Here is a 1,153,433-nt window from a genome sequence, read left to right as displayed (position 1 = left end):
GCCAGGGTGGAGAACCACTTTATGAAATAAGTTCATATATATATTTTGAAAGGCATTTTTTCCGCAATAAAAACCTTCAAGGAAGCTGAACATTGTAATCATTGTCAAGTTATACCTCTTTCTGTAATTTTCTTTATTGAAAAAAATATTTGTGCTTGTATAGAATCTTGACAATGTGAAGAGATAGTAGGTCCTGGGAAGATGGCTTTGACACATGGAAAAGACATACAAGCATAATGTGAGTGGGCAAATCAGTCCCGGAGTTGGGATGCTGGGAGAGGGACCTCTTCATGTGAGGAGGATGAAGAAGGGGTTGTAAGAGTATTTCCGGCTTTCAGCAGGATGTGGGGACTTTTGACTGAGTGTTAGATGAAAAAACTCACATCCCCACCCCGTGTTGCTCCATGGTGTCTTCCTGTTCCATTCTCCCATTACCAATGCTCGCCACCACCAGCTCCTCCCTCTGAAAAAAGGGACTCAATTGCTTATTTGCTGGAGCCTTTTTCATTTTCCTTTTTTTTTTTTTAACTGTTTCATCTTTTATCTTTTGGATTACCTTTAATCCCATGACGAAGGAGATATTATTAACCTTATTTTACAAATAAGAGAACTGAGAATCAGAGAGATTAAGTTATTTGCCCAAGGTCACACAGCTTAGTGGTGTCAGGTTTATCTCACCAAAGTTTGTGTTCTTGCTGCACTAGACTTTTTTTTTTTAAAACTTCTCAAAAGTTTAATCATTATAACTGTTAATTTCTGAGTTTTTCCAACTGTACCTGCTACTTAAGAGAATTATGAGCTCTAGGCAGATCTCAGAAACCCTGAATGCGTGGTGGTTAAGAGCTACGGCTGTTAACCAAAAGGTCAGCAGTTTGAATCCACTGGGTGCTCCTTGGTAAACCCTATGGGGTAGTTCTACTCTGTCCTATAGGGTCGCTATGAATTGGAATTGACTTGACAACAACGGGTTTGGTTTGTTTTTTTATGGAGATCACAAAGTGATTGAGAAAAAGGATTCTAAAAATTATACGTTCTAATAAAAAAGGGAGCTCTGGGGGCACAGTGGATAAGAGATTGCTGCTAACCAAAAAGTTGGCAGTTCAAATCAACCAGCTGCTCCTTGGAAACCCTATGGGGCAGTTCTACTTTGTCCTATAGGGTCCTATGAGTTGGAATCAACTTGACAACAATGAGTATGGGGTAATGAAAAAGATTTGGAATAGCACTGCAAAAAAAAAAAACAAACTATTATCACAGCCATGTCAGAAGTGCAAGAACGGGCTTTCTTTACGTTCTTCAACACCGCAGTGTTGACCGAGGGCTATTGATGCTATTTGTGTGGGTAACTCACCCCAACATAGTTGCGAAATTTCTTCCTTAGGTTTACATGTGCCAAAATACATTCTGAAACCTTGATTCTAATAGATATCAGTTATCAGGACCCTGAAGTGGGCTAAAAGCTGATGAAGTTTAATATTCAAGTCAAATAATAGAAATGTCCATTTAAGCACAATTTTGTAATTCCCAATATAATAAAAAGAGAATTGTATTTTTTTCTCCTTCTGTACGTAAGTGGCTTCTCTTCCACTTCTTCTGGGCCAGGCATTTCCGTGGTAGGCAGCACGGGGTGGTCCAGGGGAAGGAGGAAAGGGCGAAGCCGAAGATTCTGTTTACTGTGCAATGCAGCTACTCGGAGGGCAGGGAGCAAGAGGAGGAGCGGGACTCTACTGCTGGGCCTCTTCTGCCACCAAACCCCTGGGGCCTTGCACTCTGGGAGGCGTCACTCTGCTACTGTCCGGCACACTAAGGAAGACAGTCGTAGTATGAGCTTTCTGCCTCTTTTTATGGGAAAATATGAGTATTGTGTTCAGAAATTAAATTTGACCACTTGTTGATAGATTTAATTATTTAAGTGATATTTATTACATTGTTTATCATTCATTTGATTTTGAGAATTAGAGGTCAAATCTTTAACAAAATCATTTATGGTAATAATGTTTAATATTAATGAAGAGAGTACGAAATGAGTGGAAGTGAACACAGTGAATGTAGTCCTAAATTTCAGTAAGAGCTCTAGTGCTTTCTGTGTTCTGGGCTTTTGTGGTAATTCTGGATGGAATGAGAAAATATTCCCACTCAGGGAGTTTATAATCTGATTAAGAAACTAGGGAAAGTACCCAAATAGTACAGTATAAGATAGGCTATAGAACGTAGCATAAGAGAATAGTCTCTCTCTCTCTGTGTGTGTGTATGTGTGTGTGTGTACCTCCCATCCTTCCCCTGCTCATAGGGTCCTTATGAGTTGGAATCAACTCGATGGCAGTGGGTTTTCTGGACTCTCCCTTGCACTACACTCTTAACATCTCATTTTCCAACTCTACCAGCTAATAGAAACTGTGAACTGAGGGTCAGGGACCTGACTTCTGGTCACGGCTCTTTGATGTTTGTGACTCACTCTCCTCTCTGCCCTATTCTGCCATGTACAATGGGTGGGCTTTCCTGGATGCTTTCTATGTTTCTTCCATTTCTAAGACTGTTAGAATAGTCTAGAGATTTTTTAACTTAGTCCTCTGTATATTTAGGGAATCCATGAGCTCACACTGTTTAATCTCAGATATCACTGAATGAAGTAGAGATTATTGAATGAAACAGATATTATTGAATACGCAACCAGAACTTGGGATACCTGGGGTACCTGCGAGTTACGTCAAGATGGTGCCATGCCAGGGTGATGAAATAAGTTCATACATATTTTTAAGAGGTGTGTTTTTCCACAATAAAAAAAAAATTAAAAACACTGATGTCATGGATTGAGTTGTGTCCCCCCTGCCCAAATTGTATGTCAATTTGGCTCATCCATGATTCCCAGTATTGTGTGATTGTCCACTTTTTGTCATCTGATGTGATTTTCCTATGTGTTGTAAATCCTGCCTCTATGATGTTCATGAAGCAGGATCACGGGCAGTTATGTTAATGAGGCAGGACTCAATCGACAAGATTAGGTTGTGTATTAAACCAAACTCTTTTAAGATATAAAAGAGAAAAGCAAGCGGAGAGACAAGGGGACCTTATACCACCAAGAAACAAGAGCTGGGAGAGTAGCATGTCCTTTGGACCTGGGGTCCCTGTGCTGAGATGCTCCTCAACTGGGGAAGATTGATGACAAGGACCTTCCTCCAGAGCTGGCAGAGACACAAAACCTTGCACCAGAGCTGGCACCCTGTATTCAGACTTCTGGCCTCCCACACTGTGAGAGAATAAATTTCTCTTTGTTAAAGCCATTCACCTGTGATATTTCTGTTATAGCAGCACTAGATGACTAATACAACTGAAGACTGTAATCTTTGTCATTACAATTCTTTTGTAATTTTTCTTCATTAAAATTTGATTGCGCTTATGTATGTATGAATATGGCACATTATAAGCCGTGCCAAGTTGAGAAGGCGAGAGTACCTAGCTCTCTCCACAAACTTTACAAGTAGACAGCCCTGACCCAAGACATACTGTCTGTGGTTTCCCAACCCTATGATTCTGGTTTAGGCTCTACAAATACTGGGGTGATGCTCTTTCCTCATCCACAAAAGAGAACTTATTAATCACTGTCTTTTAAAGAGTAAATTAATATGAAATCATTTTAGAAGTAGAAAATCTTATGAGTTTCTTCATAAGATATGAAAACCACTGATTCTGATCTCCTTTCTGTTTTTTTATTCTCCGTACCTCTTATTCTTAATGCTTGCAACACTGTTTACAGGAAAGCATTTTCTTAAGACATGCCCAAGGAACAGACAGAAATACTTCCTACATATTTAGAAGAGTTTTGTTACGTGTTCGCCAACTTTAAAGTGTAACAAGGTTCAGGAATGTTGTTGTAAATGAACATTTTTTTCGCTTCTGTTCTACTTTAACGTGCGCATGCTCACCTCTGAGTCTTAGTTTTCTATGTCTTATCTCTCCAATTCCTGCTTCCCAATGCCTATGGTACCCAGCCCCCACCTACAACGAGGGCCAAGGACTGTTCGACTTGTTTTAAGCTCTACAATTATATTATTTCATGAAATGACAGGTTTTCTTCTGTTAATAAGGATGTCTACTAAAATTGAGGGGTAAATTGATTGCACACCTTTACCTCCTGTTTAGAGAGCCATGAGCTCTGTTATCCTGCTTCCTGCTGCCTGGGAAGCGCTAGTCTGGTATAAATACCCTGAAATAATAGGTCCTGGAGGCTGAGGTGGGTGGGAGGATGATAATCATGGGTGGTCAGAGGCAGCTTTATTAAAGGACTGCATCCAAGGCATACTGGGGCGGCGGTGGGGGGGGGCGGGGGAGAACCAAGGTCCTAAACTGGGAGGAGGAGCTTACCGCCAGGCTGAAGTGGTGAGACAAAGATAAGTGGCAAGGACAGGAGACAATTTAGTGGCTGAAAGCCAAAATGGTCGGGGAAAATTTGGCATGTAGAGTGCAAACTCTCTAGACCCAGAGATTTAGGACTAAGGCTGTGCACATTACGAGAACATTTGCTTGTCCGGTGGCTTCAGTTTCCCAATGGGAAGCCTAGAACTCCTCCATATATTTGGTCAGTGGGCAGGTTCATGGTGCTAGGATGGATAAGGCGAGTGTTCGGACAGAAACTACTTATTGCTAGAAGGGGTGTACTGTGATTCAAGTGTCAATCGTCAGCCTTGGTAAGAGCATGGTAGGTGGCCCAGTAGGATAGTAGTATTTGACCTGATAAGGATAAGTGAGATTTCAGTAGAGAAAGATGGGGAGAAATATTTCCGAGATACAGAATAGCATAAGTGAAGACACCTCCAAAAATACTAGCTGTATTTGGCGAATGATTAGTAGTTTGATCTGGTGGGACCAAAAACCAACAAGTACAGAGATAACAGGAAAGGAGAAAATGGTAATAAAATTTTGGAATCTGAAAAGTAGGTGGATAAGCAAGCCAGGACAGCCGAATTATCGCTGTCAGTGGAGAAACCAGCCAATTTACACCCGAGAATCTTCAAAAGTCTCAGGAACTGGCAGGACCAGGAATGTCTGAAACTGAGGATAAAAGTGGGAAGGATGAGGGCCAAAATAAGGAGAATTGGATGAAGGTTATTTCAGGGGTAGTTAGAACTGGGCTTTCCATTCCCATTTCACATCACTGGAAAACTTCCTTCTCCCACTCTGGCAGAAGCCTGGAATCTTATTCTCAGGACAGGGTTAAACAGAAAGCATTTAACTTGGGAGACATTACTAAGAGTTGAGGATAGGGTTACCATGCTGAAAACATATGGAGTAGGTAAGTTTGTGCATGCTGAATAAAGACCATAGAGATTCCTCCTGGCCTTTCCTCATACATGGCCTTCTTCTCCCACTTAGCCCCCAAAATGACAGCAGCCAGACTTCCACCTTCCAGATGTTGGAAAACTACAAGCCCAAGAGTAAAGACCTAAAGGTAGTTTCTTAACAAAGGCCTGCCAAGATCCCTTTACAGTAAATAAAGTTGAAAAGCCCCACCCATAGATTCAGATCCTCCAAAAAAAAGTCCCTTATTCTTAGTCATATATAGAAAGTCAAGGATCATTAGTAACCTGAAGAAATCTTCCAACATGGAGAATAGGGAGCAAAGCAAACAAATAAGAAAAAGCAATTTGGAGGATACAGAGACACTGCAAGAAAAATAAAACTTAAAAACAAATGACCTACCATTAATATCCTCAGAGAGTTAAGAAATTACATTGCAACCATTAGTAACAAACTCCTTACAAACAGAAACACTCAGAGAACAAAAAAAAAAGCTCTTGAAAATTAAAAAACATGATACCAGAAATAAAAAAATACAGTAGAAAGTTTGGAAGATAAAGTTGAAGACATCTTTCAGAACTAGAACAACAACAACAACAACAAAAGGATGGAAAACAGGAGAGAGATTAAGAAGATCAGTCTAGAAGATTTAATATTCTAGAACCCAACACCCTAAACAGTGAGATTAGAGAAATAGAGGAGAGGAAATAATTGAATAATTCAAGAAAATTTCCCTGGAGTGAAGGGTATTAGTTTCTTGATAGGAAGGACACCTGGATGTCCGCAATGGATGAATAGGCATTTCATTACAATACGGATTTTTGGAGATAAAGAGAAGATACTAAACGCTTCAAGAGAGAAAAAACAGTTCACATAAGAAGTCAGTATCTGTAGATTTCTTGATAGCAATATTGAAAGTTAGGGATAACGGAAATGATTTCCAATCCAAATTCTATGTTCAGCCAAACTATCAATTCAGTGAGGGAGTAGGATAAAGACATTTTCAGATATGCAAAATCTCATTAAAGTTACCTCCTACTTACTATTTCTCAAAAAGCAACTGGAAGATATGTACCACCAAAGTGAGGGAGTAAATCAAGAAAGACAAATATATGGAACACACAGAACGTGAGATCTGTTGTACACTACACAAAGGGTGTAATATGTTTGGTCTGGAGCAAGTCTGAAAATCTGTGTCTAAGTATAGTGCAGGACTTCATATCTATAAGTATTTTTCTTCTGGAGTGAACAGGCAGAGTAAAGCCAATGGATTCACAGTGATGCTGGCAATATAGGCGAGAAAACAAATGAGACAATAAAGAACTATATTTCTAATATGAAGGGCTATGGTGATGACTGGTGTCTTTCTTAATCATTTTAGCCAAAGTCTTCTGATTCACTCAGACTATGTGCAGAATATAACAAAATCTCTCTCTCTCTCTCTATGTTGTTGTTAGGTGCAGCTGAGTTGGTTCCGACTCAAAGCAAACGTATGTACAACAGAAAAAACGCTGCCCAGTCCTGTGCCATCCTCACACTTGTTGTTATGCTTCAGTCGCTTGTTGCAGCCACTGTGTCAGTCCGTCTTGTTGAGGGTCTTCCTCTTTTTCGATGACCCTCCACTTTACTGAGCATGATGTCCTTCTCCAAGAACTGGTCCTTCCTGATAACGTGTCCAAAATATGTGAGACAAAGTCTCACCAACCTTGCTTCTAAGGAGCATTCTGGCTGTACTTCTTTTAAGACATATTTGTTCTTCTAGTAGTCCATGGCATATTCAATATTCTTCACCAACACTGTAATTCAAAGGCATCAATTATTCTTCAGTCTTCCTTATTCATTGTCCAGCTTTCACATGCATATAAGGCAATCGAAAATACCATGGCGTGGGTCAGGCGCATCTTATTCCTCAAAGTGACATCCTTGCTTTTGAATACTTTAAAGAGGTCTTTTTGCAGTAGATTTGCCCAGTGCAATACGTCGTTTGATTTCTTGACTGCTGCTTCCATGGGTGTTGATTGTGAATCCAAGTAATATTAAATCTTTGACTACATCAATATTTTCTGTTTATCACGATGTTGCTTATTGGTCCAGTTGTGAGGATTTTTGTTTCCTTTACGTTGAGGAACAATTCGTGCTGAAGGCTGTAGTATTTGATCTTCATTAGTAAGTGTTTCAAGTCTTCTTCACTTTCATCAAGAAAAGCCGTGTCATCGGCATATCACAGTTGTTGGCGAGTCTTCCTCCAATCCTGATGCTCCATTCTTTTTTATACGGTCCATGTTCTCTTATTATTTGCTCAGCTTTCAGATTGAATAAGTATGGTGAAAGGATACAACCCTGACGCACACCTTTCTTGACTTTAAACCAGGCGGTATCCCCTTGTTCTGTTTGAAGGACTGCCTCTGCGACTATGTACAGGTTCCTCATGAGCACACTTAATTGTTCTGCAGTTCCCAGTCTTAGAAATGTTATCCATAATTTGTTATAATCCACACAGTGGAATGCCTTTGCAGAGTCAATAAAACACAGGTAAACACCTTGCTGGTATTCTCTGCTTTCAGTCAGGATCCATGTGACCTCAACGATGATATCCCTCATCCCACATCCTCTTCCAAATCCAGCTTGTTTTTCTGGCAGTTCCCTGTGGATGTACAGCTATAACCACTTTTGAACGATCTTCAGCAAAATTTTAATTGCAAGTGATATTATATCATTTAATAATGTCCACATTCTGTTGGATCATCTTTCTTTGGAAAGGGCACAAATACAGATCTCTTCCAGTCAGTTGGCCAAGAAGCTGTCTTCCAAATTTCTTGGCATTGACAAGTGAGAACCTCCAGCGCTGCTTACATTTGTTGAAACATCTCAATTGGTATTCTGCCAATTCTTGGAGCCTTGTTTTTTACCATTCATTTCAATGCATCTTGGACTTCTTCTTTCAATACCATCGGTTCTTGATCATATGGCACCTCCTGAAATGGCTGAACGATTCTTTTTGGTACGCTGACTCCATATTTCTTCCATCTTCTTTTGATGTTTCCTGCGTCGTTTAATACTTTCCTTGTAGAATCTATCAGTATTGCAACTTGAGGCTTGAATTTTCCTTTAGTTCTTTCAGTTTGAGAAATGCTAAGCGTGTTCTTCCCTTTTGGCTTTCTAACTCCAGGTCTTTGCACATTTCATTATAATACTTTGTCTTCTCAAGCTGCCCTTTGAAATCTTCTGTTCAGCTCTTTTACTTCATCATTTCTTCCATTCGCTTTAGCTACTCTACTCTATGTTCAAGAGCAATTTTCAGAGTCTCTTCTGACATTCGTTTTGGTCTTTTCTTTCTTTCCTGTCTTTTCAATGACCTTTTGCTTTCTTCATATATGATACCCCTGAGGTCATTCCACAACTTGTCTGGTCTTCAGTCATTAGTGTTCAATGTGTCAAATCTATTCTTGAGATGGCCTCTAAATTCAGGTGAGATATACTCAAGGTCCTACTTTGGTTCTCCTGGACTTTCATTTTCTTCAGCTTCAGCTCAAACTTGTATATGAGCAATTGATGGTCTGTTCCGCAATTGGCCGCCGGTCTTGTGCTGACTGATGATATCAAGCTTCTCCATTGTCTCTTTCCACAGATATAGTCAATTTGATTCCTGTGTATTCCATCTGGTGAGGTCCACATGTATGGTTGCAGATTATGTTGTTGAACAAAGGTATTTGCAATGAAATAAATCGTTGGTCTTGCAAAATTCCATCATGTGATCTTTGTTGTCTTTTCTATCACTAAGGCCATATTTTATAACTGCTGATCCTTCTTCATTTCCAATTTTTGCATACCAATCACCAATAATTATCAATGCATCTTGATCGTGTGTTTAATCAATTTCAGACTGCAGAAGTTGGTAAAAATCTTTAATTTCTTCCTCTATGGCATTAGTGGTTAGTGCATAAATTTGAATAATAGTCATATTAACTGGTCTTCCCTGTAGGCATATGAATATTATCCTATCACTTACAGCTCTGTACTTCAAGATAGATCTTGAAATGTTCTTTTTGGCAGTGAATAAGACAGGACTCCTCTTCCATTTGTCATTTCTGGCATAGTAGACCATATGATTATCTGATTCAAAATGGCCAAGACTAGTCCATTTCAGCTCAGTAAGGGCTAGGATATCGATCGCTCTTTATAAGGCCCATTTTTGATGACTTTCAATTTTCCTAGATTCATACTTCTTGAATTTCATATTCCAATTATTAATGGATGTTTGCAGCTGTTTCTTCTCATTTTGAGTTGTGCTACATCTGCAAATGAGGTTCTTGAAAGTTTTCTCCATCTACATCATTAAGGTCAATTCTACTTTGAGGTGGCAGCTCTTCCCTAGTTGTACCTTGAGTGTCTTCCAACCTGAGGGGCTCATTTTCCAGCACTATACCAGACAGTGTTCTGCCGCTATTCATAATGTTTTCACTGTCCAATTTTTTCAGAAGTAGATGGCCAGGTCCTTCTTCCTAGTCTGTCTTAGTCTGGAAGTTCCCCTGAAATCTTTCCACCATGGGTGACCCTGCTGGTATTTGAAGTATCAGTGGCATAGCTACCAGCATCACAGCAACATGCAATGCACCATAGTATGACAAAATGTCAGATGCATACATGTATTTATTTATAGGCATAATATGCCATCTATGGAAGGATGCATAAGAAGCAGGTGGCAGTAGTTGCCTCAGGGACAGGTACTGGGTGGCTCGGGAAAAGAAGGAGGGAGACTTTTTTTCACTGCTTGTCTTTTTTTTCCTTTAGGTGCTTTGGATAGATTGTAGGGTAGAAGAGACAGTAGACTGGAATCAGTTGGGTGATGACTGCTATATTCTTGGCATGAGTAGATAAAGTCCTGGAAGAGAAAAGAAGGGTTGGATGCTGGAGCTGGATGAATACTTGCTTGGCCTGGTGATGATCAAATGTGGAAGAAGGGTGGGCGTGGGCACTGAGTGCTGAAGGAAAGGTCAGAGGGAAGTAGTCAGAGATGACTCTTTGCTTTCAAGCCTGAATTAATAAATGTGAGGACACTGAGTGGATGAAACTGACTTCAGAATGGAACCGAGAAGGAGGGTCACTTGCAGAAGAATGATGAGTGGTGGGGTGGGGAGGAAAGAGTTGGAGCAGAGAATATAGTTCACCTTCCCTCTGACCAAAAATACATTTTCACTGGTTTTGTCATGTATCTTATCATCCACAACTTCTGGCCTTATAAGATGATGGAATGGCCTGTGGAAAACTCAGTGATGGGTCCCCTGGAGGTCACTATCTGCGGGGCTGAGGTAGTGTAGTGCAAAATGTGGTGTAGATAGTCAACCTGCAACCACCCATAATGCTGTCTCTTCTCTAGCCAGAAAACGCTAGGCTAGGAAATAAAGGGGTGGAAGGGCTGATGTTTTGTGTAATTTCCGAAGCTCTGCCACTTACTTAATTAGCAACCTTAGGTCAATCACTTTAACCTCTCTATGCCTAGGTTTCCTCATTAGCTAAATGGACATAATATCCCATTACCTATGTCACAGGCTGTCGTGAGGATGAAATGGGGTAATGAGTTTAAAACTTAGAAGGTAAGATTTACTGCATGGTAAACATGCAGTAAATGTTAGCTAGTACCGTTATTATACATAATGTTCTCTTTCACATTTTTTGCTTTCTTTTCCCCAGACTTTGAAGACAGCAGATCTAGAGAATTTAATATACAAGGCAGGGAGGTTTTCACCAGAGGATATGTTCATGTTTCATTCACTCTTTAAACAAAAATGTTTGAGGCACTACCTTAGGGGCCCAGGATCCATTGGAAAAGAAGTTAGAAGCATCGCTGCCCTCACAGAGCCCGAGCTCTTTTCTTTTCAGAATTTTTCTTGCTGTGTTTATTTTACAATCAAAGGAATACATTTACATCGAACTTTTGTTTAATGTACATACATACACACAACTAGAAATTCAACTGCATAAAAGGTTACAAACAAAAAAGCAAGTATCTCTCCCTTAACTTCCAATTTGCCAGTTGTCCTGAGAACCTACAACTTTTACTTGATCTTTTTTTTAATCTCATTATTAAGATAAACATATAGACGCATAGAGGCCCCCTTTCTTATACAATGGTTAAGGAAGAGGGAGGAGGAGAGGATTTGGGATGATTTCGAGGCTCCAAGCCAGGGTGAATGCAGAATGGGGCAACCATAGAGATGTTAAGAGGAGGGAAGTAAGAGTAGGAGGACCAAGGGGGTAGCATCAGGCTACAAGGGCTGAGAAGTACTGTTGAAGTGGAAGCAGAAAGTGTAGACTTTTAAAATAATTTAATAAAAATTTATTGAGAACTGCTCTCTACAATCCATTTTAGGAACCAGCAAGGTGCTTGGAGTCTAATGAATGCAGGGGGTCGGGCACACAAATGGCGATGTTACAAGCATTAGCATGGCTAACACAACAGTTTACAACCCTCCAAGGACCTTTAGAGACACCACAAATGAAAGGCTTGGTGATCTACTTGTGCGAAATCAGCCACTGCAAAATCCTGTGGGACACAGCTCTACTCGGACACACATGGCTTCATCATGAGTTGGAATCGACTCCACAGCGACCGGTTAGGGCCCTTTAGGTGGAATGAAAAGAACTATTTCTTTATAATAGGTTTTCCCTTTTCATATAAATTCAGAAGAGAAAAAAGGAATTATCCCCTCATCAGGGTGAACACAGAAGGCTTCGTGGAGGAGAAATCTTTTTATCCAGGCTTCGAACATTGGGAAGAGTTCCAGGCCCATGCTCATAATGCTTCTTGTTTCCAACTTTAAAATCTTGTTTTTGGTTTGCAAATGTGCAGTTCAAATGGAGGCTCCCAAATCACTGAGGCTGAGTGATGTTTTTTCTTCTAAGCCAATTTCTCACCCCAAAGTGCTTTCACCTGTCAATCAAATAGGATGGTTAATTGCATCCATGCTAAGCTCTGAGGGTATCTGCTGAAGCTTTTAATGGAACCCTAATATGGGGCCTTGGGAGACAAGCAGAACCCAGTTCACTGCTCTTTCCCAGAGAGGAGAGAAGATGTCTCTTTCAGAACTCCTGCTCCATGCCCCCTCCTCTTCTTCCCTCTCTACATTTTTGGGTTCTCCACATCCTAAAATGTTTCATCTCAGCACTAATTCTCCTGGAACACACCAAGCTCCTGTTTCCTGAGGCCTTCTGGAACATGTAGAGTCCTGGGTGCTCCCCTGCTTGATTGGGTCATTTTCCCCAGCTTCACTGGGCTTGTGCCTCTCGAAGTTCTCGGAGGTTTAGACTGAGGCGTTCCATTCCTTAGGGATGCCTCCTTAGAGTCAGGGCTTCCTCACTCGTTTCTACTGGGCTAGTAGTATATCCATCCCCTGTACTCAGTTTTACTGTTGTTGCCTTGAGCAAAAACAGTCCTCAGACATGAATTTGCTAGCCCTACACTGGGCCAACTGGTATCTCCTTAGGATAGGCAGGCTAAGTAAGCCTCTGGGTGATTTTGATCTCGGTCCTTCCGATCTGCACTCCAGCTCTTTCTCTTCCTGTTATTACTTGAAAGAGTCCCAAGCCTCTCTTTGTTTATCCCGTTAGCAGGATGATAGCTCTCTCTCCCCAGCTCTGTTTCCAGCCAGATAAAACAGCACAGTAACTTAGTTATCATCAAATTCTCTCACTGACCACCAAGGAAACTGCTGGCTGTCTTAACTCCATTTGGATAGGCTGTCCATCTGTTGCTTGTTCCACAGCTTCTTGAAGGACTGGCCATTTCATGGGCATCTCTGTTGGCTGAGCTATTTCTTTCCTCTTTCTCTTTTGAGTATTGTGATGTCTCTCTTGACTCTTGCACAGTTGCCTCAGACCATTATCCCAGTCATTTTTTCAAGAAGGGAAATAAGTTTCAGTGTTCAGTGCTTTCCTGCTCGGTTCATTGCTCTCTGCTAAGGCTTATTAGTAGCTTGTTGGGTATATGGATCTCCTCAATATTAGCAATAGCCCAGACGGAAATAGCTCCACGATTCAGAGCTGGTTCTATCTCTGTCTCTTAATTTCCCAAATTTGAGTTGGTCTGTTCATTGCTGCCAGCACACTTTCCTCACTGAGCCTAACCTTAGCAAGTAGACTTTTCTCCAGGGCATAGTGATTATTACAGCGCAGATTTCTTTATATTTCAAAATATTAATATTATAACTAGAAAGCCATAAAATACATAACTCCCATCCAGACTAAAGAGGTAGTTGTTCAGTTTCAGATACACAAGATGAGATGAGGCACCATCTTAGACTTCATGGCAGATGAAAGTCAGGATTCCAGGAATTGGGAGTTTTACATAAAATCACCATTTCTAAAACTAAGACAGGTGCCTAGATCTTCAACAGGAGGCACTGGTCCTAAGCACTATTCCCAGGCCAGGAACCATTCAGGTGGGCTTAGCTCTCAAGTGTGCTCTGAGATGAAAAGAAGCAGTTAGAGAATTAAAGTTGGCTCTCGGCATAGGGAATGGAGTTGGCATCACGGGGAGGCTATTTCACTTACAGGGAGGCCTGGAGCCCCACCGTTATTAATGGTAATATTTTCTTTTCTTCTGGAAAGGTTTAAAAAGATAAACAAAGAGATTGGCTAGGAACTTGCAAAGGAAAGGGTATAAAAACTGGATACTCGTATGGACTTTACACTTTCATTAAATGTGTAGCACTATTGATTGTCTTCTGAAGAGGGTGTCTTCAAGATATTAATAATACATGGGGCTTCTCCATCAGACCTTTCAAGTGTGTGGTCTTCTACTCTGGAAAAATAGAAAAAAGAATTAATCAGGTGAGATTTCATAGCTGAACCACTTTTTTCCCTAGATTTCAATGATATGGCAGAATACTGGCCATGGCAATAGCAGTGGGGAGAAATAAGCTGCTGAAGAAAGAGGTGGAGGAAGCAGGAGAAAGAAATCCTGGTCCATATTGTTTTCTAACTTGCTTCAACAACTACCCTTTATTTTTATCTGGTCCTGCACCTGTACTATGCTGATTTCCTCTCCAGACTGTTCCCAACTGTTCCTGAACTGAGTCCGGCAGGCAGGCAGCAGGCAGGATCTCAGCACCCTAGCTTACCATCCAGGATGCCTGGAATTAGTCTTGATAAGCTAGAATCACAGTGGCTGGTGTATCCAGATGCATGTTGGGCAGTCTGGTGCCCTCTGCACTCTGGATCACAACTTTGTTTCCACGACCAGGCTCTGACTGCAGGTTCCTCTGACCCTGTGATCATCCTCAGAGGGGATGGGGGTACAGACAACCTCATTGCATCATGTTTTGAAAGGACTGGCCACCAGAAACCTCCATTGATTCTTTCATGCATGCATCCGTTCTTTCATCAAATGTTTACTGAGCACCTACTGTGAGCCAGGCACTGTTCTGGGTACTGGCAGCACAATGATGGTCTCAGCCCTCTACAGATGTTAGTTTAGTCCAGTTTATAGAGTTAAGAAAGTAATTACCCAAATATGTAAGTATGACCTGGTGAGTGTTATAAAGAAAAAGCCCAAGGATCCACATGACAGTGTAACAGGGGGATATGATCTCATTTAGGAAGAATTTTTGAGAAAGTGCCGCTTGAGCTGAGATCTGAAGAATGAGTAGGAGTTAACAAGGTGAAGAAGTGGCAGGAGAACACTCCAATCAGAGTATGCAGCAGATGCAAAGACACAGAGCCTGGAGGAAGCATGATATAATGCCTCACTCATTCATTATTCATTCCATATATCTCTATCGATCTATCGAATTATCGATCTATCCATCATCTGTCTGTCTGTCTGTCTATCTATCTATGACGCCCACTCGTCCAGGCTTGGTACTGCAGTTACTGTGTTCAATAAGATGCAGCCATTGCCTTCCAGGAACTCCCAGGAGCCTGTAGTTCAGTTCAGGTGAGTCCGTGCTTATCACATCAGACCCCTTCAGTACTGATTTTTACCGGACAGTAACTCAGCTTGCTGTGCCTCTTGGGCATTATGCATTGAACAGCCTGCCATCCATATATAGACAGGTCATTTTCCTCCAGGTCCTAATTGGCCTCACTTCCCTCTCCCTCCCCATTAGCTCATGGTTGCTAAGGTCTCAGCATGCCTCAAGCTCAAGACTATCCAAAGTAAAGAACCTCTGCAGATCATACCTCTTTTGAAAGTGTTACAGGGTCAGGGCCTCCTCCACTTTGATGGTTTCTGAAAGAGACCAAAAACAACCTCAGAAAATGCATCGTTCATCGATACTAAACAGGAGATTGAAGAGGCTCTATCATGGATTGAATTGTGTCCCCCCCACAAATATCTGTCAACTTGGCTAGTCCATGATTCCCAGTATTGTGTGATTGTCCACCATTTTGTCATCTGATGTGATTTTCCTATGTATTGTAAATTCTACCTCTATGATGTTATTGAGGCAGGATTAGTAGCACTTATAAAAAAAAAAATTTTTTTATGTTAACGAGGCAGGACTTAATCTACAAAACTAGGTTGTGTCTTAAGCCAATCTCTTTCAAGATATAAAAGAGAGAAGTGAGTAGACAGGCATGCAGATCTCATACGACTGAGAAAGTAGTGCCAGGAGTGCACATCCTTTGGACCTGGGATCCCCCCGCTGAGAAGCTCCTTGACTAGGGAAGATTGATGACAAGGACCCTCCCCTAGAGAAGACAGAGAACTAAAACCCTGAATTTGGATTTCTAGCCTCCTAGAGTGTGGCTGCAACAATGAGCTCAAGCATAACAACGATTGTGAGGATGGCTCAGGACCGAGCAGTGTTTCGTTCTGTTGTGCATAGGGTCGCTATGAGTCGGAACCGACTCAACGACACCTAACAACAACAACAACAAGAGTGTGAGAGAATAAATTTCTCTTTGTTAAAGCCATCCCCTTGTGGTACTTCTGTTATAGCAGCACTAACCAAGACAGGGCTGGAGAGAGAAATTGCTATGGCCTTGTATATGTGAAAGCTGGTTACCTAAATGATGCGGTTTCAGGGGGACTGGGACGGAGTTCCTTGCATTCAAAAGGTAAACGCTTTCCTCTGATCCCTGGGCCTTAAGCTGTCATCTTAGAAATACGCTTTTCATTTAAAGTTCTATCATCTGCTAAAATAAAAACACCACTGGGAGGGGTAGCACGTTCATTTTTGGCAATCATTTAGTAATCGAAAAGAGTTTTTAATCCTCTTCAGAAAGCAAGGTTTATAAGGAGGAAGAAAAGGAAATCTTGCAGGTACTGATGCCTAAATGGGCTGGCCAACTGGTGCTACCAAGTACCGTACAATGGTGCATGGGATGGGCCCAGGTGGGAAATCTCTAGCCTGCTAGACTTCCCAAAGCCTGAGATGCTCTTGGTATGGACTTACTACTGGTGCAGCTTGGGGTGTACATTCCTTTAGGTTGACTGCTCTGATAGTCCCACTCAGAGCCTCACAGCAGGGCTTGTTAACCTGGATGTCTATGAAGGAATTTAGGGACTGTAGGAATCCTCTCAGCAACAGCCCTGATGGTTTTGTGAATCAGTCTTTGATATTAGAGTCTTCTTGAACACTTTCTACCATTGGCAGTACGTGTGTGTATATATATGTATATATATATTAGTGAGAGTGACTCATGGCAACCCTATAGGACAGAGTAGAACTGCCCCATAGAATTTCCAAGGAAAGCCTGGTGGATTTGAACTGCCGACCTTTTGGTTAGCAGCCATAGCACTTAACCACTATGTCACCAGGGCTTCCATATATATGTATACATATATATATTATATATATATATATAAAACAAAAATATGTTGTTGTTAAGTGCTGTCAAGTTGGTTCTGACTTACAGCGACAGAATGAAACACAGCGACAGAATGAAACACTGGCCGGTCCAGCACCATCCTCACAATCATTCCTATGTTTGAGCCCATTGTTGCAGCCACTGCACCAATCCATCTTGTTGAGGGTCTTCCTCTTTTTTGCTGACCCTCTTGTTTACCAAGCATGATGTCCTTCTCCAGGGACTGATCCCTCCTGATAATATGTTCGAAGTACTTGAGTCAAAGTCTTGCCATCCTAGCTTCTGAAGAGCATTCTGGCTGTACTCCTTCCAAGACAGGTTTGTTAGTTCTCCTGGCACTCCATGGTATATTCAATATTCTTCACCAACACCATAATTCAAAAGCATCAATTATTCTTTGATTTTCCTTATTCCTTGTCCGGCTTTCACGTGCATATAAGACAAATAAAAATACCATGCTTGAGTTAGGCATAACTTAGTCCTCCAAATGACAACTTTGCTTTTGAACACTTTAAAGAGGCCTTTTCAAGCAGATTTGCCCAATGCAATACATTGTTGGAGTTCTTCACTGCTGCTTCTGTGGGTGCTGATTGTGGATCCAAGTAAAAGGAAATCCTTGATAACTTCATCTTTTCTCTGCTTACCGTGATATTGCCCATTGGTCAAGTTGCGAGGATTTTTGTTTTCTTTATGTTGAAGTGTAATCCATACTGAAGGATGTAGTCTTTGATCTTCATCAGTAAGTGTTTCAAGTCTTCTTTGCTTTTAGCAACCACAGTTGTGCCATGAGCATATCACAGGTTGTTAATCAGTCTTCCTCCAATTCTGATGTCGCATTCTTCATATAGTCCAGCTTCTCCGGTTATTTGCTTAGCATACAGATTGAATAAATATGATGAAAGGATACAACTCTGGCACATGCCTTTCCTGATTTTAAACCATTTGATATCCCATTGTTCTGTTTGAACGACTGCCTCTTGGTCTATGTACAGTTTCCCCATAAGCACAATTAAGTGTTCTGGAATTCCCATTCTTCACAATGTTATCTATAATTTGTTACAATCCACACAGTCGAATGCCTTTGCATAGTTAATAAAACACGGGTAAACATATTTCTGGTATTCTCTGCTTTCAGCCAAGATCCATCTGACATCTGCAATGGTATCCCTCTTTCCACATCCTCTTCTGAATCCAGTTTGAACTTCTTACAGTTCCCAGGTTTGGCAGCTCCCACTTTTGAATGAGCTTCAGCAAAATTTTACTTAAGTGTGATATTAATGATATTGTTCAGTAATTTCTGCATTCTGTTGGATCACCTTTCTTTGAAATGGGTGCAAATATGAATCTCTTCCAGTCGGTTGGCCAGGTAGCTGTCTTCCAAATTTCTTGGCATAAACAAGTGAGCACCTCCAGCACTTCTTAGGTTTGTTGAAACATCTCAGTTGGTATTCTGTCAATTCCTGGAGCCTTGTTTTTTTTGCCATTCCCTTCAGTGCAATTTGTACTTCTTCTTTCAGTACCATCGGTTCTTGATCATATGCTACCTCCTGAAATGGTTGAACATTGAGTAATTCTTCTTAGTACAATGACTCTGTATTTTTTTCATCTTCTTTTTTTTTTTTTTCTTCTGATGCTTCCTGCGTCACTCAATATTTTGCCCATAGAATCCCTCAGCAATGCAACCGGAGGCTTGAATTTTTTCTTCATTTCTGTCAGCTTGAGAAATGCCAAGCATGGTCTTCCCTTTTGGCTTTCTAACTCCAGGTCTTTGCACATTTCATTATAATACTTTGCTGTGTCTTCTTGAGCTAACCTTTGACATCTTCTGTTCAGCTCTTTTACTTCATCATTTCTTTTGTTCACTTTAGCTACTCCACATTTAAGAGCAAGTTTCAGAGCCTCTTCTGACATCTATTTTGCTCTTTTCTTTCTTTCTTGTTTTTTTAACGACTTTTTGCTTTCTTCATGTATGATATCGTTGATGTCATTCCACAACTCGTCTAGTCTTCAGGCATTAGTGTTCAATAGTCTCTAATTTTTATTGAGGGTTCGATTCCACACTACCATAAAAAATTGAATATTACAATAAAGTGAGTCACATGAATATTTTGGTTTCCCAATGCATATAAAAGTTATGTTTACACTATACTATAATTTATTAAGTGTGCAATAGCATTATGTCTAAAAAAAAACAATGTACATACCTTAATTAAAAAATACTTTATTGCTAAAGAATGCTAACCATCATCTGAACCTTCAACGACTCATAGTCTTTTTATTGGTGGAGGGTCATGCCTTGATGTTGATGGTTGCTGACTGATCAGGGTGATGGTTGCTGAAGGCTGAAGTGGCTGTGGCAATTCCTTTAAATAAGACAAAAAATGAAGTTTGCCACATCGACTGACTCTTCTTCTCATGAGAGCTTTTTCTGTAGCATTTGATGCTACAATGTGATGCATTTTACCCACACGTGGTCAATCCTCTCAAACCTTGCCACTATTTCACCAACTAAGTTATGTAATATTCTAAAGTCTTTGTTGTCATTTCAACAATGTTCACAGCATCTTCACCAGGAGTAGATTCCAACTCAAGAAATCATTTTCTTTGCTCATCCCTAAGAACCAACTCCTCATCCATTAAAGTTTTACCATGAGATTGCAGCAATTCAGTCACATCTTCAGGGTCCACTTTTAATTCTAGTTTTCTCGATATTTCCACCACATATGCAGTTACTTCCTCCCCTAAAGTCTTGAATCCCTCAAAGTCATCCACGAGGATTGGAAACAGCTTCTTCCAAATTCCTGCTAATGTTGATACTTTGACCTCCTCCCATGAATCATGAATGTTCTTAATGGCACCTAGAATAGTGAATCCGTTCCAGAAGATTTTCAATTTATTTTGCCCAGACCCATCTGAGGAATCACCATCTATGACAGCTATAGCCTTATGAAATATATTTCTTAAATAATAAGACTTGAAATTCTAAATTACTCCTTGATCCATGGGCTGCAGAATCGATGTTGTGTTAGCAGGCATGAAAACAGCATTAACGTCCTTGTACATCCCCATCAGAGCTCTTGGGTGAACAGGTGAATTGTCAACGAGCAGTATTATTTTGAAAGAAATCTTTTTTTCTGAGCATTAGGTCTCAACAGTGGGATTAAAATATTAGTAAACCACGTTGTAAACAGATGTGCTGTCATCCAGCCTTTGTTATTGCATTTATAGAGCACAGGCAGAGTAGATTTAGCATAATTCTTAACAGACCTAGGATTTTCCAAATGGTAAATGAGCACTGGCTTCAACTTAAAATCACCAGCTGCATTAGCCCCTAAAAGAGAGTCAGCCTGTCCTCTGAAGCTTTGAAACCAGGCATTGACTTCTCCTTTCTAGCTATGAAAGTCCTAGATGGCATCTTCTTCCAACATAAGGCTGTTTCATCTACATTGAAAATCTATTGTTTAGTGTAGCCACATTCATCACTTATCTTAGATCTTCTGGATAACTTGTTGCAGCTTCTACATCAGCCCTGGCTGCTTCACCTTGCACTTTTATGTTATGGAGATGGCTTTTTTTCCGTGAACTTCATGAACCAACCTCTGCTAGCTTCAAACTTTTTTCCTGCAATTTCCTCACCTCTCTCAGCCTTCACAGAATTGAAGAGAGTTAGGGTCTTGATCTGGATTAGGCTTTGGCTTAAAGGAATGTTGTGGCTGGTTCGATCATCTATCCAGACCACTAAAACTTTCTCCATATCAGCAATAAGGCTGTTTGCTTTATCATTCACGTGTTTACTGGAGTAGCAGTTTTAATTTCCTTCAAGAACCTTTCCTTTGCATCCACTACTTGGCACAAGGGCCTAGCTTTCATTCTATCTTGGCTTTCGACATGCCTTCCTCACTAAGCTTAATCATTTCTAACTTTTGATTTAAAGTGAGAGACATATGACTCTTCCTTTCATGTAAACTCATAGAGGCCACAGTAGGGTTATTAATTGGCCTAATTTCAATATTGTCGTGTCTCAGGGAACAGGAAGACTGGAGGAGAGGGAGAGAGATGTCAGCATAGCTGTCAGAACACACACAACAGTGTTCCCACAAGCCTTCAACTCGTAAAAAATGCAATATCTTCGAAGCACAATAAAATGAGGTACTCAAGGTTGTTCTTTGGCTCTTGTGGACTTATTTTAATTTTCTTCAGCTTCAACTTGAACTTACATATGAGCAATTCATGGTCTGTTTTGCAGTTGGCCCCTGGCCTTGTTCTGACTGATGATCTTGAGCTTCTCCAACGTCTCTTTCCACAGATGTAGTCGATTTGATTCGTATGTATTCCATCTGGTGAGATTCACATGTATAGTCACCATTTATAATGTTGAAAAAAGGTATTTGCAATGAAATAAGTCATTGGTCTTGCAAAATTCTATAATGTGATCTTGTGTCATTTCTATTACAAAGGCCATATTTTCCAACTACTGATCCTTCTTCTTTGTTTCCAACTTTTGCATTCCAATCACCAGCAATAATCAATGCATTGTGATTGCAAGTTTGATCAATTTCAGACTGTAGAAGTTGGTAAAAATCTTCATTTTCTTCATCTTTGGCCTTAGTGGTTGGTGCTTAAATTTGCATAATAGTTGTATTAACTGGTCTCCCTGTAGGTGTAGGGATATTATCTTATTACTGGCAGTGCTGTACTTCAGGAATAATCTTGAAATGTTGTTCTTGATGATGAGTGTGACGCCTTTCCTTTCCAATTTGTCATTCCCTACATAGTAGACCATATGATTATCCGATGCAAAATGGCCAATACCAGTTCATTTTAGCTCACAAATGCCTAGGGTGTCAATCTTTATGCATTCCATTTCATCTTTGACAACTTCCAATATTCCTAGATTCATACTTTGCACATTCCATGTTCTGATTATTAATGAATGTTTGCAGCTGTTTCTTCTCATTGTCACAATAGTTTTACTTTTTCCAAAATTTCATACAGATGGGAATACATAGTATGTAGTCTTTCTGTACCTGGCTTCTTTCACTTAGCATAATTTTTTTTGAGAGTCATCCATGTTGTTGCATGTTACCAGAAGTTCATTCTTTTCTGTTGCTGTTGTCATTAGGTGCCATCAAGTTGGTTCCAACTCACATCAATCCTGTGTACAACTGAATGAAACACTGCCTGGTCTCATTCTTTTCTACTGTTCGGTAACATGTCATCACATGGGTACACCAACATTTGTTTTATCCATTCACCAGTTGATGAAAATTTAGGCTGCCAGTTTCTGGGTATTATGAATAAAGCTGCTATGAACATTTGCATATGACTGTGTTTTTATGTTTTTCTTCCTCTTGGGTAAATACCTAGGATTGCTGGGTTGTAGAGCAGTGCATAACAGTTCCACTTGCTTTACATCTTTGCCAATACTTGATATTATCAGTCTTTTTAATTTTAGTCATTCTAGCAGTGGTGTGGTGGTATCTCATTGTAGTTTTAACTTGCATTTCCCTGACAGTGTTGGTGATGAATATTGAATATACCATGGACTGTCAGAAGAACAAACAAATCTGTCCTGGAAGAAGTACAACCAGAATGTTCCTTAGAAGCAAGGATGGCAAGACTTCCTCTCATGTACTTTGGACGAGTCATCAGGAGGGACCAGTCCCTGGAGAAGGACATCATGCTTGGCAAAGTAGAAGGTCGTCAAAAAAGAGGAAGACCCTCAACAAGATGGACTGACACAGTAGTTGCAACAATGGGCTCAAACATAGCAACGATTGTGAGGATGGTGCAGGACCGGGCAGTGTTTCGTTCTGTTGTACATTGGGTTGCTATGAGCTGGAACCGACTCGACAGCACCTAACAACAATGACGACAACTATGTGACTCTGATTATTGGCCACTTATGTATGTTCTTCTGTGAAGTATCAAATCGTTTGCCCCCTGCCTTTTGTTAAATTTGTGTCTTATCACTGAGTTGTAAGAGCTCTTTATATATCTTGGATATGAGTCCTTTATCAGATATATGTTTTGCAAACATTTTGTCCCAGTCTGTTGCTTGACTTCATTTTCTTAAGCAAAGCATTTGAAGAGCCAAAATGTCTAATTTTGATGAAATCCAGTTTAAAAATTTTATTTTTTTTTATGGCTTGTGCTCTTTATGTCCTATCTAAGAAGGCTTTTGTTAACCTAAGGGACACAAAGATTTTCTCCTATGTTTCCTGTCAGGAATCTTTTAAGTTTAGCTCTTTTAGGTTTATGGTCCACGCCAAGCTATTCTGTGTATGAAATAAGGATATAGATTCATTTTATTTTCCTGTGCTGATATCTTCTTGGCTCAAGACCACTTGTTGAAAATACTATCATATCACTATCAATTTCCTTAGTACCTTTCGAAACTCAGCTGACCATACATATGTGAGTTTATTTTTTGATTCTCTGTTTCGTTCTATTGATCTGTATGTCTGTGCTTTCACTAATATCACACTGCCTTGATGACTGTATAGTAAATATCACACTGCCTTGATGACTGTATAGTAAACTTAAATTGAAGTTACTCTAGGTAGTGTCAGTCCTCCATCTTTATTCTTTTTCAAAATTGTTTTGGCAATTAAAGGTCTTTTGTGTTTCCATAGAACTTTTATAATCAGTTTTTAAAATTTCTACTAAAAAGCCTGCCAGAATTTTGATTGAGATCGTATTGCATTCATAGCCAATTTTGAGCTCGACAATATTGGATCTTCTGATCTCTGAATGTGGCATATATCTTCATTTATTTAGGTCTACTTTAATATCCGTCCATAATTTTTATAGTTTTAAGTATATAGGTGTGTACTTGTTTTGTTCCTGTCTTTAATATTATTTGATGCTTTATAAATGTAGTATTATAAATGGTATAGAAAATTTTTAATGTCCAAATTGTTTATTGTTAGTATATAGAAATACAATTGATTTTGATTTTGTGAGTTGACTTGTATCCTGACTTTGTTACACTCACATATTGGTTCTAATAGCTTTTTAACAGATTCCTTAGACTTTTCTACAAACACAATCATGTTACGTGCAAAAACAAGATAGTTTACTTCTTTCTTTCTGTTCTGTATCCCTTTCATTTCTTTTTCTAGACTTGCTGCACTGGCTAGAATCTCCAGTACAATGTTGAACAAAAATAGCGAAAGTGGACATTCTTGCCTTATTCCTGCTATAAAGGGGAAAGTATTCAATCTTTTATTATTAAATACGATGTTAACTATTGGACTTTTGTAGACGTCCTTCATCAGGCTGAAGAAATTCCCTTGTATTCCTAGTTTTCTTTCTTAAATTATGAATGGTTATTAATTTTGTCAAATGCTTTTTTTGTAACCATTGAGATGATCGCATCGTTCTTCTTTTTTATTCTCTTAATAAGATGAATTTTATGGCTCGATTTTTGCACGTCGAACCTATCTTACATTTCTAGATTAAACTCCACTTGATCATGACGTATTATATTTTTAATAAATTGCTAGGTTTAAGTTGCTAACTTTGTTAAGGATTTTGGCATTTATGTTCACACGGAACATTTGTTTTCTTAAAACGTCCTTTTCTTTAGTATCAGGGCTCCCCCTATCTGCAGAACAGCCTGGAAACTGACCACAGACAGTAATTGGGGGGCAATCATAGGGCTCAATTTAATTTTCTTCCATCTCTGGGGGCCACAGCCCTCTGCTGCCTGTGTCCAAGTTCTGAAAACAGTTGTTTCATATATTTTGTCTGTTTTTCCAGTTGTTTATGGCAGGAAGGAAATCCCAGTTGCAGTTAATTTATCACACACAAAAAAAAAAAAAAAAAAATTTTTTTTTTGGAAGCAAAAGCCTATTTCTTCTATGTAATGTTAAAAGAGCCTAAATTGTCAGAAAGTTCTTTCTTATCTTCTCGGTATCTCTTACAACTATCATTTATTGATAAGCCCTTTGCAGTCACATGGGCTAAGTACGACCTTTGAATCCCACAGCAGCTCTTCAGATATTTGAAAATGGCCCTTTGGTCCTCCCCAAGGCTTCCTTCAGGCTAAGCAACCTCAGTTACTTCAGTGGTTTCTCATGGACCTAGCTTCCAGACACTTTATATATCTGGTTCCAAAAACCAAACCAAACCAAACCCACTGCTGTCGAGTCGACTCTGACTCATAGTGACCCTATAGGACAGAGCAGAACTGCCCCATAGAGTTTCCAAGGAGCACCTGGCGGATTTGAACTGCTGACCTTCTGGTTAGCAGCCATAGCACTTAACCACTGTGCCACCAGGGTTTCCATATACCTGGTTAGGCTTTATTTTTGTCAAGGTTCCTTTTAAAAATTATGGTGCTTATAGCTGAATACAAGTCCATAGGTATTATGAACAGTTTGCACTCAACTACTGACCTACAGGTTGGCAGTTCAAGCCCACCCAGCGGTACCGTAGAAGAACGGCCTGGCGATCTGCTTCCAGTAAGTTTACAGCCAAGAAAACTCTATGGAGCAGTTCTACTCTGTAACATACGGGGTTGCCATGAGTCGGGATTGACTTGATGGCAACAGGTTTGGTTTTACAGTTTCGTAGTTTTATTTCAGATGTCTTGGATCAACACAGACTAACTCTTCTTGCATGTTCGTGACAAAATCATCGCCATTAAAAAAAATATCTAAAAATGAAAGCAGGCAATAAAAAAAGCAGGTTCTAAACTTTTGGACTCCAAATTTAGCATTTTGAAGGGCAGTTTGATGATATCATCGACTTTCGGTTTTTAAACCCTGTGTAGATTTCTGTTTAAAAGTTGGTTAAGAATGATTTATTTTGGAAAGGACGCTTGCCCTTTCAGAAACCATTCCTGAGAAGAGCTGAAACTCCTCTGGATTTGTTCAAGGGAGGCAAGTTTTAAAAACTGTTGGTTGCTAGGGCACTTTTATATACAGATTTCAGTCACACAAGACCCAAAGGAGGAAGTAAAATTTCAGAAAAGGGAGCTATTTTAGTCCTTCTCCCCAATGAGTAAACTAATAGAGTAATTTCTGATTGCAAAAGTCTCATGCCTTATCTGTCCTATTTGGGAAAACAAAGAAAGATTAGAGAATAACCATGGCATTTCCCTTTTATTCATGCTAACAACCTAACAGGGTAAATGTGTATGCTTAAGGCAAAGAAAAATCATAATTAGTGAATAGTTACTGGAAAGGACTTTTAATGCCAGGTTAATAAGTTTGAGAGGTGCCTTGTCCAGGTAAGTATTAATATTGGATTAGGAGGAAGCTCCAATTTGGGGGAAATTTCTACTAGTTATCAGTAAAGTTGTGTCTCTGGGGGTGGATCACGACTACTTTCATGTCTGTATGTTGGCAGAATTCAGTTCCTTGCAGTTGTAGGACTGAGATCCCTGTTTTCTTGCTGGCTGTTGCCTGAGGGTCATTCCCATTTCTGGAGGTTGCCCACATTCCCCCATCTTCAAAGCCAGCAACAGTGGGTCAATTCTCTCAAGCTCAGCTCTCCCCTCCTCCTGTCTCATCCCCCTAACACACTCATGTGATTAGATTGGGCTCGCTCAGATAGTCCAGAAAAATCTTATCAGGATCCCCCCAAAAACCAAATCCATTGCCATCAAGTTTATTCTGACTCATAGGAACCCTATAGGAGAGAGTAGAAGTGCCCCGTAGGGTTTTCAAGGAGCGTCTGGTGGATTCAAACTGTTGACTTTTTGGTTAGTAGCCCGTAGTTCTTAACCACTACACCACCAGGGTTTCCACTCAAGTTCCAGCACCCTTAATTATATTTGCAAAGTCCTTTTTGCCATGTAAGGTAAGGTAACATATTCGCAGGTTCTGGGGATTAGGATGTGGACATCTTTGGGGGAGGGTGTGAATTATTCTGTCTGCTACATCGCCAGTGCCAGGAGCACTCACCAAGCAAGTGCAAACAGCACTGAGATGACAGAATCCAAATTTGCAAACATCTCATATCTACGTAGGATGGGCACATGGTACATCTCTCTCCCCCAAATGATATCAAATGTACTCTCTTTGACCAAGCTCACTGGCACAGGTGACTTTTTGACCAAACAACTTTTTCCTCTCAACATTCTTTTTCAAATTCATGGGGGTCATATAATGTGTCATGACTTCTCAATGCCTTCTGCCTTTTACTACTTATATATAGCTCAGTTTGACCACCTCATATGAATACACAGAGCTTCTTTAATCCCCTCCCAGCTTCTCTCATGTGGGCACACGCATCGTCTTTAGCCCTCTTATCTAGTCGCCTAAATTTTTATGATTGCCTCAAGGGGGAAGAAACATTCTTACTCTCTTCTTCTCCTTCTTCTTTGTTTCATTCACAAGCTATTCATTTCAAAGTGAAAGCAAATTTAGGAACAGCTTATTCACAAACTGAAGGTTAATTTCGCACATTTGGCTAATTCTAAATGTCAATGAGATTGAAAGAAAGAGAAACTCAAAAACCTTCCCTGCAAAAGTCAAAGCCGGGACAAGTATGATATGTCTGTATATCTGACCCCGTGCACTGAACTTTTTCCCCTTCATATCACAGAACTCTGTTAGCACACCCTGTGCTTTGGCAGTTTGAAAGACTCTGCTGGATGCTTTATATTAATTTATTGAAATTTGCTAATTATTCCCTAAGCCTCTATTTCTAAAATGCAGCAGGATGAAATTAATGATTGCTAGTATCTATTTTCTGGATGGATCTTAAAATCAGTACTCTGAGGTTTAAATAAGATGCTGACCAGAAGCATTACTCATTTTTTTTTTTTTTTTTTTTACCACAAGTAAGTAGAAAAGTTTGCCTTAATTACTGTTCTTCTTTTTGTTCGGTGTTGTCAATTTTGACTCATGGTAGCCCCATTGGGTTTTCGTGGCTATAATCTTTATGGAAGCAGATCGCCAGTTCTTTTTCTCACAGAGCCGCTGGGTGGGTGGGTTCGAACAGCCAGTCTTTTGGTTAGCAGCTGAGCGCTTATCTATTTGTGCCACCAGGGCTCCTTATTTATTAGCACCAACCAAACCAACTACTACTGGAAAAAATTATTGAGATAAAGTCCACTCTTATCTTAGAACCTGGCCCAAAGTAGCCCAAACCACAAACAGGCACCGGATTATTACAGAGTCAGGGACAAATTTCTCACCACTAAATACAATGCAACTTCTACAACAGAAGTCAATGGGGAGGCTATTCACTGTAGTGCCGTTTACAATAGCTAAACTATGGGAACAACCCAAGTGTCAAACGATTTGGGGTGAGTTAAATAAATTAAGGGGCACCCACATAATGGAATGGTGGAGCCCTGGTGGCACAGTGGTTAAGAGCTCAGCTGCTAACCAAAAGGTCGGTTTGAATCCACCAGTCTAAAAAAATAATTTTTTTTTTTTTTTAAGGGGGAAACCCTATAGGGACAGTTCTACTCTGTCATAGGATTACTATGAGTCAGAATCGACTCGCCGGCAACAGGTTTGTTTTTTGGCTTTTGTAATGGAATATCTTGCATCCCTTTAAAACTATGCTGTAGAATGATATTTAACCACATTGCAAATTTTCTTGCTACATTAAGTACAAAAAAGTTAGAAAACAGTACACATATTATCTAAATTGTGGAAAATGGCCTTTATAATTTTATACCAAGGATCCCTGGTGGTGCAACGGTTAAGTTCTAGGCTTCTAACCAAAGGGTCAGCAGTTTGAATCTACTCAGTGGCTTTGAGGGAGAAAAGGCCTGGTGATCTGCTCCTGTAAAGATTACAGCCTAGAGAACGCTATGGAGCAGTTCTACTCTGTCACATGGGGTTGCTATGAGTTGAAAATCGACTCCATGGCACCTAATGACAACACTACACCAACTCCTCACTTATTGACCATCTTATTCTCTGATATTTCACATTTACAACAATAGCAAAAAATCTACTATCTGACTATTTTGCACGTTAACAACGTACATCTGGCAGTAACAAACGCTGAGGTGCAAGGTGAGAATAACACTGGTCGTGGTGGTTAAGGTTACATGTCAACTTGTCTGGGCCATGATTCTCAGTGGTTTGGCAGTTATGTAATGATGTAATTTGGCAGTTATGTAATGATGCAATTTGGCAGTTATGTAATGACATAGTCATCTTCCATTTTGTGATCTTATGTGGTCATCCTCCATTTTTGCATAATACTGATTTTTGCATAACGACCTGGTCTTTGGAATCTAACCACGTTGATAAGTGAGGAGTGGGTATATGCCAATTATGGAAAATAACATACATATATTCATGGAAAAGTCTGGAACATATACATCAAAATATTGTCTGCATAATAATTTTTCTCAGTAGTAGAACTATAGATGATTTATATTTTCTACATATTCAGTAATGAATATGTATTGCTTTATAATCAGTAAAAGTTAATATTTTTTAAAGGTCACTGGGGAAAAATACATCTAACTTATTTCATAGGAAATGTAGACTCTAAGAGATGGGAGGGTGAGTCTTGTGTTTGTCTAATCCTCACCTGCCTCTTACCACCCATCTTTGCTTGAATACTACCAGGTCCAAAATCTTACACATGTGTGGTTTTAACATTTAGAAGAAACGTTTTCACCATTGACTTCATTTAATTCTCACAGTAACATCATGAAGTAGGTAAAGCTAGTAATAATCAGCTTTGCCTGGAAACAGGAGCACATTTGTAAACCTTGGGTTAGGCATGTTGCCTTTTCTAGAAATCCAGAGCAAAATTATCAGCTGAGTCCAGTCTACATGGGCTCTAAACCCCAAGGGAGAACCTTTTTCCCCATTAACTAGCTGACGGTTTACCTGTCTGGGTTCCCTGTGTGCTAGCCAGTGGGCTCCAGAAGGCAGTTGATGGGGAAGAAGCTGCAAAACGGCAATCTGCAGAGAAGACGAGGACTGACTCACCACTTTCCTGACATTCACGAGAGAGGTCAGGCTGCTTCTTCTTCCTCTTCCACCGCACCAGAAAGAATACCGTCACACCAACAATGACCAACGAAAGGGCGGTAATCCACAGGATGTCATCTTTCGGAGGTGGGTGTGTCTTAGGTGGCACTGGAGGTAGAAAAGACCACGAATTTTCAATCACCCAGTAAGGTTATTTATAAAAGGTTTGTCTTTGCTGCTGCTGTTCTCCATATTTACCTGCCTGCGTCTCCCCAGGGCTCTAAGGCCAGAGGAGCCTGAAATCCACAGTATAAGGCCATAGAAGGACCCAGTCTCAGGACCTCAGCAGCTATCTAGAGCCCAGCCAGTACTTTTTGCCAAATTCCTGGGCTGAGTGGCTTTCCCTTCCCAGAGAATGGGATGATGCTGACTGTGACCTGGAAGAAGGGGGTCAACCCAGGGCCTTGGTTCTGGAACCTGGGTAAGGTATCCACACCAAGGCTCTGATTATACAGTCATCTGTGCAATGCCCTGCTTCCCCAGACCCCTAGGGAGTCAGTCCCCACATCCTAAATTTTCCTTTGTAATGACTCTTCTGCTCACCATCATCTCAGGTCAGGCCCCGGACACCTCTCACTTGGACAAATGTAACAGCATCTTAACAGACCCCTCTAATCCCAGTTTTGTTTTGTTTTCTTCCCACTGATGTCACAATGGGCTTTCAGCATGTCTCTCACTACTAGAGAACTTTGATATCTCCTTATGCCCTGGGAAAACAGGTCAGAGTCGTCAAAGTCCTCCCTATCTCTCAGGACTTACTTCTAATTTTCCTAAGACTCCAAAGTGTCTAAGAAGGTGAAGAACAGGCCTTGGAGAACAACTTAGAACAGCGTGCCCCACTCTACAGATGTTTATGAGAATAGTTCTGGTAGTTAATCCCAAATTACAGGAAAATACATGCAGCTGAACTTCCATTAGCTTGGCTGCAGTTTGTGGATGCATGTCCCTAGGACATTAAAAAAAGGAGTTGTTGGCCTTGCATGTCATATGCAACAACTTTTGAGTCTGTCTTAGCTTATCCCACCTGACCCCACTTGAAATTTTCATTGAAGGGGATATACTTGTTAATACTTGTTATACTGCTACTTTTGAACACCCAAAAGTGTGCCCTGACTCAGAGTATACCCTAACCCTCATCAACCCATAATTTAGGGACACAGAGAGGCAAGACCCATGTTCCTGAGGGAGCCAGAACTGAAACATTTCTGAAGATCATGTAGCTGGAGAGGTTCTGGAAATAGCTGACAAACAAGAATGGTGGTCCATGATGAGGCTACAGTGGTGCAGTGGTGACAAGCCCCTATTCATTTGTAGGCTATGGGAATTGTGGCAAAGGGCTCTAGGATACGATGCCATGTGTGGTAAAGTTGGTGGTTTCAAGAAGGTGCTGAACTTTGGGGACAGCTTGGGAGAGGCTTCTATCAGGTCAAGAGAGGCTACAGTAAAAGCAACTAGGACAGGCTGGGTGGCCTTACCATTGACTGGACTCTCAGAGGCTGAGGTCTCTGCGAGAGGAAGGAAATCAGTACTAGGAGAGGGGATTGGCCCAGTTGAAGAGCTGGCTGGTGGGGACTGGCCCCAGGGACTCCCATTCTCATATGTTCATAGGTTGAGTTGCATGTGAACAACAAGACACTAGGAGAGAGGAGGCAAGCAAAGCCAAGGAACAGAGCAAGGGGTTGGGTGATGCCAGGAGGTGGGTAAACCAAGAGCTAGAGGAGGGACAAAGCAAGCAGGAGGGCAGATGGGCGGGAGGAGGTGTCAGAGTGAGAGCACAGAGTGCCTGTGTTCCAGGAGAAAATCTTGTGTAAGTTAATGCTCCTCAAAAGTGGCTTCTCAACAGTGGACATATACCTTCCAGGGCAAATCTGGGACTTTAAAATGGCAGGCTCCTATTACTCTTTTCCCCTGCTGGAATTATCCCACAGGACATTGTGTCTGAGCCTTTCCTTGCCACATGTGTGCTGATACCTGCCACCAGCTCCTGTGTCCATATCAGGTGTTGTTGTTGTTAGGTGCCATCGAGTCAGTTCCGACTCGTAGAGAACCTATCCACAACAGAACGAAACACTGCCCAGTCCTGCACCGTCCCCACAATTGTCCTTATGCTTGAGCCCATAGTTGCAGCCACTGTGTCAATCCACCTTGTTGAGGGTCTTCCTCTTTTTCGCTGACCCTCTACTTTACCAAGCAAGATGTCCTTTTCCAGAGACTGATCCCCTCTGATAACATGTCCAAAATATGTGAGACGTAGTCTCACCATTCTTGCTTCTAAGGAGCATTCTGGTTGCACTTGCTCCAAGACAGATTTGTTCGCTCTTTTGGCAGTCTATGGTATATAAAATATTCTTCACCAACACCATAATTCAAAGGCATCATTTCTTTGGTCTTCCTTATTCGTTGTCCAGATTTTGCATGCATATGAGGCAACCAAAAACATCATGGCTTGGGTCAGGCCCACCTTAGTCCTCAAGGTAACATCTTTGCTTTTCAACACTTAAGGAGATCTCTTGCAGCGCATTTGTCCAATGTAATGTGTCTTTTCATTTCTTGACAGCTGCTTCCATGGGTGTTGATTGTGGATCCAAATAAAATGAATCTTTGACAACCTCAATCTTTTCTCCATTTATCATGATGTTGCTTACTGGTCCAGTTGTGAGGATTTTTGTTTTCTTTTTTTTTTTTTATGTTGAGGTGTAATCCATACTGAAGGCTGTGGTCTTTCATCTTCATCTCTAAGTGCTTCAAGTCCTTTTCACTTTCAGCAAGCAAGGTTGTGTCATCTGCATAACCTAGGTTGTTAAGGAGTCTTTCTCCAATCCCGATGCCCCATTCTTTGTCATATAGTCCAGCTTCTCGGATTATTTGCTCAGTATACAGATTGAATAGGTATGGTGAAAGGATACAACCCTGACACAGACCTTTCCTCACTTTCAACCATGTGGTATCCCCTTGTTTTGCTTGAACAATTGCCTCTTGATCCATGTACAGATTCCTCATGAACACAATTAAGTGTTCTGGAAATGCCATTCTCTGTAATGTCGTCCATAATTTGTTATGATCCACACAGTCGAATGCCTTAGCACAGTCAGTAAAACACAGGCAAAGTCTTTCTGATATTCTCTGCTTTCAGCCAGGACCCACCTGACATCAGCAATAATACTGCTGGTTCCATGTGCTCTTCTAATCCAGCTTGAATTTCTGGCAGTTCCCTGTTGATACACTGCTGTAGCTGCTTTTGAATGATCTTCAGCAAAATTTTGTTTGCATGGGATATTAATGATATTGCTCGATAATTCCCACATTTGGTTGGATCACCTTTCTTGGAATTAGGCATAAATATGGATCTCTTGCAGTTGGTTGGCCAGGTAGCTGTCTTCCAAATTTCTTGGCATATATGAGTGAGCACTTCCAGAGCTGCATCTGTTTGTTGAAACATCTCAATTGATATTCCATCAATCCCCGGAGCCTTGTTTTTTCGCCAATGCCTTCAGTGCAGCTTAGACTTCTTCCTTCAATACCATCGATTCCTGACCGTATGTTACCTCCTGATATGGCTGAATGTCGATCAAGCCTTTTTGTTATAGTGATGCTCTGTATTCCTTCCATCTTCTTTTGATGGTTCCTCCATTGTTTAAAAATTTCCCCGTAGAATCCTTCACTATTGCAACTAGAGGCTTGAATTTTTTCCTCAGTCTTTCAGCTTGAGAAATGTGGAATACTTTCTTCCCTTTTGGTTTTCTATCTCCAGGTCTTTGTACGTGTCATCATAATACTTTACTTTGTCTTCTCGAGCTGCCCTTTGAAATCTTCTGCTCGGCTCTTTTACTTTATAGTCTTTTCCTTTTTCTTTAGCTACTCGACGCTCAAGAGCAAGTTTCAGAGTCTCTTCTGACATCCGTTTAGGTCTTTTCTTTCTCTCCTGTCTTTTTAATGACTTCTTGCTTTCTTCATGTATGATGTCCTTCCAGAACTCATCTGGTCCTTGGTCATTAGTGTTCAACGCATCAAATCTCTTCCTGAGATGGTCTCTAAATTCAGGTGGGGTATACTCAAGGTCCTACTTTGGCTCTCGTGGACTTGTTCTGATTTTCTTCAGCTTCAACTTGAACTTACATGTGAGTAATTAATGGTCTGATCCGCGGTCAGCCCTGGCCTTGTTCTGACTGATGATATTGAGCTTTTCTATCATCTCTTTCCACAGATGTAGTTGATTTGAGTCCTGTGTATTCCATCTGGCAAGGTGCATGTGCATAGTCGTCATTTATGTTGGTTAAAAAAGGTACTTGCAATGAAGAAGTCATTCGTCTTGCAAGATTCAGTCACGCGATCTCCAGGATCGTTTCTATCACCAAGGCCATATTTTCCAACTACCGATCCTTCTTCTTTGTTTCCACCTTTCGCATTCCAATCACCAGTAATTATGACTGCATCCTGATTGCAGTTCAGTCAATTTCAGACTGCAGAAGTTGGTAAAAATCTTCAATTTCTTCATCTTCGGCCTTAGTGGTTGGTGCATAAACTTGAATAATAGTTGTATTAACTGGTGTTCCTTGTAGGCATACGGATATTATCCTATCGCTGACAGCGCTGTACTTCAGGATAGATCTTGAGATGTTCTTTTTGATGATGAACGTAATGCCATTCCTCTTCAAGTTGTTATTCCTGGCATAGTAGACTATATGATTGTCCGATTCAAAATGACCAATACCAGTCCATTTCAGCCCACTAATGCCTAGGACATTGATCTTTATACATTCCATTTCATTTTTGATGATTTCCAATTCTCCTAGATTCATACTTCATACATTCCACGTTCTGATTATTAATGGATGTTTGCAGCTGTTTCTTCTCATTTTGAGTTGTGCCACATCAGCAAATCAAGGTCATGAAAGCTTGACTCCATCCACGTCATTAAGGTCGACTCTACTTTGAGGAGGCAGCTCTTCCCCAGTCACATTTTGAGTGCCTTTCAAACTGAGGGGCTCATCTTCTGGCACGGTATCAGACAATATTCCACTGCTATTCATAAGGTGTTCACTGGCTAGTTCTTTTCAGAAGTAGACGGCCAGGTCCTTCCTAGTCTTAGTCTGGAAGCTCAGCTGAAACCTGTCTGCCATGGGTGACCCTGCTGGTATTTGAATACCGGTGGCATAGCTTCCAGCATCACAGCAACACAGACACCCCCACAGTATAACAAACTGCCAGGTGCGTGGGGGCCATAACAGATACAGCTAGTCAGTTGTGGTCCTCTCACCCTCTGAGCCTGGACACTGTCTCTGAATTCTTCTGTTCAGAAAGCCACTGCCAGTTTGAGTATCTGTCATCTAAGACGCTCTTCTTTCTCCTCACCAAACTTAGTAAATGCACTTATTTCTTTTATGATCTTATGGGGTATAAGGTCCCACTTCCTTTAAGAAAACCTTCCCTGATTCTCAAGGATCTTGCCTGCCTCTGAATACCTATAAAACTGGTTATCAATCCCTCTTGTTTTAAATTTAGTTATATATATCCATGAGATACAATTTATATTCTAATTTAATCTTTTTAAAATCCAGTTTTCCATGTGTGTGCATCATGGCTTTCTGATTCTACCGGAAGGTCTTCAAGGACAGAGACCATGTCTTAGACATCTTAGTTTTCGCCCCCACAACCAGCAATGTCTAAAATAACTGCAATATGTATATATGCTTGCATGCATGTATGATACGTGTGTGTGTTATTTTAATGAATGTAAGAATTACAGCCTGGAGGAAGTTGAATTTTATGACCTAAACTTCAGAGTCTTCCATCCAAAGGTAGCCCAAAAGATTGGGTCAGTTTCTGGGCTAAGATCATGCTTCCTAGAATGCAGTATAGGCTCATAGCCTCTTGGACCCTGCATCACTCAGTTCATGAAGCAGGAGATCTCCATCCGGGTCCTTCCTAATAGCATCATAAAATGGCCACATCGGAGGTGTCCTGGCAAGCGAGGGGCATTGTGGATGATCTGCCTTACTCATTTGTGTATAACACCTGATGAAATCAATGATCTCGGAAAGCAGCCTTACCTATATCGTAAGGCTTGGAGAAAAGACACATCTCCGAGACACAGAGGACACAGATGATGCTCCTATTGGTGGTATCATGAAAGCCTGAGTAAGACCAGCTGATGGAAACGTTGTATAGTTCTGTGATGTTGTCTTGAGATTTCTGCATGGTAGTAGAATACTTGATAGTTGAATTCTCAGTTGTTAGCAAAAAATACATCTCCTCAGGCTGTGGGTAACCTTGAATAGAAGAGCAGGTCAAATTTCTGTAAGACTTGCTTGAAGAATTAGAACCTTCCATTATTTCGGGTTGGCTGAAGTTAGCTGAAAGCAGAAGAGAGAGGGAGAAAAAAAATCAGTCTAAACTGGGATGTATCCAGAACAACAAATGACTAGATACCTGACGTGGCAATTCGTTGGGGGCATACCTGGCAACCCCAGGCTGTCCTAAAGTGTGGGCCTCAACTTGTGATGAGACCCACATCATGATCCTCACATTCACTTTTCAAGAATTGAGTTTTGGGTCATGCTCACTTCCTGCTTACCCAAACTAAGGAGGTGCCCTCTGAAAGACTGCAGGGCTGAAATTGAGTTACCGAAGATATATAAATGGGCCCACTCTTTCAGGGAGTGGAGCCTTTGGAATGAGAAGTGGTCTGACTCAAGACCTAAGTGTCCCATGGAGTATATTTTAGACTAAGAGCAGAAAGAGACTGAGGCTAAAGTCCCACCAGGAATTAACAGAGCCCATGGGGTTGGTATGCTCTGGGCCATGTCTTCCAGAAACTCAAGCATGATGGTGGTCACTGAGTGGGTGTGATTTTGGATTTAGAAATTCAGAATACTGGTTTTCAAGTATGAGTATCAAGATGTATTCACCATGTGCTATAAGATAAAGGTCAAATTCAGCCAAATAGATGAGCCCCATAAATACAACACTTCTCTTAGTTTTGTACTTTATGTGGTGTATAGGAGATAAATTGCCACGGTGCTACCTACTTTAGCCTTATCCTTATCAATAATATCTGTGAAACCACAGGCTGGATGAGTTATAGTTTTTCCGAGACACATTAAAATAAATCTGTTAAAAAACAAAAGCTTATCTGTGTCTCACCCAAAACATACCACGTTCTATCAATGGCACCTGACCACAATTTTGAAAACATAGACTTGGCGCTTAGTTAAATATTCCAAAAACCCTGTAGCCTAGTTTGAATCACACAGGGCTGAAAGAGAGCAATTCCCCATTCTATTTCTGCTTCACTCTGTGGTTTCAGAATAGATGTTGATCTGCCTTTTCCACTTTTATCAAAAAGAAATCTGGAACCAGTAATCTGACACATAGAGAAATGGAAATTTACATTCACACAAAAACCTGTACACAAATGTTTACAGCAGCTTTATTCATAGAAAACTGGAAACAACCCAAATGTCCTTCAGTTGATGAGTGGATGAACAATAGACTGCTACTCAGCAATAAAAAGGAACAATCTTTTGATACATGGAATAAGTTGGATGAATCTCAATGGCATTATGTTGAATAAAAGGAGCCAGTCTTAAAAGGTTATATACCGTGTGACTCCATTTATGTGGCATTCTCAAAAAGACAAAACTATAGATTGAAAAACAGAGGTTAAAGGTACAGAGAGGGTGGGACTATACAGAGATAGCATGAGGGAGTTTTTTTTTAGTGTTCTGTATCTTGATTATGACGTTGGTTACATAAATATATACATCTGTTAAAATTCATACAGCTATAAATCAAAAGAAAAAAGTCAATATTTACTGTACGATAATTCAAAAAAAATCTGTAGTGGTATTTAAGCTTTTCAAGGCCTAGTGAAGCAGAGGAGAGGGTTTGTCAGTTTGTGGATTATTTGTTGCGTTATTTCCCTCTAACTACTGGGTTCATGGTTGGGGCAGCAAACAACTCATAAGCAACCTACAGGAGGTTGGAGGGAAAACCCAAATCAGTCAACTGCAATCCTTGCTAGGGGCTCCAGGCAAAGGTTTGTGGGTGAAAAATCTTAGACCAAAGGAGAAAATGGATATAAAAGAGATTTAAGGACTATATGGTTACATAAACTTAGTAATGATCAAATTACCTGTGGTTTTTTACTTAGTCACATCATCTCTGTTCAGTTGACTCTATTTTGTCTCCAAAGCAGATTATTATTGATCCTTCAGAAGCAAACTATAAAAAGTACAAAGGACTTTCAGTTCCCTAGTCCTAGACCTTAAACTCTTTTCAAGTGGACTTCCCAGAAATGGTTCTTCTCTGCCTTCTCTCTACAGGTCCCTCCCAATATTTCTCTACTCTTACGCAGTCTCATCTGAGAAGATCAGGGATCTGAACACAACATTAGCCACTTACCAATCACTAACAGTTTAGTGGGCGGGAACATCTTGTGGCTGGGAACAAGGCCTTTAGGACCTTTATGATGGATGAAGCATTGATAATCGCCCTGGTCCTTGATCTCAACGTTGTGGAGACGCAGGGTCCAATTCTCCTCATCGAAGCTTATGTTGCGGTTCTTATACTTGGGATCAACATTGTCAAATTTCTCTTTGCCTTGGTATAGCTCATACACAACCAGCTTCTCCTGGTTCTGCCAAAATACTACCAGCTCATCCAGGCTTATGTTTTGAGAGTTTATGAATTGACACGGCAAATACGCAGTCTCGTTGAAATAAGTCTTTATGGCGGCAGCAGCACCTAAAAAGGGAAAAGTGGAAACTGGGAAAGGAGAAACAAGAGAGAAGAAAAAAGAAAGAAAAAAAACTTTTTTTTTTTTTTTTTTTTTAATACAATACCCTGAAGCTGTCTTATCAGTAATGGTCCTGAAGACATGGCCATTTTGCTCTGGAACTGTGCATACATGTTGGAGGAGGTTTGTCCTGGCTCCACTGCTAGCTAAATGTGTGGCCTTGTGCAAACTGCAATCTCTTCGAGCCTCAGTTTCCTCACCTGTTTAATGAATAGGTGGACCAAATGTTCTAAGGACTTTTCCAGTACATAGTCTGTGAACTTAAGTTCCAGGACAGGAAAAACAGGCAGAGTTAGACAACTCATTGACCCACCTATTACCTCCTATAACATGAATACTGATTCTCATCACTGTAGCTGCTATAGACGCCATTACTTCTGTCACCATCACCGAAAGCCCTCCCCTCCCTTGGTCTTTCATTCCTTGGCCTGGTTATGGTGAAGAGGTTGTTAATGATGGCAATACATTCCATCCCCTTTTCATTACGCCTCATTAGTTGGGGGTCACATTGAGTTACATCTTTGAAATTCTAATAGTTTCCTTTACAGAGCTTTCCCCATGGCTACTAATCCCATGGCCAGATCTCCCAAGGATATAGAAAGATTTGGAAATGGCTCAAATAGCCAACCAAGGCCTTTATTCTCAGTGACCTCTCTAAGCTCAATCTCTTTTAGGAATCAGAAAAAAAAGCTGGGGAAATATGATGGCTGTTTTGGGATTGTGGTGGCCAGAGAACATTTAAGGTGCATGAATGAAATGTTGGAAATGAAACAGAGATGGGGAGTTGCGGATGTACTTGTACTTCCCGCAGTATGCACTACCCCTGGAAATTTTTTACAACTTACAGGGAACATACTGGAAGAGTTTAGAAAAAAGCTTTGGTCCCAAAGGGCATGTTGGGGTTCATGTGAGGGCTTTGGGCTACCAGACTCCTTAGAAGTTAATTACAGGATTTGTGTAGATCTTTTCGGTGTCACGGAATTACCTGAGACTTGGACAAGAAATGGTGGTGGGTGAGAAGGGAAATGCTGTTTCTTAGTTAGTATGGAGTTAGACACCATCTAGGGGAAAGCGTCATCATTTGAGATTTCAATGAAACGATATTGACAACAAGTAAGAAAGGGGGGTGGGTTGGTGAAATAGTCAAGGGGAGTTTCACTTCAGGTGTTCTTTGGGAGGTGGGAGAAAATTAAAATGATCTGATCGATGGGTTTTTCTTCCAAGAGTGAGTGGAAATATAAATAACAGTGACATGCACTTGGCAAAATTGGGTTGCATGCAGACTGGCCCACTGAGAACACCAAACCAAGGGGGTCGGTGGCGGTCTGGAGCTCTAAGGGAAGAGGATTCCAGGCACCCATGAGAGTCGGCATAAGTTTGAGCCTCTGTCTACTGTAGACACTAGAATCCTGTGGGCAGTCCTGGCGGTGTAGTGGTTAAAGCACTCGTCTGCTAACCGAAAGTTTGGTGGTTCGAACCCACTAGCCACTCCATGAGAGAAAGATGTATCAGTCTGCTTCTTCAAAGATTACAGCCTTGGAAACCCTATGGGGGCAATTCTACTCTGTCCTATAGGGTCGCTGTGAGTTGGAATCAACTCAAGGGCAACAGGTTAGAACCCTGTGAAACCCCTGAAAGTATAACACGCAGCATCTGTACAGCGTGAGTTACTATTTGGAGGGAGGATAGAAAATCTACCTGGGTACCAGGAACAGTGAAAGAAGGACATAACAAGGATTTACCTGTACTTAGTAATAATCTTCAAGGCCAACTGAGACTCCTGCTACTGTTTTGCTAAGCCCTTGGTGATAATGTAAGAGTACCCTACTCTAAAAGCTTCTAGCAGCTTTCATTTCAGACGTTTACTCTGGTTGTATCACTATTTGTCATATGCTCTAGGGCAAATGACCTTATGGAGAAACCAAATGCAACAGTGAAAAATTCTGCCAGTTGACAGTTAATTGTGCCTCTTGGAAGTGACTTCACCTTTGGCTTCTTCATTTGTGGTTGTTTTTCTCTGCAGAGCCTGATAGCGCTTTCTTTCCTTCCCACCCACTCTCCATTAACAGACCTCTCCAACCTCTCTGACCCAGGGTCCTTCTCGAAAAGATTACAAGGGCTTTCTCTGCCACTCATGTAACTGGTCCCCTCCTTACCTACCAATTGAAGGTTTGGCCTGTGGCTTAACAGCGTTAAGATCACTTGGGCAGTGGTTAGAAAGGCGGAATCTCCAGTCCCACCCTAGACCTACTGCATCAGAATCTGCATTTTGACAAGAGCTTCAGGTACACATTCGAATTTGAGAAGTGTTGCTGTACAGGATCTCTGCCACTGTCTCCAAAGTGGGGCAGAGAAGGAAACATTTGTTTCTTTCCATGCTCAGCTGCTAACTAAAAGGTTGGAGGTTCAAGTTCATTAGGAGGCACCTTGGAAGAAAGGCCTGGTGATCTACTTCTGAAAATCAGCCATTGAAAACTCTATGGAGCACAATTCTACTCTACAGACATGGGGTCACCATGAGCTGAAGATGATTCGATGGCAACTGGGTTATGCCTCCCAAGCCACTTCTCCTAACACTAGGGCGGAAGTCACTCTGAAGGCCATTCTCAGTGGAACTGAAAGTATTTCACAATTTACACTCTGCAGCTCCCCACCAACCACTGGTTTCCATGACATCCCTCAGAGGTAGGCACAGGGGATCCTGCTAATCCCCTCTCTGATCACATGGGAGAAGACAGAGCTCAAAGTCTGTTCTCCCTGAGTGGTTTCAGGCCTCTCCTGTTGTAACCCTAGACCACTTGTGAGTAAGCACTGAGAATCTTCCCCTTCCCCAGCATTTGGTAAGAGAAATGGCCCGCGCCTCATTACGATGGGATACTGCAATGATGTCAAGAGCTAGACACTGCCCTAATCAGCTGTTTCAAATATACTTGAGAACTTCCCCAGCAATATACTATTTGAATGCAACACAAAGACTATAGTCTGCTAAACCTGGGAGGTTTCTGACTCCATCTGGGACTTCAGCCGTCCTTGGCACTATCCCAGATGTATGTCTTACATATTCAGTGACCGTCTTCTCCTCATGTTACTATTTTTGCCCATGAATTTTCCTTGTTTTACTAAACTTCCTTCAAATCTTTATTGGGCCCTCTCAAAGCCTTATTTCATTACAATAAATTCTTCTTTGTCTTCAACCTCTTCATCAGATGTTTCCTCCAAGGATGTGCATTTATTGAAATCTGTCCTTACGCAAAGGAAGCCACCTGCCCTCCAGCTGCTGCTTGTTTTATCAACTTCATGGGGCTCTTGAGAAACACCCTGTCTCTTTGGAGGTGTCCCCCTCTCTCATTGCTGTTAGGTACTAATCATGTGTCACTACCCCCTTGTTCACTGAGGATATTAATAGTAGACACATGGTCTTTCTTTCCAACCAACTCTTGTCATCAATTTGGGTGACTTCATCGTGCATGAGCCCACTGACAGCCTGGCCTCAAAATTCCTTGACCTTTTCAACTCCAAAAATCTTTACCCACATGCTATTTCAGCAGCCCAGTTCCCATGATGTAACTCTGAACCTCATCACCAAGAACAACTCTTCCCCTAGAATCTTAAACCCCAACATGCCTATCTCTGACCACAACCTCCTACTCCTCTAGGTTTCACTCTTGCTTACTCCCCTACTTCTTCTACTTCATCAAGAATTCACCTATATCCAGTCTAGACCGTTATAATGCAGCAGTTTCCAATAGAGGTCTCTGGCTATTGAGCACTTGAAACGCAGCTAGTATGAGGAACTGAATTTTAGATTTTATATAATCTTAATTAATTTAAATTTAAATAGCCACATGTGGCTACTGGCTATGGCTGTGGACAATGCAGCAATAGTATATCTTTTTAATTATTCTCTTGCCAGCAACTTCAACAAAACCTTTGTCTGTCTGTCCTCATCCTGAGGACGTTCTACTTTTGATTAACTGTTCTTATAACTGAATGCTTGAGCACTCTTGGAGGAAATTATTCAATTGTTCAGACTGATGACATCACAAATTTGTAGCCTCCAATCTCACTTCACTTGACCTCAGTGCTGGTTGTTATTTCCACGTCCTCCTTTCCGCCCTCGTCCTTCCTCACAGCAGTTATTTCAAATGCATCCCCCTTATTACTGCTTTTAGTTTCTCTTTCCCTTAAATTGTGATTACTGTCTCTACTCCCACCCTTCCATCCCCGCCTCTCTACTGAAAATGCCCAGGCAAATGATGTCAGGGATGTCCCATCATGGCCACACCCAGAGCTTTTTTCAAACTTCATCTTCCTTGATCACTCTTGAATATAACACTTTTGACCATCTCTCCTTCTTGAAACTCTGTTTTTTCCCAATCTCTGGCCTCCTGGTGGTTTTCTCTGACCACTCCTTAGATGTTGATTATTTCAAGTGCCTGTTCTTAGTCCTCTCCTCACTTTCCATAGACTCGCTGGTGCTTCTCCTCTATCCCCATAGATCTGACTACCAAGTATAAGCTAATAATTCACAGATGCTTATCTCCAGCCCAAAACTTTCCCTAAAGTTCTGGACACCCACATCCAACTGTCCACCGGATGCTTCCATCTAGATATGCAACAGATACTCTTTTCCTCCCCTTTAAACTTTCTTCTCCTCTCTCTCAAAGAATGGCTCCCCACACACTGCTGTCAGTAGTAATCATTTGAATCATTGTTAGAAACTACCCAAGACAGGGTCTGCACAGGTATGGCAGAGGAGACTTAGAAATACTACAATCACAGATGAATTCTAATATGTTAAGAGAAGAGGAGAGGGAGTTAGTAGGCAGCAAATAAAATGGGCAATGAGAGGGAAAAAAATGCATTTATCTAGAGACTCCAGGTACAATATGTTTTAGGTTAATAAAAGGGGATGCTCTGTTATAGGGTAGAGATAGTTATCCAAGAGTTTTCATGGCCTGGATCTTTCCATTAAGACTATCTGTGCTTTGATTTCATGTTCATCATGCATCCATATACATATGGTATATACAATAATGTATGTTTATATATTATAGATATGTCGTTGTTGTTATTAGGTGGTGTTGTGCTGATTTTAGACTCATAATAACTCCATAATACAGAGTAAAATTGCCCAATAAATTTTCCTAGGCTGTAATCTTTATGGGAGCAGGTCGCCAGAAGCCACTGAGTGGGTTCGAACCACCAACCTTTCAGTTAGCAGCCAAGTGCTTAACCATTACATCAACAGGGCTCCTAATGAGGCTTCAAATTGGTTATAATTACTTTTAAATAAAATGTAAAAGCAGATATTAGCACCAGAGTTTGTGGACACGCATACTACCAGATGAAGAAATATAAATTAGATATAATAACCCTGTGAATAAGTAAATATAAGTGGACTAATTTTATTATATACCAACAAGTCAGGGTACAAATATATATAGATCAAAAGTAAAAGGTTGAGTAAAGAAGATACATTGGTTATATCAAGTACAAGGAAAGCAGGGCTAACGTATGTGTGATGGGTTAAAATTTGAAAACAAAAATGAACTTATGATAAAATTATAAAATGCAAAAAATGCAAAACCATCAGAATAACCAAACATACAAAGAAAAAATGGATAATGGGAATGAAATTTAATTTTATAGAAATAATCCAGCTAGTAAATGAAAGAAATGATTGAAAAATAACATCATTTCACAACCCTAATCAATTAAGCGATCTGGACATTGAACATCAATGGCTGCTCATATTACAAAAGAGGGACAACCAGACACTATGTGCTTCCTGATGGAAGAACACAGTTCCTCCAATGAAAGGATCATTAAGCAATATATTCGGGTTCTAAGCCGTCTCTCTGTATCTGTGTTATAATTACAATAACATAATTTTTTAAAAGACAAAAACTGTTACATTTTCAGGGAGAAATTGACAAAAACTGTCATAGAAGGAGCCCATATCGATCTGAAAAATACAATTAAGGACCCAAAGAGAAGCTTTGGGTCAATAAGGTATTATAAGTTCATGCTTTGAGCCACCTCTTCTACATCAACCACATAGCAACAATGGATAAAACACACAAAAAAGGGAAAAATTAAAGGACACCACTGAGCTTAAAAGCATGATAAACTTGACTGTGAATAAGAAATAAATACAACAACAAGCAGTGAACAGAGGTTGAAGCCTTGCATCCCCTGGCCTCTGGGTCTGAAAGCAGCAGAGATATTCAGAGGCTCAGCTCTAGCACGCGGATGAGAATAAAAAGTGTTCCCTGCAAGGTATGGGAAAAGAATAAAACACAATGCCAAGAATCAGGGGCTGGGATATGCCTCTTCCATTAGTGAAAAAACGGTGGGAAAAACAAAACAAAACAATGAAACAAAAATTGCTAACTTCTGCCTTGCACCACCAAAACAAAACAAAGCAAAACAAAAACCCTATTGCTGTTGAGTCGATTTGGACTCATGGCAAATGACGCCATATGTAACAGTGTAGAACTGCTCCATAGGGTTTTCTCAGCTGTAATCTTTAAAGAAGGAGATAAGCAGATCACCAGACCTTTCTCCTATGTGCCACTGGGTGGTTTCTAACTGTCAACCTTTAGGTTAATAAAAATAGTACAGCGTAAATCAATTGTACCACGCAGGGGCCTTCCCTGAGCTACTGGTTATATGAAATTGCTTCCCTGGAGAGCAGGAGGACACCATCATAGCCCAGTGACCAGAAGCAAGTCAAAGTACCCACTAGGTTGGTGACCACATCTACCACATACAAATATCACTATGGGACTGGAGCCTGAATCACTAGAATAAGATCTACTTCTGATCTGGGCCTAAGTGGAGGCACCCACAAAACTACCAGACAGGGAGAAGAGAAAAAGGGGGTAGAGAGGGCTCCCATTGAAATGAGCCTGCACAACAAAATCCTAGGCACATGAAAACCAGGCAAAAAAATCAATAAATTACAGATAAATTTAGTCCAGAAAAAAGATTTTAAAATAAGTATACTTTAAAAAAAAAAAAAAAAGTATAGTTAGGATCCTCAAAAAGACATTGGAAGAAGCAGCTTATTAAAAACATCAAAAAATTATAAAATAATAGTAGGGAAAATGAAACTATAATGTGTTAAAAATTTTGGAAATTAAAAATAGTGATTACAAACCCAAATAGGTAGAATACAACCTAGGTTGAACACAGTTAAAGAGAGAATTACGAATTGGAAGATGACACTCAGAAATTCACCCAGAAGGCAGCACAGAGAGAGAAAGATAAAAACGTGGAAGAACAGATTTAGACTCACGAAGAATTAGTCCGAGAAGCTCTAGTAATTTCTAGAAAAAGAGAATGGAGGGAATGATGAATCAGTAATATTTAAAGAGATAATGGCTGAAAAAAAACCTCCAAAACTGAAGAAATACATGAGTTCGCAGATCAAAAATTCATTCTAAGTACTAAGCAAAATAAATGAAAATAAATCTATACCTAGAAAAATTGTAAGCATGACGTATTAAAGAAATTTTTTTTTCTACTTAGTGACTGTGTTCCACTAAATTAACTTGTCTGATAGCCCATTCTCTTTCTCCTACATAATCAACTAATCTGGGGGTAGATACTCCCTCCTGGGTACCATACATGAATTTCAAAAGACCCTGGAACAGAGGCTTAACAAAAATGAGCGGCTCCAATGGGAGAGCTATCAGGGTCTGTGACAATTCCTTATGAACAATAGGTCTGAACTATATATTCACCTCCGGGTGATGATTCTGGTGACCACTATCAACAGCTGTAGGAAATGGGAACCAAAAGTTACCATATAAACAACGCTTATGCAAACCACCCCTGGGGGGACCTGCAGAAATCTGAGGGAAAACATCAGACCATTCCACAGGAAGTGGTTGAGCCATTTTTACGTAAATCTTAAGGCGAAAAAAATTCTCCAGGATTATTGAATGTCCATTAATTGAACCAGAAATATTGTTCAAGAGAAATGAGAAGCTCCAAGACTCAGAGGACATTCTGACAAAAAGAGAACAACTATCAAAAGTCAAACTGGATACAGCTGCTAACCAAGAGGTTGGCAGTTTGAACCCATCAGGTGCTCCTTGGAAACTCTATGGGGCAGTTCTACCCTGTCCTATAGGGTCACTATGAGTTGGAATCGACTCAACGGCAGTGGGTTTGGTTTGTTTTTTTCTGATGCGTGAGCTACTGATTTCCCAAGAACCACTCTTTGGCTTTAGTCTTCAAGTGTTAAGGAGAAGCCAGAAGAGCAGCAAACCAAGCTTGACAATTAGAGGTGCCTCTGCAAGTGGCAGGTCCCTGGGTGGTGCAAATTGTTTGTGTTGAACTACTAACCTAAAGGTTGGAGGTTCAAACCCACCCAGCAGCACAGGGAAAAACAGGCCTGGTGAACTGCTTCCACAAATATTACAGACAAGAAAACCCTATGGAGCAATTCTATTCTGTAACACATGAGAGTGCCATGAGTCAGAATTGACTCAACGACAACGGGTTTTTTTTTTTCCCTGCAAGTGGCTTCAGAAAAACTCCTTCAGCTTTGTAAATACAAAGCACGATTGTCACCTAATTCTGCAAGGCCCCTCTTCAGTCTTCAACTCTTATCCAATTTTAGCCTCAAGAGTAGGGGCAGCTAGTACCCTAATTCCATGACTAGGTGAGAACACAAAAGATATGGGGGTGCAGGGAAGGGAAAACAGGCTTGTTTCACTCTACTGTTGGTCTCTGCCATCATATGAATTTTTCAGCGCTGCATTTTTACTGTGGCTTAACCGAGCCAATTGCATCTCCTTTCTCCATTTTGATGCCTGTTCTGTGACCAGTTCGCTATTCACCAGCCTGGTAAGCAGAGGTGTGCTCTAAGAAAGACGGGTAAAACTCAGACTGGTTTCTTTAATTCTCTAATAAGAGAATCAAGCCTCTGTGTGTGTGTGTTTAATAGTGTGTAATATTTTTCTATTCAAATGTCACCATTTTCCTATTGCGCTTTTAATTTTTACTGCCCAAAATATAATCACTTATTCTCTTATCACCATAGAACATAACCCATTACCAGTTGGGGGAGTTATTTTCAAGGTTTCAATCTTGATAACTCTCTTTGTAGGAGCTAAGAGCTTTCCAAGCAGAGTTTCAAAGATAAGACAAGGGCAAAAGTGACACCTGGACTCAGTTTTGGCAGAGTTTCTTGGTTTTGCTTTCTCACTTTCTGTCTGCAAAATCAGGGTGTTAGGAGGAAATGGTGTCTCAGTTCAGTCTTTTCTGAAAATTTGTGTTCAGTGCATTTTTCCCTTCTTTCCCAGGTCCCAGCAGCTGGGCTGGTCATGTGATGGGAAGGGCTGGGGCCCAAGCTTTAGGGACAGCTGAGGTGCTGGCTACAGGAAAGGCAGAGGGCGTGCTGTTGCGGAGCTTGTGAAAATGGATAAGGCGGAAGCAATGTTACCCACGGAAGCCACTCAGGTCCCCAAAGGAGAAATCCTACCACTTATGGGTGGTTCACTAGCAAGAGTTAGGAGATGCAGCATAATGTTAAGTGACCAAAAATAAACAAACCCATTGCCTTCGAGTCGATTCCGACTCACAGAGATCCTATATGGACAGAGTAGCACTCTGTCCCCATAGGGTTCCCAACGAGCTGTTGATGCATTCAAACTACCAAACTTTTGGTTAGCAACTGAACTCTCAACAACTGCACCACCAGAAAACCAAACCTATTGCCATCAAGTCGATTCCAACTCCTAGTGACCCTAAAGGAAACAGTAGAACTGCCCCATAGGGTTTCCAAGGAACAGCTAGTGGTTTCAAACTCTTGGTTAGCAGCCAAGCTCTTAACCGCTGCGCCATCAGGGCTCCAAAATGGTAATGGTTGGCAGAGCTTCAATTCACACCCAACAGAGTGGACTCAGTATCCCTTTATGGTGCTGATCTTGGACAAATTACTTACCTGTTCTTGGCTTTAGTTTCCACATATGTAAATGGGGATAACAACGAGATCTAAATCATTGTTAAAAGTGATTAACAATGAGTTCATCACTTTGAACAGACCTACTGTGATGTTTCAATGAGTTAATATTTATAAAGTGCTTAGAAAAGAACCTGGCACAGGGTAAGTGCTACATATGTATTTGTCAAATAAAATTGGAAGCCACAAGGGAAGGAGGTCCTGCTGGATAATGTTCCCTAGGGTCTTGTCTCTCCTCTCTCTCTGTGTTTCTCTCACACACACCTTCCATGTCCCCAAGAACTAAAGTGGCAGATCATCAGCCCTGGGAGGTGGAAGCTGCTGTTGCCACCTAAATCGATGAAGCGATCAGTTAACACATCTATAGACCTCACGCTCATAGACTCAAAAAGTTCCTAGGTGCTAAGCAGAAAACAGAAAGCGCGAAAGGCCTGTCACAGCCACCACTGGTACGAGGGAGCGTCTCTCCCTGTTACCCTGGCTCCTCATTACCCATGGCTGGGTTGGGAACAAAGGCCAAGGGCCTGGTTGTGGTGACCAGGAGGAGGCCGCTGTGTAGCTGGCCTGGTTAGTTGGGGGTGGCCTGAGCACTGCTGTAGCTGCACCGCAGGCTCAGCTGAGCCTCCCCGTCTGCTCTCACCATGGCTGGATGGCTTCCCTCTCCATGCTGACGCTGAGAAAATGAGCAACAAGAAGGGGCAGGCCGGGAGAAACTGAAAGTCACAGAGTCACAGGATGCACGGCAGGGACCTCGGCCAACCCCATTTTACAGATGATGAAACTGAAACCCAGAGAGGCACAGCTAACAGGGATGGTCCAAGTTTTGTGGGGCCTGAAGCTTATAAAACTTGGGAGGGGGGCCTTTTAGAAAAAGAACACAAAATTACAAATACAAAAGGCCTGTAGCTACTACCCCACCACCCAACAGGAGGAGAAGGTAATAGAGAGAAAGTTGCAGTGGAAAGGGACATGGGTCTTAACTCACTGTGGTTAAAATATTTTACTTATGTAAATTTTGTCAAAACACAGGACGTGTGACTACTCTGTGAGCGCCGACCATGCGGTCTTGGAAGGGGCTCTGAAAAGGGCTTGTGCAATGAGAGGCCCTGAGGCTTCAGCTTCACTAGCTTCACGGTGCAACTAACTGCTGATGAAACCAGCCACTGAAGTAGGAAGTAGCAGAGCTGCAGCTGTGGCCTGAGGGGGTGGACTGGGAGAGGAGAGTGGAGGGGGAGAGGGAAGGCAGAGAACAGGCAGATCAATGCTCCCTAGTAGAAGGAGACCTTTGGAAAGTCTACCAGCTATTCCTAAGGGCCTGAGAATGCCAGAGATGGGGATAGAGAAGACCAGAATGGAGTATGTGTGGAGCAAAAGCATCAAGCTCCAGTGGTGTTGGTCTGGCTCCCTGGGCACTGCCGGATGGTCCAGTCCACCCTGCTCTGTGCATCTAGGACCACGGGTGTGAGATGGCAAAGGAAAAGGATGCACACAAGCAGCAGGGCCTTAACCCCAGGCTGGCCCTGCCTGCCACCAGCTGAGACACCTAGACTCAATCACTACACTTTCTTCTTCTCCAGGAAAGCCTTTTTTGCATGTGGTATTGTGCAACCCTGGGTAGAAAGTAAGTAAAATCTACCAAGTCTCATGCCCAGACTTGCAGTGTTCAGCCTCATCAGGAGTTAGCAGAAGGATGCTACATCTTTACAAAGTCAGAGGGTTCTTACCAGAGAGCAGGAGGGCCATCACAAAGAGAATGCTTTTCAGTCCCATAGTGCTGGAGTTGAGAAAGAAAAGATAAAACTTGATTAGAAAACAAAGCTGAAAACCAGTCTTCACCAAAACATGACAAGTGGAGTTTGGGGTACGGGCTCATGAGCGTTGCAGAAACAATCCTACGCGTTCACCAAAACCATTTCCTTTCCTCCTAGCTCCACAGTGAGGCCATACTTCCCAGCTACCCCTGAAGTTAGGAGGCCATGTGACTGCATTCCAGCCAATGCATGCATGGGTAGAAGGGGAGGATGCTACCTCTAGATCTGGCCCCTAACACCTCCCTTCTCTTTCCTCCCTCTCCTGTTTCTTGGATGCAGAGGACTCAGAGGAGGAGTCCAAGGACCTAGAAGATGGCAAAGCTGCTCTATGGGGGGACCTGTTCACTGACTAAAACAGACCCCGCCTCCACCCCTACTGATCCACACTTGACTGTGGCATGGACAAAAAAGAAACATTTATTGTGTCAAGCTATTGAGATTTTGGGGATTGTTTATTTCAGCAGTTAGCATTACTTACCTTGACCAATACAGTGAGTACGATAGGCCAAACGGAGAGTATTTATGTTTAGACATCACACTTCCTTTCCACAGTTCCCCTGTGGTTCTCAAGCTTTAGTGTGCATAAAAATCACCCAAAGAGCCTGTTAAACTTCCCTGGTCCTCATCCCCAGAGATCCTGATTTAGTAGATTCGGGTGCAGCCCATGAATTTTTATTTTTGACAAAACTCACAGGTGATGGTGATGCTGCTGGTCCAAAGATCACACGTTGAAAACCACTGCACTGGAGTATTTACATCATCTACCTGACGGAGCCAAGTACAATGACACTCATGGCTTCAAGATTTCTTCCTCTCTCCTCCTCTGTTCCTCTCCTTCCTTTTCCACTCACCCACTTACTTCAATTTCTTATATCAGAAAGGATGTAGCGTGGCTTTCAGAGAAGCGTATAGTAAGAAAAGACGACTGACGTTAGAAACGGGTGGAAACCAAAGTCAGGGCTGTAAAATGAAGCCAAGCACTAAACACTAACTGTAGAAATCTGCTGCCTAGTATGCGGGCAGGACACAAATTTGGATCGCGGTTTTTTACCAGCCAGTGTAAAAAGGGAAGCCTGATCAGTGAATTAATTCATAGGACTGTCCATAAGATAAAAATAAACCAGTGCTTAGAAGAAGAAGCACAGCTGTCCAGAAATTAGCAGAAATAACTTTCTTCCTTGGGGGGTAGTTTCTTTTGAAGCCATCTCTGATCCCTTTGGGTTGTGCTGGACACCTTCCCTCTGTGTTCTCATGGTACCAAACACATGGTATTGGGCTAAGTGTTTCTGTTATATTTTTCATCTTCTAGACTATAAACAAACAAACAATCCCCTTGCAGTCAAGTCGATTCTGACTCATAATGACTCTATAGGGCCAAGTAGAACTGCCACATAGAGTTTCCAAGGAGTGGCTAGTAGATTCGAACTGCTGGCTTTTTGGTTAGCAGCTGAGCTTTTAACCACTAAGCCATCTAAACTATAACCTCCACTTTTTAATTAATTTTTTTTGAGTAGATCATACCTGCACATGGTACTAAATTTAATATATAAAGGTAATAAATAGGGAAAGCAAGGCTTTCTACCCTACCCATCTAGTTCTCTCCCACAGATGTAACTGGGCTGACTGCACCAGTTTCTTGCCTCTAAAAAAAAAAAAAAAAAAAAAAAAAACAACTTGCCTCTACTTACAGTTATTCAAGGCAAAAATATATATATGTACATATGTACAGCCATATTCTTCTTCTTTTTAAACACAAATGGTAGCATACTATACACACTGCTCTGCACACCTACCCACCATGTTGGAGACTATATTAGCACATACAGAATATCTTCATTTTAACAGCTGTGTATTATTCTATTGGATGAATGGTAATAATTTATTTTCACAACCACTTTTGATAGACATTTAGGTTGTTTCCATTTTTTTTTTTTTTGCCACAGTGAATAACCCTGAACATATCACACATGTATGGGAGTAGGCTATAGTCACAGAAGTGGAATTGCTTGACCAAACGTCAAAGGGTACTTGCAGTTCTAATTTTCACAGGTATTGACAAATTGCTCTCTCCTAAGATTATGTCAGTTTATACTCCACCACACAAAACCTGAGAGTGCTTGCTGTCATGTCTTTTGCCAACACTGCATGTTAACAAATTTTTTATCTCTGCTAACAGGAAAGGTGAAAATGATATCTCTTTGCAATTTTAAAATGAATTTCCCTTACTTTGAGTGAGTAGGAGCATCTTTTCATATGTATGAGATAGTATTTCCTGTTCTATGGACTGTCTGCATAATTCTTTTGCCCACTTTTAATTTGGGTTGTTGGACTTTTTATTATCTTTCTTACTGATTTGTAGGAGCTCTTTCATATGTAGGAAATTAGCACTTGAAGACAATAAGATGCAAATATATTCAGCTGCTGAAATACCCGGTAGGTGTTCAACATATGAACTGAACTAGCTGGCTCCAGATTGCTCTCTGCCTCCCCTCCAGTAGTTTCCACAGTTTTCAGAGCTTAGGAATCACTGGTTGGTCCAAATATGACACCAGAGTTCTGGTGACACAGAGTTCTTCATTTGATTTCCGTGCCCTTCCTCATAGTAGATCACCAACAGCATCCTATTAACCGCAGTATCTGAGGACTGGGAATGCTTTGAGTTTGAACTACCTGATGTAGGGATCTCCCGTTGTTTATAAACTAGAAATCAGTATGCCTGACCCAACCAAAAGTTTTTTTTTTTTTTTCTGATTTGCATTTTTGGCTTACATGTCAAACAGGGACACAAAATCAAATTGTATTTTTATATAAATTTAACCTTCAATTCAGATAATTACATGGCACTGGAAAATCTTGGCCGAAGATTGGATGTAGAGTGCATGAGTTCAAATCCCAGCTCTACACTTACTAGCTGTGAAACTTTGGGCAAGTTACTGGACCTTCTTGTGCCTCATTTTCCTCATCTATAAAAATGGCCATAATAAAAGTACCTACCCAACAAGTCTTGATGCATAGGAATCAATAAGCCTGGTCCCTGCTACAAGGTAGGTAAGCATTTAACAAATGTTCCCCATATAGCAGTTGTTATGCTGCTAATATCTCTGACAGATGGTCAACCAACATTTAAAAAAATATTTCCAGTGATGGGGCACTCACAATCTCACAAGGAAGTCTGTTATGGATTGAGTCATGTCCCCCAAAAATATGTTTTGTAAATCCTAACCTCTATGCCTGTGGTTATAATCCCATTTGGGAATGGGTTTTCTTTGTTATGTTAATAAGACAGGATTAGTGTAGGCTGTGTTTTAAGTCAGCCTCTTCTGAGATATAGAAGAGATTAAACAAGCAAGCAAAAGAAGCAGAAATGGGGGAAGACAGTTGTCAGGCCACAAGATCACATAGGAGCAGAAGCTCAAAGGAGACAAGGACCTTCCTCCAGAGCTGACAGAGAGAGAGAGAAAGCCTTGTCCTAGAGCCAGCACCCTGAATATTGACTTCTAGCCTGTGATAAAATAAATTTCAGTTTGTTAAAGCCATCCACTTGTGGTATTTCTATTACAGAAGCCCTAGATAACTAAGACAATGTCAATACCATATTTGACTTCTCTTTTTGGAAACTCTCTCTTCCCCTGAGTTAGAAGCTGCCTCTTTAACTTCCTCTCATTGGCATTGGTTTTGTCCTCAGCAAGTAAGCCTACCTCCCTTCTGCCAAAGCCCTTAAAGGATTTGGGGACAGCAGTCACATACCTCCTCAATGACCTGGCTAAGTAGCTCCAGTCCTTCTGGTCAACTTCACAAATATTAAAATTAATTAGAGATTACGCACTATCCTGGACAACACGTGGGACATTCTAGTTCATCAGTGAACCTATTAAAACATGGCGCTCAAATACTCAAGATTGACATGACCCTCTTACAAAATATAAATGCCCCATGTGAAGAATTACTCTCAACTCTAGTCATGATATGTGTGGGAGGGATATGGTAGGAAAGGAAAACCCTTTCTTGCTGGCTCTGAAGAAGAGCCCTTAGGAATGAACCCTCAACCACAACCACAAGTCACTGCTTTCTCCAGAAGGTCTATGAAGTAGAAACTCTTGCTTTTGAAGGAGAGCAAAAAGGGGAATGGGAGAGGAAAGAACCTAAGAATTTGTGGGGGGATTCTCTGAGAGGAGATTTCTGTCGACTCTGAGCACAATAAGCCTTGTGAGGTGGGTGAGCTGGTCGGAAACCTAAGAAGCGTTGCCGCCATGTATGCTGCACCCATCAGACACCATGATTACTGACTTTTTATGCCTGGCCTATGGAAACTCTACGGGGCAGTTCTACTCCGCTCTATAGGGTTGCCATGAGTCGGAATTGACTTGATGGCAGTGGGTTTGTTTTTGGGTTATAGTGTTGTTGTTATTAGGTGTTGTCAAGTAGGTTCCAACTCAGAGTACAACAGAATAAAACACTGCCCTGTCCTTTACAGTCTTCACTGTCGTTGCTATGTTTGAGCCTATTGTTGCAGCCCCTGTGCTAATCCATCTTGTTGAGGGTGTTCTCTCATTCACTGACCCTCTACTTTACCAAACATAATGTCCTTCTCCAGGGACTGATCTCTCCAGGTAACATGTCCAAAGTACATGAGACAAAACAAAGTCTCACCATCTTCGTATCTAAGAAGCACTCTGGCTGTAATCAGACGAATGAGTAACTGTACTATTATTCCTCATAACAAGATGGGATTATTTCCCTCTATGTTACGGATGAAGAAAAGGAGTCTCAGAGAGATTAAGGAATTTACCCTAGGCCACTGAGCTAGTAAATGGGAGAGTTGGGATTTAACCCATGCAGCCTCACTGTGTTCTTTTTAACACTTTAGTGTAGTTCCTTTAAAAATCCCAGCAAATTTCAGTTCTGCCTGAGCAGAAAGGATTCTGATTCTACCTATTTTCAGGGTAAAAGGGGAGCAGTACATGCCAAGACCAGGTGTGGTGGTAGATCCTGGAATCAGAATGGGATGCTCAGGAGATAGTGTGGGACGGGGGTGGGAGAGGGGCGCAAGTGTCCGTTTCCATCAGGAGACTTTCTTTCCATTCGTTCTACAAATATTGCTTGAGCACCCCTTGTGTGTCAGGCACAGAGAGCTCTTCTCTGCTCTAACCATGGACGGTTGATCAGTTTCCCCAAGTGGTTTAGCTTCAGGCACACATTACTCTGTTCCATCTAAACCACACCTAGAAGAGCTCTGTGGAAATAGGAATATTTGGGCAAAAAGACAGAGGCAAATAAGGGGTGTATTTTAAGTCTCAAGTCTGAAGGAGCATATGAGATCTTTTGCAGGCAAAGGGCAGTACGAGGGGGTGTAGGTGGCCAGAAGTGGGGTGGGACTGAGGAGTGCAAATATGACAAGACACGAAGTGAGAGAAGTGTTCCAAGAAGGGCGTTGGAGAACGACAAAGCAAAATGCTTCCTATTTCACATCTTTGTCTAGAATATCTGTGGCATTTAAGGTATCAGGAAACTTGCTGGCATGTTTGCAGGTATTGGAGGAAGATTATTCATTGAGATAGTCTTTCAGACAAACATTTACTGAATGTACTCAGTGTCAGACTCATTCGAGAGGTTATGGGAGATCTAAAGAGGCATAGGCTTTGGTCCCTCAGCCAGTGCTAAAGGGAAAGATAGTGTCCACAAATAACTGCCATTCAAGCTCCAGGCCAGTATGGCCGGCAGCAACGCTTAGCTCCTCCCAGTATGTATAAATGTCCTTGCTCCAAGCAAAGTAGGAAACCCCACGACCACCATGGAAGGACTGGGTCTGCCTCAGCCCAGCATTCAGGGAGGGCTTAGCCTCCTGCCAGCTCACACTCACAGCTGGACAAGCCAGGTTTGCTGGACCAGTGCTCCCAGCTGGGTGAGATGAGAGTTAAAAGTCCAGAAGGTTGGGAGCATAAGCTTCTTGGGGCTTTGTTTCCCCTCTGGGTGTGTCGTGCTGCACAGAATTACTTGTCAAAACACCAGGACTTAGCTAGACCTTTCCAAATCAAAAAGTTGTTGGTGTAGATTCTGGCTCATAGTGACTCCATAAGACAGAGTGGAATTGCACCATAGGGTTACCAAGGAGCCGCTGGTGGATTCCAACTGCAGATCTTTTGATTAGCAGCCGAACACTTAACCACTGCACCACCAGGGCTCTCCAGCTAGATCTTTAGAGAGCTTTTACTATCTTTGAGGTGATGGGAGGGATGGGGTAGGCTTATTTCCTTTTTTTTTTTTTTTCCACAAGGTTTCTGAACTGCAAAATAAGATGGTTGCTTGGACTGGAATGTATCTGAAATTTTAAGAAGGCTTCTCACAAATTCTTTCGTGATATGCTTAAGGGCAATATGGAGAAATGTGGGGTCCACATTAGTACAGTTGGCTGGCTGCAAAGTTGTACCCTAATAGTATTTGTTCATTCACTGAATAGTTTATTGAGCCAAGCATTGTGCTAGGTGCTGGGAATATAAAATGAAAAAAATCAGAAAGTTTTTCTTCTCATGATTACATTTTAGTAGAGGAGCAAGACAATGACCCACTAATCATACAAATAAATACATAATTATAACTATGATAAGTGTTACAAAGGAGGGCTTCATGGTACTTGAAAAAGCTGTAGTAGGCCTAGCCTAAACTGAGATCTGAAGAACAGTATGGTAGGTTAAAGATGGCCACAGAGCCTTCACTACTTCTCCCATGAAGAGGTAGAACTGAATTCTCCTCTCCTTGAATCTGGGCTGGACTTGGTGACTTGTTTGACGAATGGAAGACAGTAGAAGGGATGTTCTGGGATTTCTGAGGCTAGGTCATAAGAAGCCTTAGAACATTCTTTCTGTGGCTCTGAGCCACCATGTAAGAAGTTTCACTACCTGGAGATGACCATACCAGAGAGGCCATGTGTAAGAGTTTAGGAAAACTGTCCCAGCTGAGCCCAGCCTTCCAGCCATCTTGGCCAAACCACTAAACACGTGAATCAATTCTTGGATCCTCAAGATCTCTGGTCAGCAAACTATGGGCTGTGAACCAAATCTGGCCCACAACCTGTTTTTATAAATACAGTTTTATTGGGATACAGCCACACTCGTTTGTTTAATTATTGTCTGTGGCTGCTTTCATGTTACCATGCAGAGCTGGGTAGCCGTGACAAAGACTATATGGCCCGCAAAGCTGAAAACATTTTCTATCTGACCCAGTATAGAAAAAGTTGCTGACTCCTGCTCTAGATCAGCACTGTGCCAGAGAAATATAATGCAAGCCAAAAATGCAAGCTGCGCAGGTAAGCTGAAATTTTCTAGTAGGCATGTGAAAATTTTAAAAAGAAACAGGTAAAAATAATTTTAATAATTTATTTTACTTAATTCAATTTATCTACAGCAGTATCATCTCAAATGTAATCAATACAAAAATTATTAATGTGATATTTTACTTTTATAGGGCACTAAATCTTCAAAACCTGGTGGGTATTTTATACTTCTAGCACATCTCAATTTGGACTAGCTACATTTCAAGGGTTCAAGAGTCACATGTGGGTAGTAGCTATTGAATTGGGCAGTGCAGCTCCTGACAAGCCCATCTACCAGCTAATACCATGAAGTGACCCCGTTTGATGCCATGAAGAACAGAATAATCACCCAGAGCCCTGCCCAAATTCCTGACGACAACTTTGTTAAAGCTGCTAAATCTGGGGGCAGTTCGTTATGCATCAACAGATAACAGAATAGATAGAGTAGGTGCTAACTAGGTGAAGGCTGGGTGGTGGCTAGGAAGGATTCTAGGCAAAGGGAATAGCACGTGCAAAGGCACTGAGGCAGGAGAGGACATGAAAGAAGGTGCAAGAAGGTCAATGTGGCTGAGATGCAGAGAGAGGTGGGCCTTGAGGCTGGAGAGAACAACAGGGGTCAAACCATGCTTGTCTTATGGGCCAGTAAAGGACGGGTCTTTATCCCTAGAGCAAGGGGAAGCCTCTCAAGAAATTAAAGCAGAAGAATGACATAATCAGGTTTGCATTTGAAGAGATAAATCTGTCCACTGTGTAAGTACATGGATAGAGGGGAAGTTAGAACAGATGCAGGAAGACCAATCGATTGGCCAATGCAGTATTTAAGTGAGAGAAGATACTCATTTGGCATAGGGTGGTGGCAGCAGAAATGCAGAAAAGTGGATAGATTAAGAAACATTTAGGATAAAATCAACAGGACATGGCAATGGATTAAATATAGGGGATGAGGACAAGGTATTGATTCACTCATTCGTTTGCTCATTCCTTCATTCATTTAATAACTGAGGGGCAGGAATCATTCTTGTTTAACAGACTGATGCCCTGGTGGGTGCTACCAGGCTCTGTTTTTTACTTTTTCAGTTTCACAGACTTAGTAAAAGCACGAATGAAAGCATCCTTGTGTTTTCAAATACTGCTCACAAAAATGAGCCACACAGCTATTAATTTGATCAGCGGAATTAACACTGATAAAGTCTAAAAAGAGAGGCTAAAGCTAACAAGACAGATTTCCTGAGTATAAGTGTGAAGATTTATACTTGTTTTAAAATAACAACTAGGTAAGTGGAGAATAGAGAAATAGCCTATCCACAATAAGTGCAAAAATCACTTAAATATTAGTGTGGCACGGCTCATCATAAATTAATTTCTTCTCAGTAGCAGTGTGGCATTTGATCACTGTCTTTTATGCAGATCAGACCACACCACTTGCAGTATCACGTTCAGCGAGTTGGTTATACTTGAATGATGGAGCAGCAAAATTCACTAGGGAATAATGAAATCATATCAAATGGGGAACAGTTAAAAGAACCAGGGGTAATGAACCTGGAGAACAGAAGACTCCAAAGCACATAATAAATCCATTGCCATCGAGTTGATTCTGACTCACAGTAACTCTACAGGACGGAACAGAACTGTCCCATAGGGTTTCCAAGGAGGGGCTGGTGGATTTGAATTGCCAACCTTTTGGTTAGCAGCCGAGTTCTTAACCACTGCTCCACCAGAGCTCCAAAATGGCCATCTGTAAATACATAAGGGGCCTTCCATGGAAGGACACATGCACAATTGCTGAAGGGCAAGTAGTTTCAATAGTTGGAAGTTATAGGGAGCCAGATGTCAGCTCCAGATGATGAAGGACTTTCAGTCGAGTGCTATGACCAAGGACTTGACTTCTTATAAGGTAATGAGCTCTCCACTGCCAGAACTGTGCAAGTAAAAGTAGGGTAATAATTTAGAGGAGACATTTTAGCAGTGATTCTGGAATTGGGAGGGAGGTTGAACACTAACTTTTAAGAAGTTCACCTCTAAATTCTCATTGCATTCTCAGAAGAAGGAACCATTAAGAAAAAAACGTCGACACGCTGCCTCCCCCCCTCCTAACACACCCATCCAGTTGATTCCTCTTATTTCTGTGTAGTCTCCTAGGCGGCACAAATGGTTTGTGCTCAACTACTAACTTAAAGGTTGGCGTTTCGAACTCACCCTGTGGAAGAAAAGGCCTGGCGATCTGCTTCCATTATGGTTACAGCCAAGAAAACCTATCGAGCAGTTCTATTCTGTAACACATGGGGTCACCAGGAGTTGGAGTAAACTCAGAAGCAACCACCAACAACAATAACAACCAACACTATGATACATTTAGAGGCTACCCCTGTCTGTGGAGGGCCTGCTAAGCTGGCCACAAGTAATTCAGGGCTCTAGAAGGGATAGAGAGCAGCAAGCATAGTCCAGAAGGGTTATGTACCCAGAAAAAAAAAAAAAAATTGAACTGGACCTCAAAGGGTGGGTCAGACTTAGTTTCAGAACCGTACCCTGGTGACAGGAACAAAATGAGCCAGGCATGTCAATGCTTGCAGGAACGAGCCCATTTCTGGCGGATGAGGCTCCACCCAGTATTGGTTCTAACTAGGTACACTCATTTTGATACTCGTGCACATGAGAGCTGTCAGCCTGGGCCACTGCATTGCTTAACAGAGTCTTCCTCAGAGAACTGCTGGCTTTCTAGAATTCAGTGTGGTGGCCATTTGCCTTTGTATTTGAAAGACTTTGCAAGCTCTCAACGATCCCTCCCATGACTGCCCCTCAAACAGACTCGTGATAAGGTACAACCTATGCACCTGGTTAATGCGTCTCATCACACCAGTTAATGTGATGAGTCACTTTTAAAAGTTTGAGTTTAGCTGGGTAAATATCTCAGCTGCATTCTTGATACATACATGTGTGCACACACACGTATGAGGACACAGGCCTAATACTGGGTTTTCTTCCTTCAACACTTTTTATTAGTATAATATTCTTTAGCAATTTTCTGGGCCACAAGTATAAGGAAACACGAAAATGGGGGAACAACAATTTCCTTTCTATACGGCCACAAGAAAACCTGGCTGGGCTGGAAGACAGGCTTTGGACAAATATTGGGAAATTAGTTTCTGCAAGTAGAGTAGGATAGCTGGCTAAAAGGGGCTGGAAAGTCAGGTAAGGAGTTTATATATTTTCTAAAAATTGGAATTTTGGTTTGATAGTTTAGGAGCAGAAAACGATATGATGAAATTTTGGAAAAAATAAGCCTGTCAGTAGCCTTAATAAGGAGGTGAGGGCTGGTATCTGTCTGGTTAAAGAAAGTCAATTCAATATTGAAAGTTCATAGGCCTGAGGTGAGGAGATTGGGCCAGCATGGAGACAGGGAGGTGGGAATGATACAAATAGAAACACTCCCTGATGACTGAGGGGACACCTGAGATGGTCTCCCATGGATACGGGTCACCTATTCTGAGCTCTGCTTTCCTTAAGCTCTGTCTATCAGCCACATCTCCTATACAACATATGTGACTTGGACGCCAACCCCTCCATGGAGCAAATCCTCCTTGGCCCCAGTTTGTAGAGAATTTTTTCACCCAACATTTAGCTTCCTTTCATTAGCTCTCCTTTCCTTCACCCATTTGGGAGAATAGTGTTTCCACATAGATATAAAGAGAGCAGCATCAAAGATGCTAGGCACAAAGAATAAGTGTCTATGCAGATTCATGAGCGGAAGGATTCATTCATTCACCCCTCGATATTGCAGGTGACTAAAGGATTAAAATTAAGAGTCCATTCCTCTCACAGGCCAGGAAGAAAAGAGTTGGGCATGGGCACAGCATTCAGCTTTTGTGCTCCTCCAAAAGCAAGTTTGTATAAAAATATCCAGTTTTCCTAGTCATGTCTAGAATTGGACCTTTCTGAGTCAAGGAGCACCGCTTTCTCAAATTATCATTGGGTTTGGAAGCCATTTTCCCCTTTTTTGCCAAACAGTGCCTAAGTCAAGCAGGTGTCTAAGTGCCTAAGTCATATTTCTCTGAGCCTGCGCACATCCAGTTGAGGGCTCCGCCCACCAGGAGTGAGGGTCACAGAATGCACTAAAAGGCAGCCATGCCCCTAGTGGGGCCTCTTCCTTATTCTCTCAGAACCAGAGTCATGGTCACAGACAGAAAAACCAATGTTTCAAGGGCATATTTTAAGGGACGTCCCCCTGTACCCATCCTGTACACCGGCCCTGCCTGTGCTCGGAATTCCCATATTACTCATTCCTTGGGTTAAGGCATTTTTGAAAGCCCCTGTAAAAATGCAAATACTAGCTTGAAGGGACAGATTTTTTGCTTTTAGCCATTAAAGAGTTAAATTCAACTTGATTTTTTTGAACAGTAAGTTGAGCTCAGAAAGGAATCGTGCCCATGAAAGAAAGGAGAACAGGGAATGGGACCCTATCCAGTGTCAAGGTCTCAGGGTCTTGACAATAAGACGGAAAGTGCTGAGAATACACTTCTCATCCTCTACACATACTCATCTGTCACCATGTGTCTGTCAGTTTGTTGTATGGTGGTGGCTTCCATTTGCTGTCATGCCGGAAACTATGCCACCATTTTTTCAAATACCAGTAGGGTTACCCATGGTGGACAAGTCTCAGCAGAGTTTCCAGACTAAGACAGACTGGGAGGAAGGACCTGACTGTCTACTTCTGAAAAAATTGGCAAGGGAAAATCTTATGAATAGCAGTGAAACATTTTCTGACATAGTGCTGGAAGATGAGCCTCTCAGGATGGAAGGCACTCAGAATAAAACCGGGAAGAGCAGCCTCCTCAAAGTAGAGTTGACCTTAATGAATGGAAGGAGTAAAGCTTTCAGGACCTTCGTTTGCTGATGTGGCACAACTCAAAATGAGAAGAAATAGCTGCAAACATCCATTAATAATTAGAATATGGAATGTAGGAAGTAGGAATCAAGGAATATTGGAAGTTATCAAAAATGAAATGGAATGCTTGAAGGTAGATATCCTAAGCATTAGTGAGATGAAATGGTATTGGTCATTTTGAATCAGAAAATCATATGGTCTACTATGCCAGAAAAGACTAGTTGAAGAGGAATGATGTCGCATTCATCATCGAAAAGAACATTTCAAAATCTATCCTGAAATACAATGCTGTCAATGGTAGGATAATATCCATTTGCCTACAAGAAAGACCAGTTAATACAACTATTATTCAAATTTACACACCAACCACTAATGCCAAAGATGTAGAAACTGAAGATTTTTACCAACTTCTGCAGTCTGAAATTGATCAAACATGCATCCAGATATCAGTAATTACTGGTGATTGGAATGTAAAAGTTGGAAACAAAGAAGAAAGATCAATAGTAGGAAAATATGGCCTTGGTGACAGAAACAACGGAGGAGATAGCATGATAGAATTTTGCAAGACCAATGATTTCTTCACTGCCCATTTCTTTTTTCAATAGTATAAATGGTGACTGTACATGTGGACCTTGCTGGACGTCAAAGTTGAGGAGACTCCCATATCAAATTGACTACAACTGTGGAAAGAGATCATGGAGAAGTTCAATATCATCAGTCAGAACGAGGCCAGGGGCTGACTGCGGAGCAGACCATCAATTGCTCATATGCAAGTTCAAGTTGAAGCTGAAGAAAATTAAAACAAGCCCTTGAGAGCCAAAGTGCGACCTTGAGTACATACCCCCTGAATTTAGAGACCATCTCAAGAACACATTTGACGCATTGAGCACTAATGACTGGAGACCAGACAAGTTGTGGAATGACATCAAGGACATCATATATGAAGAAAGCAAAACATAATTAAAAAGACAGGAAAGAAAGAAAAGACCAAAATGGACGTCAGAAGAAACTTTGAAACTTGCTCTTGAACATAGAATAGCTAAAGCAAACGGAAGAAATAATGAAGTAAAAAAAACTGAACAGAAGATTTCAAAGAGTGGCTTGAGAAGACAAAGTAAAGGATTATAGTGAAATGTGCAAAGATGTGGAGTTAAAAAACCAAAAAGGAAGAACATGCTTGGCATTTCTCAAGCTGAAAAAACCGAAGAAAAAATTCAAGCCTGGAGTTACAACACTGAAGGATTCTATGGTAAAAAATAGAATGACGCAGGAAGCATCAAAAGAAGATGGAAGGAATACACAGTCACTGTTCCGAAAAGGACTGGTTGACATTCAACCATTTCAGGAGACAGCATGTGATTAAGAACCCCTGGTACCGAAGGAAGAAGTCCAAGCTGCATTGAAAGCATTAGTGAAAAAAAAGGCTCCAGAAATTGACAGAATACCTGTTGAGATGTTTCACAAACGGATACAAAGCTGGACGCACCCTCTTGTCTACACCAAGAAATTTGGAAGACAGCTACCTGGCCAACTGACTAGAAGAGATCCATACACGTGCCTATTCCAAAGAAAGATGATGCAATGGAATGTAGAAATTATTGAACGATATCATATGCGATTAAAATTATGCTAAAGATAAATCAAAAATGGTTGCAGCAGTACATCAACAGGGAACTGCCAAAAATTCAAGCTGGATTCTGACGAGGACGTGAACAGGGGATATCATTGTGATGTCAGATGGATCTTGGCTGAAAGCAAAGAATACAAGAAAGATCTTTACCTGGGTTTTATTGACTATGCAAAGGCATTGAACTGTGTGGATCATAACAAATTATGGATAACATTGCAAAGAATGGTAACTTCAGAACACTTAACTGTGCTCATAAGGAACCTGACCATAAAGCAAGAGGCAGTCATTTGAACAGAACAAGGGGATACTACGTGGTTTAAAATCACGAAAAGTGTGTGCCAGGGTTGCATCCTTTCACCAGGCTTATTCAATCTGTATGCTGAGAAAATAATCCAAGAAGCTGGACTATATGATGAAGAACGTGGCATCAGAATTGGAGGAAGACTCATTAACAACCTGCTGTATTCAAATGACACAACCTTGCTTGCTGAAAGTGAAGAGGACTTGAAGCACTTACTGATGCAGATTGAAGACCACAGCCTTCAGTATGGATTACACCTCGACATAAAGAAAACAAAAATCCTCACAACTGGACCAACAAGCAACATCATGATAAATGGTGAAAAGTTTGAAGTTGTCAAGGATCTCATTTTATTCAGACCTGCAATCAATGCCCATGGAACCAGTAGTCAAGAAATCAAACGACATTTTGCATCGGGCAAATCTGTTCCCAAAAGGCCCGTTTAAAGTGTTAAAAAGCAAAGATGTCACTTTGTGGACTAGGGTGTACCTGACTGGAGCCATGATATTTTTAATTGCCTTATACGTATGCAAAAGCTGGACAATGAACATGGAAGACCAAAGAAGAACTGGTGCATTTGAATTATGGTGTTGGCGAATATACCATGGACTGACTATACCATGGACTGCCAGAAGAACCAACAAATTTGTCTTGGAAGAAGTACAGCCAGAATGCTCCTTAGAAGCAAGTATGGCGAGACTTCATCTCATATAATTTGGACATATTATCAGGAGGAACCAGTTCCTGGAGAAGGACATCTATGCTTGGTAAAGTAGAGGATCAGTGAAAAAGAGGAAGACCCTCAACAAGATGGACCGACACGTGGCTGCAACCATGGACTCAAGCCTAGCAAGGGTTGTGAGGATGACACAGGACCTGGCGGAGTTTTGTTTTGTTGTATGTAGGGTCGCTTTGAGTTGGAACTGACTCAACAGCACCTAACAACAACAACAACACACATATTCAAAATTGCATCTATTTCCCGATTTGCAGTCTGAGTAGACACTGATGGAGAGTTCGGAAGGATCTGAGTCTGACAAAAGGTGTGTGCCCGGTCTCTGGCTCGCCCCTTTCCCAAGCACATAATCTCCACACCTGCCTGGACATGAAAGGGGGTTGTCAACACTGCCTGGACTCCGGGAAATTGTCCAGGACCCTCTACACCACCCTACTTGCTTACTTCAGACATGTGTTTGTTCTAACACTTCACAACTTCAATTCTCTGGCCCAGAGATCCCTAAACAAACTCCCACCTCTATCCTATCTTTGAAACATACATTCGAACTTTGATTTTCACCTAAATGATCTGGCTTGGCTCATCTTTTTGACTTTCACATTGTCTACCCTCCCACTCTAGCCTCATCCCCATAAAATCCAATCCTCAACATTGCCTACCTCAACCCAGCCGTGGGTAATAGAGTAACCAAAACATGAACCTCAAAGACACAGTTATCAAACAGGTCAGCCCAGTCACATTGAACCAGCTTCCTTCCCTTCAGAGCACCGTGTCACCATGTGATCATTTTTAGTGTGATTATTTAGTTAATATTGTTTTCCTAGAGGCTGAAAGCTTCAAGAATGCAGGACCTTATCTTTTACATTCTCTGTTAAAAACGTAGTAACTGGAACATAGTGAACACTCAATAAATATATTCAGAATATATAAATGAATGAGTCTCACGAATTGCATTAATGGTATCTGCAACAGCAAGCAGCAGACATGAGATAGAACCGTGAATTGGACCACATAATTAAATACTCATTTTAGTCCAGAGCCTTAGTCCCAAGGCTAGGTCCCATGTCAGGGGAGCAGTCCATCTCCTTAGTTATTACAATTGTAGAAGACTGGGAAGGCCCCTTGGCCAAAAAAATATTTTCACCTTTCTCTTCACCTTAAATTACTATTCAGGGAGGCACTATTTTAAGTTTATTTGCAAATGCAAATATGTTCACGGTATGTAGAATGTGCCGCTAAACCACTGCCTGGGCTCTTTTTTAATTTAGGGCTATTTCTTTCCAAATTAGCTATTGGACTCTGGTGCCAAGAGGGGCTGATCCTTGGGATAAGGGCACTTGAATGAGAAGAAAGGACGGGGAACGTTTTTTGGATGGGAGAAAGGAAAGCAGAGCAGCTTGAAGAGAGGTTGTGGTGCCCCATGGTCCTGGTGTCCCACTGGCACAAGGGCTCAGGAGGGCTCCCATCCGAAGACAGTTTCCGCTGGAGCAGAGCTGCTCGGACCTCCCAGGACCCCGAGCCAACAGCAGCTGGCAGTTGTTTGGTAAGTGGCATCTTCTATTTATTTCCTGCCTGCCCTGTCTCTTAGCTCGCCAAAGCAAATGAAAGCAACTGGCTGCAAGAGTCACACTTTCGAAATGTCCCACCTCCAACTTAGCCAGCCTGAGAATCAAACCCGATGGTCAAAAGTTTTAAGCACACACTCTGCTCTGAGCCTTACCCAGTCCCTTGCCGGCCAGCAGCCCCACCTCTGAACATCTGCCCCAGCTGCAGCTTTATCCCACACCACCCTCCCCCAGGCTTAGGAGCCTTGCAGAACATACCTGTCACAAACGCCCATCCACCTCAGCTCCCAGAGACCAGACACATGAGCCCCGTGGCATTCCCGAGGGATGCAGAAGCAAGGTGCTAAGAACCAACTAGAAGAAGCCGTTAAGAGCTCCCCACAGCTCCTAAGACTCTTCATAGAGGCAGAAAAAGTCTCTGCACTGAGGCCAGAACTCAAATGCAGAAAGGGGAACTGACGAGAGAAACAGCACCGCAGACTAGGGGCAGAGCTCTTGCTTAGCTCCAGAGAACTTCTGCTGACAGGTGGGCATTTCCACTGAGGAGGATGACTACAAATGCACCCTCAGAGAGTGAGTGAGTGTAAAGCCCTGAGGAAAACCCCCAAAGACAGTCCCGTTGCTCGCATGACAAAGACACCTTCCCTCACAGATTCACAGAGACCCAGGGGTGCAGCTCTGAGTCCCAGAGCTCAGGATTCAGCTCAGTCCAACAAATGTTTCACTGGGCAGCCATATGCCAAGCTTGTGCCTAGCTTGGCAGAGCTGCAGGATTAAGTCCTCAACCCCAGAGAGCAGAGGGACAACGAGGTGCTTCTCTCCCACTCTCCCTGCAAATCATTCACTAAGTACATCTCCCTGGATCCTGCGAGAAGGCAATTAACATACACAACCTCCAGTTTTGGATTATCATAATCTAGAATGCTTCTGTTACCTTGGTTTGTGATTCCTGGAAGTGGGTAGTACTCTTGAGTCTGGAGATAAGTCACAAGCAGAAGTGTAAAAGGTTTGTGTAGATTTCTCCATGGCGCAATGGTTAAGCGCTTGGCTGCTAACCAAAAGGTCAGTGGTTCGAACCCACCAGCCTCTCCGTGGGAGAAAGATGTGGCAGTCTGCTTCGGTTAAAGATTACAGCCTCGGAAATCCTATGGGGGCAGTTCTACTCTGTCCTATAGGGTTGTTATGAGTTGGAATCGGCTTGATGGTAATGGGTTTGGATTTTGGGGGTTTTAGTCCTTCGATGAGGACAGATTTCGCATATATAATCCTACTTACCTCAGATGCACAATTCCTCTCTCTGACCCCATTGCTGTTGCTGTTGTCAACTGCTATCAAGTCAGCCCCCAACTCAAAGCGACTCCAGGCACAATGGAATCGGACAACTGTGATCCAAAGGGTTTTCACTGGCTGTTTTTTCTGAAGTAGATTGCCAGGCCTTTCTTCCTAGTCCATCTTAATCTGAAAGCTCTGCTGAAACCTCTTCAACATCACAGCAACATGCAAACCTCTACTGCCAGGTGGTGGTGGCTGCATCCCCCTGATGGAAGATGAGAATTCTACCACTGAGCCACTACTGCCCCCTCTGGCTCCATTAGTCCCTGCAAAGCCCTTGCTCAATGTAGGGGCATTTTTGTATGTCTGAGGTCTGGAGCATTTGAGCTTAGAAGGAGAGAGGCAGTTCCTCTCTGAGCATGCCTCCTCTGCTCTCTTCAAGGCTAGCTGTGCCCTACAGGGCTGACGAAATTAAAAGTGACAAAGTAATAGCTGTGTGTGATTGACAAAGTTGAGAAGACTCTCAATGTAAAGGCATTTGGCACAAGGGGAGGAGCGTGGGTGTAGACCTGAAGGTTTGGGGTCAGATTCTGACGCGACCACTGGACCTGGGCAAGTTACTGAACAACTTTGCCCCTCAGTCTTCTCTTCTTTGAAATGTGACTAATAAAAGCTTCCTCGCTGCACTGTTGTGAAAAACAAATGAGATCTGCATGTAAATCACCTGTGACAACCATCTAGTCTTCATTATTATTTTCCTGTCTACTTTTAGAGGAGTCTCTGGGTGGTGCAAATAGTTAAGCGCTCGACTACAAGCTGAAAGGTTGACAGTTTGAAGCCACCCAGCGGTGCCTTGGAAGACAGCCCTGGTGATCTGCTTCCAAAAGGTCACAGCCTTGAAAACCCTGTGGAGCAGTTCTACCCTGACGAACACGGGTCACCATGAGTCAGAATCAACTTGACGGCAACTACAACAGTGATAACATCATTCTTAGATTTTCCCACTTCTTCTGTTGACCTTTCCACAAAGACCCTTCTTTCACTGCAGAGAAGATGACCACTCTTCCCCAAACCAACCGTAAACACCTTCACCTTCCATCCGGGCCTCTCAAACCCGCAGGTCCTGGGCCCTGACTCACTTGGAAACATAATACTTTATGGAGATAGGCCCCACCTGGGGTTTTCCTTCGGATTTTACTATCGCAGAGTTTTTTTATTCAAAAGAGTCCATGTGGTTTCTTTATTGTAATACATGAAATTACCCACCTGTCAGAATATGGGAGAATCAATTCATATTCTACATAATTCTTCAAGTTTCTCTCTTTTTTGTACTCAGCAGTCAAAATATGATGTAGCCTAAATTCAAAATTCTTGCTAACAAAATGTTTGGAGCAGTATTTCCCAAACTCCAATCATTCTACCTACTAGTCAAACAAACAAACAAAAAAACACGTGTTACCGTTGAGTTGATTCCAACTTCCATCCACCCTACAGGCTAGAATAGAACTGCCCCGTGGGGTTTCCAAGACTGCAGTTTTTACAGAAGCAGACTGGCACATCTCTCTCCCGAAGAGCGACTGGTAGTTTCAAACTGCTGATTTTTTGGTTGGTAGCCGAGCACTTAACCATTTGGCCACCAGGCCTCCTTAGTTAGTAGTACCACCTCCTGTATATGTAAGATCTGTACAACTACTTATATCGTATTTTCTCTTAACTCACTTTAAGTAAGTTTATTTTAAAAGGAATCTTTATGTCACTATTAAAAAATTAAAAAGCAGTGTCATTTGCCATAGATAAAAGAGGGATAAATATAAATACTGAGGGCAGTGGTGGTTCAACGGTAGAATTCTCGCTTTCCATGCAGGAGACATGGGTTTGATTCCCGGCCAATGCACCTCAAGCACAGCTGCCACCTCTCTGTCAGTAGAGGCTTGCCTGTTGCTATGATGCTGAACAGTTTTCATTGGAGCTTCCAGACTGAGACAGACTAGGAAGAAAGACCTAATGGTCTACTTCCAAAAAATCAGCCAGTGAAAGCTCTACGGATTATAGTGGTCCGATCCCATTGTGCGTGGGGTCACCATAAGTCAGGGGCCAACTCAATGGCAGCTAACAACAACAAATATGGGTACACTTCTGTCATGGATTGAACTATGTCCCTCCAAAATATATGTCAACTCGGTTAAGCCATGATTCCCAGTATTGTGTGTTGTCCTCCATTTTGTGATTGATATGATTTTCCTATATGTTGTAAATCCTCATCCCTGCCTGTGGCTAATGAGGCAAGATTGGATTACGTTGAAGAGGGTTAGGATGGGATGTAATACCCTTGCTCAGGTCACAGCCCTGATCCAATATGGAGTTTCCCTGGGGTGTGGCCTGTACCACTTTTATCTTACAAGTGATAAAAGGAAAGGGAAACGGACAGAAAGTGGGGGACCTCATACCATCAAGAAAGCAGCACCAGAAGCAGAGTGCATCCTTTGGACCTGGGGTCCCTGCTCAGAGAAGCTCCTCAACCAAGGGAAGATTGATGACAAGGACCTTCCTCCAGAGCCAACAGAGAGAGAAAGTCTTCCGCTGGAGCCGGCACCCTGAATTTAGATTTGTAGCCTACTAGACTACGAGAGAATAAATTTGTCTTTGTTAAAGCCACCCACTTGTGGTACTTCTGTTGTAACGCACTAGATAGCTAAGACGTTGCAATTGAATTTGAGCTATATACCATTAATTGCCAAAGTCTCTGGAGATAGAGACCTGTTTCCTCTTGGAAAGAAATATTGATAAGCGCTAGATGATAGAGATATTAGTGCTAAACTAAGATCTACTTAATATAAACAAAAAGATAGAAAAAAACAATTAGAATTGGAATAAGTTTCTCACTATGTGACTCAGTGTTAATCCATGCCTTATCTGTGCCCCTCTGCAAGTAAGTCATCAAGGATTTCCCTGAAAATACCTCCTGTACCACCAGTGGGACTCAACCAGCCTAGAGAGATCCAATTCATCCTCTAAGGCCCACTTCATGTTCCTCTCCTTTTCCCATCCTCCTTCAGGCATCTGGTTGGTTCATGTTTGATATTACTAGAAGATCCTGTATAGGCCTCCATGATAGCACTGGTCACACTGTCTCGTTACTGCCTCTATGTCTGATGCACCCTCTGGACAAGGGCTTCTATGGAACAAGGACTAGATCTTTTTCATTTTTGTATTCCCAGTGCCTGGCCCAAGATAAATGCTTCTCGCATGAATATATGATCATGTATCAATCAATGTATGAATATGTATTAACGATATAATTGTTAAGTCCTTACCGCTTAAAATCCCACAAATTCGACAAGGAGCCTGTTGAATCTCAATAAAAGCAAAAGACAGCTTGAGTTTCATTTTTCATTAACAGGAAGTAAATAAAAGCAAATAGGTACATGTTATGACATGGATAAACCTCAAAAACATGCTAATTGAAGAAGCCAGTCACAAAAAAACCACATGGTTCCATTTATATGAACTTCCCAGAAAAGGTATATCTATAGAGATAGAAAGTAGCTTAGTGATTATTTGGTTCGGCAGGGTGGGACAAGTATTAACCGTGAATGGACATGCCAGATCTTACTGGGATGACAAAAATGTTCTAAAATTGATTTATGGTGATGTTGTACAACTGACTACATTTATTAAAAATCATTGAATTGTCTGCTTGAAATGGATGAATTACAAAACCAAAAAACCAAACCTAGGGCCGTCGAGTCGATTCCGACTCATAGTGACCCTATAGGACAGAGTAGAACTGCCCCATAGAGTTTCCAAGGAGCTCCTGGAGGACTTGAAGTGCCGGCCCTTTGGTTAGCAGCCGTAGCACTTAACCACTACACCACCAGGGTTTCCCAGAAGAATTACATGATATGTAAAATATCCTTCAATAATGTTATAAAAAATACTTTAGCAATAGAAACGTGATTGCGGAAAAAATATTAAGAATTTCGCAGCAAGGAAAATTTATCTTGTTAGTACTTAGAAGGCCTTTAGAATCATTTTATGAAAGGTGTTGAGTTAGCCAAGGACTGAAGGCAGGGGCGTGGCTCACGTGGGCTCAGCTCAGACAGGCAGCCTGACTTTGGAGGAGAGTTTTACTGGGTTCTCACAATCAAAACACCTTTCCTTAGTCACCCAAACCCAACCTGTTAATACATCCGTGAAATGATTTATGAATGGAAATATTTATAATAATGTAATATACAGATCTACATTTTACATACATATAAATACACGTATTTACAAATACATACATTATTTTTTTATCTTCACAATAATACCATAAAGTAAGTATAATTTTCTCTACCTTTTTAGGATGCAGGAAGGCTTGCTGATTTATCCAAGTTCACAATACATTCATTTGCTTACTTAACTAAATAGTCTGAGCTTCTCCTATAAGCCAGGCACTGTGCTGATGGGATCCCGAGACGAATCAGATGAGGTTTTATTTATCTGCCTTTATCACCTTTGTTCTCTTTATTGCTCTGTGCACTCACTCCTTTTCAGTCCTCTGTGCAGCTGTCTACCAGCATCAGTTGCCCATGTGTGTCAGAGGAGAACTGTGTTGCATGGGGTTTTCAATGGCTAATTTTTCGGAAGCAGATTGCCATGCCTTTCTTCCTAGGTGCCTCTAGGTGGACTCCAACCTTCAACCTTTCAGTTAGCAGTCAAGCATGTTACCTGCTTGCCCCACCCAGGAATTTCACAAGATTGCCTAATCCTCCTTTGATCCCCCTCCATTTCAGTCTGGGCTGAATCTTTATGCTTGACCAAGAAGCAGGTGTTAGGTATCCAAAGAGTCCTGGGTGAATTGAAAATATGTTTTCCTTTTTTTCTGTCTCTGCATGGTCCCAGAAGTCTCCTTTCCCTTTGATCTACTGCTACTTACCTTTTAATCAGGAATCCTTAATGACTAAGGTGCTCACAGATTACACAACAAAGATAGCCAGCACAGTAGCAGGAGGCATTTGTGATAATTTACTTTCTACAAACTAATACCCAAGTATACACTTCATAGTACATTTACGTTTGAAAAGAAAAACCACTTCTTTTTTCAAAATATTCTATGAATCAGACTATTTCATGAAGTCAAATGTTTGCCTCTCACTTCCTTCCCTGCTGACCAGGACCAGTAAAGTTTTCCTACATGTACATAAGTAGTAATTACTTAGTCCACCAAGTACTTCCTCTTTCAAATTGGATGTACATTGCGTGTTATAATGTAGGTGCTCCTTACTTCACCGGGTGTATGGACTCCAGGAGAGCTTTCTGTAAAGTTAATTTTGCTTAACTAAATATTATTTTTTTAAACAGTGGTAAATTAAAGGTGTATTTTGCTAAAACAAACAAAAAACACATAAAACAAGCCAACCCCCCCAAAAAAACCTATCTTCAACGTAATGAATATTATGTCAAAAAGGCAACAAAAATTTTAAAGCCCTTTTTTACAAGAATAAAAAAGAAATTGTTTTTAAGCATACAGGTAAAGAAAACATTATATATATATATATATATATATCAATTAATAATCATGAAGGAAACTCAGAATATTAGTGTGGTAGGGCAGGATCCACAAAGTAAAAATACAAAAAGTGAAAAGAGAACAGGGTGTGAGAAACTGTTGCAAAACGACCATTTCCTTTGCTCTGCTTCACATCCTGTTCCCTGGAGCATTAGTCATTCCTAAAACATCAGAAATCCAGCTCTAATTTCATCAGGCTTGAACAAAGTAACAACTACATCTCATTTATGGAGGTGGGGCACATGTTGTTTTGTTTTTTCAGTTTTGTTTTTCTGAGTTTCTTTCCTGTAATCTCTGCATGTAACAATAAAAAAAAGATGACCCTTATTGGCATCTCCTATGTGGCAGACACTTTCTGGCGACTTTATATAGATTTTTTTCTTCAAAACATAAAAGCTAAAGACTAAAATGCCCTGGCTTTGCTTGGCAATGTTGAGTTTACGTGGGGTTGTCTCACTAAGATGACAATTGTCAAACAAGGAGATGTTTTGTTCCCAGCCTCCAGGAGGTGTAGCTTAGTGGGTGAGAGCAGGGACTGTGATTCACTTCATTGCTCTAACTCAGATGAGCTGCAAGGTCTTAGTAAAGTGCTTAGCCTGTCTGTGCCTCAGTCTCCCCTTCTATAAACAATAGAGCCACTGTGATTATGAAATGAGCCAGTACACACAAAGCTGGCACACCTGACGTGTAAAATGCGCTCAGTAAACCCAGTAAAGTTATCGATAAATGTCCCTGCGTTCTCATCATATTGACCCTGTAGGATGGATATAAACAAATCTATAATTAGTGGCATTCTGAAGCCCAGACAGTTCACTGGGAACTCCCTCCAGAATGGTTACCTTAAGAGGCAGAGCTTGAGGGTGTAACACAGGGAGGGTGACAGCATCCACGACTCGGTCCGTTTTCTGCTCAGAGCAGTATCAGAAAATTATTCTTCCTACCAGAGGGAACAGAATCAACCCCCCTTCCCCAGACCCCCATAAATAAACAAGACTCCAGCACTGAACAAACAACAGAGAAGTTTAGTAAGGTATTTTGTGAAATGGACAGCCAGTAAAACCTCAGCAAGTTTGGAATAAAGACATAGTATTTAAAGGAAACTTTAAGCTAGTCCATGATCAAAAATAACAACCACTGAAATCCTCCTGTAAAAAGCCAGAGAAAGCCAAGTTCTCTAAATTAAGATTCCTTTGTTTGTCCTTTATAATCCGGTATATGGGCACGCTAATGCACAGTAAACCGTAGGTAGGGTTTCATTTTTTTGTGTTATCTTCATGAAGTCTGAAGTAAAGACCGTTCTAAGGCTAGGTAACTACATGGACCTTGCCTGATAACTACAGTTCCTATTCTGCTATCTTCCAAAAAGACAGACCTTCTGATAGAGCTACCTGACTCTCAAAGACAAACAGAGCAAATAAGATGTATCCCAGAAGCACTGAGGACATAGGGGCCCACTTTCTTCTAGGGACAAGCATAGGACCCATACTCTGTGCTTGGTTTGATTGACCCTATTTCATCTGATATTCTTAAGACAGAAAACGAAGGTCTGGGTTGACTCATGATGTGAAAATGCCAAGGCCAGTGAAACTCTGAAAGGTGATGTCATCCATGTTAGATGAGAGCAGACTCAGGAAACTGAACCGTTCAGCTTCTCTGGCTATCATGAGGTCAACTGAGGCTTTAAGGCCAGGCTACGTGAACGGCTCTTCCTGTCTGGGAGCTGCAAGAGAGGCTGAGGGCAGAGGTAAAGGGTGCCATGTCTTGCTGTGTTTCACAGAGTCGTCGGTCTCTCCAAGTGGAACCTCAGAAGGCTAAACACCTTCAAGGCCACATCGGTGGGCCAGACAGAATCAAGGCAAAACTCACAAAGCTACATGATAATTTTGTGGCCTGAATTTTCAGAGAATGTATGCTTGAGTGTATCCCTTTCTGAGGAATCTTATGAGGCTAACTTGTCCTGTTTTAACTCAATTTGACAGCATCTAACTTAAAGGTGAAAGGAAAACCAGTATTCATAGGGCTAAGCAGAATTAGGAAGGTGGGCTCTTTTCTCTATGCTGATCTAATGCTGTAGTCTCTTATAAAAATCAATCTTTTGGCACTTGGAATACGTCAGCATCCTGGGGCTTTCGCCATTGCCATATATTAACAATGGTTTGTACAGCACAAGCCAATGTACCACTGGGCCCAGGCAGAAGCAAACTGTAGTCCTTCATCGGACTCCACCTTCCTTTCCATGCCCTCAAGCACCACAAATTGGGTTCCCAGCCAGCCACACTCTGACGTGCATTTAGAATGCTTAGAGCGCATCTGAATTGTCAGCAGGACACAGACTCCAACTTAACACAGATGTTCAACCTCATCCATTCAGTTCTTGGAGAAGGCTTTCCACCCAGGCTTCAGGAACACCCCCACCCTGGTATTACGTTTCATTCAGTCCTGAGCTAAATATCAGAAAATACATGCTTTCTAGACACCTCTTCACTCCCACCATCCTGGTGGTCCTCCTCTGATACTTCAGAAACCGGAAGTATTAACGCTTCACAGACGCCCAGTCCCTGCCGAACCCTGGACCCCACTCACAGAAACCTTCAAGGAATTTTTCTTCTAAAGCCTTCAGAGACAGCATGGCCCTGAAGACACCCTGAGTTCGGACTTCTAGCCTTCAGAACTGTGAAAGAATAAATTTCTATTGTTACAAGCCACTTGGCTTGTGGTATTTGTTACACGGCAACTGGAGGAAACTAATAGAGCAGTTTTAAGAAGAAGGTCTTCTTTATAATAATCACAAATCTCTGCCCTCTTACTGCCCAGCCCCATACATGCCATCTAGTTGTCCCTGTCCTGGTTTTTAGAACTACCAGAATATATATATATATATATATATATATATATATATATATATATATATATAAACCTTTTTATATAAAACTCTCCAAATATTTAAAAGCAGATATCACGAAATTCCTTAATAGTGTCTTCTCCCAGCGAAATATTGTCAGTGTCTTCAACTCTTCTTCATATGACACGCTCTCTAGGACTCTAATCAACTTCATGGCTCTCTCACTCACCCACTACCTGAGTTCATCTATCTCCTTCTTAGTAGACGGTGCTCATAGAATGGCTTGAGGGCTGAGCAGGTAGTGACATCATCACTTTTATAAATGAGCCAAAGGTCAAATTAGCCTTTAAACAATTGCATTTTGAGAGGCTAGTTGACCGTGATTTTTTTCACATGTCAAGTCAGATCCTGCCCCTTGCCCCAGTCCCGTTTGTGTGTCTGTCTTTTGGGACCGCATTAAGCCAATCAAAATTACTGTGAATCCCATATATGCCATTCATTTTATTAGCCATTCCACCAAACTTTGAGCCACTCTCAAATCTGAAATGGAGGCCTTACCCAAGGTCATCAGAGTCAGACAAAAAGGGCTCCACAGTGATGACGGTCAGCAGTGTGAAATGCTGAGAGGAGGTAAAGCAGAATGAGGAAGATCAGTCCCTTGTGTCTGGCAAGGAGGAAGCTGCTGATGACCTCGGAAAGCTGCTTTCTGTTTGGGGTTGCTTCCTCCACTGCTCCACTCCCGGATGTTCTCAGGTTTGAGGAGGCCCAGGCACAGCAAGGGGAAGCAGCAGGAGTGGGGTGGCTTTAGAGGGAAGTCATTTGGGAAGGGGAGAACAGATGCCTTTGCCAAAGAGATAGTTCCCTGGATCTACTCTGTGTGGCAAATCGAGAAACCTGTAGGCATTTGGAAATATTCAAATGCTTGGCTGAATTCTCCAATGTTCCACTATGTGGTTGTTGCTGTACATAAATGGCCTCCTGTGGCCAATGGTCAAGTCTCGAAGGACGCATTTCAGGTGGTAGTGGTGGCTGTTTTAATATAGGATCAAATAGTCTCCACAAATAATTATAGCAGTAGTGTTTATTGAAATGTTGATTAGTATTGGTTTTCTGAGATTTCTTGACGCAGGGATTTGTGCTGGGAGGAAAACAAGAGCGATCTAGAGTCAGATGTTCTTCTGGTCTTCTGTAAAAGCTGATGGGAGGGATGAGGCAAGTGTTCTAGAAGGTGAGAAGAGGGAGTGTGTCCTTCTGAGATGCAAGAGGAAGGGAGGGAAGAGGAGAAGTGTACGGTCTGGGAGCAGTGGGAACTCAAGCTCCCCTCCCTCTGTGCTCCTAAGGGGGCAGCAACCTCAGGGGTAATGATGCTTGCCTAGAAAGGTAGTGTTCTTGACTCGGGAGGCCCAGCCTCAGCAGAAACTCTCATTTCCCACCACGGTATGAGAGCAGAGAGCTGCCAGACTTCAACAGACCACTGTGAGCTTTGACAGTGTATTTGCCAATGGCAACGAGGACAGACTAGGGATTTGAGGCCCTTCCACTATTTTCCAGGCACCAGGTAAACTTCTGGAATTCTCACTGGACTGCAATACAGGAGGGGAAGGGAGCCTCCGTATGACCAAGTGGAAACTCAGAGGCGGGATTAGGTTGAGTTAAAGGAGATACAAAAAATGATTATCTCTTACGTACCTGGATTCATGGACAGAAATCCATACTCTACGCATAACACAATCCATGCAAGTGTGACCAGGTTTTTACTGTAATCATAGTTCCTGATTTGTTATTAATTCAGTGGTTGACTAGCTGCATGATGGAAGACACCTAGGTAAACTTCATGGGCCAGGGGCTCCGTCAGTTACACGTGCAAGAGACAGCATCTCCCCTCTGCAGAAGTGATGCAGCTCACAGCTGGGTCTTGGTCCTATTCCCAGCCCTGCTGCACACCCTCCATTAGCACATAGTAGGGTGCCTTGGAGGCCGGTCACGCACAGCCCCCAGGGTCTAACTCCTACCCTCCTTATTGAAACCCTGCTGGATCCACAACCGGTTCCCTGACATCACCTGAGAGACATCTGCTCTGAATTTTTTCTTTTAACTGCTTCTCTCTCTTCAAAACATAAAAATACACTGACTGTTAAGAGAAAGAAAAGACAAGTCATGGACTAGGAGAAAATATTTTCAAAACACATATGTGATAAAGGACTTGTATCCAAACTATATAAAGAACCCTTAAAAATCAATAATAAGCAAACAAATAATCGTATTAAAAAATAGGCAAAAGATCTGAATAGACACTTCACCAAAGAAGATAAAAAAAAAAAAAAACAGACAAATGGCAAACAAGCACATGAAAAGATGCTCAATATCATATGTTATTAGGGAATTGAAAAGTAGAACAACAATGAGATAACACTAGGCACCTATTAGAATGGCTAAAATTCAAAACACTGAAGACATCAACTGCTGGTGAAGAGGTATAGCAGCAGGAGCTCTCACTGCTCATAGGGATACAAAATGGTACAACCACGTTGGAAGGCAGTCTGGCAATTTCTTAACAAAGTAAAATATAGTCTTGCCACATAACCCAGAAACTGCACTCCTGTTTACCCACTTGATCTGGAAACATCTGTTCACACAAAAACCTGCACATGAAGCAACTAAGATGTCCTTCAATAAGTGAACGGATAAACAAACTGTGGTACATCCACATAATGGAATATTATTCAGTGATAAAAAGAAATGAGGTATCAATCCATGGAAAGACATGGAGGAAACTTAAAAGCATATTGCTAAGTGAAAGAAGCCAGGCTGAAGAAAAAACCCTGCATCCTGTCATACTATATGATTCCAACTATATGACATTCTGCAAAAGGCAAAACCATAGAGACAGTGAAGAAACCAGTGGTTGCCAGGGATTCAGGGGAAGGGGTGAATAAGCGAAGCACAGGGGATTTTTCAGGTAGTGAAACTCTTCTGTATAATACTGTAATGGTGGACGCAAGACATTATGCATTTGCAAAACCCACAGAAATAGACAATGTGAAGAGTGAACTGTAATGTAAACTATGGACTTAATTAATAATAATGGATCAATATTGGCCAGCTAATGGTAACATATATACCACACTAATGCAAGATGTTAATAATAGGAGAAACTGAATGTAGGGGAGGGGAGCCCTGCGCCATCTGCTCAGTTTTTCTGTAAATCTAAAAGTGTTCTAAAAAGTAAAGCCTATTGATTTAAAGCACACACACACACACACACACACACACACACACAAACCCCTAACCACAAACACTGATTCCTGGTAAAGCAACTAAGCTCATTCTGTGACATTTTAGAGGGCTTCTAGATTAGTGGGAAAGGAAATTAGCATCAATTTCACAGTCCGCAGATTCACTTCCCCATGACGCATGCTTGTAATCAAATGCCATACATACAACGTTGCTGTGAAAAATTTCTTTCTGGTGCAGAACGTAGATTTTTATGTCAATTCCTTAGATAAAGAAAAAGTCCCACTGTTCTCTAAGGGCCTGATGATCAATTAAAAAATAGCTTTCAGTTCCATGTTTCTAGAGGAGCATTCTTAGAAATGTGGGAGATTTCTTCTTTTTTTATTTTCTTTTTTTGCAGGGGGGATAGAACTCGACTTACACTTGTAAGCAAATTTTATATAGTTAAGTAAGACGTGAGTCTTTTTCTTTGAGTTAAAATTTTGTAGCCTCAGTTTATGTCTTAGTTAACTGGTGCTGCTATAACAAATGTGTGGCTTTAACAAACAGAAATTTATTTTCTCACAGTTTAGGAAGCTAGAAGTCTGAATTCAGGTTGCCACTGTAGGGGAACTCCTTCTGTCTCTGTTGGCTCTGGAGGAGGGTCCTTGTTTCTTTTAAGCTTCTGCTCCTGGGCGATCTTCATGTGGCTTGGCATCTCTCTTTCCTCATCTCTGCTTGTTAAATCGCTTTTATATCTCAAAACAGATTGACTTAAGACACACTTTACGCTAATACTGTCTCATAAACGTAACAAAGAAAACCCATTTCCAAATGGGATTCTAACCACAGGTATAAACCAAAAAACCAAACCCTTTGCCATCAAATCGATTTCAACTCATAGAGACCCTATAGGACAGAGGAGAACTGCCCCATAGGGTTTTCAAGGAGTGGCTGGTAGGTTTGAACTGCTGACCTTTTTGTTAGCAGCTGAACTCTTAACCACTATGCCACCAGGGTATCGGGGCTAGGACTTAGAACACATATTTTGAGGGGGCACAAGTCAATCCATAGCAGTTTACCTAGCATACAAGTTAGTCCCCAGGGAATAGAAAGACCCTCATCCTCACAACCGATAGGGCATGCTCCAATCTTGGCCTCGCTAACGTCTTTGTCTCCCTCGCCGCCCTGGGGCATCTTCTTTTATTCACTTTCTCATGATGCAAATTGACACCCATCATTCATGCGTGCTAAGAAAGAGGCAAAATATACAAAATATACCTTAACGTATTCGATCAACACAGAAACAAGGACGAAGTGGCGCATCTCTACTTAGATGTCCTCAAAGGGAAAGACAGAAAGGCAAGGGATGCCACCAGATATTTGCAGGATTCTATCAAAGTGGAGGCCAAAGGTTCTGCCTGCATTTTCTCTCAAAATCATTTGGTGGTTTATTAAAACATACCCAAACTTCAGCAGCAAAATACATTTATTTGGATTGAAAATTATGTTTGCCTACAATCAAAGGCAAGCTAAGGGAAAAAAAACTGTCAAAAGGGTAAGCATCAGGGTGCACGCATTTTAGAAAAAGAAGTACCATTCTACCTGCTGGGTGTGGCCTTGAAATGTGCTCTTACCTTCGTGATACAGGCAGCTGGGGAAGATGAGGAAGGTGGGACTGGGTGGAGTTGAAGCTATGGGGGAACCAACAATCCCAGGATCTGGGAGGGGTCTGTGGCCTGGTAGAGACTTGGCAGAGTGCAGCAGAGGTGTGCCGGGGCACTTACCGGGTCAGGAGTTTCTAGGAAGTGTGAGATCGACAGTGTGATGGGTGGACACGTGCATTGCTTATCCATGTGGAACAAGGCCTCAGTCTGTCATTGGGCGAACAGGCCAAGAAAGCAAGGCTAAGCTAGAGCAGGACTGCAGCTTGGGAGCTGAGAGGATCATAACTCACTCCATGGCCACTAGAGACCAGGATTATAGGGGCAAAACCATGTCCAGAGCAGCCTACCTGCCTTGCTGACTGCCATGTCTACAGACACCCACACTTCAGAGACGGGGCTAGGCAGAGTTCCTGCGTTATGTCAGGGCTTCCATGGGAGCTGGCAGTAACTGCAGACTCTAAACCCAAAAAAAGCAACAACAGAATACAACCAAACCCACTGCCGTGGAGTCCATTCTGACTCATACTGACTATAGAACAGTGTAGAACTGCCCCACAGGGTTTCCAAGGCTGTAAATCTTTAGGGAAGCAGTCTGCCACAGCTTTCTTGATGCACAAATACACACACTGTTAGGCTTTTCCTTTGTTCCTACCCATCTTTACACCTTAGCAGTATTTCCCATTTTCCAAAAACACTTTGAAATCCACAGGTGTAATTCCGTCCTTGGGAATTTACACTTTATAGTTTGCCTTCTCTCATTGGACAAATGTTTAACCAGCCCCGAATGGATGCAGGGCCTGGGCTAATCCTGGGGTTCAAGGGGAGCAAAAGAAGTCGTGGTCCCCCTCACGGAGCCTGCGTTGAGTGCAGGAGACCTACACCCAGCTAATAATGTCAAGGTAACGGCCATCAAATGATTTTCCTGCACAACTTCGGTTAGGTCTGATGTCTTCATGATTAAACACTGTCTTAAGAGCACGAGGTAGATTCTAACTAGGTTTTGTAGGACACAACCAAGAAAATTTCCCCAAGCCCTCCGTCTCAGGAATAGGCTGCCTCAGGAGATACTGGTGCTCCTTCATTGTTGTTGTTGTTGTTAAGTGCCGTCGAGTCGGTTCCGACTCATAGCGACCCTATGCACAACAGAACAAAACACTGCCCGGTCCTGCGCCATCCTTACAATTGTTGTTATGCTTGAGCTCATTGTTGCAGCCACTGTGTCAATCCACCTCACTGAGGGTCTTCCTCTTTTCCGCTGAGATGTCCTTCTCCAGGGACTGATCCCTCACATGTCTGTCAGTTTGTCATACCGTGGGGGCTTGCCTGTTGCTGTGATGCTGGAAGCTATGCCACCGGTATTCAGATACCAGCAGGGTCACCCATGGAGGACAGGTTTCAGCTGAGCTTCCAGACTAACACAGACTAGGAAGAAGGACCCGGCAGTGTACTTCTGACGAGCATTAGCCACTGAAAACCTTATGAATAGCTTCTTCATTCCGTATTTTAAACGGTCAAGGTGGCTGACTGACCATTGGTCATAGCTGGTACAGTAGAGACAGCCCATTCTGGGGAAGGACAGGCTAAGTGATCCTTAACTTCCCTTCCAAAGTAGTATTTCTATGATTCCACCAAATCAGTAGGGTTCACAGTACAATCTTACAGAGTCTGGACTTACTTTAATAGATTACACAAAAGGTGGTCTAGCATTTAACAAATAATGAAACTACGTAAAATCTTCATAAACCAAACCCCAGCTGCTGTTGATTCTAACCTATGGCAACCCCACCCGTGACAGAGTAGAACTGGGCTCCACAGAGTTTTCAGTGGCTGAGGTTTTGAAGGCAGATCACCAAGCCCTTCTTCTGAGGCACCTCTGTGTAGACTCCAACCTTTCAGTTAGCAGCCAAGCACGTGAACAATCTGCACCGCCCAACCCATTGCTGTCGAGTTGAATCTGACTCATAGTGACCCTACAGAACAGGGTAGAACTGCTCCCTAGGGTTCCCAAAGAGTGGCTGGTGGATTCGAACTGTCAACCTTTTGATTAGCAGCCAAGCTCTTAACCCTTGTGCCACCAGGGCTCCTTGCACCACCCAGAGACTCCAAAACAACTCCAAAATCTTTATGGGACTAGTGGAATACATACAGCCCCAAGCTTACCAAAATTGATAACAGAACTACCAATATCTGAGAGGTATGACTTTTCAGAATTCAACAACGTAAATATCTAATTTCAAACTTATTATCCTTTCAATCTGAGGTGTTGCCTGGGAACCCAATTTCAGAAGATTGTGAGTTTCGAACTTAAAGTCACCCGTTTGCTTAAGGATATGTGTTTATGCATTCTGAGAAACAGTCATTTCTCTCACAAAACATCTGGCATTTGTCATTTCCTTCATAACCTCAGTTAGGAGAGACAAAATGAAGTCGTCTTCTACACGTAAAAGTTGCTTAGGAGTTAAAGTCCATATTTTTTCCCCTTATATTTGCAGAGGAGGGATAGAATACATAACAAAACTAACACATTTTAACAAACGGCAGCGTATTTAAAATTTAGGGAACCATGAATATCTGTGAAAGTACCTTTTTATGCAAAGTATTTATATAGGAATATAAATAAAATGTACATTACAAAGTAAGATAAAATAAATTGGGGCATACAGAACACAGCCAATATGACTAAGCTTGTCACACACACACACACACACACACACGTGCTTGCACACTTTGGGGTTTTTAAAGCTTCCATTTCACAGTGGAGGGCTGGGGGCATGGCACAGTGAAAGGATCACTTCCCTGTGGCCTCACCATAACCAGAAGCAATGCACCTAAGACTTCTGTGAACCCTTAAAATGCACCTTTATCAACTGGGATTTGGAACCTGCAGTTGACGGTGCAGAACCATAGAGGTGGGATTTTTGCAGCTCCCTACTACTCACTCCCTTTCCCACCGCCCGTCTGTCAGTTGGTTGTACTGTGGTGGCTTGCACGTTGCTGTGATGTTGGAAACTATGCCACAGGTATTTCACATACCAGCAGGGTCACCCATGGGAGACAAGTTTCAGCAGAGCTTCTAGACTAAAAGAGACTTGGAAGAAAGGCCTGGCAATCTACTGCTAAAAATCAGTCATTGGAAACAGAACATTTTCCCATAGAGTACTGGAAGATGAGACAAAGGACTCAAACCTCATGAAGCTGGCACAGGACTGGGCAATGTTCCATTCTGTTATACACACGCTAACCATGAGTCAGAGCTGACTTGACAACAACTGACAGAGACTTCCCTCACAAGTCTTTATTTAGAAGGTTCTAAAGGTCCACTCCACCCAGGGATATTGCTACTTGAAAGGGAAATTTTCCAATAAAGCAGATGTTGCTCTTCCTACTGTCCAGTGATGTGAGTCAGGGGGAGCCTCTTCTGAAAAGTGCTTTTAAATAGTTTTACTCAAATTTGGTTTAAGATTCACAACAGTTCTAAGTGAGGCTTGCACCGGTTGGCTACACTAAGGAGCTAGAGTCTTTAAGAAGGACTGCACTGATAAATTTGATCTTTGAGTCCCATAGATTAGAGACAAAATATTGCAGTTGTCTTCACCGCTGGGTTATATTTTCACTGTTCATGGCCTATTTGCATACAAACAAAAGAGATTATTTTTAAAAGGGTTTTCTGTGTTTTTGTTTTGGTCCCTTGGGATGACTGTGGTAAGGAGGAAGGGACCAAGCTATTTTCATACCTTTAATGTCACACTTGGTATATTTATGTCACCCATTGCTGCCCCATCTTCCTCACCACCCACTTCCATTAATTATCTGGCAGCCAGTATTGGGGTTCATCACCTCTTGTCCGGACAATTGCAACAGCGTTCTAGCTGATTCTCTCTCATTATCCATTGCCCTTCTGTTATTTTTTCATCGAAAACAATCTGATTATGCAACTTCTTGCTCTAAGACCGACTCCTTGTTCCTCACGGGCTGGTGGTCAAGCTTCTTAGCAAGACCCACAAGGCTCTTCACAGCCTGATCTAATTTCTCTCTTCTGTTTTTATCATGTACCCCATACAAGGTCGCCTCTGGTTGCACTTGAACTATTCCCCAAAACCACCAGCCCCTTTCAGGACATTTGCCTTCTTTGCCTTCGCATATGCTGTTCCTTCTGCCTGCAATACCTTTCCTGACTTTTCTCTCTGCAGAACTCTACTCTTTCTTCCAGTTCCAGGTCACCCCACAGTTGAAGCCATCCCTGCCCTCCCCACCCCTTCTCCCTTCACCATATTTGTAGCTTCCTCACTCCCAAATCACATCATTTTTTCTTCTCTTCCATTACAACAGTTTCCTCTTGTGTTAAAATTACACTGCTCAAATGGCTGTCTTGTCCTGAGTCCCACAAGGGCAGCGATGGTGTTTCATTTCCCTTTGTATTCCTGGTGCTTTGCTCAGCACGGTAACCGGCCCAGGGCGAGAGCTCAGTAAACGTCATTTTACTGCGGTTAATACCTGATTAAGTGATGGCTGTAAGCCAGGCGCCCTGCTAAGCACTTTAAACATTACTGCAATTAATCTTCACAATGAACTCACAGGGTCTTACAGATGAGGAAGCTGAGTTTCAGAGAGGTTAGACCACTTGCCCAAGGTCACACAGCCAGTGACCTCAAGCTTTTAGCAGGATGTGACTATCATTTGAATGTCAGATAGATGTCAGCGTACTTTTTTTTTTCAGTCTGAATGCTGTGGGTGTGGTTTGGCACTTTTTGAGTAAGTCTACCCACTCTGCCCCTTAATAAGTGTGGGACCTTGAGGAAGTTACTAAGCTTCTCTGAACCTCAGTTTTCTCACTGGGCAAAATAATACCTAATCCACATCTCCAGTCATCACAGTGATCATTTATTCCTTTGTACTCTGCCTCGCACTTGACGTTCCTCCATTTGCTCACTTAATCCTTACCCTCCTGAAGGTTACAACTATTAAACCTTCTAACAGATGAAGAAACTGAGGCTTGGATAAGCTGGTAACCTGCCCAGTGTTCCTAAGTCTATAGAATTGTTCTCCCTAAGGCCTGCCTGAACTGTGTGGAACCCGCAAATCATTATCTGAGTAGTAGCCCTGGTGGTGCAGCGGTTAAAGCACTCGGCTGCAAACTGAAACATCAGCTGTTCTAACCTACCAGCTGTTTCACAGGAGAAAGGTGTGGCAGTCTGCTTCCGCAAAGATTTACAGCCTTGGAAACCCTGTGGGGCTTTCTACTCTGTCCTGTAGGGTCACTCAGGGTCAAAATCAACTCCATGATTACGAGAATGGGCTACAAGTTGCTGTTCCTGTCCATGTGAAAATACAACCAGAGGAGGCTGGGTTTTGGTTTGTTTTCCTTTTTCTCTAACTTTTTTTTTCTGGCAACCGTGAACATGGTTATAAGCCACAGAATTGTCTTGGAAATAGAATCTTGGGTCAGCCACTGCTCGGGCACATTAACTTTTCTTTCCCTTGTTGCTTAAATTCTCTGTGTCCTTCCAATTTCTGCCTTCTCCACTGCGCCCTCAATCACGCTCCTGTTCCCTCCCAAACCACTGCTCCAACTCCCAGGCAGAGATCTTGGGGCCATTTCCAACCCACTCAGGAGCGGAGAAGGCAAATGGCCTCTCGGATTTGGCTCTTCAGGGATGTGGGCGTTCAAAACAACCTCAGCTTCCAGGCTCCCAGCCCTCACTCGCCTTGCTCCAATGGGTTATTCCTTTCAAGCTGATGCCTCACTTCCTAGACCAGGGGTCTTAGACTCAAATGTCTTCAGGGTTCAGGCAGGTAACGTAAACAAGCAAAACAGGCCACATGGGAAGAGAAGAAATTATACCCTATCAGAAGCTGGGGGGCTCTGCTAGAACTAGCAGGTGTTGTCCTGTGGGAACCTGGGCCCAGTGTTACCAGGTATTTCATCATCCAGAGGAGCTGGAAATTCAAAGCTATGTAAATTCTTCAAATTTAGAAATATTTGCAATTAATTAAAATTAAGGTTTTTTGTTGTTGTTGTTGTTTTCTTCTTTGTAAGACATGTCCGTGGATCATTTTTGGTCCACCATTGGCTCTCTGGCTCTTACCTTTATCACTTGTGCAAGGAGGTCCCATATGCTCTGCCCCTTTTCCCCAATAGTAATGTCTTACACAGCTGTAGTACAAAATCAAAACCAGGAAACCGACATTGGTATAATCCAAAGAGCTTACATCAGGTGTCACCAGTTTTCCATGCACTCATTTGTGTGTGTGTGTATGTGTGTGTAGGTCTATGCAATTTTATCACATGTGTACATTCAAGTAACCAACGTCATCATCGAGATCCAGAACTATTCTGTCAGCACAAGACTCGTTTGTATCATCCCTTTGTAGCCACACCCACCTTCCATCCCTAATGTGACAGCCACCAATCTGCTCTCTGTTTCTGTAGTTTTATTTCAGCAACGTCATATAAATAGAATCATACGCTATGTAAACCTGTTGCCCTTGAGTCAACCCTGGCTCATAGCAATGCTACAGGACGAAGTAGAACTGCCCCATTGGGTTTCCAAGGAGCGGTTGGTGGATTCTAACTACCAACCTTTTGGTTAACAGCCAAGTTCTTAACCACTGTGCCACCGGAGTTCCATAGAGTATGTAACCTTTTGGAATTGGCATTTTTTCACTCAGTATAATTCCCTAGAGATTCATCCAAGTTTTTATGTATTGTTGAGTTATATTCCATGGTGTGTATGAACCCCGGTCTGTTTAACCGTTCACTCACTGAAGAACATTTGTGTTTTTTCCAGTTTGGGCTATTACAGATAAAATTGCTATGAACATTCATGTTTTGTGTGTGTGTATGTGTGTGAACATTTCTCTGAGATAAATGCCCAAGAGTGCAATTGCTGGGTCATACGGTAAATGCATATTTAGTTTTGTGAGAAAATGCCAAACTGTTTTCTAGAACAACTGCACCATTTCACATATCCACCAGCAATGTATGAATGACCCAGTTTCTCAGCATCTTAACAGCATTTGGTGTGGTCACTATTTTTTGGTTTAGCCATTTTGATAGGTGTGTAGTGATATCTCACTGTGATTTTAATTTTCATTTCCATAATGGCTAATCATGTAGAACATCTTTTCATGTGCTTATTTGCAATTTGTATTTTTCATCTCTTTGGTGAAATGCCTTTTGCCCATTTTCTAATTGGATTGTTTGAGTTTTTTAACTTGATAAATGAAAATATCTCATTGGTGTGTGAATTGGGGTTTCCTCAATAGTGAAAATAAACTTTTTTGTCATTTATATTTCTTCTTTTAAAAATTACTTATTCCTTTCTGTCATTTCATTATTATTCGCTTTTATTCCCACTTAGACAATAAAATAATGTGTCAGTTCTTTCTTTTGTATCCTCATCCAAACAAACAAACATACCCATTGTTGTTTCGATTCTGACTCATAGTGACCCTATACGACAGAGTAGAACTGCCCCATAGGGTTTCCAAGGAGCAGTCTGGTAGCTTTGAACTGCTGACTTTTGGTTAGCAGCCAGCTCTTAACCACTGTGCCCCCAGGACCCCATAGGGCCTTAAAATTAACAGGCTATTGACAAAGATTTATTGTTTAGTTGGTTGAAAGTAGTTATAAGGTGCAGGTGATGACTTGGTTTATCCTCTGGGTAGATTTTACCTAGTGGTAAGCTTCTGGCTGGTACTAATTGGTTTTATTTAACTAAATATTTATTCCTTTTTATTTTTACCAGCTCTGATGGTACAGTCAAATCTGGCCAATTTGAACCCCATTAATTCAGAACTGTGACATTTGGGTTGTTTTGGCCTATAATAACCCTGACACTACAGAAAGCAAATTTCTGACTTATTTTGACTTGCAAAGCTTTCTAAGAAAATGCTTTAATACTTCTCTATTCCATTTCTACTGTGGTTTTTTTTTTTTGTTTGTTTGTTTATTGACGTAAATTATAAATGATCTCCAAAATTCCACTTGGGCTTGTTTTCATCTTTACCTCACCAGATGGACCATAGACTTTGTCACCGAGAAGCCTCAAATAACAACAGAATCTAACTGCATGTCAGTAACAAAATCCAACATGTATATCCTTTTCCTCCTGAAATCTTTCCTGAAACAGTTTTATGTGGAATAAGAAGTACTGACTTTCCCCTCCTTTGGTTAGCTACTAAAGTAGGGAAGAGAAGACTCCAGGACTGGCTAACTTGCTTCTAGGTTATTTCCATGAGGCTCTTTACCCACAGAGGAGGTGGGTTCGGTCCAGTGAAGAGATCCCCTTACATCACCAAACTTTCACGAGAGCGTTCCATTTGTGCTGTCTCCAGGGATTCAGCTTTCTAACATCTGCTCCCTCCTCTCAACTGACAGTGCTCCGCAAAGGTCACTGATGGTCTTAGGACTGACATTTGCAGTCATTCTCCTACTTCACGTTTCTGCAGAATTTGACACAGTGACTACCCTCTGCTTGGTGAAATGGTTTTCTTCCCTTGGTTTAGGTGATCTAATCCTTTTTTGGTTTCCTCTAAGTTCTCTGATACACTTATTTGTGGCTTCTTTCTCTGGCTGCATGTACTGTCACTGAGGTCCACGACACTTAGTCACTAGAGCCATCTTTGCCGTCGTTTCCCACGTGATCTCTCTGCTCACTGACTCTAGGAGTTCCGTAAAAGTGCATCGCCTTTCTGTGTACATGTCCTCTCTCTTTTCCCTGAGTTTCGGTGACACCGCTTTTCTCCATGTTTGCTCCAATCTCCCCAGCCCCTCCTCAGTGTCTGTTTCATAGACTCTTCTTTCTCCTCTCCCTCCCTAAACATCTAGGTTTTCCAGGTTCCATCCTTGCCTTCTTCTCAATCCGCTTTCCCTAGTGAGCTCACCCGCAGTAAGAATTTCAACTATTAGCTTTACTTACGTTGAAAACTCTTAAATGTCTACCCCCAGCCAGATCTCTTTCTTGAGCTGTGTATCCAGCAGTCTACGTGGGCATCTCCATCCAGCTGCTCCACAGACATCCCAAATTCAACATTCTAAAAATGAACTCACCTCTGTCCTCTCTGCCCAGGGTCCCCATTTTGTGAAGCATACCACTATGCAGTGAGAGCTTTCTCTCTCCTTCTCCCTCCACCTCAACATCTGTCAAAACCCAAATCCTATCAATTCTAGTGCTTAAACATCTCTTAACACAGCTTCTCCTCTCTGTTCTCGCCATAACTGCCCTGGTTTCATACCCTCATCACCTCTCCTTGGATTATTCCAATAGTTTCCTAAATGATTTCCTTGTCACCGGTATTAGCGCTGAAATCAGTTCTGTATTCTGCTGCCAGAGAAATTTTTTAAAGCAGATTTTATTACATCTCTGCTTGTCTGTGATTCTTCAAACTTAGGCTGCATCTTTAGGGCAATCAAGACTGGTTGCCTGGGCTCCTTCTCCAGGCTCTTTGCCTTGGCTCCATCCAGCTTTCACTTCATCCTCTATTATTACTGTCATGGACCCTCTCCCAGTTATGCTTGCAATTTCCCCCCCGTGAACCCAGGCCTCGTCTATTTAATCACCCAAGCCCTGGGTCTTAAAACCAAGTTGACTCCCCCCTAGGAAACCCACAGCTGGTGGCCTATAAAAGGCCCATTCCCACAGGGTCTCTGAGCTGTCTCTCCTGTGCTAACTCTTCAGCATCACCCCTGCATCTAACCTGGCTCTCAGCTTCCTGAGCTTCACTCTCCTCCCCAGGTTTTGGCTTCCCACTGTGATCAGAGTCACTTTCTGGAAGTGGCTGGCCTTGTCCTTGGGCTCTGCCTGTTTCCAGTCAGCTCTTCTAGAATCCCAGTCTGGAGCCGTTGTGCCAGGCTCAGCAGGTATTGAAAGCTTCCACGGGAAACAACCTTCCTGCATTCTAGACCTAGTAATACCATCAAGCTGTTGTGAAACCGTGGACAAATCACTTCTCATTTCTTAACTCTAATAGCAACAGTAATAAAAACAACTAATAATAATTACTGACTACTTAAAAAAAATTTTTTTTTTTTTTTACTTACTAGAGCATGGTTCAAAGCACTTTATATGAATTATCTCACTGAAATCTCACAACTACCTAATGACATATTACTATTATCCCTATTTTAAAGATAAGAAACGAAGGGTTTACAAAGATAAGCAACTCGTCCAAGGTCTCATAGTTAGAAAGCAGGAAAGCTGGGATTCAAACCCCAGCAGTTGGTTCCTCATCCTGCCCACTTAACTATTACACTTGTCCTCTCTCCTAATATGTGACTTACACCCATAAAATAAGGAAACGAACATTCAGGTCCCTTCTAAATCCAACGCTCTGTGGAAACAGGCCTATTAGGATTGAATGAGCTATGGGCAGAGTGAGCACATTTTGAAGAGAAGTCAAAAGAAGAAAAAGTTGAATAGAAAGGGCTAAAATGAATTCCACAAATTATGGAATTCCACAAGCCATGAGTAATCACATGCCACGAGACAGCTATCTGCTTTTCTGAGAAAGGTCAGCTCTTAATTTCTTTTTCTTAGATATCTAGTTTTGACTCCTCAGACAGGGATTGCACTGGTCTATAAGATAGAAAATGATACCAGTAAGGAGTGAGTCTCTTGGATCAAGTAGACACATGAGACTACGTGGTCAACTCCTGCCTGGAGGGTAGATATGAAGGCAGGTGGGGAGAGAAGCTGGCTGAATGGACACGGAAATACAGCGTGGAGAGAAGGAATGTGTTGTCTCATTAGGGGGACAGCAACTAGGAGTATATAGCAAGGTGTACATAAGTTTTTATATGAGAGACTGACTTGATTTGTAAACTTTCACATTAAGCACAATAAAAATAAAAAAAAATAAGATACTATTCTTATCTTGGAAAGGTTCAACAATTTGCCAAATTCACACAGTTAATAGTAATAACAGAGTTGGGATTTAGATCCAGACTAACTGACCACAAAGTTCTCTAGTTTATCCTTTAGAGTTGTTGTGGGTTAAATTGTATCCCTCAAAAAGATATGTTGAAATTCTAACCCCCAATATCTGTGAATGCTGTCTTTTTTGGAAATAGGGTCTTTGCAGATGTAATCAAGTGAAGACGAGGGTGAAGATTAGGGTGGGCCCTAAATCCAATGACTAGTGTCCTTATACAGAGCCCTGGTGGTTAAGATCTTAGCTGCTAACCAAAACATCACCAGTTCAAATCCACCAGCCGCTTCTTGGAAATTCTATGGGGCGGTTCTACTCTGCCCTACAGGGTCACTGTGTGTGAGAATCAGTACCTAACAACGACAGCGTCCTTATGAAGACAGAGAGATTGGAAGACACAGAGGAGACATGGGGAAAACTACATGTGAAGCTGGAGGCAGAGACTGGAGTTATGTTACCTCAAGCAGAGGAATACCAAGGATTTCTGGCAACTACCGGAATGTAGAAGAAGCAAGGACTCTTCCCTAGAGCCTTCAGAGGGAGCGTGGCCCTCTGTCACCTTGATTTCAGGCTTTCAGCTTACACAACTGTGAGAAAATAAATTTCTGTTGTTTAAAAAAAAAAAATCTAGTTTTGTTTTTCTGCCTGCAGTGTAATACAAGTTCAAAAGCATGAAGTAGAAAATATTTCTGATGAACACTGTGTGTGTACATGTATCGTTTATAAAAAGGGTAGCACTGCAGATTCCGCTTTGCTTTTCTTAAGCTAAACACATTACAAATCACTGTCCAAGAGAGTTTGTAATGATTGTGTGGTATTCCATTATGCATGTATCATAAATAACCAATCGCCTATTTTTAGTCAATTAAATTGTTTCTAAGATTTTCCCTATTCGGAAAAACGGCAAGAAAAATATCCATTTCACTAAAACTTTTTAAACATATATGATTATATCCTTAGAATAAATTCCTAATTGTTGAACTGCTGGATTAAAGGGTGTATAAACTTTAAGGGCTTTTGATATTTACCTCCAGATTAACATTCAGGAAGATCATATTATTATCAGTGGGTTAAAACAAAAAAACATTGCCTTTCAGTTGATTCCTGCTTACAGCAACCTCATATGTTACAGAGTAGAACTGCTCCATAGGATTTTCTTGGTTATCATCTTAATGGAAACTCTGGTGGCATAGTGGTTAAGTGCTATGGCTGCTAACCAAAAGGTCAACAGTTCAAATCCACCAGGCACTCCTTGGAAATTCTATGGGGCAGTTCTACTCTGTCCCATATGGTCACCGTGAGTTGGAATTGACTTTATGGCAACGGATTTTGTTTTTTTTTTTTTATCTTAATGGAAGGAGCTCGCCAGGCTTTCTTCCATGGCTCTGCTGAGCGGGCTCACACTGCCAACCTTTAGGTTAGTTGAGCACAAACCGTTTGCACCACTTAGCAAGTCATGAGGGTATAAATGTCCCTTCCTTCTTATCAACATGGAGAACTCTTTTTTAAAATATTTGCCACTTTGAGGAAAAATGATATTTCACTGTATTAATTGGCTTTTCTTTTATTTATTAGCCATTTATATTTTCAAATTTCCTGTTCGTGACCAGTTTTCAGGCACTGTGAAACAAAGGCAGCGCTAGCATAGTTAGTAGCACTGCCTCTACAGTTCCACAAGCATTTTAAATTCTGAGATTCTTTTTTTGCACATGTGTGACATTTCAAAATTCCACTGGAGGAAAAAGGAAACTTTTCTTGGAAATTAAATCCCAATTTTCTGAAATAAAAGCAGCAAATTTATTTCCCAAACCAGAAGGCGCCAGGTAGTTGAGGGTTACTTAGCTTCTCAAAGAGCACTAACAACAAATAATGACTGACCCCAGCTGCCACCATCCAGGAGAACAGCTGGATGTGGTGTGACTCCTTCTGGTAAGTCTTTGCCATGGGAACCTACAGGGTATCAAGAAACCTTGTGGTGCAGAGCATAGTGGGCAAGAAAAAGACTGGCTTTCAGATTCTGGCTGTGCCCCTTATGAGCAGTGTAAACTTGGGCAGGTTATTTAACCTCTTGAAGTCAGTTACATTATTCATAACAGAATGACGATAATATCTATGTCCGACATCTAAGTCAATTAGCATAATAAAATCTATTAAGAAAACATTCTGCATACCACTTTGGAGAGTGGCATCTGGGATCTTAAATGCTAGCAAGTGGCCATCTAAGATACATCAATTGGTCTCAACCCACCTGGAGCAAGGGAGAATGAAGAACACCAAAGACACAACGTAATTATGAGCCCAAGAGACAGAAAGGACCACGTAAACCAGAGACTACATCAGCCTGAGACCAGAAGAACTAGATGGTGCCCAGCCACAACCAATGACTGCCCTGATAGGGAACACAACAGAGAACCCCTGAGGGAGCAAGAAAGCAGGGGGATACAGACCCCAAATCCTCATAAAAAGACCAGACTTAATAGTCAGACTGAGACTAGAAGGACCCCGGAGGTCATGGTCCCCAGACCTTCTGTTAGCCCAAGACAGGAACCATTCCCAAAGCCAACTCTTCAGACAGGGATTGGACTGGACTATGGGATAGAAAACGATACTGGTGAAGAACAACCTTCTTGGATCAAGTAAACACATGAGACTATGTTGATATCTCCTGTCTGGAGGGGAGATGAGAGGGCAGAGGAGGCCAGAAGCTGGCCGAATGGACCCAAAAAGAGAGAGTGGAGGGTAGGAGTGTGTTGTCTCATTAGGGGGAGAGCAATTAGGAGTATATAGCAAGGTGTATATAAATTTTTGTATGAGAGACTGACGTGCTTTGTAAACTTTCACTTAAAGAAAAATAAAAATTAGTTTAAAAAAAAAACTACATCCGAGAGCCACTGTGAAGATTAAAGTAAAGCAGCACATATAAAGCACACGGCATGTAACCCATGTTCAGTACATGTAGCTAATTGAGTTACTCTACCTCTTCCCACTACCCAGCCCCGCCCAGAATTTCCCACGGCCTCTTTGTGAGTCATTATCTGGGGCTATATTCTCTCCTTCTACCTCCTCTTCCTGTTCCTTTTCCCCGAGCCTCTCACCTTCAGCCGTCTCTCTCTATCATCCCCCTGTCTCTTCTGCCCCTCAACCTCAGGCCATACTGACCCTGGTGCATACAAGCTTTATTTCCTCTTATTTGTCATACTTTCCCAGACGTTTTAAAATATTGAATCCTTAACTTAACATCAGTGACTGCAACATTTAATATTTAAAAAACAAATTTTAAAAACCCAAATGAATCACTTAGAAACAAACTATTTTTGGCACTTGAAATAATTCTTACCTTCATATGGCAGTCAACCACAATTGTAGGAAAAAACAAAAAACCAAAAAAATTATGAGGGAGAGGAGGGATGGGGTGAGGAAACCACTAACTAGCTAGACAAGTGTTAACTTTGGTGAAGGGAAAGACAACACACAATATAGGGGAAGTCAGCACAACTTGACCAAAGCAAAGTCATAGAAGCTTCCTAGACATATCCAAACATCTTGAGGGATCAAGTTACTGGGGCTGAGGGCTGGGGACCATGGCTTCAGGGACATCTAGGCCAATTGGTATAACATAAGATAAAGAAAACGTTCTACCTCCTACTTTGGTGAGTAGCCTCTGAGATCTTAAAAGCCTGCAAGCAGCAATCTAAAATACACTTATTGGTTCCATCCCACCCAGAGCAAAGGAGAATGAAGAAAACCAAAAACACAAGGAAATTATTAGTCTAGGACTAATAGACCACATGAACCCAGGCTCCACCAGGCTGAGCCCAGAAGACCTACATGGTGCCCAGCTACCACCACTACCAGCTCTGACAAGGATCACAATACAGGGTCCCAGATAGAGCAGGAAAAAAATGTAGAATAAAATTCAAATTCACACACATACAAAAAAACACACCAGACTTACTGGTCTGGCAGAGACTGGAGGAATCCATGAGACCATGACCCCGGACACCCTGTGTCATGGATTGAATTGTGTCCCCCAGATATATGTGTATCAATTTGACCAGGCAATGATTCCCAGTATTCTGTGATTGTCCACCATTTTGTCATCTGATGTGATTTTCCTACATGTTGTAAATCGTGTCATTATGATGTCAATGAGATGGATCAGTTTTATTGATGAGACCTATAAGATTAGATTCTGTCTTAAGTCAATATCTTTTGAGATATAAAAGATGGATTCGAGCAGAGAGACATGGGGGCCTCATACCACCAGGAAACGACAGCCTGAAGAATAGTGCATCCTTTGGACCTAGGTCCCTGCACTGAGAAGCTCCTCTACTGGGGAAAGATTGATGACAAGGACCTTCCTCCAGAGTCAACAGAGAGAGAAAGCCTTCCCCTGGAGCTGGCCCCCTGAATTCAGACTTCTAGCCTCCAAGACTGTGAGAGAATAAATTTCTCTTTGTTAAAGCCACCCACTTGCGGTATTTCTGTTACAGCACTAGATGACTGATACCCTGCTAACTCAGAACTGAAGCCACTCCTGAAGTCCACTTTTCACCAAAGATTAGACAGGCCTATAAAACAGACAATAACGCATGTGAGGAATGTGCTTCTTAGTTCATTCAAGTATATGAGACCAAATGGGCAACACTTGCTCAAAAGCAAAGACAAGAAGTCAGGAAGGGATAGTAAAATTGGACGATGGACAGACACGGAGAACCAGAATGGAAAGGGAATGGGGAGAGTGCTGACGTTGTGGGAATAGCAACCAATGTCACAAAACAATTTGTGTATAAATTTTTGAATGAGAAACTAATTTGTGCTGTAAATTTTTACCCAAAACACAACAAAATTAAAAAACAAAACCAAAAATAAATATTTCCCAGCCTTGGAACTATGAACTCAACCTCAGCCAGTGCTCTCAGAAGGGGAGATTGGCTTCAGGCTTCAGCTGACCTTTCACAGCATGGACCCTTCTCCCTCCCAGTGCTCCTGCTTTGGGCTTCTGACAGGAACACAGATTTGTTCCTTCTTGGGCGGGAAGGACGGAAGTCAGAACATCACCCTCAACCTCAGCCTGCTGCTGTGGTCACTTAACTCACAATTGTTTTTCAAAAAAATGATAAGAACGATTACTTACTGTTGGAGATCCATCTTGGCTGCTTCCTGCTGTGGGCTAAGTCCGGACTGTGGACTATCCTCGGGGAAGGAAGCTGCTCTTGGCTGTGCTGTCCGTGTTACAGAGGGAAAAGAAGCAACCCTTCCCCACCAAGCTCTTCCTCTGCACTGGCTGTGTGGCCTGTGACTTTCTTTAATAAAGAGTGTTCCTCTTCCTTCTACAGTTCTGCCCAGACTTGTGGCAGAAGTTTAACCCTTGCCTTGCATTTAGAATTAGTGGACATAGGTCTAAATATATAGATTAAAAAAGAAAAAGTGCCATCGAGTTGATTCCGACTCATAGAATATATAGATATATATTTAATATTTTATTGTGTTTTAGGTGAAAGTTTACAGAGCAAATTAGTTTCTCATTCAACGAATTGTACACAAAGTGTTCCATGATGTCAGTTGTGATCTTAAATTTACTTATTTTTTTAAAATAATTTTTATTGTGCTTTAAGTGAAAGTTTACAAATCAAGTCAGTCTGTCACATATAAGCTTATATACAACTTACTACATACTCCCATTTACTCTCACCCTAATGAGTCAGCCCGCTCCCTCCTTCCAGTCTCTCCTTTCATGACTGTTTTGCCTGTTTCTAACCCTCCCTTTCTAACCCTCTCTACCCTCCCATCTCCCCTCCAGATAGGAGATGCCAGTACAGTCTCAAGTGTCCGCCTGATACAAGTAGCTCATTCTTCATCAGCAACTCTCTCCAGCCCATTGTCCCGTCCATTCCATGTCTGATGAGTAGTCTTCGGGAATGGTTCCTGTCCTGGGCCAACAGAAGGTTTGGGGACCACGACCGCTGGGATTCCTCTAGTCTCAGTCCGACCATTAACTCTGGTCTTTTTATGAGAATTTGGGGTCTGCATCCCACTGCTTTCTTGCTCCCTCAGGGGTTCTCTGTTGTGCTCCCTGTCAGGGCAGTCATCAGTTGTGGCCGGGCACCATCTAGTTCTTCTGGTCTCAGGATGATGTAAGTCTCTAGTTCATGTGGCTCTTCCTGTCTCATGGGCTCATAATTAACTTGTGACCTTGGTGTTCTTCATTCTCCTTTGATCCAGGTGGGTTGAGACCAATTGATGCATCTTAGATGGCTGCTTGTTAGCTTTTAAGACCCCAGATGCCACACTTCAAAGTGGGATGCAGAATGTTTTCTTAATGGAATTTATTTTGCCAATTGACTTAGATGTCCCCTGAAGCCATAGTCCCCAAAACCCCGTCCTTGCTCCACTGACCTTTGAAGCATTCAGTTTATCCCGGAAACTTCTTTGCTTTTGGTCCAGTCCAGTTGAGCTGACCTTCCGTGCATTGAGTATTGTCCTTCCCTTCACCTAAAGTAGTTCTTATCTACTATCTAATCAGTAAATAACCCTCTCCCACCCTCCCTCCCTCCCCCCTCTCCTAACCACAAAAGAATGTGTTCTTCTCAGTTTAAACTATTTCTCAAGATCTTATAATAGTGGTCTTATACAATATTTGTCCTTTTGCCTCTGACTAATTTCACTCAGCATAATGCCTTCCAGGTTCCTCCATGTTATGAAATGTTTCACAGATCCATCACTGTTCTTTATCGATGCGTAGTATTCCATGGTGTGACTATACCATAATTTATCCATTCATCTGTTGATGGACACCTTGGTGGCTTCCGGCTTTTTGCTATTGTAAACAGTGCTGCAATAAACACTGTGTGCATATATCTGTTAGTGTAAAGGCTCTTATTTCTCTAGGATATATTCCGAGGAGTGGGATTTCTGGGTTGTATGGTAGTTCTATTTCTAATTTTTTAAGTAAACGCCAGATAGATTTCCAAAGTGGTTGTACCATTTTACATTCCCACCAGCAGTGTATAAGAGTTCCAATCTCTCCGCAGCCTCTCCAACATTTATTATTTTGTGTTTTTTGGATTAATGCCAGCCTTGTTGGAGTGAGATGGAATCTCATCATAGTTTTAATTTGCATTTGTCTAATGGCTAATGATCGAGAGCATTTTCTCATGTATCTGTTAGCTGCCTGAATATCTACTTTAGTGAAGTGCTTGTTCATATCCTTTGCCCAATTTTTAGTTGGGTTGTTTGTCTTTTTGTGGTTGAGTTTTAACAGAATCATATAGATTTTAGAGATCAGACGCTGGTCAGAGACGAAATAGCTGAAAATTTTTTCCCAACCTGTAGATGGTCTTTTTACTCTTTTGGTGAAGTCTTTAGATGAGCATAGGTGTTTGATTTTTAGGAGCTCCCAGTTATCTGGTTTCTCTTCGTCATTTTTGGTAATGTTTTGTATTCTGTTTATGCCTTGTATTAGGGCTCCTAGGGTTGTCCTTATTTTTTCTTCCATGATCTTTATCGTTTTAGTCTTTATGTTTAGGTTTTTGATCCACTTGGAGTTAGTTTTTGTGCATGGTGTGAGGTATGGGTCCTGTTTCTTTTTTTTGCAAATGGATATCCAGTTATGCCAGCACCAGTTGTTAAAAAGACTATCTTTTCCCCAATTAACTGACACTGGGCCTTTGTCAAATATCATCTGCTCATAGGTGGACGGATTTATATCTGGGTTCTCAATTCTGTTCCATTGGCCTATGTGCCTGTTGTTGTACCAGTACCAGGCTGTTTTGACTACTGTGGCTGTATAATAGGTTCTAAAATCAGGTAGAGTGAGGCCTCCCACTTTCTTCTTCTTTTTCAGTAATGCTTTACTTATCCAGGGCTTCTTTCCCTTCCATATGAAGTTGGTGATTTGTTTCTCCATCACGTTAAAAAATGTCATTGGAATTTGGATTGGAAGTGCATTGTATGTATAGATGGCTTTTGGTAGAATAGACATTTTTACTATGTTAAGTCTTCCTATCCATGAGCAAGGTATGTTTTTCCACTTATGTAGGTCCCTTTTAGTTTCTTGCAGTAGTACTTTGTAGTTTTCTTTGTATAGGTCTTTTACATCCTTGGTAAGATTTATTCCTAAGTATTTTATCTTCTTGGGGCTACTGTGAATGGTATTGATTTGGTGATTTCCTCTTCGATGTTTTTTTTGTTGATGTAGAGGAATCCAAGTGATTTTTGTATGTTTATCTTGTAACCTGAGACTCTGCTGAACTCTTCTATTAGTTTCAGTAGTTTTCTGGAGGATTCCTTAGGGTTTTCTGTGTATAAGATCATGTCATCTGCAAATAGAGATGATTTTACTTCTTCCTTGCCAATCCGAATGCCCTTTATTTCTTTGTCTAGCCTAATTGCTCTGGCTAGGACCTCCAACACAATATTGAATAAGAGCGGTGATAAAGGGCATCCTTGTCTGGTTCCCGTTCTGAAGGGAAATGCTTTCAGGCTCTCTCCATTTAGAGTGATGTTGGCTGTTGGCTTTGTATAAAAAAGATGCCCTTTATTATGTTGAGTAATTTTCCTTCAATTCCTATTTTGCTGAGAGTTTTTATCATGAATGGGTGTTGGACTTTGTCAAATGCCGTTTCCGCATCAATTGATAAGATCATGTGGTTTTTGTCTTTTGTTTTATTTATATGCTGGATTACATTAAAGGTTTTTCTAATATTGAACCAACCTTGCATAAAAAAAAAAATTCCACTTGGTCATGGTGGATTATTTTTTTGATATGTTGTTAAATTCTATTGGTTAGAACTCTGTTGAGGATTTTTGCATCTATGTTCATGAGGGATATAGGTCTGTAATTTTCTTTTTTTGTGGTGTCTTTACCTGGGTTTGGTATCAGGGATATGCTGGCTTCGTAGAATGAGTTAGGTAGTATTCCATCATTTTCTATGCTTTGAAATACATTTAGTAGTAGTGGTGTTAAGTCTTCTCTGAAAGTTTGGTAGAACTCTGCAGTGAAGCCGTCCGGTCCAGGGCTTTTTTTTATTGGGAGTTTTTTGATTACCTTTTCAACCTCTTTTTTTGTTATGGGCCTATTTAATTGTTCTACTTCTAATTGTGTTAGTTAAGGTAGGTAATGTTTTTCTAGGAATTCATCCATTTCTTCTAGGTTTGCAAATTTGTTAGAGTACAATTTTTTGTAATAATCTGATACGATTCTTTTAATTTCAGTTGGGTCCGTTGTGATGTGGCCCTTCTTGTTGCGTATTCGGGTTATTTGTTTCCTTTCCTGTATTTCTTTAGTCAGTCTGGCCGATGGTTTATCAATTTTGTTAATTTTTTCAAAGAACCAGCTTTTGGCTTTGTTAATTCTTTCAATTGTTTTTCTGTTCTCTAATTCATTTAGTTCAGCTCTAATTTTTATTATGTGTTTTCTTCTGGTGCCTGATGGATTCTTTTGTTGCTCTCTTTCTATTTGTTCAAGTTGTAGGGACAGTTCTCTGATTTTGGCTCTTTCTTCTTTTTGTATGTGTGCATTTATCGATATAAATTGACCTCTGAGCACTGCTTTTGCTGTGTCCCAGAGGTTTTGATAGGAAGTATTTTCATTCTTGTTGCATTCTATGAATTTCTTTATTCCCTCCTTAATATCTTCTATAACCCAGTCTTTTTTGAGCAGGGTATTGTTCAGTTTCCAAGTATTTGATTTCTTTTCCCTGATTTTTCTGTTATTGATTTCTACTTTTATGGCCTTGTGGTCTGAGAAGATGCTTTGTAATATTTTGATGTTTTGGATTCTGCAAAAGGTTTGTTTTATGACCTAATACGTGATCTATTCTAGAGAATGTTCCATGTTCACTAGAAAAAAAAAGTATACTTTGCAGCAGTTGGGTGGAGTGTTCTGTATAAGTCTATGAGGTCAAGTTGGTTGACTGTAGCAATTAGGTCTTCCGTGTCTTTATTGAGCTTCTTAATGGAAGTCCTATCCTTCTCCGAAAGTGGTGTGTTGAAGTCTCCTACTATAATTGTGGAGGTGTCTATCTCACTTTTCAGTTCTGTTAACGTTTGTTTTATGTATCTTGCAGCCCTGTCATTGGGTGCATAAATATTTAACATGCTTATATCTTCCTGGTAAATTGTTCCTTTAATCATTATGTAGTGTCCTTCTTTATCCTTTGTGGTGAATTTAACTTTAAAGTCTAGTTTGTCAGAAATTAATATTGCCACTCCTGCTCTTTTTTGATTGTTGTTTGCTTGATATTTTTTTCCATCCTTGGAGTTTTAGTTTGTTTGTGTCTCTAAGTCTAAGGTGTATCTCTTGTAGGCAGCATATAGACGGATCGTGTTTCTTTATCCAGTCTGAGACTCTCTGTCTCTTTACTGGTGCATTTAGTCCATTTATATTCAGCATAATTATAGATAAGTATGATTTTAGTGCTGTCATTTTGATGCCTTTTCATGTGTGTTGTTGACAATTTCATTTTTCCACTTACTTTTTTGTGCTGAGACATTTTTCTTTGTAATTTGTGTGTTCCTCATTTTCATAGTAGTTGAATTTATGTTTGCTGAGTCGTTATGTTTTTCTTGGTTTTTATTTTGAATTATGGAATTGGTAGACCTCTTTGTGGTTACCTTAATATTTACCCCTATTTTTCTAAGTAATAACCTAACTTGTATCTTCCAATATCGCCTTGTTTTCCTCTCCATATCGAAGATCTATGCCTCCTGTATTTAGTCCTTCTTTTTGATTATTGTGATCTTATACTTAATGACTTCAATGATTCCCTGTTTTGAGCATTTTTTTCTTTTTTAAAATTAATCTTAATTTGTTTTTGTGATTTCCCTATTTGAGTTGATATCAGGATGTTCTGTTCTGTGACCTTGTGTTGTGTTGGTATCTGATATTATCGATTTTCTTACCAAACAATTTCCTTTAGTAATTCTTGTAGCTTTGGCTTGGTTTTTGCAGATTCTCTAAGCTTGTGTTTTATCTGTAAATGTTTTAATTTCACCTTCATATTTGAGAGAGAGTTTTGCTGGATATATGATCCTTGGCTGGCAGTTTTTCTCCTTCAGTGCTCTATATATGTCATCCCATTGCCTTCTTGCCTGCATGGTTTCTGCTGAGTAGTCTGAACTTATTCTTATCGATTCTCCTTTGTAGGAAATTTTTCTTTTATCCCTGGTCGCTTTTAAAACTTTCTCTTTATCTTTGGCTTTGGCAAGTTTGATGATAATATGCCTTGGTGATTTTCTTTTTGGATCAATCTTATATGGGGTTCGATGAACATCTTGGATAGATATCCTTTCATCTTTCATGATGCCAGGGAAGTTTTCTGCCAACAGATATTCAATTATTCTGTCTATTTTCTGTTATCCCTCCCTGTTCTGGAACTCCAATCACACGTAAGTTATTCTTCTTGATAGAGTCCTACATGATTCTTAGGGTTTCTTCATTTTTTTAAATTCTTTTATCTGATTTCTCTTCAACTATATTGGTGTCAATTCCCTTATCGTCCAGATCCCCCACTCTGCATTCCAATTGCTCGATTCTGCTTCTCTGACTTCCTATTGAGTTGTCTAATTCTGTAATTTTACTGTTAATCTTTTGGATTTCTGAATGCTTTCTCTCTATGGATTCTTGCAGCTTATTAATTTTTCCACTATGTTCTTGAATAATCTTTTTGATTTCTTCAATTGCTTTATCAGTGTGTTCCTTGGCTTTTTTTGTAGATTGCCTTATTTCATTTCTGAGGTCATTCCTGATGTCTTGAAGCAATCTGTACATTAGTTTTTTATATTCTGCATCTGGCAATTCCAGGATCGTATCTTCATTTGGGAAAGATTTTGATTCTTTAATTTGGGAAGTTGTAGAAGCAATCATGGTCTGCTTCTTTATGTGGTTTGATATCGACTGCTGTCTCTGAGCCATCTATAAGATATTGTAATGATTTATTTTATATTTGCTCTCTGAGACTTACCTTGTTTTGTTTTCTTTCAATATATGCAGATGGGCTACTAGATTGCACTGTCTTGATTGTTGTCGCCTTAGAATCACTTATGTCCTATTACCAGCTGGTTTGGGCTGTTACCAGATATATAAGCCTAAGAGTCCATTCACTATTCTTGAATAGAATCAACTTAGGTGTTCTGATTTTGGGTCACCAAGTGTGTGGTGTATTAACTTAGAGAAGTCACCTATTAACTTAGAGGAGTAGTGGTGATAGTTGTGTGCACCAGATTCTAGTAGCAGCAGGAGGTCACATTCCAGGGGGGCAGGATGCTGACAGCCTTCCTCTACCTGCCAGTGAGGTAGGTGTGTCTCTCGTCCTAAAGCACTTTGGTGGGTGGGCTCTGCAGCTGTACCTTAGGCACTCAATGCGTGTACCTCTAAAGATTGGTAGGTGTCAATATCCTCAGACCCCTTTGGCAGGTGGCTAGGTGGTTTGGGTGGAGCTTCAGCCCTCAGCTCCCCGTTGTGGATCAGTGAGGGCTCTGTTTAATAGGTGGAGATATCAGACCTGGAAAACTTGTCTTTCCAGTGATCCGATAAAACAATTACAGTCAGATCTCTATCAGAATTGCCTTTGCATTATAACAGCCACCTTGTTCCCTGTAGGGATGAAAGCCAAAGACTGTGGATCTCATATGCTTGGCTGGAGCTGGTTCTGTATTTTTATTCCAGTTTAGGGAAGTCAGGGAAGGATTTTTTGTCCCTGGGTTTTTAGTAGCTGCTTCTCTCAGGCCAGGAGAATGGGTTAGGAAAAGAAAAGAAAAGGAAAAAAAAAAACGCAGAGCACTTCACTCCCTGGCCCAGGAAATTCCAGTGTTAATGAAGCTGCCTGGGGCAGGGAGGGGAGGGATCAGGTAGATAGGAGAGAGTAGCACCCAGCAATATAGACAAAGTTACTTATCTTGCTTGGCAATGACTGTTTTATCTGAGATTCCTGAGGGGCGTGTAGCCCTTGTGCTGACTGGATCGAGATTGCCCCTGAGGGTCAGGCCCGCGCCCAGTGCTTGTGCTGTCTCAGAAGCCATGGTCAGCTCCTCCGCCCCCAGTCCAAAGCCCAGCATCAAGGTTCCCCGGCTGGGATGACACACTCCCAGCTCCAAAACCAGTCGCTGCCCCCCGGTGACTTCTCCTTTCAGCCGCATCGCTGCGCTGCCTGCGTGCACTTGCTGGGCTTCCCCCGAGGTCACTTCAGGGGGCTAGGGCTGTGTCCGTGTTTGCGCCCTCTTAGGAAGCCGTGCTCAGCTCCCCTGCGTCCAGTCCAAAGCCCGGTGCCAAGGTTTTCTGACTGGGACGCTGGCTCCAGGCTCCGAAAACAGTCGCTCCTTCCCCGTGGTTGCTCGTTCTCTCATTAGCTGTGTCAGTGTGCAGCCTGCTTGTGCTGGCTGAGTGTCTACCGAGGTTACCCCAGGTGGCTAGGGGTTAGGGCTGTGTCCCGTGCCCGCCCCGCCTCAGCAAGCCGCAATCAGCCCCAGGGAACCGCGAGCGCTCAAGACTGTGAAGCAGGACGCCGGTTCCAGAGGTGGTCGCTGCTTCAGGGCGTGGCTTTTCGCTCCCTTGTCACTGAGGTCAACTCTTTAGATCTGTGTTTGATGATTGGGGTTCATAGATTGTCATGTATGTGATCGATTCACTTGTTTTTCTGAGTCTTTGTTGCAAGAGGGATCCGCAGTAGCTTCTACCTAGTCAGCCATCTTGGCCCCGCCTCTCATTGTGCTCTAAAATTTATTTTTAAAAAATAATCCAGTGGCATGAGTTCCAGACGCAACTTTAAGATGAGGCTGACTAAAAATTCCCCCCTCTTGAAATTCCCTCAAAAACCTAGAAGACAAAATAACTAAAATGGGAAAAATGTATTGCTGCACCTACAAGATAAAATAAGAGGGAAATCCACAGATTTTGGTAAGACAATAAAAAGTGGTGAATTACCATGGGTGTGGATTTCAACACCACCAAGATGGAGGAGGATTTCATTGAGCTGAAAGGTCTTCTGTGACTGCTGCCAACTGAGCACAAACAACTGCTCTTATTTTTTCATTTCTGTGATAACCAAAGATTAAACTGGTAAATGGTTCCTGAAATAAAGCTCCCCCCTCCAAAAGCAGCATCTGAACTTAATAGATGTACCTGAGAGAGAAACAGAATTCATCAAACAGAAGCTATACCACAAGAAAAGAAATTTCCTCGCCTGAACTAGAAAAGGCATAGCTTAGAAATGTAAAGGATTCAGTATTTCTAAGCAAAATTTCTGAAAACAGATTCTTGTCCAGATAAATCATTGTGAACATTTTAAATCCCAAAGATGAAGAAGGCTAAAAACAAAACAAAAAAAGTAAGATACCCGCAGAGAAACAAAAACCGGCTTGACCTCTTAACCCTAAATGGCAGAAAACAACACAACAATATCTATAGAGTTTTGAGTTAGCATTCTCTACTCAGTTAAGTGTGAAGTCAATAGAAATCAAGAAACAAGAACAAAAAACATGCCATAATCAAGATAAGCTTCCTAAATAAATTACTTAAAGATATGTTCTGGAATAGTGGGAAATAACTTAAAATTGAAAGCCTATCATGGATTGAACTGTGTCTCCCCCAAAAATATCTGTCAACTTGATTAGGTCCTGATTCCCAATATTGTATGACTGTCTACCATTTTGTCATCTGATGTGATTTCCCTGTGTGTTGTAAATCTTATCACTATGATGTAATCAGATAGATTAGTAGCAGTTATATTGATGAGATCTACAAGAATAGATAGTGGCTTAAGCCAATCTCTTTTGAGATATAAAAGAGAAAAGCAAGCAGAGAGACTGGGGGACCCCATACCACCAAGAAAGCAAAGGGCGTCCTTTGGATCTGAGGTTCCTGTGCTGAGTTGCTCCCACACCAATTGCAATACCGATGACAAGGACCTTCCTCCAGAGCCAACAGAAAGAGAAAGACTTCCCCTGGAGCCGGTGCCCTAAATTTGGACTTGAAGCCTACTAGACTGTGACAGAATAAATTTCTCTTTGTTAAAGACATCTACTTGTGGTATAGCAGCACTAAATGACAAAGATAAAGCCTAAGAATGGAGAAGCCTTGACTTAAAAGAGCCAGTGCTGAGCCTTGAAACCAGTTACACATATAAAGATAAAACTAAATTTAGAATGCCAAATAAGGAAAAGTTATCAGAAACAAATTATTTAAATTATTTTTAATGAAGTTTGAAAACTAACAGATAATATCATGGCAAACTGAAACAAAGAAGCAAAAACAACAAATTGTTAATCTTTAATAAAGAGGACTGTTATGGATTGAATTGTGTCCCCCCAAAATGTGTGCCAACTTGGCTAGGCCATGATTCCTAGTATTGTGTGGATGTCCACTATTTTGTGTTCTGATGTGATTATCCTATGTGTCATAAATCCTAACCTCTGTGAGGTTAATTGAATATACCATGGACTGCCCAAAGAACAAGCAAATCTGTCTTGGAAGAAGGATGGTGAGACTATGTCTCACATACTTTGGACAAGTTATGAGGAGGGATCAGTCCCTGGAGAAGGACATCAAGCTTGGTAAAGTAGAGGGTCATCAAAAAAGAGAAAGACCCTCAACAAGATGGATTAACACAGTGGTGCAACAACGGACTCAAGCAAAACAATGATTGTGCGGATGGTTCAGGATCGGGCAGTGTTTCACTCTGCCGTACACAGAGTTACAGTGAGTTGGAACTGACTCAGCGGCACAGAACAACAACAACAATGATGTTAATGAGGCAGAATTAGAGGCAGTTGTTACTGAGGCAGGACTCGATCTATGTATTTTGAGTCAATACCTTCTCAGATATAAAAGGGAGAATTGAGAAGAAAGGAGAGGGACCACATTTTCACCAAGCAAGAAGAGCCAGGAGTGGAGTGTGTCCTTTGGACTTGGTTTGATCTTGGGGTCCCTGTGTTGAGAAGCTCCTAGACCAGGGGAAGATTGATGACAAGGACCTTCCCCCAGACGTGACAGAGAGAGAAAGCATTTCCCCGGAGCTGGCAACCCGAATTCAGACTTCAAGTGTCCTAAACTATGAGAGAATAAATGTCTCCTTTTTTTGTTAAAGCCATCCACTTGTGGTGTTTCTGTTATAGCAGCACTAGATAGCTAAGACAAGGACTGAGAAATTATTAATTTATTAACTTTGATAATTTCATCAGGGTATGAGAATTTTGGGTTTTTTTTTTTGAGAAAACACAAAGATAAGCAATAATAAAATGAAAAATAGGTTATTTACCTTCAAAATTATTGTAGAAGAGAAATACAGATAAAATAGTATGATCAACTAAATAACACATTAAACATAAAAACGAAATAACAAAACCGAAAATAAATCATGAAAACATCATTTTTTAAAATTTAAAGGTATAGGTGATCATTATTCAAGTTTCTTAGTATCAAAGTATACTCTAATTTTTACTTAGCATAACATTTTCTCATATTATTAGAAAGTTTTAAATTATAATTTTAATGGCTGTTTAATAGTAAATCAAGTAGATACATTAAAATAAAATTTTCCCTAATGTTGAACAATATATAAAAAACCAAACCAAACCCAGTGCTGTTGAGTTGATTCTGACTCATAGCGACCCTATAGGACAGAGTAGAACCGCCCCATAGAGTTTCCAAGGAGCATCTGGTGGATTTGAACTGCTGACCCTTTAGTTAGCAGCCGTAGCACTTAACCACTACGCCACCAGGGTTTCCAGACAATATATAGTTTTTAATAATTCTATATTAAAAGCAGTTTTGCTTTTTTTGTAAAGTTTTTTGATAAACAAAAGTATTTAATTTCTATGAGGTGTCATTTATTTATTTTTTCTTTTGCTGTTAGTGCTTTTATGACTATATTAGATAATCCATTGGTAAAAGCTAGGCCCAACAGCCTTGCCCCTGCATTTTCTTCTAAGAATTTTATGGTTTTAGTTTTCAAATTTAAGTCCTTAGTCCCTTTGGAATTTGTTTTTGTGTATGGTGTTGAGGCATGGATCCTGTTTCATTTTTCTGCACGTGGAAATCCATTACCAAAAAAGTGAAGAAGACAAGCTACCTATGTGGAAAATGTCTGTTTCAGAAACCATGTATCTCATAAGAATCTAATGACCAAAATACTATAAAACTTCAACAACTTAACAACAAAAAGACAAATAGCCCAATCAAAAAATGAGCAAAGGACTTAAATAGACACTTCACCAAAGGGAATATTCAGATGGACACCAAACACATGAAAAGAATACTCAGCGTCAGTAGCCATCAGAGCCATGCAAATCAAAACCACAAGATACCATTTTGCCACCACTACGCATGCTAAGATTACAAAAAAAAAAGGGGGGGAAACAAATATTGGCAAGAATGTGGGGAAATTGGAACACTTATACAACGTCAGTAGAAATGCAAAATAGTATAGCCTCACGGAAGTGTGGCAGTTCCTAAAAAAACTAAAAATAGAGCCATACGGTCCAGCAATTGCACTGCTAGGAATGTACCCAAAGGACTTGAAAGCAGAAGCTCAAACAGACCAATGCTCATTGCAGCATTATTTGTAATAGCCTAAAGGTGGAAACAATCTAAATGTCCATCAATGGATGAATGGAAAACAAAATGTGGAACACACATTTGATGGAATACTACTCAGCCAGAAAGATAAATGAAGTCCTGATACGTGCTACAACATGGATGGAGCTTGAAGACATTATGCTGAGTGAAATAAGTTAATCATAAAAGGACAAATATTGTATGACCTCACTGATATAAAAAGACAAGAACAGGCAAATTGACAGAGAACAAAGTTTATCAGTGGTTACCAGGGGCTGGAGCAGAGGGAAGAGAAGAGTTATTGCTTATGGAGCACTGAGTTTCAGTTTACAGTCATGATAAATTCTCATCGATTAAGGGTAAGGGTTGCACAGCTGATTAATGTAATTGACATCAATAAGTTGTACACCTGTAAATAGCGGAATTGGCAAATGTTGAGTGATAGATACAGTTCCACACACACACACACACACACACACGAAAGAGCAGATGCTGAGGCTGCTTATGTACAACCAAATACCTCATGGGACTTGATTCTCGGTTTGGAGGTTTAGAGTCATAGTTTCATGGGACGTTGCAGTCATTTGGCCTAATATTCTATTTAGTGCTTTTGTTCTACCTCCTAGATTGTTGCATAGTCTTAAAAGCTTGCGAAAGGCCATCCAAGGTACACTTGGCCGCTATCTGCTTAGGGCAACAGAGGAAGAAGGAGAGTCAGGAATTAGAGAAGGAAACAGAGTGCATGGCTAATCGTTCTTTGCCATGAGACCAGAAGAACTGGATGGTACCCGGGTACCATTACTGAACATTTTGATCGAAGATTCTATAGAATAATCCTATTCAAGAGGGGAAAAATGAGAAAGGGAATTTCAAATTCTCACAGAATCCAGACTTTCTGGAGCCATTGAGGCTGGATGAACCTCTGAAACTATTGCCCTGAGATAATCTTTAAGCCTTAAACCAAAAATATTCCCTGAAGTCTTCTTTAAACCAAACAATAAAACAAAAACAAAAAACAATAGTTTAGCTTAATTTGTAAAAAAAAAAAAAAAAGGCTGCCTTGAGCATTATGCTCTTTTAAAGACCTATCTATATAGGAAGGAGCTCGGGTGGAGCAGTGGTTAAGTGCTCGACTGTTAACCACAAGACTGGCAGTTTGAAGCCACCTGCTGCTCAGTGGGAGAAAGACGTGGCATTCTGCTTCTGTAAAGATTTACAGTCTTGGAAACCCTGTTGGGCTTTTCCACCCTGTCCTGTAGGGTAGCTACGCGTCAGAATCAACCTGATGGCAGCAAGTATCTATATGGGATCAAAGTGACAATAGCAACTGGAAAGATTCGATGGTAAACTTCGGGGCAGTGAGTTTACGCTGATGGGGGAGGAACAATTTAGAAAAAGAGGGTGACAATAAACCTGAATACTGTAATCAATGTCACAGAACTGAACATGTTGAAATTGTTGGATCGGTATATGTTCTGCTGTGTACATTCTTAACAACAAAAGAAAAGAAACTGTTAAATCAGAAAAAAAGTTTTGTGATTAATATATTTATAACATGATTTTTTGGTATTCATTTGGGAGGGTGACTTAGTTACTACCGCTACATAACAAATTATCCCAAAACTTAGTGGCTTAAAACAACAAACTGTTAGTGAAGAATGAGCTTCTTGGATCAAGTAGACACATGAGACTATGTGGGCAGCTCCCGTCTGGAGGGGAGATGAGAGGGCAGAGGGGGTCAGAAGCTGGCCAAATGGACACAAAAATAGAGAGTGGAGGGGAGGAGCGTGCTGTCTCATTAGGGGGAGAGCAACTAGGAGTATATGGCAAGGTGCATATAAATTTTTCTATGAGAGACTGACTTGATTTGTAAACTTTCACTTAAAGCACAATAAAAATTAAAAACAACAACAACAAACATTTATTATCTCTCAGTTTCTGGGGGTCAGGAATTCTAGAGAGGGTTAGCTGGGGGGTTCTGACTCAGGGCCTCTCATAAGATTGCAGTCAGGATGTCAGCACGGGCTGTAGTCATCCGAAGGCTGAACTGGGGCTAGAGCGCTTGCTTCCAAGATGGCTCACTCACCTGGCTGTTTGCTGGAATCCCGAGCTCTTTGCGGGCTGTTGGCAAGGGGCCTCAGCTTCTCACCCTGTGGACCTCTTCCCGTAACATGGCAGCTGGCATCCACCATAAGAAGTGACCCAAAGAAGAAAAAGTTACAGTCTAGTCTCCAAAGTTGCACATGGTCTAGTCTCCAAAGTACACTTGATGGCACCTAAGAAAAACAGTCTCCAAAGTTGCATATTGTCCCTTCTACTTTATCTTACTCTTTTGAAGCAAGTCACTAAGTCTAGGGTATATTCAGGGAGACTGGAATTCGATTAGATTCTACTTTTGGAGGAAGGAATCTTAAAAATATATATACATATATATAGTGGGAGACACATTCCCAAAACTAGAATTACAGAGAAATATAGACATGAGCCTATTTAAGGCTCTTCAGACACAGTGCCAAACTAATACTCAAAAGGATTACACCAAGTCATGCTTTCATGAGCAAAATAAGAAATAATGGCACCACAGTTGGTGGAGTTTTCCCTTTTGTGAATTTTCTGCAACGCTTTCATTTCCTGGAGTATTTCTTATCAATTTGTATATGCTCCTTAGATATAAAAGATGTTAAGTTTTTATATTTGCTTTTCCCAGCATGTTTGCATTGAAGACATTTTTTTAAAAAATGGACGTTTTACACAGTGGCGTCACTAGGGTTGGTGTCACCCAGTACGGTAACTCATGATGCCGCTACACCCCACCTGACTGGGGGGTGAGAAAGCGGGGGAGAGGGTGTGCGGGGTGATGAGTTACCACACTGGGCCGTGGGTGACATCAACCGTAGTGATGCCACTGCCTTGGTGGCCTTCTCCTCTGGTGGCACTGGCCAGTCTGCTGCTACCACCGCCCACCCTGGGGTAATTTTGGTGTCACCCCCTCTGACAATGTCAGGGGGTGCGATCCACAACCCCTGCACCCCCCTAGTGACACCACTGGTTTTACATATTTTTTATAGGAAAAATGAGAGTATTTTTCTCATGTGATTTTTTTCTACCCCTCTTAAGCTGAGAAGTCTATATCCCAACTAGAAATAAAACTTTATGCTGTCTTTTCTGGTTTCTGACATTGTAGTTTTACAAACGAATTCAATTCATGTTAATGGATTTTTCTGAATGGTGAGAGATAAGAATCTAAATCAATCCTTTTCCATATTTTTAACCAGCTGTTACAATATCATTTGTTTAACTCTGCCTTATTTCTCTGCTGATTTGTGAGGTTTCCATAACAGTGTAGTTAATATTACGTATGTGTGAAATCAGGTACGGTTCCATATTTTTAGCTAATGTAGCTTTATGAACTTTTAGTATCTAAAAGGCTATGTCTTCGTGTTACCTTTATCCAACATTTCCTTAAAAAGCTGTAGCTATTATTCTTTCTATTTATACTCTGGATGAATTTTGTTATATTTAAAAAAAAAAGTCTCCAGGATGTCACTGAAAATGGCAGAGGAGGGAGCTCCAAAAATTTGTTCTTGCACTAATGCACACAAAATCAATTGCTTCAGAACTTTGGAATATAATTTTTTTTTTAACCTTATAATAATCAGGGGAGTTCTAAATGAAGAAAGAAGCTGTTAAATTTCAGCAACAGTGCATTATGGGATTTTTACTTTCTACCTACCATTCCACATTCCCCCAGGTTGGAGGTGGGCATGGGGATAGCTTCCTGGTGCCAGCGGTGACACTATGAACCTTGTTCTCAAACAATTGTGGTTGTATGTTTTAACTTGTCTGGTGCTCCCCTTTCAGGACTCTCTTGGGCCTGCAGTGACCTCCTGAGCAGTGTTTGTCGAAAGCATTTAAAAGCATATACTGGCTGCACCTCCCTGAGGCAAGCGTTAAGCTATGGGACAAGCAGCAGACAAACCAAAAAGCCCAGAAAGGAAGAGCCTGGGGAATGAGATTTGGCCTTTGTTCTCGGTTTTCTCAACAAATAGGTTGAAAGTGAAAAGATGGAAACACATATTACATGCAAATAATAACCAAAAAAAATCTTGATCGGCTATACTAACATCAGACGAAGTAGACTTTAAGTAAAAAATTATTACAAGAGACAAAGAAGGACATTACATATTTGATGAAAGAGTTAACCCACTGTCTTAGTTATCTAGTGCTGCTATAACAGAAATACCACGCGTGGATGGCTTTATCAAACAGAAGTTTACTCTCACACTCTAGGAGGCTAAAAGTCGGAATTCAGGGCACCAGTTCCAGGGAAAGGCTTTCTCTCTTTGTTGGCTCTGGAGGAAAGTCCTCGTCATCAATCTTCCTCTGGTCTAGGAGTTTTTCAGCACAGGAATCTTGAGTCCAAAGGATGCACTCTAACCCCGGTGCTGCTTTCTTGGTGGTATGAGGTCCCATGTCTCTCTGCTCACTTCTCTCTTTTATATCTCAAAAGAGATAGATTGAGTTCTGCCTCATTAACATAACTACCTCTAATCCTGTCTCATTAACATCATAGAGGCAGGATTTACAACACATAGGAAAATCACATCAGATGACGAAATGGTGGACAATCGCACAATGCTGGGAATCATGGCTTAGCCAAATTGATACACATTTTTGGGAGACACAATTCAATCCATAACACGTGCCAAGAAGATATAACAATTATAAACATATACACACTCAACAACAGAGCCACAAAACATACGAAGCAAGAATGGACAGAATTGAAGGGAGAGACATACGATACTAAAATATTGAAGATTTCAATATTTCAATTTTAATAATAAATAGAACGCCCAGGCAGGAGATCAATACAAAAATAGAAAAGTTGAACAACACTATAAACCAAACAATCCTAACAGACAAATATAGAACATTTCACCCCAAAACAGCAGAAAATACATTCTTCTTCAATGCACATTGGAAAATTTCCAGGATAGACCATATATTAGGCCAGAAAACAAGTCATAAGACATTTTTAAAGACTAAAATCATACAATGTATCTTCTCTGGCCACAACGGAATGAAAATAGATATCAATAACAGAAGGAAAACTGGAGAATTCACAAGCATGTGGAAACTAAATAACACATTATTAAACAATCAATGGCCAAAGAAGAAACCACAAGGTAAATTATACAATATTTAGAGACAAGTGAAAATGAGAATACAACTTAACAAAACTTATGGGATGTACTGAAAGCAGTGCTCTGAGGAAAATTTATATTTGTAAATGCCTACACTAAAAAAAAAAAAAAAAAGAGGAAAGATCTTGGATCACTTTCCACTTTAAGAAACTAGGAAAAAGAAGAGAAAACTAAACCCAAAGGTAGCAGAAGGAAGGAAATAGTGAATATTAGAGCACAGACAAATAAAATAGAGACTAGAAAAACAATAAAGAGAATCAATGGCATCAAAAGTTGAGACTAGAAAAACAATAAAGAGAATCAATGGCATCAAAAGTTGATTCTTCGAAAAGACCAATAAAATTGACAAAGTTTTAGCTAGAGTGATGAGAAAGAGAGAAGACTCAGGTTAATAAAATCAAAAAAGTGGGGACATTACTACCAACTTACAGAAAAAAAAAGATTGTAGGTCAATATATGAACAGTTGTAGGAGTCCCTGCTTAAGCACTCAACTACTAGCCAAAAGGTTGGCTATTCGAACCCACCCAGAGAAGCCTTGGTAGAGAAGCCTGGTGATCTGCTTCTGAAAACCCTGTGGAGCACAGTTCTACTCTGCATACGTGGGGTCATCACGAGTTGGAGCTGACTCAACCACAACTAACAACAAGAATATGAACAATTGTATATTAGCAAATTAGATAATCTTGGCGAAATGGGCAAATTGGTAGAAACACACAAAATACTAAAACTGAATCAAGAAGAAATAATACGAATAGACCTATAATAAGTAAAGAAATTGAATCAGTAATCAAAAACCTCTCAAAAAGGCAGTGAGTTTCTGTTTACAGTGATGGGAAATTTGGCACCAATTAAGGGTAACGGTTGCACAACTGATTAAGATAATTGATATCAACAATCTGTGCCTGTGAAAAATGCCGAATTAGCAAATATTGTGTTATATATAGCCTGACTCCCCCCAAAAAGGAGGGGGATGGGCACCTGTCGAGGCTGCTTATGCACAACCAAACACCTCATGTTGTTGTTGTTGTTAAGTGCCGTTGAGTCAGTTCTGACTAACAGTGTCCCTATGTACCACAGAGCGAAACACTGCCCAGTCCTGTGCTAGCCTTACAATCACTTTTATGCTTGAGCCCATTCTTGCAGCCACTGTGTCAATCCATCTTACCGAGGGTCTTCCTCATTTCCAAAGACCCTATTTTTTACCAAACATGATGTCCTTCTGCAGGGACTGATCCCCCTGACAACAGGTCCAAAGCATGGAAGACACAGTCTCACCATCCTTGCTTCTAAGGAGCATTCTGGTTGTACTTATTCCAAGACAGATTTGATCGTTTTTTTGGCAGTCCACGGTATATTCAATATTCTTCGCCAACACGACGTCGATTACTCTTCAGTCTTCCTTATCCATTGTCCAGCTTTCACGTGGACAATTGAAAATACCATGCAATTGAAAATACCATGGCTTGGGTCAGGCGCACCTTAGCCTTCAAGGTGACATCTTTGCTTTTCAACACTTTAAGAGGTCCTTTGCAGCAGATTTGCCCAATGCAATTTGTCTTTTTGATCTCTAACTGCTGCTTCCATGGGTGTTGACTGTAGATCCAAGTAAAATGAAATCTTGGACAACTTAGTCTGGAAGCTCAGCTGAAATTTGTCCTCCATGGGTGACCCTACTGGTATCTGAATACCAGTGGCATAGCTCCCAACATCACAGCAACAAGCAAGCCCTCACAGTATGACAAAACTGACAGAAATGTGGGGGAAAAACACCTCATAGGATTTTTTTTCCTTGGGTTGGAGATTTAGAGTCATGGCTTCCAGGGACATCCCAATCAATTAGCCTAATATTGCTTCTCTCTACTTCTGTTCTACCTCCTAGTTCATTGCATAGCAAGTGGAGTCTTAAAAGCTAGCAAGCAGTCATGAAAGGTAAATTGGTCTCCATTCATCTGAAACATTAGAAGAAAACGGGAGAGTCAGGAATTGGAGGAGGAAATCAAATACGTGTCCATGAACAACTACTTCCTCTGCCATGAGACCAGAAGAACTGGAGGGTGCCTGGCTACCATTAGCGAACTTTTTTTTTTTTTTTAATTATTATTCTGCTTTAGATGAAGATTTACAGAGCAAATTAGTTTCTCATTAAAAACGAATACAAATATTGTTTTGTGACATTGGTAGCCAAGCCTATGACATGTCAACACTCTCTTCTTCTCATGTGCCATTTAGTCTTGTTTTGTTTTATGGACCTGTCTAATCTTTGACTGAAGGGTGAACCTCAGGAGTGACTTAAGTACTGAGTTAAAAGCGTGTCATAGGGGCCGTACTCTCGGGGTTTCTCCAGTCTGTCAGACTGGTAAGTCTGGTCTTTTTTTGTAAGTTAGAATTTTGTTCTACATTCATTTCCAGCTTTGTCCAGGACCCTCTATTGTGATTCCTGTCAAAGTAGTCAGTGATGGTAGCCGGGGACCATCTAGTTGTGCTGGACTCACTCTGGTGAAGGCTGTGGTAGATGTGGTCCATTAGTCCTTTGAACTAATCATTCCCTTGTGTCTTTGGTCTTCGTTCTCCCTTGTTCCAGATGGGATGGAACCAGTGGAGTATCTTAGGTGGTCGCTCACAAGCCTCTAAGACCCCAGATGCTACTCACCAAAATAGGACATAGATTATTTTCGTTATAAACTATGTTTTGCCAATTGAGCTATATGTCTTCCGAGACTATAGTACCCAGCCCTCAGCCCAGTAATTCGGTCCCTCAGGGAGTCTGGATGTGTCTATGGAAGCTCCCATGTCCTTGCCTTGGTCAAGTTGTACTAACTTCTCAGTATTGTGTACTGTCTTAGACTTCACCGAACTTACCACTTATCTATTGTCTATTTAGTGTTTTTCCATCCCCACTCCTCTCCTCCCTCATAACCATCAAAGATCGTTTCTTTCTGTGTGTAAACCTTTTCCTAAGCTTTTATAGTAGTGGTCTCATACAATACTTGTCCTGTTGTGACTGACTTATTTCACTCAGCATAATGCCCTCCAGATTGTTGTGAAGTGTTTTGCAGATTCATCATTATTCTTTATCTTTGCATAGTATTCCATTGTGTGTATGTACCACAGTTTGTTTATCCATTCATTTGTTGATGGGAACTTAGGTTGTTTCCATCTTTTTGCTACTGTGAATAACGCTGCAATGAACATGGATATGCATATGTCTATTCATGTGATGGCTCTTATTTCTCAGGATATATTCCTAGGAGTGGGATTGCTAGATCTTCTGGTATTTCGATTTCTAGTTTTTTAAGGAAGCGCCACATGGTTTACCAAAATGGTTGTACCATTTTACATTCCCACCAGCAGTGTATAAGAGTTCCAATTTCCCTGCAGCCTCTCCCACATTTGTCATTTTCTATTTTTTTGATTCGTGCCAGTAATGTCTGGGTGAGATGGTATCTCATTTTAGTTTTGATTTGCATTTCTTTAATGGCTAGTGATCGTGAGCATTTCCTCATGTGTCTGTTAGCTACCTGAATGCCTTCTTCGGTGAAGTGTTTGTTCATATCTTTTGCCATTTTTTTAACTGAATTATTTGTCTTTTTGTTGCAGAGGTGTTCAATTTTCCTATAGATTTTAGAGATGAGACCTTTGTAGATTTATAATAGCCAATTTTTTTTTGTCCCCAGGCTGTAGGCTCTGTTTACTCTTTTGATGAACATAAGTGTTTAATTTTTAGAAGATCCAAGTTATCTAGCTTATCTTCTGGTGTTTGTGTATTGTTAGTTATGGTTTGTATCCTGTTTATGCCATGTATTAGGGCCTCTAGCATTTGAACATTTTGATCAAAGATTCTATAGAGAGATCCTGATTAAAAAGAGAAAAATGCAGAACATAATTTCAAATTTTCAATGGAATCCAGATTTTCTGGAGAAACTGAGGAGGCTAGATGAGCCCCCAAAACTATTGCCCTGAGATAATCTTTAAAGTTTAACTCTTAAACCTAAACTATCCCAACAACAACAATAAAAAGCTTATTTTAATTAATGAAGTACATCTTCTCCTGAAAATTGTGCTCTTTTAAAGAATTATCTATATGAGATCAAATTGACAACAGCAACTCAAAAGGTTGAATAGGACACTTAGGAGACAGTGAATTTAAGATAGTGGTGATGTAATAATGTGGAAAAAGATAGAATGGTAGCACAACTTGAAGAATGTAAACAATGTCACTGAATTGTACATGTAGAAATTGTTGAAACGGTGTGTAATTTCACCAAAATTAAAAAAAAAAAAAAAAAAAAGCCTTCCAACAAAGGAAAGCCCAGGACCACATGACTTCACTGGTGCATTCTACCAAACATTTAAAGACAAATTAACACCAGTGTTTCTCAAACTCTTCCAAAAAATAAAAAGAGAAAGGAATATTTCCTAACTCACTCTATAAGGCTAGCATTAGCCTGTTATCAAAGCTAGGCAAAGACATCACAAGAAAAGAAAACTATAGACCAATAACCATTATAAACATAGATGCAAATATCCTCAACAAAACATTAGAAATCAAATTCTGCAATATATTAACAGGATTATACACCATGACCAAGTGGAATTTATCTCAGGAATGCAAGGGTGGCTTGACATAAGAAAAGAAAAAAAATCAAAGTAATATACTGCAGTAATAGGAAGGAGAAACAACCCCACATGATCATCTCAATTGATGTAGAAAAAGCATTTGACAAAATTCAACCTGTTTTTATGATAAAAACACTAAAAAAAAAAAAAAACCTAGGAATACAAGGGAACTTTCTCAACATAATAAAGGGCATTCATGAAAAACCCACAGCTAACATCATACTTAATTATGAAAAACTGAAAATTTTCCCCTTAAGATAAAGAACAAGAAAAGCGTGCCAACTTTTGCCACTTTTATTCAACATTCTCCTAGAAGTTCTAAGCAGTGCAATTAGGCAAGAAAAAGTAAAACGAGCATCCAAATTGGAAATAAATAAATAAAACTATCTCTGTTCCCAGATAACACAAATACACACACGCACACATACTTATTAGATTTAATAAACAAATTTAGCAGAGTTGTATGATACTAGATCAACATACAAAAATCAATTGTTTTTCTATATATTAGCACAGAACAACCTGAAAAGGAAATTGAGAAAAAAATCCATTTACAATAGCATAATGAAGAATAAAATACTTAGGAATAAATTTAACCAAGGCGGTAAAAGACTTGTACAATGAAAATTACAAAACACTGCTGAAAAAAAAAAATTAAAGAAGACCTAAGTAAATGGAAAGATATCCCTTGATCAAGGCTTGAAAGACTTAATATTGTTTATGGAATGCTTGAAGATCAATATCCTAGGCATTAATGAGCTGAAATGGACTGGTATGAGCCATTTTGAATCAGACAGCCATATGGTCTACTATGCCAGAAATGACAAATTGAAAAGAAATAGCATTGCATTCATTGTCAAAAACAACATTTCAAGACCTATCCTGAAGTATGACACTGCCAGTGATAGGAAAATATACACACGCCTACAAGGAAGGCCAGTTAATATGACTATTATTCAAATTTATGAACCAACCACTAAGGTCAAAAATGGAGAAATTGAAGATTTTTACCAACTTCTGCAGTCTGAAATTGATCAAACATGCAATCAAGAAGCATTGATAATTTATTGGTAATTGGAATGCAAAAGCTGGAAACAAAGAAGAAAGATCAGTAGTTGGGAAATATGGTCTTGATAGGAACAATGCCAGAGATTGCACGATAAAATTCTGCAAGACCAATGGATATTCCATGAATATTCATCAGAAATACCTTTTATCAACAACATGAATGATGACTATACACCTGAACCTTGCCAGATAGAATACACAGGCATCAAATTGACTACATCTGAGGAAAGAGATGACAGAGAAGCTCAATATCATCAGTCAGCACAAGGCCAGGGGCCAATTGTAGAACAGACCATCAATTGCTCTATGTAAGCTTAAATTGAAGTTGAAAAAAATTAAAGCAGGTCATGAGAAATAAATTACAACCTTGAATATACCCTGCCTGGATTTAAGATCATCTCAAGAATTTGGTGCACTGAACGCTAATGACTGAAAACCAGATGAGTTGTGGGATGACATCAAGGACATCATACATGAAGACAGCAAAAGGTCATTAAAAAGACAGGAAAGAAAGAAAAGACCAAAATGGATCTCAGAAAAAACTTGCTCTTGAGCTCAGAGTAGCTAAAGTGAATGGAAAAAAATGATGACATAAAATAGCTGAACAGAAGATTTCAGAGGTAAAATATTATAATGAAATATGCAAAAACTTGGAGTCAGAAAACCAATAGCAAAGAACACACTTGGTATTTCTCAAGATGAAAGAACTGAAGAAAAATATTCAAGCATCGAGTTGTAATATCGAAGGATCCTAAGGGCAAAAAAATTGAATGATGCAGACAAGTATCAAAGGAAGATAGAAGGAATACACAGTCATTATATCAAAAAGAACTGGCCAATGCTCGGCTATTTCAAGAGGTAGCAAATAATCAAGAATTGATAGTACTGAGGGAAGAAGTTCAAACTGTGCTGAAGGCATTGGCAAAAAACAAGGCTCCAGAAATTGATGGAATACCAATTGAGATGCTTCCATGAATAGATGCAATGCTGGAAGCGCTACACTTGGAAGAGAGCCTCCTGCCCAACTAACTGGAAGAAATCCATATTCATGCCCATGCAAAAGAAAGATGATCCAATGGAAAGTGGAAATCGTTGAGCAATAATATCATTAACATCACACACAAGGAAAATTTTGCTGAAGATAATAAAAAAAATGGCTGCAGCTGTACAGCAACAGGGAACTGCCAAAAATTCAAGCCAGATACAAAAGAGGATGTGGAATGAGTACTTTATTGCTGAAGTCCGGTGGATCTTGGCTGAAAGCAGAGAATCTCGGAAAGATGTTTATCTGTGGTTTATTCACTATGCGAAGGCATTCAACTGTGTGGATCATAACAAATTATGAATAATATTAAGAAGAATGGGAATTCCAGAACACTTAATTGTGCTCATGAGGAACCTGTACATAGATCAAGAGGCAGTCGTTCAAACAGAACAAAGGGATACTGTTGTTGTTAGGTGCCGTCGAGTTGGATCCAACTCATAGCGACCCTATGTACAACAGAACAAAACAGTACCTGGTCCTGCGCCAGCCTCACAATCGTTATTATGCTTGAGCCCATTGTTGCAGCCACTGTGTCAATCCATCTCATTGTGAGTCTTCCTCTTTTTCACCAGCCAATTTTTTCAGAAATAGACTGCCAGGTCCTTCTTCCTACTCTGTCTTAGTCCGAAGCTCCCCTGAAACCTGTCCACCTAGGGTGACCCTGCTGGTATTTGCAATACCGGTTGCAAAGCTTCCAGTATCACAGCAACACGCAAGCCACCACAGTACGACAAACTGACACACGGTGGCGGGGATACTGTGTGGTTTAAAATAGTGAAAGGTGTGCGGCAGGATTGTATACTTTTGCCTTACCTTATTCAATCTGTATGCTGAGCAAATATTCTGAGAAACTGGACTATATGAAGAAGAATGTGGCATCAGGATTGGAGGGAGACTCATTAACAACCTGCAATATGCAGATGACACAACCTTGCTTGCTGAAAGTGAAAGATCAAAGACTACAGCCTTCAGTATGGATTATACCTCAATGTAAAGAAAACAAGAATCCTCACAGCTAGACCACTAAGCAACATCAGGATACATGGAAAAAATACTGAAGTTATCAAGGATTTATTTACTTGGATCAACAATCAATGCCTATAGAAGCTGCAGTCAAGAAATCAAATGACGTTTTGCATTGGGCAAATCTGCTGCAAAATACATCTTAAAAGTCCTAAAAAGCAAAGATGTCACTTTGATGACTAAGGTGTGCCTGACCTAAGCCATGGTATTTTCAATCAACTCGTACGCATGTGAAAGCTGGACAATGAAAAAGGAAGACTGAAGAATTGACACCTTGAATTTTGGTGTTGGTAAAGAATATTGAATATACCATAGACTGCCAGAAAAACAAAAAAAAATTGCCTCAGAGGAAGTACAGCCAGAATGCTACTTAGAAGCAAGGATGGCAAGATTTCATTTTAATTCCTTTGGACATGTTATCAGGAGGGACCAGTTCCTAGAGAAAGACATCATGGTAGGTAAAGTAGACAGTCAGCAAAAAAGAAGAAGACCCTCAATGAGATGGACTGATGCAGTGGCTGCAACAATGGGCTCAAACATACTTATGATTGTGAGGATGGCCGAGGACTGGGCAACATTTCATTCTATTATATATAAGGTTGCTACAAGTTGGAGCTGACCCAACCAAACGGCAATACTCCCCAAAGTGATCTACAGATTCAAGGCAATCCTTAGCAAAACCCGAATTTCTGCGTTGTTTTTTTTTTGTCAGAAATGGAAGGTCCAATCTTAAATTTATATGGAATTGCAACAGACTTTAGGTAGCCAAAACAATCTTGAAAAAAGAAGAGCAAAGTTGGAGGACTCACACTTCCTGATTTCAAAACTTACTAGACAATTACAGTAATCAAGACAGTGTGATATAGGCACAAGAATAGACAAATATATGCATGTAATAGAATTGAGAATCCAGAAATAAACTCTTACAACTATGGTCAATTGATTTTTGACAAGGGTACTGTGATGGTTAAGGTTGTGTGTCAACTTGGCTGGGACATGATTCTCACTGGTTTGACAGTTGTATGATGCTGTGATCGTTTCTATAATGAGATTTGATATAATGTGATCACCTCCATGATGGGATCTGCTGTGAGTAGTCAATCGGTTGAAAGGGTGCTTCCTTGGGTGTGTGGCCTGCATTGAATATAACTGGACATTCTGGCACAGCTTGTAGGTTTTTGCTCATTCTGGATCCTGCAGCTGGTTCCTGTTCTTCTGACTTCCGGTTCTTGGGCATTGAGCTAGCAGCTTACCTGCAGTCTTGCCTGCTGATCTTGGGATTCATTGATCTTCACATACTGTGAGCAAGAGCGCCGGTCTCTGACCTGCTGATTTGGTTGGGTTCGCCAGCCCCTGTGGCTATGTGAATCAGGAGAAGACTTTATCCTGACCTGCAGACATGGGAAGTTCCAGCCTCTACAACCACATGAGCCATTTCCTTGATATAAATCAATACACTTTACTGGTTTGCTTCTCTAGGGAACCCAGTCTAAGACAGGTGTTGAGACCATTAAAAGGGCAAAGAACAGTCTCTTCAATAAATGATGCTGGGACAATTGGATATCCACCTGAGACTGCAGTCAAGATGTCAACTCTTCTAAAGACCTGACTACAACTAGGAAAGTTGCTTCCAAAATGGCCTATTCACATGAGTATTGGCAGGATGCCTTAGGTCCTGGCCATGTGGACCTTCTCTGAGGACTGCTTGAGTGTTCTCATGACGTGGCAGCTGGTTTCCCTTAGGGCAAATGGCTCCAATGAGAAGGGAAAAATTTATAATGCCTTTTAGGATCTAATTTCAGCAGTAACATGTCATACTTCTGCCAGTCTATTCATTAGACATGATTCACTAAGCCTAAACCACACTCAAGAGTTATGAATTTAAACACCTGGGTAGGGTTACACAGGTGTGCTTACATTGTGTAACCCACGAGCCATGAGTGCATTGAGCCATATATCTCTGACTTGTGCATATTTCAGAATTGTCTCATACTTTAATTTTTTAAAGTTTTAAAATAAAGATAAAGGACCTGACAGCTAGAATTTAGTACAACCTAACAGTTTTTTGTTTTTTTTTTTTTTTACATTGCAAAGCCTCCGGGAATCTTAGGGCTACTTCTGAAAATCCAAGCACACACATGAGAATCACCTGTGATATAACGATATAAAAAGAAGAAAAAATATTTTGTTCTTGTATTTCCTTTTTTTAATTATATTTATATGGAATTTCTCTCAATAATAATAATTTTATAAATCCATGCTTCTGGGGAAAAAAAAGGTAAAGAAAGGGAGAGGAAAAAAAAAAAAAACCTCTGTTTGCAAAACAATACACATCTGTCCTGGATTTGCTTTGTAAATAGCCAGTTTGTAACACCTGCTTTAGACCAAGGTTTGTAAATATGATCTTCGGCTGGCCTCAAAGCATAGGGATTATGATAGACTTTGGTTGTAACATCAATCTGTTGTTGTTGTTAGCTGCCCTCAAGTTGGCCCCTGACTCATGGCAACTCCATGGGTTACAGAATAGAACTGCTCCCAAGGGTTTTCTTGGCTGTAATCTTTATGGAAGCAGATTGCCATGCCCTTTTCTTCTGTGGAGCCACTGGCTGGTTTTGAATCGCCAAACTTTTGGTTAGCAGCCAATTGCAAACTTTTTGTACCACCCAGGCTCCTTAACATCAATCTATTTTGTAAAATTTAGAATTGTAGGATGTCGGTGCTGGAAAAGACTTTCTGGATCATTTTGTCTAGTGATTTTTCAAACCAACCTCCCTGGAAGAGGCAACCTCTGAGGTGTCGCCACAGACTGTCAGAGCTTCTTAGAACTTGATAGGAAAACCACTAACACCCTTGTTTCATATATAAAGAAACCAAGGCTCAAAGAGGCTGTGTTACTTGTTGAGGATTAAACAGCTACTTGGTGGTAATGTCCTGAAATTCACTCTCATATGAATATAGCATGAGTACGTTACCTCTCCTAGTGGAGAAGCAAGCCAGGGGAAAAGTGGTACATGGCCATAGTCCTTGGAGTAGAAACTCCTCATTCTGTCATTTACGGTGGTGGCAAAGCAGTTACCCAAGAAAGGCCGAGATGGAAAATGTATTGGAAAGTGTTGCATTTAAGGACACCCTGGGGAATGCCCTATTTGGTCACAAAGTTGCAGGACATTATCTCATTCAGCTCACCTTTCATCTGGTGGTTCTCAAATCTGGCTGCACGTTGGAACCACCTGGAAACTTAAAAAAAATACTGCTTTCTGGGCTTCCCCATAGACTAAATTAATCAGACCCTACTCGACGGCACTAGTTACTCTGGGGTGGGCTGGAAAGAATACGCTATTCTGTCCCTTATTGATCCCTGCTGAGATGCGCATGTTCTGAGCTCTTCATCTCCGAGAAGCTTCCAGTCTGCCCAGCAAACCGGGCCTTGCCAGAAGAGGAAGAAACACTGGAAAAAAAAAAAAAAACCCCTGCCGTGTAGTCGATTCGACTCATAGCTCATAGCGACCCTATAGGAGAGCAACACTAGAAAGAAAAAATCCCCCTATCTCCTTGTTCTGGGGCTGAGCTTGAAGTAGTGAAAAAAAAAATTTTTTTTTCTTTAGTGCTTTAATATTAGGGAGAATATATTTTCTCATTTGTTTTAATATAGCTGTATAAGCTGTGATTAATCTCTAGTACTTGGAGAATGGTGCAGGCTCTGTCCAAAATATAGCCGAACAGCCTGTTCCCCTCTTAACCATAACAAACGCCCTAATACCTTACAACATATTTTCCCTTATTCGAGATAGGTGATTGAGAGCTTGACATGGCTAACGCCATAATGATGCTCTAAGTAATCTCTAAACATTTTTTTAATTGCACCAGCTGCACCGGTCTCCTCCGAAGGGGTGCAGAGCTATCTCAGCTCCTGCGGCCTTGATGTCTCCTTTCTTTGTTGTCTTGAGAAATGGCCTTCAGCCTGCAAACCGACAAGAAGGTTTGCTTTCTTGCTCCCTATCTCAGCCACAGTGGACTTGGCAAAACAGCCCCACTAGCTGAGAGATTCTTATGAGAGTTTTTCAGCCTGTCGTAAATATACTGATTAGAGTCCAGGTGCCTGACATCTTTATCTTTAGTTTAATAAAGAGTTTTTGTAGTTGTTTTGTGATGTATAAGACCATCTGTGGACTACGTGCTCAAAACATTAGGTAACTGTGATCTTTTCTGTATAAAACCCTCCCATCAACCCTTTAGGGCAGACAGAATTTGGGAGAAATTTAACCCCCTCTGTCTCTTGAATACCGGTATTCAATAAAGCCTTCTTACTGCTTACCTCCTCCTGTCTCAATATTGGCTTTGCGGCAGGCGGCTTGAACCCGCAATTTGCGGTAACAAGCTCATAGAGATAATGGAAGGAAAAACAATGGAAACCCGCCTAGCCACATATTTAATGAGATAATACATGTAAAGCACTTTGAACATTGCCTGGTGTATACCAAAAGCCAAACCCATTGCTATCGAGTCGATTCTGATAGTGACCCTATAGGACAGAGCAGAACTGCCTCATAGGGTTTCCAAAGAGCGGCTGGTGAATTCGAACTGCCAATCTTTTCATTAGTAGTTATTGCAGTCAACCACTACACCACCAGGGCTCCTAGTACACAGTATAGAATAAATGGTGAAAAAAAAAGATGTAGTAGACAGAGAAAATATATAAATAAAACAAGCCTAAGTGCTCACTTCAAGAGAAGCAATGAAGATAGGTGGTCAATAGAATGAATGATTTCCAAGAGAAAATAAGGAAATTCTAATTCTATTGTACTTGGGATAACTTTTATTAAAGTCATTTTTTTCTGTAGACGTTTCCAACTTAACTCCCTAATTATGTTTAGTTTAGGCCACCAGGATTTCCCAAACTGTGGTCTATGGAACACCTTCCCTGAGATACGTGTGAGCACAAGGGGATTTATGGTTAAATAACTTTGGGAATGCTGCATGCCCATAATCCGTTGGAGATTCCAATGTATAGTAGCACCCTAAGGGTTTGACAAATTCTGGGGGAAAAAAGTTTCATTTAGTTTAACCCAGCATTTCTTGAATTTATTTGATTATAGAGTCCTTTTTTCATATACTATATATTAACATTCCACATAGCTACTGTTCCACGGAACAAATGTTGAGAAAGACTGGCTTGGACTAATATTAAAATGACCTTTATACCAAAGCCAAGGACTGAGGGGTGTGAGAAGGAAAGGTCTTACCATTTTTTAGACTGGGATTGAAAAAACTGCCTAAAATAATCCACAAAGCCCGAAACCACACAAATCATTGGCACTCAGACAGGCACAGTGCTCTTCCCAGCATGCTCAGGGTCTGTGGAAGGGGCTGGGAGAGCACCCTGACTCACATTGTAGGGTGAGGGTTCTGCTGCTGCTTCCGCTGTGCCCCTTACGCTGTGGAAGACCTAAAGACTCCAGAACATATTTTACCATCTGGCTTCGGCCAACCACTTCCTGTATTTACTTCCTATTTTCTGGAAGAAAGAGGCTACAAGAAAAACATTTAAAGTGAAGAGGCCCATCTGGGGAACCAGAGACCAGACCCAGGAAGGGAGGAAGGGGGAGAAGAGGGGACTTGTTTGAGACCTCAGATCAGATCCAGGACCAGGACACTACTGGGTGTGAGGAGCAGAAGTCAGTCACGAGAGGAAGGTGAGGTACACCAGCAGGGAGGACCCTTTACGGTGGAGCAGGGCAGAGACATCCTAGAAGAAACAATGTTGATTTCTGAGGTCAGTGAACAGAACAGGAGCTTCCTGAAGGGCAGAAGCTGTGCTTAATACATCTTTATAATTCTTTTCTTGAAGAAAAAGGTAGGGGCTGTGAAGGAAGGGATTTGGTTTGTTACAGAAGGAGGAGGGGAGTCAATGAAATATTCCTGACAAGGGAGAGGTATACAAAATGACCCAGCCCACCCATTGCTGTCAATACCTACTCATAGTGACCCTATAGGGACACAGTAGAACTATCCCACAGGGTTTCAAAGGCTATAATCTTTACAGAAGCAGACTGCCACATCTTTCTCTCATGGACTGGCTGGTGGGTTCAAACCACTAACCTTTTGGTGAGCAGATGAGAGCTTAACCCCTGTGCCACTTGCTCTCTATTTATGTTGTCTTGGTTATGCAGTGCTGCTATAACAGAAATACCACAAGTGGATGGCTTTAACAAAGAGAAATTTATTTTCTCACAGACTAGTAGGCTAGAAGTTCAAATTCAGGGTGTCAGCTCCAGGGAAAGGCTTTCTCCGTCGGCTCTGGAGGAAGGTCCTTGTCATCAATCTTCCCCTGGACTAGAAGCTTCTCCGATCAGGAACCCTGGGTCCAAGGACGTGCTCTGCTCCTGGCACTGCTTTCTTGGTGGTATGAGGCCCCCACTCTCTGCTTGTTTCCCTTTCCTTTTATCCCTTGTAAGATGAAAGGTGGTGCAGGCCATCAGAGAAACTCCCTTTACACTGGATCAGGGATGTGACCTTAGTAAGGGTAGTACAACCCCACCCTAACCCTCTTTAACACAAAATTACAATCACAAAATGGAGGACAACCATACAATACTAAGAATCATGGCCTAACCAAGTTGACACATATTTCGGGGGGACACGATTCAATCCACAACGACCAGTACATATGTTGACAACCAACTTAATTGTCATTGGTTGGTTGGTTCCTGAAGGCAGGAGTGCCTTCTTCCCCTGTTTTGCTTTACCCGTTCCTGTGAGTTTCCGTCATGGAAGAAGGCCAGCCTAGGTGGTCTGTTGCAGAGACCTAGAGTCTTTGACCATGGAATGGTTGAAGTCCTTGAGGACTGCTGAGCTGCATGCAGGATGGCAAAGAGAGATTCCAGGACTGCTGGTTTGTTCATTCATTCACCAATGTTTTTTTGTTTGCTTGTTTTTACTAGGAGTAAGGTGTATTAGTTCCCTAGGGCTGCCATAAGAAAGTACCACAAACTGGGTGGCATAAAACCACAGAAATGTCTTTTGCACTGTTCTGGAGACTAAAAGTCTGAATTTAGGGTGCCACAGGGCCATGCTGTCTTTGAACGGTCTAGTGGAAAATCCTTGTCTCTTTCAGCTTCTGGTAGCCTCAGGTGTTCTGTGGTTGTGGCAGCATAATTCCAACCTCTGCCTCCATCTTCACGTGGCGTCTTCTGTGTCTGCGTAGAGCCCACCCTACTATAGTATGACCTCGAGTTAACCAATTACATTTGCGAATACTATATCTCCAAATAAGGTCTTATTCACAGCCATTAAAAAAAGGTGGAGGGAAGGGGGGAATGGAGGTTAGGACTTTAACCTGTCCTTTTTAGGGACACAGTTCAAACCATAGCATAAGGCATTGCACTGGAAGTTGTGGAGATTGAAAAGGGAATCTGGGACAATGCCTACAAATCACAACTGACGGATAAAGTAGAATGCAGGAAGCTTCAGAGACTTAGAAATTCTCTGGAGGAAGAAAGTGACCACTTGCCTCTGAGATAATTAGGGAAGCTCTTTGAAGGCTAAATAGCTTTGAACTGGTACAGGAAGGTTGCAATGCATTTCTTTTTCTTTCTTCCCCTTTTCTTACAAAGGTAATTTACCTCCATTGCTTAAAATTGGAAATGAAAATAAATAAACGAAGAATAAAATAAAAATTATCCAGAGATCCTCACTACATGAAAATAATCATCTTTTCATTTTAGTCCCTCCTGTTTCTAATCCAATCTCAATTTCTGTCCTTCTCCAATAGAGCTATAGATACATGAGCTCATCATTCACACCATTTATGTAATGACTTTACTCAGTAATGTATTATAGATATCCTTTTATATCAGATACTCTTTTTAATAGCTGCATATTAATTAATAAGGCCTAGAATTTTGAGAAGTGAAGAATGGGAGGCATGGGGGGAGGACAGCAGAGTGAATGGCATAAACAAAAATAAGATCCAAGAGCAAAAGACCAGGGGGTATGTGTGTGGTTTTTTAAATTTTATTTTGTTTGCTTGTTTTCCTTTTGCCCAGGAGCCCTGAGCTAAAATCCCGTCTCCAACACTTAGTAAACCTTTGTCCTTCAGCTACTCATTAGCCTTGTTGAAACTTTGTTTCCTTATCTGCAAAGTGGGGCTTATAAAATACCCCTTGCAAGACTGTTGAGAGACATAAAAATGAGATGGGATGTGTTAAGCACCTCACATGTGGGGATGGCACTGTGGATTCCTTGGATTTTGGAGTGTCTTCGGTAGATGGTGATCACTTTGTGGAGTACTTGAAACTTCACTGGTTGTTCATTAGGACTTGGGTAGAAATTGCTTTGTGCCACGGAGTCGATTCCATAGGGTTTCCACAGCTGTAATAAGTTATATAAGGAGTACTTGTGGCACAGTGGTTAAAGCACTCGGCTGTTAACCTGAAGGTTGGTGGCTCGACCCCACCAGCCGCTCCTCGGCAATCTGCTTCCATAATAAAGATAACAGACTTAGAAACCCTATGGGGCAGTTCTACTCTATCCTATAGGGTTGCTATGAGTTGGAATGACTAGGTAGCAATGGTTTTGGTTTGGAATATCAAAAACAAAAAAAAACCCTAAACCTGTTGCCGTGGAGTCAATTCTGACTCATAGCTGCTGGAATAAAAACCAAACCAAACTTGCTATAGAGTTAATTCCAACTCATAGCGACCCTATACGACAGAGTAGAACTGCCACATAGGGTTTCCAAGGAGCGCCTGGTGGATTGGAACTGCCGACCTTTTGGTTAGCAGCTGTAGCTCTTAATCACTACACCACCAGGGTTTCCGGTGACTGGGAATTAATTTGTCTAAACATATACATTGCTTATCAGTATATACAATTTCACTTCAAATATGTTTGTTTTCCAGTGTTAGGAAAATGGTTAAACGTATCATACATTCAGAAAATGAAATAATTAAATTAATCTTTATGGTTATTTTGGAATAATAAGGGGATATGTTTATCTTCTAATGTTAAGTAGAAAACTCATGAGAGCAAAAACAAGGGACAGTATGAACACAACTGTATGAAGAACTGACATTTTTAAACGTCTAAAAAGAAATATACCAATATTAACAATGCTTACTCATGAGTGTTGGGAAGAGGATTGTCTTCTTATTTCTATTAGTTTATATTTTTATCATTTTTCTATAATGAGCATCTGTTATTTTTATAATTGTGGAAAATAAAGTCTATTTCTTTAGTTCATACCTACAGCTTCAGTTTCTGAAAAAACCCGAACAGGCACTATGCATAAACTTTATATTAATGTTCTTTTTAGTGGCAAAACTTGTTTTCCACGCAAGCACACGTGAATGGAAATAAACACAGGAAATACCAGCTAGAAAGTCATATACACGTAATTCTGGCGAGCAAAGGGGGAGAAATGTGGAACGGGTGACATTTTCTGAGAAATTCTGTGAGAAAATGGTCACTTCTCCCCAGGTGGAACTGTCGTGGGGCGGGGGGGTGAGTCCCAGGAGACGGCGTTTGAATGAGGAGGAGGATTACCTGGCAGCCTGCAGAGGGGGTGGTGGCGCGTAGGGAAGGTGGCCTCAGTGCCGCCCGAGCCGGGGGCGGAGCAGGAAGCTGCGGATGCTCCGTGCGGGAGGCGGGGCCGTGGGAGCGGCCCAGGTGGAGATGAGCGGGGCGTCACCTGCCCGGGGACCGGAGTCGAGCGTCACCGGCCCGGGGACCGGAGCCCAGCCTCGGGCCGCGCTGCGCGCAGTGAAGGGAAACCGGAGGGATTCCTTCCAGAAGTGGTGCGTCCCGGGTGGCAGCTGATGAAGCCCTTGCGCTGAAAGGGGCCTGAGAGGGGCTGGCATGGGTCCTGAGCTGCCGGCACCTTGGCTGCTCCTCGTCACCTGGCTCCCAGCAGGTGAGCCGTGAGAAAAGGGGACCCACCTGGGGCCCAACGAGACAGGAAGCCATTGTTGCCTGGCCTTGCAGAACTGGTCACAGGGAGGGCAGTGGAGACCTGGGCCGCGCTCCAGTGGCGCTTGGCACGGGTGCCAAGAGGTGCGGGGGACTGGATCGAGTTTCTACCTGTGGGAACCTGTTGTTTTCCTCTTTTATTAGTCCAGGCCCTTTCGAAACAGGTGCAACTAAGAAGGAAACCCAGAGCCCCTGGACTTTTCCTCTCCTGCATTCACTAGGCACCTCTTGGTCCCTAAAACCCGAATCGCTAGAGGCAGGAACACCACTCTTGAAATTTCGAGTTACTTTTTCCTTTCACCTTTTACTTGCTTTGAGATAAAAGTTGGCCCGGAAATGCATTTATTTTACTCCTGGGAGATCATAAAATGTCCTTAGCATATAAAGAAACGCTCAGTATGATTCAGAATCATTTTTTCGGAAACAGTAACGTGTGACTCTTTGCCAGCTCCCCTCAGCGTCACTTTTCTATCTTCTGCGTATCCACCCACTTAACCCCAGCTTTGCTTCTTGCTTAGTGTCTCCCCCTCAGACGTTCAGCCACTCATCGTCTCCTTCATCCTCTTAGCCTCCTCCCAAGTCCCCTGTCTCCTTTGGAGAGCACGTTTTTGTGTCTCCAGGTATCTCTTGGAAACATGTTAGGAGTGTGTCTGTGTGAGTGAAACCGGGTAAGAACGGATAGCTGAGGGACAGAATGGGAAGACTCTTCAGGCTTTTCAAATTAGGGTGAAGGAGTGACCCTAAAAATAAGAACTTCTAACTTTACTTGGAAGCTCAGCCCTGTGTAAAGATTTTATTTCGTTTTATCTTTTTTTTAAAATTTTTTCTCGTCTGGGACTAGCTGGCAGTGTCACCTCTAAGCTGTCAGTGGAAGGTCAGCCCAGTTTGGTCATAGACCAATTTGTCATGTATTTTTATGAGGGAAAAGATAGAATATGACGGCGCAGGCAGAATTCCATGTTTACGAGCTTGATGGGACGAGGGACTCACTCAGGTGTGATCAAATATCATTCAGACAGGATTCAACAACAACTTAAGAAAAGTTTAATGCTGAAGATAAAAGAGAGGGAGGATTACAAAAGGGCAGGTAAACTAGAAAACCGTTATCCCCGAGGCCCTCTGGCTTAAGATGCTTTCTACAGGTAGAAACCCTTCCCGTAAATTGTCTGAAGCTGACAAGACTAGATGTTGGACACCCGTGATGTACAAGGAAATGGGTGGAAATTCCACTTGGGCAGTCACCAGCTTGGTCTGTGAATGCAAATTCATAAAACAGCCCTCGGTATTGCACAGCCTTCTTTCCTATGCCTGGCAAGTTCAGCTCAAACTTCACAGCACTGGGGATTTCTGAAGCTGCTTGAGCTGCCTTTTTAGGAAAATAGATGTCTGCTCCCGCCTCTGCCCCTGGGCATAACATCCCTAGAGTTAGGACTTCGCAGCCGGCAGCCATTCTGCTCAATAGAATAAGAAAAAGAAGCTTCAGAGACAACAATCCCATTAGAGTATGAACCCCAGTCCTTAAATCGCTAGCATGTTTTTAACTGTCCAGTTTTTATGGAGTAAGTGGAATCAGCCACGCAGCATTGGCTGCCAGGAGGTGACCAAAAAAAAAAAAAAAAAACCTACTACCTTCAAGTCAATTCTGACTCATAGCGACCCTATAGGACAGGGTAGAACTGCCCCGTAGAGTTTCCAAGGAGTACCTGGTGGATTCAAACTGCCGGCCTTTTGGTTAGCAGCCGTAGCACTTAACCACTATGCCACCAAGGTTTCCGCGAGGAGCTAAAGTAGTACAATAATACAGTCTGCAGTGTTTGCCTGGCATTCTTTAAACGGAAGCTCCCCTGCAGGACACATTTTTGAACCAGAGAGTGCTGACAGTGAGAAGTCCTAAGTGAGCATCTCATCTCATTCTCCCATTTCATAGATGAGAAATTGAGATGTCAATTCTTTTGACTCCAACACTTTGAGGGGGCGAGAGCTATTGTAGTAGATATTTTTCCTGAATATGTATACGTAATGTAGCTAAAGCTGTTTCATGTGAGTTTGGATTTTGCATCTATGATGTCTGTGTGCCTCTGGGCAAGCTCCTTAAATGCTCAAAGCCTCCAATAAATGAGAATAATAGTAAAGAACTTAACACAGTGCCCGGAACAAGGGCTTAGTAACACTGGCCATTGTGATAATGGCAGTCATGATTTAGACCCAGGTAATTTTTTTTTTTTTTTAGGAGTCCCTCAATGAGCCCTGATGGTACAGGGCTACTAAACAAAAGGTCAGCAATTTGAATCCACCAGCTGCTCCTTGGAAACCCTATGGGGCAGTTCTACTCTGGCCTATAGGGCTGCTATAAGTGAGAATCAACTCGATGGCAACGGGTTTGGTTTTTGGTTTTGGGGTGATGCAAGTGGTTAACACGTTTGACTGCTGACAAAGGTTGGTGTGCCAATTCACACGGAGGTTCCTCAGGAGAAAGGCTTGGTGATCTGCTTTCCAACAGATCAGCCATTGAAAAACCCTGTGGAACACAATTGTACTCTGACACCCATGGGGTCGCCATGAGTCCGGATCAGCTTGACAGAAACTGGTTTTTTGGTTTAGATTTTTTTTTTTTTTTTTAAGCTAACTTTAAAGGAACAATTTAAGCTTTCCCTATGGCTTCCCTTCTGGCCAAGAAAATTCAAGATAACAGATGACTGTCAGGTTGGAATCCTGAGTCAACCTCTTACTAGCTGTGACTGGACAAATTACATAAACTCCCTTCAACTAGAAAACAGGTGAAATTCCTAACAAGCTCCTCCCCATTCAGCACCTACAAGTGGTTTTGGTTGTTGGGTGAATTAAAATTGAGAAATATCTAGTGCGGTGTCTGCAGCATGGTCATCACTCGGGAACTACTGGCTCCCTCCACACCACCCACCTCTTTCTTTATTTTTAAACTAAACTTTCAAAATGTGTGTCGGGTCAAACTGAAGATTAAGCTTCCTCTCTTGCCCCTAGTATCTACTAAAGCAGTGACTTTCAAACTTTTTTTCATAGCTCACAGTTAGAAATAGTTTACATTGTGGCCCAGGACACAAGTATATAATATTTATAAAATAGAAACGAAAGGCTCACAAAAAATCCCGTCACTTTGTCTGAAAAAGTAATAACAAAATTGACATCCAAATTGACATCATTTCAGTAATATTTAAATTCATAGAACATAATCCCCAAATTAAGTCCCCGGTGGTGCAGTTTGCGCTCATCTCTTAAAGATTAGTGGTTCAAACCCACCTAGCAGCTCCGCAGAAAACAAGCCTGGTGATCTGCTTCTATAAAGATTGCAGCTAAGAAAACCCTACGGAGCAGCTCTACTCTGTAACACGTGGGGTCACCATGAGTTGGAATCGACTCAACTGCAACAAATTTGTTTTGTTGGTGTTTTATTCTTTAGTATTTAATCCCCAAATCAACAGTATTAAATAGAAAAACTCACTAAATTGATCTTCTCAAGACCCACTGAGAACTGTGACATGCAGTGTGGAAAACCCTGTACTAGAATGTGTTTATTTTGATCCGTGACCTTGTTCTTTTCTGTTTCTAAAGAAGAGGCAATAGAATCCTCTGATTAGCATCTAAGTTCCCAGAATTGGGAAGTGGGCGCCTGTAGGACCATTGTGTCATGTTTAGGCACTCGCTGGTCGGTGTGGCTTGGTGATGAAGCCTCTGAGGTCAGGTTGTCCTGTGACGTTACCACGGTCTGTACGCTCAGCTGCATAAAGATCAGTTGTCAGAGTCCTTTTGTAAATCTCTGAAGTGTTTTTATTGTAAAAGAAATAAATGTTTATTACACCAGTGGTACAAAACAAAACATTGAGATAAGGCCAAAGTCCCCTTTGACCACCCCTGCCAGATCTCTACACAGTGAAACATGTGAGAACCAGAACTTGACCGGACTGCCTCGTTTTCCCAGGTCTCACAGGTTTTCTGTCTTTGACAGGGTGCAGTCTTACCACTTTTCTACCACTCATTTTAGGGGAAAATATTTCAGTTTTTCTTCCTCCTCTGACAGGTTTCCGCCTTACACAGGTTCCAGCTTTTGCAGGTTTTACTGTATAGGTATCTGCAGTCCTTTTGCATTATTGGCTAACAGCACTGGTTGCCTTCATCTGACCTCAAGTTTCTTCTTGGAGCGAGAGTCTAGTTTTCCCCCCAAATTCCGTAAGGGGGTGTGTCATGTGTGCATTTGTAAAAAAAAAAAAAAATTAAGATCATAGGGTGGTGCTAACTTTCAGGTTCACTGTGTTATCCTTTTTTGGGAAACCAGACAGCAGACCTCTAAGGAACAAGATTCTTAGAGAGCCTCAAGGCCTACAACTTTCACTTGGTGGTAGGGGTGGGGATGGATGTGGTCATACTGAAGACTTCATAAAATTTTATAACAACTGCTGATATAGTGGGAAATAAAGTAGAGCATCTCGAGATGAAGGGGGCATGCGTGATAGGTTGGAGACTGCTCACTTAGCTTCTTCCTTGCCCCCATAATGGTCCCTGAGATACTTCCCCAGAATCCCAGTGCCCAGCTGAACACATGCAAAAATCACTCCTGGCCCTCCGCTCTCCCTTCCTGGCCAACTTTACAGATAAGGAAACCTGGGTCCAGGGAAGTCATACAACTTAGGGTGGCACAATGCAGTTAATTTGAGAGCTGGGCCCAGAACCCTATTGTTCTTACTCTTATTCCACTGCTCTGTTCCCTAGTTCAAACCATGGAGCGGGTTTGTCTTGTTTAGTTGAATCCGGAATGCAGAAATAAAAGCAGAATGGTTGCCTTCTGGGTGTATAAGCGTTAATTAAGAAACATCTTGTCCAACAACAATGCAGTGGAATGTGATGTCGGATAATTAATGTACAGTACTCCTGGCTTTCTTTTGGCAGAATAATTTATTTCATTATTGGAAGTCCTTGAGGGAGAACAAAAGTATCTGTTTTAAGAACTGGGAAGACAGAGCATGTCTTGTCTTTCTCCAGTCTTTATTTCTAGATCTCCCAATCTGCGAATCTTGTGGTAAGGTGGGGTCAGAGGAAAGCAGCTCTAACACCTTCTTCACCCCCGAGTCCCAATTGATCATGAAGGTCTATTGCTTAGTGCCAGGATCTGCCCCTTCTTTTTTTTTAATTCAAGGTGACAAACTTTGCAGTAACCCACATTAAACATCCTAACCATCTCCTTTCCTCTAGACCTGCTACTTCTCTGTCTACTTTCAACATCCTCTACCCAGCTAATGGGTTAACCTACCTAGGTAAATCTTTCTACCTTCTCTCTAATCCTCCAACCATGAACCTCCACTAGCTCCCAATATCTTCTAAGATGGGCTAATGCTCTTTGTTTAGAATTCAAGGCTCTTTAAGTTGGGCAGCCTTGCGCCTGCTGATAAGGGCCATGCTCTTATTGTGGCCCTTTCCCCCAATACATACCCTTCTGCCTTGCTTTTCGTCTAGCCATACTATATTGGTTAACTTTAATGTTTATTTTCTAAATTTTTAGAACACTTCAATTTGTCCCAAGCAGTTTATCCTGTGTTGCGTGAGTTGTTCTTTAATTCAGAAAATATTTATTGCACGCTATGTGCAAGGCAGTGTGCTGGCAAACAAAAACAGACATAGCCTTGGCCCTCATGGGCTTATGGTCCAGAGGGGAGATGGACATTAGCTAAATAAGCACACAAGAAAATGTAGAAATACAAGTGTGATAGGGTCATGGAAGAGAGATACTAGGTACAGCAAGAACATAGAAGCCCTTCCTGAAGAACTGATGCTTGGGTTGAGACCTGAGAAATGATTATTCCAAACCAAAGGCATAGTGTGTGCACGACCACTAGAAAGGAGTTCAGTGAGTGTGAGGGTTGGGAAGAAGGCCATTGTGACATTGTGAGGAAAGGACCAGATATGCATGGCTTTGTGGTTCATAGTAGGAGGTTTTGTGTTTCTCCTAAGAGTAATGGAAAGCTGCTGGAGGTCTTTAAGGGGGAGGAGTGGAAGACCGACATGATCAGATTTATACTTTGGAAAGCTCACCCTGGCAGCAGTGTGGAATCCTCATGGAGGGGAGCGAGCCTGTACGCGGGTGCCAGTTAAGCAGTTGCGGTGTTGGGCTGGAAAGGATGGTAGCTCGTACTAGGGTGGTAGTGAAGATGGAGAGAGATGGATAGAAACATTCCAGAAATAGATAAATAAATCCAATTTGCTGATGAATTGTACTTGGAGAGTAAGGGAGAGAGAGAGATGTTAAGGATAGCTCCCAGTTGTCAGTCCTGCCCATTCAATGAGATGGGAAACATGGGAAGAGATCCAGGTTTGTATCGAAGGATGGTGATTGGGATTTTGGACTTGAATTAGCATTTGAGTCAACCAGGAAGAGATATTAAGAGCATTTGGAGATTTGGTCCTGTCTAGTCTCTTGTCATACAATTAAAAAAAAAAAAAAAAAACCATTGCCGTCGAGTCAATTCCGACTCATAGAGGCAGTAGAACTGCCCCGTAGGGTTTCCAAGGAGCACCTGGTGGACTTGAACTGTTGACCTTTTGGTTAGCAGACATAGCTCTTAACCACTATACCACCAGGGTTTCCACTATATAATAGTAGGATTTAATATTCAAAGTTTTAACAGTTCTGAGCAGTCCTACAAAACTTACTGTGTTTACTCGTTTATTGTCTGACTCTCCCACAGAGAGCATAGGTTCCAAGAGTATAAGAACTTTGTCGCTCTTGATCACTACTGTACCTCTATCATCTAGCACAGTTCTTGGCTGATGGTGAGTACTCAAAAAATGGATGAATGAGAGACCCAAAGGTCCATGGCATATAGAAATTTGTCATTCTGGTGAGGCCCAAATTTCCACATGCTCTGAGATTAGTGCATGGGGACAGGGATGAGTCACTAACCTGGGTGACTACCCACTTTGGAAAACCCCGAGCATCTGTATCACAACCAGGTCTTGTTGCCTTCTCCCCCCAGTAACCAAAGGGATGTTAAGTTAAAACCACCTGAGTAGATTTTTCTTTTTTTTCACCTAGTATATTATCAAAAATTTTTAAAAGATTGACATTTTCCCCTGTTGGAAAGGTTGTGGTGAAACATGGAACTGTCGTACGTTGTTGATGGAAACATAAATTCGTTTCCTCTAGTCTCTGTTAAAATGTAAAAGGCTTATTCCTTTTGACCTAGCAGTCTGACTTTGGGAAATATGCCCTGATGGAATAAAGGTATGCATGTGAAGAGATAATAATATAAGATATTCACTTGAGCATTGCTTGTCATAGTGAAAAATCAGAAACGGCCTAAATATCCATCATTAGGAAAATGGGTAAATGAATGAAATCCATAAGTGGATTTCCATGTGGCCACTGTTATGGGTTGAATTGTATCCCCCCAAAAGATATGCTGACATTTTAACCCCTGGTACCTATGAATGAAGGAGCCCTGGTGGTGCAATGGTTAAGCACTCGGTTGCTAATCAAAAGGTTGGCAGTGGGAACCCACCAGCAGCGTGGTGGAAGAAAAGACCTGGTGATCTGCTCCCATAAAGATTACAACCTACAAAACCCTATGGGGTAGTTCTACTCCATCACATGGAGTCAGAATGAGTCAGAATCAACTCCATGGCACCCAACAACAATACCTATGACTGTGACCTTGTTTAGAAATAGGGTCTTTGAAAATGTTAAATTAATATGAGGTCATACTGGAGGAGGGTGGGTCCTAATTCCTCCTGAGTGATGTCCTTATAAAAGAGAAGAGACTCGGAGAGACAGACAGAGGAAAGACAGTTACGCAATGATGATGGAGCTACGCTATAGCTGCAAGCCAAGAACTGACCACCTGGGACCACCAGATGCTAGAAGAATCAAGGAAGAATCTTCCTCTAGAGCCTTTGCAGAGAGCATGACCCTGCTGACACCTTGAATTCAGACTCCTAGACTCCAGTAATGTGAGGCAATAAATTTCTGTTCTTAGAAGCCACCTAGTTTTTGGTACTTTGTTACAGGAGCCCTAAAAAAACTAATACAGTTACTAAACAACAACAAAGAAAAGATCTATGTATACTGATATAGAATATAATGATAAAGTATTAATTTGAAGAAAAAACGAATTTGCAGGTCAATGTACATGATAATGATTTATTTAAAAAAAAAAAAAAAGGAAAAGCTGTGGAAGGATGCACACCAGATTGTCAACAGTAGTTACCTCTGGAGAGTGGAATTGATAACAAGCAAGGAAGAACTTTTAGCGTTATACCCTTCTCTATTGTTTGAAATGTCTTATTTTTAAAAATTTATTTTATACCAGGAAAGAAAATTTTCCATCAAAAATGGTTAAAATAAATTTGTGGCTATTCTTTAAGTCTATGAATATCCTTTAAAGGGTTAAACCTCAACCATTCAGAAAACTTATTCAGGAAGCAGGGCGGTACAGTGGAAATAGTGTAGGTTTTGGAATTTTAGAGGTCCAAGTTTTAAATCATAGTCCCTGGATGTCATGAATGGTCAAGCGCTGAACTACTAACTGAAGGTTTGGCAGTTCAAACCATCCAGGAGTGCCTTGGAAGTAAGGCCTGGTTCTCTGCTTCCGAAAGGTCACAGCTTTAAAAATCCTATGGAGCAGTTATACTCTGCACACGTGGGGTCACCATGAGTCAGAATCAACTCAAAGCAACTAACAACAACTTTAAATTTAGAGGATGGTGGTGGTTCAAGTGGTAGAATTCTCACCTTCCAGGTGGGAGAGCTGGGTTCGATTCCTGGCCGGTGCGCCTCAAGTGCAGCCACCATCCATCTGCCTGGAAGCTTGCATGTTGCTTCGATGTTGAACAGGCTTCAGTGGAGCTTCCAGACTCAGACAGCCTAGGAAGAAAGCCCTAGCAACGAACTTCTGAAAAACCAGCCAATGAAAGCCCTCTGGATCCCAGCGGTTCGATCCCACTGTGCACGGGAGCACCATGAATCAGGGCTGACTCAATGGCAGCTAACAATAAGAAGTTTCAGTCTAGCCACGGGGTTTTAATCATGTTACTTAATCTCCTATACAATTGAGATAAAATAAGGCTTATCTCATGTGCAAAGGTTAAGTGAGATAATGTTAGCCCTAAAACCACGTCTAACAATACAGCAAGTGCTCCGTGTAAGTCAGTTTCCTTCCCAGGGTAGCCCGTGCTCAGCACCACCCTGAGCCTAGCACTGTTGAGTAGCACACACCAGACCCTTGTTAAACATGCGATACCTGGATGTGATTCCTCCCCCCACCCCACCTCGATGCTCTGTGCCTCCTCTCCTTTCCCAAGCCTCTCCGGTACTTCTCGTCCATTGCTCATTGCCAGTATCTCTTCCCCTCGGTTCCTCTCATATTTGCACTGTTATTTAAGGAAATGTTACAGGTACCGATGGCAAATATACTTGGGGAGATAGCTTACTCAGACATCAACTCTGATAGGATTGAACCTGTGTACTTTTTGTTAACCTGCTTTTGTGGAGCAGAGGTGCCCCTGCACCTGAAAAACCCTCAGAAATAGAGAACGTCCATCACTGTCAGTGCCAGGTCACTGCCTCTGGCCAGATCATGATCACCTCCCTGCCTACCGCCCCCTCCAAGCAGGACCCTGAATGTGGAAAGGAGAGGAAACGTTGTCTAGTCCTCCAAAACCAGTTCTTAGTTTAACAAACAAACAAAAAAAATAGCTTTGCACCTGCCGCCCTGTGCTGTGTGGATAATATGTTCTAGGAACCATAGAACGTCTTGGCCAATCTGCTACCACACAGGGAAGACAGACTGAATAAATAAATGTACAAAGATATCCATGCATTTGAGAACACATGGCATTTAGTTGTAAAAATTCTCTTCTTTCATTGATGTGTTTTCCTTCTGCTTTACTGTAGGGCGGTAGTCCCCGCTCTGCACAGTAGTGCAGCCTTGGAAAGTACCTCATGCGAGAAAATAGAGAATCCGCTTCCCCTTCTTTCCTTCCCATGAACTTTACTATCTCATCTGAAGTTACCTTTCTGCTCCTAAATGAAAGGTCTCTCTCCCTGCATCTCCCACAGAGGAAGTAACCTATGAATGGGTTTGCCAGGGTACAAAGCTAAACACAGCTTTTAAAGCGTTTAATGCACCAATTTGTTTTGCAAAGACAAGACAGTAATAATAGTTTATATTTGTATCATTTTGTAATTCCTTCGAAATGTTTTTATATGCTGGGTCTCAGTTGATTTCAGTCTCTTAAGGGAGTCACAGGAAGAACAAATGGTAATGATAAAAAAAAATGATAGCTGATGTTTATTGTCTACTATGTGCTAGGCAGGCTGCTAAATGTTTCACATTATTATCTCATTTAATTAACATCATAATCCCATGAGGCAAGTATTATCATCACCCCAGTTTGGCGTACGAAGAAACAATTGTAGTTTGGAAATCATTTGCCAGTTCTTTTAGCTGAGGTAAGGGGGCCAGAATCTGAACTCAGGAAGTCAGGCTCCAGAATTAAAGTTTTCAAGAGAAAGGGAAAGAGACACCTAGGAGATTAGATGTCAATGAGTTGGGGAAAAGGAAATGCTATGAGAGGAAAGTATGAGAGGAAAGAAGGCTGAGCAATAGAAAGAAAATTTAAGAATCTGGAAATGTGGCTGTTAGCTTAAAAGAGTAAAGATGCAACCAGGATGTGTATAATCAGGGGATTTATATTTTTGAACCTGCTCATGTTTTCAGCCCAGAACCTGCTGCCATTGGCTTCTTGAAAAGCTTGACCTGCTTAGTACTGCGCATACCCAGTAGAGTTAGTTTAAAAGAGAAGTTGACACTTGTTAGCTGCGTTTGTTCCTAGGACTGCTGTAACAAAAAGGACCACAAACTGGGTCGTTTAAACTGACAGAAAGCTATTGTCTCACAGTTCCGGAGGCTAGAAGTCTGAATGCAGGGTGCTGGCAGGGGCGTTCTTTGCGAAGGCTCTGTCTCTCCCTCTTCTGGTAGCCCCAGGCGGTCCTTGGCTTGTAGCTGCAGCATAGCTTCACGTCTCCCTCAATCACCACAAAATGGTTTTACCTCTATGTCTCTTCTCCTTTATGAGAACACCACTCATATTGGATTAGGACCACTCTGCTCCAGCATGACTTCATGTTAACTGATAACATCTTCAAAGACCCTATTTCCAAACAAGTTGGTGTTCACAGGTACCAAAACTGTTGAAAGGACTTCAACGTATCTTTTTTGGGGGGTGGGGGTGGGGGGACACAATTCAGTCGTAACATTATTGGGCACATAGGGGATTGGCCTATTCTCTCTAAACTTCTATGCCACGTGTATGAGCAGGGCTGATACCCACTCTAGGGAACTTTGTGAGGATTAAAGACAATGTAACCGCATCAGCTGGTACACAGTGGGTGCTGGAGGCCAGCAGCTGTGACTGAGAAGGGAGCAGAATTTGCTGGCTATTCAGTACCTCTTCTCCTGGGACCCTTTCCCACTCTCCCTGTGTGTGTGCGGCAGGGTGGGGAGCAGGAGGTGAAGTTCTGGGAACTCTGTAGGATGCTGTGAGGTTGGCAGACACCTGGGAGGCATGTGAGTGAGCTCAACATGGTCAGAAGGTTTGGAAACCTGGCACATTTCAAGGCTTGAAGTTTGTACAAGGGGTGAAACAGAGGTGAGGAGAAAAGGAATACCCAGGCAACCAAACCAGCGCCGACGTCAGTAAGGGTGAGTTGTGTCACGCCGGATATGGTTTGCCCATAATAAGCGCATTCATGTAAGGAGAGCTGACTGTGTATTTGATAAGGAAGGTGATCATCTTGTCCCTATTCCCTTCCTCAGGGTGTCAGATTCAGCAGTCTTCAAAGCTACCTCAACAGCTTCTGGCTCCAACCAAATTCCCCAGCAAACCCACTCGCCCCAAGTGCTCCACCTCTATACGAGTGATGTTGAACTAGAGCCCTTTTAATAAACTGCTAATTAGGTCAAATTACCATTCATCCAAATAAACAATATGCAGGTAATGAATCGTGGTGTCCAACTGCTGCCAGTGTATTTTAATTATTGCTCACACGGCATGGCCCCCAAGCTTTTGAATAGCAGACATCTTCCTTTATTTAAAGAGTAGCTGGGCAGAGTGACAAGAGCAGTGCTGAGGGGCAGAACCTTGACTCTGACCCCTTAGATAAGAGACAACCACAGACAAGTCACTTAATTCTTCCAGGTCTCAGATTTGCTGTATATGAAGTGGGCACAGCTTGTCTTCTCCCAGTGTGTAAGAGAAAATACTTGCCAGTGCAATGTGAACCGAAGATTTTGTTTAAACCACAAACCAGTGTTCTCCTCTCTATTCTGAACTGTATGTGTTGCTGAACAAAATAAGCCGGTGTGGACTGTGGTACTCCTTTCATTGTCAGAACCTCAACTGTAGCTGTTTCTGCCACTCGGTTAAAGGTATGGTGGGTGAAAGCTCCTTGGTTTCTTTCAGGTCAGTTCTGGGAAAAAAGGGATGGTGTAGGGTGGGGGCAAGAATACAAAAGCAGGTTACAAAATAAAGAGCCTGGGTGGTGCAAGAGGTTTGCGATGGACTGCTGACAGAAATGCAGAAGAAAGGCCTGGTGACCTGCTTTCCAAAAGATTACAGCCAAGAAAACCCTATAGAGCAGTTCTACTCTAACACGTTGGGTTGCCATGCGTCAGGGGCTGACTTGACGGTAGCTAACAACAGTAACAGTCTTGAGATACTGGTCACTGGCCCTTCCATTCTGATTTGCTGGAATCCTGCAGTTGGTAGACACAGCAGCTATTTGCCTCCCCCGCCAAACTACTCAACATTTAGTCTCAAAATGATACTCTTTTTCCAGATCAGTGCTGAATTTTAAAAAGTCACCCATCTTCCTAAAAACAACCACTCTCACCCTGTTACTCTTCTTCAGAAAAGTCTTCTGTGATTATTCGTCAACTAGAAATAGACACTGGAGTAGGATTTTTACTCTACCCCATTCCCTTGCCTCCCCCTCACCACTCTTGCCCTACCTTTCTTATCCCCTGTATCTCCCATGGAAACCCTGGTGGCGCAGTGGTTAAGAGCTACAGCTGCTAACCAAAAGGTTGGCGGTTCAAATCCACCAGGCACTCCTTGGAAACTCTATGGGGCAGTTCTACCCTGTCCTATAGGGTCACTGTGAGTTGGAATTGACTTGATGGCAATGGGATTGGTTTTTTTTTTTTTTCTCTCTCTTTTTTCTGTCTTCCGTAAAGCCAGTTAGGTTGGTTTCCTCCAGGATCCCCAAGGAACTGCTCCTTCTGACAAGGCTCATTGCCCGCTCCTTTCTTCCTCTTTGAAATAATTAGTTCCCCGCTCCCTTCACCCTTCTAATTTTAATCTGACCTGAGCTTTAGGATCTAGGTTAAATCTCTTCCTTCCATGAAGCCTTCCTCCCCACTCATCTCCCTCTACGCTTCTGCAAAGCCTCTCTCCAGCACAGCTGTCGCGGAAACTTCCTCATCACAGCCCTGGAGATGGTTGGGGTCATTTCTGGGGGCCAGAGCCTGACCTGAGCAGCACTTTGCTGTCTCTCCATGTGAGGTGAGAAAGGGGTGCAGGTGCCCATCACAGGCCTCAGAGAACTGTTGTGCTGGCTGTGACCAGAAGGTGAGGCAGGACCCAGAATCAAGCAGCTCTGGCCATCAAGACATCCCATCTGCTCTGTAAGAAGTAACTATAACTGTTTTGTTCATGGGAGGTAAAAACCAGCTACTGTCACGTTGACTTTGACTCTTGGCAACCTCATGTGTTAGAATAGAACTGTGCTCCACAGGGTTTTCAGTGACTAATGTTTTGGAAGTATGTCATCAGGCCATTCTTTTGAGGTCCCTCTCCAAAGAGGTGGACTCAAACTTCCAGCCTTTTGGTTAGCAGCTGAGTGGGTTAACCATGGCACCACCCATCAAAATGTAGCTGGCTCCACCTGAGAATTCTACTGAGGAGACCCCAGCCCGAAGCCCTTTCTCCTGGCCATTGTAATAAGGGAGTGAAGGGAAAGAGACTCACACACACACGGCAGCCACATGTTCCAGGCACCATGCCAAGCACTGTAAGTGAATTACCTCACTGAATTCTTGCAATGGCCTGCTGTGGCTAGTACTATTATCAAACCTATTCATAGCTGAAGAAAAAGAAGCTCAGAGAGATTAAGGAACTTGTCCAATGTCTGAGTAAGCAGTAAAGTTTGATTTGAACCCAGTTGTGTCTGACTCCAAAGCCTGTATTTTTATTTTTGTTTTTTCAATCTGTCCTTCTCAAAGTATGGTCCTCAGACCAGTATGGTCCTCAGACCAGTATATTCGCATCTACTGAAAATTTGCTAGAAATATTAGTTCTTGGGCCCTGCTCAAGCCTTACTGAATCAGAAACTCTGGTGACAGGGCTCAGCGATCTGAGTTTTTTTTTTTAATAAGCCCTCCTGGTGATTCTGATGCATGCTCAAGTTTGAGTACATGACACCTTCCCACTAGAAGACCCCCGAATAACTCAGTCTAGAAGCCGTACTAACACAGGGACATTCCAGGAAGATACTGGTTATGTGTGAACCCCTGACTATGCTGAAGTCCTTCCTGACATTTCTGTACCTTCTGGTTTCTCATCGAGGCAACCCTGGGGCTTTAAGTATGTCTGTAGGTTTGGAGGGTAGGGAGAGAGAATTTTTCAAAAGAAAAAGGGAAAACTCTGAATTCATATCTTTTTTATTTTATTTGCCCTGTGCCTACATTGACCATCTGTAGTCAGTTTCCACTGGTAAATATATTCTTGGTCATTCCTTCAATCGTTTATTCCACAAACATTTGTTGAGTGCCAAGCAGGTGACAGGCATGGTACAAGGTGCTGGTGTTTGAACAGTAGGTTAGAGACAAACCCAGTCAGCCTCAGAGTCTGCAGTAAACAGGCCATCACCAGAAATGTGACAAGTGTTGCTTGGGCATGGGACGAGACACTTTGGAAATACAGAGCTGAGGCCCCTCTCCCAGGCTTGCAGATTCAGGGAAGGCTTGTTGAGGGAGGTGAAATTTAAGCTGAGTATCTAAAGAATGAATACTAATTAACCCACTGAAGAGAGTTCTATCAGTCAGGGTTTTCCAGAGAAACAGAAAAACAGAATCAATAAACCAGATACAGTCAAGTTGATTCCACCTCAGAGATCCCATGTGTACCAGAGTAGAACTGTGCTCTGTAAGGTTTTCAATGGCTGAATTTTCAGAAGTAGATTGCTGAGCCTTTTTCTTCCAAGGCACCTTTGGTTGGACTCAAACCTCCAACTTTTTGGTTAAAAGCCAAGCGTGTTAACTGTTTACACGACCAAGTACAATAGAGACAGAAAGAGAGTTTAAGGAATTGGCTCACAAGATTGTGGAGGCTGACAAGTCTGAAGTTTGTGGGGCAGGCCCAAAGGCTGGAAACTCAGACAACAGTTGGTGGTGTAGTCTTGAGTCTGAAATCTGTAGGGCAGGCTGATCGGCTGGCAACACCGGCAGGAAATCTGTTAACAGTCTTGAAGCACATTTCCCTCTTCTCTTGAAAACCTCGGTTTTTGCTCTTAAGGCCTTCGACTGATTGGATGAGGATAATCTCCTTTACTTAGAGTCAACTTACCATAAATGTTAATCAATCAACAAAATACCTTTTCAACAAAATCTAGACTGGAGTTTGACCAAACAAATGTGACCAAGTTGACACATAAAATGAATCATCATAGGAGTGGAGCTGGTGGCCGGTGATATGGAACAATGTTCCAGGCTGAGAAATACACACGTGTGAAGACCCAGAGAAGAGAGAGAGACTAGCACAGAAAGGACTGAAATGAGATCAGATGGCTGAAACCCTGAGTGTGAGGTGAGGCATGAAGGAAAATGAGTCAGGAGAGAAAGGCGGAAGGCAGAGCTGCTGAGCCTCAGATCTGGTTATGAAGTTTGAATTTATCCTTAGGGAAATGGGAAACATTTTAAACAAAGAAGTGACATGAAAAAAGAAATGTATTAGAAAGATTGCTCCATACAAATATGGCCTATTTTAATATTTTTATAGTTGATGGATATTTTATCACTGTCAGTGGACTGTAAGCTCTTGGGAGTGGTCCTTAGCCATTTTTCTCCTACATATCCTCCAGGGTGACTAGGTGTAGTCCCCTCCCCACCCCTGCCAGGCCATATAGGAACTCAGGTCTGCCTGTTAGCATCCCCCACCCCAGCCAAAGTCAGGCAGGGGGGGCAGTATGTTTTGCTCATTTGCATTGCTTTTATTACCCCATGAACAGAAGCAGGCCACTCCTCGGAGACCTGATCTGATTTCAGCATTGTCTCCTGGCTCTTGGTTTCAGGGTGTCTGTCCTTGCTGGTGACGGTCCAGCACACAGAACGCTATGTCACCCTCTTTGCCTCGGTCGTCCTCAAATGTGACTACACCACCTCTGCCCAGCTCCGGGATGTGGTGGTGACATGGCGCTTCAAGTCCTTCTGCAAGGACCCCATCTTTGACTACTACTCTGCCTGTGAGTGTCCCCTTGCCCCTGCTCTCGCTGGGTCGCAGGCACCTCTGGAAAGTATTATACTTACTGCTTTAGGGATTGGAATTATGTAGGATCACAAATCCTAATAGTGAGAAGAAGCCATAGAGGTCCCTCATTTTATAGATAAACATGCTAAGCCCTGGGTGGTGAAATGATGTGTTTAAGGTCACACATTATTTTATTTATTTTTAAATGTGTGTCCCACCTTGTTCTAAAATGTTTTAAGACAGCTCAGACATTAAGTAAAAGGGAGAGTAATCCTGCCTCCTGGTCCATGCCTGGTTCCATGTCAGCACACTAAGATGGTGCAGCCAATCTACCACCCCCACCACCTTGGGATGCCAACAAGAACAGACTTCTATACTCTCCAGGATACATGGGACCTTAGGTGTCATTGGTGAAACCTCCCACCCAGGGCCAGCTTCCCTGTACAGACAGCCTTCCTGATGGGTGGTCATCCTCTTCTGACTAGACCCTTTCAGGGATGGAGCACTCACAGCCCCACAGGCAGCCCACTTGTTGTTGGACAACTCCCCTTTAGTTTAGCCAAGTCCTGCCTCTCAGTAATGACGGCCTCACTCATCTCAGTTCTGCATCTGGAGCCGAAGCTCTTCCCTGGCTGCCTCCTCTGCCCTCTCTCAAGGAAGAAGGAATCCAGATCCCTGCAGTCAACCTGAAGACAACCTTTGGAAATTTCAAGAGATGAAATAGACGCCCTGTTCTTAGGAAGGAACTGAGCTTCGTGAGATGAGGAAAAGGAGGGGGGAGGCACGTGCTTTACCTTTGTAGATCTGGGGCCAAGGTCTCACAGTATGGTTTGAGTAGAACCACAAAACTGACTGTCTTAGCCACCACTGAATCTGACGTGGCCCCCACAAGACCCCTCTTTAATTGAGGCGTTGTTTCTTGGGGGTTACTCTTCAAATGCCTGGGTTAATCAGCCATTGGCAGATTTAACAGCTTTCAAACCTTATATTTTAAGAGAAGATGGATGAACTCCATGGGAGCTGAGGCTGGGGTGACTCAGAAAATGAGGCAAAGGAAGTTGGGATGGGAGACAGGGGAGGGGGGTGACCCAGTATTTGGAGATGATGGGCTATGGGAGGGGTTTGAAATCTTCTCAAAGAGTGGTCTTTGGACCGATAGCATTGGCATCACCTGGGAGCTTATTAGAAGTGCAGAATCTCAGCTTCCACTCCAGACCAACAGATCAGAATCTGCAGGTTTAACAAGATTCCCCAGGTATTTGTAGGTTCAATAAAATTTGAGAAGCTTCACTGCTCCAGGCAAGAGTAAGGGCACCTTTCTTAGCGAGAACTTCCCGTTGCTGTGTGACGGCTGTGTCCCCTCTTCTCATCTCAGCATACCAGGCGGCTTTATCCTTGGGCCAGGACCCATCCAATGACTGCAACGACAGCCAGCGAGAGGTCCGCATCGTGGCCCAGCGGCGGGGGCAGAATGAGCCTGTGCTGGGGGTGGATTACCGCCAGCGAAAGATCACCATCCAGAACCGTGAGTGTGGGGGAGGCAGCAGGGGAACTGGAGGTGGGAGGGACATGCAGACACCAGGCCCAGCAGGCTGCGTCAGCTTGGGAATTTACCTTTTTTTTTCTGCTTGATGGTCTACTTGGTCACTGTCATTTTTTGAGGAAAGTGCCAGATTCATAGAATGTTCAGTGCCATCTGAAGTTACTCCCCCGGAAGTTGGTCTGTGGACCAGGGGATGTCCTGCATCTTTGGCTAAAGATCTGGGAGTGGGTGGTTTCCCACTGAGACTTGCTTCTCCGAGATTCAGGACTAAGATGTGGATCTGGCTTCTCTGATTCCTTCCCCGATTGCTCTCAGGGCCTGCTCAAACCACAGGCCCCTTGAGTTCCTCTCTGGTCACTGCTGTTGTCCATATCCAAGGAAATAGGAACTTTCAAGATGGCTACCTGGAGTCCACTTCTTTACTCTCCAGGTATACCTTCAAGGATTCAGGTTGATTCTACTTTCTCCAGAGCCAGGAGGATTAATTCTAATCTGTGCTCCAAGGCTTAAAGTCTTTTTAATTAAGCAGGTCTGTCTTCCAGATTCTGAAGGATGAAGCCCTCATTGGTGATAGTCCCTGCTCTTCTGTTTTTTTTTTTAATTTTTTCTCTAATTTTCGGGTGGACCATTCACTACCCTCCAATCCCAACAACCTTTGGACCAAACCTTGTCTCTTTCTTACTCCCACAGGAAAGCAGTATTCCTCCTTGGTTTTTATTTCTGCCTCTAGACTTCCCAAAGCTCTTGTTTTCTGATTCTTTAATTAATGCCTGTGTTTGCATCATTTGAGATGACCCTGTCCAATCAGCTCTTGGGTCATTTAAAATATTAACATATGATCATACCTCCATTACCCTGACATCCCTAAAATACTCTGTATCTCCAATAAAAATTGAGGCAGACTTAAAATACACGTTAATCTTTGAGGGGGAAATTTCCCTCAAAGCACTTTTGCCATTCTTCCAAGCCTGGGGAAGCTTGTGTCTGGGGAAAGAGGTGGGTCTGGAAAACTTTGGGTAGGAAAAGTATTGTAGGAATTGACGTAAAAAGAGAAGGAAACAGAAGTCAAAGTTTGTTCCAATATTGCGTGACCTTACATTTTTGTTTCATTTCCTTTTTGACAAACAAATAGTAAAGAATTGCAGATGTGACTCCTAACTGTGCAGGAGCAAGTCTTTAAGAACTTCAGGCTGTTTCCTAGGACTTACTGTATGATAGCAGGGCAGCCGTCACACTGAGACATGGAAGCTGTGGACAGGGTTTTAAGCCCTTTCAGGGTAGAGAAGGGTCTTGTTCCTCTTCAGGTCTCGCACAGTGCCTGACATAGCGCTGGACCCACAGAAGGTCTTTAATAAACGTTTGTTGAATTTGCTAAATTTGAACATATATGCTGTCATTCATTTATCTTAATGGGGTCGCACAGCACTTGGTGCCCAGGAGAACTGAAATTCTTTCCTTGGTTAACATTTTATTCTTACTTATTCAAGCTCATTTTATCTGTCCCTTCAAGATCCAGAGGTATCTTTTCATTTGCAGCTGGTAAGGGATCCAGGCTGTGGCATTTACCACCCAGTTTGGAGATGACACACCTAAATTTAACCCATAGGTCAAGAGCTGTATTTATTGAACTTTTGGTGGCTAGGAGCACCACCTTGAGGCAGGGAGATGTGGTTTTGAACATACCTCTGCTACGCATTGTCTGTATGTTATTAGAGAATAATATAGCTTTTTTGAATGTTGGTTTTTCATCTGTAAAGAAGGCTAATAATCATTTCCCCTGTATGTGTTAGGATTAAGTTTGGCTGCAAGTAAATAAAAGCCCAAAATATCAGTGGCTTAAACAATAAAGAAGTTTATTTCTTTGTCATGTATAAATTCAGGGATAGACAGGCCAGGACAAATGTGGTGGCTTTGTTCCAGTGGTCCTCAGAGACTCAGGCTCCTTCCAGGTTACCAAGAATGTCATCTTCTTCCTCATGGTCCAAGATGGCAACCATCACACTTGCTTTCCAGATAGCAGAATAGATGAAGAAGAAAGAGCTATGGTGTTCACAGACCAATTTTTAGAAAGTTCCTGGGTGCCATCATGTGGTCCTTACATCCCATTGGTTAGAACTGAGTCCCATGTCCACATCCACCTGTGAGACAGGATGGGAAATATTGACTTTACAGGTAGTCCCCCACTTATGACATATTCGAGTTACAACGAACCACACTTATGATCATCTGTTTTTGTTTTGGTAAATCTTATTGTTAATAATATATACTACATCATGTAGTCTGCTGATGTCACATATCTGTAAATTTATATGTAACATTTACAACCCCCAAGACAAATAAAGATCAGATTTATAAAGATACTGACAACGAAAGGTAATAATAATGAAAGCTAAAAAAAAATAAAATGAGGTATTCGACTTACATCAGAACCGATTTACAATGGAGTCATTGGAATGGAACCCCATCATAAGTTGAGGACTACTTGTATTCTGGTTGGTCATGTACGTGGCCAAAATTCTATGACCTTGGGAGAAGGGAAGAACAGACACTAGGAGACAACTAATAATGTCTACCTTACCCACTTAAAGAGTTGTGGTGAGAGTTAAATGAGGCAATATATCCAAAATTCTTACAGTGTGACTGGTAGGACTCAATGAATGGTCGGGTCTACCATCATTATGCTGTTAGAGAAATAGGAAGATCTCAAAGGAAGGAATCAAAACCATTCTCTGAGCTGTCAAGGGGCCCTTTTAGGATGTGGAAAGACAATGTTAGAGTCTTGAAGCTACCATGATTCAGAACCCATTGCCCTCTATTCTAACTGCTGGCCTGTTCTCCCTTCTTGCTGTGCAGGAGCAGATCTGGTGATTAATGAAGTGATGTGGTGGGACCACGGAGTGTATTATTGCACCATTGAGGCACCAGGGGACACGTCAGGTGACCCGGATAAGGAGGTGAAGCTCATCGTCCTGCGTAAGTGGTGTTGGAGTTTTCTATCCGGCCACCCACTACTATGACACTTTTACATAGAGGAAAAACAAAAGCAAGCAAATTGGGTTGTTGGTATGGAATTGCCAACCTCTGAAACTCTCTTATCAAAACCAAATTATTTCTTTTCCAGCATATTGCTCAACCTTAACCTGTAGGTCGAGAGTTGTATTTATTGAACCTCTGGAATGTTAGAACTGGAAGCACCTCCCTGGATATTTTAGTTCAACCCCTGCTCGGCTTCTCACCCCACAGACTGGCTGACGGTGATCTTCATCATTCTGGGAGCCCTCCTCCTCCTCCTGCTGATTGGAGTGTGCTGGTGCCAGTGCTGTCCTCAGTATTGCTGCTGCCACATCCGCTGCCCCTGCTGTCCTACCCGCTGCTGCTGCCCCGAGGAAGGTGCGAGGGGAGAGCCATGGGAGGAGGTAGTGCAGAGCCCCAAACAAACAAGCTTCACATGCCTAGGTCAAAATTCTGGGTCCTTCCAGGTTCTTCTCCATACTTTCTCCTGTGACTTTAGCCTCAGCCTTGAAAATGATGCTTGGGGAAGCTGTAGGGCCACATGGAAGGTGGCTGTCTGTCCACTTCCTAGGCTATCAGATGAGGCCCCTTTCAGTTCAGATACTTCTGCCTGCTGGTGGCATTTCCGTGGTGGTCCTGGTGTTTCTGTGCTCCAGTACTTGCTCCTGGCACTGACCTTGAGGTGGCTGGAAGGAATGATTTGAATGTAGCAGTGAGAGAGAAGACACCTCCTTAGAGATGTCTCAAAAAGAACAGATCAGAGAATGGTGGAAGAGCAGTGGTTCTCAGACTCAAATTCACAGCAAAACCACCTGGAGGGCTTGTTAAACTCAACTGCTGGCCCCACCAACAAGATTTCTGACTCAGTTGGTCTTGTTGGGGGGCAGGGGGCCTGAGGATTTGCATTTCTCCAAAGTTCCCAGGTGATGCTGATGCTGCTGGTCTGGGGGTCATGTTTTGAGAACTCCTGCTGGCACAGTGGTTAAGATCTCAGCTGCTAATCAAAAGATCAGCAGTTTGAATCCACCAGCCACTCTTTGGAAACTCTGTGGGGCAGTTCTACTCTCCCCTATAGGGTCACTATGAGTCAGAATTGGCACCATGGCAACGGGTTTGTTTTGGTGTTAGAGCAAGGGCAAAGGGAGCAGAAGATCTCACTTTTAATGTGACCTTTCTTTGAGCTGAAATTTGACCCCTTAAAACAGAATTGTGATGTGTCTTAGGAAAGTTGGCTACAGAATACAAAAGAGTAAAAAATTACTCTACAAAAATCTTAGTAAATAGATGAAGAAGTGGAATCAACTGCTCTAAAGGGAAGTAGTTTTGGTTTTCAGTTTTTAATAGCATTTCCTTTTCCTGATAATGCAAGTAAAGTACTACATTGTAGAAAATTCGAGAAATGCAGGAAAATATAAAGACAAATATGAGCTCCCAGAAATAACCACTCATCATTTTGGCCCATTTGAAAGGAAAATTTTTAAAGGAAAAATAAGAAATTATCTCTTAAGATAGAAGCAAAATCTACAATGTCAAGGACATTGGTCTGAGTTTGGTTTCAGACCTATGTTCTGAGGTTGCTGTCTTACAGGAAAAGGGAACTAACTTTTAATGGATGTCTACACACACACACACAAAAAAACAAACTCTATGTGTAGGCCCTTTACATATAGTTCCACAATGAATCCTCGTAACAACCCTAGAAGGCAGGTCATCCTTATTTAACAGAGAATGAGACTGAAGGTCAGAGAAGTTACATAGCTAGTAAGTAGTCACAACAGTGCAGTGTTGTAATCCAAGTTCATTTGACTTGTAAGTGAATGTTTCCAGTAACAGTGCCCTGTCATGACCTCTGTGTGTAGATCACTGAGGGATTGGCTGAGATACCAACGAACTCCTTAAAGAGAAGGAAAATAGCAGAGAACTCAATATCGGGCCATGGGGCTCCTCACCTTTGAGGGGCCTCAGAGAGAGGTGCCATGGAGAAGTCACTATTACTTAAGTAGTAATATGCAGAATGAAATGAGAGAAAACCCTCCCAAGATGCCAACTTAGAATCCCTAGGTCAGTGGGCCACTAAAAATAGGCAGGACTGGGGACAAAGCCAGCATGCATGATGAAGGCATCTACTGTCACAAAGCTGATAAACAGGTTCTGGGGAGAGTGGTTTCTCCTAAGTGGTTAGAATTTATTTAAAAGAACTGGTAAAACAAAGAAATACATGCCACAAATGAAGATCATGGGATCTGAGCAGATGAGATCACTTTCAAATCAAGTCACAAAGGGCAGATTGTCCCGAGAAGTTTGGTGACAAGAGATTGACAGAGGGAACAGGAGTTGTTAAGGAAAGCCCTTTTATGGGGGATTGTTTGATTTTTAAAATCAGAGACCCCTAAGCGTGTTTGCAGGCAAAGAACCAAGTCAACAGACAGTGAGTGAAGTGAGGCATTCAGAAGTGAGGTGATGCCAATGACTGACCTGACTGGGAACACAACAGAGAGTCCCAGACGGAGCAGGAGAAAAGTGGGGCGCAGAACTCAAATTCTGGTAAAAAGACCAGACTTAATGGTCTGACTGAGACTGGAGGAATCCCAGAATATGTGACCCCTGGACTCTCTGTTAACCCAGAACTAAAAACATTCCTGAAGCCAACTCTTCAGACAAAGATTAGACTGGATTATAAGACAAAATGACTATCGTGAAGAGTGTGTTTTCTAGTTCAAGTAGATACATGAGACTAAATGGGCAGCTCCTGTCCAGAGGCAAGATGAGAAGGCAGAAAGGGACAGGAGCTGGTTGAGTGGACATGGGAAATCTGGGGTGGAAAGGAGGAATGCGTTGTCTCATTATAGGGAGAGTAACTAGGGTCATGTAACAATGCGTGTATAAATTTTTGTATGAGAAACTAACTTAGCTGTAAACTTTCACTTAACGCACAATAAAAAAAAAAAAATGGAAAGGAAAAAGAAAAAAAAAAGAAGTGAGGTGATTACAGAAGAGTGGTGGAGCCAGCGGGAGTGATGTCAGGCCCACAGTGAAAGGACTGGCTTTGGAATGGAAAGGAGAATACTGCCTGACCTCTGCACAAAGAGGAAGTCATTAAAACGTGGAGGAAGATTAACACATAAGGGAGGAAGCCCGGGCAGCTCATGCCAGCCTGTCTCAATTTCAGCAAACCAGAATTCTAGACCCAGAAGGGAGCTTCGAGAGGGATGGTCAGTGGTTCTTGAAATTCTCTGGCTACAGCCCACCTCCCTAAAGCTGTTCCCACTTTCCAGTGAGAGTTAATGAAGGGCTAGCCTACCAGTTGCCGTTCCAGTCAAGTCTGGCTCATAGAGACCCCATGTGTGTCAGAATAGAGCTTTGCTCCATAGGGTTTTCAATGCTGATTTTGTGGATTGCCAGGCCTTTCTTCTGAGGTACCCTCTGGATGGCTAAACTTCCAACCTTTCGATTAGCAGCCACGCACGTTAACCATTTGCACCCCCGGGAACTAAAGGACTACAGAGAGGGAAAAATGACACCAAATTTTAGTAACTCTTGAGAATTCGCTTAGTAAACAAGCCACAATGGAACTTAGAAATGAAAGTTTTTAAATTGTACCTTGTTTTTTCCATGAGAACTGAAGAAACAACTTTCATCCCTAGATCATTACTGGTCTTCCTCCCCAGAGAATCCGCTGGACTCACCCTGCGGTGGGCCACAGGCTACACTGAAAAACTCTGATCTACTCCAGCCCCCCCCCCCCTCAGAACTGAGGGAAGCGAGGCCCAGAGAGACTTTTGCACAATTACACAGCTTGTTAGTGGTGGGACCTGACTAGACCCAGGTCTGTCGACTCCATGTCACCGGCTAGTTCTTCTTCAACAAAGGTGTTGTCATCAGCTGAAATTTTATGGGGAGAATAGACCTGAGAAGTGTGAAAAGCTTAAACTGCTGTTGTAGAGGAGGGAAGGTGAGGTCAATAGAAGATCAGTCAAGGATGGCCCTATTGGGAGGATGGTTATTTGAGACGGGTGGCCTGAATGTTCAGTCAGCTCTGGCAGCCTAGGGCCAGGAGTGGAGGAAGCCTGTGCTGGTGGTTCCCTAAGGCTGAGAAATGGCAAGAGTTCAAAGGAGCATGGAATTCTAGAATGCTCCTGAAGATATCACTGAAATGGCTGGTCTGTAAAGTTAGATGGGACTGATAGTATGAGGAAAAGGGGCAGGGCTGAGTGATCAGGGGTCAAAAAGAGTACAAAAGACAAGCTGTGTAAGAGTGGAAGTGAATGGTAAAATCAGTTATGGGCAACCGCAGTTGGAGATCTTCAAAAGGAACTAGCTTTGCGTGGTGACTGGCACAGGTGATGCTGGCTACCGGGGAGAGGTGCAGGTCTCCGAGGAGTGTGAGAAGAGGTGTTGAGGTCATTTTTATCACAAAGGGGAGGTCTTATATAACATGCCCTTAGCCCTGGTTTCCCTCAGAAATGAAGAAGAGTCTGCCTTTGGTGGTTTAGTCTCAAATCTGTGCTTTTGTCTCCTTTCATGGGGACTTAATAGCAAAAGAAGTGATTTATTACAGTGGCAAGAACCGTTATCTCTTGAGTGTCACATATTAGGCATTTCATGTGTTTTATCTCATTTAACCTCAACAGACTAGTGAAATAGGTATTGTTATCCCCAGCTCACAGATGAGAGGATTGGGGTCAGAGACTGAAAACTCACTCAGGGTCACGCAGCTAGTACATGCTGGGATTCAAGTTGAAGTCCATCTGACCCTCAAAGCTTGTATTTAAGAGACCTACGTCCCAGGACCTATTTCTGAAAGTGTTGTTGAGAGCCCTCAACAGTCAACTACCAGATGACTTCCTGCATTAGAAATAGGGAGCTTCTTAAAAACACAGACTTCTCACCCAGCATTAGACCTACTAAAAGACAAACTTTGGGAGTGGGACCCTGGAATCTGTATTTTTAACAAGCTCATTAAAGGTGACTAAGGCAGACTTTGGAGCTTTGGTGGCACAGTGGTCAAGAGCTTGGCTGCTAACCAAAAGTCCAGCAGTTCGAATCTAGCAGCTGCTCCTTGGAAGCCCTATGGGGCAATTCTACTCTGGCCTATAGGGTCACTATGAGTCGGAATCGACTCCATGGCAATGCGTTTGGTTTTGTTTTGTTAAGGCAGACTTTATTCCGTTGAGGTTCAAAGACGACTTATTGGAAGTCTTTTGAAGCTTTGTTACTTTCTGTCTGTGTTTCTTTTTTTATTACTTGTCTGATTCCCCATTAGATAAGCAACGGAAGCCCTTAGATAGTCCAGACTTCTCCTTGGGGCTGTTTCAGGGACAGGAGGGCAAGGGAGAAGCCTGGAGACTCTATTTCCATTTGGCTCCCATCTGTGCTAGTGCATCAAGGAAGGGAGAGACCATGGGGAGAATGTTGTAGCCAAGAAGGGAGCATGGGGGGAAAGGCAGGGAATGACAGGAAAGCTAGTGCAGGACCTGGAAGGGTATTTAGGGAGTTATCGCTGTCTACTTTTACTGGGGAGCATGGGGTAAGCCCACCTTTCCCTTTCCCTTTCCCTTTCTCCTCTACTGAATTGGGGGAGTAGGAGAAGGAAGTGACCAAAAGGGCAAATGGTACCTTTTAGAGGACACCAGGATTTAATTTAAAAGGGGGGAGGTAGAGAATAGGGTTGTCCCAGTGGAAACAGGTGACCCCAGGCATGGAAGGCAGGGACTAGACTGGAAAGATAAGCAGCTGAGTTGAAGAGAAATGAACTGAGGAGGTCCCCTTGGGGAGAGTTATTTGCTTCCTCACAGAAATAAAGGAGTCAGGGACTTGGCATGGTAGGAAAAGCACAGGCTTGGTGTCAGACAGTTGCGTGTTCGCGCCCTGGCTCTGCCAGTCACCATCTGGGAGACCTTGGGCTGGGAAGGTTACCTCTCAGCCCCAACTTCATCTGACTCCCACATTAAGAGATGTCTCTGAGGATTAGTTAAACCCATTGCTGTTGGGTCAGTGTTGGCTCACAGAGACCGTATAGCTCGTAGTGACCCTACAGTTCATAGTGACACTATAGGATAGAACAGAACTGCCCCTTAGGGTTTCCAAGGTTGTAAATCTTTATGGAAGCAGACTGCCACATCTTTCTCCTGCAGAGCAGAGCGGCTGGTGGGTTCAAACCACCAACCTTTAGGTTAGCAGCTGAGCGCTTAACCACTGTGCCACCAGGGCTCCTGAGAATTAGTTAGCATATGTAAAATGACCAGCACATATTAAACAGAGCATTATTGTTGGGGGCCGGTAGAGGGAGCAAGCAGGAAGGCATCTGTTAGCAGGGAGAAGAAGAAAGTGCTGAGCACAGGGACTTGTCTTCAGGGAGTCTGGAGGGCTGTGTGTTGGCATGCAGGTGTGACAGGTGTGTGAAGTTTTGTAAGTTAGCACCTGATTTCCTCGGGGATGAGCTGTGACTTTCTCTGGGGCACAGGGCAGCAGCTCCAGTCGTTTCTGGTGTCTACTGCAACCACTTCCTGTTGTGCTGGAAGCCTGTTTCACGCTTGGAGCCTCTGGGAAGCCCTCCAGTTGCCCCTTTGCTGCTGCCTTAGCAAAACCCCCATCCTGTGTAGCTGGGTCCAGAATGCCTGCCTTCCACCCTCTCCCACTGTGCCAGGAGGGAACCTCAGGCCCAGCTCTGCTGCTTCAGGAAATGGACTGGATAGCACCTAACAACAACAACAAGGGCTTGGGGAAGCCCTGGTGGCACAGTGGTTAAGAGCTTGGCTGCTAACCAGAAGGTTGGCAGTTTGAATCCACCAGCCGCTCCTTGGAAACCCTATGGGGAAGTTCTACTCTGTCGTATAGGGTTGCTATGAGTCAAAATCTACTCCACGGCAATGAGTTTGGGTGTTTTTTTTTTTTTTTTTTTGGTTAAGGTCTTGGGGAAGTAGCCCGGTGGTGGAATGGTTAAGTGCTAGGCTGCTAACCAAAAGGTTGATTCAAACCCAGTAGCTGCTCTGCAGGAGAAAGATGTGGCTTCTGTAAAGATTAAAAAAAAAGCCTTGGAAACCCTATGGGGCAGTTCAGCTCTATCCTGTAAGGTCACCATGAGTGGAATTGCCTAGACTTTTAAGGGACTGGAGGGGGAGGACCAAGGAGGTGAGAGTGCCAGGTTGTGGGCCGCCCGTTTTCTCAGCCTGAGGCAGCAGTTTCCTGCATTTCCATGCACGAGTACATTTCTTACATGCATGGATAGGCAGAGACCTTGGGGAGACACGTGGCACTCAGTCAAAATGACCTTGAAATAGAAATTCATGAACAGAAACAACTAAATGCTTTTGTTTTTAATTTGCACTTACTTTTACTGAGTGGGTTGTATACTTCAGGCCAGCTGTCTTTAAGGGGCTGGAGTGACATTGCTGTTGATACCTCATGAAATGGTATTTCCCCTCCCCCTTCCCACTCACCACTTGAGAGATTCCTGCTGCTTAGGGAAAACCCCAACACCGAATAAAGTGAGGAGAGGAGTTTAAAGAATTCGCTGGAATCCGCTTCAGCTTTTTGCGTTCCCTCTCACCTTCTTCGCATAGGTTTTCTCCCACCCCGGGCTGGGGTACAAGCTAGAAACACACCCTTCAGTCCTCCCTTTACCAGCAGTTCTGCCCACTGACCTTCAACTTCCACATTCTTCCCTTTTTTTCTGCCACTCTGAGCAAGCATCCCCGAGCATCTCTGGCAAGCCCCCCAAAAGCCCCCAACCCCTGACTCACAGCCTTCTCTAAACGCTTTGCATCTGTACTTTCTATTTCTGGCCTGTGACTGAGGGCCTTGTCGGCCTGTGGGGGAGATTTCATTGCTGGTATCCATGTAGCTACCTGTACATTTTAGGTGACCTCGGAGACAGGTAGAATGGTGAAATGTTTTGAGGCTAGGGAACCGACTGGACAGCACCTAACAACAACATCAAATTTGAATAATACACCTTCTTGGGGTGCAGGAGTTGCAGTTTTACCTAGGGAAGTTATTCCAAGCTCCTTTCCAAAAGGGCAGTTGATTTACTACTCCCTTAACTTTTAACCCTATGCTGTGGGTCATACAAATGGTTCACGTGTTTCACTGCTAACCAAAAAGGTGGAAGTTTGAATTCACCCAGAGCCACCTTAGAAGAAAGGCCTGACAATCTATTGTAAAAAAAACTCAGCCTTTGAAAACCCTGTGGAGCACAGTTCTACTCTGACACACATGGGGTTTAAGATAGGTCATAATGGACTCGGAGGAGAGAAGCTGGTCACTTGGCAAGGTTGCTAGGTGGAGAGAAGTGAAGTGGGAGGTGTCGAGCTTGCCCTGGCTGAGGGTCTGCATTTCTCCTTCTTCCCCTGCAGCCCTGGCCCGCCACCACTACATGAAGCAGGCTCAGGCCTTAGTCCCTCAGATGATGGAAAAACCCCTGTACTGGGGGGCGGACAGGAGCTCCCAGGTTTCATCTTACCCAATGAACCCGCTGCTGCAGCGAGGTAAACCTTGCCAGAAAATTGAGGTGGGGAGGGCAGAGGGCAAGGGTAGGAACATGGGCTGATCGGGACCTCCCTGGCCAACATGATGGGTATTTTTGTGACTGATGGGAGGGGTGGGTTCAAGCTAACTAACGTGACCTTTTAGTGCCCTGATTGCCAGGAGCGCTGTTTTGGGCCAGCAGCTCTACATGTTCTTATCTTTGTTTCCATTCAGATTTGTCTCTGCGGTCCAGCATCCCACAGATGCCAATGACCCAGATGGCTGCTCATCCCCCCATTGCCAACGGTGTCCTAGAGTATTTGGAGAAGGAGCTGCGGAACCTCAACCTGGCTCAGCCTCTGCCACCTGACCTCAAAGCCAGATCTGGTCATCCCTGCAGCATGCTGTCCTCGCTGGGCTCTGAGATCGTGGAACGCAGAATCATCCACCTGCCCCCACTGGTCAGGGATCTGCCATCCTCACGGAGGACCAGCGACTCCCTGCGCCAGGAGTGGCTCACCCAGATTCCCTCTGGACCCTGGGATCTGAGGGAGGGGAGAAGGCAGCACTACTACTCTGATTTCCACCAGGAGCCCCAGGACCATTGGCCAAAGCCCTGGGCACTGGAGCAAAGGGAGCTGGACCATTCGAGGAGTGGGAGGCACCGTGGCTCCAGGCTGAACGGCTCACCCAGGCCCTGGTCAGACAGGGACAGCCTCAGTGATGGCCCCTTGTCCAGCGAGGCCTGTTGGCGGTCCAGCCGCCCCCCTCCCAGGAGCCACTGTCCCGAGAGGCCCCACAGGCCCAGCCCCCGAGAGAGTGCCCAGAGGCACAGGAGACGCAGGCACCGCAGCTACTCCCCTCCACTGCCCTTGCGCCTCAGTTCTTGGAGCTCTGAGGAGGAGAAGGAGAGGCAGCCCCGGAGCTCGGGAACCCGCCACCGCTCACACTCCCCAGACTGGCCTGAGGAGAAGCCACCCAGCTATCGCTCACTGGATGTCATTCCAGGCAAGAATGGCAGGAAAAAAGGGAGTGTGGAGAGGCGCTCGGTGAGCCTGGGGCATCCTGCTGAGGGGCGGGCATGGGCAGAAAGGACCTTCCGTGGCTGACACGGGCCTCCTTATGTGCCACCACCGAGGGTGCCTCCTTTCTGTTTTGCACAAACTGCCTGGTGGGCTTGGTGAGACACCACTTGTTAGAACTAGTGAGTACAGGGTGCTAGTGCAGAGTACAGGGACGGGCTTGATGCTTAAAGGGCCTCATCCTCACTTTCACTTCACAGTCCTGTGAGGCAGGCCAAGCAGGTCTCCTTGTCACAGATGAGGATACGAGGCTCAGAAAGACTGAGCAGCTGGTGAGTAGTGGAGCCAGGGGTTGAACACAGGCCTTTATGGCTAAGGCTTGAAATGATGGTGTGTCTTTAACGTTGCCACTTCTCAAAGTTGTGCTGCCATTGCTCAAAAACATTCATGAACTGCCTTTAGAGCCAACTTACAAGCTACCCACGAAAACCTATTGCTCTATTTGACTAAAATCCTATTCTCTTTGCCTCTCTGAGGTAGTCAGAGGGACATGTAGCAGGCTCTGAGGGAAGTTCCCAGAGTAGAAGAGTATTATAGGAACAAGACGTTTCATCTCTCACGGGCTTGCAAGAATACAACTCTCATTTGGAAGTACAAGCTCTGCTGTGGTTTGTTTAAAAACCAATCACATGAATGGTGTACGCAAAGGAGCAGGCACCTCAGGAGTGACACTGCCGTTCTGCAGGGGCAGAGTCTTGGTGAGAAGTGACCTGTGGAGGAAAGTAGTGAAGGCCAGCAAGTATTTCTGAAACAATGGATAACAATTGTGTCTTCTTCTCACAGATGTCCCATGAGAGAGGCAAAGACCAGTAATATGAAAACAGCCAGCCCTTGCTAAGTGGTTCTGAGCTACGGTCTTCTGACCTTATTTAATCCTCACAACAACAACCCTGTGAGGTTTATACTGTTAGCCTCATTTTACAGATAATACTATTTCTTCCATGTTACCAGTAAGAAAATTGCTGCCTGAAAGACAACACAGAACCAGGACAACGACTATTTACTCATATTAGTGACTAAACATGGTTTAGTCAGTTATCTTCATTTTAACAACAACAAAAAAATGTGACTTAAAAGTTAGTTTTTGGCCTAAAACCCAAATCCTATTTCAGTTATTTTCCTCTCTGTCAGTTAAATTATGGGGCTCCTTGTGAGAGAAGGTTAAGAGGGAGGGAGAAAGAGGGTAATTTTTTCATACCAATTATATTCTGATCACTGGGGTAAGCCCTTTCCAACCCTTATTTTATTTAGTCCTCACAACAACCCTGTGAGGCTCAGAGATGTTAAGTAACATGCCTAAAATCACAGCCAATAGGGAGTAAATCTAGAATTTGGACATAGATAGCCCTTTTAACTCTGTGCCCTTTTCAGTAACTCATAGAGAGAGAAGACTTTTATTTATTTCTGATTTTCTGGAAATATTACAGATTTCTTTATCATCAAGGAGTCACACCAATAATTTTACAAAAAAAAAAAAAAACCCCACAAAATTTATTGTAAAGTTGCTCCTGAGAGGCAAAGATTTTGTTCGAGATAATTTTAAAAGCCCTTATTGTGTTAGGTCTCTCAGTGATCTCTCTCAAAGAGTTATCACTTCTTCACATTCCACTTTCCACTCAGTTTCTGACAGTGCCTGAGGCCCTAGGCCAAAGCTTGATTTGGCAGGTTTGTTGATTCGAAAGACAGAGTTTTTAGATTTTTTTTAATTGTACTTTAGATGAAGGTTTACAGAACAAATTAGTTTCTCATTAAACAGTTAGTACATATTGTTTTATGACATTGGTTAACAACCCCATGACCTGTCCACATTCTCCCTTCTCAGCCTTGGGTTCCCTATTACCAGCTTTCCTGTCCCCTCCTTACTTCTAGTCCTTGCCCCAGGGCTGGTGTGCCCCTTTAGTCCCATTTTGTTTTATGGGCCTGTCTAATCTTTGGCTGAAGTGTGAACCTCAGGAGTGACCTCATCACTGAGCCAAAAGGTTAGGGTGGGAAGGGGACACTGTCAGGAATTCTCCAGTCTCTGTCAGGCCAGCAAGTCTGGTCCAAAAGACACTTTTTTTCCTTTTGTTTGTAACTTGGTATCTGACTGCCCTCTTTCCTCCTATCCTGGGTGGGGCTGAATGCTTTGCATATTTGTTACATTCTTGGCCTCTGAAGTTCTTCAGGCTTGCAGGTAACCTTAAAACTTATAATACCATTGGGCCAGTGGATGGTGACCTTTGATTGCATATAACTTGAAGGTTCTGTTTAATCCTTAAGTTGATAAAATGCAGCATGGTTCTTAAATCAAGCTTTCAGCAATTACAGTTTCACCAAAATTTTTATAGAATATTTATTAAAAATACTAAATGTTCAGAGTAACTTCAAACAAAAAAACACTTGATTCGCATGGTACTTTCTCTTCAAGAGTAATGTTTAACAAGGGGTACAAACAAACAAGGACTTTTTCATGCTGATGATCTCATAGAAACCCAGAACAGGTGAGAACCATTCTCTGCACCCAGGAGAAAATGGAAGTTATGTTGAGGGATCACCCACCCGATTCCAGAACAGAGATCTTCTTACTTCACATCTGGTGGCCTTCTCACTCTACCAAAGCTACAATCACAGAAATACAAGAAGCAATAACTTTACATTTTTAACTCCAGTGCTTAGAGACTGAATGACCTCTGCATTCCTGCCCTCCTTTGACAAATTATGTTTCTTTCCAATCTGGCCCTAGCTCCCCAAGGCATTTCTGGTTTGTTCCAAACTTGGCCTAAGCACACCTGTTCTGACTGCATTCTTTTTTCCCCAAGCTAAACTCGAGTTTTCTATAGAGTCCCAGGTGTTTTTGTGGTTGTTTGTTTTTGTTTCCTCTTTCTTTAACTCTTTGATTTAATTAAAAAAAAAATTATATCACAATTTTTGCTCTGCTTTCAATAAAATGTCTAGTCCTTGATCATGTCTAGATGTTCCTTTAGCAAGCCCTGGACAGGTACTTTTTGCCACATTTTGTTGCCTTCTTTCATATCATAAAGCATTCATCCATAATATCTTGATTACTTAGTCCATGAAACTCACTTTGCTGGTAAATTGGAAACACATAGATTTTTTTTATAGGAACATGAATGTACATACATAGCAGATGCACCACAGCTGTAAATAGTCAACAAATAGACAGAATGAGCCTCTACAATACATCTGTTACATTCCTGGCCTCTGAAGTGCTTCAGGCTTGGAGATAAACCTAAAACTTACATAGTTAGAGAAATACCGGAAGTGTAAACCATAGTCCTTGCCCTCGTGAAGCAAATGTTTGAACAAAAATCAACAGGAATAACTTCTGAAGACAGGCCACTGAGTTTGGTCAGGAAGTAGTGATCTCTGAAAAATAACCTCAGAGAAATACTGAAGGGTGAACGTAAAATGTTTTCATAAAGGGTTGGGAAGGAATGGTTCAGGAGAATATACATAGTGAGGAATAGGAAGCCTGGGACATACCTTCATGAATGGAAGGTAGAGAGATGGGCTGATTGGCGAACAGAGTGTCTTCATTTTCGGCCTAAGAGAAGCTTTAAATGTTGAAAACCAAGGAGGCAGAGTGAAGGAGACTGTAAGACATTTTCAAAAATAAAAGGTACTTGAAGGAGGCCTCAGGGAGCTAGAAAGGAGGGGGAGCCTAAACCTCTGGGAGAGATTGGCTTCAAAGAAAGAGTCCAGGAATATTTTTTAGGTTCAGGTTTGTTGTCCCAGCAACCACCACTCACCCAGGATTTGCACCTGAATCAAGCCCACCTTGTGTATTGCATGCATAGACAATGGCACTCTCCCCTCAGCTGACTGTTTTGTGTGTGTGTATGTGTTTTATCCCGCAGGAGAGAGACAGCTCCCATAGTGGAAGGAGTGTGGTCATTTAGCCCCCAGGGGCACAGCATTTGGCTACGTCTCAACTCCCGTGTGTCATCGGCAACAGCATGGCCTAGATTTCCTGCTGACTTGAGAAAGTCATTGCAAGTCTGTGCCAGTTTTGCTTTAGATTCTGAGAATCAAATAGAAGAATTAAAAAGAGAAGAATTTAAGGAATTAATGACTGTAGTTTTAGCTTTGGTTCATGCTCGCTGCATATTTATATAGTCTCTGACTTGTAATGGACCATAACTAGGATGTAATCTTTCAAGAACTTCGTAGTTTGGGTCTTCAACTAGGTTACACTGCTCAGGACGACAGCTGTTCTCAAGGTGAGAACTCGGCAATCTTTCTGAAGGAACCAAACCTGTTTGAGAAGCAGTAAAGCTATGCAGTGCTTTAGGGAAATATTCCATGGGAACTTGTCTCCCTCTAGTGCATATGTTGAGGGTTCGGCCCACATAAGGAGTGCACCCATGCTGTCTCCAGGCTGGGTGCCGAGGGCTCCTGAGTTTCCAGTTGGAGATGGCTCAGGAAAGACCTCAGCCATGTGCTCTCTCATGGGCTATGTATTGCAAGTGTAGAAAATCAGAGGGAAGCATTTTTATACCAGCTTACCCCTGTCCCTTGTTTCCCTCTTACTCTTTTTTGCCTCTATATTATATGTTGTGTATCCTGGAGCCCTGGTGGGACAGTGGTTAAGAACTTAGCTACTAAGCAAAAGGTCGGTAGTTCAAATCCACCAGCTGCTCCTTGGAAACCCTATGGGAGAGTTCTACCCTGTACTGTAGGGTTACTGTGAGCTGGAATTGACTTGATGGCAGTGGGTTTATGGGGTTTATTATGTATCCATTGAAACCATTTTAAATGCTTCTTGGGAACAGCACAGTATATAAGTAAATAAGAAAGAAGATGTACTGGATTGAGGATTCTGTCCCAAATAAACATCTGTTTCTCTACTTTGGTGCACTTGATTGTATTAAGCCTTTTTTGCTAAAGCTCAGAGCAGAGACAGGCCTGAATAGTTCTGGAACCATCTTTCTCCTGGTACCACTCAGCATTTCAGAGTTAAGATTTCCCAAGGAGACGCACCCATACCAGATCTTACACTTGGAGAACCCCAAGAGGAGGGGACAGTGCCCTTCCTGTAATAAGCTCTTCCTATAATACGCTAATAGGTTCTACCAACTCCTCCCATTTTCCCCAACCCCCTTGGTGGTTTCATTAATCCATTTGTGCTGGATGAGGAGATTGGAAGGAGATTGCCTGAAAGGAGGTGTGTGTGTGTGTGTGTGATCCTCAACAGTATCCTTATATTTATGGCCCTAAGCTCAATTTGGATCCTGGTGTACTAGCATATCCATTTTCTCCCCAGCCTTATTAACTTAATTACATTTGGGAACATAGGTTAAATGCCTGCATTGGTCAAAGGTTTCTGTGAGATTTTTGATATCCATATGTACTGGGCTTAAATTAGTAAAACAAGAAATATTTTAACAATAATAAAATTTAGTAGCTGAGGGACAAGATGGTGTAGACCTGTTTTTCCCTACTCCTCCCCCATAAGCACAGCTATAAACCCTGGAAATTGCACAAGAGACAACTGAAGGAGAATCCAGAAATGTGCTAAGAAGAAGATGAACTAATTTGGGAACCCAGGACCAAACAAAGAGCACAGAGGCGGGGTGTATTGCATGCCCACAAACCAACAGAAGGCCACTAAGACCTAGCGTTTTCTGACTCCCAATCTAGCAACAGAAGGTAGCTCATTTTCCTATGTATTGATTGGGAGTCCCCTGGCAACATCAGGCAAGGGGGATCCACTGGGAGCCACACCAAAAATAAGCAACTAGAGGAAGCACTATCCTTCCCTGCTGGGCCAGAGACTCCCCTTTTCCATGGAGGGATACCGAAGTAGGCGTATAGAATGGGTAAGAGACACGCAGGTGGCCCTGTCGAGGAAGCTCTTTGTCCCAACTGGCCTGAGGCTCTCCTCCCCTGCCCAGAGACACCAGGGCTGCTAGAGGATTCCACCAGACTCTGGCTCCATTGAGAGATATTGGATGGCCCAAACCAAACCAAAAAACCCGTCACTCTCGAGTTGATTCTGACTCATACAGACCCTGTAGAACAAAGTAGAATTGCCCTATAGGGTTTCCAAAGCTGTAAATCTTAATGGAAGCAGACTGCCACATATTTCTCCTGTGGGGTGGCTGGTGGGTTTGAACCATCAGCCTTTCGGTTAGCAGCTGAGCACGTTAACCACTGCACCACGAGGGCTCCTTTTGGTGATTCAGATAGAGAAAATTCCTTCTGTTACTTCAGACAGCACTAACAGAGAGACCAGTGGGAGCCCCAGCACTCCAAGGACACCAAAAAAAAATACCACAAAGGCTCTGAAAATTAAATTGCTGTTGGAACCATGACTCACAAAAGTAGGCTAACAGCAGTGTGCTAAACCTAAACAGTAACTCCCTGTAAAATAAAAGATTTAAATAGGAGCCAGAGTCTCCTAATACATAAAACGTACAAGATACAACTAAAAAAAAAACAAACCTGTCATACCAAGAAGCAAGCAAATCAGAACTTGAATGAGAAAAGGCAGTCAGCTGATGCCAACAATGAGATGAATCAGCTGTGTGCAATTTATCTGATAAGAATTTTAAAGCAGCCATCATAAAAATGCTTCAACAATTAAAAATTTTCTTGAAAAAAATAGAAAATCTCAGCAAAGAAATAGAAGTTATTAAAAAAATGTAATTATGGAGCTGAAAACTAGAATATAAGAAATTAGAAACTTGCTGGCTGGGCTCAACAGCAGAGTGGAGATGATGGGGGATGGTATCAGTGAATTTGAGGACAGAACAATAGAATTCACCCTTTCTGAACAACAGAGAGAAAATAGACAGAAAAAAAAAAAATGAACAGAGCCTCAGAGACTTGTGGGACGATAACAAAATAGCATAGGAAGGCTAGTTTTTATTTTAAAAAAAGAAATGAAGAACTTAACAGAAAAAAGGAAATTAAGGAGAAACTGAAGGAACTGCTAAACTTTGAATCTTTTATTATGAGAGATTTTTATTTATTTAAAGTGTCCTCCCAGATTATTAAAAAAGGAAACATTGAGCAGTTGAAGTCACTGTGCTTTAAAATCTCAGGCTTCAAATGGACTTGATGGCATAAAAATGAGACTCCTAGGTCTCTCCTACTTCCTCTAATCTCTCTGCCCTTCACCTCACAACTTGTTTTGCTGTCAAAGTAAAACAGCTCTTCTGTCAAAGCTCCCAGTTATGTTTATTTTAGAAAACCTGAAAAAGAAACTTTTAACCTTTAACCAAGGTTATTTTACAACTTCTTCAGATGTGATACAAAAAATTATCGTGGCCATTTTAAAAATCTAACACTCTTCTGATCTTTTATAACTGTATGGAATAAGGAGCTGTGTTTTTCTTAGACAAAATTTAGAGTTCATTTTAAGTATAGGAACATCAAGACACAATTTAGGCAAGCCTTTAGACTTTTTAAAATTCTCTCAAGCATTTCACAATTCTTGATAAACATAAAGGTTTATATTTCAGATGAGACAGTCTAAGAGCACCAGAATATTAATTTCTTTAACTTGATTAGCAAGAAAATACATCAGAGAAATTTTAGGTAGAGATAAAGCATAGGCAAGTTTTGTATTACTGGTTACCTCATCTGAACCTCATTTAAAGTTGAGGACACTGGTGGGTCAGTGGGAGAATTCTCAACTTCCATGCGGGAAACTTGGGTTGGAATTCCAGCCAACGCACTTCATGTACTGCCACCATCTATCTGTAAGTTGAGGTTTGTGTGTTGTGATGACGCTGGATAGGTTTCAGTAGAGCCTCGAGACTAAGACAGACTACGAAGAAAGGACTGGTGATCTACTTCCAAAAATCAGCCAATGAAAACTCTATTGATCACAATGGTCCGGTCCACTATAGATCACGGAGATGGCGCAGGACTGGGCAACATTTCGTTCCATTGTGTGTGGGGTTGATATGAGTCAGGGGCCAACTCAATGGCAACTAATAACAACAACAACAGTAGCCCAGCCAAGTTGACACAAAAAAAACTAACCATCACGCCTGCTATGGTTCATTATGAGAATCCTGCCCCTTTTGTGTTTCTGTAACAATATTCCATTGATGGGGGTTTGCCCAATTTAGCTGAACTTTCTCTCTACTTTTTAATCTTAACAGAGTAGATGATAGCATTTATGGAGTGTCTGTTACCCCCAGTGCTTTCCCATATTATTTTATTCTCTTAGAAACTATTAGACAGGTTATTATCACACTTTAACCCAAGACTCAGAGAGACAGTTTCCCAGGACTGGAGACACCAGAAAAAAAAAAAAAAAAAAGGATGCGAGGGTACAGAATTTAAGTGAGAAAGGTAAGGCAGAGATTGGTCTATGTTACAATACCTGTTTTTCTCTATAGATCAATATGAATTTGGGGAGAATTGACATCTTTACCACATTGAGTCTTCCAAATCTTGAACACCTTTTTTTAATTCTTTCCTTCTACTTTCTTTGGGTTTAATTTGCTTTTCTCTTACTAATTTCTTAAGATGTATACACAGATCACTCATTTTTCAGCCTTTCTTCTTTTATTAGCTATAATTTTACTCTAATCAAAATTGGAGCTACAATCCTTTAGTTTTTCTGAAGGTAAATGGAAAAGAGACTAAGAAGCCAAGAAATAAGCCTCTGAAAAACAAAACAGAGTTTTGGGCAGTTTTGAAGTGCTGGTGTAACCAGGATGAGAGCTCATGAACAGCTATGGAGATGGCGCTCTGATGGATGTCCCAAGCTCTCAGCTGAAGCCTTTGAAGTGTTATATCCTAGAAAGGAAGTTAAATCAGTGTAGACCAATCCTTGCCGAAATTGTGACCAGTGCATAATCAGCTTAATCTCTGATTAAATTAAGGTGACCAGTCTCCTTGATGGAGCAAAGGAAAAGTGAGCCCTCTCAGGAGGGAAATAACATCTAAAGCATGTACAATTTTAACATGCAAAGTCTAGAATTTAATTAAAAATGACCAGTCATGTCAAGACATAGAACCAAAACCAACAAGAAAGCAGGCAATGAAAACATGCTCAGTTGTTCCGGACATTGACGTTATCAGACAAGGGCTTTAAAATAGTTATTTCAAGAAAACAGAGGAAAAGGTGGAGAAAATGGATGAAAAGACAGGTTCTTTCATCAGGGAATTGGAATCTATAAAAATAATCAAATGGAAATCATTGACTTGAAAATAAAATAACTGAAGTTAAGAAGTCAATAGATGAGTTTAACAGTCAATTAGATACAGCAGAAGAGAGACTGAGTGAACTGGAATACAATTCAATACAAACTTTATTGAGACTGACACGCAGAGAGGGAAAAGCATGAAAAAATAGAAAAGAACATAAGAAACATAAGGATAGACTAAAAATTCTAACTTAATTGTAATGGGAGTCCCATAAGAAGAAGAAAAGAAAGAGAATAGTCCAAAAGCAATATCTGAAGTGATAATGGCTGAAATTTTTCCAGAACTGATGGAAGACATCAAGCAACTTATTCATGAAGTCCTGAAAAAAACCAAGTAGGATTAATGTAAAGAAAACCATATCTTGGCACATCATTGTAACTCTAATGAAAACCAAACTCAGAGAAAAATATTCTTTAAAGCAGTCAGAGGAGGGGGTTATATTATTCAATTTTTAATTGATCTGGTACAGACTCCCTAACAGAAATAATGGAAGCCAGAATATAAGTAATGAAAGAAAATAACTGCCAATCTGGAATTATAGGCCTAAAAAATACACACACCAAAAATATCCTTCAAGAATGAAGGAGAAATAAAGATGTCAGAATAATAAAACCTGAGAGAATACATCCCAAACAGAATTCCACTAAAAGGACTACTAAAGAGAATTCTTCAGGCAGAAGAAAAAAGATCTCAGATGAAAGCATGCAAATGCAGGAAGGAATGAAGGGTAACAGAAATAGTAAATGTATGGGTAAATTTAAATGAATATTGAGGGTATGCAACAATAATAATATTTGCCTTCTGGGGTCTAAAATATACGTAAAATAAAGTTGCATGAAAGTAATAACACAAAAGGTAGAAGAGAGTAAATGGATCTTCAATGTTCTAAAACTCAAGCATTGCAGGGAAGTAGTTAAATTATTCATGTATATTTACTACAAAAAATCTGGGATGTATGTAGTAATCCCAAGGATAGTCACTAAATGTAAAGTAAGACAATATATAACAACAACAACAAAAAGCTCATAGTGGGGGGAAATGGAGCAAAAATATTTGATTAATCAAAACCCACCTATTGCTATCAAATTGATTCCAACTCACAGTGACTCTGTAACTGACAGCGTTAAACTTCTCCCTCTCCTGGAATGTAACTGCCCTAGAATCCCCAACCTTGGGGAGCTTGATTTGAGATATAGTCTCCAAATTCCTTGCTTGACCGGCTTGCAATAAAGTCTACCTTGTCTCTCTCAAAGGCCTGGTGTCTCTCAAGTGACTCAAGGGGTCACACTGGGCAAAACCCACCCTTATCGGGTACAACCCTACAGAACAAAGTAGAACTGCCCATAGCTTTTCCAAGGCTATAAATCTTTACAGGAGAGACTGCAACATCTTTCTTCTGCAGAGTGGCTGGTGGGTTTGAACTGCTGACCTTTTGGTTAGCAGCTAAGTGCTTAACTACTGCACCACCAGGTCTCCTGGATTAATCAACAAGAAGGCAGAAAAAGGGATACAAAACAGATTAGTTAAATAGAAAACAAATAATAATATGTTGGATAAAAGCTAAATATGTCAATAGTTGTAATAAATGTAAATGTAAATATTCCAACTGGAAAGGTAAGAGTGAGACTGAATTAAAAAAAAAAAAACTTACATGGTATCTACAAGAGACGTACCTTAAATATGAAACCACAGAAAGATGGAGTTAAAAGGATGGAAAAAGATATCCCAAGCAAACATTAAGTAAAAGAAAACTAGTTTAGTTATATTAATATTAGAAAAAGTAGACTTTACAACAAGAATTGGTAGAGATACAGAGGGATGTGACCATTCACCATAGATAACAATTCTAAAGCTATTTGTACCCACAACACAGCTTCAACATCTATAAGCAAAATTTGACAGAAGTAGATAAATCTACAATTATAGTGGGAGACATTTGCTCTAACTGACATATATAGAACTTGGTCCCCGACGATGACAGAATACATATTATTTTTCAAGTGCAGTAACTACGAAAATTGACCTGGATCACATGCTGTATCCTAAAACAAACCTCAACAAACTTTAGAGGGTTGAAGCCATTCAGAACATATTCTGTAACCACAGTGGACTTAAGGTAGACATTAATAACAAAAAGATAATTTAAAATGTATTCAAATGGTTGGAAATTAAACAATATACTTCTAAATAACCCATAGGTCAAAGAAGAAATTACAAAGGAAATTGTTGCCATTAGCTGCCGTGGAGTGAGTTCAGACTCATAGCAACCCTACATACAACACAACAAAGTACTGCTTGGTCCTGCGCCATCCTTGCAATCGTTGTTACGCTTGAGCCCGTTGTTGCGGCTGTTGTGTCACTCCATCTCATTGAGGGCCTTCCTCTGTTTCACTGACCCTCTACTTTACTAAGCGTAGTGTCATTCTCCAGGGGCTGGTCTATCCTAATAACACGTCCAAAGTATGTGAGGCAAAGTCTCACCATCCTCTCTTCTAAGGAGCGTTCTGGCTGTACTTCTTTCAATACAGATTTGTTCGTTCTTCTGGCAGTCCAATACTCTTCGCAAACACCACAATTCAAAGGCATCAATTCTTCTTCGGTTTTCCTTATTCATTGTCCAGATTTTGCATGTCTGTTGTTAACCGATTAGGGTCCGAGCAGTCAAGCCAACATACTCTAAGTTAGAAAGAGTGAGAAAGTTTAAGAAGATGTATACATCACCCGGGACCCAGTAGCAACACAGGCTGTCTCTATGGAGTTCCAAAGAACAATTTTATGTTGGAGTTTGTATAGACTTTTACAAGGGTTAGAAGTGTTTTGTAGTTACTTGGCTGGAGGTGTGCTCAAGAGGAGTTATTCATTACAGGATAGTGACAAAAGATACCTGAGAGATGCTCTTTATTAGGCTAAAGATATACATATCAGCTACCTGGGCTCTGATTTTCCTGTGGGGATTGTAAGCCACAGGTGGTCGGACAGAACAAAAGGTTATTTGCATTAGCTCAAAACAAGGACCAAAGTCATTAACATTAGGTCAAAACAAAGTCATTAACAGAGGTATGTGAAGGTGGCAGGCAGAGGAAGAACAACTTATAGGTTCATCATGGTGTTATTAGATATGTCAAGCTCTCAACTGCCCATTTTGAAAAAGGAGAAAACATGCTGTGGCGTATTGGGATCACAATATGAGGCAACTGAAAGTATCATGGCTTGGGTCACGTGCATCTTATCCTCAAGGTGACATCTTTGGTTTTTATTGCTTAAAGGATGTATTTTGTGGTAGATTTGCCCAATTGCAACATGTCATTTGATTTCTTGACTGCTGCTTCCGTGGGCATTGATTGTGGATCCAAATAAAATGAGATCCTTGACAACTTCACCCTTTCTTCCATTTATCATGATGTTGCATGTTGGTCCAGTTGTGAGGATTTTTGTTGTCTTTATGTTGTTTTTTTTTTTTTTATGTTGAGGTATAATCCATACTGAAGGCTGTAGTCTTTGATCTTCATCAGTAAGTGTTCTTCGCTTTCAGCAAGTGTCTTAGTCATCTAGTGCTGCTATTACAGAAATACCACAACTGGACGGCTTTAACAAAGAGAAATTTATTATCTTACAGTCTAGGAGGCTAGAAGTTCAAATTGAGGGTGCCAGCTATAGGAGATGGCTTTCTCTCTCTGACGGTTCTGGTGGAATGTCCTTATCATCAATCTTTCCCTGGTCTAGAATCTTCTCAGTGTAGGAACCTCAGGTCCAAAGGACAAGCTTTGCTCCCGGTGCTGCTTTCTTGGTGGTATGAGGTTCTCCTGTCTCTCTGCTCACTTCTCTCTTTTATATCTCAAAAGAGATTTACTCAAGATACAACCTAATCTTGTAGATTGAGTCCTGCCTCATTAACATAACTGCCTCTAATCCTGCCTTATTGACATCATAGATGTAGAATTTACAACACCTAGGAAAATCACATCAGATCACAAAATGATGGATGATCACACAATACTAGGCATCATGGCTTAGCCAAGTTGACACAGTTCAATCTATGACTGCAAGCAAGGCTGTGTCATCTGCATATCGAAGGTCGTTAATGAATCTTCCTCCAGTCCTGATGCTTCATTCTTCCTCATATAGTCCAGCTTCTCGGATTATTTGCTCAGCATACAGACTGAACAAGTATGGTGAAAGGATACACTCCTGACGTACACCTTTCCTGGCTTTAAACCACGCAGTATCCCCTTGTTCCATTTGAATGACTGTCTCTTGGTCTATGTACAGGTTCTACACAAGCAAAATTAAGTGTTCTGGAATTCCCATTCTTTGCAATGTTATCCATAATTTGTTATGATCCACACATGGTCAATAAAACACAGGTAAACATCTTTCTTGTATTCTCTGCTTTCAGACAAAATCCACCTGACATTAGCAATGATATTCCCATTTCACATCCTCTTCTCTGTCCAGTCAGAATTTCTGAGAGTTCCTGTCAATGTACTGCTACAACCATTTTTTAAATTATCTTCAGCAAAATTTTACTTGCTTGTGATTAATGATATTGTTCAATAATTTCTGCATTCTGTTGGATCACCTTCCTTTGGAATGGGCACATATACAGATCTCTTCCGGTTGGCCAGGTAGCTGTCTTCCAAATTTCTTGGCATAGATGAGTGAGCACTTCCAGCATTGCATCTGTTTGTTGAAACATCTCAATTGGTATACCATCAATTCCTGGAGCCCTGTTTTCTGTCAATGCCTCCAGTGCAGCTTGTACTTCTTCCTTCGATACCATTAGTTCTGGATCATATACTCCCTCCTGAAGTGGTTGAACGTTGACCAATTCTTTTTGGTACAGTGACTCTGTGTATTCCTTTTTGATGCTTCCTGCATAGTTCAATATTTTGCCCATAAAATCCTTCAAAATTGCTCTTTAAAGCTCGAATTTTTCTTCAGTTCTTTCAGCTTGAGAAATGCCAAATCTGTTTTTCCCTTTTTGTTTTCTAACTTCAGGTCTTTGCACATTTCATTATGTTACTTGAATTTGTCTTCCTGAGCTGCCCTTTGAAATCTTCTGTTCAGCTCTTTTATATCATCATTTCTTCCTTTCACTTTAGCTACTCTGCGCTCAAGAGCAAGTTTCAGAGTCTCTTCTTGTAACCGAACGCCACTCGGATTCTTGTCTTGTCTTATTAGCCGATTGAAATAAGACAGACACTGATTGCAAGGGAAACAGAAAGTGGCAAGTTTATTGTCTGCACGTACAAGGAGCGCATGGGGTCTAGTGACCTTAAGGCCACGTGCTCCCTGACTAAGGGGGCTGGGGAGCTTTTAGTTTCCAATGGCGTCAGGGGGTTGGGTTTGGTACCCGGAATTTTCTGCTTTTAGCCCTCCCATGCCTATATTTGGGGGGGTCAGTTGAAGGATGTGATTTCAATCTGTGCATGCTTCAAGGTGTAACTAGGGCTAGTCAGTGGATAGAGCCACTACCTGCTACCACTTCCTGCTCAAAACAAGCTTGTGGTTAGCAAGACAAAGAGAGGGGGGAAGGGGTGTTGATTGGGGTTTTCAATATGGCTGAGCAGCTTGTTTCATTCTGACATCCATTTTGGTCTTGTCTGTCTTTCCCGTCTTTTTAATGACCTTTTGCTTTCTTCACGTATGTTGTCCTTGATGTCATCGCACAACTTGTTTGGTCTTCAATCGTTAGTGTTCAATCCATCAAATCTATTCTTGAGATGGTCTCTAAATTCAGTGGGATATACTCAAGGTCATATTCTGGCACTTGTGGACTTGATTTTCTTTCAGCTTCAACTTGAACTTGCATATGAGCGACTGAGGTCTGTTCTGCAGTCAACCTCGGCCTTGTTCTGACTGATGATGTTGAGCTTCTCCATTATCTATTTCCACAGGGATAGTCGATTTGATTCCTGTGTGTTCCATATGGCAAGGTCTATATGTACAGTTCCTGTTTATGTTGTTGAAAAAAGATATTTGCAGTGAAGAAGTCATTGGTCTTACAAAATTCTATCATGCAATCTTTCCCATTATTTCTATCACCAAGGCCATATTTTCCAACTACCGATCCTTCTTCTTTGTTTCCAACTTTCACATTCCAAATACCAGTAATTATTGATGCATCTTGATAGCATGTTTGATCAATTTTAGACTGCAGCAGTTGGTAAAAATATTCAATTTCTTTATCTTTGGCCTTAAAGGTTGGTGAGAAAATTTGAATAATAGTCATATTAATTGGTCTTCCTGGCACTGGGTTTTTTGTAGGTGTATGGGTTTTATCCTATCACTGACAGTGCTGCACTTCAGGATACATTTTGAAAACATTCTTTTTGATGATAAATGTGATGACATTTCTCCTCAGTTTGCCATTCCCAGTATAGTAGACCATCTGATTGTCCGATTCAAAAGGGCCTATATCAGTCCATTTCAGCTCACTAATGCCTAGGATAGCAATCTTTATACATTCCATTTCATTTTTGACAACTTTCAATTTTCCTAGATTCATACTTCGTATATTCCACATTCTGATTGTTAACGGGTGTTTGCAACTGTTTCCTCACATTTTGAGTTGTGCCACACAGCAAATGGAAGGTTCCAAAAGCTTTATTCAATCCATGTCATTATGGTTGACTCTACTTCCAGGAGGCAGCTCTTTCCCAGTTGTATTTTGACTGCCTTCCAACCTGAGGGGCTCATCTTCTGGCACTACATCAGACAATGTTCCACTGCTATTCATAAGGTTTTCACTGGCCAATTTTATCAGAATTAGATTGCCAGGTCCTTCTTCCTAGTCTGTCTTAGTCTGGAAGCTCCACTGGCATTTGAAATACCAGTGGTATAGCCTCTAGCATCACAGCAACAGGCAAGCCATCAGTGTACGACAGACAGACAAACGTAGACAAAAGACTTTAGGAAGTATGTTGAACTGAATTATAATGAAGAGGTGACATATCAAAACTAATAAGATGTTGCAGTTGGGCAGAGGAAATGAAAGGGCACAGCATACCTGTGCTACAAAACAGGAAATGATGAATATATTCACCAAACACCAAATAAAGTACTATGAGGTTGAGAGGTGGAAGCAATCATATGTATCCCACAGGTGGATCAGGAAAGGCCACTAAAAAGTAATGACATTTGTCTTAGTCATCCAGCACTCCTATAACAGAAATACAACAGTGGATGGCTTTAACAAAGACAAATTTATTCTCTTATAGTCAAGTAGGCTAGAAGTCCAAATTCAGGGTGTCAGCTCCAGGAGAAAGCTTTCTCTCTCTGTTGGCTCTGGAGGAAGATCCTTGTCATCAATCTTGCTCCAGACTAGGAGCTTTTCTGTGCAGGAGCCCCAGGTCCAAAGGTCATGCTCTGCTCCCTGTGCTTCTTTCTTGGAGGTATGAGGTGTCCCCCTCTAGTCACTTCTCTTTCCTTTTATCTCTTGTAAGATAAAAGGTGGTAGAGGCCACACACCAGGGAAATTTCCCTTTGCATTGTATCCGGGATGTGACCTTAGTAAGGGTGTTAGGATCCCACCCTAATCCTTTAACATAAAATTACAATCACAAAATGGAGGGCAACCACACAATACTGGGAATCATGGTCTAGCCAAGTTGACACATATTTTGGGGGGACACAATTCAATCCATGACAACATTTGATTGGGATTTTAAAGAACAAAAATGATGGAAATGTTGTGGGGGGGAACTAAGGGACTGTAGCTCAAGTTGTGATTAGAGTAAAATTATAGCCAATAAAAGAAGGAAGGCTGAAACATTAGTGATCTATGTATACATCTCAAGAAATTAGTATGGGAAAAGCAAATTAAACCCAAAGAAAGTAGAAGGAAAGAAACAAAAAAAGATCTTCAAGGTTTGGAAAACTCAATGTGGTAAAGGTGTCAATTCTCCCCAAATTGATATTGATCTGTAGATTTAATGGAATCCTGATTACAATCCCAACAGCTGTGCATATGTGTGTGCAGCTTGATAAGCTCATGAGACTAGATATGTAGGTAGGAGCCAGGTCAGATTGGGCTATGTTGGCCTGGTTAAGGAGTTGGAAGTTTATCCTTAGAGTAAATAGGGAGCAATGAAGGGTTTTAATCAGAAAACCAATACGATTTGCCTTTTTAAAAGAATCATTTTGCCAGCAGTGTAATGAAAAAAATGGAGATACAGAATAAGCATAAATAATGTAGAGACATGATTGTGGCTTTGACTGGAGTAGTGGCAGTAGAAATGGAGAAAAGTGGACAAATTGAAAACCTATTCAGTAAAAAGAATCTACAAAATTTGTTGATAGATTGAATACCTAAGTTTCTAATTTGGGAAATAGATAGATGGTGTCGAACTTTTAACCCTATAATCACAGTCTTTTGACTTTCTTCTATAGTGCCAGACAGTGCTGAAACAGGAATACAAGTGATGGATAGATTTGCCCAGGAATAGGGATTGGAGGAAATGTCAGAAGGTCAAGAAAGCCAAAAATTCTGAGGGGATAGCAAATGAATAGCTAAAATAATTGACCATGGGGCTCAGGACAGTATTAAGGAAAGTGAAGCCAGACTAGTATGTAGACCGAGAGATCTGAGATGACAGCTGGAGGTTACAAGGAAAATGAACAGTGAGTTCATGGAGAGGGGGAGGAAAGGTTGTAAAGGACAGAAGTTTATGACTGCAGAAGATTTTAAAAATGGCGATGTTGGATGCAGTCTTTTTGAAGTGATGCTAAAGTTTGATATATAGTTTAGTTGGGGGATAGTTGAGTTACTCCAGATAAAACAGAGGTTATTGGAATTAAAAAGGGGTCAAAAGTTGTGAGCCTTGGGTATAAGTGGTTTCTATCTATGGATGTGGAAGACCCCAAAAGTGATTGAAGAAGATAAAGCAAAACAATTGAAAATCAGATACACTGTTTCTGAAGAAAAATTCTGAAAACTGAAAAGTTATGAGTTCATTGATGGCAGAATTCATTTCTGTGTGTTTCACGGTACACAGCACATCTGGGACATAGCAAGTGCTCAATATACATTTGTCAGTTAATCTAAACTCCGCTGCCTTTTGTCCTCAGAAATTCTTCTTAGTGAGCCAGACACCAAGCTTTCCCACCTCTGCTTGGTTTCCCAGAAAAGCCAGTTTCCAGAGCTTGAAAATAACTCTTATAATCTAATTTTTGAGATGGGTTGCATCCTCAGTCCTAGGCTAAACACTGACTTCTCTTCTTTCCTGGGGACATGAGCCTTAAATGATTAGAGTCTTAAATGGTTAGCATGTTAAATGGCTCTAGTTGCCAGGTGAACTCTCAGTGACATTGCAGAATTTCAGGCCTGGAAGTACTCCTTACTCCCAGCCTATTAAAAAAAAATTTTTTTTTATTTCAAACGAAGGTGCGGGTATTTTTTATTTCTCATATAGGAAGAAGCAAGACAAGGCACCCATACAATATCCATCAGAGTAGAACATTCTGCTGAATGCTGCAAGATATGTTCAAAAACCTACTGGATATCAAAAATTTCCCTCCTTATTGTAGAATTGTAACTTGACAATAACTTTGTGCTCTCAGACCTAAGTATATTAAAAAGTAAATACCAGACCTTATAGCTTAACTTTGTAGAACTGTAATTTGACAACAAACTTACATTCTGTTGTAGCTGCCAAAAACATCTAATGTTACGCTGCATCAACAGAAGCGTATTGTTGGGAGAAAGGCAGGTCCTAGCTCTTCCAGTTAGGCCACCTCTGAAATGTTGAATTTGGATTCAGACATCACATAATAAGAGGAATTCTGATCCACTGTCACATTCCAGGCAAAGGATATTTTTCAGAAAAGGGAAAGCAGGACAGTGAAAGGACTGAACTATGTCCTATGAGGAACCATTAAAGAAACTGAGAATCTTAAGCTTGATGAATAGTTGATGACTAGGGAGGAGACAGGAAAGCTCTCCTCAGACAGGTAAAAGTCTGCCATGTGAAAGGGGGGCTATGCTTAGTCTTGTTATAAGGATAGAGAGGAAAGAATCAGTGGCTTTTAGTTTAATATAAGAAAGAATTGTCTCACAGTTTTTCCCAAACCAGTGCTTTGCAGAACACTGTACCATGCTAGGTTAAATAAAGTGTTTGGAGTCTTTACTGCAGCCTTTCTCACGGCCTTTAACAGGCAAATGATAAGGGAAAGCTAAAGTATGCCTTATTCCCCCTGACGGATTTGAACTGCTGACATTTTTGGTTAGCAGCCATAGCTCTTAACCACTACACCACCAGGGTTTCCTATTTGTTCATAGAAACTTTTATTTATAGAGCACTGTTAATACCTCTTGAAACAGTATTTTGTGTAACAGTTTGAGTTAAAGCAGCTGAAAAATGAAAAGGTGATCTTTTGAAGGAGTACAGTCAGGTTCACATCAAGGTATCTGGGGAAACTGGGCAGGTTGCTGCCACTTTTATACTTCTGAAACCTTGGTCGCTAAAACTAACGTACGCAAAGCTTGGGAAACTAGAACAAATTTTCCTACCTGTTATATTTACAATGTGAGATTCAATACTGTTCTAGATGACAATATTGGAGCAAAACCAATGAAAATGAAGCTTTCTAATTTAGTGCTTCTGAAACTTTTTTCCTAGCAACACCCTGCATAGTAATGATATTCCCACGTCTGTCTCCTGATTCATTCATTGTGTGCAAGACAGTGTTTCTCAACCCTTTTCATCAAAAACAAATAAAAACCTCTCATCCTTTACCACCACTATGCCCACAAATTTTGATTGGCTCCTCATGTGGGCCCATGCTTCTCTACTGAGCATTACCATTATAGAGCCTGAACCTAGAACATTAATATAACCTTGTTGAATAAACAGGGACTGAACCAAACCAAATCCACTGCCATGGAGACAATTCCAACTCATAGAAAGCCTATAGGACAGGGTAGACCTGCTGCCTAGGGTTTCCAAGGCAAAAATCTTTACAGATGCAGACTGCAACATCTTTCTCCCACAGAGTGGCTGTTGGGTTCAAACCATCGACCTTTTGGTTAGCAGCTGAGCACCAAACCAATGCATCACCAGGGCTCCTTAAACAGGGAACACCTGGGCCTAAAGGAATAAATGGCATTTAAAATAACAGGAAATGTAAAACAGGAAAAAATATCAAAACAGAGCAACTATTTTGATCAAAGCTGAAGGCAATAATAATAAAAGGAAGTTAGACTGATAAAAATTATTGCAAGGCATGATATAGTAATAAAATCTGACCCAGGAATATTGAAAAGGCAGAGTTACAAAATTACAACTACCATCTGTTATGTATAGAATTGTGTTTTCCAAAAATATGTGTTGTAAACCCTAACCTAGCCTACACTTATGGCTGCAGCCCCGGTGGCGCAGTGGTTAAGTGATATGGCTGCTAACCACTGCTGGTGGTCAGCAGTTCAAATCCACCAGCTGCTCCTTGGAAGCCCTATGGGGCAGTTCTATTCTGTCCTATAGGGTTGCTATGAGTCAGAATAGACTTCATGGCAATGGGTTTAGGTTTTTTTGTTTGTTTGTTTATTCTTGTGGATGGGGCTCTGGTGGCACATTGGTTAAGGGCCTGGCTGCTAACCAAAAGGTCAGCAGTTCGAATCCTCCAGCCACTCCTTGGAAACCCTGTGGGGCAGTTCTACCCTGTTCTACAGGGTTGCTATGAGTCAGAATCAACTTGATGGCGATAGGTTTGGTTTTGGTTGACTTGTGGATGTAATTCCATTTGGGAACAGAGTTTTCTTTGTTGCACTAATGAGGCTATATCAATGTAGGGTGTGTTTTAAGCCAAACATTTTTGAAATATAAAAAGAACAGATTAGGCACAGGAGCAAGGAAGCACAGATGGGGTAAGATAGATGCACAACATGTGAAGATTGCCAAAGAACCTTGGAATGGAAGCTGAAAAGAGACAAGGACCTTCCACTAGAGCTGGCAGAGAGAGAAAGCCTTCTCCTAGAGCCAGGGCCCCAAATTTGGATTTCTAGCCTCCTAAACTGTGAGAAAGTAAATTTCTGTTTGATAAAGCCTCCCACTTGTGGTATTTCTGTTGTGGCAGCACTAAGAAACTAAGGCAGGGTCTATACAGCTGTCCACAGGAGAGCGTAATCCAGGGCTGGAACACTGTGGTTCCTAAGAGGAACGTGCACTGTAGAAGAATGGCTCATCAGCATACCCACGTTTTATACCTGTTCCTGTTTTTCGGAACCATATTTACCAATATTTATTATCTTTAATTTCATGTCCAAGATCTATAAGTACTATGAAAGGGGTGTTTGGGTGAGTAGATAAGATACTGTAATCATCAGAAAGATATATGCTCTTCTGTGTTTTAATAAAATGGCATTCTGTCTCCTATCACCCCTCCATATTGAAAATTTCACTAGGGTTTTATCAATACTGACCAGCTGACAGGTGAACCACTGGACCAGAACATACCAGACAACAGTTCTTGAGGTTCTTGTGAATAGTTCAACTCCATTACTTTTGAAAACACTTGCAATATCTTTTCTCTAGTATTCTGAAATTTTGCTCCCAACTCAGCACCTCAACAAGTGGGGAGACATCAGTACTAAACAGCAGGTACCTCTGAAAGAATTTCCACGTATGTTTGCATACTCACAGAGACTGATCTCAGTTACATATCTGTCTGTTTCATGGCCATTAGGACACATTAAGTCAGCTTCAGCAACACTGCACAAGGTTTACAGAACTCACTGATAGTGGGGGGACATAGAGTCTCAAGGTCCTGTTCAAAGATGTACTAGAAAGCCCAGTCCTAGAGTCACCTTTATTGTGGAAAAAGTTGGAGATCAGCCCAGATATGATGCTATCTCTCTCACCTAACCAGTGGGAAAAAACAATGTTTGAAGATAGGTAATGACTGAGACTAAGGTCAGGAATTGGGATTGGGACAGGGTTAAGGGAAATGTCAGAGCTTTGTTTTCTTGGTCTCCAGGTTGATCACGTTTCCTTGAATATGAGGAATCTGCTTATCTTCAGGTCCCTGAATGTCCTCTGACTTTACAGGAACATAGTAGTATCCCATGATGGAAAAGAGCAGGCAGACCACCAGCAGGAGACAGGAAAACAAAATAAATTCAGCCCACTGCAGGGAGAAAAAAATAAAAAAGAATGTGATTGTTGAGGTTGTGTGTCACCTTGGCTGGGCCATGATTTTCAGTGGTTTGGCAGTTATGATGTAGTTTGACAGCCCTGTAATGATGCGGTCACCTCCACAATGAGATCTGTTATGAGCAGCCAATCAATTGAAAGGGAGTTTCCCTGGGGGTGTGGCTTGTATCCAATATGGGTGGACTTTCTGGCAAAGCTTGATGGCTTTTGCTCACTCTGGACCCTGCAGCTGGCTCCTGTTCATCTAACCTATGTTTCTTGGGACTTGAGCTAGCAGCTTATCTGCCAATCTTGGGATTCGTTGGCTTCCACAGCCTATTAACCAGAAGCCTGCTGTCTGACCTCCTGATCTTGGGTTTGCCAGCCCCTGCAGCTATGTGAGTCAGGAGAAACCTCCAGCCTGACCCATGGACTTGGGACTTTCCAGCCTTTACAACCATGTGAGCCATTTCCTTGATATAAATCTCTCTCAATATATATTTATAAGCTGCACTGGTTTAGCTTCTCTAGAGAACCCAGCCAAAGACAAAGAAGACTATGGAGACACCTGGTTACTAAAGAAATCTTCACAGGATAAGAACTGGGGAACATATTGACCCAGACTCACCAGTTTATGCAGAGGTTTTCTGGGAATAAGACTGGGTTCATTGGTTTGTCCTTACATGGGCCTATGGTGACCATTATTGCCACTTACATATGTCTATTTTCCTAGCAAAGTCTGGGTAAATCTAATCTATCTCATGGCACAGCACTGGGAGATGTGGGAGGCAGAAAGATGAGGAGAGGAAGAAAAGGAATTTGGGGGAAAAACCATGGGTAGACAAGAGCTCCTGCTTCCCTCAGATCCATACCTGCTCCAGGCTACTGAACTGCGCCACAACAAGCACGATGATATTCCCAAAAGCAACCGTCAATAACCACGCTGCCTGGAGTACAGATTTCATGCTAGAGGGAGCCTGGAGAGGACAAAAATCTGTGAATAAACAAACTCCCTCCACCACCCCCATGACCCATCAATCTATTCAGAAAATTTCTCTCACAAAAGCCCCCAGATTTGAATTTCCCTTACTAAGTTCAGCTATCATGTTGATTCAAGGTGTGGTGATAATGTTAGCAATAATAAATTTGGCTTTTCATTGAATATTTTAATTCATACATCATATAATCTTCAAAATAACCCTAAGAGAAGTTCTATTACTATTCTTATTTTACACAAAGAAAAATAGTGTTTGAAGTTAATTCACTTATTCAAGGTTACACAATAGGTTGTGCAGCCAAAATTTGAGCATGGGTAGTCTGACTCCTCAGCCCTTACTTTTAATCTTCAAGTATCCTTTCCTTTAGCTGAAACAACATAGGGTCCTATGCTGCACTGCCAGGATCCTGGGCGTCAAGATGACTCTTTGTTCAGGATCATTCATATAGAAGGAACCCAAGGCCAAAAGAAATGGAGGTCTTAGTCTGGGTCACATTCCTATATAAGCCAGTGCCAGAATTAAAACTCACCAGCCACTGGGCAATGTTTTTACCTTCACCTTCCACTGGCAAAAACCTACCTGAGCATAAGAAAACTCAAGTCCTGTGACAGAGAACATAACTTCCCCTGCTGTAACCAGGGCATATTGTGGTAGCTGCCATGCAATGGACATTTTGCTGACTGTCATGTCTTCCAACTTCCAGGCCTTAGGACCCTGACTGGTGTTCTTAGTGGGGAAAAGAAGAAATGGGCTTGTCAGTAGTCTCAAGACTCTTGACCTGTAAGCATTCTATGATCTTTTATCCATTCTGTGATCTTTCATCCACTCTTTTTTCTCTGTAGTTTCATTCAGCAATCTCTACACAATTAGTTTTTTTTAAATTCCTTTTGGTAACACTCTAGTGGTACAGTGGTTAAGCACTTGGCTGCTAACCAAAAAGTCAGTGGTTAGAAACCACAAGCTGGTCCACAGGAGAAAGATATGGCAGTCTGCTTCCAAAAAAATTTCAGCTTTGGAACCATAAGGGGAAGTTTTACTCTGCCCTACAGGGTCGCTATAAGTCAAAACCGACTCGATGGCAATGGGAGAGTAACACCACACTTACTCAGATGCCAGAACAATATTTTGATCTTGTAGTTTGGATTCCCACCATTTTGAGCTATTGGGCATTTGGAGGCTGGCCAATATTTTAAATAAATGATGGTATCTGAATTTTACAAACAAAAAAGAATTTTTCAAAATATCTTGGAAAGCATTTTCTTGAGAAAACTTTAATCCCTTATTCAATTTTCTACGTAACCAACCAAGAGGAAAAAATTGATAAATTGTATAGCATTAAAATTAAGAACTTTTCTGCTTTGAAGGATATCAACAAGAAAGTGAAAAAAGCAAGGCAGAGCCAACGTGGCACTATAGACAGAGGCACCATGCCATCCCTCTGCAGCAAAGAAAAGCTAAGTAAAACAAATACGAATGTCAATCCTGGAACCCTAAGCATCAAATGAAGGAATAAATAACTAGATCAAGCACCAAATGGATGAAGAAGCTGATGGAGAACAGGTAACAAGGATAATCACAGAGTGGAGGTCCCTCGACAGAGAAAGCAGCACAACCTTGCCATCTTGGAGCACAGCAAGCAATAACCCTGGACAGGGAGTACAGGAAGGCAAATTCATGGAGTTCCAACAGGAGAAAGAGCAACCAGTAACCAGAAAAACATGTTTTCCCACCCCTCACCCTTCTGTCCTGTACACCACCTCCACCATTTCCCAATGGGCCATGCCACGCCACTTGGCTGGAGAGACGCTGGCTCACTGCCGCTCTGGGTCTGACCCGCCCCCACTGGCTAGCTCCCGCCATGCCATTTTTCGTCTTTCACTTTCTTCCTTTTCTTTCTCCCTCTCACATAACCAGCCTCTGTTCCCTCCTGACAGGTCATACCACAACACTCAGCTAGAGAGACGCTGGCTCACCACTACCCTGGGTCAGCGCTGCCCCCACTGGCTGGCTCCCTTTGCATTTTTTTTGTCTTTCCTTTTCTTCCGTTTCTTTCTCCCTCTCACCTAGACCTGTGCACCATCTCCGCCCCTTCCCAACAGGTGGCCTGCGCCACTCGGCTGGAGAGGAACAAGCTTGCTGCTACCGTGGGTCTGCCCCGCACCTACCTGCTGACTCCTGCCATGCCACTCTTTTGTTTTTTTGCTTTTGTTCCTTTCTGTTCATTCTTTTCTTTCTCCCTCCCGCCTAGCTCCATACATCACATCCCCTCCCTTCCAGTTGGCTCTCAGGTCCGCCTCACCCCCAATTGCCAGACCCGACTGAGCTGCCAGTTTTTTGTTTAATTTTTTTCTTTTCCCTTTCTTCCTTTTTTTCTCCTTCCAACCTAGCCACATATGCCACCTCTTTTCCCTCCCGCCAGACCCAGTCATGCCACCACAGCTGGAGAGCCACTGCCCTGGGTCTGCTCCGCCCCCACTATGCTGCAACTTCCTTTATTGTTCTTTTCTTTCTACCTCCCACCTAGCCTCATACACTACCTCCCACCCTTTCCTGCTAGCCCCCAGGTGCACCCTTCCCCACCCACTGGCTACCCTCTTTTTAAATATCTTTCTCTCTCTGCTTTCTCCACCCAACTAGCCCATATGCTACCCCTCCTTCCCACCAGCCCCCAATGTGCCACCATGGGTAGAGCATTCCTGTTGCTCAGGACTACTGCCACACTAGGCCCACACTGCCCCCGCACCACTTGATCAGCTGCTGAACAGTGGGAAGCGAGTTCATACCAGTCTCTGTCCGACACCCCCGCCTAACTGGTGAGGGGCTGTGAATGCTCCCACACAGCTGGACCAACATCAGGAGGCAGACAGGGATCACCCAGTCTGCCCTCAGCCACTTCACCAAACCAATGTACAGTGAGGTGGGTTTGCCCTGCCTTCTGCTGCCCTGACTGCCCAGCAAGGTAGTGAGAAAAGTCGTGCCCACAAATAAGCTAACAGAAAAACACTCCTGGCCTGCCCAACATAACATATCAAAACAAAACAAAAAAGCAGGGCAAAACAAATGAATGTACAATAAATAAATAAATAAATAAAATAATACCTTAATGTCTTGGGGACAGCAGACAATATCAAAATATACAAAAAAGCAGAACAAGATGACTCCAGCAAGTGACCGAAATAAAGAATTGGATTACTTTCCGGAGGAAGAAAAGGCAGTGGAACTATCTGGTATGGAATTCAAAAGGCTAATATTTAGGATTTTCTAAGAGATTAGGAAAGAAATCAAAGAAGACACAAAGACAAGGAAAAAATATACAAAATCTTGGAAAACATAGACAAAACCAAAGAAAACATAGAAAAAATCAAGGAAACACAGACAAAGCAATAGAAGAATTCAGGAAAATAATACAAGAACAAAACATCAAAATAATAAATAATTAGAAATCATACAAAAACAGCAACTAGAAATCCAAAAGATACATAACAAAATTTCAGAAATGGACAACTCGATAGGAGTCTTTAGGAGCAAATTTGAAACAATGGAAGACAAAATCAGCGAGATTGAAGACAAATCCATGGACAACGCTTTGAGGAAAAATCCGAGAAAAAAATGAAGAAAACTTAAGAATGATGTGGTACACAATCAAGTGCAAAAATTTTCATGTGATTGTAGTTCCAGAACAAGGGGAGAAAATGCAAAACACAGAGAAGATAGTTGAAGATGTTATGGCAGAAAACTTCCCAAATATCATGCAAGATGAAAAGCTGACCATCCAAGAAGTCTTATGAACTCCATATAGGATAGACCCCAAAAGAAAGTCACCAAGACATATAATTACACTTGCTAAAACTAAAGACAAAGAAAGAATCACGAGAGCAGCTCAAGAAAAATGAAAAGTCACTTACAAAGGGGAAACAGTAAGACTAAGCTTTGATTACTCAGCAGAAGCTATGCACACAAGCAAGCAATGGGATGGCATATACAAAACCATGAAAGAAAAAAACTGCCAACCAAGAATATTATATCTTACAAAACTCTTTCAAATGCAATGGTGAAATTATGACATTTCCAGATAAACAGAAATTAAGAGAATTAGCAAAAACCAAGCCAAGCTAACAAGAAATATTAAAGGGAGTCCTTCTGTTAGAGAACTAACATCAGACAACAAGAGTCCAGGACACAGGACAACATCAGCCAGATACCAACCTAGGTAAAGAACTCTCTATAATAAAACAAAGCTAAAAAGACTTAAAACAGGGCAACAGAGACATCAATCTGTAAACCAAGACAATATCAAAGCAATAAAAGGGGGAATAAACAGTGCAAGTATAGAATTTTCAAATGGAGAGGAAGTCAAGGTGATATCGAGTAATAAAAGACTGGTTCAAAAGATAAGGGTAAATTTCAAGGTAACAACAAAGAAAGTTTACAAACCTACTCATCAGAATTAAAAAAAAGAAAAGTATAAAAACTCAGTAAACACAAAATCTACAATTATGAAAGGAAAGAAAGTCCACAAACAAAAGAAACTCAGCACAGGGGAGTAAAAGGAACAAAGAGAATGTCAGCACCACAAAAAAAAAAAAAGGGGGGGGGGCATTACAAAATGACAGCAATAAACTCATACCTGTCAATATAAACTCACAAATTCACATCGGCAATATAATCACACTGAATGGAAATGACTTAAATGCACCTGTAAAGAGACAGAGATTGGCAGAATGGATAAACAAACATGACCTATCAATATGCTGTCTACAAGAGACGTATCTTAGACACAAAGACAAAACTGTATTACAAACCAAAGGATGGCAAAAATGTATCAAGCAAATGGTAACCTAAAAAGAGTAGGAGTGGCAATCCTAATCTCAGATACAATAGACTTTAAGGCAAAATCAACAATAAAAGACAAGGAAGGACATTATATAATGATTAAAGGTACAATCCTCCAAGAAGACATAACCTTTATAAATATCTACACACCCAATGACAGGGCTCCAAAATACATAAAATAAATTCTAACAGCACTGAAAATAGAAATAGACAGTTCCAAAATAATAGTAGGAGACTTCAACATACTACTTTTGGTAAAGGACAGAATGTCTAGAAAGAAACTCAACAAAGATACAGAAAATCTAAAGGCCAAAATCAACCAACTTGACCTCATAAACACATATAGAGTGCACCACAGAACAGCCAAAGTATACATTCTTTTCCAACGCACACAGAACATTCTCCGGAACAGACCACATTTTAGGCCATAAAGCAAACCTCAATAAAATCCAAAACATCGAAATAATACAAAGCGTTCTCTCTGATCACAATGTCATAAAAGTAAAAATCAATAACAGGAAGAGCAAGGATAAAAAATCAAATATATGGCAACTGAATAACACCTTGCTTAGAAAAAACTAGATAACAGAAGAATCAAAGAAAGAATAAAAAAATTGCTAGAATCAAATGAGAATGAAAACACATCATACCAAAACTTTTGGGACAAAGCAAAGGCAGTGCTCAGAGGTCAATTGATAGCAATAAACACATACATCAAGAAAAAAGAATGGGCCAAAATCAAAACATTAGCCCTACAACTCAAACAAATAGAAAGAGAATAGCAAAAGTAGTCTAGACCCAACAGAAAAAGGAAATAATAAAGATTAGAGCGGAAATGAAATAGAGAACAGAAAAACAATAGAATCAACAAGACCAAAAATTGGTTCTTTGAAAAGATCAACAACCCATTGGCCAAACTGACAAAAGAAAAACAGGAGAGGAGGCAAATAACCCAAATAAGAAATAAGATGAGGGTCATTATAACAGACCCAACAGGAAAAAAAAAAAAAAAAAGATCATAACAGAATACTATGCAAACTGTACTCCAACAGATTTGAGAACCTAGAGGAAATGGACAAATTTCTAGAACGCTACCTACCTAAACTAACACAAGCTGAGATAGAAAACCAAAACAGACCCATAACAACAGAAGAGACTGAGGAGGTAATAAAAAAAACTCCCAACAACAACAAAAAAAGCCCTGGTCCAGATGGCTTCACTGAAGAATTCTACCAAACATTCAGAGAAGAGCTCACACTAGTACTGCTCTAACTATTTCAGAGCATAGAAAAGGAAGGAATACTCCTGAATTCATTCTACGAAGCCAGCATAACCCTGACACCAAAGCCAGGCAAAGCACCACACAAAAAAAAGAAAATTACAGACCAGTATCTGTCATGAATATAGATGCAAAAACTCTCAACAAAAGTCTAGCCAATAGAATTCAGCATCGTGTCAAAAAAATAATACACCATGACCAAGTGGAATCCATACCAAGTATGCAAGGATGATTCAACATTAGAAAATCAATCAACATAATCCACCAAATAAACAGGCCAAAAGAAAAGAATCACGTGATCATCGCAATCGACATAGAAAAGGCATTTAATAAAGTCCAACACCCATTCCTGATAAAAACTCTCAATAAAGCAGGAATACAAGGAAAATTCCTCAACATAATAAGAGCATCTATACAAAATCGACAGCAACATCATGCTCAATGGAGAGAGGCTGAAAGCATTCTTCTGATGCCCTTTATCACCACTTCTATTTAACATTGTGCTGGACGTACTAGCTAGAGCAACGAGGCAAGAAAAAGAAATAAAAGGCATCCAAATGGGAATAGAAGAAGTAAAACTATCCCTGTTCACAGATGATATGATCCTATACATAGAGAACCCAAAGATTCCACAAGAAAACCAGTAAAACTAATTTAGCAGTGTAGCAGGATATAAGATCAACATGCAAAAATTAGTTGGATTCCTGTACACCTATATTTGAAAAGAAAATCAAGAAAACAATACCATTTATAATAGCAACTAAAAAAAAAAAAACTTAGGAATAAATCTAAGCAGTGACGTAAAAGACATACGCAAAAAAAAAAAAAAACCTAAAAAATACAACTGCAAGAAACCAAAAGAAACTTACATAAATGGAAAAACACACCATGCACATGGATAGGTAGACTCAACATTGTGAAAATATCAATTCTACCCAAAGCAATCTCCTGATATAATGCAATCCTGATCCAAATACTAACAGCACTCTTTAACGAGTTGGGAAAGTTAATCATTAATTTTATGTGGAAAGGGAATTTTATGTGGCCTTGGATAAGTAAAGCATTATTGAAAAAGAACAACGTAGGAGGCTACATACTACCTGATTTTAGAACCTAATATATAGGCCCGGTAGTCAAAACAGCCTTGTACTGGTACAAGGACAGACACATAGACCAATGTAACAGAATTGAGAACCCAGACATAAATTCATCCACCTACAGCTAGCTGATCTTTGACAAAGGCCCTAAGTCCATTAAATGGGGGAAAAGACAGCCTTTGTAACAAATGGTGCTGGCAAAACTGGACATTCATCTGTAAAAAAAAAAAAAAAATGAGACAGAACCCATACCTCACGCCATACACAAAAACTAATTCAAAATGGATCAAAGACCTAAATATAAAACCTAAAACTATCAAGATCATGGAAGAGAAAATAGGGACAATGCCAGGGGACCTAACATATGGCATAAATAGGATACAAATCATAACAGTGCACAAACACCAGAGGATAAACTAGATAACTGTGTGGTGGTTTCTAAAAATTAAACACTTATGATCATCAAAAGGCCTCATTAAAAGAGTAAAAAGAGAAGCTACAAGCTATTATAATAACTCATGAAAAGGTTTACATGCAGAAGGAAACAATCTTTGATGATTGCGAGGGAAAGGAGGAGTGGGGAGGGCAAATCACTAGTTAGATAGTAGTGGGTAAGTGTTAATTTTGGTGAAGGGAAAGATAGTATACAATATAGGGGAAGTCAGCACAACATGACCAAAGCAGTCATGGAAGCTTCATCGATACATCCAAACCCCCTGAGGGACTGAGTTACTGGGGCTGAGGGCTGGGACCGTGGCCTCAGGGGACATCTAGGTCAACTGGTGTAACATAGTTCATAAAGAAAATGTCCTACATCCAATTCTGGTGAGTAGTGTCTGGGGTCTTAAAAGCTTGCAAGCAGCCAGCTAAGTTACATCTATTGGTCCCATCCCATCTGGAGTAAAGGAGAATGTAGAAAACCAAAGACACAAGGGAAATATTAGTTCAAAGGACTAATGGACCACCAGTACCACAGGCTTCACCAGTCTGAGTCCAGGTCAGTTAGATGGTGCCCGGCTACCACTGGCTACTCTGAGAGGGATGACAATACAGCGTCCTAGAGAGAGTGGGAGAAAACTGTAGAACAAAATTCAAAATTCACAGATAAAAAAAAAAACAGACTTATTGGTTTGACAGAGACTGGAGGAACTTCCAAGACTATGGACACCCTTTTAACTCAAAACCGAAGTCACTCCTGAAGTTCATCCTTCAGGCAAAGATTAAACCCATAAACCCATCGCCATTGAGTCAATTCCGACTCATAGCGACCCTATAGGACAGAATAGAACTGCCTCCTGGAGTTTTCAAGGAGTGCCTGCTGAACATGAACTGCAGAACTTTTGGTTAATAGCCATAGCTCTTAACCACTATGCCACCAGGGTTTCTATGCCAAAGATTAGATAGATCTATAAACCTGGTGGTGTAGTGGTTAGGTGCTTTGGCTGCTAACCAAAAAGGTTAGCAGTTGGAATTCACCAGGCGCTCCTTGGAAACTCTATAGGGCAGTTCCACCCAGTCCCATAGGGTCGCTATGAGTTGGAATTGACTCGACAGCAATGGGTTTTTATAAACAAACTATCATGTATACGAGACTAAATGGACAGCACATTCCCAAAAGCAATGATAAGAAGGCAGGAAGGGACAGGAAAAACGGATGGATGAAAACAGGGAAAAACCTGGGGTAGGGAAGCAGAGAGTGTTGACAGATTGTGGGAATTGCAACCAATGTCACAAAACAATTTGTGTATGAATAGTTGAACGAGAAACTAATTTGCTCTGTAAAGTTTCACCTAAAGCACAATAAAAAAATAAAAATAAATAAAGAATCTAGCTCATCACCCAGCCTTCCTTAGGCACTTTGCAACTGGAATCTATAGAAAGTTACTTAGCATCTGCAGTGGGTTGATTCGTGTCCCCCTAAAAGATATGTCAAGTCATAACCCCTGGTACCTGTGAACGTGATTTTATTTGGAAATAGGGTCTTTCTGGATTAGGGTAGGTCCTAAATCCAATGACTGGTGTTCTTATTAGAAGAGAGAGGTTCAGACATACACAGATGGACGAATGCCATGGGACGATGGAAGCAGAAACTGGAGTGAGGCATTTACAAGCCAAAGGAACACCAAGGACTGGCAGCAACCACAAGAAGCTAGGACCCTTCAGAGGGAGCACAGCCCTTCTGACACTTTGGTTCCAGGTTTCTAGCCTCCTGAACTATGAGAGAAGAAATTCCTGTTGTTCTAAGCAAAAAAAAAAAAAAAAGTGAAAAAATAACTTACAGAATGGGAGTAAACATCTACAAATTATATAACTGATAAGAGATTTGTATCTAGAATATACAAAGAATGCTTACAAGTCAATAATAAAATTACAAATAACCCAATTAAAAATCAGGACAAAGGATCTGAATACACATTTCTCCAAAGGAGAGTACAACCGGCCAATAAGTACAAGAAAGAATGTTCAGCATCATTAGCTATCAACTCAAAACCACACTGAGATACCACTTCACACCCACGAGGATGGCAGTAATCAAAAAGACAGATGACAAGTATTAGCAAGGATGTAGAAGAAATGGAACACTCATACCCACTGGGGGGAATGTAGAATCATACAGCTTTGAAATACAGTCTGCAGTTCCTCAAAAAGTTAAACACAGAGTCACCATATGACCCAGCAATTCCACTCCTATGTAAATTCCCAAGAGAAATAAAAAAAAGTCAATACAAAAATTTATACATGAACGTTCATAGCTGTATTTTTCATAATAGCCAAAAAAAAGGTAGAAACAACCCAAACGTCTATCACGTAAATGGGTGAATTGTATGGTATGTAAATTGTATCTCAAAAAATCATTATAAAAATGTCACAACAAAGAGATCAGGTTAATTAAATTAGTTAATTAATTACTGTATTTTTATGCAAATAATATGCATCTTCTACATTTGTTTGGCAATGGTGCTCTCCTCCTAAGAGGTATTTTCCTAAGCACTGCTGTGTTAATTTTACGTGTTTCTGTTAAAAAAAATCAGCAGAGCGCACTTATGAAAATACCTCGTGGATGGGGGAGGGTGCAGTGGGCAAACAAATGTAGAAGGTGTGCGTTATATGCATAAAAATACAGTAATTAGTTAAAATAAATAAAGCTTTCCAGATTAGTTTCTCATCTTCCCTGTAGAAATGTTCTCTTTTTTAGGCACCATCTTCTTTTTCCTACTTTGTCTTTGATACAATGTCACAAGTAATAAAATATAATTAGAATCAAGATTAACATCCAAATTAAAATCCAGAGGTATCCTGCCCTGGTCACTTTGCTTTTGATGAACCATAGTTAACTGATCCCTAGACTTTTGTGCAGAGATTTAGATCTACTAAATTTTTTTTTTTTAATAGTCTTGATATTTCAAACTGTGATATGTTAGCAGATTAAATTTCCAGGAAGCTAGGGACCCATATAGGGTTGCTATGAGTCGGAATCGACTCGACAGCACTGGGTTGTACTGGGAGGGACCCATATGTGGAGCCTGCCAAGAGGACAAATATTGTTTGTTTTCCTGGGGTCATAACGAGACTGGAGCAGACCATGTCACCTCATACTGACGGCTCAAAATCAATAATGTCTCCCATTCCCCAAGACCCTTTGCCTATTCCCAGTGTTACCTATTTTAAAATCCCACACAGAGACGTCAGTGAGGCTTCTCAAGTTAGTGTAGAACCTGCTACCTTACATTGGACATATGTGATTCTCTCTTGCCAGTCTCCTTTGTCCTCTGTCCCTGGCAAGAGGATGTCAGGGTAATACATGTGAGGGTGAGGAAGGAGAGTGTGGGGTGGCCACAGATACTTACATTAGTAATAACAAACAGATATGCTGCACCAAAGTCTAGTCGACCCAAATTCAGATGAAAGTCCTCCTCTTCTGTTCTACAATGCACTGCAGGGTATCTGGAATGGGAGGAGTTTAGGGGAGAATAAACACCATGGCTTAGAAAAGCACTCCCATCTCCAGGGGAAAGGGTAATCTCATCTCTCTGCTGCTGACCAGAGTGTGAAGCCACCATTTCTCTCTGAAGACAGACGTCTCTAGGAGTGAGCTGTTTCGATGTCAGGTTTCTGCCTCTGATCTGAGCTCTTCACTGAGAGCTTTTTCAGTCTTAAACCTGAATAAAGAAGCTGCAAATCACCTTCTTTTGAGGATCTCAGGCCCTGGCAAGAAGAGGCACTAGTGGTTCAGTAGTAGAATTCTTGTCTTCCATGTGGGAGACCTGGGTTCGATTCCCAGCCAATGCACACATGTGCAGCCACCACTCATCCATCAGTGGAGGCTTGTGTGTTGCTCTGATGCTAAACATGTTTCAGTAGATATTCTAGAATAAGACAGGCTGGGAAGAATGGCCTGGTGACCTACTCCCAAAAATCAGCTAATGAAAACCCTATGGATCACAACAGTTCAATCCCCAACCAGTCATGGGAATGGTGCTGGACCCGGCAGCATTTTGTTCTGTTTTGCGTGGGGTCACCATGAGTCAGAGGCTGACCTGACAGCAGCTGACAACAGGCCCTGGTGAAGTTTCTTCATGCAAGTCTTATGAATTCGTGGAACAGCATAAAACAGGGAACCTGAGAGGATAAGTTCTGAGTAATGAGGTAACAATGGGAAGTACTAAAGGGTAGCAGCAAGAGCCAATAATAAACTTTGTGAACCTCCCAGAAACAGGCCAAATTTTAGCTACATAGAATGGCCTTCACAGCAATCATGACCTCAATATATCTGTGCAGAAAAAGGGGAGACTTGAGGGAAGGAGGCAAAGGTTGAAAAAAAGCAGGAGCCTTCTATACTCACGATTAGCCTAAAGGTACCTAAGTCCCCGAGATGCACGTCAAGAAAGCATTGAAAAAAAAAATTGTTGTTAAAAGTAAAATGTCCAGAAAAGTAATGTTCTTACTCTCCTCTTTCCACAGCTTGGTAAGTGGACACACCATAGGCTTTACCAACATTGAGGGCTTCATCTTTACCCATGGAGATGTTGACATCTTTATGCAAAGTGTTAATAAACCTGAGGGTAGAGACATTATTCACAGATCAGGTTAACCTTCCCAAACAGGTACCTAGTCTCTCTGGTTTACAACTATATCCCCAGTGCCTAGGAGAGAGGGTGGCATATAAAAGACAAAAAATACATAATGTATATTGTTAACTGGATGAATGAATAAATTTTATGTGTAAGAAGAAATCAATAGTCAGCTGTCCTTAACTTTCTCCTTCCTGAGATAGTAACTTTCTGTCTGCTGTACCTTCATCAGATACCTTGCTGGGATAGACACTGTCATGGTCACTCTTGGAAGTCTCAGTTCCCTCACTAATCCATTTAAGTGCATCTAAAGTTCTTTCTTATGATGGTAGGATTCATCAATTAAGACTTTACTAAGAAAAACAAAATAAAATAATGATGTATATATAAATATACGTTGGTGTTTACATAAAACTAGTACCTTATCCTGTTATAAATGAAGTCTGGATTGACTTATGCAAAACTCAGACTCTTAGACCACATTTGACTGGGTTATCATTGTTTCTGGGTTTGTAGACAATCTTGGATCCTTACAGAGTCATCTTTCTAGTCTTCTGAACTGGGGTCCCTAGATTGTCCCCTCAGGATGGGTCATTGGTACATTTCTGTTTTGATAGCTTTTCCTTCGTCTCTGGCCCATGGGATGAGAAGGGCAGCTGCCTCTAGAGTCCTGAATGTTGATTCCTGAGATGATCTTTCACTGACCTAACAGTTGCCCTTTCACCCCTTCTAGAAGGTTCCTATGGCTCTCTGGTCCAGAGAAGTCCTGTATTCACCGTTGTCTTATTTTGAGCAGTTTGTTTCTTCTGAAGCATATTCAGAAGCAAATTATTATTACTTCAGTGAAACTCAGGCTTTTCAGTAAAAGTTTTCCTCGAATTGCTGTTCTCAACACCGGCCACCTGATCTTGATGGCCACAAGCATGTGCCTCTGCCTATTTCATGGCTGATTCCTGCCACGGAGAACAGGTGACTTCTGTGGTGCTCCATCTCGGTACACGGAGAACAGGTGACTTCTGTGGTGCTCCATCTCGGTACACGGAGAACAGGTGACTTCTGTGGTGCTCCATCTCGGTACATGTCCATTGCTGTCTAACAAGACTTCCAAGCTTTACCTGGATTTAGAACCAAGTCTTTTGACTCCGAATGTGTTATCTTTACTACACCATAATGTCTCTATGAGTTTATAATAAAAACTATAAAAACACAGTAACAATAATAGATACTCAACCACCAACAATGAAGGCAGGATCATTTGCTCACTTCTAAACTTCTCTCCAGTGATTACAGAAAGTACTCAGTTACTTCCTGAGAGCACAATAAATGGATACAACTAGCAGAAGGGATTTATGCAACAGAGTTTAGGGGGCATTCGCAGAGACAGGGTCATCTTTGAATATCATACGGGAAAGCAAGCCTATCTACCCTTCCCTGTCCTAGGAAACACCTTCTGACACCCACACCCCTGACACTCTACTGTTCAGGACAAGCAGAATGTGAGACATCTTCATCTGAAGCCCCATAGATCAAAGGAGACTCAAGATCCAAGAGAACAGAAGGGCTTGAGGTCTCCCTGACATCCAACCTCACAGCTGTCATCCCGTTGGTTGTTGTGTGTTTTTCATCCTTCACCTACAATAGAGGAAAGTAAAAATCTGTTACAACTGACACCAAAAAAAAAAAAAAAAAAAAGACCAAACCAAACCCATTGCCGTGGAGTCGATTCTGACTCATAGCGACCCTACAGGACAGAGTAGAACTGCCCCAGGGGGCTTCCAAGGAGCGCCTGGTGGATTCGAACTTCTGATCTTTTGGTTAGCAGCCACAGCACTTACCCACTATGCCACCAGGGTTTCCCAACTGACAGCAGGGAACCGATAATTTGCCATTTTGATCATCAGATCCTTGGAAATTTACTCATAAACCTATTAATCCTACTCTGAGATGACAACTTGGAATCTAAGGAATGCCTCGACCTACCATCAGACTGGAGATATTTTTTCCATTCCCATGAAGGATCAGACTGTACCAATTCCTCTCCCCCACAGAATGCTCAGCGTAGACAGAGAAACTGTGGTATTTCAGGTAGAAGTAAAAATTCTGGCTTTTAGTGTTCAGGTGCAGTTTGGAATAGTGTGGTGTTTTCTGTAGAATAAAGTATATCACAGTCACCTTCCACCCCATCTTAGGCATCACAGTCTCATATAGTGTCCCAGGATGGGGACAGCCTACTCAGATGCTTTCAACATTACCCTTTGAACTAGTAATTCCACTTCTAAGACTCTATCCTAGGAAATGGCTAGAGTCATGCATAAAGATTTACGTGCAAGGATGTTCCTTATAGGTGTATGTCTAAAAATAAAAAACCTAAATACCTATAGGGAAATTTTTAAATAAACTATGATACACCCATGGGATACTACGCTGCCATTAAATCATGTTCTCGAAGATTATCTAAAGACCTGGGAAAATGCTTATGATACAGGTAATGTTAAGAAAAAAACAAACCCAAGCTCAGTGCAACATACAGAGTTGGAGAGCTCTTTAGAAATTAGTTTATTTATTCAATTATACTAAAATGCTCTGATTACCTTTGGGTGATGGAATTACGGATGATTTTTATGTCTTTCTATATATCCCTCAATTTCAACAGTAAATGTACATTACTTTTGTTATTAAAAAACAATATTTTAAAATAGGTATTTTGCAATATTTACATGAATGATATGAAAATATGCAAGACAAACCCTGCCAGAGTACCTGTGAATTCAGAGGCAGTTTGAAATAATGAGAACAACAATAAATTATAACCCATTGAGAGCTTACGGTGTGCCAGATGTGATGCTCAGCTCTTCACATATAACACTTATCAGCCTATGGCATAAAAATTATTGCCATTTTACAGATTGGGAAACTGAGGTTTCAGGGTCTTATATAGCTAGAAAGAGGCAGAACCAGGAATTCAACTGAGCCAGTTTGACGCCATAAGTCCATGGTCTTAACCACTACATTGTGCTGTTACTTCAGCAGGTAAATCCAAACAGCTGTGCTGGCCATGAAACACACATACACACACACACACACACTTTGAATATGTTTCTAGTTCATTTAGGGCCATACCTCACCTGAAAGGACTTGATGGACTCTTCCAACAGAGAACTGTTGTTATCTCCCAGCACTGTCACCTTTACCTCATCATCTGCCAGATTCAAGACCTGTAGGAAAACCTCTTGGGGACCCGCCTGGGGTGGGGCTATTTCCTTAGGACAGAGAACACATGTCAGAATCACCAAGAAATAACCCTTCTGATACAATGAGAACACCTATCACAGTCCTGTCTCTAACTGCCTAGTGCAGCTAGCCAAGAGGACAGTTTACTCCCGAGGAAGAGTATTTGGCTTAGAAGACTCTGAAGGCAATGGCAAGGGGGGAAACAATGAAGCAATTACCAATGCCGGGTAGCAAACTGCATGTTTTTGACTGAACTGTGGCCTCATACTTTCTTTCCAAATAATGGCTGTTCAATCTGTCAAAAGGTATTTGTTGAATGTCTAGCAAGGTGTCACATAAGCTTGTGATGCCCAAGAGATGGCTAGATATCTTGGATATTAGTGTCTGGGAATCCTCTGACAATATACTCTGAATCACTCAGGTGGGAGGTGGGCCTCATTTCGCATTGGACCACTAACCCTTTATCTATTCATTACCACAAATACTTATAAGCGCTTCCTATATAATAGGTGAGGGCAGCGGTGGTTCGGTGGTAGAATTCTCGCCTTCTGTGTGGGAGGCCTGGCCCATGGTCCTCGTATGCAGCCACCACCTGTCTGTCAGTAGAGGCTTGTGTGTAGCTATGATGCTGGACAGGTTTCAGTGTAGCTTCCAGACTAAGACAGACTGGGAACAAAGGTCTGGTGATCTGCTTGCAAAAATCAGTCAGCGAAAACCCTGATCACAATGGTCCAATCCTGTTGTTCATGGGGTCACCACGAGTCTGGGGTTGACTGGACGGAAGCTAATAACAACATATAAGAGGTACTGTGCTAAGTGGCAGGAGTCCCTGGGTGTCCCAAACAGTTGAGAGCTGGATTACAAAAGGTTGCTGGTTTGAGCCTAACCAAAGGTCCCTTGGAAGAAAAACTTGGTGATCTGCTTCCGAAAGGTCACAGTCATGAAAACTTCCCGGAACATACTTCTCCGACACACATGGGGTTGCCAAAAGTCAATTCGACTCAACCGTAACTGGTTGGTTTCGGTTTGTGCTAAATGCCAGGGAGTCAATACGGAACAAGACAGAGTGGTGAAGAAGATAGATACGGTTCTGCCCTCGTGGAATGTAAGCTTTATTATAATACTCACATCTGTTTTTATCTCTACAGCTGCAGCAACTGCAAATGCCAGGCATGCCAGGATCATACCAACAGCCATTTTCCTGATTGATCTGCAGAGGAAAGGGAGAGACAATTATATTTAAACTTCATAAAGGATAAAATAACTCCTTAGCCAACTAGTAAAGGCCCTTCCTGATTTGGTCCTAATTCCTTTTCAAAGTATTTCCTAGAGCTCACCTTCACACATCCTTCTTCTTCCCTCTACTTAAGCCACATTGAACTACTCTTCTCTGTGATGTACAATTTCTTCCCACCTCTACCTTTGCTTATTATGTTCCTCCTATCCGTTATGCCATAATGACCAAATAATGGTAATATGGCTCAGATTTATTATTTACAGTATGCCAGGTGCTGTATAAAAAGCTTTACATGCATTACCTCATTTTCCTATCCTTGGGAAATCTCTCCAAGCTTTGCCAGCAGGAAGCACTCTCCTCCTTCTCTAAACCTCCCTGGCACTTTGATCTCTTCCTTTCTCAGGGTACTTAGATATTCTACCTTGTGAAATAATGGTTATGCAGGCATATGCTCTAGCTCCCTTACTAAACAGTAAGCACATTGAGGGCAAGATTTGTGCTTGATTTACATGGCACTTGGTGCTGACTTCAATAATATCTGTTCAGTGACTGAGTAAATGACGAAAGGCCATTTCAATATGGCAACTTGGTCATCAAAAGGAAATTATTATTAAATCAGTGATGAGAGGAGGCTTGAAACACTCCTCTGTCAAATTTTACAAAGAATAACACTTCTATTTAGAACGGGAAAAAAAGCAGTAATTAGGAATAAGTCTATCCCCACATCTGCCAGGTCTCCTATTTGTTTCGTAGGACAATGGAGATTTAAAGGGATTAATTGCCATCAAAGTCTTTAGACCGTTTTAAAAAGGCTGCATTCAAGAACAAAGCAACGAGTTGGTTTAAGAGCCTAATCTCACATACTTTTGACTTTCTGTGACACCTGGACCTACTCCCTCAACATGGCACAGCTAGGTCTGCAGTAATAAAAATCACTTAGATCTAGTCCCCACCCTCCAGTATATTAACAGGCACTTAGTCTAACACAGACAAAATGGAGCAGACAAACGTGAAAGCAAAACCGATCATCACCAAGTAGAAAAGTACTAACATTGAATCTTTGTCAAACTGAGCAAAGATTGAGCCAGTTTGGAATAAGAGAGGTACAGTGAGCACTTACGAGAAGTTAATTCCACACTTGGAGATCAGACGATAAATGCAAATGTCAAACAACGGGATGAAGACAAGAACCAGAAGAGGGTTTAGCACCTGTAACACCGTAGTAAGGAGGGCTAGTTACAAGTGTTCTATCACTTGCTTGTATACTCTCTCACATCACACATACTTTCATCGTATTACGTACAGAATGATCCCACATCTCCCAGGCCCTTTACACCCAAGACCCTATTTCCTTTATATAACACCTTTGCTTCCGAATATTACAAGAGGCCAGTTTCATTCTGAGCTAAAGTTTTTTTGCCAATCATATTGGTAGCTCTTTCCTCCCATTTTCATTTATCTTCCTCAGCACCATAGTCCAAGGGAAAATGTCGTGGCCAGGAGAAAGGAAGGAGAGAAGGAAGAATTGGGGATGGTTGAACAAGAGAATAAGAAAAGAACTGGGAGTCAGCAATCAACAGAGATTCTGACTTCATTGCTCACAAAACAAAGCTTTAAACTTTTGTTGACAATATTTTCACTATACCACCTTGGCATGGAAAAATTCCAATGCTTATAGTTTATTTTTTATTTATTGCACTTTAAGTGAAAGCTTACAAATCAAGTCAGTCTCTCATACAAAAACTTATACACACCTTGCTATGTACTCTTAGCTGCTCTCCCCTGAGACAGCACACTCCTCCTCTTTGTCCATTCAACCCACTCTTGTGCCCCTCCGCCTTCTCATCTCGCCTCCAGACAGGAGCTGCCCACATAGTCTCACGTGTCTACTTGAGCCAAGAAGCTCACTCCTCATCAGTATCTTTTTTTGTCTCATAGTCCAGTCCAATCCCTGTCTGAAAAGTTAGCATCAGGAATGGTTCCAGTCTCGGGCTAACAGAGGGTCCAGGGACCATGACCTCTGGGATCCCTGTAGTCTCAGTCAGACCATTAAGTCTGGTCTTTTCACGAGAATTTGAGGTCTGCATCCCACTGTTCTCCTGCTCCATCAGGGATTCTCTGTTGTGTTCTCTGACAGGGCAGTCATCTGTGGTAGCTGGGCACCATCTAGTTCTTCCGGTCTCAAGCTGATGTAGCCTCTGGTTTATGTGGTCCTTTCTCTCTCTTGGGCTAATATTTACCTGTGTCTTCAGTGTTCTTCATCCTCCTTTGCTCCAGACGGGTTTAGACCAATTAATGCATCTTAGCTGACTACTTGTTAGCATTTAAGACCCCAGACGCCACTCATCAAAGTGGGATGTAGACCATTTTCTTAATACACTTTGCTATGCCAATTGACCTAGATGTCCTCTAAAACCATCGTCCCCAGGCCCCTGTCACTGCTGCTCTGGCCTTTGAAGCATTTGGTTGTATTCAGGTCATTTCTTTGCTTTTGGTTTAGTCCAATTGTGCTGACCTCCTCTGTATTGTGTGCTGTCTTTCCCTTCACCTAAAATAGTTCTTGTCTATTATCTAATTAGTGAATACCCCTCTTCTTCCCTCCCCACCCTCGTAACCATCAAAGAACATTTTCTTCTGTGCTTAAACTTTTGCTTGAGTTCTTATAGTAGTGGTCTCATACAATATTTGTCCTTTTGCAACTGACTAATTTCACTCAGCATAATACCTTCCAGCTTCCTCCATGTTATGAGATGTTTCACGGATCCATCATTGTTCTTAATCGTTGTGTGGTATTCCACTATGTGAATATACCATAATTTATTTATCCATTCATCCGTTGATGGGCCCCTTGATTGTTTCCATCTTTTTGCTATTGTAAACAGTGCTACTATGAATATGGGTGTGCATATATCTGTTTGTGTGAGGGCTCTTATTTCTCTAGGATATATTCCAAGAAGCGGGATTGCTGTATTGTGTGGTAGTTCTCTAATGCTTATACTTTACCCATGTGGTCTCCTTGGAACTGGGCAGGACCTACCATATTTTTATGCAAATAGTACATGCCTTCTACATTTGTTTGCCAACTGCACCCTCCCCCACGAGGTATTTTGTAAGCGCCCTATGCTTAATTTTTTTTACAGCAACAAGTAAAAAAAATTGGCACAGTGGTGCTTATGAAAATATCTTAAGGCGGGAGGGCGTGGCTGGCAAAAAAACAGAAGGCACACATTACTTGCGTAAAAACACAGAGTATTATTTAACAGGGGATGTTAAGGTGAAGGTGTAGGCTCAAGGAGAATGTTCTTATCCTTACGCTTGGCCCTCCTCAGCATACAAGGAGAAAAGCATCAAAATATTATTATTATTAATCTTAATAACTACAAGTAGGTGTTTAGATGAGGACAGAAATAGATCTCCATGGCTATGGAGAGGAAACTTACTTGCATCTGGTCAGGCTGAAGCACAAAAAAACCCTGAAATATTATAATAAATTATATTTAGAGTATGGCAGAAGATGAGAAAAGCCTAGATCAACAGTATTGCTAAGTAGCAGGTGATACACATATAAGAGAAAATCCATCATGTCTTTGGTTTGAGAGCACTATCTTGCCTGTCAAGGTATGTGCTGATGGGGAACAGACTGGAGATAGCTTCTGGCTATGTCTGCTGAAGACAGATGGGCCTAAGGAGAATATTCTTTTCTATGATTATGCTTTCCTTAGCTTGAGAGAGAACTGAAAACCAAACCCATTGCCGTTGAGTTGATTCCAGCTCATAGCCACCCTACAGGACAGAGCAGAACTGCCGCATAGAGTTTCCAAGGAGCGGCCAGTGGATTTGAACTGCTGGCCTTTTGGTTAGCAGCCGATCTCTTAACCACTATGCCATCAGGCCTCCAACAGAGTTGGCGTATTCTGTTAATCTCAGTGACTGCAGTTGGAGATGGTAGTGTTGAGAAGGGAAGACATTACGGTTAGGGTGAACACTTCCAATCCCAGAACAATGTTTCCAAAGTCATTCTCCAGGGGTTTTCAAGAGGACCACCCTAGTAAATCCTGAACACCCAGAGGAAAGGAAAAAGTACAATCATATCTGACAGGCTCCAAATGGATTGGCTAATATGACCCCTGCATTATCCCACTCTGCCCTCTTCACTTCTGAGAAGAAAGAAAAATAATGCAATAATCTAGGAAGCAGAACAATTGAGAGCAGAGATGGTACCTTATTTGAGTGAGCCAAAGCATGGAGATAGGAAAAAGAGAAAATAATGTTCACAATTTTCCCATCCTGCATACAAACTATCTCACTTCCAGGTCCTCTGCTGTTACTCCTGCTTGAGATGGAACCAATGTGTAGTAGAGCTAATAAAACCTGTCTTCGCTGTACCCCAGGTCTGGGCTTAGATGGGAAAAACAATCACTATCCCAGGTCTGTACAACTCTCTTTGCTGTACTTTCAATACTTCCTTGTATACACTTAAACATTTCCCATCCTTATGCTGATTTCTAAAGACAAAATTCTAGCTGTTATTTCTACACTAGCTTTCTTTATCTTTGCCTTCAGGCTAACAGTATCTCCCTAATGATTTTATGTAAGTTTTCAGGCAAAAACAAAAATAAACTTTCTTAATATGGATAATAAAGAAAATAATAGACTTCTAGGGAGACTTTTCTACTTACCAAATTCCCATCCATCCTGGTGGCTTGCAAAGTCCACCGTGAACCCTAGGGCCAACAGATGCTGTTATCAGAAATCCCTTTACTGTGAGGGAAGAGGCTGGGAGAAGGAGTAGCTCTCAAGAGAAACACTCCTCTTACCTGCTGATCCAAGAGAGCCCAGAACATGGGCAATGGAATATAAAGGAATAGTATCCTGGTCAGTGCTTTCACATCCATAATGAGCTGTTTCTGCAAGAAGGAGAAGAAGGAACAGACCAAATTGCCAGAAGTTCCACACATGGCTTTCTTGCTTAGAGGAAGAAGTAAGAGAAGAGGCTAAACGCAGAAGGAGGGCATCAGTTTGAACATTAGGAAAGACTCCACGGAGCCACGAGATGTTTCTACAGTTCCAACTTACCGGGTATTTCTCAGCTGCCCAGTCCAACCAGTGCTGTCTCTTTGGAATGTCCCCAGAACGATTCTTGAAACGGTTGGAAATAGCAAACTAGGGAAGGGTATGGATATCAGAGGAAAGACAAAGAGAAACGATCCCCCGTCTTTTCCAATTCATTATCCTTTCCCTCAAACACACATGCTTTGGGTCACTTACTCTTTGATCTCATGAGCCATTGAATTTCAGACATAGTTTTATCTCTCCTATTTCCTGCCATATATAAATACACTTCAGAAGATTTTTTTGACAATTAAAAAAGTGGTTACATTATTTTTTTATTTAATGGTTGAGTAGAGGAACAAAGGAAGACTGATCTCAGCTTGGCAAAGTTCACTGAAGTAGAACAAAGGTCATTGGGAAAAATGCATACCCATGTTTGAAGGCCATACGCTCATCATAGCATCTCTGACCAAAAAAGTCAGGTAAACAATTCGTGGACTTACCCAGACACATTTGGCAACTTGAGCCACTATGTTTCCTTCAGGTGGTGGTTTTTTGTACATCTTGCTTCCCATTGTAAACACAACTGCAGTAGATACACAAATGAAGTGCTTAATGTTTCATTTAGCATATTAAGTACATCAACGCTTAGGACAAAGAGTTGGCACCTGAGAGCGACTGGTAAATTTCTAAAGAGAAGATTGACTTACACTTCCTGATTTTGGAGTTATAAAAATTATGAGATCCACCAGAAGAATAAAACGGTCAATTGTTAAGGAAGACATCTGTTCATGCTTTCATGTAATCACAGAAATGGAAGCCATCTTTGACTCATCACTCTTCTTTCTCCATCTTCATATCTGATATGTTACTAACTTTTTAAAAATTAATCCTATCTCTTCAATTTATTTCCTACCTGCCCTCTCCTTTGCATCAAAACAGCTACCATTCTCGTCCAGGGCCTCACAACTTCTAGCCTAGACTATTAAAATGGCCACCAACTAGTCTGTCAGTTCCTGGTCTCTCCCTTTTCTAATCTGATGCCAAATTAAAACTTTCTTTCCAGGATTTATCTAATAAATCCAAACTCCTGGCATAAAAGGCCTTCCCAAATTCACTATTATGATGATGGCTATTCTCACCATCACCTGTTGAAGGTTTACTATTATATATGTGTTAAGCATTTACATACATTAGATAATTTAACCTAACAAAATATGTACTAGTCAACCCAGAAGCCCCTCACAAGAAAGGCCTGGTGACCTATTTCCAGGAAAAAAAAAAAAAAAAAAACAGCCATTAAAACCCCTTTGGAGCACACAGTTCTATGCCAACATACATGGGGTTGCCATGAATTAGAACAGACTAAACAGTATCTGGTTTTATCTCCATTTTACACACAAAGAAATAGAAGATAAAGGCATTTGTGCAGCTTGTACAAGCTCGCAGAGCTTAAAAGTGCCAGAAATTAGATTTTTGACCTGAGGCCTGTTTGACTAAAAAAATCTGTGCTCTTAAACACGCATCTCATTCACTTATTCTTGCATCGTACAATATGCTGGACACTACTGGGAACACAAGTGAAAAGACACGGCTCCTGTCCTCAGAGGAACTCATCTCAGCCTACCAATTCCCACTTCATGTTTCATTATTCCCCATTAGGTACTCTATTCTCTAGCCACTATGTACCATTCCTACAAAAAAAAAAAAAAAAAGAAAGAAAAAAAATCTATACCATTTGTGTTTTTTATCTCATTCTGTCTCTCTTAACTCACATCTTTATTCTCTACCCACATCTCCACAGCCAATTAAGGAGCCCTGGTGGTACAACGGTTAAGCACTCAACTGCTAACGGAACGGTTGGTGGTTAGAACCCACTAGCCTCTCCACGGGAGAAAAGACCTGGCAATTTGCTCCCACAAGGATTTCAGAAACCCTATGGGGCAGCTCTACTCTGTGAGCTATGAGACAGGATCAACTTGACGGCACATAACAACAAACCATAGCTAATTATAGGTGAATTTTATGTCCTTATTTTCCCTTTTATTTTCTTTTTCCAAATTACCAACAATGAGCTGGTATTACTTTTATAATTAACAGATAGTGTTATTTTTTTCGTTTATTAAATTCAATTAAAATCAATGGGAAGACTCCATCTTGGTACCCTCCCAGACGTACATACTTTCTTCCTTAATGGATTTCCCAACTCCAGTAAGGTACCCCTTTAGTAGATCCTCTGCCAAAGATGCCTCTCTTAGTAATCAGTAAAACAAAACAAATTGGTTGCCGTTACGTCAATTCTGACTCATAGCGACCCTATAGGACAAAGTAGAACTGCCCCATAGGGTTTCCTAGGCTGTAATCTTCAGGGGAGCAGATCACCCAGCCTTTTCTCCTGTGGAATGGCTGGGTGGGTTAAAACTGCTGGCCTTTTTGGTTAGCTGCCATAGCTCTTAACCACTGTGCCACCAGGGCTCCTCAGTAACCAGAGGCATTTCCCAATATCTATACACAACAGAATGCCCTGAATTTCCTTACCTTTTTTCTCTCCTTTAACTTTCTGGTACCCTGGTGGCACGGTGGTCAAGAGCTCAGCTGCTAACCAAATGGTTAGCAGTTCAAATCCACCAGACGATCCTTGGAAATCCTATGGGACAGTTCTACTCTGTCCTATAGGGTTGCTATGAGTTGGAATCGACTCAGTGGCAACGGGTTTGGGTTTTCTTTTTGATTTTTAACTTTCTAATTTCTTCATTATTCTCAGTAAGTTTCACTCTACCGCTTTTTCTTCATTTGTCCTCTCAGTTTTCCCAAAGCTTCTCCAAATATCATCTTTTCCTATAACACCATTCATTCTTAACTGTTGATAAAAATGATAGAGCAGGGAAAGAATGCTGATCCTTTTGAAGTCAAGTGGGAAGATAGACAGGTACCTAGACAAGAGGAGGATTTTGGATAGGAAACAGATTGCTCCTGAGACTAAAAATAATCCTAGAAAGAAACCATAAAACTTCAGTAATGCTGGTCACAATAGTGACACCAAAAAAAACACTGCCATTGAGTCAATAGCGACCCTGTAGCATAGAGTAGAACAGCCCCATAGGGTTCCCAAGACTGTAAATCTTTACATAAGCAGACTGCCACATCTTTCTCCCTCAGAGTAGCTGGCGGGTTCGAACCACCAACCTTCTGGTTAGCGGCAGAGTGCTTTAACCACTGCCCCACCAGAGCTCCTAATAGTGACACAGGAATGATAAAAGGAAGGCTCTGTAATCAACTCTACAAAGTCACTCTTCAATTTTAAAGCCACTTAACTAAGGAAGATGAGCAGAGACTTTGAGTTTCTCTATTATCTCTTCCCTCTAGTAGATGATGTCTTCCACTTCAAGGAAAATAGAAGCTGTCACATGGAGACTGCCTCAACTTCCTGCCACCAAATTTTCAAATTCCTCTATCCACACCTATCTTCTCCTCTCTTCCATTAGAGTAGAGGTGATGTTCCTCATGCTGTCCAAAGATGGTTCTTCCATGTACGCTTTCATACTGATTATACACTTTTTATCTTGTATCTTCAGTGTCTTTCTCTCCTGTATTCTTCCTAATAATATTCAAACATGCTTAATATCCTCTCTCGACTCCATGTCACCTTCCAGCTATAAATGCTTAATGTTCTCACTTTCTTACCTCTTATTCACTTCTCAGCCTACTTCAATCAGGCTTCAGCCTTCACCAGTCTACCAGGACTGATAGCATTGTATCAATGACTTCCCTATTTAACGGCATTTTTCATCCTAATCTCAACTGCCTACTCAAAAACATTTGTCACTGTGGACCATTTACTCCTTCTTGAGATCTTCTTGGTATCCAAAATACCACTACTACCACTTTGGCCGTTCCTTCTTAGTTTCATTTGTGAGCTTTTCCTCTTTGCCTGTCTTTTAAATGCTGGTGTTCCTTAGACTTTTGCACTAGGCCATCTTTTTACCTTAATCCTTAGTATCTCTTAGTTATCTTACCTATATTCACAGTTTAATTACTATCCATATACTAATAGCCCCTGATCCGTAGCTACAGCCCAAACATTTCCTCTGAGCTTTAAATATTTCCAAATAACTGCTTTATAGCTCCACTTAGATGTTCCAACGACATCTAAGATGCAACATGTCCAAAACTAAATTCATTAACTTTGTCCCAAACCTGCTATCCCTTTTGTGAAAAGTTCACTATCTCAATTAATGACCTCAGTATCTATGTAGTTGCCCAAACCAGAACCCTAGATTCAACATTGACTTTTCTTCTCTCTCCTGTTACATATCCGATCATACTGTTGTTGTTGTTGTTAGGTGCCGTCGAGTCAGTTTCGACTCATAGTGAACATAGGTATAACAGAACGAAAGACTGCCCGGTCCTGCGTCATCCCCACAATTGTTGCTATGCTTGAGCCCACTGTTGCAGCCACTGTGTCAATCCATCTCATTGAGGGTCATCCTCTTTTTCACTGACCCTCTACTTTACCAAGGATGATGTCCTTCTCCAGGGACTGATCCCTCCTGATAACATGTCCAAAGTATGTGAAATGTAGTCTTGCCATCCTTGCTTCTAAGGAGCATTCTGGTTGTATTTCTTCCAAGACAGATTTGTCCATTCTTTTGGCAGTCCATGGTATATGCAATATTCTTCACCAACACCACAATTCAAAGGCATCGATTCTTCTTTGGTCTTTCTCATTCATTGTTTAGCTTTTGCGTGCATATGATGCGACTGAAAACACCATGGCTTAGGTAAGGCCCACCCTTAGTCCTCAAGGTGCCATCTTGGCTTTTCGACACTTTAAAGAGATCCCTTGAAGCTGGTTTGCCCAATGCAATGTGTCTTTTGACTTCTTGACTGCTGTTTCCATGGGTGCTGATTGTGGATCCAGGTAAAATGAAATCCTTGACAACCTCAATCTTTTCTCCATTTATCATGATGTTGCTTATTGGTCCAGTTGTGAGGATTTTTGTTTTCTTTATGTTGAGGTGGAAACCCTGGTAGTATAGTGGTTAAGTGCTACAGCTGCTAACCAACAGGCCGGCAGTTCAAATCATCCAGGCGCTCCTTGGAAAATCTATGGGGCAGTTCTACTCTGTTCTATAGGGTCGCTATGAGTCGGAATTGACTCGACTGCAGTGGGTTTGTTTTTTTTTGTTTGTTTTTATGTTGAGGTGTAATCCATACTGAAGGCTGTGGTCTTTGATCTTCATCAGTAAGTGCTTCAAGTCCTCTTCACTTTCAGCAAGCAAGGTTGTGTCATCTGCATAACGCAGGTTGTTAATGAGTCTTCTTCCAATCCTGATGCCCCATTCTTCTTCATATAGTCCAATTTCTGGGATTATTTGCTCAGTATACAGACTGAATAGGTATGGTGAAAGGATACAACCCTGACATACACCTTTCCTGACTTTAAACCATGCAGTATCCCCTTGTTCTGTTTGAATGCCTCTTGATCCATGTACAGATTCCTCTGGGGCATAATTAAGTATTTTGGAATTCCCATTCTCCACAATGTTATCCATAATATGTTATGATCCACACGGTTGAATGCCTTAGCATAGTCGATAAAACACAGGTAAACATCTTTCTGGTATTCTCTGCTTTCGGTCAGGGTCCATCTGACATCAGTAATGATATCCCTGGTGCCACGTAGTTTTATTAATTCTGTCATGACAGAGTGTGATGGTTTTGTGTGTCAACTTGGCCAAGCTATGGTTCCTGATTGTTTGGCCAGACACTAGTCTGGTTGCTGTTATGGAGTAGTTACTTGTGCTATTACAGAGTAGTTACATGTGATTAAATTGGTTGGACTTGGGTGGAGCAGATTAACTTCCATAATGTAATGTAATGATCTTACTTTTAATATAATATTATGTAATCACTTTCTGTGAGGACCTTGATATATATATTCCCTGGGGTGTGTTCTGCTTCCAGGCTATAAATAGATATTTTGACATAACTTTACTTCATTCTTATTCTTCTCATCACCTGACCTATGGCTCTTAGGGTAAAAGCCTGGAGGAATCTCCAGCCTATCACCTGACCTACAGATTTTGGACTTGCCAGTCACCCCACAATCACTTGAGCCAATTAATTGAAATAAATCTCTTTCTCTCTCTCTCTGTCTCTCTCTCTCTATATATCACTGGTTCTGTTTCTCTACAGAACTCTGACCAGTGAGAGGTGAGCAGGGACTTGCCTCAAGTGCAAAATTTAAGAGGATGTCAAAGTTTTCATAATCAAGCCTGGGGACCATAGTTTCAGGGGACATTCAAGTCAACTAGCATTACAAAATTTACTAAGAAAACGTTCTGCATCCTGCTAAGACGTTTCCTGAATACAACCAAACACTTCAAGGGACAGAGTAGTAGGGGCAGGGGTCTGGGGACCATGGTTTCAGGCGACATCTAGGTCAATTGACATAACAAAGTTTATTAAGAGAATGTTCTGCATCCCACATTGGTGAGTGGTGTCTGGGGTCTTAAAAGCTTGCAAGTGGCCATCTAAGATATATCAATTGGTCCCAATCCACCTGGAGCAAAGGAGAATGAAGAACACCAAAGACACAAGGAAAATATTAGCCCAAAAGACAAAAAAGGCCACATAAACCAGAGACTCCATCAGCCTGAAACCAGAAGAACTAGATGATGTCCAGCTACCACCAATGACCACCCTGACAGGGAACACAACAGAGAGTCCCTGATGGAGCAGGAGGAAATTGAGGTGCAGAATTCAAATTCTAGTAAAAAGACCAGACTTAATGGTCTGACTGAGATTAGAGGAACCCCAGAAGACATGGCCCCCAGACTCTCTGTTAACCCAGAACTAAAACTATTCCCAAAGCCAACTCTTCAGAAAAAGATTAGACTGGACTATAAGACATAAAATGGTACTCATGAAGAGTGTGCTTCTTAGTTCAAATAGACACATGAGACTAAATGGGCAGTTCCTGTCCAGGGGCAAGATGAGAAGGCAGAAAGGGACAAGAGCTGGTTGAATGGACTTGGGAAATCCAGGGTAGAAAGAAGGAGTGTGCTGTCACAGTATAGAGAGAGCAACTATGGTCGCTTAACAATGTGTGTATAAATTTTTGTATGAGAAACTTGAGCTGTAAACTTCCACTTAAAGCACACACACACACACAAAATCCAGTAACAATGAAAAAAAAGGTAGTTAAAATGACAACAAAAAAGAAAGTGCTCTGCATTTCACTTTGGCGAATGGCGTCTGAGATCTTAAAAGCTTGCAAGCGGCCATCCAAAATACATCAAAGGATCCCATCCCACTTGAAGCAAAAGAGAATAAAGAAAACCAAAGACACAAGGAAAATATTAGCCCAAAGGACTAAATGACCACATGAAGCAGAGACTCCACCAGCCTGAGAGCAGAAGAACTAGATGGTGCCCAGCTAACACCAATGACAGCCCTGACAGGGAACACAACAGAGAGACCTGGACAGAGCAGGAGAAAAATGTAAAACAGAACTCAAATTCACATAAAAGGACCAGACTTACTGGTCTGACAGAGGCTGCAATAACCCCTGGATGTGCTATTAACCCAGAACTAAAACCATTCCTGAAGCCCACTCTTCAGGCAAAGATTAGACAGGACTATAAAAGAAAAAATAATACAAGTGAGGAATGTGCTTCTTAGTTCAATCAGATATACAAGACCAAATGGGCAGCTCCTGTACAAAAGCAGGATGAGAAGGCAGGAAGAGGACAGGAACTGGTCCAAAGGACACAGGGAAACCTCTGGTGGTGGGTACTTAGTGTACTGTCACATTGTGGGGAATGAAACTAATTTCACAAAACAATATATGCATAAATTTTTATGAGAAATTAACTTGAGCTGTCAACTTTTACCTAAACCACAATAAAGTAAAAAGAAAAGAAAAAAAATTTACATAATCAAGATAAATAATACCCTTGCTGCACCCTTATCCTACTTCTTTTTCCACATTATAGTCAGACACCATCAAAAACTAAATATCCAACAATCATTCCTCTGTTTAAAACTCTTGTAGCTTTCCGATGTCCTCACGATAAATTCCTTCTTCTTTAATGGCTTAAAAGGGCTTTCATTATCTGGTTTCTGCCAGTCTCTCCTTCTTGCCTTTCTCTTTTTATGTTCTAGTCAATCTGAAATCCCATAAGGTCTTCATACATGTCATACTTTCCCTCACCTCCATTACTTACATGTACTTTGTCCTATTTCTGTATCACGTCCAAGCCCTTCTTTGGCTAATTAATCCCTGTTCATCCCTTAGATCTCACCTTAGATGCTATTTTTTTAGTCAAAACTTTATTGACCTTCAAAGTCTTAGTCTCCCTCCTGTGTGTTCTCATAACTCTCTCTTTGCTTCCTCAGTTATGACACTATACTATACTATACTATACTATACTATACTATACTATACTATACTATACTATACTATACTATACTATACTATACTATACTATACTATACTATAAATTCCTGGTTACCTGTCTGTCTCCCTTTCCCCACTAGACTATAGAAGTCCTTTCAGGCCATGAACTCTGTAGCTAATTCACCATTGTGACCCCATTACCTAGCACAGAAATTGGCATATAATAAGGTCATCAAATAAATGGTTTTCACTAAATGAATGAATAAATTAAGTTACAGGGAAAGGCCAGAGAGTTTCCAGAAAGCTGAAGTAACTAATAATAACACTTAACACTTCATAATTTATAAAACATTTTCACTTACAGCATTTTTTTAATTCTCACAATTACTCTGATATTTAAATATTATTGTGCAATTACCTAGAGAAGGAAACTTGGTACTAATCAGTGAAAATTGACTTGGAAGGGAAAAGGAAGCAGGGAAGGTATTATCCAGTACTCCTGAAACAACACATAAATTTCCCTGGAGTTGGGAACACTGGGTATTTCTATCAGCCCTCCTGGTAGAAAATAATCAGACTGAACATGAAGTCTCTGGGTACTTCTCTTCTATTGAGCTCTTTTTTGTGTTTGGGCTGGATATCTTCCAGGGGGGCGTCACTCTAATGCTCAGAGTGAGAGCAGGTTTCCAGGTCAATGCTTAGAAACAATCATGATCAAGTTTCCCCCCAGATTGAGTAAACTAAGCAACACAGCCATTCGCCTTCTTTCCCAGTGCTGGGCTCTCAATTCCTAAACGGAATGCAACTTGATCTAAGTTGCATCAGTTTCTACCTATTTATTCAACTGCTTTTATTCTCAAGAGCAAACTTCTTGAGCAGCAAAGAACAGGGCCCAACCCAGTTCCATCGCAGGCAGAAATAGCTAAATCTAAAGCTTGCTTTAAAAGACCCAGAGAATAAAAACAAACAAAAAAAAAAACCTGTAGAGACCCTGATTTAATTGGTCCTAGGTGGGGTTCACAGATCAGTCATTTCTAAAGCTCCTTTAGGAAATTTCTAGAGCCCTGGTGGCACAGTGGTTAAGAGCTCGGCTGCTAACCAAAAGCCCAGCAGGTTAAATCCACCAGCCACTCCTTGGAAACCCTATGGGGCTGTTCTACTCTGTCCCATAGAGTCGCTGTGAGTTGGAATCAACTTGGCAGCAACAGGTTTGGTTTGGTTTTAGGAAATTTCTTATTAGTTATGTAACCTTGCTCACTTTTTAAAATTTTAGAGTTTCTAGCTCAGCAGGACAAAGATGAGGCAGTCTGCTTCCGTAAAGCTTTAGACAGCTTTGGAAACCCTGTGGTGCAGTTCTACTCTGTCCTACAGCGTTGCTATGAGTTGGAATCGACTTGACAGCTGTGAGCTAAGGGGTTAAAAAAAGTTAGCTTCACTCAATTTCCTTATCTCTAAAGGATAGGGAAAACTTCTATGATAACACTTACCTAATAGGGTTGTTGTGAGAACTGAACTCAATAGTTTGTGTGACGTGCCTACACAACGTTTTCCACATGGCAGGTGTGAGTGGATTATTAGTTTCCTTTTCCCCATTACACTTACCAAGAGCTATCACCATAAGCAATCCTGGGATCCCAAATGCCAATGCGTAGCAGCCCTCCCCAAAACATTGGATATCTCCTAAAAGAAAATGAAAAAAGAAAGATAAATCCTGAATCTTGAGTCTTTGGTGCCCTCCCATCACCTAATCCCACCTAATTCTTTAGGACCAGACAAATCAAGACTGGAAGAAAATCCAAAGGAACTCTTGCACAGCTTTTTGGCTGGCCACTGTAAAGCCTTACACCAGATTCCTCAGAAACGGTCCTAACCTCTCAGCATGGGTGTGATAAATGTAGAAATCAAGCTCCCTGCGTTGATGGAGAGGTAGAAGACTGAGAAGTATCTAGTCCGCTCCTCTGCCTGGGGGGAGAAAAAAAAGACAAATAATCAGTGTAATGTGTCTCCTATCTCCACTTCCATCCCATGATCAGACTCAGCTGAAGTACATACAGACACATACTCAGATATCGTTTCCATCATATCTGAACTTCATATCAAACATTTAAAAGCATGGCTGGCTGACTCCAGATAAACTTGTATTCATCCTTCAAATCCCAGTAGAAGCATCTTTAGCCTTTTATATATATATATATTTTTACCTGGGCAAAATTGATCATTCTGTCCTGTATGTCGTTACTATGTCCTGTGTATATTTACTATATTATTTTCTTTGCATTAAATGTCTGTTTCTTTCAGTGGGATGTGAGTACCTGACATATATTACAAAATCTACATATGTTCATTGACTTAACTTATTAGATGAATGATTGGCTGAGTTAAACAATAGATTTTGTACAGTGTGTACTAGGTATAAGACCAGAACTTAGGACAGTGGGGGAAATTGTTGATGGAGCAGAAGCATTCACCCAGTGCTTAAGGGAGGTCTGTCAGAGAGTATAAAAGAAAATCAATGGGTTTAGAAGTGGCTGAGGAGGACATGGAGGTGGAGTTTGTTCCTATTTATTGGAAATATCTTTGTAGACAAAAGAGTAGTTACCAAATGAAGCGACTTTGAGATAAAGTTGCTGACATTTCATTCACTATGTCCTGCTGTAGTCTATTCTGGTACATTAGCACAATCAGCCCTTCCCCATTTTCAAGTGTGTTTTCCTTCATCTTCTGGTCCCCATTTAAACCTTATTCCACTCATGTGATTTGTATAGCTCATTATGCAAAGAATTTTATTTGACAAAGGTTAGTTATCTCTCCAAAGACAGCAAGCAATCATGATCAATGGGCCCTTGGACAGATGAATAGTATAAAGTGATAACTCAAATGGTCTGAAGAGCAAGAGAAGCACAGAAAGACAGGACAGGGAGAGAGAACACAGCTAGAGAGAGAGCAGGCACTGTGTCAGAGAGAGAGACAGAGACAGACAGAGAGACATTCAGAGAGAAAGACAGAGAGAATAGAGATTATCTCTTTCTCTGTGTCTATCTATATAGAGAGAGTCAGAAACATGATAAATAGCTATACAGAGGGAACAGATAAACAAAGACAAGGAAAGAAAATGGGAGTAAAAGAGAAGAAGCCAGAAATTTGGGCTTGCCTAGGATAGACTATTCTCCTTGTCATCTGTCCTTGTTTCCTCATACTGGCCCATCTTCACCTTATTCATACTGTTTTTTGTTTTTATTTTTTTTTCTGTTAACAGTGGAAAATATGTAGGAAAAAGTGGAATGATCAGCCAGATATGCTCATCTATAGAATCCCATTCTGTTTCATTTCGATTGATCATTTTCCCCTTCCATAGATCAAAGCTAGAACATTTAAATCACCTGTACACTACCCACCACCTCCCATTCCCAAAGTGCTTACCACCTTTCTTCTTGAATATCTCATGTGAGAGTAAACTCACTACTTCCAACTCTGGCCATTTGAAAGTTTTTGTTCCATCAAGCAAATAGCTGATTTCTTGTAGCTTACACTTGCTGGTCTCAGGTTTGATCATTGACATCCTTCCAATATTTATAGGCAGTTATAATATCCTTCTTGATTCTCATCTTATCCAGCCTAAATATCCCTTCAGCCTTTCCTCATAAGACATCCTGGTCACTCTCCTTTGAATGTCTTTCAGTTTTTCTCTTTATTAATTACCAGTGCCCAGCATAAACACAACTCCTCAGACCTGATCTGACCAGTGGATTACTTCAATCTCAACAAATGGCTACCTGCTCCTTTAAGGCCTGCTATACATCCTTGAAAATACAGAAATCACAGGACTCTTACATGTTTTTCTTCAAATTGGTCTCCACCAAAAGCTGCCACACAGGGTTTGATACCTCCAGTCCCCAAAGCTATTAGACTCAGACCGATCACTGCTAGGACTCTGAAATGGAAAGGTGAAGATGCTCAACACGTGGGAATAAACACAGCTGGAGAGATGGAATACAGAACTGCAGAGGAAAGCAATGTATACAAGAGCAAAGATCCCCTTCACATCCCTACCCTGTGGGTACTTTCCATTTGCCTTCACTCCCAGAAGGCACTCAGGAGCACTTAAAATCTTTATGATCAAGAGCTTCTGTTAGAAAATATGCTTTGCGTTGGAAGATTTGGTCCCTGGTAGTTCCATTTACCCTTTGTGGGAAATGGAAGCAGATACTGAAGGGACTCCTAAACTAAAGCACTCGTTCTCAATCTTGTTTAAATCTAACGTACACTGCAATAGAAAGATCTCATGGATTCTATCCCACATTCCCTTACTAAGCACAAAATGAAATGTTAAAATTCATCATAATTAATAGAAAAGTGTCACTAATTTTTGATGGGACACCAATAAGGTTTTATTAAATTTCAAACACAATTATTAACTCACAGGATAAACCCATGTATAAAACCCACTGCCATCAAGCCAATTCTGACTCATAGTGACCCTATAGACACAGTAGAACTGCCCCATGGGGTTTCCAGGGGTGTAATCCGTACAGAAGTAGACTGCCACATCTTTCTCCCTCAGAGCAGCTAGTGGTTTCGAACTGCTGATCTTTCGGTTAGTGGCCAAGCACTTTATCACTGCACCACCAGAGCGTATGTATCCCATTGCCATCGAGTCAATTCTGACTCACAGCAACCCTATAGGACAGAGTAATCAAATAACTTTATAACACTTAGCTTTAAGGATTCCTGTCCCATTGCTGTCAAGTTCATTCCAACTCATAGAGACCCTATAGGATGAAGTAGAACTGCCCCATAGGGTTTCCAAAGAGCAGCTAATAGATTTGAACTGCCAACCTCTTGATTAGCAGCCAAATGCTTAACCACTGCATCACCAGGACCCTGGGAGTATGTATAGGTACATTATAAACACGAATATACATTTGATCTGCTTCCTGAACAACGTAATCTTCTCTACAGACTGAACCAGCAGATATCAGAATCTATTAAATGCCCCTGGGCCCATAGACATGAACAGCTTAAGAGGGACAAAGCAAGTGCAGTAAACAGAACTACACATAAATGGAAATATTCCAAAATTTAAATATGATTTCTACAATATATTGAAGACAAATATTACTGACTTTTGTTTTTTAAAACCCAAGTGAAATACAGAGTGAACGGGTGATGGAATATGGAGGGTAAAAACAAAACAAAACAAAACAATTTTGACTCACAGTGACCCTATAGGACAGAGTAGAACGGTCCCATAGGGTTTCCAAGGAAAGCCTGGTGAATTTGACCTGCTGACCTTTTGGTTAACAGCCAAACTCTTAATCACTGTGCCATCAGGGTTTCCACAGAAGGTAAGAAGGTCTTAACTATTGTCTTCAAGCACATTAAGAGTTTTTATTAAGAGCATACTAGCCAGACATGCTACAAGTTCCCAAATGTTTAATAAAAACAAATGAGCTCAGATAAAGTCAGAAAGATTTCAACTGGTCATAAATTTTCTGTTGTTGTTTGAGCAATTTGGCAATAGAACAGTACATGGAAAGAATAAAGGAACATGTTTAGCAAGAAAATAGAAAATCATCTGTGGTGAGTGCCTGATACATTTACCTGTGTAATGGGAGAAAAGTGGCTCAGCTGATTCCATGAGCTTACTCACCTGTGTAGCATTTGTCCCCCCAGTATTGGTATGGCACCCAAGGACTTGATCACATGGCCAAGCACATACACCAAGGAAAGATAGATGATTGTCCTGTTAAGAAAGCTAAATCAGTTAGCTTATAGACAGAATTTGGAGGGTTGAGTGATACGAACTCATACTGAGTAACACAGAGTTAATTCTTTTCTCAGTATCAGGCTAAATGGGGTGGAGGAGGAAACGGTGGAGGAGGAAAGATTACCTGGGAAATGCAAATAGAAATAATAAGGGCGAGTGAAGTAAACAGTCTAGAAAACGGAGAGCAACTCTGCATCCTGGAGTGTTTGTTAAAGGTAACGGGCAATCTCTTCAAGCTCTCATCTCATACCTGCCCTCCTCTCCTCCCCACCCACCCACTCACACATACACAGAGCACCCTTACTCTTATACAGATATGACAACACCAGGATGGATCTGTACAAGGACTGACGGTGCTTTAAATTAGAAAAACCAGAACAGACTACTTTGGGCTGAGGTGTTTTTCTCAAGGAATGTCTTTGACTCTAGAAAAAGAAAGGGGTCAGGAAGAAACTCCAAGTAAAGAGGAAACAGGAATGGCTAACACACAAGACTTTCTCTAAACCCAGACACCACCATACATAGAGAGGCAAAGGGGGTCCAGAGTACCTGGGTGGTACAAATTGTCAATGCGCTTGGTCACTAACCAAAAGGTTGGAGGTTCAAGTCTACTCAGAGGCACCCCAAAAGAAAGGCCGGTGACCTATTTCCAAAATTTCAGCCACTGAAAACCCTATGGCGTCCATACATGGGTTTACTGTGATCCAAAATCAACTCAGCAGCAACAGTTACTGGCACTTGTAAAGGGCTTTCAGGTTCAGCCTGGGTCATTTCGACATGTGAGTTAATTGTAATCCCCACTAGTTTCTTCATGGACAAGTTACCAAGATAAAAAAGGAACTTAGGATATATTGTCCAGTGATAAAGATCATGAAGTTGGCAAAGAGGTTCTGTTGTGTTGTTTCTCCAAGGATCCTGAACAGCAAATAGGAAATAAAGAGTGAGGAATTTCAGTAAGAACATATACAGAGATCTACGCATTGCAACATGGCACACTACTACAATGTTATCTTTATATTTAAGTAAAATGTTAGCCCTAGAAGGAACCTTGGAAATTGTATAGTTTACATCTGTGATTTTAAATTGCTATATGTGAATGCATAACGTAAAGAATGAAATGAAGGCAGCAGGGAGAGGCTAGAGATGCCAGAATCTGAAGATGTGAATTTCTAATTCTGAATGCCTAATCTTAGGTTGGTTCTCTAGGGAGGGGGCTGTAGAGGGTATATAATGGCAGGTAGGAGATAAGAAGTTGGGCCACTAGTCCAGGGCTAATTAACATCGGTGGAGGGGGTAGGCTTTCCCAAGAGGCTTTGTAGGGTCTTCTAGAGAAAGCTTCTCTTTGCTGGGATAAAAAAATGAACAGGAAGAAAGAGGGACTGAAAAAGGGCTAGATATCATAAACCCAAAGGAGGTGATCTATCCTTGGATTTAGGATAAGAACTCTGCATAAGGTGTCTGAGCTGGAAAGCTAGCTAAGGTAGAGTCTGGGTAGGAAAATCAGAATATCAGGTTGTTGGACCAAATGAATGAGAGAAATATAAGAGAGGGTGGTTCGGGAGGAAAACAGATAAGCTTCTAGATTAAAAGACTTAAAGGAATTAGTCTAGGAATTGAGTCCCCCCAAAATATGTGCTGTAAATCCTAACCCCTATTAAAAAAAAAAAACAAACTCTATAGCTGTGGTTATAATCCCATTTGGGAATGGGTTTTCTTTGTTATGTTAATGAGACAGTATTAGTACAGTCAAAAAAAAAAAAATTGCTGTCGAGTCAATTCCGATCATAGTGACCCTACAGACCTATAGAACAGAGTAGAACTGCCCCACACGGTTTCCAAGGAGCACCTGGTGGATTCAAACTGCCAGTCTTTTGGTCAGCAGCCATACCTCTTAACCACTACGCCACCAGGGTTTCCGTATTAGTGTGGAGTGTGTCTTGAATCAATCTTTTTTGAGATAAAAAAGAGATTAAACAAGCAAGTAAGCAAGCAGAGATGGGGAAGAGAGATTCCAAGCCACAGGAAGATGGCCCAGGAGTAGAAGCTGAAGAGACAAGGCCCTTCCTCCAGAGCTGAAAAAGCTATCCCTGAGAGCCAGCACCCTGAATTTGGACTCCTAGCTGCCTAAGCTGTGAGAAAATAAATTCCTGTTTGTTAAAGCCACCTATTTGTGGTATTTCTGTTATAGTAGCACTTGATAACCAAGACAGAGATGAAGGATAGAAGAGAGGAAGACAATAGGAAACTTTAGCAGAAGGAGAAAAAAGTCAAGGGAGATTTAGAAATTCTGCATTTGGAATGAGATCATTGGGGATCACTGTAATCCCAACTACAGGACACGGAACTGTTTTAGCAGAAAGTGACCAGTCCCGCATTTTACAAATGAGGAAATTGAATCCTAAATTCACATTCTAATTAATACTAGAGTTCCATCTAGAATGTTCTAACTCATGGGCCAGCATTCCTTCAGTTTTATCATGGACAAGTTAATGTGGACAACAACATGTGGAAATAAAATAAACTGTGTTTCACCATAAGAATATCAAAAGCCAGAGCCATTTTCAAAAAGAGCTTAGGAACTGAGAGTGTAGCAAGTGACTGGGAAGAAGCACGTACAGCGATGGCAGAGGAAGAGATCTAGCTTAAATAAAAGAAGGCTGGCTCTGACTAGACAAAAAAGGACCAGTGGAGGAAAGAACATGTTACAGACCCACCCCCAAAAGGAGAAGATTGGAGAGGACACCCAAAAGCATATTGGCAGTAAACCTGTTTAAGAGAGTGGTTTGAAATGATTGGCAAGGTCAAGAGATAAGACCGATAGGTGTGTGTCAGAAAAAATTCAAATAGTCATGGGGGTAGTTAACTTATAACCTGAAGTGGAGAGGTGAGAAGGACACTTTAGAAGGTACAAGAGGCTAATGTTGGGGTTGTGACAATAAAAAAAAAAAGGTTGCCTTTGGGTTGATTCCAACTCTTGGCAACCCTGTAGGACAGAGTAGAACTGCCCCACAGGGTTTCCAAAGCTGTGATCTCTATGGAAGCAGACAGACATATCTTTCTCCCACAGAGCGGCTGGTGGGTTCAAACTGCCAAACTTTCAGTTACCAGCCAAGCTCTTAACCACTGTGCCACGAGGGCTTCCAGTGAGACAATACTGGATGGTAAAAAAATATATTTTTGGCCAATTGGTAGTTGAGGGTACATACCTTTCTCTAAGAAAACAAAAAAATTAGGTCCACCATATCAAGACTGCACTGTAGAGCAAACTGAGTATCTTGTATCACATAAAATCAACTCTACAGAAATATGATTCCAAAGATGCTGCAATGGGGTGAAGATGCAGGGGTAAGGAAGAAGAGAATTTAAGCTCTCAGAAATGTAGACACTATGGGTTCTAATAAAATTAACTTTTCTTCCTCTATTGCCCTCTAACTTGGTGAGACACTCAAGACTCATAATAAGGAAAGAAATAAACACATAATGAGAAGAAAGAATAATAAGTTGAAGACACTATAGAACAGTTTGAGTTTATGCGATAGTTAATATTTGTGTGCCTAAATACATAATATAAGAACCAACACTAGTAGCTACGATTAAGAATATTTTTCTCTCTCTTAAAAGCAACTTGACACCAAGAATGGCATCCTACCGTGTAGTTAACCCTTCAATAAAAGTCTATGCAAGTCCTGAGAAATCAATACCCTTGCTTAATAATTTTAGTTTTCTACTGTGTACCTACTGGCTACACTCTTCCATGTGTATCCCTGAAGTAAGCCTCACTATCCCCTGGCATAGAGAATTCCTTGTACAAGAGTTAGGGGTCCTGAGTGCCCATATTCTCTTAACGAAATTCTGATTCTGGAACAGTAAACAGAAGAAGGATTTTTTTTTTTCCTAAATTTTATTTATTTTGTTGTTGTTGAGAATATACACAGCAAAGCATACACCAATTCGACAGTTTCTACATGTACAATTTAGTGACATTGAATACATGTCTTCGAGTTGTACAACCATTCTCACCCTTCTTTTCTGAGTTGTTCCTCCCTCACTAACATAAACTCACTGCCCCTTAAGACTCCTGTCTAATCTTTTGAGTTGCTGTTGTCAATTTGATCCCAAATAGACAGTTCTTAAAAGAGCATACTGCTCGAGGCAGACCTTTTTTACTAGTTAAGCTAAACTATTGTTTGGTGTTAAGAAGACTTCAGGGGTGGAAGGTATTCAAGATCCATCTCTAGCCTATGAAGATACTGTTATAAGTGATAAGTACAATATTATACCATAATATTTCTCTTCACTTCTGTATCTTTTAAGTCCCCACCCAGTGGCTAGGTGGGGGGAAGAGGGGGCCTGGCATAAAAGGTTACCTGCTGCCATCTAGTCAATTTCGACTCACAGTGGCCCTATTGGATAGAGCAGAACTTCCCTATAGGGTTATCAAGGCTGTAAATCTTCACGGAAGCAGACTGCCACATCTTACTCCCATGGAGCAGCTGGTAGGTTTGAACCACCAACCTTTAAGTTAGCAGCCAATTGTTTCACCGTTCCACCACTAGAGCTCCAGCCCATAAAAAGTACAGCCTAGAAAACCCTATGGGCAGTTCTCCTCTGTCACACTGGATGGCTATGGCTTGAGAGTTGACTCGATAGCACCTAACAACAACAATAAGCAATCTATTTAAAAAAAAAAAAAACTGCCATCAAATCAATTCCAACTCATAACGATCCTAGAAGACAAAGAACTGCTCCATAGGGTTTCCAAGGCTGTAAATCTTTACAGAAGCACATTGCTACATCTTTCTCCCACAGACAGGCTGATGGGTTTGAACCTGCAAGCAGTTAGCAGCTGAGCACTTAACCACTGCACCACCAGAGCTCCTAATAATCAGACAGGAATGATAAAAGGAAGGCTCTGTAATCAACTCTACAAAGTCACACTTCAATTTTAAAGCCACATAACTAAGGAAGGTGAGCAGAGACTTTGAGTTTCTGTATTATCTCTTCCCTCTAGTAGATGATATCTTCCACTTCAAAGAAAATAGAAGCCTTCACATGGAAACTCCCTCAACTTCCTGCCACCAAATCTACAAATTCCTCTATACACACCCATCCTCTCCTCTCTTCCATTAAAGATGAACTTTCTCATGCTGTCCAGAGATTGTTCTTCCGTGTATGCTTTCAGACTGATTATACTGACTTTGGTGCCCTGGTGGCACATTGGTTAAGTAATATGGCTGCTAACCAAAAGGACAGCAGTTCGAATCCACCAGCCACTCTTTGGAAACCATAGGGGTAGTTCTACTCTGTTCTATAGGGTCGCTATGGGTCGGAATAGACTTGAGAGCAATGGGCTTGGTTTCTTTTTTTTTTGTTTTTTGGCATAATGTCTTTATCTTGTATCTTCAAACTCTTTTTCTCCTGTATTCTTCCTAATAATATTCAAACACGCTCAATATCCTCTCTTGACTTAATGTTCTCACTTTCTTACCTCTTATTCACTTCTCAACCTGCTCCAATCAGGCTTCAGTCTTCACCAGTCTACCAGAACTGATAGCATCATATCAATGACTTCCCTATTTAATGGACACTTTTCATCCTAATCTCAACCGCCCACTCAAAAACATTTGTCACTGTGGACCATTCACTTCTTCTTGAAATCTTGGTATCCAAAATATCACTACTACCACCAGGGCTCCTTAAGCAATCTGTTTAAACAAATGAACAAACCCATTGCCATTTGAGTGGATTTCAACTCATAGTCATCATATAGGACAGAGTACAACTGCCCCGTAGGGTTTCCAAGGAGTGGCTGGTGGATTCAAACTGCCAATCTTTTGGTTAGCAGCAGAGCTCTTAACCACTGTGCCACCAGGGCTCCAAACAGTCTATATCCCCTCTGAAATTGGAATAAGAATTGGTCTTAAACTACAGCATGGAAAATTAAAATTACATATGGAGAAAAAAAAAAACCCTCCTGACTGAATGAAAATATTAGAAATAATGGTAACAATAGGAAATAGCTTTTCTGTGTGGTCATTCTCAAAGTGTGTTATTTATTGTGGATGAGATATGTTCTCACCTGGAGGCAAGAGGCAAGAAACAATAACAATCTGTAAAACTCCCGGGGGGAAGTGACCACCCATCTTCCTTACTTGAATTTTCCCAACCATGAATCCGCAATGGCTGCTCCCAGGATGGGAGTGAAATAACAGAGGCTGCTGAAGGCATGGTAGACAGATGTGGAGGTATCTTCATCCCAGTGGAGGAAATACAAGAAATACAGGGTCAGCACAGCTGAGATGGAAAAAAGGGAGACAAACAAGGTAGATGCATTAAAGCGATTTTTGAAGGAGGAATGTATTTGATCTCTGGTCTTTGAAGGTAATCTTGGCCTTCAGCCCTCCTATCAGTGATATGAGTGGGGCGGAAAATAGCAGCAGGGTCTATGGAGCCATGGCATTGAATGGAGCTATGCTGAGTGTACAAATTCAATACTTCTTCCTCAAGTCTATGTACACTCATAGCAGCATCTAGACCAACCTTGAAGATAACATGGTGTTTCCAACACCCGTTTCTTTTCTTTCTCAACAGCAATATGGTTCAAAAGCCTGAGGAAGATGTATGAAGAATGGGACTCGGATGACAAGAGCTTTCCCACTTACATCCTCACAGACCATGTTCTGGTTTCTATCAGACCCTTCTGTTCTTGGCCTGTAGGAGTTACTAGGTGAATTCCATGAGGCATGTACTGGAAATCTTGGCCAAAGGGACCAGCGTGGACTAAGGTGGGAAGAGTTGGTGAGAGAAATAAGCCCCTTCAAGGAGGCTGGACTGTTGTAAGAGGGGGTGAGTGGAGAAACGCAGGACACTGGGACACCAAGATACCTTTCATGCCATAATAGGAAAAGCGTTCGCAGAATTCATTCACCACAATGAAGGCAATGCTCAGTGGATAGTTGGTGCCACAGAATTTCTATGAAACAAAAAGGCAATGATTCAGGCATGCGTCGTTTTCCCTACTTTAGCCACTAGATTGTTCCTCAATAGCAAAATTCATTTTTTTCTATCTCATTGATAGGTATTGTGGGAATTCTTTATGAAACGGTTTTTATCACACTAACAAGTGTTTGAATTGCTGATTTAGGAGTAAAAGAAGCAAGTCTGAATATTACTTTGTTCCTCATTCATTTAAAATAGAACTGCTCAGACATTCCTTGGCCCTAGATACAGGACCTGCTTACTTTCCCATAGCTAGTAAATGAAAAGTTGGGAGCTCTGGGCAGAAGAATAATCAGCCGTATTTCAATGAACAGGATGAAGAGGTGGTCTGTGGAATGCCTGATGTCCACGCAGTTAGATTCAGATATCAGTATTCTGCCTAGTTTCTCTGTGGAGACTGGCCCCTCTATTCCTCACTTGACACATATAGAGTGCCTTCTTTACCATGATGGGAGAAGTCCTGGCAATATAATGATTTCCAATGCAGGGGCTGTTGGAGCCAGGCACAGAGCCCAACACGGAAGGCAAAAATCCTAAAGGGAAGCTGATAGATCGTGTTGACTTTGGGCAGAGGATTCTTTAAAAAAAAAAAAAAAAGCTGTTGTGTCAAGCCTTAAATCCTATAAAATTAAATGTCCACTCTTCCTGCCAAAGTGATATTATAACATTTTCAGGATAATCCTACTGGACATTAAAAGGACTAGTCTATTTCATGTAGTATACAAGCCAGAATATAAGGAATGCCATGTTTTATTACGAGTCCCTCTATCCACTACGATAGCCCGACTAACCTGAGGGGGGCGGGTGGTGGGGAGGTCTGCCCTTGGGACAGTTAAATCTTATCATGACATTTACACTGTCTCTGGTTCTTTTCTTAGTGCATCATAAATGTGTACATCTTTGTAAGCAGCCTAAAATCCTTCGGGGCCATAAAAGATAAAACTAGACAAAACAAATTAATACATTTATTCATTTGCTCATATATATACATACAAATAATGCCCTTAAGTATTAATATACGTTAATGCATGATAATATTTTGCATGAAAGACACGATGAACTAGGATTTTCAACTTCCCAGCTCACAGCTTGAGAGTTATGTTACCTGCAGTTCAGTTAACACACTGTCACTAGCCAGCTAACACTGGCACTAGCTATGTTAACATACTAATATGGGTCGGTACACTGCAAGTGCCTTGATGTCTCAGTTCTGTTATTCCAAAGAAATGTGAATTACACCACTTCTTGGCCCATAGTAAGAACTCAATAAATCTTGGCTATTATTATTACATCCTCTCCGCTCACAGGATTTTGATAGGAGGACTGAATGAGATAACAAATTTGGAAGTGTTTTAACAAGTATATGATGCAAAACTTTATGATTATTTCTTTGTTTCTTTGCCTTACCTCCCACTGTCAACTAGGAAGGCATTGTAGGAGAGACTGAGTCTATTCTAAAACTTCTCTGGGTGCTCTACATAAGCCCCGCACACAGGGAGAACTACAGGCTAAGTTTTTTTATTTGGTAAAACAAGAACAATCACACACAGTTCTCCAGACAGGCATGCCTGCCAAGTTTCCCTGGACATTCAAATGGCTGTGTTTTTTCCCCTCAGGGAAACAAAACTCAGAATATACAATGAACTACAGCAAAACCCTGGGTCCCAGCTGAAGAACTCTGACTACCTCTTCCTGCTGCTTCCTCCCTCTCCTAAGTAAAGGTAGCTTCAGTTCAGACTTGGTTTTTTACATTAATTCTAACTCTTAAAAAAAAAAAAAAAAAAAAAGATGTTGCCCTTGTGTGGATTCTGACTCATAGCAACCCTGTAGGACAGAGCAGAACGGCCCTATAGAGTTTCCAAGGCTGTAAATCTTTAACGAAGCAGATTGCCACCTCTTTCTCCCGCGGAACTGTGGGTTCAAATCCGATTACCAGTCAATGGCTTAACCAGAGCACCACCAGGTTCCTAATTCTAACCCTAGGCAAGAATCATTTCTATATCCTAATTCAGCTTAGGTTGGGGCTCTAGAGGCCAATCAGGAAAGCTCAAAGAACAAGGCTAATCCTGTTAGAGTGAGAACTGAATCTGGGGACTCACCGGAGGTGACTTCTCTGGAGGGTCTGGAGGTCCAGGTGATACCTCTTCAGCGGACACAGGTGAAAAAAGAGTTTCCTTGGACACATTTATCTGGAAGGGATTCATGGCTGTCTCTTTACTCTCTCTCTCCTGAGCCATTTGGCTCAGGGAGGCAGTTGGGTCAGCTCCCAGCCTTCTGTAAGAAGGGGAACTGGCAGCAGGAGGGGGAGGTGGCTTCAGCAACTAGGTTTAACCCTGTGGGTGTTGGCTTCAGCAGCTGGCTCAGAACAGAGCCCGAAGCTATAGGAAAAGAAAGGTTGAGGGTTAGAGACCTGTTCCAAAGAATGATTATGTAAAAGGTGAGAGCAAGGAGAAGGTGCTAGAGAATTGATAAGGAACAGAATGTTTAAGAAATATTTCCTACAAATGAGTCCTAATTAAGCATGCGATACCTCAAGCAAGATTAAACACTTGATTTAAGGGTAACAGTAACTGTCATTTATTGAATACCTATTATATGCTAGGGAGCCCTGGTGGCATAGTGATTCAGCTGCCAGCCAAAAGGTCGGCGGCAGTTCAAATCCACTAGCTGCTCCTTGGAAACCCTATGGGGGCAGTTCTACTCTGTCCTATAGGGTCGTTATGAGTCATTATGAGTATATATACATGAATTACATATACAATGTATAATATATATTTTTGTATATTCTAATTCTTACTACCAAAAAGAAAAAAAGTTGCCATTGAGTCAATTCTGACTCAAGGGCAACTTCATGTGTATCAGAGTAGTACTGTGCTCAATACGGTATTCAATGGCTGATTTTCTGTAAGTAGCTCACCAGCCCTTGCTTCCTGGGCACCTCTGAGGACTTGAACCTCCTACCTTTCAGTTAGCTGTGAAGTGCCTTAATCATTTCTACCACCTAGGGACCCTCTCTACTTCTTACAGCTATCCCCATTTTGCAGAAACTCAAGTTCTAAAAGGTTAATTTGCCCAAAGTCACATGGCTAGCAAGCCACAGATCTGGAATTTCCACTATGTCATGACAAACAGACATAAAAGGTAGAGATTAGTATCAGTAATGCCTATGGCCATGATTTAGGTATGCAGGCTTAAGGATCTCCATTAGGATGGCGGCTATGCAATGGAAATATAAGGAAGCTGGGATATTGAGATGCCTTGAATTTAGAGATATAGGAAGTATGTTAATTTTTCTTGTAACATATACCACATTTTTACATAAATAGCACATGCCGTTAAACATTTTTTTTTGCCAACCACACCCTCTACCCAGGAGGTATTTTAAGCGCTATAATCATAGTTTAGCTTATGAGGTACACCTAGTGGGGGTGGGAGGAGGACAAACAAAAGTAACATGTGTGCTCCCCGTTTGCTTAAAGGTAGGGTAATAAAGTTCAGCCAGAAATATACTATAAGCAATTAAAGAGGTAGGACTAAAGAAAACAAGAGAAATAGGTTGGTGATGTATGTTTGGGAGTCATTGTTTTTTGCTAAAGTCATTCCCTGTATTTTCATTCTCACTCTGAGATGAAACCATCCTTTCCCTAAAAACCATAAATAAATAAGATAAAATAATTAATTTGAGCAAATGATGTGAAGCAATTTCTTTCTAGGTACTGTTGCAAACATGATTTCCTTAATTTTTAGTGGCTAGATTCCCCAATAACTCCAGAATATAGTACATAGTCCCCATCAGAGGAGAAATAAGAACAGGCATGGTGTGACAAATACATGTCATATTGTATTCTTTTTGCTGAGAGGTAAAAGAAGAACAAAAGATCACAGTGCCCTTCTAGTGGTCAGTCAAAAGAAAAGGGAAACCAATGGTCAGAGAACTATGAAAGAAATAAGGAAAGAAAAATGAGGACCAACCCAAAGAAGTCAGGCAACACAAGAAAGGATTATTTTGTTTGAAAATACTAGGGAGAAACAGAGAATCCAGGATCCTATCCCCTCGCAAAGTTCTCAGACTACCTATCTGAGTAATTTATTGACACAAGGCTGGGATAAACTATGCTTTCCTCCCTGAACTTTATGTCAGACTTTGACCAAGTCTCTCAGCTTCTCTATTACAGTTCTCATTTCCCCTGCTCTCCCACCAAACTTTACCAAAAAGAGACAGGCGTCTTTTCTGACTGTGACATTAATGATTAAACTGTAGTTATTGTCTCAGGAAATATTACTCTTTCTGACATAATTTGGTTAATGATTCCGTATGCAAAACAAAATGCTCAGAATTTACTAGTAAGTTAACTAGTTCATCAGAAGACACCATTAACAGTGAAAACACAACTCACAGAATGAGAGAAATCATTCGTATCGCACACATCTGGCAAAGGATTTGTGTTCAGACTATATAAATAACTCTAAAAATCCATAACAAAAAGGTGGATAATCAAGTAAAAAATTATCAAAAAATTTGAACCGATATTTCACAAAAGAAGATATCAAAATGGCCAATAAATCTGTGAGCTGGTTATCAACTTTATTAGTCATTAGGGAAATGAAAATTGAAAGAATTAATGTGATACCACTATAGAACCACCAGAATGACTTAAAAAAAAAGACACTATCTAGTGTTGGTGAAAATGTTAAAGCAACTGCGATTCTCATACATTGCTGGTGGAAGTGCAAATTGGTATAACCAGTCTGGGAAATTGCTGGGCAACTTCTACCAAAACTGTATATACTCATAGTCCATGACCTAACAACTTGCTTCCAAATATGGACCCCAAAGAAATATATGGATATAAATTCAGTTCATTTAACTAGCTCTAGAGTTTTTTGCTCTTCTACACAATTCTCCAATAACTGGCATAGAAGACAAATGTATCTGTAGAATATATTTTTAGAAGTGAAACTGCTGAGCCAAAAGTATTTTTTTGTAATGTTTAGAACTTCCTGTTCATGCCTTTTGCCCATTTTTCTACTGAGTTGTTTGTCCCCTTCTTGTAAATTTCTAAGAGCTATTTGTGTATTATTGATATTAATGCCTCTTTGTGGCAAAGATTTCCTATTGATTTTATTTATGGATTTTTGAAGTTAAATACAACATAGTAAAGCACATAGATCTTAAGCATACAGCTTTGACATACATATAACTCACACAATATAAATATAACACATACGTATAACTCATACAACCACCACTCGAATAATATATACAACATTTCTGGCACCTCAATGCTGGGAGTCCTATGCAATGGAAATATAAGAAAGTTGGGATATTGAAAGGCACTGAATTCAGAAATACAGGGAATCCGTTAATTTTTGTTTTAACATATACTGTATTTTTACAAAAACAGCACATGCCATTATACATTTTTTTTTTTTTTGCCAACCACACCCTCTCCACAGGCGGTATTTTCTTAAGCACTGTAAGTATAGTTTAGCTTATGAGGTACACCCTGAGGTACCCTTCAGAGAGCAATACCTGTTGCTTCCCTTCTGCCTCCCAGACAAACCCCTCTTCCCCAAGGTAATCACTATTCTGATCGCTATCAGCATAGATGTGTTTTGCCTGTTTGGAAACTTTATATAAATGGAATAATACCTTTTGTATTCTTTGTGCTTGATTTCTATTACTCAACATTATGTGTGTGAGATCTATCCATGTTGCTGCCTGTAGTAGTATATGTTTTTCTCCACTGTTTGGTAGCGTTCACTATATAAATAAGTCACAATTTACTTACCCATTCTTCTGTTGATGACCATTTGGGATATTTCCAGTTTTAAGGTTGTGCTATTGTCAACTTAGTTTAAGCTAGGAGCTACGTTTCCCAGAACCACCTTCCCTGTATGTTTCTAGGTCTCTCTCCCTCCATACATATGCTGCTGTTAGGTGCCATCAAGTCAATTTCAACTCATAGAGACTCCATGTGACAGAGCAGAGCTGCCTCATAGGGTTTTCTAGGCTGTAATCTTTTTTTTTTAATCTTTACATGAGGCAGATTGCCAGGTCTTTCTCCCCAAGAGCCACTGGGTGGATTTGAACCACCAAACTTACAGCTAGCTACCACGTACTTAACTGTTGCACCAGCAGGCCTACACACATATTCGTAATACATATATATATATATATATATATATATACACACATACATACCTAGGTATACACACATGTGGAAACCCTGATGGCGTAGTGCTACAGCTGCTAACCAAAAAGCCGGCAGTTGGAATCCACCAGGCGCTCCTTGGAAACTCTGTGGGGCAGTTCTACTCTGTCCTATAGGGTCGCTATGAGTTGGAATAGACTCGCCGGCAGTGGGGTTGATTTCGTTTTGGGTATACATGCACATATATGAACTTACTTATTTTAAAAGTTTGAGATTATTTAGATTTTCTATGCACACAGTCCTGTCATTTGCAAATAATGTACTGGGTCAAATGTATCCTTGGTTTTTGTTTTGTTTTGTTTCTTACAGTTTTCAAGTGCCCTATCTTGGTTAAAAAGGTCTCTTCTACTCCTATGTTACACCTATAGTGTATAACAGGGATTGGCATACGTTTTCTGTAAAAATGTAAAGGGTCTTCTGTAAAGGGCCAGAGAGTAAATATTTCAGTCTCTAGTCTTTGAGGGCCATAAGCTTTATGTAAAACAGAGTTCTAATATTCTTTTGTTTCAATGGATAGTCAGTTATGCCAGCACCATTTATAAAGAACTCAAGCTTTTCCATTATAATTGAAGTCTTACCTTGTTGTATATTAAATTCTTATATATATTGGGATCTATTAAATTTCTCCCAATATATATGAGAATTTTATATTTTGTTTCATTGATCTATTTTTTCCTGTGTCAATTATTTGATTATAGTGGCTTTGAATATATATATATATATATAGAATATGTTCTGGCATCTGATAAGGCAAGTCCGCTCACTATTCTTTCTCTTATTTGGGAATTTATTTTTCCACATAAATTTCAAGATCATTTAGAGACTGAAATTGCATTACATTTATATGTAGAATTAATTTAACATATTGATTTTACTATATTAATTCTTTCTAGCCAAGTACATGACATGCCTTTCATTTGTTCAGATCCATGTTTTATGTCTTTCAATATGTTTGTCATCGTTTTCTTCATGCAGTTACTGTGACCTTTGTTGCTTAAATTCATTTCTAAGAACTTTATAATTTTTATTAAAAATGCTGTTATAGTGGATGAAAGGAGGCCTGGTGGCACAATGGTTAAGTGCTTGGCTGCTAACCAAATGTTGGCAGTTTCAACCCACCTGGCAGGTCTAAGGGAGGAAAACCTGGCAATCTGCTTCCATAAAGACTGCAGGCTCGAAAACCCTCTAGGGCAGTTATACTCTGTCGCATGGGGTTACTATGAGATGGAATCCACTCGAAGGCACCCAACGACATAGTGAATGAATTTTTTTTTCCTCATTTATTTTTCAGAGGCTTGTTGCTAGAATAGGGAAAACTTGCTGATTTTGTATAATTTTCATGCATTCAGCCATCTTACCAAATTGTCTTATTTTTCAGTAGGATCTCTCATAAGAAGAAAGGTGTAATTTTATTTTTCTCCAAAGCTTGTAACAGATCTGTTGCATTTGCTCTGACCTGCAAGCCAATATTGAATAATTATGGTAAAAGGAGGTATCATTGACCAGTTTGTGGTTTTAGAGTTTTCCTGTTTAGGATAGGAAACCCTGGTGGTGTAGTGGTTAAGTGCTATGGCTGCTAACCAAAGGTTTGGCAGTTCGAATCTGCCAGGTGCTCCTTGGAAACTCTATGGGGCAGCTCTACTCTGTCCTACAGGGTTGCTATGAGTCGGAATCGACTCAACGGCACTGGGTTTGGTTTGGTTTTTTATTTAGGATAATATTTACTGATGGGTTTTGGTAAAGTTTTTAGTAAATTTAAGTAGTTTTTCTTTTTATCTTTCATTTGAGTTTTTATTAAGAATAGCTGCTGAATTTTATCAAATGTATTTTAAAGATCCATTGGTGCGAGATTCCCTCTCCCTCCACAACTCGTTGATGTGTCGGATTACATTGAAAATTTTGACCACTCTTTCTGGAACAAACTGTATTTGGTCTTGGGCCTCATTTCTTTCTCTCTCTCTCTGACCTTTGTCCTTAGTCAAATTAAAGAAGAATCTGGCTTTTTTACTGGCTTTTTTGAGAACACTGATTTGAAATTTATTCATCCTTTCCATTACTTTAATAGAAATTTAACTCATTAATTTCAGCTTTTAAAATTAATTCCCTCTTCCTAGTTTCCTTTTTATAATAACTTTCTAATTTCTTATGATGAACACGGCTTAAGTTTTGGTGTTATTTAATAATGAAGCCCCCTATGCTCTACTTTCTCTGTACGTTACAGGTCTTTGTATGATGTGTTGTCCTTTTCATTGCGTTCTCGATAGTTTGTTATCCTCCCACCTCCTCATTCCCATCTGCCCATCCCAATCCTCTTCTGCTCCTCCTCCACCAGTAACTGCAGGTTTTTTACTGGAGCTATTCAGGGTTTCCGAGTAGGAATCCTATGATCTTCTGAGGAGATGCGAAGTAGAGGGCAAAAATTCTCAGAGCCAAGGGGGGAAGAAGGCTGACGGGTTTCACCTTTTAACATGTAGACTTCTATTATTTCCCCATTTGACAGTATGATAACCCCACTTAGAGCAGTGCCTGGTTTCCCCAAGTGTAGAATATCTCTGATTCTGTCTCAGAGAGTCAGTCCCTAGTTGTCTGCTGGGGCGAGAGCAGAGCCAGATCTTCCTAGCCTCTCAGCCAGAGTTTCAACCCATCTTCCTGTTTTCAGCCATCCCCTCTGTCTGCAAAAAGCATCTCCTATTTCCAATTCCTGCGGTTTTCTGGGGCTCTGCAGTGTGAACAGGCATGGCTTTATGCCCTGAATCTTACCATTTAACCCATCTAAATTTCAACTTCTAAGTTTTTTTTTTTTTTAATTTAGTTAACATCTCTCTCCTGTCATTTCCTCTCCTTTTCTCTTTGTGGGTTTAATTCTTTAGTAATATTCTATCATAAGAATGTTTCATTTTGGTGCATTGTTTGGAGGAGGAGAAGATAAAAAGATGTGATTAATCTATCATATTTAATTAGAGGTTCATACTTGTCATTTCAAGTATACCTTTGTATGTTATAAATAGATGGATTTCAAAAAAAAAGGAATCTGAGAATCTCCGTGCCTTAACTGAGAGTTCAACTAGTTTACATTTATTGCCATAATGGATAAGTTGGATTTGTGCTTGCTTTTTCCTTCTCTGCTATTTCGTTTTCTGTTTTTGGTGATACAGTCAAGACTTTGTTTGCTTTAATCTCCTTAATTCTATTGGTGGTTTCCTTCAAATTTATCAACTATGTATTTAAACTTATTTTCCTAGTTGTTATAGCCATGAACCAAAAATATTTGTTTTTTAATTCCAAAAAAAAATGAGGAAATGAATCATTTCTTATTTTCGTTGAACTATCCTCATTCCTCAGGCTTTGTTATCTAATTTAGGTTTATCGGTGCAGTTTTAAAACAATTTAAATTCCCCACCTAGTTAGACAGAATCAAGAAAATCGTATTTGAGATAAGATTCCAGGAGGCTGGCCTGGCACAGGAGTGAAACTGTCTGCAGGCTGGGAAGCATAGAGACAGGAGAGATTTGGAAATCATTTGCAGAAGTAGAGTACAAATTTCAAACCAGACAGCCCAAATTTAGCATGGGTTGAAAGGTGATAGGTCAAAGGTAAAAATAAGGGAAAAGAAACGTAAACAACCATTGAAGACACTAAGTCTTGAGGCAACGACAGATAGTGGCTTGGGGGAACTTTAGCCACTGTCTTCCACCAAAAAAAAAAATTGAGTAAAAAAAAAAGTGTTGATCATGATGTAAGATTCCCCCTCGCCCCTGCCACTCTGCCAACCAGACTGCCATTTCTAAACCATCCTGGAGCTACTACTGACCAACACAAATTAAAAGACTTTGAATGTAGGATCTGAAAAGATCCCTGAAATACTAACACAAAGACAAGAATGTTTTACAGTTGCTTGAAGCTTTGAGTATAGGTGAGAAATAAGCATTTAGAGACACTGAACGAACAAGTGTGAATATATACAATTATTTAATATATTATTATTTTCCTTTTTTTAACAAACATACATTTTATTTGAAAAGTAATTCACTATATATTTTGAAAGAAGGTGAGTAGTAGTAAATATAAGTAAACCCATTCAACTGAAAATAAGATCAGATACATTCTGCAAAGAAAAAGTTACACTATTTATTAAAAAAAAAAAAAAAAAAAGGAGTATGACACTGATGGAATGAGGCATTGAGTTTTGTGGGTTTTTTTCTCCTCTTTTTCTGAATTGTTCCTACCCCATCAACACGAACTCATTGCCCCCTAAGCTTCCTATCTACATTTTTGAGCTGCTGTTGTCAATTTTACCCCATATATGTAACTTTTTAAAAGAGTGCAATGCTCAAGGCAGATATTCGTTACTAATAAAGCAAAACTATTGTTTGGAAACCCTGGTGCTGTAGTGGTTAAGTGCTATGGCTGCTAACCAAGAGGTCAGCAGTTCGAATCCTCCAGGTGCTCCTTGGAAACTCTATGGGGCAGTTCTACTCTGTTCTATAGGGTTGCTATGAGTCTGAATCAACTCGATGGCAGTGGGTTTGGTTTTTTTGGTTTGGACTGTTTGGTTTAAAGAAGAATTTCAGGGGATATTTTTTGGCTTAAGGTTTAAAGATTATCTCAGGTCAATAATTTCAGGAGTTCATCCAGCCTCAATGACTCCAGAAAGTCTGGATTCCATGAAAGGTTGAAATTCTTTTCCACATTTTTCACTTTTTCAATCAGGACTCTTCTATAAAATCTTGGATCAAAATGTTCAGTAATGGTAGCCAGACACTGTCAAGTTCTGGTCTCATGGCAAAGGAGACAGCTCATGGAGGCAATTAGCCACACATTCCATTTCTTTCTCCTTCTTCCTCTGTTGCTCCAGGTGAATAGAGACCAATTGGTGTGCCTTGGTGGGCTGTTTGCAAGCTTTTAAGACCCCAGGCACTATGCAATGGAACTAAGAGGTAGAACAGAAGCACTAAACACGATATTAGGGCAATTAACTGGGTTGTCCCAGGAAACCATGACCCTAAACCTCCAAACCAAGAAACCAAAGCCCATGAGGTGTTTGGTTGTACATAAGCAGCCTCAGAAGCTGCTCTTTTTTGTTGTTGTTGTTGTTGTTATTGTAAAAATATATCACACATTTGTCATTCTAGAGGTGTGTCAAAACGAAACCTGTTGCTGTCAAGTCGATTCTGACTCATAGCAACCCTGTAGGACAGAGTAGAACTGCCCCATAGGGTTTCCAAGGAGCCGCTGGTAGATTCGAACTGCCAGCCTTTTGGTTAGCAGTCGAGCTCTTAATCACTGCACCACCAGGGCTCCCTAGATGTGTGTAGTGGTATCTCATTGTGGTTTTATTTGCACTTCCCTAGTGACAATTTATGTAGAGCATCTTCTCAAGCACTTATTAGCCATTCATATATCTTCTTTGGTGAAAAGTCTATTCAAATTGTTTACCAATTGTTGTAATTATGTTTCTCATTATTGAGTTTTAAGAGTTTCTTATATATTCTGGACACAAGCCTTTTATCAACTATACACGATTTACAAAAATTTTTTCTCAGGTTGTGGCTTGTTTGTTCATTTTCTTAATGGTGTTTTTCAGACAACAAAGGTTTGGAATTTTTATGAACTCAAATATATCTATTTGTTCTCTTATGGGTCATGCTTTTGCCTAACTCAAAATCATGAAGATTTTCTCCTATATTTTCTTCTAGATGTTTTATAGCTTTAGATTTTACATTTAGGTCTATGATCCATTTTGTTTTGTTCATTTTTCTGTGAGATAAGCACCTAAGTTTTTTGTTTTCGCATGTGGACATCCAATTGTCCCAGTAGCATTTCTTGTATTGTCTTGGCACCCTTATTGAAAGTTAATTGACCATAATGTAAGGATTTATTACTGGCCCCTCATGTCTGTTCTATTTATTTATAAGCCTATCTTTCTGGCAATACAATATTGTCTTAATTACTATGGCTTTATATAAGCTAGTGTAAGTTCTTCAATTTATTCTTTTTCAAAATTATTTGGATATTCTTGGTCCTTTGCGTTTCCATATATTTTTTAGGCTCAGTTTTTCAACTACTGCAAAAATTCCTGCTGAGATTTTGATAGGGACAGTGTTAATTCTATAGAACAATTTGGGGATGAGTGCCATTTTAGCAACATTGAATATTCCAACCCATGAATGTGGAATGTTTTTTCACTTATTTTGATCTTCTTTAATTTCTCTCAGAAATGTCTTATAGTGTTTGCCATTCAAGTCTTGTACTTCCTTTGGTAAATACACTTGTACCTGTTTTATTCTTTTTGATGCTATTCTGAATGGAATTATTTTCTTGATTTTGTTTTCAGACTGTTAAACTAACCTTGCATTCCTGGGATAAAATACACTTGTGGTTGTTGTTAGTTGCTGTCAAGTCAGCTCCAGCTCTTGGTGACCTTATGTATAACAGAAGGAAATGTTGCAATCATTTTGAATTATCGTCAGCAAAATTTTACTTATATGTGATATTAATGATGTTGTTCAGTAATTTCTGTATTCTTTGGAATAGGCACATATATGACTCTCTTCCAGTCAGTTGACCAGGAAGCTGTTTTCCAAATTTCTTGACGTAGACAAATAAGCACTTCAGCATTGCATACATTTGTTCAAACATCTCAATTCCTGGAGCCTTGTTTTTTGCAATGCCTTTAGCGCAGCTTGGATTTTCCTTCAATACCGTCAGTTCTTGCTCATATGCTGCCTCTTGAAATGGTTGAATGCTGACCAATTCTTTTTTTTTTACAGTGACTCTGTCTATTCCCTCCATCATCTTTTGAAGCTTCCCGGGCCAATCAAATTTTGCCCATAGAAGCCTTCAAAATTGCACCTCAAGGCTTGAATTGATTGCAGCAGTACCTCAACTGGGAACTGCCCGAAATTCAGGCCGGAATGAGAAAAGGACGTGGAATGAGGGATATGATTGCTGATGTCAGACAGATCTTGGCTGAAACCAGAGAATACCAGAAAGATGTTTACCTCTGTTTTATTGGCTCTGCAAAGGCATTTGACTGTGTAGATCATAATAAATTATGGATAACATTGCAAAGAATGGGAACTCCAGAACACGGAATTGTGCTCATGAAAAACCCGTATATAGACCAAGAGTCAGTCATTTGAACAGAACAAGGGGATACTGCATTGTTTAAAGTCAGAAAAGGTGTGTGTTAGGATTGTATCCTTTCACCATACTCATTCTGTCTATAATTCAAGAAGCTGGACTATATGAAGAAGAACAGGGCATCAGGATTGGAGGGAGACTCATTAACAACCTGTGATACGCAGATGGCACAATCTTGCTTGCTGAAACTGAGGAGGACTTGAAGCACTTACTGATGAAGATCAAAGACTATAGCCTTCAGTATGGATTACACCACAATATAAAACAAAAATCCTCACAGCTGGACAAATAAGCAACATCATAATAAATGAAGAAAATATTGAAATTGTCAAGGATTTCATTTTACTTGGGTCCACAATCAACACCTGTGGAAACAGCAGTCAGGGAATCAGATGGACTTCTGGCTAACATGGCACCGTAGACAGGTGCACCACTCCGTCCCTCCACAGCAGAGATCCAAAAAACTAAGTAAAACAGAGACAAACGTCATTCCCGGAACCTGAAGTGTCAAATGAAGAGATAAAGAACTCAGCCAAGCACCAAATGGAATAGGAAACTGACAGAGGACAGAGAGCAAGGAGAGATACATGCTGAAGACCCCATCAGCTAATGCAGCACAGATCCGCCATTTTGGACAGACAGGGAGCACAGGAAAGCGCTTCGCAGAACTCCTAGCAGGAGACAGAGCGTCCAGTAGCCAGCAATACCACTTTCCCACCCCCCATTCTCTCTCTGCTGCTCTACCTATGAGCTTACTGGCTGGCTGCAGTGGCTAGGCCAGTTGGGAAGTGCAGCCTCCGTGCTGCTTGGATTCGCCCCACTCACGTTGGAGATGCGTGGACAGGGAGTAGGGGAAAGTAGATTCATGAAGTTCCCAACGAGAGACAGAGCACCCGGTAACCAGCAATATATGCCTTCCTAACCCCCACCTCCCCCCACCACTCCCCTTCCCCCCGGCCCTGGCCTCCTCTGCTTCCCCCTAGCCACGGTCTCTTGGCTGGGAGGCAACTGCTTTGGCCTCAGGCTGCTTGAGTCGTCTTGCTCACACTGGCTGGGCCCCTGAGCTAGTGTTGGTTCTTTCTGTCTCTTTTGTTTTTTTTCTGTGCCTCCTACCACCTCCCCGTCCTTTATCTGAAAACCTGGCTCCATGTGCCATCTTTGCGTCTTCTTGAAAGGCTGTGAAGCCACACTCAACTGGGGAACCACACCCCGGCCCACGGCACCGCACTGGTGGGTCCCTGGGGCTTTTTTTCCCCCTTGTTTTGCTTTTTCTCCCCCTTGTTTTGCTTTTTCTCTTTTGTTTTGCATTGTTTGTTTTCTTTTTCTTTTCACAGCTCGGGAACCCCTTCTAGCTGGCTGCACTGCACAGCTTAGGAGCCATTCCCCTAACCTGTGCAGCCATGTAGGTGGGATCCCTGGGTGCATTTCTTTCTTTCTTTTTTTTCCTTCTCATTTCTGTCTCTCTTTCCCTTTCTGTCCTCCTCCATTTTTCAGTTCTGGTCTCTCTACACTTATCTTTTTTTCCTGTCTCCTGAATATCTGGTGCAGTGTGACATCTATACCCCCTCTAGCCAGGCTATACTGCACAGCCTGGGAACCACTTCCGCAGTCTTAGCTGCCCCACTGGTGGGACTCTGGGACTCCTGGGAGTTTTTCTTTTCCAAATTTTTATCTAGTTACTTTTTCTTTCTTCCTTTTTTTTTTTCTTTTTGCTTTTCTCCATTTCTTGGTTTCTCATCTATCCACTCCAATGGCAAGCTTCCTTAGCACCCCCCCTTTTTTTTTCATTATTTCCTAGTTTATTTTTGGCTCCTGTTTCTCTCTCCTCTCCCTCCTCTTTCTCAAACCCCTATTAACTCCACACATCACAACCTCCCCCTTCTTTCTCGGCTACCTGCACCATGCACTGAGCATCACACCCCCAAGCAGTGCAGGCATGGCCTACTGGAACCTGCCCAGCACTGATTCCTGGCCCACCCTGTTGGCCCTAGTGCGTGCCACAAACAACCCATCCCAGCCCCTCCTCTTCAGCTGGATCTGCCCTTCTGCACCATAGCTGAATGACTGCCTCTGCCCATTGAACAAGCAGGTGAAAAGTACCGTTACTACAGACAGCAAACAACAAAGAACACACACCGGGCCTGCTCAGACATAACCAAATAAAACCAAAAAGCAGGATGAAACAAACAAATGTACAATCAAGAAACGAAGGAAATAACTACTGAATGTCCTGAAGACAGCAGACAATATCAAAACATAAAAAAACAAAAAACAAAAAAACAGGACAGGATGGGCATTCAAAACAAAACACCAGTTGACTTTCCAGTAGAAGAAACAGCACTGGAACTACCTGATAGAGAATTCAAATCTGTAATTATCACAGCAATCGAAGAGTTGAAGCAAAAAGCAGACAAAATGAGGAAAAACAGACAAAGTTATGCAAAAGGCAGACAAATTCATGGAAAATACAGACAAAAAATGGAACAATTCAGGAAAATAATACAGGAACAAAACACCAAAATAAATTCACAACTAGAAATCATTCAAAAACAACAATTAGAAATCCAAAACATAAACCAACAAAATTTCAGAAATGGACAGTGCCATAGAAGGCCTGAGGAGCAGGATTGAAATGATGGAAGACAGAATCATCAAAACTGAAGACAAACACTTGGATACAACTCTGAGGAAAAATCAGAAAAAAGAACAAAGAAAAATGAAGAAACCCTGAGAATTATGTGGGATATAATCAAAAGCAAAAATTTGCAAGTGATTGGAGTTCCAGGATACAGAGACCAAATGGAAAACACAGAGAGGATCGTTGAAAAATTGCTGACAGAAAACTTCCTTAATATCACGAATGATGAAAAGCTGACCATGCAAGCAGCTCAATGAACCCCAAATAGGATAGACCCCAAAAGAAAAACACCAAGGCATATCATAATCACACTCGCTAAAGCCAAAGACAAAGAAAAAATCCTGTGAGCAGCCCCAAAAAACAAAAAGTCACATAAGGAGGAGAAACAATAAGACCAAGCTCTGATTATTTGGCAGAAGCCATGCAGGCAAGAAGGCAATTGGGATGACATAGATAAAACCTTTAAAGAAAAAAAATGCCAACAAAGAATCATATATCCTGCAAAACTTTTGTTCAAATATGATGGTGAAATTAGGACATTTCCAGATAATCAGAAATTAAGGGAATACGTAAAAACCAAACCAAACTTACAAGAATTATTAAAGGGAGCCCTTCAGTCTGAGACCAAACCACATCAGACCACAGCCTGAATCTAATGATGCGAGATTGTACCAGCCAGATACCAACCTAGGAAATGAACTCTCAAGGACTATCCAAAACCAAAACAATTGCAACAGGGAACCAGAGAGCTTAATCTGTAAATGACAACAATGTCAGAACAATAAAAGAGAATAAATGGTATAGGTGTAGAATTTTCTAATGGAGAGGAAGGCAAGGGGATACCAAGTAATAATAGACTGGTTCAAACCTAGAAAGATAAGGGTAAATTTCAAGGTAACCACAAAGTTAACAAACCTACTCATCAAAATACAGAAGAAAAACAAAGTCTCAATAAAAACAAAATCTATAAAAACAAATGAAAAAGAAATCCACAAACAAAAGGAACTCAGCACAGGAGAGTAAGAGGAACAAAGAAAATGTTCCTACAAAATGTTCCTATGAAAAGCACTACAAAATGACAGCAATAAACTCACACCTATCAATAATTACACTGAACATAAATGGCCTAAATGCACCCAGAAAGAGACACAGAGTGACAGAATGGATAATTAAAAACGAAACAGGATCCATCAATATGCTGTCTACAAGAGACACACCTTAGAAGCAAAGACACAAATTTTATTAAAAATCAAAGGATAGAAAAAATATGTCAAGGAAACAGCTACCAAAAAAGAGCAGGAGTAGCAATACTAATCTCAGATAAGATAGACTTTACAACAAAATCCACCATAAAAGACAAAGAAGGGCACTATATAATGATTAAAGGGATGATCCATCATGAAGACTTAACTATAATGAACATCTATGCACCCAATGACAGGGCTCCAAAATACATAAAACAAACTCTAACAGCACTGAAAACAGAAACCAACAGTTCCACAATAATGGAACTTCAACACACACACTCACCACACACCACTCTCAGTAAAGGACAGAACATCTAGAAAGAAACTCAACAAAGATACAGAAGAGCTAAAGAGCACAATCAGCCAACTTGATCTCATAGACATATATAGAGCACTCCACCCAGCAGCTGCAAAGTACACATTCTTTTCCAACACACATGGAACATTCTCCAGAATAGACCACATGTCAGGCAACAGAGTAACCCTCAACAAAACCCAAAACACTGAGATAACACAAAATATCTTCTCTGACCACAATGCCATCAAAGTAGAAATTAACAACAGGAAGAGTAAGGGAAAAAAAAATCAATTACATGGAAACTGAATAACACCCTGCTTAAAAAACACTGGGTAATAGAAGAAATCAAAGATGGAATGAAAAATTCCTAGAATCAAACAAGAATGAAAACACATCATACCAAAACCTCTGGGACACAGCAAAGGCAGTCCTCAGAGGTCAATTTATAGCACTAGATGTGCACATCAAAAAAGAAGGGACAAAATCAAAACATTAGTTACACAACTTGAATAGAAAGAGAACAGCAAAAGAAGCCCACAGCCACCAGAAGTAAGGAAATAATAAAGATCAGAGCAGAAATAGATGAAATAGAGAAAAGAAAAACAATAGAAAGAATCAACAAAACCAAAAGTTGGCTATTTGAAAGGATCAACAAATTTGACAAACCACTGGCCAAACTGACAAAAGAAAAAACAGGTGAGAATGCAAACAACCCAACAAGGAATGAAATGGGGGACTTACAACAAACCCAGCTGAGATAGAAAGGATCATAAGACAGTATTATGAAAACACTATACTCCAACAAATTTGAAAACCTAGAGGAAATGCACAAATTTCTAGAGATATATGACCTATCCAAAGTAACACAAAATGATATTGAAAATCTGAAGAGAAGAGATTGACAATGTAAAAAAAAAAAAAAAAACTCCCAAGAAAAAAAGCTCTGGCCCAGGTGGCTTCACTGGAGAATTCTACCAAACATTCAGAGAAAAACTTACACCAGTACTACTCAAACTCTTTCAGAACATAGAAAAGGAAGTGATACTTCCGAGTTCATTCTATGAAGGCAGCTTAACCCCGATACCAAAACCAGGCAAAGACACCACACACACACAAAAAATTACAGACCAATATCTTTCATGAATATAGATGCAGAAATTCTCAATAAAATTCTAGCCAATAGAATTCAGCATCATATAAAAAAAAAATACCACAACCAAGTAGGATTCATATCAGGCATGCAAGGATGGTTCAACATTAGAAAATCAATCAACATAATCCACCACATAAATAAAAGGAAAGAAAAGAATCCCATGATCATTTCAATTGATGCAGAAAAGGCACTTGACAAAGTCCAACACTCATTCCTGATAACTCAATAAAATAGGTATAGAAGAGAAATTTCTCAACGTAATAAAGGGCATCTATGCAAAACAAACAGCCAACATCATTCTCAATGGAGAGAGGCTGAAAACATTCCCCTTGAGAACAGGAACAAGATAAGGATGCCCTTTATAATCACTCCTATTTAACGTTGTGTTGGAAGTCTTAGCTAGAGCAGTAAGCAAGAAACAGAAATAAAGGGCATCCAAATTGGTAATGAAGAATTATAGTGTCCCTATTTGAAGATGATATGTTACTATACTTAGAAAATCCAAAAGACTCCACGAGAAAACTACTGGAACTAATGGGAAGATTCAGCAGAGGAACAAGATACAAGATAAACATACAAAAATCAGTTGGATTCCTATATACCAATAAAGAGAACAATGAAAAGGGAATCAGGAAAACAATACCATTTATAATAGCCCCTAAAAAAGTAAAATACTTGGGAATAAATCTAACCAAGGATGTAAAAGACCTATACAAAGGAAACTACAAACCACTACTGCAAGAAAACAAAAGAGATCTACATAAATGGAAAAACATACCATGCTCATGGATAGGTAGACTCAACATTGCGAAAATGACAATTCTGCCCAAAGCCATTTACAAATGCAATGCAATACCGATCCAAATACCAACAACATTCTTTAAAGAGATGGAAAAACTTATCGTTAACTTTATATGGAAAGGGAAGAGGCCCCAGCTAAGTAAAGCACTATTGAAAAAGAAGAAGAAAGTAGGAGGACTTGCACTACCTGACCTCAGAACCTCCTATACAGATAAGGTAGTCAAAACAGCCTGGTACAGGTGCAACTACAGACACATTGACCAGTGGAACAGAATTTAGAACCCAGATGTAAATCCATCCACCTACAGTCACCTGATCTTTGACAAGTGCCCAAAGTCCATCAAATGGGGAAAAGACAGTTTTTTTTTTAACAAATGGTGCTGGCAAACTGGATGTCCATCTGCAAAAAAATGAAACAGGGCCCATACCTCACACCATATACAAAAACTAACTCAAAGTGGATCAAAGACTTAAATATAAAGTAAAAAACTATGACGTTCATAGAAGAAAAAATAGGATCAACACTAGAGGCCCTAATACATGGCATTAACAGGATACAAACCACAACCAACAACACACAAGCTCCAGAGGATAAGCTAGACAACTAGGATCTTCTAAAAATTAAACACTTACGCTCATCCAAAGACTTCACCAAAACAGTAAAAACAAAACCCACAGACTGGGAAAAACTTTTTGGCTATTACAAATCAGGCAAAGGTCTAACCTCTAAAATCTACAAGCAAATCCAACACCTCTACAACAAAAGACAAATAATCCAATTAAAAAATGGGCAAAGGAAATGAACAGACACTTTGCGAAAGAAGACGTTCAAGTGGACAACAGACACATGAGGAAATGCTCATGATCTCTAGCCATCAGAGAAATGCAAATCAAAACCACAATGAGATACCATCCCACCCCAGCATTACTGGCACAAATCAATAAAACAGAAAATAACAAATGTTGGAGAGGATGCAGGGAGATCGGAACTCTTATGCACTGCTGGTGGGAATGAAAATGATACAACCTTTTTGGAAAACGATATGGTGCTTCCTTAAAAGCTAGAAATAGAAAAACCATTTGATCCAGCAATCCCACTCGTAGGAATATGTCCTAGGGAAATAAGAGTCATCACACGAATAGATAAATGTACACCATGTTCATGCAGCATTTTTCACAATAGCAAAAAGTTGGAAACAACCTAGATGCCCATCAACAGATGAATGAATAAACAAGCTGTGGTACATACACCCAATGGAGAATCACACAACGCTAAAGAACAACGATGAATCTCTGAAGCGTTTCATAACATGGATGCATCTGGAGGACATTATGGTGAGTGAAAATAAGTTAGTCACAGAAGGGCAAATATTGTATGAGACCGCTACTGCAAAAACTCATGAAAAGGCTTACATACAAAAAGAAAAAAAATATTTGATGGTTACAAGGGAAGGGAGGGTGGGGATGGAAAAACACTAATAGACAATAGATAAGCAGTAACTTTGGTGAAGGGTAAGACAGTACGCAATACTGGGAAAGTCGGCACAACCTGTACAAGGCAAGCCCATGGTAGCTCCATAGACACAGGGACGTGAGGGACCAAATTGCTGGGCTGAGGGCTGTGGGGACCGTGGTCTCAGGGAGCCTCTAGTTCAAATGGCATACAGAGTTAATAAAATGTATGTTCTACATTCTACTTTGGTGAGTAATGTCTGGAGTCTTAAAAGCCTTTAAGGGGCCATCGAGGATAACTCCACTGGTCTCACCCCTTCGGAGCAAGGAAGAATGAAGGAAACTAAAGACATAAGGAAAAGATTAGTCCAAAGGACTAATGGTCCACATCTACCATGGCCTCCACCAGACGGAGTCCAGTACAACTAGATGGTGCCCAGCTACCACCACTGAGTGCTCTGATAGGGACCATGATAGAGGGTCCCAGACAGAGCTGGAGAAAAATATAGAACAAAATTCCAACTCAAAAATAAAGACCAGACTCGCTGGCCTGACAGAGACTGGAGAAACCCTGAGACTTGCTGGCCTGACAGAGACTGGAGGAACCCTGAGAGTATGGCCTTTCAGCTCAGTAATGAGGCCACTCCTGAGGTTCACCCTTCAGCCAGGGATTGAACAGTCCCATATAACAAAACAAGACTAGAGGTGTGCACCAGCCCTGGGGCAGGGACTGGAAGTTAGGAGGGAACAGGACAGCTAGTAATGGGGAACCCAGGGTTGGGAGGGGAGAGTGTTGATGTGTCGTGGGGTTGTTAACCAATGTCATACAACAATGTGTGTACTGTTTGATGAGAAACTAGTTTGTTCTGTAAACCTTCATCTAAAGTTCAATTAAAAAAAAAAAGAAATCAAATGATGCATTGAATTGGGCAAATCTGCTGCAAAAGACCTCTTTAAAGTGTTAAAAAGCAAAATGTCACTTTGAGGACTAGGTGTGCCTGCCCCATTCCATGGTATTTTCAATTGCCTCACATGCATGCTAAAGCTGGACAATGAATAAGGTAGACCAAAGAAGAATTGATGCCTTTGAATTAAGGTGTTGGCAAAGAATATCGAATATACCACGGACTGCCAGAAGAACACACAGAATGCTCATTAGAAGCAAGGATGGCGAGACTTCCTTTCACATACTTTGAACATGTTATCAGAAGGAACCAGTCCCTGGAGCACGTCATCATGCTTGGTAGAGTGTCAGGGAAGACGAGGAACACCCTCAACAAGATGGACTGACAGTTGCTGAACAACGGGCTGAAACAGCAACAATTGTAAGGATGGTGCAGGACCTGGTAGTGTTTTGTTTTGTTGTACCTAGGGTCTGTATGAGTCAGAACTGACTGGATGGCACCTAACAACAACAACTAATTACTAGCGATTATTAGAGTGAGGGTACTGATAATCTCTATAATCGTTTAAAAATCTATTTCTCCTTTCAATCCTGTTAGCTTTTGCTACATGTATTTTCCAGGTCTGTTGTTAGGTACAAATACATTTATAACTATTACATCTTCCTGATATATTGACCTTTTATCATTTTGAAATGTCCCTCTTTCTCTCACCATATTTTTTTTTGTTTGTTTTATTGCCTATTGTCTGATATTAAAATACCTGTCCTGGTTAGTTTGCGTGGTGTATCTTTCTCCAGCCATTTACTTTCAACTTTTTATTTATTTCAATCTGTGTCTCTTGCAGACAAGTAGTTGGATCTTGCTTCTTTAAATACAAATCTGATAATCTTTGCATTTTGATGCAGGTATTTGGACCATTCACATTTTATGCAATTATTAATATAGCTGAACTTACATTTCCCGTTTTGTTCTTAGTTTTCTACATGTCTCCTGTGTTTTTTTGTTCCTGTGTTCCTTTTTTACTTCTTTTGTGTTAAAGTTGTTAGTATGCCATTTTAATTACTCTGGCTATTGTGTTTCATGTTTTGTTTTTGTACTATATTTTGTTATTTTCTTAGTGGCTGCTCTAAATGACTACATTATACATCATAACCTATAAAATCTACTTCAGATTAAAACTAATTTAATTCAGAAAAATACAGAAACTTTGCTCCAACATAGCTCCACTCTCTGCCCCCTTACTTGTGCCATATCTATTATACACATGCATCTGTATATGTAATAAACTGTATATGTAATAAACTAAGTAATACCAAATCCCAAAACCAAAACCGTTGCTGTCGTGTTGATTCCGACTCATAGTGACCCTACAGGACAGAGTAGAACTGCCCCATGGGGTTTCCAAGGAGTGGCTGGTGGATTCGAACTGTTGCCCTTTTGGTAAGCAGCCAAACTTTTAACCACTGCACCACCAGGGCTCCAAAACAAGTAATACAGAGTTATAATTATTGCTTTATTATATGTTTTAAAGAAGAAATGAGAAAAAAGTCAATTTACAGAGTCTTTTATATTAAACAATTTTTTTTTTATATTAAACCACATATTGAACACTTCTGGGACTCTTCATTTTTTCCTGTGAGTCTCCAATCCATGAACACAGTATCTCTCTCCCACTATTTACTTTTTTGTTGTTGTTGCTGTTTGTTTTAAATTTCATGAGCATTTTGTAAATTTCAGCACATAGATATTGTTTTTTTTTTAGTTGTGCTTTTGGTGAAAGTTTACACAGGAAATTAGGTTCTTATTTAACAATTTTTATACATATTGTTGAGTGACATTGGTTACATTCTTCACGATACATCAGCATTCTTGTTAATTCTATTTTGGTTGTTCTGTTTACATTAATCTAGCTTTCCCGTCTTCCCTTACCTTCTCATCTTTGGTCTAGGGTAATGTTTACCATTTGGTTTCATCTAGAAGATCATTTTGAGGAGTACAGTACTCACTGATACCCCCCATTGCTGTTGAGTTGATTCAGACTCATAGCGACCCTATAGGACAGAGTAGGACTGACTGCTCCATAGTTTCAAGAATGGCTGGTGGATTCAAACTGCTGACCTTTTGGTTTGCAGCTGTAGCTTGCCATAGCTAACTGTAGCTCACTGTAGCTCTTAACCACTGCACCACCAGTACTCGCAGGTGATATTATTAATCTTATGGGCCAATCTGTCATTTGGCAAAAGGTAACCTCTGGGAGTGGTTTGAGTTCCAAGTTTGAAGAGTATCTCAGGGTGATAGTCTCACGGGTTCATCCAGTCTCCAGTGGTCCAGTAAGTCTGGCCTTTTTTTTTTTTAGAAATTTGACTTCTCTTCTACATTTTTCTCCCATTCTATCTGGGACCATCTATTGAGTCTATGGTCAGAACGGCAGGTAGTGTTAGCTGGTCACCATCTAGTTCTTCTGGTCTGAAGGCAGGTGATGTCACCATTCATGTAGATGATTGGTTCTGTAAACTAGTTTCTTCTTTGAGTCTTTGGTTTACTTCTTTCTCTTTAGCTCTGGATGAGTAGGGACCAATAGTTGTATGTTAGATGGCTGCTTGTAAGCTTTTAAGGCCCCAGACGCTACTCATCAAAATAGGATGTAGAACATTGTTTTTATGGACTGTATTATGCCAATTGACTGAGTTGCCCCACGAGACTATGGCCCTAAGCCCTAAAACCCAGTACACCACACCTGTGAGGTGTTTGGTTGTATCTAGGAAGTATCGGTAACTATGCTTCCTATGTCGGCACGTAAATATTATACATGTTTTGTTAGATTTATACCTAAGTATGTCCTTTTATTTGGAGCAATTATAAATAGTATTAGATTTTAACATTTCAGTTTTTCCTTGTCAGCATGTTAAAATGCAAATATTTTGTAAGTTGATTTTGTATCCTGTGACCTTACTAAACTCACTTATTAGTTCTAGTTTTTCTTCCTTCCTTCCTTCCCTTTTCCCATTCTCTCTTTCTTCCTCCCTCTCTCCTTACTTCCTTCTTTTTTAAAAATTCCATGGGATTTTCTACATAGAGCATCATGTCATCTGCAAATACAGCTTTTTTTTTTTTCTTTCTTTCTTTCCAACCTGAATGCCTTTTATTTCTCTTTCCTGCCTTCTTGCAGTGGCTTAAAGTTCCAGTACTACGTTAAAGAAAAGTGGCAAGAGCACTTGCTTTGTTCCAGATCTTAGGTGGAAGACTATCAGTCTTTCACCATTAAATGTAACGCTGGTTGTGTTGGCTTTTAAAATGCTCTTAAGTTCCTCTGTATTCCTAGTTGAATATTTTTATCATGAAAGGGTATTGGAATTTTCAAATGCCTTTTCTGCATCAATTAATACAATCATAAGATTTTTTATTCTTTAGTCTGTCAATATGGTGAATTATATTGATTTTTTAATTATTCAACTAACCTTGCATGCCTGAAATACAGCCCATTTGGTCATGGTCTATAATTCTTTTTCTACATTGCTGTGTTTGATTTGCTAATATTTTTATGTTTAACTTCATGAGATATATTGAAGTTTTCTTTCTTTGTACTGTCTTTGTCTGGTTTTGGTATCATGGTAAACCTAGCCTAATAAAATGAATTGGAAGTGTTCCCTCTTTTTCTATTTTCTGGAAGAGACTGTAAAGTTGGTGTTAATTCTTCTTTAAATGTTTGGTAGAATTCACCAGTCACATTATCTGGGTCTGTGGATTTCTTTTTGGAGAGCTATTAATTTAAAAATTCAATTGATTTAATGGTTTTAGGAGTATTCAAGTTCCCTATCGCCTTGTCTGAGTTTTGTTAGTTTGTAGTCTAAAGAATTGGTTGGATTCTTCTAAGTCATCAAATTTACGCATTTAAAGTTGCTTTGCAGTATTACCTTAAAAAAACAAAAACAAAAAACCATTGCCGTCATGTCATTTCTGACTCATAGTGGCCCTATAGGACAGAGTAGAACCGCCCATCGGGTTTCCAAGGAGTGCCTGATGGATCTGAACTGCTGACCTTTTGGTTAGCAGCAGTAGTGCTTAACCACTATGCCACCAGGGTTTCCAGTAGTATTATCTTACTATTCTTTTCATTGCTGCAGGATCTCTAGTTGTAACTCCTATTATGTTCCTCGTAGTGGTGACTTGTGCTTTCTCTCTTTTTATCTTTGTCAGTTTTGCTAAAGTTTATCAATATCATTCATTTTGAAGAATCAGCATTTTTCCATTGATTTTTGTCTATTGTTTTCCTGTTATCAATTTCTGCCCTAATTTTCATTATTTCTTCCTTCTTCTTGTTTTATTTTGCTCTTCTTTTTCTAATTTCTTGCAGTAGGAACTTAGACTAGTGATTTGAGTTCTTCTTTCCTCTTCTCTAATGTAAGCATTTAGTGCTAGAAGTTTCCCTCTCAGTGCTGCTTACCTGCATCCCACATAGTTTTATGTTGTTTTTTCATTTTCATATAGTTCTATGTATTGTTCATTTTCTTTGAGACTTCCTCTTTGATCCGTGGATTTAGAACTGTGTTATTTAATTTCCAAGAATTGAAGATGTTCCTGTTTTCGTTCTGCTATTGATTTCTAGTTTGGTTCCATTATGGTCAAAGAACATACTCTGTATGATTTCCATTATTTTTAAATTTGTTGATGTTTGTTTTATGACCCAGGGTTGGTCTCTCTTGGCAAATGTCCCAGAGGTGCTGGAAAGAATTCCATTCTGCTTTGGCTAGGTGGTGTTCCTTACCTGTCAACTAGATCTTGTTGGTTGATGATTTTCAGTTCTTCTATATATTTGCTGATTTTCTGTTCAGTAGCTCATTAATTGCTTAGAGTGAGGTGATGAATTTTCCAACTGTAAATGTGGATTTGTCTACTTATCCTTTCAGCTCTATCAGTTTTTGTTTCATGCATTTTGAAGCTCTGTTGCTTGCTACATACACATTTAGTATCACTATGTCTTCTTGGTGGACTGATCCTTTTACTATCATGTAATGTTTTTCTTTGTCTCTAGCAATTTTCTTTACTCTGAAGTATACTTTATCTGATATTAATATTGCTAATATAGACTCTCTTGCTTTTTAAAAATTAATGCTTAATGATATATCATTTTCCATCCTTTTAATTTCAACCTGTTTTATTCTGCTTGAAGTGAGTTTCTTGTAGGCAGCATATAATTGGCTCATGTTTCTTAATCCACTCTGCCAATGTCTGCCTTTTAACTGATGTATTTAGACCATTTATATTTAAAGCAATTATTGATGTTAGGATTTAAGTCTGTCTTTTCAATATTTGTTTTCTGTTTGTTTCTCTTCTTTTGCCTTCCTGTGGGTTACCAGACTTTTTTTTTTTTTTTTTTAGAATTCCAATTTGATTTATTTATTGTGTTTTTGAGTATATCTCTTTCTATAGTTTTCTTAGTGGTTGCTCTAGGTATTACAATACATATATGTAACTTATCTCTGCCTAGCAGTATTGACTTTACCACTTTGTGTGATATACTGAAAACTTCTTTCCATTTAGGTCTCTTTACTCTCTCCGTTTTTAAAATACAATTGGCTTAAATATTTCCTCTACATGTATTGAGCACTACATCAGGTAGTGTTATAATTTTTTATTCAATCATAAAATGTGGTTTAAGAAACTCATGAGGTCTGTCTCCCTTTTCTATTATTTGCTTTCTGTTTGAAGACCATCCTTTAGCCTTTCTTTAAGGGTAGGTCTACTGGTGACAAAATATCTTAGTTTTCCTTCTTCTGAGAATGCCTTTATTTCCCTTTTGTTCTTGGAAGACGGCTTTGCCAAATATACGATCCAAGGCTGACAGTCTTTTTCTTTCAGCACGTGAAAAAGATTGTGCCACTTTTTCTGGCCTCCATGGTTTCAGATGAGAAATTGCTGTAATTTGGTGTTCCCCTTTAGGTAATGGCATTGCTTCTCTCTAGTTGCTTTAAAGATTTTTGCTTTTGTCTTTAGCTTTCACAAGCTTAATAATGGTGTATCTTGGCATGTGTTTCTCTGAGTTTATTCCATTTGGAGTTTGCTCAGCTTCTTGGATCTTTTTGTTTCTTTTTCTAATTTCTTGAGGTAGGAACTTAGATTATTGATTTCAAATCTTTCCTCTTTTTTAAGCATTTAGTGCTATGAATTTCGCTCTCAGTGCTGCTTATTGATATGTTAGCCAAAGTTGGGAAGATGTCAGCCATTTGTTCTTTGAATATTTTTCAGCCCCGTGCTCTTTCACCTCTCCGTCTGGGACTCGGATAATATTAGATCTTTTGTTATTGTTCCACGGATCACTGATACTCTCTTCATTTTCTTTTTCAGTCTATTTTCCTTCTGTTGTTCAGATTAAATTCTATTTAACTGTCTTAGAATTCATTGGTTCTATCCTCTGTCAATTCCATCCACATAGCAAGTTTTATCATGTTGGTCGTTATATTTTTGAGTTCTGTAATTTCTATAATTATATACTTTCTATAATTTGGTTCTTTTTTATAACTTCTATTTCATTAGAGATTTTTTATTTTTTCATCTTTGTCAAGACAGTCCATAATTCCTTGTTGAATCTTTCTTATCCTTAACAGAAGCTCTGTGTGGCAACAATTTCCCCTTACCCCCTTTCACCCACCGCTGGTAACCCTAATACATGTTGGTCTCTATGCATTAGCCTATTTTAAGTATTTCATATAAGTGGGATCATACACTATTTGTCCTTTTGTGTCTGACTTATTTCACTCAGCATAATGTTTTCAAGTTTTACTCATGCTGTAAGGACTTCATTTTTCTTTATGGCTGTCTAATACTCTATTCATATGTGTATACCACATTTTTTTATCCTTCTGTCTGTTGATGGACACTTGGGTTGTTTTCACCTTTTGACTATTTTGAATAATGTTGCAATGAACATTGGTGTATAAGTATCTGTTTGAGTGCCTGCTTTCAAGTCTTTTGGGCATACCTAAATTACCATAAAACACCATAAGACTCAGGAATTCCACCCCTGGGTCATATGGCAATTCTACATTTAATTTTTTGAGGAACTACCACACTGTTTTTCATAGTGACTGCTTTATTTTACAATCCAGCCAGCATTGGATGAGGGTTCTAATTTTTATACATCCTTGCCAATGCTTCTTTTCCATTTTTCTGATAACAGCCATCCTAGTGGGGGTGAAGTGATATCTCATTGTAGTTTTGATTTGCATTTCCCTAACGACAGAGAAAAGACTGAAGTTGTGAAGGATTTCATTTTAGCTGGATCAACAATCATCACCCATGGAAGCAGCAGTCAAGAAATCAAATAATGCACTGCACTGGGCAAATTTGCTGCAAAAAGACACTTTAAAGTGTTAAAAAGCAAAGGTCTCAACTTGACCCAAGCCATGGTTTTTCAATGGTCTCACTTGCATGTGAAAACTGGGCAATGAATAAGGGAGACTGAAGAAGAATTGGTGCCTTCGAATTACGGCGTTGGTGAAGAATATTGAATATACCACCGATCGCCAAAAGAATGAACAAATCTGTCTTGCAAGAAGTACAGCCAGAATCCTCATTAGAAGCAAGGATGGTGAGACTTCATCTCATATACATTGGACGTGTTATCAGGAGGGATCAGTTGCTGGAGAAGGACTTCGTGCTTGAAAAAAAAAAAATTTTTTTTTTAAAGTAGAGGGTTCGTGAAAAAGAGGAAGATCCTTAATGAGGTGGATTGACACAGCGGCTTTAACAATGGGTTCATGATCATGAGAACAGTGCAGGACCAGGTAGTGTTTCGTTGTGTTGTACACAGGGTCGCTATGAGTCAGAACCAACTTGATGGCACCTAACAACGACGACGACTAATGGTACTGCACATCTTTTCATGTGCTTATTGGCCATTTGTATATCCTCTTAGGTGAAATGTCTATTCAATTCCTTAGCCCATTTTTCAATTGGGTTGTCTTTTTGTTAAGTTGTAGAAGCTGTTTATATATTCTGGATATTAAACCGTTATCAGATATATGGTTCCCAAATATTTGCTTCCATTCTGTTCTTATTGAATTATTTTTATGATGGCCAATTTAAATCCCTGTCTCATCTCAATACTGGTGTCAGTTGATCGATTTTTATGGGCTGTAGTTTCAACGACAACTTTGTTTTCAGAAACTTTGCAATGGTATTCTGGTCTGTTTCATTCTGGCACTGCTTAGGGTTCTGCTTGATCTCTACTGGTACTGCCTGAGGGGGCCTAAAGTGCTTTCCTGGGCCCCCTGGTTTCACTGGACTGCCTTCTGCCACTGAGAACAGGGAGGGTGGGGACACAAGCCCTGGTTTGCTCTCTGCCACTGCATGGAGGGCCATGTCACTCTGGGCCTGGGTCTCCTAATGCAACTAATGGAGGGCCTAGAGATGCTGGGCTCTGCTAATACTGCTAACATGAATGACTGGCCGTTGCTACTCTGGGTTTGAAGCAGGGAATGGGTTCAGATTTTGCTGTCCCTGCCATTATGGGTGGGTGAATCAGCCCACTTCTGCTTTAAGGATAGAGCCAGGATTGGGTTCCCTTGGGTTCTCCCTGTCAGTTCTGCTGTGGGTGGATTGGCCTATCTCTGCCCTGGGTGTTGGAGTAGGGGTTGGGCTTTCCCTTTCATGGTCCTTCAACCAGAAAGAGAAGGCTTTTCTTGAAGGATAGTTTTTGCTTGATAAAGAATTCTTGGCTAATAAGTTTTTGTTTTGTTTTTTCTTTTCAGTGCTTTAAATATGTTATATCAGTGCCTTTTCAGATGAGAAGTATTGATGCTCACCTGTATCCAATGAGTCATTTTTCTCTGCTGCTTTCAAGATTTTCTCTTTCACAGAAGAACTAGATGGTGCCCGGCCACAACCGATGACTGCCCTGACAAGGAGCACAACAGAGAACCCCTGAGGGAGCAGGAGAATAGTGGGATGCAGACCCCAAATTCTCATAAAAAGACCAAACTTAATGGTCTGACTGAGACTAGAGGAATCCCAGCAGTCATGGTCCCCAAACCTTCTGTTGGCCCAGGACAGGAACCATTCCCGAAGACAACTCATCAGACATGGAAGGGACTGGACAATGGGTTGGAGAGAGATGATGATGAAGAGTGGGCTACTTGTGTCAGGTGGACACTTGAGACTGTGTTGGCATCTCTTGTCTGGAGGGGAGATAGGAGGGTAGAGAGGGTTAGATACTGGCAAAATTGTCACGAAAGGAGAGACTGGAAGGGCTGACTCATTAGGGGGAGAGTAAGTGGGAGTATGGAGTAAGGTGTATATAAGCTTATAGGTGACTGACTTGATTTGTAAACGTTCACTTAAATCTCAATAAAATTATTAAAAAAAAGAAAAAAAAAGATTTTCTTTTTCAACAGTTTCACTAAGACATGTCTGGATGCCAATTTTTTTTTTTGTATTTATTTAGATTCTTCAAGTTTCTTGAATGTATAGATTAACATTTTTCTTAAAAAGTTTTCAGACATTTTTCTTCAAATTTTTTTTCTTGCCCTTTCTCCTGTTATCTTAGTATGCTTATTATTTCCCACAGGTCTCTGATGCTTTGTTAATTTTTCTTCAATCTTTTTTTTTTTTTTCTCAGCTCTACTAATTTGGTAATTTCTATTAATCTATCTTCAAGATCCTTGGAAACTCTATGGGGCAGTTCTACTTTGTGCTATAGCGTTGCTAAGAGTCGGAATCAACTCGACAGCAATGGGATCAGTCTTTAATATCCTTATAAGAGGGAAATTTGGACACAGACATACAGATGGAAGACAGCCATGTGAAGACAGAGGCAGGAGATGGATGCTGCCAAAAGCCAAGGGAGTGTTCAGGATAGTCGGCAGTCATCAGAAGCTAGAAGATGCAAGAAAGGATTCTTCCTTAGAGCCATCAGAGGGATCATGGCCCTGCCGACATGAGAATTTTGTACTCTAGCCTCCACAACTGTGAGAATAAATTTCTGTTGTATTAAGCTACCCAGTGTGTGGTACTTTGTTACAGCAGCCCTAGGAAAGCAATGCAGGCCCCACTACTAAATGTTTCATTTTAATTATTGTACTTTTCAGTTCTAGAATCTCCATTTGGTTCTTTTAAAAATTATTTCTATATCCTTATTGAAGTTCTATTGATTTATTTTTGTCATAAAAACCAAACCAAACCTATTGCTGTCGAGTCAGTTCTGACTCACAGCGACCCTACAGGACAGAGTAGAACTGCCTCATAGAGTTCTCAAGGAGCACCTGGCAGATTTGAAGTGCTGACCTTTTGGTTAGCAGCAGTAGCACTTAACCACTACGCCACCAAGGTTTCCTATTTTTGTCATATTTTATTTCTTCAAACATCGTTTCCTTTAGTTATGTGAACATATTTGTAATGGATACTTTGAAGCCTTTTCTTACTAAATCCAATATCTGGGGACACTAAAGACAGTTTCTACTATTTTTTCCCAAGTATGAACCACACTTTCCTGTTTCTTTGCAGGTCTTTTTTTTTCTTTTGAAAACTGAACATTTTATATAATATTTCATAGCAATGCTAGGTTCTGATGTTTTTCGCCTGAAGGTTGTTATTCATGGTTTTTGCTGAGTAACTTACACGAGCTAAATCTTTGAAAACTGTCTCCTCTGTGATATGCATCACTGCTGGTTCTACTCAGTTTTTTTTTTTTCTTAATTGTTTTTAATTTTTAGCCGAGTTTTCTAGGGGTTGCTCCTGTGTCTGTATAGTTTTTGGTCAGCCAAAGATTGGGCAGAGATTGTCAAACACCTTGAGCCAAAAAGGCTTTCACTCCCATTGATGGATTTGTGTGTGTAGGAAATGCAATGAAAGTTCAGGCTGTTTTCAAGTTACCCCATGTTTTACTTTCTTCCAGGCCTTATTGAGTCTCCTATGCACATGCATAGGGAACCCTAGTGGCACAGGGGTTGTGTTCAGCTGCTAACCAAAAGGTTGGCAGTTCAAACCCATCCGCCACTCCACAGGAGAAAGATGTGGCAGTCTGCTTCCTTAAAGATGTCAACCGTGGAAACCCTGTCTTAGGCTGAGTTCTCAAGAGAAGCAAAACTAGCAAAGCATGTGAATATATATATATATTCAGAAAGACTTATATCAAGGAAATGGCTCACATGGTTGTAGAGGCTGGAATGTCCCAAAGTCTGTCAGTCAGCATAGAGGCTTCTCCTGATTCACATAACTACAGGGGCTGGTGAACCTAGTATTGGCAGGCAAGGTTGCAAGTAAGCTGCTAGCTGAAGTCCCAAGGATGGGAGGTCAAATGAACAAGAGCCAGCTGCAGGATCCAGAGTGAGCAAAAGCCCACAAGCCTTGCCAGAATGTCCACTTATATTCAATGCAGACCACACGCCCAAGGAAACTCCCTTTCAACTGATTGGCTACTCATGCCAGATCCCATCATGGAGGTAATCACATTATATCAAATCTCATTGTGGAAGTGATCACATCATCATACGACTGCCAAATTACATGGCTGCCAAACCACTGACCATCATGGCTCAGCCAAGTTGACCCATAACTTTAACCATCATAAACCCTATGGGGCAGTTTTACTCTGTCCTACAGGGTCACAGGTCAACTACAAGTTAAAATTGACTCGATGGCAATTTTTTTCTTAATGCAAATGCATGTGACCTCAGAGTTGGCCAGGAATGTGGGAATGGCTTGGGCTATCTCTGCTGTCTGCTACTTACGTGCACATAGCCCAAAATGTGGTTGCCCCAACCTGGACTGCAACCTAAGGCTAGCAGGGCTAAGCTCTTGGCCCCCCTCCACTGGCCAGCATCCAATAAGTCACTCAGATTGCTAGGCACGAACATCATCTACTGCTTCAAACTGAGAGAGTCCCCTTCACAGGGACAGAGAAGCTGCCAGTTCTCAATACATTATATTATTAACCTTTTTTATAATAATTTTCCATTCTTGAGTTTTTTATTTTGATTGATCTCTTAGTAAATTGAAAATTATTGAATAATTATTAAAGGAATGGGACACAAATTATATAATTCCTGAATTCTGACCTTTCTAAGAATGCATTTTTACCAAACTATGGATGATACTTGATGAATACAGAATCCATAGGTAATAACTATACCCCTTGGAAAGATGTTGCTTTACTAACTATTGTGTATTGAATTGTGCTCAACAAAAAGCTGTACTAAAGTCCTAACCTCCTGGTATGTGATCTTATTTGGAAAGAGGGTCTTTGCAGATGTGATCAAGGGAAGAGGAGGACACACTAATCCAGTGATTAGTATCCTTAAAAGAAGAGGGAAATCTGGAAACAGACACACAGATGGAAGACAGCCATGTGAAGCCAGAGGCAGACACTGGAATTGTTGTTGGTGTTAGGTGCCGTCAAGTCAGTTCCGACTCATAGTGACCCCATGCACAACAGAATGAAACACTGCCCAGTCCTGCGCCATCCTTACAATCGTTGTTATCCTTAAGCTCATTGTTGCAGCCACTGTGTCAATCCACCTTGTTGAGGGTCTTCCTCTTTTCCGCTGACCCTGTACTCTGCCAAGCATGATGTCCTTCTTCAGGGACTGATCCCTCCTGACAACATGTCCAAAGTATGTAAGACGCAGTCTCGCCATCCTTGCCTCTAAGGAGCATTCTGGCCACACTTCTTCCAAGGCAGATTTGTTCGTCCTTTTGGCAGTCCATGGTATATTCAATATTCTTCACCAACACCACAATTCAAAGGCGTCAACTCTTCTTTGGTCTTCCTTATTCATTGTCCAGCTTTCACATGCATATGATGTGATTGAAAATATCATGGCTCGGGTCAGGCGCACCTTAGTCTTCAAGGTGACATCTTTGCTCTTCAACACTCTGAAGAGGTCCTTTGCAGCAGACTTGCCCAACGCAATGCGTCTTTTGATTTCTTGACTGCTGCTTCCATGGCTTTTGATTGTGGATCCAAGTAAAATGAAATCCTTGCCAACTTCAATCTTTTCTCCATTTATCATGATGTTGCTCATTGGTTCAGTTGTGAGGATTTTTGTTTTATGTTGAGGTGCAATCCATACTGAAGGCTGTGGTCTTTGATCTTCATTAGTAAGTGCTTCAAGTCCTCTTCACTTTCAGCAAGCAAGGTTGTGTCATCTGCATAATGCAGGTTGTTAATGAGTCTTCCTCCAATCCTGATGCTCCGTTCTTCTTCCTATAGTCCAGTTTCTCATAGTATTTGTTCAGCATACAGATTAAACAGGTATGGTGAAAGAATACTATCCTGATGCACACCTTTCCTGATTTGAACCAATCAGTATCCCCTTGTTCTGTCTGAACAACTGCCTCTTGATCTATGTAAAGGTTCCTCATGAGCACAATTAAGTGTTCTGGAATTCCCATTCTTTGCAGCGTTATCCATAGTTTCTTATGATCCACACAGTCAAATGCCTCTGCATAGTCAATAAAACACAGGTAAACATCCTTCTGGCGTTCTCTGCTTTCAGCCAGGATCCATCTGACATCAGCAATGATATCCCTGGTTCCATGTCCTCTTCTGAAACTGGCCTGAATTTCTGCCAGTTCCCTGTCGATATACTGCTGCAGCCGTTTTTGAATGATCTTCAGCAAAATTTTGCTTGCGTGTGATATTAATGATATTGTTCTATGATTTCCACATTCGGTTGCATCACCTTTCTTGGGAATAGGCATAAATATGGATCTCTTCCAGTCAGTTGGCCAGGAAGCTGTCTTCCATATTTCTTGGCACAGACAAGTGAGCACCTCCAGCGCTGCATCTGTTTGTTGAAACATCTCAATTGATATTCCATCAATTCCTGGAGCCTTGCTTTTCACCAGTGCCTTCAGAGCAGCTTGGACTTCTTCCTTCAGTACCATCGGTTCCTGATCATATATATGCCACTTCTTGAAATGGTTGAATATCAACTAATTCTTTTTGGTATGATGACTCTGTGTATTCCTTCCATCTTCTTTTGATGCTCCCTGCGTTGTTTAATATTTTCCCCACAGAATCCTTCACTATTGCATCTTGGGGCTTGAATTTTTTCTTCAGTTCTTTCAGCTTGAAAAATGCCGAGGGTGTTCTTCCCTTTTGGTTTTCCATCTCCAGCTCTTTGCACATGTCATCATAATACTTTGTCTTCTCTAGAGGCCCTTTGAAATCTTCAGTTCTTTTACTTCATCAGTTCTTCCTTTTGCTTTAGCTGCTCGATGCTCAAGAGCACACTTCAGAGTCTCCTCTGATATCTACCTTGGTCTTTTCTTTCTTTCCTGTCTTTTCAGTGACCTCTTGCTTTCTTCATGGATGATGTCCTTGATGCCATTCCACAGTTCGTCTGGTCTTTGGTCACTAGTGTTCAGTGCATCAAATCTATTCTTCAGATGGTCTCTGAATTCAGGTGGGATATACTCAAGGCCATATTTTGGCTCTCGTGGACTTGCTCTGATTTTCTTCAGTTTCAGCTTGAACTTGCATATGAGCAATTGATAGTCTGTTCCACAGTCGGGCCCTGGCCTTTTTCTGACTGATGATATTGAGCTTTTCCATCGTCTCTTTCCACAGATGTAGTCTATTTGATTTCTGTGTGTTCCATCTGGCAAGGTCCATATGTATAGTCGCCGTTTATATTGGTGAAAGAAGGTATTTGCAATGAAGAAGTCGTTGATCTTGCAAAATTCTATCATTCGATCTCCGGCATTGTTTCTATCGCCAAGGCCATATTTTCCAAATACTGATCCTTCTTTGTTTCCAACTTTTGCATACCAATCACCAGTAATTATCAATGCATCTTGATTGAATCTTTGATCAATTTCAGACTGCAGCAGCTGATAAAAATCTTCTATTTCTTCATCTTTGGCCCTAGTGGTTGGTGTGTAAATTTGAATAATAGTCGTATTAACTGGTCTCCCTTGTAGGCGTATGGATATTATCCTATCACTGACAGCGTTGTACTTCAGGATAGATCTTGAAATGTTCTTCTGACGATGAGTGCAAAACCATTCCTCTTCGAGTTGTCATTCCCAGCATAGTAGACTATATGATTGTCTGATTCAAAATGGCCAATACCAGTCCATTTCAGCTCACTAATGCCTAGGATATCGATGTTTATGTGTTCCATTTCATTTTTGACGATTTCCAGTTTTCCTAGATTCATACTTTGTACGTTCCAGGTTCTGATTATTAATGAATGTTTGCAGCTGTTTCTTCTCATTTTGAGTCGTGCCACATCAGCAAATGAAGGTCCCGAAAGCTTTACTCCATCCATGTCATTAAGGTCGACTCTTACTTTGAGGAGGCAGCTCTTCCCCAGTCATCTTTTGAGTGCCTTCCAACCTGGGGGGCTCATGTTCCAGCACTATATCAGACAATGTTCCACTGCTAGGAAGAAGGACCTGTCAGTCTACTTCTGAAAAGCATTAGCCAGTGAAAACCTTATGAATAGCAGTGGAACATCGTCTGATATAGTGCTGGAAGATGAGACTGGAATTATGCTATCAGAAGTCAAGGAAAACTAAGGATTGTCCACTCATCAGAAGCTGTAAGAGGCAAGGAAGGATTCTTCCCTAGAGCAATTAGATGGAGCATGGCCCTGCCAACACCTTAATTTCAGACTTCTAGTCTTCACAACTGTGAAACAATAAATTTCTGTTGTTTTAAGCCACCCGATTTTTATTTCTTCATTACGGCAGCCCCAGGAAACAAACTAACATTAGAGTTTTAGTTTGTAGAATAGTTTAAAGTCAGCTGATTTTTGTTCCTTTGTAGCCAAGTTACTTTTCCTGCTTTCATGTTTATATTATCAGAAGTTTTGTCAAATCACTCAAAACAGTTCATACTAAAAGGATATGTGTTTAGAACCATGTCAGGATCATCAGATGTTTCTGGCAGAGAACTGCATATCTGAGAACTTATCCAATCCACAAACTGCATTTCATATATGTCAAAGTCTGAAAACCCAACCCATCAAATAAGGAGATACAGAGGTGCATGAGACAAGATTCCATTCCTCACTAAGCTACTGATATAGAAGACAAAGTATAAGGAACGGTATACTAGGTATTCTTTCTGTAAAAAAGGTCTTTAAGAATCTTTTTATTTAAGAAATCACAAAGAGAGAAAAGCTTGTTTAGATTGCAAAAAATATAGTTTGAAAACATAATACATGTCATCTAGCCAGCATTATCAGTTCATATCACCACATACTCACTTCTGGTAGAATTAACACTAGTAAATGAAATCTAAGCATAACGACTTTCAGAAAAAAATCTTTATAATTTGTATTCCTATACTAAAATGATAAACATGCTTTATTAGTTACTCTGAATGTACGAGTTGCTTTAGTTAAAAAAAAAATGGCATAGTTGTGGTTCTCAACTAAGTATAGGTAAATAAAACAGAAATAAGCATGAAGACACAGGTAGATTAGCTGAAAGCAGCCAGAAAGAGGGAGGAAGAGAGGAAGGGAGAAAGAGAGAGAGAGCAAGCAGGAGAGAGAATAAAACTAAAACTCATGGATTTTTAAGCAAACAAAAGCACAGAAATTCCATGGTAAGAGGTAAAGTTGAATAATAAAAAAAAAAGAACCTGCAAGTCAGTAGCTTTGTTGTTAAACAAATACAACTATAATCTAACATTTGTCAATTCCCCCAAATTAAAAAATAATATAAATATTAATGACACATCTCTTTACTATTTAACTGTTTTTCCCTCAGAAACAAAATAAGAATTGATGAAAGATATTGCAAGAAATAACAGAATAGCTGTTTCGTTAAAACAATTGTTTAACTTTCCTTAATCTTAAATTTTGGCTAAATTATTTTCAACCAAATTTCAGGAACTTCAGAAAGAAAAGGCTCAGAGCCCAAGAGACAGAAAGGGCCACATGAACCAGAGACTTACATCATCCTGAGACCAGAAGAACTAGTTGGTGCCCGGCCACAACCGATGACTGCCCTGACAGGGAGCACAACAGAGAACCCCTGAGGGAGCAGGAGTTCAGTGGGATGCAGACTCCAAATTCTCACAAAAAGACCATACTTAATTGTCTGACTGAGACTAGAGGAATCCCAGCAGTCATGGTCCCCAAACCTTCTGTTGGCCCAGGACAGGAACCATACCCCAAGACAACTCATCAGACATGGAAGGGACTGGACGGTGGGTAGGAGAGAGATGCTGATGAAGAGTGAGCTATTTGTATCAGGTGGACACTTGAGACTGTGTTGGCAACTCCTGTCTGGAGGGAGGATGGGAGGGTAGAGAGGGTTGGAAGCTGGCAAAATTGTCACGAAAGGAGAGACTGAAGGGCTGACTCATTAGGGGGAGAGAAAGTGGGAGTATGGAGTAAGGTGTATATAAACTTACATGTGACAGACTGACTTGATTTGTAAACGTTCACTTGAAGCTCAATAAAAATTAAAAAAAAAAAATGTCATTCACATATTTAACCCATGAATGTTTGCAGACACTCAGGTTGTCCATTAAAAACATGATCTCAGGAAAAAAAAAAAAAGGCTCATAAATATAATAAAAAATATGGACATTTATTATAAATCAATAATTGGAGACAATAGTATGGTAAAATAAAGCACCAGACTTGGACCCTAGAACACTTGTTAACTAAGACTTTGTAGGCAAGTTACCTATTTTCTCATCTGTCAAATGGGAATAATACCGATATTTCATAAAGGGTTTTTTTAAGATCAAATGAAGAAAACATATGAAAATGCTGGTAGTCAATAAAAGGTTAAAAACGTAACACCAACTTAAAGTTCACAATCAAATTTAATTACTTTTATCATCAAAAATTAAGATACATTTTCCTCAATCTTAGGTATTTTTATTCTTAATACAAAGTAAATTATCACAATCCTTGTAAACATAATATTTATATCTAAATGTTTCTTCAGTCATCACTGTCACTTCCTGAATCACTCAGCTGCAAATCATTTCCTAAAATAAAAAAGAAATAGCAAAACTAGTAGTAATTAAATATTAAATAATATACTTATTTGTGCATAAAATATTATGTAAAATATAACCCCTAAGCTGATTATGTTTGACCAGCATTTTGTCATTAATAATCAGACTATTTATACTGTAAATTAATCAAATTATAACCCAAATAATTAATATTGCCTATAAAGAAAGAGTATATCAAACTCAAGCATGGCTTTAGTATCACCTACTTTAGTCTTTTTTTGAATACCAATATCACCCTTCCTTTTATACCACTGATTTAATTATATCAGGAAATGAGAGAAAATGTGACTTAGAAGATCATAGTTTCGAAGAGTGAAAAAAATATATATAAGATTTTACTTACAACGTAGTCATAGTCATTTAATAGTGTTTGTCAAAAGTTAGTCATCACTGATTTCTTTTGTAATTCATGTGCTTAAAGTCATGAGCTTACTTACACTGCAGTGGAAGAGACAGTAAACAAATACATAATGCCAAGTAGGTATAAGTCCTTTGAAAAAAAAATGAAATGTATATGGGGATGGGGTGGGAGGTTCTATTTTAGACAGCGTAGTTGCGGAAGGCCTCTACAAGGGGTGAAATTTGAACAGAGATTCTCATGTAGTGAGAAAACCATGAAAAAACTGGGGAATATTTTCCAACACGGCAGCATGTGCAGATGCCCCAAAGCAAGAGCCTGCTTGTTGTGTTCTCTAACTGCAAGAAGACCACTGTGGCTGGAGTGAAACGAATGAGGAAAAGAATGGTAGGAAATGAGGCCAGAAAGACAGCCAGAAGACCACAGTTCCTGGCCATGGTAGGAATTTTGGATTTTGTTTGAAATGTAATGTAAATTTACTGGAAAATTTTAAGGAGACAACTGACTTGAACCCTATGTGTATCAGTGAACAGACTTTGATGGAGCGGAAGAAACATGGAAGCATGGGGACCAGTTACAAGGCTATTGAAGTCTCTTAGGTAAAAAATAATGTTGGCTTGAACCCATGTGTAACAGGTGAAGGTGTGTTAAGTGGTCAGATTCATAATATAACTTAGAGATAGAGTTGGATTTGGATTTGGGGTATGAGAAAAAGAGAGAAGTGAGGAATGGCCCCAAAAGTTTCTAGTCTGAACAACTGGATGAATGGCGGTATCATTTCCTGAGATAAAAAACACCAGAGGAATGTTTGTGGGAGAAAAATCACACATTCAATTTTCAACCTGGTAAGTTTGAGATGCCTGGTAAAAACTCAGGCAGAGATACATGGCAGAGGCAACTGGATATATAAGTACGGAACATAAGGTAGAGGCTGGAGTTAAGACAGAGATTTGGGAGTCATTGATTGTAGGGGGTTATTTGAAGCTATGATAATGAATGAAATCACCTGGGTGGTAAATTACAATAATTTACAGAAAAAGATTACTTGGATTTTTTTTTTCACTTGTATATTTTTTACCACTCCTCAATCAACAAAAGGTGAAAAGGTAATACCAGACTTAAGAGGAGTAGTTTTTATGCCATATACAAGTTATTGTAAGAGGTTTCAGTCCGTTTCATGAACTCCAGAAGTAATTGCTGAAAAAACCGAACTTGTTATTGTCGAGTCAATTCCGACTCATAACAATCTTACAGGACAGAGTAGAACTGCCCCATAGGGTTTCCAAGGAGCACCTGGTGAATTCAAACTGCCAAACTTTTGGTTAGCAGCCGAGCTCTTAACCACCACGCCACCAATGATTACATCATTTGATAAAGATGCCTGCTAAAATTTCTTTTGCCCATTTGGCACCCAAGACACTTTTATAATTTTTAAGGCTTAAGTTTTCACTTATTATACAACTATTATGTGACAAAAGAATGTTCAACTTGATATGATGCCTGTAATGAGTTTCTCAAGTGACATCAACCCAAATGTCCTCAGGAGTCTACTTGCCTTTATAGACTTCATGCTATTAAGGTTATATGTGCGGTATCACCATGCTGTTAGCTGAAATGTTCAGTCAGTTTTGAAGATGTGAAACTAGTTTCTGAGTAAGAGTTAGCAAAGGAAATTCCCCTCCAGTCAAAACAGTATTTAATCGTGGTAAAAAGAAAACATACTCATAGCAAGTGTATTCAGACATTAAAATCAATGGCTTATATGAGAGCAGTACTGTCCCCTAGGAGATGAAGTGAGGGGTTGCTTGTCACAGTGATTGCAGACTGCTACTGGGAGGGGTCTAGGAATGCTAAGTGTCTTGCAATGCATGAACCAACTCTTTGTACATGTTCTGCAAAACTTCTGAAAATTCAGCTGGACATTCATGTCCTTAGAAGATCTGTTTATAATTTTAAGGTGAGAACCTACTTGCATATTTATAAACTCAAAGTATTCTTTTGCACAGATTTAAAATTCACTGAAATTTACAAGCGTGCAACTCTCATGAAACTCAAGAAAGATTTTTTTTTCAGAGCTTGATCAAGATTTTCTTTTTTTTAACCATTTTGGAAAGCACATTAGTGATATCAGTGCTGCTCATTGTATTTGGGTTAGCAATACAACATACCAATATTTGTTTGTATACACAGTTACTGCATTCACGGCAATTCTAAGAATGTATATAAATATGAACTGGAAAAGTACATCGACAGGGAACTGCCAGAAATTCAAGCTGTATTCAGAAAAGGACACGAGACCAGGGATATCATTACTGATGTCAGATGGATCTTGGCTGAAAGCAGGGAATATCAGGAAGATGTTTACCTGTGTTTTACTGACTATGCAAAGGCATTCGACTGTGTGGATCATAACAAATCATGGATAACAGTGCAAAGAATGGGAATTCCAGAACACTTAATTGTGCTCATGAGGAGCCTGTACATAGACCAAGAGGCAGTCATTGGAACAGAACGAGGGGATACTGCGTGGTTTAAAATCAGGAAAGGTGTGCATGAGGGTTGTATCCTTTCACCATACTTATTCAATCTGTATGCTGAGCAAATATTCTGAGAAGCTGGAGTATATGAAAAGAACTGAGCATCAGGATTGGAGGAAGACTCACTGACAACCTGAGTTATGCAGATGACACAACCATGCTTGCTGAAAGTGAAGAGGACTTGAAATACTTACTGATGAAGATCAAAGACTATAGCCTTCAGTATGGATTACACCTCAACATAAAGAAGACCTCTTTAAGTATCAAAAGCAAAGATGTCACCTTGAAGACTAATGTGTGCCTGACCCAAGCCATGGTGTTTTCAATCGCCTCACATACATGTGAAAGCTGGACAATAAATAAGGAAGACCAAAGAAGAAATGACACCTTTGAATTATGGTGCTGGTGAAGAATATTTAATATACCATGGACTGCCCAAATTACGAACAAATTTGTCTTGGAAGAAATACAGCCAGAATGCTTCTTAGAAGCAAGGATGGTGGGATTACATCTCGTATACTTTGGACATGTTATCAGGAGGGATCAGTCTCTGGAGAAGGACATCATGCTTGGTAAAGTAAAGGGTAAGCAAAAAAGAAGATGACTCCCAATGAGATGGATTGACAGAGTGGCTACAAAAATGGGCTCAAGTATAACAACAGTTGTGAGGATGGCACAGGACTGGGCAGTGTTTCATTCTGTTGTACATAGGGTTGGTATGAGTTAGAACCAATTCGACAGCAATACTTTTCCAGTTATTTCAACAAGGTAAATATAAATTGTTGACAGTGTAAGTTGCATATTGTCTTGCTACTCTTAAATTCAAATTTATTCATTAAAGGTAAGTACAAGCTTTTTTTTTTTTCTTTTACAAGCAGATGGCTACTTCATTTTGTCTTCTGGTAAAGCCATGCCTGAACATTTACGAAGTGGAATATAAAACACTTTACTATAAATTATTCTTTTTTATTTTTGTCTTTATATTACATTTAATATGTACACAGATTATATTAAGTTATGAACTTCATTTCGAAATAGTAAAGGGAACTTAAAAATATGTTATAAAAGGGAGTATTGGTCATTACGGAAATGCAAATCAAACCCACAATGAACTATCACTTTACACCCACTAAGATGGCCATGATTAAAAAAGTGGAAAATAATCGATGCTGGCGAGGATGTAGAGAAATAGAGCCCTTATCCATTGCTGTGGGATTGAAAATTGGTACAGTCACTGTGGAAACCAATCTGGTGGTTCCTCAAAAAGTGAAACAGAATTACCATATAATCCAGCAATTCTACTCCTAGGTATGTACCGAAAATAACTGAAAGCAGGAACACAAACAGGTACATGTACACCAAAGTCCACTGCAGCACTAATCACAATAGCCAAAAGATGGAAACAACCTAAATGTCCATCAACAGATGCATGGATAAACAAAATGTACACAGGATGGAATATTATTCAACCATAAAAAGGAATGAAGTACTGATGCATGCTACAGCATGGATGAATCCTGAAAGCATCCTGCTGAGTGAAGTAAATTAGCCACAAAAGGATAAATATTATAGGATTCCACTTATGTGAAATATCTGGAATGGGCTAGTGGATACAAACCAAAGGTTGATTAGTGGTTACCAGGGATAAGCAGGAGAGAGGGGAAAGGATGTCTCATTGCTTAGAGGACACTGAGCTTCTGTTAAGGGTGATGGAAAGATCTGGAGGGGAATAATGGTGATGGTTACATAACATGAATACAATTATTGGCACTGAATTGTACATGTAAAGAATGTTGAGATCGTAAATGTTATGTTACAGTTAAAAAAAAAGAGTATTGGGTCTGATAAGGTTGAGAAATAGATGAATTCAGTAACACAGAGAACTTATTTCCTTTTATTAGGAAACTTCCAGTTTGGATAAAATATGTCAGGAAAAGAAATTTCACTTTTTTGTTTTTGTTTTAAGAAACAGTTGGTTTAGAAAATATAAAAATGATTCTTCAACTGAAGAGACTTAACGTTTGCAATAGTTGACTTTTCCCATCTATATGTTTCCACTGCAGACCCTGATAAGGTAAATATATGAACTCCAGATTCGACTTGACGGCAGTGGGTTTTTTGGTAGATATATCCTTTCCAACCTAGATTTGATTAATATATCAGTTTGATGAAGAGTAAATCAGAAGCCAATGGCCAAATCCAAGTAGATTTTAATAAAAAGGAAAACTAAAAATTTTAGAGAAACTACCATGATTTCTACAAATGACAGCCAAGAGCCTGGAGCCAGTTTGTGACAGCATACTTGATTGGGAGAAAAGATTCTCACCTCTTTTAAACGTCAAAGCAAAGGTTAGAATTGTCTACATGTAAGTAAATAACATTTGTGTGGCCCTCGAAAAAAAAATTTTTTCCATATAGCAATAACAAAAGCTACAGTAGTAGAGTTATTAAGCCAATTTTGAAAAAAAAAAAGAAATTTAAATAATCAACTCTTTATTCATTAACAAATTACAATAATAGAAAATAAACTCTCTTTGTGCTATGATTACGAGCTTTTTAAAGATTTTTTTTTTCCCTAAAAAGCCTAAGAACATTTTGAAAACAAAAGAGGTGCAAGCCGCAGGAAAGGCTAAGGAACACTCTGGTTTTCCTTCTAAAATGTAAGTAAGTTTAATTCTGCCAAGGACTTCTCTCCTGGCCAGAGCCATTGCTTCACTTCTCTTTTCTCTCCTGCTTTAAAAAAAAATGCTTTAGCTCCCATCAATTAACCCATTGCCTGACCGCTGGAACTCTGAAATACCGCCCTCCCTTCAATCTCTCCTCTTTGTCCACCTGTGTCTGTGGTTCTCTTAGGACTCTGGAGTGGTGGCGACAATAGCCATCTCTCGTCTCATCTCCACATGCCCCACTGCATGTCAAGCTTCCACTTTCTATCAAACCAATCTTACTTTGAAGTTCTCTCTTTTCCCCTCTCCTGTTATGATAGGTCTGGGACTAGAACATTCCCCCAAATCATCTAATCCAGTGCTTCTCAACTCTAGCTGCACCTTGGAATCATCTTTTGAAAAATACTGATGACTAGAACCCACCCCAAACTGAATGGGTCAGAATCTCTGGAGCAGGGTGACCTAACCCATCAGAGCTCACTCTGAAGTTAAACTCTAATGACCCAAGTGAGTTTTAAGCCATATGGCTATCTCTCAAATAAAATAATAATGGTACTTACCCAATTCATAGAAAAAAATGAATAGAATTATTTTCAGTTTTAAGTTTTTTTCCTCTTCTAAATTTATCTTATTTCTTAATAGCATTTGGCTAGCATGTCTGTACTAGAATCATAGTATCTGATATAGCACAAAATAGTTATTTGAAGTTCACTTTATAAATATTTCATGGTGTTCTACATACAGCACCATCATTTCCAAGATGTACTGTCTTGAAAAAGGTTCTGAAAGCATCTGCAGAGTCCAGAGAGAAACAGAGGGAAAATTAAAGTAAGAATTCAAGAGAGACTGAAGTAAACTTTGTTTTCAGTATTAAGGAAATTTTATTGCCATTCTCTAAGCAGTGCTCATTCATCATAATGCCAAGTAAACAGTTAACTATAAACTTCTGTCTTGATAAACTTATATCCAGACAAAAAGAAAGCCATATATTTTGTATTGAAGTAAGACAAAATAAAATAATTCATGTTTAAACAGCATGGCGACTATATATCGAATAAAAGCCCTTTGCCTAAATGAAAAAGCAAAAAATCCAAGCCTCTTGCACATTTCAAAAAAAAAATCAAATATACAAACCTTATCTAGACATACTGTTTCATTTTGAAAAGGTGCAAAAGACCTCTAAAAAAGTTCTATTATAGGCCCTTAAAAAAAAAAAGTGAATGTTAGAGTCATAACACAGCAATTTAACGAACTGATATAAACCTGTTCAGCCAGCTCATGTACTCATGAACATAATTTTTAACTTCATCAAAACCGCCAATTCATCCACTGACTCCTTGTTCAGTCCTCAACCTTCTCAATCCAGTTTAAATACTTTGATCTATTATTACAGCCACTCCCCTGAAAACAACCTCTATCACATCTACCTAGCAGAGTCCAAATCATGGATGTACCAATCATATACCTGTAATCTAGCTGAGCACTGCTGGAGAAAAAAAGAAATCACACAATTTGGTAACTGTTATTATAAATGCATGGTTACTCACCTCACATGGGTGCTGAACGCTGACAATCTCACTGTTTGACTAATTAGCTCACTCTTCAGTTCTCTAAAATTTCACACCTCCCACATTCTCCCTAAACCTCTCATCCCTTTCTCCCTTCAGCTGATGACCTAGCCTTAGATTCCATGAATAGAGTTCATCAGACAGGAACTCACATCTTCTAACCTACAAGTCTACAAAGCCCTTCTCTCTGCATTCCTTATCTTCCGTGTTATTATAACTGAGGCAAGCTCCCCCTATCAAAGGTTAATCTCTCCACTTGTGCTCTAGATCCTGTCCCTTACAGAATCTTGGGTACTTTGCTTTATCAGTTATTCCCACCTTCCCAGCAGCATTCAAACATGTTCTAGCATCTCCCATCATCAGTCCTGACTCCTTTTCTCAGATCCTACATTCCATCCCAGACACTGCTGTTTCTCAGCTAAGCTTCTCAGAGTTGTCAAATTAGACTATCTCCAATTCCTTACCACCGTCCCTTCATTCATACTTCAATTTACTCCAGTTTGGCTTCCCTCCCCACTAGTCCACCACAACTTCTCTTTCCAAGATAACCGATGACTTACATGAAAATAAATTCAAGAAACACATTCTCTCTTACCAGTCCTACTCGGCAGCATGTTAAAGAGTTCAATATTTTCTTCTTTATAACACCCTCATTTCACTTCAGCTATCACAGTCTATCATTTCCCCCTTCTATCATGCTGGAAACCCTGGTGGTGTAGTGGTTAAGTGCTATGGCTGCTAATCAAAGGGTCAGCAGTTCAAATCCACCAGGGACTCCTTGGAAACTCTATGGGGCAGTTCTACCCTGTTCTATAGGGTCGCTATGAGTCGGATTCGACTTGATGGCACTGGGTTTGGTTTTGGTTATCATGCCACTTCTTACTCGTCTTTGCAGGCTCGTCATTCTCAACCTAAGGTGTAAAAAATTAGGACTCTGTCCCAGACCATCTTTTTTTCTCACTCTCTACTCTCTCCCTACTTGGCATGCCCATTGACATAGATATTTCATCCAATTGTTCTCAGGATGGGATAAGCCTCTCGAATCAAATTTTCCCTTTATCATTTGCTAGCAATAACTTAAAATGGCATTCATTTTGATTCCATCGGTTTGGAATTTGAAATCAATTAAATAAGGTATTCATGATTTTTACTAAGCAGCAGTAGAACTCCAGATTAGGCTATGATACATTGTTACAGCTTCAACTATACGTGTATGTGTATTTGTACATGTCTGTGTATGTGTGCAAGGAGCCCTGAGGGCTCAGTAGTTAAATCGCTTGGCTGCTAACCAGGTCAGCAGTTTGAACCCACCAGCCACACCGAGGGAGAACAATGCAGCAGTCAGCTTCTGTAAAGATCTATAGGCTTGGAAACCCTATGGCGCAGCTTTACTTGACTGCAATCGGTTTTTGGTTTGGGGTGTATGTGTGTAGAGCTCTACCATTTTTTTTTTTTCTATTGCATTAAGCTCTAGACCATATTTTGAACTGCCTGACAGTTTCTACTCTAGCCATACTGCCTTTTTATCAAGTCTTCAATATGTCAAGCAATCTTTCTTTTCTCAGGGCTTTCACTGCACTTCCTCTTTAATCTCCCTCCAGCAGGAAACCCTGGTGGCATAGTGTTTAAGAGCTATGGCTGCTAACCAAAAGGTCAGTGGTTCAAATCCACTAGGTGCTCCTTGGAAACCGTATGGGGCAGTTCTGCTCTTCCTATAGGGTCACTATGAGTTGGAATTAACTCGATGGCAATGGGTTTGGTTTTTTTGGTTTGTTTGATTTTCTCATAATTCCCTGGGCTTTTCCTGGAAAACACTGCCATGAACTGTAATTACATAGGCATTGTGTAATTTGTGGATTTCAGTCTCTCCCACTAGGCTAGAGGATTATGAGGGTAGGGGCCATGTCTGCTTTATTTTCCCTTGAATTCTCAGCACTTAGACCAATGTCTATTTTTTCAAAAGCACAGATATTCTCCATCCTTGAAAATACTTTGTGTTTCTATTGCCTCCTTTTTATTCTACTCCTCTTTTTCCTTTGAATGACATAAAATAAAGGGGATCCAACTGTCTTTACCATTGTTCCTGGTAAACTATATATGAAGCCTCATTTAAAAAATACTACTGTAACCAAGAGTTCCCTTTTTGGCAAATAGTTTTAACACCTAAACCTTTAATTACCAATATAAAGTATTAAACATTTATTTTATGGTTTGTTAGTTGTTAGTTGCCATGGAATGGATTCTGACTCATGGAGACCCCATGTATTGCAGAGTAGAGCTGCATTCCACAGAGTTTTCAAGACTGTGAACTTCTGGAAGCCAGGAACCTCTGGGTGGGTTCAAACCGCCAACCTTTCAGCTAGTAGTTGAGCACTCACCTGTCTGCGTCACTCAGGTACTCCTACTTTGGTAATACATTTTATATAGATAGATAATAAATAACAACAGAATAAACACTTATGACCCCTCTACTCAAGGTTTATAAAATCTTAATATTATGCCTTATTTGCATATTTTAAAAGATTAAAATTTACAGACATAATTGAAGCCCCTGTGTACTATCCCCCAATCTCATTCATCTCCTTCCCCACCCGGAGACAACAATGTTTTGTACATTTACTGTTTATCATTTCCATGGATTTTAACACTTTTTTTATTATGTCCCATAAACATTACAAAATATCACTTTGTAGGTTCTTAAAAAAAAATTTTTTTTAATCTTTATATAAATAGGATAATACTCTACTTATCCTGCAACTTACTTTTTCTCATTCAACAGTTGTTTTCTGAGATTTTTTCCATGTTGAGGGTGATTCTAGTTTACTTATTTTAACTCCTATAATATTCCCTTATAAGAATACCCCACGGTTTATCTATTCTCAATTTTTGCATATGGTATGAGGTAGGAATCCAATGATTTTTTTTCCTAGAAGGATAATAAACTGTATTAGAACCATTACCTGAATCTTTAATCCTTCCTGCTTGACATGTAATGCTAAAACTGTGAAACAGCAAGTTTCCACGTAACTATGAGTTTGTTTCTGGACTCTATTCTATTCCATCAATCTATTTGTCTTTCCCTGTGCCAATATTATGCTTTGAGTTATATTAATTCTTGACATGGTGTTGGGCAAGTCTGTCTGCATCTTTTCAATTGCTTTAGCTATTCTTTTCCCTTTGTTCTTCCACATAAATTTTAGGAACTACTTGTCTAATTGCATAAAAAGCACCTAAGAATTTTAACTGAACTAATTTGGAGAGCGCTAACATCTTTATTAAACTGTATCTTCCAAGCCACGAACATAAAATACACTTCCATGTATTCTGGTCATCTTTCAGGTTCACCAATGTTTTCTATTTTTCTCTGTAGTCTTTCACATATTTTGTTAGATTTATTCCTAAATATCTCAGAGTTGTATTACTACTGTGATCGTGATTTTGAAATTATAAGCCCCAAATGGTTATTACTGGTATATAAGAATACTACTGACTTATGCATAATTTTTTAATCCATCAATCTTTCTAAATTATTTTATTAGTTCTATAGTTCACCTGTTGATTCACTCAGATTTTCAATGTAGGCAACTGTGTTACTTACAAATAAAGAGTATTTTATTTCTTGTTTTCAATTCTTATATCTCATTTATTTTACTTGTTGTATTGCATTTGCTAGGAATTTCAGTACAATGCTGGATAGATATCATATTAGTCCTCCTTGTCTTGTTCCTAACTTTAACGGGAATACTTCTAGAGTCCCTATTAATATGATGTTTGCAGCAGTTTTGTTTTTGTGACTAACTTTTATCAAGTTAAGGAAATATCCTTATATTCAAACTTTGGTAAACATTTTAAAATTAACAAATACTGATTTTTTCAAATGGCTCATTTGTTGAAATTATCATATGACTTTTATATCCTGTTAATGCGGTGAATTATACAGATACACTTTCAGATGTTGAACACGTCTCACGTTTCTGTGATGGACTCATTTGGTCACGATTTAGCTTGTTTATTTTAACTACACTGATAATTCTATATCCATGATTTTAAGTAAAGTTGTCTACAATTTTTTTTGTCTTATTCCTGTTCAGTATTGATATCAAGATTATGCTAATATCGAAGAATTAGGTAGCTTTCCCTTTTTTTCTATTCTCCAAAACAGTCTGTAGAAGATAGTAATTATTTGTTTCTTGAAACTTTGCTAAAATTCATCTGCAACACTGTCTTCAGTTTTACACTGTGTTAGGGATGTGGAGACGGAGTGGAGGAGGAAGAGACTTTCATTTGGTTTAAGTTCTTTAATTACATTGGTTTATTCAGGGTTTCTATTTCTTCTTGAGTCAGAGTTGGTAAATTATACTTTTTCTAGAAAATCATTCATTTCTATGGCAAATTTTTATAAAATTTTCATACTTTAAAGAATAAAAGTATATTTTACCTACAATTTTAACCTTTTTCATTATATATATATTACATACATATATAAAATTTTTCCTTTTCTTTTTCTCTTCATCAGCCCTTGTTCGAGGTCAGTCTATTTTATTAGTTTTTGAAGAAATGACTTTTAGTATTGTTGATCATCTAATATGTCTTTGTTATCTATTACATTAATTTTCACTTTTATGCACATTATTTTCTTCTAATTTCTTTGACTTTAATTTGCTATTGTTTTTCTAGTTCCTCAAGGTGAATACTTAACTCATTTATTTTCAACTTAAAAAAAAAAAAAAATTTGTTTTGAGGCCATAAATGTCCCTGTAAGTACCATCTTGGCTGCACCCCAAGTTGCTGACATAAATATTCAATCATAAATATTTTTAATTTCATTATAGTTTCCTTTTTAACATGTAAGTTATTAGACATATGCTTTGAAGTTTCTAAACTGTATATTTTAAACTAATTTTAGTTATTTATATTTTAATTGTCAGTCAACTAATGTGATCAGTAAAATATGAATTTGTTGAAGTTTATTATTTCCTTTGACCTAGTTAGTAAGGAGTAACTTTTTGTAAATGTTTCATATGTACCTTAAAATAATGCTTGCTCCTCACTTCTGGGTTGTAGGGTTCTATATATTTACTATTAGAACAGGTACATTAATTATGTTGTTCGGATTTTATACTTTTACTAAATTATAATAGAGATTTGACAATTTTTGTTTTACAGGTACACACACAATACATATTTTAATACCAAAACCAAATCAATTGTCACTGAGTTGATTCTAACTCACAACAACCCTACAGGACAGAGTAGAACCGCCCCGTAGGGTTTTCAAGGAGCAGCTGGTGGATTCGAACTGCCGACCTTTTTGTTTAGCAGCCAAGTTCTTAACCACTGTGCCACCAGGGCTCCATTTGGTGAATGTATGCTATTATATGCATACAAATTCAGACTTGTTTATTCCCCGGTGAACTGAAACTTTTATCGTATTTAGCAACCTTCTTTATCTCTAGAAATGCATTTTCTGCCTTAAATCCTATTATTTCTGATATTTATATTGATAATCTAGCTTTTTGTTTTGTTTAGATTAATACTTATCTTGCATCATTTCAATGCCTCTATTTTCAGTGTATGTGGATTTTTCTTTAGGTATTTTGTTAAAATCAGTAAATATTTTTAAAAAACAATCTGATAATCTTTTTAGTTACTGCTGATATATTGGGATGTATTTGTACCTCATTTTTTCTGTTTATCAATCTTATGGTTTCTTTCATTTTTCCTTCTCTGACTTTTATTAGATAAAGGTTTTTATGCCATTTTTCCTGTTTAGTAGAGCTGCCCCATATGGTTTCCAAGGAGCACCTGGTGGATTCAAATTACCAACCTTTTGGTTAGCAGCTGTAGCTCTTAACCACTGTGCCACCAGGGTTTCCATTTATGATATAAAAGCTATAAATTGAATTTTTATTCATTAAGTGGTTACTTTTAAAATTTTCGATATATAATTAACCATGAAGTTATCTAACAAAGACCACGATTATTCAGTGCTTTTATCCTCCTTCTACCAATGATCAAGAAGATGGCACAGGAACAGGCAATATTTTGTTCCGTCATACATAAGGTCACCATGAGTCAGAGCTAACTCAATGGCAACTAACAACATCTTCCTCCTATACATAACAAGGTTCTTAGCACATCTAAATTGACTATTCCTTCTCTCATTTAGCAACTGTCATTTAGAATTCTAGCCTTACCCTTTCATGTCCAAATATCCAAAACATAGTTGTTCTTTATGGTCAACAATTAGTCAAATATATTGACGTTTTATCAATTTCTTTGTTCACTACTGTTTCTCATATCGTTCACTTATCCTCTGTGTTCACTGCAGTGGTCAGAATCCTCACCTCCCCTGTGGGATACCTGAGTTCAGCTCCAGGCCAGTGTACCTCATGTGCAGCCATTACCTGTCTGTGGAGGGTTGCACATTGCTGTGGTATTGAAGAGTTTTCAGAGGAACTTCCAGACTAAGACTGACTAGGGAGAAAGGCCTGGCAATCTATTTCTGAAAATCAGCCAAGGAAAACCCTACAGAGCACAATGGTCTGATGCACAACTGATCATGGGTATGGTATAGGACCAGGCAGCGTTTCATTCCATTGTGCATGGTATCACCATGAGTCGGAGGCTAACTCGACAGCCACTAACATAGACGGTAAACTCTATGATTTTATGTGCCTGAAAATGATATTGCTCTTGAATGACAGTGTAAAATTCTAGTTAAAATTATTTTCCTTTAGCACTTTAGAGGTATTTCCCACTCCTTTATCTTCTGACCTACCCAATTAGCTAATGAGTAGTCTTCTGTGGTCTTTTGTTCCTTTGTAGACAATCTGCCTGCTTCTCTGTAGCTTTTAAGATTGTCTTTTTCACTCTTGATGTTCTGTAGTTTCACTACTCTTCAAAGTCTAGATATATTTTTACTTATCCTGCTTTGTAGCTAGAGTAAAGATTCATGTCTTTCTTCAATTCTAGAGTATCTCAGAGTTGACTTTTTACACTATTCCCTCCACTACCTCCTAAAACTCCTACTGCACAAATTTTCAATCTTCTCTATCCTCCTTTTTTCGGAACTGTTCTCTCATTTTATTTCTCTCACGTATGCTGTGTGCTGGCATAGTTCCTCGGTATTATCTTCCATTTCACTAATTTATTCTTCAACTGTGTCCAGTCTACAGTGTTTCTCATCAATTTTTTTTTTTTAAATTTCAATGACCAGTCTTTCTAACTGATTGTTTTAAAAATATCTATTGCATTTGGCTTTATTCCTGCCTGGCTTGGTTTTGTAATTCTTTTTTAAAGAAAGTTTTATGTCTTCATCCTCTCTGAGTGTATTTCTTTAAATATCTTTGTCTTAAACTGTATTATAAAAGGATTTTCATTTGGAATGAATCCCTGCTCCAACTGTTTATTTTTTTGGCTGATCTCTTAGCATTAGAATTTTTTCAAATGTTTTAGCAAATATTTGCTCATTTTGAGGGGGAAATTTCTATTTTTCTCTGCCCTCACACAACTCATTACTTATGGTTTTGTGGTTCCCTCCGCTGCTCCTCTAAGACCTTTTACCAGAAACAGGTTTCATAAGCCCATTTGGGGGTTGCTATCTCCTGGGATATTGGCAACATGGCAAATCCCATCAAGGAGGAAATGGGTAGCAAATCCTACCAACACTATACTCACAGCTTCTGAAAACCAATAGCTTCAGTCAGTATGTAAATAACCATTTTTCTAGTCTCCTTTTATTAATTGAAGATTACTCCCATTCTACATCCCCCAAAACACACACACATTCTCTGGCTCCAAGTAGAAAGCATGGCTCAAGTCCCCTGAGTCACATGAAGCACTATTAAACTACCTTTCCCTGAAAGTACCAAACTCCTTACAACCACCACCTCCTTTTGAATTCAGAGCCAATGGCTTCAGCTCACTAAGCTCACTGTTTTGTATTTGTTCTAGTTTCTTGTGTATGGAGATGTCTACCTTATATTTGATCCTGGCCATGTCTGATTTTTATCTTTTTAGACTTTATGCATTGTTACTGTATGCTTGGTACAGAAGTAGTTTTTAAAACATTAATTCACAGTGCCACATTGCACCAGAAAACCACTCTAGAGTTCTAAAAAAATTTTAAAATAGAAAATCTCACAAACCCCTCTAAAGTTCTACAAGGCAAGGATGCCAAAAACACAATCTCCATTTTCAATGAGGAAGCTGAAATGATTTGTTAATGATCACGTAATAACTAATACGTAATGAAGTAAGGAATATAATACAGATATTATGATTCCTAGTCACGTGCTCTATCAACTACAGAACTCAGTAATTTCTGAGAATGTTTTCTTAAATTTTACTCAGTTTCTCATTCAGTCCAACCAAGCTGAGTTTTTTCCATGTTCTCCTGACCATACAAGATATCAGTTGTTGCAATTTCACCTCCCAAGTCAGGAATAATAGCACTGAAGACCTAAATCACTCTACTTTTGAAAGATCTTTCCTGGTTCCTAGTTAACTCACAGCTTCTACTCTCTTTGCCACCAATTTTGGCTCTTTTCTTCTTTGGTTCTGTTATTAGGCTGGAGCTAGTCAGTCTTTCCTAGATGCTTACTTTTTTCATTGTTAGCACAGTGAGGTTAGTTTTAAATATACAGATGGAAAGTTCCATTCTTCCTCAGAGAAGAATCGAATTGCGTTCCTTTATTAAAAAGCATTTACTGAATATCTACCATGTATCAAGAACTGTGCTAGGCACTAGTATTCACTGATAAGCAAACAAACAAGATCCCTGGTTTCTACTCTAGAGGAAGAGAGCAAATCACACAAACAGCTGTAAAATTATAATTGTGACAACTGAAATAATGAAGAGATACCTGATGCTCTTGAGAATCTATAAAAAGGGGGATATGACATTGTCAGAGGGTCAAGGAAGGCTTCCCAGACAAAGTAAATCTTAATTTGGAATCTGAAGGGGGAAGAGTTAACTACATGAAGAGAAGGAACGGCATACAAATGGGCTCTGAGGGGTGAAAGTATGATTGAGTATAGTGGTGGAAAGAAGGCAAGTGTTGCTAGAACAGGAGGAGCAAGACCATTAAGTTATGGCATTTTATCTCTGTCCTAAAAGAAACTAGAAGCTACTGAAAGGTTAAAATCAGGAGACGTGAAAATTATATTTGAATAGCGAAAAGATCAATCTGGCAGCACTGCAGATAATGGATCAAAAACGGGTTTGAGTAGATAAAGGGTGAACCAGTTAGGACCTCATTGGAGTAGTTAAAGCAAGAAAATACAGAAATTATAAATTGGGCAAAGGACATGAAGAGAAACTTTACCAAAGAGGACGTTCAAGCAGTGAACAAATACATGAAAAGATGCTTATGGTCATTAACCATTAAGAGATGCAAATCAAAACTACAATGAGATGCCATCTCACCCTGGCTAAAATGGCAGTGATTAAAGAACAGGTAACAACAAATGTTGGTGAGGATGTGGTAAGATTAGAGCCCTTATCCACTGTTGGTGGGAGTGTAAAATGGCACAACCACTATGGAAAATGGTACGGCGCTTCCTCAAAAAACTAGAAATAGAACTACCTTATGATCTAAAATCCCACTCCTAGGTATATACCCTAGAGACCTAATAGAAGTGACACAAACAGACATATGCACATCTATGTTCATTGCAGCATTACTCATAATAACAACAACAACAAAAAAATGGAAACAACCTAAGTGCCGACCAACAATGAATAGATAAGCAAAATGTGCTACATACATACAATGGAATACTACTCAACCATAAAAGCAATGATGAGTCACAAAACATATAATAACATGGGTGGACCTGGAAGTGAAATAAATCAAACTCATAAGGACAAACATGGTATGATCCCTCTTTTATAAGTAGATAAGAATATACAGACAGAGAGAAGGAGAAAATATGGCAAATTGAACCAGAGTGATGGGGTGGAGATGCAGAGAAGTAGATGAATTTGAGAAATATTTAGAAGGTAAAATCAGTAGAACTTGGTGAAGGATTGGCTACACTGTAAAGAGGAAGAGAAAGTTAATTCTTGAATACCATCAAGCTTCTGGTTTGCATAATTACATGGCCACTGCTTTTCAATTAGGGGAAACACTGTGAGCCAAAGATTATGAGTTGGTATCGGACAAAATGAATCTGAAGTGTCTTTTACTAAGAGATATGATGTTAGACATACGGGTCTAGAGCTCTGAAGAGAGATCTGGACTACAGAAATAAAGTTGCAAGTTATCTGCACATAAGTATTGTTTGCAAAAGAAATGTGAAGGAGACTATCTTGGGAAAGAGTATAGAATTAAAAGAAAAAGGGACTTATGACCAAACACTGAGGAACTACAACTCTAATGACTGAACAGAGGATTGTAAACCTGCAAAGGAGAGAAAGAAGAGTACCTAGAAGACAGGAGAAAAACTAAGAACGTGTTATGTCACAGAGTCAGAAGAAACTGAATAATTCAATAAAAAGGCGATAGTTAATACTGTCAAATCCATAAAATAGGAATCTTCCTAATCTTTACTCAAATTTTAGATCATAATCCATATGGCAGTACTGTGAATTCTTACTTTTCCAACTGCCTGTGTTTACATATACTTACTTAAAGTGTTCATCATAAGGCCACTGTTGTCATGAAATCTATTATAACTGGCTTCTGCATCAGGAATCTTGTACTGTGGCATGGCAGACGTGGTATGATGTCCTGAGTTATAATTCCCTGGATCAGAAGGAGAGGATCTGCACTCTTCATTTTCTGAGTCACTAGAACTATCCTCACTACTTGAAGATGACGAGCTTTTGGAATCTGATGAACTATCACAACTACTCATCTGGTCCATTATACTAGCTTCTGCTTTCAGTTCTGAAAATAAAATAAAAACAGATAGGTTAAATAACATATAACAAAATTTAAATGTATTTTTTCCTAAGAAGTTGTTGATAAGGAATAAATAAGACCAAACATACATTTACAGAATTTAAAGCATTTTATTTAAAATCCTCCTCAAACATCAAGCATATTTCAAAAACGGGTTTTTGAAAATTTAAAGAATTCAGTGACAATGGCCACAGGCAATATCTAAATCCATGCTTATTTATACCACTGTACTTAAATACATATGTAAATCGAATTATATATACTATATATTTCATGTTAAGGATCTCTCATACTGCCATATGATCCAACCTCCCAAAGGTCATGTTTACTTCTTATTTAAATTCTTACAAGTTTTTTTAAGCATTTACAAACATACAAATTTTGTTTTCAAAAGTGTTCATATATATGTATGCTATAATCCCTTCTGGGCGCTTGGAATTTTCCCATTTTTTTCTTAGTACCAAAAATGATGCATGAAACATTATTGTGTGACTAAAAATAAAAAAACCAGACCTGTTGCCATCAAGTCAATTCTGACCCATTGTGTGACTAGTATGTAGATATGGCTATGCAGATATCTACTATCTATATATTTATATAAGTTTTGTTGTAGGAGAAATTACTAGAACTTCTATGCAAAAGATATGTACATTTTTAATGCTCTTGTTAGGTGATGATGAGTTGATTTTTGACTCATAGTGATCCCATGTGACAGAATTGAACTGCACTATAGAGTTTTCTAGGCTGTAATCTTTATGGAAAGAGTCTTGGTGGCACAGTGGTTAAGTGCTTGGCTGCTAGCCTAAAGGCTGTGGTTCGAATCCATCAGCCTCTCCGCAGGAAAAAAGATGTGACGGTCTGCTTTCATAAATATTACAGCCTTGGAAACCTTATGAGGCAGTTCTACTCTGTCCTATAAGGTTGCTACAAACTGGAATTGACAGGATGGCAATGGGTTTAATGTTTATGGAAGCAAATTGCCAGGTTTTTCTCTTGTGGAGCCACTAGGTGGGTTTGTACCCCCAACTTTTTGGTTAGTGCTTAACTACTGTTTTACCAGGGCTCCTTTTCATAATTATTACTAAATAAAAAAAAAGGATAATGATAATGATAACAAACCCTAATATAGTATCCATGTGCTGGACACTGTTCTACGTGCTTTACATATAAAAATTGCTCTTCAAAACATAAAGATTTGTCAATTTATACTCCCTCCAACCATGCTTGAGCACGATTATTTCCTTTATATCCTCATCAACACTGGAAGGTGACATATTTTTTAGCTACTGCAATCTCAAAACTGAAAAGTATCTCTTAATCTTAAAATGTGCATTTTAATAGCATCGTGAGTCTGATTGCTTTTTCATATATCTTAGGCTGTGAAAATTTTGCATGTGATAAAAATGACCTTTCCTATCAGTGGAAGAAATGGTGACTTATACAATACATGGATTAAGACTGTATTTATCAATACCTATTTATTGATACCATCGGGGAGACGGGAAATTTGGATTCTTATTTCTTAAAATTCCGGATAGCTCAAAGACATAAATGTAAAAATTAAACCACAAACATACTAGAAGGCTTGTACAACTGCCAGATATACAGTCATAGATTTGAAAAGATGATTCAACCATCCTAGCAGGAGACAGTGGCACAGCAGGGTCAAGAAAACACTATTTTAAAGAACACATTCTAAGGAATATGCTATACGACACGTCAAGGTAAACAGAGTTCCATTCTTAGACAAAGGTAGATGAACAAAGCTTTATGTTTGGATCATGTTAACTTATCCTCTACAGATCTCTTTTCCCTTAGTCATACATCAATGCAATGTTTTTATTAAGGTCTCTGCTAAAAAGCTGCCACATGGAGGAACTTCTGCCTATATTGTAAAATTATTGTTGATGACACTGTATAGTTCAATGGTCACTAGGACAGGTTCCATACGATGATTCCCTTTAGAATTCAGTAGATTCTTTGGAAACTGTCTCTTAAAAAAAAAAAATAATACAAAATATGCTACTTGTGTCTTCATTTTTGTCTTGGTGGCTAGGAAGCTCAGAGCCAAATTTAATGTTTTAATAATTAGCAAATTTTCTTCCTCTTCCCCTTCAACATTTGATCTTCTGTTTCTGAATTTTACTGTATACATACATATAATGATATCATGATTCAAATCCATTTTGGAAGCAGACATGATATAATAATAAAATTAAATTAAAGATCTCTTACAGCAACAAGGGCTCTGAGCTTATGTTTTCCTTGCTGTTTGTGAAGTGGCCACGGAAACATCAGGGAACCAATACTATACTAGGCCTTAAAGGCAGCAAGTGGTATAGGAGACGTATGTGTAAATTATGAAAGAAAAATGCAGAAGCAAATATACTTTGGTGACCAGGGTCTCACTGCCGCTATAATCCACATAACACCAACACCCAAACTTCAGCTAGGAAAGAAATGGAGATTGAAGTTTTCTTACTTTCAGAAGGACTGTATCTCCCTAGAAATACCTTCCCTAGAAATGAGCAGCAATTCAGAACTGGCCTGCTGCTCCTCTGCTTACTACATCTCCTCACTTCCCTGTTGGTCTGGTGACACCTCAGACATCTACAGTTTGGCGATACATAAAGAACTTTGGCAGGAAGATGTTGTGAAGAATTGAATAAGAATCATCACAACTGCCAAAAAGAAGAAAACTCCAGTTAAACACATTTCAACAGTTCCTTCTTCTCCTCTCACATGCAGTCTGGAACTTACATAATACCCTAAATCATGAGATATATCCTCCCCCAGAAAAACACGTAATAACAAAGAATACTGTGCTTGTAAAAAAAAGTTTAGAGTTAGTTCCATTGTTAAAGTGAAGATTTTCATTTACTATTTCTTTATAATCTTTTATAAAGGGACATCATATATACTTGGATTTTACCTCTTTCAATATCATCCATTGGAGATACTGGGGACATCTTGTCTTTGGGTGGAGAATGTTTTACAAAATTGGGAGTCCTAGTTGAATTCCACATGTGTTGCTGCTGTTGTTCTATACGAGACTGAATTTTACTACTTCCCTCAACTCTGCAATTAAGGATATCAAAGGTCAAAAAAAGCAGGACAGCAATGTACCAACAATCTCATCTTAAAAAAATTACCAAAGTTGACCAGTTATTCTTTTCCCTAGAGCTCTTTAAAATGATGTTAAAGAATCAAAATAGTAATTTAATTCATTATTTGACAAATATTTATGAAGCCACTTGCTGTGTGTATGACATACATGTAGGGTCCACTGAGGGATACAAATATGAACAAAAACAAAACCACTGCTCAAACTGGAGACACAGGACATACACAAATGACTAAAATAAAAGAGGTACAAAGTGTTTCCTAAATTCTAAAGTTACCATTTCTGTTCAAATTAAATCACTTCCACATTTGAAATTCATAGCTTTAAGATATGTTACTAAAGGAGATTCACACACTTTTCTTTCAAGACCTTTAAGAAAAGAGTATAGGTGGTTAATTATACATAATTTTTAATTGTGCTTGACCCTGCCTCTCCCATTTCTAGTCACTAATTCCTGTCCCGGTGGCACAGTGGTTAAGCACTGGGCTGCTAACCAAAAGGTCTGCCATTCAAACCCACGAGCCAATTGGTGAGAGAAAGATTTGGCAGTCTGTTTCTGTAAAGCTTATAGCCTCAGAAACCCTATGGGGCAGTCCCACTCTGTACTATAGGACTGCTATGAGTCGGGACTGGCTCGAGAAAGAGGAAACGGGTAATTCCTGTCAATTTTTCCTTTGCAAAGTATTTAGAACCTCATTTTTCTCTTCATTCCCTCTTTCAAAAATTACAGTTACCTACGTTTTTCTGTTTCCAACATTGTTTCATCATTCCCAGTTTCTTTGCTGAACTAATGTTTCAAAATAAAGCTGTATGTATGCTAAACTCTGGTTAAAAAACTTAAATATGTAACCACCATCATCAAGACAATGTCTTAATTTCCTGTTGTTGTCAGTTGCCATCAAGTTGGTTCCATCTCATGGTTGCTCCACAGGGTTTTCAAGGCTGTGACTTTTCAGAAGCAAATTGCCAGGCCTGTCTTCTTCGGTGCCTCTGGGTGGATTTGAATTATGAATTCTTTGGCTAGTAGTAACTTCAATCTACCTTTACTATCTTACCCCTAACCCACCATCAATATCACCTCCCACTTCTCAGCACTATACACAGGTATAGAGATAAATCTCTGCTCTGTTCAAACTGGTTTTATTCATTGGCCCTTAGTAAGTCAGATATATTCCTGTCTTCAAATCTTGCTTATATGCTCATATTCTCTCTGACCAACTAAATCAGTTTTTTCCAAACATTCCTACTAGTAAGAATCACCTGGGTGGAGAAGGTTTATTAAAAAAAAAAAAAAAGTTTCCCAGGTTCCTCACCTGATCTGAGGTTAGATTTAGGAACTCATATTTTTTATAAGCACCCAAGGTAATTCTTATGTGCAGGTATGTTTGACTAAACAAACAAACAGACAAATAAACAAAAGGAGATCTGAATCTTAACCTTCCCTCAAGGTACATCAATAAGGTCTCCCCGAATTCTCCAATAAAATGTGACTCCTCTCCCCCCTTTATACCCACAGCAATTTTTGTCTACACTGTTTGAATAGGTTTTAGAGCAAGTACCCTTACATTACAGGGCTATTAATGTCCCTCCTATTTCCAGAAACCCTACAGAAAGGATTTGAGATGACCATATTTTCTTATTGGCCTTTTCAGTGGTATGGTCTGTTAATACAATTAAAATGCAGACTTTTTGAGGCTAGTATTTGTATAGTAAACTTTCCTTTTTCTAATGCCTTACATATTTTAGGTGGTCAATAAATATTTCCTAATGAAGATAAAATTATTTTGAAGAATATATAATGGTTCCTTTCAATCCAATTCTAGGGTATTATCTACAACAGAATAAAAGGAATGCCTGTTGTTGTTAGGTGCCATAGAGTCAGTTCCGACTCATAGTGACCCTATGTACAACAGAACAAAACACTGCCTGGTCCTGCCCCATCCCCACAATCTTTGCTGTGTTTGAGCCCACTGTTGCAGCCACCGAGTCAATCCATCTCGGTGAAGGTCTTCCTAAAGGTATGCCTAACATGTATAGAAAACATTTAGAAGCGTAACAAACTTTCATATATCATAGAGAGGACTGGTAAAAACTTTTGGCTAAGGAATCTCACCAAACTTAAACTTGCAAAGTATAAACCTTTTTGTACAGAGATAATCCTTAGTAAAATAAGTGACTTAATCCAATAACCTTTTTCCCTGACATTTCCTTAGCAATTTATGAGTTGACAAAATAAATCATTTCATTAAACCACATACCTTGTTTTTTTTACAGTGATGTTGCTGCTGAGTTTTTCTAGTCGACACTCTCCAGTATCATGGTTAATAATCAAAATGCATTCTTTCAAGTAAGGTTTCTTTGAACCTTTGAAAACAGTTACTGGTGGAGTTGAACCCTGTTTAAAAAGTTAATTACCATTACTTGAAATTTTCCACAGAAAGTCAGCCTTTAAGATCTTCTAGTCCTGTGTTTCTTAACCCATGTTATACTTTGTCTCCTAAATTTACTTCCTTAAAACTCCTAAATTCACCACCTTAAAACCAACGGCTGTAGTAAAAAAGACAGAGATAAAGAGAGGTTGAGATGTCAAAGCTGCTACAGTTGAGGAAAGGGAATAGATAAGACACTTGCCTTGAGTTAGTAAAAATTTGTTTCACTGAACTATTATGGATAAGTGGGATATAATTCTAACAACCAATATATTTCACAAATAAAGGAGCAGGAGCCCAGAATCATACTCCCTACCGCCCCTCTTCCTTATTGCTTCATGGGCTTAGGGTGAAAATCTGGTACTTTCTTAAAGTGGTGCCTCCCCTGTGTGTAGATTAAAGAAAATAAATGTTATGCTGAATCCACTGATTAATTTTAGCATCATCTAAAGTGGGACAACAGATCATATGTGTTTCACGATGTGATATAAAAGAAAGCACACTGAACCATTCATTCATAAATTATTCTTTTCTTTAAAAACAAAACATAAAGATTCTGACTCTCACCAAGCCTTTAGATATAACTACCAGTTTATAGAAAATACAGGGAACAGAGGAACAAGCTAATTAATACTAGAACAAATTAATTTGAAATCTAGAATATGAGTATATTCTCTAGGACAAATGACCTGGTTTCTCAAAAAAAAAAAAAAATGGTATAAAAATGGGAAAATATTTTTATAGAATAAAAGAGATTTAAGGAACATAATATACAAATGCAATGTAGAAATCTTATTTGGATCCTGGTCAGGAAAAAAAAAAAAAAAAAAACCTGTAAAAAGACATTTTTGAAGACCATCATGAAAATGTGAATATGGACCAGACATTACCAACTATTCTGTTAGGTGTGATGACAGCATGGTAAACCAAAATCAAACCATTGCCGTCAAGTTGATTTTGACTCATAATGATCCTATAAACAAAAAACAATCCTACAGGACAGAGTAAAACTGCCCCATATGGTTTCCAAGGCTGTAACCCTTTATGGAAAGCAGACTGCCACATCCTTCTCCCGTGGAGTGGCTGATGAGTTCAGACTTCCAACCTTTGAGTTAACAGCTGAGCACTTTAACCACTGTACCACCAGGGCTCCAACAGCACTGTACTGAGGTAAAAATGTCCCTATCATTTAGAGATTCATACTTAAGCATTTATGGGTGAACCAGCATAGTGTCTGGGATTTACTTTAAAACATGGCCAGGAAAAAAGTGGTAGGGGAATAGACTAAAAAAAAGAAAAAAAAAATTAGTGAAATATTGATAATTGCTGAAGCTCAGTGACAGGTACATAGATGGTTAATTATACTAATGCATTTTCTGTAATAAAAGGTTAAAGAAACCTAGATCATTACTAATAATCTGTGCACTCTCCCCATCTTCTACCGCTTTCTCCAACTCTGAAACAAATTGATGTTTATCATTCCCTTGGTTTATCCCACATATATATTCCTAAACAATATATTGTTTGCTTGTTTTTGAACTTCATAAAAGTATATTAAAAATTTTAAATGCCAATCATAATAATTTTGTCAAATACAATAGTACTACTAGGTCAAGATAGAAGTGGGTGACTAAGGAGTGCCTGGTGGAGTCGAACTGTTGACCTTTTGGTTAGCAGCCGTAGCTCTTAATCACTATGCCATTCTAGTCTTAGGGGAGAGGTAAGTTAAGCATTAGAGATTTCATAAATGACCACTAGGAGGAATATAAGGAGCCCTGGTGGTGTAACGGTTAAGAGCTCAGCGGCTAAACTGAAAGGTTGGTGATTCAAACCCACCCAGCGGTTCCATGCGAGAAAGTCTTGCTCCAGTAAAGATTACAGACTAGAAAACTCCACGGGCAGTTCTATTCTGTCACATGGGGTCACTATCTGCATCAACTCAACAGCACCAAACAACAACAACAACGACAGGAGTATGAAATAGATTTAGTGACTGAGAATGCCCTAAGAGCAGTAGGTTGGAGACTTCTGAGAAGTATGAGGGTTGGGGGTGAAATTGAAAGAAAGAACCAGGTTTTTTTTTTTTAACTTCTCCCCTAAGACTAGAATGGCATAGTGGTTAAGAGCTACGGCTGCTAACCAAAAGGTCAACGGTTCAACTCCACCAGGCACTCCTTAGAAACCCTATGGGGCAGTTCTACTCTGTCCTATAGGGTCACTATGAGTCAGAATCAACTCAACAGCAATGGGTTTGGTTTTTTTTAGTTTTTTTAAAACCGAATTAGGAGCCCTGGTGGTGCAGTGGTTAAGTGCTTGGCTGCTAATCAAAAGGTCAGTGGTTCAAACCTACTAGCTGCTCTGCGGGAGAAAGATGTGGGAGTCTGCTTCTATAAAGATTACCATCTCAGAAACCCTAGAGGGCAGTTCTACACTGTCCTGTAGGGTTGCTATGAGACGGAATCAACTTTATGGCAACAGGTTAAGACTAAAGTGATTTATAGGAAATCAAGAATGCATAGCACATGGACAAGGACACACACTTCTGGGGTGGCCTTGGAAGGGTGAGATGTGGAGCACTTAGCTGAAGCCCTGTAAGCTGGAGGTCCGGAAGTGTGATCATGACAAAGCAAACCAGGCACATTTGGCTGGCAAGTATATGTTCTAGCTGTCTTGGCTGAAAACAAATTAGTAAGACACCCCAAAACAGCAATCCAAGGACTCTATAGGTGAACAGAGATTTGTGCAGTATATTCTTCCTAAAGACACCTGCATTCTTACTTAGGATGGAATATATCTTAAAACTACAGTACATTATTATATTCTGAGTTCCTGAAGAATAAGGACGGAGTCATTAATCTTTTTTATTGTCACAACATCTAAACAAGTACCAAGCCCTTGACAGACATTCAATGAATGTTGAATATGAACAATTTCTGAGCACCGGCAACAAGTTAAACATGGCTTTCACAATCTTTATACCTGAGTTCTATACTTTTAAAATTAAAACTTTTTCTCATTAAATTGAACACCATTACTAATTTTTAAACTTTAATTTCTGCCCAGTCCCTTATTCCATACCCCAAGGAAGACTATTAAAGTACTAGGCAACTCTTAAGCTTATGAATTATCCTTGCCTCTAAACAACTATTGAATTTTTTTTACACTAAATAACTATTGAATACATCCTATCATCTCCGTGTTCATTCCACTGTTACCACCCAACTTCAGAACCCAATCATCATCTCACCTAGACCACTGTTATCCTTCTCCCTATTCTCCTTCCAGTTTTGTTCCCCACTCTGTTCTGATTATAGTGTTCCCATGCTTAAAAATCTTTATATATTCAGGATAAAAGCCATATTCCATAAACCTGTAGACGGGCTCCTCCATGATCTTCTCATCTCTTTTTCAATATTCTCAATCTGCTATTCCTCACAATCGAACCACATGGAATTACTTGTAGTTGGTTTGTATGACTGACTGAAGATAGTCAACCAAAAGACACACAACAAAATAAAGGTGAGTGCATACCTCATTTGAGAATAAGGGTCAAGAAAGGACTCTAACCCATACAACAAGTGAATGAGAAGAAAACTTCAACATAGGGGAATGAAGATGGAATAACAATGTGCAAAGGAAGGAACCTGGCTATTTATATATACTTACCTTTAGCTAGGTAAAGAATGTGTAATGAACGTGGTATATATGAGAATGTGTAATGTAAGAGCTCAATAAAGATTCTTGACATGAAGATATTCTGCAGTGTGTCCACTATCATGGCAAAGCCTGGGTGTTTGGTAGAGGAGGAAGAGGAGGGAAGTGGGAAGGAGGAGGGCTAGATCTTACTGTTAAGGGACAATAAAAGTATTCTAAAAGCCTCATTTGATGGAGGTGGGCAGGGGAACAGTGGATAAACAGAATTTTCATATAAGAATACAGAATTATATGCCTGACTATGAACACCAGGAAAAGAAAGTAATCAGGAATAGAATGGAAAAGTGCAACAGTGCTCCCAAAATTAACAAGGGGGAAAGAGAGAGGGACAAGTTTGATGAAACTAGTAAAGAAGAAATAAAGAATTAAAATAACTAATAAACATACTATAAGTTGAAAGAAATAAAAAGTCAGTATACCAACTTTGAACTAAATGTGAATAGAAAAAAATTATCCTGGTAAGAATAGAAAAGCTGGAGGAGAGAAAAGTTTTAACTTTGACTGAAATTTAAATTTTAATCATTGTAGAAATTTAAACATTTTAATCACTGAAATTCATTCATCTATTCATTCATTCAATAAATATGTATTAAGCAGTAGGCATAGTACTAGAAGTAGAGGCTGCAGAAGGGAACAAAGAAAGCAGAATTTATGCCCTAACGCAGTTTACATGAGACAGACAACAAACGAGGTAAGATAAATAAACTACATAGTACCTTAGACAGTAATAAGTACTAAGGAGAAAAACATTAAGCTGGATGTGTGTTGGGGGTACAGGTTGCAATTTTACATATAGCGCCCAGGGAAAGAGGCACTAAAGAAGTGATGTTTGAATAAATATCTAAAGGAAGTAGTGGAGCTGACCCTGTATATGCAGGGAGAAAGAGAACATTATAGGAAGAAGAAACAGCAAATGTAAAGGCCTGAAGTGATACAATAGGAGGCCAGTGTGGCTGCAGCAGAGTGAGTGAGGAAGACAGTAGTAGTGCATGAGGTCAGAGAAGTAATGGGTGACAGTGGGGCATGCAGGGCCTTGAAGATCATAGTAAGTTGGGTGTTACTGAGTGAGATGGCAGAGAGTTGTGAGCAAAAGAGTGACATGATGTGACTTGCATCTTTATGGAATCATCCTGGCTACTGCATTAAGAATAGACTGGAGGAACCAAAGGCATAAGTGGGGAGACCTGTTGGGATATAACTGCAATAATCTCAGAAAGAAATTGCGGTGGTTTGTACCAAGACACTGGTGAGAAGTGAGCCAAGAGAATCTGCCAATAGAAGCAACGTGGAGTTTGACAGAGAGAGAGAGGGCAAGGGTTTGGGCTTGAGGAATACAGACGCTATTTACTAAGAAGAAAAAGACTGCAGGAGTAGGTTTGGGGATAGGGAGCTCAGTTTTAAGAAACTTTTTAGTCATCCAAGTGGAGAATCAGGCAGTTGAGCAGAAGGATCCGGAGTTCAGGAAATCAGGCTGGGCTAGAGATATAAGTTGAGGAATAATCAGCATCTAGATAGTATTGCTATGGACTGAACTCTGTCTCCCAAAAATGTGTGTCAACTTGGCTAGTCCATTATTCCCAGTACTGTGTGACTGTCCACCATCTTGTCATCAGATACAATTTTCCTATGTATTGTAAGCCCTACCTCTACGATGTTAATGAGACAGGATTAGAGGCAGTTATGTTAATGAGACAGGACTCAGTATACAAGATTAGGTTGCATCTTAAAATCAATCTCTTTTGAGGTCTAAAAGAGAGAAAACCCACCTACCATAAAAGAGAGAAGCGAGCAGAAAGACAGGGGCCTCATAACACCAAGAAAGCAGTGCTGGGAGCAGAGCTCATCCTTTGGACCTAGGGTTCCTGTGCGGGGAAGATCCTGGTTCAGGGGAAGAGTGATGACAAGGACCTTTTTCCAAAGCTGACAGAGAGAGAAAGCCATCCCCTGGAGCTGAATTTGGATTTCCAGCGTAGTGGTTAAGAGCTTGGCTGCTAACCAAAAGGCTGACAGTTTGAACCCACCGGCCACTCCTTGGAAACTCTATGGAGCAGTTCTACGTTGTCCTATAGGGTTGCTATGATTCAGAATCGACTCAATAGCAATGGGCTTTTTTTTTTTTTTTTTAACCTCCTAGAGTGTAAGAGAATAAATTGCTCTTTTCTAAAGCCATCCACATGTGGCATTTCTGTTACAGCAGCACTAGATAACTAAGATAGAATTTGGTACCGAAAGAGTGGGGTGCTGCTCTAACAGATACCTAAAATGTGGAAGCACTTTTGAAACTGTGAATGGTTAGAGGCTAGGAGAGTTTCAAAGTGCCTAACAGTAAAAACCTAGATTGCCTTAAGGAGACTGTTGGTAGAATTATGGACATCAAAGACAAATCTGGTGGGGACTCAGAAGGAAGAGAGGAGAGCTGTTACATTGGACATAGCGCAGATGGCGAGAAGCAGCAGCAGAGAACAGGCAGCAGCAGAACCAGGAGACCAGGGCAAGACAGCACTGGATCCAACCCACAGAGTAAGAGAGATGAGTGTCTTTGGCAGGAGGCTTCTTGGTGGAGTAGGGTGCCTCCAGGCACTTATCAGTGGAGCCAGGCTTGCTGACTCAAGGAGCACGAGAGCTGAGTGCCTTCTGGGCGAAGTTTACTGGTGGGATGGGGTGCCTCCAGGCACTTATCGGTGGAGCTAAAGAGCTTTGGAACACTTGCCCCAGCAGGGTAAATGCGGGCAGTAAGGCCCAAGGGGCCTAGAGGCCAAGGAACCAGGAAGCAGAGTGTCTCAGTCTCAAAGGGCAGAGTAGCCACCCAGATGGACTAGGTGAATGGGGCTGCCCAAAGCCTAGGGAGCAGAGTTGCCATTTCAGTGGGCCTGGAAGGTGGAGCTAAACCCCAGAGCCAAAGGACCTCTACCCAGACTCCTGAGAGTGTGTCCAACACCGAGAGTCTGGAGGGCAGGGCCATTGCTTAAATGGTCTCAGAGAACAGAGGATTATTTTCAAACCTTGAGAGCTAATGGAATGTGTTCTGCTGACTTGCTTGGTGCCTGTTATCCCTTCTTTCCCTCCAATTTCTCCCATGTGTAATGAAAATGTCTAGCTTGTGTCTGTTCCACCATTTACTTTGGAAGCAGGTGAAGAGTAATTTTTGGAATTTGGACTTGGATTTAAGACTTTTGCTATGGTATACGATGGGGTGAATGTGTTTTACATATGGCAAGGACATGAATTTTTGGGGGCCAAAGTATGGAATGTATTGGATTGAATCGTGTCCCCACAAAATGTGTGCCAACTTGGGTAGTCCATGATTCCCAGTATTGTGTGATTGCCCACCATTTTGTCATCTGATATGATTTTCCTATGTGTTGTAAATCCTACCTTTATGATGCTAATGAGACAGGGGTAGAGGCAGTTATGCTAAAGAGGCAGGACTCAATCTACAAGATTACCTTGTGTCTTAAATCAATCTCTTTTGAGATATAAAAGGAAGGAATGAGCAGAGAGATGGGGGACCTCATGCCACCAAGAAAGCAGAAGCTGGGAGCAGAGTGCATCCTTTGGACCTGGGGTTCCTGTGTTGATAAGCTCCTAGTTCAGGGGAAGACTGATGACAAGTACCTTCCTCCAGAGCCGACAGAGAGAAAAAGCCTGCCCCTGGGTCTGGCACCCTGAATTCGGACTTCTAGCCTCCTAGACTTAAATAAATTTCTCTTTGTTAAAGCCATCCACTTGCGGTATTTCTGTTATGCAGCACTAGATAACTAAGACAAGTATTTAAACCATATATGAGTTGCCACAGGAGCGAATGTAGACAGAAAGGAAAGGAAGCCTAAGACTGAACCATGAAATCCTCCAAAACTTAAAGGTCAGAAAATCAAGGATATATCAGCAGAAAAGTATGATTTCAGGCAGCATTAACGCCTACATGAGGGTGGTGATGAGGAAATTTGAGTAAGATCAATCAACCTGGCTGTGTGTTTTTCTCTAGCCCCACTCAGCTACACAGGTATAGGGGGCAAACAGGCAAAAAGTGGGATTTAACCAGGGATGTTATTTAGTCAAGAGAGAATGATGAATTGATAGAAGACCAAGGTAGGTGAAATAGTGAATAAATTAATTTCCTATGAAATTATAGCTACAGAGCCCTGGCTGCTAATCAAAAGATCAGCAGTTCGAATCTACCAGTTGCTCTTTAGAAACTCTATGGGGCAGTTCTGCCCTGTCCTACAAGGTCTCTATGAGTCAGAATCGACTCGACAACAATGGGTTTGGTTTTGGTATATACTAAAATATGTATTGTGCATATATAGTTTGAAAAAAGGATACAGGTGAAAAGAAACAAACTTGTTTAGATATGCACATACACACATCGGTATGTCTGTATCAGATAATATAGTTTTACATGCTCACAACACTTTATAAAATTAACATAATTTGACTACAAATAAATTTTAACAAAGTTTTCAAAGTAGAGGTTTTATAAGATACATTCTCTAATCACATGCCAATAAAATTAGAAACAAATGGCATAAACCTAACCAAAAGTTTGAAAAATAAGACTAGCAGTAATTGATGACATTACGTGAAATTAAAAAAAATACAATTAACTTTAGATGTAAAGACCTTCGATTTTCTAAAACGATGTAGCATTCTATAACAAACTGAAAACCAAAACGCCACTTTCATGCCATTTTCCATAGGCCATATTTATAATACCAGATTGTATGTAAGCAATATTACATTTGAAAGAGAACTGTAAAAAGCCATAAGCCATGGAGTCAACAAAATCCTCTGTTTTCACTGACACAACATTAAGCTATCTTGCTTCTCAGAGCTAAATCCTCAAGAAATTCATGTCCTCCTTTGTCAAGAAGGGAATCAGAAAAATCAACTTAAAAAACAACTTCTGAAGTCTATATATTTTTAAAAAAATAATTTCTACTAGTGGGCACAGACCTCCTAGTAAACTTAGTAAGTCACTAATGAAACCTGGCCTGAAGGATCAATAATCAGGTGTTCATTTGGTCATCCTATCAGGACTTTAGGGGTTACCCTTTTGTGTTAACCATCCCAGAACACTAGTTTTTTTGTGTGTGTGTGCTTTGGGTGTAAGTTTACGGAGCAAAAAACCCACTGCCATCAAGTTGATTCTGCTCATAGTAACCCTACAGAAAAGAGTAGAATTGCCCCATAAGGTTTGCAAGGCTGTAAATCTTTATGGGAGCAGACTGCCACATCTTTCTTCTGAAGAGGCTGCTGGGTTTGAACTGGCGACCTTTGGCTAGCAGCCGAGCTTTTAACCAGTGTGCCACCAGTGCTCCTTACATGCCCAGCAGAAAAAAATACTTGCACTTTACAGGTAGTAGTTTGAATAATTCTCTTTCTAGCTGTCTAAAAGAGTTATATAGTTCAAATTTCTTTGCATTTCACATTAGCCCTTCCTTATTTGATTCTTAAATATCTTTCCATATTCCACCATATCTCCACATGCACCCTTCCTGACCTAGCCACAGTGATTTATTATACTTCTTCAAATATAACAGACTTTCTTTTGTTGTTGTATCTTAGACTATGTCTTTTTTTTCTCTACCCAAAATGCTCTTCCCTCTCTCCTTCACCTGGGTAACATCAACTCATCTTCAAGACTCAGTTCAAGCATTACCTCTTTTTGGAAGCATATCCTGAAATCTTCCCCCCTCCCATGTCTATGTTGTCTCTTTTTTTGTGTTCCCATAATATTCTACGTCTATCTTTAATGATAGCTGTTATATTTCTGTATTTTAATCAGCTATTTTCTCTCTTCTACCATTAAATGGTAATTCATTTTAGGACACTGATCACGTATAGTATACTTCTGTAATCTCAGTAACTACCTAGCACAGGGCTTACCACACACAAGGTACTTGTGTACATGGTTGGTCAGTCTCTCTCTTCTTCATGGACACATACACACATTCACAATAATGAGGCATATTCTTTTTGAACATATCTCTGGTGGGTTTGTGGAGAGAGTACTTATTCTCAAAAGAATTCTTTACTATTTCAGAAATTTACAATTTCCATACTTGAAAATTACCTCCTATAGATGTCATTGGCAAATCTACTGCAAAAAGCCTCTTCAAAGTATGAAATCACCACTTGTCTATTAGTCTGCAGTACTATGGTGGCTTGTATGTTCCTGTGATACTGGAAGCTATGCCACCATTATTTCAAATACCAGCAGGGTCACCCATGGTGGGCAGGTTTCAGCAGAGCTTACCAACTAAGAGACTAGGAGGAAGGACCTGGCGGTCTGCTTCTGTAAAAATTGCCAGTGAAAACCTTCTGAATAGCAGTGGAACATTGTTTGCTATAGTACCAGTTGGAAGGCAGTCAAAATATGACTGGGGAAGAGCTGCTTCCTCAAAGAAGAGTCAACCTTAATGATGTAGATGGAGTAAAGCTTTCGAGATCTTCATTTGCTGATGTGGCAGGACTCAAAATGAGAAGAAACAGCTGCAAACATCCATTAATAATTGGAACACAGAATTATGAAGTGTGAATCTAGAAAAAGTGGAAGTTGTCAAAAATGAAATGGAATGTATAAAGATCGATATCCTAGGCATTAGTGAGCTGAAATGGACTGGTACTGGCTAATTTAAATCAGACAATCACACGGTCTACTATGCCAAGAATGACAACTTGAAGAGGGATGGCTTTGGCATTCATTGTCAAAAACAACATTTCAAGATCTATCCTGAAGTACAACGCTGTCAGTCATAGGATAATATCCACATGCCTACAAGTAAGACCAGTTAATACAACTATTATTCAAATTTACGCACCAATCGCTAATACCAAACATGAAGAAACTGAAAGATTTTACCAACTTCTGCAGTCTGAAATAGATCAGACATGCAATTAAGATGCATTGATAATTATTGATGATTGAAATGCAAAGGCTTGAAACAAAGAGGAAGGATGGGTAGTTGGAAAATATAGCCTTTGTGATAGAAACAACCTTGGAGATTGCACCATAGAATTCTGCAAGACCAGTGATTTATTCATTGCAAATGCCTTTTTTCAACAACATAAATGGCGAATATACACGTGGACCTCACAGGATGGTATACACAGGAATCAAATCGACTACACCTGTGAAGAGAGACAATGAGGAAGCTTAATATGGTCAGTCAGAACAAGGCCAGGGGCCGACTGCAGAACAGACCATCCGTTGCTCATATGCAAGTTCAAGTTGAAGCTGAAGAAAATCGAAACAAGTCCATGAGAGCCAAAGTATGACCTTGAGTATATCCGACCTGAATTTAGAGACCATCGCGAGAACAGATTTAACATACCGAATGCTAATGACTGAAGACCAAACGAGTTGCGGGATTACATCAAGGACATTATACATGAAGAAAGCAAAAGGTCATTAAAAAGACAGGAAAGAAAGAAAAGACCAAAATGGACGTCAGAGGAGACTCTGAAGCTTGCTCTTGTTAAAGTGAATGGAAGAAATGACAAAAGAGATGAACAGAAGATTTCAAATGGCAGTTCAAAAAGACAAAGTATTATAGTGAAATGTGCAAAGACCTGGAGTTAGAAAATCAAAAGGGAAGGAAATGCTTGGCATTTCTCAAGCTGAAAGAGCTAAAGAAAGAATTCAAGTCTCAACTTGCAATATTGAGGGATTCTATGGACTGAAAGCAGAGAATATGAGAAAGATGTTTACCTATGTTTTATTGACTATGCAAAGCCATTCAACTGTGTGGATCATAACAAATTATGGATAATATTGGGAAGAAAGGGAATTCTAGAACACTTAATTGTACATAGACCAAGAGGCAGTTGTTCGAACAGAACAAGAGGAGACTGCGTAGTTTAAAATCAGGAAAGGTATTTGTCAGTTGTATCCTTTTACCATACTTACTCATTGTCTTGCCGAGTAAATAATCCAAGAAGCTTGACTATGTGAAGAAGAACACAGCATCAGGATTGAAGGAAGACTCATTAACTACCTATGCTATGCAGATGACACACCCTTGCTTGCTGAAAGTGAAGACTTGAAGCACTTACTGATCAAGATCAAAGACTACAGCCTTCAGTATGGGCTGTACCTCAACATAAAGAAAACAAAAATCCTCACAACTGGCCCAATAAACAACATCATGATAAACACAGAAAATGTTGAAGTTGTCAAGGATTTCATTTTACTTGTGTCCATAATCAACGCCCATGGAAGCAGCAGTCAAGAAATCAAATGACATATTGCATTGGACAAATCTGCTGCAAAGACCTCTTTAAAGTGCTCAAAAGCAAAGATGTCACTTTGGGGACTTAGGTACACCTGACCCAAGCCTTAGAATTTTCAATCACTTCATAGGCATGGGAAAGTTGAACAACGAATAAGGAAGACTGAAGAAGAATCGACACCTTTGAATTATGGTGTTGGCAAATAATATTGAATATACCATGGACTGCCAGAAGAATGAACAAATCTGTCTTGGAAGACGTACAGCCAGAATGTTCCTTACAAACAAGGATGGTGAGACTTCATCTCATATACTTTGGACATGTTATCAGGTGGGACCAGTCCCTGGAGAAGGACATCATGCTTGGAAAAGGGTCAGCAAAAGAAAGGAAGAACCTCAACAAGATGGACTGACACAGCGGCTGCAACAATGGCCTCAAGCATAACGATCGTGAGGATGGTGCAGGACTGGGCAATGTTTGCTTCTCTTGACACAGGGTTGCTTTGAGTTGGAACCTACTAGGCAGCACTTTAACAACAACATAGTTGTCATTCCTTTAAGAGAGGTATCCAGTTGAGAACTTAGTCAAAGACATGGTGGATTGTAATACTTGATTAAAGCAGGCTATGAATGAATGAGTTTATCAATAAATGTAAGAATGTCCATCTGCTTGAAGTAGAACATCAATGCAAAGGATAAGGATGGGGGAGTTGCGATTTGAGAAAACAATATTCTACGTGGCAAAGGAAGAATCTGACTAACATTTTCTGATCACAACACTGATCAATAATACTATAATCTGAAACCGGGGCTAGAGGTGCCTATTCTCAATTAAGGCTTTTCAACTACATAAAGTTAAGTGGCTGGTTTAGATTTTTCTTTAATAAACATCATAAAGCAAAGAAAACCCAAACCAAACCAACCCCGTTGCCATCGAGTTGATTCCGACTCATAGCGACCCTATAGGAGAGTAGAACTGCCCCATAGAGTTTCCAAGGAGCACCTGGTGGATTTGAACTGCCAACCTTTTGGTTAGCAGCTGTAGCACTTAACCACTACGCCACCAGGGTTTCCAAAGCAAAGAAGGCTTAGGTTATTGGATAGTAAATAGCCAAACTATCACAAAGAGACCAGAATCTGAACACTTTTTCATAATCAAATAATACAAAGGGTTACTTATCCACAACACCTCATAGTGAATTGCTTTTTCATTTCTTTCAGTTCCTAAGGGAGTAAATGAAAAATATTCAGTAAAAAGCCCTTACAAATTTAATTGTTGTTGTTAGTAGCTGTCGAGTCAATTCTGACTCATGGTGACCTCACTTGTGCAGTGCGCAAGTGCTCCATAGGATCTTCAAGGCTGGGATCTTTCAGAAGCAGGTCTCCATGCCTGTCTTCCAAGGCACTTCTGTGTGGGTCCGAACTACCAGCTTTTGGGTAGTAATCAAGCACTTAACAGTTGTGCCACCCAGGAACTCTGATAAACTTAATTAGCCTTAGAGAAAACCTTCAAAAGCAACCACTGATACAGTGCTATAGCAGGGTCTCAATAAATGATGCTGATTGATAAAAATAAGAAAAAGATGGTAGACTAGAGGATAGAGCCCTTACCTGGTATAACTCTAATCATGACAAGTCATCTCAACAACACATACAAGAGAATGTGGATGGACCAGCACTATTATTACTACAAAAATTAAACAGTAAATCTCAAAAACTCATACTCCAGTGTCTTCCTCATGTTACAGTCTTTGTTTTCTCTAAGAATATACTAAGTCAATGTAAAAGAAAAAAGAAACAAGTTGGATATCAAGAAATTTCTAACTCAAGGACTGAGAAAAGTAAACAACAAAGAACTTTATTTTTATGCAAGTAGTATTTGGTAGTATTACTTGGGCACATCTGGAAATACAGAATGGACAAACAAAAAAACAGACAAGACTTTTTTCATTAAAGCCTCCTTGACCGAGTCTCTTTCTTTTCCAACCCATTCTCCAAACTACTACCAAAATTCCTCCAAAAAAAAAAGAAAGAAACGTATTTAATCATGTCACTTCTGCTCAAAAACCTCTAATAATTGTCTTAATGTCTATGTAACAAACATAAAAGATTCTTCATAATCTAATAACTACCTACCCAGTCTACTCCTAGAGACGGTTTTTCATTACGCTGCGATATACAACATAAAGTCCCTTATGTCACAAATTCCTTGCAATTTTGCTACATGAATTGGGCAATTATTTTCATTTAACTTTAGTGGGAGCCCTGCAAAAAGATCCTCTTAGTCTAAATATACAGAAATACTCACTTCTATATTTGGTAGGGTTATTGTCACCTGTTCACCTTTGCCAACTTCAAGGTCTCCTTCACAAGAAGTATCAATAGAAGCAGGTTTGAAGTCATCTAAAAACAAATACAAATACTGATTTTTATAAAATGGAATGATACTTAGATGTCAAAAATATAAGCATGTTTCAGAGTGATAAATCACTGTTAATAAAAACCGGTAGTTAAAATAGTTTAGAAGAGTCTTCGCACACTGCAAATGAACAAAAACTACAATCCAGTTTACTTCTGTATGTGTAATTTTGAGAAAAATACTTCTCAGAATACTGTTTAGATCAAGATGCACCAGACAAAGATATTCCACTGCTAAAACCCTAAATAAAGGCCTGTTTTTTTCCCCAACTTCCTGAGATACCGATACAGAACATTTTCAATTTTCAGTCTTTTTTTCCCATTTTTTCTAAAGCCTTTGGTGTTCACTACCACTCATGTGCTGTTCTAGCAAAGTACAAAATAAATGAATACACAGCAAATACATATTAATGGAGAAACTTAAGAAGAAGCAATCTTACCTCATTTAACAGCTTAAGTTTTTTTCATTTTTTTTTTTTTTAAATCATGCTTTAGGTGAAAGTTTACAGCTCAATTTCTCAATGAAAAATTTATACACATGTTGTTTTGTGACATTGGTTACAATCCCCACAATATGAAAGCACTCTCCCCCTTTCTACCCCAGGTTCTCCGTGTCCATTTGTCCAGTTTTCCTGTCCTTTCCTGCCTTCTCGTTTTGCTTTTAGGCAGGAGTTGCCCATTTGGTCTTGTATATTTTATTGAACTAACAAGCACATTCCTCACGTGTTATTGTTTGTTTTATAGGCCTGTCTAATCTTTGTCCGAAAAGCGGGCTTCGGGAGTAGTTTCAGTGTTGAGTTAGCAGTGTCCAGGGGCCATAGTTCCAGGGGTTCCTCCAGTCTCTGTCAGACCAGTAAGTCTGGTCTTTTTTTGTGTGTGTGAATTTGAATTGTTATTCATTTTTCACCCGTTCTGTCCAGAATTCTCTGTTGCGATTCCTGTGGTCAGTGTTGGTGGCTGGACACCATCTAGTTCCTCCAAGGTAAGGCTGATGGAGGCTCTGGTACATGTGGTCCTTTAGTCTTTGTGTTAATACGTATTTTCCTTGTGTCTTTGGTTTTCTTCAACAGATGTATTTTGGATGGCCTCCACAAGCTTTTAAGACCCCAGATGCTACTCACCAAAGTAGGATGTAGAACATTTTCTTTATGAACTATGTTATGCCAAGTGACCTAGATGTCCCCCAAGACTATGGTCCCCAGCCCTTAAGCCCAGCAACCTGATCCCTCAAGGTGTTTGGATGAGTCTAGGAAACTTCTATACCTTTGCCTTAGTCAAGTTGTGATTTAACAGCTTAAGTTTTTATGAACCTATACACTAAAGGATACTTAAATTTAATATAATTTGCCACTAAGAGAGAATTTAAAATAAGTTTTAATTTTGAGCTAAATCAAAGCTCAAATGATGTTATTAAAAGGAATTTAAGATGTTTGAGGTACTTCACATACCTAACAAACTTAAGAACCTCTAAGACATGAAAGTTCCTTAAAGATATTTCAAACTGATATATCAATGACTGATAATAAATCCAATAGAAAATTCCTCACGCTCTATTATTTTTTCTAAGCTAATTACTTATTGAAATATAGTATACATGCAAAATAGAGCACAAATCATAAGCTCGATAAATCTTCACAAAGTGACATGTGTTCAAACAGCGATCAGCTCAAGAAATAGAACATTACCATTATCCAGAGGCCCCTCCCAATTATTACCCCCTGCCCCATAGAAACTATGGTGGCATGGTGGTTAAGAGCTATGGCTGCTAACCAAAAGGCTGGCAGTTTAAATCCACCAGACGCTCCTTGGAAACCCTACAGGGCAGTTCTACTCTCTCCGATAGGGTCATTATGAGTTGGAATTGACTTGATGGCAACATTTCTTCTTTTTTATTGGGAACTAGAAATTGAATGAGAGTAGTTATAGAGGACATCCTTGTCAGGTTCCCAGTCTCAAGGGGAATGCTTTCAGTCTCTCTCCATTTAGAATGTTGGCTGATGGCTTTGTATAAATGCCCTTTATTATGTCGAGGAATTTCCTTTCTATTCCTATTTTGCTGAGAGTTTTTATCAGGAATGGGTGTTGGACTTTGTCAAATGCCTTTTCTGTGTGGATTGATAAGATCATGTGGTTCTTTTGTTTTATTTATATGGTGGATTACGTTGATTAATTTTCTAATGTTAAACCATCCTTGCCTACCTGGTATGAATCCCACTTGGTTGCGATGTATTATTTTACTGATACGCTGTTGAATTCTATTGGTTCGAATTTTGCATCTATGTGCATGAGATATTGGCCTGTAGTTTTCTTTTTGTGTAGTGTCTTTGCTTGGCTTTGGTACCAGGGTTATGCCGGCTTCATAGAATAAGCTCAGGAGCATGCCTTCCTTTTCTGTGCTCTGAAATAGCCTGAGTAGTGTCACGGATTGAATTATGTCCCCCCAAAATATGTGTCAACTTGGCTAGGCCATGATTCTTAGTATCGTGTGATTGTCCCCCATTTTGTCATCTGATGTGATTTTCCCATGTGTTGTAAATCCTATCTCTATGATGTTAATGAGGCAGGATTAAAGGCAGTTCCTTAACAAGGCAGGACTCAATCTACAAGATTAGGTTGGTCTTAAATCAATCTCGTTTGAGATACAAAAGAGAGAAGCAAGCAGAGAGACAGGGGAACTCATACCACGAAGAAACAAGAGCCAGAAGACTAGTGTGTCCTTCGGATCCAGGGTAAGACTGATGACAAGGACCTTTCCCCAGAGCCGACAGAGAGAAAAAGCCTTTCCCTGGAGCTGGCGCCCTGAATTCAGACTTCTAGCCTCCTAGGCTGTGCCAGAATAAATTTCTCTTTGTTAAAACCAACCACTTTTGATATTTCTAACTGCACTAGATAACTAAGACAAGTAGTATTGGTGTTAGCTCTTTTCTGAAAGTTTGGTAGAATTCTCCAATGAAGCTGTTTGGGCCAGGGCTTTTTTGTTGAGAATTTTTTTATTACCTCTTCAATCTTTTCTTCTGTTATGGGTTTTTCTATCTTAAATTGTGTTAGTTTAGGTAGGCAGTGTGTTTCTAGAAATTCGTCCATTTCTTCTAGGTTTTCAAATTTGAGTACAATTTTTCTTGGCATTCTGTTACGATCCTTTTTATTTCAGTTGGGTCTGTTGTGGTATCACATGTCTCATTTCTTATTCAGGTTATTTGCTTCCTCTCCTGTTTTTCTTTAGTCAGTTTGACCAGTGGTTTACTAATTTTGTTGGTCTTTTCAAAGAGCCAACTTTTGGTCTTGTTGATTCTATTGTTTTTCTATTCTCTATTTCATTTATTACTGCTCTAATTTTTATTTCCTTTTTCTGGTACCTGATGGCTTCTTTTGCTGCTCTCTTTGTTCGAGTTGTAGAGTTAATGTGTTATTCTGGTCCTTTCTTCTTTTTTTTGATGTGTGCATTTGTTGCTATAAATTTGCTTCTAAGCACTGCTTTTGCTGGGTCTCAAAGGTTTTGGTGAGATGTGTTTTCATTCTCATTTGATTCTACAAATTTTATTCCATGTTTGATTTCTTCTATTACGCAGTAGTTTTATGCAAAGTATTTGTTCAGTTTCCACGTGTTTTTTTTTTTCCTTGCTGTTTGTTCATGATTTCTACTTTTATGGCATTATGATCAGAAAAGATGCTTTGCATTATTTCAATGTTTTGTATTTTGTTAAGGCTTGCATTGTGGCCTAAAATGTGTTCTATTCTGGAGAATGTTCAATGTGCATTGGAAAAGAATGTATACTTTGCTGCTGTTGGGTGGAGTGTTCTGTATATGTCGAGTTGGTTGATTATGGCAATTAGACATTCCGTATCTTTACTGAGTTTCTTTCTAGATGTTCTGTCCTTCACTGAAAGTAGTGTGTTGAAGTCTCCTATCATTGTGGAACTGTTTTTTTTCAACACTGTCAGAATTTGCTTTATGTATTTTGGAGCCCTGTCATTGGGTGTGTATATATTTATTTTGCTTATGTTCTCCTGGTGTATCGACCCTTTAATCATTATATAGTGTCCTTCCTTATTCTTTAAGGTGGATTTTGCTTTAAAGTCTATTTTATCAGTGATTAATATTAACACTCCTGCTCTTTCTTGGTTACTGTTTGCTTATTCTTTTCCATCTTTTGAGTTTTAGTTTATGTCTTTGTATCTAAGGTGTGTCTCCTGCAGATGGCATATATATAGATCATGTATATATACATGTATTTTATATATATATACATATACACATATACATATGTACGCATAGATACATATATATTCTGCCACTCTTGTCTCTTTGCTGGTGCATTTAGGCTATTTACATTCAGTGTAATTATTGATAGGTTATGAGGTTGCTGCTGTCATTTTGATGTATTTGTGTGTGCATATGTGTGGTGCTGACGGTTTCTTTGCTACATTTACTGTACTGAGTTCTTTTTGTTTATGTATTTTCTTCTCATCTCTTTCATTATTGTTGATTTTGTGTTTGCTGAGTCTTTATGTTTTTCTTCTTTATTTCGATGGGTAGGTTTGTTAGCTTCCTTTGTGGTTACCTTGAAATTTACCTTTATTTTTTTAAGTTTAAACCAGTCTTTTATTTCTTGATATTGCCTTAACTTCCTCGCCCTATGGAAGTTCTATGGCTACACTGTTTATTCCCTCTTTTTTGTTTTCATGTTGTTGTTATTTACATATTGACATCTCTGGTTTCCTATTTTTAATCTTTTAGCTTTGACTTGTTTTTGAGAATTCCCTATCTGGGTTGGTATCTGGTTGCTCTGTCTTGCATCCTAGTTTTGGATTGTTGTCTGATGTTCTTGGTTTTCTAACTGGAGACTTCCCTTTAATATTTCTTAGAATTTTGGTCCTCCCACGTGTCTGTCAGTTTGTCATACTGTGGGGGCTTGTGTGTTGCTGTGATGCTAGAAGCTATGCCACCGGTATTCAGATACCAGCAGGGTCACCCATGGAGGACAGGTTTCAGCTGAGCTTCCAGACCAAGACAGATTAGGAAGAAGGACCCAACAGTCTACTTCTGAAAAGAATTAGCCAGGGAAAACCTTATGAATAGCAGCGGAACACTGTCTGATATAGTGCTGGAAGATGAGCCCCCCAGGTTGGAAGGCACTCAAAAGATGACTGGGGAAGAGCTGCCTCCTCAAAGTAGAGTCGATCTTAATGACGTGGGTGGAGTAAAGCTTTCGGGACCTTCATTTGTTGATGTGGCATGACTCAAAATGAGAAGAAACAGCTGCAAACATCCATTAGTAATCGGAACCTGGAATGTACGAAGTATGAATCTAGGAAAATCGGAAATTGTCAAAAACGAAATGGAACGCATAAACATCGATATTCTAGGCATTAATGAGCAGAAATGGGCTGGTATTGGCCATTGTGAATCAGACGATCATATAGTCTACTATGCTGGGAATGACAACTCAAAGAGGAATGGCATTGCTTTCATCATCAAAAAGAACATTTCAAGACCTATCCTGAAGTACAACGCTGTCACAACGCTGTCAGTAACAGGATAATATCCATACGCCTACAAGGAAGACCAGTTAGTACGACTATTACTCAAATTTACACACCAACCACTAAGACCAAAGATGAAGAAATTGAAGATTTTTATCAGCTTCTGCAGTCTGAAGTTGATTGAACGTGCAAGCAGGATGCATTGATAATTACTGGTGATTGGAATGTGGAAGTTAGAAACAAAGAAGAAGCATTGGTAATTGGAAAATATGGCCTTGGTGACAGAAACAATGCTGGAGATCCAATGATAGAATTCTGCAAGACCAACAACTTCTTCATGGCAAATACCTTCTTTCACCAACAGCAATGGAAGCTATACACATGGACTTTGCCAGATGGAACACACAGGAATCAAATTGACTATATCTGTGGAAAGAGACAATGGAAAAGCTCAATGTCATCAGTCAGAACAAGGCCAGGGGCCGACTGTGGAACAGACCATCAATTGCTCATATGCAAGTTCAAGCTGAAACTGAAGAAAATCAGAGCAAGTCCACGAGACCCAAAATATGACCTTGAGTATATCCCCCCCAAATTTAGAGACCATCTCAAGAATAGATTTGATGCATTGAACACTAGTGACTGAAGACCAGACGAGTTGTGGAATGACATCAAGGACATCATACATGAAGAAAGCAAGAGGTCACTGAAAAGACAGGAATGAAAGAAAAGACCAAAATGGATGGCAGAGGAGACTCTGAAACTTGCTCACAAGTGTCGAGCAGCTAAAGCAAAAGGAAGAAACAGTCAAGGAAAAGAACTCAAGATTTCAAAGGGCAGCTCGAGAAGACAAACTATTGTGATGACATGTGCAAACGGCTGGAGACAGAAAACCCAAAGGGAAGAACACACTTGGCATTTCTCAAACTGAAAGAACTGAGGAAAAAATTCAAGCCTTAAGTTACAATAGTGAAGGATTCTATGGGGAAAATATTAAATGACACAGAAAGCATCAAAAGATGGAAGGAATACACAAGGTCATTATACCAAAAAGAATTATTTGAGGTTCAGCCATTTCAAGAGGTAGCATATGACCAGGAATCGATGGTACTAAAGGAAGAAGTACAAGCTGTCTGAAGGCATTGGCGAAAAACAAAGCTCCAGGAATTGACGGAATATCAACTGAGATGTTTCAACAAACAGATGCAGTGCTGGAGGTACTCACTCGTCTATGCCAAGAAATATGGAAGACAGCTTCCTGGCCAACCGAGTAGAAGAGATCCATATTTATGCCTATTCCCAAGAAAGATGATCCAACTGAATGTGGAAATTGTAGAACAATATCATTAATATCGCACGCAAGCAAAATTTTGCTGAAGATCATTCAAAAATGGCTGCAGCAATATATCAACAGGGAACTGCCAGAAATTCAGGCCAGTTTCAGAAGAGGGTGTGGAACCAGGGATATCGTTGCTGATGTCAGATGGGTCCTGGCTGAAAGCAGAGAATACCAGAAAGATGTTTACCTGTATTTCATTGACCATGCAAAGGCATTCGACTGTGTAGATCATATCAAATTATGGATAATATTGCGGAGAATGGGAATTCCTGAACACTTAATTGTGCTCATTAGGAACCTTTACATAGATCAAGAGGCTGTCGTTCAGTCAGAACAAGGGGATATTGTTTGGTTTAAAGTCAGCAAAGGTGTGTGTCAGGGTTGTATCCTTTCACCAAACCTATTCAATCTGTATGCTGAGCAAATAATCTGAGAAACTGGACTGTATGAAGAACGGGGCATCAGGATTGGAAGAAGACTCATTAACAACCTGTGTTATGCAGATGACACAACCTTGCTTGCTGAAAGTGAAGAGGACTTGAAGCACTTACTAATGAAGATCAGAGACCACAGCCTTCAGTATGGATTGCACCTCAACATAAAGAAAACAAAAATCCTCACAACTGGACCAATAAGCAGTATCATGATAAGCAGAGAAAAGATTGAAGTTGTCAAGGATTTCATTTTACTTGGATCCACAATCAACAGCCATAGAAGCAGCAGTCAAGAAATAAAAGATGCATTGCATTGGGTAAATCCGCTGCAAAGGACCTCTTTAAAGTGTTGAAGAACAAAGATGTCACCTTGAAGACTAAGGTGTGCCTGACCCAAGCCATGGTATTTTCAACCACCTCATACGCATCTGAAAGCTGGACAATGAATAAAGAAGGCCATATAAGAATTGATGCCTTTGAATTGTGGCATTGACGTAAAATATTGAATATATCACTGACTGCCAAAAGAATGAACAAATCTGTCTTGGAAGGACCGGGCAGTGTTTTATTCTGTTGCAAACAGGGTCACTATGAGTTGGAACGGACTCGGCTGCACCTAACAACAACTACAAAAAGATTATGTGCAATTGCTATGCCTACTTCAACAATAAGAAAAAAATGAGGGCTGAAAACCGTTCTAATGGCTTCTACTGGACTAAGCTGATACTCAAATATCTGGGTTTTTTTTTTTTGTGGGTGCTATTGTTGCTGTTTTATTTTCATTCTTGCAGCTGGATCATTGACCTATTTCACTTATTCTCTTACACTGAAGGCAGAATTCCAGCATTTTGTGAACCTTTATAAATGAAAGGCTTTAGAGCGCTTGCAATGGTGCTTTTCAAAGATTATTTTTTATTTACTTATATTTGTGATTCATGTCCTTAAAAAGAGAGTATATACCCAAGTTATGGGAACAAATATTCTTGAGCAAATTTTTATAATCTTAAACTTAGTAATTTGAAAAATTAATACTATGGACAACAGCCTATAGTGTATAAAGACTACAACATACCTGAGAAGAAAGAGAAAACGAGAGGGGAGACACTGCTTGAAAGAAAGACATGGAGAAACCAGGTAAGAACCATATCATACTTTTGGAAAATGAGATTAAAGAGGCAGAGAAACTGCAGTCAGCACTACCCGCTGTTTCATTGCGAGAAGCTTTGGACCAGAGAGTAAGGTAAAGAAGAATAAACGACGGCACCGTTGAAGATCTTCTGTTCATGAACATCTCCCCCGCTTATTCTACCAATTGGATGTTAATTTTTCTTTTAAATTTTATTTATTTTGTTGTTGTTACTGAGACGATACACAGCAAAATAATTTTTCTTAAAAAAACCTTTAATAAGAATATTTTGCTTACATAAAAATAAGTTCCTACAGTCACAATGTAAGTAAATTTTTGGAGAATGTAAATTTTTGTTAGGAGTTTTGGCTGAAACACAGACCAGTTCAAAGCGAAAACCATAAAGGTCTCTAGACGAGCCAGGGCAGAATGACTTAGAAGCTGGGCAAAGGCGAATAAAGGAAGTGAAAAAAATACCTACTTTGCAATTTGCCACAGAAAAATGATCGGTCACGATTTAATGATCTCAAAGTTTCCTTCCAGCTCTAGAATTAATTCTGAGGGTTATTATGCAAAAAAATGAAATTTTACATACAAAATCATAATACGCAACATTCCTTCCTCTAATCTACATCAGTCAAATACTAAAGCAAGAGTTCCCTTTTCAACCTCAACAACATAAAAGCGAACGACTAAAAACTAGTTGCAAAAGACACAGGAAAACCAAAAGGTAGAAGTCACAGGGAGGTAAATACCTTCCGAATAAAGAATGTAATAACACACTGTCCAATATTTTGATAATATTTGATAACTGACTGAAATCAGAAGTCCCAAGGAAATACAGATTATTGGGATGGTTCAGAACCTCTTCCCAGGAACACACTAAATAAGGACCCTGACCAGCCAGAGGCGAGAAAAAGAGATGATTTCTCCACCAGCCTCAAGGAAGTCCCTTCCCCAGGCACAATGGAGAAGAGCTCGGTTCTTTGCCACCCTGTTAACTGTCACGTTATTATCTGCCTTGCCACCTCTGCCTCAGCCACCCGTCACGTCTCACAGTCCCCTCCGCAGCCCTTCTCCACAAAGTTTCACTTTCCTGCCTGTTGGTCTCAAATTCTTCCGTGGGTTTATGCACACCTGCTGGACTCCAGCTCCTTCTTCCGGCCCCCCTGGAGTCCAGGCAGGGCAGCTGGGTCCCCCACTGTCCAGCAGATTCAGGGGACGGTGGGACCAGAACTCGGAGGGGTTCGTGCGCCCACACCCCCATCCCGGAGGCTCCTTTTTCCCGCGGGTCATACCCACTCACAGCGCACAGTGTGGAAGGCGCAGCGCGGTTGCTTCTCGAAAGTCTCGCCCAACTTGAGAACTCGCTCGCGACTGCCGAAGTGCAAGTGTCCCGCCGCTCCATTCATCATTATCCTCTGCCTCCGACTTTGCCGCCGCCGCCGCCGCCGGGCTCGCTACCATCTGCCACCTCAGCCTCAAGTAGCTCCAGCGGCAGCTGCGAGCGCAGCCACGGCAGGCCCCGCCTTCCGCCTGACGCGCGCGGCCCCAGCGGGCGCTCTCGCGCGCTGATTGGCTGCCTGGCGAAGGGCGCCCCGCCCCCTGGCTCGGAGGCGTCTGGTCCCGCCTCCAGAGCCCATCCCGCGTTGCGACGCACGCTGGCCCGGGAAGGCCGCGCCTCTGAGGCGAGCGGTGGGAGAAGGCCGGGCTGGAGGAACCCGAAGCGAAGTTGAGGTAACGGACCTAAGGGGCTGGCCCGGGGGCGGGGAGAGGACCCGTGGATACCGGGAGGCCCGGAAGCCAGGCTCCTGGGGCAAGTAACCAGGTATGTCGGCGCTCTTAACCGGAGGCTCGGCCTGCTTCAGCCCTTTTTGCTCAATGTTAAAAGGGCCTTTTACCGAGTACTTACTTGTGTGGACTCGACGGAAACGGGTTGTGTGGAAACTGAGGTCCGGGATGGGGCTGTATCTGGGCACAAGGCCTGGTGTCTTGCCCAAGGTCTGGGCGCGCCAAAGGCGGGACTGGAACCCTGAGTAAATGAGCCCGCGGACCCCAGAGCCTCGGTCCTTGAACCTGAGGGCAGACGACGCCGTTACATGAGCAGCCCTTCTCGGACCTCTGTGTTCCTGAGGAAGTGCCTGGTGGAGTTAGGCCTGGGAGAGGAGAAGTGGACGGAGGGAAGAAAGAGGATTCAGAGACGGTAACTGCAGACGTTTGGGATCACTTGTCTTGTTTCGTTTACTTCACAGTGATCCGTGGATGCAGTAACAGGCATCCTATAGGGATAAAAATACGTGACTCCTATAGGATCGAGACTGGGGCTGGAGCTGGTAGTCTGGCAACAGGGTAATAAAAAAATAGCATCCGTAAATTAATAAATAATTGCCACAATGTTTTTTTTCTGTCAGAGCTTATTAATTTAACGGTAAAGATGGGAGAAGTGTTGCTTTGGAGCCAAATTGAAAAGCACCCAAAAGAAACTTTACAAATGGTTGCCAAAACCAAACCAAACCCAGCCCGCTGCCATCCAGTGGATTCCAACTCATAGGGAACCGCTGATCATTCTTCATTGTAGTTATGTAAAGTGAACTCCCTTACTTCCACCACAGCCAAATTGGCCAGTTTATTGCAGGGCTTCCAACTGGTTCCTTCTGGTTTGGACCCCTGCTGATAAAATGCATTTCCATCCCTAACCCCTTGCTGTCCAGTTGATTCTGACTCCTAGCGACCCTATAGGAGAGTAGAACTGCTCCATAGGGTTTCCAAGGAAAGGCTGATGGATTCAGACTGCCTATTCTTTGGTTAGGAGCTGTAGCTCCTAACCACTGTGCCACCAGGGCTCCATTTCCACCCCAGATATACCAAACCACCAAACCCATTGCTGTTGAGTGGATTTCCACTCATAGTGACCCTATGGTATGGAGTAGAACTGCCCCACAGGGTTTCCAAGGAACGGCTGGTGGATTCAAACTGCCGATCTTTTGGTTAGCAGCAGAGCACTTAACCACTGTGCCACCAGGGCTTCACCCCAGATATACTGACTCACACTCTACAGTTGAACAAGATCCCCAGGTGTATAATAAATTTTGAGAACCACTGTTCTACTAGTAGTTCTCAAAATTGGTCCTTAACCAGCAGCATTAGCATTGCCTGGGAACTTGTTAGAAATGCAAATCATCAGGGGTTCCAACAATTTGAAGCCCTGATTTATTGTTCTAGATGAATAGATGAATGTCTCCTTCAGCCTATCTGCTAGTCTAAATTTCTACACTTGTAAGGCCTACGAGTGGTTAAGAGGAAACCCTGGTGGCATAGTGGTTAAGAGGTATGGCCTCGAGCCAAAAGCTCGGCAGTTCGAAACCACCAGGTGCTCCTTGGAAACCCTATGGGGCAGTTCCACCCTGTCCTGTAGGGTTGCTACTAGTCAGAATCAACACACGGCTAATGGGTTTTGTTTTTCTTGGTTTTAAGACTGTACCTGAGTGCTCAGGTTCTGGAGCCAGAATTTCTGAGTTTGAACTCTGGCTTCATACCTAGCATTGTGATTTTGTGCAAACTAATTAACTCTCCAAAGTTAAGGCTGCTTATTGTTAAAATCAGGGAAAAAATAATACCTCTTAGAATAGGTGCCTTCATGGCGCAGTGGTTAAGCGCTCATCTGCTAACTGAAAGGTCCGTGGTTCAAACCCACTAGCTGCTCCATGGGAGAAAGATATGGCAGTCTGCTTCCGTAGAGATTACAGTCTCGGAAACTCTGTAAGGCAATTCTACTCTGTCCTATAGGGTCCCTACGAGTCGGAATTCAACTTGATGGCAGTGGCTGTTTGTTTGTTTGTTTATCTCTTAAAAATTGTTGAGAGGATTAAGTTAGTTAATATATGAAAACTTTTAGAAAAATGAATGGCAAATAATAAGAGCTCTCCACGTAGTTTTTAATGTCTAGCTCTACCGTCAGAACATTTGAGGGCTGTCCTTGGTGGCTCTCTTCTCTTCCGTATATTAATTATTCTTAAAAAAAAAAAAAACAAAAAACCTGTTGCTGTTAAGTTGATTCTGACTCATAGCGATCCTAGAGAGCTGCCCCATAGGGTTTCTAAGGCATGGCTGGTAGGTACAAACTGCTGACCTTTTGGTTAGCAGCCTAGCAGCCGAGCTCTTAACCAGTGTGCCACCAGGGCTCCTTAATTATTCTAGGAGATGGGAATTGCTACTTTGTTTATAAGTCTAAAAAACTGGTTCAGGGAAGACCAGTCCTCTGACTTTATTATCTTATCATCTGTGTTATCTATTTGGTGCTTAAGATATTGTATTTTATAGATAGTTAAATGCCTTTTCTTTCCCAACTAGAACATCATTAATCATTGTGACCATTGCATCTAACATAGCACCCTACACACAGATGTTTGGTGATGATCATGTTTCAGTTACGTTTTACTATGTTAGCCAGGAGGGCAGGAGCTATGTTTGAAGCCCATCTTATTCTTTCGAAATGACTTCCTGTCAGAAATTGGAGGTTCCCATACTGTAACAGGGAAAAAAGCAGAGGGTCAGGAAATTGAGTCTTGGAATATACAAGGTTCATGCCTTTATTAATTCTTTCAGCATACATTCATTAAGTACCTACCACATGCCAGGTACTAGTCTAGCAACTGAGAATACAGCATTGACCCAAAGAGTAAGACCTGTACAAGGCTAGTCTCGGTTTGGCCCTCATGAAGCTTACCTTCTAGTGCAAATTTCCCCCAAATATATGTTAAAACAAATTTTTTATATGTTGTATTAGTCCAGTAATAAATAAATTAATGGAACTGACTAGAATTCAAAAAGTATACCCAAATATATTTATGATAACTTAGCATATGACAAAAACGGCATTTCAGATTGCTACTTTTATGTCTTTTCTTGGCTAATTACCTTAGAAATTTAATGTAGATATGTGCATTTGTCTTTCTAGTACTTTTTAGATCTTTGAGTAGGAAGGGCCTTTCTAAAAAAGACACAAAAAATAGAAGCCGTAGAGGAAAATACTGTTATATTTGTCTACATAAAAAATTTTAAGCTTATGATAAAGACACTGTAATCAAATGTAATGGCAGACAAGGAGAAACTGTTTACAGTCAGCATAAAGGTAGAGAGAGTTCATATCCATGTATGAAAAGCTTCTACAAAAGAATAAGGCAAACAAACTAGTAGAAAAATGGTCAAAGGATGTGAGTAGAAATATATAGAAGAAGAAATGGCCAGTGAACATGAAAATATGCCTGACTTCCCTAATAAATACAAATTAAAATAGCATGATACCAATTTTCATCTTACAGATTAGCAAAAATGTGAAAGATAACATGTTAGTAAAGGACTAAGGAAATGAACAGCCTCATGCTTCGTGGCGGGAATACAAATCAGAAAAACATTTTGTAGAAAAACTTGGCATTGTCTAATCAAGATGTGAACTATGTATACCCTGTAATCCAGCCATCCAACTTCAAGGAATTCATTCTACAAAAATACTAGCATGAGTACATAAACACACATACACTGATATTCACTGCATCATTGCTTGTAATATCCTACAACTGGAATGATTATCAATAGAGATGTTTAAATATATTTTGATATACTCTTTGTTGTTGAGAATATACACGTACACCAATTCAGCAGTTTCTTTGTATGCAATTCAGTGACACTTGTTACAGTCTTCGAGTTGTATAACCATTTTCACTCCTTTTCTGAGTTGTTCCTCCTCCATTAACATAAACTCACTGCCCCCTAAGGCTACAGTCTACTCTTTTGAGTTGCTGTTGTCGCTTTGATCCTATGTAGATAGTTCTTAAAAAGAGCACAATGCTCAAGGAGACATTTTTTTTTACTAGTTAAGCTAGACTGTTTGGTTTTAGGAAGACTTCAGGGGATATTTTTGGTTTAAGGTTTAAAGATTATCTCTGGGCAGTATTTTGGTAGTTCATCCAACCTCTGTAGCTCCAGAAAGTCTGCATTCCATGAGAATTTGAAATTCTGTTTTATGTTTTCCCCATTTGGGTTATGATTCTTCTATAAAATTATTTTGATAAACGCTTACAAAGGAAGCCTAGCATAACGCAGCTATTGGAAAGAATGAGGTAACTGTGCACTCTTTTGGCAAGTTGTGTGCCTACTATGTGTCAGACTTTCTATAAAATTATTTTTAGTTTATATTTTATCTAATAAAAGATGAATTCTGGATGCTGTGGCTTTAGGGTTGCTATGAGTCAGAATCGACTTGACAGCAGTGGGTTTGGGTTTTTTTTTTTTTTGATGACATATCCAACTCTTCAGTATGAAAGATGGACTGAGATGTCAATTATCAAGAATAATAGTTACGAGGTCAGCTCAACTGGACTAAACCAAAAGCAAAAAAGTTTCCTGAATAAACTGAATGCTTTGGAGGTCAGCGTAACAGGGGCAGGGGTTTGGGGACCCTGGTTTCAGGGGACATCTAAGTCAACTGGAATAATAAAACCTATTAAGAAAACATTCTGCATCCCACTTTGGAGAGTGGCGTCTGAGGTCTTAAACTCTAGCCAGCAGCCATCTAGGATGCATCAATCCGTCTCAACCCACCTGGAGCAAGGAAGACTGAAGAACACCAAAGACACAAGGTAATTATGAGCCTAAGAGACAGAAAGGACCACACAAACCAGAGACTATATCATCCTGAGACCAGAAGAACTAGATGGTGCCTGGCCACAACCGATGACTGCCCTGACAGGGAACACAACAGAGAACCCCTGAGGGAGCAGGAGAGCAGTGGGATGAAGACCCCAAATTCTTGTAATAAGACCAAACTTAATGGTCAGACTGAGACTAGAAGGACCCTGGAGGCCATGGTCCCCAGACTTTCTGTTAGCCCAAGACAGGAACCATTGCCAAAGACAACTCTTTAGACAGGGATTGGACTGGAATATGGGATGGAAAGTGATACTGGTAAAGAATGAGCTTCTTGGCTCAAGTAGACACTGAGACTGTGTTGGCATCTCCTGTCCGGAGGGGAGATGAGAGGGCAGAGGGGGCCAGAAGCTGCCCGAATGGACACAAAGAGAGAGAGTGGAGGGAAGGACTGTGCTGTCTCATTAGGGGGAGAGCAATTAGGAGCATATAGCAAGGTATGTGTAAATTTTTGTATAAGAGACTGACCTGATTTGCAAACTTTCACTTAAAGCACAATAAAAATTAATTCAAAAAAAGAATAGTTAGAAAATGAGTTAGAAGTAGATTATTTGGTATCATATGAGACCACTACTGTAAAAACTCATGAAAAGGTTTACACACAAAAAGAAAGTCTTTGATGGTTACAACGGAGGGGAGGGTGGGGATAGAAAAACACTAAATAGACAATAGGTAAGTAGTAACTTTGGTCAAGGGTAAGACGGTACACAGTACTGGGGAAGCCAGCACCACTTGTCCAAGGCAAGGTCAGGGAAGCTCCATAGACACATCCAGACTCTCTGAGGGACTGAATTGCTGGGCTAAGGGCTCTGGGGACCATGGTCTTGGGGAATATCTAGCTCCACTGGGATAACATATTTTATGAAGAAAATGTTCTACATTCTACTTTGGTGAGTAGCGTCTAGGGTGTATAAACGGCCATCTAAGATACAACAGTGGTCTCACTCCTTCAGGAGCAAGGGAGAATGAAGAAAACTAAAGATACAAGGGAAAGATTAGTCCAAAGGACTAACAGACCACAGCTTCCACCAGACTGAGTCCAGTACATCTAGATGATGCCCTGCTACCACCACCGACTGCTCTGACAGGGATCACAGTAGAGGGTCCCAGACAGAGCTGGATGAAATGTAGAGCAAAATTCTAACTCACAAATAATCTAGTTTCTGATTCAAAATAATGATACCTTAGCAAATCTAATGAAAACTACTTGATTGAACTTGTAATTCTTAGCTGAAATCTCAAAAATCCTAATTAAGAATTGCTTTTATCCTTGAACAATAATAAGAATGGTGATTAGCATTACTTTTAGAAACTGTTAACCACAAATGTTGCCTATAGCAAATGTAACTTTATTAACACCAAAGAAATAATTTTAAATTCTCAAAAAAAAAAAAAAAAAGATCATTTGGAAATATGTTCTGCATTTTTTCCACTTTTACATGGGAAGAAATATAATAAACATTGTAATTAAAACCACAGGCCTTGGAGTCATACTGATCTGGATTTGAATGATGATTCAACACATGCTGGTGGAGCCAGGACAAGGGTGTTAAATTCCTCAAGCTTCATTTTTTTAATCTATAAAATGGAAATAACAGATTCTACCTCATAGTGCTGTTGTGAGGATTTAATATGCTAACGCATATAAAAGGATTTAGCACAGTGCTTAGCTCACAGTAAAAACTTAATGTATGTTATTGTTATTGCTAGCTGCCGTCAAGTCGGTTCCAGTTCATAGTGACCCTTTGTGCAGTAGTGCCCGATCCTGTACCATCCTCACAGTCATTATGCCTGGGCCCATTGTCTCAGCTACCGTCCTTCCTCTTGTTGAGAGTCTTCCTCTTTTTTGCTGACTGTTGGCTTTAGCAAACGTGATGTCTTTCTTCAGGGACTCGTCCCTCCTGGTAACATGTCCAAAGCACATGAGATAAAGTCTCACCATCCTCCCTTCTAAGGAGCATTCTGGCTGTACTTCTTCCATGATGGGTTTGTTCATTCTTCTGGCAGTCCATGGTATATTCAGTAATCTTTGCCAACAACACCATAATTCAAAGGTGTCAATTCTTCAGTCTTCCTTATTCGTTGTCCAGCTTTCCCATGCATATGAGGCAATTGAAAATGCCATGACTTGAGTCAGGCATACCTTAGTCCTCAAAGTGACATCTTTGCTTTTAAACGCTTTAAAGAGGTCTTTTGCAGTACATTTGCCCAGTGTAATATGTCATCTGATTCCTTAACTACTGTTTCTGTGGGCATTGGTTGTGGATCCAAGTAAAATGAAATCCTTGATAACTTCAACCTTTTTTCCATTTATCATGACGTTGCTTATTGGTCCAGTTGTGAGGATTTTTGTTTTCTTTATGTTGAGGTACAATCCATACTGAAGGCTGTCATCTTAAGCGCTTCAAGTTCTTTCAGCAAGTAAGGTTGTGTCGTCTGCATATTGCAGGCTGTTAATTAGTCTTCCTCCAATTCTGTTGCCACATTCCTCTTCATATAGTCCAGCTTCTCAAATTATTTGTTCAGCATACAGATTAAATAAGTATCGTGGAAGAATACAGCCCTGACACGCACCTTTCCTGACTTTAAACGACGCAGTATCTCCTTGTTTGTTTGAAGGGCTGCCCCTTGGTCTGTGTACAGGTTCCTCATGAGTACAATTAAGTGTTCTGGAATTCCCATTCTTGGCAATGCTATCCATAATTTGTTACTATCCACGCAGTTGAATGCCTTTGCGTAGTCAATAAAACACAGGTAAACATCTTTCTGGTATTCTCTGCTTTCAGCCATGATTCATCTAATAGCAGTGATATCCCTGGTTCCAAGTCCTCTTCTGAACCTGGCATGAACTTCTGGCAGTACCCTGTCGATGTACTGCAGCAACCGCTTTTGATTGATCTTCAAAATTTTACATGTGATATTAATGATATTCAGTAATTTTTGCATTCTGTTGGATCAGCTTTCTTTGGAATAGGCACAAATATGGATCTCTTCCATTCAGCTGTCCAGGTAGCTGTCTTCCAAATTTCTTGGCATAGATGAGTGAGCATCTCCAGTGCTGCATCCGTTTGTTGAACATGTTAGTTGGTATTCCATCAATCCCTGGAGCCCTTCAGTGCAGCTTGGACTTCTTCCTTCAGTACTATCAGTTCTTGATCATGTGCTACCTCCTGAAATGGCTGAATGTTGAGCAGTTTTTTTAGTACAGTGACTCATTGTATTCCTTCCATCTTCTTTTGATGTTATTTGCTTTGTTCAATATTTTGCCCGTAGAATCCTTCAATATTGCAACTCAAAGTTTGAATTTTTTCAGTTCTTGTAGCTTTAGAAATGCCAAGTGTGTTCTTTTCCTTTGGGTTTTTACTCCAGGTGATTGCACATTTCACTGTAATACTTTGTCTTCTCAAGCCACCCTTTGAAATCTTCTGTTCAGCTCTTTTGCTTCATGTCGTCTGTTCACTTTAGTTATTCTACATTCCAGAGCAAGTTCCAGAGTCTCTTCTGACATGCATTTTGGTCTTTTCTTTCTTTCTTCTTAATGACCTTTGCATTCAATATGTATGATATCCTTGATGTCATTCCATAACTTGTCTGGTCTTCGGTCATTAGTGTTCAGTGCGTCAAGTCTATTCTTAAGATGGTCTCTGAATTCAGGTGGGACATACTCAAGGTTGTTTTTTGGCTGTCGTGGACATGCTTTCATTTTATTCATATTCAACTTGAACTTGCATATATGTTAGCTTTCATAATACATGTTAACTTTTATTCTAATTTAGCAAAAATTATATTTTTTATTCAATATCTGATCTTTTAACATATATTAATACTTTTTTATGTAGAGAAAGTTTTGGGAACAATTTGAAGTGGAACATGGCTATTTTTTAACTTTAGGAAATTGGTTTTATTTATTATGCTATTTATAAATAAGCTTTGGTTATCTTAATATTACTTAACATTTCTGAGCCTCAGTGTGTTGAGGTCCCCAAGGCCACCCCTAGGTTTGGTAATTTGCTAGGATTATAGCATATAGTTATACTCACAGATGTGATTTAACACAGCAGAAGGATACAGCGTAAAATCTGCAAAGGAAAAGGCACATGAAGTGAAGTTCAGAGGAAGCCAAGTAGAAGTTTCCAAGAATCCTTTCCCATTGATGTCACACAGGACAATCTTAATGCCTCCAACAATGACTTGTGACAATGTATGTGAAATATTGTCTACCAGGGAAGCTCACTAGAAACTCAATACCCAGGGCTTTTCCTGGAGACTGGTCACAGAGGCAGCCCCTGCCTAGCATGTACCAGAATGCTAGACTCCCAGAAGTAAAGCAGATGTTCAGCATAAACGGCACTGTTTGTCCCAACGTGTGGGTACAGTGAGCACCTCTTATCAAGGAATGGTGGGAACCTTCCCCAAATCCAGGTTCCCAGATGGCATCCAAAGGGTAGCAGTAAGCACAAAGGTAGCAGTCTCAGACTGCCGTGTTGACTCTCTTCTGCACCCTTAGTTTTTCTTGTATAATGAACATTAATTCCTATCCTAGGATTGTTGTGTAGGTTTGAAAGATTGAATGTGAAGCACTTAGCCTAGTTCCTGACTCTTGGTGGGTGCTCAATAAATAGTTCCTACCAAAGCTGTTCAGTAGGAAATAGAGACACACTGGTTAGAAAAGCCAGAGTTTCCTGTAAAGATGAAAAAAACCTACCTGTCACTTCTCAAACAAGGCAAGCAAAGTCAAGTTTTCATTTATATTGAAAGCGTATTTCAAACATAATTTGGAGAGTGAAGTTTTTTACAGCTGTTTGACCTTCATGCTTTGATTTTGTTAAAATATAGGTGATAAGAGAAATGAAGCCAACTGGTACAGACCCAAGGATACTATCTCTAGCTGCTGAGGTTGCAAAAAGTCCTGAGCAGAATGTCCCTGTTATATTGTTGAAGTTAAAAGGTAAGAAAATATTTTCATGATTAACTAACACTGTTTAAGTAACTAAACAATTCTATCATGGGTGCAAATTTAGTATTTGTTTCTAATTTATTCAGAGAAATCTTAACACTGGTATCTCAAGCATTTTTCCTTTTTAATTTATTTTTAGTTATTCAACATATAAAAATACAAATAGCTCTTGTATTTATTGAGCAAAAATAAGTATATCTTGTTTCCTTTTGCCTTAGAAATAATAAACAGCACACCTTTAGGAGGCTCAGAGTTGAAGAAAGTCAAACAAGACATATATTGTTATGACCTCATTCAGTATTGCCTCTTGGTCCTCAGTCAAGATTGTTCTCGAATCCAGGGTGGTTGGTCTACCGTTTCCCAACTTACTCAAATATTAAGGTAAATTGCAATAATAAACCATCTTGTTCTTGAGAGACGTAGTAGTAGATTTTGATTTTCAATATTTGCTTCCTTTTTTATTCATCTACCTAGCAAGCACTGACAACCTCCTGTGTTAGGTTTTGGTTGTGCTTTTGCCTCATAATATTTATTTTTAACTCTGTATCTATTTGTGTGATTATTTGATTAATATCTAAATTTCCCTCCATGTGCTCCATGAAGATGGTGACAATGCATTTTGCTCACCACTGAATCCCAATGCCTAATATGCTATTTATTATTTAATGAATATTTAAATGAATGAAGAAATTAAGGCATTGGCCCTACACTTGAGAAGCTGACAATAGAGATGGCCTAACAGTCATATGTGGTTTAAAATCAGGAAAGGTGTGCATCAGGGTTGTGTCCTTCCACCATACTTACTCAATCTGTATGCTGAACAAATAATCCAAGAAGCTGGAATATATGAAGAACGTGGCATCAGGATTAGAGGAAGACTCATTAACAATCTGCGATATGCACATGACACAACTTTGGCTGCTGAAAGTGAGAAGGACTTGAACCACTTACTGATGAAGATCAAAGATTACAGCCTTCAATATGGATTATATCTCAACATCAAGAAAACAAAAATCCCCGTAACTGGGCCAATAAGGAACATCGTGATAAACAGAAAAAAGATTGAAGTTGTCAAGAATTTCATTTTCTTTGGATCTACAATCAATGCCTATGGAAACAGCAGTCCAGAAATAAATGACATGTTACATTGGGCAAATCTGCAGCAAAAGTATTCAAAAGCAAAGATGTCACTTTGAGGACGAAGGTGTGCCTGACCTAAGCCACAGTATTTTCAGTTGCTTCATATGGATGCGAAAGTAGGACAGTGGATGAGGGAGACTGAAGAAGAATTGATGCATTTGAATTATGATGTTGGTGAAGAATATTAACTATGCCACAGACTGCCAGAAGAAGGAACAAGTTTGTCTTGGAAAAAGTACAGCCAGGATGCTCCTTAGAAGCGAGGATGGCGAGACTTCATCTCACATACTTTGGGCATGTTCTCATGAGAGGCCAGTCCCTGAAGAAGGACATCATGCTTGATAAAGTGGAAGGTGAGCAATAAAGAGGAAGACCCTCAACGAGATGGATTGACATGTGGCTTCAACAACGGGCTCAGATACAGCAATGATTGTGAGGATTGCGGGGACCAGGCAGTGTTCTCTTGTACAAAGGGTTGCTATGAGTCGAAACTGACTTGACGGCACCTAACAACAACAGTCATGTAAATGTTATGATACAGGCGGAATGCTAAAATGAAGGAAAAAAAAAAATGAAAGATACAAGCAAAGTACTATAGGAGAACATATATAAAAACTATTAATTTCGCTTTGTGGTGTTGTAGCTGTCTCAGCCATATATTTCGTTATCCAAATGTTGTCAATATTCAGAGGCAGAATTAACTGATATAATGCCATGCTAGACACAGTTCATAGAAAAAAGATGAAAATAGTTTTTTGAAAGAGGCAATAAAATAAACCAGATCTTCTCAGTGCCTAAGCTGCATAAAAAAAATACTTATTATAAATTAGATAACTGAAAGTGTGTATTTGCTAATTGGATCCTGGCTTTCTAAATTGCTTACTCCTAATTTGTTACTAGGTAAAGGCCAAATCCAAGGTATACAGTTAGAAAGAACAATTAACAAATAAACATAGGTTTTTTTTTTTACACTTCAATTTTCAAGATTAATTCTTTGTTTAAGCTAATAAAGACATGTTTTTGCTTTGCTTCAATGAAAATACTTATCGAGCCAGGTTCTCTGAATTGAAATTGAAGACTTAAAAGAACCCCATGTTCGTCAATGTACAAACATAATTTCATTTATTAATGGTCTCAATCCAAATAAATACTCTTAAATAATTAACATTAGAAACCAAAGTGCAAAAAAAAACTTGATACAGGTGGACATTAGCCAGTTAGTTTTTAGCGTGCCCAATTTGTAGTTGCTGTGAGTCAGAATTAACTTGACAGCACGCAACAACATTGCTTATCTTATGTTTGCACATTTTGTTGAAAAGATTAAAACAGCAGTCCTTCCTCATTAGAATACACCCATAGAGCCTATTTTTGGATTTGGGGCTTTTACACAAATACTTTTTATTATTGAAACTTCCGAATATATTCAGTGCATATTCAGGGAGTGACTTTGGCTGTGAAAAGCAGTCATTACCAATATTTTATGTGCCATTTCAAGAGGAACCATTTCTCTAAATAACTTTCCCTCCTTTAATATTCAATATTTCTACTAAAGTTGGATTTTTACTGTTTTCCCTTCCGATATAAGAAATACACAGGCAGATACCTTGCAGAACTTAGGAAAGTAGATCTACCAAAACCAAACCCAGCCCATGGCCATAGAGTTAGTTCGAACTCATGATTCCACGTGTAACAGCTGCTCCATAGGGTTTGAAATGAATAATTTCTTTTCTAAGGATCAGCACAAAGCTGATTCCTATGAGGTGGTGGTTAAAGATGTTTCAAGTGTCTAGCATTTCCAAGCTGCTGTACCACTCCATCATCTCTAACATCAACTACTCCCTCTCACCTCGGCACTCTTCCACCTGTCTTTGGGTTCCCTTGTTTACTGCAATGTGTCAATAAACTTAGGAAACATTTAAAGGAAATGGCTCACACAGTTGTGCAGGTGGGCAAGTCCCAAATTCGTGGGTCAGGCATGGACTTCTCCCTGGCCCTCAGTCTCTGCCCAAAGGCACTCAGCTTTCTCGCTCTGTGGGCCAGGAAGCCCACTGCATTGTCTGCTGCGGATCTCTTCTTTGGTGGTGGTGGGCTCTCCTCTCTGCTCTGGAGCTGGCTCTCTTTTAAGGCAGAACTTGCCAAGCCCTCAGTGGCCACAGTTATCTTATTTGCACAGCCCCACCCAGTCAGCTGGGTGGGAGTCACAAGACCATGGCTAGAAGTAATTAATCACACCACAGGTTTTCTTGGCTGTAATTTTTTTCAAAAGCAGATCTCCAGGTCTTTCTTTTGTGGCATTGCTGGGTGCATTCAGACTGCTAACCTTCTAGGTTAGTAGTTGAGTGCAAACCATTTGTGCCATCCAGGGACCTTAGTAGATCTACAGAAAAGTAGAAATTGGTATAAAGTTCAGAGTGTTTGATTTCCTAAGCTGTCCCTTGCTAATCTTATTCTGTGTTTTTCAGCTACCAGAATGTCTAAAATGCATCAGTTGACATAAATGGTATCCATGAATTAACCTCTTAAGGTTAATTTTAGGTGATTTTATCCCATTCACTGACTACTTGCCCTGTTTCTCTTTGTTATGAACCAAGTGTCTTTTCTTTCCTGAGGAGTGGAAATACAGGTTTTTAGGATGAATCTTGGATCTAAGTACAGGCAATGTCCACACCAAAGTTCTTAGACCAGTTTTCCAACAAAAATTCTTTATTGGTTTGGCAACAAAAGAAGGATACAAAAAATCCTCATTAAGGCATGTCAATAGAAGCTTTAGCATTTAGCTGAAATTTATAATCAATACAAACTAAGTCACAGACTTGTGCTCTTGTTTCAGCCATTGCTGTGTGGGCTTGGAGCCAGGAGAAGATGCAGAGGAATTTTACAGTGAATTACTTCCATCAGCTGTAGAAAGTTTTCTGGTTTTGGGAAGACGATTACAGACATGTTTCATCAATGCAGCTAAGGTATATATGTTGTTTACTTAGTGTTTTTTGTTTTATAACCAAAACAGTTTAATTCTTGAGATGACATTCCATGTTATTTTTCAAATATGCGATATTTGGGTGAGAGTACAATTAGAGTAATGGCTTTACACATTTTAAGTTACAACCAAGTAAATAATCATCTCTATATTAGAAAATTCTCAAGTGTTAGCTGAAGCAGACAGTAGAACTTTTTGAAGGATCTGCCTTCCTACTCAACTCTGGACAGCATCAAAAAACAATTATTTCCTTAGTATCTTCCTAAAACATACTTTCTACTTAAATTTATGTTAGAGGAAAGCATTGTTCTCTGTGTTCAGAACTTTTATCAGTAACTCTCAGTGGTGAAAAATAAAGGCAGACTTTCTCCTTGGTCTTTCTAATCCTCTCTAGTCAAAATGTTTCAACCAAAACGTAGAGGTTATTTCAGTTCAACAAGTGCTTCTGGAGTGAATTGTGCTAATTCCCATATATACTTTTCTTTTTTGATCCATGGGTTATTTAGAAGTGTGTTGCTTAATTTCCAAATATTTTAGGATTTTTCTAGATCCTTTGTTATTGATTTCGAATTTAATTCTATTGTGGTCACATAACATACTTTGTGTGATTTCAGTCCTTTGAAATTTTTTCAGACTTATTTTATGGTTTGCCATATGTTCTAGCTTGGTGACTGTTCCATTAAAGACAGTCCATGCCTTGCACAGTGCTATCTTAACTGAAACTCGTGATATGCATGAGTTTCAGTTATAGAAACTTGAGATATGCACGAGTTTCAGTTACCGTGGTACCATGCAAAGTACCAAACCAAACGCGTTGCCATCGAGTCAATTCCAACTCATAGCGATCCTACAGGACAGAGTAGAACTGCCCCCAGAGAGTTTCCAAGGAGCACCTGGTGGATTTGAACTGCTGACCTTTTGGTTAACAGCCATAGCACTTAACCACTATGCCACCAGGGTTTCCATGCAAAGTACAGGTGTGTGTAATGTCCTATACATGTCAGTTCAGTTTGGTTGATGGTGTTGAAGTTTTCTAAATTTTTCCTGATTATTTTGCCTACATGTTCTAGTTTTTAATGAGAGAGCATGTTAAAATCCAACGATTGTGAATTTGTGTAATTCTCCCTTTAGTTCTACCAGTTTTTACTTCATGCATTTTAAAGCTCTTTTATTAGATGCACACACATTTAGAATTGCTATACCTTCTTGATATGATAACTCTTTCATGACGTGGTCTTCTTTATCTCTGGCAGTACACCTTATCTTGAAGAATACGTTGTCTGCTCTTACTCATATAGCCACTCCAGCTTAGTGTTTGCATGGCATATCTTTTTCCAGACTTACTTTTTAACCTGTGTCTTATACTTAAAGTGAATTTCTGTTAAAAGCCAAACCAAACCTGTTGCCGTCAAGTCAATTGCAACACATAGTAGCCCTTTGGGACAGAGGAGAACTGCCCCATAGGATTTCCAAGGAGCAGCTACTGGACTTGAACTGCTAACCTTTTGGTTAGCAGCCATAGCTCTTAACCACTGTACCACTAGATAGTATATTATCAAGTCTTGTTTTTTTCATCTAATCTGATCATCTCTACTTGTTAGAGTGTTTATTTTCATTTAATGTAATTTTTGACATGGCTATGTTTAATTCTACCATTTTGCTATTTGTTTTTTAAATTTGTCTCCTGTGTTCTTTATCATTTGTTCCTTCTTTCCTTCTTAAAAAACCACCGAAACCAAACCCAGTGCCGTCGAGTCGATTCCGATTCATAGCGACCCTACAGGACAGGGTAGAACTGCCCCACAGAGTTTCCAAGGAGCGCCTGGCAGATTCAAACTGCCGACCCTTTGCTTAGCAGCCGTAGCACTTAACCACTATGCCACCAGGGTTTCCTCTTTCCTTCTTATGTTTGGATTAATCAAGTATTTTTTAGTATTCACTTCTATCTTCCTGTTGGCTTTTTAGCCAGACCTCTTTGTATGACTTTGCTGTAGGAATATAATACTCATTCTTAACATATTGCGTCTACCTTGGTTAATATCATACCACTTCAGAATAATATGAGAATCTTATCGTTCCATATATACCACCTTCCGTCTTTTGTGCTATTTCATTATGTATTTTACTTTTACATATATTATAAAGCCCACCGTACATTGTTGCAGTTTTTGCTTTAAATAGTCTATCGACTTCTAAAGGATTTAAAGAAGCGAGAAAAAAAAAAACTTTTGTATTTACCATGTACACTTTTGAATTTTCATCTGGTATTATTTTCCTTTAGCCTGAAGAACCTCTTTTAGCATTTCTTATAGTGCAGTTCTGCTAATGATGACTTCTCTCAGCTTTTAGGTTACCTGAAAATATCTGTCATGTTTTTGCTGGATATATGTAATTTTAGGTTGTCAGGGTTTTTTCTTTCTGCACTTAAAAAAATTTTGTTCCATAGCCTTCTGGCATCTATTGTTTCTGAAGTGAATTCAGCCTTCTTTCTTATTCCCCTCTATGTAATGTGTCTTTTTATCTGGCTACTTTTAAGACTTCTCCTTTTTCTTTGGTTTTCACTAATTTGACTTTGATGAGCTCTGATGTGGTTTTCTTTATATTCTACTTGAGGTTTGCTGAGTTTCATGTATCTGTAAGTTAATATATTTATTCACATTTAGGAAAATTTTTAGCCAATACTTTTCCACCTCTTTCTTTTCTCTCTCAGACTCCAAGTTGTTGAGGTTCTGTTCGTGTTTTTTATTGTTTGCTTCAATTTGAATGATTTCATTTGGTCTGTCTTGAAGTTCACTGAGTCCTTCTGTAGTGTTTTGTTGTAGTTGAATGATACATTAAAGACTCTCTTGTCTTCCTCTGAAGTCTCTTGAGAGCAGATCAGTTGATCCTGTGGAGGCTTGCTCTTAGTCTTTATCATTTTTAGGGCATTGCCTTTGTCCCTGATTCATAGTTCTTATTCCTAAAGTGTACTCTTCTGCGGTTTCAGTGGATAGCCTAAGGTGTTAACCTGTCCTTCTAATTGGAGTGTTCTCTTAAAGGCCCGATGGTAAGATTCTTGCCTTCTGTGGGAATTTGGGTTCTAAATACTAAGGAGCTTCCCAACCAGATTTTTTTTTTAATTGGATAGTGTATAGATGGGGCCCTGATGGCACAGTGGTTAAGCATTTGGCTGCTAACCAAAAGGGTGGCAGTTTGAATCTACCAGTCGCTCCTTGGAAATCCTATAGGGCAGTTCTACTCTGTCCAGTGGATCACTGTGAGTCACAGTTGTCTTGATGGCAGCAGGTTTGGTTTTTTGGTTTAGAGTGTAGATAACGTATAGATAGTAGATCACATGGTATGATGCACATAGGATATTCTGGTCTAAACCAAAAACTGGTATAAAAGGAAAATTATTAGAATAGAGAAACACCTATGCTAGACATTTGAAGTGATTTAACAGCAAGTTTATCGAACTGTTAACCAAATGTGAGGAGCCATGAATTTATTAATGATGTTATCTAGTTGTGTTTTTTGAATGAATTGGGAAGTCTAGGAGTCCAGCTCTGCCCTTGGAGATTGACAACAGTGAGGTTACCATGCCTTTCCTGCTGGTTCTTTCTGTGAACGCGGCAGAGGCAGTTTCTGTAATAAAGGGGTGGTTAATCTATGATATTTTTAATGCTTTTTTGAGTTTTTCATGTATTATATTTAAGTCAACACATGTCTATTTATTAAAAACATGCTAGAATAATAGGGGTAAAATGCTTTTATGAAGACTAATCATGGCAATCATAATATTTTTGCTGTTGTCATCATTACTTTTGTGCTGCAATACAAACTTTCAGGACATCATACATGAAGGAAGCATAAAGGCCATTGAAAAGGCAGGAAAAAAAGAAAAGACCAAAATAAATGTCAGAAGAGACTCTGAAGTAAACCCAGGCATAAGATCTTGTACCTCCTAAATAGCTAGGCTAGATCTTCTGACTCCCCAGGGAGAAGTCATTTTTTTATAAAGCAAATTACAGCAAAGTAAATTAGATTTGTCTTTTGTGTTAAGGGTGAAGAAAAAGATAATTTACTACACTTTTTCCAAATTGTGACTGATTCTCTCTTCTGGCTAGTGGGAGGCCATGTTCAGCTCATTCAGAATGGTAAGAAAAAAGATTTTAATATAATTGAGAAAGAGTCATTGTATCATCAACTGCTAACAGTTTGATCTTTTTTTTCTAAAAATAAATGCCTCTTTAACTATACAGATAACCACGTTTAAATGAAATCATCCTACCATATAAATACACAGGCCCATTTGGACATTTCTAGTTTAAACAGCAAACTTTGAGAATATGAATGTATCATGTTAAGGGAAACATTGCTAGCATATAACTCTTTCCTTAGATTTTTCTGTTTATCAGAACCATAAAACTTAATGATAATTTAAACAGTTTAGGCCAGGAAAATCAATTATAAAAGTTTGCAATATTGTAACTGTGTTTTAGACTTGTGAGAGAAATCCATTATGTTCAGAGTGGATGATTTAACTCATAGTCGTGACTATCCAAGTAATAATAAACTTTTACATAATGACATTTTAATGGACTTGAAAGTTATTTATAGGATATTTCTATTTACATTGAGAAATATAAATGCTAATTTTATATTATGATTCTTTAAGACTGTGAAAATAATCCTTAATGATTATCATGGCAACATTCTTACCCCCTTAAAAATTTTAATTTAATATAAATGCAAGCGTGTAGGAACATCGTTTGATTTTCTTCGGAAGTCATGCTTGAGCTGACATTTTATTTTTTCTCTCATAATTATGCATTTCCATAATTTAAAAACTTTAATAGTTCTATAAGGATTGTTAAAAAAAACATACAACAACACAATCCCTGACCTCCACGCCCTACTCCGTTTCTCATTTTCCAAAGGCAACTACCTTTAATTAGTGTACCTAATACTTTTGGTAGTTATATATGTAGCTAAGTAGTATGCGTAGATACCTTTTTTTTTTTTTTCCCTAAGCGTCATCTATCAATTTCCCATTATGGAACGTGAATATCGAGTTCTCTCCATGTCCACAAATGCACATAACTTCTCATTCTTCATCCTTCTACCATAGTTATAACACAATTTTCATTAGGTAGATATTCACATTGCTAGGAATACATGATTGCTATTCATACTGTGCCTTATAGCATACTTTTTCTAACCTTTTTTTTTAATCTTCTGTCTTAAAAATTGCTAAAATTTCTGTGTAATTCAACTAATTCAACCTCACATAATTCCCCAGTTATGTAAATTTTCTCCTGTTTTTTTCAAATGCAATAGATATTCTATTTCATCTTGAAGAAATTTCTTTTGGAGCCTTTTGACCTGCACGACCTTGGATAGATTGTTTCTTTGGCCTGATACACAGCTATGATCCTAGTATATTTCTTTATTAGCATCCTGGGAAGTGCCTTTAACTCTCCATTAGTGTTGTTATCTCCTGCTAGTTTACTTATATTCCTCTGTCTTGGTTTATTCCATTGTTTTTTTTTTTTTTTTGAAGCCCTGGTGGCATAGTGGTTAAGAGCTTAGCTGCTCACCGACAGGACAGCAGTGCCAATCCACCAGCTGCTCCTTGGAAACCCTATGGGGCAGTTCTACTCTGTCCTATAGTGTCGCTATGAGTCAGAATCAATTTGACGGCAACAGGCTTTTTTTTTTCCGTATCCTTTAGTAGTTTCTAGGGGGTACGTGAGAGGTAATTTTTTGAGAATTTGCATATTGGAAAATGTCTCCAGTCTGCCTCATACTTGAGTTTAACTAGGTATAGAAATATCATGTTGGAGACCATTTTCCCTAAGAATTTTGAAGGCATTGTTCCCTTGTCTTCTAGTCTACACTGCAGCTAGTTAAGAAGAATAATCTTTCTGTCTTGGTCATCTAGTGCTGCTATAACAGAAATACCACAAGTGGATGGCTTTAACAAAGAGAAGTTTATTCTCTCACAGTCTTGTAGGCTTTAAGTCCAAATACAGGGCGTCAGCTCCAGGGGAAGGCTTTCTGTCTCTGTAGGCTCTGGAGGAAGGTCCTTGTCATCCATCTTCCCTTAGCCTGGGAGCATCTCAGCGTAGTAACCTCAGGTCCAAAAGACACGATCTGCTCCTGGTGCTACTTTCTTGGTGGTATGAAGTCTCCATGTCTCTCTGCTCACTTCTCTCTTTTATATCTCAAAAGAGATTGGCTTAAGACACTATCTAGTAGATCTCATCAGTATAACTACCAGTAATTCATCTCATTACATCATAGTGATAGAATTTGCAACACATAGGGACATCACATCAGATGGCAAAATGGTAGACAGTCATACAATACTGGGAATCATGACCTAGCCAAGTTGACAGATGTTTTGGGGGGACACAATTCAATCCATGACACTGTCTTATTCCTAATCTTTTATATGTGACAGGTTTTTATCTCTCTGGAAGTTCGTAGGACCTCTTTGTCCTTAGTGAAATCTTGCAGTTATGTGCCTAAGCGTGGGACTAATCTGATCTAGTATTTCATCCAGTATTTTAGTCACTCATCAGAGTTTTTCAATCTGGAATCTTATATCCTTTATTTCTGAAAGGTTTTTTTGAATGTTTCTTTGATAATTTCTTCCCCTTCATTTTCTTTCTAGAACTACTTTTTTGGAGCTACTCATCAATTGGTCCTATAATTTAAAAACTATTCTTGTCTATTTTTGTTCTTTGGTCTTTTGGGTCTGCTTTCTGAAAGACTTCCTCAACTTTATCTTCCAGCCCTCCTATAGAACTTTTCATTTCTGCTATTTCATTTTTAATTTCCAAGAGCTCTCTTTTGTTCTCTGATAGGTCCTTTTTTCATAACATTCAGTTGTTGTTTCATTGATCCTATATCTTACCTCTCTCAGAATAGGATAGATGGTCTTTTGTTTACTTCTGCCTGTCTGGTCTGTTTCATACAAGATGCTTGTTCTTTTTGTTTTGTTTTGCATATTAGATACTTTCCTCAAACATTTCGTGAGCCGTGGCTATCTGCTCATAATTAAGAATTTAAAAAGTATTTGGAAAATCTCTGTGCCTGTGACAGGGGCTTGGCATCTAGTGTTTCACTGAAGAAGTTTGAACCATTTCATTGGAGATCTTTTCTCTTAGGCTGGATGGAATCTACAGAAGAAACTCTTCCAACTTCTTTCTGAAGAATTTAAACCTGGTTGACAGCATCTCGGGCAATAAGGGGAAAAGGCAGGAGTTGTCACCATTTATCATTTAAGCTTTCATTTAATACATCTGTTTTCAGTATAATGCCTCTTACTTTAACTCTGCTTGGTGTTCCAAGGTTCAGATACTATTTGTTTTATCTTCTACAGAGAAATTGAACATTCAGACTTATGCTTGGAAGGGGGAGGAGCAACCTCCACGTTACCTAGAGTGGGAGAAGGAATTTGAGCATCTAACTGTTTTTTGTAGATTTTTCCCCACCAAATTCTTCTTTTTTTTAACTCCTCTTTCACCCTTTTTCTCAGAACCTTTCAATTCTTGAGTTTTTTTTGAGGGGGGGCGGTTCTTGTTTTTCTGCAATGTTTTTGTATTTTACTCATTCCTCACCCTTAGAATTCAATTTTTCAGGTCTACTTAGTCACTTACCACTTGTCCATTTGCTTTTCATGTTCTGAAGTTTTGTTACTGTTGTTTCCTTTCTTTCATTTGCTTTGATGTGTATTTCGATGTTTTTTTTAATCCCTTTAATTGTCATTTTTGTGGGGTTTTAGGGAGGGAGCAGGGCTAAATGGGTGTAATCAGTAGACCACTTGTAACTGAAAGCAGGTCGTCTAATTTTTATTTACATTTATAGAAAGCAAAAAATAAACGGTTTAAATTATATTATAGAATGTCAAGAATTTCCTTAGGAGTCCTCGAAGCTGTGAAAACATAAAGTCTCAAGATCTTTTCATATTTCACAAGTCCTTGATTCTGTAAAAATAAAAAATGCGCCATGGGGCAATGAACTTCTAGAATAAATAAACAAGGCAATCTGTGAATTCTTCCAGAATCGAAGATGCTGCAGTTCTAGATGTGTCGGGCCTACAGACTAGATGTGTCGGGCCTACAGAGAATTTAAAACAGTGACGTAGATCAGAATCTGATGGGGAGGGCTAAGAAGAGGGGAAGAAGGAGAACAGGAATAGTTTCCAAAAGTCTCCTAAGTGACTCTGATGTACCTTTCTTCCACTCCATTCCTCACCCTTCTGTGAGTCCAGAGATTATCCCCAGTCACACTCTCTCATTTTGGCCCTCTGTTTTCTTAAATACCTTGGACCACAAGATTTCTCTCAACCTTTTTGACCATGCCTCACTGCCCCCAAATAAAAATGCCTAATTCACCTCTGCCACTGATAATTGATAAATATTGAGGAAAAAAACTCTCAGTTTAAACTGATTAGTGGTGTCATGAATCAGTGATAATAGTTCTTTAATCTTCTTGATTTGCATTTTAAAGCAAGAAATTATAATTCATAAAATCAAGTGGCAATAGCCATCAATATTAGTATAAAGTTCCCAATTAAAAAATATATGTTTTACCAAAAATTTAAGGCACTTAGGACTGTGAGATATGCAAGATGTAGTGAAGATAGAGACTACTTGAATAATTTAAAAAATATGCTATATCCTTTTCAAAAACAGTAATAATAGAGCCAAAGTGATAATGCTTCTCAGGTTAATTTGTAAATTTAAAATATTAGTAAAATACGTGTTAAAATTAGATTAAATGATATTGAACCATATGCACAAAATAAATGGGTACATCAAAATTGCTTTATCTAAACCTTTTCCCTCTAAAAGGAATCAGGGCTCCTTGGAGAAATAGCTGATTACAGGTCTGGGATAGAAAGTATAAGGTGAGCCTGAAGTATCTTGGATGCCAAGTAGGAAGGAAACAAAGTCTCCTAGGATCCTGTGAAAAAGACTCGGAAGCCATTATAAAAACGCTTCTACTAGCCAGAGATGGGAAATTTGATTAGTAATAAGGATAACTGCACTGGATTGAACCACATCAGATATGTTTAAACCCATGAGTTAGTCATACTAAAAAAAAACCCAGAAAACAAATCATCATTGGAGTCACCTAGGGAACCAGTTCATTATTTTGAAAACTGGTAAATGAAGGGAAAGAATCTAGTGTTTATGCCACCTTTTCTTATGTATTAGCATAGAGTCGATTCTAACTCATAATGACCCTTATAGGACTGAGTAGAACTGCCCCGTAGAGTTTCCAACATTGTAATCTTTACGGAAGCAGACTGTTACACCTTTCTCTTGCAGAGCGACTGGTTGATTCGAACTGTCAACCTTCTGGTTAGCAACCGAGTGCTTAACCAAGGTGCCACCAGTGCTCTTTAGATATAAACCGTTGCTGTTGAGTCAATTATGACTCCTAGCGACCCTATAGACAGACTAGAACTGCCCCATAGAGTTTCCAAGGAGCGCCTGGTGAATTCGAAGTGCTCATCTTTTGGTTAGCAGGCATAGTACTCAACCCCAATGCCACCAGGATGTAGATAAGGGGAAATTTCCCTTCAGAAAGTATCCGAACTACTAAGTGAAAAAGATGTGATAGAATAGTGCTGTTTTATAACTCTTATTCAGTGAATAGATTTAAGAATTGGTTATCAGAGGCTGTCAACATCTCAGAGAGATGACCAGACATTGAATGTCTCCTACTGGGTCATTGTAATATCCAATAGGAAGTGTTGGTACCAAAATTCATATCTGAATCATTTCAGTCCTCTAGATTCAACTACCAGTTTACAGGAGGTCAGAGAAACATTCAGTTATACTCCAACGATGCAGTTATAAAACTGGACTGTGAGACGCTCATTGCACAAGTGACAGTTTCTTCAGCAAATGCAAAAAGGAAAAAAAACGGATGGAGGGAGAATCAAAGAGATTTGAAACACACGAGCTGCACAGTCACAACGTGTGGGTTTTATTTGGATCGCGATTCACACACACTAAAAAATTCACAAAACAATTGGAAACTGGAACACTGACTAGATATTTGATGAAATTAAGGAAGCACTGTTAATCATTTGGATGTGATAATAGTTTATCTTTTAACAATTCATATATTTTAGGAAATATGTACAGAAATGGGTATAAAACGCTTTCATAGCTTGGATTTGTCTCAGAATAAAACAGAAGATGGAAAGATGAAACAAGGTTGGCCACGAGTTGATTATTGTTAAGATTGAGTGACTGGTACAAAGGGGTTTATTATACTGTTTTCTGTATTTTTATGTGTATTTGAAATTTTCATTATTAAAAAGTTCAAATAAATGAACAGGCCAAGCTGTCAGTTTTTGCTTGGCGGAATGGTGGCAGCAAGATAGGTCTTTCCCTACGAAATAGTTATCTGACTATTCTTGATAAACAGAATAGGGGCTCCAGAAATAAGTTATTAGTAAAGTACTGTAAGATAAATAGTATAAAAAATAAAATGGAGTGACTGTTTAATAAAATATTTTAGCATTACTTTTTCCAATATAGAAAAAAGATGAACTTACATACACACCACATGCCATGTGATTTCAATGAATTCAAAATTAGTTATTAATAAAACATTTAAGTAGACAAAAATAGAATAGTATACTTATTCCAGCTACAGAGATTTTTTTTTACTACTGAAGTAATAAAAAATAGAGATCACAGCAATACTTAATAGTAGTAAGATTGTTTTTCTGCATCATTAAACATTAAAAAAAATTCATGTCTAGTGGAATGTTGGACTATGTAAATAGGAATGCAGAATAAGAGTTAGTATGGGAGATAAATCTGTTCCCTAAAAGAGAGAAAGAAAGGGGAAAGAGTAAAATTGTTTCATAGAAGCTAGGGTGGTATCCACAGAGCCAACCTGCTGGCATACTCATTTTGTGGAAAAGAAATGGAAACTTAATGTTTACTGGGAAACTACTTTGTTCCATACGTCCTACAGCAGCCCGTGAGAGTCCTAATTTCTAGTTTTATAGACAAAGAAATGAGAGTTTCAAGAAGTTAGGTAATTTGTCTAAGCATCCAATGCCAAGTCATCATAACTGGCTTCTCTGAACCTAAAAATCATAAACCAATAAAAACAAGTATTGTTTAGTAGCTAATGCTTTCGTTATTATTTAAGACAAGATACTTGCAAACCCTGTACATCGTGTAACAAAAACTGAAGTTTTTAAGAACACAAGCCACTGATTACAGTCATCTGTGCCGTTTCTGTTTCTTTATATTCTCTCTTCATAGGGCATTTGTTTTCTTTCAGTGAAATCCACTGTTAGAACAGGGATTTAGATTTTGGATTATTTTATTTTCAATTTAAAAACAGATTCTTAGCTTGATATTTATGAGTGCTCTCTATAACTTCATAAAAATAGAATGACTTATTTCTGGTTATTGAAACTACTCATATCTTAAAATATTCTTTATTGTAGGGGGTACAAAGGGAAGAAGTTCAGCAGAAATGGTCATGCTTTCATTTGGCTTTAAAAGAAAAAAAAACCCCACTTATAAAATTTTTTTTTATACCATCTTATTATTTTTGCTTTGATCTTTCTTTTTTATTTCTCTTCCTTTAGTACTTCAAAGTGCTCATTTCTTGCACTTACTGCAAACTGACAATGTTCAAGTAGGATCTACAGTCATGACTCTGCTGCAGAACATACTACATATCAACAGGTGACTTGCTTTTACAAAATGTTACTGATTATTTTTGATCAGAGGCTTTACCATTTTTATGCCAATTTTGCTGAAATCATTGATTATACATGACTTGTACCTGGCACTCTAAAAGGTCTGTTACCATTGTCTTTCAAAAAATAATGAATATAAAAAATGTAAAAGTCTGGAAATTTGTTTCAGAATTGGTATCTTATCTCAGAGCTTAAGAAGCTCTTAGACCAAATCTCAGGCTTAGATAAGAAAATTACTGTGATAGCTGAAGAAAAATATTGGGATTACAATAAAAAATGCTTAATCATATATTTATTTAGCAAATGGAGTGGTTAAGAGCTCAGCCAACCAAAAAGTGGGCAGTTCGAATCCATCCAAAAATATTGGGATTGCAATAAAAAATGCTTAATCATGTATTTATTTAGCAAATGGAGTGGCTAAGAGCTCAGCCAACCAAAAGGTGGGCAGTTTGAATCCACCAGCCACTCCTTGGAAACCCTATGGGGCAGTTCTGCCCTGTTCCTGTAGGGTCGCTATGAATCTGAAATGACTTGACAGTAGTGGGTTTGGTTTTTTTTGTTTATTGTGTACTCAGTATTGTTCCAGGTGCTGTAGAGGAGCATAAAAGAAGTAATGGACAATTTTTTCAGGTTAAATTGGAAAGATAGAATATACACGGTTGAGATTATTGATTATTTCAGTTCAGTATAGACTTACTAAGCAGCTACCATGTGCCAAGTAAAGGACCCTCGTGGTGCAGTGGTTAAAGCACTTGGCTGCTAACCAAAAGGTTGGTGGTTCGAACCCACTAGTTGCACCACAGGAGAAAGGTGTGGCAGTCTGCTTCCCTAAAGATTTATAGCATTGAAAACTCTATGGGGCAGCTCTACTCTGTCGTACAGAGTTGCTATGAGTCAGAATAGACTCAACGGCAGTGGGTTTGGTTTGGATTTGGTATGTGCCAAGTACTGGGTTTGTCATTGGATTTAATAAGTTAAGACACAGTCCTTGTCTTGTCTTCAAAGAATTTATAGTGTATTGGAAGAGGCAGACGCATGAACGTAATTATACTTTAAAAAAAAAGTGTTTTATTTTATATTTAGTTACATTTTAGGTACAGTGTTAAAGGTGCGCATAAGTGTTAAAGAGCTTCTAATCCAAACTGAGGGGGGATTCTTCCTGGAGAAGGTAGCATGTGATATAAAACTTTAAGGAAGAGAAATTAGCCAGAGAGGAAGAGGAGAAAACAGTATTCCCAAGCAGTGCTAACAACAGAAACAAAAGCACAGATATAAGAAACAACATGCTGAGCATGAAAGTAGATACCAATCATTGTTGCTGGAATTTAAAGTTTGGTATGGGAAGGTAGGTAGCAAGTTCTGCAGACACTAAGTTATAAAGAATTTATCTACTTTGTTAAGGAAACTAAGTATTACCCTATAGGCAGTGGGACCATTAAAAGATTCTTAAAGTAGATGAAAATGGTCAGATTATATTTGTTATGTCACTCTGGTGTCTGTATTGAGGAAAGATTTTAAGAGAGATAAAACTGTAGATGCAGCAATTAGAAGAAGCACCATAGTAATCCAAGTAAAGTAATGAAATCCTGGCCTTGGGCACTGCTACCAGAGGAATGGATTTAAAAAATAATGACTTAAAATGATCAGGACTACACTTCTGATCAAGATGGAATACAGGAATAGATTTATCCACCTGCAAAAAACAGTATCAGTCAAAATATATGGAACAGCAGTTTTCAAGAAACTGGATATCAGTAAAAGAGATTCCCTGAGAAAAAGGAGTGAACACGTGAACCTTACAGTTGTGCTCACTTAGAGCATTGAGAGTTTCCAGGCTTTGGCACAGGGAGGAGTAACCCAGGCAGGTTGAGCTGAAGAGAGAGAGCTGAGAGTCTAGCCAACAAGATGGCCAGTGTTCGCACAACAGAGCACCAGAGAAGAGAGAGCTACACACAGAGAGAACCCCAGAGATCTGCAGCAGCTTCCCTTCAAGTAAGTGTCAGAGTAACGATCAGTGCATACATGTGAGGGAGCTCCCCAATGTCAGGGAAAAGAATAATCCAGAAGGATTAAAAGGAACAGGATCAGGCACTCACAGAGGGCCAGCAAGAGTGCCTGTTCCCAACTGCCAAACTTGAAAACCTCGTGAATAATGAGGCGTTGGATACTCAATAATGTTTCAGCTCAGTAGTGGAGACTAGTTAGCACTAGATTGAGCACCATTCCAGAATATCCAAACAAATCATAAAAGCCAGGCCTAAGAGGATCAAACTTTTTCCAAGTAACTTATCTGTGTCTCATTATTGAAACCACCTAGATCTTAAAATCTTTATTGTAGGGCACACAAAGACAAGATGTTTACCAGGAATGGCCATGCCTTGAGTTGGCTTTAGAAGGATGAGAAAATCTCACTTATGCCATCATAAAATCTTTGCTTTGCTCTGTCTTTTTTTGTTTTCCCTCCTCCTTTAGCACTACAAAATGCTCGTTTCTTGAGCCTACTGTAAACTGACGATGTCCAAATAGGCTTTACAGCCATGACTGTACTACAGAACATACATCTCAACTGGTGACTTGGTTTTACAAAATGGTACTGATTTTTTAACAGAAGCATTACTAATTTTTTACCAATTTTCCTGAAATTATTGATTACATATGATTTGTACATGGCCCTTAAAAAGCTCTGACCGGAACAAAACTCGAGCGTTTTAGGAAGGTAAAATATCCAACACCCAACCAGGCAAAATTCAGTGTCGTGCATTCAGTCGGAGGTTACCAGGCACGCAGACTAGGAAAACAGGACCCCGTGGGAAGATGAACGGATCAAGACTGACACAGATGTTACACTTAACAGTGATACTAAAACAGTTATTGTGACTATATTCCATATGTTTAAAAAGTTGAGTAGAGACAGGGATGATACAGTAAACTTACTGAATTAGAGATGAAAAATGAACTGGGGAGGATTAGCAGTAGGTTAACACTGCATATTAGTGAATTTGAAGACATAGCAGTAGAAACTATCCAAAATGAAATGAAAAAAGTCAAGTAAAAAAAAGAAGAAAGAAAGAAAAGTGTATATCAGGGAGCTCTGGGACTACTTCAGGCAGCCTTACATATGTGTAATTGAAGTACCTGATGGCAGGAATAATCAGGAAAATGTTTGAAGAAATAATGACTGAAAATATTCCAGACTTTGTGGAAAGTATAAACTCAAAGATTCTAGAAGTACTACAATCCCCATTGAGAATAAATATAAAGAAAACTATAGGAAGGCACATAATAGTCAAAATGCTCACAATCAGGGATAAAGAGAAAGTCTTAAAAGGAGCCACGGAGTGGGGGACATGTTATATACAGAGGAATAAAGATAAGGATGACAGAAATATTGTAAGCAAGAAGACAGTTGACCAATATCTTTTAGGTAGAAAAAAAAAATCTGAGCTTTATAGCCAGTGAGTGTGTTTCAGAATCAAAGATGAAATAAAGACTTTTCCAGAAATCACCAGCAGACACACACTACAAATTTTTTTTTTTTAATTCGTCACCATGAGACTCACACTGCAAAAATGTTCAAGGAAGTCCTTCAGCCAAAAGAAAAATGTCTATATGAAGGCATGGAGAGTATCAAAAATGGTAATTACATAGCTAAGTATATAAAATTATTTAAACCTTTTTAAGAGATTGACTGTTTATATAAAAATAATGTATTTAGGGATTTATAAATGTATAAGTAAAATATAACGATAACAAAGGCTAGGAATTGAGAAATGAAAGTAATACTTTCATAAGTTTCTTATATTGTATGTGAAGTGATATGTGAAGGTAGACTGTGATAAGGTGAAGATGTATACTATAAACTTTTGAGCAACCAGTAAAATAACAGATGAGTTATAAGAAATAAGCCAACAAAGGTGGTAAAACTGAATCATAAAAAATACTAATCCAGAAGAAACCAAAATAAAACTAGTTGTTATTTAGTTGGTTCTGACTCATCTAAAAGAAGGCAGAGAAAAAAGGAAAAAGTGAATGAAGGACAAATAAGATACGTAGAAACCAAATGATAGATTTAAACCTATCTATATTTTATTTATTTATTTATTTTTATATTTTATATTAAATGTAGGAAACCCTGGTGGTTTTTTATATTTTATTTATTTATTTTTATATTTTATATTAAATGTAGGAAACCCTGGTGGTGTAGAGGTTAAGAGCTATGGCTGCTAACCAGAAAACATTGGCAGTTCAAATCCACCAGGCACCCCTTGGAAATCCTACAGGGCAGTTCTACTGTGTCCTATACAATCACTAAGAGTTGGAATCCACTTGACGGCAGTGGGTTTGGTTTATATTAAATGTAAATGTCTGAAAACCCCCAATTAAAGGGCAGAGATTACTGATTAAAAATGTGGGAACCAACTACGTTCTGCTTACAAGAAATGCATCTTAACTGTGAAGGCATAAATTAAAAATAAAAGGATGAAAAAAGCATTACCATGATAACACTATTCAGAAGAAAGCTACAATGCCTATGTTAATATCAGACAAAGTAAGATTCAGAGCAAAGAACATTGCCAGTGATAAAAAAGCCTATTTTGGCTATTTCATAATAATAAAACAGTAAATCAAGAGGATGTGACAGTCCTCAATGTTTAATGACATAATAGCAGAGGTTCAAAATACAAAAGCAAAACCTGATAGAACTGCAATGAGTGGAAAAGTCCACAATCATAGTGAAAACTGCCAATAGCCCTATCTTGATAACTGATAGAACAAGAAGACAGAAAATTCGGATGGCTATAGAAGATTTGAACAATATCAGTCACCTTGACCTGATTTACATTTTTAGAACACTGTCAAACAACCACTTGTTGCCCCACTTCCATGTCAGTTTGTCATACTGCAGTGGCTTGCGTGTTGCTGTGATGCTTTGTTATGCCACTGATATTTCAAATACCATCAAGGTCACCCAGGGGGACATGTTTCAGCAGAGCTTCCAGACTAAGATACTAGGAAAAAGGACCTGGTGGTCTACTTCTGAAAAAATTGCAGCTGAAAACCTTATGAATTACAGGAAAACATTGTCTGACATTGTGCCAGAAGATGAGCTTCTCAGATTGGAAGGCATTCAAAATACAACTGGTGATGAGCTGCCTCCTCAAAGTAGAGTTGACCTTAATGACATGAATGGAGTAAAGCTTTCAGGACCTTCATTTGCTGATGTGGCACAACTCAAAATGAGAAGAAACAGCTGCAAACATCCATCAATAATCAGAATGTGGAATGTGCGAAGTGTGAATCTAGGAACTTTGGAAGTTGTCAAAAATGAGCTAGAACACGTAGAGATAGATATACTAGGCAATTTTTTTTTTTTTTTTTTTTTGTGAGCTGAAATGGACTGGTACTGGCCATTTTGAATTGGACAGTCATGGTCTACTATGCCAGCAATGACGATTGAAGAGGAATGGTGTTGCGTCATCATCAAAAGGAATACTTCAAGATCTATCCTGAAGTACAGTGCTGTCAGTGATGGGATACTATCGATACACCTTCAAGGAATACCAGTTAATTATTATTCACATTTATGCACCAGCCACTAATGCCAAAGATGAATAAATTGAAGATTTTTACCAACTTCATCAGTCTAAAATAGATTAAACATGTAATCAAGATGCATTGATATCTGCTGGTGATTAGAATAAATGTCAAATAAAAGTTAGAAAAGAAGAAGGATCAATAGTTGGAAAATATGGCCTTGGTGATAGAATTGCTGCCAGAGATCGCATGATAGGATTTTGCAAGACATCGAGTTATTCATTGCAAATACCCTTTTTCAACAACAAACGGCAACTATACACGTGGACCTCTCCAGATGGAATATACAGGAATCAAATTGACTATATCTATGGAAAGAGACAATGGAGAATCTCAGTATCACCGGTCATAAAGGCCAGGGCCCTGCTGTGGAATAAACCATCAATTGCTCATATGCAAGTTCGAGTTGAAGGTGAAGAAAATTAGAGCAAGTCCACAAGAGCCAAAATATGACCTTGAGTATATCCCACCTGAATTTAGAGACCGTCTCAAGAATAGATTCAACGCATTAAACACTAATGACCAAAGACCAGACAAACTGTGGGATGACATCAAGGACATCGTACATGAAAAAAGGAAAAGATCAATAAAAAGACAGGAAATAAAGGAAAGACCAAAATGGATGTCAGAAGAGACTCCCAAACTTACTTTTGAACATTAAGCAGCTAAAGCGAATGGAAGAAATGGTGAAGTAAAAGAGCTGAACAGAAGATTTCAAGGGGCAAGTCAAGAAGACAAAGTGAAATGTTATAACGAAACATGCAAAGACCTAGAGTTAGAAAACCAAAAGGGAAGAACACGCTCAGCGTTTCTCAAGCTGAAAAAAAAAAAAAAAAAAACTCAAGTCTTGAGTTGCAATATTGAAGGATTCTGTGGGGAAAATATTGAACAATGCAGGAAGCATCAAAAGAAGGTAGAAGGAATACACAGAGTCACTGTACCAAAAAGAATTAGTCGACATTCAGCCATTTCAGGAAATAACACACGATCAAGAACTGATGGTACTAAAAGAAGAAGTCCAAGCTGCATTAAAGGCATTGGTGAAAAACAAGGGACCAGGAATTGGTGGGATACCAAAAGAGATGTTTCAACAAACAAATGCAGCACTGGAAGTGCTTGCTCATGTATGTCAAGAAATTTGGAGACAGCCACCTGGCCAGCCGGCTGGAAGAGATCCATATTTGTGCCCATTCCCAAGAAAGGTGATCCAACAGAATGTGGAAATTATTAAACAGTATCATTAAAACCAGAAGCAAATAAAATTTTGTGAAGATAATTCAAAAGTGATTGCAGCAGCACATTTTCAGGAAACTGCTAGATATTCAAACCAGATTCAGAAGAGGACATGGAACAAGGGGTATCATTGCTAATGTCAGATGGATCTTGGCTGAAAACAGAGGAAACCAAAAAAATGGTTACTTGTATTTTATTGACTATGCAAAGGCATTTCTGAGTATGTAGATCATATCAAATTATGGGTAACATTGCAAAGAATGGGAATTCCAGAACACTTAATTGTGCTCATGAGGAACCTGTACATAGACCAAGAGGCAGTCTTTCAAACGGAGCAGTACTATGTGGTTGTGTCAGGAAAGGTATATGTCAGGGTTGTAGTCTTTCACCGTACCTATTCAGTCTGGATACTGAGTAAATGATCCAAGGAGCAGAACTGCATGAAGAAGAACACGGCATTAGGATTGGATAAAGACTCATTAACCTGCAATATGCAGGTGACACAGTCTTGCCTGTGAAAATTGAAGAAGACTTGAAGCACTTACTGATGAAGATCAGTATGGGTTACCCCTCAACATAAAGAAAACAAAAATCCTTACAACTGGACCAATAAACAACATCAAGATAAATGGAGAAAAGATTGAAGTTGTCAAGGATTTCATTTCTCTTGGATGCACAGTCAACACCCATGGAAGCAGCAGTCAAGAAAGCAACGTATTACCTTGGGCAAATTTTCTGCAAAATACTTCTTTAAGGTGTTAAAAAACAAAGATGTCAATTTGAAGACTAAAGTGCATCTGACCCAAGGCATGGTATTTTCAATCACCTCATAGGCATGAGAAAGCTAAGGAAGAAGAATTGACGCCTTTGCATTATGGTATTGATGAAGAATATGGAATATACTATAGACTGCCAGAAGAAAGAACAAATCTGTCTTGGAAGAAGTACAACCAGAACGCTCCTTAGAAGCAAGGATGGCGAGACTATGTATCACATACTTTGGACATGTTATCAGGAGGGATCAGTCCCTGGAGAAGGACATCATGCTTGGTAAAGTAGAGGGTCAACGAAAAAGAGGAAGACCCTCAAGATGGATTGACACAGTAGCTGCAACAGTGGGCTCAAGCACAGCAACGTCCGTGAGAATGGTGCAGGACCAGGCAGTGTTTCATTCTGTTGTACAGAACTCTAATGAGAGAAATCAAAGATCTAAATAAATGGAGAGATATTCTATGCTCAGGTCTCAATATTGTTACAATGTCAGTTCTTCCCAACTCAATGTATAGATTCAGTGTAATCCCAGTCAAAATCCCAGCAGGTCCTTTGTGGATGTTAATAAACAGATCCTAAAGTTCATATGGAAAGGTAAAAAGACCCAGAAGTGCCAACACAACATTGAAGAAGAACACAGTTGGAGAAGTGACACTACAATCCTCTGACTGGTATTTGTGGAATAGACAAATAGATCAATGGAATAGATCTAGAGAGCCCAGAAAGAGACCCAAACAAATATAGTCAACTGATACTTGACAAAGAAGAAAGGGAATTTAATGGAGAAAGCATAGCCTTTTTAACACATGATGCTGGAACAACTACATATTAATATGCCAGAAAATGAATCTAGATACTGACCTTATACCTTTCTTCAGAATTTACTCAAAATGGATTATTGATTTAAGTATAAGACATAAAACTAAATCTTCTAGAAGAAAGCATGGGAGAAAATCTAGATAACTTTGGTTTAGTCAATGAGTTTTCAGGTAAAACAAAAGTGTGATCTGTGAAAGAAAAGATTGGACTTCATTAAAGTAAAAAAACTGCTATGTTTTATGCTTCCTCTATGAAGACACTGCTAAGAGAATACAAAGATAACCACAGACTAGGAGAAAATATTTATAAAACATTTAATTGTATTGAATTGTATCCAAAATGTATAAAAACTCAACAATAAAAAAGCAGCCCAAAAAAGTAGGCAAAAGATCTGAACAGACAACTCACTGAAGAAGATATATAAGTGGCAAATAAGTATATTAAAAATGTGCACCATCATTTGTCATTAGGAAAACAGCAAGAAGATAGCAGTATACACACCCATTAGAATGGCTAAAATCCAAAACACAGTACCAAATTTGGTGAGAATTATAGAGCAACAGAAACTCTCATTCATTGTTGGCAGGAATGCAAAATGGTACAGTCACTCTGTAAGACAGTTTGTCAGGTTCTTACAAAGCTAAACAAAATCTTAACCTATGATCCAGCAATCATGCTCCTTGGTATTCACTCAAATGAGTCGAAAACTTACGTTCGTACAAAAACATGCACAAAAATGTTGGTAACAGCTTTACTCCAAATTGCCAAAACTTGGAAGCAGCCAAGATGCTCATCAATGAATGAATGGATAAACAAACGGTGGTGTATCTATACAATGAAATATTAACGAAAAAAAGAAACGATCTAACAAGCCACCAAAAACTATGAAGGAACCTTAAATGCATAAAGCTAAGTGAAAAAAGCCGGTCTCTATGATTCCAACTATATGGCATTCTGGAAAAGGCGTAACTGTAAAGACAGTAAAATGATCAGTGGTTGTCAAGGGTTTGGGGAGTGGGTGAAGGGGGAATGGCAGGTTGAATAGGTCAAGCACCAAGGATCTTCAGGGTAGTGAAACTATTCCATATGATACTATGATGATAGATACGTGACATTTTGTATTTATCCAAACCCGTAGAACTGTACAATAGAATGACCCCTAATGTAAACTGTGGACTTCAATAAACACATATCAATGTTGGGTTATCGGTGGTACAAATGTACTACTCTAACACAAGATGTTAATAATATGGGAAACGAGTGGGGAGGAGGACAGTTGGTATATGAGAACTCTGTACTTTCTGCTCAGTTTTTCTGTAAACCCAAAACTGTTCTAAAAACTGAAATCTACTAACTAAAAGTAAAAATAGTAGAAAACCCTTGTGACTTGGGATTAGTAAGCATTTCTTAGATTCTTAGATATGACACTAGAAATATAATCCATAGAATAAGAAACTGATAAACTGGACTTCATCAAAATTAAATATCTGCCCTTCTAAGACACTGTTAAGAAAATAAAAAGAGAAGCCAAAGACTGGGGAAAAATTAAAAAAAAAAATTTCTAAAGCATAGATCTTACTAAGTGCTTGTATCCAGACTATATAAAACCAAAAACCCGTTGCCATCAAGTTGATTCTGACTCATAGCAATCTTGTAGGACGTAGGGTTTCCAAGGGCTGGCTGGTGGATTTGAACTGCTGACCTTTTGGTTAGCAGCTGAGTTCTTAACCAGTGTGCCACAAGGGCTCCAGAATATATAGAGAACTCTTAAAATTCAATAAAAAGAGAAGCAACCCAATTTGAAAAATGGGCAAAAAAAAAAAAAACCAACCCACTTTGAAAGAAGATAAATGGATGGCAAATTATACTTGAAAAGATAGATGCTCAGTGACATTAGTCAGTAGGGAGATACCATTACACACCTGTTAAAATGGCTAAAATTTAAATATTAACCGAAGCGTTAAAGAGGATGTAGAAGGATTGGGTCTCTCATACACTACTGCAGGAATGTAAAATAGTACAGCCACCTTTGGAAAAAAGTGTGGCAGTTTCGTTAAAAGCTAAACATGTAGCCACTTTATTATCCAGTGGTTCCACTCTTAGGTATTTGTCCAAGAGAAATGAAGGCGCATGTCCACACAAAGACTTGTCCATTGACAGTTGAATAGATAAGCATGGTGTGGTATATCAATACAGTAGGATACTACTCAGCAGTAAACAGGCATGACTATTCATACACAAGACGATATAGATGAACATCATAATAGTTGTACTGAGTGAAAGAAACATAAAAAAGAATATGTACTGTATGACTCCATTTGTATGAAATTCTAGAAAATGCAAACTAATTTCTAGTGACAAAAAGCAGATCAGTGGTTGCTAGGATGGGGTGTCAAGAAGGGCTGGGAGGGAGGGACTACAAAGATATACAGGGAAACTTGGAGGGCTGATGGATATGTTCACTAACTTGATTGTGGTAGTGAAATATATCAAAATTTATCAAATCGTATGCTTTAAAATATGTGCATTTTATTGTATATCAAGTGTAATAAAGCTGTTAAAAATTAAAAAATAATCAGGACTTGAGGAGTGCTTTGATGTGGGATAAGATAAAATGATCAGTCAGGTATGACACCCTAGTTTTCTAAATTAGATGATTAGATGGCCTGTAGTATAACCAAAGCAAAGAATATAGAAGGAGTTGGTTTTGTGAGACGTGATGAATTCAGTCTTGGTCATGTAGATCACAGATTGATGTGTTCAGCAGGCGATGAAATATGAGTTGGAAGTGTCTGGAAAAGGTCTGGATTAGAGTTATAGATTGTTAAGTGGTAGTTAAAACCGTGAGAGGTGAATTCAATGGAAAATGAGCAGAATGAGAAAAGAAGTAGGCAGAAAATTAAGTACTGGGAAACAACCTTTAAAGGACATACTTGGGAAGGAAAACCCGTGAAGGAGACTAAGAAAAAATGTTTAAAAATCTATGGACGAGGGATGGGGAGAGGAGGACCAGAAGATCATAGTATTTCAAAAACTGAGTGGGTAGAGAGTATCAGGTATAAACAGAGAGGTCAAGGATAATTTCATAAAGTCAAAAACGTGACTCCTATGCAAATATACTATTAATTCATATAAAAAATTTTATTCAACTTATTAATTAATGAGGTAACTTGTAAGATGTTAATACAGGTTTAAAAGAGAATCCAAGGGAGGGGAATTTATAGAGTTGGTCTGTCAAAGGAATACAGATTGACTTTGCTGTACAAACAAAACTGGTTCATGCCTCACAAAGTAATACACAGTAACCTCTAAGCTACCTTTTCTCCTGGACAGAGGTCATTTATATTGCTCTCAGATAAGGTAAGAATCATAGCATTATCACTTTTCTACAAGCCAACCTTTACTTTCAAAGAATTGTAAAATATCCCAGTCCATAGTGAATAGATAGTCAAACAAAAGCATGTTGTGTGCCGTCGAGTTGATTCTGACTCATAGGAATATTATAGGACAGGGTAGAAGTGCTCTAGTTTCTTAGGCTGTAATCTTTAAAGGAGCAGATTGTCAGGTCTTTTCTCCTGTGGAGCCGCTGGTGGGTTCTAACCTCCAGTGTTCTGGTTAGCTGCCAAGTGCTTAACCATTGTACCACCAGGGCTCCTTAAACGAAGGTATACACCCCTGGAAAATCATATACTCCTCAAGGAGGTGAGTGAAAGAAAGGGTACCCAGTAATCCCTTTGACTATAAGTTTTGGATAATTTTTCATGATATTAGTACTGCAAGATGAGGTTTTGTTAGTGTAATGAAATACCAAAGGAAAGATAAAGTTCTTTCTAAATTAAGCACATGGTAGTTCAATTGCTATAGCATTTTTGTCTTCATACATCATTAAGCAATTAACCACATGCTGCCTGGTGAATTTCCACTTATTGTTGTCTTCGAGTTTTTGAATCACCTGTTATTTGATATTTTGCACATGTATTCTAATTTGATGCAGGTTCCTCTGAGAAAAGGACCCTTGGCTACTTTGCATTCCCTATTGTACCTAGCACAGTGCTTTGTACACAGTAGGGGCTCAATAAATATTAATTGATTTAATTGGATATATTCTTCAAAGCAAGCTATACATTTAAAGAATTGATTATTTTTATGAATGAAGCTACAGTCAGGCATCAAGCTGCTGGACCTTTTATGTTTAATTTGTTGTGATACCTGTGCATCAATTAATGATGGTACATTCTTTATTTTTTTTCTACTAGTGGTGATTTACTGAGAATAGAAGGAAAACACCTGCATTCAATTTTAGATGAAGTTGTTTTCAAGCTTTTGTCTACTCCTAGTCCTGTCATAAGAAGTACAGCTACAAAGCTCCTACTGTTGATGGCTGAATCGCATCAGGAAATTTTGATTTTATTGAGACTAAGTGACTGCTACAGAGGTACTGCATACATTCTTTTCTTGGGATTCTCAAAAAGAAAGTTTTTATTGATGGTTTATGCAAAGCAAAAATCATAAGTTTTGAAAAATAAATATCTTAAGTGTGCAAGTAAAACCATATTGCAACAGGTACCAGTTCAGGGAAAACTCTTTATGTAATCAGGCTGTCTTCATGTCTCAGCAGATGGCATGTGTTGTTTTGTTGATGAGGTTACAATGAATATTTACTCCTGACACATAGATTGTGTGTTGAATATACCATATTGTTGCTATTGCTAGTTGCCGTTGAGTCAATTCTGTGTCATAGTGACCCCGTGTATATACCATATGGTGTAGTAAACTAATGACCAAAAAGACCTGTGACCTTGTCAGGACTAACTAGTGAAGAAAAGAAGCATGTGCTTAAGAAGCTGACAATCCTTTTGTTCTAAAATCAGGTAATAATTACTGTTAAAACTTCTTCACTACCTTCCCTCGAAAAATAAACACATCTTGCTTACCTCTAAAATAAACACCTATCTGAATAAAAAGTCAGAAAGAGCTCAGTGAGTTACCTTTCCCCATGTAATAGCTTTCAATTAACTAAGCATTTACTAAGGATCAGGAACTGCTCTATATACTTTATTTTTTATTGTTCTTTAGATGAAAGTTTACAGAGCAAACTAGTTTTCTCATTAAACAATTAATGCACATACCGTTCTCTGACATTGGTTGCCAATCCTATAACATGTCAACACCCTCCCCTTCTTGAACTTGGATTCCCCATTACCAGCTTTCCTGCCCCCTCCTGCCTTCTTATTCTTGCACCTGGGCTGGTGTGCTCATTTGGTCTCGCCTTGTTTTGTGGGCTGGTCTAATCTTTGGCTGAAGGGTGGACCTCAGGAGTGACTTCATTACTGAGCTAAAAAGGTGTCCGGGGTTCATACTTTTCGGTTTTCTTCAATCTCTGTCAGACCAGTAAGTCTGGTCTTTTTGTGTGTGTGTCTGAGTTAGGATTTTATTCTGTATTTTTTCCAGCTCTGTCTGGAACCCTTTGTTGTGATCCATGTCAAAGCAGATGGTGGTGGTACCTGGGCAGCCATCTAGTTGTACTGGACTCAGTCTGGTGGAGGCTGTGGTAGTTGTGGTCCATTAGTCCTTTGGACTAATCTTTCCCTTTTTTCTTTGGTTTTCTTCACTCTCTCTTGTTCCACAAACAGGGTGAGACCAGTGGAGTGAGGATCTGAGATGGGCGCTCACAAGCTTTTAAGACCCCAGGCGCGCTACTCACCAAAGTAGAATGTTCTGCATGCTTTACATGCACTAAGATATTTGATCTTCATAACAGATTTGTGAGATAAATACTTTTATCATTTTATAGACATGGAAACAGACTTGAAAAATCAGGTAATTTATTCAAGATCACACAGATAATGTTTTTGCTTTTTTCAATAGCCAAGCAAAGTTCTATGTTAACTTTGTTTTATTCTTTGGTGACCGGAGCCATGTATTAATTGCAATACATTTTCTTAATCAACATGGTCAGTAAATGGGTTTCCAGTTCATTAAATATACTTTATTAGAAATACAGGGTTTTATTATATGAAGAGTTTTTTTTTTTTAATTTTTATTGTGCTTTAAGTGAAAGTTTACAAATCAAGTCAATCTCTCATACAAAAATTTATATACACCTCGCTATATACTCCTAATTGCTCTCCCCCTAATGAGACAGCCTGCTCCTTCCCTCCACTCTTTCTTTTCGTGTCCATTCCGCCAGCTTCTGACCCCCTCTGCCCTCCCATCTCCCCTCCAGACAGGAGATGTCAGCATAGTCTCAAGTGTCTACCTGATCCAAGAAGCTCATTCTTCAGCATCTTTTTCTATCCCATTGTCCTGTCCAATCCCTGTCTGAAGAGCTGGCTTTGGGAATGGTTCATGTCTTGGGCTAACAGAAGGTCTGGGGGCCATGCCCACCGGGGTCCTTCTAGTCTCAGTCAGACCATGAAGTCTGGTCTTTTGATGAGAATTTGGGGTCTGCATCCCACTGCTCTCCTGCTCCCTCAGGGGTTCTCTGTTGTGTTCCCTGTCAGGGTAGTCATCGGTTATAGCTGGGCACCATCTAGTTCTTCTGGTCTCAGGCTGATGTAGTCTCTGGTTTATCTGGCCCTTTCTGTCTCTTGGGCTCATAATTACCTTGTGTCCTTGGAATTCTTCATTCTCCTTTGCTCCAGGTGGGTTGAGAGCAATTGATGCTTAGATGGCTGCTTCCTAGTGTTTAAGACCCCAGACACCACTGTCCAAAGTGGGTTGCAGAATGTTTTCTTAATAGATTTTACTATCCCAGTTGACCTAGATGTCCCCTGAAACCATGGTCCCCAAACCCCCACCACTGCTATACTGGCCTTTGAAACATTCAGTTTATTCAGGAAGCTTCTTTGATTTTGGTTTAATCCAGGTGTGCTGACCTCCCCTGTATTGTGTGTTGTCTTTCCCTTTACCTAAAGTAGTTCTTATCTACTATCTAATTAGTGAACCCCTCTCCTTCCCTCTCTCCCTCCTCTCTCTCGTAACCATCAAAGAATATTCTCTTCTCTGTTTAAACTGTTTCTCCAGTTCTTATAATAGTGGTCTTACACAATATTTGTCCTTTTGCAACTGACTAATTTCACTCAGTTTAATGCGTTCCAGGTTCCTCCGTGTTATGAAATGTTTCACAGACTCACCCACATTCTCATTGATGTGTAGTATTCCATTGTGTGAATACACCATAATTTATCCATTCATCTGTTGATGAGCACCTTGGTTGCTTCCATCTTTTTGCTATTGTAAACAGTGCTGCAGTGTACATGGGTGTCCATATATCTGTTCATGTAAAGGCTCTTGTTTCTCTAGGATATATTCCAAGGTGTGGGATTGCTGGATCGTATGGTAGCTCCATTTCTAGTTTTTTAAGGAAGCACCAAATCGATTTCCAAAGTGGCTGTACCATTTTACATTCCCACCAGCAGTGTATAAGTGTGCCAGTCTCTCTACAATCTCTCCAGCATTTATTGTGTTTTTTGGATTAATGCCAGCCTTGTTGGAGTGAGGTGGAATCTCATTGTAGTTTTGATTTGCATTTTTGTAATGGCTAATATCCTCATGTATCTGTTAGCTACCTGAATGTCTTCTTCAGTGAAGTGTCTGTTCATATCTTTTGCCCATTTTTCAATGTCTTTTCGTAGTTGAGTTTTTTCAGTGTCATGTAGATTTTAGAGATCAGGTACTGATTGGAAATGTCATAGCTAAAAACTTTTTCCTAGTCTGTAGGTAATCTTTTTACTCTTTTGGTGAAGTCTTTGGATGAGCATAGGCGTTTGATTTAAAAAAAAAAAAATTTTTTTTTTTTTTTTACCCAGTTACCTAGTTTTCCTTCTGCATTGTTACAAATGTTTTGTATACTGTTTATGCCATGTGTTAGGGCTCTTAACATTGTCCATATTTTTTCATCCATGATCTTTATCGTTTCAGATTTTATATTTAGGTCTTTGATCCATTTTGAGTTCATTTTTGTGCATGGTTGAGGTATGGGTCTTGTTTCATTTTTTTGCAGATGGATATCCAGTTATGCCAGCATTATTTGTTAAAGAGACTGTTTTTTCCCCACTTATGTGGGGATTTTTAAAGATTAGAGTATTATATGCTGCATTTAACGCCAAAACAATTAAGATGGTCTTTTAATAATTCTTGATGATTATAGAAACACTTTAGTAACTTACCTTGCATCAGTTATTACTGTGGAAGTTATAATTATTTATGAATTGTAGGATTAGAGAGGGAGAGAAAATGCTGTTGATATTGTACAGAAATATAAATGTCCAACAGAGCTTGTTGTAGAGTAATTCACATTAACAATTTCTCCCTTTCTTTGACTTATGTCTTAATGGCAGGAGTTAACTCAGGTTCCTCAGGATATTTTAAAATTATTAACACTGCTGAGAACTTGGGTTCATGGATAAGAATCAGCATAAGTCCAATCGCCAAAAATTTGAAGATTAATCAAATCCCCACTTTCCCACTTCTTAGTCATCTGTGACACCAGCTGCCCACGTGGCACTCCCTCTCTGCCTCTAGCCACCCAGAGCTAGGTCAGAGCTCACAAGTTGACTCTGTCCTTCAGAGTGCCAAATAGGCAGACAGTAGCCACAAATTCGAGAGTTGACACACTACCCTTACTTCCGACCTACTGGCTGTGAGGTTGAGGTTTCCCCACTACCCAGTCACAAGTTTGGGTTCCTCCTCTGGCCCTCAGTACTTGTTTGGGTTTGTTAATTTGCTGGAATGACTCACAGAAGTCATAGAAAGTACTATACTTAAGACTACAGATTTACTATAGCAAAAGGATAAGGAAGAGACACATGATTGAGATCTGAGAGGGTCCTGTCTTAGGCTTTATTCTCTAGAGAAGCAAAACCAGTGAAGCATATAAATATATATATAGAAAGATTTATATCAAGGAAATGGCTCACGTGATTGTGGAGGCTGGAATGTCCCAAGTCCATGGATCAGCGTAGAGGCTTCTCCTGATTCAAATAGCCATAGGGGCTGGAGAACCCATAATCAGCAGGTCAGAGAGCAGGGCTCTTACAGGCTGTGAAGATCAGCGAATCCTAAGATTGGCAAACAAGACCGTTGGTAAGCTGCTAGCTCAAGTCCCAAGAACTGGAGGTCAGACGAACAGGAGACAGCTGCAGGAGCCAGTGCAGGCAAAAGCCAGAACCTCTGTTTATATTTGGATGCAGGACACACGCCCAAGGAAACTGCCTTTCAACTGACTGGCCACTCACAGCAGATCCTATCATGGGGGTGATCGCATATCAAATCTCAGCAGGGAAGTGATCACAGTATACAACTACCAAAACACTGAGAATCATGGTCCAGCCAAGTTGACACATAATCTTAACCATCACAGGTTCCAACATGGAGCTTCCTTGTCCCAAAGGACATGAAAAGGACGTCAAGAGAAAAGAAAAAGGAAATTCGTTTGATTAATCTTTGCGTGACAATGGATCATTTTTATGTGACCTTTCTTGCCATAGTCTTTGAACTCCCACCCAAGTGATTAAGTGGGACTATGTAAATAAGGTAATTGTGGTCCACCAAGGGGACTGGATAGCTTGCTAATAATGCAAATAAAGTGCATGGCACCCGTGTATAGGTGGGATCATGCAAATAAGGTATGTAGAACCCTAACAAGGGAATTGGTCAGTTTTGCCATTCTGTTAGGCTTAAAATGAGCCATCCCAGAGGTGGAAGGAGAGGTTCTCACCACCACCAAGAAAGAGCAGGGAATAGAGCGTACGCTTTGGACCCGGGATCCCTGTGCTGAAAAGCTCCTGGAACCAGGAGACCAAGAGAAAGCTGTAATACTGAATACGGCAAGACACAGCTGCAGAGTGATGGTGGCAGCAGAGACAGGAGACCTGCAGGAGACCAGCACAGTGGGCTTTAGGGCCACAGAGTGAGAAAGCTGATTATCTTTAGGCAGGAGACCTGCTGGCAAAGTAGGGTGCCTCTGGGCATTTGGTAGAGCTAGGTTTGCCTACTCCTAGAGCTAGAGCTGAGCACCTTCAGGCCGAGGCTCACTGGCAGAGTGGGGGTGCCTCTGAGCACTTTTCAGTGAGCTAAAAGAGCTTTGTAACACTTGCCCGAGCAGGACAGAGGCCAGGCCAAGGGCCAGAAAGAGACCTGCCTGTAGGCATGGCTGACAAGAGACTGTCCTGATTGAAGAGCTGTATCCTGAGCATTCCTGAACCAGAATTGTAACCTGTTACCTTCCTAATAAACCACGTAACTGTGAGTATGATCTGTGAGTTCTGCGTGGCCACTGCAACAAATTATCAAACCAAACAGAGAACTAGAGAATGCCCTGGGCAGGACGGTTGATGTCAGAATTGGTAAAGATGGCAGGGTGAGGAGGTATGTTGGACCTCTCCCTCATAGGAATCAGCCTTGGGCTGTTGATCTTGATTCCCTTTCCGCTTTGTGAAGTTAGAGGAGGTCAGACCCCCCAGTCATTTTTACAAACATGTTTGTTTCTAAACCTGACCTTTTAACCTCAAATTAGTACTGATTAGATAATAAAATTATATTTCTATTGTTAATAGTTATATCCCTGTTATTCCATTTCAGGACTCAGAAGTTTACTGACTAAACAGGAAGCTGGGACAGAGCTTAGTCAAGAACTGAGACAGCTTCTTGACCTTTTAAGTCCTAAGGTCTGTCAGGACGTACAAGAGCAGGTATTACATTATAAAAATAATTTGTATGATATTTGCTGACTGAATTAAACCTCAATTTTCCTTAAATGCGCCTCACTTTCTTCTCTCAACACTTTAAGCAAAATTCTTCTCTGAAAATAAAAATACCTTTAAAGTTTCTCTCTCTGTCATTCAGCCTGCCTACAAACATAATTTCAGCCTCCCATTTATAAGTGTTTATACACACCACTGTATCTATTTCTTTTTCAGAACATCTTATGAAATCTCCACCTCTGATGTTCATCTTTCACCTATAAACTATTTAAACTTGTTTCATTGTTGGTTCCCCCCTCCCAAAAAAAAAAAATCTAATTGTAGCAAAAAATATTTAGATCATATATAGCTAGCCTTCTTATGCTTTGAGATATAATGCTTTTCACCTTTGCGTAAGAAATGGTATTAATAGAAATTATTTAGAATATTGAGGCAGCAAGTTAACATTAATGAATATTTGATCATACTTCCTCTAGTATACTCAATGATGGCTGTAGATAGGCTTCCAATAGAAAGAGCCATATAGCTTTCTGGTATCTAGATGGAAACTTAAAAGAAATTTGGGAAATAGACTTAAATCCAAAATAAATAAATGTATCTTTTAATTTAAAAGGAAATGGATACATTTTGTGTCCAAGACCTAAACCAAAGAAGTAATAAATTTCAAAACACAAGCAAGAACCATGAGAAGAAGATGAGGTAGGCAGGAGAGTGAGGAAGTAACTAGGAAAGAAGAGAGTCTAAGAAGGGGATCCCTTAATACCGTGCATGAAAAGCCTCACAAGTCTTAGACTAATCTCTAAACCGTGTATGTGTGGGACAGATACAAAACAGAGTACCAGAGGCTTATAGACTCGAACAGATATTTGAACTACCACCCCACAAAGGTCAGCCAAACTTACAGTCTGAACCTAACCAAGTTGATTGCCTAGTAAATGAAAACAGTAACATGTTAACTCAAAGTAGACTATAAAAGGTTAGGCATTGTCTTAGTTATCTAGTGCTGCTGTAACAGAAATACCACAAGTGGATGGCTTTAACAAACAAATTTATTCTGTCACAGTTTAGGAGGCTAGAAGTCCAAATTCAGGGTACCAGCCCCAGGGGAAAGCCTTGTCTGTCTGTCAGCTCTGGGGAAAGTTCTCGTCTCCTTTCAACATCTATGGGCTCAGTATTCCTTGAATATCTCCATGTGTCTTGGCATCAATCTTCCCCTGGGTCTAGGAGGTTCTCATAATAGGTCGAAAGGATGCGCCCTGCTCCCAGCTCTTCATTCTTGGTGGTAATCAGGTTCTGCTCACTTCTCTCTCCTTTTATCTCTTGTAAGATATAAGGTGATGCAGGTCACACCCTAGGGAAACTCCCCTTACATTGGGTTAGGGCTTTGACCAAGGTAAGGGTGTAGAATCCCACCCTAATCCTCTTTAATATAATCTAATCTTGCCTCGTTAGCCACAGACAGAGATTAGGATTTACGACATATAGAAAAATTACATCAATTACAAAATGGAGGACAACCACACAATACTGGAAATCATGGCATATCCAAGTTGACACATATTTTTGGGGGACACAGTTCAATCCATGACAAGCATGCATATTGCAGTCCCAAAGGAACCTCTAAAAATAATACAAAAAGATCTTGCCTAAAAAGTCAGTTGTTGCTGTGTGCTGCCAGGTCAATTCTGACTCATAAAGACCCTGTGAGAAAGAGTAGACCTGCCCCATAGGATTTCTTAGGCTGCAGTCTTTACAGGAACAAATTCGCCAGGTCTTTTTTTCCTTGGAGCTGATGGTGGGTTTGAACTGCTCACATTCAGTTAGCAGCCAAGTACTTAACCATTGTGCCACCAGTTCTCCTTAAAAAGTCAGTAGATAATTAAAATAGAATGCTAAGAAATAATTAAAATACAATACTAAGAAATTTTGGATTCTTTAATAAAAAAAAAGAATCAAAAATAAGGCAGCAAAGGGGAAACAATAACAAAAAATAAAATGGTAGACCTAACCTGAAACATCAATAGTTGCACTAATGTAATTATTAAAAGTAGAAGTTGTCAGAGTATATCAAAAAGCAAAATCTCACTATATGCTGCCTCTAAGAGATACCTTTTACTATAAAGACAGTTTGTAAGTAAATGGATGAAAAAAGATATCCCACACAAACATTAAGCATAAAAAGGTTTTAGTGGCTATATTAAAGTATCAGATAAAATAGTCTTTGAAATAGAGTATTACCAGAAATAAAGTAGGATGTTTCATAATGATAAAAGGGACCATTCATTAGAAAGGCAACAGTTATTAAATGTGCATGTACCTAATAACAAAAAAATGCAAACCAGTTGCCGTCGAGTGGATTCTGACTCATAACAACCCTGTAGGACAGAGTAAAACTGCCCTCAGGATTTCCAAGGGGCAGCTGGTGGATTCAAACTGCTGACCTTTTTGTTAACAACCTGAGCTCTTAACCACTTTGCCACTAGGGCTCCAGAACATCAAAAAATGACAGAATTAAAGATAGAAATAATTCCACGGTAATAGTTAAGAGTTTTTAACTTTCTCTAATTGATAGAGAAACTAACTAAAACAAACACATAGAAGATCTAACAACACTTATCACGCTATCAACCACCTTGATTTTAAAGACATTTATAGAACGTTACATCCAACTACTGCAGAATTCACATTCTTTTCAATTGTGCTAGGCCATTAAACAGTTGAACAGAATTAAAAGAATTGAAATCACCTAGCACGTGTTGTCTAATAACAACAGAATTAAACTTGAAATCAGTAAGAAGAAGTTATCTAGGAAAACCCCAGATATTTGGAAATTAAATAAGATACTTCTCAGTAATTTATTAAATAATGGATTAAAGAAGTATCACAAGAAAATTAAAAAATATTTTGAACTGACTGTTAATGGAAACACAATATATGAAAATTTGTGGGTTGTAACTACAGCAGTGATTAGGAGGACGTTTATAGTTTTAAAGTAAACTCAAAGTTAAGTATAGTAAGGAGGTAATAAAAGTAGAAATATAAAATGACAGAGAAGGGAAAAAAAAGACAAGCAGTTTTTCTAAAAAAAGTCAAGAGAACTGACTTATTCTCTAATTAGACTGATCAAGAAGAAAAGAGAATATAAATCACCAGTAGAGGAATGAAAAGGATGTTATCACCACAGTTCCTATGTAGGCATTAAAGGAATAATAAGACAGTATTATGAACAATTTTATACCAACACATTTGCAATCTTAGATGAAATGGACACAGTTCTTGAAAAATACCAGAATTGACTCAAAAGGAAACAGAAAACCTGCCCAATATCTGTGTTTTAAAAATTGAATTATCATAAACCCTTCCAAAAAGAAACCTCCTGGTCTAGGTAGTTTCATTGGTGAATTCTATGCATCATTCAAGAAAGAAGTAGTATCAATATTACACGTACTATTTCGGTATACAGAAGAAGTTCAGAACACATTTAGTGAGGTCAGCATAATCCTTATATTGAAATCTGAAAAAGACATACAGCCTTCATCAGAAATCCTAAATAAGATATAAGCTAATTCAGTGCAACAATACATAAAATGTATACTACATCATGATCGAGTAGGATTTATCCCAGGAATTCAATGTTGGTTTAACTACCAAAAATCAGTTTTTCAGTTTATTAACAGTAAAACAGACTATTAACAGAATAATAAGTAGATTTTTTAAATAGATGCATAAAAAGCATTTGATAAAATTCAACGCTCACTCATGATTAAAACTCTGAAAACTAGGCATAGACAGCCACTTCCTCAGTTTGATAATGTACATCTACCAAAACCTACAGATAAGCACATTAAATGATGAAAGACTGAGTATTTTGCCCCTAGGATCAGAAACAAGACAAAGATAACTGTTTACTCAACTTCTATTTATCTTTGTCTTAGAAATCCTACCATTGCAACAAGGCATGATAAAGAAATAAAAGGCATAGAAATCTGAAATGGAGAAGTAAAACTGTCCCTGTCTGCATTTTACATAGAAAATCTCAGCCAGTCTCCCAGAACTAATAAGCAATTTAGCGAGGTCACATGACTGATACTAGATAGATTTACAAAAGTGAATTGTATATTAGAAGCAAATGATTAGATAATGAATTTTTTTTTTAATTTCATTTACTATAATGCCAAAAACAAATACATAAGAATAAATATAACAGATAAAGTCTAAGAGTTTTATACACTGGAGACTACAAAACATTGCTGAGGGAAATTGAAGAAGACATAAATAAATAAAGATATATAGTATGTTCACAGATTGAAACACTCAACACTGATAACTTGGCATTTCTCCCCAAATTGATCTACGCAAAATCAAAATACCAGCAGGCTTTTTTTAGAAACTGACAAACTGACTCTAAAATTTAAATGGAAACACAAAGGACTTAGAATAATAACCAAAACCATTTTTAAAAAGAACAAAGTTGGAGGATTTATACTACATGATTTCAAGACTTACTATAAAGCTGTATGATAATTGAGACACTTTGGTATCAGCAAAAAGATAGACACATAGATAAATGGAACAGAACAGAGAGACCAGAAATAGACCCATGCATAACATAGTCAATTGATTTTCAATAAAGATGCCAAGGTAATTCAATAGGGAAACTAAGTCCTTTCAACAGATAGTGCTGAAACACCGTAAGGAAAAAAATTTATAGTCTTTACCTTACATCATATACAATTGTTAATATATACAATTGTTAACTTAAAATGGATCATACCTAAATGTAAAATCTGAAACTATAAAACTTCTATCTATAAGAAACTGTCAGAGAAAATTCTTGCAACCTTGCGGGTAAGAAAATGTTTCTTAACACACAAAAACCATGAACCATTAAAAAAACAAAAACCAATAAATTGGATTTCATCCAAATTAACAACTTTTGGCATTTGAAAGACGTAAGTCAGCCAACAGACTGGAAGAAAATGTTTGCAACACATTTTTTACATGTAAAGATGTACTAATACCAAAGAACCAAAGCCAGAAATGAGAATTTCCCACCTACAGCTCCTGGGAAGTAATGGATGACTCCACTCAATCTTACTATAGAGAGTTAATTAAATAAAATAATCCAGAGGTACATAATGGGACCTTAATAAACTTTTTCTATATTATATAAAAGCACATACCAAAGTATCTGATAAATTGTATTTCCTTCTTTTTTCGGTTTATAAGTACTCCAGAGAGCAGTATGGAGGGTGTGTAGGAAAAAGCGGACAGTGTCTGTTACTTTCTTAAAAGATCTGCCTCTAAATACTTGATAAACAGTGGACTGTGTCTCTCTCCTTAAATTCATACATGTTGCTCAGAAGATCCTGGGATTGCTTGACCAGGCTTTAGTGAATTTAGATTTGCCAGCATTTCTTTTCTACCATTCTTTCATTTGTCAGCGTTCCCCGCTTAATATCTGTAGTCTAACAGCATCCAGATCCCTATACGGCCTTTCTAGATGATTTGTGTCCACAGGCCTGTCACATGAATCCAGCTCAGTGGCACCCACATGATTTAAATCCAAGTATTGAAATCTTTGAACCAAACTTTACATATAATTCCTGACATTCTGAGCAGATGCACAGACAGGGATTTCATTGTCTTCAAAAGACACTTTAGCCAGACGCGAGATTGGTCCTAATTTCATGTGTACGTTTTTCTCATTTGCTTGCTTTTTCCGATTATTGATTTTTCAGTACAAACTTCATCATCGTTTTTCTGTTGTCTGTGAATTACCAGCTGGTCATGATAATAGTGACCACATACAGGATTCTCCTAACATCTTTTTTTTTCTGTTGTGAAGAGAAACCACAGTAACCTGATTTATAACATTTTGGTCTCTAATATTCATTTTTTTTGTTCCTTGTTTTTTTTTTTTTTCTTTTGTGGGTTAATAATCCAAAGATTACATCGTATAGAGCCAAAAAGGCAGAGCAAGATGAGGAAAGCAATTTTATTAATACATCATTTTAGTTTTATTATTTTAGTAATATTTTCACATAAAAATCTAAACCAATAATATGAGCTGAAATGAATTGCCTCTGTTGAGATAGGATCAGTCATCTCGAAAAAATCTGCGTCTCATCTGAATAATCATAACAGAAATTTAAAGAACATCATCAGGACCCAGGCTCCTGTTTTTCTGTTCTACCATTCTAGCATTGAAGTTTCTGTCCTCAAGATCACCCCATGAACCAAGACAGCTGCTAGAGCTCGAATTACCAAATCTGCATTACAACCTGGTAACAAGGATGTAGGGAAGGTCAAAAGGGCACACATCCTGCACCTTGCCTTTTAAGGTGTCTCCAAAGTTTGACGACACTTCTTAGCTTTCATCATCCATAACTCAGTAATATGGCCATTGCTAGCTACCAGAGAAGCTGGGAGATGTGAACTTTATTCCAGGCAGCGGTTTGAACAGCCAAAAATCAGGGTTTGTTACTAAGGAAGAGGGGAAAAGAAATATTTGGTAGGCACCCAGCAGTCTTTGCATAAGAAAGATAGCCCTTAGCCTCAATAAGCTTCTCCTCATGTGGAAAACGGATGCAAATCACATACATTTGGATAAACAGATACCAAGTTCACGCAGTATAGGCATAACATGAAATGGAAAGTTTTGTATGCTAAACTTAATGAATTAAATAATAATGTGTGTCTTCTTAAGATCTAGACTTTTTTTGGAGAAACAAATTGAACGACCCATACCTCTTCCCTATGCTGAGCAGAAGTACATAGAATTTCAGTGACCTTATTGAGTGTTTCAGTAAACATTTTAGTTTCAGAGTATTGAAGAGTGGTAGCCTCTTTAATTTTTTATTCCTCCCACCCCCCGACCCTTTTTTCCTTTTTTTCACTTCCCCTTACATCCAGAGAAACCTTAGCTTGAGAGTAGGGATGGGGTATTTACAGACTGAATTTTCGTCCCCAGAGCCTTGTTTTTTTGCCTGTACAAGGTGTTCTCCAGGACCCTTGAATCCTGGAATAAATAAGACCAGGCACAAGAAGTCAAGCAAAGAGGTTAAAGTATTGGAAGATCAGAACTATGAAACCTTTGGAAAGGGAATGAAAGTGAGATTAGGAAGAATTTGGAACTAACCAGACTATGTTTTTAATATGTTTTAGATACTGCCTAACTGAGTCTAACATATTTCCTTTGTGGGATCAGGTTTAGTATTCTTAGGCCTACTCTGACCTGGGACTATGAACTTAATGTTGCCTCCTACCCACCTTACTAGACGTAGAGATTAACACTTGACCAGGCCTGATAATTCAAGAGGTAAACTTTTAAAAAAGTACCTTCCTAGAGATGTCTCTAAGTTCATTCTGGTATTTCATTTCAGAAACTGCATAAAGCAGCTTGTGTGATTCAAGCTTATTGGAAGGGTTTCCAGACTAGAAAGAGAATAAAGAAGCTTCCGTCTGCTGTTACTACTTTGCAGAGGAGTTTCAGGTAAAAAATTTTGGTGAGAGGAATGATGATTTGAGAGTGCCTACAGTGGGTTACAGAGCCCTGGTGGTGTAGTGGTTAAGCTTTTGGCTGTTAATCAAATGGCTGGCAGTTCAAATCCACTGGCCGCTCCTTGGAAACGCTTATGGAAACCGTGGTGGTGTAGTGGTTAAGAGCTACAGCTGCTAAACAAAAGGTCGGCAGTTCAGATCCACCAGACACTCCTTGGAAACCATTTGGGGCAGTTCTACTCTGTCCTATAGGGTCGCTATTAGTTGGAATTGACTCGATGGCAATGGGTTTGATTTTTTTAGGCACATTTTATCAGATGCAACTGAATGAAAACTTAGGGTTTTTCAAGTGGACTAAGTGAAATACTGACAACAGGGTCCAGTTTTTTCTATGACTAACCCATCCCTGTCCTTAGAGGCATTGGAAAGAACACACATACACACACACTCACAAATGTGATTAAGCTTCTAAGTCGTTTATGATAAAAGGGCCATCTCAGACTGGGTGATTTTTACATGTAGCCTAACTTAAATGTAAATTTTACTTCATTAAAGTGAAACTTGCATATTACAGAAGTCAGTGGTTTCATTTTGTTTTGTTTTAGAAAAACTGAAACTATTAATAACTGCAGCTGCATTTTTCAGTTATAATTTAAAATAGTCCTGGGGCTCAAAAGAGCATATCGTCGCAAGGTGATAGAGTATTTATTTAAGGCAAGACATTGAAGTCACTCTGGCTTAACTCTGTGCCTTCAGGGGCATCTTATTATAGATTATAAGTATTACTGAACAGGAGTGTTATTGGCAAAGAAGAGCATTAATTTGTTAAATGTCTGTCAAGTGCCTAGTGTATACGAGGTGCCATGCTGTGTGTTGGGTAGAGTTAAACAGACTTGAGTTTTTATCCCAGCTCAGCAACTTAGTGGCTAAGCAGCCTTGGATGAGTTGCCGTACCTCTCTCAGCCTCAAATTTCCCATCTCTAAAATGGGGACAATAGTCCACCTATCTTACAAGATTAAGATAATAAAAAATTTGAGATAAAGAGTGAGGTCATATAAAGTTTTTTAGTGTATAACCTGGCACTTAGAAAATGATGAAAAAAATACATACGGTAAATTTTCTGCCCTTGCATATTCATAAATCTAGTCCGAAAAAACAGATATGTTAAACAAGTAATTATAGTATTCATTAGACACAAGTATTACGTATTCTAGCATTTCTCAAAGTTTATTGCCTGTCCTACAGGATATTTCTTAAAAAAAAAAAAAAATTAAAAGAGCAATTCTGTGGTCAAATGTATTTGGGAAACACTGAATTTTTTGAGGCTCATAGTGCAGTCATCTATTGAAAAGAGCCTGAGATGTTCTTGGTATAGTCTTGCCTTCTGTGGTGAATTCAAGGAGAAAAGTTGTTCCTTATGGATCCTACCTGCTATCATCCTCAGCTATCTTTCCTCTTACATTTAAAGGTACCATGGAGTCAGACTTTCAGTGTTTGGCCCCACAATAGTTGCCAATTTTACCAGTTTACTTTCTCTTTCAACATTAAAATCTTTATTTAAAAGAATTCCAGAATTACAGACCATATTAGTTATAGACCATATCCAAGTATATCTATGGATTCTAGATAATATTTCACTATTTTAAAATAGAAATTCCATTGCTTTCTTTATGTGACAAAACCAGACCAGTTATAAATATTTCCATTCAAAGAGATTAGCTGTGAAGCCAAAATGATTTCTCTCTCACACTGTATGAGTTTGTTCCCTTTCCAGCATTTTAAACAAGATGTTTTAGGACACACTGAAGTATAATTTTAATTTTTGGGTTCTATTTAGTTTTTTTTAATTTCAAGTTTGCTCCAGGCCTCAGTACCTTTCCTCTTCTATTAGTTGCTATGGTTATGCAAATTTCTCTTGCTTCCTTTGTAGCTGGGTTTTCTACAAAGGTTATTTCTGTCTCTTTCTGGTCAGATCATTATCTGTCCACCCCTCCCATGCTTTTTTTTGTGAAGGACTGCCCACCCTTCAGGAGCCCTGGTGGCACAGTGGTTAAAGCAGTCGACTGCTAACTGAAAGGTCGGTTGGAACCACCAGGGAGAAAGGTGTGGCAGGCTGCAAACCACCAGGGAGAAAGGTGTGGCAGGCTGCAGACCACCAGGGAGAAAGGTGTGGCAGTCTGCAGACCACCAGGGAGAAAGGTGTGGCAGTCTGCAGACCACCAGGGAGAAAGGTGTGGCAGTCTGCAGACCACCAGGGAGAAAGGTGTGGCAGTCTGCAGACCACCAGGGAGAAAGGTGTGGCAGTCTGCAGACCACCAGGGAGAAAGGTGTGGCAGTCTGCTTCCGTAGAAGTTTAGACCTTGGAAACTTCGTGGGGTTGCTGTCAGTGGGAGTCAGCTCGACAGCAGTGGGTTTTGGTGGGCCCTCCCTTCACGCTTTTGGATCCCAGTTCACCAGAGCTCTTTAGATTCTGCAAGAGGCACGCTATCGTCACACCCTTGCTGAAGCACTTTCATGGGGGTTCTTTTTTACTGAATCACTTTTATGGTCAAAAGCTTCATTTGCTATCAGCAAGCTTTTCTGAATCAGCTAACAGGCGCTTCATTTACCTTGGGGAAACCTCACAATTTACCCTACCTCCAGCATGGCGCATTCGCGCGGGTGTTTTTAATTATGCTCATTTGAGTTAAGTGAGACTGAGCTCCTTGAGACCAGAACTGTATCTTTTCTCTGTCCGAGGCACAGTACCAAGTGTGCAACCATCACTCAGATAAGTGTGGAGTTAACGAGCAGAGCCATCCTCTGCTCTGCCCATCAGCTCACACAGGACTCCTCGAGTTCATACTTTTTGTTCTAGGACAGAGCAATTCTAGGAGAATCCCTGGTAGGTTGGCAGCAGGTAGTTTGGTCAGCTCCCTCTTTGATAGTAAAATTCAGGTTGATTAAATGTAAATCATGTTATGTATTTATATAAATTATTTTGAGGATATGATATCTCATCAGTAAATTCCTTTTCAGAAGTGCAGTCCAGATGCCAGATGGTCAAATGCCTACAATTTCTTACAAAGGAACCAGCTGGATGAATAATCTTTTAATCTTTGAGTGATCATAGCAACTCTTAACCACAGAACATACTAAAGAGGGGTGATAGCCTTCAAAATCACATCGATTCCTAATAAATGTTTTCAAACATGCAATTAGGACACAGGAGTCCAGAAACACTCATGTAGTTATAACTTACAGTTACTATTTCAGCGGGGTTACTCTGAACCTCACTTTTCAACTGCCTTCCTGGTTTGTATTTTACTTCCACCTGCATGCTCCATGGGCTTTTCAATTTTGCCAAAGCTCACAGCCTGCATATCTAAACTGTTTCCAAATCCAGTTTTCTGACAGGTTAAATATCCTGGAAGTACAGTTTTAATGATTACCATTAAAAATATTGATAATATATTTTAATAAAAATATTGATAATACAGTAAATATTGTAATCTATTACCAATTAGGGAAACGCTGCCGGCATAGTGGTTAAGTGCCACGGCTGCTAACCAAAGGGTCGGCAATTCGAATCCACCAGGCGCTCCTTGGAAACTCTACGGGGCAGTTCTACTCTGTCCTATAGGGTCACTATGAGTCGGAATCGACTCGACAGCACTGGGTTTCGTTTTTGGGTTATTACCAATTAGAAATCAGATTTCTAATTTCTAAACAATTTTATTTATTTATTAATCAATTTGAAATGAAACTGTTTAAGGCCTTTTCTCCTTTACCATCCATGGGTGGGTAAAAGGCTGATCTAGATGAGTTAAAACTTTACTATGTACATGCTGTACAACCCAGAAGTTTTGGGGTGAGTTCTACAGGAGAGTCAAGCTTCTGTCAGCCATCCTTTGGGAAGGGAGAGGCACTTACCTACTTGATCTCCAGCTTTTAGGAACAGAAACAAACACAGAAACCATTCAGCTAGCCTATTCTCTGGAATCTCTTCTCCTTTTGGCACACACACACCTAAGGTCATCTCTACCTTTAATAACAGGGATAAAGAAAGACGTTCTAAAGCAAGTAACTCTGGCCTTGACTCTGGCCTAAGTAAAAAGCCAAAGAAAATTTAAGTTGTAAATTGATGGCAATTAAGAAATTGTAAGAAAACAAACAAGTAAACAACCACACACACACACAATTTTATCAAAATAATTTTGTGAGTTTTCCTCTCTTTTAAAGGCTTCTTTTTAAATTTGTCTTACACTTGTTTTTCTTTTTCTAAAAAAAATAGTAATACACTGAAAATCATAACCCTCTCTCTAACTACACCACTATGAAATCTGACTATTGAGACTAGAAAGCTGTAGGCAAGGCACCACATTTGTTTGCAGTTTAATATAGTTTCAGGAAAAGAATCTAAGAAAAAACAAATGCTCTCGAGTGAGACACATACAAATTAAGCCTATAAAAGTAAAAAAAATAATGTATTTTTTACCTCTCTTTTCATCTTATGCCCTTGGTTTCTTTTTCTGTGGCTATCTGAAGGCATTTGGAGCATATTTACGGTATACTAAACTTGTCATCTCCTTAGATAGTAAGGTAGGAAGCGATAAAAACTGGGTAGCAAAGGACAAGAAGAAATTCTGGTGAATAAAAGCAGATAGTACAGATATTCTAATCAAATAAAATTTTTGTGGCTACACGAAAACTTTTATAACCAGTTATAAAAATAATGTTAATAATTGAGAAATAGGGAAACACATGAGGAAAAATCAGCCGTGATCACACCATGTAGTGGAAATCACTGTTGAAATTTTAATTTTTTTCATTATTTTTCTATGTAAGTAAATATGTATAAACAAATATATATGTATATTATTTATTTAACACAATTTGGATCTTGCTGTTCTGTATCCAGGTTTTATTTTCATCTGACAGTAGATTGTGGGTATATTTGAAAAATATAGACTCCCAACCAGTGACTGTACCAGTATTTATTTATCCAGTTCCCTGTTGTGGAGCATACAGTTTGTTTTTAATTTGTCACTTTTGTGATGCTATACATATATCTGGTGATTTCCTCAAGAAAACTATTAGAAATGAAATTAATTGGTCAACATTTTTAAGGCCTTTGGTATGTGTTTCTAAATATTTCTCCAGGCTTTTGATGCGTATATCTAGATATTTCACCAGAACGGTGGTACAGTGGCAGCATACCCTAACAACACTAGAAACCATCTTTTTGAAAAAATGTTTTTCCTGTCTAAATTCAATCGATTACTAGCAAGGAAGGTTAAGCACATTTTCCTATACTTATTGAGTAGCCATGTGATTTTGGAAAACTGTTTTTAAGGCAGTTAATGTTTCCATTACAGAACTAAACGAACAAAGATGTTGCTGAAGTTAGATAGGCAGAAGGAGGAAGAGGACCACAGATTACAACTGCAACTTCAAAGACAGAGAGCCATGAGACTTTCCCGAGAATTACGATTGAGTATGCTTGAAATAGTTCATCCAGGTGGGTGGCAGTATCAAATTTGTAAGTATAAGAATGTTTAGAGTATCTTTTAATAAATCGAATTTGCTAGCTACGTGATTTTTTTTTTTTTTAATTCAGACCTTTCCCTGTTTATCCATTTTCAGGTAAATCTTACTAAATCTTGAGTCAGATAAAGTTAGCATTTTTTCTGATTAAGGCCTGTCAGTTGATGAGTAATCTCCCTACCAGTTTTTCTTTTCTTTTAGGCACATTAGTGAAATTTAAAAAGGTATGCTTAAAGAAACCTATCAGAGACATCTAGAAAGAAGCATCTTGAATTTAAGTAAGGATTTAGATTATTGCTAACATTCTGTCAACAGGACTTTACTCACACTCTGGTACAAACCTTATGACAACTCCTTCCACATTTGACCATTCCTACCTGTTGCCAGGAAAAACTTTTAGAAAAATTTGAGGGTATCAGCTAGTTTAAGTTAAATTAAATTAAACTTAATTTAAATCCAGCTGTGATCGCCGACTAATCTAAAAACAAGAGAGATCTAGAGGCGAGAACACAAACATTTGGCAACATTGCTCAAATTTCTATATATCTTTTTTCTGGTGACTTTTTTAAACTTATTAAAAATATCATATGTATGTGTGTGTATATATGCACACGCACATATGTATGTATGTATATATACATGCACACACATCCGAGTAAATAGAATATGATGAACCCTGTGTCTGTCACCCAGCCTGAACATTTATCAACTCACACCCAAACTTATTTTGGTTACACTCACACTCATGCTTTTCACTTCCATTATTATTTTGAAGCAGATACCAGGGAGGCAGGCAGGCATCCTTTCATTTCATCCATAAATATTTCAGTATGTTTCTAAAATGAAGGCTCCTATTTTTAGCATAACCGAAATACTTTTATCATATAATCACTAACAGTAATTTTTTAACATCAACAAATACCTAACCAGTATTCAAATTTACTTATCGCATAAATATCTTTTTTTAATACAGTTGATTTGCTTCATTCAGAATCCAGATAAAATCCAAATGTAATGATTGATATGGCTTTTTAAAAAATCTCTTTTAATTTATGGGTTTCCTTCTTTCCTTTTTTTTTCTTTTACTTTCTTTATCGAAGAGACTGAGTCAGTCGTCTTGTAGCTTTAACATTTTTCTCTGTTTTTCTTGTAAATTATTAGTTAGATCGAGAGGCTTCATCAGATTCAAGTTCAGTTTTAGTGGGGGGCATGACTATCTGCAGTGTTGTGTTCTTCCGTCAGAAAGCACGTATTATATGGCTTCCCGTTTTTGTAGTATCAGCAGTCATTTGTGATGAGTGCCTTTAGTTTATTGGGGTTGCAAAAAGGTGGTGTCTTAGTTATCCAGTGCTACTATTAACACAAATACCACAAGTGGATAGCTTCAACAAACAGAAGTTTATTCTCTCAGTCTGGTAGGCTAAAAGTCCAAATTCAGGGCCGCAGCTCCAGGGGAAGGCTCTCTCTCTCCTTCGGCTCTGGAGGTCCTTGTCATCAATCTTCCCTTGGTACAGGTGTTCATGAGGTGCAGGGACTCCACATCCAAAGGACACGCTCTGCTCCAGGCACTGCTTTCTAGGTGGTTTGAGGTCCCCACTCTCTGCTCCCTTCCCTTTGCTCTTATCTCTTGTAAGGTAAGACGTGATGCAGGCCACACACTCCAGGGAAACTCCCTTTACATTGCATCAGGGATGGGACCTGAGTAAGGGTGTTACATCTACCCTAATTCTCTTTAACATAATCTAATCTTGCCTCATTAATCACAGGCAGAGATTAGGATTTACAACACACAGGAAGATTACATCAATCACAAAATGGAGGAGAACCACACAATGCTGTGGCCCAGCGAAGTAGATATTTTGGGGGAACATGACAGGCGGTATTCTAATTTTATCATTCTTTCTTCATGTATTAACTGGAATACACCTATAAAAAGAATCTTCTTTTTATGTACAGTTAGATTACACTCTACAGGCATAAACAGTTAAGCGCTCAACTACTAGCCGAAAGGTTGGTGGTTCTAACCCACCCACAGGTGCCTCAGAAGACAGCCCTGGTAGTCTGCATCCTGAAGGCCACTGCTGTAAAAACCCTGTGGAGCAGCTCTGCTCTGCACCCGTGGGCTCACCACGAGTCGGAACAGGCTCGATGGCAACTCATAGCAGCAACAGTTCATACAGGAAAGGCAAGACACATGCTTGACTATTTCCTTTTTTTTTTTTTACCCTTTTTCAAAGTAATGCATTGGTTTACTGGCATCCTCCACAGTGACTAATTCGTTTTGTTTTGTTTTTTGATGTTGTTTAAAATATCATTATGAACTCATGGATTTGAACATACATGAAGAATTGTAAAGGAGCCCTGATGGTGCAGTGGCTAAGTATTCAGCTGCTAACCGAAAAGTTGGTGGTTTGAACCCACCAGCTGCTCCAAGGGAGAAAGATGTGGCAATCTGCTCCCTTAAAGGTTAAAGAAAAAAAAAAAATTTTTTTTTTTTTCCTGGGAAATCCTGTGGGGCAGTTCTACTCTTTGGAACTATCTCTAGAAGTCAGAATTGACTCAACAGCAGCAGGTTACCAGGAGGGCTTTTGATCTGTTGAAGTTATTATTCTAATTGACGTTTAAACTTTGGGTCTTTGGCCACTGAGAGTCCTTGTTAGCTTTCCTGCCATCTGGTTTGACACGATGGTCTAAGCTTATCTGTGCATTCCCTGCCCCAGTCCTGGAACAGGTAACTTTTCCAAGGACCACAACTAGGAGTGCTCGTTGCTACTAGGTGGATCATTGTTTCTATGACAGAGCAAGAACATATTTTCAGTCTTTTGTTTATTTTGTTTTGATTTATAGTTAAAATATATCATAAGCTCATAGTGACACTTGAAAATCAAATTCAGAATTACTGTTCATCTCTTCTTATATCCACATCTCTTTTTTTCCCATTGCAAGAGTCCCAATTCTCAAGACCCCAGAGATGATACTATGAAAATATCATCTAATTTATCAGAATAATAGTGTTAATAATTCCACCATCAGTATGATCACCAACAATTTTGTTTTTTTAAAAACAGTTGGCTTTATCCTTTGGGCATATCCTATTAGAGTTACACAGTCAAATTTACTGTGTTGTAAAGTCACTTAAAATAGTTTCCCTAAGTGTAGTTATGCCACCAACTGAATACATTTAGATTCAGTTTTTTTACTTGAATTACTCTTCAGAGAATTTCTTTTATTTTTTATAATTTTGTTTCTTTGTTACATAAAATATTTACGAGGATCCAATTGTACATCCACTTTGTACCATTTGTCAAATGTGTGCCTGTTCCTGTCCTCTGCAGCCTACTCCCTCCTTACCCTCATAAGTAATCTTTTTTTTTTTTTTTAATAATTTATCCTTTCATTGTGTTTTGGTTGGTTATTTGGATTTTTCAGTTTTAGGAAGGCCTGTATTTTTATTATAATGATTACCTTTATTCTAAATTATAAAACTGGTTCCCTCATGTATTATGGTTCCTTATATGAGTAATATTGACATTAGTTAATAAATCCTTCTTCACCCTCGCCTCTAGCGTCTGATTTAAGGATTGATATATTTTTTTGTACTTTTTAAATGTTCTCTCCATTCCCCACCCCCGCCTTTTTTGATGGTTGTACTGTATCTCCACTGTCAGAATATATAGCTGTTACATACGCTACAATTTTCATTATGATCATTATTTAGTCTTGGTTCCGTAGTTAAAAATTTATTTAATATTCAGCATATTAATGTCTCTTCAGTTATTTTGGTTGTCTCAGTGCCTTATCAGTAAATTCTTCAGGAAGGGCTCATGGGAACACTGTTCTTTAAGTTGTTGCATGTTGATAGCAATTTGTATACTTTATTCTTGAAAATCAGTCTGGCAAATAAATTATCCTTGGTTCACATTTTCTTTTCCAAGTATCTGAAATAGGTAAGTCCACTGTCTTCTGGAATAAAGTGTCACTGTCAAAAGTTCAATGATTTTCTAATTTTCTTACAAGTCATTTGGTCTTTTGCCTGGCTTCCCTAATCATGCTTCTTTAAAATCAAGTAATTTTAGTAGAATGCATCTCAGTTTTGGTATTTATGAATCACTTTTCTCAGGTACATGACGTACTCTTTCAATATGTAACTGTATATCTTTTTTTTATTATTTTTGTTTCAGGAACATTGTCTTAAATTCTACTTTTTAATATTTGCTTACTTCCATCGCTTTAGCTTTTTTCTTTGAAGATTTCTCTTATACATGCATAAGTGTATCTTTGCCTATTTTCTGTATTTATCATTTTCCCATAAATATTTTATCTTTCTTCATTTTTTCTTTTAATTTTTTTTCTTTTACACCTTTTCTTTCTAGTGTTCATTTCTGAACTAGTGTTTTTCTTTTATTTCTGAGTTTTCTTTTTATTCCTGAATTCTAGCACATCATTTGAGTTTCTTGGTACTTCTTATGTTTCATAATTTTCTTAATTCCTTTTAGCTCGTTTTAAAATATTAGGTTTTAATTTTCATCTGTTTTCTGGGAAGATACTTTGTCTACAGAGGTGTTTTCTGTTTCTCGTGCTTTCTTTACTTACAGTAGACTTGTACTGAACTCAACCGCTATTCTTTACTGTTGCTTATTTTTATAGGAAGTTAGTTTTCTTGAACTTTTGGGAAGGGGGGGTGATCAGGATAGCTTTTGTGCATTCATAGCACTAAAACTCTCCAGGTGTTTTCGTGTAGTATTAAAAAATACGGCAGCTTGCTTTTCAAGATTTCCCGGTTTTGTTCCCTTCCTCCACTTCTCATCTTTTGCTCCTATTGTCCCTGTTCTGCTTAACTTGGCATCTAGTTCTAGCATTTTTTATTCATGGTAGGATTTTGTCTTGGAATAGAGCTTTGGCAGGTTAGTTTTAACAGTTCATAGGGTCTAGTCTGCCTTAGATCCTTCAGACCTCACAGCAGACCCATTTTACTCATCCACAAACTAGAGCGTGCACACTCTTTCCCAGTTTCAGCTGTTGTTCTCAAAATGGCCCGCTGTGTTTTCCATCAGGTGTTTTATTCCTTCCCTCTGTTCTGTTCCAGAACATATGCTGATACCACATGGGTCTTGTAGCTGTTGTGGGAATCTCCCCACCTGCTCATATTTGGAGGTTGTTGAGGATTCCTTTTAAACTACTTCTGATGTAGACATTGCCCCCTCTTTTTTTTTTTTTTCCAATGGTACTGTATCAGTTGCTCTATTATGGGCATATTTAGGGAGATTTAAAAATTACAGCACTGTAGGCACCACCTTCCCTGAGTCACTAATGAATTCTTAAATCTTACTATCTTCGTTATTCTTTTTTGATGACTTTAAAAGGCATAAAGAACAAGAAATAGTGTTATCATTATTGTAGATAGAAAAGGTGATACACAGAGAAGTTAATCAATTTTATAAAGTTATACATTGTATTAGGATCCTGCATTCTGGAACATGGGGTTTCTAATTCCTTAGCCTGTTGCTTTTTATATGCATGGAAGAAAACAAACTTTCTCTTTGCTTCATTTTTAACCTGAGAGTAGATTAGAATTTATATTGATTATAGCAGTTCATTTTGTAACTGATGAAAGTTAATTTATTTACAAAATTCTGGTGAATGTAGATATGGCAAGGGGAGAGCTAGTAAGAGCTGAAAAACAAAATTAGTGAGCAGTTGAATGCAGTGTCCTGGCTGGAGCATGACAGTCATGAGCGATGGTCTCGGGTCTCTCACTAAAGAGGAGCGGACTCCCAGAGGGGAAATTCCTTCTACCCTCTTGCAGGTTTCACCTTCTTTAGTGGCTACGCAGTTTTAGTATATGCAGGAACTATAGTGAAGGGAAGGATATAGCAAAATAAAGTACCATAAATTGCAAAAGGAATGTTTTGGATAAGGTATAGTAACAGATTATGTTATATTAATGTTTTGGACAAGGTGTACCCTGTAGTGTCATATTCCCTGCTTCAGCGTAGCACGTTTTCATCCTTCTTTACCCTGTGCTTGCTGTCTCTGTGTTTTTCCTCATGCTCATCCTTCCTTTTGAATTAACTTTCTAATGGGGCTGGGGTATACTTATTTATGCTAGCCAGGAATGCCCCTCACTCAGTAGAAAATGTAGTATATATACACTCTGGCTGTGGTAGCTTTCTGTTTCTCCACCCTCAAAATTGGTTCCATCTCCTCTTTGTGTCTGGGTGCTTCTATACCACTACAGTTGTATTTATTGTTAGTTGCCATCAAGTTGATTCTGACTTCATGGCAACCCCGTGTGTCAGAGTAGAACTGCTCAATAGGGCTTTCAAGGCTGTGACCTTTCCAAAGCAGATTGCCAGGTCTGTCCTTCAAGGTACTTCTGGGTGGGTTCGAACCGCCAGCCTTTTGGCTGCTTGTTGAATGCTTAATCATTTGTGCCACCTTATAGCTCCACTTTAAGACTTTTTTTTTTTTTTTTTCTTTTTTCTTTCTTTTCAGGAAGCTCCCATAAAGAAATCTTCGGTAGCCCAAATTTAGGGACTCTGTTTATTCTAATTTAATTTGAGCATTTTTACATTGTGTGTATGAGTTGGAATTGACTTGATGGCAATGGTTTGTTTGTTTTTTTTTTTTTAAATACTTTATGTAACCATATTTATGGGTTATGTAACCCTATGAGAGTGTTCTGTTTGTTTCAGGGAACAGTTTTTTGTACAGTGGCCATCATGTTTTATCCCCTATTAGACTGAAACTAGGCTCCTTTTTCCTGTTAGTTCCCAACATGATGAGATATCATGTTCTCCACTGAATCATGGCAGAATATTTTTCCCCAAAACCAGCATCAGGATCCCCATTTCCTTTGAGCACCCAAGTTTTTCAGTCTAGAATATTTCCGTCAGGAAAATTCCCCAGAACCAAAGCATCCTCCTCTTCATTACAACTGCCTTTATCATCAGGTCCCTTGAGTCTGAATTTTGGTTTCCCTACTCTGCAAGAGGGTGGAGCTTTGTCCTTTCATTTAAACAGACACTGAAGTATCTGTGGGACTATTTTTTCCAGGAGGAATGATTAGTTGTTGATCTTGATTGATCTTAGTGTTGAATAACAGTAATAGATTATCCATTCGTCACTCCCTATACACAACTCAGATTGCTTACTTATGTCTTCTAGTGTTCCTTTGTAATACATGATCATTCTTTGTCCTGAAATGATTTTCTGGTAGTTCAAGAAATATACTTTGACTGCAGACTAAGCAGACATTAATAGTAAGTGTAGTCTGGGAGGTCTGAGTGGTTTCAAAAATTCTTTTCTCATTCTTCCCCTTCCCCTCTTACTGCTCATTCCCAGTGTCCTTCACTAGCCCCTCATCTCTCTGTCTTTCCCTTAAATATAGATGCTGTCCAAAGTTCCTCACTGTTCTCATATTGGTCCTCCTGAAGTTTCCCACCCATAACTGTAGCTTCAGCTGTCAAGTGAGTGCTGAGCACTCTCAAATCTGGTCTTCATCCTCATCCTCTCTCTTAATAACCTCTAGACCAGAACACTGTCCAGTGGAACTATCTATGGGGAAGAAAAAAGTTCTGTATCTGCACTGTGCAATGCGGTAGCCACTGGCCACAGGTGGCTGTTGAGTACTTGAAATGTAGCTAGTGCAGTTAAGGACCTGAATTTTTAATTTTAGTTAATTTAAAATTAAGTAACCACTTGTGGCTAGTGTCTACCATATTGGACAGTACAACTCTAATCACCTACCTATTGGATATCTTTGTTTGGATATCCATAGGCATTCCAAGAACAGTACGTTTAAAACCAAAGCCCTCTAAATTTCCTCTTCCTGTATTTCCCATCTCAGGTAATGATACAACAACCAACTCTGTTGCCCATCTGTATGACATCCTGATGTTCTTTTCCTCCCTCGCCCCCACATCAAATCATTCACTAATCTCTCTCAAGTACACACCTTCTTTCTATTACCACTGTTACTGCCTTCCGCGTTATCACTTAGCTGCTGTGAACCCTGGGCTATGTGCTGATCATCTACCAGAAGGTAAAAAGAAAGCCATCTGTAGAACTGTATCAGCAACTGAAGAAATAGTTGGAAGAACACAGAGAACAGATAACGCATACACAAACGTTTTCCCTTTCCCACTGGTACCAGTTGAGATCTTTTGAATGATTTGCTAGCCTTGTAGTCATGATTCTTGCTATTGGATTTTCAGCCCTTTTCTCCTTCTCTGTAATAAAAAGTTATATGAGTACTTTCTCCAAGGAAGCTGCATAATCTGGGGAAGCTTTTAGAGTTTTTTCTGTCTAAAATCTTAGAACCATTATAAAACAGTAGAATTGGGAACTGCAAGGTTGTTATTACTGTTGTCTTGATTTCAGAATGTGCGAAAGCATAGCAGTGAGTATGTTGTAATGGTATCTGTCATTTTTTTAGGTCAGGTGGAAAAACACAATCGAGAATTGGAAGAGAAATCAGCATTGATTATCCAGAAACATTGGAAAGGGTACAGGGAAAGGAAGAATTTTCACCAACAGAGGCCATCTCTTACGGAGTATAAAGCAGCTGTCATACTTCAGAGAGCAGTGAGTCTGATGTAGTTAAAAGATTAGGAAGCAAAGACCTGGGTTCCTACTTTGCAATCTACTTGCTGTAAAGCCTTGGCCAAGTCACTTAGTTTTCCTGAACCTTCGTTTCTTCCTGTTTAAAATAACAACCTCTGGCCAAGCTGATTTAGACAGTACTTAGTACTTCCATGGAAATCCTGGTAGCTTAGTGGTTAAGTGCTACGGCTGCTAACCAACAGGCCCACAGCGCAAATCTGCCGGGCACTCCCTGGAAACTCTATGGGGCAGTTCTACCCTGTCCTATAGGGTCGCTATGAGTCAGAGTTGACTCAACGGCAGTGGGTTTGGCTTTTTTGGTTTAGTACTTCCATAGAACCTTGTACATCATTTACGATACTGCAGTGTTGTTATGGACCCCTGGTGGCGCAATGGTTAAGGGCTTGGCAGCTAACCCAAAGGTCTGCAGTTCAGATCTACCAGCCGCTCCTTAGAAACCCTTTGGGGCAGTTCTACTCTGTCCTATAGGGTTGCTAAGAGTTGGAATCAACTCAAGGGCAACAGGTTTTGGGTTTGAATGTTACACACTTTGCAAATGTAGCATATCGTAGCTGATTTTCGTAATTCAGAGATAATATATTAGGTGCAATTAGATCATTGTAATTGAATTTTAGAATGATGATCTTAAATGATAATTTTTCTGGGATTTACCTGAAGTATAGCACTATTTTATTGCCTTGGAGAAGCATAGCACAAGGCTGTTTATTTCATTTAATGACCAGTTTTCCTAAATATCCAGTTATTTTTTTTTTTACATGGTTAACTTTCATAGTAGAGTTTTACGTCCTGTAATAGTTTAGCAATCCCTTGTTGTTGAACTTTTAGGTCAATTCCAATTTTATACAATGATAGATTTTGAACAGTCTCTGTACATCACCCATCAGTCCATTTTTTGTATTGTGGTGGCTTGCATGATATGGTAATGTTGGAAGCTATTCCACCAGTATTTCAAATACTAGCAGGGTCATCCATGGTGGGCAGGTTTCAGCAGAGCTTCCAGACTAAAACAAACTGGGAAGAAAGGCCTGGTGATGCATTTCCAGAAATTAGCCAGTGAAACCTTATAGATCATAACAGACCATGAGGAGGGATCAGTCGCGGGCGCACTGGACAAAGACATCACGTTTAATGCGGTAGGCCAGCAAGGGTGTGGGAGGCCCACGATGAGAGAGATTGGCACAATAGCTGCAACAGTGGAGTCAAACATGCTAGCAAACATGAGAATGAAGTAGGACCAGGCAACATCGCCATTAGTTGGGGCTGACTTGACAGCAGCTCTCTATCTGTACATAAGCTTCGTCAAATTCTCTGATTAACTTTTTACAAAGTTTTTTTAAACCATTCAAAAAACAGGGTGGAGCAAATACTGGGGGAACAGGAAAAGATGTCAGCCTCCTTCTCCTTCAGGCTCTTCTTCAGGCTTTTCTGGGAGTCTCAAGCTCAATCTGCAGCAGACAGTCCTACACCATCGTTGAATCACACACCACACCTGCTACCTACCCTCTACTAGACCAGGCCAGCCTAGGATTAACCCATGAGTATCATTGAACAAAATGTTTAAAAAATCAAAGATGTGGCAAAATTCACGTAAAATTATTTGCTACAGATTAGTAAGTAAACACAGTTAAGCTCATGCATGCCTTGCTTACTGGGTAATCCACCCCTGGGTATCAAGGGTGGAAGGAGCTGTGGTACAGTGGTTAAGCATAGCTCTTAACCAAAAGATCAGTGGTTTGAACCCACCAGCTGCTGTGCAGAAGACAGATAAAGCAGTCTGCTTCCATAAAGATTATAGCCTTGGAAACCCTATGGGGCAGTTTACTCTGTCCTATAGGGTTGCTATAGGACAACCTATATTGACTCCTTTCTAATCCTTTTACCTCATGGCTGCCTCCTTTTTAAGCTCTTTTCTGCCAGAGCCCTTATTAAGCTTACTACCATGTCTGATTTAGATGAGCTATATACTTCCAAAGGAGTCCTTTGCTATAAACAGAGATACCTCAGCTTATCCATTGCTTAGGGAGAAAGTACACAGAAGCAAGAAAAAAAAATTATCAGAGAAAATTAGAACAGAGCAATGGTCAGGAAAGGCCACATTTTGCCATGTTTTTGAAGCATCTTTTTCTAAGAGATACATAGCCAGTAACCACATGTGGCTGTTGAGTACTTGACATATAGCCACCGCATTTGGAAGACTTAGTATGAAAAAAAATATATATATATATAAATCTCATTAATAATTTTATATTAATTACATGTTGAAATAAGATTTTACATATATTGAGTTATATAAAATAAATTATTAAAATTGATTCCACCTGTTTTTTGTTTTTTTCCTCTCCACTTCTTTAATGTGGCTGTGAGTCCTCGGGTGATGTAAATGGTTGATGCACTCGGCTGCTAATTAAAATGTTGGCGGTTCGAGTCTACCCAGAGGTGCCTGGGAAGAAAGGTCTGGCGAACTATTTCTGAGAAATCAGCCACTGAAAACCCTGTGGGGCAGTTCTCCTCTGACATAACTGGGGCCACCACGAGTCAGAGTCAACTCAGTAACAACTGGTTTTTTAATGTGGCTACTAGAAAACTTGGACATGCATATGTTATTCAAATTATATTTTTATTGGTACTGCTGTTCACATTGGTAAGAAAGAAAAGGCAATAATCAGTTTCACTGAAATAAGTAGATGGGATAAACCCAGGGGGACTATCCTTTCACCGAATTTGTCCCTTAGTAGGAACTGGTCATTACTGTTCTTGGCAGCAAAAGAAAAGCCAGAGCTGCTGTCTAACTTCTCTCCCACCCTTACTTTGTGCAGAAGCAGAAGCTTTAGGGAAACCTTGAGAAAACCATGTAAACTTACAGTTTCAAATTACATACGCTTACTTACATAGAGAAGCTGGAGTTCTCTGCAATTGTACAGTATTGGAATTAAATTTGAAGAGTTCGCTGCCTTTTCATTTTTAGGAAAGCTCTAGGCCTTTCTCTTGCTTTCTTGTTTCTTAAAAAATAAAAAAGCGATGTTACTGGTGTCTGACCTCTAAAGCCAGATTGACAGCTGATTCTTGCTCCTTGGATATGGCAGAAAAGTACAATAGCACGATTACACATGTTCATCACAGACCGACCACAGAAGCACAGAGTGAAACAAATCAGTGGCAGTTGAGAAAGTAAATAAAATCTGGGAAATAAATACAGTTTCAGAGAGTCTTGAAATAACAATGAGGGAATGAGACTAAAGACAGAAAAGTGAAGGTGGGCTTTTCTGATATGGGGCAGAGATTTCTTTTCTGGACCTGTTACTCTGAAATTCCCAGCAGAGCAGTATAAGCCCAGAGTGCTACTAAAAGCAAGGGGTGGAGGAGTGAGAGGAGAGGCGAGGAAGAAAAATCAAGTAAAAGGAAGACTATGAAGAAAGGACAGGATCTCTCAAATGGGAAGTACCAAATATATTTGAAACCAGTCTTCTTTTTCTTCTCAGCTCCCAGAGTGCTAACTGGAAGGTCAGTGGTTCAAACCCACCAGCCACTCCGCAAGAGAAGAGACCTGGCAATTTGCTCCCGTGAAGATTACAGCCTAGGAAACCATATGGGGGCAGTTCCATTCTGTTATAAAGGGTCACTATGAGATGAAATCAACTCAGTAGCACACAACAACATACTGAAACGCACAGTAGATAAGTCCTACCCACCTGGCCAGAATTTCTTAATAGCTTTTTAGTGCCCGTCCTTGAATTTCAGCCGAAACATAAGTTTCACTGGATATCTGAGGGAAGCCAGGCTAAAACAAGAAGAATAAAACTAGTTACTAGAAATAGAGACATTGCAAAGATAAGAAAACTTAAAAAAAAAAAAAAAAACTCTTCTCACAGAGAAAAGAGAACATAATGCATGAAACAAGAATTGGATACTATTTCAAAAAAAAAAAGAGAGCAAACAGTAAAATTTGACAGAAAAGAAAGAGAAACATAATAAAATGGCAGGTGAAAAAAGTTCAGGGAATCTACTAGAAAGCAGAACAAAAAGAAGGGATAGCCAGTCCAGGAGGTCAAGCACCCAAACATTTGAAACAGAAAACAGAGGAGAGGAGATCAAATAACTCGAGATTTCCCAGACTGTTGTGTTTTAGATTAAAAAGACTGCTGAGTGTCCAATAAAATGGTCAGACAAACACCCATATCAAGGCACATTACTGTGAAGTACTGGGAGCAGAAGGACTTCTCAACAGAAACATTGGAAGCTAGAAGATATTGGAGTAAGGCTGTCAAGGGTAAAGACTTAAGACATTAAAAAAAAAAAAAAACCCATCGCTGTTGAGTTGATTCCAACTCATAGTGACTCTGTAGGACGGAGTAGTACTGCCCCACAGGGTTTCCAAAGCTGTAATCTTTACAGAAGCAGACTTCCACATCTTTTCCACAACAACAGGTTGGTGAGTTCAAACCATCAACCTTGCGGTTAGCAGCCACACTGTGTCACTAGGGTTCCCTCAAAGACATTTTTAGACATGGCAAAATCTCTAAAACAAGGGAGTAAATCAAGAAAGAAGACAACATGGAATACAAGAAACACAAGGGAAGGATGAAAAGGAATCTCCCAGATGATGGTGAATGGAGATCCCAGGATGACAGTTGTGTACCAGGTATAGAGAGCAGTCAGTCCAGATTGGAGGAGGGCAGAAAACTTCCGAAAAAGTGTGTCCAAGAAAACAAATTTGGTAGCACGTCTCATGTGTTTTAATATATAGACAATTCAGGCAGTTTGTGACATATAATCAATGATTAGTACATTGAAAACTAAAGCACAGAGGAAAAGCAAGAGAAACATTACTTTGAGAGAATGTAAAAAATGTGCAGGAAAGGAAAAGTAATCAGAGGATACTGTGTGGCTCAAAATGAATGGCCTTTATGTAGTCATAATTATATAAACACTGAATATTGATTTAACTAATTATTATATAGTGATATTGGATGGATGGGGATACAGAAAGTGTGTGGGAGTATAGGCAGGGAAAGAGAGCTAAATCCTTATCTTACATACAAGAAAGTCAGTAGAGATACCTGTATCTGAAAAATCACAGATGGAGATAAACACCAAAAGAAAAAGCTGAAAAAGTTAAAGCTGCTGCCTTTCAGAAGGGGTAAGGTAGGTGGGCAGAGAACACTTCTGTTTCGTTTTTGGTCACAATTCTTGTAGAACTATTTGACACTTAAAACAATACAATTACTTGATGTTTTAAGCCAGGGGTCAGCAAACTTTCTGTAAGTGGCCACACAGTAAATGTTTTAGGCTTTGCAAGTCATATAGTCTCTGTTGCAACTATTCAGTGCTACAATTATAGCACTAACCCAGTGCCGTCGAGTCGATATAGCACTAGAGCAGCCATAAACAATTTGTGAACAAAAGAGCATGCCTGTATTCCAGTAAAACTTTATTTACAGACACTGAATTTTGAATTTCATATAATTTTCACATGTCACAAAATACTCCTTTTTGACTTTTTTATAACCATGTAAAATATAAAATACCATTCTGAGTGCATGGGCCACAGAAACACAGGCAGTGGGCTGGATTTGTCCGTGGGCTGTAATTTGTCAACCCTTGCTTTAACATTTGCATATGTAACTTTGATGAGAATAAAAACTACAAAGAAGAGAGAAGAGAGAAAAAAATTGGGCAGAATAATTTCAGAGTTTGATCTTGCCTTTTACAAGATTTCTTATTTGACTAAGAGTCCTTTCTCAAGGGCATGAGGACGGGCGTTCAGAAAGTACTTTTATCAGCAGCAGCTTAACTTACAATTTTATATTTTCTCATTTACCAAGTTTTTTGTTATATAGTCTCTCTTTGATCTTTAAAATTCTGTAGGCTAGGTGGAATTGGAGTCCCTGTTTTCTACATACATAGAACCTGTCTTATTGAGGCAAATCAGCTTGCCTAGAATTACTTTATGAGACTAGAATTGAGACTAGAACCCAGTGATTTTTTTTCTCTTTATTGGTTACTGCACAAATAATACATGAGTATATCCTTGTAAAAAATTAAAACACTACAGAAAAATGTAGATAAAAAGTCACTGTCCTCCTTCACCCCATCATAATCCCATCTCCCTCCCCATGCACACTCGGAGTTAACCACTGTTGCAGTGTTGTCTCTACAGTATGTTGTAGGGAGAAAAGATTTCTATGATAATTACCAGGCTGCTTGGAATTTTTATTAACTTTTAGGGGAGAAAAACCGCAAACCTTATTTATTTTTTTTTCAGGCTCTTAAATTCCTGGCAAAATGCCGTAAGAAAAAGAAACTGTTTGCTCCTTGGCAAGGACTGCAAGGGCTCACTGATGCACGCAGGGTTGAACTGAAGCAACGAGTGGATGTCTATGTGAGGAGACACCCAGTATGTAGGCCTCAGTGCCATGATATCAGTGTTACAGTGTTCTCGTGAATGATAATCACCAACAGAACAATGTCTCATGTATGTGTACATTTGTTGTTGGCATTAGTAATGCATAGAATTAATGGAATACCGTAGACTTAATGGAATTGGGTCATGTCTTAGGCTGGGTTCTCTAGAGAAGCAAATACAGTGAAGCATAAGTATATATATATACAGAGAGAGATTTCTCTCAAGGAAATGGCTCACATGGTTGCAGAGGCTGGCAAATACCAAATCCATGGGCCAGGCATCAGGCTGGAGGCTTCTCCTGACTGATGGAGCTTCAGGGGCTGACGAATCCAAGATTGGCAGGTCAGATGGCAGGCCGTTGGCTCGCAGGCTGAGGAGGCTGATGAATCCAAGATTGGCAGGTCAGATAGCAGACTGCTGGCTCTAGGCTTTAGAGGCCAACAAATCCCAAGATTGGCAGGTGTCATGGATTGAATTGTGTACCCCAAAAATATCAACTTGGCTAGGTCATGATTCCCAGTATTGTATGATCGTCTACCATTTTGTCATCTGATGGGATTTCCCTATGTTGTAAATCCTATCACTATGATGTAATGAAGTGGATTAATGGCAGTTATATTGATGAGAACTACATGATTAGATAGTGTCTTAAGCTAGTCTCTTTTGAGATATAAAAGAGAAAAGTGAGCAGAGAGACAGAGGGACCTTATACCACTGAGAATGAAGAGCACGAGCGTGTGTCTTTTGGGCCTGGGGTCCCTGTGCTGAGAACTTCCTCGACCAGGAGAAGACTGATGACAAAGACCTTTCTCCAGAGCTGAGAAGAGAAAGCCTTCCCCTGGAGCTGATGCCCTGAGTTTGGATTTGTAGCCAACCAGGTTGTGAGAGAATAAATTTCTCTTTGATTGAAGCCACCCACTTGTGGTATTTCTGTTATAGCAGCACTAGATGACTAAGACAGCAGGCAGTAATACAGCAGGCTGCTGGCTCAAGTCCCAGGGACCTGAGGTCAGATGAGGAGGAAGATCCAGAGCAAGCGAGCAAGCTTTGCCAGAATGAGGCAGAGCTTTGCCAGATCCAGTATATATCTGGGATGCAGGCCACACCCCCAAGGGAATTCCCCTTACAACTGATTGGCTGATCACGTGGAGGATGACCACATCATTACATAACTGCCAAATTACATCGTTATGTAAGTGCCAAATCACTGAGCATCGTGGCCTAGCCAAGCTGGCACACAACCTTAACTATTACAGACAATAAGGATATATATAGTCAGTAGTAAAGGGGAATTTGCTTCAAATAAGTTATTTCTTACACCACATCAGTAAGACATGGTCATTGCTTCTTTGTAATAGTACAGCAAAACTTTGGTTATTGTAAACCTTCTAGAAAGAGTATGTGTAGCTGTCAGTCAGTAGATAACATTCATTTTCACATAGGTACACTCAACTCACGTAAATGCACGTGTGGTACTTACTCTGCTGCACTGGTAATGAACCTCCATGAGCTAATTAGGTATATATAGCATTTGACTATTTGCCTCTTATGATTTAATCACTATGACACTGCCAGCACTTTTCCCAGTAAACCCACTCCACTGCCATTGAGTCCGTTCTGACTCATAGCAACCCCATAGGGTTTCCGAGGCTGTAAATCTCTGTGGAAGCGGACCGCCACATCCTTGCCCACAGAGCCACTGGTGGTTTCCAATCGCCCATCTTTGGTCAGCAGTCAAGCGCTTTAACCACTGCACCACCAGAGCTGTCCTTTTTTTCCCAGTAGAGCTGTCTGTATCTTTCACCTTCTCTGACTGTAGTACTGAAGAGCGGGTGTTATTTGCTTCTCCCTTCTGAGTTCTTAACCTTTACATCTCTGTAGGTCATTTTCCTTTCTGCCTTGAGAGTAACTTACCACTCCTGTCATTAATTCTAACCACTTGTACCTCTGGTGGTCCCATCTACATTCTTCTCTCTTGCTGCTTTTCCCATGCTTCTATACTTCTTTAATTTTATGGGGAAAGGTTGGCAGCTAATCCTTTTAAGCCAACCAGAATTCTCATTAACCTCATTTAAACCAACCACTCACAATGTATATTGATACTTTTCACATCCATGTTGTTGTGACTGTTGTTGTTTGTCTCTAGGTTCATTTTCTTTCTCTCTCTCTGTCTTTCTTACACACACAAACACACACACACACCCTTAAAATCTGAGAGTTCTGGGTGACTAATGTTAGAGGTTTGGTATGATATTTAATCTTACCACTCACCATTCCATTCCTCTAGAACTTTCCAAACAAAAGAGCTTTATGCAAAGAACTATACAAATGGAATATAGGGTACAAATGTACGAATAGCTGAGCATGTAGCTGGTAACTACTGGAGCAGAGCAGTGGTACAAGCTGAATTGGACAGCAAGGCTTAGTTCAGGAGGCAGAACTAAGGCCTCCTGCTTTCCGCTCCCACTAGCTTGAATCTAGGGACCCACACACTAAAGTGAGCCTGTGGAGGAGAGTATGACAAGCCTACTCTTGCATGCCAGACCCTCTGTGCTTACACAGAGCTAGACAGTAGAAAAAAGTCTGACTTCTGCTTCTGGGCAAGATGGAGTAACAGGAATGAATTTACCACCTGCCTGAAGGACAGATATAAAATAGATGAAACAATAGTTTCTAAAATCACTGAAGAACAGTGAGCCCTATGAGGGAACAAAGTCAGCCCCGTAGTAACTTACTGCCTTGAGAGAGTTCCCAGGTCACAGCACAGCAAAGAGGAACAGCAGAGAAGCTCAGCAGTTTATTGTATGTCACTTTTACCTCAATAAAGCTGTATAAGAAAAAAAATTTAAAACCTAAGTGCTAAAAAAATAAAAATAAGGGTCCTAAGCTTTTAACACACAGCCAGCCTGGCCACTAATAAAATATGATCACTGCATCTCTCAAGCACTGATCAGTCATATTCATAACTTTTCTCTGGCGGAGAACCAGAACTGAGCTGGGGAGGGGCAGAAGCACAACTGAGAGTTCTTCCCTGGGGGCAGAGTCAGAATGGAGAGAGAGAGAGACACATGCCTTCTATCCAGCAAACAGCATTGGTTCCTAAGCTCTGTAGAGAGGACTTGCATGGCTTTAGCAGTTTTCTTCAGGGTTACATATTTTAAATACCTTTACAAAAATTGTATACTCAGGCTCCCTCCCCCAAGAAATTCTTTTTCAGTAGGTTTGGTGTGGCTCCATGTATCTCTCTTTTTAAGATGTCTCTTGATTCTGTTGCGTATTATAATTGACCAAAAAAAACACTGATTTAGCCAAATTCTAGCTGTTTAAGATCTTGTGGTTGGAAAGTAAGGTGTTAGGCAGAATGGGGTCGCATCCAAGATCCAGAAACTGGTCTGTTTGAGAAAGCTGTGGTATCAGAGCCTTCACCGGTTTCACAACTAAGATTATTTCATCCTTGTCCACATAATTTCCCCTTGAAATAGCTTGCTGGCCAAATGAATATGATCTTTGGCTGATTTTGTCCCTTGTTTCTGTGAAACCAAAAGCAGTTACAACATCATGGGATAAAAAGTAAGCCAGTTATTAGGTGATAGTGTGAAACAAAGGAATGAGCCTTGTTACTTCTCTTCTAGGCCAGTGTCTTTTCCAAACTATTTGTAATTTCACCATGATCTCTCCATCTTACTCTTCTCCGAGAATACCACACTGTCTGAGGAAGACAGTATGAGAGCATACCAAAAAGAAACTTCCCCACCGACATTTTCATCTAAAACTCTCTTAAGAGACTATTTAATGGCTTCTGCAAGAGTACAAGGTAGACATCAATCATAAGATTCCGTTGATATGATGAGAGACAGCTGAGCATTCCAGAACCTCTGCTCAATGGTTGGGTGAAGCACTTTGATGTATATGTGACAGGTTTTTCTGTTCTTTATCCCCAGAGTGCTCAGATGTCAGATGCGGCCAGCAGGGAGCTCCATGCCCAGGCTCAAGAACGATTGCAACACTACTTTATGGGCAGGGCTCTAGAGGAGAGAGCCCAGCAGCACAGGGAGGCTCTGATGGCTCAGATCAACACCAACATTGAGCAGTTAATGAGTATGTGTGCATTCAGTTTTTGTTTCCTAAAAGGCAGCAGCCTATGTATGACTTGTGACATCTAAAATCTTCAGAAAGAAAATACCGTCTAATGGTCTTTTAGCCCATCTTCTGTACTCAGAACTTTCTACATCCAGATCATACCAGCACACAAGATTTTTTTTTTTTGCTTTGCTTTCTTAATAGATTTTATTATGCCAGTTGACTTAGATGGCCCCTGAAACCATGGTCCCCAAACCCCTCTCCCTGCTAGGCTGGCCTTTGAAGCATTCAGTTTATTCAGGAAACTTCTTTGCTTTTGGTTTAGTCCTGTTGTGCTGACCTCGCCTGTATTGGCACACAAGGTTATTAAATGATGCCAATCCCATGAACTCCTTGACTGCTTCCCCTCAGTCCTGTAATTCATACGTATCAGCTGAGACAAACATTGATTTCAAAGATGCTGAGCCCTACTAGCCACATGTGGTCTCGAAAGCTTTTGAGCATATTTCACAAGTAGATGGTGAGAATGGTTATAGTACCATTCACTTGTAGAGCATTTTATAATTTTTAAAGAAATACGTTCACAAAAATTAATTCATCTGCTCCTCACAACCACTGGTCCATTTAATGAGATCCCATCTGTGAAGCTAGAGTTTCAGTCAGCCTCTGGGATTTCTTTTAGTATATGTGGGGCAAAAAGGGCCAGTGTTCTCTATTTAACGACCATTATTTGTGAATTTTGTATTTTTGAATGAATTAGTGGCTGTAACCGTGCCTTGTATCTACAGGATAGGGTTCTGCTATCATTGTAAAAGTTCCTGTTTTTAAATAAATCATCTAAAAGAAATTTACATCTTTTTTTATTCTTTTCTTTTAAACATGGAAGTTAGGGGGAGACATCTAGAGAGGGAAGTTGCTACCAGCCATAGCAAACACTTGTGAGTAGTTACATATCATCCGCAGCTACCAAGGGTAATAGATTCAGCATCGGAACTTTTCCCTGTCTGCTATAACAGAGTTCCAGCTCTGTGATCTCCAGGTTCGTACTTGCTTGGCACAGGACTCTTCCACTCACTTGTTTATCTTCTATTTACTACAGGAGCACCAAGTCTGAAGGAGGCAGAGGGGAAAGAACCTGAACTCTTCATCAGTAGATCCAGGCCTGTGGCAGCCAAGGCCAGGCAGGCCCATCTCGCCACCTTAAAGCACATACAAGCACCCTGGTGGAAGAAGCTTGAAGAAGAACCAGGGGATGAAATTGATGTCCCAAAGGATGAGCTTAGTATAGAATTAGGAACTTTATTCATTGGTGGAACCAAACCCCCTTAAGGAGTTACTCAGAAAACTGACACAAATCTTAAATTTCAGGAGATTATATTGGTTCTGTCTCTGCCATGCTGGTAGACTAGGGCTATCATAACTCGTTGTTTTCCAGAGGCTCCTCTTCAGTCGGTACATGCAGACAGTGAGCAAACAGTTATCTTCTACCCCTAGCTCATTTCTTTGTCTTTTCTCACAAGGCCTATCCCTGGCCACACAGAAATTTTTGTGGCTTTTATTGTGGAACTTAGCTCAGCATGGCATTCTGTTTATATTAAATGTGAGATTTGTTTCTGCTGTTTTCCAACAAAATTTTTTATAAATATTTTCAGCAGTTCTGAAAGACTTGTCAGGCATGCTTCAACTTTTCCCATTTGTTGTTTAGAATTCCTGTTTCTCTGTTAGTACAGGAACTGTGCTCTCAGCTTTTATTAAGACGAGGAAAAGAAATGGTCAACTAAAGGATGTTTCACCATTTTCTACAAAACAGTGGTCAAACCCATTTCTGCTATTATTTCTATAAAAAAAACTCTTCCTAGAATTTAATGTGGGAAAAGTTTCTCCAGATAAAGTTTCATTTTTTTATTAAGCTATGAGAACTGTATAACCCATTGTTCCCCTTTTTGTCTTATGTCCTAGGAATCCTAGAGCCTAATATAATGCTTAATTTCTGTTATGATCCTAGGTGCCATATGATTATTTGGTTCTAAGCTAATAATTTCTGATTTCTCTATCTTTACTCTAAATTGTGTTTTAGTACCAGAAACCACCTCAATTTGTGTTTGAAACACTATGAAATTTAAATTAAAATCAATTAACAAGTCGTAGACTCCATATCGTAAGAATCCTTGTCTTAGTCATCTAGTGCTGCTGTAATAGAAATACCAATAGAAATTTATTTTTTCACAGTCTAGTAGGCTAGAAGTCCGAATTCAGGGCATCAGCTCCAGGGGAAAGCTTTTTCTCTGTTGGCTCTGGAGGAAGGTCCTTGTCGTCAGTCTTCTCTTGGTCTGGGAGCAGCTCTTCTTCCAGGGCTGCTTTCTTGGTGGTATGAGGTCCCCATATCTCTCTGCTTGCCTCTCTCTTTTATATCTCGAAAGAGATTGGCTTAAGACACCATCTAATCTTGTAGATCTCATCAGTATAACTGCCACTAATCCATCTCATTACATCATAGTGATAGGATTTACAACACATCGGGAAATCACATCAGGTGACAAAATGGTAGACAGTCATACAACATTGGGAATCAGGACCTAGCCCACTTGACAGATATTTTGGGGGGACACAATTCAATCCATGACAATCCTTGAGAGTGTTTTTGTATAAATGAGTATAATTACCAGTATTGCTGGATGAGAGGTCCAAATAGTATAATGCCTATTCTTCTCAAATTAATATTAATAAAATTATGATTTCCATCTGTAAGAATAAGCAGGTGTGAGTTCTGGTTTCACTTAGAATGTAGAAAGCTATACAAAAGTGTTGATTCCACCTGAAAAACAGAAAATGCCAGATAATCTACAAAAATAATTTTTCTTGACATCCTCTGATAGTTGAGGCCTCAAGACAGCCAAGGCAACTGAGATGGGATTCCGTTTCTGTGAAACAAACTATTTCATCTTCAGGAGTGCACAGGAAAGGAGCCGTGGTGGTGCAGCAGTTAAGCACTTGGCGGCTAACCTAAAGGTGGGCAGTTGGAACCCCCCAGGCGCTCCACAGGAAGAAGATGTCACAGTCCATTTCTGTAAAGATTACTGCTTCGGAAACCTTATGGGGCAGTTCTACTCTGTCCTGTACGGTTTCTATGAGGCAGAATTGACTAGACGGCAGTGAGTTTGGTTTTTGGTTTTCGGGTGGTACAGTCCATTAAGTGCCTGACTACTAGTGAAAGGTTGGCAGCTCAAACCAACCTAGAGGCGCCTTGGAAAAATGGCCTGGCGATCGTCTGAAAGGTTGCAGCCTCAAAAACCTTATGGAGCAGTTCTACTCTACACACACAGGGTCACTGTGAATCAGAATCAACTTGATGGCAACTGGTTTTTTGTTTTTTATATTTTAATGTAGGTTTACAGAGCAAATTAGTTTTTCTTTAAATAATACATATATTGTTTTGTGACATTGGTTGCCAACCCCATGACATGTCAACACTCCCCCCCCATCTCAACCTTGGGTTCCCCATTACCAGCTTTCCTGTCCCCTCCTGCCTTTTAGTCCTTGCCCCTGGGCTGGTATGCCTCTTTAGCCTCATTTTGTTCTGTGGGCCTGTCTAATCTTTGGCTAAAGGGTGAACCTCAGCAATGACTTTAGTACTCAGTTAAAAGAGTGCCCATGGGCCATACTCTTGGGGTTTCTCCAGTCTCTGTCAGACCAGTAAATCTGGTCTTTTTGTGAGTTAGAATGTCGTTCTACATTTTTCTCCAGCTCTGTCCGGGACCTCTATTGTGATCCCTGTCAGAGCAGTCCGTGGTGGTAGCCAGGCACCATCTAGTTGTGTTGGACTCAGTCTGGTGGAGGCTGTGATACTTGAGGTCCATTAGGTTCTTGTTTTGTTTTGTTGTATGTTTGTTTTGTTTTAGGATATTTTGAAAAATACAGATGTTTGTGCACATATCTGATTTAATTAGTCTTAGGTGGGGACTGAGCATGAAGGCATAGTAAAAAGCCCCCTGGGTGGTTTTAATTTGCAGGAGGGTTCAGCAACTACCGTCTAATGAGTTATGGTGTGGAAAGAAGAATATCCACAATTATCTGAAAAGGCTATTAAGATACTCTTTTCTAATTCTTATCTATATGAAGCTGGGTTTTCTTCATACACTTTAAACAAAACAAATCACAGCAGACTGAATGCAGAAGCCCATATAAAGATCCAGGTATCTTCTTTTAAGCTAAATATTACAGATTTGCAAACATGTAAAAATGCCACTCCTTTCCCTAACACTTGTTTTGAAAAATATATTTTTCATAAAAATACATTATTTATGTTAATATGTAATGAGTATTATTACTCGTAAATGAATCCATAAATATTTTTAATATTTCTCTGTTTTAATTCTAATACAGTAAATACTGACAGATATAACTAGTGGTATGCTGAAGCCTTCTCTTACTGGATTGCCAAAGCTGGTTGTTAAAATTTTCAGCAATATTGTGAACTAGTTGTTAAACACAACCATTATTAAATATATCTTACAATTACAACAAAAGTAATATGTCTGTTGTAGCTATATGGTGGAAACTTGATTTCCCCCCTTTTTTTTTTCCGCAGTGCCGTCGAGCCGATTCCGACTCAGCAACCCCATAGGACAGAGTAGAACTGCCCCATAGGGTTTCCAAGGAGTGGCTGGTGGATTCAAACTGCTGATGTTTTGATTAGCAACCAAGCTTGTAACCACTGCACTACCAGGGCTCCATAAGTGTGTGTGTGTAACATGTAATATGTACTACATATGTATATATATGTAATATTCCTGCATATCTTTTCATAGTCAGTGATGGCACATTGATATTGGTAGCTTGAAATCAGGCATGGCAGGAGTGATTACACCACAGAAATCAGTAAGTACGCACCATAAAATCCCCTCTGGTTGTTGGACATTTACCAGCATATCACTGGATTATAACCCGCCTAAACAAAATTCCTTAGAGTCCTGGTTAATATGTAAGTGTATTCAGGGTCCTGAAACCCACAAGTTTGAGAACTGCTGACGTAGACGATTGTTTCAGGACTAAATAGTCTCGCACTTGGTCTGCTGCCTCGCCTACTCGAGAGCGTAAAATAGGCAATTCATAGACTCTTCCCTGAGTCATCCCATTTTGACCCTTCCCTGGAATCTAACAATAATGACAATACTACTACTACTAAGTAATACTTAACATTTATTGTCTGATATATGTCAGATTCTGTGCTATTTTATGGTCACTGTCTCATTTAATCTTCATGACAGCTCTATAAGATAGGAGCATTTATAATGTCCGCTTTACAGACGTGAATACTGAAGCTGAGAAACTAACCTGCCCAAGTTAGTTAAACCCAGGACATATATAACCATTTACTCATTTGACTTAATCACTCATTCAGTCTTTTGGTATTTTGAATTTATGTCGGCTTTTAATTGTTAACATGCAGATGGCTCATCACCACTTTATGTAAGTCCCCCATCCTGCATTATGCATGTTGTAGATAATACGCAAGGTTCAATGACAGAGGTTTCAGTATCTGACCAGGTGTCTCTGCACTATGTCAGAGATGCTGAACTCCAAGAAACATCCATTCAGTCAAAGAATATCTATAGATGCATTTATACTGTAAAAGGTGCTGTGCCAGATGCAGAAGACACAGTCCCTGCATGTATACAGTTTGCATGCCATTAGGAGAGAAAATCATTAAACAAATTATTTGAAGTGTGATCGCTGGTATTTTGTAAGGAGCGATAAATGTACACAAGAGAGTCACTAAATTAGTTTGGGAGATGGTCAGGGAAAGACCCTCTAAGAAGTGACCTGAGGGGTGAGCTGGCCAGTTGAAGGAGTAGAACAGGAGTGTTCCAGACAGAGGAAATGAAAAGACTCTGTTTGACGAGTTTACCAAAAAGGATGGACTCAGTAACTATTTGTTGAGTGTGGATTTGTCTAGCACACATGCAAAAGTGGGCTTTCCCTGCCATTAAAAGATACAATTTCAAGTGCTCTGGGTTTTCACAAGAATAAACAAATGGAAACAATAACGAGAATATTAAATAAAAATAAAAGACAAGAAATAAATATGGAATGAACAAATTGGCTTTATTGAATGTCCATAGAGGCCATAAGACAGAGTTGAGAGAAGGTCCTAGATGACTGTCTGTGGAATGTATAGTACTACCCCCAGGCATGAAAAGGAAGTCACATATCTAAGTGGAAAATCAGCTCCCAGGGAGCAATGACTCAACACCTGTGTATCTACATGATTCCTATTAAGCATCTTATTACCATGTCTACAGTCCATGAATTATGCAGCCAAACGCCTCATTCATATTAATCGGGCTGTATTTCTGGCACCTGTCAGCCTAATTGAAATGGGTGTAAGGAAGGGGAATGAGAAGGTAATCCAGGGGGCTGAGAAAGAGGGCAAGAGGCAGAGGCTAGGGCTGCATTCCCTTCAGGGATCAGAAAGGAGGGTGTTAACTTCGGGTTATACGAAACCTATTAATAATTTGGTTTTAACTCTAGGTCGAATACACTTTCCTAAGCAGCATGCTTACTACTCTAAGTAATAAATGGAGAAAACCTCTTAATTATTAAGAAATGATCTTCTGATAAAGATCAAGGAGAGTTTATTGAGGAAGACACACCTAAGCAAAGTAAGACACACGAAGTTGACATCATACCTTCTCGCAGTATCTGCGCTACATGTAAATCTTCAAATCTGTCAGTTATATCACCAATGGTGTGATGACTTGTTAGTCCTGGTGACTGATGTTCTTTGATAGGAATATCGGGAGAATAAGCTTTAGAGACAAGAGTCCTTGAAAGTACCTATGAGGCAAATCAGAGATGTTCGTTTGATATGTAACTTGAGTTCCAGTGACCTCTTTAAGGTGCTAATATCTTAACTCATCAAATACAGCTGTATCCTGAGGAACTGCTACAGTACTTGGGAGTTCCTGAAAAGAGGGGTCTGCCACATCTCCTAAATAAGAACATTCCTCAAATTGATGGGCTCGAAAAGTATCCTTTACAAAGCTTACTTAGAGGCCTGGGATTCATTCTTAGATCCTGGATCAAAAATCAGCCACACCAGTGCCTGGCACATGGTCTATGTTTACTATTTGTTGAATGAATATTGAAGAAGAGTTTTATGGTCACCCCTTCCAGGAATTTCCTTCTGTTTGGCTTCAGATTGTTCATGTCCCTGGCTTCAGGCGCCCCAGAATGAGAAAGTCACCATTGCTCCCCATATGACTTCCTCATATAATGTAAATGTTCAGTAATGATTCATGGAGTAATAATAGTGTATGAGTTATTGTGGCATAAACACTGCGCTCCTTTACAAAACACCATGGCTCTGTCGCCTTTGGAATCCAAGCTTAGACCCTTCCCCCACCCTTGGTTTCCTGCCTGGCTTCAAAGGCTCCATGAAGGACCCAGAGCCTACAGATTCTAGGGGGAAGACTCTTGGAGTTAATGGAGGCCTCACTAGCCTATTCTAGGCCTTTGAGTTAAACAGCTTTGGCATCTCTAACTCCTGCCAACATGGTGGGAGTTTTAACAGTGATCTCTTTCTCAGCTCTTAGAGGAGCAGTTCCCAGCCAGGTTAGGGCTGAGAGGTGACCCCTACCATCCTCCATGCAAGAATGTCTGTCCTCTTTAGCGCTCTTCCTCTACCATGTGCCAGCTTCCTCTTCAGCCCTATTCACCTTTGGACAAGGTGGTGCTGCTTGAGGGTGTTTGGTGAGAGCTGGAAGGCAGGTATTAGGGTCTTAGCACCAAGGCAGGAGCAGGAACCACCAAGCTTTTGCATCCCCATCATCTCTGATGCCTCTGAGAGTCCTAGACCTGGGAGGTCTGCTCACTCCACACCTGAAGCCCTCACAGGGTCCAACCTGCCACACTTACTTCCCAACCTGGCGCTCATCAAGCAGGAGGCAAGGAAGCACCTGCAGCTTTACAGACAGACCAACCAACCCCGTTGCTGTTGAGTCAACTCATAGCGACCCTGTAGGATAGAGTAGAACTGCCCCATGTGGTTTCCAAGGCTGTAATATTCACAGAAGCATTATGCATCTTTCTCCCACGGAGAGGCCGGTGGAAACAAACTGCCGACCTTTTGGTTAGCAGTCGAGTGCTTTAATCACTGCAACACCAGGGCTCCTTCCACAGACAGAACAGGTCCCCACATCTCAAAGATAGGCCATATACAGGAACCTGTGGAGACCAGGAGCCTTGAAGTAGGCAGGAAAATACATATCAAGGGCTGTACTACATTCAGTTCTGAGGGGTTCAAAAGGATGACACAAAAGTCATCAAGCCTTGTTATGGATTGAATTGTATCCAACCAAAATTTGTTTTGGAATTCTAACCCCTATACTTGTGGAAATAAGCCCTTTTGGGAACAGGGTTTTCTTTGTTATGTTAATGGCACCATATCAGTGTAAGCATCTTAAGCCTAGTCATTTTTAATTATTTCGTTGTCGTTGTGAGAATATACACAGCAAAACATACACCAATTCCACAGTTTCTACATGTACAACTCAGTGACACTAATTACAGACTTTGAGTTGTGCAACCACTCTCAGCATCGATCTCTGAGTTGTTCCTTCCCCATTAACATACACTCACTGCCCCCTAGCTTCCTATCTGTTCCTTCAAGTTGCTGTTGTCAACTTGATTCCATGTAGATAGTTCTTAAAAAAGCATAATGCTCAAGACAGACATTTTTTTTTACTAGTGAAGCTAAGTATTGTTTGGTTTTCAGAAGAATTTAAGGAATATTTTTGGTTTAAGGCTTAAAGATTATCTCAGGGCAGTAGTTTTGAGGGTTCATCCATTTTCCATGTCTCCAGAAAGTCTGGGTTCCATGAGAATTTGAATTTTTTTTGCACCCCCCGCCCCCACCCCCCTTTGATAAGGCTTTTTCTAGAGATCTTTGATCAAAATGTTCAGAAGTGGTTGCCAGGCCCCATCCAGTTTTTCTGGTCTCATGGCAAAGAAGGAAGGCAGTTGTTCACTGAACAATCAGCCACACATTCCATTTCCTCCTCCTATTCTTGATTCTCCTTCTTCTGTTCCTTAAGGTGGATAGAGACCAACTGTCGTGCCTTGAACAGCCAACTGCAAACTTTTAAGACCCCAGGCACTATGTAACCAACTAGGAAGTAGAACAGAAGCACTAAACACCTTATTAGGTCAATTAACTGGGATGTCCCATAAAACCATGACCCTAAACCTCTCAACCAAGAAACCAAATCCCATGAGGTGTTTGGTTGTACATAAGCAGCCTTAGCAGCTACTCTTTTTTTTTTTTTTTTTGTCATTGTTGTAAATATATCTATCACTCAACTTTCGCCAATTCAACTTTTTACAGGCGTACAACTTATTCACAGCAATTATAACAATCGCTATGAAACCCTCCATTTAATCAATGTGATTTTTCCATCACCGTAACCACCCCCTTCCCCTACATGTCTGTCAGTTTGTCGTACTGTGGGGGCTGATGTCAGATGGATCCTGGCTGAAAGCAGAGAATACCAGAAGGATGTTTACCTGTGTTTTATTGACTATGCAAAGGCATTTGACTGTGTGGGTCATAACAAACTATGGATAACACTGCGAAGAATGGGAATTCCAGAACACTTAATTGTGCTCATGAGGAGCCTTTACATAGATCAAGAGGCAGTTGTTCGGACAGAACAAGGGCATACAGATTGGTTTAAAGTCAGGAAAGGTGTGCATCAGGGTTGTATTCTTTCACCATACCTATTTAATCTGTATGCTGAACAAATAATACAAGAAGCTGGACTATATGAAGAAGAACGGGGCATCAAGATTGGAGGAAGACTCATTAACAACCTGCATTATGCAGATGACACAACCTTGCTTGCTGAAAGTGAAGAGGACTTGAAGCACTTGCTAATGAAGGTCAAAGACCACAGCCTTCAGTGTGGATTACACCTCAACATAAAGGAAACAAAAATCCTCACAACTGGACCAATGAGCAACATCATGATAAATGGAGGAAAGATTGAAGTTGTCAAGGATTTCATTTTACTTTGGTCCACAATCAACAGCCATGGAAGCAGCAGTCAAGAAATCAAAAGACGCATTGCATTGGGGCAATCTGCTGCAAAGGACCTCTTCAAAGCGTTGAAGAGTAAAGATGTCACCCTGAAGACTAAGGTGCGCCTGACCCAAGCCATGGTATTTTCAATCGCATCATATGCATGTGAAAGCTGGACAATGAATAAGAAGACCGAAGAAGAGTCGATGCCTTTGAATTATGGTGTTGGTGAAGAATATTGAATATACCATGGACTGCCAAAAGAACAAACAAATCTGTCTTGAAAGAAGTACAACCAGAATGCTCCTTAGAGGCAAGGGTGGTGAGACTGCGTCTTACATACTTTGGACATGTTGTCAGGAGGGATCAGTCCCTGGAGAAGGACATCATGCTTGGCAGAGTACAGGGTCAGCGGAAAAGAGGAAGACCCTCAATGAGGTGGATTGACACGGTGGCTGCAAAAATGAGCTCAACATAACGATTGTAAGGATGGCGCAGGACCGGGTAAGTGTTTCGTTCTGTTGTGCACAGGGTCACTATGAGTCGGAACCAACTCGATGGCACTTAACGACAACAACAACCCCCCTCTTTACCCTTCCCTCCCACCCTAGTAACCACTAATAAACTTTGATCTTTATACATTTACCTTTTTTCGTCTTTTTATATAAGCAAGGTCATACAATATTTGTCTGTTTGTGGCTTATTTCACTCAGTATAAAGTCTTCAAGCTTCATCCGTACTGTAGCATGTACCAAAACTTCATTTCTCCTTCCAGCTGAGTAGTGTTCCACTGTGTGCATGTACTACATTTTGTTTATCCATTCATCTGTTGATGGGCATTTAGGTCGTTTCCACCTTTTGGCTATTGTGAAAGTGCTACAGTGAACACTGGTGTACAAGTCCCTGCTTTCAAGTCTTTTGGATATATACCTAGGAGTGAAATCGCGGAGTCATATGGTAGTTCTCTTTTTAGTTTTTTGAGGAAGTGCCACACTATTTTTTACCACAGCTATACCATTTTGCATTCCCATCAGCAGCCTATTCACTTCTGAGTGATACAAAGAGCAAACAAGACACAGAAGCAGGCACATACAGGGAAGACAGATATTATCTGAGGGCAATGGAGGCAGATCAATCTGTAAGCCTAGGAACTCCAAGGACTGCCGACTACTAGGTTGTACAGTATAGTGTTTACATGTCTGAATTTGAATCCTGGCTCTACTACTCACCACCTGTACGACCTTGGGCAAGATATGCAACCTCACTAAATGTCAGTTCCTTCATTTGTAATATACCACATAAGAGTCGAATTGTTAATGGGGATAAAGGATTATATCCTTTATAATCCTTTGTCCTCTACATGTAAAATCTACATATGAGCGTTTGACGCAGGGTCTACCAGTGAGGTAAACATTCCCTAAGTGTCTATAAGGTTCATGACGCTTCTGGGAAAGCAGCCAAATTGTGAGATCGAACACAATGTCTAACATGAATAACTGAAACCTTTGAACTGTGTTTGCAAAGAATATTGAATATACCATTGACTGCCAGAAGAACAAACAAATCTGTCTTAGAAAAGTACAGCCAAAACGCCCCTTAGAAGCAAGGATGGCAAGACTGCGTCTTACATACTTTGGACGTGCTGTCAGGAGGGATCAGTCCCTGGAGAAGGACATCATGCTTGGTAAAGTACAGTCTCACAGGAAAAGAGGAAGACCCTCAATAAGAAGGATTAACACAGTGGCTGCAACAATGGACTCAAGCACAACAATTGTGAGCATAGCATAATATCAGGCAGTGTTTCATTCTGTGGTACATAGGGTCACTATGAGTCGGAACCAACTCGACAGCACCTAACAACAACATGACATCTGACATGAGTTTGGGTATTTGAGTCGGATCAGGGAAGGGGTCATGGAAAGCTCCATGATCCATTTTCCAGGTGCTCACCTGCATACAGGACTACACAGATGCTGCTCTGAGGTAACCAGCATGAGTGAGGTGCAGCTTGGTAAGTTGTCCCTTTGTGGTCCTCACGAGTAGAGCTGCAGTGTCCCTGGTGAGGCAGGTAAATCCCTTCTTCCAAGGTAGTCATAATGACCTATAGACTCCCATCTGACCCTCATAAGAACAAAACTACTGAATGCTACTACAAGAAACTGAAAAAAGTAGAGATGACTTCGAGGACATAGGGAAGGTTAGGGGAATATAGGGATGACATAAGGGGACACCTAGATGGTCTTAGGATGTGTACAGCAACTCAGGTTCTACTCTCAAGAAGCCATGGTAGATTACCTGACCACAGATCCATTCCTCCATTCTTTTATTCCCTTACCCTTAGTCCTGAGCTCTGGTGCCCCTTCTTCTAGTCAAGATCCAAGGTCCCCTTTTGTATTAGTTTCCCAGGACTGCTGCAACAAAGTATCATAAACTTAGTGGCTAAAAAAAAAACACAAATTTATGCTCTCACAGTTCTGAAGGTTGGATGTCTGAAATCAAGCTGTCTACAGGGTCATGCTCTCTCTGAAGGCTCCAGCAAAGGGTCCTTCCCTGCCTCTTCCTAGCTTCTTGTGGTCGCTGGCAATCCCTAGTGCTCCTTGACTTCCAGGTGCATCAATCTAATCTCTGTTGTCACATGGCCTTATTCACTCTGTGTCCAAATTTCCCTCTTCTTATAAGGGCACCAGCCATTGGATTTAGGGCCCAGCCAATCCATTATGAGCTCATTTCAACTTGATTACATCTGCAAAGATTCTACTTCCATATAAGGTCATATTCAAAGGCACCAGGGGTTAAGACTTCAACATATCTTTTAGGAGGCACAATTTCACCTCTAACACCTTCCCTTTCTCCCAATTACCATCAAATCATGCTCTATCATAGTTCAAATTTCCTCCCCAAAACTCTTTTCACTGTGATTGCTTCCTGACCTGTATCCTGTGACATCTCTCAAGTACCTTATAGATCCTGGACGCTGCTGTGGCCACCACTCCAGCTCTGGTTTCTGGAGGATTTTATCTTAGGAAATTAATAGACACTCAGGTTTGACATGCATAAACTTGTTTAGTTTATTGCAAGGTAGTCATGGCAAGGCACACAAGTAAGAGCTTACAACATTCATTTAGAACCGGAAAATCAGAATTAACAATTACAATGTCAGTTCAATGGTCAGCATCCAAATCTTTAGACTTCAGGCTTTTACCTTTAATGAAAGGTCTTGGGAGGAATGCTTAACCTCAACTTGAACTTGGTGGAGGTTCCTTGTAGTTGGGGTGAGGCCAGTGGCAGCTAGCAGTCTTAGCAAGCTCTTGGTATTTGCCTCTGCCTTCTCTCAGGGTTTTTTTGGGTTTCTCTCAGTGAATGAGCAGAAATTTAAGGTTTATATGTGAGTTTGTCCCCTTGGCTCCACACCACACGATAATGGCCAGCGTGATGTCAAAGACTAGTAAACTTTTTTTCTCCAGGGTTAGAGATTAGTCAAATTACTTATCTTTTCTTCAAGGTTAGAGATTAGGGAGGTTGTTTAGATTTATATCTCAAATTTATAAAGATTAACTGTTATTTCTTCTTTATCACAGCACATCAGGGGAAAGTCAACTTAAAGGTTGTTTACCACATTTCACATACTTTTTTTTTTGTCTTCAATGTCTAAGTTCAAAAATTTTCTAAATAGCTTTATGACCTATATGTTCCTAAGGAAACCCTGATGGCGTAGTGGTTAAGAGTTCTGCTGTTAACCAAAAGGTCCGCAGTTCAAATCCACCAGGTGCTCCTTGGAAACCCTATGGGGCAGTTCTACTCTGTCCTATTGGGCCGCTATGAGTCAGAATTGACTCGAGGGCAATGGGCTTAGAATGGGGCTATAGGTTTCTAATGACCCATAATGTTAGAGAACCTCACAAATGTAGACATATTTCTAGTTCTAAATTCATATTGAATGCTATACATGTGTATTTTGAAAGCATAACAGTGATTTACACCTTATGGGATTTGATATCATTATAGAAACATACAGAACACCTGACTTTGTCCTTGGTTCTCTGGTACTTTACAGTGGTGTCAGACTCAGCCTTATCTTAGTGGCTCAGCACCCATGCAAGTCAGCCAGGAAGGAAAAATGCAAGTGAAGATTGCTTCCGCCATGCCCCTGCACATTCAGAAGCCTGGGTGGGAGGGGACCCAGGTACTTGCTACTCCAGCCATCACCTCCTATTCCCTTCCTGAATTTGCATTTCCTATGTATTGCTGATAGCAATCATCTCTGGTCCTCTTATGACCTCTTGTCTAGCCACCCACTCTAATAGAGTCCACATAGCACAAGCTCAAAGTTAGTGCTTAATTATAAGCAGCCATGCCAGCTTTTTGGTTACCCTGCTGTGTTAGCTCTTACTGAGCTGATGCTTGAACCTCAAAGGGTTATGTAGGCATTAAACCAGAGGACGAGGATGCATATAATGGGTTAGCCGAATGCCTGGCACATAGTAAGACTAACATTACGGTGAAGAGGGTGCCTGATAGGACAGGTGATGGGAGCTGGCCACTTTCCCCTCTTTCCTTAGGGGCTTCAGGAAAGCGTGCGTGATTTCGGTGACTGTTGCTGGGGCGCCTCCCTGGCTACCATTCCAGGACTTGAGTCCTCAAATCTCACTCCTTCCTGAAGGTCCAGCTCATCCGCCACTTCGGAAGACTCATCTTCCTACTTTTCACTGTTTTCTCTCTTACTCATGTTCTCGGAGACATCTCTGACCTTCTTTCATACAGCCTCCGGGTCCTACTTGCGTTACTAAGTCGCTGTTTGTCTTCGGATCAACAAAACTTGACATCAGGTCACCTCTCTGGTTCTCATTTTTCATCAATAAAATGAAAAGGTCCTATGAGACTCCAGAGAAAGGCTGCTTTCCGGCTTCACTATTTCAGAACTCTTAACAGCGAAACCCCTGTCCTCACTCCCTTCTCACAGTTCATTCAACAATCCTAATGGCAGTTGGTGTTCGCAGTCAGACGTCCTCGCAGAAGCCCAAGTCGTACCCTAATCAACGCGCCGGAGGATCTGAGGAAAGCAGCAGCCTCACCTCACACGCCACACGCCTGACCTTTCCCCGAAAGCCCGCCCTCCGGCCATTTCCGGCCCTTTCCCAGATCTGCTTCCGGAACACTCACTCGTTGATGACCCCGCCCCCTCCTCCACTCCTGAGAGCCCATCGGCTGTTTCTTTAAGGAAGCTGAGCCTTGCCAGACGTTGATTGGCTTCCGTCATAGCAGATGGGTTAGTAACAATCAAGGCGTGCCTGGTCTCCCGGGTAACGCCCTGCCGAAAGCCCTGATTGGTCGGTAGCCTAATAGCCTCTTCCGTCCAGGCGGCGAGTGGTTGAGTCCCTTGCGGGGCGCGGCGGTGGTAGGTGTCGCGTACTGGAGTCCCAAGCTGACGTGGCTTAGATTGGGAACGGGGGGGCTGGAGCCTCTGGCAGTCGCCTTGCAGGTGAGTGGGGAACGCTCCCCAACTCCTCCCCTCTGCAAGGCCTTTAACGGCCACCCAGCCACAGGGGCCGCGGGGGCTCACGAAGCAGCGACATTCGGGTCCCAGCCCTCCTGCCCCTCTGTCCCTCCAGTCCGGGATCCGGCCCTTCACCCGCCTGTCTTCACCTCCCAGGCCTCGTACTAGTCTCTCAAACTCCTCTTGGCCTCGCCGAAGGGCTTCGGAGCCGCCTCACGCCGCGGCCTCGGAGCCCAGGTGCGCGTCCTGCCCCCTGGCAGCCCCGGCTGTTGAGGCGCCTCCGGGAGCCACCAGCATAGGCGCCCGGGGCGGTCCGCTGCGCCCCCCTCGTTTCCTGAGAGGCCTGTTGGGGCCGGCCTCGGCGCGCAGCAGCTCACGTCCCAGACGAACCTGTGCTCAGGCCCTAAACAAACTTAGTGTCCGGAAGGGGGAGCGCGACCCAAACAAGTCAAGGTCTGTAGGGCGGAGATCACAGCAACATTGGACAGACCAGTGCGAACCCGGGCCCGTCCAAGGATTCTGTTAGTGCTAAAGGGTTATCGGAGAGATGAGGAGAGAGGGACGATCCCTGCGATCCCATCAACACTAAAATCCCCCAAATCAGACGTGGGCAGGCTGGTAAAGGGAAGGGAACCTGATGGTGTGGAGGGAGTTTATTCTGCAGAAAGGGAGTGGTGTGTAGGAATGCGAAGGGGAGGGTGAGCCCCTTGACAAGTGAGGAGTGTGTGTGTCTGCTTACTAGTAACAGTTCCAGTTGTCTGTAGCTGGAAATAGGGAGAGGTCAATGTAAGAGTGGGAGAGAGAGATTTAAAATCGTTGGATAAGTACTTTCATTTTTAGAGGTAGTTGGAAGCACTTCCTGAGCACTTAAAGGATCTTAACAGCTCTGTGCAAATGACGCGGAGAACTCCTTCCTGAAAGGCTGGAGGCCTTTCCAGAATTTGCGTGGAGTATGGGTAAAAAAAAAAAAAAAAAAAATTCTTTTTTTTATGGGTATAGGGTCGCTATGAGTCCGAATCTACTCGACGGCAGTGGGTTTGGGTTTTGGGATGGGTTGGCTGGAAACCGTGGTGGCGTAGCGGTTAAGAGCTACGGCTGCTAACCCAAAGGTCAGCAGTTTGAATCCACCAGCTGCTCCTTGGAAACTCTATGGGGCAGTTCTACTCTTTCCTTTAGGGTCGCTATGAGTCGGAATCCACTGGACAGCAACGGGTTTTTTTGGTATAGGTCGGTTGGGATTTTTCTGGGGGAGGGGGGGAGGAGGAGATTGAACAGGGAAGGAGCAGTTGCGTCACAACGGAGGAGACACGTCCCTGGTGTTCCTAATCAGGACCTGTGGTTTCCTATAGCAACAGTATATAAGACACACTCCTGTTGAGTGAATTAGGGTTATGAGCAACTTCACTTTACTTCTTTGTATTCAGGAAAGCATATCCGAATACAGTTGAATGAGAATGAATTAATGAAAGAGATGCCGATTTTACTGTTGTTTATAAAAATAAATCGTTTATAAACTTCTGTTGGCTAATTACTATTAGGAATAAATTACTTGGGACACACCACTGATCATAACATACCAGTCTATTGTAACGTTATTAGGAACCACTGTTGTAAAAGACTGGGCTCTGTAATACTGTTTTTAATTAACTTTAAAATAAATAATTCATGTTTTTGATAAAAGGAACTTCAATACAGAAAGAGAAGTTGTAAAAAGAAAAATATTTCTTCCCTATCTACTGACCTCTTCCCTATTCTCTACTTCCCAGAAGTAAGCACTGTAAGTAATTTCTTGTTTATCCTAACAAAAATTTTCTGATGGTATTGAAGTATATATAATATATACCACTCTCTTTCTTCTCTCCCACAAGTAGTATCGTGCCATTCTGCACCTTGCTTTTGCCACTTAATACTATCTCTTAGGCATTTTTCCATATCCACAAGGGTATAAAACTACCTCATTATTTTAAAATGCTAAACAGGATTCCCTTGTATAAATATAGAATGTATTTAACCTGTCCGCTGTTGGTGGACATTTAGATTTTCAGTTGTTAGCTACCACAAATACTGCAGTGAACGTCTGTGTACATATATCCTTGTGCCCTATGTCAGCGTATCTATGGTATAAACAATGTAGAATTCTTCAGGCCATACTATTCTGAATGATTTTATTTTTATCTACTGCTTTAAATGAGTATCTATAGAACTACTAATGCCCTCGTGCCCCCATCCCTATAATTCAGCCCTGGTGAAGAATAGAATGTTAGGAGATAAAATTACTCAGAAAATAGAATATCTTCTGTGTCTCTCTGCCACCCAACAAATGCTGTGCTGGAGGTGCTCACTGGCCTATGCCAAGAAATTTGGAAGACAGCTGCCTGGCTAACCAACTGAAAGAGATCCATATTTGTGCCCATTCCAAAGAAAGGGTTCCAACAGAATGCGGGAATTATCAAACAATATAATTAATATCACATACAAGTAAAATTTCGCTGAAGATCATTCGAAAGTGGTTGCAGCAGTACATTGACAGGGAATGGCCAGAAATTCAAGCTGGATTCAGAAGAGGACATGGAATGAGGGATATCATTGCTGATGTCAGATGGATCTTGACTGGAAGTGGAGAGTACCGGAAAGATGCTTATCTGTGCTTTGTTAACTGTGCAAAGCCATTCAGCTGTATGGGTCATAACAGATTGTGGATAACATTGCAAAGAATAGGAATTCCAGGGCACTTATTTGTGCTCGTGAGGAACCTGTACATAGACAAAGAGGCAATTGTTCCAGCAGAACAAGGCAATACTGCATGGTTTAAAATCAGGAAAGGTGGGTGGGCACCAGGGTTGTATTCTTTCGCCATACTTATTCAACCTGTATCCTGAGCAAATAGTCTGAGAAGCTGGACTATATGAAGAAGAACATGGCATCAGGAGTGGAGGAAGACTCTTTAACATAACCTCGCTTGCCAAAAGTGAAGAGGACTTGAAGCACTTGATGATGAAGGTCAAAGACTACAGCCTTCAGTATGGGTTGGACCTCAACATAAAGAAAACAAAAACCCTCACAACTGGACCAACGAGTAACATCATGATAAATGGAGAAAATATTGAAGTTGTCAAGGATTTTCTTTTACATGGATCCACAATCAACGCCCATGGAAACACAGTCAAGAAATCAACCAATGTATTACATTTGGCAAATCTGCAGCAAAAGACCTCTTTAAAGTGTTAAAAACCAAAGATGTCACTTTAATGACTAAGGTGTGCCTGACCAAGCTGTGGTGTTTTCAGTCGCCTCATATGCATGTGAAAGCTGGGCAATGAATAAGGAAGAATTGCCGCCTTTGAATTGTGGTGTTGGCAAAGAATATCATGGACTGCTAGAAGAACAAACAAATCCATCTTAGAAGAAGTACAGCCAGAATGTTCCTTAGAAGCATTGATGGTGAGACGTCATTCATCTCACGTACTTTGGACATGTTGTCAGGAGTGACGAGTCCCTGGAGAAGGACATCGTGCTTAGTAAAGTAGAGGGTCAGCAAAAAAGAGGAAGACCCTCAGCGAGATGGATTGACCCAGTGGCTGCAAAAATGGGCTAAAGTATACGACGATTATGAGGATGGCATAGGACCGAGCAGTGATTCCTTCTGTTGTACACAGGGTCCCTATGAGTCAAAATCGATTTGACAGCACCTAACAGTGTACCACCACCACCACCCAAGAAGCTTTGTCAAACTGTATGACTGGACAAATTACCCTTCCTGGATAAATTACTGAGGCCTCAGTTTACTCACCTTGTAATTGGGGATTTTGATAGTGCAATATCCCTTGGATTAAGAATAAAATGAGGTAAACGATGAGGATAAGTAAGGTGTTATATGTTAAGGAATTAGATCAGTGCCTGGTGCATTGTGTTGTGTATATATTTATAGCTACCGTTTACTTCCTAGATTTGTTTAATGAAAATAGTCGTTTTTTTGTATCATGAAAAATAGTTTTCTATTTTCTAAATATAAAATTGTATCATAAAATGGAATGTACTTTTTCCAGCTGTGTAGCACCCCTTTCCTATCAGCTCCTCAGTTTGGTTGAGAATCTCTTTTAGAACTAAGGAAAACTGCTAAGACTCAACTAACTATACATTAAATAAGTTTGGAAAGTGATGTGAAAACCGTTTTCTATGCTGTTGTTTCTGTGGAAAAATGTGATTTAAATTCCAACCCAAAAGACAAATATGCATGTACAGGCAGGGAGGCGCTCTAGGCTGTGTTACTTAATTATTGTTTTATTTTCCTGTCCATTATTGTACCAAGCTCTCTATGGCTAGGGACCATGCCTTGTATTTCTTTTTATATTTTGTGGTCCCTAGCATAATACTGAACACCAAGCAGTATTTTAAAAATAATAATTTGCGATAGCCATGGAGACTGAGAAAATATGATTTCTTAGTTAATTCTAAGTGCCACCTCAGCATACAAGTGTTGAGGTCTTGTGGTGTGTTTGTGGAAGGTGTGGCCAGCATGGACTTTGAGAGATTGTTTTATGTGCTAATGTTTGATTGAAGCCTGTTCTTGTCATGGAGCTGTTTTATCATTTTCCCTAGTTGTTATTCATGATTGTGGTGCTTTATAAAACAGTAAGAGTACTGTCTGTCCAGTTGTCATAGATATTCCTTACACTTATTACTATGAAATGAGTATTTTCCCCTTTACTAATTTTTGTACATACCGTCTTAGGGTTTTCCTGAGAAACAGATCCAGTAGGATTGAGATATTTATCTTAAGAAATTGGCTTATGTGATTGTGGGAGCCGGCAAACCCAAAATCAGTAGGTTGGGAGTGGGGTGAAAACTCTAGCAGGAAACCCATGTTATAGCCTTGAGAGAGAATTCCTTCTCTTCCTCTCTGGGAAACTTCAGTTTTTGCTTTTAAGGCCTTCAACCGATTGGATGAGGCCTACCTATATTACGTAATCTCCTTTATTTCTAGTCAGCTGATTGCAAAGGTTAATCACATCTACAAAATACTGTCACAACAACTAGGTTAGTGTTGGATCAAACAACTGGACACCATAGCCTAATCAAGTTGATACATAAAATTAAGCATCACATATGTATTTGTTCATTTCTGTCCTACAGTGAGCCTATCCGAGATGGAGGCCCTTCTTTGTTTATTTAGCTTTACCATGGCCACTTAGTGGCTCTCTTGCCATCAGGTTTCCGATCTTTGAACCGCCAATAGCAGTGCTTAGATGGCCTTCCCATTTATTTTCCCAGATAATTATTTTAATGTCAGTAGCTCTAGAAATCACACTTGAATCATGGGGTCATAATACTTGGAATGGTCCTTATCAGTTTTCTTCATTTGAAGATAAGGAAACGAATGCCCAAAATGTAAAGTGACTTATCCAAGGTAGTAAGTGTCTTCTTGATAGAGTGAGGACTGGAAGCCATTTTCTTAGCTCCCAGCTTGTTGCCCTTTCCACTATGGACTTTTCCCAGATTGTTGGCTCAGCCTATGAGAGACTGACGTGGTACACTCATGGAACTCTCCCATATTTTGCTTATTTAAATACTGATCTTTCTCAAAATAAAAATATTTTTAAACTATGTGAGAAAAGTAACCTATTTTCCATTTAAAGGTAGCTTTCTATCTTATTCTATTGCTTATTTAGCTGAGTAGCCTTGAAATTCCTGAACTTCTCTGAGTGTAAGTTTTCTTCATGTATAAAATAGGAATGATAATAAAATTGGAAATTTTGTAGCAATTAGGTAGAAATGTATATAAAGTATCTGGCCTATAGTGCTCAATAAATGGTAGCCATTAAAATTATGATTGTTATCCTACGTTTCTGCGTGTGTGCCTTACAAGTGCGATGATTTTCAGTAGGGTGCTGACAGAGACACACCCTCGTAGGGAGGATGAATCAGAATCTTCTGTGTGGTAGTGGCAGTGGTGGTGGAGCTGGAGGTGGCTAGAATTATAGTTTGAAGAAACATTCAGAATTTTAGTTTTAAATTTAGAAAATGAAAAAAATAATATTTTCACAATAGAAATTATATGAAATAAGATTCAGCACAGCCTTCTTGGCTATATTGATGTGCGAAAGATTTGATTTAGAATTTATCACCTTGGGTGTGTATGTGTGTGTACATGCACATTTGCACACATATAGTGGGTTTACATTTCTCTAACGGAAACCTTGGTGGCGTAGTGGTTAAGAGTTCAGCTGCCCATTGTTCGCAATAGCAAAAAGATGGAAACAACCTAGATGTCCATCAGCAGATGAATGGATAAACAAACTATGGTACATACACACATGGAGTACTACGCAACGATAGGGAACAGTGATGAATCAGCAAAGCATCTCACTACGTGGATGAATCTGGAGGGCATCATGCTAAGTGAAATAAAGACAGTCACAAAAGGACAAATGTTGTATGAGACCACTGCTATAAAAATTTATGAAAAGGTTTACACACAAAAAGAAACAATCTTTGATGGTTACGAGGGAAGGAAGGAGTGGGGATGGAAAAACACTCAGTAGGTGACTTTGGTGAAGGGTAAAACAGTACACAATACTGGGGAAGCCAGCACAACATGCACAAGGCAAGGTCATGGAAGCTCCACAGACACATCCAAACTCCCTGACGGACCGAATTGCTGGGCTGAGGGCTGTGGGGACCATGGTCTCTGGGAACATCTAGCTCAATTGGCATAACATAGTTTATAAAGAAAATGTTCTACATTCTACTTTGGTAAGTAGGGTCGGGGTTCTTAAAAGCTTGTGAGCGGCCATCTAGGATACTCCACTGGTCTCACCCCTTTGGGGGCAAGGGAAAATGAAGAAAACTAAAGATACAAGGGAAAGATTAGTCCAGAGGACTAATGGATCACAACTGGCACAGCCTCCAGATAGAGTCCAGTACAACTAGATGGTGACCGGCTACCTCCACTAACTGCTCTGAGAGGAATCACAATAGAGGGTCCCAGACAAAGCTGGAGAAAAATGTGGAACAAAATTCTCACTCACAAAAAGACCAGACTTACTGGCCTGACAGATACTGAAGAAACCCTGAGAGTATGGCCCCCGGACACCCTTTTAGCTCAGCAATGAAGTCATTCCTGAGGTTCACCCTTTAGCCAAAGATTAGACAGGCCCATGAAACAAAATGAGACTAAAGGGGCACACCAGCCCAGGGGCAAGAACTAGAAGGCAGGAGGGGCCAAGAAAGCTGGTATTAGGGAACCTACCATCAAGAAAGGAGAGTGTTGACATGTGGGGCTGTTAACCAATGTCATAAAACAATATATGTACCAACTGTTTAATGAGAAGCTAGTTTGATCTGTAAACCTTCATCTAAAGTACAATAATAAGAAATAATTAAAAAAAAAAAAAAAAAGGTTGGCAGATCAAATCCACCAGGCACTCCTTGGAAATCCTATGGGGCAGTTCTGCTGTGTCCTCTAGAGTCACTATGGGTTGGAATAAACTCGATGGCAATGGGTTTTTCGGCTTAACAGTCCCTAGGTGGTGCAGATGGTTTGCACTGTACTACTAGCCTAAATATTGGCAGTTTGAGCCCACCTGGCGGTACCGCAGAAGAAAGGCCTAGTGATCTTCCATGAAGATTATAAAACCCCAAAACCCAGTGCTATATAGCCGAGAAAATCCTGTGGAGCGCTTCTATTCTGTAACACGTGGTCACCATGAGTTGGAATCAGCTCATTGGCAACAGGTTTGGTTTAAGGGGGTATGGTTTAAAAATAGTTGGGAAACACTGTCACTGTGTCTGGAGCCTCACAGCATTTCTGTTTAGCCCTAAAGGCCATAGGAGTAGCAGTAGGGTACAAGTTACTTAGAGCAGAAAGTGAGGGTGCAAGCAACAGGGCCGTGATGGAGGTAAGGTTGGAGGTTGGTTGAGGGATCGGAACAGAAAGTGGAAAATGGCCAGTGAGTGAGGTATACAGAGGTCTGGGTATGTGACAAAGCCAGGGGTTAAATCAAGAAACTCCTTCCTTCATAAAAAAAAAATTAGGCAGTGCTAAACGTGATTGCTTAACTATTTCTAATCGTTGATTTTTTAAAAAAAACTTTTTTATTGAAAAATAAATCACAGATACAGAAAACCACACCCAGAAATGTATAGCTTAATGAATTTTTATAAGGCGAACATCCTTGTCGTAACTGCTACCAGGTCAGGGAGTGTAACTTTGCCAGTCATCCCAGACTCCCCCCCCACCCCCCTTGTGCTCCATCCCAATCACAGCCCTCTCTTTCCTTTTAAAAGTCATCAGTTCCTGTGGGATTTTTGTTTGTTTTTATCGCTGAAATGTGAATCTTGCCTGTTTTTTTTAAACTTAATATATTGTCTTTTCTTTACAATTTATCTGTTGATTAAGTTTTACAGAGTATTAGTATTCCTATGTTACAGATTTTAGACTTTTTCACCTGTAGGATTTCTCACAGTCTGGGAATTGCACATTTATAGGGCAATTCAGCATGTTTCTCTGCCCTCTGCATTTTCTACAAATTGGCAGCTGGATTCAGGGACTTTGTCAGTCCGGGTTGATCCCTTCGGCATGGCTAGAGGTGGTGACATGTTCTGTTAAAAGGAGGCTCATAACGTCAAGTTTTTGCTCTTTTTTTGTTTTCAGCAGCTGTTAGTGCACCATGTCTAGATGGATGAATTCATTGTTGACAGCTGCTAACTCATGTGACCCCATGCACAGTGGAACTAAATGAAATATGTGGTCCTGTGCCATCCCCATGATCAGTTGTGGATCAGACTGTTGTGATCCCTAGAGCTTTCACTGGCTCATTTTCAGAAGTGGATCCCCTGGCCTTTCTTTCTAGTTCTTCTCAGTCTGGAAGCTCCCCTGAAAGTTGTTCAGCATCATAGCAACACACAGGCATCCACTGACAGACGGGTGGTATGTGGTCATTAGGTGCATTGCCCGGGTTCCCACTCGGAAGGTGAGAATTGGACTGCTGAACCGCCATCGCCTCCATAAATTCATAGGGTTTTTGAAAATCTTAGAATAGCTAGTCCAGTTCTATCGTTTTATTTTCACATATTAGCTGTAATAATTAGTTTTCAAAAATAATTGGTTCAGGTGGTGACCAATTAGTTTAATATTATGATCTTGTAGATTTAAATATTTTTGGTGGGGTTTAATCCATTGCTTGTCACAGTCTTATCAAAAGTCAAATTGTCTAGAAGCTGGCGAAATGGACACGAAAAGAGAGAGTGGAGGCAGAGAGCAGGCTGTCTCGGGGGAGAGTAATTGGGAGTCTGTAGCAAGGTGTATATGGGTTTTTGTGTGAGACACTGACTTGATTTGTAAACTTTCACTTAAAGCACAATAAAAAAAAAAAAAGTCAAATTGTCCCTTTAGTCAGTGGACCTTCTTCAGTTTGGCTCCTGGATCCTGGAGATGACTCTAGTAGTCTTGGATAGCTTCTGTGCTATCTTGTATGACAAGCTATTTCAGGCTCTTAAACATTTCTGCTTCAGAACTGGAATTTTTCTGAGACTCCCTTCTTTAAAGACAAAATCTTTCAAATGGGAAATGGTATTTCAAGGCCTCAATTGAGGTGCTGGAGATGCTCATTGCCTCTCAGTTTATCATTGTTTTTAGGTCTTTTCAGTGGAAGAGGCAGGAAAATGTATGTATTGGATGAAATGCGTTACAATTTCATACCGATACTTCCAATTCAAATTCAAGATCAGCTGTATTTTGGGGTTCTTACTTAATTTCTTCTGTATTACATCTATATCTCCTTTTTTCACACTGAAAGTATGATGATAGAATTAGTATACCCAAAATTGCTCATTTCATGTTACACATACAACAGTCATGGAATAACACTATTAATACCACCACCACCAAAATTAGATTTCTGAAAAGTGTAAAATTTTTTTGCATAGGCAACTCTCATCTTCTCCACCCTTTTTTTAAAATGGTTCTGTGATGTCTGTATTGTTAGAACATATTGTTACATGTTATACTCCTCAACCTTTACTTGTTTACAACTGACCGTGTAATGCTCAGCCGCCATCCTTATGATGCTTCTTTAGTCTTCTTGGTTGTCTCAAGCCATTTCTTTAATAGATTCCTTCAGCAGGGCTCATGGGATAATGTTTCATGAATTTTCTTAAATGTTCATAACACCTTGTTTGTGCTCTTTGTATCTGAAGGTCATTTTTGCTGGAAATAAAATCCCTTGACTCACAGTTTCTTCCCTTGAGTACCTTAAATATCCCTTGAATATCTCTTTAATTGCATTCTAGTTGTTCTGTTTCCAGTCCTGTAATTTCCCTGCCCCCTTCTTGTCTTTAGAGTAATTGTTGACCTTTTGATCTCATAATACTGGTTTTTTAATGGAGCACCGTACTCATGGGTAATATATTTTATATTGTGTGTCAATCTGTTATTTCACTAAAAGATGACCTCATGGCATAGTTTCAGCTCAAGGTTTAAAGAGTATCTCAGGGTGATAGCCCTGGGGAGTCCTCTAGTCTCAACTGGTCCAGCAAGTCTGGACTTTTTAAGAATTTGAGCTCTGTTCCACATTTTTCTCCCTTTCTGTCAGGAACCATCTACTGTGGCCCTGCTCAGAACGGTTGGTAGTGGTAGCCGGGCACTGTCTAGTTCTCCTGGTCTCAGGGTAGATGAGGCTGTGGCTCGTGTAAGCCAGTAGCTTTGTAGACTAGTTTCTTCTCTGAGACTTTGGTTTCCTTCTTTGTCTTTTGCTCCTGCCAAGTAGAGACCAATAGTTGTATCTTAGATGGCTCCTCGCAAGCTTTTAAGACCCCAGTGCTACTCAGCTCACTAGGATGAAAAACATGAGCTTTGTGAACTATATGAAGCCAGCTGACTGAGTTGTACCATGAGACTAAGGTCCTAAGCCTTCAAACCCAGAAAGCCAGTCTCACAAGGTGTTTGGTTACTTAAATCCTTTTTAACTCTTCATTTCTTTAAACAAAATTTTTAATAAATTATTAATTAGGAATAATTTTAGATTTATTACAGAAAACTCGCAAAGTTAGTGGAGCTTCGATATACCGCATTTCGCAATATTAAGAAATCAACATTGATACATTCCTATGAACTGAATTCCAGATAGAATCTGAATTCAGATTTCACTAATTTCTCCATCAGTGACCTTTTTCTGTTCCAGAATCTGACCCAGGATATCACACTGTATTTAGCCCATTTGGAGTCCTGGGAGGTGCAAACAGTTAACATGCTCGGCTGCTAATTAAAAGGTTGTAGGTTTGGGTCTACTCGGAGCTGGCTCAGAAGAAAGGCCAGGCGACCTATTTCTGAAAAATCAGCTGTTGAAAACCCTATGGGGGACCGTTCTCTGACACACATGGGATCGCCATGAGGCAGAGTCAGCTTTTTTTGTTGTTGTTCTTTTTTTTATTTAAAAAAGAAAACCAACCTTTTGCTGTTCAGTTGGTTCCGACTCATAGCCACCCTACAGGACAAAATAGAAGAGCCTCATAGGGTTTCCAAGGCTATAACCTTTACAGAAGCAGACGGCCACAGCGTTTTCCGTGGAGCTGCTGGTGAGTTCGGACTTCTGACATTTTGGTCAGCAGCCAAGCGCTTAACCACTGCACCACTAAGGCTCCTCCTTCTTTCTTTTTTTTTTTTTTAAATCAAGATAATTGTAGATTTACGTGCAGTTGTAAGAAACAATACAAAAAAGTCCCTTGTACACTTTACCTGGTTTCCCCTGATGGTAACATTTTGCAAAGCTGTATCCCAACCAGGATACTGACACCAATATATTCACAGACTTTATTCAGATTTCTCCAGTTTTACTTGTATACTCATTTGTGTGTGTGTTAAGTTCTGTACAGTTTTATCGCCTGTATAGGTTTGTGTAGCCATCATCACCACAGTCAAGAGATTTGAAAGTTTCAACACAAGGGTCCCTTGCATTGCTTTTTTATAACTACAGCTCCCCTCCCCCATACCCTAACTTGTTCCTAACTCTTGGCAACTGCTAATCAATCTGTTTTCCATTTCTGAAATTTTTCATTTCACAATGTTGTATAAATATGGAATCATACAGTATCTAAGCTTTTGGGATTGGCTTTATTTTTGTTTTGCATAATTTCCTGGAGAGTCATCTAAGTTGTGCGCCTATCAATAGTTTGTTCATTTTTATTGCTGAGTAGTATTTCTTCCTTAAATACTTGGTGGTAGTTATCCGTGAAACCATCTTGGCCTGGGTTTTTGTTTTTTAAGAAGGTTTTTTAATAAAGTATAAGTTCAATTTTATATTTATATGTATATAAATGCGCATATGTATTTATTCACGGGGGACAGTAGTGGTTCAGTGGTAGAATTCTTGTCTTCCATACAGGAGACCCAGTTGGACTCCTGGCTGTTATACCACACGCGCAGCCAACATCTGTCTGTCAGTGGAGGCATGCGTGCTGTGATGCTAAATAGGTTTCAACAGAGCTTCCAGACTAAGTTGGACTAGAAAGAAAGGCCTGGCAATCTACTTCCAAAAATCAGCCAGTGAAAACCCTATGGTTCTCAACAGTTCAGTCAGCAACCGACCACGGGGATAGCATAGGACCCGGTCAGGCAGCATTTTGTTTTGTTGTGCATGGTGTCACCATGAGTCGGGGGTGGACTTGAGGGCAACTAACAACAGCAGCAGCCATGTGTTTATTCACATGGCCTATTTCTTGAGTGAGTTTTGGTAGCTTACGACTTTCAAGAAATTGGCCCATTTCATCTGCCTCAACAAATTTACGGGCATAAGGTTGACAACAATGAACTCAAACATACCAACGATCATGAAGATGGCACAGGACTGGGCAACGTTTGGTTCTGTTATACATAAGGCCACCATGAGTCAGTCAGAGCTGACTTGATGGCAGCTGACAAAAAAAAAAAAAAAAAAGTGTCCCTTTATTACCTTTAAGTGTATATTAGATCAGTAGTGATGTCTCCTCTTTCATTTCTGTTACTGATAACTTGTGTCTCCTCCCTTTTATTTTTTTTTTTTGGATCAGCCTGATGAGAACTTTTATCAATTTTATTGACTTTCTCAAAGAACCAGCTTTTGGTTTCATTGCTTTTCTGTATTTTTCTATTTTCAACCTCATTCATTTCTGCCCTATTCTTTGTTTCATGCTTTCTGCTTGCATTTGTTTTTATTTTCTCTTTCTCTAATTTCTTATTGGAGAAGCGTAGGTTACTAATTTCAGCACTTTTTTTTTTCTAGTGTATGTTTTTAATCTTACACATTTTTAACAAGGGTTATATTTAAAATTTGGAGATTCCTCATGGTTTATCAGGAAAGCTTCCTGAAAGAACGGGGTCCATGAGGCACATAAAAGAAAATTTTTGCTGAATGTTTATTAAGTATAAGAGAAAATAACAATCTGGCAGGGACAGGAATAGTTATAAGTTCTTGTTTATTGATGAAAATACAATAAAAGGAAGAACATTAAAGGTAAACTGAAAGGCACATTATTTTCCACTTAACAATTATACACTCATATTTTATTAAAACAGTGATATTAGTGATGGTGATGAAAATCTCTGTGCAGTTGCTGCTGACGAGAACAGTGTGTGACTGCCCTGTACACACTCACATGCCTTTTTGAAGATATCATCACGCTGCAGACCGTGTCTGATGAACGTTACCTGCCCAACCTTCCTCTTTCGCTTGCGGCTGCTGTACTTACTAATACTGGAGAAGCCTGTGTCTGCTTTGCTGATCCTTATGCTTTCTTTTCCTCTCTTCCTGCAGAGATGTTGAGGCGATTGTCAGGATTAGCAAATATTGTTTTTCATGAATTATCAGGAGATGGCAGTTATCAGGATACGGGGCCTCCCTTGGATCCTGTGAGTAACTCTCTTCTGACTTAAACCAATGAGACAGATGTTCCGTGTACTTCTGAGGAAAAGAACTTCAGAAGGGAGCCTGCAGGCTTCCTTGTGCTGGGTGGAAGAGAGTATTAAGAAGAATATTGAGATTTATAAGTGATCTCTTTGTACGTTTGTAGCAGAAGAGCCACAGTGATGGGAACAAGCCCTGGATGAGATTTGAAAGACCTTTTCTAGTTTTTTCCTCTGAGGCTTGTTTAGTGCTGGCTTGTTTTAACTCCTCCTCTTCCATATGTGTATATATATGTATATATGTATGTATGTGTATATATACCTATATGTGTGTGTGTGTATTTGTACATACATATGTGTGTGTATTTACACATACACATATATACATATATATACATGTATGTGTGTGTTTATATGTACATATATGTATGTGTGTGTTTATATGTACTTATATGTATGTGTGTATATATATATATATATATACATACGTTTGTGTATGTATGTGTATATATATATCTTCTTATTCCATAGGAAAGGTTTAAATGACAAATGGGGGAACTGGAGTACCCTTTGAGTTTGAGAATATCTGTTTGCTTTTATAAATTCATCTACCACTTCTCTAATAGCTGAAATGTTGTATTTTTGGAAGGCCAGATAATGAATCAAAACAAGTTCTTTAGTTTTCTGAAAAGATAAGCATTATTGCTTAGTGGTTAGGAGCATTTTATCCAACTACTCTCTTAATTTTAAGTTTTGGGCTCCTCCATTTCACGGCTGTGATCTTTGTTTCTCTTTATTTTTCTCTTTGATAAAATTAGCATAATAATACCTTAAATGAAATAATTTGCAAAATTAAAAAAAATATGTTTGTCAAATGCTTAACACTTACTTAATACTCAATACATGTAATGGCTTTGATGATAATAACTGGATCAGAGTTGGAAAGATTTCTTAAATTTGAAAGAATGTAAGCTGGGCAAAAGATATGATGAAGTTGGAATGAAGAGACTCCTGTTTGCAAACTAATACCTTTTCTCTGAGGCACTGAAAACTTTTTGTCTAAATACTAGGAAATACAGCGAGAACCTGAGATGGAATTTAATACAACACGGGAGGATATTCTGGAACGGCTGGTGGAGGAGCTGAAGGAGGTTATTAGACAGAAGGATGTTGAGCTACAGCAGAAGGATGAGGCCCTTCAGGTACTATTGCTTTTGTTTTTTCTTGCTGAGCATTTGGTAAAAGACAGATACACCATTCTCTTAGATTTTTCTCTTTACTGAGATGGTTAGAGCATCTGATTCCTCTTCCTCTAATATTATAAAATGATGCCCGCTGCAAATAACTTATTATATGCTAGATAAATAGTGAACAAACATTTATGCATTTACCATCCTTCTTTCCCTCAGGAAGAAAGAAAAGCCGCCGATAGCAAAATTAAAAAAATAAAGCTTCATGCTAAAGCCAAAGTAGCTTCTTTGAATAAACACATAGAAGAAATGAAGGCACAAGGAGGGACAGTTCTGCCTGCAGAATCTCAGTCAGAGCAGCAGCTCTCCAAGGTACAGTGACTGGTCTTCACTGATCCCAAACGTTTCTAAAGCTAAAGTAATGAAGCACTAAACGCTGGCCTTTCTTACGGAGCTTGCAGTCCAGCTGGACTACAGGCCACACACAGGAGGAATACAAGGCTTACAGAAAACGCGGACGCAAGACACCACTTGTGGCCTAGACTTTTAGGGACTTCAGTGAAGCTACCAGGAAGAAATAAGTACTGATGTGAGGCATTAAGAAAGGAAAGGCACATACTTCTTGGAGATGTTTCACCATTGGTTAGAGGATTAAGCTGGATAGCCTCCAAGGTTACTCCTAGCTCCAAAGTTCTTTAATTCACTGACTTGGTGCAGAATATTCTGTGTCCTCATATGGCCACAGATGGTGAATTAAAGTTTCATGTGTTGTGGGCTGAATTTACTCTGCCTGATTACCTTGAACTCCCTAAAAAGCAGGCCTTCTAGGTTTATGATTGCCATGAACAAAACAGCTTAGGGTTGGGAATGAAGAGAGGAGTAAGGAAAAGTGTTGTCCTTTGATGAATAGAGCGTTGTCCCAGTACTTATTTTCATTGCCTTTCTTCTGTGGTTAAACCCCAGCAGTTCACATTCAGCCAGTCACTTAGATAACAAGAAACTTCAGCTTTGTGGGGAGTTTGATATAACAGGGAGGCAGGCAGGTAACAGGTATACACTATAGCTGTTAGAGTTAGACTAAATTCTTTATAGAAAATCTTTTCATGTTCTTAATCTTACTCTGCTTTACCCTTTGACTTACTAGTATTCTTTTTCTCCATTTTCTTGGTTCTTGGACAACGAGGTATTAATCAGTTGTCCAGGCACAACCTTTGGGGTCGTCTCCAGAATCCTCGTTAGTCTTTCCTTTCTAATGCTCAGAAGACATTACTTTTCCTGAATTAGTAGCTGTATTTACTTCTCAAAGCTTATTCTAAAAACTTGCCTGAATTTTCTCAGATAATTTCTTCATGTTGATTCTCCTTTTCTTTTTGGTTTTCCTCTGGTAATTCTTTCCTCTCCTGGCTGTCATTGTATCAACCTGCCTCTCTCCATGTTGATTTGTTTCTTCTAATTTCCTCTCTGCTGTGTTGTTAGATTTTAAAACTAACCATTTTATACTTTGTTGTTTTTTAGCTCTGAAACCTTAAATCAGCATCTTAAAGCCTCACTACCTTCTTCTGTTAAATAAAAGGACTGGATTAAATAATTTCTAAGTTCCAACAATCACTTGTAGCAGCCCTTTACTCAGTACAGAGCTAGGTGTTCTGAGGACAATATAGTTGAAGAAACGATAGCAATCCTCAGATGCTTAACTATTATGTGGAGGAAAGCATAGTATTATTTTGTGTAGTTTCAGTAAGCAGAACTAGGTTCATTTGAGGGGTGAATTCAAATGGCAGAATCTGGCTCAGTCTAAGGACGAACTTTAGGGGAAAAAATGGAAAGAATTTGATGTTCCCCTCACTGGCTCTTTTCCAACATTTTGCCCCTCACTTAAAAGCAGCTGTGGTTACCTGAACTCTGTCCTCTAGTTCTTCCAGTCAGTAAGACTGGGTTTTCTGTTGTTTTAGTCCTGCATGGTGCTGACTGGTCTTGACCTCAGACTAAAAGCTATAAAAGTGGGAAGCTCACCCAGTGCCTTTTCTAACTATTGACTCCCTGCTTTTGGTTGCTTTCCAGTGTCTTCCGATAACTGCTGTCTATGTTATCCAGAGTTTATAGTTGTTAGCTGGGGGAGGGTTGGTCTAATAGGAGCTACCTGGCCATACTGAAAATGGAAAACGCTAAGATTCTTGCCTTATTGTTAGGTCAGCTGTTACTTTTTGCTCCTGTCAGCTTGTTTGAATCTCACAACGTCTTGTTCTTTCTTCACCTCTAATCTGTTTCATTTTCTGCTGTAGCTTGGAAAATTAAATACACTTGTTTGAATCATGTGTAAAATATCATTAAATTCATCCTGAGAAGGGACCCTAGTATTAGTAACTTAATTGGTTTTTAATGCATGAACTTTATGATACTTATTTTAGCTGTTTGGGCCCCTTATTTGAATATTTTACTGGTTCTCCTGTATTTTATATAGTTGGGGTAGGAGTGTAAAAGAGTAAGAGATGTACTAATTTATAAGAATACCAAATTTAGATGATATAAATACTGAGTAACATTTTTAAATGATCATTATGTGCTCCTGTTAATATTTTTGGCTTATGATCTAATGACTGCCTATGAACTAATTAGTTTAGGAGCTAATGACTGATTTCTTATATTCAAATAGATTTTTGATGAGCCCTGGAAAATGATTAATTTTATACTTGTTTAGCTTTTTGTTTGTTAGCTCCAGGACTTAGTTTTGTGGGGGTGAAGGTGAGAGAGGGTCACTGGGGAAGAAACATGTCAACATTTCCTGTTAGATCATCCTTTTTCATTCCCCTTAAGAACAGAAAAATAAATAATTAAATCTGTCAGCATAGTTACAGTCTACTAATCTTTTAAGGGAAAATTCGAGTACCTTGGAGCCAGATGAATGAACCCTTAGAAGGAATGATGATTTGAGCTAAGAGTGTGAGAATGAAGAAGATGGACTAATCAAAGAATTATAGACGGAGGATTGATAAAACTTTACAATCAAATGGTTATATAGGGAAAATTAGAGAAAAGACCAATTGTATATTAATGGTAATTCTTTTGCATAAATGACTTTATCTCCTATATTTTCAGCATGACAAGAGTTCTACAGAGGAAGACGTGGAAATAGAAAAGATAAAACATAAACTTCAGGAGAAGGAAGAACTAATTAACAGTTTGCAAAGCCAGCTTATCCAGGCACAGGCAGAGCAAGCTGCACAGGTAGGGGTGTAAGTCACCTCATAACCATTAAAAAACCCGTTGCCGTCAAGTCAATTCCAACTCATAGTGACCCTATAGGACAGAGTGGAACTGCCCCATACGGTTTCCAGGGAGCACCTGCTGGAGTAGAACAGCCGACCTTTTGGTTAGCAGCTGTAGCTCTTAACCACTATGCTACCAGCGTTTCCAAGTAACCATTAGGGTAATGTAATTACTAAATCCCAATGGATTATTACATGAGAGGTTTTTCTAGATGCCCAACGGATAGCTATCTGTCCATCCGTTCGTCTGTCTATTGGTTAATCAATCAGTCTGTCTTCTTTCCTTCCTTTCTCTCTTTTTTAAATCCAGTGATTTTGCTAGAATATGTGTTGGTGTTTGTCATTCCAGGTTGATATTTTTAGGTACCCAGTATGTTCTTTCAATATATGGCTTCAAATGTTTTTATTTTCTTGAATTATATAACTTGAAGTATTTGGTCTCTTCCTTTGCTTTGCTTTTCTTTTTTAGGGACTTCTGTTCTCTGTATCTTTGATTATCTTCGGTATTTGTCACTTTTGCTCAATTTCTTTATTTAAAATTTTGTTTGCTTCTTCAAGTTTCTTCTTCTTTTTTTTTTTTTTTTTCCCGCTTTCCCTTTATATCTTTTAAGGCATTATATATTGTGTTTATTTATTTTTGTGTTCCCTTTTGTTTTGTCTTCTTTTCTGAAATGATTTTTTCTTTTAGATAGAATTCTTCCTGAATTCTGTCACCTAATTTCTGAGTTTTTCTAATTCTGATTTGTATAGTTCTTTCATGTCTTATATAATTTTCTTACAAAAAATTTTTAACTCCTTTTGAAATAGGTTATAATTTTGATGTTTTTGAGCATGACTCTGTCCTACTTTTACCCCGGTAGGCATGTTTTTCTGCTCCTTATTCTTTTTTTTTTTTTAATGACAATTTTATGTGGAATTTGACCCTGATACTTTTGTATTTCTCGTGCTTATTTTTGTGTGAAATTAGTTTTCCTGATCTTTTAGAAGGAGGCTTTGTTCAGGAAAGCTTTTCTTACTTAACACATCCTCCTCTTCTGTTGTTCTGTGTAGTGTTCAGAGATACACGGCTGGATTTCTGAGATTTCCTGGCTCTTTTTCCTCCTTTACTTTGGTCTGTAGCAGCACTGTCCAATAAAATATAGCACAAGCTACATATATAATTTTACATTTTCTAGCAGCCACATTACAAAAGGTAAAGAAGAAACAGGTGAAATTTTAATACTATAGTTCATTTAACCCAATATATTTAAAACATAATTTCACTGTTAATACATTTTCTATTATTTTACATTCTTTTTTTCATTAAGTCTTTGAAATTTGATGTGTATTTTACATTATATCTTAATTTAGATGCAAAATTTTCACTGGAAATACTTCATCTATATTTAGTTTTCATAAAACATAAAGGTGTTAAACTAGATTCACATATTCAAGTCATCCCAAACATGCTTAAAAGCTTTCCAACAACTGAATCAAGTACTAAAATATCATTTTCCTCTAATATTTAAATTTACATCGAAAAACAGGTTTGTCATTTTTGGAAGAATTAATTTGACTTTCAAAAGCATATCAATTTCAAAGCTACATCCATAAAAAATGAAAGCATAGTTCCATACAAAGACTTGTATATGAATGTTTGTAGCAGCTTTATTTGTAATATCCAAAAACTGGAAATAACTCACATGTCCACCAACAGGTGAATCGATAAACTGTGGTATATCCATACAATGGAATAGTACTTAGAGATAAAAAGGAATTATTGATACGTGCAACAATGTGGATGAATCTCAATTATGCAGAGTGAAGAGTACGTAGTAAATTACAAAAAAGAAGACATAATGTCTATTCAATTTATATAAAATTCTAGGAAGTGCAAACTAGCCTATAGTGATAGCAGATCAGAGAGTTGATGGATTTATTCATTCGAATGTGATTTTTGGGTGTGTCCAAATGTCCGAACACCAAATTGTACAGTTTAAATATATGCCATTTATTGTATCAATTATATTTTAATAAAGCTGTTTAAAAAAAGATTCTGAGCTATATATATTCACTATGAGTATTCTTAACATCAGATTCAATGGGGTTATTGCATATATTGAAAAGCAATTATAAATTTTTCTATATTAACGAAACTTTCTTGTAATTTTTGCAACCAATTTACATAATATTTTTGATTACTATTAAAATCATCTGTGTTTGATTCATGTTAGAAAAATGCATAAAATTATTATTACTGATTTGTATTAGAAGTTTCAGTTTCAACTAGTTTCCATGCCTGAATAGGTAAGCCACAAACTAAATTTTCCTTTCATTTTAGTTTCAAATTTAACTCATTTATATGTAGTATGATATAAATAAGAGAACAAAAATCATGCAGCCTTTTTTGTGTTTGATTATTGAATATTTGGTAGGCATTTTTTTTGTTTCAAGAAAATCTTAAATTGGAATTAACCATGTATTTAATCTTTGTAAAACTCTTTCACTATTCAACCAAAGAGAATTGCAGAGAAAAACAGATCATTAATTACATTGTCTTCTTTTTTTTTTTCTCTTTCAGTAGTTTCGTAAAGTGGTGATAATTCATAACATTTGCACATACATATTGAACAACTTTAGCAACTGTATTCATAGCACTTTTCTTCAAGCCTGCTTTAGATAATTGAGCATAAATATTTTCAACATGTGTCATACAATGGAGGGAAGAGAAACATTACTCCCTTGTCTAAAAAGTTACATAAATCTTAGTATTTGACCTAACATAGACGCATCTCCATTCATCATGATAGAAATGGGTTCTCTTTTCTATATCTATCTTAATTTTTATTTGACAGATATAAAAGATTCAAACTATGCCGTAAACTTTGTAAGGACACGAATTGACAATATTTCTTTGTAAAAATTTAGAAGTTTTTTTTTTTTTTTTGAGACAAAATGCACTCAAAGTATTAATTAGACAGTGTCTCTCATATTATACAACTCATGTAATGCTAAAAAACCTACGTGTTATTTTAAAAACTGAATCAGTTGATCTTTTACACTGTTGAGACAGCCTTGAATTTTATTGGTAATTGTTCAGTGGCTTTATTGATGATTTTTCACTTAACATAAAATACCATTTTTAACCATTCATCATTTTCTAACAAAATTTGCATAACAAAGTATAATTTCTTTTACCATATCTCCATCTAAATATAGCTTTTTTTAATATAGAGATCTAAGCTGTTTATAGTTGGCCAAAGTTACAAGCTTGTATCCAGTTAAAAATCTGGTATTGGTAAATTGATAGACCAGTGGAATAGAATTGAGAGTCCACGTCTGTGTCAGTTAATCTTTGACAAGGGTGCTAAGTCCATCAAATGGGGAAAGAACAGTCTCTTTAATAAATTATGCTGCAACCACTAGGTTTCCACACGCTAAAGAATGAAGTTAGACCCATACTACCACACACCATATGTAAAAACTAACTCAAAAGAGATCAAAGACCTAAATGTATGACCTAAAACCATAAAACCCTTAGAAGAAAACATAGTGGTAGCACTTCAGAACTTAGTCTTCAACAATGGATTCTTAGATATGACACCGAAAGCACAAGCAACAAAAGACAAAATAGATAGATGGGATCTCATCAAAATTTAAAACTTCTGCACATCAAAGGACTTTGCTAACAAAGTGAAGAGACAGCCCACAGACTGGGAGAAAATTCTGGGGAACTGTATATCCAGTAAGAGCAGTGGTTAAGTGCTCGGCTGCTAACCAAAAGGTCACCGGTCCAAACTCACCAGCTGTTCCACGGAAGAAACATGTGGCAGGCTGCTTCCATAAAGATTTATAGCCTTGAAAACCCTATGGCGCAGTTCTTCCCTGTTGTGTCAGGTCCCTATGAGTCAGAATAGACTCTATGGCAATGAGTTTGGAGATTTGGTTATATATCCGATAAGGGTTTAATGTCCAGAATATTTAAAGAACTCGTAAAGACAAACAGCCCAATCAGAAAATGGGCAAAGGACCTGAATAGACATTTCACCAGAGGATATTCAGATAGCCAACAAGCACCTGCAGATGCTCAACGTCATTAGCCACTATTGTTACCGTGTGCTGTTGAGTCGATGCCAACTCCTAGCGACCCTATAGGACAAAGTAGAACTGACTCATAGGGCTGCGTAGACTGTACTGTTTTTGGGAGCAGGTTGCCAGGTCTTTTCTCCCGCAGAGCGGCTGGTGAGTTCAAACCGCTAGCCTTTTGATTAGCAGCCACCGGGCTCCTTCATTAGCCATTAACCCATTAAAAAAAAAAAAAGTTACTGTCGAGTAGATTCTGAGGTAGATGTAAATCAAAACCACAATGAGATACCACTTTACTCCCACTAGAATGACTAAGATTAAAAAAATGGAAAATAACAATTGTTGGCAAGGATGTGGAGAAATCAGAACCTTCCGTCATTGCTGGTAGGAAGGCAGAAGAGTATAGCTGCTATGGAAACAGTTTGACAGTTCCTCAAAAGGCTAAACCTAGAGCTACTGTATGACCTAGCAATTCACACATGAATTGCAGCACTATTCACAATAGCCCAAAGTAGAAACAACCCGGTTATCTATCCACAGATGAATGGATAAACAAAATGTAGTGTATACGTAACTCTGCCATAAAGAGAAATGAAGTCCTGATATATGTCACAACACGGTGAACCTTGAAAAGATGCATTGTATGAGCTCACTAATAAGTACATAAAATAGGTAAATATATAGAGATTAGAGTTTTAATAGTGGTTACTGGGGGTGGAAAAGAGGGGGAATGGGGTGGGGGATTGTTGTTTATTAAGTTTTGTTTATGGGCCTGGAAAACTTGGCAAAGGACATCAGTAATGGTCGCACAACATGATTGATATAATTGATGTCACTGAATTGTAGGTTAAAAATGTTGAATTGGCCAATACGGTGCTATCTTTATTTTCACATAAGAAAGAATCCAAGCTGTTTATAGTTGGCCAAAGTTATAAGCCTATATCCAGTTAAAAGTCATTTAAATTTTGTTGTTCATTTAATTCTGATTTCAGGTGACTAATTTCCTTAATTCTTTTTGTGACTATTGAGAGGAAACTTGGTGTCAAATTCAGTATATATTTGCTGAAAAAGACTATCTATGAGCTTTACTTTTTTTACACAAGTTTTTTCAATTTGTTCTGCTGCAGCAAATTGTATTTGCTATTGATTATGAAACTTGTGAATACCTTCTAGGCTTTTTTTTTCCCCCCTTACTGTTCTGGTCTTATCTCCACAGGATTCTGCATCAGTAGTATACCTTCATTTTAAACTTAAAAAAGTATCTATACAGATATTATTGAACTAGAAAAGTTATTTACTTATATTATAATTAAAATAATATGCATATGAAATAATATTTCAGTTTCATTACCGATTATGATTTATAGAGATATTAACTATTGCTGATAGTGCTGTCTTTATAAAGTATTCAAATGAACACATTACCAGTATGTAGAAAAAAACCATTCAAGCTGAATGAATTGATCAACGCTGGATGGGGTGATGTGCTTACTAAAACACTACAAACAAGTGTTGGTGAGCACAACAGTATGTTGCGTGATACATCAGATACAGAGAACTGTAGTCATACGTGAACAAAGTTGAATTTAGTGGGAAACTAATTTATACTTCTTCAGTTTTTATATTTAAAATAATTCACATGAAATAAAGATTAAGTTTCTCCATCGCATTGGGCACGTATCAAGCCCTCCATAGCCCACATGTGGCTAGTTGGTATTGAATTATACAGCACATGTGTAGAGCTTCTCTCCTGTCTTTGTTGTCCCTATTCTGCTGAATTTTGATTTCATTTCTAGCAGTTTCTTTTTAGTGCTGGGTCATGTTCTGGAGGGAGCCTGGTGAGTCAATTTGGAGAGTTTGGAGGGGCCAAATTACTCCGGCTCTTTCATGCTTTATTCTGGACACTTGCGCTTTCCCAGTATTGGAGAAAATGGAACCACCCTCCCTATTTAAGCTGCTGTTCTAAAATTGACCAACTACGCTTTCCAATAAATACTTAATTGGCTATTTTGGGGTTCTCCTATTGTCTGGGCCGTAAGCTACTGTTCTGCTGCTTCCCTCTGCTCTCACATAGACCTGTCTATGCATGTCTTTTGGCTTTTGGTGGTTTGTTCCTTCTTGCTTGCAGTTTGAGGTGTGGGGACTATCTTCCTCATTTTGTCATAGACATTCCCCATGGGTTTTTGGTTTCACTGCCAAGTGGTGCTCTCTTTCTACTTGAGGATTCAGAGAAATTAAAAAACAGCTGCTACTGCTTCCATCTTCCTCTGACAAATAAATTTTGATAACTGCTTTTTAAAAACCACAGTGGATGTAATTCGCTTTTATGTTAAGTGGAAATTAGGAGGAATATGGTAGGTATTTAGGGCAGATGAGAAAGGGGATGGGTCAAAGAATTAATCATGCTAAATTCTTTTGCTGAAAAAATAATTTTTCTTTGTTCTGTGTCTTCAGTTGGATAAGAATTCTGCAGAGTTGGAAGAATTTGTAAGGATGAAGCAACATCTCAAAGAGAAGGATGAACTCATTAGCACTTTGCAAGCCCAGCTCAGCCAGACCCAGGCAGAGCAAGCTGCACAGGTAGGAGTGGGAGGTACCTCACAATGATTAGGATGAAGAATCATGCAAGTCCAATGGATTGCTACTAACAAGTCAATTTAGACAGTCACTTTAGATAAACCTTAGTAGGTAAAAGTATAGTAGCTAGAGTAGAAATTAGAAGGGAGATGTGGTAGGTAACTATGTTGCTAGGGAACACCATCTAACTACCAAGAAGCCTGGCGAAGTATTATTCACCTTGATGAATTTACCACAGCCTAGTTGCTGACTGTTCCTTAGTTCTGTAGGCCCAGAAACTAGATTTTAATAGCACACAGAAGTCCAGTCTCTTAGGAATAGGCACATGCTAACTAAGTTCAAAAGAGACTGGTAGATAAACCAAAATACTATTTAAACATAAGAATTAGAAATACAAACAATTAAGTCTGTTCTTGCTCTGTAGTGATACCTGAGTAGAAAGTTACAGTATAATCAGGAGATTGCTTAGTGAGCATGCCGTCAGAAAGTGGTGTAGGTTATGTGAATGATCGTTACATGGCATGTGACATTCTTCACATTATTTCTGCCATCAGGACCAGACTGTTTGGACTAGCACTCTCAACTCTATTTTTCTAATTTCCTGGTTCACCTCCAATATTTTTCTTTTGGCAATGCTTTTGACCCATGAAATGTTTTTTCCCCCCAGAATGCCTTTGCACATAGCTAATCTTATCTATCAGGTCTTTATCTTACGGACAACTTGCAGTATTAGAGGTGCATTCTGTCTGTAGGTGGCCTACTGTTACATATACAGTTAAAATTATGTATCCTGCAATTCTTAATTTTACCTATTAGCCTTTATTGTTTCCTTTTTATGTACAAGTACTATATACAGTGTAGTTTGGAGAAGTACAAAACATGACTCTTACCCAACAAGTTGCTCAAAATATGGAAAGCCAAGACATATTGAATACGTTAACAGATCTATTAAAATGCAAGCCATTCAGAATAAGCGCTAAAGTGAGTAGCAACACAAACTAAAAGTGTTTCAAGATGTAAAAGAGGTTACTATGGGTGTGACAGTCCAGGAAGGTTACATGGAAATAATAGGATGTAGGCAGAACCTAGATAAAAAAATATTCTAGATAAGGTGGGGGAGATATTTTAGTTGTGGGGAATGGTAAGAGCAACGACTCCAAGAGGAAAAAAATATGTGGCACATTGACAGGAAAGGATGTGTAGGTATGTTTGAATAATGAAAAGACACCTATGCCTGCATGGGATTCCAAATTCATAGTGAGATCAGAATTTATATCATCAAAAATTTTTGAAGATTGATACCAAGGAGAACCAAGGTCAATTCAAGGCGTCACCAATTGAGAAATTGGCAGTAGTTGAAGAACTGTTGATCAACATACTCAACCATAGACCTTCAGGAAACAAATAAGCAGACATACACACACACAACCTAAAAAACAGAACAAAATAAAAACCTTGATAGCAGCTCACAATCAACCCGTTTATTTCCATTTCGCTCTGTTAAGAGCCAATTACAAATGTGCATGACCTAGAAGCCTGCAAGGCGTGACAGCTGAAAATAGCTGTCTGGGGAGGTGGTGTGGGTTTGGAAGCACACCAAATTTTTTGGTAAAAGCAATGCTTTGAAAATAAGACTGGAACGATTGAGTTGTATTTCCAGTTGTAGATAATCTTGAATATAAGACACTTTAGTTTGAACTTTAACTTAAAGGGCATGAGAATTTCATTGAAAGTTTTTGAGCATGGATGTGATTTCGAAAGAAGTGTCTAGGACTTAACAGAAATCTGACTTCATTTTCTAAGTTTAATAGTCTAATCTCCTCAGAACTTTAAAAAACATACACATCAAACTTTTATATCTTTATTTAAAGCATTTCTGGTAACCATGCAAGTATAATTTTTCATTGAATTTTATGTTAAGCTGGTTTTTGAGTTAGAGAATAGGTCTTCTCTCACATTTGGAAGTTACCGTCAGGCCTAACTGTCTCTCTCCCAAGATTCTCATCCTTAACATTAAAAAATTCTCAAAAAGCTACTGCTTGTCAATTCTCAGAGTCTATCTTTGGAGAGTAGTCTGTGAGTTTTGTTTGTACACTATCCGGGGAGTGTAACTTGTATAGTTTTTCTGGTGTGTGTCTTCAGTTGAGTTCCATGCAGCAGGTGGTCCGAGAGAAAGATGCCCGCTTTGAAACACAGGTTCGTCTTCATGAAGATGAGCTGCTTCAGTTAGTAACCCAGGCAGATGTGGAAACACAGATGCAACAGGTGTGTTGCTAAAACTTAGTAGAATGATTATCATTTTGGTTAACATTTAACAAAATCATAGCCGTCACTTTTCTACCCTTATCCACTACTCTTCTGTTGGTCTTAGCGTGATCCTTAGTTGGCTTCTCTTTGGTGTCCTTGTCTTCCTGTTGCATATTATTTATTTTTTTCTTATCCTTGCCTTACCTTTTACCCCTCTCATCAGGTTGTTAGAGAGCCCTGGTGGCGCAGTGGTTAAGCGCTCAGCTGCTAACGAAACGGTTGGCAGTCCGAACCCATCAGCCACTGCGGGAGAAAGATGTGGCAGTCTGCTTCTGTAAAGAGTTACAGCCTTGGAAACCCTGTGGGGCAGTTCTACTCTGCCCTGTAGAGTTGCTATGAGTCAGGATTCTACTCGACAGAATGGGTAATCAGGTTGTTGATACTAAAAAAACTGAGTTTAATTGGAGAATGTATGTGGTAGTCAGAAATTGGTTTCTCTTCCGTTTGCTCATCGTAACTAAGTTTCAACCAATGAAGCCAGTTTTAAACTTTCAAAAGAATTAAAGCGATTTGCAAGCTTGAAGTCTTTTATTAAATCAATAGTTCTTACTTCCTAGAAAAATTTATTGAGTGTATTTTGAAAATTGGCTTCATTGTTTTTGAGTTCGTTATCTACTAACTCAAAGGTATTTGTTTTTACTTACGTATAGTGCGGGTTAGTGCAGTGCGGTACCCAAAGGCACTCCTATAGTACCTGCTGGTTGATTCATTTAACTGTTTTTGAGAGAAAACTTCTTCCAAATTCTAAGCAGTCATTCAGCTTACAACACTTAACTAAACTTTAAGAATATACCAGTTTCCTAAATAGTATGTTAATTATATATGTATATCATTATTTATTCAGCAAATGTTTATTGAGAGTCTACCCATTGCACTACAGAAGGAGAAGGCAGTTTTTGTCTGCAGAAAAGGTTCTTTTTGGCGGATGAGATACACACATACCTGTGTGTTTTAGGTACAGAACACTGGCTATAGCCTTTTGAAGGTGTCATTTTTCTGTTATAAAAAGCTCCCTAATTCATGGACTTGCTTGTATCTGACTTTGGTTGTTGTCATTGCTCTGGAGAAGGCATTTTTGGACATTCTTTGTTCCGCTGGATGGGGCGCATGGCATGCTGGTGTCTCCCTCTTCAATCTGTCATCTTCAACATCCAGGAATCTTTAGTACACAAATGTACATGACATTTGGAAAGGTAAGCAGATAACAGTGCTCATCTGCTGGTACATTATATCTAAAATGTTTTCTTGTCAGAACTTGAGGGTGTTGCAGAGGAAGCTTGAAGAGCATGAGGAGGCCCTGTCTGGTCGTGCTCAAGTGGTGGACTTGCTGCAACAGGAGCTGAATGGTGCCGAACAGCGCAACCAGGTACCTAAGGACTTTTACTGCCTGCCTTGGGAATAAGAAGCCCTGGTGGCACAGTGGCTAAGTGCTTGGCTACTAACCAAAAGGGTGGTGGTTCATACCACCAGCTGCCCCACGGGAGGAAAGATGTAGCATTCTGCTTCCAGAAAGATTACAGCCTTGGAAACCCTATGGGGCAGTTCTACTCTGTCCTGTGGGGTTGCTATGAGTTGGAATCAACTTGACAGCAGTGGGTTTGGTTTGGTTTGACCTTGGGAATATTCACTTTCACTTTAGTTTTCCAGGCTGTTGTTGTTAGGTGCTGTCGAGTCGGTTCTGACTCGTAGCCACCCTGTGTACAACAGAACGAAACGCTGCCTGGTCCCGCACCATCCTCAGAATCATTGTTATGGTTGAGCCCATTGTTGCAGCCACTGTGTCAGTCTATCTTGTTGAGGGTCTTCCTCTTTTTCACTGACCCTCTCTGCGAAGCATGTTGTCCTTCTCCAGGGACTGATCTCTGCTGATAACGTGTCCAAACTATATGACACATAGTCTCGCCATCCTTGCTTCTAAGGAGCATTCTGGTTCTATTAAAAGCTTTCAAAGAATAGACGGTATTTATTCTTTCAACAAATACCTTTGTGAAGGTGATGGTGATACAATAATGGGTAAAAGAGATACAGTTCCTTCCTTCATAGAACTAACATTTCATATCTTTTGTGGTTACTCTTTCCTTTTTGATCTTAGGTTTAGGATCCTAAAAAAACCCTTTGCCAGTGAGTCAATTCCAACTCACAGCAACCCTATAGGACAGAGTAGAACTGCCCCATGGGGTTTCCAAAGCTGTAGATCTTTATAGAAGCAGACTCCTACATCTTTCTCCTGTGGAGCGGCTGGTGGGTTCAAACCACCAACCTTTTGGATAGCAGCCAAGTGCTTTAACCACTGCACCACCAGGGCTCCTTTTAGGGTTCGAGTGTCTCTCAAAGAAATGTCATATTTCCCTTGATTCTAAAGGTGATCAAGGATGCTGATGTTAAAAAATTTAAAACTGAAGTATCCCATTTCCTGACTATAACGCATCTTGTCATTCCCTTTCCCCAGTTATCCCAACCTTCATTCTCATTGAGATCTCATTATTCTTCTATTTTGTTCTTCTAGTGTATTAGTTATTTCTTGACCTCTCTCTTTTCCCTGTCCTATATGGGCCAGTGCTTGACCATTTGGACTGCTCTTTTTACCAGTCCTTAGATTGCCTGTTCCCTGTCCTATCACATCCAAGTAGCCACACTTGATGCAGAATCAGTGCTACAGTTCATATTCTTTACTTGTTCACCTGGGTGCTGAGTGCTGTTGGAGCAAATCATCTCCTCTCTTCTTAATTTTCAACTCTTCTTCTTGAGAAGGACTTTTTTCTCTAGCATAGAAACATGTTCCCATTTCTTCCATTGTAACAAAACCCATACCCTGACCTTGAGGCTCCTCTCTGACTCTCATCATATAAAAACATTGAGTCGATTCCAACTCATGGTGACCACATGTGTGTCAGATAGAACTGTGTGCCATAGGGTTTTCGGTGGCTGTATATTTGGAAGTAGATTGCTGGAATTTCTTTTGAGGTACCTCCGGGTAGACTCGAACCTCCAGCCTTTTGGTTAGCAGTGAAACATGGTAACAGTCATACCACCCAGGGACTATAAAACCAGTTGCTGTCGAGTTTATTCTGATTTTAAATTCCAGTTGTGCCACTTTCTATCTTTGTGACTTCCAGCAAATTGTATGTTACTACAGCCTTAAAAACCCTGTGGAACAATTCTACTCTGCATACATGGGGTCAGGTTGCCATGAGTCAAAGTTGACTCGATGACAACTAACAACAACACTAGTACTACAAATACAACACTGTAAGTACTACTTTTATTCTCATTTCACAGGTAAATTCTAACATAAAGAAGATAAGTAACTTGCCCTGGTTGATTCATTAGGCTTCAGATTTTTCATCGGTAAAATGAAAGTAATGGTATTTACATCTTATATAAACATAAGAATCACTAGCAGATACATAAGAATCACCCAGGGATCTTGTTAAACTGTAGATTCTGATTCAGTATATCTGGAGTGGAAATGCAAATCCTCGGCAGGAGGTCAAATTGGAATGAACCAGTTCGAAGCCCTGCATGAGGGTTTATCTTTTTTTTTTTAGGTTCTCCTTCAGCAGCTACAGGAGATGGAAGCTGAGCAAAATACTTTAAGGAACACTCTGGAAACAGAAAGACAGGAGTCCAAGACTCTGTTGGAAAAGATGGAACTTGAAGTGGCAGAGAGAAAATTATCCTTCCATAGCCTTCAGGAAGAAATGCATAATCTTTTGGAACAGCTTGAGCAAGTAAGCCAAGCCCAGGCTGCAGTGGAGTCAGAGTACAGAACCTTGGAGCAGAAGTACAGAGCCGAAATGGAAGACAAGACTGCGCACATTTTGAGTCTTCGGCAGACCAAACAAGAACTGCAGTCTTCCTGTGATACTCTCAAGGATCAGAATTCCAAGCTCCTCCAAGAGAAGAACGAACAGTCAGTCCAGTCAGCCCAGGCAATTCAGCAGCTGGAAGGTCAGTATTTGATTGCCTTTGAAACCTACATCTCTAGCACCTGAGTGGCTCCTACTTCTGATTTTCAGGGATCTGTTAATGACATTTTCATTTTCTCAAAACAATTGAGTCAAAAGAAATAATTAAGAAAGGCATCTTCCTATGCCCTTTGCTGCATTTTTTTCCTGCCTCTGACTGAAGTTATAATCTGGCTTAACACTATAGTTATTATAGTACTAAAGACTATTGATAGTGACATGCTAGATATTAGAATGCTGTGTGAAAGTTGACTCTGGCTTGGAGGGTTCAGCAACAGAAATCAGTAGAATTTGCATTAGCTTGTGGAGAAAGCCCCAGCCAGATTGGAAACTTAGCTTGGGAGACCTGAATTGCATGGAGTTATCCTTAGATCTAAAAGGGATCTGAATGCTTTTTGTTTCGGTGAGAATTTTTTTTTAAAGAAAACTTACTCTTTAAAAAGGTTTAAAGAAACCTTATTTTTTAAAGTGTGTTACCATAAAAGCAATATAAGTCTCAAAAAAATTAAACATTTTAGAAGCTTATAAGTTTGAAAGTGAAACTCCCTCAACACCACTACTCCATCTCACCACTCTTCGTCAAATGAGAAGCTCTGTTAATAGATCGGTGTGTATCTAAAGGAAAGACTTTTCATAGAGTTACTAAGTTAAAGATTTGTATTGAAGAACTGAACATTAACCAAAAGCCTGGAGGGCCTTACACAGGAGCAGTGTGTTACCTGAGCACACTGTGCTCTTAACAACTGAACCATGTTCTTTTTCAAAACCACGCTGTGGAATCTTGGAGAAACCCATAGAACCTGAGGGGAGAGTGGACAAAATAAAACAAAAATGGCAAAGCTATTTTCAAGGGGGAAAGGAAAACAACTTTTTTTCAAAATGCCTTGGGCTATTTTATTGTGCTTCTGAAGGAAGTGTGGGTCCCTGAGGTGCTCTTTGGTCCATGAATGGTTTATTGAGGTGCCCTTTGGGCCTCGAAAGCATTTAAACAGTTGAAATAAAAATGTTGCCATTGGCATTACAATTTTAAGTAAGGTAATTGAACAGATATGTCCCTAAAAATAGAAGATAATAACTCACTAAGTTTCAGACTAGAGGCAGAAACCTTTTCTCCTTATTTATTTCCTTTTCTTTAGATCAGCTCCATGAAAAATCCAAAGAAATTAGCCAATTTCTAACTAAACCAACAGTGGAAAAACATGAAACAGCATGTCAGACTTCTCTCCCGGATGTTTCTACTGAGGACGTACAGGTAATCCAGTGTGAACTCCTTATGAATCTGATCTGTTTGTTCTGTCTATAGTTGGGTTTTCTAATGAGGATTTATTCCAGAAAGCAGTATAAGCCTCCTGCCTTTCCTACCTGATAAAAAGCTTTTTGGGGGCAATTCCATATGTAAAGAATTATGAAATGCATTAATGTAGTGTCTCAGCAACTAATAATGAGAATAAAAATGATCTTGGGTGTGTTTCTAAGGTCTTAGAAATGTGGATCAGAGATAGATCGTTACTTTTACCTTACAATCAGTTTTCCCAGTTCAGAAGACAGTTCTGTTTTTGGTAGACTCAGATGTGATCAGGCTTAGGGTATACAATTCAGTCTAACTAAACTCATTAAGTCTATTATAGAAATCATAATGTTCTCATTTTTTAATTAACAGTAAAAAATTTGATTGCCGAAGTGGCTGTTTTGTTCCACAAAATTATCTGTGGGAAGCTAGACTGTAATCACCAGAAGGCTGCTCTATTGAGCGGGAATATCAGAATAAAGGGGGGTAAATTTGATGATCTTAATTGGCTGGTGTCAGAGTGAGATAATGGGGTACATCCATCACCACTGTAAGATTATACTATTCCAAACGGACAGACCTATTGGCTGGCAGAGTCCTGTGGTCCCTGGCAGTGCTTGTTGTTGTTGTTGTTGTTGTTGTTAGGTGCTGTTGAGTTGGTTCCAACTCACAGCCATCCTATGCGCAAGAGAATGAAACACTGCCCAGTCCTGCACCATCCTTAAAATCGTTATTACTATGCTTGAGCCCACCATCGCAGCCAGTGTGTCAGTCCATCTTGTTGACAGTTTTCCTCTTTTTCACTGACCCTCTATTTTACCAGGCATCATGTCCTTGTCCAGGGACTAGTCCCACCTGATAACATGTCCAAAGTACGTGAGACGAAGTCTCGCCATCCTTGCTTCTGAGGAGCGCTCTGACTGAACTTCTTCCAAGACAGATTTGTCCTTTCTTTTAGCAGTCCGTGGTATATTCAATATTCTTCAGCAACACCATAATTCAAACGCATCGGTTCTTCAGTCTGAAGAAGACACGGATTAAAAAAAATTTTTTTTTTCTTTTTCATTTCCTCATTTCTAGCACCTAGACTTTCCAGTCTCTTCTATTCTCCCATTCTCAATTCATTTACATTTGTTGTGATTATTGATATATTTAGCTTTACATCTCTATAATGAGTTTAAGAGAATTCGGGGCTGATCAAGGAAAAAGATGATCACAAGATAGTATTACACAAGAAGCAGTTCGTTGGAGCCAGCACACTGACAGCTGCGTGCAGGGGGCAGTCCCCACCACGGGTCGTTTCCCTGAGGCAAGCAGCAGCACAGGGCCCACCAGAAGGGGAAGAGAACGTGGAGGCTCCCAAGGAAGAGGAGCTTGTGTGTCACTAAGTGATGACCTCCTGCAGCAGTGGGGGGAGTCACTGGGTCAGGGAGCTCTGAAGACCCCAACATCCTACGGTCCTTATAACCATAGGGTTTATCTTATCTCGGATTAGCAGATGTTGGATATGTTAAACAGGCAAGCTCAAAGTGGCTTAAGAATCTGCTTATTTGGGCTATTTTTGAAACAATTGGATGTATACAAATTTGAGTTTGGTGCCAGCAGGCTTTTTGGGCTAATAGGCCTCAACTTGTTAAGAAAAAATGAATACTCCAGGGCCAATATGCCGAGGCCATTTTGACTCACTTATGTAATTGGTCTCACACCTTGCTCTTTGTTTCCTATTTGCTCCAACTGCCCTCTTAGCTTATTTTACTTTTTCTTCCTTTTTGAAAATTGGTTGAATACTTTTTGATGTTTCTGTTTTTTCCCTTTTGTTGGCTTATTAGCTATAACTCCTTTTATTCTTCAAGTTTACTAATCTTTTGCGGTGTCTAATATGTCATTAATCCAATTGTATTTTTTTTTTTTTTTAGTTTCACACATTATAATTTTCTTCTTTAGAAATTCAATTTATGCTTTTTAAAATACCATCCGTGTTTTTACCTGACTTTTTGCGTATGTAGAATGTAGCTGTAACAACTGTTCTAATGTTCTTACCTTTTACTTTTAACATCTGTACCAATCCAGGGTTAGCTTTAATTGTTTGATTATTCTCTTCATTATGCCTTATAGTCTCTGCTTCCTTGCATGCCTGGTAATCTTTGACTGGTCATCGACATCACGGATACTAGATATTTTTGTATTCGCATTAATATTTCAGAGCTTTTTGGGGGATGTAGTTACTTGGGAAATGTTTGGTCCTTTTAGATCTTATCTCTTTGATTTGGTAGGCAATGCTTAGGCTACAACTAATCACTCCTTACTACTGAGGCAAGACTTTGCTGAGCAGTCTCCTCAGTGGCTGTCATGCATGAGTTTTTCACACTTGGCTCTGGGAACAGGCACTCTTTCAAGCCCTGTGTGAACACCAGTCTCTAATCGTGTGTGCTGTTTTCTAATCTCTTCAGCTATTTTCCCCCAGCCTTGGGTAGTTTCCGTGTACTCACGTGCTGCTCTGTACTCTGCTGCATACTCACTGGGGACCCTCTGCAGATCTCTGTATTAAGTTTGACTCAGATGTGGCTCGAGAAAGTGAAACTCACGCAGGAAGGCTAGGAAACAGTAGAATTTAGTACTCATAGGTCCCAGGGAGGAAACTGCAGCACACCTCGACACAGGGCCAGACAGGGGGTGCACATGGGGACAAAGCAACAAGTTGGAATTGTCTTGACCCATTGTCATTGAGTCGATTCTGACTCAGAGTGACCCTGTAGGGCAGGGTAGAAGTGCCCCATAGGGTTTCCAGGACTGTAATCTTTGTGGGAGCAGACTGCCACATCTTTCTCCCTTGGAGTATCCGGTGGATTCTAACCACTGACTTTTGGGTTAGCAGCTGAGTGCTTAATCACTGTGCTACCAGGGCTCCTTGTTGGAATTGTAGGAGAGGGCTTATGTGTGGCAGGCAGGGTGGGGTCTCGGAGTTAGCACACGCTGAAGTCTTATTGATTGGTTAAAAAGTTTCTAACGCATTAGCGTGAGAAAAGGGAGAAGTTTTAATCATGGACACCAGTATGTGGCATGGCCAGGAGGGGCAAGGAGTAAATACAGCTGTTGAGAGACTGAGTTATTTAAGGTAGTAATGGACCCCTATCACAGGAAAGTGTATGGGACATGCCGGGGGGAAGCCAGTTAGAGACTACCACTCTTGAGAGGAGCTCTGGTTGTGCAGTGGTTAAGTGCTCGGCTGCTAAGCAAAAGGTCAGTGGTTCAAACCCACCAGCCGCTCCACAGGAGAAAGATATGGCAGCCTGCTTCCGTACACATTTACAGCCTTGGAAAGCCTATGCGGCAGTTGTATGCTGTCTTATAGGGTCACTATGAGTGGAATTAACTTTATGGCAGTGGGTGTTTTTATCTATTTATTTACTTTTGCTACTCTTGAGGGGCTGTGTGATAAAATAGGAATGATTATGTCAGAAACCAGATGAAAGGGTGACTAGGAGGAATTAATGGAGGCTGAGGCAGCAAACTCTGTAGGCCGTAAATTGGCCTATGAAAATCTCCAGGTTTTTCAGGTTTTTCTGTGCTCTGTCCTATCTGGTACTCTGTTCTGCAAACTCTAGCTTTGACTCAGCTCTATCTCCTAACTCAGGGACTATGCTAGGCTCTGCCTGGGCTCCCGCTGGAAACTCTCCCAAGGCGTTGACCAGTTGTAGGGCTCACCTCATTTGTTTCCCATCTCTCTGGGATCACTGTCATTAGTTGCCTGATATCCATTATTTTGAAACTATTGTATCATTATTATTATTATTATTATTTTTGGTTATTCCAGGTGGGAGGATAAATCCATTCCATGATACTTCATCTTCGGTGGAAGTAAAAAACCTCTATTGGACTTTAGCTATCTTTTTACAAAAATTTTTAAGTGATTGCTCCAGGAAGTGTAATATGCATCCTGAACTTTTCATTCTTCTTACAGTTAATAGAATACCACTACACTTAAAACGTAGAAACTTGGTACTCATTTACCCTTACCTTATTCTTTATACTGTAGTTGCGTAAGTATTATATTAACAAAAATTTTAAACGCCAGAGCATGATTTTAAGATTTATGTGTATAAAGAAACTGAGAGGGAAACATTGACTTTAATATTTATCTACATCCTTACCATTTGCAGTGGTCTTTTTTTGTCTCTGATGATTAAGTTTCCATCTGGTATCATTTTCCTTCAGCCTCTAGAATGTCCTGTAGTATTTCTTGTAGTGCAAGTATGCTGGTGATGAAATTCTCTGTTTTCTCCTATCTAAAAATGTCTTTATTTTGCTTTAATTCTTGGATGTTATTTTTACTGGATATATAGTTCTGGATTGACTTTTTGTTTGTTTGCTTTTTTAGCACTTACAGATGTTTTACTGTCTCAGGCCTATACTTTTTTCAGTAATTGATCAGTAGTCAGTCAAATTATTATTCCCTTGTATGTATGTATAGAATACAGATTTTTTTTTTCTTGTCCTCTTTTAAGACTTTTTTTTTTAATCTTTGTGTGATGTACTTACTTGTGGTTTCCTTTGTAACTTTTCTGCCCAATTTTAGTTGAGCTTCTGGCATGTAAAAACTTGTTAGGAAAATTTGGGGTCACTGTTTCTTCAAAATAATTTCCTTGCCCCATTCTCTCTTCTTCTCAAGCATCTCAATGCTATGTATATTGAATTTTTTAATATTGTTCCACAGATCCCTGAGGCTCTGTTCATTTTCTTTTAATCTACTTTTTTTCTTCAGTCTTCAGATTGGATAATTCTATTGCTCTGTCTTCACATTCACCAACATTTTCTTTTATCATCTGTGTTCTACTGTGAAGCCCATCCATTGAATTTTTCATTTCGGGTATTCTGTTTTTTATTTCTAGAATTTCAGATTGACTCATTATTTTATAGTTACTTTCTTTGTCTCTGCTAGGATCTCTTATCTTTTCATCCATTGTGAGTATCTTTTCCTTTATGTCCTTGAGCCTATGCTTAAGTTAAGTTTTAAGTTATTAAAAAATTCTTTAAAATCCTTGTTAACTGCTAAATCTGCATCATCTTGAAGTTAGGCTCTGTTGACTTTTTTTTCCTTTGAGAATGGGTTACATGTCCATATTTATTTGTGTAATGAATGATTTTATATTGAATCCTGGATGTTGTGAAAGCTTTCTTCTCAAGACTCTAGATTCTATTACATTTTTCTGGAGGATTTGATTATTTTTTATGAGCCAGTAATTTTTGTGGATTCACACTACAAGTGCTGGAGCTGGTGGGCAGCCACTCAGATTCAGCTGAGTTATTTTTGCCTTAGCTGTACTGCTTCCAAGTCCTTGCAGATATATAGTTCATCGTTTAGCTAGAGATTTGAGCTGAGTTTAGACATAGAATTTGGGGCTCCCTTCCTCTGATATTCTCTTCTCTATGATTTTTCCTGTTACGTTCTGACAAACTGTCTTGTCATCCTTTAAGCCAGAAAGACCTGGGGCTTTTCTGTCAGAATTTTGCTTGCCCTATATAGTGCAAACCGTAAATATCCTTCAGGGTAAAAACTACAAAAACCCTAAATTCACCCCTTGCCATTTTTTTCCTCATCAGATGAATGGCTAAGTGTGCTCTAAAGACCTTCATGGCTCTGAAATGTAATTTTATGAAAAATTGTATAGAATTATCCCTTTGCAGAAGAATAAAGTGTAAAGAGATATAAAAGTAAAGATATGGCATAATTAGATATTTACCACTCGTTAGGAAAAGCAAATATTCTGGAGGCATAAATTAAGTGCAAGAGAATTTTTATGATACTTGGGGGAAAATTGTGGTTCTTCTCTCTTTCTTTAGGGGCACCTGTTACTTTTGTCTCTGTTCCTCTTTGGTAAGGCTTTCTTCATGTTCATTGTCCTTCAGGAGAGAGACCCTGATACTTGGCGACATTAATCTAATCTTATAACATTGTTTGTTTACTTGAAACCGTTATTCTTCCTTAATCCCACCCACTGCCATCGAGTTGATTCCGACTCATAGTGACCCTATAGAACGGAGTAGAACTGCCCCACAGAGTTTCCAAGGAGTGCCTGGCGGATTCGAAATGCTGACCTCTTGGTTAGCAGCCGTAGCACTTAACCATTATGCCACCAGGGTTTCCATTCTTCCAAAGACAGAAATATTAGGTCTATTCTTCCATAATAGACCTAATATTTCTGTCTTTGAAATCCAGGTTTCAGTCTTAAATGCAAACAGTAGTGTCCTGGGTTTGTGTTAAATATTTACTTCACTTTTTCCCTTCAGGTAAAAAACATTACTTCGACTATCACCTAGGCAGATCAGTAAATGCTATTTTTAAAGTATTTTCGTGGCTGGAGAACTTTTAGAAAACAAAAATGCTGGAGGCTGTCTGGGCGTTAGTGTGAGAGCTTTTCATTGGTAAATCATTAATTTGTTGTCTTTCTACAATGTAGGCAGTCACTGAGGAGAATATTGCCTCTCTGCAGAACAGAGTGGTGGAACTAGAGAATGAAAAGGGAGCCTTGCTCCTTAGCTCTCTGGAATTGGAGTTGCTAAAAGCTGACAATGGTATGTATAAATGAAAACCATAATTCTCTGTGTTTTTATCTCTCAGAGTGCCTTGATTTTTATCACTGTACTTTATATGTATAACTGTAGATCCTCTGGTAATAAAGATCTTGGAGAGCAGAGCTGGTAGTTATAGATGATAAGACTAATATATATTAAACAATTAGACCACATCCCAGTGTTTACATAAAACCTGTTGCTGTCAAGTCAATCCCAACTCATAGCAACCCTACAGGACAGTGTAGAACTGCCCCATAAGGTTTCTAAGGAGCAGCTGGTGGATTCGAACTACCTACCTTTTAGTTAGCAGCTGAGCTCCTAACCACTGTGGCAGGGCTCCAGTGTTTATATATGTCTAACATTTTGCCATATGGTCTATAAATGCTGCAGGGTTTCTGTGTTATATTTGTTTTGGAGTGGTCAAGTTATATTCTGGGAAGTGTGGTTTGAATAGGACATTAAAAAGATGATGAAATTTTAAATAGGCAAAATGAAGGAAGGACATTCTTTGTAATAATTTTGTGGGGTAAGGTAAGACAGATTAGTATAAATAAAGGATCGTTCAAAGGTAGGAACCATTTTGGTTTTTGCCCATGCTATACCCTGTTTAGAAGCCCACCCCTTTTCTTTAGCCCTATTAATTCCACCTTATCTTTCAGGCCTCAACTAGGGCATTATCTTTTTTAGGAAGTTCATCCTGATCCCCAAAAGCTGGGTTAAATACATTTTTACATACCTTTAATATTGTATTAAAATTATCTTTATATATCTCTCTTTTTACTACAGTAAATAAACACTTCAAAGATTAAGTATAAGCTCTTCAAAGGCAGGAACTGTCCTTTTTTTTTTTTTTTTTTTTAATCTTTTCTTTACCAAGAACTAATTTAGTACCTGGCAAGTAGTAGCTGCTGAAAAGTGTTTTGTTGGACTAAACTAAATCTGTCGTTTTATGCTTTTGGACTGTGTGTGTGCAATCAGTAGGAATGGAGACATACCTCCCTCCATTTATCCCCTGCTACACAGGACTTCCTGGATTTAGTAGCGTATAATTGATAGTGCTTTACTGATCTTATTCATCCTGGATTAACTACGCTTTGACCTCTAGAAGTAAGAATGAATACACAAGTAGTTTGATCATTTCTTAAACTCTAAGGCAAATTTTTTCCAACTGAATTGCTTTAGAGTTTTCCACTGAGCTCTAAACTGGGACTGTACACCTTTCCTGGAATATTTCCACCATTGGTAATAAATAACACCTCAAAGTCAGCTCATTATTGAGTTCATTCAGAGCACTTCTTTGAGATGCTATCCATGATGCTTATTTTACAGTTTTGCAAACAGTTCCTGTCCCTTTCACATGCCTTCGTATGGCTATAGGGAATATATGAGTTCCATTCTCTTCTCTTTTCCCTTAAGGTTTTCTGCAAAATTTTCTACTTTAATCAACCTGTGGAATTTGGAATAAACTTAGTCTTTATGTTTAGTCTCATGGGTTACCTTGGCTTTAGTGCTGGGTTTTATGTGACTCACCTTCGTCACTGCCATTTCTACCACTGTGCCCCTTCCTCAAATATCTCTTGACGTATCTGCATACATCATATACACTCTTATATTCATTTGTTTCGGGGCTATCCTTCATCCCTTCTTTCTTCTCATAGCTGTATTGCCTTTCCTATGTGGTAGGCACTGTTCGGATTGCTGGGGATACTGCTATGAACGTGACACGGAGCTAAAGTATTAGATAGGAAGACAGGTGTTAAACATGTTTATGATAGGCTATGAAATTTCAGAGAGCGATAAGTATTAGGAAAAAAATAAGACTGGATGTTTTAATAAATCAATATATAATATATATAATTAAAATGTATCTGTATAAACTATAAAAAACATAAGTAATAAAACAAGGTGCAGTTTATTAAATAAAACTGCAGGTATGCGTGGTGCAGAGTGGTTAGGGGTTAGGGGAAGGCCTCTCGGAGGACTGGAAACGTGAATGATGAAAAGGGAATAGCCATACAAAGAGCTCGCCTAGCAAAATGTTGATAGGTTTGCAGAAAAGAAAGGCGGCCAGTGTTTCTGGAGGGTGATGAATAAAGGGACAGTGCAAGAGGAGGAGACTGGAGAAGAAGTAGGGTCAAATTATAGAGGGCCTGTGTGGGTCATATGAATGTACTGTAGAAATATACTGCTTTTTCTCTAAGTGCATATCTTAGGAAGAATATAAGCTCTTTGAAGACATACTAATACTCAATATTCTTATCCTTCAAGTGATCTCTACCCCTTTTAGATATACACATTTTAATAGAACATGGAGGCAGACCTTGGAAGATTTGGACTCAAATCCCAGCTGTCTGTGAACTAGCTGTATAAACTCAGCAGTCATGTCATTTCTCTGATGACATGAGATTGGATAGTTGCCTTGTAGTACTAAAATTTGTTGTATTTATGAATATATGTGAAAGAGCATCAACAAATTATAAGTGCTATATTAATGTAAAAATGTATATTATGAACACAGCAGGATTATGGATAAATAAAGCAGATTTATTGCCCTAGAAGTCCCAGATTATGCTGCAAAAATAGCTGCTTCATGTCACGTGTTCTGGCTTCCTTCTCTTTTAAAGCCATTACTTGTGCTTCACTTGGGCTCTTTATCATCACCTAGTACCATTCTATTTCACAGTTCGTGTTTTCATCTCCTCTTGCTACTTCTTTATTTGAATAAAATAAACCTTTTATCTCCTCCAAACTATTTTGTCTATTTCTTTTCTCTTGATTATTTCATGCATCTCAAATAGCCTCACACATAATAACGTCTGTTTTTTTAAATACTCCATATATATAACCTAAAGGTATTTATTTTGTAACTTTCAGAAAAACTGTCTTCTCAAATTACTCTCATGGAGGCTCAAAATAGAGCTGGAAAGGCAGAGAAAGAAGACAGCCAGGTAAGTGATACACTCTTAAAATCACCAGAATAGGAACTGGCTTAAGAGGAAGTGGCTTCCAATCCAAACAATTTCATGATTTTCTAATGTTGACAAAGGAATTGCGTCACCTAAAGAATGAGATCTGTTTAAGAGATCCATAATGGTTATTATTTGTCATTTACTGTCATTTGTTTTTGAATATTTGGAATTCTTCATTTGCCCAGCCAGTACATTAGCCACGTATTTGGAGTGTGATACCCATTTCCATACTAGACTACCCTTTATCTTAACTTCATGAAGAGATGAAGAGAGTAGATGGAATCTCCTGTTTTTTATTGTTGGTGTATGTTGTTTGTTTTTTCTCCCTCAATTTGCAGTTTTATTAGAATTGTATGAAAAGCCTATCTTTGGAGAATGATGTGTTTTTTATGACCTGAGAATTATTAAATGTGTGGCTCTTTAATAACATTCTGTTGGTTTAAGATCATTATTGTGTTAAAGTATTTGTGGCCTTCCAGTTAAGAAGTCATTGATAAGAGTCATAAAGAACCTTGATAAGGAAGCTCCTTAACTGAATCATCTGCTTGCTTATATTCAGTGGAGCTCTAGTGGCGTGGTGGTTAAGAGCTCAGGCTGCTAACCAAAAGGTCAGCAGTTTGAGTCCACCGGTTGCTTCTTGGAAACCCTATAAGCAGCTTTACTCTGTCCTATAGGGCATGGCTTTTTTTATAGGGCATCTGTGAGTACTTTTTCCTGGAGACACTGATGCTCTGTTCACAAAGTTGTCAAAAGGGGACTAAATTTTGAAAATTGTAGTATTTGTTGTCGGGGTGGAGTAACCAATAAGCAAGATATACATGGGCTTACTTGTGTTTATTTACTACTCTGTAGTGAACAATTTCACAGGGGTTTCACCACATCTTTGATAATCTGCTTGTCTGTTAAGGCTATCTTATCTAATATTTTCAACTTTCTCATTTCAGTGGATAGTTTAGGAAGAGGAATTCCATAATTTCCACCTTTGTGTGGATTGAAACAAAGATTTAGCTTATTTCCTGCTTCCCTTTTTCTTTTTAAGCAGTTCTTAGGAGAAACAAGCAGAAGTTGTAATGTGAAGAAAAAACTGTTTTCCCAAATAAGGAATATCTAGAAAATAAATTCCAGATTTTCTTAGGTCTTACGAACACGGCTTGACCACAGTGCAGGATTGACAGAGCACCCTCAGAGGTCCAATCTGGGAAATCACAACGGATTTTAAAAATATTTAGCAGTTCTATCAGAGGAAAAAGGTTTGGACTGAAAAGTTTCAGGCCTTAGAAAGTGCAACAAATACCAGTTTTTAGTGAGGCTATTTCTTTGTATACAACAATCGATTGAAGCTTTTTTCTTTCTTTTCTTTTAATAGATCAGCATGGTTGATAATACCAGGCTCAACAAGAGCAACTCTTCTACTGAGGAACGTGGACAAGATGTCCTAGAGAACACATTTTCCCAGAAACACAGAGAATTATCAGTTTTACTATTGGAAATGAAAGAAGCTCAAGAGGAGATTGCATTTCTTAAAATGCAGTTACAGAGCAAAAGGACTGAGGGGGACCCGGAGGACAATGGCCAGAAAGAAATGAAGCAGATGGAGAGTGAGGGAATACCTCCAGTTGGAATGAAAGTGTTACTTGAAGATACAGGACAAAATTTTCACTTAATGTCAAATGAAGAGAATAGTCTTCCAGCAATTGAAAAAGAAGAGCAGGCAGGCACTAAACATCAAAATAGAACATCCGAAGAAGTATCTTTCAATGACACTGGAATTGAATTGAAATTAACCAAGCAGGACGCTGTTGATAAATCCCCTTCTGTGGTACCGGATATTAGTCAGCATCAGCAGGATGAGTTAAAAGAGTTAAAAAGTCAAATTTCAGAGCTTGAGATAAACTTTCATAAAGCAGAAGAAATCTATGAAAAAAATTTAGATGAGAAAGCAAAGGAAATAAACAAGCTAACCCAGTTGATTGAGGAGTTTAAGAAAAATGCTGAAAACACAAGCAGTGCGTTCACTGCTTTGTCCAAAGAAAGAGACCAGCTCCTTTCTCAGGTGAAGGAACTCAGTGTAGTGACAGAACTGAAGGCTCAGATACAACAACTGGAAGCAAATCTTGCAGAAGCAGAAAAGCAAAGAAAACTAGACTATGAGAGCCAGACTGCTCATCACAACTTGCTCACTGAACAGATCCACAGTCTTAGCATAGAAACCAAATCGAAAGACATGAAAATTGAAGTTTTACAAAATGAACTAGATGATGTGCAGCTTCAGTTTTCTCAGCAGAGTACACTGATTAAAAGTGTGCAGAGCCAGCTGCAGAAGAAGGAAAATGAAGTACTTGAGGCGGAAGAACGTTTGAGGGATATCTCAAATAAGATGGAAGGACTTTCACATGCTCTTTCGCAGAAGGAACTTGAAATAGCAAAACTGGATCAACTTTTATTAGAGAAAAAAAAAGATGTGGAAACCCTCCAACAAACCATCAAGGAGAAGGATCAGCAGGTGACAGAAATAAGCTTCAGTATGACTGAGAAAATGGTTCAGCTTAATGAAGAGAAGTTTTCTCTTGGAGTTGAAATTAAGACTCTTAAAGAACAGCTGAATTTGTTATCCAAAGCTGAAGAAGCAAAAAAAGAGCAGGTAGAAGAAGTTAAAGAAGTTGTTTCTGGCCTTAAAAATAATCATGATGAGTTGAATCCAGCAGGGCTAACAAGTAAAGAAGAACTTCAGCATGAATTAGACCTTCTAAAGAAAGAAAGTGAGCAGAGAAAGAGAAAGCTCCAAGCAGCTCTTATTAACAGAAAGGAACTTCTACAAAAAGTCAGTAGATTAGAAGAGGAATTGGCCAAAGTGAGGGATGAATCTAGGAAAGAGGTCCCACTTAATGCGAATGAGAAGAGGGAAATGGAAGAAGATAAAGAGAACAAAGAAGACTCAGAAAAATATGTGAGTTCTAAGTGCCAAGAAATAGAAATTTCCTTAAAGCAGACAATATCTGAGAAAGAAGTAGAACTGGAGCGTGTAAGGAAGGATTTGGAAGAAAAGGTGGCAGCTGAAGAAGAGTTACAGGCCACAGTGAAACGGATGAATCAGAACTTGCAAGATAAGACAAACCTAATAGATTTGCTCCAAGCACAGATCACTGAAAACCAAGCAATTATCCAAAAATTAACCACCAGTAACAAGGATGCAGGTGATGGAGACTCAGCAGCACCTGTGAAAGAAAAAGTGGTGATCAGTCCAGCTGATGCAGGTGGTGGAGAACAGTGGAAACCAGAACTGGAAGGAAAGATATTGGACCTTGAAAAAGAAAAGGAGCAGCTTCAAAAGAAGCTACAGGAAGTGTTAGCCTCACGCAAGGTGATTCTAAAAAAGGCACAGGAGAAAGAAAGACATCTCAGGGAGGAGCTAAAGCAACAGAAAGATGACTATAATCGCTTGCAAGAACAGTTCGACGAGCAAAGCAAGGAAAAGGAGAACATTGGAGACCAGCTAAGACAACTCCAGATTCAAATAAGGGAGTCTTTTCCAGGCATTGATCAGGTGGAGTCAAGTTCGTCCACTCAAGGTTTAGAGGATCCTGTATTCAAAGCTACAGAGCAACAACTCATCCATCCTGTTTCAGAGTCCTCCTTGGGTCCAGACTTGCCATCTCAGCCTGAAGAAGCAAATATTCTGCAAAGCAATACTTCTATTGAGCAGATTAAGGCTGAACTGAAAGAAATACAGGTTGAGAAAGAGGAGTTAGAACTGAAGGTTAGTTCTACAACAAGTGAGCTTGCTAAAAAATCAGATGAGGCATTTCAGTTACGAGAGCAGATAAATAAACAGGTTTTAGAGATCCAGAGTCTGAAGACAGCAGCCAGTGAAGCTGAGGCCCGTGCAGAAAGCCTGAAGTTGACACTGGAAAGCAGTCAACTAGAAATCGCTGGATTAGAACATCTCAGAGAATTACAGCCTGCGCTAGACGAGCTGCAAAGACTCGTAAGCAAAAAGGAAGAAGAAGTTAGCTACCTTTCTGGACAACTTAGTGAGAAAGAGGAAATCTTTACCAAAGTTAAGACAGACACGATAGAACAAGAGAACTTAATTAAGGCTTTACATATGCAACTGGAGATGCAAACCAAAGAGCGTGATGAAAAGATAAAGCAGTTACAGGTGGAACTTAGTGAAATGAAGCAAAAGGTAGAAGAAAGTGAAAAAGAAGGTAAAGCGAAGCACCAAATACAGAGGAAACTTCAAGCTGCCCTTATTTCCCGGAAAGAAGCACTGAAAGAAAACAAAGGTCTCCAAGAGGAGTTGTCTCTGGCCAGAGATACCATTGAACGTCTTACCAAGTCTCTGGCAGATGTAGAAAACCAAGCTTCTGCTCAAAATAAAGAAAAAGATGTATTCTCAAAAAGGTTAGTTCTTCTTCAGGAAGAGAGAGACAAACTCATTGCAGAAATGGACAGGTCTTTACTAGAAAATCAAAATCTCAATGGCTCTTGTGAAAGTCTGAAGCTAGCTCTGGAGGGTCTTACTGAAGACAAAGAAAACTTACTGAAGGAAATTGAGTCTTTGAAATGTTCTCAGATTGCAGAAAACACCGAGTGGCAAGAGAAGCACAAGGAGCTACAAAAAGAGTATGAAATTCTTCTACAGTCCTATGAGAATGTCAGTAATGAGGCAGAAAGGATTCAGCATGTGGTAGAAGCCGTGAGGCAAGAAAAGCAAGAATTATATGGCAAGCTGAGAAGCACAGAAGCAAGCAAGAAAGAGACAGAAAAGCAGTTGCAGGAAGCTGAACAGGAAATGGAGGAGATGAAGGAAAAGATGAGAAAGTTTGCTAAATCTAAACAACAGAAAATCCTAGAGCTAGAAGAAGAGAATGACCGGCTGAGAGCAGAGGGCCACCCTGCGGGAGACACATCTAAAGAATGTATGGAAGCACTTCTTTCTTCCAATTCCAATATGAAGGAGGAACTAGAAAGGGTCAGAATGGAATATAAAACCCTTTCTAAGGACTTTGAAACTATAATGACCGAGAAGGACATTCTAAGTCAACAGATTCAAGATTTAAAGCATCAGATGGAAGATAATGTATCCAAACAAGCTAGCCCAGAAGCCACTGAGAAACAGGATAACCAAGTGGATATTATTGAAGAGGCAACACAGTCGGTGACAGATGACGTTAAAGAGCAGGACTCTCTGAGTATGAGCACAAGGCCTGAATACTCAGTACCCGTTCTGTCGGAGAACAGTGCCGAGATCGATCCTGACATAAGTGAGAACATCAGCTCACGTGGTGAAATTAATAACTACCGACAGCAGATTGATCAGCTCAAAGAAAGCATTGCGGAATTAGAGAAGGAGAAGCGTAAAGAAAAGGAATTTCGTCAGACATTAGAAAATGAGAAAAATACTTTCCTGAGTCAAATATCGTCAAAGGATGGTGAACTAAAAATACTTCAGGAAGAAGTAACCAAAATGACCTTGTTGAATCAGCAAATCCAGGAAGAGCTCTCCAGAGTTACCAAATTGAAGGAGACCGCGGAAGAAGAGAAGGACGATTTGGAGGAGAGGCTCATGAACCAGTTGGCAGAACTTAACGGAAGCATTGGAAATTATTATCAGGATGTGACAGATGCCCAAATAAAAAATGAGCAACTGGAATCTGAAATGCAGAATCTTAAAAAGTGTGTGAGTGAACTGGAAGAAGAAAAGCAGCAGTTAGTCAAGGAAAAAAGTATGGTGGAATCAGAAATCCGAAAAGAATATCTGGAGAAAATACAAGGTGCCCAGAAAGAACCCGGCAGTAAAAGCCACGCGAAGGAGCTTCAGGAGCTGTTAAAACAGAAGCAGCAAGAAGTGAAGCAGTTGCAGAAGGACTGCATCAGGTATCAAGAGAAAATCAGCACCCTGGAGAGAACTGTTAAGGCCCTAGAGTTTGTTCAGTCCGAGTCCCAAAAGGACTTGGAAGTATGCAAAGAAAATCTAGCCCGAGCAGATGAGCTCCGTAAGAAGGCACAAGCAGAGTTAGCTAGCTTCAGGGTGTTGCTAGATGACACTCAAAGTGAAGCAGCTCGAGTCCTAGCAGACAATCTTAAGTTGAAAAAGGAACTTCAGTCAAATAAAGAATTAGTCAAAAGCCAAATGAAACAAAAGGACGATGACCTTGAGCGAAGACTGGAGCAGGCAGAAGATAAGCACCTGAAAGAAAAGAAGAATATGCAAGAGAAACTGGATGCTTTGTGTAGCGACAAAGTCCACTTGGAAGAGACTTTTGGAGAGATTCAGGTTACTTTGAACAAGAAAGACATGGAAGTTAAGCAGCTTCAGGAAAACTTGGACAGCACCGTGGCCCAGCTTGCAGCCTTCACTAAGAGCATGTCTTCCCTCCAGGACGATCGGGACAGGGTGATAGATGAAGCCAAGAAATGGGAGAGGAAGTTCAGTGATGCCATTCAAACCAAAGAAGATGAAATTAGACTCAAAGAGGAGAATTGCAGCGTTCTAAAGGATCAGCTTAGGCAGATGTCCATCCATATGGAGGAATTGAAAATCAACATTTCCAGGTAAACGAATAAAGTATTTGCTTTACTTACGTGGTAGCTGCTCCTCCAGTTTTAATTGGAGGCAAAGAAGTCTCTGTAAGTAACAATTTTGGCTTAAATTGCTTCCAAAAAAAAAAAACCAAACCCAGGGCCGTCGAGTCGATTTCGACTCATAGGGACCCTATAGGACAGAGCAGAACTGCCCCATAGAGTTTCCAAGGAGCGCCTGGCGGATTCAAACTGCCAATCCTTTGGTTAGCAGCCGCAGCACTTAACCACTACGCCACCAGGGTTTCCCTCAGAAGAAATATTATCTCTCACTTTCTACTTTTTCCCCCCTTGCCAAATAACCTCCTGCTATTGTTTGCATTAACATAAAAAATTCACATTAACATAAAAAATTTGCATCTGCTTCTCTTCCCATCTTGCTCCTGAGAGGTCTCTTAGATTTCTCTCTTTCACTACTCTTGCCTGGATTTTTTACCACAGTACACCTAAATTATTGCCTTAGCCGCCTAAATGGTCTCCATATTTTACATCAATCTTACTGCATATGCCTACTAACACTTATTTTCCTCAAACTTCACTTTTATGATATCACTTTCAAGCCCAAGAACTAACAATGTCCCCCACCCTTTGCATGCCTCCACGTCTTCTAATGGGCTCCCTCAGTTCTAATTTAGAGGTGTCCTCACTGTCTCTCATACCAGCGTTATTCCTTAAAGGGCCAGACATTAGTTTGTCTCAAGCAAAGTAAAGCAAAATAAGAGAAAGTGTTATTTATTTATTTATATTGTGCTGTAAGTGAAAGTTTATAGTTCAGGTCAGTTTCTCATATAAACACTTACACATTGTTAGGTGACCCTAGTTGCTCTCCCTATAATGTGATAGCACGCTCCTCCTCTCCACCCTGTATTTCCCGTGTCATTCAACCAGCTCCTGTCTCCCTCTGCCTTCTCGTTTGGCCTCCACACAGGAGCTGCCCACATAGTCTCATGTGTCTGCTTGAGCTAAGAAGCGCACTCCTCACCAGTATCATAGTCCAGTCTAATCTTTGTCTGAAGAGTTGGCGTCAGAAATGGTTTTAGTTTTGGGCTAATAGAAAGTCCGGGGGCCACGTCCTCTGGGGCCCTCCAGTCTCAGTCAGACCATTAAGTCTGGTCTTTTTACTAGAATTTGGGGTCTGCATCCCACTTTTCTCCTAGAAAAAGTGTTATTTTTTAGAGTGTAAAAAACCGTGCCAGCAAAATAAGTAATTTGGAGTTTATGATTTAAATATATGAATCCTTAGGTCCAGTATGCCTTTAATATAGAAAATTCAGAAAACAAGTCTGTAATACAAAGAATGAATATCTCTTCAGTAAAAAGATGAACACCTTCAAGTATGAATATCTGAGTTACAAGGAAGTATATAAAGTATTGGTTCCCTTGTAGATCTATTATGTAGTATTTATTCTTTAGGCATCGAGTAGTTTTTCCATTAATCTGTAATTAATGTTCTTTGTGTTTTCAGGCTTGAACATGACAAGCAGACCTGGGAGTCTAAGGCCCAGACAGAGGTCCAGCTTCAACAGAAGGTCTGTGATACTCTACAGGGGGAAAACAAAGAACTTTTGACCCAGCTAGAAGAGACTCGATACCTATACCACAATTCTCAGAATGAACTAGCTAAGTCAGAATCAGAACTTAAGATTCTCCGAGACCAGCTGACTGATTTAGATAACACTTTAGAAAAATGTAAGGAAAACAAAGAAAGCTTGGAAGAGATTGTCAAGCAGCAAGAAGCTGATATCCGAAATTGTAAGTTCAGTTATGAGCAGCTAGAGACTGATCTTCAGGCCTCCAGGGAACTGACCAGTAGGCTGCATGAAGAAATAAACATGAAAGAGCAGAAGATTATAAGCCTGCTTTCTGCCAAGGAAGAGGCAATCCAAGTAGCTGTTTCAGAACTGCATCAACAACATGATAAGGAAATTAAAGAACTGGAAACCCAGCTGTCCCAGAAGGAAGAGGAGAACAAAAAAGCTGTTGACGAAACCAGCCAGCTTCTGGAAACACTGAACACTATCAAAAAGGAAAGCACTCAGCAGAAGGCCCAGTTGGACTCCTTCGTTAAATCCATGTCTTCTCTCCAGGATGACCGAGACCGCGTAGTAGGTAACTATCGGCAGCTAGAAGGACGACATCTTTCTGTAATCTTAGAAAAAGACCAACTCATCCAAGACGCTGCTACTGAGAATAATAAGCTTAAGGAAGAAATTAGGTGCTTGCGAAGTCATATGGATGACCTCAATTCTGAGAATGCCAAGCTAGATGCAGAACTGATCCAATATAGGGAAGACCTGAACCAAGTAATATCAATAAAAGACTACCAGCAAAAGCAACTGCTTGAAGCTCAACATCAGCAGAATAAGGCACTGAAGAGTGAATATGCTAAATTAGAAGAAAAGCTGAAGCAGTCTGAGGCAGCAAAGGAAAATTTGCAGAGGTCCTCTAATACCCTACAGGAGGAGAAACAAGGTTTGTCTAAAGAGATTGAGAGCTTAAAAATATCTATATCCCAACTAAAGGGAGAGATAACAGACTTGCAAGAAGAAACAACTTTAGGAATATTTCAAGCTCAGTTAAAAGTAAAGGAAGAAGAGGTACAAAAGTTAAGTACTACCCTTTCTTCCTCTCAGAACAGAATTACAGAACTAGAAGAGGAATTGCTTCATGTTCAGAAGGAAGCTGCCAAGAAGGTAGGTGAAATTGAAGATAAACTGAAGAAGGAATTAAAGCATCTTCATCACGATGCGGGGATAATGCGAAATGAAACTGAAACAGCAGAAGAGAGGGTGGCAGAGCTAGCAAGAGATCTGATGGAGATGGAGCAGAAATTGCTCATGGTCACCAAAGAAAATAAAGATCTCACAGCACAAATTCAATCGTTTGGAAAGTCTATGAGTTCACTGCAGAGTAGTAGAGATCATGCTAATGAGGAGCTTGATGAACTAAAGAGGAAATACGATGCCAGTTTGAAGGAGGTGGCACAGCTGAGAGAAAAACAGGGCCTCTTAAGCACAGAGAGAGATGTTCTTGTGTCTAAAGCCTCCTCTCCGAAGAGCTCCACAGAGGATAACAGCTTGTCTCACCTTGAGAAACTTAACCAACAGCTTCTGTCCAAAGATGAACGACTGCTTCACCTGTCCTCACAACTAGAAGATTCTTACAACCAAATGCAATCTTTTTCCAAGGCTATGGCTAGTCTGCAGAATGAGAGAGATCACCTGTTGAATGAGCTGGCAAGATTCCGCAAGGTGGAGGAAGGGAAGCAGTGGTCTGCAGCCCAGCCTGCAAGCAGCCCAGCTGAAGTACAGAGTTTAAAAAAAGCCATGTCATCACTCCAAAATGACAGAGACCGACTAGTGAGTGTCTTTCTCTGTTTCAGATCTATTTTTGAGAGTTTCTGAAACTTTCTTTATTATTATTTTTTTAAATTAATTTTTGTTGTGCTTTAAGTGAAAGTTTACAAATCAGGTCAGTCTCTCATACAAAAATTAACATACACCTTGAGGTACACTCCTAATTGCTCTCCCTCTAATGAGATAGCACAGTTCTTCCCTCCACTCTCTTTCCTCGTGTCCATTCGAGTAGCTTCTGTCCTCCTCTGCCCTCTCATCTCCCCTCCAGACAGGAGATGCCAACATAGTCTCATGTGTCTGCTTGATCCAAGAAGCTCGCTCTTCACCAGTATCATTTTCCATCCCATATTCCAGTCCAATCCCTGTCTGAAGAATTGGCTTTGGGAATGGTTCCTGTCTTGGGCTAACAGAAGGTCTGGGGACCATGGCCTCTGGGGTCTTTCTAGTCCCAGCCTGACCATTAAATGTGGTCTTTTTACAAGAATTTGGGCTCTGCATCCTACTGCTCTCCTGCTCCCTCAGGGGTTCTCTGTTGTGTTCCCTGTCAGGGCAGTCATCGGTTGTGACCAGGCACCATCTAGTTCTTCTGATCCCAGGCTGATGTAGTCTCTGGTTTATGTGGTCCTTTCTGTCTCTTAGGCTCATAATTACCTTGTGTCTTTGGTGTTCTTCATTCTTTCTTGCTCCAGGTGGGTTGAGACCAATTGTTGCATCTTAGATGGCTGCTAGCTAGCATTTAAGAGCCCAGATGCCACTCTCCAAAGTGTGATGCAGCATGTTTTCTTAATAGATTTTATTATGCCAGTTGACTTAGATGTCCCCTGAGACCATGGTCCTCAAATCCCCACCCCTGCTGCACTGGCCTTTGAAGCGTTCAGTTTATTCAGGAATCTTCTTTGCTTTTGGTTTAGTCCAGTTGTGTTCACCTCTCCTATATTGTGTATTGTCTTTCCCTTCACCTAAGATAAAACTTATCTACTATCTAATTAGTGAATACCCCTCTCCTTCCCTCCCTGCCTCCCCCGTCTTGTAACCATCTAAGAATATTTTCTTCGCTGTTTAAACTATTTCTCCAGTTCTTATAATAGTGGTCTTATACAATATTTGTTCTTTTGCAAATGACTAATTTCAGTCAGCATAATGTCTTTCAGATTTCTCCATGTTATGAAATGTTTCATGGATCGATCATTGTTCTTTATCAATGTGTAATATTCCACTGTGTCAATATAGCATAATTTATTTATCCATTCATCCGTTGATGGGCACCTTGGTTGCTTCCTTCTTTTTGATATTGTAAACAGTGCTGCTGTGAACATGGGTGTGCATATATCTGTTCGTGTAAATGCTCTTATTTCTCTAGGATATATTCCAAGGAGTGGGATTGCTGGATCGTATGGTAGTTCTATTTCTAGTTTTTTAAGGAAGCATGAAATTGATTTCCCAAGTGGTTGTACCATTTTACATTCCCACCAGCAGTGTATAAGTGTTCCAATCTCTCCACAGCCTCTCCAACATTTATGATTGTGTTTTTTGGATTAATGCCAGCCTTGTTGGAGTGAGATGGAATCTCGTTGTAGTTTTGATTTGCGTTTCTCTAATGGCTAATGATCGTGAGCATTTCCTCATGATCGTGAGCATTTCCTCATGTATCTGTTAGCGGCCTGAATGTCTTCTGTAGTGAAGTGTCTGTTTATATGTTTGCCCATTTTTTAATTGGGTTATTTGTCTTTTTGTGGTTGAGTTTTAGGAGAATCTTGTACGTTTTAGAAATCAGACGCTGATCGGAAATGTCACAGCTAAAAACTTTTTCCCAGTCTGTAGGTAGTCTTTTTAGTCTTTTGGTGAAGTCTTTGGATGAGCATAGGTGTTTGATTTTTAGGAGCTCCCAGTTATCTGGTTTCTCTTCTACATTTTTAGTAATGTTTTATATACTGTTTATGCCATGTATTAGGGCTCCTAACGTTGTCCCTATTTTTTCTTCCATAATCTTTATCGTTTTAGATTTTATGTTTAGGCCTTTGATCCATTTTGAGTTTGTTTTGTGCATGGTTGAGGTATGGGTCTTGTTTCATTTTTTTGCAGATGGATATCCAGTTACGCCAGCACCATTTGTTAAAAAGACTGTCTTTTCCTCAATTAACTGACTTTGGGCTTTGTCAAATATCAGCTGCTCATAAGTGGATGGATTTATGTCTGGATTCTTAATTCTGTTCCATTGGTCTATGTATCTGTTGTTGTACCAGTACCAGGCTGTTTTGACTACTGTGGTGGTATAACAGGTTCTAAAATCAGGTAGAATGAGGCCTCCCACTTTGTTTTTCTTTTTCAGTAGTGGTTTACTTATCTGGGGTCTCTAGCCCTTTCATATGAAGTTGGTGATTTGTTTCTCTATCTCATTAAAAAATGTCGTTGGAATTTGGATTGGAATTGCATCGTATCTATAGATGGCTTTTGGTAGAATAGACATTTTTACAATGTTAAGTCTTCCTATCCATGAGCAAGGTATGTTTTTCCACCTATGTAGGTCTCTCTTGGTTTCTTGCAGTAGTGTCTTGTAGTTTTCTTTGTATAGGTCTTTTATGTCTCTGGTAAGATTTATTCCTAAGTATTTTATATTCCTGGGGGCGACTGTGAATGGTATTGATTTGGCGATTTCCTCTTCAGTGTTCTTTTTGTTAGTGTAGAGGATTCCAACTGATTTTTGTATGTTTATCTTGTATCCTGATACTCTGCTGATCTCTTCTATTAGTTTCAGTAGGTTTCTTGAGGATTCCTTAGAATTTTCTGTGTATAAGATCATGTCATCTGCAAATAGACATACTTTTACTTCTTCCTTACCAATCTGGATGCCCTTTATTTCTTTATCTAGCTTAATTGCTCTGGCTGGGTCCTCCAGCACAATGTTGAATAAGAGTGGTGATAAGGGGCATCCTTATCTGGTTCCCGTTCTCAGGGAGAATGCTTTCAGAATCTCTCCATTTAGGATGACACTGGCTGTTGGCTTTGTATAAATGCCCTTTATTATGTTGAGGAATTTTCCTTCTGTTCCTATTGTGCTGAGAGATTTTATCGTGAATGGGTGTTGAACTTTGTCAAATGCCTTTTCTGTATCAATTGATAAAATCATGTGGTTCTTTCGTTTTATTTACAATGTGGATTACATTGTTTTTCTAGTTAGTGTCGAGCCATCCCTGCATACCTGGTATGAATCCCACTTGGTCATGGTGAATTATTTTTTTGGTATGTTGTTGAATTCTATCGGCTAGAATTTTGTTGAGGATTTTTGCATCTAAGCTCATGAGGGATATAGGTCTGTGTGTAATTTGTTTTTTTTGTGGTGTCTTTAGCTGGTTTAGGTATCAGGGATATGGTGGCTTCATAGAATGAGTTAGGGAGTATTCTGTCCTTTTCTATGCTCTGAAATACCTTTAGTAGTAGTGGTGTTAACTCTTCTCTGAAAGTTTGGTAAAACTCTGCAGTGAAGCCGTCCAGACCAGGGTTTTTTTTTTGTTGGAAGTTTTTTTTTTTTATTATCTTTTCAATCTCTTCTTTCGTTATGGGTCTGTTTAGTTGTTCTACCTTTGTGTTAGTTTAGATAGGTAGTGCATTTCTAGGAATTGATCCATTTCTTCTAGGTTTTCAAATTTGTTAGAGTACAATTTTTCGTAGTAATCTGATATGATTCTTTTAATTTCAGTTGGGTCTGTTGTAATATCGCCCATCTCGTTTCTTATTCAGGGTATTTGTTTCCTTTCCTGTTTTTCTTTTGTCGGTCTGGCCAATGGTTTATCAATTTTGTTAATTTTTTCAAAGAACCAGCTTTTGGTCATGTTAACTCTTTCAATTGTTTTTCTGTTCTCTAATTCATTTAATTCTGCTCTAATTTTTATTATTTGTTTTTTTCTGGTGCCTGAGGGTTTCTCTTGTTGCTCTCTTTCTGTTTGTTCAAGTTATAGGGATAATTCTTTGATTTTGGCCCTTCTTTTTGTATGTGTGCATTTATTGATATAAATTGATCTCTGAGCACTGCTTTCACTGTGTCCCAAAAGTTCTGATAGGAAGTGTTTTCATTCTCATTGGATTCTATGAATTTCTTTATTCCCTCCTTAATGTCTTCTATAACCCAGTCTTTTTGAGCAGGGTATTGTTCAGTTTCCAAGTATTTGATTTCTTTTCCCTGGTTTTTCTGTTATTGATTTCTACTTTTATGGCCTTATGGTCAGAGAAGATGCTTTGTAATATTTTGATGTTTTGGATTTTGGAAAGTCTTGCTTTATGACCTAATATGTGGTGTATTCTAGAGAATGTTTCATGTGCACTAGAAAAGAAACTATACTTGGTTGTTGTTGGGTGGAGTGTTCTGTATGTGTCTATGAGATCAAGTTGTGAACCTTCCTTTAAATTGATCTTTGTTTCTATAGAAAAGAATAAAAAAACTTCAGGGTATTATTTGAGTAATTAGGGGCAGGATTATACATCTCACAGGTTCTGTTTGTTCGTGGGAAAACACAAAAACATTATTTAAATTTTTAAATCTACCATTACCATTTTAATAAATCATAAATTTCCTCTGCATGAAACTCTCTGCCGGTTATAAAAGGACTAAATGATGGAGAGGTGTTTTATATATTATTTATATATAATACACATACACACAAATGTGTAGATGTTTCCAGAATTTGTCATAGTTTAATTGAAAGTGTAGGGTTCCCTCAGTGCCTTCTTACGAATGACGGTTTAGCAATAGATCACCTGCTAAAATTAGGAGTAGAGAGAAGTCAGCTTGTCTAATACTAACTCAGCCTTAATTTGTGGGGGAAAAAAAAGTTAATGTAAAAATGGTTTATTAAAGTAAGTTTAAATGACCATTTAGTAAAGTTTTATTTGTAGGCTGAACCATTTGCCCATTTTCATTTAACACCCAGCTTTTTTTCAGTGGGAGAAGACCATAAGTAGGATCTGTAATGTGGAAATTTTGTTGCTTTGCTTTTAGTAGCATCCAAGAGTTAAATCCAGGTCTTTTTCAGAAAACTTACAGGTCACCAAGATTCAAAGGCAAAAACTGGAACTACGTGAGTCAAGACAGATTGTCAGGGCTTTCTACTTTGTGGCTTTTCTCTCTTCCCTTTCAAAACAGCCTTAAGCTCTGCCAAGGCCATGTACTTATAGGAAAATAGGCCAAATGTGAAATAAATTGAGCTTCAGAAGGTCAGATTTTCCATTTTAACATGGGATCCATGCCTGGTATCTGAAAATTTTAGTTTATAAGTTTAGCCCCAGTGAAAAGATCACTTCCTCTAACTATAGAGTCTTGTACAGATTTTTCTTTTCCTTTGTAGGTAATATGTTCATTCATATTACGCTATTTATGGGCAGTTTTACAATCTGAGCAAAACCCCTTTCTCAGCTATGATTTTGACATCTACAGATTTATGCATGTTTGTTATGTTTTAAAAATAGTTTTAATAGATTTTCAGCTCACTTTGTCCTAGGCGCTCGGCTTTTTATTAGTCCTTTCAGATCACAAATTCAAAAGGTTCGCTCCATCAGGACAGCTTGTGCTTCAGAACTGTAATTTATGGCATCCTTGTGTTGATTAACCTCTAAGTCAAAATCTTTTACTACCTGGGAGGTTTTAGGATGGATTATGAATTAACTGTGTTGTAGTCAATGAATTACTTTATTATTCTTATCTATTGGAAACAATAGGCACTGAATTTTGTATGTCTCAATGCCAGTTCCACATTTTTGTCTGCTAAGTATTTACAGCCTAAGCCAGCTTTTTTTTTTTTTTTTCTGATTTCCCTGTTTCCATAATTCAGTAATAATCTTCTCTTCCTGTGGACTCCTAATTGTCTATGATTTTACTCCATTTAATCAATAATGTCTATCATTTGTTTATTCACAAAATGTCTGAAGTCTTTCTTTTTGTTTTTCCATCCTCAACATTTTAGGATAACCTTACCCTTAAACTGTTGTACTAATGCCACTCCCAGTTTGTCACCTCTTGAAAACACTCTATACACCATTGTCCAGTAGATCTTGCTGAAACTCTAATTATTATTTTACTACTCAAAAACCTTTAAAAGTTGTAGCTGTAGAATAGACTTAGGATTCAAACCTCTTAATCTGGCATTTCAGACCCTACAATTCGTCCTTACCTTTCTTCCCCAATCTTCCCTTTTACTACTCCCCAATTTATAGCCTTCACTCCAGCCAAGGAAACCCTGGTGGCGTACTGGTTAAGTGCTACGGCTGCTAACCGAAGGGTCCGCCCTTTGAATCCACCAGGTGCTCCTTGGATACTCTATGGGGCAGTTACACCCTGTCCTGTAGGGTCGCTATGAGTCAAAATCAACTTGATGGCACTGGGTTTTTTTATTCCAGCCAAGGTGATCTACTTACTATGTAATAAACGTATCTGGTACTTCCTACTAATCCAAATTACCATCCTCTCTGCCAATATATCTCCCCAATTGTTTTCCATCTTGGTTAATATTTCCCACTCTTTAAAGGTCACCCCAGAGTACAAATCCTTAATTACGTTTCTTGGTTGATTGTTTGTTGCCTTCTCTTTATATTCCTTTATACTTATTGTCACTTGTGTGTGTGTGTGTGTGTGTGTGTGTGTGTCTTATGTATACACTATTTCTTATTTCTGCAATTTGATTGCAAAGTCCTGGTAAGGAAATGCTGTGTCTTACACTTTTTTTTTTTTATTTCCCATGGTATTTAGCATGGTGTTCACTAGTCATCTGGTACATAATCAATAATTGATAGTCGTTTTCTGTATTTGTAGTTGTTAGTGAAAGCACCAGTATTTTCTCCATTGTGTAAACTATGAGGTAGAAGAGAACTGAGGCATTCACATCTGCCATGAAAGAATCATAACCCTAAGAAGGGTTATAAATTACCTGAAGGCCTGACAGTCTGACTTTGTGGCACAGGGTCTGTTGCACTCTGTTGATGCCCTTCTGCTTACTTCTGAATGTATTAGCTGTCTATCAGCTCTTCTTTTCCAGATATCTTGTTCTCAGTCAGTCTCATGGGCATTGAAGTTTTTAGTCTGTTAATCATGGTTGCGTGTGGGGTAAGCATAGTGGATAACTTACTTCAACCTCTATCAGGTTCAACATTTAGCACAGACCAGAATTTTATCTCCTCTGCCTGCTCTACATGCCTTTGCCCTCAGGACTACCCAGAGATGATTGAGGTCTGAAAGGTGCTTGGGTTACTTTGATTTCCACCTTTACTTGGTTAGGCAAGGGGGAGTTTGCTGAATGAAGTCTGAGGGTCCAGATCATGGAAAATTAGTTCAAGGGTTTCTACTAGCACATTTCAAACTACTCTGCAAACCTTCTGGAGTTTCCACACCTATCCAGACTTCCTTAGGACTTTCCCATAGTCAAATGGACCACTTAGACAATCTCTACCTACAGGATGAAGAACAGATCTCTAGGGAGTGGCTGTATTTGTTTATCTATACTCAGTTCATTTGGAAAATGACTTGTAGCATATAAAAATAGGAGCAGTTTATCAAGATAAAATATAATAAAGGAAACTGGGAAGGAAGAGAAAAGGAGGAAAGCAGAGAAAAAGGCTAAACCAGGAGTGAGGCTAGTGTCCCAAGGAGATGTCACAATATCCTGTACTCTTTGTTAGAAAGACAGGCTGCTAATTTCTCAGCTTTCTGGCAGTCATCAGAAAGAGGGAATCAAAACCATGTGCGAGAATTTAGGAAAAAAGGAGGAAAGAAAAACCACCTGCTCAAACAAGAATAGTTATTCTTTAAGCATTAAGGCCTGTGAGAAATTTCTTTAGTGAGTTCCCATGAAGATGGTACTGTGCTGTGAAATGCCATTCTTCTCTATAGTAAATATAATAATGTGTTTTATAGGATTTTTATTTAGTTGTCCCTTGATGTAAGCGCATGGCATAAGAACTACACAGATTTCACTAAAGGGCCGCTATGAGTCGGAATCGACTTGAAGGCACTGGGTCTGGGTTTTACCAAGAGTTAAAATGCAGTCCTAGGCACACAACTCTGTGAAGATTTGGTCTATTTCAGATTTGGTCTGTAACATTAGGGTATCTAGACTAGAGGAGTGAGTGGACTGCATAAAAAATATGTTTTTGTTTTAAAACAAAACAAAAATGTTTTTAATTTAGTTTTTGTTTAAAAAATAAACTTATAGACACATATTTTAAGAATCATTAAGTTCTACAAGGTTCAGTGAGAAAAACAAGCAGCAGCATTCCCAACCCTACTTCTTCTTTTGAGACCATTGCTTTCAACCTTTTCAGCTTATTCTTTTGATATTTCCTCAATATCTAAATATCATGCTTATATTTCATTTTGAGATTCCATTCTTTGTATTAACTATTAACTTTCCGTTATGCTAACACGAAGGTTTAGCTGTCTTTACGTGCTCTTCATCCATAGTACATACACATATTTTTAACACAAAAACTGCCCCCCCTTCTCCTTATGCAATTTAATTTTAACTTTGGTTAAATCGGTTTTTGGTCTTTACATTTTTACAACTACAAAATGCTATTAGAGCTGAGATGGGTTACTTTTCTTTTTCTCAACATCTTTCTCTTTTACCTACAGTTAATAACTGAGTTTTTGTGTTGTTATTGTTATTTAGTTTCCTAGTACTTATAAATGTAATTTAACCCTAGATTTTCTGTCAGTTGTCCAGCCTCCTCTCAAGAGGCTTGTTCACGTCAGCTGTTCCATCAATTTCATCTTTATGAAGAAAATTCTCATGAACTGCTCCTACCTGAACCAGCTGCCTCGTACTCCTAGGACACAGTTTTCATCCTAGAATATTTTCCATCACCATCCTATGGCTTCCATTCATCTCTCTCCTATATTGGACCTCCTGTTTCTTTTATTCTGTGTCTTCCCCTTTTTGATTTTGTGCCATTGTTTTGATGGAATAAATTACTCAGTAGCTGCCAAAAAAAGATACATAATAGGCAGATTTATTGAAAATATCTTTGTATTTCTCACACTTGATTGATAGTTTTGCTGGGTATAGAATTGGAGGTTGAAAATAATTTCTCCTCAAATTATGAAGACATTGGTTTCTTGCCTTTTAGCTTACATTGTGATTCAGAAGTCTGAAGCTATTCTGATTCCTGATTCCTGTGTGCTCTCTGTTTCTCCTTCTCCCTTCTCCCTCCCTTTCTTCCCCTTACACTTTCACAGTATATAGAATATTTTTGCGCTGTATGTTCTGAAATTTCATGATAATGTGTTTTGGCGTCAGCCTATTTTTATTCATCATAGTGACTAGTCCTTTGAATCTAAGAAGTCAATATACAACAATTTCGGGAACTCCTTTTGAATTTTTTTTATAATTTTTTCCCCATCCTTTCTCTCTATTGTCTTTTTTTCTGAAAATCTTATTATTTAAATGTAGGACCTTCTGAATTGATTCTCTAGCGTTCTTACCTTTTCTATTCTTTTTGCTGTGCTTTGGGGAGATTTTCATACCTTCATCTTTTGATTCCTACATTGAAGTTTTCATATTTGCCACCATATTTTTAATTTCTAAGGATTTCTTTTTTTCTTATCTCAGTGGATATATTTTTGTCACTTATCTGTCCAAGGTTAGTGGTGGTAGTTTTGTTTTTTGAAGTTTTCTTATAATTCATTTTTCTTTATAATGTTTTATTTCTGCTATAATGTTTCTAATTCCTAATATTCTATCTTAAATCTTTGAGTATATTATGTTCTTTCCCTTGCTAATTTCTCAGTTTTTCAAATTAGTCTTCTTCCAGTTTGTTTTTATCTCTGTCTTTGATATTAGTCATTCTTAAGGTGAGGGTGAATCTTTGGTTTTCTGTTCATGTATAAGGTAGAATCCAAAAAGCTCGTTTAACAGGGCTAACCAGCTGTGGTCATTGCAGCATGATCTTGCTAAGGTTTGTGGGTACTTGCCATGTTGATACGTTTAGTTTATCTGAACTGGTCAGAATTTCTAGAGAAGATGTCCCGTTTCCTGCCTGGAGGGTAAAGACCTGTGTTCCACAATTCTGTAAGATGAGTAAGGGAAAGCCTTCAACATTTAGAAAACATACATTCACTGATCACCCTTGTTTTGGTATTTACCCTTACCTTCATCTGCGCCTGGTGTTCCACAGCCTAGAGACGCCTCTCTTTTACCTTCTCCAGAGAATAAAACTCGAGTTGTCTTTGGGATGACAAGTGTGGAGCTGAGGAGAGGAGCGAGGGATGCAACTGTCTCTTAAGCAGCTTTCATCTAATGCTCCTCATTTCAACTGCCACTTTCCCACCCCCATCACCGTCTTTTCCAGAGGTTCCTGGTGCTGTTCATTCCTGAGCCTTTTGAAGATTCTGCAGAGTAAGTCCAATTGGTTCTTGGCTTGCCTTACCGCAAGCTTGATAATCAGCTTTCTCGGATTTGTTAAGTCAGTTACCAGATATCCATCTGCTTTTCAGCTTCTAAAATGTTGTCGTTGCTGACTGTCTGTTCTTCCCGTTCTTGTGTTTTATGCTTAAAAAATAATGCCTTTATTGTAGCTTTAGTGATGTTTCCGGAGTGGACGAAAGAGATATGTGTGTTCAAGGCCCCCTTTTTGTCTAGATATCTTGCCATTATTTCTTACTGCCAAGCTTTTATTAAGTATTGGGGTAAAGAGCTTGAGGATATACCTGAAATGTAGATGGGCAGTTTTGCAAATTGAAGAGAAGCCTGTCATCCATCATCACTAGCTTTATTGAAGGCTTACTATGTGTGAAGTGCATTAACCTTCTATTAGTTCTTATACTCTTATGAGGGAGATACTGTAATTTTCTTCATCTTATGAACGAAGGAAATGAAAACAGAGGGTATAGGAACATGCATAAAGTCATACAAACAAGAAGTGGCAGAATATCTGACTCCAGACCCTAAATGCTTTTAACCACTCGTGACACTGCTTTGTTTATAATCTGTATCAGCCGGAGTTAAAGTTCATATCCACATAAGAAGGTTTGGAAAACTAACCAGGACACATGGTAGATAGAAGTCCAGTCCATCTTCACACTTCTGGTTCTAGGGAGTTACCACCCACGCAGAAGCTGTAGGCCTCTTAGGTCTAGCGCATGTCAGAGTTGTAGATTTAAAGTCAGTTTAGGACCTCAGAAGGCAAGGGTAAAACTTACAGGAATGGTCAGGCCCATGGGCAACTAGCTCCATGGGGTGATTTTCACCAGTCAGGCAGCATGTATTTCACCATGTTAGAGACTCATGCTGTAGTGATATGTCAATGGACTGTTAGGGGCTGGTAGTCTGTTGTGCTGTCTGACTTAGCAGGGAGCTGCTAATGACTGATAGCTGGGTGAATGAGATGTGATGTGATAAATCACCCTTTTACTTTCCCTTTGGTTAAAGCTGAAGGAATTGAAGAATCTGCAGCAGCAGTACTTACAGGTTAACCAGGAGATCACTGAGTTACGTCCACTGAAGGCTCAAGTTCAGGAATATCAGGATAAAACAAAAACATTCCAGATGATGCAAGAACAGCTCCGGCAGGAACACCTCTCCTGGCAACATGAGTTGCATCAGCTCAGGTATGATAAGCCTGCTTCTCAACCCTTTCCTTTTTTTCTTTTCCTTTTTCAGCTTTTTATTTTGAAAGAATTACAGATTCACAGGAAGTTGCAAAAATTGTACAGAGAGCTCCCGTGTATTCTTCATGCAGTTTCCTCCAGTGTTAACATCTTATATGGCTACAGGACAATAGCAAAACCAGGAAATTGAGATTGGTGCAGTCCACAGGCCTTATTCAGACTTCACCAATTTTACACGCACTCATTTAAGTATGTGTGGGGTATACAGAGACAGAAAAACCAGAGGACTCATCACCATGTCATTCCTTGATTCCCAGGGCCCCTAGCTTCTGCCTTCTCTTCACCTTCCCGAGTGTTCTTATGGTTTTTTTTTTTTTTTTTTTTTTAATGCCCACAGATTTTATCTATACTTAGTGGGGGGAATAAGGAGAAATGTGTGTACTCTATCTTGCCTGGAACCTGAAGTCCCAACCCTTTTCTTTTTAAGAAACAGATCAATAACAGTGCTATATGGCACTGTCACGGCAGGAAAAAAAATCGAGATAGGAATGGTAATTCTGGTTTGTGTGTGTGTGTGTGTGTTTCTAACAAATTTGATCCAAAAAGAAAAAGTAAAGAACAAACCCTTTGCAGTATATAAAAAAACAGGCCCTATTGTACAACCTCATTGTTGGGATTTTATTACTTTTTAACTTAAGATGGAGCATGCTACCTTAATAGAATCGAATCCAAGGCTTATAATGTTGGAAAGTGCCACTGATCACGTAGCGCCTGCTTTGTCCCTTCAACTCTTCACATGCCAGAGGACAAGAGACAAAGAGTACAGAGACTGCAATGTGGAGTCTGGATTCCCATCCAGCTTACAGAGGGCTGCCAAGATGACAAATATAGCATCATAAATAAGCATAAGAGAGCTCTTCATGTTGAGGCACGGGAGATTTATCCCTTTACAAATCCTGGATAGGTATGAGCGATGGGTAGAAGGACAGAGGGACAGATTGGGCGTGTGTCAAATCTACTCGGACTCATTGTGACTTATGTACAACAGAGTGAAATGTTGCCTACTCATCCTCCTCACAGTAGCTGACATGTTCTAGTCCATTGTCGTGGCTGTTGTGCCAGCCCATCACACCAAGGACATCCCTCACCCTCCCTGTACTTCTCCAAACATGATGTCCTTCTCCAGCCATTGATCCCTTCTAACGATGTGTCCAAAGCAAGTGGTCAGGATAGTATTCTGTTGTGATTTATAAGATTTTCTTTGGCCAGTTTTTGTACAAAGATCACCAGGCCTTTCTTCCTAGTCTTTCTTAGTCTGGAAGCTCTGCTGAAACCATGGATGACCCTGCTGGTGTTGGAAATACCAGTGGAATTGCTTTCAGCATCACAGCAACACGCAAGCCACCACAGTACGACAAACTGACAGATGGTGGTGTTTACTTTACTAACATGATATAAATAAACCTTAAGCAAAGTTTATAGAACAGACCGCTTTTTAGAAATTAGCAATTTAAAGTTTATAGAGTAAAATTACATCTAAAAAATTTTGTATTTAACATCTTATAAACTTGCATAAAAGTCAAAGTATATCAAGCTCATTGCAAGGAGCTGACAACTTCCCCAGATAACACAAGAGCACATTTCTTGTCCAAATGATGAAGATTGCAGAGATTAAAAATACAACCTGAAAGGCTAATTTCCTTATAGATAAGGTTGACCCCCAGGAAACTGAAAAAGAAAGAGAAGGAGAAAAAATGATTCCTTGTCTATTGATTTTTTTTTTTTTCCTATTTTCTCTTTCTACCTTTCTCTTGGCTTTTCTTTCTTTACCTTCCACATTGTAGCTACTTTGAAGATAAGTAAAATTATATACCAAGTAGATGTGAGTATATTACAAGAATGAAAGGGGAACATTTTACTTCACTTTTAGAAGGAAAAAGCAAATAGATAGATTTGCTTCACTGATTTTAGGACCAGCTTCTTTATCTGAATATCTTTAAGATTCCCTGCCTTTTGCTCTTGAAGTGCTCGGGAAAAATGAACTTTGCCGACATGAAGAAGCTGGGACATCTTAGTCAAGATTCCCTTGTCCCTGTGATTGTCTTATCAGGAGACTCTAGATTTGTATCATAACCTTTCCCTTCTACTTGTGGCTACTGGTTCCTGTGCTCTCTTAAGGGAGTAAATGAGGTATAACCTTCCCTCAGGCGGACTTCCATTAAGTAACTGTGTTTGTCCTTTAGCCTCCATTCTCTGCTGAGGGTCTCCTTCCATACCATGACCACTTGTGCATTCTTCCCCCCAAAAAATGGCAGCTTGAAGTGTTTTATAAAAGATTATGATTTTTCTCACGCACCCCCTTATACCCGCTCTTTCTTGTTCTCGCTCAGTTTTCACAGACAAATATTTCAAAGAAAGTGTTCTAGAAACATCCCTGTGCCTTTTGCATATTGTAGCCTTGTGATAAAAACTTGTTTTAGTTTCTAAGAGTTAATTCTGCATGTCTGAAAAAAATTCGAGTAACAGTAACTATGACTGTAACCCAAGCCATGTCTGAGCACAACAGGATGATTTCATAATAGGTAAGTGTCAGTTAGAAAAGAAGAGACCATCTTACCTTATTTCTAGAGAGAAAGACAGAAAGGTCAGAGGTAATTCAAGCAAACTGTGTACTTTTTGGGAAGACAGAGACATTGGTGCTATTGAAAATGAAGAAATGCTGCAGAAATTTGATTTCAATCCTAGTTTTTTCAGAGTATGGGGTAGGGAGAAGTAGGCCTGAAGAACAATGGCAGTTTTTGGTAGTTCAAAAAAATGAACTGGGATCAGATAGAAGCCTTCCTCTTGACTAGATTCAAGGAATAAATAAATAGAAGTAACAGCAGCTAATTTATGAGTGTTTACTAAGTGCCAGGCTCTATGTTTGTTACATGACATGTAATATTCATTTAATTTTCACAAGAATCCTAATGAGTAGATTATTCCCATTTTACTGTTGAGGCTCAAGGAGCTTAATGAAGTAACCTTTACTCTGGGTCTCACACCTACTCTATGATAATAGGCAGCATTGAGCCTCGATCCTTCAGACTCTAGAGCTTCATTCCCGTATCCGTGGTGTTTATACTGTATCGAGGTACTGCCCTTCTGAAAAATTGACAGTCATTTCCCATTGCTTACACAGTGAGCATTTAATGCCCCACATGACCGGACCTCATTCCTCTCCACCCTCATTTCCCACCATATCTACTGTACACACTGTCCATACCATATGCATTCATACTTGTGCCTTTTGCTCAGTTTGTTCCTTGAACCTGGAATGTTTTCCCCGTTATGGAAGTCCTACTGAATTGTTCAAGGTTCAGCCAGATGCCAGCTTTTCACAAAGTACTGCTTGCACCCAGTCTTGCCAGTTGAATCTTTTTTCTTTGGCTCCATCATCTTAGTGCACAATTCTGTTTATAAGTTTCACTCTGATTAGGTGTTTTCTTTACCACATTGGTTCTGCCTGTAATCGTGCTTTGCATATGGAATGGTTCACCTTGGCCTTACAAGTGTATTTTTTCCTGAGATCCTTTCACGTTCTTTGTAGGATGGAGAAGAGTTCTTGGGAAGTGCATGAGAGGAGTATGAAGGAGCAGTACCTCCTGGCTCTCTCAGATAAGGATCAGCAGCTTAGTCATCTGCAGAACATTGTGAGGGAACTGAGGGCTTCTTCCCCCCAGACTCAGAACCTCAAAGTACAGTACCAAAGACAGGTGAGTAATTTCAATGCCGATCACTCCTCACAGGTACCCACTGCCCAGGAAACATCAGCCCCTGCAGGTGCCCACCTGCCACTACTAGATAAGTCATCTAATTATTTCTGTGGGGTGGACAAGGTTTGTCCAGGGAAGGAATTAAACATGATAAATCGTAGAGGGAATCTCACCAATGCTTGTATCCTGGCAGGCATCCCCAGAGACATCAGCGTCCCTAGATGGGTCACAAAACCTGGCTTATGAGACAGAACTTCTCAAGGCCCAGGTCAATGACAGTTTAAAGGAAATTCACCAAAAGGAATTAAGAATTCAGCAACTGAAGAGCAAGGTGAGTGTCCCTGCTAGACTGGAACTTGATTTCTTATTCATGACTACAGACAAAAAGTAAGTAGAAGCTGATTCCAGCTAGACTCCAGCTGTCACATACCTTAAGGTATAGATTATTTACCCTTTTCAGAACTTGAGTTGCTCTCCCCAAAGCACTGAACATCGGGTCATTCCCGTTCCTTGCCCTTTGAGAGCCTCTGGGAATGATTTGGAGAAACCTGGACTATAACAGTGAAAAGCCAGCTCCTTTGGAAAGCCATCCTTCCCAGCATTGCTCCCCATTGCTCAGGTCAAGAAAGCTCCCCCAAATCTGCCAACAAGCTCCTCTATATTTCCCACAAGTATGCAATAGGTAGGGGAGTCTTAGGAAGGAGGAGGGACACTTTCGAGGTGTGGTTAGGTAACAGGGGTCAGGGTGAGATGTCTGTTCTTCATTCTGCTCCATTTGTAGGCGTCCTCATTGAGTGGAACTAAAGAAGCCAGTTTTCTTTTTTCCATACCCCAGCCTTGCCACTCCAGACACTCTAGGAAAGCATGCTGGAGTAGATGGGACCTATTTCTAAAGGAAGAGCCACTTTGACATCAGGATTAAAGAAAATTATTCTTGGATGCTTTCTCACATCTCTGTCTTCATTTCTCTTTCATTATTTGGCTCCTTCTCCTTCTTCACCGACCACCCTGCTCAATCAGTATCCTCCTATTGCCTTCTCACTAGTCAAAGTATTCTGCAGTGGTATCTCTCCTACTTCTGCCCTTTTTAATGGAACCACCTAGGTAGTTCATGTTAGAACTAAAAGGGACTCGAGAAATCAGTCAGACTCTGGAGTTCAAAGATTGGCTTTGAGGTGAGCTGTGAATGTCCAGAGATTACATGCAAAATGTCTCATGTGTATACAGGTTTCTCATGAGCTCATCCAAAAATAATAAAGCTCAGTAGGTTATTGTCACGGAGGTATTAAGGCCCTGAGGTATTACTTTAAGTAACTCGCCCAAGGTATTATTAGGAGGAGGCCAGTCTGAGGTAAATGTGGTAATGCCTGTGGAAAAGCACAGTTCCTGACATATGTAGAAAGTACTTACTAAATGTTGTTAAATTCAACTAATTGACTCTAAAATGTCAGAGACTGTTAGCACTAGTAACATTGGCAGAGAAATTTGCGTTTTTAAAGGTTTGTTGATCCGAATGAATCGCTGATGGTAAAATTCCAAATCCTTTGTTGGGGAATTTGTCCAGGAATTTTCAGATGGGTTCCAGAGCAGCGCCCAACCAGTTCTTCTCCCAGCCAGCCAGCCACTTCCAGAACATTCTACCCTCCATAGCCCCCGTAGCCCACCTTTTTTCTGTAAACTAAGTGGCATGGCAGCCCTTTTACCTTTGTTCTCCTGAACTTTAGATTGTGAATCACCCTGGGCATTTGTCTTTCTAGGGCAGTGTTTTAAACTGCAATTCTGCGCTATTAGTAGGTAAAGAAATCTCAATAGAAATGTTTTCTTGAAGTAACATACAGCAAAAATACACAAGTCATAAGGATAGCATGGTATATTTTCACAAAGTGAAGACCCCTGTATAACCAGCACCAGCTCTAGAATCAGGACATTACCAGAACCCTAGATGTTCCTTGTGTCCTCTTCTGTTCTCTAACATCCGCTTTGAATGCTTAAATGGGATCATGTCTTCTCTTTTTGTGTTGCTTCATTTAATCAGATTGGTCTATGTTGCTTATAGTTGTAGTTTTTCCGTTCTCATGCTGTATAATATTGCGTTTTGGCCATATACCATAATTTCTCTATTCTACTGTTGAAGGATGATTGGGTTTTTCAGTTTGGGGCTAGTACAAAGAGTGCGACCAGTGTTTTTTACAAAACACAATAAGAGATTGAAAATACCAGAGCGTACGTAATAAAGTATACATCTTGTTTTGAGAAACTTTAGTTTTCAGTTATGTATATTTATGTCTGGGCTCTGGGTTGTGTGTTTCTAACAGCTTTATTGAGATAAAATTCATATATCACATAATAAAAGTTTGAGAAACACTGCTTTAGGTCACCGTCATTCTGGTGATGGCGACAGTCAACTCCAAGAACAGAGTCTCCATCCCGAGTCTCATTAATTCATTCATTGAACAGGTAACTATTATTTGCCCTCTATGAGCCTGGCCACATAGGGTACACGTGGTCCCTTGTGAAGTTCACAACCCAGTGAGCTTAGAACTTCATGCCAAGTGAGTGCCAGCTCAGAGAATTGCTTCCTGGGCCCCAGAATGAGCTCAAAGTAGACAGGCTGTCAGCATAGAATGACTCCTCCCAAAGCTGCTGCCCTAATTCTTTCCTCAGATGCTCAGACTTTATATGTAATTTCTACCAGCATGGTTGGATATTAGTCTGTAATGCTAGAAGTGTCCTAGAAACTTAAAAACCTGAGAGGAGTAATTACTAAGTATAATATAGTCTCGGTTGTTTCCTTCTATTTCATTTTCGTTGTTGTTAGCTGCCATTGAGATGACCCCCCAACTAATGGCAACCCTATGCACAACAAAACAAGATACCGCCTGGTCCTGTGCCATCCGCATGATAGGATCAGACTGTTGTGATTCACAGGGTCATTTTTTTTTTTCTTAATTTTATTGTTGTTGAGACTATACACAGCAAAACAGACACCGATTCCACGGTTTCTATACGTGCAACTCAGTGACATTGGTTACATTCTTTGAGTTGGATCCACAGGGTTTTCACTGGCTGATTTTCGGACGTAGATTGCCAGGCCTTTCCTCCTAGTGTGTCTTAATCCAGAAGCCCTGCATCATGGACACACACAAGCCTCCACTGGCAGACAGGTGGTAGCTGTGCATGGGATACATCGGCCGGGAACTGAACCCAGGACTCCCGCAGAGAAGGCAGGAATTCTATCGCTGGACCACCACTGCCCACTCTAATTTTTCAAGTGTATAAACAATGAAATACAATAGCTCATTAGAGTGAGGATCACCATACTTTTCCTTAAAGGCCCAGATGGCAGATATTCCTGGCTTGTTGGCCTTGTGGTCTCTGTCACAACTGTTCACCTCTGGAGTTGTAGCACAAAAGTGGTCAGATAATACATGAATGAATGGGTGTGGCTTCATTCCAATAAAGCCTTATTTACAAAAACAAGCAGTAGTCCCCTATCGTAGTTTGCCAGCCCCTAAGCTCGAGGGACTTATGTTTATCCTAGACAAAATAATGCAAACATTATCCAGGTTGGCTTATTATTAGCAATTAGACCCTGCTTCGAATGAGCTTTACAAGTCTGCGCTTTCTCGTGTAGGGTATGCTAAGGAAAAACTTCCAGGATTTCGTTTCAACACGAAGGGATATTTGGTTTGGTTTGCTTTTGTGTGGCTTAGGCTGTTCATTGTGACCAGGAAAATTAACATCTTCTTGTGTTAGGAGGGAATCATGCTCTTCCCCATCTCAGAACCCAGGAGTTGTCATTGTGCCCAGCTACCTCTGCCATCAAATTAGTTTTGTTTCTCAAGGGCCTTTACTAAATATTCCCCACCCTCCAAAAAACCCCGTAACTTGCTTAGCTTCCCAGAGTAGGACGTGATCAGGTAGTAGATGGAGTGGTAGCACGGGGGCGAAGGACTGTGCTGAGTGCTACATCTGATAGCCACACGAGCTCAGGCACATCACTACTCCTTGTTTATCTCTTTTTGTAAACAGGGACAGAAGCCCTTTTTCTGTCTTTCAGATAAGACGATACTTGTGAAAATGCTTTGTAAACTAAAAACCGCTCTTCAGATATAAGGTTATTTTTGTGCTTTTCATTCTGGTTGTGCAAATATTTTTGTTATACCGTGTGGGTTCTTGTGTTCTAATTTTCTGAATGCATCAAATGTCCTTTCCTGGAGTGTTTCTAGAAAACTACTTATCTTCTCTTCTCTAAAACATCGTTTGACTCAACTTTTGTATATAAACGTTCACCCCAGAATCCTCATAAGAAAGAGTACTGAAGAAGAAGGCCAAGTACGCAGCCGGTTACACCAGTGTCTTCTCACACAGTGTAGGTCGTCTTTGGTGAGACACTTCTGTGGTTATTAGTGTACCTGGGTGTTAATCATAACTAAATTTAAAAACTTGACAGTCTGTGAGAGGGGAATCAGAATTATAGTTCCAGAGGACCGAAGTCAAATCAATGAGTGGAAGCTACAGTGGGTAAATTTTTTATTCACTATAAAAAACAACAATCTGGTTTTGTCTTGGTAAAAATGGCGTGGGGCGGTTTTTCAGGTCGTGAGCTCCCTGACACTGACCATGTACAAGGAACGACTGAATAACTACATGTCATTCATGTAGTAGAGGAGAATCCTGTTTTCAGTGACTATAAATATGTTCTCCACCTGAGAATCTATGCTTCCAATACAGTTTCGTATGTGTGCCTAGGCCTGTTATGATTTATTCTGCTTTTCTCTCCTACCGTGTATCCAAAATCAGTTTATGCTACTCTCTTGGTAACTTCTAACTCTCTGTGGCCTCGAGGAATCTGCCCAGGAATGTTATTGTATGAATTTTTAGGTGACAACTCTGTCCACAGCCATATTGAGCTCTGGTGATTATAGTCAATTGTTAGTAACTTAAACTTGGGCCCAAGTTACTGTCTTCCTCCTCTTATATATCTGGGGTAGGCTGTCATATTAGATTGCTTACTTCCTGGTTTTTCAGTTAATGGATTGGGCACAATGTAAAAAAAGTTTCCTGCTACTGCTCTAGAATTATTTTTGTTTCTCAGCTGAAAAAATTCTGAGTTTTCTTATTTTCAAGGAAGACACAGTGCTGTTGTTGCTACTGTTGAAATACGGGTCCTTCATAAAAAGACATTAGGTCCCAAAAACTCAGGACAGTTAGCCTAAGCACTTGGTGCTTCTTGTAAAGCAGTTCTGTAGGATGGTGCTTATCCTGTCCTCTTTGTTGCAGTTCTCTCAGCTGCTCGAAGAGAAAGATACCCTTTCAATTCAGCTGTGCGACACCACTCAGAGTCTTCGTGAGACCCAGCAGCACTGCAGCGACCTATTTAATCACTGTGCGGTTTTGGAGAAGCAAATTCAAGAGCTGCGGGCGGTAAGAAAATGAGAGGCTGGGAAAAGTGTTATGAAATCGAGCACAAGTAATAACGCATAAGGAACAACACTGAAGAGGGTTCAGGCTGACGATTAATTAGATGTGATGGAAGAAAGTGGGAACGAAGAGGGAGGAGAGCGGTAATGGAGGTGGGAATCAAAAAAATCATAGAGTGAAAGGATTAGAAGAAAAAGATGAGTGAGTTGCTGAGAGAGAAATCACACAGTGAAGGGAAAACAGTGATGACAGGCTTTTAGGACTCTGAAATTAAGACAGTGTTTGATTTTGCTTCAAGAAATAAATCCGTAGGAAGGTGTGGACCTGAGAAATCAAATGAGGCAGAGCTACTGATAGCGTCAAATAGGCGGGCACTTGAAGTTGGAAGAGACTGAGAGTTAGTATGGCAATAAATTGGACATTTAAGGAAGATGGGGGGTTTGGACATGTAAGGCCAAGCAAGGGAAGGATCAGAGTAGCTTCTGGAAATCCATGAGCCTCCACTAGGGGGAAGCAGACTTTGATAACCCAGTGCCCCAGTGCCCTCGAGTCGATTCCGACTCAGCAACCCTATAGGACGGAGTAGAACTACCCCATAGAGTTTCCAAGGAGCGCCTGGCGAATTCAAACTGCCGACCCTTTGGTTAGCAGCCGTAGCACTTAACCATTACGCCACCAGGGTTTAAGCCTTTAAACTTATAAGCTTTCAAGGATGAGAGTCTGGAGTAAAATCAAGGCAAGAGTTTCAGGTAGAGAATTAATCTACTTGCAAAGAGGATTCTCACCTTCTAGATCTGAACTAGATGAAAACTGTAGGTGGGACTATTCCGCCCCAAGATTTTTCATTCTCTCCAGTGTTAAGTGAGTTTTCATTTTGCCCACGTACAGTTCCATAGAAGCTTTCATCACTGATTCACTGAGCTTATTCTTCTAGGCGCCACCCACTCTATATGTTGCTCCAGGAGCTCCCCAGGAGAAGAATGGCACTCGCAGAAAGAGTGATTCTGAGGAACCGAGGGAGCCACAACCGAGGTAGGGGAGAGGACTCTCACCCTGGGGCATGTGCTACAGATACAGAAATGTGGGTGGTGATCTACATGGAACTGGAGTCCACTGTCTGCATTTAATATGTCTCATTGTCTCCTTGGTCTCACAGAATTGATGTGAGGATTGAGTAGTACGTTACTGACTAAGACATTGTGTGTGAAAAGTTTATAAAGCAAAAACTCCAACACGAGCACACCACTGTAATGTTAAGAGATGTTCAGTCCCCAAAAGCTCATAACGTGCTTTCGGCAGCTTTATTTAATCTCTGTACAGCGATGCTTTTAAAATATCCGTTGTGTTCCTACATGCTTCGGTACGTTTTCCTGCTTTATAACCTTATGAAGACCTCTTGAAGACTTGGCATCCCACTTCTCAGCAACTGTCTTCTGCATTTAGTGATGCTGTTTGTTTGCCTTTTATCCGAAGCATTTCTGAAGCCCAGCAGCAACTGTGCAACACTAAACAGGAGGTGAGCGAGTTAAGGAAGCTGCTGGAAGAAGAGCGAGACCAAAGAGTGGCTGCTGAGACCGCACTTTCCGCAGCCGAGGAGGAAATCAGGAGGTAAAGCATGGAGGGAGAGAGCCTGTATTCACTTCTGATACTTTCTAATCGTACGTGATGAATATGTACCCACGTGCATTTCAGCAGCCAGACTTCCGACCGTGTTTTTGTCTTGAGATGGATACTGTACGGAGCTTAGGGTCATTGTGGTCACACAAGAGAACGCTGCACTTTTGGGTCCAGGAGGCCCTTACCTTCCACCGCAGTCGTTCTTAGAAAATAATAATAGCTACCAATTGTTGGCAGCTTATTGCACATCTTGTAACATCTACCTCATCTGGTTATTGTTGGGATAAAGTAAGATATCTTTCTTGGCTTAATTCATACTATGTGAAATAAGCTATGGAAGATATTTTATCCCAACATTAACCAGATGAGGTAGATGTTAGGTTCTTCAGAAGGCCAAATAAATAGCAACCCCATTTTCTATCTGAGATCTGAATCAATTGAAAAAAAAAATTTTTAGAAGATTGAAACATATGGGAAATTGAAAGATGACTTTGTAAAGCTTATATGGAAAGAATGTAGCTTTTGATTGGCTGGCACATCTGCTTCCTAAGCCTGCACTCCCCCTTGGAGTGAGTCCCGGGCAGTATTGATCGAGAGCGGGCTTCCCTCCCGGGAGAAGAACCTGCCGTTGTAAACTCTGGAGCGTTGGAGCAGCAGAGCAAGTTGCACGTCCTGAGCAGTTTGCTCCCAGAGTGATTATGGAGGAGCAGAGCACACCTCATCCCCCGTTCTTTACCTCAGACTCACCAGTCAGGAGACCTACTCTGAGGAGGAGGAGGTGGAGAGTGGCTGCAGATGTTTTGCTGTTGGATGTCCCTTTATATGGAAAGAAGCATTAAAAGCAGGCCTTAACTTTGACCACGTTCAGGGAGAAAAGCCACCTAGGTAATATTGGCTCTTCCCTCCGAGAGTGGAATCTGTGATATTAATGCCTTCTTGCCAAGTTCAGAAATTCGCAGAGGTGGCACCCTCAGTCATCCCAGATCTGGGCCTTATTTGGGATACATTCCTTCCCATGCAGCACGTTCACCACTTCTTAACCTTCGTCCCCCTTTGGGCCTTGGTGTGTGTCTTTGAGGGTGGGCCCCATCGGGACGCAGCGCAGTCTTCACCGTCTCTGCTGGGCATTCTCAGGCCTGCGTACCCATGGCTGTTCCTGCCATCACGTGGAATTGTTCAGACCCGTGAAACCTGACCCTTTGGGAGGATATCCCCCTCGTGTGCAGTAATCTGTCCCAGGCCAGCTTGAGACTGCACAGAGAGGGGGGAGCGGGGCCTGTGGACAAGCCACGTTAGGCTGCATTAATCCGTGGTTAGCCTCTGCACAATCCCTGTTGGCCTTGGTGCAGAGTGGGCACTGGGGAAGCTGCTGCGGTGCTGCCTGCCTAGGCCTGGTACTGACATTTACCGGTAGAACCTCCTGTGTATGCAGAACTTGGTAGCTTGCAATTTCGGAGCAGCCAGTCCTGGTTGTCGTACCACCGCCTACAGACAGCTCATCCTCAGGCCAGCCTGCAGAAGCTGACAGACATACCCATATACAGCGACACCTGTGAGAGCCAGAACTCCATAAGACTGCCTTGGTTTTCTGGATCTCACCAGTTTTCAGCCTTTGACAGAGTACAGTCTTACCACTTTTCTATCGCTCTCTATTAGTGGAAAATATTTGAGTTTCCTTCTCTGACGGGTTTCTGCCTTCCATGGGCTCTGGCTTTTGCAGAGTTTACTGTAGTAAGAGACCATGCTGGCCCAGATCAGGGCTTCCCCTGAGAAGCTTATCGCATGCAGGAGTAGACACAGAAAGTGTACTGTGCAGCCAGCCCAGCTCTCAAGAGGAAAAGAGGGAGGAAGGAGCTAGGCTGTGCACACTCAGTTCTCTTTCTAAATGCACACATCAGATTAAGGCATTCCTTTTCTTGTGGAGAAAAGCGTGTGGTCTGCAAAGAGAGGCCAGGAGGACCAGGCTAATTGATAGGCCTTCAGTGGAAGAAAACCTCGGTGGAACTCCACCCTCCCCACCGCAATTAAAAAGTGCCTCCCTACAGGCAAATGCTTCATCGAATGTGCTATGTTACCTGCATCTCCTTTGATACAGTTAGTATTTTTGGGAGAAACTATTGAGAGGATAAAGGCAGCTAGTTAAAAGGAGAAGTTCATTAAATGGAGAAGTTCCAGTATTAAATAAATAGACAAATTGGTACAAAAATGGAGCAGAAAGCAGCGAAGACTGCTGACAGTTCAGTTTAGTTCTGCAAATCCCACAGAACTCCTTCTTGGATGTTTTTGCTTATCAGTCGTTAACAAATTTTTTAAAAAAACTTTTTAGAAACTAGATAACTGGGAACTCCTAAAAATCAAACACCTATGCTCATCCAAAGACTTCGCCAAAAGAGTAAAAAGATTACCTACAGACTGGGAAAAAGTTTTTAGCTATGACATTTCCGATCAGCGTCTGATCTGTAAAATCTATATGGTACTGCAAAAACTCAACTACAAAAAGTCAAATAATCCAATTAAAAAATAGGCAAAAGATATGAACAGGCACTTCACTATAGAAGACATTCAGGCCGCTAACAGATACATGAGGAAATGCTCACAATCTTTAGCCATTAGAGAAATGCAAATCAAAACTACAATGAGATTCCATCTCACTCCAACAAGGCTGGCATTAATCCAAAAAACACAATAATAAATGTTGGAGAGGTTGTAGAGAGACTGGCACACTTATACACTGCTGATGGGAATGTAAAATGGTACAGCCACTTTGGAAATTGATTTGGCGCTTCCTTAAAAAACTAGAAATAGAACTACCATACAGTCCAGCAATCCCACTCCTTGGAATATATCCTAGAGAAATAAGAGCCTTTACACGAACAGATGTATGCACACCCATGTTCATTGCAGCACTGTTTACAATAGCAAAAAGATGGAAGCAACCAAGGTGCCCATCAACGGATGAATGGATAAATAAATTATGGTATATTCACACAATGGAATACTACACATCGATAAAGAACGGTGATGAATCCATGAAACATTTCATAACATGGAGGAACCTGGGAGGCATTATGCTGAGTGAAATTAGTTGTAAAAGGACAAATATTGTACAAGACCACTATTATAAGAACTCAAAAAATAGTTTAAACAGAGAAGAAAATATTCTTTGATGGTCATGAGAGTGGGGAGGGAGGGAGGGAGAGAGGTTTTCACTAATTAGATAGTAGATAAGAATTATTTTAGGTGAAGGGAAAGACAACACAGAATACAGAAGAGGTCAGCACAACTGGGCTAAACCAAAAGCAAAGAAGGTTCCTGAATAAACCGAATGCTTCAAAGGCCAGCATATCAGGGGTGGAGGTTTGGGGACCATGGTTTAAGGGGACATCTAAGTCAATTGGCAAAATAAAATCTGTTAAGAAAACATTCTGCATCCCACTTTGGAGAGTGGCGTCTGGGGTCTTAAATGCTAGCAAGCGGCCATCTAAGATGCAACAATTGGTCTCAGCCCACCTGGAGCAAAGAAGAATGAAGAACACCAAAGACACAAGGTAATTATGAGCCCAAGAGACAGAAAGAACCACATAAACCAGAGACTACATCAGCCTGAGACCAGAAGAACTAGATGGTGCCCAGCTACAACCGATGACTGCCCTGACAGGGAACACAACAGAGAACCCCTGAGGGAGCAGGAGAGCAGTGGGATGCAGACCCCACATTCTTGTAAAAAAAAACAGACTTATTGGTCTGACTGAGACTAGAAGGACCCCAGAGGTCATGGTCCCCAAACCTTCTGTTAGCCCAAGACAGGAACCATTCCCAAAGCCAACTCTTCAGACAAGGATTGGACTGGACTATGGGATAGAAAATGATACTGGTGAAGGGGGAGCTTCTTGGCTCAAGTAGACACATGAGACTATGTGGGCTGCTCCTGTCTGGTGAGGAGATGAGAGGGTGGAGGGCGTCTGAAGCTAGCCAAATGGACATGAAAATAGAGTAGAGGGAAGGAGTGTGCTGTCTCATTAGGGAGAGCAACTAGGAGTATATAAAAAAAAAAAAAAAAAAATTTTTTTTTTTTTTTTTTTATATAGCAAGGTGTATATAAATTTTTGTATGAGAGACTGACTTGGTTTGTAAAGTTTCACTTAAAGCACAATAAAAATTTTTTAAAAAAGGAATGTAACAGATAACAAGAAAATTAAAAAAAAAAAATCTTTTTAAATGAGTTTCTCTGAGGTGTGGTCTAGTGGGAGAAAAAGCATGAGGTTTCGAGGCAAACCTGGGCTTTGAGTGCTGGCTCTACCTCTTACTGTGCCAGCACGAGCAAGCGGTTTAACCTCTTCAAGCCTAGCTTTGAAGGTTACAACACCAACCTCAAAACCTGAGGATTAAATATATGTAAAGCACCCAGCGTGGCACCTGATAGGTAGGAGGCAGTCAATTCATGATAGTTATTACCACCCTTTACTGTTGCTGGAAAAAACCTGCCTGCCATGGACTCATTGCAGGAGGGCAGGGATTGTGGTAGCAGCCTTAGCTGGGAGTCCACGGGGCCGTATTGCCTGGCACAATGGCTGGGAAGACTTCACCCGATCTGCCTGTCTCTCACTCCTAGGAACCAATGCCAGGTATCTTTTTTCTCAACACAGGTTGGAGCACAGTGAATGGGACTCTGTCCGGACACCTATCATTGGCTCCTGTGGCACCCAGGAGCATGTGTTAATAGACCTTACAAGCAGCAGTTGTCGAAGGGTAAGAAAAGAAGGAAGGTAAAGAAAGGGTGCTGTGTCTCAGACAGGGCTGGCTGAATTGAGGGCAGGAGTCAAGGAGAGGATATGCAGAAGTCCAGCCATTGAGCAGCTGATAGGCCTAAGACTGGAAGGGTGTGGAAGGTTGGGGGACCTGCTGGAATTGGCCGAACCATCAGCCCTGAGAGACCTTTCTTCCAGGATACCCTTTTCTGTACTGGTTGGATCAGTGTTGCTTAAATACGAGACTACTCGGGAAGGAGAAGGGCCATATCCCTAGAGGGTGAAACTCTGACATTCAGATTTTTCTTTCAGACCCGGAGTGGTGCTGGATGGAAGCGGGTTCTACGTTCGCTGTGTCATTCCCGGACCCGAGTGCCACTGCTAGCAGCCATCTACTTCTTAATGGTTCATGTCCTGCTTATTCTGTGCTTCACGGGCCATCTATAAACTTAGTTGTCATCTTTTGGGCCCCTCACCTAAGAACTTGGAATTCTCTCACCCCTAATGTCAGAACCATCGATTTCAATGGAACAGTCTTTCTACTTTTCTCTCCCACTCTCCCACTCTCCCACTCTCCATGGAAAACACCTGCAAAAGCAGTGGTGATATGTGCACACCTCGGATACGCAGGGACCAGCAAGCAAGCCTATTTTCTTCTACTGCCCAAGGCCTAAACACATCTGCATAATCTGAGGAGGCCCCCAGTTGCTTTGTTGAGCTGAGTATTTGTTCAGATTTTATAGGGCTCTGATCATCTTTTATGGTCCCGTAAAGAGGCTGAGGGGTGTTTTTCAGCCAGGAGGGTGATTCCAATAAACCTAATAATTTGAAGTCCAGTATCATTTTGATTGATACTTTTTTTTGCCTCATTTGACTCTATGTTTTCTCCCGCTTCATAGGGAAGATGGCACTGCCATAAACAAAGCTCTGGGGAGTGAACACATCACCTCACAGGAATTGGGCCTCTTGCAGAATAGGCTGGGAGCTGAAGAACTCCCCAGGGCCAAGCTTTTAGCTGTTGGGTCCCAGGGGAGGGCAGCATCTCCTCCCCTGGCTGTTCAGACATATCTGGAATGAGAATGTGTCGCTCTGGGCTGTAGGGATAGGCTCCTGTGGCCCATGCCCCTGATCTCGTGTATAAAAGGTGTTAAGCAACCCATACCTTTCACTGAAAGGCTGGAAGAATTGGCTATGGACAGTGTGGCTCAGATTCTTTTCATTCCTGCCTTATCTGGACATGCCTTGAATGTGTACCCTGAGACAGTGCCCCGGGGGCCAACAGGGGCCAACGTAGGTGAGGCAGTGAGCCCCAGCCAAGGAGTGTCTGACAAGGGGTCACGCTGCCACTCCTGGCTTCTTGAAGAGCTAAGCTGCTGTGCTGTTGGTGATGGTTATTCCAGTTTCTCAGCCCCATGCTCATCAGCCTTCTGTGGTAACAGAGACCTAAGACAAATGGAAGGAGAATATAGGGAAGATGAGATATTTAAATCTAGGCCTGAGAATGACAGCCAGTATCAAATTCCAGTTGTGCCTATTCCTTGGCCCCCGCCCCGCCACACTTGCCCATTAGTTATTTTTCCTTATTGTGCACATGATGTGTCTCATGGCTGCTCGCACCACCCAAAGAAGAGAGAAGACTGGTGGACTGGCTGTTCTGCTCTAATCCTTTGTCCTCTGGTGACCAAGCCTTGGTCACATCATCCCAGGAATGTTCCTGAAGAACTGTAAAATAATAAAATTATTTTCAGAATGAAGAATTGTGGTAGTGTGTGCATGTATGTGAACATATGGGTACTTGTATACAAGTGTTTGCATGCTGGAGAAGGAAGGTACTTAGAGGAAAAGGTAGGGGTGGGGTAGCTGGGAGTGAATACATGGGGAGAAAGCTCGACATACTCAGGCCTCCTCACTGGCCAGCATCAGTAATAGCTGCATGTTGTCCTTCCAGCCTTAGCCACTAGGTCCTGGAATGATGGAATGAGGAAATCTCATCCTGCCATTGAACCAATGAGGCCAGGCCTTAAAGCGTGAGGTTCATGAAGCATTAGAGCAGAGAATATGCAGGGGATGGTCTTGGGAGAACTCTTGTCTGGTACAGAATGGAAAACATTAGGCCTTTACAGATCCCTCTGGGTTGGAGTGGAGAAAGGGAGCTCTAACAGCATACAGCTGACTGTTGTTAGGTGCTGTTGAGCTGGTCCCAACCCATAGCTACCCTATGTACAACAGAACGAAACACTTCCGGCCCTGTGCTATCCTCATAGTCGTTATGTTTGAGCCCATCGTTGCAGCCGCTGCGTCAATCCATCTCACCGAGGGTCTTCCTCATTTTCACTGAGCCTCTACCGAGCATGATGTCCTTCTCCACGGACTCAGGGACTAGTCCCTCCTGGTAACATGTCCAAAGTATGTGAGAGATAGTCTCACCAACCTTGGTTCTAAGGAGCGTTCTGGCTGGTTGTAGAGATGTTGGATTTTCCTATAGATTTTAGAGATTAGACCTTTGTCGGATTTGTAATAGCTAATTTTTTTTTCCCCAGTCTGTAGGTTGCCTTTTTATTCTTTTGGTGAAGTCCTTGGATGAGCATAAGTGTTTAATTTTTAGAAGATCCCAGTTTTCTAGCTTATCTTTTAGAGTTTGTGTGTTATTAGTTATGGTTTGTATCCTGTTAATGCCGTGTATTAGGGCCTCTAGAGTTGATCCTATTTTTTCTTCTATGAACTTTATAGTTCTTGGCTTTATATTTAGGTCTTTGATCCATTTCGAATTAGGTTTTGTGTATGGTGTGAGGTATGGTTCCTGTTTCATTTTTTTGTAGATGGCCATACAGTTTTGCTAGCACCATTTGTTAAAAAAGACTGCCATTTCTCCCATTTGGTGGACTTTGGACCCTTGTCAAAGATTAGGTGGACAGATTTACATCTGGGTTCTCAATTCTGTTCCATTGGGCAACGTATCTGTCTTTGTACCAGCGCTAAGCTGTTTTGACTACCGTAGCTGTATAGTAGGTTCTAAGGTCAGGTAGCGTGAGTCCTACTTTACTCTTTTTCTTCAGTAGTGCTTTATTTTATCTGGGGCTTCTTCCCTTTCCATGTAAAATTAATGATTAGTTTTTTCATCTCTAAAGAATGCTGTTGGTATTTGGATTGAGATTGCATTGTATTTGTAAATCACTTTGGGTAGAATTGTCATTTTTACAGTGTTGAGTCTACCTCTCCATGAGCATGGTGTGTTTTTCCATTTATGTAGATCTCTTTTGGTTTTTCGTGGTAGTGTTTTGTAGCTTTCTTTGTTAGGTCTTTTATATCCCTGGTTAGATTTATTCCTAAGTATTTTATATTTTTAGAGTCTACTGTAAATGGTGTTGCTTTCCTGATTTCCCTTTCATAGTTCTTTTTATTGGTGTTTAGGAATCCAACTGATTTTTGTGTGTTTATCTTGTATCTTGCTACTCTGCTGAATTTTTCTATTAGTTCCAGTAGTTTTCTTGTACAGTCTTTTGGGTTTTCTATGCATATATCATATCATCCACAAATAGGGATAATTTAACTTCTTCATTACCAATTTGGATGCCCTTTGTTTCTTTTTCCTGCCTTATTGCTCTAGCTAGGACTTCCAGCACAATGTTAAATAGGAATGGTGATAAAGGACATCCTTGTCTTGTTCCTGTTCTTAGGGGAATGTTTTCAGCCTCTCTCCAGTAAGAATGATGTTGGCCATTGGTTTTGCACAGTTGCCCATTATTATGTTGACAAATTTCCCTTATATACCTATCTTAATGAGAATTTTTATCAGGAATGGGTGTTGGACTTTGTTGAGCAACTTTTCTGCATCAATTGAGATGATCAAAAGAGATGATCTCTTTCCATTTATTTATGTGATGGGTTATGTTGATTAATTTTCTAATGTTGAACCATCCTTGCATACCTGGTATGAATCCTATTTGGTCATGTATTATTTTTTTGATATGATGCTGAATTCTATTGGCTAGAATTTTGTTGAGAATTTTTGCATCTATATTCATGAGAGATACTGGTCTGTAGTTTTCTTTTTTTGTGGTGTCTTTGCCTGGTTTTGGTATCGGGGTTATGCTGGCTTATAGAATGCATTTGAAAGTGTTGCTTCCTTTTCTATGTCCTGAAATAGTTTGAGTAGTACTGGTGTAAACTCTTCTCTGAATGTTTGGTAGAATTCTCCAGTGAACCATTTGGGCCAAGGCTCTTTTTGTTGTTGTTGGGGGAAAAAAAAAAAAAAATTATTACTTTTTCAATCTCTTCTCTTGTTATGGGTCTGTTCAGATTTTCAACATCATTTTGTGTTAGTTTAAGTAGGTAATGTGTTTCTAGAAATTTGTCCATTTCCTCTAGGTTTTCAAATTTGTTGGGAGCAGCAAATCCTGATGAGCAATAACACAGAATACCACAAAGACTGTCTATCATCCAGTACCATTGGGTTCTTTCAAACTTCCTCCTATATGGAACCAAATCTTTTTACAATTAGCTCAGATGCCTAACTCTCGCAAACAAGCCATGAACCTTTCTGCCTCCATGTCTTTCCTTTCCCCTAATAAGTTTTTCCCTTATTATTTCATTGAGTGCATCAATGTTTTTTGGACATTTACTACATGCAAACCTCAGTTTTAAGTTTTAAGTGCTGTAAGCAGTGTAGAAGTAGAATTTCTTTTTCAATCTTAACCTTCACGAGCTACATAAAATCAATTTCCCACTAAGTGTTTCTTGATCAGAATAGCCTATCCTGGAGTCCCTGGGGGGTGGAAATGGTTAACGTACTTGGCTGCTAACCAAAAGGTTGGAGGTTTGAGTCCACCAGAGGCTCCTTGGAAGAATGATCTGGCAATCTGCTTCCAAAAAAAAAAAAAAAAAAACTCAGTAATTGAAAACCCTGTGGAGCACAGCTCTACTTTGACACACGTGGGGTTGCCTGAGTTGGAATGGCCCATCCCAAATTCTTCTCTGAATTCCTTTACTACAATAGATGCAGCTGCCTACCACATTTAGGACACAAATGCAGTACTATAGCATTCTCTTCATGTTTTCTGGTTGAATGTTTTGCTTCCCTGACTATAAACTCTGAGTAAGAGCAGCATTTTCTATCACTTCCTCATGCTCCTCAAAGTTTGCAAAAGAGTAACCACAGGATCATTTAATCCTTTTAAAGTCAAGCCCCTAAGCATAAAGAAAGGAGCCCTGGTGGCACAGCGGTTAAGCACTCAGCTGCTAACAGAAAGGTCAGTGGTTTGAACCCACTAGCTGCTCTGCAGAAGAAAAATGTGGCAGATTCCATAAAGATTTACAGCCTTGGAAGCCCTGCGGGGCAGTTCTACTCTGTCCTATAGGGTCACTATGAGCCAGCATTGACTCGTCGGCAATGAGTTTTTTAGGTTAAGAAGGAACTGACTCAAACTTCAGGAAGTAGCTGTGAAGACAGGGTGGCAGGAAATGACAGCAAACCTGAATAACGGAACTGAAGCAGCAGCTCAGAATTTCTTGATCTGAGTGGCAGCAGCCAGAAAGGGAGCCGGGTGTCGTCTTGAGGAGCTGGGATCTGAGAGCCAGACACTCACACTATTGGAGGTGGGTGCGCTGAGCAGTGAGGGGAGTTGGGGAGCAAGAGAGGAAGTAAGAGGAACCTACCTGATAGGGGTGAGGGACACTGCTATTAGCCTTTTTAAGCTTTTATGGCCAGAAGGCCAGGATGTGAGTGGTTACGGGTAATGAGCATCTGTGGATGGAAACAGAGGGAGGGCTAAAACCCAGGGGAGCAGAATTCAGCAGCCAGCCAGGACCCAGACCACACAAAGTATTGTCTGATCTCTGTTGACAATCTCCAGCCCTCCTAGGCGCTGGGTTGAAAGGAGGACCACAGGAGATGAAGACAAGTCTCTGCCCTGGAAGAGCGTATGGTCTAGCCAGGGACATAAAACCCACGTAGGAAATGGTGTAACTGATCAGGAAGCCCTAGCTAATGTACAGTTGTGCTGAGAACCAAGGTGAGGGAGTGCGTGGTGGTTCAGCTGGGACTAGTTTCTGTGACTGCAGGATCACAGAATCGCAGAATGTCAGAAATGGAAGCAACTTTATAGGTTAGCTAAGTTGACCCCTTCATTTGATTTTCCATTGGCAAAACTGAGAATCAACAATTATTCAGTAACTCGCTAAATTATTTGAGTCAATATTTGTGACTAGACTGGTGCCTGGCACATGAGAACATACTTCACATTGATTCTCTTACCTGTGTTCCCAGAGGGGTGATCACCAGGTCTTCTGACTCCCAGCCCATGTAGTGTACTGATGCTCTAAGTCAGTCTCCTGTTGAGACCCTTGACTGTACCTAAGACTCATGCTCAAACACATTCCTCTTCAGTTTCCCATCTCTAGAGAGCACCTCTTGGCTTCCCTATTTCTGGCCAGTAGGTCAAAGATACCACATCATCTCTATGTCAGAAATTCTTCTCTTTATCTCAAGAATGGGTAAAAACTGGAGATTTCTGAAAGAGCTGGGCCGAGGCCTCGGAGGAACAGCAGGGCAGACGACAGGACCATCGGCTCTCATTGCTTCCTTATCACGCACAAATATTTCAGAAACTTCTCCTTTCTAGTGTCCTATATTAAGTCCTGTTGCTGCAGCACAGTCCAGGAGCCAGGGCATGAGAAGAACACAAGGGCGAAAGGATACAGGATCATAGGTCTCTACTACCTGCCCCAGGCCATAACCACCACCTTGGCAGGGGAGGCAGAGCTGCTGTCTGCAGTGACTCACTACAGTCAGGTGCCTCAGTCAACACCTCCAGTGTCCTCTCAGCATCTCCTTTTCCCACTTTACACCCAAACCCCTTTAGATGGCATTTCCAAGGGGTTGGTTGTTCAAAGAGCGTGAAAAGGAGAAGGGTGGAGTTTTCAAGTGGAAATAGAAAACTAGAAAGGAGAATCTGAGGGCCTACGTGACCAGACAGGAAAGTGTTTGTAAAAGGGACTCCCTTGAGAGACAAAGAAGAGCGCGGGAGAATGTCTGGAGAGTAGGGCGAGGTGTCTGAGCAGGGAAAGATGGGCAGGAAAGTTTTCAGCTAGCAAGTGGTGCCAGGGCTGAGAGGTCTCTGTGGAGTGGGTGAGCATTGTCTGCTGTCACCTCCTCACACCAAGGTCTGGGACCCACAGATGCAGAGTAGCTGTGCAGCCTCCCCACCCCGCGTCACCGGCAGGCTGACCTGGAGACGCCCCGCAGAGCAACAATTTGGCCCCCCTTCAAGCTAGTGTACTCAAAGTATTTCTTTTGCATTTATTTAGTTAATAAAAGTTGAATACCTCTGATGTTCAAAATACAGATTTTTACATGTTATGTTTTGAACAAGTTATCTTCTTTAGAGGTATAATTGAACTGTTCTTAAAAATTGGAAAGAAATGACTTTCCGCCAGTGAATAGTGAAGTGCTTCCCCACGCGTTGCTCAGGGTAGGAATTTCAGCTAACTGCCCCTAATGACCTCAAGCAGCTGTCCACAGGCTATCTCAGAGAGGAGGTGGGATGGTACTTGGACTGGGTGTTGGGAAAATTCTCAATAGAGCTGTGTGGGTTGTAGAGAGGAGTGTAGAGGCTGTTCACTTTGGCAGGAACTGGACCAATTTCTATTTCGACAATTATAAAAGGAATCATCTCTAGAAACCTGTGTTCTGTGTGCCCAGCGCCCTCGATGGTCTTGGCTCCCCCACCCTTGCTCCTTCTTACAGATGTCATTCTGTCATTGAATACCACCCCAAGCTGCTGCCTGGCTGGCCTCTGGACACAGGCAAACAATCCCAGAAGTTTTGACATCCAGGTTATTTAGCAGTACCTACACCCAAGATGACTTCTCTCCAGACTCAGTTTCTCTTGATTAAGCCCCCCAAAAACTGAGCAAAAGTGCCTTTTGTTGTTGTGTTGTAAAAATAGAGGTAACACAACATTTGCCAATTCAACATTTGTCACTTGTACAAGTCAATGAAACAAATTACATCAATCATTTTGTGCAACCATCACCAACATCCTTTGCCACATTTTCCATCCCCATAAGCAGACTCAGTGCTAACTCTCTAAAGTGTTAAAAAGCTAAGGTGTGCCTGATCCAAGCCATGGTGTTTTCAGTCGCCTCATATGCATGCAAAAGCTGGACAAGGAATAAGGAAAACCAAAGAAGACTTGATGTCTTCGAATTATGGTGTTGGCAAGGAATATTGAATATACCATGGACTGCCAGAAAACAAAAACTTGGAAGAGGTAATGCCAGAATGCTCATTAAAAGCAAGGATGGTGAAATTTTGTCTCACATACTTTGGACATGTTACCAGGAGGGACTAGTCCCTGGAGAACGACATCATGCTGGGTAAAGGAGAGGGTCAGTGAGAAAGAGAAAGACTCAGTGAGAAGGATTGACACAGTGGCTGTAAGAAAACAAGGAGCTCGAGAATAACAACGATTGTGAGAATGGCTCAGGGCCAGGCAGTGTTTTGTTCTGTTGTACATAGGGTCGCTATGAGTTGGAATCAACTCGATGCCACCTAACAACAACAATGCCAGCTAAACAAATATCCCTTTCTTTCCCCTTCCCTCTCACTCCTTGTAACCACTGTTAAGCTCTGATCTCTATATATTTGCCTATTCTAAGTGTTTTTTATTAGTGAGATCAACAATATTTTTCTTTTTGTGATTGGCTTATTTCACTCAGCATAATGTTTTCAAGGTTTAAAACTCCCACCTGCTTTCCCTCAGCTTTTATTCTCTTGCAGAACAGAAATATATATATGTGTGTCTATCTATCTATCTGTCTGTCTGTCTGTCTGTCTGTCTGTCTATCTATCTCAAGAAACATTGAGGCTCTTTTATTACTGGTTTCAGCATCCTTTTCTTCTCTACTCTTGATGCTTTTTTGTCCTACTTATTCCCGCCTTCTCTCCCCCTCAGATGTGGAAGTCTGTAGTGGGGCACGATGTATCTGTCTCTGTGGAGACCCAAGGGGATGACTGGGACACCGACCCTGACTTTGTGGTGAGTTTGGAAATAGCTTTGCTCAGTTAAGGGGAGGGGTGGCATCTGGGCTGCTCTGAGACCTCTGAGGGGCTTGGAACACGACAGCCTGGGACTGATACAGCCCTCAATGTGGGATTACTGGTAGAACAGTTTGCTGTCATGAGTAGAGCACACATGATAGCTGGTGTTGAGGATGGAAGGAAACAGGTGCGGAGGAGTTGGACAGTGTGATTGCCAGGCTATGACAGGCTATGGTGAAGTAAGGAGCAGGTTAACATGGGTCTCCTTTGGTCTCTGATCCAGAAGTTGGGCTGGACATGTGTGATTTGGAGGGATTGAGAAGTTATAGGAGACCTGGAAGGAAAAGTATGAGGGATATAGAGCCGGAAGGGAGATTTCTCAGTTCACCAGTCTAATTTTAGCATGGCATCAGAGTGGAGCCTGAATAATGACCCAGACTGAAGGAGGCAGCTGATACAGGGGACATGGAATACATACATGTCAGCTGTGTGTCCCCTAGTGTGGCACAACTCTTCCCATCGCTTACTCTGAGTGCTGTCTTTTGCAGAATGACATCTCTGAGAAGGAGCAACGGTGGGGAGCCAAGACCATCGAAGGTTCTGGGCGCACAGAACACATCAAGTAGGTGCCAAGAGAACTGGAGAGAGGGAAAGGGGTTGTGAAGCAAGAGCCCAGGGGGAACTCAGAGACTCAGGAAAGGGTGGGAAGAAAGGAAAAAGAGAGGATAACTCAGGTCTATGTAGCTTTGTTTTTTCTTGAATCTGTCCCTGTGTGTCCCTGTATGTGTCATTGTGTGTTTCTCCACCCCTCCCCCACCAACCTATTATCTGTCTTTTGTTTCTTGAAGCACTATTTCCCCAAGTGGGTCTATTATATTAACCACCTCAAAAAAAATTTTTTTTTTCTTCCTTCATTAGGACATGAGGGTTTCAGAGAAGAAATGACTCATGTGCTGATGTTCTTTCTCTCTCTCTATCTGTCTATCTAGCTACATAAATATGTGTCTAGGGTATAGAGTGACTTCAGATGGACTAAGGTGGATTTGGGGCTCTGGTGGCGTAGCAGTTAAGAGCTTGGCTGCTAACCAAAAAGTCAGCAGTTCGAATCCACCAGCTGCTCCTTGGAAACACTATGGGGCAGTTCTATAGGGTCACTATGAGTCTGAATTGACTCGACAACAGTGGGCTTTTTTTTTTTTTTAAGGTGGATTCAGTAAAATGTCAAGGTGAAGAACTCATAATAAATGCTCTTAAAAAAGGGCAATATCCTACATGATCTGAATGATTTTTTGAATGAGAATATTTACTTGGATAATTGATAGGTGTTGAAATGGTAATATGAGGAAATGTGACACTTGGATAATTTAGTCACTAAAGCTATTTTAGCAATGATGTTTAGGGATCTTAAAGATTATAGTCCAATTTTCATTTTACCACCAAAAAAAAACAAACAAACAAAACAAAAAACCTAATACCAAAAGAGAAAAGGAACTCACTCATAGACATACCCAGCATTTTCTCTGGGATGGATCTTCCATTTGGATTCAGAAACCATTCTGTCTTTAATGGATTGCTTGGGGTCATCTAACCTGGGCTGTCTGCTTTGGGTAATATCAGAATATCAAAACGTTGTAAAGTAGACACAATAAACAGGATGACAAGGACAAAAATGAAAAGTTAAACAACTGTGTACAAATTGGCAGAGTTTTTAGCTCCGGTTTAACTTTTGTCCCCACACTCCAGCATCAGTGTTTTTCCCTCGTTTCCCCCTAGATTTTAAAAAGCATCAGTGAATGACCATACTGTACAAGCAACACACTAGACACTTGGCACTTGTTTATACAATTGGATAATATTCAGTACCGTGCACTACTGAATCAGACATAATGGTTTGTCTTACCAAGTAGCTGTAATGAATATTATTCTTCAAGAAACCAAGTAATTCTGGAAGCAGTTGGAGAAGGAAAAAATGGAACAGGTTCATGCCAAAGGCTTCCTGATGTCTGCCTGAAGGTTCATAGACCCCAAACTCTCAAGACCCCTTTCCTCTTCTGAGTGAAGGCTGCCCAGCCCGAGTATCATGGAAACTGCACGGATGAGGCTACCAGTGAAAACCCAAGTCAGTTGGTGCTCCACGTGTATCACAGTAGAACTGTACCTAGAGTTTTCAGTGGCTAATTTTTTTGGAAGTAGATCTCCAAGGTTTTCTTCTGAGGTGCCTTTGGGTGGACTTGAACCACCAACCTTTTAGTTAGCAGCTGAACTTGTTAACCATTTGCACCACCCAGGGACTCCAAGAGGAGGCTACAAGCTCTTCTTTCACCTTTTGCCTCCCAGTGCCTGTCTCACACACAGTGGGAGCAGAGCATTTTGAGGAAGACTTCTGAATCCCTGCCAAGACTCCCATGATCTTTCAGAAGGGGTTTGAGTTTGGGTATCAGATTTAGAGTCATTTACCAGCCCTGCCCCTACTAGCTTTGTGACCTTAGACACGTAGCCTCTCTGAACCTCAGCTTCTTTATTATCAAATGGGGGCAATAATAGCTACCGCACAGATTTATTATTCAAATTCAATGAGACTACATATGTTAATGTTTAGTGCCATACTTAGCACTTGCTATCAGTTCAATATTTTAACTTTTCTTTCCTGTTAATATAGGTTGGTTTAATCTGATTTCCCTCCTAAAAACCTAACAAACATGAAACAGATGACAGCCTCCCTCCATCCCCCACGCACTAGGTGGTGTTAACCACGATGCTGTGCTGCACAACTCCAGTCTATGGATTCCTCTGACTGGTTGGTGCCCCTTAGGTCATACAACATTGTGTCCTGGATGTTTCTTGTTAACCTAACTGGATCTCTACCTGGTGGAATAAATGATGGAGATTATCTTAGTCATCTAGTGCTGCCATAACAGAAATACCACAAGTGGATGGCTTTAACAAAGAGAAATTTATTTTCTCACAGTCTAGTAGCTTACAAGTCAAAATGCAGGGCGTTGGCTTCTAGGGAAAGGCTTTGTCCCTCTGTCAGCTCTGGAGGAAGGTCCTTGTCCTCTATCTTCCCCTGGTCGAGAAGCTTCTCAGGCGCAGGGCCCCGTGCCCAAAGGACGCACTCTGCTCCTGGTGCTGCTTTCTTAGTGGTATGAGGTCCCCAACTCTCTGCTTGCTTCCCTTTTCTTTCATCTCTTGAGAGATAAAAGGTTGTGCAGGCCACACCTCAGGGAAATTCCCTTTACCTTGGACCAGGAAGGTGACCTGAGTAAGGGTGGTGTTACAATCCCACCCTAATCCTCCCGACATAAAATTACAACCACACAATACTGGGAATCATGGCCTAACCAAGTTGACACATATTTTCTCGGAGATACAATTCAATCCATGACAGAGATATTTACACAAAAGGCCCTCTCTTCTCATTTACCCAGGCTACCAAAGTGTAAAAGCCCAGTATCTGCCAGTAACTTAGCCAGGTGACCTTGGGCAAGTCACTTTTCCACTGATTCTGTGTTCCTGTCAGGGTCAAAAAGAACCCCAGAGGACCTTCCAGTATTTAGTCTCTAATATTCTGGGATTCTGTCTGGTAGCCCATCTTTAAGGTCAGATGAGACTCACTAAGGTCCTTGGAGGGGAGGGGAAGTTGGAGAGAAGAACAGTAGCTGCAGAGCTAAGATGACTCAAAGCAGGAAAAGGAAGTGACTGTGGTTCTCTGGTCTTGAATAAATTTAGTTTGGGGAGTGGTTTGGTGATGCAATGAGTAGCTCAAATGAGTTTCTCCAGCTTGCGTATGTTGGATATAGGAGACCTGGGCCAGGTGGCGCCGAGCAGCTTAGTGTTCCCTGGGAATTGCCCTCCATCTTCTTCTCACCACTCTTGCCCACTCATTCTCTTCGGCACTGGCCTTTTTCCTTGACTAGTTAAGAATCCTTATTACTCCAGGATAGTATGACTCAAGCTCTCTAGGGTAAAGGACCAAAGGACCAGGTTGTTGTTGTTTTTTGAAATCTGTCACAGACTGATACTTTGGCAAAGTAGAATAAAATTGAATTGCTGGAAAAATGAATTAAAAAAAAAGATGTAGAAAGCACAAGAGCAGTTTTTTAATTTAGGTTCAATAGGCAAAATTACCATGTGAGATTGCTACAGAAGTTTCCAAGTGCTTACTCTCAATTTTTATTCTTATTTCACTGTAGAACAGCAACGGGCTTGTGGACCACACTTTGAGTAGCACTGCTCTAGTAGAATAATTTTTCGTACTTCCTGAAACCCATCTGGCCTTTAGGTTAGATCCTTAACTGAGCCATAACCCACAGGATATCTGCTCAGTAACACTTCAAGTGAAAATGAAGAATGGTGTAGTGTCAAGAGTACTGAAATAGAAATCTTGAGGTCTGGGGACTGGCCCCAGGCCTGCTATAAAAGGGCTCAGGGAATGATTTTACCACTCTGTCTCTATTCCCCAATGGTGACTGGAGATAATGGTACCAACTGTGTTTATCTCACAGAGTACTGTGAAGATCTATGTATATAACATAAGAATAATACCTAACATTTATGGAGTTCTTATTACATGTCATGCAAAATGCTAAGTGCTTTGCACTGCCACGTTTAATCTTCAAAACAACCCTATATCATAGATGATGCTGTTATCCTGATTTTAGCAGATGCATTGATGCTTAGCAATTTGTCTAAGGACATACAAATAGTAATTTGAATTCAGTTCAGTATGACTCCACGGGCTGGATTCTTGACCACTATTTCATATTTGTTCTGTATCTAATAATTATAATATTGCATGCCCACAATTCTCTTGTTGAAATGGAATGCAAATTCCCAGGAGCTAAGCTATTGCCTTTCCTCAAGGCTGCTGTTCTGTTTAGAATGACTTTAAGTGCATTATAAACAAAAACACTGAACCCATTGCATAGATTCCAATTCATAGCGACCCTGTAGGACAGAGTAGAACTGCCCCATAGGGTTTCCAAGGAGCAACTGGTGGATTCGAAAAGAACTGCTGTCCTTTTGTTTAGCAGCTGTAATGCTTAACCACTGTGCTACCAGGGCTCCACGTATGTTATAGATTGGCCTTGATAACATACTGCCATCATACTTGTAAGCATGGAACTCTATAGGAGTGCCCCCAAATCTATCTTTCATTTAATGCTTTCTTTTTTTTTTAATGGTTAAGAAACAACTTTATTGACGTATAATCATTTTCAGTAAATAACTCGATGAGCGTTGAAAAATATACACCCATGTAGCCACTAGCACAATCAAGATATTGAATATTTCCCTGACCACAAAAAGTTCCCTTGTGCCTCCCTGCAGTCAATAACTGTCATCCCTACCCATGGTTGGATGTGAGCACTGATCTCCTTTTTGTCCGTATACATTAGTTTTACCTGTCCTAGAATTTTATGTATTGGGATAATACAGAATGTACTCTTATGTCTGGCTTCTTTAACTCAGCGTAATGTTTTGAGATCCACCCCTATGTTGTGTGTATTCGTCTTTCGTCCCTCTTCATTGTTAAGTAGTATCCCATTGTATGGATATAGCACAGTGTGGTTTTATTTATTACCCCACTAATGCACTTTCGGTTTGTTTATAGTTTGGGGCTATTACAAATAAAGCTCTATAAACATTTGTACAGAAATCTTTTTGTTAATATATATTTTTATTGGGAAACAACCTAGGAGTGGAATTGCTGGGTCGTACATATGTCGTTATTGTCAGGTGCTGTCAAGTCAGTTTTGACTCACAACAACCCTATGTACAACAGAATGAAACACTGCCTGGTCCTGTGCCATCCTCACAATCATTATGCTTGAGCTCACTGTTGCAGCCACTGTGTCAATCCATTTCATTGAGGGTCTTTCTCTTTTTCGCTGACCCTCTACTTTACCAAGCATGATGTCCTTCTACAGGGACTGATCCCTCCTGATAATGTGTCCAAAGTATGTGAGATGTAGTCTCACCATCCTTGCTTCTAAGGAACATTCTGGCTGTATTTCTTCCAAGATGGATTTGTTCATTCTTCTGGCAATCCCTGGTATATTCAATATTCTTCACCAACACTGTAATTCAAAGGTGTCAATTCTTCTTCCATCTTCCTGATTCATTGTCCAGCTTTCACATGCATATGAGGTAACTGAGGCTTGCTTGGGTCAGGTGCAACTTAGTCTTCAAGGTGACACCTTTGTTTTTAACACTTTAAAGAGGTCTTTTGCAGCAGATTTGCCCGGTGCAATATATCATTTGATTTCTTGACTGCTGGGTCATATAGTGTGTGTTTAACTTTATAAGAAACTGCCAAACTGTTTTCCAAGGAGCATTTAACATTTTTCATTTCCCATTAGAAATTTTTGAGTTTCAATTGCTCCACATCCTTTTCAGCACTTGGGATTGTTAGTATTTTTAATTTCGCCCACCCTGGTGGTGTAGTGGTTAGGTGTTACAGCTGCTAACCAAAAAGGTCAGCAGTTTGAATCCACCAGGTGCTCCTTGGAAACTCTATGGGGCAGCTCTACTCTGTCCTATAGGGTCAGTATGAGTCGGAATCGACTTGATGGCAATGGGTGGCGGTGGTGGTAGTGGGTATGCAGTGATTTTAATTTGTACTTATTTGATGACTAACTTTATTGAGCATCTTTTCATGTGCCATTTATGTATCTTTATATATTTTCATTTTGAGGGGTCTGTTCATATATTTTTTTCACTTTTAAAGTGGGTTGTTCATCTTATTATTATTTTGTGTTAAGAGTTCTTTATATATATTGGATACAAGTCCTTCGTCAGAAATACATTTTACAAATGCTTTCTTCCAGAGTGTAACTTGCCTTTTCATTTCATTAATGATATTTTTGAAGCACAGAAGTTTTTAATTCTGATGAAGTCCAATTTATCAAAAACTTTTTATGGTTATCAAAAGAGAACTACATAAATGGAAAAACATACAATGCTCATGGAGAGTAGACTCAACATTGTGAAAATATAATTCTACTCTTAGAAGAAGTACAACCAGAATGCTCATTAGAAGCAAGGATGGCGAGACTGTGTCTTACATACTTTGGACATGTTGTCAGGAGGGCTCAGTCCCTGGAGAAGGACATCGTGTTTGGCAGAGTACAGGGTCAGTGGAAAAGAGGAAGACCCTCAATGAGGTGGATTGACTCAGTGGCTGCAACAATGAGCTCAACCATAACAATGATTGTAAGGATGGCTCAGGACCTGGCAGTGTTTCGTTCTGTTGTGCATAGGGTCGCTATGAGTCGGAACCAACTCGACGATACCTAACAACAACAAAGCAATTTACAAATACAATGCAATGCCGATCCAAATACCAACAACATCCTTTAAAGAGAGGGAAAAACTAACCATTAACTTATATGGAAAGGGAAGAGGCCCCAGATAAGTAAAGCACTATTGAAGAATAAAGTAGGAGGACTTGCACTACCTGACCTCAGAACCTACTATACAGCTATGGTAGTCAAAACAGCCAGGTGCTGGTACAACAATAGACACATTGACCAATGGAACAGAATTGAGAACCCAGATGTAAATCCATCCATTTTATGGCTGCTTGATCTTAGACAAGGGCCCAAAGTCCATCAAATGGGGAAAAGACAGTCTTTTTAACAAATGGTGCTGGCAAAACCGGATGTCCATCTGCAAAAAAAATGAAACAAGACTCATACCTCACACCATATACAAAAACTAATTCAAAATGGATAAAAGACCAAAATATAACCAAAAACTCTGAAGATCATAGAAGAATGAAACACTGCCTGGTCCTGCGCCATCCTCACAATCACTATGCTTGAGCGCATTGTTGCAGCCACTGTGTCAGTCCATCTCATTGAGGGTATTAACAGGATACAAACCATAACTAACAACATACAAACTCCAGAAGTTAAGGTAGATAACCAGGATCTTCTAAAAATTAAACACTTAGGCTCATCAAAAGACTTCACCAAAAGAGTTACAAGAGAACCCACAGACTGGAAAAAATTTTTTGGCTATTACAAATCTGACCAAGGCCTAATCCAATTAAAAAATGAGCAAAGGAAATGAACAGACACTTCTCAAAGAAGACATTCAAGCAGCTAACAGACACATGAGGAAGTGCTCATGAGCATTAGCCATTAAAGAAATGCAAATCAAAACCACAACGAGATACCATCTCACCCCAGCATTACTGGCATGAATCAAAAAACAGAAAATAACAACGTTGGAGAGGCTGCAGGGAGACTGGAACTCTTATGCACTGCTGGTGGGAATGTAAAATGATGCAGCCATTTTGGAAAATGATACGGCGCTTCCTTAGAAAGCTAGAAATAGAGATACCATATGATCCAACAATCCCATTCCTAGGAATATATTCTAGAGAAATAAGAGCCGTTACAGAAAGAGCCATATGCATACCTGTGTTCATTGCAGCATTGTTCACGATACAAAAGGATGGAAACAACCTAGATACCCATCAACAGATGAATGGATAAACAAACTGTGCTACATGCACACAATGGAGTATTGTGCAACGCTAAAGAAGAGTGATGAATCTGAGAAGCATCTCACAACATGAATGAATCTGTAGAGCATTATGCTGAATGAAATAAGTCAATCACAAAAGGACAAATATTGTATAGGACCACTACTATAAAGACTCATGAAAAGGTTTACACACAAAATGAAATGAACTCTGACGGTTACGAGGGAGGGGAGAGTTGGGAATGGAAAAACACTAAATAGACAATAGGTAAGTGGTGACTTTGGTGAAGGAAAAGACAGCACACAATACTAGGAAAGCCAGCACAATACGTACAAGGCAAGGTCATGGAAGCTCCATAGACTCATCCAAACTCCCTGAGGGACTGAATTGCTGGGCTGAGGGCTGTAGGGTCTACGGTCTCTGGGACCATCTAGCTCAATTGGCATAACATAGTTTATAAAGAAAATGTTCTACATTCTACTTTGGTGAGTAGCTTCTGGGGTCTTAAAAGCCTGTGTGTGGCCAGCTAAGATACTCCACTGGTCTCACCCCTTTGGGAGCAAGGGAGAATGAAGAAAACTAAACATAAAAGGGAAAGGTTAATCCTAAGGACTAATGGACCACAACTACCACACCCTCCACCAGACTGAGTCCAGTACAACTAGATGGCACCCAGCTACCACCACTGACTGCTCTGACAGAGATCAGGAAAGAGGGTCCCAGACAGTGCTGGAGAAAAATGTAGAACGAAATTCTAACTCACAAAAAAGACTAGACTTAATGGCCTTATAGAGACTGGAGAAACCCTGAGAGTAGGGCCCCAAGATACTTTTTAGCTCAGTAATGAAGTCACTTTTGGTAACTTTGTGATAAATGTTGAAATCAGTTAGTTCTCCAACTCTTTTCTTATTTAAAAAAAATAATGGAGATTTCTGTGAGAGTTTCAGCAATGCCAAATGACATAAAGCAGTCAAGTAGTAGGGAACTGAGGCGAGTCCACTGGATTTCAAAATTAAGGTGGGTGACCATATGATAAGTGGTCTCAGTGGAGGTGGGATGGTGGTATTCACCCAAATGCATGAATTCAGTCTTGTGATTAAACCCACCCCCTCACATAACAGAGTGGCTTCACTCATAACAGGCCCACTGGTCTTCAGTTCAGAACAACCCACCCGTTATAGAACTGGTACACACACAGTAATGAAAACTCCTTTTTCTCATGAGTCTCTCATGCTCTATCTATCTATACTCTATCTATCTATCTATCTATAGGTGATGTTGATGAAGAATGAATGAGTCAGACAGAACACTATCCCCTCTGTCCAAACACCTGCACCTTCACAAAAAACTTAGGACACTGGTAACTTTTAAGGCTATCATGTTGCTTGGTAACTACTCTAAGGGACTATGGTTGTATAGTAGAAATCCCACAAATCCTGAATCACAGGATTTATAAACAGTAATAAGAGAACCCTGGTGGTGTAGTGGTTAAGTGCTACAGCTGCTAACCAAGAGGTCGGCAGTTTGAATCCACCAGGCGCTCCTTGGAAACTCAATGGGGCAGTTCTACCCTGTCCCATAGGGTTGCTATGAGTCGGAATCGACCTGACAGCAGTGGTTTTTTGGTTTAATAAAAGAACATTTTAATAAACCTTGTCATTTTAAAGATTTAAAACAAAAAAAAAAGACTTTTAAAAAAATTATTCCAAGACTTTATATTTCCACATACATTTTTGAATCAGCTAGTCAATTCTTAAAAAAGTACTTATTGGAATATTAATTTGGATCGTATTGAATCTATAGATCATTTTAGGGAGAATGAACCTCTTGAAGATATTGAGGTTTCCAGTTTATGAACATGGATATCTCTTCATTTATTTAGGTCTTCTTTAAATTTTTCAGAAACATTTTCAGTGTTCAGTTCTTGCACATATTTTGTTAAATTTATCCTCAATATTTCAAGTTATTTCAAGCAATTGTAAATGGTATTTATTTTTAAATTTCAATTTCCAAATGTTTGTGGTTAGCATGTAGAAATACAATTGACTTTTATCTAGTGACCTTATTGAATGCATTTAAAATTCTAGTAGCTTTTTTTTTTTTTTGGTAAATTCTTTAGGTTTTCTACATACATGATCATGTTGTCTGTGAATTAAGACCTTCGAGTTTATCATTCATCTTTGTGCTTTTAATTTTGCAGTAAAGACAAAATACCCAGCCTTTCTCATTTTTTTTTTTCTCTGTATTCATCTTTGAGTTCCTAGATTTTCTTTGGTTTTCGTAAACTATGAACCTTTAAGAAACTGCTGTGTTATCAATTCCAAGGTTTTTTTTTTTTTAATTGTCGTAAAAACATATAGAACACAAATTTGCCAATTCAACATTTTTCAGGTGTACAGTTTAGTTATATCAATTATATTACTCATGTTGTGTAACCATCACCCATAATTGTTGCCAAATTTCCCATCACCATAAACAGAAAAATTCCAATGTATTTTAAAACTTCCAACAGGAATCTCAGAGATAAGGTGTCAAAAATTTCTTAGGCCTGTCATTTAGCACACTGAATTATAATTTTCGGTTTTCCCATCTATTTGTTCTACCTGACTGCTATCTCCATACATTTATCATCTTTGTATCCTTGAAGCCTAACAATGCCTGACACTCCAAAGTTGCTTAATTCATATTTATTGAATAAAGGAATGATATAGCTAGGACCCACGTGAAGTGGGCTCAGCTACGGCCTAAAAAATTTGGTAAGAAGTGGGGTCTACTCAGGCCTCGACATTTTCATTCAAATTACACCATCTATAGGCATGATCCCCTGACTGGCCTTGTGCTGTGCTGTCGTCCATTAGGTGGACATTTCTGCAACTCATTTTCTAATTGATTTTAAAAACCAGTTTCAACTATAATATAGCTATGATCCAATCACTGGGTTCACTGAGGATTTTTGTGAATTTTTCCCATTTGAAAGCAAGATTTGGCCACATTTTCTTCATTCTTCCTCTGAATACTTGAGTTGGAGAATGTTGGATAGTCATTCATATGTTCTTGGAACCAATAGCTCTTTTTGACCCTAAACACAGTTCTAAATTGCTGGTGTTGATGAACTAGCAACACAAGGATCTCTGCTTTCACTACTGCCAGAGGGTTTAGAGCAGTCATGGGTACAGAGGGTTCTTCCAGCATTTGGCCCCATTTCGTCTGGCTCAAAGCCAGCTTTCTATTTCAAGCTTCCCTTCCTGTTAAAACTGAGGAGGTGTTTTTAAAGGCCATTAATGAGTTTATCACACAAGGCCACCAGGTGGATCTATTCTTCCATTAAAGAGAATTCCCACTGTGAGAAGGCTATTCGACTATAACCAATAGGTCTAGTTTTCCTAATAGTGATTATAGATGAAGACCCAGTAACATTGCTGCTATTTCAATACTCTAAACTTCCATTGCTTGCTACAGGAAGTGGAATTTTTATTTAGAGTTCTTTCGCCCAAATGTTTATAAGAATCCCCAGGGGGTCATTACATGTGTCCAAATATCAGTCCTGATTGTCACTTGTTGGCCAAACAGGTTTGCGGAGATGTCTATCTCTACACTCCAGTGTTACAGCCATTTTCATGGTAAAAATGAAAGTGAATGTGACCTTAGAAAGTAGATGCTTGCTTTTAGTGTTTCTTTTAGGAGTTGTGGCTGTTGTTAGGTGTGGTCTAGTTGATTCCAACTCATAGTGACCCCATGTAACGGAGTAGAACTGCCCCATAGGCTTTTCTTTGCTGTGAACTTTATGGAAGCAGTAGCTGAGCACTTAACCATTTGTCCCATCAGGGCTCCTTTCTCTTAGGAGTAGAGGTGTCCCAAATCAAGGTTATTTCAGTCCTGAAGTGTTACAGAAATTAGTGATGAGTGAATTTTATTGCTTAGTTTTTATCAATTATTAGTTCTCTGAGAAATTATCAGGCTTTTTGGAGAGAGGGGGCTGATTCACGACAAGAAAGTACAGAAAATATTCATATATAGATAAATTTGCCAATGCTACATTTTTTATAAGCATTATTTTTAATGACTTCTTAATATGCCACCGAAAGATGATATTGCAAGTTGTATAACTATTCACCAATTCTTGGCCATATAGACTGTTTCTTGATTCTTACTATTTTTTACAATTAAGCTTTGCCATATTTAAAATTATGTCCTTGGCATAGACTCCCAAGACAAGAATGTGTGGGTCAAAAAATATGCATATTTCTGTGCTTTAGTAAAAAAAAAAACAATTATTTTTTTTTTAGACAAATTACCTAGTTGCTAGAAAGCAAATGCATTTGGAGAGAAAAAATACTCAATTACTAGAATATAGGTATTAGTGTCCTCTAATATTTAGGGCCCTGGTGGCACAGTGGTTAAGAACTTGGCTTCTAACCTAAAGGTTGGCAGTTCAAATCCACCAGCCACTCCTTGTGAACTTCATGGGGCAGCTCTATTCTGTCCTGTAAGGTCACTATGAGTCAGAATCGATTCAATGGCAATGGGTTTGGGTTTTTTTTCTTAATATTTAGGAACATGAAAAATGGGATTAAAGATCAGGAAGTTAGCGAGCAAAATAATAGACTAACGGGAATAATAGTGGCTTACAGAGAGTTTAAATCAAGCTATGGTACATATGAGTCAGAACCGACTATCAACGGCACTTAACAACAACAATGGTATGTAGGCCACATTGATCTCTTACTCCCAGACCCGTCAGTATTTTATTTTGCAGGCTCAAGTTATTGCTAAAAACAGACAGAACAGACCTCAAGATTTCCTTCTTTCTAAGAAGGCAGGTATGTTGACCTCCGTGTGCTACATGAGTCTCTGTCCTGTGGTTACTTCCAGCATCCACCAGCTGAGGAACAAAGTGTCAGAAGAACATGGCATTCTCAAGAAGAAGGAGATGGAATCGGGGCCCAAAGCATCGCATGGTTACGGAGGCCGGTTTGGGGTAGAAAGAGACCGAATGGACAAGGTACGTTGAAAGGGCTAAAAAAAAAAAAAAAAAAAAAAGATACATTGAAAAATTTGTTGGTTTTATGGTTAAAACTTACTCAAAAGTACAGCATTTGTTTGGGGCCTAAAATAAAGAGTCCACATATATTTAGAAGGACTGGCCTACCGTAACCCCAGCTGTGCTGTAACTCCTAGGCTAGGCATAGGGAGTGCAAGTAGAGAGAGGAAAATATGTTTCTAACTTGTTTTCTGCTTTTCAATGTCTTTATATTATGTGTACTCTGCAACTTCTGTTCTTTATTTTATTGTTTAGTCAGTGCTCTTTTTGTATATGTCATGTATGTATTATAGACATGGGTGTGAAAAATATTATGTGAACTTATCCATTAGATGCCCCCCAAACATGAACATGGAATTTCCTTTCTTCATTAAATATAAAAAATATAAATTCAACAAGTAAAACTGTCCTACACAGACACAGAAATACTGCAAAATGAGTATCCAGGAACTCATACGGGGCAGAACTTCAAATCAGCGTTGGTGCTAGTGTTTATCCCAGCGTGGGGTCGGATATACAGGAGGAAAGAGAAGCTTTCTAACTTCTTCTTTCAAAGTCTCTAATTGAGACTTTGCAAATAAAAAAAAGATGGTATCATTATTTGCTTTGACATACATATTACTTAGTTCTCAGATTATGAAAACATTCGTATCTACATATTATAAGAGAAATATGTATCAAAACCAAATAGAAAACAAAACAGGTAGGTGGAGTTACGAGTGGAAGGGGCTGACTTAGCTGCTCTTTTGGACTTCTCCCAGTACTGTCTACTAACCTCCTTTGGTATGAAGCGTCAGTCACTGTTAACTATCAGGGCTAGAGTGGCGCTTCTGAACTTTGATAGCTACAAGGGGGCAGAGATCCTGAACAGCAGGCCATTTTTGCGAAATATTCAATTCTAGCTATGATGTCCATTCAGCCCTGACTGGTGTCTCCCCATCCCCACCTTCGTTTCTGTTCTGATGGACAAAGCCCTTGTTTTCACTTTTTTTTTTTTTCCCTGCTTTAGATACAGCTTCATCTATCTAGTCTCTATTCTGCCTCCCAGCCCATCTTTTCGAACTTTTCTGAATGTTGGATTCCAAATGGTATTTAAGAAGCATCAGGGAGGTGTTCCAGAAGTCACCTTGCTCTCCCAGCATACTTCTTGGCACCAACCATCAGAGGCTATGAGCCTAACCCAGAATGGAATTTCTTGTATTCTTACATTCCGTCCCATCTCTGTGTCTCTCTATTTTTTCACAGCTGTTTTTATCTTATCATTCACTCTGTTCCTGATTTTCTCAGAGTGCTGTGGGCCATGAGTATGTTGCTGAGGTGGAGAAACACTCTTCTCAGACTGATGCTGCCAGAGGCTTCGGGGGCAAATACGGAGTTGAGAGAGACAGGGCAGACAAGGTAAGTGACAACTCTCTCCCTATGCTGCCCACCTCAAATCATGCTGGACCTACTGACACTCATCCTTGAATGTGGGCCCATGCTTCTTCTGTGGAAGAACAGGGCAGAGGATGCTAGCTCCCAGGACTTCTGTCAGCAAGTTCCCTGGTGCCACGTTGGAGGCCACATACTGAGCTAAAAGGCATTAATTTAAATGAGACAAAGACTCGCAAACTCTCTGTTTGAGTAAGGAATCCTTTAAGTCATGAGTTGTTATTGTATGCTGAAGAGAGAAGAGGAAAATTCCGAAACTCCTCTTTTGGCTTAATAGAGAAACCTTGTAATTATTATGCCTTTTAGGAAAACAGGGGTGTCTGTTTAAATATTATTACCATGGCACAAATAATCAAGTGAAACACCTAATTAGGATTATAATGTTTTTAGAAAGTGGCTACTTTTCACAGGATTTGACATTAATCTCTGAAGTGTGGGTGTTTTAAAGACTCCTTTCTACAAAAACAAAAACCAGTTTTAAAGACAGATAGAAAGGACAGTAGGATTACAGGAAGATACTCTGCACAAGAGAGTAAGACTCATTGACACTCCTTGAGGTTCTCAGTTCCATACTTCATTGCATCAGATTCTTTGAGCTAATTTTAACGGCGCAGAAGAGTGTTTTTCTCCCATGCAGTTGCTCAGAGAAAGACTTTTTTTTTTCCCACAGCTATCTGCTATTCCTTTTTACCAACCAAACCAAAAACCAAACCCCTTGCCATCGAGTCGATTTCAACTCATAGAGACCCTATAGGACAGAATAGAATGAGCACCTGGTGGATTTGAACTGCTGACCTTTTGGTTAGCAGCTGTAGCTCTTAACCACTATGCCACCAGGGTTTCCTCCTTTTTTTTTTTTTTTTTTTTTGCCAGCAGGTGCTAATTAGGTGGGCCTGAATCCTTAAAGCTGAGTGCTAGAAAGTTATTTGTTTGCATTGTAGAGGAAAAAAAAAAACCCCAGAAAGTTCAAAACGTACTATAAAGAGAAAAGGAAAGGGGCAAAAGGTGATTTTTAAAGGCAGTAAATGGTTTTTTTAATGGTTAAGCGCTCAAGTGCTAAGCAAAAGGTTGGTGGCTCAAATGCACTAATGTTCCTTGGGAGGAAGGACCTGGCGATCTGCCTGTGTAAAGATTACAGTTTAGGAAACCCTCTGGGGCTGTTCTACTCTGCCCTATAGGATCCTAAGGTCGAAACCCACTGACAGCACACAACAACCAAGATCCACTGTAATCCGATGGAATTTCCTGTTTCATCTTGGCCCCTCCTACCTTTGTCTGATCTCTCCTTGTCACATCTTCAGCCCAAGGAACCACAAACTGAATTAGCTTTTAAGATGCAAAGCCTAGACTTGCTCCCAAACCCATAGTTACTGAGTCAGGTGGGGACGTAGCTCCATAGATTTTGGTGGAATGGGAGGCAACCAGGAACATCTGGATTCTGGCTGACTCTAGGACTGAATATGTTGATACCTAACCTCATAGTGGCTACGACAATGGGCTCAGACATAGCAATGATGGCGCAGGACCGGGCAGTGTCTCCTTCTGTTGTACACAGGGCCCCTATGAGTCCGAATCGACTCAACGGCACCTAACAATGACATTACCATGTAGCTCTGGGGCTCAGCTGGAGTAAAGTTAAGGCAGGGAGGGGAAGAAACGGTGGGCCCTGACTCTTTAACCAGTTCTCTCTTCTTTTCTCTGTAGTCAGCGGTTGGCTTTGATTACAAAGGAGAAGTGGAGAAGCACACATCTCAGAAAGGCAAGGACTCTGCTACCCCTCAGCCTCAGCAACCCCACTGACCTGCTATTCTGCTCAGACTTCCTCGTCAAGAGCTGTCACCAGCTCTCTTTAGCTCCATAATCCAGCTCTCCATTATCTTATTTATTTTTTAATCCAAGTGTGTACCCGCTTCTTTTTTCCATACTGCTTTTTATAACATTGATCGAGTTTTTTTTTGTCCTTCATTTCCCTCTAATAGATTATAAACAATGCATTCTACTCCTTTATTTTTAGAGGTTATCCCTAAATTTTAATGTGCATCTTTGACTTAAAATTTAAAATCACTATCTTCCTCCTGAGTAATAAAGGAAACAACTTTTCAACTGCAATTTTTCTACCAACCATATTAGAGCTGGTGTTTTGGTTTTATCTTGCTTTTAAACTCCACAAAAATCAATCATTATTATCACTTAGTGAATGCTTATTTAAATTGACCCACATATTTACCAATTTCCTAGCTCATCATTGTTTACCATTTCTTACAGTTCACACCTAGGATTAATTTCCTCCTTGCTAAAGCACATCCTTTGATGATTTTTTTCAGTCAGAAGAATGTCTTTATTTTGCCCCACTCTTCATTGTTATTTTCCCTCCATCACTTTGAAGATATTATTTCATTGTCTTGGGAGCATCTCCTTGTGTCCCTCTAATCATCATTCCTTTGTAGATAACGTGTGTTCTTTCTCTCTTTTAAGATTTTCTTCTTGTCTCTGATATTTTGCAATATCATCAGGATGTGTCCAGGTGTTAGATCTATTTTTATATCCTCTGTCACACTTACTGTTTGTATTCCATCTGAGACATGACCTTTTTAAATTATGGAATATTCTCACGGATTTTTCTCTTTGGATAGTGACTCTCCATTCTCTTCTATTCCTTCTTCTGGAACTCCTGTTAGATGTGTGTTAGACCTTTTCATTCTCACCTCCATGTCTGTAGTTTCTCTTCTCTATTTTTATCTCTTTATCCCCCTGTGCTGCATTCTGGGTAGTACCCTGAGATCTATGTTAAATTGATTAATTCTTCCTTCAGCTGTTTTGAATTATTGTTTAAGCTGTCCATTAGATTTTTGACTTTTCATTCAGATTTTTTCATTTCTAGAAGTTTCCTTTGGTTCTTTTGCAAATCCGCTAATTCTGTTTGTCTTATACTTTCATTATGTTTTTTTTTAAACTCCTTTTTTAAGCTTTTTAATTATTTTAAGCCTATTTCTTTTATAGTTTCTTTCATATTGTTATTAACAGTTCTTGGGAGTGCCAACTTTTCTGTTTTATTAATCTGCTTTCCTTCATGGTAATTTATTTCCTTGATAGTTTGTGATTTCTGTTTGCAAACTTACTTCAGTGGAGAGGAGGGGTATTTGTTTTGTGGGAATTTCACGTGCCCTGGGTTGAGAAAGTGCCCCATATGTAAAAATTTTACCTTTATTTTTGGCTGAGTTCTAGGGGGTTTAATAGTAATGGACCATTTTTTCTTTCTTCATTTTCTGTTTTTGATGATTATGAATACAATTCTTAAATAGATATAGAGCTGTTTAGTCTTTTCAATTTTTTCTTAAGTCAGTGATGGTATGTTGTGCTTTTCAAGGGATTAGAAAATCAGTTACAATAAATTGATTGTTTTTGCTACAAATCTTCTCAGCATTTGAGAGGGCGGGCTCTGGTAACCCAGCCACAGCCTCAGGAGAAACCAGGACAGACAGACTCAGGCAAAAGAGAATGAACCAGCAACACCAGCAGCAGTTAGCCCTGTAATTACTAAGGCCCAGTAAGGCTACATCTTCATCCTTGTTACTGTTCAATTAGAATTCTACCTAGGTTATCTAATTTATTGGCATAAATTCATTCGTAGCATTCCCTTATTTTCTTTTTAATTCTATATGATCATAGTGATATGCTCATGTTGATTTCTGATACTGTTAATTTGTGTTTTTCTTTTCTGTAATCGATTTTTCACGCTAGAGATTTCTCAACTTTATTGTTCTTTCCAAAGAACTAACTTTTGGCTTTGTTAATTTTCTTTGTTTTAAAATTTTATTAATCTCTGCTGTTTTCTTTGCTATTTTTTCCTTCTACACAATGTGGGCTTGGTTTATCCTTTTTCTAGCTTCTTAAAAAAGAAATGTAGATAACTGATTCCAAGTCTTTGTTTTCTAATATGGCACTTTAAACACTGTGTTTTTGCTGCATTCCACAAATATGTTGTGTTTTTATTTTCATTCAGTTCAAAATATCTCCTAATCTCCCTCATGATTTCTTCTTTGGGTAATTTAGAAGTGTGTTATTTTCCAGGTATTGAGGGTTTTTCTAGATTTCTTTATATTGTTATGGATTTTCTAATTTAATTCTACTCTGATCAGAGAATGTGACCTCTAACATTTCAATCTTTTAAAATACATGGTGACTTATTGTATGGACCGCACATGGTCTACCTTGGTGAATGTTTTATGTGTGTTTAAAGAACGTCTATTCTGCAGTTTTGGGGTATAGTATTCTGTAAATACCAATTAAGTCTTGTTGGTTGATAGTGTTCTTTAGATCTTCTATAATTTTACTGATTATTATTAGTATTATTATTATTATTTTGGTGTATCTATATGTTCCATCAATTAATGAAAAAGGGCGTGTTAAAAGTTTCCTTCTTCTGGAACTTCTCTTTTTAGTTTTGTCTTTTTTTGCTGCATGAATTTTGATTCTGTTAATAGGTTTATACCAGCATACATTTTTCTGATGGATGCATACAGTCCCTATGAATCACTCTTTTATCATTATGTCATCGTAATCCATTTTGTCTTGAGGTCTACTTTGCTTCCTATTCATTCCACCTTTCTTATGCTTACTCTTTCCATGGCATATATTTTCCTGGATCAGGATCTAAATTAATGTCTCAGCTTTGAGTTCCTGTATCACTAAGTAGTATAAAATTGGATATTTATATTCAATTCCCAGGTATAGGCCTGAAGTTTCCAGGTCTCATAGGTAAATTTTCCACCTACTAAATGCTGAACAGGCTACAAACCCCTTCACCATTTCTCTGAACTAGTGAGTAGAATTTTTCTAGAACCCTTTAGAGTAGTGGGCAGGGCCTCATTTCCTGCTCTCCACCCCCATTCCTGTATAAGCAGCTGGAAACCCAGACCCTAGATCCTAACCCCTAGGCACTTGGGACTAAAACACCCTTGGCGTTTCTGTGACGTCAGCTCATAATTACTAGCATATGTACTGCTCTGATTCGTCTCTTTGCTTTTGGATCCAGAAATGTTTCTTCCTTTTGAGTTTCACTATTAAAAAAAAAAAAAAAGTTTGTTATATTTTAGCTCATAATTCTGTTTTTGTATGGGCACAGGGATAGGCATCCATTTCAGGTTCATCTGCCTTTTGTTTTCCAGAAGTCTCTCCCCTCACTCTCTAGTTGCAGTTTCCTTGAAGAAGGAGGGAGAAAAATGGAATGATTTTCTCATCTTGGGATGAAAGTGGGAGAGGACAGGAGTTAGCCGTGTTGAAGGAAAGCTTACGGAAGAAGCCTTAGGACACTGTTTCTCTTTAATTCACCTATATTCAAGTCCTGCTTATTCCCAGGCCTCTCCCACCCTACATAGTTCCTTCTGACTTCTCTTTTTTCCAGTACTTTCCTGCGGGTTGAGGGTGGGCTCTCATGACTGCTTCTTCAACCACAGATTACTCCCATGGCTTCGGTGGCCGTTATGGGGTGGAGAAGGATAAACAGGACAAGGCAGCCCTGGGGTATGACTACAAGGGAGAGACGGAGAAGCACGAGTCCCAGAAAGGTGAGTTGGGGTTGAGGAGGAGATAGGTCCCAGATAGAGTGATCTAGGAGCCCTAGAGGTCCCAGATAGAGTGATCTACGAGCCCTCTCTTGACTGCTTCTTCAACCACAGATTACTCCCGTGGCTTCGGTGGCCGTTATGGGGTGGAGAAGGATAAACAGGACAAGGCAGCCCTGGGGTATGACTACAAGGGAGAGACGGAGAAGCACGAGTCCCAGAAAGGTGAGTTGGGGTTGAGGAGGAGATAGGTCCCAGATAGAGTGATCTAGGAGCCCTAGAGGTCCCAGATAGAGTGATCTACGAGCCCTCTCATGACTGCTTCTTCAACCACAGATTACTCCCGTGGCTTCGGTGGCCGTTATGGGGTGGAGAAAGATAAACAGGACAAGGCAGCCCTGGGGTATGACTACAAGGGAGAGACGGAGAAGCACGAGTCCCAGAAAGGTGAGTTGGGGTTGAGGAGGAGAGAGGTCCCAGATACAGTGATCTAGAAGCCCTAGAAAGCAGAGGGTAGATGTTCAGTGGAGGAGGTGGGTGAAGAGAAAGTGTGTGTGAGTGGAGGACACCAAGAGGGGTGAAGAGGAAAACAGCAAGATTAGGACCAAGGCAGAGGAGGGAGGCCAAAGAAGAGGGGGAGTTGAAGGACCAGGCTGGATGGAGGCAGAGGGATGGTTAGGCTATGAGTCTTAGAGGCCCCTTTGTCCCACAGATGACAGAGAGGTCTACTTCTTCTCTGGGATACGTTGGGATGTCTGGGGGGCTCGCCTTTTAACATTTTTTCCTATTTCTTCCTTTCAATTCTCTCCTTTCCTGTCACTTCTCTCTTTTTATGTTTCCTTCTTCCCGTGTTTTTCTCTCCAGCATTCTTTCCCAACTACTTTTCTCCCATCCCTTTCCTTCTCTTCCCTTCCATGCCTCTCTCTATCCTGATTCTCACATTCCCTCTTATATCTCTTAATTTCCCACAATCTTGTCTTCTGGTCTCCGCTTCCCCTGTTCCCTCTCCCCAACCATTCCCAGCATTTTAATCTCCTGTTGTGACTCTCACACCTTTCTGTTCTTCAGATTATGCCAAGGGCTTTGGTGGCCAGTATGGGATCCAGAAGGACCGAGTAGATAAGGTAAATCACCAGAACAACAATGTGCTGAGAAGAATTCCCTAAACTGCATCTGAAGTGGGCAGAGAAGAGTGAGAAGAAAAGCTGGGGAAAGGAAGGAACAGTGGAGTTAGGTCCCCAAGGCCTGTACTCCCCATTGACTGCCCTCTGCATCTAATGAGCATGTCTTCAGAGGCCTCGGCTTTAACTGAGGAGAGTGAGGAGGCAGAGAGAGAAAGGGAGAGAGACAGACACCAGGGAAAGGTGGTGTTAGACTTGAATATTCATGGATTGGCTGTCCCATTGCTTAACCCATTCTTTAGTCTTTTCCCACTCATGTCACTGTCCTCCGCTATACCATCTCCTCCTCATGCATCAGCCAGGGGCCATGCTGTGTTCCAGGCAGCTGGGCTTGAAGAGGTAAGATTGTAGGCATGCTGAGCTTGCAAAAAGGAGAGATGAGCCCACTAGTTCAGAACATTTTAACCCCTCTCTCTGTCACAAAACAGTAAAACTGGAATACCCGGTCCAACTGTTGAGAATCAAATGGTTAGGGATACCTCCTGCAATGGCCCCAGCCCCCAGTACTGCCTGTTGGGTCACTGCCACGCCCTCCCAAACCCCCACCCCGCAACATACTGTTCTCCTACCTACAGAGTGCTGTTGGCTTCAATGAAATGGAGGCCCCAACCACTGCTTATAAGAAGACGACGCCCATAGAGGCTGGTGAGTCTTAAGGGTTCCCTCTCTCTGTGCTATTCAACCTCCTCTCCCTGCTTATTCTTTCTGTTCCCCAGGCTATCTCCTCCATGTATTTTACTATCTATATTAGCTGAGGTAGAATTGACCCCTACCCTCATATCCCAGATTCTCTCTCCTACAAAAATCAGGTTAAGAAGACTGAGAGATAGAGTGTCATTGGGAAAAGAACTGGGGGCAAAAGACACAGGGTTGTTGGCTGCCTTCAAGTCAGGCTCCAACTCATGGTAATTCCATGTGTTACCAGGTAGAACTGCTCCATAGGGTTTTCTTGGCTATTATCTTTACGGAAGCAGATTGCCAGGCCTTTCTTTCATAGAGCTGCTTGGTAGGATTGAACTGCCAATCTTTAGATTAGCAGCTGATAGCAAACCGCTTGCACCATTCAGGCTCCTAGAGAACACAGAGAGGGAGTGAAATGGCTTGGGAAGGGTAGATAGACATGGGAGTTTGGTATTGGGGGTAGAGGGTAGGGTGGTGGCCAGAGGGCATACAGATTTAAGGAATGTGGACAGGAAAGGTCTCTGGTTAGGAGAGCAAGGCTTCTGATTTAGAAAGGACAAGGGTCTGAGGTAGCACATCCTGGCTAGATGGAAATCTAGGCTTCAGGGCTACGCCATCTTCCTATAATCCCCTTGTTCCTCCATCAGTACTTCTCTATTTACCCCTCTCCTTGCAGTCCCCTCCCCATCTTCTCACCTCTTATATATTTCACTGATTCCTGTTGCTTCTTCAAGCCTGTCACTGTCCCCCACGTTCATCCAAGACAACTCAATTATTCTTGTCTGTGTCTGAAGCTTCCAGTGGTGCCCGTGGACTGAAGGCAAAATTTGAGTCCATGGCTGAGGAGAAAAAGAAGCAGGAAGAAGAGGAGAAGGCAAAGCAGATGGCCAGGCAACAACAGGAGCGAAAGGCTGTGGTAAAGATGAGCCGCGAGGCTCAGCAGCCAGAGAGGCCTGTGGAAGAACCAGAGGTGCCGGCCCCATTGCCCAAGAAAATCTCCTCAGAGGTGAGTGCTTGCCTTCCAGGATCTGCATCCAGGATCCCTTGCCTAGCCAGTGGGGTCTGAATCAATAGCAGAAAACAAGGCAAAGGCCTCCCCTGTGATAGCCAGAGTCTGTAACTGCTGTCCCTGTCTTCAGGGAGAATTCAATCTGAGTAATTGGGGCTTGTATACCAGAATGTTCAAAAAAGCAAACAAGCAAATGAGATACTCACAGTGCAACAGGAGACAGGTCAGCAGCCAGTGCAGCCAGTCATTGCTGCAGGAACTGAAGAAGGAGCCGCCACTTCAGGCCGAAGCCCGTCTTGAGGGATGAGGGAGATATGGGTTGGCAGAAAGCAGGAGGGAGCGTTCTGGGTAAGAAAAGAGTGTAAGAGAGAAGATGGAGGCTTGCTTACTAGAGAGATGCTTCATTCTCCACAGGCTTGGCCTCCAGCAGGAAGTTGTCCATCTCCAGAGCCTGAGCCTGTAAGAACCAGCAGGAACCTCCCAATGCCATCCCTACCCACAAGGCAGAATCCCCTTGAGGTAAGCACACCCCCAGAGTTTCTCTGCCCTTACTCCATCTCCTCATGTCTTAGGAAGGTGGGCTTTATACCTCCTGGGACTATCCTGGTCTTGGCACTGAAAACCTGTGTCCTGCGAAACTCCGCAGTTGCCAGCAAACTGGGACAATGGGTCAGCTTAGCTGTGGTGTCCCTCACAGTGTCCTTTTGCTTGTATCTTTTCTTGATCTTCCAAGGAATCTGACTTGCTTTCTGCTTCCCTCCCCTCACACCTTTTACTTTCCTATCATCTCTTGGTGGATGTTTTGAGTGGTTGGGTGTGGGAAGAGGTTAAAAATGAGGCTGAGTTCCCCCCAAGGGGCTGTTAGGAGGAGGCAAAGGTGCAGGGTAGAAGCGGTAGGGTGGTGAAGGGGGAGGGGTCTTAGCACTCCTCTGTTGGGAGATTTCGGAGAGGCAGCTCCTGGTGCTGGGAAGTCACCCTGACCCATGTTGTCTCTTCTCAGGATGATGAGGAGCCCCCAGCTCTGCCCCCCAGGACTCCAGAGGTCCTCCAGCTGGAGGAAGAGCCAATTTATGAAGCCGAGCCTGAGCCTGAGCCCGAGAATGACTATGAGGATGTTGAGAACATGGGCAGGCCTGGGCAGGATGACGACATACAGGGAGACTATGAGGATGCTGAGAACATTGTCAGGCCTGAGCAGAATGATGATGCAGAGGGGGACTATGAGGACATACTTGAGCCTGGGGATCCCTCTTTTTCCCCCACCCTTGCTGGTGAGTGGTGGGAAGAGAAGCAGCTCCTGGATCTGGTCAGCTCTTGGGGGAGGAAAAGAGGGAGAGGAATTCTCCTATCGTCCAGCAGGATCTGTCCCTCTTTGTCCTCTCCATATTGGTGAGACCATGTCTAAATTTCTCATCATGCAGGATCGTCAGGATGCCCGGCTGGGGCTATGGGGATCTCAGCTGTCGCCCTGTATGATTACCAAGGAGGTACGTTGGGAGCTGCCTGAGGGGCCTGGTGCCTGAAGGTCCCTGATACAAGAGGCTGAGATATGAACACTGGGGGTCAGGGAAGGGCCCAGGCTTGACATCAAGAAGGTGGCCAGGCCTATTCCCTTCCCTGAGGTTTATGGTGGACATGGGGATGGAGGGATTCTTGTCTGACCAAATATCGCTAATATCTCCTCAACTTCCTCCACAGAAGGAAGTGATGAGATTTCCTTTGATCCAGATGACATCATCACTGACATTGAGATGGTGGATGAGGGCTGGTGGCGGGGACGTTGCCACGGCCACTTTGGACTCTTCCCTGCAAATTATGTCAAGCTCCTCGAGTGACTGGCTCTCCCGGTTTTTTTGCGCTATGACTCCCCATGTCCAAAGTGGCTCTGCCTCCACCCCCCACCCCCTCCCTATTCCTGCTTCAAGGATGTCATGAGTTGCCTGAGATTCTGGGTAGACTTCCTCCTCCAATTCCATTAAAGGCTTGGGCAGAGCCAGCATAATGAAGGTTGTTCCTTCCCTTAGTGTCCTCTCTACGCTGGATGAGCCTCAGGCCATAGAGTGGACCAACCTGCTCATGAACACTTATCTCATGGTCTTGCCTTGTCCCCCATGAATGTTTCCTCTAACCAGCCCCAAATCTGCTCTCCTTTCTGGGATTCTTGGTTTGCTTACCTGGGATGATACCCAGACTCCCTGGTTTGTCAGGTTGTGCTGTTTGCCCATTTTCCTTTTCTGCAGAGATATCTCTGAATTTTCTCTCTGCCCAGTCCTAAAGTTGGAAATAAAGTGAGACTATGGTTCACCCTTATGCTGAGCTAAGTAGTACTTTTTGTGCAGCCCTCAGTGGCCCTGGGCTCTCATGGGCTCCAATTCTCTTCCCTCTTCTAGGTATATCCAGAAGACTCCCTCCTACCCATCCACCTGTACCCTGAATGTCAAAGACTGGTCCTTTCCCTCAGGCTGCACTTTAAACCTAGACGAAAACAGGTCAGACTGGAGAATGGGCAGTAAGGTGGGGTAACAGGGGCCAGGTAGTTTCCACATGAAGGCAGTTCAGCCTCTACTGGCTTCAGCAGTTGTGGGAGACCAGCCACCTTCTGCCTGGGAGTGATGATGACACTCTTTTCAGGCACGGCAACTCTAGAGGAAGAAACACGACTTAGGGGATAGAAAGTAGGAAAAGGGAGGCTTTGTAACAGAAAAGAGTAAAACTAAAGGAACTCAGGCTTGGGCGAGGTGTTAAGACGATTTGGTGCCAGAGACAGCGGCCCCCACTTCAGAAAGTCCAGACAGCCTTGTAGCTAGATGTTTGATGGAAATCAATGGCCGGGGAAGTGGGCAGATGGAGGAACTTCTTCCTGGCCCAGGGCCAACGCAGATAGGAAAACAGATGAGGGCATTTGGACAGCCTATGGTGGGCAACAAGCTAATCGCCAAGCAAAGTATGGAGATGAGAGAAAGTGGAGGCCAGGCCATGGAGCTCAGCCTTAGTAAGGTCAGAGATAAGGGGATCCTAGGACAAAACCAAAATGGAAGCCAGGGGGTTGGTGTAGGAGCTCGCTGGGTGGTAGAACATAGAAATTTGTGCCGTAACCAGTATCTGGAATTGGGTCCAGCTTTCACAGAAGGGAAGAGCAGTGGGAGCAAGGAAGGGCTGTGTTCAGTGGCTGATACCCAGAGCTGCTCCAGGGCTTCTGAGATGCCGCGTGGCTAGAGCACTGCATGCCTCTGGCTCGTCCTGTGGTCTTTCTTCTGGACACGCAGTCCTTTGGTTTCAGTGCTGACTTTTATGGCAGTGAATCCCAAATCTGTTTCTAGAACCCACAAGATTCACCCGGCTAGCCTTTCAGAGTATAAAGCAGTTTTTATTTCTGCTTAGAGAGATACCGTGATTTCCAGTCACCGTAGATACATACATCTCATTCCTCACCTCATTTTGATTTGACATCACACTTTGATCAAGCTTTCACAGCAGCTTTCCTCTTACATCTCCAAGTTCCACCTTGCTTTTTTAGCGTTTTCATTCGTACACGATAGACCTTTTCCTCCAGATTCCCGTGCTACTAAGGCAGCAAGGTCCTTCCTGCCTCACCCTTCTCCATGCTCCTCTGATCTCTACTCTGAACTGACTTTCTTGGTGGTGATACTCATCAAGGGTTTTGCTCACAGACATCTCCCCAGTCCCGGCTCCTGTTCTTAGGTACACAGTCCCTTTTCAGCTCCCCTGAGCTGCTGCTTAATCCCACACTGTGTCTAGCTGCCTTGACTCTGTCAGTGCTCCCCGCTTGTGTTGCTCACTACAGCTTCATCTCACTAAGCAAATCCTCTGCCTAAACCACAGCCTCTTTCCCTTCTGCTCCATCTGCCTTCTCACCATCAAATGCATGTACTTGTATAACCGGGGGGGGGGGGGGGGGCTGGGGCCCTGGTGTCACAGTGGTTAAGAGCTCGGCTGCTAACTAAAAGGTTGGCAGTTCGAATCCACCAGCCGCTCCTTGGAAACACTGTGGGGCAGTTCTGCTTTGTCCCATAGGGTCGCTAGGAGTCAAAATCGACTTGATGGCAACGAGGTTTTGGGTTTTTTCTGTATAGCCAGTAACCTCCAGTTATTGTCAAGGTGACTCCATCTCATGGTGATCCCATGTCTGTGGCAGAGTAGAACTGTGCTCCATAGTGCCTTCAATAGCTGATTTTTCAGAAGTAGGTTGCCAGGCCTTTCTTCTGAGGTACCTTTAGGTGGGCTTTAACTTCTAACCTTTCAGTTAGCAGCCATTTGTACCCCATGGACGCCAGTGGATACCTGTAGTACCCTGATTTTCTGCAACATATACAATTAGATAGCTCATAAAGTGTTTGATAGTGTTGATCCATTCAGTATAGTCAGGCAGCAACTGTGAGAGGAAAGTGCTCCCGGAGGTGCGGAGCCCACAGCAGGTGTGGGCACTCCCCTGGCTGCCGCTGGAGCCCCTGTGCGGCCCCCGCCCACCCAGGTGGTAGAGGGAAGGCCCTCTGCTTTCTTCCTTATGTAGTACCTTCCTTCTCATCCCTGTAACAGCAGCCCGTTTTTCATCTCCGTTGGTCTATAGCTCCCCTTTCTCTCTTTTTCTAACAAAAGAAGAAACCCAGAGTGGACTTTAGGAGCTCTCTTCCTCCAGAGAAGGAAGGATTAGATTCAGAAGGCATGGAACTGATACCAGGCGAACTCTCTTCCTTCTTTCCTGCTTCGGTGCTATTTCCAATTACTCCGTTTTGCTGAATAAACCATAATAAAATCTTAGATCACACTCTTGCTATATTTTTAGAAAATGGTGTCTTAAATATAAATGTGAAATGTAAACCAAACAATGAGAATTAGGAAAAATAGAGATATGTTACCAAATAGTACCAGTGGCACATTAAAATAAAGCGATGGGTGTATTTCTGTCCTGGGACTTGCTCTAATGCCTTCTCGACCTCTCTCAGAGGTCTAGCAAATCTACACCAGATCCCAACCATTTTCACCCACACTAATAGACTCCTTTTTTGTTACCTAAGTTCTTTGTTCTCTGCTTCCCCTCAATGTCTGTTCGCCTACCCACTAATTCTCATTTACTTCAGGACTGCTAGGACTGCTGGGTAAATGGCATCAATTAAGGTGAGATGGATATAAACACAAGACAAGTAACTTCCCTGCCTTTGGTTTCACCTGGGAAGAACGGAAAGCATATATTTCGGCACGTGGACCTAGGACAGGAAGCCACACAAACAAATCAGCTCCATCTGGTTCCTGACTTAAAATCACCATGTGTATAAAATTGTTTTAGTAACTAAAAGAGCTGTTTAAGATGCGACCCATTGTGGGTAACTATGCAAGGTAAGATTCTGCCCTGGGTTCTATACAACATGCTCTGTGACTTCACTTCTGTCTCACCCTTTGGCCTGTGGTATCCTCAGGGGCCACTGTGCTCAGTTAGGGGGCTCTTCTCTGTCAGGCTGTGTGGGGACTAGCTGGGTTTAAAGGCGGTGGGGCAAGCAAAAGAAGCCCTGGACCTAGCCATTAAGCAGACCCAGATCTGGGGCCTTCAAGCTGTACACTTCACCATGGGTGCCCTGCGAGGTAACTCACTGAACCACTGATCTCACCCCTGCATCGCCTGCCCTACGCGTTTGAAAGTGTTTTGCAGACTAAAAAGCTCTTTGTGAAAGCACAGGCCTGCGCTGGTTGAGGAACTTCTTTGCTCTCTCATTTTTCAAGTGGCCTCAGTTACTATTTTCTCCTCAGGCCAATTTATTTTCAGAAACAAATGGAAAGGAAATAAGTGATGAATACGGCCCTATAGCAATTCTACAAGCCATGGCTTAGGAAATTCTTAGACCTCGTGCAACCACTCAGGTTTTGGAGGACATTGCATGTTCCAAACCACCCTAGAGACGCACATGCGCAGTTTACAGAGGGGAGTCCTCAAAACCACGCTCTGTCCTACTTTCAGGAACTCCGAGGGGGAAGCCTAGAATGGTGGTGTCAATCTCTAGAAAATGTTTCTTCCCCGTAGTCTGTTTGTAAAGGTGGAGACTAAGGTCTTTCGGGCCTGGTCACGGGGCTCACACATGCTGGTCAAAAGGATGGGGTCAGTTTTGTGCTCCACGACGTTGAAAGGACAAGTCTTCAGGTGCTCAGACATGGAGGTGACATCATTAAACTCCCAGCTCTTGATTTTGGAGAAGAGGCTGCTGAACTGCCAGACCTGTTGGGAAAGAAGGAAGCTCAAAAGTCAACGCTGGGGCAACACCCTCCAACTGGCTTTATTTGAACACTGCAAGACATACTTTTCCGTTCTTCCCATTCTGAGCTTCCAGAGAGTGTTTAGTGACTGCCTCAGATATTTGTTAGTTTCTTTCCCAGTGTCCAATTCCTAGTTTCCAGCCAGCCAAGTAACTTGTGTGGGAATGACTTGCATCAGCTCTAGTGGTAGCCTAGGACTGGTTTAATCCAATCAGCATATTGCTGCTGTCCCTCCTCCCCCAGCCACAGTGGTTGGGTCTAGCATAGACACATGGCTCAAATCAGGACAAACAATGCCAATGAGACTCTACTCTAGAACTTCTGGCTGAGATATCAAGAAGCAGATTCTCTTTTTTCCCCGTGAACTTGACTTGGGAAGCTGTAGTCCTAGGAGCTGCTGGCAGCCACAGGGGACCACCATGGGAGAATTATGTTGTAGAATGGAAACACTGTCGAGGAAGTAGAGGTGAGGGATGGAAGTAAATACCGTCTTTGGAGAACACTGTGGAGCTGCTAGGTCAATCTTTACCTAAAGCTGTTATCTTTGGATTTTTTAGTTATATTGTCCAATAAACTCCCTTTATTGTTTATGCCAGTTTTTTTTTTTATTATTACTGCTTGTAATGAAAACTATCCTTACTAATATCAGTTTCATTAGAACAGGAAGCCCATAGGAGAGTTTCTAGGGGCACGGTACTCAATTAAACACCCTCTGGCCTTTCTATTTGGGCTGCAATGGCAAGTCATTGGTTTTAAAATCTGCCTATGAAGTTAGGCATAACCTAATACCCTTCTGTCTTGACCAGTTCACCCTCAGTTTCTCGTTACTACTGTTCCTATGCAAGAAAAATCTTGTCTGGGATATTAGAACTCTTTCTCTTTTTTCTTTAAAAACCATTTTAATATGAACATCATTTAGGCCCAACTAAATTGTCTGTCTTTCTTCCTGCGAGGAAGTTGGTTTGCCCTAAATGATATTCAAGAATGGTTTGCAATCATTGAATTGGGGACAAATATAATCAAAATAATTATTCTGATTTTATAGAGAAAGATATTAGGCAGTTCTAGACTGTAAGGTTCCTGAAGGCAGAGTCTTAGTCTCATTCATCTTTATGTCTGACTCATGGTTGGTTGGCACACACTGTTTATTTTACACATGGATGCAGCCGTGAATACATGTGGGAGATTCCCACAGTTATTTTTTGAAGAAGACTGCTCAGGGAATAAATAATGGAAAATATACAAGATATCTTAGACATATTAATCAAAGAAAATAGATACAAACAACCCTAACTCTCCAAGGCCGGTTTGCAAACGCCCACATATTGGAAACCAACTGAAAAAACGAGATTATGGAATCATTGACCTCAATGGGCATCATAAGTTCAGGGTTCGGATTACCAATGTATCTACCATGAGAAGGGATGCTAAGAGCACCTTAGACACTATGAATTAAAAGCCTCACTTCTGTATAGTACAAGCTGATAGGAGTTATAATATAGGCGAGCAGTATGGCCCTATCGGGGGATAAGGAACAAAATTTCTCTGAAGTGAAAATTTTTTTGATTTATACAGAAGAGTTTTTTTTTTTAAATTAAGCATTTGAACCAGGGGAAATCAGTGAACCAAATTCATTTAGATTTTCAAAATGCCTTTGTCAAAGGAACAGACAGCACATTCAAATTGGATAATTTGAAAAGAATTTAGAAAAAAGGCAATGATTTACAAATGTGTGGGTAGGAAACCACAAGATAGAGTACAGTACCCAGGGTTAGTAACAATCAAAAGTGTTATTGCTCTAGGCCTGAAAAGGAAGAAGGAAGAGTTACTGGAACTCAGAGAGAGTAGCTTTGTGGAGACGGCCACCTAAGAGCCATGCCGGTCACAGTGTCATGGCAGGGAGGAAGCCAGAGAATAGATACACCAACCTCATTCTTCTCCCTCGTTCCCATCTCTTGCTGATACACTCCCATTGGACTAACCCAACTGGAAGGCAGCAGACAAGGGAGCCTATAGCTGCAGCCCAGAGAGATCAGCTTCCTGAGGGCAGAGCAGGAGGGTGAAGGATGGATCATGGATCATGTGGGCAAATGGAAGATATTCAGGACAATTTATAAGCGGGGTGGTACAAACGGTTAATGCGCTTGGCTGCTAGCTGAAAGGCTGAAGGTTCAAGTCCACCCAGAGGTGCCTCAGAAGGCCTGGCAATCTGCATCTGAACAACCAGCCATTGAAAATCCTATGATGCACAGTTCTATTCTGACACATGGAGTCGCCATAAGTTGGAATCAACTTAATGGCAACTGGTACCATTCATATTTATATGTTTATAAGCCCATCTTCTCTACTAGAATTCCTTGAGAGCAGAGACCTTGTTAATTCCCAGCAACCTTCCCAGTGCCTGGCACATAGAGGCACCTAATAAATATTTGCTGAATAAATGAATGTTTACTTGCCTCTCGGTGGACTCTCCAGGAGGTGCCTCCGTGGGAATACCTGTTCTTCTTCCATTGCAGGAGGACCATCCCTCTCTCTTGTAACAAAGTGGCACAGATATTCCTCATCAGCACAGATACCTGGGAGAGCTGGGACAGGCTGATGCTGTCCAAGAACCCAGCAATATACTGCAAGATCTCCAGGGGCAAGCTGGTTAGAGAATTCTGGCTTTTTCTTCCACAGCCCGAGGGATAGTTGTTCTTTGTCCCCTCACTCAGCTCTGGAGCAACCTCTGGCTTGATGGCAAAGGTCTTGAGCTCCTGACTATAGATCACTTTAGCTTTTTGCCCCGGGGGACGGAAATGGTTCTGAATAAATGTACATCCCAAATAAGCTAGAGGGCATCGATGCTGGAACCAGCCATTGAGACATGACTGAATGTCTGTGTGGACATTCTTGAAGTGTAGGGGGAATTCATCCCTCCTGAAGAACTTGTTGCAAGTGAAAGTGAAGGCGGAGCTGCTCTTGTTGTGTCGCCTGGTCACACATTCACTGTGGAGCTCCACGTGGAGCCCCCCTGGGCTGGCAGCAGTCAGGAGGTCAGCCAGCACCGTCCCAGAGGAAAACTGTTCTGGCTCAAAGTTGTAGGTCTGTGTGGCAAAATCCATGAACAGCCCATCAATGCTCCTGGATTCAGAGATGACATGACCTTTGAGTTCTCTTTCCAAAGCGCACTGAAGGGTGGTCTTGATGAGATCTGATTTGGGCAGATCCTCCACGGTGATCCCCAAATCTGAGGTGTCTACTGCCTTGTGTTCACTTGGCCTGCAACTCAACATGGCATCTCCAAGTCGAGCCCGCTTTCCACAATAGCTCAAAGGAATTTTGAAGGTGTGAACAGTTTTAACTTCTTGAGCCTCGAGGTTGCCATAAACAAAGTCTCTCTCCTTAGGTGTACAAGCAGCCATCTGGCCGAAGTGAATAAGCATCCGCCCATTGTGCACCAGATACATATTATAGTCCTTTGCATCCACAGCTGTTTTTAGTCTTTCCAGAACACCATCCTGCCAAGGGGCAAGCCCCACTGTTTCCACAGCTGTGTGAAAGTCCTCCTTTTTCTGGGTTTCCTGTGGTTCTTTCCCTTTGGCTACGCCCTCTCCTACTGCGTTATTGTCTCTGGAAACTTGTTCTTTCCCTGAGGCATTCTTTCTCTTGCTCTCGCTCTCACAGCCGGAGGGTGATTTTGTTAAAGCAGAGGCTGCGTGTTCTTTGCTGAAGATATTTTCCCACTTGTCATACTTGATCAGGTCCATCCCTTCTTTGGTTTTGGCTAATGCCTCTCGTTCTTCTTGACTCAGCTCTGCCATCTCTTCATTAGTTGTTGACAGAGAGCCGCGTGGTACCAAATCCACATCGGCTCCACCCACTGCCCCTGCCATTTCTTCCCAAGTGGCTTCACCATTCACAGTCGGTCTCTCCTTGATGACCTCTTTAGTTTCTGGGAAAAGTTCCACCATCTTCAAGGACCTAAAAAGGACTTTCTGGTCCCGGAGGGCCAGGGCTGTGTCCAAACACTCCTCACTGGGGATCTCTTTCATGATGTTCTCGTGAAGGGTTGTTTCAGAGTCCACGTTGGGCCAGCGGTTCCACTCCATGGAGCAGCAGACCACACTGGCAGGACACACCTGCAGGTGCTTGGCCAGCTTGTGGCGGGACATGGAAAGCGGGCAGCCATATTCGGAGTTGAGGCATGGAACCTGCTCTAGAGGGCAAAGAAGCTCATGTTCTGCCTCTTTGCACATGTGGAAGGTGGCCCCACAGAGCAGGTGGCAGTTTATCACCATGCAGGAGACGTCAGGCTCCACAGGAACATGGCAGTGGCGGTCGAAGCATCCCTCACAATGCCTGTGCTGCCCAGATGGAGGCCGGCGCGCTCTGCCCTGGGGACACCAAGGGCAAGGGAAAGAGAGAAAATAAATCAGCGCTGGAAGAGCAGCTCTACCTGTGTCTGTGACTGCGCTTTTATTGACTTATTTCCTGTTTACACATGCTTGGAAAATATAAAAATCACAAAGAAGAAAGCAAAATTCACTCAAATCCACAACCCAGAAATAACTATCAACTCTTTACTCTCCAATTGTTTATTATATGTACGTAGTAAATGTACTTCAAACCAAACCAAACCCTTTCCGTACAGTCAATCCCGACTCATAGCGACAATATAGGACAGAGTAGAACTGCCCCATAGGGTTTCTGGTGGACCCAAACTACCAACCTTTTGGTTAGCAGCCAAGCTCTTAACCACTGTGCCACTGAGCTCCTAAATGCACTGAGAATGGGGTGGGGGGAAGGCTGTATGTAAAGGACTACCATGTTATATTTCAGTTGTGGATTGTGGGTGATTTATATTCATAGCTAATGCAATGAATACAGTTTTGCGTTCCACTTTTTAACTTGCTATTATAACCTGAGACTAGACTGCTTTTTATTAATTATTATTGGCAAACTTTCTTCATAATAGTAGTGGAACATTCCAGAACATGGGTGAGCTCATCTTCATTTAATCAACCACCACCAGGGGGAGATGCTGGCTGGAGAGAGGCCATGTCTGGTTTTGCTCACAGTTGCATCCCCAGTACCTGGAGTGGGGCCTGGACTGTGGTAGGTACTCAGTAATGTTAGCTGAGTGAAGGAATTGTTGGACATATAGATTATTGTTGACTTTTTTGCTACTTTAAAAAAGTGTTTTACTAAAATGCTTTACTTATTCATCTTTCTCACTTCTATGCTTTCCACCTACTATGTTTCAGTTTCTTCCAGATTCTGTTCTAGTAAGTATCATCACCGTGAGGATGAATCGGCCAGCTGCTGGGGCTGCAGGCTAAATGAAGCCAGGCCTACAGCTCTGAAATGCGAAGACCCAATAAGCACCTGCTACTTACCATGGCTTCTCAATTTCTCTTTGCTTCTTAACTCTAGGAGAAAATATGAATATGAATGGTTAGTAAGAAAAATATTGTAGTTATGTATATTAACAGGCACCAAAGAGACTTTATATATTCTCTCAGTCAATCCCTTCGTCTCCCTGGAGGTGAATGTCATTGCCCCATTTTACCGTTAACTGTAGTGTCATACAGCGAAACTTGGAGAGGTTAAGTAACTTGTTCAAGGTCGCACCGCTGCAAAGTGCTGGAGACAGGTTTCCAACCCAGGCCATGCTGGCCTATGCTCTTTTCATGGACTCACACAGCCCTCTAATGGGGCATATTACTAACCACGAGGTGTGTAACTTCTGCTCCTCTTTTCTTTTCTGCACTGTCTACTGACAATTATCCTGACATTCCAAACCCTCCCACATCCGGCTCACTTTACCCTGCTCGCCTTCTCTTCTACTGGAGCTTTCTGTTCACTCAGAGGCCAGCTAGATATCCATCTTGATCTGGGGCAGTGTCTCTAAGGTATCTACCATGTGCCATTCACCCTGCTGTATTCAGCTGTGCTGTGCTAGAAAAGCAGGGGTCAAAACTCCAAAGGCTCCAGCAGCTGGTTGAGCAGACTTGGGCAAGTAGACAAGATGCCCTGTTTTCAGGGTAGCGCAACTACTTGGCGCTGGTCAATCAGTCCCATGTGGAACATGTTGCCACATCTTCTGATTTTTCCATTGAAGGTGGGAATGCAGATTTTTGTGAGTGGCGGTGTATAGTGTACTGGTTAGGAGTCAGACTGCGTCGTTTTCAACCCTAGTGCTACAAATCAGTAGCTGTGAGACAGGGAAAGTTAGTTAACCTCTTTTTGCATTAGTCACCCTATCTGTAAACCAAAATCAAACCAAACCCAGTGCCGTCGAGTCAGTTCCAACTCATAGTGACCCTACAGGACAGGGTAGAACTGCCCCATAGAGTTTCCAAGGAGCACCTGGTGGATTTGAACTGCCGACCCTTATGGTTAGCAGCTGTAGCACTTATCCACTATGCCACCAGGGTTTCCCCTATCTGTAAAGGGAGGATAATACTAGTACCTAACTCATAAGGGTGTTGTGGGGATTAAGTTAGTTAATATACTTAGAACAGTACTTGTCTCATAGGAAGTGGACTGTACTTACTTGCTATTACGAAATAATAATTTTATATTCCATTATACCACAAAATATTTCATCACTTATCAGAATAAAAATCCCTTGATTTTTATCAAGTAATTTAATTTTAAAAACAAAACTCTATTTGGGCCAAGAAAAACATGTATGTCATCTAGATAGGATCTGTAGGTTGCCAGTTGCAATACCCCATCTACAGACTCTGTGGCATAATTTTAGCACTGTGTTAGTCTGGGTGGGGTGGGGAGTTAGCACCCAAAAGTCAGGAGATGCAGTATTTTAAAACTTTATTTTACTTTAGGTTTGGCCAACTTAACGTGGGTGACTTTTCCCTCAACTTTTCTCTTTTCCTTTGAAAATTTTCAAATATACAGAAAAGGTAAAGAAATACATACCAGGAACACCCAAATGTACTCCACCTAAATTCAACAGTAGTTAAGATGTTGCCGCTTTTGTACACGCTCTGTCGCTTCACACGTACACACACACACACCGTTTTTGGTTGAACCACTTGGAAATAAGTTGCTGATATTGTGACTTTTCCTCCCTAAGCACTTCAGTGTGTATCTCCTAAGAATAAGGACATTTTCCTTTGTAACTACAATAACATTACCTCACTAAGAAAACTAAAACATAGCATGCTGTCCATATTCAGATTTCCCCAATTGTCCCAAAAATGTCTTCTGTAGTTTTTTTTTTTTTTTTTTTTTGATTTTTACTTTTGGAATCAGGAGCCTTTTAAGGTCAATTTATTGCACTTCATGTATTTTTTCAGCCTCTCTTAATCCAGAACAGCCACCCTCCTCCCCCCACCACCAGCTTTTTTTCTTTTTCCGGAAGAGACAGTCTTAAATTTCAAGGGGAATTTACCCTTGTTAACCAATTTATTCATTTGTTGATTACTTACCATGTGCCAGTAAGTGAGCATTAGGGTCACCTGGAATGCTCTTTAAAGTGGTTGTTAAACACTATCGTTTGTTTGAATCAGCTGGGTTGCTTGTTAAACCTATAGACAAGCATCATCCAATATGGTAGCCACTAGTCACATGTTTAATAGATTGGCAACCAAAAGAGAGATTTAAGAGATTTGCTAACCAAAAGGTCAGCAGTTCGAACCCACCAGGTGGCCCTTGGAAACCCTATGGGGTAGTTCTACTCTGTCCTGTAGGGTCACTAATGAGGCGGTTTTCTTTTTTTAGTTACTCACATATGGCTTTTTAGATTTGAATTAATCAAAGCGAAATAAAATTAAGAATTCACTTCTTCAGTAACGCTAACCACATTTCAAGTGCTCAATAGTCACGTATGGTTAGTAGCTACCCTATTGGACGACATTTCCATCTTCATAGAAAATTCTATTGGACAGCACTGTAATAGATACTGGCCATATCCCTGACTTGAGTGAGGGGTCTGTCCTTAAATTTACAATCTCAACACTCTCCCCATCTGATTCTTCTGCACAATAATAAATAAAAACCCCTGTTCCAGACTCCACTGAGACTACTGAGTGTGAAAAAGGACCAGGCCAGAGAGCTCTATACCCATAATAGTCCCTGAATCAGGAGCCAGAGGAGTAGTTGTGGGCCAGGACATCCAAAGGACTCAGGGCCCAGTGAAAGATAAGCTAAGGTGTTAAAGGCAGGGAAAGAGCTAAACAAAGGGGAGAGCAGAGGCTGTTGGACTAAGATGTAGCAGAATAGGGTCGGGCAAGGAGCACAAGAGCCCAGCTGCTGGATCTTTTAACATGGATTGTAACGTGCAGGTAGACTCCTGCATATTCCATGTCACTTCTAGGGTGGGGGGAGTTTATTATAGACTGGAAATTCTTAAATATTAGGCTAAAGCATTTGGAATTATTTGGCATACAATAAGAAGGCATTTTACATTATGATTGGGGTGTTAACTAGTAGGAGTGATGGGATGGATGGAGTGGGAAGAGCTAGACTTAGAAACGGCTATGTAGGTGAGACCAATGACTAGAAATAGGCAAGATGAGACAGGAGACATAACAAGAATCAACATTTTGTTTCTGACTTGAAATTGGGAGAGAACAGTCAAGATTGATGCCAAGATTGAACTAGGGAGAGAGAATATTGACTGTAATTCTGAGAAAAATAGGGAAGTCTGAAGAGTGAAACATTTAGGAGGAAAGATGGTTCTAGTAAGTTGTATACAAGTTGCTTAAGGTGATGATAGATCATGTGGATGGGAAGAAGAGGAGTTGGAATGGATAGATGCAGATTTAAGAATAATCCACTAGAAAGTGAGAGATGTAGCCATAACTGGGGAAGTGAGAACAGAGAATAGAAATCTGAGCCAAGAAGTACATAGCCAAGTATGACTACTTTGGAAGGACATTAAGAAGAAGTAGAGACCAGAGAGCTAAGAGAGTCAGGATTGTGTTGTCACAGATATAAAGGAAAGGGTGAGTGATAACCCCAAGTGCTGTCACGAAGAACAATGATGACAATGACCCTGCTTATGGGAGGTACTAAAAGTGCTCTTGCCAGAGCAACTGTGACATTTGAGCTGTGAAATAGAACCCCTGGGCATCCAAAATATGGCACTCACTTGGAGGGGAAGAGTAAGTTATTAAGCACACACTCTAATGTTGGCAGGGCCTGTGTCCTGGCAGGGAGAATGTGACCACCTGCTTATTCAGAAGAGGAATTCTTCAATTAGAATGGAGTCTGGATGGCTCAGAGTTCCCTGCTGGCTTCCAGGTGGGAAACAAAAGGCAAATCACAAATGGAATAAAGCTTTGTGACAAAAGCTATCAGCACCACAAGTGCCCAACTTCATAGTGGCCAATCTGGTTCCATCACAAAGTTGAGCCCTGTTCCTGGGAAGGGATAGCACAGGCTGGCTAGTTCCACATGTGCCATGCCTATAGTGAGAACTCTGCTCCAGCAGCAGGGATGTCCTGGCTGGAGGGACAGTGATGATGAACTCTAAGCCCAATCATTTCTTATCCTTTACCCTTACAGAGTGTGATTCTTATTAACAGTGTTTTTGAAGACGGAAACATCTGTGGTGGAAGCTTCTTGCTGTCCATCTCTGTTGAAGTTATTTGAAAATATCCTTTTAAGAGAAAAGAAAAACAATACCCACAGGCAACAAAGATGCTCTTATTTTTATGCTGCTATTTAAAGAGTCTTCTGCCAGGCTCTGGAGCTACACCAGATGAGTGACTTTGAGAGAGGACAGGTGCTGAGCAGAAAGACACGGTGAGTGGAGACCACTCTCCCGAAAAATTTGGCAGTGAAGGGAGGGAGAAAGATAAATATAGCCCAAGGACATAAAAAAAAAAAAATCACATCTGAACTTTTGTTATATGTCTGGGGTAAATTGCTCCCACTGAGATACGGGGCAATCCAAAATTCCTGATAGTAGAATCATTGCTGGGTAAGTAGGGTGACTAATTATCCCAATTTGCCTGGGACTCTTCCAGTTTTAGCACAAAACATCCCATGCCCTGGGAAACTCTTTAATCCAAAGGAAACTGGGACAGTTGGTCACCTTAGGTTGGAGCCAATTGGTCCGTCCCCAAATGGTCAAATTAGATAATACCACTGGTTGTCTTATGACATAAGTTGCCCATTCTTCTAGTCTTCTTAGTTTCAGTTTATAGGGACAAGATCCTTTTCCTCCATGACTTTGTCTAACTTTCCTAGATTGAGAGATTTCTCTGCATTCGGGGTATCATGGAGGAAGGACACTAAGATGTAAGTGCCTAACATGTGCTTTTACATAGCATCTTATTTAATCCTCACAACAACCATGTGAGGTGGGTATTACCATTTCCAGTTTACAGATAAGGATACTGAGGCACACAGAGGGCTACGTCTGTCTGGCTTCAAACCCTGTACTCCTTGCTACATTGTAATGTGTCCCTCAGAAATCCACAGAGACACATGTGGTCCATCCCATGATCTGGGGAGAATGCAAGTCCACGGCTAGAGTTTACCAGGAGGAAGCCTCTTATCCCCCAGTTGGGGCACAGAATGGTGTCCACAGGTGTGATCATTCCAGATTGTAGAGGAACCAGATATTCTTCATCAGAAATCCCCTCCATCACTGTAATGCCTTTTTGTTGTCTTTCTCTGGACTACATCCCATACTGTGTCCTGTCTGGGTAGAGGAAACAAGAAGGGCATCCAGATCCCATGGCTTTGCATTTCAGGGAATATAAATATGAAAGGGAAGGTTTAGGGGGGTTAAATCTACACCAAAATGGGAACTCTGAGACTTAAGATTAAAACACTTATATATTTTAAAAGATCAAGCAGGACTAAATCAAAGCATATGGATTAGACAAACGGAAACTTTTCATTGTGAAAAATAGTTGAGAAAATTCTATGCCTGAAACAGCTTATGGTTTATTCAGGTGCCATTTTTCACTTTAATTTCTATGCCCCTGTGCTCACCTTTAAGTCTTGCTTCTTGTCTGAAAGGGCAATACACTGCATCAACTTAAAAATGAACTTCACTCAAGTCTATGGCCAAAACCCTCATTCCAAAATATGAGTTTTACCCTAAGGAATCCTCAAGAAAATACTGAAACTAATAGAAGAGTTCAGCAGAGTATCGGGATACAAGATAAACATACAAATCAGTTGGATTCCTCTACACCAACAAAAAGAACATCAAAGAGGAAATCACTGAATCAATGCCATTTACAGTAGCCCCCAAGAAGATAAAATACTTAGGAATAAATCTTACCAGAGATGTAAAAGACTTATACAAAGAAAACTACAGTACACTTCTGCAAGAAACCAAAAGGGACTTACATAAGTGGAAAAACATACCTTGCTCATGGATAGGAAGACTTAACATTATAAAAATGTCTATTCTACCAAAAGCGATCTATACATTTAATGCAATTCTGATCCAAATCCCAACGACATTCTTTAATGAGATGGAGAAACAAATCACCAACTTCATATGGAAGGGAAAGAGGCCCCGGATAAATACGGCATTACTGAAAAAGAAGAACAAAGCCTTACTTTACCTGATTTTAGAACGTACTATACCGCCACAGTAGTCAAAACAGCCTCGTACTGGTACAACAACAGATACATTGATCAGTGGAACAGAATTGAAAATCTGGACATAAATCCATCCACATATGAGCAGTTGATATTTGACAAAGGCCCCAAAACAGTTAAATGGGGGAAAAGATAGTCTTTTTAACAAATGGTGCTGGCATAACTGGATATCCATCTGCAAAAAAATGAAACAAGACCCATACCTCACTCCATGCACAAAAACGAGCTCAAAATGGATCAAAGACCTAAATATAAAATCTAAAACAATAAAGATCATGGAAGAAAAAGTAGGGACAATGTTAAGAGCCCTAATACATGGCACAAACAGTATACAAAACATTATTAAGAATGCAGAAGAAAAACTAGATAACTGGGAGCTCCTAAAAATCAAACAGTTATGCTCATCCAAAGACTTCACCAAAAGAGTAAAAAGACTACTTACAGACTGGGAAAAAGTTTTTAGCTATGACATTTCCGATCAGTGTCTGATCTCTAAAATCTACATGATACTGCAAAAATTCAACTACAAAAAGACAAATAACCGTATTAAAAAATGCACAAAAGATATGAATAGACACTTCACTAAAGAAGACATTCAGGTAGCTAACAGATACATGAGGAAATGCTCACGATCATTGGCCATTAGAGAAATGCAGATCAAAACTACAATGGATTTAATCTCACTCCAACAAGGCTGGCATTAATCCAAAAAAACACAAAAGAATAAATGTTGGAGAGGCCGTGGAGAGATTGGAACACTTATACACTGCTGGTGGGAATGTCAAATGGTATAACCACTTTGGAAATTGATTTGGTGCTTCCTTAAAAAGCTAGAAATAGAACTACCATACAATGCAGCAATCCCACTCCTCAGAATATATCTTAGAGAAACAAGAGCCTTTACACAAGCAGATATATGCACACCCGTGATTATTGCAGCACTGTTTAGAATAGCAAAAAGATGGAAGCAACCAAGGTGCCCATCAACGGATGAATGGATAAATAAATTATGGTATATTCACACGATGGAATACTACACATCGATAAAGAACAGTGAGGAATCTGTGAAACATTTCATAACTTGGAGCAACCTGGAAGGTATTATGCTGACTGAAATTAAGTTGCAAAAGGACAAATATAAGACCGCTATCCTAAGAACTTGAGAAATAGTGTAAACTGAGAAGAAAAAATCCTTTTGTGGTTATGAGAGGACGGAGGGAGGGAGGGTGGGAGAGGGGTATTCACTAATTAGATAGTAGATAAGAACTACTTTAGGTGAAGGGAAAGACAACACACAACACAGGGGAGGTCGCCACAACTAGACTAAACCAAAAGCAAAGAAGTCTCCTGAATAAACTGAATGCTTCAAAGGCCAGTGTAGCAGGGGCAGGAGTTTGGGGACCCTGATTTCAGGGGACATCTAAGTCAATTGGCATAATCTATTAAGAAAACATTCTGCATCCCACTTTGAAGAGTGGCATCTGGGGTCTCAAATGCTAGCAAGAAGCCATCTAAAATGCATCAATGAGTCTCAACCCACCTGGATCAAAGGAGAATGAAGAACACCAAAGACACAAGGTAATTATGAGCCCAAGAGACAGAAAGGGCCACATGAACCAGCGGCTGCATCATCCTGAGACCAGAAGAACTAGACGGTGCCCAGCTACAACCGATGACTGCCCTGACAGGGAACACAACAGAGAACCCCTGAGGGAGCAGGAGAGCAGTGGGATGCAGACCCCAAATTCTCATCAAAAGACCAGACTTAATAGTCTGACAGAGACTAGAAGGACCCTGTGGTCATGGCCCCCAGACCTTCTGCTGGCCCAGAACAGGAACCATTCCTGAAGCCAACTCTTCAGACATGGATTGGACTGGACAATGGGTTGGAGAGGGATGCTGGTGAGGAGTGAGCTTCTTGGATCAGGTGGACACTTGAGACTATGTTGGCATCTCCTGCCTGGAAGGGAGATGAGAGGGTAGAGGGCGTTAGAAGCTGGTGAAATGGACACAGAAAGAGAAAGTGGAGGAAGAGAGCGGGCTGTCTCATTAGGGGGAGAGTAATTGGGAATATGTAGCAAGGTGTATATAAGTTTTTATGTGAGAGACTGACTTGATTAGTAAACTTTCACTTAAAGCACAATAAAATTTTTTTTAAAAAAAATATGAGTTTTAGACATCTCTAGTCTAGAGGGGACAGCAGTCCAACAGTGTAATTTAGATTTCAATAATTCAGAGCTGTGTACAGAACTAGATTTTACTGGATGCACTGGACATAGTTTAAATGGAATATGAATAGGTGGGAGAGCCAGGTGTGTGATTTTGAGGGCTGACCATTTCTTTAAAGAAATAAGGGAGATTTTAGAACCTGGGAACAGGGTGGTGACGATTTAATGAAGGTTGTAGTGCTATGTGGCCCACTTAGAAAGCTGTAAATTAATAAGCAAAGGCAAATTGGCTGCAATTGTGGTTCTTAAAGAGTGGTCCCCAGACCAACAGCAGCATCATCACCTGGGAACTGGGTAGAAATGCAAATTATTGGGCCCTACCCTAGATCTCTCATGGGAGAAAGATATGGCACTCTCCTTCCATAAAGATTACAGCCTTGGAAACCTTGTGGTGTGGTTTTGCTTTATCCTATAGGGTCACTATAGGTCACTATGAGTCCGAATTGATTCAACAGCAAGAGGTTTTTGGCTTTGGTTTACCCCATATCTACTGAATCAGACCTACTGAATGGAGGTGATTTTTAATAAACTCCAGTTTAAGAACCACTGAGGTGGAAGAAGTTTGGGATTGTGACTCAAACACAAAAGAGCTGAAAAGGTGATGGGAAAATTCAAAGGAAGGATTCCTGTTGTTAGGTGCCATTGAGTTGATTCCGACTCATAACCACCCTATGTACAACAGAATGAAACACTGCCTGGTCCTGCACCATCCTCACAATCGTTATGCTTGAGCCCATTCTTGCAGCCACTGTTTCAATCCATCTCATTGAGGGTCTTCTTTTTCACTGACCCTCTACTTTACCAAGCATGATGTCCTTCTGATCTCTCCTGATAACATGTCCGAAGTATGTGACACATAGTCTCTCAATTCTAGTTGTACTTCTTCCAAGAGAAATTTGTTCATTCTTTTGGCAGTCCATGGTATATTCAATATTCTTCTCCAACACCACAATTCAAAGGCGTCAATTCGTCAGGCTTCCTTATTCATTGTCCAGCTTTCACAGGCACATGAAGCAATTGAAAACACCATGGCTTGGGTCAGGTGCACCTTAGTCTTCTAGGTGACGTCTTGGCTTTTCAATACTTTAAATAGGTCTTTTGCAGCAGATTTGCCCAATGCAATGTGTCGTCTGATTTCTTGACTGTTGCTTCCATGGGTGTTGATTTGTGGATCCATGTAAAGTGAAGTCCTTGAAAACTTCAATCTCTTCTCAATTCATCTTGATGTTACTTATTGGTCTAGTTGTGAGGGTTTTTGTTTTCTTTAGGTTGAGGTGTAATCCGTACTGAAGGCTGTAGTCTTTCATCTTCATCAGTAAATGCTTCAAGTCCTCTTCACTTTCAGTAAGCAAGGTTGTGTCATCTGCATAACGCAGGTTGTTAATGAGTCTTCCTCTAATCCTGATGCCCGTTTTTCATACAGCCCAACTTCTCGAATTATTTGCTCAGCATGCAGATTGAATAAGTATGGTGAAAGCATACAACCCTGACACTCACCTTTCCTAACTTTAAACCAGCATCCTCTTGTCCTGTTTGAATGACTGCCTCTTGTTGTGTACAGGTTCCACATAAGCACAATTAAGTATTCTGGAATTCCCATTTGTGTTAGTTATCTAGTGCTGCTATAACAGAAATACCACAAGGGGATGGCTTTAACACACAGAAGTATATTCTCTCACAGTCTAGGAGGCTAGAAGTCCAAATTCAGGGTGGCAGCTCCCAGGGAAGGCTTTGTCTCTCCATGGGCTCTGAGGGAAGGTCCTTGACATCAATATCCCTCTGGTCTAGGAGCTTCTCGGTGCAGGGATCCTGGGTCAAAATGATGCGTTCCACTCCTGGCTCTCCTTGCTTGGTGGTGATGAGGTCCCTCTCCTCTCTGCTCACTTCTCTGTTTTATATCTCAAAAGAGATTGACTCAATATATAATCTAATGCTGTAGATTGTGTCCTGCCTCATTAACATAACTGCCTGTAGTCCTGCCTCATTAATATCAGAAGTTAGGATTTATAACACTTAAGATAATCGCATCAGATCATAAAATGGTGGACAACTACACAATACTGGGAACCATGGCCTAACCATGTTGACACACATTTTGGAGGGACACAATTCAATCTATAACACCATTCTTTGCAATGTTATCCATAGTTTGTTGTGATCCACACAGTTGAATGCCTTTGCATAGTCAGTAAAACAGAAGTAAACATCCTTCTGGCATTTACACGTAAGGTAAAGCTTAGGAGACCGCAGTTGTTCCTTCAGCACTGTGAGGTCTGGGCATCAAGGAGAAACTGACTCCAGTCCAGAAAGCTCTAGAAGGAATGAGTCATCTCACCTCGGAGAGAAACCTAGCTTCACAGCCATCTATGAGCATGGTTAATGGGTTTATGCCTATCAAGATAGCTTAAGCAATGAGATTATTTAATGAGAATTTATATTCATGGGTTTAACCTGACTATAAATTGTTACGACCAGGTCTAAATATTATTGCCTGCTTTGTACAATTAAAGGACAAAGCAGAGTGTCATATAATACACGCTCAATAAACGTGTTCCGTCTCTTGTTTTTCTCAGAAACCTCCTGCTTTAGACCTGTTCAATCAACTGTTATCCCTAGAGTAGAGGGGCAAAGCTAGGAGAAAACACGGGGATTTGAGGCAGAAAACTGGGTTCTAGACCTAGTTCTGTAACCAACCAGCTTTGTGGTCTGGGCGAGGTCTGTCTCAGTTTCCTAATCCTTCAAGCTGGGGAATATATTTCTAATCTTTCTCACGTGGTTCTTTTGTAAAAAGTCACAAGAAATAACAGAAATGAAAGTGCTTTAAAAGGCTGAAAGCAGCAAAACAGCAAGGTAGTGTTAGCATTCCTGTCACCCATCCCTTTCCCCTTGAGAACTGTTAATCCCAGTCTGATCCCTCTCATCATTGGTTCTCTCCCCCTTTCTCAAATTTTCAGACATCAGAAAACATCTTCATTAGAGTTTATTGTTAAACTTCTATCTTCTACTCTCTGTGAAATGTTCTAATTGACAAGTGATCACAGAAAGTCACACCAAAGAAGCAACGTTTGTGGCAAGAAATGCGTAGAGTTGTAAATTGCCATTGAGAACTTGCGGCACGTTTTAGGAAGTTAGATTCTTGTGAATTGGCCTCAAGAGAGCCAAGGGTCAGAGCTGAGAGCATGTCTCCAACCATTGCTGCTATAACTGTCTGTGGCTAGTTGAAGCGAACATACTTTGTCAGAAGTAAGTGAGAACAAGTGAAAGGACTTTCTTATGATAGAAAACAAAAGCAAGGATTGAAGAATGACAACCGTTAGTTTTAATGATATCAATCCTTGACTTGCTCTTGGTATTTCTTTAAATCTTCCTGAGGTTTCTTCTTATTTTTCTTGTGCATTTTATGGTATATTTGAAAATAATTTATACTGTTACTTTATTTATTGTGCATTAGGCGAAAGTTTACAGAGCAAATTAGATTTCCATTTGACAGATCTTTGTAAAAAATGGCGTGGGGCAGTGTCTGACCTCCTCTAACTTCACAGGAGGGAAGGAGAATCAAGATCAACAGCCTGAGGCTGATCCTTACGAGGCAGCAGTCAGACATACCTCCTCTCCAGCATCGTTACAAATTTTGACACCAACCATCCATCCTATGACACTCTCTACTTCTCCGCTGGGCTCGATAATTCATTGCAATGGCCACACGGAACTCAGATAATACTCACGATTATGGGGTTAATCAAGGAAGTAACCATTACAGTTCAGGTTCAGGAACACTCAGGATACAGTTCTTCCATCAGGATAGCCTCTTCCCAGCAGTGCTCGCAGGCACGCCTCTCCCTGGCTTTAGGCCACTGCCCAAAGGCACTCAGCTTTCTCTCTCTGTGGGTCAGGAAGCATACTGCACCATCCTGCACGGCTCTCCTGTGGGTCTCACCTTCCTTGGTGGTGGTGGGCTCTTCTCTTTCCTGCCTCTGGGATGGCTCACCTCAAGTCCAGCAGGATGGCAAAACTGACCAATCCCTTTGGTGGGCCAAAATTAGCATATCTGCACAGCCCCGCCCAATCATTTGGGTGTTAGTTACAAGATCATGGCTAGAAAGGCCACATGAAAGTGATCCATCACACTGCACATGTAAAGGGTTTCATGGCTTTGGTTTCATTCCCTACAATGTGTCAGCACTCTCCTCATTTCCGCCCTGGGTTCACTGTTTCCTTTTGTCCTGATTTTTTACTCGTTCTCACCTTCTCATTTTTGCTTTGGGCAAATATTGCCCTTTTGATTTCATATAATTGATTATTCTAAGGAGCATGTTCCTGTCAGGTGTTATTGCCTATTTTATGGGCTTGTCTATTGTTTGGCTGGAAGGTGGTCTCCAGGAATGGCTTCAGTTCTAGGTCAGAAGGGTGTCTTAAAACCATAGTCTTGGGGGTTCCCCCAGTTTCTGTCAGACCAGTAAGTCTGGTATTTTTTGTGAATTTGATTTTTTATTCTACATTTTTCTCCCACTCTGTCCAGGATCCTCTGTTGTGATCCCAGTCAGAGTGGTGGATAGTGGTAGCTGGGCACCATCTAGTTCTTCTGGTCATGGAGTCGTATAGGCTATGGTTCATGTCCTTTAGACTAATTGCTCCTTAGAGTCTGGTTTTCTTCACTTTCCTTTGCTCCAAATAGGAAGCAACCAATAGTTGTATCTTAGATGGCTGCTTGCAAGCTTTTAAGACCCTAGATGCTACTCGCCAAAGTAGGATGCAGAACTTTGTCTTTTTTTTTTTAAGAGAAAAATATATTTTTTATTTTATTAAGATAAAATTAAAAAAAAAAATTTTTAATTGTATTTTAGAGGAAGGTTTACAGAATAAACTAGCTTTTCGTTAAACAGTACACATACATTTTATGACATTGGCTAACAACCCCATGACATGTCAATACTCTCCCTTCTCAACTCTGGGTTCCCTATTACCAGCTTTTCTGTCCGCTCCTGCCTTCTAGTCCTTGCCTCTGGGCTGGTGTGCCCCTTTACAGAACTTTGTCTTTATGAACTATATTATGCCAATTGATGTAGATGCCCCCCAAGTTGATGGTCCTTTGCCTTCAAGCTTAGGAACTTCATCTTGTGAGGTGTTTGGTTACATCTAAAAGGAGTCCCTGACTGTGCTCCTTGTCCACTGTAATACATATGGAGCACCAGCAGTCACATATGTAGAAATACCTACCACCAAACCTGTATCTGCTGGTGGTTGTGCTCCCTTACACCCTCCCACACTTCTTGGCATATCTATCTACTTATGTATCCATTTGTAAATTATTGTTTGTTAATACTACTGTGGCAGGATCGTCTATGCTGTAGTTATTACCATAAACCAAAACCAAACCACTGCCATCGAGCTGATTCTGACATATAGCAACCCTGTAGGACAGAGTGGAACTGCCTCATAAGATTTCCAAGGCTATAATCTTTACAGAAGCAGACTGCCACATCTTTCTCCCGTGGAGCAACTGATGGCTTTGAACCACCAACTTTTGTTTAGTAGCTGAGCATTTAATCACCACACCACCCGGGCTCATAGTAGTTATGGTAAAAAAAAAAAAAAAAAAAATTATTTTTATTTTTTTTTAGTTGCCCTTTATTCTTACTACAGTGTTACTTTAACAAAGTTTTTGTTTAATAGGAAAATTACAAATCATTAGTTATAGGTAATTGAAGCCCTATTTTCTACACCTGGAAAAGCCTAACACCCAACAGACTTGTGAAGTCAAGGCCGTTCACTTGCTAGCAGTGATCAGAGGCCACTGTGGCATCTAGAAACCCTTGAAGTGCCAGCTTATTCCTGCGTAGGGCCTTTGTACTTGCTCCTTATACCAGGAGAAGGGTCCCCTTTTCCCTTATTTGCATTATGGTCTCCTTTTGTCATTTAAATTACAGTTTATGACACCTCCACAAAGAGGCCTTACCTGACACCCCAAAATAAAAATAAGTTAATAAACTCAAGTATTAGCTGAGTAATTTTTGACAAGTTATTTAATCTTCCTCAAGCTAATTTATTCATCCATAAAATGGGGCTCATAAAAACCCATTGGATTGTGTGAGCATCAAATGAGATAAAGTGGTAAAGTGACTATTACATGAATCATTCAATGTTAGCTCTTCTTCCAGAAGGAAGATCGTTCTCATGGTCACCCCTTGTCCAGGCCTTTATTACTTCCCATTGAATCACTCCTGCAGCCCTGGCTAGCCTTTCAATTTCAGTTCTCCCTTACTTCAGTGCTTTTTATATGCCACTGCCAGGTTTATAGTCTTCAAACTCATCTAAAAAAAAAATCTTAACTCACTTTTTTAAGAATGCAAATCCCTCCCCCGCCCGCCCCCACTCCACAAAACCAGAACTGGATGGTGCCTGGCTACCATTACTGAACATTTTGATCAAAGATTCTATACAAGAATCCTAATCAAAAGACAGAAAATGCCTTTCTGGAGTCATGGAAACTGGACGAACTCCCCGAAACTATTCCTCTATGGTAAGCCAAAAATATCCCCTGGAGTCTTCTTAAAACCAAACAATAGTTCAGTGTAAGTAGTAAAGAATGCCTGCCTTGAGCATTATGGTCTTTTGAGAACTATCTATTGGGATCAAATTGACAACAGCAACTCGAAAAATTAGATAGGAATCTTAGGGGACAGCGAGTTTATGTTAATGGGGGAGGAACAACTCAGGAAAGGGGGGTGAGAAGGGCTGCACAACGTGAAGAATCACCGTCACTGAGCTGTCCATGCAGACACTTTGAATTGGTGTATGTTTCTGCTGTGTCTGTATCTCAACAACAAAGAAACACAAATTATTAAAAAAAAAAAAAAAAATGCAACCCCCCCCCCCACAACTTTGGCCCTCCTGGTCCCCTTTAATCATCACAAAACATTCCTTAAGCATTTAGGAATTCAAACAGTACTGCATCAGACCTGGGACTTTTTAGATGTGACAACTTCAGGGCCCACATCTTTGTTTCCTAGGCCCACGTTTGTAATTTTTATTTTCTATACTATTCTTTTTTTTTTTTTTTAATACTATTCTGGCCATTAGGGAAAAAAATAGAAAGTGTCAGCTGAGAGCAAGTATTCAAACAAATACTTGTCCACCAACGTTCACAGCAGCAGTATTCACAACAACCAAAGATGGTAATACCTAGCTCTCCCTTGCGATTTGGTGCCGGGCCAGTACAATCTGAAGGGACAGGCTTGGTGGTGTGAGGAGTGAGAGGTATTCTGGTGAAGGACATAAATGGAGTCTGTTCAGACAGTGAAAGGAGCTCTGACTGGAACATTAATGTAGAGAAAGAATGCCTCCCAAGGGGTGTAGTGAAAGAGGTTGGGAGGCTGGGAGAGTGAGGACAGCCAACGCTGTTTCCAGAGCTTAATGTTTATCCAATAGGATTGAATTAAATTAAATCGAATAACACCCCAAAGAAGGCATCATTTTGAAAAACCTGGAACAAATCTAGGAGGGAAGTTTAGTGATGTCAGGTGTATGATAACTTGAGACTTTGTTTTTTAAGGGCAAAAAATACATCTTTACAACTTAATTAGCTTAGTGTAGCCTTAATTGAATGGATAAGACTTCAATGGGCTCGAGGTATAACAGTCATCTGAATGCTGCCCCAGTTTTTTTCAGGGGATTACAGCAAGTGTTCTAACTCTTACAGTCATAGAACCAGAAACCTGAATCTAGCAGTTAACCACAAATCCTTTATTCCTATGCTTCTCAAACTTCAATATGTGTATGAATCACCTGGGCAGTCTTTTTAAAATGTAGATTCTGATTCAGTAGGACTGGGATGGAGCCTGAGAGTCTGCAGATTTAGTAAGCTCCAGGTGATGCTGATGGGCCAAAGGCCACACTTAGAAAGGCAAGGCTCTAGTTTAACCCCTTTGTTCCTTAACAGAGAAATTGGGCCTCAGAAAGGTGAAGTGTTCTGCCCGTAATCCCAGAGTTAGTTGCAAAGTCAAGTTGATAACTCAGATCTCTGGCTCTTAATCACATGCTTTTCTTGTACTGCACCTTGAAATTTTTTTTTTTTTTCAGAGCCACCTGCATGGAGGTGACGAAGGCCATGTGGGCAGCTTAGATGGCACCAAGGGCAGAGTAGGACAGAGCCTGGAAGAATGGGAGGAGGTGCTGACCAAGTTTCATTGGTCAACAAGGTCAGGATAACACATAAAACAGCTGTATTTAAATCACTGACTCAAGTAAAGGAGAATGGGATTAACAGATAATAGTTTTCACATTCTCTACTATAATTTTAAAGTCAGTAAGCAGGCAGGGTTGATGTCAGGGAGATATTTTTAGGCAAGAAGCCCTCTCAGCACCCTTTACATGATGTCAGCAACTAACTTTTGTCTTCTCATGTGGTCAGCCCTGGCAATAATTATTTAACATGAAGTCAAAGTGACAAGGTTAAAAGTTACAGGTGAAAGATATTCTTTAACTTTTTTTGTTTTTCTATCTGAATTCTATTTATGTTGTTGTCGCGAATATACACAGCGAAACATACACCAATTCAACGCTTTCTACACGTACAATTTAGTGACATTGATTACATTCTTCGAGTTGTGCAACCATTCTCACCCTCTTTTTCTGAGTTGTTCCTCCCTCGTTAACATAAACTCAGTGCCCCCTAAAGTTCCTATCTAATCTTTCAAGTTGCTGCTCTCAATTTGACCCCATATAGATAGATCTTAGAACATAATGTTCAACACAGGCCTTTTTTACTAGTTAAGCTGAACTATTGTTTGGTTTTAAGATGACTTCAGGGGATATTTTTAGTTTAAGGTTTAAAGATTATCTCAGAACAATAGTTTCAGGAGTTCATCCACCCTCCATAGCTTTAGAAAGTCTAGAGTCTTTTGAGAATTTGAAATTTTGTTCTGCATTTTCCCCCTTTGATCAGGATTCCTCTATGGACTCTTTGATCAGTATGTTCAGTAATGGTAGCCATGCACCGTTCAGTTCTGGTCTTATGGCAAAGGAGGCAGTTGTTCTTGGAGCCACTTAGTCACACATTCTATATCCCCCTCCTACTCCTGACTTTCCTTCTTCTCTGTTGTTCCAGGTAAAAAACAAAAAAAATTTTTTTGTTGTTGTTGTTCCAGGTAGAGACCAATTATTGTGCTTCAGTTGGCTACGTGTAATCTTTTAAGATACCAGGCACTATGCAATGAACTAGAAGGTAGAACCAAACCAAACCCACTGCCATCGAGTCAATTCCGACTCATAGTGACCCTATAGGACAGAGTAGAACTGCCCCATAGAGTTTCCAAGGAGCACCTGGCAGATTTGAACTGCCGACCTCTTGGTTAGCAGCTGTAGCACTTAACCACTACGTCACCAGGAGGTAGAACAGAAGCACTAAACATGTTATTAGGCCAATTAACTAATATTCTTTAACCTTTAACCTACTAACCAGCCAAATGATTAGTTACTTTGATTATATATTGTTAACCTGTTTCCCTGCTATGGAGATATTTCATTCTAGAGAAAGAAGATATATAAAGTTAAACATTAAAGCAATCTCTCTGCCTCTTAAACTTTTAACACAACCAGTTGGCTGAGGATAATTCTCACATCTCATTTTGTAATTCTGGACTTCCTGGGCTATGATTCCAACATCTTCACTGTACTCTAAGACTATAACCCCGCCCCCATCTATTCTGCCATACCATCTGCAGTTTTTTGCATGTGCTAGAAATCTCTACCTTCAAACTTGTTAGTTATTAGGTAATTAATTCTCACATCTGGTGCTTATATTATTAGTATCAGTATTTTAAATTACTGTGCTATTTTGTATTGGCCCAGAAAGTGCTTAACTAGCTGGATATGTCAGGGTAGCTGCGAGTCAGCCTGTCTGCTTGGTTACTCCCAAGTCAGCCCTAGCGTAGACCGTGGAGCCCTAAATGCCATGGAAAAGCCTGGCAAAATTTAATGAAGTTAGGCGATTATTCATAGGGAATTTGATTGTACCTAGCAAACAGCCATAATGATAACCAGACATCTATAGCAGAGTCATGGGGGTGTCTGAAGGGTACAAAAGCAGGTAGGAATGAATCAGGGGTTAGGGTATCTGGGTAGTGGCTTTAGGTCTCCTTTCACTTGGCATCGGCTGCTTTATTCAGCCTGTCCACTTCAAAGTTCAGAGTGTTCAGAGTCCCTTTTGCTGCATAGGCCACTTCCCGGAATGTCCTTAGCTGAACTTTGAGCTATGTAACGCTAACGCCTGGCCCAGAGAAAAACAGGAGAATCAGCTCTGCTCCCTCACCCCTGCGGGTCACTTCGTGCATGCAGCATTACACCCTTACTAGAAGAGCTAGAAATAACCCATTTACACATGAAAGCTTTTGCTAGCTCAAGTATCATTAACCATTTTAGTTTTGCTCCCCCTGGATTGCAAGTTGCAAGTTTATAATCATTTTTGGTTTTGGTGCAGAAAGGCAGGTGTCAATGTTTTGACTTATAAAACACTTTCACCTATATTCCAGGGTACCTTTGGATCTAAGAGAGCTGGGGAGGAGAGAGCCACACTTAGGGAGTATTATTAGAGAAAAGCAGGTTTTAAACTCTGCAGGCAGTAAGTGCCTGAGCCAGTAGTGGGCCACAGGGGATGGAATTTAAACTACAGGAGAATGACTTGCAATTAACATAGCAGATGTTGATCGGTGAAAAGATCAGAGCCCTGGGGCTTCAGGAAATAGAAAGCCTGGTTCTGGGTCCTCCCCCTATTTTGTTCCCCTTCTCTCTACTCCGACACCACTGTATAATTTTAAACCCATCCTACTCTGGTCGATCATAGGAAAAAGAGCCTTAGCTGTCAGAAAGCAGGTAATCTCTTCCTGCTCTAAGATTTTAGGTTCAAAACAAGGTTTACACATGGCTGAGTCTCATTCTCAGCACCAATCTTTTCTCTTCCACAAGTAACTAATTTCACAGCCCTCTTCTCCAAGCACAAAGGTGATCTGCAGCTCAGCTTCTGCCTGCCTGTTCACCACTCCAAATGCCCCCTTGTGCACCTGCTCACATCTGCAAAGCTTACCTTAACGGCACCGGCTGAGTCAGCATCTGCTGCACCTGCGTCCCTTGACTGTGAGCAAGCAGATTGCAGGAAAGTGGCTTGGGTGCCTCAGCTGCAGCAGAGGACACGGTTCTGTCGGGAAGGCAGGGAAAGGAGAGAAAACTTCAACAGGAATAGTTCAAGGGTTTCGAAGTTAAAAATAAAACTATATCACAAGGGGCAATGTGACCAGCTCAGCTTACGACTTTTTCCTTTCCCTGTGCTTATCAACACCCAGGCTCTACTAGAGTGGCGTTCGGCAGGGAAGCCAGATGGGAAGAGGGGTTTTATATCAATGGGTTTTCTTTCCCTGGAGGAAGGAGGAAAATCCCTTTAAGGAGGATCATTTTCCAGGCCAGAGCAGTGTCTCAGGCTTCAGCCTGTGTGGTGGGCAGGTCCAGCCGTGCTCACTGTGGCTGGGGCAGGGGTGGGGGGCGGCACTCAGGGGGGGCTGCTGCTCTAATTATAACCTGACTGTTCACCTAAACCCATTACTGGCTGAAGCAACCACTTGTGCAAGTGATATGCTGTCCTGGTTCTGTTTCTACTTCTTGCCATAACACGTAAGTGGCTGTCCTCTCCTGGCCCTTTCCTTTCCGAGAGAGTTGGGAAAGGGAGGGTTTGTAATTCAGAAATCAGGCATAGAACAATTTCAGTCCAAGAGAATTACAGCTGGTAGGAGTCTTAGCTACACTTTTTTTTCACAGATAACACACCCATGTAAACAATACACCCACACATATAACACGTGGAAATGATGAAATGAAGTAAAACTGTTCTAGCATAGTGTGCCCACGCATACAGCCCATTTCCAGAAGTGTATTTTGGCCTCATTCACTTGTTATAGATCATATCATTCTGTTCATTTTCTTTAATCTCCTGCTTATGTGTATAAAAATAGTCCAAAAATGTTACGTTTGATCATAATTGTATAATAAAGGTATAAGCCATGGTCAAGAAGGCATGGATTGAGTTTGATAGTCCCCTGGTAGTAGGAAAATAAACTGTGTGTTTGTTTCTATTAATTTAAGTTGATAATTATAGCACACTAGCTCAATAGTTGAATGCAAAAACATTATCAGATTGTCTTAAGTGAAACCATTAGGTTATGTTAGGTCTGTTTATTTCATAGTTTAATGATATCTTCTTAGTGTCAATTGAAGTGAGCAACATGTTAAAAAAAATTGGCATAGCACACTTATGAAAATAACATGGAGGGGTATTGCACTGTTGGCAAGAAATGTATAATGTGCACATTATTTGCAAAAAAGTAAGCTAGTCCAGAGTAGCAGGATACAAAATAAACATACAAAACTCAGTTGGATTCCTATACACTAATAAAGAGAACAATGAAAAGAAAATCAGGAAAACAATGCCATTTATTATAGCCCCCTAAATAAAATTTAAAAAAATAATAAAAATAAAATACTTAGGAATAAATCTAACCGAGGATGTGGAAGACCTATACAAAGAAAATTATAAAACACTACTGCAAGAAACCAAAAGAGATCTACATAAATGTAAACACATACCATGTTCATGGATAGGTAGACTCAACATTGTGAAAATGGCAATTCTACCCAAAGCAAACTACAAATACAATGCAATCCCAATCCAAATACCAATGACACTTTTTTTTGTATAAATTTTTTTTTATTAACTTTTATTGAGCTTCAAGTGAATGTTTACAAATCAAGTCAAACTGTCACATATAAGTTTATATACACCTTACTCCGTACTCCCACTTGCTTTCCCTCTAATGAGTCAGCCCTTACAGTCTCTCGTGACAATTTTGCCAGCTTCCAACTCTCTCTATCCTCCCATCTCCCCTCCAGACAGGAGATGCCAACACAGTCTCAAGTGTCCACCCGATACAAATAGCTCACTCTTCATCGGCATCTCTCTCCTACCCACTGTTCAGTCCCTTTCATGTCTGATGAGTTGTCATCGGGAATGGTTCCTGTCCTGGGCCAACAGAAGGTTTGGGGACCATGACCGCCAGGATTCCTCTCGTCTCAGTCAGACCATTAAGTATGGTCTTTTTGTGAGAATTTGGAGTCTGCATCCCACTGATCTTCTGCTCCCTCAGGGGTTCTCTGTTGTGCTCCCTGTCAGGGCAGTCATCGGTTGTGGCCGGGCACCAACTAGTTCTTCTGGTCTCAGGATGATGTAAGTCTCTGGTTGATGTGGCCCCTTCTGTCTCTTGGGCTCATAGTTATCGTGTGACCTTGGTGTTCTTCATTCTCCTTTGATCCAGGTGGGTTGAGACCAATTGATGTATCTTAGATGGCCGCTTGTTAGCATTTAAGACCCCAGACGCCACAGTTCAAAGTGGGATGCAGAATGTTTTCATAATAGAATTATTTTGCCAATTGACTTGGAAGTCCCCTTAAACCATGGTCCCCAAACCCCCGCCCTTGCTCCGCTGACCTTTGAAGCATTCAGTTTATCCCAGAAACTTCTTTGCTTTTGGTCCGGTCCAGTTGAGCTGACCTTCCATGTATTGAGTATTATCCTTCCCTTCACCTAAAGCAGTTCTTATCTACTAACTAATCAGTAAAAAACCCTCTCCCACCCTCCCTCCCTCCCCTCCTCGTAACCACAAAAGTATGTGTTCTTCTCAGTTTATACTATTTCTCAAGATCTTATAATAGTGGTCTTATACAATATTTGTCCTTTTGCCTCTGACTAATTTCACTCAGCATAATGCCTTCCAGGTTCCTCCATGTTATGAAATGTTTCACAGATCCGTCACTGTTCTTTATTGATGCGTAGTATTCCATTGTGTGAATATACCACAATTTATTTACCCATTCATCCGTTGATGGACACCTTGGTTGCTTCCAGCTTTTTGCTATTGTAAACAGAGCTGCAATAAACATGGATGTGCATATATCTGTTTGTGTGAAGGCCCTTATTTCTCTAGGGTATATTCCGAGGAGTGGGATTTCTGGGTTGTATGGTAGTTCTATTTCTAACTGTTTAAGATAACGCCAGATAGATTTCCAAAGTGGCTGTACCATTTTACATTCCCACCAGCAGTGTATAAGAGTTCCAATCTCTCCGCAGCCTCTCCAACATTTATTATTTTGTGTTTTTTGGATTAATGCCAGCCTTGTTGGAGTGAGATGGAATCTCACCAACGACTCTTTTTAAAGAGATGGAAAAACCAATCATTAACTTTATTTGGAAAGGGAAGAGGCCCTGGATAAGTAAAGCACTATTGAAGAAGAAGAATAAAGTAGGAGGACTTGCACTACCTAACCTCAGAACCTACTATACAGCTATGGTAGTCAAAACAGCCTGGTACTGGTACAACGACAGATACATTGACCAATGGAACAGAATTGAGAACCCAGATGTAAATCCACCCATCAACAAGGGCCCAAAGTCCATCAAATGGGGAAAAGTCAGCCTTTTTAACAAATGGTGCTGGCAAAACTGGATGTCCATCTGCAAAAAAATGAAACAGGACCCATACCTCACACCATACACAAAACCTAATTTGCAATGGATCAAAGACCTAAATATAAAACCAGAAAACTATAAAGATCATAGAAGAAAAAATAGGATCAATACTAGAGGACCTAATACATGGTAAGAGCCATAACTAACTCCAGAAGATAATCTAGATAACTGGGATTATCTAAAAATTAAACACTTATGCTCATCAAAAGACTTCACCAAAAGAGTACAGACTGGGAAAAAAAATTTGGCTATGACAAATCCGACACAGGTCTAATCTCTAAAATCTACAGGAAAGTCCAACAGTTCTACAACAAAAAGACAAATAATCCAGTTAAAAAATGGCCAAAGAAAATGAACAGACATGTCATCAGAGAAGACATTCAAGCAGCTAACAGACATATGAGGAAATGCTTGTGATCATTAGCCATTAGAGAAATGCAAATCCAAACCACAATGACATACCATCTCATACCAGCATTACTGGCATGAATCAAAAAAAAAAAAAAAAAAAACAGAAAACATATGTTCGAGAGGCTGCGGGGAGATTGGAACTCTTATGCACTGCTGGTGGAAATGCAGAATGGTACAACCATTTTGGAAAATGATATGGCACTTTCTTAGAAAGCTAGAAATAGACATACCATAAAAATATATATATATATATGATCCAGCAATCCCACTCCTAGGAATATATACTAGAGAAGTAAGAGCCGTCATACTATACACATATGCACACCCATGTTCATTGCAGCATTGTTCACAATAGCAAAAAGATTGAAATAACCCAGATGCCCATCAACAGGTGAATGACTAAACAAACTATGGTACATATACACAATGGAATACTATACAACAATAAAGAACAATGATGAATCTGAGAAGCATCTCACAACATGGATGAATCTGGAGGGCATTATGCTGAGTGAAATAAGTCAGTCACAAGTACAAGAGGACAAATATTGTATGAGACCACTACTATAAAAACTCATGAAAAGGTTTACACACAAAAGGAAACAATCTTTGATGGTTATGAGGGAGGGAAGTGGTGAGGATGGAAAAACACTAAATGGACAATAGAAAAGTGATAACTTCGGTGAAGGGTAAGACAGTACACAATACTGAGGAAGCCAGAACAACTCGTATAAGGCAGGGTCATGTAAGCTCCATAGACACATCCAAGCTCCCTGATGGACCGAATTACTGGGCTGAGGGCTGTGGGGACCATGGCCTCAGGGAACATCTAGCTCAATTGGCATAACAGTTTATAAAGAAAGTGTTCTACATTCTACTTTGGTGAGTAGCTTCAGGGGTCTTAAAAGCTTGTGAGCAGCCATCTAAGATACTCCACTGGTCTCACCCCATTTGAAGCAAGGGAGAATGAAGAAAACTAAAGACACAAGGGAAAGATTAGTCCAAAGGACTAATGGACCACAACTACCACAGCCTTCACCAGACTGAGTCCATACAACTAGAAGGTGCCTGGCTACCACCACTGATTGCTCTGACAGGGATCACAATAGAGGGTCCTGGATAGAGCTGGAGAAAAGTGTAGAACAAAATTCTAACTCACACAAAAAGAGCAGGCTTATTAGCCTGACAAGACTGGAGAAATCCCAAGAGTATGGCCCCTGTGACACCCTTTTAGCTCGGTAATGAAATCCCTCCTGAAGTTCACCCTTCAGCCAAAGATTAGACAGGCCCATAAAACGAAATGAGACTGTCATGGGTTCAATTGTGCTCCCCCCAAAATATCTGTCAGCTTGGCTAGGTCATGATTCCCTTGTATGATTGTCTACCGTTTTATCATCTGATGTGATTTCCTTATGTGTTGCAAATCCTATCGCTATGATGTGATAAGATGGATTAGCAGCGGTTATATTGATGAGATCTACAAGATTAGATAATGTCTTCAGCCAATCTCTTTTGAGATATAAAAGAGAGAAGAGAGCAGAGAAACAGGAGACCACATACCACCAAGAAAGCAGTGCCAGGAACAGTGTGTCCTTTGGACCCGAGGTTCCCGCACTGAGATGCTCCCAGACCAAGGGAAGACTGATGACAAGGACCTTCCTTCAGAGCTGACAGGGAAAGTCTTCCCCTGAAGCTGGCACCCTGAATTTGGACTTCAAGCCTATTGGATTGTGAGAGAATAAACTTTTCTTTGTTCTTAAAGCCATCTATTTGTATTTCTGTTACAGCAGCTCTAGATGACTAAAACAGAGACTAAAGGGGCATACCAGGACCAGAGGACAGGAGGGGACAGGAAATCTGGTAATAGGGGACCCAAGATCGAGATGGAGAGTTAACATGTAGTGTGGTTGGTAACCAATGTCACCAAACAATAGGTGTACTAACTATTTAATGAGCAGCTAGTTTGTTCTGTAAACCTTCATCTAAAGTTCAGTAATAATAATAATAATAAGTATGCCAGTCCCACTAACTCTTTTTACAGATGAGAAGGCAAAGGTCCAGAAAAGGGAAATGACTTCTCCAAGGTCACACAGCTGCCTGGTGAAAGAGCCAGAAAAAAGACCCAGTTCTTCTAACTCCATGCCCAACGCTCTTCCCTATGTCACTGTCTTCAAAGAAGTCATTCAGCTATCTTCTGTGGAAAGAAAATATATATTCCTGGCTTTGCTACTTACTAGACATGTGGCATAAGCCAGATTACTTAATCACTCTCTACCTCAGTTTTCCCGATGGTGAAATAGGGTTAATACTTAGTGTGACTATATGTGTTACTATGCTAGCACTTTACTGTGTTAATGTGTGTTATGCACTGCTAAAACGTCTAGCACATGCCAAGTGCTCAATAACGTTAGCCGTCATTTGAACTATGGAGTAAAAACACGTGTGTTAAACACTGCGGTAATTAACAACCACTTAATTAGCTTTCCCTTGGATTCTTCCATCCCCTCAGTTCTTTTTAACATACTCTTAAGTTTTCTTTGAGAAGCCTTTTAAAAAATTAAGTTCCTAATGACAGTTTTTATTTTATTTATTTTTTAACAAGGTTGACTGTGACTATCTCTTGTCATTGGATACTTTTAACTAATACCTTGTCTTTTCTAACTATCCTTAATTTTGCCTTTCCAAAATTCAGGTAGATGATTTGTCCAAGGTCATACAGCTGGCTAGTGGAAGAGCCAGAGGAAAGACCCAGGTCTCCTAACTCCCTGTCCAGTGCTCTTTTGTATCTCACCATATTCAAAGAAAGTCATTCAACTATCTTCTGAGGAAGAATATATAATTCCAAATAATAAAACTATTAAGATGCCTTTTATGCCTGAACTATCTTTCAGTTTCTGAAAATGACCATTAGGTAACACGAAGACTTGTTCCTTGCCCTACAAAAAAAAAAAAGAACAATAATTAGGGTTTTCTACAGTTCTCCAAGTTTTAACTAAATCAATACTGTTAGGTGTGATTTTGTCTGCTAAACTTAGTTAAAAAAAAAAAAAAGAGTGTTTTTGCTAGATTAATTGCACATAAATAAAAGGCACCATGAGTTCCTGGCTGGTGAAAATGGTTAATGAGCTCAGCTGCTAACTGAAAGGCTGGAGGTTGGAGTCCACCCAGTGGCACCTTGGAAAACAGACCTGGTAAGCCACTTCCAAAAAATCAGCCATTGAAAACCGCTGGGGCACAGTTCTACTCTAACACACATGGGGTGCGGCGAGTCAGAGTCGGCTTGACAGCGACTGACTGGTTAAAATATACTAACAGAACTACTTTCAATGATCGAAACATTCCAGTTTAAAAAAAAAAAAAGTTAAAGCACTAAGACTGATACAATAATTCTACTGAAAGATTTTTTTACAAGGTTCTAGATCACAACCCACCCCTCCGCCTTTTTTTTTCTTTCTTTTCATTTTGTTCTTAAAGAGTCTGAATAGACTGAAGGGGTACCTCAGTTAAATGAAAATCTTCAGGGGCTTATTGCTTATTTCAGCCCTTGGTTAGATCCAGTAGCCAAGCTATATCCACCTTGTCTAAGAGCTAACGGCAATAGCAAAACATATAAAAATGTCAGTTAATTTAATTCGAGGGTGTCCACTAAATATAATGGTCCCCAGGCCATACAAACTCTTCTATTGACAAAAAATACCACTTTTCAGCTGGTCCCCTCAATTCCTATGAAATCTTGCTGCTTTCCCCTTTACATATTACTTTCTGCTGCTGCAACACCTTCCTTCTTACACCTGAAAAGGGGGGACCCCATGGTTACTTAATATCTGTTAGGGAACTCTCCATAAGAAGTTCTAGAGACTCGCTTGAATAAATCTGATTTAATTGTGTTCGTGAATGATTCTCAGTTAATATAATAAAAAAAAGTTATTGCCAAACATGTTATACTATCACAGGATTAAATTTACCCTTAAATCGTAGGCTTCTCACAGAAATTAAATCAGTTCAGATGGCTGAATTAATTGCCCTCACCCAGACTTAGTAACTGACAGAAGATAAATATTTTTATTCATATAAGTATATGATTTTAGCTTAATCTATGGCTTTGAGATACTTTAGAAACGAAGATATTTTCTGACTTTGGAAGACCTATAAAATAAAAGTAAGATAACAGGTGATGCAGGCTACACCCCAGGGAAACTGCCTTTACGTTGGATCAGGGATGTGACCTGAGTAAGGGTGTTACATCCCACCCCAATCCTCTTTAACATAACCCAAACTTGCCTCATTAACCACCGGCAGAGATAAGGTTTTATAATACGTAGGAAACTTACATCAATCACAAAATGGAGGACAACCACACAGTACTGGGAATCATGGCTAACAAAGTTGACACATATTTTGGCGGGACACAATTCAATCCATGACAAATACTTAATGATAGCTGAGACAGACTGGCCATGATAATGAACCAATGTCGATAGGGTAATTTTAAGAGATATTGCTGAGGATGTTTTCAATGCATTTCTCACTTGCCAATGATACAATTTTTGCAGGAACGTTAAAATAGAGCATGGATAGGACCCAAAACTTTGAGGATCCTTTAAAACCAAAACCAATTCAGTTGCTGTCAATTCAATTACGACTCATGGAGACCCATGTGTTGTAGAATAGAACTGTGCTCCATAGGGTTTTCAAGGCTGTGACCTTTTGGGAGCAGATGGACAGACCCTTCTTCCACGACACTTGCCAACCTGCTGGTTAGTAGTCAAGCACTTAACTGTTGGCACTTTTTACTTGAACGCCAACTAATGAAGTATTTTTTTCGTTTGTTTTTTACTTCCCATTCTTCCTTTCCCCTAGTCCTTGGTAACCATTAATTTTTGTCTCGATGAGTTTGCCTATTCAAGATATTTCATAAAAGTGGAAGCATACAATATTTGACCTTTTGTGCTTGGCTTATTTCACTTAACAATGTTTTCAAAGTTCATCTATGTGATGACATATATCAGAATTTTAATTCTCTTTGTAGCTGAATAATACTCTATTGTATGTATATACCACATTTTATTTATCCATTCATACATGTAACAAAACATTTTCCATTCTGAGATTTTTTACAAATATAATTCCGTGACATTATTCATGTCCATCATCATCACCACTATCCATTTCCAAATTTTGCCATCACCCTTAACCGAAACTCAGTGTCCCATAGGCAATGGCTCCCCCTTTCCCTCTCCCTCTGCCCCTGGAAACCATTAAACTTTGGTCTCTATACACTTGCCAATTCTAGATATATCATGTAAGTGGGATTATATAATATTTGTCCTTTCCATAATGTTTTCAAGATTCATCCTGTTACGGCGTGCACGAGGACTTCATTTCTCTCTTGGGGAGTAATATTCCATTGGGACCATTGGTGATTCAGTGGTAGAATTCTCACTAGTGGGAGACCCAGGTTTGATTCTCCAGCCAGTGCATCTCAGGCACAGCCACCAACCATCTGTCAATGGAGGCTTGCTTGTTGCAATGTTGCAGAAGAGGTTTTGGTAGAACTTCCAGATTAAGACAGACTAGGAAGAAAGATGTGATGACCTACTTCCAAAAATCAGCCAGTGAAACCCTTAGGGATCACAATGGTCTGATCCACAACCAGTCATGAGAATGGCCCAGGACTGGGCAGCTTTTTTTTTCTGTTGTTCATGAGGTCACCGTGAATCAGAGGCTGACTCAATGGTGGCTAAAACAACAATATTCTGTTGTATGTACGTACCACATTTTGTTTATCCAGTCATCTGTTCATGGAAGAGAATGTTATTGGTTTTATAGGTTCATCATGTACCTAAAAATTTGCTGAACTGTCATTCTAAAAGTTTGTTGATTTTGTTAGTTTTCCTAGATGATACTTTCATCTCAAAAATTAGTTTTATCTCTTCTGATTTCAGTCCTTAGATGTCTTACTATTTCTTGTTGTTAGTTGGCTCTAGCTCACATATACATAGAGCAGAATGAAACATTGCCTGGTCTTGAGGCATCCTCACAATCATTGCTCTTTGAATCCACTCTTGTAGTCACTGTGTCAACCCATCTCATTGAGGGTCTCCCTTTTTTTGCTGATCCTCTACTTTATCAAGCATGATGTCCTTTTCCAGCAGTTGGTCCCCTTGATGACACGTCCAAAGTAGGTGGGACAAACTCTCGTCACCCTCACTTCTAAGGAGCATTCTGGCTGTGCTTCCTCCAAGACCAATTTGTTTATTCTTCTGGCAGTCCATGGTATATTCAGTGTTCTTCACCAACACCACTCTTGTACTATATTAACACTAATGATGATAGTAATTTTCTTTTAAATTTTGACTAGAAATTCCTTTTAGAAAACCTAAAGATTGGAAATAAAGTGCAAGTTATGACCCTCTCCCGTTAAAAGTGGATGACCCCTAAATGCTCCTCTTTTAAAAATATTTTTAAAAGTATAGAATAGTTTTGGAAAGAAGAAATTTTGGAGTCTCACTGGCCACCTAAGGAGCCCTGGTGCTGCAAACTGTTAAGTGCTTGGCTGCTAACAGATAGGTTGGTGGTTCAACCCACCCAGGGGCTCTATGGGAGAAAGGCTTGGAGCTCTGTTTCTGTAAAGATTACAGCCAACACAACCCTATAGGGCAGTTCTACCCTATCATAAGAATTGCTATGAATTGGAATTGATTCGACGGCACACGACACCAACAATTGGCCATCTGAGTGACCAGGAAGGCTTCTCCCCAGGAAGAGTTGTGGGGCTAATTGTGTGGTGCTGAGCTGTACAAGGAAAGAACTTTGGTTTTTACGACATTTCCATGGAAACAGAAGTGACCCTGATTCAGATATCTGAAGAAGAAGCAGACAAAGGAAAGAAGAGAGTCATGTGCAAGCAGCAGGAAGCCCATCTTCTATATGGTTCCGGTATTTATTAGTACTCTGATCATTGAAATCTAGAATGCACCATACTAGAGGGATTCTGGAATTCCAGACTGTCTCTCAGACTGTCGGCTATAAAGCCTCCATTTGTCATATTGGACCAGGTTTCCCCAGGAGATAGACCTACTGCTGGATCAGCAAACATGCTGAGAGCAGGACCCCATCTTTCCAGCTGGGGCCTTGTGGGTGAGAGATACTGATACAGACAGCTGAAGGAAGAGCTGGATGCCACATCCTTGTCAGGAAAACTATACAGTTCCATGATTTGCGTTATGTCATAAACATCAGAGTATAAAGCAGGAACTGAAGCTACCAGCCTCTCCAACTGTGGATCTTGCATTTGGACATCACTTGTGGAATTCCAGGTAAAGACAGAGTCTTGTGTCCAGTTGAAAGTGCCTAAGGGCCGGGGTGGAAGGGAGCTATAGCCATCTGAAACCACAGGATAAAAAGAATAAGGACTGCTGGATGCCCTCAATAAGGTGGACACATTCTTCTTGGCTGGAATAATCTGCCTTGGTTTCTTCAGTGAGTGCTGATGTTGCTGCTGCTTCTTCATTTTAAATCGCTGGTTCCTGAACCAAACCTGGAGGTGTGGGGGGAAAGGAGAGATTGTGGTCTAGGAATTGGGAAGGAGGTTCGCTGGGTGAAAACAAATAGGTTACAATCTTTATGTCCTCTCCAAGACACCGTAACTCTGTATTCTGAGAAAGCAGAGATAAACATGAGTGGAATCAATAACAGGGGCAGTAAGGAGCAGGACTGGAACCCCGTAGAATGAAGAAGCAAGAAAAGGAGAGTGTTTCATAGGCTGTGCTGGAGATCAGAGGAAGGTTTCTGAACTCTGGAGAAGAGAAACTAGTTTAGAGATTGGGGTGGGGGGTGGCGGGGAGGTGGTGGGAAACTTGAACGGAAGAATTTTCAAGGATTCTTTTAGAAGGTCTCTACTATGACAAATACTCCAACAAAAATGTCATGGGTCTTAGCTGACTCAGAGGTTGGGGACAGTTATTTGTCTGTTGGTAGAGTTGTGACTAAACAAACTGCAGGGATTTGCTTAAGAATACATAAGAAGGCTGTCTGCATAAGAGCCCTTCCAGTGTTTGAGCTCTACAGTCCAAGGGTTAAGAACAAGACCTCTAGAGTTCTAATTCTAGTTGTATGACTTGTCTTTGTGATCCTCTAGAAGTCGCTTTGCCTCTGGGCCTCATTCTCCTCATCCTTTAAACTGGATGATAGTAAGGTCAAAATATGTAGTGTGTCCGGTTCACTAACAGCACACAGTAGGAACTCAGTAAACAAATGTCATTATTATTGGGGCAGGGAGGGAATTGCCAGGCAGAATAGAAGAATATGGTTGGGATGGGATACCAAGCACACCCCAGGGGATCAGACCTTCACTTTTGACTCCTGTACATTGAACTTCAAAGCCAGTTCCATGCGGAGATTTTTATCTGGGAACATGGTCTGGTTAAACAGAGCCTCCAACTCTTCATGCTGCTTGTGGGTGAATACAGTACGTTCCTAATGCTTCCTCCATATTGCTGTAGGGGAGAGATGGATTAGTGATGGTTACACTTACTCTAAAAAAAAAGCAAACCCATTGCCGTTCAGTCGATTCCGACTCATAGCAACCCTATAGGACAGAGTAGAACTGCCCCATAGAGTTTCCAAGGAGCGCCTGGTGGATTTCAACTGCCAACCCTTTGGTTAGCAGCCATAGCACTTAACCACTACACCACCAGGGTTTCCACACTTAGACTAGCCCCTCCCAATTAAACCACAGCTGTGAATATCCCCTGGTTTGCCTCCATCCTGGCTTGGGATCCAGAGACAGGAGCTCCCTTCGACTCTGAATGGCTGAGCCCTATGTGACCGCTCTATGTTCTCAGTTTTCTGTGACTCTGTGCCTACCAAGAAATGAATTAACCCTTCAGTTTTCTCTGTACTCAGTCTGTTTACCCTGGAAGCTGGCTCCCCTCAGTTTCAGTTTGCCCTGAACTGAAAACAGAAGACCCTTTTCCTCTACCATTTGAGAAAGTGGGCAGCAGCTTCCTTCTTCTTATCTCCTTATTCACACTGTATTTCTTCTGGAATCATGAAGAAACCCCATATATCTGTACCTGAGTATAACGTTCTTCAAATGGGTTTCCACTCTTCACCTATTTATTCAAGAATGTAGCCCATCCCATCTGGAAAATAGGCTCTGTCTTCCAGACTTTCTGGGCCTCTGTTTGCTCCTCTGGGAAAAGGGTCATAAGAAACGAGATATAACTAAAATATGTGGAAAACCTATTTGGAGAGGCTTGAAAAATTATAGAATATATCTTAAAATGACAATGGAAAGGAAAAGGAATTTTTTTCTAAGAAAGCACAATGACCAAAATTAGCTTTAAAAAAAAAAAAGACTTGCAGTCCCTGAGTAGATTAATAACCACACATAGGTAAGTTTCAGAATTCAAGAAAATATGCTGCTAATCCTCCTGTTATGTACCCTACGTCACTACAAGGAGGGAGGTCTCTTTGGTCTTCTCTTATTTGGATTCACGGATCATGACACTAAAACCAGGCAAGAGTAACAAACACTATAAAACAAAACTACAGGCTAATGCCACTTATTGGCCTATTATGGATTGAATTAATTTCATCCTCCCAAAATATGTGTTGCAATCCTAATATTTATTCCTGTGCATGTAATACTGTTTGGAAATAAGGTTTTCTTTGTTATGTTAATGAGGCCATACCAATGTAGGGTGTGTCCTAAGCCTGATCCTTCTGAGTTATGAAAAGAGCAGATTCCACAGAGAAGACAGCACATATTTGGGAAGACAGATGCCTTGGGAGGATTGCCCAAGAACCAAGGAGGGCCCTGGAACTGCTGACAATGAAGGAATAGGCATGGCTGAGGTCCTGATTAGAACTTTTAGCCTCCAGAACTGTGAGAAAATAAATTTCTGTTCTTGAAAGCCACCCATTTGTGGTATTTCTGTTACAGCAGCACTAGGAAGCTGAGATAGATAACTACGAATTACGTTCTAGAAAATTCACATCCATGTGGGGTAGATTTTTTCCTGAAATGTAAACATATACATGCTATGTCTCCTGTAAACCTAAACCTATTTCCTGTTAAAGGTTCAGGAAATATGCTCCATGAGTCTATAATAAATAAGTTGCAATTGTGGAAATGTTTTAACCAGTAATCTTTGAACTTACATACTAACAGTAGAAATTTTACTTATAAAATTCCTTGTAAATTTTGCACTTTTCTAGGAGTGTGATCTTGAGCAAATTAAACTCTCAACTGCAATTTCATCAAGCTTGAAAAGGGAATTCTGAGAGTATCTGCTTCATAATAGGTTTTGTAAATGTATGTGAATATATTAATTTAACGCAATATTACACACAAAATGCTACAATAATGAGTGGCACAACTGGATTACTGGAAACAGAGCAACTGGGATGGACGTAACAAGAAAGCTGACACACTGAAAAATGCAACAAATGTCCCTGAACAAATTGTATAGAAATTGTTAAATGGGAACCTGATTTGCTGTGTAGACTTTCACCAAAAACACAATAAAAATTTTTAAGAAAGAAAAAAAGTAATGAGTGGCATGTAGTGTGCACAACATAAATGTTTTCTTGTATTCATTTTATTATTTTAGAATATTTATCACTGAAAATTATGTCTGTTTACTTAAGCTATATTTAACGTAACCAAAAACCAAACCTGTTGCTGTCAAGCCGATTCCAACTCATAGCGACTCTACAGGGCAGAGTAGAACTGCCCCATAGGGTTTCCAAGGAGTGGTTGGTGGATTGAAACTGCCAACCTTTTGGTTGGCAGTTGAGTTCTTAACCACTACGCTACCAGAGCTCAAATTTCTGATAAATAGCCCCCTGCCTATGACCCTACTAACCTTGTAGTGATTAACATTCTCAGCCTATCAACTGCAAGTTGGGAAAATATTATCAATGGAACATTTAAATGGTTTTGTAGAAAACAAAATTTTCAAAACCCATATTACTAATTCTTATTATTTTGCTATACAATGTCATATAGGAAATAAAATTTTCTTTCAAACTCATAAAACTATAGTTTATATATGTATACTATATAAAGGGTAGACTACAAAAACTATATCAAACCTATTTTAGTGACTGGCTCAGAGAAGATAGTGGGTGGAATGGAATTGATAGGCATGATCATAACACACTCTAGCTTTACCCTATGATTTTATTTTTCAATAAATGAGACTAAGTTCTGTATTTCTTGTATGAATTACTTACAGTATAAAGTTGGAAGGAATGGCTATAAGAAAATGTATTTATATGCTAACAGTTTTTTTTTTTCTGGTGGTGAATATTAATGGGTATTTGTTATAATATTCATGTTCTGTATTTTCGGAAGTAAAATTTTATTAAGACAATCAACCAATATTAACAGTTGTAGGAGAAAATACTTAAGGATCATACTGAAAATGTTTTAAAACTCAACACTCATTTCTGATAGGGATTTAAGCAATGTATGAATAGGTGGCGTTTTCTTAACCAAAAAAAAAAAAAAAAAAGATCTGATTCAAAAAGAATAAATACTCAATGAAGAAACATTAAAAGCATTGCTATTAAAGTAAATGAAAGGTAAAAAATATTCTCTGTCACAGGTACTAGTATATCTAGCAAATGCAACAAAATATGAGTGAAAACTAGCTAGTATAATAAGGAAGCAAATATTATTTGAAAAAAAAATATGTACATTACTCTGAAAAGTCCACTAAAAAATATTGAAAAATTATATAAAACAGTTTAACACATTGGAAGAATATAAACTTAAGATGCAACAATCAACTGCTGCCTTAAAATAAATATACAATTTAATGTTAACATTACATTTTAAAAGATTATATGCACAATGACCTCAAAATACAGAATGTTTAGGAATATACCTAAATGAAACATGCAAGGCCTATCTGAAATGTACTAAAGGGCATAAACGGAACTAAACTGTACTAAGGGGCATAAATGGTCTGAATAAGTGGAAAGCATATTGTGTTATTGAAAATAAATGGCTAAATATTAGAAAAATGTGTTTTTTTCCCAAAACAAGTATGTAATTTAATCCTAATCAGTATCAGCAGAAATTTTTATGAAACTTGACAAGGTGATTCTAAAATTGAGAAGAGAAGTTATCTAAAGGTATCTGAGAAATTTCTTTCTTCCTTCATTCCTTCCTCCCTCCTTTCGTCCTTTTAAAGAATTAGAACTGGCTGAATCTATCACCCAACAATATATACTGTAAATAGGTAACATGAAACGCTGTTGTACTGGTGCCAGAAAAAGTTAATTTAGCACTGGAGTAGAACAGAAAATAGAAAAAGATGTTAGCATAAATGGAAAGGTGAAATTTCTAGTCAATAGGAACAAAACAAGTGCCCATTAATTTAGAACAAATTAAACAAACAGCATTTAAAAGCAATTGCAGATGGATTCAATATCTGAAAGTTTTTAAATTTTATATTCAAATAATAGAGGAAAAAACCTCAAATAGATAAAATAAATTATATCAGAGTAGCTATTATAACATATGTGAAAGAGAAAAGATTCATATCCCTATTTTATAAAGAATTTATACAAAACTAACTTTCATCATAAAACTGAATCAAAGGTATGAAAAAGTAATATCTAAAAGGGAAAGTAAAAATGATTCAAAAACCATAGCAAAAAATGCTCAACTTCACCAATAATTCATAATAAGTAAATTAATTCAATAATGAGTTAATTTTTCTCCCAAAACACTGGTCAAAAGTTTTTGATAAATCAAGTCCTATTGATAATGTGGAGGCCTGGTGAGCAGTGGTTATGTCATGCAGCTGCTAACCAAAAGGTCGGTAGTTCAACTCTGTCCTACAAGGTCGCTATAGATGGGAATTGGCTTGACGGCAATGGGTTTGCTTTTTGGTTTTGGTGTGGATAGTGTGGTGGAATGTATACCATAATCAGTTATTAGTGGGAATGTAAACTGGTGCAAGATTTTGGAGAGGAATTTGATGGAATCTTTCATTTTTAATATACTTTAATATGCCACTTAGCCCAGAAGATTTACTACTAGGAATTTAAAACATTCATCAACAGGAGACTCATAGGGTTGCTATGAGTTGGAATTGACTGGAAGGCAATGAGTTTGGTTTTTGGATTTATCGATAAGAGACTGGTGAAACAACCTTTCATACATTCATAGCCTGGAACAGTCATATATTTTCTAAAAGGTAGACATTAATGTATAAACAGAAAAATCTGTGTCTAGATTAAAAAAAAAAAAAAAAAGATTCAAGATAGTGTTAAATTAAAAAAAAAACACACATTACAGACTAATTCAGTAAGGTTCAACTTATGTAAAAATCTGTGTGTATTTATACATGATTACTCTATGTACATTTACACACTTGCTAATACAGCTAGAAAAATATTTCAAGTTTCAAGTTATTCTCAGAAGTGAGAAGGGAAGAGGAATTAAAGGTTGCCATTTTTTTTTTTTTTATCTTAACTAGGGAAACACTGGTGGCCTAGTGGTTAAGTGCTACGGCTGCTAACCAAAGGGCTGGCAGTTTGAATCCACCAGGCGCTCCTTGGAAACTCTGTGGGGCAGTTCTACTCTGTCCTATAGGGTGGCTATGAGTCGGAATTGACTCAACGGCGCTGGGTTTGGTTTGGTTTTGGTATCTTAACAAGATGTTATCATATATTTCTTGTGTATTGTTAAGCAACATGCATTTATAATTTTAAGAATTGAAAATAATTTTAATGAGGCTCTTTTTTTCCCATTTACTCTGGGCCATGATATTTCTGCCTGGGAAAAGGAACTTCTCTATTTCTATTTTCCTGTTCTTCAGTTGGGAGCCCTTGTGGCTCAGTGGTTTAGCATTTAGCTGCTAACCAAAATGTCGGCAGTTCGAATCCACCAGCCGCTCCTTGGGAACCTTATGGGGCAGTTCTACTGTATCCTATAGGGTCACTATGAGTTGGCATTGACTTGATGGCAAAAGGTTTGGTTTTGGGTTTTTTGGTTATGCTTCGGTTGCTCTCTCCTAGGAAAACATCCTCACTTACTCTGTTTTTTGCATTTTCAATCTATCATAATTTGGAACAACCATGGTCCAAAGGCACTTGTTGTTGATTTGGACTTTATAACTTCCCATTTTATGTTGTAAATGGTTTTTAAAATAGATTTTGGAATATAAGATACAATGATCAATAGTTGCTTAAATACAAAATGCAATTATAGGGCCCCATGAGAAGGGGCAATAGTAGGAAGAGAGGGCAAATGAGAGTTATACTCACTGGGATCAGCTTGATTCTGTGGTATTAAGTTCATGCTGAAATCATCCATGTTGACAAAAGGGTATGGCTTGAAATTTTCTGGGGCTATTCTGTTCACAAGGGCTTCTGAAATTTGGGATGAAAGGCCTGTGTAAGAGAGGGAACACTGTTGGGTATTCATTCACTGGAAAGGAATGTTTCAAGGAGCCTTCGTTTGCCATGTAACCTCAGAATAGTGAGGTTAACTCCCTGAGCCTCTATCTGAGCTAAAAAATAATCTGTATTTTCTAGCTGAGAAATACTCCAGATGTATTTGTGAAAAATGAAACTTTGGAAATATTAAAAGAAATTGTGAGTGAATATCTTTGTAACCTAAAATATCTCTTTAATGAGATTGTTGAAGCACAATCTATACCTGAAAAGACGAAAACTTAAGACAATTAGACTAGATCAGTTGGCCACAGATTTCTCATCAGAAACCTATGAGGACAGACAGTGGAACAAAATCTTTAAAGTACTGGAAGAAAAGAAATGTCGACCCAGGATTCTATACCCAGGGAAAATATCCTTGAACAGTGCAGGTGAAATGAAGACCATCTCAGATGCAGGAAAACTATGAGAACCCATTGCGAGTAGTCCTGTTATACAGAACTGCTGAAAGAAGTCATTTAGGCTAAAGGGAGATGATACAAGAGGGAAAAGGGGAACTTTAGAAATGAAGGAAGAGCCACAGAAATGGCAGATATCTGTTTAATGTGATGGACTAGTGCTCTCTTCTTAGGTTATTTAAAATATATATGAATATTGAAAGCGAAAATTATCACATTGCCTAGTGGCTTTTTGTTTTTACTTATTATTTTGAAATAATTAGATACACAGGAAGTGGCAAAAAAAAAATGTACAGAGGTCCTATGCACCCTTCACCCAACATTGCCCAATGGTAACATCTTGCATAACCATTTATACTATTAAAACCTGGAAAATGACATTGCTACAATCCACAAAGCTTACTCAGATTTTACCAGCGGCCTTGCACAATTTAGACTGCATGATAGTCTAGGACCCTATTACCCAACCTCACGTCCCCATCCCCATCACTAGGGGTCACGCTTGTGTCATGACCTGATAGCTCCCACTGCCTCCCTTGACCACCTCCAGTTTTTCTCCCACAGGTGTTTTCCCTAATAGAAATTCTTGCAGGTGTAATCCCATCCTGACATCAGCTTCTTGGAGGAGGAGGACAAATACACCTTAGTTTTTGTGTTATCAGTTAATCCATCCTGGAAAGTGGGATTTAGCCTTAGCCAGAGGCATTTGGCATTTACTTGAGCATTGCACCTGGCCCTCTTAGAGGAGGAGGGTGGGGTACCCCGAGGTGATGGGGGGTCAGGCTGGAGAGAAGGCAGAAGGTGTTGTACTCACTGTGATCCACTCGGTCTTGTGGTATCACGTTCATGCTGGAATCACCCATCTGGGTAAAAGAGTGGGGGTGGGGATACCCAGGGGCTCCTCTGCTCACCTGGTTACCAGAAGCTGCATTGGCAGATCTGTGGAATAGGACAGGAGAGTGAATACTGATGAAGTCTTTCATTCACTGGGAAGCAATGTATTCAAGGCCACTGGGTTTGAATCCCAGCTTACTTGCATAGTATCTCTGCGAATTAATAAAATAAAGCAAAACAAAACGAATGAGCGATTTTACCTCCCCCCCAAACAAACAAACAAAAACCCTTGTCTTCAAGTTGATCTTGACTCATGGTGACCCCATGGATACAGAGTAGGACTGCTCCATAGGATTTTCCTAGCTGTTCTCTTTACAGAAGCAGATGGACAGGCTTTTCCTCTGCAGTGCCGCTGAGTGGTTTCGAACCACCAACTTTTAAGTTAGAAGTCCTGAGCAAACACTTTGTGCCACCTCGGCAGCCCTTTTTACCTCCCTCAGCCTCAGTTATTGAACAATATCATTTATATCACACGCAAGTAAAATTTTGCTGAAGATCGTTCAAAAACAGTTGCAGCAGTGCATGGACAAGGAACCGCCAGAAATTAAAGCTGGATTCAGAAGAGGACGTAGACCCAGGGATATCATTGCTGATGTCATATGCATGTGAAAGCTGGACAATGAATAAGGAAGACCGAAGAAGAACTGACGCCTTTGAATTGTGGTGTTGGCGAAGAATATTGAATACACCATGGACTGCCAAAGAACGAACAAATCTGTCTTAGAAGAAGTACACCCAGAATGCTCCTTAGAAGCAAGGATGGTGAGACTGCGTCTTACATACTTTGGATCTGTTGTCAGGAGGGATCAGTCCCTGGAGAAGGAGATCATGCTTGGCAAAGTACAGGGTCAGGAAGACCCTCAATGAGGTGGATTGACACAGTGGCTGCAACAGTGAGCTCAAGCATAACGATTTTAAGGATGGTAGAGGACCAGGCAGTGTTTCATTCTGTTGTGCATAGGGTCACTATAAGTCAGAACCAACTCGACGGCACCTAACAACAACAACAACAACAACAAGAAGCATCTGCTTTTCAATATAATCCTCACAGTAAATGTAATAATAAAATGATGCAGTAACATACGATATTAATATAATAATACCATGTAATAATAATATATAAACTAGCCTTTGGAAATCCGTTTCATGTGTTAGACATTTAAGTGCTTCATATATGATTCATTTGATTCTCTGAACAAACACATGGGCTAAGGTACCATTGTTATCAATCTCTTACATGAGAAGAGATGTTAAGGTCTTAAGTTTGGGCAGCTAGAGGCTAATATAAATGGAAATGAATCACGTCTTACTAGTTCCTAAATATACAGTCTAAGCCAGTTGAATTAATTAAGTCCAGTTGAATAACTCCAGTTGAATTAGTTGTTTGCTTGTGTGTGTGTGTGGTTTTTTTTTTTTTAATTAACTTTTATTAAGCTTCAAGTGAACGTTTACAAATCGAATCAGTCTGTCACATATAAGTTTACATACATCTTACTCCGTACTCCCACTTGCTCTCCCCTTGTCGAGTCAGCCCTTTCAGTCTCTCCTTTCGTGACAATTTTGCGGCTTCTCTCTCTCTCTATCCTCCCATCCCCCCTCCAGACAAGAGTTGCCAACACAATCTCAAGTGTCCACCTGATATAATTAGCTCACTGTTCATCAGCGTCTCTCTCCCACCCGCTGACCAGTCCCTTTCATGTCTGATGAGTTGTCTTCGGGGATGGTTCCTGTCCTGTGCCGACAGAAGGTCTGGGGACCATGGCCGCCGGGATTCCTCTAGTCTCAGTCAGACCGTTAAGTTTGGTCTTTTTATGAGATTTTGGGGTCTGCATCCCACTGATCTTCTGCTCCCTCAGGGGTCCTCTGCTGTGCTCCCTGTCAGGGCAGTCATCGATTGTGGCCGGGCACCAACTAGTTCTTCTGGTCTCAGGATGATGTAGGTCTCTGGTTCATGTGGCCCTTTCTGTCTCTTGGGCTCTTAGTTGTCGTGTGGCCTTGGTGTTCTTCATTTTCCTTTGCTCCAGGTGGGTTGAGACCAATTGATGCATCTTAGATGGCCGCTTGTTAGCATTTAAGACCCCAGAGGCCACATTTCAAAGTGGGATGCAGAATGATTTCATAATAGAATTATTTTGCCAATTGACTTGGAAGTCCCCGCAAACCATGTTCCCCAGACCCCCGCACTTGATCCGCTGACCTTTGAAGCATTCATTTTATCCCGGAAACTTCTTTGCTTTTGGTCCAGTCCAATTGAGCTGACCTTCCACGTATTGAATGTTGTCTTTCCCTTCACCTAAAGCAGTTCTTATCTACTGATTAATCAATAAAAAACCCTCTCCCACCCTCCCTCCCTCCCCCCCTCGTAACCACAAAAGTATGTCTTCTTCTCAGGTTTACTATTTCTCAAGATCTTATAATAGTGGTCTTATACAATATTTGTCCTTTTGCCTCTGACTCATTTCACTCAGCATAATGCCTTCCAGGTTCCTCCATGTTATGAAATGTTTCACAGATTCGTCACTGTTCTTTATCGATGCGTAGTATTCCATTGTGTGAATATACCACAATTTATTTACCCATTCATCCGTTGATGGACACCTTGGTTGCTTCCAACTTTTTGCTACTGTAAACAGAGCTGCAATAAACATGGGTGTGCATATATCTGTTTGTGTGAAGGCTCTTGTATCTCTAGGGTATATTCCGAGGAGTGGGATTTCTGGGTTATATGGTAGTTCTATTTCTAACTGTTTAAGATAACGCCAGATAGATTTCCAAAGTGGTTGTACCATTTTACATTCCCACCAGCAGTGTATGAGAGTTCCAATCTCTCCGCAGCCTCTCCAACATTTATTATTTTGTGTTTTTTGGATTAAGGCCAATCTAGTTGGTGTGAGATGGAATCTCATCGTAGTTTTAATTTGCATTTCTCTAATGGCTAATGATCGAGAGCATTTTCTCATGTATCTGTTGGCTGCCTGAATATCTTCTTTAGTGAAATGTGTGTTCATATCCTTTGCCCACTTTTTGATTGGGTTGTTTGTCTTTTTGTGGTTGAGTTTTGACAGAATCATGTAGATTTTACAGATCAGGCGCTGGTCGGAGATGTCATAGCTGAAAATTCTTTCCCAGTCTGTAGGTGGTCTTTTTACTCTTTTGGTGAAGTCTTTAGATGAGCATAGGTGTTTGATTTTTAGGAGCTCCCAGTTATCTGGTTTCTCTTCATCATTTTTGGTGTGTTTTTTTTTTTTTTTTTTTGATATGCTAGACTCTCATGCCCTTCCTGAGAAAGTGGGCATTGAGAGTCTAGCATATTAAACAAACAAAACAAACAAAGAAGCAAACAATTCAACTGGGCGAGTCTTTTCCCTGCTCAAGGCTATGGAGAGCCAAGAACAGAATTACCAGCAGGGGCACTGCACCTACACAGCCAGTATTTATTGCTTGCCTCCCTAATGTTGGGCACTAATCTAGGTCCTTGGAGTCCCTCGGTGATGCAAACCATAATGCCCTTGGCTGCTAACCAAAAGGTTGGCGGTTATAGTCCGCTCAGAGGTCCCTCAGAAAAAAGACATGGCAATCTACTTCTGAAAAATCTCACTGAAAAGCCTACAGAGCACAGTCCTACTCTGACACACATGGAGTCTCCGTGAACGGGAATCAACTCCATGGCAACTGGTTTTACTGGTATATAGGTCCGCAATGAATAAAACACAAAAACTGCTGCGTAGTGGAACTCATATTCTAGTGAGGATTTGCAAAGACCAGGCTGGCACAGGTTGGAAAAATGTGGGAGACCGGCAGAGCAGCCGCCAACCTCAGTGACAGGAGACTCGGTAAACCCCCGCCTTTCCTGAGGCTTTCAGATCTTCAGACCTCTCTTTTCTTCAATACACAACCCTCTCTCTATCATCTCCCTCCAGTGTGATTTGCATCCTTTAGTCTTGCTCCTTTGATTTTTTGACCCCCTAGACCTCACATGGAGCCCTGGTGGTCCTGTGGTTAAAACGCTGGGCTGCAAACTGAAAGGTTGGCAGTCTAACCTACCAGACATTCTGCTGGAGAAAGTGGTAGTTCACTTCCATAAAGATTACCTGTTACGGAGAAGTCGGTTTTGCCTCACAGCGACCCTATAGGACAGAGCAGAACTGCCCCATAGAGTTTCCAGGGAGCAGCTGGTGTTTTCCAGCTGCTGGCCTTTTGGTTAACAGGTTAGCAGCCGAGCGCTTAACCACAGCCTTGGAAACCCTGTGGGGCGGTTCTAGTCAAAGGGTTGCTATGAGTTGGAATCAACTTGACTGCAACAGGTATGGTTTTCCAACGGGTTTTAAACTGCACATTCCAGACCCGCAGTTCTTACTTCTCCCCGTCTCCTTCTCCCTGCTTACCTGTGAATTCCTTTGGAGTGCTTATTTTCAGTCCTGCTTGATGTCTCTCTCTGGAAATGCATTTTTTTCAGTGTGTCCTGATGGTGAGAAGACTGCACATTTAAATGCAGTCTTTAACACAATCAGGCTCCTGCTCCGCCCAGACACACCCTGATAAATTGAGTCCAGCTGAACTCTTCATCCATCCATTCATTCATTCCATAAATCCTTCAAGCGGACTCCTGGGTTCTTTTGACATGACCACTTTTTACTTTTACGCTTTGTGTTGTTTCAAGTTTTGGGTGTGTCTCTTGAAAACAGCAACTGGATTTGAGAATTTTAACATATGGATTTAATCCATTTATGTTTAATAGGATAATGACTAGTCATCTATTTGGACTTATTTTGGACCAACTTTGCTTTTTTTTTTTTCACATTTCCTGCTGTCTGTTGGAATGGTTGCACTTCATTCCTTCTCTCTCACAATGGCGTGTAAATTATATGCAAGATTTAAGATCACCATTAATTTTGTAACATAGGTACTTGATTTAAACATTTAAAAATTTAATCAGTTTCTTTGTATTTCTCCCCAACAATAAAAACCTCTTTGGCTTGTTAACGAATTCCCTGCCTTTGGTCTTCTGTGTTATTCTTGCCTACTGTTTTAGATCAGACTTGCTTTTATGTCCTAAAAGTAGTCGTTACTATTTTTTTGGTCATAGATATTTATTTAGATTTAACCACGTGTTTATGAAGCTCTTTGCTTATCATTGCTTCTTTCCTCCTCCTTTTCCTCTCTAGGCTCAGTTTCATTCTTTCTGAAGTAGGACCGTTAGCAGTTCTTTTAGTGATAGTCTTTTAATTGCGAACATTTCCAAACTCTCTTTGCCTGGAAACATCTTTATTACATTGTCACTCCTGCATAATAGTTTAGGTGAGTATGAAACTTGTTTATTTGATACGTCTGCCAATAGCCAAGCTTTTACTCCTTTGTAGGTAATCCTTCTCTACTCTCCAGTTGCTTTTAAAAGATCTGTGCTTTGTTCATAGTCTATATTTTTACCTCAAAGCATCTGGGTAAGGTTTGTTTTTATTTATCGTGTACATGTCTCACCTTATGTCTTCAAGCTAAGCACTCTAAAATTTCTTCAATTATGGACATTTTGGAGTCATTATCTCTTTGAATCTTGTCTTTCTTCCATTTTCTCTTTTGGAGTTTATATTAGATTCATATTAGATCTTCTCATTCTATTCTTCATATTTCTGAACTGCTATCATCTGTTTAACTTTCTGTGACTAATTTAGTCATAATGCCAGAAGTCTGATATATAGATATGGACATAATTTTTTAAAAATCACTCTGATGTGTTTTGTTGCCCTTTAATTCTGGTTTCTTTGTGGTGTTTTGCCTACCCACCCTAACACTACCATTCTCAAACTGACTGAAACATTACTTATTCCTCTATATGTTTATTCATTCATTCATCACATATTTATTGAGGGGCTTCTGTTGACAAGCACTATTCTGGCACTGCAGGAGTGGGGGGTTAATTATAATTATAATAGACTCAACTTGAGCTTCAAAAAAAAAAAAGGCAACTACTTCAGCTTGCATCAGCTTGCTGGACTCATGTCTCTGGACTGGGGAGGGAGCTCTGACCTTGGCCACCAAGCCTAGAGGGTACATAACTTAGAAACTAAAGACTGGAGTTCACATCTGCATCCTACCAAAGAAAGAAGACAAATTCACTACGTGATAAGAATAAAAACGTACCCAATATAAAGCTATAGACAACAGGAAAGAAAAGATTTAGGCATTAAAGGATCAACCCAGGAAATGGAATAATGATTGACAAGCTCTCCAGAAAGAGAGAATTAAAAAAAAAAAAAACCAAACCCAGTACCGTTGAGTCGATTCCAACTCATAGCGACCCTACAGGACAGAGTAGAACTGCCCCATAAAGTTTCCAAGGAGCACCTGGCAGCTTTGAACTGCCAACCCTTTGGTTAGCAGCCGTAGCACCTAACCACTATCCCACCAGGGTTTCTGAAACAAAGAATACAGTGCAAAAAATTTCACAATTTACTTCAACACCTCTCTCAAAGTCTCTCTTATTCTTTCTCAGTATCTCCTCTCTCTCTTAATGTCTCTCTGTTATCTATGTCTACCAATTTCTGTCATTCCTGTTAATCTCTTGCACGCTTCTTTTCCTATCCCTCTCCGCCCTCCCACTCTTCCCCCATCCCATTGCTTCTCTTTCTCCCTGAATCCTTTTCAAAATTCAGTTTCCTTCAGTCCTACTGACTCAATATTTTCTCAATTTCTCTCTCATGCACTCTCAATCTCTGACAGTGTTTCAGTCTCTCAAATATCTATTTCTGTTAACATTTTTCTCAAAATCAACCTCAATATCTGTTCATCTTTGTCAATCTTTCTTAATCTCTCTCTTTCGTTATCTCTTTACTCATTCTGCCTAGCCAATTTCCTTTCTCTGTCTTGCACATGCTCTCTCTTTTTCTTGGCACTTCTATATCATTTGGTATTTCTCTCAATATCTCAATTTTGTTAGTTCCTCAATATTTCTTAATCACCCTCTGAAACTTTTTTCAAAATATCTCCCTCAAACTCTTATTCAAATTCTTGTGTTCCCCCCCCTTCACAAAACATAATAGACAGTTTAAAGAGCATGAAGGTAAATGTTGATATAATGAATATAGTACCTCAGAATCAAAGCTTCTGTAGTACAGAAGACACCATAACCAAAGTTAAAAGCAAACAAGAGACTAGGAGAATCTGTTTGAAAAAATTCACGTTAAGGCAAATGATTACTCTTCAGATGGTATAAACAAACCCTAAAACATAAACAACAAAACAAAACAAAAAAAGCAAGCCAGCCAGTCGAAAATTAGACAAAGGCTATGATAGGCAATTCACATTGCAAAACAAAAGTAGCAATAATAATACAAAAATACGCAAATCTTACTAGAAATCAGGAAAATACAAACTAAGACAATTATTATTATTATTTGCTCTTTCAAATGAGTATCCTGTATGCACTCAGTGGAAGAAAAATTCACGAATGGCAAGTTCATGTATGGCAGTCATCTTCTCGCCTACTACATTTATCTACTCATGATAACTAACACTTATTAAGCAGTTACGATGTGCTGGTCTGTCTCTTTGCATACATCATTTTCACAAAATACGCCATAATCTTAGGAGACTGGCATCAGTATGATACTCGCTTTACAAGGGGAGAAATAAGTTTCCAGTAACCATACTTAACAATACAGTGGAACTAAGACTGAAATACATTTTCTACTTTTTAACTATCGTGCTATACTGCTGTCTTCCTCAAATTTCAAAATCATTGGTCAGTATTTTAAAGGAAAGAACTGGAAGCGTAATGCGTCATTGAGCCCTCTTGTTGTAATGCCACAAAGATTTCCTTACTAGCATGGATATGCCAGGGGTCTATGCAAGGGGTCAGCTGACTTTTTTCTGTAAAGGGCCGGATAGTAAATTGTTTTGTCTTTGTTGGCCATATGGTCTCTGTTACAACTACTCAACTCTACCATTGTAGTACAAATGGTGGGTTCGAACGGCAGAACTTTAGTTTAGCAGCTGAGCCTTTTAACCACTGTACCACCAGGGCTCCTCAAAGCAGCCATAGACAGTAAGTAAACAAATGAGTGTGCCAAAGAAACTATTTACAAAACCAGGCAGGGGACTGGGTGGGATTTGGCCCAAGGGCTGCAGTTTGCTGATAGCTGGTCTATGCAAATATTCAGTTGCCATTTGCCTGGTGCTGTAAATCACAGCCTTGGTTTTTCTCAGTGTTTCTTCAGTATCAAGGCCATTTATTTGGATAAATCTTCAGTCCAGTCATGTCCATATTCACAATCCCTTCTTAGGCCTGTCTGAAATACCTACCCTGCTAGGACACCACCTTCTCTGTCTTCTTTCATCAAACTTCTCCCAGAGCTCCTGCAAAGTGCCAGGCCCAGCACTGAATGTTGGGGAACAATTAAACCAGCGCATTTCCTCATGGAATTAACAGTCTAATGGGAGACACAGAAAATAAATAGAGAAGTAGTTACAGAATTTCAAATGTTTACTATAGAACCAGCATCCTCCTTGCTGCTGAAGATAAAAACTACAGGTCTTGTTACATACATATTTGCTATAATAACTACCCGCCCCCCCAAAAAAATCCTATAGGTCATCCTTAATTCTTTTCCTTGTTTTACTCCTCCCCCATCCAACTCAGTAAATCCTATATACCTTATCTTTAAAAAATAAGCTGAATTTGTCAGCTTCTTTTGATCCTCATTGACCACCCACCCTGATTCAAGTCACCATCTCATTCCTGGGTGACTCTAACAGCTTCCTCACAGATCTCCCTGAATCTATCCTTGACAGCTCCCTGGCCAGCCCGCTCTCCAACTTCCAAACACACACTCCATTGCCCAGGAGCTGCCAGACAACCTGGGCATGGCAAGCATTAAATGGTGAAATGAATAAATTGACTTCCATTTACACCTCAGCCTCTCAAGCTTGGTTCACTTGAGTCTAGTCTCCCAGAAATGGGTCTACTCAGTACCTAAAAATTCAGCTGAACATACCCTGTGTTGTGTGGTGTGTGCTGAGTGCTGGGGACACAGTGGCAATGAGGATGACAAGGTCTCTGCCCACAAGGAATTTGGAATCTAGCAATTTGCTTGGCCGGTAAGTGCATGAAAAGGTAATTAAAAGGAAATATCATTGAATCCAGGAATTAAATCAGCTTTCCTCTTCCTTTTTCTCTTTTTGTGAAAATATTTTGATCTTTTGGAAATAATTTTAGGCGACAATCATTAAAATTTTTAAATTTTAAAAGTTCATATAAACTTTGACCTATTATTTGCATTTAGAAATTTATTCTAAGAAGATCCAGTAAAAAGAATCAAAACATGCTGTGAAAAGATAACTATTCTTTATAGTATTTATTTAAATACCTAACAATAGAATAGGTAAATAAATTCTAACACATTTATTATATGAATTACCTTATAACAATAAAAATTAAATCAGAAAATCTACTTTAAAATATAATAAATGTATTTATGTTTCCTTAGTTTCTTCAGGGGCTCTGGTGGCATAGTGGTTAAAGAGCTTGGCTGCTAACCAAAAAGTCAGCAGTTTGAAGCCACCAGCTGCTCCTTGGAAACCCTATGGGGCAGTTCTACTCTGTCTTATATGGTCGCTATGAGTCAGAACCAACTCAATGGCAATGGGTGTTTGCTTTTGGTATCTTCTTCAAGCTCATGCAAGCACCTTGATGTCAGAAATCTTGTCTGTAGTATTCGCTTACTGCTATATCCCCAGACCCAAGCACTGGGTCTGGAGCAAAGTTTAGAAAGTTGCTTCATGAATGGACATATGGATGAATGACAGGTGGATGAGATAATAGGTACTGATATGGGAAGACTCCATTGGAACTCTTCTTTAAAAAACAAGAAAATGAAGTATAATTGTAAGTAAAAAGACCATAAAGAAAAAAAGAGAGAGAGATAAGCAAACTGTTAGTAAGGGTTATGTGAAGGGACTGAAATTCCATTGAACATTACTTTCTCCATTATCTGTATCTGTTACATTTACTTTTTATTATTATTATTATTACAAGAATCAGGAAAAAAATGAGAAGTTAAAAAAAATCAGATTTGTTGAACTCTTTTTCTGTCTGTCCTCAATTTCTGGTTGCTTTGGTTCTGAACTGGGTTTTACCTTGAGTAACCCAGAGCAAGGTCTATCCAAACTCTTCCCTCAGGTAGCCCCTCCTTCCTTTTAGCTGCCTGCTTTCTTCGCTGGGTAGGAAATCCAGTCTGTGAAGAGGCAAGGCAGTGGGGATGTCCTGTACCACCGAGGGGAAGACAGTGTGCTGGATGAGGACTCCCTGGATGATGGCAAAGGTCCCAGCTTCAGAAGTGAGCGAGGAGAAAACTGTCAGCAGGGTGGGAGCACAGGGCACGTGTTGAGAGGAAACGCATTGTCTGAAAGGAGCAGTGGGTGCAGCCCAAGGTTGTTCTCCACTCTCACTCTGGGGAACGATCCTTGCAAGTTATGTGGCGTAGACTATGGTGGTTGGGGATTTTATGTCTTCATTCCAGTTAATCCGTGTGTTCATTCTAGGTGGGCTTGTGCCCCAGGGACACAGCCCTTATCCCAGCATGTGGTCCTGTTTCTGAAGGTCTGATTGTCTCATTCCTTCTCCTTACCCCCAGATGGGTTCTCCAGCTTTTTCTTCTCCTTAACTGGGTAGAGGTCTAAGACTCCCCTCCAAATCCAGGTGGTACCCTTGTTCAAGCATGGAGAGCTAAAAGGAGAAGGCAAAGACGTGAAGGAAATTGTGGCAGTTCCTCCAGGGATTAAAATTATCCACAAAGTGAGGGAGAGGAAGGGCAGAAGAAGAAGGAAAAGAGAGTGAGAAAAAGTAGCCAAGGGAGAGAATGGATTCTAGAATCACTCTTTGCATCTAGGCTCCAGTATTTACTATATGTGTGACCTTGAGCCTGTTATTTAACCTCTCAGGGTTGTTGTGAGGTTAAAGGTGTTAATATCACTAAAGCATTTAAATAGTGGCTACCTCATAGTTAGCACTCTGTAACCCAGGAAGAAAATTAGCCTGGAGGGAGTCACACACAGAATAATGTTGTTAGGTGCGAGTTGGTTCCAACTCATAGCGACCCTATGCACAACAGAACGAAACACTGCTTTGTCCTGGCCATCCTCGTGATCGTTATGCTTGAGCACGTTGTTGCCACCACTGCATGAATCCATTTCATTGAGAGTCTTCTTTTCGCTGGCCCTCTGCTTTCCTATAAACCCCGTTGCCATCAAGTCAATTCTGACTCATATTGACCCTATAGGACAGAGTAGAACTGCCCTGTAGAGTTTCCAAGGAGCGCCTGGTTGATTTGAACTGCTGACCTTTTGGCTAGCAGCTATAGAACTTAACCACTGCACCACCAGGATTTCTGACCCTCTGCTTTACCAAGCATAATGTCCTTCTCCAGGGACTGACCCCTCCTGATAACATGTCCAAAGTATGTAAGACAAATTCTCACCATCCTCACTTCCAAGAAGCATTCTGGCTGTACCTTTTCCAAGGCAGATCTGTTCATTCTTTTGGCAGTCCATGGTATATTCAATATTCTTCACTAACACTGTAATTCAAAGGCATCAATTTTTTAAATTTGTTTAGTGATTGTTTGGGAAAGGTGTGCACTTTCTTACTGTGTGGCAGGCACTGACCTATGCAGTTTATTTGTATTTAACTCTCATGACACACTTCTGAAATAGGTTATGATGTTATCTTGTTTTATCAGTAAGGAAAAATGGGGCTTATATGGGTGCCATGGCTTACTTATCACGAGGTAGTAGAGCCAGGTTCTAATTCAAGCTCTTCCTGACTTTAAAAACCAGGCTTTAAACCCCCAACCTTTAGAGATGAGTCTAGAAATCAGAAGTGTTGAAGAGAAAAAAAAATAAAATAGGATTTGGAGAGGTATAAACAGAAAACTGGAAGCAGAGAAGGAGAGTATAAAATGGAGGGGAGACTAAAAACACAGCCTGAGCCATGATTGAGGAAGAGAAAGAAATGAACTCCTTGAAGACAGAGACAGACAGAGAAAGAGATTTTAAAAATCTTCTGGAAAAGACAGAGGCAGAAAGGCAAAGAGCTAACAGAGATGAAGAGAAAGACAAGGAGATAAGACAGAAAGAGAAAAAAAGTCACTGAATGAGATGGGGGTTTAGAGAGTAAAGACAAGGGGAAGTTTCATAAAGATAAGCCAAGAACCAAACCCATTGCTGCCAAGTTGATTTTGACTCATAGAGACTGTATAGGACAGATGAGAATTACCCCATAGTGTTCCCAAGGCTGTAAAACTTTATGGAAGTAGACTGCCTGTCTTTCTCCCCAGGTTCAAACCTTTGACCTTTAGGTCAGCAGCCATGTGCTTAACTGCTGCACCACCAGGGCCCCTCACAAAGATAAATGAAAGGAAAAAGATGAACATCAGAGGCAACCTTCACCCTTCCCCCCCTCTTCTCAGTCCCTTCCCTCCAAAAGTGCATAACCAGAGTTTGATACAATATTCTAATGTTTTCTGCAAACCTGGTGGGTGAGATGAGATATTCTGGGTTCCCACCAGGTGTCTGAGGCAGGGACAGGTTCTGTGTATGTGGACAGAGCAAGTATAAGTTCAATGACTCCTGAAGGACCCACGTCTCTCCTCACCCGTCCAGCCAATTGTCTAACCGGTTGACTTCAAAGTGACGGAGCAGAGTCTTGAGAGTCAGAGGATAAGTCCAGAAAGCTGTGGACTCCCTCAAGCCCCAGGGCATCACTGGGATACCATGCAAGAGACCATTTTTTCCCAGGTGGTCTTCTTTCATCTTTGCATTTCTTCTCAGCCTTGTTCTTGCTACCTCTTCTATCAGGAAAGTAATTCCTGACTTTTGCCTCATTCTCCCTTGAAGAGTAAAAACTTCTTCCTTCAAGGTCTCATAGCCATTCTGTCCCTTATCCAAGGGAGAAGAAAAAGAGGAACCAGGCTGAGGAGATTAGGGCCCAAATATCAAAGTCCAGGGAATTCAACCACCACTTGTCTGTCAGTTTGTCGTACTGTGGTGGCTATGCCACCAGTATTTCAAATGCCAGCAGGGTCACCCATGGTGGACAAGTTTCAGTGGAGCTTCCTGACTAACACAGACTGGGAAGAAGAACCTGGTGATCTACTTCTGAAAAAATTGGCCAGTCTAAATCTTATGGACAGCAGCAGAACATTATCTGATCTAGTGCTGGATGACGAGCCCTTCAGGTTGGAAGGCACCCAAAACATGGCTGGGGAAGGGCTGTCTCTTCAAAGTAGAGTCAGCTTTAATGATGCGGATGAAGTAAAGTGTTTGGGACCTACATTTGCTGATGTGGCATGACTCAAGATGAGAAGAAACAGCTGCAAACATCCATTAATAATCAGAATGTAGAAAGTACAAAGTATGAATCAAGGAAAATTGGAAGTTGTTGAAAACTAAATGGAATGCTTGAAGATTGGTATCCTAGTCATTAGTGAACTGAAAAGGATTGGTACTGGCCATTCTGAACCGGATAATTGTATGGCCTACTATGCCAGGAACGACAAATTGAAGAGGAACGACGTTGAATTCATCATCAAAAGGAACACTTCAAGATCTATCCTGAAATACAATGCTGTCAGTGAAAAGATTATATCCATATGCCTATAAGAAAGACCAGTTAATATGACTATTATTCAAATTTAGGCACAGACCACTAATGCCAAAGATGAAGAAATTAAAGATTTTTACCAGCTTCTGAAGTCTGAAGTTGATCAAATATGCAATCAAGATGCATTGGTAGTTACTGGTGATTGGAATGTGAAAAGTTGAAACAAAGAAGAAGGATTGGTAGTTGGAAAATATGGTCTTGGTGGTAGAAATAATGTGGGAGACTCCATGATAGAATTTTGAAAGAACAATGACTTATTCATTGCAAATATCTTTTTCCAACAACATAAATCGTGACTATACATGTGGACCTCACTGAAAGGAATACACTGGAATCAAATCGACTATATCTGTGGAAAGAGACGATACAGAAGCTCAATATCATCAGTAAGAACAAGGCCAGGAGTTGACTGTGGAATAGGCCAACAATTGGTCATATGCAAGTTCAAGTTGAAGCTGAAGAAAATTAAAACAAGTTCATGAGAGCCAATGTACAACCTTGAGTATATCCCACCTGAATTTAGCGACCATCTCAAGAATAGATTTGACACTTTGAACATTAATGACCAAAGACCAGATGAGTTGCAGGATGACTTCAAGGACATCATACATGAAAAAAGCAAAAGGTCATTAAAGAGACAAAAAAGAAAAAAACATAAAATGGATGTCAGAAGAGACTCTGAAACTTGCTGTTCAACTTAAAATAAGTAAAGCAAAAGGAAGAAATGATGAAGTAAAGAGATGGACAGAATATTTCAAAGGGTGGCCCAAGAAGACAAAGTAAAGTATTATCATGACATGTGCAAAGACCTGGGGTTAGAAAACCAAAAATGAAGTACAGCCTTGGCATTTGTCAAGCTGAAAGAACTGAAGAAAAAATTCAAGCTTCAAGTTGTGATACTGAAGAATGCTGTGGGCAAAAATTTGAATGATACAGGAAGCATCAAAAGAAGATGGAAGGTACACACAGAGTCACTGTATCAAAAAGCATTGGTTGATATTCAACCATTCCAGGAGACAGCATATTATCAAGAACCTATTGGTGCAAAACAAGGCTCCAGGAATTGGTGGGACACCAACAGAGATATTTCAACAAACGAAGGCAACACTGGAAGTGTTCACTTGTCTATGCCAAGAAAATTGGAAGACAGCTACTTGGCCAACCGACTGGAAGAGATCCATATTTGTGTGGATACCAAAGAAAGGTGATCCAATGGAATGCGAAAATTATCGAACAGCACCTTTAACATCACATGCAAGTAAAATTATACTGAAGATTATTCAAAAGCACTTGTACCCGTACATCAACAGGGAACTGCCAGAAATTCAAGCCAGATCCAGAAGAAGCTGTACAACGAGGGATGTCATTGCTGATGTTTGGCAAATCTTGGCTGAAAGCAGAGAATGCCAGAAAGATGTTTACCTGTGTTTTCTGACTATGCAACGCATTCAACTGTGTGGGTCATAACAAATTACAGATAACCTTGCAAAAAATGGGAATTCCAGAACACTTAATTGTGCTCATGAGGAACCTGTACTTAGACCAAGAGCCAGTCATTCAAACAGAGCAAGGGGATACTGTGTGGTTTAAAATCAGGAAAGGTATGTGTCAGGGTTGTATCCTTCCACCATATTTATTCAAACTGTATGCCGAGCAAATAATCTGAGAACCTGGATTATACGAAGAAGAATGGGGCATCGGGATTGGATGAAGACTCTTTAACAACCTGTGATATGTAGATGACACAACCTTGCTTGCTGCAAGAGAAGATGACTTGAAGCACTTAGGATGAAGATCAAGGACTACAGTCTTCAATATGGATTACATCTCAACATGAAGAAAACAAAAATCTTTACAACTGGACCAATAAGCAACATCATAATAAATGGAGAAAAGATTGAAGTTGTCAAGGATTTCATTTTACTTGGATTCACAATCAACGCCCATGGAAACAGCCGTCAAGAAATCAAACGACATATTATTGCATTGGACAAATCTGCAAAAGGCTGCTTTAAAGTGTTAAAAAGAAAAAATGTCACTTTGAGGACTAATCTGACCCAAGTCATGGTATTTTCAATAGCCTCATATGCACGTGAAAGCTAGATAATGAATAATAAAGACCAAAGAAGAATTGATGCCTTTGAATTACTGTGTTGGTGAAGAATCCTGATTATACTATGGACTGCTGGAAGAACAAACAACTCTGTCTTGGAAGAGGTACAGCCAGAGAGCTCCTTACAAGGGAGGATGGCGAGACTTCATCTCACGTACTTTGGACATGTTATCAGGAGGGAGCAGTCCCTGGAGAAGAACATCATGTTCAGCAAAGTAGAAGGTCAGTGAAAAAGAGGAAGACCCTCAACAAGATGGGTTGAAATAGTGGCTGCAACAGTGGGCTCAAGCATAACTACGATTCAAAGTTCAGGAATCCTTCCCAAGTGCTCACAATTCGTGTCCCTGGTATGAGCAGATATTTACATCTCAGAGAATATGGCAATCTCAATAAAGGTGTCCTCAGGCTAGGCCTCTGTTTTCCAAATCAAATACCAAGACTGAAAAATTTCAGAAAAGTGGGACACATGGTTTGAAATTAAGATCCACGAAAGAATAGACTGTGTCCTTCATTCACCACTGTATTCCAGAGCCCAGCAAAATGTGTGCTATACGGTGGTTTTTCACTCTTGCCACAAATATTTTTCGTCTCTACTGTGCATCACAGGAGTCCCTGGGTGGTGCAGACTGTTGAGTTCTTGGCTATTAAATGAAAGTTTGGTGGTTCGAATCCACCCAGAGGTACCTTGGAAGAAAGGCTTTGTGATCCACTTTCAAAAGGTCACAGCCATTGAGGTGGCATCAACTAGAGGGCAACTGGTTGGTTGGTTGGTGACTGTGTACACTGGAGACAAAACTAAGAGCAAGACAAAGTTTATACAACAGCCAGGTTCATCTTTTAAAAATATAAATTAAAACATGCTTTTCTCCTGCTTTTCAGTGGTTTCCACTGTCCATAAAATAAAAGCCAAACACTATGGCTTGTAATGGTGAGCATGATATGACTTTTCCTACCCTTCATGTCATTTTTTGCCAATTTCTCTACCATACACCATTTATGCTTCTTGAATTTTCTACAATCTTTCTAAACCCAGAATCTTTGCCCAGAGTAGTTGTCTGCCTGGAATTCTTTTTCCTCTAATTTCTTCTAATTAATTTATACTAGTCCTTCAGGTTTCAGTTCAAAATATTTATCACAGAAGCCTTTCCTGGTGGGTTCATCTGTTATATGCAGTCATATTTATGATCTTAAACCTTGTTCCCTAGCACATAATGGACAATTTTTTTTTTATGTGCATGTCTCTGCGTGGGTATATATAAATAGATATATTTTTAAAAAACATATAGTGTACTTTTTTCCCGTATACTTAAGTCTGTGGAGTGTGTATATGTGTTTTCCCACAAAATTTGTCTCATTTTGCAGGCCATTTTTTTCACTTAATTATCAAATATAAATGATTCAGCTATATTTTAAAGTTAACTGCTTGTCAGTCTAGCTCCAATTATCTCTCCACTCTCCAGCCCCTTCAAGGCAAAGACATTTCTATACCTATCTCATCTCTTTCGCAGAACACCCAGAAAAAACAGAATTAAGAGTGAAAATTATCTTATTGAAAGTCTACACAGTACATTATTACATTGCTATGACATTGTGTGACTGACATAATGAGTCTGCCCCAGAATAAAATGCAAAGATAGAAAACATTTCCATTGCTGTCACGGAGCACCTTCAGTCAGATAACCATTTGTTAAGCATCTACTATATGCCAAGCACCGTTCTAGGCACTGGCAATATAGCAATGAACAAAATACCCAAGACCTTGTGCTCATGGAGCTTACACTCTAGTGGGGAGCTGAGGTGGAGGGAAACAGACAAGGTAGAGGTCACTGCATAAGGTACTCAGTACAAAGCACAAGTATTATTAGTTAAGGCTATTGGACCATCTCCAAGACTTTCTCAGGTAATACTGGCTCCATTCCTTATTATTTGAATTTGGACAGTATTTAGAGAAAAATCTCAGGACTCCAAGCATATGCAAGTTTAGCACTTTATCCCAAACAGTCTGATGAAGCTTTGCCTAGTGTTTGAACCCTAAACATGCTTGCTTGAGCAAGTTCCTAAACTCCTCTGAAATTCAGCTATCTGTAAGTGTGCTACTTTTTCATTATTTAAATTGTTTAATGACAATATTTTCCCTTTTCTTTCTTTTCTGGTCGGTCTTGTTTATTAGCTTTTTCAAAAACTACTTTATTTTGGATTAGCTGATATTCATTGCTTCTTTGTTTTCTGATTTATCAGTTTCTCCTTATCATCATCAGGACTCTTCCATTTATAAATGTCTTCAGTATTTCCTCCATAGTCATTGAGAACCACACTGGAGAGCATTAACATTTTTGCTTCAACCATCAAATATAATTTAGCAATTCAACAGGAAAAGTTAAGGCTATTTGTATTTACCCACATTTTTGCTCTTTTTATGTTTGTTCTCCCTGATATCTTGTTCCTTTTTTGAAAAAAATTATTTCTTTTCTGTTCAGAGGAGCATTCCTTAACCATTCTTTTGGGGTAGGTCTGCTGTCAAATTCTCTGAGTCAGGGCCGGATTAAGGCGTGTGAGGGCCCTAAACACTGATAATCTATGGTGCCCCCTTCTCTGTTTACTCACACATTCAAACACGTTATGTAAAACCCTGGTGGTGTAGTGGTTAAGTGCTGTGGTTGCTAACCAAAAGGTCAGCAGTTCGAATCCACCAGGCACTCATTGGAAACTCTATGGGGCAGATCTATTCTGTCCTGTAGGGTTGCCATGAGTTGGAATCCACTCAAAGGCAATGAGTTTGGTCTGGTTTTTCGGTATATATGTATATGTATATGTAAAAACAAAAACGTGGGTTTTTCGTTATATATATGTATATGTGTGTGTGTGTGTCTTAGCTATCCTTGATGTAACGTCTTTTTAAATGTGACTATAATATTAGCAATTGAATGCAAAATTGGCATATGCTATGTTTAGTGGAATGAGGTGAACTGGATTGTAAAATTTTTCGTGGATGAGAAGTACTAAGATTTTTACTGTATACCACATTGTCTACAAAAATATTTCTCATATTCTACAACAAAGAAAATGAGTAAGTGAACTTAATTGTTTCAACAATCAATGTAAAATTCCATTGATCTTCCACAATGAAAAATTGACTTTTGCCAGTTTTGCTTTAAATGCTCATACTTCAATTCTGATGCTCGTTTCATACTAAATGCTATAATAAAAAATGAACACGCGAAAAGATGCCATAAAAGAAAATTTAATGATAAGAAAACAAATATTACAAGTTACTATGTTTATCTTCACATAGATCTTTCATCTCTAACATATTATTATTAAAAACATTTCTTTATATTTTTTGCTTTTAAAATTCTTCAATGATTTCAACACAATTAAGCTGCTGAACAATACCTACTTCCATACACAATAAGGATAATGAATTGAGTCTTTCTTGAATCTTTGTTGTCCGGTGAAGGTTTTTGAGTCTTTTGGGGGACAAAAATGAGCATTCTGTTGTGCAGTTTGTGATCATTAAAGTTAGGAATATGCGTATAGCAATTTCAACATTGGGAAATACGTACTTTATTTTATCTTCTATTACAGAATCATACATGCCTAACATGAGTAAAATTTGTCTTTCCTGAATCTGTAAGCTTAGTTCTCACGTGAGAATCAAATTGCTGCACGTCTCCATAAAAGTATGTATTTAAGTCATTGGGATAAGCCTGTGCTAATTTCTTGGATACCTTTGTGCATTCTTCTTCAGGTATATCCACATTTTTTAAAAGGAAAATCTACCTGAAAAAACTTCATACACTTTCGCCCTTCTTTTCATGCAAGACTTAAGTATGTCAATGATGTTGTAGTATGCAGTTATATGAAATTGATCTCTGGCACTCAGTGATACTTTTGAAGCACTTTCATCATTTATTTGTTCCTTTCTAATGCTTCTGTGACGGTGAGCTACTTGATAATCCGTATTTGGCAGTATTTGTTTTGTTGTGGCTTCAAATTTTTCAAAATTGTCTCGAATTATATAAATACCACATTAATGGCTGGTAGAGATCTGTGCGTGTCTTTAAATTTACTTCTGAATCTTGGAGAGCTTGACTCATCCAACAAAAATGCTGCAATGTTTTATTTCACATAACCAACATAAATACACCCTCCAATATTTGCATTTTATTGGCGATTTTTTTCAGTTTCTTTTTTGATATACCCTTTTTGTGTCTGGTCTTCAGCAATGTTTTCTAAGGAATCTAGAATCTGAGTGTATGATTCCAAGATTGTACTCATTGCTTCAGCATGCGCTCCCCCACGTGATTAGAAACACATTTTAATACTCTGTCATTGCCTAAATGGGCTTTAAGTACTGCCCATTGGTGAGAAGAAGCAGCAAAAAATGTTTAGAGTAACTGAACAGTAGAAAAAAAAAAACAACTGCTTCCAGAGAAAAAACTATTGCTCTATGTCCTACTAGATTAAGCACATGGTATGAAAAGGCATATTCGTTACGTTCTAAAATTTTCTGTTGTATGCCTTTATAAAGCCCTGATATTGGCAGCATTGTCATAGGACTGGCTTCTGCACTTACAAAAAGCAATTTTCCAAACTTCCATAAATAGTGAAGTACTTGGTCTGCAATTTCTTCACTGGTGTGACATTTTTAAGCTAGTAAATGTGCTAAATTGCTCAACAGGTTTTCTTAAAACAATACTTAGCTGATCTGTATTAGAAAGCACCTACAGATAAACCGAGTATCAAGCTATATTTATTTCAAGGAAAATAGTTGATCAACCTTTATCACTTATTGTTAAGTGCCGGCAAGTCAGTTCTGACTCACAGCAACCCTATGTACAACAGAATGAAACACTGCCCGGTCCTGCACCATCCTCACAATTGCTATGCTTGAGTCCACTGTCGCAGCTACTGTGTCAATCCATCTTGCTGAGGGTTTTCCTCTTTTTTGCTGACCCTCTACTCTACTCTTTTTTCTACTTTACCAAGCATAATGTCTTTCTCCAGGGGCTGATTCCTCCTGAAAATGTGTCCAAAGTATGTGAGATGTAGTCTCGCCATCTTTGCTTCTAAGGACCACTCTGGTTGCACTTCTTCTAAGATAGATTTGTTTGTTCTTTTGGCAGTCCACGGTATATTCAATACTCTTCACCAACACCATAATTCAAAGGCTTCAATTCTTCTTTAGTCTTCCTTATTCATTGTTCAGCTTTCACATACATATGACGCTATTGAAAGCATCATGGCTTGGGTTGGGCACACCTTAGTCTTCAGGGTGACACCTTTGCTTTTTAACACTTTAAAGAGGCCTTTTGCAGTAGATTTGGCCAGTGCAATGTGTCTTTTGATTTCTTGACTGCTGTTTCTATTGCTGTTGATTGTGGATCCAAGTAGAATGAAATCTTTGACAACTTCAAACTTTTTGCTGTTTATCATGAAGTTGCTGATTGGTCCAGTTGTAAGGATTTTTGTTTTCTTTATGTTAAGGTGTACTCCATACTGAAGGCTGTGGTCTTTGAACTTCACCAGTAAGTGCTTCAAGTCCTCTTCACTTTCAGCAAGCAAGGCTGTGTCATCTGCATAATGCAGGTTGTTAATGAGTCTTCCTCTAATCCTGATGCCCCGTTCTTGTTCATATAGTCTAGTTTCTCGGATTATTTGCTCATCATACAGATTGAATAAGTATGGTGAAAGAATACAACCTTGATGCACAATTTTCCTGGCTTTGAACCACACAGTACCCACTTATTCTGTTTGAACCACTGCTTCTTGATCTATATACAGGTTCCTCATGAGCACAATTAAGTGTTCTGGAATTCCCATTCTTAGCAATATTATCCATAATTTGTTATGATCCACACAGTCGAATGCCTTTGTATAGTCAATAAAACACAGGTAAACATCTTTCTGGTGTTCTCTGCATTCAGCTAAGATCCATCTGACATCAGCAATGATATCCCCGGTTCCACATTCTCTTCTGAATCAGGCTTGAATTTCTGGAAGTTCCTTATTGATGTACTGCTGCAGCTGCGTTTGAATGACCTTCAGCAAAATTTTACTTGCATGTGATATTAATGATATTGTATGATAATTTCCACGTTCAGTTGGATCACCTTCCTTTAGAATAAGCCTGAACATGGACCCCTTCTGGTTGGCTGGCCAGGTAGCTGTCTTCCAAATTTCTTGGCACAGATGAGTGAGCACCTCCAGCGCTGCATCTGTTTGTTGAAACATCTCAACTGGTATTCTGTCAGTTCTTGGAGCCTTGATTTTCGCCAGTGCCTTCAGAGCAGCTTGGACCTCTTCCTTCAGTACCATCAGTTCCCGATCATATGTTACCTCCTGAAATGGTTAAAAGTGGACCAATTCTTTTTGGTATAGTGATCCTCTCTATTCCTTCCATCCTTTTTTTGATGCTTCTTGCATCGTTTAATATTTTCCCCATAGCGTCCTTCAATATTGCAACTTGAGGCTTGAATTTTTTCTTCAGTTTTTTTAGCTTGAGAAATGCTGAATGTGCTCTTCCCTTTTGGTTTTCTAACTCTGGGTCCTTTGCACATTTCATTATAACACTTCACTTTGTCTTCTTCAGCTGCCCCTTGAAACATTCTGTTCATCTCTTTTACTTCATCATTTCTTCCATTTGCATTAGCTACACAATGTTCAAAAGCAAGTTTCATAGTCTCTTCTGATATCCATTTTGGTCTTTCTTCCCTGTCTTTTGCCACTTAATAAGTTTATTAATTCTTCACACATTGTTTTAGATACATACAATGGGTTACCCATTCCTGTGCTACCGTATTTTGAGATGTGACTTGTTAAAAATGGATCAAACTGAGCAACGAGTTCCAGTAAACCCAAATAATTTGCATTTTGTGGGGACCCAAACACTTAATTTCTTCCTTGAAAAGATAGTCCATGTTCAATGATTGTTAAAATGACAGCAACAACACATTGCAATACGGCTCCCCAGTACTGACTTTCTTCATTAATTTGTGTTTTCAGTTCATGAGTTAAGCCAAAACCATGTGTTCAGTTTAAATATGACAGCAAAAAAACTCTGTGAATTGAACTGTTTTCATGTTTATCAATCACGATCCTGTTGTGCCAATCACTAAATCCATCTATAACAAATAGAGAATTAAATGATTTAGGACTGAATAGTTTGCAGACAAAACAATACACAGAACTGATGGATGGAGAATACAGTAGCTACTCCCTCTTATAATTTTCACCATTAGCTTTGCTCCCTAGACATATATTCTGGCTACAGAACCTTGTTTGTTTACCATCCAGAAATTTTCGACAGTAGTTTCCGAATGGTCCACTGTGATGCTGACAATTACTTGGCCCTCTTTCGATCCAGTAATTTACATAAGTAGAAGAAAAATTATTCCACAAAGCAGGATCTGTATTTCTGAGGTCTGCAGATGCGACAATTTCAGGTTCTAAAATAGTCTCACTTTCTACGCCATTATTAATTTTTTATTACAGTAAGGAATGGACGCAGAAGTAGGAACAAATTCTGCTGTATCCGTATCGCCCATTAGTAATTTCAGCACCAGTGGTACTAGTACAATGATATGCGCCCATTAAACTTGAGTGTTCAATAGAAGGAGTCTGTTCTGATTCCTTACATTTTAAAAAGGAAGTTAATTTTAGCATTTTCTTTAGGAATTCACAAATTCTTTTCTTTTTATCTTCTGCAAGCTTTCATTTTTGCACTATACTTAGCTGCCGTTGTTTCATTTTATCTGGATATAAAATTCTGTCACTTTTTAAATTTGGTGCTACCATAGCAAATAAATTTGAGTAATTGAAAATAAGTAAAATTTATAAAACAAGTAAAACTTACAAAATAAAATAAAATTTACACTTGAATTTGGACATCAACATAAAAATTTATATTTGAAAATTAGTAAGCAAAAAAATTGATTCGGAATACGTAATTTTCTTTCTTCAGGTCAAAAGAAACTGTACGTACAAGGCAGTCTGAAATAATTTCATTTGTTTGTCGTAGGATGTTTGTTGGCAGGCCCTTTGCAGGTCTCCACGAGTGTGTTTTTCCTCTTGAAATAAAACATGCACACTCACTTCTCATCCTTTGATGCCTCCATCTTCACAGTTCATTGGACTACTGCTGCTGCCCTACGTGGGCAGGATCGGTTGCAAAGAGCATGATAGGAATGCAAGGGTATGCTCCATGTGAAGATGTGCTTTGGTTGGCTTTGCACAGGTCCAGGTGCTTCACAATTCATGTGATTATACAGCCACTGGCACGTTCTTGGTGCCCTGGTGGCGCAGTGGTTAAGTGGCACTTTGAATCTACCAGCTGCTCCTTGGAAACCCTATGGGGCAGTTCTACTCTGTCCTATAGGGTCACTATGAGTCGGAATCAACTCAATAGCTGTGGGTTTGGGTGTGTTTTCTTGTGGTCCACAAGAGACAGCTGAATGTGAGATTATACCTGATCGGTCTGAAATGAAAAGAAAATTGCCATCACATACCAAATTTATAAAATTGTATTAATTTCATTTAGTGCCCTGCCAGTTCCCCTTGTCCATAATGTGTTGTTTCTCTCTGGCTGCTGTCAAGATTTTTTTTTTTTGCTCTTTACATTTCAAAAGTTTGACTATGATGTGTCTTGGTATAAATTTCTTTGGGTTTATCCTCACTGAGGTTTGCTCAGCTTCCTTCTTAAGTATGATTTTTGCCAAGTTTTGGAAAATTTCAGTCATTGTTTCCTTAAATACTTTTCAGCCTCACCTTCTTTCTCTTCTGCTTCTGGGACTCCGATGACACAAATGTTAGATCTTCTGTTATGGCCCCCAGGTCCCTGGGTGCTTACTTAGTTCTGCACTGGCCTCCTGCCCTCCCTCTCCCTCAAAACAAGTAGGAGGCTTCCTGTTCAGGCTTCGCCACTGCCCTTTTTGATAAATTTTCCCTGGCAAAGTACTCATCCCTCTCCCCAGCTAATCAAAGCCTATTTCTCTCTCAAAACGACACCTTTAAAGAAGGTTCCCATCCTTACTGCTTTCTCCTCCTCAAAGTGCCTGCTATAGTGTTTACTGCACAAGCAGCCATCTGTGTTAGGTGTGAGAAGAACTAGGAGAACAGCCCATATATGAATTTGGAAGTTACGGGTTTGTATTCTTACATATGCAATTAATCTGGTCTGTTTCAGGCATCCACTGCTGAGTTTTACCACCTTCAAGTTGGCTTTGTGATGTTTTGACCTGGACCTTTCAAGTTATTTCAATTTTGCGTCCATCCTCACCCACAAGCTGAACTATTCCTATTAGTTCTTTGGGTCATTGTGGAGAAGCACATCTTTTTCAGGGCTTGCTGTTAAATTTATGTCTCTTATTAAAATTGTTCTCGCTGAAGCCACTTGAATTCAAGTTGACCTCATTCCCTGGATTATCCCAGTGGTTCTCAACTAGGGCAGATACTGGGATCACCTGGGGGACCTTTTAAGACATACCAAGGCCTGGACTCCATCCGGGATCAATTCAGTGAGAATCTCTAGGAGTGGAATAACATGTTTACAAGCTCCCTAGGGGGCTTTAATGTGCAGCCAGGGTTGAGAACCACTGGACTTCAAGCATAAAATCCCCCTAATTCTTCAAAGCACATAAGACCCACCAAACACCACACTCATCTCATATTTCTTATCCCGTATATTTTTATATTCTCCAGCTCTTTTCCTTTTTGCCCCTTTGCGGCTCACTTGCACCCATGTGCGAAGCACAGAGTTCATGCAGTCTGGGTAGATGATTTGGTTTTAGTCAGTCTGCCAATGTAGTTTGTGTGAATTTTATTTTTCCACATAGCCTCTGAAATTTCAGTGACGACGCCTCTGATTAAGATCTTTTTTAAGCTTACTAAAATTGTCAGATGACTTATTTGTTCTCACTTGCATTTCTTTCATTTCTGTTTTCAGCAACAATATACTGAAAAAGAAACCACTCCTAATACAAAACAGGACACCTTAAAATGTTGGATGTCATACAAAAAACATGGCTTTTAAAATTCATGACTAAGCTGGTAAAAGCAGGGAACTACTGTTTGGACACAAATATCAAAACCACAAGCCAGAGCAGTTACTGGAGCACTGAAACCAACATTTTGCATAGTGATGACTGCTGACCCCTGGTGATCTATAGAGTTTTAATGAATCATGGGCTCTGGGGGAAAGGAGTCGAAGACCTCCTGCATAAAGCCAAAATCCCAGACAGGCCGCACTCTCAGTAAGTAAAGCAGAGAAGTACCCGTCCCGCAGACTGAGGCAGTGAGCATGCAAGCGTATACAAACCTGGCTCTGGGTGTCTGATGTAATTCTGCTATGTCCCTATCCTAAAAAAATACTAACCCACTGATTAAGTTTAAAGGGACCCAGAATTGGTAGGTCTACCACGTAGCTGGCAGAGCATGTGCAAATTTTCTCTGAAGGGTGTTAACTCAGACCTTGAAGAATACCCACAGATAAAGTTCCAAGGAACATAAGCTCAGACACAATTAAAAGACAAATGGGAAGTACTTCTGGTGGTTTACCATTAATTGTTAGGATAACTGTTAGCATAGTCTTCAATAATTATGAGAAGGACCCTTCTCTTCTCAATTTTCTAACATTAAAAAAATTAGAAATGGCTGTTGATTGTTGGAAATAAATTATATATTTTAAAATATTCTCTAGACTAACATAAACCATTCCTTTTTAATTCTTCCCAATTATTTTCCTCATTTGAGAATAGTTCATCTATTAAAAATAGAATAACTTTGTGAGCGATTGCTTTGTTCTTGCCCCATCAGAAAGGTGAATTTATATTGGGGAGCAATATTGGGACATTCAAATACCACTTTCTCTGAATCCTACTTACTGGGTGCCAGGGACTATTCTAAGCACTTGACGCATACTGACTTATTTTACCTTCATAATAACTAAACAGGCTGTTTTGGAGGTGTTGCCCAAGATCACAAGAGCTGTTACCTCTTCAAACCTAGGCTGACTGGCTCCAGAGTTGTCCTCTAACCACTAGGTATCCAGCATCTTAAAAAGTTCTTCCAGTCTAAGAATTCAATCTTCCAGTCTCTACAATTTAATTTAGGATCCTCCTTTATTTCTTTGATAGCACGTACATGCTTATTGCCCTGTTATTTCCATTTGAATATTTGTCAGTTTAAAATGATTAGTGTATTTATATATTGTTGAATGTCTGTCTCTTGACTTGCTCTTTGAGGGCAGGAACATTTTGGTTTTGTTTACTGCCATATACCCAGCGCCACACACAAAATGGATGCATAAAATGTAATAAAGAAAAGTGTTTCCTTCATGGAGTAATGTCTCCATCTTGTGGAATTTTAGAATATTGTCATTTAAGTTGTGTTCATTATACTCAGTCGCCTTCAAGTGGACCCAGACTCATGGCGATCTCACGTGCATTGGAGTAAAACCATGCTCCACAGAATTTTCAGCGGCTGATTTTTTGGAAGCAGATCACCAGGCCTTTCTTCTGACGTGCCTCTGGGTGATCTCAAACCTCCAACCTTTCAGTTAGCGGCTGAGAGCGTTAACTGCACCATTTGTTGGAAAACACTGGCTGCTGTCGAGTCAATTCGGACTCAAGGCGACCCCATGTGTGTCAGAATAGAACTGTGCTCCACAGGGTTTTCAATGACTGTAGTCTCATGGAAAGGGTCTTTGGTGGTGCAGTGGCTAAGTGCTCGGCTGCAAGCAAAAGGCCAGTGATTCAAACCTGCCAGCTGCTCTGCAGAAGGAAGATGTGGCGGTCTGTGGCGGTCTGCTTCTGGAAAGGTTACAGCCTTGGAAATCCCACGGAACAGTTCTAGTCAGTCCTACAGGGTTGCTAGGAGTCAGAATAGGCACAATGGGTTTGTTTTTGGTTTAATCTTTTGAAAGTAGATCACCACTCCTTTCTTCCACCAGGCCTTTCTTGCATGGGGTCTCTGGGAGGATTTGAACCACCAACCTTCTTTCAGTTAGTAGTTGAGCATAAATTGTTTATGTCACCCAGGGACCTTTTTCACCACCCAGGGACTCCATTTTCTTTAGAAGTTAGGTTATTTCTCAGACTTGTTATGAGCCTTTTTTATTGGACTGACCATCTTGAAATTTCGAGTGCTATAGAATAGTACAGCCTCTTCGGGGCAGGCCTCTCACCTATTAGGTTTGCTTGGTGAAATTAATTGTACGACTAAGTATTTAGTAGGCACCACTTTACATTCAGAACTCATTTGATTCTACCTTGCCAAAAAGTAGAGCAGAGGTCCATTAATAAGCTTTTGGCTCAGACTGATCATTTAGGGCATTTAGGGCGCATTCAGAGGACCTTCCGTGAAGCATTCATATAGCTGTGCAAGGGGTCTGTGTGCCAGCAACTGCCAACTCCTCATCACATAGTCCTCACAGTGCATATTGGCAAAAATAGACACTGTACCCAGAAATAGACCCTGGCCTATCTTCATACACTGATAGGGGTGAGCTATGCTCCGTTAGTAATTCTGGGTCATACCTGTATAATGTTGTTATTGATTGAATTGTGTCCCCCAAAAACATGTATTGTAATTCCTAACCTCTACGCCTGTGGTTATAATCCCATTTGGGAATGGGTTGTCTTTGTATGTTAATGAGGCAAGGTTAGTATAGGGTTTGTCTTCAGTCAGTCTCTTTTGAGATATAAAAGGGATTAAACAAGCAAGCGAGGAAGAAGAGATGGGAGAAGAGAGACCCCACACTACATGCAGATCACCAAGGAGCCAAGGAATAGAAGGTGAAGAGACAAGCACCTTCCCCCAGAGCCGACAGAGAGAGAAAGCCTTCCCTAGAGTCAGTGCCCTGAATTTGGACTTATAGTCTCCTAAACTGTGAGAAAGTAAATTTCTGTTTGTTAAAGCCACATACTTGTGGTATTTCTGTTACAGTGGCACTAGATAGCTAAGGCAAATGTTTTACATACACAATCTGGAATGATTCTTCTTAAAATACCAGTATGTTAAGAAGTGCTACTGGTCTGATTTACCTATTATGGGTACCACATTTTGATTGAAACAGATATTAGGCTCTTTCAGGTGTTGATTTCAACTGTAATAATATTGAGAAGAAATATATATTGTTTTCAATGCAGCTAATGTAAGTTTAATTATATAAAACCACAATGCATAGTACACGGGGTCGGGGGGTGATATATTCATATACAACCACCCTCTGCTATGAAAACCCTTGTGGTGTGCTGTTGAGTCAATTCCAACTCTTATGAACCCTATAGGACAGAGTAGGACTGTCCCATAGGGTCTCCTAGGCTGAAATCTTTACAGAAGCAGATTTTCAGGTCTTTCCTCCATCGTAGCGGAGTGTCTGGTGGGTTCACACTGCTGATTTTTAAGTTAGCAACTGAGTGCTTAACCATTGTACAACCAGGGCTTCATATGAAAACCCTTAGGCCAGTATAAAAAGGGAATTGCCTCTGTCTTAATCCAGCCCAGATACTTCCACTTCTGGTCCCACCCCACTTTTCTGTATCCCTTACTCCACCACTTCTGTTTTTCTTTAGTGTCTAATGTACTGGAGTGCTAAAATTTCAAGAAGACATTGACAAATCCACAGCATTGTGAAATATTCTGACTTGTTTTAATGACTTCTGGATGAAGTTGACCAGAAAAAAATTCATTAATTTCTAGAAAAGCTAAACAACACAATTAAAGAAATTGAAAACTAATGAACTAAGTGTCCAGCTTAGTGAATTAGAAAAATAACAGGCAACTAATTATTCCTGCCCTCAAATTAGAAGGAAATTGTTAAATTTTAAGCTGAAATGAATGAAATAGAAACAATAGCGAGGATCAACGAAAATACAATCTAGTTCTTTGAAAAGATCAACAAGCAAATCACCAGCAAGATTAATTAAAAACAAAAGAAGAGTGAAAGCAAGCTCAAAAATTAAAGGTAATGAACAGGGTAACATAACTATAGACAAAATAGCTACGGAATAAGTAATGAGAAAATATAGTGATAAACTGCATACAGAAAAGAAAGGAACAAAGGAAGAAAGAATGGGGAAGAGAAAGAGAAAGAAAGAAAAAGAATAAACGGACAATTTTCTGGGGATACATAAATTACAGAAACCGATTCAAGGATAATAGAAAACCTGACTGGGCCTATAACCACTAAAGAAATAAATCGATAGTTAAAATTTATTCATTAAAAAACAAACAAACCAATTATCAGAGTATTTTACCAAGAGGGTTCTAATCAAATGTTAAAATTTTAAGATACATGGTTCCAGAGAATTGGCAAAGAGAGAAAACTAAACTCTGGCCATTTTATGAAGTTTGGAATAGCCTTGCTTTTTCAAATGAGAGAAGGAAATCTTTGTAACAGCGGGTCCTAAACGCAGACCCGGGGTCCCCTCTCCACCCAGCCCCACGCCTGGGCGTCTGCGCTAACCTCCACACTCACTGCTCTAACCAGCGAGGGCCTCTCCTTCCCACGACTCTATAGTTCTCAGGTCGCTCTCTCCGCCGAGTACTCTATGGTTCCGGGCCGGCCCGCGCGTCCCGAGTTTGAAAACTTGGCGGAAAGATGGCGGCCGCCGCTGTCACCCGGTCGGGCTGCTCCCGAGCCGGAGGGAGCTGGGACTGGGGTTTGCCCTAAACCGCCGAGGAGGGCTCGCGATGAATCCTCCTCGCCGGAGTGGGAAACGGCGGCGTTCAGCATCAGGCCCAGACTCCTCGGGAAGCGGCGGGGACGGCGGTGACAGCCCCCGGCTCCTCCCGGGTTCCGTGCTGAGCCCGCCGCCGGGCCTGGGGCGCAGTTTGAAGGGTCGCGACCACCTGTCCGCAGGTACTCCCAGGGACCGTGGGGGCAGCGGGGCGAGGGGGACAGCTCAGCTGGGCCATTCGACGGGAGGTGGCCGGGGGCTTCCCATGGCGCGGAGTTTGTTCGCCTGGCCGATTCGGCTTCTGCTCCCCTTCTTCGTGACTCACGCCTGGAGCAGCGGATCACTTTCTGTTCAGACAGGGACGTGCTTTCCACTCCTTCGGTGACCGCCGCTAAAAAAACATTAAAATGCCTTCTGGGTCTTTCGACCTTTGTAGAAACTACTTCAAGTTCGGCAAACCCTATAACCTGTCAGAGGCTCGCTCCTTACAGTGCCTAGTACTTCACACAGATAGATCCTTATCCCGGATTTTCGGGTCAGGAGTATGACACAGGCTGTTTGGAGTCCAGGGGAAGGTTGGAGGGAATTTGTGATATTTTCTTAAATTGGCTGGGTGTCCAGTGAATGTCGGCCCAGTTCTTTACCTTTGGGTTGTGTATCAGCATAGTATTAAAACTTTGACAGAAACTTCCCTAACTCTGCAATGTTTGCAGTCCATTCATTTTTGCCCGTTATTATTCCAATACTCCTAAAATTTTTTCATTTGGGGCTTTTAAGGAACTGTTTTTATTATATCTGATTAAACAATGATTTAGAATATTGTCCGATACAGAGGTGGAAGTTGAGCCCCTTAGGTTGGAAGGTACTCAAATACACATTTGCTTCAACAACGGTGAAGAACCACTCAGTGCTTCGTTTTGTTGTACATGGGGTTGGCAGGAGTCAGAGCCAACTTGAGGGTACCTAATGACAACAACAACAATAACAATTAAACAACTATTTACTATTATTTTTCTATACGTGGTTAATTTCTCAGAAGCTACTCCAATTCGGGATGTGCTTTAAATAGCCTCATTCCAACACAAAGGAATCCCAACACATAGTGGAGCGCTAACTACTGAAGTCATGTGTTAGAACTATATTCAACTATTAACTACTTTTTTCTTTTTTCCTGAAAGGGGCATGCAACCAGACAGTTTCTGAGGACCAAACAGACAAGCTGCTATTGGCAAACTGGGGACTTCCTAAAGCGGTGCTGGAGAAGTATTACAGTTTTGGTGTAAAAAAGATGTTTGAGTGGCAGGCAGAGTGCCTTTTGCTTGGACAGGTCCTGGAAGGAAAGAATTTAGTCTATTCAGGTATTCATACTTGTGCAATTTAATTTCGCTACTATTTTAAGACATTATGAATGTAAAAAATACTCTACTGAGAGAGTTATGAAATTTTTAAAGGTTCATGAGAGTACAAAAATCTTAAAATATATATGAAAAGTGGAGTCTCATGCATATTTCACTTATGCAAATTCTATTATATGACTGGGGGGGGAAGCAAGAAAAATTACAGCTGAAGAGGGGGCAATTCTGCCTGCCATGCCTCTCAAGAAACATATGTCTCAGAGTGTCTTAGTTATCTAGTGCTTCTATAATAGAAGTACCACAGGTCGGTGGCTTTAATGAACAGAAATTTATTTTCTCACAGTTTAGGGGGCTAGAAGTTCGAATTCGATGAATGAATTTGAGTGGCAGCTCTAGGGGAAGGTTTCTCCCTGTTGGCTCTGGGGAAAGGTCCTTGTCTCTTTTCAGCTTCTGTTTCCGGAATCCTTGGCGATTTTCGTGTGGCTTGGCATCTGTCTTCTCCTCTCTTTGTTGCTTCATTTGCTTTCATATCACAAAAGAAATTTACTTAAGGTATACCCTACACAAATAATGCTTCATTAACATTACAAAGGAAGTCCATTCCCAAATGGGGTTATAACCACAGGTATAGGGTTTAGGATTTACAAACGTATTTTGGGGGGGACACAATTCAGTCCATAAAACAGTGATTGTGTGATGAGAGACGTAACTGCCCATTTCCCAGGTGACCTCAGTTGCTTTTCAGGGTGTGAACATTATACATTATATCTTATAAAGTGACCTGCTTGTACAGGGTTGTATACACAAAATCATACATAATATACTTTATAGAAGATTTATATGGGTTTCCAGGGGAAACACAGAATTTTTAACCTGGGCTTGCTACACTGACTTTAGAAGCTAACCACTGAGTAAGATACCCTTTTGTATAGATTTGCCTATTCTAAAAATGATGAAGTTATATGAATAAGTGGGACCATATAATATGTGGCCTTTTGTGGCTGGCTGCTTTTACTTAATGTTTTCAAGGTTAATCCATGTTGTAGCATGTATGAGTACTTCATTTCTTTCTATAACCAAATAATATACATTGTATGGATATTCAACAATATCATTAATATTACACACAAGTAACGTTATGCTGAAGATCGTTCAAAAATGGTTGCAGCAGCGCATTGACATGTAACTGCCAGAAATTCAAGCCAGATTCAGAAGAGAACGTGAAACGAGGGGCATCATTGCTGATGTCAGATGGATTCTGGCTGAAAGCAGAGAATACCAGAAAGATGTTTACCTGTGTTTTATTGAGTTTGCAACGGCATTTGCCTGTGTGGATTATAACAAACTATGGATAACATTTCGAAGTATGGGAGTTCCAGAACACTTCATTGTGTTCTTGCTAGAGTTGTATATAGGCCAAGAGGCAGTCGTTTGAACAGAATGAGAGGATACTGTATGGTTTAAAATCAAGAAAGGTGTGTGTCAAGGTTGTATCCTTTCACCATATTTATTCAATCTGTATGCCGAGCAAACAATCCAAGAAGCTGGACTGTATGAAGAAGAACAGGGTATCAGGTTTGGAGGAAGACTCGTTAAGAACCTACCATATGCAGATGACACAAACTTGCTAACATTTACTGATGAAGGACTACAGCCTTCAGTATTGATTATACCTCAATGCAAAACAAAATTCCTCATAACTGGATCCAGAAGCAACATCATGATAAATGAAGAAAATATTGAAATGAAAATAAAAGAATTTCATTTTACTTGGATCCACAGTCAACATCCGTGAAAGCAGCAATCAAGAAATCAAACAATGTATTGTATTCGGCAGATCTGCTGCAAAAGACCTCTTTAAAGTGTTGAAAACAAAGATGTCACTTTGAAGACTAAGATGTGCCTGACCCAAGCCATGATACTTTCAATTGCCTCATATGTATGTGGAAGCTGGACAGTGAATAAGGAAGATCGAAGAAGAATTGATGCCTTTGAGTTATGGTGTTGGTGAAGAATATTGAATATACCATGAACTGCTAAAAGAATGAACAAATCTGTTTTAGAAGAAGTGTAGCTAGAGTGCTTCTTGGATGCAAGAATGGCGAGATTTGTTTCATATACTTTGCATACTTTGGACATATTATCAGGAGGGACCAGTCCCTGGAGAAGGACATCATGCTTAGTAAGGTGAAGGGTCAGTGAAAAAGAGGAAGACCCTTGAGGAGATGGATTGACAAAGTGGCTGCAACAATGGGCTCAAATATAACAACTACTGTGAGGATGGCGCGGGACTGGGCAGTGTTTCATTCTGTTGCGTGTAGGGTTGCTATGAGTCGGAACTGACTCGATGACACCTAACGACAGCATATGATATACTACCTTTTTTTTTTTCCTTCCTTCTTTCTTTATATTTATTGTACTTTAGATAAAGGTTTACGGAACAAAGTAGTTTCTCATTAAACAGTTAGTACACATACCGTTTTATGACAATGATTAACAACCCTGCGACATGTCGACACTCCCTTCTTGACCTTGGGTTCCCTATTACCACCATTCCTGTCCCCTCCTGCCTTCTAGTCCTTGCCCCTGGGCTAGTGTGCCCTTTCAGTCTTATTTTGCTTTATGGGTCTGTCTAATCTTTGGCTGAAGGATGAATCTTGGGGTTACTTCATCACTGAACTAAAAAGGCATCCGGGGGCCCTACTCTCAGGGTTTCTCCAGTCTCTGTCAGGCCAGTACGTCTTGTCCTTTTTTGTGAGTTAGAATTTTGTTCTGCATTTTTCTCCAGCTCTGTCTGGGACTCATTCTGTTGTGTCATCCCTGTCAGCAGTCAGTGATGGTAGCCAGGCACCATCTAGTTGTACTGGACTCAGTCTGGTGGGGGTTGTGTTAGATGTGGTCCATTAGTCCCCTGGGCTAACCTTTCCCTATTTATGTTTAGTTTTCTTCATCCTCCTTTGCTCCCAATGGGGTGAGTATCTTAGATGGCTGCTCACAGGCTTTTAAGAATCCGGATGCTAGTCACCAAAGTAGAATGTAGAACATTTTCTTTATAAACTATGTTATGCCAGTTGAGCTAGATGGTCCCTGAGTGGATATACTACCTTCTATTTATCAGTTTTTTAGTTGATGGATATTTGAGTTATTTCTACTTTCTGGCTATCCAGAATAATACTGCTGTGAACATTTGGGTACAAATTTTAGGAAGATGTTTGTTTTCATTTCTCCTGGTTGTGTACCTAGGAGTGGAATTGCTGGCTCACATGGTAACTTGTTTATCCTTTTGAAGAACCTCAACTGTCCCTTGATTATGTCTTCTGTCTGTTTTCAGGTCCATTACTTTGGTTCAGCCCACTATCATTTTCCAGATTATGTAATAGCCTTGTAGCTAGTTTATCTTTTTCTTCTGGTCTTTCCCTGCTCCTGCAGCCAAAGTGATTTTTATAAAGTACAAATGTGATCTTATCACTCCCCTTCATAAGACTCATCAGTCACTGTGCATTGCTTTCAGGATAAAGGCTAAACTCTTTACCTGGCGAGATTATAAAACCCTCCCTCAGCCCTTTCATAGCTCTTCTTTCACTTCCCTGCTTGTACTTCATACTCCAGGTTTACTAAATGACTTCCAGTTATCTGAACATGTCGGGCTTTCCTCCAGATCTCTGGACATGCTGATTCTTCTGGTTGGCATTAGTTTTCTTCTTCCTCCCTTCTCAGCACTGAGTTCTGTCCCCTTCCCATAAGTTTCCTTCCAACTTCTGCATCCTCTATCATAGTTTTATCACAATATGTTAAAATTTTTCATTTCCTTCCTCAATAGTCTGTAAACCTCTGCAGGACAGGGATTTACTCATTTGGTACTTAAAGGACAAGGTCTTTAGATATAAGCTAGGCACTCAGTAGTATTCATTGATTATTGATATAAAGATTTATGTAATAATGCTTTATTTTCGGTGAGAGACTATTTAGGAAGCTGGTGTAAATGTTTTAGATGCTAGTTGGGGCATTAATGATAGGTTAGCATTAGGTTTTGAAGCTAATAAATGGTGATTTAAAACATTTATTAATGCAGTGTGCCAACTATTACTTCTTTTTGTAATACCCTTTTGAAATAATCATGTTTTAGCTCCTACCAGTGCTGGGAAGACTCTTGTTGCTGAATTACTTATCTTGAAACGGGTTTTGGAAACGCAGAAGAAAGCTTTGTTTATTCTGCCCTTTGTCTCTGTGGCTAAGGAGAAGAAATACTATCTCCAGGTAATGCTCTTGTACCAAGTTTGCAACAGTGAAAGGCATATGATCAGAACCTTGGCTTTCCTCATTTGAATAGAGTTGTGAAAGCAAGTGAAAAATAAAAATTTCTTTTATTGCATCCCAACATCTCTTTAAAAGTTGACCATTTATGGCAGGGAACTCTAGAGCTTGGCTGCTAACCAAAAGATCAGCAGTTTGAATCCACAGCTGCTCCTTGGAAACCCTATGGGATAGTTCCACTCTGTTTTATAGGGTTGCTATGAGTCAGAATCGACTTGACTGCAACGGGTTTTATAACGGGGTTATAGGAGAAAAGGCCATGAAATTAAAGAGCAGTTGGTAAAATTTGTGTAAAAACTTGTAAACTTTTCCTTAGAAAGTAAACAATACTTCGATTGGCATGTAAGTGTGCCAATTAAGAATCAGGATTTTAACTGACTAGTAGTGCTGGATGGAAGCACGGAGAGGAAAGAGTGCTTAAGGAAGCACATCTCATCTCAACTGAGGATCTTCTGGGAGCATTTAGACGATGAGGAACAGGACCCATGGGTGCATGGGTGAAGCCCTAGGCCTGTGATCTGTTCCTGTGTTCTCCTGTAAAAATGAATAATAGTAACAGTTTACATTTCAGTTGTACTCATTGGTTTCTAAGGCATTTTCCCAAATACAGAGTTTCATTAAATAGAAAATTTACAACTGTGAATTCTGTAGTGGAAAAACATGCCATTAGAATGAAGAGGTCATTGTACTGGGAGTTCAGGAAGTCTGAATTCTAGTCCCAGTTTGGAAACCCTGGTGGTGTAGTGGTTAAGAGTTTGGCTGCTAATGAAAGGGTCGGCAGTTTGAGTCCACCAGCTGCTCCTTGGAAACCCTATGGGGCAGTTCTACTCTGTCCTATAGAGTCGCTGTGAGTTGGAATTAACTTGACAACAACGGGTTTGGGCATTTTTTTAAGTCTCAGTGTTGCCACTATGTCTTCAGGCCAGGCATATAACTTTCTGGGCCTGTTTTTTTTATTTGTAAAATGAGGACATTAACCCTAGCACTGTGGGTCAACTCAATAAACACTCAGAAAAATTTTATTGAATGAACAACTCTAAAGTTCTATGGTTCTATAAATCTTTTTAACAGTTATTTCAGAGGCCAAATAGTCAACAAAGCTGGTCCTACATGGTAACATCCTCTCAACTTAGATCCAAAGTAACAAAATGATGAAAGGATCCTTTTTATTGAGAAGGTATGTTAGTTAAAAGTTAAACTAGAAAAAGTTAACATCACAGTCCCACTGCATTTAACTTTTTAAAATTTTTCTTCCATTACATAGAGAACTGTTCTTTAGTGGGATAATGAGAATATTTTCCTCATGAAGTATATTGTGTGTTACATTGGCATTTTAGAAATAGCTAGTTTCTTACTTATTTATTAGATAAAAAATGTTAGTGCCTAAGTTAATTTTCATCCAGTTTCTATAAATTTCTATAAATAGCTTTTAGAACTGCTTTGATTGTTAAGTGCTGCCATTAAAATGGCATACTTAATTTTTTGACGTTGTCTTAACAGAAAATCTCTACCGAGTTTTGTTAATTCTAAACTTCATATTTTTAGTGTAAAAATACCTAAAAAGAACCAATAGGTCCTGGCCGGGAATACTGACAGTAAACTGATAAAAGTCCTCGGATACTTAAGTCTGTGTTCTGGGATAGACCCAATTCGTGCTTTGACTTACAATTCATACATTTCAAATTATTTTTACATATGTTGTTCCTTTTTACATATGTTGTTCCTTTTTACTCAATTTAGAGCCTGTTTCAGGAAGTAGGAATAAAAGTAGACGGGTATATGGGCAGTACCTCTCCAACAGGGCATTTCTCTTCCTTGGATATTGCTGTCTGCACAATTGAGAGAGCCAATGGTCTGATCAATCGCCTCATAGGGGAAAATAAGATGGATCTTGTAGGTAAGCCAAATAAGGAAATAAATACTTTCTATTACTATTTTTGATGGAATGCAGGGAAGCTGTTGTGATTTCTCCTTACCCTTTGTTGTTTTTCTATTGTTTGTCATCTACTTCTGGAGGCAAGAATTGGCATCTGTGATGTTACGACTTAGTAAAAAAAAAAAAAAAGCGTAAGTTTTGTGTCCTACAGTTGTTATTGCCTATACTACCTTGCTTTTTCGCACTTTACAAAACAGAGGATATCCTTGAGCCCTTGAATCATTTATTGCTTCTTTCCTGGCTAAACTTTACCAGGAATAAAAGGAAGCATGTGGGGTTTTGGTTTACCATCTCAGCAATCAGCATATTTGTGTATTTATTGTCATACTCTGGGGCTATGATGTCCTGATTACGCCTGAACCCAGAGGCTACCATTTAGCAGGGAAGTGGTGGAGAGCCACAGAAACTGACACTGTGTTTGAGCTTGGGACTCTAGGACTCTAGGAAGGTTTTCCAACCTATGGTTTTATTATTTTTAACCACTGTGGAGGGCCCACTGTGTAGAGATAGCAACAGGAATAAAATGGTTGTAGCAACAGCAGCAACAATTCTCAGTTAGCTGCTGAGCTTAAAATACCATGGTAAAGTTTAATAACACACGGACGGTTATTAAAAGCTCTCTAGAAGCCTGTAGAAAGAAATTACATGCATCAATTTGTATCAGAATTCTCTTGTTACTTGTGTCTCCCACTGGACTTTAAATATTTTGAGGATTGAGACTGAATGTTAAGTGTTATATCCAGTGAACCTAGTACATCGTCTAGCACACTAACCAAATATTTTTTGGATAAACCAATAAATGTTGAAATAACTCACCGTGACTCAGATAGCTTACTGATGAGAAGGGGCATCACATGCCAAAAGGAAATAGTCTGAAAGATCTTGATTTTGCAGGTGGGGGGTTTATGGGGGAGACACCAGTGCACTTGGCAATGATGTTTAACTAAAGAAGGTATTGGTTGGTACTAAATTTTCACTAATTACTGAGTGTTGTTCCAACTGCATAGACTGGGCCAGCTCTCCAAGTAGTGGAGAAGAGGGTTATGATCAGACTTACGTTTTGAAATAGGGTGACTCAGTAGCCTACCATAATCACACAAAAAAATCTGTTAAAATCATGTGTTTCTCCTTGATCTTATTCTGTGTTTCCAAGCAACTTGCTAACATGAGGACGGTTGCCCTGATTGTTTTCCCACAGAAAAGCCAATACACCGAATAACTGACATAGATGTCTTTGATATTTCATTGTATATTCATTTCTACAAGACTGCCAATTTAGAAGTGACCGAGTAACGAGAGGCAGTTTTCCCTGGCTTGGTTAGCCCAGAGTAAGCAAATAATTGATTTTTAGAGACCAAATATATTGTAGGAGTACCACCCATGGCATCTGAAACATCTTGGAAAAGAATTGTCCATTGCGTAGAGTCCTGTTTTTGTTTTATGGTTAGAAATTTGCGTCAACCTGCAATCTATCGTAATGACCATTACTTACTGTGTAAGATAAAACATTGAGTCTTTTAGAAGTCTTCTCAGAACTGTAGAATTCTGTAAAACCTGGTGTCTGGAAAATCCTTTTAGGAACGGTGGTTGTAGATGAGCTGCATATGCTGGGAGACCCTCACCGAGGATATCTGCTGGAACTTCTGCTGACCAAGGTTTGCTATATTACTCAGAAATCAGCATCTTGGTGAGTACTGGAATAACTTTGGGTTTTTGAGATTCCAAACGGTATTGAGAAAGTGTCCCATAAGTACATAACAAGTAGTAGTTAAACGGAAGCTGGAGAGCAGAGCTTTCCTTATCCGTCCCAAAAGAAGTACTTCAGACTGAGATTGATTTTAGATTACTCTGTAAACGTTCTTAAATTTCTGACTGCTCGCTCTGCTTGATCTCAGTGAACATACTTTTATGCTAGATTTTTTAAAATCTAGTTTTGGTATTTGTTATGTAATTAAAAAAGAAAAAGACGTGTTAATTATACATGCATATAATTTAAGTAGTCAAGGCTAATTTTGAAAAGCAGCCTTTCTTTCACCCCCACTTACCAGAGGTGACTAGTTTCAACTCTAAGCTTTTTTACTTCCTTTTAATTTTTTTATTTATGGCCTTATCTTTAAGTGCAGCTACTCGAGTTTTTAGTTTTAGATGTTATCAATCGTCTTCTTACTACAGAAGATGAAGATCCAGTCCTTTTTTATATTCTTTATGCACCCCTACCCACACTCCTCCCACAAAGTGGGCCCTACAGCCTTTCTCTCCACCTCTCATCATCATCATCATCATTTCTGCTGTCCAAATATAATTATGTCATAATTTTGCTTAGATCAGTATTCACCGTTACACTATTAAAAAACCAGTTCCCATCGATTACAACTGATGGTAACCTTGTGTGTCAGAGTAGAGTTGTACACCATAGGGTTTTCAGTGGCCGATTTTTCAAAAGTAGATCACCAGGCCTTTGTTTTAAAGCATCTCTGGGTGGACTCGAACCACCAACCTTTTGGTTAGCAGCCGAGATGTTAATTGTTTGCACCACCCAGGAACTCTTGTCAACTGAGCCACGTAGCATGCTATGATGGCTTTTGCTTTTCTAAATGACTTTTTGTTTTCTCTGAAATTAATGATAGTCTTTTTTGTTTGATGGCTTGGTTTTCTATGGACTTCTCACTAATTTGTTCCCAACCTCCTCCCCAGTTATGTCAGTCTCCACCCAATATATTTCAACATATTTGCTATTCTACCAGTTTCATCTTAGTAAAGAAGTTTCTCCTATAGCCTTCTGAGTTGCTCCAGCCTGGATAGGTTAATCTACATATGTGCTAGATAGCAATCATCTTAGGCTCTCCCTTTATCATCATCACTCATTTACATTGTCTTCTGCTTGAGTCAGAGCCCCCTTTTTTTGATCATCTGTCTTTTTCCTGGTTTATCTCCTCATTTTTGTAGAGATATCCTCCAGGATCTTCCAGAGAAAAGGCATATGTATATACATTTTTTGAGGCCTTGTATGTCTGAAAATGTCTTACATTTAATTCATGTATTGTCTAGGTAGAAAAGTCAAGATTGGAAATACTTTCTGTCAAAGTAGTCAAGGCATTACTTCATTGTCTTCTAGTTTCCATTATTAAAACCAAACCCACTGCTGTTGAGCCGATTCTGACTCATAGAGACCCTATAGGGTTTCCAAGGCTGTAAATCTTCATGGAAGCGGACTGCCACATCTTTCTTCCACAGAGCAGATGATGGGTTTGGACCACCTACCACTGCACCATAAGGGCTCCTTAACATTACCACATACTCTCCATAATGTCTAACGTTAAAAAGGTTGACAATACCAAATGTTGACAAGGATGCAGAGCAATAGAACACACAGATCATAGGGTGTTACTTTGATATAGACTATTTGGTAAACAGCTTGGCATTATCTACTAAAATTGGAGATAATTATAATCTATGATCCAATAATTTTATTCCAAGGTGTATATATATGTATATATATATATATATATATACCCAAAAAGAAAAGCATGTATGTGCACACCAAAAGACATGACCAAGAAAATTGTTCCCAGCACTATTTGTAATTAATACTCTATCTTTTAACGTTATTTTTGTTTGCTTTCCACAGCCAGGCAGATTTAGCCAGTCCTCAGCCTAATGCTGTGCAGATTATTGGCATGAGTGCTACTCTTCCTAATTTGGAGCTGGTGGCTTCCTGGTTGAATGCTGAGCTCTATCACACCGACTTTCGCCCTGTGCCACTTTTGGAATCAATAAAAATTGGCAGTTCCATCTATGACTCTTCAATGAAGCTTGTGAGAGAATTTCAGCCCATGCTACAAGTGAAGGTAAATTAATATTGTTACATCACTACTACAAGTATCTTTTGTTTGATTGTACTTGCTAGCAAGTTATTAATTTTTGAATTATGGAAATTAGGAATGGAAAAGTACTTATATGCATTATATATCCATTAGAAGGAATATTAACATTGAGCTAATCAATTTCATCTTGCAGATTTGGTGGTGTTGGTGAGAGAGGAAATGCCGTCGATTTAAATGATTATCATTTCCTGATTAATCTTATAAACTAATAATAATGAGAATTTTCTAGACTTTTTATTTAACTGGGGAAAGATTTTCTTATGGTTTAGTTTACATTAAATGCTAATATGCAAGATTAACCTGTTGGCGAACAACATGCATCATATATAGTAGAGTGGAAGGAACAATTTTTAGAGTCTGATAGACCTATCTCTGATACTTAATCGAGATACTTAACATTGCTGTGGTATTAGTTGAATCACAAAGCCTCTCTGAACCTAGTGTCTTTATCTACTAAATGCAATATAATACTTACAGGGTTGTTGTAAGAATGTAATATGATTTTTTTTTTTTTTTGTCTAGCATCTAGAAGGTTTTACAAATGATAGTTCTTTCCCACACCTCTAAATGCACTTTAAAAGTTCTAGTTGATGGTATTTTATTTTTCTAAGCCTGATTCTTCAGCCTTAAAGTTAAAGAACTGATTCATGTATATGTGTGGAATGAGACATCTGTTTTTATGCAGATTTGTGCTTCTGAGAACTGAAACAACTAATTATCAGTTTGGGGTTGGGAAGAGGAGTGAGTTCTCGGTACCTCATAGCTATGCATTTGTAGACTCTGCGTACTTGGTATGGAATCTTACTGAGTTGCCTTGAGATTTATTTTGGACTTTTGTATTCTCTAGTAGCTGGCAAGACAATTGATTTTAGATCAATTGAGTATTTTTTTTATGATAGACTTATTATTTATACTTATTTAAAAATTTTTCGGGATTTCCTTAGGATTTATAACATACAGCTTTAATCCAGTCGACTTTCAAATAATTTACCGCTTCATACGTGGTATAAGAATCTTAAAACAATTCCTCTCTCCTCATTTGTGCTATCGTCATACGTTTTACTTTTACATACGTGATGAATACGCAATACATTGATACTGTTTTTCTTTAGACAATAAGTTATCTTTTGCAGCAGAGGCCACAGACTCTTTCTGTAAAGGACCAGATAGCAAATATTTTAAGCTTTGCTGACCATACAGTCTCTATTGCCATTAATCACCCTTGTGGTTGTATTGTGAAAGTAGCCATGGAGAGTACACAAATGAATGAGCATGGCTGTATTCCAACAAAACCTTATGGACACTGAAATCTGAATTTCATATAATTTTCACGTGTCACAAAATATTCCTTTGATTTGTTTTTTTCCCCCAGTCGTTTAAAAATGTGAAAACCATCCCTAGCTCACAGGCTATTCGGAAAACGACAGTGGCCTAAATTTGGCTTGCAGACCACAGTTTACCAATCTCTGGTTTAAAACTATTAAAAACAAGAAAGAAAAAAAAAGAAAAGAAAGAAATTAATTTCTATTTACTTTCATTTATACCTTTCCAGCCCTCTTCATTTCTTTTGTAAACCCAAGTTTCTGTTTGGCATCATATTCTTTCTGCCTGAAGAATTTCATTTAATGTTTCTTGTAGTTTAGGTCTGGTAATGATTTCTCCCTTTTTTGTTTGTCTGAGAAGTCTTTATTTCTTCGTCTTTTTTAAAGTGCATAGAATTCACTTTTTCTGGTATAGAATTCTGAGTTGAGTGTTTTTTTTTTCCATTTACCTCTTTAAAGATGCCATTCTATTGTCTTTGGCTTGCCCCCCCAGCAGCAGGGGGTCTAATGATCTGGGTCCAGGACTTGTTTCTTCCTCAGGAGTAGAGGGACTTTTTCCTGTTCTGTCCCCTCAGCTGCAGTGGGTCTTTATGGCCTGAGTAGGACAGGATTTGCTGCCCTTAAAACTTAAAGCTTTTTGTTCTGTAGAGGACATAGGGGAGAGATCTGTGCGGGGGTTTGTGTCTTTCAGGCAGTGGCTGCTATTTCCCCTCCCCGAAGCCTACACCACAAAGGAGGCTTTCTCAGGTCTGCCCTCAGTCTTTCTCATGAGCACCCTTCATGAGGTCTTTGGAGAAGAGCCTGTAAGTGGGTTTGTCCTGCTTCTCTTTGGATTAGTTGGTTGTGCCACAACCTCAGCTCTCTGGTGTGTTCAAGAAAAGTTGTGAATTTTCAGATTCTCCAGCTTTTTTGGTCGTCGTAAAGCTGGCAATGACACTCTTTCCAGCTTTCTGTAGGTGTTACTGGAGAGTCCAATACTATTAACTGTGGATGAAGGATTCTCCTGAGTGAAGGGTGTATCAGGTCTTTGGGAAGAGGAAGAAGCCTGTGTTTAATATGCAATGTATCAGGAAACTAACCATAACAAGTCAAGTGGATCTGATTCCCTCTTAAGATACAGTAAAGTCATTTGTGTTTTTAAGAAGTTTGATTGTTTATATATTGGCTGAGAGTCAATAGTGAAGTAATGGTGTGTGTGTGTGTGTGTGTGTGTGTGTGTGTGTGGGTCGGTGCGCAGGTGGAATAACCTGGATTTATCATAAGGAATTAAAAAAAAAAAAGGGATTTCTGAGATAGCCTTACCATCTGCTACAGCTCCTCGCAGGGCCCACTGTACTCACTGTTACAGAAGAGGTTAAAGAGCAGCCTTTCGTGTTTCCTCGTTTGCTTGAATAACCTTCCCTTTAGATTCTGCCTCCGTGCTGCCCCAAATCTCTCCCTACATGCCCAGCTGCGTGACGTATCTTAGGTATTTTAAAAACATCAAACTATGTCCAGAATTAAATTCATTATCTTAACTCTCACACCTGTTGTTCTACCGCGTTTTCCCTTTGTTAATGGCATGCATAATTCTTACAGTTGCCACAGGACAAAAATCCAAACACCGTTTTTGCTACCTCCATTTTCCCTCCCCCTACAATTTATCACCAAGTTGTATCAATTTTACCTCCTAAATATGCCTTGAATCTGTCCATTTACCCCCACCTCTTCTGCTGCTATGCTAATCCAGGCTATCTTCATCTCTTACCTGGATCACAGTAGTTGCCTCCTAAATGGCATCTTCTCTTTCTCCTCCTACCCCATCCATTCTCCACATAACAAACTTGAGTGGTCTTTTTTTAAAAAGCAAATCTGATATGTTTCCTGCTTAAAACACTTCAGCTGCTTCTTATTACTCTTAGGATAAAGACCAACATTTTTAGCACAGCCTAGAAGATTGTCTGATCTGACCACAACCTACCTTCCAGCCTACCAGCCTTATCTTGTATCATGCCCAACAGTAAAGGTAGAGTCTGAAATTGGGAAGGCATGAAATTGGGAAGGCATGGTCCGCACTCTAAATTTCTCTTTTCTTGTAACAACAGTTATTTATTTGCAAAGGTAGCTAGGGTTGGCCCATTCATGTTCCCGAAGAAACCTGGTATTCTTAGAAGGCTTTCTGAGCTCTTTCATAGTAGTTTCCTATCAGTATGTTTCCTCTTACTGAAGAAATGAGTAAAAATATATATATTTTTTTCCTCTTAGTGATAGGAAATGAATAAAAATATATATGTGTTCCCCCCCCCACCCCTTTTACTGGTAGGAAATGAGTATGAAAGAGCTCAGAACACCTTCTGAGAATACCAGCTTTCTTCAGGAACATGATTGAATGGGCCAACCCTAACAACCTTTTCCTCAGAAGTTGTCATGGATTTCATTTTAATTGGATCCACTATCAACACCCATAGAAGCAGCAGTCAAGAAATAAAAAGATGCATTGCACTGGGCAAATCTGCAAAGGGCCTCTTTAAAGTGTTGAAAAACAAAGATGTCACCTTGAAGACTAAGGTGCACCTGGCCCAAGCCATGGTATTTTCAATCATGTCGTATGCATGTGAAAGCTGGGCAATGAATAAGGAAGGCCATAGAAGAACTGATGCCTTTGAATTGTGATGTTGGCGAAGAATATTGAATATACCATGGACTGCCAAAGGAAGGAACAAATCTACCTTGGAAGAAGTACAACCAGAATGCTCCTTAGAAGCAAGGATGGTGAGACTGTGTCTTACATACTTTGGACATGTTGTCAGGAGGGATCAGTCCCTGGAGAAGGACATCATGCCTGGCAAAATACAGGGTCAGCAGAAAAGAGGAAGACCCTCGATGAAGTGGATCGACATAGTGGCTGCAACAATGGGCTCAAGCTTAACAATGATTGTAAGGATGGTGCAGGACTGGACGGTGTTTCGTTCCGTTGTGCACGGGGTCGCTATGAGTCAGAACCGACTTGATGGCACCTAACAACAACAACACACCTCTTCACTTATCGACTGTCTCGTTATCCAACGTTATGCATTTATGACAGTAGTAAAAAATCTATCCAACTATTTTGAGCATTAACAATGTACGTCTGTACAGCAGTCATGAACGTCAAGGTGTAGGGCAAAAGTAATGTTGGCTGTAATGATTAAGGCTATGAGTCAACTTGTGGTTTGGCAGTTATGTAATGATGTAGTCATCCTCTATTTTGTGATCTGATGTGGTCACCCTCCATTTTCATATAATGCTGATTTCTTATAATGACCTGGTCTTTGGAACCTAACCATGTCAGTAAGTGAGGAGAGAGTGTATATATGAATATATGTTAATCAGATATACCAGGAAATGTTTATATTATGATAGGAAAAGAGGGCAGTCCTCTGTCCTTAACTTTCACTTGACTATGCCCTGATTACCTTAGTAAATATATATGTAAACTCATTTGTTTGCTCTTTTGTTTATCCATTTCTTCTATTACCATGTCTATGCCTCCGTGCTGTTTGAAGCCACTTTCTTCGACTCTTATCTAGATTATTGAAATAGCTGTCTAATTGATCTCTTTGTTTCTGATCTTGTCCCTTTCAGTCTAGACTTAAATTGGAAGCCAGTGACCTACTTAAAATGAACAGCATACATGTCATACTTCTGCTAAAAAATTATCCATGGATCCCTGTTTCATTTAAAATAAAAGCCAGCATCTTTATAATGACCCATAAGACCGGACATGTGTTCTGACTAGAACTGCTCCATAGGGTTTCCACAGCTATGACCTTTTGGAAGCATTCAGGGACTCCTTCACCTCATCTACTACATGAAATTACTTCCCTTACTACTGTTCTGACTCGTAGTGACCCTAAAGGACAGAGTAGAACAGCCCTATAGGGTTTCCAAAGGTGTAGTCTCTATGGAAGCAGATTGCCACATCTTTCTCCAGCGGAGCTGCTGGTGGGTACCTTTCCGTTAGCAGCTGAATGCTTGTCTACTGTGCCACCTGGGCCTCTTTCCCCTACAGCTGCTCCTTCTCAGTCCCTCCTCACTGGCCTCTTTGCTGTTCCTTTAATATGCCAAGAGTCTCCCATCTCTCATGTTCTCTTTATCTGGATTGCTTTTCCCCCAGTGGATCTTCACAGGTTTACTCTCTCACCTTCAGACCTTTACTCGAATATCACTTTCTCAGACCTTACGTGGCCACCTTGTGTAAATTATAATATCCTCCCACTCCTGGTCCCTTTTTCCTTTCCCTGCTTCATTTTTCTCCCTAATACTTTTCAAAATTTAGCATACTGTGTGTTTTACTTATCTTTTCTTAAATTACCTACCTCCTCCTCCTGGAGGATAAATTCTAGGAGGGCAGCTTTTTGTTTGTTTGTTTGTTTTCTGCTTTGTTCACTGATGTATCCCCAGTATCTAGAACAGTATCTAACACATAGTAAATATTTCCTTAATGAATGGATAGATGAATCAATCAATCTATCCAGTTACGCACACGGGCCTTTTAGTTTCTTGAACTGGGCCACCACAGGGCCTACATAGATGCTGTTTGTTCTGCCTCAAATGGTTTCTCTATCACCCAGTTACCTTTTCTGATATAATGCCTCCCCTCATCTCCAGTTAAATCACTGTTTTCTCAGATCCTTCTGCTGATTTTACCTCATATGAGGCCTTAAAACACCATAAAGCTCACTTAACAGTATATCTTATGGTTGTATTTTACACTTATTTGTTTAGTACTTCAACGTGTCTCCCCAGTGAAACTATAGACTCCTTGAAGACAGGTCCTTGACTTTGCTCACCATTGTAACCCCATTTCCTAGGGTTGGAGCTTAGTAAATATTAGTTGAATGAATAGCAAATATTTCCTTTTCACTTCGCATTATAAGAACGCATTTCTTTTCTTCTTCTTTTGTTTTTTCTTTGTTTTGTTATCAACTTTGTAACTGATCTTTATTATGCCTTGGGTAGAAAAAACCTTCTCCGTGAAACAAGAGAAGTGACTTTAAACTGACGTGAAATAGTTTAAAATTCCACTAGAATTACTATTTTTCTTTCTTTTTTTAGGGAGATGAGGACCATGTTGTTAGTTTGTGCTATGAAACCGTCCTTGATAGCCATTCAGTATTACTTTTCTGCCCATCAAAGAAATGGTGTGAGAAGCTGGCGGATATCATTGCCCGAGAATTTTATAATCTACACCATCAAGCTGAGGGTAAGTTAGAGATGGAAATGAAAGCATCCATACTTAGTACCCTTTTGTTTAAAAAAAATTTTTTTTTTATTGTGCTTTAAGTGAAAGTTTACAGTTCAAGTTACTTTCTCATACAAAAATTTATACACACATTGTTCTGTGACCCTAGTTGCACTGCCTATAATGTGACAGCACACTCCTCCTTTCCACTCCGGTTTCCCATGTCCATCCAACTAGCTCTGGTCTCTTTTTTGCCTTCTCATCTCACCTCCGGACAGGAGCTGCCCATTTAGTCTCAGGTATCTACTTGAGCTTAGAAGCGCTGTCTTCATGAATATCATTTTATGTCTTATAGTCCAGTCTAATCATTGTCCAAAGAGTTGGCTTTGGGGATGTTTTCAGTTCTGGGGTAACAGAGTCCAGGGGCCATGTCTTCTGGGGCCCCTCTAGTCTCAGTCAGACCAGTAAGTCTGGTCTTTTTACTAGAATTTGAGTTCTGCACCCCACTTTTCTCCTGCTCCATCAGGGACTCTATGTTGTGTTCCCTGTCAGGGCCGTCATTGGTGGTAGCTGGGCACCATCTATTTCTGGTCTCAGGCTGATGAAATCTCTGGTTTATGTGGCCCTTTCTGTCTCTTGGGTTCATATTTTCCTTGTGTCTTTGGTGTTCTTCATTCTCCTTTGCTCCAGGTGGGCTGGGACCAATTGATGTATCTCAGATGGCCACTTGCTAGCTTTTAAGACCCCAGATGCTACTTACCAAAATGGGATGCAGAACATATTCTTAATAGACTTTGTTAAGCCACTTGACCTAGATGTCCCCCGAAACCATGGTCCCCAGACCCCTACCCCTGCTACTCTGTCCCTTGAAGTGTTTGGTTGTATTCAGGAAACTTCTTACCTTTTGTTTTAGTCCGGTTGTGCTGACTTCCCCTGTATTGCGTGTTGTCCTTTCCTTCACTTAAGATAATTCTTATCTTCTATCTAGTTAGTAAATACCCTTCTCTCTCCCTCCCCACCCCATAATTAGTACCTTTGCTTGAAGGTAATATTAGTGATCATCTTAGCAAATCATGGCTTTCATCATTGCCACCATGTGCCCACTGGGCACTTCTTTACAAAACCGTGCTTTTGTGACTCTAATCTTCTCCTTGTCCTTGTTATAGACAATGTGTACATTGTCTAATAATTTTAATTTTTTTAGAAAACTGGATTTATACAGTTATATACTAAAGTTCTTCATCTGGGATCGATGAGCTTTGAAGCCCTTGAACTGAATGCAAAATTTCATGTATACTCATTTTTTCTGGGGGAAGGAAACATAGCTTTCTTCATATTTCCAAAGGAATGTGTGAGTTTTATAAAATGAACCATACATACATATACACACACATAAACACATGCATATACATATGCACACATGTGTATTTTAAAAATCTTTCTTGAGGTATAATTCATAGACAATAGAATGCACCCATTGCAAGTATATAATCTGATGAGTTTTAACAAATATATTTAATCTGTTTAATCACCACTGTAATCAAGATATAGAACATTTCCATCATGCCCAGATGTTATCTTCTCCTCTTTTACCATCAGTCTCCTCCTTCCATTCCCAGCCCAGGCAACCACTGATCTTTCTGTCACTCTAGATTAGTTGTACCTCTTCTAAGAAAAAAAAAAAAGAGTTTCATATAAATGAGGTAATACAGTATGTACTCTTTTGTGTTTGGTTGCTTTCAGTCAGCATAATGTTTTGAGATTCATCCATGTTATGTTTATCAGTAATTTGTTTCTGTTGCTGAGTAGTGATCCATTATATAGCTGTAAATATTAGTATATATTTTTACTGATTCTAGGACAAACATTGTTTCCTTATCACTTTTATTAGCTTATAATCCCTTGGGGCCCAAGATAAATTTAGGGAAGACAGAGCCCAGTTCTAATCACAGACTATTAGGATATTTTTATTACTTTGTTACGCCCAGCAGCATCATGAGGGCAAGTGATTGATAGACAAACCTAGCTCTAACAAGTAAACTTTGCCTGAAGTTTATGTGGGCTAGGCCCTGTTCCAACGTTATAATCTCTTTTGCTGTTCCCTCTTAATTGATGCTTTCTGTATCATGACAAAGTCTATAAGATGTACCATGATGACTTATATTCCTTAATAACCAGAATCATTTTTATTGTCTTTTTTTGCAGTCCTATTATCTTGATTTATAGTAGTAGTTCCCAAATGCTAGTCCTTGGATAGAGCTGGTCTAGGATGAAGTTTTCACTAGAAAAATAAAGGCAAGTCAGCAAATTTTTCTTAAAACTGGAGTTTAAATTCTGAAATCATCCCTCCTAATTTTTTGATGTTAAAATGTGTCTTTTGAAATTAACATACTGGTAATTTTTTTTTTATAATTGTCCTTATTTAGAAAAATTAAACTTTGACAACCTTATGTGAGTTTTCTTAGGCTGGATTCTCTAGAGAAGCAAAACCAGTAAAGCATATAAATACACATAGAGAGATTTATACGCAGTTTTAGAGGCTGGCACGTCCCAAGTCTGTGGGTCAGAATAGAGGCTTCTCCTGATGCACATAGCCACTGGAGCCAGTGAACCCAAAGCTGGCAGGTCAGAAAGCAGCGCTCTTGTTCACAGGCTGTGAAGATCGACAAATTCCAAAGATCGGCAGACAAGACCATAGGTAAGCTGCTAGCTCAAGTCCCAAGAACCGGAGTTCAGATGAACAGGAGCCAGCTGCAGGATCCAGAATGAGCAAAAGCCCACAAGCCTTGTCAGGATATCCACTTATGTTCAGTGCAGGCCACATGACCGAGGAAACTCCGTTTCAACTGACTGGCTACTCATAGCAGATTCCATCATCGAGGTGGTCACATAATATCAAATCTCATCGTGGAAGTGACCACAGCATCATACGACTATCAAACCACTGAGAATCACAGCCCAGCCAAGTTGACACATAACCTTAACCATGACATGGGTCCTCAAAAATTTAAGGACGGTTTGCCTAAACAACTAAAAAACATATTTTAAGAAAAGTTTTAGTAGTTCAGAAATCCAAAAGTCTGGGAAATTCTTTAAAAAAAAAAAAAATCGTTCTTGTCTCCAAGAAAGCTGAGATCTTACTTGGGAGGAAGGCTATACAGAGAGGCAAGCAACAGAAGGTAATGTGTGATTAGTTACCAGATTGGTGCCAGGAAGACGGGCTAATCCTGAGCTAAGATAATTGCCACAAGTTTTGTGAGTGGGCTTTGGATTGGTAAGGGGAGGGCATTCAGGTCATTGGAACTACAAGGGCAAAGGTCAGGAGAAGGGACTAAGTAAGATATGTTTGAAAATACTGAGGAAATCATTCTAGTTAAGGATTTTGGGGAAAAATGGGAAACGAGGAGTCAGCTTTTGGAAGGCTTTGCTACTCGGCTAAGGAGTGTGAACATTTATCCTGCGGGTGAGGTGTAAGTATTTTAAACTGTGAAGAACTGCTTAGAAATTCGTTGGTTCTAGATATATTGTAAGTAAGTGTAGACTGGGGCCCACTCTTCCCAACCCTCTAGTTTAACCTTGGGTCCAGGCTGAGCTTCCTGGCCACCCAAAAGAGCAGGTGGTTTTTGTTTTTAGTTTGTCAGTTCCTACTCCTGCCTTAGGCTGAGCTGGACTCTATATCTAGCTCCCTTGACTTTAGACAACTGATTGGACCCAGAATCTACTACCAAGAGATCACAGCTGTATTTCTTTAGCTGTCTTTTGACTCGAAGACCTGTGTGGACAGCATTTCTATTTTTCTACTTCATACTTTGTTCACACAGGGAGTCGGCACATACGGTTTCCTGGAGTCACCCACAGTTTCTCCTTCTACCTTTCCCAAAAACCTCTTATTAACACATGCAGCTTAGCTACTTGCTGACAAAGAGAGACCATACTCAGACATTTCTACAGTGTATTGGGAATGTATTCTTTAAGGTGATTAATGAAAGACTAAAGGATTCCCTACCCCGCTTACATCAACCAAATCAAATAAAACATATAGAAGATATATTATTGGCATTGGGGTATATTACGTGTAGGTATAGATGCATATAGGCACATACATACACACACACACACACAACACATACATAAAGTGAAAGCTGTGAGAACTGGAACTCGACGGGACTGCTTTTTTTTCTGGGTCTGGGTCTCACGAGTTTTCTGCCTTTGACAAGGTTCAGTCTTACCGCTTTTCTATTGTTTGTTTTAGTGGAAAATATTTGAGTTTTCCATCTCTGTCAGGTTTCCTTCTTACACAGGTTCTGGGTTTCGCAGATTTTACTGTATATGTAGTTATAACTGAATAAATATATATGTTAGAAGGCATTGGGTTAAATGTTGTAGTATGCATAAAGAAATGTAATACTGTCCTTGCCCACAGGCAGTTTATAGTCTGTTTCAATTTTTCTCAAACTTTAAGGTGGCTATGAATCAGAAAAAAATTTCTGATTTAGTCGGTCTGGGGTGGGGCTTGAGATTTTGCATTTCTAACAAGCTTTTAGGTAATGCTGATGCTGCTGGTTGGTAGGGCACAGTTTGAGCAAGGGCCTATTTGACCGTTAGGCTTTGAGTGGTCAGTACTTGTAGCCACCTCCTTTCTATAGCTGGTTCCTTCAATCCCTCCTGTAGGTTTGGTCAGGTGTTTCCCAAGCTTTGCTGCACGTTAGATTCACCTTGGGAGATTTTAAAATTCCTGATGCTGGGTCACGCTGCACATCAATTACATCAGAATGTTTGCAGCAAGAGTCGGGGATCAGTATCTTCTGAAGATCTCCAAAACCCAAAACGCCAAACCTGTTGCCATCGAGTCAATTCCTACTCATGGCAACCAGGTGACTATAATATGCAGTAGTTTTGGAACTTGTACCCGCGTACTTAGCTGTATCAGGACTTAGGCAAATAGCACTTAAAGGGACCAGGGGTGAATACTGTTGATGATTTTTTTGTGACAGGCATGGTAAAACCACGTGAATGTCCACCAGTCATTCTGGACCAAAAGGGCCTCCTGGAAGTGATGGATCACTTAAAACGTTTGCCTTCAGGCTTGGACTCTGTGTTACAAAAAACGGTGCCATGGGGAGTAGCATTTCATCATGCAGGTATTCCATATTTACACTGTTACTAAAAAGCCCTCTCCAAGAAAACCTCATCATTTCCTCATTTTTATATTGGTGTGCATTCCATTTCTTGTTAGTGACAATGAATACCTTTAGATTTCATTATAAGAAACTGGGTAATTGATACGAAACGAGTAAAACAAACACATTTAAGTATACTTGTTTGTATAGTATATAAGTACTAGATGTAAGGTTTTTGGATGATTGGGGAATTGAATTCTAATATTGTTACTGGTCTATACTTTTTTCACTAAAATTAGGGTGGTACTTGCTACCCTGAATTTTATGCAACATTGAGCGTCTTTTATTCTAAGAGGTAGTGAAATATTCTTATAAGCATATAAAAATGAAATTAATTTTATAAATTATTGTATTTTGAGAGGGCTATAGATTTTAAAAAATATAACAAATAATGTCTTAGACTGGGTTCTCTAGAGGAATAAAACTAAAGCATATATATCTCTCTCTCTAAAGAGAGATTATCTCATGGAAATGGCTCTTGCATTTGTAGAAGCTGGCAAATCCCAAATCCATGGGTCAGACTTTAGTCTGGAGACTTCTCCTGACCATGTAGTTGCAGGGGCTAAAAAAAAAAAAATGAGCCCAAAATTGGCAGGTCAGGTGGAAGGCTGCTGGCTTATGTCCCAAGAATTGGAGGTGAGAGGATGAAGAGTCACATGCAGGATCCAGAGAGAGCTTTGCCAGAACGTCTGCATATATTAGATGTAGGCCACACCCCAAGGAAACCGATTGGCTTTCAACTGATTGGCTGCTCACATCAGATCACAAAATGGAGGCTGATTACATAATATCTGTCAAACTGCTGAGAATCTTGGTCTAGCCAAGTTGGTAGATAACATTAACCATCACAGATAGATGGTCAGAATTTCAAGGAATTTGACAGTCACTGAATTGAAGAACTTCTTGCAGGCAGTGGTCAGTCCACGACCATATCGGCTAAGGATATGATTAAGGATATATCGTTTCTAAGATGAGGAATTTAACCCTGTCAATTTATTAAAAAAATTTTAATATATATATATATATATATATATATATATATATATATATATATATATATAGTTATGGGTTGAATTATTGCCCCCCAAAATATGTGATGTAAATCCTAACCTCTAAGCCTGTGGCTATAATCCCATTTGGGAATGAGTTCTGTTTGTTATGTTAATGAGGCAGGATTAGTGTAGGGTATATCTTGAGTCAATCTCTTTTGAGATATAAAAGAGATTAAACAAGCGAGCAGAGCAGAGATGGGGGAAGAGAGATGCCACACCACATGAGGATCACCCAGGAGCAGAAACTGAGAAGAGACAAGGACCTTCCTCCAGAGCTGACAGAGAGAGAAAGTCTTCCACTAGTGCCAGCACCCTGAATTCGGACAGCTAACTGCCTAAACTGTGTGAAAATAAATTTCCGTTTGTAAAAGCTGCCTATTTGTGGTATTTCTAATATAGCAGCACTAGATAACTAAGATACATGAACAAAAGAATATTTATGTTGTATGCTTAATATATGATATAATATGCTTAATATATTATATCCAAGGTGCTTAATATATGATATCCAAGATGCTTAATATATGATATAATATAATATAGTATGCTTAATATATGATACAATACGATATAATATGCTTAATATATGATGCATACCAATAAAATGCACACCAGCGGATCTTCCACTTAATTTACAAACTAGAGGTGAGTCCTGATTTTTTAATGAAATTAAAAATGAGCCAGATGAGCACATATTCTGTATGCTATTTTTCATTTACTCATGTGTTTATTCATCACACATTTATTTACGTAAAAAATGTACCTGACCGCTGTGTGGGATAGGCCCTGAAGATACAGTGATGCATGTCATGCCCCTACCCTCGAGGCGTTCATCCTCTAGAACTGGGGTCAACAAACTACAGCCTGCTGGTCAGATTCAGCCCCCTACCTACTTTTGTATGTAAAGTTTTACTGGAAAGCAGTCATACCCATTTGTTCTCCAAACACTTTCAGGTCACAAAGGCAGAGTTTGAAGTTGGAACAGAGACCATCTGGCCCACAAAGCCTGTAAGATTTATTAACTGGCCCTTTACAGACAAAGCTTGCTGGGCTCTGGCCTGGAAGATGAGACACAAGTGCACAAGGGGTGGCAGATTATGGTCTTGAATAGATAGACTTGTGATGACTTCTTTCCTTACAGCTGTTATAGCTTTAAAGAAATCTTTACATACTTGTAGCAGACTCTCAGATATATTTGTTAGTGATCAAGTGAAATAATTTCGCAAAGAAATATTATGTTACTGGGACCTCCTTTTTTTTTAGGTCTTACTTTTGAAGAGAGGGATATCATTGAAGGAGCCTTCCGTCAAGGCCTCATTCGAGTCTTGGCAGCAACATCTACCCTTTCATCTGGGGTGAATTTACCTGCACGGCGTGTGATTATTAGGACTCCTGTTTTCAGTGGTCGGTCTCTAGATGTTCTTACTTACCAGCAGATGGTTGGTCGTGCAGGGAGGACAGGAGTGGACACAGTGGGTAAGTAAGTTTGAATTTAATTGTAATAGCGTTGCCAAAGGACAGTGTCGGTCTACTTGAAATTTGACTAATTTCTCGTCTTATATTTCTTTATTATCCAGTGGTCTCATGCCGTCTTTTTGGATTCACTCAATATGTATAATGGGTATAAGTTATAATATTCTGATATCATCAACCATTGAGTATCTACTTGTATTGACTATAAGTAGAATTACGATTTTTCTTTTGTATTAACTATTCTGTGTATTTAGTCAAATGATTCAGTGTTATGTTAATCAGGCTGACTTCTTAACACATTAGCTGTAAGACAGTAACCAGTGGACACCAAGTTTATAGTCCCTTATCTTTATCATGGAAACTCTGGTGGCATAGTGGTTAAGAGCACAGCTGCTAACCGAAAAGCCAGCAGTTCGAATCCACCAGGCGCTCCTTGGAAACCTTTTGGGGTTGTTCTACCCTGTGCTATAGGGTCGCTATGAGTCGGAATCAACTTGATGGCAGCAGGTTTGGTTTTTTGGGTATTATCTTTATTAAATCTTGATTCTCAATCAATTTGACAGTGTTAGGAATCTGTACCTTTTCTTTGCTGGGAGTGTTTTGTATACTCTCCTACAGGGTCGCTCTTCTTTTTCTTTTTTTCTAATACAAATGCCATTCATTTTGTTTTTTGAACATTGTATTTACCTGCTTTCTTTCTCCTACTGTTAGATTCAGTTTTGGAAAGAAAAGTTTTCCTTTAGTCATAACTGTCACAATAATTTACGCTTGTATAAATTGTATATTTGTATATGTTTATTTTTTGTTGTTGAGAATATAGACAGCAAAAACATACACCAATTCAAGGTTCTACATGTTACCATTCAGTGACATTGATTATATCCTTCCAATTCAACTTTTTATAGGGGTACAGCTTATTGACGGCCAGCACATTAGTCGGCTGTGCGGCCCTGCCCTTAATCTATGCTATTTTCCCATCATTGTAAACCAAAATTCAGTACTCCGTATATTTGCATATGTTTTTCACATATTTATGTTCATTTGTCACAGGAACCTAAAGCATTCAGATTCATAAATATTATAATGGAAATTGTAGGCACCTTTAAATATTTTTGAATTTATATTATCATCATGTAGAATTAATAATAATTTCCCTTTATATGTGTCTTTTTAATACTTTTCAAAGTATCTTTATTAATTATTTAATTATTCAATAGTAAGGATTAAACCAAAGTTCAGAAAATAAAGACGTTAGCCATAGTTCTGTGACCAGTCGCTATCATCTTCTATCTTGTTTTCAACAAATAAGGCAACTTAAATTCTTTCCAGTGGATATCTTATGGAAATGAGTTGGGATTTGGCAAATGGGTGCTTTTTTCCATTGTAGGCGAGAGTATCTTAGTTTGTAAGGACTCTGAGAAGTCAAAAGGCATAGCTCTACTTCAGGGATCTCTAAAACCTGTTCGTAGCTGTCTACGAAGACAGGAAGGAGAAGAAGTAACTGCCAGCATGATAAGAGCTATTCTGGAGGTAAGAGAGAGTTTACTAAATTACCGTTTGCTCTTTTGCTCCTATATTAAAATGGCAGAACTTTAGCATGTGAAAATCTTAGCCTCGTGTTTCTTTATAAGATTGTTATATTTTTAGCTTTCCTGAATCTAAATCTCTTCCATTTTATATGGTTAGTCCCTGGAGTTTAACATAACATAGTGTATCAGTCCACTTCAGAACAGTGGATTAAAACTCAAATGCCAGTTGGTTCTTTTTTATTTTTAAAATATCTTTATCACTTTCTAAATTAAAAAAAAAAAAAAAAAAAAGACAAAATGGACCCTAATTCCTCCAACCAGATAATGCCCATTGACATTAAAATAAAATAAGTTAGAAATGCACATGGTTAAAAATGTCTAACGATCCTGAAAAAGCTAACATGAAAAGGAAAACCTCTTCCTGTTCAGAGTTTTCAAAGTTAACCACTGTTAAGTATTTCGTAGTATCCGTCCAGTGAAGTTTCTCTATTTATATACCAGCATGCACTGGTATTGGCTTCATTATTTGTGCCCATGGTACTGGTACCTGTACCTATACTCTTTTTTTTCCCTTTAACTATCAGTTTGGAAAAAAAAAAAAAAGATAATCTTTGATAACGTAGGGTATTGGTAAAGATATGGACAGTAGGCACTCTCATAAATTGCTGAAACTCTTTTGCAGGTCAACTCAATTTCATCATTTTCTATAAAAATGCACATGCTCTTTTATCCAGCAATTTCACATCTAGGAATTTTACCTAGGGACGTATTTGTGATATTACATCAAATTAATTATATAAGAATGTTTATTATAGCACTGTTAATAATACAAAAAAACCGAGAAATAATCAAAATATCGTTAATACTAAAAAATTATGGTAAACTGTATATTGTGGTCAATAAAACAAATAACTCTGTTTATGACAATTTGGTATGTTTCCAGTATATATTAACTGAAATAAACAAGGGCAAGCTAGTATATGTAATAGCATAGTTGAGAGAAAATGATATCCATAAGGCACAGATGACCTCATCTTTCCTATTCCCACTGCCCCCTTCTGGGTAGATAGGAAAGTATTCAATACTCACATTCCTACCTGCCTACATCTTTCTGAAGGAAGGATGAAAATAATTGATTTAGTTTGTAGCCAGTAGCCATCAATACCTCCTTTAAATATATTGTTAGTTCTGAAATTTCAGGTAGGTAATTTTAGTTATGAGATTATGTTGTATCTATTTTTAAAGAAAACTTTTCACGTTATGAGTAGGTGTTATCCACATTTTCAGTGAGCGATGATGGAAAAGCTAATAGTCTCTAAGATTCTGAGAATATTTTAAGAGAACAAAATCACTTTATTTCTCTAACAAAATAATGACTACCTGTATGTCTTATAAAAAGTTACAGAAATTTTGAAACCTTTTCTGTCAGATAATAGTTGGTGGAGTGGCAAGTACATCACAAGATATGCAAACTTATGCTTCTTGCACATTCTTGGCCGCAAGTATGAAAGAAGGGAAGCAGGGAATTCAGAGAAATCAGGATTCTGTTCAACTTGGAGCAGTTGAGGCGTGCGTGAGGTGGCTGCTAGAGAACGAATTCATTCAAGTTTCGGAAGCTGGTGATGGGACAGAAGGTGAATGTGAATTCTCAGTTGCAACTTACTCACCTTTTCATCTTTAGTGACGTAGTGTATAAAATTTTACTCAGTAAAGGAAAGTTAACTGTCCAAGCGGTATAAAGGGGACTGACTTTTCAGGCAGTGTAAACCAAACCCAACCCACTGCCGTCGAGTCGATTCCGACTCACAGCGACCCTACAGGACAGAGTAGAGCTGCCCCGTAGAGCTTCCAAGGAGCGCCTGGCGGATTTGAACTGCCGACCTCTTGGTTAGCAGCCGTAGCACTTAACCACTACGCGACCAGGGTTTCCTCTTCAGACAGCGTATCAACTCATTTTTAGTAAGTTAGCATTGTGTTCGGACTGTCGGCAGAGAGCCTGCTCGTACGTGTCCATGCCCTGGACAAGACTAAATTTACCAGACCCGGGAGGCTTATTACAGAATGTACGAAGACAGCATTTTATTTATTTTTATTCGTTCATTTATGTACTTATTTATTTTAATTAATTAACTTTCATGTAGTATATTTAATGTATTTAGTCTACTTTATAATTCTATTTTTAATTTATTTTCTTTTATTTGTGCTATGTATTTTATTTAATATATTGAATTATTAATCTTGTACTTAATAGTATTTTATGTAACTAATTTATTAAATTAATCCTATTAATTTTATTTATTTTAATTGTTATTTATTTCATTTAATTATTTTATGCTTTTAATGTATTTTACCCATTTAATTATATATTTATAATTATCATTTTACTTTTTATTTTATTTATTGCCTTTATTTTACGTAATGTAGTCATTTTACTTTATTTAGTTATATTTTATTTTAATTTAGTTTTTTATTCACTTACTATTTTATCTGTTTATTAAATTTTATTTTATTCGTTTTACATAGTTTAATTAATTAATTTTATTTAATTACTTTTTTAAACATTTGCTTCCCCACTGGTTCACCCCCACTTTCTCATACCCAAACTAGGAAAAGTATATCATCCAACCCATCTTGGTTCGGCTACTCTTTCTTCTTCGCTTTCTCCAGTGGATACTTTAGATATTTTTGCTGACCTCCAAAGAGCAATGAAGAGCTTTGTTTTAGAGAATGACCTGCATATACTCTATTTGGTAAGTTCTGATTTCTTCACTATTTTATTTGTGAAAACGGGGAAAATATACATAGATAGAATTCTGAGGATCATAAATATCCTTATGGAACATCTTGTTTGTTTTTCTTGACTAAGTAGTGGTGAGAATAGAGAATAAAGTTGTTTTAAAGTAAAAAGCTAAAAGTTCTAGTGACTTTTTAAAATCTGCTTACCTACCCACCTATCTTCAACCTCCTTTCAAAAATGATTTGAGGTGCTTTATGAAATATATATATATTTTACAATATGTAAGAGAACAGCAAAGGATGATGGGATGCCCAGAAATTAAAAACAAGATCATAATATAAAACTCAAGCAAAGGTTGGTACATGTTTTAGGCTGGGTTCTTTAGAGAAGCAAAACCAATAAAGCATATAAATATATAAATAGAGAGAGATTTATATCAAGGAAATGGCTCATGTGGTTGTAGAGACTGGAAAGTCCCAAGTCCCTGTGTCAGGCTTCTCCTGATTCATGTAGCTGCAGGGGGCTGGTGAATACAAGATGGCAGGTCAAACAGCTGGGCTCTGACTCACAGGCTGTGGAGACTGACGGATTCCAAGATGGCAGGTAAGCTGCTAGCTCAATTAAGAGCAGATACATGCATTTTGATAAGTAACGAGTAGGGATACAACTGAAATCCTCAGTTAAGAAGGCTTATCAGGAAATGTGTTTCAGCAAAAAACACTATATAAAGGTGAGGAGAGGAGAATATGTGTGGGCAGGGCTTTTTTTTTTTTTTTTTTTCCTTGCAAACGTGTAATATGTGAGTGATGACAATGGGCTCAAAGTTCTGTGTCCTACAGTATGTCTAGCAACAGCATCAAAGCAGTTCATCCACTACAGCCTTGAGAATAAGTCTCATTTATTGTACCACAGCTAAGATTTTGGGCTCTGGAGCCAGACTTCCTTAGTTCAACTCCAGCCTCATCACTCAGTAACTGTAAGACCTTGATAAAGTACTTAACCTCTTTTAGGAGTCCATTTCCTCATCTGCAAAATTAGAGATAATAGTACTACCCTCCTCAGGGCTGACAGTCTTTGGGCTGGACATCTTAGTAAATATTTAATACATATCTTTATTTCTAGTAAATTCTCCAATGTATATGTCATCTTCCAGAATGCCTAATTCTTCCTATTCCCAGAAGCTCCCCCTTCCATTTTACTGATTTTTTCTTGGAAATTGGAAACCCTGGTGGTGTAGTGGCTAAGAGCTATGGCTGCAAACCAGACGGTCAGCAGTTAGACTCCACCAGGCACTCCTTGGAAACCGTATGGGGCAGTTCTACTCTGTCCTGTAGGGTCGCTATGGGTCAGAATCGACTCGACTGCAACGAGTTTGGGTTTTTTTTTTGTTTTTCCTTGGAAACCATATACAATACATTAAGATTGTACCTAATGTCAGGATATTGAGGTTAAAAGCTTCTATGATTAAAATACTTGGGTTCTATAAAATCTATTCTGTATACTTAGCAGCCTCTTTTCCTTTTGTCCTGGCTGTAAGTTGTTCTGTAGATAAATGAGGTTTGCTCAGAAATGAAATATTATCTCTTTTTCAAATCCTGCGACCTTCGTTTTGAGTATGAAGTGTCACATTTGCAATTTTGCTCCCTTCGTAGTGTCGTAATTTAGCTAATGAAGGATGCTTTCCCTTTTAGGTTACACCAGTGTTCGAGGATTGGACTACTATTGATTGGTACCGATTTTTTTGTTTGTGGGAGAAGTTGCCAACTTCTATGAAACGGGTAGCGGAGTTAGTCGGGGTTGAAGAAGGGTTCTTGGCTCGCTGTGTGAAAGGGAAGGTAGTAGCCAGAACTGAGAGACAGCACCGGCAAATGGCCATCCATAAAAGGTAACCATCACGGAGCCTGGACTCTCCATATTTGATGCAGCGTCTGGTTAACAGTAGATGTCCAGCTTATTGTAGTCATTTCGTCAGTAAAATAAAACTTTTGGCTGACTATAGTGCACTTTTAAAATTTCCTGTATTTACTGAATTTATTGTTATTTTACTTTCTACCTATATCTTATGCTTTAGCAGACAATGTTATATAAAAAGATATTTTAAATCAGAACATGTTATTACTTTCCTTTCTTAAAGAAGATGTGAATCAGAACAACTGCCAACTTAGTGTAGCTTCCTTTGGGGTTATGCTTTTTTACCTTGAGAAGTTACTCATTATTAGTAGGGAAGTGCCAATTACAAGATTCCGATGCGGGAATTGGACAGGCTGTTAGCTTTTTGGAATTTAACAAAATTACTTTTCTTAAAATATTTTCGCTTCCATTTGCTGTCAAGTCGATTCCAACTCATGGCAACCCCATGTATCGTTCAGAATATAGTCAAGTATAAATTTTATAACGACTTACAAATTTGGATTTTTTATGCCACTGTTACCCTTCATTTACTCAGTTAATCCAAACTGGATTTGGAGCTCAGATTCTGCCATTTTATAGAAATATGGTTAAATAAGCATATAGCAATATATCAAGTTTTCTTTAAAATTTTTGTGCCATCATTTTTTTTCAGCCAAGCTTTATTTCTTAAAATTAGTTAGCTGTATTGAAATATGGGGGAAATATCTTTTTTATACAGATACTAGTTCTTTGCTGTTAAAAAGTTGTATGTCAGAACCTGCTTTGCATACATTGATCTCAGTCTTTTTCCATTCACTTTTTCTCATTAAGAATCTTCTCAGGGTGTGTAAACCCTCTATTGCCTTTTTGGGTCTTAATTGTTTTGAAACAAACATTGTACTTTTATAGTAGACGTAAGTAATGTTTTACTCTACTTTTGGTGATTTACTTTTTCAGATTTTTCACCAGTCTTGTGTTACTAGATTTAATCAGTGAAGTTCCCTTAAAGGAAATTAATCAGAAATATGGATGCAATCGTGGACAAATTCAATCTTTACAACAATCAGCAGCTGTTTATGCAGGTCAGTTCAACAAAGGTTTCCAGATTTATTTCAGACTGGTTTAAAGTCAAGTTTAAGATCTTACTTTTTTTCTAAATTTCGTTTTAATGTAGGGCTCTACATTAAAGCCATAATTTTGAGTAGTCCCTGTCATCATCAGAAAGCTTAAAACGTCTGGGTTCAGTTACGTTGTTAGAGAGTACTGGAAGCTAGCTGAATGTTTGGCCCTTAGCACCCTTCCACTTCTTAATAACTTGCTGACCATCCTTTTCATTTCTGTTTTCTTTTTCCTTCTTTGTTGCCTGTCACAGGAAGAAACAAAGTTCTCAGTGGCCTCTCTCTCTCTTTTTTTTAATATGGAATGTTTCATGAATTTGCATGTCATCCTTGTGCAGGGGCCATGCTAATCTTCTCTGTATTGTTCCAATTTTAGTATATGTGCTGCAAAAGTGAGCCTACAGTGGTCTTTCTTTTCTTACCAATTTACTGATGAATAGGCCTGTTAAACCATACAGTTCTGTAGCAAAACAAACAAAACTGTCTCAGTTTGTTAGTGATGTTATAACAGAAATACCACAAGTGGCTGGCTTTAATGAACAGAAATTAATTTCTCACAGTTTAGGAGACTAAAACAAAAAACCCAATGCCGTTGAGTCGATTCCGACTCATAGCGACACTATAGGACAGAGTAGAACTTAGAACTGCCCCATAGAGTTTCCAAGGAGCACCTGGCAGATTCAAACTGCTGACCCTTTGGTTAGCAGCTATAGCACTTAACCACTATGCCACCAGGGTTTCTAGGAGACTAACCCAGTGCCATCGAGTCGATTCCGACTCATAGCGACCCTATAGGTCTGTTATCTACTAGAAGTCCTAAATCAGGGCACTGGCTCCAGGGGAATTCTCTCTGTCCGCTCTGGGGGAAAATCCTTGTCTCTTTAAGCTTCCCTTCCTCAGTTTCTTGGTGATCTCCACGTGGCATCAATCTTTTTCCATTTGTGCTCCCTTCTGTGCCCAATCTGCTCCTTTTATATCTCAAAAGTGACTGGCTTAGGACGCACCCTACGCCCATATGGCTTCATTAGCGTATTCCCAAAAGAGATCACATCTACATGTATCAGGGTTAGGATTCCGTCATACATTTTAGGGGCATATACAGTTCAACCTATAGAAAAAATTTTAAAAAGTGCATCTAAAGAAAACAAAAGTGGAACCTATAAGGAATTTTTAATTCAACAAATATTCTGTGAATATTCTAGGGATGATTACAGTATTTTCCAATCGTCTGGGCTGGCACAACATGGAACTACTACTTTCCCAGTTTCAGAAGCGTCTTACATTTGGTGTCCAGAGGGAGCTGTGTGACCTCATCCGAGTGTCCTTGCTTAATGCACAGCGAGCCAGGTTCCTCTATGCTTCCGGCTTCCTCACCGTGGCAGATCTTGCCAGAGCAAATACTGCTGAGGTAGAGGCTGTTCTGAAAAATGCCGTACCTTTCAAAAGGTAAGAAAGCCCCTCTGTCTACGCAGGATTATTAAATGAAAAGGCATGTCAATTTGTAAATGATAGATAATGTATTAAAATATCTTTCTCTTAGATAATCTTATGACACACTGAAGGGGAATAAAAATGTGGCACCTTTTCTTCCCTTGAGGATTATCCTTTAATATTGTTCAACTTAAAAGAGGTTTTTAAAATCTGTAATTAATTCTGTCCTAGAAGGATTGAGTGAAAGTACGCATCCCCACGCTTTCTGCTTTGGTGGATTTTGATTTTCAGTATGTCTCCCGTCTCATCTTAGAACATTCTTTATGGAAGAACACCTTAAAATGTACTTCTCTCAGGTGTGCTTTGGAATACTAGTCCCTCAAAAGCTAGTCAAGAGAATCCCTTGACTGTTTTGTATGTGTGTCTGTGCATGTACAACCAATTCATTGAATGGGCTGGACTCAACATATAATCAAGGAATTAAAAAAAACACCCAACAAGTTGCTGTGGAATTGACTCCGACTTGTGGCCTCCCCATGTGTATCAAAGTAGAGCTGTGCTCCGCAGGGTTTTCAACAGCTGATTTCCAGAAGTAGATTGTGAGGTGCCTTTTTTTTTTTCTGGGTAGACTCGAACTCGACTGTTTTGGCTGGCAGCTAAGTGTGTTAACTTTTTGCACCACCCAGCGTTTCCAATAAGGGAATAGGTTAATTGTTTTCTCTATAGCTGTTCTTTGGACTCATTCGTATATGGGATCTTAGACAGATCCTATAGCTATTTAGTCACTTTTAGGTATTAACAAATAGTTTCATTTTGAGATACTGAAATTTTGTTCTAAATCCAAACATCAAACTCATTCCCAGGTCAAAGCTTCTTCCCTCCCACCCAGTTTTGGCCTAACCCAGGCTCTGAAACCTGTTAAATGTTTAGGGAGGGAAGGGCAAAGTCTTACTATCCTCTTGGCTTTTGCATATTTCCTCCCCAATTTACTTTCCTTCCTTTGTAATCTTAAGGTTTGTGGTAGGAAAGAGGGATGAGAGGTAAAGGGGAAAAACTCTTTTGTTAATAGTATTTATGTCTGTTAGATATTGAATACTGGCGTATGTCCAAAGGTTGGCTTTTTCTCTCAAGGGCCATTTTTGTGGATATTTTGGGGAACATACTTTCTTACTACCCTTCTTCCTGTATCAAAAACCAGTGATATAAGGAAGGCTACATATAGTAGTATAATGAAGATCAGGTCTTTAGTTTCGATGAACGTAGTCTCCTTCGGAAGTGAACGCCCTCTAGAAGGACCTACATCTCAAAGTAAAGAGACATTTCAAGGTTGCTAATAGGTGGAAATACTGAGCTTAACTGTGCTAGCATTTTTCATGTTACTATCGTTTTTTATCAATGCTCTGGTTATAAAGCTCCATGGATTTTGACTCATCTGTCTAAACTATTTTTCTCATAAGTCCACAGTTTTAGTGTGTGATTTTGTAGCACATGAGGTGTGTGTATATATATATATATATATATTTTTTTTTTTCTTTTCTTCTTCTTTAGGGATGCATATGGTATTATAGCAAATATTCTTATAGCTCACTTACTTGACTTCAACAGGGCAATATACATTTGTGTGTATTTTAAATAATTTAGGCTTATACTTTAAGTAATTTAAAAACAATTTTAACGGCTTTGATGGAAATCTAGTTAGAAAGTATTTTATACTTTCTTTTTACAACAATATATTTTAACCTTTTCTTGATGGCTTTGTGTTATTCTTCTAAATATTAGCTACTATATTGCATAGTAGTGGTACTTACAGGAGCTATTGAAATGTGTAGACTATTTCAATCTGCTATGTATTGCTCTGTGCTCTATCATTTGTGACTCTGGCTTTCTGTCATTTTTTCTGAGTGTTAAGCTGTTAGCTATTATTTCTCATTACTTCAATTTTGGCAGCACACTCCAGACTAGGGGAAACAATGTAGATTAAATGTCTTTAGCTTTTCAGCAAGTTCACCCCAATTTGTTTGAAAATTAGGCCTCTGCTTCAGAATTAGAAGTTTTGTCACTTTGGGGTGTGTCTCTGGTTCAAGTCTACCTAGGATATGATTTAAACCCTATTTTTAAAGATGTAGTTCTCCCCTGGAGTGTCTGATTGTCAACAAAATCTTTGGATATACACATATGTGTGCAGAAATATGTACTGAGAGCTCATCAGTTGAAAATTATGATGTGAAAAAATCAAGGAGTATCTCTATATTGGGAGTATCTCTATATGGTAACAGTGTACCTTGGATCATCCTGAACTCTTTCAGGGAGTCATCTAAAGGTAGTACACATTTTAAAAAATTTAGTTGGAAAACACATTTTGGGATTACTTCTAGTATTATGCTAAGGGTGTTACTATTGTGGGCATGCCTCTTCTGAAAGCCCAGAACCTTTATTGATCAAAATTAGTGACATCAGCGATAGGAGAAATTCACATCATGAACTTCCTCTTGTGATACGTCACTCCTGGGGCATTCTTATCAAAAACTCCTAACATGGATTTCATCATAAGGAAACATAGGATGAATCTAAACTGGGAGATGTTCTGCAAGATAATTGGTCACTGTTTGCCTTAGGCTGGGTTCGCTACAGGAACAAAACCAGTGAAGCGTGTGTGTGTGTGTGTGCGTGTGTGTGTGTGTGCGTGTGTGTGTGTGTGTGTGTGTGTGTGTGCATACATAAATTTTGAAGGAAATGCACATACAGTTGTGGAGGCTGGCAAGTCCCAAGTTCATGGGTCAGGCATCAGGCTGGAGGCTTCTCCTGATTCGTGTGATTGCAGGAGCTGGTGAACCCAAAATTGACAGGTCAGGCAGAAGGCTGCTGGCCCATGAGGTTATAGGAGCTGACAGATACCAAAATCTATGGGTCAGGTGGAAGGCTGCTGGCTCATGAGGTTATAGGAGCTGACAGATACCAAAATCTATGGGTCAGGTGGAAGGCTGCTGGCTCATGGGGTTGCCGGAGCTGGTGAATCCCAAGATCTGCTAGTCAGGCAGAAGGCTGCTTGCTCATGTCCCAAGAACCAGAGGTCAGAGGATAATGAGTCAGATGCAGGATCCAGAACATGTGAGCTTTGCCAGAACATCCATATATATTGGATGCAGGCCACACCCCCAAGGAAGCTCCCTTTTCAACTGGTTGGCTGTTTGCAATAGATTATAAAATGGGGGATGACTATATCAGATGACAAAATGGAGAATGATTACCTCATCACATAACTGCCAAATTATATCATTACATAACTGCCAAACTATATCATTACATAACTGCCAAACCACTGAGAATCATGACCTAGCCAAGTTGGCACACAACCTTAACCATCACACTCCACTCCTTGTCAACTTGGCACCTGTACACATCTCCTTAAATCATACACAACTCTAAATAAAGACAATTCCAAAATCATACTAATGTGCATATGACCAAAAACACATTAGCCCCATTTATATCTTATGTTTTATAATAAGTAATGGAATAAGAGAGGGAAGAAAACAAAGATACACACACACACAAACATATAACAAAACAAGGAAGAAACACTAAAAACAATTTCAGTCCGTTTCTGCAACTGGTCACGTGTTTATAGCTTGTATTTAGAACTACCTTCTTCCAACACCCATCTTGCATTCCCTTTGCCCTCAGCAAGCACTTCAGCTGGTTATGGTTCTTTGCCTGGTGGGGTGACCCAAACCTTCATTCCTGAAAGGGTCTGAGGCATTAGTAGTCATGTCAGAATTGGGTTGCTGTAGTTTTCCATTGACTTTAATCACAGGGCATGGTAGTACTAAGAGATGTCCTAAGGGAGCTCTTGTATTCGAAACATACAGGTTTCCCCCACTAATTGAAACTAGAACGTTCCTTTGAAACGTTTTGAATGCTGAAATGGCATAAAGCAAAGATGCAATTACCAGTAATTTATATGGGAAGATTTTTCAAGTGTTCCCAGATCCCAAAAATAACCTACTAAATTATACCAATTAACACATAAAACCTAAAACAACACTAACATAGAATAACCCCCCCCCCCAAAAAAAACCAAACCCACTGCCATCAAACTGATTCTGATGCATAGCAACCCTCTAGGACAGAGTAGAACTGCCCCATAGGGTTTCCAAAGAGTAGCTGATGGATTTGAACTTCAAACTTTTGGTTAGCAGCCAAACTCAACCACTGTGCCACCAGGGCTCCAATGTATAATAAATGCAGGAATGATACGATAAATACACAGCCTATATAAAGTAGATATAATGTGTGTACAGTACAGTTTCACAGAGACAATTCAAAGATGTGGTGGCTTGATGCTGAGATACTGAATGCAGTTCCGGGGAAGGAGCTTGGTGATGCCACTCCTGCTGCTCAGGATGTGTGGTGCCTCTCTAACAGCTTGCTGCAAGACGAACGCTGAATATTATTTCTGTTTTTTGACTTTTTTTGTAAAAGCAAAAATTCTCTTTGGATTTCTTTTGGTTAGTGAAAACGGGTACTAATGTAGATCTTTCATAAAAGCGAAGTGGTGTAAAGCAAACTTTTAGAAAGCGGGGGATACCTGTGCTCTTCTTTGCTTCCATTATGTGATAGCAGTCCTTTCCCCTTGGTATTCAGGATCAATCACATCAGCCAATATGGTAACTCCCTGTTTTGCCTGCTGATCCAGAGGCATGAGGAACGTGAAGTGGCTGGATGGCATTCTTAACTTCCAGTTAGTGGAGTCGGTTGTGTCTCCTGGTGGGAGCATTCCTCCCTTTGGAACTAAGACCTCTAGACTTGCAGTGCATAGGGTCATGGAGACAGGAGCAAAAATTTTGTAAGTGGATTACTAGGGGTAATAGTGAGTGGTGCCACTCCCATTTTCACCCTTTGATTCCTAGGCCCATGAATCCTGGCTGTGGGAAAAACAACACCATATATTGAATGCTGGTTTAGAGCATATACAGTCTCCTGGAGAACATTGCCCCAACCCTGCAAGGTATTGCCACCAACTGGTGCCACATCATTCTGTCAAGCCAGCTGCTTCACGATGATGGGGAACATGCTAAGACCAGTGAATTCCATGAGCATGGGCCCATTGCCACACTTCTTTTGCTGTGAAGTGCTTCTCTTAGAGGCAATGCTGTGTGGGGTACCATGACAGTGAACGAGGCATTCTATAAGTTCATGGATGGTATTTCTGGCAGAAGCATTGTGTGCAGTGAAGGCAAATCCATATTCAGATTAAGTGCCTATCCCAGTGAGAACAAAATGCTTCCCTTTCCATGATGGAAGCGGTCCAATGTAATCAACCTGCCACCAGGTTGCTGGCTGACCACCACAAGGAATGGTGCATATTGGGGATTCAATGTTGATCTCTGCTGCTGCCAGATTTGGCACTCATCAGTGGCTGTAGCCAAGTCAGCCTTAGTGAGTGGAAGTCCATGTTTCTGAGCCCATGCATAACCTCCATCCCTGCCACCATGGCTACTTTGTTCACAAGCCAATTGGGTAATGATGGGAGTGTCTGGGGAAAGAGGACAACTGGTTTCCCCCAACCACTTGATTGTTAAAATCCTCCTCTGCCGAGGCCACCCTTTTGTGAGCATTCACAAGAGACACAAATATCTTCATTTCCTTGGCCTATTCAGAGAACTCTATCCACATACCTCTTCCCCATACCTCCTTGTTATCAATTTTCCAATCATGGTCCTTCCAAGTCCCTGACCATCCAGCCAAAACCATTGACCACAGCCCATGAATCACTATACACTTGAGTATCTGGCTATTTCTCCTTCCAAGCAAAGTGAACAGCTGGATGCATTGCTTGAAGTTCTGCCCACTGGGAGGACTTCCCTTCACCACTGTCCTTCAGGGAGATCCCAGAAAAGGGCTGCAGTGCTGCCACTGTCCACTTTTGAGTGGTGCCTCCATGTTGTGCAGAACCATCTGTCTTAGGCTGAGTTCTCTAGAGAAGAAAAACCAATGAAGTGTGTGTATATATATATATATATATATATATATATATATATATATATATATGCATACAGACACGTTTTTTTATATATACAGAGAGAGAGAGAGAGAGATTTATATCAAGGAAATGGCTCACACGGTTGTAGAGGTTGGAAAGTCTCAAGTCCGTGGGTCAGGCTGGAGGCTTCTCCTGACTCGTGTAGCTGCACTGGCTGGCAAACCCAAGTTTGACAGGTCAGACAACAGGCCTCTGGCTCACAGGCTGCTGAGGCCGACACATCCCAAGATCAGCAGATAAGCTGCTAGTTCAAGTCCAAAGAGCTGGAGGTCAGATGAACAGGAGCCAGCTGCAGGATTCAGAGTGAGCAAAAGCCCTCGAGCCTTGTCAGAAAGTCTGCCTATATTGGATGCAGGCCACACCCCCAAGGAAATTCCCTTTCAACTGATTGACCACTCACAGCATATTCCATCATGGAGGAGATCACATTTTATCAGATCTCATTATGGAGGTGATTACATCATTACATAGCTGCCAAACTACATTATAACTGCCAAACCACTGAGAATCATGGCCCAGCCAAGTTGACACACAACCTTAACAATCAAACCACCTGTAAACCAGGCACTAGTTTTCTCTTCCTCAGTCAACTAATCATAAACAACTCCCCATGAAGCCATAGGTGCAGACTGGGAGAGGGAAGGTAATGTGACAGGAGTGGAGACCATGGGCCTTTGAGCCACATCCTCATGTAACTTATTTGTGACTTCAGGTCCTGTTTGAGCCTTGCTGTGGATTGAATTGTGTCCCCCAAAGATATCTGTCAACTTGGCTGGGCCCTGAGTCCCAGTATTGTGTGATTGTCTACCATTTTATATGATTTCCCTATGTACTGTAAATCCTATCACTATGATGAAATGAGATGGACTAGCTAATCTCTTTAAGATATAAAAGAGAGAAGTTAGCAGAGAGATAGTGCGACCTCATACCACCAAGAAAGCAGTGCCGAGAGCAGAGCATGTCCTTTGGACCTGAGGTTCTTGTGGTGAGATGCTCCCAGACCAGGGGAAGACTAATGGCAAGGACCTTCCTCCAGAGCCGACAGAGACAGAGGGCCTTCCCCTGGAGCCGGCACCCTGAATTCTGACTTCTGGCTTACTGGGCTGTGAGAGAATAAACTTCTCTTTGTTAAAGCCATCCACTTGAGGTATTTCTGTTATAGCAGCAACTAGATGACTAAGACAAGCCTGATCTCATATACATCACTTGCATTTAAGGATGGAGTACTGCTGTGTACATCCGACTTAATGACTCTGGGTCAGCTAGCACCTAGTTCTTGATGGGCAGCCCAGGCCTTATGGTGACTTGGTGGCCCACTGTTAAGCATTCAGTCTCTACTAAGGGCCAATAACAAGCCAAAAACTGTTTCTCAAAAGGTGAGTAGTTATCTGCAGAGAATGGCTGGGCTTTGCTCCAAAATCCTAACAGTCTGTGCTTTGACTCACCAATCGTTGCCTGCCAGTGACTCTGAATAGCATCTCTATCTGCCACTGACCCTTCAAGTGCCTTTGGATCAGCCAGATCATATGGCCCAGCTAGCAGAGAGGCTTGCATGGCTGTCTGGGCCTCTTGCAGAGCCTTCTCTTTGTCTGGGCCCCACTCAAAACTAGCTGCTTTTTGAGTCATCTGATAAATGGGCCAGAGTAGCACACCCAAATGAAGGATATGTTGCCTCCAGAATCCAAGGAGGCCCACCAGGGGTTGTGTCTCCTTTTTAGTTGTACGAGAAGCCAGATGCAACAGCTTATCCTTCAGTTTTGAAGGAATATCTTGACATGCTTCACACCACTGGATCCTTAGAAATTCCACTGAGGTGGAAGGTGCCTGAATTTTTGTCGGGTTAATCTTCTACCCGCTAGCGCTCAAATGTCTTAACAATAAGTCTAAAGTCATTAATACTTCTTCCCTACTAGGCCGAATCAGCATAATGTCATTATGTAATGGACCAGTGTGAAGTCTTGTGGAAGGGAAAGGCGATCAGGGTCCCTGCAGACTAAATTAGGACATAGGGCTGGAGAGTTGACATACCCCTGAGTTAGGACAGTGAAGGTATATTGCTGGCCTTGGCAGCTGAAGGTAGTAAACTGCCACTGTGGTTCTCTGGCATTAACCAGGTCAGTAGCTACATACCAGGTACCAGGAGGAGATGTATTAATTTGCTCAAGCAATGAATCCACATCTTGAACAACAGCTGCAATTGGAGTCACCACCTGGTTAAGTTTATGATAACCCATTGTCATTCTCCAAGATCCATCCATTTTTGCACAGGCCAAATAGGTGAGTTGAATGGAGATGTGAGAATCACCACTCTTGCATCCTTCATGTTCTTGATGATGGCAGTAATAGCTACAGTCCCTCCAGGAATGTGCTATTACATTTGGTTTACTATTTTCTAGGTAGTGGCAATTTTAATGTTAGGGATTTAATATGGAGGTTCTGCCAGTTGCTAAGTGTGCCTATTCCAATTATGGATTCTGGAAATAGGGAAATCACTGTGGGGTGGGTTCGGGGATCCACTGGATCCACTGTGAGACAGACCCGAGCTAAGACTCCATGAATAACCTGACCTCCATAACACCCCCCACTCTGACTGGTAGGCCACAGAGACATTTTGGGTCACCTGAAATTAGTGTTAGTTCAGAGCCAGTGTCCAGTAATCCCTGAAAATTCTGGTTATTTCCTTTTCCCCAGTGAATAATCTGTCTCATAAAAAGCCATAAATCCCTTTGGGGAAGACTGGGAGAAAGATTAGCAGCATAAATTTTTGGCAGTGTAGTGGGGTCCTTCCTCATAGGAATCTGAGCTCCCCTTCATTTAACAGGTTGTATATCTGTAAATTGGCTTAAGTCTGGGGATTGATTGAGGGGCCACGACTCTCTGTTCTGGCAATTTGAGTCAGACTGCCATTCATTTGACCTAGAATACTGCTTGTACACATCAAGTAAGTAGTAGATTTCTCATCTATTTCACTCCTAGGGACACCGTGACTAAGTAGCCAATATCATAAGTCCATATGAGTCAGACTATTCTGATTACTGCTTTGACTGTGCTGTCCATTATGGTAATCATGCCCACCTTATCTTTGGCGATCAAATACTATCACATGGCCTCTGCCACCACCAGTCTCAAGCGTCCACCTGATCCAAGAAGCTCACTCCTCACCAGCATCCCTCTCCATCCCATTGGCCAGTCCAATCCCTGTCTGAAGAGTTGGCTTTGGGAATGGTTCCTGTCCTGGGCCAGCAGAAGGTCTGGGGGCCATGATCTCCAGGGTCCTTCTAGTCTCAGTCAGACCATTAAGTCTGGTCTTTTTACGAGAATTTGGGGTCTACATCCCACTGCTCTTCTGCTCCCTCAGGGGTTCTCTGTTGTGTTCCCTGTCAGGGTAGTCATCGGTTGTAGCAGGCACCATCTAGTTCTTCTGGTCTCAGGCTGATGTACTGTCTGGTTTATGTGGCCCTTTCTGTCTCTTGGGCTTGTAATTACCTTGTGTCCTTGGTGTTCTTCGTTCTCCTTTGTTCCAGGTGGGTCGAGACCAATTGATGCATCTTAGATGGCCACTTGCTAGCGTTTAAGACCCCAGATGCCACTCTCCAAAGTGGGATGCAGAATGTTTTGTTAATAGATTTTATTATGCCAATTGACTTAGATGTCCCTTGAAACCATGGTCCCCAAACCCCCGCCCCTGCTACACTGGTCTTCAAAGCCTTCAGTTTATTCAGGAAACTTCTTCGCTTTTGGTTTAGTCCAGTTGTGCTGACCTCTCCTGTATTGTGTGTTGTCTTTCCCTTCACCTGAAGTAGTTCTTATCTACTATCTAATTAGTGAGTGCCCCCTCCCACCCTTCCTCCCTTCCCCCTTTTGTAACCATCAAAGACTATTTTCTTCTCTGTTTAAACTGTTTCTCGAGTTCTTATAATAGTGGTCTTATACAATAAAACCAAACCAAACCCACTGCTGTCAAGTCGATTCCGACTCATGGTGACCCTCCTTTTAAGTTGCTATTATTTTTAAACATAGATTAAGGTTCTTAATTTGCTGTATACATTGCAAATCTTTATTTGCTATGTACATTGCAAGTATTTTTTCACAATTTATCAATGCTTTTTACCTTTTTGGGGGGTTGTGTTTTTGTGTATAGATTTTTTATTATTTTTCTATTTATTTTTATCAATTTTTTTGCCTCTGAATTTTGTCATAGTTAGAAAGTCTTTGCCTGCACCAAATAGAGATTGCAAGGTAATCTGCAAATAGAGATGTATTTGTTCTTCCTTCTCAATTCTTATGTCTCGAATTAATTTCTTTTGTCTAATTGTATTAGCTAATACAGGTTATACAGTATTGAATAGTTGTAGAAATAGTGGGCATTTTTGCTAAGTGGACATGCCTCTGGTGCTACCCCAGTTGTTACTGGCTTTAGGACTATGGTATATAAATTTTTATCAGTTTAAGAAAATGTTCATTTATTACGATTTTCTTGAATGCTTTTTATAAAAATCAGGAATAAATGTTGAATTTTGTCAAAGGCTTTTTCGCATCTATAGAGATATTCATAGGGTTATTTTCCCTTACATCTACAAGCACAGTGTAATATATTAATAAACCAGAACTCGTTGCCACTAAGTTTATTCCAACTCACAGCAACCTTATGGGACAGAGTAGAACTGCCCCACAGGGTTTCCACAGCTGTAATCTTCAGGGAAGCAAACCGCCACATCTTCCTCCCGTGGAATGGCTAGTGGGATCGAACTGCTGACCTTTCAGCTGGCAGCCGGTGGCTTGAGATAGTTTTCTTAATATTCAATCACCCTTACGTTCCTGGAATAAATCTCACTTGATTATGGTATATTTTTTTAATGTGAGGTTGGATTCTCTTTGCTAATATTTAATTTAGTGTACTTTTGCATTGATTTTCATTAATAATATTGGTCTATAGTTTTCTGGTCTTTTTCTTTTTTTCCATTATCTTTATTCAGGTATTGGCATCAGTGTTTGACTTGCCTCATAAAAAACAATTAGGAAGTCTTTCTTCATTTTCAATGCTCTGCAGCAATTTATAGGGTCTTGGGACTGCCTAGTTGAAGGTTTGATATGATTAACCGAAGATTCCATCTTAGCCTGGTGTTAGTTCCTTGATAACTTTATTTTTTCAGAAATTGATCTCTCTAAGTTTTCTCTCTCTAATTGGGTCAATTTTGGTAATCTGTATTTCCTTTGGAAGTTATCTATTTCAGTTAGATCTTCAAGTATATTTTCATAGAGGTCTATAATCTAGTCTCATGAATTTTAAATATTTCTTCTATTTCAGTGGTTATTTCCCTTTGTCATTTCTAATTTTGTAAATTTGCACTTTCTCTCCATTTTTTATTGATCAAGTTAGCTAGTGGTTTGTCTATTTCATACATATTAAAAAGAAAATTCAGGATTTTGTTTCTTTGTGACCTATAATATGATCAATAGTGACTAGATGTATTCACTGTACAGGTATATGTTTGAAATATATTTGTAAGGTCTACCGTATTGATCATGTTTATTAGGTTGTCTTAATTCTTATTTATTGCACCTCCCCCACTTCATTAATGAGGATGATATGTTAAAGTCCACTATGATTAGTTTGCTTCTCTGTCTCCTTGCATCTCTTGTAGTATTTGCTTCATAAAAGTATTTGCTTATTATTTGGTGTGTAGATATTCATAGCTGTTGTCTTTATTGTGATTGTGGTTCTTAGCATTGAGTTAGGTACTTCTTGGTCACGTTTAATATTTTGGGCTCGAGTTTTATTTTATCTGCCGTCACAGTGTCTTTCACTGCGTGCTGCTTGTTTCCCCTCGCCTGGGAATTTCTTTGTTCAGCCTTTTAATTTCCAGCCTTTTAGAATAACATCGTTTTAGATACGCTTGTGTGTGTGTACAACCTTGAGATGTGGTTGACTTTTGCTTTCTGAGCCAAATGGAAAATCTTTTTCTTCTTTTAATGGATTATCCAATCCAGTTTACATTTATTGATATTAATGGTATTTTTGGCCTCAGCTCTCTTAAATTATTTTGTAATTATATGTTTTATGTGGTATTTGTTATGTTTCTTTCTCTACCTGTTGGGTAATCTTTACTATTTTATTTTTAAATTTAAGAAGGTGTGTCATTTTGGCCTAGTGGGTACATTTGTACTTTTCACTATCTGGTTTGTCAAAATTTTAATGGTATTTACCTCCTACCTATTGCCTGAATAACAATCAATGAGCTTATTGTACTTTCCTTTTCCTTCTCCCATTTTTAAAGTACATTATTTTTACTTTGTCTCGGTATATAACATTTGTATATTAATCATCCACCCTCATCCCCACCTTTGTGGGAATTGGGGATGGAAACATATAGTCTACAAGTTTATTTATTAAAATCATTACTATCAGGACTAGGTGGACGCTACCGCGGATCCCTCTTGCAACAAAGACTTGGAAAAACAAGTGAATCTATCACATACATAACAATCTACGAACTCTGAACAACAAACACAGATTTAGAGACGGAGACCAAACAAATACAGGGAAGCAGCGATTGTTTTCAGAGCCTGGAGCCAGCGTACCAGTCAGCGGATTTTCTGGAAAAACTAGTTTCCCAGTGATGGCTCGAAGACAGCAGTCCGTATCAAACCACATAAAGAAGCAGACCATGACAGCTTCTCCAACCCCCCAAACAAAAGAATCAAAATCTTTCCCAAATGAAGATACAATCCTGGAATTATCAGATACAGAATATAAAAAACTAATTTACAGAATGCTTCAAGACATCACAAACGAAATAAGGCAAACTGCAGAAAAAGCCAAGGAACACACTGATAAAACTGTTGAAGAACTCAAAAAGATTATTCAAGAACATAGTGGAAAAATTAATAAGTTGCAAGAATCCATAGAGACACAGCATGTAGAAATCCAAAAGATTAACAATAAAATTACAGAATTAGACAACGCAATAGGAAGTCAGAGGAGCAGACTCGAGCAATTAGAATGCAGACTGGGACATCTGGAGGACCAGGGAATCAACACCAACATAGCTGAAAAAAAATCAGAGAAAAGAATTAAAAAAAAAAGAAGAAACCCTAAGAATTATGTGGGACTCTATCAAGAAGGATAACTTGCGAGTGACTGGAGTCCCAGAACAGGGAGGGGGGACAGAAAACACAGAGAAAATAGTTGAAGAACTCCTGACAGAAAACTTCCCTGACATCATGAAAGACGAAAGGATATCTATCCAAGATGCTCACCGAACCCCATTTAAGATTGATCCAAAAAGAAAAACACCAAGACATATTATCATCAAACTCGCCAAAACCAAAGATAAAGAGAAAATTTTAAAAGCAGCCAGGGAGAAAAGAAAGGTTTCCTTCAAGGGAGAATCAATAAGAATAAGTTCAGACTACTCAGCAGAAACCATGCAGGCAAGAAGGGAATGGGACGACATATACAGAGCACTGAAGGAGAAAAACTGCCAGCCAAGGATCATATATCCAGCAAAACTCTCTCTGAAATATGAAGGCGAAATTAAGATATTTACAGATAAACACAAGTTTAGAGAATTTGCAAAAACCAAACCAAAGCTACAAGAAATGCTAAAGGAGATTGTTCGGTCAGAAAACCAATAATATCAGGTACCAGCACAATACAAGGTCACAAAACAGAACTTCCTGATATCAACTCAAATAGGGAAAGCACAAAAACAAACAAATTAAGATTAATTAAAAAAAATAAATAAATAAAATAGTACACATAACAGAGAATCATGGAAGTCAACAGGTAACAGATCACAATAATCAAAAAGAGGCACTAAATACAGGAGACATTGAACTGCCAGATGGAAAGTGATACAAGGCGATATAGAACGATACAAGTTAGGTTTTTACTTAGAATAATAGGGGTAAATAATAAGGTAACCACGAAAAGGAATATCAACTCCATAACTCAAGACAAAAGCCAAGAAAAACGTAACGACTCAACTAACATAAAGTTAAACACTATGAAAATGAGGATCTCACAATTTACTAAGAAAAACGTCTCAGCACAAAAAAGTATGTGGAAAAATGAAATGGCCAACAACACACATGAAAAGGCATCAAAATGACAGCACTAAAAACTTATTTATCTACAGTTACGCTGAATGTAAATGGACTAAATGCACCAATAAAGAGACAGAGAGTCACGGACTGGATAAAGAAACACGATCCATCTATACGCTGCCTACAAGAGACACACCTTAGACTTAGAGACACAAACAAACTAAAACTCAAAGGATGGAAAAAAATATATCAAGCAAACAATAAGCAAAAAAGAAGAGGAGTAGCAATATTAATTTCTGACAAAATAGACTTTAGACTTAAATCCACCACAAAGGATAAAGAAGGACACTATATAATGACAAAAGGGACAATTGATCAGGAAGACATAACCATATTAAATATTTATGCACCCAGTGACAGGGCTGCAAGAGACATAAATCAAATTTTAACAGAATTGAAAAGCGAGATAGACACCTCCACAATTATACTAGGAGACTTCAACACACCACTTTCGGAGAAGGACAGGACATCCAGTAAGAAGCTCAATAGAGACACGGAAGACCTACTTACAACAATCAACCAACTTGACCTCATTGACTTATACAGAATTCTCCACCCAACTGCTGCAAAATATACTTTTTTTTCTAGCGCACATGGAACATTCTCTAGAATAGAGCACATATTAGGTCATAAAACAAACCTTTGCAGAATCCAAAACATCGAAATATTACAAAGCATCTTCTCAGACCACAAGGCAATGAAACTAGAAATCAGTAACAGAAAAATTAGGGAAAAGAAATCAAATACTTGGAAAATGAACAATACCCTCCTGAAAAAAGACTGGGTTATAGAAGACATCAAGGAGGGAATAAGGAAATTCATAGAATGCAACGAGAATGAAAATACTTCCTATCAAAACCTTTGGGACACAGCAAAAGCAGTGCTCAGAGGCCAATTTATATCGATAAATGCACACATACAAAAAGAAGAAAGAGCCAAAATCAGAGAATTGTCCCCACATCTTGAACAAATAGAAAGTGAGCAACAAAAGAATCCATCAGGCACCAGAAGAAAACAAATAATAAAAATTAGAGCTGAACTAAATGAATTAGAGAACAGAAAAACAATTGAAAGAATTAACAAAGCCAAAAGCTGGTTCTTTGAAAAAATTAACAAAATTGATAAACCATTGATTGGCTAGACTGACTAAAGAAATACAGGAAAGGAAACAAATAACCCGAATAAGAAACGAGAAGGACCACATCACAACAGAACCAAATGAAATTAAGAGAATCATTTCAGATTACTACGAAAAATTGTACTCTAATAAATTTGCAAACCTGGAAGAAATGGATGAATTCTTGGAAAAACACTACCTACCTAAACTAACACATTCAGAAGTAGGACTGAATAGACCCATAACAAAAAAAGATTGAAACGGTAATCAAAAAACTTCCAACAAAAAAAAGCCCTGGCCTGGACGGCGTCACTACAGAGTTCTACCAAACTTTCAGAGAAGACTTAACACCACTACTACTGAAGGTATTTCAAAGCATAGAAAATGACGGAATACTACCCAACTCATTCTATGAAGCCACCATCTCCCTGATACCAAAACCAGATAAAGACATTACAAAAAAAGAAAATTATAGACCTATATCCCTCATGAACATAGATGCAAAAATCCTCAACAAAATTCTAGCCAATAGAATCTAACAACACATCAAAAAAATAATTCACCCTGATCAAGTGGGATTTATACCAGGTATGCAAGGCTGGTTTAATATCAGAAAAACCATTAATATAATCCATCACATAAATAAAACAAAAGATAAAAACCACATGATCTTATCAATCGATGCAGAAAAGGCATTTGACAAAGTTCAACACCCATTTATGATAAAAACTCTCACCCAAATAGGAATTGAAGGAAAATTCCTCAACATAATAAAGGGTATCTATGCAAAGCCAACAGCCAATATCACTCTAAATGGAGAGAACCTGAAAGCATTTCCCTTGAGAACGGGAACCAGACAAGGATGCCCTTTATCACTGCTCTTATTCAACATCGTACTTGAAGTCCTAGCCAGGGCAATTAGGCTAGACAAAGAAATAAAGGGTATCCGGATTGGCAAGAAGGAAGTAAAGTTATCACTATTTGTAGATGACATGATCTTATACGCAGAAAACCCTAAGGAATCCTACAGAAAACTACTGAAACTAATAGAAGAATTTGGCAGAGTCTCAGGTTATAAAATAAACAAAGAAAAATCACTTGGATTCCTCTACATCAACAAAAAGAGCACTGAAGAGGAAATCACCGAATCAATACCATTCACAGTAGCCCCCAAGAAGATAAAATACTTAGGAATAAATCTTACCAAGGATGTAAAAGACCTATACAAAGAAAACTACAAAGCTCTACTACAAGAAATTCAAAAGGACATACTTAAGTGGAAAAACATACCCTGCTCATGGATAGGAAGACTAAACATAGTAAAAATGTCTATTCTACCAAAAGCCATCTATACATATAACACACTTCCGATCCAAATTCCAATGTCATATTTTAGAGAAACAAATAAATAGAGATAGAGAAACAAATCACCAATTTCATATGGAAGGGAAAGAAGCCCCGGATAAGCAAAGCATTACTGAAAAAGAAGAAGAAAGTGGGAGGCCTCACTCTACCTGATTTCAGAAGCTGTTATACAGCCACAGTAGTCAAAACAGCCTGGTACTGGTACAACAACAGGCACATATACCAATGGAACAGAATTGAGAACCCAGATATAAATCCATCCATGTATGAGTAGCTGATATTTGACAAAGGACCAGTGTCAGTTAATTGGGGAAAAGATAGTCTTTTTAATAAATGGTGCTGGCATAACTGGATATCCATCTGCAAAAAAATTAAACAGGACCCATACCTCACACCATGCACAAAAACTAACTCCAAGTGGATCAAAGACCTAAACATAAAGGCTAAAACGTTAAAGATCATGGAAGAAAAAATAGGGACAACCCTAGGAGCCCTAATACAGGGCATAAACAGAATATAAAACATTACCAAAAATGATGAAGAGAAACCAGATAACTGGGAGCTCCTAAAAATCAAACACCTATGCTCATCTAAAGACTTCACCAAAAGAGTAAAAAGACCACCTACAGACTGGGAAAGAATTTTCAGCTATGACATCTCCGACCAGCACCTGATCTCTAAAATCTACCTGATTCTGTCAAAACTCAACCACAAAAAGACAAACAACCCAATCAAGAAGTGGGCAAAGGATATGAACACTCATTTCACTAAAGAAGATATTCAGGCAGCCAACAGATACATGAGAAAATGCTCTCGATCATTAGCCATTAGAGAAATGCAAATTAAAACTACGATGAGATTCCATCTCACACCAACTAGACTGGCATTAATCCAAAAAACACAAAATAATAAATGTTGGAGAGGCTGCGGAAAGATTCGAACTCTTATACACTGCTGGTGGGAATGTAAAATGGTACAACCACTTTGGAAATCCATCTGGCGTTATCTTAAACAGTTAGAACTAGAACTACCATACAACCCAGAAATCCCACTCCTGGGAATATACCCTAGAGATACAAGAGCCTTCACACAAACAGATATATGCACACCCATGTTTATTGCAGCTCTGTTTACAATAGCAAAAAGCTGGAAGCAACCAAGGTGTCCGTCAACAGATGAATGGGTAAATAAATTGTGGTATAATTCACACAATGGAATACTATGCATCGATAAAGAACAGTGACGAATCTGTGAAAAATTTCATAACATGGAGGAACCTGGAAGGCATTATGCTGAGCGAAATCAGTCAGAGGCAAAAGGACAAATATTGTATAAGACCACTATTATAAGATCTTGAGAAATAGTAAAAACTGAGAAGAACACATACTTTTGTGGTTACGAGGGGGGGAGGGAGGGATGGAGGGAGAGGGTTTTTTATTGATTAATCAGTAGATAAGAACTGCTTTGGGTGAAGGGAAAGGCAACACTCAATACATGGAAGGTCAGCTCAATTGGAGTGGACCAAAAGCAAAGAAGTTTCCAGGATAAAATGAATGCTTCAAAGGTCAGCGGAGCAGGGGTGGGGGTCTGGGGAACATGGTTTGAGGGGACTTCTAAGTCAATTGGCAAAATAATTCTATTATGAAAACATTCTGCATCCCACTTTGAACTGTGGCGTCTGGGGTCTTAAATGGTAACAAGCGGCCATCTAAGATGCATCAATTGGTCTCAACCCACCTGGAGCAAAGGAAAATGAAGAACACCAAGGTCACACGACAACTAAGAGCCCAAGAGACAGAAAGGGCCACATGAACCAGAGACCTACATCATCCTGAGACCAGAAGAAATAGTTGGTGCCCGGCCACAATCGATGACTGCCCTGTCAGGGAGCACAACAGAGGACCCCTGAGGGAGCAGGAGATCAGTGGGATGCAGACCCGAAATTCTCATAAAAAGACCATACTTAATGGTCTGGCTGCGACTAGAGGAATCCCGGCGGCCATGCTCCGCAGACCTTCTGTTGGCACAGGACAAGAACCATCCCCGAAGACAACTCATCAGACATGCAAGGGACTGGTAGCGGGGGGAGGGGGGGAGAGAGATGCTGATGAAGAGTGAGCTAATTATATCAGGTGGACACTGGAGAGTGTGTTGGCAACTCTTGTCTGGAGGGGAGATGGGAGGATAGAGAGAGAGGGAAGCTGGCAAAATTGTCACGAAACGAGAGACTGAAAGGGCTGACTCAAGAGGGGGAGAGCAAGTGGGAGAAGGGAGTAAGATGTATGTAAACTTACATGTGACAGACTGATTGGATTTGTAAATGTTCACTTGAAGCTTAATAAAAGTTAAAAAAAAAATCGTTACTGTCAGCCTTATTGCTGAAGTATTTCTAGTAACCTTTTGGTTGGACGAAACTCGTTGATCCCTCAAAAAGGGCTTATAGTACAGAATTCCCCCCAAGTTCTTGTATGTTTAAAACTGTTTTTCTGGAACTTTGATATTTGAAGCACAGCTTGACTGGATATAAAATCTTTGGTCCCAACTTTCATTGAATTTTTAAAAATTGCTCTTGCTTTGTTGTCTTGTTTTGTGTTGCTTTTGAGAAGTCTGATGTATTTTGAACTTGTAAGTTATTCGATCTTTTTTCATGGCGGTCTTGAGATTTTTTCCCATATCTTTAAAGTTTAATAGTTTTGTTATTCATAATAGTTATCTATATAGATACATAACAAATTAGTTTAAAGAAAGTAGTAATATATATATTATCTCACAGTTCCTGTGAGTCATGGATTTGGAGCACCTTAGCTTAGTGGTTCTGGTTCAGGGTCTCATTACGTTGTAGTCTTCTGAAGGCTTGACTTGAATCTGCTTCTAAGATGACTCACTCACAGGCTGACAAGTGGTGCTTTGTGCCACATGGACCTCTGTGTAGGGTGCTTCAGTGTCCTCGTGATTCAAAAGAGAGCAAAGTGGAAGCTGCAATGTCTTTTGTGAGCTAGTCTCAGTTTTTAGTTGTTTTAGGTGGAAGGATAAATCGGCCCCTATTATTCCATCTTGGTTGGACGCAGAAGTATCTTGGCCACTAATCTTCAGATAATTTTTATGACCCCTGCCATCTCTCTTCTCATGGTACTTCTTACATATATATTTGACATTTTAGAATCTAGACTCTGTCACATCACCCTGAAGATGTTGATATTTTGTTTTAGCAGGCACTCAGCTTGGCTGGACTCAAGCTCCAAACTTTGTCTTCCTGTGGTGGGTAGTAAGTCAAATCTCTGGTCAGCTGTTTGGACTTGTCTGGCTGTTTGGAGCCTGCCTACACTTGCATAGTCTGGAGGTCAGCCAGTAATTTGGACAGAGTTTATATGAAGAATTTGGGGCTCTCCTTCTGGGCTCTTTTATTTCTGGACTTTCCCTCTTCTATTTCTAACTCCTAATGACACCCTGAGCTCTGTCATGAATTGTGTTAGTCTCTGTTAACAGACTCCAGGTTTTTACCAAAGCTTTTGGCCACCCTGTGTTGGTTTTCTAGGGCTGCCGTAACAAAGTATCACAAGTGAGTGGCTTCAATGACAAAAATGTATTGTTTCCTGGTTCTGGAGGCTAGAAATTTGAATTCAGGTGTCAGCAAGGCCATGCCCTCTCCAAAGGCTCTTGGGAAGGGTCCTTTCTTGTCTTTTCCAGCTTCTGGTAGCCCCAGGCATTCCTTGGTTTGCAGCTACAGCCTGACTCCATTGTCACATTCCTCCCTCTGTGTCTTGTCTCTGCCTTCTTATAAGGGCATCATTCATTTTGGGTTAGGACCCACTCTACTCCAGTAAAACCTCATGTTAACTAATGGCATCGGCAAAGACCCTAGTTCCAAACAAGTTCCTACTCACGGGTTAGGACTTCAGCATGTCTTTTTGGGGGACATATTTCAATGATAACACACCCTACATGGTGCTGACTGGGCCTGCCTTCAGGTGATTAAGTGTGAAAATGCACCCATCGCCACTTCCTTCTTCTCGATTCACCCTCCTCCAGTTTCTGCTTTCTTTTGGTCATGCTCCGGCCCCTTCGGATATTTTGTTCAGAGTTCATATTGTACAGGAGGATCAGTTTTCAGTTCAAGTTTCATGCCCCTCACTTTCCTTATGCTTCTGTTTAAGAACTTTTTTAGTGAGGCCTTCCCTGATTTATTATGCGATTTAAAAATTGTAGCACCACCTACCCTTCATGGTGCTCTCTCTCTATCTCCCTCTCCTGCTTCATTTTTACACACAACTCTTGCCACCGATTGACATATAATGCATTTTAAACATTTGTTTATTTTCTAATTTCCCCAACTCCAGTGTAAGCTTCATGAGAACAGATACGTTTCTGTTTTGTTCAGTGCTGTCTCTCCAGTTTTTACGTCATCTAAGATTGAATGCCTAATAAACATTCGTTGTAGGAATGAATGAATGAATGAATGCATTAACGTCTTCTCCTGTCTCCCTCTCCAGCGCCCGAAAGGCAGTGGACGAGGAAGAGGAAGCAGTTGAAGAACGCCGGAATAGGCGAACCGTTTGGGTGGCTGGCAGAAGGGGCTTAACAGAAAGGGAGGCAGCAGCCCTTATAGTGGAAGAAGCCAGAACGATTCTGCAGCAGGACTTAGTCGAAATGGGAGTGCAGTGGAGTCCAAATTCCCCTTTAAATTCCGATGCACACTCATCGACCAGCAGTGAGTCAGATGTAGAGGAACACGCACTTGTTACCCAAACTAAGAGTTCTTGTAAAAGACTAACAACACCAAAGAAGAAAAGTAATACAAGAGCAGTTAGTGGTCCTCGTGTTACGCATTCATCAAATACAGTACAAGATTCAGATAAAAGTAGAGCGCGTACAAGTTCCTCTTACGAGCTCCAGCATGGGAATCAAGAACACCCGGTACATTCCATTTCCAGAGCAAGAAAACGGCCTTCTTTGAACATGAGTAGAGAGCAGGTGGGCACCTCTCTCAGGGAGGAGAAAACAAGCACTAAGAAAGTTGTTCAGACTTTCTCATCTGAAAAGACAAAAAAAGAAGCTTTGAATTTCAGCTCTGAAAAGTTGAGCACGACCACCTTCCAATCTTGGAAGCGTAGTAAACGTCTAAGACTATCAAGTGACAGGAGCACTTTGAAAGACTCTGGGATGCGTAGAACTGATGTACAAGGACAGACTGGGTCTGATCCTATTTATCGTGAGGATCCCTTAATCTTAGATGAGAAGCATATGGAATTGAGAAGTCCAGGGTCATTTGCTAAAAACGTATCTCTGTGTGCTGAGGAAAAATGTAACAAAACATCGTTCCCATCACAGACAGAACAACGCTGTTCAAGGAACAGAACACTAACTAGTGACACCCTTGCAGAACATTTTGTCACTGGGTCTCAGAGTAGAAAAGCGAGTTGTCAAGCTACTAGTGTGGTTTGTGAAAATGGAAGAGGATTAGCTGTTGTTGATCCAGAAAAAATAAACAACGTGCTGATACAAAATGATTCGAAAAAGCAGAATGTTTATGTGAAGCACCATGACAGCCATCCAGTTAACCAGTGCCCTGAAAAGCAGTCTGATAAACAGACAAACACTTACACCAAACAGAGAAAAATAACAGAGGGACAAACGCTCCATGAGGCAGCCGGTCATCATATGCGTGGAGACTCAAATATTGCTAACATCAAATGTGAAAATATAAAATTAAAAGCGGAGGAAAAGAACTCAAATAATTTTCAGGCGGTAGGAGATAATATAAGCAGCACTGAGATACGGAGTGGAATACTTCCATCAAATGGAACATTTGGTAAAGCAGGAGGCCAGCGTGAGAATTTTCTAAATACCACCCCAAAACAAGAAAAAACAGGTACTTATGCAGCAAAGGAAACTAAAAATAATCATATTCCTGACTTAAGTTTAGCCCTCTGTGATTTTGAAGATAGTTTATACCTGGATACTCAGTCGGAGAAAATAATACAACAGATGGCAACTGAAAATGCCAAACAAGAAGGAGCAAAGGACAGCAGCACAACGGCCGGGATGAGGCAGACGAGCGTAGACGGGCATAGCTCAGCTAGCTCTTCTCTGAAGGAGATTCCCGTGACTCTTCCCGGTGAACGGCATTCTGTAGGAACGACCGGTACAAATCATTTGGAACTTAAGACTTCAGATACTCCGAAACAAAGAAGTGACTCACACGCAATTGATATATTGACTTCACAGAGTCCAAATTTTCATTCTCCAACACTGTTGGGAGAAAATGGGCCTTGTCCGAAAGGGAATGAACTTTCTGTTACTGACTCCCAGTTAAACAGCTTTCTTCAAGGCTATCAGACACCAGAAACTATGAAGCCAGTCATAGCCCTGGTTCCCCAACAGAGCACGCCCACTGGTACTGAAGTAGAAAGTCTGCCAGTTTCTGAAACAAGTTTGAATACGAGTGATGCTTTGCTGTTTGACAGTTTCAGTGACGACTCCCCAGTAGAAGGGCACCCACCTGATGTACAAGTGAAAGAGCCTGTTCCTTCTGAAGCAGTGGCGAAGCATTTCAGCTATTCTCTGTGTCTACACCCAGAGGCCCCAATTAAAAAATCAGATATGAGTGAGAATCCAGATATTGAGCAGCGATCGACCTGTTGCAGTGATGAGTCTCTTGCATTTTCAGAAATGGATTCTGTTCAGATGCTCGAAGCCTTGGACAATGTAGATATGTTTCCTGTCCAAGGAAAACATAATACTGCAGCATGTCTTGAAGCATTGGAACTAAGTGATCCAGGGATTTTAGGTAATGATCACGCTGGTGCAGAAACAATTGGAGGAGATCAAGATGAAAGGGGTCAAAAATCCAGATTAACTGGGACAGTGCAAAATAATTCCTTCATGTGGTCCGGGGCATCATTCAGTTTAAATCCAGGACTGCAAAGGATTTTAGATAAAGCGTCTAGTCCTCTAGAAAATGAAAATCTAAAATTAAGGACTGTAAACTTACCTAGTTTGGAAGGAAAAAATGCAGAGTTAAATGACAAACAAGTGATTTCAAATTTGGGGACAAAACAAATGCAGGGAATTTCATTTCCCCCTAATATTGAAGTGAAAAGCAAGATGGAGGCACTAGAGAACAATGCCATTTGTGGTGAAGCCTCACCCCTCTTGCTCCATAAAGAAAGCTGTGTAGCTGATGATAATGGTCTCGTTCCGCCGACACCAACTCCGGCATCTGCTTCTAAGCTGGCCTTTCCAGAAATTCTTGGAACATCTTCCGTAAAACCTCAGAAAACCTGCAGCGATTTACTATCTGGTAAAAGTTACTCATGTGTTTCACCCTCAGATATTGAAAATCGTGATTTAAATCCAGAGATTAGGAATGGTTTCAAAGAAGACAGTCCTGTCCGAGACACAAGTTTTTCACTACAGGTATCACAGGACGAATCGCACTTAACTCCAGCCTCATGCAGTTCAGAGAGCTTGACCATAATTGATGTGGCCAGCGACCAAGCTCTCTTCCAAACCTTCGTGAAGGAGTGGCAGTGCAGAAAGCGATTTTCTGTCTCACTGGCTTGCGAGAAAATCAGTAGTTTGACATCTTCTAAAACTGCTACTATTGGTGGTAGGTTTAAGCAAGGTAAGATTTTTTTTCCTTTTTCCCTACACTTATCCATAAACTAGCCATTGGACTAAGATGAGATTTAGACTTTTCTGTATTGAATATGAAATGTAATAAGTTCATTCAGTAGCTAATAAGTTTCTTATAGAACCTTTCTCAATAGTTTACGTGTAGAACAGGCTTATTTGTTCAGATTCTGCATGTTTACATTAAAAATAGTTACCTTCTGGTATAAAGGGTGCATGTAATGTATATTCTATTAGTTGGAAAATAGTAAGCTTATAAAAATTAAGGTAATAAATATTTATTTTATGGTATCCTTATGGTGTGACATAATGATTTTATTAATTATCAGTGCCCAGGTATTAGCTCCTATTAAATTATAATATCCTTTTTTCAGTTATATAGTCACAAAATTACGTAGCACACAGGCAATGTATTTTCAGCCTGTGCATCAGCCACATTTTCTAAGACTTGCCTCAAGTAGAACCTGGGCCTTCAGCGATAGCCATGGACTCTGCACTGAACGTTAATGCGAGTTGTGAGACAGTTGGACCTTTTGGTCAAAGGATGCCATGTATATTCCTGTGTTGTCATGAGCTCTGGATTCTGGACCATGGGGAAGGAATACCTGTAGTCAGTCTGACAGACTGTTGTAGAAATCAGAAGTTCGATCAGATTTCTTAAATTTCTATGTTTATGAATGAATTTGTTCATGAAGTTTTGAGTATTTGTCAAATACAGTTTTATTTTCATTGTTTTAACGATCAATTTAATGGCTTTATTTTTAGAGACCTGACTATTTCACTTTTTAATTTACGTAGTAAGTTCACTTCTGGAAACCCCCATTAGAGAGGATGGATTTCCCGTTAAGGACCACGAGGATGCCTTGGTGGTTGGACTGGCCGTGTGCTGGGGTGGAAGCGATGCCTATTATTTTTCATTACAGAAGGAACAAAATCATTCTGGTGAGTAATTGCTCTTTGGCTAAGTCACTACGTAATGTTAATGTAATCTCTACTAGGGTAGTGATCTTGGCTTTTGAGAATAATTTCCTGATATTTACCTAGAGTTTATTTATAGGATTAAAAAAAAAAGCTCATTTTGGAGACCTGCTAGCTGTGTACATGATTGCATATATTAACTAGAAGAAATGTTTTAAAAAGCTGCACTGTCTCTCTCTGCTGCCTGCCGCACAGGGCTGCGAATACTCTTGTTTTCTTTTCTGAGGGGCAGCGGAGCCTCAGGGGTCCCTGGCCACCCTAGAGTTTGCTTTTGAAGATGGGATCGTAGCAGTTTCTTCTTCGTCTTTTTCTCTCCCTGGCTGGATTTGGAACCCATCTAGAGGCAGTGATGACCTAGAGCTCACAGGAGCTGAATCGTGCAGCCTTGGAGACATCTTTGTAACTGAAAAGAGATGGTCTGGAAAGACCGTGTGATCCGACGATGGCTGTTGGTTATCTGGGTGATTGATTGGTTTTAGACAGGAGCAAAATTAATAAAGGAACATTTTCAAGGATGCTATATAGTGTCTGTTGCTGAGTAAGCATGAAATATCTTTAGTTGTTTTGCAGAAGATATGTTAGGGTGAGCAATTACTCGTACTTCTAGTTTTATTTTAGATGTAGCAGTAAGTGTTCATCCTAAATGCCCCTTTAAAAGGAGTTCCTTAAACATTCATTTCAAAATATCTTTCCTGTCTTTAAGTAGGGAATGTAATTTTATCTTTAGAACTCTCGATATGTAGATTTTTTCTTCTGCCCTGGTGGCGCAATGGTTAGGTGCTCAGCTACTAACCGAAAGGTTGGCGGTTCAAACTCACCAGGTGCTCCGTGGGAGAAAAGATCTAGCCATCTGCTCCCGTGAAGATTTCAGCTTGCAAACTCTATGGGGCAGCCTACTCTGTCACACAGGGCTGCTGTGAGTCAGCCAACTCAGCCGCACACAGCAACAACAGTCATGATTAAGTAGAGCGTTATAAATCATCTGGCCCAAACAATAATTTTTAGATTATGAAGCACTTCTGTCTAGGTAGCTGGTAGGACCTGGGTAGGAACACGTTGAATTAGTGGTCACATCGAACCAGAACCTAAGGCCTCTGAGTCTTTTTCAGTCTGTCCACTAAAGGTTGCTGCTTGAAATGAATGCATGTCGCTTTGCCTTACAATTTATTTTATAGAAATCAGTGCGAGTTTGGCACCGCCTTCTCTGGATCCAGGCCTGACTGTGAAGGACCGGATGTGGCACCTTCAGACCTGCTTGGAAAAGAATTCTGATAAAGAACGTTGTGCTATCGTCTACGACTTCATCCAGAGCTATAAAATTCTTCTTCAGTCTTGTGGCATTTCCCTGGAACAAGGTTATGAAGATCCAAAGGTCCCATATCGTATTTAATTTTTACTTAAACAAACAAACAAACAAATTATTAGCGTTGAGGGCTAATTCCCAAATGACTTGGTATTCATTTAGCTCCAGTAATGCAGTTTAAATCTTTCAGTCATTCTTTTATCCAGTGATCAGAACAGAAAACCACGCACAAATGCCTCTGTGTAGATTAAGAGAGGTGTCACAAATTCCAAACCCTAAAGCTCATGCCTTTCCTCAGAGATCTTTATTTTGTTTTTGGTGAAAATACACACAGCAAAACCCATCCCTGTCCCACAGCTTCTAGACATTGTCTGCAGTCTTCACATTGTGTCAACATTCTCGTTATTTCTGTTCTAGTTGTTTTACTTGTGTTTACCTAATTTCCCTGCTCCTCAACCTTATCGTGCTTTAAAATAGCTGTTGACCCTTTGGTCTTATATAGATAATTTCTATTTTTTAAAGAGATATAATACTCAGGGGTGACACTCTTTACTCTTTGGGCTAAACTGTTAGCTAGTTTAAAGGTGACTTAGGGGATAGTTTCAGTTCAGGGTTTGAAGAACAACTCAGGGCCATAGCCTTGGGGACCTCTCCAGCCTCAGTAATCCAGTAAGTCTGGATTCTTTAAAAATTTGAAGTCCCGTTCCACATTTTTAACCCTTTTTTGTCAGAATTCATTTATTATGTTCCTGATCAGAACATTCAGTAGTGGTAGCCAGGCACCATCTAGCTCTTCATCTTCAAAGATTTAAAAAATTTTTATTCTGGTCATAAGCTGTATGTTTCCTGGCCCATGGTAAATTAGAAGTGAAAGGAGAGCTGTTAGATTTAGGTATATGATGCAGAATGTTTCAAATATTTGTGAGAGTGGAGGCAGAAAATAGGAAAAGTAGGTGGATATAAGAAGTCAAAAGGGATAGTCGTTAGGGACCATTTGGCATAGCGGTATGTCACCTTAATGGCCCCTGAGAATGTTCCTATGTAATAGTAGTAAACTACGGTACACCGTATGCACACTTAATAGGGAGCCCTGGTGGCACAACGATTAAGCATTCGACTGATGACCGAAAGGTTGATAGTTTGAACCCATCCAGCATCTCTGTTGGAGAAAAGACCTGGTGATCTGCTCTCAAAGATTATAGCCTAGAAAACCCTATGGGGCCCTTCTACTCCGTCATATAGGGTTGCTGTGAGTTGGAATTGACTCAATGGCACACAGCAACAACAACGGTATACACTTAATAGTATAATACGTTTTTATAATTTTTTTTAATATCATAGTCCTCAAAGGGATAAAAATGCCACTTTTTTCCCGTTGACACTGAATGCATGAGATACGGAGTATTAATTTAGAGTTGAGAAATGTTGCTATTTGGTAGTTGTTATCAATATAGTCAATAATAATGGGATAGTTTTTTGTTTCTTTAGCTTTTCTTTTGCAAAGATTTTCAAAGACAGCATCAGATAAATTCCATATAGTTTCTAAGCTAATATTTCCTGGATATAAAAATTGTCACTTAATTTCGATTCTCTGGAGTCCAAAACGAGAATAATCTGAGCCTCTCATTAAAACTACAGTAACATCTGAGATTTGTGTAGCACCGTTTGTCTTAAACTCCTTGAAATATTTCATACTTGGTTTTATTAGTCATAACGCCTTTGATATAAGGCGATAAGCTATTAATTTATAAAATCCCACCTTCATAAGAGACGTTTGCCAAATTTTATATGAGACTGCCTTATCCTATACCTTATTATCAATCTTCATTTTTAAGTCACAGAAGAAATAACTGAGTCATATAGTAATTGTCAGAAATATGAACTAGGCTTAGATTTGCTTATTCTAAATCCACTTCCCTATTTCCTAGATATAGTATTAAAACTACACGTCTTCTAGTCTCACCAGGAAGCTAAAAATAGCAATCAAATGACCAGTTGGACGGTCCTGGCGACAAGCCCTCATCTGAGGGGAAAGCCTAGAGGTTTTCTGAAACTCTGGGTATGAACTTTTTGTGGTAAAACATGTATGCCTCACTGCTTCTGATGGTGAAAGAACTACACAAACCTTCAACTATACGGGCCCCATTTTATTACAGTAAAAAAGTAGCTTAGCTAAAATCAGCCTTCGTGGAGAAGAGTCAATGTGCATTTTCAGACACATGGTTTTAGTTAGCTGAGAGGTACTTGGTTCAGCAGAAGCCTTGTGGTAACGGAAAATTGTAACTTTCCACCCTTGAAGACCACTGCTGTAATTTGATACAAAAAAAAGAATACTATTGTAATTATCCTTTCTGTCTCTTCTCCTGGGAAGACCACTGAATAAGTGTTAAGTGAAAATAAGTGAGATTAGAAAAATGAGCTTCTCTTTTCCCATTTAAGGCCGCAGTATTCATATTACAATCCAATTCAGGTGGCATGCTGGTTATTAGACCCAGATTCTAAGGAGCCGACTCTTCACAGCATAGTCACCAGCGTTTTTCCTCATGGGCTTCCGCTCCTGGAAGGAATGGAGACGGGCCACGGGATTCAGAGCCTGGGGCTGAACGTCAGCGCCGAGCACTCGGGCCGGTACAGAGCATCTGTAGAGTCCGTTCTCGTCTTCAACGCGATGAATCAACTCAATTCTTTGTTGCAGAAGGAAAATCTTCAAGGTAAAACACAGTGTATCTGGCATTTTTATGATGCTACACACTGGGGATGGTTATACATGGATCCACTATTTGTCACAAACGGGTAAATTACACATTTTATTCGGATCCTACCTTTGAATTGGAAACCCTGGTGGCGCAGTGGTTGAGTACTACAGCTGCTAACCAAGAGGTCGGCAGTTCACATCCGCCAGGCACTCCTTGGAAACTCCACGGGGCAGCTCTGCTCTGTCCTACAGGGTTGGTTTGAGTCGGATTTGACTCGACGGCACTGGGTTTGGTCCCTTTGAATTGTCTGGTGCCAGGGTTGACAAACATTTTTCTTTAAAGGGCCAGATAGTAAATATTTTTGGTTTTCCAAATGAGATGGTCTGTATTGCAAAATAGTCGCCTCTGTTATTGCAGCCCCAGAGCAGCCCCAGACAGTACAAACGGAAACGGGCGCGGCTGCCTTCAGAGTGCCATGCTTTCCATCTGTTTGTGAGGGGACTGTTCCAGTACTTACAGGTAGCCATGTCGTCTGTAAACAGAGGGGACCGTGGGTTGCCACGGCTGTGAGATTGCCATGCCAAGTCAAGGGGGGGTGAGGAGCAGGCAAGCAGAAAACCAAAGCTTTCTTACTGCTTAGATATTATCTTTTCATCAATTCAGCATCTACTTTGTTGTTGTAACCCTTTCACTGACTTCCAGAGTTCTGACAAAGTTGGTTCTGCCAGTCTCTGCTTGTGTGTGTGTGTGTGCGCGTGTGTGTGTGCGCGTGTGTGTGGAGGGCGGGGCTGAGCAGGTGCATATACTGCCATCCTACCCTGGACTCTGTAGTGAAACCCTTCAATTTTGTAAATACTTCCTGTTGACTTATTATGAGTCTAATGATTCCACAGCTGCAGTTCTTGGGGGGGTGGGGGGGGGGCTAAATTTGTTTCTGTGGGGTCTCATTCACACTTTTTTGCTCTCTTGTAGTTTTTCTTACTCTGTATGCCTTCATATGGATTTAATCTATGGAGCCCTGTAGGCCTAACCTGGGGGAAGCCTTCCTCTAGAAAAGTTTTGCTCCTGCCCCTGCTGGCTACCACGCCTAAGGACCATGTTAGCCTTTCTTAAAGTTTTGGCTCAGAGCAGAAGTCTGAGACTCAGCTTTTCCTCCTGTTGCCATTTCAAGGATCTTTATCCCTTCAGTCTCTTTGCTACAGGACTTATTTTCATGACAACCTCGCTCCTTCCTACTGACTATGGATCCATCCTGGCTCCCTGCCCCTCTGACTTTGTACTGCTCTGACTGTTCCTGTCCTGGCCCTAGTTCCTTATACCTCATGGGTCCCAAACTAAAAAAAAAAAATGCAAACCCATTGCCATCGAGTCGATTCCAGCTCATGGGTCCCACATGTCATGAATTTCTCCTCTGTCTCCAGGCTTATGTAAGCAAGCTCCTTGTCAATTTCAAGGCTCGGCCTTCCCGGCAGAACCACAAACCAACAAATCCTTGCAAGTCATTCATCCTATTAGGTGGTTTTATATTCCAATATTTGCACAGCAAATCGACCAGTCCCTGCAAGGTGGATAACTTAGACCAATCACAGGGAGGACTGTGGCCCCACCAATTATTTTTGGCCAGAAAGGCCATATATGAAGAGAAACTCAGTGCACTGCAGACCACCCTTAACATTTGAAGGGTTACTTCCCTCTTCCCATACGTTTTCCCAGTCCATATCAGTCATTAAAAGTTAGTCCTTCGGTAGGGCAAATATTCCTCATGGTGAGATCACTCAGGTAGCACCCACTCAGGTCTGCTGCGGGTATCCATCTGATCTGTTAGATTCTCCAAACAGTTGTCCTGGCCTTACCCTTTCTGGCCTCTGATAAATTTAAATGAGAGAATATTATTCCCTTGCTCTGAGCCTCTTGAGGTATCAGCGTAGCAAAGCCTTTAATGGATGTTGGGTTCGGCCTCTGTGCTCCAGTCCAGCACATGCCTCCCCCTTAGTCCAAATAAGTCAAATAAATTTGAGACTTTCAGTTAAAACAAAATTTAGAAGTCTTCTTTGTTTCAGGTTTTCTCAGAGCCTTTCATATATTTACAGGCAATAGAGGTATCCAAGAGGGGCATATAGAATGTAGAAGCACATAGTATGTGCAGTGGTTCTCAACTCCACCCTTTTCATAGAGAATCTTTGTGATGAATATTATAATGGACTCCTGGTAAAACTGAAATAGAATGTGTGCTGTGCTGAGAAATGTCAATAGCTAGAAAAATACCCTGATTCTTACTTCAGGAATATTACCATTTACTATTCGAGAAGAGCACTGAAAATTCTTAAAGCTCTATAGTTAGCTCTTTGTGCAAGCATGTACGTACCCTGGAGACAGGAATCCTGGAAATGATTTCAGAGAACTGACCCTTTGTAGTCAGCTCAGCAAGCAAGGCTGGTGATCCTGCTCCCGCTAAGAGTAAAAGCAGAAGTATTGTCTTGTGATAAATTTGGTTGCTTGTAACCTAAGCTGTTCACAAGATCGCCACCCCTTCCACTGTCTGCATAGACAGGAATAGTAGTGAGTGCTAAAGTGGCCTGTGCTCACTGTTGTTCTGGGGATGCAGTTCAGGGGCAGGGTCCTGATGGTTGGGTAGTGTGTCTGCATTTTTCTAGACAAATTCTGCCTATGTTTGGATAATACCGCTGATCTAGTCACTTAGTTGATGAATTAATGTCTTAATTTTCTTTTCTTTCAGATGTTTTCCGTAAAGTGGAAATGCCTACTCAGTACTGTTTAGCCTTGCTAGAACTAAATGGAATTGGGTTCAGTACTGCAGAATGTGAAAGTCAGAAACACATAATGCAAGCCAAGCTGGATGCAATTGAGACTCAGGCCTATCAACTAGCTGGCCACAGCTTTTCCTTCACCAGCTCAGATGACATTGCTGAGGTTGTATCATGGGAATATGGAATTTAGAAAAGTAATTTTTAAGAGTTAAAAATGATTCGTATGTATATTTCCTAAGATATGTATACCTAAACGCCAAAGATTATTAAACAGTTAACCAGAATTATTTGGGAATAGAATATTCTAGCATCTAATTTATAAGTTTTTTTTCCTATATTTATGAAAAACACAAGTAGTTAAAAAAAAAAAAAGGCTCTTATAAACTCCATGAGGAGAGTGGCCTGTAACAAAGGGGTCACTCAGTAATATTTGTTGAAGGAGTGATCTTTAGTGGTGACTGTGTAACGGCATAGCTGTTTATCCGTGAAAGTAGAATCCGTGCTTCTTCCTCACCCCAGTGCCCTTTCTGAAGAATAGAAAATTAGATATTATTCTCAGATGTAAATGAAAGAAAGATTTTTGTGAGGTTGATTTTGTAAATTGAAGTAAGCTTTTTATTACCTACATAAATTTTGACAGAGCCTGCTCTAGTTTTTATTATCAAAGTTTGGTGTTCTGTCCTCTCCTCTCCCCACCTTCTTCCCTACAAAGGATGGCTGGGTTGTTGGAGAGGAGCTACAAGCACAGGGTCGGTGCTCGCACTAGGTGACACTGAAGCTCCTGTGCCTCCCAGATGTGATTCAGTGATACAGCGTCTTAGTAAAGATCATCGGCCTTAGAGCCAGACTGCTTGGGTTTGAATCCCACGTCCTCCGCTTACTATCCCGGACCTTAGGCTAGTGTGTCAACTCTTTATGTATCAATTTCTTCATCTGTAAAGTGAGGGTAATCATAGAATTACTTCATAGTGAGGAATAAATGCTAAAGTAAATGTAAGACACCTAAGAGTAGTGCTCAGCACGTAGGAAGTATCCAGTGAATGTTATTTATCCCTTTAAAACTGTCTTTTTAAGCTACAGAGTTACATGGGATAGAGATAAGGAGCAATTATGTTTCTCTTAATTACATGGGACATTTGTATTGAATTGAGTAGTGGTCTTTTTTTTGTATTTTTCTGTGTTCTATTATGAATTCTTTAGCCCAGTAGTCCCCAGTAATCTAGCTCATTGCACATAAAATTACCTAGGGAACTTATCAAAAATATAGAATCTCTGAGTTTCAGCATAAGTAGGTCTCGAGCGAAGGCAGAAATTGGTGCCTTTTTAATTCGGATGGGCACTAAGGCATGTGACCCATCGGCCTAGACCTAACTCCAGACTAGAGCAAAAGGTCTTTAAAGTTATTGGTTTGTTTCTTAAGTCCTCAGGTTAAGGGGGAGTTTTATGCATTTGCTATTTGATCCTTTGTGATTTTACTTTGAATCTTTGAAGTGTCCACACTATTACTAATCATCTAGAGCTGTACCATCCAATACAGGAGCCTGTAGCCACTGGTGACTAATTTTAACTAGTTAAAATTACATAAAATTTATAAATTCGGTTCTTAGTTGTGCTAGCCACATTCCAAGTGCTCAATAGCCATGTGTGACTCGTGGCCACCATATTGGATACTGTAAAGATAGTATATTTCCATTATTGCCGAAGGTTCTATTGGGGAGCAGTGGTCTAGAACAGGGGTCAGCAAATTGTGGACTGTAGGCCAGATCCATCCCACTGCTGGTTTTTGTAAATACAATTTCATTAGAACACAGCTGTGCCTGTTTACATATCGTCCATGGCTGCTTTTGTTCTATCACAGCAGAGGTGAGTAGTTGTAACAGAGACAGTAAAACCCACAAAGCTGAAAATATTTACTATCTAGCCCATTATAGAAAATGTTTGTCGACCTGTGGTCTAGAAAACAGCTAGGGTTAGTGTAAAGAAAAAGAATTTCAAACTTAGAAGGCTTTGGGTTCTAATTCTTATTCCACTATTTTGTGGCCACGCAACTTTGAGCACATTTGTATGCAACTTTGAGTATGTTTCTTAACTCAGATCCTGTCAAAATTTTCAGATTTGTCATAAAGGTTACATGTGGTAACATATGTTAAATCACCTAGAATAATGACTGGCACATAATAATTTCTTAATAAATATTAGTGCCTCTTACCCCCAACTGGCTCAACCCCCTCATTTCACCGATGTATTAATTGACCTACAATACCCACTGCCATCGAGGTGATTCTGACTCACAGTGACCCTATAGGACACAGTAGAACTGCTCCATAGGGTTTCCTAGGCTGTAAATCTTTATGAAAGCTGACTGCCACATCTTTCTCCCATGGAGTGGCTGGTGGGTTTGAACTACTGACCTTTTATTGAGTGCTTAATCACTGGGCCACCACAGCTCCTAATTGAGACCTGGAGGGGTTAGTTAATATGTGAAGTTTTTTAAAGTAATTTTGAAGGCTTCACCAAAAATAGACACTTGAGATAAAAAAGCTTTTAAATGTGTAACTTCAGGCCTTTGTGTTGTCTTAGTGATGATAGGTCTCCCTTCCCGGAATTGTTGATTTATTGTTACTTTAATAATGTTTCATTTTTCCTATTCAGTTTCCTTCTGTCTCCTAACTTGCCGTTTATACACTCTTTGATATCCATATTAGGGTTGCCTGATGAAATACAGGATGCTGAATTAAATTAGAGTTTCAGATAAACAAGGAAGGATACCCATGCAATTCAAACTTAACTGGGTATCCGGTAATTTTATTTGCTAAATGTGGCAGCCCTAATCCCTATGTATGCATATGTTCATGTCTATATTATACGATTCTTGGATAAAAAAGTTATTAGCATCCACAGTAGGTCTTACTAAGACTCCAGTTATTCACACTACTTCAAACTGGAACTGTATTTTTTCACTACCAGGACTCAAACTGGATCTGCCTGGTTCAGTCGTAGCCGAGGAAGTGAAACCAGAATAGACCCAAATTTTCAGAGTTTGGGTGAACTGGAGTGGTAAAGAGGACGGGACAAATTATGGGTCAAAGCTGTGCTGGAAACTTAATCTCCCTCTTAGAAAACAACGGCAGCGTATGTGTTGTCTAGCAACCACATTTCTTGTGTGTCAGATTTTGCAAAGAGTGGAAACAGCAGCGCCCCCTTCAGAGATGGTGGCCGACCACGTGGCTTTGAATGTGTGTCACTCTGTGCAGTCCTGGCAATGATCCAATCTCAGACATCAGGCTCCTGAAAAGGCTCGTGGTACTATCTAGGCTTTATCTACTGTCTAGCTTCAACTTGTAATTTTTCCCATTCTGATTACTGTGCTGATCAGCCAAATTGTGAAAATTTGGGTCTGTTCCAGTTTCACTTTGTCAGCCATGACTGAACTGGTTCAAACCGGATTGAAGCCCTGGTCAGTACGGGTCTAGGGAAGCTCAGGCATATCCTTTTCTTCACCCCCAGCCCAGCATGTTGAAAAAATTCTTGCTTTTATGCAAATAGTTTTCATGTTTAAAATTATTACTGGGAAAATAAGTCAGGGTTCACTCGAGCCCGTTCATAGAATATACATGAACGAATAGAGATAGAAGATAGTTTCCTGAATTTCCTCAGTTGTAACTCCTGTAATTTGAACTAGTGAGTTTTAGGTTTATACTGGTTCTTCCTCTGGCCCAGAGCTTGGATTCCTGCCCTGTTTATTGCCCCACTCGGTTGGCAACCTCCTAACTTTGTCCCCAGACACTCTCAGAGTTCATCCTTATGGTGGTGGGACTAGATGACTTTTTGAATACCTTCTAACTTTAGTGTTCTGTGATTCTGTGATCACACAGTAGCCATGTAGGCTCCCACAGTGTCCACAACGTTGACCCTCTGTGGGGCTTAGATGATTGAGTAGCTGTGTTGGTTACCAATTCAAGGGTTACTTAGTAGACTTTACAGTCCTCGGAACTGCCAGAGTCTCATTGTCAGTTGCTTATTCACCAATTGCTCATCACAGAGTAAACATACCTGTGCTCTTGACTATTTAAAAGTCTGGTGTTAGTATTAATCTGATAGTGCCTAAATTAAGTTGCGGGCAGCCCACCTAGCATGTAAATTCTCACTGTCATCATTTATTAAATGTGATAATTCCATATTGTCCAGAAGAAACCTCCTCTAGCCCATGTTGGACTTCAGAGACTGCTTTCTCAAATAATTTTTAAGATATTTTCTTAATGACAGTACCTGTGATTTGATTATTGACTAAAGAAGCATTAATTTCTTACAGGTTTTATTTTTGGAATTGAAGTTGCCGCCAAACGGAGAGATGAAAAATCAAGGCAGCAAGAAAACTTTGGGCTCCACCAGAAGAGGGCATGACAAGGGGCGCAACCTAAGGCTGGGCAAACAGCTCAGCACTAGGAAGGTGCTGTCGCAGGGCGGACTCTCAACTGCGTTTAGCATTTTGATTTGCAAGAATACTGATGAAATCAAGATCCCATACCTGATCTCTCACCATTTGAACTTTTCCAGATAAAAACAGATTTTTAGTTCAGTAGCAATGGTTTTACATGGAAAATTCGGACCATACTATGAGTTAGCGGAACCCTGGTGGTGCAGGTTAAGACATATGGCTGCTAACCAAAAGGCAGTTCGAATCCACCAACCATTCCTTGGAAACCCCATGAGGCAGTTCTACTCTGTCCTATAGGGTCACTGTGAGTCAGAATCGACTCAATGGCAACAGGTTTATGAGTTAGTAATTGTGACCTTGTTATCATTATAACAGTATAAAGGTTTTTAAACTCAGACCTATAGACATTATTTAATTTTTACCATTCACTCCTCTTGGATTTCCAGTGCAATATTTTTTTTATATAGTTTGTATGAACTTATATGAACATGAGCAAAGATACAGAGAAATTAAAAATGTAAATAAAAACAATAGCCAATACAAGTAAAACTTTTTTTTTTTTCCAGTTCTGGGACCAAACTAGTAAGCCTCTCATGGCTTTGTTTTAAGGACCTGATCTGCTAATTTCAAAGTCAAGTCGCTAATCACAGCCCATCTGGAAAGTATATGCAATATTGGGAAAGAAGAGAGGAAGGGCTTAATTTCATATCTTTACTGAATGAAGTTTTAATGGGACAGTAAGAGTAGAACAGACAGCCACCGCAGCCATGGAGGGCTGTGCTAGTCTGTAAAATTTTGACCCTACTACCACTAGCTGTGACTTGCCTGCCCTTTGGGAGTTTCCACATCTCTATGCTGTAGGACATCCATTTATTTGATCTCAATGGAGCTTTTACCTCACAAATTTCTATTCCTTAATGGCTCATTGAATGTTTATAGCATGGAAAATTCAAAGTGTTTAAAAATAATGTCTTCTGATTTCCTTGGTATGGAAACCATGAAAGTATCAAGACAAGAAGAGAAAAAAACTGGGAAATTTCCAATCATGTGAGGAGTGGAGGAGGAAAACGCATAGGGAAAGAAAAGAGAGGATATGAACTCTTGGGTGAGGAGTGGGGAGACAATAACTTTGCTAAGTTGACATTTTATTGTTTTTTTGAAAGGTAGATCTAAATTGCTGTTACTCCGAATTAATACGTTTGCATTTTATAAACTATGATTGTCATAGTTTGATCATTACGGCGACTCCCAACAAACCCTGAACAGTGATTTTGAGTTGTAGATGCAGGATTTATCAAATCCTGTTCTTTAGCTAAAAGAGATTCTGTTTGCTGTGGAATTTGGGCAAGAGTACAATCTTACCTTATTTCTTTGGCAGGATGTTTTGAATAAATTAAAGGCACTGCATCCTTTACCAGGCTTGATATTAGAGTGGAGAAGAATCAGTAATGCTATTACGAAAGTGGTCTTTCCCCTGCAGCGGGAAAAGCGCCTGAATCCTTTTCTTGGAATGGAAAGAATCTATCCGGTATCACAGTCACACACTGCTACAGGTGATGAGAAGTCTTAAATATGAATATTATCCAATTCCGAAAGAAAAATTTTTTTTTATATTTGCTTATGATGACTAAGGAACTCAGGTGTTCATCACTGGGATCAATGAAGTTCCACAGACATTTATTACATTTACGTGGAAGTCATAGATACTCCCTAGATTCAGAGACGAATTTTAGCAAGATATAGTTCCCTCTTTTCAAGTTTTGCATAGAGTAACCGGAATATCTGAGACAGTGCTTTGGATGAGAGAATATACAGGAATTAAATACAAGGGTAAGTCAAAAAGTATTGCTATAAAATCATAGAAACCTTTATTAAACAAAAATATCAACATGTGAAGCTATTGTTTCTTGACATATCCTCCATCTGCGTCTATACACTTCTGAAGGTGGAGTTTCCATCTCTCTAACCCTATCCGAAGAATTCTACACTCTTTGTTTTATAACGTGTCAAAACTGGTTTTGGCATCCTGGAGGGACTCACATTGTGTTCCTTTTAAATATTCTTTGAGTTTTAGGAACAAAAAGAAGTTTAAAGGGGTAAGATCAGGACTGTAGGGTGGATGGGGTAAGGCTTCCCAATGAAATTCTCACAGGACAGCCCTTGCTATCCTCAAAGGGTGAGCAGGTGCAGTGTCATGATGGAAAAAATTCCGCAGAGCAATCTTCCTGGCCTTTTTCTCACCAATGCCGTTTTCAGTTTTCTTAAAACTTCTTCATAATAAGCCCCTGTGATCGTCCTGTGTCCTTCAAGAAAATCTATCAAGATAACCCCTTTGGAATGCCAAAAAACTCATTTGCCATACCTTTCTGCGTGGTCTTCCCTCTCGGCTCATCTTTGAAGTCTTTCCGACCTTCCTGGAAAAGCTCGATCCATCTAAAAGCTGTTGTTTTATGTGGGGCAGCATTCCCATAAACTTGTTGCAAAGCTTCAGTAATTTGGGAAGATGTCCACTTGAGTGATGTTTAAAAATTCGATTATTAGCCCTGAGCTTAAAATCGTTTTTTTCCATGGCACAAAAAGTATTCTTTTTTCGACGGCACCCTGGCGAGACTAAGACAAGTGTATTTCTGAGAGAACTTGTCCGCAGCCATCCACTGATCACAGAGACGTGTTTAAACACGTTTTGTTTGGAATGAACCCGTGCACGTATGAACTGCAGCTCTAGTAACAATACTTTTTGACTTATTTTTTGGACATATTTATTTGAGTCAGTAACCTTACCTAATCTTAGTCCTACCCCTTTCCTGAGCCTTTTAAGATTCTCCCCAAGTTAATTCTAAGTGGACCTCTGGGGCATCTGTATGATAAGTGAGCATCTTATTTTACTCAAGTAGAAAAGAATGCTTCAGAGTCCTTGGGGAATCTCATAGCCATAGCCTTCTTGGGTTCGATATAAAGTATTCTGGTGAGGGGAAAAGCATTCTTTCCCTGCTGTTATTGTGTGCCGTCAGGTCAATTTCTACTCATAGTGACCCCATATGACAGAGTAGAAGTGCCCCATAGGGTTTTCTACGTTGTAATCTTTATGGGAGCAAATTGCCAGGTCTTTTCTCCCGTGGAGGTGCTGGTGGGTTTGAACACTGATCTAATGGTTAGCAGCTGAGCACTTAACCATTGTCCCACCGAAGCTCCTTATCCTTTCCTAGGCAGTCCAGAACTCAAATATCTGCCAAACACAACATGCAGTGGAAGAAACGCTTGTGTTACTTCGTCATAAGAGAGGCAGTTTAGATTCCCGGTATAGAAGGTGGGCTTTGAAATGAGACTTTTACAAGATTTGAATCCAAGTACTGTGAGTCTTCAGGGGAGGTACTTAACCTCTCAGTGCCTAAGTTTCCTCATGTATGAAACAAGGTAGTAGTAGTCTTTTCACCAGGTGATTCCAAAGATTAAGTAGATTAATACTTGTACGGTGTTTAGGGTAGTGGATATGCATGGAAAGTACTGAGTATCCATTATTGCAGTTAAGGGAGAAGGCGCCATGTGGAGCTGCTTTTCTCTCTGCTTCCTTGTTCGCTGATCTGAACAACTTCCAAGTCTTCCTTCTTCCCTATTGAGCTAAACTCTTGGTCCATCTTAGCCCAGAGTTTCTTGCCCTGTTGCTATATAAATTTCATTTTGAAACATATGCTAATGCTGTAAACTTCTGTGAAATAAAATCCTGGGTGTTGGAAAAACAAAATCAACTTAGAGTTTTCTAAAGTGTTACACATTTATTTTTTGCTTATAAAGTAGAAGATAATTTTTTTCTGGTTAGTTTTTGTTATACTATGCTGACATTTAAATAATATTTTAGAGGTGCATAGCAGTGTCATTTCATTATTAGAATTCATCTCCATGAAGGTACACTAGTACTTTGTAATTTATTTTTACTGTCTTTTTTTCTGCTAGTGTTAATTCAATCAAAAGTCCAGGGCATTATACTGAATAGTTCAAGGAAAAAAAAGACTGTGTGCTGAGGTAGCAAAAACATTGACACCTTCTTTTGCTATTGGCTAGCTTTTTCACTGAACAGGCTAAATAATTATAATAATAATAAAAAAAACCTTTTTTTTTTATAATAGCTGTCATTAATTGGGCACTTACTTTGTGCCAAAAGCTAAATGACAAGGACAGAATATCAGGGACTTATGCACAAAAACCATGTCTAAGCACTTAAAATTTCTGATTCATCAAAAAATAAAATGATACCTATAGTAGCTATAAGAAAGGTTGCTATAATAAAGAATTATCATAAAACAGAGGGTTTTAGTATCACTATATATGTGTCATAAAACTACAGGAACAAAATTAATAATGCCAACTTATTTTTGAACAATACATATTTTTAAGAAAAATTCAACCAATAAGTAATCACATAAAATGTAAAAAAAAGTGGGGGGAGAAACAAAAGCTCTCAGTGTTACAACAAATCGTTGTTTACTGGAAAATTCATTAACCTATTGATTCTAGTTTCCAGCCATGTCAGTGTTACGTTCGATTCTCGTGATGAGTGATAATGATGATGAAGAAAACAGGCCATGTGGTGTCTTGAAAGTGATCTTTCAGTCACCACATCTCTCTGCAATTCTGTCTCCTGCATTAGCTAATTCTCTGGTCCCAGTTGCTCTCTTCATCATTCGGTTGTTGTTCTCCAGATCCTGTTCTCTATCTTGTGCATTCTCGGCTTCTAGAGTCGTCAATAGTCGTTTCCCGTGGGATCTATTTAATTAGCCTTGTAATTGTAGTTGTAATTAATACAATTGCTAACACAATTTATAGTGCTGACATCTGGTACGCGTATTTATATTGTAGGAATAGTTCAGTTTATCAAATTCTTATCATAGGATTGTTTTCCACAGAGCGAGGTAAAACACGGCATTGTAGCTGACTCATGTTAATTTATATTAGGATTGGTCTCGTACTTATTTTATCATCTTCAGACACATGAACATGATAAAAATATTTCATTTGAATATCAATTTTTTTTTAGTTTAGCAATGATAGAGGAGTCCCTGGGTGTTGCAAACAGTTAAGTACTCGACTACTAGCTGAAAGGTTGACGGTTGGAACCCACCCAGAGACACTTGGAAGACAGGGCTGGCGATCTGCTTCCGAAAGGGGGCGGCTTTGAAAGCCTTATGGAGCAGTTCTACTCTGTACAGATGGGTTTGCCAGGAGTCAGCACTGACTCAATGACAGCTAATAACAACAAGCAATGATAGAGTATGAATTTTTAAGATAATTCAGAAATGCGATTACTGTTAAAATAAATGCCTGACTCTTTATTTTCTAATTTTAATGTGTTCTTCATTCTGCTTGATTTTAGGACGAATAACCTTCACAGACCCAAATATTCAGAATGTACCAAAAGATTTTGAGATCAAAATGCCAATGTTAGTAGAGGAAAGCCCACCTTCCCAAGCCCTAGGCAAAGGCCTACTTCCTACGGGCAGGTAGACTACTTCTTTGTATATGTTTTAATATACTTTTGCCAGTATGAATGGCTCAAAAACAACCTATTGGATAAAATAATGAAATTAGTTTAATTTTCTCAGGCATTACTGAGTCTCTATAAAGAAGCTCAGTTGATGATGAAAGGCTGAAAATTTTGGCCACTGATTTTATCAACTAGAACTATATGCATATTTAAGTGATATTCTAAAGGGAATCGTGTCTCCAGCCACACACACACAAAGCACAGAGATAATTTAGAGTTGATATGGTCAAAGATTTGCTGGGTGAAGTTAAATGTCAGTGAGTTCCCTCAGAACTAGTTTGTGGGAAAGGTTATTACTGAAGCGTCTTACTGAATGTTTAATTGGGCGTTTGCTAAAATAGGTCTAGCACCTTGTTAAGCTTTAAAGTGAGTCTCAGATAATAAGGTCGTTTCTAAGTTTCGTAGATGAAAATATTGACTTTACTGAAAATCAGGCCTTTTTTTATATGTTTGAGTCTGTTTCATGTCCGGCTGATGATGTCGTTTGCACCACAGAGGAGGAAACAAACGGGGTCATAACCTGAGCCCTGGGCACCAGGCGCGAATGGAGGAGGGAGCCTCTGTCAGAGGGATGCCATTTTCCGTTAGCATGCGGCACGCCTTTGTACCTTTCCCAGGTAAGGTGGCTGACAGTTATGAGCTCTCCACTGCGGCGGGAATGGTTTTCAAAGCCCTGATAAGGCCTGGATTACTCGTAAGGCTCAGAAGTGTGTGTTGGTCCCTCGGTGCTGCCAAGTTTATAGCAGCCGGTCGACATTGTCTTCAGGATCTGCTCAGTATGAAACATCTGTGGTGTGTGCTCATCTTCAGCAGTCTGCTGAAATCAGGCTTTCCAAGGTCAGCGTAAGCCTGTTCGCAAAATCCAGTGATGCTTTCTCACTCCTCGTCCTCTGACCCTTCTGCAGCGTTTGTCACTCCTTCCCCAACTCTCTTCTCTTGACCTCTGAGATCACACTATTAGCCTGCTTTTCTTATCTTTGTCTCTTTTTCTGACTGCTTTGATCTCTTCTGTTTCTTCTCTCTTTCTCCCTGATGCAGCTTCTTACTGCATGGGGTGACCCCCAAACTCTTCATTCTGCCTCATAGCGCCTCAGTATTGTCATAAGCCTTTTGGTCATCAAAATATTTTGACGTCGTCATCTAACTTGCAAATCATCTCTACTATACATATTTACTCTTTAATCGTTTGCCAGCTGGCAGGTCCAGGTGAGTGTAATTAACCATCTGAATTGATTTAAATTCTGTGAGAGACTCATACTCCAAGGGTGAATCAGGTCTATGATAGCAGAACGTGTTGGACAATTTTCAGTTTTGCTTTTTAAGAATGAACCATGAGCAAACAAAATCCCATCAAAGTTACCAAGGGAGTCTCTAGAAGGCCTGTGCCGTATGTGGATAATTTCCTAACGGAGGTTTTGAAATCCTAGATTTCTCCTTTTATGTGTATGGAAATGAACATGGCTAGATATAAAGCAGTGCTTTTCAATAGAAATATAGTATGAGGTACATTTATACATTTAAATTTTCTAGTAGCACATTGTAAAGATTTCCCTGGTTTTCGTATTTGAAAGGTCTTACCAGATTGCACAGAACATACTCACATAAGGCCTTTATTTACAGAGAAAGAAGATGACGTGGGAAAAAAAAGTTGAGGCACGCATTTTAGGTCTGAGATATCCCATGCACGCGCTCACAGGGATCTTCGTTCACACAGAGGGGCCAGACCTTCCCTCTGGCTTGAGAAAGAAGTCTAGGCTTAAGGAGAGCTCAAAGCAGAAGTTCCCAGCAGGACTTTTTTTTATGATTCTCTGGCCGTGTAATCAAGCCAGGCTGACTTAATCAGCCAGACCAGTTGCAGACCATTAGTAAAGAAACTGAACCTGGGAATCAGCAGGGGGTTTCAGATCTTAAAATAATTATCCTGAACCCGACTGTCCTTATTTTGGCCAAGAGTCAAAAGGTAGATATCCAGATGTTCTTAGAGATGGAAGTAAGAGTTTTCCCAGTCCAGCGCTAAGTCAATTCTGTCTTCCACACACATTAAAATAGGAGAAAAAGTTTAAATTTATTGTAATACTTTTTTTTTTTACTTAACCTGATCTCTAAAATATTATCGCTTAAACATGTAATCAATATAAAAATGGTTAATGAGATATTTTACATTTTTTAATACTTTGCCTTCTAAATCTGGTGTCTATTTTACAGCACATCTCAGTTTAGGCACTAAATTTTCATTGGAAATACTTGATCTGTATTTAAATTTCATAAAATTTACAGTCATAAAAGTAGATTCACATGCCCAAGTTGTTTCAAACATTAAAATTTTCCATTAACTGAATTGAGTACCCCAAAATCATTTTCTTTTATTGTTCACATCCACATTGAGGAAACTGGTTCACCTTTTTTTAGAAGTAGTGATTTGATTTTCAAGCAAAAGCATATCTATTTCAAGACTACCTCTACCCAAGCTAAGTAAGCTCACTCTTACATCAGGTCGTTATTTCGAATTATTACATTGAATTCAAAGTACTGTTACTTAAACTGCAAAGCAATTCTGAATGTATCAATATTAAAGCAGCCTTTAAATTTTTCTTGTTTTTGCAGCTAGTTTACGTAATACTGTTGATTAAAACTGAATTCTGCGGCATATTGATTTTGTTTGAAAATGTGTAAATCATTATTGATTTGTATTATGAAAAGTTCCAATGTCTAAATAAGTTCTTATATCTGTCTAGCTAGGTCACAAATACTTTTTTTCCTCTTTCTTGGAGCTTTAAATATATGCTGTGTGATATTGGTCAGAAAATATAAACAACATTGCTGTTTTTTGCCTCATCAAAGTTACTATATACTTACTGAAAATATCTCCTAATATTGCCTACCCTATTACTGTTAAAAAAAAAAATTTTTTTTCTGCAGAAGCAAAAAGGTTTTTTAGTTTGCTGTGCCACAAATTGCAAATGCCTTCTATTGTGAAGTTTGTGACGTTGCTTCTGTCAGTCTCTTTTTTTTGCCTACACTCTTCCAATCGTAGGGTTGGCTTCTGGATCTACACCCGATTCTGTGCCATTCGTATACCTTTGTTTTAAGTTCTAAAACTAGTTCATATTTATTTTTAATGGAAAATAATTTAATTATATTATAATTAAAATAATCAGTATTTCAGTTTTGTGAGGATGGTGCTGGACCGGGCAGTGTTTCATTTTGTTGTACATGGGGTCGCTATGTGTTGGAATGGACTCAATGGCATCTAACAACAATAGTGACATTTTAGTTTTACTACTAATTAAAATTCACATAGGTGTCACTGTGACTCATGCTGTCAGCATAAAGTATTCGCTAATGATATAACTGTGTTACATTATCCAAAAACCCACTGCTGTCAAGTTGCTGCCAACTTAACTTAGCGACCCTATGGGACAGAATAGAACTGCCCCATAGGGTTTCCGAGGAGCGGCTGGTGGATTTGAACTGCTGGCCTTTTGGTTAGCAGCCGAGCTCTTAACTAGTGCACACCAGGGCTGGTGTACAGAAAAAAAATAAAATCAGATTGAATCAGTCCGTTGCCAGTAATTAGACTGTGGTGATGTTTTTATGGGTAGCACTAGATACAAAGTATGTGCCCCGTGCCTGCAGGGTAATGCAGCACTAATATATCACATGGGCAACACCTAAAATACAACTTACTCTTACCAAAAAAAGAGTTTATATTGCTTTAAATTTTAACTTAAATTAAGTGTATATAGATCCAATCTGAAAATTTCTATTATTTAAAAGTAGTGTTTAGTTCTTTTCTGTCTGAAGTAATTACTGATATTTAAGTCTACTATATTTTACTTGTATTTTATTGGTTCCCTCCGTTCTTTGTCCTTTTATTAAAATCTTTCCTAAAACCTTAAAAGAATGCTTTTTATTATTCCTTTTTATTTCCTCTATTGACTTATTAACTGTATATCTCAGATTTTTTAGTTTGCAATGTATATCCCATCACAGTCTACCTTCCAAGAATTTTAAACCACTTCATCTATAATGTAAGGAGTTTATTTTCATTTTCCCAGTCTTCTCCAATATGTTGTTGTAATATATTTTACTTCTATAACTATTATAAACTCTGCAATATAGTCTTTTTTTTTTTTTTATTACACAGTCTATTATTAAGGGGGAAAAAATGTCTTTTCTATCTGTCCCCTTTTTACCAATTCTGGCACTCTTCATTCCCTGGGGTAGACCCAGTTGTCTTAGTAACCTATTGGTGCTGTAACAGAAACACCACAACTGGGTAGCTTTAAAGAACAGAAATTTATTTTCTGATAGCACTAGTAAGGCTAAAAAGTCTGAATAATTTTCTAGGCCTTTGTGACATTTCTGTGGGTCTCTCGCCTAATTTCTGGTATCTGCTGGCGCCTTCGTGTTCCTTTGTTTGTGCGTGAGTCCCCACATAGTGTCTGTCTTCCCTTGTATGTGTGTCTGTGTCTATTCTGTTTTTATAACTCAGACGTACTTGGGTTTAGGACCCACACTACTGTCATATGACCCCATTGAAATAACAATAGAAAGTCCTGTTTCCAAATAGGATTGTAGCCACTGGTACAAAACAGAAAGCCAAACCTTTTACCTTCTTGTTAATTTCAACGCATCTCTCATGGATTGGATTGTGTCCCCCCCAAATATCTGTCACCTTGGCTGGGTCATGATTCCCTTGTATGACTGTCTACCATTTTATCTTCTGATGTGATATCCCTATGTGTTGTAAATCCTTTCACTAAGATGTAATAAGATGGATTAGTGGCAGTTATACTGATGAGGTCTAAAAGATTAGATAGTGTCTTAAGCCAATCTCTTCTGAGATATAAAAGACAGATGTGAGCAGAGAGACATGGGGACCTCATACGACCAAGGAAGCAGCGCTGGGAGCAGAGCGCACCCTTTGGATCTGAGGTTCCTGCTCTGAGATGCTCCAGGGACCAAGGGAAGACTGATGACAAGGATCTTCCTCCAGAGCCAACAGAGAGAGAAAGCCTTCCCCTGGAGCTGGCGCCCTGAATTCAGACTTGTAGCCTACTGGACTGTGAGAAAATAAACTCCTCTTTGTTAAAGCCACCCACTTGTGGTATTTCTGTTATAGCAGCGCTAGATGACTAAGACAGCATCCAATGCATGGCGACTATATAAACCAAAAACCCAAACCAAATCCATTGCTGTCAAGTTGATTCCAACTCATAGTGACCCTACAGGACAGAGTAGAACTGCCCCATATGGTTTCCAAGGAACGCCTGGTGGATTTGAGCTGCTGACCTTTTGCTTAGCAGCTGTAGCTCTTAACCACTATGGTCACTAGGGTTTCCATGGCGACTATAAAAACCCATTGCCATTGAGTCGATTTGGATTTGGACGTATAGGACAGAGTAGAACTGCCCCATAGAGTTTCCAAGGAGTGCCTGGTGGATTCAAACTGCCTACCTTGTGGTTACTAGTCATAGCACTTAACCATTAGGCCACCAGGGTTCCATGGTGACTGTAGGGGCCAGGAATTCACCACATATTTTGGGGGCATACAATTCAATCCATAACAGCAAGTTTCCATCTATTATCATTTTTTTTTTCTATTTGAAGTATTGCTTTAACATTTATTGTGGTGCAGTTCTAAACTGACGATGATTTCTCTTGGCATTTCCATGTCTGAAAATTTCATCCTTGTTTTTTGAAGGATATTTTTATTTGAGATGCATTTCTACATCTGCAGTCCTTTCAACACTTTAAATGTATCTCTGTTATCTTTTGGTGTGCATTCTTTCTTTATTTTTTTATTGTGCTTTAAGTGAAAGTTTACAATTCAAGTCAGTTTCTCATACCAAAACTTGTACACACATTGTCATGTGACTAGTTGCTCTCCCCATAATGTGACAGCACACTCCTTCTGTCCACCCTGTATTTCCTGTGTCCGTTCAACCAGCTCCTGTCCCCCTCTGCCTTCTCATCTCGCCTCCGGATGGGAGCTTTCCTCTTAGTCTCATGTGTCTACTTGAGCTAAGAAGTATACTCCTCACTAGTATCATTTATGTCTTATGGTCCAGTCTAATCTTTGTCTGAAGAGTTGGCTTCGGGAATGGTTTTACTTTTGGGCTAACAGCTCTAGCCTCAGTCAGACCATTAAGTCTGGTCTTTTTACTAGAATTTGAGTTCTGCAGCCCACTTTTCTCCTGCTCCATCAGGGACTCTCTGTTGTGTTCCTTGTCAGGGTAGTCATTGGTGGTAGCCGGGCTCCATCTAGTTCTTCTGGTCTCAGGCTGATGGAGTCTCCGGTTTATGTGGCCCTTTCTGTCTCTTGGGCTCATATTTTCCTTGTGTCTTTGGTGTTCTTCATTCTCCTTTGCTCCAGGTAGGTTGGGACCAACTGATGCATCTTAGGTGGCTGCTTGCTGGCTTTTAAGATCCCAGATGCCACTCACCAAAGTGGAATGCAGAATATTTTCATAATGAACTTTGATTTTAGAGATTAGATGTTGATCGGATTTGTCATAACCAAAAAGTTTTTTTCCAGTGTGTAGATTATCTTTTGGTGAAAAGTTTGGATGAGCATAAGTGTTTGATTTTTAGGAGCTCCAAGTTACCTAGTTTCTCTCCTGGTGTCTGTGCATTGATAGTAATGTTTTGTATACTGTTTGTCTGTGTGCTCCTTGACTTGTTCTACATTTTGCCTGATCTCCTTCCTGATCTCTTAAAGAGTTCTGTATAATCATATTTTGTATTCTACCTCTGATAATTCTAAGAAATTATCTTTCTTTGGCAGATTTCTTGATTATTTGTCTTGGGAGCTTGCTGAAGGCATCATGGTCTGCCTCTTTATGTGATTTGATATGGACTGTTGTGTCTGAGCTATCAATAAGTTACTGTATTTATTTATTTTATGTTTGCTGACTGTGCCCTGGCTTCTTTTTTTTTTGTTGTTATGCCCAAATATGCCGCTTGAGTGAGCTAGTTTGATTATTGGTGCCTTTGAAGCTCTAAGTGAGGTGATCAGAGCTGTTACTAGGTATGTGAGGCCAGGAGTCCATTTGCTTTTCTTGTATGGATTCAGCTCAGGTGTCCAGGTAGTCAGTCACCAAGTGTGTAGTGCAGGCTCTCACCTACAGTCCTAGACGAACAGGGGTGATTCATGTAAGCACAGGTATCTGGCTGCTGTAGGGGGTCACACACTGAGCAAGGCAGGGGGCTGACAACCACCCCTGAGTGTCTGTGAGGAAAGTGTGTCCCTGTTCCCTAGAGCATGTAGGTGGGTGAGTTTTGCAGCTGGACTGTGGGCACTCAGTGCTATTGGCTGTGCGGACTGGGAGATACAACTTATTTTTGGACCCCTCTTGCGGGTGACTAGTAGGCATGGATGGAGCCACCAGTCCTCAGGCCCCTGATGTGGGTAGGTGAGGACCCTGCTTAATAGGCAGAGTGGTATCAAATGTAATGGGCCTGCCTCTCCACCGTAATAGCTGAAACAGTTGAAGTTAGACTTCGGGTATATACCCTGTTGTACTGTGCTAATGGGGGCCTACGCTGTTGAAATGGGCCCACATAGATCTATGCAGGGGTGAAAGATGTTCAAAGTCCATGGATCCCTTATACCTGTGCCTAGGCAAAGGAGGTGTTTCTGCCCTGAGTTTGTGGCTTAGGGGAGCCGGCAGGTTGTTTTTTCCCGTTTGTTAATTTGTTCCCTCTTCAAGGCTAGGAGAATGATTCAGGACCCCTGACGGGTCCTACTTCTGGCCCAGCGGATGTGGCAATCTCTGAAGCCAGCTCCGACCCAGTACAGAGAGGGAAGGGGGCAGATAAGTGGGAGAGAGGTTTTACCCAAAGGTTGTTTTTTTGATCTGTGTGGTACGTTAGATGCATGTACTTATTTTTTGCCAATTGAGTGCTGCTTTTTGCTGATTCTGGAGGTGTGAGTAGACTGTCTGTCACTTGGTCTCTCCCGATGTGGGAAACGCATCCAGAATGCCACTGCTTGCCTCACTGCTGGCGGCAGTCGATCCTGCCAGGTCAGGTCTGGTACCTCTTTGCTGCTTCTGAACTGTCTCTTCCTCCCCCTGCTGCTCAGTTCGATACCTCAACTTAGCCTTCGATGTTCTGGGCTCCTAATTATCATATACAATTGATTCACTTGTTTTTTTGGGTCTTTGTTGTAAGAGGGACCACAAGAAGTGTCTGACTACTCTGCCATCTTGGCCCCACCTTCTGGTGTGCATTATTTCTGATGAGAATTATACCATCATTTTTGTTTCTGTTTCTCTAAATGTAATGTGTCTTTACCTTGGATGCTTTTTCCATGTTCTCATTGTTATTTATTTTTAGCAATTTGATTTGGGATTGATTCTCCTTAACTTTTCATACTGAGCTTCTTGGATTTTTTAATTTGATGGATTTCCTGAGTCTGTTTAGCTTTTTTAATTTATGTGTTTATGTTTTTCATTAGATTTGGAACATATTCAGCCATTATTTTTAAAAATATTTTTTGCCCCTATCTTCTCTTCCTGTTACTCCAAATACACATTTTGGTATTGTCCTATTGATTACTGAGGATTTTTCCTTTTGTTATATATAATTCCACCCTTCCCCCTCCTTTTTTTTTTGGTCTGTGCTTCAGTGGATGGTTCCCATTGCCTGTTTTAATGTTCACTGATCTTTTCATCTACAGTGCCTAGTTGCTGTCACATCATCTAATTAAGTTTATTTTGTATTTTCAGTTTAGTGTTTTCTTTTGGTTCTTTCATGTATTTTTCATTGCTTTTTTGCAGTTTACTGTTTGCTTCATCATTATGTTCATGTTTTCTTTAAATCCTTGCATGTATTTATGATAAAAAGAAAAAAAAATTTTTTTATAGCTGTTTTAAATTCCACCGTCTCTGTAATTTCTGGATCATTTTTCTATTGATTGTATTTTCTCTTTGTCAAAGTTACATTTTCCTTGCTCTTCATTTAGCTGATAATTTCTACTGTATGCCGAATACTATGGTTGCTACTATGTTGACTCTGGATTTTGTTGTCTTTGTTAATGGAGTATAGAGGTTTTTTAATTTACTGACACATCAGCTTGATCATTTGAGGCTTCTTTCAAGCTTTATTAGGATATTTAGAGTAGCCTTTACTCTAGGGCTACATTAACCTGGTTTGTAAGGTGTAGCCCTTCTGCTCAAATTGTTCAACAAGATCTGTCCGGTCCGTCTGGTCAGAGCTGGAACGTCTCTCAGCACTCTGCAAGTTCAGGTAGTTGTTCAGCTGACAGCTGTGCAGTGGCTGTCTTTCTTTGGTGATAGTTATTTCTTGAGTGTTTGTTCTTTGCCGGGTGCCCTGAACCTTTCTACATGCATGTGCACGGCTTAGTATTTGGCTAAAAATCCAAAGGAATCCCTGTGCATATTGCCGATGCTCCTTTTATGCACAGCTCCTTTCTTTCACATTCTCATATGTTCTAGCTATCTCAGTAGGCCCAAACTCTGGTCTGTTTTCTCAGTTCAGAAAGAGCATAGTGCTTTGTTTCTGCTTTCCTTCCCTACAGTGCATTCTGGAAAGTGCCTCCATTCAGAGACCTGAGGCAATTGTATGAATCGACTCATTTTACCCCTTTCACTCAGTGATTACAGTCTTGCATTGCCTATGTCTAACATCTGAAACAAATTTTATCTTTTTTTTGTATGACAGAAGGGCCATAAAAGTGACGGTCTTTTATTTCAATTTAGCAGTCTTTTATTTTAAATTAGTATTTATGTGTTTTGAATAGATTATATTCACAAGGTTCAGAAATCTAAAGGGTATGCCAGTTGCCATCAAGTCGATTCTGACTCATGGTGACCCAAAAGATATATATTTAAAAGTTTTGCTTTCTTCCCTGCCCAATCTACCCCATTACCTTCAACTCTTCTAGATAGCTACATACGTGAGTTTCGTATATATCCTGCCACTATTTTGTTATGCAGATATATGCAAATATGAATATGCATTCTTTTCTTCTTGTTCTTATGCAAAAATAAGCATACTGTATGAACTGTTGTGCACCTTGCTTTCTTCACCTAATGTGCTTATCCTGGAGACTTCCGCCTATCAGTAGAGAAATTTGAGCACAAGATAGTTTAATCTGTGTTTGGGTAATCTGTGAGTTTGTTTGCTGAATCACAGAATAAAAACCTTTTTAATTTTTAAAAAATTTTGTTGTGCTTTAGGTAAAAGTTTACAGCTCAAGTTAATTTCTCATTCAAAGATTTATACTCATATTGTTTTGTGACTTTGGTTGCAATCCCCACAATGACACAGTGCTATCCCCCTATCGACCCTGGGTTTCTTATGTCCATTCATCCAGTTCCTGTCCTTCCTGCCTTCTCATCTTGTCTTTGGGCAGGAGTTGCCCATTTAGTCTCATGTATTTGATTGAAAAAGAGCACATTCCTCATGCTTGTTATTGTTTTATGAAAAAAAAAAAAAAACCAAGCCAAACCTGTTGCGGCTGAGTCAATTCCGACACATAGTGACCCTATAGTACAGGGTAGAACTGCCCCATAGAGTTTCCAAGGAGGGCCTGGTGGATTTGAACTGCTGACCTTTTGGTTAGCAGCTGTAGCTCTTAACCACTGCACTGCTAGGGTTTCCAGGTTTGTTTTATAGGTCTGTATTATCTTTGTCTGAAAAGTGGGCTTCAGGAGTGGTTTCACTGCTGAGTTAGCAGAATGTCTGGGGTCCATAGTCTCGTGGTTTCCTCCAGTCTCTGTCAGACCAGTAAGTCTGGTCTTTTTTGGGTGAATTTAAATTTTGTTCTACATTTTTCTCCCCCTCTGTCCAGGACTCTGTGTTGTGTTCCCTGTCAGAGCGGTCAGTGGTAGTAACCAGACACCATCTAGTTCTTTTGAGCTCAGACTTTTGGAGGCTCTGGTTCATGTGGTCCGTTAGTCCTTTGGGTAATGTTTTTGTTGTCTCTTTGATTTTCTTCATTCTCCTTTGCTCTGGGTGGGATGGTACCAATAGATATATTGTTAGATGTCTGCTTGCAAGCTTTTAAGACCCCAGATGCTACTCACCAAAGTAGGATGTAGAACATTTTCTTTATGAACTATGTTATGCTAATTGACCTAGATGTCCCCTGAGACAATAGTCCCCAGCCCCAGCAACTCAGTCCTCGAGTTGTTTGGATGTGTCTAGGAAACTTGTATACCTTTGCTTTGGTCAAGTTATGCTGACTTCCCCTACACTGTGTGTTGTCTTTCCCTTCTCTAAATGTACACTTTTATACTATCTAATTAGTGATTTCCCCTTACCCTCCCTCCCCACCCTTGTGCCATCAAAGAATGTTTTTTTTCTGTATATAAAGCTTTTCTTGAGTTCTTATAATAGTGGTCTCAAAACCTTTTTAATTTTGATAGAGTTTGCCAAATTGCCATCTAATGGGGTTTACCATTTCAGGTTCCCATTAACAATATTTGAGAATGTTTCTTTCTCTGCAGCTTTGTCACCAGTGTGTTGTCCAACTTTTGCATTTTTGCAATGTGAGTTGGGAAACGTTTCTTGCTGTAGATTTAGTTTTCATTTCTCTTATTATGAATGAAGTTGAGCATTCTTTGGTATGTTTAATGTTCTTTTGTTTTTACGTTTCTGTGAATTGCTTGTTTATGTTTTCTTTTGTTCTTGATTTGTACCCCCCCCCAAAAAAACCCGTTGATGTCAAGCAAGTCAATTCCGATTCATGTAGCAATGCTTTTTTACAATACGGCGTGAGTCTTTTGTGATGTCAGTTGCAAGTATTTTTCCTACTTTTTTTTTTATCTTACTTTTATTTTTGTTTTTGTCACACATAGGGCCCAGTTTTTTCTAATCCACAGGTAAATTATGCTACTCCTTTTAATAACTCTTCATCTGTTGACCACATGATTTCTTCATTGGTTGTCTTTGTTATTGTCAAAGATGAGTACACTTTTCTCTGTGGCCTGCTTAAAATGTATACACATTCGAAACCAGTTTCTGCATTAATTCATTAATCCATTTATTCATCAACAACCATTTATTAAGGGCCTATTATAGACCAGGAGCTGTGCAGGGTTTTCTGTAAGTGCAGAGGGAAATTCAGTCTCCCATTCCTAAAAGACTCAGAGCTAGGTGGGAGAGGCATGAAAGGCCCACTTTAGAGTATGAGTCAGGTGCTGAGGGAACACTTGGGAAGGCGCTACCACAATGGGTGAGGGGCAGATGTCAAGGGTGGCTTTACACATATTTCACGTGAAAGCTCAAAAAAAAAAAAAAAAGTATCCAAGTTACAGAACTGAATTGCTTCATAATTAAGAATAAGGTTTTAACTTTTGAACACGTGACCCCAAAGTTTTATTTTAGAACTAAATTTCTGCCGTCCTGCCTAATTTCTTATATAGGACTTGAATATATCTTGGTACCAGCCTTTCTGAAATGGTTTCTACTTCAGGTGGTGTGATATTGGCTGCTGATTACTGTCAACTTGAACTGAGGATCTTGGCTCATTTATCTCAGGATCACCGTCTCATTCACGTGTTAAACACTGGAGTAGATGTCTTCAGGAGCGTTGCAGCAGAATGGAAAATGACGGAGCCGGAGTCTGTTGGGGAGGATCTGAGGCAACAAGCAAAGCAGGTGATCTTTGTGAACATGCTTACTATACATGAGGAAGAATTTTAATGATTCAAAAAATGTTAGAAATTGTCCTGACTACTTGCCGTTGAGGAATGATTTCTCCATCTTTGAATCCTTCCAGCCACATTCATCTGACCCTCTGTCATGGTACTCATTATACTTTCCTTCATAGAAGCGTAGAAAGAACCAGACAGACTGAGGTCTGAGTCCACTTAGTCTCAGCAAACCGTATACGTTTACAACCGTAATATGTCTAATCGCAGTGCCCGGTGCAAGTAGGTGCTTATTTAAAGGCAGTAGGGATTGTGGTGATGGTTGTTATTTCTGTGTATATTTTTAAGATCTCTTTTTCTGGCCTGTAAGCGTCCTGAGGTAAGGTTCCATATTTTTGTCTTTATCTTTTCCCACAGCACTGAGCCATGATACTTTGTATAGAGAGTGCTGTCTAAATATTTGTTGAAAAAATAGATATTCCTGAGCTGTGAATTATAATAACTGATAGCTTTTTAGCTTTTTGAGGCCTTTGGTTAGCTAATTCAACTGTGAAACATTGTGTTGCCCTTGGACCTTTGAAATGGGACCACATTAGTTCCTATTCTAGGATGCTGTGGGAAATCACCCCAAAAAAACTCTCAGTGGGATAAAATGATAATCATTTATTTCTTATATACAAATAGATCAGCTGGGCAGCTCTTCTCATCTAGCTTATCTGGGCAGCTCTTTTCATCTAGCTCATCTGGGCATGGCTCCAAGCTGTAGGTCGGATCCAGGTTTGCTCCACAGATCTCTCATCCTCCCTTAACCGGTAGGCCTACCAGAGAATGTTTTCCTTACAGTGAAGGGGCAGGTGCAGGGAGGTAAGCCTAATTGCACAGTGTGTTTTTATTCCACCACTTAGAAGATGTCTGCTAATACCCTGTTGACCTAAAGCAAGTGACAGGAATGAGTTCAGGGTCAAGGGGCAAGAAAGTCTACTCCTCTCATGGTTGTGGGCCGGGGGCAAGGGAAGTGCAAATATTTTTGAACTATAGTCTAATTTAGTCTATCTACTTTCATATTTAGAAATTTTTTTCCCTGAAAACCTTGGAGGGGAGCATTGTTACAACATTAACTACCATCCAAGATTGCTCATGAGAGGGCTTATGCCTGTGTGATTATTTTTTCTTTGTAGGTAGTCCTGTTCTTTTTCTATGGAAGCTTTTAAGATAATTTCTTTATCCTTAAGTGTTTTGAAATTTCATTGTGATTGCCATGATGTAGATTTTCTTTTAGTTTGGCCAGATACGAAGTGAGCTCTTTCAATCTTTGAAGATTTTCATCCTCAGCTCTTGGAATTTTTCTTTTATTGTTTCTTTGATAATTTCTTTATTCTCTCTTTTTTGGATATAACTTTGTGTGTATCAGATATTGTACCTCTAGGGGTGATATTCTGTGCCTTTTTTTCTGGTTATTCCTATTTTATAGAAACCTATTTTTGTTTTAGGGCTGCATTTTCTTCTTGAATCTATGAGGGCAGGAAATTTGTTTGTTTTCTTCACTGCTATATACTTACCACCTAGAACTAAGACCATCTGGATGCTTAATGGATATTTATTGAATAAATGAATGAGTCATTAATGAGTCTCCTAATTAGAGAATTATTTTCAGTTGGTTTTGGTTCTTATATTCTCTTTTTTCTTTTGAGATATTTTAAAATATCCCTCTTTCATGTCTGGTGATCCTTGATTGCCCATTAATATTTAAGAATGAGACACAAAGCTGTTTGGGATCACTGTGTATTTGGACTGGGATTGCCAAATGCCATGGGAGAGTTTGCCTTGGCATGATTAGGTGGACAGCCAACTGTTATCTGGTTATCTTTAAACAACTGTGGAATATTTTACTCTTCAAGGAAAGAGCTCTACATTTGTCCTAGAGAGCAGGTACTGGCTGATGAGAGTTCTGCTTGAAGGGTGAAAAGGAGTGTAGAGGGGATTAACCATTCTGGAAGAAGATTTTTGAATTAAACCCTTCCATTTTTTTATTTACCCCTTCATTGTAACTGGATTCCCAAGTCCTGGGGCTGCCTTGGGTTCTTCAGGAAAAAATCTGCTCTCTTGTGACTGTATCTAACTCCCTGACCCCAAACCTCCCACATGTGAGAGTACAGGAATGTTTGTAACGCTTCCCTGCCCTGACTTCTAGGCACTTTTTAAAGTTAATGAGACACTTTGAGGAGCAGAAAGCTACTCTGAAGAGCTCTGAAGACTGATGGATAAATGACAGTCATAAATAAATCTTCCCTTTGCAATCGCTAGGATTATTTTCTTAAAACATACATACACATTCATATTATTCATTCCCTGCCCCGCCCCCCCGGAATTAGTGATAAAAGGCAGAAAAGGTATTCATTGGATATCAACCTCATGGATCTCACCCACCAAAAAGGCAGATATGACTCACTATGAAATAAACAGTTTACCAAAAATTTCAATTCTGATGAACTCTTTAATATCCACATTTTATGTAGTTATGACCTTTAGTTTACTTACTGAGTGTGATGACTCCTTTTCACAGATTTGCTATGGAATCATTTATGGAATGGGAGCAAAATCCCTAGGAGAGCAGATGGGCATTAAAGAAAATGATGCTGCTTGTTATATTGACTCCTTCAAATCCAGATACACAGGTAAAAAAAAGCCTTGAGTGCTAGTTATCTTCTAGATGCCGTTCTTTTCAACTTTATTTCCATATTAATTTTCTAAAAAAATTTTGTTATAGAATTTTCTATTAAAATTTCTATTAATCAAAAAATTTCATCAGGCTTTGTTAAAGACAAATCACACTAATCTTATTCATTGTGATTATTTACTGAGATGTGCTTTTTCCATAAAAGTAGGGATGGAGATGGAATAGCAAAATGTAGTTGATGCATATGCCACCACGTCAATGTGAGTTTCCTGGTAAAATCCAGAGTTGTCGTGTGCTTTGAGCTTAGCTGGCTTTAGTTTGAAAAAATTAACCATTGATCTCTGTACTAGGAACTCTGAGAGAACAATTGCTGTTATAGAGCAGTTTAAGTATTGTTGTCTTAAACTATGACTTCTTTTGGCAGTTTATTGAGATGTAATTTACATACAATAAAATTTAACCTTTTTAGGTGTACAGTTCTGTGAGTTTTGACAAATGTGTATAGTCATAAAATCTACACCACAATCTAGATATAGAACTTTTCCATCACCCCAAAAAGTTCTTTCATGCCCCTTTATAGTTGGTCCTCTCCCCAGCCCCCCTGGTACTGGAGTAACCAATGCAATACTGCAAGAAAAAAAAAAAGAATGTACATTTGGAAGGAAGAAGTCTGTCTTTATTCCCACATGATATGATCTTATACATAGGAAATCATACAGATTCTGCAAAAGCGATTGCTAGAACAAATAAGTAAATTTTGCAAGATCCCACTACATAAGGGCAGTCTGTAAAAATCATTTGCATTTCTATTCTATATACTAGCAACAAAAAATTAATGAATGAAATAATAAATACTATTTATAAAAAAAAATTTTTTTTTATTTATAATAACATAATAAAAACACGGAATATATGGGATAAATTAAACAGAATATGTGTAGGGCTTGTATATTAAAATCTCTAAAGCGATCCTGAGAAAGATTGGAGAGTACTTAAATGTGGGGTATACCATGTTCATTTACTGGAAGACGCAATATTGTTATGATGACAATTCTCCCTAACTTGTTCTTTAGATTCAATGCATTTACAATCAAAATTCCCCAAGACTTTTGCATAGAATATGACAAGTTGATTCTAAAATTTATATGGAGATTCAAAGGTCCTGGAATAGCCAAAATAATTTTGGGGGAAGAAGTATAATGTTAAGGATTTATATTCCATGATTTCAAGACTTATTATAAAACTGCAGTGGTCAGGATAGGTGGAAGAGCAGATATCAAGAACAATGTAACACAACAGAGGGTCCAGAAATAGACCTACATGTTTATGGTGAATTGATTTTGAATGAAGTTGCCACAGCAATTCAGTGGGCAAAAGATGGTGTTTTCAACAACTTGATGTCGCTATGGAGAAATAAAATAAACCTTAACTCTTATCTCAAACCGTATGTTATGATTGAATTATGTGTCCTAAAAACATATGTTCAAATCCTAACCTCTGTCTAGTACCTGGGAAGCCCTGGTGGCGTAGTGGTTAAGCGCCCCGGCTGCTAACCAAAAGGCCGGCAGCTCAAATCTGCCAGGTGCTCCTTGGAAACTCTATGGGGCAGTTCTACTCTGTCCTTTAGGGTCTCTATGAGTCAGAATCGACTCGTTGGCAATGGGGTATCTAGTACTTGTGAATGTGACCTTATTTGTATAGTATTTTTTGAAGATATAATTAGTTAACACAAGATCATACTAAAGTAGGGTGGGCCCTTAATCCAATATGACTGGGCTCCTCATAAAAAAGAGGAGTAGAGACAGACAGACATAGAGAGGAGAAGGCCGTGTGAAGACAAAGGCAGAGATTGGAATTATGCCGCATTCAAACAAGGAATGCCTGGGGCTACCAGAAACTGGGGGACAAGAAAGAACCTTCCCGTAGAGCCTTTGGAGAGAGAATGGCCGTGCTGACACACTAAATTCAGACTTTGGGCCTTTAGAACTGTGAGACGATAAATTTCTGTTGTTTAATCAACATAACCAGTTTCTGTCGAGTAGACTTGACCCATGGTGACCCCATATGTGTCAAAGTAGAACTGTGCTCTGTAGGATTTTCAAGACTGCGACCTTTTGGAAGCAGATTGCCAGGCCTGTCGTCTGAGGCACCTGTGGCTTAGTTTGAACTGCCAGCCTTTTGGTTAGCAGTCGAGAGCATTAACCATGCGTGCCATCCAGAGACTCTTTGAGACTTAGGTTGTAGTAATCTGTTATGGGAGCCCTAGGACACTAATACACCCTATGCAAAAATGAACTTGGTATGGGGCATAGGCTTAAAAGTGATAGTTAACATTATAAATGTTCCAGAATCAAACAAGAGAAGCTTTGTGAAATTGAAGACTTCTTAGGACATAGAACACTGAATTAATCATAAAAGAAAGACATTGATAGAAGACATACCATTAAGAAAATGTAAAGACAAGCCACAGACTGGGAGAAAATATTTCCAGTGCCTATTACATAACAAAATACTTACATCCAGAATATGTAAAGAACTTTTACAGCTCAATCCACCTGCTCCTCACTTATCGGCACAGTTAGGTTCCAAAGACCAGGCCATTATGCAAAAATCAGCATTGTGCAAAAATGGGGGATGTCCACATCGGATCCCAAAATGGAGGATGACTACATAATTACATAAATGCCAAATTACATCATTACATAACCGCCAAACCACAGAATCATGGTCTAGCCAACATGACACATAACCTGGACCATCACAGCCAGCGTTACTCTCACCTTGCACCTCGGTATTAGTTACTGTCAGATGTGTGGATTAATGCACAAAATAATAGATTTTTTACTATTGTCGTAAATGGGAAATGTCAGATAATGAGATAGTCTGTAAGTGAGGAGTAGATGTACTAAGAAGGCAAACAATTCAATAAAATAAAGTTAAAAGATTTGGATGGACGATTCACAAAAGGAGATTTATGGATGGTCATGTTAAAGTTTTTCATCATTAGTCATCGAGGAAAAGCAAATTAAAACCCCAAAGAGATGCCACTACAGACACACCTGAATGGCTAAAATTATAAAGATTGCTAGCTCTTTTACATTACTGGTGGAATTCTAAAATAATACAACCACTTTGGAAAATAGCATGGCTCTTTTGTATAAACACACACTTAACCGTATGACCTTGCAATTCTGCTATCAGACATTCACCCAAGAAAAATGAGAACGTATGTCCAAAGAAAGACTTATTCATGAATGTTACAGCAGCTTTATCTGTAACAGCCAAGTACTGGGAACAGTCCAAATGTCCATCAGCGAAGAAAGGTAAACAAATTTTGGTATATGTCTGCAATGGAATACAGGTAGACCCCAACTTATGATGGGGTTCCGTTCTGACGACTCTCTCCCAAGTCATTTCTAACATATGTCGAATCCCTAATTTTTTCTTAGTTTTCATTATTATTACCTTTTATTATCAGTATCTTTATGAACTCAATCTTTATTTGTCTTTGGGACAAATAAAACTTACGGATGTATCTTAATACATACATTCATACATGAAAATATACACAAGTCATAAAAATTTACTCTGATGATGAAGAGTTGGGCAATGTTGGCATTTTGTCAGTTGCAGTGATAACTCCAGCTGTGGAAAGTTCTAGATCATCTGAATTATCCCTGGGAATGAAGATGGCGTTTCTAGTCAGAAAATTAGTGACAGTTCTCTGTATGGTCCTCTTCTTCTTTTCTTCATATATTTCACAGTAACATCGCACTGCTTCCCTGACCTGCCTATCGACTTTAGCAGACGAATCAGCATTTGGGTCCATGTGTTCAAGCAACCAAAGCCCCTGATTTAGTTTAGAAAAAACTTCAGCTAATCTTTTCACTGTAAAATTACTAACTATAAGATGTGAAAAAAAGGACGGTCGTTAAGTGCGGTTCGTCATACCTTGAATATGTTGTGAGTCGGGGACTCCCTGTAGTACTAATCAAGGAAAGGAATTAAATACGGATACTCACTACAATATTGTTGATTCTTGAAAATATTTATTTTTAGAAAAGAAGAGGCAAATAAATACATATGGTGTAGTTGAATTTTTATGAAATTCAAAAGCATGAAAACTAATATATAGTATCATAAAGCAGACCAGGGAGTTTCTGAGGCTGATAAAGGGGAGCTGACTCTAAAGGGGCACAAGGGAACTTTGGCAAGCGAGGACCATGTTTCCTCTCTTGTAGCGGAAGAGGTGTCTCCATTTATTAAAGTGCATCACACTCTTCACCAGAAATAGATGCCTTTTATTATATGTAAATTACATGTCAGAATTAATTTTTTTAAGTAGTGCTTGCAATCTCTGAATATTTGAGGGTCTCCTACAGGAGTCAGGTAAGAAACTTTGTAGAGGTGCAGTCCCTTAAATCTCACCTTTTTGGTTGTTCTTCACCCAACAATATCACAGTAATCCCTGAAGGGAAAAAAGATGAAATCCGGATTGCTCTCTGAAATGCTTGTGCTAGTGGTCAGATAGCACCAGGAGCTTCACCTAGTAGGTGTTCTCCCCTCCCTTTACTGACCGTCTCCCCAAGTGTCACTCCTGGGCCAGCCATGCAACAAACAGCCAATCCCAAATGAGGGTCCCAGTTGGAAGACACAGTGCTCATTGCACAGGATGAGCAGAGCTGTGGGAAAGCAGAGATTGCACGCATGAGTAAAGATAGATCAGCACCGACTCCCCACCTGATTGTTTTAAAGAGTGTAGAGGAAGAATGTTCCAGGAGAGAAGAACCTCTCTAGCTGAGAGACAGGGATGAGCAGTGGAGAGACTGGCAAACCTGGAGCAGAGAATTCATCGTGGAGATCCATAAGACATAGTAACGGACCTAGGTTGCAAAGGATGAATGCTGGTCTAGGGAATATGAATGTGTTTGAATAATACACTATACATTGTCTTTTTGAATTTTAAGAAGTGAGTTGAATATGTTCCTAATGAAATGTGTTATGACTCATATGTTAGTTTCAGTAAGATCCTATTTGGATCATAACATAGATGACAACAAGTAGCCATTGCAATGTTTTAAGCCTGGAAATGAAAAGATCAAAAAATAATACATCAAAGGGAAATGAAAGAAACAAAACAAAACCCCTCTGAAAAGTAGTTTGGAATAGTCTTAAGATCCTGGTGTAAAAACAACTAGGGTTTAGTACCTGTTCTGTTCTGGAAATTTTGTTTCGTTTTTTTACTCCTTTTTTTTTGTTAGTTTAAAAAAAAAAGATAGGGTTATATTATGTCATTTCTAAAGGCCTTTTTGTTTCTAATTTTATGAGTCTACAAAAAATGAAATTTTGTATGCATAATTATTGGTGATATGATGTTAGTATTAAGTAATCATGGTGGAGTTTTGGTAAATCTCACTACACCGAAGCCAGTGAATGCGATTAAGGATGGGCTTCGGTTATAATGAAGTGTTTCTGTATTTTCTTTGCAGGGATTAATCATTTCATGAAAGAGACAGTGAAGAATTGTAGAAGAGATGGGTTTGTTCAGACCGTTTTGGGAAGGCGCAGATATTTGCCAGGAATCAAAGACAACAACCCTTACCATAAAGCTCACGTATGTTGAAATTTCTCTGGATTTTTGACTTAACATTTTAATGACATGTACTTTTTCAACAAAGACTGAGCACTGCTAATCTCCCTTTCGGGGACCATGAGCATATTAATTGGCTCTTCTGTCTATACAAGGCCAGCCACTGGCTTCATTAAGGATTTCTGAAGTGACGGCACATGCGGTATTTGCAGAACACAGCCTTTAGGAGACTCATGTAAACATGGGTTTATTTATTTATTTTTCTAAATTTCATTTTGTTGTTGAGGATGTACACAGAAAAACATACACCAATTTAACAGTTTCTATGAGTACTATTTAGTGACACTTTTTTCCATTCTTCTAGTTGTACAACCATTCTTATCTTCCTTTTCTGTTTCTCCCTCATTAACCATTCTCCCCTAAGATTGATGTCCAATCTTTTGATTTCCTGTTTTCACTTTGATCCTATATAGATAGTCCTTAAAAGAACAATGCTTAAAGCAGACCTTTTTTTTAACTGGTTAAGCTGAACTGTTGTTTGGGTTTAAGAAGACTTCAGGGAATATTTTTTGGTTTAAGGTTTAAAGATCATCTCAGGGCAATGTTTCTGGAGTTCATCCAGCCTCCATGGCTCCAGAAAGTCTTCAGTCCATGAGAATTTGAAATTCTGTTCTACGCTTTTCCCCTTTTGGTCAGAATTCTACTATAGATCTTTGATCAAAATGTTCAGTAATGGTAGCTGGGTACCATCTAGTTCTTCTGATCTTATAGCAAAGGAGGCAGTTGTTCTCAGAGGCAATTAGCCACACATTCTAACATAAGTTTACTTAATAATACTTCAATTAAAGAAGTTCTATTTCAGTAAGCCAGATATTTATTAGCTTTGTTGTAGACAAGTTGTAAATAATTTCATTCTTACATTTGCTAATTATTTTTTGTTTCAGATACCATGTCCTTATTTGCTCATATACTCATATACTCAGAGATTAATTAGCAAATGACTAAATCGTGATTTTTTTCTACTCATTCTACTTTTATTCTTATTTTAAAAGCACTATCTCATCAGTGGTTATTAGGATACCGAAAATATTAAACAGGGCTATTTTCAGCATCATTTTAGAGATTTATTGATGGTATTTACTTAAAATTGTGATTAAAGTCATTTCTGAAATCACTGAGATTCATGCAAGTATTTTGTGTTTCTGAGCATCCAAGTTTCTGTTACAGTCCAAATATTCCTGTTTTAACTGGTTGTATTCTCTCCCTTCCCCCCACAACTCTGCATGTCAGTGCCCAGTACACATGGTATATAATGGAAATACTCAGACCCAAGACCTTTAAACTTCTGTCTGGAAACAAGAAGCTTTCAGAGCACTGATGCTCTAAGGTACCACGGAGGATTAGTTGGCTTTTTATTACTCCTTCACTCTGTAGCCTCTCCTATGTCTACATGCAGATGTTTATCAGGCTTTTATCAGATCTCTAAGAGAACTATAGTATAGTTGATGCACTAGGAAAAACACGTCTTCAGGATATTTATAAAAATAAATAAAAAATAACATCATATAAGGAACCTCTACGGGGCAGTTCTACTCCATCCTACAGGGTCGCTACGAGTCAGAATTGACTCAGCGGCACTGGGTTTATACTCATTAAGGAGCCCTGGTGCCACCGTGGTTAAGTGCTCAGCTTCTAACTGAAAAGTCAGTGGTTCGAACCCGCCAGCCACTCCATGGGAGAAAGAGGTGGCAGTCTGCTTCTGTGAAGTTTACAGCCCCGGAAGCCCTGTGGGGCGGTTCTGCTCTGTCCTGCAGGGCTGCTACGAGTTGGAATCGACTCCGCGGCTTGTATGCTCAATTACTTAGGCTTCAGGGAGGAGATCAGACTTGAACAGACTCTTGAAGGTGATTTAAAGTTTAGATTGTTAAGAATGAGAAAAGACAATCACAAGTGGGTAACAGTTTGAGCGAGGAGTGTTTAGAAGCCCACCTGGTAGGAATGGAGATCAGTAGTTGAGTGGTAGATAGTTTTGGACCAGCCAGATGGGGCCAGCTAGTGGAAGGCTTTTAATGCAGCCCGAGGAACTGGGACTTAATTTATCAGGAGTTGATTATGTTTCTTGGGATTTGCATGATGAAAAATGGAATATAGAGTTACCAATGCTAATACACCATATAATTTTGTGAAAACTAATATTTTTATACCTAAAGATGTGAGACTAATACTTTTCCATGCAAAATCCTTAAGAATCAAAGTTCTACCTAATTTGTTATGTTGTTACTGAGAGAAAAAAAATTCCTACCCTCTGAATTTGGAGTAAACAGCCAGATTTATTTTTTGGCTTTGTTTCATTTGGTTTTACTTTTTGTTTAAACTTATGTTTTATTGAAAAACACACAGAGAGAAAGTGCAGAAAACAAATGTACATTTCAGTGAATTATCAGAGCTGCACCTGTGCAACCACCACCAAGTCCAGAAACAGAATATTGTCAGCACCCTGGAGCCTCCTCGAGTCTCCACTCACGGGGTCCTAGAAACAGCTACTGCCGTAACTGGGAGCTCCCGCCTCCTCAAGTCTCCACTCACGGGGTCCTAGAAACAGCTACTGCCGTAACTGGGAGCTCCATAGCTTTGTGCTGTGTACTTTTGAGCGCTGTATAAATCACACATTATGTATTCTTTTGTGTTTAGCTTCTTTCAGTCAAAATTACGTAGGCTAGAGTCCTTGGTGTTATTACACGTAGATGGAGAGTGTGTGTTTTCTTGCTGTATGGTACTCTATCTATCTTGTTGGTGGTGGTGATGGTGGTGGGCATTTAGTTTTCCAGTTCGGAGATACTATGGATATGTTGATATGAACATTTTTCATAGAAGGTTCTTGGTGTACATGTGCTTGCATTTATGTTTGATAAAGACCTCATCATAGAATTGCTGAGACATAGGATATGATTGTCTTCCGCCAAATTGTTTTTCTTGGTTGTTGTAGCAATTTTTCTTCCCATCAGAAGTGTATGCAAATTCTTGTTGCATCCTTGTCAACACTTGCTATTGTCAGTCAATATAATTTTAGCTGTTCTGGTGAGAGTAGAGAAGTATCTTGAAGTTCTAATTTGCATTTCATAAATACTAATGAGATAGAGCAACTTTACAAATGTTTATTAGTCATCTAGCTATTTTTTTTTCTTAGAAAAGCAACCTTTTCAACTTGTTCAGTTTTCGATTAGGTTGTCTGCCTTCTTATTGATTTGTAGGAGGCTGTTATTGATTATGTGTGTGGAAAATATTCTATACTGTCTCATTAGTAATTTTAGACAAGGAGAGGTTATTAACTTTGTTCTTAATTTTTTTGTTTTTTGAGAAATAGCATATGTGCGGTAAAGGGCACAAATCTTAAGTGTAAAGCTTGAATTTTTACATTTGTATATACCTATACAACCACCATCAAGATGCTGATAGAGAACTTTTCCAGCACCACGGAAGGCTTCTTCATGCTGAGTCTGAGTCAGTACTATTCCGCCTACACACACACAGAAAACAATAGGTTAACTTCGTATGAACTTTAATGCACTCATGCCATATGGACTCTTGTGTCAAGCTTTTTCATTCATCCTTAGCTCTGTGAGATTCATCAGTACTGTGTGTAGCTAGAGTTCATTTTGCTGAATAGTATTCCGTTGTAGAAGCACACCACTATTTATCCATTCTACTGTTGACAGGCATTTTGGTTATTTCCAGTTTTTGGCTATTATTAATAAAGCTGCTATAAAAACCAAAACCAAACCCATTGCCATTGAGTCGATTCTGATTCATAGAGACCCTATAGGCCAGAGTAGAACTGCCCCATAGGATTTCCAAGGAGCAGCAGGTGGATTTGAACTGCTGACCTTTTGGTTAACAGCTGAGCTCCTAACCACTGTGCCATCAGGGCTCCGAAAGCTGCTATGGGCATTCTGTTATATGTCTTTTGGTGAATATGTGCACCCATTTTCTCTACCTAAGAGTGGAATTGCTGAGCCATAGAGTAAGCATATTTTTACCTTAAGTACGTACTGCCTAACGGCTTTACAAAGTGGTTATCTCGCTTTACATTCCCACCAGCTATCCGTATGTATCCATATCTTTGCCATTACTGCATGTCATCGGTCATTTTATTTTTAGCCATTCTGAACGGTATGTTTGCGTTTCCCTGCTGACTAGTGATACTCAGCTCCTGTTAAAAAAAAATGTTTATTGAGCATTTGGACGTCTTTTATCAAGGCTTGTTTAAGTCTTCTATGTTTTTTTTTTAATTGAGTTATCTGTCATTTGCTTACTGATTTATGGGAGTTCTTTATGTATTCCTGATGTGAGGCCTTTGCATGAATTCGTCAGTCTTTTCTATCATCCTGATGCTTTCCTTGATCTGTTTAAGAAAGCCTTCTCCCCAGCATCAAGAAGATATTCTCTAGAAGTTTTTTGGTTTTGCCTTTTACATTTACATCTACAATCAACCAAGAATTGAATTTATGTTACGTGAGTTGGGTCAAGTGTCTTTTTTTTTTTTTTTCAGTCAACTAGATATACAGTTGTCCCAAACTACCTATTGAGAAGACTGTCTCCCCCTCTGCTCTGCAGTGCTACCTTTGCCACAAATCAAGCTTCCAAATAGGGTGTGTCTATTTCTGGACATTGGATTCTCATCTGTTGTATTTGCCCATCCTTTAGACAGCATCACACTGTCTTAGTTTATGGAGCTTTGTCAGAATTCTTGATATATGGTACAGTAAGTGTTCTGTGTTTTCTTTTTCTTTTTTAAAGAATATTTGGCTATTCTTTGTTCTTTGCATTTCCATATAAATTACAGAATCAGTCTGTCAATTTCCACACAAACATAAAATCCTGCTTGGAGTTTTGATTCTAGGTGTCTCAGTTACCTAGTGGTATTGTAACAAAAAATACCACAAATGGGTATCTTTAAAGAACAGAAATTTGTTTTCTCACAGTTCGGGAGGTAGAAAGTTCAAATCCATGATGTAGCTCTAGAGGGAGGTTTTTCTTTGTCGATTTCAGCTCCTAGTAGCCAGCGTCCTTGGAGTTCTAGGGCTTAGAGATGTATCTACTGTGTGTGTCTGTCTCTATATGGTCTGTTCACCCTACGTGTCTCTGTATTTTGCTCTTTTATAACTCAGAAATAATTAGGTTTAGGACCCACCCTACTCTGGTATGATTTCATCAACATAGCAAAAAGAACTGTCTTTCCAAACAGGATCACATTCACAGGTACAGGGGCTGGAACTTAAATGTGCATTTTGGGAGGGATATAATTCAATCTACAATACTAGGAATTTGAAAAGTTTTGATGCTACTATAAATAGGATTTTTTTTTTTTATATTTTCTGTTTGCTGCTGGTACATAGAAATACAATTGCTTTTATTGTTATTCTTTTGTCTAGAAACCTTGCAAAAATCACTTACCAATAATTTATCTGTAGAAGCTTTTGGATAGACTCTCTAGACAGTTGTAATCTGAAAAAATACAGTTTTATAATAGCCCTTTCAAACCTTATTCCTTTTTTTCCTTTTCCTTGACTCCTGGCTGAGACCGCTAGTACGATGTGGACTAGAAGTAGTGATAGTGAGCATCGTTGCGGCCTCTCAGGTCTCAGAGGGAAAGTTTTAAACATTTTACCAATAAGTAGAACTTTGCTTTAGGTTTTTAATAGATCTTGTATCAGACTGGAGTCCTTGGGTGGCACACACAGTTAAGCACTCCACTACTAAAGGCTGGCTGTTCAAATTCACCCGGAGGCACCTCGGAAGAAAGGCATGGTGACCTGCTTCCGAAAGATCGTAGCCACTGAAACCCTGTGAGGTGCAGTTATACTCCGGCACGTGGGGTCATCGTGAGTAGGAATTGACTTGATAGTCACTGGTTTGGTTTTAGGACTTTTTTTTTTTTTAAGGTTGCTGATTTAAAACAATGGAAGTGATGTGGTAGTCTCAAGATCTACTAGAATGGCAGTTCTGCAGTTGTTTGATATTGTTTGATACACAATTACGTTAGTTTGTTAATTATGTTGTTTTAATATTCTTTACCCTTACTTTATTTTATTTGGCTATTTCTGTCACCTGTTGAGAGAAGTGTTTTAAAAAGTCTCTTACTGTGGTGGTCAGTTTGTTCCTCCTCACAATTGTATCAAATTTTGGTTGTTGTGCTTTGAGGCTGAGTTATTATGGGTATACAATTTTTTTGTTGTGGTAAATGTGTATGTAACAAAACATTTGCCATTTCCCCATTTTTTACTTGTCTAATTCTGTGACAGTAATTATATTTATCATGTTGTTCAACCATTATCACTCTTTGTTTGCAAAAATTTCCATCATCCTTAACAGAAGCACAGGGTCCCTTGAGCAGTGCGCCCCCTTTCATGGGTATAAACCAAAACCAACCAAACCCATTGCTATCGAGTCAATTCCAACTGATAGCAACCCTACAGGACAGAGTAGAACTGCTCCATAGGGTTTCCAAGGAGCAGCTGGTGGATTTGAACTGCCAGTCTTTTGGTTGGCAGCTGAGCTCTTAACCACTGTGCCACCTGGGCTCCTTCATGGGTATACAAATTTATAACTGTTACATCTTTTGACCTTTTATCATTAAGAAGCAGCTCCTTCTGTATGTCCAATAATGCCTTTTAAAATATACTTTGTTATTAATTTGTGTTTATGTGGTGTATCTCTTTACATCATTTTACTTTCTACGACTTTATATGTGGTATATGTAAGCTGCAAACAGTTGGGTTTGTTTTCCCTTCAGTCTGAAAATCTTCTGTCTTTCATTTAGTCTGTTCACACATGAGGTTATTACTGATATGTTTGCGTTTATGTCTACCTCCTTACTATTTGCCTCTTATTTCTCTCACCATCTCTGTATTACCCTCTTTTTCCCAGCGGGTGCCTTAGATACCATCTTCATTTCTCATCATTCCTTTCTGTATTCCTGACCTTCCGTCTAGTAGTGTTTTCCTTCTCTCTGAAGTGCACCCTTGAGATTTTCTGCGTTGCAGTGCTGCTGCCGGTGATCACTATGCAGTTTTTTTTTTTTTTTCCCCTGAATATGTTTGTTTTACCTTTTTTCTTCAAGGTTATTTATTCTAGAATTCTAGGTTACCAGTTATTTTCCTTCAGCATTTTTGAAGACCTTAGTCCATTGACCTCTGGTTTATATTATTTCAATTGAGAAGTCAGCTATTAGCCTAATTCAAGATTCAGCACACTTCTTTGTAAGAGGCCAGGAGCTAAATAATCTCTGCTCGTTGGCTATTGGGTCATTGTCACAACTAGTCCGCTCTGCTGATGTACGAAAGCAGCCACAGAAATAAGTGCACGTGGGAGTGCGGTTGTTTGCCAATAAAACTTTATTTATAGAAACCGGACGCCGGCAGGGTTTGGCCTGCAGGCTGTAGTTTGCTGACCTCGGGTCTAATTGTTGCTCTTTTGCCCTTTCGCCCTTTTTCTCTAGTTGCTTTCAATATAGTATTTTCCTTTCTGTCTGGTTTCCACAGATTTTCTGTGCGCCTAGGTGTGTGTATGTTTAATTGGTCTTTTTGTTAAATTGTGCTTTAGGTGAAAGTTTACAGCTCAAGTTAATTTCTCATACAAAAATTTATACACATACTATGATGGGACATTAGTCGAAATCCCTATAATGTGACAGCCCACTCCCACTTTCCAGTCCGGGTTTCCATGTCCATTCAGTCAGCTCCTGTCCCTTTCTGCCTCCTCATCCAGCCTCTGGACAAGAGCTGCCCATTTAGTCTTGTGTGTCAGCATGAACTAAAAACACACTCTTCACAAGTATTATTTTATGTTTTATAGTCCAGTCGAATCTTTGTCTGAAGAGTAGGCTTTGGGAATGGTTTAAGGTCTGGGTTAGTGGAGTCTGGGTTTCCTGGTTCTTTGTTTTGGTCGCTTGCTGGAGCCATCATTGTCTACCTCTTTATGTGATTTGGTATTGACTGTCGTCTCTGAGCCATCAATAAGTTATTATATTTATTTATTATATGTTTGCTTACTGTGTCCTAGATTCTTGTTTTGTTTTGATATGCCCATAAGACTGGTCGTGTGAGCTACTTTGATTATTTGCATCTTTGAACCTCTCACATCTCACCAGGTGGTTAGAGCTGCTACTAGATGTGTGAGCCCAGGAGTCCATTTACTTTTCTTGTGTGGATTCAGCTCAGGTGTCCAGGTCGTTGGTCACTGAGTGTGTGGTGCAGGGTCTCTCCTACTGTCCTAGACGGGCAGGGCTATTTAGGGGTGATTGGAACAGGCACACGTACCTGGTTGCAGAAGGGGGTTATGTGCTGAGCAAGGTAGTGGGCTGATGGCTGTCCCTGAGTGTCTGGGTGGAAGGCATGTCCCTGTTCCCTAGAGTGAGTAGGTGGGTGGGTTTTGCATCTGGACTCTGAGCACCCAGTGCTGTTGGCTGTAAGGACTGGGAGGCACCACTTATTCTCAGACCCTGTAATGGGTGGCTGGGTGGAGTAGGTGGAACCGCCAGTCCTCAGGTCCCTGATGTGAGTAGATAAGGATTCTGTTTAATGGGCAGGGCAGTGTCAAGTGTCATGAATCTGCCACTCCCCCTTAGCTGGTGCAGTTGAAAATAGGCTTCAGGTATATAGCCTGTTGTACTGTGCTAATGCAGGCCTATGCTGTTGAAATGCGCTCACACAAGTCTAGGCAGGGGTGAAAGGCATTCGAAGTCCATGGACCCCTTATGCCTGTGCCTAGGCAAAGGGGCTGTGCCTGCCCTGAGGTTCCAGCTTAGAGGAACTGGCTGATTATTTTTAACTTTTTGTTATGTATTTGTTAATTTGTTTCCTCTCAAAGTCAGGAGAATGGCTCAGGATGTGCAGTGGCTCCCAGTCCTGGCCAAGGGGCCATGGCAATCACTGAAGCCAGACCAGGATGTGAGCAGAGTGGGGAGGTGGCGGGTGAAGGGGAGAGAGAGATTCCCAGAGGAGGGAAAGGTTATTTTGTTCCTGCGCAGTAGGTTAGACTCTTGCACCTAATTTTTGCAGCTGTAGCACTGCCTCCCCCTGGCACCAGAGGCTTGTGTGGACTCTCTGCTGCCTGGTTTCTTCTGATATGGTAAAACCCATCCTGAGCGCTACTGCTTGCCTCAGCCCGTGTGTGCCAGCCATTCCATCCTGCAGAGTGCGAGCTTGCTCAGGTCTGGCACTTCTTCGCTGCTTCTGAACTGTCTCCCCCTCCCCCTGCCACTCAGTCCAACTCCTCAACTTTGTCTTTGATGTTCAGGGCTCCTAGACTGTCACATAGGATCAATTCATTTGTTTTTTTTTTCAGGTCTTTGTTATAAGAGGGACCACAGGAAGCGTCTGACTGTTCTGCCATCTTGGCCCCATCTCTTAATTAGTTTTTCTTGGGGGTATTAAGACTTCTTGAATCTCTACTTGATATCTTTTGTCAATTTGGGAAAATTCGTACATATTAAAAAAAAAAATTATTGCTTTCTCTTTTTGGGACTCAGGCTATAAATTTACTAAACTTGTTTTTTCATATCCCTTATGTTTTATATTCTCTAGTCTGTATTTTCCATGTTATTATGCTTTATTCTGAGTATTCTAAGTTACCTTCTAGTTTGCTGATTTACTCTTTACTTTGCTGTTAAAACTAACCACTAGGCTTTTAAATTTGGCTATTTTTATTTTTCAGTTCTAGAGTTTCCATTTTGCTATTTTATGGTATTTGATTCCCTGCTGAAATACTCAATTTTGTCTTTTTTTTTTCCTTAATATATTAAGCATAATTATTTTATAGTCTAATAAGATTGATTATAGCCCGGAGCCTGATAAATCTTGCATTTTATATCCCTGTAGTTTGTTCTAACTTTTGTTTTTCTTAGCTTTCTCCAAAGACAGTTATATTGTCTCAACTCCTTGTTGTCCTGGTTATTTTTATTGAGTGTCAAACATTGAATATGAAAGATTGTGGAAATAATCTGAAGCCTATATGATGATGTTACTTTTATTCAGAGAAGATTTACATTTAAATGCTTTTGGCAAGAGACTAGAATGACCAACAAATAGGATCACTTTGATCCAACTTCAGGAATAGAAATGATTTGAAGCAAGGCTATTAGGATGAATCTAATGTCCGGTTTTATCTTTTTTCCTAGGGTATTGATTTTTGGGCCACAACCTGATAGTTTAATAGGCCTCCCTCTACTTTTTGGCCCCTGAACCCAAATATTTGTTCCCCAAGCCTCTCAAGACTATCAGAGACTCTGCTCAGCTTCTTTGCCTCTCAGCTGCCTCTTCAGGAATCTGTTGATTCCCTTTGAGATGAGAGAAATGGCAGCCTCAGTGTCAGGATCACCTCCTGTGGCTTCCTTTTTCTCCTCTCCTACTTCTCCTAGATGTCTAGGTTCTACAATTCTTCACTTCCTTTTAGCTGTCTAATTCATTCAAAGAGGTATTTTTATATACTGTCCAGCTTTTCCACTTGTTGTCAGCGGAGGGTTGGTCCTAATGGCCTAATCTTCCATTACCAGAAAACAACATAATCTCTGTATAGACGAAAACGTCCTGATAACCAATGGCCTTTGCTTCATGGGACACAAAGCGAAGACGGGGACACAAAGTAAAGACTGCCCAACCTTTCTTAATTTGGAGGAAAATCAAAAAATATCAATATCATGAGAGTGAAGTTTCTATTTTTGCTTGCTTCTGTCACAGTCAAAACAACCCCGGAATTTCAGTGACATATGATAAGAAGCTTTATTTCTTGCTCATTTTACCGTTTGACTCTGGGTTCACTGTGGCTCTCTTACATATTATCTTTATTATGGATTTCAGAATCAAGGAAGAGCCCCCGTCTGGGATCCCTTCTTTTGCGGCAATGTTGGATAGCTCTGAAAATTTCTTAGATGTGCTGTATGTCAGTTTTACTCACATTTCATTGGCCAAAACAAGTCAAGGCCATCCTTTCACAAGGAACAACATTTCAGATCACATGGCAATGGGTGAGGCTATGAGATTCCACAGAGAAAGGCAGCAAGTAGTAGGAACAATAATACAGTCCATACACAAAGGAATACAGTTAGTAGAACTCTGAAATTCAGTCACTCTTTAAAAACAGTGACAGCTGTTTAAAGTGACAACAGTGAGTCGTGTCCCTCATGGAATACCTTTGCTATTGTTTATCATAGGCTGAGCGTCAGGCTATCAACACAACAGTCCAAGGATCAGCGGCTGATATTGTCAAAACAGCCACCGTTAACATTCAGAAGCAACTGGAGACCTTCCACTTAACCTTCAAATCCCACGGTCATCGGGAAGGAATGCTCCGAAGTGACAGAAGAGGTTTGTTCATAAATGAGGCCCCCACTCTAACATGGTGAAACTAATTGTATCGGAAAAGAAAAGAGGAAGTATATTTTTAAATTGAGTACTACCTTATTAAACATGGGATGTGTTCAGTTTATTAGATCTTCTTTTCTTCTATAAACCTTCATAGCTCTATTTTTGTCTCCTTTATTTGATTTATTTTTAGGTACCTTAGATTTTATTGCTACTCATGTGGATGGGATTTTTATTACGTTTTCTTATTATTACTAGACTATTATTGGTGAATATAAATGTTGAATTTGTGTATTGATCTTGCCTCTAGCAACACTGTTGAACTCAATAGTTCTAATAGATTGTGAGTAGTTTCTAGGATTTTCTGTGTTCAAAATCTTTGTCTGCAAATAAGAACAATTTTATTTCTTTCTTTCCAATGTTTATTTAATGTTTTCTTGCATTGGCAAGAGACTCCAGTAAATATTGAATAGAAGCAATGTTCGCAGGCATCCTTGTATTATTCCTGACTTTATGCAGAATCCTTGTGATATTTCCCGGTAAAAAGTGTTTGTCCAGGTTAAGCAAGCTCCCCTAGTTGGCTAACATTTTTTTGTCATGAATCAGTGTATAATTTTATCAAATGCTTTTTCTGTGTCTGCAGAGGTGACCTTTTGTTTTTCTCTGCTCATCAATTATGTGTTGAATTAAATTCATACATTTTCTATTAAGTACACTTCACATTTTTGGGATAAATTCGGCTCGATCACATTTTTTTTCTTTTTAAAAAGTGTATCTGATTGAACTAAGAATCACACTCCTCACATGTATTATTTTTTGTTTTATCATCCTATCTAATCTTTGTCTGAAGAGTAGGCTTCAAGAATGGTGTCAGTTCTTGGTTAACAGAGCACCTGAGGGCCGTAGTTTCGGGGGTTCCTCCAGTCTCTGTCAGACCATTGAGTCTGCTTTTTTTACATGAATTTGAGTTCTGCCCCACAGCTTTCTCCTGCTCCGTCTGGGACTCTCTGTTGTGTCCCCTGTCATTGTCATTGTCATTGTCATTGGTGGTATCTGGGCACCATCTAGTTCTTCTGGTCTCAGACTGTAAGAGGAAGTATTTTATATTTTATTTCTCTAATGTAGCATTCTCAAAAGTTTTGGTTTCATGATGTCTTTACACTCTTTAAAATTATTAAGGGTCCCATGCTTAATAATAATGAGCTTCTGTTCATGTGAGTTATATCTACTAATATTAAATATATTAGAAATTAAAACCTAGAGAACTTAGCTATTTATTATAATAAATCCATCGTATGTTAACATGAATAACACATTTTTACGAAAACAATTTTTCCAAAACAAAAGAAAGTTAGTAGTAAGAGTGGCTTTGTTTTTCATTTTTGCGAATTTCTTTAATGGCTGGCTTAAGAGAAGACAGCCGAATTCTTTTATGTTTCTTCATTCATTTTCTTATGATATTATACACCCTATACCTTCTGGAAAACCCTTCGTACAATCTAGGGTGATAACTGTCTCATTTGCTGGGGACTGGGAAATTTCTCAGGATGTGGGAATTTTAGTGCTAAACTTGACACTGTTGGTCACGCTAGTGTACACTTCCAAGAGAATGAGAGTAAAACGGGAAAATAACCACTTAGTGTTATTATGAGACTGGTTTTGACCTTGCAGATGAAGGGGTCTCAGGGACTGTCTATGGTCCTCAGACTACACTTTAAGAAACATGTTGATTTTTCTATCCGTGATCCAGTGTTCTCTGAAGTTAGGGAATATAGTCTGAGTTGACCTCCTTGTCACATACGTTTTTTTGCCCATATTGCCTCTTTTTTCTGTTATTACTTTCAAAATTCTTCTTCCTACATTCTCTCCTTATTGCTTGGATAGATCATTTCTTCTCCTAACAAGTGCACAGACATTTCCCTTCTTCCCTGCCCGTCAACTGCCCAAACTTCCTCTTTAAATACTATTTCACTGTCACTGAGATTGTTGTCAAACCCTGGCTGCAGCCATGTTTAAAGTTTTCCAGGGAAGAGCTAAGAAGGTTTGAGGCATAAAGGGGAAGAATAAACTGCTGAAGACGGGGCAGAAGAGGTAGATTTTGAGGTTTGCTATTTCCAGAAGAGCTATATGTGCAGTTTAGAGAATAATACAGCTAGTTACGTAGATATAAAGATGTCCACTCATACACAAAAGTGCGTAGATTCAAAAGCCTGTTTGTCCGCCAAACAGGGATCGTTAATTATATTCTCTTCAATCCTGAAAAAAAGTATTAGAAGCCACTTGTTCAACATTTTGTGTGTGGGGTTATATATGGGCTTATTCACACGTATACTTATATAATTATATCTAGAAAGAGAGTATGTATGATCAAACTTATTTGGGGAATAACACCTTGCTGTGTATTTTGGGGGATTTAGAAGTAAAAACTATCAACCAATGTTTAAATTTAAAATCTACTAAGGGAAAATAAGATACCTGACTGTGAAATATTTACATAAATCTTCAGAGCAGAGTGATGCAGTGTCAAAATGAGGACATAGATAGTAGGTAACAACCTTAAGAGTGAGTTGAAGGCAATGTGGATAGGTCATTGAGGATGACTCCTTGGTCCATGCTGGGTTACAGGTAGGCGGTAGGTCGGTGGGGCTAAAAAGAGCTGAGCCTCAGGAAACAGACCACACAAGGAACAGGAGTGTCAAGGCATTCTGGCCCAGAAGCTAGGTCTCCAAGGGAATCAATAGGCCAAAGGTGTGATAATCAGCAGAAAAGCTAGATAGTCAATGAGGTGAGCTAAGTGGGACCCAATGGGGCAGATTTCAGCCAAACTGGTAAATGGACATACAACCTTTGCAGCCCTGTATGGACACAGCTTGCCCCGGCCTCAGCTGTCTTTGTTCTCTTACCTTGTGAGAGCCAGCCAGCCACCTCTGAGCAAACTTGGGCTTCATGCAGTGACAGTGAAAAGAATTCTCTCTGAGGGAAGCACCAGATATTACAAGAGATAGTACCTGTACTGGGTCTGAAGGATAAGTAGGAAAATTAGATGGCAGATGGGGGCAGACAAGGGAAGGCAGTCACTCAAAAGACATTCATGTTGAACTTTATCTTAGTGCTCAGAGGACCATGATCTGTCCCATGAGGCCCAGCTAGTTAGGAAACAGAAATTAAGAGCATTATAGTGATTCTGTTGAGGAACTACTGAAAGGCATGGATCATTTCCAAAGAAAGTGTATACGCATAAAAAAAAAAAAAACTAGACTCTTACATATAACTTCAAGGGATTCGCTCTTCGGCGTCCGTATCTCGGACCCTAGGTTTAGAATTGTCTAGAGTGAATGGCCCAGCTGGGGAAGCACCAGTTCTACCAAAGTGACACATCTGTCTGTAAAACAACAGCAAGTGTCCCCCGTGTAAAACATGCCCAATGACAGTGCCAGCTCACTTTCCTGGACCCAGAATCAGGCCCCACCCTACAGTGGGGCTATCACTCAGAAACAGGGGCAGGGGGACTGCGTCACGGGAGAAGATGGGGCGTTGATGGGTTTTGAGAAATAAGTGAGGCTGGAGGTTGGAGCAGAATTTTTTTTATACTCCTTTTACTGACTCCTTTCAGGGAGGAAGTTGATGGGGATTTGAGTTTACCTGATGGGTGGGCTAGGTGGCAGCCAATTAGTAGTTATTTTGTGTTATTGTTATTATGCATTTTAATCTCTTAATTAAAATGTCCCAGAGTTTCTCAGAATTTCTAAAAACTTCTCCCGTGGCACAGTGGCACGCTGATCAGCTTTGGTGCTTTTTCTGTGGGGCAGGCTTGTTACCAAGGGGAAGACTGCCGGGGATGTTCTGCCCAGTCCGAGGAGGCTTCTTCATCCTTCAGCTCCATGATGAACTCTTATATGAAGTGGCCGAAGAGGACGTTGTTCAGGTATTTCTGCTGTGTGTGTCCATTCCGTAGGCAGCTAAGACACTGTAAGTCAGACAAACAGCTTTTTATCCTGCGCATGAGGCTACTAGAACCCTCCCCTACCCCCAGGATGGCCGTATGAATATTGAGTCTTTACAGTTGGAGAGGAGCTAAGTAGTGCTCAGTTCCATGCTCATTCTTAAACTAAAGAAATCCCTGATGCCAGAGATGCTTTTGCTTGGGAGAAATCAGATGGGAATTTGGAACCTTGACCTAAGTTTCAGAGCTCCGAGCATTCTAGCTAAAACTGTAAGACATGCCTGCCCGTCAATAAAGGCCAGAGTTTAAGATGCCTGGTTCTCTTCCGGTTTTAAGCACCATTAGGTGCTCCTGTTGGGGTTATCACCTTCCTAGTGGGTGGGCTGGGGAGCGTTCTTCTTTGTTTGGACAGAGAGTTTGTTAACCATATTGTTATTATTTTGTAGGTAGCTCAGATTGTCAAGTCTGAAATGGAAAATGCCATAAAACTTTCTGTGAAACTGAAAGTTAAAGTGAAAATAGGTGCCAGCTGGGGAGCACTGAAGGACTTCGATGTGTAATCATGCCCTTGAATAAGGCTTCCTGGGGAAGCTGGTAGGTAGTCAAATGGCAAGAATAGAGATTGCCCTTTAACGTACTTCGTGAAAACAGGAACCACCAAGGCTTGATGGATTTACTACGTTAATAAGTGATAATTTCAAAATATGTATCAGGGTCCACTCTCTGTAGTGTAAAAACGCTTCTTTTTTGGAGGTGAAATACCAAATTTAATAGTTATACTCACTCTGAAAGAGTATCTATGAAATTGCCTTTTATAGTTCACTGTGGCTTTAAACAGATTCCGAACACATACTTGAAATATGCACTTATCATTTTGGGTCCTCATCTGTCTGAGTTGAGCATGAAGAAAATGAAGCTGCTAGCCCAGGGGCATTTTTCAGGCCCTCATCTACCTCTTGACCAGGATTCAGACACCTGAAGTGTAGACCTCAACAGGACCCATAGACAGTAAGGGTTTGACTTCACTAATGCCACTAGGGCCGGCTAGTGTGGTCCTTCTCCAATGTCAGTTTAAGACTACCAAAGTAGTGTTTTTAAATAGCATTGGCTAATAAATTGTAAATTCTATGAAATGGTAAGATTTGGTGTGAACGGAGTCTCCGAATGAGTGTTCATGAAACGCTGTTGCTGCTGCTGCTTTTTCCCTCCCCAGTTCGCACAGTGAATGTCTTTGGAACACTTAATGCATTATATAAAATAAGCTCCACCTCTTCAAGAGGTGTCCTGTTCTGTGAGATCAGGTGATTTGACTGCAGTTTAATGTAATACTGCCAGAGAAAGAAAGCGCCCCTCACCAGTCCTTAGTGCGCCTCTGCTGTTTGTGGCCTGATGAGTATACCCACACTGAAAAAATTGTACTTGGTGATCTCGGTCAGAGGTGGGGAACTGACCTTTTTGCTGTTGAAATAAAATGAATTTCTGAGAAACTTTACATCAACAGTTCCATTTTTTTCTTTATTTTACTTGTATTTGGTCTAAGAGTATCAGAAACCTAAGCCCCCTGTTTACTTATTCTGCAGAGCATGTGGAAAGTATGTATTATATTCATAAACAGTTATCAGAAGAACTTTTTGTTTATTGATCAGAATAAAGAAGAGACTTTCTTTATCAATAAAGTGTAACACACTGTCAGTAGTTGAGTATTAGTGCACGAGACATGCAGCACATAGCTTTTTGTTCGGTTTCTTTTGGTGGGCAGAAGAATCATTTCCTGAGCTTTTCCCATATTCCCTTTTCTCGTGCTTCTCAGAGAGAAACGCTGTAGTGCTGTCATTATTCTGGGGGTTTGACATCCAGCACAAGAGAAAGCTCGTGTATTCTCCTGTGAGTGTTCTCCTAACCCGAGGCCAGCACACAGGCCGTCTCCACCTCACTCTGCAGCTGTGGCCCTGCGTGTGGAGCCACATGCATTTTCTCATCCTTTTTAACCTATCTATCAGCTGGAATTAAAACAAGCAGTCCTCATTTTGCATGCTTCAGATGTGCACGAATTCCAGTTACCCAGTTTATTTAAATAATGTTATTCTCCCAACAACACAATTCAAATTTCAGCTAGAGCCACTGTCACACAGCCTCCGTGGGTCCATGTCACCCCACCTACAGGCTCCCTCAGTGCCTTTTTTTTTTTCCCAGTTTCTTCTGCCTCTCCCTTTCCTTTTTCCCAGCCACCTAGCCCCATGTGCTGTCCCCGTCCCTTCTTGATGGGCTGTGCCACACCACTCAGCTAGAAAGACACCAGCATATGGCCTCCCTGGGTCCGCACCACCCCACCGACAAGCTCCCTCGGCACCTTTTTTTATTTTTTCAGTTTCTCCTCTCTCCCTTCCTTTTCTTTCTCTTGACCATCCAGCCAAGTGTGCCATCCCTGCCCCTTCTTCACAGGCTGTGCCACACCACTTGGGTAGAGAGCTACCAGCACACAGCCTCCATGGGTCTGTGCACCCCCATTAGAAGGCTCCTTCAGTGCAATTTTTTTTTTTCTGGTTTCTTCTTTCTCCCTTCCCTTCTCCCGCCCACCTAGCCCCATGTGCTATCCCCTGCCTTTTTTCACAGGCCAAGCCACACCACTCAGCTAGAGCCACCAGCACACAGCCTCCACGGTCCTGTGCTGCACCCACTGGCTCCTTCATTTTTTTCCGGGTTCTTCTCTCTCTCTCCCATCCTTCCTTTCCTTTCTCCTGCCCACCTAGCCCTGTGCACGATCCACACCTCTTCTTGACGGGCTGAGCCACCATTTTTCTTTTTTTGCTTCTGTTTCTCTCCTTTCTCTCACCCACTTATCTCCACACATCACATTCTCTCCCATCCCTCCTGCCCAAATGCACCGTGCACCAAGCGCCATGCCCCTAAGCATTACCAGTGCAGACTACTGGACCCTGCCCTGTGCTGCCCCTAACTGCATCCCATGGGCCCAAGTACAGTCTGCAAATGACCCATCCCCATACATCCCCCCACTAGACCTGCCCTGTTGCACCATAGTGGGGCGACTGGCCCTGCCCACCTGGACAAGGTCGTGAGAAGCACCCACAGATGAACAAGCAGCAAAGCGTGCCGTGCCTGCCTGCCTAGACATAACACAATTTTTCAAAAAAGGACAAATCTACAATCAATAAGCAAAGAAAGTAATTCCTGAATTTCCCGAAGACAGCAGACAGTATCAAAACATATTAAAAAAACAGGACAGGATGGCTCCAGAAAATGACCAAAGTAAAACACCAGGTGACCTTCCAGTAGAAGAAAAGGCACTGGAACTACCTGATAGGGAATTCAAAACTCTAATATTCAGGGCTTTCCAAGAGATGAAGGAAAATGCAGAGAAAAATAAGGGAAAAAAAGTACAAAACCCAGGAAAACAGAGAAAGCAGTTAAAGAATTCAGGAAAATAATGTTAGATGCTTTTGTGTCGGTTCTGACTCATAGCAACCCTATGCACAACAGAACAAAACATTGCCCGTCCTGCGCCATCCTCACAACCGTTGTTATGCCCGAGCCCATTGTTGCAGCCACAGGAACAAAATGCCAAGCAACTAGAAATCATACAAAAACAGCCATTAGAAATCCAAAAGATAAACAGGCTGTCAGAAATGGACAGTGCAATAGAAGGTTTTAGGAGCAAATTTAAAACAGTGGAAGACAGGATCAGCAAAATTGAAGACAAATCCTTGGATACCATTTTGTTTAAGGAAAAATCAGAGAAAACAATGAACAAACCCTGAGAAGGATGTGCGATACAATCAAAAGCAAAAATTTGCTTGTGATCAGAGTTCCAGAACAGGGGGGAAAACAAGCAAACACAGGATGTTTGAAGATTTGCTGACAGAAAACTTCCCATATTAGTATCATGAAAGATGAAAAGCTGACCATCCAAGAAGCTCGAAGAACCTCATATAGGATAGACCCCAAAAGAAAAACACCAAGACATATCATAATCACACTCACTAAAACCAAAGACAAAGAATTCTGAGAGCAGCTAGAGAAAAACAAAAAAGCGTATACAAAGGGGAAACAATAAGACTAAGCTCTGGTTACTTGGCAGAAATCATGCAGGCAAGAAGGCAATGGGATAACATATATAAAACTTTGAAAGAAAAATATTACCAACCAAGAATAATATATCCTGCAAAGCTCTCGTTCAAATATGATAGTGAAATTAGGACATTTCCAGATAAACAGAAATTAAGGGAATACATAAACACCAAAACAAACTTACAATAATTATTAAAGGGAGTCCTTTGGTTAGAGAACCAACGACATCAGACAACAACCTGAATCTAGGACACAAGACACCATCAGCCAGATAACAACCTAGGCAGTGAACTCTCAAGGATAAAACACAACTAAAATATTTACAACAGGGAACCAGAAACGTGATGGTGAATATTAGTTTGAGAAGGAAGGCAAAGTAGTCCTTTTCTCTATCTGGAACTCTGGGAAGAATGCAGCAGAAGAATGAAAATAGAGGTTAAGTGGAGAGTGGACCTAGGTTATTCTCCTGAGTCACTTTCAGCTCCTATGTGGCATGGAAGCACTTGCTGATGAAGGTCAAAGACTACAGCCTTCAGTTTGGATTACACCTCAACATAAAACAAAAATCCTCACAACTGGACCAATAGCCAACATCATGATAGAGAAAATATTTGTCAAGGATTTCATTTTACTTGGATCCACAATCAACGCCCATGGAAACAGCAGTCAAGAAATCAAATGATGCATTGGGTAAATCTGCTTCAAAAGACCTCTTTAAAGTGTTAAAAAGCAAAGATGTCACTTTGAGGACTTTGGTGCACCTGACCCAAGCCATAGTGTTTTCAGTTGCCTCATGGGCATGTGAAAGCTGGACAATGAATAAGAAAGACTGAAGAAAAATTGATGCATTTGAATTATGGTGTTGGCGAAGACTATTGAATATACTGAATATCCATAGACTGCCAGAAGTATGAACCAATCTGTCTTGGAAGAAGTACAACCAGAATGTTCCTTAGAAGCGAGGATAGCAAGACTTCATCTCACGTACTTTGGACATGTTATCAGGATAGACCAGTCCTTGGAGAATGATATCGTGCTTAGTAAAGAGGAGGGTTATCGAAAAAGAGGAAGACCCTCAATGAAATGGATTGACCCAGTGGCTGCAACAGTGAGCTCAAACAAAGCAACGATTGTGAGGATGGTGTGGGACCAGGTAGTATTTCATTCTGTTGTACACACAGTCACAATGAGTCGGAACCGACTCAAGGACACCTAACACCGTGTGGCATGGAAGGTATGTATCCAGAAGCTCCCCCAGCCCTGTAGGAAATGTAGATGTAGTAAGTAGCTAAGAGCCAGTGGGTTTACCGTAGGGCCACTGAGGCTAAGCAACAGCTGGGGGTGGGAGGGGGGACTGGACATGCTACAGAAGCTGCAGGATGAACAATCTAACTAGGGGCCAGGGTAAGATAGAGAATCCAAAAGGGATTCACAGCCAAGGTGAGGAGAGTTAGCAAGTGAGGACCACAGGGCTCTGTCCAAAACAAGAGAGCAAACTACCTCTCACCAATTGTACTTCAGCACCTATCAGTGAAAGGTTCTCAAGGTAGACGACTCCAAGGCAGCACAAGACTCCTCTCCCTATGCCCTGAGGTCATGTAAGCTTTCCTCTGTGCCCAGAAGCCATCTTTCAGGAAGGAAGAGGGACAGAATATCTGAATGACCTTTAGGAAGAGGATTCAAAAATACGGAAAAGTAAGTATAGAAAATAAACAAGCTAATTAATTTTCAGAAACCAAAACCAAACCCATTGCGACTGAGTCGATTCTCACTCAGAGCAACCCTATAGGACAGAGTTGACCTGCCCCATAGGGTTTCCAAGGAGCAGCTGGTGGATTTGAACTGCTGACCTTTTGGTTAGCAGCCCTAGCTCTTAGACAAATAACCTGTAATAAAGATTCAGACTCCATTTTTTGATGTTTGACTGTTGACAACTTTAAAGCCAAACCCCGTCCTCTTCTGCCTCGGATCTGGAGATGCTGATAAGAAAGCCTGGTGCCCCTTGCTTTGACATTGGCAGGAGGTTCAAACCATGCAAGCCCCTTCCCACATGAGAGAACTTTCACCCCCAGCTCTACCCCCTAACCACAATAAAAATTCCAAGCCAGTCTCTTTCCCTTCTCTCTCAGGGCATTTTTAGACCATCTTGGGACCCACCCTGCTCTCTGCAGAAAGCCTCATTATATGAGTAATAAACCTTTTCATAGCCTCTTAGTGTGCGTGTGGTGTCATCAGTCTCCACATCCGAAGCAAGTGTTAGATGGAGACCCAGCCTGCTTCTACAAGGTGCCACATAACAGCTCTTCAGAAAAACAGCCAAAAGTTATAAACGAGTCACAGAAGAGGAAATGTGTCTGATTTAACATGTAGAAGGGGATGTTCAATTTCACTAGTAATTGGGGAAATTCCAATTAAAATAATAAGATGTCATTTTCACCTTTCAGATTGTGAAAAGTAAAAAATAAATATTGAGAACAGGCAAGGGTTAGGGAAACAGTAATTCTACGCTGATGGAAGAATAAACCCATAAAACCCATTGCCATTGAGTTGACTCCAACTCCTAGCAACCCAAACTGCCCCATAGGGTTTCCAGGGAGTGACTGGTGGATTAGAACTGCTGACCTTTTGATTAGCAGCCAAACTCTTAACCGCTACGCCACCAGGGCTCTGATGGAAGAATAGTCAGTTTAATTGGCTGTTGAAATAGCATCTATTTGAAAGGTTTGAATGACTTTTTTTTTTTAATAATTTTTATTGAGCTTTAAGTGAACGTTTACAAAAATCAAGTCAGTCTGTCACATATAAGCTTATATACACATTACTACATCCTCCCACTTACTTTCCCCCTAATGAGTCAGCCCGCTTTCTCCTTCCAGTTTCTCCTTTCATGACAATTTTGCCAGTTTCTAACCCTCTCTACCCTCCCATCTCCCCTCCAGACAGGAGATGCCAACACAGTCTCAAGTGTCCACCTGATACAAGTAGCTCACTCTTCATCAGCATCTCTCTCCTACCCATTGTCCAGTCCCTTCCATGTCTGATGAGTTGTCTTCGGGGATGGTTCCTGTCCTGGGCCAACAGAAGGTTTGGGGACCATGACCACCGGGATTCCTCTAGTCTCAGTCAGACCATTAAGTCTGGTCTTATTATGAGAATTTGGGGTCTGCATCCCACTGATCTCCTGCTCCCTCAGGGGTTCTCTGTTGTGCTCCCTGTCAGGGCAGTCATCGGTTGTGGCTGGGCACCATCTAGTTCTTCTGATCTCAGGATGATGTAAGTCTCTGGTTCATGTGGCCCTTTCTGTCTCTTGGGCTCATAGATGAATGACTATTTAAATAGCATCTTTTTAAAAGCTTTGGCTCAGCATTTCCACTTAATATCTTTCCTAGAGAAACACTGGTACGTATATACCCAAAAGGCACATGCAACAAAGTTCACTGCAGTCTTGTTTGTACCATCAAGAGATTGGAAAGTATTTGAATGCTTACCACTAGGAGAATGGTTTAAACAGATTATCTTTATTGACGCATGGAATTGTATAAATGAATTAAAAAGAATTACAAGTACTGACAAAGATCTCTAAGACAGTGAATGACTATGCAAGTTGCAGCAAGAATAATGTTTAGAAGGAAACACATCAAACTAATAACTGACTGTAGATAAGGGTAGGAGGTGACCAAGGGAAAATTTCACTTTATTTTGTCTAAATGTTTTATTATTTGGTTTGATTACAAATATGCATTCCTGTATTGTGTAATTAAAACAAATTTGTAAAAAGTAAATGTTTTAAATAATGGTTAGATTCAAAAACCAGCTCACAAAAACATAAAGTAGCTGACCATTTACTATGTTAGATAGAAGACAATGCCATTGAAATGTAAGTAATGCAACAAAATTGAAACAGTATTTTATTTTATGGTTTTATAATTTTATTTTGAAACAATTTCAAACTTAAAAGTTTCAACAATCCTTTGCCATGAGACCAGAAGAAATCGATGGTGCCCAGCTACCACTACTGAACATTTTGATCAAAGATTCTACAGAGGAATCCTGATCAAAAGAGGGAGAAATGCAGAGCAGAATTTCAAATTCTCATGGATTCCAGACCTTCTCGAACTGTGGAAGCTGGATGACCCCTTGAAACTATTGTCCTGAGGTAACCTTTAAACTTTAAACCAAAATATACCCTGAAGTCTTCTTAAAATCAAATGATAGCTTAACTAGTTAAGAATGTCTACTTTGAGCATTGTGCTCTTTCAAGATCTATTAGTATGGGATCAAATAGACAACAGCAACTTGAAAGATTCGACAGGAAACTTATGGGGCAGTAAGTTTATGTTAATGAGGGAGGAACAATTCAGAAGAGGTGAGAATGGCTGCACAGCTCCAAGAATGTAATCAATGTCACTAAATGGTACATGTAGAAACTGTTGAATCGGTGTATGTTTTGCTGTGTATATTCTCAACAACAACAAAATATATACATTTTTTAAAAGTTTCAACAATAGTACAAAGAATCCCACTCAAGTGGGAAGCCACACTCAAATTTTGCTAATTGCTCCAATCATGTCCTTTATAGCAAAAGACTTGAATCCCAGATCATATCTTGAACCCAGCAGCACTTCTCTCTAGTCTCATTAAGTCTGGAACACCCATCTTTCTTGGTTTTCAAGACCTTGAAAATTTTGAATACTGGGCCGTCATTTCATAGAACGTCGCTCAATTTGACTTTGTCCAAACTGTCCAATATTTTTCCACATGTTAAACCCAGATTAAGCATTTTTGGCAGGAATATCACAGAAGAAATTTTTGTGTTATCATTACATCCTGTCAGGTGGCACGTAACATTAATTTGTCCTGTTCCTGGTGGTGTGTTAATCACTTGATCAAGATGGTGTCTGCCAGGTTCCTCTAGTGTAAAATTGTGTTTTTTCTTTATTATTAATAAGTAGTTTTTGCAAAGATACTTTGAGACTATATAAATATCCTGTTCCTCCATCCCACTTCCATTTCTTGCCCTGCTCCAATGCCTACCTTAATTAGCCCACCATCACCTACCACCAAGAGGCTGCCTCGGCACCCCACTCCAACTCCATCCACCTATGGCCTGGCCCTCTCACTGGCTCCAAGACAGTCTTTGTATGGAGCTGCCATTACCACCCTGCTCAGGCTTGCCAGTGACTTTTAGACAGATTGGAAAGAAGGAAGAGAAGAAAGGAGGGAGGCGGAGGGAGGAAATTCTGAAGGGAAGAAATCGGCATATGGAATTTAAAGGGTCTGGTTGACTCAACAGCAACGGGTTTGGTTTTTGGTTTTGGTCTTTATATTTAAGAGGCCCTGGTGGCGCAGTGGTTAAAGCGATTGTTAACTGAAAGGTCGGCGGTTCTAAACCACCAGTGGCTCTGTGGGAGAAAGATGTGGAAGTCTGTTCTGTGGAGATTACAGCCTTGGAAGCCCTATGGGGTCTCTATGAGTCTGAATTGACTCGGCAGCAGTGGGTTTGGGTTTTTGGTCTTTATATTTGTTCTTTTAATTGAAAAACATTTTGTTGCCTAGGGTTGGTTGGTTTTTTGTTTTTTAATATGGAACCAAAACTAGGAGGGAAATTGTGGTAGTGGGGGGTAGATTTTTCCTGAGATAATTACCCAGGATTTGGAAGAATAAGGTTAGCTGGTGAAGGCCATAAAGCAGGTAAACATAAAGAAAGCGGAGAGAAGTTAACTATGCTGACGAAAAGCCAGAGGAGCTGGAGTGCACATTCTTTCTGGAAGATTTTTGGAGATGTTGGGTTAGTGAAAGAGCCCCGGTGGTGCAGTAGTTAAGTGTTCAGCTGCTAACCCAAAGGCTGGCAGTTCAAATCCACCAGTCACTGAGCAGGAGAAAGATGTGGCAGTCTGCTTCCATCAAGATTCCAGTTGTCATAGAGCCAATTCTGGCTCATAGTGACACTCTAGGACAGAGCAGAACTGCCCACTAGGGTTTCCAACGGCCAACCTTTTGGTTCACAGTCATAGATCTTAACCACTGTGTCACCACGGCTCCGCCGTAAAGATTACAGCCTTGGAAGCCCTATGGGGCCAGGTCTACTCTGTCCTAGGGCTGCGAGGAGTTGGAATCGACTCTCCACGGACGGCGGTGGGTTTGGGTTTTGGGTTAGTGAATGTTCATCATAACCACTAAGTGGTGGTGTAAGTCCGTCACAGCATAGTCCTGCCTGGACGGAGAGTTAAGACGACCTGAGAAGATCTGAGGAAGTGAAATCTGTATGTTCAATTTGTAGGGACATCTTATTTAACCTCAACTTCTTATGCAAAACTCTCACCGAATGTATTTTTGTTTTTCACCAAAGGTGAAAATCAATCAACATCCTTAAAAGTTGTCTTCAAAGTTTTTCAATAAGAAAATGTCCATACCCCCAATTTGGTGGAAATTTTGAATGGCTCAATATTTCTGGCCTTTTAGATTAACACAGTCTAGTAAAATCTAAAGGAGCTCTGGTGGTGCAATGGCAAGAGCTCTGCTGCTAACAGAAAGGTCGATGGTTCGAACCCACCAGCAACTCCGTGGGAGGAAAGACTTGGGAAACCCCATGGGGCAGTTCTACTCTGTCCTATAGGGTCACTTTGAGTCAGAATTGACTCAATGGCACTCCACAGTAAAATCTATGAGTTTTGGGAAATGTTTTTAGGATTTTTTTTTTTTTTAGTTCAAATAAATATGCTGTACATTGCTCCCCCAACCCACCCCCACCTTTTAAAAATAATCACACTTTGAAAAATCATGCTTCTCAGTGCTGCCGAGGGTCTTGCCTCTGTCCACATTTAATCTTGACAAAAATCCTCAGTAGTGCATGACATCATGACATAAGAGAGCATCTATGTACAAACATATACAATTTTATTGATATTTCTACAGACTACAAGAATTTTGTTAAGTATAGTCACAATTGCTGAGTGCAACAGAAAAATAGTAATTTGTCATTTTCTGAAAAGATGCAAAAATTCTGAAGATGAAAGAAAGGTACATCAATGATGTCATCTGTTTCTTATTTCCTAGAATAAAACATCACATAATTAAGTACTAAAAATTATAAGTTATTAGAGATTTTGATCCTGTGTACAATTGTCTAAAACCACAAACTAGTTTATATTCTGGCTTTGTAGGTGAGAAAGGTGGGCCATTACCAGAAGGGAAGCAGTAGGAGAGGAGACAGCTCTTTGAATTGTTTTCTCATTGTGTATTATAGCCTTTGATAGACTCTCCCCTTTTGGTGGTGTAAGCACTCTTTTAGGACACTCAAGGTTAGATAGTGAGTTACAGGCATTCTTTTCCCTTTAAACACATGTCCAGTAACTAAGAAAGTAAATCCAAGTGGCCTTGGGAGCTAAGACAACAATCAAAAATGAAGAGTTGTTCTCCCTTCTTGCTAAGAACAAGTCCAATAAGATACACCCGTATCAGAACAGGTAGCTGGTACCCATGTCTCCTCCCGAAGAAGAATGAATAATACATTTGGACCCGATTTAGTAAATGGTTGTTTTGAGAATTACAACTGTCCCACTATTGAGAATCCCACTTAGCTTTACATGTTGCTGAATTTATTGAGATATTTCTGGTATCTTGGGATATCACATATATAACCCAATCAAGAACCTTGACGTTTGAATTGGAATAATTAATGGGCTAGTGACCTAGGAAAAGACTGCAAAGACAGAGTTATTGAGTTAATGTATCACTGCCTGGTCAGAAATTTGCACACACTTTTGCCCTATGTGAGACACAGAGTGACTATCAAACCAGCCAAGACTCTGTCTCCTACATCTTGCCTTCCTGACCCCCGAGAAGTGGGGCTGGGGCACCAGCCAACGTAGACAAAAGAGGCTTTTTTAGTTGGCCATAAAGCAGTGGTTATCAACCTGGGCTGGACTGGAACCACAGTGGGGACTTAAAAAAATACTGACGTCTTGTTTTTACCACGAGGGATTTTGATATAATTGGGAATTTTAAAACTCCTCAGGTCAGTATGGCCAAGGTTGAGAATCACTCCTCTAGATAAAAATACAAATAAAGGCAACCACCCGTGCTTCTAGTTCCTTATCAATGCCTCTTCCACTTCACTCTGTCTGGCTCCCAAGTCCCTCTCCACCCTAACCGTCATGCACCAAACTGACACTTATTTGCCTTTCCCAAGTCAGACCTTACCTTTTGTATCTCATCCTTTCAGAGCTGTGTTCTCTGCAAATATACACACTAAACTTGCTATGCCAACACCCATACTCCCTGGAATGGTATATACTGGAGATAATGCTCAACTCAAGTACCTGACTTACTGGCAAGCATTTCTGGACCTGAGGCAGTGTGTGTATGTAATAGTACCTAACCCAAAATGTGGCTGGGCTACAGAACACAGAAGTGAAGAAGCTGTGAAGGCTACCACGTGTCTCCTGACACAAAGAGCAAGACCTGATATAAATGCCTCAACTCTATTTGGCATTGCCCTCTCTGATCCAACGCGCCCTCTCTGATCGTGTTCTTTGTTCCCACGAGGGCAGGCTGTAATCACAGATATATTCCTGGGTTCTCCCAGTGATCCTAAGCCAAGTTTCTAGCTTACTTTTCCAGACCTGCTTTATTTTTCCCTTCTGCCCAAATTATAACCAAGTATCTCAAGGAACCTATCTTAATCTTCAACTCCCCTTAAGCTTAATCTTATTTTTTTTTTTTCTCTCTTAAAGCCATGGTGATTCCTTCAAGTAGAGAACAGCTGGTATCTTTAAAACTGGACATATGGGTCACATAAAAAAGGACTCCAACAGTAGACTTTTCTCAAAATCCCTTTAAAAATTTGAGAGATGGAGACCTGGATTTTGATTTATTAACTTGAGAATCACTCAAAGACTATATAAGAGATTTGAAAAATTGTCCTGATGACTGAATTACTGGAAAACATCTCAGTTCTGTCACCAACCTTATCAAGTTGCAGTCAGACAATGGCCCTGGTGGTGATCGGGGCAGTAAGTTCTAGGCTCAATGAACTGTGTGAAGTAAAAAGTCAGTATCACTGCTTTTGTGGGGGATTAAAGTAAACGATAAATCAGTCATCCCCTTCCTCAAGATTAACGGATGGTCTCACGGTAGGGATTATTGCTCACGTGATTAGAACCAGGACTGCAAGTATTTCTAGCTTCTCATTGATGAATGGAACAAAAAGGTCCATATTCTATTGGGACACTAAGCTTATTTCTTGAGGAAGTCATACGGAGATAAGGTCCACTTGTTGACACTGTGGAGCCCTGGTGGCATAGGTGCTAACTTGGCTGCTAACTAAAAGGTCGGCAGTTCAAATCCACCAGGTGCTCCTTGGAAACCCTGTGGGACAGTTCTACTCAGTCCTACAGGGTTGCTTTGAATCTGAATTGACTCGATGGCAACAGGTTTTTGGTTTGATTGACACTGTGGTTTGCAGGCCTTATCTTCTCATGACACCTTAGGAGATTCAAAGTAATGTTGATGAAAACTAAGCCTCAGAGTCATTTTCTCTCTCACTGTCCAGGTTACTAGGAGTATTTTTCTTGTATTTCAAGATAGGGGGAAGACATTTAGCTAGTAGACGTGAAGAACAAAGATGGGAAGAATTACATGGATTAACAGTACTTCATTTTCCAAAGATGATGATGATAGTGGTGGTGGTGATGACGACGGTGATGGGCTGCATGTGTTGTTTATGTGTATATGCTAAGTAGTGAAACAGAATGGAGATGTTCAAAGAGAAAAAGCATATCCACATTAGATTCTTGTTATTGCTATCTCTTTGAATTATAAAAATAATTTTGATACAGTAAAACCTCATTAATTTGGATTCCATTAATCAGGAGTTTATGGGATGAAGTTACCCTTATGTTAAGAAAGAGGGTTTATAAAAACAATTCTGAAATACATATTTAAACTACTTAAAAATGACCTATTCTTTTCAAGCATGTCAGAAGCACCTTTTTACTTTCAATTGATGTGCTAATTATAAACACTTGATCTATTCATTGAAGCCAGAACTTTAAGCATTTCTACTGTGAAATACTATATTGTCCTTTTTGGTATTTTCTCTGTATGCTTTAAAATATTCTGTCATTGTTATTTTTCACTGATTCATATAGGCTTTCTCCAAAATTATATTTTATTGCATATGAACCACACATGTAATTTTTGGGTGTAACTATTTATCTTGATAAGACACTGTGTATGTCTGATGTGTGCTTTTATACAAGGCATATATTGCATATTCACACTTAATCTGTCTCCTAAGAGATGCAGAACAGTGTCTTTCAACGGCACAAATTTGGCAATACTGGGACATTTTTGATTGTCACTACTCGGGGGTACTGCTGGCATTTTTAGTGGACAGAGGCCAAGGATGTTGCTAAACATCCTACAGTGCACAGGACAGTCCTCACAACAAAGAGTTTTCTGTCAATAATGCTGCTGTTGAGAAACCCTGATGTCAAACAAGTTAAATCAACTCTTACACGGGGGCTTTACAGATATTCATTGAATTTGATGCCACTTCAGATGGAATTTTATTATTCTTAAAATCAACTAATATTTCACTCTTTTAGTTTTTTTAAATATACAAATGATAACATATTTGCTCAGAAAAGTTGGAAAACCGGGTCCTTTGGTACAGACAGTGCAATTCAGCTGCCAATGTTTTCTAAATCTTGGTTTCAAGTTTCCTTACTATTTTTACCATACAATTTTATGCGTCATGTCTGTATTCCCAAGTCAGGCTCTTACCCTAAAGCTGTTCACAGGAGCCTGGGGAGGTTCCTGGAGAGGCTCTTTTAAGAAATCAGAATTCAAGGACTCTGGGAAATGCTATCCTGGCATACACTTTCTGGCTCCTTCAATCATCTTTACTCTTCTCAAAATTACAAAGAACATTGTAAAGGGTGCACCATTTCAAAAAATTCACTAAAGAAACAAATACTATTTTTGGCTATTAAGATAATCTGGATTTCAGAAAAATGGTGAATTCTTAAGAAACGTAAATGTAAATCCAGTAATACCTCGATTAACCAAAATTCACGAAGCAAAAGCCCTTAATTTAAAAAAACCAAAGACTCATTTTGAAGGAAGAGAATACTGCAGGCTGGGTCTTGCCTACATTCACTCCTGTGACTTGACTTCCACAATCATGTTAACCACAGCAGGTGTCTTCACTTTGTTTTACCTTTAGTGCTTCCCTGTTGTTTGTTTTGCCTTTTCCCTGTTGAGTTATGATAGATATTTTTATCATGTTACATACATATTCTCTTATTCCATTTTAAAGAGTTTTTAATAAGGAATAGGTATTTGGCATCTGTTGACATAATCCCATGGCTTTTATTATTTAGCCTAACGAGTGGTAAAATAATTGATTTTGTGCCATTAAAATTCCCATGTTTTTCTGTTGTCCATAATGATGACTGAGGCCATGACAGCTAAACACAGCACGACATTTTATAAAGGTTTTCAATACCAAGCATTGAACTGAGAAGTATTTTCTAATGAAAGCCCTTGTTAATCAGAAATGTAATGAGTCAGAATCCCCTTCCCAAAACATTAACCGAGGTTTTACTGAATCCCTCTAAAAAGCATGGCCAGCTTGGTCTGTGAGTGTCAGGCTGCCAGAAGCACCTTCGGATTGAAGGCTCCACCGGTTCCGAACAGTAATATACTGTGTAACTGGCAGACAAGGATACAAATGGAGTTTTAAGAACATATCACTTTTGAAACTGAAACTAGGGTATGTGAGATTTCACTTTTTGTGAAATCACTTCTCAAAACAAACTGCATTGTTTCTATCATCTAGTTTCCCCAAGCCTCTGGTCGATTCCCCTGCAGAGCACAAGTCAGGCTGAAAAAATGCTTTGAGGTGACCCAAACCTGCATGGTTTGTGACTTAAAATAGCAATCCATTTTGAAGGTGATAAAAATGAAAATAATTGTGTTGGGAATGATTTAGTATACTGGCAATACTTGGTTATGACTGAGGACCGTGACTGATGTAAAATATTCTGGAGAGAGAAAAACCTTAACTAGACTCCTGTCATAAGATCAGTAACGCCTTAGTCTTCTGTACAAGGAAAGTTATGGATGAGAGGAAAACTCTGGGCTTTGTTCTGTTTTCTTTTTCAGTTGGGAATGGCAAATATACTTGAAATGCACTGATATCTTCTAATGCATATTTTTAAATTGTAGGTTTACCCCAATTTGTAAAAACAGTTTGCCATAAATCTTTTTTTCTTCTGTCGCAACATGCTTTTTTTCTTTTCCTCTTAAGATGTTAATTTATCATGCAAAGATTTTTTTTTCATTAAGTGCGTTAATGCTTTTGTTTGTACAGGATTTTTTTTCAAACTGGGACTCCCCATAGTTCCTAAATGTAAATCCTTAGCAACCAGCATGCCAAGACGACGGCTCCATTCACGTGGGAAACGGCAAACTCCGCTGTATCTCGGGATTTTAACCAGGGTTCCAGCCTTTGGGTTGTACCGTGTCTCTGATACGTCTCCCTCATGATAACTTCAGATGGACTGTGATGAAACGTTTTGTAGAAGAAACTGGCTTCTAGCAGTTGAATGGTGATGCTGGGAATAAATCTGGTTTCCCTGAATAATGGTTTCTCAAAGCAGTCGCAGCTTCTTTAGAAGTTTAGAATTGGTACCATTTCTTATCCTTATATTTGAGCATTAACTGCAAAGAAAAAAAAAAGTCATCATAAGGTGTTTAAATAATCTTTAAGCCTGTTAAAGCAAATCCATACTGAGCTGATCATGTGTATCCAGCTAAATTTCAAAACTTATAAAATTGTATGGCTTCCATTATTCTCTGGAATAAAGTGCCTATGAGAAAGAGAAAAAAACAGCCAAGCTGTAAAGACTGAAACAAAATGACTTTTAATGACTGAGACAAAATGGAGTGTGTGGATCCCAGCCCACACTGGCCTTCACACCTTCTTGGGACGATCACATAGGCTACCTTACATATCTCTTAAGCAGCTGATGCACAATACAGATTTAATGTATCAGAATCACTAGATAATTTTCATTTAAATTATCCCCTAAGATAAAGAAGTATCATCACAGCGACCCTATGAGACAGAACAGAACTGCCCCGTAGGGTTTCCAAGGAGCGGCTGGTAGATTCAAACTGCAGAACTTTTGGTTAGCAGTCCTAGCTCCTAACCACTGCACCACCAGGGCTCCCTCAATATATTACAGTACTTAAAAATGTAATATAAATGTTTAAGTAAAGTTACTATCATATGGAGGCGCCTGTATTCACTTAGGTAACTTACCTCATGTGCATGTTTGGAAAACGCTTCTGCGCTGGTCATCATGCCGGCGGTTTTCTCCTCCAGCTCCCCGAGCCTCTGTCCCCTCTCATCCAGCGCAATCCGTGCACGGGTCAGCTCTCCCAGCACCCCCCCAGCGGCGCCTTTCACCCCTTCTATCCCACCTGGTCCAGGGATGTGCTGCGCAAGGCTCCGGGATGCTCTTCCGGCAGAAGCTTCCCCAACTGAGAATTCGAGCCACAGCAATTTAAAATATTTTGTCAGAAATTCCCACAATCATTCAAGTACGTCACCAAAACAAAGTATATTAAATTCTTCTGTCATAATTCTCATTAAAAGAGAGACATATTTGGTCCCAGCATATATGTGTTTAGAGTTGTTAGCACTTAACCCAAGAAAAATGCCTAAGAAAGAGACTGTGAGAGACATTGTTACCCATACCTGATAGGACTTTTTGGGGTTTTTTATGGGTTACATATAGTATGGTGTAATTGCACATTATATATGACCTCATCCAAACCAAAAACCAAACCAGACTCGTAGCCTTCAAGTCTATCCTTACTCCTGGTGACCCCCTGTGTCGCAGGGTAGAACTGTGCTCCATAGGGTTTTCAAGGCTGTGAACTTTCAGAAGCAAATCACCAGAACTTTATTCCGAGAGGCCTCTGGGTGAGTTTGACCATCAACTTTTTGGTTAACCGGTGAGTACTTAGCCATTTGTGCCATCGGGACTCCCACGCGGCCTCGTATGTAACCTGTGTTAGTGTCTATTCTAACCTACATCCTGATCTTTTGCTTAAGTTTCTTCCCAGATCTTTGTTCCAACCTTTCTCTGTTCATCTTAATATTTGGTCTTCGTAGGCTTCAGTTTTTTCAATTTTTTTTTTCTTTTTAAAAAAATTTCTTCTCTCTCTCTGTGCATGTAAATATTGAAGAATGGGGTATATGCAAGATGTATATGCCACATATGCATGTGTTAAAATTGTGTATTTTATACAAGATTAAAAACTTCTCCACTTATAAAGCTCAGTCTCATTTAATTTTAATGAAGTAAAAAAAATTATTGTAAAAAAGTTGACTTGGCAGAAATTTAGTGAGCGTTCCCAAGGACGTAACATTAGGGACGGAACCTAGATTTTTTCCCGTAATAGTTTTATTGAGATATAATTCACATACCATACAATTCACCCTTTTAAAGTATACCTTTTAGTGGTTTTTACTGAATTCAGAGTAGTACAACCATCGCCACTATCTAATTTTAGAACATTTTCATCACCCCAGGAAGAAACCCCGTATCTATTAGCAGTCATTCCCTATTTCCTCCAGCTCCTGACAACCACTAATCTACTGCCCATCTCTATGGATTTGCTATTCTAGATATTTCATATAAGTGGGATCATATACTATATGGCTCTCTGTGCCTGGATTCTTTCACTTAGCATAAGGTTTTTAAGGTTCAGCCATGTCGCAGTTTGTATCAGACGTCTTTCCTTTGTATGGCCAAATAATACTCCACGGTATGGAGGCACCTAGATCTTTCACATAGTTAAAAGTTCAAGAGAAAAGGAGCTGTGATCTTCAGGACCGAGTGGTGGTGGAAGATCCAGGAAAATACATTCTTCTCTTCTCTCTGAAAACGTTACCTAGTATCTCACTACTGCTTTTTCATTATTGTTAACCAGCGTCTCACTGGTAGAACTTTAGAGTAATTTATTTTGTAGCGTTGATAAGCCTTGTATTCTGAATAAAGAATCCGTCTTCTAGCAATGGTTAAAGGCAAGCAGATTCAAACTTTTTTTAGGCTTTAATAACTGAACATTATCGCCCTTCCCTGAAGGTCCGATCTACCTGCATGTGACACATTTATCAGCTTGCTCACTGTCTGTATGAGTTACATGTCCCTTTTTTGTTAACTATTTCCTAATATGAAGCAACCAATTTTATTCACATTTGGTAAGCAGGAATGATTTTCGTGGTGTAAAGGAAGACAGATAATCAAAGTTTAAGGTAAAAGCAGTAAGAACCTAGTATAGAATCTGAGATCACGTGTCACACTGTTACACAGAGAGAGAGAGAGCACAACAGGTCTTCTATTTTGTGATACTTTTTTATAACCAGGAGTTTACTCACAGAGTTCTTCTCTGTCAAATGTCTGTCCACTTCCACCAAACAGTCCCTTGAGAAAGCCTCTGTTTTGAGCTTCTGGTGTCTCTATGGGAGTGAACAAATCTCCTAGCATGTCCTGTACCAAATTTAAAGTGAAACACAATGAAAAATAAATAAATGAAAAGGTAACACTGTAGCACGTCAGAGCACTTCAGAGGACAGTCAGCTTTGCATGTACTGCCCCGGTGATCTCTGCTCCCAGTCCTGCCTCTGGCTGTTCTTCACCGTCTCCTTTTACTTCCCTTCTTGGATAACTAACATTCTCCCCTCTATAATTTGGAGACATGGGAAGCTGATACGTTGGCTCTAGCATTAACTTCCACCTACGTTCAGTGATTACCAATCTAGACTTCTCATCCTTTTTCAGTAGCATTGTCTCCTTCCTAGCTGGTTTCCTTCCCTAAAGCAAGCAGGCACTACTTATGAAACAGAAAGCCCTTGAGGGTATGTAGAAGCAGCTTGGATCTATTCTATCAAGTACAAAATTATGAAATGGCCCAAGGTAATTTAAATGATTCAATATAGGCAGAAACTGCATGGTGGGGAGCCACTGTTCTCAATATTTGGTGTGCCTGAGAATGGCTGTATCCCCCCACACCCTAAATCAGATCTACACATGTATGCTCTGGTTACACAGGTGTGCTCTCGTTACCTGTATTTTTATCTTGGTTTCCAGCTCTTTCTAAAGCTGACCAAGGTATGAGAACCACTGGAATGGGAAAAGGTATGGGAGAGAGAACTTCTACCAAGAATCAGGAGATGTGTGATCTCTATCAGCTTGTCTATGAACTTGCAGTGTGACCTGAACTTCCTCTCCCCTCAGCTCCCTTCACCAGACCTGCGCTCCTCCTCCTGAATTCCTTACCTTTGGAAATGCCCCCCCCACCCGTTTAGTTCCCCAAGCCAGAAATGGAGGAATAATTATCGATTCTTTTCTTTCCCTCCCTCACCTCTACATTTCCCCCAAATCCGAATGAGTGCACTTTCTTTATAGCTACTGAATCTGCTAACTTTTCTCCATCCTCACTGCTGGCTCCTCTATTTCAAACTACCGTTATTTTTTACCTTAATTTAAAAAAAAAAAAGCCTCCTAATTATTCTTCCTACCCTAAGTCTTGCTTCCTTAGAAACCAGATGCCATACTGCAGCCAGGTGATTGGTTTCAACAAACAAATCCACTCAAACTTTCCAGTGACTTCCTCTGCCCTTGGGATAAATGCCAGATTCCTTAAGGGTCATCAAGGCGCTTCGAGGTCCTTCTTGACTAATTCTCCAGCACCGCCGCCCCTCCACTCTTCCCACTTGGCCACCTTGCCCTTTCTAGGCAGTTTCCTGAACCCCAGGGTTTCCTCACGCCTCAGAGCTAGGCTGCTAACCCAAAGGTCGGCAGTTCAGATCCACCAGCCACTCCTTGGAAACCCTGTGGAGCAGCTCTACAATGTCCTATAGGGTCGCTATGCGTCGGAATCGACTTGACAGCACCTAACAACGATAACTGCTTCAGTCTAGAATATCTTTACTTTTTCCATCTTCAGCCATCCAAACACCTGAATAACTTTTACTTCCCTTCAGAAGTCACCTGTGCCCACACTCTTCTCTAACTATCCTCTCCCTGCCCTATTACCCGGGTGCTCCCTTCATTGTCTCTGCAGCACTGATGCGCCACACATATCATTTTCCATATATCATTGTGGTTGTCTGTTGGCTTATCTCTCCCTCCACGCTAGCAGGTAGGGATTTGTATCTTATTATTGTATTCTTAGCCAGGTACCAGGCTTATAGGAAAAAACCTAACAAATACTTGTTGAATAATTTATTAAAAAAAAAAAAAAAAGGCTAGTATGTTCCAGGTACTTTGCTCAGCGGTTTATATGAATTCTTATTTAATACTGTGCTCAGTGCTTTATATGAATTCTTATTTAATACTGTGCTCAGTGCTTTATATGAATTCTTATTTAATTCTCACAGCAGTGCTCCCAGGTGGAGCATCCAGGTAGGTTAAGTAACAGGCCCAGAGTCACCTGGATGGGGGCGAGGGGCAAAATACAACTCAAATAGTTTAGAGCTTACACTTCTAACTCCTGCATTATAATGAATGGGTTTTAGTTTTCTTATTTGGAAAATAAGGGGGTTGAACTAGATAAATCTCTAAGATACTCTTTAAAACTATTATGACCATTCTCAGTTTCCCAAGATGACATAGGCTTTTACACCCATCCTGACTGTAGGCTGTGCTTACTGCTGTGATCCAAGACAAATGCCAAATTGTACACCCCAGGATATATATTTATTTTGCAGGACCCTTAACTGAAATTAGGATTTCTTAAAAAAAAAAAAAATCCATGAACTCCCTGAACTGCACACAAATTTTTCTAAGAGTTTATACCTTTTATAATAGTCTCTATGGGCAAAAAACAAACAATAAAGATTAACTATTAATATGGATGATCTTCACATTATCCCTTCTTTCTTTTTTCCTTTTTCTCTGTATACCTGGTACCACACTAGAAATTTGGTAAGGGCACAATGAAGAAAGACTACATTCAAAACATATTCCAGGAGAGGCATATTTAGTGTCTGATCCAATAAGATTTTAGCTTGTAGACATCTCTCTCAAGCTCTCTTTCTACAGCCAGATACAATGTTTTTTTCATAAATGCACCTGACCTACCTGTAGATGATCACACATGTCTTGGCTGTATGTCACCCGCTGAATTTCAGTAGGCGAGACAAGGTACAACGCCTGTCCTTCATTGGTAAAACAAAACGTCCGCGCTATCCTCATGTCTGTCAGCGGCAAGTAATTAACATCCAACATTGGGCGCAGACTAGGGAGGCTGAACGGAAAAAGAAAATTCACATTTCATACTTTAGTTCTGAGAAGCTTTTAATTCCTCTATATAGAATTTGCAGATCCTTACACAGAAACACTTTTTTTGTTTGTACCACTACCTTATGACTTGAAGCCTCGGTGGTAATAAGCTAGAATTTCACATAAAATCATACACACTAAAACCGTGGGTACAGTTCTTCTCTCTTAATCCATGTGGATACGTAGCAAATGCCTTTGAAGGATTAAATGCAGTGGCCAGCGGTCTCAGGGGGCACTTTTTGCAGCATTTCCCAGACTCCTACAGTATGGCTACGGCCTTTGGTTACGGCAGAAGCGCCGCGAGTGGAAGAGGCTGAGTGCACGTTTGCTCTACTGTCCTTTCGAGGCAGAACTCCTGAGCCTGAGGAGGTCATGCACCGAGAGGGTGTGGGGTAAGTCCAGTTCACTGGCCTGGAAATGCAGTGGCCTTGCCCCCCGCGTCCGTCCTCCTCTAGCCACAGGAAATGAAAATTACCCACAGCTTAGGGCACCTGCACTGAAGGCGTGATTAACAAACACGGCCGAGGCTGGGAGGGAATGAGACTAAGGCATAAACAGTAGATCAGACTGTACATCCAACTCGGTAACGCACTTCTGCAGTGTCTTACCTGGTGGCTACATGCTTACCCTAATGTAGTGAGTGAATCGTTCTGCCTAACCGGTCAGCAGCATGTCCCTTTGGATACTGTCATTACAATCAGTTTTAGAAACCACTGACGAAAACCTGTTATATTGTTTCTTAATCATACCTCTAATGCCAAAACCAAAAGGAAACCTGTAGTTAAATCTTAAGTTTTGAAACCATCCTACTAAGTGTGCACAATAATTTTAAATGATCCCAGATCATAAGATTAGCAACCGTTTGATCTTTGGGGGAAAAAAGTACTTGTTTTCTTATGGGAGAAAAAAACAGTCTGTAGCCGTGGAGTCGATTTTGACTCCTAGTGATCCTAAAGGACAGAGCAGAACTGCCCCGTAGGGTTTCCAGGGTGCACCAGGCGGATCTGAACTGCCAGCCTTTTGGTTAGCAGCCGTAGCTCTTAACCACAATACCATCAGGGTTTCCTCTCTTAGGAAAGTCTGTAAATACACTTTGAGCCCTAGAACTTTATAAAATTGGATCTGAAATCTGTGCCACTGAAACGGGTTTTATGAGGTTCCAATAGCACTGTGTTGTCATTAAGCATTTAACTGCTAACCAAAGGGTCGGCAGTTCAAATCCACCAGCTGCTCCTTGGAAACCCTATGGGGCAGTTCTACTCTGTCCTGGAGGGTCACTCTCAGTCAGAATCGACTCAAGCAAGGGATTTTTGGTTTAGGCACATGTGGCTATAGAGCAGTTGCAATGTAGTTAGTTCAACTTGAGATGTGGTAAGTATAAATTACACAGCAGATTTCAAAGACTTAGTATTAAAAAATAACATAAAATATCTCAATAATTTTTTAAATTGATGACATGTTGAAATATTTTAGATATACTGAATTAAACAAAATATAATCCTAAAATTAATTTCACCTGTTTCTTTTTACATTTTCTAAAAATTTGGCTACTAACTAGAACATTTAAAATTACATATGTCACCCACATTGTGGCTCACTTTACGTTTTTATTGGATAGCCCTGTTGTGGCACTTCAGGTACCAAGTGCCTTAGGATATGGGTTCAAAACAAGCCCAGTTAAGTGCACTTGCATGATCAATTCAGTCAATTAATGGTTCAGGGTAGTGGGGATATTCCAACTGACTTTCTTGATGGGCTTTATCTATTTAACATAATAAATGTAAGCCAAGAAAAGAAAACAACAAAAAAAGGCACTTCAGGTAGAAAGGGAAAGAAACAATTCCTAAGGGCTAAGAAGGTTAGGAGTTCGAACCTACCCAACGGCTCTGCAGGAAAAAGACCTGGTGATCTGCTTCCATAAAGATTACAGCCAAGAAAGTCCTGTGGGGCAGTTCTGCTCTGTCATATGGGGTCACTAGAAGTTGGAATCGACTTGACAGCACCCAACAACAACAATGGGAAACAACTGTTCTTAAAATTGAAAAAAAGCTTTAAAAACTCCGCGTGCAGGACAATTTTGCCCTGAAATCATGCCAGGTAACTAACGGCGGTGGCTCCAACTAAAAATGGCTCTTGCAGTCCAGATTGAGAACTTATACATAGATAAGGCTCTTGTGTAAACAAACAATTTGCACTCTACTAATAAACTAAAGATTAGGGGCTTGAATCTACCCCTAATCACTTTGGGATTCTTCACCCCACAGAAGAAAAGCCTGGTGATCTGCTTCTGTAAGATTATAGCCAAGACAACCCTATAGAGCACAGTTCTACTCTGATACATATGGGGTCACCATGAGTCAGAATCGACTCCAACTGGCAACTCCTTTTTTTTTTTAATCTCTTTCTACTCTCGAGGTTGCTCTTCTAGGTCTGGATGTATTAGCACACAAGCAATCATTAGCTACTGGCCATCTATCGTAAAATAGGACTTGGAGAGCTTGGGCTTAGGACAGTTAAATTCTGATGAGGTCTGGAAAGGTCCTGGGGATATATTCAACAGGGAAGATGATCAAGGTCAGGAACATGTCAATTTGTTGGATTCAGTTCCTAAAGATACAGGGCAGGACACATATCATTATTTCCTAGTCAATATATGTTATTAAAATCATGTCAAAATCATTCCCTTTTCAAAAATCTGTTTTGATGATCCTCACGAACACAGTTTCCACTTACGATGTATTATCAAAGTAGCCGTTTTCATGAAAAGTAGATTTTACAAAGGGCAAAAGAAGGCTGAGATATTTTATCAATGACTCTTCTTGCATTTTAAATTCTTTACTTTTCATTTCTCAAGAAATCTCCTTCCTCATAAATGTAAATGTTAGAGATACTCATTTAAAGAGAAATTAATTTCGAGATATGCATAATGCCATTTGAGAAAAAAAAGAAATTAAAATTTTGCAAAATAAAGGGTAAGTAATCACTATCACACTAAACTTCCAATTGTGAGGCAGTAATAGTTTAATGTAAGACAAATTTTGAGCAACTAAATGCTAGTTTGGAGGAGGGCGGGGGGTGTGTGTGAGAGATACACACACACACAACACACACTTATCTTCAAAACTGTCGGGAGTTAATGTCATCATTTGTCATCACTGTCATCATTTTTAAACAAGGCTGGAATGACCTTCATCAGTAATCTCTAACAATGGTTTGAGAAAGGGAAAACTAGGTAGAGAAAGAGAGAGAGAACCAGAAATATATAAAAGGGACCATAAAATGAATGTTTTTATTCTTTCAGAACTTTTTTTTCCCCTAACTACTTTCCCTTGGCTTACAGATCTGTTCATGTCTCCCCTATTAAAAACTAAAAAACACACAAACCCCACCCCCCACCCCAAATATACTCAAAACCTAGTTTCATTTTTGAACTACGTCTCTTTCATCTCTCTTTTTAACTACAAAATTTCCAGAATGAATAATCTGTACCCGGGGTCTACAAACTTTTTTAAAGAGCTAGATAGTAAATATCTCAGAGCCCTGGTGGTGCAGTGGTTAAGTGTTCGGCTGCTAAGCCAAAGGTCGGCAGTTCAAATCCACTAGCTGCTCCTTCGAAACCCTGTGGACAGTTCTACTCTGTCCTATAGCATCACTATGAGTTGGAATGACTCGATGGCAATAGCTTTTTGTTTTATAGTAAATATCTTAGGCTTTGTAGGTCTCCTGGTGTCTGTTGCAACTGTTTAACTTGGCTATTGTAGTGCAAAAGCAGTAAAGGGCAACACTTAAACAAATGCAGACTGTGTTCTAAAAATTAGTTACGACCACTGAAAGGTGAATTTCATGTAGTTTTAAATGTTTTTCTTTGTTTTTCAATGTTTAAAATGTAAAAACTATTCTTAGCTTGCCAATGAGAATGGGGGGAGGAAAAGAGGAAGCTAGATTTGGACCACGAGGTGTAGTCTGCTGACCCCTGATCTATACCACTGCCTCTATTTTTGTCCCCATGAAAATTAAATTTGCCTCCACCATGCTCCTAAATTTTGCTTTCTCTAAGATCACCAATACTCTATTAGTTGCCCGATCTAGTGCTTTTCCTGTAGTCAAATTCTTTGACCCATTATTTTTGACTAAGTCTTCATCACCTCCATCCTCCATCTTTTTGAGACTCTTGTTTCCTTTTTGGAGTCCCTGAGTGGTGCCAACAGTTAATGTGCTCAGCTGCTAACCGAAAGGTTGGAAGTCTGAACCCAGAGGCAGCTTGGAAGAAAGGCCTGGCTGTCTATTTCTGAAAAATTAGTGACTGCAAACCCTATGCAGCATAGTTCTACTCTTACACACATGGGGTCATCATGAGTTGGTGTCGAGTCAATGGCAACTGGTACTTCACGAAGATATACCATTCTGGTCCTTTTGCTATCTCTCCGTTGACTTCCCAATCTTCTTTGCGGGATTCTCTTCATTCTTTCACGACATAAATGCAGAGATACCCAAAGTTCCCATCCTCAAGTCAGTCTAATTCCTCCCTTTTTATACTATCTTCTTTGATGACTTCATGTAACTTTCACCAACGCATTTACACAGAGCACTTCCTAAACTGGATCTTCTGCCCGTGTTTCTTTCCATCTAGGCCTCAGATTGCCTGCTAAGCCTCTGCTGGACGGCTCAGTAAAACCAGCTGCTGCTGAGTCGATTCTGACTCAGGACAGCCCATGTGTGTCAGAGTAGAACTGTGCTCTATAGGTTTTCAATGGGCGATTTTTTGTAAGTAGATTGCCAGACCTTTCTTCTTAGGTTCCTCTGGATGGACTGGAACCTCCAACCTTGCAGTTAACAGCTGAGTATGTTAACTGTTTGCACCACCCAGGTAGCTTATAAAAAATAAGCACCTTAAATTCCAAATATTTATTCTCAAATTTCTCATTATTAGTCTTTCCAAACCCTTCTGGTTCTCCTACTATGAAAGGTATCACTGTTACCCAAATTAAAAAAAAAAAAAAAAAAAATTTACCTTTAAGTTCTTAGCTAACTGAGATTTGATCGACTCCATTACCTTTCACAACCCACTGTTATGCTCAGCAGGCTTCCCTCCGTTATACCTCACACCTGGTCCCTCTTGCCTTCTATACAGCTGTCACTTCAGTTCAAAAGCCCACCTCAACCTCTCTCTCCATGCACATTTCCTAATACAGGTTTCTAAGACCTACCTTAGTACTTGTTTTTGCTAGTCAAAAGAAATCTCAAGAGGATTTTTTCTTTTATGAAAAAAGGCAAAAAATGGAAAGAGCATTCAGCATGTTTTGCAGCGAGCCCTTAAAGAGGCAGTATGCACCCTGAACTACAGTCAGCATCTCACATCCAGCTGCCACAGCTTTGAACTGTGTCTGTGAGCATCTGTGCTTTCTCTAGATTCTTTTTGTGCATTAGCTAGCAAAACTTGTCCTAAGGTATCAGAAAAGCCTAAGAGAGCTTGTAAGGGTATTATGCTTAGTGTAAAACTGGACATAGGTTATTTTTTGGGCCTGGGAAGGCTCAAAAAAATTTCCCATATAAATTAATGGTACTTGCTGCTTTGCGCCATTTCGGCTTAGGAAAAGTTTCATAGGAATGCTCTACTTTCGGATAGTGGGGAAACCTGTACATAGCTTAGAATTTAGAAAAATCCCACTCTCTATTAATTAATTAATTAAGGTCAAACTCGTTGGCCTTTCATGCAACGTCCTCAACGATTTGCCCCAGTCTACCTCTAGTTTACTTTCCTCCCCACAACTTCCCTTTATAAAGTATGTTCAACTGTTGCAGGGCTTTGAATTCAGTTTCATGTTTCCTCTGTTGGAATTTTCATTTTGCTTGTGTTAAAATTACTTGTGTCCCTGTCTTATCTCCCAGTTAGGCAGTAAGCTTCTTGAGGGCTAGGACCACATCTTACTAATTTTGATATCCTTTACAGACCTGGTAGTGTTTAACTGTCTCAGTCATTTTTAGAACTACATGAAGTATTGAAAAGAGTGACAGTGACTTCTACATGGTATATATTTATTGTTTGTTGTATTCATAAAATCACTCGTTATTATTTTAATGTCCTCACTAATTTCATTTCATTAACAGTGGAGTGAAATCTCTCAATTAATACCTTATTTGTAAAGTGTCTAATTTGATTTTAGTATCCTGTTCAGTGTTGGCCTCACTTTATCATAGATTTTATATTACAGGCAAATTACTTAATTTTGATTTATTAACATATGTGAAATTGAGAATATAAATAATACTTCATTATCCTATGTCTTAGAGAAGCTATAAGGCTCAAGTGAAATTCTGGATGTAAAATTCTTGCGTGAACTATGAAACATAGTAAGAGTTAATTTCTTTTCTTTGTAGCTTATTCACCTTTATATTCCCAGTACCTGGCCTAACATCTGGTAGATAACATATGCTCCATGAATGTTTGTTGAATGACTACATAGGTGGCTGGAAAATCACTTTCCCTAGATTCCTGAATGCCTATTAAAATATATATTCCATTCACAGTACCAGGTACTTTTAGCCAGCCCCTGCCCTACCCCACCCCTCAACTCTCCTTAAGTTGTTGAACAATTATTCACAATTGTTACTCACAAACATAATGAAACAATGATCCCAGGTTGATAACATCATGCACACTACACATTTGCTCTTCAGAGTTCTACCTTGCTGGCACTGTTATGATTACCAGATATTTATAAAGAAGGCAAGTACCTCATTATCATGATATGCCCATTGGCACAAAAACACGCCAAGCAGGCACTGTTACACATGACCACCACATCTGCTTGCAGTATAAATGACGTCTCGGTGATGCTATGAACATAAAGGCAAGTCTGAGAAGGCAGTGAGAAGACTTTGGCTTGTTTTTCTGAGCAGATTATTGTATACTGATGATCTCCTATTTCTTGGGATGCAGAGGGGGAGTTCACGACCAGTTTTCTTCTCCAAGATTTTTCATTTTCATCTATATTGTTTGGATCCCTCCAAACTTCATATGGCGGTTGCATTAATCCACCCGTTCGGTCCATGCAGGAGAATGTTAGCACGGCTCCTTTCAATGAGAGGAGTGTACCTATAAAAACAATTTCACATCACTGGCCCGTGAAATTCTTCCTAAGACATCTGTTATTCACCTATGAGCAATGAGTTTTTTCATTATGATATTTTTTATCTAGAGTGTCATAATATTGCAATAATATATACTAATGAGTAGATTTTTAGTTCATCAGTTGAAAAAATTTGGAATCATAGAATTTTAACTCTAGAAGAAGCCTAAAACATTAGCTTGTCAAATCCTCTCATATTAATGAGAAAATGAAAACCCAGAAAGATGATGGAGCTTGGCCAGGTTACATAGAAAGGTAGTTGGCTGAGCCAGGACTACAACTCAGGTTACCTGACTCCTAGAGTCCAGTATTCTTTCACTATATTAAACAATCTCCCTTAAAATCATTTTTAAAAAAGCAAACATAAAAAAATTTATAGCTTTAATTTAGTGAAATAACTTCAACTGAAAAAAAAAATCATACCATCTGACTCTATTTTCTTATTTCACAGGCTCATTTGCTAGAAAATCCTTTTTTTCTTCTTCTGAAATTGAATATTCAGGATAAGTTTCATGAAATTTCCATGTCTAGAATTTACAGTAGCATTTAAAAAATTATTGTGGTAAAATATATAAAACAAAAGTTTGCTGTTCTAACCATTTTAAGTGTACAAGTCAGTGACATTAATTATATTCACTATGTTGTGCTGCCATCACCATGATCTATTTTCAAACATGTTGGCAATTTTCATTTTATTGAAAAGAAAAGAAAACTTTTCACCTTCTGCTCTTAAGCAGGCTTCTGTGTCTTTACACAAAAAAGGTGTTTACTCACCTGGATTCTCCAAGGTTGAATATCCATGCCAAACCATTACCTATGGGTGCTTTTTACCATTCCTGGAGGAGAGGATACTATAAAGCTTAGGACCTTTGCACATTTCCAGACTCTCCCTAAGCCCATCCCATTGTCACTGAGTCAATTCTGACCCACAGAAACCCTATAGGACAGAGTAGAACTGCCCCATAGGATTTCCAAGGCTCTAAATCTTTACAGGAGGAGGAGTTTAGGCTTCAGTCTGAGGGTCGAGGTGTTGACCTCCATGAAGAAGAAACAATGCTGAGAGCTATGAAGAACTAAAGTTTAATTAGAATTCATCTAAGATTGATCCTTCTACTCTGTAAAATCACATTCCAATAACTACCTGTCAAGAGCTGATTTTTCTAAGTATAAACATAGTAGTATACTGGATTTAGAAAGAGTCTAAATTAGGTTAAAAAGGTCTGAAACGTACATTTTGGAAGCCATTTTACTTACACCTAATGCTTGCAAGGTGTCAGCACAAAATAACTGAATGCTTTCTCTACTCTCTTCAAACCTCTAATACCACCCCCCCCCGCCCGTTTTCAATCTCAGCTAATAACTACGTGTCCTATTTCACTGAGAAAACTGAAGCAATCAGATGAGAACTATAATGAGCTGCCACCATCTACCAACGTACCTGCCTGTAACTCCATGGACTCTACCTTCTCGTCTGTTACTATGAATAAACTTTCTGTGCTTCTGACTCAGGCCTTTGTCCACTAGATTCTATCCCCTCTCACCCACTCAAGAAAATCACGCCAGCAATTATTCTGTTTCCTTTATAATAAGTATTTATCTTTTTACTTGTTGGTAGAAGGTGACAGCTCATTGTAGTTCTCATCTGATTGCTTCAGTTTTCTCAGTGAAATAGCACACGTAGTCATTAGCTGAGATTGAAAATGGGGGTGGGGAGGGACGGTATTAGAGGTTTGAAGAGAGTAGAGAAAGCATTCAGTTATTTTGTACTGACACCTTGACCTCTGCCTTTCTTTCACATCCTAAATTCAATTTATTAGCAAATTCTGTTGGCTTGACCTTCACAATATACTCAGATTCTGATCATTTCTCACCACTTCTACTCTATCTACTGCTCACCTGAATTACTGTACTAAGCTCCTAATGTCTCCCTGCCTTGAACCCCCTACTCCTTTAGTATTTGCCCTGCAGGAAGAATGATCCTGTTAAATGAAAGTTAGTTGTGTCACTTATCTTCTTAAAAGCCTGATATCTCACTTCGAGTAAAAGTCTAAGTCTTTATTGTGTCCTATAAAGACCTACGTGTTCTGGCTCCAAATTGTCTCTCCAGTCTCATCTCCTGTGGGTCTCCACTCCCACTCCAGAAAGTCAAGATGTTAGTAAAGAGTCTGAATTTTTTTGTTTAATTGTGCTTTAAGTGAAAGTTTATAGCTCACATTGATTTCTCATTTAAAAATTTATACACATATTGTTTTGTGACATTGGTTGCAATCACCACAATGTGACAGCACACTCCCCCTTTCCACTTGTAGGGTTCCCTGTGTCCATTCAACCAGTTCCTCCACTTCCTGCCTTCTTATCCTGCTTTTGGACTGAAGCTGCCCATTTGGTCTTGAATACCTGATTGAACTAAGAAGCAAGTTCCTCACGTGTATTATTTTTTTGTTTTATAGTCCTGTGTAATCTTTGTCTGAAGAGTGGGCTTTGGGAATGGTTTTAGTTCTGGGTTAGCAGAGCATCCAGGGACCATGGTTTTGGGGCTTCCTCCAGTCTCCTTCAGACCATTAAGTCTGATATTTTTATGTGAATTTGAATTCTGTTCTACATTTTTCTCCTGCTCTGTCTGGGACTCTTTGTTGTGTTCCCTGTGAGGACGGTCATTGGTCGTAGCTGGGCACCATCTAGTTCTTCTGGTCTCAGGCTGGTTGAGTCTCTGGTCCTTTGGGCTAGTATTTTCCTTGTGTCTTTGGTTTTCTTCATTTTCCTTTGCTCTGAGTGGAATGGGACCAATAGATGTATCTTAGATGGGCACTAGCAAGCTTTAAAACCCCATATACTACTCACCAAAGTGGGATGTAGAACATTTTCTTTATAAATGATGTTATGCCAATCGACCTCGATGTCCCCCAAAACTATGGCCCCCAGGAAGAGTCTGAGATTTTACTTTACTTGCAAGGTAATAAGTTAAGTTGCCAGTTTCATGAATGCTGACAAAAGACATGAGACTCCTGGGTCAGAGATAAAGGACAATTTATAACTTACAGGAATCACAGTAGCCTGAATATCAGCATTTTTGCTGGTTTCCCAACTCCCATTTCCCACAGGGTGATATAAAGGAACCTTGCCGTCTACTGTGTTCAAAATTTAACCACACCTTCTTCCAAGAGTTCCTATCCCCTTCCCTGCTTTGTTTTCCTTGTACTTGTTACTAATATCCCATATATTTATTTATTTACCAAATGCATTGTCTGTCTCTCTTATAGAAAGTAAGTTCTATGAAGGCAGAGATTTTTGTCTGTTTCATTCACTATTATATTCATTGTGCCTAAAATAGAGTGTTGAACACAGAGTGAAAAAAAAAAAAGACCCCAAACCATCAATTTGCCATCGAGTAGACTTCAACTCATAGTGACCCTGTAGAACAGAGTAGAAATGCCCCCTATAGTTTCCAAGGAGGACCTGGTGGATTCGAACTGCCAACCTTTTGGTTAGCAGTCATAGCACTTAACCACTATGCCACTGGGGTTTCTGAACACACTGTAAGCCCTCAATAAATATTTGCTGGTCGAATGAACGAAGGTCATAATAGAGAGGTTAGTAATTTGGAAAGCTGGAGTAAGGTACACTCCTAGCCAGTAAGATCTCTTTTAAGAGGAAAACCCAGTTGCCGTCAAGTAGATTACCACCCATGGCAACCTCAGGTGTTTCAGGGTAGATCTGTGCTCCATAGAGTTTTCAATGGCTGTGATCTTTCAGAAGTAGATTGCCAGGCTTTTCTCTCAAGATGCCTAGTAGCACAAGGGCCCCACTTGATGCTTGTTGTTATTAGTTGCTATTGAATCAGCTCCAACTCATGGCAACCTTATGTATAACAGAACGAAACATTGCCTGATCCTGGCAACGGGTTTGGTTTTGGTTTATCAACCATATTCAGAAGTTGTAAAAGAATTTCCTAGATCAGTGGATTTTGTTCAGTATAAAACTGGTAATTCAAAACATATATATATATTTTTTTTTGCTCAAGAGCTGGTTCTTAATTTTTTTTAATTTCAATTGTAAAAAAAATCAAAATGCTGAGGAAAATAATGAAAATTCTATCGCCAGTAAACTCTCCCCCACCCACATTTTCATTCCTAGGAATTTTACTCTCCATCAGTAACTGTGAGAATTTGATAAGCCTTACTTTTTTTTTTTTTTTAATTATTTTTGGTGTGTTGAGTCTACCTATCCATGAGCATGGTGTGTTTTTCCATTTATGTAGATCTCATGGTTTCTTGCAGCAGTGTTTTATAGTTTCCTTTGTATTTTGTATAGGTCTTTTACATCCCTAGTTAGATTTATTCCTAAGTATTTTATTTTCAGGGGGTATTATAAATGGTATTGTTTTCCTGATTTCCTTTTTGTAGTTCTCTTTATTGGTGCATAGGAATCCAACCAATTTTTGTATGTTTATCTTGCATCCTGCCACTCTGCTGAATCTATTAGCTCCAGTATTCTCATGGAATCTTTTGGGTTTTCTATGTATAGGATCATATCATCTGCAAATATGGACAGTTTTACTTCTTCGTTACCAATTTGGATGCCCTTTATTTCTTTTTCTTGCATTATTGCTCTAGCTAGGACTTCCACTACAATGTTAAATAGGAGTGGTGAAAAATGGCATCCTTGTCTTGTTCCGGTTCTCAAGGGGAATTTTTTTAGCCTCTCTCCATTAAGAATGATGTTGGCTGTTGGTTTTGTGTAGATACCCTTTATCAGGTTGAGGAATTTCCCTTCTATACCTATTTTATTGAGTTTTTATCAGGAATGGGTGTTGGACTTTGTCAAATGCCTTTTCTGCATTGATTGAGAAGATCATGTGATTCTTATCTTTTATTTTATATATGTGGTGGATTATGCTGACTGGTTTTCTAATGCTGAACCATCCCTGCATCCTGGTGTGAATCCCACTTGGTCGTGGTATATTATTATTTTTTTTTAAATGATGGTGAATTCTATTGGCTAGAATTTTGTTGAGAATTTTTCCATCTATATTCATGAGAGATATTGGTCTGTAATTTTTTTTTTTTTTTTTTGTGGTGTCTGCCTGGTTTTGGTATCAGGGTTATGTTGACTTCATAAAGTGAATTTGGAAGTATCCCTTCCTCTTCTATTAGTCTGAAGTAGTTTGACTAGTACTAGTACAAGCTCTTTGAAAGTTTGGTAGAATTCTCCAGTGAAGCCATCTGGGCTACAGCTTTTTTGTTGTTGGAAGTTATTATTTTTTTTTTTTATTATCTTTTCAATCTCTTCTCTTGTTATGGGTCTGTTCAGATCTTCAACTTCAGTTTGCGTTAGTTTTTGGGTAGGTAGAGTGTTTCTAGAAATTTGTCCATTTCTCCTCGGTTTTCAATTTGTTAGAGTCTAGTTTTTCATAGTATTCTGTTATGATCCTTTTTATTTCAGTTGGGTCTGCTGTAATGTCCCCCATTTCATTTCTTATCTGGGTTATTTGCATCCTCTCCTGTTTTTCTTTTGTCAATTTGGCCAATGGTTTGTTGATCCTTTCAAAGAGCCAACTTTTGGTTTTATTAATTCTTTCTATTGTTTTTCTATTCTCTATTTCATTTCTTTCTGTTCTGATCTTTAATATTTCATCTCTTCTGGTGGCTGTTGGCTTCTTTTGCTGTTCTCTATTTGTTCGAGCTGTATAGCTAATGTTTTGATTTTGTCCCTTTCTTCTTTTTTGATGTGTGCATCTATTGGTATAAATTGACCTCTGTGCACTGCTTTGCTGTGTCTCAAAGGTTTTGGTATGATGTATTTTCATTCTCACTTGATTCTAGGAATTTTTTTAATTCCATCTTTGATTTCTTCTCTTACCCACTGATTTTGAAGCAGGGTGCTATTTGGTTTCCATGCATTTGATATTTTTTCCTTGCTCTTCCTGTTATTAATTTCTACTTTGATGGCATTGTGATCAGAGAAGGTACTGTGTATTATCTCAATGTTTTAAATTTTGTTGAGGGTTGCTTTGTGGCCTAAGATGTGGTCTATTCTGGAGTACATTCTATGTATGTTGGAAAAGAATGTGTACTTTGCTGCCATTAGGTGGAGTGTTCTATACATGTCTATGAGGTCAAGTTGGTTGATTGTGGCCTTTAGATCTGTTTCTTTGTTGAGTTTCTTTCTAGATATTCTATCCTTTACTGAGAGTGGTGTGTTGAAGTCTCCTATTACTGTGGAACTGCCAATTTCTCTTTTCAGTGCTGTTAGAGTTTGTTTTATGTATTTTGGAGCCCTGTCATTGGGTGTGTAGATATTTATTATGTCTTCATGACAAATTGTCTCTTTAATCATTATATAATGCCCTTCTTTGTCTTTTATGGTGGATTTTGCTTTAAAGACTATTTTATCTGAGATTAGTATTGCCACCCCTGCTCTTTTTTGGTAGCTGTTTGCTTGATATATTTTTTTCATCCTTTGTTTTTTAATAAATTTATGTCTTCGTTTCACTGGATTGACACAGTGGCTGCAACAATGGGCTCAAGCTTGAAAACAATTGTGAGGATGGCGCAGGACTGGGAAGTGTTTCGTTCTGTTGTACACAGGGTCACTATAAGTTGGAGCTGACTTGATGGCATCTAACAAGAAGAATGTCTTTGTATCTAAGGTGTGTCTCTTGTAGACAGCATATTGATGGGTCCTGTTTTTTTTTTTTTTTAAATCCATTCTGTCACTCTCTCTATGGGTGCATTTAGGCCATTTACATTCAGTGTGATTATTGATAGGTGTGAGTTTATTGCTGTCATTTTGCCATTTTTTTCTTTTTGTGGTGCTGTTTTCTTTGTTCCTTCTCTGTGCTGAACTTCTTTTGTTTCTATGTTTTTTTCATTTCTTTTGTTTCTGCAGATTTTGTGTTTACCGAGACTTCGTGTTTTTCTTCATTCTGATAAGTAGGCTTGTTAACTCTCTTTGTGGTTACCTTTTGACATTTACCCCCACTTTCTGAGTTTGAACCAGTCTTTTTTTTTTATTATTATTACTTGCTATCACCTTGACTTTCTTTCCACTTGGGAGTTCTGTACCTACACCATTTACCCCCTCTTTTATTCTGATGTTGTTCTCACTTACAGATTAATCTCTCTGGTTCCTGTTGTAAATCTTTTAGTTTTGTTTTCTCCTTGAGAGTTCGTTACCTAGATTGGTATCTGGCTGATGCGGTCTTGTGTCCTAGATTCAGGCTGTTGTCTGATGTTGTTGGTTCTCTAACTGAATGAATCCCTTTAATAATTCTTGTAAATTTGTTTTGGTTTTTACATATTCTCTTAATTTCTATTTATCTGGAAATATCTAATTTTGCCACCATATCTTAGTGAGATATGATGATCATGTGATTCTTATATATTATTCTTGGTTGGCAATTTTTTTCTTTCAAGGTTTTATACATTTCATCCCATTGCCTTCTTGACTTCATGGTTTCTGCTAAGTAATCAGAGCTTAGTCTTATTGTTTCCCCTCTGTACGTGACTTTACATTTTTCTTGAGCTGCTCCCAGGATTCTTTCTTCATCTTTGGTTTTAGTGAGTGTGATTATGATATATATGTCTTGGTGTATTTCTTTTGGGGTCTATCCTATATGGGGCTCGTTGAGCTTTTTGGATGGTCAACTTTTCATCTTTTGTGATATTAGGGAAGTTTTCTGTCAGCAATTCTTCAATGATCCTCTCTGTGTTTTCTGTTTTCTCCCCTTGTTCTGGATCTCCAATCACTCACAGTTTTTGCTTTTGACTGTATCCCACATCGTTCTCAGGGTTTCTTCATTTTTCTTTATTCTTTTCTCTGATTTTTCCTCAAAGTGGTATCCAAGGATTTGTCTTCAATTTCACTGATCTTGTTTTCCATTGTTTCAAACTTGCTCCTCAAACCTTCTATGACACTGTCCATTTCTGAAATCTTGTTGTTTATCTTTTGGATTTCTAATTGCTGTTTTTGTGTGATTTCTAGTTGCATGTTTATTTAGACATTTTGTTCCTGTATTATTGTCCTGAATTATTACATTGTTTTGTCTGTCTTTTCCATAATTTTGTATGTCTTTTCCATGATTTTTCTCTTTTCCTTATTTTTGTCTGCATTTTCCTTCATCTCTTGGACAGCCCTGAATATTAGAGTTTTGAATTCTCTATCAGGTGGTTCCAGTGCCTTTTCTTCTACCAGAAGGTCATCTGGTGTTTTATTTTTGATGCTTACTGGAACTATCCTGTCCTTTTTTTTTAATATGTTTTGATATTGTCTGCTGTTGTCTGGACATTAAGAATTACTTCCTTCATTTATTGATTGTATGTTTGATTGTTTCACCCTGCTTTTTTGTTTTATTTGGTTATTGTCTGGGCAGGTTGGCTGGGTGTTCTTTGTTGTTTGCTCAACTGTGGCTATGATACGTCTCACCATCTTGTCCAGGTGAGTGGGGCCAGTCACTCAACTATGGTGTATCAGGGAGTTCCAGTGGAGGAGGAGGCATGTGGATGGATGGTTTGTGGCACGTACTGGGGCCAACAGGGCAGGGCCAGGTGGCAGTGTAGCATAGGGCCTGGTGGTCCATGCCTATGCTGCTCAGGGATACGGTGCTCAGCATGCAGTGCAGATAGGCAAGTGGGAAGAGGGAGGGTGTCATGTGTGGAGCTAAGTGCATGTAGGAAAGAAGAGAAACAGAAGTTAAAAAAAAAAAGTGCTGAGGGAGCCTGCTGTTGGAGTGGTGCAGACCTGGGGAAACCATGTGTGGTGGCTTTCTAGCTGGGTGGGATGGCACAGCTTATCTAGAAGGGGCAGAGAAGGCATATATGGCTGGGTGGATGGGAGAAAAGAAAGGAAGGAAGGGAGAGAGAGATAAGAAACTGGAAAAAAAAGAAAGGCACACAAAGTCAGGTGGTCAGGAGAAAGGAAAGGAAGGAAGATAGAGACAAGAAACCAAGAACAAAACGCTAGGTGGTTGGGAAGAAAGAAAGGAAGGAAGGAAGGTAGGGAGAGACAAGAAATTGAGAAATAAAGAAAAAAAATGTTCCGAGGGAGCCCATCTGAAGCACTTCCCCAGCTGAGCAGTGTTGCACAGCCCATCAAGAAGGAGTGGAGATGGCATATAGTGCCAGGTAGTCAGAAGAAAGGAAAGGAAGGAAGGTAGACAGAGACAAGAAACAAAGGCGGGGGAGGAGAACCACCCTGAGGGAGCCCACTGGCTTGGCAGTGCAGACCAAGGAAGTGGTTCCCCATTTAAGTGATGCTGCACAGCCCATTAAGAAGGAGCAGAGATGGCACACAGCACCAGGTGTTCAGGAGAAAGGGAAGAATGGAAGGTAGAGAGAGAAAAGAAACAGAGAAAAGAAAAAGAAAAAACAATGCCCCAAGGGAGACCACTGGCATGGTGGTGTGGACTGGGGAAGGGGCTCCCCAGCCGAGTGACACTGCATTGCCCTTCAAAAAGGAGCAGAGATGGCACATGGTGCCAGGTGTTCAGGAGAAAGGAAAGAAAGGAGGTGAGAGAGACAGAAGAAACCAAAAGGAGCCAAAAAAGCACCAACAGCAACAACAAAAAAATGGTAGTGAAGGAGCTGGCCAGTCAGGGTAGGGTGAATACAAGAGGCAAGGAGCTGGCATCTCCCTGGCTGAGGGACCTTGGCCCGCCAGAAAGCGGCAGAGGCCACACAGAGGGAAGAAGTGGGGGAGGAGGTGGGAGAGCACGTATCCTTGGTTACCAGGTGCTCTGTCTGCTGCTGGGAGCTCCCTGAAGTTGCCTTCCCTTACTCCCTGTCCACTGTTCTTGGCAGCTGAGCCATGTTAGCTGATAGGGGACCTCCGCTCTACAGCTCTCCTCATTCTCTGTCACTTTCTTATTTCATTTGGTTCTTGGTTGAGTTCTTTATCCCTTCATTTGATACTTAGGGTTCCAGAATTTATGTCTGTATCTGTTTTACTTTTTTTTTTGGCGGGGGGGGGGTCTTTGCTGTGGAGGGACAAAATGGTGCTTCTGTCTATAGTGCCATGTTGGCTCTGCCTGGTGAAACTTAATTTTATTTCATTTCCACTCAACTCCTCATGTTACCAGCTATAAATTACTCTGTAATGATCAATTCTGCCATAAAAAGTGTCTAGTACTGCTCTGAAAAAAAAAAAAAAATTAATGACTCATGATCAAAATCAATATTTAAACTCAAAATTCTCCAGAATAAATTCATTCTCTTTCCCCCCAACACTGGTTCTTCTTGTCACATTCTCCATTTCTATTTATAGTGCCACAATACTACCCAAGGGGCCTCCTTGACTTCAGTTTCTTTTCTGATCCATTTTACTCATGCTACCGGACTCGTCTGGTCTTACTCCAGTGTTGTTTTCATAACCTAATTTTCATGCACAATATTCTCTTATATCTTCCACTTATCCATAGAAGCAATCTATACCTTGGAACTAATTATCTCTATAAGCCAAGCCCACTCTCCTTTCTAATCTTACTTCCCAGTACCAGCTCCCTGGTCCAGCCAGTATCGTCTTCTCATATCCCTTTTCTCTCCATGCTCCCTTCCAATCATCTGTGTTCATTCTTGGCTCCACTCTTGGCTTTAGTTCCTTGGCCCAAAATGCTTTCCCCACTCGTATCTATTTATCCAAATATTAATACTACCCTACCCTGCTTGATCACCACTCATCTTGTCAGTTTGTTGTACTGTGCTGGTTTGCAAGTTGCTGTGATGCTAGAAGTTACGCCAGGAAGGTCACCCATGGTGGACAGGTTTCAGTGGAGCTTCCAGACTGAGAAAGACTAGGAAGAAAGGCAAGGTGATCTACTTCTAAAAATTAGCCAATGAAAACCTTATGTACCACAAGAGAACACTGTCCAACTTGCTTGCTCTGGACATGGCATCAGAAGGGATCACTCTCCAAAGGAGGACATTAAGTTTAGTGAAGTAGAGAGCTAATGAGGCGTGGGAGACCTTTGGTGAGACGGATTGGCACAAAAGCCAGAACGATGGACTTGAACATGCTGGAGATTGTGAGCATGATGTAGGAAACGGCAATGTTTTGTTCTTTTGTACATAATGTCACCATGAGTTGGAGCTGGCTTGACAGAAATTAACAACTCTGCTTGGCCTGGCTTAAGTTCATAAAATTCCCTTTGATTCCTTTAAAATTCCCATTTGAATGACTATGTCATACATTTTGACATTCAAATACATACTGTCATGAATTAGTGTCCTAATGTTCCTTGAGAGGATGGAACATTACTGCTTCAGAGTACCCAGCAGAATATTAAGTAAACTATGACGCTCAGTGACTACTTACAGAATTAGATAATTTCAGTATTGATAGGTAGACTGATTTAAAGCCTAAATATTGGAGAATCTATTTTGGAATATCAAGAATCAAGAACCAAAATAATACCTTTAACTAGCTAGGTTAAATCCTGTGTAGCTCTTTAGAAATCCGAATAGCAGAGAATGAAGCTACTATAAAGCTAACTCTACAGAGGTGAAATAGCAATGAAAAGTATCTTGAATCAATACTGCACATAGGCTAGATGAAGGCAGAAAAGGTAAGAGGCAGATAGTTCTTATATTAAGGCACTAGATTTGTTTGGAAATCATTTTATCCAACTAAAAAACCAAACCAAACCCTGTGCCGTCAAGTCGATTCCAACTCATAACGACTTTATCCAACTAGTTATCTCTTGTTTCCTCTGAGAGGAGTATTTTTTTTTTTTTTTTATAACTTTTACATGAGTTTTTATAATACTGGTCTCATATAGTGTTTGTCCTTCTGTGATTGACACATTTCAGTCAGCATAATGCCCTCCATATTCATCCATATTGTGAGATGTTTTGCAGATTCATCATTGTTCTTTACTGTTGTGTAGTATTCCATTGTGTGTATGTACCATAGTCTGTTTATCCATTCAGCCATTGATGGGCACTTAGGTTGTTTCCATCTTTTCGCTATTGCGAATAATGCTGCAATGAACATGGGTGTGCACATGTCTATTTGTGTGACAGCTCTTATTTCTCTAGGATATATTTTTAGGAGTGGAATTGCTGGATCATATGGTATTTCCATTTCTAGCTTTTTAAGGAAGTGTCATATCATTTTCCAAAATGGTTGTACCATTTTGCACTCCCACCAGCAGTGCATAAGAGTTCCAATCTCCCTGCAGCCTCTCCAACATTTGTTATTTTCTTTTTTTTTATTAGTTCCAGTCATGTCGGGGTGAGATAGTATCTCATTGTAGTTTTGAGTTGCATTTCTCTAGCGGCTAGTCCACTGGACATGTTATCAAGAGGGATCAGTCCCTGGAGAAGGACATCATGCTTTGTAAAGTACAGGGTCAGTGAAAAAGAGGAAGACCCTCAACAAGATGGAAGTGACGCAATGGAAGCAACAACGGGCTCAAGTATAACAACAATTGTGAGGATGGTACAGGACTAGGGAGTGTTTCGTTCTGTTGTATGTAGGGTCACGGTGAGTCAGAACTGACTCTACGGCACCTAACAACAATGACTAGTGATCATGGGGATTTCCTCATGCGTCTGTTAGCCATCTGAATGTCTTCTTTGGTGAAGTGTCTGTTCATATCCTTTGTTCATTTTTTAATTAGGTTATTTCTCTTTTTTTGTTTTGTAGAGGTGTTGGGTTTTCCTGTAGATTTTAGAGACTAGACCTTTGTTGGATTGTCTTAGCCAAAAATTTTTTCCCAGTCAGTAGGTTCTCTTTTTGCTCTTTTGGTGAAGCCTTTTGATGAGCATAAGTATTTAATTTTTAGAAGATCCCAGTTATCTAGCTTATGTGAATAAGTTTATTTAACAAACATGTTTTAGCAAGAATGGATTTGGAATATTGTTTTCCAATAATCAACCCTCCTGAAGCTTCATAATAAATGTTTTATAGTGGCTTTACGAAAAAAAAAAAAAAAACTTTTTAATTTAAACAATTAGAGGTTTTCAGATCAGACAGGATTATAAAGAGAGCTCTATAGGTGATAAGGAGTCCTGGTGGTGCAATGGTTGAGAGCTTGGCTGCTAATCAAAAGGTTGGCAGTTTGAATCCACCAGCTGCTCCTTGGAAACCCTATGGGGCGGCTCTACGCTGTCCTACATCTCGCTATGAGTGAGAATCACCTCAATGGCAATGGGTTTGGTTTTGGATGAGAAAAACTATTTTTACGTAAGTGGATCTTTGTAGAAACTCAAGCTCATTCAGTAGTATGAAAACAGAAAATTACATGTTGTATTCTTTAATTTAGCCTCAGGTTGAAACTATAACTGCAGTCCGAAACTATAGGCCCTGAGTGGCAGCTTAATAAAAAGTTTTGAAAGAGTGGCAAGGATATCCACATCAAAACTTGGAGAGGACCATCAGCTCATTTCATCTCTTTAAATAAATAAGGAAACAGTTTGCAAATATCTATAAACCAGATGCCAAAACATTACATTAAATCTATACTTATTTTGTATTTTGCCATTATTTTTGGTCTAAGTTTGTTTGGTAAGTAGGGAAAAGAGCTTTCCCATAATATTGAGAGGTCTGTTACAGTAGTCCCAGGTTGTTGATTTCTACGTTCGAGACACAGAAATCATATTTAGTAGAATATCCCTCATTAGAAAATGGTCTTCCACTTATGGGTGTACCTTGACTATAGCTTTAAACTTGGGAGGGACACCTGTTATATAGACGTTGAAAATTTATAACCATTTATTGAATAAACCAATGGATTTAATTAATACTAAATAGTTCATTATAACCTCACTGATCTGATCTGGCTTTAATTAACTCAACCAATATAAAAGAATTAGGCATATTTCCTTAAAATTCAGACTATAGTAAAAGTATTTCTCATTGTAAAATGTACATTTATAATTAAAGAGATCTTAATAAATACTTAAAACAAATGCATTAATCTGAATTTGCCACAATAGTAGAGAGCTGTCCTACCTACAACAATCCATCTGTATTAATTTAGCACTACCAGTTAACAAAGAAAACACAATTCTATCTAACCTGTCATACCATATATATTCTTTAAAAATAAGCCCCTTGCCCTATATATTAATGAAATTCTTTTCATTCAAAGCTATCTGAAAAAATATTTCTTTTCATATATAGGAAAGAGAGTGATAGTAAAAGTTAGCGATAACAAATTTAAAAATATTCAAAGGAATAATAGGAAGAATAACAGCCATTCCATCTTTGAAAGAAAAAAGAACATAAACCAAGTAGGAAGAGAACACAACCCATGCTTTGTCAACAATACTCATAACTGACATCAAATTCTCTAGGTACTAGGATAAAAAGGAAAGAAATCATGTGGCATGCCTTTGAAACAAGATGGAAATATTCTAAAAGACTTTAGAAAACCACCTTAATTCGGACAGCTTCTAGCTTAATTACCCTGAGTTCTTCAGAGATGATGTAAAAGCACTCATAGGCTCTGATCTGGCACAGAGCTTTGGAGAAATGCTTCAATGTATTACAAATCAACTTTTAGTTTTTGCATTAACGTTCTTCTCGGTGTTTTTCAGAAACTTATTTCACAAGGCATTGTTTCAGTTGGCAATTCCACAGTTTATTACCATAGGAAAGCGGTGTACTATTTTCCTCTGGAGGGAAGTTAAGTTGCAATATTATCAATGTTGGGGTAGTATATGATTTATAAAATTCTTAGTAATTCCAATTACACAGAATACTTTATACTCAGTAAATGCCCCAACTCAGTATACATTAATGTTTTGCAATGCCATATATCTAAATTTGAAAAAGTAGCAAAGAGGGGATGAATAAAAAGTCTTACCACTTGGCAATACAATGACTGGCTCTGTAAACCTTTGTTCATCTGTTGAAGGGAGGTTTAGGGAGATGATTAACACCATTCCCAGACTAGTTCCAACAAAGAGACAAGGGGAGATGGTAGAGTCATTTTTCCGTGCAAAGGATTCCATGAAGTAAAGGGCCGTAATTGCTTCTTTAGAATCTTTATCAATACTGGAGATGCTAGAGCTTCTAGAACGATTATAAGAATTTTCTCGGATTTCTATGGAAATTTAAAAAACAAAATTAAGTGTTAGTGTATTTCCAAGACAAGTAAGTCAGATTAAATACATGAAAATCACTATTACGAAGGGGAAGTAGAATTTCATTCTTTGTTAACTGATCTGAAAGACAGCGTATCCAGTTCACTATCTTATTTTGAAGATGGAGAGACTGAAGCCCAGAAATGTAAGTTACAAACTTTAGCAGAGCTGAGACTAGAGCTTATCCTATCAGGTAAGCAGCTGTGGATGATGTCATCCTATTGACGGTAGTAATCTTTCTGAGAAGCTTCAGCCTAATTACAGAAAACTGGATGGTTTCAAGTTCTCCTGCTCATCAATACTTGCACATGGCCACACTCCAATGATCATAAACTCACCACCTCAGTTAAATGACATTATTAAGGTCATACTGTTCTCATAATGGAGCCCTGGTAGCACAGTGATTAAGAGGTCAGCTGCTAACCAAAACGTTGGCAGTTTGAATCCACCAGACATTCCTTGGAAACCCTACGGGGCAGTTCTAACTCTGTCCTGTAGTGTCGCTATGAGTTGGAATTAACTCGATGGCAACAGGTTTCATGGTTCTCATAATCATTTCAGAGTACAAGTTTCTCATGTTCCTCTTTCTACTTCCTTCACTATCCTTTCCCTCTTGAGAGGTACATATGTCTCATAATTATTTTTATAAAAGGAGACTAAATATAGGTTCCTCAGACTATGTATAGTCCCTCAAACAAAATATAGTACTCCTTCTTTGCCCCTTCTACCTCTCATCAAATTTATAAAAACAATTGTCATAGGATTTAGAGATGGGTGGGAACATGTAGATCATTTGTATATTTTACTTATTTGGAGATTTTCCCAGAATCCAGCACAAATCAGAGACACAATTATCTAAAACTCAAAATTTCCAACTTTAAATCGAGTGATTAATTGGACTACTTCGGTAACCTTTACATATTGCTTCTTTGACAGCATTTCTAGTTAATATATGTCTCCAAAATTTTTCCATACACATTCACGGTTGATACTTACAGATATCTATGAGACAGAGAGAAAATCATTATCTGCATGTGATTCCAATAAACTAAGTTGCTTTGGGACAAGATTTAGTATGGCACAATATGAAAGTAATAGAAAGTGTTAAATTTTTTTTTTTTTAATTTAAAGAACAATAGAGTTCTTTGCCACAAAATTTTTGAGGGATAGCAAATGGGGAAATACTTTATAGCAATCATAGCAAATCTTCATAAAATTAATTTTTCCTATCTCCCTTTCCAAAGTTCATTATCAACAAGACAATAGCAGCAAAGTTACAAGATTCTCTTTCTCCTTCAAAATTTCCGGCCTCCAGCTCTTGACTTTACTCTTGCTGCCACACTCATTCTGTAAATTAGCAAATAATCCTTTCTTTTTAGAACATATGAAAATGAAGATAGTGAACTTCTGAATTTAATATCTTGTATTTTATCCTGGTCACGTTCATTTGAGAGTTGAGGAAATTAAGGCTGCAAGACATTAAATAACTATCTACTGATAGTTAGAAAGAGACAGTAAGTCTTTACCATTGAGTTTAAAAGTAACTATCAATTACTATTGGGAAGACAAAGAAAAGATTAAGGCACGGATCTCTCATTGTATGGAAGGAAGGGAGGCTAATCATAAGCAGAGCCGTTCTAGTTTTGGAGATGAGAAAGGAAGTGTAGTGAGGAACGGATTTGGAGCCATGGCGCAGCTCCATCGGGCTCTCAGTTATTCACTGTCTGGAGTTGACTGTGGGGTCCCTGGGTGGTGAAAGCAGTGAAAAAGTTGGAAGTGTGAGTCCTTCCAGAGACATCTCAGAAGAAAGACCTGGCAATGAACTTCTGAAAATCAGCCATTGAAAACCCTATAGAACACACTTCTACTCTGATACACAGGGTTTTCGTGAGTCAGAATCAATGCAATGGCAACTAGTTTTTGGTTAGAGTTGACTGTATTTTTATATCTGCTATATGTGACCTCCATCCTTTGTCCTCTAGTTTTAATTACCATGATAAATCAAATTTGAACTGTACCCACAAAAATTAATACATTTAATATACCTTCTGTTGTAACTGGGAAAGAAATCTCCATGCAAGCAGCTGATTGTGCCTTTCGAAATGGTGGTCTTCCACCCCAGCGATTTATTTTTGTAACGTCAGCACTAGAAAGGCGTTTTCCAGAACCACAACTCTGAGAGGTTGGACTTGTGCAGTGTCCATTTACATGGTCTGTGAAAAAGGGGGAAGGCAACATGAATATCATAATTAAATCTTAATATAAGGAAATCCGAGTGTGTAGATTAATAAATGAAGAATGAAGACTCTTTTAAAAAACCATAGGAAGATGGCTAAGTCCTCATTATTTTATGATTTAGTAGTTAAATTTTTCATAAGGTATTTATTAACTATAATATTTATTTTTATAATTTGACTACTTAACATAGTTTAAATTTTACTCTCCCCTTTTATATTCTACCATTTAATGGCAATAGGAAATAGGTTGTAGTATTAGATTTTCTTTTACATATTTTAAATATATGCCAATTTATATAAGTTTTGGAAGTACTTCAAGTGCTTGGAGTTAAAAATATAGAATGGAAGCATCTTACTATACAGTTGAGAATGGCAGTTAACAGTACTGGCTCTGGAGCCACACTGCATGGGCTCAAATCCCAGTTCTGCCACTTAGTTGTGCAAATTTACTGAAAGTCTTTGTGTCTTCGTTATCCTCTGGTGTCAAATGGGATTATTATTTTTTTACCACAGTAAATTTTTTGTGATAATACTTGGCAAGTTCATAGAACACTTCCAGTAACTCTGAACAAATACTAATTATTATTATCACTCCTGTTCCAGGGTATTAAACCTGGTCATGTCTAAAGCAATAATACTGTTTATTTAGAACTTGTGAGTCAAGCTCTGTTTTGATATAGCTTAAAAGCTTGGAAGTAATTGCACTAAAAACGTGACTTTTTCTTTTTAAAAAAACTTTACAAAATGTTTTATTTTCCAATGATGAAAACATGTAACCTATCTATCCTTATTTTACATAGCCAGAGATACATTAATCAATTAAAAAAAAAAAGGTGATGTCGAGCCGATTCTAGCTCATATCGACCCTACAGGACAAAGTGGAACTACCCCATGGGGTTTCCAAGGAGTGGCTGGTGGGTTCGAGCTGGTGACCTTTCAGTTAGCAGCTGAACACTTAAACACTGCTCCACCAGGACCCCCATTAATTAATAGCCTTGAATATATACATGTTTTTTGAAAGAAATTTTAACAAAATGTTATTATAGGGAACTTTTATTATTTTAATTTTATTGTGGTTGAATATATACAACAAAACATTTTCCAATTGACCATTTTTATGCATACAATTCAGTGACATTAATTATGTTCACCTTTTCATCACCCTTAAAAGAAACTCAGTACCTTGAGCAATACCTTCCCAATGTCCTTTGCAGCCCACTCCGGTAACCACTAATAAATTTTGGTCTCTATGCATTTGCCCTTGGAAACCCTGGTGGTATAGTGGTTAAGTGCTACAGCTGCTAACCCAAAGGTCAGCAGTTCGAATCCACCAGGTGCTCCTTGGAAACTCTATGGGGGTGGCTCTACTCTGTCCTATAGGGTCACTATGAGTCAGAATCGACTCAATGGCAATGGGTTTGGTTTTGGTTTCTTATGAATTGCTCATTCTAGATATTTCATATAAGTGAGATCATACAATATTTGTCCTTTTGAATTTGACTTAGTTCATTCAGCATATCTCCAAGATAAATCCATGTTGTAGCATTTACTAGATCTTCATTTCTCTTTATGGCTGAATAATATTCCATTGTATGTATATACCATATTTTGTTTATCCATTCATCTGTTGTTTGATACTTGGGGTTCCACCTTTTCATTATTGTGAATAATGTGGCAATGAATGTTGTTGTTATGAGGTGTCATTGAGTCACTACTGACTCATAGTGACCCTGCGTACAACAGGATGAAACACTGTCCAATCCTCCGCCATTTTCATGATTGTTGTTATGCTTGAGCCCATTGTTGCAGCCACTGTGTCAGTCCATCTTGTTGAGGGTCTTCCTCTTTTTTGCTGACCCTCAACTTTACCAAGCTGATGTCTTCCAGTGACTGATCCCTCCTGATAACATGTCCAAAGTATACAAGACAAAGTCTTGCCATCCTTGCTTCTGAGGAGCAGTCTGGTTGTACTTCTTCCAAGACTGATTTGTTCATTCTTTTGGCAGTCCATGGTATATTCAATATTCTTTTCCAACACCATAATTCAAAGGTGTCATTTCTTCTTTGGTCTTCCTTATAAACTGTCCAGCTTTCACGTGCATATGAGGCGATTGAAAACACCATGGCTTGGGTCAGGCACACCTTAGTCTTTAAAGTGGCTCCTTTGCTTTTTAACACTTTAAAGAGGTCTTTTGCAGCAGATTTGCCCAGTGCAATGCATCATTTGATTTCTTGACTTGAACATTAGTGTACAAGTGTCTGTTTGAGTTCCTGCTTCAATTCTTTTGGGTATATACCTCGGAGTGCAATTACTGGGTCATATGGAAATTCTGTTTAACTTTTAGAGAAACCATCATGCTATTTTCCACAGCAACTACATCATTGTACAATCCTACCAGCTATGGATGAGGATTCCAATTTCTTTACATCTTTGAAAACAATTGTTGTTTTTTATTTTTCAGGTAACAGTCATCCTAGTAGGGGTGAAGTGGTATGTCATTGTGGTTTTGATTTGCATTTTCCTAATGACTAATAGGAGTCCTGGTGGTACAGTGGTTAAGAGCTTGGCTTCTAACTGAACGGTCTGCAGTTTGAATCCACCAGCTGCTCCTCAGAAACCCTACGGGGCAGTTCTACTCTGTCCTATAGGGTCGTGATGAGTGAGAATCAACTCGATTGCAACTGCTTTTGGTTTAATGACTAATGATGTTGAACATCTATTCGTGTTCTTACTGGACATTGTATATCTTCTTTAGAGAAATGGCTATTCAATTCTTTGCCCATTTTTAAGTTGGGTTGTTTGTCTTTTTGTTGTTGAGTTGTAGTTCTTTGGTTCCCAAACAATTTTCTCCCATTTTGTAGATGGTCTCTTCACTTTCTTAATAAAGTCCCTTTAATGCACGAAAGTTTTTAAGTTTGAAGAATTCCAATTTATCTATTTTTTCTTTTATTGCTTATCCTTTTACTGTCATATATAAGAATCCATTGTAAAAAACTAGCATTACTCAATCTTTTGTTCTAAATGTTATGGTTTTAGTTCTTACACTTTTTGTTTTGTGACACTGAGTCAATTCTGACACAGAGAAACTCTACATGACAAAGTAGACAAAGAAACCACAGGGTTTCCTGGGCTGAAATCCTCACGGGAGCAGACCACCAAGTACTTTCTCCTGTGGAGCCGCTGAGTGGGTTTGAACTGCTGACCTTTTGGTTAGCACCCAAGCACTTAAATACTTTAGTATTTTAGATGCTATTGTAAATGGAATTATTTTCTTAATTTTCTCTTCAGATTGTTCATTGTTGGTTCACAGGAACCCAACTGATTTTTAAAAACAATTTTATTGTTTTTTAAGTGAAAGTTTACAAATCAACTCAGTCTCTCATACAAAAATTTATTTACACCTTGCTATATAAAAAAAAAAAATTTTTTTTTATATACTCTTAGTTGCTTTCCCCCTAATGAGACAGCACACTCCTTCTCTCTACCCTCTATTTCTGTGTCCATTCAGCCAGCTTCTGTCCCCCTCTGCCTTTTCATCTCCCCTTCAGAAAGGAGCTGCCCACGTAGTCTCACATGTCTACTTAATCCAAGAAGGTCATTCCGCACCAGTATCATTTTCTATCTTATAGTCCAGTCCAATCCCTCTCTGAAGAGTTGGCTTTGGAAACCCAGCTGATTTTTGTGTGTTGATCTTATATCCTGCCACTTTGCTGAATTCATTTATTAGCTGTAGTAGCTTTCTTATGGATTCTTTGGGATTTTCTATATATAACATCATATCATCTCTGAATAGGGACAGTTTTATTTCTTCCTTAGTGATTTGGATGCCCTTTATTTTTTTCTCGCCTAGTCACTCTGTCTAGGACTTCCAGTAAAATATGGAATAGCAGTGGTGATACAAGGCATCCCTTGTCTTGTTCCTGATCTGAAGGCGAAAGCTCTCAGTCTTTCTCCATTGTATATGATGTTAGCTGTGGGTTTTTCATAAATGTCCTTCACCATTTTGAGGAATTTCCCTTTTATTCCTAATTTGTTGAGTGTTCTTTGTCACAAAATGGTGTTGGATTTTGTCAAATGTCTTTTTTTCATCAATTGAGATGATAATGTGGTTCTTTTCCTTTGTTCTATTAATGTATATTCCACTGAATAATCTTCTAATGTTGAGCCATCTTTGCATTTCTAGAATAAATCCCAGTTGGTCATGGCATATAATTCTTTCAATATGGTTCGCTAGTATTTTGTTGAGTATTTTTGCATCTATATCATATGGGATATTGGTCTATAGCACTTAACCACTATGCCACCAGGGTTTCCTTAAAGAGCTTACGGAGTCTATATTTCATTTATAGTATTCCATTATGCGTTTGGAGCCCTGGTGGCACAGTGGTTAAGAGTTCGACTGCTAAGCAAAAGGTTGGGAGTTTGAATCCATCAGCTGCTTCTTGGAAATCCTATGGGGCAGTTCTACACTGTTCTATAGGTCACTATGAATCGGAATCGACTCAACAGCAATGAGTTATTATGCACAATATATTGACACAATATATTTATAATGTTATGTGACAGCACCTAGATTATGTAATTCAGGGCTTTAATTTCATGAAATTAGTTTTTTTTTAATACAAAATTCTGTATTTTCAGAATGAGAAATACTGTATTTTTCATTAATATGAAAAAATGGTATTAATAAAGCAATCTCCCATGGACATGGCAACCAGTTCATAACATGCTACCTACTTAAGGATTCTGGATGCTTAAGTATCCAATGCATGAGGTTTTTACTGTTATTTTTTCTTGTCCGGTTAAGGCTTGTAGTAACGAAGAAGTTACATTAGTATCCAAAGCTGTCCAAGATGCTGGCATTCTCCTTTTGTCTTCAGTTGTTGTTGTCAGCAGCCATCAAGTCAAGTCAGCCCCCGACTCATGGTGACCCCACGTACAATGAGCTGGACCACTGTGAACCACAGTGTTTTCACTGGTTGATTTTTGAAAGTAGATCACCAGGCCTTTCATAATTAATTTTTGCTTAAAGTATACATGAAAAGAGTGAGAATAAAGCAATTGCGAGGAGTGATTTGGAGACTCTGAGAGACTGACATTTATAGATATGCAGAGAATGTGTATCTGGCCTCCAGGTTAGAATTAGTCTGGAAGCTCTGCTAAAATCTGGTGAGCATCAGTGCAACATGCAAGCCTCCACTGACGAGGAGTGGTGGTACATTGGGAATAAAACTCGGGTCTCCCGCATGGTAGGTGAGAATTCTACCACCAAAGTAAGTAAATAGCTAAAATAAAATAACTAATATATACAGGTCACAAACACCTTTGTATAATTTATTAATTTGGGCTTGAGACCACTTCAGCTCCATGTTTCTAATTGTTCACTCAGTGTTCAATATGCATGTCCCTATAGCAACTCAAACTCGTTTTCCTTCCTTCTCCAGGGAGGCATTCTCCATGAGTGCTATTCTCAACACTGTAGTTATCCTTGATGAGTCCTATCCTATGACTTACAATTTTAAAATATTAATATTGAACCAATGATAATACCTAATATGTTAGTGCTTTGCATTAAAAAACACTGTAATGTAATTATTTCATTTAATCAAATTTATATAATTACTTCTAATTGTATTTAAATGTTAGACACTATATTTGTTATAATGATAATTCAGATACAGTAAGATGAGACATGTGAATATGCGCCATAAACTTTGGGCACCATGCTCTAAGGCTTAGATTTCAATCTTAAGTCTGACTCTACCATTTCATTAACAACATAACCTCAGTTTCTACTCTGGGGGAAAAAAAAAAAAAGACTAGGAATAATGACAACAACCGGAAAGAGTTAAGAAAATCAAATAAGATAATGTACATGAAATAGCTTTATAAACTAAAGAACAGTACAAAGACTAATTATTATTGTTTTGTTATTTTAACCATGAATTAGTGGGATTTAAAAAAAATTTTTTTTTTTTTTTTTTTTAATGCTGTGGCTTTAAAAAAAACAGTAAATGAAATAAAAGTAAAGGTAAATCAATTAAATTTCCAAAACACCAGCTGGAACAAGCAGATAAAAACTTCTGAAAGAAAAATTTATGAAGGGCAATTTAATAAAGCCTTCTTTTATTTCACAGAGTTGGAATTATGAACAACCCTGTGACCAACACAAAAAATAAATTACTAGTAAATCAAATTTTCTGTTAACGTCCCTAAAATTAAAAGGTGGCCAGACCTCCATTTCCTTAAAAATTGAACTTTTTTTTTTAAGAGCATTAATTCTAAATGATACTAATATACCAAGTTAGGGAAAATAACTCCAGAGAAAACCGTGTTCATTTAGATGATTATAGTTACAGAGGGTCCATATGTGTGACTATTCAATGTTTAAAAACATCTTCATGATAAAAAGAAAACAAAAATAACATTCCATACCTTGGTGTGTAATGGTTTATAAAACATAATTTTATAAAATGATTGTTAACAAACAAAATGTTGGATGCTGCCAACAGAACTGTATGGTGATTTGTAAGAAAGCCTTTTTGGAAAGCCATCAAATAGTGCCATGTAGGAGCCTTGTGTTATTCAAGGATTGGTTGGTAAAAACGTTCAGCCAAATGAATGTAAGAAACTTAAAATTGTTGGCTTTTGCCTACCGTACCAAGATCAGCCTTAAGATCTGTTGGCAGACTTAACTTTCTTGATCCCTTAACTGAAACAACAGAAAAAGGAAAAAGGCAGTTGGTAATTACATAAAAAGTAAGAGGAGTGTGGGAGGATAGTATGTCTTACAGTATAATTATTAAAATCTGGGATGAACACTATGTTTAGCGAGCATGTATGGCAGCAGAAGTACTGTTCCAATGCTAGTGTGTTGCCATTTAGTAAATAGCAGACATTTAATATGTAAACAGAAACATGAGAAAAAGAATTGTTCTTAGAGGAAACAGTTGAGCATCTCTTTGCATAGTTTCTTTCATGTGTGGAGTGAGAAGTGATTTCTTATTTAATTGGGAAAGAACAAAAAAATCAAGTTCAGAAAACTCTAATAGGTAAAGAGATACTGCAACAAAACGTATAAGTTGTATCACAAATAACAATGAAAAGTAAAAAAAAAGATCAGCCCTTTCAATGATTTTTTGAAATAGAAAAAAATTCTAGTATAGATATATACAATGTAGTCAAGCAATGTTTCTGTGCCTATTGTAAGTGAAATGATGACATCAACATTGAATATCACATATTTGAATTAAATACTTAAGAAAATCCTTAAAATGCAAATCTTTTGAAAATGAATTTAATTGTATTATAATAAATCAAATTAGGAAATGTTTGCATAAGCCAATAAGACTAAAATTTACTGAAAACTTTTTCTCTAATTTGTCTGTTAATAAAAATTTTACACTGGGTACCTCATAAAATATTTAAGAGGAATGTACATTATCATAGAAAGAAATGCATTAGACGAAATTATATTAGAAATCTTTTCTCTCAGCTAATATTTTATTAGGACTCAGATTGACACTACCAACTAATTTACACCTTATAATAATGATATAATAATAACATAATAATAGGGTCACTATGAGTAATAATGAGTGATTTTCTTTACAACTAAAAACCATTTAAAATAAAGATGTAGGATGATATATAGCAAAGAAAAAGTACTTGATTGAGAATGAGAAAACAAGTCTTAGAAATGTCTGAATTGTGGTGCCCCAATGGTTAAAGCACTCCACTGCTAGCTGGAAGGTCGGCGGTTTGAACCTACTAGCCACTCTGGCAGAAATATGTTGCAGTCTACTTACGTAAAGATTGAAAGCCTTGGAAACCCTAGGGGCCAGTTCTACTCTGTCCTATAGGGTTGCTATGAGTCAGGATATATTAGATCTAATTGTGTTTTAAGTGTTAGAAACTACCTTTGTTCTAATATTGAATTCAGATACAATGAGATGAGGCATGCAAATATGTTCTATAAACTTTAGGTACCGTGTTCTAAGACCTAGATTAAAATTTTAACTCTTTACCATTTATTAACAATATAATCTCAGTTATATCATTTGGAAAATGATATATCAATTTGTAGCTTGATTTTCTTATCTGTCAAATAACATTGTTGATATGCTCTCTGATGTCCCTGCTGGAATATGACACGGCATTGTCATATCACATACATTGCTCCTACACACTGTATCTCTGCAATATTTTGATATACAAGCAACAAAGAACAAATAATTTAAACTGGTATACCTTTTTTTCTGAGATGTATGAATTTTTGTATCTTTTCTCGAGGACATAAAGGTAAATTGTATCAAAAGCATCCTCCTTGCTTTATTGTTTATATTATTAACTGGTTTAGTTTAGAGAATTAAATTAGTTAAAAGAAAAGTTACTTATTTAATTAAAAAAGAAAAAAAACATCATGCTGTGGTTGGCCCTTAGTATGTGCAGAATCAGCAACTATCTACCTACCTGGACTCCTTTCTTGGTGGGTACTAATAGATGTACCTGACTAAAAACCTCTGTCACACAAGTCTGTCACACATCTGACATTCTTTTTGGAATAGCTCTTAAGGCTTCCTGGGGACCTATGCATTTTACCTCAGATAAAGCACGTTTCTTAAAATAGAATAATCCTACCAAGCACATTATCTTAATGAATTAATCTATTACCACCCTAGCAGAAAACAGGAATAAGGATACAAGTCAACTAATTTTAATATGGAAAGTTGAGATCATGGAATATTCAGCTTTTAAGATTCCAGGCCAGCCAGAAGGAAGCAAGAAATCATTAGTTACTAGGAAGGAAAGTAGCCAAGAGGAGAATAACCCTAAAGAGAAATTTTGCTTGATCACTCAAAGTTCATCAAATAGCTCCAACAGCCAAATAAACCCAGGTCTTAGCAACATTTGACACATCCAAGCACTTTCTCCTGGAAATTTCGTCTTCTCTTGGTTTTTCTAACTCTGTACTGTCTGCATTCTCCCACCTCTCTCACGTGCTTATCTGTGTCTTCTCCACTCGTTCCTCTCTTCACTCATTCCCCTAAATAACGGTCCTTCTTAAGCTTCTGCCTTTGATCTAATGAGAAGTCTGGGGTGAGAAGAATGTGGTTCTAGTTTTAGAAATTGCGATTTTAAATGCTTTCCTGCGAAGTTCAAGAACGTGGCTCCTTAATAATGATTTTAATGACAGGCCTCTGTTATTTAAGAACAGAATGCTCCTCCACCTCACCTGTTCGACTAGTACAAGCACTACTAACCCTTCCAGACCACTCGGAAACCGCCTTCCTGAAGGCATCCCCAACCTAAGGCTGTATCTGGTACCCTTCTTTTAACTTACTTAGCATTGTGTATACATCTCCTTCATATCACTTATTTTACTATAATTTACTGTTTTCCACTCTGTCTACTACCCCGTCTAACATCCTGAAACTTTGAGTTCTCTGAGGATAGGGATCACATTCCCAACACCTAGTGAAGTATTAGCAAAAGTTGGTGCACAGCAAGTATTTGCTGTCTGAATGCTGAACAAAAAAGGAAAAGTTGGGAGGTAGAGATGGAGAGTTACTCTGAAGGCAGCTGAGCAGATTGAGAAAGCATGTGCAAGTGTTAGGGAGTATGTTACATAATAACATTTGAGGAATTTGGGTTGGAAGATGAATAGGAATGAGGAAAGTAGTTTTGGAAATGTACAGAATGCAAACAGAATGTTTATTAACCTTTGCAATGTGCCCATGGGACTGTAGCTCTCTAAATTTCTTCATTCTTATTGTTATTTAAGCTGAAACATATGCAACACACTCATTTCATGTTAGTAGGGGAGAAAATGCAAGTAGAAATTTTGCACTACTCACTGGCTCAGCACATAGCACAGGGAAGAGGGCTGAGGAGTCCCGGCCCAAAGGAATCTTAGAAGTCATCTAGTCCAACATCCTACTCAATGTAAGTATTTCTCCTACACCATTCTTGACACTACCTGTTTGAAGAGTTCCATGATAGAAACTTGGAAAGGTATAAAAAAAATCTGGTTTGCTATAATTGCTAAAAATTCCTTTGTTAGAGCTCAAAGTACTTTCCTGTACCATTTACCAATTAGTTGTAGTTCTAACTCCAGGAACAAAGAGTAACTGATTCTTGTTCTCACATGCCAGATCTTAAAGCATTTGAAGGGATTTAGGGGCCACCTACAGGTACTCCAAGTAGGTCAGCAAGACCTTGTATTTTAAGAAGCATTGCAAGTGATACTGATGACAAGATGTTATGTTGGCAGCTCACACTTTGAGAAGCAATGCTTTCAGGTTTTATGAACATTAAACAACCTATCAGGACTTTTACCCAAGACTCTTCCCTAAGGACCACTTCTCATGTACTTTATAATGTAACGTTGATTTTTCTCTAGATACATAAATATAGATATATCTATTTGCTGGGCTTTTTGAGATGATTATGATCTGATTTTTTTTTTTTTAATTTAACAGGTTCTTTTTTTGGTTTCTCTTTTTTGAGTAATTAAACTTTTTTTCATCATATCCATCTTTGATCTTCCATTTTCTAATGAGGAATAGAAAGTGGTAGTTACAAGGATAATAAAGCCCATATGGTAAGAGGCTAGATGTGTTTTTTGTTCCTCTGGGCAGCTCCATATGGACTCTTGGTTTTCTCAAAGGCAGGTTTCCTTGCATTTGATAAAGTGAAGCTCAGTGATTAGGAACCTAGGTGAGATGGGTTCAAATCATGACTCAGCTATTTGCCAGCTGACTGACCTGGCATAGTAATTGCCTAATCTCAGTAAGATTATTTCTCCTTCTCTATAAAATGGGGATAATCATAGTCTCTACTTCATAGGAATCCTGCCAGGGGATTCCCTTAATTAAGGGAAAATGTGTGAAGCACTTAGCATGGTATGAGGTATATAGTAAGCACTCAATGGTAGCTATTATTTTCATTATTAAATTTAGCTCACAAGAAAAGATTATTATTCTACAGTATTCATGTTAAAAATGACTCATCTGAGCAACATGTGCTACTTAAAATCTAGTGCCTAGGATTAAACACAGCACACTTGATTTAGCCTCCAATAATAAACAGTATTACTAGTTCTTTGCTCTGTACAATAGTACTTCCTAAAATTCTACTGTTCTTTGAAGAGCGATTTCACACAGTTGATTCATAATGGGCTGATTCTCTATAAAAATTTATCTCTGTTACCCTGTATAGCCTCACATAGTATTGTCCTTTCAATAGGGGACATAGCATTGTCCCTTCACACCTTAAAAAACTGTGTCTTGTCTCACAGAAAATAACATGTCAAGTGGTATCAAGATAATACAGGTAGGGGACAGGAAACATTGCTGGAAGGAGTGTCAGACTTAGAACACTTTGATTTCTTATGAACCTAGTCCTGTTAGATTCTGGGCAAATCGCTGACTTCTGCTGTGGCATGCTTTTTAAAATAAAAACCAAATTAAAACAAAAGAAAGAAAATCCTTAGAACTGTACACAAAAAAGGGTAACTTATTCTATGTATTATACCACATAAATCTGACCAAAAAAAAAGGGAAGTAACCATAAAGCGTTAATAATTAACCTAATCACATCTATCACCTTCTGACTTGTCTAGAAATTGTTAAGTAGGATGGCGTGAGAGACCAAAATTAACGCAAATGAGCCAAAGGATGGGCTGATGGCAAAATTCACATAAATATTTAGATGTAAGTTCAGGCCTAAAGATCAGGTGATGGTCAAGGCCCAAAATAGCACCAGATAATAAATGTTTGCAAGGATGTATTCATCTCTACTCCTAGATCATGACTCCCAAATTCAAGTTCAATCATAGCATTGAGGCAGGGTAGTCTGGTGGCTTACCATGACTCCTGCCAGAGAGGTCATATGCTCAGACCTAAATAGGAACAGAACTTCAGGTATTACAACAGGCTTTTCCTAGGGGAGCTTCATGTATCTTGACTGGATCATTCCTTTAACTGCATGAATATGCCTTTTTCCTAATTCCACATTCAACATGAAGTCGATGGATGGTGTAGCCTGGTTCATCACAGCGATGATGAGTCTCAGCCAGGTCCTTGGTTCCAGATGTGAATCAGAACTTCAGGAACAGACTGAATCCTGAATCAGAACCTGGCTACTGCTTTAACAGGAAGTAGCCTAAGTGCATGGTTAGAAGTTTCTACTTGAAAGCTTCTGATGAGATGTCTCTTGATTGGCAACAGCTGGGTTGATTTTTGAGTTCCAGTGAAGGAGTTCTGATCCTGCCATGGCTAACCTACAGCTAATACCTGGACGCTTACCACTGCTTTTCTAATAACTGCTACCATACATTACTGAGCATCTATGTGCTGGACACTAGCACAGAGGTAAGGTTAACAAACTTGGTCAGAGTTTTAGTCCTAGAATTTGGCAGGGTAGAGCCAGACTTCTCTGACTCAAAAACTATGCCCATTCTACTAAGCAACAGGATCTTCCTGATACAGAAGACACCGCTTGTATGGCTTAGATATCTGTCTGCAAAATAGATAAGTCTAGCATTAAAATAAAAACTGTCTAGTTTAAAACATTTGTACAGTTTACTTCTCTATATTTATCTATTGAAAAATTGACAGGTCGGAATGTAGTAATTAATTTCATTTGTCTCTCTCTTCTCCAAGCCAGAAACTAAGACGGCACAAAAACATTTGGTATGTATACAGACAAAGTTTAAAAAAAGAAAAAAGCACTTTTTTTGGTGAGGGGTGGCATCATGCCACGGTGAAGCCCTGAAAGGCCTATTCCTCTAATTTTGTGGCCATTTTTCCATTTTTTAAAAGAACTAGCCAAGAAATAACTAGGCGAAGAGGTTTTTTGTTGTTGTTAGAATTTGCCCAGCTTAAAAATGCTTAATTTTATGACTCTAATTTCCTTAAATACCTTAAAAATTATATTTAATATTTTAAAATTAATAAACCAATGACACATTAATGTCTTATACTTGTTCAATGATTGTGAAAGTTCAGGTCAGTGCTATCTGTTTTGAACCGTAAACTCTCAGTGAGGACTGGGTTCTTCAACACACATTTTACTTTTGGTGCATAAAAGTAAGCTGAATAATTTGGTACAAAGATCATGGAGTGTGGGCTCGGAGAATCTTGAATCCAAAGATCTGGGTTGGTTCAGATGCAGCCATTTACTAGTAGGATAACCTGCAGCAAGTTATAGAACTTTTTTTTTCTTTTCTGTGATTTCTCCACCCATTGTAAAATGAGAGCAACCCAACTTCACAGGGTTGTTGTGAGGATTAAATGAGAATACACATGAAACATGCCTTGTTAGCTTTAAAGCACTACATAGATGTTGATTATGATTTTTAGCAAACAGATTGTTGTTGTTATTATGTGCTGTCAAGTCAGTTCCAACTCATACTGACCCTGTGTACAACAGAAACACTGTGTACAGCAAAACACTGCTCGATCATACACCATCCTCACAATCATTGCCATGTTTGAGCCCACTGTTGTAGCCACTGTGTCAATCTACCTCATTGAGGGTCCTTCTATTTTTTGCTTACCCTCTACTTTACCCAACATGATGCCCTTCTCCAGGGACCAGTCCCTCCTGATGATGTGTGCAAAGTAAGCAAGACGAAGTCTCGGCACCTTTGCTTCTAAGGAACATTCTGGCTATACTTCTTACAAGACAGAGTTGTTCTTCTGGCAGTCCACGGTGTAATGAATATCCTTCACCAATACCATAATTCAAAGGCATCAATTCTTCAGTTTTCCTTATTCATTGTCTTGCATATAAGGCAATTGAAAATATCTTGGCATGGGTCATCAAAGAGACATCTTTGCTTCTTAACACTTTAAAAAGGTCTTTTGCAGAAGATTTGCCCATGGTATTGATTGTGGATCCAAGTAAAATGAAATCCTTGAAAACTTCAGTCTTTTCTCTGTTTATCATGATGGTGCTTATTGACCCAGTTGTGAGAATTTTTGTTTTCTTTATGTTGAGGTGAAATCCATACTGAAGGCTTTGGTCTTTGATCTTCATCAGGAAGTGCTTCAAGTCCTCTTCACTTTCAGCAAGTAAGGTTGTGTCGTCCGCATAACCCAGGTTGTCTGTCATGGATTGAATTATGTCCCTCCCAAAATGTGCATATCAACTTGGTTAGACCATGTGTGGTTGTCCTCCATTTTGTGATTGTAAATTTGTGTTGAGAGGATTAGGGTGGGATTGTAACACCTCCCTGATCCAAGGTAAAGGGAGTTTCCCTGGGGTGTGGCCTGCACCATTTTTTCTGTCTCAAGAGACAAAAGGAAAAGGAAGCAAGCAGAGAGTTGGGGATCTCATACCACCAAGAAAGAAGCACCAGGAGCAGAGCACATCCTTTAGACCCAGCGTCCCTGAGTGAAGAAGCTCCCAGTCTGGGGGAACATTGATTAGAAGGCCAACAGAGAGAAAAAGCCTTCCCTTAGAGCTGATGCCCTGAATTTGGACTTGGAACCTAGCAGACTGTGAGAAAATAAATTTCTCTTTGTTAAAGCCATCCACTTGTGGTATTTCTGTTATGGCAACACTAGATAACTAAGACATTGTCAATGAGTCTTCATCCAATCCTAATGCCACATTTTTCTTATGGTCCAGCTTCTCGTTTTATTTGCTCAGCATACAGGTTGAATAAGTATGGTGAAAGGATACAACTCTGACGCACACCTTTCTTGACTTTAAACCACACAGTATCCCCTTGTTGTTCTGTTTGAACAACTACCTCTTGGTTTAAGTACATGTTCCTCATGAGAAAAATTAAGTGTTCTTGAATTCCCACTCTTTGCAATGCTATCCATAATTTATTACGATCCACACCATCAAATGGCTTTACAGAGTCAATAAAGCACAGGCAAACATTTTTCTGGTATTCTCTGCTCTTAGCCAAGGTTCTTCTGACATCAGCAATGATATCCTTCATTCCATGTCCTCTTCCAAATCTAGCTTGTGCTTCTGGCAGTTCCCTGTCGATGTACTGCTGTAGTAGCTTTTGAATGATCTTCAGCCAAATTTTATTTGTGTGTGATATTAATGATATTGTTCGATAATTTGCACATTGTGTTGAATCAACTTTGCTTAGAATGGGCACATATATGGATCTCTTCCATTTGCTTGGCCAGGTAGCTGTCTTCCAAATTTTTTGGCATAGATGCGTGAGTGCTTCCAGCATTGCATCCATCTGTTGAAACATCTCTCTTGGTCTCATGGATTGAATCGTGTCCCTCCAAAATATGTGTCAACCTGGTTAGGCCATGATTCCCAGGATTGTGTGCTTGTCCTCCATTTTGTGATTGTAATTTTATGTTAAAGAGGATTATGGTGGGATTGTAACACCCTTACTAAGATCACATCTCTGATGCAATGTAAAGGGAGTTTCCCTGGAGTGTGGCCAGCACCACCTTTTATAAGACATAAAAGGAAAGGAAGGCAAGCAGAGAGTCGGGGGCCTCATACCACCAAGAAAGCAGTGCTGGGAGCAGAACGCATCCTTTGGACCTGGGGTTCCTGAGCAGAGAAGCTCCTAGTCCAGGGGAAGATTGATGACAAGGACCTTCCTCCAAAGAAAGAGAAAGAGAAAGCCTTCTCCTGGAGCTGACACCCTGTATTTGGACTTCTGGACTACTAGATTGGGAGAAAATAAATTTCTCTTTGTTAAAGTCATCCACTTGTGGTATTTCTGTTACAGCAGCACTAGATGACTAAGACAGTTGGTATTCCTTCAATTCCTGGAGACTTGTTTTTCGCCAATGCCTTCAGTGCAGCTTGAACTTCTTCCTTCAATACCATTGGTTCTTGATTATATGCTACTGCCTGATATGGTTGAATGTCGACCAATTCTTTTTGGTACGGTGACTGTGTATTCCTTCCATCTTCTTTTGATGTTTCCAGCATTGTTCAATATTTTGCCCATAGAATTCTTCAATATTGCAACTCAAGGCTTTAATTTTTTCTTCAGTTCTTTCAGCATGAGAAATGCTGAGCGTGTTCTTCCTTTTTGGTTTTCTAACTCCAGGTCTTTGCACATTTCATTATAATACTTTGTGTTTTTGAGCTGCCCTTTGAAATCTTCTCTTCAGCTCTTTTACTTCCTCATTTCTTCCATTCACTTTAGCTACTCTGCATTAAAGAGCAAGTTTCAGAGTCTCATCTGACATCCAATTTGGTCTTTTCTTTTCTTTCCTGTCTTTTTAATGACCTTTTGCATTCTTTGTGTCATCCCACAACTTTTCTAATCTTTGGTCATTAGAGTTCAATGCATCAAATCTATTCTTGAGATGGTCTCTAAATTCAGGTGGGATATACAAAAGGTTATACTTTTGGTCTCATGGACTTGTTTTAATTTTTGTACCTTCAACTTGAACTTGCACGTGAGTAACTGATGATCTGTTCCATAGCCGGCCCCTGGCCTTGTTCTGCCTGATGATAGTGAGCTTTTCCATCGTCTCTTTCCACAGATATAGTCGATTTGATTCCTGTGTATTTCATTTAGTGAGGCCCACGCGTATAGTCACCATTTATGTTGTTAAAAAAAGGTATTTCCAATTAATAAATTGTTGGTCTTACAAAATTATATTATATGATCTCTGGCATCATTTCTGTCACTAAGGCCATATTTTCAAACTACAGATTCTTCTTCTTTGTTCCCAACTTTCACTTTCAAATCACAAGTAATAATCAATGAATCTTGATTGCGTGTTTGATCAATTTCAGACTGTAGAGTTCAGCTAAAATCTTCAATTTCTTCACCTTTGGCATTAGTGGTTGGTGCCTAAATTTGAAAAATAGTCATATTATCTGGTCTTCCTTACAGGTAGATATTATCCTATCACTGAGAGTGTTATATTTCAGGATAGATCTTGAAATGTTCCTTTTGACAACGAGTATAACGCCATTCCTCTTCAATTTGTCATTCCTGGCACATTAGACCATATGAATGTCTGATTCAAAATGATTGATACAAGTCCATTTCAGCTCACTAATGCCTAGGAAATCTATCTTGAAGTGTTGCACTTCATTTTTGACAACTTCCAATTTTCCTAGATTCGTACTTTGTACAGTCCATGTTTTGATTATTAAGTAGATTGCCAGGTTTTCTTCCTACTCTGTCTTATTCTGAAAGCCCTGCAGAAACCTGTCCACCATGGTGACCCTGCTGGTATTTGAAATACCAGTGTCATAGATTCCAGCATCATAGCAACATGCAAGCCACCACAGTACGACAAACTGACAGATAAGTGGTGGAGCAAACAAATAAAAAAAAAAACAAATAGGCCTTAATAAATTCAAAATGTAGTCATGTTGTTGATTTTTTTAAAACATTTTATTGTGGTTTGGGTGAAAGTTTATAGACTAAATTAGTTTCCTATTAAACAATTTATACACACTGTTTCATGACATTAGTTGTAATCCCCTCAACGTGACGGCACTCTACCCACTTCTTTCCTAAATTCCCCATTTCCGTTCTCTCATCTTTCCTGCCCCTTCCTGCTTTCTGAACTTTGTTTTTGGGCAAATGCTTTCCTTTTGTCTTGTATGGTTGATTGTTTTGAGAAGCACACTCTTTACGTGTGTTATATTCACTTTATTGGCCTGTCTATTGTTTGGCTGAAAGGTGATCTCTGGGAGTGGGTTCAGTTTCAGGTTTGTAGGGCATCTAGGGTGTCTAAGGACCATAGTCTCAGGGCTCCACCAGTCTCTATCACCAGTAAGTCTGGTCTTTTTTTATGAATTCAAATTTTGGTCTACATTTTTCTCCCACTCTGTCCAGGATCTTCTACTGTGATCCTGATCAGAGCAGTCGGTAGTGGTAGCTGGGACCATCTAGTTCTTCTGGTCTCAGGCTAGTGGAGGCTGTGGTTCATGTGGTACATTTGTTCTTTGGACTAATTCTTTCCTTGAGACTCTCATTTTCTTCACTCTTCTTTGCTCCGGATAGAAGAGACCAATATTTGTATCTTAGATGGCCACTCACAAGCTTTTAAGACTCCAGTCGCTACTCACCAGAGTAGGATGTAGAATATTGTCTTTACGGACTATGCTATGCCAACTGACTTAGGTGTTCCCCAAAACTATGGTCCTAAGCCCTCAAGCCTAGTGACTCAATCTGTCAAGGTGTTTAGTTATGGCTAAGAAGTTAGAACTGTGCCCCTTGTGTGCTCTACTACAAACATGGATATATTTATTTGTAGCACATACAAATGCATATGTAGAAATATCCTCTGCCAAACCTATATATGCTCCTGGGTGTACTTCCATATGCCATCCCACTTTGTTCTGCTTACATATCTACCCATGTATCTACTTGTAAATCATTGCCTGTTAGTACTATTATTTCAAGGTTGTGAATGTAATTGTATTTACCATTGTTGTCTTTTACTCTTGCACACATTTCAGTGTCTTCCTTTGCCTTGGTCATGTTGTGCTGACTTCCTCCGTATTGTGTATTGCCTTTCCTTTAACCCAAGTTAATACCGATCTACTATCTAGTTCGTGATTTTCCTTCCCTCTCCTCCCATCTCTGGCAACCATCAAAGAATGTTTCTTTCTATTTGCAAACCTCTTGTTGACTTTTTATAATAGTGGTCTTATACAATATTTTTGATTGACTTATTTTACTTAACATAATGTCCTCCAGGTTCATCCATGTTGTGAGATGTTTTGCAGATGCATTCCTATTCTTTAACGTTGCATAGTATTCCATTGTGTATATGTACCACAGTTTATTTATGTATTTTTATTTTATGAAAAACTAAAATTATTTTAAAAACTTTTTTTTTTCTTAGAGCTGAAGTGGTAATTTGCTATTTTGTCTGATATTTCTGGCAAGATGTATTTCTTAAGTTCTTTTTGAATTGTGCTTTGTTAAAATATTGTCTTTTTATCACTCTGATGCTCTGACTCCTCGGATGTCATATAATTGTGGGGTTTTTTGTCATTCTCATATCTCTTTTTCTTATTTTACTAACAAACACTGGAGAAAAAAAGCACAAAATTTACAATCAAATGAAACTAAGTTGTAATTCCAGCTTTACGATGTAATAGCTAAGTGATTTGAGGCAAATTTCTTAAATACTCTGAGCTTTATTTTTCTCATCTGAAAAGGGTCTATTCTAAGGGGATTGTATCAAATGTGAAAAAAAGAAGAAAAAAGAAACTTCTGCCCGGAAAACTGTGAGTGACAATTATCTTTACCTTTCTCAGCTTCTGGTTTATTTGATAATTCATACGCCTTAAAGTTGCAAATCTAGCCATAGCCATTTGGCAATGCATTTCTAATTTAAGGAGGCTATACAACCTTCGTTCGATTCTGTTTTAGACTCTATGAGCAACATCAAATATTCAATGACTCTGATTAAGATTTAGATTATAAGACCTCCCTTTCTGTTCACTGATATTTATGAGAGACAACTTTGTCCTTCTGAAGCAATTCTTTGGCAGAGTTTCCATGATCATCAGGATTATTTATGATCATAGAAAACATTTTATTGTACTATGAAGAACTATGGACAATTTTTACAAAACCTAGCTATTTTTTTGGCTCTTAAGTAGAAAAACAACACTATTAAAATTCTATGGAACATTTCAAAACCTTTCTCAAAAGCCTTAGGAATTCCTACTTCATATCTCATGAGGTGAGTGTCTATTGTTTTACTAATTTCTTTGGGGAAATCTGTCTTCACTCACAGTGAGGGACCTGTGTTTTCAGGAAAGCAAATAAGAATAAAGCATTTGAGACAAATTCCTAAGTCTATGAAAACTGAAAAGAAATAAACAACTTGTTTGTCTATTGAAGAGATTTTCACTTTCAACTGGCAAGTGATGTATTTGATTTCTCTGTCTCACAGCTGGTTATTTCATTCCTATAAAAGCCTGGTGCTGCCTCAGGAGTTCTAGTATAAAGTCCTAAAGGAAGGGAACACAAAACTATTGCCACGTGATTTCTTAGCTCAAGTGAACCAAAATTATTTATGTTAAAGGTGAATTTAATAATAACTACTTAAAAGGATCTCTATTTTGCGTCCAGATAAAGATAGGAAATGCCCCAAAAGAGTATTGTTTGGAGGGATGAAGCATTCTGATTTGGAGGATGTAGTGGGGTTTTGTTGTTGTTAAGTGCTGACAAGTCAATTTTGACTCACAGTGACCTCATATGACAGAGTAGAACTGCCTCATAGGGTTTTCTAGGCTGTAATCTTTACTGAAGCAGATCACTTAGCTTAGCCATTTGTGCCACCAGGACTCAGACAACTGAAGCATTCAAAGGAGGCTATAAGACCCAGGTCTGATACAGGGTTGCGAACAAAAGAGCTGGGTACTCCTTTGTTGGTGTTTTGTAACAGTTTTGTGAGTATTCTAATAGGACTTCTGGCCAACATGGTGCCACAGACAGAAGCACTGTGCCATCCCTCCACAGCAAAGACCCAAAAAACTAAAACAGAGACAAACATCAGTCCTGGAACCCTAAGTGTCAAATGAACAGATAGAGAACTCAGCCAAGCACCAAACAGAATAAGAAACTGACAGAGAACAGAGAGCAAGGAGAGATATGTACGGAGGTCCCCTATCCGCTAATGTAGCACGTATTCACCATCTTAGACTTCTGTTGGAGATTGGTAGACAGGAAGCACAAGAGAGCAGCTTCACAGAGCTCCCAGCAGGGGACAGAACACCTGGTAACCAGTGATACATGCCTTTCCATCCCCCGTCCTCTCCCTGCTGCTCTATCTCTGTGGTTACTGGCTGGCAGCAATGGCTTGGCCAGCTGGAAAGTGCAGCGCCTGTGCTGCTTGGATTCACCCCACCCACATCAGAGATTGGCGACAGGGAGTATGGGAAAGCAGCTTTGAAAAGTATCATGACCACAGACAAGTAAAAAACAAAGAACGCACAGCCCACCTGCTCAGACAAAACCAAATAAAACAAGAAGGCAGAATGAAACAAATAGATCTACCATCAGTAAGTGAAGAAAATAACTACTGAGTGTCCCGAAGATAGCAGACAACATCAAAACATATTTAAAAAAAGGACAAGATGGTTCCAGTAGGTGTCCAACCAGAACACCACATGACTTTCCAAAAGAAGAAAAAGCACTAGAACTACCTGAAAGGGAACTCAAATCTCAAATATTCAGAGCTATCCAAGAGTTGAAGCAACAAGCTGACAGAAATGAAGAAAAAATAGACAAATTCATGGAAAATACAGACAAAAATATACAATAATTCAGGGAAATAATACAGGAACAAAATGCCAAAACAAATTCACAACTAGAAGTCATACAAAAACAACAATTAGAAATCCAAAAGATAAAAAACAAGATTTCAGAAATGGACAGTGTCATAGAAGGGCTGAGGAGCAGGTTTGAAACAATGGAAGACAGAATCAGTGAAACTGAAGACAAACACTTGGCTACTAATTTGTCAGAGGAAAAATCAGAAAAAAGAATAAATTAAAATGAAGGAACCCTGAGGATTATGTGAGATACAATCAAAACAAAAAATTTACAAGTGATCGGAGTTTCAGAACAGGGAGACAAAATGGAAAACACAGAGAGGATCACTGAATTGCTGACAGAAAACTTCCCTAACATCATGAAAGATGAAAAGCTGACCATCCAAGAAGCTCAATGAATCCCGCATAGGATAGACCCCAAAAGAAAATCACCAAGGCATATCATAATCACACTTGCTAAAAAAAAAAAAAGAAAAAGAAAAAGAAAAAATCCTGAGAGCAGCTCAAGAAAAACAAAAAGTCACATACAGAGGAGAAACAATAAGACTAAGCTCTGATTATTTGGCAGAAACCATGCAGGCAAGAAGGCAATAGAATGACATATATAAAACCTTCAAAGAAAAAAACTGCCAACCAAGAATAATATATCCTGCAAAGCTCTCGTTCAAATATGATAGTGAAATTAGGACATTTCCAGATAAACAGAAGTTAAGAGAATATGTAAAAACCAAACCAAACTTACAGGAATTATTAAAGGGAGTTCTTCAGTCTGAGAACAAACAACATCAGACCACAGCCTGAATCTAGGACACAAGATTGTACCAGTCAGATACCAACCTAGGAAATGAACCCTCAAGGACTATCCAAAACCAAAAGAATTACAACAGGGAACCAGACAGGTTAATCTGTGAATGACAACATCAGAACAATAAAAGAGGGGATAAATGGTGTAGGTATAGAACTTTTAATGGAGAGGAAGGCAAGGTGATAACAAGTAATAACAGACTGGTTCAAACCTAGGAAGATAAGGGTAAATTTCAAAGTAACCACAAAGAAAGTTAACAAACCTACTCATCAAAATAAACAAGAAAAACATAAAGTCTCAATAAAAACAAAATCTACAAAAAAAAAAAAAAGAAAAGGAATTCGACACAGGAGAGTGTTGTTGTTGTTGTTAAGGTACTGTCAAGTCGGTTCTGACTCATAGGGACCCTATGCACAACAGAACAAAACACACCCGGTCTTGTGTCATCCTTACAATCGTTGTTATGCTTGAGCCCATTGTTGCAGCCACTATGTCAATCCACCTTGTTGAGGGTCTTCCTCTTTTCTGCTGACCCTGTATTTTGCCAGGCATGACGTCCTTCTCCAGGGACTGAACCCTCCTGACCACATGTCCAAAGTATGTAAGACGCAGTCTCGCCATCCTTGCTTCTAAGGAGCATTCTGGTTGTACTTCTTTCAAGAGAGATTTGTTCCTTCTTTTGGCAGTCCATGGTATATTCAATATTTTTCACCAACACCACAATTCAAAGGCGTCAATTCTTCTTCGGTCATCTTATTCATTGTCCAGCTTTCACATGCATATGACACCACTGAAAATACCATAGCTTGGGTCACGCACACCTTAGTCTTCAAGGTGACATCTTTGCTTTTCAACACTTTAGAGAGGCCCTTTGCAGCAGATTTGTCCAATGCAATGTGTCTTTTGATTTCCTGACTGCTGCTTCCATGGGTGTTGACTGTGGATGCAAGTAAAATGAAATCCTTGAAAACTTCGAACTTCTCTTTATCATAATGTTGCTTATAGCTCCAGTTGTGAGGTAGCATATGATCAGGAACTGATGGTACTGAAGGAAGAAGTCCAAACTGCACTGAAGGCACTGGCAAAAAACAAGGCTCCAGGAATTCATGGAATACCAATTGAGATGTTTCAACAAATGGATGCAGCACTGGAAGTCTATGCCAAGAAATATGGAAGACAGCTTCCTAGCCAACTGACTGGAAGAGATCCATATTTATGCCTACTCCCAAGAAAGGTGATCCAACCAAATGCAGAAATTATAGAAAAATATCATTAATATCACACGCAAGCAAAATTTTGCTGAGGATCATTCAAAAGAGCCTGTAGCAGTATATCAACGGACAACTGCTAGAAATTGAGGCCGGTTTCAGAAGAAGACATGGAACCAGGGATATCATTGCTGATGTCGAATGGATCTTGGCTGAAAGCAGAGAATATCAGAAGGATGTTTACCTCTGTTTTATTGACTATGCAATGGCATTCGACTGTGTGGATCATAACAAACTATGGATAACACTGTGAAGAATGGGAATTCCAGAACACTTAATTGTGCTCATGAGGAACCTGTATGTAGATCAAGAGGCAGTTGTTCAGACAGAACAAGGGGATACTGAGTGGTTTAAAGTCAGGAAAGATGTTTGTCAGGGTTGTATCCTTTCACCATACCTATTCAATCTGTATGCTGAGCAAATAATCTGAGAAGCTGGACTATATGAAGAATAATGGGGCATCAGGATTGGAGGAAGACTCATTAACAACCTGCGTTATGCAGATGACACAACCTTGCTTGCTGAAAGTGAAGAGGACTTGAAGTGCTTACCAATGAAGATCAAAGACCACAGCCTTCAGTATGGATTGCAACTCAGCATAAAGAAAACAAAAAATCACAAGAGAGTAAAGAGGAACAGAGAAAATTTCAGCACCAAAAAAAAAAAAAACTACAGAATGACAGCAAATAAACTCCTACCCATCAATAATTACATGTGAATGGCCTAAATGCACCCATGAAGAGACAGAAAGTAACAGAATGGATTTAAAAAATAGGATCCATCAATATGCTGTCTACAAGAGACACATCTTAGAAACAAAGATGTAAATTTATTAAAAATCAAAGGATGGAAAATAATATGAAGCAAATAACTTCCATAAAAGAACAGAAGTGGCAATACTAATCTCAGATAAAATAGACTTTAAAACAAAACCCAGCATAAAAGACAAAGAAGGGCACTATATAATGATTAAAGGGATGATTCATCACGGAGACTTAACCATAATAAACATCTGTGCACCCAATGACAGGGCTCCAAAGTACACAAAACAAACTCTAACGGCACTGAAAAGAGAAATTCACAGTTCCACGATAATAGTAGGAGACTTCAACACATCACTCTCAGTAAAGGACAGAACCTCTAGAAACAAACTCAACAAAGATACAGAAAAGCTAAAGGGCACAATCAGCAAACTTGACTTCATAGACATATCTAGAACACTCCACCCAACAGCTGCAGAGTAGGCATTCTTTTCTAATGCTCATAGAACGTTCTCCAGAATAGACCACATCTTAGGCCACAGAGCAACCCTCAGCAAAATCTAAAACAATGAGATAATACAAAGTAACTTCTCTGATCACAATGCCATCAAAGTAGAAATTAACAACAGGAAGAGCAAGGAAAAAAAAAATCGATTACATGGAAACTGAATAACACCCTGCTTAAAAACCAGTGGGTAATAGAAGAAATTAGAGATGGAATAAAAAAAATTCTTAGAAACAAACAAGAATGAAAATACATCACACCAAAACCTTTGGGATACAGCAAAGACAATAGATGCACACATCAAAAAAGAAGGGACGAAATCAAAACATTAGCTACACAGCTATAGCAATAGATGCATGCATCAAAAAAAAAAAAAAAAGGGACAAAATCAAAACATTAGCTACACAGCTTGAACAAAAACAAAGAGAACAGCAAAAGAAGCCTGCAACCACCAGAAGACAGGCAATAATAAAGATCAGAGCAGAAACAAATGAAATAGAGAAGAGAAAAACAATAGAGTCAACAAAACCAAAAGTTGGTTCTTTGAAAGGATCAACAAAGTTGACAAACCCTGGTCAAACTGACAAAAGAAAAACACAAAAGGATGCAAATAACCCAAATAAGAAACGAAATAGGGACCATTACGACAGACTCAACTGAAATAGAAATCATAACAGAGTACTATGAAAAACTATATTCCAACAAATGTGAAAACCTAGAGAAAACAGACAAATTTCTAGAAACATACTACCTACCCAGACTAACAAAAAATGATGTTGAAAATCTGAACAGACCCATAACAAGAGAAAAGATCGAAAAGGTAATAAAACTCCCAACAAAAAAAAAAGCCCTGGCCCAGATGGCTTCACTGGAGAATTCTACCAAGTAATCAGGAAGCGTTTATGCCAGCACTACTCAAAGTATTTCACAACATAGAAGAGAAAGTGATACTTCTGAATTCATTCTATGAAGCCAGCATAACCCTGATACCAAAACTAGGTAAAAAAAAAAGGTAAAGACTCCAGAAAAAAAGAAAATTACAGATGAATGTCTCTTATGAATATAGATACAAAAATTGTCAACAGAATTCTAGCCAATAGAATTCAACATCATATCAAAAGAATAATATACCACGACCAAGTAGGAGTCATACCAAGTATGCAAGGATGGTTAAACATTAGAAAATCAATCAATGTAATCCACCCCATAAATAAAAGGGAAGAAAAGAATCACATGATCATCTCGATGCAGAAAAGGCATTTGACGAAGTCCAACACCCATTCCTGACAAAAACTCTCAATAAAATAGGTATAGAAGGAAAATTTCTTAGTATAATAAAGGGCATCTATGCAAAACCAACAGCCAATGACATTCTTAATGGAGAGAGGCTGAAAACAGTCCCCTTGAGAACAGGAAAAAGACAAAGATGCCCTTTATCACCACTCCTACTTAACATTGTGCTAGAAGTTATAGCTAGAGCAATAATGCAAGAAAAAGAAATAAAGGGCATCCAAATTGGAAATGAAGAAGGTAAACTGTCCCTATGTGCAGATGATATGATACTGTACCTAGAAAACCGAAAAGATTCCACAAGAAAACTACTGGAACTAACAGAAAGTTTTGGCAGAATAGCAGGATATAAGATAAACATACAAAAATCAGTTGGATTCCTATACACCAATAAAGAGAACAATGAAAAGGAAATAACAAAAACAATACCATTTAAAATAGCCCCTAAAAAATAAAACGCTTAGGAATAAATCTAACCAGGGATGTAAAGGGCCCATACGAGGAAAACTACAAAACGCTACTGCAAGAAACCAAAAGAGATCTACATGAATGGAAAAACATACCATGCTCATGGATATGTAGACTCAACATTGTGAAAATGACAATTCTACCCTTAAGTGATTTACAAATACAATGCAATCCTGATCCAAATAGCACCAATATTCTTTAAAGAGATGGAAAAACTTATCGTTAACTTTATATGGAAAGGGAAGAAGCTCCGGATAAGCAAAGCACTACTGAAGAAGAAGAATAAAGTACGAAGTCTCTCACTACCTGACCTTAGAACCTACTATACAGCTAAGGTAGTCAAAACTGCCTGGTAGTGCTACAATGACAGATACATTGACTAATGGAAGAGAACTGAGAACCCATATGTAAATCCATCCACCTCTAGTCACCTGATCTTTGACAAAGGCCCAAAATCCATCAAATGGGGAAAAGACAGTCTTTTTTAACAAATGGTACTGGGAAAACTGGATGTCCATCTACAAAAAAATGAAACAGGACCCATACCTCACACCATAGACAAAAACTAATTAAAAATAGATCAAAGACCTAAATATAAAGCCCAAAACTATGAAGTTCATAGAATAAAAAATGCTGAAGACCCAAATACACGGCATTAACAGGATAGAAACCACAAGTAACAATGCACGAACTCCAGAAGATAAGCTAGATAACTGGGATCTTCTAAAAATTAAACACTTATGCTCATCAAAAGACTGCACCCAAGGAGTAAAAAGAGAACCTACAGACTAGGGAAAATTTTTGGCTATTACAAATCAGACAAGGGTCTAATCTCTAAAATCTACAAGAAAATCCAACACCTCTACAACAAAAAGACAATACAATTAAAAATGGGCAAAGGAAATGAACAAACACTTCCCCAAAGAAGACACGTCAAGCGGCCAACAGACACATGAGGAAATGCTCACGATCACTAGCCATTAGAGAAATAGAAATCAAAACCACAGTGAGATACATGTCATCTAGGCATCCAGAAAACAGGAAATAAATGCTGGAAAGGCTGTGTGTGGGGAGATTACAGATGGCAGTTTTAGTTACATGTGTTGCTATGGTATTTTGGAGACAGTAATGGCAAATTCCTCTTTATGAGTTTAAAAAGACCCCTAACAAAATGCAATTAATTATTTTCTCTTTCAATGCAAATAAATGGAATCAGAAATACTGATTTTGTCCAACATTCTCAAGTAACATACATTAAGCTCTGTTGGTACTATTCTCAGATAAACTTCACGTATTTTAACAAATAGAACATTTAATGCTTACAGATCTCTTATAAGAAAAGAATTCCTCACTTCACAATTATCTTTCCTTTTAATTTAAAGTTGCTCTTAAAGAAGAGTGGGACCTGCCTAGTAAATCAGCCTCAGATGAGATATTGGAGTGATAAATGAATCTCATCACAATCATTTCTTTTCCAATGAGCATAATACAAAAGTAGTCAAAACTTTCCTGTTTTGAAGGAAACTACTTAATTGTGGATAAAATCCTGAGTCTGCTTTGCAAAAAAAAAAAAAAAAGTGCGATTCGGTGATAATGGTGATGGTCTGAGATACAGAGTCAATTAAAAAAAAAACTATTTTTATATTGTACTTACAAACAATTAGAAAAAGAAATAAAAATAACATTTGAAATAGCATGAAACTATCAGATACAAAGAAATAAATCTTATAAAAGGTGTGCAAGACCTCTACAAAGAAAACCAGAAAATGTTATTGAAAGAAGATACACATGAATGGAAATACCAATTGAAAAATTCAATATCACTGAACATGTTAATTACGGTCAACTGATCTATAGATTCGATGCAATTGCATTTAATATTCAAAAATGTTTGTATGGAAATTGACAAGCTCTTTCTAAAAGTTATAAGGAAATAGAAAAGAATTAGAATAGCTATGATGGTCTTGAAAAAGAACACAACAAAACTGGAGAATCTACACTATCAGATAGCAATACTACAAACCCAGTGCCCTCAAGTCGATTCCAACTCATAGCGACCCGACAGGACAGAGGAGAACTGCCCCACTGAGTTTCCAAGGAGCGCCTGGTGGATTCGAACTGCCGACCTTTTGGTTAGCAGCCGTAGCACTTAACCACTACGCCACCAGGGTTTCCAAATCTACAAAGCTACAGTAATTAACACAATGTGATACTGGCTCAATAATAAACACACCAATGGAATAGAATATAAAGTCTAGAACACAAACACACATGCATATGTGCGTGTACGTGCACAAAGTAAAATTCACTAATTTGTGGCAAAAGTACCATTTCATTGTAGAGAAATGATACTTTTCTCATAAATAGTGCTTATCAAATAGATAGCCAAGTTGAATAAATGAACCTTGAATCCTACCTCACATTATACACAGAAATAAATTCCACTCCTGGACACCCTTTTAACTCAGTATTGAAGTCACTCCCAAGGTTTGCCCTTCAGCCAAAGATTAGACAGGTCTATAGGGCAAACAATAACACACATGAGGAATGTGCTTCGTAGTTCAATCATGTATATGAGACTAAATGGGTACACCAGCCCAAAAGCAAAGACGAGAAGGCAGGAAGGTACAGGAAAACTGGATGAATGGAAACAGGGAACCCAGAATAAAGAAGGGGAGAGTGTTGACACATCGTGGGATTGGCAACCAATGTCACAAAACAATTTGTGTATTGATTGTTTAATGAGATACTAAGTTGCCCTATGAACTTTCACCTAAAGCACAATAAAAGAGAAAGAAAGAAATTCTAACTAGAACTTAAATTTCAATGTGAAAGGTAAGACAATAAAGCTTCTTGAAGAGAATATAGAAAAATATCTTCATGATTTTGGTGTACACAAGTTTTTTAAATAAAAAAATTCAATAAACAATAAACATTTTTGTAGGTATTGACAATAAAAAAGATTGATTAAATTGGATTACATTAGCATTAAAGACTTCTGTTCATCAAAGACCACCTTTAAGAAAGTGAACGGCAAGCCACAGAGTGGCAGAAGATATTTTGCACTACGTATATCCAATAAAAGACTCAATCCAGCATATATTCAGGATTCCTCTAAATCAGTAAGAAAAGCTGGCAATCTAAAAACAATGGGCAAAAGACTTGAATACCCTGTAAAAGAAGATATTGAAAATAGCCAATAAACATGAAAAAAGCTGACCCAAATCATTAGACATCAGGGATATGAAATTCAATTTATATCCACAGTGAGGTATCACTACATTCATCCCAGAATTACTCAAATTGAAAAAAGAAACAATTTCAAACATTGACAAGTATGTGGAACAAATGGAACTCTCATACTCTATTAAAAAGTAAAATTGGTACAACCACTTTAGAAAAGTTGGTAGTGTTTACTAAAGCTGAACATACTATACCCTATGACACAAAAATTCCACCTCCAGATATATATTTAACATAAGTTTTATTTGTACTAAAAATACCTACATGATTGATCATATCAGCTTTACTTATAGTAGCCCTAAACTGAAAACCACCTAAACGTTCAACAACAATAAACTGCATACATAAATTGAGACGCAGTTATATAACAAAATACTACACAGCAGTAAAAATCATCCAATAAAACAGATAAATATATACATAATGTTGAGCAAAATAAGCAAGAAACAGGAGAGTAAATACTGTATGATTTCATTCATATGCTGTTCTAAAATCTGCAAGATTAATGTATGGTAATATAAGTCAGAATAGCGGTTGCCTTTGTGGGGGTTAATGGCTGGGAGGGAGCTGGGGGAAGCTTTTGGGGTTCTAAGTAACATTCTCTATATTGATCTAGGTATTGTTCACATGGGTGCATTAATTTGTAAAAACCAGCCTAGCTGAACCCTTAAGATTTATGCGTTATTGGTTTGTATGTTATACCTCAATGAAAAAAAGTTTGCCAAAAAAAAAAAGAGAGACAGAGCAAAGGTATGCCAGCAAACTTGTGGTATTAATAGTAAAAAAAGGTGGAATTCAGGTGAAGAAAACATAATATGAAACAAGTGATAGTGATTAATGCTAAAGAATGTACCAAAACCCACCCACTGCCATTATATGACTAGATTAACAAAAAATTAAAGAGCTCTTAAAAACATGGAAGTGTATTCAACATCACTCGTGTAAAAGTTAAATTGTCACTACACTGAGGTATCCTTTTCACCTCTTAGACTAGCAAAAATTCATAAAATTGATAACCAATGTTTGCATGTTATTGCTGGAAGGGGAGAAAATTGTAGTAAACCCTGTTGAGAGCAATTTAGGTGTATCTATGAAAATTAGGCAGGCATATACTCTTTGACCTCAATTTTAAGAATTTATTTCACAGATATACCAGCACACATTTAAAGTGAGATCTGTACCAAGTTTAGGCACTATAGTATTGTTTGTAATAGCAGAAGATTGGTAGCAAACTAAATATCCTTTAACACTGGACATAAACTATACTACATGATTTTTACATGAATATAATGGAATATCATACAACTGTAAAAAAGAATGAGGAGGTGCTTTCTGTAAGGAAATGGAAAGAGGTTTCACTTTGAAGTGAAACAAGCAAGGTATAGTAAAATGCATGTGATATACTACTCTGCATAAAGCAAAAAAGAATATATGCCTTTTTGGTTTGTTTGCAAATATAAATTGTCTGGAAGGATAAGCAAGAAACTAATAATAAAAAAAAGAACTAATAATAATGGTTATTTCCCAGGAAGATGGATACAATGTCTGGGAACAGTATGGTAGGGAGAGTTTTCTCTCTGTTTTGTTTTGATGTTTGAACCGTATAAATATATTGTTATTCAAATTCAGATTATGGATGAGAAATGGGTTATTTAAATTTGATAAAGGATACAGAATTCTGACTGTGGAAAATTATAAACAAGGTGGTAATATTTTAATGAGATTAGTTTTGCATCATGTCATGCAAAGTGAATTGTAAGAGAGAAATGGAAAGAAATCCCTGCCAGAACACTTTCGTGATACCTTAGGTATGAGATAATAAATATCTGTCCTAGAATAATGTCAATGGGAGTGCACAAGAAAAGATAATGTATGAGACTTTTTTTTAAGCAGTAAAATAAGGATTAAAAGGATATGATTAAAACAAACATTTACACAGGGTACAACAGATTCCATTTAGCCTAGATTCCTGAAGAACATGGAAAAAAAACACCACCTGAGGGGATGGGTAAATTGAAGAAATGTAATTCTAAATGAGTTTCTAAGAATCTAAATTCATTGTTTTATAAAAATATTAATAAATTTTTATAAACTTGCACAAGGTTAAAACAAAAATAAATAATTTAAAGAAAAAGAAATGATAAATTTTTGATCCTCTAGAAAATAGAGCTATAGGTCAGTGTCAAAGATATACCTGAATTGTACATGTAAAAAATTTTGAAATGGCAACAATTACATTAATTATATTAAACATGATATTAAATAAATACACATATATTTACAATAAAAAATAGAGATGGTAGCAAAAAAAATTCTACGAAGTTACTGTAAATTCATAAAGAAAAATCAGAAAAACCAGATAAATAAAAAAATTAAAAATTAGTAAACCACTCATGATCCTACCACTAAGATTTCTACTGTTAATGTTTTTTTTTTTTTTTTTAATGTAGGCTTATTCAGAGAAATCTTAAAACTCACACATTTTATATATTTTAACAGGGTCACACTTTATCCTGATATTTTACTTCACACCATATTGTAGTATCATTTTTTTTTCTTTTTCAATGTATATATCTCCTCATTATTTTTCATGTTGGCATAATACTTCAGCACATAATGTCTGTTGCAAGGCTTTCAGCTTTGTTTCAGTTTTTCTATTTTAGAAATGATGCCATAATAACAGTATTTTCAGATTCTTTGCAATTATTTCCTTTCAATAAATTCTTAGAAGATATGCACATTTTAAAAACCTTTAATACGTGTTTCCAAACTTTGGTCCAAAGGGACGGCATCCCTTACAGCTGTGCCTATAGTATATGTTTCCCCCTACATCAGTTCCAGCCATAAGAGAAGAGTTTCTGTAAATTTACCAATTTTCATTCTGATAATTACTGAGCATTATTTATGTATCTGAGAAATAATCTTCCTTTAAAACATCTTAAAAGTATTACACTCGTTCCTCTGATCTTAATTTTTTTGGGCCTAAAATATTTTTAAAGACGTTTATTTCTATTTGATTTTGGAATCAAATGTGCTTAAGGTTAAATTTCAGAGACTGAACCATATCTGGAAACCCTGGTGGCGCAGTGGTTAAGAGCTATAGCTGCTAAACAAAAGGTTGGCAATTCGAATCCACCAGGCGCTCCTTGGAAACCCTATGGGGCAATTCTACCCTGACCTATAGGGTCGCTATGAGTCGGAATTGACTCTACGGCAATGGGTTTGGTTTTTTTAAACCATATCTAATTAGTAAGATTATGAATTTTACATTATAAGAATTATGAAAATAAAGCAATAGCTTTCTGCAGTGAACTACCAGAAACCTGAAAAATACCAAGTACGTTTACCTGCAGTAGGAGACTTGCATCGTTCAAGTTCCAGGGGAACTGGACTGTCATTAAGCTCAGTTAAACCTGAAAATAAGATATAAAAAAATGAGATCAGCTTTGCTAGTGCTTCCTAAGTAATTCTGATTTCTCAATTCCTACAAGGTTAAAAAGGTTTTTTTTTTTTCCCCCAGTGAACTATTTTCCCATGCCCATGTTATGACACTTATTCTGAAAATATAACAAGTGATACAAGAAAAATGAGCAATAACTGGTTGACATACAAAGAGTAATTGAACACGGCAGGGGGAAAGAGAAAATTTCTTATTATTTTCATATGAAACAGCTACTTTAAGAATATTCAATATTAAACAGGTGATCTAGTTTCATCTGAAAATAGACCTAGAGCAATAAAAATAGAAGGGTTTTAAAAAGGACCTTGTTAACAGTGGGATGCAGACCCCAAATTCTCATAAAAAGGCCAGACATAACGGTCTAACTAAGACCAGAAGAATCCCGGCAGTCATGGTTCCCAAACCTTCTGCTGGCCCAGGACAGGAACCATTCCCAAAGCCAACTCATCAGACATGGGTTGGACTGGACAATGGGTTGGACAGAGATGCTGATGAGGAGTGAGCTACTTGCATCAGGTGGACATTTGAGACTATGTGGGCATCTCCTGCCTAGAGGGGAGATGCAAAACGGTCACAAAAGGAGAGGCTGGAAGGAGGGAGCGGGCTGACCCATTAGGGGGAGAGTAAGTGGGAGTATGGCACTAGTTTTTTTTTTTCTTTTTTTAAGTGGGAGTATATAGTAAGGTGTATATAAGTTTATATGTGAGAGACTGACTTGATTCGTAAACTTTCACTTAAAGCACAAAAATTATTTAAAAAAAAAAAAAAAGTACCTTGTTGGGTGTTGTCAAGTCGATTCCGACTCACAGTGACCCCATGTGACAGAGTAGAACTGCCCAATAGGGTTTTCTAGGCTGTAATCTGTATCAAAGAAGGGCTTTCTCACGTGGAGCTGCTGGGTGGGTTTGAACAGACAACGTTTCTGTTAGCAGCCAAGCGCTTAACTGTTCTGCCACCAGGGCTGCTAAAAACGACCGAGTCAAAATCAAATCCTCTACCTTCAGAAGAAGTGTTTATCAGCTTTTAAAAGATCTTTAAGGAGAGAGATGCTACAAATTTTAAATTTATATTTATTTATAAAAATAGAGTATTGTACACAACATATTAAGTGATTCGTTCACTGGCATTAAATTCCTTCCTATAAAAAAATAGTAAGCAGTATATTTTTCTCTTATTTCAGATATTTCTTATTTTCTATTCTGTCACTTCCCAGAAAAATATATGGACAGGCACGACAGATGAATAAACCTTTGTAATTCTTACTCTCTGCTAGTCTGTGTTCCTATACTGTTTGCAAAATGTCCTTCCTTATGGTGTTCCCATTCATGTTGGAGAGTCTCATATGCTTTTTCCTCTGTAATAAATATTCTGAGTTTCTACGAGATAACATAGCCCAACCTTTCCATTTTGTAGATGAGAAATCCTAAGTTCAGTGTGTTGGAACTACTTATTCAAGGTCACAGACCTAAGTCAGTGACAGAGTTTAAATAGAACCCAGAACTTACAGTACAGATTTTTTCATACCATATTATCCTGTATTAATATTTATTTCAACTGCTCAAATAGTTTTGAGTGCCAACTGCAAGACTTATTTTTCCATAATTTTTACTTCATTGAATTTTTTAAAGACATTTAACTTCATGCTTATCCAATCCTTAAATTTCTATTTATACTCATAATATTTATTGATATAAGTATAATTATTTATCTGGAAGTAGATATTCATCGACCTGAACCATCTTGAACACGGTCTTAACTCTAAAAATACTAAGTGTACTAAGTGCACAGGAAAAAGGCCATGACTAAATAAGCAATAAATGTTGGTCTACAGAGGAGCTACGGAACTACCCCAGGCTCTCCTTGAGTCTTCTGATTTAAACAGACTTTGCTATCTGACAGCAAATTAGAAGCAGGAGGCTATAGAGGATGGAGACTATTAGAAGTAGAAACACTAAGAAAAGTAACTTGGAACAACAGACAAGGAGAAGCCAGAAGTATAAGAAGCAGAAAGAGGAACTATAATAACTAATGACTGACCTTGGACAATGTAATAGAGGAGGGGGTATTTTAAAGATATCAGAAAGACTTGACAGCATCACTATAAAACTAGCCAATTTAATTTACTGAATGTCTGATGTGCTACGTGTTCTTCATAGTAATAATAATAATATCCACTGCTGTCAAGTCGAATCTGACTCACAGCAACCCTATAAGGCAGAGCAGAACTGCCCCACAGGGTTTCCAAGGAGTGCCTGGTGGATTTGAACTGCTGACCTTTTGGTTAGTAGCCCAACACTTAACCACTATGCCACCAGGGTTTCCAATAATAATAATAACTATACTTATTATTTTGTACATTATACTCTGCTAAATATATAAATTATCTCATCTTTCATACCTTCTCTTTCAGACCTAACAATATATAAAAAAAAAAAAATAGATTAAATTTCTATTTCCCCATTGTGAGAAAAAAGGAATACAGAGGCTATTACATAAAAAGTCCAAGGTTACACAGTTAGGAGGTATGAGAGTTGGGATTTGGTTACTACATACAATATGTTTAACACTCAAAAAAAAAATGAAGTGTATGTTAGAAAGAATGCCATCAAAAATTTTAAAATAAAAAGGTGGTTAAAGGGTAAAACTTCAGATATTTGAAAATTACCATTTTTTCTATCCCCTTGCTGTCTGTCTATTCAATCTGTTGTTTTCCCTAGTTTCTGCTGAATTCATCTGCTTTCCTGCTCAATGTGGGGCTAATAATAAAACTATTCCTATCTGTCAATTTACAAATGTGTTCAAACCATAAACTAAGTATTTTTATAGTTATCATCATTTAATCTATATAGAACATTCAAAGCAATCATCTAAAAACAAACATTTTTTCCTGTCTATGGAAGTAATATTTGTCCCTAAAAATTTGGAAGATACAGAAAACCGAGGGGGGTGGATAAAAACTATACAGAATTTCGTCATAGTTTGGCTTATTTTTTTCTTCCCAGGACGACTTTAATTCAATTAAGACAGTTCATATTCTGATTTTTCCACATAACACTATTTCATAAACAATTTTCCCATTTCATTAAAATTTCATCATATCACTGTAAGGATACACCTTCTTTTTACTTATACCAAACCAAAAACCAAATCTGCTGCCGACACGTTGATTCCAACTCATGGCTACCACGTATGTTACAGAGTGGAACTGTTCTGTAGGGTTTTCTTGGCTATAATCTTTACAGAAACAGAACACCAAGTCTTTTTTCTTTGGTGCCACTAGGTGAATTTGAGCTGCCAACTTTTTTAAGTTAGTAGATTAGTGCAAACCGTTAGCACCCCTCAGGGACCTCCTTTTACTTAACACTGCTCTTTTGTAAAACATTTAGGCTTTCCCTGTCTTTTACTAAGTGGTGCTGTAATAAATATTTATGTGCAAAAGTTTTTTTTTTTTTTCTTTCCCTGTGAAAGAGTTCAATAGTCTTTTCACTATAGCATGACATCTCACATAGAGGGTCAGTCATTTCAACCCCAAATCTTCATAGAATACTGAAACACCTTATTTTTTACCCCCTTACTAATCATTTTAAAAACAAAACTGGGTAAACTCTCAATTAAGCTTTTTCTGCTAAAACACTGACGGAGGTCAAATAATTCAAGTTAAATCTACCATAAATACATGCTATTTAATCTCAGTTTTAATTTAATTCCATGCTTTTTCTAACCAGAATATGAGTACTCTAGAGAAGACAGATATATATGCTATACATAATACTAGCAAATATATTTTAATAAAAGATTTGGGCAAATATTTAATGTCAAAATAAGCATAAAACATTTGCTGATTTTTGTTGAATTATGAAATACATACATAAAAGTACAGAAATTTTAAGTATATAACTTGATAAATTTTTACAAAGTTAACACATACATGTAACCAGCACCTAGATCAAGACATACATGAATTTTTAAAATACATCAGACTTGAAATGTCTCACTCATGGCAGACAGCTTTTAGTTATGGACCTAGTCTTCCTGAAACTTACAGGATCACAATACTTGAGTGAAATTTTTAGAAAATATAGTACAACAGTATAAGCTGAATTCTGCTTATATATCTAAAAGACAGAGCCCTTGTAGTATGGTAGTTAAGGGCTTGTCTGCTAACCAGAAGACTGGCAGTTTGAATCCACCAGTGGCTCCTTGGAAACTCAGCTCTAATCTGTCCTATACAGTAGCTATGAGTCAGAACGGACCTCGATGGCAACAGGTTTTGGTTTGGTACCTAAAAGACATTTCTAACACTTTCCTTATGTATTCAGGTCTTCCAGACTATAACTCAAACTTGCCCGTTCCTTTCTTGCTTCAACAAATATTGTTTTGAATAATTACTATGTGCCAAGCTCTATATCAGGCATGAGATATTGAGTTTTAAAATATGGCCCCCAAATTCTTTGATGCTCCTTCCATTGAGGAGTGGGGCTATGCCTCCTGCTTTTTATACAGAGCACAGAGAAAATGATGCTCTGTGATTTCTGAAACCAGGTCATAAAAGATCATACAGCTTTTGCCTAGATAGCTTCAAGTGCTTGTTCTTGGGAGGTTCTCTCTCTGTACACTGTCTTCTGGAAACAAGCTGCCATGCTGTTAGAAGACCAAGACACATGTAGAAACCATGTGTAGGTGCTCCAGTCGACACGCTGAGTTCAGACTTCAAGTCATTCCAGTCCTGGGGCCGGATATGTATTTGAAGAAGCCTCCAGATGAATCCAGACCCCAGTCATTTAAGTCACTCCTCGCTTTGAGTCTTCCCATCTGAAGTTCCCAAAAAACCATCCTTACTGTGCCCTGATAACAGAATCCCTGAGTGTAATAAAATAATTATTGTTTGACATCACTGAGTTTGGGGTGATTTGTTACACAAAAATAGTCAGGGATGGATGACCTAGTAAGCAAGGTAAGCACAGACTTACTTGTGCCTGCTTACTAACCTGTAGTGAACCCATGTGAAATTGTTCAAAACAGATAAGTAAGTAAACATAAGTAAGCCTGTGCTTACCTTTCTTACTGGGTTATCTGCCCCATCAGCAATTATAAATTTGAAAAAAAGGCTTTGATTCTTTAGGAAGGTGCTGTGGGGTTGGGAGAGAGACAGATACAAGCCATACCTACGAGCAGAGTCTTTGATGTGGTGAAAAAATGTGAAATTATTCACTACAGATGATCTGGTAAGCAAGGTAAGCACCGTGCTCACCTTGCCTATTGGATAATCCGCCCCAGCAATAGTACAGATATGGTGGTCAGTAAAATGGTAACAGTTCCTTCTCTAACGGCAGTAATTAATAAGAAATGTGAGCATAGTGTGTGTGTTACAAAATGGAGAGTAAAGGGTGTATTACTAATGACGACCTCTCTGATACTGTCTGAGGGAAAGGAATTGAATTACTTTTGCAGGTTAGCTTTTCTTCTCTGTATCCTTTGCTTATGCTGGCAAGACAGTTCCTTTATGTCCCCACTGAATTCTATTTTCCCCAGTCAGTTCTCCAAAAAGCATTTCTGCCCACTAAGTCCTTCAGCTATTCTCTCTTTAATAAATTATTCAGCTTTTTTTCTAATACCACATTATCTTATATAATGTAGGCTTATAGGAAGTCTTGAAATCCAGTAGTTAAATCCTCCAACTTTGTTCTTTTCTAAGAATGTTTTAGTTATTCTAGATACTTTTGAATTTTCATACAAATTTTATAATCACCTTGTAAATTCCTATAAAATGATATCCTAGATTTTTATTGGGACTGTGATAAATCTATAGATAAATTTGGGTTGAGCTGACATATTAAAAATATTGAGTCTTCCAGTCCATAAACATGGTATTCCCTCCCATTTATATGATTTTAAAAAATTCTACAATATTTTGTAGATTTCTGTATGGAGGTCTTATACATGGTCTTTTTCAAGTTTTCTATCTCCTTCTTGATCTTCTGCCTAGTTCTTGCACCCATTATTGAAAGTGGGGTATTGAAATTTCCAACAATTATTGTTGAATTTTCTACTTCTCCCTTCCATCCGTGAATTCAGTGTTTTGAAGATTTAGTGTTAGGTATACATATGTTTATAATTGCTTTATTTTTTTCATGGATTCACCTTTGATTACACAAAATGTCAGTCTTTATCTCTCGTAACATTTTTTGTTTTAAAGATATATTTTATCTGTTATCAGTATAGCCACTCCAGCTTTCTCATGGTTGCTGCTTGCATGATGTATTTTTTGTATCCTTTTACTTTCAATATATTTGTATCTTTGAATCTAAAGTATATCTCCTTTAGAGAGCATACAGTTGGCTCGTACATACAAATTTTTAATTCGGTCTGAAAATTTCTGCCTTTTGATTAGATTGTTTAATCCATTCACATTTAATATTATTGATACACCTGCATTACATCTGCAATTTTACTTTTTGCTGTCCATGTGTCTAATGTTTTTTTGACCGTCCATTCCTTCTTTAGGGAGTCTTACTGCACAGCGGTTAAGGCACTCGGCTGCTAACCAAAAGGTCAGCTGCTCAAACCCACCAGCTGCTCTGCAGAACAAAGGCAGTCTGCTTCCACAAAAAGAAGTCTGTTTGCAGCCTTGGAAACCTATGGAGCAGTTCTACTCTGTCCTATATGGTTGCTGAGTTGGCACTGACTTGATGGCAGTGGGTTTGGTTTTTTAGGGGTATTCTCTTGTCATTTCTTTTTGGGGGGCAACAAGTGAATAGTTTCTAGTATAACATTTTAATCTGTTCAATGTTTTTCCACTATATTTTTGAGTTATTTTCCTAGCGGTTGTTCTGGGGCTTATCATATGTGTGTTAACTTGCCAAATTTGCCAAAATTTCAGCCATTACATATTCAACAAAAATTTTTTTCTGTTCCTTTATTTCTCTCCTTTCCTTCTGGTAGTCCCATTACCCATATATTGGTGCATTTAGTGGTTTCCCACCTTTCTGTGAGGCTCTGTTAATTTTTCGTCATTTTTTTCTGTTTTTCAGAACACAGAGTCTCTTATCAATCTATCTTCATGTTCTCTGACTCTTATTTCTAATCGTTCAAATCTACTGTTTAGCCCCTCTAGCAAATTTTTCTTTCCACCTACTGTACTCTTCAATTCCAGAATTTCTCTTTGGTGTTCTTCTAATTTTAAAGAATTTCCCTTTATTGATATTCTTTATTTGATGTGACTGTCATAATTGCTTCCTTTACTTAAGCATGGTGTTTTGCAGTTCTTTAAACATATTTATAATGGATGCTCTAAAGTCTTTGTTAATTCCAACATCTGGGTCCTCTCACTGGCAGTTTCTGTTGCCTCACTTTTCTCCTGTGAAGGGGGTCCCATTTTTCTGTTTCTTTGCATGTCTTGTAAAATTTTGTTAATGCCTGGGATATTTTAGGTAATGTATGGTACCAATTGTGACTGATTCTTCTCCCCTCTCTCCTGGGCTTGTTTTTGTTGCTGTTGTTTGCATGTTTATTTGTTTAGTGGATAGGCTAGACTTACAATAGTGAAGTGTATTTCCCCCCCAGTTTGAAGCTTTTGATGTTGCTCCTCAATGGTGTAGTCATCCTGGGATGGCAGTGGTTTTAGCAGGGTTCTCTTTGCCTGTCTCTTTCCCTATCACTGTATTAAGGTGTTTACCTCTGTTGGCATCATGCCTAGCTGTTAAAAAAAAAAAAAATTTAGGCTCTACTAATTGATAGGTGATTGCTCTATTATTTTAAATAATGCCCTGGGCATAAATTGCTCCATAGTCTGATCCAATTAAATTCAAGCACGTACAGTTTTTGAGGTTAGTCTTTGAGGTTTATTCTGACCCCAGGAAGGCTATTCTTAGCTGTCTCTTTCCCTGGTCCTCTCTGGTGAATTAGCTGGCCTATGGTTTAGTTTGTTGTCCTTAATTAAGAGGAGAAACCCTGGTGGTGTAGCAGTTAAGAGCTATGGCTGCTAATCAAAAGGTCAGCAGTTCAAATCCACCAGGTGCTCCTTGGAAACCCTATGGGGCAGTTCTACTCTGTCCTACAGGGTTGCTGATTCTTTTTTTTTTTTTTTTTTGCCAGCCTCCTCTTAATTACTTACCACCAAAACATCCACTGTTTTTGAGAGTACCCTTAGGCTTCAATTTCTCCACACTCTATTTCAAATAGTTTCTTTGGAGAGAGCTTCAGAGCTCTCTGTTGTTATGGACTTCCTTTTCTGCTCAGCAAAATCTATGAGTCACAAATCTGTCCATTGGATAGGAGTGGTTACCTCTCCCAGAATGGAAAATCTCTCCTACAAGCAAGCTGGGGCAAGGGTGATCAGGGACCTGATATTCCTGGCTTGGCTTATCTGGAGTAGAGCTTCCATCTTATGAATGGATGTGGGTGGAGGAAGGAAGCCTCTGACCTCTCAGCCACACTCACCAAGAATTTATTTCACCTCTTCAACTTGGAGTTGGATGGGATTAGAAATGCTGGTGACCTCCCCCTCTCAGTGAGATACTGTATCTCTTGACATGCAGCTGAGGGGAGAGGTAGTCCTATTATCTTGCCTGCACTTGCCTGAAATGCTACTTTTGTCAAGTTGACCTGGGGGAAAGTAGAGGGATTGAGTGAGTTGTAGTTCAAGTACCACACTCACTGTTCTCACCAAGTGTCAGAAGATTTTCTTAAATAAACCTTTCTTCTATTTGCTGTAGGTCCTTAAGACAATTTAAATGGTTATTTTAAAAGTAGTTTTCACTGGAGAATGTGTCCAAGTGGCTCCTCATGCTGCTATCTGAAAGCCGATTCTATATATGGTATTTTTTTAAGAGTTCATTTCTCAATTCTTTGCTGCTAGTACATAGAAATTTAGCTGATAATTGTATACTAACCTTTTATTCATCAAACTTATTCACTTGTTTTTGTAGAGTCCTTTGGGTTTTCTACCTATGTCATCATATCACTGGCAACTAAATGCAGTTTTGATATTTTCTTTCTAATCTTTAAAAAAAAAATCTTTAGTTATATTATTTCTTAATCTTGCTTCCTGAACTCGCTAGGTCATCAAGAATAATGCCAAATAAAACTAATGAGAGTGGACAACATTCCCTTGTTATTGATATTATAGGCAAAGCACTCAATATTTCACAAAGAAGTATGATGTGAACTATAGGTTTTTCCATAAGACAGTCTTCATTCGAGGAAATATTCTTCTATTCCGGGTTTGCTAAAAGTGTTTATTATAAGTAAATGTCAAATTCTGTCAAATGTTTTTCTGTATGTATTGAGATGATTATATAATTTCCTCCTTTACTCTGTTAATCAGGTAACTTACATTGATTGTTTTTCCCATATTAAACTTGCATTTCTGGGATAAACTCATCTTGAGTATAATTTTTTTCTTATATATGTCTGTCTTCTATTTGCCAATATTTTATTTATATAATATTTATAATTTTTGCATCTGTCCTCATGAATGAGACCGAACTATACTTTTCCTTTATTATATTGTCTTTGTCAAGCTCTCAAACTGAACAAATTAATCTGGTCTCAGATAATCAGAGATTTACTCTCTGGAAGTATTTGTGTACAATTGGTGCTATATCATCCTTAAATGTTTGATAGAATTTACTAGTGAAGTCATGTGGGGCCTGCTGTGTGTATTCACTTTTTAATTCAATATTTTAAACAGTCTGGAGGTTATTTATATTTCCAAGTTCTTTTAGTGTCAGTTTTGGTAAACTGCATATTTCAAGGTCCCTGGGGGGTGCAAACACCTAACGTAACCTAAAGGTTGGTGGTTCAAGCCCACCCAGTAGGACCATGGAAGCAAAGTCTGGTGATTTGCTTCCATTAAGATTACAGCCCCAAACAAAAACAACCAACCAAAAAAACCATGGAGCAGTTCTACTCTGTAACATATGGGGTTTTCATGAGTAGGAATCGACTCAATGGCAACAGGTTTATATTTATATTTAAAGAAATCTGTTAATTTAATCTAAATAACCAACTTATAAGCATATAACTTTTCATAATGTTCCTGTGTTATTCTTTTAATGTCTGTAAAATCCATAGTGATGCCCTCTTTTTCATTTCCGATGTTAGTTATTTGTGCTTTCTTTTTTTCTTGATCACTTTTGCAAGGATTTTATTAATCTTTTCAAAGATCCATCTTGCAGCTTTGAAAATTTATTGTTTGCTTTATGTGTCACTGATTTCTGTTATTCCTCCCATCTGTTTGAGTTTCATTGCTCTTCTTTTTTTTGTGTCTTAAGGAGTAAGTTTAGATTATTGATTTGAGATTTTTCTTCTTTCTTGCAATAGAAGCAATTAATGTTCTAAATTTTCCTGTAAGCATAGCTTCAGCAGCATCGCACGAATTTTGGTATGTTGTGTTTATATTTTCACTCAGTTCTAAATATTTTTAAGTTTTCCATGTGTTTTTCTGAACTATGAGTTATTTACAAATGTGTTGTAAATTTCAAATATTTAGGAATTTCTAGATATATTTCTCTTATTGATTTATAATTTAATTTTTTTTTGTGGTCAGAGAACATACTGTTTCATATCAATTCTTTGTAATTCATTACAACTTGTTTTATGACTGAGGCTATCTTAGTGAATGTTCGGTGTCTACTTGAAAAATATGCGTATTTTCCGTATGGTATGTATATATATTCTTGATTAACTGACCATTTTAAAATTATGAAATGTCCTTCTCTGTCTTCTTGCATTGATATCTACTTCATCTCATATTAATATAACTGTATCTGCTTTATTAGGGTTAGCATTTTTATGGACAGTCTTATTTCTTTCCTTTACTTCAATATATTTGTGTTTTTAGAATTCAAGTGCATCTCTTATAAATAGCATACATTTAGGTTTTTTTTTTTTTTACCCTGTCTCGCAATCTCCATCTTTTAATTGGAAGGTTTACTTCATTTATATTTAATATAATCATTGATGTGGTTACATTTATTTCTACAATTATTCTATTTGTTTTCAATCTGTCCTCTCTGCCCTCCCCCTATTGTTCTTGTTTCTGTCTTTTGAGATAATAAAATATACTTTAGTATCCAGTGTATCTTCTCTTTGGTTTCTTAACTGTACCTCTCTGTTTTATCTTTTTGGTGGTTGTTCTAGAGATTACAGTATGCATCTATAACTCATTACAGTTAATACTGTATCACTTCTCTATTTGAAATAAGTTTACAATAGTATAAAGCTGTTTAACTCCCTCCTATCTTTTGTGTTTTTGACGTCATAGTTAGCGTCTACATATGCTATATATCCCACATTGCTATTTTTAAATTTAAAGAGTCAATTAACTTTTTAAAATTAGAAAAAAAAAGTATTTTCTTGGGAACTCTGGTGGTATAGTGGTTAAGTGCTACAGCTGTTAACCAAAAGGTTGGTAGTTCAAATTCAACAGGAGCTCCTTGGAAACTCTATGGGGTAGTTGTACTCTGTCCTATCGGATCACTATGAGTTGGAATCAACTTGACAGCAATAGGTTTTGGTTTTTATCATTTCCAGTGTTCTTTATTATTTCTGTATGTCTAAATTTCCATCTGGTCTTATTTCCTTTCAACTTGAAAAAGCTTCCTTTAGCATTTGTTGTAGTGCTGGTCTACTGGTGACAGATGCATTTGCCTTCATTTTTGAAAGATATTTTGCTAGCTATAGAATTCTAGATGGACAATTATTTTCCCTTAGCACTTAAAAGATATCATTCCATTGTCTACTGACTTCAATTATTTTTGATGGGAAATCACTCATTATTCATAGTATTGTCCCTGTGAGTGTATTTCCCCACTGCCTTTAAAATTTTCTCTTTGATATTGATTTCAGAAGTTTCATATATATATATATGGTTTGTTTGTTTTTTCTTTCCTCTGTCAGGCAGGTCAAGTGAAGTGCTAATCATTCAGATTCTACAAAGTACTGAGTTAAGCAAGGATGCACTCCAGTTTTAACTAAATTGAGTTTCTCTCTGGTTTCAAATAGGACCAAAAAAGTCTTTCTTTGCCCCTCAATCCAACTGTCAAAATTACATATCCTCTTTGCCAAGGAACTAATTCTTGATCTCAGTATTTTGTGCTGGGAGGGGGTTGGGATGCATCTTCAGACAGTTTTAATTCACCTTTGGATTATGCTCTATAATAAAACCCCAAAATGCAAGCACTTTGAAACTCCATAAATTTTCTGTTTTGCACGTCCACTTGCACTGTCACTGTCTCAGCAAAATTCTGGGAGTGGTGAGGGTTACATGGCAGAGAATTGCCAAGTTAACCCTCTCATAGACCATGGTGTATATATGCCTATGTTACATTTTCCACCCCTGGAGGTTTATTGGCAGGCATTTGAGCCACGTTAGTACATTCTGGTGTCATGGTGGATACTGGCACAACTGCCTAAAAAACAAGGAAGTTGGTCTGTACCACACGTGAGTGTTGAGAGACATTTGCATGAGAGGCATGCTTCCTGGAGGAGTGATGTGTGAAACTTTTGTGTCTTTTGGCATCTGTCTAGCAAGATAAGGCTTGCAAGTATATTTACTATTTCCTTTGTGTTGTTGGGAAGGTATGGTTACTATCATTTGGAAATATTCAAGTAAACAAGTTATTCTGGGGGTGAAAATAGTTTGTGATGCACTTCCTGGGCCATGAGACCAATATGTCTTGCATGTGTGGTGTGCTTCATGGAACACGGTAGTGATATGTCCCACTCTAATTCAAACTGATGACAATTATGTGCAGCAAGTGCAATGTTTATTTAGTACTTCATGTGTATTTTTGGAAAATTGAGTAAGATATATTATGACTCAAGTGTAACCAGGAAGTGTGATGTGCCATGGGACTGATATGTCCCCGTGTGTGACATGCTTCATGGAACATGGGATGGATATGTCTCACTGGCAAGTGGCACCTCATTTTTTCAAATAAGAAAAAACTACCAATAAACAATGGTTCAGCATCCATTCCATTAGTGAAAAAACATGACATCACCAAAAAATTAAAAAAAAATTTTATCCTAGAAACTGTTAATAATTATATTTTTCCTGATAATACCCTGAGCACTGTATGGTAAGACTTCTGTGAGATTATGTGGATAAAGCTATGTCTGATACATGAATAAAATAAAGCAAACTGACTATTAAACTTATAAAGTTTATACAGTGATTTATCATAAAATAGATAATAAATTCTGGATGAAAACAGATACAGAAATTTTGTGGTAAGGAAACAATTGAATATCAGAACATATTACCCCCTCAGCTGAAGTGACTTATACCAGCTTTTATAACAAACTTTATAAGAATATAACTGTAATATTTAATATTATTATTTTGAATAGCAACTTATGAATGTTTTAAAATGTTATAGAATATCAGCACTCCTTAGATTACTTAATACATAATATCTCCATATATATAAATGGTCAGTCATATACTTTCTTTAGTTTTTTTTTAACCAAATTATGATTTATCACATAGACTGGTCTGCTCTGAATATTTTCCAATTTGATTATTTCACCTTTAAAGTGTGTTGCCTGAATAGTATACATTTGTTCAGTTCATATTAGAATCAATAGGACTATAACCTCCATATTCTAGATGCCATATTTACATTACTATTGCCCTACATCAGGGTTTTTAAAACTCAGTACTATTGACATTTTGTCCAGATAATTTTTCTGTTTTGGGCGTACACTGTAGGATGTTTAGCAGCATCCCTGACTTCTATCCACTAGATGCCAGTTGAACTTCCTTCCCCTCCAAGTTATGTCAACCCTTTCCCCTCCAAGTCCCTTTCCCATTCATCTTCCCCCCGTTCCATTTCCCCTCCACCACTGTAAGTAATTTCCTGCCATTACATACCATCGATATACTAAAGACTCAAACTACAGCCCTAGAGTGCTCATCTAATATTCAGATTTGTTTATCTGTCCACTTGACATCTCTACTTGAATATATGACAGACATACCAAAATTTAACACGTCTAAAACTAAACTATCTCTCACCACTCCTCCAAAACCCAAGCTTCTTGATCTTTATAAACAGTATCAGTGGTTTTGACTATGAGAATAAGCTTTGACTAAGGGAATAATCTTTGATTTCATTCTCTGATCTCCCACACTGAGTTAAGGGGTAACTCTGAAGTGCTAATGATTTTGAATCCATCCACTTCTCTCCAACAGCATTGTTATCACTCTAGTCAAGACCATCTTCATTTCTTGCCTCAAGTTCAATACTGGCCTTCTAACTGGTATACTGGCTTACTTCCTTTTTTAGAAGGACAGTATTTTCTTTTTCTTATCAGGACAATATTTTCTTCACACAGCAATGTGGATGATATTTTAAGAACCTAAATCAAAGCATAACATTCCCCTGCTTAAAAAGACAAACCGAATTTCTTATAATTCCTTCAGAAAGTTGTATGATCTTGCTGCTTATCTATACAACTAAATCTTAGTTTTCCTTTCCTAGTATTTTAAATAAATACTCCCTTATAATTGGTACATTTCTTTTTATTGCTGAGTAATATACCAATGTGGGAATACCAGAATTTTTTACTCATTCACCTGTTGATAGACATTTGGATTGTTTCCAATTTTGACTATTACAAATAGAGCAGCTGGGATGTCTTTGTGTGCACATACGCTTTCGTTTGTCTATGAGAAATAACTCGGAGTGAAAGGGCTGGATCATATGGGAAGTGCATGCTTGAGTCCAAGAACCTGACAAATGATTATATCATTGTACATTCCCACCAGCAGTGCAGGAGAATTCTGTTTCTTCCACATTCTTGCCAACACTTAGTAGGGTCAATCTTTTTATTTTTAGCCATTCTGATAGGTGTGTATGGGTAGCTCACTATAGGTTTAATTTGTATTTCCTTAATAACAAATATTATCTTTTTATTTATTTGTCATCTATATATATTCTTTTGTTCTATTGATCTATTCAAATTCTTTGGCCAGTTTTTCTCGGGTTGTTTGCTTTCTTCTTATTGAGTTTGGAGAATTTTTTATGTATTCTAGATACAAGTCCTTTATCAGATATAAGCTCTAGAAATATTTTCTGCTAATCTGTGCTTTAACTTTTCATTCTCATAACACTGTCTTCTGGAAAATCAGAAGTTTTTACTTTTGAAGAAGTCCAATTAACCATTTTTTTTTTTTTCAATGAAGCATGTTTTTGGTGTCTTATCTAAGAAATCCTTTTCTAACCCAAGGTAACAAAGAGTTTCTCTTGTTTTCTTCTAGATGTATGGTTTTAGGTTTTAAATTTAGGCTCATGATCTAATTGTGAGTTAATTGTTTTGTTTGTATCTGGTGCAAAGTATGGATCAAAGCTTTTTTTTTAATTTTTATACAAGGATGTCTAATTACTCAAGCACTAGTTTTTACGGGTTTAGTTGTAGAAAAATTCTTTTTCTACTGAATTGCCTTTTCACTTTTGTCAAAAATCAGTTGTCCATATATGTGTGAGGTCACTTCTGGAGTCTCTCTTCAGTTCCATTGATCTATTTGTCTATGTTTGGACCAACACAAAACTGTTTTGGTAACTACAGCTTTCTAATAAGCCTTGAAATCAGATTGTGTTCGTCCTCTAGTATTGTTGTTCTTTTTTCAAAGCTGTTTTGGCTACTCTATATCTTCCGTAATTCTATATGAACTTCAGAATCATTTTGTCAATTTCTACAAAAAAAGGCTGCTGGGATTTTTGTTGGGATTGCATTGAAACTACAGATCAATTTGGAGATAATTAACATCTTAATGACATTATGTTTCCTGACTCATTAACATGGTACAACTATTCATTTACTTAGATCTTCCTTATTTTTCTGAGTGATGTTTTCTCATTTTTAATGAGCAGATCTTTCACAACTTTTTTCGCTTTTATGGCTAGGTGCATCATATTTTTTATTCTATTGTAAATGATATTTTTTAATTTCAACTTTGTATTTTTTGTTGCTGTTATATAGAAATACAATAAATACATTGATTTTTGTATATTGTCCTTCTGTCATGTACTTTGCTGAACTCACTTATTAGTTGTACTATCCTTTTTCTGGATTCCATCAGATTTTCTTCATGATTATGATGTCTATGAAAAAAGACTATTTTACTTCTTCCTTTCCAACTTGTTATTGTCATTGTGTGCCATCAAGTCAATTTCGATTCATAGCGACCCTATAAGACAGGGTAGAACTGCGCCATAGAGTTTCCAAGGCTGTAACCTTTATGGAAGCAGACTGCCACATCTTTCTCTGGTGGAGCAGCTGACAGATTTGAACTGTCAACCTTTCAGTTAGCAGTTGAGCACTTAACCACTGTGGCACCAGGCCTCCAACCTAGATGGCTTTTATTTGATTTTCCTCCCTGATTACATTGGCTATAATCTCCATTACAGTGTTCAATAGAAGCAGGTGTAAATCACTTTTTTTTTTCCCCCCAGTCTGGCTATTGGGAATAGGCACTATTCCCTTTGAGTGTTGGGAATTGTTCCCTTTAACGTTTTCAGTTGGTTACCTGTCCCGGAGTAGCTTTGTCATACGTATGTGCTGATCAGTACTCTGCTTTAGGAGTAGATCTTTGAGATTCTCTCTTTGTACAGCTCTCTTCTCCACTAACCTGTCCTAAGAACTCTAGCTGCACTGGTATCCCTGATTTCTCAGCAACATCTCCTCAACTTGGAGTTTCTGCCTGAGTTTATCTTCACTTTGATATAGTCTAGAAACTCTAAGGCAGTAAACAGGTGCAACTGTAGGGTTCATTTCTTTTGTTCCCATTTGTCAAGGGTCATTGTTTTGCATTACCTGATGTGCCATATCTTAAAAACCGTGTTTCATTTATTTTGCCTGATTTTTTTTTCAGGCAGGAGGTTAAATCTGATCCTATTTACTCTTAGTCAGAAATGGGAGTCCAAAGCTTCAGCTGGTTCTGTCTTATCTTATCAAGCTTCACTTAAATATTTTCTCCTCAGATAGGCCCTTCCTTGACAATACTATCAAAGACAGGTACAAAAATAGGTACACCATCGCCACTTCATCTTGTTTTTCTCTACCACAACATTGTTACCTTTTTTTAATTATAATACATATGTGTGGATTTGTTCAGCTATATATCATCTCTTATAAATTAAGGAGAGAAACTATAATTGTTTCACTCACCTGTGTATACCTAAAACCCACTGCTGTTGAGTCAATTTCAACTCATAGGGGAAACCCTGTACTGGGTTACTACCCTATAGGGCAGAGCAGAACTGCCCCATTGGGTTTCCAAGGAGCAGCTGGTGGATTCGAACTGCCCACCTTTTGGTTAGTAACCAATGCTTAACCACTATGCCACCAGGGCTGTGTATGCCTAGTGTCCACAAAAATAAATAATTTTTGAATGAAGTAATTTTCTTTTTATTGTTTATTAAAAATTTTGCTATTTCTTCCCCTTTGAGGCTTTCCTTCTATGTCTTATTCCTTACTTTTCTTACTTCTCCTTGATTCTTGACTTTCTCTAGTCATTTTATTATATATTTATTTATTTGCCTCTCTTTGTTAGTCCTCCCATATTCTTACCCTTCTTTTTCTTTCATTTCTTCTTATTTTTCTGATCTGTCTTTACAGGGTCTGCTATCATTCCCCACACTCTATTCATGGTGACCCCATATGTATAGAGTAGAGCCCTGTTCTATAGGGTTTTCAAGCTTGGACCTTTCAGAAGCAAATCACCAGGCCTTACTTCTGAGGTGCCTCTGGGTGACTTTGAACCACCAACCTTTCAGCACTTAACCATTTGTGCCATTCAGTGGCTCTTCAACGGGTTAAAATGACCATTAAATAATATAATGGACAAACTGAGTCAAACTGCCTAGCACAGTCCCAGGATAGAGCGCTCAAAGAAAGTGAGTTCAGTTTCCCCAAATAGGAGCAATGCAGATGTGCTTTCTGAATGTTGGGAAACGATTCATAAAAGAGCTGCACAGCCTCTACTGTGACAAAATGAGACTATAGAAACGCAACCAGGTTATATTATTCAAGAGTTAAACCCCAAGCCAGATTTGCATAAAATTTATTTTTAAAGGCAAGTTCTGGGATATTCCTCAGAGTTGTTAAATAACCTGCCCCTTTCCATCTAAAGAAGACTTTAGAAAATTGGATTTCAAATTTCAGGGCTTGCCTGCATTCCCTTGGATCCCACTGGTAGACACATGGAGGATCTCTTTAAGCTCTTCTAAGGACTAAATTTTACTTCTGTATTGACATGTTAGGTCTTTGTTTAGAAAAGCTAAAATTCCAGTGAACCAGTAACTAGTTCTGCTTTTATCTGTCAAGTCTGAAAAGTCCTCTGGCTAGTCACATGAAAGAAAAGAGCCTACTGACACGCTCTAACCAACTACCATCATTTATTTCCTGAGCTCATGGCTTGTGCTGAGTGTAGAGAATATAAGGAATTTTAGGTATTGCCTTCAGACTCTTGTCATGCATTTGGGAAGGTAGAGAATATGCATAAAAATAAGTAACCTTACAAAGGAATCTAGGCTTAAGTGCTGATTAAATGGTTCAGACACTACTATTTACAAACCTGTACACTATACGCACTGCAGGCATTTAAATAAAGGGATTGATGGTATGAGTAAATCATAAAGTCACTAAGGTGTATATACTTGGTTTAAAGGGAGTGTTTGTGCAGGGGAGTAATAGAAAATTCATTTGAAGATACAGATAGGAGTTGTACTTTAGAGAACACTGAACTGAAGTCTAAAAACTCTACTTTCTATTCTGAAAGGCAATACAAGATCATTGAAGCATCAGAGGTATTAACTTTTCTCAAAATTCTTTAGCCTTTACAGCATGGTTGGTACCACTGAATTCTAATGAACTAAGAGCCTGCTTCTGCTCCTTATCCTCAGTCCTCACTTTCTCTCGTCTTATTATAAAAGCATTATATGTTTACTATAGGAAAACCAGAAAATATATTAAGGCTAAAAGAAAAAAATTACAAAAATCCACAATCCCATGTTCCAGAACTTTTTTCTATATGTATAGAGGGTATGCACACACACACACACACACAGACAGAAAGTAGGAGATTCTATCTTGAAAAAGCTAAACCTGAGTACGTGTGTTAAACTACCCAGAGACTATTTACATAAAAGGTTTTCCTGAAACGCTTTATGTGGTACAGGGGATGGATGTGAAAGAATGGTATAAGGCAGGGGCCAGTAAACTTCTTCTGTAGAGTCAGATAGTGAATATTTTAGGCTTTGTGGGCCATATGGTTACTACTGCAACTATTCAATTCTGCCATTGCAGTGTGAAAGAGGCCACAGATAATATGTAAATAAATAACTATGGCTGTGTTCCAATAAAACTTTACTTATAGAAAAAAAAATTGAATTTCATATAATTTTCATGTCATACCCACCCAAACATACCCAAAAAAAACAGACCCACTGCCATCGAGTCAATTCTGACTCACAGCAACCCTACAGGATAGAGTAGGACTGCCCCATAGGGTTTCCAAGGAACAACTGGTGGGTTCAAACTACTGACCTTTTGGTAGCAGCCGAACTCTTAACCACTATGCCACCAGGGTTTCCAAAATATTATTATAGTACCTAATAAGATGCTGTTTTAGGAGCAGCATGGCTACCAATGTTCTCACACAAGGCAGCAGGAGCAGAGGCAGTGGCAAGCACCCCAAAATGGCGTACTTTGCTAGAGCAGAAAACTAGAGCATATTTATGAACACAAGTAAGTCATCCTCTGAATACTTCTAAAGTTTTTTAAGGATTTCTCAGGAACTGATTTCTTGTAACTAGGGGGACACACCAGGCAAGTTTTAGGTTTTTGTAACTGATGTGATTCCAATAGTACCTACAAGCTGATGAGGTTTGAAGAATTAAGGTTACAAACAACATACAAGTATATATGTGCATACGTCATACAAATATGAGGCCATCTCGTATATACTGTTTAGCAACCTACCTTTTTTTTACATAATGTATTGATAAACATATTGTAAATATCTTTCCCTATCAATAAATATTCACCCATAACATCACTAGTGTTATCTGCACTTTTAGCCACACCCTCACACCCACTTTCTGCACCAGTTTTTAGAATTGCTGACTTAGTTGTCATTTTCAGATTTTGATTTGCTTGGCAGTTCGAATTCGCCAGGCGCTCCTTGGAAACTCTGTGGGACAGTTCTACTCTGTCCCATAGGGTCGCTATGAGTCGGAATCGACTCGACGGCACTGGGGTTTTTTTTTTTTTTTATCATTGTAAATGTTAACGTTACTCATTCTTTTATTTGTGATCTTAATTCACCCACTTCACAGTGTTTGGTACCTAAAATCACTACGGAAATGTATGTGTATTCAATTTTAATGAAAAGCTTCAGAAATTAGGAATACTTAATTACCTCCAAGAAGACTAATTCCTTGGAAGAAGCAAATATGGCAGCCCTGGCTAGAATAATTTTATAAAATGGCCAAAGATACAGCATATTCAAAAAAGAAAGTATTCAGTTCTTATTGATACTGGTATATTGGGTTTATTTTTTACAAGGACACCTTGGCATTTCCTCCTCAAAACAAGAGACATTGACTCTTGGACTAATAAAACATGGTACGCGTGGTCTGAAATAAATACCAAAACAGGAGTATGAGTAACTGGGTAAATGACAATAATAATTTGAAGTACTTGTATAATAATTTTTATTAAAATTATCAGTTTGCATTTCCATAACAAAACAAAAAATTGCATGCATGCTGAATGTGTTTTGAAAAACACATTCCTGAGCACAGATGTATGGATTTAACTCAAGCATTATGATTTTAAAAAAGCTATTTGCCTAACCTTTATAGAACTTACTCTGATAGGAAGTACGGATCCGTTTCGTTAAATCAGGATAAAAGTTAGACAGGCCACGCATGCAAAAGTTGTCTTTGGAACATGCCAGAACACCAGCATCAGCAGCAGGCAGAGGGAAGAGAGAAAAATAGTCTAAAGTGAAAGGAAGCGATATCATACCAGAATCTAGAACAGCCAAGATGAAGAAATTGCAGCAAGTTTTGGTAATCAGATTAAAGAGGAGATATTAAGAAAAATAAACCAATTAGAAAATAAGAGGTGATAGATGAATGGTGAGAATGTTGTAGTAATTTTATTTAATCAAATGTCTTATAAATCGCGTATTTCTCAGTATATGCTTTTATGTCATAAACCTATTTGGCTTGTAAATAATATGTATAAATTACCTCATTAATAATATCAAAGTGGTTGTCCTTTATCCTTCAGCAATTAAAAAGAAAGCTTAGAGCCTTTAGCCTTTACAGTTTTATTTTTATGATGCAAAGAAAGTATTCATTGTAGGTAGGCACCCGACACACTAAATGCAAACTGAAATATTTACAATGTCATCACAGGTTTTCCTGATTTTAAATTCATCAAAATTCTAAGCTCTAGTCATAATTGTAGAGGCTCCAAAAGTTTAAATTAAACTAAATAACAGCTGTATTGCTTTTGTCAGAATGGACGCTTTGTCATCCCACTGGATATAGCCAGCCAATAACTCAGATGTTGTCACAAGGTCCATAGCTTTTCTGATTAAATTGCTGCTTTTGGCATGCAAACATGCCTAGCAACCCTGATATCTTCTTATCCTAGAGTCCACGAATTTTCAAAAACCAAACTTCTCTTTCCTAATCTTCAGGAAACCTTGTGGGACATGGCATATAAAAATTATTTTATTCTGTCTTCTATTCGAAAGTCAGTAGTGGTAAAGGCCAAAACTGTAGAGTTTGAAATTTTCAGCACTCCTAAAATACTGCCAAAAGTATGACTTTTTTGGATAATAGAAATTCCTAACAAAAAACAAAGAAATAACAAGTTCTGAAGGAGAGTTTTTATGCCACTGAAAAGTCCAAACTAGCAACTTGGAGAGGTTTGAGGAAGGTTAACGAAAGAAGAGGAATTACTGTAGATCAAGCAGTTTTTCATTAGTCCAAGAAGGAATTCCATTTGTTATCATATTCAAACATCAAATTTGGCACACCTGCTGTTGGAAAAATAACACCTGCCATCACATACTCTTTATTTTAAAATATCCTTTGCATGGGTATATTTAATAAAGGCTTCAATATTCCATTGATTATTTTAACACAAAACATTTTATGTGCATTTCCACCTGGAAACCTTTCAGCTCAATTAATTTTTTTACCAGTTAGAATCTATCAGTTGACAGAAAGTAAACAAAATTTTGGCAGTGTTCACAAAGCCAAATATTTAATTGGCTGAAATTTCGGTAAAAGTGTTGATCATTTTGTACATCATAAGTTCGGGATTATATAGGAAGTCTTTCTTTTACGGTTAAATGTGTCAACTTATTGGTCCTGCCAAAAGAGATGTCATTTTCTCATAGCAATAATTCTTTACTTTTTGTCACTTTTTAGGAACTGACTTCCAAGAAACTTCAACAACAGACTGAAGTTTAAACAACTGGCTTGCCCTTTCAATGTGTTTTCACTGTTCCTGTCTAATTTATTTTACTTGCACAATATTGTAAATTATGTCGAATTATAGACTGCCATGCATTTTAATAGCATCAAAGAAAAGAAAGATAAGAAATCCAAAGGTAAGAAAAAAGATAAACTAATCAAGCTCATAACCATCTTGTTATATCTCCTACCTGCAATGAACTGCTTATTTTTTCGAGGAGATCGCGGCTGTCGTTGGTATAGGTCACTTGATCTGTAAAAGTCAACGGTTCCCATGCTTAACAGAACTGTCTTCTGCATAAAATCCACCACAGCCAACCCATTGCAGTTCCCAAATGCAACTCTGAAAGAGAAAAAATATGCAATTAGAATGTATCACAGCAACCATGATCATTTTCATCTTTGATTAAAAATAAGAACATTGGAAAGGAATGCCTAGTGTTGCAGAGGCCAGGCAATGGTTGTAAAGTCAGGGAGGATGCCTCGCCTTTGGCCTTGTAGAAAGCCATGACTGCAAACAGGGATAACCTGCGATCACATTTTATCAGCAATTTTTTCAGTAACTAATAATTATCCAATTTGCCCTTTAATATACTTTTATCTTTTATAGATGAGTCACACAAAATCTTTTGCCATACAAGGAGGAGACAGGCCAAGGTTAAAAAGTTGGGTATATAGGTAGATGCCTTTTTCACAAAAACTATAATTATTAGACTCCAAATAAATTCTAAATCTTTCTCAGGTAGAGGGCATGTACTTAACACGAGATTTCTTGATAAAAATTAATTTCAGATATCCAAGTTTTTTTAGCACTGTAGTATATATAACCAGAAATATAACTTTCATGAAAAATTTTTCTCAATCTTTTTTTTCTCTTCATTTTGTCCTGTTTGTTAAAAGACAAATACCTTTTGATTAATATCTTAACTAAATCTCCTGAGATATTAAAACAGATAGCTCTCCTAAAGCAGGCATTTAGGTCCCCTTACCCATTAGGCATACACTAACTCTTTTTTTCCTCCATTTATAACATGTCATTTAGCTGAACAATTGTAAATCTGTGGTTTTTACTTCCTAAGCTAAACATGCTATGATTCTTAAGCAAAACTTTGTTTTGCTCATTTTTTTTAAGTTCCAAAGGAGCCGTGGTGGTACAGTGGGTAAACACTTGGCTGCTAACCGAAAGGTTAATGGTTCAAACCCACCAGCCTCTCAGTGGGAAAAAGATGTGGCAGTCTGCTTCCAAAAAGATTTACAGCCTTGGAAACCATGTGGGGAAGTTCAGTACTGTCCTATAGGGTCACTGTGATTTGGAATAGACTTTACAGCGACTGTTTGTTTCGTTTTTTAAATATAACTTCCATATTGTTTTATTACTTAGATTAAATCTGCCTGACAAATCATCTGCTTATTCTCGATGACAATGTTGTCCACACAAGTTAAAAAAAATTTTACCATACTAGATATGTTCCTACTTCACACGGAGTTGTACATATTCCAGTAAGACAGAATTTGAGATATGGAAAGAGTACTGTTATAAAAGTCAGAAGATCTAGGTTCTATTGCCATACCTATTATTTATAGGTTATGTGACTTTGAGAAAAATTAATGAATCTGGACGGGTCTTAGTTTCTTTACCTAAGTAATGAGAATGATACCAGACATATCTAGTTCACCAGGCCTTTTATGAGCGTCTAATCAGAAAATTGTTATTAAAGTACTTTGAAATTTTTCTATATAAAATGAATATTATAGCTGAACTCAATATTATACATACTATATACTGTAGCAAGTTAATATCCTTAAATACCTATGTTAAAACATAGTTAATTACTTCTGCTTAGAAACATGATTAAGTTCCCATATCGACAGCACTGAGTTTTTTTTTTTTATGCAACTAGAATGTATTACAGCAATCATAAATAATACTTCTTTTCTTTGAATTAAAAATAATATTACTGGAAAGTTATGCTTTAGGGTTGGAAAAGTCAAGGAATGGTTGTTGTAAAGTCAAGAAGGAATCTGGATTAAATCTCCTACCTTAAACAACTGAAAAACTGGACAAAATTTATTAAATAAACGTTTTCAGACATTGGTCAACAGGCAGCATAGGATGGGATCCCTGAGAAAAGGTTAATGAACAAAGTAAACCCTAAAAATATTACAGCTTAATGATTGGAGAGATTCCCCAGGCCAAAGCACAGGAAAGTGAAAGCCAAAGAGAGATTAGCAGTCACAATGAGTTGAGGAAACAGATCAGAGTCCAAGGCTTCAAAAAACAGCTAGTATTTATCAGGAAAAATACTAGAGGGGAGAGAGCTTTATAGAGATGGTACACCAGATATTTGCAGAACTGTACTCTTGAGACTTTGGCTGTATAGCAATCTATACATTCATGTGAGGAAACTACACAAGGCCTGAGAAAGAACCACAAAAAAAGAATAGACAGAATAATTCCCAGAGCTTACATAGGCTGAGACTATTTACTGTTCCCACCAGCCAGACTGTAGAGTTCTCCTAATACATGAAACAGCAGATAGAAGCTTCAGAAGGATATAACTTCAGGAGCGGCTGGTGGATTTGAACTGTCGAACTTTTGGTTAGTAGCCAAACTCTTAACCACTGTGCCACCATAACTTCAGCAGTGACAGCTAATTAGCCATAGTGAGTCAGAATCAACTCGACGGCAACGGTTTTGGTTTTTGGTTTTTTGGTAAAGGCTGTTTGAGACCCACCTAAAAAAGCTTAGAGATTATGATTCCAAGTAACTGAACTACCTTCCAGGAAAAAAAAAAAAAAAAAAAATCCAACACTATTTAAAGTAATCCAACAAAATATAACAATAAAAAAATGTGAAATCTACAACATCTAGTACACAAAAAGTAGCAGGCATATAAAAAAAAATGAGAAAAACATGACATATCATCAGAGAAAAAAATAAAACAGAAACATATTTAGAAATGAAAAAGATCACAGAATTAACTCGCAAGAATATTAAAACTTCTTTTAAAAAGTATTATATTGGAAAACCTAAAACATATCATTAAAAAAAAAAAGAAAGGTATATAGCTAATAGCTAAAAGAGGAGAAAAAATATAACCATTAAAAGATATGCAATTCTAAAAAAAGGAAAAAGAACAGATGGTACAAATAGAAAACAAATGGAAAAAATAGGAACATGTTAGAATTAAACCCAACTTTTTTTTTTTTTTTTATGAGTCAGAATCAACTTGAAAGTAACAGGTTTTTATATAGATAATTGGAGCCCTGGTGGCACAGTGGTTAAGAGCTCAGCTGCTAACCAAAAAAGTTCAGTGGTTCGAATCCACCAGCCTCCTTGGAAACTTTATGGGCCAGTTCAACTCTGTCCTATAGGGTCACTACAAGTCGAAATTGACTTGATAGCAATTTTTTTTTTGCATATAAATACTCAAGGAAATTTGTTGGCACAGTGGTTGAGTGCTCGGCTCTTAACCAAAAGATCAGCAGTTCAAACCACCAACTGTACTGTGGGAGAAAGATGCAGCAGTCTGCTTCCATAAAGACTCACAGTCTTGGAAACTCTATGGGACAGTTCTACTCTGCCCTACAGGGTTGTTATGAGTCAGAATCGATTCGACAGCAGTGGGTTTGGTTTGGATATAAATAATCACTTTACTGTAAATTGTCTAAATACTCTTAAAGAAAAGCAAAGATTGCCTCAGTGGATAAAAAATGAGACCCAATTATATGATGCCTACAGCAAATCCATTTTAAATATAAAGTAAAAGGATGGAAAACATATTCCATGTAAACACTAATCAGAAAATGCTGAAAGGGCTATATTAATATCAGACAAAGTAGATGTCATACTAAGAAAATTTTTAAAGGATAAATAGGGAGAATTACAAAAAGGTCATTATAAAGGGGTCATTCATCAAGAAGACATAGCACTCCTAAGTTAATCTAATGAAAGAACTTCAAAACACATGAAAGAAAATTTGATAGAACTGGAAGTAAATAGAAAAATCTACAAATAAAATTGAAGATGTCAATAATCCTCTTTCAGGAACTGATGAACAAAAAATTAGTAAGGGAATAGAAGTTTTAAACAACATTATCAACCACTTTGACTTAGCTGAAATTTATAGAACTCTCCATTCAACATTCATAACAGCATCAAAATTACAAAATACTTAGTGATAAATTTTGGAAACCCTGGTGGTGTAGTGGTTAAGCACTACAGCTGCTAACCAAAAGGTTGGCAGTTCGAATCCACCAGGTGCTCCTTGGAAACTCTATGGGACAGTTCTACTCTGTCCTATAAGGTCGCTACGAGTTGGAATTGACTCAATGGCAACGGGTTTGGGTTAGTGATAAATTTAACAAAGTATGTAGAAGATTTATAAACGGAAAATTATAAAACACTGCTGAGAGATGTTAAAAGAAGGCCTAAATAAATGTAGAGAGATACCTTGCTAAATGGTCAGAAGACTCACTTTTGTGAAGCCACCAATTCTACCCAAATTCATCTACAAATCCAAAGCAATCACAGTCAAAAATCTCAGTAGACTTTTTTTGTTTCTTTAAGAAATTTACAACCAAAAAAAAAGAACCAAACCTGTTGCCGTCAAGTTGATTCCGACTCATAGCGACCCTACAGGACAGAGTAGAACTGCTCCACAGGGTTTCTGAGGAGCACCTGGTAGAACTGAACTGCCAACCTTTTGGTTAGCAGCTGTAGCTCTTAACTACTATGGCACCAGGGTTTCCAGAAATTTAGAAGGTGACTCAAAAATATGTATATGGAAACGCAACAGATACAGATTGTCCAAACAGTTTTGAAAAATAAGAAGAAAATTTGAGTACTTAACACTAATTTCAAGATCTACTCTAATGCTACACGAATCAAGAGAGAATGATATTGACGTAAAGACAGACATAAATACAATGCAACTGAAATTAGAATGTCCAGAAACAAACTTACGTATGTATAGTCAACTGATATTTTATAAAGGTACCAAGGCAATTCAAAGAGAAAAGACAATCTTTTCTACAAATGACGGTGAAACAATTGGATGTCTATAAGTTTACAAAAAAAAAAAAATTGAACCTTAACTTTTGCTTTATATAACATATAAAAATTAACTCAAAATGGGTCACAGGAAGAAATCATAGTAATCTTGAGTTAGGCAACCAATAGTTAAGTAGGACAAAAAACTCACAAACTATAAAATAAAAAGTTGGCAAGCTGCATGATACCAGTATTAAATCATTTTGCTCCTAGAAGATATTGTTAATAAAGTGAAAAAGCAAAGCACAGACCTAGAGAAAATGTTTGCAAAGTACATATCTTGTACTCAAAATATAAAAAGAACACCCAATGATAAGATCACAATCCTATTTTTTTTAATGGCAAAAGATTTGAACAGATATTTCACCAAAGAAGATATACAAATAAGCATCTGAAAAAAATGTCACTAGGAATATAAAATTAAAACTAGAAGGAAATACCACTGAACCCAACAGAATGGATAAAATTAAAAAGACTGACAATACCAAAAGTGAAAGGAAGAAATGATGAAGTAAATGAGTTGAACAGAAGATTTCGAAGGGTGGCTCAAGAAGGAAAAGTAAAGTATTATGTGACATGTGCAACTATGTGGAGATGGAAAACCAAAAGGGAAGAACACGCTCTGCATTTCTCAAGCTGAAAGAGCAGAAGAAAAAATTCAAGCCTCGAGTTGCAATATTGAAAGATTCTATGGGGAAAATATTAAACAACTCAGGAAGCATCAAAAGAAGATGGAAGGAATACACAGAGTCACTATTCCAAAAAGAATTGGTTGACGTTCAACCATTTCAGGAGGTGCCATATGAACAGGAACCAATGGTACTGAAGAAAGAAGTCCGAACTGCCCTGAAGGCATTGGCAAAAAACAAGGCTCCAGGAATTAATGGAATACCAGCTGAGATGTTTCAACAAATGGATGCAGCACTGGAAGTGCTCACTCGTCTATGCCAAGAAATTTGGAAGACAGCTGCCCAGCCAACTGAATGGAAGAGATCTATATTTATGCCTATTCCCAAGAAAGGTGATCCCACCAAATGCAGAAATAATCTAATATCATTAATATCACAAACAAGTAAAATTTTACTGAAGATCACTCAAAAGCTGCTGCAGCAGTGCATCAAAAGGGAACTTCCAGAAATTCAAGCCAGACTCAGAGAGACATGGAACCAGGGATACCACTGCTGATGTCAGATGGATCCTGGGTGAAAGCAGAGAATACCAGAAAGATATTTACCTGTGTTTTATTGACTATGCAAAGGCATTCAACTGTGTGGATCCTAACAAATTATGGATAACATTGCAAAGAATGGGAATTCCAGAACACTTAATTGTGCTCATAATGAACATATATATAGATCAAGAGGCAGTTGTTTGACTAGAACAAGGGGATACTGCGTGGTTTAAAGTCAGGAAAGGTCTGTGTCAGGGTTGTGTCCTTTCATCGTACCTATTCAACCTGTACGCTGAGCAAATAATCCGGGAAGCTGTACTACATGAAGAAGAACACGACATCAGGATTGGAGGAAGACTCATTAACAACCTGCGTTATGCAGATGACACAACCTTGCTTGGTCAAAGTGAAGAGGACTTGAAGCATTTACTGATGAAGATCAAAGACCACAGCCTTCAGTATGGATTACACCTCAATATAAAGAAAATACAAATCCTCACAATTGAACCAGTAAGCAACATCATGATAAATGGGGAAAAGACTGAAGTTGTCAAGGATTTCATTTTATTTGAATCCACAATCAACACCCATGGAGCGGCAGCCAAGAAATCAAAAGACAGATTGCATTGGGTAAATCTGATGCAAAAGACCTCTTTAAAGTGTTGAAAGGCAAACATGTTACCTTGAAGACTAAGGTGCGTTTGACCCAAGCCATGGTGTATTCAATCACCTCCTGTGCATGTGAAACCTCGACCATAAATAAATAAGACTGAAGAAAAATTGATGCCTTTGAATTGTGGTGTTGGAGAATACTGAATATACCTACCATGGGCTGCCAAAAGAATGAACAAATCTGTTTTGGAAGAATTACAACCAGAATGCTCCTTAGAAGCAAGGATGGTGAGACTACATTTTGCATATTTTGGACATGTTGTCAGGAAGGATCAGTCCCTGGAGAAGGACATCATGTTTGGTAAAGTACAGGGTCAGTGAAAAAGAGGAAGACCCTCAAATGAGATGGATTGACACAGTGGCTGCAACAGTGGGCTTAAGCATAATGATTGTGAGGATGGCGCAGGGTTGGGCAGTGTTTCATTCTGCTGTACACAGGGTCTCTACGAGTTGGAACTGACATGATGGCACCTAACAGCAACAATGACAACCAAGTGTTGGCAAGGGTATAGAGCAGTGGAAACCTTTATACATTGGTAATGGAAATGTAAAACGAGGCAGTCTCTTTAGCTAACAGTTTCTCTCTGTCTTAAACACGTACATATTGTTGTTAGGCGCTACTGAGTCAATTTCAACTTATAGTGACTTCATGTGACAGAGTGTAACTTCCCCAAAGGGTTTTCTAGGCAGTAATATTTATGGGAGTAGGTTACTGGGTGTTTCACAGTGGAGCCACTGTGTGGGCTTGAATGCCAACCTTTTGGTTAGTAGCTGAGCACTTAAACATTGTGCCACCAGGGCTCTCAGTAATTCCACTTTTAGATATTCACCCAGGAGAATATGAACAAGTGTTTCACAAAGATTTGTACTGGAATGGTCATCGTAGATGTATTCATACTAGACAAAAGTTGGAAACAACCCAAATTTTTATCAAATGAAGGGATAAACACCTTTTTTTTTTATATCCATAGAATGGAATACTACTCAGCAACGCAGAGGAACAAGCCAGGAGCTCCTATTCTATTCTGCATTTATAAACAATATTAACGTATAAGTACTTATGTAAATATAAGTGAAACTCAAATATTTCAAAAATATATTTCTACTATCTTTAAATATGTTGGTGCTTTAAGAAATTGTTTTTCTTGCTGTAATTCAAAATAGAAAAATAGTTTAAATGTGACTTATTTCAATGAGCTTGAATATTAGTTTACAAGACAAGAAGCAAAAATTTGCTTTAGATACCGTAAAAGTTTTACTCATGAGTAGCACAAATGATTACATGCTCAGCTACTAGCTGAAAGTTGGCGGTCTGAACCCACCAGAGGCACCTCAGAAGACAGGCCTGGTGACCTGCTTCCAAAAGATCTCAGCCTTGAAAACTCGATGGAGTGCAGTTCTGCTCTGCGGCGCACAGAGTCACCATGAGTTGGAATTGACTCAATGGCGACTAACAACGACATATAATAGCATAGAAGAATGCTCATGGAACACTTGTACTCAAACGATGCCTTTGTAAATTTGGCTGATTTAAAAATTTTGGCTTTAAAACAGCTTTATGTTTTCTCCCTGGTATTACCACCATGTAAAATAATGTCAGTACTCTACTTACTCTTTTAATTTACATTTAATTTAATTACAATTAAATAGAATTGAAAATTCTCTCTTAGTGACACCAGCTTCATTTCAAATGCTTAAAAGAGAGGTGACTAGTGGTGCCATACTGAACAGCACAGAGTATAGATCATTTCCATAAATGCAGAAGTTTCTAGTTTTGGCACTGTTCTAGGTTACGTAAGTTTTGGGTTTATTTTCACATGACAGTACACAATATTGGGGAAGTTAGCACACTTGACCAGGGCAAAGCCATAGAAGCTTCACAGACACATCTGAAAGCCCTGAGAGATGGAACTACTGGGCTGAAGGCTGGGTACCATGGTCTTGGGGGACATCTAGCTCAATTTGGCATAACAGAGTCTATAAAGAAAATGTTCTGCACTGACTGTGGTGAGTAGCGACTGGGGTCTTAAATGCCTGTGAGCAGCCAACTAACATACATCTACTGGTCCCATCTTGGCTGGAGCAAGAAGAAGACCAAAGACACACAAGGGAAAGATTAGCCCAAAGGACTAACAGACAACAACTACCAAAACCTCCACCAGACTGAGCCCTAAACAACTAGATGGTACCCAGTTACTGTCACCAACTGCTCTGGCACGGATCATAATAGAGGGTCCCAGACAGGAGAAAAATGTGGAACAAAATTCAAATTCTCAAAAAAAAAAAAAAAAAACAGCATTTGGTGGTCTGACAGAGACTGGAGAAACCCTAAGAGTATGGGCCCCAAGACACCCTTTTAACTCAGTACTTAAGTAACTCCTGAGGTTCACCCTTCAGTCAAAGCTTAGACAGATCTATAAAAAAAAAAAAAAGATTAGACAGATCTATAGGGCCAACAATAACAAACGTGAAGGATGTGCCTCATAGTTCAATCACTAATGGGCACACCAGCACAAAAGCAAAGAGCTGGACAGTGAATAAGGAAAACCGAAGAACTGACACCTTTGAATTACGGTGTTGGTGAGGAATATTCAATATACTGTGGACTGACAAAGGAATGAACAAACCTGTCTTGGAAGAGGTACAACTAGAATGCTCCTTAGAAGCAAGGATGGCAAGACTTCATCCCCTGTACTTTGGACATGTTATCAGGAGGGGCCAGTCCCTGGAGAAGGACATTATGCTTGGTAAAGTAGACAGTGAATGAAAAAGAGGAAGACCCTCAATGAGATGGATTGACACAGTGGCTACAACAATGGGCTCAAGAATTGGGAGGCTGCTGCAGGTCCAGACTGTGTTTTCTTCTATTGTACATAGGACAACTATGAGTCAGAGCTGACTCAATGGCATCTAACAACACAACAACAAACAATCAGGGCTTGATGTATTGGCTTAAATCATAATTTCTAGAATGATGATTAAATTCAAGAGCTCAGTCTAGTATCAAACTGAATTAATTAATACATAATTTGGATACTGACAATTTTCAAGTAATGTACAAAGAGGGGATCTGAAGAGTCTGTCTTCTGTCCAAAAATATACGTGTGATATTCCATGCCTGATCATAGGCAATTACAAAGGCTTTATCTGGCAGGCCTCAGGGGGAAAACTGCCCTCCCCAACCAGATTTTATGTACAGCTGCTATGAATTGTGTACCCCCCAAAATATATGTTGGAATCCTAACCCCTATACCTGTGGATACAATCCTATTTGGAAAAAGAATTTTCTTTTTTATGTCAATTAAATTATACCTAAATATAAACAATGCGTTATAATTTCTATAGGAAGTTGCAGCCAAGAACTTACGCAGTAACCCCCAACCCCCAGCCACCCTACCACGTATCTGCATCCCTTGGCCAGGCACCTCCATATGGAGGCCTCTTTATCAGGGGCAAAGGGAGAAACTTGAAGACACTTTTCCCCAATCTGACACAGGACTCAGCACTTTTCCAGTTCTAGCCCATTCCCCTTGCCTTCCCCCAGACCCCCAGGGCCCAAAAACAGCAGGAGTTTTTTGTCCTGGGCTCCCTTTTGTAGTGAGATGGTCCCCACATCTGAGCTGATCCACTGCTGTTCCTGGGGAACTATGAAATAGGAGGAAGCCAGTACCTTTCTCTAGGTTTCTCTTGCTTATACTATTGCAGTAAACGATTAAAGGCTTGGCTTTTACTTTCACTTCAGCTCATTGTCTTAACTACTTGGATACCAGGCAGCTGAGCTTTGTTAAACAGATGTTACAGCAACTCTCAACTTTGGACATTTCTGTTAAACCCTTTTCACTGTGCATAAGAGACAAGGCTATGTTTTAGAGGCGCTAACTGAAACTGAGAAACTCACCATAAATTTTATGCTTAGCCTAACATTTCTTTCACACCATAGCTAAAGCATATTAATTTACTTCAGGATATAGTCATAATGATAGAGTTTCTTTTCAGATACTGAATTACTTCCAATAATCATATTTTTTTCCTATTTTTAAAAATTGCAAATACGTTAGAAAAACCTTTCATTTTCACAATAGGTTCAAATCATGAACAACTCTGAAAGCATATCTACTATCAGTGCAGTACAGTAAGTGACTATACTAATGCTACAGTTTATTAAGAAATTATGTATCTATGTTTTCATGTAAGTTTATCACCGCTTCACCTGGTGCTTATAGTTCTCAAAACAACTAGGCTCTCCTCCCAGAATACTGGGCTGTAATCATTTTCAAAGGTCTCTGATGATGCTATAAATCCCTCTCACTAATACCACCTTGTAAGGAAGGAACTTTTCAGAGGCATAGTGCAAAATTTTCTTCCTTTTTTTTTTTTTTAATGTTTTTAAAACTGTTGTTAGTTTTAAAATTACACTTGGAAATATTCTCACGAAAAAATTAAAACAATAAATACAAAGTGAAAGTCTCTTTAATCAACTGACTGTACATCAATCCCCTTTTCAGGGATAACTGTGATGAACAGTTTTGTTTATATCCATCTTGCCCTTTTTCTGTTTTTTACAAGCATATATTTGTTCTATATCTCTCCTGTTTTTACTACCATACTTCTTAGAGATATTTCCTTGTCTGTGTTCTTTAATTACTGTATTGTATTCCATGATTCAAAAATTACATGGTTTTATTTTCTTATTTTCCTACTGATAGATTCCAAGTATTTTGTTATAAAAAATGGTGCAAGGAACATTTTTCTACATGATTTTTGTGCACAAGTAAGCATCTTTCTCCAGAAATTGTAGAAATTTAGCTAAGATTATAATTTGAGTCAAAAGTTATGCTTAGTTTTATTTTAAAATTAAAAATATATGTATACAAGATCCATTTTTCCCATAGTCTCATTATTAGTAAATTTTAACAATCTTTTTAAAAAACTGCTCATACAATGGATAAAAATTGCTCTTTCATTGCACTTTTCTTAGCTTTTCTCTTCTTATGAAAATCTTTTCATGTTTATTGGAAATTTGTATTTCTTCTGTGAATTGTCTGTTTATATATTTTGTCTATTTTTCAATTGGGTTATCTTTTTCTTAAAAATGTTTAAAAAAATCATAAATGTATTCTGGAGATTCACAATATATTATATACAAACAAATGTTGCATAGTGTAAAGATATTCTGCATCTTGATTATTTTCACTCAAGAGTATATGCTGATGATTATTCTATGTAAAATTTATATAGAGCTGCCTAATTTTTAAAATGATTTCACAATATTTGCATGTATTCTATTTTCTTTACCCGACTTTCATTCATGGGCAATTAAGCTGCTTCCAGTCTTCAGCTCTTATAAACAATGCACCAATGAATATCATTTGTATGTCACTGCATATCTTTTGTATATCACTCAAATATTGATCATATTTATCAAATTCCTAGAAGTGAAATTACTCAGTTATTAAAAAAAAAAACTTTATACTATACTCTTTTCTTCAACTATAGCATACATTAATAAAAGTGTACTTACGTGCACACCTGAATGAATTATCACAAAGTAAACACCTCCACATAAATACAACTGGGTCAAAAATCAGAATGTTATCAGCAGGTCCCTCATACTTTTCTCAATTATTTCTCCCATAGTCTCTTCCAAAATCTGATTTCCTATTCCAAAAATTAATTTTGGTTGTTTTTGAACTTTATATAAATGGATTCACATGTTATGTACTGATATATGGCTGGCTTTTTTCTTATATATTATTGCATTTAAGCATACTTCATTCAAACATACTGTACAATTCCACTGAATATACTACAATGTATTGACCCAAGCTACTCTGATAGACTTTTTTTTTTAATAGTTTTTATTGTGCTTTAAGTGAAAGTTCACAAATCAAGTCAGTCTGTCACATATAAGCTTATATACACCTTACTCCATACTCCCACTTACTCTCCCCCTAATGAGTCAGCCCGCTTCCTCCTTCTAGTCTCTCCTTTTGTGACAATTTTGTCAGTTTCTAACCCTCTCTACCCTCCTATCTCCCCTCCAGACAGGAGATGCCAACAGAGTCTCAAGTGTCCACCTGATACAAGTAGCTCACTCTTCGTCAGCATCTCTCTCCCACCCATTGTCCAGTCCCTTCCACGTCTGATGAGTTGTCTTCGGGAATGGTTCTTGTCCTGGGCCAACAGAAGGTTTAGGGACCATGACCGCCGGGATTCCTCTAGTCTCAGTCAGACAATTAAGTCTGGTCTTTTTACGAGAATTTGGGGTCTGCATCCCACTGTTCTCCTGCTCCCTCAGGGGTTCTCTATTGTGATCCCTGTCAGGGCAGTCATCAGTTGTGGCCGGGCACCATCTAGTTCTTCTGGTCTCAGGATGATGTAGGTCTCTGGTTCATGTGGCCCTTTCTGTCTCTTGGGCTCATAGTTATCGTGTGACCTTGGTGTTCTTCATTTTCCTTTGATCCAGGTGGGTTGAGACCAATTGATGCATCTTAGATGGCTGCTTGTTAGCATTTAAGACCCCAGACGCCACATTTCTGATAGACATTTGATCGTTTCTATTTTGAGACTTTTTTTTTTTAAGTATAATACTGCATCGCAAATAATGCTGCTCTCTCTTGGTGCATATGTGCTTCTATTTCTGTTGGGAACATGCACAGAAATTAAATTATTAAGCCATAGGATATATACATATGTTAAACTGGAGCAGATGAGATGGACAATTTTATGAACTGGATATACCCAATTTATCCACTTAGCAGCAGTGCACAAGAGTTCCTGCTATCAACATCTTTGCCAATACTACCAACATTATTAATGAAATTGTGCATTTATTATGTTCATTTTTTTGCCATTTCATATCCTATTTTGTGACATGTCTGTTCAAATTTCTTCTGCATTTTTTCTATTGGGTTGTTTGTCTTTTTCATAATTGATTATCGTGATTTCTTTTAAACTCTGGATAGGATCCCGTTGTAGTTACATATGATTCAAATATATTCTTCCCTGTCCTGTCCTTTTACTCTCTTAGTGGCGTCTTTCTTTTTCCCAAGGAGTTCTTAATGTTTTCCTTTAGGGTTAACCCTGTTTGTGTGCTGCTTTACAAATCGTTCATTAAAGCAAATGATATGAAGATGTTCTCCAAAAATATCTTCTATAATTTTTGTTTATAGTCAGAGGGATAAGCCAAATTTCATTATTTTATAAAATTATACAATTGAGCTTGTATTATTTGTTGAAAAAAAATCATTTTTCCTATTGCTCTGTAGAGCTAACTTTGTCATATATTCCTGAATCTACTTCTGGGTTCTTTCTTCTGTTCAGTGGTCTATTCATCTATCTGGTGCCAATAAAACACTGTCACTCTTTATACAGCTTTATAATAGCTTTTTTTTCTAGTAGAGTAAGTCTTCTAATTCTGTTTTTCTTTCATACTGTCTTAGCTATTATGAGCCTTTGCATTTCTCTATAAATTTTAGAACCAGCTTTCAATTTCTGGAAAGAAAAATATGCTGAAATTTATATTAAAAAAAAAAAAAAACATTGCCATTGAGTCAATTCCGACTCACAGAGACCCTATAGGACAGAGTAGAATTCCCCCCCAGAGTTTCCAAGGAGCTCCTGGTGGATTCGAACTGCCAACCTTTTGGTTAGCAGTTGTGGCACTTAACCATTATGCCACCAAGGTTTCCAAAATTTATATTCAGATTGTGGCAATTCTATAAATCAGTTTGTGAAGAACTGACATTTTTACACTATTACTCAATTTTCCATTCCATGAATGTGGTATAGCTTTCCATTGCATTTAGGTTTTTATTTATCTTAATGTTATACAGTTTTCTATGCAGTGGTCTTGAAAATTTTTGTTCAATTTATTCCTAGCATTTTCCTGTTTTTTATTTTAAATGGTATTTTTCTTTTTACATATTTTATTTTCTACATATTTTTTGTAAGTATATGGAAATATATTTTATTTTTATATTGGCTTTGTAACCAACAACTTTGCTAAACTCAATTATTAATTCCAATTATTTTTTCTGTTGAGTATTTCGATATTTACATACACTATAGGGTCACTATGAGTAAGGACTGACTCAATGGCAATGGGTTTGGTTTGGGTTTATTATGATTTTTAAAATTTTCCTTCTTATCTAATCCTTATACATTTGATTTATTTTTCTCTGTATTTCCCTGACTATGTCCTCCAGTACACTATGACTAGTAGTGGTGATAACAGCCATCCTGTCTTATTTTTATCTCAGTGTCAGGGCTTCCAACATATTACCATGAAGTGTGATATTTGTTAAAATTTATCAAAATAAGGATCTTTCTTCTCATTTTAGTAAGCCTTTTTTTTTTAAATCATGAGTGGATGTTGAATTTTATCAGATGCTGTAACTTTTTACATCTCTTGACTTAATCATATGGCTTTTCTACTTTATTCTGTTATTGTGGTAAACTACATTAAAAAAAAATTATTTCATTTAAAATATAGCCTATCCTTACATTTCTGAAGTAAACCAAACTTAGTTACGATATATTACCTTTTTTATTGCTAGATATATTTATACCTTGGTTAGGACTTTTACATTTATGTTCATGCATGAGATGGACTCATAATTTTGCCTTTTTGTAATGTAATTTTCAAGTTTTGGAATCAAGTTATGTCGGCTTCATAAAATGAAGTGAACATGATTTTCTCTTTTTCAATTCTAAGAGACATTTTCATAATATTGATATTATTTATTCCTTAAAATCTTGTTGGAATTTACTCGGGTAGCTGAGTTTGTTGTTGTTTGTTTGTGGTTAATTGAAGCCCTCTATGGGGCAGGTGTTCAAGCTGAATTTCTCACATAACTGTAGGTTCTTCAGAAACTCTGTGTGACTGTCACCTCCACAGTTCCCTTATGGGGGAAATATGCACACTAGCCAGGGTTTTGAACTTGTTCAAACTGGCTCAGTCACGGCAGATGAAGTGAAATTGGAACAAACCTGAATGTTCAAAATTTGGGTGAACCTGAATGATAACAAGAATGGGAAAAATTATGGGTCAAAGCCCTGGAATGGGAGACTTGGAAAAGGCATTACAGCCCTTTCAGGAGCCTAATGTGGGAGACTGGATTATTCAAAGTAGTGCAGGCAGCTGCCATTTTTGAGTGGAGCAATGCTGTTTCCATCTCTGCTTAAAATCAAAAGAGTTGGTTGCTATTCAACACGTATGCTACCCTTGTTTTCTAAGAGGGAGATTAAGTTTTCAGCAGGGCTTTGACCAGTAATTTTCCCTGTTCCAGTTATTGTTCCATTTCACTCAAATTTTAAAGTTCAGATCTGTTCTGGTTTCATTTCGTTGGCCATGACTGAACTAGGCAGAACTGGTTCAACGCCCTGACTCTAACTGACCTATTCTAACATCCCTCTGATCCTGGTGACATGTCTTCACAGCCTCTTTATTCTGGGGTCCTCTTAACTTTGAAGATCAATCCCTTGAGTAGGGAACCCTGACTATGGCTTGAGGTCACTTTCCATGGTAACTACTTGGGCTAGAGGATAATCACATATCCTTGCCATACCAAATAATGGGACTATAGGCTGTTTCACACTGCCTTCCTCCCTTTATTCATAGACTGTTCTTGCCAGCTTTCCTACCGAAGTATTTTGTAGTCAAGAAGCAACCACCTAGTATCGACGTTCACATACATCCTCCGCCTGCCCCCTTCACAAACTTCTGAAACATAAGATTTATTTTCTTTATTGCAGGGCTTCGAACCAGTTCTGCCTGGTTCAGTCATGACCAATGAAGCAAAACTGGAAAAGACCAAATTTTTAAAATTTGGGTGAAGCAGAACAATAACCAGAATGGGGAAAATTATGGGTTGAAGCCCTGCTAGAAACTTAATCTCTTTCTTAGAAAAAAAAGACAGTGTATGCACTGCAGAGCCAACAAATCTCTTGCCTGTTGGATTCTGAGCAGAGAAGAAAAGAGCAGTGGCCTGCTCAAAGATGGCAGCTGTCTGTACTGCTTTGAGTGTGTGTCACTCTCTGTAGTCCTGCCAATAATCCAATCTCTCACATCAGGATCCTGGAAGGGCTCACAACACCTCTTCTGAGTCTCCCATTCTAGGGCTTCCACTTGTAATTTTTCCCATTGCAGTTATCATTCCAGTTCACCCAAATTTTGAAAATTCAGATTTGTTCCAGTCTCACTTCGTTGCCCAAGACTGAATCAGTTCAAACTGGTTCGAAGCCCTGCTTTATTCTGATACCCTGACCCCTTCCTAATGTCTTTAAGGAGTTCTCTGGAAGCTTACCAGATTTAGTGTAGGAGTGGAGTGGGAAGTACAGAAATAAAGTCAAGTAAACAAAGAAATGTATTATTTGATAACAGTTGATTCCAAATTAGTAAACAGTGTTAGCACAACTTGGTCGTCAGGAAAGAAATATAGTTTAATTCCTATTTCATACTTTACACTAAATAAATTCCATATAGATCAAAGATTTAAACTTATAAAAATATTAGGAAAGGAAATTTTTTTTTATTATCTTGGTGTGAGGAAGGTCTCTCTAAGTCTGACACAATCCAGAGCCATGAAAAAAGAATATAAAAACTAGAATTACATAATATTTAACCAGTTATCAATGGTAAAAAATAAAATAATACACCCTAAACAAAGTCATAAAGCAATGAAAAGGAAAGAAAATATTTGCAAGTTACATCAAAGAAAAGATCTAACTTCCCTAATATGCAAAGAGCTTTCACAAATCTATAAGAACCAACACTCCACGGAAAATGGACAAAGAATAGAAACAGACAGTCATAGTAAATGTAAAGATGTTCAATTTCACATAAGAGAAATACCTACTAATATTATAATGACATACCATTTTTTACCTAAAAAATTAACAGGGATAAAAAAGTTTGGTTATATACTGCTGTTGTTAGAAAACTGATAAGGAATTAGGCATTCTCAAACATTGCTGGTTGGAGTAAATTTGGTATAATCTCTATGGAAGGCTATAATACAAAAATAAAGATTAATTGGAATTAAATTAGCCTTTAAAGGGATTAAAAACAAACTTTCAATGACACATAAGCATGAGCAACGGAAGAAAAAATTAATAAATCAGACTTCATCAAAATTAAGAACTTTTGTGCATCAAAGGGCCTTATCAAAAAAGTGAAGAGGCACCCTACAGAATGGGAGAAAACATTTGGGAACCATATTTATGACAAATTTTTAATATCCAGTATATATAATGTACTCATACAAGTCAACAACGAAAAAAACCCAATTAAAAAATGGGCAAAGGACTTGAATAGACGTTTCTCCAAAGAAGACATACGAATGTACAATAAGCACATGAAAAGATGCTCAAAGTCATTAGTCATTAGGGAAATACAAATTCAAGCCACAATGACATACTACTTCATATCCATCAGCATGGCTATTATCAGAAAAATGAAAAATAGCAAGTGTTAGCAAGGATGTAGAGAAATTGGAATGCTTATGCATTGTTATAGTGGGGATATGAAATGGTACAGCCACTGTGGAAAACAGTGTGGCAGTTTCTCCAAAAATTAAACATAGAATTATCATATGACCCAGCAATTGCACTCCCAAATATATACCCAAAAGAGCTGAAAGCAGGGACTGAAACAGATACTTGTACACCAAAGTTCATTACAGCGTTATTTACAATAATCAAAAGATGGAAACAATCCAAATATACATCAAAGGATAAATGGATAAACAAAATGTGGTGTATAAGTACAATGAATCCTACTTAGCTATAAAGAGAAACGAAGTTCAGACACATACTATGATATGGATGAACCTTGAAAACATGCTGAGTCAAATAAGTCAGATGTAAAAGGACAATTATTTATGATCCTACTTATATGAAATATCTGGAATAGGCAAGTACTTGGAGGCAGAAGTTTATCAGTAGTTACCAGGTTTTGGGGGTAGAGAGGAATGAAAAGTTACTGTATAATGGGTACAGAGTTTCTGTTTGGGGTGATGGCAAACTTTTGAAATAAATAGTGGTTATGGTTGTACAACACTGTGAAGTTAATGTTACTGAATTATATACTTAAAAATGGCTAAAATGGCATTTTTTGTTACAGATATTTTACCATGATAAAAAAACAAACAAAAATCTCAACTCTCAAAGATATGATATCGGACTGGATTATGTTGATCTGCGTTTTCTATTGCCTTTTAACCTAGCTTTCCAGAGGAAATGTAAATATTTTCTGTAGAAAGACACCATTATCCAGAACCTCAAATTATCTCTACAATGTTATTTACATAATGTTCATATCCCAATAAATACAAAAACAACAGATAAGACAGCATACATGAAGAAAATACACGTGACCAAATAATGTGACCAAATACCGAGAGATAATAGACAATAGGTATCAGATATAAGGTTATCAAATACACATATAAAATGACTATATTCAACATGTTCAAGGAAATAAAAGACGAGACTAAAAATGCAGGAAGAAAATGGGAGTCTATAAAAAGAACCAAACGGAAGGTCTAGAACTAAAAATAAAATGATTGAAACGGAATTCCATGGGTAGATCTACCAGCAGATTAGACACAGTTAAAGAGGGATTACTGAATGCTAAAAGGCAAGTCAGAAGAAAATATCCAAAATGAGACATAAGGAAGCAACAGATAGAAGATATGAAAACAAATAAAAGACATAAGAGACACAGATATAATGAAAAGGACTAGCATAACTGTAAAAATTATTACATTTTATTACATTATTACATCCTAACAACCTCCTAATAACATCAAAGGTGGGGACATGATCACAAGCTTGACATCAAGAAAGGACAAATAACCATAGTTTATATTTAAATTATTATTTTTCTTATACCAAGTCTAAAGTAATAAAAATACTGGCAAGGACTTCTTTCTATTTTTTAGGATTGCACTTACTATTTTAAAAGAAGCATCTAAATATATCAAACATATTGACTAATATAAATCAGAAAGAATGTTTAGTTACTTACATTCCATAGGCTGAGCTTACAGAAAGGCTAGTGATCTGCTGGGGAGGTTCACCATCCACCCACACCAACTGAATAACAAGTTCTGCTTGATATCCTGGAGGCATCCGCACTGGACGAGTCTTAACACTAGTAAAAAGAGAAAAAATAATTACTTTACTGCTTTTAGAGCATACAGTTTAAATAAGCATGCTCATGCTTACCTGGAGAATTAATACAGAATCTTCCTGTAGAAATACACCACACCAGTTACTGGGGGCGGCACACTGGTGGACAATATCTTCTAGCTTTCTCAAAATACATTGAGCCTCTTGTGTAACTTAGTTATTTCTTTAAGTAGCTTTTCAGTCATTCAAATCCACAGCTTCGACTGGCCTTCATCATTTCCTTTTTTTAATTTATTTTATTTTCCTTTACAATTTTTTTATTTAAAATAATTTTACATTAATTTTATATAATTATTTTTCTTAAGTAATGTTTCTTACATACATATAAATTATAAACATAACACTAGAAAATGACCTATCTCCTAACTTGAGTTCATATATCCAAAACCTGAATTTCTTCTTTCCCTCCAAGACTGCTCCGTCTGTCTGCAGCTTTTGCTGCTTCAGTTGATAATATGGCCATTCTTTTTTTTTTCTAGTTATTCAGTCAAAAAAAAAAAACACCTTAAAATCATCTTTGACTAATATCTTTATGTCATACCTCAAATCCAATCCATTATCAAATGCTGTTGATGTTACTTTAAAATGTATATCTAGATATTACCACTTTACCGCTCTACTGCTGCTACCCTAGTTATAGTTGCCAAATAAAAATATAGGATGCTCAGTTAAATTTGAATTTCAAATAAACAACAAATAACTTTTGAGGGTAAGTATGTCCCATGCAATATTAGGAATACTTATATTTAAAAAATGTCAATTGTTTAGCTGAAATTCAAATTTAATTGGTCATCCTGTATTTGTATTTGCTAAGTCTGGCAGCCCTAACACCATCTCAAATTTGTTTACTGCAATAGCCTCCCAGCTTCCACCCTTAACTTCCATACCAAAATCCATTTTCAATACAGCCATTAAAACATTTCTTTTAAAATTTGTTTGACTGTGTCGCATCTCTGCTTAAAACCCTACAATAACTCCCCATTTAATTCAGAATGAAACTCAAGGTCCTTACAATACCCTACAAGGTCCTATATGCTCTGGTTCTCTATTACCTATCTTACTTCATCTGCTACTACCCTTCATCTCCCACCCCCACACTGCTGCCTTTTTCTATCTACACCGACATTTGTTATAGCAGTTTTCTTCCGGGAAATCACTTTCACCGGATATTCATTTGGTTAACTTTCTCACCTCCTTCACTTTTTTAAAAATTTAAATCTCACTTTCTTAATGAGGCCTACAATGGCCATTCATTTTATACACTAGGAAGCACAAAGGAAAATTACGTGCATATTAATAAGAATTGTAATACTGCCAAAATGAACAGTTGGCTAGTTGAAATGCTTATTCATTAGCTAATTATGGGAGTATAATTTCAGCAAAGGAAAGGTAGCTTAGGGATGTATATAAACATATAATTTAGCAAAGCATGGATTATACGCAATTCAAGAACCACTTGTAACAGAATGTAATTCACAGAATGATACACTTGGATCAATTTTGCTCAGGTCCCTATGAGTTTATATACCTAAAATAGGATATTAATTTTTTTTCTTTCGGCTCTCTTGATTATCTTTAAGATTGTTTCCACTACTTTTCAAGTCAACAACAAATGTTTCTATTCTGTTACGCTTTAACACTTGTTATTGTTTACTTCATCTCCACTACCTAATCTTTGCAGATTTCACTGGTTTGTCTCTCATCCTTATTTTTAAATTTTTTAAAATTTTATCAATAAACATTTAGTTCATTAGATGACTTAGACTTTAACGGTGGGCCTTCTTAGAAAATAAAACAAATCAATCTACAGTGTTTTCTTGAGCTTTGCTAAACTTTGTTCTTTTTTATAGTTTTCATTAACAGAAATCAATTAAATGAAACAAAGTGATAATAAAAGGAAAATTAAATATGTAAAATTATAACATATTTTAGACTGAAAAGCCAAAAAACCAAACCCACTGCCATCGAGTCGATTCCGACTCATAGCGACCCTATAGGAGAGAGTAGTATAAAGTTTAAATAAGCAAACATTATGAGTGTCTTCCATTAGTGAAAATTTTCTGATGTTTCCTCTTTGTCGATTTCCTCTCAATACCTGCTTATATTTCCTCTTTTTACTTCACAAGAAAAGATTCAGGTTGGGTGGGGGGCGGTATACAATTACACAAGGATAGCAACTGCTAACTGTATGGTAAACTGGTTTTGGCTCCTGAAATCTTCTTTCTAAATTTTCCATTAGTGTTTTTCATAACAAATGAAGGAACGATCTCTCTAAAGTTCCTGAAGTAGTAGATTCATGTATTTTCACAAAAAGCTCAGACAAATTCTCTGCTTAGGCTCAATTCTCCCACCAGCTAAGACTAGGAAAATTTGATTTAACTGTGTAACAGTAAAAGTAGGAAATAGTAATTTAGGAGAACTGTGAACTTATATACCCTTACCAGACAACACCTAAACAATTAGGATAAACATTACAATGAGTTTAAGTTTGATTTGATTATGACACTAGATTTTATTTAGGTATACTGAAAGACCATAGTTTATTACTAGATAAAAAATAGCATCAGTTTAAAAAGAGAAAAAGAAACACCATGCAATATCCTAGCAATCACAAGAGAAATCCGTTTTCTAGCATAGTGCTCTCATTCAAGTCAGTATTCTTGGTTTTCTTTTTTATTCTGAGAGGTCTGAAGTAACTTCCTATATATACTTTGTCAACTGGAAAATACCAAGCAAGTTTCTGCCCTGCCAAACTCTCCCCCATCTATTAAAGTCATATTTTCTTTAGGGTATTTCTGGGAAATAAATACAGTGAAACCCATGAGAGCTGGAACCTGACAGAACTCCCTTGTTTTTCCAGGTCTCGCAAGTTTTCTGCCTTTGACAGGGTGCAGTCTTAACACTTTTCTATTGCTCATTTTAGTGGAAAGTATATGAGGTTTTTTTCTCTGACGGGTTTCACATCGCACACGTTCTGGCTATTGCAGGCTTTACTGTATATTAACAAGCGAGTGAAGGATGAAAGCCTTGTGCTTTCCACGGATCTTTAAAGGAACCACAGTACTCCTTGGAGGATTACAGACAGCTTGACAACAACTTCATAAAAGAGAAAAGTGATTTTATTTGGCTCAGTTTCACAGAATTATATCATTTATTTATTGTTTTAAAGTTTGATAGCAACTCTTACCTGAGGCATGGGATACTGTCCTTTGCTACTCCCTCGCTAGCCACAGTGTTAGTGCTCCCAGAAAGACTCCTTGAAGGAAGGTGGGATGAGAGATCTGGAAACGGAGGACTTGTTTCTGTTTCAGGGGTAATAATATCTTCGACATCGTACTGAAGTCGTACTTCTAATGACTGAAAAAAAAATCAGTTTTAATTCGATCTAAGTCATAACAATAAATCATCACATTAAATTTTGCAGGAACTAGTAATAAGATTTTTTCAGATTAATAAAGTCAATTTATTATAGAGTTGAGCACTACCACAAACTGAATCAAATAGTGAATTATATGGAATATACAGAATATTCACATGGCAACCATAAAAGTAGAATATTTTTTAATTTTTCAAAATTATAGCAAAAATATAGGTGGAGACAAAGTTTCTATATAATTAATATTCTTTAAAGTAAAGTATAAATTACAGTTCAGTATATGATAAATTTAGACTAAAAAATTAGTTATGGTTATTCCAATGAAAGAAATTAAACTGCGTGTGTGTGTGTTTGTGTAAAGTGTGCATGTGAATATATATGAATCTAAATCAACTTGATGACAGCTGAATGGTTGATCCGTTTATATACATACACGTACTCTACTATGTGTGTGTATATACATGCATATATATGTATTTATATTAAAAAAACCCAAATTATTATTTGTAAAGGGCTTTATTGTTCACAGCAGGTTCCTGGGTGAGATAAGCAGTTTGTGCTTGCCTACTAATCAAAAGGTTGGAGGTTTGAAGTCACCTAGCGGTGCCAAAAAAAAGTCCTAGCCATCTACTTCCATAAAGATTACATCCAAGAAAACCCTATAGAGCTCAGTTCTTCTCTGTAGCAGATAGGGTTGCCATGACTTGGAATCAACCCTATGGCAAGAGGTTTTATTGTTTAAAAACACTTTCATACAGTTTTGACTTTGGATTAATTCAGTAAATTTTTTCCAAAAGAAATTAATTTTTTCTGTTGTTCGCTTCATTAGTTTAGCAATTACATGTTTAATGTCATTAGCTTTGTCAGAATGGTTAATGAAAAGCATGTGGTAATTTTATAGGAATTCAAAGATGACCCAAAAACTTTTTTTTAAACAAAAAGTTTTAAAATTAAGTACTTTATGACTGCATTAAATACTTCAATTAAGACTGTGGAGGTGGGGCTAAGACGGCGGAGTAGTCAGATGCTTCTGGTGAACCTTTTACAACAAAGACCCAAAAAAGAAGTGAAATGATTATATTTATGACATGCTAGGAGCCCTGAACATCAAAGGCAAAGTTAGAAAATGGACTGCGTGGCAGGAGAAGGGAGATTGTTCAGAAGCGGAGAGAGGTTGCCGGACCTGAATTGCCGGGAACCCTCATGCTGCAGCAGGCTGGTGGTAGCATTCGACCAGTTTCCTCAGGGAAAAACAGCTAGCCGCACAGCCTACTCACACCTCTGGAACCAGACAAGAATGGCGTTCTCGGCAAAAGTACACACATGTATTTTACCATGCCCCCCCACCCCCAAGCCAGCTTCGGTGGCTGTCGATTTCCCTGGGCCTAAGACAGGTTCTGTTATACACTCTGAGCCATTCTCCTGGCCTTGGAGAAGGAATAAATTCGCAACTGGGGAAAAGATAATCTGCCAGCTCCACTAACGCGGGGAGCTCAGGACAGAAGCTTCTCCTGTCCAGGCATAAACGGTCCATGGACCTTAAATACCTTTCCCCCCTCATGGACCTGTGTGGGCCTATTTCAGGAGAATAGGCCCGTGTTGGCAGACTGCAACTGTTTCAGCTATGTGGTGGAGAAGTGGGTGTTTGATGTTTGATACCACTTTGCCTATTAAACAGGGTCCTCACCTACCCATATCAGGGGCCTAAGGACCAGTGGCTCCACTCAGGTCACCCAGACACCCATGACAGTGGTCCAAGGATAACTGGTACCTCTCAATCCTTAGAACCAAAAGCACTGGGTGCCCATGGTCTGTATGCAGAACCCACCCACCTGTGTGCTCTAAGGAACAAGGATGAACTTTCCTCACAGACACTTGGCGGATGGTTGTCAGCCCCCTGCCTTGTTCAGAGTGTGACCCCCTGCTGCAATCAGATACTGGTACCTACGCCAATCACCCCTGCCTCTTTAAGACTATAGGACAGAGCCTGTACCACACACCTGATGACCAACTACCTGGACACCTAAGCTGAAACCATACAAGAAAAGAGAATGGACTCCTAGGCTCATATACTTGATAACAGCTCTAGCCATCTGGTGACAGGATGTTAGAGCTTCAAAGGTGAAAATAATCAAGTTAGCTCACTCACGCAACCTATTTGGACATATCAAAACAAAACAAAGCAAGAAGCTACAATAGAGTAAGCAAACATAAAATAAACTAACACAATAACTTATCGATGGCTTAGAGACAACAGTCAATATCAAATCACATAAAGAAGCAGGCCATGATCACTTCAACAAGCTCTCAGGACAAAAAATCAAGGGATCTTCTGGATGAAGGTGCCTTCCTGGAATTACTGGATGCAGAATAAAAAGATTAATATACAGAACTCTTCAAGACATCAGGAACGAGATCAGGGAATACATAGAACAAGCCAAGGAACACACAGGTAAAGCAGTTGAAGAAATTAAAAATGTTACTCAAGAGCATAATGAAAAATTTAATAAGCTGCAAGAATCCACAGAGAGACAGCAATTAGAAATTCAGAAGATTAACAATAAAATTAAACCATTAGACAACTCAATAGAAAGTCAGAGGAGCAGAATTGAGCAAGTGGAAGGCAAAACTGGTGAGACTGAAGATAAAGCACTTGGCACCAATGTATTTGAAGAAAAATCAGATAAAAGAATTAAAAAAAAAATGAAGAAACCCTAAGAATCATGTGGGACTCTATCAAGAGAAATAACCTACGAGTGACTGAAGCAGCAGAACAGGAAGGAATAACAGAAAATGCAGAGAGAATTCTTGAAGATTTTTTGGCAGAAAGCTTTGCTGATATTATGAATGAGAAGATATCTATCCAAGATGGTCATCAAACTCCACATAAAGGTAGATCCTAAAAGAAAGTCACCAAGACATATTATAATCAAACTTGCCAAAATCAAAGATAAAGTGAGAATTTTAAGAGCAGCTATGGATAAACAAAAATTCACCTACAAAGGAGAGTCAGTAAGAATAAGTTTGGACTACTTAGCAAAAACCATGCAAGCAAGAAGGCAGTGGGATGACTTATATAAAGTACTGAAGGAAAAAAAATGACCAGCCAAGAATCATATATCCAGCAAAACTGTCTCTTAAATATGAAGGTGAAATTAGGACATTTCAAGATAAACAGAAGTTTAGGGAATTTGTTAAAACCAAACCAAAACTACAAGAAATACTAAAGGGAGTTCTTTGGTTAGAAAATCAATAATATCAGGTATCAACCCAAGACTAGGCAACTGGGCAGTGCAACCAGCAGTCAACCCAGACAGGGAAATCAAAAAACAAAGCAAGATTTAAAAAAAAAAAAAAAAAGTTCAAAACAGAGTAACAGCAATGTTATTATATAAAAGAAGACAACATTAAAACAATAAAGAGGGACTACGAAATGTAATCATAGATCTTCCATACAGAGAGGAAGATATGGTGATACAAAGAAATAAAAGTTAGGTTTAAATTTAGAAAAATAGGGGTAAATAATAAGGTAACCACAAAGGGGACAAACTATCCTACTCATCAAAATAAAATCCAAGAAAAAAATAGAGACTCAGCAGAAACAAAATCAACAATAATGAATATAAGGAAAGGACAACATATAAAGATAATCTACTCAGCACATAAAATTAACTGGGAGAAAGAAACTGTCAACAACGCACAAAAAAAGACATCAAAATGACAGCACTAAATTCATACCTACCCATAATTACCCTGAATGTAAATGGACTAAATGCACCAATAAAGAGACAGAGAGTGGCAGAATGGATTAAAAAACAAGATCCGTCTATACGCTGCCTACAAGAGACACACCTTAGACTTAGAGACACGAATAGACTGAAACTCAAAGGACGGAAAAAAAAAATACCAAGCAAACAACAATCAAAACTGAGCAGGAGTGGCAATATTAATTTCTAACAAAATAGGGTTTAATCCATCATAAAGGATAAGGAAGGACACTCTATAATGACTAAAGGGATAATATACCAAGAAGATAAAGCCATATTAAATATTTATGCACCCAATGACAGGGCAGCAAGATACACAAAACAAACTCTATCAGCATTGAAAAGTGAGATAGGTCCACAATTATAGTAGAAGACTTCAACACACCACTTTTGGTGAAGGACAGGACATCCAGAAAGAATCTTAATAAAGACACGGAAGATCTAAATGCCACAAGCTACCAACTTGACCTCATAGACATATACAGAACACTCCACCCAACAGCAACCAACTATACTTTCTTTTCTAGTGCACATGAAACATTCTTTAGAATAGACCACATATTAGGTCATAAAACAAGCCTTAGCAGAATCCAAAACATTGAAATAGTACAAAGCATCTTCTCTGACCATAAGGCCATAAAAGTGTAAATCAATAACAGGAAAAGCAGGGAAAATAAATCAAACACCTGGAAACTGAACAATACCCTGCTCAAAAAAGACTGGATTATAGAAGATATTAAGGATGGAATAAAGAAATTCAGAGAATCCAGTGAGAATGAAAACACTTCCTATCAGAACCTTTGGGACAGAGCAAAAGCAGGGCTCAGAGGTCAATTTATATCAATAAATGCACACAACCAAAAAGAAGAAAGGGCCAAAATCAAAGAACTATCCCTACAACTTGAACAAATAGACACAGAGCAACACAAGAAACCCACAGGCACCAGAAGAAAATAAATAATAAAAATTAGAGCAGAACTAAATGAAATAGAAAAACAACTGAAGGAATTAACAAGATCAAAAGCTGGGTCTCTGAAAAAAATCAACAAAACTGATAAACCATTGGCCGAACTGACAAAAGAAAACAGGAGAGGAAGCAAATAACTAGAATAAGAAATGAGGGGGGCGATATTACAACAGGCCGAACTGAAATTAAAAGAATCGTATCAGATTAGTACGAAAAATTATACTCTAACAAATTTGGAAACCTAGAAGAAATGGATGATTTCCTAGAAAGACACTACCTTCCCTAAACTAACACAAACAGAGATAGAACAACTAAATAGACCCATAACAAAAGAAGAGATTGAAAAGGTAATCAAAAAACTCCCAACAACAAAAAAAGCCCTGGCCTGGATGGCTTCACTGCAGAGTTCTACCAAACTTTCAGAGAAGAGTTAACACCACTACTACTAAAGGTATTTCAGAGCATAGAAAAGGATAGAATACTACCTAACTCATTCTTTGAAGCCAGCATATCCCTGATACCAAATTACAGACCTATATACCTCATGAACTTAGATGCAAAAATCCTCAACAAAATTCTAGCCAATAGAATTTAACAACAGATCAAAAAAATAATTCACCATGACCAAGTGGGATTCATCCCAGGTATGTGGGGATGGTTCAACATTAGAAAAACAGTTAATGTAATCCATCACATAAATAAAACAAAAGACAAGAATCACAGGATCTTATCAATTGATGCAGAAAAGGCATTTGACAAAGTCCAACACCATTCATGATAAAAACTCTCAGCAAAATAGGAATAGAAGGAAAATCCCTCAATATAATAAAGGGCATTTATACAAAACCAACAGCCAACATCACCCTAAATGGAGAGAGTCTGAAAGCATTCCCTTTGATATCGGGAGCCAGACAAGGATGTCCTTTATGACCACTCTTATTCAACATTGTGCTGGAAGCCTTAGCCAGAGCAATTAGGCAGGCTAGATAAAGAAACAAAGGGCACCCAGATTGGCAAGGAAAAAGTAAAACTATCTCTGTTTGCAGATGACATGATCTTATACACAGAAAACCCTAAGGAATCCTCAAGAAAGCTACTGAAACTAATGCTTCAGCAGAGAGTAGGGATACAAGATAAATGTACAAAAATCAGTTGGATTCCTCTACACCAACAAAAAGAACATCGAAGAGGAAATCACCAAATCAATAGCATTTACAGTAGCCCCTAAGAAGATAAAATACTTAGGAATAAATCTTACCAGAGACGTAAAAGACCTATGCCAAGAAAACTACAAGACACTACTGCAAGAAACTAAAAGAGACCTGCATAAGTGGAAAACCATACCTTGCTCATGGATAGGAAGGCCTAACATTGTAAAAATGTCTATTCTACCAAAAGCCATGTATAGATACAACACAATTCCGATCCAAATTCCAATGACATCTTTGAATGAGATGGAGAAACAAACCACCCACTTCATATGGAAGGGAAAGAGGCCCCGCAAAAGTAAAATATAACTAAAAAAAAAAGAACAAAGTGGGAGGCCTCACTCTACCTGATTTTAGAAGCTATTATACTGCCACAGTCGTCTAAACAGCCTGATACTGGTACGACAACAGATACATAGACCAATGGAACAGAATTGAGAATCCAGACATAAATCCATCCACATATGAGCAGCTGACATTTGACAAAGGCCCAAAGTCAGTTAAATGGGGAAAAGACAGTCTCTTTAACAAACAGTGCTGCATAATTGGATATCCATCTGCAAAAAAATGAAACCAGGCCCATACCGCACACCATGCATAAAAACTAACTCAAAATGGATCAAAGACCTAAATATAAAATCTAAAACAATAAAGATCGTGGACGAAAAAATAGGGAAAACCTTAGAAGCCCTAATACATGGCATAAACAGTATATAAAACATTACTAATAATGCAGATAACTGGGAGCTCCTAAAAATCAAACATCTATGCTCCTCCAAAGGCTTCGCCAAAAGGGTAAAAAGATTACATACAGACTGGGAAAAAGTTCTTAGCTATGACATTTCTGATCAGCCTCTGATCTCTAAAATCTATATGATACTGCAAAAACTCAACTACAAAAAGAAATAACCCAATTAAAAAATGGGCAAAGGATATGAAGGGGCACTTCACTAAAGAAGACGTTTAGGTAGCTAAGAGATACGTGAGGAAATGCTCACGATCATTACCATTAGAGAAATGCAAATCAAAACTACAATGAGGTTCCATCTCACTTCAACAAGGCTGGCATTAATCCAAAAAACACAAAATAATAAAAGTTGGAGAAGCTCTGGAGAGACTGGAACACTTATACACTGCTGGTGAGAATGTAAAATGGTACAACTACTTTGGAAATCAATTTTGTACTGCCTAAAAAAAATAGAACTACCATACAATCCAGCAATCCCACTCCTTGGAATAAATCCTAGAGAAATAAGAGCCTTTACATGAACAGACATATGCACACCCACGTTCATTACAGCACTGTTTACAACAGCAAAAAGATGGAAGCAACCAAGTTGCCCATCGACAGATGAATGGGTAAATAAATTATGGTATATTCACATAACGGAATATTACGCATCAATAAAGAACAATGATGAATCCGTGAAATATTTCAGAACACGGAGGAACCTGGAAGGCATTTCCTGAGTGAAATTAGCTAGCTGCAAAAGCACAAATATGAAACCACTATTATAGGAAGTTGAAAAATAGTTTAAACAGAGAAGAAAATATTCTTTGATTGTTACAAGAGTGGGGAGGGAGGGAGAGGGTTTATCACTGATTAGATAGTAGATAAGAACTATCTTACGTGAAGGGAAAGAAAACACACAATACAGGAGAGGTCAGAACAACTGGACTAAACCAAAGCCAAGAAGTTTCCTGAATAAACTGAACACTTCGAAGGCCAGCGTAGCAGGGGTGGGGTTTTGGGGACCATGGTTTCAGGGGACATCTAAGTCAATTGGCGTAATAAAATCTATTAAGAAAACATTCTGCATCCCACTTTGGAGAGTGGCGTCTGGGGTGTTAAATGCAAGCAAGTGGCCATCTAAGATGCATCAATTGGTCTCAACCCACCAGGAAAAAAAGAGAATGAAGAACACCAAAGACACAAGGTAATTATGAGCCCAAGAGACAGAAAGGGCCACATAATCAGAGACTACATCAGCCTGAGACCAGAAGAACTAGATGGTGCCTGGCTACAACTGATGATTGCCTTGACAGGGAACACAATAGAGAACCCCCGAGTGAGCAGGAGAGCAGTGGGATGCAGATCCCAAATTTTCATAAAAACACCAGACTTAATGGTCTGAGACTAGAAGGACCCTGGAGGTCACGGTCCCCAGACCTTCTGTTAGCCCAAGACAGGAACCATTCCCAAAGCCAACTCTTCAGACAGGGATTGGACTGGACTATGGGATAGACAATGACACTGGTGAAGAATGAGCTTCTTGGATCAAGTAAACACATGAGACCATGTGGTCAGCTCCTATCTGGAGAGCAGATGCGAGGGCAGAGGGGGTCAGAAGCTGGCCAAAAGGACACAAAATAGAGTGGAGGGAAGGAGTGTGCTGTCTCATTAGAGGGAGCACAACTAGAAATACACAGCAAAGTGTATATAAGCTTTTGTATGAGAGAAAGACTTGGTTTGTAAACTTTCACTTAAAGCAAATAAAAATTAAAAAAAAATTTCAATTAAGACAGATTTTATAGTATAAACATATGATTTACAACACGTTTGGAGGATGAAAACTCCTTATGAAAAAATGTCATTATGAGGTAGTGAATAAAGGAATATCAATGATTGTTACAATTATCTTTACACTACAAAATAAATACTAGTGACAAAATTAGCAATCGTTGAGTGCTTACTGTGTTTAGACCCTATTACAATGACTTTATATAATTCTCACAAGAATCCTATATAATTGATATAATTGGTATTATTACTTCCATTTTATTGTTTTCCATTTTATTTCCACAGAAATTATATAGGTGATGAGACTCTACTATTGACTAGCCAGCCTAATGACTTGCTCAGAGTGATATAATTATTCAATTTTAAAGCCAGAATTAAAATTCAAGTTTATCTGATTCCAAAGCCTGGACTTTTAACTAATATACTATAAAAAGGTGATACTTAATTTTAGCTGTTGAGGTACAAGCAGTCATACACAAGCATGTAATAAAAAATATCTCTTGGTAAAGTGGTAAAAATGGTTTGGGCAGAAAGACCAATCATCTATGGGTGGCTTAACTTAGATTTAATTTTATCGTATATAAGTGTCATTATTTTGGATAATGATCAAATTATTTCATCATTTTAAAAGTTAAGATTGGTAAGGCAGCCCCATAATTGTTTCTACTACATAAAAAATTATATATATACATATAAAATCACTGAAAGTAATCTTATCCTAACTGAGAAGTAATCTTTTGTGGCAGTTAGCTGACAAAATACAAATCAGATAAACTTTTAAAAATTTAATCAAGGTATAGAACTAAGCCTGTATTAATTTGACATCTATGCATAAAAATAAAACAATAACTGTATAAAACCTATAGGCATAAATCATCTTATTTAATAATATCAAGTTTTGATAGAGAATTGCTTATTTCAGGCCAAATTATTTTTTAATATATTATACTGAATAACAAAAATAATTAAGAATCCTATGAACTGGATTACTGGCTATGTATTGCAATCTGAACGGCTTAAAACTAATCACTAGCCAAAATCTATAATTTTTTTTAAAATAACTATAAATGTGAAAGTTCAATTTTAAATAACTTACCACTATTTCTGTTGTAATTTCATGTCTGCTGAATTTATAAATGATGACATACGCAGAGACTCCTGACACACACAATATTCTGCTCTCTGGACACCAGTAAATCATCTGAATGGCATATGGATCTTCCTCTACAATTTCACATGTTTGTTTTCCTTCTCCTACCTTCTGTTTTTCAAATACTTTAGAAGTTTTTAGCTTGTACAGCATCTGCAGAGTGACTATAAGATATTGACACATGGTTATCTTCTAATTTGAATTAAATTCTTAATGTTAAAGATTTTTCAATATATTTGTTAAACTATAAAGTAGACAAAACTACATTTTAACTAATAAGTATTCAATGTTGTGTTTTCACATACATATATTTTGGCTGAAGGGAGTATACAAAGAAGAAATAAACATTTATTGAACCATGCTTTGTATGCATTATCTTACGCGAACCTCAGAAAAGTCCCATAAGGTGTGTATTTTTACCCTTGCTTACTGATGAAAACACTGAGGCTCAGAAAACTTACAATGCAAATTTCAACTTTATTCTCTCCTAATTCTCCATCCTTTTTCATCATATTCACCTTTGATTGCTAGATAAGGATTGATACTAGAGCATTTGCCCGTCGTAACAAATTTTTAGACATCCTTCAGCTAAGAAACACTTGTCATTTACTAGCTAGCAACACTGGTAGCCCAGGAATTTGTAATTATTTTAGAAAGGATCTTTTCTGAGTGGGTCTGTGTCAGGAAAGGGTCAGTTATCATCTCATAAAACTCTAGGTTTGTGAGTCGTTTGCAGAAATATTTATTTATTCAGGGGAATAGTTCTCCTGAATAATTTTTCCCCAGCCTGATGATAACTCTCTTATTAAAAAACTCCAGTTCTACAAAGGATCCTGAAAAAGTTTTAAAAGGAGTTCTGGAGCTAAAATAGCACCTATTTAATAATGTCGAAATTTGAGAACTGTTTTTGTCATTTTAGGCTAAGTTAATTTTTAATATTTTATATTGAGTTAATCTCTACAAACTGGATTACTGACCATGTAAAAAATGTTGCAATATTAAAATCATAACAAATACTAACTAAAATTTATGATAATTGCTTTCTTTAATAACTGTAACAATGAAAGCATAATTTTAAACCACCGGGCAGTGTTTTGTTCTGTTGTATATAGTGTTGCTGTAAGTCGGAACCAACTTGACGGCACCTAACAACTGCTAATTATTATTTCTGTCATCATTAGCTCATGGTTCCTAAAATTCTAACAAACTTAGAGTGTTTCTGTGGCTAGAACTGTATTAACATATAAAATATGTTAGAGTTTACCCAAAAGTTGTAATACCCCCTGGTGATTAGCTATCTACTGGATCATGGCAGACTTTCTAGATTAATAAGTTTATGTTTGCTAGAGAACTGATTTTCAATCATTAGTAGTATAATGTGTCTGCACACAGAGAAACATGTGGGACTAGTATAGCAAAATATCTGCTCAGATATAACGATGGAATTCAAAGTACCTTCTCACAAATATCAAAGGAATGTGCTTTTTAAGGTTTCTTTTTGCCTTATGACCAAATATATCAGGTCAATTCAATAAAAATCTATCACTTGCTAAAAATGGGCATGCAACTGAGAAAAACACTGTATTATATCTATGGTATTGCTTCCACAAACGCAAAATATGAATCTAATAATGAGAAACATCAGATAAACCCAAACTGAAGGGAACTCTAAAAAATAACTGGTCCAGATTTTTGAAAAACTTAAAAGATATGAAAATTCAATGTGATAAATGATCCTAAATTTTCTTTTATCATAAAATATATTAAGAAGATTGGCAAAAGCTGAATAAAATCTACAGATAATTGTTGTTCGTTGCAGTCGAGTTGATTCTGATCCATGGTGACTCCATGTATTTCAGAGTAGAATGACGCTCCGTAGGGTTGTCAAGGCTGTGTGACCTTTTGGAGGCAGATTGCTAGGCCTGTCTTCTGAGGCATCTCTGGGTGGGTTCGAACCACCAACCTTCCGGTTAGTAGGCGAGCACTTAACTGTTTGCACAACCCAGGAACTCCAGATTAAATAAATATTGCATAAATATTAATCTCCTTATTTTGATAACTGTACTTTCGTTTAAGAAGCCCTCGTGGTGCAGTGGTTAAGCTCTCAGCTGCTAACTGAAATGTCAGTGCTTCAAACCCACGAGTTGCTCCACAGGAGAAAGACGTGGCAGTCTGCCTTTGCAGATTTCAGCCTTGGAAACCCTACAGGGCAGTTCTCTTCTGCCCTAAAGGGTTGCTATGAGTTGGAATTGGCTGGACAGCAACAAGTTTGTTTTGGTTTGGTGCTTTGGTTATGTAAGGGAATGTCCTTGTTTGTAGTTAAAACACACTATTTAGGCTTATGTAGTGTTAGAGTAGCACCATGTCTGGAATTTAATAGCAAGTGGTCCCAAAAAGCTAGCTTTCTATTTATCTATCTACCTATGTATCTACACACACATACTTATATATTTGTACACACACACCGTATATAAAGTACATATATACACACATACATATATATATGTATATACGTGTGCTTTTGTGACTGTATTGGGGAGGACAGAAAGTGGGAAGGACAAAAGCTAGAGAGAAGGATAAAACAAATGTAGTAATATGTTAACATTTAGGGAATCTAAGTGAAGGATATGCAGGACTTCAGGACTTCATAGTACTATTTTTGCAACTTTCCTGGAAACCTGAAATTATGTCAAACTAAAATAGTTCTCAAAGGGGACAAAGCATTGTATTAGGATCACTCCCATGATTATATTACATTATGTGGCAAAAGTAAAAGGACTTGCAAACATAATTAAGGTCCCTAATTAGCTGACTTTGAGTTAATCAACAAAGGGATTATTCTGTATGAGCTTGACCTAATCAGGTGATTCCTTTAAAAGAAAGGCCAGGGTCCTTCCTGAAATTAGACACTCTTGCTATCCTTGAAGGAGCAAGCCACCATGGGTTCTAAATCTGCAAAAAAATGAATCCTGCCAATAATCACGTGAGCTAGGATGAGGACCCTGAGTCTCACATGAAACTGCAGTCCAGGTCGATACCTTAATTGTAGTGTTTTGAGACCCTGAGCAAGGGGCCCAGCTAAATAGTGCCCAGACTCCTGACCCACAGAAACTTTAAGATAGTAAATGGGTGTTGTTTTAAGCTGCTAAATTGTGATAACTTGTTACTCAACAATAGAAAACTAATACACATAATAACATAAGCTCAATTTATTCAAGTTCTATATAACCTCACTTTCTGCATCAGATGGTGTCCCTGGAAAATGAAAACAAAATTACCATATATTTCTTTATGATATCCATTAAGTTAGAGATATGCCTTGATAGTTGATTACTGTAAAAGCTTTTAAACATGCTGCAGTTTATGTTCTGAATTGATAAAATAATATTTTATTTAAAAAAACAATTTCTCAAAATATTTATCATACATGCTTAAGGGTGGTGTGCACTCCAGTAATTAGAGTTTTAACATGTCCTGTCATGTTTTAGAAGCTAAAGGGTGACTTTAAAGTGGTGGAAAAGAAGCAATGGCGTTGTTCTGCAATTAATTTAGTTTCAGGGATAAACTCAGATTTGCATGAAAAGAATCATCAAAAGGAAATTTGTTGCCCTTTGGAATTTCCCCTCAAGCATTTGTTCTTTACTGTGTCAGGTCAAAAAGTGACTTCAGAATCCATGGTTTTCATTCTATTCATCTTTTTTCTCACTGATATTCTGCTCAGTTCTTGAGGGACTGTAGCTTGTGAGCTAAGAGTATCATCAATATTCAGCTTTTTCCCTCTGCTCTTCCGTTTATCATAGTCATCCTCAGAAACTATTCAATCCTAGACACTCAAATATCACTTTTATGGTCCTTCTTCATGAGTTTCCATTTCTGACTATTCTCCCTACCTGCTGGACATTTTCACTTCCATTTCCTGATGTTACCACAAAATTCAAACCTCTCTTGTATTTCTTATTTCCAAAAGAGTTATCTACATCTTCCTGGTTACTCATACTCAGAAACCTAGAGTCATTTCTCACTTGTTCTCCTGTAATCCCTAAATTGCAAAACTTTAACTAACTCCCAAATTCACATTAAATGTCACCCCACCAAAATTCCCTTCCTTGATCTATCTGATTCAAATGAATCTCTCCCATCTCTAATCACAAATAGTATCTGGGTTGTACTACATTTAGAATTCTTATATTATTTGCCCTACAGCTATATATGTGCATACCTTATCTTTTCTAGTGACAGTGAGTTTCCTGAACGATATAGGTATAAACAAGTCTGAAACATCTTTGTATGTCCTTCAATACTGCGCAGAATACTTTTATTCTTTAAATTACACGATTCTCAAGAGTTTTATATTGATCAATCATTTTTTTGAGCCTCACAAGACTTAGAAGACAAGTGAGAAGAAAAGTGAAGACTAGAGGGAGAAAATAACAATACCACACAAGTAGGAGGTGAAGGGAGTTCCCTGAACACAGTTAATCTGACAAAGTTTGGTATTTTCCATTGTACCATGCCTCTTGTAGATATAACGGGTTGCTGATATTGACTCAGTCCTGTTTGTTTTATATTATAGAACAAAAGTTCAGTAAGATTGTACCATATAACATTCTAAGAATATAGAAAATAGATTTTTTGCAATGCAACTGTATAAATATGCTAAAATTTTACCTGACATGTTAACTGCCAAAACTAAAAAGCAGTGGATGGTTATGAGTGATATTAACAAGATGCTCTCTGTTATACAAAGAGAAACTTAAAACTTACTTGCAGAAGCATCCCAAAATTTTACTGATCCGTCTGCATGACTAGATGAGAGATAAATTAGCATTAATTAAAGCATACCAAAAAGCATAGTAAAATAAAAAATCATAATTACTCTAAAAGTACAAAAACACAGGCTCCTATTGTTAAAATCTAGATTAACAATATCATTCCAATTAAAACTAATGTATGATGAACCACCTCTAAGCTCAAAATAATGGTTTTTTTTTAAAACAAATCACTAAAATCTAAGTTTAGAAAAAGAACAAGAATTCCTTGGATTTTACTATAAGAAGACTTTGCAAGTAACAGAGAGCAATGAAAACTGATCTTTGAAAAATGAACAATATATTTTTCTGTAAAATTGTTCACACTCAATGAAAAAGACACCTGAATTAAATTTTATATATTAAAATAAATTTAAAGTGAATATCAGAGTTAAATGAAAGTTAAGCTTCAAAAAATAAAAAGCAAATCCCTTAAACCTACTGAGAGTTGTGTCAATATTTGGTAATAAATGACCTAATGTTCAATTCTACAAAAATTCATCAAGAAAACAAAAGAGGATGGAACACTTCTCAGCACATTTTATGAGGTCACCATTACCCTGACACCAAAACCAGAAAAACATATTACATGAAAGGAAAATGACAAGCTGATAACTATCATGAGCATAGCTGTAAAAATCCCTAACAAAATATTAGCAAATCAAGCAATAAATACAAATGATAATACATCATGGTTGAGTGGGGTTTATTCCAGGAATGCAAAGTAAGTTGAATACTAAAAAAAAATCAAACAATGTAATCCACCATATTGACAGATTAAAGAAGAAAAGCCATACGATGATCTTAACAGAGAAAGAAAAATTTACCATCCATTAATGAATAACACACCAAACTAGAAACAGAAGGAAATTTCTTCAATCTGATAAAGGCCATCTGAGAGTAACCTACAGCTAACAGGATATACAAAGTTGAAAGACTGAATGCTTTTCCCCCTCACTATCAGGAACAAGGCAAAAATGTTCACTCTCACCATCCTTATCCAACATCATGTTAGAGGTCCTATCAATTGCAATAAGGGAAGAAATAAAATTGCCTGTATTTTCAGATCCCATGATTGGCTATGTAGAAAATCCCAAGATCTACAAAAAGAATACTATAATTTATAAGTGAGTTTAGCTCAGTTGTAAGATACAAGGTCAAGGTACAAAAATCAATTGTATTTTCCTTGGAAACCTTATTTTCTATATTAGCAATGAACATTTGGACACTGAAATTAAAAGCAGTATTATTTGTAATAGCACCAAAACATAAAATAATTGAGTATAAATTTAACAAACTGTGTGCTAGACCTGAATGCTGAAACTACAAGACCCTGATGAAAGAAATCAAAGAGGATGCAAAAAAATGGAGAGATATACTATATTCTTGAATTGGAAGACTTACTAAGATGTCAGTTTTCCCCAACTTAATCTATAGGAACAATGCAATCCCAATTGAAATACGCCAATTTTTTGGTAGTAAACAACAAACCGATTCTAAAATTTAAATGGAAAAATCAAGTATAGCCAAAGAAATTTCAAAAAAGTAAAACAAAGTCTCATTCTAAATCTTCAGTAATCAAGACGGTGATACTGATGGGGAAAAAAAGACACATATCACTGGAACATAGTAGAGAGCCCAGAAAACAAACCACACATATACAGTCAATTGATTTTTTCTAGGGAGGAGGGTGGTTCATTGCTGATTGAGTGGCTTGCTTTAATTTTTTTTAACTCTTTGATTGAGGTATAATTTACATACAACAAAGCTCACCCATTTTCAATGTACAGTTTGATGATTTTTAGTAAATTTATACAGTTGTCTAACCAACACCATAGTTCAGTTTTAGAACATTTCCATCGCCCTAAAAAGTTTTCTCATACCAACATGCAATCCTCTTTCCCACTCCCAGGTACATCTCCTTAATGTTTCCATAGACTTGTCTTTTTTTCTTAGAATTTTCATGTAAGTGAAAACCATACAATATTAGTCATTTTGTGTTTGCATTTGTCACTTACCACAATGTTTTTGAGGTTTATTCCTGTTGTTGCATATATCAGTATTTTGTCCCTTGTTAAGGCTGAATGTAAACCTGAAATCAAACCTGTTGCCACTGAGTCAATTCTGACTCATAAGTGACCCTAAGGAACAGAGCAGAACTGCCCCATAGTGTCTCCAAGGAGCAGTTAGTGGGTTCACACTGCCGGCCTTTTGGTTAGCAGCCATGCTCTTAACCACTGTGCTCCCAGGGCTCCAGGTTGAATATGGATATACTCAATTTGGTTCAACCATTCGCTAGTTGATGGACATTTGGGTTGTTTTCGGTATTTGGCTATTACAAATAAAATTGCTTTGAATGTCTTTGTATGTTAAGGTGCTACAGCTAGTATTGATAAACCCTGCAGGATGTTAGTCTGAAACGCCATATATACCATAAAAAACAACCTTTAATTCTATTTTACTTTTTAGTAGCATATTTTATATGAAAATAACAAGAAACATAACCTATATTTAATCCACAGAATATAATAATACATTGAAACTGTATGAGTCAACCACCTACCAAAGAACTGACATTACTAATAACTCGCATCTACATATTACATCTACCTGCCTCCTTTTCCTCTAGAAGTAACTACAATCCTGAATTATTTTATCACTCTTGCTTTTATTTATATTACTGCCACAAATGTATGTATGTACAAACAACATATTATTAATTTGCTATAAAACAACCATTGTTTCATAATAATGGAATAAGGTATATAAATTTCAGAAACTTGTTTTTTTTTTACTTAATACCATATTTATAAAATTAATCTACATTGGGCCTGTAACTGTATTTTATTCATTTTTGTTGCTAATATATAATAGTCCTTTGTGTGATTATACTATAGTTTATCTCTTCTTCAGACATTGGGCATTTGGGTTGTTTGTTTTGCTATTACAAATAGGGTAGCAATGAATATCTTGTTCAAGTTTTTTGTTATATATATGCAAGAGTGGAACTGATGAGTCTTAGGGTATGAAAATACTCAAACTTACAAGGCAATGCCAAACTGTTCTGAAATGTAAAAATTTATACTACCATTTGCAATGTATATGAATTCCCATTGACCCATATCCTCTTCTATACTTATTTCTGACAAACTTCTTAATTTTCTGCCAAAATGTTTAAGTGGTATCTCATTATGGTTTTAATTTGCGTTTCCCTAATTATTAACTAGGTCAATCTTCTTTTAATAATTGTATTGACCATATAAGTTTTCTGTGAAAAAAAGTGTTCCAGTCTTTTTTTCCATTTTCCAACTGGGTTAATGGTCCTTTTCTTACTGATTTGAAGTTATTTATATATTCTAGATACAAATATTTTGTTGGTTATATATGTTTCAAATACCTTATGTTTGTTTTTTGCTTTTCAATTACTTCATGATGATATTTTCTAAATGTGTAGATCACGTTTGTTAATCATATTTTCTAAATCTTCTGTTTTTATTTTTTGTTTATCAATTAATAAGAAAGGTAACTGTTTCACTGTAATTTTTATTTTGCCAATTTCTCTTTGTAGTTTGCCAATTTTTGCTTTATAAATTTTCAACCTATATTCCTATGGAAATGAAATTTTTAATGTCATAAAATGATCTGCTTTATCTCTAAGGATATTTTGGCCATAAAAAGTCTTTTACTTCATTTGACTTTGGTTTCACCAAATTTCTTTTCATTAATATTTTCAGAACATACTTTTATATCATTTACAATATGTATTGTTGTTAGGTGCTGTCATGTCAGTTCCGACTCAGAGAGACCCTATGTAGGACAGAATGAAACACTGCCTGGTCCTGCGCCGTTCTCGTGGTCATTGTTTTGCTTGAGCCCATTGTGCAGCTACTGTGTCAATTCATCTTGAGAGTCTTCCTCTTTTTCACTCACCCTCTACTTTACCAAGCATCATGTCCTTCTCCAGGGACTGACCCCTCCTGATAACATGTCCAAAGTATGTGAAAGGTAGTCTTGCCATCCTTGCTTCTAAGGAGCTTTCACTTTGAGCAAGTGAGGTTGTGCCATCTGCAATCCGTATGTATTCCCACCCCATTGCCATTGAGTCAATTCTGACTCAGAGCAACTCTACAGGACAGAGTAAAACTGTCCCATAGGATTTACAAGGAGTGCCTAGTAGATTCGAACTGCTGTCCTTTTGGTTAGCAGCCATAGCACTTAATCAGTACGTCACCAGGGTTTCCCCGTATGTATCAGATATGGATTTTTAAAGAGTATAGAGCTGGATTATTTTCAATATACAATACCAAACCTTGTCTTAGTATGAAAATTTAAGCCAATATATATTTATGTAATAACTTATATATTATGTTTAAATATATCATCTTATTTTGAGTCCCCCTTCCAATGAAATATGCTCCTTTTCTGTTTGTTTTCATTTCCTTTGAAGTGACTTTTTTTTAAAGGTGGTAAAATTTATATAACATAAAATACGCCATTTTAACCAATTTAAAGTGTTCAATTCAGCGACATTTAGTACATTCACAATGTTGTGCAATAATCACCACTATCTAGTTCATGGCTTAAAGTCAGGAAAGGTGCGTTTCAGGCTTGTATCGTTTCATCATACCTATTCAATCTGTATGCTGAGCAAATAATCTGAGAAGCTGGATTAAATATTTGAAGAACAGGGCATCAGGATTGAAGGAAGACTCATTAACAACCTGCATTAGGCAGATGACACAATCTTGCTTGCTGTAAGTGAAGAGGACTTGAAGCATTTACTGATGAAGATCAAAGGCTACAGCCTTCAGTATAGATTAAACCTCAACATAATGAAAACAAAAATCCTTACAGCTGGACCAATAAGCAGTATTATGATAAACGAGGAAAAGATTGAGGTTGTCAAGGATATTGAATATACCATGGACTGCCGAAAGAACGAACAAATCTGTCTTGGAAGAAGTACAACCAGAATGCTCCTCAGAAGCAAGAATGGCAAGACTGCATCTCACATACCTTGGACATGTTATCAGGAGGCATCAGTCCCTGAAGAAGGACATCATGCTTGGTAAAGAGTAGAGGGTCAGCAAAAAAAAGGTAGACACAGCGTCTGCAACAATGGACTCAAGTATAACAGCGATTGTGAGGATGGCGAAGGACCAGGCAGTGTTTCATTCTGTTGTACACAGGGTCACTATGAGTAGGAAACCCCAAATCCATTAAGCAATCACTCCCCATTCCCCCATCCATTCAGCCCCCAGCAAACACTAATCTGCTTTCTGTCTCTATGGCTTTGTCTATCCTGGATATTTCATATAAAAGGAATCATAAAACATGTGGCCTTTTGTGTCTGGCTTCTTTCACTTAGCATAATGTTTTGAAGGTTCATCCATGTTGTAGCATGTACCGTTTTATGTGTGAATAATATTCCATTTTGTTTATTCATTCATCAGTTGATGGACATATGGGTTGGTTATTGTTCATAGTGCTGCTATAAATATTCATTTGCAAGTTTTTGTTTGAACACCTGTGTTCAGTTCTTTTGAGTATACACCTAAGAGTGGAATTGCTTTTTTTTATGATAATTCTGTATTTAAATTTTTGAGGAAAAAACTGCTTTCCATAGCAAACTGCCTTCCACAGAACCATTTTATATTCCCACCAGCAATACATGAGAGTTCCAATTTCTCCACATTTGTGCAAACACTTGCCAATTTCCATGTATTTTTAATTATCTCCTGGGTGTGCAGTGGTTTTGATTTGCATTTCCTTAAAGACGTCGAGTATCTTTTCATGTGCTTGTTGATCTCTTACATATCTTCTTTGGAGAAGTAGCTATTCAAGTCCTTTGCCCATTTTAAAAATTGTGTTGCTTGTATTTTTTGATGTTGAGTTTTAAGTGTTCTTTATATATTCATGATAACAGACCCTTAACGGATACATTATTTTAAATATTTTCTCCCGATATGTGGATTTCCTTTAGACTTTCTTGCTAATGTCCAAAAGTGTACTTTGATGAAGTCCAAATTATCGATTTTTTTCTTTTGTTGCTCATGCTTTTGGTGTCATACCTAAGAATTCTTTGCCACATCCAAGGTCATGAAAGTTTACCTCTATGTTTTTCTTCTAAGAGTTTTCTAGTTTTAGTTCTCTGATCCATTTTTAGTTGATTTTTTCTATATGGTGTGAGGTAAGGTTCCAAATTCATTCTTTTGCATGTGGATATTCAGTTTTCTCAGCACCAGTGTTAAAGAGACTATTCTTCCCTATTGAATGATATTGGCACCCTTGTTCAAAATCAATTGACCATAATTGTATGGGTTTATTTCTGGACTCTCAATTTTATTCTGTTGCTCTATATGTCTATTCTTATGTCAATACCACGCTGTTCTTATTACTGAAGCTTTTTAGTAAGTTTCAAATTTGAGAAATATGAGTCCTCCAACTCTGTTCTTTATTAAGGCTGTTTTGAATACTAGGGATCTCTTGCAATTCTATATAAATTTTAGGGTCAGCTTTTTCATTTCTGTAAAAAAGGCTGTTGGAATTTTGATAGAGATTGTGTTGAATATGTAGATTACTTTGAGGAGTATTTTCAACTTAATATCAGTCTTAGGCTGGGTTCTGCTTTTTCTACAGAACCAAAACCAGTAAAGCATGTAAGTATCTAGAGAGAAAGATTTATATCAAGGAAATGGCTCATGCAGTTGTACAGGCTTGAACAGTCTCCTGATGCACGTAGCCACAGGGGCTGGGAAAGCCAAGATTGGCAGGTCAGAGAACAGGGCTCTTACTCACAGGCTCACAGGCTGCAAAGATTGATGAATCCCAAGATTGGCAGGCAAGACCACAGGTAAGCTATAGCTCTAGTGCCAAGAACTGGAGGTCAGATGAACAGGAGCCAGCTGTAGGATCCTGAGTGAGCAAAAGCCCACGAGTCTTGCAAGAATGTCCACTTACATTCAATGCAAGCCACACACCCAAGGGAACTCTCTTTCAACTGACTGAGTACTCACAGCAGATTCCATCATAGAAGTGACCACATTATAACAAATCTCATCATGGAAGTGATCACAACATCATATGACTTCCAAGCCACTGAAAATCACAGTCCAGCCAAGTTGACACACAACTGTAACCATCACAATTAAGTTTTCCATACATGAACATGGGTTATTTTTCATTTAGTCTTTAATTTTTTTTCACAATGCTTTGTAGTTTTCAGTGTTATGAGCATCTGACTTTTACGTACAACCCATAGTTATGAACCAACCCCAATAAAGCCTATTATATTAAAAACTCAAGGTACATACAACAGTTTATAATAACAAATGGATGCTACTTTGCGGTGTGCTTCAAAACATTATTATTATTACATTAAACATCTTTCATGTTTTTTATGCAGAGAAAGGTACACTATATATAAGACAAACATTTGACTAACTGACATTAGATACGAACTGTACCTAATTGTTCTGACTTATGTACAAATTCAGCTTAGAGACAGACTTAGGAATGAAACTCGTTTGTAATCCAGGGCCTGCCTGTACAAATCTTGTTCCCCCTTGGTTCAATTTATTCCTAATTATTTTGTTCTCTGGAGGTTATTGTAAATATTTTTTTAAATTTCCTTTTAAAATTGCTCATTGCCAGTATATAGAAACACAATTGATTTTTCTATGCTGATCTGGTGCTTTGCAAATTTGCTTATTAGCCCTAATCATTTTTTGTGGATTATTTAGGATTTTCTATATGTAAAATTTTGTTATCTGCAAAGACATAACTCTTTCTTTCCAATTTGGATGCTTTTTCTCTCTTTTTTTCTTGTCTAATTATTCTGGCTAAAACTCTCAGTACCATGTTGAATGGAAATGGCAAAGGTGGGCATTCTTTTCTTGTTCCTGATTTTTGGAGGAAAGCTTTCAGTCTTTTACCACTGGTGATGATGCTAGCTGTAGGTTTTTCAATAAATGCCCTTGGTCATGTTGAGAAATTTCCCTTCTATTCTTAATTTTCTTTTTTATTCTTAATTTATTGAGTGTTTTTATCATGAAAGGGTGTTGGATTTTGTCAAATGCCTTTTCTGCATCAAGTGAGATAATCATGTGGTTTTTTTTCCCCCTTTATTCTATTAATGTGGTTTATTACATTGACTGATTTTTGTACATTGAACCACCCTGCGTTCCAGAGGTAAATTCCAACTGGTCATGGTGTATAACCTTTTTCATTTGCTTCTAGATTTGGTTTGCTAGTATTCTGTTGAGGACTTGCACATCTATATTCATTCATAAGGGATTTTGATCTGTAGTTTTTCTTTCGTATGATTTCTTTGTCCGACTTTGGTATTGGGGTAATACTTGCCTCAAAGAACAAGTTATGGATGTGTTCCCCCCACTTCTATTTTTTAGAAGAGGTTAAGAAGGGTTGGTGTTAATTCTTTAAAGGTTTCATGAAATTTACCAGTGAAGCCATCTTGTTTTGTGTTTTTCTTTGCTGGGATGCTTTGATTACCAATTCAATCTCTTTAGTTGTTGGAGGTCTGTTCAGGTTTTCTCTTTCTTCTTGAGTCAGTTTTGGTAATTTGTGTGCTTCTAAGAATTTGTCCATTTGATCTACGTTATCTAATTTGTTGGTATTCAATTTCTCATGGTATTCTCATAAAGTATTTCTGCAAGGTTAGTAGGAAAGGTCCCAAATTCATTTCTGATTTTACTTCGAGTCTTTTCCCTTTTTTCCTTGCTCAGTATAGCTAAAGGTTTTGTCAATTTTACCGATTTTTTCCATATAAGCAACTTTTGATTTTGTTGATTTTCCCCATTGTTTTTCTACGCTCTATTTAGTGTCCACTCTAAAAAATTTTTTTCATTCCCCCTTCTGCTTGTTTGGGTTTGGATTGCTCTTCTTTTTCCATTTCAAAAAAGTATAAACTTAGGTTATTGATTTGAGTTCTTTCTTCTTTCTTAATGTAGGAATTTACAGCTATAAATTTCCTTCTGAGCACTGCCATAGCTGCATCCCGTAAGTTTTGGTATGTTGTGTTTTTTTATTCATTTGTCTCAAAGTATTTTCTAATTTCTCTTGTGTTTTCTTTTACCCATTAGTTGTTTGACAGTACGCTATTAAATTTCACTAATGTATGAATTTTTCTGTTTTCCTTCTGTTATTGATTTCTGGTTTCATTCCATTGTGGTTATATAATTTCAACCTTTGTATAATTTTTCAATCTTAGTGTAACTTCAATCTTTTTAAACTTATTGAGACTTTTTTTGCAGTCTAACATGTAATCTATGGTAGAGAATGTTCCACATGCATCTGAAAATGATGTATATTCTGGATTTGTTGGTGGCGGATTCTACATATATCTGTTAAGTTTAGTTGGTTTATAGTTTTGTTCAAGTGCTCTATTTCCTTATTGATCTTATTTAGATGGTCTGTGCATTTTTTAAGGAGGCCTCATGGTGCAATGGTTAAGCAACCAGCTGCTAAGTGAAAGGTTGGCAATTCAACCCACCCAGTCACTCCAAGGCAGAAAGACCTGGCGATCTGGTTTCACAAAGATTATAACCTAGAAAACCCTATGGTGGCAGTTCTACTATGTCACATGGGGTCAAATAGAGTCTAAAATCAACTTGACAGCACCTAACAATAACAACATACATTATTTAAAGAAGTACATTGATGTCTCCAAATATTATTGTAGATCACTATATCTCTCTTTAAACTACGTCAATTATTGCCTCATATATTATGGAGCTTTGTTGTTAAGTGAGTATATGTTGTTAAGTGAGTATATATTCTTGACAGATTTCTTTAATCAATATATAAAGTCCTGTTTCTCTTACAACAATTTTTGCCTTAAAGTCTATTTTGTCTAATATTAGAATACCAAACAACCAAACCCCGTTGCCATCAAGTTGATTCTGATTCATAGTGACCCTATAGGACAGAGTAGAACTGCCCCATAGAGTTTCCAAGGGGCAGTTGGTGGATTCGAACTGCCAACCTTTTGCTTAGCAGGTGAGCTCTTAACTAGTGCACCACCAGGGCTCCATAAAACCAAAACTCAAAAACCAAAACCATGGCTGTCAAACAGGTTCTGACTCATAGTGACCCTACAGAACAGAGTAGAACTGCCCCATTGGGTTTCTAAGGAGAAGCTGGTGGCTTTGAACTTCCGGCCTTTTGGTTAGTAGCCAAGCTCTTAACCACTGCACCACCAGGGCTCCATACCCATTGCCACTGAGTCAATTCCGACTCATAGCAGCCCTATAAGACAGGGTAGAACTGCCTCATAGGGTTTCCAAGGAGGGCCTGGTGGATTCAAACTGCCGACCTTTTGGTTAGCAGCAGCTGTAGCTCTTAACCACTCTGCCACCAGGGTTTCCAGGGCTCCACAGCCACCCCAAATATCTTTAGGTTACTATTTGCATGAAATATCTTTTTCCATCCTTTCGCTTTCAATCTGTTTGTGTCTTTGGATCCAAAGTGAGTCTCTCGCAGACAGTATAAAGCTGGAACATGTTTTTATCAATTCTGCCAATCTCTGCCTTCTAATTGAAGAGTCTGTTTCATTTATATTTAAAGTCATTATTGGTATGAAAGGACTTAGCTCTGCCATTTTGCTATTTATTTTCTGTAAGTTGTATCTTTTTTGTTCCTCAATTCTTCCATTCCTGTCTTATTTTGTTTTTACTTTGTTTCTTCTAGTGTATCATTTTGATTTCTTTCTCATTTCCTTTTTTGTATATTTTTAGTTATTTTCTTGGTTGTAACACTGGAGAATACAATTAGCATCTTAAGTTTATAACACTCTAGTTTGAATTAATACTAACTTAACTTCAATAATACACACATATCTGCTCCTATACACACCTCTTTTTTGTTATAAATTACATATTTATATATTACATGCCTATTAACATGGATTAATAGTTTTTCTTTATGTATTTTTAATATCATATAGGGAGAAAAAAGAGATACAAATGAAAAATACGATAATAACACCTTGTATATTTACCTATACTGAAGTCTGTAGTCTTTGATCATCATCAGTAAGTGCTTCAAGTCCTCTTCACTTTCAGCAAGCAAAGTTGTGTTAGCTGCATATTGCAGGTTGTTAATGAGTCTTTCTCCAATCCTGACACCGTGTTCTTCTTCATATAGTCCAGCTTCTCTGATCATTTGCTTAGTATATAGATTGAATAAGTAAGGTGAAAGGATTCAACCCTGGTGCACACTTTTTCCAGTTCTAAACCATGTAGTATTCCCTTGATCTGTTCAAATGACTGCCTCTTAGCCTTTGTACGGGTTCCACACGAAAGCACTTAAATGTTCTGGAATTTCCGTTCTTCGCAATGTTATCCATAATTTGTTACGATTCACGCAGTTGAACGCCTTATATGTAGTCAATAAAACACAGGTAAACATCTTTTTGGTATTGTCTGTTTTCAGCCAAGACCCATCTGACATCAGCAGTGATATCCCTTGTTCCATGTCCTCTTCTGAGTCCAGCTTGAATTTCTTGAAGTTCCCTGTCGATGTACAGCTACAGTTATTTTTTATCTTCAGCAAAATTTTGCTTACATGTGATGCTAATGATATTGTTCGACAATTTTTTTTATTGTACTTTAGATGGTTTACATAGCAAATTAGTTTCTCACTAAACAATTAATACACATATTGTTTTGTGACATTGGTTGCCAACCCCATGACATATCAACACTCTCCCCTTCTTGACCTTGGGTTCTCCATTACCAGCTTTCCTGTCCCCTCCTGCATTCTCATCCTTGTCCCTGGGCTGATGTGCCCATTTAATCTCATTTTGTTTCATGGGCCTCTCTAATCTTTGGCTGAAGGGTGTTATTCGACAATTTCTACATTCCATTGGATCATGTTTCTTTGGAATGGGCATGAATATGAATCTCTTCCAGTTGGTTGGCCAGGTAGCTGTCTTCCAAATTTCTGGACAGACTAGTGAGTGCTTCCAGTGTTGCATCCATTTGTTGAAGCACCTCAATTATTATTTCATCAATTCCTGCAGCCTTGTTTTTTGCCAATGCCTTCAGCAGAGGTTGGACTTCTTCCTTTAGTACCATCAGTTCTTGATCACACAGCACCTCCTGAATTGGTTGAACATCTTTTTGGTACAGTGACTCTGTGTATTCCTTCCATCTTCTTTTGATGCTTCCTGCTTCGTTCAATTGTTTTGCCCATATGATCCTGCAATATTGCAATTTAAGGCTTAAATTTTTTCTTTACTTCTTTCAGCTTGAGAAATGCTGAATGTGTTCTGCCCTTCTGATTTTCTAATTCTAGGACATTGCACATTTTATTATATTACTTTAGTCTGCATTCTCAAGCTGTCCTCTGAAATCTTCTGTTCAGGTCTTTACTTTATCATTTCTTCCATTTCCTTTAGGTACTCTACATTCACTAGCAACTTTCAGAGTCTCTCCTGACATATATTTTGGTCTTTTCTTTCTTTCCTGTCTTTTCAATGACTTTTTGCTTTCTTTATGTAAGATATCCTTCACATCATCCCACAACTCTACTTGTCTTTTTGTTGGTCTTGTTGTGACTGATGAATTGAGGTTCTCCATCGTCTCTTTCCACAGATGTAGTCAATTTGATTCCTGTGTATTCCATCCGGCAAGGCCACTTATGTTGTTATAAACAGGTATTTCTGATGAAGAAGTCATTGGTCTTGCAGAATTGTATCATGTGATTTCCAGAGTCATTTCCATCACCAAGGGTATATTTTCCAACTACTGATCCTTGTTCTTTGTTTCCAACTTTCATATTCCAATCACCAGTTATTATCAATGCATCTTGATTGCATGTTTGATCAATTTCAGACTGCAGAAGTTGGTAAGAGTATTCAATTTCTTCATCTTTGGCATTAGTGGTTGGTGCATAAATTTGAATAGTTGTATTAATTGGTCTTCCTTATAGGCATATGAATATTATCCTATCACTGACATCACTGTGCTTGAGAATATATCTTGAAATGTCCTTTTTGACAATGAATGCAATGCTGTTCCTCTTCAATTTGCCATTCCCGGCATAACAGGCCATATGATCAAAATGGCCAATACCAGTCCATTTCAGTTCACTAATGCCTAGGATATCAATCTTCAAGTGTTCCATTTCATTTTTGATGAATTCCAATTTTTCTTGATTCATACTTCATATATTCTACATTCCAATTACTAATGAATGTTCCCAGGTGTTTTTTTCTCATTTTGAATCGTAGCACATCAGGAAATGAAGGTCTCAAAAGCTTTACTCTGTCCATGTATTCAAGGTCAACTCTACTTTGAGAAAGCAGCTCTTCCCCAGTTACATTCTGAGTGCCTCCCAACCTAAGGGGCTCGTCTTCCGGCACTGTATCAAATAATGTTCTGATGCTGTCCATTATGTTTTCACTGGTTACTTTTTTTTTTGGAAGTAGATCACCAGGTCCTTCTTTCTGGTCTGTATTAGTCTGGAAGCTCTGCTGAAACATGTCCGCTACAGGTGACCCTGCTTATATCTGAACTACTGGTGGTATAGCTTCCTGCATCACAGCAACACACAAGCCACCACAGTATAACAGACAGGTGGTGTAAAATCAAAGACTACAGCTTTCAGTATGGACTACACATCAATAAAAAGAAAACAAAAATCCTCACAACTGGACCAATAACATCACGATAAATGGAGAAAATGTTGAAGTTGTCAAGAGTTTCATTTTACTTGGATCAACAATCAACAGCCATGGAAGCAACAGTCAAGAAATTAAACTATGTATTGCACGGGACAAATCTGCTGCAAAAGACCTCTTTAAAATCCGACAAAGCAAAGATGTCACTTTGATGACTAAGGTGCACCTGACCCAAGCAACCGTCTTTTCAATCACCTCATATGCATGTGAAAACTAAAACAAAACGACTAAACCCAGTGCCGTCAAGTCGATTCCAACTCATAGTGACCCTATAGGACAGAGTAGAGCTTCCCCATAGAGTTTCCAAGGAGCACCTGGCAGATTCAAACTGCCGACCCTTTGGTTAGTAGCTATAGCATTTAAACACTATGCCACCAGGGTTTCCATGTGAAAACTAGACAATGAAAAAGGAAGGCCTAAGAATTAATGCATTTGAATTATGGTGTTGGCAAAGAATAATGAATATACCATGGACTGCCAGAAGAACAAACAAATCTGTCTTGGAAGAAGTACAGCCAGGAAGCTTCTTAGAAGTGAGGATGGTTAGACCTCATCTCACTTTCTTTGGATATGTTATCAGGAGGGACCAAGCCCTGGCAAAAAAAAAAAAAAATACCATGCTTTGTAGAGGGTCAATGAAATAGAGGAAGACACTCGATGAAATGGATTGAAACAGTGGCTACAATAATGGGCCCAAACATACCTACAATTGTGAGGGTGGCACAGACCCAAGCAACATTTCATTCTGTTATACAAAGGATTGCTATGAGTCAGAACCAACTTGACGGCACCTAACAACAACCTATTTACCTATGTAGTTACCTTTATCAGTGTTCTTTATTTCTTCATATGGTTTCAAGTTGCTGTTAAGTGTCCTTTTATTTTAACCTGAAGGAATCTTAGTATTTCTTACAGGGAGGTCTAAAACTAGTTGCCATTAAGTCAGTGTTGACTCATGGTGACCCCACGTGTGTCAGAGAGAACTGTTCTCCCTACAGTTTTCAGTTGCTGACTTTCAGAAGAAAATCACCAGGCCTTTCTTCCAATGCACCTCTGGGTGGACTCAAACCACTAACCTTTTAGTTAGCAGCTAAGGACTCAATTGTTTGCCTTACCATGGAACTGTAGGGCAGATCTAGTAACGAAGAACTCCCTCAGCTTTTGCTTATCTGAAAATGTCTTAATTTTTCCTTCATTGAGAGTCCCTCCCCACTGCCACCTAGCACTTTTAAATATGTCATCCCACTGTCTTTTACCTCTATGGTTTCTCATTTGAAACTGGCTTTTAATCCTGTTGATGATAACTTCTTGCTGTTTCAAAGTGTTTTTCTTTGTCTTTCAACAACTTGATTATAATGTGTCTTGATGTGGATATCTTTGAGATTATCTTGAGTTAGTTGAGTTTCTTGGATGTGCAGATTCATGTCTTTCATCAAATTTTGGATGTTTTTAGTCATTGCTTCTTCAAATATTCTTTCTTCCTCTTTCTCTCTTCTATTACGACTGCCATCATGCATATATTGGTATTCTTTTATTTTCCTTTTCTTAAATCTTTTTTTATATTTATTGTGGTAAATATATATATAACAAAAATTGCTATTTTAATCATGTTAAGTGTAAAATTCAGTAACATTAACTAATATTATGCAACCATAACCACTATTTTCAAAAGTTTTCCATCAGCCAAGCAGAAACTCAGTACCCTTTAAGCAACCTTCCCCCTCCCACCAACCCCTGGTAACCACTAATAAATCTTATCTTTACGCATTTGCCTTTCGCAGATATTTCATATAAGTGGGATCATACAATATTTATCCTTTTGTGTCTGATTTATGTCACTTAACATAATGTCTTCAAGGTTCATCCATGTAGTAGCTTGTATCAGAACTTCATTTCTCCTTACGGTTGAATAATATCCCATTGTCTATATACACCTCATTTTGTTTATCCATTCATATGTTGATAGACACTTGCATTGTTTCCACATTTTGGCTATTGTGAAAAATGCTGCAATGAACATTGTTGTGCAGGTACCTGTTTGAATTCCTGCTCTCAATTCTTTTGGGTATAAACCAGGAATAGAACTGCTTGGCCATACGATAATCAAGTGCAGCTTTTTGAAGAACTACCAAACTTTTCCACTGTGGCTACACCATTCTACATTCCCACCAGCAATGCATAAGGGTTTCCATTTCTCTATATACTTGTCAAAACTGGTTATTTTTTATTCTTCTGACAATAACCATCTTAGCGGGTTCAAGTGGTATCTCATTGTGGTTTTGATTTGCATTCCCCTGATGATTAATACCATTAAGCATCTTTCCATGTGCTTATCAGACATTTGTATATCTTCTTTGGAGAAGTGTCTATTCAAGTCCCTTGCCCATTGTTAAATTGAGTTGTCTTTTGTTGTTAAGTTGTAGAAGTTCTTTACATATTTTGAATATTGCTGCCATTGTTAGGTGCCATCGAGTCAGTTCTAACTCATAGCAACCCCATGTATGACAGAACAAAACACTGCCTGGTCCTCACAATCACTGCTATGCTTGAACCCATAGTTGCAGTCATGGTGTCAATCTATCTCGTTGGTCTTCCTCTCTTTTGCTGGCCCTCTACTTTGACATGCATGATGTCCTTCTTCAGGGACTGGTTCCTCCCGATAACATGTCCAAAGTACGTGAGATGAAATCTTGCCATCCTCGCTTCTGAGGCGCATTCTGGCTGTACTTCTTCCAAGACAGATTTGCCTGTTCTTCTGGCAGTCCACAGTTTATTCAATATTCTTCACCAACACCATTAATTCAAAGGCATCAGTTCTTCTTCGGTCTTCCTTATTCATTGTCCAGCTTTTGCGTGCATATGAGGTGACTGAAAATACTATGGCCTGGGTCAGGTGCACCCTTGTTCTCAAAGTGAGATCTTTGCTTTGTAAAACTTGAAAGAGGTTTTTTTGCAGCAGATTTGATTTCTTGACTTCTATGGGCAGTTGACTATGGATCCTGCTAAAATGAAATTCTTGACAACTTCAATATTCTGGATATTAAACCCTTATTAGAAATAATAATATATTTTTCTCATATTCTGTAAGTCATCTCTTCACTCTCTTAATCAAGTTCTAGATGAACAAAAGCTTTTAATTTTTATGAAGTCCAACTGATTTTTTCTTTTGCTGCTAATGCTTTTGGTGGCATACCTAAGAATCCATTGTCAAAAGCTTGGTCTTCAAACTTTACCCTTATGTTTTCTTCAAAGAGCTTTATAGTTTTAGTTCTTATATTTAGGTCATTGATCCATTTTGAGCTTATTTTGTTAATGGTGTAAGATAAGGGTATAATTTCATTCTTTTACATATGGATATCCAGTTGTCCCAGCGCCATCTGTTTTGAGACCATATATTGGTATTCTTGTTAGTGTCTGACAGATTTCAAGATGTTCATTTTTTTTCTTTCTGCTTTTATAATGGATTATCTCACTTGACCTAGCTTCAAGTTCACTAATACTATCTTCTGCCACATTATATCTTCTGCTGAACTCCTCTATAAAATTTTTCAGTTATTGCACTTTCCAATTTTATAATTTCTACTCATTACATTTTTATACAGTCAGCCCTTTGTATCCACGGGTTCCACATCTGTGGATTCAACCAACCATGGATCAAAAATATAAATAATTTAGAGATGATTTAAAGTATGCAGGAGGATTTTGTAGGTTATACGCAAATATTATACCACTTTATATAATAGACTTAAGCATCTGCAGATTTTAGTATCCACGAAGGGTCCTGGAACCAATCCCCCGGGGATACCAAAGGACTACTGTAATTTCTCTTAGTCTTTTTAGTGAGACAGCATACTTCTTGTTTCCTTTAGTTTCCCCCACCATGGTTTTCTCCATCTCTTTGAGCATATTTAAGACAGTTGATTTAAAATGTTTATCTAGTAATTTCAATGTTGTGCTTTCTCAAGGACCATTTCTATTAATTTTTTTTATTCCTGTGAATGGGCCATGGTTTCTTGTTTCTTTACATTTCCCACAATTTTTTGGTTGAAAAACTGGACATGTTGAATATTATAATCTGGCAACTCTGAAAATCAGATTTATCCCCCACCCCATGGTTTTTTGTTACTGCTGGTGTGGACTGTTGTTGCTTGTGTATTTAGTTACTTTTCTAAACTATTTTGTAGAATCTGTATTCCTTCTCATATTGTCCACTGAAGTCTCCCTTCCATTAGCTTAGTGGTCAGTAAGTGATTTAATGAAAATTTCATTAAACATCATGAGCCAAAAACAAAAAACACAGTCTTTGAAGATTGGCTGTGAAAGGACCCTCTTTCAATGAATGCTTAGCCTGTTTATTTTACATCTCAGTTTTTGCCTTTATTTTCTGTTTCTGCAGAGCCTAAGGGTGAGCTAAAAGTTAAAACCTAGGATCTTCCTAGGTCTCTTCTGAGCATGCGTCCAGCCCTGGGCATGTGTGAAGTATTCTAGTTTCCTCATCATACCTTGGAGTTTTTTGAAGCCCTTATTTCCCCATGTATCTCCTTCTTTAGCTTCTTCCAGGCTCTTGGGTCTGTCTACTGCTTGCTCCACCTGTTATCTTTTCTCCCATTTGCCTTTAAGTGCCTTTGACAAATATGGTCCAGGAAGCTGGTTCAGCCATAGGAAATCTCCGAGGTGGATGAAACAAAGGCAAGCCCTTGGACTGTCAAAAGAATGAACAAATCTGTCTCGGAAGAAATACAGCCAGAATGCTCCTTAGAAACAAGGATGGCAAAACTACGACTCACATACTTTGGACATGTTATCAGGAGAGATCAGTCCCTGGAGAAGGACATCACGCTCAGTAAAGGAGACGGCCGCAAAAAAGAGGAACTCTCAACAAGAAGGACTGACACAGTGGCTTCAACAATGGGCTCAAGCATAACAACGATCATGAGGGTGGCATAAGGCTGGGCAGTGTCTTGTTTTGGTATACACATGGTTGCTATGAATCAGAACCGACTCGAAACTGACTCGACGGCACCTAACAACAACATATTTAGCAACATATTGTACTTGCAGTTCAAAATATTTTAAAAATATCTGTTGTTAAACACAAGCTTAGAGAATTTGCAAAAACCAAATCAAGGCTACAAGAAATACTAAAGGAAATTGGTCAGAAAATCAATAACATCAGATAATGACATAACACAAGGTCACAGAACAGAACATCCTGATATCAATTCACATAAGGAAATCACAAAAACAAATTAAGATTAATTTTAAAAAGAAAAAAATTGCTCAAAACAGGGAATCATTGAAGTCATTATGTAAAGATCACAATAATCAAAAAGAGGGACTAAATACAGGAGGCATAGAACTGCCATATGGAGAGGAAAACAAGGCAATAGGACGATACAAGTTGGGTTTTTACTTAGAAAAATAGGGGTAAATATTAAGATAACCACAAGGAGGTCTAACAATTCCATAACTCAAAGTAAAAGCCAAAAAAAACATAACGACTCAGCAAACATAAATTCAACTACTATGAAAATGAGGAACACACAATTTACAAAGAAAAACATCTCAGCACAAAAAAGTGGAAAAATGAAATTGTCAACAACACACATAAAAAGGCATCAAAATGACAGCACTAAACACATACTTATCTATAATTATACTGAATGTAAATGGACTAAATGCACCAATAAAGAGACAGTCTCAGACTGGATGAAAAAACACGATCCGTCTATATGCTGCCTGCAAGAGACACACCTTAGACTTAGAGACAGAAACAAACTAAAACTCAAAGGATGGAAAAAAATATATCAAGCAAACAACAATCAAAAAAGAGCAGGAGTAGCAATATTAATTTCTGACAAAATAGACTTCAAAGTTAAATCCACCACAAAGAATAAAGAAGGACACTACATAATGATTAAAGGGACAATTGATCAGGAAGACATAACCATATTAAATATTTATGCACCCAATGACAGGGCTGCAAGATATATAAAACAAACTTTAACAGAACTGAAAAGTGAGATAGACAGCCCCACAATAATACTAGGAGACTTCAACACACCACTTTCGGAGAAGGATAGGACTTCCAGTAAGAAGCTCAATAGAGACACGGAAGACCTAATTGCTACAATCAACCAACTTGACCTCATAGACCTATACAGAACACTCCACCCAACAGCTGCAAAGTATACTTTTTTTTCTAGTGCACGTGGAACATTCTCTAGAATAGATCACATATTAGGTCATAAAACAAACCTTTGCAGAATCCAAAACATCGAAGTATTACAAAGCATCTTCTCAGACCACAGGCCATAAAAGTGGAAATCAATAACAGAAAACTCAGGGAACAGAAATCAAATACTTGGAAACTGAACAATACCCTGCTCAAAAAAGACTGGGTTATAGAAGACATTAAGGAGGGAATAAAGAAATTCATAGAATGCAACGAGAATGAAAACACTTCCTATCAAAACCTCTGGGACACAGCAAAAGCAGTGCTCAGAGGCAAATTTATATCGATAAATGCACAGATACGAAAAGAAGAAAGAGCCAAAATCAGAGAACTGTCCCTACAACTTGAACAAACAGAAAGCGAGCAACAAAAGAATCCATCAGGCACCAGAGGAAAACAAATAATAAAAATTAGAGCTGAACTAAATGAATTAGAGAACAGAAAAGCAATTGAAAGAATTAACAAAGCCAAAAGCTGCTTCTTTGAAAAAATTAACAAAATTGACAAACCATTGGCCAGGCTGACTAAAGAAATACAGCAAAGGAAACAAATAACCCGAATAAGAGACGAGATGGCCATATCACAACAGACCCAACTGAAATTAAAAAAATCATACAGATTATTACAAAAAATTATACTCTAACAAATTTGCAAACCTAGAAGAAATGGATGAATTCCTAGAAAAACACTACCTACCTAAACTAACACAATCAGAAGTAGAACAACTAAATAGACCCATAACAAAAAAAGAGATTGAAAAGGTAATCAAAAAACTCCCAACAAAAAAAAAGCCCTGGCCTGGACGGCTTCACTGCAGAGTTCTACCAAACTTTCAGAGAAGAGTTAACACCACTACTACTAAAAGTATTTCAAAGCATAGAAAATGACAGAATACTACCTAACTCATTCTATGAAGCCACCACATCCCTGATACCAAAACCAGTTAAAGACACCACAAAAAAAGAAAATTACAGACCTATATAAAAAAAAAAAAAATTTTTTTTTATATCCCTCATGAACACAGATGCAAAACTCCTCAACAAAATTCTAGCCAATAGAATTCAACAACATATCAAAAAAATAATCCACCACAACCAAGTGGGATTTATACCAGGTATGCAAGGCTGGTTTAATATTAGAAAAACCATTAATGTAATCCACCATATAAATAAAACAAAAGACAAAAACCACACGATCTTATCAATTGATGCAGAAAAGGCATTTGACAAAGTCCAACACCCATGCATGATAAAAACTCTCAGCAAAATAGGAATTGAAGGAAAATTCCTCAACATAATAAAGGGCATCTATATAAAAAAAATTTTTTTTTAATTATTATTTTTTTTTTTTATACAAAGCCAACAGCCAACATCATTCTAAATGGAGAGGGCCTGAAAGCATTTCCCTTGAGAACAGGAACCAGACAAGGATGCCCTTTATCACCACTCTTATTCAGCATTGTGCTAGAGGACCTAGCCAGAGCAATTAGGCTAGACAAAGAAATAAAGGACATCCGGATTGGCAAGGAAGAAGTAAAATTATCTCTATTTGCAGATGACATGATCTTATACACAGAAAACCCTAAGGAATCCTCCAGAAAACTACTGAAACTAATAGAAGAGTTTGGCAGAGTCTCAGATAAACATACAAAAATCACTTGGATTCCTCTACATCAACAAAAAGAACACCGAAGAGGAAATCACCAAATCAATACCATTCGCAGTAGCCCCAAGAAGATAAAATACTTAGGAATAAATCTTACCAAACATGTAAAAGACCTATACAAAGAAAACTACAATGTACTAGTGCAAGAAACTAAAAGGGACCTACAAAAGTGGAAAAACATACCTTGCTCATGGATAGGAAGACTTAACAGTAAAAATGTCTCTTTTACCAAAAGCCATCTATACGTACAATGCACTTCCGATCCAAATTCCAATAACATTTTTTAATGTGATGGAGAAAATCACCAACTTTATATGGAAGGGAAAGAAGCCCAGGATAAGTAAAGCATTACTGAAAAAGAAGAAGAAAGTGGGAGGCCTCACTCTATCTGATTTTAGAACCTACTATACAGCCACAGTAGTCCAAACAGCCTGGTATTGGTACAACAACAGGCACCAAGACCAATGGAACAGAACTGAGAACCCAGATATAAATCCATCCACATATGAGCAGCTGATATTTGACAAAGGCCCAGTGTCAGTTAATTGGGGAAAAGATAGTCTTTTTAACAAACGGTGCTGGCATAACTGGATATCCATTTGCAAAAAAATGAAACAGGACCCATACCTCACACCATGCACAAAAACTAACTCCAAGTGGATCAAAGACCTAAACATAAAGACTAAAACGATAAAGATCATGGAAGAAAAAATAGGGACAACCTTAGGAGCCCTAATACAAGGCATAAACAGAATACAAAACATTACTAAAAATGACAAAGAGAAACTAGATAACTGGGAGCTCCTAAAAATCACACACCTATGCTCATCTAAAGACTTCACCAAAAGAGTAAAAAGACCACCTACAGATTGGGAAAAAATTTTCAGCTATGACATCTCTGACCAGCGCCTGATCTCTAAAATCTATATGATTCTGTGAAAACTCAACTACAAAAAGACAAACAACCCAATCAGAAAGTGGGCAAAGGATATGAACATGCACTTCACTAAAGAAGATATTCAGGCAGCTAACAGACACATGAGAAAATGCTCTTGATCATTAGCCATTAGAGAAATGCAAATTAAAACTACGATGAGATTCCATCTCACTCCAACAAGGCTAGCATTAATCCAAAAAACACAAAATAATAAATGTTGGATGGGCTGTGGAGAGATTGGAACTCTTATACACTGCTGGTGGGAATGTAAAATGGTGCAACCACTTTGGAAATCTATCTGGCGTTTTCTTAAAGAGTTAGAAATAGAACTACCATACAACCCAGAAATCCCACTCCTCGGAATATACCCTAGAGAAATAAGAGCCTTTACACGAACAGATATATGCACACCCATGTTTATTGCAGCTCTGTTTACAATAGCAAAAAGCTGGAAGCAATCAAGGTGTCCGTCAATAGATGAATGGTTAAATAAATTATGGTATATTCACACAGTGGAATACTACGCATCGATAAAGAACAGTGACGAATCTGTGAAACATTTCATAACATGGAGGAACCTGGAAGGCATTATGCTGAGTGAAATAAGTCAGATGCAAAAGGACAAATACTGTATAATACCACTATTGTAAGTTCTTGAGAAATAGTATAAACTGAGAAGAACACATTCTTTTGTGGTTACGAGAGCGGGGAGGGAGGGAGGTTGGGAGAGGGCTATCTACTGATTAGTTAGTAGATAAGAACTACTTTAGGTGAAGGGAAGGACAATACTCAATACAGGGAAGGTCAGCTCAACTGGGCTGGACCAAAAGCAAGAATTTTCCGGGATAAACTGAATGCTTTGAAGGTCAGCGGAGCAAGGGCGGGGGTTTGGGGACTATGGCTTAAGGGGTCTTGCTATCTTTTTGCATTAATTTCCAGTTCAATTCCACTGTGACCAGAGGACATTTTACAAAGGATTATAATTCTTTGACATTTGCTTACATCTATATTATGGTCCAGCATATGGTCAATTTTGGTGTCTTATGTGCACTTGAAAATAATGTATATTTTTAAGTTGTAGAGTTTAATGTTCTAAATATGTCAGGTCAGGTTTATTAATTATGTAGTTTAAAAATTCTACATCATTATGGACTTTTTCACTGATTTTTCAATCAGTTGCAGAGAGAGATTTTTAACAATTTCTGTCATTTATTGTAGATTTGTCTTTTTTTTAGTTTTATTAATTCTTGCTTTAGGTACTTTGAGGATCTATCCTCAAAATCCTAGTAGATTTACCATTTTATTATCTAGAAATAATCCTTTTTACCCCCATTGCTGTTTCTTGTTTTAAAATCTACTGTGTTTGCAGATTCTAAGATGTCTCCCAAGATTCCTACCCCCTTATATAACAGGTACTATATAATCCCCGGGACTATGAACCTGATAGGATATCACTCCCATAATAAGGTTAGGTTAAACTGATGCTAAGAAAGGAAGATTATCCTGAGATAATCACATGAGGTCAAAATGCAATAAGTCAGAGATTTGATGAATGAGAAATGCTAGATACGCAGCTACTGGCTTGAACATGGAGGAAGGCCTATGTGGTAAGGAATGTAACCAGTCTCTAAGAACTAAGAGTGGCTCCCACTGACAACCAGTAGGACTTGGGGAGCTCTAAGAGTGGCTCCCACTGACAACCAGTAGGAAGTGGGGAGCTCCCTAAGAGTGGCTCCCACTGACAACCAGTAGGAAATGGGGAGCTTGGTCGTAAAAACACAAAGAATTCTGCCAACAAGAGGAATGAGCTTGGAAGCCTCAAGATGAGAACCTAGCCTGGACGACACCTTGATTTCAGCCTTGTGATACCCTGAGCAGAGACCCCAGTCACGCAGTGCCAAACTTACTGCCTACGATACTCTGCTCTAACAAATGGATGTTGTTTTAAGCTGCTAAATTTGTGGTAATTTGCTATGCAGCAATAGAAAATCAATATATCCACTTAATGTGATATTAAGAGAGCTTCGCCCAATTATTTTATTCCTTACATAGTATATTTTTAAAATCCATTTACTTTCAAATCCTCTGTATATTTATATTTAACGTGCCTCTTAGAAGCACCTTAGAGTTGGCTTTTTTGCCCCTCAGACTGACAGTCTTTATTTAATAAATCAAATTATATTAAATATAATTCCTGATATATTTAGATTTAAATATACCAATTGCACAGTTGTCTTCTATTTGTCTCACCTAGTCTGTATCATTTTCTCTCATTTCTGCCCTTTTAAGGATTAATCACATTTAAAAATATTACTACATTTTATCAGTTTATTGATATTATATTCTTGTGTTATTCTTTTAGTGGTTAACACATATATTAGAAAATCAGTCCTTAACTTACAAGTCCAACATAAACTAGTAGTTTTATCTCTTCTCAGACAAAGCAGGAATGTTACATATTTTATCTCCATTTTCCTCTCTCCCATCTTTTGGGCTATCATTGCCATGTATTTTAATTCTACTTCACAATGTTGTTATTACGAATGATTATTAGACATTTAAATAGTATGTACCAAAACCCATATTATTGTTTTTAAAAAGTCAATATTTATTTTGATTAACTCCTACATTTATTATTTTTTTTCCAACCACATTTACTAGCTCACATCAATATTTGAAAACAAAATGCACCTCTTTTCCCTTTCTGTATCCTTGGCGCAATTTATTATAGATCTTAATAAACTAGCTAAATATCTATTGGGGGAAAATGAATTTTAAAATTTGAAACAGATCAATAAATACCCAAATATGTCAACCCATTGAAATGATTATTTTTTCCTTTAAGGTTAAGTCACTGATTTCCAACTTATATTGAAATAAATTTCACCTATAAAACAAGGTAATTTATAACTTGATCTCAAGTTTTTTTGACAGCAGTTGAATTTTTACACAAAAAATTGCAAAGAATTTCAATTAAAGAACAAATAAAACATTCAGACACAAGGTTACACTTTAAAAAATTTAGCGTCTACATCAATAATGATTGCATATCAATTTACGGAGGCCTGTTGGTTCAGTGGTTAAAGCGCTCAGCTGCTTACTGAAAGGTCAGCAGGTTGAACTCACCAGCCGCTCTGCAGGAGAAAGGTATGGCAGTCTGTAAAGATTACAGCCTTGGAAACTCTATGGGGTAGTTCTACTCACACCTATTGAGTCACTACGAGTCAGAATCCACTCAACAGCAACAGGTTTGGTTTGATTTGGTGGTCCAGAATACTTTTTCCATATGAAATGCTTTTAATCACTCTTTTGTACAGCATGGGCAGTTTCTAATGGGAATTGGTATACAGTCTGTTCTTGATAAAGAGAACACGAGGCAGATGTTGCCTGATGCCTGGATAATGCTGAATGTGACAAAACCAGGGAGACATGTTAAGGTATTTCTCCTTTTCTTGTACTGTCAGGTCAACCTAAGCAATTTTTTCATTATTTTTAATTCATTTATGCATTTCTATGATTCTACCTAGGATTGCTTTTCCTCTATATGAAGAGCTCCCTTTAGTATTTTTTTAATTAGTGTAGCTCTGCTGGTCAAAAAAAAAAAAAAAATTCTTTCAAATTTTATTTGTCTTCAAATATTTTTTCTTTAATATTTTAAGAATTGCTTCTTTGGGTACGAAATTCTAGATTAACAGTTTTTTTGAGCGAGATATTCCATTATCTTCTAGTTTCAGAATTTGTTAAAAATTTAGCGGCACCTTTTAAGATAAAGTATCTTTATGTCTGGCTGTTTTCAAGAATTTTTCTCTTTGCCCTTTGTTTTCATCATTTTTACTACAATCTGTGTAGGTGTTTTTCTTTGTATTTATTCAGATTTTGGTTTACAGCATTTTTAAATCTGTATCTCAGAAAAAAAATCCTCACCATTATCATTTTAATAATTTCTTCTGCTTTATTTTCTCTCTCCTTTCCATCTGTGCTTCCAGTTACACATATGTCCAAACATCTTCAGCATGTCATATATCTTATTCTTTTTTCCCTATGCTTCAATCCAGATGTTTTTTTTTACTATCTTCCAGTTTGCTAATCCTCTCTTCAGCTACAGCTAATATCCTGGTAAGCCAATCTATTTAGTTCTTAATTTCAGGCATCATGCCTTTCAATTCTGTAATTTCCATTGACCCTCTTGATTCATTTTTATACATTCTATACTGAAATTCTCCCCATTTCCATCTATTTTCCTGAATATATTAATGTCAGTGTCTAATATCAGCAATATCTAGATCATTTATGAATGAATCTGCGGTTCATATTTACACTTGGTTTTAGCTCGTATGAGCTTGCCTCTTGGTGTATGTAGTAAGTTTTCATTAAATATAGGTAGGACACAGCAAAATGAAAACTGAAGAGGTAACTTATGGATAGGATTGATACTATATTACTTCAGAGAAAATTGAATTTTGCTTTCGGCAGGTAATTGAAAGAGAGACATATCACCTTATTCCAGTTCAAGGTGTAAAACTTATTGTAGACTAGTCTTCTAGGATCTACACCTTCACGCATCCCATGGCCCCTGAACTTCAGTTTTTATATTAGCACCATGGAGCTACTGAAAGCTTCACACAGCTTCCCAGTCCCCCAGTCTCCTAATGACCACTTTCTGCTCAACTTCTCATCCTCTTAATTAAAACTCAAGGAGAAAAGCTGGGCTAAGTGTTCAAGTCACCTTATTGCATTTTCCTTTTCTCAAGGATCTCTCCAGAACCTTACTGAACTGGCAAGAACTTCAAGAAAAATGGTGAATTAGAGTGATGAGAGTGGACATCCTTGCCTGGCCTGATCTTAGGGGGAAAGCATTCAGTGTTTATGTTAGCTGTAGGTTTTTTTTTTCTTTATCAAGTTGAGGAAATTCCCCTTTAGTTCCAATTTTCTGAGAGCTTTTCATTTATTTATTTTATCGTGAAAGGGTATTAAATTTTGTCAAATGATTTTTCTACATCAATTGATATGATCATATGATTTTTCTTCTTTAGTTTGTTAATATGATAAGTTATATAGATTGATTTTCAAATATTTAATCAGTCTTGCATCCCTCAAGTAAATCACATTAGTTATGGATATCATTCTTTTTATATATTGTCGAATTTTTTTTGCTAACACTTTGTTAAGGATTTTTGTATCTGTGGTCATTAGGGTTGCTGGCCTGTTGTTTTCTTTTCCCTTTTTTTTTTTTTGGTACTTTGCCAGGTTTTGGAAATAGGGTAATGTTAGCTCATAAAATCATATGGGAAGTGTTCTTTCCTCTTATATTTTCTGGAAGAGATTATGCAGAATTAGCGTTAATTCTTCTTTAAATATTTGCTAGAATTTTTCAGTGAAACCACCTGAACCGAAAGATTTCTTTTTTGGCAGTTTTTAAATTATGAATTAGATTACCTTAAGAGTTGTAAGGCTATTCAGTATATCTATATCACCTTGGGTGAGCTGTGGTTGTTTGCGTTTTTTGAGGAATTGGTCCATTTTATCTAAGTTGTCAAATATATGTGTGTAGAGTTGTTTTATTCATGTGTTGTGCTCTTGATGTCTTCAAGGTCTGTTATGCTATCAGGATTGTGGTGTTTAGTTTCTAAGTGTTTGTAAATTTTTCTGTTATGTTTTTGATTCCATTGTAGTCAGAGAATATACTCTGTATGATTTGAATTCATTTATAGTTGTTGAGATTTGTTTTATGGCCCAGGATATGGTCTATCTTAGTATATTTTCTGTGGGCACTTGAAAAGAAAGTTTATATTATTATTGTTGGGTGTAATGTTCTATAAATATCAGTTAAACCCTATTGGCTGATGGTGTTGTGAGTTTTTTATAGTGTTGCTGATTTTCTGTCTACTTGTTCCACCACCTGGTGAAGGTGGAGTGTTGAAGTCTTCAAAGGTAATTGTGAATTTGTCTACCTCTCTTTTCAGTTCTATCAGTTTCATTGCTTTACTTGTTTTGTAGCTCTGTGGTTTGTGTATACACATTTAGGATTGTTATTTCTTCTTGGTAAGCTGATTCTTTTAATATTATGTAATGCCCTTCTCTGTCTCTGGTCGTTTTATTTGCTCTGAAGTCAACTTTATTTGATATTAATAAGCCATTCCTACTTCCTTTTGATTAATGTTTATATCTTTCTCCGTATTTTTACTATCAATACCTATACAGTTATATTTAAAGTGGGTTTATTGCAAACTGCACAAAATTGGGTCATGTTTTTAAATCCACTCTGCCAATTGGTGTATTTTAATTGGTGTATTTACACCATTTACATTTAATGTAATTACTGATACAGTACAGCTTAAGTCTGCCATTTAATTTTTTCTCTTCCAGCTTTTTTTTTTCCTGTTTTTTGATTTCTATTTTTTTTTTTCTGCCTTCCTGTGGATTAGCTGAATTTTTTTATAATTCCGTTTTGATGTATAGCTTTTATAGTGGTTGCTTTAGGTATTACATTATATGTATATAACTTATCACAGTATACTGGCGTCACTTTACCAATTCAAGTGAAGTACAGAAACCTTACCTCCCTTTACATCTATTTATCCTCCCCTATTTATTACTGTGGAAACCCTGGTGGCATAGTGGTTAAGTGCTATGGCTGCTAACCAAGAGGTCGGCAGTTCAGATCTGCCAGGCGCTCCTTGGAAACTCTATGGGGCAGTTCTACTCTGTCCTATAGGGTCGCTATGAGTCGGAATTGACTCGACGGCAGTGGGTTTGGTTTGGTTGGTTTTATTTATTATTGTCTTAAATATTTCCTCTACAAACATTTAGAACCACAGCAGACTATGTTATTGTAATCTTTGCTTCAACCATCAAGCATAATTTAGAAAACTCAAGAGAAGAAGGAAAGCCTATTGTATTTACTTATATTTTTTTGTTTCCTGTGTTCTGTCTTCCTTACTGATATTCCAAGTTTCCTCCTTTTATAATTTTCTTTCTGTTTAGAGAGCTTCCTTTAGTCATTCTTTTAGAATAAGTTTTCTGCTGACAAATTCTCTAAGTTTCTTCAACTTGATTTCCCCTTCATTACTCAAGGATACCTTCACTGGGTATAGGATTCTGATTTGACAGTTTTTTTCTTCCAGCAACTGAAAAATATTCAGGTGTCCTTCTCCCTTCCATGGTTTCTGATGAGAAATCTACTGTCATTCGTATTGGTTTTGCCCTAGAGGTAAGATGTGGTTTCTCTATCACTGCTTTCAAGATTTTTCCTTTGTGTTTAGATTTCAGAAGTTTGACTACAATGTGTCTTGGTGTGGATTTCCTTGGGTTTATCTTATATGGATCTGCTCAACTTCTGGAATATGTAGATTCACGTCTTTTGCCAAATTTGCAAAGTTTTCAGCCATTATTTTCTGACAAATTTTTCAGCCCCGCCCTCTTTCTCCTTTCCTTCCCCACTTCTATTGACACCCAAGTGGTGAAGCTCCTCATTACTCCTCACTACTGGAACAATGGGGAGTAGGAATTCTAGCTCTGCACGTGGTCTCCACTGACACCACAGGGGAGGGGCTACATTTCCACCCAGTGGAGATGAAAGTCCCAGATTCCTACCCAGCCTTTTTTGATATCACAGTACAGTGAAGCAGGGCACCTCATTACAATTTGAGGAGGGTAAAAGTATAGTCTAAGCATTCAGCCTTTGCTGGCATGGGTGGGGGTGGGGCCACAGTTTTTTTTTTTTTTCTGTGGTGCTTGACTGGACTAAAGTGATTATAGTCTAAAAGTTTCCTGTTTTGCTGAACAGCCCCGTTTCCTTGCTTAGAGAGTGTTGGCTTTTTTTTTTTTTTTTGGGTCTGTGCCCATTGACAGTTCTGGGTTGCCAGCTTCTTCATCTCCATTTCTGAGATATGTAAGGTTAAAAAACAAAACAAAACAACAGGGAACTCACCTCCATGTTATTCCTTGATTCCGAGGGTACTAGCTGACTTCTCTCTACTATTCAGTCATCTTATGCGTGTTTTATATATAATGTCAAGGGTTTCTAGTACTTAAGAACAGGAAAGGTAAAGAAAAGTATATCTCCATTTTTCTGGAAGCAGGACTCCTTATTATCTTTTTAATTTCATCTCTGCTATAGTTATGTCTTTTTATTTTTCATATTAGATCATAAAGTGGGTTGCTAAACAAAGTAGTGACATTTCTGGCATTATAAGTTTTGAACAATACTTTAAATAATCACCTGTCAGAGATATGGAGCCCTGGCAGCGTGGTGGTTAAGAGTTTGGCTGCTAACCAAAAGGTTTGTAGTTTAAATCCACCAGCTGCTCCTTGGAAACCCTGTGGGGCAGTTTTACTCTGTCCTATAGGGTTGCTATGAGTAAGAACTGACTCCATGGCAATGGGTTTGATTTTTTCAAGTCAGAGATATAGACCAGTGATTCCTAGATTTGGCAGGAGACAAGAGATACTGATAACGGCCTTCTACAGCTAACAGTCTATGATTTCTACATAAAGTTTTCCCTGACTAATCTCTCATGATTTTCCCTTTTGATTTTTTCCTGCTCTTAAAATCTATCCTGAAATATTTTTGTTAAAATTCTATGTTTCTGGTGCTTTGACTTTATTTTTTTCCTTAATTTTATAATCTTTTGATGGAAGCTGTATCTTACATATTTACTTTTTCTTAAACTTTTAGACTACACAGAGCACAATTATGGGAAAAGCATTGAAACTCAAATGTCTTTTTGTTGATGAATTGATAACCTAATAAATCACATCCCACTTACCCAGTAATAATAATTTCTGGATATGTTTGTGTTCCTAGGTTCCAAGCTCCTCCACTGATTGGCCACTCCTAAAGAGAGTAACCAGAAAGAATATATAAGTTTTGCTTTTTAATTGAATAACTTAGAAATATAGTAAAAAAATATTTAAAAATAATAAAAGACTGCCTGAAACAGCTGTAAAATAATCAAAGGCAAGTTGTGCTGTCTTTTAGTTATTTAACTGAACAAACACCATTCCCTTCAAAAATATGTTTTTTAGCCAATATTATCATTCACATACATGAATAAAATTATTTAATTTCACAAACACAGTGTTGTTACATGTGCTACATATCTGTACACTGTCAAACCCTGGTGGTGTCATTTCACATAGAATATAATGTAAACAGTGCCCCATGGAGTTGTCCATCTCAACAGCCCTGTGCAAAAAAATAGAATTTATAATAGGTGGTCTGTTACAGTGGCAAGTATTTCAATCTTATACTTAAATTTAACAAAATAAAACTCTAGAATGTTATTTAACAAATTGCTTTTGATAATTATGTCTTGTTAGCCATTGGCTGATTAATAACTGATTAACTAGAAAGAATTGACTCTTCTGAATTTCTTACAAAAGAATTAAAATAGTCAAAGGTTACATCTTGTGTTTCAAGTATAAGTGTATACTTACTATATAAATTTATATGTATGTATTAACAAAAAAAACCTGCAAACTCATTGCCATTGAGTAGATTCTAACTCATAGTGACCTTACAGAACAAAGTAGAGCTGCCTCATAGGGTTTCCCAGGAGCAGCTGGTGGGTTCGAACTGCTGACCTTTCTGTTAGCAAACAAGCTCTTAACCACTCTACTGCCAGGGCTCCATGTGTATGTACACATATATCTTAGTAGATAATTATATACTTCCCCCAAACCCCACTGTTGTCAAATCTATTCTGACTCACAGTGACCTTATATGACAGAGTTAAACTGCCTCCATAGAGTTTCCAAGGCTGTAAATTTTTATGGAAGCAGAGTGCTACATCTCTCTGCCGCAGAGCATGGTTGGTGCATTCAAACTGCTAATCTTTTGGTTAGCAGCCAAGCGCTTTAACCACTGCACCACCAGGACTTCATCAATTGTATACTTAATGTGTAAGGAATTTATATTATTTTAGGCTTACAGCTATGTAGCATTTAGGAAATTTGAATTTCAGGAGTTTTATCTTTTTAAAGATGCCAGTGTATGACTTTAAAAGAATTAGTTCAAGTCCTCCTCTATGGAAATTAAGAAAACAAAATAACAGGAAAAAGTATGATACAAACATAAATACAGGAAGTTATTTATAATTGTTACTTTTACCTTATTACTGTACCCTTGTTTTTTATGCTTGACTCCTATAGAATAGAGAACTAGAATCAAATCCGGAGGGCAATCAGCAAAGTATGCAGTACACGTAACCGGTGACTCATGAATGTCCATGGGATATGGATTTTCAAAGATTGGAAAACTAATAGACAAAGACAAGGTATTAATGTCATAAATATTTTTTTATAAAGTAAACCCAAAAAAGTTTTAAAATATTAATTTCACATAATTGTTTTTTTAAGTAGCATCAAACAAGAATTAGATGAGCAAGGATGCTCTTTTTCAACAGTTATCTATAAGGCATCACATGAATACTGGCAGAATAATACTTGAACAAATTCATTTTCTTCCACATAATTCCAACATTCCATAGTAACACAGCTTTGTTAATATGATACAATGAATTCTATTAAACTGAAAATAATATACAAGTTGACTTATCAATTTACTAAACATGCTATCAACTAGGTACTTTGTATAAGATATGTATTTATATAATATGTATAAATAAAGTATTTTAGTAAATTTTGACATTGTGTTTTGCAGGAATGATTGAAAGATTGTGTGTGTGCATGACTGTGTATGTTTTAAAGATCATCTGTTATATAAACTAGAGAACATTTGGAATGCAGATTTATGGATGCAATAGATTACATATCCTCAAACCTATTATTATTTTAAAAAAAGGATATCAGTACAAATTAAGAATTCCAGTAGCCATAATATATTGAGGACTTTTTTATGTACCAGGCACTGTTCTTGTCTTTTTTAGTGCATTATTGCATTTAATCTGCAAATAAAGCCTGCCAAAAATCTTTAATTTGACCTCCAGAAGCTCCCATTATGGATTAGGTAACTTTTATCTCTAGAGATATGATCTTTCATTGTTTCCACTGGTCCCTTCCTCTTTTACCCTCCAAGACTCTCACACTTGGTTGGAAGTATTCTTTCTTTCTCAAGCATCCCTTTCTGTAACCAACACTCTAACTTTTTATCTGTCCATTTCTTCCTTTACTCACATTTATACTGTAACAGTCTATCCTGAATGACTCTCTAATAAAGTCTATGGATAGGAATTCCACTGTAACCACTAATATGCATACAAAAGTCCTACCATATATGTAGGTAATAACCTTTGTTTTCCCCACCAGCATATTCAAATACATCCTAGCACTAATATAACATGTGCACTGACATGATGGATTTTTATTAAGACAATAATATATTGAACTAAAATATAGTTATAACATAAAACATATATATACATATACAACAAAATTTATGCTCTATAGAACTTATGTGTCTGTTTATCCCAGGATCCTCACATTCTATATCACAACAACACCATAAAGTATTTCCCCAAGAATATGTTTATACTTATAAATACAATTATAAACATCAAGCTCCTCTTCCATTTAATGCTATTTTAACACAATATAATAATTTTTATGTTCTAAAAGTACATAAAGATGGAATTCTATTTATATTGCTCTTTCTCATGTCTGACTACTGTAGTTATTCAGTCTACAGTATATGTTGGTTTTATTCAATTTGAACTGTTGCAACATTGCAACATCATCTAACAAGGCAACTTCAAGTTGTTAATTGAATAAAATAGTCCCATATAGTCTTAGCAGGTTTTATTTCTATTCCTTTGAAACAGGCATACTATATGTATTTATTTCATACTCTTTGCCATTAAGAACATTAGACTTTCAAAATATAGATTTCTTATTTCTGTATTTTTAAAGAAACTCAGAGATCCCCTGCATATTTCAAAAATGTTTCTGGTAGCCACAATTGCTTCTTCGAAAGTTAGATGCCTAACTAATGTCTCCATAAATAACATTATCTTGCTAACAGGAATATTTAGTACGAACAACAGAAGACTTGTGAGATGGGGGCTGGAGATGAACACTGTTGCCAAAATTTGAAATAGCACAAAGAGAAAAAAACATGTTTTGGCACTCAAAACATAAAACAAAGTTAGCTTTGAAACTCATAGGAAAGAAGAATGGGTTAACCTGGAAAAGTTTCATAGAAAAGTTAAATTTAAAGCAGGGTTTTGAATTAGAACAGGGAAATAAAATGGAAATAATAAAAGTAAGAGTGAGAGAATTAGAAAAAAGAGATTTTCATGGTGCTTAAAATGAAACGGCTGGAACACTTCTTAGAATTCTGGGTACTGATTGAATTTTACCCTCACCTCAACCCTAAACCCTGCCCCACATTAAGTTTGGCTCTAGAACCAGAAAGTCTCTGAATATTTGTAAATACTCCCTATGTTAACTCTGGGCAAGACATCGTTTTAAGCTCCTCACATGCACTAACTCATTTAATATTCACATACCCTTATGAAGCAGGTACATATTCATATGTCCACTTTATAGACAGTTAACTTAAGCAAGAGAGGTTAGGTAACTTGACCAGTAAGTAACTGAGCTAGAATTGAAAACAGGTAGTCTGACTTTAGAGGCCAAACTTTTACATTATACTTTATTACACTGTATACATTATAAAAAATAATGTATACATTATAAAAGTCCTGTCTAAATGATAACGACTGCCTAGACTGCCAAAGAAGTTTGTCATGGCAAAAAATCACTTTCTCAGACCTAGAGCAGCCCTAACTACCATTGACAGCCACCTTCCTTTGACTGGAAGAAAGTCAGTATTATTCTATATCTATTCCTACTCTATATGATCACCTTGCTTCTGATGTAATTCCGGGGGGGTGGGGAGTGGGGCTGATAAAAATAATCTCCCCAAATTATCAGAAACTTCATTAGGAACTTAATTCAATTTCCAGAGTATGGGGTGTGTGTGTGTGTGTGTGTGTGTGTGTACACGTACGTAGGGGTTTCTTCCCCCCAATCTGAAAACGCTGCATATGGTATTAAAGGTAATAATAATAATAGTAGTAGTAGTACATGCAAAGACAGATGGAAAGAAGCTGATTGCATTTAGCAAATGGCAAGTGGCAAGTAGGTTAAACCAGATGGATCATAGATTCATATTTCACAATAGAAATTATTCACATTCCTGAAAGAAAAGAGTTAGAAGCAAAATAAACAGATCACCCTGAAGACCAGACCTGCAACGTGGGATATGATAAATGCAAAAGGAACAGTGACAGGCTCCTGACATGGTGAACAATACCTTTAATAGGTTTGTGGAAAACTATTTTAGTATATTGTCAAAGAGTAGGGGAAAAGATGTTAAAAAGGGAAAAGTAACTAAAATTTTGCTATAGGAATTCAGAGGTAAAAGTGTAAATTGGTTGCTGCAGATATGAAAATGAAGATATGAATCTAAGAAAAGCAAAATTTTTCTGTCCTAATGTTTTCCTTCATGTAGAGGATTAAAGGGGCGGGGGGAAGAAAGAAATTGAATAGGATTCCAAAGCTGCAACTTGTTTAATATCAATCATGGCTGAAACAAGACTATGTGGAGGGAAAAAGAATATATTCAGTATCGGATGTGTTAAATTTCACATAACAGACAATGAAATGGGAATGTCACGGAGATTTGGAAACATAGTACAGAACAAAGTGAAATGTTAGACAAAGACTGGCAAGCAAAATGTCAATTCACATACTTCTATAGGGTAATAAAACATAAGTACAAATGTGTAAAGTGAGTATAAAAGGTAAAGTACAGTGAAAAGCATGAAGAACTAACAAATAAGACAAAGAACAGTTTAGTACCGATGAGAGCAGAAGAATGTATTTGAATGAAACCAATATTAGAAATTCTTAAAGGAAGAGGCATAACACCTCATATGTAAATAAAATTTAATCAAGTTTAATTTTAATAAAAGTAGTTAGGCAGGATCAAGAGGCAATTGTTAGAACAGAACAAGGGGATACTGATTGGTTTAAAGCAGGAAAGGTGTGCGTCAGGGTTGTATCTTTTCACCGTACCGATTCAATCTGTATGCTGAACAAAGAATCTAAGAAGCTGGGCTATATGAAGAAGAACAGGGCATGAGGATTGGAGGAAGACTCATTAACAACCTGCATTACACAGATGGCACAATCGTGCTTGCTGAAAGTGAAGAGGACTTGAAGCATTTACTGACGAAGATCGAAGATCACAGCCTTCAGTATGGATTGCACCTCAACACAAAGAAAACAAAAATCCTCTCAACTAGACCAATAAGCAACATCATCATAAATGGAGAAAAGACTGACATTGTCAAGAATTTCATTTTACTTGAATTCACAACCAACACCCATGGAAGCAGCAGGCAAGAAATCAAATGATGCACTGCACTGGGGAAATCCGCTGCAAAAGACCTCTTCAAAGTGTTAAAAAGTGAAGAAGTCACCTTGAAGACTAAGATGCATCTGACCCAAGCCATGGTCTTTTCAATCACCTCATATGCATACGAAAGCTGGACAATGAACAGAAGACCAAAAAAGAATTGACACCTTTGAATTGTGGTATCGGCAAAGAATATTGAATATACCATGGACTGCCAGAAGAATGAACAAATCTGTCTTGGAAGAAGTACAACCAGAATGCTCTTTAGAAGAAAGAATGGTGAGACTACTTCTGACAATCCTTTGGACATGTTATCAGGAGGGGTCAGTCCCTGGAGAAGAACATCATGTTTGGTAAAGCAGATCCCAAGCCCACCGCCATCAAGTCGATTCCAACTCATAGCAACCCTACAGGACAGAACTGCCCCACAGGATTTCTAAGAAGCACCTGGTGGATTTGAATGCCAACCTTTTGGTTAGCAGCCTTCGCACTTAACCACTACACCATCAGGGTTTCCAAGGTAAACACAGTAAAGCAGAGGATAAACTCAGAGGGCAAAGAAGACGGTCAATGAAAAAGAGCAAGGCCCTCAAAGAGATGGACTGACACAGTGGCTACAACAATGGGTTCAAGCATAACAACGATCCTGAGGATGGCGCAGGACTGGGCAGAGTTTTGTTCTGTTGTACATAGGGTTGTTATGAGTTGAAATCAACTTGACGACACCTGTCTTAGTTACCTAGTGCTGCTATAATAGAAATACCACAACTGGATGGCTTTAACAAAGAGAAATTTATTCTCTCACAGTTTAGGAGGCTAGAAGTCCAAATTCAGGGTGCCAGCTCCAAGAGAAGCCTTTCTCTCTCTGTTGGTTCTGGAGGAAGGTCCTTGTCATCAATCTTCCCCTAGTCTAGGAGCTTTTTAGCACAGAGATCTCAGGTCCAAAGGATGTGTGCTCCTGGCTCTTCTTGCTTGGTGGTAATGAGGTTCCCCTGTCTCCCTGCTCTTTTTTTATATCTCAAAAGAGATTGACTTAAAACACAATCTCATCTTGTAGATTCAGTCCTGCCTCATTAACATAACTGCCTCTAACAACACCTCACAACAACATGGCCCAAATCCTATACCCCCTTCAAACTACTGTAATATTATATGTTTCAAATTAGCATAAAGGAGAATTTTGGCTCTTACCTTTACAAATTAGATGGGAAGTAAAATTCAGACTGTATTCCATTAGGCAAAAATTTATTGAGAACCTACTCTGTTTTGAGACACAGCCCCTCCTTCATGGGGCCTATATACAATCTAGTAGACAATCTTTAAAACAACACGTGAAATTGCACCAGTGTCAAAAGTTATGAAGGAAGGAAATGTAGGGGCTATGAGCGCCAACAATAGGACGCCAAACCCACTGCCATCTAGTCAGTTCCAATTCATAGTGACCCTTTATGACACAGTGAAACTGTCCCACAGGGTTTCCAAGGTAAATCCTTATGGGAACAGACTGCCACGTCTTTCTCCTGCAGTAATAAGATATCTGGCCAAATTATATAGTAATGAAAGGTTTTTGCTAAGAGAAGTGATACCTGAGTTGAGATTCTGACAGATAAAATATTAAAATAAGGAGAAAAAGGAAGTAAGTTTATTCCATCTCAAGGAGAGAGAAAGGATGAGAGAAAATTAGTTTCATGCCAATCATCATTTATAAGGAAAATGTGTAGTAGGAAGACAGAGTCCATCATTTTCAAACCTACTTTCACTGTAAATGTAAAGGAGTGAAGGGGACCTCTGTAACAGCAATATTTCTTATTTCAATTGCCACAACACAGTGGAAAGAAAAAGAAAATAAAGGATGGTCCCCATCTTCTCTGCCCCTGAGATCCTGCTCTTCTGTCATGTCTGTAGTAGTAGACCAACAATATTTTTATCAAGTGTAATTTTCCTTAGTCAATAAACTAGCAGACAGCCAGACATTACATTGTACAATTTCCATAACAATTGTTTTCGCTTAAGGAGACAGCAGAAATGTGATCCATTTTATGTGTCTTGAGGCTTCGAATGCTTGTCTCAGAACATTAGGGGTTACCTTCATGTTCTCCTTCAATTTTCTCAGTGCTGCCCAAATTATGCTGGTTTAGTTTTAATTATTGAACCAAATTACATTTCTGTAATTCCAGCAAAATAATCTTCACATAAAGAATCTTAACCATCTAAAGAATATTAATGTCAGTTGCCTAAAATGTCTTCCTGTATTTTAATTGTAATTAATAGAGTTTAAAAATAGTTAACATTAATCTACATATGCATAACTTACTTGCTTTGTGTCAGATCAACTACAATGAGATCTTTTTCCAGAAGTACTACGACAGCATAGGGTTCTTGAAATTCTAAAAAATAAGAAAAAAAAAAAAAACTGAAGATTTTTCATATATTTTATAAAACCACAAAATTACAGTTCCTTTAGCTCCTGAACAAATATTATTTCCTTCCTTCCTTCTTTCTTTCTTTTTTTCTCTCTGTATGGGTCAGGCACTATTTTAACAACAAAGGATATAGAGGAGAGTAAAACTGACAAGGTCTTTCCACTCATGAGGAGTTAGCATTCTAGAAATTTATACCAGCCATGAACAACTGAACAAGATCAATTCAGAAAGTAATATGAGCTATGAAAATAATGAAAAGGGTAATTAATGGTATAAGGAATGGCTTGCGGTTGGGGGTGTGCTAACTTAGTTAGAGTAGGACAGACATACTTTCATCTACAATAAAGGACTAATAAGTGAAAGCCACAGGGAAAGTTTTTCTCAATTTAAGGAAAAGGTATTTACAAAAACCTTTTATATACATCATATTTAATTCTCAGTAGCTAGTGTAGGTATTACTATTTTCCTATTTTATAGAGAAAACTGAGGCTCAATGAGTTTAGAAATTGGCACAAGGTTATACAACTAGTAAAAGATAGAAGTGAAACTCTAATCTAGGTCTTCTGCTTCTAAATTCCATCCTGTTTTCAGTATATCAGCAGTCTCTACTGGCTAGTTTTTAGAGACATACATGTAATCCTAAACTCAAAAATCACTTGGCAGGAATTTTGTTTAGGAGATTCAAGTCTTGGATGGGAAACTAGTATAGATGACCATCATGGTCCTTCCAGTCTTGAGTGGCTACAGAGTCTATGCATGTTTTACAAGTCACATGAGCATAAAAGAAAAAAAGTAAAAAAAAAAAAAATTGAGAAAGCGCATGCACTTGTTTGGGTGCGTATCTACGTGGCGGTACGCAGTCTATATACTGTTCACTATTGCTCTCAAACTGAGGATTTCCCCCTTCTCTCTTAGGTAGTAGAGCTGTTTTCAAGTTTTTCAACATTGCTTCAGTGCTTCCGGGTTTTGTTTGGTTTGTTTTTCAGTTTAGAGAACAGTAGCGTTCCATATTACTAGTTATTTCCTCTTTGTCTTCTCTCCTCCTTAGGAATATCACTGGTTGGGAAGCCATTGCTAAGAAAATAGCTGAGATATTTGCATGAATGAATAAAAGTCATAAATAGATAAATTATCATTTTAGGTAGTTACATCAGTTTTAGATTATTGCTGTTCTTTTACAAATAACTGGAACTGGCAATAAAAGTTTCACCTTTGTAGAAATATCTCATGCACTGTGAGGACTATTTATTAAAAAGCTTTCAGTAGGAGTCAGATGGTGTTAGATTCAATTCTGTCTCGATTGTTTAATAAGAGTTTGACATTGGGAAAATTAATTACCTTCTTTGAATTTCAATTTCTCTACTCATGAAGGTGGGAAAATAATAACTACTTTATCCTTCTATGGAGATTAGATGAAATAACATAAAGATGTCTAATGCAAAGCCTAGCATAGTAGGTGCTCAATAGATGCCAACTGTATTACTTCCGTCACTACTTAGATTTATTTCTGAGCAGGCTTAGTCTTCAAACCATAGACCCCAACAAGGTGAAAAGCTCTAGCATAATAATTACTTCTCTGAAGACAAAAGTGTTATTTATGGTGCTTGAAGGGGGCTGGATATAGTTAAATCTAGGTGTGAAGCTGATAAATCTGAGTACGGAATCTACATTAAAGCATTTATGTTTTTCAGAAATGGACTGAACTGTAAGATGTCACAAACGATTAAAAAATTATCATTTTAAGGCATTCATTTTGTTTAATATATGTATAACATTTACCATATGCAGCTGTAAAGAAGACTAAAGTTCCATATTTTCTAATATGGAATCATAACATAGACTACAAAAAACTAAGATGTGAAAAAAGTATGATACAGAATAGTACATAGAGTATGCAATCGTTTGTATAAAAACAGGAGATAATGTACACACACATAAATGATTACACACATACATGCATAGATTATTTCAGGGAGCATAAATGAGAAACTTAAGAATAGTGTTTGTCTCTGGATGGGGACTGGGAAACCTTCAACCATACACTGTTTTGCATTTTCATTTATTACTGTTTTAATCAGAATTAGTTAATAAAATACATTTATATTTTACTGAGTAAATTTAAACTTCCACCTTTAATCCTGGCAAATGAAATTTCCACCCTTATTATTGCCTCTCTTAAAAATAAAGATTTACATGTGTGGCTTAGAAGTAAACAGACATGGTTACAGTACATGTATAATTTTATTGAACATTTTTAGAAATTGTCCTAACATCCCTACTGATGTGCAGAAATTTACATACACACACACAGTGTTTGATCTTTGCAGCTACACGTTTTTAGTTTCTTTTGCTGGTCAATTTTCTTCCTCTAGGTTCTTAACAGGAGGCATTTACCTAAGCTTAGCTTTTGGTCCTCTGTTCTTTTCTTCTTATATTCCTTCATCATTCATCCTTATAACCTCAGAGAACATACATATTCTGATAATTTATAAATAAACATTGTAAGCCTTTTTTCTCTTTTTCTGGTCTCTAAACAATTCTATTGACCCAAAATCAGACTTATCTTTCCCTCTTTCCAAAAACTGCTATCAAAAACAAAACAAAACCCAAACCCATTGCCACTGAGTTGATTCTGACTCATAGCAACCCTACAGGACAGAGCAGAACTGCCTCATAGGATTTCCAAGTCTGTAATATTTACGGAAGCAGACTGCCACATCTTTCTCCCACAGAGCAGCTGGTGGATTTGAGTCTCTGGCCTGTTGATTAGCAGATAAGTGCTTAAACACTGTACCACCAGAGCACCTTCTCATCAGTCGTATTACTCCCTAATCCAACTGCTCATAAAATTCAGTGGGTATTTCTCTTTCCATTCCTATAAGCACCACCCTGTTTCTGGTCTTGACCATTTTAAATGTATATGATTACAACAGTCTTCCAGCTGGAATGTGGAATTTCAGATTTTAATCCCTCTCTTCAAACCTACATACTCCTTTTGGGCAAATCTTCTTAAAACATTGCTTTCTTTCATCTTAGTATTTTCTCAAAATTTCTCTGCAGCTCCCTTCCAAACACCTCCAAAGGCTTTTAAGTTTCTTTATAATTTGATTTCACTTTGGCAAACCTTATAGTTTTAAAATCTTTATTCAATATTCTTTTTTAAGACTTGGGTCACTCTTCAAAAAAAAATTTTTTTAAGGCCTACCTAAATCCTCTTTGCTCCATGAAGCTTTGCATGAATACTCCGGCCATCAACTATCTAACTAGCCTGTAAAGTCAGTACAGTATTTACAGTTGGAACCATACAATTCAGCACTGAATTAAGGTCTTAGATTATTTAAATTTGATAAGTTATAATTATTGCCCTTGCTTGATCAGATCTTTTTTCTTTTTTACAATTTGAATCAGAGATCAGTTTTCTACTTCATCTGTATTCTCAATAAGTCCTTTTAGTATTGAGGCCATAGAAACACCCAACGATTTTTTTTAAATTAGTTAACAACACAGGTAATTTGCCCATCTCTAGAAGCTCTGTAGGTAAAGTACTACATTGGCCGTTATTTCATATAGATTTATCCTTCTTTTTAATACGAAACTGAAGAATTTAAAACAAATTAATATATTCAATGTAAAACAACTTATATATCTTCATAGCTTATAAAATGTGTTCAGTTTGGCTTTCCAATAATCATGTGGGGTCAATATTATTATCTTCCTTCTATAAATGATAAATCATACTCATAAATGTAGATTGACATGCCCAAGGTCACACAGCTAGTAAGTGGCAGAGCTAAATCATAAAACCAAATATTCTGTTTCCAAGGCCAGTGCTCTTTCCATCTTTCTGTTCCCTCTTGACAATTTAGCCATGTATATACACACTACGTTGTTTCAATAATAAACTCGTATTTCCCTTTTTATGTTTTTGTCCTTCTTGATTTTTGTATTTTATTATTAAAAGCCTATAGCTCACATGTAAGTTTAGACTATGTCTACACTATGTCTTATATTTACAGAGTCTTTATTTATATTCAGGGTGATAAAAATATATAAACATCTCTTCTCCTAAAAGCCCTTTTTACTAATTATTCTCAAAACTGAAATGAATCACTAACCACACATCAGCAATCCTAGAGGAATCAGAGGTGCTGCAGTCGCATCTGATGCAAAGCCAGATGTGAAACAGATGTGACTGCAGCACCACTGGAGTTCCAGGTCACTGATATCAGGTAAGTGCTTTAACTTTGATTGGCCCTGGAATGGGATGGGTGGAGCTGGACCAGGAGAGGCTATTAGGGGACCCCAGTTTCCCCAAGCGATTTCACCCCGGGCCCCTATCAGACCCTCCCGGCTCAGCTTCCACCATCCTTATCAAAGTTTAAAGCACTCACCTGGTGTGAGAACCCTGAAACTCCAGCAGTGCTGCTACTACATCTGTCTTACTTCCAGTTTGTCAGGTAGGTACAGTTGCAGAACCTGCTTCAGCACCTGTAGCTCACACTGTTGTACCACGGTGGTTGTCAGCTGCCAAAACTGAAAATATTGAAGCTTAATTTTGTTAGGAATTTGTCATGTAACATTTCAAAAATGATTTTTCAACATGAATAGCTTCATCTTAGCTTCTTACCATTTGGATAGGGTGTTTCACATAAAGTTAGAAATTCAACAATGGGATGATCCATTTCAAGTACTGTGATTGCTTTTCCATGCATGATGGTTAAACTTGGTCTTCTGCAAGCTTTGTCATAGGACAGTCCACCAGAAAATATTATGAATGGCTCACTACACAGGAAAAAAAGTTAATGAGACCAAAAATCCTTTAAGATGACACAAAATCACAGGACTGAGCCTATGGGCATTGTATCTTAAATGTTTATTATCATATTAAATTCTCATTGAGTACTATCCTCATTTTACTAATGAGGTTAAGAACAAATGCGAAACCCAAAAGAAAATTAAGATCTTTCAGACACCAAAGTCTATGCTCCTAAATACTAGTCTTTATTGCCTCTACTAATGCTGTTGTTAGATGATGTTGACTTGATTGATGACTCATAGTTATCCCCTGTGACAGAGTACAACTGCTTTATAGGGTTTTCTGAGCTGTGATCTTTATAGGAGCAGGTTGCCTTGTCCCTCTCCCGTGGAGTAGCTGGTGGGTTCAAGCCACCCAACTTTCGGTGAACAGCTGAGTGCTTAACTATTGTGCCACAGGACTCCTTCCTCCTTAATAATAAATAGCTACAATTTATGAAATTCTTACCAAGTGGCAGATATTGTGCTATGTGTATACGTAAAGTAAATTTTATGTAATCCTCACAACCCTGATGAGGAAAGTATTATTAGCCCCATTTTGTAGATGAGGATTCATGTAAGTTGAGTAACTTGTTCAGGGTCGAGCAGCTGGTGAGTGTCAAGACAGGTATTCAAACCCAGGCTCCAAAGCCCATAATTTTTTTTTTCCAGATTTTATATATTTGTTGTTTTTATTGAGAATACACATAGCAAAACACAGACCAATTCAACAGTTTCTATATGTATACTTTAGTGACACTGATTACATTCTTCAAGTTGTGCAACCATTCACACTCTCCTTTTCTGAATTGTTGCTCCCTCATTACCAAAAACTCACTGCCCCCTAAGGTTCCTATCTGATCTTTCGAGTTGCTGTTGTCAATATAGATACCAACACCAACCTAACCCACTGCCGTCACCAACTCATAGTGACCGTATAGGACAGAGGAGAACTGTCCCGTAGGGTTTCCAAGGAGTGGCTAGTGGATTCGAACTGCCGACCTTTTGATCAGCAGCTGTAGCTCTTCACCGCTACCTGACTAGGGTTTCCATCGTATAATAATACCAACTTCCTTCCAGTCAAAGAAAGGTGGCTTTCAATGGTAGTTAGGGCTGTTCTAGATCTGAGGATGTAATTTCTTGCCCCCCTCCCCCATCATGAGTACCACAATTTGGTAAATGCGTACCACATTAAGCTGTCTCCTTTATTAAATATGATCTATTCAGAGATACCTGTCAGATGGATTCTTATAGAAGAAATAAGTAACCGTATCATTGACAATGTCCTTACACATTAAGAAAACATTAATAAAAAAGAAATTATCAACACACAACTTGGATAAATCTCAAAGGCATTATGCTGAATGAAAGAAGACAGTCTCAAAAGGTTACATATGTGTTTATATGACACTCTTAAAAGACAAAACTATAGTGATGGAAAACAGATCAGTGTTTGCCAAGGGCTAGGTGTAGGGGGAAGGTGTCACTACAAAGAGATAGCAAGAAGGAGGTTTTGAGTTGATGGAAATGTTCTATATTCTGACTGTGATGGTGGTTACAGAAATCAATATATGTGTTAAAATTCACAGAACTTATAAAAAAGAAAAACAAAAGACTATTTTACTATGTGGTAATTTAAAAAATAAAAAAGAAAAAAGCACTAAAATTCTGTCTCATAAAGGCAACAAAATTAAACAATAAGTTGCGTAACATAATATATATTTAGCGTTAACATTTATGGAGTATTTATGATGTGCCAGGTATTGTGTGAAGCACTTTATGTGCACTTTTTTTTTTAATCCTTATGATATCCCACTGTGAAAGCTATTATTATTATCCTTACTGTATGGACAGGTAAACTGAGGCTTGGAGAAGTTAATCACACATGGAGCCTATCAGCAGTAGGCTGCCATGATCCACCACCACCACCCACTGCTGTTGAGTCGATTCTGGCTCCTAGTGACCCCACAGGACGGAGTAGAGCTGCCCCATAGGGTGACCAAGGCTGTAATCTTTACAGAAACAGGCTGCCACATCTTTCTCCTGTAGGCTGGTTGGTGGGTTTCAACTGCCAACCTTTTGGGTAGTAGCCGAGTTTTTTTAACCACTATGCCACCAGGGCTTCTGGATGCCATGATAGGAAGTGATTAAAAGACTAACAGAAAGTGATTTTCATTTACTATGGGGAACTTGATTGTGCAAGTAATAAAACCCAAACCCAGTAGGCAAAAAAATATTCCTTTTTTTGAAGAGGATAAACATATTAAGAATTGAGGTCATCTTGGCTGGAGTGCTAGTAGGCAAATAGGTGATGAGGGATCAATGATTCCTAAGCAGAATGGTTGTTAATCCTTGGAACTGTAAAGCAAGTCTGTGGATGGTTGGCCTGAGATAAAGCTAAGCAGAAAACATATCCCTTCCATCTGTTACCCACGCTCTCCATTAAGAGGCCCTATTGCTGTGGTATATATGGAAAAGCTCTTTATCTGGTTCCTGCTTCTTCCACAGACATCCTAATTTTTTACTTCACCAAGTTTCTGCTCTATAATAGATGGAGTGGAAACACAGAACCTATTCCCACTTCCAGACTGTAGCCTGTTTGCTGTGGCAGTATCTTTCGGTACTCAACCTCAAGAGCCTCATTCACTTCACCTTTTTTTGCTTTTTAGTTTCCTTGTGTTCTGAGTCATGAAACCGCTGTTCCCAGAGGTGATTTTTCTAATGTAGTAGTAATAACAACTAACAAATAGTGTGCTAAAGAACACAAGTAAGTGGGATGATAGTAATTATGATCAACAATATATGATTATTTTACAATACAAATCTAAAGAATTACTTCCACACAAAGTTAGATTACCAATTACTAGACCAACTCATTAGGAGTAGTTGAATAATTTTAAGATCCAATGATGACAACAATAATAATAGTAACTTCTATTTATTAAGAAACCCACTATGTGCCATTCACCAAACTTAAGACTATATGCATTATACATTATTCGATTTAATCCTCACTAGCATCCTGATAAGATAGGTGTTAACTCTTACTTGCTGATGAGGAAACCAGTTCAAAAAAAGCTAGTTAAAATTTTCGAGGTCACACAGCTGTCTGACTCAAGAGCCAATTATCTTAATTATTAGTTTACACTGCCTCGATTTCTCACACCTGAAATAACTTTACCTTTACCCTTTTCTTTCTTTGTCATTATTCTATTGTTCTTTAAGTCCCACCTGCATCTCCTTTCTCAAGAAGAATTCACAATCTCTCTCTTCACTGTTCTCCTCCCCACATCTTCAAGGCTGGGATCTGTGCCCTTTTCTGTGCTTGCATTGCATACCTCTAAAAAGCACCTCACACACAGAGAAACCACTAGTTTATAGCCTTTCTTCTACTAAACCACAATAAATTCAAAGGCAGCACTAATCTGTTCCAGTTTAGTATATCAGGCAAATTGCACAGCGCCCAGTATGCAGTAATAACTGAATAAATATTGTTTCAACTAAATTGAATATTGTGTTAACTAAACTGAATAAAAATACATGTTCAAAAAAGTCTCTGAGAAACAAAAGAGATGTCATAAAGTCCATACATCATGTACCTTATCATGGAAAAGTCTCTCAGGCCCTTACCTGCACCTATTTGCCTTTTTTTTTTTTTTTAACAAGTTTGGCTTTCAATTTTCTTAGTCTATAGAAAACAAAATACTGGATACTATAGATAACACAGTAAAAACAGTGAGAAGTATTAATGGCCAAAAAGTAAAGAAGAGAGAAAAACTTTTATAAACAAATATACAAGTGAAAAGAAAAAAACAAAAAACACCACAGGTTGGTACCCATACCCAGTGCCGTCGAGTCGATTCCGACTCATAGCGACCCTATAAGATAGGTAGGAAGAGTTAATACAGTGACTCTGCATCTCACTAGTCCTTGGAGTACCTCACTACATGTATACCTGAAGTAAATAATGATGAACCTGGAGTCTTAAAACAGTAAATTATAAACACTGTTTTAAGAAGGAAAAATATATGTAACATCAAATGTTCTAATACTTCGATTATAATAAAGTATTATACAACCGCGGTCACTTTTACCAGTTTATATATAGTAACGTTAGACTGGGCTAAAGAGGTGTTGTTATACATAAACTGGTTAAAAATGACCATAATTTTATACTACTAAAAGTTCAGAAGAACAAGTATAAACTAACATTATATGCACCTATGCATCGAGGAAAATATTCTATTTTGAGTATATAATTAATACAAGATTATCTAATTTGTAGTTGAAATAAAGATAAGATGCAAGGCTTATTATGTAATTTTGGAGTAGAATGTTGCTGCTAATAATTATTGCAAAAAAAGGAACATTATCGATGTTTAGGATATGGCTGCTATATACCAGTAAAAATATTTAAATTTTTGTACCATAAAATTTAGCATTCCTTAATTATGTAAATATACATAACTGTTTATCTCTCCAACTAACTATAATCTTTCCAACTTCAAAATGTAAGCACCTAAGGTACAGCCCAGTGCCATCAGACTTGGTTATGTATTTAATTCTTTCAAGTGATATATCCGCAGGCCCGTTGCTGTTGTTAGGTGCCGTCAAGTCGGTTCCGACTCATAGCGACCCTATTCACAACAGAACACTGCCTGGTCCTGTGCCATCCTTGTAATTGTTATTATGCTTGAGCTCATTGTTGCAGCCACTGTGTCAATCCACCTCACTGAGGGTCTTCCTCTTTTCCGCTGACCCTGTACTCTGCCAAGCATGATGTCCTTCTCCAGAGACTGATCCCTCCTGACAACATGTCCAAAGTATGTAAGACGCAGTCTCGCCATCCTTGCCTCTAAGGAGCATTCTGGTTGTACTTCTTCCAAGACAGATTTGTTCGTTCTTTTGGCAGTCCATGGTATATTCAATATTCTTCGCCAACACTACAATTCAAAGGTGTCAACTCTTCTTCGGTCTTCCTTATTCATTGTCCAGCTTTCACATCCATATGATGTGACTGAAAATACCATGGCTTGGGTCAGGCGCACCTTAGTCTTCAGGGTGACATCTTTGCTTTTCAACACTTTGAAGAGGTCCTTTGCAGCAGATTTACCCAATGCGATGCGTCTTTTGATTTCTTGACTGCTGCTTCCATGGCTGTTGATTGTGGATCCAAGTAAAATGAAATCCTTGACAACTTCAATCTTTTCTCCATTTATCATGATGTCGCTCATTAGCCCAGATGTGAGGATTTTTGTTTTCTTTATGTTGAGGTGCAATTCATACTGAAGCCTGTAGTCTTTCATCTTCATTAGTAAGTGCTTCAAGTCCTCTTCACTTTCAGCAAGCAAGGTTGTGTCATCTGCATAATGCAGGCTGTTAATGAGTCTTCCTCCAATCCTGATGCCCTGTTCTTCTTCATATAGTCCAGCTTCTCGGATTATTTGTTCAGCATACAGACTGAATACGTATGGTGAAAGAATACAATCCTGGAGCACACCTTTCCTGACTTTAAACCAAGCAACTGCCTCTTGATCTATGGAAAGATTCCTCACGAGCACAATTAAGTGTTCTGGAATTCCCATTCTTCGCAATGTTATCCATAGTTTGTTATGATCCATGCAGCTGAATGCCTTTGCATAGTCAATAAAACACAGGTAAACATCCTTCTGGTATTCTCTGCTTTCAGCCAGGATCCATCTGACATCAGCAATGATATCCCTGGTTCCACGTCGTCTTCTGAAACTGGCCTGAATTTCTGGCAGTTCCCTGTCGATATACTGCTGCAGCCGCTTTTGAATGATCTTCAGCAGAATTTTGCTTGCGTGCGATATTAATGATATTGTTCTATAATATCCACATTCGGTTGCATCACCTTTCTTGGGAATAGGCATAAATATGGATCTCTTCCAGTCAGTTGGCCAGGAAGCTGTCTTCCATATTTCTTGGCATAGACAAGTGAGCACCTCCAGCGCTGCATCTGTTCGTTGGAACATCTCAATTGATATTCCATCAATTCCTGGAGCCTTGTTTTTCACCAGTGCCTTCAGAGCAGCTTGGACTTCTTCCTTCAGTACCATTGGTTCCTGATCAAATGCCACCTCTTGAAATTGTTGAACATCAACTAATTCTTTTTGGAATAGTGACTCTGTGTATTCCTTCCATCTTCTTTTGATGCTTCCTGAGTCGTTTAATATTTTCCCCATGGAATCCTTCACTATTGCAACTCAAGGCTTGTATTTTTTCTTCAGTTCTTTCAGCTTGAGAAATGCCAACTGTGTTCTTCCCTTTTGGCTTTCCATCTCCAGCTCTTTGCACATGTCATCATAATACTTTGTCTTCTCGAGATGCCCTTTGAAATCTTCTGTTCAGTTCTTTTACTTCAACAATTCTTCCTTTTGCTTTAGCTGCTCGACGTTCGAGAGCAAGTTTCAGAGTCTCCTCTGACATCCATCTTGGTCTTTTCTTTCTTTCCTGTCTTTTCAGTGGCCTCTTGCTTTCTTCACGCATGATGTCCTTGATGTCATTCCACAACTCATCTGGTCTGCGGTCATTAGTGTTCAATGCATCAAATCTATTCTTCAGATGGTCTCTAAATTCAGGGGGGATATACTCAAGGTCATATTTTGGCTCTCATGGACTTGCTCTGATTTTCTTCAGTTTAAGCTTGAACTTGCATATGAGCAATTGATGGTCTGTTCCACAGTCAGCCCTTGGCCTTGTTCTGACTGATGATATTGAGTTTTTCCATCGTTTCTTTCCACAGATGTAGTTAATTTGATTTCTGTGTGTTCCATCTGGCGAGGTCCATGTGTATCGTCGCCGTTTATGTTGGTGAAAGAAGGTATTTGCAATGAAGAAGTCGTTGGTCTTATAAAATTCTATCATTCGATCTCTGGCATTGTTTCTATCACCAAGGCCATATTTTCCAACTACTGATCCTTCTTCTTTGTTTCCAACTTTCACATTCCAATCGCCAGTAATTATCAATGCATCTTGATTGCATGTTCGATCAATTTCAGACTTCAGCAACTGATAAAAATCTTCTATTTCTTCATCTTTGGCCTTAGTGGTTGGTGCATAAATTTGAATAATAGTCATATTAACTGGTCTTCCTTGTGGGCATATGGATATTATCTTATCACTGACAGTGTTGTACTTCAGGACAGATCTTGAAACATTCTTTTGGATGATGAATACAACACCATTCCTCTTGGAGTTGTCATTCCCAGCATAGTAGACTATATGATTGTCCGATTCAAAGTGGCCAGTACAAGTCCATTTCAGCTCACTAATGCCTAGGGTATTGATGTTTATCCGTTCCCTTTCATTTTTGACAATTTCCAATTTTCCTAGATTCATACTTCATACATTCCAGGTTCCGATTATTAATGGATGTTTGCAGCTGTTTCTTCTCATTTTGAGTCACGCCACGTCAGCAAGTGAAGGTCCTGAAAGCTTTACTCCACCCACGTCATTAAGGTTGACTCTATTCTGAGGAGGCAGCTCTTCCCCAGTCATCTTTTGAGTGCCTTCTAACCTGGGAGTGCTCATCTTCCAGCACTATATCAGACAGTGTTCCATTGCTATTCATAAGGTTTTCACTGGCTAATGCTTTTCAGAAGTAGACTGCCAGGTCCTTCTTTCTAGTCTGTCTTAGTCTGGAAGCTCAGCTGAATCTGTCCTCCATGGGTGGCCCTGCTGGTATCTGAACACCAGTGGCATAGCTTCCAGCATCACAGCAACACACAAGCCCCCACAGTACGACAAACTGACAGACACATGGGGGACCATAGGCACATAGTTTTTGCTTAATAAATAACTGCTAAATAATTGCTGGAGCCTTGGTGGCACAGTGGTTTAGAGCCACGGCTCAGCTGGTAACCAAAAGGTTAGCAGTTCAAATCCACTAGCCATTCCTTGGAAACCCTATGGAGCAGTTGCACTCTGTCCTACCAGGTCACTATGAGTCGGAACTGACTCGACGACAGTGGGTTTGATTTGGTTTGAAGTGATTGCTACTTCTAATGTGCATGGCCAAAAAGTCCTATATTGTTAATATTATGTATAAAATACTCATCTGAATTCTCTTAGGAATTCTAAAATAATTAACAGTTGTTATTTGCAATACTCACAATAATGATCATTATAGCAAGGCTTATTAAACAGTAAGAAATCAGTTATTTTTAATTTAGAGGATTCAGTCAGTTAATAGATTTATAATTATGTAAAACTTTAAACAATACATAAATGTTAATAGCTATCTGTCTTTCTTACCTCTTTGCTTACATATATTCTCATATCTCCCAAAGTAAAAATGCATACCTGTTTCTACAGGTCTTGTATTCTACTTTAAGAATTGGTTTACAAGATTCAGATTTTCTTCCTTCTCTTTGACTTTTTCCTAAGGAAAGAAAAGGATTCTATTAAATCCAATTTAAGTTCTACTCATCCATGAGAATTAAAAACAATAATTGACTAAAAGAGTGTAAATAAAAAGTAATAATAATGTAATTATGTACTTGTCATAATTGGATAAATGCACTTCTATGCAAGCTAACATTTTTGTTGAATTTGTAAACCACTGTTAGAGTTCTAACAATTGATTGCTATATAATCAATTAAGTTATTTATAAAATTATCCAATTTTTATTGTTTTACATTCTCCATATATGAATCTAGTATCATGTATGTTATTATTTTAATTATTTAAGTTTGAAGATAAAATCAGCAACTTTAGATTTGAGGACACACTGCACACATATACTTTTCTGCATAACGAAATATATTACTGTGAAAATCTATACTAGACTCAAATTTTTATGAGTATAGTACAGACAGACCCCTTCCATATGCACAAAGCACAGAGTAAACTATCAAAATCACTCCATTTTCAACTTTATTTTATTAAAGGAAAGTCTATTAGACAATAAACAAAGATGGTACATTTCATAATTTAAAAAAATAATTTTAATGATGTACTCTATTTGCACAAACCAAAAATAATAGTTTCTTACAGGGGAAGGTTTATATTGTTTAGGTGCCATAAGATTTTGCATAAAGGAGTAAAAAAAGAGAAGGTAGAGCTGCTTCTGCATATAATTTACTTAAGTCTCTAGTTATATTTTTGGTTACAATTCTATGTCTCATTTTGATAAAACCGGCATGTTTTTTGGTTTGTTTATTTTTTATTTTTAGTAAGTATCTTGTTTATTCTATAAACATAGTTGTAGACACACATACATATTATACAAAAAGACATTTATATGCATATACTTTTAAGTTTTCAGGATAGTTTCAGAATGTTATTGTTAGCTGCTGTGAGTTGGCTCCAAATCACGGCAACGTTATACATTACAGAACAAAACGTTGCCCAGTCCTGTGCCATCTTCACGATCATTGATATGTTTAAGCCCACGTTATGGCTGCCATGTCAATCCATCAGGGAATTAGCACACAACTTGCCAATATCTGCCCATGGCATGTTTTCTGAAATTGCCTTTTCTTTCTCTTAGTCTATGTCAACTAAAGAAGCAACCAATGATGTAATACTGGCCATAATCATTCATGTTTTAAAAAAGAAAGACAAACAGGTATCTGTACCATATGATAGATACGTAGAACATGATGCCTTACAAAGAGGCAAGTATGGCCCAGGAACTCACTCTGGATAAGGAACAGATGGTTGAAGATTACTGGTTAGGGTCATGAAATGCGGATAGAAAAAAACTGAAGGCTGTGGCATAGCCCAAGAGAGAGAGACCCCTTCCCCTCAGTTGATGCATGCTTCCATCACTGTCTTCTTCATCCAGTGCTTCTCCTATAATTGCCAAACCAGTAGCTGACCACAATGGCATATGTGCAGTTACTTGTGTGTATGGAATCAGATATTATCTTTAAATCTATACACATTAGTGCCATCATGCAATAATTTCTACAGCAGAATTAGTCAACTCCAATAATTTATTTTTTGGGTAAAGATTTTCTGCTTTGATTATATCCATTGTCTGTTAGTAACTGAAACATGCTTAAATTTCATAATGTGGAAAATATTACTATCAACAATTGCATTTATTGCTACTACTTATTTTCAGAGTACTGTACTAAGTAATAAAAAAAAATAGGGTACAAAAAATAACTCACCATTAAGAGGCTTAAAATTTTGTAGATTATACAAAACAAATATAGAAAGGGCAACATAAGGTACTATAAGCAAATGAATGACAGACAGTATTGTAGGAGTTGAGAATAAAACTATTATTCCCTTTTATGATAGAAGGCTTCCTAGGTTTTTATAGAAGGCTTCCTAGAAGGTAGGTTGGGTACTGAAAGAGATTTTAGGCAGCAGCGCATAAGAAAAGAAAAGGCAGGATGTGCTTAGAGTGCCGATGGAATAATAGGCCAATTTGGCGACATTTAAAAAATTTATCTAGGTAATAGTGGAAATAACGTTGATCAGGTACAAAGGAGTCAGACCATGGCAACCTAAAATTGATCAACACTATAGACAATGAAGAGTCATTCAAAATTTTCAAGTTAGGGAGTGATGTGTGCAAAAATATTAACATGGCTTAACAAACAATTTTGAGGGTATAAGAGACTTAAACTAGAAGACCAAGTAGATTATTGCAACAGTGCAGGAAAAGTGACTTGAAACTCAGAGGAAAGGGTGAGTGGAAGAGACAGTGGAAATTAATAAACCAGATTGAGAATTGATCATGAATGGTTAACAGAAAGAAGATACTACTGCCTGAAATACAGAGACTTAGAGAATGAGTTAGCGTTATGGATTGAATTGTGTCTCCCAAAAATATGTGTTACAAATTCCAACCCCTGTACCCATGGTTATAATCCCATTTGGGAATGGGTTTTGTTATGTTAATAAGGCAGTATTAGTGTAGAATGTGTTTTAAATCAATCTCTTTTGAGATTTAAAAGAGCAGATTAAGCAAGCAGCAAGGAAGCAGAGGTAGGGAAAGACAGATGTTAGAACACATGAAGATCACCTGGGAACTGAGAAACAGAGCTGAAAAGAGACAAGGACCTTTCCCCCAAAACCCACAGAGAGAGAAAGCCTTTCTCTAGAGCCAGCATCCAAAATTCAGACTTCCAGTCTCCTAACCTGTGAGAAAATAGATTTCTGTTTGTTAAAGCCACCTGCTTATAGTCCTGCTTGTGGTATTTCTGTTATAGGAGCACTAGATAATTAAGACATTTAGTTTGGGCAAAAACATTAATTCAGTTTTGGACATGTTTATTTCAAGGTACTGACCTTATGTCCAGAATGTAAATTATGATTTTTAACTAAAGGACAGGGTAAGAATTGGATTTAGTAAATTGTATTTTGTAAAGAATGTGTCTGTGCCATCTAAGTTATCAAATATATTGTCATGAAATTGTTGATATTATTGACTTATTCCTTTAATATTTGTAAGACTGTAGTGATGTCTCCTCTCCTCTTTCATTCCTGCTACTGGAAATTCTTGTTCCCTTTTGCATGATCAGTCTAGCTAGAGTTTTATCAATTCTGTTGATCTTTGGAAAAAAAAAAACTTTTGGCTGTCAATTTTCTCTATTGCTTGGCATTTCTCAATTTCATTGATCTCTGCTCTCATCTCCGTAATCTCCTTCCTCCTAATTATTCAGGCTTACTTTGCTTTTCCTATCTTCTTCAGGCAGAATTGTCTATTTCTCCCTTCACATCTGTCAGTTTTTTCTTCATGTATATTTGTGCTCTGTTATTAAGTGCATGAATGGTTTTAATTGTTCTATCTTCCCGAAGGATTGACCCTTTTATCATTATAATTATTACTTTACTGTATGTCGTTAATACATCGCTACAATTATTTTTTTTTACAAGTTATTTCCTTAGGCCAATAATTATTACTTTACATAAGTTACTTCCTTAGGCCAATACGCCTTTGCTGTCACTCACCTCCTTTACCTTGTTACTTGGCAATATAATACATGTGTTGTATTTCTGTATAAGTCCAACAAAGCATCACATATACTCTTTCATACACTTACTTTTTAAATCAGTTAAGAGAAGAAAGGAGAAAAATATGCATTTAAACTTTCTTTTAATTACCTTTCTGGTTCTGTTATTTTGTTTGGGTTTTTGGTTTTTTTTTTTTTTAATATGTATTTCAATTATCATCTGGGTCACTTGCTTTCAGTCTGAAGAGCTTCCTTTAGTATTTCCTGTAAGGCAGGTCTGCTAGCAACAAATTCTCTCAGCTTTTGTTTATCTGGGAAACTTATTTTGCCTTCATTTTTGAAAGTTAGCTTTGATGGATACAGGATTGTTAGTTGACAATTTTTCTTTGAGCACTTTGAATATGTTATCCCACTGCTTTCATCAGCCTTCTTTGTTTCTGCTGAAAAGTCAGCTATACATATCACTGGTGTTCCTTGTAGATATTGAGTCATTTTTTGCTTACTGCTTTCAAGATTTTCTCATTTTCTTTGACATTCAGCATTTTTACTATGATGTGTCTGTGTGTGGATCTTTTTGCATTTATCTTACTTGGAGTTTGCTGAGTTTCCTGAATGTGTTTAAGTGGGAGTTTATAAATTTGGGAAGTTTTCAGCATACTTTCCTCAAGTATTTTTTCTACCCCTTTCTCTCCTCTCCTTCCAGTACACCCATTATGCATATGTTAGCATGCTTAATGGTGTTTCACATTTTGCTGAGGCTCTCTTCATTATTTTTTATTCTCTGTTCTTTGGCTTGAATAATCTCTATCAATCTATGTTCAAGTTCAGTTATTTCTTCTGCCAGTTTAAATCTACTCATGAGCCCTTCTAGGGATTTTTTTATTTCAGTTACTGTACTTTTAACTTCAGAATTGAGTTCATTTTGATCATTTGATCTCTTTATTTATATTCTCCATTTGATGCAACACTGTCATTATACTTTACTGTACTTCTATTTATTGTACTACAACACCAGGGTTTCCTCTTTCATCATAGTTTTCTTTAATTCTACAAACATGTTTATAATGACTACTTTGAAGTCTTTTTCTGATAGATCCAACATCTGGTCATTCTGAAGGGCATTTTCTGTTGCCTACCTTTTTCTGATGTTTGGGTCATACTTTCCTGTTTCTTTCTATGCCTCGTAAGCTTTTGTTGCAAACTGCACATTTTAGATAATATATTATAGCAACTCTGGGTACTAATTCCCCATCCTCTAGAGCTTGTTATTGTTATTTGCTTGTTTATTTTTTTAGGTACTAGTTGAATTATTTCAGTGAAATAAATTTCCCTTCTCACAGCGTTAAGCTCTTGATGTTACTACTCAGGAAGTAGGAGCTTTGGGTATGCCCAATGCCCACAGTTACCCTAGGATGATACTGATCTGGGTAGGGCTCTCTTCTTATCTTTCCCTGACCAAACTCAGCTGTTAAACTCCACTCATTACCAGCTGATTTCTCAACTGTTTTCAACAATGTCCTAAGGCATGAATTGCTCTACCAAAGAATCCATTCATATTTTGGTGCTTTGGAAGGAATATTTTCTGAGGCTAGTATTCGATATTTGTTTCCACTGCAGGACTGCTCCTCCCAGGTGGTTTATTCTCTGGTCTCTCCTGAGAACTAGATGAACACAGTTTAGCCTAAATCTCTTTCCAATAGCCTTTCACCAAAACCTCCACTTAGGCTTGAATTTCTGCATTCTCTGTTGCAAATGAAGTCAGTTACTTTGGGAAGAGATTAGGAGCCAATGTTGAAGCCCTGGTGGTACGGTGGTTGACAGCTGGGCTGTTAACCAAAAGGTTAGCCATTCAAATCCACCAGCCTCTCCTTGGAAACCCTATGGGGCAGTTCTATTCTGTCTTATAGGGTCACCATCAGTCAGAATCGACTCGATGGCAATGTTTTTTTTTTTTTTCACTACATCCCACCCCATGCAAAATCTATGAGCAAGTGCCCTGGAGCTGGTGGTGTGATAAGGAATGGAAACCTTCTCTCTGAATGACACCTCCTCTCTAGGTGCTGAAAGCATAGTGGAGGGGGAGCAGCAGCCTGGGGGTCCTCTCAGCTTGCCTCTCCTGTCATAGAACCACCACCTCATGAGCCATGGCAAGGGTGACCAGAGTCTCAATCTTTTCAGCATGCAGTGCCTAAGCCAAAGCCTCCATCCCATGATTGAGGACTGGGCAGCAGAAATGAGACCCCCGCCTCTCAACCACACTCACCTGGGACTTAGCAACAGGATGAGAAATGCTGATATCCTGCTCCTCCCAGGAAGAAAAATCTCTGATTGGGGCTGATGGGAGGGGGAGCCCTGTGTTCTTGGCTGCAGAAGTCTGGAGTGGAATCTCTACTTCACTGAGCTGGGGGTGGGGAGAGAGGGAACGGTTCTGGCTCAAGTACCACAGATTTTTGCTTTCGTTATTGAATTTTCATAGATTTCTCTTGACCAGATGTTTCTTCATTTTTTGTTAGCCCTTAGGACCATTTCCAGAGGCTTTCAATGATTGTGGAATTTTAAAAATAGTTTACACCAGATTCACGGGGATCAGGTCAACAGAACGCCTCACATTGTCATGCCGGAAGTTGGTCATCTCTTATAGTTGAGTTTTAAGGTTTTTTTTTTTTTTTTTTTTAAATATATTCTGAATATAATTACTTTATCAGAAATGTGATTTTTGAATATTTTCTCCCAATATGTAGCTTGTCCTTTCATTGTCTTAACAGAGTCTTTTGCAGAGCAACAGTTTTTATTTTGATAAAGTCCAATTTTCATTTCTTCTTTTATGAATCTTTTGCTGTTAATAAAAATTCATTGCCAAACTCAAGTTCACAAAGAATTTTTCTTAGGTTTACTTCTAGAAGTTTTATATTTTTATGATTTACATTTAGGTCTATGATATTTTTTAAGTTAATTTTTTAAATAAGGTTTGAGGTATATGTTGACAATTTTTTTTTTTTAAATCATGTCCAATTGTTCCTGTACTGTTTGTTGAAAAGACAATCCTCTTTCCATTGAATTACATTTGCACCTTTGTCAAATACCAGTTGACTATGTTGGTGAGGGTCTATTTCTGGGCTCTCAATCATTTTCCATTGTTTATCATTTTACTAATAAAATTGTTTCTTGATACATACCTTGAAATTGGGTAGTGTGAATCCTTCAAACTTTGTTCTTCTTTTTAGAATTGTTTTGGCTATTCTAGTTCTTTTACCTTTCCATATACATTTTAGAATCAGCTACAAAAAAGGTTGCTAAAATTTTTATTGGAATTGCATTGAATCTATAGATGAAGTGAAAGAGAATCAGCATCTCAAGTACTTTGAGTCTTCCAATCCCTGAACACAATTTGTCTATTATTTATTTAAATCTTTGATTTTTTTCATCAGTATTTTATAGTTTTTGGCACATAGATCCAAAAATATAAAATTTTGTTCAATTTATACCAAATGATTTCTTTTTTTGTGCTATTATAAATGGTATTTTCTATTTAATTTCAAATTTCAATATTTCATTGAAGGCATACTGGAATATAACTGATGTTTTTATACTGGCCTTCTATCACAAAACTTTGTTAAACTCCCTAGGAGCTTTTTTGTAGTTTTTTTTATATTTTCTCCATAGACAAACATGGCATGTATAAATAGAATCAGCTTTATTTATTTCCAATCTGTATGACTTTTTTTTATGACTTTTATTTCTTTTTCTTGATTTACTGCACTAACTAGAACTTCTAGCACAGTGAGGAATGAGAGTGGTGAGAGGACATTCTTGCCTTGTTCCCAAACATAGGGGAGAAAGCACTCAGTCTTTCAGTATTGAGTATATTAACTTTAGCTTTTTTATGATACTCTTTATTAGGTTAAGAGTTCCTTTATATTCCTTGCTTGCTGAGAGTTTTAATTATAAGTGAATGCTGAATTTTGTCAAAATCTTTGTCTGCATCTATTGAAAAGATCACATGGTTCTTCTTATTCAATCTGTTACTATGGTGAATTACACTGATTAATTTATGAATGTTGAACCAGCCTTCTGTTCTGAAATGAAACCCGTGGTCATGATATATTTTTGATATATTGCTAATATTTTATTGCAGATTTTTACATATACATTCATGAAGTTTCTATATTTTTCTTTTATAAAGTCTTTGTTTTGTTCCGGCATTAAAATAATGCTGGTCTCATACAATGAGTTGGGAAGAGTTACCTTCCATTCTGTCTTCTGTAATAAAAAAAAAAAAAAATTTTTTTTTTTTTTTGTAATAGATTGTGCAAAATCAGTATTATTTCTTTTTTACATCTTCTGTAAAATTTGCCACTAACTCCAACCGGGCTTGGATTTTTTTTGGAAATTTTTAAAGTATAAGTTCAGCTTCTTTGAAAAAAAAATAGAGTACTATTCATGTTATGTATTTATTCTGGTGGAAGTTTTATGTCTTTACAGTCCATTTCATATAAGTGGTCAAATTAACAGCAACAGAGTTGTTTACAGTATTCCCTTATTATCCTTTTAACCAATTGTTCCTTGTGGATATTGATAATGTGTCATCTCTTAATTGATGATACTTTTCCAGGGGAGGGGTGTTGAGGTGTTATTTTGTCTTCAGACTTTGTGGTTATCTTTTGTTTTTGCAGGACTCTTCACCACCAAGGCTCCAATGGTCACATCCTCCTTTATTTCAGAAATGGTTCCCTCCTAAGACTGCCACTTCTAGTCTGGCATATTTTCAGGCCCCTCCATTTTTTCTGTAACTTTTTATTTTGATATTAACTTCTTAAAGAAAAGTTACCATATTAGTACTAATAACTCCTTTATATTCTTTATTCAGGTTTTCTAATTGTTTATCTCCACATTTGCTTTATCACACACTGTCTAACATTATTTTTCTTCTGAACCATCTGATATTGTGTTCCATTACCACTAAACAATTCGGTGTGTATTTACTAAGGACAAAAACATTTATATATATATCTCCACAGATCATTTGTCAAGATCGAAAAATTTACCACTGATACAATACTACTAACTAGTCCACAATTCATACCAAAACCATGATAAGATATCACTATATACCCACTAGGATGATTATAGTCAGAAAGACAGATTAAAAACAAGTGTTGACAAGGATGTGGAGAAACTGAGGACCTAACACATTACTAGCAGAAATATAAAATTGTGCAACCACTGTGGCACAGAGTTTGGCTGTTCCTCAAAATGTTAAACATAAAGTTACCATATGACCCAGCAATTTCACTCCTAGGTATATACTCAAAAGAAGTATGTACTCGCAAAAACTTGTGCAAAAATGTTCACAGCAGCATTATTCATAATAGCCAAATATGGAAAAAACAAAAATGCCAATCAGCTGGTGAATGGATAAATAAAATGTAGCATATCCATACAATGAAGTGGTGTTCAGAAACAAAAAGGAATGAAGTACTGATACATGCTACAACATGGATGAACCTTGACAACTTTGTAACTAAGTGAAAGAAGGATGTCCCTGGGTGGTATAAACAGTTAAGTGCTCAACTACTAGCCAAAAGGTTGGTGGTTCAAACCTATCCAGATGTACCTCAGAAGACAGGCCCAGTGATCTGCTTCCGAAAGATCACAACCGTGAAAATCCAGAGCTCTACCCTGCAAACACTGGATCTCCATGAATCAGAATCGACTCAATGACAACGAACAACAAGTGAAAGAAGCAAGTCCCAAAAGACCACATAGTATATGAGTCCATTTATATGAAATGTCCGGAATAGGCACATAGAGACAGACAGAAATAAGATTAGGGTTTGCCTAGGACTGAAGGCGTTGGGATGAGGAATGATTGTTAATAATAATCATAATACAGGTATTCTAAAATCAAATTGTGCTGATGGTTGCACAAATGTGAAAATACTAAAATCCACAGAATTGCATACTATAAATGAGTGAACTGTATGATATGTGAATTATATCTCAATTAAAAAAAAAATTTTTTTCTCAATAAAGCTGTTTAAAAAAAGAAGTTCACGTTCTCCAAAGTTTATCAGAAACCCTCAGAACGAAGTTCATACTTATCACTTGTTTATCCCCTCAGGGTTTCTAGTTTAATATCCACTTTTGGTCTCTTTAGACTCCTCACTATTATGCTTGCCAACTCAATGGCATTTAAAAAGGTAAAAAAAAAAAAAAAATTCAGCATTTTGTTTATTTCAAAATAAATTATGCAGGGCATCCAACCTTCTAAAATTCCTGTAACTGATGCTTATTACTCCTTGTTTTAAATACTTATTTTCATGTTTGTTTTGCTATATTTAGCTTATCTAATTAAAAAAAAAACCTGTTGGTTTCTGTTGAAACAAATTGAATTTACAGATTAACACGTCGGAAATTAACATCTTTACAATATTGAATATATCTATACAAGTAGGTTTTTAATTTATTCAAGCCTTCTTTATGTCCCTGGGGATAAACAATACTTCACATTTATTTTAAGATTTACTACCAGTTATTTTTGTGGATGCTGTTACTGAAAATGGTTCTATTCATCCGTTATATTTTATTTTGTGTACAGAACTCTGTTATTATTCTTAATATATTTTCTAAGTAGTTTTTTTAGATGTGCAATTATATTATTTAAAAATAACTAATTTTGAATTCTATTTCTAAATTTTTACATATCATATTTATTTTTCAACTCTAAATGCATTCATTCACATTTCCAGAAAAATGTCAAAAAACAGTGGTGATTATGAATATCCCTGTTCCATTTCTGAGTAATGGAACGTAACAATTTTGCTATTATTTTGATAGATTTAGTTTAAGATCACGTATGTAGATATGTGGTGTATGCGTGTGTGTGTGCATGCGTGTGTGTGTTCAGCTGAGGGCACTGTGACTGAAAAATACACATTTGAAGCCACTACAATTTAGACTGAAAGAAGGTCATTGTATGTAGCACCAGCAGAAACGAGCTCCAAGGACAATACCATCACAGGGCACAGCTCAAGTGAAACAGGTGCTGATCCAGCCTCATTAGCTGTGGTCACCTCCCTCTTATCCCAACAGTATTTAAGAATGTGAGCTTCAGATCAAACCTATCTTTGAAGTATAGAAAATTTTGAGATGTGGAAAAATAATGAAGCACTTCTAAATAGGGTTTCCCAATTCAGGAGACACAGCGGCAGGGGGAGGGAGGAAAAACAAAACTATATTTTATAGTAGATACAATACTATATTGACAATATTCAATATACATTCCAAGATAAAGGAAAATGTAAGTCATTTTTACGAACAGAAGCCAACTCTGAGGAGAACCAGAAGTTGGTATTACCAGAGAAAGAGTTAAATTAGCTGTTAAAACTAAGCTCAGTAGGGTAAAGGGAATTACATTCACAATAAATGAAAAGAGGAAATCTCAGCAGAGAAGTAGAAATATTAAAAAGTAGCAAATGAAAAAATATCTGAAATTAAAAAAATAAGTTATGGGCTTAATAGTAGAATGGTAATGATGGAGGAAAAGTGCAGTGAAATTGATGATAAATCAGTAGAAATTAACCAATTTGAAATACCAAAAATTTTGACAGGCAGGTAGCTGTGTCCCAGAAAGAGAGAAAGGAGAAAATTGAATCAAAAAAGAATATTTAGGAGGCGGGGCCAAGATGGCTGACTAGGTAGACGCTACGTCAGATCCCTCTTGCAACAAAGACTAGGAAAAACAAGTGAATCGATCACATACATAACAATCTATGAACCCTGAACAACAAACACAGATTTAAAGAGTCGACCTGAATGACAGAGACAGAGAACGAACAAATACGGGGAAGCGGCGACCGTTTTCGGAGCCTGGGGCCAGCCTCCCAGTCAGGTAACCTTGGTGCCAGGCTTAGGACTGGGCCCAGGAGAGCTGAACACAAAATCTTGTGATGGCTCAAACAAGAGGCACAGCCCTATCCCCCTGAACTGACCCCGGGAGGGGGCAAGCCAGTCCGCACGGGCAGCTTGGCGACACGGCCGGTGGGAGAACTCCCCGGGAGGCAGTGACCGGTTTTGGAGCCGGAAGTACAGCATCCCAGCCGGGGAACCTTGGCGCCGGGCTTTGCACTGGGTGCAGGGGAGCTGAACACGGCATCTACTCATGGCACAAACACGGGGCGCAGCCCTACTCCCCTAAACTAACCCCGGGAGGGGGCCGAGCCATGCGCAGAGGCAGCGTGATGACACAGCTGGCGGGATGAGAAGTCCCCAGGAGGCAGTGACTGGTTTTGGAGCCGGGAATGCAGTGTCCCAGCAGGGGAACCTTGAAGCTGGGCTCTGGACTGGCACCGGAGGATCCGACAGCGGCTTTAGCAGGCCAGACCCTCGGGGGCAATCTCCACACAGCCAGCACACATAGGCTACAGATAAAATAGTCATCCTAAGCAAGATAAGCAACTTTGGCTATGTTCCCGGATGCTACTCTCCTGTTTTTCTGGATCCCTCCCCTTCCCAGGCGGCCTCATTAACATTGGAATTTCCTGAGCCAGAGGGAGAATGGCTCCAGCTCCGCAGCAGCTTTGCTTTCCCCTTTTTTTTTTTTTTGCTCTTTTCCTAACCCATTCTTCCGGCCTGAGAGAAGCAACCACAAAAAACCCAGAGACCAAAAATCCTTGATCTAAAAACACAGAACCAGCTCCAGCCAAGCATATATGATCCAAATCTCGGGCTTTCATCCTTACAGGGAACAAGGTGGCGGTTATAATCCAAAGGCAGATCTGATAGGGATCTGACTGCATTTTTTTTTTAGCGAATTTACTGGGAAAACAAGTTTCCCAGGTCTGATATCTCTGCTTATTCAACAGAGCCCTAACTGACCCACAACAGGGAACTGAGGGCTGAAGCTCCCCCCAGACCACCTAGCCTTTTGCCTTAGGGGTCTAAGGAGGGTGACACCTACCAACCAGTAGCGGTACTTACATTGGAGGCCTAAGGTACAGCTGCACTGTCCTCCCACCAAGGTGCTATAGGAATAGAGACACACCTACCTCACTGACACTTGGGGGAAGCCTGTCAGCATCCTGCCCCCCCCGGAATGTGAACTCCAGCTGCTAATAGAATCTGGTACACACAACTATCACCACTACTTCTCGAGGTGGATAGGTCTTAGGGTGCAGCACACACCTGATGACCCAAAATCAGATTGTACTCAAGAATAGTGAGCAGACTCAGGCATATATATCTGGCAACAGCCCAAAGCAGCTGGTAATAGGTCATAAGTAAGTCAAGGGCTACAACAAATAAGACAGCACAATCTAGTGGCCCATCCACGTATACTGAAAGAAAACAAAACAAGATAAGACTCAGTGAACAATTATAGAATAAACCACTACTATATCTTAGTGATGGCTCGGAGACAATAGTCGATATCAAACCACATAAAGAAGCAGACCATGACAGCTTCTACAACCCCCCAAACAAAAGAATCAAAATCTTTCCCAAATGAAGATACAATCCTGGAATTATCAGATACAGAATACAAAAAACTAATTTACAGAATGCTTCAAGACATCAGGGATGACCTCAGAAATGAAATAAGGCAAACCGCAGAAAAAGCCAAGGAACACACTGATAAAACAGTTGAAGAACTCAAAAAGATTATTGAAGAACTCAAAAAGATTATTCAAGAACATAGTGGAAAAATTAATAAGTTGCAAGAATCCACAAAGAGACAGCATGCAGAAATCCAAAAGATTAACAATAAAATTACAGAATTAGACAACGCAATAGGAAGTCAGAGGAGCAGACTCGACCAATTAGAATGCAGACTGGGAAATCTGGAGGACCAGGGAATTAACACCAACATAGCTGAAAAAAAATCAGATAAAAGAATTAAAAAAAAAGAAGAAACCCTAAGAATCATGTGGGACTCTAGCAAGAAGGATAACTTGCGAGTGATTGGAGTCCCAGAACAGGGACGGAGGACAGAAAACACAGAGAAAATAGTTGAAGAACTCCTGACAGAAAACTTCCCTGACATCATGAAAGATGAAAGGCTATCTATCCAAGATGCTCATCGAACCCCATTTAAAATTGATCCAAAAAGAAAAACACCAAGACATATTATCATCAAACTTGCCAAAACCAAAGATAAAGAGAAAATTTTAAAAGCAGCCAGGGAGAAAAGAAAGGTCTCCTTCAAGGAAGAATCAATAAGAATAAGTTCAAACTACTCAGCAGAAACCATGCAGGCGAGAAGGCAATGGGATGACATATACAGAGCACTGAAAGAGAAAAACTGCCAGCCAAGGATCATATAGCCAGCAAAACTCTCTCTCATATATGAAGGTGAAATTAAGATATTTACAGATAAACACAAGCTTAGAGAATTTGCAAAAACCAAACCAAAGCTACAAGAAATGCTAAAGGAAATTGTTTGCTCAGAAAACCAATAATATCAGATACCAGCACAACACAAGGTCGCAAAACAGAACATCCTCATATCAACTCAAATAGGGAAATCACAAAAACAAATTAAAATTAATCAAAAAAAAAAAAAAGCTCATAACAGGGAATCATGGAAGTCAATACGTAAAACATCACAATAATCAAAAAGAGGGACTAAATACAGGTGGCGTAGAACTGCCATGTGGAGAGTGATACAAGGCAATATAGGACAATACAAGTTAGGTTTTTACTTAGAAAAATAGGGGTAAATATTAAGGTAACCAGAAAGAGGTATAACAACTCCATAACTCAAAATAAAAGCCAAGAAAAACGTAACGACTCAACAGACATAAAGTAAAATACTATGAAAATGAGGATCTCACAATTTACAAAGAAAAACGTCTCAGCACAAAAAGGTAAGTGGAAAAATGAAATTGTCAACACACACGAAAAGGCATCAAAATGACAACACTAAACACTTATTTATCTATAATTACGCTGAATGTAAATGGACTAAATGCACCAATAAAGAGACAGAGAGTCTCGGACTGGACAAAGAAACACGATCCGTCTATACGCTGCCTACAAGAGACACACCTTAGACTACTTAGAGACACAAACAAACTAAAACTCAAAGGATGGAAAAAAATATATCAAGCAAACAATAAGCAAAAAAGAAGAGGAGTAACAATATTAATTTCTGACAAAATAGACTTTAGACTTAAATCCACCACAAAGCATAAAGAAGGACACTACAAAATGATAAAAGGGACAATTGATCAGGAAGATATAACCATATTAAATATTTATGCACCCAATGACAGGGCTGAAAGATACATAAATCAAATTTTAACAGAACTGAAAAGTGAGATAGACACCTCCACAATTATAGTAGGAGACTTCAACACACCACTTTCGGAGAAGGACAGGACATCCAGTAAGAAGCTCAATAGAGACACGGAAGACCTACTTACAACAATCAACCAACTTGACCTCATTGACTTATACAGAACTCTCCACCCAACTGCTGCAAAGTATACTTTTTTTTCTACCGCACATGGAACATCCTCTAGAATAGACCACATATTAGGTCATAAAACAAACCTTTGCAGAATCCAAAACATCGAAATATTACAAAGCATCTTCTCAGACCACAAGGCAATAAAAACAGAAATTAATAACAGGAAAACTAGGGAAAAGAAATCAAATACTTGGAAAATGAACAATACCCTCCTGAAAAAAGACTGGGTTATAGAAGACATCAAGGAGGGAATAAGGAAATTCATAGAATGCAACGAGAATGAAAATACTTCCTATCAAAACCTCTTGCACACAGCAAAAGCAGTGCTCAGAGGCAAATTTATATCGATAAATGCACACATACAAAAAGAAGAAAGAGCCAAAATCAGTGAACTATCCCCACAACTTGAACAAATAGAAAGTGAGCAACAAAAGAATCCATCAGGCACCAGAAGAAAACAAATAATAAAAATTAGAGCTGAACTAAATGAATTAGAGAACAGAAAAACAATTGAAAGAATTAACAAAGCCAAAAGCTGCTTCTTTGAAAAAATTAACAAAATTGATAAACCATTGGCTAGACTGACTAAAGAAATACAGGAAAGGAAACAAATAACCCGAATAAGAAATGAGAAGGGCCACATCACAACAGTCCCAACTGAAATTAAAAGAATCATATCAGATTATTACGAAAAATTCTACTCTAACAAATTTGCAAACCTAGAAGAAATGGATAAATTCCTGGAAAAACACTACCTACCTAAACTAACACATTCAGAAGTAGAACAACTAAATAGACCCATAACAAAAAAAGAGATCGAAACGGTAATCAAAAAACTCCCAACAAAAAAAAAGCCCTGGCCTGGACGGCTTCACTGCAGAGTTCTACCAAACTTTCAGAGAAGAGTTAACACCACTAGTACTAAAGGTACTTCAAAGCATAGAAAATGACGGAATACTACCCAACTCATTCTATGAAGCCACCATCTCCCTGATACCAAAACCAGGTAAAGACATCACAAAAAAAGAAAATTATAGACCTATATCCCTCATGAACATAGATGCAAAAATCCTCAACAAAATTCTAGCCAATAGAATTCAACAACATATCAAAAAAATAATTCACCACGACCTAGTGGGATTTATACCAGGTATGCAAGGCTGGTTTAATATTAGAAAAACCATTAATGTAATCCACCATATTAATAAAACAAAAGACAAAAACCACATGATCTTATCAATTGATGCAGAAAAGGCATTTGACAAAGTCCAACACCCATGCATGATAAAAACTCTCACCAAAACAGGAATCAAAGGAAAATTCCTCAGCATAATAAAGGGCATCTATGCAAAGCCAACAGCCAACATCACTCTAAATGGAGAGAACCTGAAAGCATTTCCCTTGAGAACGGGAACCAGACAAGGATGCCCTTTATCACTGCTCTTATTCAACATTGTACTAGAAGTCCTAGCCAGAGCAATTCGGCTAGACAAAGAAATAAAGGGCATCCGGATTGGCAAAGAGGAAGTAAAATTATCTCTATTTGCAGATGACATGATCTTATACACAGAAAACCCTACAGAATCCTCCAGAAAACTACTGAAACTAACAGAAGAGTTTGGCAGAGTCTCAGGTTATAAGACAAACATACAAAAATCACTTGGATTCCTCTACATCAATAAAAAGAACATCGAAGAGGAAATCACCAAATCAATACCATTCACAGTAGCCCCCAAGAAGATAAAATACTTAGGAATAAATCTTACCAAGGATGTAAAAGACCTATACAAAGAAAACTACAAAGCTCTACTACAAGAAATTCAAAAGGACATACTTAAGTGGAAAAACATACCTTGCTCATGGATAGGAAGACTTAACATAGTAAAAATGTCTATTCTACCAAAAGCCATCTATATACATACAATGCACTCCCGATCCAAATTCCAATGTCATTTTTTAAGGTGATAGAGAAACAAATCACCAACTTCATATGGAAGGGAAAGAAATCTCGGATAAGCAAAGCATTACTGAAAAAGAAGAAGAAAGTGGGACGCTTCACTTTACCTGATTTTAGAAGCTATTATACAGCCACAGTAGTCAAAACAGCCTGGTACTGGTACAACAACAGATACATAGACCAGTGGAACAGAATTGAGAACCCAGATATAAATCCATCCACATATGAGCAGCTGATATTTGACAAAGGCCCAGTGTCAGTTAATTGGGGAAAAGATAGTCTTTTTAACAAACGGCGCTGGCATAACTGGATATCCATTTGCAAAAAAATGAAACAGGACCCATACCTCACACCATGCACAAAAACTAACTCCAAGTGGATCAAAGACCTAAACATAAAGACTAAAACGATAAAGATCATGGAAGAAAAAATAGGGACAACCCTAGGAGCCCTAATACAAGGCATAAACAGAATACAAAACATTACTAAAAATGACAAAGAGAAACTAGGTAACTGGGAGCTCCTAAAAATCAAACACCTATGCTCATCTAAAGACTTCACCAAAAGAGTAAAAAGACCACCTACAGACTGGGAAAGAATATTCAGCTATGACATCTCCGACCAGCGCCTGATCTCTAAAATCTATATGATTCTGTCAAAACCCAACCACAAAAAGACAAACAACCCAATCAAGAAGTGGGCAAAGGATATGAACACACATTTCACTAAAGAAGATATTCAGGCAGCCAACAGATACAGGAGAAAATGCTCCCGATCATTAGCCATTAGAGAAATGCAAATTAAAACTACGACGAGATTCCATCTCACACCAACTAGACTAGCATTAATCCAAAAAACACAAAATAATAAATGTTGGAGAGGCTGCGGAGAGATTGGAACTCTCATACACTGCTGGTGGGAATGTAAAATGGTACAACCACTTTGGAAATCCATCTGGCGTTATCTTAAACAGTTAGAAATAGAACTACCATACAACCCAGAAATCCCACTCCTCGGAATATACCCTAGAGAAATAAGAGCCTTCACACAAACAGATATATGCACACCCATGTTTATTGCAGCTCTGTTTACAATAGCAAAAAGTTGGAAGCAACCAAGGTGTCCGTCAACGGATGAATGGGTAAATAAATTGTGGTATATTCACACAATGGAATACTACGCATTGATAAAGAACAGTGACGAATCTCTGAAACATTTCATGACATGGAGGAACCTGGAAGGCATTATGCTGAGCGAAATGAGTCAGAGGCAAAAGGACAAATATTGTATAAGACCACTATTATAAGATCTTGAGAAATAGAAAAAACTGAGAAGAACACATACTTTTGTGGTTACGAGGCGGGGAGGGAGGGAGAGGTTTTTTTATTGATCAATCAGTAGATAAGAACTGCTTTGGGTGAGGGGAAAGAGAACACTCAATACAAGGAAGGTCAGCCCAATTGGACTGGACTAAAAGCAAAGATGTTTCCGGGATAAAATGAATGCTTCAAAGGTCAGCGGACCAGGGGCTGGGGTCTGGGGAACATGGTTTGAGGGGACTTCTAAGTCAATTGGCAAAATAATTCCATTATGAAAACATTCTGCAACCCACTTTGAAATGTGGCGTCTGGGGTCCTAAATGCTAACAAGCGGCCATCTAAGATACATCAATTGGTCTCAACCCACCTGGAGCAAAGGAAAATGAAGAACTCCAAGGTCACACAACAACTAAGAACCCAAGAGACAGAAAGGGTCACATGAACCAGAGACCTAAATCATCCTGAGACCAGAAGAACTAGTTGGTGCCCGGCCACAATCGATGAGTGCCCTGTCAGGGAGCACAACAGAGAACTCCTGAGGGAGCAGGAGATCAGTGGGATAGAGACCCCAAATTCTCATAAAAAGACCATACTTAATGGTCTGACTGCGACTAGAGGAATCCCGGTGGCAATGCTCCCCAGACCTTCTGTTGGCACAGGACAGGAACCATCACCGAAGACAACTCATCAGACATGAAAGGGACTGGTCAGCGGGGGGGAGAGAGATGCTGATGAAGAGAGAGCTAATTAAATCAGGTGGACACTGGAAAAAAAAAAAAAATGAAACAGGACCCATACCTCACACCATGCACAAAAACTAACTCCAAGTGGATCAAAGACCTAAACATAAAGACTAAAACGATAAAGATCATGGAAGAAAAAATAGGGACAACCCTAGGAGCCCTAATACAAGGCATAAACAGAATACAAAACATTACTGAAAATGACGAAGAGAAACCAGATAACTGGGAGCTTCTAAAAATCAAACACCTATGCTCATCTAAAGACTTCACCAAAAGAGTAAAAAGACCACCTACAGACTGGGAAAGAATTTTCAGCTATGACATCTCAGACCAGCGCCTGATCTCTAAAATCTATATGATTCTGTCAAAACTCAACCACAAAAAGACAAAAAACCCAATCAAGAAGTGGTCAAAGGATATGAACACACACTTCACTAAAGAAGATATTCAGGCAGCTAACAGATACATGAGAAAATGCTCTCGATCATTAGCCATTAGAGAAATGCAAATTAAAACCACGATGAGATCCCATCCAACAAGGCTGGCATTAATCCAAAAAACACAAAATAATAAATGTTGGAGAGGCTGCAGAGAGATTGGAACTCTTATACACTGCTGGTGGGAATGTAAAATGGTACAACCACTTTGGAAATCTATCTGACGTTATCTTGAACAGTTAGAAATAGAACTACCATACAACCCAGAAATCCCACTCCTCGGAATATACCCTAGAGAAATAAGAGCCTTCACACAAACAGATATATGCACACCCATGTTTATTGCAGCTCTGTTTACAATAGCAAAAAGCTGGAAGCAACCAAGGTGTCCATCAACGGATGAATGGGTAAATAAATTGTGGTATATTCACACAATGGAATACTACGCATTGATAAAGAACAGTGATGAATCTGTGAAACATTTCATAACATGGAGGAACCTGGAAGGCATTATGCTCAGCGAAATGAGTCAGAGGCAAAAGGACAAATATTGTATAAGACCACTATTATAAGATCTTGAGAAATAGTATAAACTGAGAAGAAGACATACTTTTGTGGTTACGAGGGGGGAGGGAGGGAGGGAGGGAGGGAGAGGGTTTTTTACTGATTAGTTAGTAGATAAGAACTACTTTAGGTGAAGGGAAGGACAATACTCAATACATGGAAGGTCAGCTCAAATGGACTGGACCAAAAGCAAAGAAGTTTCCAGGATAAAATGAATGATTCAAAGGTCAGCGAAGCAAGGGCGGGGGTTTGGGGACTATGGCTGAAGGGGACTTCTAAGTCAATTGGCAAAATAATACTATTATGAAAACATTCTGCATCCTACTTTGAAATGTGGCATCTGGGGTCTTAAATGCTAACAAGCGGCCATCTAAGATGCATCAATTGGTCTCAACCCACCCGGATCAAAGGAGAATGAAGAACACCAAGGTCACACTACAACTATGAGCCCAAGAGACAGAAAGGGCCACATGAACCAGAGACTTACATCATTCTGAGACCAGAAGAACTAGATGGTGTCCGGCCACAACTGATGACTGCCCTGACAGGGAGCACAACGGAGAACCCCTGAGGGAGCAGGAGATCAGTGGGATGCAGATCCCAAATTCTTATAAAAATATCAGACTTAATGGTCTGACTGAGACTAGAGGAATCCCGGCGGTCATTGTCCCCAAACCTTCTGTTGACCCAGGACAGAAACCATTCCCGAAAACAACTCATCAGACATGGAAGGGACTGGACAATGGGTTGGAGAGAGATGTTGATAAAGAGTGAGCTACTTGTATCAGGTGGACACTTGAGACTGTGTTGGCATCTCCTGTCTGGAGGGGAGATGGGAGGATAGAGAGGGTTAGAAACTGGCACAATTGTTATGAAAGGAGAGACCGGAAGGGCTGACTCATTAGGGGGAGAGTATTTTTTTTTTTTAAGTGGGAGTATGGAGCAAGGTGTATATAAGCTTATACGTGACAGACTGACTTGATTTGTAAACGTTCACTTAAAGCTCAATAAAAATTATTAAAAAAAAAAAAAGAATATTTAAAGAAACAATGGCTGAAGACTTCCCAAATATTGTGAAGTATATAAACGTAGAGATTTAAGAAGCTGAAAACCCTAAGCAGGATAAATTTAAAGAAAGCAAGTCTAGGCACGTCATAGTTACACTGATGAAAGTCAAGGATATAGACAAAATTTTGAAGGTTGCCCAAAAAATGGCATATACAGAGGAAGCACAATTTGAATGTCCACAGATTTTGTATTCAGATATTATGGAGATCAGAAGATCATGTAAAAACATCTTTAAAGTGTCCAGTGCTTAAAAAAAACTTCAACCCAGAATTCTACAACCAGTAAAAATTTTCTTCAAGAATTAAACCAAAAAAGTAATATACAGCAATTCATTAACACCAGAATTGCACAATAAGAAATGCTAAATGATGTTCTTATATTTTCAGGAAGAAATGAACAGTATTGAAAATGATAAATATCAGAGAAAATACAAAAGACTATTTTTTTCTCTTAATTAAAAAAAAATACATATAAACTATTTAAAGCAACCATTATAACACTGTCCTGTGGGGTTTACAATGGATGTAGATGTAATACATATGAGAACTATGGCATAAAAGACAGTGGGAGAAGATAAATGGTCTTACACAGCTGCAAGTTTTCTACATTTTATGGGGAATTTCACAATATTAGTTCCAATACACTAATAGACTGTAAAAAGTTAAGGAAGTATATTGTAATCCCTAGAACAACCAATTAAAAATTACACAAACATAAAAAGTCTATAGAAAAATTACATGGAATTCTAACAAAAATATTAAAATAATATACCATAATGAAGGAAAGGAACAAAAAGTGATGTGACCAGTAGAAAACAAATAATAATGTTGTGGAACTAATTCAACCATGAGATAATCAATAACTACATTTAATGTTAATGGAGTAAACACTCCATCTAAAAGGCAGATATTAAAACAAATCTAAACCAGTTGTTGCTGGGTCGATTTCAACTCATGGTGATCCCACATGTGTCACGGTAGAACTGTACTCCATAAGGTTTTCAATGGCTGATTTTTCAGAAGTAGACAACAACCAGGACTATTATAAGACTGTATAAAAAAGGTAAACCCAACTACATACACTCTACAAGGGACATACATTAAATACAAAGACACAGACAGGTTGAAAGTAAGTGAGAATAAAAGGCTATACCAATGAAAACAGTAAGCAAAGGAAGGCTGGAGGGGAAATATCAGTATCACATAAAATGTACTGCAAGACAAGAGTATTACTTAAGATAAAGGGGAAGATTTCATAATGATCAAAGGGTCAGTGCATCAGGAAGAATAACAAAAACAATGGTGTGGATGCCTAATTAAAAAAAAAAATCCATTGCCGTCAAGTTGATTCCGACTCACAGAGACCCTACGGGGCAGAATAGAACTGCCCCGTAGGGTTTCCAGGGAGCGGCTGGTGGATTCAAACTGCCAACCTTTTGGATAGCTGCTGAGTTCTTAACTGCTGCACCACTAGGGCCCCAAGGATTTCCAAGGAGCAGCTGGTGGATTTGAATGGCTGACCTTTTAGCTAGCAGCCACAGCTCTCAACCACTGTAAAGCAAAAATGGACGGAATTAAAGTGAAATATAGGTAATTCCAAAATCGTGATAGGAAATTTTAACACATACTGTCAGCAGCTGATGAGCACTAGACATGTATCGCTGGAATTGACTCGACGGCAATGTTTTGAGTTTGGGTTAGACAAATACCAGTAAAATCAAAAAGGATATAATTAACATTATCTATCACCTTGATTTATTTGATTTTCAAAGTACAGGCAGTGCCCCGGGTACAATGAGATTTCTTCCTTCCCACGTCCTTAAGTCTTTAAGTGGGATTTATAGGTAAGGTGGGACAGGTGCATACAATTCTTATTTGGACTTGAACGCAAGAAGAGGCTGGAAGCCTTTTAAATGATTTAAAGGCTCTGTGTGCAGCCAGTGAAGGTGACTGTGATGAAGAATTTGTTGTGAGGAGGGACTGGTTCAGTCACTTCAAAGCGAGAGCAGATTTATACAACGTTAAAGGGCAAGGAGGAGCTGTCCATAAGTTGAACGTTCGTAACCCGGGACTGCGTGTATATAAAGCAAAAATAAACAGAATTACAAGGAAAAATCCATATAATGCAGTTTAGTTTTTCTCCCTCAGAACTGAAAAATCAAACAACAAAACTTAGCGAAGAATCGAACAGCACAGTGTGAAAGGCACAATCTCAAGTTTCACTTTTATGCAACAGGAAACTTACATTCTTCTCAATCATACGTGCAACTTTATGGCAATTGGCTTTACAGTAATTATAAAGAAAATTTCAGTAAATTTTGTAGAGCTAGTATCAAGCCACATTCTCTGATACTTAATTTAGAAATCCATAATAATAAAAAAAAAGGTTTGGAAATTAGAAAACATGTGTCTAAATAATTTATGGGTCAAAGGAGAAAACATAGTAGGAACAAGAAAATGACCCAAACTGAATATATTAATACTAAATATCAAAAGTTAGAGGATACAGCAAGAACCCCTGGTTAAGTGTTCGGATGTTAACCAAAAGGTCGGCAGTTCAAACCCACTAGTGAAAAGTGTGGCAGTCTGCTTCTGTAAAAACTACAGCCCAGCAAACCCTGTGGGGCAGTTCTGCTCTGTTCACTGTCTCTGTGAGTTGGGATGGGCTCAACGGCAATGGGTTTGGTTTGGGTTTTATAGGACATAGCTGAAGTTGTACTTAGAGAAAATTATTTTAGAAAATAAAAATGGCTGAAAAGTAATGAATTTCAACTTAAGGAGTAAGACAAGGAATAAAATAAACCCAAAGAATATAAACAGATATGACAATGGATGCCTCTATTCTCCAAGTCACTGGTGCTTGCTTAACCATGTCACGATGAGGCAGCAGGAGTTTAATCTGATTAATATGTTATGAGAGACACAGATGCTGATGTGTATATACTATGGATACAATGAAACACATGAAGTCTCAGATGTCCAGGTAAGCCAAAAAGAATGTCTATACAAGTTGATTTTTGAGAACAGAAGGAAATAAACAGAAAACTTATGAATAAATCAAATTATAAATCATAAAAGGCACAGGCATAGGATTTTTTTGAGGAAGACAAAGCAACCATAGGAACAAATAGTTGACGCAGACTGACATGTATAACAAACATCTGTTCCAGGCTTTCACAACGGCAATCTCTAAATAAAGCATTTCTAAGTAATCATCTAAGTGTAAGCCTCTAAACAAAGCATCTAGATTAAAATGTTGTAATAATTTACAGACAGAGTAAGCAACTGTGGTAAAAGAAATGGAAAGTCAACACAAGATGGAGTAATTCTGAGAAACCCGTGATCTATAAAACCAAACCCGTCGCCATCGAGTCAATTCCAACTCACAGCGAACCTACAGGACAGAGCAGAACTATTTCATAGGGTTTCCAAAGAGCAGCTGGTGGATTTGAACTGCCAGCCTTTTGGTTAGCAACCAAGCTCTTAACCACTGCACCACCAGGACACCAATTATAGAAAACACACCACTATTTTCTAAATGTGATACTATAACAAATGCTCAAAAACTATAAAATATAATGTGTTTAAGTAACTGTTAGGGTTTTACCTCTCTATTTTTACAAATAACCTACGGTATAAGCTAAACATGGAACGTGGATGATCAGCATTATTCTCTAAAATAATTTGGTCATATGAATTATAGATGTTCATACATTTGAATTTTTTATTCTGCTCAGTTACGTGGACAGATCCAGCATGAATCCTAAACACCCCTTTTCAATGTGAATAGTAGTAAGATAGGAAGCCCTGGTGGCACAGTGGCTAAGTGCTACGGTTGCTAACCAAAAGGGTGCCAGTTCAAATCCACCAGCTGCTACCTGGAAACTCCATGGGGCAGTTCTACTCTGACCAACAGGGTTGCTAAGAGCCAGAATCGACTCAATGGCAACAGGTTTGTTTTGGGGGTTTTTTAGCGATAAGATAAATACAAACTACCAAAAAAAATACAAGAAAACAAAAAAAAACACAGTCCTTATAATAATCAAATGGTAGAAATGGAAATAAATGGGAGAATCTAGAAAACAACAGGTTTTAACACAGTATATGAATTAGGTCTGAAAGTGAGATCTACATAGTGCCATTCTCATTCTCTCACTTGCTCCTCAACCCTTAAAATGGGCCAGATTTCCTATCTTATATCCCCTGCTTCAAGTATATTAACCATCCACTTTTTGAGAAGGCCTTTATGTAATAAGCACAACTTTCAAAGTGAGAAAGTGGATGAACATGAAAAAGGGAAGAACAGAAAGTTTGGGGTATAATGTTGGGATCTGAAAGAGGTATAAGCTATACCCTAGGACCTCTTCCTACCAAACATACTACCAATCACCTCTCCTACTTCAAGTCAAGACACTGTATGTCCAGTGTTCATTTCTTTTGAAAACATACATCTTACCATGTGGAATTGTGGTCTGGAAAGGGCGACTTGGACTTTTCAGGTTCCATAAAGTCAAGCTGCCATCTGAATGGCTGCACATGAACTGCTTGCCCTCATGGTGCCAATCAATTGAATGAATAGCCTAATAAAATAACAAAAACAAGTAGAAAAAAAAATAGATACATTACATCATTCTAACATTCCAAAGGAAAAATATTCAGACACAAATTTATTACAGTAATAACACTTAAACATGTAAGGTGATTTTTCTGACACAGCTCAGACTACATGAGGCTTCAATCCTCTACGGACTTATAAAAGGCTACAAAAACTCATCTCCTTAGATAAAGAAAAGTAAATTTCCTGTCACACAGGCTGTCAATTACAGGGAGGAATTAGAATCTAGAACTTTTGACTGACATCCCATGTCCTTTCTGTATCTTATAGCCCTTTTTTGAAAAATTATTCACACAGAAGGAGAGTTAAGGCAATCAGAATATAATTTACAATAGAGATCTATTTTCATTTCAACTAGACTATTTTAAAAATTAATTTAAATAAGACCTACAATCTAAGGGTTTACTATGTGCCAGACCGCATGGTAAGCATGTATCTCATTTAATCCTATAAGACAGGTATTATTTTTCTAATATACACATGATAAAATGTACCTAAAGAGACTGAGAAACTTACTCAGTTCATACCACTCAAAGCTAAGGTCTGTCTAACTACAAACACTGAGAGAGGCAAAACGCATATAAATAAAATATAATTAGATATATAAGTATTATGGAGTCCTGGTGGCGTAGGGGTTAAGAGCTCGGCTGCTAACCTAAATATCAGCAGTTCAAATCCCCTAGCTGCTCCTTGGAAACACTGTGGGGCAGTTCTACTCTGTTCTATAGGGTCGCTGTGAGTCGGAACTGACTCAAAGGCACCTAACAACAGCATAATATTAGAGTTATAGATAATTCATGGCTACAGTAATCATTAAACATATCATAAAGGAAATACAATATTAGCTGTGACTCAGAAAGATATGTTAAGATTTGATCGAATGGAAAAAGCCACACAAAACTCTGTCAACTTGTTTTCTCTCATCCTGGCCTCCATTACTAGTCAAAGACTTCTTTTTTGCCGGGGTCCAGCAGAGGTAATCAGAGAAGACACAGGTTCTTCTTTGTCTCCTCTTCTGCTATTTCTTTCCATTTCTGTTGCTGGTTCACAGAAAGTTTCATTTCTCATTTCTTCCCCTACTTGGGAACTTTGATGAATTTCACTCAATTTAAAGTTCTCTCAGACTGCTTAGCTACCAGTGGCAAAGGCAGAGAAAGAGTCCATAACCCAAACCCTTTTTCCTAGCCTATTGACTTTCAACCTACTGAAGAAGAAAGATATATAAATAATAGCTATGATACAAAGCCAAAATAAGTGAGTAATACAAAAGACGTATAATTACTGTGTAAATTAACAGGCATGTAAAACTATTTTGTTGTTAGAGAAAAGGATGTCCAGTAGTGAGCTGGCATTTTAACTCAATTGATGAATAAATACTCAATTTCTATTTTTTTAATGTACCTTACTCCTTTCTTTTAAAAAAGAACAGGTTTACTGAAGTAAAAATATACAACACAACTAATACAAGAAAAAAAAAATTAAAGATAGAAAGCCAAATTTGGAAGATAAAACATAAACATTATCCAGTTTAGTCAACTCAGGGTTTCACTGAGATTCCTGGAAAAAAAAAAGAAAAATGAAAAGCAATAAAGTTGAGTAACAAACTGAAAAAAAGGGAAACGTAACAGTTCCTCAAGAAGCTAAAAGGTTTTCCTCAGGCCAGACTCCCAGGGATTATCTGTGAAAGATTATTTAATGAGTATCGATGTAACGAACAGATGTTTCACAGCTAATATGGAAGTAAAACTCACTGTTATTTCTGAAAATAATCTTTCATTTACAAAACAAAACTCAATTTGTCAATGGCTATCCATCAAGAGGCTAGTGAAAGTGATTGTTGCTAAAAAATTAATAGGATTTTGATATACAAAAAAGGAAAAAGTTCATGATGAGGAATTTAGCAGGAACAAAGACTCAGAGGTAGAAATAAATGGTATATATAGGGCATAGTGGAGCCCTGGCAGTGCAGTGGTTAAGAGCTTAACTGGCTGCTAACCAAAAGGCCGGCAGTTCAAATCCACCAGCTGCTCCTTGGAAACCCTATAGGGCAGTCCTACCCCATCTTCTAGGGTTGCTATGAGGCAGTCGACTTGACAGCAACGAGTTTGGTTTTGGTACAGGAGATAGTGAGTGTGGGTTAAAGAATTTAACTTTTGGTCTTTGCCTGTATTTCCTAATAAAACCAAAAACCAAACCCACTGCCATCGAGTCAATTCCAACTCATTGCGATCCTATAGGACAGAGTAGACCTGCCCCATAGAGTTTCCCAGGAGCACCTGGCAGATCTGAACTGCCCACCTCTTGGTTAGCAGCTGTAGCACTTAACCACTACGCCACCAGGGTTTCCTCATTTCCTGATAGATAACTCTAAACTCTTGGAATTTCCTGAGTAATTAAGGTAACTGTTATCTAAACAACACCTGATGATTTGTACAAATGAGTGGGGGACTAGCCAGGCCAGAAAGATCAACTGGTTACCTGATATCAGCTAACCTCAGGGAGGGAGAGACAATGATTAAATCAATCATGCCTATGCAACAGGCCCTAATCATGACTGTGCAATGAAGACAAAATCACGACTATGCAATTAGGTCCCAATAAAAGCTCTGGATATGGAAGCTCCATGGGCTTCCTGGTTGGTGAAAGATATTAATGCATGTGAGACACTGGGTCAGAACCAGGCAGCTATCCAATGACAAAATAGTGTGCCCTTTCTACATGGAAGCTTTGCATTGGGAATCCTTCCAAACTTTGCCATATGCCTTTCTTCTTTGTGGTGATCCTGACCTGTATCCTTTTTGCTGTAAGAAATCTATAATTGTAAGTACGGTACTTACCATGAGTCCTGTGAGTCATTATAGTAAATTATCAAACCCAAAGAAGTAGTGGGAGCCAGCAGATCAAAAGCGAAGAAGTACAGAGGGACTCCTGAGCTTGCAGCTGGTATTCTCAAGAAGTAGTGAGAAAATCCCAAATCTATGCCAGTAGGTCAAAGGTGAGGGTGTACTACCTGACCTCCCAAAACCTCAGTGCCTACTATATAGCTATCGTAGTCAGAACAGCCTGGTACTGGTACAATGACAGATACACTGACCAATGGAACAGAATTGAGAACCCAGATGTAAATCCATCCACCTGTGGTCACCCGATCTTTGACAAGAGCCAAAAGCCCATCAAATGGGGAAAAGACAGTCTTTTTAACAAATGGTGCTGGCAAAACTGGATGTCCATCTGCAAAAAAATGAAATGGGACCCATACCTCACACCATATACAAAAACTAATTCAAAATGGATCAAAGACCTAAATATAAAGCCCAAACTATGAAGTCCAGGGAAGAAAAAATAGGATCAACGTTAGAGGCCCTAACACACAGCATTAACAGGATACAAATCACAACCAGCAACACACAAACTCCAGAAGATAAGCTAGATAACGGGGATCGTCTAAAAATTAAACACTTAGGCTCATCAGAAGATTTCGCCAGAAGAATAAGAAGAGAACCTAAAGACTGGGAAAAATTTTGGCTATTATAAATCAGACAAAGGTCTAATCTCTAAAATCTACGAGAAAATCCAACACCCTACAACAAAAAGACAAATAATCCAATTAAAATATGAGCAAAGGAAATGAACAGACACTTCACCAAAGAAGATATTCAAGCGGCCAACAGACACATGAGCGAATGCTCCCCAATCAACAGCCATTAGAGAAACGCAAATCAAAACCACAATGAGATACCATCTCACCCTGGCATTACTGGCATGGATCAAAAAAACAGGAAATAATAAATGCTGGAGAGGCTGCGGGGAGATCGGAACCCTTATGCACCGTTGGTGGGAATGCAAAATGATTCAACCATTTTTGATACAATTGCCAAAATGATATGGCACTTTCTTAGAAAGCTACAAATAGAAATACCATATGATCCAGCAATCCAACTCCTAGGAATATATCCTAAAGAAATGAGTCATTACACAAATAGACATATGCACACCGTGTTCACTGCAGCACTGTTCACAATAGCAAAAAGACGGAAACAACCTAGATGCCCGTCAACAGGTAAATGGATAATCAAGCCTTGGGACATACATACAACGGAGTATTATGCAATGATGAAGAACAATGATGAATCTGTGAAGCATCTTATAACGTGGATGAATCTGGAAGGCATTATGCTGAGTGAAATAAATCAATCACAAAAGAACAAATATTCTATGAGACCACTACTATAAAAACTCATGAAAAGGTTTGCACACAAAAAGAAATGAACTCTGATGGTTACAAGGGAGGGGAGGGTTGGGAATGGAATAACACTAAGTAGACAACAGATAAGCAGTAACTTTGGTGAAGGGTAAGACTGTACACAATACTGGGGAAGCCAGCACAACTTGTACAAGGCAAGGTCATGGAAGCTCCATAGACACACTGAAACTCCCTGAGAGACCAAATTGCTGGGCTGAGGGCTGTGGGGACCATGGTCTCAGAGAACATCTAGCTCAATTGGCATAACATAGTTTTAAAAGATGTTCTATATTATTCTACTGTGGTGAGTAGTGTCTGGGGTCTTAAAAGCCTGTGAGTGGCCATCAGGATACCCCACCCGTCTCACCCCTTCAGGAGGAAGGAAGAATGGAGAAAACTAAAGATAAAAGGGAAAGATTAGTCCAAAGGACTAAAATACCACATCTACCATGGCCTCCACTAGACTGAGTCCAGTACAGCTAGATGGTGCCCAGCTACCACCACTGACTTCTGTGACAGGGATCACAATACAGGGTCCCGGACAGAGCTGGAGAAAAATGTAGAACAAAATTCTAACTCAAAAAGAAAGACCAGACTTGCTGGCCTAACAGAGACTGGAGAAACCCTGAGAGAATGGCCCCTGGACACCCTTTCAGCTCAGTAATGAAGTCACTCCTGAGGTTCACCCTTCAGCCAAAGATTGGAGAGGTCCATAAAACAAAACGAGACTAAAGGGGCACACCAGCCCTGGGGCAAGGACTAGGAGTCCGGAGGGAACAGGAAAGCTGGTAATAGGGAACCCAAGGTTGAGAAAGGAGTGTTGATATGTTGTGGGGTTATTAACCAACGTCATAAAACAATATGTGTACTAACTGTTTAATGAGAAGCTAGTTTGTTCTGTAAACCTTCATCTAATGTACAAAAAAAAAAAGTGCATGAGGAAAAAAAAAAAAGTGAGGGTGTAGTGTGGACTCCCAAACTTGTGGCTGCCATCTGCCTATCTGGTAGTCTGAAGGATGGTGTCCTTTTAACTTGTAAGAGCTGGGTAGAACTGCCCATAGGGTTTCCAAAGCTGTCATCTTTACAGAGCAAATAGCCACATCCTTCTCCTATGGGGTGGCTGGTGGGTTTGAACCACCAAACTTTCAATTAGCAGTCAAGCACTTAACCACTGCACCACTGGGGATTCTTCTCCAGGTGGCTAGGGACAGAGAAAGAAGTGCCACATGGCCAGCTGGTGTCAGAACTGATCAGGGAGGTAAAAAGTGGGGATTTGATTGATCTTCACATTTTTATTTATTTGATCTGAGATTCCCACTCTATGCAGTGAGTAATGTGTCTGAAGATTTGGGAATGTGTAGAAGAATGCAGTAAATTAAACTAAAGGGAAAAGGTAGCACTAGGGCCTTAAATCTCATGTCAAAAAATGTGGGCTTTATATTATTGGCATTTAGGAAACATTCAAAAGTTCTGAGATAGAGAATTCCATGATTTCATTATGTATTAAAATTATAATCTTTGTAGTGAAGGATATAATAAAATGGTAAGAGATCAGAGGAAAGGTGACTAGCTAAGAGGCTCTTCGAGCCACCCAGGGAAAAGATAATAACCTAGGCTAAAACACTGGAAGAGGAAATGATACAAAAGAAGGAATAAATGAGAGACAATATAAAGACAGATCAAGACTGTAAAACTGTTTGCATATAGTATATGAAGAAGAGTCAAATATGACTGGGGATCCTAAACTGAATTAGCTAATCAAAATTTTAAAACTGAAAAAGAGAATACAGAAAGAGGCTCGGATCTTTTAAATATAAATTCAGGGCCAATTGGGAGTTTATTTGAACTTATCTAATAGATTGCTAGACATCTGGATATAGAGCTCAGGAGAGAGGTAGGGACTAGAGATATATGGATTTTACATTTATTAGCATAAATGTAATTTTTGAAATTAAGGGTGAGGATAAGAACATAAATGTAAATTGGAGGATGTAAGAAAAGAGACTGAAGACATAGCCCCCTGAAGAGTATCTATAATTATAAGAAGAGCTAAAGAAACACCCAGTGATTGAGGAAGAAGGAATGAACAATGAAGTCAAAAGAGATAGACAAGGGAAGAAAGCATTTTAAGAGGGAGGGACTAATGTAAAGCCACAGGGGTAGTGAGGAACTTTAAGACTAAGAAGGGATCACTACGTACAGTAATGAAGAGATCATTCGTGACTTATGAGAAACTATCTCAGACAGGTAAATGGGATGGTTTCTAGATATGAGAAGTGCTGAGGAAAGTTTAAAAGTATATTAATATTCTATTAAAATGACAGGATATATAATTATGCATTAAGTGGATGACAGATGTATACATGTATACATATTATCATATAAATCAATATTTAAAATTATTTCTAGGTATAAAGTAGGTATAATGAGGTACTCTAATGATTAACTTAAAACCAAACCTGTTGCCGTGGAGTTGATTCCAACTCATAGCAACCCTATAAGACTGAGTAGAACTGTCCCATAGGGTTTTCAAGCAGCAGCTAGTGGCTTCAACTGCTGACCTTTTGGTTAGCAGCCGAGTTCTTAACCACTGCACCACAAAGGCTTCAATGACTAATCCTTACTTAAACATTTCATTGCAAAATTACTTTTACTCACTTTCTAAGGTTAGAGGTCTTTCATAATTTTTATGGCTACAGGAAAACTTGCTGATTCATCTTTTCCCTCTGGGTTTCCTTTTTAGTTGGTCTATTCTCAGAAGCCCTGGTGGCATAATGGTTAGGAAGCTGGGGTGCTAACCAAAATGTCCGTCGTCTGAATCCACCAGCCACTCCTTGGAAACTCTATGGGGCAGTTCTACCCTGTCCTATAGGGTTGCTATGAGTGAACTGACTCAACAGCAATGTATTTGGTTTGGTTTTATTCTCAGTTCAGGAAACAGTGGTGGTGTAGTGGTTAAGTGCTACTGCTCCTAACCAAAAGGTCAGCAGTTTGAATCCACCAAGCTCTCCTTGAAAGTGCTATGGGGCAGTTCTACTCTGTCCTATAGGGTAGCTATTAGTTGGAATGACTCAACGGCAATGGGTTTGGGTTTTTTTTGGTATTCTCAGTTCAAGAATGTGCACTCAGTGCTCGCTGCTAACCCAAAGGTTGGCAGTTTGAACCCACCAGTGGCTCTGCAAGAGAAAGATGTAGCCGTCTGTTTCTGTAAAGATTAAAGCCTTGGAAACCCTTGGGCAGTTCTACTATGTCCTGTAAGATTGCTATGAGTCAGTATCGACTTGACAGCACACAACAACAACAACTCTCAGCTCATCTGGGTAAACACATCATATTTGAGCTCTTATCTAGCTTCTGATCTTGAGAAAGGGAGCACTCTCCATACCCCATCTTTATATATACATACTTTGCATATTGAACAAAAAGAAAATACTGGCTGCTTCCCTAGTACCTTCTTTATGATTCAAGATGCCCTAGAAGTTCATCATAAAGGACACAATCGTATGACATCACTTGCCAGATTATTTTTCACCAATCATGGTCAAATTATTCAGCTACTTTATCACTTATTTTTGAACTCTTTACCATTATGAAAACTATCTTGCATATAAGGAAAATCTTAGTTTGCCAGAACCACTAAAAAATGAATCGTGCAGTTTATGAGGTATCTGAAGGCTTATAACTAAGCATCAAGACTAAAAAATTTAACTACTGTGAAGGAATGGAAAGGTGCACACAGAGTATCCCAGGATAACTAGGAGTTCGTTTGGTGACATTTTCCATTCTATTCCATGAAGAAGTATTCTAAAAGAAATGTTTTTTTTTTTTTTTTCCTATTTATGTCAGTGCTGCCTTAAATGCTCTGGCACTCTACCCACATTAGCACGAGTGTTACAGAACAGAGGTTTTTAAACTGTATTTTCCTCCTATCTCTCTCCAATCCTACCATTTTTTAAATTTAATTGAGAGCATAAATAATCATGCTTATCTCCAAAGCTACAAGAGGTAATTCCCCTTTCTCTCCTTTTGCCTCCAGCCTCACTGTTTTCACTTTAGCCTCTTCTGAAGGGGATATGATTAATGGCATGGAATCAATCTCTGAACAACTGAATGTCATCTCAGAGACTATTCCTTGACAGATGAGATCTCACTGTTTCCTCTAGGTGAAAACATAATCAAGTCTCAGTTATGTACAATAAAACTTACTTCAAGATCCAACTGACACTAATTAGGTATTACTATTTATAAAATCTCTATTCTAAGAAGGAAAGAATTAGAAGATAAGGCCTTTCGAACTGACCACTTAACCTTTCTACCGCAGGAAATGAATTTTCTAAGGAAGCTGTGAATAGTGTCTTTAGAGAGTTTAAGACCAGTGAGGCAAGACAAAAGCACAGAGCTCACAGGAAGAAAAAGGAACTGAGATAAATTTAGGGATGCAGTATAGGTAACAGGAACCAAAGTACATAAAATGCCAAGCAGAGCCCAGAAACAGTCAATCAAGGCAGAATTCCAACTCAAGGAGAATAACCCAGACTTGAAACTTGTGCAAATACCGAAAGGAAGTGTAAAACTTTGGATCACAACTAGGCAGTTATACAATAACGAAATATTGGTAAATTACAAAGCATAAAGGTGAAAAACAGGCAGAAGGTCACATCTTTTTCAAATATTTCAATAGAAATCACTTACCTCATCATAATAAACTCGCAGTTCTGCCCTTTTAGATTTCAAGTCCCAGAGTACTACAGTACCATTTTCATAACCAATTAGCAGCTGGAAAACATGAGAACAATAATTTTCTTAATTCTAACATTAATTTTAGTTAATTTCAAATAAATGTTAATGTTAAAGCATACTACATAATACGGCTCTATTTAGAATACCAATTTTCCTAGACCCTAAATATAGGTTTGCTAAGTTAAAAAAATTTGGCAAATAAATTCTGCTTCAATATGAACATTTACCAATAGTCTCTGCCTGATTCCAAAGAGGATTTGAGCAAATATATAAATACATATGGCACAGTATAAAAATAAGTACAAAAATCAGAGCAAAAGAAAAATTGTATAGAAAATAGTAAGGCAAAATGGGATAAAAGTAACACACAATGTAGATGACATTAAGTCCTAGGCCCTTGAAAAATGTGGCCACAAATTTGGCTTCAAATTTCTATATGTCAAATCCTATTTTCTCCTTGACTTAATTCAGAATTTCAAACTGTTTATGAACCCTCAAAAGTTCACAAAGGTATTCTAGAGATTCATATTATTAAAAATTATTAATAATTATTAATAATTGATATTCATTTTCTACTCTATTTTTTAATTAATACAAAAGATAACAAAAAAACATATTATTTTTAAAGTAGAAGAATTTGAGAACAGATAGCAATTATAAGATGACCACATTCAAGACTCAGTCACTCAGCTAAATACTGCAGGCCATGCTGAAGACTTTTACTATTATATAATCTTGAGTTATTATTTATAGCTGTATTTTGTTAAATTTAATCTATAATTAGTTAAAAGGAAGAAGGATAAAAATAGGCCAATATTAAAATAACGGTAATATTTCCTGTGCATTTGCCTGAAGATGATTTTCTTGAAACCCATTAGTAGTAGTCCTCTGATGAAAATTCTTACATAGTGCATAAAGATGTTTTCAGTAATCCCCTCGAAACAGGTTAAAAACAGAAAATATGGTGGTGATTATAACTTACAGCATCCTAAGACCTTATGACCTTCCTCATCATTTTATAATGGGGCACAAAAAATAATAAAAATAAACCAACCAGTAGTTTTAACAGAAAATACAAAGAATTTCAAATACCAAGTCATAAAGTTATCACATAAATTTAAATGTTTGGCAATTAAACCAAACACAATATATTTTAAAAATGATTTCTCAAAAAATTTTCAGCTTCTTTCATACTAATTTAAAATAAAGTAAATGGCATATATGACTAGCTAAATTCAAAATTAAATATACATTTAACATTCCTTAAAATTAATTTTCATAAAGCTATAAACACTATAGTAATATATCTGTTTTAACAGCAAATCAATTATTTTTATAAGCTAGAAAAAATGAGGAAACAATAAAACCAATTACTATGAAGTCTGTGAGACTATGAGAAAGAGATTTGTAAGTTTAAAAGGTTTGGAAAACCTAATGAAAGCAAGAAAATTAGTATTATATCCTTTCAAATTCTGAGCCCCAGGATGTAATAAAATCATATTTTAAAACACTACTATATTTTTTCAAAGTAAAACCTCTGAAAAATAAAAGTTGCTGTGTTCTAAAACATTTCTGGCAATAGCCCCAGTAAATCACAAACTATAAAATACTGAACCTCAAAATGTCATGAATTATTGAGATAATTATATAGTGTTATGACATAGGTCACATGAAAATGCATTAGAAGCACCCTTGACATTTCCAAGGCTTACTCCCTCACTTTCAGATATTCACTCAGATATAAACTGACACCAAGATTTCACTGACCACCTTGTCTAAAAAAGCACCCCTCCAGATAAGCCTGTCATTTTCTATCCCCTTCATCTTATTTATGTTTCTTACCAGTATTTATCATTTTATACATATATAGATACATATAGTTTTTAAAAATCTGTTTCAAATAGAACCTAAGTGCCATGAAGGCAAAGAAGTGATTTGTTCACTACTATATTTTTTTTATATTGCCTACACCTGGAGAAGTGTCTGTACAAAATAAATATTTGAAAAACATTAATTACTAAATATCAAAGAACCAAAATCATAGATATGTCTCCTAATAACACTGCAATAAAATTAGAAATATATTATGAAAATATTTTAGAAACTAAAAAACATACTTCTAAATAATTAAAGATCAAACAAGAAATCATTATGAAATGTATAAAATAGAACTAAACAAAAATGCTTCATACTGAAACTTGTGGGATACAGGTGAATCTTCCTCCAGAGGAAAATTTACAGTTTTTTAAATACATATGAAAAGAAGAAAAACTTAAAAATTACTTGATGATCTAAGCATTTGACTTTAAAAGCTTAGGAAAAAAAATAAACCTCAGAAAATAGAAGGAAAATAATTTAAAATGAGTCATTTATTTAAGCATCCTTGTATATATTTCAGGACGTTTGAAAGTTTTCCCTATATAGGTTTCCTTCTTAATTTTATAGCTAATTATTTTGACTTTTTTGTTGCTATTTATATGGGATCTCTTCATTATGTTTTCTAAGAAGGTACTGTTTCTATACTTGGATTTTAGTATGCTATCTTCTAAATTTTTTTACTGTTTGTATTCACTTTGATTTTCTTAGGTGTTCCAGGTATATTATCACATAATCTAAAATACAGATGGTTTTACTTCTTCCTTTCCAGTTTTTATGCCTCTAATTGTTTGTGCTTGTCTAATTGCAGTGGCTAAAATATCCCATAGGGTTACAAATAGTAGACAGTGTGAGCATTTTTGCCTTCTTCCTGACTTTAGTGACAATAAGATTAAATAAGATCCCAGTTTCTGGAGAGTTACTTATATTTAAATCGTGTTAAATGAGCATAAATTAATAATTACAAATTTCTTTTATCAGGAATAAGTGTTTTTTGGTAAACATTTCACTGAAGTTTTAGCACACACAGAAAAAGTATACAAATTACAGATGTGTAGTCAATGAATTATGATGAAGTGAACATACCCATAAAACTACTAACCAGGTCAAGAAACACAATACAAGCAACTCAGAAGCCTATTTTATACCCTATGCCGTCAATATCCTCATTCTCTTCTTTAACTATAGCCCTCATACTGACTTCTAATACTCTAGGTTACTGCTTTTTTTTTTTAATTTTATATCAATGGAATTATGCATTTTATACATTTACATACACATATGCATATACACATACATATATATATATATGAACAAACTTGTACACGTCTTTTGGTGAACACATGTCCGCGTTTCTATCAGTTATATACTGATCCATAAAGTATGAGCATGTTTAACTTTAGAAGGCAGTCTATAGTAGGCATCTTTGTCTCTTAACACAAAAGCAAAACTTCCATTAATTTACCATTAAATAGAATATTTTCATACTTCTGTGTAAATTAAGGAAGCTCATACTAACGAAGTTCCTTTTCGTACTTATTGTACCAAGGTATTTTTATTTATCAAGAATGGGAGTAAAATTTTATCAAACGCTCCTTAATCTATCTACCTTTACATTCATATTTTTCTCCTGTATTATGTTAGTAGTGAATATACTGATTGATTTTAAAAAGTTAAACCAACTTTGCACTCCTGGGATGAATTCAAATTGATTGTGATTCTTTGTGCCGTCTTTTATTCTTGATCACACTTGCTAGAAATATGCCAATTTTATTAGTATTTTCAAAGGATTGATTTTTGTTTTTGCTAATGCACTACATTTTTGTTTCCTAAATCATTTAACTTCTGCTCTCTTTTATTAACTTTATTCTACTTTCTCTGGTTTAATTCAGTATTTTTATATTTTCCTGAGTTGGACACTAATATCATTGATTTTCAGCTTTAATAAACCTTTTGATAAATGCAATGAAAGCTATAAATTTCCCTCTAAGCACAGCTTTAGCCATATTCCATAAGTACTGACATACCATATTTCCATTGTAATTTAGTTTAAAATATATTTTCATTTCTATACTGATTTCTTCTTTGACATACATAAGTTATTCAGAAGTGTAGTGCTGATTACTAAGCATTTGGGGGAATTCCTATTTATCTGTTTCTTACTGATGCCTTGCTAAGCTCTCCTGTGGATACAGAATATATTATGTATTATTTTAACCTTCTGGAATTTATTGAGACATGCTTTATGGTTCAACAGATGGACAATTTTGGTAAATACTCAATATGCACTTGAAAATAACATGTAGTCTGCAGGTATGGGGTGTAACATACTATGTATGTTAATTTTCAATTAGGTTAACTTAGTTAATCATGTTCAAATTTTCGTTATTCTCACTGTTTGCTTGTTCTCTCAGTGACTAAAGAGAAATGTGTTAAAATATTCAATGCTAATTGTGGATTTGACTATTTTTCCTTTTTGGTCAAATTTGCTTTATATACTTTAAAAAAAAAAAACCCATTCCTGTCAAGTCAACTCTGACTCATTTTAGTCCTGTCAAATTACACACACATGAACATGAACACATCATGGAAAACATGGTTCTGATATGTGCAAGTTTCAGTTAGCATGATACTGAGCAAAGTGATCACAGCATGTACCATATAAAGCTATGTTATAATATGTATACAAATTTAGGACTGTTACATCTACTGGATTGACTCTATTTCCATTACAAAATCTTTAGAATCTCATTTTTTCCCAGTCTGTAAGTTCTCTTTTTATCCTTTTGGTGAAGTCTTTTGATAAGCATAAATGTTTAATTTTTAGAAGATCCCTGTTATCTAGCTTATCGTCTGGAGTTTGTGTGTTATGGTTTGTCTCCTGTTAATACCATATATTAGGGCCACTAGTGTTGATCCTATTTTTTTCTTCTATGATCTTTATAGTTTTCGGCTTTATATTTAAGTCTTTGATCCATTTTGAATTAATTTTTGTGTATGGTTTGAGGTATAGGTCCTGTTTCATTTTTTTGCAGATGGACATCCAATTTTGCCAGCATCATTTGTTGAAAAGACTGTCTTTTCCTTATTTGATGATTTATACCTGGGTTCTCAAATCTGTTCCATTGGTCAACGCATCTGTCAGTGTACCAGTACCAGGCTGTTTTAACTACCATAGCTGTATAATAGGTTCTGAGGTCAGGTAGTGCTAGTCCCTCTACTTTCTTCTTCTTCAGTAGTGCTTCACTTATTCGGGGCCTCTTCCCTTTCCACATAAAATTAATGATTAGTTTTTCCAGCTCATTAAAGAATGCTGTTGGTATTTGGATCGGGATTGCATTGTATTTGTAGACTGCTTTTTTGTGGGTTGGATAGAATTGACATTTTCACAATGTTGAGTCTACCCATCCAAGAGCATGGTATGTTTTTCCATTTACATAGGTCTCTTTTGGTTTCTGGCAGTTGTGTTTTGTAGTTTTCTTTGTACAGGTCTTTTACATCCCTGGTTAGATTTATTCCTAAGTATTTTTGTTTTTAGGGGCTATTATAAATGACATTGTTTTCCTTTTCATTTTTCTCTTTATTGGTGTATATGAATCCAAATAATTTTTGTATGTTTATCTTGTAACATGCTACTCTACTGAATCTTTCCTTAGTTCCAGTAGTTTTTTTCGTGGAGTCTTTTGGGTTTTCTATGTATAGTTTCATATCATCCACAAATTGGGGCAGTTTTACTTCTTCCTTACCAGTTAGGATGACCTTTTTTCTTTTTCTTGCCTTACTGCTCTAGCTAGGACTTCCAGTACAATGTTAAGTAGGAGTGGTGATAAAGGCCATCCTTGTCTTGGTCCTATTCTCAAGGGAATGTTTTCAGCCTCTCTCCATTAAGACTGATGTTGGCTGTTGGTTTTCATATAGATGCCCTTTATTATGTAGAGGATTTTCCTTCTATACCTATTTTATTGAGAGTTTTTATCAGGAATAGGTGTTGGACTTTGTCAAATACCTTTTCTTCATCGATTGAGGTGATCATGTAATTTATTTTATTTTATTTATGTGGTGGATTACATTGATTGCCTATCTAATGTTGAAACATCCTGGCATACTTGTTATGAATCCCACTTGGTTGGGATATATATATATATATATATATAGTTTTTATATGATGCTGCATTCTATTGGCTAGAATTTTGTTGAGAATTTTTGCATCTATATTCAAGTAATATTGGTCTGCAATTTTCTTTTTTTGTGGTGTCTTTGCCTGGTTTTGTGGTAACAGCGTTATCCTGGCTTCATAGAGTGAATTCAGAAGCATCCCTGCCATTTCTATGTTCTGAAGTAGTTTGAGTAGTACTGGTTTAAGTTCTTCTCTGAACGTTTGGTAGAATTCTCCAGCGAAGCCATCTGATCAGGATTTTATGTTGTTGTTGTTTTGGGGAATTTTCTTATTACCTTTTCAATCCCTTCTCTTGTTATGGGTCTGTTTGGTTTTTCAATTTCAGTTTGTGTTAGTTTGTGTAGGTAGTGTGTCTCTAGAAATTTGTCCATTTCCTCCAGGTTTTCAAATTTGTTGGAGTCTAGTTTTTTGTAGTACTCTGTTATGATCCTTTTTATTTCAGTCAAGTGTACTGTAATGCCCCCCATTTCATTTCTTATTTGGGTTATTTGCATCCTCTGTTTTTCTTTTGTCAATTTGGCTAATGGTTTGTCAATTTTGTTGATCCTTTCAAAAGAACCAACTTTTGGTTTTGTTGATTCTTTCAGTTGTTTTTCTATTTTCTATTTCATTTATTTCTGCTCTGATCTTTATTATTTCCTTTCTTCTGATGGTTGTGCACTTCTTTTGCTGTTCTCTTTCTATTTGAGTTGTGTAGCTAATGTTTTGATTTTGTCCCTTTCTTCCTTTTTGATGTGTGCATCTATTGCTGTAAATTGACCTCTGAGCCCTGCCTTTGCTGTGTCCCAAAGGTTCTGGTATGATGTGTTTTCATTTTCATTTGATTCTAGGAATTTTTTGATTCCATCTTTGATTTCTTCTATTATCCAATGGTTTTTAAGCAGGGTAGCATTCAGTGCCCATGCATTTGATTTTTTTTCTCTTGTTCTTCTTGTTATTAATTTCTACTTTGATACTGTTGTGATCAGAAAAGATACTTTGTATCATCCCAATGTTTTGGATTTTGTTGAGGGTTGCTTTTTGGCCTGATATGTAGTCTATTCTGGAAAAGGTTCCATGTGCATTAGAAAAGAATGTGTACTTTCCAGCTGTTGGGTGGAGAGTTCTCATATATGTATGAGGTCAAGTTGGTTCATTGTGTCCTTTAGATATTCTGTATCTTTGTTGAGTTTCTTTCTAGATGTACTGTCCTTTACCAAGAGTGGTGTGTTCAAGTCTCCTCTATTATTGTGGAACTATCAACTTCTCTTTTCAGTGCTACTAGAGTTTATGTATTCTAGAGCCCTGACATTGGGTCCATAGATATTTATTATGGTTATGTCTTCACGGTGGATTGGCCTTTTAATCATTATATGATGCCCTTCTTTGTCTTTTATGGTAGCTTTTGTTTTAAAGTCTGTTTTATCTGAGAGTAGTATTGCCACCCCTGCTCTTTTTTCTTTTAAGTAGCTGTTTGCTTGATATATTTTTTCCATCCTTAGATTTTTAATAAATTTTTGTCTTTGTTTCTAAGGTGTGTCTCTTGTAGACAGCATATTGATGGGTCCTGTTTTTTTTTCTTTGTTTGTTTTTCATCTATTCTGTCACTCTCTGTCTCTTTATGGGTGTTTTATTTAGGTTGCTTTCTGCAGTCATCCTCTCCTCTTTTTTTTTTTTAAATGTTTTGATATCATCTGCTATCAGTGTAATTATCAGTAAACCAAAAGAAAAAACTAAACCAATTGCCATGGAGTTGATTCTGACTCATAGGTATGAGTTTACTGCTGTCATTTTGCAATGCGTTTTTTTGTCATACTGATGTTTTCTTTGTTCCTCTTATCTTCTGTGAATTCCTTCTGTTTTTGTATTGTTTTTCGTTTCTTTTGTTTTTGTAGATTTTGTGTTTACTGAGACTTTATGTTTTTCTTCATTATTTTGATGAGTAGGTTTGTTAACTTTCTTTGTGGTTACCTTGAAATTTACCCATCTTCCTAAGTTTAAACCAGTCTTTATTACTTGATAATGCCTTGACTTCCTGTCCATTTGAAAGTCCTATACCTACACTGTTTATTCCCTCTTTTATCGTTCTGATACTGTTGTCATTTACAGGTTGACCTCTCTGGTTCCCTGCTGTAATTTTTTAGTTTTATTTTATCCTTGAGAGATCATCATCTGGGTTGCTATCTGGCTTATGCTATTTTATGTGTTAGGTTCAGGTTGTTGTCTGATGTTGTTGGTTCTCTAACCAAAGACTTCCTTTAATAATTCTTGTAAGTTTGGTTTGTTTTTTTACATATTCCCTTAATTTCTGTTCATCTGAAAATGTCCTAATTTCGCCATCATATTTGAGCGAGAGTTTTGCAGGATATATTTTTCTTGGTTGGCAGTTTTCTTCCTCACAAGATTGTATATACGCCATCTCGTTGCCTTCCTACCTACATGGTTTCTGCTAAGTAATCAGAGCAGTCTTACTGCTTCCCCTTTGCATGTGACTTTTCCTTTTTCTCAAGCTGCTTTCAGGATTCTTTGTGTTTGGTTTTAGTGAGCGTGATTATGATGCATCTTAGTGTTTTCTTTTGGGGGTATGTACAATATGGGGTTCGTTGATCCTCTGGGATGGTTGGCTTTTCATCTTTCATGATATTAGGGAGGTTTTCTGTCAGCAAGTCTCTGTTTTCTGCTCCTGTTCTGGAACTCAAACCATACACAAATTTTTGTTTTTGATTGTATCCTACATCGTTCTCAGGGTTTCTTTGTTTTTCTACACTCTTTTCTCTGACTTTTCCTCAAACTGGTATTCAAGGATTTGTCTTCAATTTCACTGTTCCTGTCTTCTATTGTTTCAAATTCACTCCTAAAACCTTCCACGGCTCTATTTCTGAAATCTTGTTGTTTATCTTTTGGATTTCTAGTTGCTGTTTTTGTATGATTTCTAGCTGTTTATTTATTCGGACATTTTGTTCCTGTATTATTTTCCTGATTTCTTCCATTGCTTTGTCCATATTTTGTCTGTATTTTCTATGATTTTGTCTATTCTCTCCTTATTTTTGCCTGCATTTTCATTCATCTGTTGGAGAACCCTGAATATTAGATTTCTGAATTCCCTATCAGGTAATTCCAGTACCTCTTCTTCTGGCAGAAGGTCATCTGGTGTTTTATTTAGGTCACTTTCTGGAGTCATTCTCTCCTGTTTTTTAATATGTTTTGATATTGTCTGCTATCTCTGGGACATTCAGGAATTATTTTCTTCATTTACTGATTGTAGATTTGATTGTTTCATTCTGTTTTGTTTTATTTGGTTATGTCTGAGCAGGAGGGCTGGGTATGTTTTATTGCTTGCTTGTCAGTGGGCACGTTACTTCTCACAGTGCTGTCCAGGTGGGCAGGGCCGATCACTCAGCTATGGTGTGGCAGTGAGCTAGCATCTCTCCAGCTGAGCAACTGTGGCCCATTAGCAAGCAGCAGAGGGTGCGCAGAGGGGAGATGGATGGGGCGTGGGAAAGTGTGTATCCTGGTTACGGGGTGCTCTGTCTCCTGCTGGGAGCTCCATGGAGTTGCCTTCCCATACTCACTGTCCACAGTCCTTGGCAGCTGAGGTCCAGGATGGCAAATCCGGGCAGCAGGGAGCTGGTATCTCTCTGGCTAAGCGACTGTGGCCCATTGGCAAGTGGTGGACACCTCATAGAGGGAAGAAGGATGTGGGGTGGGAAAACTTGTATCCTTGGTTACCTGGTGCTCTGTCTCCTATTGGGACCTCTGTGAAGTTGCCATCCTGTACTCCCTGTCTGAGTTCTTTGGTGACTATAGCTCAAGATGGCGAATCTGGCCATATTAGCTGGTATGGGACCTCTACTCCATAGCTCTCCTCATTCTCTGATCTCTGTCAGTTTCTTATTCCATTCTATGCTTGATCAAGTTCTTTATTCCTTCATTTGGTACCTAGGGTTCCAGGATTGATGTTTGTATCTGTTTTACTTAGTTTTTTGGGTCTTTGCTGCCGAGGGACAACATGGTGTTTCTGTCTATAGCACCATGTGGGCTCCACCTCTTCCTATTTGCTCCCTGGGAACCTCAAGAAGGCTTCAACAGCTCCCTCCACCAAGAGAACATTCCAGCAGCTACTCTCTCTAAGCCAGAAGTTTACAGTTTCCAATTCTTGATCTAGAACTATTCTAATAACTACTGTCTAAACTAAGGTTCTATAAAAACAGCCTGAAGACAAGCTTAAGCACTAACGTTTTATGAAGAAGTAAAATCTCATGACGGCAAGAATCAAAGAAAAGTGATGTGAAGCAAAGAAGGAAATGCAAGATGATTCATTACCACCCGTAAACATTCATTACCACATTAACCACTATTTCATGAGAAGAAACAGAAATGACACAGCCATTCACTTAGCCAGTATATATGCTTGGCCTTGCAGAATGTCTGTAACGTTCCCTGTGGATAAACCATGACTCAGAATAGCCCAACCAGAGGGAGGAAGGAAGAGAGAATTTCTTTCTTATTTCTTGCCTGCTATTGGTCAAAGTTTTCTCCATGGGAAGTTAACATCCCCATCCTCTCACTTCAGAGCTGAGTCATCTGAGCCCTTTCACAGCTGTTAGGGAAACCAGATCTCATATGTTATAGTGTGGCATATCTTCTGAATCTAGAACTCAAAGAAGGAATCAACAACTCTGGGCATAGCCAGTCAACTTTCAGAAAGCAGTGTTGTGTGAAGTTAGTTAACACTGCCAAACTGGAGGTGAAGCGAGCAGCCAAGGGTTCAAGAGACAAACAAGGCTGAAAGGATCTGAGAAGGTGCATACAATGTGTCCAGTACAGGCATCCCTTAGTTTAAGGGCACCCTCTTCTATCTGATAGACTAATGTAAAGTTTCTTTAGTAAATGATGTCTTAAGGGAAGGAATGAGTGGTCTATCTTCTGATTCTATGATATTATCTTATTTCTGTAAGAACCTCAACTTCAATAGTTTGTTCCTTCTTTCACTGCACCAACTAACCTCCAAAGGAAGCATTCCCCTTCCAAGTTGAGTTTATCCCAGAAATGCAAAAATGTTTGAAGTTAGAAAATCTAATAATACATTTCAACATAAATTATCACCTAGATTCTAAAAAAAAAAAAAAGCTCAATAAAATTCAACACCATTCATAATTTAAAACTCTTAAGTACTAGAAATAGGTGGAAATTTTTTAACTTCATAAAAGCAATCAATCAAAGACCTGCAGCAAACATTTTACGTAATGTTGAAATCTTGAAGACATCTCTTTTGAAGCTGGAAACAAAAGAAAGTGTCCACTAAACCATTTCTATTCAATATTGCCCTGGGGCCCTACCCAACAAAACAAGATAAGAGAAATACATATGGATAAATATTGGGAAGGAAGAAACAAAATTTGTCTACATTTGCTATGCTTTTATATATAGAATACTTCAGAGAATTTACAGATGCTATTAAATATGAAATATACAGTGATGTAGCTGAATATGAAATGTTAAAAAATCAATAATATTTTATACATTAACAATAATCCACATGAAACTGATTTTAACAAGGTTAATTCAAAGTAGCAATGAAATTGATAAGGTACTTAGAATTAAGCTAACAAGTTATGTAAGACTTTTGAGAAAAAAGTTATAAAATTGTATAGAAAAACATAAAAGAAGACAAAAATAGACTGATATGTTCTTAAACATATCTATATCTTAAAGATGTAATTTTTTTCCAATCTGTAAGTTCAATTTTCAAACAAAAATCCCAACAGAGTTTTACATACAGTTTGATGAGCAGATCCTAAAATTCGCACAGAAGAACAAAAGGATCAGAAATAGCAAAGAAGAAGGAGAAAGGGAAGGAGGGGAAATAGGAATAACTTACCAGATATCAAGACTTTTATAAAGTTATTGTAGTTGGTAAAATGTGCTATCAGTACAATCACAGATAAATATAACAATACTTGTCTTTCAGTTTGCTATACTGTGGTGGCTTGTGTGTTGCTGTGATGCTAGAAGCTATGCTAACGGTATCTCGAATACCAGCAGGGTCACCCATGGTGGACAGGTTTCAGCAGAGCTTTCGGACTAAGACAGACTAGGAAGGAAGGCCTGGTGATCTACTTCTGAAAGCTAGCCAATGAAAACCTTCTGGATAGTAATAGAATACTATCCAGACAGCACTAGAAGATGAGCCTCTCAGATTCGGAGGCATTCAAAATATGACTAGGGAACAGCTTCCTCCTCAAAGTAGAGTCAACCTTAATGAGGTGTACGGAGTAAAGCTTTAGGGATATTCATTACCTGATATGGCATGACTCAAAGTGAGAAGTAACAGATGCAAACATTCATTAGTAATTGGAATGTGAAACGCATGAAGGATGAATCAAGGAAAATTGGAAGTCATCAACAATCTCAAGGCACACTTCAAGATTGATATCCCAGACACTGGCAAGCTGAAATGGACTGGTATTGGCCATTTTGAATCTGACAATTATATGTCCTGGTGGCACAGTGGTTAAGTGTTCAGCTGCCAAACAAAAGGTCAGAAGTTCGAATCCACCAGCCGCTCCTTGGAAACCTTTGGGGCAATTCCACTATCTCCTGCAGGATCACTGTGAGTTGGAATCAACTTGACAGTAATGGGTTCTACGCCAGGCACAACAAACTAAAGATGAACTGTGCTGCATACGTCATCAGAAAGAACATTTCAAGATCTATCCTGAAGTACAATGCTGTCAGTGATAGGTTAGTATCCACTTGCCTACAAGGAAGACTAGTTAACATGATTATCATTCAAATTTACAAACCAAGCACAAGTGCCAAAGATAAAGAAAATGAAGATATTTATGAAATGCTACAATCTGGAATTGATTAGATGTGCAATCAAGATGTATTGAAACATGAACTGTGGAAACAAAGAAGAAAGAAAAGTACTTGGGAAATATGGTCTTCGTGAAAGGAATGATGCTGAAGATGGCATGATGGCATGATAGCATTCTGGAAGACCAATGACTTATTCATCATAATATTTTTTGTCAACAAATGACAACTGTATATGTGGACCTCACCAAATGGATTACACAGGAATCAAATCAACTGTATCTGTGGAAAGAGATAATGGAGAGGTTCAGTGTTATCAGTCAAGACAAACCCAGGGGCCAACTGTAGAGCAAACCATCAATCATTCATATGCAAGTTCAAGTTGAAACTGAAGAAAATCAAAGCAAGCCCATGAAAGCCAAAGCATGAACTTGAATACATCCCACCTGAATACAGAGGCCATCTCAAAAATTGTTGTTGTTGTTGTTAGGTGCCGTCTAGTCGGTTCCGACTCATAGCGACCCTATGCACAACACAACAAAACACTGCCCGGTCCTGGGCCATCCTTACAATTGTTGTTATGCTTGAGCTCATTGTTGCAGCCACTGTGTCAATCCACCTCGTTGAGGGTTTTCCTCTTTTCCGCTGACCCTGCACTCTGCCAAGCATGATGTCCTTCTCCAGGGACTGACCCTTCCTGACATGTCCAAAATATGTAAGATGCAGTCTTGCCATCCTTGCTTCTAAGGAGCATTCTGGTTGTACTTCTTCTAAGACAGATTTGTTCGTTCTTTTGGCAGCTCGTGGTATATTCAATATTCTTCACCAACACCACAATTCAAAGGTGTCAACTCTTCTTCAGTCTTCCTTATTCATTGTCCAGCTTTCACAAGCATATGATGCAATTGAAAATACCATGGCTTGGGTCAGTTGTAAGGATTTTTGTTTTCTTTATGTTGAGGTATAATCCATACTGAAGGCTGTGGTCTTTGCTCTTCATTAGTAAGTGCTTCAACTCCTCTTTACATTCAGCAGCAAGGTTGTGTCATCTGCATAACACAGGTTGTTAATGAGCCTTCCTCCAATCTTGATGCCCCATTCTTCTTCATAAGTCCAGCTTTTCGTGTTATTTGTTCAGCATACAGATTAAATAGGTATGGTGAAAGAATACAACTCTGACGCACAAGTTTCCTGACTTTAAACCAATCAGTATCCCCTTGTTCTGTCCGAACAACTGCCTCTTGATCTATGGAAAGGTTCCTCATGAGCACAATTAACTGTTCTGGAATTCCCATTCTTCACAGTGTTATCCATAGTTTGTTATGATCCACACAGTCAAATGCCTCTGCATAGTCAATAAAACACAGGTAAACATCCTTCTGGTATTCTCTGCTTTCAGCCAGGATCCATCTGACATCAGCAATGATATCCCTGGTTCCACATCCTCTTCTGAAACCAGCCTGAATTTCTGGCAGTTCCCTGTCGATATACTGCTACAGCTGTTTTTGAATGATCTTCAGCAGAATTTTGCTTGCATGTGATATTAATGATATTGTTCTATAATATCCACATTCGGTTGGATCACCTTTCTTGGGAATAGGCATAAATATGGATCTCTTCCAGTCAGTTGGCCAGGAAGCTGTCTTCCATATTTCTTGGCATAGACGAGTGAGCACCTCCAGCGCTGCATCTGTTTTTTGGAACATCTCAATTGATATTCCATCAATTCCTGGAGCCTTGTTTTTCGCCAATGCCTTCAGAGCACCTTGGACTTCTTTCTTCAGTACCATCAGTTCCTGATTATATGCCACCTCTTGAAATGGTTGAAGAGTGACTAATTCTTTTTGGTATAATGACTCTGTGTATTCCTTCAATCTTCTTTTGATGCTTCCTACATCATTTAATATTTTCCCCATGGAATCCTTCACTATTGCAACTCGAGGACTGAATTTTTTCTTCAGTTCTTTCAGCTTGAGAAATGCCAAGCATGTTCTTCCCTTTTGGTTTTCCATCTCCAGCTCTTTGCACAGGTCATTATAATACTTTGTCTTCTCGAGACGCCCTTTGAAATCTTCTGTTCAGTTCTTTTACTTCATCAATTCTTCCTTTTGCTCTAGCTGCTTGACGCTCAAGAGCAAGTTTCAGAGTCTCCTCTGACATCCATCTTGGTCTTTTCTTTCTTTCCTGTCTTTTCAGTGGCCTCTTGCTTTCTTCATGGATGATGTCCTTGATGTCATTCCACAACTCGTCTGGTCTTCGGTCACTAGCGTTCAATGCGTCAAATCTATTCTTCAGGTGGTCTTTAAATTCGGGGGGATATACTCAAGGTCATATTTTGGCTCTCGTGGACTTGCTCTGATTTTCTTCAATTTCAGCCTGAACTTGCATATGAGCAATTGATGGTGTGTTCCACGGTCGGCCCCTGGCCTTGTTCTGACTGATGATATTGAGCCTTACCATCGTCTCTTTCCACAGATGCAGTCAGTTTGATTTCTGTGTGATCCATCTGGGGAGGTCCGTGTGTACAGTTGCCGTTTATGTTGGTGAAAGAAGGTATTTGCAATGAAGAAGTCGTTGGTCTTGCAAAATTCTATCATTCGATCTCCGGCATTGTTTCTATCACCAAGGCCATATTTTCCAATTACTGATCCTTCTTCTTTGTTTCCAACTTTCACATTCCAATCGCCAGTAATTATCAACGCATCTTGATTGCATGTTCGATCAATTTCAGACTTCAGCAGCTGATAAAAATCTTCTATTTCTTCATCTTTGGCCTTAGTGGTTGGTGTGTAAATTTGAGTAATAGTAGTATTAACTGGTCTTCCTTGTAGGCGTATGGATATTATCCTATCACTGACAGCGTTGTACTTCAGGATAGACCTTGAAATGTTCTTTTTGACGAGGAATGCAACACCATTCCTTTTGGAGTTGTCATTCCCAGCATAATATATGATTGTCCAATTTGAAATGGCCAATACAAGTCCATTTCAGCTCACTAATGCCTAGGATATCTATGTTTATGCGTTTCATTTCATTTTGGACGATTTCTAATTTTCCTGGATTCATACTTCGTACATTCCAGATTCCGATTATTAATGGATGTTTGCAGCTGTTTCTTCTCATTTTGAGTCATGCCACATCAGCAAATGAAGGTCCCGAAAGCTTTACTCCATCCACATCATTAAGGTCGACTCTACTTTGAGGAGGCAGCTCTTCCCCAGTCATTTTTTGAGTGCTTTCAAAGCTGGGGGGCTCATCTTCCAGCACTATATCAGACAATGTTCCGCTGCTATTCATAAGGTTTTCACTGGCAAATGCTTTTCAGAAGTAGACTTCCGGGTCCTTCTTCCTAGCCTGTCTTAGTCTGGAAGCTCAGCTGAAACCTGTCCTCCATGGGTGACCCTGCTGGTATCTGAATACTGGTGGCATAGCTTCCAGCATCACAGCAACACACAAGCCCCTACAGTACGACAAACTGACAGACACGTTGGGGATCTCAAGCATAGATTTGACAAATTGAACACTAATGACCAAAGACCAGGAGAGTTATGGGATGACAGCAAGGACAACATAAATAAAAAACTAAAAGGTCATTAAAAAGACAAGAAAAAGGAAAAGACAAAAATGGATGTCAGAAGAGAATTTAAAACTTGCTCTTAAGCACAAAGAAGCTAAAGTGAAAAAAAAGAAATTATTAAGTAAAATAGCTGAACAAAAGATTCCAAAGAGGAGCAGCTCAAGAAGACAAAGTATTATAGTGAAATGTGCAAAGACCTGGCATTAGAAAACCAAATGAGAAAAACACACTTGGCAGTTCTGAAGCTGAAAAACTGAAGAGAAAAGTCAAGTCTCAAGTTGCAATATTGAAGGATTCTATGGGCAAAAAACTGAATAATGTAGGAAGCATCAAAAAGAGACGGGAGGAATACACAGAGCTGCTGTACCAAAAAGAATTGGTCGACATTTAACCCTTTCAGGAGGTAGCACACAATCAAGAACCACTTGTACTAAATGAAGAAGTTCAAGCTGCATTTAAGGCACTGGTGAAAAACAAGGCTCCATGAATTGGTGGAATACCAACTGAGATACCTCGATAAACAGACGCAATGCTGGAAGCACTTACTCATCCATGTCAAGAGATTTAGAAGACAAATACAGGCCAACCGACTGGAAGAGATACATATTTTTGGAGCAAAATTTTGCTGAAGATAATTAAAAAATGACTGAAGCCATACAGTGATGGGGATTGACAGATGTTCAAGCCGGATTTAGAAGAGGATGTGGAACAAGGGAATATTGCAGATGTTAGATGGATCCTGACTGAATGCAGAGAACACCAGGAAGATGTTTACTTGTATTTTATTGACTACCCAAAGGTTTTTGACTATGTGGGTCATTACAAATTATGGATAACATTACAAAGAATGGGAAATCCAAAAGACTTAGTTGTACTCATGCAGAGCCTGTACATTGATCAAGAGTTAGTCATTTGAACAGAATAAGGGGACACTGCATAGTTTAAATTTGGAAAAGGTGTGCAGCAGAGTTGTACCCTTTCACCTTATTTACTCAACCTGTATGCTGAGCAAATAATCTGAGAAACTGGACTACATGAAGAAGAACATGGCATTAGGATTGGGGGAAGACTCATAAACACCCTGTGATATGCAGATAACACAATTTTGTTTACAGAAAGTGAAGATGACCTGAAGCACTTACTGATGAAAGTCAAAGACTACAGCCTTCAATATGGATTACACCTGAACAAAAAGAAAACAATAACTGTTACAACTGAACCAATAAAGAACATCATGATAAATGGAGAAGGTAAAAGTTGTCAAGAATTTTATTCTACTTAGATCATAGCTCAGCACCCATGGAAGCAGCAGACAAGAAATCAAAGGACCTATTGAATTGGCAAATCTGCTGCAGAAGGCTTCCTTAAAGTGTTAAAAAGCAAAGATATCCCTTTGAGGACTAAGGTGCAAGTGACCCAAGCCATGGTCTTTTTAATGGCCTCATATGGATGTAAAAGCTGGGCAATGAAAAAGGAAAATCGAAGGAGAATTGACATGTTTGAATTATGGTGTTGGCAAAGACTATTTAATATAACATGGACTGCCAGAAGAATGAACAACTCCGTCTTGGAAGAACAGCCAGAATGCTCCTTAGAAGCAAGGACGGTAAGATTTTATCATGCTTACTTTAGACACATCATCAGGAAATACCAATCACTAGAAAAGGACATCATGTTTAGTAGACGGTCAGTGAAAATGAGGGAAACCCTCCACGAATTGGATTGACACAGTAGGTGCCACAATGGGCTCAAATGTATCAAAGATTGTGAGAATGACACAGGACTGGGCAATGTTTCATTCTGTTATACATAAGGTCGCCATGAGTTGGATACAACAGAAGAGAAAGTCCAGAAGAAAATCCTCTAATATGTGGAAGCTGGATACATGACAGAGGTGGCCATATAAATCAGTGGATTTGTATTCAATAAATGAATTATTCAATAAATAATTCAATAACTTGATTATTCATATTCAACAAATTGAATATGACTATTCAATAAATGAATTATTTACACGTAAAGATAAAACAACATCCCTGTCTTGAACCAACATAAAATAAATTACATATGGATTAAAATCTAAATGTGGAATACAAATCCTTAAAACTGATATAAAAAATAGAATTATATTTTCCCTCATGAAGGTAAAAATTTACTGAATAAGAAACAAAAAGAAGGAATCGAATGAAAAGACTGATAAAACGGAATATATCAAAATAAAAAACTTATATGTGACAAAAGATTATCAATTTAAAAAGCTGGGCACCAATTGGGAGTATGTAGCAAGGTGTATATAAGTTTTTGTGTGACAGACTGACTTGATTTGTAAACTTTCACTTAAAGCATAATAAAAATTAAAAAAAAAAAAACTGAGCTTCAAGAATTGAAGTGATTTAGCCAAGGTTAAATACCTGGAAGTATTAGAAGAAACTACAGGAAATGGGTTATTACTGTAGATTAGGGACACCCTTAGACAAGACATATTTACATGTATTTGCTTCACCTGGAATTTATTTCTGTGAATTGAGGTAGAGGTCTTACTGTTTTTTTCCCAAATGGGTAGCCAATTGTCTAACACCATTCATTTAATAGTTTATGTCCTGAAATACCTGCTTTAAAAATATAAAATTCCCATAATATCTAGAATATCCATTGTTCTACTTGTATACCCCTGTACCAACATCACACAGTATTTCTTTTTCAAAAATGCCTTGCCCAAAGCATTTTCTTTTTCTGATTAATTTTAGGATCAGTTTGTCAATTATTTAAAAATAAATAAAGCCTGATGGGGCCTGATTGGAATTACATTGTATTTACAAATTAATTTGAAGGAATATAATCTTCTTTCTATTACCATCAGGCAGTCTTGACTTTCATGTTCAATATTTATTTGGTTAATTCAGTCTATTCTTTAAAACTAAACAAAGGACCAAACCTATACTAAATAATTTATTCAAGTGCTTTCTATAGTATTTAGCAAAAATTATACTTGAAGAGACATAATAAATGTTATTTTATAATGACAGTGCCACAATCTTTTCAAGTTATAGACTTTGTTTTCATCATCAAATGAAAATTATAAAATAATAAAGATGAATAAAGGTTATTTCTTTAATCTGATGTTTTCTATATTATTATCTATTTATAATATCAAGATTGGCTAATTTATATTATTTAATATTGTCATTTATCACTATCAAAACTGAATAACAGGGGCTAATGATTAATAATTAATAATACTGATTAATCATATTAAGCTCAAGCATAGAATATTCAAAAATTAACATTGTTCTACATATTACATGCCTTCCTCAAAATTCTAGAATTAAATATCAGCTTTAGCTCTAGGTGAAACTAAAGACTTAATATGGGATCATTACTAATATGAATAGTTCATACATTCATTCATTTGCTCATTCATTAGTTCAACAAATTTTAATTTTAGATCACAATGAATACTATAAACTGTGCTAGATGGTAGGTATAAAATGTTTGAAAGAAACATCTTTATTCAGGAATGAGGTAAACAAATGCAAGAATAATATTACAATACTCACTTTCCCTTCATCTCTTGGGCTATCACTTAAATGTACAACTGGACCTGGATGAGTCTTTGTGGATCTGTTAAATCAATTTAAAAGAGTAATTAAAAAATAAACATTAAAACATCTTAACAGTTAGAGGCTGGAACAAAGAAATTATTGGAATACTTATTGCCATTGAGTCAATTTTGACTCATGGCGACCCCATGTTTGTCATAGTAGAACTCTTCATAGAATTTTCATGGCTGTAATGTTTATAGAAGCAGGTCACCAGGCCATTCTTCCATGGTGCCACACTGGGTGGGTTCCAACCACCAGAATTTAGGTTAGTAGTCAAGCACAAACTGTTTGCACCACCCAGACCTTTTATTGGAATAAGCTTCCAATATTTAGGGTTTTAGTTCAGATTTAGTTTAGATATCATTTTCTTTACTGATATCTAAGTCTATTAAAGTAAGAGTGATTTTTTTAAAATCAGATTTAAGAACATAGATCCACATAACAATGGATCCTTCATTATCTGAAATGTCTGCTGCCAGATCTGAGCCTCTGAGAATTTGAAATAATTCTATAGCCACAATGCTTTTGCTGTAAACCCGTTTTAATCAAACCGCAAAGTCATCCCTGATTTAAGATTTCCTTTGACATGAAATCTCCTCTGATTTTGCCCCTAAAGAAAAGTACAGAGGCTCCTTTGATTTATGAAGAAACTCTAGTGATAGCCACTTTCTAGCAACCTGACAAACTCAGAAACCTATTTCTCTAGTTATGTCGTATTTATTTGGTTAGCTACAGTAATCAATAGAAGATAATAATGATTCTAACAGCACATTGTTAAAAGGACTCTCTCATTTTGACTTTAAATTTCATCTATTTTGGTATTTGTTATATTTCTTTTATAATTCCTAGTTTATATCACTCAGTGTGATTATGTCATGGTTAAATACAATATGACCAGAAATTTATTATTTTTCAATTTTCCAAAGCCTTTCTTCATGGCCTAATTGTGCCAGAGTAATTCTATTATAATTATATTGGCATAGTTTTAGTTTATTTTTCTGATCATACATGAAAACCATTAAAGATGGTGCACAAAACAATGAAGAAAATTTAAATTCGAAAAATTATTGGCAGTCAGAGAAAAGTGACAAATTAAGTAACTCCAGATTTCCCTATTATGGACTCCTCAGAGTGACTAAGAGGAATAAATATAGATTTGTTATACATTTATAAATTTTGTTAATGAATTCATTCTAAATATTCTCATCTAAATATGGGGACAGTAGCACTAACCCCACTGAACAGTTGTGAGGATTAGAAGTAACATACATACTGTTGTTGTCAGCTGCCATAGAGTTCCCCCTGACTTCTGATGACTCCACGTGCAATGGGATCAAACTGCTATGATCCATTAGGTTTTTACTGGCTGGATTTTTGGAAGCAGATCGCTAGGCCTTCCCTTCTAGTCTGTCTTAGTCTAGAAGCTCTGCTGAAACCTGCTCAGCATCATAGCAACATGCAAACCTCCACTGACAGATGGGAGGTGGCTAATACATATACATATGGCACCTAACATGACGCCCCAAACACAGTAAGCTTCAATAAATAGTATGAATTATGATTGGTGTGATAATTACAAATCAGAGTTATGATTGCATTTTAGAATATATGAAAGGAGAAAAGAACTAGAAAGGGCTTCATAAAACGTTTATAGAACTTTTTGCAATTTTTCCCACACTTATATGTAATATATCATTTATATATGAATGCAGTGCTTTACAGAGGTATAAATGCCTTTGATAAGGAACAATGTCCTTCAATCATCTTTTGGGAACTAGTTATCTCCAACAAGCCACAAACCCACTACCTGCCTCTTGGGTTTGACTGGACCAACATTTACCAAAGTATACTCCATGATAAACTAGTAGAGATACAAGATACTTCACATGAAGAATGGTCCACGTCAAGTAAGTCTGGAAGAGCCTGAATTAAACAAAATTAAGTACTTTTTTTTTTTTGCTACAGAACTTCTGAAAGCCTGTAATAGCAAATAAACACTGTGACTCTTCAATATTTTCCAAAGCTGTTGGTCTATAGAATTCTTTTCCACTGGCCATACTAAGGAAATCACTAACATATAATCTGGGAAGCACTAATTAGACCAGATTCAAGATTTTTTCCATTTGGATTCTCAGACTCTATAAACTGCTCAAGGACAGAAAATAATCTAGTATTAAACTGTGGTTATTTGCAGTGACTCTCTGAGGCTATAGAAGAAATACTATTATTGTTTTTAAAAATATATAGAAGACACACAAAAGTTAAGAAGAGGAAAAAATATCTCACATAATTTCACTGCCCAGAGATAATTACTATTAGCATTTTGGTATATTTCTACCAACTTTTTCCCTGACAGTAAACTTCCAAAGACCACAAAGCGCTCCATAGCAAACTTATCAAGTTCTTATTATAAGAACTTAATGTAAAAAGTAAAAAACTATCTGTGGATTCTGTATTCTGTAAAGTCCACAAAAATTATTTTAGACAGAATTATCAATAAACTTAAATTTCTGTAATATCCACCTAAACAATGCTCAATAATTCTTCTAAGTATCACTATTTATTTTTATTTCTCCCACTCGTCACAATGAGGTATTGATAGTTTCTTTGTAGACTTTTTTTTTTCCTCTTCCCATTATCTTAAACATTGGCATTCCTTGGTATTCTGTCTTAGACTTTCTTCTGCTTCCATACATTATGTGGAGTCATAAATTCCAGAGACCACAGGAGTCAGGCAGGTATTGCAAATGAGTAAAATAGGCTGAATAGGTACTGTGCCTGTACCAAACTGGAGAGCACATGATTCACCTTAAAAGGAAACTTGCTACTCAGCCCCAGTTGATTACTGTTATGGAGGAATGCGGACTAGAACTGCCATATCATGAATTTCATCTATGAAAAGCTGGAAATGCAAATTTTTGTGTCTACTCTATCAATTTTTAAATATTGAAAACTAAAAATTTAGGACATATTTAAATACTCTGATGGTCAAACAAAACATATCAGCGAATCAAAATTGATCCACCGGCTACCATTTTGCTACTTTTTGTCTAAACACTCCATGCACAATAATCATTTATTCTCATGGTTTTAACAACCATGTACATTTTGATCTCTCTCATTACCTTCAGATCTGTATATCCCACTTTATACCATCTCCCATACCAAGTCAATGTGAATGCATACACATACAACTCAACCCATCTAAAGCTGAACTCATTATTTTACCTTTATCCTACTCAATCTCCTGCACTCTTACACAAATGGCACCATTATCTACATAGTTGCTCAAGTTAAACACCTGAAGATCACCCTTAATTCTTTCACTATTTTTTTTACCTCCTCCCAAAATATCCAAGTCTTGTCTCTTCTATCATCTAAATAACTTTTTAATATGCCAGCTTATCTCCATCTGTACAACTGCCACCCTGTTACCAATAACACAGTCTTTTCTCCCTCCAATCATTTCTCCATACCTGTATTCATAGTTTTCCTAAAATGCAAATCTGATCAAGTTGATTTCCTGCTTAAAATCTTTCACACTCTAGTAGTTCCTTCCTGGTGTTAGATAAAGTCCAACATTCTCAAATTGGCTTATAAGGCCTATCACATTATATACTCTAACTCTCCAGCTTTATCTCTTGCATTCTCTCCCCCAGCCATGTCAACCAACTAAACTACTTAAAATTTCTGTGCATGGAACAGAACATTCTCTCACATCTTGCTGTCACATATTCTGTTCCCTCTGCCTAGACACTCTTACTCCCTTTCCCCTACTCTTCACTCATCTAACTGAAACTAATCTTTCAGATTCAAGTATGGATATACCTCTCTTCACAGCTATTTCTCTGAGACCTCAAGACTATATTAGGTGTCCTTTTTTATGGAATTGCTATATTTCCACTATATTGTGATTGCTTTTTATTTACTCTCACTTCAGTAAACTGGAGGCTCTGGGATGACAGAAGCTATGTCTTTCCAGTTCATAATTGTTTCCAGTATCTAGCATATAACAACAACAACAAAAAACCAAACCCACCGCCATCAAGTTGAACCCAACTCATGGCATCCCTATAGGATGGAGCAGAGCTGCCCCATCAGGTTTCCAAGAAGTGGCTGGTGGATTTGAACTGCCCACCTTTTGGTTAGCAGCCGAATGCTTAACCACTGTGCCACCACATTTGAATTATTGTTAGATAAATCTAAGACTTGAACTTAGGATTTAATTCTGAATTTCATGCTCAAATTTTAATCATATGTAGCAAAGAAGAGATTCCTTTTCTTTCTTTTTTTTTTTTTAATGCCAGGGCTGCCCTATAGAAACTGCATAACTTGGAACATCATTTTCCATGAAAATATTTTTTAAAAGCCATTTAGTCCCACACTTTACGATGTATTCTGCAAACATCACTGTTCATACGGAAACTGTGTTCCAGGTTCCAAATAACGAATATATACATTTTGGAAACATAAACTATTGGTAATTTTAGGAATTGCCTATAATTCAAATTAGGAGAATTCATTAAAAATAGAAAAAAAGCTGAAAAACAGAAAACACTGAATGAACAGTAATTCAAATAAGGATTTAAAATCAAAATACTCCCATGTATCTCTTAGAGACAAGTCTCGTATTTGCTATACTTAGAAAAATGTATTGTTAAAATTTATTGTCTAAAATTTTTATGAAATGACTTTATTAAATGCATATTTTATCATTTTCTATACATTTGACACACATTAACAAGAATTGGCATGCATCTATTTTTGTGCATCTCAAGAGGTAGAAACCAATGAAAAGACAATTCTGGAAGACTGGAAGTTGGCATTTAAATTGTATCTATCACAATGGAACTAGAGTTCCATGGAACACTTTTTTTAAGAAATCTGGTCTAAATAAACCAATAGACATGGAGTGATGACATTGTGCCTACTAATAATTTCACGAGGATATTTCAAGGACATTTTCATAGGCAGGTACAACTCTATAAAGCACAGGATTTATATAGAAATGTACATGCTAGTCTGATGCTGAATCAAATGTATATGATCACACTATGAAAAATAAAAGTACCTTATTTTACTTTTTAATTTTTCCTAGTTTTACACTCCTTTATAATATACATCTTTAACTATGATTTTATTAGTCCTGAAATCATAAAGTATAGACTATATATGTACATAAGTCAATAGTTCAGATCCTGTTAAAAAAAAAAAGAAAAGCCTGTTGCCGTGGAGTCAATTTTGACTCATAGCAACCCTACAGAACAGAGTAGAACTCCCCACAGAGTTTCCAAGGAGTGCCTGGTGGATTCGAACTGCCAACCTTTTGGTTAGTAGCTATAGCACTTAACCATTATGCCACCAGGGTTTCCACAATAACTCAGATAGTTATGGAAAGGATTTCTTAAGTAAATTAATACAAACAACATTGCAAGAATGGTAAAATTGTGATCTATTTAAGATAATAAACTTCTAAATTAGCAGCATTCACCTTAATATAAACAATACATCTATTACTATTTATACTAATATTGCATTTGTTTAAAACTTCCGTAATTCAATCTGCTCTCAAGTTTACATGTTTTAACCAACATGCTAAAACAACATTATGAAACCAAAAATAAACCAAACCCACTGCCGTTGAGTCGATTCCAACTCATAGCGACCCTACAGGACAGAGAAGAACTGCCCCGTAGAGTTCCCAAGGAGGCCTGGCAGATTCGAACTGCTGACCTTTTGGTTAGCAGCTGGAGAAGCATTAACTGCAGTACTATTTATTGCTTTTATACGACTAAGATTATAGGGGGAAAAGTCCTTCCCAAATGGCTAAAAAGTTAAGTAACTTATTCTGGGAAACATAATTGTCTATAGGATAAACGCTCTTAAAAATACGCAAACAGAACATTGAAACAAATAATAAAAAATAAGTCAGAATTGACTCAATAACAAAATAGCTCACAGCAATTATCTTGAAAATTTAAATGAAAGTTGTAAGTCAATGCCAGCATGAAACTTCACATTACTAGTGCTTCAATAAAGTCATTTAGTAGCCACAGTGTGGAAAGAGGAGCACTGGTGGTGCAGCGATTAAGAGCTCAGCTGCTAATCAAAAGGCCGACAGTGTAAATCCACCAGCCGCTCCTTAGAAACCAGATGGGGTGGTTCTACTCTGTCCTGTGGGGTCACTATGAGTCAAAATCAACTTGATGGCAACAGGTTTGGTTTTTTTGCTTTCGTGTGGAAAGAACCCAAATAAGCCAAGTATGGTAAAAAAAAAAAAAAAAACACAATCAACAAAGATTCTGGCCTGGAATAGTTCTTAATCTAATGAGAGAGGAAGAATTATCATTAATAAAACACATTAGGATACAACACAAAAGGAATACTGTTTCAAGAATATAACTAGTAACAACTATCCTTATCAAGTAATATACATGCACATTGAAATATTGGTGGTAGTGAATAGCAGATTTATTATAAAGACCAGAGTCAAACTTCATGGAAACAGGATGCTTTAATCAGAATTCTGGAGAAAAATAATGATGTAAACTCAGAATATATATGGAAGAATGAACCAGCCCCAAATTACATATATCTAATTAGGGATCTAGTATGTTCATAGCACTAAAATTTATTAAAGAAAAATTGACCTTCTGATTAAAAGACAAGGAGAATTATTTATGTATGTACTACAATTAGCTTAGCATTCCATAAGTTTCACATCGAAAGGCTTTTATATTTAAATGTGTAGAAACATAAATATCAGTGCCAAAGTCAGACTTGTTATTGCCATTATCAACACACCCAAATAGCTGTATATATCACAACATGAAAGGTATTAATAAATTGTTTCTCCTTTGAATCCAGAAAAATATTTTAATTAGGCAAAAGAAGAATAAGATACCAGCATTACAACACAGGTGCACTGATGATGGCTATTTTTACATAAAACTAAATGTGGTCACAATCCACTTGCCATTCCCACTGGAAGTGGCTATACTAAGTGTGACCACAAAATAATGGGAAGATTTCCACCTATAACTTGTAGAATGAGCCTTACTACTTTATCATCAAATTTTCTCTGCATAAGTCTTAATTATTTACAAGGCTTGAAAAGTCTAAAATTAGCATATGTTAATACTAAAATATCTATTTTTTAAAAGTCTTATAGTTTTAAATTTTAAATTAATTTTCACTAAAATTAATCATACATTACCTATAAAATTTTTTTTAGTTGTTTCAAATAACTGTAATTCAATAAATACGTTACATAACTATATGAAATATTTAAGCCAAATAAAGTGATACTGAAGTTCAAACTTACAGTTCAATTGCTTTGTTCCACATGATAACATATCCAGAAAGAATGAAAGACTCAATATTTACAATATGTGTATTTCCTCTTTCTGTTCCAACATAGAGCCATTTACTCTGGAAAGGTAGATGACAGTAAGTAATTCTGAAAAAAAGAAAATTACAATTAAAATATCTAAATTTTATATTTGATAAGCATATTTTTATATTATAGTCATTATGCATTATATTACACTCATTATGTAGTGATAGCTATATAAATACTGAAATTTACTAGATACTCAATTTCCATTTAATCATAGTAGAAAGTATGAAATAAATAATAGTATATCGTCAAAAACAGTAATGATAACAATCACAAGTGCCTCATATGGGTCTGGCAATATGATGCTGTACACTTCATATACATTATTTCTGTTTCTGAAAACAATACTGCAGGACAGATATTTATTTCTGTTTTACAAGGAGGAAACTGAGGTTGTAAATTTTTTTTTTTTACTTGCTCAAGACTGACAGCTAATAAGTGGCAAAACTAGGATTCAAATTCAGTCCTCTTTGGTTGCAAAACTACCATTTTTCCACCAAGCTACATTATTTATCTTTTAGACAACACTCATTTTAAATAAAACTTCCAAAAACATCAAGCCAAACTTTTGGTCAGCAGCCAACCTTTTAGGTACATATAACATAAATTTCAGAGTTCACAGACAAGTGTAGCTATGTCTATATGAGATGATAAATTATTTCACTTTCATTCAGATTTTTGGCATGCAAGTAGCACAAAGAAAACTTAAAAGGTCAAAGATCCACTATTCTCTTCTGCCTTCGTCTCCACAATGGGCTTTCTAACCAGCTCTCGGAATCTGTACCATATTCAGAGCAACCAAGACTCCTATCTATGAAATCTGGGAATTTACCAGATTCTTCTGTTCCCAGCATTGTCAGTCTCTCTAGTTAGGTTCCATCATGTTTCCTCAATCATGCTTAAAAAGATAATGAAGGGTATCCAGGCCCCAACATGGCTTAGTCAAACGCACCAGGCCATCCCTCTACAGCAAAGACTTGAGAAACCAAGTGAAACAGATACAGATGAAAATCTTGGAATCTTGAACAGCAAACAGAAGGAATTCTCAAAACTAAAGTAAAGCTGCAAAACTGATAGCAGGAAACCAGAGATGTTAAGCTGCAAACAATGACAAGTTCAAAACAAAAATGGGGGAATAAATGGTCTATTTATAGAGGTTCCACATAAAGAGGAAGTCAAGGAGACAGTAAGATATAATAGACTGTTTTGAACTTAGAAAGATAAAGGTAAATTTCAGAGTAACCACAAACAAAATTAATAAATCTACTCACCAAAATAAAGATGAAAAATTTTAAAAACTCAGTAAACACAAAAACTACAACAATAAAGGATGTGAAAAGAAAATCCATATACAAAAAGAACCCAGGACAGAAAATTAAGTTGGACAAAGAAAGCATTAATATCACACACACACACACAAAACATAACAAAATGGCAGCAGTGAATTCATACCTATCAAAATCACACTGAATGTAAATGGATTAAATGTATCTCTCAAGAGACAAAGAGTGGTAGAATGGATTAAAAAACATGACCCATCAATATGTTGCCAAAAAGAGACACACCTTAGACACAAAGACATAAATAGGTTAAAAATCAAAAGATGGAAAAAATATCCACAGCCGTGATGCAGCTCTTTTGTAACCTGAGGGGAAAATACATGTTTGCTGTTGTAAACCACAGACACTATGTGCCATTTGTTGCCAGAACAAACTTGAGAAACTTAGATGATGTCTGAATTGGAATTATAAATGAATTTCTAAAAAAATTTATGATTTCTGAATTGTCTGAAATGTTAACAATGAGTATGGATTACCTTTATAATCAGAAAAAGCAATAAAGATATAAAATGTAAAAAAGAGAGGAGGGCGGGGCCAAGATGGCGGACTAGGTAGATGCTACCTCGGGTCCCTCTTGCAACAAAGACTCGGAAAAACAAGTGAATCGATCACATACATAACTATCTACGAACCCTGAACAACAAACACAGATTTAGAGACGGAAAACAAACAAATACGGGGAAGCAGCGACTGTTTTCGGAGCCTGGAGCCAGCGTCCCAGTAAGGTAACCTTGGCGCCCGGTTTAGGTCAGGGCCCAGGGGAGCTGACGGTGCAAACAAGGGGTGCAGCCCTACCCCCCTGAACTCACCCCGGGAGGGGGCCCAGCCGGTCCGCACGGGCGGCGTGGCAACGCAGCAGGTGGGAGAAGTCCCCGGGAGGCAGTGACTGGTCTTGGAGCTGGGAATGCAGTGTCCCAGCCGGGGAATCTTGCCGCCAGGCTTTTGACTGGGTGCTGTTATGGCGCAAGCACGGGGCGCAGCCCTACTCCCCTGAACTAACCCTGGGAAGGGGCCCAGCTGGTCCGCGGAGGTGGCACGGCGACGCGGCTGGCAGGACGAGAAGTCCCCGGGAGGCAGCGACTGATTTTGGAGTCCGGAGTGCAGCGTCCCAGCAGGGGAACCTTGACGCTGGGATTTGCACTGGCAGCGGAGGATCTGACCGTGGCTTCAGTGGGCCAGATCCCCGGGGGCAATCTCCACACAGCCAGCACACATAGGCAACACGCCCCTCGGGAATCTCAGATAAAATAGTCATTCCAAGCAAGACAACCAACTCTGGCTATATTCCGAGGTGCTACTCTCCTATCTCTCTGATCCCTCCACCACCCTACCCAGGCGGCTTCATTAACATTGGAATTTCCTGAGCCAGAGGGAGAATGGCTACGGCTACGGCTATGCGGCGGCTTTGCTTCCCCCCCCCGCCTTTTTTTTTCTTTTGGTCTTTTCCTAACCCACTCTTCCAGCCTGAGAGAAGGAACCACAAAAACCCAGGGACCAAAAATCCATCCCTAATTGGACTAAAAACACAGAACCAGCTACAGCCAAGCATATATGATCCAAATCCCGGACTTTCATCCTTACAGGGAACAAGGTGGTGGTTATAATCCAAAGGCAGTTCTGATAGGGATCTGACTACATTTTTTTTTAGTGGATTTTCTGGAAAAACAAGCTCCCCAGTGATGGCTCGGAGACAGCAGTCCATATCAAACCACATAAAGAAACAGACCATGACAGCTTCTACAACCCCCCAAACAAAAGAATCAAAATCTTTCCCAAATGAAGATACAATCCTGGAATTATCAGATACAGAATATAAAAAACTAATTTAAGGAATGCTTCGAGACATCACAAACGAAATAAGGCAAACTGCAGAAAAAGCCAAGGAACACACTGATAAAACAGTTGAAGAACTCAAAAAGATTATTCAAGAACATAGTGGAAAAATTAGTAAGTTGCAAGAATCCATAGAGAGACAGCATGTAGAAATCCAAAAGATTAACAATAAAATTACAGAATTAGACAACGCAATAGGAAGTCAGAGGAGCAGACTCGACCAATTAGAATGCAGACTGGGAAATCTGGAGGACCAGGGAATTAACACCAACATAGCTGAAAAAAAATCAGATAAAAGAATTAAAAAAAAAGAAGAAATCCTAAGAATCATGTGGGACTCTAACAAGAGGGATAACCTGCGTGTGATTGGAGTCCCAGAACAGGGACGGAGGACAGAAAACACAGAGAAAATAGTTGAAGATCTGCTGACAGAAAACTTCCCTGACATCATGAAAGACGAAAGGATATCTATCCAAGATGCTCATCAAACCCCATTTAAGATTGATCCAAAAAGAAAAACACCAAGACATATTATCATCAAACTTGCCGAAACCAAAGATAAAGAGAAAATTTTAAAAGCAGCCAGGGAGAAAAGAAAGGTTTCCTTCAAGGGAGAATCAATAAGAATAAGTTCAGACTACTCAGCAGGAACCATGCAGGCAAGAAGGGAATGGGACGACATATACAGAGCACTGAAGGAGAAAAACTGCCAGCCAAGGATCATATAGCCAGCAAAACTCTCTTTGAAATATGAAGGCGAAATTAAGATATTTACAGATAAACACAAGTTTAGAGAATTTGAAAAAACCAAATCAAAGCTACAAGAAATACTAAAGGATACTGTTTGGTCAGAAAACCAATAATATCAGATACCAGCACAACACAAGGTCACAAAACAGAACATCCTCATATCAACTCAAATAGGGAAATCACAAAAACAAATTAAGATTAATTAAAAAAAAATGCTCATAACAGGGAATCACTGAAGTCAATACGTAAAAGATCAGAATAATCAAAAAGAGGGACTAAATACAGGTGGCATAGAGCTGCCATATGGAGAGTGATACAAGGCGATATAGAACAATACAAGTTAGGTTTTTACTTAGAAAAATAGGGGTAAATAATAAGGTAACCACAAAGAGGTATAACAACTCCATAACTCGATAAAAGCCAAGAAAAACGTAACCACTCAACAAACATAAAGTCAAACACTACGAAAATGAGGATCTCACAATTTACAAAGAAAAACGTCTCAGCACAAAAAGGTAAGTGGAAAAATGAAATTGTCAACACACACGAAAAGGCATCAAAATGACAACACTAAACACTTATTTATCTATAATTACGCTGAATGAAAATGGACTAAGTGCACCAATAAAGAGACAGAGAATCTCGGACTGGATAAAGAAACATGATCCGTCTATATGCTGCCTACAAGAGACACACCTTAGACTACTTAGAGACAGAAACAAACTAAAACTCAAAGGATGGAAAAAAATATATCAAGCAGACAATAAGCAAAAAAGAAGAGGAGTAGCAATATTAATTTCTGACAAAATAGACTTTAGACTTAAATCCACCACAAAGGATAAAGAAGGACACTACATAATGATAAAAGGGACAATTGATAAGGAAGACATAACCATATTAAATATTTATGCACCCAATGACAGGGCTGCAAGACACATAAATCAAATTTTAACAGAACTGAAAAGTGAGATAGACACCTCCACAATTATACTAGGAGACTTCAACACACCACTTTCGGAGAAGGACAGGACATCCAGTAAGAAGCTCAATAGAGACACGGAAGACCTAATTACAACAATCAGCCAACATGACCTCATTGACTTATACAGAACTCTCCACCCAACTGCTGCAAAGTATACTTTTTTTTCTAGCGCACATGGAACATTCTCTAGAATAGACCACATATTAGGTCATAAAACAAACCTTTGCAGAATCCAAAACATCGAAATATTACAAAGCATCTTCTCAGACCACAAGGCAATAAAACTAGAAATTAGTAACAGAAAAACTAGGGAAAAGAAATCAAATACTTGGAAAATGAACAATACCCTCCTGAAAAAAGACTGGGTTATAGAAGACATCAAGGAGGGAATAAGGAAATTCATAGAATGCAATGAAAATGAAAATACTTCCTATCAAAACCTCTGGGACACAGCAAAAGCAATGCTCAGCGGCCAATTTATATCGATAAATGCACACATACAAAAAGAAGAGCCAAAATCAGAGAACTGTCTCTACAACCTGAACAAATAGAAAGTGAGCAACAAAAGAATCCATCAGGCAGCAGAAGAAAACAAATAATAAAAATTAGAGCTGAACTAAATGAATTAGAGAACAGAAAAACAATTGAAAGAATTAACAAAGCCAAAAGCTGGTTCTTTGAAAAAATTAACAAAATTGATAAACCACTGGCTAGGCTGATTAAAGAAATACAGGAAAGGAAACAAATAACCCGAATAAGAAACGAGAAGGGCCACATCACAACAGACCCAACTGAAATTAAAAGAATCATATCAGATTATTATGAAAAATTATACTCTAACAAATTTGCAAACCTGGAAGAAATGGATGAATTCCTGGAAAAACACTACCTACCTAAACTAACACATTCAGAAGCAGAACAACTAAATAGACCCATAACAAAAAAAGAGATCGAAACGGTAATCAAAAAACTCCCAACAAAAAAAAGCCCTGGCCCGGACAGCTTCACTGCAAAGTTCTACCAAACTTTCAGAGAAGAATTAACACCAGTACTACTAAAGGTATTTCAAAGCACAGAAAATGACGGAATGCTACCCAACTCATTCTATGAAGCCACCATCTCCCTGATACCAAAACCAGGTAAAGACATTACAAAAAAAGAAAATTATAGACCTATATCCCTCATGAACATAGATGCAAAAATCCTCAACAAAATTCTAGCCAATAGAATTCAACAACATATCAAAAAAATAATTCACCACGACCTAGTGGGATTTATACCAGGTATGCAAGGCTGGTTTAATATTAGAAAAACCATTAATGTAATCCACCACATAAATAAAACAAAAGACAAAAACCACATGATCTTATCAATTGATGCAGAAAAGGCATTTGACAAAGTCCAACACCCATGCATGATAAAAACTCTCACCAAAACAGGAATCGAAGGAAAATTCCTCAACATAATAAAGGGCATCTATGCAAAGCCAACAGCCAACATCACTCTAAATGGAGAGAACCTGAAAGCATTTCCCTTGAGAACGGGAACCAGACAAGGATGCCCTTTATCACTGCTCTTATTCAACATTGTACTAGAAGTCCTAGCCAGGGCAATTAGACTAGACAAAGAAATAAAGGGCATCCGGAATGGCAACGAGGAAGTAAAATTATCTCTATTTGCAGATGACATGATCTTATACACGGAAAACCCTAAGGAATCCTCCAGAAAACTACTGAAACTAATAGAAGAGTTTGGCAGAGTCTCAGGTTATAAAATAAACATACAAAAATCACTTGGATTCCTCTACATCAACAAAAAGAACATCGAAGAGGAAATCACCAAATCAATACCATTCGCAGTAGCCCCCAAGAAGATAAAATACTTAGGAATAAATCTTACCAAGGATGTAAAAGACCTATACAAAGAAAACTACAAAGCTCTACTACAAGAAATTCAAAAGGACATACTTAAGTGGAAAAACATACCTTGCTCATGGATGGGAAGACTTAACATAGTAAAAATGTCTATTCTACCAAAAACCATCTATACATACAATGCACTTCCGATCCAAATTCCAATGTCATTTTTTAAGGTGATAGAGAAACAAATCACCAGTTTTATATGGAAGGGAAAGAAGACTCGGATAAGCAAAGCATTACTGAAAAAGAAGAAGAAAGTGGGACGCCTCACTCTACCTGATTTTAGAAGCTATTATACAGCCACAGTAGTCAAAACAGCCTGGTACTGGTACAACAACAGGCACATAGACCAATGGAACAGAATTGAGAACCCAGATATAAATCCATCCACGTATGAGCAGCTGATATTTGACAAAGGCCCAGTGTCAGTTAATTGGGGAAAAGATAGTCTTTTTAACAAACGGTGCTGGCATAACTGGATATCCATTTGCAAAAAAATGAAACAGGACCCATACCTCACACCATGCACAAAAACTAACTCCAAGTGGATCAAAGACCTAAACATAAAGACTAAAACGATAAAGATCATGGAAGAAAAAATAAGGACAACCCTAGGAGCCCTAATACAAGGCATAAACAGAATACAAAACATTACCAAAAATGATGAAGAGAAACCAGATAACTGGGAGCTCCTAAAAATCAAACACCTATGCTCATCTAAAGACTTCACCAAAAGAGTAAAAAGACCACCTACAGACTGGGAAAGAATTTTCAGCTATGACATCTCCGACCAGTGCCTGATCTCTAAAATCTACATGATTCTGTCAAAACTCAACCACAAAAAGACAAGCAACCCAATCAAGAAGTGGGCAAAGGATATGAACACACACTTCACTAAAGAAGATATTCAGGCAGCTAACAGATACATGAGAAAATGCTGTCGATCATTAGCCATCAGAGAAATGCAGATTAAAACTACGATGAGATTCAATCTCACTCCAACAAGGCTGGCATTAATCCAAAAAACACAAAATAATAAATGTTGGAGAGGCTGCGGAGAGATTGGAACTCTTATACACTGCTGGTGGGAATGTAAAATGGTACAACCACTTTGGAAATCTATCTGGCGTTATCTTAAACAGTTAGAAATAAAACTACCATACAACCCAGAAATCCCACTCCTCGGAATATACCCTAGAGAAATAAGAGCCTTCACACAAACAGATATATGCACACCCATGTTTACTGCAGCACTGTTTACAATAGCAAAAAGCTGGAAGCAACCAAGGTGTCCATCAACGGATGAATGGGTAAATAAATTGTGGTATATTCACACAATGGAATACTACGCATTGATAAAGAACAGTGACAAATCTGTGAAACATTTCATAACATGGAGGAACCTGGAAGGCATTATGCTGAGCGAAATCAGTCAGAGGCAAAAGGACAAATATTGTATAAGACCACTATTATAAGATCTTGAGAAATAGTATAAACTGAGAAGAACACATACTTTTGTGGTTACGAGGCAGGGAGGGATGGAGGGAGGGAGGGAGAAGGTTTTTTACTGATTAATTAGCAGATAAGAACTGCTTTAGGTGAAGGGAAGGACAACACTCAATACATGGAAGGTCAGCTCAACTGGACTGGACCGGACCAAAAGCAAAGAAGTTTCCGGGATAAACTGAATGCTTCAAAGGTCAGTGGAGCAAGGGCGGGGGTTTGGGAACCATGGTTTAAGGGGACTTCTAAGTCAATTGGCAAAATAATTCTATTATGAAAACATTTTGCATCCCACTTTGAAATGTGGCGTCTAGGGTCTTAAATGCTAACAAGCGGCCATCTAAGATGCGTCAATTGGTCTCAATCCACCTGGAGCAAAGGAGAATGAAGAACACCAAGGTCACACGGCAACTAAGAGCCCAAGAGACAGAAAGGGCCACATGAACCAGAGACCTACATTATCCTGAGACCAGAAGAACTAGTTGGTGCCCAGCCACAATCGATGACTGCCTTCACAGGGAGCACAACAGAGAACCCCTGAGGGAGCAGGAGATCAGTGGGATGCAGACCCCAAATTCTCATAAAAAGACCAGACTTAATGGTCAGGCTGTGACTAGAGGAATCCTGGCAGTCATGGTCCCCAAACCTTCTGTTGGCACAGGATGGGAACCATCCCCAAAGACAATTCATCAGACGTGAAAGGGACTGGACAGTGGGTGGAAGAGAAATGCTGATGAAGAGTGAGCTAATTATATCAGGTGGACACTTGAGACTGTGTTGGCATCTCCTGTCGAGGGGGGATGGGAGGATAGAGGGAGTTGGAGGCTGGCAAAGTTTTCACGAAAGGAGAGACTGGAAGGGCTGACTCATTAGGGGGAGAGCAAGTGGGAGTAAGGAGTAAGATGTATATTAACTTATATGTGACAGACTGACTTGATTTGTAAACATTCACTTGAAGCTCAATAAAAGTTCAAAAAATTAAAAAAAAAAATAAACAAAGCAAACCAAAAAGAAAAAATATATCAAGCAAATGGTAACTAAAAGAGAGCAGGAGTGGAATTAATAATCTCTGATAAAATGGACTTTAAGTCAAAATTCATTGCAAGAGACAAAGGAGGGCATTATATAATGACTAAAGGGTCAATTCACAAAGAAGACACAACAATATTATTGATGCACTCAATGACAGAGCTCCAAAATACATAAAACAAACTCTTAACAGAATTGAAAAAGGAAACAGACATTTCTACAATAATAGTAGGACTTCAACATACTACTTTTGATGATGATCAGACAGAACAGCTAGAAAGAAACTCCACAAAAATGCAAAAGATCTAAATAACACCATCGACCATCTTGACTTCAAAGACTTATACAGAACACACCACCCAACAGCAGCAGAGTACGCATTCTTCTTCAATGCAACGCATTCTTCTTCAATGCACATGGATCATTCTCCAGAACTGACCATATTTTAGGCCACAAAGCAAGCCTCAATAAATTCAAAAACACTGAAATAATACAAAATATCTTCTCCTACCACAGCACTATAAAGCTAGAAATCAGTAACAGAAAGAACAAGGAAAAAAATTAAATACATGGAAAGTGAATAACACCTTACTTAAAAACTACTGGGTAAAAGAAGAAATTAAAAATGAAATTAAAAAAATTACTAGAATCAAATGAGAATGAAACACAACATATTAAAACCTCTGGAACACAACAAAAGCAGTGTTCAGAGGAAAATTTATAGCAATAAATGCACACATGAAAAAGAAGGGCCAAAATCAATAACTTAACCCAACTTGAGCAAATAGAAGAGGAACAAAAAAGATGACCACATTATCAGAAGAAAGGAAATAATAAAAATCAAAGTAGAAAAAAATGGAATAGAAAACAGAAAAACAATAGAAATAATCAACAAGACTAGAAGTTGGTTCTTTGAAAGGATTAATAAAATTGACAAACCACTGGCCAAATTGACAAAGGAAAAAAAGGAGATGATACAAATAATCAAAATAAGAAAGGAAGTGGGTCACATTACAACAGAACTGAGATAACAAAAAAAAGCATTGTAATCGAGTCGATTCCGACTCATAGCGACCCTAAAGGACAGAGTAGAACTGCCCCATAGTGTTTCCAAGGAGCACCTGGTGGATTCGAACTGCTGACCTTTTGGTTAACAGCCATAGCACTTAACCACTACACCACCAGGGTTAAAGAGGGTCATAACAGAATATTATGAAAAACTGTACGCCAACAAATTTGAAATTCTATAGAAATGGACAAATTTCTAGAAAAACACTACCTACCTAAACTAACAAATAGAGGTACAGAGTCTGAACAGACCTACAACAAAAGAAAAAAATGAAGATGTCATTAAAAAAAAAAAAAAAAAACTCCCAATATAAAAAGTCCCAGCCCAGACAGCTTCACTGGAGAATTCTACCAAACATTCAGAGAAGAGTTGATACCAATCTACTCCAACTATTCCAGAACACAGAAGAGTAAGAAGCACTCCCTAATTCATTCTATGAAGCCAGCACAACCCTGATACCAAAGTCAGGCAAGCACACAACAAAAATAAAAAATTACAGACCAACATCCTTCATAAATATAAAAAAGACACCAAAATTCTCAACAAAATTCAAGCCAACGGGATTCAACAGCATATCACAAAAATAATACATTACGACTAAATAGGAATCATCCCCGTATGCAAGGATGGTTCAACATTAGAAAATCAATCAACATACTTCACCACATAAGTAAAACAAAGGAAAAGTATCACATGATCACCTCAGTGGATGCAGAAAAGGCATTTAATAAAATCCAACACTCTTTCCTGAGAACTCTCAGCAAAGTAGGAATAAAACGGAAATTTTTCAACATAATTAAAGGCTTATATGAAAAGCCAACTGCCAACATTATTCTCAACAGAGAAAGATTGAGATTATTCCCCTTGAGAACAAGACAAGGATGCCCATTATCACTGCTCTTATTGAATATTGTACTGGAAATTCTGAAGCAATAAGGCAAGATAGGGAAATAAAGGTATCTAAGTTGGAAAGGAAGAAGAAAAAACTATTTTTATTTGCAGATGGCATGATCCTATACATAGAAAATCCCAGAGACTCCACAAGAAAGTTACCAGAACTAATAGAAGAATTCACTAAAGCGGCAAGGTACAAGATCAACACACAAAAATCAGCTGGTTTCCTCTATGCTAACAAAGAGAACTCCAAAAAGGAAATAAAGAAAACAATCCCACTTACAACAGCCCCCAAAAGGATAAAATACCTAGGGATAAAACTAGCCAGGGACATAAAAGACTTACAGAAGGAAAACTATAAAACACTACTGCAAGAAACCATAAGAGATCTACATAAGTGGAAAAACATTTCATGTTCATGGACTGGAAAACATAACATCGTGAAAATGTGAATACTACCCAAAGTGATCTATAGATATAATGCAATCCTGATCCAAATTCCAACAACACTCTTTTATAAAATGGAAAAGCTAATCTCCAACCTCACATGGAAAAGAAAGAGACCCCGAATAGCTAAAGCTACCCAAAGAGTAAAATAAGAACCTACAGACTGAAAAAAAAGTCTTTGGCAATGACATATCTGATGAGGGTCTAATCTCTAAAATATATAGAAAACTTCGACAACTCAACAACAAAAAGACAAACAATCCAATCAAAAAATGGGCAAATGATATGAACAGACAACTCACCAAAGAGGACATCTGGGCAGCCAACAAATACGTGAAAAGACACTCACGCTCATTAGCCATCAACAAATGAAACAAAACGAAAACAAACCCATTGCTGTCAAGTCAATTCCAACTCATAGTGACGCTACAGGACAGAGTAGAACTGTCCCATAGGGTTTCCAAAGAGCAGCTGGTGGGTTCAAATTACCAGTCTTTAAGTTAGCAGCCAAACTCTTAAGAGATGCAAAGGAAAACTACAAGGAGATACCATCTGACTCCTGCAAAAATGTCAATGATCAAAAAAATAAATAAATAAATAAAACCCAGAAAACAAATGTTGGACTCATACACTGCTGGTGGGATTGTAAAATGGTACAACGACTATGGAAAATGATATGGCACTTCCTCAAAAACTAGAAATAGAAATACCTTATGACCCAGAAATCTCACTTCTAGGTTTATATCCAAGAGTTAAGGAAGCAGTGACATGAATAGATATATGCACACCTATGTTCACTGCTGCATTTTTCACAATAGCAAAAAGATGAAAACAATCTAAGCATCTATCAACAGATGAATGGATAAACAAATTGTGATACAATCATACAATAGAATACTATGGAGCTAAAAAGAGCAATAAACCAAAAAACCAAACCAAACCCAGTGCCATCGAGTCGATTCTGACTCATAGCGACACTATAAGGAGTCTGCAAAATATAACATGGATGAATCTGGAGGACATTATCTGAGTGAAATAAGTCAATCACAGAAAGGCAGATATGGCATGGTCCCACTATTTTAAAAAGTCCAGAATAGATACACACACAGAAAATGACATTCCTTGATGGTTTCTAGAGACGGGAAGCAGAAGGAAGGGAAATGACTTTCTAGATAGTAGACACATGGCTATTTTTGGCGATGGGAAAGGGAACACCAAATATGGGTGAACTCTGCACAACCTGACCAAGGTGAATGAAGACACCAAGAAGTACACAAGAAAAGGGGACAATTTCAGTAAATGATATGAGATATACAATTTTGCAACAGTAACAACTAAAAAATATGTGTGTGGTTACATAGGTAGATATGTTTGCATATATGTATATAGGAGGGCATATGGAAGTAAATGCACATGCATGCACAGGTGTCTCTGTAGGCATATGTATACCCATGTTTGTGTGTGCTGCATATATATTCATACACATGATAAGGCACAGAGGGCTCAGTTACAAAGACTTCCTAGACATATCCAAACAACTCACAGCATAAGTTTACTGGGTTAAAAGGTACAACCTAGCCAATTGCAATAACATAGTTTATAAAGATAATGTTCTACATCCTAGTTTGGTGAGTAGAGTCTGGGGTCTTAAAAGCTTCTAAGCAGCCATCTAACATACAACTATTGGTCTTTACTCATCTGGAGCAAAAGAGAATAAAGGAAAGCAAAGACTCAAAGAAGTTCACAGGACTAATAGCCCACACGAACCACCACCTCTTCTGACCTGAGACCAGAATAACTAGATGTTGCCCAGCTACCACTACCAACTGTTCTGACTAGGGGCACAACAGAAGGTCCTGACTAGAATGGGAGAAAAATTCAAATTCCTATAAAAGTCCAGACCTACTGGACCCATAGAAGCTCTTGGTGGTGCAGTGGTTAAGCATTTGCTAACCAAAAGGTCGGCAGTTCGAATCTACCAGCCACTCCTCGGAAACCCAATGAGGCAGTTCAACTCTGTCCTATAGAGTCAGAATCAACTCACTGGCAACAGGGTTGGTTTTTGGTTTTACTGGACCCATAGAGACTGCAGGAACCCCAGAGACTATTGCCCAAAAACGCCTTTTGAACTTGGAACTGAAGCTGTTTCTGGAGGTCATCTTTCAGCCGAATAACAGATTGGTTCATAAATTAAACAATATCACCCATGAGTAACATGCTCCCTTAAACAGTCAACTATATGAGACCAGTCAACGTTTACCCAAAAGCAAAGCTGAGAAGTCAAGGAGCAGAAGGGAAGCGATCAGTGGAAACATAACAGAATGGAAATAATGAGAATGCTGACACATTGTGAAAATTGTAACCAAAGTCAGGGAACAAATTGTATAAATATTGTTAAACAGGAACCTAACTTGCTGTGTAAACTTTCACCTAAAACGCACAAAAATATTTTATAAAAAGATAATTGAAGTTCACAGTTAGCCCTTGCCAAAACTTGTTACTGATATTTCATATAAAAATATCATATTTCATAGAATTTAAGCAAAAGAGGAGCTGGTAAATTGTTAGCAGAGCTGAACAGGATTCTGACACCAGAGAAACAGACCAATATGGAAAAAAAAAAAAAGGACATGAATGGTAAATTTCAACAAGATTTCATCTTCTACGTCTTTATATAAGAGTGAACATCTAGGTTGTCCAATTTATATATTCAGGCTAGTTTGTTGAATCATTGAGGTGTCTACCTCTCTGAACCAAATTTCATCTGTTCACAAGTATCCTGCTGTATCCAAGAAACTAGACACTCTGTTATCACATAAGCACTAACAGAATTAATTGACAACCTAATTAATGTGTGTACTATATGATATTGGACAATCTTGTTTAAAACCAGAATTCTAGAAACGCTGCTGCCAAGGGATATTTAATGATGTTTCACAGGAAATAGCTTAATGGTCAAGTTTCTAGGCAATGAAGGATCAGTTTTTAATTCAGTCTAAGTAGAAAGAGGAAACTTATTTTTAAGACAGTATAAGATAACCCTTTCTGTAGCACAGGGAAAGTAGAGAGAACACTAATCCCATAAGAGAAGACACAAATATTAAGTGTTCAGGCAGAAAAGGAGCAAACTTCAATGTTACATAGCTACCCACAGTATTAACAAGTCTAAGAATTAGCAGGTTTCAGTAACGAGGTCTGAAAGAAGACATAAGACAGATTTACAGTACATGAATAATTTGGGATTTATGAAGAAGATCTTAACAGAACTAGAACTATTTCTTGAGTCAATACTGTCTGTTCATTTGTTTTTACTGATTCATACTGAGGAGAAACTTGAGCCTTGATGCCAAAAAAATTTCACTTATCTATACCTGGTTGATGAGTAGTTGCTGCAAAAAGTGGTTAAGAAAGATTTCGAGACTTAATATGAATTCAGTGAGAAAGAGTAATGTAATTTCACTGGGACGACTGACATATACGAGGCAGTGGATGTAACTGTATTTGTGCCTTGTGTTTGATACCACTAACAAGAGACTAATCAATATCCTTATGTAACTTACCATCTTTAAAAGTTACACCTTCGTTTGTAACTTATTTCTACCACCACCACCTGCTAGATGAAGGATTTTTTTTTTTTTGGTAATCTGTGATACTTGGAAAATTAATCTTGTTCCTATAATCACATTCACTATGATTTGTCTATAGTAAATCATCTAAGATATTCCTAGCCATCCACACATTCATCCATTCATTCAACCTTCCCTGAATAACTCTTTATAAAAAACACTGTCTAGATCATATCATACCCATCTTTTTCCCTCAGAAAGCATACTATTTAGGAGACATAAGAAAAATAAAAGCAAAATGTGCTCATTGTTATACAGAGTTCAGAGGAGGGAGGAATTAATTCCAGTAAATGAAATCGAGGAAAGCTAACGTAGAAAGCTGTATTTGAACTGAGCCATTAAAGATGGATTCTCAACACAGGGTTCTCAAGCTGAATAACGTACAGATCTTTGAAAAATTTTTGCTGATCCTCACTTTTGACTTACTTTTAAAACTCTATAAAATTAGATAAAAATTCCTCATAGTTACAGACTTTACATACACTTAAAAATTACAATCTAAATACAAATAAAACTACAACTGGAAGTCAAATTACTAATATGTGTCAGATGAAATGTTTTACAGAAATAACCTCACAATATGAATATGGTTCTGACTGTATAGGTTCCTTGGAGTTTGGTGTGCATCTACTTACTGTGTGCTTTTCTCTCACCACCTTCTATCTGCTTTAAACCCTTTGTGCCATAGTACACTATCACATAATTTCATGATCATTTGGCATGAATACATAATTGCTGTGAATAGTTCACCTCTGTTATTATTTTATTGATCCATATTAAAATAATACTACTTAGTACCAATACCACCATAAATATAACTTCATATATTGAACTTGTGATTGTATTTTTGCATAAAATGGCTTATTCAAATGATTCAGAATGTTCATTAAGTCTAATATAAGAGTGAAAATATTACAATCAGAAATTACTGTAGAAAATTCACACACCAATACTATACCCATAGACCCTGGTTTGAGAAACATTATCATAAGACACATTTCAAAAAAACATTTTAACAAAGTAAATGGTTTAAAATTACAGACATTACGCTGTAGTAAATTTAGTGAGAGATCTCATCTTTGACAGCTGGAATTATAATACAAGAGACAAAATTGAACAGGTAAACAAAAATTTAGATGACATTCATTCATTTTCTTAATGGACTGTTAACTGAAAATCTCAATTTTGTCTTACATTCGTTAGAAAACAGTCTAAAGTCAAATTCTAAAAATAAGTCAAATCTTTAAATTATTGAAATGACTTAACAATAATCTAAGTCAGGAGACAGCAAACTTTTTCCGTAAAGGGCTAAAATATAGTAAATATTTTAGGCTTTAAAGGCCAAATGATCTCACCACAACTACTCAATTCTGTAAGTAGTCAATAGATAATACGGAAATGAATGAGAATGGCTGCGTTCAAAAAATTTTCATTTACAAACATAGGCAGTGGGCCACATTTGGCCTATAGGACATAGTTTGCTGACTTCATATCTAAATTTTTTATTAGGATATGTGATATCATGAAAAATTAGCTAAAAGTCTCAAGAAGCCTTTTTTGAAACACTTCATCATTGGGGATCACAGAAGAGTGACTTTATCTTGACTTTTTTTCAGCATATTATTTATGTCTGTCATACAAGTAAAGCTTATACAGTTTTTATGGATTTTTAAAATACCTATTATAAAACTGGTTAGAGCAAGCCAGACATATACATGGTCAAAAGACTTCACAAGGGGTCATAGGTTCTTCATTCACATTGTCAAATAATATACTAAAAGAAATGATCCCAGTATAGAAAATCCAATCATTTGTTTAATAAACATTTTACAGGTACTATATATATTTTTTATTAGCACCTAGATGCTAGAAATATAAACTTAAGAAACACAGTCTAAGCCCTTTTGGAATTCAGAACTAAAAAAACATTTGGCAGAACTGAACAATGAAAATTTATTATTATTTTAGTTCACTTAGGGAAAATAAAGTCAGAAACACACCTCCTGCAATAAATACTCAAACTTATTTCCTCATTAAAACTTGAATAGCAAAGGATTAAGAGCTCTGTCCTGAAAACTGTTATTTTATTTGCTTTATCTCCTCAAAACAATAACCTAATCACCTAATATTCTCTAACTTCCATCTCAATCAACTGCAGAGGTCTTTTGTAAGGCAAGCATCTTATGCCTTACTTACTAAGCTTTACATTCCCTATACTTTCAATACTAACAACTGTTAATCTCATCAACTTCTACTGAGAAAGAGCACTGAAAGGAGAGGTTTTCAGAGAGAAAAAATAAGGCTGTAATTGTTTGATCCATTAAGGACTTTCAATGGTCTCAAGCCCTGAAAAGTGCCATCAGACAAAAAAAAATCCCCACTAATTAATTTTCTCATTATCTGGAAAAGATAGCAAAATGTTTGATGATACAATTGGATTTACACATATCTTTATGTCAGTCCCTAAGAAGACATATAAAAAACCCACTGCCATCAAGTTGATGCAGACTCACAGTGACCCTATAGGACATAGGATACAACAATCCTAAATGTGTATGTGCCAAATAACAAGGCTGCAAAGTACATGAAGCAAACACTGATAAAAGTAAAAGGAGAAATACAGGAATCTACAACTATATTAGAGACTTCAACACTCCTCTCTCAGCAAATGATAAAACAACCCACATGAAAACCAGCAAAAATACAGAAAAACTCAATAACACCATCAATTCACAGGATCTAATACACATGCATAGAACACACTGCCAAACAACAGTAAATAAGCATTCTTTTCTCGCATCTACAGAATATATATCAAGATATACCATGTTCTGGACCACAAAACAAACATAAAATAACTCATATAATATACAGTGTGTTCTCTGAACACAATAGAAGCAAATTAGAAATCAGTAAAAGATAACAGCAAAATCTCCAAATACTTGAAATTTATAAATAATTTATGGGTCTAAGAAGAAGTCTAAAGAGAAATAAAAAAAAAAAAATACATCGGACTGAATGAAAATGAAATTTGTGAGATACAACTAAAGCAGTTCGAAAAGAGAAATTTATAGTACTAAACGCTTACGTTAGAAAAAAAGAAAAGTTTCAAACCTACGCTATCTCAAGAAACTAGAAAAACAGCAAAATAAATTCAAAGCAAGAAAGTTAAAGGAAATAACAAAGGTAAGAACAGAAACCAGTGAAACTGAAAACAGAAAAACAACAGAGAAAAAGCCAATGAAACAAACAGCAGATTCTTTGAAAGCTCAATAAAATTGAAAAATCTCTAGCAAGACTGACAAAGAAAAAACCCTTAAAACTCAACAGTGAAAAACAAACATACAACAAGAAAAAGGCTGAGCAAACTGAAAAACAATGACTTTTCTTGGACCCATCAGAGAATTACGGTCACAGGGCAAATTGCCACCCTGAAATCTAGGGATACAAGAAAATATAAACAATCACAGCTGAGATCAGCTTACATGAAACAGAAGCCACTGAGGCCAAAAACTTGCAGGAATACTTGAGTGGTAATTTTGACCAACTGCTGGAGGCTGACTGTGGTGTGCACTACCCTAATAGTGAGGAACTACTGGGGGCCACAATCCTAGAGAGGCCACAATACTGTCATGGGTTTTACCTCCAGTAACCCCACCAAATTCTCACAGTAAAGAGCCAAGAAAAATCACCTAAAGTCTTTGGCAAAAGGAAGGTAAAAGTAATCATTTTGAAATATGCCCAGTATGTGCTCCATAACAAAGGACTACTAGCCAATTGAAAAAGACCTTACCTACCTACTCATTGCCATCGAGTCAATTCCTACTGACAGCAACCCTATAGAACAGAGTAGAGCTGCCCCATAGGGCCTCCAAGGAGTGGCTGGTGGATTTGAACTGCCAACCTTTTGCTTAGCAACCTGAGTTCTTAAGCACCTTGCCACCAGGGCCCTGAAAAAGACCTTAGTAGAAACTTATATCACATAGGCTGAACAGCAATTACCCAAATCCAGTTCCCCTAGTTTTCCTGTCTCATCTAAGGGGAGGAGTAAAAGAGCTTAGAAACACTTAGAAGGTCACAGTCCAGGGACACGGGCCCACTAAAAGACCGAAACTTAATCATAGGATTATAGAACACTTCCCTTCACACACTCCTCGCCACCATATCATCGGAATTGCCACATAATAACAGTGGGTTATAGCTGGAAAAGCTACAAGGTTAAGACTCAATTTAAGCAAGAGTTCACTGGGAAAATCAAAAGCAATTGGGGAGACAAAATTAAGAACACTAGAGGAATTTAAAGCCTCTGGCACCTGCAGCTACAGCAAACATCAAATACAGCTAACTCTTAGCCAGATTAACATAAAATCTCACACTCAAGGGCTATTTACTTCAATTCCTATTACCCCAAATGTGTTTGGATTTCAACAAAAAATTACAAGGTAAGCTAAAAGGCAAGAAAAAAAAAAAACAGCATGAAAACACAAAGCAAGCGTCAGAAGCAGGCTCAGATATGACACAGGTTATATAATTTAAAATAACTATGATTAATATGTTAAGAGCTGTAATGGAAAAAGTAGAGAACACATAAGATGGGTATTATAAGCAAAGAGACAGAAACTCTAAGAAAGATTCAAAAGGCTGTGCTAGAAATTAAAAATACTATAAGAGAAATGACAAGTGCCTTTGATGAGCTTATTGATATAAAGAACATGCCAAGGAAAGAATTAGTGATTTTGAAGAAAGGTCAATAGACACTTCCTAAACTTAAATACAAATGGGGCGGGGGGGGGGATCTAGGAACTGTGGATCATTTTCAGAAGGTATGACGTGCATAATTGTGAAAGCAGGTGAAGGGAGAACAGAGCAGAAGAAACATTTGAAGTAATAACGGCTGAGAACTTTCAAAATCAATGAAAGACAGCAACCCAAAGATCTATAAAGTTCAGAGAACTTCAAGTAGAATAAATACCCCAAAATTTACACCTAGGCATATCATATTAAAAGCACGGAAAACCAAAGAGAAAAGAGAAAATCTTGAAGAAAAGCAGATGAGGGGAAAAGAGAAAACACCTTACTTACATTACCTATATGGAAAAAAAAAAAAGGATAAAAATTACAGTGGACTTCCTGTCAAAAACCATGCAAGCAAGAAGGGAATATTGTGAAATATTTAAAGTGCTGAAGAAAATAACCCCACCAACCCAGAATTCTATACACAGCAAAACTATGCTTCAAAAGTGAAAGAAAAAGTTAAAAAGAAAAAAACTGCCTTAAAAAATAAAAATAAGGAATTTATTGCCAGCAGACCAGCACAGCAAGAAATACTGAAAGAAGTTCTTCAAGGAAAAGGAAAATCATATAGGTAAGGAACTCATATCTACATAAAGAAAGGAAGAATGTTTGAGAAGGAACAAATAAAGATAAATAAAATATTTTATTTCCCCTATTCTTAATTGATCTAAAAACATCAATAGACTAAAGTAGTAATAGTAATAACGTGTTGTGTGATTATTGCATATGGATAAGTGAATTAAATGACAGCAATATCACAAGGGATAGGAAGGATGAGTTGGGAATACTCTGTTACGAGGTACATTCCCTGACCATGAAGCTGTATAGTGTTATTTCAAAGTACGCTTAGATTCATTGCAAGTATCCATTTCAAACTTTAGGGAAACCTCTAAAACTAAAAAAATTTCAAAGCTAGTATAATTGATGTGCTATAATGGAGAGGAATGGAATAATTTTTTAAATGCTCAATTAAAACCAGAGAAGATAGAAAAAGAGGGGAAGAACAAGAAAAGAAACAAAGAACAAGTGGAATGAATAGAAAACAGTTATAAACAAGGTAGATATTGATTCAACTATATTAACAATCACTTTATATACAAATGATCTTTGTACACCAATTAAAAGAGATTTTCAGGCTAGATAAAAAAACAAAAACAATTATATGTTATCTAAAAGAAACCACACAGAAAGGTTAAAAGGCAAAGGGATGGAGAGAGATATACCACACTAACGCTAATAAAAAAAAGCTGAAGTAAAAAAAAAGCTGAAGTAGAAACAGTAATTTCAAATAAGCCAACTTTAGAGCAAGGAATATTATGAGGATAAAGAAGCAAGTTCAACATTTGAAAATCAATCAGTAAAATCTACCGCATCAACCAGGTGCAGAATAAAACTCATAGGTCCATATTAATGGATGTGGAAAAAGTCTATTTAGTGGGGGAAAGGATCAATTTTTTAAGAAATAGTACTTGAAAAAGTAGTCCGTCATATGAAGAAAAGGAAAAAACAATCTAGACATAGGCTGTACACCTTTCACAAAAATTGACTCAAAAAGGATAGACTTAAATGTAAAACTCAAAACCATCAAACTTACAGGAGAAAATCTAGGCAATCCTGGGTTTGGCAACACATTTTTAGATACATCATCAAAACCATGATCTATGAGAAAAATACCGATAAATTGGATTTTATTAAAATTTTTTTAAACATCTGCCTTTCAAAGACACTGTTAAGGGAATGAAAAGAAAAGCCACAGACTAGGAAAAAATATTTGCAAAACATATATCTGATTAAAAATTTGTATACATAATATACTAAGAACTCTTAAAACTCAACAATAAGAAAACAACCAAATTAAAAAATAGGCAAAAGATTTGAAGAGATGTCTCTTCAGAAAAAAAAATACAGATGGCAAATATGTATATCTTCAACATCATTTGTCACTAGGGAACTGCAAATTAAAAAATAAACAAAAATAAGATGCCACTACGCACCTATTTATTTGCAAGGCTGAAATGTAAAAAAGAAAAAAAAAAACTCAACAATACCAATAGTTGCTGATTATGCAGATAAAGAGGAAGTCTTGTTCACTGTTGGTGAGGATGAAAAGTGGTGCAACCACTTCAGAAGACAGATTGGAAGTTTCTTAAAAGTTAACTGTAGTTTTACCGTAAGAACCAATGATTGCATTCTTAGGTATTTACCCACTGAATTAAAATCTCATGTCCACATGAAAACCTGCACCAGAATTTTGCTGCAGCTTTATTCATAACCAGCAAAAACTGGAAGTATCCAAGGTGTCTTTCAATAAGTGAATGGATAAACTGTGGTTCACCCATACAATGGAATAGTCTTCAGTGATTAAAAAAAAAAAAAGAAGTGAGCTACCAAGCCACAAAGACACAATTTTTATCAGAGGCAGTAAAAATACCAGTGATTGTTAGGGGTTCACGAGAAGTAGAGAGGATTGAATAGGTGAGGGAGAGTGGATTTTTAAAGCAGTGAAACTATTATATATGAAACTGTAATGGAGGATACATAATATTATGAATTTGTCAAAATCCATAGAACCTTACAGCACAAAGAATGAAGTTTAATGTATGCAAGTTTTTTCATAAAATCATTTAAAGTTGGGAGAACCAGAAAAGAATGCAGACTGTGACAAAGTAATCTAAATGTATTTGTTAGAAACAACCTCACTGAAGATAACGAGGAGAAAGGGAAAGGTACTGACCAAAGTAACTTTGGAAATGAGTGTAATCTGCAAAAGTAAAGGAAAGAAAAAAGTACTCACTCTGGAAACAGATATACTAAAAATAATAAATATATGAAGAGGATTATCATGGCCCCTGAAAAAGGATGACACACAAATTTGTGAAGCATTCCATTTTTTAAATTTAGTATGTTAAATATAATCCTCACGGTAACCACAAAGAAAATACCTTAAAAAAATACACAAAAGGATATGAGAAGGAATTCAAAATGGTGCACTATAAAATTTCAACTAAACACAAAAGAACACAGTCTTTGGGGAAATGAGGGACAAAAAGGTATAAGGCACACAGAAAACGTACAACAAAATGGCATAAAATCTTGATAAGTCCTTCCTTAGTAGTAGTTATTTTCTTGTTGTTGTGTGCTGTTGCATTGATTCCAACTCACAGTGACCCTAATAAGACAGGGTGGAACTGTTTCGTAGGGTTTCCTAGGCTGTAATCTTTACAGGACCAGATCGCCAGATCTTTTCTCCCAATGAGCCACCGATGAGTTTGAAACACTGACCTTTGGGTTAGCAGCTGAGTGCTTAACTATTGTGCCACCAGGGCTCCTTAGTAGTTACTTTAAATGTATATAAATTAAATTATCCAAAAAAAAGGGCAGAGATTAGCAGAATGGATAAGAAAATATGATTCAACTATATGCTATTTAGAAGAAATCCACTTTAAACCAAATGACACAAATAGGTTGAAAGTGAAAGGATGGAAAGAAATAGTCCATATAAATAGTAACCAAAAGAGAGCCGGAGAGGTTATATTAATACCAGACAAAATAAACTTTAAGTGAAAAATTGTTACCAGAGACAAGGACATTATAGAATGATAAAAGGATCGATTCAATATAATGAACCACGTAAGGGGCACCGTTACGGAGACTTCCTAGACATAACATGGGTTTACTGGGTTTGAAGGCTTAGGACAATAGTCCAGTGGAAAACTTGGTCAACTGGAATAAAATAGTTCAGAATGTTCTACATTCTAGTTTGGTGAGTAGCGTCGGAGGTATTAAAATCTTCTGAGTGGCCATCTAAGAATCAATAATTGGTCTGCACTCATGTGAAGCAAAAGAGAAAGAAAGAAACCCAAGACCTAAAAAAGAAATCAGTCTACAGGACTAATTGTCCATATAAGCCATGACTTTGACTATTCTGAGCCCAGAAGAACTAAATAGCTTCCAGCCACCACTACCGACCATTCTGATCAGGGACACAATAGATGGTCCCAGATAGAATGGGAGAAAAATGTAGAACAAAATTCAAATTCCTAAAAAGTCCAGACTTACTGGACTAGCAGAAACGAGAGGAACCCTCAAGACTATTGCCCTGAGATATTCTTTCAGCCAAACAACAGGCTGACTCATAAAATAAATAACATTACTCGTGAGTACTGTGCTACTTTAAATGATCATCTGTATGAGACCAAACAAGCAACATTTACCCTAAGGCAAAGATGAGAAGGTAAGGGTGGGCAGGGAAGCTAGATTAATGGAAACAGAACAATCAGAATGGAAATAATGAGATACTGACATTGTGAAAACTGTAACCAATGTCATTGAACAATATATATAGAAATTGTTAAATGGGAACTTAATTTGCTGTGTAAACATTCACCAAAAACACAATAAACTATTATTTAAAAAGGATCAGTTCATCAAGAAGAAATAACAACTATAAATATATATGCACCTAACAAGAGAGTTCCAAAATATATGGAGCAAATAGTGACAGAATTGAAGGGAGAAATAAAGTAGTTCTATGACAGTAATTGAATATTTCAATACACTACTTTCAATGATGGATAGAACATCTAAACATAGAACATGAATTACACTACAAACCAGCTAGACCTAACAGATATATGTCTATAGAATATTCCACTCAAAAGAGCAGCACATACATTCTTATCCAGTGGATACGTATCATTCTCTAGAATAGACCCTATATTAGGTCATAAAACAAATCTCAATAAATTTAAAAAGATTTAAATTATACAAAGTATCTTCTCTGACCACAATGGAATGGAACTAGAACTTAATAACAGAAGAAAAATTCTAAAATTTACAAATATGTGTAAATTAAACAATATACTATTAAACAACCAATGAATCAAAGAAGAAATCACAAGAAAAATTATAAAGAACTTAGAGATGAATAAAAATTAAAGAACAACATACCAAAACTTATGGGATGCAGCGAAGGCAGTGCTCAGAGGGGAATTTATAGCTGTAAACACCTACATTAAAAAAGAAGAAAGATCTCAAATCAATAACCTAACTTTACATCTTGAAGAACTAGAAAAAGAAGAGCAAAGTATGCCCAATGCTATCAGAAGGAAGGAAATAATGAAGATTATAGCAGAGAAAAATGAATACAGAATAGAAAAATAGTGAGAATCAAGGAAACCAAAAGTTGTTTTTTTGAAAAAAATCAATACAATTGACAAAGCTTTAGGCAGACTGACAAAAAAAGAGAGAAGACACAAATAACTAAAATCTACCGATTATACAGAACAAAAATATGAGAGGAGGATTATTAGAGAATACTATGAAAAACTGTATGCCAACAAATTAGATAATCTGGATGAAATGGACAAATTCCTAGAAACAATGAAATACCTACGTTGACTCAATAAGAAATAGAAAATCTCAACAGACCTATAACAAGTGAAGACACTAAATCAGTAATCAAAAACCTCCCAACCAAGAAAATTATTGGACCAGATGGCTTCACTGGGGAATTCTACCAAATATTAAAAAAAGAATTGACACTAATCCTTCTCAAACTCTTCCATAAGACAGAAGAGGAGGGAACAATTCCTAACTCACTCTGTAAGGCCAGTATTACCCTGATATCCAAGCCAGATAAAAACACCAGAAGAAAATAAAATTGTGTGCTAATATTACTTATGCATATAGATGTAAAAATCCTCAACAAAATACTAGCAAATTGAATCCAATAGCCTATTAGAGGATTATATACCTTGAACAAGTGGGCTTTATCCCAGAAATTCAAGGGTGGTTCGATTTAAGAAAGCAATCAACTACATTAATAGAACAAATGAAAAGAATCACATAATCATCTCAATTGATCATAAAAGGCATTTAACAAAATCCAATGCCTTTCATGATAAAAAACACTCAGCAAGCTAGGAATAGAAGGGGTATTTTTCAACATAATAAAGGACATTGATGAAAAATCCACAGCTAGTATCAAAATCAATGGTGCAAAACTGAGAACTATCCCCTAAGATCAGGAACAAGAAAAGGATGCCTGCTTTCACCATTGCTGTTCAATGTCATACTGGAAGTTCTATCCGGAGTAATTAGAGACGAAAAAAAAAAAGACATTCAAATCAGAAAGGAAGAAGTAAAACTGTCTCTATTTGTATATGACATGATTATATATGCAGAAATTCCCAAAGATTCCATGGAAAGCTACTACAGCTAATAAAAGAATTGAGCAAAATTTCAAGATATAAGATCAATATACAAATATCAATTGTGTTTCTATACATCTGCAATGAACAATCTGAAAAGGAAATTCAGAAACCATTTACATTTACAATATTCCATTTACAAAAGCATTACAATTCTACTTAAAATAGCATCTAAAAGAATAATACCTAAGAATAAATTTAACCAACAAGGCAAAAGACTTGCACGCTGAAAATTATAAAACATTGCCAGAAGATATTAAAGAATACCTAAATAATTGGAAAGACATCCCATGTTCATGGATTGGAATACTTAATATTGTTAAAATGTCAGTATTTCCCAAATTGATCTTCAGCCTCCACAACCTGTATCAAAATTTCAACAGTCTGTTTTCAGAAATAGAAAAGCCAATCTTCAAATTTATATGGAATTGCAAGGAGTCCCAAATAGCCAAAATAATTCTGAAAAGAACAAGGCAGGAAAGCGCACACTTCCAGATTTCGAAATGTACTATAAAGCTACAGTAACCAAAACAATGTGGTACTGACATAAGGATAGACATATAGACCAATGGAACAGATGTGAGAATAAGCCCATACATCTATGGCCAGTTGAATTTCAACAAGGATTTCCAGTCTGTTACATGAGGAAAGAATAGTAGTCAGCAAATTATCCTGAAGCAACTGAATTTCCACAGCCAGAATGATGAAGTTATACCCCTACCTCACACCATATACAAAAATTAACTCAAAATGGGCCACAAACCAAAATATAAGAGCTAAAACCATAAAACTCTTACAGGAAAGCATAGCAATAAATCTTCAGGACCTTGTATTTGGCAATGGATTTTTAGATATGACAAGAAAAGCATGAGCAACAACAGAAAGGTATGTTGGTCTCCCTCAAAATAAAAAATTTTCATGATGCTGAGTGAAGTAAGTCAATCACAAAAAGGACAAATATTGCGTGATCTCATTTATGTGAAATACATAGAATAGGCAAATGTATAGAAACAAAAGTTTTATTAGTGGTTACCAAAGGTGGGAAGGAGGGGGAGAGAAGCATGGTTTAGGAAGTATTGAGTTTCTGCTTATAGTGATGGAAAATTTGGTGATGGATATTGGTGATGGTTGCACAACATGATTGATGTAACTGCTTTTACTGAATTGAACACAAGAAAAATGTTGAATTGTCAAATGTTCAGTGTTTACACACACATATTTATAATAGTAGAAAGCAAAAATATTTTTAAAACTTTAGTGCATCAGAGAACATTATCAAGAAAGTGAAAAGGCAGCCAACAGACTGGAAGAAAATACATGTTAACTATATATCGGCTAAGGGTTTAATATCCAGACTATATAAAGTAATTTTACAGTGGAGAAACCTAACAGACACTACTTCAGCCAGGTGATCAAGGTTAATAACAAGAGTGCTAAATTTTGTTAATGGTATGTATCCTTGACGTGATATGATGAAAATGGCACTTTACCTCTGTGGTCTTCCTCCCAATAACCCATAATTCCGGTTTAATTGTGAGAAAAACATCCAACAAATTCCAATAGAAGGTGCAACACATACTTAGCCAAGACTCCTCAAAACGGTCAATGTCATTGTCTTAGTCATCTAGTGCTGCTATAACAAAAACACCACAAGTGGATGGCTTTAACAAAAAGAAATTTATTCTCTCACAGTCTAGTAGGCTTAAGTCCAAATTCAAGGCATGAGCTCCAGGGGAAGGCTTTCTCTCGCTGTTGGCTCTGGAAGGAGGTCCTAGTCATTAGTCTTCCCTTGGTCTGGGAGCATCTCAGCACAGGAACCTCAGGTCCAAAAGACACGTTCTGCTCCCAGAACTGCTTTCTTAGTGATATGAGATCCTCATGTCTCTCTGCTCACTTCCCTCTTTTATATCTCAAAAGAGACTGGCTTAAGACCCTACCTAATCTTGTAGATCTCATCAATATAACTGCCACTAATCCATCTCATTACATCATGGTGATAGGATTTACAACACACAGGGAAATCACATCAGATGAAAAAATGGTAGACAATCATAAAATGCTAGAAATCATGGCCTAGCTAAGCTGAAAGATATTTTGGGGGGACACAATTCAATCCATCAGAGTCATGAAAAAAAAAAAAGAAAAATCTGAGAAACTCTCACAGCCAAGGTGGCATCACAACTAAATACAATGTGGTATCCTAGATGTAATCCTGGAACAGGAAAAGGGACAACTGAGGTAATCTAGGAAAATTGGAAGTCATCAAAAATGAAACAGAATGCATAAACACTAATATCCTAGGCATTAGTGAGCTGAAACGGACAGGTATCAGACATTACGAATTGGACAATTATATAGTCTACTATGCCGGAATGACACCATGAAGAGGACTGGGATTGCATTCATCATCAAAAAGAACATTTCAAGATCTACCCTGAAGTATAGTGCTATCAGTGATAGGATAATATTCATATGCCTACAAGGAAGACCAGTTAATACGATTATTATTCAGATTTATGCACCAACCACTAAGATGAAGAAACAGAAGATTTTTACCAACTTCTGCAGTCTGAAATCAACTGAACATGCAATCAGGGTGCATTGATAATTGCTGGTGATTGGAATGGGAAAGTTAGAAACAAAGAAGAAGGATCAGTAGTTGGAAAATTATGGCCTTGGTAATAGAAATGATGTCTGAGATTGTATGATAGAATTTTGCAAGACCAACTACTTCTTCATTTTAAATACCTTTTTTCACCAACATAAACAGTGACAATGCACATAAACTTCATCAGATGGAATATACAGAAACCAAATCAACTACATTTGTGGGAAGAGATGATGGAAAAGCTCAATATCATCAGTCAGAACAAGGCCAGGTGCTGACTGCAGAACAGACCATCAATTGTTCATATGCAAGTTCAAGATGAAACTGAAGAAAATTAGAACAAGTCAATGAAAGCCAAAGTATGAACTTGAGTATATCCCACCTGAATTAAGAGACTTCCTCAAGAACAGATTTGACACGTTGAACACTAATGACCAGGTGAGTTGTGAAATGACATCAAGGACATTTTACATGAAGAAAGTAATATGTCATTAAGAAGACACGAAAGAAAGAAAAGACCAAAATGGATGTCAGAAGAGACTCTGAAACTTGCTCTTGAACGTCGAGTTGCTAAAGTGAAAGGAAGAAATAGTGAAGTAAAAGAAGATTTTACTAGTAAACGGAAGATTCCAAAAGGCAGCTCAAGAAGACAAAGTATTACAATGACATGTGCAATGACCTGGAGATGGAAAACCCAAAAGGGAAGAACATGCTCTGCATTTCTCAAGCTGAAAGAATTCAAAGAAAAATTCAAGCCTCAAGTTGCAATATTGAAGGATTCTATGGGGAAAATAATAAACAATTCTGGAAGCATCAAAAGAAGATGGAAGGAATAAACAAAGTCGCTATACCAAAAAGAGATGGTTGACGTTCAACCATTTCAGGAGGTAACATATAATCAGGAACCAGTGGTACTGAAGGAGGAAGTCCAATCTGCAATGAAGGCATTAGTGAAAACAAGGCTCTGGGAATTCAGGAGATACCAATTGAGATGTTTCAACAAAGGGCTGCAGCACTGGAAATACTCACTTGTCTATGCCAAGAAATTTTGAAGACAGCTACGTGGCCAACTGACTGGAAGAGATCTGTATTTATGCCTAAGATCTGTATTTATGCCTATTCCCAAGAAAGGTGATCCCACCAAATGCAGAAATTATGGAACAGTATCATTAATATCACACACAAGTAAAATTTTGCTGAAGACCATTCGAAAGCAGCTGCAGCAGTATATCAAGAGCAACTGCCAGAAATTGAAGCCGGATTCAGAAGAAGTCATGGAACCAGGAATATAATTGCTGATGTCAGATGGATCCTGGCTTAAAGCAGAGAACACCAGAAAGATGGTTACCTGTGTTTTATTGACTATGCAAAGGCATTCAACTGTGGGAATCAAAACAAATAATGGATAACACTGTGAAAAATGAGAATCCCAGAACACTTAATTGTGCTCATGAGGAAACTGTACATAGATCAATAGGCAGTCATTCGAAAAGAACAAGGGGATATTGCGTGATTCAAAGTCAGGAAAGGTCTGTGTCAGGGTTGTATCCTTTCACCATATCTATTCAATCTGTATGCTGAGTGAATAATCTGAGAAGCTGGGCTATATGAAGAAGAATGGGGCATCAGGATTGGAGGAAGACTCATTAACAACCTCCGTTATGCAGATGACACAATCTTACTTGATGCAAGTGAAAAGGACTTGAAGCACTTACTGATGAAGGTCAAAGACCATAGCCTTCAGTATGGATTACACTTCAACATAAAGGAAACAAAAATCCTCACAATTAGACCAATAAGCAACACCATGATAAACAGGAGAAGATTGAAGTTGTCAAGGATTTCATTTTACTTGGATACACAATCGACACCCATGGAAGCAGCGGTCAAGAAATCAAAAGACGCATTGCACTGGGCAAATCTGCTGCAAAAAAAAATCTCTTTACACTATTGAAAAGCAAAGACGTCACGTGACCCAAGGTATGGTGTTTTCAATCACCTCCTATGCATGTGAAAGCTGGACTATGAATAAGGAAGACTGAAGAACAACTGACACCTTTGAATTGTGGTGTTGGAAAAGAATATTGCATATACCATGGACTGCCAAAAGAATGAGCAAATCTGTCTTGGAAGAAGTACAACCAGAATGCTCCTTAGAAGCAAGGATGGCAAGACTACATCTCACATACTTTGGACGTGTGGTCAGGAGAGATCAGCTCCTGGAGAAGGACATCATGTTTGGTAAAGTAGAGGGTCAGCAAAAAAGAGGAAGACCGTTAATGACATGGACTGACACAGAGGCTACAACAAAGGGCTTAGGCATAACAACAATCGTGAGGATGGCGCAGGACCAGGCAGTGTTTCCTTCTGTTGTACACAGGGTCACTATGAGTCAGAACCAACTCGAAAGCACCTAGCAACAACAATAACAAAGGAAATCTGAATAGAATATGAACTTTAGTTAATAATACTGTATCAGTACTGGCTCATTAATTGTAATAAATGTGCCATACTAATGTAAGACATTAAAAATAAAGGAAACAGGGTGAGGGGGTATGTAGAAATTTTCTGAACTATCTCCTCTATTTTTCTATAAATCTAAAATTGTTCTAAAAAATGGTCTATTAAAAAATAAACAATTTAGTCAAACGGGCAAAGTACATGAACAGATATTTCATAAAAAGATGGCAAATAAGTACATGAAAAGATGTTAAACATCATTAGCTAGCAGGGAAACACAAATTAAAACCACAATGAGATAGCACTACACACCTATCAGAATGGGCTAAAATAAAAAATAATGACAAATTCAAACACTTGCAAGATGTAGAATAGGTGGATAATTAACACATCGCTGGTAGGCACGTAAAACGACACGGTCACTCTATAAAAGACTTTGACAGTTTCTTATAAAACTAAACATGCTAGACCATACTTAATGGTCTGACTGAGACTAGAGGAATCCCGGCGGTCATGGTCCCCAAACCTTCTGTTGGCCCAGGACAGGAACCATTTCTGAAGACAACTCATCAGACATGGAAGGGACTGGACAGTGGGTAGGAGAGAGATGCTGATGAAGAGTGAGCTATTTGTATCAGGTGGACACTTGAGACTGTGTTGGCATCTCCTGTCTGGAGAGGGGATGGGAGGATAGAGAGAGTTGGAAGCTGGCAAAATTGTCACCAGAGACTGTAAGGGCTGACTCATTAGGGGGAGAGCAAGTGGGACTATGGAGTAAGGGGTATATAAACTTATATGTGACAGTCTGACTTGATTTGTGAACGTTCACTTGAAGCTCATTAAAAGTTAAAAAAAACTAAACATGCTACTACCATACAATTTCCAATTGTACTCCTGCGCACTCACCCCAGAGAAGTGAAAGCATGTGGTCACACAAACACGAATGTACATGAATACTCATAGCAGCTTTATCTGTAGCCAAAAATTGGAAACAACCTTGATGTTCTTCAATTGTAAATGGTTAAACAAATGGTGGTACATCCCTACTATGGAATACTATTGAGCAATAAAAAGGAATGAACTTTTGATACAAGTAACAACTTGAATCATACATTATGTAACCATTTAAATTGCTTTTTCACTCAGCATAACTGAGTTATATAACATTCTTGGAATGATTATAGAGAACAGATTAATGGCTGTCAGGGGTTAAGGACAGAGGGGGCAGGATGCTGAGGAAAATGGTAAAATGAGGGATTCCCATGGTGATGGAAGTGTTTTGTATCTTGAATGTACCAATGTCAATATACTGGCTGTGATACTGTACTATAGTTTTGCAAAATGTTACCATTGTGTGAAATTGGATAAGGGGTACATGAGATCTGTCTGTATTGTGTCTTACAACTGTATATAAATCTACAATTGTATCAAAGTTTTTTAACGAAAAAAATTAAATTGAGACTTTAAATTCTGTCCAAGGTGAAGTAAATCCTTCTTCTTACAACTAGAAATCCCTGGACATAAACTCAACAAATAAGCATAGAAAGACTCTGACAGATAGAAAGAAGACGGTGGAATGCCTAGGGACCTTATGATTTGAGGAACCTTAAGGCTGTGGGTTCCCTAGGCTTCCTTTTTGCCTCATATATATCCTGGATGGGGCACTGGAAAAGCCTGCAACCCACAACTGCCAACAAGCACAGACAAAAAAGACTCACAATAAAAGCTTGCTTCCCCTGCAAAAACAAACGAGTAAAAAACAAAAACATGAAAAGGGTTGCCTAACAGAACAGAATGGAATACCTTCTTGACAATACCTTAGATCAGACAAACAAAAAGGAAAACCTGCTCCTTACCCAACATTTCAGCAGGGTTGAATAGGGAGCTAATCTACTCAAACTTCTGCCTATCAAAAATAGGTGGTAATGCTCTGATTCCCCAGGGGTGACACCAGCAGGGCCAAGTAGAGAACTGATCTTTCATCTCCCATTTGATGGAAACAGGTAGCACTCTGATTTCCCTGCCTGCGTGGTGTTAGTGACATACATTAGAGAGATTGATCCATCACCCGCATCCAACAATAAGACTGAATGAGGTGGTCTGAGATGGGCTAATCAACTCTTTGGTTTCCCACTTCCTAGTATGAGCTGCGACCAGTATGAAACTGGGCTTCCACTCCTACCTCGTAGAAATGAGGCTGAACAAGGTAGTGCAAGGAGGTACTGGCTGGCACTCCACTATTCCCCTACCCTGATGTCAATGTGGTCCAGCAGGGAGATGAGCATCTGCCCCTATCCTGCATCAGTGAAGCTGATTAGGCAGTACAGAGTAGGGCTAATCACTAACCCACTTCTCCCATCCAGAAGGCAGCAGTATTCAGCATCAAACTCAGCTTAAGTCTCCTCTTGGTGGCAATGAAACACTAAAAATTGATGCTCCATTTCCACCAGGCGATGGCATTAGGGTCAAGGAGTGACAGCTAAACTTCCACCCCACCCAGATTTACATGATTCACCTATAAAGGTGACTACCTGCCAAAAAAGATGATATAGGATCTAGAGTCTCACAATTATATCTCAAATTTCTAGGACAAAACGAAAAATCAGGAGAGGCAGGGCCAAGATGGCAGCATACTCAGACACTTCCAGTGAACCGTCTTACAACAAAGACACGAAAAAACAAGTGAAACGATTATGACAAGCTAGAAGGCCTGAACATCAAAGGCAGTTAGAAAACAGGCTGAGTGGCAGGGGGAGGGACAGATGGTTCAGAAGTGCAGAGGAACTGCCAGACCTGAATTGCTGGAACCCTCAGGCTGGGGCAGGCTGGTGGTAGTGTTCGGCCGCAGTTTCCTCAGGGAGAAACAGCTAGCCACACAGCCTACTCACACCACCAGAACCAGAGAAGAACAGTGCTCTCGGCAAAAGCTAAGTACTTGCATGTATTTTACAGCGCCCCCCACCCCCAAGCCAGTTTCAGTGGCTGTCGATTTCCCTGGACCCGAGATAGGTCCTGTTGTGCACTCTGAGCCATTCTCCCAGCCTTGGAGAAGGAATAAATTCACAACCGGGGAAAAGATAATCTGCCAGCTCCACTAACCTGGGAAGCTCAGGACAGAAACGGCTCCCGTCCAGGCATAAACAGTCTGTGGCCTTTGAATACCTTTCTCCCCTGCATGGACCTGTGTGGGCCTATTTCAGGAGAATAGGCCCTTGTTGACAGATTGCAACTGTTCCAGCTGTGCAGTGGAGAGGTGGATGTTTGATGTCTGACACCACTTTGCCTATTAAACAAGGTCCTCACCTACCCACATCAGGGGCCTAAGGGCTGATGGCTCCATTTAGGTCACCCAGCCACCCATGACAGGGGTCCAAGGATATCTGGTACCTCCCAGCCGTTAAAACCAAAAGCAATAGATGACCAAGGTCCGTTTGCAGGACCCACCCACCTGTGCGGTCCAGAGAACAGGGACGTGCTTTCCCCACAGACACTTGGGGGATGGTTTTCAACCCCTGCCTTGTTCAGAGCGTGAACACCTTTCCACAACCAGATACCAGTACCTATACCAATCACCCTTACCCCTCTAAGACTGTAGGACAGAGCCTGTATCACACACTTGATGACCAACTACATGGACACCTGAGAGCTGAATCCATACAAGAAAAGTCAATGGACTCATAGGCCCCTATACTTGGTAACACCTCTCGTCATCTGGTGACAGAATGTTAGACCTTCAAGGGTAAAATAATCAAGCTAGCTCCCTTAAGCAACCTATTTGGACATACCAAAACAAAACAAAGCAAGAAGCTAGGATAGAGTAAGCAAACATAAAATAAACTAATACAATAACTTATAGATGGCAAAAGTCAATACCAAATCACACAAACAAGCAGACCATCATCAGTTCAACAAGCTCTCAGAACAAAGATTCCAGGGATCTTCTGGATGAAGGTGCTTTCCTGGAATTACATAACGCAGGATGCAAAAGATTAACACACAGAACTCTTGAAGACATCAGGAAGGAGATCAGGCAATACACGGAATGAGCCAAGGAACGCACAGATAAAGCAGTTGAAGAAATTAAAAAGGTTACCCAAGAACATATTGAAAAATTTAATAAATAAGTTGCAAGAATTCACAGACAGACAGCAATCAGAAATTCAGGAGGTTAAAAATAAAATGAAACAATTAGACAACTCAAAAGAAAGTCAGAGGAGCAGAACTGAGCAAATGGAAGGCAGAATGGGTGAGATTGAAGATAAAGCACTTGGCACCAATATATTTGAAGAAAAGTCAGATAAAAGAATTAAAAAAAATGAATAAACCCTAAAAATCATGTGGGATTCTATCAAGAGAAATAACCTATGAGTGACTGGAGTACCAGAAAGGGAGAGATAACAGAAAATACAGAGAGAATTGTTGACAATTTCTTGGCAGAAAACTTCCCTAATATCCTGAAAGATGAGAAGATATCTATCCAAGATGCTCATCAAACTGCACATAAGGTACATCTTAAAAGAAAGTCGCCAAGACGTAATCAAACTTGCAAAAACCAAACATGAAGAGGGAATTTTAAGAGCAGCTAGGGATAAACGAAAAGTCACCTACATAAGTCACCTTATAAGAATAAGCTTGGACTACTCAGCAGAAACCATGCAGCCAAGAAGGCAGTGGAATGACTTATATAAAGCATTAAAAAAAAAAAAAAATTGCCAGCCAAGAATCATATATCCAGCAAAACTGTTTCTCAAATATGAAGGCAAAATAAGGACACTTCCAGATATGCAGAAGTTTAGGGAATTAGTAAAAACCAAACCGAAACCACAAGAAATGCCAAAGGGAGTTCTCTGGTTAGAAAATCAACAATATCAGATATCAACCCAAAACTAGAATACAGATGTCAACCCAAGACAGAGAAATCAGATGTCAGCCCAGATAGGAAAATAATAAAAAATAAATCAAGATAAAAAACGCTCAAAACAGGGAAACAGTGATGTCATTATATAAAAGAAGACAACATTAAAACAATAAAGAGGGACTAAGAAAAGTAGTCACAGATCTTTTAAGTGGAGAGGAAGATGAGGCAATATAAAGAAATAAAAGTTAGGTTTAAACTCAGAAAAATAGGGGTAATTATTAAAGTAACCAAAAAGGTAACTAACAATCCTACTCATCGAAATAAAACAAAAGAAAAAAAAAAATGGAGACTCAGCAGAAACAAAATCAACTACGATGAATAAGAGGAAAAGACAATATATCGAGTACCCAACACAAAAAAATTAAGGGGGAAAAAGAAACTGTCAAAAACACACAAAAAAAGATATCAAAATGACAGCACTAAACTCATACATATCCATAATTACACTGAATGTAAATGGACTAAATGCATCAATAAAGAGATAGAGAGTGGCAGAGTGGATAAAAAAGCATAATCCGTCTATATGCCGCCTAGAGGAGACATACGTTAGACTTAGAGACAAAAACAAACTAAAACTCAAAGGATGGAAAAAAATATATCAAGCAAACAACAATCAAAAAAAAAAGCAGGAGTGGCAATATTAATTTCTGACAATATAGACTTTAAAGTTAAAGCCACCACAAAGGATAAGGAAGTACACCCTATAATGATTAAAGGGACAATATACCAGGATATAACTACATTAAATATTTACGCACTCAATGACAGGGCTGCAAGATACATAAAAAAAAACTAACAGCATTGAAAAATGAGACAGACAGTGCCACAATTATAGCAGGAGACTTCAACATGCCACTTTCGGTGAATGACAGAACATCCAGAAAGAAGCTCAATAAAGACGTGGGAGATCTAAATGCCACAATCAACCAACTTGACCTCGTAGACATATACAGAACACTCCACCCAAAAGCAGCTAAGTATACTTTCTTTTCTAGTACACATGGAACATTCTCTAGAATAGACCACATATTAGGTCATAAAGCAAGCCTTAGCAGAATCCAAAACATCAAAATATTTATTACAAAGCATTTTCTCTGACCATAAGGCCATAAAAGTAGAAATCAATAACAGAAAAAGCAGGGAAAAGAAATCAAATACTTGGAAACTGAACAATACCCTGCCCAAAAATGACTGGGTTACAGAAGATATCAAGAATGGAATAAAGAAATTCACAGAATCCAATGAGAATGAAAATACTTCCTATCAGAACCTCTGGGACACGCTGAAAGCACGGCTCAGAGATCAATATATATCGATAAATGTACACATACAAAAAGAAGGGCCAAAATCAAAGAATTATCCTTACAACTTGAAAGAATAGAAAGAGACCAATAAAAGAAAACTTCAGGCACCAAAGAAAGCAAATAATAAAAATTAGAGCAGAATTACATGAAATAGAGAATAGAAAAACAATTGAAAGAGTTAACTAGACCAAAAGCTGGTTCTTTGAAAAAATTAAAAAAATTGATAAACCATTGCCCAAACTGACAAACGAAAAACAGGAGAGGAAGCAAATAACCTGAATAAGAAATATTAGATGGGTGATATTACAACAGACCAACTGAAATTAAAAGAATCATATCAGATTACTATGAAAAATTGTACTCTAACAAATTTGAAAACCTAGAAGAAATTAATAAATTTCTAGAAACACACTACCTACCTAAACTAAGATAAACAGAGGTAGAACACCTAAATAAACCCATAACAAAAGAAGAGATTGAAAGGTAATCAAAAAACTCCCAACAAAAAAAAGCCCCAGACTGAATGGCTTCACTGTAGAGTTCTACCAAACTTTCAGAGAAGAGTTAACACCACTACTACTAAAGGTATTTCAGAGCACAGAAAATGACAGAATATTCCCAAACTCATTCTATGAAGCCAGCATATCCCTGATACCAAAACCAGGTAAAGACACCACAAAAAAAAAAGAAAGAAAGAAAATTACAGACCTATATCCCTCATTACTTAGATACAAAAATCCTCAACAAAATTCTAGCCAATAGAATCCAAAAATCATATCAAAAAAATAATTCACCATGATCAAATGGGATTCACACTAGGTATGCAGGGATGGTTCAATATCAGAAAAACAATGTAATCCGTCACATAAATAAAACAAGAGACAAGAACCACTTGATCGTATCAATTGATACAGAAAAGGCATCTGACAAAGTTCAACACACACCCGTGATAAAAACTCTCAGCAAAATAGGAATAGAAGGAAAATTCCTCAACATAATAAAGGGCATTTATACAAAGCCAACAGCCAACATCACCCTAAATGGAGAGAGTCTGAAAGCATTCCCCTTGAGATCGGAAACCAGACAAGGATGCCCTTTATCACCACTCTTCTTCAACATTGTGCTGGAGGTCCTAGCCAGAGCAATACGGTAAGAAAAAGAAATAAAAGGCATCCAAATTTGTAAGAAAGAAGTAAAATTATCTCTATTTGCAGATGACATGATCTCATACGCAGAAAACCCTAAAGAATCCTCAAGAAAACTACTGAAACTAATAGAAGAGTTTGGCAGAGTATCAGAATACAAGACAAACGTACAAAAATCAGTTGGATTCCTCCACACCAACAAAAAGAACATTGATGAGGAAATCACCAAATCGATAACATTTACTGTTGCCCCCAAGAAGATAAAATACTTAGGAATGAATCTTACCAGAAACGTAAAAGACCTATACAAAAAAACTACAAGACACTACTAAGACCTACATAAGTGGACAAACATACCTTGCTCATGGATAGGAAGACTTAATATTGTAAAAATGTCTATGCTACCAAAAGCCATCTATATCCAATCCAAATTCCAACCACATTTTTTAATGAGATGGAGAAACAAATCATCAACTTCATATGGAAGGGAAAGAGGCCCCGGATAAGTAAAGCATTACAGAAAAAGAGCAACAAAGTGGGAGACCTCACTCTACCTGATTTTATAATGTATTATACCACCACAGTAGTCAAAACAGCCTGGTACTGGTACAACAACAGATACATACACCAATCAGAATTGAGAATCCAGATATAAATCCATCCACATTTGAGGGGTTGATATTTGACAAAGGCCCAAAGTAAGTTAAATGGGGGAAAGACAGTCTCTTTTACAAATAGTGCTGGCATAACTGGATATCCTTCTCCAAAAAAATGAAACAAGACCCATATCTCACACCACGCACAAAAACTAATTCAAAATGGATCAAAGACCTAAATACAAAATCTAAAACGATAAAGATCACGGAAAAAAAACAGGGAGAATGCTAGGAGCCCTAACACATGCCATAAACAGTATATAAAACATTACTAACAATGCAGAAGAGAACCTAGATAACTGGGAGCTCCTAAAAATCAAACACCTATGCTCATCCAAAGACTTAACCAGAAGAGTAAAAAGGTCACCTACATACTGGGAGAAAGTTTTTAGCTATGACAGTTCCGATCAGCATCTGATCTCTGAAATCTACATGATACTGCAAAAACTCAACTGCAAAAAGACAAATAGCCCAATTAAAAAATGGGCAAAGGATATGAACAGGCACTTCCCTGAAGAAGACATTCAGGTAGCTAACAGATACATGAGGAAATGCTCATGCTCATTATCCATTACAGAAATGCAAATCAAAACTACAATGAGATTCTACTTCACTCTAACAAGGCTGGTGTTAATCTAAAAAACACAAAACAATAAATGTTGGAGAGGTTGTGGAGAGACTGGCACACTCATACACTGCTGGTAGGAATGTAAAACGATACAACCATTTTGGAAATTGATTTGGCGCTTCCTTAAAAAGCTAGAAATAGAACTACCATATGATCCAATAATCCCACTTCTTGGAGTATATCCTAGAGAAATAAGAGCCTTTACATGAACAGATATATGCACACTGTGTTCACTGCAGCATTGTTTACAACAGCAAAAAGATGGAAGCAACCAAGATGCCCATCAGTGGATGAATGGATAAATAAATTATGGTATATTCACCCGATGGAATACCATCCACTGATAAAGAAAGAACATTGATGAATCCGTGAAAACACTTCATAACATGGAGAAATCTGGAAGGCATTATGCTGAGTGAAATTAGTCAGTTGCAAAAGGACAAATATTGTATGAGACCACTATTATAAGAACTCAAGAAATACTTTAAACAGAGAATAAAATATTCTTTGATGGTTATGAGAGGGGGGAGGGAAGGAAGGAGGGAGGGGAGGAGGGAGAGAAGGAGGGAGAGGGGTTTTCACTGGTTAGATAGTAGATAAGAACTATTTTAGGTGAAGGGAAAGAAAACACACAATACAGGACAGGTCAGCACAACTGGACTAAACCAATGGCAAAAACCTTTCCTGAATAAATTAAACACTTCGAAGGCCAGTGTAGCAGGGACGGGGGTTTGGGGACAATGGTTTCAGGGGACATCTAAGTCAATCGGCATAATAAAATCTATTAAGAAAACATTCTGCATCCCACTTTGGAGAGTGCTGTCTGGGGTCTTAAATGCTAGCAGGTGGCCATCTAAGATGCATCAGTTGGTCTCAACCCACCTGGAGCAAAGGAAAATGAAGAACACCAAAGACAAAAGTTAATTATGAGCCCAAGAGACAGAAAGGGCCAAATAAACCAGAGACTAACTCAGCCTGAGACCAGAAGAACTAGATGGTACCCAGCTACAACTGATGACTTCCCTGACAGGGAACACGACAGATAACCCCTGAGGGAGCGGGTGAGCAGTGGGATGCAGACCTCAAATTCTTGTAAAAACGCCAGACTTAATGGTCTGATTGAGACTGGAAGGACTCCACCCCGGAGGTTATGGTCCCCAAACCTTCTGTTAGCCCAAGGACAGGGACCATTCCCAATGCCAACTCTTCAGACAGCGATTAGACTGGACTATGGGATAGAAAATGATACTGGTGAAAAGTGATCTTCTTGGATCAAGTAGACACATGAGACTGTGTGGGCAGCTCCTGTCTGGAGAAGAGATGAGAAGGCAGAGCAGGTCAGAAGCTGGCCGAATGGACATGAAAATTGAGAGTGGAGGGAAGGAGTGTGCTGTCTCATTACAGGGAGAGCAGTTAGGAGTATATGTCAAGGTGTATATAAGTTTTTGTATGAGAAACTGACTTGGTTTGTAGACTTTGACTTAAAGCACAAGAAAAATTATATTAAAAAAATAACCTTGAGTTACAAAAAAAAAAAAATCACCCATCATACAAGAACCAGGACAATCACAGCTTGAATGAGACAAGGCAATCAACAGACACCAAAACTGAGATGAGCTATTACAGAACTGTGAAGTATGGAATTGCCTTATGTGGCCTTTGTTCTCAGTTCTTTCAAGCTGGGCCAACACCTGTGGTGCAATGAGTTCCCTTATGTGACTGTTTGCCCTTGGTTTTTGGAAATCAATTAGGGGATTTCCCAAGTTGTTGATTACCCCCTTAGGGTTTGCCCGATCCAGCTGGGCAGACCTGCCTGGTAATTGACAAGAAGCCCACCTCAGTAACTGACAAAGGAACATGAGAACTAGCTTACAAAAATTCTAGAACATGGAAGCTCTGGTGGGGCTTCCAGACTGATGAGAGTCAGGAGGATGGCACATCCTTTAGGACACGGAAGCCCTGCATTGGAAATGCTCTCAGACCCAGGTAAGAGCTGTGCTGCGGAGACCAGATCTGTACAGGAGCAGAGCTCCCAAACCTGGTTGAACAGCTGGGTCAACCAACAGTAGTGCAGGGGGAAGCAGCCACAGAGGCAGCAGCTACAGAGAGCTGGAGGAGGCACCTGGCCAAGAGAGCACTAGGCAGAGTTGAGCCCAGACAAAGCACAGGAGGTACCTCTCCTAGAGAGAAAGGCAGAACCCGCAGAGAAAGCACCCAAAAATAACACAGGGAGGGAGCCGTCCGAGGTTGTGGTCAGAGCAGGTCCAGCAGAAAGTGGTCCAAGGTCTTGGCAGAAAAAGCTCATAGGCAGAGAGCTGTCCCAGGTCCTTATGAAGAAGTGGTGCCAGCTGAGAGAAATAATGGCACATTTCCCAATTTAAAAGTTCTCTAGTTGGTCAGAGTGAACATCTGTTCTTGGGAGGGCAAGCATGCCTCCTCGAGACATTGAGGCCCCACACTGGAACTCCTCCCAGACCTTACCCTACGCATATGTTCAGTTTTATCCTAATCTAATAAAACTGTTATCACAGTTACGGTGTTTCTAGTGAGCTCTTAAGCCATCCAGTAAATCACCAGACTTAAAGAGAGTAGTGGGGCCAACTGGTCTGAAGTGCAGGGAGTCATGTGGACCCCTGTGCTTGCAGCTGGTACCAACTGACCTAGCCCTGGGTGGCTAGGGATGCGAGCACTTAGCTACAGGTATCTAGGGATGAGATAGGAGAGCTGCATGGGCAGCTGAAGTCTGAACTGGCCAGGGAAGGAAAGCTAAGACTTCTAAACTACACAGTTGCATTGGGAAGTGGATATGGTACCAACGATGCAATCTGGAGTCAGAGGTGGGTGATCTTAGACTCCCTGGAATGTTTTTGTGCAATTGCAGCTACAAGCAGGATAGGATTACTGAATGCTTATATCCATTCCTCACAGAAGCTTAAATCAGCAACCATAAAAATGCTTCAGTGAGCAATTATGCACATTCTTGAAACAAATGAAAAAAATAAAAAATCTCAACAACGAAAGAGAAGTTACGAAAAAAGAGAAATTATAGAACTGGACAATATTATAACCAAAATTAAAAAAAAAAAAAAAACTTGTTGGATAGAGTCAGTAGTAGAGTGGAGCCAACAGAGTAAAGAATCAGGAAACTCTAAGACATACCAGTACAAATCACTCGATCAGCTAAACAAAGAGAAAACAGAATAGAAAATAAATAAATACATAAACAGTCTCAGGGACCTGTGGGACAATAACACAAGATTTTTTTTTTTTTTTTTTAACCTTAGTATCATTGAAATTCCAGGAGAAGGAAAAGAGTGTTAGGTTGAAGAAATCATAGAAGAAATAATGGCTGAAAATATCCCCAATTTGGTGAAAGTCATAAACGTACAGATTCAAGGAGGTGAGTGAACCTTAAACAGGATAAGCCCAAAGAAATATAAGACATATCATAGTAAAACTTATGAAAAAGAAAGACAAGGAAAAAAATCTTGAAAGGGGTTACAAAAAAATGACTCATTATCCATAAAGAAATAACAATTGGAAGGACAATGGTTTTCTCATCTGAAACCACAGAAAAGAAGGAAGAGGCACACACTTTTTAAGTGCCGAAAGAAAACTGTCCACATAGCATTCTATACCCAGTAAAAACATCCTTCAGAAATAAAGGTGAAATCAAGACATTCTCAATAAATGAAAACTAATTAATTTGTTGCCAGCAGAACTACTCTATAAGAATGACTACAGGAAGTTTTTCAAAGAGAAAGGAAATGATAAAAGAAGTAAACTTGGAATATCAGGAATGAAGAAAGAACAATAGAGTAAAAATATGGTTGAATATAATAGACCATTCTTATGATGAGTTTTTAAAATTATGTTTGATAGTTTAAGCAAAAATTATAACTGTCTGATGTGGACTTTAAATGTATGTAGAGAAAATATTTAAGGCAATTATAACTATAAAGGAAGAAGAGTAAAGGGACCTAAATGGAGGTAAGAGACCTAATGAAAGTAAGGTTTTTTGCTTTGTTTTGTTGAACATTTTACTGCGCTTTAGGTGCAAGTTTACAGAGCAAACTAGTTTCCCATTCAATAATTTATACACAAATTGTTTTGTGACATTGATTGCAATCCCCGTAATGTGTAAGCACTGTCTGCATTTCTATCCTGGGTTCCTCATTTCATCTGTCCGGTTTTCCGGCCCCTTTCTGCTTCTCATTTTTGCTTTGAGGCAGGTGTTGCCCATTTGGTCTCCTATACTTGATTGTTCTAAGGAGCGTGTTTCTCATGGGTGTTATTGTTTACTTTATAGGCCTGTCTATTATTTGGCTGAAAGGTGAAATTTGGGAGTGACTTTAGTTCTGAGTCAGAAGGAAGTCTCCAGGGACTACAGTCTCAGGGATTCCTCCAGTCTCTGTCCAACCAATAAGTCTGGTCTTTTTTGTGAATTGAATTTTGTTCTACATTTTTCTCCTGCTCTGTCCAGACCCCAGTGTGATCCCGGTCAGAGCAGTCAATGGTGGTAGCTGGGCAGTATCTAGATCTTCTGGGCTCAGGCTTGTGGAGGCTGTGGTTCACGTGATCCGTTAGTCCTTTGGACTAATTGCTTTCTTGTGTCTTCGGTTTACTTCATTCTCCTTTGCTCTAGAGAGGATGAGACCAATATATGTATCTTAGGTAGCCACTTGCAAGCTTTTAAGACCCCAGATGCTACTCACCAAAGTAGGATGTAGAACATTTTCTTTATGAACTCTATCATACCAATTGAACTAGATGTTCCCCTGAGACCATGGTCCCTAGCCCTTTGCCCCAGTAACTCAGTCCTGTGAAGTGTTTGTTTTTGTCTAGGAAGCTTCTATGACTATGCCCCTGTGTGCTCTATTTTATATAAGTATATATGCTGCACATACAAATATGTATGTAAAAGTATCCAGAGCCAAACCTGTATTTGTATGTGGGTGTATTCTTATACTCCTTCCTACCCCTGTTCAACATACATATCTACTTATGTATCTGCTTGTAAAATTATTTTCTGTTTTTACTATTGTAAGTAGGGTTGTATATGTTATAGTAGCTACTGTGGTTGCTTTTTGTGTGTGTTTGTGTGTTCCTCTCACTGCCTTCCTTTGCCTTGGTCAAGCTGTGCTGACTTCCTGTATATTGTATATTGCTGTTTCCCTTCACCAATGTTAATCCATGTCTACTATCCAGTTAGTAATTTCTCCCCACCCCCTCCTCACGCTCCCCAAAGATTGTTTCTTCTTGTGTGTAAACCTTTTCTTGGGTTTTCATAATAGTGATCTCATACAAAATTTGGTTCCTTTTGTGATTGACTTATTTTGCTCAGCATAATGTCCTCCAGATCCATCCATGATGTAAGATGTTTTGAGGATTCATCAGTGTTCTTTATCATTGTGTAGTATTCCTTTGTGTGTATGTACCATAATTTGTTTATCCATTCATCCACAGATGGGCACTTAGGTTATTTCCATCTTTTTCCTCTTGTGAATAATGCTTCAATGATCATGGATGTGCATATGTCTATTCATGTGATAGCTCTTAATTTTCTAGGATATATACCTAGGAGTGGGATTGCTGGATCATATGGTATTTCTATTTCTAGCTTTTCAAGGAAGTGCTATATCATTATCCATAGTGGTAGTACCATTCTACATTCCCACTAGCAGTATATGAGAGTTCCTCTCCCCACAACCTCACCAGCATCATGCTGGCTTCATACAATGAATTCAGGAGTGTTCCTTCCTTTTCTATGTTCTGGAATAGTTTGAGCCATACTGGTGTCATCTCTTCTCTGAATGTTTGGTAGAATTCTCCACTGAAGCCATCTGGGCCAGGGCTTTTTTTTTGGTTGGGAGTTTTTTTTTTTTTAAAACAATCTCTTCAGTTTCTTCTTTTGTTATGGGTCCTTTCGGATTTTCTACTCCATTTGTGTTAGTATAGGTAGGTAATCTTTTTCTAGAAATTTCCATTTCCTCTAGGCTTTCGAATTTGTTGGAGTACAGGTTTTTATAGTGTTCTGTTATGATCCTATTTAAGTTGAGGCTGTTGTAATGTCATGCATCTCATTTCTTACCTGGGTTATGTCAATTTTTTTTTTTTTTTTTTTTTGTCAATTTAGCCCATGGTTTGTCGATTTTATTGATCCTCTTAAAGAACCAATTTCTAATCTTGCTTTTTTCGATTGTTTTTCTCTTTCATTTATTTCCACTCATTTTTATTATATCCTTTATTTTGGTGGCTGTTGGCTTCTTTTGCTGCTCTTTTTCTATTTGTTTGAGTTATATGGTTAAGGTTTTGATTTTGGCCCTTCTTTTTCGATGTGTGCATTTATTGCTATAAATTGACCTCTGAGCACTGTCCCAAAAGTTTTAATATGTTGTGTTCTCATTCTCATTTGAGTCTAGGAATTTTTTAATTTCATCTTTGATTTCTTTTACTACCTAGTGGTTTTTAAGCAAGGTGTTATTCAGTTTCCATATATCTGATTTTTTTTTCCTTTGTTCTTCCTGTTACAGATTCGTAATTTTACAGACTTGTGATCAGAGAAGATGCTTTGTATTATTTTGATGTTTTTGTATTTATTGAGGCTTTGTGGTCTATTCTAGAGAATAATCCATGTGTGCTGGAAAAGAATGTGTATCTTGCTGCTGTTGGGTGAAGTGTTCTGTGTATGTCTAAGAGGTCAAGTTGGTTGATTGTAATATTTAGGTCTTCTGTATCTTTGCTGAGTTTTTTTCTGGTTGTTCTGTCCATCATCAAAAGTACTGTGTTAAAGTCCCCTACTATTATCGTGGATATATTTCTCTTTTCAAAGCCTTTAGTTTGTTTTATGTACTTTGGAGCTCTGTCATTGGGTGCATCTATATTTATAATGGTTATGTCCTCTTGGTAGATTGATATATAGATTATATACATAATGTCCCTCTCCTTGTCTTTTATTGCAGATTTTGCCTTAAAGTTTATTTTATCTGAGATTACATTGCTACTCCTGCTCTTCTGGGTTACTGTTTGCTTGATATTATTTTTTCCACCCTTTTATTTTTAGTTTATTTATATCTTTGCGTCTAAAGTGTGTCTCTTGTAGACAGCATATTAACGAGTCATGGTCTTTTTTATTCATTCTACCACTCTCTGTCTTTACCGGTGCATTTAAAACATTTACATTCAGTGTGATTATCAATAGGCATGAATTCACTGGTGTCATTTTGTGGCGCTGACAGTTTCTTTGTTCTGCATAATTTTCATTTCCTTCATTGTTGTTGATTTTGTGTTTACCGAGTCTTTATGATTTTCTTCTTTTTTACTTTGATGAGTAGGTTTGTTAATTTTCTTTGTGGTTACCCTGAAGTTTACTTTTATCTTCCTAAGTTCAGTGCAGACACTTGTTTCTTGATGTCGCCTTGACTTCCTCTTCATATAGAAGCTCTATAATTACCATTTATTCCCCCTGCCCCTTTTTTTTAAGTTGTCTTCATTTGCAGATTGACATCTCTGGATCCCTGTTTTAGACGTAGTTTTCTTTTATTTTTGAGGATTCTTTATCTGAGTTGACATATGCTGATGCTGTTACGTGTCTTAAACTTAGGCTGTTGTCTTATGTTTTCGGTTCTCTGTCCAAAGGACTCCCTTTAATATTTCCTGTAAGGTTCATCTGGTTTTTACAAATTCCCTTAACTTATGTTTATCTGGTAATGTCCTTATTTCACAATCATATTTGGGAGATAATTTTGCTGAATATATAATTCTTGGTTGGCAGTATTTTTCTTTCAGGGTTTTATATGTGTTGTCCTATTGCCCTCTTGCCTGCATGGTTTCTGCCAAAAAATCAGAGCTTAGTTTTACTGGCTATCCTTTATAGGTGATCTTTCATTTTTCCCAAGCTACTCTCAGAATTCTTTATCTTTGGTTTTGGAAAGTTTGATTAAGATATGTCTTGGTGATTTCCTTTTGGGATCTATCCTGTATGGGGTTCGTTTCACTTCTTGCATGGGTATTTTCTCATCTTTCATGATATTAGGGATGTTTTCTGCCAGAAAAATCTTCCTAAATTATCTCTGTGCTTTTTATTGTCTCCTCCTGTTCTGAGAACCTGATCAAGCATAAATTATTCCTCTTGATAGAGTTCCACATAACTCTTAGAGTTTCATCATTCTTTTTTCTGATTGCTCTTCAAACGAATTAGTGTTAAGGGATTTGTCCTCTATTTCACTGATTCTGTCTTCCATTGACTCGATTCTTTTTCTATGTCCTTTCACTAAGTTGTCTATTTCTGAAATTTTATTTTTAATATTCTGATTTCTAGTTGCTGTTTTTGTGTGGTTTCTAATTGTCTATTTATCTTGTCATTTTGCTCTTGAATTGTCTTCCTGAACTTTTCCAGCATTTTGGCTGTGTTTTCCTTGGTTTTGTCTGTGTTTTCCTTGATCTCTTAGAGGATCCTACATATAAGTCTTCTGAATTCCTTAACAGGATGTTCCATTAAGAAAGAAATCTTCCTCATGGAGGTTTTCTGGTTCTTTATTTTGGTCACTTGTTGGCCACCTGACCCTGCTTCTTTAGGTGATTTGATATTGTCTGTTGTCTCTGAGGCATTACGGTGTTATTATTTTATTTATTAATCATATGTCTGTTTGCTGGATCTTGATTTTTTGTTTTGATGTATCTGAGCAGACAGGACAGATATGTTACTCTGGTTGCTAGCCTGGCCACACTAGAGCACTTGCCACCTGTCTTCAAGTGGGTGGGGTAACAGCTGGGTATGTGAGCATTGGTCTCTCTTTGCTAGTCCTGCAGGGCAACTGAGAGCAGGTTGGGTGGCATTAGCCCCCATCTGTCATTGGTCCAGTGGTGTAGGAGTGGGTAGTGGCACTCGCTGAGTTGGTGGGGTGGCAGGTGTGCTGGGTGTGGCTGGCTAGTGGGGGTGCAGTTGCCAGCTACCGCTGGATGGGGGGTGAATGGCAGGTAGGTATGCACACAGTCCTGCTGCTGCCACCTCTCACAAGGTCAGGGGGGTGTGGGTGACAGGCCAGTTTGCACGTTGTTGCCTTTTCACCACCCCTCACTGGGTGGGGGGATAAAAGAGGCAAGCAGCGGTCAGGTACATGTGCAGTCATGCCACTGCTGCCTCTCACCAGGCAGGGGGAGGAGTGAGGGAGCAGTAGGAAGGTGCCTGCATGGTCATGATGCTGCTGCCTCTCACTGGGCCAGACAGAAGCAGGCAGCAGGCAGCAGACAGCAGGCAGCAGGCAGGTGCACGTGTCCATGCATGGTCACCGCTGCTCGCCAGACATTGGGAAGGGGGTGAAGGTGGAGTGCAAACACGTGCATGGGAGAACACCCACTACCACTCATCAGCTGGGCAGGAGAGGGTGGCAGATGGGGCTAGGTGGGAAGGGGAGAGAATGGGCTTGTGATATAGTCTCCAGTCAGGCAGGGTGGCCAAGTTATAAGACCCTCTGCCAATTTCAATCAGAAGCATGGGGAGAGGGGGAGTGTCTCTCTCCAGCTAGCAGACGTGGATGCCACAGCTCTTCTTGTCTGCTTCAGCCAGCATTCAGGACCTGCCCCCAACCTAGTGCAAGAAGGGAGGCCAGCTGGGTGGAAGACCTCCTGCCAATACTCTGCAGATCCACCTCCTCATGCACACCACTCACCCCAGAGGTCATGGACCACCACTCATGAGTATATCTGGCCCTCAGTTCTGGCTCCCTCCCTGCTCTGTGGATCGCAGGATCCTTATAATTCTCACTCTCATTTCTGTGTATTCCTTACTTAGATCTAGATCATGATCTGCTCACCTTACTTCTCTCCAGGTGTGTCTATAAAGTTTGTCTCTTATGGGAATGCTCTGAAGTTGCTTCCCTGTGTACATCACCCGGCATTGCTACTGGTTTTGTCTTAAGGTGGCTATGTTGAGCTAGGATGGCTGCAGAGCCCCCTCTTAGTTATCTAGTGCTGCTATAACAGAAAGTACCACTAGTGGATGGTTTTAACAAAGAGAGGTTTATTTTGTCAAAGTAAAGTAGGCTAAAAGTCCAAATTCAGGGTATCAGCTCCAGGGGAAGGCTTTCCCTCTCTGTCAGCCTTCTCATAAATCTTCCCCCAGACTAGGAGCTTCTCTGCACAGGAACCCTGGATCCAAAGAACATGCTGTGCTCTTGGCACTGCTTTCTTGGTGGTATGAGGTCCCCCTGTCTCTCTGCTCGCTTCTTTCTTTTATATCTCAAGAGGCTGCCTCAAGACACAATCCAATCTTGTAGACTGAGTCCTGTCTCACCAAGACAACTGCCGCCCATCATCCCTCATCAACATCATAGAGACAGGATTTACAACATGTATGAAAATCACACAATATCAGGAATCATGGCCCAGCCAAATTGATACTTGCATTTTTGGGGAGACATAATTCAATCCATGGTACCCTCCATTCCCTGTTACTCCTCATTCACTGTGTTAGTTCAATTTTCCTTCCAGTCAGTGTTTGATTCAATTTTCTTTCTTATTTTTTGTTGTTCAGGGTTTCAGGATTGTTATTTACATCTGTATAACTTAGTTTTTGGGGTCTTTGCTATGGGGGACAGAATGATGTGTCTGACTAATCACTGTCTTGGCTCCTCCCTCTCAGAGATAAGGTTTTGCCATTTTACTCAAACTGATAAAATATTGACACCACTCCTGATTAAAATGCTCAGAAAACTAGGGATAAAAGGAAATTTCCTCTACTTGATAAAGAACATCTACAAAAAAGTACTAGTAGTGCAAAAAGTTAAGCGCTTGGCTGCTAATTGAAAGACTGGCAGTTTGAACCTACCCAGTGGCTTCACAGGAGAAAGACTTGATGATCTGCTTCCATAAAGATTACAGCCAAGAAAACCCCATGGTGCAGTTCTACTCTATCACATGGGGTCACTGTGACTTGGAATCAACTTGATGTCACCTAACAACACAAAAAACTTACAGCTAATATCACCCTTAAAGGTGAAAAAGTAAATTAATGTTTTTACCCTAAGATGAAGAACAAGGGAAAGACGTCCATTCTCACCACTTTCACTTAACATGGCACTGGATGATTTAACCATTGCAATAAGTCAATAAAGAAAATAAAAGGCATACAGATTAGAAAAGAGAAAATAAAACTGTTCCTATTTACAGATGACATGATGATTTAAGTAGAAAATCCAAAAAAAAAAAAAAAACCTACAAAGAACAAAACAAACAAACAAAAAACCTCCTAGAACTAAGGCTGTCTCCATAAATTGTTGGGTCTGGTGTAAAATGAAAGTGCAAAGGGCCTCTTGTTCAAAAAGCAAAAAAAGTGCATGCATGGTAATAAAATATGAAACTTTTTCTTTTCTTTCATGCCCTTTCTTGACTTCATTGTGTCTTTTTCTAAATAAAGAAAAATTAAATTTTTAAATTATTAGCATCATCCTTACCATTCATCTTTATATTATGCAATTATCAGTTTTAAATGGAAAAAGAATGCTTAACTCATATGCAGAATCCCTAAAACTACACAATCTGTATTTTATAGTTCATAGATGCATATGTATTTAGTGCTTATCAGATAAGTATAAACACTGGCTAAAACTAACAAATATTTTTCTTTCTCTCCTAACACACACATATGCTACCAACACTTCCTATCCTCAGCTTACTGATAAGTAAGGAAAGACTAAAAGGAAAGGAACTATGAGTTGTTGTATCATTCTCTTTCCTTCTGTGTCACTATTTTCAGCATAAGTGACTAGCTAATACAGGAAAGTAACACAAATGAGAAATGATATGATAGGATTTCTTGGTCATTCATGATTCTTAGAAGGCCACTGCCTTCTTTCTGTGTTTGAAACATGTTGTGGTTCATGAGAAACGTGTGGCCTTTCAGGGCTGTCAGTGTCCCCACTTCCTCAGCCACAGACATAACACACTTATCTTGCTTTCATTTTGAGTCTCATTAAATTCCCACGGACTATGGATCCATCAGAATTCTGTGCTCATGGGACATCACAAATACTATATGCAAATGGAGCAGCAAGAAACTGTGGACATGCATACTGTGCGTATGTAGTGTGCCCATGCACATGCTCCACTGTCCCACTGAACTTCACATATGAAACACAAGTTCAAAGATAAATTTATTAATAATTTCAAGAGGGCAACAGCAGAGCATCTAGGCAAACACAGGCTCCTCTGCAACTGTGTAAGTCACATGCACATGAAGCTGGACCTACCTAAAACTAATAAGTGAGTTGAGCAAAGTAGTGGAATTCAAAATCACATACAAAAATTTAATTGTTCTATACGCTATGAGTCGGAATCGACTCGATGGAACTGGGTTTTTAGTTTTTATATGCTAGTTATATGCTAGTAAAGTGCTACGGCTGCTAACCAAAGGGTCGGCAGTTCGAATCTGCCAGGCGCTCCTTGGAAACTCTATGGGGCAACTCTACTCTGTCCTATATGGTCGCTGTGAGTCGGAATCAACTTGACAGCACTGGGTTTTTTGGTTTATATGCTAGTAATGAACATGTATAAGCCAAAATTTTAAAAACTGTAATTTACAACCAATAAAAAAAGAAAAACTAAGGTTTTTATATCTAATATAACATGTACAGAACTTGTACGCTAAAAAACACAAGATACTGACAAAAGAAATCAAAGATGTTCTAAATATATGGAGAGACCATGCTTATGAACTGCAAGACTCAACATGGTAATGATGTCAATTCTTCCCAAATTAATATACAGATTTATTGAAATTCCTATCCAATTCCCAGCAAGATATATTGCATAAATACAAAAACTTAATCTAAAATTTCTATGAAAAGGCAAAAAAAACTAGAATATTTAAACAATTTTGAAAGAAAAAAATTAACTGGGAGGAATCATTATGCCCTATTTTAAAACACATTAAATAGTTACTGGGAGCCTTGGTGGCACAACAATTCAGCACTTAGCTGCTAACCAAAAGGCTAGTGTTTCAGAACTACCCAGCAGCTCTGCAGGAGAAAGGCCTGGTGATCTGCTTCTGTAAACATTACAGGCAAAAAACTCTACTGGGATATTCTACTCTGTCACATGGGTCACTATGAGTTGAAAATCGGCTTGACAGGACCCAGCAACATCAATTATAATTACAGTGATCAAGAATGATGGCATTGTCAGAGGGATGGAGATACAGACCAATGAAACATAATAGAGAACGTGTAAACAGACCCACATAAGACAATCCAACCAAGTTTTGGCAAAGATGCAAAAGCAATTATATGGAGTAAGAATGGTTTTTTTTCAACAAATGGTGCTGAGGTAATTGGACAGAATCTCATGCTTTATACTAAAGTTAATTCAAAATGGGTTAGACTGAAAAACAAAATGGAAAACTATAAAACTTTTTAGAAGAATACTTAGGAGAAAATCACTGAAACATAAGGCTGGGTAAAGACACTTAGACATAACACAGACATGACATCGAAACATCCATGTAAGAAAAAAACTGATAATTGAAATTCATCAAAATGTAAAAGATTTCCCCAAGAAAGACCCTGTTAAGGGGATGAAAAGACAATTACAGGGTGAGGGAAAATACTTCCAAACCACATATGTGACAAAGCACTCAGTTTAGAAAAAAGAACATTCGAAACTCAACAGTAAAAAACAAACAGTCCAATTAGAAAATGGACAGAAAATATGAACAGACATTTCACGTAAGAGGATTTTTTTTTAGTTGCTGTCAAGTGGATTCTGACACATGGTGATCCCATATGTGCAGAGTAGAACTGCTCCATAGAATTTTCAAGACTGTGACCTTTCAGAAGAAGATTGCCAGGACTGTCTTCCAAAATGTCTCTGGGTAGGTCCAAACCAACAACCTTTCAGCTAGTAGTCAAGTGCTTAAAAAACTGTGTCATATGAGAGGAGATAGACAGATTAGCCACTAGGGAAATGTAAAATACAACTACAATGAGATATCACTACTTATCTATCAGAACAGCTAAAATAAAAAAAAAATGGAGAAAATACCAAATTCTAGTGAGGATGCGGAGAATTTGGATCTCTCATGTATTGCCGATGGAAACAAAAAACAGTGCAGCCACTCTGAAAAAGAGGTTGGTATCTTCTTATAAAACAAAACATACATTTACCATACAACCCAGCAGTCGCATTTCTAGGCAATTATTCCAGAGAAATGAAAACTTATGTTCACAAAAAAATTTTTACATAAATGGTCATAACACCTATTTGTACTAGCCAAAAATTGGAAAAAAGTCAGTCTTTCAGTAGGCAAATAGTTAAAAAAAAAAAAACTGGCAGTCCATACCATGAAATACTAATCAACAATAAAAGGAAAGAACTATTGATACATACAAAAACGTGGGTAAATCTCAAGGAAATTACACTGAGTAAAAAAAAAAGCCGATTCCAAAAAGTTGTATATTATATGATTTTGTTTACATTTAACATTCTTGAATTACTAAAGTATAGAGATGGAGGCCACATTGGTGAATGCTACGGGTTAAGAATGAGGTGAGGAGAGAGGGGAGTGAGTGTAACTATAAAGGGGTTTCACAATAAAGACGTCTGTAGTGATCAAACATGTAAGAAATTGCATATAACTATGCACACTCAGCTACAGACATACACATGCAAACAGTGTATGCAAAACTGGTGAAAGCTGAATCTGTGCATTGTACAGTAGCAATCTCCTAGTTTTCATATTGTACTATAGTTACATAAGATATTGCCACCGGGAAAAACTGAGTAAAGGGTACACAGAACCTCTATACTATTTTTGCAACTTCTTCAAAATTTACAATTATTTCAAAATAAAGTTTTTTTTAAGTGAAATAATGGCAAATAAAAACAGAGAGAATTCATCCTAACAAACCTGAAGTAAAATAAAAAATAAAGGAAATTCTTCTGACAGAAGGAAATGAATCCAAGTAGAATTACATAAAGGAATGAGGATCAAGAGTAAATATGTCTTGGTAAAAATACATAAACTGAATACTGACATACTGTAGAAATGAAGCATGTTGTTGTTGTTAGGTGCCATCAGGTTGGTTCCGACTCATAGCAACCCTATGTACCACAGAACAAAACACTGCCCAGTACTATGCCATCCTTACAATCCTTCTTATGCTTGAACCCACTGTTGCAGCCACTGTGTCAATCCACCTCGTTGAGGGTCTTCCTCTTTTTCGGTGACCCTCTACTTTACCAAACATGATGTCCTTCTCCAGGGACTGATCTCTCCTGATAACGTGTCCAAAGTATATAAGATGCAGTCTCACCATTCTTGCTTCTAAGGAGCATTCTGGTGGTACTTCTTCCGAGACAGATTTCTTCATTTTTTGGCAGTCCATGGTATATTCAATATTCTTCGCCAACACCACAATTCGAAGGCGTCAATTCTTCTTCAGTCTTCCTTACTCATTGCCAACCTTTCACACGCATGTGACGTGACTGAAAATAGTATAGATTGGGTCAGGTGCATCTTAGTCTTCAAGGTGACTTCTTTTCTTTTCTGCACTTTAAAGAGTCCCTTCACAGCAGATTTGCCCAATGCAATGTGTCTTTTGATTTCTTGACTGCTGCTTCCGTGGCTATTGACTGTGAATACAAATAAAATGAAATACTTCACAACTTCAATCTTTTCCCACTTACCATGATGTGGCTTATTGGTCCAGTTGTGAAGATTTTTGTTTTCTTTATGTTGAGGTGTAGTCTATAGTGAAGGCTGTGGTCTTTGATCTTCCTTAGTAAGTACTTCAAGTCCTTTTCACTTTCAGCAAGCAAAGTTGTGTCATCTGCATAACGTAGGTTGTTAATGAGTCTTCCTCCAATCCTGATGCCCCGTTCTTCTTCACATAGTCTAGCTTCTCAGATTATGTGCTCAGCATACAGGCTGAATAGGTATGGTGAAAGAATACAACCCTGACGCACACCTTTCCTGACTTTAAACCACTCAGTGTTCCCTTGTTCTGTCTGATCAACTACCTCTTGATCTGTGTACAGGTTCCTCATGAGCACAAGTAAGCATTCTAGAATTCCCATTCTTCGCAATGTTATCCATAATTTGTTATGATCCACACAGTCAAATACCTTTGCATAGTCAATAAAACACAGGTAAACATCATGGTATTCTCTGCTTTCAGCCAGGATCCATCTGATATCAGCAATAATATTCCTGGTTCCACTCCTCTTCTGAATCTGGCCTGAATTTCTGGCAGTTCCCTGTCAATATACCGCTGCAGCCATTTTTGAATGATCTTCAGCAAAATTTTGCTTGCATGTGATATTAATGATATTGTTTGATAATTTCCACATTCGGTTGGATCACCTTTCTTGGGAATAGGCATAAATATGGATCTCTTCCAGTCAGTTGGCCAGGAAGCTGTCGTCCATATTTCTTGGCATAGGCAAGTGAGCACCTCCAGCACCACATTCATTTGCTGAAACATCTCAGTCAATATTCCATCAATTCCTGGAGCCTTATTTTTTGCCAATACCTTCAGTGCAACTTGGACTTCTTCCTTAAATACCATCAGTTCCTGATCATATGCTGCCTCTTCAAATGGTTGAACACTGACTAATTCTTTTTGGTATAATGACTCTGTGTATTCCTTCCCTCTTCTTTTGATGCTTCCTGCATCGTTTAATATTTTCCCCATAGAATCCTTCACTATTGCAACTCGAAGCTTGAATTTTTTCTTCAGTTCTTTCAGTTTGAGAAACGCCAAGTGTGTTCTTCCCTTTTGGTTTTCTTTCTCCAGCTCTTTGCCCATGTCATTATAATACTTTACTCTGTCTTCTTGAGCCACCCTTTAAAATCTTCTGCTCAGTTCTTTTACTTCATCATTTCTTCCTTTTGCTTTAGCTCCATGATGTCTGAGAACAAGTTTCAGAGTCTCCTCTGACATACATCTTGGTCTTTTCTTTCTTTCCTGTCTTTTCAATGACTTCTTGCTTTCTTCATGTTTGATGTCCTTGATGTCATTCCACAACTCATCTGGTCTTCAGTCATTAGTATTCAACGCATCAAATCTATTCTTGAGACGGTCTCTAAATTTGGGTGGGATATACTCAAGGTCGTATTTTGGCTTTTGTGGGCTTGCTCTGATTTTCTTCAGTTTCTCCTTGAACTTGCATATAAACAACTGACAATCTGTTTCACAGTCAGCCCCTGGCCTTGTTCTGACTGATGATACTGAGCTTTTCCATCATTTCTTTCCACATATGTAGTCAACTTGATTCCTTTGTATTCCACCCATGTGTATAGCCACTGTTTATGTTGGTGAAAAAGGCAACTGCAATGAAGAAGTCATTGGTCTTGCAAAAGTCAATCATGCAATCTCTGGCATCGTTTCTATCACCGAGGCCATGTTTTCCAATAACCGACCCTTCTTCTTTGTTTCCAAATTTTGCATTCCAATCACCAGTAATTATCAAGGCATTTTGATTGCATGTTAGATCAATTTCAGACTGCAGAAGCTGGTGAAAATCTTCAATTTCTTCATCTTTGGCCTTAGTGGTTGGTGCGTAAATTTGAATAACAGTACATTAACTGGTCTTCCTTGTAGGCATATGAATATTATCCTATCACTGACAGAGTTGTACTTCAGGATAGATCTTGAAATGTTCTTTTTGACAATGAATGCAACACCATTCCTCTTCAAGTTGTCATTCCTGGCATAGTAGACTATATATCATCTGATTCAAAACGGCCAATACCAGTCCATTTCAGCTCACTAATGCCTAGGATATCGATGTTTAAAAACATAGATATAAAACACAGATAATGCAATAGACAAGTGGATGATAAGCAGAGGTAAAGTTTTTTAAATTTCTGTCATCATCAAAGAAGTGGTAAAAGAAGTACTCTGTTTTAGACCGAAACAAGTGAAGTTTCTGTCTTGAACTCTCCAAGATAGTTCCTCAAGAATGAGTGAACATATACATATTGATAACTTCATATAGAGAAAAATAGAATAACAAAATTTTAAGTCAAAAGAAGGAACATAAAAATTATAGTGAGGTGAAAAACTGACAGTAAGATGAAAGATAAAAACTCAGACCAAACCAAACCCATTGCCATCGAGTAAAATCCAACTCATAGGAACTCTGTAAGGACAGAGTAGAACTGCCCCATAGGGTTTCCAAGTCTGTAAATCCTTATGGAAGCAAACTGCCACATCTTTATCCTGCAAAGGGGCTGGTGGTTTTGAACCAGCAACCTTTAGGTTAGCAGCCAAGCACTTTAACCACTGCACCACCAGGGATTCTTAGATATAAAAACAAGAAAAATCCATTGCCATCCAGTCAATTCAAATTCATAGAGACCCTATAGGACAGAGTAGAACTGCCCCATGGAGTTTCCAAGGAGTGGCTGCTGGATTAGAACTACCAACATTTTGGTTAGCAGGAATAGCCCTTAACCATTGCACCACCAGGACTTCTCCTTAGATCTAAACTTAGGTATATCAGTAAATTATATTAAATATAAATACACCAAGTATAAAACTCAGAATGTCAGTTTGGTTTTTTTTAAGTTATATGCTTCAAAAGACTGCAGCTCTGGCTCACTCATCTGTGCCAAGAAATTTGGAAGACAGCTACCTGGCTAACCAACTGGAAGAGATCAATATTTATGAATATTCCAAAGAAAGGTGACCCAGCTGAAAGTGGAAATTATGAAACAATATCATTAATAGTATACACAAATAAAATTTTGTTGAAGATCATTCAAAAGCAGCTACAGCAGTATAGCAACACGGAACTGTCAGAAATTCAAGCTGGATTCAGAAGAGGATGTGGAACCAGGGATGTAACTGCTGATGTCAGAAGGATCTTGGCTGAAAGCAGAGAATACCAGAAAGATGTTTACCTGTGTTTTGACTATGCAAATGCATTTAACTGCATGGATCATAACAAATCATGTATAACATTGTAAAGAATGAAAATTCCAGACCACTTAACCGTGTTCTTGAGGAGCCTGTACACAGATCAAGAGGTAGTCATTCAAACTGAACAAGGGGATACTGCGGGTTTAAAATCAGGAAATGTGTGCATCAGGGTTGTATACTTTCACCATACTTATTCAATCTGTATGCTAGCAAATACTCTGAGAAGCTGAACCATATGAAGAAGAACAGGGCATCACGATTGGAGGGAGACTCATTAATAACCTGTATTATGCAAATAACACAACCTTGTTTGATGAAAGTGAAGAGGAAGAGGACTGATGAAGATCAAAGACCACAGCCTTCAGCATGGATTACACCTCAACATAAAGAAAATAAAAATCTTCACAACTGGACCAATGAGCAATATCATGATAAATGGAGAAGAGAATGAAGTTGTCAAGGATATCATTTTACTCGGATCCACAATCAATACCCATGGAAGCAGCAGTCAAGAGATCAACCGATGCACCGCACTGGGCAAATCTGCTGCAAAAGACCTCTTTCAAGTGTCAAAAAGCAAAGATGTCACTTTGAGGACTAAGGTGTGCCTGATCCAGTCCATGGTGTTTTCAATCTGCTCATATGCATGTGAAAGCTGGATGATGAATAAGGAAGACTGAAGAAGAATGGATGTCTCTGAATTGTGGTGTTGGTGAAGAATATTGAATATACCATGGACTACTAAAAGAGCAAACAAACCTGTCTTAGAAGAAATACAGACAGGATACAAAAGCAAGGATGGCGAGACTACGTCTCACATACTTTGGACCTGTTATCAGGAGGGATCAGTTCCTGGAGAAAGACATCATGCTTGGTAAAGTACAGGGCCAGCAAAAAAGAGGAAGACCTCAACAAGGTGGGTTGACTCAGTGGTCCTAACAATGGGCTGAAGCATAATAACAATTGTGAGGATAGCGCAGTACCATGCAGTGTTTCATTCTGTTGTACGTAGGGTTGCTATAAGTTGGAACCAGCTCAACAGCACCCAACACAACACAACAACAATGCTTAAAAAGACAAAGTAGATGACAGTAAAATAATGAAAAAAATAAACACCATGCATACATTAACCAAAGAAAGCTGGTATAGCAATTCAAATATCAATAACATGTTTTATGAGAATATGTATTACTAAAGACAAAGGGAATATTCCATTATGATAAATGAATAAATGTACATGGAAGATGGGACAATTCCAAACCTATATGCATCCAACAAATTAGCTTCAAACATATAAATCAGCAGTACTAAAAGAAAAAACTGTCAAATCTATAATCATAGTGGGAGATTTTAACAATCCTCTTAAAACCACACAGAACAAATACAAAAAGAAATAAGAATTCACAGATCTGAGGCGCCAACATGGCGCTATAGACAGAAGTACCACACCATCCCTCTACAGCAAAGACCCGAAAAAGTAAAACAGATATATACTCGTCAATCCTGGAACCCTAAGCATCAAATGAAGGGATAAAGAACTCAACCAAGCACCCCACCGAACGGAATACGAAACTGACAGAGAACAGAGAACGAGGAGAGCTGTGAAGTAGAGGTTCCGTATCAACAGACACGGCATGGACACGCCATCTTGTAACATTCAGCCACCAAGAACAGCGGACAGGGAGTACAGAGAGGCAACTTCACGGAGTTCCCAGCAGGAGACAGAGCACCCAGTAACTGGGGATACATACTTTCCCATGTCCCACACTTCCTCCTTCTGCACAGCATTACCTGCATTCCGGCAGGCGGCAATTACTCAACCAGAGAGATGCCGGCTCCTTGACACTTGGATTCACTCCACTCCCACCAGCTGGTTCCTTCAGTGCCATTTTTTTTTGCTGTTGTTTTTTGCCTTCTTTTTATTTCTTCTCTTTCTCACCTCCTTCCTTTCCTTTCTCCTGCCTAGGCATCTCCACTCCTTCTTGATGGGCCATGTCACTCAGCTGGGGAGCTGCTTCCCGGGTCCACGCCACCACTCCGGGGGAATCCCTTGGGGCATTTTTTTTTTTTTTTTCAGTATCTTGACTCTCTGCCTCCCTTCCTTTCATTTCTCCAGGTGCCATCTCCACTGCTTTTGGACGAGCTGTGGCACACACTTGGCTGGGGAACTACTGGCACACAGCATTCCCAGTCTGTGTTGCCACGCCAGTGGGCACCCCCCGGGACATTTTTTTTCTTTTTTCTCAGTTTCTTGTCTCTACCTTCCATCCTTTCCCTCTCTCAACCATCTGGCTGCATGTGCTGTTCCCACTACTTTTTGATGGGTTGTGCCTCACCGCTTGGCTAGGGAGCCACAAGCACACAACTTCCCCGGTCCATGCCACCATGCTGGTGGGCTCCCTCGGGGCATTTTTCTTTTTTTTTTCTTTCTCTTCTTAGTTTCTTGTCTCCCTTTACCATCCTTCCTTTCCTTTCTTGTGATCACCTGGCCACCAGTGCCATCTACACTACTTTTTGAAGGACTGTGCCACACCACTCAGCTAGGGAGCTACTGGCACACAGTTTCCCTGTTCTGCGCCTCCATGCTGGTGGGTTCCCTCAGGGCATTTTTTTTTCTTAGTTTCTTGTCTGTCTCTACCTTCTGTCCTTTTTTCTCTCCTGACCACCCAGCCTGGTGTGCCATGTCTGCTGCTTTTTGGCGGGCTGTAACATACCAGTTGGCTGGGGAACCGCTGGCATATGACTTCCCTGGTCCATGAAGCCACACGGATGGGCTCCCTCAGGGCATTTTTTTTTTTCTTGGTTTCTTGTCTCTCTATATATTCCTTCTTTTCCTTTCTCTCTCCCACCTAGCTGCATTGCCATCTCTTCCCCCCTCTGGACGGGCTCTGCCACAACGCATGGCTAGAAAGCCACCTGCACACAGTTTACGTAGGTCCAGCCACTCCACCAACAGGCTCCCTCAATACAATTTTTTTTTTGTCTTTTGTCTAGTTTTTGGCTTCCATTTCTCTCTCTTCTTTACCACACCTACTTAGTTCCACACATCATAACCTCTCCCTTTCCTCGTGTATAACTGTACCATGCACTGAGTGCTGCACCCCCAAGTGACACAGGCGCAGACCACCATACTCGGCCCTGCACTGCACCGTCCCCACCCCGTCAGCCCCAGTATATGCCACTAAAACCCATTCCCATTTCTCCCCCTCTGCTGGACCTGCCTTGGTGCATGTTAGCTGAGTGACCAGCCCTGACCATCTGGACAAAGTGGTGAGAAGTATCACACCCACAAACGAGAAAACAACAAAGAATGTCCAGCCTGCCTGCCCAGACATAACCAAATAAAACAAAAAAGCAGGATGAAACAAACAAATCTACAATCAATAAATGAAGAAAATAATTCCTGAGTGTCGCAAAGACAGGAGACTATATGGAAACATTAAAAAAAAAAAAAAAAGGATAGGATGGTTCCAAAGTGCCCAAAATAAAACACCAAATGGTATTCTGGTAGAAGAAAAGGTAATGGAACTACCTGGTAGGGAATTCAAAACTCTAATATTCAGGGTTATCCAAGAGGTGAAGGAAAATGCAAACAAAAATAAGAGAAAAATAGACAAAATCATGGAATACAGGCAAAACAATGGAAGAATGCAAGAAAATAATACAGGAACAAAATGTCAAAATAAACAACTAGACATCATAAAAAAAAAAAAATAGCATTTAGAAACCCAAAAGATAAATAAGATTTCAGAAACAGACAATACCTAGAAGGTTATTGGAGCAAATTTGAAAAAATGGAAGACGGGATCAGCGAAATTGAAGGCAAATCTTTGGATATCACCTTGTTTGAGGAAAAATCAGACAAAAGAACAAACAAAAATGAAGAAACCCTGAGAACTTTGTGGGATACAAGCAAAAGCAAAAATTTGTAAGTGAGCAGAATTCCAGAACTGGGCAGAGAAAATGGAAAATACAGAGAGGATTATTGAAGATTTGCTGACAGAAAACGTCCGTGATATCATGAAATACAAAAAGCTGACTATACAAGAAGCTCAACGAACCCCATATAGGCTAGACCCCAAAAGAAAATCACCAAGACATATCATAATCATATTTGCTAAAGCCAAATACTCAGAAAGAATACTGAAAGCAGCTTGATAAAAATAAAATGTCACATACAGAGGGGAAATGATAAGACTAAGCTCTGATTATTCTGCAGAAACCATACAGGCAGGAAGGCATTGGGATGACATAAATAAAACGTTGAAAGAAAAAAATTGTCAACCAAGAATAATATACCCTGTAAAACTCTCACTCATATATGATGGCAAAATTAGGACATTTCCAGATAAACAGAAACTAAGGGAGTATGTAAAAACCAAGCCAAACTTACAAGAATTATTAAAGGGAGTTGTTACAGAACCAAAAGCAAAATGAAAGAGGGAATAAACAGTGTAGATATAGAACTTTCAAGTGGAGAGGAAGTCACCGTGATATGAAGCAATAAATGCTTGGTTCAAAATCTGGAAAAGCCAAATCCAAACCCATTGCCATTGACTCGGTTCCACCTCATAGTGATCCTATAGGACACAGTAGAGCTGTCCCATAGAGTTTCCAAGGAGCTCCTGGTGGATTCAAACTGCTGACCTTTTGGCTGGCAGCCAAAACTCTTAACCTCTAAGTCACCAGGGTTTTCAAAATCAGGAAGATGGGGGTAACTTTCAAGGTACCACAAAGAAAGTCAAACAAACCTACTTATGAAAATAAAGAAGAAAAACATACAGCCTCAGTAAGCACAGAATCTACAAAAATGAAAGAAATGAAAAAAAAATTCACAAACAAAAGATTTTCAGCACAGAAGAATAAGAAGAACAAAGAAAACACCAGCACCACAAGAAAAAAAAAAAGCGTTGCAAAATGACAGCAGTAAAATCACCCCTATTAATAATCACATTGAATGTACATGGCTTAAATGCACCCATAAAGAGACAGAGAGGGACAGAATGGATTTAAAAAAACAGGACCCATTAATATTCTGTCTACAAGAGATACAAATTAGAAACAAAGACACAAATATATAAAAATCAAAGGATGGAAAAATATGTATCAAGCAAACAACAAAATAGAGCACAAGTGGCAATACTAATCTCAGATAAAATAGACTTTAGAACAAAATCCACCATAAATGCAAGGAAGGGCATTATGTAATGATTAAAGGGACAATCCAGGATGAAGGCACAGCCATATTAAATATCTATGCACCCAGTGACAAGGCTCCAAAATACATAAAAACAAACTCTAACAGCACTGAAAAGAGAAACTGACAATTCCACAATAATAGGAGACTTCAACACACCACACTCGGTAAAGGACAGAACATCTAAAAAGAAACTCAACAAAGATACAGAAGAGCTAAAGGCCACGGTCAACCAACTTGACCTCACAGACATATACAGAACACTCCACCCAATAGCAGCAAAGTACACATTCTTTTCCAATGCACATGGAACATTTTCCAGAGTAGACCACATCTTAAGTCACAAAGCAGCCCTCAACAAAATCCAAAACACTGAGATAATAATACAAAGTATCTTCTCTGATCACAACACCATCAAAGTAGAAATTAATAACAGGAAGAGCAAGAGAAAAAAAATTAAATACATGGGAGCTGAATACCACCCTGCTTAAAAACCACTGGGTAATAGAAAAAATTAAAGATGCAATCAAAAAATTCCTAGATTCAAATGAGAATGAAAACAAATCATGCCAAAACCTTTCAGACACAGCAAAGCAGTGCTCAGAGGTCACTTTATAGCAACAGATGCACACATCAAAAAAGAAGAGAGAGACAAAATGAAAACATTAGCTACACAACTCAAACAAATAGAAAACAGCAAAAGAAGTCCACAACCACCAGAAGAAAGGAAAATAATAAAGATCAGAGCAGAAATAAATGAAATAGAGAATAGAAAAACAATAGAAAGAATCAACGGAACCAAAAGTCGGTTCTTTGAAAGGATTAACAAAATCAACAAACCACTGGCCAAATTAACAAAAGAGAAACAGGACAGTATACAAGTAACCCAAATAAGAAATGAAATGGGGGACATTACAACGAATCCAACTGAAATAAAAAGGATCACAACAGAGAACTATGAAAAACTATACTTCAACAAATTTGAAAACCTAGAGGAAATAGACAAATTTCTAGAAATGCACTACCCATCCAAACTAATACAAACTGAAGGTGAAGATCTGAACAGACCCATTACAAGAGAAGAGGTTGAAAGGGTAATAATAATTAAAAAAAAAAAAAAAGCTCCCAACAAAAAAAGTCCTGACCTAGATGGCTTCACTGGAGAATTCTACAAAACATTCAGAGAAGAACTTACACCAGTACCACTCAGACTATTTCAGAACATAAAAAAGAAAGGGATACTTCTGAATTCATTCTATGAAGCAGTATAACCCTGATACCAAAACCAGGCAAAGACAATACAGAAAAAGAAAATTACAGGCCAATGCCTCTCATGAATACAGCAAAATTCAAGCCAATAAAATTCAGTATCATATCAAAAAAATAATACACCATGGCCAAGTTGGAATTCATACCAAATATACAAGGACAGCGCAACATTAGAAAATCAATGTAATCCATCACATAAATAAAAGAATCACATGATCATCTCGATCAACACAACAAAGTCCAATACCCATTCCTGATAAAAAATTCTCAATAAAATAGGCATAGAAGAGCAATTTCTCAACATAATAAAGGGCATCTATACAAATCCAACAGCCAACATCATTCTTATTGGAGAGAGGCTGAAAACATTCCCCTTGAGAACAGGAACAAGATAAGGATTCCCTTTTTCACCACTCCTATTTAACATTGTGCTTGAAGTCCTAGCTAGAGCTGTAAGGCAAGAAAAAGAATTAAAGGGCATCCAACTTGGTAAGGAAGAAGTAAAACTGTCCCTATTTGCAGATGATATGATACCATACATAGAAAACCCAGGACTCCATGAGAAAACTACTGGAGCTAATAGAAAGACTCAGCAGAGTAGTAGGATACAAGATAATCCTACAAAAATCAGTTGGATTCTTATATACCAATAAAGAAAACTATGAAAAGGAAATCAGGAAAACAACACCATTTATAATAGCCCCTAAAAAAATAAAATACTTAGGAATAAATCTAACCAGGGGTGTAAAGGACCTATACGAAGAAAAACAAAATACTACTGCAAGAAACAAAAAGAGACCTACACAAATGGAAAATACAACACAATCCCAATCCAAATACTAACAGCTTTCTTGAAAGAGATGGAAAAACTAATCATTAACTTTATATGAAAAGAGAAGAGTCCCTGCATAAAAAAAAAAGCACTATTGAAGAAGAAGAAGATGAAAGTAGGAGGACTTGCACTACCTGACCTCAGAACCTACTATACAGCTATGGTAGTCAAAACCGCCTGGTACTGGTACAATGACACATTGACCAATGGAACAGATTTGAGGACCCAGAAGTAAATCCATCCACTTATATTCACCTGATCTTCAACAAAGTCCATCAAATGGGGAAAGACAGTCTTTTCAATAAATCGTGCTGGCAAAATTGGATGTCCATTTCCAAAATAATGAAACAGGACCCATACCTCACATAGTACACAAAAATTAATTCAAAATGAATCAAAGACCTAAAAATAAAACCAAAAAGTATAAAGATCATAGAAGAAAAAATAGGGTCAATGCTAGATGCCCTAAAACAAGGCATAAATTGGATACAAACAAAAACTAACAATATCAAATTCCAGATGACAAGCTAGATAACTGGGATTTTCTAAAAATTAAACACTTACGCTCATTAAAAGACTTCACAAAAAGAGAACCTACAGACTGGGAAAATAATTTTGGCTATGACAAATCCAACAAGGTCTAATCTGTAAAATATACAGGAAAATACAACACCTCTCCCAAAAAAACACAAAAGAAGACATTCAGGCAGCTAACAGACACATGAGGAAATGCTCATGATCACCAGTCATTAGAGAAATACAAATCAAAACCACAATGAGATACCCTGTCACCTCGGCATTATTGGCACGAATCAAAAAAATAACAAATTTTGGAGAGGCTGCAGGGAGACTGGAACTCTTATGCACTGCTGGTGGGAATGCACAATGGAACAACCATTTTGGAAAACAATATGATGCTTCCTTAAAAGGCTAAAAATAGAAATACCATACGACCCAGCAATCCCATTCCTTGTAATATATCCTAGAGAAATAAGATCCATCACACAAATAGACATATGCATACCCACGTTCACTGCAGCACTATTCACAATGGCAAAAAGATAAAAATAACCTAAGTGCCCACCAACAGATGCATGGATAAACAAACTAATACTTTGCAGTGATAAAGAACAATGATGAATCTGCAAAACATATCACAACATGGATGAATCTGGAGGGCATTATGCTGAGTGAAATAAGTCAATCACAAAAAGACAAATAATGTATAAGACCACTATTTTAAAAACTCATGAAAAGGTCTGCATACAAAAAAAACAATCTTTGATGCAACGAGGAAGGGGAAGGGTAGGAAGGGAAAAACACTAAATAGACAATAGATAAGTGGTAACTTTGGTGAAGGGAAAGACAGTACACAACAGTGGGGAAGCCAGCACAACTTGTAGAAGGCAAGGTCATGGAAGCTTCACAGACCCATCCAAACTCCCTGAGGGCCTGAATTACTGGGCTGAGGGCTGTGGGGGCCATGGTCTCATGGAACATCTAGCTCAAATGGCATAACACAGTTTATAAAGAAAACGTTCTACACCCTACTTTGGTAAGTAGCGTCTGGGGTCTTAAAAGCTTGTGAGTCGCCATCTAAGATACTCCACTGGTCTCACCCCATCTAGAGCAAGAGAGAATGAAGAAAACCAAAGACACAAGGAAAAGATTAGTCCAAAGGACTAATGGACCACAACTACCACAGCCTCCACCAGACTGAGTCCAGCACAACTGGATGGTGCCCAGCTACCACCAGCGACTGCTCTGACAGGGATCACAATAGAAGGTCTCGAACAGAGCTGGAGATAAATGTGGAACAAAATTCTAACTCACAAAAAAAAACACACCAGACTTACTTGTCTGACAAGAGACTGAAGAAACCCTGAGAGTACAGCCCCCGGTCACCCTTTTAACTCAGTACTGAAGTCACTCCTGAGGTTCAACCTTCAGCTAAAGATTAGACAGGCCCATAAAACAAAACAAGACTAAATGGTCACCCTAGCCCGGGGCAAGGATGGCAAGGCAGGTGGGGACTGCGAGGCTGGTAACAGGGAACCCAGGCCTAAGAAGGAGAGAATGTTGGCATGTCGTTGGGGTGGTAATCAATGTTACAAAACAATATGTGTATTAATTGTTCAATGAGAAACTAATTTGCTCTGTAAACCTTCATCTAAAATACGATAGAAAAAAAAAATTTCGGATCCACACAACAAAATTAACAAAACTGGTCTAATTTACATATGCAGAACACTGAACCCCAAAACAATTGAATAAATGCTGATTTTTTATGTCATTTACCAAAACTGCCCATATAAAGTTCACAAAGCACATCTCCACAAATGGCAAAAAACAAATCATATAGATGAAGATTTCTCCACAGAGGCATTTTATTGTTTTCTAGCAAGAAAAAAGATAAATAGGAAAGCCCCAACTGCTTAGAAATTAAATTAGTTCTAAATAACATAATCACAGGAGAAATTATAAAAGATTTTAATTTCACATTTGTTGTTTTTGTTTCCCATCAAGTCAATTCCAACTCATAACAACCCTATAGGACAGAACAAAACTGCCCCCATAGGGTTGCCAAGGCTATAATTTATATAGAAGCAGACTGGCACGTATTTCTCCTGTGGAACAGCTGGTGAATTTGAACCCCCAACCTTTCAGTTCATAGCTGAGCGCCTAACCACTGTACCACCAGGGCTCCTTCACATTAATGAAGATAAAACATATCTTAATAAAGGAGTATTTAGAGGAGAAGTATAGACTTAATACATTAGAAAAGAAGAAATACTGAAATCGATTTTCTAAGTTGCCATCTCAAAAATCTGGTTAAAAGACAGCAAATCAAATTCAAAAACAGTAACAATCAGTGAACTAGAACACATATGTACAGTTTAGGAAATCGAGAAATCTATCAGTTCTTTGAGAAGGTTGACAAAAATGATAAATCCTCTGCAATGTTGATCAAGTAAAAAGAAAGATCTCACAAGTCACCAATAGGAAGTGGTGTACAAAATTGCAAAGAGGAAAATAAGACTGTCATTATTGGAAAATGACATGATTGTTAACATTGAAAAATCTACAATAGATAAACTATTTGAATTATTAACTTATTTCAAGCAAAGGACATTACTACAGACCTACAATTTAGGATAATAAAAATTTAGACAAACTGGACACATTTCTTAAAAAACACAACTTACCAAAACTGACTCAAGAAGAAAAAGAATACCTGAATGTTCCTACACCTATTAAAGAAACTGAATTGTTATTTAATATTCCTACACCTATTAAGAACATTGACTCTCTTATTTAAAATCTCCCCACAAGGGAAATCTTAGGCCTGATGGCTTCACTGGTGATTTTTTCCAAATTTTGAGGAAAAAACACCACTAATCACTCACAAATGCTTGCTGAGTACGGAAAAAGAAACCTTCTTCCTCTATTCAGTTTAAAAGGTCAGCTTATCTTTGACACTATAAGGTGACAAAAAATCTAAAGAAAGGAAATTTACACACTAAACTCTTAAGAGCATTGTTGTTGTTAAGTGCCATTGAGTCAGTTCTGACTCATAGCAACCCTATGTACAACAGAACAAAACGCTGCCCCGTGTAGGTATAAAAATCTCAAACAATTTAAAAGCAAAATATTAGCAAATCTAACATACAGTATCATACATAAAAGCGCTAGTACATCACAAAAGTTTTATTCTGGGAATGCAAGGGTCATTGAATAGTCAAAGATAAATTAATGTAATTTACCTAATTAACAGACAAAAATGGAAAAAATCATGATTATCTTAATAGATGCATAAGAACTATGTGATAAAATTCAACACCCATTCATTATTTAAATATATATAAAACCAAACCCAGTGCCGTCGAGTCGATTCCGACTCATAGCGACCCTACATATAGCAAATCAGGAGTAAAAGAAACCTTCTTAATCTGGCAAAGTATATCTACAAAAAAATCTATAGTAAAATCACACTTAATGGTGAAATAATAAAAGGGATTCTGTGGTTTTAGTCATTACATGTTTCTTGATTTTGGTGTTTGCTCCATGCATGTAAAATTATTCAAGGTGTACACTACAATTTATGCAGTTTCTTGATGATTCAGTAAAATTTACACAAAAAAAGAAGAAAGAAAAAAAAAGCATAAGGAAACTTTTGATGTGCCAGTAAGGAATGATCTTTAGAATATATTACAAAAGGAAAAAAGCAAGGTTCTAAATGCACGTAACCAAAGAAAAGTATATAATACATATCTAAATATACATAAGAAAGGAAAATATGTTTTATATACTTGCTTGTATAGTTCTCTATGAGTCAGAATGGACTCGATGGCAACGGGTTTATATATGTACATAAAGACACAAGAAATATTAACACCGTTTTCCTCTGCTTAGGGGGACTAAGTGTTCAGGGGACAGGGCTGGAAGGAAGATCCTTCACTGTATGACAAACCACGTGAAAATACTCAAGAAAATTTTAAAGGAAAAAATTCAAATTACATTCATAAAGCAATAAAATATTTTAAATTTGGGTTATAATTTGTGTCCCCAAAAGCCAACTTTGATGGATCAAGTTTGCTAGAGGTTTCATAAGCTACAGTGTTTTTAATATTTCTTCCCTTTAGTTTAGCTAATATTCCCTAGAAGTACTATTATGATAATAGAACACCACAGATAGAAAAAAAAAAAAAAACCCTCTGAGATAATAAATACAAATAATTTAAGGATCTGTGTATCCCAGCCTACATAGTACTGATTTTCACCTGAAAGCCATATAAATCAATTCTATGCATCCCCCAACATTACACAAATTTACATCAAGGGCTGTAAATATACCTAAAATGTAAATGTTTTATTTTATTCATTATATTCATATTCTGCATCACAGAAACCAAGATAATTTCTCTTCCATATTTAGGTTTAAAATCAGTCTCAAAGGAACCCAAGGATCATGGACCAGAAGAAGTAGGAATATCCAAGCCTATTTCTCAACGATTTAGGGCTAGTGGCTGCTTCAAAGAGGATCAAAGTCCCTAATAAACTACACTAAAATGTAAAGTATAAACTATAATAACTAAAATATACACAGCAGAAGCATAAGGACACATAGAAATTTTTCATAGTTAAATGGCTAACAGGAGAATCTTAAGAGGGTTTGGAGGCTCTTCCAAAATATGCTTGGTTAAATTCCCTGTTATAGACATGAATCTCCCTGAGATTCACCATACATTTAAGGGTTTTTTTTTCCTCTCTCTTGGATGATAAACATAAAATAAATTGTAACAGTGATTACTCTCAAGTCACATGACAGTATCTATGCATTTTTCTCAAAAAAGATAACTATCTTATATTTGTAAGAATTGGAAAAGGAAATGCTTGTAAAATTCCCATAAATCAAACTTGTTTAAAATCTGCTAGCTTGCTCTTTTATGTTGCAATCTATTAAATTCACAACTGAAATAATAAAATTATAATTGCAAATTATCACCACCAATCAATTCTGCCTGAAAAAAGGTCATTAGAAGGGTCCAGAACATTCACTTCAACATTCCAGTTGTGAGAGGAAAGAGAGGAATAAAATCAATAGAGTAATATTTGAGCAGGTAATATTTTGGGGAGTAAAGAAAAATGAATAGTATAATAACTCTTGGTTTATGTTTAAATCTTTCAATCTTCTGAAATTTCTGTTATAGTACTTTTTCTAAATTTAAAATAAAATAACCAACCTTAGGTCTAACACAAAGAAGTTCTATTTCTAACAAATATCTAAAACATAAATTCCTCTCCTTTCTTCCCTTCTCAAAAATACTGGATATAAATAAATTTTCTATTGAAGCTGAATCCTAAAACACTGTAGCTGTAAAAATCAGGAACTTTACTCAGAATATTGAAGGTTTAGTGATTAAGGTAGTATGGTATACATATGAGAAGAAAAAGCTAAGCATAGGACAAGGAAGAATGTATGTGCAGCTGCCATCCTTCTTTCTCACCACACCTATAAAAAATAAGTTTACCTCCTTCAGATTTTGAGCCATTAATGATGATTCTTTCTAAACCACTACCATTCAAAAAAAATAAAGCAAGCACTATTCTGTATCCTCAGCCAATGAGTTGAATGCCTCCGTTCTTCACTTCCCTCAGTCTGACTGGTACTTGCTAATCAGTTTACTTTCCAGAGCTTTCTATCTCTGTATTAACATACACTTTCCTGTGATGGTGCTTCCCATTCACTGCAAAGAGTTTGTTTCCCAAATAATAACCAAATATTAGATTATTCCACAGTTAATTTACAGAGACAGATAATAAAATCAAGTTTTACTTCATCTCTAGGTGAACTGTCAGTTAAATGGATGTGGGTTATGTTCTACGTCTGGTTGAATCCACCATTAGAAACATTACAATTTGGTACAATTTATTACAAATAAAATACGATAACTTCTCTCGTATGCAAGGACACAATTTTCTCTTTGTGATCATTAACATATCCTTCAAAAGTGGCAGATTCTAAATCTGAATCTGAAAAAATCTTGGATGTTTTGTGTTACTCAGCAATTAGTGGAACATATCTGGATATCTAAAACTTTTTTCTCAGCATTTTTTTTAACATAAAAAAATGTTTAAACATAAGGGTTAGAGTTTAGGGGGTAACTACCATGATCAAAAGTTATAGAAATACATTTAATATTTACTTGACTTTTAAATTTCAGGTCTGGATTTTCATCACCCTGGCCCTTTTTTTTTGGCCCAGGAAAAAGAACATATCATTGCTGAAGTCCTAGTTTATAGCTAGGAGAACAAAAAGGTTAGTCTTTCCCCATTAGAAGATGACTGAAACTACACCAATTATGCATTTTATATGAAAAGAAACTATTATAAAAGCAAACATAAATGGTAAGTTATTTCTAGTTATTAAGGTTATAAGAAACATCTTTAAAGAGTTAACCTGAAAGCTGCTCAGGAAAGAATTTTGTTTTACATTAAAAAATTGTTAAAGTAACTCATACAGTCTTACCGTTCTCGGTTAAATTTAAGAGAATGAAGAATAGCTGGTCTTTTTTGTCTAAGGTTCCACAAATGAAGAGTATCATCTGAACTTGCACTGACCAAAGCACCCTGGAACAATAAGACAAGTGAGTGAGCAATTTGCTGAATTTTTCACTGTCTGAACAGTTAGTTTGTGGCCATATAACCTAGAAATACAAGGAAGGACAGTTGTATGTACTTCAGTCGGGAAGACTAATAATGCTGAGAGTGGAAAAGGTAAGTGAAATACAGCAGATGGACAGTTGGAATTACTTGCTAAAGGAATATGCATTTACCAATACAGAAGAATAATTATGGTAGTATCATTGTTACTTTTAAGGATTCTTTTTCTTTGGGAAAAATAAAATTTACTTTGCTGTTGCTACTATTCACACAATATACTGCATAGTTTTACACAGAAGTAAATATCTAACCTAGTTTTATAAATTTCAATCAGGTTGTATTAAAAATCTCTATTTGCAAGAATTTTCTGTTTAGTTGGAAAGTAAATATTCTTCCTGAAAAAATCTAGTCTTGGTATAATTTAATTTACTTTTTATAGTCCAAGTAGCTTCATATGTTATTTTTAAAAATCTACCATAAAAGTAAACATTTCTCCAACTAGAATTCAATACAACTTCAAAAATAATTCTGATTCTTTTTACAGAGCACCATCAAGTACAAATAAATCTTATTTCAAATACAATAGGATGTTTCCTACCTTTTAGTATGGCAGAAAACACGAGCAGATAACTAGCTGCTGTGCATGACTTTATATATTATTTATTTCACTGAATTAAGGAAGATCATCTTAAACTATGGTAGAACTTCTACCAAAATTATAGTTTCCCAGCTTAAAATGTAAATGTTTGCCCTATGACAGAAGCTGATGCTGCTCTAGAGGATTGAACATGTTCTGTAAAAGTGACCTTACAGCACCACAGCAGTCCTAAAATACCAGAATGTTTTCATACTAAAGTACTGTGTTACAAGTAATCTTTGATAGTTTACAACATCAATCATAGATATCAAACTGATTTACAGTTTAGATACCAGGGAGTAGTATCTAGGAATTACTAGGATTTATTTTCTTCTTTAGGAATTATAGGAGAGAAGATAGGAATCTACATGCCCTCTCATAATAATCTCTAAACCAAAAAAGGTCTTGTATCTCATGATGGTTTTTCTTAGACTGTGTATGTATGATTTTGGCCTCAGAGACTAGGTTAAAAAGTCAGTCATAATTAGAGAGTATATCCATAGAAAAATGCTTAAAAATTTATATAATTTGCATACATACATATTTTCAAAAAGGTATGCATAAATGTACATATTTTAAAATAAACCCAATAGATACTTTGATAACACAAGATAAAATGTACCCTACATATGCCTTGTGGGGTCTTCTGTGTGTTTGCTTTATTAGTAAATTGTTCCTAAATGCTTCGTAGATACAAACTAGAAAATCATTAGGATTGCTTGAAAGGGACTGATGACTACAATTGATACTGATCTCATTTCTCAGGAAGGCAGAAGCTCACTTAAGCTAGGATAAGGATAGAATTTGATATATGAAATTAAGAAAACATTCTTACACTAGATATATCCTTGACAGATAAACAGAGAAAAGACTGAAGCTGTCAAGGATTTCATTTTGCCTGGATCCACAATCGACACCCAAGGAAGCAGCAGTAAAGATATCAGATGATATATTACATTGGACAAATCTGCTGCAAAAGACCTCTTCAAAGTGCTAAAAAGAAAAGATGTCACTTTGAGGACTAAGGTGCACCTGACCCAAGCGATGGTATTTTCAATTGCCTCATATGCATGTGAAAGCTGGACAATGAATAAGGAAAATGGAAAAAGAATTGACATCTTTGAATTGTGGTGTTGGCGAAGAATACTGAATATACCATGGACTTCCAGAAGAACGAACAAATCTGTTTTGGAAGAAGTACAGCCAGAATGCTCCTTAGAAGAAAGGATGGCGAGACTTTGTCTCATGTACTTTGGGCATGTTATCAGGAGGGACTAGCCTCTGGAGAAGTATACCATGTTTGGTAAAGTAGGTCAGTGAGAAAGAGGAAGACTCCCCACCAGAGGAACTGACACAGTGCTGCAACAGTGGGCTCAAGCATAATACCAATGGTGAGGATGGTGCACGACCAAGCAATGTATCGTTCTATGAACGTAGGGTCACTGCAAGTCGGAATCGACTTGAACTCACCGAACAACACACTGCATAGTTACGTGCCATACAAAAGATATAATGTGCCAAAGGCAATTGAATTAAAATAAAGCAACATATATTCAATAAAACCTTAGTGTAACAGATGAATAAATCTAGGAAGGAACTCAGTATTATTAATTCTATTTATATGACAAAACTGGGAAGTAACTTATCATTGGAAGAAAGTGAACAGGACCACTGAAAGTCACCAGCTATACCAAACACGTGAAAGCAAGCACATCACCGGAGTGTCTAGGGTTCCTTTACAAAAGCAAAGTGAATTTACCAGAAGCACTGCTTGTGAAGATCTGTGAAGATTTAAAACTGTGACTGGAAACACTGGTCCTAGGGTGAGAAGCTAGGAAGTCTGTAAGCCGAATGTGAGGTGGATCAGGTTGAATAGTTCAGGATAGATAATACAAAGGAAAGAGGCTGAAGGCTTATTTTTTATTTATTCTCTGTTATGAAGAACAGCAGCAAACTTAGAGCCTTAAAGACAATTGTCAGTGGATCAATCCCAGTGCAAATTTCACAGAAACAGCTTATGCCTGCCAGTAGGTATCAATGCAGAAGACAGAAGGCTGAGACCCCTCAACTGGGAACTACAGAGTAGCACTGAGACCTCAAAAAAGTTGACATTCTAGATACCAATGACTAGATATTAGAATAAAAGTGTTTTATTTGGTTGATTTTTCCCTTTTCTCCCTCCTTCTTTTTGGTACCTCATAACAAGTGTGCCTACAAGATGAAATCTGCTAGGTTTGTCAATAACGAGGATCTCACAGCCTTCTAAGAAAGATTTTTGAGCCATGAAAGGTGAAAAGTGGACATTTGCCAAATGTCACAAATTATTCTTGCCCCAGGTATCTCTGATTGAACTTCTTTTGAACCATTTTACCCACATTTACTACTGTAAATTCTTAGAAATGGAGACATTGAATAAAATATCATTATTAATGCCATAAGAAAACAACCAGTGGTACCTCATTTTTTCTCCCAAGGCCCTGAGCTCAATCAACTAACAGCCTGAGTTTTGTGTGCCACAAACTCTTAAAGCTTTTTTGCATCAACTGGTCACTTAGCATAAAAGAGCTCTAAAAGACTCCAGGATCCCCTGTAAAAACCTGAGTCAAGAAGGTCTTAAGTAACCTTCAACTAAGGATAGATCTGAAACCTTTCTGAGTTTGATAAATACTTACTTTTCTTGCAGGGAGTTCCTTATCACCACAGTTCTATAAAAACAGTGAAAGCATAGACTACCAATTGTTATAAAAGCTATAAAAATAAATGCATATGTAGATATATACAGACAAAAAAGTCCAACAGTAAATAAATAAAAAGATTATTTCATGGAAAATAACGACAAAACATGATGTTAGATCTGGATCAAAAAATTTAACCTGGTGGGAAGAGTGAGGACAGAAGGAATGTTTAATGGCCAGTGAACCCATAGAGAGACTTTAGTTGTTTTTTTTTTAAACCATTTAAATAATTAATCTATAAATTATGCTACATAGTCATAGTAACAGGATATTCTGACACATACAAATGTTTTCCATTAAAATTTAAGGAACTGATAGATACAAAAATACTATCTTTTATAAAAATATGACCATGAATAATGCTGCAAACATTTATATCTTTAAGCATTTAGAATCATGACATAAAACACATTATATCAACTTAGACAATGTATATGTGTGTTAAATAGTGAAAAAGAAAAAGAAAACCCTTACCTCATTGATCAAGAATTGGAGCTGCAGGACAGCTGCACCACTTTCATGTTGGCAATAACAATCAACACCAGGTCTCCCAAGTCTAATATAATTAAAAGTCAAGGATACTAGCATTTTAAATAACATCAATATTAATGAGCAAAGAAAAAAAATCACATCTTTATCAACTGACGTTTTGCTTTTTAATTGTCTTTATATTTGTAACTAAAGAGCTGAAAATTTAAGTCCTAGTTGATTCAAATTAAATTATATATAAAAGTATCTAACACTCCAGCAGTATGAAATAAGAATGATAGTAATTTGAAAGGGAGTAGCTTCCTTCCCATGAAGTAAAACGGGAATTGAAAATCCAGATACAACTCATTCCATTTTAGACGTGTTTAACTGCTTAAACACTTCATTAAAGTAAATTCAAATGAGTCAAAGATTATACAGCCCTGGTGGTACAGTGGTTAAGATCTTGGCTCCTAACCAAAAGGTCGGCAGTTCAAATCCATTCTTTGGATCAAGGATTTTAATGTAAGAAATGAAATAAGATTAGTAAAAATATATATATTTATGTACATATGTTGATAATCTTGGTATACACAGAAGCCTTCTAAGTATAACTAAAAATCCAGAGATGACAAATAAATAGATTGAAATACTTGCCTACATGAAAATGTCAAGTTTCCACACGGAAAAACACCATAAGGACAATAAAAGACAAAGAGATACTAGGAACTAAATAGTAACATATTATTAAAAGAGTCTACCTATATTACACAAAGAGAGCTAAAAAACATATAAGGAAGGAAGAGAGAAAGAAAAGAGAAGGAAGAAGAGAGTGAGGAAAGAAGATGAGGAGGTGGATAAGCAAACCCTGTGGAACAAAATTCACTTGCATATATTTTATACCAATTGACAAGGTATATTTTTATATACTTATTTATCTGTTATTCCCTTCTACAAATATGTACATTATATGAGAGCTTTTACTTTCAGCCATATTGAAGGCACAAAGGCCAGCTTAACCCTTCTACCTGAAACAATTAAAAACCTGCCCCAAATTTAATTAACAACAGTTTTCAGCCATTGCATATCAGGTAGGCAATGACTGTGATCCCTTAGAGAAGAAAAAAATATGAAGTGAGCCCTGTGATTGCCCCCAGTTCACTGCCTAGAAAGAGCACAGGGAGGGGGAGCCCACATGGAATCCGGGAGGCGCATTGAGTTTAGGAGATAGGGCTAAGAGTCGGGGGTGGCAAAGTATACACAGAGTTCAAAGGGCAGAGTACTAAATAAAAAGAGTGACACATAAATATATCCAGAGATCTGCAGAGTGTTCCCCTTGAATCTATAGCTAAGTACTAATCAGGGAATGTGTCTGAGAAAAGCATTTGAGACTGGGGAAGGAACAACTCAATAAAAGTAGAGATAACAATCTTCAATGCTTACAGAGAGTGAAAAATTTTTCATGTTCCCACCAGTGAGAATGGAAAAACTCAGAATTCAGGGACACTGGGCGGAATATTTAGAAGGGTATTGCCTCAGTGCCCACTATAACCTGCTGCCATCAAGTCGATCGACGAAAATTCATCACTAGAATAAAGGTTGCTCTGATCCTGCCTACCAATACATAGAAACATGTCTCAACATGATCAAACTATTTCCACATAATTTAACTGCATCCCAGAACAAAGTCCAAGGATAATTACAAAAATACAATATCTAGCACCTAACAAGGTAAATTCAAAAGCTGTAACATTCCACCAGGCATTCAAAAAAACATAATATGTCCCAGAATGAGAAGAAAAATCAATCAATAGAAACAGACCCAGAAACGACACAGATGAGAGAAAGAGTAGACCGGATTATTCAAACATTTATTATAACTATATTGCATATGTTCAAGAAGGTAGAGAAAAGACAGAGCATGTTAAATAGAGCCATGGAAGATATATTTATCAATCTGTCTATCTCTACCACCCATCTGTCAGTTTGTCATACTGTGGTGGCTGGGATGTTGCTGTAATGCTGGAAACTATACCACCAGTATTTTAAATACCATCAAGGACAATCACAGTGTACAGGTTTCAGTGGAGCTTCCAAAGTGGAGCTTCCAGACTAAGAAAAAAAAATAATAATAATAACAAAAGGCTTGATGATCTCCTTTTGAAAAATGGCCAATGAAAACCTTATGGATCGCAACAGAACACTGTCTGACTCACTTTGGACATATCACCAGGAGGAATCAATCACCAAAGGAAGACATCATATTTGATAAAGCAGAGGACCAGTAAAGGCACAGAAACTCTTAGTGAGATAGACTGGCACAGTAGCCATAACAATGGATTCAAACATGTCACCAACTGTGAGGATGACAAATAACTGGGCAACATTTTGTTCTGTTGTACATAAGGTTGCCATGAGTCAGCACTGACTCAGCAGCCCTATCTACCTATCTACCTATTTATGTACCATCTACATTATGTCTGTCTATCTATTTATATAAAAAAGAACTTTTAGAGATAAAAAATAAATTGTCTAAGACAAAAAATACACTGGACAAGATCAACAGAAGATTACACACTGTAGAAGAAAAGATTAGTGAGACTGAACATACAGCAATGGAAATATCTAAAATGTACTGCAGAGAGGAAAAAAATACTAAAACTAAAATCACTACACATCAGTGAGCTGTAGGATAATGTCAAGTGAGCTAATATATTTTAACTGGAGCCACAGAGGTGAGGAAAGAGGGAAAACAAAAAATATTTGAAGAAAAATAGCTAAAGGAAAACACAGAAAAAACTAAAGGAAATTAGGAAAATGATACATGAAGTAAATATCAATAAAGCAATAGAAATTATTTAAAAAAAAAATACTAGAGCTGAAAAGTATAATTGAGATGAAAAATATACTTGGGGGTCCAAAAGCAGATTTGAGCAGAGCCTAGAGACTGTGGGAGACCATCAAGTGGACTGAAAACACATTATGAGAGTCCTAGAAGGAGAAGAGAGAGAGAGAAAAGGGCAGAAAAAAAAAATATTTCAATAATGGCCGAAAACTTTCCAAATTTGATGAAAGATATAAATCTACATATACGAGAAGCTCAAAAAACTTCAAGTATGATAAATCCAAAGTGATTCATACTGAGACATATAATCAAACTCTCAAAAACCAAAGGTAATAAGAGAATCTTGAAAGCTGCAACAGAAGTGACTCATCACATATAAGCGATACTCAATACGTTTAAGAGCCAATTTATCCTCAGAAACCATGGAGATCAGAAGGCATTGGAATGAACTACTAAAAATGCTAAAAGAATTATGAACCAAGAATTTTATATCTGGGAAAAACTGTCCTCAAAAATGAGGGTGAAATTAAGACATTCCTAGATCAAAGCTGTAAGAGTAAGTTACCAAAAGATCTGCCCTACAGGATATGCTAGAGGGAATTATTTAGGTTGAAATGAAAAGACACTAAACAGTAACTAGAAGTTGTATTTAGAAAAGGCCATTTTATAGTATTTTTGGTTTGTAACTCTGTTGTTGTACATGACTTAAAAGATAAATGCATAAAAAATGTATATTATTGGGCACAGAATATATAAAGATATATAAAACAACAAAATAAGGGGGGACAGGGTATAGAGCTTTATAGCAACGGTTTTTGTATCTTATTGAAGTTGATATCATTTTAAGTAGAGTGTTATGAATTCAGGTGTTAAATGTAATTCCCATGGTAACCACAAAGAAAATATCTAAAAACATAAACAAAAGCAAATGAGAAGGGAATCAAATAGTTCTCTACAAAAAAAAAAAAAAAAAGAAATCAAATAAACACAAAAGTAGGCAGCATTAGAGGAAATGAGGGACAAAAAGTTATAAGACACACAGAAAATACTTCAAAATGGCAGAATTAAGTCCTTCCTTATTGCAATTACTTTAAATGTAAAAGGTGTGGCTAATTGCCTTTGTGAACAACTGTACCTTTTGCCATGAGGCTAGAAGAGCTGGATGATACCCAGCTACCAATACTGAACAGTTCGATCAAAGATTCTATAGAAGAATCCTAATCAAAAGGGAAGAAATACAGAACAAAATTTCAAATTCTCATGGAACGCAGACTTTCTGGAACCATGGAAGCCAGATAAACCCCTGAAACTATTACCTTGAGATAATCTTTAAACCTTAAACCAAAAATATCCCTTGAAGTCTTCTTAAAACCAAACAATAGTTTAGCTTAACAAGTAAAGAATGTCTGCCTTGAGCACTGTGCTCTTTTAAGGTCTATCTATACGTGATCAAAAGGACAACAGAAACTTGAAAGATTAGATAGAAAACTTAGGAGGCAGCAAGTTTATGTTAATGGGGGAGGAACAACTCAGAAAGGACGGTGAGAATGATTGCACAATTTGACAAATGTAATCAACGTCACTAAGGCATACATGTAGAAATTGTTCAATTAGTGTATGTTCTGCTATGTATATTCTCAACAACAAAATAAAATGAATTATAAAGAAAAACAAAGGCAGTGATTGGCAGAATGGATTTAAAAAAAAGCATGAACCCACTATACACACTGTCTAACTGAGACCCACTTTAGATTCAAAGAGACAAACAAGTTGAAAGTGAAAGGGTAGGAAAAAATATTCCATGTAAATAGTTACCAAATTAGAGCTGAAATGGCTATATTACCATGAGACTAAATAGAATTTAAGTAAAAAATTGTTACAAGAGACAAAGAATATTATACAGTAATAAAAGGGTTAATTCATCAAGAAGCTATAACAATTATAAATACATATGCACCAAATCACAAAGCCTCAAAATATATGAAGTTAACATTTACAGAATTAAGAGGAGAAAGAGCCAGTTCTATACTAAGGGCTGAAGATTGTAATACACTGCTTTCAATAATAGACAGAAGACCAATAAGGAAATAAAGGGCTTATACAGCACTATAAACTGACTGGACCTAACAGACATATTTAGAACACTCCACTCAACAACAGCAGAATACACATTTTTCTCCAGTGCACATATTTTGTGACTACATGTTAGGTCACATGTTAGGTCACAAAACTAGTCTCAAGAAATTTAAACAGATTTAAATCATGCAAAATATCTTTGACAACAATGGAATGAAACTAGATATCAATTACACAAGGAAAATTAGAAATTTCATTAAAATGTGGAAATTAAACAAAACACTTTTAAAAACCAAGGGGTCAACAAATAAGTCAAAAGAGAAATTAAAAAAGATATGACTGACAAAAACACAACATGTCAAAACTTGTGGGATGCAGCAAAGGTAGTGCTCAGAAGGAAATTTATAACTGTAACTGCCTACATTGAAAAAAAATCTCAAATCAATACCCTAACTTTATACTTTGAGAAACAAAAAAAGAAGAGCAAGTATCACACTAAATAGTGAAAAACTGAAAGCTTTCTAAGATCAAGTAAAAGTCAAGGATGCCTACCTTTACTACTGCTATTCAACACTGTACTGGAAGTTGTAGCCAAGAAACTAGGCAAAAAAAGAAATGAAAGGCATCCAAATCAGAAAGAAGTAAAACTATCTCTATTCACACATGACATGATTTCTATATATAGAACACCCAAAAAAATCCACAAGAGAGTAACTAGAGCTAATGAATAAATTCAGCAAAGTCACAGGGTACAAGATATACATGCAAAAATCAGCTGTGTTTGTATACACCAGCAATAACAATTTGAAAAGCAAATTAAGATAACAATTCCACTTACAATAGCATAGAATAAAATGCATAGGAATAAATTTAACCAAGGAGGTGAAAGGCTTGTACACTGAAAACTATAAAATATTGCTGAAATTTTTAAAGACTGAAATAAACAGAAACACATCCTGTGTTCATAGGCTGGAAGATTTAATACTGTTAAGATGTCAGTAATACATAAATTGATCTTCAGCCTCAACATGATCTGTATCAAAACAGCTTGTTTAGCAGAAATGAAAAAGCCAGTCATTCAAATTTATACGAAATTCCCAGGGGCTCTGAGAGCACTAAGACAATCTTGAAAATGGACAACAAAGTAGAAGGACTCACACTTCCCAATTTCAAAACATACTATAAAGCTACAGTAATCAAAACAATGTGATACATATATATGGACAGACATATAGACCAATGAAATAAAACTGAAAGTCCAGAAATAAACCCATACATCTATGACCAATTAACTTTTGATAAGGGTGCCAAGTCCATTCAATGAGGAAAGAATAGTGTCTTCAATAAATGGTCCTAGGATAATTGGATCTCCACATACAAAAGAATCAATTTAGATACATACTGCACACTACATATGAAAATTAACTCAATATGAAACAATGACCTAAATATAATAACTAAGGCCATAAAACTCTTAGAAGAAAACATATGGGTAAAGCTTCAAGACATTGCTTTTGAGCAACAAAAAGACAACCCAATTTAAAAAGGACCAGAAGACTTGAATAGACATTTTCCAAAGAAGATATACAAAGGGCCAATAAGCACATGAAAAGATGACACTGAGATGTCATTAGTCATTAGGGAAATGCAAATCAAAACCACAATGAGACATAACTTCATACGCATTTGGATGGTCATTATTAAAAAAAATTTTTTTATATCAACAGAAAATAACAAGTGTTGACAAGGATGTGAAGAAATTGGGACCCTCATACATTGCTAACAGGAATATAAAATGGTACAGCCACTGTATGAAACAGCTCCTCAAAAATATAAACACAGAATATAAAATGGTGCAGCCACTGTAGGAAACAGCTCCTCAAAAATATAAACATAGAATTACCATATAACCCAACAATACCACTCCTAAGTATATGTCCAAAAGATTTGAAAGCAGGGATTCAAACAGATATTTGTACAACACTGCAACATTATCCACTGTAGCCAAAAGGTGGAAAGAACCCAAGTGTTCACCAGCAGATGAATGCCTAAACAAAATACAGTATACACATACAATGAAGCCATTCAAGAGAAAGGAAGTTTTTATATATGCTACAACATGGATGAACCTTGAAAACATTATGCTAAGTGAAATGTCAGACAGAGAGTCGGCAGTTCAAATCCGCCAGGCATTCCTGGAAACCCTATATGGGCAGTTCTACTATGTCCTATAGGGTCGCTATGAGTCGGAATCGACTCGACGGCACTGGGTTTGGGTTATGTCAGATGGGAAAAAAAACAAAAACAAATATTGAGTGATCCTACTTACATAAAATATCTAGAATAGGAAAATGCATAGATACAAAAGTTAATGAGTGGTTACCAGTGGCTGGGAGTAGGGGGTAGCAGGAAGCTATTGTTTAAGCAATACTAAGTTTCTGTGTGGAGTGATGACAAGCTTTTGGAAACAGATGGTGGTGATGGTTGTACAATATACTATTGAATTGCACACCTAAAAATGGTTAAAGTAGCAAAATTTTTGTTTATATATTTTACCACTATAAATTTAAAACTGTTTAAAAATGATAACAGTTCAAAACAAAAATAGTAGCAATGCATTGTGGGGTTTGTAACATATATAAAAGTAAAATGTATGTCAATAATAGCACAAAGGCCAGGAGGAGGGGAAATGGAAAAGTACTACTGTAAGTTTCTTAAACTATCTATGAAGTGGTATAATATCAATTGAAGGTAAACTGCAGTAAGTTACAAATATAAGTATATTTAAACATACTAGAAACTGTAAAACAAGAACTATAAACAAAACATTTTAGCTCATAAGCCAACAAAGAAGATAAAATTGAATCATAAAAATCAGTCAACCCAAAAGAAGGCAGAAAAGGGGTGAATATTAACAAGCAAAAAGAAAAAAAATAGCAAAATGATAGATTTAAACCCAACCATATTAATAGTCACACAAAATATAAGTAGTATAAACATACCAATTAAGAGAAAGTAATTGTCAGACTGGATGAAAAAGCAAGACCCAACTATATGCTGCCTACATAAACCCCTTTAAATATACACAAACAGGTAAAAGTTAAAGAAAAATACAAAAAGATATACCACACTAATACTAATCTAAAGCTAGATGGAAAAACATGGTAATATAAAACAAAGTACTATAAAACAAATTATTTCAGAACACAAAATAATTACCAGAGTTAAAGATGGTCATTTCAATTCATAAAAATGACACAGAAGCCTAAACATTTATCCATCTAGTAATAGGGCTTCAAAATATATGATACAAAAACTGATGGAACCACAAGGAGAAACAGACTTATCTACAATTATACTCAGATTTCAATGCCCCTCTCTCAATAACTGATAAAAGAAAACAGATAACTAGTAAGGATATAGAAGACATATAAAACACTATCAATCACTTTGACCTATTTGGCATTTATAGAGCATTCCACCCAACAACAGCAGCATATATTACTTTTCAAGTGGAAAGAACATTGACTAATACAGAAAATATCCTGGACTATAAAAGAAGTCTCAAAACATTTAAAAGTATCGAAATCATAGTATGTTCTCTGACCACAATGGAATTAAATTAGAAATTAATAACAAGAAAAAAAAACACTAAATGCTTGGTTATTATGTTATAATCTACCAATTAAGCATTGATGGGAAAAAAAAAAATCACAAAAAAATTAGAAAATATTTTGAATGAAATAAAAATATAAAATTTGTGAGATGTGGCTAAAGCAGTGCTTTGAGGGAAATTCAGAGCTCATAATACGTTAAAAAATAAAAAAGTTCTCAAATCAAGGACCTAAGCTTTCATCTTAAGAAACTAGAAGAAGAAGAGAAAATTAATACCAAAGCCAGCAAAAGGAAAACAAAAAAAAATGATGAACAGAGAAATCAGTGAAAGAGAATACAGAACAGCAAAAAATAAAATCCATGAAACCAAAATCTGGACTGAAAAACTCAATAAAATTGATAAACTTCGAGCCAGACTGGTCAAGAGAAAACAAGAGAAGATCCAGATATCCTATATAAGGAATAAAAGAGGAGCTATTACTACAAAGCTTTCAGACATTAAAAAGACAATACAGAATTGAAAATGCAAAATGGCACAACCATTTTGGAAAATGATATACTGCTTCCTTAAAAAGCTAGAAATAGAAATACCATACAATCCAGTAATTCCACTCCAAGGAATATATCCTAGAGAAATAAGATTCATCACACAAATAGACATATGCACACACATGTTCATTGGAGCATTATTCACAATAGCAAAAAGGTGAAAACAACCTAAGTGCTCATCAACAGATGAATGGATAAACAAATTCTGGTACATACACACAATAGAATACTATGCAACAATAAAGAACAGTGATGAATCTGTGAAGCATCTCACAACATGGATGAATCTGGAGGGCATTACATGGAGTGAAATAAATCAATCACGAAAGGACAAATATTGCTTGAGACCACTATTATAAAAACTCATGAAAAGGTCTACATACAAAAAGAATCAGTCTTGGATGGTTATGAGGGAGGGGAGGGGTAGGGAGGAAAAAACACTAAATAGACAATAAGTAAGTGGTAACTTTGGTGAAGGGAAAGACAGTACACCATACTAGGGAAGCCTGCACAACTTGATCAAGGCAAGGTCATAGAAACTTCATTGACACATCCAAATGCCCTGAGGGACCGAATTACTGGCCTGAAGGCAACGGGGACCATGATCTCAGGGACATCTAGCTCAACTGGCATAACATAGTTAATAAAGGAAATGTTCTACATTCTACTTTGCTAAGTAGCATCTGGGGTTTTAAAAGCTTGTGAGTGGCCATCTAAGATACTCCACTGGTCCTACCCCATCTGGAGCAAGGGAGAATGAAGAAAACCAAAGACACAAGGGGGAGATCAGTCCAAAGACCAATGGAACACAATTACCACAGCCTCCACCACACTGAGCCCAGCACAACTAGATGATGCCCAGAAACCACCACTGACTGCTCTGACAGGGATCACAACAGAGGGTCCTGAACAGAGTAGGAGAAAAATGTACAAAAAATTCGAACTCACAAAAAAAGACCAGACTTACTGGTCTGACAGAGACTAGAGAAACCCCGAGAGTATGGCCCCCAGACACCGTTCTAACTCAGGACAGAAGTCACTCCTGTGGTTCACTCTTCAACCAAAGATTAGACAGGCCCATAAAACAAAATGAGACTAAATGTGCACATCAGTCCAGGGGCAAGGATGAGAAGGCAGGAGGGGAAGGCAAAGCTGATAATGGGGAACCCAAGATTGAGAAAGGGAGAGTGTCGACACACCATGGGGTTGGCAACAAACATCACAAAACAATAGGTGTATTCATTGTTTAATGAGACACTAATTTGCTCTGTAAACCTTCATTCAAAGCACAAGAAAAAATATATACAATAAAGAAATATTATGAAAAAACATATGTCAATAAATTAGACAAGTTAATGACATGGACAAATTCTTTGGAAGACACAAATTACTCAAGGAGAAATTGGAAACTTAACAGCTCTCTATCAATTAATAAAATTGAATTTTTCACTAAAAGTCCTCTCTTAAATACTCAAGGCCCAGAAGACATCACTGGTAAATTCTACACAAGCATTTGAAGGAAAAAATAATACGAATTCTATAAAATTTTGAAGAAAATCAAAGAGGAGTGAATACTTTTCAACGCATTCAGGACAGCATTACGCCGACACCAGAACTAGACAAAGATATCCCAGCAAAATATCCCTAGGGAACTCTCACCCAGGCCCCACCTCCTAGCCACAATAAAAACCAGGTCAGTTCTTTTCCTTGCTTTCTCAAGCCATTTTGGACCTGTCTGAGAGGACTGCCTTGCTCTCCCCAAAGACCTAATTTATGTAAATAATAAACCTTCTCATAATGTGGTATAATTAGTTTCCACCAAATTCTGGGTGGGGTCCATCTGGCTCTGCAGGTGACCGTTGTTGTTGTTAGGTGCCGTCGAGTCAGTTCTGATTCATTGTGACCCCTGTGTACAACAGAACAAAACACTGCTTAGTCCTGTGCCATCCTCACAATCGTCGTTCTGCCTAAGCCCACTGCTGCAGCCACTGTGTCAATTCATCTCGCTGAGGGTCTTCTTTTTCACTGACCCTCTACCAAGCATGATGTCCTTCTCCAGGGACTGGTCCCTTCTGGTAACATGTCCAAAGTATGTGAGACATAGTCAGCCGTACTTACTCCAAGACAGATTTGTTCATTCGTTTGGCAGTCCATGGTATATTCAGTATTCTTTGTCAACACCGTCAGTCAAAGGTGTCAGTTCTTCTTCGGTCTTCCTTATTCACCGTTCAGCTTTTGCGTGCATATGAGGTGACTGAAAACATCATGGCTTGGGTCAGGCACGCCTTAGTCTTCTAAGTGACATCTTTGCTTTTTAACACCTTAAAGAGGTCTTTTGAAGCATACTTGCCCAATACAATGCATCATTTGATTTCTTGACTGCTGCTTCCATGGGCTTTGATTGTGGATCCAAGTAAAATGAAATCCTTGACAACTTCAGTCTTTTCTCTGTTTATCATGATGTTGCTCATTGGTCCAGTTGTGAGGATTTTTGTGTTCTTTATGTTGAAGTGTAATCCATACTGAAGGCTGTGGTCTTTGATCTTCATTATTAAGTGCTTCAACTCCTCTTCACTTTCAGCAAGCAAGGCTGTATCACCTGCATAATTCAGGAATCACCTTACCCTTGCGTAATTAATTCACTATTGAAAAAAAGGTTGCATTGTCCATGCCTCAGTCATCTAGTGCTGCTATAACAGAAACACCACAAACGAACGGCTTTTACAAAGAGAAGTTTATTCTCTCACAGTCTAGTAGGTTACAAGTCCAAAATCAGGATGTCAGCTCCAGAGGATGGTTTTCTCCGTCCGTCGGCTCTGGAGGAAGATTCCTTGTCATCAATCTTCCCTTGGGTGAGAAGCTTCTCAGATGCAGGGATCCCAGGTCCAAACGACGGTCTCTGCTCCCAGTACTTTCGTGAAGTCCCCATGGCTCTGCTTGCTTCCTTTTCGTTTTTATCTCTTGAGAGATAAAAGGTGGTGCAGGCCACACCCCAGGGTAACTCCCTTTACATTGGATCAGGAATGTGACCTGGGTAAGGGTGTTACAATCCCACACTAATCTTCATTAACATAAAATCACAAATACAAAATGGAGGACAGCCACACAATACTGGAAATCATGGTCCAGCCATATTAATACACACATTTTGGGAGGGGGGGGAATGTAACAGTCCACAAACAGTCGGGAATCCTTAATGCTATCAGCACAAGATCTACCAATTGGTTTTGGGGGGATTAAGGAATTACTCAATCTCTTTACTTGGTAAATGCTCAACTGTAAGGAAGAGCTCAACTAGTCAAGGATAATAGAAAAAATTGTAGGCCTTATTTCTCAAAGAGACAATTGTGGGTGGGTAAAATAGGTGAGAAATTTTTACTTTATGGCACTGTCACCTAATAATAATTTAGGAGCAAAACATGTTTCTTTCTACTTTTGTCTAGAGGAGTTTCTAAAGAAAACTTCCCATTACCCTCCATTTACTACCTGGATAGAAGATAGTATTTTATAGACAGACATTTTTAAATAATATTCAAAGCTTAGTTTCCTAGTCCTATTTTAATAGTTATTATCCAAAAGACTTACATAGAATCCATTTAAAAACAGAGAAATGCATAAAAAATACTACTTTCCATAGACAAAATATTATTTCAGGATCTTCTAAGTATTTCTTAAAGCAGTATTTTATGAATCAGTTTAATTCATGTTTTCACAATCAGCTTTATACCTCTCAGTGGTGACATTTATATAATTATAAGATACGTTCATGGAACTCAAAGTATAGAATATTATTTAAAAGACTGTAATTTATCTTTCAATTAAGATAAGTTTGTACTTACATGAAAATGTAGTAGTTGATGCTAAAGGTAGAATGATAATTACAGAGTACTTGATAATATATTGGTTTTACCCCAAGTGGGTAAATATTCTATAGAAACCACATGAACCCATTATCTAGTGGATAAAGGTGAGTGATAAATTTCTAGTACCTAAATTTAAAAATCACTTTTCTTACTTGACCAGTATTGCAATATTTGACATTATGATCAATACATTCTTCTTCCCTTAGCTTTTATAATAAGCACATTTTCCAATTTTTTTCTTTTTGGCTATCACTTCTCAGGCTCCTTTGGGAAATTATTTTCCTCTGCTTTTTAAGTATTTTCCTAGGTTCTTTCTAGACCTTTTTCTTTTCACACTTTACTCACTTCTGCTGGACCATCCCAGGCTTTAATTCCCATTATATGTTGATGACTCTCAAAAGTATATCTCAGCTCAGATTTTTCTTTCAAGTTACAGAAAACATATCTATTTAACTGCCTAATGGATAGCACCACTTACATGTGCCACAAAAATCACACTTAGCATGTAAGAAACTGAAGTTATCTACCCTACCAAACCCTTCTTTGCCTCCTCTGTATCCCATCTTAGTAGTGGCAACACCATTCATAAGATGGTCAGGCCAGAGACCTGCCTGTTTGATTCTGCTCCAAATCCAACATATTATGTTAGTCAATTCTACTTTCAAATATCTCTGGAACACATTTATTTTTACTCATTCCTAATGCTATCATTCTTTTCACACTGAAACGCCTTCTTAACTGGTCCCCTTGTTCCCAATCTATTCTCCACAATGCCTCCTGAGTCCTTTATACAAGGAAAATCTTACAATACCACTCCTGTTTAAAATTCCACTACCATGGGAATAATATCCAAATTTCTTATGGGGTCTTCATCCCTTGCTTTACAGGGTCCTTCATGAACTGGTTAGCGCTTATCTCTCAGCTTTTTCCCTCCCTAAATTCTTCTTACACGCAACAAGGGTACAGTGGGGGAAGAGATCCCAATTTGTGTTAGGAGCATCAATATGACCCACCTCAGTCCAGTTCTATAGCCTGGTCTGGGATATTGGTCTTAGAAGTTTGCCTTGTACCCATTTTTCCAGCTTTTCCAGTGAGTTAACCAGTACCTTTTTAATAAATTCCTTTACTACTTAATCAGCCAGTTAGCTTCTGCTGTTAACAACAAAGAACCACAACTGGACAGAAATTGTTACCAGAAATGAAGTGGTGAAAGGGAATAGAACCTAAATGTGTAATTAGCTAAATGGAGGAGACAAAATAAGAAGTGAGCAGAGAGCTGGGAAGTTAGTTACCCTTGTTATATGACGGTGAAACATGTGATCTAACTGTTGTTTGCTGTACTTTGAGACATAAACCAAATGCAGAGTAAGATTTATACATTAGACGAGATAAGAAATAAAAGTTTCTATGTGCTGATAATTTTTTGTAGTTTTTAGAATCTTTCTAAAGTTTTTTTTTTTTTTGCTTTCTTTTTTGGTATACAAGACTTTTATCACACATGCATTTGCAAATATTTTCTCCAATTCCATTGCCTTTCTCTTCATTCACTTAACAGTGTCTCTGACATACCAGAAGCTTTCCATTTTAATACAGTAGGACTTATCAATTTTTTCTTTCATGGTCACAGAAGCTTTATTTGTGATACCAAAAGCTTGAAACAATACAAACATCCTTTGGTGGGTAGATGGACTAACATCCATACAATGGATGATTACTCACCAGTAAAAAGGAATTAATTTTTTTTTAATAATTTTTATTGCGCTTTAAGTGAAAGTTTACAAATCAAGTCAGTCTGTCACATATAAGCTTATATATAACTTACTCCATACTCCCACTTATTCTCCCCCTAATGAGTCAGCCCGCTCCGTCCTTCCAGTCTCTCCTTTCATGATGGTTTTGCCAGTTTCTAACCCTCTCTACCCTCCCATCTCCCCTCCAGACAGGAAATGCCAACAGTCTCAAGTGTCCACCTGATACAAGTAGCTCACTCTTCGTCAGCATCTCTCTCCAACCCATTGTCCAGTCCCTTCCATGTCTGATGAGTTGTCTTTGGGAATGGTTCCTGTCCTGGGCCAACAGAAGGTTTGGGGACCATGACCGCCAGGATTCTTCTAGTCTCAGTCAGACCATTAAGTCTGGTCTTTTTATGAGAATTTGGGGTCTGCATCCCACTGTTCTCCTGCTCCCTCAGGGTTCTCTGTTGTGCTCCCTGTCAGGGTAGTCATCGGTTGTGGCCGGGCACCATCTAGTTCTTCTGGTCTCAGAATGATGTAGGTCTCTGGTTCATGTGGCCCTTTCTGTCTCTTGGGCTCTTAGTTATCGTGTGACCTTGGTGTTCTTCATTCTCCTTTGATCCAATGACCAATTGATGCATCTTAGATGGCCGCTTGTTAGCATTTAAGACCCCAGACGCCACACTTCAAAGTGGGATGCAGAATGTTTTCATGATAGAAATATTTTGCCAATTGACTTAGAAGTCCCCTTAAGCCATAGTCCCCAAACCCCCGCCCTTGCTCCGCTGACCTTTGAAGCATTCAGTTTATCCCGGAAAATTCTTTGCTTTTGGTCCAGTTCACTTGAGCTGACCTTCCCTGTATTGAGTATTGTCCTTCCCTTCACCTAAAGTAGTTCTTATCTACTAACTAATCAGTAAATAGCCCTTTCCCACCCTCCCTCCCTCCCCGCCTTGTAACCACAAAAGTATGTGTTCTTCTCAGTTTATACTATTTCTCAAGATCTTATAATAGTGGTCTTATACAATATTTGTCCTTTTGCATCTGACTAATTTCACTCAGCATAATGCCTTCCAGGTTCCTCCATGTTATGAAATGTTTCACAGATTCGTCACTGTTCTTTATCGATGCGTACTATTCCATTGTGTGAATATACCACAATTTATTTAACCATTCATCCGTTGATGGACACCTTGGTTGCTTCCAGCTTTTTGCTATTGTAAACAGAGCTGCAATAAACATGGGTGTGCATATATCTATTCGTGTAAAGGCTCTTATTTCTCTAGGGTATATTCCGAGGAGTGGGATTTCTGGGTTGTATGGTAGTTCTATTTCTAACTTTTTAAGAAAACGCCAGATAGATTTCCAAAGTGGTTGCACCATTTTACGTTACCACCAGCAGTGTATAAGAGTTCCAATCTCTCTGCAGCCTCTCCAATATTTATTATTTTGTTTTTTGGATTAATGCCAGCCTTGTTGAAGATGGAATCTCATCGTAGTTTTAATTTGCATTTCTCTAATGGCTAATGATCGAGAGCATTTTCTCATGTCTCTGTTAGCTGCCTGAATATCTTCTTTAGTGCAATGTGTGTTCATATCCTTTGCCCACTTTTTTATTGGGTTGTTTGTCTTTTTGTGGTTGAGTTTTAACAGAATCATATAGATTTTAGAGATCAGGCGCTGGTCAGAGACGTCATAGCTGAAAATTTTTTCCCAATCTGTAAGTGGTCTTTTCACTGTTTTTGGTGAATTCTTTAGATGAGCATAGGTGTTTGATTTTTAGGAGCTCCCAGTTATCTGGTTTCTCTTCGTCATTTTCAGTAATGTTTTGTATTCTGTTTATGCCTTGTATTAGGGCTCCTAATGTTGTCCCTATTTTTTCTTCCATGATCTTTATCGTTTTAGTCTTTATGTTTAGGTCTTTGATCCACTTGGAGTTAGTTTTTGTGCATGGTGTGAGGAATTAACTCTTGATGCAAATGACAATTTGGATGAATCTAAAAGGCATTATGCTGAATGAAAGAAGCCAGTAACAAAGTGTCACAAATTGTATGATTCAATTTATATGATAATCTCAAAAAGATAACAATCATACAAACGAAACCCAAACCCAATGCCGTCAAGTTGATTCTGACTCTGGAGACCCTACAGAACAGAATAGAACTGCCCCCATAGAGTTTCCAAGGAGCACCTGGTGAATTCAAACTGCCAACTTTTTGTTAGCAGCCATAGCACTTAACCACTATGCCACAAGGGTTTCCATAACAATCAAAGTGGTAGAAAAAACATCAGTGGTTGTCATAGTTATGGGTAGCAAAATAGGATGACTATAAAAAGATAACATGAAAGAGTTTTTGTTTTTTGTTTTTTTGAGGGTGATGGAATTTTTCCCTTTTTCCTGACTATAGTGGTAGGTATACAAGTCTATACTTGTATTTAAATTCACAGAACCATACATCAAAACTAAAAAGTCAATTTTACTGTAAGATAATCTTCAAAAACTGAAACTAAAAATCAATTTTATGTGTTCTACAACAAAGCAAACTACACCTTTTACAAATAAGATTATGTTAAAAAATGAATCGCTCATAATAGAAAAATAAATCAAAATGATTAATTTTAATGGTTAAATTGGGTAAAAAAAAAAAAAAGACCTAACTATACACTGCCTACAAGAAACACCCTTCAAGTATGAATACACCAATAGGTTAAAAGTAAAAGAGATGGAGAAGATACACCATGCTAACACTAATCAAAAGAAAACTTACGGGCTACATCCATATCAGAAAAAGTAGATTTCAGGGCAAAGAATATTACCAGGGATAAAGAAGCCCATTTCATAAAGTTACAGGAGTCAATTCATCAATGGGAAATAACACTCCTAAATGTTTATACACATAATAACAGAGCTTCAAAATACATGAAACAAAAACTAACAAAACTACATGAATAAATACATCAATCTACAATCACAGTGGGAGATTTCAATACTACTCTCTCAATAATAGAACAAGTAGGTTAAAAAAGCAGTACAGATAAAGAAGATTTTAGCAACACTGTCAGTTTGATCAAATTGACATTTACACAGAATAATCCATCAAACAACAGCAGAACATACATTCACTTCAAAAGCACATTTAACATTTATCAAAATAAACCACAAACAGACCAATAAAATAAACTTGAACTAATTTAAAATAATTCAGGCTATATACAAAGTATATTTTCTGAACATAATGAAATTAAATTAAAAATCAATAAAAGAAATACCTCTGGAAAAAATCTTTAGTATTTTGAAAGCAAATAACACACAAACAACCTACAAGTGAAGAAAAAAACACATAAATTAGAAAATATTTTAAACTGAATGAAAATGGAAATACAACATATCAAAATTTAGAGATGGAGACTCAATTCTACCATGTTGGAGTTGCCCCATTACTCCCAGGTCCTCCCTCTTACAACTGAAAAATTCTGGACTTAACAAAGGAAAATTCTGAAAGGTGAAGAGGAGGAGGAGGACAGTCTAGGTACCTCACAACTTGAGAAATAACATGGCATTGAGTTCCTTAGGTTTCCTTATTTCTTCCCATATATCCCAGACAGGGCACTGCCAGAGAATTGGGAAAAGGGTGGCCTAACTAAAAATTTTGGCAACATCAAGCTTTATTCCAGCCAAACAACAACAACAAAATCCACATCCCTTCCCTCTCCCCGCTCCAACCCCGTCCCTGTGTGTTTCAGCAGGGCTGATGAGGAGTTAACCTTCTACCCATCCCACCCACACTGAGCAGATTATTGTTGTTGTCCTTAGTGCTGCCTTGTTAGCTCCTACTCATAGCGACGTTATGTATAACAGAATGAAATATTGCCCAAGCCCGCAACATCCTCACAATCATTGCTGTGTTTGAGTCCATTGTTGCAACCACCATGTCAATCCATCTCATTGAGGGTCTCCCTCCTTTTCGCTGACCCTCTACTTTACCAAGAATGGTGTCCTCCAGCTGATTGGTCCCTCCTGATTACGTACTCAAAGTAAATGAAACAAAGTCTTGCCATTCTCGCTTCTAAGGATAGCCACACCAATTACCCATCAGGTGGTGCTGAAAGGGCTAACCCTGGAGCTAATAATTTTCCATTCCCTGCCTGGAGGGAGTAGGCAGCACTCTGTTCCTGCTGGGTAGTTTCAATAGGCCAAGCAGAGAGCTGATGTTCCACCTCTAGCCTTAATGAAATGATTCAGAATTGGAAAAGGTATGCAGCAAGGTTGTATTCTTTCAACTTACTTATTCAATCTGTATGCTGAACAAATAATCTGTGAAGCTGGATTAGATGAAGAAGAATCCGGCATCAGAATTGGAGGAAAAATCATTAACCACTTGTGATATGTGGAACTTCCATCCCCACCTAATAGAAGGAAGTATTGCTTTGATTCCCCCAACAAGGTAGTGTCATTGGGGTCTAGTGGTAAACTAAGCCTTCACCCCCACTCAGCAGTTAGACTGAACAAGGTGGTACAAAGCAAAGCTAGTCAGAACCCCTGTCCCCCCTGGCTGTATTGTGTTAGCGGGGCCTAGTAGGAGCTGAGCGTCTACTCACACTCACAACACCAAGGTGGAACAAGCTGTTGCAAGGAGGAGTAGGTGACAACGTTTCCCACCTCTCCTGACATCAGCAGGGCCCACTGGGAAGCTGAACTTCCACTCCACTGATCTATGAGGCAATATAAGTTATTACTCCATTTCCGGGTAAGGTATGTCTACAGGGTCCAGCAGCACCTCAGCAGAGGTGCTTGCTATATAAAGATCAATAGTGTCAAATCCATGACCTCAGCTTCCACATTAAGGAACAAAACAAAAAGAAGAGCAAATCAAATCCAAAGTAAGCACAAGAAAGAAAATAAAAAAGATCAAAGCAGGAGGCGGGACCAAAATGGCAGAGTAGTCAGACGCTTCCTGTGGTCCCACTCACAACAAAGACCTGAAAAAACGAATTGATTATATTTGACAATCTAGAAACCCTGAACATCAAAGACAAACTTGAGGAGTCAGGCTGAGTGGTAGGGGGAAGGAGAGATAGTTCAGAAGCAGCAAAGATTTGCCAGACCTGACCTGGCTGGCACCCTGCCGGCTGGATTGGCTGGCGTTCATGGGCTGAGGCAAGCAATGGTGTTTGGGATGTGTTTTCCACATCGGGAGAAACCAAGCAGCAGAGAGCCTCTTCAAGCCTCCAGAAACAGGGAGAAGCAACGCTCAGTCGGTGAAAAGTAAGTATAAGCCTCTAACCTACTGTGCAAATCAAAAAAACCCTTCCCCCTTTTGGGAAGCACCTCTCTCCCATTTACCTGTCCCCTCCCCACTCTGCTCTCATCTGGTTCGGCTTCAGAGATTGCTCTGCCCCCTGGGCCGAAAGCAGGACCCATCAAACGCCCCAAACCATTTTCCTCACTTTGGAGAGGGAACAAATTAATAAACAGGAAAAAATACTCTGCCAGGTCTCCTAAGCCAGAAACTCAGGGCAGGCACAGTCCCTTTGCCTAGGCACAAGCATAAGGGGTCCACGGACTTTGAATACCTTTCACCTCTGCGTAGACATGTGTGGGCTCATTTCAACAGAATAGGCCCTCATTAGCACTGTACAATAGGGTATACACTGAAGCCTATTTTCAACTGCAACAGCTATAAGAGGAAGCGGCTGATTTGTGACATCTGACACTGCCTTGCCCATTAAGCAGGGTCCTCACCTACCCGCATCAGGGGCCTGCAGACTGGTGGCTCCACCCACTCCACCTAGCCACCCACAACAGGGGTCCAAGAATAAATGGTGCCTCCCAGTCCTTACAGCCAACAGTACTGGGTACCCAAAGACCAGCTGTAAAACCCATCCACCTATGAGCTCTAGGAAACAGGGGCATGCCTTCCACCCAGGCACTCAAGGGTAGCCATCAGCCCCTTGCCTTGCTCAGCTCAGGACCCTCTACTGCATTCAGATACCTGTGCCTACTCCAACCACCCCAACCTGTCTAGGACTGTAGGTGAGAGCCTGCACCACACACTTGGTGACTGACACCCTGGACACCTGAGCTGAATCCATACAAGAAAAGTAAATGGACTCTGGGCCTCACATACCTAGTAAAAGCTCTAACCACCTGGTGACAGGACATGAGAGCTTCAAAGACACCAATAATCACAGTAGCTTACACAACCAGCCTATTTGGGTATTAAAAAAATGAGACCCAGCACCGTCCAGTTGATGCCAACTCATAGCGACCCTATAGGACAGAGTAGAACTGCCCCATAGAGTTTCCACGGAGCACCTGGCAGATATGAACTGCTGATCCTTTTGGTTACAGCCATAGCACTTAGCCAGTAAGCCACCAGGGTTTCCTATTTGGGCATATCAAAACAAAAAAAGAAGCTATGACACGTTAAGCAAACATAAATTAAGTAAATATAATAACTTATTGATGTCTCAGAGACAAGAGTCAATGTCAAATCACATAAAAAGGCAGACCATGGTGGCTTCAGTAGCAACCAAAACAAAGAACCAAGAAACCTCCCAGAGGAAGATAATTTCTTGGAAATGCTGGAGGTAGAATTCAAATGACCAATATACAGAGCTCTTCAAAATATTAGGAAGGAGATAATGCAAAACACAGACCAAGCCAAGGAACCCACAAAGAAACAGAGGAACTTAAGAAGGTTATACAAGAGCATAATGACAAATTTAACAGGCTGCAAGAATCCACAGAGAGACAGCAAACAGAAATCCAAAAGATTGACAATAACATTTCCGAATTAGACAACTCAATAGAAAGTCAGAGGAGCAGAACTGAGGCAAAAGAAGTCAGAATTAGTGAGAGTGAAGATAAAGAACTTAACGCCAACTTATTTGAGGAAAAATCAGATATAAGAATTTAAAAAAATGAAACCCTGAGAATTATGTGGGACTCTACCAAGAAGAATAACCTACAAGTGATTGGAGTACCAGAATGGGGGGGATAACAGAAGATACAGACAGAATTGTCGAAGATTTGTTGGCAGAAAACTTCCCTGATATTATGAAAGATGAGAAGATATCTATCCAAGAAGCTCATCAAACCCTACACAGGGTAGATCTCAAGAGAAAGTCACCAAGACATATTATAATCAAACTTGCCAAAACCAAAGATAAAGAGAGAACTTTAAGAGCAGTGTCTTAGGCTGCGTTCTCTAGAGAAACAAAGCCAGTAAAGCGTATAAATATATATAGAGAAAGATTTATATCAAAGAAACAGCTCACGCAATTGTAGAGACTGGAACATCCCGAGTCCGTGGATTAGGATAGAGGCTTCTTCCAATTCAAGTGGCCGAGGGGGATGGCGAACCCAAGACCGGTAGGTTGGAAAGCAGAGCTCTTGCTCGCAGGCTGTGAATATCAACGAATACCAAGATTGGCAGGCAAGACCTCAAGACTTCTCCTGATTCACTTAGCTGCAGGGGCTGGGGAACCCAAGATCAGCAGGTCGGACAGCAGGGATCCACTCACAGGCTGTGAAGATGGACGAATCTCAAGATCAGCAGATAAGTTGATAGCTCAACTCCCAAGAACCAGAGGTCAGAAAAATAGAAGGCAGCCAAAGGATCCAGAGTGAGCAAAAAGCCAGAATGTCTGCTTATATTCAGATGCAGGCCACACCCCCAAGGATAATCCCTTTCAACTGATTGGTTACTCACAGCAGATTCCATCATGGAAGTGATCACATATAAACACTGAGAATCATGGCCCAACCAAGTTGACACATAATCTTAACCATCACAAGCGGCTAGGGATAAACAAAAAGTCATCTAGAAAGGACAGTCAATAAGACTAAGCTCTGACTACTCAGCAGAAACTATGCAGGCAAGAAGGCAATGGGATTACACATACAAAGCCTTAAAGGAAAAAAATTGCCAGTCGAAAATTATATGTCCAGCAAAACTGTCTCTTAAATATGATGGCAAAATTAGGATATTTCCAGATAAACAGAAGTTCAGGGAACTTGTGAAAACCAAACCAAAATTACAAGAAATACTAAAGGGAGTCCTCTAGTTAGAAAATGAATAACATTGGATAACAAAACAACCCTAGACTAGAACACAGGACAGAACAACCAGATAACCCAGACAGGAAAGTAAAAAAAAAAAAAAAAAGAAAAACCAAAGTTAAAACACCGAAAACAGGGAAACAGACATTAATGTGCAAAAGATGAACATTAAAACAAGAAAGAGGGACTAAATAATGTAGTCATAGAACTTACATATGGAGAGGAAGTCAAGGTGATATCAAGAAATAAAAGATTGGATTAAACCTAGAAAAACAGAGGTAAATATTAAAAATATATATATTAAGGTAACCAAAAAGGAAACTAACAATCCTACACATCAAAATATAAAATAAGAAAAACATACTTAGCAAAAACGAGTTGAACAACAATGAAAAAGATGAAAAGAAAATACATAAAGAAGAACAACTCAGCACAGAAAATTAAGTGAAACAAAGAAATTGTTAACAACACTCAAAAAATACATCAAAATGACAGCACTAAACTCATATCTATCAATAATTACATTGAATGTAAATGGACTAAATGCACCAATAGACAGAGAGTGGCAGAATGGATTAAAAAAAAAACACAATCTGTTCTATATGCTGCCTACAAGAGACACACCTGAGACTCAATGACACAAACAAAATAAAACTCAAAAGGTTGGAAAGAATATACAAAGCAAACAACAATCAAAACAGAGCAGGAGCAGCAATATTAATTTCTGACAAAATAGACTTTAAAGCAAAAGCCACCACAAAGGATAAGGAAGGACACTATATAACGATAAAAGGGTAAATACACCAGGAGGACAAAACCATAATAAACATTTATGTACCCAACAACTGGGCTCCAAAATACAATAATAGTAGCACACTTCAACACACCACTTTCAGTGAAGGACAGAACATCCAGAAAGAACCTCAATAAAGACATGGAAGATCTAAATGCTAAAATCAACCAACTTGATCTCACAGACATATACAGAATACTTCACCCAATGGCAGTCAAGTATACCTTTTTTTTCCAATGCACATGGAACATTCTCCAGAACAAACCACACACTAGGCTGCAAAGCAAGCCTTAACAGAATCCATAACATCAAAGTATTATAAAGCATCTTTCTGACGATAAAGCCATGTAAGCAGAAATAAGTTACAGAAGACAAGGAAAGGAAAATCAAATACATGGAAATTGAACAACGCCTTGCTCAAAAACTACTGGGTTAGAGAAGAAACTAAGGATGGAATAAAGAAATTCACAGAATCAAATGAGAATGAAAACACATCATACCAGAACCTTTGGGATACAGCAAAAGCAGCGCTTGGAGGTCAATTTATAGCAATAAATGCACACATCCAAAAAAAAAAAAGAAAGGGCCAAAATCAAAGCATTAACCCTAGAACTCGAACAAACAGAAAGATAGCAGCAAAAGAAACTCTCAGGCACCAGAAGAAAGCAAATAATAAAAATTAGAGGAGGACTAAATGAAATAGAGACTAGAAAAACAATTGGAAGAGTTAACAGATGAAAAACTGGTTCTTTGAAAAGATCAACAAAATCGATAAACCACTGGCCAAAGTGACAAAAGAAAAACAGGAGAGGAAGCAAATAACCCCAATGAGAAATGAGATGGGGGATGTCGCAACAGGCCCAACTGAAACTAAAAGAATCAGAACAGAATACTATGAAAAACTATACTCCAAAAAATTTGAAAACCTAGAGGAAATGGACAAATTTCTAGAAATACACTACCTACCTAAACTAACACAAACAGAGGTAGAACAATTAAATAAACCAATAACAAAAGAAGCAATTGAAAAGTTAATTTTAAAACCCCCAACAACAAGAACAAAAAAAAAAGCCTGGCCCTGACCACTTCACTGGAGAATTCTACCAAACTTTTGGAGAAAAGTTAACACCACTACTACTAAAGGTATTTCACAGCATGGAAAAGGATGGAATACTCCCAAACTCATTCAATGAAGCCAGGATAATGTTTATACCAAAACCAGGTAAAAACACCACAAAAAAAGAAAATTACAGACCAATATCACTCAAGAACAATGGCACAAAAAATCCTCAATAAAATTCTACCCAATAGAGTTCAAAAACGTATCAAAAAAAATAATTCACCATAACCATATGGGATTCCTATCAGTTATGCAGGGATGGTTCAACATTAGAAAACCAATCAACGTAGTCTATCACATTAATAAAACAAAAGACAAAAACCACATGAGTTTATTAATTGATGCAGAAAAGCCATTTGACAACGTTCAACACCCATTCATGATAAAAACTCTCAGCAAAATAGGAATAGAAAGGAAATTCTTTAACATAATAAAGGGCATTTATATAGAGCCAACAGCCAACATCATCCTAAATGGAGAGTCTGAAAGCATTTCCCTTGAGAACGGGTACCAGACAAGGATGCCCTTTATCACCACTCTTATTCGACATTGTGCCAGAGGTCCTAGCCAGAGGAATAAGGTAAGAAAAAGAAATAAAGGGTATCCAAATTGGTAAGGAAGAAATAAAAGCATCTCTATTTGCAGATGACATGATCTTACACACAGAAAACCCTAAAGAATCCTCAAAAAACTACTGAAACCAATAGAAGAGTTCAGCAGAGTCTCAGGATACAAGATAAATATACAAAAATCAGTTGGATTCTTCTACACCAACAAAGAGAACATCGAAGAAGAAATCACCAAATCAATACCATTTATAATAGCCTCCAAGAAGATAAAATACTTAGGAATAAACGTTACCAGAGACATAAAAGACCTATACAAAGAAAACTACAAGACACTACTGCAAGAAACCAAGAGAGAACTACATAAATAGAAAAACATACCTTGCTCATGGATAGGAAGACTCAATATTGTGAAAATGTCATTCTACCCAAAGCAGATACAATGCAATAATACCCAAAGCAGATACAATGCAATCCTGGTCCAAATTTCAATGACAGTTTTTAATGAGATGGAGAAACAAATCATCAACTTCATATGGAAGGGGAAGAGGAAGATAAGTAAAGCATTACTGAAAAAGAAGAACAAAATGGGAGGCTTTGCACTACCACAGTAGTCAAAACCACCTGGCACTAGTACAACATCAGATGCATAGACCAATAAAACAGAATTGAGAGTCCAGATGTAAATTCATCCACCTATGAGCAGCTGATATTTGACAAAGGCCCAAAGTCAGTTAAATGAAGAAAAGACAGTCTCTTTAACAAAGAGTGCTGGCATAACTGGATATCCATCTGCAGAAAAATGAAACAACACCCATACCTCACAACATGCATAAAAACTAACTGAAAATGGATCAAAGACCTAAGCATAAAATCTAAAACGATAAAGATCATGGAAGAAAAAATAGGGACAATGTTAGGAACCCTAATACATGGCATAAACAGAATATAAAACATAAGTAACAATGTACAACACCAAAAGAGCAACTAAGTAACTGGAAAAAAAAAAAACAAAAAACTGGAAGCTCCTAAAAATCAAACACTTATACTCATTAAAGACTCCATCTAAAGAGTAAAAAGACAACCTACAGACTGGGAAATAATTTTTGGCTATGACATATCCAATCAGGATCTAATCTCTAAAATCTTCAAGATGTTGCAAAGACTCAATAACAAAAAGACAAATAACCCAATTAAAAAGTGGGCAAAGACTATGAACAGACACTTTACCAAAGAAGACATTCAGGTGGCTGACAGATATGTGAAAAAATGCTCATGATCATTAGCCATTAGAGAAATGAAAATCGAAACTATAATGAGACACCACCTCACCCCAACAAGGCTGGCATTAATCCAAAAAACAAAATAATAATTGTTGGAGAGGTTGTGGAGAGACTGAACACTTATACACTGCTGGTGGTAATGTAAAATAGTACAACCACTTTGGAAATCCATTTGGCGCTTCCTTAAAAAGCTAGAAAATAGAACTACCATACGATCTAGCAATCCCACTCCTTGGAATATATTCTAGAGAAATAAGAGCTGTCACACAAATAGATATATGCACACCCATGTTCACTGCAGCGCTGCTCACAACTGCAAAAAGATGAACACAACCTAGGTGTCCATCAACTGATGAATAGATAAATAAATTATGGTATATTCACACAATGGAATACTATGCAACCATAAAGAACCATGATGAATCTGAGAAACATCTCTCAACATGGATGAATCTGGAAGGAATTATGCTGAGTGAAATTAGTCAGTGAAATAGTACAAGGCCACTATTATAAGAACTCAAGAAAAGGTTTAAACACAGAAGAAAACATTCTTTGATGGCTACAAGGGTGGGCAGGGAGGGGGAGGGGAATTCACTAACTGGATAGTAGACAAAGAATTATCTTAGGTGGAGGGAAGGAAAACACACAACACAGAGGAAGTCAGCACAACTGGACTAAACCAAAAGCTAAGAAGTTTCCTGAATACAATCAAATACTTCAAGGGAGAATAGCAGAGGCTGGGGAACATGGTTTCAGGTGACATCTAGGTCAATTGGCATAACAAAGTTTATTAAGAAAATGTTCTGCATCCCACTTTGGTGAGTGGCATCTGGGGTCTTAAAAACTAGCAAGCGTCCATCTAAGATGCATCAATTGGTCCCAACTCACCTGAAGCAAAGGAGAATGAAGAACACCAAAGACACTAGGTAAATACTAGCCCAAGAGACAAAAAGCACTACATAAACCAGAGACCACATCCGCCTGAGACCAGAACTAGATGGTGCCCGGCTACCACCAATGACCATCCTGCTAGGGAACACAACAGGGGGTCCCTGACAGAGCAGGAGAAAGTGGGGTACAGAACTCAAATTCAGGTAAAAACAGCACACTTAATGGTTTGACTGAGACTAGAGGAGCGCTCCCCCCCTGCCCCGCCACACCGTTAACCCAGAACTAAAACCATTTCTGAAGCCAATTCTTCAGACAAAGATTAGACTGGACTATAAGACATAAAATGATACTCATGAAGAGTGAGCTTCTTAGTTCAAGTAGATGCAGAAGACTAAATGGGCAGCTCCTTTCTGGAGGTGAGATGAGAAGGCAGAAAGGGATAGGAGCTGGTTGAATGGACACGGGAAATCCTTGGTGGAAAGGGGGAGTGTGCTGTCACATTATAGGGATAGCAACTAGGGTCACATAACAACATGTGTATTAATTTTTGTATGAGAAATTAACTTGAGCTGTAAACTTTCACCTAAAACAATTTAAAAAAATTTTTTAAATATGAAAGCAGAAATCAATAAAAAGATTATAGGAAAACTTTACAGAAAAGAAACCAAATCTTTGTTCAAATAAGTATAACTGATAAACTTCTAGCCATACTGATTAGAAAAAAGACACAAATTATTCATCTTACCCATATCAAAAGTATGCCAATAAATCAGACGACATGGGTTTTCACAATAGGTACTCATTTCTAAAGAAACAACACACTTTATTTGGCTATATCCTGAATGTTCTAGGAAATATAATTGGTTTTAATATAGATAATAACCAAAAATTAAGGATACATTCGTATGGCACCTGTTCTCGTCCCAATAGCCAAGATTTTCTGAACCGGATCAAAGGCTAATGCTGTAGGCTGATAAGGAAAACCATGCCGAACTGTCTGAAAGAGAGCAAATAGTATAAATAGTCATCAGGGAAATAAAAATTAAAATCACAAAATACCACTAAAAAACTACCCAAATGGCTAAAATTAAAATTAAAAAAAGTACCACCAAATTGAAATAATATATATAAATATGGGAAATAAGAAATTAATTGTTAATTTTTTTTTAGAAATAAAAGGCTGTGGTAAGTTGTCTAAGACACAATGTAAATAAACAAAAATCAGTAACTTTATACTAGCAATAGTCAAATACCAATAGAACTGGGGACGATCCCCAGTTATATTTTTAGTTGTAGATTTGTAGTCTGCTGGATTTTTTAAAAGTCTCCAAACAAGTGTTTTATTCAGTAACACTGAATAATACATTTTTTAGTATATAAAGTGGTTAGGGAGACAAAATACTTTTCACTAGACTGGAACTTAATCTGTTTACAGAGTTTTGATTAATAGCAAGGTTATACTGAAATTTCTCCACGTGTATTTAATACTAAAGAAGTACAACCCAACCGGCAGAATTTACTTAGAAACAGAGTTGATGTCAGTAGTTTCTGTTGTAGCTGTGACAACAAAATCCCATCAGAATTGATATTCAAGAAGGCATTATGTGTTTATATACCTCACAAACTTTCTTATTATCATCCTGTGATTCAAAGTGTTCAAAGTATCTCCTTTCAAAGTACCTATAAAAACCTAAAAGCGAAAAAACTGTACTTATACACAGTGATAAATAAATGAAGTCCTAATGGATAGCACATTTTCAAAAAGAAAATTCAGTTATTTCAAAAAGAAAATTCACCTACTTATCCCTCAAACCCCAGGTCAAGGCCTCATTCCTTACGTGAAATATTTACCAAAATTCTAAGCCAAAGCCCCAGTTTAGCACTCATTAAAAACTACTAAAGAATGCTTACGGCACTTTTTCTCCCCAAATATGTCCTTTGTAAACAGTGACCATGCTTTTAGTTTGCCTCCATTACTGAACCCAGTGCTGTGATTAAACAGTTGGGTTTTCTAAGTTTCTTAATATAATTTGTGTGTAGTAGTCATCCCTTCAAAAATTATTCCCTTAGATTTTAAGAAGGATGAATAATTATAAGCAAGTATTTTATAAATGTTGAAATAAAGTCTTTAGAATGATTTTAAAATCAATATATAATTATCTCTGTATTTGGAATCATTTTCTCTATTTTCCACAGTAACAAAAACACATTCAAAATAACAGTAACTCAAAAGCTATCATTTTTACCATTTTCCCTCTGAGAGCCTTTGTGATTATTGTCACCATATGAAATTAAACTACATAATGTCAGGCTATTAGAATAGAACAAGTATCTACATTTGGGTAATTTTTTAATATATGCCATTATACAATTGGAGTGCATTACAGATACTGATATATCATTATATCTAGTATAAAAGTGGGGTTATTCTTTACTACCTAAATGTTTTTCTTCCCTGTCAAATTATAAACCACTTGCGTTTAGAGAGTCTGTTGTTTCAAGCTCAAGAGACATACAAGCATTAAAAAAACTGCCAGCTTTAACACAGCAGTTCAACACATACAGTGAGTAACTTTGATTCTACAGTTTGCACTATTAATTTTGGAAAAAAGAAACCCTAAGACTTGTAATTGACATAATGCATGAAAACATGCTTTGTAAATTAAGCATTTTATGCAAATATAAGCTCATAGCCCTGGTAGCAGAGTAGTTCAGAGCTCAGCTGCTACCAAAAAGGTCAGCAGTTCGAATCCGCCAGCCACTCCTCGGAAACCCTATGGAGCAGTACTACTCTGTCCTACAGGGTCACAAGGAGCGACAACTGACTCAATGGCAATGGGTGTGGATTTTTTTTGGTTTATGTAAAAAGTGCACCACCATATGTCTGTCAGCTTGTCGTACTGTGGTGGCTGTGTGTTGCTGTGATACTGGAAGCTTTGCCACCAGTATTTCAAATACAAATAGGGTCACACTTGGTGGACAGGTTTCAGCTTAGATTCCAGACTAAGACAGACTAGGAAGAAGGACCTGGCAGTCTACTTCTAAAAAAAATTGGCCAAGGAAAACCTTATGAATAGCAGCAGAGCATTGTCTGATATAGTGCTGAAAGATGAGCATGTCATATTGGAAGGCACTCAAAATACAACTGGGGAAGAGCTGCCTCCTCAAAGTAGAGTCGACCTTAATGATGTGGATGGAGTCAAGCTTTCAGGACCTTCATTTTTTGATGTGGCATGACTCCAGATGACAAGAAACAGTTGCAAACATCCACTGATAATCATAACATGGAATGTACAAAGAATGAATCTAGGAAAACTGGAAGTCATCAAAAATGAAATGGAACACATAAACATTGATATCCTAGGCATAAGTAGGCTGAAATGGACTGGTACTGGCCATTTTGAATCAGACAATCACATGGTCTACCATGCCAGGAATGACAAATTGAAGAGAAATGTCACGTTCATCGTCAAAACAAACATTTCGAGATCTATCCTGAAGTTCAACGTTGTCAGTGATAGGATAATATCCACACGCCCACAAGGAAAACTAGTTAATATGACTATTATTTAAATTTACACATCAGCCACTAAGGCCAAAGATGAAGAAACTGAAGATTTTTACCAAATTCTGCAGTCTCAAATTGACCGAACATGCAATCAAGATGCATTGATAATTATTGGCGATTGGAATGAGAAAGCTGGAAACGAAGAAGGACTGGTAGTTGGAAAGTACGGCCTTGGTGATAGAAACAACACTGGAAAGCAATGACAGAATTCTGCAAGAATTCTTCATGGCAAATACCTTTCTTCAACAACATTCACATGGGCCTTGCCAGATGGCATACACAGGAATCACATCAACTACATCTGTGGAAAGAGACAATGGAAAGGCTCCATATCATCAGAACAAGGCCAGGGGCAGATTGTGGAAAAGATCATCAATTGCTCATATGCAAGTTCAAGCTGAAGTTGAAGAAAATTAGAATAAAGTCCATGAGAGCAAAAGTATGACTTTGAGGAATTTAGAGACCATCTCAAGAACAGATTTGACATTGAACACTAGTGACCAAAGACCAGAGGAGTTGTGGAATGACATTAAGGACATCATACATGAAGAAAGCAAGAGGTCATTAAAAAAAAAAAAAAAACAAAGAAAAGACCAAAATGGATGTCAGAAGAGACTCCGGAACTTGCTCTTGCACATCAAGTAGCTAAAACAAAAGGAAGAAATGATGAAGCAAAAGAGTTGAACAGGAGATTTCAAAGGGCGGCTAGAGAAAACAAAGTATTACAATGAAACATGCAAAGACCTGGAGATAGAAAACCAAAAAGGAAGAACACGCTCAGCATTTCTCAAGCTGAAAGAAGTGAAGAAAAAACTCAAGCCTCAAATTGCAATATTGAAGGATTCTATGGGGAAAATATTAAACAACGTGGGAAGCATCAGAAGAAGATGGAAGGAATACACAGAGTCACTGCACCAAAAAGAACTGGTCAACATTCAACCATTTCAGGAGGTAGCATATGATCAAGAACCGATGGTACTGAAGGAAGAGGTCCAAGCTGCACTGAAGGCATTAGAATTGATGGAATACCAATTGGTATGTTTCAACAAATGAATGCAGCGCGGGAAGCTCTCATTCATTTATGCCAAGAAATTTGGAAGTCAGCTACCTAGCCAACCCACTGGAAGAGGTCCATATTTGTGCCCATTCCAAAAAAAGTGATCCAACAGGATGCGGAAATTATCGAACAATATCATTAATATTACGCATAAGTCAAATTTTGCTGAAGACCATTAAAAAGCGGTTGCAGCAGTACACCAACAGGAACTGCCAGAAATTCAAACCAGATTCAGAAGAGGATGTAGAATGCAGGATATCATTGCTGATGTCAGATGGATCATGGTTGAAAGCAGAATACCAGAAAGATGTTTACCTGTGTTTTATTGACTATGCAAAGACATTCAATTGTGTGGATCATAACAAATTATGGATAACATTGTGAAGAATGAGAACTCCAGAACACTTAATTGTGCTCATGAGGAAGCTGTACATAGACCAAGAGGCAGTCATCTGAACAGAAAAAGGGGCTACTGAGTGGTTTAAAGTCAGGAAAGGTATCCGTCAGGGCTGTATTCTTTCACCATACTTATTCAATCTGTATGCTACGTAAATAATCTGAGAAACTGAAGTATATGAAGAAGAACGGGGCATCAAGACTGGAGACTCAATAACAGCCTATGATAACAGCTGCTAACCAAAAGCTAAGCAGTTCGAATCCACCAGCTGCTCCTTGGCAATGGGTTTGGAATTTTTTTAGTACTTAACAGAAAAGTGTCCTTCCATAATATGAGAGAATCAAGTTCAAATTAAATTCATTTACCTTCTCTAATATTCTCTCATACTATCACCTTTTCTCATAATTATCATATAGATATATGTTAAAACATACCTTCAAAGAAACACAGCAAATTATACATTGACAGCTCCAATTCTTGCTATTGAAAAGTATAGAGATAAAACTCTATGGGGCAGTTCTACTCTGTCCTATAGAGTCGCTATGAGTCGGATTTGACTTAACAGCACTGGGGTTTATTCACAGGAAGTAGTATGAATATTAGCACACTGATAGCATGAACTAACCCAAAAGTTACCCAATTCTATCATCTTCTTATGCAATAAAGAACACAGAACTGAAGGACAGAAAAGTCTCTAACGTGATCTGCTTGTTCTGTCCAATGTATTTCCACTGGGTGTTTGTTTTCCACTCCTAAGACTCATTTTCATCTTTTAGGTGATTTTTATCATGTGGCTCATGTATTTTCTCTCTACTCTGGGCCCTATTAAACTTAATGTCTTCAAGATCTTTGCTTCAATCTATCACACACCTTGACTACATCATTCTTCCTTCTCTTTCAACTCAACTGACCATTACCAATTAATATCAGCCTCAAAGGAACAAAGCCTCATCATCACACACTTCTAGTCTCCTTTCAAGAACTCAAATTTGGCATTCTCTCTCTTTATTCAGAATATCTTTTTCTGTCATGCCTCGCACTCTATCTTTCTTCCTACCTTAGTACTTTCACTTAAACCCTTCTACTTAACTGAAACTTTTATTTTCTTCTTGGTTACACTAACTTCTCTCTTCAACCTATTTAACATCTTATCACTTTGCAACTTAATTCTGTATCATGCTTGAAAGTAATACTTTTTTACTGAAACTATTTTATGTGTCTATATAGCTATCAAACAAATTTCCGTGAATGTATAAATCTTTTCTCATGGGTATATATTAAAAATGGAAATTAATAGTCATAGACAAATAATTTGGCCCTGGGGTAAAATAAAAATCACTTTTAAAAGAAAGTGAAAATCTTATGAAGCAAAATTATAGAGGCAGAATATGTGGAGGAATATAGTGCTAGGAATCAGAAGACCTTGTTCAACTTTCACCTCTGTCAGTGACAATCTAATTTGGACATATCACAGTTTCTTCATCTGTAAAATAAGAGAATGAACTAAGTCATTTTAAGGTCACTTTCAATTCTATACTGTGCTACAAATTCAAACATTTGCACTAGGAATCATGGCAGAGTTAGACACACATAGCAACAGGTATTTCTGTATTTCTCACAAAGAATGTATTCCTAAAAGACACATACAATGGGTTGGTATTTAGCATTTTAGTCCCTGATTCAAAAGAACTAATCATCTAACTGGTGATGGTGTTAACATATTAAAGATGACTTGCTGTTTATTCAGTCTGACTTCCTCATGAGCTACACACTTGGATTTCAAGCAGCTCACTGAGATATCTGGAACTGTTATTTCTATACATATAAATAGCCTCTAATATTTGATGGTTACCTCTCCTTCTCAAATGGCATCTTCTTAAATCTCCACTAATAGGAAAAAAAAACAGTTTGAGCCTCCATTACAAATAAAATAAGATCTATATTCACAATTTACTTGCAGAAATAGCATTATTGCCCACTACCAAAAAAGTAAATGCAGAGCTGATGTCTTTCTCAGCCTATTTACTTCCAGTTGCAAGGAACTTAAAAATGACTGCTTTTCAAGGAGGCAGAGCCAGTGTGGCACCCTAGACAGATGCACCACACTGTCCCTCTGCAGAAAAGACCTGAAAAACTAAGTAAAACAGATACAAACATCCATTCTGGAAGCCTAAGCATCAAATGAAGGGATAAAGAAATAGATCAAACACCGAAGGGAAGAAGAAACTGATGGAAAACAGAGAACAAGGAGAGATAGGGCGTGGAGGTCTCCTGCCAACTAACACAGCACAGAGTGGCTATCTTGAATCACAGCCAACAAAGACCCTGGACAGGGAATGGGGAAGGCAACTTCATGGAGTTACCAACAGCAGACAGAGCACCCGGCAACCAGAGAAACACACTTTCCCACCCCTCACCCTTTTGGTGAGTAGCAGCAGGAATTTCCCCCAGCCTAGCAGCCCCCACCACCAGGGTCCATAATAAGAGCCTCCCCACAGGCCCGCCCCACCCCATCCCGCTGTGCGGCTTTTTTTGTTTCTTTTTTTTCCTTCCTCCTTCCACCTAGCCCCATATACCACCTCCCCTCCCTTACCACTGGCCCCTGGGTCTGCCCCACCCCCACTTGCTGGCCCCCACCACACCGTTTTTTTCCTCCTTTCTCCTTTTCTTTCTCCCTCCCATCTAGCCCCATACACTACCTCCTCCACCTTCCCACAGACCCCCAACTGCACTGCCAGGGCTAGAGGGTCATGATAGCAAAGGTCCACCCCCCTGGGTCCACCCTGCCCTCACCTCTCAGTTTTTCCATGCCACCATTTTTTTCTTTTTTTTTTTTTTCTTCTTTCTCCCTACTACCTGGCTCTGTAAACCACATCTCCTCCCTTCCCACCGGCCCCCAGGTCTTCCAGCCCCCACCTGCTGGCTCCCTCCATGTCACCGTTCTTTTGCTTTTCTTCTTTTTGCTCTCTCTCCCACCTAGCCCCATAAGGCACCTCCACTCCCATCCCACGGGGCCCTCCACTCCCTTCCCACCCCCATTTGCCAGCCCCCATCATGTCCCCATAGTTTTTCTTTTTTTTTCTCTTTCTTGTTTTTCCTTCTCCCACCTAGCCACATATGCCAACTCTCCCTCTCTTCCTGCCAAGCCCCACTGCACCACCATGGCTGGAGATCCACCTGTGCATCTGACCACCACCACCTGCTGGATCCCACTGCGTCACCCTTTTTTTTCTTTCTTTTCTCGATTTTCTTTCTCCTTCCCACATATCCCCGTAAGCTACTTCCCCTTCCTTCCCACAGGCCCCTGGATCTGTCCCACCCCAACTTGCCATTGCCCACAGTACCACCATTTTTTTCCTCTCTCTTTCTTACTTTTCTTTCTCTCTCCCACATAGTCCTTTTAGCCACCTACAACCCCATCCTGCCAGCCCCACAATGCTGCCATGGCTGGAGAGCAACTGGCACACCAGCATACCGCCGCAAGTCCACCTTGCCCCCGTATGCTGGATCCCACCATGCTGCTATTTTTTTCCTTCTTTTATTTCTTTTCCTTCTTCCACCTAGCTCCATAAGCCACCTCCCCTCCCTTCTCACAAGCCCCTGGGTCTGCCCTGCCCCCACTCACTGGCCTCCACCACACTGCCATTTTTTCCCTCTTCCTTTTCTTTCTCCCTCTACCTAGCCCTGTATACCACCTCTCCCCACTTTCCACTGGTCCCCACCATGCCATCATGGCTGGAGAGCTCCCCTGTGGCCCACTGTGCCCCCACCCACTGGCTCCCACCACACTGCCATTTTTTTCTTAATTTTCTTTCTTTTCTTTCTCCCTCCCACCAAGCCCTGTAAGCCAACTCCCCTCCCTTCCCACTGGCCCCCAGGTCCACCCTGCCCCACTCACCAGCCCCCACTGTACCTTTTTTTTTTCTCCTTTCTTACTTTTCTTTCTCCCTCCCACATAGCCCCACACACCACCCCCTTCCCAGCTGGCCCACACTATACCACCACAGATAGAGTACACTGGTGCATCAGCCACCTACTGCCCCAGGTCTGCCCTGTCCCCACCTGCCAGCCCTCACCATGCTGCTATTTTTTTCTATTTTTCTTTTTCTTTCTTTCTTTTCTCTCTCCCATCTAGCCACATACACCATCTCCCCCCTTCCCACTGGCCCCTGGGTCCACCCTGGCCCCATACGCCTGCTCCCACCATGCCACCCTCTTTGTTTTCTTCTTTTCCTTCTCACTTATCCCATACGCCACCTCTCCCCCTTATACCAGCCCCAGCCAAGCCATCACAGCGAAAGTATCCTCAGCTCTCAGGCCAACCACCACATTGGACTTGCATTTCACCTTACCTCCTGCCACTGAAACAGCTGCTGAACCGTGGGAAGTGAGCCTGTACCGGTCCCCATCCAACACCCCGACCATCTGACAAGGGGCTGTGAATGCTCACACACCACTGGACCAACATCAGGGGGCAGACAGTGCTTACCCAGTCCACTTCCAGCCATCTCAACAAATCAGTGTACAGTGAAGCAGGCTTGCCAAGCCTGCTGCTGTCCTGCCCGCCTAGATAAGGTGGTAAGAGCTAGCATACCCACAGCTGAGCAAGCAGCAAAGCACACCCATTCCACCCACTCTGATATATCAAAACAAAACAAAAAAGCAGATGAAAGAAATGAACATACAACCAATAAAAAAAAAAAAAAAGGAAAATAAATACTTTAATGTCTCAGGGACAGCAGACAACATAAAAACATGTAAAAAAGCAGGACAAGATGACTACAGTAAGTGATCAAAAAGAAAAAAAAAAGAATCAGGTAACCTTCAGGTAGAAGAAAAAAAAAAAGGCAAGGGAAATACCTGATGTGGAATTCAAAAGACTAATATTTAGGGCTCTCCAAGAGATCAAGGAAAGCACAACAAAACCAAGTAAAAAACAGAAAAAAATCATGGAAAACACAGACAAAACTACCAAAAACATAGCCAAAGTCAAGGAAAACACAGATAAGGCAACAGAAGGATTCAGGAAAATAATACGAGAACAAAATGCCAAAATAAATAAACAGAAACCATGCAAAAAACAGCAAGTAGAAACCCAAAAGATAAATAACAAAATGTCAGAAATGGACAACTTAATAGAAGGTTTTAGGAGGAAATCTGAAACAACAGAAGACAGAATTAGAGAGACTGTAGACAAATCCACATACCCCACTTTGAGGAAAACTCAGAGAAAAGAATGAAGAAAACCTAAGAATTACGTGGGATACAATCAAGAGCAAAAATTGGCATGTGATCGGAGTTCCAGAAAAGGGAGGAGAAAATAGAAAATACTGAGAAGATTGTTGAAGATTTGCTGGCAGGAAACTTCCCAAATATAAAAGATGAGAAGTTGGCCATCTAAGACTCTCAATGAACCCCATAAAGGACAGACCCCAAAAGAAAGTCACCCAGATGTATCATAGTCACATTGCCAAAACTAAAGACAAAGAAAGAATCCTGACTGCAGCTTGAGAAAAATGAATAGTCACTTACAAAGGGGAAACAATAAGGCTAAGCTCCAATTATTCAGCAGAAACCACAAGGTAAGAAGGCAATGGCATGACATATGTAAAACTTTCAAAGAAAAGAAAACTGCCAACCAAGAATAATGTATCCTGCAAAACTCTCTCTCAAATATGATGGCAAAATTAGGACATTTCCAGATAAACAGAAATTAAGGAAATTTGTAAAAACCAAACTTACAAGAAATAACACTGGGTGGGTATTGGTCTCATTCTGTCTGAGCAAAGGAGAATGCACAAAACCAAACACACAAAGAAAATCTGAGTCCAAAGGACTAACACACCACATAAACCACAGCCCCAACAAGCCTGAGACCAGAAGAACTAGATGGTGCCTGGCTACTGCCACCAACAGTTCTGACAGAGATCACAATAGAGGGTTCCAGACATAACAGGAGCAAAATGTAGAACAAAATTCAAATTCACAAAAAAAAAGACCAGACTTACTGGTCTGACAGAGACTGGAGAAACCCCCGAGACTATGGCCTCCAGGCACCCTACTAACTCAGAGCTGAATCCACCTTTCAGCCAAAGATTAGATAGGCCTATAAAACAACAACACACATGAGGAGCATGCTCCTTAGTTCAGTCAAGTATAGGAGACGAAATGGGCAACACCTGTCCAAAAGCAAGGACAAGAAGGCAGGAAGGGACAGGAAAACTGGATGAATTGACACAGGCGACCTGGGGTGGAAACGTGGAGAGTGCTGACATGTTGCAGGGACTGCAACCAATACCACAAAACAATTTGTATATAAATTTTTGAATGATAAACTAATCTGTGCTGTAAATTTTCACCTAAAGCACAATACAATTTTTAAAAATGACTTTTTTTTTCTTGCTCTATTAGAAATAAACAATGAAGACTACATGCATAAAATCAGTGCGCCAAAAGCTACTGTCTCCACCATCTGTTTTCTAAGTACCTGGCACAGTGAAAAATCCTTTACATGGATTATCGCATTAAATTTTCATTCATTTCTATAGCCCCATGGGACAGGTACTACCATTTTGTATGAAGAAAGTGAGACTTAGAAAGGTTAATCAATTTGTACAAGGTCACTAAACCAGTAAATATGCAATTTAATTGACCGCTTTGGAAGCGAGAGCTCTGTAGCTTTTGGGTCATCTAACCCTATCTCAGCATGCAAAATGTAACTTCCTGATTTGTCCTATGCAAATTAAAGACCAGAGCCAGAAATGGCTTTGAAATAGATCAAAAGAAATACCAGAACTTCAGTGTGGGTAGAGCCGAGATCACCCATTGAATTAAAGCAACTGCAACAAGAATAGGCAAACATTTGTAATTCCAATTTCACTAAAAGATGTAAATAAACTCAGTCCCTGTGCCTTATGCTTCAACATGAAAATAATGAGACTACATCAAGAAAGGAGGAACAGTGGTCATCTCTGATCTTTGGGGGACAGAGAGGGAAGAAATGGAATTAGAGACCAGTAAAATGCTTTTTACCTCCTACTTCCCAGCAAAATGCTTTTATTCCCGTTCTGGAATAAGGGGTGTCATGATAAGGTAGGAAGCAACTCTGACCTATGTGATCCTTCACAGTTCTTCTGACTTTATAATGCAAGGTACTTGTACAAATTTAAAATGTTAGTTTACTAATATTCTTGGAACATATAAAGACAGTTTATTTTGCAAATATACAGCAGGAAAAGCCATGAGCAGAGGGAATGGCAAAAGTATGGGTGGTGCAGGGTACAGTAAAAATGGACACAAGATCTCAGAAACTTATGATTAAGAATGGGCGAATAGGTCTGAGCTCAGAGGGAAAAGGAGAAAGACTGGCAGAGATTACTAAAAGAAAAGATTATAGGCTAGTGACCCTGAGCTCTGTCAGGGCCACCTCTACCTCATATTGCTGCTGGTAATAGACCTCTAACAACTACAGCAAGCACAGTTCATAGGGTAACAATTTAGAAATTGGTGGATATTTAAAGGAAAAAAAAATGTGAGCTATTTCTTCTGACTATGAGAACCTTACTCACCAATGTGGCATGATGTGAAAAATCAGAGTTTCAGGAGAAATGTGAATATCTGGGCTCCATACACCCACCAAAATTTTCCTTATTTTTGTCTGTTGCCCAATTCTCAAATGATAACAAATGTTTTTACACTGCAGCAACAAAAACTTAAATACCTAGGGGAGACAACATCTGGAGAGACAGATAAAAGAATAATACATTGTCAACATGTCTTTTCATTCACAATGAGACTATCTTAATGATTATCAGTGCTTTCACTCCTGGAGGAGGAGAGAAGAGTCAATATAATGGTAGAGAAAAGGTAAAGAAAGTGAAGGCTGAAAGCTGAAGACCAACCTCACCTACTGAAATAGAAACTATGAATGGAGGCATTTTTTACGTTGGAAAACACTAGTACCAAAGGCAATATTTAAAGATGTGTAACACTGACCTCTTGGGCAGTAGCAGCAGAAAGCTATACAAAAGAAAGCCTTTGATTTGGCAGTAACTTAGTATTTTATAGACAGACTTGCCTATCTTCGTCACTAGGCAGGTCTGTCTGAAAAGGTCCAAGATAGTCTAAAAGAACTAGTTATTAAAATGGTTGAGGGTTATTTTCAGGTAAATAGGCAGAAGAATCAGAACTTCTAGTGATAAATGACTTGGCAGCAGAAACAAGTCACACAACTAGCAAATTTGATTTGATTTAGAGATTAAACTCCCAAGTTAAACAGACCTGAGTTTAAATCACAGCTCTACACTTGACATCTTTGCTTTTTAAAACTTTAAAGAGATATTTTGCTGTATATTTTCCCAGTGCAATACATCCTTTGATTTCTTGACTGCTACTTCCATGGAAATTGATTGTTGACCCAAGTACAATGAAATCTTTGACAACTTCAATTTTTTTTGCTATTTATCATGATGTTTACTGGACCAGTGGTGAGGATTTTTGTTTATGTTCAAGTGTAATCCATATTGAAGGCTGTAATCTTTGACCTTCATTAATAAGTTCCTCAAATAGTCTTCACTTTTCGCAAGCAAGGTTGAGTCATCTGCATATTGCAGGTTGTTAATGAGGCTTCCTCCAATCCTGATGCCCAGTTTTTCATATAGTCCAGCTTCTCAGACTATTTGTTCAGCATATAGACTGAATAAGTGAGGTGAAAGATACAACCTTGCTGTACACCTTTTCCAAATTTAAACCAAGCAGTATCCCTTTGTTCTATGTAAAGGACTGCTTCTTGACCCATGTACAGGTTCAGGATAAACACAACTAAGTGTTCTGGAATTTCCATTCTTCGCAATGTTATCCATAATTTGTGAGGATCCACAGCCGAATGCCTTCATGTAGTCATTAAAACACAAGCAAACATCCTTCTGGTATTCTCTGCTTTTGGCCATGATCCATCTGACATCAGTAATGATATCCCTCATTCCACTTCCTCTTCTGAATGTGGCTTGAACTTCTGGTAGTTCCCTGTCAGTGTACGGCTGCAGCCATTTTTCATTCAGCAAAATTTTGCTACCATGTAATATTAATGGTATTGTTTGATAATTTCCACACTTGATTGCCTTTCTTTCAAATGGACATGAATATGGATCTATTCCCGTCGGTTAACCAGGTAGCTGTCTTCCAAATTTCTTGACACAGGTGATTAGGCACTTCCAGTGGTGCATCCATTTATTGAAACATCTCAATCGGTATTCCACCAGTTCCTGGAGCCTTGTGTTTTCACTAATTCCTTGAGTGTAGCTTGAATATCTTCCTTCAGTACCAATGGTTCTTTATCATATGCTACCTCCTGAAACGGGTGAACATTGACCAGTTGATTTTCATACAGTGATTCCATGTATTCTTGCCATCTTTTTTCTTTTTTAATTGTTGTAAAAATATATATAATACAACATTTGCCACACCAACATTTTTTAGGTATACAATTTATTGGTATCAATTACATTGATCATCCTACTTGGATCTTTTGATGCTTTGTGTATCACTCAGTATTTTGCCCATATAATCCTTCAATATTGCAACTCAGGGCATGAAATTTTCTCTTCAGTTCATTCAGCTTGACAAATGCCCATTGTGTTCTTCCCTTTTGGTTTTCTAACTCCAGGTCTTAGCACGTTTCATTGTAACACTTTACCTTGCCTTCTCAAGCAGCCCATTGAGGCCTTTTTTTTGTTCATCTCTTTTACTTCTGATGAATGATTTTCTTCTGTTTGCTTTTGCTACTCTGCACTTAATAGCAAGTTTCAGAGTCTCTTCTGACATTCATTTTTGTCTTTATACCTTTTTAATGGCCTTTCACTTTCTTCATGTATGATGTCCTCGATGCCATTCCATAGATCTTCTGGTCTTTGGTCATTAGTGTTCAGTGCATCAGATATATTCCTGAGATGGTCTCCAAATTGGGTGGAATATATTAAAGGTCGTGCTTTGTTTCTTGTGGGCTAGCTTTGATTTTCTTCACCTTCAGCTCGAACCTGCATATCAGCGATTGATGGTCTGTTCTGCAATCAGCCCCACCTTTGTCTTGACTGGTAATACTGAGCTTCTCCATTGGCTATTGCCACAGATGTAGTAAATTTGATTTCCGTGTAATCCATCCAGTGAGGTTCACATTATAGTCATCCTTTGTGTTGTTTAAAAAAAGTATTTCCAAAGAATAAGTCATTGGTTTTGTAGAATTCTGTCATGCATTCTCTGGCATCATTCCTATCACCAAGGCTATATTTTCCACTACTGTTGTTTCTTCTTTGTTTCCAACTTCTGCATTCTAGTCACCAGTAATTATCAATGCATCTTGATTGCATGTTTGATCAATTTCAGACTGCAGTAGTTTTCTAAAAAACTGGCCTTTACTCTTCAAAAATGTCAAGAGGATAAAACTCAAAGAAAGACTGAGTAATTAGTCCATCTTAAAGTAGACTAAAAAGGCAAGATAGCTAAATACAACATGCAATTCTAGATTGGATCTTAACTCAGAAAAAAAGAATATTTATTTTTATTTTGCCTTAAAGGACATTAGTGAGACAACTAGCAAAATTTGGATAAAGTTTGCAGATTAGATAACATTAGTATATCAATGTAACTTTCCTAATTTTGCTAATTATACTGTTTTTTTAATGCTCTTAATTATAAGGAATATACATTTAAGTGTTTAGGAGTACAGGGGTATCTATCTGCAACTTACTCTGAAATAGTTCAGAAAATGAGAAAAAATGATAACACAAATGTGGTAAATGTTAATGTTTGCAGAGTGTGGGTAAAAGGTATTATCAAATTTTTAAACTATTGCTGTAACCTTTTCTAAGTCTGAACTTATATCAAAATAAACGCCCCCAAATAATATAATAAAATAAAATATCCCAATTAAAAAATATATGTGTATTTAAGGATACAGGGAAAGAACAGACAAAACAAGAACAGCAAAATGTAGTAACTGTTGAAACTGGGTGATTCCTTTATCTTGTCAGAGTAGAACTGTGCCCCATAGGGTTTTCAGTGGCTGATTTCTCAGCAGTAGATCACCAGGCTTTGCTTTCAAGGTGCCTCTGAGTGGACTTGAACTGTCAACCTTTCAGTTAGCAGTCAAGGGCTTAACTCTTTGCACCACCCAGGGACCTCTTTACACTTTACAGTTTACCTTCTCTGAATTCTTTAAATATGGCATCAATTTTTGGCTTTGTAAAACTTTTAATCTCTGATTAAAATCATTGATTTTAGTCACTAATTCATTAAAAAAAAAATTCACTAGGAGTCCTTATAAATTAATTTTAGCATTACCTACCAAAAAAAACCCGTTGCTGTTAAGTCGATTCCAACTCATGGCAACTCTATAGGACATAGTAGAACTGCCCCATTGGGTTTCCAAGGCTGTAAATCTTTACAGAAGCAGTATCTCTCTGCCATGGAGCACCTGATGGGTTCAAACAGCTGAGCACTTAACCACAGGGTTCTTTTGCATTAATCTGAAAATTAGAAATGACTCCCCAGTATACTTAATATATATTTTAAATAAAAACACTAGTGTATTACACACTTTAGAAAATTAGACTTTCAAATAGTAAAAGGAATTTTAAAATACCTTCTTTTTGAAAATAAGAAAGGCACCATCACTACAACCAAAAGCGTTTATAAAGATTATTATTTTGATACTAAAGTAGAAATAAAAAGCTCAATTTTCTCTTATGGGAAAAAAATTCAATTTAAAAGCTTACAGCAGGGCTTCTACTTGAGACTTTTAATAATAGTCGAAGTTATTGCTGTTAAACTAATATGTAAATGATTTTACAGAATTATAATGCAAGGAATCAATACAATCATGCTATTATTAAAAGTAAAGTTTGGAACTTTCCTAAGATTTTTACAGACACATATTCAGAGGAAGGCAGAAAGGGGTCTACAGAAATGCACTAAACATCAAGAAATAGAATTTTGACTTAATCACTAGTAATAATCCCACAAGTAAACATACCTAGAAATTATGTAAGATTTTTAATTAGTTCTATATTGAGATATACAGGGAGAATAACAGTACTGTTTGTTTTTAAGAACATAAGAAATGTCACACTAAATAGACCAACAGTCTGATCAGCTTCTGACAATAAACATGACTGTTCTCCAAACACCAAGGACACAAGGTAATTATGAGCCCAAGAGACAGAAAGGGCCAGATAAACCAGAGTGAGACCAAAAGAGCTAGATGGTACCCCACTACAACCGATGACTGCCCTGACAGGGAACACAACACAGAATCCCTGAGGGAACAGGAGAGCAGTGGGATGCAAACCTCAGATTCTCTTAAAAAGACTAGACTTAACGGTCTGAGACTGGAAGGACCCCTGTGGTCATGGCCCCCAGACCTTCTGTGGGCCCAGGAGAGGAACCATTCCCAAAGCCAACTCTTCAGATAGGGATTGGACTGGACAATGGGTTAGAGAGGGATGCTGCTGAGGAGTGAGCTACTTGGATCAGGTGGACACTTGAGACTATGTTGGCACGTCCTCCCTGGAGAGGAAATGAGAGGGTAGAGGGGATTAGAAGCTGGCGAAATGGACATGAAAATAGAGAGTGGAGGCAGGGAGCGGGCTGTCTCGTTAGGGGGTGAACAATGGGGAGTATGTAGCAAGGTGTATGTAAGTTTTTGTGTGAGAGACTGACTTGATTTGTAAACTTTCACTTAAAATACAATAAAAATTTTTTAAAAAATGACTGTTCCCCAAGATAACTTTAAAAATTTATAAATACACTTGCTATATTTCTATAATTCCTTACTCTAGTCTGCCTCTGCATTTCATGCTGTCAAGATAAGGAAGGCAGTGAGCCCAGAGTATTGAGTAACCTGGCTTTGGTTTCTGACTCTTAAAAAAAAAAAAATTTCATTTTAATTGTTTTTGGTTAAGCTTGTTAGCATGTCAGTCCTCACAAGGGTAGCTTAATTCCTCCTGGTTCACCTGTATTACCATTCTTACAGATGCCCATCCTCTACTGTCCTCTTTGGTGACAGGAACGTAATCTTCTAGATCCAGGGGAAGACTGACGCCAAGACACGTGGAACTCTCCAAGGAACACCCAGCCCACAGATGTTGAAAGGAGAAAAGGATCTTCCCCCAGAGCCAACAGAGAGAGAAAGCCTTACCCAAGAGCAGTCACTCTGATTTCAGACTTCTTTCTAGCCTCCAAAACTGTGAGACAATAAACTTCTGTTTGCTAAAATCATCCACTTGTAGTATTTTTGTTAGAGCTGTACTAGGTAACTAAGGCAGAGGCTTTATCCATAAGTTATCCTAGGGTGTCAGCTGTATCACCTATTATTCCACCAGCTTATAAACAGAAAAGAGACAAGTTTACATATCTCAGGGAATCTTCTGTAGTTTTTCTTATGGATAAAAACAGCCGAGATGGGGAACTCTGATCACGGTCTTGTGTCAGTCTAAGTTACAGAACCACTCAAGTAAAATAATGTGACATCAGAAGATATGTGGGGACAACGGAAAGCTTAAAGAAAAGAGTATTCAAGGATATCCGAGCACTTAGTCTACTTTTATATTCTTAGGGTGCTAGAAAGCCCGTATCTCCACAGTCCAGACCTATGTTTCTGATTTTATACCTAGTTATCTGATATTATATCTGGTATGAGCACCATGAATACAAATCCATTTCCTTGCAGAAGGTACACTAGTTAGCAACATGTTGGCTCTAACGCTATCACCATTTATAAAAACAGCTTCTATATGTTGATGAATAGTGAGCTGGCTAATTTAAGAGTTTATTCAGAACTTTAGGGATTATGCCATCTGGTGCTGGTGATATATTTATTTTTATCTATTTTGTTAATTAGGTCTAGAATACCCCGTGTTTTTCACTGTCAATCTAACATTTCTAAACTGTATGCCTAAACAGATTGTTTGGAAAAAAAATGTTCTTCATATTGTCCTCAATAAAAATAATTTAATTGAATCCACTTTCTACAACCTTCTTTTCCATATCTTTTTGAAAATTATATACCATGTTCCTAAAGTGGTGCGACTCATAACAGGCAACTTTAAGTGTTAACAAAAAGAGAAATCAAGATAAGGTTAGAGAGTAATACGGGCAGGGTGGCCAATGAGGATTTCTCTGAGAGGACTGCAGCTGAACTGAGAACTGAGTGGAGTGAAGGCAGCAAGGAATGCAATTACTTGAGAGGAAAGCATTCCAAGGAAAGGAAAAAGCCTTGAGGCAAGAACCACATCTGAGGAACAAGAAGGCCAATATCACTGATGCAGAGTAAAGGAAAGAAGAGTTGAAAATAAAGTTTGGTCAGTTTATTCATCAAGGGGCCAGATCACTTAGAATTTTGTAAAACATAGCAGGACTTATAATTTTATTTTGAAGAGAAGTAAGAAGTCACCGGAAAGTTTTGAGCAAAAGGAAGGCATGATATGATTTAGATTTCAAAAGGATTCATCTACCTGTTACATGATGAGATGATGGTAAGGCCTGAGTGAAAGCAGGGCAAGCACTTAGGGGGCTATAGAGTAGTAGTCCAGGCAAGAGATGTTGGGTGCAGAGATCGGGTTAGTACTGGTGGAAATGAAGGATGTGGTCAGGCTGTGCTGTTGTTGTTGAGAATATACACAGCAAAACACATCTGGGATATATTTTAAAGGAAGAGTCAGCAGAACAGTTTCTTGGCTTCCTGAAAAATGTATCATGTTGCCTTTTCTAGAAAGGATAAAGCAGAAGGAGTACTGGATTTGAGAACTGATGAACAGAGGGCTATACTTGTTATGGCTCTTACCAATTTGGATGATCTACAGACATCACTAAAATTTTCTAGCCTCAAATGTCTTATCAGTAAAATAAAAACATTATGACCTTCTCTGCCTTCCTTACAGGCCTGTTAGGATGGTCAGATGAAACAGTTTCCAGATCAGTTAAACTAATCTTAATTGACTTGCTGGATTACAAAAACTTCACTATCTTTGTAAAACATACAGATTGATACTCACAGTACATTAAATGCTTGAAGTTAGAAAATACTCTCTAGTTAGCTAGAATATCAACTCTCTCCTGATCCCAGTTTAACTAGGTGTGGGTCAGCTAAATACAAATATGTATTTGGATATATATATATCCAAAACCCATTGCCATCAAGTCAATTCTGACTTACAGCAACCCTATAGGACAGAGGAGAGCTGCCCCATAGGATTTCCAAGGAGGGGCTGGTAGATTTGGACCGCCAACTCTTTGGTTAGCAGCTGATCTCTTAACCGTATGTACACATACATATTTGGGATGATTTGGGGGAGCCTTGGTGGCACAACAGTTAAGCACTCAGCTGTTAGCTGAAAGGTCAGCAGTACAAACTCGTCAGCCGCTCTGCGAGAGAAAGATATGGCAGTCTGCTTCCATAAAGATTTGCAGCCTTGGAAACCCTATAGGGCAGTTCTACTTCTATAGAGATGATATAGATATATAGATGATATAGAGATGATAGCATCAGAAATAATACCAATAGGTTGGGATGATTTCTGGAAGAGAAGTCCATATAGAACTCCAATCAGAGGACCAATACGATACAAAAAAATTTTGGTCATTTAGCAAGTGATTTGTAAATTGATGTATATTTATATGTTTTCAGTTAAAATAAAATACTTAACCATGCATCGTTATTGACTTTCTTCTTTAATTAATCCCTTTTCAATTAATCACCAACCATGTATAAGCCGCTTCATTCATTTAAAAAGTAAATATCAAGTGCCTACTATAATAATGGTTTTCAGTACTGACTGTGATCAGAATCTCCTAACGAACCTTTTGAAGAAATGCAAGTGCCTTGTCCCAATCCCTAGATTTTGATTCTCTGAGACCGAGATAAGAAGTCCCTGAGTGACACAAACAGTTAAGCTCTCCACTACTAGCTGTATGGTCAGTGGATTAAATCCACCCAGAGGTGCCTTGCAAGACAGGCTTGGCAATCTGCTTCCGAAAGGTCATAGCTTTCGAAGCCCTTCAAAGTAGGGAGCACTCCTGGTCTGGGGTAGCCATGAGTTGGAATTCACTTAATAAGGCTGAGATAGGACTGGAAATCTCTCTTTTAGACAGGTAGAGTTGAGAACCATTGGCCTAGATAATGGGCACTCATTAATAATGGTATGGAAACAAATAAACACATACTTGCTTCTCAAAAAGCTCATAGCATAATTGCAGTCACAGATAAAAAATTGTTTTAATGAGAAGAAGGCACTAACTTTATACCATAGGTATATGCCAGATGCTTAGGAAAACAGAGAAGAGGAAAAAAACTAGTTCTGCCCGGGGGGTAAGTGAGGAAGGCAGTGTGGTCAGAGTTGGTTTCTTGAAGGAGGTGGTGTCTGAACTGTGAGCTAAAGGGCAACTGGGAATTCTCCAATTATACTGAAGCTGGAAGAGATATTCTAGCATGTAAAAAGGCATTGAAATACGAGAAAATACAGTGCTTTTCAGGGAATGCTGTATGCCTAAGGAATCAAGGAAATGAGGATCAAAAGGTAAACAGAAATTCCTTCTGAAGGGAACTATACACCAATCAAGTTAAGCAGTTTGAAGTTTTCGCTATAGAGCAGTGGTTTCAAATAGTATTTCATAAAATTCAAGTTCAGAAAAGGCAGTTTGTATATTTCACAAATATCTAAAAAACATGAGCATTCAAATGCATACATACTGAATTAAACAGATTACAATAACCCAACGCATTAACTTGTTTTTTGCTGACCTTGAACCACAGCTGTGTCTGCCATTTCTGTGTTTTTTAATTTCTTGTAGGTATGTCCCTGATTATGAAGGTCGTAACGTTATGCTTTCACTTTTTTAATGCTAGAAAATGTGCTACTAAATGTCTATGGATAATATTACACAACTAAAACCAAACATAAAAAACAAGTTTTTATTGATTGGCTATATAATTTGTTATTATAATTTACAAAACAAATGTATGGCAATAAATTACCGCATTTGTTTTAATAGATATTATTTATTGGGGTTTCACATATTTTGTTTGCAGAGAAACACTGCTTTAGGGAGACCAGTATAGAATTTTTAGTAGGGGAATGACATAACATTATATTTAAAAAATAACCACTATTATAATAAAATGAACAGGAATAGGGTAAAACAAGAGGTAAGGAATTACTTACGAAGTTATTGCAAGAAACCAAACAAGAAAATATGAGAGAATGAACAAGTACTGGTGGTAGAGAAAAGGAATAAATTTCAGAAATACGTACTAAAGAAATAGGATAGGATTTGATGGTTAATCAGATAGATCATGGAGTGGAGAGTGGTTAAGAACAGAGTCTAGATTTATACTTTAATTTTGGCCATGTTGAAAAGGTAGACATACCTAGAAGGTGCCAACTTCTTAGTACTCAGAATAGAATGTTCTTTGCACATTTAATAAGTGAGTCTAAATGAAGTCCAATTTTAATAACAGTTCTCGTTTTAGAATTTCCTTAATCCATTTTTATATATTTTATTCTAGTTCTGACAATTTATAATACACTCAAATAGCCACTTCTAAAAATTAAGTATGAGATTCCTATCCAAAAATGCCATAGTATTTTCTCCATTTGGTAAAATCTCAATACTATTAGTGTACAGCTTATATAGCTATCTATGATTATACTTTCTTTGAAAATTGTTGCCTGATGTTATTATAATGCACTTGTTATGCTCATTCCCCAAGAATAAGAGGATTTTAACAACTATAAGCATAATTTAAATACATATTTTATCACCCTTTCCAATTTATACATTCCCTTCACTTATTTGTCTTATCTGTTTTTCCCAAAAGGAGATCAAAAATACTTATTTTCCCATACCTCAGATGAGAAATTTAAACCTCAAGGGAGATAAATGGCTTGTCTAAGATTATATGGCTGGAAAGCAGTAGAACTAAAATACAAACTTCTGATTCCTAGACCAGCACTCTTCGTGCCATGCCATATATTTTGAAAGTAGTGCTCTATTTTATTTTTGCCACTTCCCATGACCACCTCTTCTCTGAATAAATAGGAAGATGACTATATATATATCCCATTTTCCTCTCACATTCACCTTTTCTCCTGACTTTTTCATTGTTATTTAGAACCTTCTCTATCAGCTTTATAACCTCAAAAGCCCAATGCTATTCTGCTTCAGAAGTTTGTCTTTACTTGCCAATATTAACTGTCCTGCATCACTATCATATCCATGGATTGAGAAAATTTGGAATTTTTTTTTCAGAATCTGGGGGTGACAATAGCAGTATGTCAAAGATTAGAGAACCAGAGGATAATTCCCCTGCCTAACTGTTCAAATTTGACCTCCAGGACCCTTTTACACATTCGTCTCGCAGCCACGGCTCAACTCTTTGCTGATCTAAAAGAATATCACTTCATACTGAGAACAAAATGACTACTACATACAAATTTCACAGGGTAGGTTAGAATTAAATCTTCTTTCTAATCTAATTCTAAATAAACTTGCTTTTAAGTAAAGTAATTTATGATATTTTCATAACTACAGACTTAATGTTTTTTATAATGACCCAACAGGGAATGGAGACTAAGGCAATGACTGAAACTTATCTCATTATAAGCATCTGTTTATTTTTTTTTCCTACAAAAAATAATGTTAATAATTTCAAAAATAAATAAAATTTTCTTTTGTTGCAGTACCAAAAACTCAGTAGTTCATTTCTGTGATTTCAAAAGTAAACTATTTCTTATGTATTCGGACACGGTTATAAAATTTATATCACGTAAATGACTTTGTTGCTTTTTTACTGCAAAAAGCAGGTCAAAAGCACATTCCTAGGCTACCCCCCAAAAACAGTGATAAAAATTATAAATCAATTTATATCAGAAAATATAACAATATCTCTGTATATTAACATAATGTTTGTTTCATAAATTCTCATCTTCTCTCCCCATCAGAAATGCTTTCTCTTGCTCATTCACTAAAAGTTCAACATCGAAGTCTAATTATGTAAAACGTTCCCTTACTAAAGCAGAACACTGGCTATTTTTGAGTTCTTACAAGTATTAAGTCCCTGGCATTATTTGTTTATTCTTCATTTATTTATGAAGAGTTTAAGAATCTGGGTTTTTTTTTTTAATCAGAATTTTAAAACAATGCCATTAGACCTTTAAAGACAGATATATTCAGCTAGTTGTTATCTACTTAACTCTAACATCTTAATAGCATTAATCATTTTATACTGAACAGTGAAGTAAACAGTTCTTCTGAATGGCAGCACTAGATTAATGAAAATGAGAAGTTTCTCCTTTTTTTTTAGTATACATATATATAAATATTAAATTAAAAATTTTGTCCCCTATTGGTTCTTAATATTATCTTAATATTGGTTCTTAATATTTAATAGTATAAAATTCTAGTTTTTATGTTTGCTGAGTTTGTTAAACTACCAGTGCTTTTTAAGTTGATGCTGAAGTCGATGATGCCTGGAATATCTTCATTAATTCAAATAGACCCTATCCACAGGGTTCTCTGCATCAGACTCTCTTTGATGTTGACATCTCAACAATTTCCAGTGTGTGTGTTTTTCTCGTTTCCTCCCAACAGTAATATAAGGAAATAAGAGGCTTTATGCCAATTGAAAACTTACCTTGCAAAGCTGGAAGTAGTCTGAAGTCAGGGTTTCCTGAATCTCCTCTCTGAGAAGCCCCGCGGTCCCTGCAGGGTGCCCGGGACCACTTCCAGCCCCACTACCAGTGTTGCTGCCACTGCCAGGGGAAGAGGCAGTTAAGCCATCCAAAACTTTTCGGAAATTAAACTTCTTCATTTTAAAAAACTGTTGAGAAATTCAGTGGAAAGGGGGAAAAGAGTGACAATACATGGAATTATTCCTGGGTAAAAGTCTTTACATTTTCCTCAGTCAGGGCAGTAGCCAGTCCCTGGTTTATAAGCATTGGCTAAGTGACTAAGGGGGGGCGGGGGCTGAGTGAAGCTTTATTTTCGCAAATTTTAATTCTAAAAAGCATATCCTTCCAAAAAATAACAGATAAAACACAACTCTAAAAGCAACAAGATTCCCTCCGCGCCATCAGGTTTTCCAGGGCTTCTAATCAGCTGTAGCTCCGCTTTCTCAGCACTGGGGTAAAAATAAAAGGCAGTGTCATCATCGTCATTAGCATTATATCATCATTATTATACAATCAAAACCTGAGTCCAAGAGACCAGCGCTCTCTCTGTCTCTCTCTCCAGGGCGGGCTTTCCTGCTAAAGGTTCAGCCCAGAGTATTTTATTTTCAGAAAACCGATGTTGGGGCGGGGGGAGCCTTACTGGCTCTGCCACCACCTTCTGCGCTCGGCCTCCGCCGTCCTCAGCGCTCCGTTTCTCAGTAGGAAACGGGAGGCGAAGAGGCTTTTTTCCGTTCCCCATCCCCACCCGCCCCCTAAGCAAACATCTGCGGGTGCCCCAGGGCAGCAGCCGACCGAGGGGCGCGCGCTGTCGCCCGCTGCCTCGGCTCCCCCGCTCCCCGCCGCCCTCTCCCGCCCGCTCTCCTCGCAGCACAGCAGCCGCTCTCAGGGGACCTGCGGCGGTGGCGGCAACCGCTGCGGCCCTGGGTCCCGCCTCAGTCGGCTGGCCGCACAGAGCCGCCACTCCCGCGCCCTCCCCGGCCGAGCGCCCAGGAGCCGGGCTGTCGCCCGCGGCCGCGCGAGCCCACAAACACCTCACGGAGGGCTTCCCGCGCCCACCCGGAGCCCACAGACACCTCACGGAGGGCTCCGCGCGCCCACCCGGAGCCCACAGACACCTCACGGAGGGCTCCGCGCGCCCACCCGGAGCCCACAGACACCTCACGGAGAGCTTCGCGCGCCCACCGGGAACACACGAACACCTCACGCAGGGCTTCGCGCGCCCCGCCGGACCACACGAACACCTCACGCAGACGTTCGGGCGCCCAGCCGGACCACACAAACACCTCACGCAGAGCCGGACCACACAAACACCTCACACAGACGTTCGCGCGCCCAGCCGGACCACCCAAACACCTCACGCAGCACTTGGCGAGCCCAGCCGGGCCACACAAACACCTCACGCAGCACTTGGCGAGCCCAGCCGGGCCACACAAACACCTCACGCAGCACTTGGCGAGCCCAGCCGGGCCACACAAACACCTCACGCAGGGCTTCGCGCGTCCAGCCGGAGCACACAAACACCTCGCCCGAACGTTCGCGCGCCGGCGCTCGCTCTCACACACACACTCACACACACACACACGCACACGCAGGTGTGAGGGAACCGCGGCCGGACGGCGGCCCCGGTGCCCCACACGGATGACTGTCTGACCCCGGACTTAGGCACCTGCCAGCCCAGGAAGCTGAGGGCGCAGAGGGAACAGGCTCGCAGGCGTCGGTCCGGCCCGCCCGGCCGCTGCTCCAGTCCCTCTGGTCTCGGCGCCTGGCGCTCTCCGAGGTCCTAACCTAGCCGGCGGGCTCCACCGCAGGCTCCGCCCCCCGCCGTGGGAGGCAAGCCCCGCCCCGGACCGCCCCCTCCCCTTCCCCGCCCCCTCCGCCTCAGGCCGTGAGGGGCGGTGAAAGGGGCGGAGAGCGCTGGGACGTCAGGGGGCGGGAATAGCCGCGGCTCCAATCACAGGCTCGATAGGACGGAGACCCGCTGCGCGAGGCGCGGAAGAAACTTGGAGATAGGTCCAAGGAAAAGCCAAGGCAAGGGGGCGGGGAGAATTTAGAACGGCAGGTGAGGTATTTGATTGGCAGTGCCATGGGCCTGTGATCTGGAGGGCCGTGCCTTGGGGGCTGTAATTGGCGCTACCTGTTGAAGGACGCCGGTGTGGATCAATCGAATGCCTAGAAGCGTGCCAACTTGGGCACCTGGAGCACGAAGCTGCATGGAGGGTTACCTCAGGGGCGGCTCTGGACAATACTGTGACTCAGGCAGGTGTTAGCTTATCTCCTCTGTGAGCCTTTTCTCATCTCCAGATGCGTCTGCTGGGATTCCCTCACTGCCCTCCTACCTGCATCAACTTCTGTGATTAACCCCTGCTAAACTGTCACCTCTGAGTCGGAATCGACTCGGCGGCAGGTTTGGTTTTGGTTTAAACCGTTACCTAATAATGGCTTAACGGGTTACCTCGGCAGGAGGGAGCTGTACTTCACGGAGATTTGGAATCTATACCCTTCAGAGTCCTTAAGGAATTGATTGCTCATCGTATTCCCTCTAATTAGTAGAATTAACTCTTTCCGCTATCCCCACCTTCACATATGATATTTAATTTTTTTAAAGAAACATTTCTCTCAGTTAACTGTGTTAAGAATGTAATGTAAGCTTTTTTATGAATCACGATCATTTTTGAAAGATGCGCTGTTCGGTGCAGTTAAAAAAATATATACAGCATCAGGATGGAAAGAATTTAGTATTGAGCCCTGACTTGTCACTGAATTGGGGAAAATTTGAACAGAGATTTCCTAATCTGTGAAAACGAAGGGCAGCGTCATCATGGTTAGCTGTAGACTTCAATCTGGGTAACACAACAGAACCCACTGATAACGAGCCCAAATATTGACTTATAGATTCTCTAGGATGACCTCTTCTTTTTAATTTTCATTTTTTGGGGGGAGGAGGGCAGGGATGGATGTGAGATGAACAATGAGGGGAGTCTTAAAAGAGAAATGAGTTGCCCAGTGTCACATTAGCCAGGAAATTGGAAAAATGGGATAGAACTCAATTTTTCTGATCCTCTGCTCAGTACTCACCCTCTCCTTTAAGGAGCCCTGGCGGTCTAGTAGTTAAGCACTTGGCTGCTAACCAAAAGTTTGGTGGTTCGAAAGTACTAGCTGCTCTGTGGGAGAAAGATGTGGCAGTCTGATTCCATAAAGATTACAGCCTTGGAAACCCTATGGGGCAGTTCTACTCTGTCCTATAGGAATCAACTAGATGGCAGGGGTTTGGTTTAATGTCTATTTTACTCCTTTTACAACTTGCTGTACTGCCTAGTATTCTCTCATTGCCACAGGTGGACAGAATCCTCTTGAAGGCAGGCATAGTATTATATATCTCATATCTTGCTTAGCACTTGGCACAATGTTTCACATATAATAGTCACTTTAAGGGTTTTAAACAGTTGATTTATTTATTGTTTTTTTATGAGATGGTACCAAATTGTAAAGTATTTAATGACATGTGCAAAGACCAGGAGTTAGAAAACCAAAAGGGAAGAACACACTTGGCATTTCTCAAGCAGAAAGAATTGAAGAAAAAATTCAAACCTTGAGTTGCAATTTTGAAGAATTCTATGGGCAAAATACTGAACGACCCAGGAAGCATCAAAAGAAGATGGAAAGAATACACAGAGTTACTGTACCAAAAAGAATTGGTCAACATTCAGTCATTTTAGGAGGCAGCATATGATCAAGAACTGGTGGTATTGGAGGAAGAAGTTCAAACTGCACTGAAGACGTTTGTAAAAAAAAAAAAAAAAAAGGCTCCAGGAATAGATGGAATACCAATTGAGATGATTCAACAAATGGATGCAGCAATGGAGGTGCTCACTCGTCTATGCGAAGAAATTTGGAAGACAACTACCTGGCCAACCAACTGGAAGAGATCCATATTTATGCCCATTTGAAAGAAAGGTGATCCAACTGAATGCAGAAATTATCAAACAATATCACTAATATCACACAAAGGTCATATTTTGCTGAAAATCATTCAAAAGCAGCTACAGCCGTACATCGACAGGGAACTGCCAGAAATTCAAACTGGATTCAAAAGAGGATGCAAAATTAGGGATATCATTGCTAATGTCAGATGGATCCTGCCTGAAAGCAGAGAATACCAGAAAGATGTTTACCTGTGTCTTATTGACTCTGCAAAGATATTCAACTGTGGCAGTCATAACAAATTATGGATAATATTGTGAAGAATGTTAATTCCAAAACACTTAATTGTGCTCATGAGGAACCTGTACATAGATCAAGAGGCAGTCATTGTAACAGAACAAGGGAATACTGCATGGTTTAAAGTCAGGAGAGGTGCCAGGGTTGTATCTTTTCACTATACTTATTCAATCTGTATGCTGAGCAAATAATCCAAGAAGCTGGACTATATGAAGAACAGGGCATCAGGATTGGAGGAAGACTCATTAACAACCTGCATTATGCAGATGACACAACCTTGCTTGCTGAAAGAGAAGAGGACTTGAAGCACTTACTGAAAAAGATCAAAACCACAGCCTTCAGCATGCATTACACCTCAACATAAAGAAAACAAAAATCTTCACAATAGGACCAGTAAGCAACATCATGATAAACAGAGAAAAGATTGAAGTTGTCAAGGATTTCATTTTACTTGGATCCACAATTAATGCCATGGAAGCAGTGGTTAAGAAACCAGACAGCACATTGCATTGGGCAAATCTGCTGCAAAAGACCTCTTTAAAGTGTTAAAAAGCAAATATGAAGATGTCACTTTAAGAACTAAGGTGCACCTGACACAAGCCATGGTGTATTCAATTGCCTCACATGCATTCGAAAGCCAGTCAGTGAATAAGAAGACCAAAAAAGAATTGACTCTGTTGAATTATGGTGTTGGTGAAGAATGTTGAATATATCATGGACTGCCAAAAGTAGGAACAGCTCTGTCTTGGGGGAAGTACAGCCAGAATGCTCCTTGGAAGCAAGGATGGCAAGACTTCATCTGACATACTTTGGACATGTTATCAGGAGGGTTCAGCCCCTGGAGAAGGACATCATGCTTGGCAAAGTAGAGGATGAGTGAAAAAGAGTAAGACCCTCAACAAGATGGACTGACCCAGTGGCTGCAACAATGGTCTCAAGCATGACAACGATGCTTGAGGATGACGCAGGACCAGGCAGTGTTTTGTTCTGTTGTACATAAGGTCACTATGAGTCAGAACCGACTAGATGGCACCTAACAACAACAACCCAATTGTATCATGTATGGGAGGGGGTAAAAAGTAAGAGTAGAAACAAATGCCTTCTCTGGTATAAACTAGATCTCAGTAGGATTCCAAATTCTGTATTGGATTCCTAACATATATGTCTTTGTCTTTAGTCTCTCCCCACTTTCTTTTCTTCCTGGCCCATTGCTCATCTCCAATCATGAGTGCCAGTTAAGCCTAAAGACGTTGCTTTCATCTTTTCATTTCTGGCTTTACTTTAAAAAAAAAAAAAAAAAAGGTTCTAACTCCCTAAGGACTAGGCATTGTTGTCTAGAATAATAGATTTAGATGCCTGCCTTCCCTTCATCACAAAGTCTATCTGCAGCTCCTTAATTGTCGATTAAATGAACCAAACAAACCTATAGCAAGTGGTAATTTGGTGTATTGATGAGAGTGAAGAAGGAAGATATCCCAGTTCAGCAAAATGAAATGTGGCTTTTGCAAGCAAAACCCCTTAAACCTCTCATCACTAACACTGTACTATCTTAGCAAACAAGGTGTTGGTTTTTATTTTAAAAATTGGAGGAGAGCTGTTAATGAAAAAGCATGGAAAATAAATTGACAAAAGCTCTGCTTAAGGACTATATGAGAAATTCGGTGGCTTACTTGAGTTAAAAAAAGATGACAGAGTAGTTCCCTTGCAGATGAGACAACAAATAGATATGGAAAGCAGAAGAAAAGTCAAGTTAGAAAATATAAATGTTTCCAAATAAATACTAGAAGAGTGTATATATATATAGTCACCAGAACACTTAGATTATGCCTTTTCACATGCAAAAATCAAGCCAATCATTGTAAAAAGTATGCACATGTGTGGCACTTTACACAAAGAAGGAGGATTGCTAAACTAAGAATGATGGGGAAGAAAAAGCTAAGCCAAATTGACCAAACACATGTAAATGGTCCATTTTATATAAAGTTCTACCAGTTACACATATATATATAATCACTAGAATGCTTAGATTATGTATTCTTTGGTACTATTTTAAATATCTTTGTTCCCCCACAGAGGATAGTGCAGTGTCATATATATATAGTATGTATCCAGTAAGTTAATTTGAAAAATCTTAACGTAATTGTAATCTCAGAGACAGAGAGACCTTGTGGAGAGGAGATTTTGTGATGCCAGTGCAGAGACTATGAGCAAAGTACAGAAATGAACAAGAAGTGAAGTACATCACGTATGTGAGGGGGCATCATCAACAGTAAGAGCCTAAAAATCTTACTGGAGGGGAGAAGCACCATGAGATATCTATGAAAACAAACTCTATCTTGGATTAATTAAAAATGAATAAAGTGTGACTCTATAAAGGAAGTTTTTATTCCCCTGGGAAAAGTAGTAAGAATGGACCATAAAATATACCTTATAAATAATGTGAGAAACTTCAGAGTTATTATTATTAAACCAAAAACCAAACCCATTGCCATCGACTCGATTCCAACTCATAGCGACTCTATAGAACTGCCTCAGAGTAGAACTGCCCCATAGAGTTTCCAAGGAGCGCCTGGTGGATTTGAACTGCTGACCTTTTGGTTAGCACTTAACCACTACGCCACCAGGGTTTCCTTACTATTATTAGGTGCCATCAAATCAGTTCTGACTCATAGCAACCCTATGTACAGCAAAACGAAACTTCAGAGTTGGGTCAGACAATAATAATGGGAGCTTCAATTATCCTACTGCAAACTGGAAGAATACCTCTTGGGGAGGAATTACTGAGTTTCTTAATAAGCTGCGATTTCTTCCTTAAAAGGAGAAGTATGAAGAACTGCAAGAAAGAAGAAGAATCTAAACTTGGTCCTTGGAGCAAAATCATCAAATCATTTTAACAAATCTAATACATTGGAAGGATTTTTAGGATAAATGTTGGAAGTATATTAAAACTCACTTTAAGAGCTTGCCATCTCGGATTCAGCGAACACCGAAACCATTAAAGCTAAGTCAGTTTCAAAGCTGCCCTTCCACCTCCAAAAGTTAATCCAGTCATTGTTAAAAAGTATGCACACGTGTGGTATGTTACACAAAGAAGGAGGATTGCTAAACAACTGTGGGGGAAAAAAACTACACCAAATTGACCAAACACAGGTCAATGGTCCATTTTATATAAAGTTCTACCAATTTTTTAGCAGCTATATGCCAGACACTGTACTTTTAAAGCACTCTCCATTTGATCCTCATCGTAACTCTATGTGATAGGTATTATTGCACCTATATTATAGATGCAGAAACCCGAGGCTCAGATACATTTAAGAAATCTACCCAAGGTTACTTTGGTGGATAAACCGGTCTTCAGATACGAGGCTGTCTAACCTCTAAGATCATGCGCTTAATCACTAAAAAAAAAAAAAAAAAACATACTACCTATTACTAATTACAGGATTAAATAGAAACTGAAATAGGAACAAATAGGGGATCAATTCTTCTGAAATAGAGACTATGTGATCATCAAACATTCTATGAACTAGAACTGTGTAAACTACATTTATTTTCTTATTTAATACTACCAATAGCCATGTGTGGTAGCTGTTGATAAGTCCATTTAACAGTCGAGAAAACTGAGGCAAAGAAAGGTTAGAAATATCCCCAATATCATATATCTAGTAGGTTGTGATACAGAAATTTGGAGTCACATAAATCTGATCCTGAAACTCTTTCCTCATGCTGTTAGCTTCTTTTGAGAAACCAAAGAAATCATATTATAGATATATGTATTTGATATTAGAAAAGGAAATTATGGCAAAACAGAACAGAAAGGAAAGGCAAATATCTGCTGTGGAGTATAAATACTGGAACTAAAGAGAACATTTGGGATTTGGGGAGCAGTGAGTGCTAGAAGCAGAAGACTTTGGGAACAGCAAGCTAATGGGAAGTGCTTATTCTCGCAAGAAATTGCAGTATAATTTGAAATATATTAAGAGTTTCAAGAGAATACCCTACAAAAATGGACGTTAAAAAAAAAAAAGCAGTACTAATTTGCTCAGAGAGGGTGTAGTCTCAGTGAGTATCAGAACATTTATAAGGAGAATTTGACTGGAGGTAGGATGAGGATGCAAGACTTACTCTAAGACCAGGCTGGCAATTATTTACATTATCAAATGTGAGCATTTCCAGTCTTCTTGCTGTGATGTACTAGATCCTGGACTAAGCAACCCAATTGGTCACCCACTTCTAACTCCTCAATCAAGTTACAGTGTTATGGCACCATCCTTTATTATTTTCCATTCTAGGAGTTAGCATGTCATTAAGAGACCATAGTTGAAAAACAGGTTCCCCCAATATTCTCTCTGGCAAATTTTTCAAGAGGATAAGGAATTATTGTTTCTTCTTCAACCTTCATCTGACTTTTTTCTGAACCTATTATACATCCTTCAGAAGGGGTACTGGTTGATAATTGTCAGCTTTCTATGATATGGCAGAAACTAACAACCAGCAGGAAAATTCCTTATCCAATCTAGTCCAAGCCCACAAACCAAGAAACCACAAAAAAAAAAAAAAAAAACTGGTTGATAATTGTCAGCTTTCTATGATATGGCAGAAACTAACAACCAGCAGGAAAATTCCTTATCCAATCTAGTGCAAGCCCACAAACCAAGAAACCACAAAAAAAAAAAAAAAAAAAAAAAAACTGGTTGATAATTGTCAGCTTTCTATGATATGGCAGAAACTAACAACCAGCAGGAAAATTCCTTATCCACTCTAGTCCACGCCCACAAACTAAGAAACCACAAAAAAAAAAAAAAAAAAAAAACTGGTTGATAATTGTCAGCTTTCTATGATATGGCAGAAACTAACAACCAGCAGGAAAATTCCTTATCCAATCTAGTCCAAGCCCACAAACCAAGAAACCACAGGGTTAATTAAATAATGTCACAGCTCTCACAGGTTTCAGGTAGGCAGGAGTCATTAGGAGAGACTGAAAACAAAGAAAGTATGGCTTGACACACAATCAATGACAGAATTGCAAACAGAACTCATGCCTCCTAGGGCATAACTCAAATATTTGCTCTGAAACATGTAATTAAAATCAGCTTTGTGCATCTTCTAAAATAGATTTTCATATATCCATCCATCATGTTGTGATGTGGTGGAAAGAGAAAGGGATTTAGCCTTGGACAGGTCTGTGTTCACGAGCCATGATTCTAATAGGCCCTTTCAGACTCTAACCCCTTTTATATGGGAACCAAAAAAAAAAAAAAGGCCCAACCCATTGCCGTTGAGTTTATTCTGTCTCATGGCGATCCCATGTGTTACAGAGTAGAGCTGCTCTATAGGGTTTTCTTGGCTGTAATATTTATGAAAGCAGATCGCCAAGCCCTTCTTCTGTAGTGCCACAGGGTGGGTTCAAACCACCAACCTTTGGGTTAGTAATTGAGTGTAAACTATTTGCGCCACCCATGGACCTCTTTCAGGAACAAATAGAGGCTATTATAAGGAAAAAATGAGATTATATATAAAAATGATTTGTAGAATGTAAACCAATATACAAATATATCATTATTTTTATTATCCATTTACTTTAGAGAAACAGTTTATAATTGACTTTAGAGTTGAATTTATTTTCCCATTATTATCAATATAAAAATTCCCTGCATCTGTGGATTGACTATAGCTAAAATTGAAGAATAAGAGGAGGGTTTGGACTACATGACCTTTAAGTTTCTTTCTAATCCAAAATTCTGTCTTTACATGATTTGTTTGGTCAAGATTCACAGAACTCTTCCTAGACACTACAATGCCTCATTGGAAAGGTAATTAATAGGGTGCCCATGGAGGTACTGGCCAACAGAGATGAATACGGCCTACAATAGGCAAAGAATACAGGAATCCACAAAAGTATCCTTTTAACAATTAGAGATTCCTGGAGACAACATTTTAATCAATATTTCTATTCATAAGTATGTGCATGTATCTGTTTATAAAAGTAAGGTGAGCTTGTTACAGAAACTTTAGAAAATCTAAATTATAACATTTATTTCTATGCCTTTTTAGTACATTTTGAAACAAATTGGTATTGTCCAAAATACAGTTTTATTTTTTCAACTAAAAATTTTGTTGTGAGCATTCCCCATTTCATTATTATGCAAAAACACCATTATTGTCAATATTATATTCAATCATATGGCTATTCCATAATTTAATAACTTCTGTAGTCTTCAGTATTTTATTTATCTATAATTTTATACTATTAGAAATAATAATGGAGAGAATACTTTCATACTAAATCTTTGGCAAAGTTTCATATTTTTTAGGGGACGTTACTATGTCAAAATAATTCTTCATACTTTGTTCTAAATTTTATTTTTAAAAAAGATTGCATGAATTTAAACTCTTATTAAGAGCTTAGCTACCTGTTATGGGTTGAATTGTGTACCTCAAAAAGATAAGTTGAAATCCTAGCCCCCTGGGAAACCCTGGTGGCGTAGTGGTTAAGTGCTATGGCTGCTAACCAAAAGGTCGACAGTTTGAATCCGCCAGGCACTCCTTGGAAACTCTAAGGGCAGTTCTCCTCTGTCCTATAGGATCACTGTGAGTCAGAATCAGCTCCACGGCAGTGGGTTTGGTTTTGGTTTTTGGTACCTGTGAATGTGATCTTGTTTGGGAAAATTGGGTCTTTCTTTGAGGATACTATCAGTTAAATTATGCCCATAGGGTGGGTCCAGTCCTAATCCCTTCTGAATGGTGTCTTATAGAAAAGGAGACTAGGCACAGAAACAGACCAACACACAGGAAGATACAGCTGCAAGCAGCAAAGGAATGCCAAGAATTGTCAGCAGCAACTACAAGCTTAGGGAGGAGGCATGGAGCAGTTTCTCTCTCAAAGCCCTCAGGGAAATTAACATGGTTAATGCCCTGATTTGGACTTCTAGCCTCCAGAACCATGAGATAATAAATTCCTGTTCTTTGAGGCCACCCACTTTGAGGTACATTGTTATGGCAGACGGAGGAAACTAAGACAGTACCCGTGGAGAAGTCATGTTACAATGAACCTTTGTAAAGTGAAACCCTGTACCATCTTACATTGACTTATTTTGTATAAATGTTAACAAAACTCAGAGAGAGTGTCTTTAAAATTATAAGAATTGGTAAACAGAATCAACTGAACAGAGAAGAAAAATCTAACAAGGTAAAATGTGACTGCTTACAACTGAGTTTGGAGGGGAAAATAAAAGTATTTATAGAACTTTAAGATTAGAAAGAAACTTAGTAATTCTCATGTTTGACTTCTAAATTTAAAAATCAGTAACACAAATGTCCTTTCAATTATATCAACAAATAAAAATTATAATTTTGTTGTATATTATAGTTATTTAAGGAGGGTGGGATGAGAAAATAAGAGCAAGGGAGAGCAGAAGGGTAGGAAAAGAAATATAGATAGACCTACAGAAGGTGGAAATACAGAAGATCTACCAAATCTTAAAAAGAATGTTAAAGACTTTTAGAACCAGGTTGAGTTTTTGTAACTATAAAAAAAAACATCGCCATCAAGTCGCCTCTGACATATAGCAACCCTACAGGACAGAGTAGAACTGCCCCATAGGGTTTCCAAGGAGCAGCTGGTGAATTCAAACTACTGACCTTTTGGTTAGCAGCCAAGCTCTTAACCACTGCACCACCGGGGCCTTTGCAGCTATGGATAAAGCAAATAGAGATGCAAGCCCTTAACATTTGTTATTCAAATTAAAGTTGGGAAGCAAGATTCAAGTCACACACCACAGATTCTCTAACCCTGATCCAGACAATAAAAACTACAAAGGGTTGACAACCTTTCTTGAATTTGGAGTATGGGCACAAGGGGAAACAGTCCCCTTTAGACACAGCCTCTTTTGTTTCCTGAAGATTTGATTCATCATGACTCATGAAGATTGTACCAATTTAAGTAGACATATGGATTTGTTTTACATAGGGAAATAATATATTAATGCCATTTCTGAATTAATTTTTATAATGGCATAAAGAGTTAAGATATGAAAATTCTGTAAGTATCCATTTTAATTATTAGCTCTGCTAAAATAGAGTTTTAGAGGATAAGCTAGGGTGCCAGGATGACTTTGCTTTACTATAAAGTTTCAAAATGAAGTCATAGCATAGGAAAAGGGTAAGTGACTTCTTGCCTACCCAACTGCAGACTCAAGACATTAAAACCCTTTTAGTGGGTCCTCTCTGGCAATTCAGAATAAGTTTTCTGTTTCCTTCAGCTCCTTGGCTAGCTTGGGCTGACAAAACATTGTTGTTCTTCTTAACCTTTGCCAAGCTGAAGAACTTTACAAGTAATTTTTTTAGTAACAGCCAGAGTGATTTATGGGCTTTTCTCCCTAGCTCTCCTCAGTTAGAATAACGAATTTTATTTCTCTGTCTCATTCCTTCCTCCCCAGTTTTCCTATTCTCTATTGTCTTTAGTGATAATCTTTCTTTATTTAATGCTACTTTGTTTTGCATAGTTTTTCAAGTGTGTCTATGTCTAATGTGCTTTAGTTATGGAGATCAAATATCTTGAATTTTCTGGGGCAGTCCCTGTTTAAAACATTCTGCACCATTGTTCTTAAAAAAAAAAAAACCATCCAGTTCCTCAACAAACACAACTGTTTTCAGGATGCTGTTTTTAATCTGAGTGGCAAAACCTATGGGAAAGGAATACACAATAATGTGTTTTTAAGAGCAAAGACTTTCGTTTCAGACAGGCCTGAGCCTGCCACTTGTTAAGTGTATGACCTTCAACAAGTTATTTAATTTCTCTGTGCTTCAATTTTCTTATCTATAAAAGGAAGATACTATTACCAACTTCATAGAATTGTTGTGCAGATGAAAAGAGAGAATTCATGCTGGCAGTCAGCATGTTCCCTGACACATGGGAAGCCCTCCATAAAGCCCTCCATTATGTTTCAGTGCCAAAAGCCTCATATGAATATTGGTGATCAAAAAGAATGGTAAGAAAAAAAAAATGTTTTTATCACTCAAAAGAGCTTTACATAAATACTACCTACTAAAATGCTGTTTGTTATTATTTGGACCTTGGGTAGTAAGTAGATAGCTGAGAATTTTTAGGTTAATAATTACCTAGGCGTTTGGAAAGAAAATCTTAGAAACTATAAGTTTGGCTGCGTTCCGTTTTAAAAAAATATTGCTGCCAAGTCAATTCCGACTCATAGCGAACCTACAGGACAGAGGAGAACTGCTCCATACGGTTTCCAAGGAGTGGCTGGTGGATTCGAACTGCCAACCTTTTGGTTAGCATCCATAGCTCGCCATAGCTCTCAACCACCCAAAAATGGTAAAAAAAAAAAAAAAAAAAAAAATTAAAAAATGGTAAATCTAGGGAAATAGGCAATTAACCCAGTCATATTATTTATTTAATGAACACTGTGTCCTTAAATCATATATTAACAAGAACTAGAAAAATGGGACAAAGGGAACTGCATCTCTAGATCAAAGATGATTGAATATGCTTGAAGATTTTCAGATTTTCAAGAAGTGTTATTCTTCCAAACAGTGTAAACTCAGCCTCTCTCTCTCCAAACTCCAAGATTGAGGAGAGTTTTGTTGCTTGCTTGTTCTTGAGTTTTTTTTTTTTTTCTCATTAGTAACTTTGGGAGATTGGAATAACCATTGACAACCATTAGAATTGTAAAATCTTTCCCAATGATCCACGTGAAGCTCTGGGAGACTTGCCCAAAAACACTGGAAAAAAACTAGAAAGAATAAACAATTATTAAGCAAGCTGAGTTCTTTAAACAAGAATGAGAGGAACAATACGCCATCATTTTAACAGCAGATAATGAAAATGACACTACAAATATTGTACTAACAAATTTATACCTTGGATGAATTTTTTTGTTTCTCTTCATGTAACTGTATTCTTTTTTAAATGAAGATTATTCATCGTATGTATAATTAAATGTGATATAAATTTTATACCACTGTAAGTCTTTTTATGTAAATAAATTCTCAAATAGGAAAGAATAAACCTTTTGTAACAATATGTGCCCGAATTTTTAAATTTAAAAAATGTTCACCACATTTATAATTTATCAACTCACAGAGATTTCCACAAAGAAAGGAAGAAAGCCAAAGGAATCAAATGTAGTAGACACAAAAGTATGCATTTCACGGAGTGCGAGAAGTAAAGAAGGAGATGATGCAGAAGGAGCCTGTCTTACTTATCTCGTGCTGCTATAAAAGAAATACCACAAGGGAGTGGCTTAAACAAACAGAAATTTATTTTCTCACAGTTTAAGTGGCCAGAAGTTCAAATTCAGGGTGCTGACTTTAGCTGTGGCTCTTCAGCTTCTGTTTCCTGGTTCCTTGGAGATTTCCATGTGGCTTGACACCTACCTTCCCCTATGTCTGCCTCTCCCTTGCTTGTAACAATATGTGCTCTGATTTTTAAATTTTTAAAAGAGATTGACTTAAAACACATTCTAAACTGACACTGTCTCATTAACATAACAAAGATAACCCATTCTCAAATGGAATTACAATCACAAACATAGAGGTTAGGATTTACAGCACGTATTTTGGGGGGACAGAGTTCAATCCATAACAGAACCTTATTCCATTTGCATACTGAGCTTAATGGAGGCCTCAGCCTTTGATATTACAGGATGAGAAAGAAAAACACCAAAAATAGATACAAGGGTCAATTTTATAATTTGTAAAATGGTAAACAGAAAACAATTTTTGTCCATTTTGTTTATGGTTTATCCCCATGTGTTACAATAGTGCCTGGAACACAGTAGGGATTCAATAAATATTTGCTGAATGAATTAATATCAACACTGCTTGCTGCACCAAACTGTTCACCTTGCTCACTGTGCCAAACGGTTGAGCCAAGGTCCAGAGTCACCAACAAAAGAATGCGTTACACACAGGCACTGGATGGAACAATACTTTACTCACAGAGAAGAGACAGCAAGGTCAGCTTTAATAGTGGGTGCCAGTCCCTCATGGCCAGCAGGTCATGCCCTGCAGCCAACAAAGGACTGGTGGTCTGCACCTCTTGGGTTACAGGTGAAGGACACCATTCCCTTCCCCACTGAGAACAGAGAATTGGTGTTGACCCGATGGCACCTGACCTGCATGCAGAGGCAGATCATAGAAAAAATTTTTCTGTGTACCCGGAACAGGGATGGAATTTCCCTGATAATGAGAAGAATCTAGGAGGAAGGGGTTCAGCTCTCAGCCTCCATTATCAAGGAACGTTCTGGACCCAAGGCTTCTGATGAGGTGGCCCAGGTGGGGATCAGAAGGCTGAGTGATATGCTGCTATCCTATTTTCCAACAATGAATACCACTAGTTCATGATGTTCATGCTTCATGCTAGAATTTCAGCCCTGTACTTGAAGATGTAATTAAGCCACAAATTAGATAAAATGCTTCATTTATTTGTAAATTACTCTTTCAATAAATTTGGGAGTAAAAGAAAAGGGGTAAGATAGAAGTCAAAGAGAAATTTTATAAAATATTTTAGCAAAGAGGAAGAACCAGAGAACAAACGAGTAAATATTCAAAAGTAAAATAACGATAACCAAACTAATTCATAGTCTACGGCTATTTCATAACTTCTTTGCTTTTCCTAACCCTCCAATTTCTCCTCTCCTACTGTATCCCAGCTAATGACTGCCCCATATAGAGGAAATGGAAGTCATTCAATGGGAATGCCCTCATTCTTCTACCATTAAATTTTCAAGACAGCACTTGCCTCAGTATCCATCCTTCCCTTTCCAAATCATTCCTTCCCACTCTACTCTTTTGACAATCTCTCCTCCTATCCTCAGCCATGGGCTCTGGATCCTCTCTCTCACTGTTTCTCAAGAGCATTGCCCCATTAGTTAACTCCTGACCTCTCCTGTATCTTTAACCTTTTCTTATCCATTTAAACATGTTATAATATCTCCTACCTTATTAACAAAATAAAACATAACATCAGCAAAATAGCAGAGTAGGCAACTCCAAGCTCCTGTTTCCCCACAGAAACGTCAAAAGCAAGCAGAAATTATCAGAACCAATGTTGTCAGAGCTCTGGAAAACAGTTGAAGGTTTACAACAACTAAGAAAATGCTGAATCAAGAAGAAGGCAATTTAAAAATGGTAGTAAATCTTTGCGGCATTTTTATTTGCCCTTGTCCCACCCCTTTCCCCAACTCAATAGCAACAGTCTTAAAGATGGCAGCTTGGGTTCCCAGTGTAGAATTTTGGTCCCTGGTTCTGCAGGGAGCAGAGCAGACCTTATTTGCAAGTTATTATGTATGTGTGTTCTAACCTGTCTGGGGCCACTTGAAGGACTAACACAAGGTTCTCATCTTTGTTCCACCTAAGAGCTCACTCAGATCAGAAAAGTGTCAGACACAGCTCAAAAACTGTGTAAGTTGGACGAACAACTCACAGATGCCTGGGATAAAAGATTATGGTTGAGACTTACGATAGACTGCTTAAGGCCTGGGAGGAAAAGCTGGGGAGACAGTTTCTTTGTGTATATGGGCGAATTGAGAATGCCATACATATACCCAGGCAAAATTCATGCTTAGAAAAGACTTGAGAAGACTCTAAGCTTTCATCTTGGGCTGCTCCCTAGGCTCAGGGCAAATCTGTGTTGAAGAAGGGCCCCAGCACACAGCTAATCTGCAAAGGCTGGGAAAGACGTTTTTTTCTTTGTATCTTTCTCTTTGTTCTCTTTTAACTCCTGGCATTCAGGAAATCTCTGAAAAAATACTAGGTGAACATAAGCTAAGGAAAAGAGACTTCACTGACCACATACAACCAGGAATACAGTCTCTGCAAAAACAGTTGGGAAAGTCACTAAATAATTAAAATACTGGAGCCTTCAACAATTACAAATACAGCAAACTCTGGAGAAAGGGAATAATATGAATTCCAGAGTTACCACATTATAATCTATAAATAGCCAGTTTTCAACAAAAATAAAAAGGTATTCCAAGAAACAGGAAAGTATGGTCCATTCGTAGGAACAAAATAAATTGAGAAGGCCCAGTCTTGGACTTACTAGACAAAAACTTGAAAACAACTATCTTAAATATGCTCCAAAGCTGAAGGAAAACATAGACAAGGAATGAAAGGAAATCAGGAAAACAATGTATGAATGTGTGACGCATGCAGGATGTCTCAGAAGTGGTCCTAACATCTTGAGCAGCTACAAGACTACTAGGATGAAGACCCCAACTGGTAGCATCAACCCCTCTACGGCTGCTATGTCCATTCGGTCTGATTGAGTTGCATAAATGAGACACAAAATGTGGACAAATGAAAGCTATTTATTGTTTACAGAACACAGCTTACTTTTATTTATAGGTAACATTGACCAAAACAACTATCCAGAAATCAAAGACCAAAGTAACTATACAGAAATCAAGAACCAAAGCAACCATCCAGAATCCATCACCCATTTATCTTTTCTCCTCCAAAATCTTATGCTTCCCTGAGCTGGGAGTCATTGCATCGAATCCCACTTTTATTGACATAAATTTGTGGTTTCAAACCAGTCTAGGGAAATCTCAGTTTCCCTTCCTTGGTCAGCCAAGATCTGAGTTGCTCCAAACAGCCCTTTTTCTCACCCAGGGCTAGGTCACCAGGTACCAGCTGCAAGCTAGGGAATTCATATGACTCTCCTACTTTAGACCAACCAGCCCCATCACTTCCTTAGGTCCAATAATTAATTGCTTGTAATAACTCACCAACTCCTAGAAAAAGGCTATCCTTAATTCAGCAGAGACAGGATACAAACTCAAAAAAGACAAACATACACCCATATTTATTGCACCACTGTTTACAATAGCAAAAACATGGAAGCAACCAAGGTGCCCATCAACAGATGAATGGATAAATAAATTATGGTATATTCACACAATGGAATACTACGCATCGATAAAGAACAGTGAGGAATCTGTGAAACATTTCGTAACATGGAGGAACCTGGAAGGCAAAATGCTGAGTGAAATTAGTCAGTTGCAAAAGGACAAGTATTGTATAAGACCACTATTATAAGAACTTGAGAAATAGTTTAAACTGAGAAGAAAACATTCTTTTGTGGTTACGAGAGAGGGGAGAGAGGGAGGGTGGGAGAGGGGTATTCACTAATTAGACAGTAGATAAGAACTATTTTAGGTGAAGGGAAAGACAGCACACAGTACAGGGGAGGTCAGCACAATTGGACTAAACCAAAAGCAAAGAAGTTTCCTGAATAAACTGAATGCTTCGAAGGCCAGCATAGCAGAGGCAAGGGTCTGGGGACCATGGTTTCAGGGGACATCTAAGTCAATTGGCATAATAAAATCTATTAACAAAACATTCTGCATCCCACTTTGAAGAGTGGCGTCTGGGGTCTTAAACTCTAGCAAGCAGACATCTAAGATGCATCAGAATGAGACCAGAAGAACTAGATGGTGCCCAGCTACAACCGATGACTGCCCTGACAGGGAACACAACAGAGAACTCCTGAGGGAGCAGGAGAGCAGTGGGATCAGACCCCAAATTCTCATAAGACCAGACTTAATGGTCTGACTGAGACTGGAAGGACCCCGGTGGTCATGGCCCCCAGACCTTCTGTTGCCCCAGGACAGGAACCATTCCCGAAGCCAACTCTTCAGACATGGATTGGACTGGACAATGGGTTGAAGAGGGATGCTGGTGAGGAGTGAGCTTCTTGGATCAGGTGGACACTTGAGACTATGTTGGTATCTCCTGCCTGGAGGGGAGATGAGAGGGTGGAGGGGGTTAGAAGCTGGCGAAAACGACATGAAAAGAGAGAGTGGAGGGAGTGAGCGGGCTGTCTCATTAGGGGGAGAGTAATTGGGAGTATGTAGCAAGGTGTATATGGGTTTTTGTGTGAGAGACTGACTTGGTTTATAAACTTTCACTTAAAGCACAATAAAAATTATTTTAAAAAAAAAGAAAGATATACATGAAGAGCTGTACAGGCAAGGTTGGGAAGGGGTCTCCAATCAAAGATTCCATGTCCCTAGTGACATGCAGTCCTCCCACATGCATCATCAATCCAGAAGCTGCAAGGAATTTCCACATCCAAGGTCTTTATTGGCTTATGCATAGTCAATAATCAGGACCTCACTGCATATGTATGATGGATCAAATTAATGAATATGTGTGATTGATTCCATCATGGCCACTTCTCTTCCTGAAGTTAATTCTAGGTGTGGTCTTTGGGGCTCCCAGTACATTTGCACATAAAGGCACCTTGATTGCTGGCAAATTCTAAGGGTTATTTTCGGGAAACCAGAGATAAAGTCCAAACCAAGTTCTTTGTCTCACAGTGAAAAAAAAAAGACTATCAATAAAGAAATACAAAGGAACCAAAAAGATATTCTGGAGCTGAAAAGTATAATAACAGAAATCAAAAATTCACTAGAGGGGTTCAAAGGCAGAATGAAGAAAAGTGAACAGAGCCTAAGGGATCTGTGGGATACCCTCAAGTGAACCACCATACACATTATGAAAGTCCCAAAAGGAGAAGAGAGAGGGCAGAGAGACTCTATGAAGGAATAATGGCTAATGGAGTAAAAAGATTGACTCAGTAATCAAAAACCTGACATGAGTAAGGCCTTCATTATCTAGTACTGCTATAACAGAAATACCACAAGTGGATGGCTTTAACAAACAGAAATGTATTTTCTCACAGTTTAGGAGGCTAGAAGTTCAAATTCAGGGCACTTTACTCTAGGGGAGGCTTCCTCTGTCAGCTCTGGAAGAAGATCCTTGTCTCTTTTCAGTTTTTTGTTCCTCAGTTCCTTGGCAATCTTCGTGTGGTATGGCATCTTTCTTCCCCATCTGTGCTTGCTTCTGTGCCAGATCTGCTCCTTTTGTATATCTGAAACATGACTGGTGCAAGACACACCCTACACTGATATAGCCTCATTGCAATAACAAAGAAAGCCCTATTCCCAAATGCAGTTACATCCACATGTATAGGGGTTAGGATTCCAAAATATTATGGGAGGACACAATTCAATCCACAGCAAGCAACAAAAGAAAAAAATAGATAAATTGGATATCATAAAAATGTAAAACCCTACTAAGAAAAACGTCTCAGCACAAAAAAGTATGTGGAAAAATGAAATGGCCAACAACACACATGAAAAGGCATCAAAATGACAGCACTAAAAACTTATTTATCTATAATTACCCTGAATGTAAATGGACTAAATGCACCAATGAAGAGACAGAGAGTCACGGACTGGATAAAGAAACACGATCCGTCTATATGCTGCCTACAAGAGACACACCTTAGACTTAGAGACACAAACAAACTAAAACTCAAAGGTTGGAAAAAAATATATCAAGCAAACAGTAAGCAAAAGAGAAGAGGACTAGCAATATTAATTTCTGACAAAATAGACTTTAGACTTAAATCCACCACAAAGGATAAAGAAGGACATTATATAATGATAAAAGGGACAATTGATCAGGAAGACATAACCATATTAAATATTTATGCACCCAGTGACAGGGCTGCAAGATACATAAATCAAATTTTAACAGAATTGAAAAGTGAGATAGACACTCCACATTTATAGTAGGAGACTTCAACACACCACTTTCAGAGAAGGACAGGACATCCAGTAAGAAGCTCAATAGAGACACAGAAGACCTACTTACAACAATCAACCAACTTGACCTCATTGACTTATACAGAACTCTCCACCCAACTGCTGCAAAGTATACTTTTTTTTCTACCGCACATGGAACATCCTCTAGAATAGACCACATATTAGGTCATAAAACAAACCTTTGCAGAAACCAAAACATCGAAATATTACAAAGCATCTTCTCAGACCACAAGGCAATAAAAACAGAAATTAATAACAGGAAAACTAGGGAAAAGAAATCAAATACTTGGAAAATGAACAATACCCTCCTGAAAAAAGACTGGGTTATAGAAGACATCAAGGAGGGAATAAGGAAATTCATAGAAAGCAACGAGAATGAAAATACTTCCTATCAAAACCTCTGGGACACAGCAAAAGCAGTGCTCAGAGGCCAATTTATATCAATAAATGCACACATACAAAAAGAAGAAAGAGCCAAAATCAGAGAACTGTCCCGACAACCTGAACAAATAGAAAGTGAGCAACAAAAGAACCCATCAGGCACCAGAAGAAAACAAATAACAAAAATTAGAGCTGAACTAAATGAATTAGAGAACAGAAAAACAATTGAAAGAATTAACAAAGCCAAAAGCTGCTTCTTTGAAAAAATTAACAAAATTGATAAACCATTGGCTAGACTGACTAAAGAAAAACAGGAAAGGAAACAAATAACCCGAATAAGAAACGAGGAAGGACCACATTACAACAGAGCCAAATGAAATTAAGAGAATCATTTCAGATTACTACAAAAAATTGTACTCTAACAAATTTGAAAACCTAGAAGAAATGGATAAATTCTTGGAAAAACACTACCTACCTAAACTAATACATTCAGAAGTAGAACAACTAAATAGACCCATAACAAAAAAAGAGATTCAAACGGTAATCAAAAAACTTCCAACAAAAAAAAGCCCTGGCCCGGACGGCTTCACTGCAGAGTTCTACCAAACCTTCAGAGAAGACTTAACACCACTACTACTGAAGGCATTTCAAAGTATAGAAAAAGACGGAATACTACCCAACTCATTCTATGAAGCCACCATCTCCCTGATACCAAAACCAGGTAAAGACATTACAAAAAAAGAAAATTATAGACCTATATCCCTCATGAACATAGATGCAAAAATCCTCAACAAAATTCTAGCCAATAGAATCCAACAACACATCAAAAAAATAATTCACCCTGATCAAGTGGGATTTATACCAGGTATGCAAGGCTGGTTTAATATCAGAAAAACCATTAATGTAATCCATCACATAAATAAAACAAAAGACAAAAACCACATGATCTTATCAATAGATGCAGAAAAGGCATCTGACAAAGTTCAACACCCATTTATGATAAAAACTCTTACCAAAATGGGAATTGAGGGAAAATTCCTCAACATAATAAAGGGCAAACGACTCAATGGCACTAGTTTTTTTTTTTTTTTTTATGCAAAGCCAACAGCCAACATCACTCTAAATGGAGAGAGGCTGAAAGCATTTCCCTTGAGAACGGGAACCAGGCAAGGATGCCCTTTATCACCGCTCTTATTCAACATCGTACTTGAAGTCCTAGCCAGGGCAATTAGGCTAGACAAAGAAATAAAGGGTATCCAGGTTGGCAAGGAGGAAGTAAAGCTATCACTATTTGCAGATGACATGATCGTATACACGGAAAACCCTAAGGAATCCTCCAGAAAACTACTGAAACTAATAGAAGAGTTTGGCAGAGTCTCAGGTTATAAAATAAACATACAAAAATCACTTGGATTCCTCTACATCAACAAAAAGAACACCGAAGAGGAAATAATCAAATCACTACCATTCACAGTAGCCCCCAAGAAGATAAAATACTTAGGAATAAATCTTACCAAGGATGTAAAAGACCTATACAAAGAAAACTACAAAGCTCTACTACAAGAAATTCAAAAGGACATACTTAAGTGGAAAAACATACCCTGCTCATGGATAGGAAGACTTAACATAGTAAAAGTGTCTATTCTACCAAAAGCCATCTATACATATAACGCACTTCCAATCCAAATTCCAATGTTATATTTTAAGGGGATAGAGAAACAAATCACCAATTTCATATGGAAGGGAAAGAACCCCCGGATAAGCAAAAAAAAAAAAAAAAGCAAAGCATTACTGAAAAAGAAGAAGAAAGTGGGAGGCCTCACTCTACCTGATTTCAGAACCTATTATACAGCCACAGTAGTCAAAACAGCCTGGTACTGGTACAACAACAGGCACATAGACCAATGGAACAGAATTGAGAACCCAGATATAAATCTATCCATGTATGAGCAGCTGATATTTGACAAAGGACCAGTGTCAGTTAATTGGGGAAAAGATAGTCTTTTTAACAAATGGTGCTGGCATAACTGGATATCCATTTGCAAAAAAATGAAACAGGACCCATACCTCACACCATGCACAAAAACTAACTCCAAGTGGATCAAAGACCTAAACATAAAGACTAAAACGATAAAGATCATGGAAGAAAAAATAGGGACAACCCTAGGAGCCCTAATACAGGGCATAAACAGAATACAAAACATTACCAAAAATGATGAAGAGAAACCAGATAACTGGGAGCTCCTAAAAATCAAACACCTATGCTCATCTAAAGACTTCACCAAAAGAGTAAAAAGACCACCTACAGATTGGGAAAGAATATTCAGCCATGACATCTCAGACCAGCGCCTGATCTCTAAAATCTACATGATTCTGTCAAAACTCAATCACAAAAAGACAAACAACCCAATCAAAAAGTGGGCAAAGGATATGAACACTCATTTCACTAAAGAAGATATTCAGGCAGCCAACAGATACAGGAGAAAATGCTCCCGATCATTAGCCATTAGAGAAATGCAAATTAAAACTACGATGAGATTCCATCTCACACCAACTAGACTGGCATTAATTCAAAAAACACAAAATAATAAACGTTGGAGAGGCTGCAGAGAGATTGGAACTCTCATACACTGCTGGTGGGAATGTAAAATGGTACAACCACTTTGGAAATCCATCTGGCGTTATCTTAAACAGTTAGAAATAGAACTACCATACAACCCAGAAATCCCACTCCTCGGAATATACCCTAGAGATACAAGACCCTTCACACAAACAGATGTATGCACACCCATGTTTATTGCAGCTCTGTTTACAATAGCAAAAAGCTGGAAGCAACCAAGGTGTCCGTCAACGGATGAATGGGTAAATAAATTGTGGTATATTCACACAATGGAATACTACGCATCGATAAAGAACAGTGACGAATCTCTGAAACATTTCATAACATGGAGGAACCTGGAAGGCATTATGCTGAGCGAAATGAGTCAGAGGCAAAAGGACAAATATTGTATAAGACCACTATTATAAGATCTTGAGAAATAGAAAAAACTGAGAACACATACTTTCGTGGTTACGAAGGGGGGAGGGAGGGAGGGAGGGAGAGGGTTTTTTATTGATTAATCAGTAGATAAGAACTGCTTTGGGTGAAGGGAAAGACAACACTCAATACAAGGAAGGTCAGCCCAATTGGTCTGGACTAAAAGCAAAGAGGTTTCCGGGATAAAATGAATGCTTCAAAGGTCAGCGGAGCAGGGGTGGGGGTCTGAGGAACATGGTTTGAGGGGACTTCTAAGTCAATTGGCAAAATAATTCTATTATGAAATCATTCTGCATCCCACTTTGAAATGTGGCGTCTGGGGTCCTAAATGCTAACAAGCGGCCATCTAAGATACATTAATTGGTCTCAACCCACCTGGAGCAAAGGAAAATGAAGAACACCAAGTTCACACGACAACTAAGAACCCAAGAGACAGAAAGGGCCACATGAACCAGAGTCCTACATCATCCTGAGACCAGAAGAACTAGTTGGTGCCTGGCCACAATCGATGACTGCCCTGTCAGGGAGCACAACAGAGAACTCCTGAGGGAGCTGGAGATCAGTGGGATGCAGACCCCAGATTCTCATAAAAAGACCATACTTAATGGTCTGACTGCGACTAGAGGAATCCCAGCGGCAATGCTCCCCAGACCTTCTGTTGGCACAGGACAGGAACCATCCCCGAAGACAACTCATCAGACATGAAAGGGACTGGTCAGCGGGGGGGGAGAGAGATGCTGATGAAGAGTGAGCTAATTAAATCAGGTGGACACTGGAGAGTGTGTTGGCAACTCTTGACTGGAGAGGGGATGGGAAGACGGAGAGAGAGGGAAGATGGCAAAATTGGCACGAAACGAGAGACTGAAAGGGCTGACTCAATAAGGGGAGAGCAAGTGGGAGAAGGGAGTAAGATGTAGTAAACTTACATGTGACAGACTGATTGGATTTGTAAATGTTCACTTGAAGCTTAATAAAAGTTAATTAAAAAAAATGTAAAACCTTTGTGCATCAAAGGACATTATCAAGAAAGTGAAAAGACAACCTACAAAATGGGAGGAAATATTTGGAAATCATATAATATCTGATAAGGTTTTAATATGTAGAATATATAAAGAAATCCTACAATTTGACAACAAAAAGAAAATTTAAAAATGGGCAAAAGATTCAAATAGACATTTCTCCAAAGAATACAATGGTCAAGAAGCACATGAAAAGATGCTCAATATACAAGACACTATGGAAATACAAATCAAGACTACAATGAAATACCACTTCATGCCCACTAGGATGGCTGTTATTGCACACACAACATACACACACACACATACACACAATGTAAATGAAGACCTGGGGAAATTAGAGCCCTCCTGCATTCCCCATAGAAATGTAAAATAGTGCAGCCACTGTGGAAAACAGTGTGATAGTTCCTCAAAAAAATAAACATATAATTACCATAAAAAAAATAATAATAAAAATAATTACCATATGACCCAGCAATTCCACCCCTACGTATATACCCAAAATAATTGAAAGTAGGGACCCATATCCATACAACAAATATTACTCAACCATAAAAAGGAATAAACTTCTGATACATAATACAACATGGATGAACCTTAAAACGTTATGCTAAATGAAATAAGACAGACACAAAAGGACAAATATTACATGATTCTACTTTTTTGAAATATCAGAATAGGCAAGTTATTAGAGACAGAATATAGATAAGAGGCTACTAAGGGCTGGCAGGGGGAGAGAAATTGGGAGATATTGCTTCAAATATACTGAGTTTCTCTTTGGAGTGATGAAAAAGTCTTAGAAATAAATAGTGGTGATGGTTGCACAATATTGTAAATGTAATTAATGTCATTGAATTGTATACTCAAAAATTATTAAAATGGAAAATTTTATGTTATATATATTTTACCACAGTAAAAAATGTTAAAACAAAACAAATGACGAAAACTCATCTTGAATCCCATATTTCCCTCCAACAACCACTCTTTACAGCCAAGTGCCTCAAAGTTGTTTTAACTTCCACATTTCTCTTTCAACATTCAATGCTTTATGTAGATGATACAACCTTGCTTACAGCAAGTGAAGAGGACTTGCAGCACTTACTGATGAAGATCAAAGACTACAGCCTTTATATGAATTACACCTCAACATAAAGAAAACAAAAATCCTCACAAGTGGACCAACAAGTAACGTCATGATAAGTGGAGAAAAGATTAAAGTGTCAAGGATTTCATTTTACTTGGACCCACAATTAACACCCATGGAAGCAGCAGTCAAGAAATCAGACAACACACTGCATTGGGCAAATCTGCTACAAAAGACCTCTTTAAAGTGTTAAAAAGCAAAGATGTCACTTTAGGGACTAAGGTGTGCCTGACCCAAGCCATGGTGTTTTCAACTGCCTCATATGCATGGGAGAGTTGCACAATGAATAAGGAAGACCAAAGAAGAATCGATGCCTTTGAATTAGGGTGTTAGTGAAGAATATTGAATATACAATGGACTGCCAAAAGAAGGAACAAATCTGTTTTGGAAGAAGTACAGCCAGAATGCTCCCTAGAAGCAAGGCTGGCAAGACTTCGTCCCACCTTCTTTGGATGGGTTATTAGGGGGTACCAGTCCCTGGAGCAGGACATCATGCTCAATAAAGTAGGGGATCAGCAAAAAAAAAAATAGGAAGACCCTCAATGAGATGAACTGACATGGTGGCTGCAACAGTGGTCTCAAGCACAACAATTATGAGGATGGCACAGGATAGGGCATTGTTTCGTTCTGTTGTACACAGGGTTGTTATGAGTCAGAATCGGCTCGAAGATGCCTATTTGCTGTCCTACAATAGGAATGGTGATGGCATAGTGAAAGAAAAATTTTCTTTCGTTTGCAATACCAGAGAGCATGCTTTATCAAATGGGAAGGAAGAATTAGATGGATTCCTTCCTATCTGGATTATAATAAAGCCTTATTTATGTTCAACAGGAATAATGAACAATTCCCTCAGTATATTATTTTTAAACTGTTTACACGTTTTTTTTTTTAAAATCCTGGATTACTATTAGATGCATTAAAGTTAGCGTGGTGTTTTGATTATCAGATAAAAATAAAACGTAACGACTCAATAAACACAAAGTTAAACATTATGAAAATGAGGATCTCACAAGCTACTAAGAAAAACGTCTCAGCACAAAAAAGCATGTGGAAAAATGAAATGGACAACAACACACATGAAAAGGCATCAAAATGACAGCACTAAAAACTTACTTATCTATAATTACGCTGAATGTAAATGGACTAAATGCACCAATAAAGAGACAGAGAGTCACGGACTGGATGAAAAAACACGATCCATCTATATGCTGCCTACAAGAGACACACTTTAGACTTAGAGACACGAACAAACTAAAACTCAAAGGATGGAAAAAAATATATCAAGCAAACAATAAGCAAAAAAGAAGAGGAGTAGCAATATTAATTTCTGACAAAATAGACTTTAGACTTAAATCCACCACAAAGGATAAAGAAGGACACTATATAATGATAAAAGGGACAATTGATCAGGAAGACATAACCATATTAAATATTTACGCACCTAATGACAGGGCAGCAAGATACATAAATCAAATTTTAACAGAATTGAAAAGTGAGATAGACACCTCCACATATATAGTAGGAGACTTCAACACACCACTTTCGGAGAAGGACAGGACATCCAGTAAGAAGCTCAATAGAGACACGGAAGACCTACTTACAACAATCAACCAACTTGACCTCATTGACTTATACAGAACTCTCCACCCAACTGCTGCAAAATATACTTTTTTTTCTAGCGCACATGGAACATTCTCTAGAATAGACCACATATTAGGGCATAAAACAAATCTTTCAAGAATCCAAAACATCGAAATATTACAAAGCATCTTCTCAGACCACAAGGCAATGAAGCTAGAAATCAATAACAGAAAAACTAGGGAAAAGAAATCAAATACTTGGAAAATGAACAATACCCTCCTGAAAAAAGACTGGGTTATAGAAGACATCAAGGAGGGAATAAGGAAATTCTTAGAAAGCAACAAGAATGAAAATACTTCCTATCAAAACCTCTGGGACACAGCAAAGGCAGTGCTCAGAGGCCAATTTATATCGATAAATGCACACATACAAAAAGAAGAAAGAGCCAAAATCAGAGAACTGTCCCTACAACTTGAACAAATAGAAAGTGAGCAACAAAAGAATCCATCAGGCACCCGAAGAAAACAAATAATAAAAATTAGAGCTGAACTAAATGAATTAGAGAACAGAAAAACAATTGAAAGAATTAACAAAGCCAAAAGCTGCTTCTTTGAAAAAATTAACAAAATTGATAAACCATTGGCTAGACTGACTAAAGAAAAACAGGAAAGGAAACAAATAACCCGAATAAGAAACGAGAAGGACCACATCACAACAGAACCAAATGAAATCAAAAGAATCATATCAGATTACTACATAAAATTGTACTCTAACAAATTTGAAAACCTAGAAGAAATGGATAAATTCTTGGAACAATACTACTTACCTAAACTAACACATTCAGAAGTAGAACAACTAAATAGACCCATAACAAAAAAAGAGATTCAAACGGTAATCAAAAAACTCCCAACAAAAAAAAGTCCTGGCCCAGATGGCTTCACTGCAGAGTTCTACCAAACCTTCAGAGAAGACTTAACACCATTACTATTGAAGGTATTTCAAAGTATAGAAAAAGACGGAATACTACCCAACTCATTCTATGAAGCTACCATCTCCCTGATACCAAAACCAGGTAAAGACATTACAAAAAAAGAAAATTTTAAACGTATATCCCTCATGAACATAGACGCAAAAATCCTCAACAAAATTCTAGCCAATAGAATCCAACAACACATCAAAAAAATAATTCACCCTGATCAAGTGGGATTTATACCAGGTATGCAAGGCTGGTTTAATATCAGAAAAACCATTAATGTAATCCATCACATAAATAAAACAAAAGATAAAAACCACATGATCTTATCAATAGATGCAGAAAAGGCATTTGACAAAGTTCAACACCCATTTATGATAACAACTCTAACCAAAATAGGAATTGAAGGAAAATTCCTCAACATAATAAAGGGCATATATGCAAAGCCAACGGCCAATATCACTCTAAATGGAGAGAATCTGAAAGCATTTCCCTTGAGAACGGGAACCAGACAAGGATGCCCTTTATCACCGCTCTTATTCAACATCGTACTTGAAGTCCTAGCCAGGGCAATTAGGCTAGACAAAGAAATAAAGGGTATCCAGATTGGTAAGGAGGAAGTAAAGCTATCACTATTTGCAGATGACATGATCGTATACATGGAAAACCCTAAGAAATCCTCCAGAAAACTACTGAAACTAATAGAAGAGTTTGGCAGAGTCTCAGGATATAAAATAAACATACAAAAATCACTTGGATTCCTCTACATCAACAAAAAGAACACCGAAGAGGAAATAACCAAATCACTACCATTCACAGTAGCCCCCAAGAAGATAAAATACTTAGGAATAAATCTTACCAAGGATGCAAAAGACCTATACAAAGAAAACTATAAAACTCTGCTACAAGAAATTCAAAAGGACACACTTAAGTGGAAAAACATACCCTGCTCATGGATAGGAAGACTTAACATAGTAAAAATGTCTATTCTACCAAAAGCCATTTATACATATAACGCACTTCCAATCCAAATACCAATGTCATACTTTAAGGGAATAGAGAAACAAATCACTAATTTCATATGGAAAGGAAAGAACCCCCGGATAAGCAAAACATTACTGAAAAGGAAGAAGAAAGTGGGAGGCCTCACCCTACCTGATTTCAGAACCTATTATATAGCTACAGTAGTCAAAAGAGCCTGGTACTGGTACAACAACAGGCACATAGACCAATGGAACAGAATTGAGAATCCAGATATAAATCCATCCATGTATGAGCAGCTGATATTTGACAAAGGACCAGTGTCAGTCAATTGGGGAAATAATAGTCTTTTTAACAAATAAGCAAACAATAAGCAAAAAACTGGATATCCATTTGCAAAAGAATGAAACAGGACCCATACCTCACACCATGCAAAAGAATTGAAACAGGACCCATACCTCACACCATGCACAAAAACTAACTCCAAGTGGATCAAAGACCTAAACATAAAGACTAAAACGATAAAAATCATGGAAGAAAAAATAGGATCTACCCTAGGAGCCCTAATACAGGGCATAAACAGAATACAAAACATTACCAAAAATGATGAAGAGAAACCAGATAACTGGGAGCTCCTAAAAATCAAACACCTATGCTCATCTAAAGACTTCACCAAAAGAGTAAAAAGACCACCTACAGATTGGGAAAGAATATTCAGCTATGACATCTCAGACCAGCGCCTGATCTCTGAAATCTACATGATTCTGTCAAAACTCAACCACAAAAAGACAAACAACCCAATCAAGAAGTGGGCAAAGGATATGAACACACATTTCACTAAGGAAGATATTCAGGCAGCCAACAGATACAGGAGAAAATGCTCCCGATCATTAGCCATTAGAGAAATGCAAATTAAAACTACGATGAGATTCCATCTCACACCAACTAGACTGGCATTAATTCAAAAAACACAAAATAATAAATGTTGGAGAGGCTGCGGAGAGATTGGAACTCTCATACACTGCTGGTGGGATTGTAAAATGGTACAACCACTTTGGAAATCCATCTGGCGTTATCTTAAACAGTTAGAAATAGAACTACCATACAACCCAGAAATCCCACTCCTCGGAATATACCCTAAAGATACAAGAGCCTTCACACAAACAGATATATGCACACCCATGTTTATTGCAGCTCTGTTTACAATAGCAAAAAGCTGGAAGCAACCAAGATGTCCATCAACGGACAAATGGGTAAATAAATTGTGGTATATTCACACAATGGAATACTACGCATCGATAAAGAACAGTGACGAATCTCTGAAACATTTCATAACATGGAGGAATCTGGAAGGCATTATGCTGAGCGAAATGAGTCAGTTGCAAAAGGACAAATATTGTATAAGACCACTATTATAAGATCTTGAGAAATAGAAAAAACTGAGAAGAACACATACTTATGTGGTTACAAAGGGGGGAGGGAGGGAGTGAGGGAGAGGGGTTTTTATTGATCAATCTGTAGATGGGAACTGCTTTGGGTGAAGGGAAAGACAACACTCAAAACAAGGAAGGTCAGCCTAATTGGACTGGATTAAAAGTAAAGAGGTTTCCGAGATAAAATGAAAGCTTCAAAGGTCAGCAAAGCAGGGGCTGGGGTCTGGGGAACTTGGTTTGAAGGGACTTCTAAGTCAATGGGCAAAACAATTCTATTATGAAAACACTCTGCATCCCACTTTGAATTGTGGCGCCTGGGGTCCTAAATGCCAACAAGCGGCCATCTAAAATACATTCATTGGTCTCAACCCACCGGGAGCAAAGGCAAAGGAAGAACACCAAGGTCACATGACAACTAAGAACCCAAGAGACAGAAAGGGCCACTTGAACCAGAGACCTACATTATCCTGAGACCAGAAGAACTAGTTGGTGCCCGGCCACAATCGATGTCTGCCCTGTCAGGGAACACAACAGACAACTCCTGAGGGAGCAGGAGACCAATGGGATGCAGACCCCAAATTCTCATTAAAAGACCACACCTAATGGTATGATTGCGACTAGAGGAATCCCAGAGACAATGCTCCCCAGAACTTCTGATGGCACAGGACAGGAACCATCCCCAAAGACTAATCATCAGGCATGAAAAGGACTGGTCAGTGGGGGGGAGAGAGATACTGATGAAGAGTGAGCTAATTAAATCAGGTGGACACGGGAGAGTGTGTTGGCAACTCTTGACTGGAGGGGGGATGGGAAGATAGAGAGAGAGGGAAGATGGTAAAATTGTCACGAAACGAGAGACTGTAAGGGCTGACTCAATAGGGGGAGAGCAAGTGGGAGAAGGGAGTAAGATGTATGTAAACCTAGATGTGACAGACTGATTGGAATGGTAAATGTTCACTTGAAGCTTAATAAAAATTAAAAAAAATAAATAAACAGAAGTCCAGTAGTCTTTTCGATTTGGCACTTAGATTTTTAATACAATAAAAAAGCAATCTTGCCTCCTAGGTGTGAGGAGACCTTCTAGTTGTAAGAGTTAATTCCTGCAGAAGGGCATTTGTGGGTAGGAGTTGTAAAAAATTGCCAGTTTGACCTTGAGAATGAGGAAAAATAATTGAGACTAGTGACAATGAGAATTTATTTCCCTTGTGCTGCAGGCTCTCTCACATTTTTAATTTAGTTTAAATTTCTGTCCTCTACCACCTACTCCCATACACTCACATGCACTATTAACATTGTAATGTATTTTAACGAGCCCTCACAGCTGGTTATGAAGCTTCTTCTAGCAGACTAATAGCTTCACTTTGACTCAATGATGCTGTGCATAATGTAATCTAAAAAACCTGGTCACGTGCACTGAAAAGCAGTCAGAATAAAATAGTTCACCCACCCAAAGAGGCAGCAACTAGGAAGACAGCTACACCAGCAAAATCATCTTGATTTCTACAGCTCCGTGGAATTTGTGTCCCTGATTACATATATGCACGTTATGGTGGGTAGGCATAAAATCATGGACTCTCAAGGTCAGGAAAGATACGAAAGGCTATCTACTCCAATCAACTGTTTAAACTGTCCCAGCAACATTTGCTCCAAGTGGTCATCCAGCCTGTATCTGAAAGACTCCCCCACCTCCACCTATCCGCAGCAATGGAGAAAAGGAATAAAATATCTCTAGAGAAATGGTTCTCAACCTTGGCTGCACAACGGAACCTCTTTGGGAACTTTTAAAAACCTCCGTGCTGAGGCTACAACCCAGGTAATAAAAAAATCAGAATATCTGGAAGTGGGGCCCAGGAACCAGCATTGTTTAACACTGCCCGGGAATTCCAAATACACCCGAAGTTGAGAACCACCGCTCTGGAGGCAACACATCCTGAGAGTGATAAAATTGTTTTAGTGGGAAGCCAAAATCTGTCAATCTCCAACTTTGATCTATTGGTCCTAAGAGAAGTTTTCTTGGAAATTCTCAGCCAAAGCTCAGAGGAAGACTACCTTCTCCTTGCCAGGCCAAAAATTAAATGATAGGTTATTTTTGTAAAACATGAGTGAAAGGTTCAGGACTATAAGTGACAGGCATCATATATAACTCCTATTTGTGTTCAACCTCTGGGGGAAAATACATGTCTGAGAAGAGAAGCCCCAGAATTCACCTAGAGTCTGTCTCTGGCTCTTTAGATATGATCCAATCATTGTTTCTCTATCCATGAGATGCCTCCCCATCTCTTTTTCATGTGATATATGATGACATTCAAATAAACTTTTTCTTTTATACACTGGACAATAGGTTTCCTCTATACTTTAGTAGTGACATTGCAAAGTAACAACCATGCAGAAACGCTCAGGACATACAATAAGACATTAACACTGTACATCTCAATATATTGTTCCCTTTCTTTTTTGTTATATATACACATTACCTCTTGGTAATGGCCTAAGCCTTGCAGTTCCATGTTCTCCTAGTGGCTGATTATCAAGACCATCTATTTCCAGAAGAAAGCACTGTCATATTTCTAACGGCCTAGCTGAAACAGTATGAATAGTCCAGTGTGGTAATCACCCTTCCCCATGAAGGACTCTAAAAATATATAATAACAGATATCACTTCTTCAATTTCTTTTTTCTCTAGGTTAAATATATCTTCAATTTCTTCAAATATTCCTCATAAAACTGGCTTTAGTTTCCCTAGGTATCTAGGTCACGTTCTTCTTAAGAACTTCCAGATGCCTATAACTCTCTTGGATCCAGGTTCCCAGAAATGTACCCCATGTGGAGATTACCTAGATACCATCTAACTAGAAAAAAATCTAGATACCATAAAATAGAAGCTCTCTTACTTGCAAGATTGGGGTAATTGATCAATAATTGAAAGTTATTAAAATGAAGAGCCAAGTGATATTCAGCTAGTACATGCTGGTACACTTCTACTGGAAATTTATAGTCTTAGTTGTGAGCAATATAAAGGAGGGAGTTGCAATTAACTGATCAGCAGAAGATTTAGGTAGGAGAAAATTTTAGGGGAAGGGCAGATGAGGACTTAGTTTTGGACCTGTTAATTTTTTGGTACCTATTTAAAAAAAAAAAAAAAAAAAAATTTTTTTTTTTTTTATTAGTTGGTAGGAGCCCTGGTGGCACAGTGGTTAAGAGCTATGGCTGCTAACCAAAAGGCTGGCCATTCAGATCCACCAGTCACTCCTTGGAAACCCTATGAGGCAGTTTTACTCTGTTCTATAGGGTTGCTACGAGTCGGAATCAAATGAAAGGAAATGGGTTTGGCGTTTGTTCGTTTTTTTTTTTTTTTTTTTCAGTTTGTTGGTAGTTAGATATTTAAGTCAGGAGTTCAGAGGGGAGGTCTAACTTATATTCAAGATATAAATTTATAAATGAAGACATAAATGAGTCACCAGTATTTGGATGCTATTTAAAGACGTGATATTGGATGAGACCATCCAGCGAATGGATATAGATACAAAAGGGAAGAGGTCCAAAGACAGGGGCATACGTAATAACTAGCAAAAGAGATGTAGTCGAAAAACCAATAAAGGGTGTCCCGCATGCCAAACGAAGAAAGGATTTCAAGGAGGAGAGAGTGCTCAACTGTACCAAATGTTGCTGAAAGTTTAGTAAGATGAAGACTTGAGGCCATGGATGATATTGACAGGAATGGTTGTAGTGGGCTGACAGGGACAAAAGCCTGTTCAAAGTTGATTCAAGGAAGAATGGAAAGAGAGGGGTTGGAAATCAAGTATATAAATACCTTTTTCTTAGTGTTTTGCTGTAAGAGGAAGAAGAGAAATGGCATGTGAGCTAGAAGGGAAGTGAGGTCAAGAAAAGGGTGATTGTCTCAGAGGACATCTAGGTCAATCAGCACAACAAAGTTTATTAAGAAAATGTTCTGCATCCCACTTTGGTGAATGGCGTCTGGGGTCTTAAAAGCTTGTGAGTGCCATCTAGGTTGCAACAATTGGTCCTGTCCCACCCGGAGCAAAGCAAAATGAAGAAAACCAAAGACACAAAGAAACTATTAGCCTAAGAGATTGAAGGACGACATAAACCAGAGACTCTACCAGCCTGAGACCAGAACTACATGGTACCCAGCTACTACCAATGACCGCCCTGACAGGGAACACAACAGACAGTCCCAGATGGAGAGGAAGAAAAGTGTGGAGGTGGAGCAGAACTCAAATTCACATAAAAAGACCAGACTTAATGGTCTGATGGAGACTGGAGGAACCTTGGAAACTATAGTCTCCATACGCTCTGTTAACCCAGAATTGAAATCATCCCCAAGCCCCATTTTTCAGATAAAAAGATTAGACAGGACTATAAAACAAAAAATAACACACGTGAGGAGTGTTCAGTCAGACACATGAGACCAAATGGGCGGCTCTTATCTGGAGGCAGAAGGAGAAAGCAGGAAGGGACAGGAACTGATTGAATGGACACAGGGAAACTGGGGTGGAAAAGGGGAGTGTGCTGTCCTATTGTGGGGATTGCAACTAATGTCACAAAACAGTATGTGTGTAAATCTTTATATGAGAAATTAACTTGAGCTGTAAACTTTCAACTAAAGCACAATCAAAAAAAAAAAAAGGTGATATATATATATGTATTTTAAGATAAGAGGAAAAACAGCATTTTTGTTTACTATTGGGAAAAATCCATTGGAGAAAGAGAAATCAATGAAGCACGAGAAGTGGGGAGAATAGTTGGAGGATATCCTTGAGTAAGAGAGAAAGGAAAAGATCTAGTGCACAATTTGAGGGCCTGGTCTCATGTAGAAGTACACAGAGTTCATCCATAGTAAGAGAGGAGAAGGCAGCATATAAGGTCACAGATGCTTTAGGGTGGATAGAAAAAATGTGGTGGTTTCTTTTGGAAATTCAGTAAGTATTGATTCTCTTTTCTCAGGAAAAGAGGAAGCAAGGTCATCAGCTAAAAGTGAGGATGTTGGAGGCTTAAGGAGAAAAGAAAAGAAGTGAAGTACTTGTCTAGATCTAAATGAGTGGGAGTATAATAATTGCTAGGCAGTATTAAGGGCCTACTTAAAATTAGTGATCACAAATATAAAGTGAGACTGGTCAGTATGGTTGTGTGCTTTTCTGCAGTCATGTCAACTAAACAACTACAGTCATAAAATTGAATTTAACCTGAAATGAGAAAAATGAGAACAATACAGTGAGAGAGGGGCAAGAGGCTGAAGGTATAGGTAAGAGATCGGTATGATTAGTACAGAATTCAAGGTGAATAAAGGAAACTGAAGTGAAGGAGGGAAGTGAAAGCATGAGGGATAGGAAGTAGTGAAAAAGTAATAAAATATGATACTTTATTGGTCCTGGTGGGTTCAAGGGATTGTTGGAATTGATATACTGGAAGAAATGAGCTGGAAAGAGTAAAGGAGTTGGTTGTCATTCTTAGGTGCCATCGAATTGGTTCCAACTCAAGGTAACGCTACATGCAACAGAACAAAACACTACCTGGTCTGTGCCATCCTCATAATCGTTAAGCTTGAGCCCATTGTTGCAGCCACTGTGTCAATCCATCTCATTGAGGGTCTTCCTCTTTTTCACTAACCTTCTACTTTACCAAGCATGATGTTCTCCAGAGACTGGTCCCTCCCTATAGTCAGGGTGAAAAGCTTGAAACTGAGATTATGTAGGGGTTTCAGTTATTGGTAATCACAAGGTTTAAGATATGACCTATAGAGTAGCTGAGGTAAGGTAGAAGGCAAGGTCATTGGAAGAGAGGGGGGTCAAGAAACTAAAGTCAGGCAATTAGAAGCATCATCTGTGTATATAAAGAAATCACCAAGAATCAAGACATACCAAACTTTCAGAGAAGAGTTAACACCACTAAAGCTATTTCAGAGCATAGAAGAGGATGGAATACTCCAAAAATCACTGTGAAGACAGCATAACCCAAAACCAGGTAATGAGACCACACAAAAAAGAAAATTATAGACCAATATCCTCATGAACATAGATGCAAAAACCCTCAGCAAAATTCTAGCCAATAGAATTCAACAACAAATCAAAAAAATAATTCGCTATGACCAAGTGGCGTTCATACCAGGTATGCAGGGAAGGTTCAACGTTAGAAAAACAATCAGTGTAATCCATCTCATAAATAAAATAAAGATAAGGACAACATGATCTTATTAATTGATGCAGAAAAGGCATTTGACAAAGTCCAACACCCATTCATGATAAAAACTCTCAGCAAAATAGGAACAGAAGGAAAATTCCTCAACATAATAAAGGACATTTATACAAAGCCAACAGCCAACATCACCCTAAATGGAGAGAGTCTGAAAGCATTCCCCTTGAGATTGGGAACCAGACAAGTATGTTCCTTATCCCCACTCTTATTCAAAATTGTGCTGGCAGTCCTAGCCAGAGCAATTAGGCTAGATAAAGAAATAAAGGGCATCCAAATTGGTAAGGAAGAAGTAAAAGTATCCCTAATTGCAGATGATATAATCTTATACACAGAATACCACAAAGAATCCACAAGAAAACTACTAGAACTAATAGAAGATTTCAGCTAAGTATCAGGATATAAGATAAACATAGAAAATTCAGTTGTATTCCTCTGCACCAACAAAGGGAATGTCAAAGAAGAAATCACCAAATCAATACCATTAACAATAGCTCCCAAGAAGATAGAATACTTAGGAATAAATTTAACCAGAGATGTAAAAGACCCATACAAAGAAAACTACAAGACGCTACTTCAAGAAACCGAAACAGACCTACATAAGTGGAAAACATTAACATTTAATATGTTAAATGAGGAAAAGACAGTCTCTTTAACAAATGGTGCTGGCATAACTGGATATCCATCTGCAGAAAAATGAAACAAGACCCATACCTCACATCATGCACAAAAACTAACTCAAAATGGATCAAAGACCTAAATATAAAATCTAAAACGATAAAGATCATGGAAGAAAAAATAGGGACAATGCTAGGAGCCCTTAATACATGGCATAAACAGAATATAAAACATAACTAACGATGCACAAACACCAGGAGAAAAATCAGATAACTGGGAGCTCCTAAAAATCAAACACTTATGCTTATACAAAGACTTCACCAAAAGAGTAAAAAGGCAACCTACAGACTGGGGAAAATTTTTTGGCTACAACATATCCAATCGGGGTCTAATCTCCAAATTCTACAAGATACTGCAAAACTTCAACCACAAAAAGACAAATAACCCTATTAAAAAATAGGCAAAGGATGAGAACAAGCACTTCACCAAAGAAGACATTCAGGCAGATAACAGATAACGTGAAAAAATGCTCACGATCGTTAGCCATTAGAGAAATGCAAATCAAAACTACAACGAGATACCATGCCACCCCAACAACACTAGCATTAATCCAAAAAACACAAAATAATAAATGTTGGAGAGGTTGTGGAGAGACTGGAACACTTACACACTGCCGGTGGGAATGTAAAACGCTAAAACCACTTTTTAAGTCAATTTGGTGCTTCCTTAAAAAGCTAGAAATAGAACTACCATACGATCCAGCAATCCCACTCCTTAGAATACATCCTAGAGACATATAAGAGTGCTCACACAAATAGATATACGCACACCCATGTTCACTGCAGCACTGTTCACAATAGCAAAAAAATGGAAACAACCTAGGTGCCCATCAACAGACCAATGGATAAAAAAAATTATGGTATATTCACACAGTGGAATACTATGCAACAATAAAGAACAACAATGAATCTGAGAAACATAACATGGATGAGTCTGTAAGGCGTTATGCTGAGTGAATTTAGTCAATCACGATGGACAAATGTTGTATAAGGCCACTATTACAAGAATTCAAGAAAAGGTTTAAACAAAGAAGAAAGCATTCTTTGATGGTTATGAGTGTGGGGAGGGAGTGAGAGAGAAATTCATTAACAGGATCCTGAAAAAAAAAGGATGGTAGACAAGAATTATCTTAGGTGAAGGGAGGGATGATACACAATACAGGGAAGTCAGCACCACTGTACTAAACCAAAAGCCAAGGAGTTTCCTCAATACAACCAAACACTTTGAGAGACAGTGTAGCAGGGGCAGGGTCTGGGGACCATGGTTTCAGGGGACATCTAGGTCAATTGGCATAACAAGGTTTATTAAAAAAATGTTCTGCATCCCACTTTGGTGAGTGGCGTCTGGGGTCTTAAAAGCTTGTGAGTGGCCATCTGAGTTGCATCAATTGGTCCTGTCCCACCTGGAGCAAAGAAAAATGAAGAAAACCAAAGACACAAGGAAAATATCAGCCCAAGAGATTAAAGGACCACATAAACCAGAGACTCCATCAGCCTGAAACCAGAAGAACTAGATGGTGTCCCGCTACTACCAATAACCTCCCTGACAGGAAATACAACACAGATTTCCTAACAGTGCAGGAGAAAAGTGGGGTGCAGAACTCATATTCATATAAAAAGAACAGACTTAATGATTTGAGTGATACTGGATGAACCCCAGAAGACATGGTCCCTGAACTCTCTGTTAACCCAGAACTGAAGTCATTCCTGAAGCTAACTCTTCAGACAAAGAATAGCCTGGACTATACGAAACAAAATGATACTCATGAAAAGAGTACTCCTTAGTTCAAGTAGATACATGAGAGTAAATGCGCAGCTCCTGTCCAGAGGTGGGATGAGAAGGCAAAAAGGGACAGGAGCTGGTTGAATGGGAACCGGAAATCCAGGGTGGAAAGAAGTGTGCTGTCACATTATAGGGAGAGCAACTAGGGTCCCATAACAATGTGTATATAAATTTTTGTATGAGAAACTAACTTGAGCTGTAAACTTTCACCATAAAAAAATAAATAAGGAAAAAAAAAGAATCAAGACAGCCGTGATGTTGTAGAGGAGGATTGATCTTCAGAAGGTCAGTACATGGCTGCAAATAGGAGGCATAGTGAGTGGAACAGATATCTGATGACATAAGAAGCAAATTTTGGGGTGGAAACAGTTTAGAGGTTGTTTTGCACATTTCTTAATGCAACATACTCGTTTTTTATCCCCAGCTTATCACTTACATATTTGATAAGTTTAATTTGAGACTTGGATGAAGTTATAGAACAAAACAAGTCTAAGGATAGAGATCTGAACCAGGCCACTACAAACCTCTCTCTAGGTTGAGACCGACTCCATTAATAAACAGATAACTAATTATGTTATGGTTTAATAATTGTGTTATCCTGTCTGTCCACAAGGATGTTCACTGTTGTGAGACATGGCATGTTTGCTGAAATGTTAATATTTTATATCAAGTGCAGTGTTTTTCAGACTAGTATATCTAGCCCCTGGTGGTCTACAAGCATATTCTCAGGGGTCCTCAAGTTTCATATGAGAGTTATTCTAATGTTATACTGTTGTTTTGAGTATAATGTTTTAAAAATCACTATAAACATATTCAATATAATTTAGATGACTCTTTATAACTGGAGACTGCCACACTGCTTTGGTTCCTGGGTCTGCATTTATATCACTTTGGTGCCAAGAGTATTACTTTAATTGTTCTTAGTTAATGGAAAAAATAACAACAAAAAAAGAGGATGCCTGAATACTTAAATGATGCATTTACAACAAAAGTAGGCCAAATGGCATGATTGTATCACCTATAAATGATTCTGCAGCATTTCAAATGAAGACAAGATGTGGGTGACCTGAATCTTCACATGGCACATGGTAGAATTGGAAGACCAAACCCATAAGAGTCATGGAGTTAGTACCATGCAGTGATTTTATTTCAGCTAAATGGTATAAAATGTCACATTAAACTAATGGAATGAATTTAAATATTGGCTTTGTAATTTTATTAGCATTCATATTGAGTTATCTCAGTTTATAGTTTTATTTATATTAAGTTATCATTAAAAAATAATTTAGATAGACTCCATCTTCTTTCCTCTTAATAGGATTTGTATATTGCTCAAGTCTGAGAAATACCAGTCTTTTCCATTTCTCTTATATTTCTAGCCTAACAACTCTGATTTTAAAAAGAGTGAGAATATGTTGAAATGGTAAATGTTTTGTTATACATATTTTTACCACAATTTTTTTTTAAAAGTAAAAGAATAAAATATCCAACACGTCTTGTCCTTTATGACTGCAAGCTAGCAACCAGAAATAACCAACCATTTTTCTACATCCTTTAAAGTTACTCTTACAGGAGTCAGGATAACCTCAGTTATGCAGCAGTAACAACAAATCCAAACTCTCAATGGCCTAATGTAACAAAAGTTTCTATCTACCTCATACTAAGTGTCTACTGTAGAGCAGCAGAGCCTCTGTTCATCATAGTCACTCAGATACTCACATTACTAGAGACTTCATTTGGATACAAGTTTCCCTGATCACCAGAACGATGTCGGATGACTCACTGGCTTTTAAAGTTTTCACCTAGAAATGCTACATATCACCTCCATTCATATTTTATTGGCCAAAGAAAGTCATATGACTATACCTAACTTCATAGAAGACTAGGAAGAGCAGTCCTACCACAAAAGTGGTAAAGCAATTAGAAATACTTGGTGGATAATACTAATGACTACCCATACCCCTAACATTTTACAGGATGGGTATCACAGTTCATCAGTTCAAAATTAACACTGTGCCAATTAGTGTTCTTTAATTGCGAACAGCAGAATTTTACTTCAGCTGACATAAGCAATAAAAAGTCATTGAAAGGACTAAAAAGAGAAGATTGAATAAGCAGGTTCAGAAAGATCAAGAACCTGACAGTTCTTGGTGTTTCAGTAGCAAGAATACATGGATGAGCTCTCCAAGGTACCCCTATTAGGGTGAATGAACTTCATACAAACTCCATCTTTTTGGTGTTTATCCATGGGTGGGAGTTGATTGGCTCTATTGACTCGCATATCCACCTCTTGCGTAGGAACATCAAGGCACCCTAACTAATATCCCACCCCAATGGGGAAAGAGATAATTTCCCAAAAGAAAAATCAGAGTGTTAAGAAAAGAAGGAAAAATGAGCAGACAAAAATCTCTATTCCTTTCCTTTTTGAAAATTTGGACTTCATTAAGCTATCTCTTGGCATCTCTTCTACTTTTCTTGATCCCTCAGAACTTTGTTGATCTTCTCATGATCATAGGGTAGGAGACTTACAGGAGAAAAATTCTGCCTGACCATAATTTATCTTGCTGACATGCCACAGAGCTAAAATCTTTGACCATTATATCTATGGTTTGGGTTAAGGCATTATCTCCAGGAGGGTCTTCAGACCAAAAAATTCTATTAAAACAATTCATGGTTTGATTTGTGAGATCAGATAGGTCAAAGCGTATCAGAGCAAGACCATGTGGGCAGGAAATGAAGGACCATGAGGACATTTTTAAAAGGTTGCAGCATGGGGAACTTCCTGGAAAATGATGATTTGGCTGGGAGATAAGCCTTAAGTACCAGTATTATGGTTTGGGAAAGGAGCCACAGGCAAACATTTTTACAGTAAAGAGTAAGAACACAAAATGCTCTCTCTCATTCCACACTTGCAGCAGCTGACCTTTGAAATTTGGCTACAATTGAGTTCTTCATGAGTACCACCTGTTTCTCCTGCTTTAGCAAATAGGTTATAAATAAAATGAGTTATTAATATTTGGCAATGCAGCTTCGAACACTGAATAGAAAGTTTTACTGACTACTCTGCCGAGTCCTTGAGGACAGATGGATGAAGCATGTGTGCCTCATTTGAAGAGGCAGCAGTTTGCAACAGAGGGCCAAAATCCCGTTCTTTCCACCCTGCCCCCACGCACACTGCTTCTGCAGGCTGAGTTTTCTGGATAATCAAAGACAGCGCTACGAATACGTGAAAATGACCACAGCATGTATCTGTCGTGGGTTTGAATTATATTTAGTTAATTTCATTTTTTAAAGGAGACCAATGCCAAGGATAGGCTTATAAAGCATTCTATAATGAACCAAATTCTCCCAGTGCAATCTCTCATTGGACACACATTAAGCAATCTGGAAGCTGCATTTACTCTCTTGGGTCACCAGCAACTGGCATTTTGAAGAACAGCCCAAATGCAGAAGCAAATAAAAAGACAAGAAAATGGGCTTCCATGCCAGTTAGCCAATAAATTGCCACTTTAGCTCACTAAATGAATTCCTAGTGGCTTGAAAGAGTCGACATAGATTCTAAACTCCTGTCCAACTTCTAGAAAGGAGCTTAAAGGCTAGAAAAATTGATAAATTATTTACATTTTAAAAGATGGAAGATGAGATGAAGGAAATGTTAGTCACTGTATTCATTCCTTAAGCTGAGTAGCTAAAGTCAGTTTTTCTAGGAAGCAATGTAGGACACAATGATCCTCTATTTTAAGGGCTCATTCTAAGAATGGACTTAGAAATGGATTATATAGAATGCTGCTGGTTTCAGTATAGTGGATAGAGCCAGCTATTTGCTTCAGACTATTTAGGGGTAGAGCTACATTTTTGTGGGGTCACCACAGACCAGAGAATGGATCTCAACCTAAATCTAATCATGTTATTCTCTTGATTAAAATACTCCAGTGACTGCCCATTGATCTTGGCCTACAACATCCTGCCTAATGTGGTACTTGCCTACTGGCTCATACTCACTGGTCTCCTTTCAGGTCTTCCATTCTCGCCTCAGCTTCTTTACAGATATTGGCGCCTTTAACTGGAATACTCGTTCTCCATTTAAGTGGCTAACTCTTTTACACATCTTCCAGGTCCAAAATTATCCTTCCTTAACCAGGTGCCATTGAGTCAATTTTGACTCATGGCGACCCCAAGTGTGTCAATGTGCTCCATAGGGTTTTCAATGATTAATTTTGTTTTTAAGTAGATAACCCGGCCTTTCTTCCAAGGTGCCTCTGGTTAACCTTTTGGTTAACAGCCGAGCATGTTAACTGCACTACCCAGGGACTCCTAGCCTTTCTTCTTGTTGTTGTTTGTTGCCATCAATCAGCTCTGACTCACACTGACCTTACATATAAAAGAACGAAATATTTCCCCGCCTGCACCATCCTCACAATTGTATTTTTGAGGACTGGGTTTTAGTCTTCTCTATTCCCAGGCTAGGTCTGGCCTCCCTATTACACTCTTATTTAGCAGATAGCATTCTGCCTTTACAGAACTTGACAGATTTGTCATTAATTATTGGTGTGGTCACCTGTTTAGTATTTCTCTTTCCCACTAGACTTCAAGTTTCATGATGGCAGGGCTCCCATCTGTTTTAACCATCCTGTATTCCAAAGCCTAGCACAGTGCCTAACCCAAACCAAACCAAACCAAACCCATTGCTGTCGAGTCAATTCTGGCTCATAGCAACCCTATAGGACAGAGTAGAACTGCCCAACAGGGTTTCCATGTAGTGCCAACCTTTTGGTTAGTAGCCAAAGTAGCGCTTAACCACTGCGCCACCAGGGTTTCCGCACAGTGCCTGACACACAGTAAATGCTCAAGAAATATTAGTGAATGGCTGAATCTCAGCGTTGCATTAATTCCTCGTACCCCAAAGCAAAAGATAATGAAGCCAGTGGTGACTGTAAATTAATGATAACCAATAGTTCACAGTAGCGATGGAGCAAAAACAGTCCCAAAATTTAGAAATAGGTTGTTTCCAAAATTTCATTTGTACATAGACTTTCTTTTTTTTTTTTTTAAGTGTGGAATATGCCTTCCATCTGTTCTTTGAATCAAACATGTTTTGATCTATCATAAAACATGCTTGAGTATGGTGCTGACAGGACTATTTCAACTACATTTAACCACAGTTTATAATATTACTTCTATAGGAAATGACATTCTGAATTCTACATAAAGACACCAAGAATATGTTTATCCTTGACACTCTCGCTCCTGCTACAGAGATGTCAGAGGGGCCTAGGGAAGAAGACAGGAGAAAAGAGGGACTCTGGCAGCTATAAAAGTAGTCACTGAGGCTAGTGTTGGTGTTTCTAGATGCCAATAATATTTTATTTCCTATCTCTGGACCTCACTTATGTGATCTGCAACAGGAGGACAAACAGCAAGGGTATCACATCTAGGAATAGTGGTTTATGGTGCAGCATTTCGCATAATATTGAGAAAATACTCGAAAGGTACCTGTTGTTTGTAAATCGTACCTTCATACACCTTGGAGTCCTTGTCGTCATGTCTACTACCTAAGACATACTCTTCTGCCAATAATAATTATAAGATGCTTCTTAGGCATGAAGTCAGGGAGATGGTATCTGAATAATTTATATAAAAGCAGGAAAATTTATACCTACTCCTGACCAGGAAAACACCTTGCTAGCGACTAGAATCCCTGTGTCTATTTGTCAGACATCCAGTGACTGTTTCCCTTGGACGCTGCTAGCTAAAGACTCACAGTGTCTTTACTTTCCCTCTCTTCCTTTTTAATATTCCCTATTAGTCTACCAAGTGCTTCCGTCATTGCCACCTGACCTCTCAATACAATCTCCAAGGTCACATCTTATCCTTTATCATCACCTTTTAGATTGGCTTCCTGATGAGATATTAAGAAAGCAGACACCTTAATCTCACCAGCAACACTTTATAAATCATATATAAAGTGGATCTCCTCTGTGAAATTGTTTTGCGAACAGTTAATCCTGTCTATTATGTGTCAACTCCTGTCCCTCACCCTTAAATTTAAAGCTATAGCTAACATTAGGAGTCTTTTTGACATTCATTTTTCTCATCTCATTTTCCACACTCACAGCTTAAAATACATAGGAAAAATCCAAAACGAAACCCGTTGCCATCCAGTCAATTCCTACTTACACTGACCCTATAGGACAGAGTAGAACTGCCCCACAGGGTTTCCAAGGAGCAACTGGTGGATTCAAACTGCCAACCTTTTTGTTAGCTGCTGTAGCATTTAAGCACTACGTTACCAGGTTTTCCCTAGACAGTGAAAACGAAAAGATTCATTGCCTTCAAGTCAATTCTGACTCATAGCAACCCTATACGACAGGATAGAACGGTCCCATAGAGTTTCCAAAGAATGCCTGGTGGATTCGAACTGCTGACCTTTTGGTTAGCAGCAGCAGCTCTTAACCACTGCCACCAGGGTTCGCCTAGACAGGAAGGGTCTAGCAATTGGGAGGACGAAGGGTGGCACGGAAAGCAGAGTAAATCTCTGTAGAGAAGAGCCTTAGAAGGCAGCAATCTGATCGAGAAAGGAGCAAGAGGACTTCTCTTAAAGTTGTGATTGTGAAGCGAGCGCACTGTTTTTTTCTGGGCTGTTTATTTCAGGGTGGCTTTTTCAGAGTGGGGAAGCTTGGTGGCGCAGTGGTTAACAGCTAGGGCTGCTAATCAAAAGGTTGGCAGTTCAATCCTACCAGGCACTCCTTGGAAACCCTATGGGGCAGTTCTCCTCTGTCCTATAGGGTTGCTGTGAGTTGGAAATGACTGGAGGGCAATGGGTGTTTTGGTTTTATGGGTCAGAGTGGGGGGCTGATGAGGGTTTGTGGAAATGGGTTAAAATCCCCATGTATCACCCCTTGGCATTGCCACTGAAAAGTAGATTAGCCCATTTTGTTCTTAGTCCCATTTGTAGAACTAAGTATCTTTTAAGCCAGGCAGATGGGAAGACTAAATAAATCCTTTACCAGGGGTCAAAAACGTACATGTTTCTTGGGCTAGGTGCATAATGTAAATCAGTGAGCAGGCAGGGTAAGGCCCTTGGGATTGATTTTTTGTTTCACCACTTTTGTTACTATTAGTATGGTTAAAGAGAAAAAAAACTTCTTCCTGCTATGAGGAAGATTAGCAGTCCAAGTATGATAATAAATGGCAATTGACATTAGTCTCAATTTCAGGGAGAAAAGGGGAGAGGAGGTAATGTGATAAAATGGAGAGCACCCCTTCTGAAAAGAGGCAGCTGTTACCTGGTTCAAATGGATCATTGCCATGTGGGAGTGTGGGCACTCTGTTATCAGAATTTTCAATTTTTTAAAAGAAGCCGGAAATCCAGACTCTCTCAATTTTTTTTTTTTTTTTCAGTGTTGGCTCAAGTCGATGCTTTCTGTGGCTTTAGAAGACAGTATGGCATCTTTTTTTTTTTCCAGGAGACATTGACATCCGTTCTATCTTGACTGACTCATTTGCTGGGAACAAGAAGTCCACATGCCAATGCAAAGAAAGGGAGAAGAGGTTTAGAGAGACGGGAGGAGCGGGGGAGACATTCTGCAATGTATAATAATAATGAATACTGGTGCTTTATTTTTTACCAACCTGAGTTCTTGAGATGTCAAAAACACAGACGATAGTGAGAAGCTTACAATTTTAAAAAGTGTTTTAACCTTTAAAATAGGAAATGAAGAAGGAATATCAGGATCTAGAGCTGTGATAAATCTAGTAAGATTTCCTCTTATAAAGCATCAATGTTGGTTAGTAGCAAAAATATAGAGAAGCACATTGTATAATAAACAGCAACAGTCAAGATATTGGTTGCCTAGGATGCAATCTCAGAGGTATACCAAAAGCTTTCATTGTATTGCCGGTGTTTTATTTCTTAAGATGGATGGTGGGTATATGAGTGTTCATTACGTGATTTGTTATAATTTTTTATATATCTGAAATATTTCATAATAAGTACATTTTAAAAGAATCAATATTAGGCCTTTGTCAGACCTATAGTTTTTCTGTCAAACAATTGTATTTTCTTCTTTTTAATACCAAGAAGGAAAAAAGTTCTTAGACTTTTCTTCCCACACTAAAAATCTTCCAGCCTCTGAGAGAAGATGACAGGAGTCTGTGACTGAAAAGCACACCCCACGCTGGCAGGAACATGGAAGGGTTACAAGAAGTGTGATAGCCGAAAACGCACCCATGATTCCAGCAACTGAACCCTAGATTTCTGTTTGCTCCTTGAGCCCATCCAGGGATGTCTGTAGAATGACAGCTCAGGATTCTGCTATGATTTCTAGAAGGAAGTAATTAACAAGGATTAATAGTTGCTGAGTCATAACCAGGCACCACACTGGGCATATGAATGGCTGTCACTATCATGATCACCATCATTATAACATTAAGATGATGATAATTTAACATTCATATAGCATTTAACGGTGTACAAAAGATATCACGTACATTATCTTATCTCAGCTCTACAACAACCCTGGAAGGAACAGAAACCAAAAAACCAAACCAAACCCATTGCCATGGAGTCGATTCCGACTCATAGTGACCCTAAATGACAGAGTAGAACTGCCCCATAAGGTTTCTAAGGAGCACCTGGTGGAATCCAACCGCTGACCTTTTGGTTAGCAGCCATTGCTCCTAACCACTACACCACCAGAGCAGAGGGAAAGAATTATTATATTCATGGTACAGTTGAGAAAAATGAGGACCAGAGAGTTCTTCCCAAGCTCAAGAGCTATTAAGAGACAGTGCGAGAGGCACAGCCAAGATGGCGGAATAGACAGACGCTTCCGTGGAGCCCTCTTTACAACAAAGACCCGAAAAAACAAGTGAAACAAGTGTATTTGTGCTAAGCTAAGAACCCTGACCATCAAAGGCGAGCTTAGACAACGAACTAAGGGGCAGGGGAAGGAAGAGATAGTTCAGAAGCGGAGAGGAGTTGCCAGACCTGAATCGTGGGGAGCCCTCAGGCACCATTCCTGAAGCTGCTGTGGTGGCAGCAGCGGCGGGCTGGACCTAGCGTTGGGCCGCAGTTTCCTCAGGGAGAAGCAGCAGCGACACAGCCCACTCACACCTCCGGAACCTGAGGAAAAGGGCGCTCTCGGCAAAAGCTAAGGACCCGCGTATATTTTACCACGCCCCCGCCCCCACCCCCAAGCCAGCTTCAGCGGCTGAATCCCTAGGCCTGAGATAGGCCCTGGTGAGCACCTGGAGCTGTCCTCCCGGCCTTGGGGAAGGAAAAAATTTGCAACTGCGGGGAAAAGATAATTTGCTAGCTCCATTAACTGGGGGAGCTCAGGACAGAAGGGGCTCCTGTCCAGGCATAAACGGTCCGCGGATCTTGAGCACCTTTCCCTTCTGCATGGACCTGTGTTGGCCTATTTCAGAAGAATAGGCCCTCGTTGGCAAACTCCAACCATTTCAGCGGTGCAGTGGAGAGGTGGGTGTTTGATGTTTGACATTCCTTGGCCTATTAAACAAGGTCCTCACCTACCCACAACAGGGACCTAAGGACTGGTGGCTCCACTTGGGTTGTCCAGCCACCCACGACAGGGGTCCAGGGATAACTGCTACCTCCCAATCCTTACAACAAAAACTTTGGGTGCCCATGGTCCCACTGCAGAACCCACCCACCAGCACTCTCTAGGGAACAGAGATGCATTTTCCTCAGAGACACTTGGGGGTTGGTTCTCAGCCCCCTGCCTTCTTCAGAGTGTGACCCCCTGCTGCAATCAGATACGGGTATATACGCCAATCACCCCTGCCACTCTAAGACTGCAGGACAGAGCCTGTACCACACACTTGATATCAGCTACCTGGAAGCCTGAGCTGAATTCATACAGGAAAACGGAATGGACTCCTTGACTGATATACCTGAAAACAGCTCCAGCCAGCTGGGGACAAGACATCAGAGCTCCAAAGGTGAAAATAATCAAGCTAGCTCACTCAAGCAACCCACAGGGGTATACCAAAACAAAACAAAGCAAGCAGCTACGACACAGTAAGCAAGCATAAACTAATACAATAACGTATAGATGGCTCGGAGACAACAGTCAATAGCAAGTCACATAAAGAAACAGGCCATGATCACCTCAACAGGCTCTCAAAACAAAGAATCCAGGGATCTTTTAGATGAAAGTGCATTCCTGGAATTACCAGATGCAGAATAAAAAAGTTTAATATACAGAGCCCTTTAAGACATCAGGCAGGAAATGAGGCAATACACAGAACAACCCAAGGAACACACAGAAAAAGCAACTGAAGAAATCAGAAAGATTATTCGGAACGTAATGAAAAGTTCAATAAGCTGGAAAAATCCATAGACAGACAGCAATCAGAAATTCAGAAGATTAACAATAAAATTACAGAATTAGATAACTCAATAGAAAGTCAGAGGAGCAGAATTGAGCAAGTAGAAGCTAGAATTTCTGAACTCGAAGATAAATCACTTGGCACTAATATATTTGAAGGAAAATCAGATAAAAGAATTTTAAAAATGAAGAAACCTTAAGAATCATGTGGGACTCTATCAAGAGAAATAACCTATGAGTGATTGGAGTACCAGAACAAGGAGGGATAACAGAAAATACAGAGAAAATTGTTGAGGATGTTGCCAGAAAACTTCCCTCATGTTGTAAAAGATGAGAAGATATCTATCTAAGATGCTCATCGAACTCCACATAAGGTAGATCTTAAAAGAAAGTAACCAAGACATATTATAAACAAGCTTGCCAAAACCAAAGATAAAGAGACAATTATAGGAGTAGCGAGGGATAAAAGAAAAAGTCACCTACAAGGGAGAGCCAATAAGAATAAGCTCAGACTACTCAGCAAAAACCATACAGGCAAGAAGGCAATGGGATGACATATTTAAAAAACTGAAGGAAAAAAATTGCCTGCCAAGAATCATATATCCATCAAAACTGTCTCTTAAATATGAAGGTGAAATTAAGACATTTCCAGATAAACACAATTTGAGGGAATTTGTAAAAACCAAACCAAAACTACAAGAAATACTAAACGGAGTTCTTTGGTTAGAAAATCAATAATATCAGGTATCAACCCAAGACTAAAACACTGGGCAGAGCAAATAGAAGTCAACCCAGACAGGGAAATCCAGAAAAAAAAGCAACATTTAAAAAAAAAAAGCCCAAAACAGGGTAACGGCGTTGTTATTATATAAAAGAAGACAACATTAAAATAATAAAGAGGGACTAAGAAATATAATCATACACCTTCCATATGGAGAGGAAGATATGGTGATACAAAGAAATAAAAGTTAGTTATAAATTTAGAAAAATAAGGGTAAACAATAAGGTAACCACAAAGGGGACAAACTATCCTACTCATCAAAATAAAATACAAGGGAAAAATACAGACTCAACAGAAACAAAAGCAACAACAACAAATATGAGGAAAGGACAATATACAAAGAAAATCTACTCAGCACACAAAATCAAGTGGGAAAAAGAAGCTGTCGACACACAAAAAAAGACATCAAAATGATAGCACTAAATTCATATCTATCCATAATTACCCTGAATGTAAATGGACTAAATGCATCAATAAAGAGAGAGTGGCAGAATGGATTAAAAACAAGATCCGTCTATATGCTGCCTACAAGAAACACAAACTAAAACTCAAAGGATGGAAAAAAATATATCAAGCAAACAACAATCAAAAAAGAGCAGAGTGGCAATATTAATTTCTGACGTAACAGACTTTAACGTTAAATCCATCAGAAAGGATAAGGAAGGACACTATATAATGATTAAACAGACAATACACCAAGAAGATATAAACATATTAAATATTTATGCACCCAATGACAGGGCTGCAAGATACATAAAACAAACTCTACCAGCATTGAAGAGTGAGATAGACAGCTCCACAATAACAGTAGGAGACTTCAACACACCACTTTCGGTGAAGGACAGGACATCCAGAAAGAAGCTCAATAAAGACACGGAAGATCTAAATGCCACAATCAACCAACTTGACCTTGTAGACATATACAAAACACTCCACCCAACAGCAACCAACTATACTTTCTTTTCTAGTGCACATGGAACATTATCTAGAATAGACCACATATTAGGTCATAAAGTAAGCCTTAGCAGAATCCAAAACACAGAAATATTACAAAGCATCTTCTATGACCATAAGGCCATAAAAGTGGAAATCAATAACAGAAAATGCAGCAAAAAGAAATCAAACACTTGGAAACTGAACAATACCCTGCTCAAAAAAGACTGGGTTATAGAAGACATTAAGGATGGAATACAGAATTCAGAGAATCCAATGAGAATGAGAACACTTCCTATCAGAACCTTTGGGACACAGCAAAAGCAGTGCTCAGAGGCTAATTTATATCAATAAATGCACACATCCAAAAAGCAGAAAGGGCCAAAATTAAAAAAACTATCCCTACAACTTGAACAAATAGAAAGAGAGCAACAAAAGAAACCCTCAGACACCAGAAGAAAACACATAATAAAAATTAGAGCTGAACTAAATGAAATAGAAAACAGAAAAACAATTGAAAGAATTAACAAGACCAAAAGCTGGTTTTTTGAAAAACTCAACAAAATTGATAAACCATTGGCCAAACTGACAAATGAAAAACAGGAGAGGAAGGAAATAACCTGAATAAGAAATGAAATGGGCGATATTACAACAGACCCAACTGAAATTGAAAGAATCATATCAGATTACTATGAAAAAGTATACTCTAACAAATTTGAAAACCTAGAAGAAATGGATGAATTCCTAGAAACACACTACCTACCTAAACTAACACAAACAGAGGCAGAACAACTAAATAGACCCATAACAAAAGAAGAGATTGAAAAAGTAATCAAAAAACTCTCAACAAAAAA

General features: G+C 38.9%; 11 protein-coding genes, 1 long non-coding RNA gene, 1 other non-coding gene and 1 pseudogene across 39 annotated transcripts; 6 read left to right on the top strand and 8 right to left on the bottom strand.

Moving 5' to 3' along the window:
* Window positions 1-11,617: 11,617 nt before the first annotated feature.
* On the bottom strand, window positions 11,618-97,851 carry CD86 (CD86 molecule). 7 transcript variants are annotated; one of them, XM_064288133.1, is made up of 7 exons: window positions 97,693-97,851; window positions 50,569-50,618; window positions 38,472-38,834; window positions 36,119-36,421; window positions 29,925-30,176; window positions 15,475-15,523; window positions 11,618-14,095 (listed from the first exon to the last, which is right to left on the bottom strand). In XM_064288133.1, exons 1-6 carry the CDS (start codon window positions 97,704-97,706, stop codon window positions 15,489-15,491), a joined length of 1,017 nt encoding a protein of 338 aa, XP_064144203.1. In that variant the 5' UTR covers window positions 97,707-97,851; the 3' UTR covers window positions 11,618-14,095; window positions 15,475-15,488. The 7 variants fall into 7 exon arrangements, with proteins under 7 accessions (XP_064144203.1, XP_064144272.1, XP_064144054.1 ...); XM_064288202.1 differs by having other exon boundaries at window positions 38,472-38,813; XM_064287984.1 differs by lacking the exon at window positions 97,693-97,851 and adding an exon at window positions 67,337-67,900 and having other exon boundaries at window positions 11,618-14,090.
* Window positions 97,852-132,697: 34,846 nt separating this feature from the next.
* Window positions 132,698-166,793, top strand: ILDR1 (immunoglobulin like domain containing receptor 1). Its single transcript, XM_064267659.1, has 9 exons — window positions 132,698-132,864; window positions 143,779-143,845; window positions 145,371-145,488; window positions 149,409-149,579; window positions 150,960-151,109; window positions 153,981-154,100; window positions 154,371-154,517; window positions 162,494-162,625; window positions 162,840-166,793. The coding sequence occupies exons 1-9, from the start codon at window positions 132,698-132,700 to the stop codon at window positions 163,712-163,714; spliced, it is 1,947 nt and encodes a 648-aa protein (XP_064123729.1). The 3' UTR covers window positions 163,715-166,793.
* Window positions 166,794-185,714: 18,921 nt separating this feature from the next.
* SLC15A2 (solute carrier family 15 member 2) lies at window positions 185,715-232,305 on the bottom strand. Its single transcript, XM_003412967.4, has 22 exons — window positions 232,051-232,305; window positions 229,838-229,925; window positions 229,105-229,246; window positions 222,836-222,928; window positions 221,017-221,116; window positions 219,057-219,147; window positions 218,788-218,865; window positions 209,285-209,367; window positions 208,806-208,892; window positions 208,547-208,636; window positions 208,409-208,453; window positions 207,170-207,202; window positions 204,850-204,938; window positions 203,621-203,702; window positions 202,387-202,521; window positions 201,242-201,406; window positions 200,847-200,893; window positions 199,136-199,246; window positions 198,038-198,134; window positions 187,560-187,706; window positions 186,855-186,959; window positions 185,715-185,977 (listed from the first exon to the last, which is right to left on the bottom strand). Exons 1-22 carry the CDS (start codon window positions 232,186-232,188, stop codon window positions 185,801-185,803), a joined length of 2,223 nt encoding a protein of 740 aa, XP_003413015.2. The 5' UTR covers window positions 232,189-232,305; the 3' UTR covers window positions 185,715-185,800.
* Window positions 232,306-269,574: 37,269 nt separating this feature from the next.
* EAF2 (ELL associated factor 2) lies at window positions 269,575-317,627 on the bottom strand. The gene is made up of 6 exons (XM_003412831.3): window positions 317,434-317,627; window positions 307,635-307,729; window positions 293,211-293,347; window positions 290,761-290,906; window positions 287,553-287,813; window positions 269,575-269,759 (listed from the first exon to the last, which is right to left on the bottom strand). The coding sequence occupies exons 1-6, from the start codon at window positions 317,540-317,542 to the stop codon at window positions 269,713-269,715; spliced, it is 795 nt and encodes a 264-aa protein (XP_003412879.2). The 5' UTR covers window positions 317,543-317,627; the 3' UTR covers window positions 269,575-269,712.
* Window positions 317,628-317,777: 150 nt separating this feature from the next.
* Window positions 317,778-404,216, top strand: IQCB1 (IQ motif containing B1). Of its 4 annotated transcripts, XR_010322359.1 has the most exons (15): window positions 317,778-317,864; window positions 327,669-327,780; window positions 328,008-328,170; window positions 331,760-331,889; window positions 335,949-336,042; window positions 343,527-343,626; window positions 356,315-356,493; window positions 362,643-362,752; window positions 370,150-370,259; window positions 375,626-375,768; window positions 384,232-384,380; window positions 390,682-390,813; window positions 394,764-394,920; window positions 396,002-397,911; window positions 399,491-403,825. XR_010322359.1 is itself a non-coding variant. In XM_003412969.4 (14 exons), exons 2-14 carry the CDS (start codon window positions 327,681-327,683, stop codon window positions 396,229-396,231), a joined length of 1,797 nt encoding a protein of 598 aa, XP_003413017.2. In that variant the 5' UTR covers window positions 317,778-317,864; window positions 327,669-327,680; the 3' UTR covers window positions 396,232-404,216. The 4 variants fall into 4 exon arrangements, 3 of the variants coding, with proteins under 3 accessions (XP_003413017.2, XP_023407511.2, XP_023407510.2); XM_003412969.4 differs by having other exon boundaries at window positions 396,002-404,216; XM_023551742.2 differs by having other exon boundaries at window positions 317,846-317,955; window positions 396,002-404,216.
* A 6,112-nt stretch (window positions 404,217-410,328) lies between these two features.
* Window positions 410,329-491,291, top strand: GOLGB1 (golgin B1). Of its 6 annotated transcripts, none has more exons than XM_064287333.1 (22): window positions 410,345-410,459; window positions 412,156-412,251; window positions 425,421-425,552; window positions 425,760-425,912; window positions 428,637-428,765; window positions 435,326-435,451; window positions 437,591-437,713; window positions 439,008-439,121; window positions 441,304-441,706; window positions 442,860-442,975; window positions 449,470-449,584; window positions 452,459-452,532; window positions 453,920-459,111; window positions 460,604-462,497; window positions 473,903-474,081; window positions 477,671-477,836; window positions 478,030-478,167; window positions 483,120-483,263; window positions 484,195-484,292; window positions 484,734-484,868; window positions 489,524-489,626; window positions 489,938-491,291. In XM_064287333.1, exons 3-22 carry the CDS (start codon window positions 425,442-425,444, stop codon window positions 490,070-490,072), a joined length of 9,648 nt encoding a protein of 3,215 aa, XP_064143403.1. In that variant the 5' UTR covers window positions 410,345-410,459; window positions 412,156-412,251; window positions 425,421-425,441; the 3' UTR covers window positions 490,073-491,291. The 6 variants fall into 6 exon arrangements, with proteins under 6 accessions (XP_064143307.1, XP_064143403.1, XP_023407512.2 ...); XM_023551744.2 differs by lacking the exon at window positions 412,156-412,251 and adding an exon at window positions 424,262-424,356 and having other exon boundaries at window positions 410,350-410,459; XM_064287237.1 differs by lacking the exon at window positions 412,156-412,251 and having other exon boundaries at window positions 410,329-410,459.
* On the bottom strand, window positions 491,255-496,893 carry LOC135231615 (uncharacterized). 2 transcript variants are annotated; one of them, XR_010322395.1, is made up of 3 exons: window positions 495,879-496,893; window positions 494,417-494,487; window positions 491,255-491,347 (listed from the first exon to the last, which is right to left on the bottom strand). It is a non-coding gene; the product is annotated as an uncharacterized LOC135231615 (long non-coding RNA). The 2 variants fall into 2 exon arrangements; XR_010322391.1 differs by having other exon boundaries at window positions 494,417-494,484; window positions 495,879-496,892.
* HCLS1 (hematopoietic cell-specific Lyn substrate 1) lies at window positions 495,088-524,373 on the top strand. Its single transcript, XM_010592924.3, has 16 exons — window positions 495,088-495,220; window positions 498,580-498,663; window positions 499,214-499,287; window positions 512,029-512,158; window positions 513,485-513,595; window positions 515,333-515,387; window positions 519,085-519,195; window positions 519,307-519,417; window positions 519,529-519,639; window positions 520,261-520,316; window positions 520,949-521,018; window positions 521,849-522,060; window positions 522,478-522,582; window positions 523,064-523,334; window positions 523,485-523,550; window positions 523,762-524,373. Exons 2-16 carry the CDS (start codon window positions 498,580-498,582, stop codon window positions 523,896-523,898), a joined length of 1,704 nt encoding a protein of 567 aa, XP_010591226.1. The 5' UTR covers window positions 495,088-495,220; the 3' UTR covers window positions 523,899-524,373.
* A 3,630-nt stretch (window positions 524,374-528,003) lies between these two features.
* FBXO40 (F-box protein 40) lies at window positions 528,004-533,980 on the bottom strand. Its single transcript, XM_064267658.1, has 3 exons — window positions 533,899-533,980; window positions 530,784-532,792; window positions 528,004-528,289 (listed from the first exon to the last, which is right to left on the bottom strand). Exons 1-3 carry the CDS (start codon window positions 533,978-533,980, stop codon window positions 528,074-528,076), a joined length of 2,307 nt encoding a protein of 768 aa, XP_064123728.1. The 3' UTR covers window positions 528,004-528,073.
* Window positions 533,981-564,007: 30,027 nt separating this feature from the next.
* ARGFX (arginine-fifty homeobox) lies at window positions 564,008-572,607 on the bottom strand. Its single transcript, XM_023551486.2, is given in 4 exon segments — window positions 564,008-564,649; window positions 565,459-565,607; window positions 568,825-568,837; window positions 571,349-572,607. Coding segments are annotated over 4 exon segments (957 nt in total). The 5' UTR covers window positions 571,562-572,607; the 3' UTR covers window positions 564,008-564,067.
* A 29,543-nt stretch (window positions 572,608-602,150) lies between these two features.
* On the top strand, window positions 602,151-717,783 carry POLQ (DNA polymerase theta). Of its 12 annotated transcripts, XM_064286700.1 has the most exons (30): window positions 602,153-603,509; window positions 604,506-604,685; window positions 608,809-608,939; window positions 610,737-610,893; window positions 612,511-612,619; window positions 614,561-614,780; window positions 621,215-621,362; window positions 626,336-626,482; window positions 628,837-629,049; window positions 630,434-630,576; window positions 632,005-632,209; window positions 633,183-633,325; window positions 635,004-635,197; window positions 636,160-636,284; window positions 637,523-637,766; window positions 658,876-662,009; window positions 662,816-662,959; window positions 664,171-664,367; window positions 666,769-667,009; window positions 669,732-669,925; window positions 674,075-674,212; window positions 675,579-675,753; window positions 679,569-679,695; window positions 680,235-680,356; window positions 692,188-692,372; window positions 694,929-695,040; window positions 700,532-700,656; window positions 711,842-711,995; window positions 715,802-715,917; window positions 716,382-717,751. In XM_064286700.1, exons 1-30 carry the CDS (start codon window positions 603,341-603,343, stop codon window positions 716,493-716,495), a joined length of 7,806 nt encoding a protein of 2,601 aa, XP_064142770.1. In that variant the 5' UTR covers window positions 602,153-603,340; the 3' UTR covers window positions 716,496-717,751. The 12 variants fall into 12 exon arrangements, 9 of the variants coding, with proteins under 9 accessions (XP_064143067.1, XP_064143110.1, XP_064142803.1 ...); XM_064286733.1 differs by lacking the exons at window positions 630,434-630,576; window positions 632,005-632,209 and having other exon boundaries at window positions 602,152-603,509; window positions 716,382-717,779; XM_064286823.1 differs by lacking the exons at window positions 602,153-603,509; window positions 604,506-604,685 and having other exon boundaries at window positions 608,828-608,939; window positions 610,798-610,893.
* On the bottom strand, window positions 636,614-636,720 carry LOC111751454 (U6 spliceosomal RNA). Its single transcript, XR_002786573.1, has one exon. It is a non-coding gene; the product is annotated as a U6 spliceosomal RNA (small nuclear RNA).
* A 14,401-nt stretch (window positions 717,784-732,184) lies between the features above and the next one.
* On the bottom strand, window positions 732,185-1,102,161 carry STXBP5L (syntaxin binding protein 5L). Its single transcript, XM_064286653.1, has 28 exons — window positions 1,102,106-1,102,161; window positions 1,100,403-1,100,588; window positions 1,076,596-1,076,693; window positions 1,048,304-1,048,385; window positions 1,044,324-1,044,424; window positions 970,884-971,018; window positions 963,515-963,578; window positions 943,483-943,566; window positions 934,389-934,512; window positions 908,767-908,845; window positions 900,275-900,429; window positions 895,539-895,611; window positions 888,953-889,100; window positions 887,610-887,677; window positions 856,259-856,299; window positions 851,441-851,658; window positions 841,693-841,862; window positions 838,342-838,467; window positions 818,607-818,758; window positions 816,791-816,862; window positions 795,795-795,860; window positions 762,648-762,815; window positions 760,323-760,562; window positions 745,125-745,485; window positions 738,189-738,354; window positions 735,482-735,593; window positions 733,355-733,575; window positions 732,185-732,750 (listed from the first exon to the last, which is right to left on the bottom strand). Exons 2-28 carry the CDS (start codon window positions 1,100,577-1,100,579, stop codon window positions 732,709-732,711), a joined length of 3,543 nt encoding a protein of 1,180 aa, XP_064142723.1. The 5' UTR covers window positions 1,100,580-1,100,588; window positions 1,102,106-1,102,161; the 3' UTR covers window positions 732,185-732,708.
* LOC111751461 (U6 spliceosomal RNA) lies at window positions 993,940-994,038 on the top strand (annotated as a pseudogene).
* Window positions 1,102,162-1,153,433: the final 51,272 nt, after the last annotated feature.

The sequence above is a fragment of the Loxodonta africana genome, chromosome 1 (genome assembly GCF_030014295.1).
Source record: "Loxodonta africana isolate mLoxAfr1 chromosome 1, mLoxAfr1.hap2, whole genome shotgun sequence".
Classification (NCBI taxonomy): Eukaryota; Metazoa; Chordata; class Mammalia; order Proboscidea; family Elephantidae; genus Loxodonta; species Loxodonta africana.
This window is presented reverse-complemented; position numbering and strand designations above follow the sequence as displayed.

Bases quoted from the DNA above. Each gene is read 5' to 3' on its own strand.
- CD86 (XM_064287984.1), bottom strand. From the start codon at position 67,479: ATGAAGAGTCTTAGGAGCTGTGGGGAGCTCTTAACGGCTTCTTCTAGT. The intron at 36,422-38,471 runs GTAAGTGGCTAA...TTCTGCTTTCAG, and splicing joins CACTAAACTGTTAGTGATTG to CTAACTTCAGCCAACCCGAA. The intron at 15,524-29,924 runs GTAAACCGTCAG...GGTCTCTTTCAG, and splicing joins CACACAGGGAACCCAGACAG to AAACCATCAAAGTGGAGGAG.
- ILDR1 (XM_064267659.1), top strand. From the start codon at position 132,698: ATGCTCCGTGCGGGAGGCGGGGCCGTGGGAGCGGCCCAGGTGGAGATG. The intron at 132,865-143,778 runs GTGCGTCCCGGG...TCATGTTTTCAG, and splicing joins AGGGATTCCTTCCAGAAGTG to CCCAGAACCTGCTGCCATTG. The intron at 151,110-153,980 runs GTGAGTGTGGGG...CTTGCTGTGCAG, and splicing joins AAAGATCACCATCCAGAACC to GAGCAGATCTGGTGATTAAT.
- SLC15A2 (XM_003412967.4), bottom strand. From the start codon at position 232,188: ATGGCTCAGGAGAGAGAGAGTAAAGAGACAGCCATGAATCCCTTCCAG. The intron at 229,926-232,050 runs GTGAGTCCCCAG...TTTGTTTCATAG, and splicing joins CTCCAGAGAAGTCACCTCCG to AAATTCTGTGGCACCAACTA. The intron at 203,703-204,849 runs GTAAGTGCTCAC...TTTCCTCTGCAG, and splicing joins AAGTGTGGAATTAACTTCTC to ATCAATCAGGAAAATGGCTG.
- EAF2 (XM_003412831.3), bottom strand. From the start codon at position 317,542: ATGATGAATGGAGCGGCGGGACACTTGCACTTCGGCAGTCGCGAGCGA. The intron at 307,730-317,433 runs GTGAGTGGGTAT...ATTTGTTTTTAG, and splicing joins CGCCTTCCACACTGTGCGCT to ATGACTTCAAACCTGCTTCT. The intron at 290,907-293,210 runs GTATGTGGTTTA...CCTTAATTGCAG, and splicing joins ATCACTGTAAAAAAAACAAG to AGTTGAGGGAAGTAGTAAAA.
- IQCB1 (XM_003412969.4), top strand. From the start codon at position 327,681: ATGAAGCCAACTGGTACAGACCCAAGGATACTATCTCTAGCTGCTGAG. The intron at 331,890-335,948 runs GTATATATGTTG...TTTTGTGTTAAG, and splicing joins GTTTCATCAATGCAGCTAAG to GGTGAAGAAAAAGATAATTT. The intron at 336,043-343,526 runs GTAAGAAAAAAG...CTCTTCCTTTAG, and splicing joins TGTTCAGCTCATTCAGAATG to TACTTCAAAGTGCTCATTTC.
- GOLGB1 (XM_023551744.2), top strand. From the start codon at position 424,264: ATGTTGAGGCGATTGTCAGGATTAGCAAATATTGTTTTTCATGAATTA. The intron at 442,976-449,469 runs GTAATCCAGTGT...TCTACAATGTAG, and splicing joins TTTCTACTGAGGACGTACAG to GCAGTCACTGAGGAGAATAT. The intron at 489,627-489,937 runs GTAAGAAAAGAA...TTTTTCTTTCAG, and splicing joins CAAGCAGCAGTTGTCGAAGG to ACCCGGAGTGGTGCTGGATG.
- HCLS1 (XM_010592924.3), top strand. From the start codon at position 498,580: ATGTGGAAGTCTGTAGTGGGGCACGATGTATCTGTCTCTGTGGAGACC. The intron at 522,583-523,063 runs GTAAGCACACCC...GTCTCTTCTCAG, and splicing joins CAAGGCAGAATCCCCTTGAG to GATGATGAGGAGCCCCCAGC. The intron at 523,551-523,761 runs GTACGTTGGGAG...CTTCCTCCACAG, and splicing joins CCTGTATGATTACCAAGGAG to AAGGAAGTGATGAGATTTCC.
- FBXO40 (XM_064267658.1), bottom strand. From the start codon at position 533,980: ATGGCCTGGGTTGGAAACCTGTCTCCAGCACTTTGCAGCGGTGCGACC. The intron at 532,793-533,898 runs GTATGACACTAC...ACAGGAAATAAG, and splicing joins TAACCTCTCCAAGTTTCGCT to TCAATAAAAGCGCAGTCACA. The intron at 528,290-530,783 runs GCAAGTAAACAT...CTTTCCCAACAG, and splicing joins CCTGGAGAGTCCACCGAGAG to GTCTGGCAGTTCAGCAGCCT.
- POLQ (XM_064286700.1), top strand. From the start codon at position 603,341: ATGAATCCTCCTCGCCGGAGTGGGAAACGGCGGCGTTCAGCATCAGGC. The intron at 675,754-679,568 runs GTGATGAGAAGT...GCTTGATTTTAG, and splicing joins ACAGTCACACACTGCTACAG to GACGAATAACCTTCACAGAC. The intron at 695,041-700,531 runs GTAAAAAAAAGC...TTTTCTTTGCAG, and splicing joins CTTCAAATCCAGATACACAG to GGATTAATCATTTCATGAAA.
- STXBP5L (XM_064286653.1), bottom strand. From the start codon at position 1,100,579: ATGAAGAAGTTTAATTTCCGAAAAGTTTTGGATGGCTTAACTGCCTCT. The intron at 895,612-900,274 runs GTAAGAAGCTAA...CTTATTTTTTAG, and splicing joins TGAAACACCCTATCCAAATG to AATTTCAAGAACCCTATGCT. The intron at 887,678-888,952 runs GTAAAAGTAACA...TACTCTCTTTAG, and splicing joins AACAAGGGTACAGTAATAAG to GAGTGGCCAATCAGTGGAGG.